Source organism: Podarcis muralis, chromosome 8 (assembly GCF_964188315.1).
Source record: "Podarcis muralis chromosome 8, rPodMur119.hap1.1, whole genome shotgun sequence".
NCBI lineage: Eukaryota > Metazoa > Chordata > Lepidosauria > Squamata > Lacertidae > Podarcis > Podarcis muralis.
The window spans coordinates 18151877-19305309 of record NC_135662.1 but is presented as its reverse complement, the minus strand read 5'-3'; the positions used below and the strand labels follow the sequence as shown (position 1 = coordinate 19305309).

The 1153433-nt window shown below is 41.8% G+C and overlaps 1 protein-coding gene across 3 annotated transcripts; it reads right to left on the bottom strand.

Moving 5' to 3' along the window:
- Positions 1-453635: 453635 nt before the first annotated feature.
- On the bottom strand, positions 453636-1054642 carry CSMD3 (CUB and Sushi multiple domains 3). 3 transcript variants are annotated; one of them, XM_028736265.2, is made up of 71 exons: positions 1053554-1054642; positions 943470-943692; positions 909201-909313; positions 871876-872070; positions 842365-842572; positions 796499-796611; positions 770700-771017; positions 755873-755950; positions 747488-747575; positions 742445-742569; positions 724507-724628; positions 701617-701720; positions 692079-692191; positions 674871-675053; positions 673119-673445; positions 668669-668863; positions 666019-666157; positions 656137-656324; positions 648865-649053; positions 641130-641246; positions 636963-637178; positions 636111-636299; positions 632516-632685; positions 628342-628498; positions 627633-627824; positions 625001-625127; positions 623640-623842; positions 614175-614366; positions 606106-606244; positions 603653-603840; positions 603045-603239; positions 594791-594907; positions 571739-571852; positions 571154-571249; positions 569800-570003; positions 565498-565622; positions 562886-562982; positions 560058-560162; positions 550636-550754; positions 550209-550278; positions 549468-549584; positions 547142-547351; positions 545119-545307; positions 544702-544879; positions 543030-543175; positions 541748-541828; positions 539656-539769; positions 537413-537601; positions 536978-537124; positions 529409-529597; positions 526166-526351; positions 524922-525116; positions 524293-524466; positions 518358-518531; positions 515347-515520; positions 512198-512383; positions 506992-507165; positions 504290-504472; positions 501371-501547; positions 496694-496873; positions 495450-495623; positions 488079-488252; positions 487669-487742; positions 480403-480514; positions 479237-479416; positions 474579-474644; positions 466637-466795; positions 463885-463997; positions 461682-461769; positions 458035-458170; positions 453636-456378 (listed from the first exon to the last, which is right to left on the bottom strand). In XM_028736265.2, exons 1-71 carry the CDS (start codon positions 1053747-1053749, stop codon positions 456219-456221), a joined length of 11148 nt encoding a protein of 3715 aa, XP_028592098.2. In that variant the 5' UTR covers positions 1053750-1054642; the 3' UTR covers positions 453636-456218. The 3 variants fall into 3 exon arrangements, with proteins under 3 accessions (XP_028592098.2, XP_028592099.2, XP_028592100.2); XM_028736266.2 differs by lacking the exon at positions 770700-771017; XM_028736267.2 differs by lacking the exons at positions 755873-755950; positions 770700-771017 and having other exon boundaries at positions 1053554-1054641.
- Between the last annotated feature and the right edge of the window lie 98791 nt (positions 1054643-1153433).

Genomic DNA, 1153433 nt, shown 5'->3' with positions numbered 1-1153433 from the left:
GCCAGCTTCTCCGTCTCCTGGCTTACTCAAATGCCTACTTAGAGAAAGCTACAACAGGTCGATCTCCAGGGGGCTTTCTGAGAAGCGCGGCTGGCCAAGAAGCTGCCTGCAGAGCACTGAAGAGCTGTGGAGGATTTTATTACTAATAATAGCCTGCTGAGGAGAGCAGCTGAGGATTTAACCTTTTTAAAAAGTGGCAGGGGGGAAAATCCACCCTGCTTTCACAAGGAGTGAATAGTTTGGTGAGATGGCAGTGTGTGTGTGGATGAGGGTTCAGCACCAGTGTAAACATTTTTTCCTCTGTATGAAATTTTGATATATGGCTGCTACAAATTTATGTACCACAGCAGCCTGTTTCGTGTTCCATTCCTAAGCTTTGATTGGAAGCCATTCATATCCTATTCTATTGCAGACCCTCCAAGTGTCCCTATTTTCCAGGGACAGTCCCAAATTTGTGTTATGTGTGCACTGGTGTGCTTAATGGAAACCATAAAAGGAAATCACTGAGCTGTATATGAAAAACATGGTTACAAGGGAACCTGATGTACCTTAACCATGGTTTGTGTCAGCTAGGGATGGATAAACTTTTCTATTTTGGTTTCTGTCAGTTTCTCATATTTCTAACTTTAAACTTATCTCATCCCATTTACACATCAACTTTCATTTCCCCGCTTTTAAAAGACCTCATGAAATTGTGTGTGCATTTCCATTCTCATTCCTCCAAATCTATGTTTTTTTGTATCAGTGTTGCCTAATCAATGCATTATAAGACAGTTTTGTTTTTTCCTTTAAATGAATATATGCATTTTGCAAGCAATTTCCCCTAATATAAGGCAGTTTTGTACATTATGTTATACAGCTGCATGTATACAGTATCACAAAATGAGAAGAAGTGCAATTTTTGAAGGATAGCTGTGCTTCAGTTCACTGATTGGTTCAGGAAGAGCAGATTGGGTAGGGTATGTATTAAAATGTGAATTGAGTCAACCCTCCTATCCTGAATGTCAGTGCATAATGCAAAACCATTGTAATCCCAGGGTTGCAAAATAAATAAATAAATAAATTCCTGAGATAGATGAGACAAATGTGCATTTCTGAAGCTTGCTCCTTGATTGCAAACCATAGTTTCTGGGAATCCAGCATTACATTTTTACCTCTACAACAAAAGAAAAAGGTAAGTTGAATGATATGATGAAGCCTTTTGCTGATTTTCTTTCCTTAGCTGCCAAATTTGACTCAAGGAACAATTTGCATACTTGAGTGACATTGATAATGACAGGTAGCAATATGTTCAAACTCACTTTTCTTTCACCAGGTATTAATGATTGTGGTCCCAAAGCAGCGAGAGCACAGTTAAAATTTATGACAGTTTAGACAGGTAAAGTAGTGAAAGAGCTTGCTTAATAACTTTGACCTATAGAATCTACCGAGACACCAAATCTGCACTGATATTCTCATGGCAAGCCAGGAGGAGAGTTGTTGAGAGTTTTCTCTAGCCTTCTGATGACTTACTCAAGAATAGATTCATTGAAGTCTTTGACACTCTTTCACAGTGAGTGACAGGAACAGTAGGCAGGGTAATGGAGGAGAATTTGAGAAGTTATTGCCAGAAGTGAATCTTACAGTGAGAAATGTTTAAGGAAAGAAAACAAATATGAAGCATTCCATATGTAGCACTCTAATCAGATTTATACATGTTGGGGGACAAGCAAAACAAACCTGCTCCTCTGTAAACATAAGATTCCACTAGACATACTTGTTGTTTCGTGTTAGACAAAATGGCACATGCAAAGAGGTTTGGGGTGGCTCCTCCTTTGTTTTAGAGATACTTTTCTCTAGAAATCTAATAAACATATAGGTGTTGCATTCAGCCCTGGAATGTGGATCTAAAGGGGGATCAAAGGATAATAGCCACGTTGAAAATTGATCTTTAACAGCAGGATAGAAATGTTTCAGATAAATTTCCTGAATTAAACATGTCAGTATCACATATTCTTACACACTGGAATGTGATGAATGCAATTGCAGGCTCAGATACAGTGCAGCCATGGGCGGCACAGCCAAGACAATTGCGATGAACACAGAACAACCAATTGGGAATTGAACAGGCCACAACTTAATTGATTACAGGGTTTTTGGGGGGTGTATTCTAAATCAACCAACCCGTCTGCTGGTTGAATATTTTGGCAAGGTTAAGGATCACCCTATGATGTACACCAAATTGGGATGACCCCTCCAAGGTCTACATTTTTAGGGTGCTATGGCCCATTAGCCCCCATTGAGTGTCTGGACAGAAGCACCTCCCCCTGAATCCATTTAACAGGATCCCTGGGGGGGGGCACAACCCTTTGTCTATTTAGATTAAGGATCCAGCCCAATGCCTTATCTGTCATGAGAGTCAACCCCTCCTTGCTAGCTCACTGATGCTGAGCCATCTGTTCAGCAAATAACTATACCTAGTGTGTAGAAATCCACATTTAACATAACAGTAATAACCTTATGCTTTCCTCCCTAAATCCAAAAAGTGTCCTATAAATTTGATAGTTACCTACTGAGTTTGAGCATTACTAAATAGCTATTCAGAAAAGCACATTCTCTTCAGAGATCCATGCCACTGAACTGAAATCAATAAATATATTGCGGGCTGAAAGCCTCACTCTTCAGTTTCATATTACCTACTCATTATATGTAATTTAAAAGTATTTACAACTATGAATGCTTTCCCTCCAGTTCTGAACACCACCAAGAGCTTTCTTGGTTATAAATGTTATCTCAGTCCTTGCAGGCATCAAAACTATCCTTTAATACCATACATTCTTTTTACTCTGTCAACATCATGATCCTGAGAATTACCTTTTCCTATTGGCCAGTTCACATTTAGAGAGGATACTGTGTAAACAACAGTAGATGCCAAAGACTACTCTGAATCCTAGCAATATGGATGCACTCTGGGTGGGAAGTTCCTGAGTCTAGATAGTTGGTCAATTGACTGCTTTGAATGAGGTCATATTCTCCATGAAGGAGCAGGTTTGTGGTCTGAGGATGCTGTTGGACCATCACCAGTGGCCTTAAAGAACTCAGCAGCTGGGAGTATCTTTTACCAGCAGTGCTTGGTAAGACAGCAGTGGCCATTTCTGGGTCAGGGTAGGCTGACCACTGTTGTCCATGGTAGTCTCCAGATTGGATTACCGCAAAGCACTCTATGTGGGGCTGCCCTTTAGCGCAGGGAGTGCAAATTGTGGTGGCTTGACTGCTCACTGGGCTCTCTCCATAACATTATGCCACTGCTAATGGAATTTCACTGGCTGCCATTTAGCTGTTGAACTAGGTTCAAGGTGCTTGTGTTGGTGTACAAAGCCCTATGCAGCTTGGGGCCAGGAAACCTAAAATACCACTTCAGTCTTTACATACCCAACCTATCACTGCATTCTGTAGAAGAGGACATCAGGGGGGGTCTTTTGTGTGTGATATCAGAATCAGGCCTTTAGTGTGAAGGCACCTACATTTTGGAACTCCTTCCCATTGCACATCAGACAAGCACCTTCTCTAGGGCCTTTTCAGCACTCGCAAAGACCCGTTCCGTGCCCAATAAGCACAGGATGCCTTTACCTGTAGGCAATATGGCCCATAGTTTGCAGCAAAATACTGGGCAAGGTTTTGCCTAGTATCTTCTCTGTGTGATGGGCTCATGGGAAAAAGCTGTCCCATGAGCCCTTGCTGTAGAGGAGAGGGGAAAGCCTATATAAGGCTGCTTCCCCTGGAGCTCACAGCCATTTTGCTTTGAGAGCTTCCCAGCCGCCCAACCTTGGGTTCTAGCCTTCACTGAGCAATTTTGGGTCACTAGTTAACAAGGCCGGAAAGGATTTTCTCTCTCTCAACCTGATTGGCACTTGCTTGGAGTTGTGGAGTTTTTTGCCTTTACCTCAGTGAAATTACGGCTTTCCTTTGTTAGGGGGGAAAACGTTGTTTGTATGAGGGCGGAAATGTCATTGGTCAGGATCAACATAATATAGGGGGGCCCAATAAGATGCCAGAGGGGAGGATTGATCATGGCAAACCCAAGCGTGGGTTCGGTATCTGCCTGGTTGGCCCAGTGAGACCTTGCTTGCTTGGCTTGCACCATGGCAAGGTTCAGCACTGGCCCACTCCCGTCGTACAGGTTTGGAGCGATCCAAACCCAGTGGATCCATTCCATCACCATGGGGCTTGTGGAATGATGAACTGATCCTGGGACCCAATGTCATGCCAACCCTTGCCCTGCCTACTGCTCTCATGGGTCTCATAATACACCTGCCTGGGCAAATGCATTTCTCATTCAACAAGCCTTCTAAAATCTTTATCCCAGATGGCATCTGTCCTGGTTCTGAATTGGTTTTATGTACATATTGTTCTTTTAAACTGGTTTTATAATTATAGGTTTGTTTGTTTTAAGTTTTTATATCCAATTGCTTTTAACTGTTTTTACATATGTTACTGTTTTTATATTGTAACTTGAGATGCCTCACAGAAAGTGATTCATAACTAACACAAATAATAATAAAATAATACTATTCAATACAGTGGTACCTCTGCATGCAAACGGGATCCGTTCCAGAGCCCCGTTCACATCCTGAAGCGAATGCAACCCACGTCTGCACATCTGCGTGTGCGCGGGTCACGATTCGCCTCTTCCGCGCATGCGCATGACATCATTTTGAGCGTCTGCGCATGCGTGAGTGGTGAAATCAGGAAGTAACGCGCTCCGTTACTTCTGAGTTGCCGCGGAGCACAACCCGAAAATGTTTAACCTGAAGCTACTTCAATCCGAGGTATGCCTATATATCATTTTACAACATTTCAGTATTGCAAAGAGTTATCCACCTTCATTGATTGATTTGTCTTCCCACAGGCAGTCAACCATAAGCCTTACAATTACAACCATGGCAAGCATAACAGATGTCAATTCAGCTCAAAGAAACCCAATCCAAGTCAATTCAACAATTCAGTATTTGTTTTAACTGTATCAGGTGTGTTAAAATCATTTTCATAAAAGGGATGTGAGCATGTGACTTGCAAGAACTTGGGGTGGATGCAAGAGTTTTAAAAATGGAGGAGTCTGAACTTTTTGACTAAGAAACCAGTTAGCTTTCCAACAAAATAGAACAACTGTTAAGAAGAGCAGTACGTGATATATTTCATTTAAGAAAGCAGCTGGACACCCCTTGGCAATCCTGAAGGGAATGCAGGGGAAAGGTGTGTGAAAGTGGTATCAGCCAACAGCTACTCAACCAACACAAGCCGATTAGTAAACTTGTTTGGTGTGTAGAAATATAGGATCACAAAAATGCTATGGTGCCTTAGAGACGATTGGGTTTATTCCGGCATTATTTGTTGTGTAAGGCAGGAGCCTTGGTCCCCCTTGCTTCATAGTTTATGTTTGGTAAGGACCAAAGTGACTCAAATTCTCTGAAACTGAATTATCAATCAAATGGAGTAGACAGGGCTATAAAGAGAAACATGTCCGGAGCCCTCTTGCCAGTTTTCCTCTTTTTTAAACGTTAGCCTTATTGACAATGGAGTGAGGTACAACTGTGCTATACCCCTGGTCTCACCCACACTGTCATGGCCCCCTCAGCCCCAGCCCCACTGCTCAGGCATTGGGGCGGTGGGCAATATTCAATTATATTTTTGTGCTTGTGCAATTTTCACTGCTGACACGGGCTGCCATACATCTGGGTATTCCCAGACTCTGCGGCCAGCTGCAGTATTTCAGATATGTCTGAGCAAATCCAGACGCATGACAACCCTGGAACAAAAATCACACAGGATTCCCTAGTGAACAATATGCACAAAGCATGTTGTGTAGTTGTTTAGTCATGTCCGACTCTTCGTGACCCCATGGACCAGAGCACGCCAGGCACTCCTGTCTTCCACTGCCTCCCGCAGTTTGGTCAAACTCATGCTGGTAGCTTCGAGAACACTGTCCAACCATCTCATCCTCTGTCGTCCCCTTCTCCTTGTGCCCTCCATCTTTCCCAACATCAGGGTCATTTCCAGGGAGTCTTCTCCTCTCATAAGGTGGCCAAAGTATTGGAGCCTCAGCTTCACAATCTGTCCTTCCAGTGAGCACTCAGGGCATCACTGCCTTGCCGTGGAGGAGGGGCTTGAATAACTCAGAGAAGCTATGAGCTATGCTGTGCAGGGCCACCCAAGATGGACAGGTCATAGTGGAGAGTTTTGACCAAACGTGATCCACCTGGAACAGGAACCAGCATGCCACTCCAGTATCCCTGCCAAGAAAACTCCATGGACAAAGGCAACAGGCACAAAGCATGCCACACTCTAAATATATTTTGTGGTTTTATATTTTGATTTTATTCTGTGAAGTGCCCTGAGACCTCTGGGTATAGGGCGGTATATAAATTCAATACATAATAATAATAATAATAATAATAATAATAATAATAATAATAATAATGCAACCTCATTGCAATGGGTAGCAGTGGGAGGCACTGTGACAATAGTGGCAGGACCAGCTAGAACCAGTAGTATCACTCTCCCCCAGCTGTGATAGCTGAATGAGGGATGGGCTCAAACAGGGTTATTGGTTATTTGTAAAGCTGTGCTGAACACTCTTTACTTTTCATCTTCAGGCTGAAAAATTGCTGTTGTGGCAGCATAGAAGTATTGCTGTAAAATATGTGCAAATACGATTTTCCCCCATATTGTTTCAGTGATGTTGGTTCACCATACCATTCCCCCCCCCCCCCCCCGGCTATTGTTGCTGCTCCTGCCTAGATTAGTCACATGGGTTATTCCAACGAATGAGGGATCAGTGAATGGGAAAATGTCACAATGATGCTAGCTTCATGGCCATTCAGATTGGATGGTGTGATGCAGCTACTGAGGACTAGATGGCAGAAACTGAGAACAAGTCTGACTAATTGAAAATAATAGCTTTTTAAAGGATACGTCTACTTCTTTATTTTTAACTATTGATGAAATTGTTTAGGCTCAGTTCTCCTTTCCGTATTTTCCCTCTATTCACACACACACACACACCTTAAGTAGCTGTCAAATATTTTCTTAGATAAGATGCAGTGATTTAATGTGTTCTGAATCTTAAAGTTATATTCAAGTAATGCCTTTATTCTGGCTGTGAATCGTAATGTGGCTAAAGTCTGTGTAAACATTTCCATATTAATTTACTCATGTTCTACTCATTCATTTAAATTAGGGTTTATCATTTTGCTGGGTCCTATCCTCCAAATACTATATAAGCATTTTAAATGAGGTTGATAATGGTGCTCAAGTTTAAGATTCTTGCAGGAATTGGAATCAGGGTTTTCAAATCTACCATTGTAAAAAATGATGTAGGTGTTTAGAATAATTTAGTGCTGATAAATTGCTAAGCAGAGATGCAGGTAGAATCAATAGTGCGTCTGGAAAGCTGAACAACAGTGGCTACAGGCAATGCTAAAAATGTACATACAATTACCTGATTTGCATACATTACCTATTGGTTGCCCTGTAATTTCTAGATTACTTTGACTCATCTGTAGAATAGGGAAACTCTTATAAAGAGCAATAAGATATAATATTGAGGTGATGAATTAGTAAGGGTGGATGAGAAGATTATCGGAGAAACTGAGTGGGTTTTTACAATGGATTAAACTTCCAGCTTTATTTAAATTAAAGAGGAACTATCACCCCATTATATTGTTCCTTACATGGAGAATTCATTTCTACCTTCCACTAAATCCTTATTAAACACAAACCCAGGAATTAATGCAAGCAACACTATTATATCTAGGGTGTTCAAAACAGGAATATGTACTGAAAGAAATTCAGTGTAACTCTTCCAGTGGGAACTGGAAAGGTCAATTTAGAACAGCTTTCGGAGGGGTCAATATTTCCATGTGATTGGACAAGCTGGTCATCAGATTTTTCAATCTCTTCTCTTCCTATTGTCGCAAGCATTTCAAATAGGAAGAAACAAACCTCACCCCCACCCCACCTTAAATTCAGGTTGCCACATTTCCACATCAGTTTCCAAATCATATTGAACAGTCCTCATGAACACCCATCACCATTTTAGAGTGCAGTTCTCCTGGTATACACATTTTTGCAAAGCAATTTCTCCTAACCTTATGCATTTTTGTGGGCAGATTTTTCTTCCCCCCATATATGTATTTTTGTACACATTCATTTGATTGGAGAGGGGTTTATTGGTTTGTGAAGTTTTTTATTCTTGTTTTTATTATGTGCATTATGTTTCTTAACTTGCATTTTACATTGTGAACCACTCTGAGATCTTCAGGTGGAGGGTGGTATACAAATTTAATCAATAATAATAAATAATAGTTCAGGTGATTTTCCAAAAACAACTGCATTACTGTTCACATATTGTTTAGGAAGGGAGAATTATGTTGCTTCACATTAAAATGTGAAAAGAACTGGGTCTCCCTCCCATCCCTACATCCCAAAGCATGCTATATGAAGCCACAAGGAAGTACCAGGGTGGTCATCTGAAAACTTAGACAATCATTCCCTACCTCTAAGGAGCAAGCAGAGGCAGTAAAGGGCACTGTGTTCATGCTCTCATTTGTGTAAAAATTAGTGTTTATAGGGGCAGATCAGGATTCTGTCTGCTGGTGCAGTCTTCCACATCTCCCAAGTCTGCCTGGATTCATGTCCAAAGTATGCATCTAATATGTACACAATTTTTTATGCACATAGACTTTATCCATCTGATGAGGACCCCTATTTTGAATGCATTGGAAAAGTTGTTTTAACTGGCAGATGTACCAATGGTGGGTGACTAATAAACTGAACACAATGGATTGTAGTCAAGATAGCATTCAGCAGATCATCCTGTCAACACAAGGACTTCTCTTTGTGCAACAGAACAATCTCCCACTCCCCACCCCCTACCCTCCAGGATGACCCAGGGCATGCATGAGAATAGGAGAGCAGGGAATTTCATTATGCCAGCACTAATCCTTGCACCAGGGACGCGGGTGGCGCTGTGGGTTAAACCACAGAGCCTATGACTTGCTGATCAGAGGGTCAGCGGTTCGAATCCCTGTGATGGGGTGAGCTCCCATTGCTCGGTCCCTGCTCCTGCCAACCTAGCAGTTCGAAAGCACGTCAAAGTGCAAATAGATAAATAGGTACCGCTCTGGGGGGAAGGTAAATGGTGTTTCTGTGCGCTCCTCTGGTTCGCCAGAAGTGGCTTAGTCATGCTGGCCACATGACCCGGAAGCTGTACACCAGCTCCCTCAGCCAATAAAGCGAGATGAGCGCCGCAATCCCAGAGTCGGTCACGACTGGACCTAATGGTCAGGGGTCCCTTTACCTTTAATCCTTGCACCAGCACAATTATTTAGTTGACTCCCGCCCGTAATAAAATAAAATTCTACAACTGCCAGCTCTTCTTACTGCCTTGGGGTGCAATTCAATTGGAGTGAGACTTCTGCAAGAAGTAAACATGCAAGCACACTGTCTCTGTGTCTGTCTTCATTGCAAGGAGGCAATCCTGCTATCTGCAGTTTAGCAAGGGGGAAGCAGTGTATGTGGGCTGTGTTTTGATGCTGCAGTCAGGTGCTGATGAAGAGTTTGATTACAATCTGAGCAATCAAGGAAGAGTCCTGTGGTAGCTGGCACTGCGACTGGATGGCATCTACCAGCGACAAACAAAACACATTATCTGTGTGTGTTCCAATCAGCAAGAAGATGGCGATTCTGCAAATGCCCTTCATGTTGGTTGCCAGACCATGAACAAAATGGCAAAATATATAGTTTCTGCCTAGCAGATAGTTTTCTGATGGGAAACATACAGCTCTGATCTGCATTGTCATTAGACCAGGTCCTCTTTGCAAGTTAGATACAATTTGCAACTTTGCAGTTGCCAATTTCAAGCCCCACTAAGCTTTCTTATTAACGTGATAAATTATATGTTCAGCATTAAAACACTCAATTCATTAATGTCTGTTTAGACAGTACAGAGGTCAGCGAAGCCTTGTTTCCTCTCAAAGGTGAGGCTAGATAAACAGAACAAAAGTGTAGCAGTGGAATGCTGTGTTCATCTTTGAGTGTGGTCATTTGCTGATTGCCATTGTGTATTTCATTGCCAGATGATGAGTGCCACCTAAATGGACACCTGGAAAGAAAACTGAACAGCATTTGAAGTTTTTATCATATGTGTGTATATATGTGTGTATGTATCACACACAGTGAGAGCCAGTGTGGTGTAGTGGTTAAGAGCGGTAGTCACGTAATCTGGGGAACCGGGTTCGCGTCTCTGCTCCTCCACATGCAGCTGCTGGGTGACCTTGGGCCAGTCACACTTCTCTGAGGTCTCTCAGCCCCATTCACCTCACAGAGTGCTTGTTGTGGGGGAGGAAGGGAAAGGGGAATGTTAGCCGCTTTGAGACTCCTTAAAGGGAGTGAAAGGCGGGATATCAAATCCAAACTCCTCCTCCTCCTCCTCCTCCTCCTCTTCTTCTTCTTCTTCTTCTTCTTCTTCTTCTTCTTCTTCTTCTTCTTCTTCTTCTTCTTGCATTCTAATTACATCACAGAAACCAATGTCCATTCCTGGGTTCCATCTTTTTGTCATATTCTAGAATGACCAAGATGATGAAGGGTTGATTTGGTTATATGTGGCTGGGGCTATATTTATTATGCAGTGGGTGCAAAATCTGATTCCTGTCCAGACATGTGTATGTGTAATGATGGTTTTGAGCTATCTTTATTGGGGGGGGGGGGGCTGCCAACATGGGATGTCATACATCCGAGGTATCCAACATGGTGCGCCTCTAAATGTTGTGGACTACAACCCTCATCAGCCCCAGTCATGTAACCAATGATCAGAGATTATGGGAGTTGTGACCTACAGTATTTTTCCATGTATAAGACATGGGGGTTTTTTTATTTAAAAAAAAAGGTTTAAAATTGGGGCTCGTCTTATACATGGGTAGTGCTGAGGGGTGTTTTCTTAATTTGAAGTCCCCCAAAATAGGGGGCATCTTATACATGGGGGCATCTTATACACAGAAAAATATGGTAGCTTCCAAAGACAAATACAAGGGGTTTTTTCTTTTTTATGGACAGGTCTAGTTTTTAATCACAGTGAATTTTATTTTTTTAAGACGCTCCAAAACTCACTGGAAAGAAAGAAAGAAAGAAAGAAAGAAAGAAAGAAAGAAAGAAAGAAAGAAAGAAAGAAAGAAAAGGCAGTCATTGTGGGAAAGGATGCTGAAGTAAATGAGCAGAATAGTTACCGTATTTTTCGCTCTATACGACGCACCAGACCATAAGACACACATAGTTTTTGGAGGAGGAAAACAAGAAAAAAAATATTCTGAATCTCAGAAGCCAGAACAACAAAAGGGATCGCTGCGTAGCGAAAGCAGCGATCCCTCTTGCTGTTCTGGCTTCTGGATAGCTGCGCAGCCTACATTCGCTCCATAAGACACACACACATTCCCCCTTACTTTTTAGGAGGGAAAAAGTGAGTCTTATAGAGCAAAAAATACAGTATTCACATTGGTCACTGTTCTCTAAGTTTTGACTGTCAGAGTAGGATATTACTGGAGTGATCTGCTTCTTCCCCATCCAATCTTTTTTCCTATAAAACAATTAGAAATAATAGATATCTCTCTTGTTTCTTCATGGAGGTAATTTCCAGGAATAGGGAGGGAATGGCAAGAAAAAACAGGCCTGGAACAATAGCCCCTGAACCTATTTCTCTGAACTTCAGCAGATTTCTTACCCAAGGGCTCCCACCTCATGCCTCACTTTTCAGACTGATTGCTCCCCCCCCCCAAAAAAAAAAAGGGAATGGGAAAGTGATATTTTCCTATTTCTAGACGGTAAAGTCTGCCTTTGTGATAGAATCACAGCAGTTATCTTTCTGAAATCTTAAAGGTGTCATCTGCTCAGAAGGGGAGACCATTTCTGAAATTTGCATCCAATTCTGACAAACATTAAAATGGTAGATTTTTTTTTCCATTTTGTTTTTTAATCGAAAGGTCCCCCAAAACCCCCACCTGGATGGATCTTCCTGAAATTTGTCAGGCTTAATCCATTTTGGAAGGGCTCCTTTCATCCACTTATGTGAAATGGAAAGACACTTGCAGCCATTTTTAGATACACCATTATAGTCAGCGGGTGTGAAGCAGAGCTTTGAATTTAATAGATCAGATTCAGAGCCTAATAACAATCAGAAGGACATCAAGTCAATCAGATAGAGATTGGGCTCTTTTCAAACACTATCCTTACATTACACTATATATATGAAATTTTTGATCCACTGACCCCTTGGGAACAGAAGCAAGTGGGAGAAGCAGCTCCCACCCACCAAGTGATTGAAATAAAAAAGGACAAATCATAACTAAATCAAAGCACCCACTTTGAGAAAGATTCCAATTTGTTATCCCAATTAAGAAGATTTAATTGAAATGGTACTGAAGATAGAAAATGCCTTACGTTTCCTGCATATTTCTCTTTTGCTATTTTATCTCTTGGGAACCAACAGAAGTTAATTACTCTGTTCATAATCAGGAGTAATATACTCTCCAGTCCAACCTTCTGCTCTTTCATTCTGCAAGCAACAGAATCAGCATCTAGATAGCTAACAGCTTGTTCGTGTTACTGTGTATTGATATGCAATTTGTACCTAACTTCCAACTCTGATTAAAGGTGTGCCAAAGGCTAGCTGGACCAAAAAATTCACAGAGCAACCATAATAATGTCTGACTGAGTTCAATATGAGTTACACCTAGGTAAGTATATATAGCAGGGATGAGTAACCTCTGGGTCAAATTTGATCCTCCCCATTTGGAAAGAGCTCCTCAAGCCATGTCCCCACCTGATACCATATGATGCCCCTCTCTCTGCAATGCTCTATCTAGATAGTGCTGTAAGTCTTGAAATCTAAGAGTTTTGTGACACATCCTCCAACCCACCTGGGCCTGGAATTTCATCTAAAATGACACCTGAACTGAACTTTGAGGGTTCTGCTTCCTGTTCCAGCAAAGGCTCCTATGAAATTTCAAGGAAGTCTTAATACAGCTTTGATAATATCATCAGTATTTCACAGAAAGGAAAGGAAGGGTTCCTCTATATCCCTACAGAGTAAAGAATGAACTCTGTTGGATTTTATAAAAGTATGGAGGGTTATCTGAACCTTGGGTGAGAAAATGCATTTCCTGGACTTACTGGAATTACTCATAATTTCCCACAATTTTACATCTCATTAAAAATAAAAATAAAATAAAATAACAGAAATGTCATTTTCTTAAATAAAGGCTAGGAGACCAAATAAATTTATTTTCAGCTTGCTGTTATTAATGTTTGTTATAAATCATGGAGCAGACAACAGCAGCATACAGAAATGAGGATTCGACAAAAAAAACACATGCTTAAAAATAGCCACGCAGGAGACAGAAGCAAATTGTTGCACGGAATGTATGAATTTGGCAGTCAGTTTCATGCAGGAGGTCAAATTGAAACTTCGCAAATCAAAATCTGGGAGGAAAACACGGGGACTCAAATGAGATTAATGTAAAATTTAGGAGTGAGCAAGACATTGTGTTGCATGCTAAATGAGTGAATTTTAGCGGTGTTATCAAAAGGCCTACTACTCCATTTTATTTTTGGATGAGAGCACCGTTGCACATCTATTTTAAGCTGTGCCACTGTGAGAAATACTATGGAATGTTTTAACATTTTTATAAGCATAGCAATAGCTTTGGCCAGAAAGAGGGGTATTAAAGCACTGCAAATACTGGACGATTAACAGTGATGGAATCACTGAGCTGAGATAGGTGAGGGGAACTTTGTTCTGCATGAGTGGGGAGAAAAAGGTGCAGGCTGGGATCTTGTCATTTCTCAAAGCCCAAGCGGCAAGTCAGGAGGTCGTCCTGAACACAATTTCCATTGAACATAATGGGACTTACTTCTAGGTAAAGGTAAAGGTACCCCTTCCCGTACGGGCCAGTCTTGACAGACTCTAGGGTTGTGCGCCCATCTCACTCAAGAGGCCGGGGGCCAGCACTGTCCGGAGACACTTCCGGGTCACGTGGCCAGCGTGACATCGCTGCTCTGGCGAGCCAGAGCCGCACACGGAAACGCCGTTTACCTTCCCGCTAGTAAGCGGTCCCTATTTATCTACTTGCACCTGGAGGTGCTTTCGAACTGCTAGGTTGGCAGGCGCTGGGACCGAGCAACGGGAGCACACCCCGCCGCGGGGATTCGAACCGCCGACCTTTCGATCGGCAAGCCCTAGGTGCTGAGGCTTTTACCCACAGCGCCACCCGGGACTTACTTCTAGGGATGAACAAATCTGTAAATTTAGGGTTCTCTCAGCTTACCTCTCCCCCCTCCCACCCCCCAGCTGTTGCATCCTCTTCCTTAAAAAAATATTTTAAAAAATCTTCAAGTGATGTCTGGAAGTCAAAAGCAAGAATGTGGGCTGAATCTCTTCTGGAACAGTATTCCACAGCGTGGAACCATCAGCACTAAATACTCAACTTGTGGTGCATGCCACTCAGGCCTCTGGAGCATGAGGGACAACAATAGGTGCTAGGTTATCTCAGTGACCAAGATGGGTAAGGGCTCAGGCAGTTCCTAAGGTATGCTGGACCCAAGCTGAACATTGAACCTAGTCTGGTAGCATATGGCCAACCAGTGCAGATCTTTTAGCAGAGGTGTCTGTCCCCATGAGCAGTCTACCCGCTGCATTCCGCTCTAGCTGCAGCTTCCAGACCTGGCTGAATGGCAGCTCCACAGGAAATACATTGCAATAATCCAGTTGTGATGAATGCCAGTGTGGGGCAATGTTCTGTCATGGCAGGCATCCAACAGGTGCAGGGGCTTTCTTGGTGTGCTATTTTCCTTGTCATCTTCTGGAAGCAGTAACTGTCGGCATCCTGGGGTCGAAAGGCCAGCTGGCTAGCCCCCATCTGGATCGTCTCCTTCCAGCCGTGCTGCTGTGAAGATCTACTGACCTCTGGCTCTGACATAAATCAGTGACCCAAGCCTCCCAGACTCAGGCACACTATACTTAGCAGTGTAACCTGCACAGCAGAAGAGGCTGAGGCTTGTGAATACATACTATGAACTACAGATTTATTAAACATAAATCAAGACAAAGAAACTTGTCGTCTCTCCTTGCCGTCTCCTCGGAGAGAGAGCCAAAACAAAAGCAATAGAGTGGAAGTTCCGCTTACGCCAGCAAACTGTGCTGGAATGTAAACAGACATGTGACACATAACAATCCCATGTCTGCAACTAAAGGTGGAATGGAAAATTCCAACAGGAACCCCAGAAGACCAGTGAACGTGGCATGACTGCCATATTTTTGTTACCCATCCCCAGTGTAAATTGAGCAAACCCTTATTGGAGAAGCTATACACTAAGGATTGAGGAAAAGCTAAAAAAACCCTTTAAGGTAGGAAGACAAACCATCCACTTGCAGGAACAGCTTTGGAATTAGAAATTATGGTTGCAGGCCTTTCATTTCTTTTCTTTTTTTAAAAAAACCCTCATTGCTTTAAACACAAAATAAGCAGTGCAACATGGAAGCAGAACATGCATCTTTGATATTTTTCTTCCACATTCCCAGTCGATGTTGGATGATTCTGACAGGTTGTGATTTTATCTATTTAACAAAGCCTTGAGCTTTCAAGCTGTTACACACCACTGTTCCCCCCCCCCTATTCACATATATTTCTATTCAAATAACAAGATCTTGAGGTATTGACATTTTTGTATGTCTGTAGAACAATCTGACAGCTAGAAAAGTTTGAGTGCATTGTGGTTCGAGCTGCTTAAAATGATTAACTATCATGTACTTGGCTGGCAGAAAAGAAGTAACTAGACTTTTGATGAACTATTGATTGCAATAGGGGGTTACCAGGACAAAACGATAGGGCTTTGTGATAAGTGCATGGGCATGTGGGCAAAAATTGCCAAACACAATTTTTGAATGTAAAACCATCTATCAAAACTCCTATAGGCACCTCATTTTTACATGCCTCTTTATGTCTGCTTCACATACATTCCTGCTCTATATGTATCAGTGCCTGACATCTATCTCAGGCACAGATGATGGAGGTTTGCATACAGGAACTAGCTTGGCACTCATATCCACCTGTCGTAAAGCACAGAATATTTTCTATGAACCTTGGCCTTAGTCTATGCATTTGTACCCCTATACCTGTCCACATGAACCATTTTCTGTAAAGGGGATAGATGAATCTCATGGGAGAGAGAGAGGGAAGCAGGTGAAGCAGATATCAAAGACTGCTCCAGCTGGACAATAGCCCTGTCACCTGAACCCTGCTGGAAAGATGAAAGGAGAGCAAGGGAGGTAGGCACAGAAGATCCCAAGACCTCCTATCCCAGCTGGACTTCCCATTCCTCCTATCTGTCACCAACTGCCATGTGGGGAAGATGTTGGTTTTGCCTTTTATGTTTATATGTAATGTATTTCAACGTTACTTACAGGTCAGCTTGGAATGATTTGTATTCTGAAAAGCATGATATACAGAAATGAAATATGTTACAGATGGGTAGCCGTGTTGGTCTGCCATAGTCAAAACAAAAAAAATTCCTTCCAGTAGCACCTTAAAGACCAACTAAGTTAGTTCTTGGTATGAGCTTTCGTGTGCATGCACACTTCTTCAGGTATCTGAAGAAGTGTGCATGCACACGAAAGCTCATACCAAGAACTAACTTAGTTAGAAATGAAATAGATATAGTGTGCTCATGTCTGCCTCTTTTCAGCTAAACTTTTGCAGTGAGATAAAGGGACACGGGTGGCGCTGTGGTCTAAACCACTGAGCCTCTTGGGCTTGCCCATCAGAAGGTTGTGGTTTGAATCCCCATGATGGAGTGAGCTCCTGTTGCTCTGTCCCAGCTCCTGCCAACCTAGCAGTTCAAAAGCATGCAAGTGCAAGTAGATAAATAGGTACTGCTGCAGCAGGAAGGTAAACAACGCTTCTGTGTGTTCTGGTTCTGGTTTCCATCATGGTGTTCCATTGCAACAGAAGCGATTTAGTCCTGCTGGCCACATGACCCGGAAAGCTGTCTGTGGACAAATGCTGGCTCCCTTCGCCTGATAGTGAGATGAGCTCCACAACCCCATAGTCGCCTTTGACTGAACTTAACTGTCCAGGAGTCCTTTACCTTTACCTTTAAAGGTATAATGCACCTCCTCTTAGAATCATACAAATGTAGACTTGAAAGGGGGCACTGTCACGCAGTGCTTCTGCTCCTTCCTCCTGGGCCGTGTCCAGAAAGTGGTGTTGGGGGGGGGGTGTTCAGAGCCCTGGGCTCTCATTTGTTGGGTGCCTCAGGGTTCCACCCTCTCCCCCATGCTTGTTAACATCTACATGAAGCCACTGGGAGAGATCATCAGGGGATTTGGGCTGGGTGTTCATCAGTATGCGGATGATACCCAGCTCTACCTCTCTTTTAAATCGAACCAGTGAAGGCGGTGAAGGTCCTGTGTGAGTGTCTGGAGGTGGTTGGAGGATGGATGGCGGCTAACAGATTAAGGTTGAATTCTGACAAGACAGAAGTACTGTTTCTGGGAGACAGGGGGCAGGTGGGTGTGAAGGACTCCCTGGCCCTGAATGGGGTAACTGTGCCTCTGAAGGACCAGGTGTGCAGCCTGGGAGTCATTTTGGACAGCTATCCATGGAGGCACAGGTCAATTCTGTGTCCAGGGCAGCTGTCTAGCAGCTCCATCTTGTACGCAGGCTGAGACCCTACCTGTCTTGTCAGAGTGGTGCATGCTCTGGTTATCTCCCACTTAGGCTACTGCAATGCGCTCTACGTGGGGCTACCTTTGAAGGTGACCCGGAAACTGTAATTAATCCAGAATGCAGCAGCTAGACTGGTGACTGGGAGTGGCCACTGAGACCACATAGCACTGGTCCTGAAAGTCCTACATTGGCTCCCAGTACGTTTCTGAGCACAATTCAAAGTGCTGATACTGACCTTTAAAGCCCCAAATGGCCTGGGCCCAGTATACCTGAAGGAGCGTTTCCACCCCCATCATTCAGCCCAGACATTGAGGTCCAGCGCCAAGGGCCTTCTGGCAGTTCCCTCACTGCAAGAAGCATAGTTACAAGGAACCAGGCAGAGGGCCTTCTCAGTAGTGGCCCCTGCTCTGTGGAATACCCTCCCATCAGATGTGAAGGAAATAAACAACTGACTTTTAGAAGACATCTGAACGCAACCTTGTTTAGGGAAGTTTTTAATGTTTGATTTTTTATCGTATTTTTAACATTCTGTTGGGACCCGCCTAGATTGGTTGGGGAAACCCAGCCAGATGAGAGGGGTATAAATAGATGATGATGATGTCCTATATTCCATGTATTTAGTCCTATACTCCATGGACATGGACAGACCCTCCAAGTGCCCCTATTGACACAAACAGGGCTTTTTTTCCATTTGCAAATAGTAAGTCTGTATCAGGATGATAGGACTATAGTGGGGGCAATGGAATAAAATCCTCTGTATCCAATATTAAAGCACCTACCCTGATTGGTTCATCTGAACTGGCAATTCCTGAAGGGGAAAAAGCTTCTGCTTTAGGGCAAGCTACAAATAGTTCTATTTTGAACAAGTATATTTCTAAATAAAACATTGCAAATATAGGAGAAAGTCTCTTTTCCATCCAAAGGAAATTAAACTCTATGCCATTGCTTCAGGAACTTCTCACTGCTTGGGAGAGTGAGTGCTGGATGGCCCAAGACCAAGAGAGGAACCAAGATGCAAATATAGAGTACTGGGACATAGAATTAAGTCCCGACTGCCTATTCATCTACTGCTGTGCTATAGATAAACAAGAGCTTGGAGGCAAATCAGCAGCTCCAGAACTCTGATATCATTTTGAGACTTCTCCATTAGTAAGATTTATCTGAGGACTTAAATAATAGTATTTAAGGCAGCTGTGCAAATTGCATATGGGACTAATATATTGAAATGGATAGAGAACAAGCAATGTAATCTAAACATGTGGAGAGAAATTGCCATATGAGGCAAGAAAAGAACACTAGTAAGTTTTAAGGGGAATCATGTGCTAACAAATAAATGACTTTAAATTATCACTTTGTTTTGAAGGCCAGCATTTGACGATCACCAGCGGGAGTGGATAGGCACAGGCAAATCTGTCAGTTTTGCTTTCTCATTTTTTCAACCTTGAATTCAATTTTCTGTTTTTCTTTCACAGCAATTTGTGAGTTTCTTTTACATTAAAAAAAAAATCCTCATGAAAAGATGTCAGTGTTTTAGCGTGAATTTCTCCTGACAAACACATTTTTGTCTGCAGCTTTGACTGATTTTTGCAAGCACTTTAATCCATCTTTGCATGTTCATTTCACTATTATACATATGCTTCTATATATACTTTTAATTTTCACTAATATTTGCATTTTTATGGGTGCTTCTTCCAATAGATGCATTTTGGTACACATTGGCTGGTTGGAGAACTGCATTGCAAAAATCAGAGATGTGTGAATTTTGAAGGATAGCTGTGTTTTGGTTTGAGTATTGGACTGAGAAGTGTGAATCGGGTGGATTCTCATTAAAATGCAAACAAAAACAATTTTCTTCCCCTTCCCAGGAGAAGGCATCTTGTTGGACATTGTGGGGAGGATATGGAGCTGGATATCTATGCCATGGGCCTGATCCATCAGAAATTTTCCTGTGTTCTAATGCTAGCCGGCAAGCAAGTGCAAAATTATATTGGCTTACAAAAAAAGAACAGAAAAATATGGTTTAGACTAAGCGATGCAAAACTATATTCATCTGCTTTGCCACCTCAGTGGCCAAAACCCTTCAGTTATATTCTTATTAACAAACAGTAATGTACCTATTTGCCTCTTGCCAATTTATATTTGCTACAGGCACCCAATTAAGTGGGTGTTTGCAAGTAGGAATGAAAATATCCACTTTCATTTCTTTATTTCTCCTCTGGTTCACCCTGCCCTGATTTTCCACTTGTCCTGAATGCCACTTTTAACTAGGAAAGTGTCCAAAATTAATTCCAGAAATCAGAGCATGTACAGTTCCACAATGTTTAAATGGAAACATCCATTGTTTTCCCAAGTCTGTATTCCACAATTTATCCTTACAGGTAAACACTTCAATGGTACTTCAAGTACTGTAGATTAATGCAAGCAGAGGATATTTCAGTTAAAAAAATAATCAGATTACTATTCTGCTGGCGTTTGGTAAGGATTGTATAGGTGACATTTTTCTATTTATTTATTTTATTTTATTTCATAACCTCTTTAATGATCTGTAAAATTGTTTTAATAGCACTTCACAAAATCCACAGAGGATGGTAAATTGGGAGATGAGGCAGGCACCAGCAGGACAGAGACCAAGCATGACAGAATTGAGTAGGATTAGGAAGAGAAGTGGTACATTACCAAATGAGATTCAGCTCAGAACTTCCAATAAGTTCTGTGGAATAAACTTTAGCAAATCTTGTAGAAAAAAATGGCAGCTAGTTAGGACTGCCCTTGAAGGCGATTCAGAAACTTCAGCTGGTCTAAAACGTAGCAGCCACATTAGTGGCTGGGCTTCAATTTTGAATCCGCGTAACCACTATCTTAGAAGAGCAGCATTAGTCGCCGCTTTGTTTCTGGGTAATTCAAGTTGCTCACCCTAGAATTTACATAACATGGGTTCCAAATACTGAGAGGAGATATGATAGCCACCTTCAAGTATCTGAAGTGCTGTCACATGGAAGATGGAGCTAGGTTTCTCCTGCTCTGGAAGGTAGGACTCAGACCAATAATAATAATAAATAATAATAATAATAAATTTTATTTATATCCCGCCCTCCCCAGCCAAAGCCGGGCTCAGGGCGGCTAACAACAATAAAACAGTACAACAGTACAACACAGCACAACACTCTAAAATCATTCATTATAAAATTAATTCAAATCAAACCAATGGCAAACACTGGGCCAGACCAACAGCTTCAAGTTACAAGAAAGGAGATTCTGACTAAACTTCAGGATGAACTTTCTGGTGGTAAAAGCTGTTTGACAGTGGAACAGGCTCCCTCGGAAAGTGGTAGACTCTCCTTCCTTGCAGGTTTTAAAGCAGATGTTGGATGCCCATTTGTCATGGATGCTTTAGTGGAGATTCCTGTATTGTAAGAGGTTGGACTAGATGACCCAGTTCTATGATTCTGCGTTCCTTAGGGTTGATCTGGATAGATTCATTATGGTGCTGGAGAAGACTCTTGAGAGTCCCATGGACTGCAAGAAGATCAAACGCATCCATTCTTAAGGAAATCAGCCCTGAGTGCTCACTGGAAGGACGAATCGTGAAGCTGAGGCTCCAGTACTTTGGCCACCTTGTGAGAAGAGAAGACTCCCTGGAGAAGACACTGATGCTGGGAAAGATGGAGGGCACAAGGAGAAGGGGGCAACAGAGGACGAGATGGTTGGATAGTGTTTTCGAGGTTACCAGCATGAGTTTGACCAAACTGCGGGAAGTAGTGGAGGACAGAGGTGCCTGGCGTGCTCTGGTCCATGGGGTCACGAAGAGTCGGACACGACTAAACGACTAAACAACAACAACAAACAACAACAACTACACAGTTGTAGAAGCTTCATTTTCTTGATTGCCATGGAATTCCTGAAGAGGCCAAACCTGCTCCTCTTCCCATGTGCTTTATCTGAGATTCCTGCACTGCAGAGGATTGGATAACTCACAGGGTCCCTTTCAATAATAATAAATAGCAAGCTACTGTTCCCAGAAGTCTGTGGAGGGAGCCACTCATTCTCCCACCTCCTCACATGCAAGGTGAGTAGAACTCAACCCACTGGTCAATTCCTGTTGCACATGGTTGTTGGAACCTGCTTGGGGCTGAATGCCTGCAGCAGGGAGCCTGGTCTACTCAGATAGGCTCTCCACATTATTGAAAACCGTATATTCTTAATTGCGTAAGAAGATGTCTTTTTATTTTTAAAAAGTAAAAAATGCAGAAATAGAAGAAATGTTTTTTTATAATAAAAAAAATAGCAAAAGGTTAATACACAAAGCAAAAACCCCCAGCCCAATTATTATTCATCTGGTATGTCCATGGGGTCATATTTACCAGATATGACATTTATGCTTCCTACATAATAAGGAACTGCCTGTGCTATCTATTCTGCAAACGAGCATGTGACACTGCTCCTGTCCCGATGTTAACTGAATAAAATTAAACTTTACTGTGTAGAATGTGTCTTGTTTTATTTGAGCCTTAAGCAAGCAAACCTTTTGTGTCAGCTTCTCTGGTTTATCAACCATTCCTTCTTCCTAGGGAGGTCTGGGAATTGTAACTCTGTTGGGGAGGGGAATAGGGGTCTCCTAGCATTGTAAGGAACCCTCAAGCTGAACATGAAATCAATGGAACTTATGTCAGCTTGCAGCTAATTTGCCATATTGATTTCAATGGGACCTCAATTCAACTACCTCAGGCCCCATCTGCACTATATGTTTAAAGCAGCATCATGCCACTGTGAATAGTCATGGCTTCCTGCAAAGGATTCTGGAGATGGTAGTTTGTTAAGAGTGATGAGAGAGGTTAGGAGACCCCTATTTCCCAGAGTTGGAAATGTAGTTCTGTGAGCAGAAATAGGGTCTTCTAACAACTCTCAGTACCTTTACAAACTACAGTTCTTTGGGGGAAACCATGATTATTTAAACTGGCATAATACTGCTTTAAATGTGCAGATGGGGCCATAACTAGGAACCAAACCATACTGTACCAGGTTTCACTATAGGCTCCCTAAAAATGCTCCCAAAAGCAAGTTACAACCATTCTTGCTGCTGTAAACAAGGAAGTTAAGCTTTTTATCCTTAGCCTCTATGTTTGGACCATCCCAAACATTTAAGAATGTCAGTGTCAGTGTTGGCAAAACATCATACGCAGTGATCTGACTGCACTCAAAAATGTTGCCAAAATTGGGCACTTCCACCACACCTGGTATCATGTGCTTTTTCTTGACCTACCTCACCAACACAGAGTGAGATATAAGGCAGGCTTCAGAGACAATCACAGGGACATTTCTCCCTTATGTATGATGACAATTGAAGGTAAGGAGGCTAGATTTAGAACAAAGAAATTTCTACATTTGTTTCCAGCGGCTTCTGCTTGTTTAATTAGAAAGTGAATACTAATGCTTTCCAAAAGGATTAATATTTTAATGACCATAAAGCGTTCTCTCATGTGCAAATGACTTTTCAAAATGTGAATTATGTTTTTAAGCATGTAGGCATACTGTTTTGATTTTTCTGTTCAAATGTAAACGTTCTCTGTGGGTAGTTGAGGATTCCATAAGTTGATGAATATTTATATGAATTCAAGAGCTTGGGCATCTGTCACACTGTGCATATTTATGACATAATTTTGGTGGAAGAATTCTTACGAGAGTATCAGATTAAAATAAAATGCTTCTCAGGTTGTGCTGGAACGCTCCAAAAATGCAGTTAGATCATTTAGCTTAGTACCTATCTACCTACCTACAAATTAAAACTCTGTTGAGAAGAATGACTGAAATGAAAAGCTGATTAAATACACTCCCTAACAGCTGGGTGCAGGAAGAAAATCATACAAATATCCAGCATGGATACCTTGTACCTTCAGAAACTCTTCACTGGCTCCACCCATCCTCATCTTCCACCTCTATATTTTAGGAACATGGGAAACTGCCTTACATCAAGTCAGACCAATCTGTTAATTTCAAATTCCACAAGTTTACCTTTGAATGCAAACGGAATTGAATTCCTCCCCCATTCCTACCTGTGGCCTTCCAAATGTTGTAGGACTCCCATCAACTCTAGCCAACATGGCATAGTGATTAGACACCCAGAGACTAGGATTTAAATCCCTGCTCAGTCATGAAACTCACTGGGCAACTTTGGGTCACTCACAGTCTCTTAGTCTTGCCTACCTCACAGGGTTATTGTGTTGATCAAAATGGAGAGCAGGAAAACTATGTATACCATCTTGAGATCCTTGGTGGGCTATAAATGCAGCAATAAAATAAAACTAAAACTAAAACATGGCTATGGATCAGGGAGGGCCACAGGTTCCCAAAAGCTGCAATACTGAATGGAAAAGTAGAGAAAAAATATTCTAAATTAAATTCTACCAGGTAGTTTCATGCATACAAGTGCTGGTAACTTTTAATTAAATCATTTAAACTCTTTTTCACAAAGGGTGTTTTCAAAGAAGTTGATTTCCCCCCTCCCTTTCCTTGAATGGGTTGTTTAAGAATTTCTACTAAATCTTTTAAAACCCAAAATCCGCACGAAATCAATCCCAACAAACAAATGCAAAACAAGCTGAGCTTAGATAAACTGAGGTGCAATTGCATAGTTTTCTGTCATGATAATTAATTGGATTCTATTATTGGTAACGTATTTTATGTATGTTACCGATGTTCTGCATCTTAGAAACACTTCATCTCGCTTCATTTATATCATTTAACAGCCTGCTGTTCTATTAATCACCTGAATAGGAATAGCAGTGGAGCTGTCATCGTCACGAAGTGTAAACTGTTGACGCTGAGTATGTGCAAGGCTTGTGTTTTGTTTCTGTGTTGTTGTTTTTTAATCTAAAGGGAAAAAAAAACACAGAGAGAACTTTATACTATTTTCCCTTCAAAAGTGATAATACAGTCCTACATACGTGGCTTGAGCAGTTGTTTGTGCCCTTGGCGGAGAATGGTAGAAGGAGGGAGAGTCATAATGCAGTGTCAGGTGAAGAACAAAAGAACATAAGATGAACCTGCTAAATCAGGGCAATGTGGTGTAGTGGTTAAGAGCGGTACTCTCGTAATCTGGGGAACCGGGTTCGCGTCTCCGCTCCTCCACATGCAGCTGCTGGGTGACCTTGGGCCAGTCACACTTCTTTGAAGTCTCTCAGCCCCACTCACCTCACAGAGTGTTTGTTGTGGGGGAGGAAGGGAAAGGAGAATGTTAGCCGCTTTGAGACTCCTTAAAAAGGGAGTGAAAGGCGGGATATCAAATCCAAACTCTTCTTCTTCTTCAATGTCCCATCTAGTCAGCATCCTGTTCTCACAGTGGTTGACCAGATGTCTGTGGGAAGCCTGAAAGTTGGACATGAGTGCAGAAACACTCTGCCCAACTGCAATTCCCAACTGGTATCCAGAGACATGATTCCTCTGAGAGTGGAGGTAGAAAGAATGCAACCAACATGTTTTAACAACAATGGCTTGAATTCATATATATGGCTTTGGTTTCCTACCCCACCTGACTTCTAGATCCCTTTGTACTTCCTCAAAATTTGCACCTGAATGTATGATCTGTGTGTGCACATGCAACTGAAGGGAAGAATGATGATAATTGGGGTGGGGATCTTAGAAGTAAATGGAAGTAAGATGATTCACCACATACACAGAGAGTTTGTTGAGCATGGTCTTAGTTGCATACAACCTATCCCACATAGTGAACAACTATATGATGACAATACTACTCTGATGCCTACTGCACACTAATCCCAAATCCTGCAGAGACTACTTGAAACCAAATCTGTGTTGTGGTTTCTGCACATGGTGGACTAATCTGCCATGATCCATCAGCCACCACATGGTTGTCTCCAAAGCGTCACCTAATATTCCTATTCACAGTGTATGGAGACTTCATGGGCTGTTGTCTAATGAAACATGAGTCTCTGCAAACAAGTCAAAATACATGGATAACCACCATGTGCATCCATTTTCAAGTGTCTATGCATCACCACATATGTGGCTTTTGACATTTTTGAAATTTCCTTTATAAAAGATTAATATGATTAGTATGACCTGTTATGACCAAATCATAACAGTCGTCCATCATGTGATGATTGTCAGACCTCATTTCTTGGTGGAAAAAAATGGTTTGTGAATTATGGATTAGGCCCTGGATCTCTATAAGGACCTACCTATGAACAGCATCAAAAGTCCTCCTCTGGGTCCTCTGCCTTCTGAAGTTAGGCAACTTGTAAGTTTTCATCTGTATGTGTAATGTCTTTCCTTGGAGAGTTCCTCCTGACACCAAAGTTGATGTCTTTTTGGCAACAGCCAAAGAGGCGTCAAGCCCAAGGCCTTCCAGCATCTCATATGATCTGCATTTGAACCATTAGTTTGCTTCTTATTTGCTATGGTTTGTATTTATTACAACATTATGAGTTTAATGTTATGGATTATGCTGATTCTTTTCTGATTGTTATGGTTTCTGCCATCCTGGAAATTTCTGTAAATGAAGCATAGAAGTGTTTGGAGCAGGTTTAGGTAGCTGTGGCCTGGGTGCTAGTTGCTTGTCGTTAGTTAGAAGAGTCAAAGGCCAGAACTGAGTTATGGGTGTATAAGCTAGAAGCTGGAAGCAAGCTGAGAAGCCAGAGACACAGAGCCATGCCTGACTTCTTTGGAAATCCAAGGTTGTGAGCCTGTGGCTGTGGAAGAAGCAAGATCCTCCTGGGATGTTAATGCTGTGAACCCCTCCATTGTAGGGTCAGGTTGTGCATATGTGTAAATAAACCATATATCATAAAGACACCAAAGTCTCATTCCAAAAGGAAACACAAAACCTGAAACCCCTGGAATCTCTCACTGCTCAGAGACTGAGGTGACGTGCAACAATATGTTCCATGGCAAAGTAAAGAGCAGATGCTGAAGGGAAGTCTCTTGCTGTGTGAAACGCTTTTATCTTTTATGCATGTCATGGATCCAAAGACCTGGAAAATGCATTCATTGTGCTTTGATGGTGCGCAACGATTTTCAAATTTCAAAGTTGTTAAAAGTAGGCAATTTGAGAAAAAAGAAAGCAACTTAAAATAAGAATGAAAGGAAAGAGGGAAGATAATAGATGTGAACGTTGTCATTAAAAGCTTTAAAATCAGGCTCTTTTGTTATATCTGAATTTTGTATAATATTGACTTTTATTTAACAGATGAATATTTATTTAATAATTATGAAGGTCATATTCACTCTTTTACATTGATATACAATACTCAAGGCAGGGTGCAGGGTGGAGAGGAAATAATTTGAATCCTTAGGGGATCAATCCTATACTCAATAATCTGGTTTATATCTCAATCTTATTAGTCACTCATAATCAGTGGCTTTAATAGAACTTTCAAGGGTGCTTTCCAATCTTTATATTTGGTTTCTCCTCCCAATCCATAGGATAACCGCATTTATATGGGGGAAAGGGCACATAATACTCCCTACCTACACAGTTTTTATCAGAGTGCTTTTATCAGAGTGTAATGAGAGACACTCATTCTGAAGGAAATCAGCCCTGAGTGCTCACTGGAAGGACAGATCCTGAAGCTGAGGCTCCAATACTTTGGCCACCTCATGAGAAGAGAAGACTCCCTGGAAAAGACCCTGATGTTGCAAAGATGGAGGGCACAAGGAGAAGGGGAAGACAGAGGGTGAGATGGTTGGACAGTGTTATAGAAGTCTGGACCAAACTCTGGGAGGCAGTGGAAGACAGGAGTGCCTGGTGAGCTCTGGTCCATGGGGTCACGAAGAGTCAGACACAACTAAAAGACTAAACAACAACAACAATGAGAGACAGTCACAAGAGTGCAGCTTCCTTGAGGAAACATATAAATAATCTCCCAGTCATTATTCCACTGTTCTGTGCAAGTCTAGAAAAGTTCAGAATTAGCACTCTGGACAAGGTAAACTCTGGACATTTTATAATTCTACTGCACACCTCCAAATAATATTTCATGTACAAATTCTTTCTTCTGAGGCATCCCCAACCAGCAGCTTAGGGCAGGGGGCAAGTTTGCCCCAACCTCCCTCAACGTGGCCATTTTGACAGGTCATGCCAGCTAAAAAGAGCGGAGCAGTGGGTGGTCTTTCGAGGGAGGCCCATCTCTGACTCCTCAGAGCATTTCTTCAAATGGTATTTAGCCTCCTATCCCAAACATCAATGGGAATTTGCAGCATGGGGTTAGGCTGTTGCTAATGTTCATCCATGCAGAGCCAAATGATTCATTCAGTGGAGCCCTTTAAACTCCATTAAGGTTCACTTTATTGGGGGCAAATGCTTTATATATTATTTAGGTTTATAAGAATATTTATAAAATGCCACCTCATTTTAAAAATGAGTTTATTTTTTAAATAAAACCATTAAATCATATTGAAATCATAAAGTGCCTTAAAATGCCCTACACTAAAACCCTTTGCAAAATGGCAACCTTTTCACAAGGCAATGGAAGAACATAATTGCAAGTGCCTGCCTGACTTAAAGAGCCGTGTGTGTGTGTGTGTGTGTGTGTGTAAATTCACCTGCTTTTACTCCACAGCTCTTAAAAGAAATGTTCATCCTGGGAGCTGATGAGGAGCCAAATGTTTGTGCCTCAACTAATAAGAAAGGATCTGATTTCTGCATACATATCATTCTGCCAGTAAGCAAACTCCTTGTGATGCCAATTGGACGCTCCTGGATGTTGCAATCTAGACTCCAATATTCTCTTGCAGCTCATTTATTCTCAAGTAATCAGCAATACAACAATTCCTTGCAGCTGACAGTATTCCCTGAGAACAGATATTAGACCCCCCCCTTTCTGTGCTTTTGTTCTTTTTATGTTTACCTATTGACAGCAACGATGCTTTTCAAGTAGTGACATCTGACCCCAATTCAAAAATTCCTAACTCCAGAGCAAGGGCATGATAAAGAACAAATAATCTGAACTTCACTGAAACTCATTTGCAGTATTAGAAGCAGCTTACGTTCTGCATGGTAGTGTGATTGCTTAAAAAATATTTCAGCATTAAGGTGGTAGAAGTAACAAGATGGAATACTGTGGAGAAAATATCTCCCACCTTATTTTAGAGCACTGCTATAAGGAGGGGGGGGGGGGCGACTATAATGCAAGGGCTAAATGTAAGACTGGGAAATTCCAGTCTAAGAGTGTGATCCTACACACAAGAAGCTGGCACAGAGCAACCCCAACGTAAATTAAATTGGTATAAAGTTATATCAGATCCAAACACCATTCAGCAGAGAGGTGGCTGCTGCTGCTGCTGCTGCTCCACCTAAGCCTGGCAGAGGGGAAATGAGCTTTGAAAACATTTTTCTATGTCAGGTCGCTAGATCACATGACTGACTTGAATTAATTTAGGATCCAGCCTAATTGCCCCTTCTCTGGTCCCACAGCCAGAATTCCCCTTTTGGGGGACTTGCAGTGGCTTCTGCTCAGCCAGCTTTGGCTCAGGCCTGACTGAGCTGAGCTGATTAAATTCTGCTGGCATATTTTGGGCTGAGCTGGGGTTGGGGACTTAGCACCAGATGAGCCCACATGAGCCAGGTACTAGCTGGCTGAGCTGGAGATCTGCTGCATCCTAAACTGTTCATCCTAATGCATCTTGTCCTAGATATTGTGGCAGCGGTGAACTCAGCGTAGCGTTTGGTGGATCACTATGTTTGGAACAAGGCATTACAGGGTATGTGGAGATTTTGCTGAAATGACTGTGCTATATAAACTTTTTCTCTCTCTCCCTCCTTCTGCAGCCCCCTCCCAAAATATGCATACTTTTCCAAAGCTAATATAGAGTAAATGTATAACATTCTTTATGGCTGCTAACAGTGCATTCCTTTACTTGCCAACTCAGAGGTAAGTACCATTGAGGGGTTTTCTCTCTCTCTCTGTTGGTTTGTAGCTTTATTATTTGTTCAGGTGGGAGAAGATGTACTTTGAAGACGAGCCAATAGAGAAGAACCCGGCTGTTTCAGATTTCTCAACAAGAGAAATCTGTGGGCAAAAGATAGCTTCACTGCGGATTGTTTCCAGTTAGCCTTTTATTTTCACAGGGCCATCAGAGTGCATAGCACTTGGAAAAGGACAAGAGAACAGGCCCATGCCCCAATGAGTTTATAATCTCAAACTGAACACATAGAAAACAACAGAGGAAGGGTAGAGAAGAAGCAGGAGTTGACAGAGAGGGGAAACACAGTTATTTCAGTTGTGCCTGGTTAGACCTAGTAGTCTTAGAGCACGGCTGGGGAACCTGTAGCCCTTTGGAAGTTGTTGAGCTGTCATTAGTGCCAGTCAGAATGACCAATGGTCAGAGATGATGATTCCCATAGCCATCAGGTTGGTCTGGTTTGATCCAGCAAGGTCTTCCTATGTTCTTACAGTATGAAAGATATCCTGGTTATTCTCCATCTTTATATCATGCTGATAGATCAGTTCTGAGATGTTTATATAGATGGGCATGATCAACAATGCATTGTGTGTGAGCCCTTAATAACTTGCGTAATATGTATCTCACACAGTTAATGGGTACATTTATTGTAAATGGAACCAGTAATAAAGACCTCCAATTACGTGAACCAGCTCAGCAAAACCACAACATTCCTTCAACCAAGTAATGAGCTCTGCAATTTTAGAAACATAATTAATCAGTATCAATTTACATAAATATGCATTAGCACAAAATAACTAAATTAAAATTTCAGTTTGATTCATGGTGTCTCAACTTGTTATAATATGATGAGTAATTCAGACTGCAAAATTATGAGCATTTATTTAGGAGTAAGTCACACTGAATGCAGTAGGACTTCTGGATAAACATGAATGAAATCTGTTTGTGTGTGTGTGTGTGTGTGTGTGTGTGTGTGTGTATGCAGGTGATGCTGTGGTCAAAGTCACTGAGCCTAGGGCTTGCTGATCGGAAGGTCGGCAGTTCGAATCCCTGCGACGGGGTGAGCTCCTGCCCACCTAGCAGTTCCCGCTCCAGCAGGAAGGTAAACGGTGTTTCCATGCAGATAGGTAGCTGTGTTGGTCTGCCATAGTCAAAACAAAAAAATTCCTTCCAGTAGCACCTTAAAGACCAACTAAGTTAGTTCTTGGTATGAGCTTTCGTGTGCATGCACACTTCTTCATGAGTGTATCTGAAGAAGTGTGCATGCACACGAAAGCTCATACCAAGAACTAACTTAGTTGGTCTTTAAGGTGCTACTGGAAGGAATTTTTTTGGTGTTTCCATGCGCTGCTCTGGTTCACCAGAAGCGGCTTAATCAAAAGCGACTTAGCCACATGACCCAGAAGCTGTCTGCAGACAACCGCTGGCTCCCTTGGCCTATATAGTGAGATGAGCACGCAACCTCAGAGTTGTCTATGACTGGACCTAACGGTGTGTGTGTGTGTGTGTGTGTGTGTGTGTGTGTGTGTGTGTATCACCACGGGAGGATGTAAATGGGTGGAGTTGCATTTGTGGAAATTATTCCAACATTTGCTTTAATAGTAAATGGAGCAAGATGGTTTGATTCCACTGACCAAGTTCTTTTTATGTCAGCAAATCAATAAAGTAGTTGGATCACACAGGAGTCTAAAAATTGAGAAGCCACATGATTATAAGTCTCTGGTGATTGTAGCAGTTATCAGTTCTGACTAGAGCTGCACAGAAAATTTCTCATTAAAAAAACACAACTCCATTGATTAATTGAGGTCCACCAGTGAGAAGATCCATCTCCCAAGTCTCCACAGCCTTAGCACAAAGTGGTATTTTAATTCAGTGGTGAAGCTGCATGCTCCGCTACTGGGCATGGAGAGCAGATGGGGGCATGGCTGGCAGCCCCGGGAGGCATGGCGCACAATCCAGGGGCATGGTACACTGCCTGTGAGGGTGTGGCGCACATTCTGGGGTCTGGATGCGCTGCCTGTGGGGGCGTGGCGCCCAGCGCGCGCGGGGGAGCAAGGCGCATGTCTGGGGGGCTGCTGCGATGGCACCCTACCGGAATAGTGGTGCCGGGGCAGTCCACTCCCTCCGCACTCCCGTTCCTCCATCAGTGTTTTAATTCAAGCACATTTTTTTCGCATTTCATTTGCCATAATCTTTTAAATAAAACAGAAATGTTAAGGTTTTACTTATATTTGTAAAAAAGCAGCAGAACAGGTTTTGCTGCTGGAAATGACAACATAAAAAAGATCATTTTGCAAAAGCATCGAGACAGCTTAGCACAAGGAGTCCTTGTCTTGTAGAAATGGTCTGTTCTCATCAAGTGCCATTTCATCTCAACATCTATTCGCATAAATATGCTATAGGCTGCAATATGCCAAGGGCTGTAATAACTGATAGGTTATTTCTAGTACTGTGGAAACTGGAGGTCTTATAAAAGCAAGTTTGGAACTGTATTGTATCAGATTGCAAACATATGGCAAGAGGCAGTTTTCAACTGACAAAGCGTACAATAAAATGTAGAGGTTATAGGTAGCATCTTTGGAAATGTCCAGAGACCTCTAATTTAGGGCTCTGAGTTTGCAATTTCAGATCTCCAGTTCTCATCATGCAGCTTCATAAGAATGTAAGAATTGCCTCACTAGATCAGATAAAACTCATGTTAGTACAAGGATGGCGAGCATAGCATAGATTTATACACTATCTTTATGATACTTGGAGATTTATTTTATTCATAATAATTCCTAACACTGAATTTGCCTTTTCACTGCTACAGAACATTTGGGGCCAAAATGTCTAAATTTTTGAAGACAAAAAGGCAGGAATCCAAACTTGTTCCCCACTGGGGAAGCAGAACCCAATTACTATATCAAATGGTTTGCAGTTATTTAAATGAACATCCAGCCTCTTAAAAAGTTCTGGAGACTTAAAAAAATTGCTCACTATTTTGAAACGTTTTGGTTATCTAATCAAGCAAATCTGAAGCTTTTTGCAACTATCCTTGTTTGTTATAGCCTAAAGGTTCTTATTTAAAATTTATAAAGTGAGGTCTTTCTTTCTTTTTCTTTCTTTCTTTCTATCTTTCTTTCTTTCTTTCTTTCTTTCTTTCATCCAAGTTTATGTATTGCAACCTTAAATACTGCCAACCTAGTAGTTCGAAAACACACCAGTGCAAGTAGATAAATAGGTACTGCTGTGGTGGGAAGGTAAATGACGTTTCCGTGCACTCTGGTTTCTGTCATGATCCTCTGTGCACCAGGAGTGGTGTAGTCATGCTGGCCACATGACCCAGAAAGCTGTCTGTGGACAAACACCGGCTCCCTCAACCTGAAGTGATATGAGCGCCACACCTCATAGTTGCCTTTGACTGGACTTAACCATCCAGGGGTCCTTTACATTTTACCTTTACCTATTGCATCATTAATCCAGGTTGGGGAAAGGGATAAATGGCCAATACTTCATATTTAAAAATATAAAATCTAGTAATCACCCAGATCAGTCACTAGTTTTAAGCAAAACACACAGGTTCCTAATGAGATAGAATACAGTTAAAGAAAAACAAAGCTGGTATGTGTCATATCTGATGGTGATTGACGGTTGACCCACATGATTTCATCTACTAAACTTTCGCAATTACATCCCTTAATGTATCACATTTGCCAGGTGGTTCTCTGCTAGAGTGTGTAGACCTGTTTGATCATATTTCTGAAAACCATTGCCAGAGGAAATCATTAGGGGTGTGTGTTAAATTTGTGTGTGAAGGGGAGGTTGTTATTGGATGACTGAGCCAATGAATAATTCCTGTCCTATCAAAAATGCAAATCTGAACCATAAAAATAGAAACCACAAAAATGTCCTAGTTCTAATTTCAATAAATGTTTTATTAAAGAGGGGTGTGTGTTTTTTTAATACCAGCAGTAGGAATGTCAGAATTCTGACAAAACAAGAACAAAAAATTGCTGATGTTCATTTATTTGCTGCATATGCAGAATGGAAATAAATCTAGTAAATGTGATTGGTATTTTCTGCTCTTACTTTCATCCTACAAACAATACATAACTAATTATGCTCCCTCCCCACAATTGCTTTGTGTTTCCTTTGCATTGAAATGAATGGGGTGCAATAACATAACATGCACAACTTATGTAAATGGCGTATGTTACATAATTTCATTACAGTCGACAGCAGGATGAATAATGTAGCTTTTGGCAAAAGGTGAAATGCAGTGGGATGGAAACAGTGTTGCATGCAGAAATAATGGGCAGGATAGGAAGCACTGCCTTATTGCATCCCATCTCGTTATTTTAGATTATTTTATGTTATAAAAACATCTCATTTTACTGTAGGTAGGTCACATAGAAGACAATGGCTCAATAAGAATTTGAGCATGGGTCCCCTAATGCACATTTGCAACACAGGACTCATGGCGTCAACCTACGCATTTGCCAATTAGCATCTCAAATGTTATTGTATCTTAGAGCTAAACAGCTGAAGGCAGGACACTCCTCCCATTGGATCTGCTTTCAAGAAAGAATTGACAGTTACATCTCTTCCCTCCATCCCTCCCTCTCTAAAAACCAAAACAAAACTGCACTTCTGTAGAGAGATGTCATAGTTGGGAAAGGGAATCTTACAGAAAGCCAACTGTCTCCCGAGGCAGATTCCTTAACTGGCAACATGAGAAACCAAAGAGTTGTTACACTAAAATGAAACTCTCCCTGGAGAAAGTTGGGAAAGGAGGTAAGGCAGCGACAGAGGAAGCACACCTACAGAGCTTGCTACTACATTGGGTAGAGCGCCATTCTCTCATGTGGCAGCCATGTGCAAGTCCAATTACTTGTTTCTAAAGGCATGCCCTTGCTCTCTTGACCAGAGTTTTCTGCTGTAATTTCTGTGCTGTTTTAATGGAATTGTTTTATTGTATACATTATTATTATTTTTTGTCATTGGTTTTTATACTTGCAAACCACTCGGAAGCATTTAGTGGTATATAAATTAAATCACCACCACCATTAAATACCTTGTGATAAAGGAACTAGATAGGTCAAGGCATGATCAACACTATGCTGGCTGTTGCTTCAGCCAAGACTACCCAATTCCTGTTTGCAGCTGTTCCTCCTGGAACTATTTCACACTCACTCACCTGCACATTTCCTTGGACCAAGATGGGGAAAGCTTAAAAATTGCAGTAGTAAGAAAAAGCAGCAGCAGCAACACCATTTGCACTTACCCACCGTCAACTGTGGTGGTGAAGGGAAGGAAAAGCCTTTAGCAAGGGCAGTTAGAAAGGAGATCCAAGCCTGTAGAAGGTGCCTTTGCCTCAAAATAAAAAGCGCTTCCTTCTTAGATACATTCCGGAATGTATCCCACTTTAAAGCACAGATGGAGAAACTGTTGCTGTTGTTGAATGATTCTTCCCATGACCCTGATCATTGGCCATGATGGATGGAAACTGAAGTTCAACATCTGGATCATTGAACGCTCCCCATTCCTTGATTCAAACTGATCCATTCTGGAAAGTGGTCCAAAAATCCAGAAATTCAAAGTGCATTCTTTATGTGGGAGGCTCATTTTTAGTTAAAAGATGGTCTGATATGTGTGTTGAAACAGAGGCCATGAAGCAGTTACGGTCAATCCAAGCATTCAAGGGCTGAAGGCTGTAGCTCTGCAACAAAGCACAGCTTCATAAAATCAGGTGGGTAAAACATCCAAACTATTGTGATTTCCCCCATGAAATGTCTGTACAGTGTACATGTTTGGAACTCATCCTAACTACTTAACATCTCTAATAATTGTTGAGAAGATACATCTCCATATGGAGATTCAAATCACTTTACAATTAAAGATTTTGATAAATGCTAATTATATGTCAGGGAACAATTCCGAAAATTAGCTGCAATTCAGCTGAACACCTGAGAAGCATAACAAAGTAACCCAATTAAATCAGAGAGGAGCAAAGATCATAGCACTGCTAAGCCCTGAAATGTTTCCAAACCCCCAATAAATCTTTGAGCATATTGTTGCCAGAGAGCATTGGCTCACTTCCATTTTGAGTGCCCATGCTGTCACCTTGGCTCAAATGTTTCCATTTTCTCTGGAAATATTTGCTGGAGAAGCCTAACAATGGAGACAGGAAGCACTTTCTATTGCAGGGGTGGCCAATGTGGTTCCTCCCAGATGTTGCTATCCTACACCTTCCATCAGTCCCAGCTAGTGGTGCCAGTTGTTAAGGATGATGGGAATTATAGTACAACAATGCCTGGAAAGAGCCATCTTGGCTTGACTGAAATAGTGGTGGAGACTGTCTTGGCTCTGTATATGTTGGTCTGTGAATATCTGAAGGTTCAAACAGAGGAGAAAAGTATACCATAATATTATGGGTGGTGTTCAGCTAAGTGTCCTGAACCCCTGGCAGCAAATCAGTATGTCAAGTTCCCGATCAATCCACGTGTCCCACAGAGATCCTGGAGCACACCTTCAACATAGGCAAACACAGCACCTCAGCTCTGCTGCCTTTTTATACTTTGCATGCTGATTGCAGCATCTGGGCTGGACAAGGCTTGTGAGCCTCACCTGTTCTAAGCCTACTCCACCTCCTCCTAGAGCTATTGAGCCCCACCTGGCCTACAAGGGAGCTGGGCTGTGGGCCCTTGCCTGCCTAAGCCTCCTGGAGTGCCCTGCCTGCTGCTCCCTACATCTCAGAGCCTGCCATGTTTGTGGAGACGGGATGGGGGCTGGCTCTGGTGAGGGCTCCTGCTGCTCTGGTCACTGACTTCTTCCCCAGTGTGTCCTAGTCACGGTGTCAGGGATTGGATTCAAGAGGGCAAGATGGAGCAGGAGGAGGAATGGTGGAGAGAACACACACACACCCTTCTCCTGATGCTGCAGGAGAAGAGGGATACATTCTTGAACTACAGCAGGGCTTTGAGGGAAGTCACAGTTCAGAGATAGATGAACAGAAGAGTTGGGTGGTGTTAGAATAAGGAGGGGAACTGCGGCAGGGCAGCCAGATGACACGCTCTCACTGGAGAGCATTTCTGATCCCCCTTCTCCCAGAACGTGGTGTTCCTTACGAGTGCAGGAACAAAGGAATATCAGCAACATGTGACCACGAGTGGCTACCGTAATGGGAGGTGCTGTTGCTAGGAAGGAGGGGAGAAGGAGCCCAGTTTGGAGCAACACCATTGCTAAGGCTGGCTGCATTCTCCTCTCTCTCTCTCTCTCTCTCTCTCTCTCTTATAATTGAATAAATTAATTAAAAAGGACTCTACGTTGTTTTCTCTGCTCTTGCTACACCCTTCGCCGGGATCCTCATCTTCCTCTCCATTCTCCTGCCAGTTCATGACACTAAGAGACCTATTGAACTTAATGGACCTTCTATTTAGAAATTCAATGAACGATTGTATAATAATGCAAATTCTTGTTTTGTATGTTTTGTTTTGTTTTCCTCTTTATTTTCTTGTCTTAATCTTTTCTTTTTTTATCTTTATGTATGTATGTATATATATATTTGTATTTCAATAAAGATGATTTAAAAAAAGAGAACTTTATGGACCTCATTTAGTCATGCTCATTCATTTCAGTGGGTCTACTCCAAGTAAGACTTGGATAAATAAAACCTTTTAAAAAGTTCAAATAGAATTTATTATTCACAGTCGAATAGAGGGGGTGGTGTGAAAACGCAACCACTACACATTTAGCATGAAACAGATGTGCCATAGGATGCCTACTGAGTTTTTTCCAGGTTTGTCAAAAGGGGAGATTCAGCTAGGAGAAACGGCGGATCACTCCAAAGTCGTGCCTCATAGCTGCAGCAGGCACCTGCCTGCTTCCAGTCTCTTTCTGTCCTGCTGTGTGCTCTCTCCGTATGAAATGAAACCAAATGGAGCACTGAGCCAGGCTCATCACAGCTGCCAGCTTTTGTCCAGATAATTGTCGTCCTACCTCTCCCCTCAGCTCAGGCAAATAATTGGCAGCCTGGGTGAAAGGCCATGAAGAAAGAAATCACACTGCTGCCTTATATAATAAACACACAAAAAATCCTGCAAATTAAAGGGCAAGAACAATAATAAACTCAATGTGACCAACACTGAACTCATCTTTTCTTTCAAACTTTCCTCTCCCTGATAGCATGGTGTATCCACTGACAGCATCTTTACCATCCACAATGTGATCGTTGAGGTCTTTGGGGAGTCATTGTTAGTGGTCCCACGCAACTCAAATGCACAACTCATATCCAGCAGCAGCTATGCATTCAGAATTGTGAGCCACGTTTGGGAGGGACTCCTTTCGGTTGCGGTGAGACAGGCTCCTGCCCTGTCAAGGATGTCAGAGGCTTCAGATAGGGATGGAAATGAGCTTGGAGATTCCTGCTGTTCACACAGTTACTTGGGGGGGGGGGAGGGCACCTCAAAGTGGTTTACAAAAAGATGAAACAATAAAATCAAGGGGGGAAATGCAACATAGAAAAGTTAAAGTACTAAAACAGGTTAAAATTAACTCAACTTTCTAGAATGTGGAGTAAGCCACATTGAACACAGCAGGACTTACCTCTGAACAAATATGCAAAGGATTGATGCTGCAATCCTATCCTCTTTCCTTGAAGTAAGCACCATTGAATAAGTATGTTTAGGACTGCAGCCTGTGCTACTAAGACCCATTGCAACGCCCCTGTTGTTTTGAATTACTGGCTATGACAGCATGATGATGATGATGTTATGACTTTATTATAATAAATGTGATTTATCAAACTACTATATATTGAATGCTACAATCCCACACTGTCAGCATGTTCCATAGAATTCAATGGGATTACTTCCAGAAAAAGGATCAGCATTTCAGCCTCAATCCTATGCACACATGCCAAGCGGGTATTGGCTATAAAGGCAAACATGCCTCACCCCCCTCAGAGGACTAAAGGTCTGCCAGACACAGTTGACTTGGGGTTGGGGGCTCCATCTGATGCTTAGGAAGGGAGAAGGACTGAGCAAACTTCACAGCTTTGAAAATAACATACATTTATATACAGTGCAGCCTATAAATATGTACTTGGTGGTTATCAAATGTCCATGATAGGCTGAATTTCAGTTAAATCTGCCTAGAATGCTGCTGCCACTCTAAAGCAGCTCCCCAATATTCGAATGACTAGCTTTACTATTGAAAATTCAGTGTGACCCTCCATTTTCTCTTCCAGTGCTATCACAGAAACACAAAAAGAAAGGAAAATGCATGGCCTGTGCTTCCTTTAACACCTTCTCATAATACTCCAAGGCAGTTTTCAAATTTTGATATAAACTAAAGCTGAATACATAAGTTGTGAGTACATCCTGGAGCCTTTTGCTGGAGGTGAAAGCTCTGAAGAGTTGATGCATCCTCGACTGAGAACAGATCTTTAAGTAAGTGTATGTGTGTTTTTAAATAAATTCTATTTCGTTATTAAACAAAATAAACCAAACGTAATGAACTTAAAGGAATATTGCTACAGCAGGTTGAAAGCAACATGAGATTGGACATTATCATTGGACTTGCTGTTCTGAAACATTACCAAAAAATACCTATTGTTCCATAAACCTGTTAGGTTGGTTTATATGTATTGTTTTGTAATAGGTTAGCCTACCGTAATTTTATTTACTATGAACCAAATTTTCTCAATCCACTCAGAAATAGTAGGAGCTAGGCTTATTTCTTTTAAACTGTGTATTAAATACAACTTTGATTTTAAAACACACACCTGGCTATAGTGCAACAGTAGTTTTGTCCTTTCCCTTTCTAGTCACAACAGGTACAGCTGCTTTGAAGGAGCACCTAGGGGCTTTGTTGCTATGGAAACTGCATCGTTTATACCTGTATTTTTAGATATACGCTTCTGGGGGGGGGGAGGAGGAATCTCACAAGCAGCTCCCTCTTCACAATAAAGAGAAGGGGATAGCACTGATAAACAGAAAACATATTTTAAAGGGGTTTCCCTCCAATGGCTAAATCTAAATACAAGATTCATATCTAAGAAAGCAGCAAACAGGCAGGTGCTTTTTGCATCTGGTGCTTTTACAAGGCCCTTTTCCAGGATGCTATAAATCAGCCTTCCACAACCAGGTGACCTCAAGGCTTGCCCACACATGACCCGCACAATTGTTTCAGTGCTATCATGGGGCTGGCAAATCCCTTCCCAGTAGCCCCACTCCTTATTGCCGCTGCTGCCCTTCAAAGATACTCTCCTCTCATCCACAATGTCATGGTGCTAGAAAAGACCAACGTGGCCCTTTCTCAGAGCCATATTCTAAATATGGTGTCTGGGATAAGACATGCATGACTGCTACTTTGCCATGGCAACTAGAAGCTGTGTTTAAATGTAAATGAATTTATATGTTAAGCCTATTTTATAAATAATTGTCCAGCAAGAAGCTTTGGATTCAGAGGACTCAAACCAATGAATTCAAGTTCCAAGAAAGAAGATTTCCACTAAACTTCAGAAGGAACTTTCTGACCATAAGAGCAGTGGCGTAGTGTGGGTTGTCAGCACCCAGGGCAAGGCAAGTAATTTGCGCCCCCTAACCCGTGGATTTACGCCCCCTAACCCGTGGATTTGCGCCCCCTAACCCTAACCCCCAGATGTTGCCCCCGGTGCGGCCGGCCCCCCCTGCACCCCCCACGCTACGCCACTGCATAAGAGCTGTTCAACAGTAGAGCGGTCTCCCTCAGGAGATCATGGACTCTTCTTCCTTGGAGGTTTTTAAGCAGAGTTTGGATGGCCATCTGTCATGGATGCATTAGTGGAGACTCCTGAAGTGCAGAGGGTTGGTCTAGATGACTCTTAAGGTCCACCCCAACTCTACAATTCCATGATTTTATGATTAATATGCACTTTGAATTAACTATTATTATGAGTTGTATTAACACAACTTTTTTATGGTTGTTTTGTTATGCATGTACATTATGCAGCTTATTATGTTACTATGTCGCAAGGAGATCTGTGACCATTTTATGGAAGGTGGTATTTTAATTTCTTAAATAAAGTTTTGGCTGGGTTTTTTGTTTTTTTAGGAACACCAGGCAGAAGAAGATGCGTATTTCCTTTTTCCTTTCCTTTCCTAAATAACCTTCTGCTTCTATCATATTTATACAGCACAGAAACAAGTAAGTCTGGGAATTAATTACAGGGAAAATGAAGCTGAAACACTAATGAACTTTGAACTCATTAAGAAAATCAGTGAGGGGCTTAGAAATGTGATGACTGTGTGCAATTGCTTTGAAAATCGACAGGCTAATATGTTTCTTAATTTGACAGCTTTGGAATGAATAACGTTCTCTGGTGAAATTATGTAGCTAAACAGTGGAAGGAGTTTGTGTTTCATGTTGAATCATATCCGAGAGGTGAAATCATAATTTAAAATAAGGGCTTCAAGTAGTTGACTGACATGCTGAGATGAACTCCTGTGCAGAGAAGACCCACTGGTGAAGTACAGTTTTAAAGGCACCAGAATGTTCCAGCACAGCACAGCCTGTGCACATTAAAAACACGTGGCTTCCCCCAAAGAATCCTGGTATCTGCAATTTCCTCATTACAGAACTATAGTTCCCAGCACCAGTGCTGGATTTATGTATAAACTAAATAGGCTAGAGCTTAGGGACCCACTCTCTTAGGGCCCCCCCCAAAAAAAATTAAAGGAAAAAAACAACTGGATGTACATTTCCAAAATATAAAATAAAAAACAAATAAAATAAAACCTACATACAGCAACAGTGTTTTGTGTTGTGTAGGCTCCTATGATGTAAATAATGGGCCCTGCCTGCTAGTCAGCTCCCTAAAATATCACTGGTTTGCTCATTTCTATATATAGGGTGCCTACATTCTGCATGTGCAGATGGCTTTAGATACCTATTAGGTTCATAAATGGTTTTCCCAGTAGTGATGTATGGAATTGAGAGCTGGACCATAAAGAAGGCTGATCGCCGAAGAATTGATGCTTTTGAATTACGGTGCTGGAGGAGACTCTTGAGAGTTCCATGGACTGCAAGAAGAACAAACCTATCCATTCTTAAGGAAATCAGCCCTGAGTGCTCACTGGAAGGACAGATCCTGAAGCTGAGGCTCCAATACTTTGGCCACCTCATAAGAAGAGAAGACTCCCTGGAAAAGACCCTGATGTTGGGAAAGATGGAGGGCACAAGGAGAAGGGGACGACAGAGGACGAGATGGTTGGATAGTGTTCTCGAAGCTACCAGCATGAGTTTGACCAAACCGGGTTCGCGTCTCCGCTCCTCCACATGCAGCTGCTGGGTGACCTTGGGCTAGTCACACTTCTTTGAAGTCTCTCAGCCCCACTCACCTCACAGAGTGTTTGTTGTGGGGGAGGAAGGGAAAGGAGAATGTTAGCCGCTTTGAGACTCCTTAAAGGGAGTGAAAGGCGGGATATCAAATCCAAACTCTCTTCTTCTTCTACTACTACTTCTTCTTCTTCAAACTGTGGGAGGCAGTGGAAGACAGAAGTGCCTGGCGTGCTCTGGTCCATGGGGTCACGAAAAGTCGGACACGACTAAATGACTAAACAACAACAAGGTCCATAAATTACCATATAGCATATATTCAACACAAAAAACAGTGGCAATTTGTTGTTGACAAAAGACAGCTGGACATATAAAGGGACCCATTACCTTCAGTAGCTTAGGACCTCATCAAACCTAAACCTGCCCAGCACCATTAACAAACTATAGTTGACAGGATTCTTTCTGAGAAGTCATGTGCTTTAAATGTGCGCTGAATGTTTTTCAAATAGTTGGTGTGGAACTGCCCTGCAACTCCCTGTGGTAGCTTTAAAAAGGGGATTTGTCAAATTCATTGTGAATACAACTATTGTTGGCACCTTGTTAGTTTTGAGGTCCATATAGAGCTTCAAGGTTGAAAAACAGAATGCCAGTTGCTGGGGGAGAAGCAAATGGGATAATGCATTGGCCTCCATGGCCAGCATTTGAGCTTCCTGGAGGTATCCGGTTGGCCATTGTAAGGATGATGGACAAATGGCCCTTTGCTATGAAATATTTCCTCTTATTTTGTATTTTTCTTAATTGTACATTTTGGTGGTGGCAGTGTGGTTAAGCACAGAGTTATAGACTGCCATGAAAATCATTAGTTAAAATCTAAGTAAAGGATTTACAAAAGCATCCCATAACTATAAAGCCATTTGTCTGCAGCGTCCGTGGAATGTGAAGGCAGCATCCACCAGAGCTTATGCAAGACACAAATTAGTATTTAATTTCTTCTCTCTTGGTGCTTCCTCTAAGCAACAAAAAGCCATGGGTCTTTTTTTTTCTTAATAATGGAAGGAGTGACAGTAAACAATGAGCCTGTACAAACAAGATTATTTGCAGGCGCATTTTTGGATCTATTTTCCTCTGCTCAGCATGCAAATGCAAAAGTTCTCTTATAATGTAAGTTTAAAGACCTAACCATTCAGTTAATGAAAAAGTTATGAATTTAAGCACAATGTTTTGCAGCTTATAATCACTGCATTGTAATAGACAGAGGGGCCTTTTCAGATGGATAGGCACCAGGTCTGCAGAATGTGCAATAGTAAGTTGCTCCTTAAATGATTGGATTCCCCCCCCCCCCTTATGTGCAGAACCGGTGACTTCTCTTTCTATTAGCATACTGTGCATCAGAGAGTGAAAGGAATTCTTTATGAACTCCCATGCTTTTAAAGGAGCATATACACTTCTTACTTTGCATATAAATAGAAAATGCCCAGTGTGACACCGATGACCGGTCATCTTTTGATAGGTAAGCATGGACCAGGAGCAATTAATGTTTTTAATGAGTGAGGCGGTATATGGATAGTCAAGGGAAAGAAATATCTCAAATGAAGAGGTGCTTTTTAAGAAAGGATGTTGAACTGTGTGCTGGGCATGTATGTGGCATGCAAAGAACTATTTCCCTGAGCTGGTTTTCAATCGCATAATCAATCTGGTTGAAATTTGAGACAATTGCAAGAGCTTTGTATTTTTTCCAAGGGTGTAATAAACAGTGTAGCAGCCGCAAACAATTTCAACACTCTTTCTCCAGTCAGTTTCTGTATACAGGAGTTGCCAACATTGTATCCATCATTAGCTCCTATGGCACTCATAAAAGACCTCATAATCTCTCTCTCTCTCCACAGGATACAATGTTGGCAAAAATGCAGGAAAAACGGTTTGCTCTTCCTCCTCATTTTCTGTTTGAACTCACTCAAATTCATGGGCACACATCCTTAAGATAAATTTCACTGGATTCCACTAGATGCCATGTCCCTGTGGCAGCCATTTTTTGTTAGGGCACACACACACAGGAGCCATTTTGTGACTAGCACTTTATCAAATCTGATTAGGAAGGTCTTGACATGCTGGCAGAAAGTTAACAAAGAGGGAGCCAACCTAATCTTTGTTGGAAGGGAATTCCACAATACAGGAGCAGTCACTGAGTAGGTTCTTTCTCATGCAACCATCAACAGTGCCTCTGATGTTGGTGGGACCAAGAGAAGGTGCTCAGAGTAAGCCTACCTCTTATTTTGTGTTACACACTCATGATTACACCTTTTGAGTGAATTTACATTTAAATAGTGGTCACCTTCTGGCCTCTATTCACAGACACTAACAATACTGTCCTACAGAAATGCATGTTGTGTTTCAGAACAACATTCAATTTGCACCAGATATAAAGTGCCAAGTTTAAATTTTCCCCAAACTGGGACACTTCAGCCTAAAGAAAACCCCAAAGAATGATAAAATATATTATTTCATACTAGCAAGCTTGCTTATCTTAGTTGGATCATTTTTAATTGTTAATTCTTCACATAAGAGAACCAAGACGGCTATTAAAAAAGTTTTTTCTTGCTTCAGAAAACAAATCACCAGTAGGCTGGTAAGCACTTAATAACAAAGGTACTGAAGATTTGAAAAGAGGTAAAATCACTAAAGAAGACTGAAATGAACAATATGGAGTGTTTGTAGGGGAGAAACAATATTGGATAAATGATTTGGAAAATTAAAGTTTGCACCTACGTAATTATTTCAGATAATGTCCTCCCACCATTCAGGCCTTTAAGATAAATCTATAGTTTCAATAGTGAGATAAAATCACATGGGACACATTTGTGCTAACAAATTTTTAAATCAATATTCCAAATGCACTTCCTTCAAAGTAAGCTCCAGCATAGGCAAGTCAGTGTGTTTATTGAGGTGCACAACAATTTGAAAAATAAGAAGCTACTTCATTGCCTAAGCCTTGTGACCCACCAAGTCAAAGGAAAATTGGAAGCTGCCTTATAATGAACCCTAGGGATGGCACACTTCCAACCAAATGCCCTTCAACTCCTGTTGACTCTCCACATGAGCAAATATTTAAAAGTGTGCGTGAAAACAAGTGGACCAAAAGATCTCATTTTGCCATTCAGAATGAAGCTGTCTTTGCAGCGTATCCAGAATGTGCTGCTGATACCTTTAATAATATTATTAATAATAATAATTTATTTGCTTCAGAGCCTAAGCTGATCCATAATTTCATGGGGTTTCAGGTTGTGAAGGACACAGTTTTAGTGCAGTTTTGCAGAACTCACAATCCATACTTAGTGTGGTCTTCTATAGACATCCAAAGTCTTCCAAATAACCTGATTTCCTAGAAATGAGAGACTTCAGTCCCATTCACATTCATTTGGAAATGTCTCGCTGAACTCTTATAAAAACATAGCTCTGAGTAAACATGCACAGAACATTTTCACTGCCTTTGCATTATGCAGTGGCAAAATAAGATGGTTCTCCAGAACTCCCCTATTTCAACAGAGCAACACCTGTTGCAATCAAGACAACCATCAACATCCAACCAGATGTGGAAAAGTTTACTCACCTTCCCCAAGCAACCACCTGTAAGGCAGGGATGTGAACCCTGCAGCCCTCCAGAAGTTGCTGAACTTCATTTCTCATCAGCTTGACCAACATGGCTAATGGTTAAAAAGGTAAAGGTACCCCTGCCCGTGCGGGCCAGTCTTGACAGACTCTAGGGTTGTGCGCCCATCTCACTTAAGAGGCCGGGGGCCAGCGCTGTCCGGAGACACTTCCGGGTCACGTGGCCAGCGTGACAAAGCTACATCTGGTGAGCCAGCGCAGCACACGGAAACGCCGTTTACCTTCCCGCCAGTAAGCGGTCCCTATTTATCTACTTGCACCCGAAGGTGCTTTCGAACTGCTAGGTTGGCAGGCGCTGGGACCGAGCAGCGGGAGCACACCCCACCGCGGGGATTCGAACCGCCGACCTTTCGATCGGCAAGCCCTAGGCGCTGAGGCTTTTACCCACAGCACCACCCGCGTCCCGGCTAATGGTTAAGGATGATGCAAATTGTAGTCCAGCATTTGGGGGTTCATAGATTCCTCATCCATGCTTTAAGGTCTTAAGAGACTAAAAGCATCAAACCTAAGCACACTTACCCCACTCAGCAGGACCTATTTTGGGTGGATATGCATTGGATTGCTCTGAAAATAGGCACAATTTAAATAACATAATTGTTTCATAATACAGTACTTTCAATAACAGAATCAAATAATTGTACCTAAGAGTTATAGCTTAGACTAATTTAAGACTAATCGGACAGATCGTGAAGCTGAGGCTCCAGTACTTTGGCCACCTCATGAGAAGAGAAGACTCCCTGGAGAAGACACTGATGTTGGGAAAGATGGAGGGCACAAGGAGAAGGGGACGACAGAGGACGAGATGGTTGGATAGTGTTTTCGAGGTTACCAGCATGAGTTTGACCAAACTGCAGGAGGTAGTAGAGGACAGAGGTGCCTGGCGTGCTCTGGTCCATGGGGTCACGAAGAGTCGGACATGACTAAACGACTAAACAACAACAAGAGTTATAGCATTGTCTGTGATTGCTAAACCATTACTGAATACCTTCAATTAGGCTTCATTTTAAACACAGTTTTGACAACCAAGTGATTGGTCATCAGTCTTCTGAAATGTGGGCTCCTTTTGATGTCTTGTGTGACTGCCTGCTATTTCTCATAGCTTGGTGAATTGTTATCCTGAAAATAGAAGGGGGAGGGGACACACAACAGATGCATAAATCTCCCTTTAAGGTGCTTATTATCCTTCTCAAACAGCCAGCAATGAAGTGTATTATAGAGGATTACAACGGAAAAGAGGTAGTTTAGCTTCTTGGTAATAGAACAAGGACATCCTTGAGAATTACTTCTTCATTGGATGATACATACTGAAGATTATTTTTAAAAGAAAAATAAAAGAGAGAGAGGACAACCCACTGAAAGAAGAAATAAATCCACAGAAAGTCCTTTCAGTTTCTTGGGAGCTGGAACGGAGCATGGGAAAAACCAGATTAAAGAAACTGAACCCTCCTAACCCAAGGGTAACCAAAGTGGTGCTCTCCAGTTGATAGACTTCTCCTTCGATCAGTCCCAGTCAGTATGGCCAATGGCCCACAAAGATGAACATTATAGTTCATCTGGAGACAGAGGCACCAGCTTCTCAAGACGATTGAAGGGGCCCCCATACGACATCCTGACTTCACGCACTCAATGTCATAATCAGTCAGGGGGTGGAGCACTGAGGGGGGCCCGTCCCCTCAAAAAAACATTGGGGCGGGGCTTAAAGTGCCTCGGCCTTTAGGAGCTGACACCCATGTCTGGAGAGCACCACATTGACTATCCCTGCTCTAACGCCATTCCAGCTAAACAACTTTTAAATGGCTATTAGTAAAGGTAAAGGTACCCCTGCCCGTACGGGCCAGTCTTGCCAGACTCTAGGGTTGTGCGCTCATCTCACTCTAGAGGCCGGGAGCCAGCGCTGTCCGCAGACACTTCCGGGTCACGTGGCCAGCGTGACAAGCTGCATCTGGCAAGCCAGCGCAGCACACGGAACGCCGTTTACCTTCCCACTAGAAAGCGGTCCCTATTTATCTACTTGCACCCGGGGGTGCTTTCGAACTGCTAGGTTGGCAGGCGCTGGGACCGAACGACGGGAGCGCACCCCGCCGCAGGGATTCGAACCGCCGACCATGCAATTGGCAAGTCCTAGGCGCTGAGGTTTTACCCACAGCGCCACCCAGCATGCCAAACAAAGTATTTCACTAACCCCTTTCTGGTTAACCCATAGCTAGCTCTCTGGGAGAGAGATTCCTTGGCCACTATGCTCCCTGCTCTGGCAATCCACATGTTGGACTATTGAAATTTGCTCTACATGGAGCTGCCTTTGAAGATTATTTGGACACTTCAGCTGGTTCAAAATGCAGCGGCCAGCACCCTCCAGGTCTTGTTAGTCCTCCCAATTTCTCTGCCCATAAATAGGGCGGATAATTTCAAGAGAAACTTTGAGCACAGCTCTTTGAGCACAGTTTGCATTATTTCAGTCCTTTGAAGCTCAGGTGGATGCAGATGCATGACGTGTCATATAGTGATGTACAGGAGCACCTTCTCTGTTGTAAACATACACACACGCACACCAGACTCTGGAATGCCCATGGAACTGTGGTCAGTGGTCTACAACCTGGAGAGATGAGTGAGTAAGGAATAAAGCCCAAAGAAATGAAGGATCCAGATTTTTTCCCCAGGAATGAGTTCTTGTTCACTGCCTTTTCTAGGGCATTGAAAGAAAGTGCTTTTAATACAAAATGGTAGCACCCTTCTCAGTCCTCAAAGTAAAAAAAGTAAAAATGGTCCAAGCTTGCTAGCTCATTTCTCTTTGACTTCCAAACTGAAACGATTAGCATGTCGCTCATATCAAACAGCCATAAATGCTTCCTTTTGAAAACTACCAAAGGAGGATTAGTCTCTTTCAAAGACTAATTGCATGTAGCATTGCGGTGCCGGAAACGAAGCTGCTTTTGATCCTACAACTTGGCAATGGAAATACACTCTGAGCCTCCAGCTATGCTCAGGTTTGGAAGTGAAAGAAGGATGCCTGCCAAAATCGTGCCACAATAGAGATTGAAAGCTAGAGGTAGGAGGCTTTAAAGACTGTTATGTAGCTGAAAAGATGGGCTGCGATGGATGTGCTATATCCTGTGGTGGTTGTAATGCAGGTCAGGTCATTTAATGTTCCCTGCTCTCCGCTGTTCAAAAAGCCTTCAGGAGTAGCAACAATGCTTCTGTGTGCATTTCTGCCGCTCCCACCTTGTTGAGTGTCCAGGGTGCAAAATGGCTTCTGTTACATAACACAACGTTTATGGCTATGTTCTAAGAACAAAGGAACAAACGGTTTTATATTCTTGCAGACGTTATTCGGGAGGCAACACACACACACACAAAATGTGCTCTTTATGTGCAGAAGCATCATCCACATTTCCTTCCTTCTTCAAAAGGAGTCTCATGTTCTGTGCTGTCACTTAATTAATTAATTAATTAATCAGTCAATCAATGTGACACAATGCTTAGGGTAGAATGCAAATGAAAACAGAGGCAGAAATAAAGAAATCATTTTAGCGTTGCACGGAATCACAAAAGCCCCAGAAGAAGGAAAATTATAAAGATGTTATACAGCAACATATCTTTAATCGTGTTATCCTGCAATGGTAACTTTTAAAGCAGACTTTTATCTAGCTCCAAAAAAGCATCAGTGGAGGATCTCCTGCCACTTACAAAGTCCTGCTGACTTGCACTAAACAATTGTTGTTGTTGTTGTTGTTGTTGTTAGGTAGGAGGTATGGGGGGGGAGCTTAGCCAGTGTTTACCCACCATACAGCCACCCTAAAAATCCCCCCCCTACTTTCAGTAAGGAAACATTGGAGAATGAAGGTGTCTTTGATCCAGCAGATCCAATATCTGTTCTGTCCCATCTCTGGTTCTGCTCCCAAAACACCTGGTTTGGGCGCTTAACAACAGCTACCACTGGTGAGACTAGTGTTGGTGGTGGAGCTAAGCCTTTCATAGGTGCAGCAGGGGCCTCCACAGAGAAAATGGAGTCCTAACTTCCTCTAGCCAGCAGATCTGAATGTTAAGATTGCTCTGTCCCTCTGCACTGATTTTGGATTTATTTTAAATATTATTGTGATATATTGATTGTCATGGATATAGGACACATTCTGGAATGGGAAAAAAGTGATGGTTCTTCTTTGGCACCCAACCTCTTTGGTTTAAGTCTATCAAGGTGGTTTAGGTATTTACAACCCAACCCCACTGCCTCTGGGAAAGCTCTTACATATGGCAGTCAGGCAGTACTTAAACATCTATATTCTTTTCCTAGTGAATATATGGTCCTTTGCTAATAGCATTTGGTTGCCAAGTAAAATCACCATTTCATTTTAGGAAGCTTTTTCTGTTAGCTGACTTAATTTGCTTAATATGATTGACTCATTACAGAATGTTAATATGACTTAAGCAATATGATAATGCCAATTCTTATTGCTAGCCTTTAATTTTAAGTAGTTGTATTTCATTTCTTAGTTTGTAACATACAGATTGTTTAGAAATTTTTATTCTTTTGGATGCTTAGTATTTCTGATCTGTCCATGGTTTCAGGTATTGCTTCAGGGCAAAGAAGTCAGTCTGTGGTTATTTAAACAAACAAACAAACAAACAAATAGGCTTAGGAGATCATGCCTTTTGCTTTACCCTGCAGAGTCTGACTCAAAATCTTCCAAAGTCAGTGTAACTCTTTCCAATGACATAAATGCATATAGATTTGATCTTCAGTATCTTGAGCCAAATCAAAGAGACAAATTGAATTCCTGGCTTTTGATGGTGACAAGTTACATTTCAATTGCATTAGAAAAATGGAGAAAAGAAAGCAGATCTAAAAGTGCATTTATGTGTTGTCATTCTGGCTACAGTGGATGTGCCCCTGTGGTTTTGTGGGGCATTGTACAGTCTTTGGGCCAAATCAAACTTAATACAGGAGATCTGTTATCAAATCTGACACCTGTTCATTTTCTTTTTCAGTAGAGCAACCACTGAGGAGGGGAGCTGTTAGTTTGATCAACACCATATTCCAGATCCCAATCACCCCTCTAAAAAACTGATCAGAATAATATATAGTATGTGCATTTTTCTCGCCTTTTTAAATTGAAGCCATCTTCCAGATCTCAGACACACCTCAAGCTGATATTAGCCCTACAGGAGAAAATATATATAGCATCTGTATCATGCTTCTCTGCTTTGGGGAGCAGTTTAGATCAGGAAAAGAGCACCTCTTCCATAGTATTGTAGTTGATCAAAATTGTGCACCTCCTCCAAGACTGCTTGTTCCAGGGTAAAGGAACATCGGAACATCACTGCTGCTTTATATGAAAGCAGTGAAACAAAAACACTGCAAAAATCAGAAAGGATCCATTAACCATAATTTCATCTTTTCCCCATCCCATCCATCATAATTTCACAGAAAATAAAAACTTCTTAGAAAATCTTCAAATCAGCACCATTGTATTTCCAACCTATCCTCTCTGGTGTTGTGTTAAAAATCTCTCCTGCATCTCCTCCCCCACCCACCCATCATTTGCTGTCAATTAATGAGGCCAAAAAAATCACATTTGAAATTATCAAAGGGAAGAGAGGATTTCAGTGAAATCTTCATGGGTGAGGTACAAGGGTGCTTACTTTTCAGGTGACTGAGGTGAGTGTCCTTTCATTATTCTACAGATAATCTCACCAGTGGTGTTCGCTCTGTACCAGTGGTGCCCATCAGGGGAAAGCCAGGAGGAACATACAATGAGACAATTCCTCCCATTGGACTTTCTCCAACAAGGAAGTGTTGGCAGCCAGGGAGGCTGCAAAGCATTACATAAATGTTTAATGGAAAGAAAACATGCACCGGCCAACCTTAGCCACTACAAAACAATAGGATAAACTTCACACACACCCATCAAAATTCTAAATAAATTCTAAAGTGCCCTCAGAATGAGGCTGAAAAATAGATGCTACTTTCCAGAGGGAGAAACCCTTTGAGAAAATGGGAGGGCAGGTTTTGGCACAGCACTCCATGCTAGTGCTAACATCGATGGTTTATCTCAATATATCTTCATGTCAGTTCTCTGAGGGACATGAGTGAGCTATAAGGATTTAAAGCCAGTGCTATGTCCACTTCTACTACTTCTACTGTGTCTCACACACATAAACCTTACAAATATTTATATCCCTTATTACCTCTACAATTCCCTTTTCTGGAAAGTTTTTAGTTTTACTACAGAGCTGTCCAGCTCTCTACCACCTGCCCCAAATCAGCTTCCCTTCTGTAGGAGTTATTTTAGAAAAATGCCTGTGCTGAGATGCATGTACTCATCTCAGCACACCTAAAAACAGGCTGTTTGAGAGAGAAAACCACCATGGAGTTCTAAAGACTGGTTGAAGTACTGTGCCTGACTAGAAGGGAACGATCATCTTTTATCTCCCCAACAACTCCAAGTTCAGACCGTTCTGCTAAAATTGAGAGAGACACAAGAAAATTCTATTGATTAAGAGGGAGAGTGAAGTCCCCCCCCCTCCATCATCTGAACAAAACTGTCATTGCATCATTAAGTAATGAGTCACGATTATGTCACTCATTTCAGTAAGAAACCATCCTTAATGACTTTTAATTGTAATCTCTCAGAGTTGTAATTGCTTTTTCTTTTAAGCTTTTGATCAACACAACAAAGAGCCGTTATTTGGTATGCAGCAAAGGCAGTCATTTCACAATTGCCAGCAACATAATGGAAGCAGCTTTTTCATATAATTGTAGAAGAACAAGCAGTCAGATGTGCAACTACCATGTCTCCAGCTGTGGTTTTCTCTGTGTCTGAAGGTGACTTCTGCCCCCCATCGTATACACACAGAGGAACACAGTCAGTTCCCATGAAAGGTATCGGATGTTCAACACCACTTTGATTCATCTAAAAACAACAACCTTGTGCTCTGCACACACTGAAGCCTCCAAGGATTGCTCCATATAAAATACACTATAGTAGTTTAGACTTCAGAGACAACCTCAGAAACAAAAGGTGTCAGAACATAAATATGGGGAAGATGTTAAATAATTTTTTCGGCTATAGCATAGCCAGTTGGCTCCATAGAAACTGTGAAAGTGTAGCTTTCACTTCCCACGTATCTGAATATCATCCAAAAGGGGGAAATGAATGGAGGAGAGAGAGAGAAACAAAATATGCACTTCGCTGTTTCTTCTGTTGGAACCAGAAATCTGAGGAGAGGAAGTGAAACTAATTCATGCTTTCATAGCTTCTACAGAATGAGTGCAAAAGTAGCCATAAAGCAAAATAATGGTAGTTGTGGCCAGAACTTGCCCATAGGCTCTTTAAAAACCGTAAAATAACTAAATGAATGTATACAATGTAAAGGAAAATAAAACAGGGGAAAGGTAGGGGAGAAATTTGATTCTGTTTGCATTTAAAGGTAGAGCTACCTAAATCATGCTTTCCAAAGCAATGTGCAAACTGAAACAAAGCCCTCCTCCAATATTCTTGCATCTCTGAATTTTGCAATATGGTTGTCTAGCTAGGTATACAGAAAAATGCATCTACGCAGGTAAGATGTGCATAAAAATGCATATATGACAGAAAACAACATGAAAAATACATTATATTGGGAAAAACTGATTTGCAAAAATGTATGTGTCAAGCAAGATTGCATGCCAAAATGTGTATATTAGGAGAACTTCACACTAAAATGCTGATGAATTTTCAGATTGAATTTCCCCCCCAAATAAAGGTAAAAGGTAAAGGTACCCCTGCCCGTACGGGCCAGTCTTGCCAGACTTTAGGGTTATGCGCTCATCTCACTCTATAGGCCGGGAGCCAGAGCTGTCCGCAGACACTTCCGGGTCACGTGGCCAGCGTGACAAGCTGCATCTGGTGAGCCAGCGCAACACACGGAACGCTGTTTACCTTCCAACTGGTAAGCGGTCCCTATTTATCTACTTGCACCCGAAGGTGCTTTCGAACTGCTAGGTTGGCAGGCACTGGGACCGAACGATGGGAGCGCACCCCGCTGCGGGGATTTGAACCACCGACCTTTCGATCGGCAAGTCCTAGGCGCTGAGGCTTTAACCCACAGCGCCACCCGCGTCCCCCAAATAGGAAATAAAATTGCAAACTGATACATAAATGTGACAAATTAAAGTTAATATTGTAAAAATGAGAAAGAAAGACAACCCTAAATACATCCCTAATAAAGGCTCAAACTTGAGCAAACCCTCACTTAACGTGGATCATTCTAGCAGCTCTGCCACCATTTTATTTTCAATAAACAACATTTGTATTTCCTTCCTGCACTACCTTTTCCATTGGATGTTATCTGCATAAACTGAATTTTCTTGTCCTCTGCTATGCATTTCAAGTCATCTTCAGGTTTTATGAAAGCTGAAAGAGACTTGTTTGGTTTGGTTTTGTTTTTCTTGATAAGAAGAAGAAACCACAGGATTCATACATAAGAGAACATCCCCAGAAGGCTTATTCCATAATGAACTGTAAATAGTAGGACACTATTATAGTACTGCAGCATTAAATCAATTGTCTTCACATTTTCAAGTTAATTACACTTTGTTGCCAAAATCCTCTGCATAAATGGCAGGATGCTAAAATAATGGTGCCAGGAATGTAGTGCAACTCAGGAAGATGATGATGATCCAGGGTTGGAACCAAACTTGGCCTTCCATTAATAGAAGGACTCCTTTCAATTGCTGGAAGGACTAAAATCCACTGGAGAAAAGTGGTAGAAGATTATCTTAGATGGCAAGGAGGCTGCAGGGGGAGAGGAATAAGTGAAAATCACCTTTAAAAATCCCCAGCAAAACAAAACCTGAACACTTTCCAAAGCAAGCTGGCAGAACTTGCCCAACATTACTCTGAGGTCACAGGAACCTTTAATAAATTAATGTACAATCTTAACTATCTTTACTCAAAATTAAGTCCTATTGAATTCAATGGGGTTCGGACGAGATGACCCTCAAGGTCCCTTCCAACTCTACAATTTTATGGTTTTAAAATGCTGGTGGAAAGAGTCAGAAACAAAGAGGAAGGACTTAGGCTGGATCCCAAACCTGTTCAGTTCAGACATGTGACCTGGCAAGCAGGCATAAGTTAAGCTGGCAGAAAAGGGCGGTGTAACTCGAACACTGTCTTAAAAGGCTTGCCAGGCTTAGGCCGGCTCAGCCAGAAGGAGCTCCACTGCTGAATGGATTTGGTGCAAGTTTGTGCCAGCTTAATTTACAACAACTTGCTTATCACCGACCACTGAGAAAACAAGAACAACTTGGCCATGCCCTGTGACCTCTCATTTGAGGTAATTTTAATCTGTTGTGCATGGTTGTAAATGTTTCTCTCATTCATATATATATATATATATATATATATATTTGCTTTCGTAGATTTTCACGGGTATAGGAATGCAGGTTTTGGTGTCCTCGGGTGTCTTCCCGTGTAAAAGTTGGGGTGTCTAGGCGACGTTTCGACGAGGTCTCACTCGTCATCTTCAGGCTGGTGCTTTCGGCTTCTTGTTACTGGAACAGAGCAGGATCTCAGTGTTTGAGTTCCTATAAATACTGTTGAGGGGTGTGGTGTATAGCCTCCAATGTTCTGGGCAGAGAGGAAGTTCCCAGGCTAGTGTGCCTTTTCTTCTTTTGTTCCTTAATTGCTTGAGGGATATCTTGAGTGATTTCTTGAGTGATATCCTGAGTACCACTTAGGTGGGTCATTAGGTATGGATTAGTTGCTAAAGCCTTTGTGTCTTGACCTCTTGAACTTTGTGAAGAGTTTTTCTGAGAAGATGGCTGTACTGCATTTAGTTGTGCTCTGGCTTGGCTTCGTGTATAGGGGCGAGCTGTGGTTTTGTGGCCTGTGCCAGCCAGATCTGTGTAGGGATTGCAGGGGGGTGCAGCATCCGGAGGTGCCACCATGGTTTGGCTACTGGATGGTGTCTGTAATTTATCTGTGGAGAGGGTCTGGGTTTGGGTCTGGTGTGGTTGATTGGTGATGGCGTTCTGTGTGCCTCTGGATCTGGTGTCAGTTTTTGTGGGGAGGGCTAATTTCCAGATGTCTGGCAAGCGGGATGTGTCGTCACGCTTGTTCATGTTGTGAGGGTGTTTCTCTATCTCGATGGCTTCCATGATTATTCTCTTGTGGTGATGTTCCATGTTAGAGAGCAATTTGGAATCTGCAAAATTAATTTCGTGTCCTGTTTCTTTCATGTGTTGGAAAAGAGAGGAAGTTTTTTCTTCTTTTTTGACGGCATTCTTGTGTTCTGCGATACGTGCATTTATTCGTCTGTTTGTTTGTCCAATGTACGTGGCTGGGCAGACTTTGCAGGGTATTTCATAGACCCCTTGGTTTTCCAACTGGATTTTATCCTTGGGGTTTCTGAGGATATTGGCTATTTTTTGGTTGGCGCAAAAGGCTGTTTTGATATTGTGTTTATGGAGGATTTTGCTAATTTTATCTGTAGTGCCCTTGATATAAGGAAGGAGGGCCATGCCATTGTTTTCTTCTGTGTCTTGGTTTTTGGGGGGTGTTTCTTTTTGGATTAGCTTCGTAACCCTGTTTTGCTGGTATCCATTGGCAATTAACACATTTGAGAGATTCTGTAACTCAGTTGTCAAGTGGTCTTTGTCAGCCAGGCGTTTGGTTCTGGAGATGAGAGTCTTGGCTACGGAGTTTATTTGTGCAGGGTGGTGGTGTGATTGTGCATGTAAGTAGCGGTTGGTGTGTGTTTTTTTCCGGTAGATAGTGTGTCCTAGGGAGCCATCAGGTTTTTTGTAGATTAGGACGTCAAGGAAGGGAAGTTGGTTGTTGGCTTCTATTTCCATAGTGAATTGTATTTTGGGGTGTAGGCTGTTGAGATGTGTGAGGAAGCTGTCCAGTTTTTCCTTCCCGTGTGGCCAAATTACAAAGGTGTCGTCAACATATCTGAGCCAAAGTTTGGGTTTGTGTTCTGACTTGTCTAAAGCATTGGTTTCAAAGTGTTCCATGTACAGGTTTGCGATGACCGGTGAGAGGGGTGATCCCATAGGTGCTCCTTCTATCTGTTTGTATCTTTGTCCATTGTGGATGAAGTACGTGTTGGTTAGGCAGTGGTTGGTCAGGTCCAAGATGTATTCGGGGGGATTGTATTTGTTTTGAATGGCTGTCAAGGCTTCATTAATGGGCACTTGTGTGAAGAGAGATACAACATCGAAGCTCACAAGTAGGTCATTGGGATGTAGGTTTTGCTTCTTTATTGTTTCTATGAACTGGAAGGAGTTTGGAACGTGTGAAGAGATGGATTCTGCATAGGGCTGAAGTTGCTTGGCGAGAAATTTAGCGAGATTTTGTAGAGGTGAGCCAATGGAGCTGACTATTGGTCTGAGTGGTGTTCCTTCTTTGTGTATCTTGGGGAGGCCGTAGAGTTTGGGGCATCTGGATGATTTTTCTCTGGGGATGATTCTTAGCTGGATTTCTTCACTGATAGGAGAGGCTTTTATTTTGGATTTGGTGGTTTTTTCCAGATAGGTGGTGGGATCTGTTTTTATAGGTTGGTAGGTAGGGTCTTGGAGTAGATTTGATAGTTTTGCTTGGTAGTCCGATGTGTTCATCACAACAGTGGCATTACCTTTGTCTGCTGGGAGAATGATTATGTTGTTGTCTTTCCTCAGGTTGGTGAGTGCTTTCTGTAATTTGGCCACACGGGAAGGAAAAACTGGACAGCTTCCTCACACATCTCAACAGCCTACACCCCAAAATACAATTCACTATGGAAATAGAAGCCAACAACCAACTTCCCTTCCTTGACGTCCTAATCTACAAAAAACCTGATGGCTCCCTAGGACACACTATCTACCGGAAAAAAACACACACCAACCGCTACTTACATGCACAATCACACCACCACCCTGCACAAATAAACTCCGTAGCCAAGACTCTCATCTCCAGAACCAAACGCCTGGCTGACAAAGACCACTTGACAACTGAGTTACAGAATCTCTCAAATGTGTTAATTGCCAATGGATACCAGCAAAACAGGGTTACGAAGCTAATCCAAAAAGAAACACCCCCCAAAAACCAAGACACAGAAGAAAACAATGGCATGGCCCTCCTTCCTTATATCAAGGGCACTACAGATAAAATTAGCAAAATCCTCCATAAACACAATATCAAAACAGCCTTTTGCGCCAACCAAAAAATAGCCAATATCCTCAGAAACCCCAAGGATAAAATCCAGTTGGAAAACCAAGGGGTCTATGAAATACCCTGCAAAGTCTGCCCAGCCACGTACATTGGACAAACAAACAGACGAATAAATGCACGTATCGCAGAACACAAGAATGCCGTCAAAAAAGAAGAAAAAACTTCCTCTCTTTTCCAACACATGAAAGAAACAGGACACGAAATTAATTTTGCAGATTCCAAATTGCTCTCTAACATGGAACATCACCACAAGAGAATAATCATGGAAGCCATCGAGATAGAGAAACACCCTCACAACATGAACAAGCGTGACGACACATCCCGCTTGCCAGACATCTGGAAATTAGCCCTCCCCACAAAAACTGACACCAGATCCAGAGGCACACAGAACGCCATCACCAATCAACCACACCAGACCCAAACCCAGACCCTCTCCACAGATAAATTACAGACACCATCCAGTAGCCAAACCATGGTGGCACCTCCGGATGCTGCACCCCCCTGCAATCCCTACACAGATCTGGCTGGCACAGGCCACAAAACCACAGCTCGCCCCTATACACGAAGCCAAGCCAGAGCACAACTAAATGCAGTACAGCCATCTTCTCAGAAAAACTCTTCACAAAGTTCAAGAGGTCAAGACACACAGGCTTTAGCAACTAATCCATACCTAATGACCCACCTAAGTGGTACTCAGGATATCACTCAAGAAATCACTCAAGATATCCCTCAAGTAATTAAGAAACAAAAGAAGAAAAGGCACACTAGCCTGGGAACTTCCTCTCTGCCCAAGAACATTAGAGGCCACACCTCCTCAACAGTATTTATAGGAACTCAAACACTGAGATCCTGCTCTGTTCCAGTAACAAGAAGCCGAAAGCACCAGCCTGAAGATGACGAGTGAGACCTCGTCGAAACGTCGCCTAGACACCCCAACTTTTACACGGGAAGACACCCGAGGACACCAAAACCTGCATTCCTGTACCCGTGAAAATCTACGAAAGCATATATATATATATATATATATATATATATATATATATATATGAGGATCTATGCAGCTGTACTATTACTTGCCATTAGCCTACTTTAAAAGCACATACACGGACTTCCTTTGTCAGCTGGGCCACTATGTTTCCTGTGTGCTGGAGGTACCCAAATCCTGGAGTCCCAGGTACACGTTTCTTCAAGGAACCAAAGGGTGGCCTTGAACAACCAACCTTCTGATTAACAGCCAGATGCGCTGACCCATTGCTCCACCTGAGGAAATGATGCCGAAAGGATATGAGTATTAAATGAGCTATGATCTAAACCTGAGGAAGAAACTGGATCAGGCCAGGCGGCCAGATTATTATCTCCCTCGCCTGCTGTGGGTCAAAATTGTCAGGAGGGTGGTGTCACCTGCTTATCAACCAGCAAATTTCACCATCCGGTTTGAAATCAAACTATGTGAGATACATGGGTGGAGGGGGTGATGCCAAAATCAGAATAAACATTTATCATTTGAAAAAGAAAAAGGAAAGTAATGTAGGCTGAGTCCCACCAGGTAAGAATACCTACAATTCTGTTGAGCATTCAGGGAAGAACATAATACGGGAACTATATATATATATATATATATATATAGAGAGAGAGAGAGAGAGAGAGAGAGAGAGAGAGAGAAAGTATATATATACTGCTTGGATGATTTTTTACAATTAAGTGGTGTATACATGCTATGAAACAAACAAACAAACAAGTTTGACACACACCTACTCTCACCTCACAACAGATCGAGTGAACACCAGCCCCAACCAGCACACCATCCCAGGTGCTACCAATGTCCTGACCTAATTCCAGCCACCACATTCATCATTAGGTAGTTCAGTATGAGTGTGTGTGTGTGTGTGTGTTCGTGCACACGCCCCATTTTAAACAAGGTAAAATCTTATTTGCAATTCAGCAACCCAATGTTGGTCATGGTTCTTAAAGAGACGGGAAGCCGTTTTCAAGGCTACACACAAAAATGTGCCGCAAACATTTGTGGTTTATTCAAAAAGTTGAAACAAAGGCTTGCCTCATTATGAATCTCCCCATGAACCTCCCTCTTCCTCCCTCTTTTGTCCCTCACTATAATTTGACAATCAGCTGTCATAAAGAATTCTACTATGTAGAATTTTCTATTTTAAGGAATAATAATTTCCTCTCCTTAAAAGTCTGGCTGTCTTTTTCCTTCCTCATAGAAGGAAGACGGGCTAGCACCCGTCACAGGCAGGACTTTTTGATGGAATTGATTCAGACATTTGGAGAAGAGTGAAAAATGAAGTGTGCTTATCTGCCTCTGGATTGCCCTATTATGTTCTTCCTTGAATGCTCAACAGAATTGCAGGTATTCTTACCTGGTGGGACTCAGCCTACATTACTTTTAAAGTAGGCAAATGGTAAGTAATAGTACCGCTGCATAGATCCTCATTTTGCAGATATGATTATTATCATTCTGCTTTCCCTCATAAATATGCCCAAAGTGGATCACTACATAGGAACTATAATGAAGATGATCATTCATCAGAGTAAAAAATATGTAATTATTTTCTTCTTCTTTTGTTTTTGCTTTTAAAATTCATCAGGTCACTTAAAATTTGGAGGGAATGCAATTGGTAGGGGGATGACTTTGGTATTTGTTGACCACAAATGAATAATAAAATATTCGTACATGAAGTGTCTCTCACCATATAGGGTTTTTGCACCCCAAAGGGCTGCATTCATGTCTGAGCAACATTTCCAGAGCCCAATTTTTACTTCTCCAACATGAACGGAACAAAGATGGGCCAATGAGAACCTTCTTTCTTCTCTCTCTTTTTGTCAAAGGCTTCTAGGTCTTTGGGGGAATCTTTTTCTCCCAATGACACTGCAGGAGTGAAGAGATAACCCTCCTTGCATTTTGACTTCACAATAATTTGTACACACACACCACACATATATATCTCTAAACTACTTAATGTACATTTGACCTTTAGAAGACAGCTTTCACCTGTGTTCTTCCTTCTAATGATGGTCAAGTACTGGTCAGGTACCAGTCAGATGTGAGTTCCTAATCTGGTCAACTATTGGGCTCTTCCAGTGGCTACTTTTTGTATCCACAGTCAGCCCAACAATGTGCACCTTTCTCCATGCCCACTGTAATGTGTAATACTCTGTGTGTGTGTTTATACTGAATGTGTTCTACAGCCACCTTGATGTGAAACACTTTGATCTCATTACATCTCTTCTTCTGGCACAAATTGCTCCAGATTGTACGCAACACAACCACCTGTGGTACATTATGATGAACATCCAAATTTAGCCAACCTTACCTTATGTGTTCCCCAAACAAATGCAAATTTCTAGAAGCACAGGCAATTTCAGTAGGCTTGCTCACATATTACAAAGATGTCAGAAGGGACTCCATGCCACTACGGCCACCTGGGCTTCAAGCAACAGCAAAGGATCCAGGAACACTCTCAAGCTACAGACCTGCTCCTCAAGAGAGTGTGTAGCCCCCTCAAGAGCAGGAAGTCTCCCACCCATCTGGTCTAGCGGTGCCTCTGTCTTATCTGGATTGAGCTTCAGTTTACTGGCTTTCTTCCAATCCATTACCAAGGCCAGACACTGATCCAGCATATCCACTGCCCCACCTGCAGATGTAAAGGCGAAGTAGAGCTGTGTGTCATCAGCACACTGCTGACAGCAGTATGTTTTCCCAGTGCATGTCGGTTATCCTAGTGCGTGGCATTATATCTGTTCCTAAGCCTGACCCAGCCAATTTTCTGTGCATCCCATAAGGATGCCGAAACATGTCTGTGCAGTACTGTGGATGCTCTATATAAAGCTTAACATCAAACATGTCTTGTATTCAAACAACGCACATGTGCTTGCACATGGGTGAAATTCTTTAGCTCTGCCTTCATTCTGCGTAGCACTAACGCCTGCATGGCTGTCTTCAAAAATAACATAACAAAGCATAAAACAGCATCCTGTGAATGACAGCTCCCAACTCCGTGTGACACATGTTTTGTTACAGAATACAAGCGGAATAAGGAATGCACTGTGGTGAAAAAAAAGAGAGGCTTCATTCCTCTGGCACAGCCTAATTCTGAATGACATCGGCAAAGCTGTATTTGAAATACAATTGTGGGCACAATGTCACACCAGCAGTCGCAAAAGCAGTTGCCCTGTCCCCAGAGAAGCTTGTAATGATAGTAGTGTTTTCCAGTTATGGTCCAGTGACAACAGGTGTCAACTACAACCTGCTTCAGCCACCCTGGAAATAATACATGCTCACACGGGAAAATGCACATTTCCATTGTTTCTTATCCGATGGCTCTGAACAACAACAAAACCCCAAAGAAACGATGTAATCTAACACGACAATGCAATTGAACAGAGGATCGTTCTCCAAAAGTTTCACAGCTACCGTATATGCATATGCTGCTGATTGAACCACAGGTTTAACCACAAGTCTGGGCCAAATTAAAGAGTCCTATGTGAATAATAAAACAACAACAATGAGATTACAGTAGGCATTGGGGACCCTGTGATTTTTCTATTGAAAGAGATAACATTTGTTTAAAGAAGAAATGACAATGGTGGATGGGACATGAGGATTGCTGGAGCCATGGGGAAGCAAATACCCTCACAGCTATATAGTGTGAAGCCTGTGTTTTGGATGGCAGATAAATAGGTGAATTCAATGAATAAACAACATTCCTTACTATTACCGCCATGATTGTGCTGGCATTGAGGAATGAGAAAGTGTAGAAAAATGATGCACATTATTGGCATGGCAGGGAAAGCCATCACACAAAGCATGATGAAAGTAATGTATAAACCATCAGCCTAAGGCAAAAGCTTTCTAAGCCTCCCAAGTACCCTGCACTTAAGGAAGCATATCTGACAAGCTAACAGAGCAATCCAATTGTGGGAAGGTGGTGGACGGTGGGAGAAAATGTATGACGGAAGAGCCACCAACTACTTTTTGGTGTCTGTATGTGGGGACAGAGTTGGCTGGATGGCAAAGAAGGCTAAAGAGGTTCCTGCAGTTCCAACAACTTCCCATCCCAATCTAGGGTGGACCTCCCTCCCTGCTAGGAATGTGTGAATCCCCAGCATCTCCAGGGCTGGGAGATACTCCTGCCTGAAACCCCTCAAGATCCACTACCCATCAGTTTATACCAGGGTTTCCCAATCTTGGCTCTTCAGCTGTTGTTGGACTACAACTCCCATCATCACTAGCTAGCAGGACCAGTGGTCAGGGATAATGGGAACTGTAATCCGAAAACAGCTGAAGACCCAAGTTTGGGAAACCCTGGTGCAGACAGTACAGAGCTAGAGGTACTAATGTTCTGACTCTACATCAGGCAGTTCCCTATGTTCATTCCTACCTGAGAGCAAATCCCTCTAAATATAGTGGGGATGACTTCTGAGTCAACAAGCACAGGCTCCAGCCTGCCGACCCACTTATGTGGCATTTGGAATAAGCTCCAATTGACTCCGTGTGGTTGGGTTGCAAGTAAACATGCATAGGATCGGGCTGTAAAGCCAGTGAGACAATTATTTGGAAAGACATTATTGCTGAACCGTGCTTAATCGGGGTGCTGCCAGATATCAGGTACCGCATCTGCGTGTCCCATGAAAACCAATATAGAACCTAATTAGAAAAATGAAAGAGACACATTTGCGTTTTATTAGCCGGCAGACAAAAGCTCTCAGACTTTCCACAGACAAATGAATAATTAAAGTGCTAGGGAAAAGACGAGTCTTGGCAAGGCAACTTGAGCCACATTTTAAAACAAAACAATCAAGTCATATTTCCCTCAGGAGCAGCCCATGATCACTGAAAAGAGATTATTATAAACAATTGAACAGAGATGTCAAGGAAACACATCTGACAAGCAGACCTTTGAGTATTTTTTTTAAAAGATATATTCTTGGTTTTTTTTATGTTCAGTTGCCATAGCCCACTGAAATGCATAGGGGAAAAATGATTGAAATAAAGGAAAGTGGCCCTCAGCCCTCGTCCACAATCAGACTTGCAAATGAAGGGGTAGGAAATGATACTCTGTATAGAAAAGTTACACTTGGTAATGGTTTCCATTTCCATTTCCTGAGATAGAGAGACAAGCGTTGTTTTTTTATACACAATTTAAATAAATGTTTTAGCCTGAAACATAATTGCATTGGGTTCTGTCCAAGGAAGATATACAGAGTAGACCCACTGAAATCAATGAGCATGATAAATGAAAGTCCATAGATTTGAGGGGGGCGGGTCTATTCTGAATATGAAGTAGGCCACATTAAAGGCAAACCTTTAAAGTACTGTGATACCACTTGAAACTGTCATGGTTTCCCCAAAGAATTCTGGTAGCTGCAGTTCATTAAAAGGCCTGAGAACTGTTGAGAGGCCCCTATGTCCCTCACAGAGCTACAATTCTCAGAGGTCCTTGTGAAAGAGGGATTGATCATTAAACCACTCTGGGGATTTTAGCTAACAACCCTCAGCACTATAGGACCCAACATTATTCGGAGGAAGCTTTGATTGTTTAAGGAGGTGAAAATGCAATACAGTGGTGCCTCGCAAGACGAAATTAATTCATTCCGTGAGTTTTGTCGTCTTGCGATTTTTTCCGTCTTGCGAAGCACGGTGTCGGGAAAGTTTTGGAAAAGCTTCAAAAATCACCAAAGTCTTTAAAAACCTCAAAAAAGGCTACCACACCACGTGCTATGAGTTGCTCCTCGAAGTCAAGTCGCAACTGTATCAACGGTGTTAAGAAAAAGGAAACAAACTTGCAAGACATTTCCGTCTTGCGAAGCAAGCCCATAGGGAAAATCGTCTTGCGAAGCAACTCAAAAAACCAAAAACCCTTTCGTCTTGCGAGTTTTTCGTCTTGCGAGGCATTCGTCTTGCGAGGTACCACTGTACTAAAATCAGTTAAAACAATTTACATTCAAAAGAACCAGCCCTCCCTATTTTATAAACTTACTATTTTTTTGTTCCTATGATATTTCAGTGGCCATAATTATCTGGGGGACATTTCCCCACCAGCCCTAACTGAAGCTCAACACTGTGTTTTTCAATGTGGGAAATGTAAAGGAATACAATTCTTGGCCTGTGGAACTTGGCACTTAAATGTATGTAGGGTCATGTCTGTAAACGTTCACAGCTGCAGTCCACACAGCCCGTTTCTTATAAATGTGACTAGATTAAGAGAAATGCTCAAGAGAAAGTGTAGGCTTATGCCACTTAGCAGACTTGGGGCAATACTTTGAGATTTCTCTGTAGGTGTTCTTTCTGCTGCACTGAAGACTAAAGTTTTCAACAACTTTGTCCTCCCTTGTGGAGTATCGGCAGCACATCAGTGATTCCCCCCTCCCCAATTGCCAGAGGGTAGAAAGTTAAGAGGTTTCCAAAATTTCCCTTGGCAGGACAACAGTCTGCAGATTTCATTTCCAACTTCAGTAACATTATATAGGAGTTTGCCATCAACTTTCTGACCCTGGTTTTACTCTAAACATGTCAGCAGAATGGACATGACTTTTTTTAAACACCAATTTAAACTGGAGTTCCATCACATCTTATATTTTTATTATTACTTATTAATTTAGGCTGAAATCCTAAGTAGGTCCAATTGACTTCACTGGAAGTTTCTTCTGAGTTGACATGTGTGTTACATACCTTCCAAATGCGCCCCCAAAGGGGACATTCCATTTTTCATGCGAGATCTCGGCGACCATTTGCCAAAAGCGTTTTTCCTGGGCAGAACAAGGTGTTGGGTTACATGTCTCACCCAGGAGTGTGTCCCGGAGGTCATGTATCCCAATTTTGCATCAGAAAAAAAGTTGGAAGGCATACTGTTAAACAAAGCGTGTTCTCCATAACAGAGAGCACATATTGCGGTGGGGGCCTGAAGCCACCCCACTGTTGTTGGGTTAAAGGCCATGAGCTGTGATTGGGCAAAAGAGTGTTGCTGGGGAGTTTGCTATGTTGCAAATTGGTGGGAGGGGTCAGAGGGCTTAAATACAGGGCACGCAGCTTGGGGCTTTCTCTTGGGCTGCGTGCACCGGATCATCCGTCCACCCTCCCTGAAAAGGGGGGGTTCATTGCTCTCTGACCTTGCTATGCCTGTCATGGGGTCATCTGCTTTTGAGGCAGGGGCCTGGTAGGAATTTTGTCCATTCGGCTGATTGGCTGTTGCCATTTGGTTTCTTGCCTACTGCGTAGCAAATCGTCACAACTTGTAAGGTTGGCGGTTAGGCATTGGTTAAAATTGGTTGGTGGAGGGGTAAGTGCCTACCACTCCAATGGTGGTGCTGTATAGGGAATTCCGTTAAAGGAATCCAGGGGCTTGCCATCCTTTCGTCCTAGTCCCTGGCGTCGGACTTGGGCCGTGCAAGCCCCGGGGGCATGAGGGTGAGAAACAAGGGACTGATGCCCAGCTTCTTTTCTCCCAAATATTGTTTTCCCTGACTGGCTTCCGCTGGAATCTGGAAGTCAGTTCTGTCCCTGGGGCAAGGACAGATAGTTGTAACCAATGCCTAAGCAGCCACTCATGTGTATTTAAATAAAGTTGTGGCCAAATTCATGCCAAAAACCTTAAACAAAAATTGATGTGTGTGGTGTGAGTTATTGGGGTGGCTTGGGGACCTCGAAGCACAAGTGATTCTCTAAAGCATGGCCTATAGGCTAAAATCAAACCATAGTACAACTGCAGGTGGCAAAAAGTTGTGCAAACACCTTTAATTAATTTCACTTGATAGTTCAGAATTCACAAGCATCGAGACTGCATATTTGCAAACTTTTGCCCCATAACTGGTATGAAATTGTTGGCAGTTTCAGAGCTGTTTGCACAATGCAATTTGGGTCTCAGTTTTCATAGTCCCCCATTCTAAAGCACAGTTTTTCTAGTTTAGATACTCGTGATTGTTCGCTATGAGTTGTATTCAAAATACTGCTAAATAGCTCCTTTCCCAAGTTGAATGACTTCTGCATGTGCAATGGGAGTTCCCTTCTGCCCCCATGTGCCCCTTAAATCTGTTCTAGGGCTTCCCTCAACATTCTGGAGCAGCTTTGGGGGCACCCTCAAATCTGTAACAATGCATTGTTAATCAGGCAGGAGTATTGGAGTACTGGGAAGAAAGTTTATACTGGTACTAGCGAGTTTCAAATACTATTGCCCCCGGTTTAATTTTCTTCCAAGGCTTATCCCTTTTAGCAGTCTGCTTGGGATTTAATGGTGTCTCGGAATGCTTTATGGACATTCATAACATTCCTGTGTCCATATTTTACCTTTTTATTCTTCTTTTCTCACTATCCATTTTGAAAAATAGACAAATATTCTCTTACAGCATGCCACACTGAACTGATCTCAAAACCTTTATTAAATTCTCAATCTTTCTCGCTGTAAAAAAGAGGGGAAGGGATGGAGAGAGGGGGAAAAAATCTTTTTATGAAGCTAAGAATGATCAACAGGATTAAACCATAAGGACCATTTTCAAAACAATGTATCTGTCAATGGAGCCCACAAAGGCTGCATGCAGCCTGAGAAGTTCTCATGAAATATTCATTTACAAGCTGGAGCAAGGGAAGCAGATTGAGTTTTCTTCCATTACGGCAATGTGAAAGTGATGAATGGTCCTAGACTTTTGACTTTGGCTACGACCCACACTTTCTATTTGTTTCTTTCTTCACCTTAGTTCTAAACATATTTTTAAAAGCTCAGTAAGGATGGTATATCTAAAACAATTCCATCATTCTCTCTCTCTCCCCCCCCCCACACCCTCTGTCTCTCACACAGATTCGTATGCTCAACCCCTACCATGCAGTGAATGAATGGTCCTACGCACTGTCACTGCCATACAGTGGTGCCTCGCAAGACGAAATTAATCCGTTCCGCTAGTCTCTTCGTCTTGCAGATTTTTTCGTCTTGCGAAGCACGGCTATTAGCGGCTTAGCGGCTATTAACGGCTTAGCAGCTTTAAGAAAAAGGAAACAAACTCGCAAGAACTCGCAAGACGTTTTGTCTTGCGAAGCAAGCCCATAAGGAAATTCGTCTGGCGGAACGACTCAAAAAATGGAAAACTCTTTCGTCTTGCGCGTTTTTCGTCTTGCGAGGCATTCGTCTTGCGAGGTACCACTGTACATGTCTCCTGACAAACATCCATTTGATGGCTGGGTAGCTCTTTCTGACACATATGAAATGGATGTGCATCAGGGGAGTGTGGCAGCAGTGTGCAGTAATAGTGGTAGTGGGTTACCCTATATGCACCCATGCCCATCCCCACATGTTCAATCAGTGCATGGAAAAGGGTCATGTGAACCCTCTAGAGGTCCACAAAGCCAGGCCTTCACCCTATGGCCTTGTTGACCTTAGATCATCAGGGTGTAAAGAAGCTGGAAAACTAAAATTTCCCCTCTCTTACACAAGTACAGAAACAACAGTCAGTCCCCAACCATATGTATTTCCTGAATTTAGGGCTATAGCATAAGAATAAGATGGATCATGTGTAGTTTAGCATCCTGCTTCTCAAAGGGGTCAATGGGCTTCTCCTGCTGTTGTTCCCCAGCAGGTGACATTCAGATACATGGTACCTTTGATCCTGGATGCCATATACAGCTATCATGACTTAAAACCATTGATAGCCTCATCCTTATGAATTTGTTTAATCCTTTTTCAAAATAAAAAAGAATCTGAAGAAGTGTGCATGCACACAAAAGCTCATGCCAATAACAAACTTAGTTGGTCTCTAAGGTGCTACTGGAAGGAATTTTTTTATTTTGTTTCGACTACGGCAGACCAACACGGCTACCTACCTGTTACTCCCTTTTCAAGGCCATCTATACAGGTGCATCTATACAAGAGTGCATGTTGGATTTCAGTGAAGCAGTGTTGTTGTGGTCCCCTGTGACAGTTTCAAAATGTGCACCCCTGAAAATCTGTTTCAGAACAAGGGTGGGGAACCTTAGGCTCAAACACGGCCCTCCAAATTTCTCTATCCGACTCTCAGTACTATTCCTCTACTAAACCCTCTCCCCAGTTCACCCTTCTCACTGGCCTTGCTTTACATCCTCCTTGAATATCTCTGTAAGTCTGGAATGTGCCCTGAAATTCTGATAATGCTCCACCTATTTTCCCACCTGACACATCCCCCTCCTCCTGAAGGGAATGTGGCTCTCAGACTTAAAAAGCATCCAACACCTATTAAGGTACCTTCAACCTCTTCAGACCCATGACCCACTTTTAACACAGACATGCATTAGGGGACCATTTTTATTCATTTATTAGCAGTGGCAAAGTTTTTATTGGTGGTTGCAAGAACCGATGATCCCTATATTCTGAACAAAATGTTTGTTTAACCTGGAGGTAGGCTGTATGAAGTGTGTATTGTTTTGTCATGATTTGTTGGGTCTCTGGACCGTAATAAAGATTGTTGTTGTTGTTATTAAAACAACAAGATTTTTCCATCTATTTGTATGGCAGTAGTGCTCCTGGTGCAACCATCCTTGGATGGTCCTGACCCAACACTTGAAGACTAGGTTTCTTGACCACTGGGTAACCCTTGAGAACAGCACAGAAGATGGCACTGGGAGTGCATGGGCACGGGGCTGCAGCAGAAAAGGAATACTGCTCGAAATGGCCTCTCTTATTTTAAGAGACACCTCCTTTCTACTGAAGCCATTCCAAAATGGTCAGTGTTGGAATCATCTATATTCTCCAAACATCTTTCCTGCTCAAATTACTAGGACGTGGCGATAAAGTATTGCCTTTAAACTTTGTATGACATTTCTAAACAAACAGGATGATTTTTTTAAAAAGAAAGAAAGAAAAAGGGAACCAAAAATAACACCTCCAATTACCGGTTTCCGGTTTCAGTTTGTGAATTCTTCTTTTATCTCAGGAAAAAGCCAAAATGCCCTATTGATTTTTAGACCTGTTTTTGCTAGCCAAGTGCATGTAAGCAGGCAGCTCATTTATCCAGTTTCAGCCTTATAGAACTTGAAATGGCTGCGATCTCTGAAGTCTTCTAATTGGGGTTGATTGTAGAAAAGCCGTATCAACCTTAAACACAGATCTCCACTGACACAGCAATAATAGCACGAAAGAAGAGTCAAGAGGGTAAATGTTACCTGCAAAATTCACATCGTGCAGAAGAGGGGGGAATATCAAGGCACAGCAATTGCTTAGAACTTTACACAAACAACTTTACACAAAGGGACAAGTAAGCAAGTAGGATTTCCCCACTCACTTCTAATAACAACAGCAGCAGCAACAATAACAATACTATCATTAACAATAGCAACCTAATATATAGGCTGCTTCATGGCATAAAGGCATTATTTAAATATCGAATAAAACACAAGCTCTAAAATACAATCAATTCAACAAACTAAAGCAATAAAGCCATCCATATATACCCAGAGCTTTTGCAGTGTATTGATGACAAGAACATTCAAATATCTAAATCACTTGTGGCAACTACAGTGGTACCTCGGGTGACATACGCTTCAGGTTACATACGCTTCAGGTTACAGACTCCGCTAACCCAGAAATAGTGCTTCAGGTTAAGAACTTTGCTTCAGGATGAGAACAGAAATTGTGCTCCAGCAGCACAGCAGTAAGGTAAAGGTAAAGGTACCCCTGCCCGTACGGGCCAGTCTTGCCAGACTCTAGGGTTGTACGCTCATCTCACTCTATAGGCCGGGAGCCAGCGCTGTCCGCAGACACTTCCGGGTCACGTGGCCAGCGTGACAAGCTGCATCTGGCGAGCCAGCGCAGCACACGGGACGCCGTTTACCTTCCCGCTGGTAAGCGGTCCCTATTTATCTACTTGCACCCGAAGGTGCTTTCGAACTGCTAGGTTGGCAGGCGCTGGGACTGAACGACGGGAGCGCACCCCGCCGCGGGGATTCAAACCGCCGACCTTTCGATCGGCAAGTCCTAGGCACTGAGGCTTTAACCCACAGCGCCACCCGCGTCCCTAACACAGCAGTAGGAGGCCCCATTAGCTAAAGTGGTGCTTCAGGTTAAGAACAGTTTCAGGTTAAGAATGGGCCTCCAGAACGAATTAAGTTCTTAACCTGAGGTACCACTGTATCTGTCTAATTACCATCTATCTATCTAGGTTCAACCAAAGTGATGATGAGCACCTGAGGACTGTTGTGAATGTTGGGACAACATTAAGACTTGCAATGGGTTACAGTCTATTTTTCTACAGTGGAGTCTTGAATGCTTCACTATCACCTTATTTTGAAATATTTGGCTTCCATGTGTCTGGGGAGATAGCAGTACTGCAGTGGACTTTCTTCAGTGAGTTGTACACTGCAAGGTTTCTAAGTTGTGAGTCATAACATGATGCTGATGAGATAGGTTTACTTGGCTAAAACTGGCAGACGAATGGCAGAGAGAGAGAATATGTGGTTAGCACCTGAAGGTGTCAAGATGCTGAAGGGAGATTTGATAGACTTGGAACAAGGGAGGGAGGAGCAGTTGGACTGAGTTTGCATTTAAAGGCAAAAGTGACTCATTCACATTTTCTGAAAAAAATGAACATACCGAAACACAGCTATCCTTCAAAATCCACACTTCTCCAGAGTTTACAATACAGTCCTCCAGCCATCCCTGCAATAGTTACTGTGGAGATTATTATAAATGAACTTCAACTCACCTTTATTGTGTTTAAAAAAACAAACAAAAAAACACCCCCATAAACAACCATGCATAATGGTCTGGAATTTATGTATATAATTTATATTCAATCCTATCTTGCTCTAGCTATTCAAGACCACATAAGATAAACCGAGCATATTAGATAAGCATTTGTAGTATATGCACAATCCATTTGTTTGAGTATACATTTTTGTGCAGTTAGCCACTGAACCTGGAGAACTGGAAATGGAAGAAAGCAACAATAAAGAGGGAGAAATGGCCATAAAAATCTATAATGCTGAGCTTTATGGCAAGAACATGTTCAATGCAAATAAAGTGCTATAGACTAAACACTTGCAAGAGAATGTGCTTCTCTTGCACAGATTATTTTTCCCCATTGTAAATTATCTAGCTCTTTGTTAGACTGAAATCTTGAGGACTTTTAGAAACCTCTCACACTTGTTATTCTGCTTTATTGCAGTTATGGGCAGTTGAAACACTCAGAGTTTCTCATATTTTTTCCATGAGCACCTGGGATTGCACAGAAAATATTTTATCATGAGATATAAAACAAAGTTGATATCGAAAATATAGAATTATCTTGGGGTTTGTTTGTTTTTCTATGTAAAAAAGAAAAAAGAATGAGAAAAATAGCTGGGCTCTACTCTGGACTGGAAAGGGATTCTTTGACTCTCACAAAGTATCCTGGGAACTGTATTTTGTAAAGGGTGCTGACAGTTGTTCAGAGACCGCCTACTCCCCTCACAGAGCTACAACTTGCAGAGTGACTTATCAATTGATCTCAGAATTCTTTGGGGGCAGCCATAACTGTTAAAGTGGTATGATACTGCTTTAAATGTATATTGCTGATGGGATCTGAATTCTTTGGACAAAGCTCTATACAGTGGTACCTCGAGTTACAGATGCTGCAGGTTACAGACGTTTCAGGTTACAAACTCCACTAACCCAGAAATAGTACCTTAGGTTAAGAACTTTGCTTCAGGATGAGAACAGAAATTGTGCAGCGACAGCGGGAGGCCCCATTAGCTAAAATGGTGCTTCAGGTTAAGAACAGTTTCAGGTTAAGAACGAACCTCCAGAACGAATTAAGTTCTTAACCCGAGGTATGACTTTACTGGAGAAATCTTGGTTTCTACTTCGTGTTTGCAGTTAATACATGTTAGGCATGGATAACAGGCAGCCTGAGGAATCGTTCTGCTTTTTTTGTTACCAAGATATGCATTCCATACCCAAAACTTTTTATGTCTGATTCCCCCCCCCCCCCCAGAATGCTGAACATGTCCTTTTCATGGCAGCTTTCATTTTCTTCAGCTCGGTCATGTCTTATTTCCCTCTCCCATACACAGACTTGCACATTAACCCACCCTCCCGCAAAAAAATCCCCCTGCCTTTCTTGCAGTAAAAACATTAAAATTATCAATATGGTTGAATCAGGATTATTTCTGTATAACATTTGACCTGCATGTGCATCTCAGAAAAACACAGAACAAAAATGGATCTGAATGTAATTATACATATGATCACATCATTGTTGCTGCCCAGCCTCATGCTGTATGGTTGGATGGGAGGAACTGGAAGCAACAGAGAACGGTGTGCATGAAATCCTGAATTAATATACTTCTTTATTAATTGATTTTTGGTTTTTATTTGCAAACACCACAGTACTAAGCTAAACAAATAATTTTAAAGAAAAACAAGACAATAAGGGGAATGAATGGAGTTTGGGTGTTGTTTATTGACAAAGTATATTAAAATGACACCTAGGGATCATTTTACATCCACTAGAAGGTCAAACAGGTGAGTTCATGCATAAACATAATAGCATTACAGGCAGTCAACTAGATTTTCTTTTGGTAGGTGAATACATACATAAACATTGTAGATGTAATTACTATGGAAACTACTGCCCTGATGAATCGTCCCATTCAGTACATGTGCCACTCCTATCCCCAGTTGTGGACTACAGCTTCCATCATCCCTGACCATTAGCTATGCTGGCTTAGGCTGTTGGGAGTTGGAGAGTCCAGTGACATCTATTGAGCACCATGTTGACTACCCTTGCAGTATAATTTGGTCCAGTCCAAACAAGGTGTAGCCACTGGGGGAAACATAGTGAAGAATTTAGCCTGGAGGCTCCAGATTTCTTTGCTAGCCACTAAATGAATTTTCTCACAGGAAGGTTTACATTGTCAAGCAGTAGCAGTAAGTTTATACTCTTGTCCTATTTATAACCTTATTAATTTGACTGGAAAAGTGGGTGGAGAGAAGAGGACATTAAAACAATCACTATCATGATATAATTATCTTGCTGGGTAATTTATCTAGGACAAACGGATTAGCATGTTTAGCTTTGCAAACATATCCTTAGAATAAACACAAGAACTTGATGGACAAATGGTTTCATGGGCAGCACGATGTCCTTCATCATTAAATTGCTGTGAAAAGTGATATTGTTTTCTGATTATTATTTTTAGGTGCTTTATCCACACACCAATATGACCCATTCACACAGCCATTTTGTCCCACAGAACAGTACTTTTTGCAGACATCACAGTCATGTATTTAGGTTTCCTCCGTACCATGTTTGGTGAGTCCCCATGTTCATTGTTGATTTGGCAATGTGATCACAATGTGGTGACTTTTAGTTAGGAGTGGAGTCACCATCTGCTTTGAATGTTCCTTGTTTGGAGAATGTGGATCTCATATATGCTATTGTCAGACAACAGAAGGTCTTAAAAACAGCCACTCTTGTGTCATTGGGCTCTGCTGTCCAAAGATACAGCACTAGGTCAGTAGATTTCAAGGGACTTCACTCAGTACTCAGCATATCTATTTAGGGCTAGTGAAGACCCCTGCTCCAAACCCTGGAAAGTTACTGCTGGTTAGTGTAGACAGCACTGACCTAGATGCCCCAGTGATTTGACTTGTTTTATAAAGCAGCACCCAAAGTCAGTGAACATGTAAATCCTTCTTAAGAAATCAAAGCAGGTTTTTAAAAGCCTGACACATAATTATTCATCAAATTATCAACGAAGTAGTTAAGTCTGTGACTTTCACACCCCTAAGTATTCTTAGAAGAGGGGTGGGGAACCTCTGGCCCAGGGCCCAGATTCATCTTGCTTGCCTAGATGGAGAACTTGTATGTTTTTATGTAGGTATAGCCAATGGGATCACCTTGCCGAGACATCACCTTGCCAACAAAGGTCTGTATAGTTAAAGCTATGGTTTTCCCAGTAGTGATGTATGGAAGTGAGAGCTGGACCATAAAGAAGGCTGATCACCGAAGAATTGATGCTTTTGAATTATGGTGCTGGAGGAGACTATTGAGAGTCCCATGGACTGCAAGAAGATCAAACCTATCCATTCTGAAGGAAATCAGCCCTAAGTGCTCACTGGAATGACAGATCCTGAAGCTGAGGCTCCAATACTTTGGCCACCTCATGAGAAGAGAAGACTCCCTGGAAAAGACCCTAATATTGGGAAAGATGGAGGGCACAAGGAGAAGGGGATGACAGAGGATGAGATGGTGGGACAGTGTTCTCGAAGCTACCAGCATGAGTTTGACCAAACTGCGGGAGGCAGTGGAAGACAGGAGTGCCTGGTGTGCTCTGGTCCATGGGGTCACGAAGAGTCGGACACGACTAAATGACCAAACAACAACAACAACAACAATGGGGTGCTCTGCATCCTTATGTTCTGACATGAACCCTGTCCTCAAATTGATTCAGGGCTGGCTGGCTCCATCCCAAGCCTGGTGTCCTGTGGGTTGTCTTCGGGCTGATTGGGCCCCACAAAATCATGTTGGGTGGCTGTGCACAGCTCTTCTGAGCTCTTCAAGAAATCTGTGAATAACCTGGGTGCTTACATGAAGGCTATCTTTGCCTTGCACATCTATCGCTGGAAACTCATTAATGCTCAGTTTTCCACTAGTCTCAATGTTATAAGAACAGGATATTTATGTCACAATGTATTCCATTTAAAAGGGGACCAACTAAAGGATATTACAGAAAGATTTTTCTCATGTAATAAATAGTATCAGTAATTTTCCACAAGCTTAACTGCTAATGTTTGCTACTAATATAAGTCAATAACTAGTTAGCTAGCACTAGAAAGGTTAATCCTCACAAAATTGAGGTCAGTGTAATACTTGGATGCATCTCCTTCCATATAAATAAGTCTTAATTTTTATTTGCTTTTTGAAAAAAACAAAAAAAATGAACAAAATCAGGGTCTTTTAGAAATCATAGCTATTAACACATGAATAAGTGGATACGTCCCTAAATCATGTATTAGTGCTATTTTATGTTTAACTTCCATTGGATCTAGATGGACTTTTGTGTATCTTGGGGTGGATAAACATATTTGGAAAAAGGAAGCTAATTCTCTTTTTCTATTTATATGTAAATATATAATTTTCAATTATGAATACACTTACACTGTTGAAGTAGCTATTTCAGAAATCTGTGAATAACTTGGCTTAGCTTCATACACAGTGGTGCATGTATATATATATATATTTAGGCACGCTTGGAAAATCCACACCGTGGTCAACTCCCACCCGGAAACCAATGTCCCCACTGTGGAAGGATGTGTGGCTCCAGAATAGGCCTCCACAGTCACTTACAGACTCATTGTTAAAACCGTGTTTATGGAAGACAATCTTACTCGGCTATGAGTGGTCACCAAAGAAGAAGATATATTTCCTACAAATAAGAGTCAAAATTCTAGGTGTGAGCTGATATTTCTTAGAAAATACTTCCCTGGCAAGTGTATGAAAATGTTCTTTTTCAAGCACTCCTGAACTGCCTTCTCCTAAATAATATTTAGCAAAATGGCACTTCAAATATCACCTGCCCTGAATTTTAGGTGCACTGATGTATCCAGCTTTTTTAAAAAAATAAAAATAAAAATATTTTTTTCAAAGTAAAATAAAAAATGCAAACAAGCAAACAAAAAGAATCTGCAAAACAGAACCTCAGTTGCCCTAATCATACTTTCCTGATTGTCTTTAGTACTTTACCAATCTAACATTAAATCTCTTCCAGATATAATGTTTTGCTTTTGTTGTCCATCTATTGTTTTTGTTGTATCAAATTGCTTGATTTATTTCAATAAAATCTTTTAAAAAATCAATGCTGCAAATAATGTGAAAAAATAGAAAGCAAATAATGTAGAAAAAGAAATGCTGCAAAATACATCATGAAAGCCAATTTTCACAATTTGGTGAGGAAAGAGATTTTTTTTGTATATCTGAATTTGACACAAAAGGGAAAGAAAATCCCACTAAACGGCACTGAAATGTTCTGGGTCTTCCTTACCCTTAGAAACTCAAATTTTGTTACTTTTTTCTCTGCAATAATCACAGTCCACATATTTTTGTACTGTCTTCTGTTTCTGGGCCAAATAACTTTCTGCTGCAGCCAGCATCCATTCAAGAAGTTCCTTAGATTGGAAAATGGATGATCATCCCACAAATTCAGAAGGGCAAGTTTTGAGGAAGCTTAATGTCATTGATATTTTTCGGGGGGAAAATCAATCCAAAATTTTGATGCCAAAAGGCATTCCCACCAAAAGAGGAAAAATTGTCCTCCTGCTACCACAACTATGACAACAATCCTGTGGGCTATTTGATGTCATATGACAAAGATTCACATTTTTAATATTACTCCTTTTCATACATTACTTGTATGAAACACAGTTTGTCACTTTGCCCCTCCTGTCATTTCAGTCTGCATATAAAGTGGAATCTATAAAATCAGCAATACAAGGACTAAAACACAGCCAACTTTTGAAATTTGCATACAGAATGTCCCATGTTGAATCTCTGGTGTCTCCAGGTAGGGCTGGGAAGTCGAGGTAGATAAAGGCAGCGACCATTTTAGCCATGTCCAATTGATGCCCAATCACTGACACCCTGGTCCTTGGGGACCCAGAAGTAGGCAGAATGGGGGTGGGAATGGAGTGTAGGGAGCTGAACAAGGGTGGAATAGGGCATAAAGGGGCAGGGCACACACATATCGGCTCCTGGTACATCTCCGGGCACAATTCAAAGTGTTGGTGCTGACCTTTAAAGCCCTAAACAGCCTTGGCCCAGTATACCTGAAGGAGCGTCTCCACCCTATCATTCTGCCCGTAAACTGAGGTCCAGAGCTGAGGGACTTCTGGCAGTTCTCTCACTGAGAGAAGTGAGGTTACAGTGAACCAGGCAGAGGGCCTTCTCAATTGTGGCACCCACCCTGTGGAACGCCCTCCCATCTGATGCCAAGGAAATAAACAAGTATCTGGCTTTTAGAAGACATCTGAAGGCAGCCATGTTTAGGGAAGTTTTAAATGTTTGATGTTTTATCGTGTTTTTAGTATTGTTGGGAGCCGCCCAGAATGGCTAGGGAAACCCAGCCAGATAGGTGGGGTATAAATAATAAATTATTATCATTATTATTATAATATGTGCTCTGCCAATGTGGGGGGGGGGGGCAAGAAAGGAACTCCAGCACAAAATGGTTGCCATCTGTAATAGTGAATTAGACTCAGTCTGACTCAGGACTCAGCTACAACAGTCAAGAAAAAACGTTTTATATTATATTGATATTATATTATACTATAAACATGCAACACTACATGGCACTGGAGAACAACAACAACAACAAAAATTCTAAGCAATTTTCCATAGCGTTTTCTTTCTCTTGTCATAACAATTTGATTTTTGACTTATTTATATCGGTTTTCTCCTGTATGTAGATCCACCTTCATTATGACTCATTGTGTTCCCTCAGTGTTCCTATCCTAATGGAAAAGCATCACAGGGATCCAGCATCCCTTTTTGTGGAAATCCTTATCCCTGATTTCAGATTTGGTATTCGGGTACTTAGCAATGGGAAAGGCCCTCTTCACATGTTCAGTGGTGCTCAAGTTAGCAAGCTCTGGCATTGAAGGAGTCAAGGACTCAGCCGCAGGAAGCTGAGCTCTGTTGTGGAAAGGTGGCCAGATGTCTGATCCATGGCATTATAAATCTTTGAATACAGAAATGAGAATTTCAGTGTTCTGGAAAGAACAAAGCAAGTCACTGCGAAGCAAATAACAGCCCTCAAAGCATATGCTTAATTGTAAAGCACAGTTCTTAATGAGACATCTATTACATTCAGAGAACTGCCCCACCGGATTTGGGTCAGAGTACTCAGCAATTAAAATAAAGCAGGCTGCAATATTTGAAACGGAAATAATGAATTTAGAAAGCATGCTCAAGCACACCAAACTCCAATATGACATTGATTTTGCTGTCTTTTTGAGGGTATTTAGTGACTCATGAATATGCAAAGTTCCCAAGCTTAAACACCATGCCAGGTTCTCAAGTAAACAAAATGAAAGGGCATTGTTCAGTTAGAAATTTCTGCTTTCCAGAGTAAGGTGGGGGTGAAAAATTATACCATACACAAGTCTGCCAGGCTGATAGGAATCAATTATAGCATTAAGCCACGAGAATGGATACAAAATAAGTAGTTTAGCTAAAGGGGTTATTTTTACAATTTTTTATTATTATTTCCAGTTGGATTGCAATGGCTCTCGAACACAGACATATGCAAATATGCATTATGGAAGACATTAGCATGATTATATTGCTGGTTAGAAATGTAGCCAGGCTAGTCTTAAGTCATTTTGGAGTGAATTCACACATGCATGTGCATCACTTGATAATTCAACACCAGATGACAGGCAGCTCAATGCACCTTGTCCACTGAATGCATTTAGACTTTTTGGAAAATATATTTCCTGATGCAGTATAAAAGCTCAATATGTCAGGGCTCTGCACACCCAATCCAATCTGGGGCCTGATCCAACATTTTGGGTAAACCCAGATATAGCCAATCTGGGCTAATCCAGGGCCAACCAAACCTGGATATAGACTCCATATCAATTTGTGATGACCCCTAATGTTTAATTAGGTTTTTAAACCTAATTAAAATACAGTTAGGTGGGCAGTAGAAAAAGAAGGACCCAACTGCAGGACCATACGCTCACTAGCTAGAGCTGGTATGGAATGTGGGCTTTGGTTTTCTCTAGTGCACAGCTCAGCTGTTTGATCAGTGGTGGCCTATTCATAAGGCCTGAAGTGTAGTAGCTTTATGGAGGTTATCTGACAAATAATGTTGCGTGTTGAGTCCCACAGTGCCACCCACCAAAAAATTCACACTTCACACATGATTTTTTGTTTAAGGTTTTTGGCATAATTTTGGCCACAACTTTATTTAAATACAAAAATGTGAGTGGTTGCTTAGGCATTGGTTATGACTATCTGTCCTTGCCCTCAAGGACAGAGCTGGCACTTCCGGACACCGGCGGAAGCCAGCGTGGGAAACAAGTATTGGGGAGAAGTGAGGCTGGGAATCAGTCCAACACTTCTCACCCTCATGTTCCGGTGGGGCTTGCACGGCCGCAGGTCCGACTCCGGGGACAAGGACAAATTGTATGGCAAGCCCCTGGATTCCTTTAACGGAATTCCCTTTCCGCATCATTTGGAGGGGTAGGCACTTACCCCTCCAAGCACCAATTTAACCAATGCCTAACCGCCAACCTTACAAGTTGTGACGATTTGCTACGTAGTAGGCAAAAACCAAATGGCACCAGCCAATCAGCCAGATGGCAAAATTCCTACTAGGCCCCCGCACCAAGGCGGACGACCCCATGACAGGCAATAGCAAGGTCAAGCGAGCAAAACAAAAAACCACCCTATAAAAGGGCGGGAGGGCGGGTGATCCGATGCAAAATGGCCAAGAGAGCGTCCAACGTCTGGCCCCTGTATTTAAGGACTCTGACCTCTCCTCCAAATTGGCCACATTCAAAACTCCCCAGCAACCCAAATTTAACCACTTAAAGGCTTGGGTTCCTCACCAAATTTGCCTAGTCACTGCATGGTGGCCTGTTTTCCCCAACCGCAACACGTGCTCTCTGTTATGGAGAACACGCTTTGTGGGCTAGCCACTAGGGGGAAAATCCATTTCCCTAATCCTGGCCAATTTAACTGACCATAGAGACAGGCAAGGAAAAATATGATTTCCAGCACATCGTGGTGAAATATGCATGTTTGTTCATAGGTTTTTTCCCCCCTTACTTTGGAGCATGAACAACTGTATGCTGATATGCATTTGTATTTGGTGGATCTCCAGCTCAGTTGGAGATACACCAGCATAAGATCCCACCCCAGTGGAATGTATGCCAGACTTAAACATACACTGAATTCTAAGTCTGTTCTTCTTGGCTATGCGACTTGGCAACCAGCAGCAGTTGCACCAGCAAAAGGGTTGTGAAAGTCAAAATCTCTTTTAAAACCTAGTTTTACTAGAGAGGAGGCTCACTCCTCTCTAACAATGTTTTCTAGAATCCAGAATTATCAAATGTTGATAACACAATATTTGCAAAAGAGCCAGCCATGGAAATTCCTGCATCAGTCCAGCTCCCAAGGTAACTTACTGAACTATCTTTCAGTCTTTCCTTCCACCTATCTAGGCTTACATCTGCCACAGTGCTTAATCCCCATTTCTTTTTTTAAAAAATGCAAAAGGGATATCTTATCTTATTGCATTAATGCACCTTAATTAATCCATGTTACTGTGTACATGTAGATATTAATGTATTTGGTGGCTTACAAAGATAAATATTACAGATAGGTGCTGAACTTGTACTAGGCATTTTTTTAAAAAAAAATGGGAGCAGGGGGATGGAGAGAGGGAAAGTGGGGCAGAAAAATCACAGTTAAAAAACAAAACAAAAAACCACTTCCAAATGAGCAATGAAAACAAGCAGATGCAATTACACACAGCCATTACAGAAATATATAGAACTGCAATCAGTTCTATCAGTTATAACATGCTACAAGCAAAAAGCAGGTGAAATCAAGGTTCTTCCAGCACATGAGACACATAAACTAGACAGCCACGGTGCTTTTAAATCCTAAAGTGAATGGGAGGGGTTTTGCCTATTGAATCTGCAATAAGGAATCCAGGCTCCATACCATTGTTGAATACTTAGCTGTTTTATCAGTGGGGTCCTATCTATGCATCAGCCTGGCATGGCTCTTGAACATAGGCCTGCGGCAGATTTCCTCTTAGCTGAGTGAAGGATGGGATGGAGAATCTGGAGACTAGGCTGTAGAAAAGGAGATGGTGTGTACATTAAATTCACTGCATCTGAATACAGAATGGAAGAGCTAATGGGTGGTATTCAGTGGGTGGTATTTTACTCAGAGTAAACCCATTGCAGTCAATGGGCATAACCTAGTCATGTTAATTAATTCCAGTAGTTCTACTCTGATTAGAATTTAGCTGAATACTACCTATTATTATGATTATGCTTATTGAACCCTTTCTTCCAAAGTACCTTGAGGCAGTGCAAACACAAGTGATAAAGGAATTAAAGCACAAACAATTCCAGCACAGCTGCAGACTGCAAAAGAGCTCTACCTAAAAAGGCTTGTTGAAATATTTAAGCATATGAATAATGACCGTCTTATTAAATGAGACTTTCTTCAGAGGGGGCTTAACTTTGACTGAATTGTGCCTCAAGTCATTTTTGTAAACTTGATCGGCTACATTGAACTATTTTATACATGGCCAACGGGGCTTTGTTTTTACCAACATACTCTAGTGCCATACGATAAATTGCTTTTTGTGGCAACGGTTGCATGAAGAGTTTGTTCTTTGTGAATTCTCGTATTTAGTTCATTTATTCTTTTAAACTTTTAAGCTGCTCTTTGTTGCAAAAGAATTTCAGGGTTGTAGCCACTGAAGTCATTTAATTTGCGCTCGGCCTTCCACTCAGGCAACAGAAGTCCCACCCAGGTACCCTTCAGATCTGTTCTGCCCCCCCCCCCCCACCTCTGCAGCATACTTTTGTGGGGATACACATGGAATGAAGAGGGAAGGGAAGTTCCATGGCAAAAATCCTTGTAAATGGAACAATGCATTTGGATGCAACCCACAGAATAACTCCCCAAAATACTATAATGCAATGTATCCAAATCAACTGGAAAAGAACTAAAATTATCAGTCAATTAAAACCATCACAGATGTCAGCAACTGGGCAGATGCTAGGAGCCTGAAGAGACTAAATTTCAATTAAGAAATGCCTGGGAGAAGAGAGATGTTTTAATCTGTAAGAGGGACCCCATCAACGTTGGGGCATTCTGTGCCTCCTGGCCTGACCTGATCACAACTCCCAGACTAATATGTAGATTGGAAAATAGTTATCTTTCAGATTTCACCCCCCTCTGGAGTTTGCAATGCAGTTTTCAGCTCAAAGAGTGAGTCAAAATGTGCTTCCAAATGCATGTGTTAATTCAGGTTTAGAAATGTTTCTTATGAGAAAAAGTGCATTTAGAAGTGTGTGTTTTTATGATAGAATAAACAACAAATATTTGAATGCATGTTTAGATGTGAGTTTGAGAATGTGTAGGTTTTACTTCTTTTATTGAAAAAGCAAATTGATGTAGAAATCGGATGGCATGGACTCTCGTAATGACTCATTTCTTTACATGGGTTCTGGACCGCATTGCTGCATCAGCTGCCATTTTCAGATACTGATGAAATTTTATTTCCCACTGCCCTGCCATATGCTTATAGAAAACAGATGTAGGCATTGATCTATAGCATTGTGGATTATTCATGCATTTCAAAATAGTTTTATTTTCAAGGGGTGTATGTGCAGGGGAGGGAATACACCAAGATTCCTAGGTATTATCATTCTGTCTCATCTCAAATGGCAAAGCTGTCCCTTCAGGCATTCGCTTTGTCTGTGTCCCATATTACACATTCATGTTGCTTACTTTGGACATAAAGAGCTCCCCAGAGTACTTGTTCAGTTTGCGGGGAGAAAGCTATATCATCATCTGTGCTCATGACTGAAAATATTAATCAGAGAGAAATAATGGCTTTCAGTTGGCAAAATATAAAAGCTTTTGTAATTAATGGATAGGGATTACAAGGTCAGATGTTCCCACTGCATTTCAAATGAAAACCAAGAATCTGTTTAGCATAAAATCAGAGGGCAATATGCTGTGTTTTTTGTATTTTTTTTTACCACTTGTGGGATGTTTCTCCTCTCAGTTTCACATTCAGAACTATGTTTTCAGAGTATTGTTTAGGCACAGAGGCTCAGGTTCATATTCAATGGGAAGTTTCTTTAAGCTCGCAGCCAGCAGCTTTGTTCCTTAGATCAATAATGCTTGATTCAATATATGTATATTGAATATTTCTGAATACATATTGTTGCTCTGCTCACCAACCCCCATTGATCCCTCTACAAGACAATTGGTTTGCTGAATTGTCTGCCCAATCAAGAAATCATTCTAGTTTCTCCCTTCTATTCTGCACCTCTGGTTTCACCTTCAACTTCACCCCCATTCCTGCCTCCGGTTCTGATCTCCATCTTGCACACTCCAATTCTGTGCCTCCTCCTCTTACCTATCCTGAAGAATTGTCTCCTTTTCCCCTCAGCCTCACAGCCATATGTATAATAAGGGTTTGTTTTTTTATTTAATAACAACAACAATAGCTACAACAGCAACCACAACTACCCAGCTCTACCTCTCTTTCAAATCGGAACCAGTGAAGGCCGTGAAGGTCCTGTGTGAGTGTCTGGAGGCGGTTGAAGGATGGATGGTAGCTAACAGTTTGAGGTTGAATCCTGGTAAGACAGAAGTACTGTTTTGGGGGGACAGGAGGCGGGTGGGTGTGGAAGACTCCCTGGTCCTGAATGGGGTAACTGTGCAACTGAAGGACCAGGTGTGCAGCCTGGGAGTTATTCTGGACTCACAGCTGTCCATGGAGGCACAGGTCAATTCTGTGTCCAGGGCAGCTGTTTATCAGCTCCATCTGGTACGTAGGCTGAGACCCTACCTGCCCGCAGACTGTCTCGCCAGAGTGGTGCATGCTCTAGTTATCTCTTGCTTGGACTACTGCAATGCGCTCTATGTGGGGCTACTTTTGAAGGTGACCCGGAAACTACAACTAATCCAGAATGCGGCAGCTAGACTGGTGACTGGGAGTGGCCGCCAAGACCATATAACACCAGTCTTGAAAGACCTACACTGGCTGCCAGTACGTTTCCGAGCACAATTCAAAGCGTTGGTGCTGACCTTTAAAGCCCTAAACGGCCTCGGTCCTGTATAGCTGAAGGAGCATCTCCACCTCCATCGTTCTGTCTGGACACTGATGTCCAGCGCCGAGGGCCTTCTGGTGGTCCCCTCACCGCGAGAAGCCAAGTTACAGGGAACCAGGCAGAGGGCCTTCTCGGTAGTGGCACCCATCCTGTGGAATGCCCTCCCAACAGATGTCAAAGAGAAAAATAACAACCAAACTTTTAGAAGACTGAAGGCAGCCCTGTTTAGGGAAGCTTTTAATGTTTAATAGGTTATTGTATTTTAGTGTTTTGTTGGAAGCCGCCCAGAGTGGCTGGGGAAACCCAGCCAGATGGGTGGGGTATAAATAAATTATTATTATTATTATTATTATTACTACTACTACTACTACTACTACTACAACAATAACAAAAAAAAAAAAAAAACCATTAGCACAATTATCAGCACCCAAGCTGTTCTCTTATTTTTCCCAAGCACCTTTTATTGATGTTCTCATTGATCTTATTGTAATTTTATATGTTTTATACGACTTTGGTGTATTTTATGAAAAGTATGTCTATAAATATTTAAATTCATAAATAAATAAATGGGAATGTACTCTTCTCCTCTGATGTACAAGCTATGCACACACACATGCAAATGTCCACAGCAGAGGATTGCACCCACAAAAATGAAGTCGAAATGGCTTATTTTTCAAGGAATGAGAAAATCTCAGGGCTAAATGAGATGAAAGAAAGGGAACCCTCATGTTTTGGACAGGAGACAAGACTCCATACAGCCTCATCCATCTGCTGCACAGTACAATGAAGGCAGCATAACATTTGTCTGGAATTATAGCCCAGTTTGACTGAAAAGCAATGGACAGGTTTGCTTCCACGGAAATTAGTCTCAGGCAAATTTCCAAAGTTGAATGCACTGTAGATGCATCCGTCTAATTTTTTTGGAAATACTACTCTCTTTGTGTGAAAGATTCCCATTTTCTGAGACAAGGTTAAAAGGATAACCTAGATCTGTGATCGGATATGGGCAACCATTTTGGTCTGAAATCCAAATCATATAATAGCATGTAGATTCACATTTAACCAAAGTTATACATAAGCTGAAAGTGAATTAGAATACTATATTCCTGATCCGAGAAGAATTCAATGAAATCCAATAAAAAATGGTGGGACTACCATAGAACCTTATTTTGGAAAAGTAGATTACACATTTCCCCATCAAACACTGCTTGTTCTCAAAGGTTTCAGACCTGACATCAAGAACCTGTCATCAACTTATTGTGTAAAGGTAAAGGTAAAGGTACCCCTGCCCGTACGGGCCAGTCTTGACAGACTCTAGGGTTGTGCGCCCATCTCACTCAAGAGGCCGGGGGCCAGCGCTGTCCAGACACACTTCCGGGTCACGTGGCAAGCGTGACATCGCTGCTCTGGCGAGCCAGAGCCGCACACGGAAACGCCGTTTACCTTCCCGCTAGTAAGTGGTACCTATTTATCTACTTGCACCCGGGGGTGCTTTCGAACTGCTAGGTTGGCAGGCGCTGGGACCGAACAACGGGAGCGCACCCCACCGTGGGGATTCGAACCGCTGACCTTTCGATATCAAATGTTTTAAAGGTGCTTTGACATTTAAACCCGTAATATTGGGAATCAAGTATCTGCAAAATACTAATCTGCATTTTGGCTGCAATCCTGAGCCAAAATCAACCGATGAAGCCATCCTGGTGACACTTCACGCAGGATGAAGTATGCTGAAGGGCCTTTTCAGTAGTGGCTCCCTTCTTACTGTAGAACCGCTTCCATACTGAGGTCCATCTGGCCCCAACTCTTTATAGTTTTAGGAGGCATCTTTTCAATGGCAGCTTGGCAGAGTGACATGATTGCTGCTGCCATTATTGATTTGCATTTAAGGACTTGTTGCTGTGTGTTCTAAAGGATGGTGCTGTTTTAGGATTTATTTATTTATTTGATTTTGTTGTAACCTTCCCTGTGGCTTATGCAAAGGGTGATACAGTATATAAATTATTTAAAATGAATAAATATATAAATTCTTTGAAAATAATAATAATAATAATAATAATAATAATAATAATAATAATAATAATTTGTTATCAGGTGGAATTTAATGTTTCATGGACTTCAGCACTTCAAATAGGACTCTACCTTCTTTTCTTCCCTCTACAACCTCTTGTACACAACCAAAATCTGCTCGGAGATGGACGGACAGATTTTTCCAACTCTGTTCGGTATCACTTTTTACTTCATTGCTTTCTTTTTTTTTCTTTCACCTGCTTAGTGCTTCCAGTCTTGAGTGGCTTAGTCTCATGGATGATCCCAGTGAAGCACCGATCGCACCATGAATGTAAGCTGAGCCCATTGAGCAGAATCAAATACCCTTGTTCTGTTAGCACTATTAAGGTAAAGGTAAAGGGACCCCTGACCATCAGGTCCAGTTGTGACCGACTCTGGGGTTGCGGCGCTCATCTCGCTTTATTGGCCAGCGTACAGCTTCCGGGTCATGTGGCCAGCATGACCAAGCTACTTCTGGCGAACGATAGCAGCGCACAGAAACGCCGTTTACCTTCCTGCCGGAGCGGTACCTATTTATCTACTTGCACTTTTAGGTGCTTTCGAACTGCTAGGTTGGCAGGAGCAGGGAACGAGCAACGGGAGCTCACCTCCTCACAGGGATTCGAACCACCGACTTTCTGTGGTTTAACCCACAGCACCACCCTGTGTGTAGTTAGCATGATTACATTTATAGTTAGCACTATTACATTTGTGCAATAGAACTTCCCCTGTCTCCTCACCACACATGTGCCCCATGCTCTCCTGAAATCTGCTTTCAAGGGTAATGCAGACACCAGCTCAAATTTAGAAGGCACATTGGGGAGTAGTGGATGGAAAGTTCTGTTGCACAAGCACAAATCCAATGGAATGTATGGCTTAGCCCTACTTTGGATATAATACACAGTTTCCTACTGATAAGACTTTCCTGCTGTTCTAATACCCAGAATTTGGGTCTATATCATAATCAGATTCATCCAGTCCCTGCCACGAGCCATCGCTCCCTGCCAGTATACACCCTTTCAAAGCAAAAAAATTCCAATAAAATAAAAATCTCTTCTTACCTTTGAGAAGGAGAGCAAGTAACCAGTGGCTGGGAAGGGTCCCTAGAAATAGGATTACACTTGCCATCCTTAATTGGAAACAGTGTTGCTGGGCATGACTAGGACTATTTTCTGTCCAGCAAGCATAAGAATATACTTTCCTCTTCCTAACTATTCAGTTTGGGAGGCAAAGGAAATTTCAAATCCCATGCTCCACAGCAGGAATGGATGCAAAGAAGCATTCACAACAGCTCCATTGCCAGGTAAGGATGAGGCTCTTTTCCTATTGTTTTCTTCCTGAGTATGCATCTTTCATCTGGTGGTGGTTGTCTAAGCTATTTTGATTGTGGCTGTTTCCTGTATAGTGGTACCTCGGATTACAGATGCTTCAGGTTACAGACGCTTCAGTTTACAGACTCTGCTAACCCAGAAATAGTACCTCGGGTTAAGAACTTTGCTTCAGGATGAGAACAGAAATCGTGCTCCGGCGGTGCAGCAGCAGTGGGAGGCCCCATTAGCTAAAGTGGTGCTTCAGGTTAAGAACAGTTTCAGGTTAAGAACGGACCTCCAGAATGAATTAAGTTCTTAATCCGAAGTACCACTGTATATGCATCTGCCTTGCTTTGATCTTCTTTAGTACCTTTAAAAGAACCATGCCGTCCTGAGATATTCTTGCAATATTAACTGGGAATGATTTATGAGGACACTGCTAATGGATATTCTTAACCCTACTTGAAACCAAATATAGATTCAGGTTGGAAGGTGGGAGTAAAACTCAGCAGGAACACTTATTATGCCAAGGCAAGCATCACAATACAGAAAATAAAAATAAGAAGCCTTCTCCCAGTACGCAACATGAAGCAGCGATTTCCAGATGCCTGGTTTTTTCATGAATAATTATAGCAGCTCCCATAAAACATAAACAGACAAGGTCAGTTCTTACAATTGTTTAGTCGAATTCAGTTCAGTGTATTCAGTTATGTCAAGTGGTCCATGCATTGTGAGATTTATATAACCTTTGCACTGCCCTTCGCAATTGTCATGAATAAGGAGTTGTTTCCATTCTGGAAACAAGAACAAAAAAGTCAAGCTATATATATTGCAACTTCGTACATTGCTTTTTCCCCTTTCTAATTGATGACGGAAGGCAGGGGAGATGTTCATAAGTTCCAAGTATTAACAAATATCATAAAAAAGGTAAAGGACCCCTGGTCAGTTAAGTCCAGTCAAAGGTGACTATGGGGTTGAGATGCTCATCTTGCTTTCAAGCTGAGGGAGCCGGTGTTTGTCCACAGACAGCTTTCCGGGTCATGTGGCCAGCATGACTAAGCCACTTCTGGCACAACGGGACACCATGACGGAAACCAGAGCACACGGAAAAGTGGTTTACCTTCCCGCCACAGTGGTACCTATTTATCTACTTGCACTGTCATGCTTTCGAACTGCTAGGTTGGCAGGAGTTGGGACCGAGCAACGGGAGCTCACCCTGTCACAGGAATTCAAACCACTGACCTTCTGATCAGCAAGCCCAAGAGACTCTGTGGTTTAACCCGCAGCGCCACCTACGTCCATTCCTCTAATTTTCTACCTGAAAGGATCCCCCACCTCACATAAAGGAGCACTAAAAAAGTTATACCCACCTGCAGACTGAAGTGGCACAGTTCATTTTACCACTTCATTTGCTATCATTCTCATTACCAGTCGTATTCCATTAATGAATCACCGTTCACATGCATCTCAAAGTGATTTTTCCAACACACCATTAAAAACAGCTACAAATAGTTTTTACAACAGTGGAAAAGGCAGCTAAATATAGGTTTAAAAGCAAGGCAAGATGAACAGCTAAGGCAAAGACCTTTTCACCCAGTTGGGAAAGCTTGTTGAAATGAAAATGTTTTCAGTTGTTCCTGGAAAGTACTGATATGAGTGCCTGTTGTATCCCAAAAGGGATGCTATTCCACAAAACAAGGGCAGTGACACTGAAAACCCTTCTCCAAATTACTGTGATATTTTAGGGACTTTGAAGAGATGTTTCCAGTGTTTTAAGGACTTAAAAGAGAAGCTCTCCTGAAGAATGTAGTAACCTACTTAATATATAAGGAATAAAGTGATCTCTTACGTAACCTGGACCTGAGCTGTATAGGGTTTTATAAGTTCGTACCAAAAATTGAGCTTGGCATTGCAGCAGATTGACAGCTAGCGCAGATCCTGCCAGCATGTTGAGAGTAGTTTGCCCCGTGTAACCTGTTTACAGCCTCTGGAACAGTCTCAATAGTAGGTCTACATACTGTGCTACTGTGGTTTACCCACTTGATTTTTTGTCTTTCTGTAGCTGAGTTGTCACCACTAAACTTTTCTTTAAAAATATAGATTTCCATTCTGAATAAACTTATCATTTAGTGCTTTTCTATCACCAACAATGTATGTGTTATTCAGGAATATCTCCTTCTGAATTTTTTTCTTTCCTCTAACATACAAATTGAACGATTAAAAACTAGGCTATATTCCTGCCTCCCTCCAATCCCCTATAAGTCTCGTGAAAAGGCCAACCAAAAGAAGAATCCTGCTGTTTCCTGTTTCCTACAGTGAGCGCAAACTATGGTCTGAAGCTCAACATCAAAAAACGAAGATCATGGCCACTGGGCCCATCACCTCCTGGAAAATAGAAGGGGAAGAAATGGAGGCTGTGAGAGATTTTACTTTCTTGGGCTCAATGATCACTGCAGATGGTGACAGCAGTCACGAAATTAAAAGATGCCTGCTTCTTGGGAGAAAAGCAATGACAAACCTAGACAGCATCTTAAAAAGCAGAGACATCACCTTGCCAACAAAGGTCCATATAGTTAAAGCTATGGTTTTCCCAGTAGTGATGTATGGAGGTGAGAGCTGGACCATAAAGAAGGCTGATCGCCCAAGAATTGATGCTTTTGAATTATGGTACTGGAGAAGACTCTTGAGACTCCCATGGACTGCAAGAAGATCAGACCTATCCATTCTTAAGGAAATCAGTGCATTCTTAAGGAATGCTCACTGGAAGGACAGATCTTGAAGCTGAGGCTCCAATCATTGGCCACCTCATGAGAAGAGAAGACTCCCTGGAAAAGACCCTGATGTTGGGAAAGATTGAGGGCACAAGGAGAAGGGGACGACAGAGGACGAGATGGTTGGACAGTGTTCTCAAAGCTACCAGCATGAGTTCGACCAAACTGCGGGAGGCAGTGGAAGACAGGAGTGCCTGGCGTGCTCTGGTCCATGGGGTCACGAAGGGTCGGACATGACTAAACAACTAAACAACAAAAACAGTGATCAATCATATGCCTGTGGAAAAACCACCAGCAGGACATAAGCACAAAGCACGCTCACACTTTGGTTCCTGAGTGTCTGGTCTCCAGAGACATGTTGTCTCTAATATTGGAGTTAACCATTACAACACTGATTTGGGGAAGGGACAGGGGAACTCTCAATGTAACTATTACTTATAAATGAAGATGCCCATATGTTGAGTTTAATGTGCAGCTCAAGCATTTATTAAACCTTATGAAGGTATTAAAAACATCAAGGCTTTATTAAACTGTAGTAACTGTCTTGACATGACCTTAGCAAAGGGATGTGATGGAGAACATGTGGATTTTCTGCTAATTGGAGGTGGGTTCCATGCAAAGTATGGCATACTAAATGAATCTCATAATGCCTTTGGAGCAAATTCATATTTTGAATCTTCAGCATTCTGTGCAGTCAGTGGGGAAGATGGGAAGAGCTGAAAATTTAGGCGACTTTGCTTGCCTTCTGCTTTCCTTTGAACCTAAGCCTTATAAAACATTGAACATTTTCACCTCCCACAGGCAAAGAGCTTAACCAGCTCTCATTCTAGATCCGGTTATTTAACCCTCAGAATAATTTCCTAGTGGAATTTCTTTATTAGCATTTTTAAAAGTTTTTGATTATAGTGTGATAACTTCATTAACCTCATCATCAGTTCACCAGCTCGGTGGAATTGACCAGTCAGGAAGTGTGTATGACAATGCAAATGATTGCACAATACTCTAATGAATTCTGACTGTGTTATTACGTTTAAATAATTGATTGGGCTCTTGCTAAGAAATCTAGGCTTAAACATTAGTCCCGAAGTTATTCCACATTGCAACATAAATATTACAGAAAATCCAAGAATGCCGCCAGTTGTATGGGGCCAAATATCACATTCAAGAGTAGGGAAGGTTAATTGAAACATGTATCTCGTTAATATTGACAGTCCAGTCTGAGGCTGTTCTGCAGTTGTGCCAGGCTCCTCTGTTCATTGTTACAAGCTTCTGAGTTTAACTTTTTGGTACAGGCAGGTTTTTGTTCAGCAGTGATTTGTGAGTAGGGATTAATGGATATACCAATTTGGGGTTTTCCCAATTTCTCCCCAATCTTTTAAATATATTTTTGTATGCAGTTTTGCTCAATATACACATTTTTGCAAAGTTATTTCCCCCACTAAAATATGCATTTATATGCACACTTTACATGTGTACAGATGTTGCCAACTTTACATGTATATGCATTTGTGCACACATTCCTTAGCTAGCAAACTGCATTGCAAAATTTAGAGAAGTATGAAATTTGAAGCATGGTTCTGCTTCAGTTTGTGTCTTCTTTTGGAAACTGTGTGTTTGGTAAGTTTGCCTTTAAGTGCAAAATGAATCAAATCCCTACTTGTGAGTTGGCTCACAGAAAGCCTACCAACATCTGCTACAGAGTGCCATTGCATGTTGTGGTGGACAGTGGGGAAACACATCACATTGACTAGAACAGTGGTTCTCAACCTGTGGGTCCCCAGATGTTGCTGGACTACAACTTCCATCATCCCTGACCTCTGGCCTTGCTAGCTAGGGGTGATGGGAGTTGTAGTTCAACAACATCTGGGGACCAACAGGTTGAGAAAGGTTGGACTAGAAAGTGGTGGGAAATCACCAAGGGGATGTGTAGCTGCTGCCTCAGAACTATGGATGCTGAGTGGATGACCACCCAACAGAGGTCTCTGGCTTCATGGCCCACACTCATATTGGGCACTGCTAGCCATGGATTAGCCTTGGTAATGTGGATCCAAATCAGGACTTCATTTGAGGGTATTCCACTGTGCTACGTTCTGCAATGGTAGGCTTACTGGGCAGTGGCAGGAGAAGGCACAAAGCAGCCCAAAGCAGCTTTAACCCACCCTTTTAATCTCCCCCAATATCCTGGGGTGATTCCTGCCTGCAAACCTGGGTGGAAACCACATCATTGTAGGGAACTAAAACAGCAGCTCCACGGGACCCAGAGAGCTCAGGGCAGGCATGAAAACAGCTGAGAACTCATCACCTGTATTGACTGTGACTGCAGCAAACTGCCTCATGATCCACTGTTAATATCTATATAAGTAAAATAAATGTAGTGTAAATACAGGGATGGGAAACACTTGTTGTTGTTGTTGGGATAATATTTGGGATAATATTTTCAGGGTCACATGCTGGTGGCAGACCAAGGCCAAAGACAGTGGTGGATAGAACCAGATTCCAAACCACTATTAGGGCTTTCTCATTCTCTCACAGTCTTTCTGATGCCCATTTTCTTATTTTTCTGGCACCTGCTTCTCTTTTTCTCCCCTTCCCCACCCAGTGGGTTCCTGTGGGTTGGGCAGATTGCTCTTGCCAGAGGTTTGGACTGATAACTTACAGAGGGCTCACTCACTCCCTTCCATCACTCTATAGACTTCAACCTTCTTCCCATTCCCCTCTTCTCTTACTTTCTTCCCCAGGGATTCCTTCACCCACATAGAGGCCAAGAGCCATGCATCCTTTGTGCAGCAGACTGTTCATCCCTCCTGAAAGTCATTCACACTAAAGATGTACAGATCGCATCCTTCCAATTCCAGCTATCAAGGGATGGTTGAGGGGCGCAGCAACTATATTACTGTTGTGAGATACTTTTCTCACAATCTGACCCAAAGTGACTTGCGTTAAAAACAATTTAATGTAGGAAAAATGAACAGCTGAAATGATTGTTCTGAGGGAGAAGATAGCTAATATGGTTATCTTGTAAGAATGATAGTGCCCTTGTGTTAGATTTTAAAATAAACATTTTTTTCCAGTCTTAACTTTCTCTCTCCCTGCCCCCCAACCTTTTTACTCCATGAGCTGGTTTTCATTTTTACTTTCTCTTATGGGTTTTGGCCTATGGGTTTTGTAATTTAAAAACCCCAAACATGGGTTGGATTGAATTGCATTTATGTTAATCTCCGTGAATGATTAAAATCAATGATCCATATAATTAATTAGTACTCCATTTAAATATTCTCTTTTATTGATGTGTTTATTGTAGGTTATATATTTGTTAACATTTCTCTATGCTTTTAATTGCTTTTTTCATTTTAAGAACTTAAAAAAATATATGTTTGAAATGATTTCAAAAGAAAGTAAAAGGTAAAGGTAAAGGTACCCCTGCCCGTACGGGCCAGTCTTGACAGACTTTGGGGTTGTGCTCCCATCTCACTCAAGAGGCCGGGGGCCGGTGCTGTCCGGAGACACTTCCGGGTCACGTGGCCAGTGTGACAAAGCTGCATCTGGCGAGCCAGCGCAGCACACGGAAACGCCGTTTACCTTCCCGCTGGTAAGCGGTCCCTATTTATCTACTTGCACCCGGGGGTGCTTTCGAACTGCTAGGTTGGCAGGCGCTGGGACTGAGCAACGGGAGCGCACCCCGCCACGGGGATTCGAACCGCCGACCTTTCGATCAGCAAGCCCTAGGCGCTGAGGCTTTTACCCACAGCGCCACCCGCATCCCTCTCAAAAGAAAGTAACTTTATCAAAACAGTTGAGTCTTCCTTCAAAATCCCTGAAATGTTTTGTAGTAAAGGATACCCAGGATTCACCTCACAGGGTTTTTGTTAGGATAGAAAGGGAAGGGGGAAACAACTTGAGCTCTTTGGAGAAAAGGTAGAATTTCAATGTTATAAGTACCTAAAAATGCATATATTAATGAAAATGTTTGTATTAGACAAAATTGCATGCAAAACTGTATTTTAGGATAAATTTCCTGAAAACTTTTCATGAGGAATATACGTGTGTGTGTGTGTTCACAAACAGATGTGGAAATGTAGAGAATTGAATTTAAGATTGGAAAAATGTGAAGCGGAGAAAAACATAAATCAACAGATTCAACAATCCCTATACTGGAGGTGGATTTGGGGTAAGCCATAGATTTGAATGATCCCATTCACTCAGCACAGATGGGAGGAATCTAGGTCAGTCCTGGAGCTTGGGAAATGGATTGTCCTCCATTGTTGCAAATAGGAGAGAAATTGGTTACTGAAAAGACCCTGAGATCTAGAGGCACTACTTCACTCTCAGTTCCACACTGCCAGGGCCTTGGATGAGGCAGCTGGTCTGCCCCTGGTTCTCCCTTCTTGGTCATGAGGTGGTGAGAATGGTTACCTTTTTCTCCTGTGCAAACTACACACAGCACTCAAAGAGGAAGTTGGAAGGGTGGAGCTCTTTCCCACTTCCTCTTTCAGTTCTATGTGTTTTTCAAGGTTCAGATTCATTCCAAGTTTTACTCAGATTCCCCATAAAAGTGAAATGTTGTGTATGGTTTCTCCCTTTCTGTCTCACCTGTGGGCAGTGGGGAGAAATTCCAATTGTGTGCATGGACTTTTTTCAAAAAAAAAAAGATTATAAAAACATTTGGAAAAATTATCAGGTGGTGTGTGGCCTGTCCATATTTTTCAGACAATGTGAAGTTTTATATTTTGAACAAAGCTGAATAGACTGAAGAAATCAGGCAAAACCTCCAGACTTTTAAGCCTAAGCTTTCTAAAAAAAAATATGATTTATTGGATTTCTTATCCACCCTTTGCAATAAGGTCTCAGGGTGGGTTACAACAATATAAAAATACAAGGTTGAAATTGCAATCAAAAGAAGAGCGTTGGCATATGATAAAAGCCATACAATGAAGATTATAGACTTCTATGGGGGAAGGGGATTCCATAGCTTAGGGGCTGTCACGGAAAATGACCTCTCATGAGCTATTGCCCCCTGAACTTTTGTAAATAGTAAAACTAACAAGAGAGCCCACTATGAATCTTAATACCTAAGTGGATCTTTAGGGAAGGAGGCATGTTTTTCAGATATTTATGAAACTGAAGCATAAGTGTGACTGATCCAACAGTTGCTGCCTATTGTAATACAGTAGCTTCAGTTTCAATATCTAATTGATGGCTTGGGGAGATTTCTGAAATGGAAGAGACTATAAAAATTCTCTGCTCATCTAATGATGGGAATGTGGGCAAGTGGCATTAAATTCTCATCAACTATGTTGGCTAAAAGTTTATACATTCCAGCCAAATAACTCAGTGTAAAAGCAAGAACAGCAAAGGAAATGCTTGAACTTTAATGTGCTGACATTTGGTAACAAAAAAATAGGAGGTAGTTTTACTCCAAATTTTACTCAAAGTAGACCTATTGAAATTAATGAACCGAATTACCCTAGGATAGGAACTGAAAAGAACTGAAATTATCTATCAAATAAGAAGAAACTTTTCCCAAATGTCTGATATCGAGTAAATGGTGAATGCTTGTTTGAATTAATGGCTTCTCATTTGCTAAGCAAGCTTTACTTGGGGTATATTGACCATCATAGGAAAGGAGTGAAAGGATCATAGAATCATAGAACTGTAGATTTTGAAAAGATCCTGATGGTCATCTAGTCCCTGCAGTGCAGGAATCTCAACTAAAGCATGCATGTCAGATGTCTATCCAACCTCTGCTTAAAAACCTCTAGGAAGGAGAGTCCACCACCTTCTGAGGGAGTCCATTCCACTTTTGAACAGCTCTTACCACTAGAAAGCTCTTCCTGATGTTTAGTCAGAATCTCCTTTCTTAGAACTTGAAACCATTGGTTCGTGTCCTCCTCTCCTGAGCAGGAGAAAACAAGCTTGCTCCATCTTCCATGTGAAAGCCCTTTAGATATTTGAAGATGGCTATCATATCTCCTCTCAGTCTCTTCTTTTCCAGGCTTAGCATATCCATTTAATGCTGGGAGAGACGAGAAGTATGTCATACACTGTGGGAAATTGCACTGGATTGTCACATTCTTGTATGATACAAATGCTCTCACTTTGGGGAAACTGGAAAACAAACAAACTTGCATGTCTGATATAGAAGATAAATGGCAAAAATGATGGCTGTGGTCTATTGTAAAATAAGCACGAGCATTAGTGGGTGAATGAAGGGTTCCTGTATGTTTTGTTTTGCCATGCATAGGACATAGCCCCTTTGGGAAGGATTTCAACATGGGAAATAGCACAGAAAATGTCTAACAATCCCACTTCACCACTACCATGGTCCCAATCCAAATTACCCTTCTTCATGCCTGCCTCTGTTATAAAAACAATCTAAGACATACATGCAGGCTAATCAACGGTTTGAATCTCAAATAATCCACAAATGAACTAGGAGACCATAAGGAAACCACCACTCTCAACCTTGAAAAAAAGGGATTATACTACTGGGCTACTCGTGTGTGTGTGTGTGTGTGTGTGTGTGTGGTCATTGATTTCTCTGAATGCTGAGGCTTTGCAGACGCAATGAAGGCATGAAGTAGTATGAAGTAGCAATGAAGGTATGAAGTAGTAGTTCTTCTCAGACCAAATCACTTCATTAGAAATTTCTGAGCTGTTGTCTCTAGAGGTGGCAATAGCCACAAGCAGTGATAAGACAGTGATCCCAGTAATGAGTAGTAAAGAATGAAGGACCTTCAAAGGCTGCCCTGAAATCACAACTGATGGAATATCAAGGGCAGCATATCTTAGATGGATTTCCCCCTTCTAAACTCTTACAGATATGTATCTCATTATTTCTAAGTAGCATGTTCCACTTTGATATATCTCCCCGTGAATATTTTCCTGAGGTGTGTTAGAAAGATGGCATGCATCATTTCATCATGCTTTCATAGCCCTTCAGAACAGATCACCAACTGATGGATAATCTAAGACCCTTAAGGTAGTGAGAGGAGCTACAAAATGATACCGCTGAAGGCAGTGATAAAGAAAGTGTAGACATAGGGGAAAGTTCATCTTTATGCTCCCCCCCCCCCCCAGTAGATCAAAACAAAAGCATCAGAGAGCTGAATATGTTGCTGCAGCACATTTTCAATCGCACTGGGTCTGCTGTCGGGCATTGCTAGCTGTTGAGCTGTTGTATTCATCTGTCGAGAGTTTAGAATTGCTTTTAAGCATTGATTCTTTCCAAAAGTTTGAGCTTGTTTCACAGAATGTGGAAACAAAAGACTGATGTTAGCAAACATTTCATTTTAATACAGGATTTTAACCAGTTGGGAAAATCCTATATATATATATATATATATATATATATATATATATATATGGGACGCAGGTGCCGCTGTGGGTTAAACCACAGAGCCTAGGACTTGCCGATCAGAAGGTTGGTGGTTCGAATCCCCACGAAGGGGTGAGCTCCCGTTTCTTGGTCCCAGCTCCTGCCAACCTAGCAGTTCGAAAGCACGTCAAAGTGCAAGTAGATAAATAGGTACCGCTCCGGCGGGAAGGTAAACGGTGTTTCTGTGCTCTGCTCTGGTTCGCCAGAAGCGGTTTAGTCATACTGGCCACATGACCCGGAAGCTGTACGCTGGCTCCCTCGGCCAATAAAGCAAGATGAACGCTGCAACCCCAGAGTTGGTCACGACTGGACCTAATGGTCAGGGTCCCTTTACACACACACACACACACACACACACTTGTTTTCTTTAGACTGAACAGAAGTGGAAGCAGTGCTGTTGTTCTTAGGTCTTGCTTTGCGGACTTCCTATAGCATCTGGCTGACCAATGTGAGAACATGATGCTGAGCTACTTGATTGTTGGCCTGATCCAGTAGGATATGTTCTGAACAAATCCAAATCCCAAGCAAACTTCTGTGACCTGGTGCTGTTAGACTTCAATGATACTGGCTATTGATTATGCTTGTTGGGATTGATAGAAGTTATAGTTCAAACCACCTGCAAGACATCTGATTGTGGGTATAATTATCATTGATATGGTTTTAAAGAAAGAAACAGAGGCAGAGAGGAGTACAAGACTCAGAAAATGTCATAAGGTGAGGCCATGGGGTTCTGGACCTGAGTTTGTCCATCCAAAAGCATTAAATTGGTCACATCAGGTACGAGCTTTTCTGTTCTTTAGCTTTAATTCCCCCTTTACTCATCACTGCTGCATTACCTCAGTGGAAAAGAGTTGATTCAATCAAAGCCTTGAACTTAATTCAAAAACAGTTGGAAGGTACTGCAGTTTTATAAGCACAGTTGTGTCAGGCTCGCTGAAAGTAATGATGTTAAATTAACTCTTCGCCACATTGCAAACTCACTCATTACATCCATAATATAGTGTGAAGATGACAAAGAGAGGGCTCAACTGGAAAGATGATGTTGCTGCTTTCTCAGCCAAGCTAAGAATTAATTGACCCAACTAACTTATTTCTGTTAATCTCAGTGCACCCACTCTTAGCAAAACTTAGGTAGAGATACACTATACTGTCTCTGGACTTTCAAACATATGTTGGTGGGGGTAATGGTTGTCTGCAATCCTACTCCTCACAACACAAAATTATTATTATTATTATTATTATTATTATTATTATTATTATTATTATATTGTGTACCACTGTACATTCCAATGAATCTCTGTGCAGTTTACATCTCAACGATAATCAATGCATATTACATAAGTATGCAAATTCCACATTGTATACAACTACAACTGCTACAAATAATGACATTCCACATTATAAATAACATAAATAAATCTATCTACACCAAAAAACAAACAAAAGTGGATAATATAAAAACAGCAAATACATCAAAATACAGCATCAGAATACAACATAGTTTCAATATCTCTCTCATAAATATTACAAACAAAAATGCAACTGGATGTAATAATACAAATGAAGAATGCAGAAACTACACTGTTAGAGGCTACCACTCAACAATCACACACTCCAGTCCATGCTAGGCCATGCTAGGCTTGCCGTACATCAGGAAAATTCCTGACATGTCCTGGTTTTTAGGTATTGAATTGGCAAAATGTCAGGGAAAGCCCGGGTGTATGGCAACACGATGGGAAAAGCAGCAGAAACAGCTCAAAAAGCTTTAAATCACATTTTTGGGGGGTTAAGTTTCCCCAAAAAAGCTTTTAACAACTGATTGAAATATGGTAACCCTAGTGCGTGCACCCAGTTCAATAAGGCACTCAAGCATTCAGTATGCACAGGCATTCAACATGTCAACAATACCCATGTACACATCCAAGAGCAGGTGGAAAGCCAGAAAACAAACAAACAAACCATATTTCCCCTTCATTTATGCCTTGGGCAATATAGACCCCACGTCCCCACTTCTTACATACAGAGAAAAAGCTCTTCTCCGAAGGATTCTCACACTGTGGGGAGTTGAATATGCAAAAAAGTTTGAAATGCCTTATTGTGAATAGCAGATTGTTATTCTTTCTTACACTTGCAGCTATGAAACAAATCTATCCAGTTCTGCAGAAGAGACTAAATCATAGTAAAATGTTGCTTTCACAGTTTATATCCCCTCCCCACCCAGAGAAAAGAAATCTCACATTCCAAATGCATGAGGAATCAGTTTGGCAATAAAATACTTCATGTACCTGATGTTTTCTACCCTTTGCATCTGTCAGCTTCCATCCTGACCAATCCATCAGACTACATTGCAACTGCCAATATTTCATCATTTCTGTTGACAAAGGTGCCAAGTAAACAAAACAAACATTATTCATTAATATTTCAACTTAAAGAAAAAATGTTTGAGGATCAGAATGGTGTAGTGCATAGAAGAAGGGTTACCAAACATTTTAGGTCCATCACCAAATTTGGGGTTTTTAGTGAATGTTGTGGACACCCCATCTTCTAATAATTTCTTTCTCACCTCCCCCAGATCAGCCACCCACTCCACTGAAGGGAAAGAAAGAGAAAAAGTGTGCACACTTTCAAGGGATCTGGTGAAAGTTAAATCCAGTAGAACTTAGAGGAGCCTTGAAAACACACATAGTTGAAACAGGAAGTGGAGAGAGTATTAGTCTTCCAACTTCCTCTTTCAGTTTTATGTACTTTTCAGGGGAGAAAAAACGTAACCTCCTTATAACCACAAGGGCAGTGGGTAGGGTGAGGTTTAGAGCAGGCTTCCTCAAACTCGGCCTTCCAGATGTTTTGAGACTACATCATCACTGACCACTGGTCCTGCTAGCTAGGGATCATGGGAGTTGTAGGCCAAAAACATCTGGAGGGCCGAGGTTGAGGAAGCCTGGTTTAGAGGCTTCGTAGGTGTCAGGGGAAGACTTCAATTGTGTTGTAGCACCAATGGGCACCATCTTCGCAACCCCTGCCTTAAGAGTGTCAGACTATGACTGGAGAGTCATGTGTCCAATCCCCATGCACTTCCAGTGCAACCTCTGTTGTGGGGCTGTTTGTGATGGCAAAATGTGTTAAGTCACCCTGAGTCTCTCCGAGGAAGGATGCTAAAAATATAAATATGAATAGTATTACTGTTATCATGCACTTATACATACACTTCAGCCTCATAACCTGCTGCAGAAAATATGTACCCCTGAATCAACCTGGCAGCTTTAAGGAAAACATGCACACTCCGCAGAACACATTAGATTGCTTGTAAATAACGATATCAATAAATAACACTCCAAAATGAGTAGGTGTCAAATTCCTTCACTCCAAGCTATGTTGGTCACTTTCAAACAAGATCTGGGGCTCCTTTACATTTAATTTTTTCCTTTGTTTCTGATCAGCAGGTGTCTGCCAAAATACTTTCTTTTTATTTACCCTTAAAATTACAGGAATACAGGAACACTACATTGTCTCACCCTGAGTCTGACTACAGAAAATACAAGTCCACAAGTCCTTTTCTTTTCTTTTCTTTTCTTTTGCATTTAGGACCACTCCTGTTGCAGCAAAAGGCTCCAAATTCTCTGACAGGTGATGGACATGCCAAATGAGGTTGTGCATTAATGGAGCCCATGCTACTGCCAATAAAATAAGTCACAATCCAAGACCTCCATCCTTTGTCCCTGTGGCCATGGCTACATCCACACCACACATTTAAAGCACTACTATATCACTTTAATCACCAGGCCCTCCCCAAAGAATCTTGGGAACTGTCGTTTGTGAAGGGTACTGAGGTTTGATAGGAGACCTCCTATTCCCTTCACAGAATTACAGTTCCCAGAGTTCCTAGAGTTTCCTTGGAAGGGGGATTGGTTGTTAAACCACTCTCTCAAGGAATAAAGGCAGGAGTAGGCAAACCCGGCCCTCCAGATGTTTTGGGACTACAACTCCCATCATCCCTGACCACTGGTCCTGTTGGCTAGGGATGATGGGAGTTGTAGTCTCAAAACATCTGGAGGGCCGAGTTTGCCTATGCCTGAATAAAGGTCTCCTAGCAACACTCAGCACCCTTAACAAACTACAATTCCCAGCATTCTTCGGGGGAAGACATGACTGTTACAGTGTTTTAAGAGTGCTTTAAATGTATGTTGCAAATGTTGTCCATGTTCAGCGTGGGGAAAGCAGGGAAATATGCAAACATTCCTGTGCTTCTTTATGAACCTATGGATCAGGCAGGCTATGAATCTTTTCAGCTTTACAGATCTCTGGAAACATATGGCCTCTGGCTACTTAGAGGAATGTTTTTGCTTTATGCCACTTAACTTATTGACACTAAAGCTTAATGTCTTACTTAGGAAAATGAGCCCATGTGACTTAGCAGATGTCGAGGCGTAACACTCAAACCCCCAGCCGTATGGAGAAGGATAAAATATGGAAACTAATAATTAACAGTCAGGAAATCAGCATCTGTTTTTTTCTCAATAATGTCAAGATCTACCTTCCACAAGAAGTCATGGCCCTGATTCTCATCCTGCTGGGGTTATGTGCCATTATTGCCAGATTGTGACTTGATTGTTGTGCTTTAAACTTCTAAGCCGCTTTTGAAGGATTTGCTTCGTTAAAGGTGGGATAAGTAATAATAAAAAATGACTCTGCTCTCAAGCATATTTATCACAGAGTCATAGAACTGGAGAGTTGGAAGGGACCCTGAGGATCATCTCGTCCAACCCCCTGCAATGCAGGAATAAGCAGCTGTCCCATGTGGGGGTCAAACCTGCAACCTTGGTGTTACGCAGCACTATGTTCTAACCAACTGAGCTATGTATAGAAGGAGCATGAAAAATCATCATCCTCATCCTTCACATCAAATCAATTCCAACCCACTTGGATGGGTGAAGCTGAATTGATGGGTGGGTTAGATTGAGCTTAAGTAAAGAGGCTGGATGATGGGTTATTAACCTCAACCAGTTCTTCAGAAAAATGACAGCCATGGGGAAGGGTCGAATCTACCGCTCTTAACCACTACACCACACTGGCTCTCCTACACCACACTGGCTCTCGATTTGGATTTACTTTGCATGCAGAAAGTCCCTGGCTATATCCCTGTCATCCCCAGGACTAGTTTTTGTTTCATATACAGAACTGTTTTCAATTTACACTTGTTTTGTGGTTGTAACTGATTAATTGTTGCATATTTTCTCGTTGTAACCTGTCTTAGAACTTGCGATGAAGGGTGGGTGGAAGAATCTAAGAAAAGAAAGAAGCAAACAAATCAAATACAAATAAATATGTATACAAAAAACATTTTGATCAGATATTAGTACGTGAATAAAACTGGGCAAATAGAGCAAAAGGTGGGAAACTAGCATGTTGTCTTTTCATTGCAAATCACCTTAATTTAGGTAATTGCAATCACCCTAATGCCCTGGACTTCCAGTATGTAATGACTATTCTTCAGGAAGCTGACAGTTTCTGCTGGAATTCATCTTTATAATGCAAATATACACCTATGTTTCCATATTAATGGTAAAATTTGTCAAATTAAGTGTGTCCCTTTTTTTGGATGATGGGTAATGAAGATCAGTGACATTATGTCTTCCGTAATGATTTTCTCTAATTAATTTTCTCAGCATTACTCTGGCTGATATCAAAGTGCCTAGCAACAGTGTGTCTATGTCAGTGGACTGATACCACAAAGCATCCCCATAGATTTATTTTGCATTACTTTGACGTAATGTCTCCAGCTCTGCTTTGAATGTCTAATTCCATCATAAGTTTTTCACCTTCTGTAGCTACTAAAGTTTGTGTGCTAGGGCAAATATTTACTCACAGTTGCCCAAACAAAGGCGAGCTCATTCAGGCTATTAACACAGTGTTGATCAATTTGTAATTTCCTTCCTTCCTTCCTTCCTTCCTTCCTTCCTTCCTTCCTTCCTTCCTTTCTTCTCCACTATTCACTCCTTTACTTATACAAGAAATAGACTTTCCAGTATAGATACTGTAGGCTGCATCTAATGTTACTTCTACTCAAAGTAGGCCCACACTGAAATAAATGAACATGGCTTATTTACACCCATTAATTTCATAAGGTCTACTCTGAGGAAAACCTCTTTTTATGCAACCCTATATAGCTTCTGCCACTGTACTGTGAAGAATGGTAAAGGCTCACATTAAAGGTCACTGTAGTTGGTGGCATCTGTCTATCTTGGAAGATGAGCGTGCTTAAGAAATTGTAATAAATATACACTTTCTACAAAACATGGCCATCATGTCTAGTCCTTAAAAGAGCATTAGCTGGATTAGGACAAAATCCACAAATTGCTGCAAAAATGTGGAAAACTGAATTTAAGATTGGAAATATGAGAAATGGGGAGAAACAAAATCAACAGATTTTTCTATACCTGAAACATTTACCTTAGTGTTGGGGTGATGAGGTTGCACCATCTCTTACTGGGCTTCAGGCCACAAAATGTCTCTGTCTCTAGTATACTTCTGTGGAATGAAATCTTTATGGGTTTCTTTTTCAGGACAGGAAAACTTGTCTTTGAAAAATATATACTCATTTGTAATTGTTAGTGACTATTTTCATTGCATTTCCTTAGCAAAATAGACTGCCTCATTTATTTTAGTTGGCATAATGGACTAAACCTGCCCAGAATTCCTATTTAGTTCAACCTAGGCTGTCTGGTTGCATTGAAAAGCAAAACCTGTCCAATAACTTATCAGCCATCTGCCTAATTAATGTTAATTATTCCCTGAATGTTTGCAAGGAAAGGCAAAGCAACTTGTTAAAACCAAACAACATTCCTATAAATAAAGATGTTAGGAATGCAGTGCCACCAGTTGTTGTTGTGGCTCAATTAATCAATAATTCACTTTTATTTTCTGCTCCATTCCCATTTTATTCCAATGGCGTCGATGTATGTACTTGACTTCCTCTAGCATCAGTAAGTCCTTCAAACTATTCCTCTGTTTTGTACAGTACCTAATACACGATTGACATTATATGCAAATACATGGCTACTAAGAATACTTACTAGTAGGTGATAATAAAACTATTACTCTCCAGCGGTTTAACTTCACCCCTGAAGGTATACCTATTGGTAGTAACAGCAGCCTGTATAATCCCAGGAGTCTGATTCTTATATACAAGTACTGTATATGGCTACAACTTAAGCCTGAGAGTTCTCAGGAAGCTGCACCAGCATTTTAGTCAAATTGATCCAAACGTACATGTTTGTGGGCAATTTCCCCTAATATGGAAAGCTATTTTCCTATTATGAGGCATTTTTTTGCAGATTATGTTCACCAATGTATGCATTTTAATGCACACTTTACCCTAGTATGTGCAATTATGTACACATTACATGACTGGAGAATGGCATTGCAAAATTTGGAAAAATGCAAATGCCGGCGGATGACTATGTTTCGGATGGTGTAATGTTTTGCAAAGTACGAACTGGTAAATTGAATTGAATTTTTTGCTCCCCAGCCCTACTCACTAGTAGGCTATAAGGCAAAACAGTCCCTGGCACTTCAAGGACTAATTGTTATATATTTGAGCTGTCAGCAAGTATTTCAATCTGCAGTCTACTGAGGAATGCACCAAATATTCTACACACACACACACCTCTGTGCTGGGACACTTTTGTCACATTTTTTTTTTTTTTTTTTACATGGAATAAATAACTTTGCACTTTATGTAGAGCCAATACTTTGTACCTGCAAATTGTTTGTAGACCCTGCTGTAAGAAAAAACAGAACAAAACAGTCAGCAGCCATATTGAGGTAGAAACTGAGGTTACCCTCTTTTACTGAACTCCACCTCTCCTTCCTAATCACACTTTAGCACATAAAGAACCAACCGTGTATCACATCACACCTCTCTTTCTTAACTTTAAATCTTACCCTCCCAGGATCTATATCTGAATGCATCAACAGACATTCATGCACAACATCCAATAGGTTCATGCACTGGATAGATGACTCCCATAATTTCCATCCTGACTAATTCCTCTTCCACTTTGTATTACAAAGAAAGGGATTGGGCCTTAGTGTGGTTCTGTCAAGGCAAATGGTGTGGCTGATGGCATCAACTTTATCTCATACTATCCTGATATTTTGCCCGAACTTGTAAATGCTCTGGATTCTATTTCTGGAACACTGAGCTTGTTTTCTGTGATGTTGTGACGTTATGGCTTCATGCAGTCCCACTTTTGCTATTGGGGTGGCTAATATGAGATCAGGATCCAACTGGACTTGAGCTGACAATTTTGCCTCTATTATGATCACAACGATCCTGTCTCTTTTTAGCTCTTCTTTGATTGTTTCATGATTTATGTTTGGTCAGGGCGTATACAGCGATGATAAAAGATCCCACTGTTTCCCACTACTCCTGTGACCTTCTGTTAAATATTGCTCTTTCATCTATAGCATTTTCTTTTCCTATGAAATTGTTGTCAAAAGCTTCTCTGACTTTCTCATAAGTTTTCTGGTCTTCTGCTATGAGGAGTAGACCACACATAAAATATCATCTGTGGAGTTTTCTATTGAAATTTTTTTAAAAAATATATATATGAGAGCATTCACTTCATGTTGTTCTGGTTTCTAAATTAACCCAGGATCCAGCCTTTACCTCTAAAATCCCCTGGTTCAGTTGGGTCAGCTGCTTAGATTTTGAACTCCATCTCTCCTATGTAGAAGCCTGAATCTGCTGAGTTAATATTAATCATCCTTTTGAGGAGTTAATTTGATATACAGATGTGAGGCTGGATTAATGGAATGTGGACTTATTTTTAGACTATAGAGATAAGGCAGTGAAATAACCTTACTTTATCAAGACATGGGTCAATCTGGACTGTTTGCCTAGAATGATAGGTGATCATTGGTTCGTAGAATCAATTCCATGAGAATGACACGGGTTGGTGTTTCTTGCACTAATAATAGAAGACAGCATGTCAACCCTTTGATGTATCTGAGACGATGCCCTTGGCTGACCAGAGGGATATAGTATATAAGTCCCAGCAATGCTTGGAGAGATCCCAGTGTGTTAGACTGAAAGAGAGGCAGGATATGCTGCACTTCTGGAGGAGTTTTCCCAGCAAGAGCTTTGTTTCCTTATACTTTCCTTTCTAGTACTTCCTTGCTGAGGACAGCTTCTTGTTGAAGTGCAAATTGATATTTATTTGATTGCCTACCTCAAAAAGAACACCTTGCCCCTTGGCAACACACACAGTTCAAGGACACTTCCAACTAACCAAAATCATTCAAAGAGGACACAGAGCAGGAATGGGGAGGTGGGCATTGTAAGGGAAGGTCACATTTGGCCCCTGGCTTGGGTTGTTGGGTTGTTGTTTTTATTTTGATTATATATTTTGTGGTTTTATATTTTGAAGTTGTTCTGTGAACTGCCCTGAGACCTCCGGGTATAGGGCGGTATATAAATTCAATTAATAATAATAATAATAATAATAATAATAATAATAATAATAATAATAGTAATAATCAACTCAACTCTGCAGTATGGTTTTAAAACAATCATCTTACCACAATTCATTTTAGATGGTGGTAATACTTTGGAACCTGAGATACAGCCTTATCGCAGCCCCAGTAAAGTTTAAAACAATTCTCTTACTTTAATTCATTAAAATGCCACCGTATCTATTTCATTGTTCATGGAAAATCATTCAAGGGCATCCTTAGGAGCAGTGTGAGTTTTCTAGTCTCTGTAGACCTTTTTCACTGCACATCTAAGAAACAGAATAATAATGTCTTGGAATATTGTCCGATTTGTCTCATGCAAGCATTTCTCCCCTCCCCCTCCACCACACTCAGGCAGAAAGAAGGCCTGGCGATAATGTCTGTTTGGCGCCCTGTCAGATCTGATACTGGAACCCCTGAGGATGCTGAACTTCAAAGCACTTGAAAAGTTTGCTTTGATAAAAGGGCCAGAGTTCAAATTTTCTATAAGGCACCGAGAAAGGACAGGGTTTGATAAGATTCACTTGTTAGCCTTGGTCTGTGTAAGTACAGGCTGTGTCAGAGTTGCAAGTGTGGTTAAGCTGAATGAAAGGATGATTGACACGCACATACAAAAATGTGAGTTGTGTGGCAGGAGGAGTAGAGGAAATGTATGAATACCTGTCAAAACCAGGAGAGATGGGGATCTTACACAGAAAAGCCTGAAGGGTTTTGACATGCCCACGTTTACTAGGAATGTGCTCTGGGTGTGTTGCCTGAACGTATTGATTTTGGATAAGTGGTGATTCTCATTTTTCAATCATCAGGTGGTAATGGGAAACTCATTGTATTATGTCACTGGGACAAAGGAAGCTGTTTGAAACAAAGGGAGACCACTGGTCCATCTAGCACACTACTGTTAACATTGACTGGGAGTGGTTCTCCAGGTATCAAGCAAGACTCTCTCCTAGCCTTATCTGAAGATGTAGGGGCATATACCACAAGATTTTGTCATGCGAAGTTCTGCCACTGAGGCTGTATCTTCAAATGATATTCTTTTCATCCTCTCCCGGTATGCCCCACGGAGAGCCTCAAGGTCCTTAAATAGCAACACCCTAGAGGTCCCAGGCCCTAAGGAAGTTAGATTAGCTTCAACCAGAGCCAGGGCCTTTTCAACACTGGCTCCGGCCTGGTGGAACGCTCTGCCTCATGAGACCAGGGCCCTGCAGGATCTGATTCCTTTCCGTAGGGCCTGTAAGACAGAGTTGTTCCGCCTGGCCTTTGGCTTGGAGCCAATTTGATTCCCTCCCTCCCTCTCTTTCTTTTTTCTTTTCCTTCTCCTCCTGTGAGGAGGCTACATTTTAATATTTTAATGTTTCAATATTTTAATGTTGTATTTTAATTTTGTTTTAAATGTTGTACTCATTCAACTTGTTTTTATTATTGCTTGTAAGCCGCTCTGAGCCCGGCCTTGGCTGGGGAGGGTGGGGTATTAAAAAAAAAAATTATTATTTATTATTATTTTCTTCTGAATAAATAGTCCCCAAATAAGTCAAAGAGGTAGTGGTAAAATACCTTTACTCCCTCCATTCCGTGAAGCAACATTTGCTGTAATACGAGATAGTTGCCTCCAGTTCTGGCTGTGATCCCTGAGTTTGCATAAGGAACTCTTCAGTGGTTCAGTGCAGAATGATCTCTAAAGGTTTGCCGAAGCAAAATATGAAATATACACAGAATTTCCTTTTCAGAGAAAACATCTGAGGAATTGCAAGAAAAGTCAAAGACATTTAAGAAAACAAATTACAAGTTATGTCCCTAGTTGGAAGCAGAAGTGATGGCCGCCAAGCAATGTTGGAGTACGGTCAGCCACAGAAATTGTGTGTCTCTTAAACAGAGCTTGGAAAGTTCATTTAAAAAAAGCGACTAGTTCTAGTTTGACATGTAAGAACTGTTTGACAGTGGAATGGACTCCCTTGGGAGGTTATAGACTCTGCTTGAATGGAGGTTTCTCGACAGAGGTTTGATGGGCATCTGACATGGATGCTTTAGTTGTGATTCCTGCATTGCAGGGGGTTGGACTAAATGACCCTTGAAGTCCCTTCTAACTCTACAGCTCTATGATTCTATGATTTTATGTCCACAAAGAAACTAATTCCAATTCACATCCATCCTTTTGCAAACAAACCAGTTCATGCTAAGTTTGCAGTTCAGCTTCACTCAAATGATCCTTGGCATTAGTTTTTCAGCACTCAGAATGTTGTAAGTTATTGTGCCGAAGTATAAAATATACCTTAGACAACTAAGCAACAACAAACACACACAGTGACATGTTAAGGCCCAAAGAGCCTAAAGAGGAAAAACAAATGTAAGAAAATGAAGATGACCTAGAAATCATTCAAAGTTCTACCACCAAATGAATTTAATTCATGTTCTGTTCATTTGTCAAGTATGGGAACTACTTTGGAGTGTAGCTGAGATTTTTGAAGTAATTTGGTGAACTTTGCTAGATCAAACTAGTTCATTTGAAGCACTGGTTTTAACTGACTACTATCTGGGCGTACTAGTCACAAGTTGAGATAAACTGTGACTTTGAACAGCCTATGCCTATATTAACAGTAGTGGGAGGTGGTTTAAATATCCTTGGGAAATAGCTTCTTTCACTCCTTGATGAAGTATAATTATCTAGCTAATTGCTGACTAGAGTTGACTGTGTCTTCCTTGTAATGTGTTTCCTGGGTATATTGAATGTGGTTTGCAAGACTGCTTCGAACCTTATAAAATCTAAATGTATTAATTATTGGGGGAAACCAACCTTTATGCTGTTAGCATTGGTGGACAGCTTTACTACACATCCACTCTTAATTATTTGCAGCTTTTCTTTTTTAAAAATATTGCATCTTAGGCACATTGTTGCAGATTGATTTATGACAGGAAGAGACAAATGAGCAAATGATCGCAAACAATAAAACCCTTGATCAAAATTCTGATTAAAATTGGTGCTTTGAGAAACATAAAGGCAATGTCAAAGATGCGAGAAAAAATTAGTTTATGAAGCATCTTCAAATGCCATTTTTTTCTTCAAATCAGAGTTGATTAGTTTCCTCACAAACATACACTCACAGCTGTACCACATACTCCAGTGTGCAAATAAAATGAAATATACAGGAGACAGCCTAAATAGAATATGGGACTCTGTAGCTCTGAAGTTCTATATTTCTGGTCTGCAGGAATCAAGTTTCAATTTCAAATGATGTCTTAATGACTCGTTGGGGTGTTTTATATTTTGTACAGCTTGTTAGTGATCTCCTCTTCACTTCATCTTTTCCTCAGAGATGGTTCTTTATTAAATTAAATATTTCACTCTTAGAAACTTCTCAAATGTAGTTTTAATGGAGATGGAGATGTGGGGATGAGGAAAGTCCCAAAGACCCTATGAGATGAACATCCAAAGCAAAGAGATGTATGATGAATTGCTTTGTAGAATATTCTAGATGGCTTTGCCTTTCTGACAGTTGCTTTGGGAACACTCTTCTTATTCTAGCACTGTAGACACTGAAAGCAACCTTGCCTTCTGTTAATCTCGAGTGCATATACACAATAATGCCTTCTTATTTCTGGACTCCATGTGGCCTTGTTCAGGGAAGCAGGAAGGCAGGCAGCCCAGGTGAGCAGGCAAGTGACTGAGCAGCCCAGACAAGGAAGCAGATGGGTGGCTCAAGCAGGCAGGTGAGCAAGCAGGTGAGTGCAGGTGAACTGCAAAGGAACAGCTAAGACAGGCCAGGACAGCTCCCCAACGACTGACTTGCTCTGAAGCCACTAGTCACCTCACATTGTTGACGCAGTTTTCAAACTCAGTGGCATTGGGGATGAGGAGAAGGGAGGTGGAGGCAAGTAGGTACCCTGGATGAGATTATGAGGAACAGTCAGGACAGGCTGGGCACCTCCCTATACATGACCTGCTCTGCCATTGCTGCTTACCAGTTTCTTCCTCCTCACCCTCAGAGCAGCTGAGGCCCAAGCAGTGGTGTTGGTGTGAGTTGTGCAGTATGAGCAGGAGGAAGGGAGGACTGCATGAGGAGAGGAGATGAGATTCAGGGTTTGTGCATGCTGTAAAGAAAGTAGGTGGCGGGGGTTGGGTGATCTGTAAAGGTCAGGGTTGAAAATTTGGCAAGTGGGAGGTGGAGGAAATATATAGGAAAGAGGAGGGCTTTGGAAAGCAGGTGGGGCTTGCAGAGGTTAGAAGAAGAAGAAGAAGAAGAAGAAGAAGAAGAAGAAGAAGAAGAAGAAGAAGAGGAGGAGGAGGAGGTGGTGGTGGTGGAGGATGATGATTTGATATCCCACTTTATCACTACCCGAAGGATTCCTAAAACGGCTCACAATCACCTTTCCCTTCCTCTCCCACAACAAACACACTGTGAGGTGAGTGGGGCTGAGAGACTTCAGAGAAGTGTGACTAGCCCAAGGTCACCCAGCAGCTGCATGTGGAGGAGTGGAGACACGAACCAGGTTCACCAGATTACAAGTCTACCGCTCTTAACCACTACACCACAATGGCTCTCAGGCACCCCATATACATGTGTATGCAGATGTGTCAGGAATTGGGGGGACGATGCAATGTTGTGTGGCACCCTGACATTGTGTGCACAACGTCTTGAGGAGCCAAATGCTCTCTGAAAATTGAGGGGTCCTGGCCCTTTCAAAAATATATATTCAGAGGGTTGAAACTGCCTCACCCCCTAGGAGTCAGCATGTGTGTGTGTGTGTGTGTGTGTGTGTGTGTGTGTGTATATGTGTGTGTGTGTGTGTGTGTGTGTGTGTGGACAGTTTCCTTGCAAACTGACTGTTTTGTTACAATCACCATTTGAATGTGTGTTTTGTTAAGTGCCCAGGATATATGCTGTCTCAGCATTTTTACAGCCGATATACCTAAAAGCTGGGTCATCATTATTATTATTATTATTATTATTATTATTATTATTATTATTATTATTATTATTTCCTCATTAAGTATGCTAGAAAACTGATAGTGAGAGCTGGGGGCAGTGGTGGCTCTCAGTTAAATTTGGTGACAAAGGTATTGGCTTCCGGTTTGGGTAAAAGGCTCTCACTCGGTCCCAATTCCTGAGTGGGCTCCTTTCCACTGGCACCAATGCCCGGTTGCCCAAAGGGAAGATTCTCCTGCCATTTTGAGTTTTTTCAAACTGATTCAAAAAGCCTCCATTTTGCAAGAAAATGTGATCTGGTACAGCACTAGTAAAAAGGACATATTGGACATAGGTACACAAACTATCAAAGTGGACAAGGGAGTGGACTCACTATTTGTTCTGGTAGCGTGGGCTTCCAGAAGTCATAAACAACCCACCTTCATCCATGCATCATGTGATGCATGTTCAGAGCACTTAGGACGCCAACCATCTTATATATTGGAAGATTAACTAGTGATCATAAATGAGAAAGGGAGGTGTGGTGGGATGATGAGCTGCTTGTGCGTAAAATGCAAGTCCCTCAGAGTTTGATCAGGTTTTCAAACCTCTGCCTGTGACGGAGCCCCTCCGGCATGGCTGCGTCAATCGCTAGTAGAATCCGAAAGTGGTTGCTTTCGGAAACGTTTCCAACATAAAAGCTCTTTCACGGAAACACGTCTTCTGGACTCTCTGCGTGACAGTTTCCGGCGAGGCGTGGGTGTCCCTATAGGAGGTCCTGAGACCTCTCCACTGTTTTCGCTGGAAACGTCTCTGAGCCACCCCTCCGACTCACTTTCCCTGGAAGTTCCTGCTCGCCCCCTACTGGTTCCCTCTTCAGCTGCTCCGTCTCTTTCAACCTGAGGGAGCCTTTGCACCTCCTGTCCTTCCGATGGCAGTTCCCTGACATCCACCTCCCCTCCAGGGCCCCCTTCACCCCCTCCCGTCTCCTCCCCTCCGGGCTGGGAGGAAGTAAAACCCCTGAAAGAACCTTCCTCATCGTCCGAAGTTTCGAACACTTCCCTCCACCTGCTACTGTCCCTCGTCTCTCGATACTCCTCGTCTTCGGAGTCTATTCCCTCTTCCAACTCCGACTCCGTGAATCCTTCCATTTCCTGTTCCTCGTCGGTGGTGCCGAAGTACTCCCTCCTAAACCTTTCTACCGGCTGTGGTTTCCTAGGGAATCTTTGGTGGAACGTTTCTGTTAAAACCTCGTCATTGACCTCCCCTGCAGTCACCCAGGTGTTTTCTGACTCCGGTTCCCCTTCCCACGCCACCAAATACTCTACCTGATTTCCCTTCCACCTGGAATCGAGGATTTCCGCTACATGGTTGCTGCGTTCCCTCTCTTCCAAGGCTGGTCCCCTGACGTGCTCCCCTTCACGTCCCCCCCTGTATGGTGACAGTAACGACCTGTGGAACACTGGGTGCAATTTCATGTGGTTGGGTAACCGGAGTTTGAAAGCCACCGGGTTGACCTGCTGAATGACCTCAAAGGGTCCCAATCTTCTGGGCCTCAATTTCTTACAACCCCCTTTGAACGGCAACCCTTGGGTTGACAGCCACACTTGATCCCCCACCCTTATGGTTTCACCTTCCCTTCTGTTCTTGTCTGCCTGCTTCTTATATTGTGCCTTGGCCCTTTCTAAGTTGAGCTGGAGCTGATGATGGATCGCTTCCATCTCTTCTACAAAATGTTCAGCCGCTGGAACGCTCCATCTCTCCCCTCCCTCCCCTGGAAATGCCCTGGGGTGACACCCGTAATTAGCCAAAAAGGGGCTCATCCCTGTGGACACATTCTCCGCATTATTGTAGGCAAATTCTGCCAGCGCCAACTTTTCGACCCAATCGTTCTCTCTGTCATTGACATAACACCTCAGATATTGTTGAAGAATGCCATTTGCTCTTTCCGCCTGCCCGTTGGTTTCAGGGTGCCGGGCCGTTGAAAAATTGACTTCCACGTGCAGCAAGCTCATGAGCTTCCTCCAGAACCTGGAAGTAAATTGTTTGCCGCGGTCCGAGCTCACCCTCAAGGGAGCCCCGTGCAACCTAAAGATGTGTTCTACAAACAACTTCGCTGTTTCTTCCGCTGTGACTGCATGTGAGCATGCTACAAAGTGGCACATCTTTGTTAACAGGTCTACTACTACCATGATGGCTGTTTTCCCCTTGGACTTCGGCAGATCCGTCATAAAATCTATTGATACCGCTTCCCAAGGCCGTTCTGGTGTGGGTAATGGTTCTAATAACCCTGCCGGCGCCCGTCTTTCCCCTTTGGCTCGCTGACATTGGTCACACCCTCTTACATACTCCCTTACATCTTCCCTCACCTTGGGCCACCAGAATTCCCTGGTAACCAACCACATGGTCTTGTGTTGCCCAAAATGTCCCGCCGTGGGGCTATCGTGCAACTGCTTGAGTACTCTCCCCCTCAATTCACCTTCGGGTATATACAGTGCCCCTTTGTAATACAATGCCCCATTTCTTTCCTCAAAACCTTCGGGGCTCTCGCCCTCCCCCCTGAGTCCTCTGAGCTTATCCTGGGCATATTCATCATTTTCCGTTTCCTCTACCAGTTCTCGTTGCCCCACCAGCGCCGCCCCACACACCCAGCGGTCCTCAGGGATGACATGTCTCTCTTCAATCGCCCCCTCCCCCTCCCAATACTCTGGTTTGCGTGAGAGAGCGTCCGCCCTGACGTTTTCTGGACCTGGCACATAACAAATTTCAAAGTTGAATTTAGAGAATTCCTGTGCCCATCTCACTTGTCGTTGGTTGAGCACTCGAGCTGTTCTCCAATACTCTAAATTCTTGTGGTCGGTGCACACTTGCACCTTTTGTTGTGCCCCAATTAATAAATGTCTCCACCTCCGGAACGCTTCGTGAATGGCAAGTAGTTCCCTGTCATACACCGTGTAGTTCCTCTCGGATTTATTCAGCTTCCGCGAGAAGAAGGCACACGGTCTCCACTCTGACATACTCCTCCCCGGTTGAAGAAGTACCGCCCCTACCGCCCGGTCGGACGCATCGGTTTCCACTCTCATGGGTTTTCGTAAATCCACATGCAGAAGTTGTTCTTCCGAGGCGAAAGCCCTTTTCAGTTCTTCAAATGCTCGCTCCGCCTCCGCCGTCCAAACAAATTTCTTCTTGCTGCTGAGGCAGTCGGTGATGGGCGCCGTCAAGTGGGCAAAGTTCTTGATGAACTTCCGATAAAAGTTCCCAAACCCCAAGAATCTTTGCACATCCTTCTTGGTCTTCGGTGTCTTCCATTCCAGTACCGCTTGGACCTTGCCTGGATCCATGGCCAATCCCTTGTCTGACAAGCGGTACCCCAGGAATTCCACCTCCTTGGTATGAAACTGGCACTTCTCCAGTTTCACCCACAGCTGGTTGGCTTGCAGCCTGCCCAACACTTCTCGAACGTCCCTCACATGCTGCTCCTCATCCTCCGAATACACCAACACGTCGTCTAAAAAGGCCACACAGTTCTTGTAGAGCAAAGGCCCCAGAACGTGGTTAATAAACGCTTGAAAGCACGCGGAGCCTCCTTGTAGACCGAAGGGCATAACGAGGTATTCAAAGGCTCCCAAAGGGGTGAACATGGTGGTCTTCCATTCATCTCCCTTCCTTATGCGTATCAGATTGTACGCCCCCCGCAGGTCCAGCTTTGTAAAAATCTTTCCCTTCCTTACCCTGGTCAAAATGTCATCAATTCGGGGCATAGGGAAAGCCAGGGGTTCCGACACTGCATTCAAGGCCCTGAAGTCACACACAAGTCTCGGCTTATCTGTGTTTTTTTTGTCCACAAAAAACACTGGGCTGCCCCCCACCGCTCGGGACTCTCTGATGAAACCTCGCTTCAGGTTTTTGTCAATGAACTCCCTCAGCTCCTGCATCTCCCTGTCGGACATGGCGTACAGCTTGCCCACTGGGAGTTGGGCCCCAGGGAGTAGGTTGATTTGACAGTCAAAGGGTCTATGCGGCGGCAGTTTGTCTGCTTCCCTTTCGCTGAATACGTTGCTCAGATCTGCGTATTGCGGGGGCACCTTCCCTCTGCCCATTACTTCCATCCCGGCTAGGGTGACTTTGTCTCCGCCCTGAACCTTCCCCTGCTTGCAGTGTTCTAGGCAATGCGCTGACCCAAAGGAGACCACCCTCTGATGCCAGCCCACTAGCGGATCGTGTAGCGCCAGCCAGCTCATCCCCAAGATGATGGGAGCTCCTCCCAAGGTGGCCACATTAAACGCTATCCGTTCGGTGTGCCTTGCCACCCTCATTATCATCGGGACAGTCTGTTGGCTAACTTCTCCTCCCAACAGCTCTCTGCCATCAATCGTGGTCACCTGCAAGGGATTACTTAAAGGGATGGTCTGTATCTGGTGCTCAGCTGCAAACTCCTTACTCATAAAATTACAGGAGCTGCCTGAATCCAAAAGCGCCTTGACCTGTAGGGGGTGTCCATTTGGCAGCTCTAGTGACACTTCTATCACTAAAGCAGGTCTGGGTGGTTCTGGCGTGGGCACTTTCACTGCTCTTTGGCCTGGCTGCTGTGCCCCGACGGTGGCAGCCAGGCGTTGGCTTTTACTTGCTCCTTGTTTTCCTCCTCCCTTTCCCCCACAGCTCCTGCCATCCCTTGCCATTCCTTTCTTTGTGGGCAGACTCTGGCAAAGTGCCCTGGCTGTTGGCAGAGATAACATTTCTTGGCGCTCTTTCCCTCCTTCTTCCGCCCTTCACTGGGATTTGAAACTGCGCGCGCCCGCGCTGTTCCAACTTCCATCGGCTCTGCCGGCGGGAAAGGTGGCTCTGGAATGTCCGGAATGCGCAGTTCCCTCCAACGTTCTCCTTTCCCTTCCCGCCTTTCCAAAGCTCTCGCTTCCTGGCGCGCTCCTATGGCCAGCGCGGATTTGGTCAGCTGGTCCATAGACTCCGCCCTTGGCCCCCGGGAAAGTTCATCTTTAACGGCCGAAGAAAGCCCCTCTTCAAAAAGCATTTGGATGGGTTCCGCCGATAGGTCCCACCCCAATTTATGAATCAGCATAGTAAACTCAGTCCAGTACTCACGAACAGATCGGCTCCCCTGTTTGCAAGCCATTAACTGCCTTCGTACCACCCCCTGCTCAATGTCACTGGAAAACATCAGGTCCATGGCACGAAAAAACTTCCTCGTGTCCTTTAGTATCTCATTATTCACTGCCATCAGGGGTCGAACCCAATCCTTCGCCCCCCCTTCGAGATGGCCACTTACAAAAGCCACTCGCGATTCCTCGTCGGGGAAGTCATCATACTGCAGGTTGAGAGCGTATTGCATCTCAGTTCTAAAGGCATGATAGTTTCTGGGATCTCCCCCGAATTTCTGCACCAATCCTGGCACCTTTCTGGCTATCGAGGTGGTTTTCTCCTTTCCCTTTTCTGCATCCTGAGCCCTCCTCTCCTCAAGCCTCGCCGTTTGCATGGCCAGCTGGATCTCCAACGCCCTGTACCTTTCTTCCAGGCTTGGACCTCCTCCAGCTGCTCCTGCTCCTCCGGTTCCGGCTGGGTCGCTCATGATGCCGCTGCTTGCACAAGCTGGCTTTCAGTGTCTTTCGGATTGCTGTGGTGGGATGATGAGCTGCTTGTGCGTAAAATGCAAGTCCCTCAGAGTTTGATCAGGTTTTCAAACCTCTGCCTGTGACGGAGCCCCTCCGGCATGGCTGCGTCAATCGCTAGTAGAATCCGAAAGTGGTTGCTTTCGGAAACGTTTCCAACATAAAAGCTCTTTCACGGAAACACGTCTTCTGGACTCTCTGCGTGACAGTTTCCGGCGAGGCGTGGGTGTCCCTATAGGAGGTCCTGAGACCTCTCCACTGTTTTCGCTGGAAACGTCTCTGAGCCACCCCTCCGACTCACTTTCCCTGGAAGTTCCTGCTCGCCCCCTACTGGTTCCCTCTTCAGCTGCTCCGTCTCTTTCAACCTGAGGGAGCCTTTGCACCTCCTGTCCTTCCGATGGCAGTTCCCTGACAGGAGGTAATGCTTGCATCACAAACAGAAATAATTTTAACTTTCTGCGAGGTGAGTCCTCCCCATCCCAAATGTGTGTATTTTTGGCATAAATCGTATGTCAGTATAGAGTTACTCCTTGATTCACCTGCAAAAAAACAGTTAGGATGGGCATATATTCAGTAGTTGCACCACTACAAAATTGCCAGCCATGATGTTATATGAGCTCTGTAGGGACACTAATCAGAGCTGCAGGCAGATATATAACATCATAACATGATTACACTTGTTGGATGGTATGCCTATAACTTTATGGTATATAAGCACAGTACCATAATTTCCAAGGGTCCAAGAAGTCCTGCAAGCATCTGTTAAAGTGTTATGTTTCCAAGCAAATTCAATTACTATTGCTCCTTTTATCACTATTATTAACATTATATAGTGCTGACAGTGTGGTAGGTCTTTACGGAGCTAAAAAAAATGACAAATCCTTGGGCAAAATAGACGTGGCCCAGTAAAATTACAGTAAACATGAGATGGACAAGATTGGAAAGGAAGGGAAGATACCATTGATTTACTGTGAGTGATGAAAAGACTTAAAACAATGATTTTCCAGTTTTCAGCCCCTGGGGTGCTTCCAAACTTTTCCTTAGCATTGAGAAATCCCTTCTACACCTGGGATCTGGTTCCTTAATCCCAACAGGATAACTATCCCAGTACTGAAGATGGAGAAGTTGAGGCTTATAAATAGTGGTTTGCCTACTGCCAGCTACTGAGAGCTAAGCTCCCTTTCACTTGATCACTGCAGATGGTGACAGCAGTCACGAAATTAAAAGACGCCTGCTTCTTGGGAGAAAAGCAATAGCAAACCTAGACAGCATCTTAAAAAGCAGAGCTATCACCTTGCCAACAAAGGTCCATATAGTTAAAGCTATGGTTTTCCCAGTAGTGATGTATGGAAGTGAGAGTTGGACCATAGAGAAGGCTGATCGCCGAAGAATTGATGCTTTTGAATTATGGTGCTGGAGGAGACTCTTGAGAGTCCCATGGACTGCAAGAAGACCAAACACATTCATTCTTAAGGAAATCAGCCCTGAGTGCTCACTGGAAGGACAGATTGTGAAGCTGAGGCTCCAATACTTTGGCCACCTCATGAGAAGAGAAGACTCCCTGGAAAAGACCCTGATGTTGGGAAAGACTGAGGGCACAAGGAGAAGGGGACGACAGAGGACGAGATGGTTGGACAGTGTTCTTGAAGCTACCAGCATGAGTTTGACCAAACTGCGGGAGGCAGTGGAAGACAGGAGTGCCTGGTGTGCTCTGGTCCATGGGGTCACAAAGAGTTGGACATGACTAAATGACTAAACAACAACAACAACAATAATAGGTGGAGCCAGAGACAATAGCAGCTGGAGCCAACTAGTCTAGTTTTGTCCCTCATCCTGCTACCTTGCCAGAGGTGCCGATTTGCTCCCAAGATTGAAGGGGCCTGGCATACGTTGTGTGTGCATGAGTCACACCGTCAGGACGAGGACGAGTGTGGAAGCCAACGTGGCACGGCTTCAATGGTTGCCAGCTCCTCCTCTCTCATGCTCAGGGGAGCTGGTCACTGAAGCCATGCCTCACTGTGCTCCACACTTGGTCTCGTCCTCAACATTGAGGGCACCCTGCCCCCTTCCAACAGATATTGAGGCATAAAGCTGGTGCCCTTGCTCCCTTCTGAGTTATATAAGGAGCAAGGAGGAGAAAACTGATAGCCAGTGCTCCCGTCTGGTCTGCTTCTAAGTAGAGTGGTACCTTGGGTTAAGTACTTAATTCGTTCCAGAGGTCCGTTCTTAACCTAAAACTGTTCTTAACCTGAAGCACCACTTTAGCTAATGGGGCCTCCTGCTGCCGCCACGCTGCTGGAGCACAATTTCTGGTCTCATCCTGAAGCAAAGTTCTTAACCTGAGGTACTATTTCTGGGTTAGCGGAGTCTGTAACCTGAAGCGTATGTAACCTGAAGCGTATGTAACCCGAGGTACCACTGTACAAAGGAAGACAGGGGTGGGTAGAGCAGTGCCCCAGTCACCCTAATAGACCAGTTTGTAGGTCTCTTATAGTTACAGCGGCTCCTCATCTGGATCAGGCCAGTGGTGAATAGCAAAATGAGGTTTAAGCATGTTGCCACCACCTCATTGATAATTACCATTGGCATTCTATCCAAGATACCACTAACTCTGATAAGTTAATACATTTCCTCTGGAAGGTTTCGTAGGGAAGGGTTGTTTCTTAAACAATCTATACATAACAGAAAACCTTGTTGTCATCCCACCACAGCCACTAAATTCAAATGGAAGCTCATCAGCATTCTGAAATAAGCATATGAATCTCTGTGCCCCGAAGAAGATGAGATAGAGCCTTTCCTCCATGGAGCAGACGCTGTTGTTTACACAGATGAGTTCATCGAGGGGGGTGTCTCCACCTCTTAATACTCTCAGATATTGTCATGCATGAAAGAAAGAAAACATAAATATCTGAAGAAATAGAAAAGGGTTCTTCAGCCAGGTGTTTCTGATTGCTGGTTTCCACTTTAAAATAATTGGATTTCAGCTGAACGTGCTGGAGTTCAACCCTCCGCAAAAACAAAGTGAAGGGGTATATAGATTTATATGTTTATATGTTTTTTTTCAATGACTACTCCATCAAGAACCCAAACGGCGGGGGGACGGGGGACGACTCACTGAAGATGAACATAACTTCAGGAAAAACCTAACAGAACGGAATACTGTTAGCAATTACTTATCTTAAAGGATGACACATGTATCAGCTCCAGAGTTAACCCTGTGTTCATTCACAGGCAAGAAATAGTTATTTTGTTTTATTTTTTTAAAAAATGTATGACCTGCCCTTCATCTGCACAAATACCAGGGAGGCATAATAACACAATAAATAAATAAAATATTACAACCCACAACAATAAAACCCCTCAGCAAGACAGTGGAAGCAACTAAAACCAAAGAAACTACTACTGTGCTGAAGGCAAACTAATTCTCCTCTCTATTTTCTGAGGAGGGCATGAAAGGAATGATTTTTCGGCGTCCGTGCACGCACGTGGTTTTGCCTTCCTTAAAATCGTTATGAGGTGGCTCATGATATTGAGTATCGTCTACTCTTGCTTTTAGCCATTAATTTATTTATTTATCCATTGATTGGAAATGGCTTTGCTGCCTCCCGGCTTCCTAGAAACCAGCTTAGAGGAAGCTGCAGCCAGTCATTCTCCAGGGAGATTTCTGAGAAGTGTGGCCTGCAGAGTTCTGAAGTGCACTGGGGAATTCTGTTGTTCTCTTTAAATACACTTTTAAAAAAATAAAAAAAAAATTCTCCAGAGCTCTTCAGTACTCTGCAGGCTGCTTCTTGGTCAGCCACGCTTTTTGGAAAGCTCCCTGAAGATTGACTTGCTGTGGCTTTCTCTAAGTAGGCTTGAAGCTATTATAAAAATTGGCTTTAAGCAAGAATAGACAGCAGTCAGCCACCTAATGAGTGCAATAAGACCTGCACCAGCAGTTGGTAGGTACTTCACTGTGCTGTCAGCTTCTGCCTTCAGGTATTTGGGCCTCAAGCTATTTAGTGTTTTATAGGTGAGCAGGATCAGCCCCTTGAATCTGGTGTCAGAGGCAAATCTCCTTATCAAACCTTATCAAACCTCTAACCTCCTTAGAGAAGATGCAGGAGAATGGGAGATAGGCTTCCTGTTTCAGCTCGTGTTATCATGGCTGAAAGGTATTGAAATTTGGGCAGGGGAGGGGCAGGGATTGAACTTGGAGCTATATAATATTGCCGTAATATTTGCATGCTTAAAGTGGCACAACATGTCCCTCTAGAGTCTAGGCCATGGGTAGGCAAACTAAGGTCCGGGGGCTGGATCCAGCCCAATCGCCTTCTCAATCCGGCCTGCGGATGGTCCGGGAATCAGCATGTTTTTACATGAGTAGAATGTGTGCTTTTATTTAAAGTGTATCTCTGGGTTATTTGTGGGGCATAGGAATTCATTCATTTCTTTCCCCTTCAGAATATATTCCGGCCCCCCACAAGGTCTGAGGGACAGTGGACCAGACCCCTGCTGAAAAAGTTTGCTGACCCCTGCTCTAAACCTTAGATGACTGAGCAAAATTGTGAATTAAGGCAAAAACAAAAAAAGTGCTCTGTCCTCCTGTCCTGTACTCTCTACAAAGACCTGAGGAACGAGATCATCACCCCACTCATACTAACCATCCCAGGGCGCTCAACCACTGCCACAATGTCCTTTCTTCTATCAGATCAAAATAAGCAGATAACAGCAAAGGTTGCTAGGTTCATAGCAGGGGCAATCAGAATAAGGGCCACTAACTGACTGCTGATTCAGGGCTTTAAATTCTGCTTTTATATCAAATTTCCTTTTCTGCATATACTGTAATGTTTTACTGTTGCTATGGCCATTGGCTAATGAAAATAAAGTTTTATCTCTCTATCTCTAAGCTTCTCTGAGCTGCTTTCTGTGCTGAAATGGTCCGCTACCTTGCTCAGTCATAGTGACCACAAAGCTTTTCAGCTAATCTATAGTACCTCTTTTCTGAGGAAAGACAGAGATGTTTGCAAAGCAAAGTTCTATGGATGTAGAACTTTAAGCAAGCCATACTAGACCTATCTTTTTGCAAACAAACTGTAAACAGATAAGAACATTGGCAGGATTATTGTAATAACCTGCAGTTTTATAAGAGTATATATTTAAAGTAGATGAATAAATGAGTAAGTTAAGTTAAGAATATGCAGGAAATGTAAAAAAATAATAATTTAAGGAACCGCAGAAAGCGGAGGAAGTCAAGTTTTGAAATGTTAGATTGGTTGTAAAACTATTGAAATGTATATAATTGAAAATAATATATATATGTGGCCCATCTACAACACCGTATTGTCTTCACAGTAGCCAGCCTATGTGAGAATCCCACAAGCAGGACCTGAGAACAACTGCTCATATTTGTTGTTTAGTTGTTTAGTCGTGTCCGACTCTTCGTGACCCCATGGACCAGAGCACGCCAGGCACTCCTGTCTTCCACTGCCTCCCGCAGTTTGGTCAAACTCATGCTGGTAGCTTCGAGAACACTGTCCAACCATCTCGTCCTCTGTCGTCCCCTTTTCCTTGTGCCCTCAGTCTTTCCCAACATCAGGGTCTTTTCCAGGGAGTCTTCTCTTCTCATGAGGTGGCGAAAGTATTGGAGCCTCAGCTTCACAATCTGTCCTTCTAGTGAGCACTCAGGGCTGATTTCCTTCAGAATGGATAGGTTTGATCTTCTTGCAGTCCATGGGACTCTCAAGAGTCTCCTCCAGCATGCTCATATTTAGAGGGAGCTAAAACTTTTTAATCAGGCTTTTGAGCCCTCCTATACACTTTAGCTTGCATAAGTTTTGTCATTTTACTATACCCTGTTTATATTGTTTTATTTATCTGTTTTCAAAATATTTTTACAACAGTGCCTACATACAACTAAAAAACAGCAGGAGGGAATCAGGAGCAAGTCAACAACACAGCAGGAACATCATCATCAGCTACATTAAACAACAACAGCTAACAGCCCAGGCATCAGGGTCCACCATTTTTAGTACGAATTGCTTTAATCTTTTTAAAGGATGAAACATGGGGTATGGATAACTTTGAATAGATAGTTTGGTAGTGTCAGCATGCCAGCTGCACCCGTTGTTGCTCTCAGCAGAAGAAACACTCCCGGCAGCCAGCCATAAATTCCTGGTGTAGTGGTTAAGAGCGGTAGTCTTGTAATCTGGGGAACCGGGTTCACGTCTCCGCTCCTCCACATGCAGCTACTGGGTGACCTTGGGCCAGTTACACTTCTCTGAAGTCTCTCAGCCCCACTCACCTCACAGAGTGTTTGTTGTGGGGGAGGAAGGGAAAGGAGAATGTTAGCCGCTTTGAGACTCCTTAAAGGGAGTGAAAGGCGGGGTATCAAATCCAAACTCTTCTTCTTTTCTTCTTTCCTTCTGACAAGATTACATGCAAAATAAACAAAGCGATCCTTCTCTCATGACGCGTTGCTCTGACTAGTTTCTCTTTTCCCCCTCCCTCGAGACCAGCACAACCAACGGCTCAGCCCCTTCCGTTTTTCCCTGTGACGTGGATCCCCCTCTCTCAGAAGCACCTCTTCCTCCCCAGACTCGCTATCGTCTTCTTTGTCTGAGGACGAGCCAGTACTAATCAGTGGAGATCGTTCCCTGTATCCTCCCATGCTTTCCTCCCTCGCTGCCTGCATGTCCCTGACAGGTAGATATCTACTATGTTAGGATCAGAGAAGGCTATAATATTGGATACAATAGCACAGTTGTAAAGTAGCATATACGTGCATGTACTTTCATTTTCCTCTTCATGCCTTACATAATATGAAGTTGACATGTAATATTTCAATTGTTCCTTTAAAAATAATAATCATAAATTCAGTCTTTGCCACTACATGTCTCCTGGAGGACCTGCAGTTCTAGCCTGCGTTTCCCTCAAGCCAAGGATCTCGGCACACAGCAACAGCATCACAGCCAAAGATCCTACTAGTTGCCATGAAGTGGCTGAGCTCCACCTTGACAGATGGATGCACCCAGGATTGGTGCCGAGCATATGTGCTGCTGTGAACTACATATATGGGGGCGAGGGGGTGTTATCCTGGCTATATCCACCCACAAGTGCAGTCTTTTCTTTGGTCAGTTGATAGATTTCCTGTATCAAGCATTAAACTTCCTGGCATGAACACACATACACACCACCTGCACACCACACAGAGTGCTTTAAAAATAATGTTCCATTGCTGAATAGGGTAGTTAAAAAGGAGATTCAACCTACCAGCACACAAGAAGGGAGGGAGAATAGAAAACGCCATTTTCTCTGTTGATCGACAAACATTCGGTTGGCGACCAGAAAAGAGAACTGTCTGTGTATTTAATGAGATGTAGGTGAAGTTTGTCAATAGCTTTTTTAAAAAGAGAGAAAATTATTTCAACCTGCTGAATTGCCCAGATGATATTCTGCCTTGGGAAATGGACTGAGGAAACTTTATCCTTGGGGATATGGGGCTCAGCCCCAGTAACATTATGCTCTTAACTGGCCTAAGCCTGGTTAGAGGAAGCCCAGGCTGATGTCAAAGTAAAACTCTTATCTGGCTACCCTATATCTATGGGGTGTGTGTGAGAGGTTTTCAATGCCCTCAGTGGCAGAGCTCCTCAGGTAATCAGGCTATGAGCATGACTGTTGCATCTCTGTGTTGCTGGTCTGCATTGGACCACTGAAACTGGATATGACCCCTCACAAAGCTGATGACATATAGCTCTTGTGCCTTATGGGTGACACCACACTCAGCTCTTCCTTCTTTTAAATGTTCCAGAGAAGGCTGTAGCATGAAATAGCAGTGCTTCAAGATGCATTGAGTGCAAACTCCCTTCACTGCCTCATTCAGACCAACCAGAATCCCTGGGGAAACTGGCTGATGTAAATCAAGCAAGGGGAAGCTGCCCAATGGTCCATTCCTCTAACAGCATTTTGATTGTGAAATGCTTGCTGTTGACCTGAACATCCTAGGCTTTCACCCAAAAGGCTAACCCACCCAGTTGACCTTTCAGTGTGCGCACTGAGCACCACCAAATGGTCCACTGGAACATGCTACTCTTGGTGGTTAACCTTGAGCTAAAGGCCTAGTTCATGGGTAGGCAAACTAAGGCCTGGGGCCTGGATCCGGCCCAATCGCCTTCTCAATCCGGCCCACGGACGACAGGGAATCAGCATGTTTTTACATGAGTAGAATGTGTCCTTTTATTTAAAATGCATCTCTGGGCTATTTGTGGGACATAGGAATTGGTTCATTCCCCCCCAAAAAATATAGTCCGGCCCCCCACAAGGTCTGACGGACAGTGGACAGGCCCCCTGCTGAAAAAGTTTGCTGACCCCTGGCCTGGTTGTACAGTGGGCAGGGGTCACAAATTCTGTGAAGCCTCTGCCTAGGAACTTGAGGAATGTTAACTGCCTTTGTGAAGTGTTCTTGACTGCATAACTAAGTCAAGCTACCTAGTCAAACCGACCAGTTACTATCCAAGTTTGTGTGCTTACTCCTCCTCCCATTCCATATTTTTATTCCCGTCTCTTTTCTCCTTTGTTCTGGCTAACAGGATAGCATTGAAATATAATTCACCCTCCTACTTTCCTTGGTAGCTAAGAGTAAGTGGGAACTCAGTGGAATAGAAGTGTCCTCAAAAGGAATGGCAACATGCTTTGCAGCTGCATAGAAACCCTCAACTTCATCTTTTTCTGGATTGCGGCCTCAAGACCAAATGAAGCCATTTTATGAGACCCTATAACAAGCCGCAGCCCCTCTCCCACTCATAAGTTTTCCAATATATCAAGTTAAAACAGCTTTGTGTGGCAAGTAATGTGAGCTGAGGAAGGCCTTTCAAACATTTACAAAACGTATCGGGTTGCAATGAGGACAAAAAAACCCCCACACGCTTTGGTGTAAATTACTTAAATGGAACTTTTCATCATCCCAGAGTTCTGATACATTGGTTCACAATGAAGGCAGGCCTCTCAAAAGGACCGGAACAACAAAAGCACTAACTGTCACAGTAGGTAAAGCTGTGTGATTGCTAGGAGAAGAAAGAGAAATTAGCTCCCATTGTAATTGGATTACTTGTCGATATTGCTCGCTCTCTGCGAAGAAGTGGGGGTAGGATCTACCTGTGCTGTATTATGACAAACCTGTGTTTATGAATTTGTTGTAGTTACTGTACTTATGGATGAGTGAACTGGCCCTATTCCACTCCTCTATTGTTCCCTTTGTTTCGCCTGCACCGTGTTCCCCCTCTTATGTATTCCAATTAACCATGCAAATATCCAATATTATTTCTAAAATTAAAAGGTGTTCCATTTGCTGCAGTTTGTGGAACCTTCAGTTCATTTTCACTGTTTTTCCCCCTCGCCTCTTACGGTGCTGAAATGAATGTTGATAAAACACCTCCAAATAGTTATCTTGATATTATTGTGATCATTTTTAAGGGATAGCAAAATAGTACAATTCTATTCTGGGATTGTTCTGGGACTCTGACATCCAGTTAATTCTATCCTGATTACGCATGAGGAAGAAATGCCTTTTAGTCCACTCAGAAATAAACTTATCTAGTTTGCCCTTTCCGAAACAATATGTGAACCGAAACAGAGGCTTTCTTCAAAATTCGCACATCTCAGAATTGTACAATGCAGTTCTCCAGCAAAGTAATGTGTACAAACATGCATGTAATGAGCTAAACTATGCATAGAAATGCATATATGAGGGGAAAATACTATTTATATAAATGATATTGGGGAAAATACTTTACAAAAGGGTATATATTAGGCATAAATGCATACAAACATGTATATTAGGAGAAATTCTCTGAATTTTCATGATTACTCTTTTTTAAAAAGTAAACTGATGTGGAAATGTACAGAACTAATCTTAATATTGGGGGAAATGATAAATGGAAAGATAACAAAATGGAAAGATTTGTGGTGATAGGTTCGGGGACGCGGGTGGTGCTGTGGGTTAAACCACTGAGCCTAGGACTTGCCGATCAGAAGGTTGGGGGTTCGAATCCCCGCAACGGGGTGAGCTCCCATTGTTCGGTCCCAGCTCCTGCCAACATAGCAGTTCGAAAGCACAAATTGCAAGTAGATAAATAGGTACCGCTTCAGCGGGAAGGTAAACGGCGTTTCCGTGTGCTGCTCTGGTTTGCCAGAAGCGGCTTAGTCATGCCGGCCACATGACCCGGAAGCTGTCTGCGGACAAATGCCAGCTCCCTCGGCCAATAAAGTGAGATGAGCGCCGCAACCCCAGAGTCGGTCACGGCTGGACCTAATGATCAGGGGTCCCTTTACCTTTACCTTTATGATAGGTTCATATTTAAGAATGTTGTTGGCAGGACTGAAAGATTCAGCTGGTTGTAAGATCCCTCAAGTGTTCCTACTTTCTGCACAGTCAGACTATGATTTTAGTGAGGGGGAAAGAGAGGAGCAAAATGACTGATTTGCCCTCAGCAGAAGTTACTGTTGCTGCCATGGTCAAAGCAGGGGTGTCCATTTAGTAACCCTCCCACCCAACTACTTCCTTTTTCTGCTTCTGCTGCTCTCCATCTCTGCTGAAGGAAGGAAACTTTATTATTTATGCAATATCTCCTTCCTTCATGTGTCAAATATCATCTTGGTTTGTGCAATTTCATTGCTGGGAAAGGGTTAACCCCTCCCCATCCAGAATGGCCCTGATCCTCTTTGCGGGGAGGTTCCAGCAGTTGCTATCCACTGGGAAGCGGGAAAGTATACACACAACACTAAACCACAGGTGGTCACCAACCAAGCGCTACTTAAGGTGGGCTCATTGAAATTAATGGGCTTGAATTACGTGTCTATTGATTTCAGTGAGTCTGAGTAGATCTACTAGTGAATATTACCTGAAGGTAACCTTTTTTTTGCCACTTGTGTGATTTGGATACGGGTAGATGTTCTGCAAAGCTGAAATAAGAAGAGCAGAGATCACTTAGCACTATAAAAAGCACAATTTTGTCTTGCATTGATGCATTCAGGTAAATAATGTGCAAAGTTACTCTGAGAGTATTTCCATTTCCACTCCTACGTAAGAGCACTTGCGATGGGGAAGCAACCATATCAGCCACTTATAATCAAAGCTCCAGCCTTCTGTATATTGGTTTTCAAAGATTGTGTTATAACTTTGCAGAACTGTACATCACAAGTGATGTACAGAGTAATAGGAAAGGACTTAGGCAAGAAATTTATTAGCAGCATCTTCTGCACTGTAACAATAATAAAAATCGTAAACTGGAGGCATCAGTAAAAAATACAATTGGCAATGAAACAGGAACGGGTCGTGCGTAAAACAATTGTAAAACAGAGAGAGATGAACTAATGTTAAGGTACTATGCTGCATGTTGAGTAAGTCCTCCTATGTTGCAAAATAATTTCAAAACAGACTCAGAGTAAATCACTTTCTCTGCTTGCAAAAGAAGGGAAATTAACAGAGTTCTGTCTTCACTTTTGCAAAACCAGTGTAAGGAGACAGACTTTATGCTTTCAATGAGTCTTTGCTAACAGGTGAGAGAATACATAATGGCTGAACCAAGAAAAGGGTCAAGCTTGAATGATTCAGCTTGGTTTGAGTTATTACACATCTACAGAATATAATCTAAATTTAAGCCCTGTTTATTTACAATAATACTCTATTGTATCATCCTATAGTATAACCTGACCTACCAAAGTAGTTATATCAGGTATGGGAAACCTGTGGCCCTCCATATGTTGTTGGACTTCAAATCCCATCAGCCCCAGTCAGCATGGCCAGTGGTCAGAGATGATTGGAGCTGTAGTCTGGGCACCACAGTTCAAGAAGGACACTGACAAACTGGAACGTGTCCAGAGGAGGGCAACCAAAATGGTCAAAGGCCTGGAAACGATGCCTTACGAGGAACGGCTAAGGGAGCTGGGCATGTTTAGCCTGGAGAAGAGGAGGTTAAGGGGTGATATGATAGCCATGTTCAAATATATAAAAGGATGCCACATAGAGGAGGGAGAAAGGTTGTTTTCTGCTGCTCCAGAGAAGCGGACACGGAGCAATGGATCCAAACTACAAGAAAGAAGATTCCACCTAAACATTAGGAAGAACTTCCTGACAGTAAGAGCTGTTCGACAGTGGAATTTGCTGCCAAGGAGTGTGGTGGAGTCTCCTTCTTTGGAGGTCTTTAAGCAGAGGCTTGACAACCATATGTCAGGAGTGCTCTGATGGTGTTTCCTGCTTGGCAGGGGGTTGGACTCGATGGCCCTTGTGGTTTCTTCCAACTCTATGATTCTATGATTCTATGATTCTATGAACTATATTGCCCTCTCTCACCGGACATCTGATGAGTTCATAAACCACAATACCCTCTTTCTAGATTACACAATACCCTCTTTCTGGTTACATTTGGGCTTGTAGTGCATTTATAGCAGACGGCAGACCAACAGTTCCATGTTTTGACAAGCTGCCACGTAGCAGCTCCAATGAAGCAGGCTTCACCAACTTGGTGGCCTCTAGATTTTCTGGACTACAACTCCCATCAGCCCCAGCCATTTGGAGGGCACTACTGTTCTGCTCTAGACAGCAAAACTCCCTAGTTCTATGTCTTTAATGTCCTACACAAATATAATGGGATATGTAGTTATTCAAACAAGCATTTACAAGCAAAGCAAAGCAAAAAAACTTTCTGCAAATTTGACCTTTCAAAGAATCTGGCCAATTACAGTAAATAAATTTATGGGTCAAAAATAGAAATGTTAAACAATACCCTTCCAAAGCTGTTGTATCCCTGATGTTTTGTTACCTGTATTACATTTATTTTTAGACTGCATTTGCTTTTCTCACTTCTGCCTCGGTGTGTGACTCTGTGTGTAAGACATTTTTGTTTGAATGAATGAATGAACAGACACAATGGCCCTGTTATTAAAGACTATTCCTATCTGAGCATTTTCTTCTGCTTTGCGATTGGCCAGTAAAAATAAAAGTGCCCTTTTATACAGTTGGCATTTGCAGTTCCATACAGCAATTTGGTACCAACTCATTACCTCAGATAACAACATAGACGATGACCATGCCCACTGATTCAGAAGCAAAGTAAAACAAGAGAGCCACATCTAACTGGATTAAATCATGGTTCCATTGAAGGGAATGTAAATACGTCTTATTTTCTACCAGCTGGGGAAGATCTGGCACAGAGTTTTATACGGATGCACCTAAGCATTCCTACAAATTAAATGCTTCAGGCCAAACATCTCCAGTGCGTCCCCATTAAATCCTCGTATCATGCATAAAAGTAATAGCATTTCTGAAAAAGAGATTATGATGGGGGAAGGCATGTGATACAGCAGCCAATTTTACAGTTTTATCATTTTCATTCCCCCTTTTTTGCATTTGTATTTGATTCACACTATCTACACAACTTCCAAGAGATTTAAATGCCATGTTTTGATCGGGATTAATTTAACATGTTGGGGGTATAGTGGGGATTCTCCAGCCTCACGGCGTGGCACATTGGAGGCACATTAGTGATACTGAAATTGGTCTTTTTTTGCTAGCTTTTGTTCTTGCTCAGTTAGAAGGTGTTTATCCAAATCTCATTGAGACCTTTGCGAACATGCAGTGATTTGTGAGTGCTTTTGGGAGATCAATGAGATATGGGTCCATGTCCTGCAGATTGGGCTTGAACAAGCTGTGACTCACCCATGTGAATGCTACCCGCCAACCATGTATTGTGACCTGCCAAGTATTGCAGTTTTTCTTTACCTTCCCAAGTCATTATTTAAAAATAGGGCTTCTTCAGCTCGGTAGATCACAACATGTGCTGACCTACAGCAGGCATTATTCACGACTGCACTGGAACTGAGGCTTTCATCCCAACATTGTTACGGTGTCAGCCTTGCTCTGTGCCATAGGAGAAACTCCAGCCTTTAATGCCACATTTTATAATCTGAGGTTTGATTTCATTTAAAACAGGCATAGGCAGACTCGGCCCTCCAGATGTTTTGGGGACTACAACTCCCATCATCTCATTCCTAGCTAACAGGACCAGTGGTCAGGGATGATGGGAGTTGTAGTCCCAAAACATCTGGAGGGCTGAGTTTGCCTATGCCTGATTTAAAATAATAATAATGAATAAATAAATGATTTAATGCCTACTTATTCTACTTACTGTAGTCAGGAAATTGTTGAGCATAGGAACCCATGGTCATATGCCATTATTCTTTTATATTGTTTTATATTGCAACATTAAATATATGCTATAATATTTAATTCATAGACTTGGTAAAACCTCAATTTGTTTAAGTAATTCAAGCACTTTTTCACCTCTCTTTCATTAGACTCTCATTGGTCTTCCATCATCTAGCAGGGCCAACGGTGGAAGCTGTAGTCCAACTGCATTTGGAGAACAACATGTTCCCCATTCTTGAAATATACTTTCATATTCTCTCATCCTCTTAGCTGACATGAGCAAGCAAGCAGGTTGTGATCCATATTAAATTTCCTTTCCTTTTCACAATCAGATCCATGTGGTTGGTGGGGGGGGGCATAGGTCAGTGGTAGAACTAGGGGCAGCCCATCCTGTTTTGTTGCCTGAGGTGAAACAGGAAGCTGTCGAGCCCCTGCACCACACCGCACTGCACCACCAAGGCCTGGCTTACCACGGTTATGTGGCAGTGACAGCTTCTGGTGAGATCTCGCAAGATCTTGCTGGAAGTCAGATCTCCTCACTTCGGTGGCAACTGGGGCAGATGGGTTGCCTGTGAGGGCACCGCCCTGCAGGATTCTGCCACCTGAGGCACATCATGGTTGGCAAGGCCCTGTGTACAAAATATGTTTTGCATACAAAAGGTTTCAGGTTCATTGTGAGAGAAGACCCCGTATATCAAACCCCAGAGAGCTGCTTGTAACCAAAGAGTGTGAAGCAACACTAGTAGAGGATGTAACTACATGACCCAGGGAGAGGGTCATACAAAGAAGGATGCATTTGGCCCCAGATCTTCCACACCCTGGTTTAGACAATCCTAAGCAAGATGGACTGGGACGCAGGTGGTGCTGTGGGTTAAACCACAGATCCTAGGGCTTGCTGATCAGAAGGTCAGCGGTTTGAATACCTGCGACGGGGTGAGCTCCCGCTGCTCAGTCCCAGCTCCTGCCAACCTAGCAGTTTGAAAGCACATCAAAGTGGAAGTAGATAAATAGGTACAGCTCTAGCAGGAAGGTAAACGGCGTTTCCGTGCGCTGCTCTGGTTCGCCAGAAGCGGCTTAGTCATGCTGGCCACATGACCCGGAAGCTGTACGCTGGCTCCCTCGGCCAATAAAGCGAGATGAACGCCGCAACCCCAGAGTCGGTCACGACTGGACCTAATGGTCAGGGGTCCCTTTACCTTTACAAGATGGACTAAAGGCCTGGCTCAGTAAATGGCAGCTTCCTATGTACATCAGATAAAAAAGACTCTCCAGTGAGGAGGGGAAAACAAAGTAAAAGTCTAGGGTAAAGTGCCAGAGACATACATCGCTTTCTTCATCTCAGATGGCTGAAGCTTTATCTCTAAGTAGTGCCATATAGTACTTCCCTCAGAAAGAATGTATTTATTATGATGGTAATCCCAAATGACAGATACAAGGCACCTGCCAGATTGAACACATCTTCCCATGAACAACTCATACCGCATAACAACACTTTACTGGGCTGGCTTTCATCTTTTATGTGGGGTGTCAATTATAGCGGAGCATCAGCTCTGACCTTAAATCTTTAAAAATGGAATCATAAACTACTACAGAGGGTCAGAGCTGACTGAAACAAGCTACTGCTCCTGTTAAGCAGTTGCTAGGTACTAGGGCCAGCCCAAGACTTTTTGACATCTGAGGCAAACAACAAAATGGTGCCCCTCCTGCACCAGGGAAGAAGGGGTGAGTGAAGAATCTACATCAGGAACAAAGGGAGAATAAAGATCTACACTGGGAACAATGGGATGAATCAAATCAATCTCACCCAATGGCTGAAGTGGGAATCGCAGATTATCGAGGGGTTGGGGGAAGGGGGGCCACACTGAATCATGCCAGGTGGGTGAAGAGCCCAGGAGACTCCAGAGGGCAGCCTGGGAAAGGGACTTCTCAGTGGAAGCTCCTCTCACATGGAACACCCTCCCTACTGAGGTTTTTCTTCCTCCATGTCTTTATAGCTTTAAGTGGTTGGCTGCAATGGGGAGCCAACATGCCTTGAGAGGGCCTCCTTCTTCAGAACTTCCATTCCAGCATCAAGATCTACAGAAGAGTCTGGCCTTCTCACTGACCTACCATTGGACGAAGTACACTTTGCAGGAATGTGGGATGGGGTCTTTTCTGTGGTGGCACCCCAACTGTGGAATGCACACCCCTCTGAGGCATGACTCATGCCAGTGCTGTTAGCAGTTGATGACACACCTCTCTGCTTGGGACTTTTTACTGGATGGATATAACAAACTAGTCACCAGTGGAAATAATTCACTGTCTCTCTGCACTGTTACCAGGATTGTGTAGTTTTAATTATGGTTTGTATTTTTATTTTTTAATATGATGCATTGTATTTTTTTATTGTTGCCGGGTGTTATTGTTGCCGGGTGAATGGCGGCAGTGGATTTTCATTCAACTGTGATTGTGTGAGGGATGAACAATGACATTGTGCTATGCTTTGTGCTGACGATCCTTGCCTATTCAGATAATAATAGTGGGTTTCAGCGAAGTCTGTGGAAGGTTGGTGAAGCAATGAAACTGTTAGCACATTTGTTAAGCTAAGCAGGGTCAGGCATTGCTTCATATTGGATGGGGGACAACTTGTTGAGATTCCTGCACTTCACGGGTTGGACTTAGAAGACTCTGTGAGTCCCTTCCAGGTCTTTGATTCTATGTCTATGGCAGATCAGCCTCTGAGCACAACAGATTGATTTGAGGGTTGAAGGAACCTTGCTTCCATCTTGGCAGAACATGTGGGTTGCATTTTTATTTTTTTTTATTCTTTCGGTGGGTTGAGTAAGGGCAGGTCTATATAATGTCACCCTAAAACTGAAAGCTCCCCTCCCCGCCTTTTTAAGGAAAGACAGTTGCTACAGTGGCAGCTCTATATACACCAGTTCTTCTGGGCATGCTTAATTAAATCATAATTACAAAAAATATCCTTGTCAGGCTCTACAGTACTATAGGGAAAGCAGAAGACATGTAGAGGAGAATCTCATTATCAGAGATCTGTTCTCTGCAAATTAAAATTGACTTCTTCCAAATAGACTAGATGAATGGAAAAGCCGGCGTCTTTATGAATTTAGAAAGTAGTTCAAAGATACCATGAGATACCAGAGAGAGAGAGAAAGAGAGAAAGAAAGAGAGAAATGATTTAATTAAAGTACAAAATAGATGCTTGATTAGGAGATAAAATCTCAGGTTAAGAGATGACCCCAAAATGATCTCTAAAAGTATAGTAAACACCCACCTCCCCATCATCATCTCCTCCTTATGCTTATGGAAGGAGAATGTTTTCGCTGTTTCCTACGCAGGATACAGCTAAGCTGCATTAATGCCCTGGCCTGATGTAATGACAGCTCCAATGAAAACAGTGTGACTAGCATAATGCTGTTATCATCACTCACTGTGGACAAACCTTTAATCCAGCTTGTGGCTCCAGACCTAAGCAGACAGTCATATGGTACAGAAATGAATACTTGGAAGGGGAATCAGAATCACAACTGCTGGCCTCAGCCCTGACCTTCATGTGTTCATCAAAGCCCGTGCAGAGCGGCTTCATCATGTACACTCCTCTATGCAGAGGCTCTGAACGTGCAGCGCATGCAGAGAATGTCGTCCGCTATGCACAAGTTCAAATCAACGCATGGAAACCGGGGGGCAAAGCCAGTAAGGAACAAACCCCCTTTATGCTGCCAAGAAGCTCCTGTTAATGCAAAGGTGGTTTCTCAGGGCTACAATATAGCACAAGACTATGTCCTTCACACTCATGCAGAATTAGAACTGCACAACTGGGAAAAAGTTGAGACAAGGCCTTTAGCCTAACTCCAGATTGGACAGACAACTCTTGCAGGTGGTGGGCTGCAGGGTCCAAAATATTAAGGGAAGCTGGAGGGAGCAGAGAAGGTTTCCTGCTGCAGTAGTTCAACACCCCATCCCACACAACACTTTGGAGGTTATAGAGCTGATTGACAAGAAAGCAATAGAGGGGACAGGGTTGAGGGGATTGTCCCTCTTATCTTTAAATAAATAAATAAATAAATAAATAAATAAATAAATATAATTTATTTAAACCCCATCCTCCCCGGCCAGAGCCAGGCTCAATAAAATCACAGTAAAAACATAATAGGGGGAAAGAGAGAAAGAAAAAAACAACCCAATTTAAAATACAGGTTAAAATGCAATTTAAAATGCAGCCTCATTTTAAAGTAGCCGATAAATCATGACCACAAGGGGAGGGAAACGTAAGGGTCAGACTAAGTCCAAACCAAAGGCCAGGCGGAACAGCTCTGTCTTACAGGCCCCGCGGAAAGATGTCCAGTCCCGCAGGGCCCTAGTCTCTTGTGACAGAGTGTTCCACCAAGTCGGGGCCAGTACTGAAAAGGCCCTGACCCTAGTTGAGACCAATCTAACCACCTTGCGACCCGGGACCTCCAAAAGGTTGTCATTTGTGGTCCTCCACAGGGCATACCAGGAGAGGCGGTCCCATAGGTACGTGGGACCTAATCACATGTGTGTGGAATTTTGAAGAGGGCTTGTGACTCAGGAAATGGGGAAACCATAGTCGCAAAGTCCCAGGGGCCAAGGTCCTTTGGGCCAGCCAATGCTTTTTTTTAAAGGGAGCAGCCCCCCCCCCCCCGTTTTTAAAAGAGTGAACGCAGAGCTGGGCACACTGCAGCTCAGTGGATGGTGGTGCCTGCTGCTGCCGCCATCCCCTGTCTTTCCCTTGCGATAGCACAATCACATACAATAATGCTTTGTATTACTGCAAATTGCTTTGCAAAGTTGTGTATAGTAGCCAAAACATCATGCAAAGATGTACACGTCATTAGAAATTTACATGAAAACATTGATAAATTTTCATGAGGACTTAAAAAAAAATTGCACACATGTGGAAATGTGGGGAACTTAATTTAAGACTAGAAATAGGAGAAATGGAAAGAAACAGAAACTGACAGATTCACCCGACCCTGATGGCCACAGATTTATATATTTAATTATTAAAATTGTATACTGCCCTTCACTCAAAGATCACATGGCAGTTTGCAACATAAAAATACAAAATAAGAACCCAAAGTACCTAATACATAATAAAACAACAACAATAAACTCCCTTGGCCTTTGGCATCTTAAAGGGTCCATGGTGCAGCACCTATTCTGCATATACAGCTTCAGATAAGGAGTTTTAAGAATTCGTATTTGTATCTGTGGCTGCTTTATGGGCCTTTTTCATACATTCAGTTGCACATTTCCATTCAATTGCACATATTCATTAAACATATATTTGGAATTTTATTTTAAAAATGCAAATGCTGAAGAATTTTGAGGGAAGAATTCTGCATAAGCTGCAATATATATATATATATATATATATATATATATATATATATATATGCTTTCGTAGTATATATATATATTTATTTGAAAACACAGGTATCAAATCCTTTTATCAACTCCTTTAGTGAGCTCTTAAAGGAAAGTGCTGCTGCAATTCTTCCTCTTGGCTAATTGCTGCAACAAAGTCTTCAGCTGCTGCTGACAAATGTTTCAATAGAGTATTTTCCTCCAACGATATTCATTTTGCAGTAGCAAATTCATGGTTAAAGCAAATGTATTTATTTTTTGTAAATGAGGGGGGAAAATAGCTTCTTTTTTATATTTAAGCAATACACTCCATGGTAATGTCTGGCCTGCAGGGTACGAGTTGAGTTTCTTAATAAATTTAATACTATGTCTCTTTCTCTCTTACACAAGCCAGCAACAGGTGTTTTAATTGTTTAAACTGATTATTGATAATTATTGATGAGTCTAAAATCAAACGCAGAAAACCATTCAAGTTCAGAAAGATGACTAACAGCAAACGAGGAAGGACCAAAAATGAAACACACCACATGCAATTCCATTCTCTGTTTTGAAAGAGCTAAGAAGGTTGTTATTGGAGGTCAGTAAATGTTTCTCGTCAGCCTCAGAAGGGGTTTTGAAAACTGAACTACATCAGAATGATCCCAAACCCGATTTAAAAGCTCAGGCAAAGCTTGGACACATTCCTGATCATTTCATTGAGAATGAGATAGGATTCACCCATAGCTGTATGTTGTCCATATCACAGACTTTGTGTGTTTGAAACATGGAACCTTTCATTGGTTATTTTCTGTTGGTTGCAGAGCCTAACATTGTATCATAATTCAACGAACAGCTGCTCTTTTTTGCAGCAGCAATCCAGATCCGTATGGAATTCCCCACACCCATGTATTAACCTTGAGTCTCTCTCTTTATATATAAGAAAGCACCTTTACATTCATTTTTACATCAAAGAGAACTACTGTTGGTGGCTTCCTAAGAATATGCCCACCCTGTTCCAATTCCCCTACTTTTAAAATGTTTTAATACATCCTCTTCTAGCATCTATACACATCCCTACAAAAAGGGGGTGGTCAGTAAATGAGTTGGGGAGTTGGGAAAAGCTTTTCCTCTCTACCATATATATGAAGCCAAATATTTTATAAAAGCAGAAAAACAACTAAAGAAGGCAAGAACTAAGCTGGTGAGCGCCAGGTCTTTGCTTCTCCCACAACTGCTACCTGCGTATTTTGAAGAGTCCCATGATGTGTGATTATGGCTTTATAGCTGGTTTTAAAAGGTAGCTGAATGGTCAAATGCCACCAGAGATTGAAGCTTAAATGAGAAGGTTCAAACCTGTCAGCATAAAAAGCCTGTTATTGTTAAATATGAAAATGACAGGGAGCTGCAGTGCTGGCTTTTGGTTAGGGCTGGCCGCATGCCCAGTGCAAACTCACATCTCATGACTTAATGTCCCAATCAAAGCTTCTCACGATTTTATGTGCAATTTACATGGATTTCTCAGGAGTCTCATACATTGCTGCTTTAAGAGGCTTTTTAAGGCATTGAACTACCCTGGACATCTTGCTGCATCCAGAAGTGTAGTGTCACATGACTAGTGATAACTTTGTTGATCAGGGAGAAACAACAGTGCTTATTTAAGAAAATAAAAATAAAATGAAAGTGACTAGGATGCCAAGCATTCTGGGAAGTCATACATCTGCCACAAAATCTTGAGGCTGCAGCCCTGTATTCCTCCAGGGGAATAGTCCCCAGATAACTCATTTGGATTTACTTCTGAGTAGACTTGCATATGATCATAGTCTGCTTTTCTTTCATAAAAGAGATCCAGAGTGATGATGAACCGAATGAAGCAGGAGCCAGGTGAATACAAAAGCAGCTAAAAAAGTTACAATCTATTTGAAACCACTAAAAAACATAAAAGCTGTCGCTCCTGTCAACACTAAGGTTCAGAAAGGTTGCCGTAAAAACTATGTTTTTACCACAAAGCAAGCCAAGCAAAACAATCATTTCTGAAGTTGGTTTGTTCCAATGACTCCTAGTTTCATTTGGTCGTTTTCTGGTTCAGATATAATGGCACATTATATTCAGTGCTTTTTTCTGGGGGTACGCATACCCCTAAACATTTTGTGAATCTTTGTACTTTTGTCCATTTACTGTATTTATTTTTCCCGATTTGAACTATAAAATTGTGATTTTCTAGAGTCAAAATGAGAGTACCCCTGTAAAATCAGTTATGATTAAATGGGCACAAGATATAGGTCACAACATCATGATGGAAGACTGGGAAAAGTTATGGAAAACTGACTTAAAATTTACAGATTGTTCCCTGTTGAAGGAGAATTATATGAAGATGATGTATAGATGGTATTTGACACCAGTGCAGTTAGGGAAAATGTACAAAACTAGTTCAAATATATGTTGGAATTGTAAGGAAAAGGAGGAGACATTTTATCATATGTGGTAGGATTGCAATGTAATCAAAAAAATTTGGGAAATGATATACAATGAATTGAAGAAAATGTTCCACTTAACATTTGTTAAAAAACCTGAAGCATTTTTGTTAGGGATTGTGGAGAAAGACCTGCCAAAAAAGCTGAAAAACATCTTCATGTATGCAACAACAGCTGCGCGAGTCCTAATAGCACAAGGATGGAAGACTGAAGAAATTCCAACCAAAGAATCATGGCAAGAGAAACTGATGGATTGTGCAGAATAAGCTATGGGACAAGGATAATTGTGACTTCAGAGATGAATGGGAACCCTTTACAAAGTATCTGAAGATGCAACAAAGTGAATGGGAGGGTGGGGGGAGGGAGGAAAATGGGGGGGGGACCAAAGATGACATGTTTTTCGATAATATGTTTTGTTTAAATTTCTAATAAAAATTTTTTAAAAAATAAGAAAAAAGGCCCTGATTATATCTGTGTTAAGTTTAAACCAGGAAGTAGTTGTCCCCAATCTCCTCCTGAGGCTCCTTCATGGTGTACTGAACTATGGTTTATCACTATATTCAAACTGGACCATTGTGTGCTGCTGGGACTTGCATTCGATATAATACTTGAACCAGACATCTGGTTTCTTGGAACAATGCACCACCAAAATTATTCGAGTGCTTAAGAAATGGGAGGGGGGAATGAACTGACTCATTATTAAAGCTTTGCAGTTTACAAAACAACAACAAAACCTGCAGCTAAAATTGCTAGTTGTTGACAGGTGAAATGTGGCATGGAAAGAGCCCTCACTTAAGATCAGCGATCTTTATTGATTTTCTAGAAACTAACTTTTATTTTAGATCGGCAGGGGTGTGGGGGAGCTTCTGGATTTTATTTTTTTTTGCTGTTAATTCTGTTAGCTAAACTGTCATGGGCAGGCCTGCGCTGGAATGTTTTCCCTTGCCTTCTGTTAGCCTTTCATGCCACAGCAATGTTACATAAAGTTAATATTTCATGGAGTTCAAATGGGAGGTAAAAAAAATGGTCTTCTGGATAACAGACACAATGGGAAGGTTATCCATCCATTCACCAGTGAATCCTGAAGTCTCAGAGTCCCATCATTTTTATTCAGAAGTAGCTCCCTGGGTGTGGCAGAGCCATTATGTTAACTTCCTGTCTGTGGGTTGTTGATATGATAGGTGCCCACTTTCTGTACTTCCTGGAAACAACTGAAGGCAGTTTTCTTCCAACAGACATTCCCAGCTGGGTGAATAGGATAGGTCTTTGTCACAAGTGTCTTTTTTGTATTGTTTTAGAATCATGGAATTGTATAGTTGGAAGGGACTTTGAGGATCATATAAACCAGTCCCCAGCAATCCAGGAATATGCATTACGGGGATTGAAACTGCAACCTTGGCATTATCTGTGCCAATTGTTTTAAATATGTCTGCTGTTCCTTTGTGTTCTTTAACCCTTTTCACTGTTTTTATTGCCTGGAAAGGATTGTGTTTGAAATATACTCAGAGTGGAGTAATGATTTCATGCTCTTTATTTCAGCTCACCCCAAAAACCTCTGGCTTTATATTTACACGATGAGTCCCATGTGATTGGTTGATTCTGCTGCCCTCCTGGAGCCTAATTGGGCTGCTCCTGCAGGCCAATTGGATGCAGCATTCAAGTATCCTACCTGCCTGTTGTTCTAGTGATAGGCTGATTCACTTCCTATTGTGGCCTGAATGGGCGGCTCCTGCAGGCCAATCAGGTTGCTGCCTTCTAGAATCCTACTTGACTGTTGTTCTAGGACCAAGCTCAGTACATAACAGTGTTGAAAGCAATTAATAAATCAATGATAATAATAAATAATGATATTGCTCATTGGAGGGGCAGTGGCCATGAGCTGATAGGTACAATGTGAACACACTGAGAGGAGCCTGCATTGGCTCGGCCAGTGTGATTGTACCATGGTTACTTCCTCAGCCCTCCCTCCCAGTAACAATGCAACAGTGACCTTCTGCCTTTAAATCAGAGTTGTGGCCTTTGATTGCTTGGCAGACTGAGGGAACCATCAGCCAAGCACCGCATTCATTTTAATGTGGCTTGTGTGGTTTTATTCTTTAAGATAGCCTGGCCAATCAGGTACCCTCCAGACATTTTGGACTGCAATTCCCCTCAGCTCCAGCCAACACAACAAATATGAGTCGAAATAACTTTGGGTACCAGGTTGGCAAGGCTGCTTTAGGAGCCAAAGTTCAAAATATCATACCCTTCAACCTGATGAAAATAGAGACGTTTCATTCCATAATGATAATTTTTACTATTTATACCTCACATGTCTTATGGAGTTGCCTCAGCACTCTGGACAGCTTCCAACATATATAAAAACATAATTAAACATTAAACATTTTTTAAAAAAACTTCCCCTACACAGGATTTCCTTCAAATGGCTCAGAGGTTGGATAACTCTATACCCTCCAACATTTCTCCAATGAAAATAGGGACATCCTAAGGGACATCCTATGGTTTTCCCAGTAGTGATGTACGGAAGTGAGAGCTGGACCATAAAGAAGGCTGATCGCCGAAGACTTGATGCTTTTGAATTATGGTGCTGGAGGAGACTCTTGAGAGTCCCATGGACTGCAAAAAGATCCAACCTATCCATTCCGAAGGAAATCAGCCCTGAGTGCTCACTGGAAGGACAGATCCTGAACCTGAGGCGCCAATACTTTGGCCACCTCATGAGAAGAGAAGACTCCCTGGAAAAGACTCTGATGTTGGGAAAGATGGAGGGCACAAGGAGAAGGGGACGACAGAGGACGAGATGGTTGGACAGTGTTCTCGAAGATACCAGCATGAGTTTGACTAAACTGCAGGAGGCAGTGGAAGACAGGAGTGCCTGGCATGCTCTGGTCCATGGGGTCACGAAGAGTCGGACACGACTAAACGACTAAACAACAACAACAACAAAAGGAAAATTAGGACATTCCAGGATCAAATCAGAAACTGGGATGGCTTCTCTAAATCAGGGAAGTCCCTGGAAAATAGAGACACTTGGAGGGTTTGAAATATATAGTCCACTGGCATCCCAGTGGTAATAATGTTTGGTGTTTTTAAAATCAGAGCATCAAATCGTTCTGTATCTGGGAGGCTTCCAGTCTTCTAACATACATTTGAAAAATCGCAGTCCAATCATTTTAACGACAACAAAAGTAAGTTAGGTAAATGTTTATTTTGTAGGAAGAAGCACCACACTGACTGTATTGATAACAGCGTTCATTTGTTGCTATAGTCTATTAGGATTGAAAACAACCTTTACGAGAAGACGTTCCAAGAAGTATGCTAAAAGATTATTTTTATGAGGCGCTGCAATTTAAGCAATATTTTATTGATTTTTGTCCCTTTTGACTTTGGCAGTAATGGTGCAATTTCAGCATTTGCAGCCATGAGGTTAATAATAAGAATAAGAATGCTCAGATGCTAAGTAATGCATGCTAATGGCATTAATCAGTGCAATGCTTTTTCAGTAGAAAAGAAAGAATTCCTACTGCTGGCGGTTCTGAATATTACAGTTTCTTCACTGCTTTTCTCAGAGAAAAATCATGGAAATATATTTTATTTATTTATGTTTATTAAATTTGTATACCTCCCTTCATCCATAGATCTCAGGGCAGTTCACAACATTAAAAGATAAAAGATAAAAACACAAACTACCTCATAAAAACAAGAACAAGTGAATTTAACAGTAAGTTCAGATTTCTTTCCGAAATGGTTGGGTTGCCCCCATCCCCCCCACATTTCTATTTTATTTGGCTTATTCTAACATCTTGGGTGGGTGTAGTTTTGCATGCTGCTTTGCATTCCCCACTTTTCTGAATGGCAAACACTCCATGGACTGCTAGGAGGTTTGGTTAATGTATGAAGAGAGAGTGTTTATGCTGTTTTGCACTCAGGGCTGTATCTAGGCTTACTCCTTTTCTTTTAATTCATGGATAGACCTGCAATCTAGTGAAGACTGCTGCTGGAGGAAAGAGAGGGAGGTGGCTTTTGCTGAGTCGCCCTGCCTCCTGTGCCACCCCACCACCTCCGCATGCCACCACAACCCTCCAGAAAACATTTATGGGATATAGCATAGGTAGGAGGAGCCTTCAGAATTTGCCTCCCTCCACATTCTTCAACAGGGGTGTCCCATGAGTGGAACTGGATTCAATCCTATATTTATCAACAGTGACACACATTGAGTGGGCAATAAAATAAGCTAGTGTCCAAGCAAAGCAAAAGTATGGTCTTGTAGCTCCAAAAGAGAACCAATGTGGCTGTAATGGTTAAAATGTCTCCCTAGGATCTGGGAGACCAGGTTCTAGTCCCTACTTGACCATGAAACTCGCTGGGTTATCTTGGGAGAATCATAGCCAAAGCTGCATCATGGGGCTGTAGGAATAGGAGCCCTCTCAAGTATAAGAGTTGATACAATTTTATGGTCCGGTTGAGCATCAAATTCAAAATATGCCTTATCTGGCATACTATCTGGTCTTCCACCACTAAACTAGTACAACCCTAGGATGTGTGCCCAAGTGACTAGGGGTTACTTTGATAGAGTAAACAACAGGGACTTATTAAACCCTCACCTACTCTAGAAAAACGGGGTTCAAACCCACACCTGAAACTTCAAAATCCTCTCTAAAGGTACCCTGCCCGTAAGGGCCAGTCTTGACAGACTCTGGGGTTGTGCGCTCATCTCACTCTAGAGGCCGGGAGCCAGCGCTGTCCGCAGACACTTCTGGGTCACATGGCCAGCGTGACAAAGCTGCTCTGGCAAGCCAGCGCAGCACACGGAAACGCCGTTTACCTTCCCGCTAGTAAGCGGTCCCTATTTATGTACTTGCACCCGGGGGTGCTTTCGAACTGCTAGGTTGGCAGGCGCTGGGACCGAGCAACGGGAGTGCACCCCGCCGCGGGGATTTGAACCGCAGACCATGCGATCGGCAAGTCCTAGGCACTGAGGTTTTACCCACAGCGCCACCCACGTCTCTACTCCCACGATACTATCTACTAGGAAAGTCAGCTAGTAAAGCTCTTGGGCCCATACCCAAAAAATGTTGGCTGAACGCCTCCTTTACTAATGAACCCTATAATTATATATGTTATAATCTCCAACCTGGGCCTTGGAGCAATCATTACCAATGCCAGTTACCACTGGCTTCTAGCCTGAATTGGATTAGAACTAAACACCTTGCCATCATCCCAATTTTAGCCAAACAACATCACCCATGAGCTACTGAAGTTGTGACCAAATACCTGATTATTCAAGCAACAGCCTCAGTCATTATCCTATTCTCAGCCACCCTTAATGCCTGACACACAGGAATCTGAGGCATTACTCAACTTACCACAAACCCAGCCCCTATTACACTAACAATCGCCCTAGCTATAAAACTGGGACTAGCCCCAATGCACTTCTGACTTCCAGAAGTTATACAAGTGACCACCATAACAAGAGCCTTAATCATTACAATTTGACCAAAATCATCACCAATATCTTTATTCTACCTCACCGCCAACTAACTTCCAACTTCCAACAACAATCCTATTACTAGCCATCACCTCAACCCTAGCCAGAGGTTGATCTGGCTTAAACCAAACCCAACTACGAAAAATCATAGCATTTTCATCCATCGCCCACCTTGGGTGAATAATTATTATTGCATCTCTATCCCAAAAATGACTTCTCCTAACCCTTTTAGCCTACCTACTAATTACCTGCTCTGTATTCCTGGAGGGGAAAGAGAAATATGTATGCTACCTTGAACTACTTATAGGAAAGGTGGAATTCAAATGCAATACACAAACAAACAAACAAATGAATAAAATAACATTTATCAGTCATCAGCAAAGAAACACCATCACCCTTCCATGACTGGATACAGACCATATGTGCCTGGTTTGACACTGGCAAGTAAAGTGTGCCATAAATTTCTGTCTCTTTGAGTACCCAACAACCAGCAGAGGTCATTAAGAAGCAAGGACTATCAGTGTGGACTTACAGATTTTTCGCTCCATAAGACGCACCTGACCATAAGAAGCACCTAGTTTTTAGAGGAGGAAAGGGGGAAAGCCCTGTTTTTTGGGGGGGATCAGCTCACAGTTGTGCAGCTTCTTTTGCAAAGGGGGAAAGCCCTCCCCCTTTTTTTGAGGATCAGCTCACAGTTGTTGAACTTACTTTGCAAAGGGGGAAAATTCTGTTTTTATAGGGGCCAGGGCTGGAAAGGGAGCCAGCGACCGACCACACATTCGCTCCATAAGACGCACAGACATTTCCCCTTACTTTTTAGGAGGGAAAAGGTGCGTCTTATGGAGCAAAAAATACGGTATATAAAATCCTTGGGAGAAGATGACATATCCAAAGTGGCCAGTGTGGGGATGGAGTTTGGGGACCACTGGTGCAGACAACACTGAGTTAGACTGGTCAGTAGCCTGACTCAGTATTGGCAAATTCCAGTTTCCCTATGTTGAAATTCTAAATTGCAGTTTATTCAGGGAAATGTAGCGTGGGATCCTCCTTGTTCATTTGTGGTTAGCTTTAAGGTGTGTGTGTGTGTTTAAGCATCAAAGGGTTGCAGGGGGCAATTAGTACAACATTTAGAAAAGCCACCCTGGAAAGCGTTCTCTTTCAAGTATGGGGGGTTTGCTCATAAAGAGAGAGGGAAATTAATTTGCTCATTAAAGGCATGGAGAGGCACAATACCAACTGCCACACATCTGATCGTGTGCTTTCAGAGTGATTTATGTAGAAAGAAATGACCTTTGTCATATTAAAAAAGATGGATTAATTTAGCAGTCAAATGGATCCTTTCAAAATCAAGATATGTTCCCTTACTACAAGCATCATATACTCTGTCAGAACTTGGCACAGAGTTAATCAGTGGCAGCAAAACCCTTTCTTGGATTGATAAAAATTAGACGCCCTGCAAATAAGGAACCCACTTCTTTGAGGGATGCCGGAATAAAACAACCCAAGCATGAAAACATAAAATACAATCACAATTATTAGTTCACCACTATGGGGAGTTGTGGGGGAGGGGGTGCATTTAGACTGATGAAAGCCATTTTCTCTTTCAACATGAAATACGATACCTAGGAATCAATTGTTTTACATCTACAATCAAAGGTTATATCCTGAGTGAACTAATTTTTGCATGAAAGGGCTATTAGTAAAATCTTGTTAAGCTTGAAAAAATGGTTAGGCATAAAATAAATCCCCCCCCCCCACACACAATTGTACTACTGCATAAAAGAATGGTGTCAGTGTTCACTGAAAGAAAATGATTAGGGACATTTCCTCTAGATTTAATTTTAATTTGTGAGAGGTTAGTGAAGTGTTAAACAATCAAGCAACAAAAAACATGTCCATTCTGAGTCTGATGCTTTGGCTAGATTTTCATAGGTATCATCTATGCATCTGGTTGCACGGCTATGGGGGGAACAAACCCCTCTTGAAATGGCCATGCTGCAAGATCTGGATTCCCTTCATGCAGACTGAAGGTGTAAATAGTCGAATGAACCATAGTTCTTAAAGCTACGGCAGTTTCTGCCACGTCTCAATTTTCCAAAGAACCATAGGCCTCGATGGAAGATAGGGGTGTGTGTAGAAACCAGACTACTATACAAAAACAAAATTTGCATTTATTGCTCTGCTCACTTTTGCTGATACATCATCCTTGGAAGGCATTCCCGAGAACATGATGCAATTCTCAGGTGGATTCCCCGCCCCCCTGCCCTTAAACTCATTCTATAACTAAGTGGAAGCCCATGCAACTGAAACAACCACATTATTATTCCTTGTTTACTTCTGCTTGCCCAACTTTAATCCTGTTTTAAGGCTGCTTTATAATTCTGTGACTTTTAGATTATTTATTGATTTTTGTTGTTGTTTTAATTGTTTCCTTCCTTTTGGAAACCATCCCAGGCATATAATTGAAGGACAGTATGAAAAAGCTTATAATAAATTTTAAAACAGACGTGTCTCTCAAGGTACCACTGTCATCTCAGCCCATTATCACAGATGACACCTTCCTGTCAACACATGCAGCTTAGCACCTGGTTATCTCAGCCTGCCAATTACAGTGTATCCCTCAGTGCTAAGAATGAGCCTATGCTTGCAACTGGATAATGTCAGCTGCAACCTGATTTTGCAGTAGATAAACTGCCACAGATCACTCCCTTTCATTGGGAGATAAGCTGTGAGTTGATAATTGTGCATCGGTGGAATTATAGGCTAAATCCTAATCAAAAAAGCAATCCCTACCTTGCCCGTAGAAAAATGGACAGTATCACTCAGCTGGTCACCATCTACCAACACCATGCTCAGTGCTGAAATCCAAAGGTTGAGCAGCCCCAGGAGTTGTCAGCCTCTGTTTTGAAGACCTCCAGCAAGGGAGAGTCCACTACTTATCTAGGTAACTGGATTCATTAGGAGAGGGATCCCTCCGGATGTTGTTGGCAGTGCAGGCCCAAAACAATTTATTTCCTGAGACAAAGGACAAGATGGTAAATCTTGTTCCCACCACATCCATCCTATATATGGAAGCTAAGTGGATTGGCAGCTGAATCTAATGGGGTATCATCCTCCACCATATCTGTGGTAGCTGGCCAGTTTATGGGCCCAAGGACATGCCATGTCACAATAGAGAGCAACAGCTGTGACTTGAGGCAGCCACCTTACTTTCTCTTAAAAGACAGGCAAATCTGTCTAGTAACCATCGTAGCTAGCAACCCTCAATATGCAGATGTGCTAGCATCGAATCCCTAGGAACATCGACAATGAGGCTACTAACTGGTTGCATTTCTGAGCTTTTACAATTTCCTGCCTAAAGTAAGCACGTGATCTCCAACCATTGAGGTCCAGCGCCGAGGGCCTTCTGGTGGTTCCCTCCCTGAGAGAAGTGAGGTTACAGGGAACCAGGCAGAGGGCCTTCTCAGTAGTGGCGCCCGCCCTGTGGAATGCCCTCCCATCAGATGTCAAGGAAATAAACAACTATCTGACCTTTGGGAGACATCTGAAGGCAGCCCTGTTTAGGGAAGATTTTAATGTTTGAAATTTTATTCTGTTTTAGTCCTCTATTGGAAGCTGCCCAGAGTGGATGTGCAGGGTATAAATAAAACAACAACAACAACAACAACAACAACAACAACAACAACAACAACAACAACAACAACAACAATTTACATAAGATGTGATCCACAATCCTCTTTTCCATCTGTCAAAGTCTTCAGCAGAAAACACTGGTGATAGAAAATATACCCATGTCAATAATAACTGAGGAAACAGCCCCAGCAATTACTTAAATGTTTTCAGGCTTCCTATAGGCATCTGTTTGGGCCAGCTGTGAGAATAGGATGTTGGATTAGAAGGGCCTTTGGCCTGATCCAGCAAGAATTTTCTTGTGTTCTTAAATAAGCAGACTTTAGTCATCCCCTCAATAAAGTCAATGAGAGGGGGAGAAAAAAGGTTAAGGCTAACATCCGTTCTTTGCCTGTTAATTGAATTCTGGTAGTAGATTTTGGTGTTCTGTGTTGTTTGTTTCAAGAACTAGGCTGCTAGATTTCTCATTATTTCCTCTCCCTGTTTGAAATGCTTCTCTCCTAGCTGCTCATTATCAGATCATATGTATTCTTCCCTTTCATTCCAGATTCTTTTCCACAGATGTTTAATACCTGAAGGGAACAACTGGCATCTGCCTTTGCTTTTAAGTAAATGCATATCTGTATGTGAGGCATACTATCTGTGTCTCCTTATAAATTAGAATGTTTAGCAAAATGTAGCCTTCTAAGTATGGCAGACAGGCTTACATTCTAGTGTGGTTGTTTGAACACACATTCATTTGCTGCCCTGAACACAAATGCCTTGGAATGAAGTGAACATCTGCTGTAATCACTTCTACCGCACTTCAGAATATCTTACTTAGGGTAAGGATGAAAGTAGAAGAAAGTCATTTTACAGTGTGGTAGATATGGTTTCAACATAAGAACGCTTCATTTCTTTTATATATATATATAGTGACTGAAAAACTTAAGGGCAGAAGTTCAGTCAAGAGGTCCTATCATTATCCAGTTTTGTGAGTTCGTTTCCAGTTATCGAGGCCTGTGGATGTGAACAAGATGTTTGCCCCTGTTTGGCCTGCAATAATAGCTTAATCCTTGCCCATCATGACTTATTCAAACTAGCTGTGGAAAGATTAACTAGGTGGGTCTAGGAATCAGCTAATTCATCTTTGCATGATGGAACAGTGTTTGCTTCATTGAAGGAGGTGGTAATCCTCCTTGGTTTTTGAAGTGCCTCTTAATACTGGATGCTACAGCCCATGTTTTCAGTCACCTTTGGTAATTGTTATTGTCAGCTTTTCTGTTTTATGCCACACACCATTTCTGAGATTTATCATGCTGACTGGGCCTGATGGGTTTTGTGGTCTAAAACATCTGGATGGCAAGAGGTTAGTGAAGGCTGCTCTAGAGCATGTGGGTTCTCTGGAGTGATGTAATTCATAAATGGTTTACTCAGAAGATGATGTCATTAGTACACGACAAGTCCATTCCCTCTCAATATATCAGAATGCTCAGCAAGAAATACGAAAGGAGAATTGGCAAGATGAAAGTTTTGATGGAAATGTAGTGAAAAACAAAATGTAAAGAATGTGCCTTTATAAATACATCTTTATAGATAGTTGGCCAGTGTTGAACCTTGTCGTGGTGCAAGCCAAGCAAGCAAGGTTTCACTGGAGGACCAGGCTTGTGTTTGCCATGGTCAATCCTCCTTTCAGGCCCCTTATGGAGGCCCCCTAAACTATGTCAATCCTTCCCAATGCTGTTTCTACCCTCATACAAATAGTGATCTTCTGCTTAACAAAGGAAAGCCAGAATTTCACGGAGGGAAAGGCAGTGGGGGAAACCCAACCAAGTGCCAATCAGGTTGAGAGGAAAGAAATTCTTTCTAACCCTGTCAACCAGTGACCCAAAATTGCTCAGTGAAGGGTGGTTGTGAGATCCAGGGAAAGCAGCTTTCTATAGGCTTCCCCCTCCTTTCGGAAGCATAGGCTCTTGGGACAGCTTTTTCCCATTACACAGAGAAGATAATAATAATAATAATAATAATAATAATAATAATAATAATTTATTTATATCCCACCCTCCCCAGCCGAAGTCGGGTTCAGAGTGGCTAACAACAGTAAAATGATACAACATTCTAAAATCAGTTCATTATAAAATCAGTTCAAATCAGATTAATGGCAAGCATTGGGCTAGAGTTCTGTGAGGATTGCCAAAGATGGGGTCAGGCTGTGCCCTGGCCAAAGGCCTGGTGGAAGAGCTCTGTCTTGCAGGCCCTGCGGAAAGATGTCAAGTCCCGCAGGGCTCTAGTCTTTTGTGACAGAGCGTTCCACCAGATTGGAGCCACAGCCGAAAAAGCCCTGGCTCTGGTTGAGGCCAGCCTAACCTCTCTGTGGCCTGGGACCTCCAAGATGTTTTTGTTTGAAGACCTTAAGGTCCTCCGTGGGACATACCAGGAGAGGCAGTCCCTCAGTATTTTGCTGCAATCTATGGGCCATAGCGCCACTGGGCAAAGGTGTCCCATGCTTATTGGGCACAGAACGAGGCTTATATCATAAAGGTAAATAAAGGTTTAAAAATAATGAAGAAAGTCAACAAAGCTTTCAAAATAGTAAGAGAGAGGAAGAGAGTGGTAAAAAGGAGAAAATGTTTGGACATGAATAAAACATACAGCACAAAAGGTTTGGGTAAGACATGAACCCTCGAGGGTAATTTGACTGCACTCATTCTCTCACCCAAAAGAAACCTTACTCTGAAATTTACCACCATCATAGAACAAACTTCTTTGATGGTGGTAAATTTCAGAATGGATTTCAGTGTAGATTCAAGAAGAGAGAGAAAGAGATTGTGACAGCATTTTTTTTTAATTAAAGAAATCTGAAATTGATTCAGCATACCCTTTACCAATAGTTAAACATACAGGCGTATGAGTTTAGAATGGCCTTTCTTTTCTTCATTCAATATCAGATTGGTTCTTGCTTTAATAAGTGCCGTCTGTCGGGGGGAAATATCATCTCTGTGCACCAGTTACTTTTGTGGGCAGTTTATTATTTCTGACAGGTTAGTCAGTCTGCTGGAACTGATACATCCCTGAACCCTCCGCGGGAGTCGGTTGAATGTAATTTCCATGGCTGGAATCCTTTTGCTGGTGGCCCTCCTCTCCCCCATTCCTGCTGCGCTCCTTTTCTTTCATTTATTCTCCCCTGGAGTAAATGGGATAGTGAAAAGTACTCAGAAAGTCCAGCAGCTCAGCAGGTGAGATACACCTCAACATGCCTTAGAGGACTCGGGAGCAATCAAAGGGGAACAGCGGTGGAGTATCAGTGTCCCTTTGATTATCGCAGCTGTTTTAGTGCATTATTGATGGATGAGTCAAGCCCTGTTCCTCTTGTTCCTCTCTGGCACTGCCTTCCTTTAATGTGGAGCAATTGATTTCCATTGTGTGTTAAGACAAAATAATCATTTGTTTTTGTACATTTACCAGTGGAAAGGTGATGCCTGCCTGCCACAATTGGACATAAATTACCATATAATCGTCAACAGCATCATTAATCCTTCCCTCCCTTTGCTGACTCATTTGTCTCTACAAAGTCAAGCACACTAAGGGAAACCGGCTTTTTAAACAGTAGCTAATAATTGCTCGTTTTCTCTCTCTCTCTTTCTCATTGTATTGTGCAAAATGCATGTATTTTAGAAGGTCTGAATTTGCTGTTAGGATATGTTCCAGCTGGGGTTCCCCAAATGGTGCCCAGGGGTGTCACAGCACCATCAGATACTCCCCTCTGATACCTGCTAAAATCCTCTGCCTCTCCCATTTATTTTAAAGAGCTGTTTGGAGCTGTTAAGAACATAAGGACACCAGGCCAATGACCCATCGAGCCCAGGATCTTGCTCTCACAGTGGCCAACCAGATTCCTGAGGGAAGCCTGCAATCTGGACATAAATGCAACAAATTCTGCCCAATGGTATTCAGAAGCATACCTCTGACACTGGATGTAGAAAATAGCCACTGATGGGAGAAAGTTTTGCATGTTTGGGGGAAGATGTGTAAGTTGTTGTCTTTTTTTTAATTTGTGAAGTTCTGGGGAAAGCAATAGTATTTTGCCTGCTGTTTGAGGGGGTGACTGCATCTTGAGCATCACCAGTTTTTTCTTCTGAGAAATGGGTAGTTGTGGTAGCCACACCATTCCTTAGACTTTCAAATGTGTCTCCAGGCCCCAAATGTTTGTGCTATAGAATGAGGATGTAGCCAAGTGGGCATTTTTTAAAAAAAACAAACAAACAAGCTAGATTATGCCCCATGGATGAGTGATGCATTAATGGAAGTATTGAAGATTGTGACAGAAGGGGGAAAAGTTTGTAGTCTAAAGATTTAGTGGAGTTTTGAGTTCTGTTCCTGGCTTATCTGCAAACCAATTCTGTTGATTTTCATCCTCTGGAAAGCTCCTTAATTGCTCTGTAAAACTGGGGGTGATGATGATGATGACACAAGCCTAAAAGGCAGGATTAATTCATTAATATAAATGAGCAGAAGATAAGTCAAGGAAATGAGAATGTACAAAGACAAATGAGGCTTCTTTTCACTCACATGTTTTGGATCTCTAAGAAGAACATCTGCCCAAAGGATTTTAAAGCTTGCCCAAATTTGGCAATCATCAGCATTTGGAGTGGATGTGGAAAAGAAACCTGTGTCCTGAAAATCCAATGAAAATTGTTGTTGTTGTTTAGTCGTTTAGTCGTGTCCGACTCTTCGTGACCCCATGGACCAGAGCACACATGGCACTCCTGTCTTCCACGGCCTCCCGCAGTTTGGTCAAACTCATGCTGGTAGTTTCAAGAACACTGTCCAGCTATCTCATCCTCTGTCGTCCCCTTCTCCTTGTGCCCTCCATCTTTCCCAACATCAGGGTCTTTTCCAGGGAGTCTTCTCTTCTCATGAGGTGGCCAAAGTATTGGAATCTCAGCTTCAGGATCTGTCCTTCCAGTGAGCACTCAGGGCTGATTTCCTTCAGAATGGATAGGTTTGATCTTCTTGCAGTCCATGGGACTCTCAAGAGTCTCCTCCAGCACCATAATTCAAAAGCATCAATTCTTCGGCGTCAGCTTTTTTTATGGTCCAGCTCTCACTTCCATACATCACTACTGGGAAAACCATAGCTTTAACTATACGGGCCTTTGTTGGCAAGGTGATGTCTCTACTTTTTAAGATGCTGTCTAGGATTGTCATTGTCTAGGTTTGTCTAGGTTTGTCAATGAAATTTAGCAATCATGAAAATCTTTATATCTTCTTTAACTGATCTATTATAAATTGGCATTCAAATCTATTCAATGTGCTTTGACTAAGAATGAGACAAGAGACAGAACCTGAACAGGGGCCACAATATTATTAACTGTTTACAAAGCATCTGCAATGGGCTAAACTCCAACCGCTAATGTGGGCACATGACTCCAATCCTTCACTAAGGTCGCCTCTGAATTGTGAACCTTTTCCTGGCTCTGAGCCTGGGAGCAGTTCCTATAATTGCTCCTGCCTCTTCACTGTCATGTTGAGGGAGGACCCCTGGAATTGCAACCTATGGACCAAACATTGGCATGTCTCAAGAGGGTCTCAGGCCATATCCTTCATTAGCTTTGAGAATTTGGTCCATCCAGGTTCTTCATCACTGACTTCTAACCCCATGCTTTATTTTATTTTATTTTATTTTATTATATTATTTTATTTTATTTTGAGATGGCTTAGTTAGTAGAGCATGAAACTCTTAATCTCAGGATCATGGATTCAAGCCTCATGTGGGGCAAAAGTTTCCTGCCACATGTCAGGTTTTCAGGTGTAAAAATGGAACAATTTCGCTGGTGTCCAGAATTATGGCCGCCCTAGGTGACTCTTCTGGTCCCTTGCTAATCTACAATGCTATGATTTGATTATTCTATAATTCTATGATTTTATGCAAACATATATAAGTATTTGTCCCCCTTATTGAAGGAGGGGATTTATCATACTGATACTTCCAGAGAGTCTTATCTGCTGAATAATTGTTGTGGAGAATGTGGCAGGATTTAGTATAGCCATGAATTTGCATCACCATAGGTCCAAAGAGCCATTTTCTTACCTCACAATGTCTGGACAGTTTTAGACTAAAGTATCTCCTACTGTGTTTCATTAACTGTTGTGTTCTGATCCATGTATACAATTTCTATGCAAATAAAGGAGATTGATTGATTGATCCATGATCTAAGGCTTCCTAAATTGGTATCTCTTCATTGCAGAAAGAAGCATTCTTGCCTTTACAGCTTCTTTGCAACTTCCTTGAAGGTAGCATACAAATATTTGGGGCAAAAGTATACAGTGGTACTTCGGGTTACAGATGCTTCAGGTTTCAGACACTTCAGGTTACAGACTCCACTAACCTGCTAACCTCGGGTTAAGAACTTGCTTCAGGATGAGAACAGAAATTGTGCAGCAGCAGCATGGCGGCAGCAGGAGGCCCCATTAGCTAAAGTGGTGCTTCAGGTTAAGAACAGTTTCAGGTGATGAACAGACCTCCAGAATGAATTAAGTTCTTAACCCAAGGTACCACTGTACTTCCCTCTCAGCAGTATGAGCAGGAAGACCTTCAAATATAGTACAGCTTGATTTTCAAGAAAGCAAACATGTTACTCTCTATAAAAGGGAGTGGAGATAAGAGCATTAAGTGTGTGGGGTATAAAATTACTGAACTACACTATTGCAGGAGGAAGGGGGCATCTGTGAAAATAACCACAAACACACTCACAACTCTGGTGCCATGGACTTTCCGCTGCATTCACACCCTTTCGACAAAACAAAGCATCCTTCCTATGATTGAAAGGACTGTTTCCACAAACAGAATGGCTCTACTAAATCCAATTCATTGATTCCAGCTTTCTTTGGATTGAGGACCTTCTACCTGCCAGGAAGAGCCAATGGGGTGGGGCAATATAAATTATTATTATTATTATTATTATTATTATTATTATTATTATTATTAAAAAGTTGCCCATTTGACTGGGTTGCCCCAACATTCTGGGTAGTTGTTGTTGTTACTAGTTCACTTACTTTTATTTCCCAATTCATCACTACAGCTCACATCGAATCGTGTTTGTAGGTTAAACATCACCTCAGACAATGCAATAAAAAACTCCCATCATATCAATGAATGGAGTGGTGGAAATAGTATATGAAATACTATTTTTAATCCATACACACACACATATATTTGACATCTCTATAACTCCCTCCATCCCAAGCATGAATTATTTCTCAATTAGTTAATTCCTAGTGGTATTTCTCAGTTCTCTCCATCCTTGCTATTGCTTGTAGCACCTTCTGATTTAGCATAATCTGTTAATTAAATTAATTAATGTTCTGTTTACCTCTTTCCCCTAGATCATTAATGAAGATATTAAATAAGACTAAAGCTAACACCTGTCCTTATTATACCCCCAAGGACACGGCTCTCACTCCAGACATTCCCATTTATCACTAGGAGAACTGTATGTCCCTTCAGCAGATTTATATGCATCTTAAATGGGAGATTAGTGAGAGTAGAGGGAGCCTCACTGAAGTCCATTCACCCATAAAGTTCATTAATTTATTAGCATGGAAATTCCGAAACCACATGCCTCTCAATCAATTCTTCTCCAGTTATTTATCCAGTTTCCCCACTGAAACCCTTAACACCAATGGTGGTTTGGGGATTTGAAGCTTGCAGTCTAAATTACGATGGCATGGCATAAATCTAGCTCATGGCTCACCAAATGATGGAAGTGTATATGGAAATATGACTGCCAGTTTGAGCTACAGCTGGCTGGCTGGCTGGAACTCAGACCCAGCAGGGGTTTCCTGTTCCTTTGAGCTACTGGTTTGCCTACTTGGCAGTTTGTCACATTTTGCATAAGATTGAGACAAAAGTTCTCAAATGAGGTGCCATCACTTGACCTCTTTCATCTATCAGAAGGTTCAGCAATAGTACAGAGAGTGCAGAAGGACACTGTTTTGTTTTTACATACAGAAATGATGTATTTTTGTTCGTTTCCAAATTATAATCCACCAGGTAACCAAATATTCTGCTTCTTCTGCTTCCTTCCAGTTATTTTTGACAGTCCTACTACTCCCCATGCCAATAAATCATTTTGAGTGCTAGAGGAGATGACAAACTTGTTCATTCATGTGTGTGTGTGTGTGTGAGAGAGAGAGAGAGAGAGAGAGAGAGAGAGAGAGACTGACTCACTGGTAATTTTCTAGATAACTATGGGTTTCAACCAATTACATTTTACTCAAAGTACAACTATTGAAATTAATAAACCCAGCTTAGTTATATGCATTCATTTCAGTGAGTCTACTCTGAGTGTAACTAACACTGAGGACAATCCTAATTTTCCAGGTATGGCTTTTGGAAGGGAGCAGCCACAGCTTGTTTCAAATGAGAACCCTACCTGGCAAATGTACGTGGTTGCAAAAGAAAATGACAAAGCTACACAGACCAATTTATATTTACTTTAAGAAATAGCAAACTAATGGGTCTTCATTTTCACTTCAAATGCAAATATATCAGTTGTTCATTGTGACTGTGGAAGTTTTTGAGATCCTTGGCAACATTCTCCAATGAATAGATCAGATGTCAGTAAAGAGATATGATACATTGCTGATAAATGTGTCCCTAGCTTTGTTTGGACAGCAATTCTTCCAGGGGTGGGAATCTGTAGTTGGACTACAACTCCTATCAGGCTTGACCACTGATTATGCTGAAAGGGGCTGCTAAAATTTCGAGGACCAGGTAACCTACCTCTGCAAGGATTCTGGACGTACCTGGGTGTAAATTTGATTGAACTCACTAGGGCTGCCATTCTCAGTAAATATCTACGGGATTTTACTGCATGTTCCATGGAATAACAACTTATCTAACAGCTTGCAAATTAAAATGTTTGTCGCTCCCCCCCCCCCCATTAACTGTACAACTTTTGAATGCTTCCTGAAATCCACTTTGTAATAGAAGTTAAATGGTGCATTAGGTGAATGGAGTGCCAGCTATTTCAATCAAATTCAAAATGTATCCAGTTAAGAAATTTTAAGGTCTTTTATACAAGCATGTATATAGCTGGTTAGGAATTTTAAAAGTCTTTTATATAAGCTTTTAAAAAAGGATTAGCTGTTTAATAAGAACCAAAAATTTAGGAATGCTGTGAGAAAGCACTGACCTGTTATGTTTAATTTATTCTTCCCTTGGTTGGGCAATAAATAATACATTTAAAGCAGTATTTCCATCTGCTGAAGCCCTTGTACACTGAGCCAAGCTCCATCTGTAACAAATTTGAGAACCCACGTTCAGAAACAGTCACATTATATCGGTGATATAATAGCCACTGTGAGGCTGGCATATTTGGGCAAACAAAGCAAAGACCCATTAACCTTGATCTGCCCTTGACTAGCTCTCATCTGCCTGCCATCTTTATTACAATCAATTTGGGGATGGCTCTCTCTGTCATGGCTGTGGCATTAGTCTCTCTATCTCCCAATCCACCAATCCCAATAGACACCAGAACCCACTGATAATGACACCTCTTTCTGTCCAGCCAATTTAATCAGAGTAGCCTATGTGCATTCTCATTTTTATAAAAACAAATTTTGTGTGCGGAAGAACTGCACCACAGTGGGAGAAGTTGCAATTTGAGTGATATCCTTTGAAATTTAAATTTTTAGTTGCTCTACCAAACAATGTTCACAAAAATGAACGTATTGGGGGAACGTGTGTGCAAAATAATAATAAATAAGTGAAAATAGCATGCAAAATGCATTATATTGGGGGGGATGCTTGCAGGAATGTGTATGTTAGGCAAAACTGCAAAATGAAGAAGAAATTTGCACTAATAATAATAATAATAATAATTTATTATTTATTATTTATACCCCACACATCTGGCTGGGCTTCCCTAGCCACTCTGGGAGGTTTCCAACAGAATATTAAAAGCACAATAAAACATCAAACATTAAAAACTTCCCTAAACAGGTCTACCTTCAGTTGTCTTCTAAAAGTCAGATAGTTGTTTATTTCCTTGATATCTGATGGGAGGGCGTTCCACAGGGTGGGTGCCACTACCGAGAAGGCCCTCTGCCTGGTTCCCTGTAACCTCACTTCTCACAGGGAGGGAACCACCAGAAGGCCCTCGGAGGAGGACCTCAATGTCCAGGCTGAACGATGGGAGTGGAGATGCTCCTTCAGGTATACTGGGCCAAGGCCGATTAGGGCTTTAAAGGTCAGCACCAACACTTTGAATTGTGTTCAGAAATGTATTGGGGAAAGTGCTAATGGATTTTCAATAGGTTTTTTAAAACACACACACACAGACACACACTGCTACAGATTGAGAAACAGAAAAATGAGAGAAATGAAATTGACAAACATTCTATCCCAATAGGTAAAGCATCATGGGATTAGAGCTAACAATGCATGGAACTCATAGGTTGGGAAAGGGCTGTAGCTCAATGATGGAGCCCCTGCGTTGCATTTAGAGGGTCCCAGGTGCAATTCCTGGCATCTCCAGGTAGGGCTGGGAGAGACCCCTGCTGGAAACCCAAGAGAATTGCTGCCAGCCAGAGTAAACTATCTTGAGCTACATGGACCAGGACTCTAACAGTCTAAGACAGCTTCCTATGTTCTGAAGTAATTCTCATTGAGTTCCATTCACAGTTACTTCAACATAAATGTACACAGGATTGCACCGTAAATATTATTTTTATTACTTTATTTCATTAGTTGAAAAGCAGACTACAAATAGCATTAAATAAATAAAAGAGTGGAATGTTTGAGTAATTTGCTAAAGTAAATGGATATGGGTTAACAGTGGACTAATATTAATTCTATTTATTCCCTTGTTTTGTTCTGCCACTTTGTTCAGGCTGCTGCTAATATTACTTGCAGAATACCTGTAGTATATTGTTGGTTTACATTAAAGGAGACAATAAAATCTGTGCCCCTTGGGATGGAAGAAGAGTAATTACTGACCCATCCTAACTTAAATCTGCTAGTACTGTCTAAGAGGTTGAAGAAGGATCTTGGCCCTAATCCAAATGCTAGTGAAGTCAATAAGTCTTCCATTTACTGTATAATATTAATTTTAGACTGTAGATCTTAACAATAACCCCTTGCTTCATTGACCTTTTCATTACTTAGTTGGCAATTATTTATAGAAAATGATAGCCATATTTTAACATAAGGTAAGAAAGTAGAAAAGCTTGGAGTCCATAGATAACATCTTCTAGTGGGTTTGCGGGACATGGGTGGCGCTGTGGGTAAAAGCCTCAGTGCCTAGGGCTTGCCGATCGAAAGGTCGGCGGTTCGAATCCCCGCGGCGGGGTGTGCCGTTGTTCGGTCCCAGTGCCTGCCAACCTAGCAGTTCAAAAGCACCCCCCGGGTGCAAGTAGATAAATAGGGACCGCTTACTAGCGGGAAGGTAAACGGCGTTTCCGTGTGCAGCTCTGGCTCGCCAGAGCAGTGATGTCACGCTGGCCACGTGACCCGGAAGTGTCTCCGGACAGTGCTGGTCCCCGGCCTCTTGAGTGAGATGGGCGCACAACCCTAGAGTCTGTCAAGACTGGCCCGTACGGGCAGGGGTACCTTTGCCTTTACTTTAGTGGGTTTGCAGTCCACTGATTGTCACTGAGATCCATTTCCTGTGAACCAGTTACAGATGACTCCATACTGCTCACAAGTAAAGGTAAAGGGACCCCTGACCATTAGGTCCAGTCATGACCGACTCTGGGGTTGCGGGCTCATCTCGCTTTATTGGCCGAAGGAGCTGGTGTACAGCTTCCGGGTCATGTGGTCAGCATGACTAAGCCGCTTCTGGTGAACCAGAGCAGCACACGGAAACACTGTTTACCTTCCCGCTGGAGTGGTACCTATTTATCTACTTGCACTTTGACGTGTTTTTGAACTGCTAGGTTGGCAGGAACTGCTCACAAGTACAAATAGCTAAAACACATTAGAGCATCTTAGCAAGTAGACTTCACAAGGATCCTTTACCTCCCTGTTCATCCTCTGAACTTTAATCTCCTCAGCCTCTGATTTCTCTGCTTCCACCATCAAGCCTTGGTGCCATTGGCAGGACCAGCTTGGCTGTGAGTCCTGGAAGACCTTCTCCTTGTCTTGAAGACTCCTTAAAGGGAGTGAAAGGCGGGATATCAAATCCAAACTCTTCTTCTTCTTGAAGGCCTTTTTCCACCTGGCTTGGGATGATAGGGCCTTGAATGACTTCAGCTACAGAAGCTGAGGCTCCTGGAAAAGCCAGAGACCATCTTTTCTGCTTCTTAGTGCAGACCCAGGTCACTGAACCTGAGCTTCCACAGCCGCCACCCACTATGAACCACCATTAGTAGAATTGGCAGCAACAAATATGTTCTATTTTAGTCTCTTGTTAACTATTCTGTTTTAAATGTGCCTTTTATATTTGATGTGGGTCCCCCCCCCTTTTTGGAAAGTGGTATAGAAATGGAATGGATGATAATTAGCAGATCTGCTGTGATGCTACAAGGTAGTTTGGCGAGCAGAAAGTGTTTCACACCCTCTGACTAACATTGGCCTGCTGTGACATCACAGAAGCTTATAGGCAGGCAGCTGGGACAGAGAGAGCCCTTTGTCTCGTGTGTGTGTGTGGGGGGGGGATTGGGATGAGTTGTGCCCACTGCTGCCTGTACTTCTGCCACTGATGCCCCAAATAAAGGGCAGCTTTAAGTCTTTCCTTAGTGTGGTGTAGTGGTTAAGAGTGGTAATCTTGTAATCTGGGGAACCGGGTTCACGTCTCCGCTCCTCCACATGCAGCTGCTGGGTGACCTTGGGCTAGTCACACTTCTTTGAAGGCTCTCAGCCCCACTCACCTCACAGAGTGTTTGTTGTGGGGGAGGAAGGGAAAGGAGAATGTTAGCCGCTTTGAGACTCCTTCGGGTAGTGATAAAGTGGGATATCAAATCCAAACTCTTCTTCTTCTTCTTCCTTTTCATTGAGCTGTTTTGATGATGGTGTAGATTGGCTACTGTTTTATTGTGTTTTACAAAACTTAAAAACTCTGTTGGTGTTTCCTCAGGTTGAACTCAGGTTGAAGATGATGCAGGTAAAAAGGACTTTGGCAAGATTACCCAGGTAAAAAGGAATTTGTCAATCATTCCCGCCATTGACCCCATTTCTTTGTTGACATTTCTATTCCACCTTAAGGGCATCTGTAGTTGTAGTATGCTTCCACAAGCCTCACACCTATTCTGTGTGCGCAGTTCGATCTGCTGATAGTGTGCCCTGGCTGAGTAAGCCTGGGTCACTGATTTACGTTGGAGCAGAGGTGATGGTCTTTGCACTGGGCTGCTGGAAGGAGACGGCCCAGCCGGGGCTAGCCAGCTGGCCTCTCGGCCCTCTGCATGCCGACATTCTTGTCTCTGGAACAATAACACCCATGCAGATTGCAGGCTTACCGCATTTAGATCCAATACATTCCTATGTGTTTCAATCCCAAATAAATTGAATTTTAACCTGTCTTGAATAATGTCCTAATAAAGATGACAGAAGTGTTATTTAAACTTATTTTTTCAGTTGAAAAGAATGAAAAATAACGAGCGAAAGGGTTGGGGTTCCCCCCCTCTATATCTTCAGTGTTCTCTCTCTCTCTCTCTCTCTCTCTCTTTCTCTCTCTCTCTCTCCCTTGTGTGTGTGCATATGCCATAATTGCAGATCTGTAAGCATTCAATGCAGATTGGCTGGGCATAAGAGTGGTCCTCTAAATCACTATCAAATCCTAGCAATATCACCTCACTTCTCCAACCCGTTTGAAGAGTAATTGATCTTCTATTTGGGCAGATCTTCAAAGAAGGGTTGATTCAGTGTCCATTAGGTGGCAGCATTTTATAGTGACTGAAAATAGAGCAAAATGTGCAAAGGAATCCCACACCCATTAAAGGGTTTATTATGTATATGTCTCCCTCATTGCTAATCTGGTCCAGTATTTTTCTTTTTCAATGACTTTGCTGTCTCAGATGAGGGATAGCCTGAAAGTGGACTCTCAATAATATCTGTACCATTGCTCTCCTATGCATTCACACTAAGTGCTCAAAATGCCAGTTAGGAAACAGTGAAGCTAAAAATATCACATATATTAGATGATTTAGCAATTCAAACACTAAGGAGATTTGCTAAGGATTCTGGTGTTCAGTTCTCATGAAAAGCTGTGGCAAATGTTCTTGTATACTAAATTATAATAATTTAATGATAATTAAGGGCTTGTCCACACTTCCACTTATCCTGTGCCTAGAAAACATAGGGTAGCGCAGCCATATGTCCAGATTTCCTCAGACATTACCAGAGTTTCAAAGGCGGAATTGACGTCCAGGCGCTTTGTCCTGGATATTAAGCAAGTCGACCGAAATATGTTCTTTCTAGACATGAGTCTGAGTGGTTTTGCCTTTGTCCTGCTGCTTTCGCCCTGGAAAACCTGCTCTTTTGCAGGTTTGGAACATACAGCAAACTAGGGAAATCCAAACTGCCATTTGCTCCGTGTTATGTACTGAGTTGAATAGGATCCAAACTGCAGCAGTCTGATTGGTCCTAGAACAATAGGATCCAAAAGGCAGCAGTCTGATTGGTCCTAGAACAATAGGATTCAGAATGTAGCAGTCTGATTGGTCCTAGAACAATGCAGCAGTATGATTGGTTGGCAGGAACTACCCAATCATGCTCCAGATAGAAGTGAATCCACAACCTGATTGGCTTACAGTAGAATTCCGGAATTAGCCAATCATGTGCAGCCCATTGTGTAAATAATGTATATAAAGCAGATACTTTGAGGGGACATTGATTCATTCCTCCTCACCACTATGAGCTGAATAAAGAGCATGAAATCACTTTGCGACTCTGAGTATATTTCACTCCGATTCCATGCTAAAGATCAGGTTTCCCCAGGAGAAAGTGGTGAGGGAAACGGAGGTGTGGAGAAGCCCAAAGAAGTTAATAAAACTACAGTGGTACCTCAGGTTAAGTACTTAATTCATTCTGGAGGTCCGTACTTAACCTGAAATTGTTCTTAACCTGAAGCACCACCACTTTAGCTAATGGGGCCTCCTGTTGCTGCCGCGCCGCCGGAGCACAATTTCTGTTCCCATCCTGAAGCAAAGTTCTTAACCTGAAGCACTATTTCTGGGATAGCCGAGTCTGTAACCTGAAGCGTATGTAACCTGAGGTACCACTGTACCTGTGTGGCGAGCTAATTCTGTTTTATACCAATGATGATACTTTTTAAAAATAAAATAATAATAATTAAACCGTTTCCAGCAGAGTAGATATGGCTTTCTGTCATGGATGATTTAGTTGAGATTCCTGCATTGCAGGGGGTTCGACTAGATGACCCTTGGAGGTGGCTTCCAACTCTATGATTGTGTATTATATTTTTCCATCTGCTCTAGCTGCCTGAAAATTTCCAGGCCCAAGTGCTGGTGTTAACCTTTAAAGCTTGAAATGGCTCAGGACCAGGTTACCTGCAAGATCACAGGTACTTCCACAACCGGTGTTTTAACGTGGATTTCCCACCCTCTGTTCTGTAGATAGAGGGGATATACCTGTTGAAGCATGGAAAGTTATGTAGCTTACAGTGGGAGAACAATGTCCAGGCAGCACTAATAACCCTTTAGTCTGGTAGCATCCCACTGTCATGGTCCAGTCTACGGGTGATCAAAGTCCCGGCTGAGGACGTTGGGACTGGGGGCAAGATGGCGGGGTGGGAGCAGGAATGAGAGTCCAGAAGCCAGGGGTCCAAGGGTCAGGAAACTGGGAGTCACGAAGTCAAAGGTCCGAGGGTCGAGAAGCAAGGAGTCACGAAGTCAAGGGTCCGAGGGTCGAGAAGCCAGGATTCAAGAAGTCGAGGTCTGAGGATCAGGAAGCAAGAAGCCAAACGCAGCAAGGCAGAAAACGTGTTGCTGTGTCAAAGAGCCAAAGGGAAATGCTGACCTTATGTCCCTTCCCGGCTCTTGCCACCAGGTCCAGTGAATCACCAAGTGGCCTCACCTGTGTGGCCGCGCCTTGCCTCTCCAGAACAAACTTAGGAAAGCTCCAGGCCTGCAAAGCCCTACTGGTCACAGGGCCTGCCTCCTGCACGCACTCCTGACACCCACATCCTTCCCACTCCCACACCTACTTGGACTCTAAGATCACCTTCCAAGGCCATTTCCCAGGTAGTCCTGCTAAATGAGGTCTAGCAAGTTGTTACTGATAGAAGCCCTTTTTAGTATTTGCAGCTTAGTTGCAGAATGTCCTCCCCGGACAAACTCACTTGGCGCTTACATTATACAGTAATTCTTTCAGTGCCTGGTGGCGGCTTGTTTTGTTTTTTCCTTAGGCTTTTCTATCTTAAATACTTTTAGTACTATTTAGAACTGCTGTACTGATGTTATTTTACACTGGTGCTTTTATTCTGTTGCCGGTTTTATTTTACATTTTATTTTATTTTGCCCTGGTATTTTTTATTTCAGAATTTTGAGATGCATTCAGCTAAGTTCTATTCAGACCCATTGGAATGAATAGGTGTTATACGTTTTAGGCCAAGGTTCCATTAGTGCAAGGATTTTTCCTTGTGCAACAGAATGTCCTCTCCCTCTTCTCCTCCCATGCATCCCACATATCTGTTCTGGGGTTTTCCCCAGCCTAACAAAGCAGATTTTGAGATAGGGGGGATATGGGGGAGGAAATGGGGAAAGTCTTGTATGCTATTGTTAATCCTTGCAGACATACAACAGTTTCACTGAATAATGCCCAATGGACCCAAGTTGATCATGTCCATTAACTTCAGTGAGAGAGCTCTGAACAGAACTATAACATGGGATACAATCCTTTCCATTGATATTTTACTTATAATTTGCCCAGAGAACTTTTGATACTGGGCAGTATATTATTTGTTTATGAATTGCCTTTTGCATGTGTGCCTCAATGCAATTGAGTTAAATGATGTAATTGGGTAAAATGCAGAGTTGGTTGGGGGGGTCCCAAGGGTCATCTACTCCAACCCTGCACAATGCAGGAATCTCAACTAAATCATACAAGACAGATGCTTAAAGACCTCCAAGGAAGGTGAGTTCACCAACTCTCATTGGAGTCCTTTCCACTGTTGAACAGCTCTTATTGTGTGTTCAGACCCAGAGACCTTCCCCTAAATAAAGACACAATTGACTCAAATTTTAGTTTTGGTTTTTGGCGGAATTTAGGCCACAACTATATTGATTACAGAAAAGTGAGTGGTTGCATAGGGCTCTGGTTTGACTAGCTCCCTACACCCTTGCAGGTAGCGCTGACCCAGAGCTCTATCATAGGTCAGCCAAGACCTTGGAAGGCAAGTGAAAAGCCTTGGAACAGACTCTGTTCACTCCCCAGATGCTCCCCTGGACTTAGGCATGAGGGTTGACCAAACCAAGTTGAGTCCCTGGATTCCTTTAATGGAATACCCTTCACATAGGGATGGCGAGATCGTTCTCCCATCCCTATCACATGAACCAGTGCCTATCCACAACCTTACAAGTTGTGATGATTTGCTACGTGGCAGGCGAAACCCAAATGGCTACAGCCAATCAGCCAAGTGGGGAAAATTCCTGCCATGCCTCTGTCCCAACAACAGATGACACACAACGGCATAGCAAGGTCAATCGCAAAATGCCCTAAAATTAGGGAGAGGTGGGTGGGTGTTCCGATGCATGACCCAAAAGAGGAAGCTCTGGGACACGTGCATAAGCATATATAGGTCCCTTGATCCGTTTAGATTGCACCCCATTGGCCAGATTAAACCCAGCAACGAGGGACCTACCAATCGGGTGTTGTGGCTATCCAATAGACCCACCCACAACCAGGAGGTCAGTCTCCAGGTCTCACCTCAACTCTTTTAGAGAGGACACGATCTGTCAGAAAGTTCTTTCTGATGTTTAGCCAGAATCTCCTTTCTTGTAGCTTGAAGCCATTGGTTCAGAGCAGGAGAAAACAAGCTTGCTCCATCCTCCATGTGACGGCCCTTTAGATATTTGAAGATGGCCATCATATCTTTTCTGTCTTTGTTTGAACTCCTTCAGCCTCTCCATCTTGCAGCCTCTCCATCTTGCAGCTCCTCATACTGGAGTGATCATGCAAATAGGAAGCTTATTCCCAGTCTGACAAACCATGAATTATTGGACTGAGATCATGACATATGACCTGGGTAACTGTGTGCTATAGAGAGATATGCTGCAGATAGCGGCCTGTCACTTTGGGAGAAAGAAGTGAGAACTACAAGGAAAAGCAAGGGAACCCACAATCTAGGGTGGAAGAGTTTGTACAGTTTGCTCAACAAAGTTACAACTAAGCATGTCCAATCAGTTAGTCTTAAGTAACAACGGAGTACAAAGTTTGACAACCACTGCTGCAGTCATTTGTAGATTGCTCAGCGCAGTGGGGGCCTGATCTAAAACTGGGAACTGTACATGCTACTGCAGCATAAATAATATAAATCATAATGGATGGTCTTTATCACCTTGGAAGCCTCTGTCAGTTTCATATCTAGTGTAATTAAGTATTAGGTAGATCACTGGGCCCCTGGGGTGAACTCTTGGTATTTGAATTTAAAGTGCTATGTTAGTTCAGTCCAATTTATTTTTAATCCCCACTCCCTTTGAAATTCAAATAATACAAATTAATGAAATCTGGCTGCCATTGGTATATTTTTCCCTGGGAAATAATGCCAGGAATCTTTTCCCCCCCCTTCTTGAACAAATGAACTGAAGTTTTTTGTTTGTCTGCTGCTTGTTATCCTCAAACCATATCATGTTTCATAATCTGTTAATTGTCTCAGATATGGTTCCATAGATGATCCTCACGACCTGCTGTGGGATTTGTCTAGAAGTCAAACAGGATTAACATGCCTAGTTAATCTCAGTGAACAGCATCTATGGATTCTGCTAAGAATGTATTGTTTTTGGAGAGGCGGAAGTCTGCTCTTGGAATGAGATAGATTTTTTAAAAATGTTTTACAGCCAGGAAAAATAAAAGCAAAGCCCAGCATTCTGAAACCATGGTCCCCATACTTGGATATGCAGAAAATTATAAGAATAATAAAGAAAAACCAGACAAATCCTAGGTTATTTATATGCTCTGAAGTGGGTGGAGAGAGACAATTGCCTAAGTAAGCAATGGCCAGTGTCAGGCAGCTGAGAAAAATGGTTTTATATATAAGAACATAAGCCCATCAGATCCATCCCAGTGGCCAACCAGATGCCTCTGGGAAGACAGGAAGCAGGAACTGAAGCCTTCAGTACAAAGATGGGACCTGCTTCAGTGGAAAGTAGCAACTAGCTCACTTACTACACTGACTTTGGCTGTGTTGCCATGGCTGTGCTGTTAGTTTTCCAGAGACTTGGTTAAAGTGACTGGCATTGTTTTGTAGTTTGACAGCTTTATGTATTTCAAAAGTCTGTGAATGGTACACTTGCAAAGAAAACCCAGTTTAAAAATCATTTCACGGAGGGAGAAAAGCATCCATGCGAGTACATCAATAGTTTGGGGTCATGTTGTTAATACTGTTGACAGCGGGGTTTTGGTGTGTGTTTTTTAGCTTGTGAATATCCTGACTTAGGGGTGCTTAAGAATCTCTGCCCCAATGTTGTATTCAATATTATACCATTAATTTCAGGAGCTGTAACTTGGGGGTTATTTAAAGTCAGGTCAGATTCAGCTGTGTTCCAAAATTAGACGTCGCTGTGAATGCGTTTGTGTGCAAACGAGGGATTGCGCTAGCATTTCCTTGCCTCGAGCATTGATAAGGTCTGTGACATCAGTGGGTTTCTTATTAACCAGATGTGTCCTGCCCTCTCCATTTCCACTTCAGTGCCCATTTTGAATATACAGCCGTGACAGAAGCAGCCAGAATGGAAAGCAGGCAGCTTCAAAGGACGCCCAGGCATGACGGTGGCAGTCAGGTCTCGAAGCCCTGAGACACTGGAAGCTGCTTTGCAAAGAGTCAGAACAGTGGTGCATCCAGCTCAGTGTTATTACACGTTACCCCAATCTTTGCCAAGTGATGCGAGATTCCAGGCGTCTTGGCAACTAAACACATTTAGAGTGTCTTTTGGAAAAATGAGGCACTGCAGAAACTGCTCTTGAGAATGAACTACACCACATCCATAAGTCCAGAGAAGGGAAGGAGGGTATACAAAGCACCCAATTCATTCACCAGCACCAAGTAATGTCTGTGGTGGTACTTGTGGCCAAAGCTTTTTTCATAGTGATGTATCAGTTCATTCAATAAACTGGGGAATTAGAGATTATATATCCCAATGGGTCCACTCTGGCTGCCTCATATTGCATCTGCTCCAGCTGCAAATCTGCACTGGCAATTCAGTGCAATAAGATGGAAGGCAGGTTTGTGACTAACTAAGCTTGTTGGGCATTGAAGTGTACTTTAGCTATAATCACATGTGCTATGCTATATGATACAAAGCTACAGCAAACACACAGATTTTCTTTATAAAAGAAAGTCATATAAATGGGGAGGGTGAGAAGGAATTGACACTGTATAATGAAAGTGTTGGGTTTGATTAGCGTAAGAGACCCACTTCATATTTGGTCAAGATTTCCCAGGCTCTATTTGGAATTGGATTGTCTAAAATTAGCTAAATTGAGCTCAGTCTTGCCCAAGTCTGAACTACCTGGTTTAAAACTCAAGCTAAGGGTTAAAGGTAAAGGGACCCCTGACCATTAGGTCCAGTCGCGAACGACTCTGGGGTTGCGATGCTCATCTCGCTTAATTGGCCGAGGGAGCCGGTGTACAGCTTCCAGGTCATGTGGCCAGCATGACTAAACCGCTTCTGGCGAACCAGAGCAGTGCACAGAAATGCTGTTTACCTTCCCGCCGGAGCAGTACCTATTTATCTACATGCACTTTGATGTGCTTTCGAACTGCTAGATTGGCAGGAGCAGGGACCGAGCAATGGGAGCTCACCCTGTCGCGGGGATTTGAATTGCCGCCCTTCTGATCAGCAAGACCGCAGTGCCACCCGCGTCCCTTAAGCTACTAGGGTTACTAGCTGGTTTAAAACTCAAGCTATAGTTCTCATTACACACCCAATTATGTGACCTGGGGATATCATGAGTTCTTGATGCCTTCCTCCACACCAACTTCCTCAGGAAACCCTTTTCACTTGGAAACCTGAAGAGTCTTGTAGGCCTCCGTGATCCCAGTCTCCTAAATAGTCCACTCTTGTTGCCTTCCTTTTCCATTACTGCAATGGTGTTCAGGATGAAACTAATTATGAAATAAGCATATAGTTTGGAAAGTGTGAAACTCAGCTTCAAATTATACGGAATGCCTAAATTAGGGAAGTTCATACTCTGAACTCCCTAAATCCAGTGAAGGCTTGCATCTATTGGGATTGGTAGGGCAGAAGGCAGACAAAGAGAACCCAGAACCATTGACTTATTCTACTTTTGTCCCCATCCTTTTCCCTGTAGGGCGTCCCTGAGACACAGAGGGAGGAATCTGATGGCCAGTACCACACCCTCGACTGGTTCTCAATTTAAGTAAGATGGCAAGCAGGAAGGGGCCAGCTGAGGGCAGTCTCAGGTTGGTCGGGCAGTGCCCCATTCACTCTAATGTGCCAGTCTTCACTGCCAAAATTAAAACATCGGTTTCATCACTATATACTGCCTGTCTGCCAAGTCCTAGAGAAGCAAGCATACCCTTTCCTCATTCAATTGGGAACATCCTGTGAATTAATATACGAGTTCATCACAAGACCACAAGTTTGTTATGAACATTTTCCCTTCTGAGGCAGAAATGCCTGAATTATAAGGCACTGTAGCACTTTTGCCCTTTTCTGTTTATGAGAGACAACAAGAGGGAGAAAGCAGAACCCAAGGGGGAAAAGGTGGAGCAAAATGGAGCTAAGGTTACACGTTTTCACTAAATTATGGGCAGGCAAGCCATTCATCATTCTAGTAAGGCCTCAAAAGAAGCAGAAGAAGCTTGAAACAAAGTATAATCACGAGTATTATGCAGCAGTTTAAAAATAAATGAAAAACAGAGTTGTAAAACAGGGAAGTCGTGCCCATTATATCTTGGTAGCCTACACAAATCACATGGTGAGAGTTGGAAAGCTTCCATTTAGTCCAATCACCTGCAATGCCTCAGCCACCAGAATGTACTAAACATCCTTCCGGTTGCCCTTATGATCTAACCATTTAATGGAATGGTTAGCATGAGTCAGTTCAACCTGTTTGGCCCTCAGCTTTTAACCCTTACAGCTCCAGCTGCAAGGACTGGAAACTTGCTTTATCTCATAGAATTGTAGAGTTGGAAGGGACCCCAACTCTAGACCCTTCACAGCAAGAAACTCAGTAATACAACAAAGCCCTTTCTCCCCCACAAACACATTTTTTAAACTGGAGGCATCAGGGATTGAAGTTTGCCCAGACCCATGGTTATTCACAGAAAATACACATAATTCGCTGAACAAGACAATATTCACTTCATGCATATGGCCAGAGCTTCTGAACTATGGACAGTATTATTATTATTATTATTATTATTATTATTATTATTATTATTACAACTAATTTGTGGCTCACCTTCTAAACCACCACTTCAAGCTGATTTACACGTAAGATAGTTAAAAGCTGTTAAAAACACAAAAACACCAAATGCATTTAAAACAAGACGTGTCATAAAGACCCATTAAAATGCCTGTCAGAATATAAACGTCTTCAACTGTTTCTGGAAAGTGCAGATAGTGGTAGCTTGTTATGTCTCAGTAGGAATGCTGCTCCACTGAACGGGAGCAGCCACACTAATAATCAATGAGTAACAATCCTAAAACCAAGTGGGAATGGAAGTTGGGTTTGGTATGCACACCTCTTTATTTTAAAGCTAATTGAGACTTGCTCTCAATGGGGCTGTCCCCCCCCCCTCTCTCTCACGCACACACACAAACACACACACACACACACACACACACGAACATAACATAGAAGAGGAAGCAATTCCCCAGAGGGCTGATCTGGAGACCAAGAGTTGGCCTGCAAACTACAGAGGGCCACATGAAATTATGCCAGGGGCCACCGCAGGTTCCCTACTGTTGTTCTAGAGCAGCCTTTCTCAACCTGTGGGTCCCCAGATGTTGCTGAACTACAACTCCCATCACCCCTAGCTTGCAAGGCCAGAGCTCAGGGATGATGGGAGTTGTAGTCCAACAACATCTGGAGACCCAAAGGTTGAGAACCGCTGTTCTAGAGTATATGTGTGCTTTTTTTGCACAGCACCAAGCCAAAACTTCAAAAGACCAAAAATAAGAAAAGAGAAGGGCAAAAGGCTGATTTAATCATTTGAAGGATGTTCTATAGTCATAACGATGACAAAAATGGCCTTAAGTGTCTTTTGTGCATTACATCAAGCTACTTGCTGCTCCACAAACAGGAACATTTTAACTTTACTTCAGCTTTTACCTCCTGCAGTAAATTCTGATGAGGTACTTTACAGACTGAAATGATGATAGATCCCCAGCCAAACCTAAGTGGGTTTTAGGGGTTTCTTTTTTTCTTCTTCTTTATGGCAAAGTGCTAGTGGACTTGGTACATTATAGAGTAATAGCCTCCAGGGTCCTACTGGAAAATGAGGGGACACAGCCTAAGCTGATGTGACAGAACATGGCGCTACGTGATGCTATTTAGTGAGAAGAGCAAAGAGTTTCATTTTCAGGAGGGCCTTATTCCGTGTGTCATGATGAAGAATGGGAAACAAACCTAATTCTTGTAGCAAATAAATGGCAGATGGAGTAAACTACCAGTTTCCTTTCTTTAAGAGTCTGCAGTAAAAGCTTTATTTTCAGACATAAAAACGATTTGGTGGTGACAAATCTCCTGTCAAAGAGTCAAAGTAGCTCTGAAGGTTTACAACAGTGACTTGACTTACTGTATGATGTAGATGGGCATCAAAAAAGTTGATCTAAATAAATGCCAACAAGTTATTTCTCTAGTTGCTTAGGGTTGCTGTTATGAGTTGTCCAAGCCTACTTTATTCTTAAGTGAAAATACCCTTTATTCTTTAAAACAATGTGGGCCGCAAGCAGTATTTAGGACAGTGTTCTTCAGCTTTGGTCTTCAGATGTTGTTGTTGAGCTAAAACTGCCATATCTTCATCCAACTCAAGGATCTCAGAGGAGCTGAATGCTCAAGTATCATGGGAGCTACAGTGCAGCACTGGAAATCCAAGACAGAATATTAGTGATTTAAGAGAAATATACTATTTATTTACATTTGTGAAAGAGGACTCCATTTTCAGATTCTGGGCTGGAAGAATATAGTGAAAAGGGGAGGCATGCTAACTCATGCTAACTCACAGGCAGAATCATATTGTATCTGTATTTATTTTTGTTTTAGTTGGACATTTATTAACTGCCCATCAACCAGGTCCTCTGAGCAGTTTGACACATATACAAAAATAATTCTGTGTGTGTGTGTGTGTGTGTGTGTGTGTGTGTGTGTGCAATTATCAAAAGTTTGAACAAGAAAATCAACACAATCAACATCAAAATCCTTCTAGAACAGCCTTTAAAACCCACCTTAAATTATTTTTCCAAAGGTTAATATACAGTGAGCACAGACATGGAAATAAAAAGGTCATCAACTAGATCCAAGCTTTAACCCAGGATCTGCAGTCATTTCTGATTTTATTTCAAAAGGTGTTGAGTATAGGATGGAACTGATTTTGTGCTTTAAAACACCCACAGCTAAAAAATAATTAAAAAATCACCCTTCACCACAATGCCCTATAAACATGTCTCACCTTAGCACCATTCATGGCTTATAATCAAGCAAGCTAGCAGAGCAATTCAGCGGTGTGTCGACCACAGCTAATGGCTGATAGGTTTGTACAGAATGTAATTGAACTGTGAAATTCATTTCATCAGAAGTGGCTGGATTAAAATAGCAGCTGGATAATTTTGAAATGATCAATGATAACATTTGTAATTTTGCATGCTCAAGTGGAGTGTTCAGCTGCTACGATTCAAGGCACCAGCTTATAACAATAAAGAACCGGAAGATAGCTTCCAACTTGCCTTGTCACTCCTGCCTTAGGCATTCCTGTCTCGCCAGCTACTTCAGCTGTCTACTAAGGGCCAAGGAAGGCTACTGAAACATTCATCTGTTCCAGTGCTTTCCTGGGGCATGGGGGGGGTGAACTTAAATATGCAAATGTTCACATTTTTAAAAACTGTTTGGTGATCTTGTTTCTGCTTTGGTGCCTTCCCCACCCACTTTGGTTTCTTGCATCTCCCAGAGTGATCACAACCTATTATGGATCATATAATGCATGCCTCTGGATAGTTTGGACTATGGCTATCCTGGGACTGATGGGGACCAGGTTTGCAAAATCTGATGTACTGAATTTGATGGCACCACAGTTTGGCTATATGCTGATGTCTCCCACGCAACCCTGTTCAGGCATTCAGATGGATACAATTATCACAACCGTGTGTAGAAAGTTCCTGCATTCACAGCTTTAGGTACAGGTGACTATGTCAGGGGCAGAGCCTGCCACTTGCACATGCATTGTTCTCACCTTGAACATATGTGAAGGGCTTTAGAGTGAAGGAAATCTCCCTGGACTACTGGGTGATCCCATGCGATCATGTATAACACCATCACAGATGACATAGTGAAGATGATAACATCATGAAATGATGTAAGCAATCGGAGTTGGCTATGCACTGATGTCAGTGAGGGCAAACAAAACTTATTCAGAGTAAGAGAGATACTCCTGAGAAGAAAAACACTTCAATCTCCCTTTATATCAGTTCCTCCATGATTGCTGGAAGGAAGATGAGGCTTACAATGCCAATGAAAATGTTAGCAAAAATTGAGTTCCTTTCAGCACTTGGTGTAACAGACAGCAACAAAAGAGTTCCCATGCATAAGGGTGCCCAGTCTTGTAATTCTCCTATCAGAAAGAGCTGTTTTGTGGAGTGCTGCTCTCCCTATACTTATAATGTGTGCCATCAACCACTCATGGTTTCGTCCTGGGGTGAATCCCCAGGTTTTTACAAAACAGGTTAATATTTGCTACCACTCTATACAGAGTTTCCTTCAAGACTGTAAGAATCTTCAGTTGTTCTTCCTGTACATATTCCCAGTTAAGTGTCCTTAAGAGCCATGTATTTCAGTGGGTCTTCTCTGAGTAAAACTTACTTGGATGCAACCCAATATCCATCTGTATGTTTTCTGAAGGTCCATGAGGCCACTGCTTTGCTGAAGCTAAGCAGATCTGGATGAGAGACAGCCTGAGAACCACATATATGCTGCTTTGTGTTCAAGTGGCAGAAGAAAGGCAAGATATAAGCAACAGAAAATTACTGTACATCTACACACAGCGTACAGATGAGTAAGACATTACACTCCAAATGTTTCATCCAATAGTCACTGCTTCTCAGATAAACCTTTCTTACAAGACTGTGATGATAAAATGGAGAGGGGGAAAACCATGTATGCCCCCTTGATCTCCTTGGATGAATGGTGGGATATAAATGCAACAACAACAAATAATAATAAATTGTTCCTCAGCAGGTAACTACATTGAGCATGTTCATGTAAACTGCCAACTGGAATTATTGATTCATGAACAATATCTTCAATCAGTTCCAAAGCAAGTGACTCTGTCATGAATTAAGCATACAGTGACTGGTAAGCTGTGCTAGGAAGAAATAGAAATCAAAAGACATCGTCATTATCATCATTATTTTTAAAAGCAATATATTAGCTAAGGTGAATATATAATGTGTGCCAGGTGACCGAGAAAAGAGGAATTGTGTTTCTACTTGTTAATTGTCATAGTTAAAAAGATGTTTCTTTTAAAAAAGAAAAAGGAAAATCACATCCAGTGTTATAGTCTAGTGACTTCTGTTGATAAGGATCTATTAGCAAAGACCTGATGTTGCTAGGAGCTGTGAATCAGTCCTGAATACAAACAGAGAGCTCATTTGTAAAAGCATTACTAGAGATGAATCCCTGATCTCAATTAACTACCAACTCAAGTCATATCAAGCTAATATGATTCATTAGAACATAACAAGAGTAAATAATTTTGCCACCAGAACAAATTTATTTCAGATGCACTGCAAGCCTTACTTAAAATGTCAGATAGATTATAAATACATGCTAAGTGAGTTAATGAAAAGATTAATGTCTGTGACATCTGTGTTTTCAGATATACCTCTTTATTCTTTCCAGGATGAGAGACCTCATCTCCACCCCTACAATGGATACTTTCTTTGAAATATATAGCACTCTTTTCTACCATAAATTAATCATTGACTTTCTGGTTGCACTTTGCATTCCCAAACTGAAACAATGCATACACCCACAGACATATTTGAAATGAAAGATTGCTGAGTACAGAATTGGTGTTGTGTAATTTTTAGAGATGCTCCACACAACTTGTGTACCACCAGAGGTTCCATCTGTTGGAATCCTGGAAGCTAAGACCCGAGTTTGGGCACAAGTACGCTTTGGTGGGAGAGCCCCAGTAGAGATTCAACATGGCCAAACAGCAGCAAAGAAGGGCATGTAAGCACAAAGATAGACCCCAGATAGTGGTGAGGGGGAAGCTGAAACAGATGGAGGGATGGAGGGGAAAGTTCTCTCAGTTCAGACTCTGGTGTGAACAATTCATCTTTTCACCCTGCCTCCTCAAAGCAGTAGGGAAGAAGACAGAGGTTCGGGATGTGCCATAGAGATAGGAAAGTCAGATCCACCCATTTTTGGCACTGGTTTCACCCACTGCTGTGTTCAGCCTCTGTCAGGTTACTTCTAAGGGAACATCACTCTTGAGATATGGGGGGAGGTGCTTTAAACACTTATCAGAAGCCAGGGGTGCCATCTTGAATAGAATATTGGGGGGGCAGGTAAGCCCCAACCACATAATAGATCACAAGACGCAGCACACACACACAATGACAATGCCCATCAACTTGGGTTGGGGACAGTCCCCTCAAATATTTTAGGGGTGCTGAAGGTACGTTGGCCCCTAGGAATTGGCTCCTGTGCCAGCAGCCATTTTCCACTGCAAGGATCTCTGGAAACCTCTGTCCAGAGCTACAGTTTTATTCATTTAGCCTTTTACTTGTTCAGTCTATAAAACTTGAGTAGTCTGTAGCCAAAGCCAACTGGGGGGAAAAAAGTATGATTCAGATTTTGAGGAAGAGGCTTGGAACAAAAATCGAGGCACCCCCCTTCTGTGTTTATCCTTCTGAGAGGCAATGAACATTGTATGCATTTTTAAGACTTGGAAGGAGAACTCAGTTTTACTGACTCATTAAATACCCAGGCAGACAATATTGCACTCATTCTTCTAAATGTAAAGTATGCTGAAATGTTCTTCCATTCACTGCTGCCACCATTTACAACTTAGATTGAAAAACAAAGAACTTGCTGTTTGGCTCTTTCAATTCCACCCCCCTCCTTTTTCAACACAATATTTTTTCGCTGCAGCTCCCACACTTCACTAAAGAACTGTTGGTTCAGTGGAATGTGTTCTGCTGAGATATTATGCCTTATTTATCTTCCTGAAAAATTATCCATGCACCTCGGTTATTGCAAAAGGAGATGATTCACTGAGCAGTAACACTGCAGCCCACCTGCTTCACCCAAAATTTAAATATATAAACTGAGCATGTCCAATACCACAGAATATTACCTCCCACCCCCAGAAATCTTCCTCTGTAATAGATAAAATGTGCAGAAGAAATGATAAAAGAATAAAATTTAGTTAGTCGGCTAGTTACTTTATTGAATTTATGAATTGCTTGATACAACAAAATGCCCCCAAAGGAAAATAAAATACAGTAATATAGTAATAAAAAAGCTATAAGCATATTAGAAACACAATCAGAATGAAAACAGTGGCAGTCCCAAGTACATAAGAGCATAAGAACATAATAAGAGTCTGCTCAATCAGTCCAATGGCCACCTAGTCTACCAACATTTTCTCACACTGGCCAGCCTGTGGGAAGCTCTCATGCAGAAGCCTAGCCCAATAGCACTCTGTGCTCCTATGCTCTCCAGCAACTGGTATGTAGAAGCATCCCTGCCTCCATGACTAGTGGCTAATGGTACATTCCACTGAAGTAGTCTAATCTGGAGCACAGACAAGTGAAGCCAAGCTTACACTGCCAAGATGGCATTGCAACTGGGTTCAAAGGAATGAGATTCAGAAAAGGAAGAAAGGGGAGGGAATAATCATTGGATAGTGGGGTTTCCCCCTTAATCTATGAAAGAACAATGCATTTATGTTTGATGAGGGCTGCATTCAGATGTGTAGTTTATTGTGTTAGTTTTACCTACCCCCCCCCTCACAGAGCTACAGCTTTGAAAGTTCTGGGTACTGTAGCTATGAAGCACAAAAATTCATGGAATAAAACATCACTTTATTCAATTTCCCCAATATGATTATCGTATCATATCATATCGGGGAAAATGGAATCAAGTGCCATGTTTTGAAAGAGCTCTTAATTGCTATCACCATTCTGCAAACTCACAAAACATTACACTCTCTCTCTCTCTCTCTCTCTCTCTCTCTCTCTCACACACACACACACACACACACACTTATTTATGCACTCCTAAAAGTCACCCCCTTGTTTTAGGGTGGCTCCATTTCATTTTCTACTTCATTTTTGAACTGATAGGCATTTGATCACCCAACTTCACTGTTAGATGGAATAATATAAACTCAGCTATCGATTTAGTAAGTGGCCCGAGGCACGCCGTTATCTCTTGATCCTCCTTCTGTAAGATGGGCATAATAACACTAGTCTACTGCACAGGAGTGTTACAAGGATTTCTGGAAGAAGGTATGCAAAGCACTTCAAACATTTTAAAACCCTATCTATGTTATATTATTCTGAGTGTCAAGATGATCACTTCTACCCCTGGGTTTGCACCAGAAATTCTAGAGAGTTTTCAAAACAATCTGGATGCTCAAAAACAACCATGAGATGTTTCATGGAGCATGACACAAAAAACTCTGGAGCCTTTACATTTGGCCACTTGTCACACATTTCAGTGATTTGTGCCACAGGATGAGAAGGTTTTAATTTAAGTCTTAAAACCCATCTTTCAGAGTACTTGAAAACCCTGTTCAGCCAAACAAGCTAACGTGTCCAGCCAGCCTGGAGAAGATTGTTCTCTCTTGCAGGATTGGAATCTGTTCATAGGATGGGCTCTGGGGAAAGTTGCATGGATAATCTTTTTTGACAGTTGTGTAGGAGATTATTGTTCTAAAGCTGAATGGGATTGGCAGGGGGGGACCTTCTTGGTAGTTCCTCCATCACTGGAGGTTTGTGGCGGTGGTGGCTTGGAAAAAGTTCTGTAAACTGTGGAATTGCATCTGCCACCATCATCATATGCTGTACACACACCTCTATAAAGGTAAAGGCACCCCTGACCATTAGGTCCAGTAGTGACCAACTCTGGGGTTATGGTGCTCATCTCGCTTTACAGCGTACAGCTTCTGGGTCATGTGGCCAGCATGACAAAGCCGCTTCTGGCAAACCAGAGCAGCGCACGGAAACGCCGTTTACCTTCCCACCGGAGTGGTACCTATTTATCTACTTGCACTTTGATGTGCTTTCGAACTGCTAGGTTGGCAGGAGCAGGGACCGAGCAACGGGAGCTCACCCCGTTGCATGGATTCGAACTGCCGACCTTCTCATCAGCAAGTCCTAGGCTCTGTGGTTTAACCCACAGCGCCAGTCTATACACTGGCCTTTATCACCTGATATTTCGGGAGCAATCCTATGCAGAAGAAGCTGGCGTAAAGCAAGATGGTGTGAATTAAAGTTACATCGGATCCAAACCCCACTCAGCAGCAGGGCTGCTTCTGCAGCTCTGCCTAAGTCTTTAAACTAGTGAGCTATGCTGGCTTGCCAGGTCGTGTGATTGAGCTGAATGGGTTTAGTATTACTACTACTATTACTACTGTTGTGCATGTTGTTATTGTTGATGATAAATTTATTAGTCATCATCCTCCAGCAATTCCCAGCGTGGGTGACAACCGTTCAAAATTAAAAAACAGTTAGAAACAAATTACAATAGCAGGAATAGGATGGGCCCTGAAAACACACTTCCCAGGTTTCAAAGGCCAGGGTACAGGTCAAACCTACGTCCGACACCCAAGACACCCCTAGAAAACCCCGGGGGGGGGGGGGCTTGCACCAGCCTTGGCTCAGGCAGCTTCAGCTTGATGGTTGAGGACTTGATGCTGGCTGAGTCTGGCTGAGACAACCACTGGAGAGTCACATTTCATGGAAAGGTAATGTAGTATGTTATAGTTTGGACACACTATCATCTATATATATCTATAGCGTCCATCTATATCTCTATATCTCTATATCTCTATATCTCTATCTATATCTATATCTATATCTATATCTATATCTATATCTGGCTGATTGGCTGGTGCCATTTGGTTTTTGCCTACTGCGTAGCAAATCGTCACAACTTGTAAGGTTGCGGTTAGGCATTGGTTTATGGTTTGGTTGGTTGAGGGGCATGGATTGGCTGTGCCTGCCCCTCTAATGCTGCTGCTGCAAGGGATTCTGTTAAAGGAATCGGGGGCTTACTATTGCTTGTCCACCCTGTCAAGGGGGCTCGGGCCACTGCAAGAGCTCCTGGCTGCATTTGGGGTGGGCTGAGGGCAGGTTCCCTGCTCCGATGCTACCCCCAAGTGTATTCCCCTATTCTGACTTTCGCAGGTGTGCGGAATGTCAGATTGTCCCCCATGGTGGGGGCAGCTAGTCGCAACCAATGCCTAAGCAACCACTCACATGTTTGTATTTTAATAAAGTTGTGGCTAAAATTATGCCAAAAACCTTAAACAAAAATTTTGGGTGTGATGTGTGAGTTATTGGGGTGGCCCTGGGGACCTCAACACGCAACTATCATCTATCTGTCTATCATCTATCATGTCTTTAAAATTGTCTTGTTATATAGTAGGACATAGGCACTTGTTCCATTTTGAGTCAGATCATTGGTCCACCCAGCTTTTTACGTCTGCTCTGGCAGGCAGCAGCTCTCCAAAATCATAGGCAGAGAAACGTTTCTTACCATTCTAACTGGAAATGCCAACGACAAAACTTGGGAGCATATACATGTAAAGCAATAGTCACCAGTGTGAAGCGCACAGGAACCAATGTGCCTGTTGGCACCTTTTATGGCACCTGTGAGAGGTCATAGTAAATACCCCCTCAAAAATCCACAGTGCATGAGAGACCGTTTGTCCTTCCTGCTCAGCTCCTGTTTGCACTGGCACAGCCTTTCCACAAAGGAACCATTTTGTATTATGCCACACTCTCAGAGCAGCCATTTTGTGACTGGCACCCATAGCATGTTCTCAAAAAATTCAGCTATGCGCTCTGGCCCATAAAGGTTTGCGACCCCTGATGGAAAGTTGTGTGCTCCAGCCCTGAGCAACTGACCCCTTCCCGCAAGCTCAAATCAAGTTATCCTTTTTTGGTATGTGAACAGCCAAAAGCTCATTTTCATGAAACCCCAGAGCTCACATTTAGTAGGCAACCACCTCAAATTAATGTAAGTTTAGTTTTCATTGTTAGATCATCCGAAAGGACCAAGTGTAGAGTCATTATAAATGCACATGATTAAGAGAAGCTGGCAAAAAATGTAGGAAATGTCAACACTAATTTAATCAAAGGGGATCTCAGACTTTGTGTGTGTGTTTCAGCCTGCCCAAGATTAATTAAAGCAAAGCAAAGATGGGCAGCAATGTATTCATTGTCATTCCAAGTTTAAGGGCAGGCAGAAAAAAGAATAAAACCAGGAAAGAAGATCAGATGGGCAAAAAGTATTCTTTACAGCATATGTAAGTCAAATGATGATAACCAACATTTATTTATTTATGACATTTATATGATGTCCAATAACATAAACTTCTGTGAGAGGCTTGCAATAAATAAAGGCAAGCAATCCTGTGTTTGAGAGGGGGCTGTCCATTTTCTCTGTAGTACTATTGAATGGCCACCATTGCAGGTGCACCCTTCTGCCTTGTTCCTTTCAAAGCTGACACGTGGTGGAACTGGTGCTTTCTGTATAAGCTAAACCTACTGAGATCTATCATGGTCTCTGATGTGATAGATATGAAGTCCCACAAATTTAGATGAAACATAATTTCTGTTAAAAGTTCATGGGGGGGTAATTACTGGTTTATTTTACAAACACATCAAAGAGGGCTTGTGGAAGCAGGCCTGCCAACTAAAACTAGACAACAAAACATGTGGTAAGGATCTACTGGAGAAGTTGTGTGTGTGTGTGGCAGGACCAGACAGGACAGGATGATACCCTGTAGAACCCCACAACACAGCTACCAGAGGGCCAAGAGATATCCACCCAAAGTTGTTCTATGTGATCAGAGACAGGACCAAAAGCATTGTAAAACAAGGCCCCTATGCCCATCTCAGGAACATTGTGTGATCACTGGTATCAAAAACTTCAAATAGATCAAGAAAGAATAACAGGCTGAACTCAACCCAATCATTCTCCATAAAGGTCATCCATCAAGCTGACCCTGGCTGAGCCAGCCACATAACCAGGACTAAACCCAAATTAAAATAGCTAGTTTCATCCAAGAGTACTTGCAGCTGTCACACCATAACCATCTCAATCACTTTCCTCCAACAGGATGTCACAAACCAAAAGTTTCAGGATTGGCTTGGATCACTGCTTCTCAAAATGGCCAGGACTACTCCATCTCTACAGGAAGGCATTGGCCACACCATGTATCCACCCAGTCATATCCCCTCAGCAAGCTTTAATAAGTTGAGGGAACATGTTTCTGGCCACATCATTGCAGGAACCTGACCCATGTCATCAGGTTACATCAACCGAAACTAAACCAATGATGTTGCAGCTGACGTTGTGTTGTTGTACACCTCACAAGTGCCTGCATGTGGATGTGGTGGTAAGATCAAAAGCTTTCAATTTCTATGGCTTGGGCTGATGTCAGGGATTGGGCAGAGGAGGAATGGTGGAGACTGCCTACACCATCATGACCCTTCCAGGGAGGAGGAAGAAGACAGTATAGATGTACAACAGGGGGTTGCAGGAGGTCACAGCTCAGAGGCGGATGAGGAGGGTAGTTGGGAAATAATGGGAGAGCCAGAACAACACCCGGCTGACACGCTGTCATTAGAAAGCATTCCAGACCCACCATCTCCCAGAACCAGGTGAGCCTTAAAAGTAGGAGAGCAAAGAGTTTGAAGACAGGAGATGATGAATGAGGAAGTGGGAGAGATGAGGGAGGTGGAGATTCACTCAGGACAACACCATTATCCAAGAGGTTGGGTTCTAGAGTGGTACCTCGGGTTACATACACTTCAGGTCACATACGCTTCAGGTTACAGACTCCGCTAACCCAGAAATAGTACCTCGGGTTAAGAACTTTGCTTCAGGATGAGAACAGAAATCATGCAGTGGTGGTGCAGTGGCAGCAGCAGGAGGCCCCATTAGCTAAAGTGGTACCTCAGGTTAAGAACAGTTTCCGGTTAAGAACGGACCTCTGGAACGATTTAAGTACTTAACTTGAGGTACCACTGTGTAGCCTCTGTAAAGTTTGAAATAAAAAAGGACTGTAAGAAACTTCTCATTGTCTTTAGCTTTCCTGGGCAACCAGCCAGGAGTCACTGACAGCATCCTGATAGCTGCATCTTGGATGGGATGCTAACAGTTATATATTATAGTAATAGAATAGTTTAGAAATTTTGTAATATAAACAAATAAAGAAGTTCAAACTTTCTCCCTGAAAATTTCTTACACATTATCCCCCCCCCCCATGCAAAAGCTAGCAATTCCCCCCTCCAATTTCATGGGGCAGGGAGGATGAATGGCTTTACAAAAAAGAGAGAGGTGTTTTTGGCCCACCACTAGTTCAGACAAACCTTTCTCCAGTATCTAGACGTCTCATGTGGCTTCTCAAATCCCTGTTTAGATTTTGCTTTAGCACTTCACAGTTGTTCTGAATATATACATGAGACCCCTTGCAGACTCCATAAAGAGAGCAAACCAAAAAGGCAAAAATGAAACCTTCCAAGTAAAACTTCTGTAACACATTCTCCTACAAACTTTCTATTTTCTTTCACACTGTGTTAGTATTTCCCTCCCTTAATATGATGTGAAAGGCACTAACACAATTACAGTGGTCTATTATATTAGGTAGGGAAAAAATGCTAATATTCTATCCTGTGATTTGGAGCTAATATCATTAAGAGAATTTCCCATTACAATGAAAGCTTACTAATATATTATGAAGGGACTTTTTCCCATCCTCTTTCCCCACTTCTCTACCACCATTAGCTTTCTAAGCCAATTTACATCTCCCTACATGGAGAGACAATTAGAAGCCACTGGGAAAATAATTTTTATCTTAAAACCTCTTCTGCCACTTTTACTGTGGATGCTCGCATTGCCGCTGTGCAGTTTGGCATCCCTTGGAAATAACCATTGTTTGCTTGTTTTATTGGAGATGGTATAATATTTATTCCCTTGGATATCTGTTGCCAATCAATAAAAAAAGTGGAAGCTTATCTTACCTATTTTTTCTCACATCTTTCTAATATAGGGCAAAAAGAAATCAAGTCATTTCCCAGCTCCTTTCCTCTTTAATAACTTTCCTAAGTAACTTGTCATCATGTGCAAGTCCAAATGACAGGTTGATCTTAATAAAACTTGATGCAATGTGTCTTGTTTGGTGATTTGTGTGATGGGCACTGTTCAGAACAAATTCCATTAGAAGTGACATGTTCCACGCTGGAACTCCACTCTGGGACATGACCTAAACCCAACTCTCCTTCCTGCCTTCATGAAAGGAGCCGAGATCCATGGGACATAGCAGCCTATCGGCATTTCGCATCACGATGCCTCTCCCAAGTGACCTCTGACTATTTCTCCCCTTCCATTTTGTCACTGCATTTTCTCCACCAAGCAGTAGCCACAGGAACCACTGCTAATAGCAATGGAAAAGAGGCAGACTAGTGTGAAGAGCAGTGGAATAGCAGGGGGGGGGGGCACTGAGGCAGTTACCCCAAGCACTAAACTATTAAGGACATAAACTTTCAGTACCTGGAGCTGCCTCAGTATAGCTGTACTCTTCTGTCTCTGGGCTCCTTCTCCATTGGAACCTGGAAGTGACCTCTCCAGACAATGGAGCAACTCTTCTTTTCATATTTCTGCAGTTGAGGTCTCCTGGGTGACACGGATGCCGTTAGGCAGTTGAATGTGAATGGCTGAAGTACAAGCTATCTAAAAAACTGTGTTTCCTCATATGAATCTGCCTGGGTTTTGAGATCTTATGGGAAGGCCCTTTTTCTCAGTCCTCACCAACCTCACAGGCATACTCGGCGGAGACATGGGGAAGAGCCTTCTTGGTGGCTGCTCCCAGACTCTGGAATTCACTCTCTGGAGTAGCTAGACTTCTTTATGTCCTTCTGTTGACAGGTGAAGTCCTTCTCGTTCCATCATATTTTTGGGAATTGACTGCTTTTTATAAAAGGACTGGTTCCATACTATTTTATTATAATTATTTGTGTGTTTTAAACAGATTTTGAATATGTATATAGTATTAATTATATCCATGTTTAATTGTTTTAATTATTGTGTTTCTATTGGTTCTTGTTTTTATCTGTAAGCTGCCTTGAGTCCCATAAGGGGGAAAGCAGGGTATGGATAAATATATAATAATGATAATAGTAATTAAAAAGGGAGAATATATAAATGCAATAAACTTGAACTCACCACACTCTCCCAAAGATAAAAGCAACAGGCCAGATACTGTAGTTATTTTAAATGTCCCAGTGAAGTAAAAGGTCTTCATGGGATGCCAGAAAGATCACCAACAAGGTGGCAGCCTGGCAGGTGTGCCCCTGGGCTGTAGCTTAGCAGCCAAGATCAACATGTTCAGACTAGCTCAATATTTTCTTCTTCAAATCATTTAACTGCCATAAACAGAGCTCAAGAGGAAATACTGTAGCTCAGGCGTAGGGCATCTGCATTGCATGCAGCAAGTCACAAGTTCAGTTGTTAGAATTTCCGAGTACTATTGGTAAACGTTGTTGCCTAAAAATCTGGAGAGCCCCTGTCAATCACCTTAGGTGATACAGAATAAGCTGGGCCAATGGCTTGACTGAGGCATCTTCATGGAAGTTTGAACCTTTAACACAGAAAGATGATTTATACCAGTTCATGCAAAGTAAGATTCTATCACTGAGCAACAGTCCTACCTTATTTTCAGAAATGGGTAGTTTTGGGGGAAGCCACCATGTGCACCTTGCAGTATTTTGGCTGGAGAAATACAATATCCCTATCCCTTGGAACTGCTAGGTAACCAGAACAGTAGTTGCTTTACTCCATTGCCAAAAAGAAGATAGAGTTTTTTGGTGCCTTAAAAATTGATTTATACCCAGGAACTGTGTGTAAGTATAGGTAGAGATACAGCCAACACCTTTACAATGATTTGCTTTATCTGAGGCAGTAATCTCCAGTTTACAAGAGCCTGTCCTTCGATAGTCTCTTGGTGTTTAAGGCCCTATCTTTTGTGCTAAATCACATGACTGATTTAGTCTTTGGTGATTATTGCTTGATAATTGCCAGCTCAGATTTTTTAAGAATTTGATTATTAAGCATAAATAACTTCTCACATGTGGGGGTCTTATGGGGTATCAAAGCAGCTTCTTCAGCAGAAAGACAGTTTCTCTTTCCTTCATACCCAGATCACAGAAGCTCCTTTTCAGTACTTTGCACTGGTTCATTTGTTCAGCCTCATGTGAACTGCTGTGCTTAACAGCCAGATCTAGCAATATTTGAACCAGCTCTTCACAATAAATATGAACTATCTGCAGATGATATTAAAGTTCTGTCCATGGTGCTTAATTTATGTAGTGGCAGATATATTCAAATCATCACTTGATGTTACCTGAGGCCATGGAGTAAGTCACATTTTTTGAACCAAGGGTTACAATCAAGGTAGTGAGGTTCTCCCACCCTCAAAATTTCAAACTTAGTTTTAAGTGTCCTTTTAGGTAACACCCAGCCTACTTTTACACTGGTTACATAAGCAAATATATAAACAACGTGCATCACATGATGGTAAATATTTATCGAGGCAACTGGGAAATGTCCACCCCTCTCATCCTAAGTATGTATGAATAGAAAAATGAGTCACTCAACATTTTGATGCCTTAGGCTGTGCCCTGATACTGTCTAGCACAAGATGTATTTACAATATTTAACAAACAACTTCTTGATTTTGGCAAGGGACCACAGGAGTGCATAAGACAATCTCAGCCGTCCTTCTGATTATCACATTACCAATCTGAGATGCTGCAATTAATGTTTGTCTGAAGAATGAAATGGAATGGAACTAATAAAAAACACACTATTTTTTAATTAGTATGTAAACATAACTTGGTGAAATAACTGTTCTGGCAAGTGGTACTGTTTTTAATTGAATTGGGGTTTAGCTCCAGACAAAAAGAATGTATTGGCTGCAATCCAGCAAAAAAATAAAATAAAAATAAAAATGGTATGTTTATTGAACTCAGTGCACTTATGTGAACTTAACTGTGTTAGATTACAGCCTTGGAAATGAAAATTGGACAACAATGTAGACATTTGTTCTAAAATCTAAGAAGAACAACATTGATCTTTTCTCCTTCTGTTCCCTCTAGTAAAAGGAAAATCTTATTCTTTAAAATGGCTGAATAGAATTTCACATCTTTCTTTTTGCTGATTAGATTAGAGCTGGCACTGGCTATGGAGCCTGAAAAACATTACAGACAAAGCAGAGGAGGGGGGAGCAAGAAAGAAAGGAAAGGAAAAGAAACAAGGAAAACATATTCTCTCAATTCTGTTTCCCAGAGCTTTGTGATGTGCAAAACAAGAAGTCTGTGCTGTTTTAAGCCAATATTTTGCTGTCGAGTCTCACCAGTGGAACTGGAAAGAACAGGATCCTCAGGGAGAACTGAAGAGTGCTGGCTGGTGATGTCGTTCATTGTGGCAAACATGGAGAAAGAAAAGAGAAGATCTTGGTTCAACAACAATCCAAACCAGCCAGCAATAGCACTTTTTCTGGAGACTTATTCAGATGTGGGGAACATTGCATTCGTTTTCCTGCGTACAATACTAGTGATTCTGTCCTGTTTTCTAGTGTTCCTTTCATACTGTAGTACCTGTTGTGTTATGGAATTGTGGCTTTTGGACCAATATACAAGCATATCATGCTAAATTTTATTCGTTCCAGTGGACATGGTGTAATGCAACAATAACTGGACAACATCACTGTTTCCCCACCCATTCTGCACATGCATGGTTCTATTCCCCTTTGATTATACCATGAAAACAGCAAGGAAGAGCTATATGCCTGAATACCACCCCAAATTTCATCACTTTACACCCATGATTTTTCAGGTTAAGGAGATTTTTCTAAAACTAAAGCAATAAATAACAAAATCAATCAATTAATGTAGAAATGAACACCAAACATGTGCTATAGCCTATTAGTTTTCCAGAAGTTGCATTTACATTACTGAAAGCTCAGGTATAACAACAGTTAGTGAAACATCAGAGAATTGGAATAAACTGCCATGTGAATGCAGCCTTAAGCAGGTCCTGCTACCATTTACCTGGAGACTGAATGTGAGGTCATTTATGTGCAAAGGATGTTCCCTGCCACTGAGCAGTGCAACCTTTCGAACCATACTGGGCCATAGTATTCTATAGAGAGTCGGGATTTCTTAGTGGCATCCAAGATCAGCATCTATTTCTGCCAAAACAAACTTCAAAAAGGAAGTCCAGATGAAACGGACTTGAACAAGACCGCCAGAGAATTTGGACAATAATGTAACTTGGCTTCTTACAGGAGACAGAGATATGTCAGGGTTGTTGTTTTCTGTCTCTTCCCTTGTTGAGTAAACAGAGGCTGTTCTGCGCTAGCTTGCCTGTGTTTATTGATGACTTCTAACACGGAGATGACTTATGAAAGCAATCTCATTCTTTTCTATTAGGGCTTCAGAGTAGTTCTTGAGAAAGTAGCCTGAAAATGTAACTTCAGGAACATAACCTCAATCCTTCCACAGCAATGGCTGATACAACAGCTGCAGCAATATATGGAGAAAAACAGACATGGCCTTGGCTATCGTTCCACAAGCAACTTCCAGGCTGGATTACTGCAGTGCTTTCTAAGTGGAGCTGCTTTTAAAGACAATTCAGAAACATCATTTGGTTCAGAATGTAGCGGCCAGATTGCCGTTCGGAGCTCAGAGATAAGAGTGTATCATTTCAGGTCCAATATTATTTGCATTGGCTACCTATTAGCTTTGAGGCTCAGTTTACTGGACCAGCACTTTGAACAGAGTTCAGAAGCGGACAGAAAACCATTGATGCTCTTTCAATATTCAATAGATATTATCTGAGTGACCTGTCCCAGTTAGAATCTGATCAGTCATTTTAAGCTGTAACTGTAGCTTCTGAGCCATCTTCAAAGGCAGCTCCACGTATAACTCATTGCAGTAGTCCAATCAGGAGTTTAGCAGATTACAGATAACTGCGGCCAGATTGTGTTACTGCGACATATGTTACTTAGTAGGAGTTTTCCAGGCTTTCAGAAAATGACAAAAGATTTGCCAAATGTGCAGTTTATTTTTAATTTGGGAGGGGGTGGACCAAATGATGATGATTACTTTTTACTTATTTCTATTCATACAGTAGCGGGGGTACTAATACTCTCTGATCAGGAAAAGGCATTTTTCTCTGGCTGTATTTCTAGGAGATGTTAGAGTATGTGATCTTCAGGACGCTCTGACTAAGTCATAGTGATTGCACATACATGCTGCACTGATAGTAATGTGGTAATAATCTCATTCTGGGAAGAGAGAGATGATGAAGTACTGGCATACTGTAAGTCTGTCAACTTTGAGACGGCATGTGATGAATATAAAAGAGAAAGCTCTGAGAGTTTCAGGCTAAACTGTGATGGTGGCAGAATTAAAAATAGAACGTACTGCCTAAGACACAGGAAACAATTAGGAATCCTAATGGTATGAGGCTCATTATTACAATAACACAAGTTTAAATATATATAAAAATATAAATATAAATATAAATATAAATATAAATATAAATATAAATATAAATATAAGATACTGGTAATCATTCTTGCAGCTGAGTTTATAAGAATTAATGATAATAAATAGTAAATAATGATAATAAATCGTAAGAATTGGTGATGAGTGGACCCTGCCCAACACTTGGTTCCAGAAAGAGCTATAAAAAGTGATTGATTTAGTAGTGGCTGGTGCCAGATGCCTCAATTGAATCTGGATATTCTGCAAATCCCCTAAACTCTGGAGGATGTCATCCTGATCAATGCTGAAAATAACCCAGCACGCCCCAAGAAATCCAATCTCCAAGGACACTCCTGATCACATAATCAGGATCATTCTTCATTTGGGATTTTGAAGCATCTGTATGGACTCTGCATGGATTGTCCTCTCCACAACAGAGTTGTCACTAAACCTCAGAATTACCTGGTCAAGAATTTGATTATCTTGTGAGTTTATTCTAAACAAGGCCATTCTCCCCCACAGCGCTGATAGTTCTTTTCCAGCTGGTATTTATAATCCAAGCCGGTGAAAATATTGTCCTGGGATTTTTTTGTATTTAGGAAAAAGCCATGGCACGATAGGGGTGTATAAAATTAGGCAAGGGGTGGAGAAAGCAGATCAAGAAAGTTTTTTATTATTATTAGCAAAAACATATTTAAATACATAGTTAGCAAATACAGTAGTACCTCAGGTTAAGTACTTAATTCGTTCCGGAGGTCCGTTCTTAACCTGAAACTGTTCTGAACCTGAAGCACCACTTTAGCTAATGGGGCCTCCCGCTGCTGCCGCATGATTTCTGTTCTCATCCTGAGGTAAAGTTCTTAACCTGAAGCACTATTTCTGGGTTAGCAGAGTGTGTAACCTGAAGCATATGTAACCTGAAGTGTACGTAACCCGAGGTACCACTGTACATACGTTAACCAATACAAAAAGAAAAAAACGTCCATAAAAAAAGAAAAGGGAAAAAAGAAAGAAAAAAGAAAAAGAAAACACAACAATTATGAAATCTTAACTATAATGAAGTGATAACTTAGACAATCTGAGTGCCTATCACCTGAGAGGTACTATTTAGTTATTGAACAATGAAGCAGCAGAGCAATACATCCAGTCATGAATATCTTATTCAACTGAAACTATAGAAAATGTTAGATACTCAGCAGTCTCTTTAATCAGTCCTATGGATTTCTGCCAAGGCATTAGCTAGCACCTTCTGGTTTCAGCATAAATACTTCTTAATATTGGCACATTCGGCCTGGGGTGTTTATAAAACTGTTCGTTTTGTTTTGGAAGTTGCAGTAGTGCAATATGCCACTCTAGGTTAATTTTAGTTCTGGTTTCAATTAATTTGCTCTCAAGGAAACAGAAATGGCTTAAATAGAGTTTCAATAACCTGCATCCTTTCCTGAAGAATTTCAGCTAGATTTCACACACCCAAAAAGCATATTGACTTTCTGTAACCAGGCTTTGGCTCCACCAATGGGACTCCCAAATTAATCTATTCAATGGCATTATTCTAAGATGTTTTCTCAGAATAATGACAGCCTAATTCTTCTAATTCTAAGGGACGCGGGTGGCGCTGTGGGTAAAACCCCAGTGCCTAGGACCTGCCAATCATATGGTCGGCGGTTCGAATCCCCATGGCGGGGTGAGCTCCCGTCTTTCGGTCCCAGCTCCTGCCCACCTAGCAGTTCGAAAGCACCCTTAAGTGCAAGTAGATAAATTGGTACCGCTTTATAGCAGGAAGGTAAACGGCGTTTCCGTGTGCTGCGCTGGTGCTGGCTCGCCAGAGCAGCTTCGTCACGCTGGCTACGTGACCCGGAAGTGTCTCTGGACAGCGCTGGCCCCCGGCCTCTTAAGTGAGATGGGCGCACAACCCTAGAGTCGGACACGACTGGCCCGTACGGGCAGGGGTACCTTTACCTTTAATTCTTCTACAACTACCTATAGATGGTTGGATATTTTTCAAGAGAAACAAGCCATCTTGCAGTGTTAGCAAACTAAGGTCAGATTTCTGGTGATTGTAGAAGAGGCCATATAAAGAATAACCTTGACCAGTAGTGTAGTAGCAAATTTCGAAGTTCAGGAGCTCATCAAGACAGTATGCAAAGCCACAGCTGCTAGGAAAGGACAGGAAAAAATACAATAACTTATAGCTCACAGATGGTAATAAAAAGGTGATGTTAGAGAGAGAGAGAGAGAGAGAGAGAGAGAGAACAAAACATATTATTTTATTGTTACCTGATCCTAATAAATTAGTATTGTGCCATGTTAGGCTCTTTTGTTCGGTCTCTCTCTGTATGGTTGGCATCTGTCTGTCTTGAGAGACAACAGAGGAGTGCAGCTTTGGGGGTGAAGTCAAACTGTTGGAAAATTACAGCACCTGCTGTGGCTGCAGAAACCGATACAGGAGAGATAAGTTTTGTTGCAGCTGGGGCAGATGAAGCTGCCCAGTTGTGCTGCTGCACATGTACCATTTCTTCTCTCTGTGCTCCTCCCAGGGGTCAGTCCTCCTTAAGCCACTCCAAATTGCGGAGGCAAATCACTTCACCTTTAATGGGTTTTATCCAGTTTTGAATTCATTCACAATGTTTTGAAAAGTTTTGTCACAAAAATTTTTTTAGGATCAATTACCCATCCGGGTGAGGTCTTTCTCAGACCTGCTGCTTCCTATAGTTCCTCTAACTAGAGATATTTGGGAAGTTCTGCATTCATCAGTCATACTCCACCACCCTTTACGGCCCTATTCCTAACAGTTGATACAAGGAAGTGCTGTTTTTGATCTAGTAAGTTGCTCCCCCCCCCCTTGGGTGATGTTGTAGATAGATTTGCTATTTAAGGAATTTAGAATGACCTCTATCTCTCTGTGTGTGCCTTTCTCTCTCTCGCTTTGCCTGCGTTTCCTCTCTTCATTATAAAGTTATCTTTGCTTATCAGTCTACTAGATTCTGCAGCTGGCATCATTCAGATGTATTACAGCAATACATCATCAACTTATTGTTGGGCTCGTAATGTATTAGTGCAATGTTTCATCTCAAGATCATCGTTCTTTGGATTCTAGTGCTTCAATGAATCATAACAGCGATGCAGGCAAGGTAGACATGAATGACTGGCAGATAGTATAAGCATATTTTTTAATGAAAAGAATAGGGTATTTTGAATTTCAGAACAAGAAATGCAATAACTATCATTGCCAGAGGTGGGAGAACATTGTTAGAGCTTCCTTACTCCACAAGAGAGAGATAATATTGCTCAGTGAAATGTCCATCATAAAATATGGCTGCCTCACACCTTACGGTAGGTGTGGGCCTACATTAAAATTCAATGTACATGAGTTTCTGTATCACAATGTGACACATCTCTTTTAAATGACTGTTGGCCCTGCATTTGTTCGTTTATAGGCCACCATTTCGGACATAGCCATTACCTCAAGGGAGTGATAATAACTTAGAGAGGCAAGACAGAAGGTCTGGATTCAATTGCTGTCACCTCCACCTTTAAAAAAAAAGGTAATCTGACCTATCAGTCAATTTGTTTCTATACTGTTTAGCGTTGCTAATGAAGAAAAACTGTCCACTGAACCCAGCTCTCCATGAAACCAATCCATGCCTACTGAACACCTTCTAATTATCACACAATTGTAAGCGGGGGGGGGGGGGGTAATTTCCTATCCATGGACAACAGTAAAAGTGTGGTTTCATGCAGCATTTGAAATCAATAAGGCATTTAAAATTTGCACCTGGAGCTCCTCAGCCAGCTAGCCAGTATATCCATTCATTTAGGAACAGCTCCGCACAAATAATTCTCTGTATGCTTATGAGCTCCTGCAAGAAAGGCTATAGCTCAGTAGTAGAGTACCTGACTTTTCCATGTATTAGACGAGGGTTTTTTACTCCAAAATAAAGCAAAAAATGGAGGGGGGGGGTCTTATACCTGGGTAGTGCAGAGCAATTGTTTGCCTCTGTGAGCAGAGTCTAGCAATTGGGTGGCTGAATGGTGTCTGCGTCAAGGGCTGCTTTGGATTGGCTGCTGCTTCAGCAATTTAGCTTGCTTTGCTTACGATTGTCAGCGTGCTCCAGTTGGGTGAGTGATATTTGGTTTGGCATCCCCCCCCCCCCCCAATTGCTCATTTTCTAAAATTTGAGCCTCCCCCAAATAGGGGCGTCTAATACATGGGGGGGACGCGGGTGGCGCTGTGGGTAAAAGCCTCAGCGCCTAGGGCTTGCCGATCGAAAGGTCGGCGGTTCGAATCCCCGCGGCGGGGTGCGCTCCCGCTGCTCGGTCCCAGCGCCTGCCAACCTAGCAGTTCAAAAGCACCCCCGGGTGCAAGTAGATAAATAGGGACCGCTTACCAGCAGGAAGGTAAACAATGTTCCGTGTGCTGCGCTGGCTCGCCAGAGCAGCTTCGTCACGCTGGCCACGTGACTCGGAAGTGTCTTCGGACAGCGCTGGCCCCCGGCCTCTTGAGTGAGATGGGCGCACAACCCCAGAGTCTGTCAAGACTGGCTCGTACGGGCAGGGGTACCTTTACCTTTACCTTAATACATGGGGACATCTTATAGACGGAAAAGTACGGTAAAGTATTAGATCAGGGGTCAGCAAACTTTTTCAGCAGGGGGCCGGTCCAGTGTCCCTCAGACCTTGTGGGGGGCCAGACTATATTTTGAAGAAAGAAAGAAAAAAGAACGAATTCCTATGCCCCACAAATAACCCAGAGATGCATTTTAAATAAAAGCACACATTCTACTCATGTAAAAACACGCTGATTCCTGGACAGTCCATGGGCTGGATTTAGAAGGCGATTGGGCCGGATTCGGCCCCCGGGCCTTAGTTTGCCTATCCATGTTTTAGATACATAAGGTGCAGTGTTTAGTCCCCCACATCTCCCAGTTGGGCTGTCTGAAACCCTAGAGAACTACTGCTGGTCATTGTGGGAAAATATTGAGCTAGATGTTCTGGCGGCTTTGTTTGGAATGAAGCCACTTCCTATCTTCCCATTTTGTACCTATAAAAACCTATAAAATGCTGAGGAGAAGGGCACAGAAAGACACTCCCACATGCAGAATAATAAAAGGTGACAAACTACCTTTGACACCACGCCCAGAGTTTTCATCATAAGGAAGAGTTCATAGCTTAGAAACCAAGTACAGTAGTACCTCGGGTTAAGTACTTAATTCGTTCTGGAGGTCTGTACTTAACCTGAAACTGTTCTTAACCTGAAGCACCACTTAACCTGAACCGCCGGAGCACGATTTCTGTTCTCATCCTGAAGCAAAGTTCTTAACCTGAAGCACTATTTCTGGGTTAGCAGAGTCTGTAACCTGAAGAGTATGTAACCTGAAGCATATGTAACCCGAGGTACCACTATACATGCTGTGCAGCCGGATGATTCCAGGTTCAATCAACGTCATCTCCATTTTCAAAAAAGGCGGATAGCAGATGATGTAAGACATGGGTAGGCAAACTAAGGCCTGAGTGTGTTTTTACATGAGTAAAATGTGTCCTTTTATTTAAAATGCATCTCTGGGTTATTTGTGGGGCCTGCCTGGTGTTTTTACACAAGTAGAATCTGTGTTTTTATTTAAAATCTGGGTTATTTGTGGAGCATAGGAATTCATAATTTTTATTTTTCAAAATATAGTCTGGCCCCCCACAAGGTCTGAGGGACAGTGGACCGGCCCCCTGCTGAAAAAGTTTGCTGACCCCTGAGTAAGAGACTTCTGTCTGACACCCTGGAAAGCTGCTGCCAATCAGAAGGAAGTATTCTGGGTTAGATGTACGAACAACCTCATCTGGTGTGAGACATTTTCCTATCAAACTGTTACTTTGTCCTCTCAGTGTCTAACATAAATATAGATGCCCTTGCTGTCTTAGGTCTCACAAATAAATGAATTGGAAAGTTGGCTGGTCTGGATTTCTTTTATTAGTGGTAATAATGTCCCCCCCCCCCACACGATCATAATAATAATAGTAGTAGCAGCAGCAGCAGCAGTAGTAGTGGTAGTAGTAATGCACTGAGCAATGCCACCACAGTGTGAAAGGTAGCATGGCTGCCAGTTGCTGGGAAACATAAGAGTGTTGTTGTACTCAGGTTCTGCTTTCAAGCTTCCTATAGGGATCTGGTTGGCCACTGCAAGAGCAGGATTCTACACTAGATAGACCAATGTCCTAATCTAGCAGGCCTCCTTTTATGATCTTAAAAAAGACATTTCACTTCAGGGAACTTCACCATAGGAATGTGATCACAAGATAAAGTAGGTACAATATAAGGAGTTGCATAGAAACCATATGAGCATATCCTTTATTTCTTTTTTTTGCATGTAACTAGAAAAAGAGATTCAGAAAATAATTTTGCATGGAGGATCTGGTGGAGAGGAGCATGTACAATTTTTCTATCATGGTATATGTATTTTCATCAATCATCCTAGCTCTGTATTTGCCAAAGGCTTACTCTTCAGTTTCCCCCCCCTGCCTGCTTCGAAGCAGAGCAATAACACCACGTCGTTATAATTTTAGGGATGTTGTTTACAAGTTATTCACGGATGCTACCGATTTTGAAACTGCATAAAATCAGACCAGGATAAATTGTTCCAGGATCAACAGAATCTATTGTGGGGGAAACTTAAATTGTGCAAGGCTTCTCTTCAAACAATGTAGAAGCCTCGAAGGAAGGGGTTGTATTTTGGTCTATTCTCTCACTCTTTGTGTCTATGTTTCCATCTGCACTATACATTTAACACAGTATCATCCCACTTTAAACCGTAATGGCTTCCCACAAAGAAGCCATGCTGAGAGTTGTTAGGAGACTCTCATTTCACACTCAGAACTACAGTTTCCAAAGTTTCCTGGGGAAAGATATTGGTTGCCAAACTGCTTTGGAAATCGTAGCTCTGTGAAGGGAAAAACTCTCAGCACCCACTCTCAGCACACAAACTACAGTTGCAAGGGTTCTGTGGGGAAAGCCATTACTGTTTAGAATGGTATGATACCACTTTAAATATATAGTGCAGATTGGACCTTTCTATGAGTCAGGTGAATTTGGGTCCCAAGTAAATACCCTCCTTCTTTTATTTCAATAACAGCAGTATATCAGCCCTACCAAAAAGATGCAGCAACTGTTTGATCGGTATTCATTCGTTACTCCAGAAAAAAAATGTGCAATAATTTTCCAACTTGTTTGAGTTGACCCACTTTGCAAAAGCAAAATCAGAGAGGCCTTATGTTTAGTGCAGAAATAACACGTTTTCTTGCCATTGAAAAATAATCAGAGTACTAGCCAACCAATGATTTACTCAAACTAAATTTGTTTGGCAAATGTGGTACCTCTGTACTTAAAATTGTATTTACTTAAAATGTCAAGAGCTTAATTGTAAAGCCATCTGCTGTGTCCATTAGCCACTAATCACTTCAGTTCATTTAATGACAAACTCTCCAAAGTGGCTGTGGAATGGTGGAGGTGTGAAATCTCAAAGTGAAAAAAGAGGGGAAAGAAGATTGATTGAAGAAGAAGAAAAGTTGAAGTCATCAGCATACTGTTGATACCCCTGCCTGGATTCCCTAATAACCTCATCCGGCATTTCCATATTTTTGATAAAGTTATGAGCCCTCTGCAAGTGTTGCAAAGTTCTAAGTGCGTAGGATGTTCCAGACTTTGTGTATGAGTCCCACCCACCTTCCCTCCTCTGCTGGCTACACTGGGGCTCTCCTGCAGTTGCAATCTCATGGGCAAATTGTAGGGGGTGGTTTAGTGAGCAGACCAGAGGAAAAACTGTTGGATGTAAAACACATAGCAATCAAGTACAACATTCCTAGAATGGACATGCTAGGGGATGCTTTGTAACAGCTAGGAGAAAACTTCCTGTTTATTCCTGAACTGGGACAGACTTCCTCTCTGCGTGTGACTAGGTGTAGGCGTGGCCTGATCTGGGTAGGGGAGCACATGTTCTTCTTTTGCTCCTCTCTTCTCCATTTTGTTTTTTCTCCATGTGTGAGCAGAAGTGACTGCTCAGTCACAGTCACTTGGGACTAACTCCCTTATGGGATAGTTCGACATGTATCCATACTTTTGTAACTTAAGTCTGCCTTCAGGGATCTAACTGTGAACTGAATGATTGTGAGTAAACTACTTTTATATTGACTTTAATAAGATTGTCAAGTTTCTTCTTTTTAAGAGGGACAAGAAGGGATCTTACCAGGAATCCTATATTTAGAAGCTCAAACAAGCTTGCAACAAGCAAACCACTGTGAATTAAAAAGGGGAATGCACTCTGCTATGTAAAGGGACTTGCTAACGCAAGTTGGGAAGGATATTATTAAACAATATATCCTCTCCTGCCTCCCTGAACATTACCACAAAAACTCCATGGCTATAAAAACCAGCCATACCCAATGCCTGTGCCAAAACCTGCTGACATCTGTAATCAGTAAAGCTGTGACCTGTTTAAATCCCAAGTGGTTGTCCTGTGTTTATTGAAACGTCACCATGTCATGGCCCAACCACCTGTGGCTGGACTGCTCTTGGACCCGCAATGCCATTCAACCTGTAAGGTGAACTGCTGTCTTGCAGAGACAATTTTGTCAACACTTTAAGCCCTGCAAAATATTGTAGATTCTGTGCTTAGTCTGGAATTCTCTTATACTAGAACTATGGGATTGGATCAGTGATGAGAAGGTGGGGCCCAGAAGAACCCAAGCAAGGTGTTATTATATTGTTTTAATTCTATTTGTGCTTAATTACTTTTTAATGCTTTTCTTTCCCATGCTTTTAGCTTTTTGTATTTTATCTGTGTTTTTGTATTTCTATCTATATGCTGCCTTGACTTCCAGTCTGGGGGAAAGGTGGGATATAAATGACAACAGCAGCAGCAACAACAACAACAACAACATTAGTGTTGCTTTAGAAACAAGATCAGATGCTGTCTCAAACCAAGCCTAGCTTTTGATTTTTTTTCTTATATTGTTAAACACTTATATGAAATATCCAGTTGTTATACATTCCTAATGTACTATTAGTATCAACTTTATAGAAGTGAAACTGTAGATAAGCTTTTGATGTACCTATTATCACCATCATCATGGGTAGTTCTCTTAACTAAATGCAGTAAAGTCCTATCTCTACGCTTGGGAATTAACAACAATGCAATTCCTCCACCCTCACTCTCCCTCTTAAATTGAAGTCCTTAACTGAGAACTCTTCCAACATCTCTAGTAGGGATTATGCATTATGTTTTTGGTGCTGCTGCACTTTTCTAAGAGAAATTATGCTCTTTCCAATGGTTCTGGTATGTAACTATTAACTCTATTAAACCAAGGAGAGGAGGCAGGTGTCTAAGCCAAACAAACCTGGCACCTGAAGAAACATTCATTAGGGAGAAATACTTCTCCTTAATGATTTTGCATCATTAAGGGATAATCAAGAATGCATCAATAAAGTGACATACCTGATTACTTGTGCATCTGTTTCTTTCTCTCTCTCTCTCTCTCTCTCTCTCTCTCTCTCTCTCTCTCGTGTGTGTGTAGGCTTCCATCCTCTGACAACAGCCATGGTAGCATCCACAAACTGTCTTGCGCTGCACCCAGCCTTCACAATGTGTTGACTTTGAGTTGATTTAAACTGCAGCATCTCCCCACATTTACTTTATGTAGATGCAATTTAACTTGATTCACCCATGATTGCTGCTGACACCAACATGTCTATAAAGGCCATTAATAGCATAATATATTAATAAGATTCAAGTCACACAATTTACATGATGAATATTAAATGGGGGGAGCCTTTGGTGTAAATGACAGGGCAAGGAGCACTAGCTTACCTTTAACATTAAAAAAAAATGGGTGCAGATGCTGAATGGCATCAGTACCACATATTAGGTCTTCACTCCCTAGAAAAGCTCTAACTAGAATCATTTTGAATGTAGGCAAGACCACAAACAGACATGTGTCTATGTGAATCTATTGTGAGACCCCCAAACAGGAGCCACCCTGTGGTGCCCAGAGACACCAGTTAGTCTACCAATATCTATTATGATACCCATGAAAAGACTCAATATAAATCCCCTCAGAAATCCACAATGCAGAAAGACTTCTTGCTCTTCCTTCTCAGTTCCTGTCCACACTGGCTCAACCTCTTCTACACAGAACACCTTCCCCTCTTTAAACATACTTATATTTCATGGTGTGCCAGGATTAGACAAGTGGGAACATCTTAATAGATGGTCCTGGTTGCAGGCAGGCTCTCAACTCAGTTCCCCCCACCCTGGCGTGGGTGGAGCCATTACCATCATGCCAGGGTGGCACCATGATCACCCAGGGCTATTGCCCAATCAATTTGAATGGGTCATTGTGAGGGAATGTATAAAAGTGGCAGCGTGACATGTGCCAAGTACCTGCTTCGCGCTGCCGAACACCCATCCACCCTCCCTTTAATTTAAGTGTCCTTTGGCCTTGCTTTGGACTTCGGTTGGTTGCCCATCTTGGGTTAAGGACTGGGTAGGGATTTTTCCATTTGGCGAATTGGCACGAGCCACTTGGTTTTTTTGTTGTTGTTTGACCAAACTGCGGGAGGCAGTGGAAGACAGGAGTGCCTGGCGTGCTCTGGTCCATGGGGTCACAAAGCGTCGGACACGACTAAGCGACTAAACAACAACAACAACACAACAACAACTTGGTTTTTGCCTACCTCTTAGCAATCGTCACAACTTTGTAAGGTTTGGCGGTTAGGCATTGGCTTATTGTTGAGTGGGGGAGGGGAGGTCGGCCATCACCTGAACCTCCATTGTTCAAGGGTATTCCGTTAAAGGAATCCAGGGCCTGGATCTTGTCCGAAGTCTGCTTGAGGGGCTAGGGCCAGGCCAGGCCTCTGGGAACACCGGGGGAGATGCAGGCGGGTTCCCCTGAAGCAATTTCCCTTTGGGTGGTTTACCCTTACAGACTTCCTGCAATGGGGGCAGGAGTCAGATACAGTCTTTTGCCAATGCCTAAGCCAATACCGCTCTCATTTCCTGTAATCAATAAAGTTGCGGCCAAAAAAATTGCCCAATAACCTTAAACAAAAATTCTGGGTCTGTGTGAATTTCTTTATGCTAATGGGGGGTTGGCTTGAGGGTCTTGCTATGCAATTGATGGGGAAACATGGTCCTGTCTCATTTAGTGCTGTTGTACATGTGACAGTGATTTGTGTCATGCCATGCCAACAACATCATTTTGTGGTAGGCCAAACATGCCATAGTAGCCCTTTCCCACAGTTCCTTCTGTAGTCCCAGTGTGCACACTGGACCAAGGAAGGTTGATGATCCCTGCCCCAAAGCGAGTGGCTGGGAACCACAAGGGATATATTTTTATTCTCCTAATTGCATGCCAGAAGAGAAATCTCACTTAATATTTATTTCTTCTTGTGTTGCACAATATGGGAGGGGACAGCCTGATGAAAAATGTTGTGATCATCCATAATGATATCATGGCAAACTGTGGATGAAGGAGCTATGATTCTTGAAGGGTAGTTACTAGATATAACCTGCAGACAACAAATGGGGAGAGGGTGAATACTAATGAGGTTACCAGACCCAGAAAATGCTGTTAGCAGTCAAATGTGTTGAACAGAAATGGGGAACCAGTTGATCTCCAAATGTTGGATTCAACTCACATCAGTCACAGCCTACATGAGTAGTGGCCAAGAATGATGGAAGTTGGGTGACAGATTCTCAGTTGCTGATGCAGCTTATAGAATTGATGGAGGTCTTTTACAGATTTTTTCGTGCCATGCACTGACTAAATATATGGAGGGGACTACATTTGCTGGCCCTATCCCAATACAGCATGTGCCAATGGTCCTACTCATGTGCCCACAGTGCTACTTCCCAAAAATTAAGAAAGAAAAAAAGGGCATACATTGCAATCTCAGCTCTACGCAATATTGAGCCCTGATCATAAGGAGCAGCTATGCACATGGAGCAAATCAATTATGATTATGAGCAACAGCAACAACAAAAGTGAGCCAATTTCGAACACCTAATCAAAAGATACCGCTGACAATTCATGTGCCATTTGCAATTTGAGATAACTGGAATATGCCCTTATTAAAAACGGCCCCCTTTTATGTTAATGGTTAGGAGAACCTTTCAGAAAACAAAACAACACACATACACATACACTTGTGGTTTTGTAGGAAAGCTAAAGGACTTTCAGTCAATCTAAAGGAAAGGTTGACCAACTCGAATCCTGGCCATTAGGGATATCCAACTGTCAGGGGCTCAGGAGCAGAGGGACAGGAAAGGGAGGAATTAGAGACCGAGGGGGAGGAATCCGAGGGGGAAGTGAGCGATGAGAGCTGCCCGAGGTCTCTAAGTCTCTCCAGCGAATCGCAGGATTCACAGAAAGGGGCTCCCGTGGTCAGAGCTAGGGGGTTGCCAGAGGGAACACCTCAGGAAGGAGGGGCCAGAGGGGACTCAGAGAGCAGCAGCTGGAAATCGGGACCAGCTTCCCCACCGGAGAGCAGTAGGGGGGAGGAGTCCCAGGCATCGGCATCAGGCAGCTTTCCGTCAGCGGAAGGACATGAGTCAGGGTTAGCCACGCCTGCATCAGAGAGCGAGGAAACGGTCAAAAGGAAGGTCGGAGGCAGCGCGCGCGCGCCAAGTTCAAATGTACAAGAGGGTGGCGCAATGAGCAGCCCGGATAGGGAGCCAGGTCCTAAAGCCCGCCGAAGGGAGGGGGAAGAGTCCGAGGGGTCCGCCTCCGAAGCGTCCAGGAAGGAAGGGACCCCGGGGGGTGGTAGGACCCAGAGGCGGAAGGAGAGACGGAAAAGGTGGAGTAAGGCTAGAGTCTTAAGCTGGTGTACAGGGGGCGGAGACTCAGACGGAGCTTCGCCGGTCTAGTGTCCAGACGTAGAGACGCACGCTAGGGTTTGAAAATGGATAATGTACTTTAATAAAGACTTTTGTATATTACCGCTGGCTAGCGTTGGTCCTCTGTGAGCTGGGACCTGGAGGCAGTCTCTGACAGTAAGCTCCGTCACCAATTTCATCAGTTTTCTTCACCGAAGGAGTCGCTGCGTGAGTATACGCAGCGCGGGAAGAAGACTGGTGCCTCGCGAGCTCACAAGAGTCAGGCGAAATGACTACCGAACAGCAAATAGCTGCCTTGCAAAATGCGGTCACACAACTCAACGCGGAGGTAATCGCATCCAGGAAGAGAGAAGATGAAGCGGCTGCTGCCTGCAGAGATCTCCAAGCCAGGTTGGAAGTGCTTGCGAAGCAGGGGCAACCGGGACCCAGATCCGAGGGGATTGGGTTGGGGAAGAGAGGAGGCAGCCTTGTATCTCAGTTCGATGGGAATTTACAGCACTACCCCAATTTCCGAGCAGACGTGCAGTTTGCGCTGAAACTGCTGGAAAAAGACTTTAGAGATGAGCAAGAGAAGGTGGGGTTTATCTTGTCCCATTTGCAAGGGGACGCGAAAGCATGGCTGCGCAATCTGTGGAGAGATAAGGATCCAGTGCTCCGGAGCGCAGATGCATTCATTAAAGCAATGGATTCCTGCTTTTTATCAAACATTGACATTGACATTGCCCGGAAGGACATATTTGGGCTAAGACAAGGGAAAGCCAGCGTAAGGCAGTTTCATTCCCGCTTTTTTGCATTGGTCAACGTCCTGGATTGGGATAAGGATTCTCCGCCTGTTAGAGACCTCTTTTGGGAGGGATTGAACCCGCAGGTCAAGGATGAGATCGCAAGGGGGGAGAGACCCAAAAGCACTCAGCAAGTGGTTGAAAGAGCGCTAACGGTGGGTGTGCGGCTGGAAGAACGCCCATGGAGCAAAGAAGAAGGGCGTTGGGGACGCACACCAGCGAGAGGGCCCCCCCTCTTGCCCAGGGATGTTGCGCGTGCGCAGTCCACGCCTCCACAGGGAGGGGGCGAAGAGCCGATGGAGATTGGCGGTGCTAGGGCTCACTCAGCAACCAGAGCCTTAACACCGGGAGCAGTCAAAACGAAGCCGCCTAGAGGGAACAGGAAGTGCTATATCTGCGACAGTGGACAGCACATGGTGAAAGAGTGTCCCCAGAGGCTCCACAAGCACACTGCAGCTTCATTGACAGTAATGGACGCAAATCAGCAGAGAGGACCACAGCAGGGAAACGACGGAGTCTGGCTGGAAACGGAGGCACTGGGGCCCAGCCAGACGAGTCAGTGAAGAAGTCCCCAGAGATTTTGCAGCCCACAGACCCCCTCCCGCCCAAACCAGTGGTGCAGCTCACCGCATCGCTCCAGCTGCCCAATGGACTCACCTTAGAAGTGCCTATTACGATTGACTCTGGCAGTAATGCGGACTTTATAGGACTGGAGTTTATTCAGCAACACAACATAGCGCTACTGCCAGCCACGCTGCCCCTGAAGGTGGTCACAGTAGATGGCAGGGAACTGCTGGGGGGGCAGGTGGTACAGCAGACACCACCTATGGTGATGCAAATTGGGAATCACCGGGAAGTCATCAGCTTCAATGTCACCCAATTGTCGGACACGCCCGTAGTTTTGGGCATGAGTTGGCTGCACAGGCACAGCCCAGCATTGGCTTGGTACCAACGCCAACTGACTTTTGGCTCCTCCTACTGTGCGGAACATTGCATCCTACCTAGCCCAGAAGGGGAAGAGGATGACTCGCAGCTACATTTGGGCACGCTGCAAGCAGTGCCTCTCAAGTATGCGGAATTTTTGGAGGTATTCTGTGAGAAGGAGGCGGACAAGCTACCTCCGCACAGACCCTATGACTGCAAGATTGACCTCCTGCCGGGGGCGACGCTGCCAACCGGGAAACTGTATTCCATGTCTGAGGATGAACTGCAGGAACTCAGGGAGTTCATAGATCACAATTTGAAGCGCGGGTTCATCCGGGAGTCGAAAGCGGTGGGAGGCAGCCCAGTATTCTTTGTGAAGAAGCGGGATACGCCCCAAAAAAGACTGGTGGTGGACTATAGAATTTTGAACTCGAAAACCAAGCCCTCGGCCTTCCCCATGCCCAAGATAGACGACCTGCTCGCGACGGTGAGGAAAGGACGCGTTTTTACCAAGTTGGATCTGCGAGGGGCGTACAACCTGATTCGCATGCGGGAGGGCGACGAGTGGAAGACGGCCATGTTCACGCCACTGGGCACCTACGAATACAGAGTTATGCCCTTCGGATTACAAAATGGCTCTCACTGTCTTCAAGCCTTCATGCATCACGTGTTGGCGGGACTCCTTTACAAGAAGTGCGTATGCTTCCTGGACGACATCCTGATATTTTCTGAGTCGCGAGAGGCGCACGAGAGGGATGTCAGGGAAGTTCTGCAGAGACTGAAGGAGCACAGGCTGTACGCCAAGCTGGAGAAGTGCCAGTTCGACATGACGGAGGTGGATTTCCTGGGCTACAAACTGTCGGACAAGGGGCTCGCCATGGACAGCACCAAGGTTCGCTCAGTATTGGACTGGAAAAGCCCGCGCAATCGGAAGGAAGTCCAGCGGTTTGTCGGCTTTGCCAACTTTTACCGCAAGTTCATCAAGGGGTTCGCTATGCAGACGGCGGCCATCACCGACACGCTCAGCTCCAAGAAGAAGAAATTCATCTGGACGGAGCAAGCGGAGCAGTCCTTTCAGAAACTCAAGCGCCTCTTCGCGTCCGAAGAGCAGCTGCTGCATGTGAATCCCAGCAGACCGATGAGGGTGGAGACAGACGCCTCAGACAGAGCCGTGGGAGCCGTCCTGTTGCAACAAGACCAGCAGGGGGACTGGAGGCCGTGCGCCTTCTACTCGAGGAAGCTCAGCAAGTCGGAGCAGAATTACACCATTACAGGGAGTTGCTAGCCATCCATGCAGCGTTCAAGGCATGGCGGCACTTCCTTATCGGAGCCAGACACACAGTGCAGGTCCGCACGGACCACAAGAATCTAGAGTACTGGCGCACGGCGAGGTTCCTGAACCAGAGGCACATTAGATGGGCGGAGTTCTTCGCGGACTTCGACTTCAAGATAGAGTACATCCCGGGCGACAACAACGTAATGGCGGATGCATTGTCCAGAAAGCCGCAATACCTCGAGGAGGCGGCACCGTCGGCGGCCAAGCACATTTTCGCACCGGAAGCGTGGGCATGCGCTTCGGCAACCGTGGACCTGGACGCCGTACGTCAAGCGCTGCAGGAGGACCCCTTCGCACGAGCCAAGATGGAGGAGGTGCACAAGGGCACGGCGAAGGACGACGAGTTCCAGATAAGAGACGGGTTACTCATCCGCAAGGGAGCGCTCTACGTGCCGGGAGACGACCTCCGCGCAAGGGTACTGCAGCAGCTACACGACGCTCCCACCGCCGGGCACTTTGGCAAAGAAAAGACGGTAGAATTAGTCGCCAGAGACTTTTGGTGGCCCAAGATGCGGGGGGAAGTAGCGGATTACGTCTCGAGATGCGACACCTGCCAGAGGGCCAAGTCAGTTCACAAACCGCCGGCGGGACTGCTGGAACCGCTGCAGACACCATCGGAACCGTGGGAGAGGGTGGCCCTGGACTTTGTCACGGACCTGCCCAGTTCGAGGGGAAAGACAGCAGTGCTAGTGGTGGTGGACATGTTTACCAAAATGGCACACTTCATTCCGTGTGCGAAGGTGGCCACGGCGGAACAGACCGCCAAACTGTTCATAGACCACGTGTTTAAAGTCCACGGTCTGCCACGGTCTATTCTCTCCGACCGGGGGCGACAGTTCATCTCGAACTTCTGGTAGAAGCTGATGGGCATCCTGAACGTCAAGATCAACCTAGCGTCGGCGAGACACCCACAGACCAACGGGCAAGCGGAGAGGGTCAACGCCATCATGCAGCAGTACCTGAGATGCTACGCCAATCAGCAGCCTACGACATGGGTAGACTACCTGCCACTCGCCAAGTTCGCTTACAACAATACGAAGCACGTGTCTACGGGGGTGACGCCGTTCTTCGCCAACAACGGGAGGCATCCCAGAACCTTCCCGGGTTTAGAGAGAGTGGGGGAGGGGGAGCCACAGGCAGCGGAAGCCTTAGCGTCAGAGTTGCAGGAGGTCCACGAACAGCTCAGGAGGCAGTTAGAACTAGCAAAGCACACATACAAACTGCAGGCTGACAGACACAGAAGAGTTGGGGAAGACATACAGGTGGGAGACTGGGTCTGGTTAGCAGCGCAAGCAGTGCCGACCAGATCGTTAGCGAAGAAGAAGCTAGGGCATAAGCAGCTAGGGCCTTACCAAGTCCAGGCACAGGTCAATCCAGTGGCCTTCCGGTTAGCACTTCCGGAGGGTTCCAGAATGCATCCGGTGTTCCATCGATCGGTGCTCACGCCCTACAAAGCACCTCACAGATTTCAGGAGCCAGGCACAGCGCCAGACCCGCTCAGAGAAAGGCCCAGAAAGGGAGGGTCGCCAAGAGGGGGGCACATCAACGAGGTCACAGAGATTTTAGACTCGAGATGGGGGGAAGAGGGAGTAGAATATCTCCTAGCCAGAGAGGGTACCCCGGCCAGTGCCAACAGTTGGGTGCCGGACTATGCCTTGGAGGAGCCTCTGCTCAAGGAAGAATTTCATGCCCTCTTCCCACACAGGCCCATGCCAGCCGAGTATTTCGACGACTGGCTCTTCACACCCACACTTTCAGCCAGCACGTTCCAGGGGTTCGCCTCGGACGAGGAACCGGCACCAGACACACGCTCCCCGGAGGGCTCACCCTCGGGGTCTGCCTCAGACCGCTCTTATTGGTGGGACGATCGACCAGAGGAGCAGTGGCGCAGGAAGTGGCTGGGGGGTCCTTGGCAGACATCGCCCTCAGAGGGGAACGGGGGCGAGACGGACATGGACGTGTGGGGGGAGGACGTGGGGTTCGAACACGAAGGCAGAGACATGGAAGCAGAGGAGATCGACGTCAACGAGTGCACGGAGAACGAGCCGGACCTAGCCGGTTTGATGTACGACACGGGGGACGAACTGTATCCGGCACTCACCCCCGCTATGACGGAGCACCCAGTACCCACACCGGAAGGAGGGGAGGGGGGAAGGGGGGGCTTCGAGGGGGGTGGATGTCAGGGGCTCAGGAGCAGAGGGACAGGAAAGGGAGGAATTAGAGACCGAGGGGGAGGAATCCGAGGGGGAAGTGAGCGATGAGAGCCGCCCGAGGTCTCTAAGTCTCTCCAGCGAATCGGAGGATTCACAGAAAGGGGCTCCCGTGGTCAGAGCTAGGGGGTTGCCAGAGGGAACACCTCAGGAAGGAGGGGCCAGAGGGGACTCAGAGAGCAGCAGCTGGAAATCGGGACCAGCTTCCCCACCGGAGAGCAGTAGAGGGGAGGAGTCCCAGGCATCGGCATCAGGCAGCTTTCCGTCAGCGGAAGGACATGAGTCAGGGTTAGCCACGCCTGCATCAGAGAGCGAGGAAACGGTCAAAAGGAAGGTCGGAGGCAGCGCGCGCGCGCCAAGTTCAAATGTACAAGAGGGTGGCGCAATGAGCAGCCCGGATAGGGAGCCAGGTCCTAAAGCCCGCCGAAGGGAGGGGGAAGAGTCCGAGGGGTCCGCCTCCGAAGCGTCCAGGAAGGAAGGGACCCCGGGGGGTGGTAGGACCCAGAGGCGGAAGGAGAGACGGAAAAGGTGGAGTAAGGCTAGAGTCTTAAGCTGGTGTACAGGGGGCGGAGACTCAGACGGAGCTTCGCCGGTCTAGTGTCCAGACGTAGAGACGCACGCTAGGGTTTGAAAATGGATAATGTACTTTAATAAAGACTTTTGTATATTACCGCTGGCTAGCGTTGGTCCTCTGTGAGCTGGGACCTGGAGGCAGTCTCTGACACCAACCTTTTTTATATTCTGGGCCTCATTCCCTCAAGGCTTATTCTGTTGGGAATCACATGCCAGTGGTGGATGAGGCTGGTGTCAAAATGGGAGGAGCCCTACCATTCCCTGATCCACACCCATTTTCCATCTTCGTGACACACATATTAGGCTCAGGTGGCTCTTTCATTTTTATCATTATTATTAACTTCACACTAAGGTCCCAGGGTGGGTTGAGACATTAAAAACTGTATTAAAAATGGTTTAAAACAACTTACAATCAGAAAAAGAATGTGAGTCCCCCAAAATATACACCCCAAGTACCAAAACCCTGGGTAAAGAGGTATATCTTCAGCACTCACCAGAAGCCATACAATATGGTACAATATTGTCTCCCCTCTGGTATAATCAGTCTCAATAAAACTAAGAGCAACTTTGGCGTTGCAGATTTAACCTGGGAAAAGATGGGCATTTGGGTAGCTAAAACATGAATGAGTGCCTGATTGAATTTGGAGTAACCAGCAGCAATTTTGCTACCTTGTCTCACAGCTTACACATTAGAAAGCATAAAGCCCCTAATTTTCTTTCTTTTTGCATATTCATTAATCATAAACTGTATCTGAAGGAGACAGGAGCGCCATAGCCCTCTAGGTAGCTTTTTCTATGAGATCATATCCAACTTCTTAAATAAGGTTAATTCGCTCATAACACCGTGAAGCCTATTTGATTTATAGCATAAAAAGCTTTTTAGATTAATTTAATCAGCTCCAAGTTTCTCAGATAATCGGCAGGCAGCTTCGCTGTGTACAAAATTCTAAGGACTTAGACCTCTTATAATGAAGTGTCTTGTATCGTATGTGTGTAAGTACCTGATGGCATTTCAGGTCACTTTATCTGGTGTTTGCTTTTGGGTAATCTCAGACTACATGATAATCAGTGGTGAGCAGCCACTATCTAGTTGATCACAGAGGGGACAATCTCTCTCCTTTGGAAGGATCAATCTATTGATTGATAGAAATTCAGTCAACTCAATTAATCAATAAGCAAACAGGCCCAACAAATTTAATAGAAATTTCCCCCCCACAAAATATCACCTCCATCAGGCATACCCATTCTTAGATATATAAGTATCCACAATTGCTAGATTCTACCTTTAGTTCCAAGAGAGGAGAAAGGTGAGATACAAATTTAAGGCAATTAATACATTAGGGATGGCTAACCCCCTATTTGGAGGCCTGCTGCTGTCCTTCCACCCCCAACAAAGGAGGCAATACAGTGGTACCTCAGGTTAAGAACTTAATTCGTTCTGGAGGTCCGTTCTTAACCTGAAACTGTTCTTAACCTGAGGTACCACTTTAGCTAATGGGGCCTCCCGCTGCCGCCGCACGATTCCTGTTCTTACCCTGAAGCAAAGTTCTGAACCTGAAGCACTATTTCTGGGTTAGCGGAGTCTGCAACCTGAAGTGTCTGTAACCTGAAGCATCTGTAACCTGAGGTACTACTGTAATGCTGATGAATATCAGTTAGTGGAAACCATGGGAGGGGAGAGTGCTCTTGTTTTCCAGTCCTATTTGAGTGTTTCCCCACAAGTATCCAGTCCGCCACTGTGAGAACAGGATGCCGGACTAGATGGGCCATTGGCCTGAACCAGAAGACTCTTCTTATATTCTTAACGAGAATCCTGGCCTCTGTGGTGATATCGTCCCTTTAAGATTGGTTTGCGGCTGTGAGGGAATTTGCTAGAATTCCTAAAATGATGAGCTTATGCACGGCTGTCTCCCGTTAATACTTCAAGGCCAATGCCAAAAGGTCATTAGAGCCAGCGCTGATTTTGCTGGGTGGAAGGGGTCAACGCCCATGGTCAGCGTTCCCTTAAAACCTGGATTGGAGGGGACTCTCGGAAGCCATGCCAACGCCTACTCGGACCTTTGAAGATATCTTGCTTCCTCGCTCAGCCTGCTAAGATTTATGTTAACTAGCTAGATAAGGCAGCTTTTGTTATTTTTAGCCTCTGAGCAGTTTTAAACTGTGTAATTATTCACAGTTTTTCTCTCTAGTAGAGTCTTGTTTTAATAAAGTTTGTGCATGGTTTTATGGAAACTGGTCTTGCTTGAATTTCTGAACCTTCCAATCTTGACTACGCTTTTCAAAGCAGAGTCATCCATCACAGCCTCCTAAGATCTCAAAAGGATTTTTTTTTTTTTTTTAAGCAGAGACACAACGTTGTGGTGAGCAGAGAGAATTAAACTCTGGTACCCTAATGTGTAGGGACGCGGGTGGCGCTGTGGGTAAAACCTCAGTGCCTAGGACTTGCTGATCACATGGTCGGGGGTTCGAATCCCCGCGGCGGGGTGCGCTCCCGTCGTTCGGTCCCAGCGCCTGCCAACCTAGCAGTTCGAAAGCACCTCCGGGTGCAAGTAGATAAATAGGAACCGCTTACCAGCAGGAAGGTAAACGGCATTCCGTGTGCTGCGCTGGCTAGCCAGATGCAGCTTTTCACCCTGTCTGCAGACAGCGCTGGCTCCCGGCCTATAGGGTGAGATGAGCGCACAACCCTAGAGTCTGGCAAGACTGGCCCATACGGGCAGGGGTACCTTTACCTTTACCCTAATGTGTATGCAACCCCACCATCAGATCAATCATTTAATGAGCAGGGAGGGTTGATAATCCCTTCCTCAGCTACTCTGCATGTGCGGTAAGTGCACATGTGATATGGCCAAGCAACTCATGAACATGCAGCCCCTGCACACTGGTGCTCCAACAAATCTAATTGTTGTTGTTGTTTAGTCGTTTAGTCGTGTCTGACTCTTCGTGACCCCATGGACCAGAGCATGCCAGGCACTCCTGTCTTCCACTGCCTCCCGCAGTTTGGTCAGACTCATGTTGGTAGCTTTGAGAACATTATCCAACTATCTCATCCTCTGTCGTCCCCCTTTCCTTGTGCCCTCCATCTTTCCCAACATCAGGGTCTTTTCCAGGGAGTCTTCTCTTCTCATGAGGTGGCCAAAGTATTGGAGCCTCAGCTTCACGATCTGTCCTTCCAGTGAGCACTCAGGGCTGATTTCCACAACAAATCTAATTAGGTTGCCATTCCTGCCACCAAAATTCACCTCATGGCCTGATAATGAGAAGGCAAGGTCTCACCTATGGTTTGGATTGAAGATGAAAGGCCCTGGGTGAGGGACATGATAGAGAGGCTCTCCCAAGTTGGGAGGCCAGGAAAGCTCCCGGGAGGGGGAACTGGGAGCTGGGAGGCTTCACTCTGTCTGTGGAATAAGGACTTAAGAATTAATTCTGATACAGGTCTTTGCAATCTCCTTTTCTTTTTCTCTTCTTTATTTTATTCCTTTCTTTATTCTTGCTTTTTTCTATTTTTCTCTTCTAGAATTGTGCGGTTTTTATTGCAATTCATGTTGAAAATTTGAGTAAAAAATGATTTAGGAAAAAACAAAACAAAAAGAAAGCCAATCCTCTGGAGAGTCAGATGGATGGATGGTCTCCTTAGCTCATAATGATCCACACTGACTGGCAGAGGCTCACTAGGCTTTGAGACAGAGGACCTTACCAGCCCTAATTGGGACAGAACCAGGGACCTTTTGCATGCAAGATAGTTTTGTATGCATGTTTACAGCTTTGCTGTGTTCAGCAGGCCATATTCCCAGGATGGTATGCCTATGTATATTTACTATTGTGAGAAAGTGTATAATGATGAAGGATCCAGCGCAGAAGGCAGTGTCATGAGTGAAATGGTCCTTCTCATGATTAAGTTTCCATGGCCCAAAATGCTATCGCTTCTTCCACTCTTTATTTTTTATTTCTAAAAAGTACATTTTGTAGGCTGTTCTCCAGTGAGAAAATGTATAATGAAGGAGGCCTATCTTGCGATTTCTCTAGGCTATGAGATACTCGGCTACCTCTTGTCACACTGCTGTGAATAAAAGAGGCATGTGATCTTATGTGACACAAGCTTCACATTTAATATATATTTTACTCTTTGTTTTAATGCAATATTCATTAGCATAAAATGCATCACTTATTGGAACGAATGCTCAAATCAGGGCTGCTTTTTTTTAATTTATTAATGAGTTTCCTTAGGGTTTGCATGTCCCAACTTATAACCTGTCTAAATTCCATAGGCAGCAATACTTGCAAATGTGAATTATTAGAATTATTTCATTGCACAAGAGGATTCTTTTGCCATACTCTTCTGGATAGAATTAGAAATTCCCCCTGCCAACAGCATCTGGAACTCACAGCAGAGGGCTTACGTAAAGGTTGATAATTTAGCATAATTCTGCCTGGGGACGGTGGAACTTGCAGACTGATATTGACGTTCTGTTTACCTGATTGCATCCTCTGGGAGCTTGTGACCAGGACTTGTAAAAGGGGGTGTTTGCAAGGGCATTTTGCAAACTGGAGTGCTGTCTCACAGTGTATGTAGGACTAAGAGACATGGGGGGGGGTGATGAAGCTGTTGCAGTTACCTGAAACACCTGTGCCATGTTTACCTTCCTGCTTGAGAATGTGCAGCATGCAGCAAAGGGAAGCTGGTTTCCTTGTTGGAACTTGAGACCCAGCTATCAACACTCTGAGCTACTGGACAAGATACAGAATTTCTCAATAGAGCAGACTGGACTGTCCTGGAACAGCGACACAGGTGGAGTTTCCCTAGGGAAGGAAGAAGTTCACCCATTGCAGGAGACAAACTTCTGGAGGAATGTGACACACAGAACCAGAACTGTCATGCTGTGTCACTGGAGCTGCAAAATTGATTCCATGCCCTTCCCTCGGCCACCAATTCTGGGCCAGAGGAGCAAGTTCAACAGTTGCAGATCACAGAACACACCAAGGAAGGTACAGGGTACAGAATGGTTCCTGCAACTCCCCAGAGAAGGAAGATATGTGTTGTAGTGGTAGGTGATGCCCTATGGATGGAGACAGAGGCAGCAGTGTATGGATGTAACAGGATGTCCCCGGAGGTGTGCTGTTTTCCAGGTGTGAAGACGGATGATGTGACAGATAAGCTGGCAAGTCTTACAGGGTGAAGTCTCATGTGTGATGTCAGGATGTCAGGGGAACCAGAGGGCGAAGCCAGACACAGCAACAGTTTGACTTCAGTAGCCGGTGGCGGCTCCTCCTGCCACCACTGCCACTGCCTGGGGGCTACTTCACCACTCCTTCCTCTCCATGGAAGGAGGAGGAAGAGCTGGCCCCTGAAGCCACACCATGCTCAGCTCCATGCTTGGTGTCTTCCACCTGCTTTGCAACTTTGGGAGGCCCAAGTCCCCTCCTCCCAAAATATTTGGGACCCAAAAAGGGCTCGGCCCCTAGGAGATGGTGTCCCTGCTTACTACTGAATAGCATTACCTGCAGAGTACTTACAGGAGCTCCAGACTAATCAAGAAGGTCACAGTGAGAAATTAGTTTAGGAGTTATGGAAACCACAGAACCAAACATAATAATAATAATAATAATAATAATAATAATAATAATAATAATGTATTTATACTCCACGCATCTGGCTGGGTTTCCCCAGCCACTCTGTGCCAGGCACAGCAATATTTGCCTGGCCCTCAAGTTCTACTTGCGAGCTTGCCAGAAGAGGCAATTAGTCAGCCACTATAAGAACAGGATGCTGGACTAGATCAGCCTTTGGGCTGATACTGTAGGGTTCTCCTTATGTTCCTATGTGCTTGGGTTAAATTGTTTTCCCAAATTCAGAGGCAAGGCTGTCCAGCCACAGCAAGTACGACAATAAATCATTAATAGGAAGGTTTTTATAAGCGAGCCCAGGTTTTATGTCCCTTCCAAATGGCGGCAATGAACTGGAAAATTGTTGTACCTCACAGAAGAATGTATGCCACTAACGACAATAAATCACTTTGCAGCGGATTATCACAATTTAAATTAAAATCATTTATAATTCAGTTCAAGCAACTCTGCATTGTATAGATTGATGTCACAAGGGGAACATGCCCAGCAAGAATCCAGTCATTTTGATTTAGCAATTTGGATAAAAGGAAGTATTAAAAGTCTCCACCCAGGTACGTTTTGTCATCATATTGCAAAAAAGTTCATTCAGTATTCTACTTCCAAACTGCTCATCCACTTAGATTTAATAGTAACTACTGTGATTTTACTCAGGTTGTGAATGAGGTTTTCTGGGTCCAGTATGGCCCTCCTCAGGTCCTCCCCCCAATTCCATTGTGTGTGTGTGTGTGTGTGTGTGTGTGTGTGTATGAGGTGGTGGGGGCTGAGAGATCTTCATCCTCCTAATATTTCAAATAGGGGGCTGGGCTCCCCCAATATCATGTGGCCCCACTCTGCCTCCTCCTCCCCTCCAATGTTGCACAGGGAGGAGGGGGCTAAACAGGGAACCCAACTCCATGTTCCCCATTCCCCACCCGGCATGCGGGCACCAACATTGTGGCAGTGGGACAACCATGCATCCTGGCCTGGCGTGCGAGCGCATGTGCGCTAGGTGTGTGTGTGTGTGTGTCACATAACGTGTCACGTGATGCACCCATGCAATGGGGGGGGGGGATCAGCACGCTTGGGGTGTGTGTCTGAGAGAGAAAGAGAAAATTGCAAAGGAGACAAAGGTTGCCCAAAACACTGTGTATAAGACAGATGAGAGAGTCAAATCGCCCAAAATCAAATCTATTGCTTTTATCCCATCATTTATGTTGGAAACTAAACACCCCTTTCACAGTAAGTCAGCCAATCTCCGAAACACCTCTAAATAAAGTCCTGCAAAATTATTTGTTTTATTCCTACACCAAGTTATGACTCTTCACCAGTCAGCTGGGGTAAAATTTGTAGGACTTTTGTAGGACTGCCCACTCTGCTGCCTCCCTCCACATACCCAGCCGCATCTGCACTACCTCAGTTTTGGATGAGATTTCGCCATATGGAAGATCTTGACTTGGGGAAAGATCTCTCCCCAACTGGAAGTATTCTTGTCCAAAATCAGAGGAGGCAGAGGGGCAGGCAAGGCACCCACAGGGGAGAGGCCTCAAGGTCTTCTGCCACCTGAGGCAATGACCTCCTAATGGCTGGGCTGGCCCTGCCACTCAGGGTTACAGCATTTGGGTTTAACAGCAAGCAACAGGTGACATTTGAATAAAATTATGCATTGTATGGAGAAAGTGGCCAGAAATATATATATATATTATCCCCTACTTATAGCACTGCAGCTCTGAGACAGCCAGTGAAACTGAATGTTGGAAGCAAAGTATTTCTTCATGCTGCACATATTTGAACTATGGAATTCCCTCCATGAGTGATGGCCTCAAAAGAGGTTTAGGCAGATTCCTGGACATAAAGGCCATCAGTGGCTCCTGATCCTGATGGTTCAGTTCTATCTCCACAGTCAGAGACCGCATGCTTCTAAATACCAGTTGCTGGAAACAACAGGACGCGAGAACGCTGTTGCACCCATGTCCTACTTATGAACCTCCATATGAACCTACCCGGACCCTGAAATCATCTTCTGAGGCCCTCCTTCCTGTGCCCCCTCCTCGAGAAGGTCCGGAGAGTGGCAACACAAGAACAGGCCTTCTCTATAGTAGCTCCCCGTCTGTGGAATGCTCTCCCCAGGGAAGTTTGCCTGGTGCCTTCATTATACACCTTTAGGCGCCAGGCAAAAACTTTCCTCTTTAACCAGGCCTTTGGTTGATCCAATTTATATCCTATGCCCTCTTAAAATGTGTGGGGGTTTTTTGGGGGGGGCTATTGAGTTGTTTGTTTTTATATTTATTAGGTATTTTGTGGTTTTATATCTTGATTTTATTCTGTGAGCCGCCCAGAGTCCCCCGGGTATAAGGCAGTATATAAATTCAATAAATAACAATAATAGGCATTGAGTTGGTCACTGTGAGAAGAGAATGCTGGACCAAATGGGTCACTGGCCTGATCCAGTATGTATGGACTAAATTATGCAGCAAATGTTATGTGTTTATGCCAAGAACTTGTGAATAACAACTTGCAGATACAGATGAGCCATGTACTGGACACTGAGGTCCAGCTCCATGAGTATTTCTGGTGGTTCCTTCATTGCGAGAAGTAGGATTACAGGAAGAGGGCCCTTTCAGTAGTGGCACCAGGCCTGTGGAACACTCTCCCATCACATGCCAAGGAAATAGACATCTATCTGACATTTAGAAGACATCTGAAGGCAGCCTTGTATGGAAAAGTTTTTAAAGTTAGAGATTTTTTGTGTTTTAATACCTTGTTGGTAGCCACCAAGAGTGGCTGGGGCAATCTAGTGAGATGGGTGGCATATACCGTATTTTTCGCTCTATAAGACACACTTTTTCCCTCCTAAAAAGTAAGGGGAAATGTGTGTGCGTCTTACGGAGCGAATGCAGGCTGCACAGCTATCCCAGAAGCCAGAAGAGCGAGAGGGATCGCTGTGCAGCGCTCCCTCTTGCTGTTCTAGCTTCTGGCCTAGCCGTGTGCAGCCTCTTCTGGGCAGGGGGAGCCTTCATCCCACTGCCCTGAAGAGGCTGGGTGGCTATCCCAGAAGCCAGAACAGTGAGAGGGATCACTGTACAGCTATATCCCTCTTGCTGTTCTGGCTTCTGGGATTCAGAATATTTTTCTTCTTGTTCTCCTCCTCCCAAAACTAGGTGCGTCTTATGGTCTGGTGCATCTTATAGAGCGAAAAATACGGTAACTAATAAAATGATGGTGATGGTGATGCAGTTGCCAAACCTTTAGTCAAGAAATGACACATATCTCTAATTGTTTATAAGATAGCCTTTTTAAAGTATGTCTGTCTGCATTTCTGTATAGTGAGCTCTTGCAATGCGGTGGGCTAGAGATTCAAATAAATCAGTGCAGAGGGTTTTAAAGAAGTTTTTGCAAATATATTCAAGAAAGAAAATGAGCACATATTCCTCTGAGGAATTATCCTCTGGAAGTACTGAAGAGATGCTCCAAAAATCCTTTTTGGTATGCGATGAGCGACTAATGTTACAAGGAGAGTCTCGTAGTGCTTTGAACAGATTATTTTTTAAAATAAAAAAAAAAGGTGGTGGAAAATGAGTCTCCTGAAATAAGATTAATTAGGGGAAATTTCCACTTCCCACTCAACACTCCAGCACAAGGCAGCATTTTGATGAGGAATATCAGTGTGTGTGTGTGTGTTTGTGTGTGTGTGTTTTCTTCAGAGAAACTCATCATCAGATTTAATTAGCTGGTGTTTGTTTGTTTATTTATTTATTTAAAAGAAGCCTTCAGATTCTTAGATGTGATATGATGGATAAGTATGCCCATCATAATGAGGCCTTTTTTCCCATAGAAAACCCAAGGGAGAATAACATAATTACAACTGCCCTTCTGTCCACAGCTTTTACAGTGAGAAAACTATGGAAACCATCAGAATCTGGAATGTTTTCAGTACTGGTGTTGCAAAAATGATGTAGCTCAAGGGAGCTAATTATTTAAGTGCCACTGCTATCAGTGAGCAGATTATCAGTCTTTCATTGGTGGCCCCCATTCTTTGGAATGCATCTCCTCAGTGTAGTGTAGTCAGGCATGCTCACTCCTTTCCTGTTTCCAAGAGCCTGTTGGAAGTTATTCCTGTCCACCAACGCTTTTGTGGCTGAGGAAAGAGTTTGTTTCTGCATGCCATTGATGCCTTTCATTGTAATGGTATTATTCCGACTGAAGGTTTGGAATACGTTTCGCTTTTTATATATTTTATTATCTGTACCATCGCTTTTTATTCTCTTACATTATTTTTGTGAGCTGCTTGGAGGATCCAAAGGCCAATCGATAGTACCTGGCAGAAACACCGTACAGGTGGAATGTTTTCCAGCATCACTGAGCAGCAGCACCGACATACCCTTTATGGCAGCAATGTTATCTGAAGTTGAAGTTGAGAAGCCACCATAATTTCTGCTGGAACTTATAGTCCCCTTGTACTGAGGTGAAGCAAATGAAATGGGACAATGCATTATTATTATGAAGGATAAACCACTGATAATAGTTTAATTTATATATAATCCAGAATTGGCAAGTGGCTTCAAAGCGACTTACGAGTATAAATCCAATTGCAAACATATAAATTTGGCTGGCATCTGTCTGTCTCGGGAGACAATAGAAGACTGCACCTTCAGGGGTGAAGTCAAACCTTTGGAGAGTTATAGAGCCTGCTATGGCTCTAGAGACTAATATGGAAGAGACGTGTTTTGTTCCACACATATTTAAAATACCCAGAAAACCCAACGTCAAAAAATTAAATACAGTGGTGCCCCGCAAGACGAATGCCTCGCAAGACGGAAAACCCGCTAGGTGAAAGGGTTTTCCGTTTTGGAGGTGCTTCGCAAAACGAATTTCCTATGGGCTTGCTTTGCAACACAAAAATGTCTTGCGAGTTCCTGCAGGGTTTTTTTTCCTCCCCCCCCCCTTTTTCCCAAGCCGCTAAGCCGCTTATCAGCTGATCCGCTAAGCCGCTTATCAGCTGATCCGCTAAGCCGCTTAACAGCTGATCCGCTAAGCCGCTTAACAGCTGATCCGCTAAGCCGCTTATCAGCTGGTCCACTAAGCCTGCTAAGCCGCTAATAGCGCTAATCCGCTAAGCCACTAATGGGCTTGCTTTGCAAGACGAAAAAACCGCAAGACGAAGAGACTCGCGGAACGGATTCTTTTCATCTTGCGAGGCACCACTGTATTAAAATATATACTAAATATTAAAATATATACTAAAATGTGCATTCAGACAAGCCAATTAAAAGAACAATGAAAACAGGAGGTTTAAGTCAGGAGACCAAGAGAATCCTCGTCTAAACAGGTGTATCTTTAAGCTAGCAGAATGGCTATATTGACGGGGCCTGCCATATTTCAGCCAGAAGAGCATTCCACAACTCTGGTGCCACCAGTGGGAAGCCCATAATCACCCCCTAGGTTAATTTAAATGGTTTTGGGGGTTTCTCAGTTGCAATAAGAAATTCCCAAGTTAGCATGAGAAAACCCAGCAGCAAATCGAGCCCAATAGCCTAGAACCAAAACCTTTGTCTCACCTCAGATGCAGAGGGTTAATACCTGATCCATCCAATAAAATATCCCCGGAAATTAAATTAGTTCCCCAAAATGAGGACTGCATTTCCTGTATTTCCCAGAGCACCCATGTCAGCTCTGAAAATGCCATTAGTGAGCATTCTAACTTAGTTTGACCTTCAGTAAAATGTGTGTTCTGAAACACTTGTGATGTAAAAGGACTTTGAGTCAGAGGTAATGCTACAATGTCCAAGTCTAAAGTGTTCTTATGTGTCCCACAGGCAAGTGGGCCATCTGTGGAGCAGTCTTTTAAATGAATGTGTCTTTGGTATTATCTTTGTACACTTTTCTGTTCCATCTCGTTATCAGCTTTTCAATGATAGGTTCCTAGGGCTTCAGCAGAAAAATGTTGTCCCTTGACTTTCAACTCCTGTCTTCTTGTTATCACCATGCAATACAAAATGATTTCTCTGGAGGACAAAGATGTGCCAGGCAACTAAGAAGCCTCTTACAAAGAGAAGAGAGTTTTCATGCAACAGTGTTTGTTTCATATATGCAGAGAGGTGACGAGAGACCTCACTGCACTTCTCAGCCGAATAGTATCATATTTCATAGGAAGTTGCCTTATACAGAGTCAGGTTGTTGGTCTTTGCAGCTCATACTTTTAGGTACTGCTTTGGTAAGCAGTCAGCTCTTGGTGGAATATAATGGAAGACCATTGTTATCTCGAGGTGGCATAACTGAAAATCATCCAACGAAACAGGATTAAGCAGTGCTCTGGACACCTCCCAAGATGCCCTGTAGCTTCTGGGTCAGCCTCAAGGGCAGACCCACATAGAGTACATTGCAGTAATCCAACATGGAGATTACCAGCCAATGGATATCAATGACCCTATGGTCCATCTGGCTAGTCTACACTGATTGGAAGCAGCTGTCCATAATTTCAGACAATCATTTCCTAGCCCTAGCTGGGAGATCCCAGGGACTGATCCTGGAACATTTGTGTGCAATATGATAAGTGTGTAGCTATTAAATCTTAAAGGGAAGTGAAACCAAGAAGAGTAGCTGTCCAGGGATTGTCAGTTTCTCAGAGAAGAACATTTAATATTTCCCTCATTGCTGTTTGTTGTGTTGTTCATGGAGAAAACCCAGATGGTGCAAAAGACTTGGAACCTTACTGAACAGCATTAAAAGATCTTCCTGACATTGAAAAATGTTAATTGGAGCTTGGTGGCCAAAGACAAGGGTTCCATAAGAATGCATTAGGTATTGCTGCATCACCACAGCTTAAAAAACACGCCATTTTCTCTGCTTGTTTGCAGACAAACTTGGCTTATCCTGCTTCTTCCATTCATGCACACCACTGAACTAAAGAAAGACATCCTTTCTAAGGGAGGAATGGCAGAAATAGGTGACTGGTTTAGTTCACTAACTTTGGCCTGGTGAAAATAGCAGATAACAGTCCCAAGACTGAGAATGACACTTGTTGCCTAGGGAACCAAGTAATGTAGGACTCTCTGGCCTTGTATGGGGAGCTAGACAAGCTCGCATCTGAAAAGGAAAATCAATTCATATTGAGCTTTGAAATTCCCACAGACCAAAAATACTTCAGAGGTAACACTGTATTTTGAAGCCAACCCATGAACTTAAAAAAAAAAAAAAGGACCCATGTTGAGTGTGTTCAATTTTTCAGTGAGTACTTCATACTCTTCTAATATTACCTTGGATGAAATTGGACTCTCATGTAAAATACATGAAAGGTTCTTGTGTGGTTCAACCATGTTGTATTTTTAGGACATCAGTTCTGACCTTTCCTTTTCTTCAGTATCCTTTCCCTTATGGGAAAAAGTAGGGGAGAATATTCCCAAACAAGAGGACAGTCTTGCTACCTTTATATCTGTGGGGAATTTGTTCAGATGGAAGAGACAAGAAAGAGACTTTATTGAATGACTGTACCTTTTGGAATAAAATTTAAAACTTAGGGGGAAAGAAAAAACTTTAGGAGACTGTTCTGTTATAATGATGCAGAGGGCTAATTTAAATCCACAATTATTATTATTTTTTAAAAAGTCATTTAAAAATGTCAATATGTAGCCAAGAGTTATGAAGCTATATAAAAAGGGGACATCACATTCTTCAAAATTAAATGCCCTTGAGTTATCAAGAGGAAATGAAACAGGAGGCCTTAACCCGTAAGGTCTATGTACTGTAGATCACCAGTTTTTTAAAAAAACGCAAACAATATAAAATGGATAACCTAAATGAACAGAGATGATATGGAGGGTCTGCATCAGCACTCAGCAGCCTGGGCAACTGCTATGGTTCCCGAGCAGGGCCCAATCCTGATGTCTGCCCTGCACCTTTCTTTTAAAACCAAAGTTCCAGTTTGGTGGCCTAAGCAGTGTTGGATGGCCCAAGTCCAGCCAACAGCTTAATTTCTCACAATGCTACCCATTGTTCTGGGTCATTGTGGGGAATTAAAATGGCAGCTTAACTTTCCTTCCTGACACTGCTTAGAATATTGCAGCTACTGCCAGCCAATTAAAAAAAAAAGGTGCTGCTCTCCCACCGTGATGCTATAACACTCAAAAGTTTTTCCATGATCACTTAGCTCTATTTTTTACCCATTTTTAATCATTGCACACACAGAGATACACACACACACAAACACACACACCCCTACTTCTGCACCACTGTGATTCTTTTATGCTAAAATGTTTGTGACTCCCTAAAAAAAACCTCCAAATTTATTCTTTTTGGTTTGGTTTCATTCCTAGAGGCACACTCCGTTGTCTCCTGAGACAAACACATGTCAACCAGGGGAATTGGGGTTGTCTGAGCTGAAGTCTCCATGTTTGCCTGGCCCCTCCAGGTGGATGAGAGTGCCTTTAATAATAATGGTAAAAATATAAGAAGACTGTGCATGCAGCTTCCAAGCTTCAGAACATCAAGAGCTTGCTGCAAATTATACTATAGACACAGGGCTACTGTCATTCCCTGCTCTCCTCTCCCAATTAATCACAATCTCCAATGCTTTCTCTGTGACATCACCATGAGCTATCCCTAGGTCTCAAGTTTGGGTACTGAAACCTCAGGATCTGGCATGCTCCTGACCCAGCAAACTTAAGGGGAATGGTTGGAGAGTGAAGAGTTAGTCCTCTACAATATCTGAGCATGGGCTTCAGTGAAAAATGGTTGCAGGTACTGTAGCAGTGGCAAATCTGGGGGTGGGGTGGAGAGCTCATTTTCTGTGCCTCTTGGAGCAAATATTGCAAACTCAGTAACATTTGGGACTTTTCATGAGATGGAGTACATTAATTAAATCCTGGGGAATTTCAGGAGCTGCGCGGGATTTTCTATGGACTTTCTGGGAACAGAATATTGAGAATAGAATTCTTCTAGTAGCTTTTCCACCTTGCTACTTGGACTTTAGCTGCTCTGTGCAATCTGACTACAACCATTATTAGAAAAGTGCATTTCTTCATTCCAAATAGTGTAAGCGATGAGGAGAAAACCACAAGCTTCACTACAAGATGTGACATGCCTGCTGCTTTGATAAAGGAATGTATATTAGGAAGGGATTCAGTGACTCCAAAACTTAAGAGTTTCCTAGAGGGAAAATAAAGCTGTCCACCTTATGTCTTTTAATCAGATGTAACTTGGTGAACTTTGCTAAACAATCTTCTCTAAGCCTGGCGTTCTCTTTCTAATTAAAACTAGTATCCCCATGAGTTCACTGGAAGTCTTGTTAAGATTAAATTTTCAGCGGTTGTCTGTTTCTGTTGTCGACAGTGACTTAAAAAGTGTCAGGATGCTTACCACACTGGAGCAGCTATTTGAAGACGGATTTGCCAGAAACAGATGTAAGTAACAATCAATCATATCTGGTTCAGTGGCAGAATTTAATTAGCAGACAAAACAGAATTTTCCCTCAAATGAGTACAAATATTATTTGCATGTACGTCTCCCCCCCCCCCCTTTGCACGCTCTAAAAGAGGAACGTGAAAGAAGCGGACGCCATTATGATGCATGATTGCCAGTTTCTTCTTGGCAAGACACTTTGATTTATGTCCTAATTGTGTGTGTGTCTGTGTGTCTGTGTTTATACAGAGAGATGGTGTCTCCCCCACCTTTCCCTAGTCACATGTACTATGAAAAATAATAATCCTCCATGTCATCCTTATCTGTAATCCTGAGTTTCTTTAACACGGGGTTTGAAACCCATGGGAGTTTCTTTTAAGAACAAGCAAACAGTGATTAAATTGCCACCTATTTACATAACAAAAGAGCTTTTTCAACATTTTATTTCAGTGTATTTGACAAATACCAGTTAATTAATTAAAAACCTTTACGTGGTTTGCTAAAAAATTAAAAATTAAAATTGTCACTAAAAAAGCTAATTGAATAAAACCAACAACTAAATGTATACATTTTACACTAAGAATGTTGATTAAAATGCGCATCACCTTTACAGGCTTAAACAGTTGAAGAATCAAACTATTGGCACCGTCCGAAAGTCCATGAGAATAGGTGGCTCAGGCTTCTCACTCCCTCTGATTGTCATCTACCCCACCTCTTGAAGCCTCATACAGAGAGGAAAGGGGCATTCTTCACCTGCAGCCCTCTTGTTTGTAATCCTTCTGGGTGGCAGAAAGCTCCTTTACTTAATATTTCCACCTGTCTGGCAAGGATCCCAATCAATCTCCCGAATTTGGCAAGACAGCCACCCCAGCAACAGGGCAATTCCTTGTCACCTTGTGTCCAGATCAACCATTTCTAGCCAAAATGCTATCACTCTTGCCAGGACAACCATGGGGCATCTGAAGAAGTGTGCATGCACACGAAAGCTCATACCAATAACTAACTTAGTTGGTCTCTAAGGTGCTACTGAAAGGGTTTTGTTTGTTTGTTTGTTTCGACTACGACAGACCAACATGGCTACCTACCGGTAACTAGAACCATGGGGCAGTTGGCCTTCAGAAGCAGCTTGGTATAAGCTATTTTGGGGCTTTTTCTGACATTTGGCCACTTGCCCTATGGTGGGATGGTAATGGCAGAGTCTTCACAACAGGCGAAAAGCACGGTTCTGTCTAGCATGTTCATATGGAATTAACAAACATTTGTATGAATAAGCTTCTTTCCTTTAGTCATTCCTAGCCACAAGTGTCCTTCTGTAGTCTTTTACTTTGCATTTGCTTTCAAGTAAGAAATTCAGAAACCATCTTTGGCCAAACAAGCCATCCATGCATGCTTATCCAAGTTTGGACAATGCTTTATTTTATGACAATTTGGCTTTTGAACTTGAGGCATATCTGAAGGATGTCTCCATGCAAGATGAATGCATCTTGACAGACCTTTAGGGAAATTCAAAAGTATTAAGATGAAGCTGATGACATGTTAAAATATTGAAGTACAGGAACATAATCTTCTGTCCAAAGAGTGAACAATGTGTAGTCATGAAAAATGGATGGCTCACTTGACGTCCTTGAACAAGTCATTCGCTTTCAACCTCAGTTCCCCATCTGTAAAATGGAAATGCTAATTATCTATGGAAATGAGACATGTGATGTATTCCATTAGTTCTCTGGAAATTGCTGAAAGCTCAGATATAAAATGTGGAAATTAACAGTTAGGGAAACACTGAGGAAATGTAATAAACTGCTATGTGAATGCAGCCTAAGACAAAGAAAATAGGCAAACTATACACACTCTGGCTGGCTAGGAGAGCAGACTAGGCAGGCACCAGGATGGTGTCATATGTGAGATAAAGGGCCGGTCAAGACACGGCAGGGCCAAAATGGGGGTTACATCCACAAAGACCCATGTAAACACAAACAATAACCTGGCCCATGGGAAGTCCATAGGGAGGACCTGTCTCCTTTCTGCTCTGTTAGATGTGGCAGCCATTTTGTGTTACGCCACAGACCCATGGGAACCATTTTGTGATTGGCACCCAAAATTCCAAATGTGCCCATTGGTTAAAGTCAGTGTTGTGAGAAGCTCTCTGTTCTTTTTTGTGCTATGAAAGAAAGGATAACTAACAAATAATGCTGCAGTTCTCTGTATATATTGGACATAAAAACACCATTGACCAGATCAAGACATTTCAAATGTATTTGACCAAACGAATGTCTGAAATGAAAAGCCTAACTATAACTTTGACAAGCTGCAAGCTTTTCTCCTGTGGTTCCCTTTCTGTCTGCAACAATTAGTTTATTATTGCCTAGCAGCATTGTTCTTGAAAAGGTATAATTTGATGAAATTCTCCTTAAATCTGATTCAAGAAGCAATTTCTACTTTAATAAACAAATTAGTAATTAATGGTTTGCTGTCTCCATCTGACAGGAATCCCAGGTACTGGAAAGCTTTGTACGACAAGGCAATTGCATCCATTTTATGTGAAAAGTATTTAATCAAATGTTTGCCTCTTACCCAAATGTACGTACTGTATATGCATATATGTGTGAGAGTGTGTGGAACTAGCTGGGTTTGGACTGCTTTCCATTAAGCATTTTCTGGTTAATTAAGTTTACATATATCCCATTTGCCCATGATAGTTATTCAATCTTGTTTTAGAGATAAAAAAATTCTGGCAAAGGCATTTAGAACATATCCAAAACCAACAATTCAATTCCTTTGAATATTTGTGTGTTGTTAAATTATTTCTATGTTGTTTTCCCCCATGGTTCAAAACAGCCTACAACACACACACATACAATTTCAAAATAATACCATCGTGTCATCAAAGAACCAATGCAACGTCACAACACCAGCAGTGATCATGATACAGAGTCAGAGAGTGCAGAGCTTCTGGCTAAGGAGCCACATCAAGCACAGGCCTTGAGCTTGCTGCTGGATACTGAGAGACCACCGAGTCTGGAGCTAGCATACCCTCCAACATTCCTCAGATGAAAATCCAGACACTTCTCACTCCCCCTAACTGACCCTCCTTGACTCCCCACTCGCCCACCCACCTGCAGAGCATTTCCTATCAGAATAAGGGAGAGTGCCACCACCATGACACCAATGGGACAGAACACAGCACACACGTCCTCTAATGTCCTGAGAAAACCACTTAATCCCTGTTTTGTTTAATTTATCCTTTGGTAGAGAAACAAAAGGAAAAACACATACCAACACAAAGCATTTTTTTAAATTAAAAAAAAACAAGACTCCTTGTGCAGCCTCTCCTCTGCCTCACCTGCTCTCCAGCAGCTGCTAAATGCTGTGCAAATGAGGAGGCCGGCAGTAGCTGTCAGGAGCTCGTCCTACACTCGAGTAGGCCCCTGGCAGAGACACATGCCCAACTGGCATGTTCTCTCCCTCCTGGTCGATCGTTCGGGAACTTCAAAAACTTTCTTCAGCCTGAACATCACAGCGACCAATGCCAACAAACACCGGCACACTTAGGGATCCACAGAGTCTGCGCCATTCGCGTAACAGACCTCAGCAACTCATCATTTTGGCTAATCTACTTTATTTACATAGAAACACAAATGGAGCACTGCAACATGGCTCCCTCTCTCTCTAGCATCAGACAGCAAAAGGAAAGCACAAAGGACAATAGTCCCACTTCATGGAAAGCAGTAACACAAACATCCTGTCTCCGTCCCTTCCCACTTTGTGGAGTCAAAACATATACCGTCATGTGAAAGACAACAATCCCATGATTGCAATCATGGAGCAGGAATTCTAACAATAGCAGCCATGGAGAGGCAACAGGATTCTCCCTTGAAACTGCAGCTGCCACTCTGGACAAGTGCCAGCTCATCCCCCTCCCTGAGCTTGGTGGCAGCAATACGGCTGGAGGAAATGGGGACATTCTGGGATCAAATCAGCTTTTGTAATCCCGGGACTGTCCCTGCAAAATCAGGACCTTGGAGGGTATGAGACAGGAGCCCATAGAACACCCACCCATAGCACCAGGGCCTATAGACCCAGAGCTAGGACCCCTACAAGTGCCTTTTCCTAAGTCTGAGGAACCTGATGCAGGGAGCAGATCAGGCAGGGTGCCATGGGACGTTAAGGAAGGAAGAGTGTTCTTGCGCTCATGTCCAGCTTGCAGGCTTTCCACAGAAATCTGGTTGGCCACTGTGACAACAGGATGCCAGACTGTAGCACCCTGCTTGTGGTTAACGCTTAGCTGGAATGAAATATTCAACGCAGCAATAGAGAAATTAAAATAATAATTTATTTGTCAGACAAATAAATGAGAGGCACAGTGGTATATGGTTACCAAGCTCTGGCCTGCCTCCTGCCATTATGGCCAGCACTTATATTCCCTCAGCCCAGCACCCTTGCTCCTCCTTTGGCTGCATCTGTCCAATCAGCCTGGTTGAAATTCCTATTGGCTGCCTGCTATATCCAATCACAAAAGATACACCCATTTCCTATTACCTTTTATGGGAGACAGAGAGCTATATTTTCTTCTATTTATAAATGGCAAACAAGTAGCCATTAACCTCTACAAGGCACCTTAATTACCAGATAACCTTTGGCCCCTCTTTCCCTATTCCCTACAAACCAGATGGTTTTTAATCTCATTTTAAACAGAGGCTCGGCCACCATATGTCAGGAGCGCTCCGATGGTGCTTCCTGCCCGGCAGGGTCTGTAGTCTCTTCCAACTCCATGATTCCATGACTCCATGAAATAAGAATCTAACATAAGAATCTAAATTTCTAAATCCTTTGCATAATTACATTTAAGCCAATATATTTAATACATAACATATATAGTTTTTTTTATAAGCAAAGACGTTCACAGTAAGAAAAAACTTAAAAACACTTTCTTCAGAGAGAAGCCCCCCTTTCCCTAGCCAGTTGCTGTTTCCATTAGCTCCTGCCGTTTGTCCTATTTGTGGCACAATACTCTTACTATTTACCAGCTTAATTGTGTTTTTGCAACTTGATTATTCTGTAATTTGTAAGTTCAGTGACCTTGCTTCTCAGCCTTTTTATGACCGCAATAAACCAATAAACCAAAGGGGCCCTCTTTAAGATGAGCACATCTGCCGATGCACTCACTGCCTGGCACGAGAGATGCTGCCTGGCATGAGAGATACAGATATTTTAAAATATATTTTAAGCTCATTTTAAGAATACAGGTATCTGATCAAAATATAAGCCAATATAAACCTTGATTAAAAATGCAGTCTATATTCAGATGCCTCATTCCCCCCTTTCAAGCTCAAGGACCTTCATACCAAGTGTCCTTGATAGCTTGACCTTCATCATATTCCTGAGGTAAAGCTCTGTATAGGGCCATGATATGAGGTAGAGTTTCATTTGAAACCATCTTGCTAATTGTACTTCTAAAACATGAAATGATACATGGCATCATACATAAAACCATTACCACTACTGTCAAGAAAAACAAGCAAGACAATAGTATCCCTTTGAGTCCTGTGACATTAGGTAACCAATTGGTGAGCCATCCCATATCCCATCCTTCCCATGTTTGTACTGGTACATGTGCTATATTCTCCATCTTTGTAGCCAACACACGGATTGCCTCACCATTATCAGAAATGTTAAAGCAACAGGCATTCCCTGTCAAGTTCAAGACTCCACATAGGCCTCCCTGCCTGGCAAGTACATAATCCATTCCCATTTTCAGCTGCAAAATGGCGGCTCTACTTTCATCCAACTGTTGTGCAATAAGTCTCAAACTCTGGGCCGTTGCATTGGTTACAAGTTCCACTACTGCTTGCAATCGAATTATTCTGTTTAGATTATAAATAGGATCCCGTGCCCCTTGTATGAGCTCACCAGGATTCCAGGAGGCAGGATCATAATAGGCTATAATGCGCTCTGGCGGCCAATCATCAGTACCGCTCCAACTTTGGGTACTTCCTCCTGCTACACGAGAAATATCAGCATTCCTTCGTGTTCGCTTGGCCGAACTAGTGGGCATAATCCACATTGGTGGTAATACCCATCCCAGGAAACAAGTCCCACTCCATTTGGAAGGGAGTTTCTTGTATGCCCATTCTCCACATATCCACCACAACCATCGGGTCTGAGGTTTTTGGTACGTGGAGTACAGAAGGCGAAATATCAAAAGAGGTAGAGAGTTCACAGTGCAGTATGTTAGATTGCCTTTTTCTGTCACAGTTATGTTCCATACCGCTTTCCATGCATGAATAAAAGGAGGTGCACAGGGCAAGGTATTCCGAGTTCGATAGGTAGTACCGTGTGCCCAGGTATGACTATTCTTAATATAATCCCAAGTATAGTGACAATGAGAAGAGCCTATCATGGTAGAATCAGCTGCATCTGATGATTTATGTACACAGAATTCCCCTTGTACAGGTATAACTCGTAATGGTTTAGTTGAGTTCCATCCGGGGAAATTCTGTATTTCTGCTTGGTGTGGCATTTCGCTTACCATACCAATGGCATCTAATGGTATCGGTAATAAGGGCATACCTCCCTCTGAATCATCTGGCCCAAGAGAGCAAACAAGGCAATTGGTCCTATTTGCAACATTGGCTACCATTTCAGCTAAACCTACCCACATATTGTGGTCATGGCTGAATCCATATTTAGCAAATTTGGTCAGATTCAAGGACCCTTCCCCTTCCCAAGGGATCAGGATTAATAATAAAATCATGTTGATGTCTAGCATATGCATTCCTTCCACAAAAGATTACCTTATTGTGATAGCAAATAAATATTAGTCCCAATATAATTCCCCCAGTGACAGAAATGGGGAACCACCAAGACCAAAACATATATCCCGAGGATCCCCAATGAGTAATATCTCTGATAATTGTTCCACAAGGGGGGGCAGTCAATCAATTGTATAAGAGAATCTTTCACAATCGCTGGTTCAGATGCTCCTCAAGCTTCAGGCGTGCGCAGGTCAGCCAGCTTCCAGGTTGTGGCTGCAGCAGGCCGGTCGTCTAATGTTGCCCGTGACCTAGCCCGTTCCCGGTAGGGCTAGATACAGGGGTTTTTGGAGAGAGTCAGTTTTAAAGGATTAGAGGGGTCACCTTTGCACGTCCAACTGCCTTCGGACTTCTTCAAACGGGAGTGATGAATCCAGGGGGTCACCTCAGCTACCTTCACCGCTGTTGGAGTAGAGAGCAAGACGGTGTAAGGTCCACGCCACTTAGGTGCAAGTGGATCACGTTTCCACTCTTTCACCCATACGCTATCGCCAGCCTGGAACTGATGAATCGGCTCGGCAATGCTGCACGGCGTGCGCTCGAGGACCCACCTGTTAAGAGAAACAAAAACACGGGAGAGAGATTGCACTTGTCCCTGTGTCACATGGTCTCCTATTTGTTTAAGATCAGCTGGAATATCCTGAACAAAGGAGGGCGGTCTCCCATACAGGAGCTCAAAAGGTGACAACTTAAGTCTTTTTGTGGGTGCACACCGAACACGAAACAGTGTTATGGGTAACACATCTACCCATCCCAATCCCGTTTCCTGGGTTAATTTTGCCAATTGGGTTTTCAGAGTCCGATTCATTCTTTCAGTTTTCCCTGAACTCTGAGGCCTATAGGCTGCATGCAGTCTCCATTTCACTTGTAGGACTCGACATACTTCTTGTACTACTTGATCAATGAACGCTGGCCCATTATCACTTCCAATGCATCTAGGTAACCCAAACCTCGGGATCAATTCAGTGAGGAGTCTCTTAGTTACCTCTCGTGCCTTTTCAGTTCGGGTGGGAAAAGCTTCAACCCATCCGGTAAGAGTGTCTACAAACACAAGGAGATACTTGAATCCCTTAGAAGGGACCAGCTCTGTGAAGTCCACAATTAGACTTTCCATGGGGACATATCCCACATGTTGGATTCCAGGAGGTTGTACCGGTCCCTGCCTGGGATTGTTTTTAGCACAAAGAACACATTTCTGTGAAATGCAAGTTGCTAATTGTGATAGGTTAATAATATACAACTTCCGACTGAGACTCTCTCTGGTTGCAGTACCGCCAAGGTGAGTAGATTCATGATAATTTCTTACAATTGTGCCTGCTAGATGATGAGGTACATAAATCCTATTGTCCGGCAGGATCATCCAACCGTCCTTCACAACTGCTCCTTCCTGTTCAGCCCACTTCCTCTCTTCTGGGGTATAGTGAGGTTTAACTTCTTCTGGAACTACCTCTGGTATGAGGGCTGCTATAAATCCTCCCACAGGCTTTTGGGCTGCCTCTCGGGCTGCTTTGTCAGCCGCATGATTTCCTCTGGTTATTGGATCCCTTCCTCGTCCATGACCTTTGCAATGCATTACAGCAATCTGTTCTGGAGCCCATACTGCTTCTAACAGGATTTCTACTTCAGGTCCATATTTCAAGGCCTTCCCGTGGGCTCCTATTAGACCTCTTTCTTTCCATAGAGCTCCATGTGCATGCAGGGTTAAGAAGGCATATTTAGAATCAGTATAGATGTTTGCCTTACATCCGGCTGCCAATTGCAGAGCTCTAGTTAAACCTATAAGTTCAGCTTTTTGTGCTGAGGTGCCAGCAGGCAAAGCTTCAGCTTCCACAACTTCCTCATTGGTGACCACAGCATATCCTGCTCGTCTGGCACCTTCATGCAGGTAACTGCTACCATCAGTATAATATACAACATCTGGATTTTTCAATGGTTCATCTTTCAGATCGGGTCTACTGGAATAAACTTCATCCATTATTTGAAGACAATCATGTGATTCATCATCATCTACCTCTGGTAGGGGCAGCAAAGTCGCTGGATTGAGCATATTCACTACTCGTAGATGAATCCTGGGATTTTCACACAATAGGCCTTGGTATCTAGCCATCCTTGGGTTCGTTAGCCAATAACTACCCTTATATTCCATGAGTGTCAGAACAGCATGAGGTACATTCACATACATCGTCTGGCCGAAGGTAAATTTATCAGCTTCTTTGACAAGGCTTGCAGTGGCCGCTACTGCCCTTAGGCATGGAGGCCATCCTTTTGCTACTGAGTCCAATTGTTTTGACAAATAAGCTACTGGACGGTTCCAACTTCCTAATCTCTGGGTCAGGACTGCCGCTGCAATCCCATTCTGTTCATGTACATACAGCTGAAAGGGTTTTTCCGAATTAGGCAGTCCAAGGGCTGGGGCCTCCATAAGTCGTTGTTTGATAACTAAAAAGGCTTGTTGCTGCTCAGGTCCCCATACGAATGGGTCCTTTTCTGCACCTCGAGTGCTTTCATGTAAGGGCTTGGCCAGACTGCTGAAATCAGGTATCCATAGTCTACAAAACCCTGCTGTTCCCAGGAATCCTCTAAGTTGTTTCCTTGTGGTAGGTTCCTTGATAAGGCAAATAGCTTCTTTCCTCTCTGGTCTCAATGCTCGTTGTTGGTGTGAGATGTCAAAGCCCAAATATTTGACCTTTTCTAAACATAACTGTGCCTTTTTCTGGGAAACTCGGTAGCCAGCTTGCCAGAGCAAGTGGAGCAGTTCCTCTGTCCCTTCTTTACAGGTATCAAAATCCTTTGCTGCTAGTATAAGGTCATCTACATATTGCAGAACCACCTTTTCTCCAGGTATTGAGGGGTAACTTGTTAGATCCTTCGCCAAGGCAGTGCCAAATAAAGTTGGGGAATTTTTGAATCCCTGGGGCAATCTTGTCCAGGTTAGCTGGCCTTTTGTTCCTGTTAAAGGGTCTTCCCACTGGAAGGCAAATATAGGTTGGCTCTGTGGTGCCAGCCGGCAACAGAAGAATGCATCTTTCAAGTCCAATACAGTAAAAAATGTTGCTTCTGGTGGGATCAAACTCAGCAGGGTATATGGGTTTGGTACATTTGGGTGCAAGGTCTCGATAGCCTGGTTTACGAGCCTCAAGTCCTGTACTGGCCTGTATTCATCTGTCCCAGGTTTCCGAACAGGCAAAAGGGGTGTGTTCCATTCTGATTGGCAGGGCTTAAGCAGACCATATTTTAATAGGCGGTCCAAATGTTTCTGGATGCCCTCTGCTGCTCGCCGGGGTAAAGGATATTGCTTTACAGATACAGGGGTCGCCATAGGTTTTAAGGTTACTACAATTGGAGCTATATTCTTGGCCATTCCTGGTGGGCTATTTTCGGCCCATACTCCTGGTGGCACCTGTAGGGTTCGGAGGAGCTTGTTTAATTCTGTATCCAATGTGGGTTGGACTTGCAAGGCTGACATTAGGCGCCATGATTGTTCCTTAGGTACTGAGAGGGTAATTATTCCTGCTGCCTTTGATGGCAGTTTCATTTCTGGACCTCGAGGAGTGAAGGTGATTTGGGCCTGCAGTTTGGACAGCATATCTCTACCTAAGAGAGGTATTGGACACTCAGGTATATACAAAAACTGATGGGTTAAACGATGTCCCCCAATCTGGCATTCCAAAGGTTGGAGGAAAGACCTCTTAGCTGACTGACCAGTGGCACTTTTAATGACTACACTTTTGGATGCCTTTTTCTGCAATAGTTCTGGGAGTACTGAGTATTCAGCCCCAGTATCAATCATAAAGTCTATTAAATGGCTCCCTAATTGAATCGTGACCGTGGGCTCCTGGAAGCCTAACTTTATGGAGTCCGGTCGTTCCTAGTCTTGGGTAAAATCCTCCTCTGCCAGTCCAATGAAATTGTCTCTACTCTGTCCTTGTCCAGGTCTCTGATATCTTCCATTTCGGATCATTCCCCGTCCCCGTCCCTGGTTTCTTGGGCCGGAGCCTGGGCCTGGGCCTGGGCCTGGGCCTGGGCGTACTTCTTCCAACCTCAGGGGTTCAGGACACTCCCGCTTCCAATGACCCTCCTTCTTGCAATTCGCACATTGATTCCTTCCCAGTGGTGGATTCCTTCCCCGCCCTCTTCCTCCATTTAAGGGGCGGTAGTCTTGCTTCACTGCTGTGGCTAGCATTACCATCTTTTCCTTCTGCCACTTCTTCTTCTCTTGCTTCTCAGCCTCATCCCTATTCCGATAAACTCGGCGTGCAATGGCCATAATTTGGCTCATCAGCATCCCTTCCCATCCTTCTGATTTCTGAATTTTCTTACGAATGTCAGAAGCGCACTGGGCCACAAAAGTAGCAGTAATCATTCTACTGTTTTCAGGGGCTTCAGGGTCAAAAGGAGTCCATATACGATAGGCTTCCTGCAGCCTCTCTAAAAAGTCTCCCGGACTCTCATTTGGTTTCTGTTCTACTTCTGAGACTTTAGACATATTAGTGGGTTTTTGGCACGCCCTGCGGATACCTTGCACAAGCGTCTGGCGGTAGGTGGTAAGCCTGGCCAGGTGAATTGCATTGTTTGGATCCCAATTAGGATCTTCCAAGGGAAAGTTGTCTTGGAGATGACGGTCAATATTAAAAATATTTCCCACTCTGGCCTGCTCACGCAAATATATCTGTGCCTTTTCAATTATGTCTCTTCTTTCCTCAGTGGTGAAAAGAGTATTCAGGAGCTGGCGACAATCTGTCCAAGTAGGACTATGAGTATTTACTATTGAAGTCACCAAGTCCATCATAGCCTGAGGTTTTTCTGCAAAAGATGGGGTGTGTGTTTTCCAATTCATCAGATCCGTAGTTGTGAATGGAATGTACTGGAGGGTCGAAGTTCGAGGTGGCCGTGGTCCGAGTTGCCCATTAACCAGCACAGGCTCCTCAAGTGCATCAAATACTCTTCTAAGAGGGGCTACTACGTGACCTTTCTCTTCACTTTGCTCTAGGGGCCTCAAATCATAGGGGATGGTATTTGTCCCAAGGCGTTCTTTTAGCAGCTTAATACGCCTGGCTGTATTGCTTGCTGACCGATTAAGGTCTCCCTGTAACTTCTGTAATAATTCTCTAGGACTTGGATGTACAGGGGTTTGGGGTAGGCAATCAGTTGTTCCACTAAAAGAGACTGTAGATGGAGTTCTACTGGGACTCACAGATGGAATAACCACTTCTGCTTGGGCTTCATTATAGGACTCCAATGCCTCCTGAAGATATTTATCATAATCTATCAAGGAGTCAAGTTCTGTGTCTCTACCCCCATTATTCGTTCCACTTTCTTGCCTTGGGGTTACAACTGGTGGAGGGTTTGGATTAGGCTCCCTTCGATGTGGAGCATAGGGTGGAGGTGGAAGCACCTCTTCCTCTGGTCCCTCAAAAATGGGTTTGAGTTTATTTGGCAAGATTCCTTTCCTAGCTTCGGCTTTTACAGCCAATAATTTGCATCGTTGGACTTTGCATTCCCTTATCCATGGAGGATTTTTATTTAATGTGCTCAGCCAGGAATCTATATATGAAAATTGTTCTGGGCACCCTCCAGTTTCTTTGGTGATGTTAGACCAAAGTTTGCTTACTAAATTTATATCAAAAGTTCCCTGAGATGGCCATCCAGTATTTTGTTTCGGCCACTCTAATTCACATAACGTTCTCAAGCGCTCTGGCGTCATTTTGACTCCATATGCCCCTGAGAAGGCTTTCTTAAAATTATTTAACATACATTCAAGAGGTGTATTTCCCCCCTTTGAACCCCCAACTCCCATTGTATGGCCCTGTGAAGTATCCACTCAGTCACTCACACACACGCTTCGTGGGGTTTCTTGCCCAGATGGAGTCGCCTCACTGGGAACCGAAGTACTACCCACTCCACACTCAGGTCAGCTACAGATTGCTCTGTACTTTCTCACACATACAATGCGCAAGATACTTCACCACACTCTACCTCCCATTCTTCCCTTTTCCCCCACCAGACCACCATCTGATATACCCAACCACCTAGCGTACTCAGTTCCCACTTACTGAGACGCAGAAGTTTGATCAAGACTTCTCTTCCTCCCAATTAATTGGAGGGCCAAAAATCCCTTTGTGCACTTACCCTTGGTTGGTTCCGTTTCCCCCCGGTCCGTCGCCGCCAGTGAGCAGGGTATCAGACAGACGAGACTGCTGCGTTCCCCTGGAAAAAATTTTCCCATGCGCGCTGGGTAGGCAATCAGTTGTCTTCTCTCTTGTACCCTGTCCAATAGGGCGAAGGGGCTGCGTTCCAGCAGACCACTTATCCGAGTCACAGGCGCACCATAAAATGTAGCACCCTGCTTGTGGTTAACGCTTAGCTGGAATGAAATATTCAACGCAGCAATAGAGAAATTAAAATAATAATTTATTTGTCAGACAAATAAATGAGAGGCACAGTGGTATATGGTTACCAAGCTCTGGCCTGCCTCCTGCCATTATGGCCAGCACTTATATTCCCTCAGCCCAGCACCCTTGCTCCTCCTTTGGCTGCATCTGTCCAATCAGCCTGGTTGAAATTCCTATTGGCTGCCTGCTATATCCAATCACAAAAGATACACCCATTTCCTATTACCTTTTATGGGAGACAGAGAGCTATATTTTCTTCTATTTATAAATGGCAAACAAGTAGCCATTAACCTCTACAAGGCACCTTAATTACCAGATAACCTTTGGCCCCTCTTTCCCTATTCCCTACAAACCAGATGGTTTTTAATCTCATTTTAAACAGAGGCTCGGCCACCATATGTCAGGAGCGCTCCGATGGTGCTTCCTGCCCGGCAGGGTCTGTAGTCTCTTCCAACTCCATGATTCCATGACTCCATGAAATAAGAATCTAACATAAGAATCTAAATTTCTAAATCCTTTGCATAATTACATTTAAGCCAATATATTTAATACATAACATATATAGTTTTTTTTATAAGCAAAGACGTTCACAGTAAGAAAAAACTTAAAAACACTTTCTTCAGAGAGAAGCCCCCCTTTCCCTAGCCAGTTGCTGTTTCCATTAGCTCCTGCCGTTTGTCCTATTTGTGGCACAATACTCTTACTATTTACCAGCTTAATTGTGTTTTTGCAACTTGATTATTCTGTAATTTGTAAGTTCAGTGACCTTGCTTCTCAGCCTTTTTATGACCGCAATAAACCAATAAACCAAAGGGGCCCTCTTTAAGATGAGCACATCTGCCGATGCACTCACTGCCTGGCACGAGAGATGCTGCCTGGCATGAGAGATACAGATATTTTAAAATATATTTTAAGCTCATTTTAAGAATACAGGTATCTGATCAAAATATAAGCCAATATAAACCTTGATTAAAAATGCAGTCTATATTCAGATGCCTCAAGACCACATGGGCCATTGGCCTCATCCAGCAAGCTCTTCTTGTGCTCTTATGTCTCATGTTTTATTTAGCGCTTGATGCAAAAAACAGACTTATCAGAAATTTGCAAAGTGTAAAATACCACTTGTGCAAACACTAAAGAGGAGCCTGCACAATTCAAACACAGAATAAACTAATCCTGTTTAAAAGAATGCAGCTGTTAAAACGAGAAAATTGGGTTGGAATAGATGACACTCACGATCCTTTCCAACAGTGGTGGATCTTGGGGTCTCAAACTTCAGCAGAACCCTGTGCGGCGCCAAAATTCAGCCCCCTTCAGCTGAATTTGTGGTGTCCCTGGCGGCATCCCTGAGGCTAGTGCAACCAAACCAGTCACGCTCCCCTAAACCCACCTCTGCTTCTAGCTCTGCAATTCTATGAAACAGGTGCATCATTGCAAATCCTTATGTTGCTTTAAACCTGGTGGCATGCCTATGCAAAAATCAAGGTGTGTGCATCATGGCTAATACATTTAAGAGCAAGCAGGCTGCAGGAGGCACAACAAAGACTTACCTGATTATTATGCCACAGTCAGTACAGGAGCAGAAGCAATGCCTGTGCTGCTGGTTCCTGAGCCATAATATCATTGACTTGAGAAGTTCAAGGTACCTTCGGGTCTTTTGCTTCCATTTTCTGCTAGACTGCAGTGGTGGTAATGGAGGGTGCAGACACAGCCGTAAGGCTGATTCCAGTGTTTTCCCCCACCTCCTTTTCTTCCTGCAGAAGAATACCTGTAAAGGAAAGCACATTGCCAAAATATCTGAAAGCAAAACCTATGCTCCTGCCTTTTCCTTTTTGCCTGCTGCTAGCAGAAATTATCTCCCAGCTGCAAAGTTTTACTGTTTATGTGAGTTGGTAATTTTGATTCACATGCGATTGATTGGCTTTAATTAAAGAAAATGGAAAGGAAGGGATTTTCCCTCTCTAAAGCATTTTTTTTTTTATTGAGATTGTAGTTGAAGCAGAAGGCTGCAAAGGGTGTGGGCAGGGAAGAAAGTCCATCACATTTCATAGAATTTGATCCCCACTCCAAAGTATCTGTCAGTACAGCTCTACATATGTTTTCTCAGAAGTAAGCCCCAGTTAGTTAAATAGGAGTGTCTCCCAAGTAAAGGAGCAATCCTATGCACAAGTAGCAATTTAATCCTCAAAATGATTTGCAAATGAGTCACAGAAAGCTGCCATCAATTCTTCCACTTCCTTTGGGCCAGACTGTAAAACATTCCTTACTACCTGGAAATCAGGTCCTCCTTTAAAGAAGGCACGCATTGCAGTGAGACCTGGAAACTGACACCCTGTGTTGTGCGTGAGTGCGATTGGTCAGCCACAACACCCGATTGGTAGGTGTTGTGCAATCTGGGTGCAACTCATAGCTGGGTGCAATCTGGCCAATGGAACGCAGTCCAAACGGTTCAAAGGACCTATTTATACCCATGCATGTGACCCAGAGCTTCCTTTTTCAGCTCGTGCATTTGGAACACCTGCCCACCTCTCCCTACTTTTAGCATTTGACCTTGCTATGCCGTCGTGTCATCTGTCGTTGGGACAGGGGCACGGCAGGAATTTTCCTCACTTATTGGCTGTTGCCATTTGGGTTTCACCTGCCGCATAGCAAATTGTCACAACTTGTAAGGCTGTGGATAGGCTCTGGTTCAGGTGATAGGGATGGGAGAATGCTCTCGCCATCCCTATATGAAGGGTATTCCATTAAAGGAATCCAGGGAATCAATGGTTTGGTCAACCCCTGAGAGGGGGTTGTGCCCGTGCCTGAGTCCAGGGGGACATTTGGGTGGTGGAGATAACCTGTTCCCGGCGTCCCGCTTATCCAGGTGTTCACCTTTGGCTGACCTGGTCAGCACTACCTGCATGGCAGGGAGGTAGTCAAACCAGAGCCTATGCAACCATTCACTTTCTGTAATCAATAAAGTTGTGGCCTAAATTCTGCCAAAAACCAAAACCAAAATTTGAGTCAAGTGTGAATTTATTTAGGGGGGAGGTTTCTGGGTCTGAACACGCAAAAGTTCTTTCAGACAGCACAATGCAGATGCAATAGAGGCCTTTATTGAATTCTTCTGGAGTTTTCTTCCACTCACATTTCAACCATCTCAGCTTGTTCTCTTGCTCTGGAGTATGCAAGAGAGCCAAACAGGCTCCACAAAGTGGGAGAATCAATGGTCCAAGCCATTTGGATGTTCCAGAGGTCAGCCAGGGCTTTGACCAGAGTGGTAGTCATATCAGCTAGAAAATCCCCCAGAACCACCTGGAAACCCATTGGAACCAAATAGTGTTTTATGCCCAATTGCCATGTCATGTGACTAGGCTGAACAGGCTTAGGATCCAGCCAAAATATTCACACACTGGTCTGGTGTCTGCCCACACCCCCAGAATACCATCAATTCAGCCAACTTTGGCTCAGATGGCTGAGCCAGGATGAGCAAATTTCACAAGCATATCTTTGGCTGAGCCACATTTGGCACCGGAGATTAGAAGAATCCTAAACTGCTCATCTCAGTGGATCTTGCCCTAATTTTGCAACCTTGATCAAACAAACCAATACTGCACAAGATAAATGGCTGTCGGATTGGCTGACAAAGTCCTAATCAGTGTCTAAGAAAATCATGTGAATATTACTAATCACACATGAAGCGAGAACTTCTGAGATGGGGGGGTTTAGGTTTTGTTTTCTTCTTCTCTCCCTTTCTTTCATGAAAATTACAGCACAGTGACTCATTGCAAGGTAAATAATCTGCATGCTGAACATGCTTTCATGCAACGCTAATGTCATCAGATCACAGCAGACTCCTACCTGTATAATTACTGTGATCATAATTATCGTCATCACCGTCTTAGAGGATGAAATTTCAAGCCATGCTTTTGAGTATCCCTGCTTTGCTTGAAACATATATAAATATATATAAAATAAGGTGCTGCAAACTGCTGGAACTCAGGCCTCTGCTCACATACCACTGAGATCCAGTGCCGGATTACCAAATGGACAGAATAATATTGATTTGATCTTGAAAGAAAATTGCAATCAAGCTTTCTTGGTTCAATGTTATGCACACAATAGACCTCATGAAGCTTGTCGTATACCTGAAGGAGCGTCTCCACCCCCATCGTTCTCCCGGATGCTGAGGTCCAGCGCTGAGGGCCTTCTGGCGGTTCCCTCATTGTGAGAAGCAAAGCTACAGGGAACCAGGCAGAGGGCCTTCTCGGTACTGGCACCCGCCCTGTGGAACGCCCTCCCATCAGATGTCAAAGCGATAAACAACTATGTGACATTCAGAAGACATCTTAAGGCAGCCCTGTTCAGGGAAGTTTTTAATGTGTGACATTTTAGTGTATTTTTGGTCTCTGTGGAAGCCACCCAGAGTGGCTGTGGAAACCCAGCCAGATGGGCGGGGTACAAATAAATTATTATTATTATTATTATTATTATTCATGCTAACTCCAGATAATTTGTGAGCGGGGCCCCAAGATAATCGACTGCCCAGGGGTCTCCACAGGGTTTAATTTGGCACTGCTGAGATCCCCTGAATCTACATGTCACTAGCCTAAAGAATTCAGGGCCACAGGATGTAGTGATAAGCACTTACTTGATGCTTGTAAAAGAATGAAAGGACAAATTTGTGGAGTGTAAATTAGGCATGATGCAACAGCCGTTAGCCATGCTAACTAAATGGAAGCTCCATATATAGAGGCAATATAATACCAGATGGTGGGGGAAGCAAAAGGGACAGGCCATAGCTTTCATGTCCTGCTAGTGAGTGCCCAGAGGCATCTGGCGAGTCAGTATTGGGAGCAGAATGCCAGCGTAGATGGACTGGGTTCTAATCCAACAAGTTACATTCTGTAATGGTATCATTCTTTCCTCACCTAAATTAACAAGGCTAACAAATGTCCAGCATTTGTTCTAGCACTGGAAGCTTGAATTAAAGTCAGTGGTGGGTTTTGCACATAAAATTGGAAACAATTTGAATCAAATTATATATTATTATTTTTTTAAAAAAAAAGATATGTGCATTGGGGGCCGTAAATTTCTGTTTCAAATCTGCTGCTGTCACATTTCATAGTGACCAAGAAACAATGAGTGATGTCAGCTGTAAATGGGAAAATCTGTCATTCTTATAAATCCTTTAATTCAAGCTTGATGGCTAAAAATCTCTTACAATTTCTATTCCGCTCTCCTCTTTTGAGGCAAGCCAACAAAGGGGGGGCGGCGGCGGTGGGGAGTACGTCTGCTCCTTACAAGATTGCATATTTCATGAGCAACTGAAATAATACTGCTTTGAGACTTCGATTACATTTAGATTCAATAAATTAATTGAGTTCACAGTATACAAAAGAGAAGTACACATTTTCATTAGCATTTAGACATATATGTGTACGTGAATGTCTTGCCTATTGCATTCTCGCCCCCCCCAAATTTAATTCTCTTTCTGAATTAATTGCTTGCATTCCAGCCATCTTGTGGGAATCAAGAGAGATAAGTTTTCATTAGCTGAACAGCACATTGCTTGTAATTGACTTTTCTTTTACTTTGATGATGTCCTGAACAAATTTACTATACATGACATCTATCATGCTTACAAAACATAAAAAGGCTGTAATACAGCAGACAAAATAAAATATTTATAGCCTGTACTAGGGGAAGGGGGGCAAAACACCCTCGGATGATTGTTTTCTATTAAGACATTGTGGTGGGACACTGAGCGAACAAGGGAGGATGCCGGTGATCCTTCCACAGTAGCAATTCTGCTCATTTAACTGAAGGAACACTGCCTATAAGGACCCCTTGGGCTCCACCATCCCTCTGGGTTCTATAAGAACATAAGAATTTTTTAGGAAATGGTGCATGGGGTTGGGGGGGGGGGAGAAGATGGAGGAAAGCCCCATTGTGCAAGTAGAAGTCTTTGCACAAGGCTTTCACCGATGAGGCTCCTTGAGTGAATCCAGCCCCCTGTTTTTATTTACAGTGGTACCTTGGTTCTCAAATGCCTTGGTGCTCAAACAACTTGGAACCCAAGCATTGCAAACCTACAAGTAAGTATTCCAGTTTGCGAACTTTTTCGGAAGCCCAACATGCTCCGTTTTGAGTATTGAGCTTCCGTTTTGAGTGCCACACTTCCGTTTTGAGTGTTATACTGAGGTCTGTCTGTTTTTGCTATTTATTTTGCGTTTTTGTTTTTGCGGCTCTTTTTCTTTTTGTGACTGGGTGGAATCCAGTTCAGCTACTGATTGATTGATTGATTGATTGTGTGACAGCAGTACATTGTTTATTCCTTAATTTATGGATCAATAGTCTTGTTAGATAGTAAAATTCATGTTAGATTGCTGTTTTAGGAGTTGTTTTTAAAAGTCTGGAACGGATTAATCCATTTTGCATTACTTTCTATGGGAAAGCACGCCTTTGTTTTGGAACGTTTTGGTTTTGGAAAGGACTTCTGGAATGGATTAAGTTTGAGAACCAAGGTACTACTGTATTACATCTACACCCCACTTTTCCTATAGTGGTTCATGATGGCATACACAGCCCTCTCTCCCTCAGTGTACAGGCTGAACGATGGGAGTGGAGATGTTCCTTCAGGTTTACAGGGCTGAAGCCATTTAGGACTTGAAAGGTCAACTGGGAAATGATATATAATGAAATGAAAACGATGTTTAAAATAACTTTTGTATACTACTAGTAATAATAATAATAAACCAGAAGCTTTTCTTTTGGGAATTATAGGGATAGAACTACCTAAAATATATAGAAACTTATTCATGTACGCTACTATAGCGGCAAGAATGTTACTCACTTAAAAATGGAAAGAAGCAGAAATCCCAGCAAAGGAATAATGGATACAAAAACTTATGGAATATGCAGAAATGGCAAAACTTACCAGAAGAATAAGAAATCAAGATAACAAACGTTTTATAAAAGAATAGAAATGGTTTTTTGAATATTTACAGATAAATTGTAAACAGATAAGATCATTGACAGGATTATTGTAATAACCTGCAGTTTTATAAGAGTGTATATTTAAAGTAGATGAATAAATGAGCAAATTAAGTTAATTTGGATATGTAGAGGATATTAAAAATAAATTAAGGAACCGTAGAAAGAGGGGGAAGAAAGTCAAGTTTTGGAATGTTAAAATGATTGGAAAATTAGTGAAATGTATAAAACTATTGAAATGTATAAACTTGAAAAGTATAAATAAAATTGGAGGGGGGTAGAGAATGAAACTGACACTAAAAAATAAAATAAAAATTAAGGTCAACACCAACACTTTGAATTGTGTTCTTAAATGTACTGGGGGCTGATATAGATCTCTTAGGACTGGTGTTATATGGCCCAGCGGGTGTTCCCAGTCACCAGTCTAGCAGCCACATTCAGGACTAATTGTAGTTTCCAAGTCACCTTCAAAGGTAACCCCACAGAGAGCACATTGCTGTAGTCTAAGCGGAAGAGAACCAGAGCATGTGCCACTCAGGCAAGACAGTGGGCAGGCAGGCAGGGTCTCAATTATATTTCAAGACAATATCTTTGGGGGTTTATATGGCATGCTTCCTAGACAAAGTATGACTAGAATTAGTGCTAGTCAAAGTATGACTATTCTATATTCTTACTTAGGTTTCACTCACCAACATTGAGTGGATATAGATGAAAGCACATTTAAGCCAATAATTTTGCATTCCCTATTGTTTCTCTTAATAGCATCACCGTTAGTTAATTTGGCTGAATTCATTTTCTATCCATTTTTAGAGCCAGTAGAAATAAGGCCATAAGTAATGAACAATGGCTCCATTTAGAACTTTCTAATCCACACAATTTTTATAGCAGCATTCCCAATATTATTTTTGGGAGAATCTGCTGGGATTCTAAGTGGCATAATCAAATTAATATGATCACAGATTACATTCTTGTAATCCTCTGCTTATTAAGGAGGAATCCCTGCAGAAGAATAAATGAATATGAAGTAATGGAGGTGGCATAATAAAGGTGACATCCTCAGTGCTTTAAGCATTTTGATCTTCGAGGTACAAGCAATCTGAAGAAGGGCTTAACAAATCTATGAGGTTTCCTCCATCTTGTGAAAATTCAGCAAAGCAGAAATGGAAGACAGAGCACAGCATTGCAAATGAAGATTCTTCAATTCTTTCATTCATAATTTTATTCTGTGCTGTTTTTCCACAAAAAGAATCATTCTCAAAGTGGCTTACAACACAGAGGACTACGTCTCGAAACCAATCACTGCTAGGACAACTTCACAAGGGCATGGTAAAGCAACATGATAGCAAATATAGCATTTCAGTACTTTAAACATTACAACAATGCGGCTCCTGACAATAGCATAAGTAACTAGGGAACTTGGCAGTTTTGTCTTGGTCTAGAAACAGCCCTCCCATGATGTTGGACAAATAATACATATAGAAAAATCATTCAAGTTTCACTATGAAGCCTTTCTAATGAAACGTTTCCAATTCAGGTGAATGATCTTATTATCCCTGCTAGGACAGGGGTGTGGAGCAGATCCAGTTGGCAGGCCTGATCCTGAGTTCCCCAACCTTCCACGGGCCATTTTGGCATCATGGCTGCCCACCCGTCAATCACCTGGTGTCCCAAAGCTATCAGTTGGCCCAAAGGAGTATTTTTTTTTTCCTTTGCAGGTACAGCTTCATCCATTTATCAGAATCTGATATGCATCCTCTTCATTGCTCAGCTGGAACATATCTGGCTTACACACATGCTGTGCCGTAGAATGGGTGTAGCCAACTCACACAATCCCAATGCTCAAGTACATACTGTAGGAAGCTGCCTTATATTGAGTCCATCCATTGGTTCATCTAGCTCAGTATTTTCTACACTGACTGGCTCTCCAGCCTATCAGGCAGAAGTCTCTCCCAGCCCTACGTGGAGATGCTGAGGATTGAATTCGGGACCTTCTGCATGCAAGACACATGTTCTACCCCTGAGCTTTAGCCCTTCCCCAAACAATGCTTTTGCACACATAGCCATACAGATACTGTAGGAAATGAGCTCTAGTTGTATATGGAAGTAAGGTGATTCATGTTTAAACTATCCATTAGTATAATGGATGAGATGGAAATCCTCTCTGCATCTGATATTACACATTTCCATAGAATTTGACTATTCTTTTTCTAAATGAACGACAAAACAATGTGAGATAGGGAATGCCCGAAGTGCAGGAGATGATTGCATAGTTCCAAACCACCTAGCCCTTCCTTAGCTCCTTCCGGCACACCATACTTTCTTAGTTTTTGATTTAGCTTTTAGTGAGAAAGGTTTTGTTTTAAACTATAACAACAACAACCACCTCACAAAGTTTTGAAGAAATAGTATATTTGTGTGTGTGTGTGTCCCCTGGGATCTGGCCTCCTTGAACTGCAGATCACTAAAGTTATAAAGATCTTAAAACCAATTATGATAAATCTAATCTGCCCAGGAACATAAAACAAAGGACTCTTGAAAAAAGTCATATAGTACAATGCTGAAGAAAATTAGTGTTTGCTGCAAGCTCCAGCTGGTTGTTTATCCAGGATGAGGGTCTGAGCAGAAGATTTTTCCTGTGATGCCACCGACATATACAAGTGCAGAGTGTACCTAGGCTTTCTGGGGCCCTGATGCAACTCAGGGGTTACTGACCATCATGCTTTGACCCAGGGAAGCATCCCAATTTGTCTCATTATTTAGCCCCCTCCCAGATGTGATGCACACCCATAGTAAGTACACACCCATATAAAGTAGAAGGCACCGTACAATATGCATCCTTTACTTGACTGATTGTCGGAATATGGCTCTTGATTTTACTCTAGCAGCTGTTTGTCATGCAAAATTCAAAAACGGAGAGTTGCAGTGTTTCTTTTCCCTTTCCTCCTTTCTTATTTTCAGTTTGGGTTTAGTGCTTGCTAATTTGAGGTCAGTAGTCACCACTACATTTTGCAGGCAAACGCCAACATTATTACTGAACAATTTAAAGCACATCTGCTCACGCAGATTCTGGCTGGAAGTGGATTTTAAAATAGTTTTGCAGATGGCTCTGTAAAACCTTGTGGTCTTTATTAGTAACGAGAGTTGCGGAGTCCGAAAATCACTAAAGAGCATGAAAAGAGAAGCCGGAGCAGCCGCGTAGCTGCAGAGATTGCTTTAAGCTTGAAGAAAAGCAATGCATTTGCCAGGGAAGTGAAGCACAATGAAAAGATCTAAGGAGAGGCGAGATTGAGCTGTGGCACTCAGACAGAGTCGCGCATTGTCAGACTTCTCAGCTTCTTCGCACCTTTTCATGTTCTCTGCTGTTACCTGCCTTACCATTCCAACAGAGCAATAAAAGGATCAAGAGTGCCTTATTAAACTGTGTAAGGACTAGCAATCAGCAAGAGCACAATTACCGCCATTTTCCTTTCAAGACAGATTTAACATTGAAATTGATTTGGAATGGCTGCCGTAACAATGACTGTGGATCGAAGCCAAAAATAGTTTCAGAATGTTTTTGCACATCCCTAGATGAAACTCAGTGGCCACTCTGGAATATGTACACCCCACCCCCTTCAACCACTGAGAAACTTCTTCAATGGCAAGTGTACTCAAATGTTCTCCATTCAGCTAGGCATCTGTGTGAGCATAACAGCCAGCTTCCTTTCAGATATCCTATAATACTGGTGCTACATATGAGATTCATTGGCCCAAGCTAGTGGACTGTGGATGGGTCGGCTGATAAAATAAGCTAGAATGCTGCTGTTTGAGAGATATAGATCCAGCAAGGCTATTCTTATGATCTTAAGTTCTTCAAGGGTGGGATGCCTAGTGTAACAGTTTAAGTGGCACAAAGGATGGACAACTCTGTCCATTTTGCTTTCTCTCAGTTTCTCATTTCCCCAAAATTATGACCTGAAGGAGCATCTCCACCCTCATCGTTCAGCCTGGACACAGAGATCCAGTTCCAAGGGCCTTCTAGCGGCTCCCTGATTGCAAAAAGTGAGGTTACAGGGAACTAGGCAGAGGGCCTTCTTGGTAGTTGCACCCACCCTATGGAATGTCCTCCCAGTAGATGTTGAAGAGATAAACAATTATACAGCCTTATGTTGACATCTAAAGCCAGCCCTATATCAGGAAGCTTTTAATGTTTGGTTTCTCATTATGTTTTCTTACATTATGTTAGAAGCTACCCAATCAGATGGGCAGGGCACTCTTCTTCTTCTTCTTCTTCTTCTTCTTCTTCTTCTTCTTCTTCTTCTTCTTCTTCTTCTTCTTCTTCTTCTTGTTTAGTTTGTCCCTATGTTCAGGACAATGCAAACAGATGCTCAGGACAGCAGTTTTTCTTTTCTTCCTTATTCAACAACAGCCCAACACTGGGTCTTCCAATTAAAATGGTTTCATACCTAACACAAGAGCCAGTGTGGTGTAGTGGTAAAGAGCGGTAGTCTTGTAATCTGGGGAACCGGGTTCACGTCTCTGCTCCTCCACATGCAGCTGCTGGGTGACCTTGGGCCAGTCACACTTCTTTGAAGTCTCTCAGCCCCACTCACCTCACAGAGTGTTTGCTGTGGGGGAGGAAGGGAAAGGAGAATGTTAGCCGCTTTGAGACTCCTTAAAGGGAGTGAAAGGCGGGATATCAAATCCAAACTCCTCTTCTTCTTCTTCTTCTTCTTCTTCTTCTTCTTCTTCTTCTTCTTCTTCTTCTTCTTCTTCAATTCACTCCCTCACATTTCCAAACAGTTTGCAGTTAAAAGAAGAAAAGTCCTTATGTAAATTCATGAGCATTTTTGTGCAAATTTCTCCTAATACAGTGGTGCCTCTGGTTGTGAATGGGATCCATTCCGGAGGCCCGTTTGCAATGTGAAAACCCCGCAACCTGAAGTGCCATATCTGTGCAGGTGCGCACCACGATTTGGTGCTTGTGCGCATGCGCGAAGCGTGATTTAGCACTATTGTGCATGTGCGAGTGGCGAAACCCAGAAGTAACCCTTTCCGGTACTTCTGGATCACCACAGGATGCAACCTGGAAAAATGTAACATGAAGCAAATGTAACATGAGGTATGACTGTATATACATTTTGCATGCAATTTTGCCTGCACTTACGCAAAGCAATCTTCCTTAACACAATGCATTCCTGGGTATTATTTTTGCTAATATATGCATAATAGGCACACATTAGTATGTGAATTTTTGTACACATTGCTTGTACGCATCACTTGCACTGCAAAATTTGAAGAGGTGCAGATTTTGAAGGATGTTTGGTTTCAGTTTGTGCTGATTAGAGAGGACCACCTTCAAATGTGAACCGAACTGAATTCATCCCGCATCACTAGGTGGACATATCTAAACATCTTCCATCCGTTGGAATTCCTTGGATATTCCTTAGTCATGACAGTATAGAAGCTCATGTCTTACCCACACTGCCATTTGACTACCTACCTGGTGAGAAATCCTACTGAAATCTATGAGTCACATCTAAGTCAGCAATATTATATGATAAGACTGTAAGTCAGAAATGTTTCCCTTCCACCCAATTTTTTTTTATATAACTCATCATTTAAAAGAAAGTGTGCGGGTCACTTTTTCTAAGTCTTCCCATGTCATCTTTCTAGAAGAGAGAATGTGTCATTGTAGCATACGCCACATTATTATGATTTGAAAAGTGCCAAGGCAGCAGTAAGCACAAGTGAGGTATCCTCTTGTGATAGGTATGAAACCATTTTAATTGGAAGACCCAGTGTTGGGCTGTTGTTGAATAAGGAAGAAAAGAAAAACTGCTGTCCTGAGCATCTGTTTGCATTGTCCTGAACATAGGGACAAACTAAACAATGAGCAATGCATAGCAGCTAAAACTTTGTTGTCGTTTCCCAGCAGCTTTCCAAGTTTTATAGGGAATCAATATTTATAGGGAAATGATGATGGGACCTGAGTCTATGGCCAAAATCCAATGCAGAAGCAAGCATGCTTAGCTGCAATGAAATCAATAGACTTAGACATGTCTGTCTCCATATTGGACGCCTGGATGTAATTTAATTTCTAATCAGAACTTCTGCTACGTAATTAGCATTATCATTTATTTTTTGATACAAAATTTTAAATGTTCAAAGTACCCGGTATAAATTAGTGCTTTTCTGCTGTGTGGTTCCAATTGTGTGCTGGGACCTATGGCTAAGTTCATCCCATTTTTTGGCGTATGATCACAGCGACCATTTTAGCTGCTACAATCTCACATGTTCTCACGCTGCAATCTCACCCACCCCCAACACTTTTTCAGAGTGAGATTGCAGCATGGGTCAAGTGACTTGCCTGTGAGCGCATCCTGGAAGATGCACGTCCCGGGTTGTGATATGAAAACATGGAGCGGTATGAGATTCCCCACTTATAACATAGAAGGTGATTTGCTTCAAACTCATCCTGGGTGATAAGGCTGTCAATAGCTACTAACCTTAATAGATTTGTTCGACCTCTGCTATTGTACACAATATGCTTCTGAATTTTGCTGGGAAATGCAGAGGGTGGATTCCCAGGTGTCAAAAAATGCTGTATGCTACTACTGCAGCCCGTGTTTCCTTAGCTCCAAATGGAAAACGAGTGAGGTCCCAACTAAAGAAGAATGGCAACTTAAGCTGATGGAATATGCACAGCTTGCAGACTTAATGTATAGAATAAGAGAACAAGAAGAAAACATATGTTTAAAGAAGATTGGAAAACCTTTATTGCATATATGGGAAATAACTGTGTACAGCTGAGAACGCTGGCAGCATTAAAATAAATTCAAAAGTGTAAACAAGTTTTGATGGATGCAATAATAGAATAATGAATGGCATAGTTTTTGCAAAATTTGCAGGGATTTATGATGTGTAAAATGAACCATGGAAAGAGAAGAAGGGAAGTCACTGATATCTCAAGGATGTAAAAATGAGTATTTTAAATTGTAAAACAGAAAAATTGTAGAGAGAGGGGTGGGGGTGGGGAATGCAGGGGGTGAGACTGTTGACATCAGGTCCTGCCTGACTGTTTCCCACAGAATGCTGGACTAGATGGGCCACTGGCCTGGGCCTGCTGGATCCTCTTATACTGTTTGTGTTCATGTATCAGCAGGAATCATGGCTTTACTCAAAGAATTTGGGATCATGGGATTTTTAGTTTGTTAGGAGACTCCGCGGGTGGCGCTGTGGGTTAAACCACAGAGCCTAGGACTTGCCAATCAGAAGGTCGGTGGTTCAAATCCCCGCGATGGGGTGAGCTCCCGTTGCTCGGTCCCTGCTCCTGCCAACCTAGCAGTTTGAAAGTACATCAAAGTGCAAGTAGATAAATAGGTACCGCTCTGGCAGGAAGGTAAACGGCGTTTCCGTGTGCTGCTCTGGTTCGCCAGAAGCGGCTTAGTCATGCTGGCCCCATGACCCGGAAGCTATACGCCGGCTCCCTCAGCCAATAAAGTGAGATGAGCGCCACAACCCCAGAGTCGGCCACGACTGGACCTAATGGTCAGGGGTCCCTTTACCTTTATTCCTCTCACAGAGCTATAATTCCCAGAGTTCCCTGGGAAGAGGGATTGTTAAACACTCTGGGGATAGGGGCCTCCTAACTACTCTTAGCATCCTTGATTACAGTTCCAGGGATTCTTTGGGAGAAGCCATGACTGTTAAAGTGGTATAACTGTGGTTTAAATATATGGTACAGATATGCCTATATCTCAAATCAACCTCACCCCCTTCTCTATAACAAACCCTTTACCAGTCATCTAATAGACAGTATTTACAAATGATAATTTTAATAATAATAAAAAACTTTCCCACTACTCCCTTTGCAGCAATCAAAAGTGCAGTTCGAAAGTAAGTTACAATTGTGTGTGCAGGGGGCAGTGAATTGAGGGGTTAATTGGTAGCAGAGGTTCTGCTTCGGATTTTGCAAATGTTGCAGGGTTTTTAAATAGATAATAATAGAACAATAGTAGAAAATAGACAAGAGAACAAGGATAGTTAAGTTGCTACAATGCTCCTAAATTTAAGATGTCACAGATTTTGTTGCACAATTAAATTGCTTCGTGGAGTGATTGTTAATTAGGACTATTGGGTGGTATTGCTGAGGGTAATTAGGAAAGCCAGTCATTCTTCCCAGGAGTTTGCTCTCCTGTTACTAGTAACAGATATTAAATCAGCCACTAACCAATGGTGCTCTATTTGGGCATAAGTGATGCGCTAGAAGTGATATATACTGAGGACAGCACAGATGAGGCAAATTGTGGGTAGAGGAAGCTTTGCTCTGCACAAGAAACAGAGGTGGATTTTAATATATGCTGATGTTTTATATATGATTTGTTTTTGTTGCTCTACTTATACATGTATATTGCTTATTTAATTACATTATTTAAAATGTAGAATTGATTATTGGTAGTAGAAGTATTCTTTGGTTTTGAAAGTGTAATTCACATTGTATGGATGGTTTTCTTTTGTTAGGTTTCGTCGACTAATTAGAGATTTATGTTGAAATAATATGAAGCAGGATATAAATTAACCTGATTGTTGTTTGTTAACCTGATTGTGGGTTTTTCTGGGGAAAGCAGTGGAACAAAAGAAACAAAACACTCAGACATGGACCTAGAAATCCCAGACCTGTGTCTGGAAAGCATGATACAAAAGGAAGCATAGATGAGCCCCAAGCTAAAATAGGATCAGAGAAAGCTGCCTTATACAAAGTCATACCATTGGTCCATCTAGCACAGTATTGTCTACACTGACTGGTAGCAGCATTCCAGGGTTTCAGGCAGAAATATTTTTTAGCCCTACCTGGAGATGCCATGACCTTATGCAATGCAAGGCAGATGCTCTTATTGATAAATAGCTACTCATAGAGACAACTGTAAATAGAACTCCAATTGATGTATTTGGATCTGAGAGATGGCTTTGGATCTGAGAGATGACTCCACTAAGAGGAAAGAAGCAGGGACATTTTTGTGTGTGTCAATTTCCCATCACCTCGAAGCCTCCAGTGCTCCTCAAAAATCAGCCCAAATTTTCAGGGACCCATCCCAACTGACTGGAAGGTGCCATCAGGGCCTGCAAAGGGAGGAAAAGAAGAAGAATCTTCATCTCTGCTATTAGAGGAGGCGTCTGCTGGATCTAAAAGCCTTCCATGAATCCAAGGGCACCAATCAGATTCCACCCAAGATAAATAACAAAGGCAGCAAGAACATGCACACTTTCTTGGCAGCAGGTCCCCTTCAACACAGTGAGGCTTATTTCAAGTAGTACGTATGCATAGAAGTGTACACTTCACAGAAGAAACATAACACACTGGAAGGGGGAAAACACTTGAGCAAAGGAGTCTCTTAAAAGCCCGCTTTCTTTTAACAGCCTCTTTTAACTTCAATGTTCTTGCCATTGATCAGAATGGCAAAGAAAATCAGTACCCCACTTTGAAAATAAAATGGCAAAATGGAATGAGAATTACAAAGCTGTTCACAATTGCCTCCTGTTCTGAAGCAGGACCCTTCACAGCTGAACACTGCTAGAGTCTCAGTTTGTATAATCCACTTCAATGAGAAGCAAAGCTCCAAAGAAGCACATAACAGAAACATCAAAAAGAGTTTGCATATGGGATTTATGCCACTGATGATGATGAATAAGGGATGAATAAACACAGGAGGCTACCTTATAGTCATGATGGTTGGTCCATCTAGTTCAGTATGGTCTAACACGAACCGGCAGGATTTCATGCAGGAAAGTCTCCCAGCCCTACCTGGAGAAGCCAGCCATTGAACCTGGGACCTTTGGCATGCAAAGCAGATGCTGTACCACTGAGCTACTGATGGAACAATGGTGGAAGAAAAATATTAGTGTGACATCTGTGGATTCTGTTTTGTCTTGCTCATGTTGATGCCTACCATATCTGTCTGCCAATATTCCTGTTTGGCAAGGAATAAATAAACCGTGACAATGCACTATTTCCAACAAGGTCATCCGTTATCTTCCTGCTGAGAAGAGGATTTTCTTTGACATTTGCCTTGGTGGGATGATGCGAAGAACAGAGACATTTTTCCTTATGGTTTTTTGCTTGAGCCATATGGAAGCTGATCTGTACCTGTCACAGGTTGTCAGATGTGTTGAGTGTTCAACGATGTTATCCTCCAGAGAGAACACAGCGTGAGTGCCAATGTTTGCTTGGTGGACTTTCTCATTAACGTTGTGCAGGATTCCTGGCAATTGTTTCCCTAGTGAGTGGAAAACCACATTCCAGTAGATGCAGTTCCTTGGCATTTAAGTGATCAATTACCTGGATTTCTCATTCAGGTCACATCCACCCAGGTTGTTTTACATGACCAAGCTCTTTCAAAAGGTTGTTGAAAGTCACACTGTGCACCGAACAATTTTAAGAGTGTTCCTTTGGTCAGTTGCCCTTCACATATGAATAATAAGTATCCTATCTTCTCCTGTTGTTTCCTGGCCTGGACTATTACAACTGACCCAGAGCATTCAAATGTACATTGTCATTTGTCTGAAGAACTGTTGAAAGAGCTGGGTATGTTTAGCCTGGTCAAGAGAAGATTGTATGCAAAGCATGTGCTCTACCATAGACCCTTCCCTGTGGGACAGGCTGCCTTAGGAGGTGATGGGTTAACATTCACTGGATATTTTAAAACCACAGACTAGACAACCATTAGCCTGGGATGGTAAAATTGCAGCAGGGGCTTCAATCAGATGAATGCCAAAGTCCTTCCAGAAAATGTTCCATTTTGGGGAGCTTCCCCTCCTCTTTATCAAGTCATCTCATCATGACCCTCAGTTGATGAAGAAGTTGACTTATGAGTCTGACTGAATGAAATATGCATTGGATCTAGCATATATTCAGGAGTTTTATAGGCATAGGGGCTTATACATACTTTTCCTTCATGCTTTCCAGGCATGGTCCATGCTTTAAAGTTCCACATCCATGTGACCCCCCCTTTTTTTTAAAGAATGAAAAATCATTCTTTAAAGCTGAATCAGAACAAATGGCAAGCTGCGGAAAACCCAAATTGCCAATTGTTGCTCATCAGCTTTAAAGAGAGGGTTTTTGTGGATAAAGCTCCAGGGTAGGGAAAAAAAGGATATGTGGTCCTGTGCCTGGAAAGAGTGGGTCAAAAGCAAAGTATTGATAACCCCACATACTATGCTTATTAAAAAGAAAAACCTGAACATTTGTGTTTTAGTGAGCAGTGGCATCTGCTGCAGCATGAAAAGTCCAGGAATTTCAATGATTCCTTTTGCAAGCTATGTCAATCATGTCCCTTTTACATTTTTGCCTTGGTGTAAGCTCAAAAATGTAGTTTACTGTTAAATATTTTCAAAGCAAATCCCGACTCTTCAAAAAGCTCAGCAGTTCTGCATCACAAACATCAGCAGTCACAGAAGCAACACGCAGGGCAATAAAACAATAATTCTATATTCACTACTCCTTGGAGTACTATTAAACAAAGAATTCATACCATGGTACCCAGATTTTATCACAGGTCAGATATCATCTCCAGGCTCATAAATCCTGAATTCTCAAATTGGCAAATTTGCTACAGGTCAGTTTTCTAGAGCAACAGTGCCAAAATACATTAAGAGATTTGGCAAACTTCTGGAAAAAAAATTATATGTTCATGACAAATTTAGTATGATGCATTTACACATGATTTACAGGAAAGGAAGGGTCATCAGATCAAGTTCTTTCCCACTCTTCTATTAAACCCCATAAGCTTATCTGACAATAAATCCAGCTGATTTGATATAGCTTGTTATTTCTCTTTGAGTTTTCTTAGAGTTCTGCCATTCTTCTCTAGGAGTTATTGTGGGGAAACAGAGTCATAATAAACCCTAGAGGTCTACAGTCATGGGCCATTCCCATGAAGACTTGCTTTTAACTCCCCATTTGCCCCAAAATGCCTTTAACAGTAGCAGAACTATGCAAGAGATGACAATGACTATCACAGACAAGGATTAAAAAAATGCTGACATGGCTAAGATTTGCAATTGCAAAGATGCAGATCAGATTCATCTGCGTACATCATTGAGTAGAGGAGTTTAGCAGTGTGAGCCATTCATTTATGAGAAGGTTCTGAAAGACATATAGTATAAGCACATTCGCAAAGGAAAACAGGTTACGGCTACCATCCTCCCGGTGTAACGCAGCCACACTGCCTCCCAAGAGTGGGCCAAAAGAGCAAACAATTGCAAACAGCTCAAGAAAGAAAGCTGGTTCATATGTTATGCAAAGCAAGTTATTTTGCCAATTTGACACTCCTTTCCAAGACAGAGAACAAGCGACTATGGAGGTGAGTTCAGGCCTGGCATCATCAAGTAGCATTTTTGTACTGCTTCCAAGGGCCCAACACTGCTAACCCTACTATGCTGGACTCATCTAATAGTGCTTCAGTGCATGCCAGATAACCACCACTGTAATTATCCACAATGTCTCTATGCACCACTGTGTTGCTCCAGGACATTGTGGATTATTACAAGAGTACTCACCTGGTGCCCATAAATCAAGTGTCACTATCCTCCCTCAGTATAATTGACACCTTTCACTGGTAGTCTGCTCTCCTATCTCAATGCTCAACGGAAATATAGGGTGTGCTTGAAGGGTTGAATTTGAGTGGTAGAGCTCAGTTTTGCATGCAGAAGATCCCAGGTCAACCCACAGCATCTCCAGGTAGGGTCAGATAACATGGAGATAGATGGACCAATGATCTGACTCAGCTTCCCATGCTTCTGTGGGAAGGAAGGACTAATAAAATCCTCCCACTGTAGTTGGAGAAAGAGCAGCTGAGATTTGCATGCTGAACCTTCTCCAAATCTGGAGCCAGCCCACTTTTGGCTAAAAACCCTAGCCATGACCTCTTTAGGTGTCATGAGACAAGCCACTGTTTCTCAGTCTCTGATTTCCCATTCCTATCACTTAATTAAGGGATAATTATTCTAGCCTACCTTAGCCAGAGTTTTATAAGGATTATAGAGCTATTTATATTGGAATACGATGCTCTTCTTTCTCCCAGTAGGTGTCACAAGGTAGCTATGTGGTACATGGCGTTAAATATGATTTCTTCGGATGTGAAGAGGATAGTCTCAAGTGGTTGGAGTAAAGAACATTTTAAGTGTCTGTTTTCTTCCGTGGTTACTAATTAGGATGTGCTCTTGGGGGAAAGATGTTCCTTGGAATACAGATGGTTGAGCACAAAGACTTCTCAGGGAATTTATTGTCTCATGCTGTCTGTGATCTTATACAGTCGATAATAAAAAAATATATTATCAGCTAGCTATATTTAGGTGCCATGATCTTGGTGTTCTTTGTGATCTGAGTAACAAAGCTGCACATTTTGCAAATTCAGAGCAGCATTGGCTGATGCCTATTGGGGCTACTCAGGTGGAAGGACAAAAGTAAGTGGAGCCACAGCCAGTGACAAGTAGAACCAACTCATTCTCGTCTTCCCTGCTAAGTCCTACAAGGGCAACACTGATATGGAGGAAGAGGAAGCTGTCTGACAGCTCTTTGACTGTTAGTAAATAAGAAGGCAGATAGATGGAGCCTGGCTCATGGCAGACTGAGGCTGGTGGAGCAGTGCCCCATTCATCCTAACAGAACTGCCTCCACTGATTGAATGGGATCCTGTCACACATGTGACTATCATCATGTGAGGGGAAGGAGATCAGTTGCACCAGTCAAAGCTGGTAGAAGGCAATTCTATTTTAAAAAATCAATCAATAAATAAACAAATAAATCAATCAATAAACAAATAACTTGAAGACCAAATACAAAACATACCTTTATCATTGACTTCCCTTCCCCCCACAAATCCATGGTTCATTTTATTAACTCTTTTCTACTACATATTCTGTTCATTCCCCTATCCTCATTTTTCCCCAATTTTATATCAATATATTTCTTACTACAATTCTTGCCACTGAGGTTATCTGGGCCTCAGGTGACATAGCTGGATCTCAGTTTGGATCCCCTAAACTGCATACCTGCTCCTTCAGGGGAAGTGCAGTCCTGTCCAGAACAGGCAGGTGACCGATTTCTACTCATCCACCATGCCAGGATTCAAGATCATAATTTACCTCATCCATCTCACTCCTGCATCCAGGCACCAGTTCTGGACCCACACAGCCTCTTCTGATTCAGATGTTATAGAGAAATAATGTTGAGTGTTATCAACATACAGAAGGCACCTTGAAGCAGTAGCTTCATGTAGATACTAAATAGCATTTGTGATAGAGTAGTGCCCTGAGACACACCATAGCATAGGGGTGAGGAACCTCTGGTCCACAGGCCAATCTTGGTTCACTAGGGGATCCAAATTGGTCGGTGAGGCCGTTTCCCACAAACCACACCTGCCTGTTATTCAGCTGACACCACTCTCAGTGTCAGCTGATGGACAGGAGGGCAGGGTCCGGACTTCCCTTGGCTGCACAAGCAGGCAGTCGCAGCCAGTGCAGGTTTGTCAGCTGAAGAGTGAGGACTAAATCTTGCTCAGGGACCCCAGAGATAATGACAATAAAGATATTATTATTATTATTATTATTATTGATGAATCACAGCTCTGACTTCACTCACTGGCTGAAAAATACAGACAGGAGCAGCCAGTTGGGCTCATTCCACAGTGACGTACTAGCGCATTTTGCTTCCTGACTTCCTTTCTAGGAGGGCTATAGACTTACAAAAGGAAGGAAGGAAGGAAGGAAGGAAGGAAGCTGAGGTCTCTACCCAGTGGTGCCAATGAAGACCATTATGGTACCATGACATAGTGCAGTCCTACCCTACCCCCCCCCCACACACACACATCACAGAAGTGTTTCTGTGATGAACTCTGAAAGTTCATTGCTGAGGCCAAGCCCATGGAGCATTGCTGAGCCTCTAGTTTCTATGCAGTTTGTTATTTTCATTTTCATTTAGTTATATTGTTGCTTCCCAAGGACAAAAAAAAATTCCTCATTATTCTTGATAAATTTCATGATTCAATGTTATGCTGCCGGCAGCATGGGAAGGCGGGATATTTTCCTTGCTCAGGGTGACAAAATACTTTGAGCTCTTGGTTAATGAGGTCCTCATATGCTCTTCCTGTAGATTCCCCCCTCCACCACATCCTTTACCCAGCTCCACTCAATCCTAATTGTTTTCTTCCTAATGATCACACTGACAATTTTAAGACAGTTATTAAGAACCCCCTGCCCCATTATTTGGAGTGCCAGCATTTTCCAAATTAAAAGATACAAATCAGCTCTTTTAGAGGAGGCCCAATGAACTATGAAAGGGCATCTTGATTTCAAACTCCATATCTAACCAATGGTATTTTACTTTTTAACAGATGGCGCCATCTGTTATATACCTCTCTCTCTCTCTCTTATTTCCCAGACAGGCACCTAAACCTCAAATGACCAGTTAGCACAATTTCTCTGCTTTCTTATTAGATGCCTGAGCCATGCTTTGGAATTGCTTTTGAATAAGCTTTCCATCTTGAGGGCTCATTGCAAGTCAACACAATCCTCCCTGGTCATCCTTCCCTGTCTGCAGCCCTTGTCTTATATGGTGCAGTTTCTGACAGGCACCTAAATCTGATGTTATTGATGCCATTCAGTGCTTAAGTCAAAGGCTTAAAACCAGTCACTGGAAAATGGCACGTCTATCATTGCCCAGGAATGGAAAGTCCATTCATTCATTCAGAACAAAAATATTAGGAAACAGAGAGCTTATTTAAACAAACTTACCTATCATGAGCCCTGTATTGCCAAACCCGAGTTTCAGTCTGGTCTGGTCCATCATTGCCCTTGCTGTTTTAGGTCCTGGGAAGATGAGGGAAGTTCCTAAGGTACAGCAGAGGTCCCAACAACAGGCACTGGGGTCTTTCCACTATTGTGGATTGTTTGATGATGTGTCATATAGCAGGATGGGCAAATTTGTCAATTGCAGGGTCTCTCTGCTTCTTCTTTTTTCAAATCTTATCTTCAGTTTGTCACATTTCCACAACAGAATAACAACAACAACAACAACAACAACAACAACAACAACAACAACAACCCCTCTGATTGGGTTTCCCCAGCCACTGTGGGCAGCTTCCAATAAAATATAAGAACACAGTAAAACATTGAACATTAAAAGCTTCCCTACACAGGGCTGCCTTAGGAAGTATTCTGAATGTTATATAGCTGTTTATCTCATTGACATCTGATGGGAGGGTGGTACATAGCGCAGGCATCACTATCTTTCAAGCCCTCAAGAGTATAAGCATTTTAGTGTGAATTTCTCCTGATATTTCAGATTTCAGCAATCCTCTCTCCTGCCTGCTGCAGCCCCTGCCTGACCATATTTTATATTGCGTTAGAAGATCTCGGCAGCCTTTGCAGAATAAAAGGTTTAAAAAATCTTAAACTCTAGACGTCAACAGATGCTGCTTCTGGTCCAGCAACTTGTTGATTTGGGTTTCTTGTGTCAGCATAATACTGCCTGGAAGGCTGCCCCCCCCCCCCATTTTCTCTGCCGTTACAATGAGGGTACTCTTGACTTTGATCACTTCCATGTAACCTATGTATTAAGCATTTGTCTTGATTTGTTTGTGAGGAGGTTGGAATGACATTGGCTATTTTATTCAGCATTTATTTTTATCTGTTTCCAGGGAGGTTATATTTATTTATTAAATGTACAGTGGTACCTCGGGTTAATAACTTAATTCGTTCTGGAGGTCCGTTCTTAACCTGAAACTGTTCTTAACCTGAAGCACCAATTTAGCTAATGGGGCCTCCTGCTGCCGCTGCACTGCCGGAGCACGATTTCTGTTCTCATCCTGAAGCAAAGTTCTTAACCTGAAGCACTATTTCTAGGTTAGCGGAGTATGTAACCTGAAGCATCTGTAATCTGAAGCGTCTGTAACCCGAGGTACCACTGTATTGTTATGTATCAATTAAATAATTTTATATTCCACCCTCCCTCCTTCCCAAAGGAACCCAGGGCAGCTTTGCACAACTGTTATCTCACACTTTCCAGTGCATCTCCCCATCACTTCGCTTGTAGCAAAAAGTCTGGCTCTTGGAGGGGAAGTGGATTAGTTACAGAAAAGGACCAAATCAACTTTAGATGATCATTCAATGGTATGTGACTAGATCCCTTCCAAAGGTAGCAACAGTCTGGAAAGTGCCCTTTGACTCCAGTCCACACTGAGAGAACCATGGGAGTTGACATTGACAAAATGGTTGCCAGGCTGAATGTTCAGTTGTACAAATACTAAAACAGTTCAAAAGCATAAGAATCTGTACAACCATGAATCTACCTCATGCTGGTAATGGCATAATGACCGCCCACTGCATGACAGGAGAAGAAAGTTTAGCGACCGTTAACAAACTATTTGGTGGGTAATGAAGTGAGGAAAATGCTTGATGACTCTGCTGAGAAGGGAGGGAAACACCTCAATTTCATGATGCAGAATGCCGAGGAGAAACTGCTGGGGTGTGTGTGGCTGATTTCTATCACAAAACTTCATCTTTGCGCAAAGAAAATCATGGCAAGCCAGCCTAGAAGGAGAGGGACCAGGGAAAGTTCTTTTCTTTTTACAAATAAAATTTTAAATATCTAATTATTAGAATCATCATTCTGTACCTAATTCAATCTGAATGGTCTGAATCACTAAATTGATCTGATGATTTATTTTCTTTTATTTGCTTTGCTTTCCTTTGGTGTCAATATCGTAATATTGAAAGCACCAGGATTAATTAACTGTGGAAGGCTGAAACAAATCCATCAATTTCATTATCAACTCTGAGCCAAAAAAGAGATATAATTGTCCCTTTATTACTTCATAAAACAAGCACAGTATCCATCCCAATGTTCAATTTTTTTTCTGAACTCCATAACATTACCTCTGAGAAACATCTGTCCAACAATTGAGTGTTCCAAGGTAAGAGAGAGAGAGAGAGAGAGAGAGAGAGAGAGTTTGTTTCTCAATCCAACCATTGTCACACTTCACAAAACACACCCAACAGTCCCTCTGTTCATTTCAGCCCCTCTGTAGAGGCCTATTTCAGAGGTTTCTAATACACAAAGGTTGTCAGAACTGGGTAGCATATTCTCCCCCCCCCCCGGGGGGGGGGACTACAGAACAAATATGGAACAGATTTGACATGTTCATAACAGGCTAGGAGAAATCAAGCAAGGTTAAGGATAAAATAACTTTTATTTATTTTTTTGTAAATAATTTTTATTAATTTCCCAATAAAAATCCTCCAATTATTATCAAATCATATACATTATCACAAATTATATGTTCCAGATTAAATTAAATTAAATTAATTTCCAGGGACTCCCCATGTTCTGGTTTCTAGAGGTAATGCCTTTTATTTATGTTGTGCTTTCTTGCTTGTTGGTTCCAATTTCAAAATTCTAATCGTCCATCTTCATCTTATCAAGGGATAAAACAACTTGTAATTTCCCTTCCCAGTTGAGGACATGTCAGAGGAGGGCATCCTTCAATGACCCCAGATTTCCTCCTTTTGGGTGCTACTGATATGGTATCATAGCTCCAACGTCACTTGAGCCAGAGCAGTAGAAAGGAAACACTGCCATCAGATAGGAAGAATCCAGCATCAGCTGGAACTCTGTCTCCCACATCAGAGGTTAGATGTGATATATTGCATGACCTTAGATTATGTCAGTATATGATTAATTAATCAGTTCACTTTTTAAATAAAAAATTCCCGTCACAGCATTACACACAGGTTGCAATTTGTCATGTAACCTCCATAATATAATTGTAACAATGCCGTCTTTAGATTGGCATTCTCTATTTGGGATAGGTGAATTTGTCCATTTCAGTTTCTCTCTGTCTTTTTCTCTTTCTTTCTTTTTTTCAATTTTAAGTTCAGTTCTCTACATTCCCAAATCAGTTTGCAGATTTTTTTTTCTAACTCCCCAAAGACATGCATCGGTATTTAGATGCCTATTTCTCCTAATTTGCTCAGGTTTATATATAATTTTGGCTCACAGACATTTCTGCAGAGCCATTTCCCCTAATGTATTTCACGTTATTTTCGTCAATATATACATTCCTAGGCACATTTTATTCCCGTATACACATTTTTGTACACACCACTTGGCTGGGAAACTGCATTGCAAAAGTTGAACAAGTGTGAATCTTGAAAGAGGGCTGTTTTTGTATTTTTTCGGAATGTGTCGGTTAGGTAGGTTTGCCTTTTAAATGTGAAGTGAATTTCTTCCCCATCCCTGCTATCTAATGAAGGGGAAGCTGCCTATGGAATCAATACCTAAAGTTAAAGGCATTAATCTTTTTTTCCTAAAGAAATATGGCAACCCCTCAGGAAGAAAAGGGGGAATTCACTGCCACTGAATCACTGTTGTAAGAGCTACATGCTTCTAGTCAAGTACTCTTAGGTACTTTTGGTGGATTCTAAGAAGTACTATAGAAATTATTCACAATAGTAATGCAAAAGGAAGTGGGGGGAAATGGTTTGGAGCTCTGAGACTGTGCTGAATGTGTCAAGTGAGTGAAATGAGACATCTTGAAAAGGAATTAAATCGTAGGAGTATCAAATAACTTTGGAAACTGTGCTGCATATGTGCTGAAACTTGCCTTCCAATTTCTCCTAAAAAAATAAATAAATATTCCCCTATTTAAAAAGGCTTCTCCTCTTCTGCCTCATTCCTATGGTGCTTTGGAATTTATTTCTTTGTAACTTCAGGGCATGCAGGGATGAAATTATTGTTGTGAAGCGAGTCAGGGTGTTGCATGCTTCACCTTTCCATTAAACTTCTCTCCTGCATTCTACAGGGTCCTCAGCTGCCCATGCTTCCTGATCTTAATAAAATCCCACAGAAGGAGTCTCCTCCCCCATCGTTCTGCCCAGACATTGAGGTCCAGCTCCGAGGGCCTTCTGGCGGTTCCCTCACTGCGAGAGGCCAAGTTACAGGGAACCAGGCAGAGGGCCTTCTCGGTAGTGGCGCCCGCCCTGTGGAACGCCCTCCCATCAGATGTCAAAGCGATAAACATCTACCTGACATTCAGAAGACATCTGAAGGCAGCCCTGTTCAGGGAAGTTTTTAATATGTGGCATTTTAGTGTATCTTTCATCTTTGTTGGAAGCTGCCCAGAGTGGCTGGGGAAACCCAGCCAGATGGGCGGGGTACAAACCCAGCCAGATGGGCGGGGTACAAATTATTATTATTATTATTATTTGTTCGTAAGTCTTCCCTTGGGCATTAAATGAAGAAATAAGTTGGCCAAAGAGGCCTCTGAGAATGGCACACTTCCTGGTTTTTGTTTTTACAAAACAAATTCTGCAAAAAAAGAACCTTTGAGCACAGATTTATTTAAAAGAAAAACCAAACTTAAACAAATAACAACAAACAGTTAGAAGGTGCATGATGGGCAGACTTTCTTGCTTCCCACATTTACAGGAAAAACCAGTAGAGGAAGTCATGTGGTTTTCCCCCCAGGAAGGATGGGCACCCAAGAATGCAGCAGAGACTGCTAAGCATAATTGTTTAATTGAGACTGTAATTGAAAATGCCTGTACGTGTTTAAGGGTTTAACATTGGAAAATTCCACTGGGGTATATTCTAAAGCTAGGAATTGCTCTCTAAGCTTCTAAATGGGCTGTAATTAACTGTTTGTATTCTCTGCTCTTTCACGTGGTGTTTAAGTTTAGGCCATGTGAGTAAGGTATTTAGTTGCAAATTGCCATTTTGAATGGAGCTGCCTTTTGTTGGCCTTTTGTTCCCAGCAATAGTGGAAGAAAGATGTGCAACTGAGTCTTTCCAGGAGAGAAAACAGTTCCAGGCTAATGGAGAGAGAGCTTAGATTTTAGGTCTGTTTGGAGTAATCTAATATTACTAAGAAAGACTCTCCTCCCTGCAAGAGAGGGGAGTGGTTGTGGGCGGGAGCCGAGCACCGCCCCTAGCAGGGGGCGTTAGCCCCCTGCCTCCATCTCACATGGCTGGCGCCCACGCCCCTCGGCCGGCATCCAACCAGGTGCCTGAGAGGGGGCGTGTTCAGCAGCCTTTTGCTGCAGCGACAGCCTCTCCCCGGCCTCATTCTTCGTCGTCTCGCCACGAGTCACCCACCCTCCACTCCCTTTGACTTAGGGCTTAGGTCATTGGCCTTGCTATGGACCTTAGGTTGGTCACCCTGGTTGTCTAGGGGACCTGGTAGGAGTTTTTCCATCTGGCATTAGGCTTTTTGGTTTTTTCGCCTACCTCGTAGCAATCGTCACAACTTTTGTGGTATTGGTGGGTAGGTTAGGCATTGGAATAATGTGTTGTGGTGTGTCAAAGAGCTAGGTGTGGCCATCGCCTATGCCTTCAATTTAGGGGTATTCCATTAAAGGAATCTGGCGGTCGTGTATTCTGTCCGATGCCTGCTTGGCGGGAGGCCATGGCACGACCCTCGGTGACATCAGGGGAGAGCCTATAGTTGGATTGGCATCAACAGGCTCCACCTACTGGTGAATAAACCCACTTGCTTGAGAGATCCAATGCCTAAGCCAATACCTTTCCACTGCTGTAATCAATAAAGTTGTGGCCTTTCCTTGCCCATTAACCTTATATAACGTGTCCTTGTGTATTCTTTCCACATCACAGGGGTCGGGTCCTTGAACCACAAGATGAACTATGCTTTGACAAGCATATGTCTTATGGAATTATTTGGATGTATCCTTGATTGTCTTATGTTGTGTTTTGAGGAAGATCCTGCTTTTGAATCCTATTTATGGGTCTGGACAATTGTCATTCCCAGAGGAGTCAGTTTTTAGGCATCCTACTGCTTCAAGCTATGCAATATTAATATCTTCAATAGAGACCACCTCAGAATGAAAATGCACTCATGAAACTCATCAGCCACCTCAAAAATAAGATGAGATCAACAGAAAATCTACACAATGCATGAGAATTTCACTAGAGTTTTCTCTCTGCTTTGATCACTTTAGAATGCAATTCATTCATTATTTTTAATTAACAGAGAACACTTTTAAAAGTGGGATAAATGTGTGGCACATCACTAATGGGCATACTTTGGGGTCTTATCCAAGCTCTACTTGTTTTTCATCTCCTACTGATAGATTAGGGTGCTGTAGCTGTCCAGGCACCATCTTGTCAGAAACACACTCTGCCAATGTGCATATTGAGGAAGCGTCTGCATATATTTGTGTCACTGGCAATCATGAAACAGTTCTCAGAAACTAGCTGGGATAAGCAAAGTGATCCAATTCTACTCCAGGTGGCAGTTGTTATGCTTAACCAACATGTACCTTGAAAAATAATAATAAGGGCAACAGCTGTTATGTGGATTGAACTTCTCCCCTTCTGATTCTGGAGTTTTCCCAATGAAGTCAACAATGAAACGCCATCATAAAAAATTATATTACAAAACAACAACAACAATGAAACTCCATCGACACTGGAGCTTTGATAGTTGCAAATACTGCATTTATTTATTTTTACTTATTGGACAGAATCATTTTATAGATAAAATTTGAAGAGGCTCGCGTACAATAACTGACTATTAAATTTAAAAACAACAACCAAGAACACATTTAAAAGACAAACAAGTAATAAAGTCAAATAAAATTTCAGCAGTGGAAAAATAGAAGCAGATTTATGCAATAAAAAATAGTAACATCAAGTGTCAAATATAACACCAAATAGGCACCCAGCAAAAAATAGTGCTTAGCAAATGAAATAAAAATTACTGCTCAGTAAAATTCAAGCAAACAATAAAGAAGTCCTAGCCTGAAATCTAAATTTAACAAGAAAAGTGACAGGTGAAGAAGGCATTGGGAGTGTAGGAAGAGGAAATTAAGCATCCACAGGAAAAAAGCAAAGCTTTCCCCATACAATCGCCCTGAAAGTGACAGGATTTTATCATGTCTGGACACTCTTAGGGGAAACTGCTATCCAATTTTCAATGTGAGTGTAAAAAGCCATACTTTTTAGCAACTCCAGGTAGCTACTATCTTTCTAAAAAAAATAATAAACTTCCACTTCATCATAGAAGCTAATAGGGGTATGGATTCCACTGAAGATTCAGGTTTGATCTACACACTAATCTATCAATTACAGATTAGATTAATCCAGTTTGGAATAGGGATAGGTGATTCTGTCAGTTTTGGTTGCTATCATTTTCTCATTTTTCCAAACTCAAGTTCAGTTATGTACCCACATTTCCATAGCTGTTTGCTTTTTAAAAAAATGTCCTCATAAAAAATTGTTGGCATTTATTGCGAATTTCTCCCAATATACATATTTTTGTATGCCATTTGCCCAATATTCACATTTTTGCAATGCAGTGTTCCCTAATATAATGCATTTTTGCATGTAATTGTAACTAATATATGCATTCTTACTCTCAGGTATGCATTTGCAACACCTTATTTGCTGGGAAAACAGCATTACAAAATTCAAAGACAAAGACGGGCGATTTTCAAACATTGTGAATTAGGTAAATGCACATTTAAATGAATCAAATCCCACTTGCACACAAACATCCCTACTTCAGAATTCTAACTCACCTAATTCTTCAGCATCCATAGTATATTACAATGCTGCTTCTGGTCTGTTCCAGTCTTTAAGGCTTGACAGGATGATGATGATGGTGACTACTATCCTCGAATTTGTCACTAACATTCCTTTTGGATTTTAAAACCATTTTTGTATATTATAATATATTTGTATATTATGATCACACTTATGCTGATTTTCTCACACATACAAAGGAAATGGGAGGAACATAAGAATTTGCCTTATACAAAGTTAGAGCACTTGCTCATGGGGCTCAGTATTGTCAACAACGGGTCATTGCTTCTAAGCTGTTAACCAGAAAGTTGCTGGTTTGAGCCCATCCAGGGATGGCTATGGGCAGGATTCCTGCACTGAAAGGGGTTTGACTAGATGACTCTTAGGGTCCCTTGCAACTCTACAATTCTATACAGTGGTACCTTGGTTTACGAACTTAATCCGTTCCAGAAGTCCGTTCTTAAACCAAAGCGTTCTTAAACCAAGGTGTGCTTTCCTATAGCAGTGGGGGACTCAATTTACAAATGGAACACACTCAACAGGAAGCGGAACATGTTCTCTTTCCAAGGCAAAGTTCACAAACCAAAACACCTACTTCCGGGTTTGCAGCGTTCTTAATCCAAGTTGTTCATAAACTAACCTGTTCTTAAACCAAGGTACCGCTGTAATTGCATTTTTCTACGCATGGGCAACTCTTTCCAATAAACAGGCATGTGCATTTCTTATTTTGGGTAAATGCTTTGGTACACAATTTCCTTAAAAGTAGTGATTTCCACGTGCTATATTTTCTGTGTTTGGCAGAAAATTTTCCTGGAGCTTCACTAAGCATGCAACACATGATCTGCCATAGAATACTAAGGCATGTCTCCTAGATGTTCATTGGCACTGCCCCAATATGTCTTTTGTCATCATATTTGGTTCAGATATATGAGCCATGAAAAAGTTTTCCTTTGTCAGTGCCAAGGGCATGGATTCTGAACCGCAGCAACCACTTCTTTTCATCTCACAAGGCTTGCTCAAATGCTTTAAAACTCTCCACATGAAGAATTCCATGGATACAGCTGTGCTGAGGAAGCAATGTTACGTTAAACACACTTTAGAAACAACAACCCACTAGCAACTTAATTTTACTACAAAGAGCAATCACATGGGGTTGGATCTTGAGATGCCATTTCTCACAGAAATCATCCCCCACAAAATCATGGAAATCAGTGCTGCTGTTTTAAAGCAAGGGTTAAATGAACTCCAATGGAATCCTGACTAATAATCTGGTTGTTACATTTCTAAACCAGTTGAAGTTTCCAAATTCCATGTAGAATGCATTGGAATAGTCTAATCTGGAAGACACCAGTGAGTGGAATACAGTGGCCAAGAACCATAGCTGATGAAATAGTTGCAGAAGAAGAGACCACTGTAGCCACCTGAGCTACTCAGCTTTAGATCCAGGAGCACCCCCAAGCTACAGAGCACCCCTGTTCCTTCTACAGAAGTGCAAACCTGTTCAGGAAAGGCCATCTCCCCACCTTCCAGACTCAAGACATAATACCTCTGTCTTTTAAGGATTCAGCTTCAATTTATTGGCCATCTCCAGCTCATCTCCAGTTCCAAGTACAGTGGTACCTCAGGTTACATACGCTTCAGGTTACATACGCTTCAAGTTACACATTCCGCTAACCCAGAAATAGTGCTTCAGGTTAAGAACTTTGCTTCAGGATAAGAACAGAAATCGGGCTCCAGCAGCACAGCAGCAGCAGGAGGCCCCATTAGCTAAAGTGGTGCTTCAGGTTAAGAACAGCTTCAGGTTAAGAACGGACCTCCGTAATGAATTAAGTACTTAACCCGAGGTACCACTGTACTGGTCTAGCACTGCTACCACCTCAAGCAACCTCTACTATAGTGTGATCTGCATTGTGCTACAGTGTCATTTTAAATAATTGTTGTGTACTTTTATTCTTGTATTTGGGCCCCATTTGGGTGGGTTATAAATATGAAATAATAAATAAATACATGGTTAAAAAAAAAAATCCCAATGAGTCCTCAGACCCTGAAAGGCCAGTAGTTCTTGCTCTTTTGTACTGGTACAGAAACATCCCATTTGCCCAGTGAAGAGAACGAGATCCATTTCTCCTTCCTTTTGTAGAAAAAGAGGACACCCTCTTCTCTAGAACTATGTGCCAAAAGACAACACCCCCGAACACTTTCTAGAAGTGTCTGACTCACTTGAAAAACATGTAAGGTGAAATCCTTTACATTTAACTGTTCTCTATTACAGCCTTTTGTCTGACTGTCCAAGTCTTCCGGCAATTGCACTGTTTGTTTTATGGATTCTGTCATCTCTGCTTTATCTCATAGTGCTATTGTCTGTCATAGATTGCTTGCAAGCAGACTGCCTAGGGAATGTACACTCGTGTCACATAGGTTTAAATAACTTAAGTGGTCCTGCTGCTCTAATATATGTTGCCAAGAGGCAGTAATAAGTGACCAACATATCTATCTCTTCCCTTGCTCGCCTGTCAGAGATTCTTTGTTTTCTGATACGAGATAAAATATAAAATGCCTATTTGCTATTTATACCCTGCCTAGGTATCTAGCCACAAGCATGGAAACAAGTGTTCCCAAGATGCTGGCTGACATGATCCACATTGTGGCAGATGGGGAGAGTTCTTTGTACTCTATATTATTAGAATAAGAATAGGAAGATGAACAGAAGATGAGTGCTGGATCAGGCCAATGGCCCATGTGCTCCAGCAAGCAGGGCCCAAGTTCAAGAGCACTTTCCCCTTCTGCAGTTTCAAGCAATTTGCCCTCAGAAACATACTGCCTCTGAATGTAGAAGAAGCATGGCCATTATCTCTTATAGTCATTGATAACCTTTACCTCTTTTAAAGCATCCATATCTCATATTCCTCAACTCTCTCTACTTTTTTTATAATTCAGTTTACCCTAAATGAATTTTATTGTTGTTTATTGTTTATAGGCAATGCAATATTCAGTATGTGGGTGGGATGAACAGGGGAGGAAGTAAAGCACTAGATATTTTGTATTCCTTTGTCCTTCTGCTCATTGATACTTTTCAGAGGAAGAAATGTTCCTGACAACCTTCCTCAGTTCCTAAATCCTTCTCATCAATGACCCTTCACCACTAAAGGTTTTTTTTTTCCCCAGGAGTATCGTACCAAAGAATCTTTATATTTATATATGTGTGTGCAGTGATCAAAAGATTCACCCAGTGTCTGTAGAGTTTGGAACTTAATCTGCTTTAGGTCCACTCTGTGTGGCTCTGATCTGATAGATTATTAATGCCCAAATCTGTCCTGTTAAAGCTCATGTTTAATGTCCGGGGGGGGGGGGGGGAGGGACTGAGGCTGCAGAGCAACTTGGAAGTTGACTGGGGCCCTACTCTGCCTTGGCACACATTGTTAATGTTGCAATCCAACTCCAAATGTAAACATTTGCAAAATAAATTTTGTCTCTTCTCTTCGTTATACAGAGAGATGATTTATGATCCTATTCTGAAAGGACCCTCCTGGCTATCTGTCCCTTAGAGAGCTCCCCAGGCTATATCCTCTTTCTCCAGAACCGAATGCATCCCTTAGGCTGAATAAGGTTATTTCTACCCTTATGCTAGTGTGTTGGATACTGCAACACCCAAATGTACAAGAACGGAAGACAGAAGTGGAGATCAATCTTCTGTCTCCCAGCAGTCTCTGCCCTCTCCTAATGCAGTTCAATCCCAGCTGCTACAAGTTAGCCACGTATCAAATCAGTTATTGGGCCTAGAGAAAGCAAGGTCCCTCTGCCTGACTTAGGCACAGCAGCAGTAGCAGCCCCACGGCTGGTAAGAATTTGTATCTGCTGTAAATGTACGCCAGCTGAATTTACACCAGCTTGCTTTGCTCCAGCTCCTTTTGCATAGGATTGCTCATATAATGTACATTCTTTTAAAAAAATGGATTGCTTTTTTCTCTTAAGCATGTTGTTTATCTGTAGCTCATCTATTAGTTTCACACGGGCAAAAATGTGGGAACCATGATGCTTGTCTGAGAGGTGATTTGTTTCCTCTCCATTTCATGTTTCAGTATTCCTTTAATATCTGCATATGTATCTCAGCGCACACACAGTGTGGCCACTTTATTCATTTCACTTGGCAGGGAGATTCCCGGAATCACATGCCGGAGAAATCTGAAGTCGCTGTTATTTATGGAAACGTGAAATGCTCTAGATTAATAAAAAGGACACTTCAGCTTCTCCTAGCTGCCCTTGTGTCTCATTTTTTAAAAAGATTAGCTCTGAGTTTGGGGATATTTTGGGAACATAGTGGCAAATAAAACTGAGATAACAATATATGAGTATAGCCACAGCAGCTGGAAGGAAGAACAAACCACTGTATGCTTTTTTTTAAGACAACAATTTTATTACCAGGTTTTACACGACACAGCAGCACTCAGTGTGCGAAAGCATCACTTCCAGCACATCAATGCATTCTGCAGCAGAATGAACAGAACTGGATAATGTAGGGCAATCTGAGCATCTGGCCCCATATGCAGCCATGTTTATTACAGTGCTGCTACCCAATTTAATACTCTGCCATGGTAAAGCACCAGTCAATATTCCGAGAAGGTTAAAATTGCAACTGCACTTGCAGGACAGTTCTTTGCATGCCTACTCAGAAGAAAGCCACATTGAGTTTAAGAGGCATACTGCTAAATTGGAATGGTGGAGAAATTTGCTTCGGGTTACATTTTAATGCGAAGCTATCTAATTCACAGTGCCTGAAATAATGTGTGGAGCAAGATGTTGCCATTGTTCAAAATGGGCACTTTTCCAAGTTTTGTGGAAAATTGTGCCCCAAAATGTGCATAGCAAAAGGCTGACAAATTTTCAAGGGGATTTTTAAAAAAAATAATAATGGCAAAACAATGTGGAAAACTCGATTTGTTTATTCAATTCATATACTGCCCTTTATCAAAAGATCCCAAACTGAATTTAAGACAGGAAAAATAAGAATGTGATCAACAGAATCTCTTTCATTGACTTCATTAAGCTTTAAATTTTACAGTAATTTCTCAGGAGACCCCTAAAGGAAAAATAAAAATTGATTGGTACAAGAAAAATCCAGCCTTGAGTTTATAAATTAATCTCCCAGTCACTGTTCTGAGCTGATGTATTTCCATGGCAAGCTGACAGTGATGGAAGAACAAGTGCTATAGATTGGAATCAGGAGAGAATCCTTTTCTAAAGAAATAATAATAATAATAATAATAATATAATAATTTATTATTTATACCCCGCCCATCTGGCTGGGTTTCCCCAGCCACTCTGGGCGGCTTCCAACTGAATATTAAAAACAGTACAGCATCAAACATTAAAAACTTCCCTAAAGAGGGCTGCCTTCAGATGACTTCTAAAAGTAAAATAGTTGTTTATTGCTTTGACATCTGCTGGGAGGGCGTTCCACAGGGCAGGAGCCACTACCGAGAAGGCCCTCTGCCTGGTTCCCTGTAACCTTACTTCTCGCAATGAGGGAACCGCCAGAAGGCCCTCGGCGCTGGATCTCAGTGTCCGGGCTGAACGATGGGGGTGGAGACGCTCCTTCAGATATACTGGACCGAGGCCGTTTAGGGCTTTAAAGGTCAGCACCAACACTTTGAATTGTGCTCGGAAACGTACTGGGAGCCAATGCAGATCTCTCAGAACTGGTGTTATGTGGTCCCGGCGGCCACTCCGGGATGTTGAATTATACCCAAAAGATAAATGTATCTTTCAAGACATTTTCTGTTATTTACTTTGCTTTTTGCATACTCTAAAGAAAGAGAGAGCTCATTTGTAATTTTCCTAAAGAGAAGTTGGACAGCAGACATGTGCCTTTTTTGGTAAAACATCTGGCCATGGGTTTCAAACAGGGATGGATGGATAATCTGTGAGCCTCCATGTCTGTGGAACTCTCTCTCTCCCAGATGAAATCAGCCAGGCTGTTGAATTCTCTGACATCCCTGGTCGTAAGACATTTTCCTCTTTTGATCTTCCTTCTGAAACACTGGTTGTTTTTCTCCAGACTTTTTAAAACACAGGTAACCAATAGCAAAAAAAAAAAAAAAAAAAAAGAGGCTTAAAGGCAGAATGTGTGCATAAAACACAGAACAAGATTTTTTAAAAGGTGCTTCACAATCCTCCAAGCATCTTACAGCTTATTTTGACGGACTTCGTCTTGTTTTATTGACAACCGTGTGTCGTCGTCCCCTCCACACACTATAAAAGAGTTTATAGAGAAGTCTATGAAACACATTTCTAACAGGACTTGTCTTCTATGTACTGTTATTTCAAAATTGTTCATCACTTATGCTCAAATGGAAACCACTGGGGACCCCTGTTTCTCTCTGTGAAGATTGCAGAGAAAATCACTTTTCACTCTTACATCCAAATAGAAGTGCCGTGTTCATGTGTGAAATTATAGGCTAGGTAGAGAAGGAAAAATTAAGGGACTGTGGTGTCTCGAGCTTTATAACCACAGAAAAAAATAGACTCGCTGTCAGCCTAAGTTTGGTTGTTGGAATAAAATCCTTTGGTTTCTTTAGATCACAGTCTGCTTAAAGTGATCCGATCAATTTCCTAATTCTGTGAATACCAATGAAAGAGGAAATGCCTAGGTCACACAAAAAATATCCTACTGCCACTTAAGGGCTTCTGAGCAACTTCCAGACATTCCAAAGGAATATATTTCTTAGAGCTATTCTTGGTTCTGATCTCCTCTTTCCCCCAAGGAAGAGCACAGTTTAGCCCCTTGGTTGTCCAAAATTCAGACCAGCTAGCTCAGTATTGACTACGATTAATGGTAGCAGCTTTCCAGAGGTCCTTTCCAGCCCTACCTGGCCATGTCGAAGATTGAATTTGGGAACTTCTGCATTCAGAGCCATAGCTGTCAATTTACAGATTTGAAAATAAGGGGCCAGCAGCCTCGAAAATAAGGGATCGGCAGCCAAAATAAGGGATCAACAATTACTTTGATAAAATACATATTTTGTTGCATGCAGATGGCTTTAGATACCTATAAGGTCCATAAATTACCATATAGCATATATTCAACACAAAAAAACAGCAACAATTTGTTGTTGACAAAGCACAGCTGGACATAGAAAGGGCCCCATTGCCTTCAGTAGCTTATTTAAGGAACATCATCAATAAGGGATAGCAGATGGATATGGCGCTGGGATAAGGGACTGTCCCGCCAAATAAGGGACGCTTGACAGCAATGTTCAGAGCAAATGCTCTACTGCTGAGCTATGGTCCTTTCCTATGAATACATTGCAGGAAGGCCTCGACTACCCTCTTGTCCAGCAGGACTCTTTTTATAGTCTAAGAAATTTCACCAACTGTTTGCTATTTTAAAAATCTATCCTGAGGAAGAATTTGGTGCTACCTAAAAGATAGCAAGCTGCTTTGCGAACACTTATTGGTCCTAGTAAACACATTATTTCTTTGAGGCAGGAAAATATGTGACACAGAGAACTTGTACTCTTTAGCCCTCTAAATGTCACATAAGCTGGGCCTACCTTTCTATGTACTTCAGTAACAATTTGGTTCTGCCAGGTGACTTTACTGAACAACCATCTAAGTACAGCTGAGTGCCTTTCTTTCTTTTTCCTTTAAAATGTTTTTCTTTCCTCATGGTTGCCAGGGGAGGCATGTTCAACGAGTCTAAGGGTTTTTTTAACCTTCATTCTTTATTTTGATTCTTGATTTCTTTAAGGTCAATTATTTTAAGCTAAACTTGCAAAAGATTGTCATACTTGTCTCTAAAAATAAAATTTCTCAAGTGAGTTAGCAATGTAAGACATTATGGCCTATGCATGAAATAAATATGAATCTTTGAGGGAGAATCTGAGAGAGGCTTGTAGACTTGGGCTGCTTGAACTCTTTATTAGAGAGAAGGCTTCAGTATAGGAGCAAGAGTTTAAGTTGTTTTTGCAGTTTGACTAAATTGCGTTTAGTCTTCACTGTACTGTTAGCTTTGTTTAGACCAGATTGTGGCAGATGTGAAAACCTAAAACAAAGCATGGACTCAACATGGTGCTATGGTCAGACTTTCTTGCTTACATAAACTGTCTAATAAAACAAGGAGGAGGAGGAGGAGGAGGAGGAGGAGGAGGAGGAGGAGGAGGAGGAGGAGGAGGAGGAGAAGAAGAAGAAGAAGAAGAAGAAGAAGAAGAAGAAGAAGTTGTACACTAATCCAAAGTGGTTGGGGATGAAAGCAGGTTCTGAGTAATGATAAACCATTGTGCTATGAAATGTTAAGTAGGGGGTCATCTGTGGTATTAGCAGCCAACCTACCAAATCAAATACAAACATTTGAAACAACATCAAAATAATAAAACAACATTATTTTCTAACACTGCACATTGTGTGATATTATTTTAAAAGGACAAATTATAGCCCAGTCCACAAAAAGATGAACAGCACAACACACTATTTACTGAAAGTGTTCATCCCCAAAAGGATGAATCCTACCCCACTCTACTAATAGAAGAACTCAACAACAGGCCAGGGTACTAACATATCATGCAAGGCTGATTAAAAACCAAATGCTCAGCAAATACACTAGAATGTGTCACAGGGACACAGGAGCTGAAACGATTTGCACTCCTCTGTTTCCCATTTTTGCTTTGCATCTGACTTTGTTAGAATGACAAAAAGACAATTAGAAGTCAAAGCTGTGCTGTGTGAAATAGTTGACCCTGGGACCAAAGCTATGCTAATAGTGAGGAGGGACCCGATTATGGGAATCCAGTTTGAGTCACTAGTTCTTCATTCCCACTGTCAGGACCCTAAATCCCATCCTAGGAACAGAAATGAGTTCTTAGTCCCACAATGCAGCACATATAATATGTCAAAGTTTGTTCTGTTGAAATGGTTATGATGGTTAGGTAAAAGGACCCCTGACCGTTAGGTCCAGTCAAGGACGACTCTGGGGTTGTCGCTCATCTCGCTTTACTGGCCGAGGGAGCCAGCGTACAGCTTCCGGGTCATGTGGCCAGCATGACTAAGCCGCTTCTGGCTAACCAGAGCAGCACACGGAAATGCCGTTTACCTTCCCGCCAGAGCAGTACCTATTTATCTACTTGCACTTTGACATGCTTTTGAACTGCTAGGTGGGCAGGAGCAGGGACCGAGCAATGGGTTATAATAGCTAACCCTAAATGTGAACCCCTGAAGAGGACTATAGTATCCAGCCATTAGTGACGCAAGGAACAATTAACAGTAAATGTCCATTCTACTTCTCAATGGGTGCATTAAATGCTGTTATAATGGGAATTTTGAAACACAGGCAGTGTAGAATGATGAGCAAGAAAAATAGTAGCTTTAACAAGCCACAAAGGAGTATAGATGTGGGCTTTCCTTCTCTTGATGTAAAACTTTTCCAGGCAATGTTTGACAGAGCTTCTGGTAAATATCTGTCTGCAGCATGGAGATTATGGATGTTCAAATTTTGTCGAACTATATAATTTGTTCAGGAGAGAAATTGCATTCTCAGAAGTGACGGGATACAAACGACCAGTGATTGTAGACCTCCTTGCCCCTAGCTCAAGGGTGACAAAATCTGTATTTCCAAGCAATCTAGCATGAAATGCAATTAGTAAGAGCTCTGATTACAACGAGAATGATATTTGTTTCTGCTAAGGTGGCATACTTTGCAGCAGACAAATGGCCTCTGGTGATTCTGTAAAAGTCGCTCAGGTTGCCCTTGGCTATGATGTACCTTTGTCAAAACTGTTTTATGGCTTGTTGGGAGAGTTCATAATCATTCACTTATAACATTGCTCTTCTTGCAGTTAGACATCTGAATAGAACTTTCTCCTTGCAATGTGAAGTTGTTATTTGGGCACTGAAGTGAGCAATGCAGAATCATGAATGAGTGATAACCATGGTTTCATTGTTGACAAAGGGAGAAAAGGGCTTATACCCTGCCACACCCATGAGAGCTATGCAAGATAAGATGAGAGCTAAGCAACTGCTGCAGTTTGAGAGGGGTGGGTACTAGTAACTTAAATGAATTATTGCCAAACTAATATCCTTGATCCTTTCACTTGTGCTTACTTGAAATGTTGCATCTCCTCCCTCAATCAACCATGCACTGCCAGCAATTGTGTGACAATAAGCCCCAATGTGCAAACTCTTGCATGAATGTGTGCAGTATAGTCACATCTATGCATATCTGGCCATAACCAGCTATGCCTTCTAATGGGAACTTCTCACAAACCTGCTCATATGCACAACTCTACAAGCCCTTCACACAACCCATAAACAGTGCACTGTTGTTTCACACAAACACAAACCCACAATTCCGCAAGCACATTGCAGAAATCACTTTACACAAGCTCATATACAACTAAACATCACCATTTGTGTAAACCAGGAGGGAGAGCCTGTGGTCCATGGGTCAAGTTCAGATCCTCCAAGTGTCACTGTTTTCCAGGGACAGTTCCATTTTACAGAAGCCATCCCAGTTTCTGATTTGATTCTGGATGTCCCGCGTTTCCTTAGGACGTCCCTATTTTCATCATAGAAATGTTGGAGGGTATGCAAGTTTTCTATCCAGTCCTTGAGACTCTCCCCAGGCAATGCCCTCCTTGGGTGCCTTCACCTAGATGTAATGTGTTCTTGAACAGTGATGATGCCTCTCACTTACCTTGCTGAAAATGTGTGTGAGCATATGTGTGTAGGAACACCTGACTTTTGCATGTTGGAATGCAGCCTACTGTGCAACCAATGCAACCAAGGTCACGTTGGTTGTTCCTCATACTTTGCATCTTGCCCCTCTCACCAGTGGTATAAGATCTCTGGAAACTTTCTCCCAAGGCAACCTACCCCTTCAGCTGAAAAAGCTTCCCCACCCCGATGCAAGCCTATGGGGGAAAAATGCAGAAGCACTAACACATCCCATATTATGCCTGGATAATGTAGTCTCGATGTGCATGCTTTTTCAGCACTGCGTTGAAGTTTGAGGGTTAAGGGAAGTGACAGATTGATAAGGTGTTTAGCTCAGATCTTCTGCTGGCAGTTTAAATATGGCCCATTAAATAATAAATTAATGTTCGTGGCATTTCTAGTTAATCATAACGAACACAGACCCTGTGAGATTTTTTTAAACAGGGCACCTTTTCTTACAGCGCTGAATAATTGCAGGATTCATAATTTATATTGGCGCTATTTGAAGATTGTTCCTGAAGCAATTGTAGGAAGTTGAAGTCTTCCACCTATATTATTGATGCATGGTAGCATGCTTATGCTTGGCGATGCATTAGGATGAATCTGTATAATCAATCTACAGCTTATATTTTAAGGTTGATGGGACTAGCTCAGGTGACATCCTTCCAGTGGAGAGGTACCTATCTGGGAAAGGGATGGGGCAGCAATGGGAAGGATGCTCTAGGTCTGCAGCTTCCCCTAGGAGGACATCACCGTGCTTACTCTCATCCCATGAGCCACCACTGTTTTAGGCTAATGTCTTCAGGGTGTCTACAGTGATCCTCTCCCCTTCATCTGTTCCACCACCTTGATAGCGACATGTTTGCTTCAAAAGGATGACTAGGGGACAATTTCCCCAATGTTTGGGTTTTGTCTTCCCCCTAAGATATTGTGGAATTCTCCAAAAATTACCTAAGTAAACTCAGGAAAAAAACCTGAATTAATTATGAGGTGAGCCTAAGGGAGCTCACTCATTGCTGATGGCAACATTATAAGTACTTGTAAAGCTATCGTTAAGCATTATGATAATGGGCATGAGTTGTGAAGGTTGATCCCTTAAAAAATGCAATTATATAACAATCCCAGCCTACATTTCAAAAGCTGTGTGAACATATAACTGCCTGATTTATTTATATGTTAGGAAGTGTTTGTGCCCTGCCTTTCCATTTAAATGCTCAAGGCAGCTTACAACAAGAGCTAAAATGCTGAATTAGATCATTAGTCTATCTTACCAACCTTGTTTATCTGTTTATTTGAAGGCCTTCCCAATCCTACTTGAATGCGGCCCATCAACAAGGACTATGTGAAAAATTGCCTCCACATCTTTTCAAACATTCCCCATCAATGGATGAGGAGCGGAATGTATTTAAAATTTATTAAAAGATGGGGAAATGGGGAAATTCTCCATGGGTGGGGAGCTGGTTTTAATTATTTTATTTATTGCATTTGTGTCCTGCCTTTGTGTCCAAGGAGCTCAAGATAGCATATGTGGTTCTCCGTCTCATTTAATCCCACAACAACCCTATGAAGGAGATTAGGCCAAGAAGCAGGAACTGATTCAAGGTGACTCCCGTCTGCTACAGATATTGTGCTCAGGGATGGTGGGAATGGTAATCCAAAAGAACAGGAGAGCACCACATTGGCTACTGCTGATTTAGCACAACATCTGTAAAGGGAGGCTGATGCATGTCATACAATAATGTATCCCAATCACACAGGGATCCAAATGGCCTGATCTATATGCATGTACACCCTGAACATGTATGCATCAATGTGGCAGGGTGTGCTGCCAGGGACACAGTCTTCCATGCCTTCCAACTTTATTATTATTATTATTATTATTATTATTATTATTATTATTATTATTATTAATTACCCCACCCATCAGACTGGGTTGCCCCAGCCACTCTGGCTTCCTTAATATATAAAAGCATAATAAAACATTAAACATTAAGAAAATTTACCTATACAGGGCTGCCTTCAGATGTCTACTAAAGGTTGCTTATCTCCTTGGCTTGGGGGGGGGGGGCTCACATAACTCCATACTTTCCAACAGTTCTCTGAATGAAAATAGGGACATCCTAAGCGGGGCATTCCAGGATCAAGTCAGAAACTGGGATGGCTTCTGTAAATCTGGGACTGTCTCTGGAAAATAGGGAGACTTGGAGGGTCTGCTGTTCACATGTTTAGTGTATAACATGGAGATGATCTGAAGAAAGTTTGCACGTCAGAGAAAAACTATACCGGTGGCTACCAGTGGCTAACGAAGGTGCAGGCAGTATTTTATGTTTTGTATCACGTCTCTTTTCAAGATGTTTGAGTTGGAACTGACCGTGACTGATGGCTTAGCAGTATTAATACAATCACTCTGACAGAACCCAAACTTCCCAAAGAGGATGACACACAATGACTGCCAGCTATAAGCCTCTTGAGCCAATATCCCGGTACTTCATTTCGCTTTGGTTCACTGAAGTTGGCTCAACAAGGACAATGTAGTTCAAGGGCATGAAGGCCAGGCCATCTGAAGTAGTTTTCTTCTGCAGAAGGTATGGTCTGTGGCAGGAAAGAGCCCTTATGTTGACAATTAATTGCCTGGTACACATGTTTTGAGAAGCGTTCATCTCATCCAAATGGTTAACATTTGGAATGGAAACCCAGCCTGTGTTGCCTTAATAAGAGTACCTGGAGATGAATTTCTGTTCGAGAAGGGAACACAAGGCATTGTGTTAATTAGCTTCATTATGGAATCATTGCTTTAGCATTGTTAATTAATTTGCCTAATTGGGAAAGAGAAGTAATTGCTGTTGCAGTAGCACCACTCATTCAAATAAAGTTAAGGCCATTCTCCATGCTTCTTCAGGTGTTTTGTTAAGTTAAAAGGAATCTGTTTACTAAATAACTTTGCTAGACCAGCTGCTGCACTATACCAGAGGCAGCCAAAGGAATGCCCTCCAGATCTAGTGGTTTGCAGTTCCCATCATCCTCAATTGTAGGCCTTGCTGGTTAAAGTGCTCTCTTCATGGCTGCATTATATTTGTATGCACATTCTCCATGAGGCTGGTCAATGTGCACAGTGGTCGGTTGTTATGCTTATTAACCATTCAATTTACACTTCCCTTAACTTATATGAATAAGCATTTATTATTATAAATAAAACTGGCTGTTGTATGCAGGGAACGACCAAGGGCAAAACTCTCCAGTGGCTACCACATACCCAGAGGTTATGTAAAGAGACCCTCAGTTTCAATGTGTCCCTTTCCCTTGGTGCTGGCACAATGATCAGGCCTAATCAGGATCTGGTGGATGAGCCTCAGAACACACCGTTACTTGGCTTTCTGAAGGCTGTCACTGGCAGCGATCCCACTGTCCAGGATCCCGCAGGCAGAACTTCAACCCATCTACGCTGAGCAGGGAGCTATTGAGAGTGAATGCAGGATAGTCTGCAAGGGAGAAGAAGGCCAGTTGTACTGCATGAGTGGAAATCTGTGCAATTCTATAGCATTATGTCATCCTGGCCAACGGATCATGAGTTGAAGCAATTTCCATGGGCTCCCTCATGGCAGCAGTAACATTTAAAGTTTGTTTGCTTATTTCTTTGTTCTATATGCAACTTGCTCCATGTTGTATGTTCTCTGGACAACATAATTTAACACAATTGTAAAATACAATCATATAAGCACGAAAACCCACCAAATTCCCAGTGAAATCCAACGATAAGCATGCCATCAGACCATAGCGAGATCAATCTTAAAGGGCTTATTCACACCACCCATCCAACAGAATAGCAAACTAATAACCAGTTAATAAATATGGTTGATATTAATAACTTCAATGCCATTAACAATACAACCCTGTGCACATCTATTCAGAGGACAGTCCCATTTAGTTCAATGGGACTTGGACCTGGGCAAGTGGGGACCTTTTTCAGCCCAATGGTCACATGCCAGTGGTTGGTGGAGGAAACAGATGTGACTCATATCTTTGTAAAGTAGGGTACAGTCCAGCTGAATTATATTTATATAATACAATATAATACAGAATTGTATTTCTATAATACAATTTCTCCATCTAGGAAATCATGGTTACAATTCATGGACACAATTCAGCCAGCCAAAAAAATGTGTTAGGAGCAGAACCAATGAGAGATGTAGCTCAGGAAAGGTGTATGGCCTGGGGAGTCATCTGAACTAGGTACAGAATCCTGAAGGGCAACATTTGGTCCTTAGGCCTACTATCCCCCACCCCTGGTGTGTAGGATCATAGCCTACATTATATGAAAAGTTTTCTGCCTGGTGCCTGAAAGATATCAGTGTGGGCCCTGGGAGTTTTATCTAACAATGTTGTCCCATTAGCACAACAACTTCCAGTTGTACAATAAGGCCTCCCATACTCTGGAGCAGACTGGGATTTCAGGGTACAGGCATGAAGAGGAGAAGACAGGGAGGGAGAGGAAGTCCTGTTGCACAAGTGGAAGTCCTTGCACTTATGAGACAACTCTGTTGGACACAATCCCAGGTGAGCTTCTCTAGCTGGGGCAAGTGGGGGGGGGTACTTGTTACAACTGTGGACACAAAGTGCTGGTTATGATCTATAAAGCCCAAAATAGCTTGGGTCTAGGTTATCTGAAGGACTGTAAGGTAAAAAATAAAATAAAGGTAAAGGACCCTTGGATGGTTAAGTCCAGTCAAAAGCGACTATGAGGTTGTGGTGCACATCTCACTTTCAGGCCAAGGGAGCCGACGTTTGTCCAAGAGGCAGCTTTCTGGGTCATGTGGCCAACATGACTAAACCACTTCTGGTGCAACGGGACACTGTGATGAAAACCAGAGTGCACAGAAACGCCATTTACATTCCTGCCACAGCGGTGCCTATTTATCTACTAGCACTGGCATGCTTTCGACCTGCTAGGTTGGCAGGAGCTGGGACAGAGCAACGGGAGCTCATTGTATCTCCCTATATGAGTCTGAAACCTTGCCTGCCTAGGGTTTGACATCTTCAAGAAAGGCCTTTCTCTCATAGGTGTGTTTGGTGAGGACACAAAAGAGGGTCTTCTTGGTGTTCCTTTGCATTTTGATCCCTGAATTTGTCAAGTTACCCTTTGAATTTTGCTAATCTAATATTCCCAGCTTTAGTATGCAGTGGGGTATAATCCATTATTTTTGACATGAAGAACAAATCCTCCTTTAAATATATGACATTTTCCATGTAAAACTATTCATTGTACAATGGCATTAGAATACATAGTGACACCAGTTCTATCAGACACAAACACACACACACACACACACACACACACACACACACACACACACAAACAAACTTGAAATTGCAGTTCATGCCAGCAATAGGCCAGACATATCCTCTCTGCAGTAGCTGAGCCTATTCTTTTTTATTAAAAGAAAAAGTTGGGAGATACTTTGCAAGGGGATGGTGGCTTTGGTATTAAACTAACACTGTTTAGAAAATTGAAAAATCCAAGGATCTCTGCCCATCCATTCCAAAAAATGTTATTAAGATTGGTTGTGTGTTTTTGAAATACTGGCCAGGATCCAAGGAGCTACTAAAGGCTCACACACCAATCTAATGGGGTGGTTAATGTCTTTTCTTCAGCAAACTAGCCTCAATATATATACCTGCTTTTGAAATTCTCCTTAGTTTACCTTGAACTATTTGCAGTGCAGCAAAGGAGACTGCTCTTTGAGTAAATCAAAAGCCCCTCTTTGGCTCTTGGAAATAGTTTCACAGTTTGTTGGATCCCAGCCATGAAGTATTTTAATCCTCCTTATATTTTTTGGAGCTACACAGACACTACCGTGATTTAAAATATATATATTTAGGCGAGAATGGGGTGCTTTGCCAAGTGTTCGCTTAGTGGCTTATTTCACAGAGTAAGAATTAAAGTATATCTGTGATTGGGGAGCTTTGCATTAGTTGCTGGAATAAAGACAAGTCATAGAATGCTATCTAAGTTAAGTATTGTGCAGAACATATCTCGGCACACCAGTTAACAGGGGTTCAGGGATCTGCATTGTTCAAAAACAGAAAGCATGCATTTATAGAGAGATTTGGATGGTCTTGCAAAATCCAAGGTCTGAACAGGATGGGGTGGATTTGGTCCAAAGCAAGACCTTTGCAGAACGAACTGCTTCCATGTTGCAAAGGAAGAAATAAACCAGAAGGCTGCTATTGAAGAGATGAGAAGTTTGGGTTTTTATAACAAAATGTGGGCAGGAGGAGGCAGGAGCATTCAACAACCAGGCAAGAGCTGAGAGTCAACACATTTTTTTGAGCAGAACAATGAGTTCAGGTCTTTGAGCTAACACTGATAGGAAGAAAGGGTGGCAGAACAGCATCTTTCATGAAGACACTTCAGTATGGTAAAAAAAGCAGGCAGGCAGAGTGAAATAGACTTGAGGTCTTTATTGTGGGATGTGCGTTCTGCATGCAGGAACCTTTAGTGCACAATCCTCACGACAAGTTTAGCACATCAGCCCATATTTTTCCCCTCATATAGGTGGCAATCCTATGGCAACATCCTCAGGGATAAGCAGCCTGGGATGTAGCAGATATCTGATTTAGCCATGGACACCCTCATTCTTTCCATCCAGTTCCGACCTCTTTGCCCTGCTCATGTACTCCTGAATCATGACTTTTGAGCCCTGTGTCTGTTGCTTAGCCAATACCATTATAAAGATCTCTTGTTTACTTACAAGTAAGGACCTCCATCAATACAAAGCAATTAAAACACGCTGTGACATGGGTGGCAAATTCTTCTGGAATCCCACTCAGGCTGTGAAGCTTCAAACTGCTTTGTAGAATTGGAAGGCTGAGGAAATATGTACATCCCTCCCTCAGGTTAAGAAAATAGTTTTTCTTAGCAGGAATAGAGGCAACCTGTCAAATCGTTAAATGTATTAGGTGAATAATGTCTGTTATCAGAAGCCAAATAAAGAAGTGATGTGTTTTCTAAGGGGTACTTTGGCAGGCTTAGAGCAGGATAGGATATTGTTTGTAGTTGGAATGGAGCCAGAAAGGTCGGTGGCAAAGCTGACCCCTGAGGAAAAGTGCTGTGCAATCCGAAAAAAGAAGACGTTTTTATTTCAACGGGGGGGGGAGGGGGGAATGTAATTTTCAAGTAAAAGATCCACTAATACCTTACCATTATTACAGCTGACAAAGTCTGTGCTGTATGTATAAGCCTTGTTGTTACAGATACTTAATCCATAATGCATTGTTCAGGTTGTCAGTTTCAAGCTTTAATTTTTATCATTCGAGAGACACTTTAATCTATTCAATAACCACCTAGAATAAAAAGGCTCCCCTCACCTTTATGTTGCTTCTGGAGAGATGCTAGGAGACAATTTATAGCAAAAAAAAAAAAAAAAAGAAAGTCAAAAACTGGTGGGAACGTGGTTCACAACTGCAAGACATATATGCCATTGCCCATCACAAATACAGGAAGCAGCCTCGGAGATATCAATGTACCTCAGCCTCAAAGCCATATAAACAAGAACATGATGTGTCAGCAACTTTTCTTAAAAATCACATGCATGCCAGTTTGCAGGAATGTGGCTAACCATCCCAGTAAGCACTTTTAGAATTGACACAGTTCCCCTTAATTCTTTAAACCTTTCTTCCACTTTCATCACTCGTTTGTCCTCTTGGGACTTGTGCTTAAAAAAAATTATGCAGCCTGATGAGGAAAGAAAGAATATTATACTAATAGTGACTTGATTATAATGATGCGCTTCCAGGAGCAATTTAAGGTGCTGGCTATAAAAGCCTAAATAAGTGGCATGCCTGGTTCTCCACCCTCCATTTTAACCTCACAATAACCCTGCCAGGTAGGTTAGACAAAGAGATGGCGACTGGCCTAAGGTCAGGCAGTGAGCTTTGTGGCTGAGTGGGGGATTCAAACCTTGCTCTTCTGGGTCATAGTCCAACAGCTGAATCAATATACAGCATTGGTTTTCATGCTTAGCATACACTCTGCCACTCAGCTACTGCACTTTCCTTGCCATGACCCTGCCCTTATTCAGAATTCTATATACTGTACTGTGTGAAATATGTAAAATCTAAGAGACCACTTCCATAATTGCTAACATCCATGCCACCATTATATGCAGGCAAGCAGGGGAAAGGAATCATCTCCCATATGCTAAGCATACAAAAGAGAAGAGGTATTGCTCAGAGGGAGTATTTAGTTATAATTCACCCATTTCGTTTCACTTTGTGCTTATTTTAATTTATGCTTTTCAAGTAGAAGCTGAAATACCTTGTTTACAGAAACTCTGCATCAATTGTTTCTCCATTACAAATAATGGCACCACATGAGAGCAAAGATAGGGACTCTCCCCCCAAAAAGGCTCCCCCCACTTTGCCGCTGCTGAAGAGTAGAAAGTCTATTTACAGCACAATCCTATACACACCTGCTCAGAAGTAAGTCGCACTAAGTTCATTAGGGCTTACTCCCATGTAAGTGGACATAGGATTGTAGCCTTAGTAAATTGGCAAATGACCTTTCAAAGTACAGTGGTACCTCGGGTTACATACGATTCAGGTTACATACGCTTCAGGTTACAGACTCCGCTAACCCAGAAATAGTACCTCAGGTTAAGAACTTTGCCTCTGGATGAGAACAGAAATCGCGCTCTGGAGGCACGACGGCAGCAGGAGGCCCCATTAGCTAAAGTGGTGCTTCAGGTTAAGAATAGTTTCAGGTTAAGAACGTACCTCCGGAATGAATTAAGTACCTAACCCGAGGTACCACTGTACAGCACTTCCTCTGGAGGGAGCAAATCTTAGACCCTCTGCTTTTATTTAAGTCTGAAGTCTAGCTCTGCTATCAGTTAGCATAGAATTTGTTTGGTGTGATGTGTGTGGTTGTGCATCTATATATGCTTTATAGTAAAAAAATTTAAGCTGAAGAAAAAGTCAACTCCCACCACTGAAATCAAATGATATGCAAAGGAAAAATCCATATTCCGCAACCTTTCCTTTAAAAAAATGAAAAATGAAAAAAAAATGCATTAGAAATATAAAATAACCTTTTCAAAGCAAGTTTTTTTTTTGTGTGTTAAATTTCATGCTCATTGAATAAAAATGGAACTGTTGGCATTAGCGCTTCATATTTCATGTGGTTAAGCTTTTCGTGAATCCTGAGAAAGTTTGAACTCTATCTGGGTTTTGCTTTGAAGGGAGAGGAGGACAAGCATAGCATAAAGTTGCTATATTACCATATTGAAGTATGCAAGTCTCTTGGCCTATGCACTGGCAGTACTCTGGAGGAGTACTGGGTGAATACTGTATACCCAAGCAAAGTGCTGATGAAACTCTGGATGTTTATGTTGATGTATTAAGGACTCTAGCATCAACCTGTTATTTTGGAGTGATAATAGATTTAGGACTCAGCTACGTTTGCAAAGATAAAGCGCTTGATATGCATTATAACACTATAACACCAGATGGAGTTGTGGAGTCTCTTTTTTTGCCAACGGAACTTCACTGTATGAACTTTACAATGCATTTAACTGAATCGCTTCGTTAATGTGTCCAGCCTTAGCCTTCCTAGCCACATCACACCCCTCACCATTCCTGCTTTGCACCCTCCTTAAGTGTGGAACACATACTTGTTCCTGTGAACTGTGAACAGTGACGTGAATGCCCTGTGTAAACTATATTTTCCTGTGTTGCACTTTTCCTGTGACCCCACAGTCTAGGAACCAGCCACATTCTCAGTGACAGCCATGACGGACAACCTAGAACCCAGCTGATAACGAATGGCAGTTGGCTTATAAGGTGACTAAAGGTGTTGCTTTTTTTTCCCCCAACAGGAAAAGCAGTGAGAAGGTGTACGTTTGCTTAAGTATATAATTTCATTACAGAATATTTTGGAAATTTCAGCCTTCCTGAAATCACACATAGTGATATTTCTCCAGTGGTGGAAAATGCATACCGAATGCCAATTTGGTATGTTCTTCCTTCAGGAAAATAAGAAAACTAAGCAATAAACAAGCTGGACATTTTCAATGATAATTAGCACAGCTTAAAAATGAGATATGTAAATTAGCAATGCTCCAACAAATTGGTTGTTGGCGCACAGATTTGTGTTTGTCACAGGGAGGGAAGAACAGAACCACGGGGCAGGCCACAAAATGGAAAGCAAAACACAATTTAGGCAGTAAAGTGAGTGCCTTTAACATTTGACTTGACAAAGTGACAGAGTTTATTATGATAATTTGATGGTGCTTCTTGTTTACGAGGTAATAACCATATTCAAAGCTAATAATCTCCAAGGCCAAAAGTGTATATTAGAAGAATATATAATTATTACTGAGTCAGGAAAGCCTCAAATTACGATTACTTTGTAATAATGTTAATTGTGTATTATTGGAATGTCTAAAAGCTAGACGTACTATAATTGACTTAAGAATAACAATGATGGTGAGAAGAAGACAGCCTTTTTTGGTTTGGGGCTTATGTCTCAGAGCTGTGAAACCAGAAGGTTTTAGAAAATGAACCACAGATGCGAATGATTGAGGCAAATTATCTGGCTTCCATACCATCACTCTGGTCCAGTTGGTCTGTTGGCCAAATTGAGGCTCAGATGTTTTCATAAAACACCTATGCTGCTTAAGAGTTTTCAGCTTCAGAGAATTAGACCTGAAGAACTGCTTAGCAGCTTTGATTTGGACACTCAGCATCTGCTAATGGTTTGGAAAGGGAGCAGATTTAGTAGGGCAATAAGAACATAGGAAGAGTCCAGATGTATCAGACCAAATACTCCCACAGTGGCCAACCAGATACTTCTGGGGCCTCATCCACACTATATATTTAAAGCAGCATTACACCTGGTAACTGTAGTTTGCTAAGGGTGCTGAGAGTTGTGAGGAAACCACTATCCCTCTCGGAGTACTACCATTAACAGTCAATCCCTCTTCCCATGGAGCTATGGACATTGTAGCTCTGTGAGGGGAATAGTGTTGTGTTCACAAAGTAAAGGAAGGATTGAACTCTGATTAATAAGAATACACACAGAGGCTTGAACCAGCAAGACTCTGGGAAGGGTGCGTATAGTAGTCTCTCTGTTTGATCTCCGCAGCCCCCGGCCCAGGCCGTTTTATTCACAAAAGAACTTTTTACAGAGTGTTCGTAAGAACCAATCAGATTTCCTCTGAGCATTTAAACAAACCCACGTGGGGACAAAGTTAAACTATAAACACTAGTTAGGCATGCATACTTTTGGAGTAAATGAATGAAAAACAACAAAGGAGCGAATACAGCAACCCCGGAGGTCATAAACAATCAGTACACATGATAAGAAGGATGACCAGGAGGACAGTGACCATTATCACCTTAATGTGAAACCTGTTTCCTGGCCCTAAGATTAACACCCTAAGATTAATATATTAGAAAACTACTTCAAAGAAACTTGCCCACTGTCTTTATCGCCCAGGATGCCTGCCTGGCGACAACTGGGCTGTGTACGTGACAAGAGAAATGGGCAGTAGAGGAAATGGCCAGAGATGCAGAGGTGTAGATTGATCAAGAATCATATCAAAATAGTTTAAACCCAGTCAACGCAATGCTTTCATTGCTGACACAGATGGCTTACTCTATATCTGTTATCATTCCTCATAGCAATCCCACCTGATCACTACATCTCTGGATATTTGCACTCCTACAAAATAGGGATCTCCTCACAACTCCCAGTCCCTTTAACAAACAAGACCTGAAAATGAAAACTTCAGGGGGGGGGGGGCAGGGGATAAATTGCAAAGCTGCACAAATAACAAATTAGCACTTGACCAACTACGTCTTGTCTATTCTTTTCATCCCTTGACATTTCAACAAGTGAATTCTGTATATTCCACAATCACTCCCCGCTTCCTCATTTTCTTATTGGACAACTGGGACTTCCTAGTTATTAGGTGGTCCAGAAACGTTACTTAAATAATTAACATATATCCCAAAGCAACACAACCCGCCCTGGTCTCTAATCCTTCCATGACCTACTCAGTTCTCCAGCCCGTAAAAGCAGTCCAATAAAATATATATAAAAAAGAAATTTCTGAAAGAAAAAGTGGGTGTGAAATAATGTGAAATTTGATATAACCTATTATGTGTTAACTGAATAAACTTTCCTTTGGTTAACTTGAAAATGGCACGGCTTTAATCCTGCCTATTCATTCCTCCTGAAAATAGAATTCATGTAAGAGAGGTGAAGAATAAAAGCATTGTTCTTATGCCCTGCGCATGCAAAGGTCTGTCTTGCCATGGAGACCTGCAGAGCTTTCGATCCTCCTCTTCCATTTCTCCTTCCCACTCACTTAAGATGCTTTACTAGATGTGTTCTGTTCGAAGCAGATATATGGTGCCACAGGTGAGTACCTGTGCTTTTTTTTTTTAAAAAAAAATCCTATCTGTTCCTGGTCCACAAAATGCTCTGAGCATTTTGAAATGTAATTTAGGTTCCAAGCTGTTCTGTAGGAAATGAAACTCTGCATTCTTCATTCACTTTGGTGGGGAATCTTTAGATGGCTATAGCTTTGTTCCTCTTTTGGCAGAAGCAGATTAAATTTGCAAGTGCAGAGTAGATTATGCTGGTCATACTCTTCCCTACCATGGAATATTTTTTTATGTACCTGAATGGCATAAAATATTTCAAAATCTTCATCTAGACATATGAATTAGCAGGCACAAGCTTTCTGCATTTGTTTGTTTGTTTGTTTGTTTGTTTGTACTACTACTACTACTATTATTTTATTAAATTTGTATACCACCCTATACCCACAGGTCTCATGGTGGCTCACAAGAAAAAATCACAATATAAAAACACAAAATAGATAATCAAAATAAAAACCAAAATGGCCCAGTAACCCCCCTCCAACACATTTTATAAGGGCATTGGATGTTGTCAATCAGCCAAATATCTGGTTAAAGTTGGAGGAATTTCTTAAATTTCAGAAATAAATGAAACATTTTCACTTTTCTTCATCTCCGTCATGCATGTTTTACATATTGTCCAGACTGTGCTTTATTTTGAGGCATTCCTTCATATTCCTTGCAGACTGGGGGAGGAAAAATCCAGTAGATAAGTATCTTAAACTGAACACAAGATGTCACCAGGGAGTTTGCAAGAAAGATATAGGTCCCTTAATCAAAGCAGGCAATTAGAATAAATTAAGTAGATTTCGTTTACTCAAGTATAGAGTTAATAAATGGAAATCCTAAACAAGGCTATGCTTTTCACTCCTGAATGCCATGCAGTTCATTAGATGAAATTACAGCATAAATGCTAAATTTTCTAAAATACTTTTAGAGCAAGGTAAAGCAAGCAAGCAAATCAGATACTGAATTAATAATAATGGAGAGATGAAAGGAGCTGACCGACAGAACACATTTTAGGGAATAAGTGTTCATTTAATGTTTAATATACCACAAATTTTGTAGTAAGCAGCAGGAATAATTGTATATCTGTGGCTGGTTTCCCACCACTGTGCATAGCTTGTGGATTCGAAGCCATGCATTCATTGTGGTGGGCGCTATTCCAGCAGTGATATTTAAGGTAGTGTTTTCTGATAATATTTTGTTGTTTTGTTTTCTGTATTCTTTGCTTTTGTGTACTTAACTTAGAGATGCTAAAGATTAGGTGGAATATAAATATCTTAAATAAAACAACAACCACTTTTTCTTGGGGTAACTGATTGAAGGCCACATGGCGGTGGTGCGTGGGACTGAAGCCAGAAGGGGGTGAGTCCACCTCATATGTATCCATCCATCCATCCATCCATCCATCCATCCATCCATCCATCCATTTATCTATCTCTCTGCACTCTTTCTTCCTTCCCAACACAATGGACTTCCAGGGAGGGACAGATTGTTTTTGTTGCAGTACGGAACTGCTCACCCAATAGGCTTTTGAAATTCAGATGAGAGAGCTGCAAGAGATTAAGCCAAGGGCAGCATTCCATTCTAGGGACACAAGTTGTCCATTCCCACTGTAACCAATATACCACTATACTGCACACTGGTATACAGTGGATGCTCGGGTTGCGAATGTGATCCGTGTGGGAGGCAGCGCACACGCAGGTTGCAATTTGGCACCTCTGTGCATGCACAAGTGCTGAAACTCGGAAGTAACCTGTTCCAGTACTTCCGGGTTTCGGTGCGACCGTAACCCAAAAACGTGCAACCTGAAGCATCTATAATCCGAGGTATGACTGTACTATACATGGCTGGTAGGTTGCATTTGAATCAGTGTGTCTCAGGTTGTGCATGCCTGAATATAAATATTTGTGAATGCGTGTAAGATCTGTGAACAGTCAAGTGAAGCAAAGGCAAGCTGCCTCATATTTGCATTATGGAAGTATCATATAATATAGCATTGTATTCCTTTAGTCCTTTCCAGCAAGACAATTCAACTTTACTGAATTGCAAAAACAAAATTAAAAACAATGAGCCATTGTAAATGGATGCTATCATGCTCAGTATACTGGAGCTAAGGAAATAATTACTTGTCTTGCTGAGATAACAGCTCCGGGCCATCCAGAATTTTCAGAGTCTGAAGTTCTTGGCTCACCAAAGACTATAAACACTAAAATCTTGCTCCTGTTAGGGAATAAACTATATTCAGCTTTGGAGGGGAACAGCTTACAGGTTTCCAAATTAAATAATTGAAAACTTTACATCAAGAGGAAATTGACATCGGATCGGCACATATAGTTTTACTGATGCATTCCAAAGGGTGATGCAACTTTCTGGAAGGGTTACTCAGCTCTTGTGAAAAGGAAGCAGAACTCAGTTATAGGCAGAAAAGAGGAAGCTTTATCCACAAGCCAGTTGAACCAGAGTATTTGGACTTTTGTGTTAGACCAATGGAGACTTGTATACCCTTGAACCTTGGTTGTCAAATGCTTTGGAAGCTGAATGTTTCAGTTTTCGAAGGCCGAAAACCAGGAAGAGAATGCTTCTGTTTTCAAACACACCTTGGAAGTTGAACAGCTTCCGAGGGGCATTTATCCATTTTCTCAATGGAATTTGCCGACTGCCCATTGTGCCTTAGTTGTTGAACGTTACAGAAGTTGGACGGTTTTCCAGAACGGATTACGTTCAACAAGCGAGGTACCACTGTATACTTTTATACTTTTCTGTGAACCGCCCTGAGACCTCCGGGTATAGGGCAGTATATAAATTTTAATAATAATAATATAAAGGTAATGGTAAAGGGACCCCTGACCATTAGGTCCAGTCATGGCCGACACTGGGGTTGTGACACTCATCTCGCTTTATTGGCCAAGGGAGCCGGCGTACAGCTTCTGGGTCATGTGGCCAGCATGACTAAGCTGCTTCTGGCGAACCAGAGCAGTGCACAGAAACGCCGTTTACCTTCCCGCCGGAGTGGTACCTATTTATCTACTTGCACTTTGATGTGCTTTCAAACTGCTAGGTTGGCAGGAGCAGGGACCGAGCAATGGGAGCTCACCCCGTCGCGGGGATTCAAACCACCAACCTTCTGATTGGCAAGTCCTAGACTCTGTGGTTTAACCCACAGCGCCACCCGCATCCCTAATACATTCACATAATTATTTTATATTGGTGTAATGTCATCTTTTTGTTTTCATTACCTCCCTCCCTCTACTCTCTTATAGTTATTCACACTCTACCACAGGTGCTGTTAATATATCTCTCTAACAAAAGCCCACTTCAAGCATTACAGCCCTAAAAGGACATCACAAATAGAAAAAAGGGTTGTCAGGTTTCACATTTCACCTTGCCCTTGTCACCATGCAGCTTCCTCGTAAACTGCAGCAGAGAGCCTTTTCTACTCAATCAAGATCACCTTGTGATTAAGGACCCAGGCAGTTGAATCTTCAGCACTAGTGAAAGGACAGTTCCCTCCATCTAAGGTAGCAGCAGGCTACCTTAGAATAGCACAGGGGAAAGTCATGAGACACACACAGCTCTGTTCTATAAATCTTCACTGCCTCTCACTCACCTCTCAGCCTGGTACCTGCTTGTTGCCTGGTCAACTAGATGTTGCATCACAGCAATGGCATCATATGCCATGCAAATAAAGTAATGCATGTGTGATGCTTAGGATTACTTGCTCCCGGGAGCCTCTATGTTGTCTGTGACATGTTGGAAGTAGGTAAGCCCACAAGACAGGCAGGCCAGATTAGCAACAAGGAAACAATCACTGCCTCCAGAGCACTGTCTTAGAAGGAGGAGAAGTAAGGAAGAGGAATTCAGGAACCACCGCCATAACCCTGCCTCCAACATTTGCCACTTAAGGTTACCCTCCTCACTCTGCCTAATGTTGGGGTCAGCCCTGTACTCAGTAGTGCTTAGCTTCCAAGTCTTGGACCAAATAATAGATGAAATGTTTGGACCACACTTGAAGACTTGTAGAATATGGAGCTGCTTTTGGACAATGGAAAAAATGTGAAAGCAAGCTGAAAATGCTGCACCTAGATGATGAGCTGGAAGAGATCTTTGGGGGAAGTTTCTTTGCATATTGCCTGTGAATGTTTATGAACCACTTTCAAATCTGAACCAAAGACAGTTTACCCATAACTACCAGTAAGGCAGATGGTAGATAGATACACACACACACACACACACACACACACACACACATTTGTAAATAATTTCCAAAAATTCCACTTGTCATTTTCCCCAAACAAACAAATCCTAACATATAATAGCATAAATATGGAAGCATGATGAGCACCTTTGGAAAAGAGTGCCAAATGGATCATTTCCTGTACATGGATTAGACAGGTGCCTTCTAGGTTTGTTGACTAAATTCAAAAGTTTTTTTTGTTGTTGTTTTTTTACTCTCTGGAGTGCTATGCTTTAAAAACAATTATCTTATTGATTAACATTTGCAGTGTTGCTATACGAGTGATATTTAATAAAAAAATTACTTCTCCTGGCTAAATATAGCAGGCAAAACATTTATTAGGTAGAATAATTTAAAATGCTTGGATTGACCCAAGTGTAGAATACAGTTTACAACATCAGCAACAACACTGGCAGCCTTTAGTGCCAATAAAATACTATTGGCAGGAGTGAAATAACTGCTTGTCTAGTTCTAGACAACCAGGGAACATGGTTGGAAATCCTGCTTCCAAACAATTGTCCCATGCCATGTGGATAACCAATTTAACATTGAGAAGTGTTTCAAAAACAGATTGTTATATGTCACAGAGGCCTGCTTTGTAAGTGGGGTGGTCCTACTGGTACCGTCCAAACTCTGAATCATTACTAAAATAGTATGCATTTGTAGCATTGCCTAAAATTCATTGTGAGAAGATGTGTACCTTATAAACACACCCTAGAAAACAGTGGTGTCTAGCACCCATTGTGACTAGTGGGGGCAGAAGACAAGATGTCCAAGAGTAGCTGAAGCCAGAGCCAATGTTAGACAGTGCCAACTAATTCAGGCTTTGTCCCCATCCTTCTCCCTGCTGTGTTTTACAAAGGGAAACACTGAGACTAAGGAGAAGGAAGAAGCGGACAGTGCAATTCCCTAGAATGGTTGTAAGTAGACAGGTAGGCAGGTGGGGGCTGGCTGAGGGCAGACAGAGGTTGGTGGGGCAGTGCTCAATTCAATCTAATGGACCGGCCTCCAGTGCAAGAAGATGTCTTGGGCACATTTGCTGACATCTCCCACCCAGCACTGCTTAGAACCACGCAGATATCCATTAAGCTTCTACAGCCTTACTTTGCTATTTGTTATATACTTTCCGTGCCATTTCAGCTTCAGTCTGCAGAACTGGGCTACATAACTATGGCTGGCCAATGCCAGTGATTTCATGGGTCTCTCTGTTATTTAAACCATGGTTTGGGGCCCAAAAGGGAATACTGTTACAGTGGTACCTCAGGTTACATACGCTTCAGGTTACATACGCTTCAGGTTAAAGACTCCGCTAACCCAGAAATAGTGCTTCAGGTTAAGAACTTTGCTTCAGGATGAGATGAGAACAGAAATCGGGCTCTGGCGGCACGGCAGCAGCAGGAGGCCCCATTAGCTAAAGTGGTGCTTTGGGTTAAGAACAGTTTCAGGTTAAGTACGGACCTCCGGAACGAATTAAGTACTTAACCTGAGGTACCACTGTATGTATATCAATTGATGTCAAATACTAAAGGAGGTGGCATCCAACATTACACCATTACATCCATGTAATGTGCAAAAACCCAAAGAGAGGTGTAAAAATAGCGAAATAATGTGACTTTTTACCATTTCGGCAAATATTTCATTCCAAGCAAAAGTATGGATGATCTGTTTACTTAATTACAATTTCCTAAGCCTTGCTGTTGTTTAGTTGTTTAGTCGTGTCCGACTCTTCGTGACCCCATGGACCAGAGCACGCCAGGCACTCCTGTCTTCCACTGCCTCCCGCAGTTTGGTTTCCTAAGCCTACCAAGCATCAAATTGCTCCATAATGGTCACATGGACTGCCAATCGGCCATATATGCCACATAGTAAAAGTAAACTTTTTACCAACTCTCTTAATAATCATTAATGCTACTGTCTTCATTAATTTTGATTACTTTAGATTATTGTACAGTATTTATTTTCATGGCACTGTGAGCTGCCTTGTATAGTCTAAGTCCAAAAAGACAGCATATCGTTAATTTTATAAACATCGTAGTTGTTGTCTTTATTTATGAGGGGGTTTGCTTGTTTTCTATGCATGTGGGAGGTAATTTTATATTCTTGACAAAGCACATGAGCTATCAAACAAGAACAAGTTAACTATTGTGCTGTCTTGCCATAAGGTGAAGTGATAACATAAGCCAAGTACATCTGCAAGCTAATATTTCTAGGAAGATAATGACTTCTGGTGGCACTGCTCATCATAAAACATGAAAGGTGGAAGTAATTAATGAATGCTGCACAGATCACACACCACCAGCTTGTCAATGCAGTTTGACCCATAAACCATGTTAGTAGCCTTTTCCGGCTGAATTTTAACAAGTAGATGGATTCAAATGGGCATGGGGGTACGTATTCACAAGACGAATTCAATAAAACTTGTACGGCCTGAGGGTGTACTTGTATCACTTAACATTTATTTAGTGACAGTAGTGTGATGCAGTACAGTCATAGCTCAGGTTGAAGTAGCTTTGGGTTGAGCATTTTCGGGTTGCGCTCCACGGCAACCTGGAAGTAATGGAACACGTTACTTCTGGGTTTTGCCGCTCGCGCATGCGCAGACGCTCAAAATGACGTCACACGCATGCGCGGAAGCAGTGAATCACGACCCGCGCACATGCAGACGTGGGTTGTGTTCGCTTCAGGATGTGATCGGGGCTCCGGAATGAATCCCGTTCGCATCCAGGGGTACCACTGTACTCTAAAGAAGACAGGCACAAATATTGCTTCAAAGGCTTACAGTCAATGTGAAGGGGTGACCACTGACAAAGGAATTATGAGACTAGGGGAGATCAAAGTAGGTCAATTACCTGTGGTCCAGCAAACCAAGTAATTCCAATATTGTGGTATGACCAAAGCTCAACTGAACTAGTAGCTTTTGTGCTGGGGGGGGGGGGGGTAGCAGGCAAAAAAAAAAGCAGCTTGATGACCAGAGAGGAACATCTTTATGGGTTGTATGCAGAGGTGTAGTGATAGATCTATTACTTTTTCTGTAGTGGGGTCTCTGTCTCCGGTGTGCTAGAGCCAGCCAATCAGCATGAAAAGGGAGCTCTTTAGCCCCAAAGAAGTCTTCTCACTGTTTTCTGATTGGAGTCAATCAGAGTGAAAGAAGGTGAGTCAGCTGCTGAAGACTGGCTTCTAGGGTTAATCCAGAGAAGTTGCTTGCTTGGACCTCCTCTTATGCTTCAGACCATCTATATCAGGGGTCGGCAAGGTTTACCTCACCTGGACCGGTTCACTCCAGCGGAAATCCCTCCATGGGCTGGATTGTGCGTGCCCCCACAATTTCTGGCATCTGCGCAGATGTGATTTTCGGTGCCACGGAAATGAGTCTCCATGCCACACTGTGCCGGTTTAGCGCAGCGTGCAGGGACTCATCGAGCGGGCAGCTCGGTTTGGGGGTGGCTAGTGGGCCAGTTAAACGACCCCTGTGGGCCGCTTGTGGCCCATGGGCCTTAGGTTGCCAACCCCTGATCTATATAAACACAGGGGGCAGTGGTGACAAGGAGTGCCTTTCCTCAGTCCAGGCTGATGTGACAGCTGCAGCCCTAACTGGGAATGTGAGACCTTGCCTCCATTCTTCATGCCCTGGTTACATCTGGATGAGTCTACTGTGCTTTATGTGGGGCTGCCTTAGAAGACAGTTTGGAAGCTTCAGCTACTATACTTGGACCATATTATTCCAACATTGTATCAGTTGCGCTGGCTGCCTGTTTGCTTCCAAACCAAATTCAAAGCACTCCTTGTGACCTTAATTTAAGCCCTTAACGGTTTGGGAACAAGCTACTGGTAAAAAGTTATGTGTCATAAACACCCCACTCATTGGTATATTTTAGGCAGACCTTATTTTTTCTCAGTATGATTTTGTTTAAGGTATGCCTCTTTCATTTGAAGAGGTATGTTTTTACTTTCTTGGGTTTTCTGACATTTATTTATATTTTCATCATCATCATTGCCACTATTAAATTAAATTTATTTTCCACCCTTCCACCCAGGGTGGAGCCCAGGGTGACAGTGCAACCCTAAACATAGCTACTCTCAGTTGTGTTCCATTGAGCTCAATGGGGCTTATTCCCAGTTTAATATGCATTCTGGATTTATGTGTGGAATTTATTTGTGGTGTTGGAGTGTTTTTGCCTATAAGTCCCTTATTGCGAGATGCTTTGGAAGGGCACTTGATCCTGAAAAGAGGCACTAAAATATCTAAATAAATAAATAAATAAACCTCTGAAATATTTAGGTTTGGGTTAGCTTTGGGAGCTCCATTTACTTATACAACTCCCTGTGGAGTAAAATCAGAGAGTCAAACCTCACCCCCTGGGAATGCTAAGCTTATTGATTGATGTAATTGTATTAGCTGCTATTTTAGGTTTTTATGATCTTGAATCTAATGGGTTTTAAATATGTTTTATTATATCTTCTGACGCTGTTATTATGTTTTAAATCATTGACTGAGAGCAGGTTTGAACGTCCTTGATGGCAAAAAAGCAGCATATAATCTAAATATAAATAAAGAAATGATGGGTGTTCTCTCTGTGTTATTCTATAGTTTAATACTTCATCTGGGGATATAGAGATGATAGCGATAGACAGAAATAGAGATAGTCGTTATAGCAAAAGAAAAACAAGGCAGAACCTCACTGACTGGGATGGGGGCAGGAGAGCTGAATTAACTTTCATGTTCTCAACATGCAGGTGTTTGCAGAAATCCGGCTTTTATGAACCTAGTATATGGCCCTTTAAGTTTAGAAGGAAGGAAAATAAGGGCATTTGAGTTGCACAGGCAGTCTGTGGCCCTCTATAGCAATCTGCATACCTCTGGATTTTGATGGGCTGTGACTTAAGTCAATCACTGTCAACATGGCCAATGGCCAGGGGAGCTGGGAGTTATGGTCCAGTGATGTTTGAAGAGCCACAAGTTCCCCACTGTTGTGTCTATCGACTGCTCATTTGATTTTGGCTCCATTGCTGGTGGGACAGATGTCCTTTTTTGAGAAGCTAACAAGAAAGAGAAGGATATTCCCACATAGGAAAAACAGAAAGCCTGACACAGGGATTTCCATCTGCTGCCTTCTACCTCTTCTGTTTTCTTGGGCTGTTTGCTTCCAATGATTAATGCGCATTGTGTTTCTGCAATTGTAAGTGGGGAATCTCATCCAGTTCATACCCTGGATAGGTTTGTGGTTCCACAGAGAGCCCCAACTCATCTAAAAATCCAGAGAAACCTGCAAAACCTGAGCCAGTGTGGTGTAGTGGTTAAGAGCGGTAGACTCCTAATCTGGGGAACCGGGTTCGCGTCTCCGCTCCTCCACATGCAGCTGCTGGGTGACCTTGGGCCAGTCACACTTCTTTGAAGTCTCTCAGCCCCACACACCTCACAGAGTGTTTGTTGTGGGAGAGGAAGGGAAAGGAGAATGTTAGCCACTTTGAGACTCCTTAAAGGGAGTGAAAGGCAGGATATCAAATCCAAACTCCTCTTCTTCAAAATTCCAAAGATGGCTCAAAGAGGCCCATCTCTGTGATGCTTTGCGCCCCTCTGATGCTTTGTCCCCCCCAAAACTCATTTGACTCCATCTCACACCCCCTTGACTCTCACCATCACCTCCCAGGCCTCAGGAATGAAAACAGCAGCAGATCCAGTGGGAATCCTAGTTACCAGAGAAGTACCCTTTGGCTCTCAGGTGGATCTCTTGCCACGGTTCTACTCAGGAGAAAGACAAAGCCAGCTGCAGGCAATGGTCAGTGACTATATACGTTTCTCAGTTTCCTGCAGGCCTTTGCTATGTTAACAGCTCCCTTTTGAGCATATTAATTTTCAGTTCCTTTGCTCAAGATCTCCCTAGTTCAGCTCTTACTACAGCTCTGATTCTGGCTTTATCTCCAGTCTCCACACCAGGCAGTTGCATCCTCAGTAGTCACTTTGCGAATTCCAGTCCTTCCTACTGCTCTCACAACTTTGCATTTTTCACATGGAAGTCTAAAGTGGGTCTTTAGACACAGCTAGACTCACTTAGAAGCCACCTTCCCCTTCAGTGTTGGAAGATTAGAGTTGGAATGGGCACACCTGGAATGCATAAGAACATGGGAAGCACACTTTGTGCTCTTGTGTGTTTTGGACTGAACACATATGGCCACAAAGATTCTCTTTTCCCAGGATCATTGTTTAAAACCAACCCTCTCCAAATGTGAAACTTGGCATGGGTGCTATTGTGGTTTGTTTGTTTTTTCTAAACCTAATTACCAAGCTTGGGTGGAGAGCGTTTTTGTATGAAGTTATATAAAAGCAATACAAGTCTTCCAAAATGAAATCTGAGTGGTCAGAAAAATAACTGGCTAACTGCACGCTCATTTAGTTGTGCCCCAGGAATCAATTTACAGAAATAAGTGTGTGTTTGAAATCTTTCTCTTCAATGACATCGAAGCACATGCATATCTGCATGAACTGCTTTGAAATAAAAGCAGTTTCTCTGTAGGTAATTGTCACAGTCTATTGTTGTCTTTATGGTATAACGTTTTTATAGCTCTTAAGCTATAATAGCAACAAGTGGAGAAAGTTCCATCTCCTGGTAGGAGCACAGTGAACGCCAGGTACAAAAACATCTAATTAAGTAGCACGTTAATGGAATAAGGACAATAGATCCACAGTATTCAGATGTCTGAAACCCCTGAAATGAGCTTTGAACCTTAATTGTGGACCAGAGTGGGAATTATTAGTAGAATGAGCCCATCTATTGTCAAGCCAATTGGGATCTGTGGCCAGAGTGCTATTAAATTAAATATGCATGTAAATACCCATTTGCCAAGACAATCCAACACAGTCACATTTGATTTAAAAAGAGAAAACTTCTCCAAAATGAGGAGACTGATGTGTTTGTTTGTTTGTGTTTTTAAATGAAGATGAAAGGCTATACCAAGAGAGTCAAATCACTTCATAATTCCTGGGAGTTGTTTAAAAACACATTATGAGAAACTCAACTGTATTGTATATCAAAAATCAATAAAAAACACAATGAGGGCCAAGAGAATGTCAAAGTGGTTAACAAAGAAGTCAAATAAGCTGATAAATGCAAGTCTTCAAAAAATGGAAGTCTTGTCCAAATTAAGAGAACAAAAAGGAGCACAAACTTTGGCAAAAATATAAAGCAAAACAAAAGTGCGAGCAGACAGTAAGGCAGCCACAGGCAAACGGCCCTCCAGATGTTTTGGGACTACAACTCCCATCATCCCTAGCTAACAGGACCAGTGGTCAGGGATGATGGGAATTGTAGTCTCAAAACATCTGGAGGGCTGAGTTTGCCTATGCCTGCAGTAAGGGATGCTAAAAAGAATTTGAGAAGCACATTGCTAAGAACTTTAAGACCAACAAGAAGACCATCAGTAGCAGGAGACCCTCTAGGGAGGCAGTTGGACCTTTGGGTGACAAGAGAGTCAAAAGTGTGCTAAAGGAGGATAATGAATTGTTTGCATGTGTGATTCTTTGTATCACAACAAAATTAAAAACTGGAAATTCACCAGGTCTGGATGGCATCCACCTGAGAGATGTGAAAGAACTGAGATGTGAAATTGCTGAACTTCTAACAAAGGTGTGTAACTTGTCCCTTCAGATTAGCCTCCATGCCTGAGGACTGGAAAGTAGACAATGTTAAAACCATTTTTTAAAAGGGATCACAGGTGGAAATTAAAGACCAGCTAGTTTAATGTGTGTCCCAGGAAAACTAGTGGAAAGTATTGTTAAGGATGAAATAACCCAGCATATAGAAGCTATCCCTTGAAATTCACACTTCTCCAAATTTGAAATGCTTATATCCAGCCAGGTCATGTGTATAAAAGTGCATAAACTAGAGTAAGGAATCATGATACTGATAACTAATGTTTTTGTTGTTGGTCTTAACGATCTTAGCAATGTGCTTCTCAAGTTAGTGAATACAACATACAAAAATGGATTATATTATGTAAAATTGCTCACAAAAATACAAGTATTCATCAAAACTGAATGCAAAAGTGTGTTTATTAGGATAACTTTGCACTGAAATGCTCATTAATTCTCATGAGAATGTTACAAAAAAAACCAACCTTGCAAAATGCTGTAGAAACTGAATTTAAGATGAGAAAAATGAAAAACAGAGAAACTGAAATTGACAGATTCATCCATTCCTACTTGATCCATCCCTTTATTTGCTGGGAGATGTGAGGGAACTAAAGTCTAATGCATTGCAGTTGTTCAGGAATGAGTCTAATTGAGCTAAAGTCTAATACATTGGAGTTGTACAGTAATGAATGCATTCACAATGTTTTATACTGGTTCAAACACAACACTCAAACAAATCATGTTTAATTAGAGTGTAGCAATTAATCAGTGCAACTGTCAAAAGCCAGAAGTGAGGAGCTTAAACCACCATGCCAAAAAAGTGGAAGCAAAGTGAAGATAACTCTGAGGTGACCTGCCTCAGTCAGTGTTAATAGGAAGCTGATAAGGTAACAATTTTGCTTGCTGAGAGTTCCTAAGGAGGGTGTTATTCTGGAAGTCCTAATCTGATTGCACGCACAGCACCTGGTTTGTATAATTTAAGAGAGACAAATGCTCGACATTAGCTGTTAGCTGTAAAGCAAATGTGTTCATTTTATTCCATCTGGTGAAGATGTGAGGCTAAAGGAGACAGAAGACCAGAAGAACTCAGGCAAGTGATGCAATAAAATTATTACACTGAGCACAGGTACAAGCTGTGTAACAATGGGTGTGAGTCTGTATGGTTTATAAGGTTTATTTACAAGATTAGGGCATTTGTAGAGCTGGCACACATTTTGTATAAAATATACTCCGATATGTGACCCTGGTACAAATTCCAATCTCATATGTGACCTGGAAAGAATAGCTAAGAACCTGACCCCATTATAGTTGTGTCTGTCACAATTGTAGAATCAAATAATATCACTTTTAAAAACAAATAAAAATTATTTCCGAAAAAGCCCAACACTCAACAACAATTGTGTCTGTCAGGAAGACCTGGTTGTCACTTCCTGCAAGCAGGAAACAAACTTCAAACCGATAATGAGAAATGCTTTCTTGAGGAAATTTATGATTCGGGAATTGTAAAGATAAAAAGCTGGTGTTCCAAAAATCAAGATTTTGTCCTCACGACTTCAAGCGTACCTCACAAACACACAATAGTAAACTAGGAGGAACAAAGTACAGTTTGGAGGCCCTTGTGTCATTTTATTTACTCACTAATGAAGCCATAGAGGTTCTCCATAGAAGAACCCCAGATTTTCAGTAGTGGGATAGTGTTAGAAGCCACACGTTTCTGACTAAAGATAGAAAATGGAACAGATTCCAGTACCTGAAACCTTCAGCTTCTATTATTATTATTATTATTAGTAGTAGTAGTAGTAGTAGTAGTAGTAGTAGTAGTAGTATTTCCTGCCCTTTAATTATAAAAGGCAGCCTACTATGCTGTAAACACAATATTAAAATCAATGTAAAACATGTTTCCTGAATGCAAACAAAGGTTTTCTGGCTTTTTGTCTTGCTACAAAAAGGAAGGAATAGCAGAAGTCCACTCCTTTTAGCTATGCTATGCTATGGGGAAATAAGCCAGTAGAATCACTAATGGGAAGACAAATCAGAGCACCCATTCAGACTTCAGTCTCGTTCCAATGTGACCTCAGCTGGGAAATGTTGCCTTGTCAAATTATTGTACTGCAAGAAATTGTGATGTTTTCTGTAACCAGTAAGGACTACCATGCTTAGAATAGAGAGAGGTAGAGAGATTTATATCAGACTTGATGCAGGAAACAGACAGCAGATTTCTAGGTACTGAACGGGGTGGGTGGGGGAATGAACCACCCCAGTCATATTCTGTTGAGACTTCATGTGTAATATTAAACAGAAATTGACAACATCTTCATATTCCTGAAGAGATGCAATCACCTGTCAGGAGCCAATCCATCACATCACCAAATGCTCAACTAACAACCACAACAACAATTTTATTATTTATACCTCATCCATCTGGCTGGGTTGCTAGCAACCCAAATTTATCTACTGAGATTCTGCAGTGGCCGCCTCATAAGTCATCTCATTGTCACATGTGAAGCTGAGTTGATCAGAAGCCTTTGAGGTTTAGATATGGAATATCTGAGTTATCTAATGCAGTGTTTCCCAACCTTGGGCCTCCAGCTGTTTTTGAACTACAATTCCCATCATCCCTGACCACTGGTCTTGCTAGCTAGGGATGATGGGAGTTGTAGTCCAAAAACAGCTGGAGGCCCAAGGTTGGGAAACACTGATCTAATGTTTCAACAGTAATGTTTCAACAGATGTACCGTATTTGTTTAACTTAAAGTGCCATTGTACAGTTGAGTCACTAGGTGGCACTAGTCTTAATTGTATCTAGGCAGAGTAGAGAATTTCCTGCTGCTATTCTGTTCTTGTTGGAGAGAGGTAATAAAGTTCTTGTCTCGTTTCCTGACTGGTGTGATCTGCCACTGTCCAAAACAAAGCCGTTGGGATATTGTTTCAAGGAATCAATTAATGTGGTCATTATTATGAAGGAGAAAGTGAAGAATGTGCAAAAAGCATGTGTGGCTAAGCTTTATGTTGCCTCCCCTTAACGCAGCCTGTTAGTTTCATAATTTATTAGAACACTTTTATCACATCGTGAACATTCACAGTTAAAATAAAATGTTTGCCAAACAGCTGGATTTATATTGATTTGTGTCCACTTTCATTTCTGCCTAGAATAAAATTAACCGAATATTGTTTCCAATAAAACACATCGTAAAATGTGATGGCTTGCTGGCAAGCAGGATTTCTGAAAATAATTAACACATTATGGTAAAAAGAAAGCACTTGGTTTCCTTGGATAATGCTGTGCAAGAATCAAACTAGGCAGCAATAAGTCTTTAATAGCCTCCACTAAAAAGAAAATAACACAATAAGGCAAATGTATCATTTCCATTATCAAGGAGCGATGGGTGCAGGTGAGCTGTGATTAGGACCAAGCCAGACTGGCATGCCCTGAGGGAAAGCTACTTGATGGGTGCACAGTCATTTTTTTTCTAAAGCAGAGATGCAGGAGAACATCTCATCCCTGTAAAACCAGTTGATGCGGTCAGAGCTAGTGAGGTTTTGTGACCTGGGCAGAATCCAAAAGCCTAGATGGAGATGCCTAGAAGGTCAGTGAGAGCCAGTGTGGTGTAGTGGTTAAGAGCGGTAGTCTCGTAATCTGGGAAACCGGGTTCGCGTCTCCGCTCCTTCACATGCAGCTGCTGGGTGACCTTGGGCTAGTCACACTTTTCTGAAGCCTCTCAGCCTCACTCACCTCATAGAGTGTTGTGGGGGAGGAAGGGAAAGGAGAATGTTAGCCGCTTTAAGACTCCTTAAAGGGAGTGAAAGGCGGGATATCAAATCCAAACTCCTCTTCCTCTTCTTCTTCTTCTTCTTCTTCTTCTTCTTCTTCTTCTTCTTCTTCTTCTTCATATTTCGGCCCCAGAACCTGAGGTCTCTCCCCAACTTACATACTAGATGACTATCTTCTGTGAAATGATTGCTTGATATGAAAATGTATACACCGCTTGATGGTTTTTAAAAAAGGTTAAAAACATCAAGGAGGTTTACAAAAAGTTAAAACAATAAAACTGAGAAATATTTACAACAACAGTTTGTAATTTGGACAATGCACCCTGATTTTGACTACCGTTTGCAGTTGTTCCTTTCATCTGACCCTTAAGAACATAAGAAGAGCTGGTTGGATCAGGCCAAAGGCTCATCTACTCCAGTATCCTATTCTCAAAGTAATCAACCAGTTTACCTGTGGGAAAACTGCAAGCAGGATTCCAGCACATGAACATTCTCCCCTCCCATGGTTTCCAGCAGTTTGTTTTCAGAAACACTACTGCCTCCAACAGGAGTCCCCATCAATAGCCTTCTCCTCCATGAATTTGTCTAATCCACTTTTAATCCAAGTTGGTTGCCACTACTGCCATCTGTGGGAGTAAGTGCCATAGTTTAACTATTTGCTACAGTTCTTCATTTTATTTGTCCCAGATCTTCTGAATGTAGGGATATGTCTTGATGTGATTGACATCACCAGGGCCAGTGAGGAGTGTAGTGGCCTGAACATCATTCCGGAAGACTGGAAATGAGGGCTGGAGGGTGACCTTTGGACCCCTAGGGCAGAGATTCCCTGCCCCTCCCTTTTGACCTTCCAGGAGTTTAGCAATTGCCCTTTGTCTACAGTCCCAGGAAGGTTTCATACTTCCTTGAACCCACTAAGAAACTTATGGTATTATCATACCACTCAACTGTCCTGATTTAAGTGGGGTCTCCTGGAATTACAGAAACCATCCTGGTGCTGACCTTTAAAGCCCTAAACGGCCTCGGTCCAGTATACCTGAAGGAGCATCTCCACCCCCATTGTTCTGCCCAGACACTGAGGTCCAGTGCCAAGGGCCTTCTGGCGGGTCCCTCACTAAGAGAAGTGAGGTTTCAGGGAACCAGGCAGAGGGCCTTCTCAGTAGTGGTGCCCGCCCTGTGGAATGCCCTTCCACCAGATGTCGAAGAGAAAAACAACTACCAGACTTTTAGAAGACATCTGAAGGCAGCCCTGTTTAGGGAAGCTTATAATGTTTAATAGATTCTTGTATTTTAATATTCTGTTGGAAGCCACCCAGAGTGGCTGGGGAAACCCAGCCAGATGGGTGGGGTATAAATAATAAATTATTATTATTATTATTATTATTATTATTATTATTATTATTAGAGCACAGAATGTTCTATTTCTTTGGGCTGGCATTCTGGGGCGAATCAGCCTGGGCTGAAAGACATTTGGGGTTGTTGTTGTTTTGGTCTCTGGTTCTTGTGTGAGTCACTTGTCACTTGGCTCCAGCGATAGCTCAGGGCCAAATAATGAGCATCTCTATTTGATTGGAGGGTATGAGTTAGTGGTCTGTGTACAAGTTTGTGGGATCATAAGTTGAATAGCCAGGCACTAAGCGTCTCACATGGTGCACACATATATTACAACCTGGGTACATGTTGCCCCTATTCAGCTGTTCAGCTTACATGTGAAATGCAACAGGAGTTCACCCTGTCATAGGGATTCGAACCGCTGATCTTCTGATCAGCAAGCCCAAGAGGCTCAGTGGTTCAGTCCACAGCACTACCCAGCTCCTGCCAACCTAGCAGTTCGAAAGCATGCCAGTGCAAGTAGATAAATAGGTACTGCTGCGGTGGGAAGGTAAATGGCGTTTCTGTGCGCTCTGGCACCCGACACAGTCCTCCGTGCACCAGTAGGGGTTTAGTCATGCTGGTCACATGACCCGGAAAACTGTCTGTGGACAAACACCGGCTCCCTTGGCCTGAATGCGAGATGAGCACCGCAACCCTATGGTCACATTTGACTGGACTTAACTGTCCAGGGGTCCTTTACCTTTTACCTTTCTTACCTACATGTGAAATCAACATATGAGAGGGAGAGTGCTGAGTATCCCTGTGCTCTATATGTAATGGCATGTAGTAGTCACTTCTCCTGGCATCCATGTGCACAGAGCAAAAAAATCTGCAGGGTTGAGGCTTTCAGATGTGCCCAAAGCTTCCATGAAACATGGAATCCCAATCATGCAGGGTTTCAGCTTGCAAGGGAGCCTTTGCCCCTACCCTTCCTGAATCTATTTCTGCTGTACAAATGGGATATGTCACCACTGGGTAGGCTACATTGCATGTCTAATATGAGAATAAAGTTATTTAGTGCAGACATGTTTTACCCTTGTATGGTGACTTAACACATAAGTAGAATGTCTGAACTGGTCTTTTATCTTCTGCAGGCTGTTCGTAACAGATGGTATTTTTGAAGACATAGGACTTTTTATTGATGATTTGGATAGATCTTTGTTTTCAAAAATGCATTAGCAAGTTAGATGACACAATCCCATTTAATTCAAAATTATGTGTCACTTCTTTGGAAAAAAATGTTTTAACATGCAGGGCTTACCAAAGCCACAAATAACATATTTTTCCCCCATTTATTATGCAACACCTTTCTGGTTGTTTCATTTGCAATGACAACAGATTGACCTCGCAGTTCGGTTTTCAATCAAAAACCTCTGGCTTGCCACCAACACCATCCAATATTCAGAGAAGAGACCATGTTTCAAAGTACAGAGGTGCCACAAAGCAAAGTTAGATAGATCAAATAATTAACAAAACATATCAGAAGGGGGAGAGAGTGGAAAGATCAGAGTAAACAAGATAGTAGTAAATGCACATGAAGGTGCTATGGCCACAGAACATTGACAGAGTCAGGTTATTATCGTAAGAAAAATATGAAAGAAGAAAGTGCAAAGAATAACTACCAACATATCTGTTCTACAGGCAGAGGGCCTTCTCAGTAGTGTCACCCTCACTGTGGAACACCCTCCCATCAAATGTCAAGGAAATAAACAACTATCTGACTTTTAGAAGACATCTGAAGGCAGTATTGTTTTTAATGTTTGATGTTTTATCATTTATTTATTATTATTATTAATATTCTGTTGGGAGCTGCCCAGAGTAGCTGGGGAAACCCAGCCAGATGATCGGAGTATAAATGTATAAACTACTACTACTACTACTACTACTACTACTACTACTACTACTACTATAATATCTTATGGGCTTCCTAAAAGGCAAATGAAGGAAATGTAGACAAGAAAGGGCTTTAACAGTGTTTGAGCATATTATGTTGCATATCACTGGGAACTTAATGCTGGCTGAGCCAGGAATGAGCTGGCTGAGCCAGAGAGCTACTGTATCCTAAGCGGCTCATCCCAATGGATGCCATCGGATTGTAAAAGCATTAACTGGGGCATGGATTTGACCTATGTATATGAAAAGATTGCAGCTAGTTATCAATACAGAATTTAGCAAACATTGTTCTTTCCATTACAGTTTCTAATGATTCCATTAATGTTCATAGAAATGGCTGCTAAAATACTGTATCCAGAATGGTTTATTGTAGGCATGCAAATACATGACACTATCATGAAAAATTATAGGAAGCGCTTAAAAAATGAGAGAGGTTTTCGAACAGATATTTGGGCCGATAATAGACTCAGCAAGAGTAATTAAATATAATTAGAGAATAATCTTTTTTTTAATGGGGGGTTCTGTTAAAGACAACCAGGGTTCAAAGAACACATTGAATGAGACTGTGCATACAATTGCTGGTATGCAATTCCAACTGGTAATAAAGTTATGGAATTGATGGCACCTATTTCATAGGGACACGGGTGGTGCTGTGGGTAAAACCTCAACGCCTAGGGCTTGCCGATTGCATGGTCGGCGGTTCGAATCCCCGTGGCGGGGTGAGCTCCCGTTGCTCGGTCCCAGCTCCTGCCCACCTAGCAATTCGAAAGCACCCTTAAGTGCAAGTAGATAAATGGGTACCGCTTTCTAGCGGGAAGGTAAACGGCATTTCCGTGTGCTGCGCTGGTGCAGGCTTGCCAGAGCAGCGATGTCACACTGGCCACATGACCTGGAAGTGTCTCCGGACAGCGCTGGCCCCCGGCCTCTTAAGTGAGATGGGCGCACAATCCTAGAGTCGGACACGACTGGCCCCTACGGGCAGGGGTACCTTTACCTTTATTTCATAGGTCAATATGAAACTGAATCAAAATGAAGCAGTTTGACATTGCAAAAAAATGATACGACACATAAGTAAAAGATGCAATCTTATACTGAAAGTCACCTGACTGAGGAAATATAGGACTGGCAAAATACAGGATATGTCACCACCAAGACAAATATACCGGTGAACCATGCATTAACCAAATAGCCTACTATCATTTAGTACCCATCTTTTGATGTTTATATTTGTGTGTTTACTTTTTGCACACTGAAACTCCATTGCAAAATACAGGTACAGTGGTACCTCGAGTTACATACGTTTCAGGTTACATACGCTTCAGGTTACAGACTCCGCTAACCCAGAAATAGTACCTCGGGTTAAAAACTTTGCTTCAGGATCAGAACAGAAATCGTGCTCCAGCAGCGCAGCAGCAGTAGGAGGCCCCATTAGCTAAAGTGGTGCTTCAGGTTAAGAACAGTTTCAGGTTAAGAACAGACTTCCAGAACGAATTAAGTACTTAACCTGCGCTACCACTGTAACTGTGTAATCTCACTGGGACCATTGAAGGAGTATTGGATTGGATCGATTCATTGGAAAGCAGACAAAAAATAAAATGGTTCTCATACATCCCTAAGTGGAACACTTCTTCAGCAGAGCTGCTCCACCAGTGAAGATGCACTGATGGAAAAACTGAAACAAGGCAGAACCATGAGCAAGACTAATACCGCTATCCAAATTCCCCAGTGCTTTTTTTCTGGGGGGACGCAGGGGGACACATACCCCTAAACATTTTGTGAATCTTTGTCCTCTTGTCCATTTACTGTATTTATTTTTCCCGATTTGAACTATAAAATTGTGATTTTCTTGAATCAAAATGAGAGTACCCCTAAACATTTTTTTAGGAAAAAAAGCACTGCAAATCCCCTTTTCAACTGGTGGCTTGGGTGGAGCTGCCCCTCTGTCCATGGAATAATGCCAGTTTACTAAATCCCAATTGAGTCTCACTTCCAGGCTGAATGAGGGCCCAATACCTGCACCAACCCATGACAAGAATGAGTGGCAAGGGTGCAGATCCAGTGGTAGATTTGACACTCTATTCTGTTAAGTCCTGAAATTTCGCTCCCATTGATATGCACAGTGATGTTTGGTTACATAGCGTCCCCTACAACTGAATTTTATTTCTTATTTTGTGTGTGGAATACACATGTCCTCATGCACATACTGTTCCATCATAAATAAGTAGATCCCACACAGTCCCTTCACATGCAGTTCAGAGATATTGTTAGTTTAAAAAGCAAAATATTTAGTGAAGCTTTTAAAAACACATCAAAACACTTGTAAATATTTACATCCTTCAAAATACACAAGTGTTACTTAGAATAGAAGTTTGAACATAAGGTCCAAAAATCTTAAAGAAAAAGTAGGGAAGGCAAGCTGTTGATTAAAACACAACTTTCAGCATAAGATTACCACTTGGAAGGAGGGGAAATACCTCGATTTCACCTGGCATGAATTATTAGAGCAGAAAACCAACTTAAGAAGTTGTACATATGGGGAAACCTGGAAAAGCTCCCTGGCTTTGCTCATCTCTTTGGTTGCCCCTCACATGTGGACTTTCCAGATGACTATTACATCTGAATATTACATCTGCTGTCTCTTTTCAGCTTGGTGCCCTGCCCTGGCCAAGCTCTGAAGTGGTCCATTCCTTACTAGGGAGGCTGCAAACTCACCCTTCCCACAAGCCAGAGACCAGAGAAGTGCCTATGTCAGCTGCATTACTTACAGCATGCTGTGTGTTCAACACAATTTACATTTCACCCTGAGGCTGCTGGGAGAAAAATTCATATCAAAGAAAGCCAGCCATTACATTTAAAAGAATGCATTTTATCTTGGAGAATTTAGCCAGGGTGGGGGAGGCTTCTATAGTGCCCACTTTTATATCACATTTGTTGATATTTTTGATTTCGCCTTGAAAGGCCATCTTGCCATCAGAGGTCTTGGAACTGATGGAAATTGGTCTGATCCCAAAGGGCAATCTACTTTTAGAACTCCTTCATTCAACAGGCGCCAGCGGAATCCTTCCAGAATCCTTATTTCTGCAAGTGTTTATACTTTTCTTAAAATGATTGGTTCTGTGAAGTGTTAGTCCTGTATCCTTGTTTTTATGTTGTTGTTTTTACCATTTACCATTTGTCTTATTTTCCTTCTTGTAAACTGCCTTGAATGTACTTTAGAAAGGCAGGATATAAATTAACTCAACTCACCCTTTTGGTTGAACATCGTCATCATCATCATCATTTGTACCCTGCCCATCTACCTCTGTTCTGACTTTTAAAAGGTAGAAGGGGACTTACAGAACAATCCCAACAATGTCTACTCAGAAGTACGTCACATGTTGTGTTAAGGGTTTTCCACGCCCACTCAAGCTCCAAACTGCCAGAGAAGTTCAGCTGGTAAGGGACACTTTTTATTTAGATGATATAGTATGGTATCTTAGGCTATGATTAATTCAAGCATCACTACTACCTTAGAGCTGGATGGTTGTCACTAGCAGAGTGGTGGACCTAAGCCCCAGATTTCTCTGTTCACAGTAGTAAACATACAGAGTTTTTGCAACGTTATAAGAAACCAACTGGCAACCAACATGTTTCACATGGTATGAACAAGTACGCTGCATAAACAGACACCATTTGTGTGGCAAGACCCCCAGACCAGCCCCTTGTTAAAATAAATTCACACGGACACATAATATTTAGTTTAAGGTTATTGGTGAATTTTAGGCCACAACTTTATTGAATTACAGAAATGTGAGCGGTATTGGCTTAGGCATTGGCATAGACTATATTGGGCTCCTGTCCACTTTGCAGGTAGTCAATAAGGGTAAACCACCCCAAGAGGAAGCCACATCTGGGGAACCCGCCTGTAGTTTTCCTCAGTGTTCCCAGAGGCCTTGCATGGCCCTAGTCCCTCAAGCGGACTTCAGACAGGAACCAGGCCCTGGCTTCCTTTAACGGAATACCCTTGGTCAATGGAGGGGCATGTGATGGCTGACCTCACCTCCCCCACAAATCAATGAGCCAATGCCTAACCGCCAAACCTTACAAAGTTGGGACAATTCCTAAGAGGTAGGCGAAAACCAAGTGGCCAGTGCCAATTTGCCAAATGGAAAAATTCCTACCTGGCCCCTGACCCAATACAGGCAACCAACCAACCAACAGGCAACGTCCAAAGCAAGACCAGAGAACACATAAAATTACAGGGTGGGTGGGCAGGTTTTCGGCAGCGTGAAGCAGGTGCACGGCCCAAGTCATGCTGCCGCTTTTAAACCCCCCACGTTCCCCCCACTCAAAATAATTGGCAAATAGGCCTGGGGTGATCGTGATGCCACCCTGGCATGAAAGCGCTACTCTGCCCATGCCGGGGGGGGGGGGGGGAGGAACCGGGCTGGGGGCCTGCCCACAACCAAGACCATTCTAAAAATGATCCCACTTGTGGAAACAAAACAAGCTCTGAGCAAAGCACCCATTTTGCAAAAGGGGCCAATGTCAAGTTCTGCCACAGCTCTAAAAGTATTCTGAATAACAAACACCAAATGAGTGGAGGCACTAGCGTTTCTGTGTTTCCCCCCACTTTTATACAATATATTTTTTAAATACGGTATTGTATTTAGAAATATTTTTAAATTGCTTTGGCACCTAATAATTAAAATGCCATTTCTTTAATGGCACTAATAAGAAAATGATGTTGCCTTGGATAAAATGTAAATCAATCAGCTTCAATGGCAGCATATTGTGGTTTTGATTACTGGTTTGAAATAATGCGTGAAAGAGCAATCCTGCGATGCATGGCTGGAACAGGCACTGTAGCATTATCTGCTAGCCTCCTGTCAAAAGCTCCTCTGGGGATTGTTGGAGTCACAATAGGAGACTCTATTAAGCTTCTAGAAAGGTTAAGCCAAAATGTAGGGGTGGGGATTACTATTATTACAATTCCCTAAATAACAAATATCTCCATCATAAACTTCCAAAGAGGTTTTTGAGTATTATATTGAGATGACAAAAACTAATGAGAAGTGGGATCATCTTTAAGGATGGTCCTGATTGTGGGCAGGCCCCCAGAGTAATGATGCCATGCCAGGGTGGCGCCACAATCATGCCAGCTTCTTGGCCAATCACTTTTGTGTGGGGGATATAAAAGTGGCAGTGTGACACTTGTCAGGCACCTGCTTCACGCTGCTGAACACCCGCCCACCTGCCCTTTATTTTAGATGTCCTCTGGCCTTGCTTTGGAATTTGGTTGGTCGCCTGTCTTGGGACAGGGGCCAGGTAGGAATTTTTCCATTTGGCAGATTGGCACTGGCCACTTGGTTTTTGCCTACCTCTTAGGAATCATCACAACTTTGTAAGGTTTGGTGGTTAGGCATTGGCTCATTGATTTGTGGGGGAGGGGAGGTCAGCCATCGCCTGCCCCTCCAATGACCAAGGATATTCCATTAAAGGAATCCAGGGCCTGGATCCTGTCCAAAGTCTGCTTGAGGGGCTAGGGCCATGCCAGACCTCTGGGGACACCGAGGAGAGCTACAGGCGGGTTCCCCCGATGTGGCTTCCTCTTTGGGTGGTTTACCCTTACTGACTTCCTGCAAAGGGGGCAGGAGTCTGATATAGTCCTTTGCCGATGCCTAAGCCAATACCGCTCACATTTCTGTAATCAATAAAGTTGTGGCCTAAAATTTGCCCAATAACCTTAAACCAAAAGTCTGTGTCAGTGTGAATTTTATTCTAACGAGGGGCTGGTTTGGGGGCCTTGCCACGCAATAACTCTAGTCCTTATGATCATTGGTTATTACCAGTGCTGTTTTTCTAGAAAAAGAGGCGCCGGAACTCACCATGAACACCTCCCTCATTCTCTTAGAATGGCAATGGTGCCCACCTGAGAGGTACCAGAACTGAGCTCAGGCAAATTCTGGCTGGAAAAAGCCCTGATTTTTGCTTTGCTCACTGTGGCTCACATTGAAAAACCTGAATGCAAGAAGTGGTGGTGCTCTCCTTCATTGAAGATTTTTAAAGAGAAGTTGGATGGCCATCTGTAGAATGATTCTTTAGCTGTGATTTCATGGACTAAATGACCTTTGAGGTACTTTCCAACTCTGCAGCTGTATAATTGTAGAGTGTATATATTGAATAGCAAATGAAGAACCTTGATATTATAGCATATTGTGTATTGGTTTTCATGTTTCATGGTTTCTTTAATGTTATGCTTGCCTTCCCCTCTGCTGACACATGACAATATCAGCTGTTGTAGTACATCATCAAAAATGATGAGGAGCAGTTTTACACATCTTTATTTTTAAGCATGTGCTCAGTGAACAGACAATTCTTCAAGACATGTTAAATATATCTTAAATTCTATGAAGCATAAAGCTGTCCGGCTCATGATAAAATGTACAATTCTACCACTCAGTTTGCTATCTTTAAAATTACTTACTTAGTTTCAATCAGCTCGAGATTTTCCTTGCCGTGATTGCACTGCTTCCACATCCATTATGTCTCCTACATGTGGGTAGAAATAATTTTACTCCTATTGTATTGTGTCACAGATTTTGCATGTCACTCATAGTATAATAGGCCAGCAGCTTTTTATTTCATTGGCAATCTTTTTTTAAAAAAAGAAAAATAAGAAAGTCAATTGACTTTGAATATGTTAGAACAAAGTTTGATGGTTCTGTTTGCTTTTAACATCACACGTGCCTTTCTAATCTCCAATGCAGTATAAAAGTAACATTCTGAACCAGATTATAATCATTTCCCTCCTCAAATCCAAACTCCTGGTTTATACATTTAGTGCTCCCAATTTCTGTAACTATTTTTTTCTGAGTTGCCAAGGGCTGACTTCTCACTAGATTTGTACATCCGAAACTTGCCTCATTTGTACTCCATTACACAGCCCACCCATGTTCCACCTGTTTTATTACAGCTATTTAAGGATCAGAGGTGACTGGAATTGGCTGGTGTTACCCAGGAAGGGGAGGGTTGTTGCTGCATCTACATGGGAACACTTTGAAATTACTAGAAGATCCACTAATCCTGATGAGTGGTGGGTTCTCTGGGTTAAATAATATGAACATCCTTATGACTGTCCTGATCTTGCAAGAAAAAGGTAAAGGTAAAGGTACCCCTGCCCGTACGGGCCAGTCGTGTCCGACTCTAGGGTTGTGCGCCCATCTCACTTAAGAGGCCGGGGGCCAGCGCTGTCCGGAGACACTTCCGGGTCACGTGGCCAGCGTGACGAAGCTGCTCTGGCGAGCCAGCACCAGTGCAGCACACGGAAAGGCCGTTTACCTTCCCGCCATAAAGCGGTACCTATTTATCTACTTGCACTTAAGAGTGCTTTCGAACTGCTAGGTGGGCAGGAGCTGGGACCGAACGGCGGGAGCTCGCCCCACCGCGGGGATTTGAACCGCTGACCATACGATCAGCAAGTCCTAGGCGCTGAGGTTTTACCCACAGCACCATCCATGTCCCATTCTTGCAAGAAACACACTTCTAAAAATGGATTGCCTGAACAGACAATGCAGAAACTAGAAAAACACCAACTATCATCCATAATGAATTGAAAACAATGTTTAAAAGTACTTCCCCCCCCCAAAAAAACCCCAGAGTCCTTTCTGTTGGGAATAATTCAGACTGAAATTCCCAGGTGTAAAAAAAAGGTTATTTTTGTATGCCACTACTGCAGCCCATGTTTTGTTAGCCCAAAAATGGAAAAGGAGCGAGGACCCAACTAAAGAGTGGCAACTTAAGTCGACAGAATATGTGCAGCTTGCAGACTTTACATATAGAATAAGAAAGAGAACAAGAAGAACATACATTTAGAGAAGATTGGGTTTATTGAATATATGGGAAATAACTGTGTACAGCTGAAAACGCTGGCAGCATTAAGATAAATTCCACGGTGTAAATAAGTTATGATGGATGCAATAATGGAATGCTGAATGCTATAGTTTCTGTAAAATATGCAGGGATTTATGATATGTAAAATGAACCATGGAAAGAGAAGAATGGAAGTCATTGATATCTTGAGGATGTAAAAATGAGTACTTTAAATTGTAAAAGAGAATATATACATGAATGAAAACACCAACTATCAAACATGCAGACAGGTACATATTTGAATGATGTGGTGAGCACACAGTCCACTTCCTGTGAAAGAAGAGTGAAACAGTTTGCCAAAGGGATATTCGATATCCCCAGCAGATAAACCACCTACTGTGTGAGCACTGTAACATGCGTTTGCTTATAGATATATATTTCCCTTTCATCAAAATATATCACAAGGCAGTATATGACCTAAAAAGCACAGCAGTGAAACAATTTCAGAATGTCAAACACAGCAGTAAAAGCTGATTAGAAAGGCTTGTCAGGTTTGAAAGGCCTGCCGGAATGATACAGCTTTTAGAAGACATCTAAAAGCAAGCAGGGATGAATCCTTTTAAACACTTACTCCCAAGGAGTTCCACAGGGTGGGGCCTGCCACAAAAAGGGTTTGGCCTCATGCAGGGCAGCCTAGTACATTTTGGCACCTGAGGTGGACCCCCCAAATGGCATCCCTGCTCCCTGCCAGGGAAGAAGGAGTGAAGAAAAAGTGGGAAAAGGAAGATCGACATCGAGATCTGCTGCCCCTATGGTTCCTGCTGCCTGAGGTGGTTTCCTCACCTTGCCTTATGGGTGGTTGGCCCTAGCCCTTCCTACGGGCCAGAAATTTGCACTGGCTCTTAATCTGCTACTGAGCCAAGTTCAAGGTGGTGGTACTAACATGTAAGGCCCTGTGCAGCCCAGGACCAGGTTACGTGAGAGGCAGCCTTACCCCTAATACACACCCAGTAGATCACTCCCGTCTGCAGAAGAGTTTATCCTGCAAGTTCCAAAAATCAGAAGCCCACTTTGCAATAACTCACAGGAGGACTTTTATTGTGGCTGCCCTTCTCTGTGGGGTAGCATTCCTGCTGAGATACAACAGGCAAGCAACACAGTGTCTGCACTTTCTGGAAACAACCAAATACATTTTTTCTTCTAGCAGGTTTCCCCACCTGAATAAATTGGCCCAAAGTGCCTATTTTGTATTGTTTTATTTTAATTTTAAATGTGTTAGCTGCTTTTTTGTACATCACCTTGATATGATTGTGGAGAAGGTGATTAATTATTATTATTATTATTATTATTATTATTATTATTATTATTATGGATTATCCTCAGTGAAGTAGAACCTATGGCCACCCTGATCACACAGCAGAAGAACAAAGCCAATAGGTGCGAAAAGATGCATTAACTAAATGGCTCTCAGATCTCTTGAGATGTTTCTGAAATCTATTTTCTCCTTCCCTGGAGGGAATTGTTGCATTGAGTATTCTGAAGAGAGCAGTTACTTTATGACTGCTTCACTGTTGAACAATTTCTCCCCAGGAAGAACACAGATGTTTGAAATGTGATGGGAAATCTAATAACCAATTTCTTAATCAGTGTTCTTGAGCTTATTGGCCTCAATTTTTCTTTGTTCTTCAGCCCAGCTTTCTGAACCACATATTTCAACTGATTCCTCATGTTAATGTGTGTGTGTGTGTGTGTGTGTGTGTGTGTGTGTGTGTTAAGGTTGAAGTCAACTAACTGTTACTCTGGGTAATTATTATTTTTAAAATAATTTTTATTAAATTTTCCATTTTAACAATCCAATCAAATCACATTAAGTATTCCAAATTATACAAATACACATCATATAATCTAAATATTCTGCCAAATTATATTTTTTTGTTGGGGCTTCCCATGCTTCAAGTTCAGTGGGGTTCCAATCATCTTATGTTTCTACTGCCTTGAGTTTCCAATAGTTCCTTCTTTAAATCTTCCTGTTGTTATCCTTCGTTACTCTGTGTGATTAAGGGTATGGCTAACTTGGTTCCATTGATTTCAATGTGTCTGAGTAACAGTTTTTTGAATGCAACCCTGAGCCTTCCTTCAGATCATAAAGTGAACATTGCACTTATTGAAAGGCATTTTAAACAGGAATTTCCAAACTCATTAAGGCTACTGGACTGATTGGGCATGATGTTCACTACTTAAAATCATCACAGCTGCCATCATAACAAAGCAAAAGGAGAAAGTTCATTGAATTCTTGTCCTTTTGTCAGCTTCTAATAATTCTGATTGCCTAATTATCTGCTCCAGTGCAACGGTTAAAATGTTGCAACATTTCATTCCCCCCTGAAGGAATGAACATAGTCTATGAAAAGTTACCATCTGCTGCTTTCTCTTTCAATAGTAAGGTAGGGTGAGGGAAATCCATCAATTTCCCCAAGCATTATCAACTCCATGTCTCTGTTTTTTCATTCTGGTTCCATGAAGGAACCACTTCCCCGTAAAAAAGTCGTTTGCAGTATCATTTTAATGAGCTTTCGACATCCTCTAAAGAGCTTTGGACATGGTCCAAAGATGCCCTTAAGACCATGTAGGTCCCCTAGTTTAGCAGTTACAGTGGTACCTTGGTTTACAGACACTTCAGGTTACAGACCATAGCTGTCAACCTTCCCTTTTTTTGCTTGAAATTCCCTTATTCCAGTGCCATTTCCCGCTGCTTCCCGCTGCTATCCCAGATTGTTAGATATCCCGTAGACTGTCCCCAGGACAGGTGAGGCTGCTGATCCCTTATTTTCAAATCTGAAAGTTGACAGCTATGTTACAGACACTTCAGGTTACAGACTCCGCTAACCCAGAAATAGTACCTTGGGTTAAGAACTTTGCTTCAGGATAAGAACAGAAATTGTGCGGCGGCGGAGCAGCAGGAGGCACCATTACCTTAAGTGGTACCTCAGGTTAAGAACAGTTTCAGGTTAATAATGGACTTCCAGAATGAATTAAGTTCTTAAGCCGAGGTACCACTGTACTTGTGTCATATCAGAAAGCACTTCTAATATTCTGTCAGATTTCAGGGGTAAGTTATTATGAGTAGCCAATGTGGTGCCCTGCAGATATTGTTGGTCTCCAGTCCTCATCAGTCCCAGCCAGCATGGCAAATTGTCAGGGAGGATAGGCATTGTGGTCCAACATCTCCAGATTTTACTATACATAAGGCAGTTTACAAGCTGAAGAAAAAACCAAATATACAACAAAGATCTCACACACCTTATAATAATCTGATCCTATACAGAAAAGTAAAAAAAAACACACCATAACTTTAAAATCACCCATATTAAATAAACTATTATTCAATAATCAATTCAAATATAATAGTTAACAATAAAATTATCTATCAGCAAATAAGAATTAAACAGAAATTCACTCTTATCAGCTGTAATAAATAATTACTAAACTATCATCAGTAAAAATAACAGCAAGTCACAATGTATAAAATACACACAAAACCATGTAAAAGATCAAAACAACAGATGTAGCCTAACCTACAGTATTTAGAGATTGACGATTATTTACATGTTAAGGTCTACCTTTCATTGTTTCTTCAGTATCTAGCATGGGAGTTGTTTGTGAGATTCATAAAACATGGATAAAATAACATGAGGGCGCTTAAAGGAAGTAGTTGCACAACTAGCTGTTTGTGCTGTGTGTTGAAAATGGATTTTGATCTTTTAACAGAAAAGTTCTATTAAAAATCAAGGGAAATGGCCTCATACCATACAAAACAAAGTAATCATGATCTCAAAGCATTTCGCATTTTTGCTGTTTAAATATGCACATGGCATATTCATGCCTTCTTATAAACTAATGATGTCTGTATCCCTTTCTATAACACATAATGTCTGGCTGCTGCTGTTGTTTTAACTGACATTTTAATATAATAAAATTGCTAATTATGAGCTGAGGTTGAAGTCCCAGCACCTAGTTTTCATTATATTATCAAATAAAATTCAGAAATTAGATACAGCATTCCACAGGGAAGGCGGGAAACGTAACAGGCTCCTTCATTGGCTTTATTCTCTCTGTTAACATGACAAATATAGCTTGGATAATAAACAATAATTTGAAGCAACTGAGATAAATTACCTTTTTTCACCCTTTGACATGCCTGTTATTTAGCAGGCTTTGTCAACAGAAGAATCTTTCCAGTTTCTGATGCATATTTTATTTCTTGCTCTCTATTTTCAGTTTTCAATTACATACCTCTAATTAGGGTTCTGTAAGTAAAATTGAGGTTGGAAACGCCAAGGGAAATGTCTCTATTAAATCCAGTCATAGCACGATACACAAGGTTTCCCAATGATTTATCTGACCTCCTGCCACAGTCAAGTTTGTTTGAAGTAATAATAATAATAATAATAATAATAATAATAATAATAATAAAGAATTTTATTTATACCCCGCCCTCCCCAACCAGGACCGGACTCAGGGTGGCTAACATCAAAGTATGTTACATTAAAAACATAAATCAAACAATCAATTAAAATACATTTTAAATCAAATTTGGAGCGGAATAAAATCAGCTGGCAACCCAAAGATTATAACTATAGGGGATGGGGAACAAGTTGGGCGTAAGGAATCCAGTGTAGGATTTTCCATTGCTGAGTTCAGCTTTAGTCCAAAAGGAGTCATAATATGCTATTTGCATTCATTCATCAAAAAATACATACCTCCATGTTTTGAAACAAACAAAATATCAAAGGCAACAAGACCCAGTTGTCAATACAGGTTATATACACTTCAGGTTACAGACTCCGCTAACCCAGAAATAGTGCTTCAGGTTAAGAACTTTGCTTCAGGATGAGAACAGAAATCGGGCTCTGGCGGCACGGCAGCAGCAGGAGGCCCCATTAGCTAAAGTGCTGCTTCAGGTTAAGAACAGTTTCAGGTTAAGTACGGACCTCCAGAACAAATTAAGTACTTAACCTGAGGTACCACTGTATAAGACACTACATAATAGCACAACAAAGACTCATATTTCAAGGTTTGAAGATCTGGGAAAATAAATGGTACCCTACCCCTGGTTTATATCGATCACCATTTGTAAGCTTCATTAAGTGTTTGCGACGATGCTGCCCAGACCTGCCAGATGAAAGAAAACACAACCAGTATTTTAGTAGTTAAAGGTTACAATTTTAGCACCGGCCTGCATGAAGCTTAGTTGTGTGATAGCCTGCCTCATCAAGCTTCTAAGTCCATGACAGCATAAATGGAGAGAAATATATGCCTGTCAACTTGAGGTGTGCCAAGAATAGTTGGCACAGGATATTTTTAATTAGTGGGTATGCAAGAAAGTCTCAACACTGGTATAATTAGAAGTGTGGTGCTCTATGAAAGAGAGTTTCATTTCTTGCATCCGTTCACCCCATCAAAAAAAGAGGAGTGGAAACTCATTGCAGCTCATTCTAAGGAACCCAAAGGAGCTTTGAGAACAAATATGGCATGTCTATTTCCAGAAAAGGGCAAAGGGGAAAAAAAATAAAAGCGATTGTAGCTTGCAATATGATTTTCTTTAAAACTGTGGAATTGCCGTGAGTTTTCTCTTCTATCCTATTTATCTTCAGATATACAAGGCTATTGCAAAATCATTAAGGCACCTACATTTCAAGAGGATGCCGTTGACACCTTCTTGTACTGCATGATGGAAAATGATTCGCTCTGTCCTCATCACTGTCGTAAAAAATATAAGGAGCAGCAAAATGAACTGGACAGCACTTAAAGTCGATAATGGATTCAAAGGATGGATATTTCAAAGTCAATATTCATTGCAAAATTCCACTCCTGAAATCTATGCATTCCTTGTTTTTGCCATAAGCATCCTATTCTTATAGATGACATGTGGCCCTAAAATCACTGTTATGAAGTCAAACCACTGGAGACTTATAGCACCTGCTGTGACTGTAGAAGAACATGTTTTGTTGCAGCTGGGGCAGATGAAGTTGCCCAGTTATGCTGCTATAGATGCACCATGGTGCTTCTTCTCTCTGTGATCCTCCTAGTAGTCATTCCTCCTATGTGGATATATGACCTGACTGTCTCCAGGCACTGTGGTTGTCTGCAAGGGATTCCTACACAGCAGAGTTAATGTTAAAAAGGTAAAGGTAAAGGTACCCCTGCCCGTACGGGCCAGTCTTGCCAGACTCTAGGGTTGTGCACTAATCTCACTCTATAGGCCGGGAGCCAGCGCTGTCCGGAGACACTTCCGGGTCACGTGGCCAGCGTGACAAGCTGCATCTGGCGAGCCAGCGCAGCACACGGAACGCCCTTTACCTTCCCGCTGGTAAGCGGTCCCTATTTATCTACTTGCACCCAGGGGTGCTTTCGAACTGCTAGGTTGGCAGGCGCTGGGACCGAACGACGGGAGCGCACCCCGCCGTGGGGATTCAACCCGCCGACCATGCGATCGGCAAGTCCTAGGCGCTGAGGTTTTACCCACAGTGCCACCCGCGTCCCCAGAGTTAATGTTGCTAGCCTTCATTTGCAGACATCTGTTTAATGCAGAGTTGGTCTGCCAGTGGGATTAGTGTCTGAAGCCAGCTCCCGAAGAGCATGTCCCTGGGGATCCTGACATCTTCCATTGGAGATGATCGAACAAATGTAGATGCCACTGAGACAGGAGTGCAAACATGCGGGGAATGTGGGCTGGGGAGACCACATCTCTGTTTGAGACTCCATCATGCCATGTATATACAGTACATGCCACCCCACCCATTCCAAAACCAATACCACTTGCATTCAACAGAGAATTAGATAAGGATAGGAAAAACACACAATGGAAATCCAGATCGGAGCTGAATCCAAATCTTGCTGAACACAAATATCACTTATGCTACTCGGCCACAACATATATGCGGTTAAAGTCCTCACATTCATTTATTTATCACCATCTAAACAAAGATAGGGACGCGGGTGGCGCTGTGGGTTAAACCACAGAGCCTAGGACTTGCCAATCAGAAGGTTGGTGGTTCGAATCCCTGTGACGGAGTGAGCTTCCGTTGCTTGCTCCCTGCTCCTGCCAACCTAGCAGTTCGAAAGCACGTCAAAGTGCAATTAGATAAATAGGTACCGCTCCGGTGGGAAGGTAAATGGTGTTTCCGTGCGCTGCTCTGGTTCGCCAGAAGTGGCTTAGTCATGCTGGCCACATGACCTGGAAGCTGTACGCCGGTTCCCTCGGCCAATAAAGCAAGATGAGCGCCGCAACCCCAGAGTCGGCCACAACTGGACCTAATGGTCAGGGGTCCCTTTACCTTTAAACAAAGATAATTAATAACACAGAAACAACACGTGGATTTCAAACTTGACTAAAACCAAAAAAGTAGATGCTCATGGTAAAGAACCATTTTTTCCCAGCTGTGAGAGCCTGTTAGGATAAAAATGCCTTCAATTGTTTCCAGAAAGTACAGGAGAAAGTGCCTATTCAACAGAATTGTTATTCCACAGAACACAGGCAGCTACACTAAAAAGCCTTGCTGTGAGTTACTGAGGAGTGGGTTTCTGAGATCTTTGCAACTTGCAGGAGAGAGTCTCCCACAGACAGCAGTGATCTACTGGGTGCCTAAGGTAATCTGGTCCTCTGGTCTCTGACCCTGGTCTCTCATGTAATCTGGTCCTGAGCTGTATAGGGCCTTATATGTCAGTACCAGTAGCATAAAGGTAAAGGTAAAGGTACCCCTGCCCGTACGGGCCAGTCTTGACAGACTCTAGGGTTGTGCGCCCATCTCACTCAAGAGGCCGGGGGCCAGCGCTGTCCGGAGACACTTCCAGGTCACGTGGCCAGCGTGACAAAGCTGCATCTGGCGAGCCAGCGCAGCACACGGAACACCGTTTACCTTCCAATTCTAATCTTGCAAACAGGGTGTTATATGCTGGTGCTACACCCCCACAAACAACCTAGCTGCTGCATTCATCAGCTGCAGCCTCAGGACCAACCTCAAGAGGACACTGCAGTTATCCAACCATGAAGTTACCAATGCAGGGACAACTGTGTTTGTAGCTGTATATATATTGTCCAGGAGATCATTTTATTTTTTGCAAAGCAGTATACAAATTTATGGGACGCGGGTGGCGCTGTGGGTAAAAGCCTCAGCTCCTAGGGCTTGCCGATCGAAAGGTCGGCGGTTCGAATCCCCGCGGCGGGGTGCGCTCCCGTTGTTCGGTCCCAGCGCCTGCCAACCTAGCAGTTCGAAAGCACCCCCAGGTGTAAGCACCGCTTACTAGAGGGAAGGTAAAAGGTGTTTCCGTGTGCGGCTCTGGCTCACCAGAGCAGCGATGTCACGCTGGCCGCGTGACCCGGAAGTGTCTCCGGACAGCGCTAGCCCCTGGCCTCTTGAGTGAGATGGGCGCACAACCCTAGAGTCTGTCAAGACTGGCCCGTACGGGCAGGGGTACCTTTACCTTTTAATCAAATTTATTAATACAAATACATTCCATTGACAAAATAAGCTTTCATTTCTTCGAAATTATACAGAGGAAGCCCACAAAGTACTGTATTTTTTGCTCTATAAGACTCACTTTTTCCCTCCTAAAAAGTAAGGGGAAATGTGTGTGCGTCTTATGGAGCGAATGCAGGCTGCGCGGCTATCCCAGAAGCCAGAACAGCAAGAGGGATTGCTGCTTTCACTGCACAGCGATCCCTCTTGCTGTTCTGGCTTCTGAGATTCAAAAATTTTTTTTTGCTGTTTTCCTCCTCCAAAAACTAGGTGCGTCTTGTGGTCTCGTGCGTCTTATAGAGCGAAAAATACGGTAAATAAGCAAAGCAAAGCATACCTCAAATTGTTCACTGTTTGGAGCTCTATCTTCTGTCTGGGAGAGATCTTATTTTACACACTAAAGAGGAAAGTACCAGCTAATTATCCTAACACAGCAACTTGCTCCTGAAAATAGTGGTGTTCTCTAATGTTGAATGCAGAACTATCACCCAAGCTATTTTAATTATTTTAATTAGTTCTGCCTTTTGTCATGCTGATGCACATGACAATTCTAAGAGAACAGGGCAGGGAGGTTGGTTGCCAGGATGCTGAATGGAGCAGCTGGATAATAATGTGACTTCTATCACATAACAATGCCACAGAAGACAGAATGAGGTTGCAAGATGACCTTAACAGACTAGAGAACCAGGTCCAAATTAACAAAATGAATTTCTATAGGGACATATGCAAGTTTCTGCACTTAGGTAGGAACAACTAGTACATTTCCGAGCACAATTCAAAGTGTTGGTGCTGACCTTTAAAGCCCTAAATGGCCTCAGCCCAGTATACCTGAAGGAGCGTCTCTACACCCATCGTTTAGCCCGGGCACTGAGGTCCAGTGCCGAGGGCCTTCTGGCGGTTCCCTCACTGTGAGGCGTGAGGTTACAGGCAACCAGGCAGAGGGCCTTCTCGGTTGTGGCGCCTACCCTGTGGAATGCTCTCCCACCAGATGTCAAGGAAATAAACAACTATCTGACTTTTAGAAGACATCTGAAGGCAGACCTGTTTAGAGAAGTTTTTAATGTTTGATGTTTTATTGCATTTTTAATATTTTGTTGGAAGCCACCCAGAGTGGCTGGGGAAACCCAGCCAGATGGGCGGGGTATAAATAATAAATGATGATGATGATGCTGATGATGATGGAGGACACCTGGCTTGCCAGTAGTACATGTAGAGTGGTACCTCTGGTTACGTACTTAATTCGTTCCGGAGGTCCATTCTTAAGCTGTTCTTAACCTGAAGCACAACTTTAGCTAATCGGGCCTTCCACTGCCGCCGTGCCACCGGAGCACCATTTCTGTTCTCATCCTGAAGCAAAGTTCTTAACCCGAGGTAATATTTCTGGGTTAGCAGAGTCTGTAACCTGAAGCGTAAGTTACCTGAAGCGTATGTAACCCAAGGTACCACTGTATCCCAATCACATGGGTAGAATCATGGAGGTCTGGCTTTCTCCTCTTCCTCCTCCCTTGCCAAAACACAGTGTCTTGGTTAATTTGAAATAATAGCATTTGAATCCTTTCTTTGCTAGGTTCTATTTCACTGTTCTCTTGCAGAAATGCTGCTAACCAGAAGGGCAGGAAGTGTTGATAACAGTATCAAGTGAAAAACTGGATCCCTGAAGTCTATTGGCATAACAAGAAACTCCAGCTGTGAACGGAGATTGAATGGGCCAGATGGAGGAATTCTATGTAACCAGAGCCATTTTCATGTGGGCACAAATTCACTTCATCATTTTATGACAAAAACTATTAACATGATGGATAGAGCTAAGGATGCTCCTAATTTCCAACTAAAGTTTAAGGAAGAAACTACTTGTTTCATGTATGTCCCACGTTTTAGCTAATCTGTCTGAGAAGGAGCGAGGGGTGATTTGCACAAAAGGAAAGTATGTTACTGAAGGGTGAATTACTTTATGATTAATGAGTCTGTGTGATTTCATGAAAATCAGGGAGGCTGGCAAAATTAGGGAGAGAAGAAAATAGCGTTCTGCTAATTATAATACATTGCAAATGTAAGTAAACTCTGTAAATTAATTTTTATATGGAGGGGGGGAAATATGCACTGCTATTGAAGAGGAAAGAAAGTTGCCTACATTAAACGGAATTAAGCAAATCATGATCCCTACAGTACTCTGTAGGTACAGTGAGTGTGGCATATGAGAGGTTGTCTGCAACTAAGTTTTACCCAAAGGATACCTTGGTGTAACTTACACTTCCTGGCTCATCTGGAACTCAGTCAGCTGAGTGAAAGCTGGCTGAGCTGAGAAAAGTGTGAGTCCCCCAAAAGGGGTGTTCTGGGGTGGATCCTAAACCCATAGCTGTCAACTTACAGATTTGAAAATAAGGGACCAGCAGCCTCGAAAATAAGGGATCAGCAGCCAAAATAAGGGATCAACAATTACTTTGATAAAATACATATTTTGTTGTGTGCAAATGGCTTTAGATACCTATTAGATCCATAAATTACCATATAGCATATATTCAATACAGTGGTACCTCACAAGACGAATGCCTCGCAAGACAAAAAACTCCCTAGACGAAAGGGTTTTTTGTTTTTTGAGCTGCTTCGCAAGACGATTTTCCCTATGGGCTTGCTTCGCAAGACGGAAACGTCTTGCAAGTTTGTTTCCTTTTTCTTAACACCGTTAATACAGTTGTGACTTGACTTCGAGAAGCAACTCATAGAACGCGGTGTGGTAGCCTTTTTTGAGGTTTTTAAAGACTTTGGTGATTTTTGAAGCTTTTCCAAAACTTTCCCGACACCGTGCTTCGCAAGACGGAAAAAATCGCAAGACGACAAAACTCGTGGAACGAATTAATTTCGTCTTGCAAGGCACCACTGTACAAAAAATGGCAACAATTTGTTGTTGACAAAGGACAGCTGGACATAGAAAGGGCCCCATTACCTTCAGTAGCTTATTTAAGGGACATCATCAATAAGGGACAGCAGTGGGACATGGCGCTGGGATAAGGGACTGTCCCACCAAATAAGGGACACTTGACAGCTATGCCTAAACCTGTTCAGCTCACTCACGTGATTTTGAATACTTCCTCCACTGCTGAACAGTATTGGGAATAGGTATAACTTTACACTGGTTTAATTTACATTGGGTCTGCTCTGAGGATGTCTAACGTTAGATCCAACCCAGGGATGTCACCAGCCTCTTGCACATGATGTAGAAGAGATATGTAACTCAGGATCAGGGAGAAATTTAATTTAATTCAATTCAATTCACTTTTAAAGGCAATTCACATTTAAAGGCAGAAAATTTGCACTTTCTGAAACAAGATATGAACTGAAAAACAGCCATCGTTTGAAATTTGCACTTCTCCCAATTTTGCAATGCAGTTTCCAGCCACGTAACATTTACAAAATGCATGTACTAAGGTAAAGTGCCCATAAAAATGTATATATTAGTGAAAATAATGCACAGCAAATGCCTATATTAGTGAAAATAATGCACCATAGATGTATTAAATTGTTTTACATGAATGTGCATATTGGGGGGGGGGAGTGTAATTACTAGTGATGTGAGCTGATGGGCAGGTGGGTGTAGTTTGGAGAAAAGGGCTTGGTGGGCCAAATTAAACTTTTTGGCAGGCCTTGATTGGCCTATAGGCAAGACATTCCCCACCCCTGTTTTATATCAGGTCAAACCATTGGTTCACCTAGCTCAGTATTGTCTACACTGACTGGCAAGAGTTCTCTACAGTATCAGAATGTCCTTTTTCAGCCTTACCTGCAGAAGCTGGGATTGAACCTGCAACCATCTATATGCAAAGAAGGTGCTCTACCACTGAGTCATGGCCCTTTCCCACTCACTAGGTTGAGACATGCCTGTTGGAAAAATGCCCGCCCGGGAGGGTTGCCAGCCTCCCAGCCTCCCAGTGGTCACTCTCTGGCGGGAACCCAGGAGTCTCTCCTCAGTCCAGAGAGACTGATGAATAAGTCACTTCTCCCTTTTGAGAGAAGCACACTAACTTCCTCCTGGCAATCCATCAGAAGAAAGAGGCAGTTTGTAGTCTCAGGCTACTTTATTAAAACTGCATACACAAACACGCACATGACTGCACGTCTGGAGCAGCCTAGCTTCAGAGTCTCCGACTCAACATTGCTTCAGTGCAGAAGCGCAAGAACTCACTGTAACTCCACCCCGGTTACACTGAGGACTGTCTGAGAACTGACTCAGACTTCCTTTCTCATGCTGAGGCATATCACGTGATGTAAACAACGTTGCTGCTTCCTGGCAGCTTGTGGGAACTGAAATCCCAACACTGCCTGCAACCAATGGTGACTTGGGTTTTCCAGGCACTGAGATCAGGGCTGCCCCCCAAAAGACACCTGAGGTGAACCCCAAAATGGTCCATCTCTCTGTCAGAGAAGAAGGGAGGAGGGAAGATCTATATCAGAATCAAGTGGAGGAAGAAAGATTGACACTGGGATCTACCTGGTGGTTTCTGCCGCCTGAAGTCATCACCTCACCTTGCCACATGGATGAGCTGGACTTGACTGAGATATATTGTCTCCTTTCACCAAGCTGCAAATATTCTACAATACTGGATGCAATTCTAGTTAGGCATATTACATAATTACATATTATTAGCTTCAGAAACAAGTTGCTAAAGGGTTTTAACCTGAGTTCTTCTGTATCCAAAGCATGTGCTCAACTATTGACCTATAGACTTTCTTCACAATTAATTTGGTGTTGAGTTGTATCCTGTATACATCATTAATTCTCTGTGTATATATAAAAATATATATTGCAACAGTTAAGAGGTAACACAGGAGCAGTGACCAAGAATAGAGTGTTGAAATTAAAGAAAAACATCACCAGCCATAATAGAGAAAAATCTCAGCTTATTTCAGGGGGAAATAAAACTGCCTGTACATTGGGAGCTGTGCGTTGCTGGAGGGCCATGATTTGCATTTGACCTATTAATAAAGTTTACAAAAGAAACCGATAAGATCGAGAAGTTTTCCATAATTGTATAGATGTGATGGTGGGAAACAATACAAAGATCCCTTTATGGAAAAGAATGGAGCAAGAAACTGGGAGGTTTCTTGATTCAGGGCCTTTTACACCATCATTTGACATTTGCATGGAGTATAAATCAGAACAGAACTTGATCCTAGCAATCTGGAGTTCCAGAATAAATGCATGTTAGCAAAATTAACAGATGGTTGAAAACCACAGGTCACCTCATTAAATTTATATTGTTTCAGCTGTTTAAAAACTCAAAATCAAAACTGTTCTCTCACACATTTTCCTTGCAGCTAATATTAATTAGAGCTGGTGCCAAAGACAGTAGATAAAGGGGATTAATCACTGATTTTTAACAGTCGATGCAGAGCAATTAATGGTTTATTGATTTGTTTGCTTCTCTGGAAAATCCAGTATTGCATGCAGCAGCAGTCAATATTTTGGCAGTATCATGTAGCAACTGTTATTGGACAACATCTGACAAATGACGTGCAAAGTGATATACTACATTTTATATTGACTTCATTCATGCATTGACTGAAAAGAGAAAGTGTCACATCTGTTTTGATTCCAAATTAGAATGTCAGATGTCGAAGTTATGTGTTTTGTTTAGTTCAGTACATATCATTTGGACATAAATACATCAAAGAAAAGACTCAACTTAAGCTTGAGAGAAACAAAGTACAGGAAATTTTGAATAAGTTTGGCTAATGTCCCAGAAGCGTACGTTTTAAAAATCACAGAGACCTTTATTATCAATCTCTTTGTTATAGTCAGTGACCAATATTCAGAAATAAACTTTCTTCCAATATATAAAATAAATAAAATAATACAAAACAAAGCAGAAAACAGTAATGTGCTATAGAAAGTCAAGCATAAAAAACAAAATTATAAGTTGACCATCTTTGTTAATGCAATATTATTAAGCAATTTTGTATTGTGGACCCAATCACAGTGCCCCCTCCATCCCAGTGGGCAAAGTCAATAGTAATATGTGATGGAACAAACTCTACAAGACAATGATCTGAGATTAAAAATTGGCCACAACTTTATTGACTACAGAAGTAGGTAGGCTTTGGCTCAGGAATTGGGTATATATCTATTTCAGCCTCCTGCTGGAGGGTGAAGCTTCAGCAGGATCGGGCCTGGGGTGTGGACCACTTCAAGGTCCAGGTCAACTGACATGGCCCAATCCTGGCTGCACTAGCGGAGGAAGAGGAGTGCAGGGGGGGTGCACCACCCCGGGCAGTGTGATCCCAGTGAGATGCTATCGTGGCTGCCCCCCTGCCTGAGCTGGGTACCACACCCCTGCAGGTGCCACACCACGCCCCCAGGACGTGCATCACACTCCTGCAGGCGGCATGCCATGCCCCCGGGACGCGTGCCAGCCCCCGGTGCCAGAGCATGAAGCTCCACCACTGCCTGGCTACCACTGGAAGCCCAATGGCCTGTCTGCCCCACACTTGGCTTCTGAACAGAGGCTCCCACTTAGACCCTTCTAACAGGGTACACTGTGATTGTACCTGCTATAGGTTGGTGTGATGCACCATTTCATCTCAAACCCTTTAATGGACTAGGATTCCACCCAGTCCCTTATCTGCCACTCGCCGTGGCTTCCTTCTGACATCATTATTAAGCAATTTTATAATATTGACCAGTGTCTTCCACTGCAGTGCTGCATCATCCACAGAGGCCTTCTGTTATATCCAAGAGCAGGCATAGGCAAACTCGGCCCTCCAGATGTTTTGGGACTACAACTCCCATCATCCCTAGTTAACAGGATCAGTGGTCAGGGATGATGGGACTTGTAGTCTCAAAACATCTGGAGCACCGAGTTTGCCTATGCATGTCCAAGAGGTTCTCTGCCCTCTCTACCTCCAACTTCCTGTTCCTTCCAATATATTTTTTAAAAAAGCATATTTACAGGTAAACCATGGTGCACTGCCCATGGCATTGGTAACAGAAGTTCCATCCACCCACCAACTCAATTTCCCCAAAGTGGCTCTGGGCCCATGTGAGGAAATGAAGATGGTTGGCGACTTGAACATCTGCTGGCGATCTGCTTTGCAATGTTCCTGGCTGCCTTCCACACATGTTTTAACTGCCACCTTGTAAACCTGTAAGGAAAGGAGGTGGTGGAAAAGAAGGAATGTAGAGAACGGGAGCAGTGAGTGTGCCAGGGAGCAGAGTGGCCAGGGAGATGGTGGCTGTGGTGGTGTGACATCATCTATGCACTATAGGAAAGCAAAAGAAAAAGAAGGAAAGTTGTAGCCAAGGAAGGCCTGGGATGTCCTAGCAAAAAGACACCATGCAGAGGGTGTAAAGAAAGGGTCTATGTCAAACATGGGACACACACTATGGATAATCTTATGTGGCATCATTATTTATATCAGTTATCTCCTTCATAACCTGCTTGACACTGAGCTATGTTTCCTTTGTTCTCATCCTCCTCCATTTTGGTATGTATCGGAATTTCCCACTTGTACATTGTGATATTTGCCATAAGTAGCAGAGAGCATCAAGCATGTAATGCATTTTATTGAATGCATTACAGTTCAATTAACCATGCATGCCGGTTGGCCACGGGCTCTCTTTCAGTCTGCTGTAGGTGATGGTGCTTGAAGCACACAATATCAAATTCCGTCCCAAACATGTCTAGATTTGATGAGCAAGAAGGGGGAAAGATGAGCAGACACCTGGATTTCATAACATTCAAGCTGTTGATCCTCTGAGGGGTACATTCACCAAACAGAAGTAAAAAAAAAGCATGCATGCATGAGTTGATGATTAGAAGGGTGAAAAAAAGAACAGATAACCTGTTAACAATTTGTTCGGGCTGTTGGTCATCAGCTGCTGCAGGCTAATCAGATGGCTGCATCTTTGTGGGCAGAAATTCGTCTCATTAAATTCCAACTGGCTGACATTTGATTGCTCATTTTCACAAAACGGCGTACATGTGTGCTGTGCTGATTCATTTTGTTTTTAGTTCTCGAAAGCACTTCCAACGTTGTGTGAAATATTCTTGATCTTTCCTTCAGTGGAGATGCTTGCAAAATTAGTATGCTTTTAGATGCTCTTAAAGCTTCTGAGCATGTTTTTATCTCATTTTTAAGTGTATTGTTTGGGGCTGTTTTGCAGGGAAGGGTGGGAAAGAAATCAGCGGAAGCTGGTCCATTAGGACAAATGGGGCACTGCCCCATCAACTTCAGTCTGCCATCAGCTAGCTCCCATCTGCTTTCTTTCTTACTTACAGTACATTTAGCTGGGGGGCAGGGAGAAAGAACTGGCTGTCAGCTTTCCTTCTCAGTCCCAGTATTGCCTTTGTAGAAGTTTACAGAGGAAGAAGTTGGCAGAAAGAAGAATTAGTTGGCTTCACCTGTCACTGGTTCTGACTCCACCTATTATTGGCATACTCTCCACCATGCCAGCCCCAATGGGCACCAGCCACCACTGGCAGAAATGCAATTAATTATTATTATTTAATTTCATTTATTTCAACAATTTGTATAGAGCTTAATCATAGCTGTCTGCAGATAGAGTAAAAATTGTAATAAAAATAATATTTCTGAACCACACCCTATAATCGCCAGCTGTTTACCAGGAGAATCAGGACAAAATAGAGTAGTTTGTATTGATACTACAAACCCTTATTTGGTTTTATATCACTTTGAATTGTTTTCTACCCAAGAATCCAGGGAATCAGGGTTTGATTAGTTGCTTTGCATTATCTCAGAGTGGTCCCTGTTTTTTATTCACAGCACTACTACTTTCAGAATTTCCTGGAAAAAGAGAATAAAGGTTAAAACAGTTTGAATCTTTATATGCCCACAAGCTCAGAATATTATAGGCCTGTATGGGAGGCCTACACACACTAGGCATTCTGAATCTAAGGGGCAAATGACACATGAATCCTGGGGGAGAAGATCTTTAATGGGAAACCACTTTGGGGTCCTCATCTACAGCACATCCAAGAGGTATCACAAAATAAACTCCCAGGCTAGACAGTGCTTTGCTGTTCTTGAACATGTAGAACTGCCCACCAAGTAGAACTGTCCAACTTTTAAAGTCAGTTGAAACCTGCTTGTTATGTATGGGAGCCCACCAGGGACTTCATAAACTTGTAGGGGGAGACTTTTCATGTGCCTCCGATTGCAAAATGAAGGGGATTCATCAAACAGCTGGCCTGCCACAACACATGTTGAGTGAGCTAGCTTCAGCCTGGTAGGTTACAAGGTGTGCAGTCCTTGTGTAACATGATTTCTGGAAGAATTCCATAAGCTTCCTTTCCCTATCATTTCTTTGCTTGCCAAAAACATTCCTTTTTGTTTCACTGGAGCTGAGTTTCTGACTTACCTTCTCTGATGTTCATCTGTAGCAGCAATGGCAATATCACGTTTTCCCTCTGAGCTTCCCTTGAGCTGCATCTGACAATCTATTTTGACATCAGTCCAGCACAGAGGCAAAGACTTGAGCCTTTGCCTGTTTTAGCTTCTGACTATTTTTGACTTCTACGATGATCTCTACACACACACACTCCTCTGTGCCCCTACCCCTTGCTTCTTTCCAGAAGGCAAATCTGCTTCTGGGAAGAAGAAACGCAGAGTACAAGTTTCTCAGGAAATGTTAACATGTCATTTTGTCAGATCTGTTTGACGATTTAAATTATATTCTTGGAACAGTTTTATTGGAAGCTCTTGCTAGCCTCTTACAGTCAGAACTTGTCTCCTGTAGGAATGAGGGGAGAGAAAAAGTTCAGTTCAGATTTAAATTTAATGTAATCCCACCTAATACTCACGTTTCAAAACAATTTGTGAACAGTAACACATCAGTGCTTCAGGATGAGCACTTCTCTAAAAAAAATGTTGCAGTTCCCCAACTAAGTAATGTGTACAAAAATGTGTATATTAGGAAAATGCATGCATAAAAATGTCTATAAATGAAAATAGCACACAAAAATGTTGATATTAGTCAAATGACATAGGAAAATGTGTACATAAGGGAAAATGTGCAGATGAATGCCAATTCATTTTTGTCAGAACTTTAAGAAATCACAAACTGATTTGGAAATTTTGCAAACTGTACTTAAGTATGGAAAATATGAGAAACTGAGATAAACAAAAAAAAAAACAGATTTGTAAAGTCTTTCTTTAGGGATAGGCTGCACAATTGAGTTCCCCAGGGGGATTAGGGTCATGGAACCAATCCAGTCATGTTTCTAACCACCTGACACTTGACATCACATATGGCTGGTGTACGTAGGTTGAGGAAATTAGCCTTGTAGACCAAACTGGGGCCTGTGCTGGGCTAAACATGGGCTGTTCCCCCCCCCCACCTACTGTTCCAGAAAGTGCAAATTAGGTAGGTTGGCCTTCAAGTGCAAACTGGATCAAATCTCTCTCTCTTCCCTACTGTCAACTAATCATTTAAGATTTATGACATCTCTGTGTGTGTATCTTACTCTGTCCGTACTGCTGACCAATCTTCATCGATCAGATGTCCCCTTCCTTCTGAAGTCTTGTTGTAGCTCATGATTTACATTTACTGCCTTGAGAGATCTTTTTATTTAACCTAAGCCCTGTCTTTGGCTTCCTCTGACAGTACTAAAAATATTTGACTCTTCCTTCTGTTCCTTGGTCACCTGCTGACAAGCCAGCTATGCTGATATCATGTCTCCTGCTTTTCTAGGATTATTTGAAATATGCCGTCAATATTGTCTCATCTGTTCAGCTTGACTACACTCCGGCTTCCTGTGCAGCTCACAAATCGAGCTCAACAAAGACATGAGTATAATTGAGAATGTAGCCTTGAATTCCCTTAAAAGCAAAATAAGACATGTTGGGAGGAAACAAGAGGACAAATCAAAATAGAACATTATAGAATTATACTCCTCCCCTTTTTTGGGGGAAAACAAAACAGAATAAGTATGCCTCAAGAATTGATGCCCAAGTTTAGAATCAGGTGAGGAGTCACTAAGCCAAGGAACATAATTAGTTATGACTTGATGGGTGGTTGATCCTCTTCTGCTGGATCAAGACAATGGCCCATTTAGCCACCATCCTGTTCTCACATTGGCCAACCAGCCACTTGTGGGAAACCCACAAGAAAAACCTAAGCACAAGAGCACTCTAAACTTCTGTGGTTTCCAGCAACTGGTATTCAGAAGCATAATATCTTTGACCATAGTAGCTAGTAGCCAAGCATGGTTTTCGGACACACAAAATGATGTTCTCTCTAGACTTTTTCATAGCTTGCTGGCCAAAGATGATTGCTTGATGACATCTGAGGGCTGGTGGCCACTGACACATCTTATCAGCTTTGAGATGGGAGAGGTATTTGGAATCCTGTTTATGTTGTCACTGTCAATGAAATGGGGTCCAAATTGTGGAAAGATATTGGGGTGGAAAGGAACCTAGCTATTTCCTGATTTTTGTAAAAAAACAACAGCAGGTTGAATCCAATTTTGGATTGAACAAAGCAAATTCACCAACCACTAGTAAGTTCATGATCATTTGCAGGCTTATATTACTGGCAAAAAGAGGTTTAAAGTAAAATCTGAATCAGCCTTGGTTCTGTATAGTGCAAGGATAGCCAACATGGTGCCTTCCAGATATTGTTGAACTAAAACTCCCAATATCCCTAATTACTGGCACGCTGGCTTGGGCCGATAGGAGATGGAGTCCACCAACATTGGAGAGCATGGTGCAGGCTACCCCTGGTGTGGGAGAAACTACAAAAAGTGTAATAACGTAGCATTTTTCTCTGAATAGAAACCATGTAATCCAATTATTATTGTCCTGGCACTGTGAAATGAAAGATTAATGAAATCTTTATCATTTGAGAGGCATGCTTGATGAGTTGGGAATCCTTGTGAGCATCCATCTGTTGACTCAGGATCTTTCTCTCTTTTTTGCCAGGAGAGACAGTGAAGTATTGTGCTTTGCAGTTTTCTGACAAAGAAAGGAGGGGAAAGAATACATTTCATGGAGTTCATGCTTTTATATTCAAACAAAACTTGAATTTCTTGAGTCTGCATTTTTCTTATTCATTACTTCTCCCTTTCTTGCTATGCTGTATCCAAATGATTAACTCCATGAGATTTGTGCCAAGCAAATAAACACACACACACACACACACACACACACACACACACACATTGAAGTGTGGGAGGAGGACAAGACTGGTGCCAAAACAAATGCAACCTTCTACAATTTTATCTAAAAATCAAAGAGGAGAGATTAATCTCTTTATATAGATACTCACAGAGAACAAATTCTTCTCTTTATGCTTGGCACATGTATTACTTTAAAAGAAAGCTGCAGACATACTGCTGAGTGCAGCAACTGGGAAGTTCATAAGGTAAACCTCCCCCAAAACTGATATATAATGTGTGTGCCTTGTCCAAGTTGGTAAAGTTTTTAATGATTCCTCATTAGTGTTGCACAGAGCAGTAAACAATGCCCTCTCCTAGTATTTTGCACCTCTTGTTTATCTCCAGATGGCAATGTTGTGGAACTGTATGGCTAGCCTACCCAACTTTATCAAACACATAGTCTATTACTTTGCTAAAGTTTAGAAGAGCATTATGCCATGGATCAGGATTAGACTGGAGGTTGCTGTGGGAGTGATTAATTTGCCTAGCAACACCATCATAGCAGACTATAAAGCATGGACTCTGTTGGGGATTATCATCACCCACTTTCATGCATTAGCCGTGTGATGAAGTTGTACATTTATTTATTATTTTCTTCCATTTGTGAATCACTTCCTAAAATAATCCTCAAAACAGATTTAACAATGAAATCAGAAACAATGAAATCAGTTACCAAAACTTCATATTTCATATATAAAAGCAATTTCAGGTCCAATACTGATAAAGATTGCTACTAAAGGGTAGAGAGGGTGCACCATTGGGTCCACCCCTGATATTGCACCTGTTTGCTCATTTCTGTCTACCCCAATTCCACAGACTGAGTCAAGGTTTGAAGGGGAAGCCAGCTATACTCATGGAGGAATCCTTAACAGGGAGCGTAGTGCAGGGGTCTCCTTTCAGACCTTTACTGAATGCACAGAGGTTGGAGGTGGAGCTGATTGAGTGGCTGCAACATCAGGAGCAAAACAGCAGAGCGTTCCTACTAGCCATTAATCACATGCATCCCCTTCCATGGCTAAGGATGTCAGAGAATTCCAACCGAAATGGGAGCAGAATTGTCAATGTTCATCCCATGTCCATGACCTAAATCAATCCAGCAAATATGATTAGTATTTGCTGTTTGTAAACTTAATTGATGGCATTCCCATCCCCCTCCAGATTTGCATTCTGTGTCGTTTGCATTGAAATGAATGGCGTGGAATAACATAATAATAAATGTAAAATTCTGTCGCAACAAACCCAGAGTTGAATAATGTAGTTTTTGTTGAAAGCCAAACCACAGCAGAATGGAAATAGTGCTGCATGTCAGGTCACAATATAAATCAATGCTGCCTCACAGTACATCCTTATACATGGATAATGTGTGACGAACCTGTTTTGAAAGGCAGGGGGCCCTTCTAAGAAACTGGAGGGTAGGTTTTGGAGGAGCAGTAATATATGTGTTCACTGAGGACTCCATCCCAGTTTATCCTTGCAGCGTAGAAACCATTGCAAAGTAGCAACTTCTTTCACTTGTTTGAGCAATGTGAGAAGCCTCCAGGTGCCTGTAGCATGTGTTGCAGATATTGGGCGCTCTCATGGAGGCCTCTTCCCTGAGTGAGCTGTCACTACTGCCCATTTGCTTTCCCCACACCACTCTGGGGCCAGTCTGTAGGTGAAGGAGAATTGTGAGGGTCTGGAGCCAGCAGTTGGGGCCCTGTGGGGCAGCTGTTCAATGATACCATCCTCTGATATTAGCCCTGACGTATCTCCTCTCCACAATAGTATACTGGTGTAATGCTGGCGTGGATGGGGAATATCTAACCTGGGAGGCAATTGTGGCCCTCCAGTCATCTCTATCTAACTCAGAGCACTCTTCTCAAGCCACACCCTCCCAGATCATGTCCCTAACATTATCTGAATGGCATAAGAAAGAGCCTTGCTGATTTGGCTGCAGTGTTCCAAGGGTTGTGTGATAAATGGTCATGAAGGCTAAGGTCTATAATTCATCTCATATGGAGAAATTTCCATTTGGGGGGAAAATGAACAATGCAAAGCAAATACTTTTGGGACTGGACTTTTAAGCTTCCCAGTAGAAATTATGATGAAAATGTTGTGAAAGTCTTTGCACAATAAAAGGAAATTAATAGTTTAATTTCAAGGGAATGTGTCGGGCTAACCACTTAAGTGTTAGAATACGATGGGAAAAAGTAGTTTGTTTGTGAATCAACCTGGCACCTATTTAATTGCAACATTAAGGTTTTCTTTATTGGGTCTACAAAATATAAAATTAAACCAAAGGAGTAGGTTGGGAATTTTTAAAGGACTACATACCAAATGCCAGGTAATAATATTAAGAAAAGAAATTGATCACTGTGGCTTGGAAGTATAAAGAAAATTGAAGGTTTTTCTGATATGGAGAGAGCAAACATTGATCTAATTAAACTCCATCCATTTGGGAAATAGGAAAATAAATTGGGGAAATAAAAAAAGGGAAACAATAAGGAGAAGAAGGGACATTTCTTTCACATCCACAGTTTGAGATGCTTTAAAAGTATGATGAATTGCATTGTTAATTTGGTCAAAAACACTGTCAGGGGGGCGGGGGATAAAAATGCAAAAACTATGAAGTAACAAAGAACACACACTTAAAATACAGCAATCAGAAAGATACTCAGGAATAAATACATCATCATCATCATCATCATCATCATCATCATAAATTTTGTTTGTACCCCACCTTCCCCAGCTAAGGCTCAGAGAGGCTAATATCATACAAATAACACAGTAGACATAAAAACAGGCATCAATTAATTAAAATACATCATAAAATTAATTCAGACAAATTAAAATCTGGACAAATGGCAGTTATCAGTTTAAGACTGAGAGCAGTCAATGCTTGCCAGGACCAATGTTTTCACTGATCATATAAGGACCTGTGAAAAGGCTGGGAGTCCTCCTTCATGCTTGTTCTTATACAAAGGAAAATAGGTCAGACTGCCCCCTGGCCAAAGGCCTTGCAGAACATCTCCATCTTGCAGGCCCTGCGGAAAGATGTCAAGATTTGTCTATATTTACTCATACAACTTTTGTCTTTTATATACCTCTGAATGCCTATTGCTGGGAATCGGAAGTGGGGAGAGGGCTGTTCCACTGCTTTCGGGCTTCCCGTAGGTCACTGTGAGAACACAACACTGGACTAGATGGTCCACTGGTCTGCTCCAGCAGACTCTTCTTGTGTTCTGTAGAAGCAGGTGAAAAGGAGTCTGTGATCTGAAGGCACATGATGAAGCAGCTTTGCTTGGATTCGGCAGATCTGGGTTTGGCCAGTGCCTGGATGGCAAACTGCCTTGGAACTCTTGAGCAGGGGTGAGGAACCTTTTTCCACCCAAGGGCCAATTTCCCTTCTAGGGAACATCTCAGGTGCCACATATCAGCAGTAGAGAAATGGCTGCAAATTTTACCTTTGTACAGGAGGCTAATAGGGGCAGGTTCCAGCTGGACGAAAGCACTGAAGGAGAATGTGAACAAGGACTGGTTAGGATGTTACTGAGGAGGGGAGAATCCCAAGGGCCAGATAGAAAGTCCCAGGGGATCACATTTGGCCCCTTGGCCTGAGGTTCCCTACCTCTGACATTGGGTTTTGTGGAAAAAATGTAAGATATCAATATACTTTATTTAAAAAAATAAATAAATGAGGTGTAAATGTCCATGCTTCCTCTTTGGCCATGTAGGCCTAGATGGGCCAAAGTACAAACAGCATGTATAAGAAGTCTCATTTCACTCCCTCACATTGAGAGATAATTTCCAGAAGGCTTAACGTTGGTTAAATTGTGCCCATAAATAGTAGCCTAGGGAACCCATCCAAGTCCCAATAAAATCAATGGAAGTTTTTTACCTCAACATATTGGATGAGAGTTTAAAAGTACAAGCTGGCCCCTATTCCACCTCTTCTGCAGCCATTGCCCTGGGATTTCATTTCATTCTTGGCCTTCAGCACCTTCGAGAAGTAATTCAATTTAGCACTGAATCATTACACCAAGGGTTTGATGAATTACGATATGTTCCAAGGAGTACTGAGCAAGGGATGGGAACTGTGAGGGTGATGGGGTTTTTTTCCTTTAAAAAAATCGAAAATGATGAAACAAGCAATTCAGAATTTCAAGGACTAAATCATAAAGGCAATGACTTGGAAACTTCTTATTCCAAGGTAATTATCACCCTGATGGAGGGCAATATTGCTTCCAATTTTGTCAGCTGACTTATAGAATCAAGTCCTTTTTTAAAACTAATAATTAAAGCATGGTGCAGCAGTTCCTCTGAAGCATATTGGAAGATGTGGGGAGATATATCAAATCTTCATTTGTGTGTTTGAGGGACGTTGTTAATTACTAGTGCAGCGTACTCTGACGGGTTTGTGGACAGAGTTAATAGGAAAGGTTTCCTGTTTGCTTCAATGTTCAGAGCCTGAAGCTGGGCTCAAGTGCAGGCTGAAGATTTGTGGCAGAAGAAGAAGAAGAAGAAGAAGAAGAAGAAGAAGAAGAAGAAGAAGAGGAGGAGGAGGAGGAGGAGTTTGGATTTGATATCCCGCTTTATCACTACCCCAAGGAGTCTCAAAGCGGCTAACATTCTCCTTTCCCTTCCTCCCCCACAACAAACACTCTGTGAGGTGAGTGGGGCTGAGAGACTTCAAAGAAGTGTGACTAGCCCAAGGTCATCCAGCAGCTGCATGTGGAGGAGCGGAGACACGAACCCGGTTCCCCAGATTACGAGTCTATCGCTCTTAACCACTACACCACACTGGCTCTCTGGCAGAAAGGATATCTGGCGGAAATATCCACATCTGCCATTGTCACGACTGGTATAGTGGAGCCAGGAATGCAGGAGGGTACCTTTTCACAGCAAAAGCAATGACATCTTCTGGAGTGATATCTGCCAGCCAAAGTCATGGTAAACTTGAGGGATTGACAGACATCATGCTGTGGGTTTTGCCTGCAAAGGGCTATTATAGCCGAGGAATCTGGAGAACTTTTGAACTCTGCATGAGCATGTGAGCTTATATAAACGCCTTGGGTGCTCAATCTGAGTGTGTTTAGACAGCTTCAGCTTCCGCAAGCACTATCACAATGTTATTTGAGGCACTTCATTCAGCCGTATTCAAACAACGTAAGACCCTGATCTTTCTTTTCTATTGCCTGCTTAGTGCTTCCTGTCCTTAAAAATGAATGACTGGCACATCTTCTCCAGCACAGAAGGGTATAGCAACTGCCTGAGTCTTAAACACAACAGTTTCTGAGCTCTTTCATGTCATCTGAAAGATTCTGATACGAACCAGCTACTGTATCAACCTGGATGAGGTCTGTCAACCTGTCGCTGATGTCTCTCTCAAGAGGCAAGACTATTATCAGACAGCTAGATAAATGCCCAGATCAACACGGGCATTTCCTGTAATGGTTACACATTTAGATCGTTTTTGTGCTTACTCTGAGTATACTTGAACTCAGCCTTGATAGAAAAACATGCTTATTTGACCATGAACACTTCTTTCAGCCTCTGTTTCAGAAATGTATCTTTTGTTGCGGTGAGGTGGGGAGTAGCTGACCCCATTGTTTATGGTAGCAATGTTGCAGTTTTCTTTTTAAGTTAGTCTGTTTCTTTTCCCATAAAGATATCCACCAGGCAGCTAGGCAAGGGGGAAGTTATTTTATAGCCCACGAAAATGCCCTTCCTTTCCCAACTGGCACATCTATACGATGGCATTAGCAGTGGATACATGAATTATCTTTCTGCCTTGTACAGTGACTAGCTTACAGGTCTTAAGACTCATCTAAAGAGCTGTGGGAATGACTTGCACCTGAAAGTCATTGTTGACAGCAATGACACTCCATTGCTTTGCACTTGGAAAAGAATTCTGAAAAAGGGGTTTAAAGCAGAGATTTGATACTTAAGACAGCCCTAGTGAAGCCTCCATGCCCATTATATATGTTTAATAATATATATGTGTATATACTGAATCCCACAAAGTTGGTAAATTGAAAACTCTAATAGCTAGCACCATAGCTAGAAAAATAATGGTAGATGCATGCTTGGTTACAGCTAGAAGGCTACTGGACTGGATTATTTGGCGATCTAAAAGAGCCTGCTTCTTGGGAGAAAAGTGATGATAACCTACACAGCATCTTAAAAAGCAGAGACATCACCTTGCCAGCAAAGGCCTGTATAGTTAAAGCTATGGTTTTCCCAGTAGTGATGTATGGAAGTGAGAGCTGGACCGTAAAGAAGGCTGATCGCCGAAGAATTGATGCTTTTGAATTATAGTGCTGGAGGAGACTCTTGAGAGTCCCATGGATTGCAAGAAGATCAAACCTATCCATTCTTAAGGAAATCAGCCCTGAGTGCTCACTGGAAGGACAGATCCTGAAGCTGAGGCTCCAATACTTTGGCCACCTCATGAAAAGAGAAGACTCCCTGGAAAAGACCCTGATGTTGGGAAAGATGGAGGGCACAAGGAGAAGGGGACGGCAGAGGACGAGATGATTGGACAGTGTTCTCGAAGCTACAAACATGAGTCTGACCAAACTGCGGGAGGCAGTGAAAGACATGAGTGCCTGGCGTGCTCTGATCCATGGGGTCATGAAGAGTCGGACAACAACAAAATAAACTAGCCATGGCCTAGGGGTCCCAACTTGTAATAAGGTGAGATAATTCACATCTGGAGCTTCCTCACATCCATTTGTGATTGCCTGACATTACCGGTTTAAAGGATCTCACATGGCAGATTTGAGAAAAGTGTCCCTGAAGACCTGGAAGATCTGTTGCCAATCAGAATAGACACAATGTGGGTAGGTCAGGCGATGGGGAACCTGTGGCCCTCCAGATAAGCTTGAACTCTAAATCCTATTAGCCCCAGCAGCATGGCTGATAGTCAGGGATGATGACAGTTACAGTCCGGAAGCATTTGGAGGGTCACAAGTACCTCACCTTGGATCGGATTCCATAAAAAGGAACTTCATGTGTTCGTATCAGCTCTCCTGTAGCTATGTGCCCTACATGCTTTCCCCCCCACATTTGGGTGTTATGCAAATGTTTTCTTTCTTTTTTTAAGTATTACCATTGAATATGACAAACCTGTGCAGATCTTAGATTCTCAAGCTCCCTAAACTTCTGAGTTTGAAGGGGTGCTTCCTGAAGTGTATCAAGAACTCTTGCTTTCTACTTAAACAAGATAGAATAACTGCCTAGGGGGTTTCCATTCTGTATAGCAACCATTAAGTAATAAATGCAATCAGCAGAGCCAGTGCGACTTACATAAACCACCCAGCATTGCTGTCTGGTACCTTCACAAATTGCCCCAACTCATAATGCAGCAAACACTTCCTATATTTCATCCACACAATTATTTGCCATTTTATGCCTGCTGACATCCCATTGATTCTGCTTTGTATCATAAAGTTAGGAGAGGAATTGTTCTTAGGTGTTTTGCAACTAAGTCCCCAAACAATTCTCTTTGCACATATTTATTGCTGGAGGCAAAATTAACTCCTTGACAAATATATATGCCTTTTTGCCCTTTACAGTGTGCTGTGTATCTAGATATGAGGCTCTAGAGTGTGATCATAGGCAGTCTACTCACATGATGAAATTTATGCCCGACTCATTTTTTTCCTCTTTTCAAACATTTTTGCTGTTTTCTTTGCAGTATAGAAACTTGAATTTGTGCCTCATTATTGTGTTGACACCATTCATCTGGTTGCTGAACTTTAAAAAGTTGGAACCTATGTTGCATAACCTTTACCATCCTGCCAATCACAAAACATGGCTAGATTATATTGTTATGTTGTTAACCAGTGACAAAATATTCAAGCTAACACATAACAATATATAGCAACTTAAGAAATACGTTTCTGGATCTGAGCAAGGGCCCATCTGGTCAATCATCATGTTTTCAACAGCAGTCACTCAAAGCTTAGAAACAAACCATGAATTTTCCTTGAATGAGCAGCAGGAACCATGGTTTGGCTTGGAATTCTCCAAGTGGAGGCCAGAAATTCACTGCAAACATTTTGTGGGTGTCCAGGCCCCCCTGGAGTTGGCACAGTGTCTATTATTTCTGGGGTACCTTGTAAAGAGTGCATGCCCTATGTATAGTGTAAATATGCCTTTATAATTGTTCTGACAGGCAAAAAAATCATTAAGTGGTTTGCAAAGACCCCAAGCATTTTTCAAGTGGTTTGTGGAGGGGAAAGTTTGGAAACCAATGTCCTAATAGAAGAAAGATCCCATTTGAGCATTTATTCCTACAATAGTTTGATGTTGCAAATAAGAAAATAGAATTGCATAACTCTACAAATAACTTGGGGTTGGAAGAAGAAATCAGAACATTGACAAGATTATATTTTGTTTTGACTGGAAAAAGGAATTGAGAAACTTGACCAAAGAAAAAGGAGAGAAATGTCTTTTGTCCTTGGAAAACAAAGCATGTTAGCATTCACCCTGAAAACAAGGAACTGATGAAGGATAATGGAAATATTGTAGGCAATGCAAGCAAGCAGTCCAGGAACACATAATGCCAAACAAACCACAGGAGGAAATAAGACGTAATTTTGCAGTGTGAATTGCCTCATAGATTTGTGTGGATCCATTTTGAATTGGTCCATTTTCCCATAACAGTGAAAGTATAATGGATTTTAAACAACCATGTCAGAGGAAAATTCCATAGGCATACTTGTTTATGGGAAAGTCCCATAAGGGGAGAGAGAACTTCTGCTGGTCATCAGGCAATGGCTTTCCCACCTGCCTTGCCCTGCCCTTCAGTCCCAGGAGCCTTTCCAAGACCATGACTTTGAGAACAGCAGAAGCAGATGTAAAGAGAGGAGTTCAGGGATATTTTTTTAAACAAACAAACAATTTTATAAGCTGTATGTCCTTGTGTCTCGGTTTGATCATTTTACATGGTTTTGCATGTTTTGTGGTATTTTATGCATTGTGGTTTGTTGTTATTTTAATTATTATAGATTGTTGTTTAGTCGTTTAGTCGTGTCCGACTCTTCATGACCCCATGAACTAGAGCACGCCAGGCACTCATGTCTTTCACTGCCTCCCGCAGTTTGGTCATACTCCTGCTGGTAGCTTCGAGAACACTATCCAACCATCTTGTCCTCTGTTGTCTCCTTCTCCTTGTGCCCTCCATCTTTCCCAACATCAGGGTCTTTTCCAGGGAGTCTTCTCTTCTCATGAGGTGACCAAAATATTGGAGCCTCAGCTTCAGGATCTGTCCTTCCAGTGAGCACTCAAGGCTGATTTCCTTCAGAATGAATAGGTTTGATTTTCTTGCAGTCCATGGGACTCTCAAGAGTCTCCTCCAGCACTATAATTCAAAAGTATCAATTCTTCTGTGATCAGCCTTCTTTATGGTCCAGCTCTCACTTCCATACATCACTACTGGGAAAACCATAGCTTTAACTATATGGACCTATGACGGCAAGGTGATGTCTCTGCTTTTTAAGATGCCGTCTATGTTTGTCATTGCTTTTCTCCCAAGAAGCAGGCGCCTTTTAATTTTGTGGCTGCTGTCACCATCTGCAGTGATCATGGAACCCAAGAAAGTAAAATCTCTCACTGCTTCCATTTCTTCCCCTTCTATTTGCCAGGAGGTGATGGGCCCAGTGGCCATGATCTTCGTTTTTTTGATGTTGAGCTTCAGACCATATTTTGCGCTCTCCTCTTTCACCCTCATTAAAAGGTTCTTTAATTCCTCCTCACTTTCTGCCATCAAGGTTGTGTCATCTACATTTCTGAGGTTGTTGATATTTCCTCTGGCAATCTTAATTCTGGCTTGGGATTCATCCAGCCCAGCGTTTCACATGATGAATTCTGCATATAAGTTTATATTATAGATTAGTAATTCTTTATTGTAATTTATAAGTGTAAACTGTTTAATTATTATCTGCTGGTGTTTAATTTTACTGTTTACTCCTGGATTCTAATAGATTATTGAATATTGCCTTATTTGATATAAGTTGTTTATTTAAAAGTTATTTTGATTTTTTATATAAGACCTGATTGTTATTATTAATGTTTGATGTTTTATTATTATTTTTATGTGTGTTGGAAGCATCCCAGGGTGGCTGGGGCAACTCAGTCAGATGGGGAGTACACATAAATTATTATTATTATTATTATTATTATTATTATTATTATTATTATTTGGGTGATGGACACTGTAGTCCAAAATATCGGGTTGGGGAAGGTGATCTATGGTGGGTCTCAACTTGGAGTTCATGAACAGGAGTCCATGTGGAAGAGGAACCATCCACCACCAGCACACTCAGAACACCCCTAGCAGTATGTCCATCTCCCCATGTGGTCAAGATGCAATGCAGCACTCACCTTTGACAGCCACCATCCCCCCAATACACCAAGAATATTTACCTGATAGCTCAGCAGGCATCACCCTTGCCTTGAACAGAGCATATTGGAACTGACTAAAGGACTGAATATGAGCAAAGATCCAGTTACTCAGATTCTCATGAAATATAATGGATAGCAGCCAATTTTGCAATTGTATGCTCCTTCCTTCCTTCCTTCCTTCCTTCCTTCCTTCCTTCCTTCCTTCCTTCTTTCTTTTTGAGAGGGGCAGCCCTATACAGATTGAACACTATATCCGTGGATAAGAAATCGAGAAATTGTCATTCTCAGTCACTCCTGCCCTCATGAGCAAAAATTCTCTTTCTTGTTTTCCGAGCTTATTACTGACTAACATTATGAGTGCATTGATCACACTTCCAGATACTTCTGGATAAAAGGAAGAAAATAGCTTGAGGCCAGTGTGCAGTTTTGCAAACATCCACTAGATAGAGCTAACATGATTCCATCTCTATATAAACACAGCTATATAAATAAAGGGGGGGACCCCTCTCTAGTCTCTTATGCTTAAGTATGCATATAATGATTTAAATCTCTTGTTCCAGCTAACTCATGGTGGTTGAACTGTCTCCATTCAAAGTGTAAATTACGCTGCTCTTTTAAACAAAGGACACATCTGACTAACAACAGAGACCTGCAGTCAATGACATGGAAGTTATTTCAAAACAGCATGTGGAATATGATGTTCCATCCCAATCCCATTCACTGCCTTTTTGTCCTTGCTAGTCTCTTTGTGTCCTGGCTCACAGCCACCAAAGTTTCCTTGACTACGCACACTCTTCCTGCTAGCAGCCTTTCTTGTCCTTTATTTATGTAAAATATCTCCACTCATTTTTATATATATGATATTTCAGGGCTGGAGAAACCGTGGACCTCTAAAAGTTGTTGAGTCCAACTCTCCTCAGCCTTAGCTAGCAAAACCAATAGCCAGGGGTGATATGAATTTGAGTCTAACAACATCTAGAGGGCAACAATTCCCCATAGTATTGTCTTCAAACTAAGGATTGGACCTCCTATTTTTGTCTTGTTCATGCTTTCCCACTCACTGCCCACTGCCACTGTCCATCTGTGACATTGACTCTTGGCTTCCTTTTTACTTAAGATCATTAGGCCTCGGTTTTCTTGCTTGATCAGCTCTCCTGTTCCCCCAATATTTTATTGAATATTCCAGGGAGATATCTTGTGGGTTTTTTCTAAATGATGAAATTTACTAGTCTCTGGAATGACACACAGAGAGAGGAGGAGGAGGGAGTCTGACGCTTCATTGCAGTAATTGATACAGTGGCTTCTGTTATGTATTCAGTGCTCTGTGTTTGCTTGAACTTGAGTCTGGACTAAGGATTCTGATTCAATACATGATATCCAATCACAGAACAATTCAGGATTTGGGTCTCTGCCATTGGCCTTTAAACTCTGAGTTATGATTCGCAGCTTGGAAGTTTAGATAGCCAATCACGTTGGGAGTGGGAGTGGCCCAGACCTTCATAAATGTGTATAAGCAGTTGCTATGCTCCTGTTGTCTAGTTCTGTTAGTTCAATAAAGGTTCTTGCTGTTACCACTGTGTCTTGCCTTGTGGGAACCCACCTACACTTCAGTTTCCAACCTTTTCATTTCCAGGAAACATGTTATTTCCCACAGAGCAGTTCTTGGTCACATTCAAGTTCTATGGGTCACTGGGCATACCTGTTGAACTGCTCCTCTGCCTCTTGTGTACATTCTCTATATTCCCCTCCAGAAAATATTGGTGGCAACTGGTGCATTAGTTCCCTCGCTGGCAAAGTTACAGGGAACCAGGCAGAGGGCCTTCTTGGTAGTGGCACCCGCCCTATGGAACGCCCTCCCGCCAGATGTCAAAGAGAAAAACAACTACCAGACTTTTAGAAGACATCTGGAGGCAACCCCGTTTAGGGAAGCTTTTAATGTTTGACAGACTATTGTATTTTAATATTTTGTTGGAAGTTGCCCAGAGTGGCTGGGGAAACCCAGCCAGATGGGTGGGGTATAAATAATAAATTATTATTATTAATCTTTAAAGTTTGCCTAAGCACTACTGCTGCTCTCATTGAAGTACCACTCAGAAACATCCAAGGGAACTTCCAGGGCTCCTTGAGACACCATTTGTGGCATGATAGACAAGAGATCTGATTATGATGCACACTGTTGTAGGCCAAACTATGTTGCTCAGAGAACAACATCAACAAAAGGAGAGAACTTGATCAAATGTTCCTGCCACTCCATGTCATTTGCATCCCCATTGGGCACATGGGTTTGACTGATTTCCGCACGTCATTTTGGAGAGAGATGAGAAAGGTCTTGCAGACTAAATAAATGACATGACATGAAAGAGTGCAGAGGAGGCTTGGGTATGGGAGGTGAATAGATATATCCTAATTGATATAATTAATATATCCTATTGCACTGTTTATGCAAATGCTGGGGGGAAGGGGGGGGGAGATCAGAGCAGAGAAAGGAGTCTCATGGCAAGTCAAAATGTTGGTCCAGCTAGTTCATTACAGTATTGTCTATCAACACTGATTGTCAGCCCTTCCTGTTGACAGAAGTGAATGTCTGTTAAGCATTGCGGGGCTCCAATATATATCTATGCAGAGACAGCCTGTGCCCCTCAAGGGGTCTTTAGCATCACTTGGGGTAGGGATGAGAAGTAGTCTGCAAGCCAAGCATGTTTACCTGGCGTTAAAATCCATGTTTATTTTAAAGGCATCGAATATGAGATACAATATATCGAATTTGGGTACATAACATTGGAAAGTTACAATAAGGCATGAAATAAGGTAACAAAATGCTGACATTGTTAATGTAAATAACGCAGAATCGGAAGGGGTGGGGAAGTCCAAGTTGTTTTTGTTTGTTTTTGTTGTTAAAAAAAGGGAAAATTTGTTTCTTGCAATTATGTTATTTGTTTGTAACCTATAAAATTATGGAAAGAAACGCAATAAAAAATTTATAAAAAAAAATAAAAATAAAATCCTACTGAATTAAATGTATTTCTGCTCTATTGCTTGCAAATGGGAGGGAGGAGATGCCATTGAAGATAATGCTAGGAAGATGCTCAGTTTTTCTTACGTCTTCTCAGCTGACAGGAATCATGACAGTGCTATATTTATATTGAGCCATAAATTAGAAATGAAGACAATATCCCACTCAGCCTCATCAGATTCTCAGGGCTGAATGACCCTTAAAATGAAATATGAAAATGAACAGCAGAACAAACAACTTTGTCGTCTTGGCAGTGTATAAGTTTAATAATGTAGTATTGGTATCCATAAGACACAAATGAAATTTATTTTTAAAGCAATGCATTTTATGTACTTGTTTTTTGTTTTTGTTTTGCTTTTCCGTTTATTATTTATGTGAGACACTTTGCATTTTTCACAATATGGGTTATACTTTTGAATGTAATAGTCAGGAAAGCTTAAACTTTACATGGACTTCTTTTTTTTTCTTTTAATGACTTTTATCTCACTATTTTATTACACTCTGCTGTCTTCCCTCATCCTGTACTGTAGCATATGCATGTCATTTTTGATTAGTTAAAGCCTTGCATTTATTCAGGAAAATTATTATGTTACTTTCGACAGTTCTGACATATTGCAGGGTGAAGGTAGATTGTTGAATTACATATCAAAGAAGGTCTGAAGCTACAAAACCAACACTTCCCTATGTATGAAAATTAGGCACTGTGCCAAAATGTGTTCCCTCCAATTTCTCAGAAGTTTTCTTCTACCACAAAATATTTTTTCCACCTTATTTGCAGGTCACTTTAGAGTTTCCTTTTAATTTTGGTGGGTGCAGGGTTGAGCTAACCTTATTGTTTTATGGTGTCCCAATGGCTTGGGTTTTTCCCCTTCCCACCTCACATCCATTAGGAGTGGCGGAGAAATCCATTTTCAATAGATTTAAATACAGAATTAGATGGTTCTGATGAGAGTTAGCTTTGATCTCATTTGAACACCTCTTGTGTCAACCACCAGCTTAGGTCAAAACCACTTGTACATTGTAGGTTAACAAAAAGCCTGACTAAATATATGAAAAGCTATGTACAAAGTTGTAAATGTAAAAATAAATATATGTATAAATGTGTCAAGCCCTATGCTGTACTATAGTTCTGCAGCATAATTTTATTAGTACATTACACACACACACACACACACACACACACACACACACACACTGTTCTATTTATGTGTTGCGCTCCTTATTTTAGGAAACCTTAAGTTTATAGGGGGAGGACTTGCTTCTTGTTGAGATTATGGAGAGAAGCAAGAATGACGGGGTTGGTGGGGAACTGTGCAGATAAACTAAAAACTGAGATTTTCTGAACAGCAGGCATTTAAACAGGTCTGATTTTACAGTTTTAACCAATTTTTACCTTTTTGCATTGCATTTATTGTACACTGCTTAGAGACAATTGGAGTTAAGAGGTACAGAAATTGGTTAAATAATTTTTGTAAATAGAAGAAATAAAATAAACCCATTGTGGCGATCACACAGGGTCTCCGGACGTTTCACCGTCTATTGATCCCTGTGCCACCACTTTCTTTCTCGCTGCCACCACCCAGGCCCTATCTGGTACAATACTGAGTCCAGTCAGGGTTAAATTGGAACATAAACTTCTGTTTATCTATTGCAGTTTAACAAGTATGTGGTTTCATAAACGGTATCAGTCAATTACAATAATGGGGTGCCTATCCAGACCTATAACTTCCGCTACCTGCTCTCACACACTAAACCACCTCTCAGATATTTACTTGTCTTCCTAGCTGTTCCTGACTCAGCTTATTTCGCTACACTAACTCAACCTACCCACACTCTAGCCCAATTCACTCCCACTTCACTCAACCACCCAACTCCCAACGAACTCCTCCCTTTGTCCCTCCCAGAGCTGGTTTTATAGTCCCTCTGCCTCCACCCCCCTGGGTTCTGATTGGGTAACTTGTTTAACTATTTCACCTCCAGCACTCTCATATGTTAACTTCACACCCGTTCCTTATCTTTCCACTACGTAAATCTGTGAGATAAAGCAGGGGTATAAATGCAAGCTCCCCTGCAGTTTAGATCTGCAGTCTGGGTCATGCATTTAACACATTTCACATATTTAAAATGTAACTTTAACTTCTGTTTCACAGCATATTTGTGCACACATGGTTGGAAATTTGGGGACCACTCAAGCTTGCAAAACAGGGGTTTAAATGGGGTTAAGACAGATAGAATGGGGGACATTCATTTTTCCAGACTTTAACTCTACCTTTAACCTAGAAGAGCTTTATTTTATGAGGGAATGTTTTATGTTAATAATAATTTATAATAATTTATTATTTGTACCCTGCCCATCTGGCTGGGTTTCCCCAGCCACTCTGGGTGGCTTCCACAAAGACCAAAAATACACTGTGAGATTTGGAGGCAATCTCTCCTATATATAAGTATTTGGAATGGCCATATTTAGAACTCCCTGCGGTTTAGTCACCCTGTGTCAAAAAGGATACCACAATGAATGAAAAGAGAAGTCCAGCTGAAATGGTAAAGGGTTTGGAGCACCTTCCATAAGTGGAGAGGTTAAGAAGGTTGGAGCTTTATAGTTCAGGGGGAAAGTCAGCTAAGTGGGAACGTGACAGAGGCTCCTGAAATGGTTGTGGATTGAGTGAACAGAGAGGCCAGTTTTTTCTCATAAAAGTAGCCAAGTCAGGCAATGAAATTGACAGTAGAAACAGGGCTGAGACAAGAAAAGCACCACTTCACATACAGCATTGATAAATGACAGAATTCATTATGACAATATGTGATGTGATGCCACAAGCTTTCAGGAAATAGCCATAATAATGGTGTAATCTTCCCCAACCAGGTACCTTTCAGACATTTTGGACAATTCTCATCAGTGCTGACTATTTGCCAGGTTCCCTGGGGCTGATGGAAGTCCAACAACATCTGCAGGACACCAAGATGGGGAGCAAATTGTAGAGAATAAAGATGGTGATTATCAGCCATGACAGTCAAATGCAACCATTTTGAGGCCATAGACTTCTGAGTATGAGATGCTGGGAGCAGGCAAAAGGAAATAGTTTTCTCCAATTTCCCTCAGCATGTGACCACTGGGGACAGTGGGCTAGATGACATGGCTTGTTGGCTTGACCCAGCATAGATGCTTCTTACGTTACAACTATGTAGGAGAACAGAAGCCTTCTTTAGGCATTCAAGTTGAATGCCTGTCAGCATAAGCAGGAACATGTAGGGCAAGAACTCTCTTCCTATGGTGGTGCTGTGTGCACTGGGCACACTCCCCAGCTGATGCATGATCACTTTCACCTTGAAGAGGACTTCCTTCTTCAGATATAGGATTTCCAGCATGGGGATGGGAATCATGGTCAGTCAGGACATTGAGAACTGTATTTTCACTCCAAAAAAAAAAGCAGTGTGTATCAGAAGAATCTTTTAAAACTCCCCCCCCCTCTCTCTCTCTGTGTGTGTGTGTGTGTGTGTGTGTGTGTGTGTGAGAGAGAGAGAGAGAGAGAGAGAGAGAGGGAGAGGGAAGGATTGGAACCATTTTTTGTATATCATAGAACACAACTTCCTGAGTATTTGTATGAAGTTGCTTTTATTACAATGCAAAGTTAAACAATATACTTGTTAACAAAATCATTGAAATAGTCCAGGGGGAAACTAGTAACAATTTACTTTACTGAGGAAACTGAAAAAAAGTGTAATTTGAAGAGAAATGAGCAGAGAGGTTTTGTCTTTCTTACTTCAGGCCTTGTATATAGTAGGGAGACATACAACCAAGCATACAATGGTACCTCAGGTTACATACGCTTCAGGTTACATACGCTTCAGGTTACAGACTCCGCTAACCCAGAAATAGTACCTTGGGTTAAGAACTTTGCTTCAGGATGAGAACAGAAATTGTGCGGTGGCGGCGCAGCGGCAGCAGGAGGCCCCATTAGCTAAAGTGGTGCTTCAGGTTAAGAACAGTTTCAGGTTAAGAACGGACCTCCGGAACGAATTAAGTATGTAACTAGAGGTAACACTGTACAGGTGAAAAATTCCCTCAGAACTACACAGCCAATCAAGGCACATAGTACCTCAGCAAAGATCACACCACTATGAATGATTGCTAAGCAACACCTCCAGCACCACAACTCCAGCTATTTCACTTTAACACTAATAGGATTAACTGCTAGGTTGCAAATGGAATGATCTCTGCTGTTGTACTTCCAACAATTGAGCAGACTATGTACACAACACAGAAATTGCATCATATCATCTGCACTCTTAGGTATCTTGCTAGTTGGCACCTGGAGTAAGGGGACCTACAGATATAAGTCCTGGATGCTGCCAAGACAAATATTTGGTTCTAGGGATTATTTTTGACAGTCAGAATAAGGCCCCAAAATTAAGAGATTAAAAAGCTCTTGATTTGCCCTTAAAAGGGCAGGATGTTCCCTTTACTTACGTTATGGAATTTCTTGCCGTTCCACTATCTTTCAGTAACCCAGTGTATTTTCAGGAAGTAAATTTAGCCATGTAGGAGAAAAGAAAGGTTTCTCAATAAATCATTTTTATTGGGCTTATCAGTGGAACTTGAGGGGGGCAATAAAAGTGAAGAAGTCCAGTTGTTAGTCTCCAAAAGTACTAATAGACAAAATCAGCTGCAATCTAGACACACTTTAGATCACTGTAGAATATCAGCGCTAGTTAAAAGTGAAGGAAGCAGATCTGTGTATGATACAGAGAAAAAAGAGTTTTGCTGGCTGATTTATCTGGTGTCATACAGTCCAGGAAATTCAGATTTATGTTTTCAGCTGAAGATTTAAATGCTAGACGCAGCTGTTCTTTACCTGCCAAACTATAGACTTTTGAAATAAGATCCCAGCATTTATTTATTACTATGGCAGTGAAACCTGTTTAGGAATGAAATGCTTTCAAGTACTCTAGAATTAGACAATCATAAGTTGGTGAAGGTCACAAGCAGAAAAACAAGCTCTGCTTCACCCCCACTTTTCTTCCCCTTTATTAAGTTTGGTATATCTTATAAAGGCATCTTGGGAGTACTGTCACACTCTAGACAACAGTTGAAAGGTTGCAATTTGCATGATTACAAATAACAGTAGAAAAAGAATTGTATTTCTCTCCTGCAGATATGTTTATTGCAGTGAAAACTCATGAAAAAGCACCTATAATCAATCTAGACCACATTTCCTAATGTGGTGACCTCCTAGATGTTGTGGGACTACAATTACCATCTTCCCCAACAATTTGCAGTGGTGGACGTGTCCTGACTAGATGAGTCCAACAGCATTCTGAGAGCTCCATATTGGATACCCTTGACCTAGATGTGTTGAAAACAGAGTCCTCCATACGTGTAAATATACATTGAGGGAATTTTGAATATGTTGCCCCTGAAAATTATGTTTATGTATTAATGTACAGGTGTATACATTGCACTGCAGTCATGACAGGTACATGCCTATCCAGCTGTTTGGAGCTGCATCTCTGGGGAGATCCACCAGAAGGATGCTTTACTTGGTGGGATATGATGGAAGGCATGTCTTCTACAGATGCTTACAAGCCTCCCCTGGATCTTCAGAACACCTGGCCATGTTTAAGAGACTGGCAGTGTTGAGCATTACTCAAAGACAAGCTCCAGAAACCTGCACACCATTCTAGGATACAGTCAACCTATTCAGCTCAGTTTCTTTTTGTCTTTCTTACATCTAATTGTAATTAGTCCACTCCTATGGCCTCCACTCCCCACCCCCAATAATATATACATTTTCTCCTTTGGGCTACAACTAGCAGGGGTCTATAAATCTGTACTATCTAGTCCCAATGTATAACAACTGAAATCAATATTTTAAATATTATCTCCCAGTTTAAGGGAGAAGCGAATTCTGCTTAAAATCCATTAAAACACTAATTTCCTTGAGGAACTTAATCCTGCTATCTTGGAGAAAATGCCCCCCCCCCCCAAGTTATCTTGACACTGTAAAGTTTCTGATCTAAACCAAGGTGGTAAGCAGTTGAAAAACAATATATGAAGTTTGGTACCGCTAAGTATTAAAATAATCTAGGGTCCATGTTTGAGACTGAAGGGTGGTTCCAGAATTTAGTTATATAATGTTCTTCAAATCAAGTATTTATATATTATGTCTTACCACTGGTAGTTATTTAGTATCTGTATCTTTAATCTGTTTCCACTCAAGGCCAAATGCAGGCTGCGGAAATTGCTTCAGTTTCTTTTCTTGTCAGAGCTGACAACCCCTTCTCAAATCCTATATTGGATGTACATATGTAGACTCTCTGCCTTATGGATACCAGGAGAAGGTCTGTTTGGTCAGGACTTATAGGAGTTGTAGTCCAAAACATATGGAGGCTGTTGTGTTGGCCACCCAGGGGTGAAATTCCCCTGCACCTCAGCTCCTTTCAAAGATGGAAGGAGCCCTTCCATTCACCAAATGGGATGAATGTTACAGGGACAAATCTACCTTTCTTCAGCAGTAGGGCTGCATTATATGACTTCATCCTATTTTCCTGCACCACAATCCTCTGCACATATAGTACTGAGAAGTTCAGTCCCTTCTAAATTAAATGGGGCTTGTGTCATAGTAAGTTTGCGTAGACCAAATGTGTTTAGGATCAGGCACTGATCAAGCTTCGAATACCTTGCTCCAGAGAGTGCACAGATGTCTTCACAAAAATTTTGAAATTTGCCATGCAAACTATCCAGCCTTCATTATCATCTGTTCTATTTGAAAGCCTTCTTGACTTTATTCATAAATGCTGTTCCTAAAATAATCTCCCAGACACAGATGTTGCCAGCATCTTAATTATCTAATCCTTCCACTTTCCACCATCCCATTATCTTATTGCAAGTCAACACCCACCACAGTTCTAATGACATCCCTTCCTTGTCACCCAAGACTTGCACAAATGCTTTTGTGCTCCCCCCCCCCATTGCTGCTCTGCAAGCCTGACAAGATCATCCATTATAATCTTTAAAGCCACCTCTTTTGTTCCCTGACATACCTCTTTTAAAAGTCACGTCTCCTTTTTGCATTCCCAAACTCTGCATCCAGTCAAAGCCAGGCAGGTGGTGATTTATGATTGCTGTAGCTAATGGGCTAAAGTTTCACACTACTGCTCTGTGTTCAAATATTTTGTTACTCCTGTCACCCACTGCCATTTTCTTTTGTACTGTCTTTCAAAGCATGAGAGCTTTGTCATTAACTACTTGCTTATGCTTTGTCAAGTGCTGGAGATGCTTCTTCCATAACATCCCATTTACATAAAAAAAAATTGCTTAGGAGGCGTTTGCTACTTGAGTGCAAAATATGTTGACTCTTCGAAACCAGGGATCTTATGATGAAATATTTTGTCTGCATTTAAGGGAGACTTTTTCGAGATCCAGGTCTAAAAAGCCTGAGAGAGCCCCAGTTCCAGTGACAAAGCATCAAGTAGCCCAGTTGTATTAAGCACTAGGGCTGTGCACCAGGTTCGGCCAAGTCCCAAACTGAGTTGGGCCAATTTAGGGAATCCAGAATTTGGACAAGTCAGGTGAGGACAGTCTTGGATCTTCCTGAGTTAGTTTGGGCCACCTCAGTTATCTGGGTTGTTTGTGGATGGGGATATCTATCAGGAAGACTGCAAACCCCTGCAGAATGTGATCCTTTGGGTGCTCTTTCAGAAGCCCCTTCCCCTCAGGCAAGCAGCTTGCAAATCAGCACACCAGAAGAACAAAGCTGGCAAGCAAAGGATTTGATACTGTGGGGTGCAAGGGCCCTTTCCCAAAACGAGCTGGCAAAAAAGTGCCCGACAGAGTTCTAACTCTTTCCCTGCCAGGTCCTGTCACAACCTCTTCCCAAGGAAACAGTCCAGGCCTACTACTACCAGTCATGACTGGGCTGGCAAGATACTGGGCTCTGGCTGGGGACAATCAAGCAGGAAACCATGGTAACACCTCAGTACAGTAGTTGTCGCAGCGATCATGTACTTTCTTCAACATGCATTCCATTCAGAATTCGATTGGCATTGATCATGATACCATTAAAACTTCCCAAGCCACAGTTGCCGGTGGCCGAGTTGTGAAGTGGGTGGAGGTAAAAGCAATATTTACACCATGAACAAACAATGTGTGAAATGATGCTATGTCAATAACTTGGACCGGGTTAGTCATACCATAAATTGCACTGAGCGTTCCTATCAGTGTTGATTCCCAAAGGTCAGGGGTGGTGGACCTTCCACCTACCCAAGAGCTAAATTTCCTCAGAAGTAATGTGTTAGCAGCCATGTGCCAATAGTGCAGGCATAGGGAGCCTTTCTCAGCCCAAGGGCTACATGTGCCACCTTCCAGAGGAGGAGGAGGAGGAGGAGTTTGGATTTGATACCCCGCTTTATCACTTCTTTATCAGAGGCCGCATGCCAATGGTGAGTAAAGCCAGGAACAGACTTCTGTTACTCGCAGCATAGACTATTTGGTCTAGATGGGCCAACAGCTTAACGCAGCATTTAGCAGGTTCACTGACCTCAAAGGGACTTACTTCCAGTTAACTATGCATACGGTGGCTGCATAAGCAGGGCTAAGCTTACCTTACATCAGATACTTAGCCATGGGAAATGTAGAAGAGCTTCATTAGTAACAGCATATTGTCCTTAGCAGACTTGGGATGGTTAGCCAGTTGGATATTATTGGCATAGCTTCCTGCCATCAGCAAATCTACACCACAGTTGTGGCTGGTCTCTTGGCTGTTGAAATCTGTGTCCATCTTTTTGAGTGGCATTACGCCTGCCCACAAGACGTGATTTCCATTCAGCTCAGGGAATATATGCCAGAGTCTGTGATTTTTGTAGGCCTCCTTGCATAATAGTCCACAGCCTATCTCAAATATCTAGCAAGAATCTCAGTTTGATAGGATGCTGCCTGTTCTTATTCTGTCTTTTGGCTGGGTAATTTTTTGTTTGTTGAATTATGTGGACTAGAGGAGGCGAGAGAGGCTTATTTTACATAGTAGGTGTGATCTGCCAATAAGGCAGAAGGTTTACCAGTGAGTGCATAGGAAACCCATTACGAACAGTTGTGGGTGTCAAAACGCATGTAGATCAAAAGGAGCACTCACCAGATACTCTGTCTTTGGAAAACATCAAATTAAAAAAAACCACAGAGATATTTGTGGTGAAAATATGGAAATAAGGGCAAGAGATCACAAGTGAAACTTCCTTGCCTAAACATATCTATAGGCAGAATATGGTTCCCTCTAGTTCCAAGATCACGGGGTTTTAATGAAAATATACATGCACGTGTTGCAATTAGTGATGCTGATGAATTTCAGAATTACCCTCCTGATTAGCTAAGCCCAAACCCATCTGGAAAGTACTTTTAGAAAGGGTTGTTAGTCCCTGGGTTTGTTGTATATGGCAACCCCCTTTTAAAAAAATCTTCAGGGAGTGGAAGAAAATTCTCTCTTAAAAAATATCAGCAGGAGGGCTTTCCATAAGAGATTGATACGAGACAGCAGACGGTGGAATTGGACTTTCTTAAACTGTTTTCGAAAAGAATTGCAGCCACTTCAAAGGAGTGGCAGAGCTGTAATGAGCAGCACTAGCAGCATGGCAACATTCCACATTAAGAGAGGCCCAGTGAGAGCAATGCTATGTCTTGAGCATCATTAGTCACCAGGGACATTCTTGGTTAAATCATAACAGTGATGGATGGCCACCCACACTTGTATCAACGTACTTTGTTGCACAGATGACTTCCTCTGCTTATGTATTTACTTATTCTGGAAAAACCAATAAGCATTATTTTAAACAACAACAACAACCATCTCCAGGCAGCTTCGGGGTCCCTATTTGCCTGCGGTCAAGTTGAGTTCAAGCCAGCTAAATGATTCTCCCAGCCCCAATTTTAAACATATTGTATTCCGGACAAGAGTAGAGCACAGCTTGTTAGGTTCTGCAAAACAAGGCTGCATTCAGCTCAAGTATGCACAGATGCCCTTTCTTTCCTCCCAGCTGCTGATCTTCAGACTTAGCTCAAGATTTTAAAGTCAAGCTGATCCTGCTCTTTTCTTTTCTCCCCCCCCCCCCTGCATTATCAATAGTAAGAGATATCCCACAGTGGCTTTAATATACAGTGGTACCTCGGGTTACTGGGAGAAAAGCAATGACAAACCTAGACAGCATCTTAAAAAGCAGAGACATCACCTTGCCTCAAAGGTCTGTATAGTAAAAGCTATGCTTTTCCAAGTAGTGATGTACGGAAGTGAGAGCTGGACCATAAAGAAGGCTGATCGCCGAAGAATTGATGCTTTTGAATTATGGTGCTGGAGGAGACTCTTGAGAGTCCCATGGATTGCACGAAGATCAAACCTATCCATTCTTAAGGAAATCAGCCCTGAGTGCTCACTGGAAGGACAGATCGTGAAGGTGAGGCTCCAATACTTTGGCCACCTCATGAGAAGAGAAGACTCCCTGGAAAAGACCCTGATGTTGGGAAAGATGGAGGGCACAAGGAGAAGGGGACGACAGAGGACGAGATGGTTGGATAGTGTTCTTGAAGCTACCAGCATGAGTTTGACCAAACTGCAGGAGGCAGTGGAAGACAGAAGTGCCTGGCGTGCTCTGGTCCATGGGGTCACAAAGAGTCGGACACGACTAAACGACTAAACAACAACAACAACACCTCGGGTTACAGACGCTTCAGGTTACAGACTCCACTAACCCAGAAATAATATCTCGGGTTAAGAACTTTGCTTCAGGATGAGAACAGAAATCACAAGGCCCCATTAGCTAAAGTGGTACCTCAGGTTAAGAACAGTTTCAGGTTAAGAACGGATCTCCAGAACAAATTAAGTTCTTAACCCAAGGTACCACTGTATGCTCATAAAGCATAAATAATAGCCGTTACTATTTTAGGCAGTGTGCCACCTACCAAATCAAACCATGTGCCATTCCATTTGATGACTGAGATGCAACATAACGTACCTTCTCTGTTTATTTTTCCATTCCCTTCCCCCCCCCCTTTTTTAAAAAAAGATAATCATGCCTTTTTATTTATTTCTTGCATTTCTATCACACCTTTCCTTCAAGGAGCACAAGGTGACATGTGTGGTTCTCTCTCCTTTCCATTTCATCCTCAAAACAACCCCATTTTTTAAAAAAAATAAAAATAAAAACACAAGTCCTTCTCTGATTCTCCCAATGGTAACCTGCTGAGAGCACTAGAGAGGAGAGGAGATTTCTGTTTACTGAACAGAAGTGGTGAAATGCAGGTTTGTTTTCTTTTTAAAAAAAGTTTCAGCTATACCTATAAGGGGATGAGCAGGAGGAGTCAGGAGAAGATTTCTGCCCAAGTGCAATAAAATGCTATAATGAGATTGCCTAATGAATCACTAGTTCACTATTTTGAGACATTTAGGTTAATCCTCAAGAAAGTATTATTGACTGATTCTGGTTTCCTTTTTCTGTGTTCCCTTTAAAGGGGAGGGGGTGGTGTACGGATTTTCCAGGATTGCAGAGGGAGTTATGTATTCTACCAGTAGGTAAGGCAGAGTTTAAATATATATATATTACCGTGTGGCCACAGAGTTGCTCTAAGCAGGTATGAAATGTTAAAAGGAACCCTCAGACTACCTTGTAAGTACTTAAAAAAAAACAACTAGGTAGATTTATTTATTTTTAGTTTCCCCCTAACTCTCCATCCCAACAACTAGGGTTGAAGGAGAACTTCATTTCAGTTATCATTTAAAGCTGAATTTATAAAATTCACATTTTCAAAATCAATGTGAGAACCTAAACATAGCCATTCTTCAAAATTTGCTCTTAACCCAAATTTTGTGATGCAGTTTTCCAACCAAGCAGTGCTTACAAAACTGCACATCTCATAGTGGAATGTGCCTAGCAATCAATCTAAGAGTGTAGCCAACATTCAAAAAAGGATTGTGTTGGCAGAAATTGCATTCAAAAATGTGTACTCTAGTCAAAACTGCATACAAGAAAACTGTGTTTATTAGGAAACATTCACACAAAAATGATGAAGAATTTCATAAGCAGCGCTTTTTTCAGCCAGAACTCACCGAGTTCCAGTACCTCTATGGTGCATTCTGGCACATCTTTAGCATTGCTGTTGGAACTTAGGTTTGTCTGTCCAAAAAAGGTGGGAGTTCCTGCAGTGTCCATAAGCAATTTTTTTCATGCAAGTTGCTGCATATATTTGTAGAGCTAAATTTAAAATTGGAAAAATAAGGAACTGGGAGACTCAAAACTGGCAGATCCTTCCATCTTTAACAAACAGCACCACTGTTCCTAAGAGATGAACTCTAGAGTGCTAGTAAATGAATGAAAATGGCACAGGATGGAAATATACTGGCGCATCCATCACCAATATTTGGTAGAGGCCTTTTCCATAACCGGCTAGCTGATCCTCTTAAGTGAACATCCAGCATGGGACCTTCTGGAAGCAAAATGTGTTCTCTGCTATGGGGCCTCCCCAGCTCAACATGTGATCCATCAAGCCAAGCACTGCCTATCTGCCCTCCTGCCATGTATGGTGGCATATCAAGCAAGTCACAACATCCCCACCCACTTTTTCAATCTTGCTGGGACTGAAGAATCAGGGGTTCCTTAACCAGCTGAACAGGCCATACATTTCACCATAAATAGACACAAACAGAAACCAATGGCTGGAGAAAAGGGGGTGGGAGACAGTAATTGCACTGAAACCGACAGGATAAGAGCTTGGAGGTTGCATGCTCAGTTTCTAAGTATGCCTGAGAAAGACAGATTAGAACTTTATGTACAATGAATAGCCTGTATGCTCTTGATATTTCCTTCTCTCCATGGCTGCTGAAAAATGCTGCAGACATTATGTTGTCCTGTATTTATGAACTGTGGCTTCAATCCACAAGTCACTCCAAAGTAGGCCTGTTCAGATTGATAGGACTAATGCAAGGTAAATGAGCTGCGGATTCCAAACTGTGGGCATCTTTGTAAAGCTTCAGACATATTTCCTAGCCATGAGTATAATGCTTAAGTGCACATATTTAACGTCGTGGGCAGATAATCCTCTGTAAGTTTTACATTAAATGTTTTCTCCTTTCATGTGAGAGATCTGATAATCAACCTCCCTGGTTCTGAAGGGACACTGAGCCATTAAAGGAATTTATAGACCACCAGGCTGATCCACTATGTCACTTTTTAAATATTATTACCCTTCCACATCCTCCCCCGCCCTTTGATATATTTCCCCAGAACACCTTAATGGAACAATGTGTCAGTTTATGTGTGCATATCATGGTGAAAGTGAGAAATGTATTTGTCAAAACATGGAAGGCAGCAGTAATTCCCTTCATGCTGATTTACTTGCAGAAAATGTTGTTATTAGGTGCTCAAAAGAAAACCGAAACAACACCCCACTGGTTAGGATGGTGCTGAAGTCTAAGTAAACAGAGAGATAAACTATCTCTGAAGATTCTGGAAAGATTTCCAAAATGTCCTGATGCATCATATTCATAACAAGAACACTCACAAGAAATCAATATCATCATAAATATCCCACCTTAACTACCTAGCGGTACTAAACTATAAAATATAGCTGCCTATATAGAATTATACCCTGGAAATGAACAACTACAAGATGATCATAGGAAAGTCAAATAAGAAATCTCGGAAATAACCCATCATAAACTGAGCAGAAGAGAATTAAAGACCAGGCAGAGCGGGATGGTATCAAAACAAATAAGTCCAATAAATCAGATTGGAAGGTAAGGAAACACAAACTACAGCCAGTTATGGCTAATTAACTTGATTTAAGAAGATATACAGCCTGAACTTATCATACCCTCCAATGTTTCAGAGATGAAAATCGGAGCAGTCATGTATATGCTTGCAATATCCCTATTTTGTATTTACTCAACAAGCATTGCTGTCTGAGCAGGCAGTCTGTTGTACATTCCCCTCAAAGGCTTTTTCTGTGCCTGCTATATGATGTACTCATATACTCTGAAGTAGTAAGCCCTGTACTGGACTTCCAAAACATAAGTTAGGTGGAATCTACACACAAATAAAAAACACTGTGAAAATTCTTTTTTTTAAAAATATAAGTTTTGAAAAATACATTGGATTTTGCATAGCTCACGGTCGCCATCTAGTCTCACATTTGCATATTGCACTTTACAACACATTTAAAACCTTTTATTTGCAGCTGTGCTGCTGAGTTCTTGGGTGGCACTGTAGTCTAAACCACAGAGCCTAGGGATTGCCGATCGGAAGGTCGGGGGTTTGAATCCCCCCGACGGGGTGAGCTCAGGTCCTGCTCCTGCCAACCTAGCAGTTCGAAAGCACGTCAAAGTGCAAGTAGATAAATAGGTACTGCTCCGGTGGGAAGGTAAACGGCGTTTCCGTGTGCTGCTCTGGTTCGCCAGAAGCGGCTTAGTCATGCTGGCCACATGACCCGGAAGCTGTACGCCAGCTCTCTCGGCCAATAAAGCGAGATGAGTGCAGCAACCCCAGAGTCGGTCACGACTGGACCTAATGGTCAGGGGTCCCTTTACCTTTACCTTTAGATGAGTTCTTGTGAACCAACCAAGTATCCATGTTTAATGATGCTGTTATAGAATAGTTGGAACACAAGCATGTTCAGCAATGTTTGTTATCTGGATAGAGGTGATCACTGAGCATGGTGAGATGGAAATGAACCTAGTACACACCTGTGCACAGTAAGAAGCATTCTTGAATGCCTTCACTAGAATCTTCCGCAAACTAGGAGGAAACAGAACAAGTGCCTTAATGTTCATATGCATCAGGGGCTGGGAACATTTCTCAGTCTGAGGTCTAGATTCCCTGCTGGATGATCTTCTGAAGGCCACATGGTAGCAGGCAGGACCAAAGGCAAAAGTAGGCCAAGCAATTAATGTATATTTGAACTTTGGTATGGTAAGACAGTTTCTGCACTCACATACACCCCTTTCTTTTTATTGTATTTATTTAGGCCATTTATTTATTTAGGGTGACCGGGAGAGATGAAGAGAATTTAGCCCAGCTAAGGGTTAATAGATTGCCGGAAGAAATATCAAGAACCTCAGATATGCAGATGACACAACCTTGATGTCAGAAATTGAGGAGGAATTAAACAACCTTCTAATGAGGGTGAAAGAGGAGAGTGCAAAATATGGTTTGAAGCTCAACTTCAAAAAAATGAAGATCATGGCCACTGGTCCCATAACCTCCTGGCAAATAGAAGGGGAAGAAATGGAGGCAGTGAAAGGTTTTACTTTCTTGGGCTCCATGATCACTGCAGATGGCGACAGCAGCCGCAAAATTAAAAGACACCTGCTTCTTGGGAGAAAAGCAGTGACAAACCTAGACAGCATCTTAAAAAGCAGAGACGTCACCTTGCTTACAAAGGTCCGTATAGTTAAAGCTATGGTTTTCCCAGTAGTGATGTATGGAAGTGAGAGCTGGGCCATAAAGAAGGCTGATCGCTGAAGAATTGATGCTTTTGAATTATGGTGCTGGAGGAGACTCTTGAGAGTCCCATGGATTGCAAGAAGATCAAACCTATCAATTCTGAAGGAAATCAGCCCTGAGTGCTCACTGGAAGGACAGATCCTGAAGCTGAGACTCCAATACTTTGGCCACCTCATAGAAGAGAAGACTCCCTGGAAAAGACCCTGATGTTGGGAAAGATGGAGGGCACAAGGAGAAGGGGATGACAGAGGACAAGATGGTTGGACAGTGTTCTTGAAGCTACCAGCATGAGTTTGACCAAACTGCGGGAGGCAGTGGAAGACAGGAGTGCCTGGTGTGCCCTGGTCCATGGGGTCACAAAGAGTCGGACACGACTAAACGACTAAACAACAACAAGGGTTAACAGGCCATTTATCTCTCAGCATGAGAAAAGAGAGCAGGACCAGGAAGGTTCTGAGGACTTCTGAGGTTAGACACATTCCTCGCTCAGTGTTGGGCTGTTGGAAGGACATGGCGAGAATAATTGGGCAGGGTGTGTCCCATGATGATAAGAGCTATAGATGTGCAAGCGTGATGTTGTCCCCAGCTGTGCCTGGCTCTTAGAGGCACACTAAGAGAGCTCGTCACACCAGGAAAACAAGAAAGAAGGTGGCAGCTCCATCAGAACAGTTTGTCCTTAGATTTCAATTATTTGGAAAGGAAGCGAAAAACAAAATTACCTCCATTGCTTCATTTCTGTGCTAAGGTGAGCTGAGTGCTTGGAGGTTATTTTTAGCTACTAACCTTTTATTACAGATGAAGTGAACAGCTGTTATTCAGGTGATAATTTTCTAATATAGGGTACACACTCACACACAGGATATGCATAAAATGAAAAAGGGTGGAAATCAAGCAAGCTAGTATGAAAATTATTTACAGGGAGAAAAGAATAAAGGCTGACCGTCCTACCTAATGCTTTCAGGGAAGGTCAGTCATTTCATCAAGCCAAGAAAAGAAGAAGCAAGCATTTGGTACACTGAAAAATAGAGGAATAATTACTGTAGTAGAAAGTACAGCAAGAAACTAAGAATCTGACTCGAACACATTTTCCATTCTGGGCCCTGTGGACACAATTGCATCCTTGAGGTCCTTTGGTTCCCACAAGCCCCCACCCACCCAATTCCCCCTTGGTCATGAGCTGGTGGGGATGCTTAGCTTTTTCTCTCTTTAAAAATACAAAGAGGTAAACAGGAAGTGACTCTTCCCCATTTCCTCTTTCAGCTCTATGGGCTTTCCTCAGATTAATGCTGTTGGAGGAGGAGAAGGAGAAGGAAAAGGAGGAGGAAGAGGTGGTGGTGGTATGGGGAACCTGTGACCCTCACATCATCTCTGACCATTGGCCACACTGGCTGGGGCTGATGAGAACTGGAATCCAACAACATCTAGAGGGGCCACAGTTTTCCCATCCCTACTATAAAGAATTATAAAGTCTTGTTAGCCTTGAGAGCTCCCAAGGTTAGCAATGGATTCTAGCCATCATAGCGATGTTCTGCCTCTGCATACCAGTTGCTGGAAATCACAGACAGGGAAAGCAGTGTAGAAGTCCGATTCTGCTTCCCATAGGCATCTGATTGACCACTCTGAGAATAGGATGCTGGATTGGGTAGACCTTTGGCCTGATCCAGCAGGGCTCTTCTCATGTTATTATATTCTCAATAGGTCCCATGTGTTTTTTCTCAGTACGTGGGCCAATGATGTCATATGGCCTTGAAGAAAATGTATTGGAGCCTCTTTCCAGTTTGAGCAATTTCTAGCAATACCCCCCAAATATGCAGCTGAATGCTCCTGGGCAACAGTGTAATAGGTGCCACATTGCTTTGATTTTCACATTCACCTTCTGCATAATCAAGTTGGCTTAAATAATTCTATGATGTTATTTCATTGCATTAATAAATCACATTTGCCCACTCAGGCAATACATTTTAATAAGTGTTTACGGAATTCTGAACCCACTTCAGATGGCACTCTCTTACCCTTTGATCTACCCCATTGCTTCCTCATCCCACATCTAATAATTGGACATGTACTCCACCGTGACCTCAGCAATGACATCAGCCTACCTTTACATGGGCCAGACATCACATGTTGCTACCTTGGGTGAGCATTTATACTCTTGTTTCATGACAAGGATGTAAAATAGCTCCAGAGCACAGGACTTCTGAATTAATTTTGTGAATTAATTTTATGGGGATGCTGGAGATAGAACTGATTCACTGGAATCCCTATGTAGAAAAAAAGAGCTAGGATGGTTTTAAAATGAGTAAAATATACTACAGTATGGGAGTATGTAAACAAAATTAAAACATTATTTTGCTGGGCGGCTCCCAGCAGAATAGTAAAAACACGATAAAACATCAAACACACACACTCAAAAAATGATACTTGCCCATTGACATCTGGGGAAAGGGCTTTTTTAGGGCAGCTGGGGAGCCAAATGGGTAGGCCTAGCAGGACCAAAGGTCCCTATCACTTGCATCATTATAGGTTGATCGTTTAGTGTGTCAGCACCTTTTCTTTTCTACAATCTGTCAGGGACATGGTTGAATTGAACGCCTGAGAAAAGTCTGACTCTGGAGATGAAGGAATGCCAGTACAGAGGGAGCCAGAGTCTGGCTCTGGAGATGAAGGATTGCAGCCACAGACAGAGCAGGAGTGGGTTACTTTGCCCCCCCCCCCATCAAGAGTTCCCAGACTCATATAGAGCAGCAGACTCGGAAAGCTTGCAGGCAGAGGGAGGGGAGGAGATGGATGACATTGAGGGGGTTGCTATGCAACTGGGAGGGATCTGCGTTTGATAGCTGGGGGGGGGGGGTTCACCCACCTTCTCCCCAAACCAGAAGAGCTGAAAGCGTTAAAATGCAATGGAAGTACAAGAGAGGAAAGACTGGACTTTGGTGCCCTTCGTTCTGCAAAAGGGACGGAGACTCAGAGTGACCAACTCGTAGCTAAGAGCGGCAGGCCGTGCTCTGGATGTTAATTGTAAATAAGTGTACCATAAAACTGCCAGGGACTCAATAATTCTTATTTGGGCTTGCTCGCCTGCCTGAGACCATTACACAAACAAGCAATGTATAAATTTTATGAAATAAAATAAATAAATAAATAAATAAATATTTTTAAAAGATTATTCATTTCAGCTTCACATGGTCACTTTCCACCAAATATCAATGAATTTTCATCTCATTGAGCAACTCTTTCCCATTCATTAAGATCAGGTCAAGAATAACCTATCCTTCAACTTTTCCTCCAACTTTTGAGAGAGAATGTCACCAGCAGGACAACTGTTCACCATATATGTTGGTTGAAAAGCACATTTTGTCATGAATATAAACAAGGAATTGAATGAATGAATAAACCCCCTTCCATTAGGTATCCACAACCCTGGGTGCATTCATGGACACCAAACAACACTGGACACGCCTGAGCCAATTTTTCAGGAAGTAATAGGGCGTGCAACTCAACAACCTGCAAATCAGCAACAGTGGCAACAACAGGTAGCAATAGAAAAAGTTCTCAGATATTGTAGCTATGAATGGAGTGAGCTTGCACCACACATAATTACTTAGTCCATGGTTTTACAGTGCAATCAAATTCATTTCACATAATGGGAACTGCAGCTTACTTGAAAGCACTGAATATCTTAAATTATATGAATTATGTCTAAAATTATAACATACAATGACACAATCCAAACTGAAGTTTTGGAGGACTGGCATATAATGTTTGATGGGCTTTGAAAGGTTGGGAGAAAGTACATGAGAACCACAATCTTACCAAAGCGTCAACCATCTCTACAAGTTTCTGAATTTCCCATAGCTTCCCTTTGATCAGATGTTCCAGCTTTAATTCCTTCATCTTGACTTGTTAATTTTCATTCTGGTTTGTACCCTCACTGCTGCCTTTAATAATAATAATAAAATCTCTCCACTGGCAAAGTTTGAAAATTGTAATACACTTTTTGCCCTCTTCTTCTATATCGTAAATTAAGCTATTATGGAAGTTGGCACCTACTACTGACCCCTGTAATACTTTTGCCTGACACTTGCTTTCTCTTCCTGAATGGAAACATTGCTGTATATAATTATCCTTTGCCCAGAGTCCTCCAGCCACTTTGAATCTCTGCATGATGACAGCCATTCATAATATACCCACTTGTTCACAAACAAGGCTATTGAAACTAATTTGGAGAGTTCATATAAATAAAGAGATACTGTTGGCAGCTGCTCTCCCTCATTCCAAGCAATGCACTCACTACAAATGGTGCTGGTCATGTTGTGGTCATATTTGCTCTGCATTTATACTGGTCTGTGCTAAACCAGCCTCATAGTCTTCTTCACTTGTACTGGCATTTCCATGTTAAAAGCAGACACACGTCCACCCTGGATCAATTGTACACAGGGTAATAAAGAATATGGGGTGAATGAAAAGTCCCAGGAAAGAGAACTTAGGAGGTATCAGGCACATTATCTATGCGGGGCCATGGGGGCCGAGCCGCCTCAATATTCCACAGCCAGGTAGGTCCCATTGGGCCCTCCCATAGCTGAGACTAGGCCCGTCGGGCCTCTTCCTGTCATGTGACATCATGTGCATTTGCCACCACCTCCTGCCCAAGTGGGGCGGAACCCGGCACGCTTGGGAAGTAGTCTCAAGAAAAAGCCACAGGAACATAGATAGCTGCCTTATAGTGGAGTCAAGAAAAAAGCACACCAAGAACTCAGGCCAATGTAAGTTTCAATAGTGGGAATGCCCCCTACTAGCAAATCAATAGTCAATAGTAACAAAAACTAATCCATTCAAAAGTATGTATTCTGACAAGGATTACAAACTTTAACAGAGATTACAAACTCAAACCCATAAAAATATGTATAACACAATAATTCATTACAGAATTAGAGATAAGAGTTTCTGAGTTTCTGGATATGTTAGTCCAGATTCGTTGTGGAGGGCTTAGTTTCAATCACTGAGCAGAAGTCAGAAGTCAGTTATGGATTAGAAACCAGGACAGGACCCTGTTTCGATGTATTCACGTGTGGATAGATCAACGTATATCTTGAGCTTTTCTGTGCGTTTTCCAAAGCTCAAGATACACGTTGATCTACCCACACATAGTTGTTATCCTTGAGAAACATAGAAAATAACAGGATATATTTATCTGAAAGTTTTCAAACTTACACAACCCTTTAAAAATTAGCTGATGAAGGTGAATACATGGTATATTTAATAACAAAAACTCCAACTTATAGTGGGGTCAGGCAGTTGCTCCATCTCACTCAGGATTGTCCACACTGACAAGCAGCGGTACACCCAGATTTCAGACTGGGTTGTTTCCCAGTCCAACCTGGAGATGCCAGGGATTGAACCTCCTCTATCTATGGGCCAGAACTACAGCAGTGTTACAAATGGCCACTCTTTCCACAAAACCGCAAAACTGAAAAGCCATTCTAGTCCCCATGCTCTTTGTCTAGCAGCAAGATCAGCATCAAATTCTGAGAGGTATTTTTGCTGGTGGGAGGTGGGGCTTGATGTAGTAGGCTTTAAAGGAGAATTAAATAAATTCATGGAGGAGAAGGCTTTCCATGGCTACCAGCCATGATGGCAATTCTCTTCCTTTATGGTCAGAGGCAGAATGCTTCTGAATATCAGCTGCTGGAAACCACAGGAGGGGAGAGTGATGTTGCACTGAGGGATTCCCATAGGCATCTGGTTGACCACTGTGATAACAGGATTCTGAACTAGACGGACCATTAGCCTGATTCAGCAGGGATCTTTTTTGCGTTCTTATGTCCTTGCACAGAATTGCAAACTGCTTTAGTGTGCAGCTCAGCAACTGCTTGCCCAACCACTCCTTCAAGCACATTGGGCAAATGATGACCTACAACTGGAATCATTTCCCCCTATTTAATATGAGTGGGCTAAAGATCAAATATTTAATAAGAATTACATGGCATAGCTCCCAACCATCAATGAAAGGACTGGTGATTCAGCATGAAATGTTGGACTCCAGTCAATGTTTCCCAAATAATTTAAAATGGCTGATGGAAAGACCAAGCGTACTTAATTTAAAAAAGACATTCTCAGCCAAATCACCCTGTTCCACCCTTTAGTTCAGGAACATCTTCTGAACATCATTAATCTGAGGCCTTTTCCCATCTGATGAACATAATATGGAGAAAACTAAGGCAGTTAGGAAGGGGCTAAGGCACTAAGGAAGTTTGGCAGAAAGGCTTTGCAATGATAGCATATGGTTATCCTTCATTACACTGTTGGGCCATTTTGCTGGTGTGGTTTACTTCACCTAGCCACTGCTCTCTGCTTCAGGCAGAGGTCATTCTCATTTTTGCTACCTGGAATACTTTTAACTGGAGATAATAATTACCACAGGGACCTTCTGCATCCAAGGTATATGCGACTGAACAATAGCTCCTACCCTCACCATATTTCTCCTCTTTTCCTCCTTCCACAAACTCCGTATGATAGGATGCTGTGAAATGGTGACTACCCAAGGTTACCCAATGTCCTCTGTGTCTGAAAGGGCAGTTTATCCTAGGACTCCCTAGTCTAACCATCCAACACAGGGGTGGGAAAGATGTGTCGTCGTCCCCAGCTGTTGTCTGACTCCAGCTTGCATCAGCCCCAGTCAGAATGGTCAATAGTCAGGACTGATGGAAGCTAGAGTCCAAACATCTAAGGACCACTTTAGTTCAACTGATTTTCAATAGGTCTACTCTAAGCATGACTAGGAATGGGGGATAGATTTGGTTCAATCCAGTTTTTGATGAGGAAGAAAACCTTTTCCCCCGACTTTTGAATATGCAATCAGAAACACGGCTAACCATCAAAGTTTGCAGCTCTCTGGATGGTTTACAATATAAAAACACAAAAATACATACAGTGGTACCTCTGGTTAAGAACTTAATTCATTCCAGAGGTCCGTTCTTAACCTGAAACTGTTCTTTACCTGAGGTGCCACTTTAGCCAATGAGGCCTCCCACTGCTGCTGCCACATGATTTCTGTTCTCATCCTGAGGTAAAGTTCTTAACCTGAGGTACTACTTCTGGGTTAGCAGCATCTGTAACCTGAAGCGTTTGTAACCCGAGGTACCACTGTACTATAATAACAAACAAAGATAATAACCACCCCCAACATACAGTTTAATACACCATAAAGGTAAAGGTAAAGGTACCCCTGCCCATACGGGCCAGTCTTGACAGACTCTAGGGTTGTGTGCCCATCTCACTCAAGAGGCCGGGGGCCAGCGCTGTCCGGAGACACTTCCAGGTCACGTGGCCAGCATGACATCGCTGCTCTGGCGAGCCAGAGCCGCACACGGAAACGCCGTTTACCTTCCTGCTAGTAAGCAGTCCCTATTTATCTACTTGCACCCGGGAGTGCTTTTGAACTGCTAGGTTGGCAGGCGCTGGGACCGAACAACGGGAGCGCACCCCGCCGCGGGGATTCGAACCACCGACCTTTCGATCGGCAAGCCCTAGGCGCTGAGGCTTTTACCCACAGCGCCACCCTCGTCCCCTTTAATACACCATAGATTGTTTAATTAACCAAAGTCCTAGGAGAAGAGGAGTGTTTTTTGCCAGGCATCTAAAGATATGTAACGAAGGCGCCAGACAAGCCTCCATGGGGAGAAGATTCTCCCCTCTGGGCCTCTTGCAGAGATGGCACACAAAGAAAAGGCCTCAGATGATGACCTCAGGGTCTAAGTTGGTTCGTATGGCGAGAGGCAGTCTTTGAGGTATTGTGGTCCTGAGGTATTGCTTTTGGCTATAACCTGTATTTAATGGACCAGTAAAATCTGGTGATGAGGTCACAACCAGCACTTTGAATTAGGCTCAGAAACTAATTGGCAACCAGATTCCTAGGCACAACTAAGTCTGGATCCAATCCAATTTTTATAGCTTCATGAGGAAATACCACATTGAAGTCAAGGACATTTAAGATGAACTTGCCTGGACAGCAAATCATCAAAGGTTTAAAGCCCAATTCTTTGTGTATTTACTCAGAAGTAAGTCTTACTATGATCAATGAGGTTTACTCCCAGGTCCACAAGATTACAACTGTAGATATTTTCTTCTTCTTTTGACACTGTGGTATGTGGGGTACACGAGGAGGCTATCATTTGCTACAATGCTCTAGCTACCTTCCTGAGTTGTAAGCCACATTGAACTCAATAGGGCTTACTGGCTGAGCAGGTGATGAACAGGACTGCAACGCAAATAGGACTCTTATGCCTGTGAGATAAAAGATGTACTGTGAACACGAGAGGCCTGACATGACTACAGGGCTGCTTTAAGATGAAATGAGATGAAAATCAGAGCAGAAAGGCAGACTATGCGAATAAAATGTAATAACCTGGAGATACGGGAATAGAACAAAGCAGCAATTTGATAAGGATGGGAGACAAGTCGACTCTTTGCTCTCAATATGAAGGGAGGGAAGAGATTAGCAGGTGGTACCATGGAATGAAGAGCCTTAAAAAAAATGATGTTCCAAAAAAAGAAGTGTAAAAAAGAAAGATGTAATGAATTCTTCTTAGGTCTTGGAAGGGTCATTCCATCAGGTGAATGAAGTAGCAGAAAGAAACAAAAGGCCAACAGGCATAGTTTAAGTCTCCTACACACACAGAGAGAGAGAGCACAGCACCAAAGTCAGCCAGTGGGGAGAAGCATTGAATAAAGCTAAATTCAGAAAATGCAAAGGAGAATCAAAGTCCTACCTCACTACAGTTTTGTTTTGCTTTTCCAGCCACAGGTACAAGTGGCTGTTTAAAATCAATGAGGTTTCCATCAGCACAGATGTCTTGAGAACAAAGTTCCAAGCTGTGGCAGATTTACTAGTCAATAAATACTGAGTTCCACCAGCATCCCGTTGCCCATCTGTCAGTGGGTGCCAGTCAAGAAACTGAATCAGAAAAGTAATTCGATTCTGCCCATCTTTCCTGTACGACTCCCCCTCGCTGCTGCTGCTGCAGGGGCCATTTTGCCAAGAAAATTGCAAGAATCCAATACTGCAAAGATCCAATATTGCAAAGATTTGATGCAATATATACACCAGGGCAGTTGGGACATGATTCTACCACAATTCACTACCTCAATATGTAGTGATGCTTTAAATGGGGATTGGACAAATTGATGGAGCTATGAGAGGATTGGAGAAGATCAGTCTACATCCCAATTCCAAAGAAAGGCAGCGCCAAAGAATGCTCCAACTACCACACAATTGCACTCATTTCACATGCTAGCAAGGTTATGCTTAAAATTCTACAAGGCAGGCTTAAGCTGTATGTGGACCAAGAACTCCCAGAAGTGCAAGCTGGATTTAGAAGAGGCAGAGGAACCAGAGACCAAATTACAAACATGCGCTGGATAATGGAGAAAGCTAGAGAGTTCCAGAAACACATCTACTTCTGCTTCATTGACTATGCAAAAGCCTTTGACTGTGTCGACCACAGCAAACTATGGCAAGTTCTTAAAGAAATGGGAGTGCCTGATCACCTCATCTGTCTCCTGAGAAATCTCTATGTGGGACAAGAAGCTACAGTTAGAACTGGATATGGGACAACTGATTGGTTCAAAATTGGGAAAGGAGTACAACAAGGCTGTATATTGTCTCCCTGCTTATTAAAGGCTGGGCTGGATGAATCCCAAGCCGGAATTAAGATTGGCAAAAGAAATATCAACAACCTCAGATATGCAGATGACATAACCTTGATGGCAGAAAGTGAGGAGGAATTAAAGAACCTTTCAATGAGGGTGAAAGAGGAGAGCGCAAAATATGGTCTGAAGCTCAACGAAGATCATGGCCACTAGTCCCATCACCTCCTGGCAAATAGAAGGGGAAGAAATGGAGGCAGTGAGAGATTTTACTTTCTTGGGCTCCACTGCAAATGTTGACAGCAGTCACGAAATTAAAAGACGCCTGCTTCTTGAGAGAAAAGCAATGGCAAACCTAGACAGCATCTTAAAAAGCAGAGACATCACCTTGCCAACAAAGGTCCGTATAGTTAAAGCTATGGTTTTCCCAGTAGTGATGTATGGAAGTGAGAGCTGGACTATAAAGAAGGCTGATCGCCAAAGAATTGATGGTTTTGAATTATGGTGCTGGAGGAGACTCTTGAGAGTCCCATGGACTGCAAGAAAATCAAACCTATCCATTCTGAAGGAAATCAGCCCTGAGTGCTCACTGGAAGGACAGATCCTGAAGCTGAGGCTGCAATACTTTGGCCACCTCATAAGAAGAGAAGACCCCCTGGAAAAGACCCTGATGTTGGGAAAGATGGAGGGCGCAAGGAGAAGGGGACGGCAGAGGACGAGATGGTTGGACAGTGTTCTCGAAGCTACAAATATGAGTCTGACCAAACTGCAGGAGGCAGTGGAAAACAGGAGTGCCTGGCGTGCTCTGGTCCATGGGGCCACGAAGAGTCGGACACGACTAAACGACTAAACAACAGCAAGGCTATGAGTGGCATAACACCAGTTGCTGGAAAACACATTGGGGAGTACTTGTGGGTTTCTTATAAGCACCGGATTGGCCACTGTGGGAAACAGGACCTTGAACTTAATAGGCATTTGATCTGATGTAGAAACTTTTTTCTTGTGTTCTTATGTTTCTACCCATTAATAGATCTTCCGCATTTAATCAGTTAATCAGATAAATTAATCTGTTAGTTAATTTGTCAGCTAGCTTTTTATGCATTCAATATGTGGTCCCAATTAATGAAGCAGCAGATTGATTAAGGAAAAGATTTTTAATGTAACGATCAACTAAATCTACTCCATTCTTCTGACATTATCTTCTCATACCCAGGATGATGTCAGCTATGACTTGGCGATGCATTGCTAAAAATGAAGAAGGTATGCGTTTCCTTCATAATTATCTTTTTATTTTTATGCAAAAAATCCACCTTCCTCGGTAAAACAAAATGGCAGCTGCTTTGATTCATTTCCCCATGAAAGAATTTATCCTTGACCTCAAAAAATATTGGAGGCAAGCTTCCAGTTTTGAGGTGAGTAGAACGGTCAGACATTTTTCTAGTTAAACAAGAATTCATGAGGAGTGGAATGCAAGGTAACACAAACTTACTAAATCCTCTCTTCAATTCTTCTGTCAGCAGGACCTAATTTGTGCTACATCCATTAATTGTTTAAAGGAACACTCACATTCAAAAAGCAAATGTTTTGAGTGCATCTAACCAACCAACTCAGCTATCCAGGCTCACTGCTGTGCTAAAGGGGACCAACTGCATTGCCCTTTCTATTCCCATCCCATTCCTTGATCAGCTGTTGTTTCATAATGGAAATCAACCATTTGCCAAAGTTTAAATTGCTGTTATTTATGAGAACTAGCACAATAACCATTCTATGTTTATTTATATTTGTTTTATAGCATGACTTGGACTTTAGATTTAGACATCAATATCTATTTTAGCTGCCCCTGCAGTTTCCCAACAATAACAAAAATGGACAGTGTTCTTGTGTCCATCAAATCCTACAGGGTATTTTTTAAAAAGAGTGTTGCAAATGAATTGCTTGTTGTCGCTCATAGGGTTCAAAACGTTCCCAGCGCTCCCTCACTTGCTCTTCAGGACATAAGAAACCATTCAATATTTCAACACAAACAGTAAGATCTCATTTTATTGTCAGACTATACTGGATTGATTTTACTCTTCCTCCATGTCTCTGAGCAGTAATTTTCTATTGTTTCGCTGCCGAGAAACAGGAGAGAAATGTGTGTAATTATATTAACTGGTGTTTAATGGAACATTTGGGGATCGGAATGCATACAGTGAAATTGTCAAAATATTTAAACAGTGGTTCAAAGGTTCACATAATTACCTTATCCATTTGCAAGGATTTTCCCATAAAGAAAGAGAGATACTACGTAATCAAGCAGAAACAACAAAAGGTTCCAGCCAGGAGCAAACTGATTTGGTTCAGACGGGGATGTGACAAAACAAAGTGATAGGGAAATGAGATCTTCATGGATAAAGGTTGAATTTGTTCAGTTCTTACAGCATGATCAGTGAACACATTTTTCTCCATCTGGAAGTGAAGGTGAGCACAGGCCCCAAAGAAGCAACCTGCTTTTCAATATAAAATAAAGCTTCAGTTTTAGAGCTAGTAAGTCAAAGAAACACTAGGATAAATAATATACTAGCATGAGCCATATTGCTATACTGTTTCATGGCCTAGTCCCTAACAATGAATACTGAATCACTAGCAATCGGGTTTAGGAATGCACATGGCACCAATTCCTCTCAGGATGGGAGTTGAGAATTTACACCCAATTGTGTTCAATACAGAACATAAAAACAGCCTGCTGGATCAGGCCAAGTCCTGGATACAGGCCCTGACTTTGTGGAAGGGGTTTGAGTCCTTCTGACCTTCTGTATGGCTGCTAAACCCCATTTTAGTTTTGGGGCCCAGAGACCCTAAACACCATTTTAGGGGGGTGGGTTCTGCCCTTTCAGTATGATTGTCTTGTCTCCCCGTATTGTACAGAAAGGTTCTAGAGTCCCCCATACCTTCTGTGTGGTTCCTAAACCCTGGTGTTAGTGTAAGGGGCCTGAAGAACCTAAGAATATTTGGGAGTATCATGGATGTCCATCCAAACATGATGCATTGGGGGAAGAGAAAATGGCAGCTCTAGCCACCGCCAGCCAGTGCTCTAATGTAATCCCCTCATCCACCTCAACAATTATCCTCTCACAAAAGAGTACCTTACGTTTTGGAAATAGGAGCAAAGCACCCTTCACTTATTTTGGATCCTTCCCATCTAGCACACAAAATGGCAGTTATCCGTGGCTGGACAAGGTCCCAAGATCAGGCACTAGTTGCCTGCTTCCTGAACTACTGGAGTTGTTGGTCAGACAGTTTGAGAGATAATGATAACCGTTGTCTAGAATCACCCTGCTCCAGGCACATCAGGTGACTACAAATGGTCAATACCACACCACCTCCCCCTGTATAGTTCCCAGACCCATGACTCTCCCTCAACCTGAGAAACTAGGCTAAACCTCTGTCCACATGCACACATCAAAATCTTGTTGAAAACAACAGTTGTGCATGACACCACTTCCTTTCAACATCATGCTTGAAAAATGACTTTGTTCTCTCCTTCAGCAGGTTAAATTTTAGGAGATGAATAATATGCTTTCGCCCTTTTCAGCATTGTTAGGTAGAAGTCGGAAAATTTCACCAGGTGGCTTACAGAATGAGAGGATTTCTAATATCAACCTCTGCATCAATGATTTCCTAAGCCTTTCGCAGACTCCTAGATACACATCCCTGCACATTGAATTTATTTTCCATGCTTTTCAGGTGACTGCCCTGTATATCTTTCCTGTGGGAGCCATGTTGTGAAAAAGATACAGTGAGAACACAGCTACTGAATTAATCAAAGTGAGTGACCTACCCTTTGAGAATGGAAGAAAAATAAACTTTCCACACACAGAAAGGCCTAACTATTTGGCACTAAAGCTTTTTTAGATTCATGCACAAGAGACATATTTTTATGAGGCCAATGGGAGACAAATTCATGCACCTGAAGACACAGTGGTTGAAACATTTGTTCCTGTCATATTTCCCTGGCAGGAGAGGATAACCTGGTAGTATCAGATTAATATATATTAATTCTAAAAGGTACCGGGGGGGGTGTCCTTCTTGCTGAATGAATTGTATATTTTGCAAAGGGTTGTGGTTCGAGGACCCGACCTCCGCGAAGTGAAATGAAGACACAAGGACAAGTGATATAAGGTTGATGGGCAAGAAAAGGCCACAACTTTATTGATTACAGCAATGAAAAGGTATTGGCTTAGGCATTGGATCGAAACAAGTGGGTTTATTCACCAGTAGGTGGAGCCTGTTGATGCTAATCCAACTATAGGCTCTCCCCTGATGTCACCGAGGGTCGTGCCATGGCCTCCCGCCAAGCAGGCATCGGACAGAATACACGACCGCCAGATTCCTTTAACGGAATACCCCTAAAATTGAAGGCATAGGCGATGGCCACACCTAGCACTTCGACACACCACAACACATTATTCCAATGCCTAACCTACCCACCAATACCACGAAAAGTTGTGATGATTGCTACGAGGTAGGCGAAAAAACCAAAAAGCCTAATGCCAAATGGAAAAACTCCTACCAGGCCCCCCGGGCAACCAGGGCGACCAACCTAAGGTCCATAGCAAGGCCAATGACCTAAGCCCTAACTAAAAGGGAGTGGAGGGTGGGTGACTCGCGACGGGACGAGGAGGAGGAATGAGGCCAGGAAGAGGCTGGCACTGCAGCAAAAGGCTGCTGAACACGCCCCCTCCGCGGCACCTGGTTCGGTGGCCACCGGGGGGGCGTGAGCGCCAGCCAGGTGAGCTGGAGGCAGGGGGCAACGCCCCCTGCTGGGCGGTGCTCGGGCTCCCGCCCACAACCACTCCCTCTCTTTCAGGGAGGAGAGTCTTTGTAGAGCAGTTGACTGGTTTCAGTGTATTCATTCAGAGGAGCTCAAACCTTTTCAACCCAAGAGGCCACATTCCCTTCTAGGCAAGCTTTTGGAGCAGCCTTTCTCAACCTTGGGTCCCTAGATGTTGTTGGGCTACAGCTCCCATCATTCCTAGTCAGCATGGCCAGTAGTCAGGGATGATGGGAGTTGTGCTATGGAAACTGGGCAGTTTTCCCATTGTAGGCAGGTCCATAGGCAAAAGTAGACAGAGCAATTAATATAACTTTTGCCTTTTATGTAGGCTAGTTTTTACACACATCCCTATCCCTCGCCCATCACAGCAAGCAAGAGTTCAAGGACATATTCCAGGCAGGCAAAAACACTCAAAGGGGGATGTGGTCAGGGGAAAGAGGATGTGCTTGGGGAAAGTATAGGTGGCCACATAAAGAGGTTTTGAGGTCTACATTTGGCTCAAGGTCCTAAGGTCCCCTACTCCAGCTTTAGGGCTGCCTTGGCGGGGGCGGGGTTTGAGGTGCTCCCCAAATTTAGGACTCTAGTGTTTATGAAGAAAGTCTTACTAGGAATCAATTAGGACATCACTAGCCCCAAACAATGTTTGGTGCATTGACTGCAACCCTGGAGAGAAGGAAATATTGTGTCCACTTAGAGCAGACTTCATCATAGTGCTAAGGAGACCGCATTTCCCCTTCCCTCTCATTCCCCTCACCCCATGCACTGTTCTGGGGGTGTACCTGACCCTCCAGAATAGATTTGAGGAAGTCATAGGAGCCATGGGGTGAGGAGAGCCCCCTTGCACTACCAGGAGTCCTTGTACTCTTGTCCATTACTGGAGCGGGTAAGTTGGATCCAGCCCTTAGGATTGTATCCAATGTTAGTCCAACTCAGAGCAGATCCATTGAAATTTATGGACAGGATAACTGAGGTGTGCTCATTTCAATGTGCCTGCTTGAAGTGCAACTTAGCTGGATACAGCCTAGAATCTTCAGAAGAAGTGAGCACTGGCATATTAATACATTTCAATAATGCATTTCCCCCCCTTGATTCCAAGGCACTGAATGAATTAAGGAGCTCAGGTCTTACCTTAGATTGTTGGCATTGGCATATCTAGAAGTTATCTCAAATGACTCCATATATTTTAATAATTTAATATTTTTGGGGAGTAGAATGAAAGTTATGTTTGTTCATATATTTTTTTAAAAAACACACACATAAAAGCATAAAAAATGACAAGGAAGTAGAACTGGAAGGACAGATAGTATAGAGAGCCAAGAATGAATCAGGCATTTTTTTCACATAAAAGACATAATTATCAGCAAATTTCAAACTTAGGATACTTGGCTGGGATCCAGTTCGCGCTACCCGCACCCTGCTTTTCGACTTTGCCAGTTTTTCCAAGAGGCATTTGCTGATCAGAAGTTCCATGCAAATAAAACAAAGCAACTGGATGAGACGCCTACATAAAAATAATGGATGAATCATATTGATCTCACACCATCATTTTTTCCCCCCAGGGAATGAATCAGAGGACAAGCCATAAAGGCAATAAATCACAGGGGATCTCGGAGAAACTGAACACCAACAGAATAAGATTATTCATATACAAGTCATCCCTGGATACAGGCATAACATCAGAGATAGAAACTGCCGTGCTTTGTTCTCACACCACCTCAGATGCACAGCTTTTCAACAGAATCTGTTTACTCAGACAGCTGTCAGCTATCAAGTGTGCAATAATTGTGTGTGAGATCCAAATCAAACACACGAATGTGTGAACAAGGTCAATTATTTGGTCAAAGGTCTGTAAAAGAAAATGCTTTGGGAACTCAATCTGTTTGTTTGGGTTTAATTCGTATTCTTTATAGGAGCTCTGTGTCATAGGCTTTGCTGTCTGGAGGGGAGAGGGGCGGAATCTATTATCCCTTAAGATGTCTCTATTTCTGTTCATTCTTATTACACATGCTCTGACAAAATCTGGACAATTATTATGACTTGTGCCTGTTGAGCATATATCGTTGAGTGACAAATCTCTATGGCTGGGGGTTTGCCTCCTGAGAATGTAGCTGCACAGCTTGCTTGCGCAAATCCCTCCAGAGAAAGTAAGCTTAAGTCAAATCTTTGCAAGGTGACCCAGAAGAAGAAATGGCGGAGCACTCTGGGTAAGCTATTCAATGAGGCTAAAACAGTCTGTAGCATAACATTGGGTCACTACAAAATGAAAGGAAGTAGTAAGAGATTGACTCATAATAATGCTTTTAGCTCCAGAAGGCATAGTTGGGAAGAAGAAAGTATGGATTGGCAGGATGAAGGAACCACTATACCTGCTTGCCTGTCAGACATAGCCTACTTGGTAGCCAATTTGGTGCCATCCAGATCTTGCTGGATTACAACTCTCCTCCTCCTCCTTGAGCACTGGCCATGCTGACTGGTGTTGATAGGAGTTGGGAGTCTAAGAACTTATGAAGGACACCATGTTTGCTACCCCTGCCAATAGCATTTGGGATGGGTTACCTACTGAATGGATGAATAAATTGCTAATGGTTCTATGGAATCATTATGTTGTAGAAAATTCAGTGCTAGCACTGCAAAGAATGAAATCTCTTGCAGGTCACTTGAAAAATCACTGAACCTTCATTGTGACCTCTTCCTAAGGCTCATTTTAGTCCTGTATCAATGAACTTGGTGTTTTCAATTATATTTTGATGGATGCTTTTACTGATTTCATTACATTTTGTATGTTGTATACCACCTCAATATACTTTTATGAAAATGGGGTTTTAAAATGTTTCAATGCATAAATTAAAAAAGAAAAAAGAAACTAGCATTTGGTAGGGGGTTTCTTTTTTGGGGGGAAGTGGGTACTCTTGGGGGAGGGGAACAGTTCAAAAGACAGATCTAATTTTCTTGTGTGTGGAAGGGTTTGTCTTCCAGGTAGAACAATGATGGATAAAATTGACTTTACTTTGTAACATAATTGATCTTACAGAGTTACTGAAACTGTGGCATGATATGATGGGGAGGATTCATTGCTCAGTGGTAGTGCATATACTTTAGATACAGGAAGTTGTAGGTTAAATCCCTGGAACCTCCAGTTTTGAAAAGGTGATGTGCTTTAAATGTACGGGATGGATGTGACCACATAGTGAAAAATGGAGTATACATTTCGTAAATAAAAATAAATAAGATAAAATCTGTCTGGGAGCTGCAGACAACCCTGAGTCCATTTCAAAATTTTTGCTTATTTTTTAAAAATTCCATAATGTCTTTGTGCCTGACAACTTTTTTTCACATGGGAAATTTAAAGATATTTTTTACTTTGTCTTCCTTCATTTTTTGCTCTTGTTTTCCCTGGGCCCTCTATGATCCTTTCCTTAAGTGGCCTCTCCCTCTGAAACCACTAATCCAAGTGTATTTCCCCCCAACATGTCCTAATAAAAGATTGGTCAGATCCACACCATACATTTAAAGTATACTAACGTACCCCAAAGAATCCTGGGAGCTGCAGCTTGCCCATCACAGTTCTACAATTCCCAGTACCCTTAACAAATTACAGTTCCATTGATTCTCTCTCTCTCTCTCTCTCTCTCTCTCTCTCTCTCTCTCTCTCCCTCTCTCTCTCTCTCTCTGTGGGGAAAGCCATGTAATTTAGATGTATGGGGTAGATGAGATCTGTGACAGGGAGGGTTATGTTTGAGACACTCTGTGTTGCTTTCATTTCAAGCATTTCATTTTCTGACCTTAACACAGAGCCCATACTTGGATTCTGTAAGTAAATCACGGGGAATTTCTTGGAAGCTGCCAACTTGTGTCCTTTTAATGCTTCAAATAACAGTGTGTTAAGGAACGAGACATTCTAAAAGCTGTTCAGTGATTTATCTGGCGTTGGTGATAGAAAATCTTGGCAGGATAAATGACTGGCCTTGAGGAAATTAAACGTAAATGCCTTTCAGGTATAAAAGTCAATCATTCAACTGACTCAGAACATTGACACCAAGAATAAACCTCTCTGAATTGCTGGCTAAGATAGCTGCCGAAGCCATTCAAACAATGTTGTCCCTGATGAACCTGAAAGACAAAAATAGAGAAAGAGGGAAGCTGTAAGATATCAACGTCAAAGGATTCCTAAAGCAGGCAGAAAAGTAACCCAAAGCACTTATCTACCAATGTGGTGGATGCCTTGGGAAATGGAACAGACTGACAAACTCTCTGACAGATTCGTGGACTGGGTTAAGTCTTAAGCACCATTCAAGTGTCGTCTTCTTACTGTGGGGCGCCACAACCCCAGAGTCATTCGCGACTGGACTTAACTGTCAGGGGTCCCTTTACCTTTACCTTAATCTTCTCTTTCCTGCATGCTGAGAACTCATGGAATCCTTCACCCCATTCCTATATGCAGGTTCTCACGTGGATAGGTTTACAATTCCCTGTTCGTGCAGAAGCTGCAGCAAATTGCTGGTTTAGGGAATAGATTTTAAGGGTTTAGGGGATGGATTTTAGGCGTCTGTCCCCCAAAAACTCAATAGTTTCAGACTGAGGTTACATAAAAATGCCCAACCATGTGGGTGTTTTCTCATATACATCAATCATGATAGGGAGAAATAAAAGATAATCTAGTCCAGGCAAATTTCCTAAAATGGGATAATTCATAAAATGTGCATATTGGGTGCCAACCTTCATGTTTACCATGAAGGAGATTCCATGGTCTCCTTGGGCAGTTAGTCCTAACTATGCTTTAATACCCTAACTTAATAAACTTAAGGTTTTAGTTACAGTCCAGTTTTTACCATTTGGCAAAATCTGGAATTTGCTGCAAACCAGTTCAGGGAGCTGCTTATACAAATTAATGATTACCTCTATTTGCACTTACTAAAGTGCCCGTGCATTTTGGAAGATGCACATATGATACAGATCAACTATTTGACCAGCAGCAGCTTAGAACAAAGAAACAGCGGTTTTAAAAGCAGATCACATAACAGAAGAATGGAAGCTGTGGGTCTGAACTCTCCACCCCACCGCTAGCTTCAATTTGTCCTGCCAGGTGAAAAACAGGTTATCTGTTTATATTGATTTGCTTCGGTGGGCACATCGATAGTGATCAAACAGCCAGAACCACACCAAAAAGAAAGTCATAGAAAAGCCTCAACAACGGTGAAACAAACGGAAACATCCATTCTAAAAGTGAGAACTTGATACAAAATAAATTGCATAGAAATTATTTCAGAACGTGAAACATTACGATGGGACTATTACAAGCACTAAAAGTGAGATATAAAAATCTGTTTGCATTGGCTGAGAAATGAAATATAAGAAAGCAATATTTCTAACACATACACTCTCTCCAGTCCAACAAACTTCACAGCAAAAGCAGTAAGACTGATTCACCAAATTATAGAGCCATAGATGCCATATACTAAAACAATAGAGAGAGGGAATTACTGTGTTTTTCGCTTTATAAGACGCACTTTCCCCCTCCTAAAAAGTGTGTCTCTTATGGAGCGGATGCAGGCTGCGCAGCTATCGCTGAAGCTAGGAGAGCAAGAGGGATCGATGCGCACCGATCCCTCTCGCTTTCCTGGCTTCAGCAAAAGCAACACACAGTGCTGAAGAGGCGCTGCGCAGAGAGGGAGAGAATTTTTCTTCTTCTTGTTCTCCTCCTCTAAAACTTTGGTGCGTCTTATGGTCCGGTGTGTCTTACAGAGCGAAAAATACGGTACTTATGTTTGAGAGAGTAGATGAGGTGCAGGATATATATTTATATTCCTAATATTGAGAATGACTTAATGACTTTGGGGGATAATGAGTAAATAAACAGGGCAGACCGACTCTCCATTTCTCAAAGCCCCCAGACCAGTATACCTTCATACAGTCATACCTTGGGATGAATACGCTTCAGCTTAAATATTTTCGGGTTGCGCTCCGAGGCAACCCGGAAGTAACAGAGCACGTTACTTCCAGGTTTCATCACTCGCGCATGCGCAGACGCTCAAAATGACATCACGTGCATGCACAGAAGTGGCAAAACGCGACCCGCACACACGCAGTTGCGTCTTACATTCGCTTCAGGATGCGAACGAGGCTCCAGAACGGATCCCGTTCGCATCCAGAGGTACCAGTGTACTGGTCTGGGGCTGTTGAGAGAGGGAAGGATATCTATCTATCACCAGTCCTCATTCACATCCTTCTTTAGTGTTTTTTCCCTGATGGAAATGTATCCTTGAACTCAATGAAGTCACCCTTCATTGACTGGTGGGAAGTAAGGAAGAGGTGTGTGCAGCCAAATTAGCCTGCTATACAAATATCACATTTGGATTCATTGCTCCACCGACTGTTGCTTCTGGTCCTGCCCACTACTGCCATGTGGCCCCCAGAAGCCTGAACAGAAGAGAATGTGGCCCTTAGGCTGAAAATGAACTCCCACCCTGCTGTAATGTAATAAACATACAGGTGCCAAGCTCACAACAATAAAACCATCCAACAGGAATATCTACTTTATAAAACACCCAAAACGTTTCACCTGGACCAGTACTAGCTTAGTAGCTGTATATTAATTAAAGGTGATCTGCTTTTTCCACAACCAACTATGGGCATTCTAAGAGATGGATCTGTATCACTGAGTTTAACAGAAAGAAACACACTAGGCTAATCAACTAGCAGAAGAAGACATCACTCACCTCAGCCTTAAAGGTCCCAGGTCAAATTTAAGACCTCCCATTCACCCATCTTTTGTAGTTTATAATTGGGATGCTTTTCTATGAACAGCTAGTTCCCAGTTTAATCAAACAGAAACATTGGTAAACTCTGAACTCTCAACAGAAAATGTGTAGAATCAAAAGGTTCCCAAATATATCAATGAATCAAAGCAATAGGACATTTCATTTCCAATTAAATAAAAAGTCTGTGTTGTTTCAGCACAGGCATGAATCAGTCACAGAGATAAATTCTCCCCTTTTTCATGTTTTTAATTAGAACAGAGAGTGGCCAGGATTCTCTCATCTAGAGGTCCTTCTGGTGCTACTATCAAAGAGCTGTCAACCAGCAAGACACCCATCTTTAAAGGAAGATATGAGACCCATCACTGTGTTAATCTCAAATACATTGTATGGTAGGAAGAATGTTCTGTGTATTCATGGATGTTTGGCCATTATCTTTTCCGCTCCTCCAGACTTTGGCCAAGCCATAAAGGTCATTGGGGCTTCCTGAAACCAACCTTTGGTCCAGGCAAAAATGGGATCTGCTCTTTCTGTTCAACCCTGTAGAAATAACTCCCAAAAGGACTTAAGTAATACTCAGAATCTCTCTCAACCATGATTTGAAACCTGGATCTGAGGCTGGTACCATAAGAGGGAACCTCATGGCTTACAGTTAATGCTGATGCAACACAAAACAGGGCACAGTAAGTGGGGAAGCTCCAGTGAGGTGGAGTGCATGGCCCTATAGTCCTCCTGAAATCTTGTAACTATGATTATGATACCTAGATTGCTACATCCATACAGGTTCTCTCTGCCTTATCCCAGGCTTTGCTAATCTGGTGCCTCCTAGACCACAACTCCCATTGGCCTGTGAGGAAGCAGTAGTGCCACCACTCTTTACTTGACGAAATTTCAGACGGGAGGGATTTAACAACAACAACAACAATTTATTTATACCCCGCCCATCTGGCTGGGTTTCCCCAGCCACTCTGGGCGGCTTCTAACAAAACACTAAAATACAATAACCTATTAAACATTAAAAGCTTCCAAAAAAGGGCTGCCTTCAGATGTCTTCTAAAAGTTTGGTAGTTATTTTTCTCTTTGACATCTGATGGGAGGGTGTTCCACAGGACAGGTGCCACTACTGAGAAGGCCCTCTGCCTGGTTCCCTGTAGTAACTAGGCTTCTCACAGTGAGGGAACCACCAGAAGGCCCTCAGCTCTGGACCTCAGTGTCCAGGCAGAATGATGGAGGTGGAGACGCTCCTTCAGGTATACTGGACCGAGGCCGTTTAGGGCTTTAAAGGTCAGCACCAACACTTTGAATTGTGCTCAGAAACGTACTGGGAGCCAGTGTAGGTCTTTCAAGACCGGTGTTATATGGTCTCAGCGGCTGCTCCCCGTCACCTGTCTAGCTGCCGCAAATAGGTGGGTTTTTGTTTTTGTTTTTTTGTTGTTTTTGCATTGTCCCCAAAAGCCAGCCCTTGATAATTATCTGTTTACTACTAATACAAAATAGCTGACCATGTGGCTCAGAAGTCAACCAGCCCCATCATTAAACTGATTAATGGAGTAGCTCCAAGGCTCACTAGCTCGCTTGTGCCGTTGCACTGTATTATCAAATAAGCAATGCTCAAGTTTATACGAGCAGGCAAAACACCAACAGTAATATTCAAATCTTTATGTCTTCCCAGAAGCACAAGGACACTTCAGCATCCAATTTGGACCATGCCAGCATGAGGAACTTCTGGAGGTGACTATTGCCAGTTGACAGTGCTAGATTTTGAGACAAGCAATATTTCTCACTGAGCCGTAGACATGAATCATCTTTGGAATCTAATCTATCCAGTTTTAATTTTGAAGAGAGAGAGAGTAAAATAAGAACAAGACAAACGGATTTAATTAGACTTTAATAATAGGATTCTGTAACTAACACGTTAGCATTTGACTAAATGCTGTTTTTGTTTGTCGTTTTCTGCGTGCATTTCCTCACCAAACTGAAAGAAACTTATTTTTCATACATAACGTAATGATTTTCTCAGAGAATGGACAGAAGGAAATAGTCAACTAAGGCAAGAACTAGGTGATTTTGAGGGCTGCCTGCCTGACAGAGATCATTAATGGAGAGGAAGGTATACTTCAATTCTATGCAGGCTTCCTCAGAAGTAAACCTTTCTAAACACAGTGGACTATGTCTATTCACATGTACATACTGTATTTATGCATCTAAAGATTTGCAGGAACAGTCAGCACAGTGGGGTGGTTCCACCTTTGGGATGCCAGCATTCCTGCTGGATAATGTTGTTGTTGTTGTTGTTGTTGTTGTTGTTGTTTTATACCCCGCCCATCTGGCTGAGTTTCTCCAGCCACTCTGGGCAGCTCCCAACAGAACACTAAAAACAGAACAAAACTTCATACGTTAAAAATTTCCCTAAACAGGGCTGCCTTCAGATGTCTTCTAAAAGTCAGATAGTTGTTTATTTCCTTGACATCTGATGGGAGGGCGTTCCACAAGGCGGGCACCACTAATGAAAAGGCCCTCTGCCAGGTTCCCTATAATGTCACTTCTCACAGGGAGGGAACCACCAGAAGACCCTCAGCTCTAGACCTCAGTGTGTGGGCTGAACGCTGGGGGTGGAGATGCTCCTTCAGGTATACTGGGCCGAGGCACCAAGAAGTGAGCTGGGCCAGCATGCTGACCAAGCCAATCCAGACCTCGCACCAGTGCACCTGTGTTCCAGCCAATCCCTGACCCTGCTGACACACTGCCTTGTCCCTACACTGTTCAGGTAAGTGCCCTTGTGAGGAGTTTGGCTTTGCAGTACTGCCTCTACCATGTCAGTCACTCCTGATTACTTGCTCGTATTCTGCTGTTTTTTTCAGAATAATTCCGCAAACTGGAAGTACTGCATGCTTACAGTATGCAAGCCTAAGCAAGCCAGCCACTGCTGTAAGCAAAAATCAGGTGTGGGGCAACTCAAAGGTTCCTCTTGCAATACAGTAAGGATTTGTGTTCTTATTGCTGCATAAGGCATTGCTGCATTTTTATTGTTCCATAAAGCAGTAAAAAACCCCAAACAAAACACAGGAGAATCATAGAATTTTAGAGTTGGAGGGGATGCAGAGGGACATCTAGTCCAACCCCAAATGAGAAAGTGGGCCGTTTCTACTGTCTCCATCCTTCCCATCTGCGTGTGGTCTTGAGAGGGCAAGGAATGGTGCAGGTGCATAGAGAATAAGTTGTGAGTAAGCATAATTTGTTTCCCTGCTCTCCCTGTTTATTTAACTTATATGCAGAGTTCATCATGCGAAAGGCTGGCCTGGATGAATCCCTAGTCGGAATTAAGATTGTCAGAAGAAATATCAAGAACCCCAGATATGCAGATGACATAACCTTGATGGCAGAAAGTGGGGAGGAATTAAAGAACCTTTTAATGAGGGTGAAAGAGAAGAGCGCTCCAATACCTTGGCCACCTCATGAGAAGAGAAGACCCCCTGGAAAAGACTGATGTTGGGAAAGATGGAGGGCACAAGGAGAAGGGGACGGCAGAGGGCGAGATGGTTGGACAGTGTTCTCGAAGCTAACAGCATGAGTTTGACCAAACTGCGGGAGGCAGTGGAAGACAGGAGTGCCTGGTGTGCTCTGGTCAATGGGGTCACGAAGAGTCGGACACGACTAAACGACTGAACAACAACAAGCATAATTTGTGACATTGCACATTATTGCTTCTCATGGAGCATGTCTGTTGAGGGATGAACCTTAGGTTCCAGTTTCCTGACATTCTGGAGCTTGAGCAAATATGAAATAGTCTTATCTCTGATCTTAAAACTAGCAGCGTGCTTTTTTTTAACCCACTCAATATCCCTATTATTTCTGATGAATTAAATTCATCATCCCTTCATAACATTTATTGGTTATGGATTTCATTCCTGGAAACTAGTTTCTTGCAAAAGCCTGCAAGCCTGCTAGCAAGACAATATTTTATCTCTCTAGCAAGCACCTTAAAAAAAGAGAGAAAAAGTTATGACAAAATGCAATTCTTTACTAGGAAAAAGCAAGACAGGAGCTGTAAATCTATTTCCGTCAGACCACAAAATTTTAAGCAGTAGGACGACTGACAAATGGGACAATCTGCATTTATTGTAGGAACAGGACTTGAAGTGCAGGATTGATGCTCACACCTAAGAGAAATGTTTGCCATGGATTAATGATAGTTCAGGTTTCCTCTTATGTTTAAGTTGCTTGCTGAAAAATATATGCCTTGGAAGACCTGCTTTAAATTTGGAATTTTGTCACCCACAATATGTGAGAAATGAGTGTGCATTCCGTTCTGAGCTCAAAGAAATGTTACTTTTTGTTTTGTATCCCCTTGCAATTTCTTCTCATATATATATATATATATATATATATATATATATATATATATATTGCCCAAGTCCTAGGCTATGGGTGGGGAACCTGTAGCACTGCAAATGTTGCTGGACTACAACTCCCATCATTCCTGACCAGAGTCCCCCTCCTCATCCTGGTACACAGCAGCAATTCACCTGCCTGGAGGTCAGGTAAGTGTCTCTGAACCACTACACCATTTGCTATGTTTTGAAATTGTTTCCTCTAACCAGTTGGATTACATTCGGGTTGCAACAAAGCTTGCTGTTACATTTTTCATGCTTCATATTTTATCGTATTTTAAGCACTGAACACCCAAGTCCAAAGTGCAGTTTCCTTGGTGTAGTTTTAATATTCTCCCGTTGTACAAAACCTCTGTGAAATTCATTTTGCTGGGGCTATGCAATTTTCCTTTAAGGTAACTACAACTATAGTTCTTCTAAGATAGCTAGAAACTATTCCACCCCTTTCAGAATAATAATAATAAAGCCTCATAAGAATATGGACTTATAATCTTTATGGTGAATTCTGTGAATGCTTCTTGTGTCTTGCCCCATCAGTCCCAGCCAGCACAGCCAATAGTCAGGAATGACCAGAGTTGCACTCCGGTAACATTGGGAGGAAAATGGTAGACCCAGTCTTGCATTTAAGAAGAAAAGACGCTTGCTTACACCAGGAGTAACGAAAGTGATAGCCTCTAGATGCTGTTGGACTCTTTCCTCTCATCAAGGAATGTTCTCTGACGTTGCAACTCATTCAAAAGATATTCTACAAAAGAACAATCCAGCTTAAAGCAAGTGGAATCCTAACTCCATGTGTGGTCCCCAGTAGGACCAAGGCAACATTTTAACCTGAAATTTCCCTACTCAGGAGAACCTATAAATATGTGAAATTCAGACAACTCTATCCCAGTCTGCTACTGCTGGGTCTTCACTATTCTTTTAGGGTTGCATGCACTGACACAGGTTCTATATTAGTTTTTATTCTCTCTCTCTCTCTCTCTCTCTCTCTCTCTATATATATATATATATATATATATCTATATATATATATGGGGAAATGAACAGAAACCAATGGCTTGTACCAGCACCTCACCATAATGGGACATCACAGTTGGTGTGATTTATCTCTGAGTTGCAATATCGTCCAACCTGTGTGGCCAAAATACACGTGCTCAGGAACCTTCAAATGGAAAGAAAACGGGAAACTAAAAATAGGAAGAGCATGTTCCTTACAGAGGAGACTACCACAGCTGCCTGCCAACATACAGCACTGAGATAATCAAAGCTCCAACAGGACATTATATAACACACATTTTCAATGTTTTGTTAGAAGAAAACCATACTGAAACTCTGAAAATTGCAAGTAGGTGTGCTGGCTTCATCTTAAACTTTCATGTACAGGGGAAAAGATCGGGGGGTGATGTTGATAGCTGTATAGTGATGGCATCCCTCTGTTCTCTCAAAACAAACTTTCCACTCCACATCTCCAGGGCCAATTCACTTTTCAGGGCTGTATATCAGCTGGAAGCTATTGTCAAGAGGCACCAGGTGCTTTAAAGAATATCTCTGTGAAATAGAGGATTAGAGGACTGTCATAGAGAGTTTGATAAATTGGTACTTTGCCAATAAGTCAAGGCACCTTGAAAAAGGCTTGGAAAGGTGCTAAGCAAAAGCAGGAAAGGCAAGACATAGATAGCATAAGAGGTAGAGAAAAGTGTGAAAACTTGGTTCTGCAACAAATTGGAAGGGGGAAAATAGCATTGGCCAGATTGGTGACTACAATGTTTTTATTATTATCTACTGCAGATGACCACAAATGAAAGGGCCATGCAGGGCCTTCTCCATCAGCCCTGACTTGGATCTACCATGGTCCATCCAGAAGCAGTAGGAGTGGGTGGTGGTTTCTGCCTCAGTCAATGCTGGATTGGGGATGATGAATTGTTTCAGTTGCAGTATCTCTCTGTTTCTCATTTTTCCAATCTCAAGCTCAGTTCTTAACATATCTGTATCAGTTTGTATTTATTTATTTATTTAGGAGAGGAAATAAGTTTTCATGAAAATCAACCAGCATTTTAATGTGAATTTCTCCAATCACATTAAATGGCATCTTACCTAACAAACACATTTCTTGAGCAATTTTCCCCAATATAATGTATTTTGGTATGTTGCATTCATTAATGTATGCAATTTGATGAACACTTGCATTATTTGTTGTTGTTGTTGTTGTTGTTGTTATACATTACTTAACGAGAAAACTGCATTGCAAAATTCAGAGAAATGCGAATTTTGAAAGGTGGCAGCATTCTCATTCATGTAATGTTTTAGGGACTGCAAATGAGGTCAGCTCACCTTTAAATGCAAAATTAACAGAATCTCCATTGCCCTTCATTTCTAGTCTTGGCTACCTCCATCCGTCCTTTCCTTAGAAAAAGGCTAAGAGCTATAGATGGAGTATAAAAGGGAGGTGACTGGGCTACCAAGGTGGGTCTGCACTTACCAGTCACAAGTCCCACAGCTGCTAGAACAACCCAAGCTATGGAAGTACAGTGGTACCTTGGTTCTTGACTGTAATCTGTTCTAGAAGTCCATTCGACTTCCAAAACATTCGGAAACCAAGGTGCGGCTTCCGATTGGCACAGGCACACCAGAAACAACAGCCGACAGCCACATCGGACATTCGGCTTCCAAAAAACATTTGAAAACCAGGACACTTACTTCTGGGTTTTCGGCATTCGGGAGCAGAATGTTCATGTACCAAAGTGTTCGAGAACCAAGGTTCCACTGTCATGACCTCCATCCCAGCAAGGGGAATAACAGCAACAGGAATAGCTGTTGGCATAGAGCTATAAATGGTGTTTTGTTCCCTCAGGTTCTGGAGATAAAGAAGGCTTATGTATCAATTTATTTAAACATAAATCAAATTATTCAGGAATATAAAAATTTCCTTGGCTTCCCCCACTGTATGTACATAGAAGCACACACAAGCTCTCTGAGAAGGCAAGCACGTTTTCCTTCAGACCTTTCTTTCAAAATGTCTCCCTTGTAAATAATATTTTTGTCCTGTATCATTTGTCCTCTTCAGTGAAATAAATAAATAAAATTATAGCTTGTAGAAGCCAGCTGTAAATCTATGTGACAATGTTGTGGAGGGTTTTAATTCCTCTGACTGCATTTTATTAGTCATCTAATCTTCTTGCATCTGGTAAAAGTGCGACATAAACTCATATTTTATATGGGTAGAATAGCCATGCCTACGTTAATGACCAAATAAATTGTCACTCTGATGTGTCTGATGTGCAACTCACTCGCAGCTCTTCAGATAGTACTGCAATCCACTGTAGAGAACACTGCACTGAGGACTACCTCAATTTCTGTGATGGGTGTGGTTTTTGGGGTTGCCACAAATATCACTGATTTTCCAATATTCAGTACCAAAGCCACTTCTATGGTGTTATGGATAACTGTTCTGAACAGGCAGCAAGTCTGAGAAAATTGCTTTAGGGTCCACAAGGAGTGGGGGAGTCTTGCAAACTGTTACACAATTAAGTCAAATGACACATGCCATTTGGACCTGCATTATGCTGCTTAGACTAGGCACACACTGTACATTTAAAGCACACAGAACCCTTCAAAGAATCCTGGGAACTGTAGATTGCAATGGGTGCTAGGAATTGTAACCCTAGGGTAAACTACAGGTCCCTGAATTCTTTGGAGGGGATGTGCTTGAGATGCATGGTGTGTACACATCCATATAGACACGTCTGTGCTTTTAAAAAGGGACTATGATATGCAGCATAGAATTCCCCCATGTGAGGAGGATGCTGGGCCAATCAAGATTCCCATTTGCATGACATTGGCCTACACGCATGAAGCAATGTGTATGGCGCCGCACTACATGGCTGTAATGTGAAGCTAGCAGAAGTGCAGTCACGTGAATGACACACAATTATGCAGATCTGCATTGCGAAAACAGCACGTCTGCTTTTATAGAAAAATGGCCTTGAGCATGAATGAAGAAAGATATCTTCACAGGACAAATGCCACAAATCCTTGCCAATTTTCAGAACGAATTGTAGGGCCTACGTTGATATTTTCCTCTTCAGTGAAACAAATAAATAAAATTATGGCTTGTAGAAGGCAGCTGTAAATCTATGTGATATTTTCTAATTGCTTACCCACTCATGAAGGCTGAAGCATAGCTACTGCATCAGCAATGAAGCAGCTCAGAATGGGAGCTCATGTAAGTGATGGAGGTTCCACCTTTTTCTGGTCCTCGGCCGGGCTGGGAAGTTGCTTCCATACTCTTCCCCTCTCTTCCCATGTAGCCTCATAATTTGACATGTGCCTGCCTGTGTTGCAAGTGGGAAGAGCCCTGCTGGATCAGCTCAACAGACCATCTAGTTCATCATCCACTTCTCACAGTGACCAGATATATGCCTATGGGAAATGCACAAGGAGGATCTGAGTGTAACCTCACATTCTCCACTTGTGATTCTTGGCAACTGGTATCCAGAGGCATACTGCTTCTGACTGTGGAGTGGGAGCATGGCTTTCATGGAGGATGTATGGAGAAAGGAACTAGCTTTTCTTTGCCACTAGGACTGCAAAAGTGGCCTTTTAAACACCTGACAATCCACAGTGTGTGGCTGTGACCCTACTTGCCCGCGGGCTGTCTCGCCAGAGTGGTGCATGCTCTAGTTATCTCCCGCTTGGACTACTGCAATGCGCTCTACGTGGGGCTACCTTTGAAGGTGACCCGGAAACTACAACTAATCCAGAATGCGGCAGCTAGACTGGTGACTCGGGGCAGCCACCGAGACCACATAACACCAGTCTTGAAAGACCTACACTGGCTCCCAGTACGTCTCCGAGCACAATTCAAAGTGTTGGTGTTGACCTTTAAAGCCCTAAATGGCCTCAGCCCAGTATACCTGAAGGAGCATCTCCACCCCCATCGTTCTGCCCAGTCGCTGAGGTCCAGTGCCGAGGGCCTTCTGGCGGTTCCCTCATTGCGAGAAGCAAAGCTACAGGGAACCAGACAGAGGGCCTTCTCGGTAGTGGCGCCCGCCCTGTGGAATGCCCTCCCATCAGATGTCAAAGAGATAAACAAGTACCTGACATTCAGAAGACATCTTCAGGGAAGTTTTTAATGTATGACATATTAGTGTATTTTTGGTATTTGTGGAAGCCGCCCAGAGAGGCTGGGGAAACCCAGCCAGATGGGCGGGGTACAAACAATAAATTATTATTATTATATGAAGAGTCCATGCTAAGCTTGGTGAGTCACTAGGTTGCTACACTCCTCTAGTCCAGTGTTTCCCAACCGGTGTTCCGCGGCACACTAGTGTGCCGCGAGATGTTGCCTGGTGTGCCGCTTCGGCGGCTCCTCTGCGGCGGCGGCTACAGCGGCAACCTCGGGCGGCTCCTGAGGCGGCGAAGGCGGCCCAGCGGCCGGAGGCGAAGACGGTTGCAGCTGCTCCCGACGCTCACCAGCGGCCTCCTCTTCCTCGCCGCTGCTGCTTCGCGGCTTCTCCTCCTCCGCCTCCTCCTTCTCCTCGCCGCCGCCTTTTTCGGGCTCCGGCTCCTTCTTCCCCTCAGGCTCCTCCGCGGAAGGCCCGTCCGGCAGCTCGGCCTCCGAGTCGCTGCTGCTGCTGCCGCCGCCGCCTCTTTCTCCTCCGCTACCGCTGCCGGGCTCTCCTCCTCCGGGCCCCTCGTCCTGGGCGGGCAGAGCGGCGGGGGTCTCGGCGGCCGCCGGGCTCTCCTGGGTCTCCTGCATGGGGGGCTACGCGGCCTTCCGCTCGCCTCACACGCGCGGCGCACGAACAGGCAAGGCGGCGCGCTGGGCCGAAAAGGGGGAGGGAGGGGGTACAGAGTGCGCAGGGGAGGCGCCCTCTCGCCGGGCCATGTGCGAGAGCGGACCCGGCGGCGAGTCTCGCGAGAGGGGCAGGGACCAACTCGGCAGACGAGAGGGGGAAGGAACGGATTCCAAAACCGGTGTCTTGCCGCGTTGTATATGTTAATTTCCTATGTTAATGGGCTAGGACAGGGTTTGCGATCGGTTAACGCCCAGTTATGCTTTCCCCCTAGGAATTAGGCGTTTCGGTCTTGAGGTACGCTCGCTTCACACCCCACTTGGAGGTTCCCTGGCAAGGGGGAGGGAAAAAAATTGAAAGTTACACTTTCGTGCGTCCATCCCGGCGTGACGCTGCGCGCTGACGTCACGGGGCTGTAATGGTGGTGTGCCTCGAGATTTTTTTCATCAAACAAGTGTGCCTTTGCCCAAAAAAGGTTGGGAAACACTGCTCTAGTCCATCCACTCTGAATCTTGCAATTGAAACGCTATAGTAAATATAACTGTTAACAGAGAGGGAAAAGGAAGTGAGAAGAACAGAAGGTCACCCCCAGGATTCAAATTATTCTAAATTTAACTTCGCTGGACCTAAAAAGGACATGTAGCCAAGAGCTGCAATCTCCCCTGTCTTGCTTCTGACTTCCTTCTATGTCATCCAGAAACTTCTGGCCAACCCACTCACACAAAGGACTGGTGGGGTGCCTTTGCAATGACAGTCTTCTAGAAACAGAAGGAAAATAATTTGTCAGCTTAACTTTTTAAATTATTCCCCTGCAGAGCTGAAAGAGACTCTTGTGTCTATTGCAGAACAAGCTCCATACAAATTGATAGTGTACTATTCATTCAACCATTTGTTTACTTGCATCTGTTTGGCACCCCCACCATCTCCTAGTCTGGTGAACTAATTAATTCAGAATGCTTTAATTCTCTCCAATTACACATTTCCGTTTCATGCAAAGAGAGACATTTATCATTATTAATTTTAATGAATGTCATTTATATGTCTTTTGATTGCAATGTAAACACTCATTATGCTTCCCCCCAAAACCCTTTGATACTATTTTCGTGGGGGGAAGAGTGACAATTTTTAAACAAGTACCCTATTGCCTTCCGCATTCTCACTAGTGCAGAGACCCAGTCATAATTTTCAGCATATTGGCTCAAAAATTGTTTTTGGTTGTTACCAGTATTCACTTGATATATTGTCCTTGAATTCTTTGTGCCAATTATTCCAGAATCAATTACAGTGTTTTTGAGATATCCGATTGGTGCTTTACAGTTTGTAATGAAACAGAGCGGCATTGTGTTCTAAGGAGACAGATCCTACTAGCAAGTGATATTTTTCTTCATAGAAACCTTGTCATTTGGGAAATTTCCTAGGCCCCAAGACGTTATTAGATGTTCAGTGTTGTAAGTTGATGGATTCCCTTCCAAGTCTTTACGTGCATTTGCCAAATCTCTAAGTGCCGCGCTGCTGTCATCACACAGGCAAAAAGTGGGTTGGATGAAATAACCTTAAGTTTATTAAACCATGAAGGATAGAGACGCTAAGATTGAGCTGGCTTATCCTTGAAATCCCTTGGTCCCTGCAAAAGAAAGCATGCCTTGTAAACATCTAAGATAGCTGAAAATCTTGTAACTCTGTAGCATAGTCTTTCTCATAGTCTATAAGCAATTTCTCGTATGTGTTGTGTTGTGTTGCTGTTGCTGCAGCAATGAAAAGAAGGAATGATGGGATTCCCTCAGTTTTGTTCCTTTTTGTGCCATAGGTTCCACTCTTCCCCATGTTCCACTATGACTTACAGTGGTACCTCGGGTTAAGTACTTAATTCGTTCCAGAGTGCCATACTTAACCTGAAACTGTTCTTAACCTGAAGCACCACTTTAGCTAATGGGGCCTCCCGCTGCTGCCGCGCCGCCGGAGCACGATTTCTGTTCTCATTCTGAAGCAAAGTTCTTAACCCAAGATACTATTTCTGGGTTAGCGGAGTCTGTAACCTGAAGCGTATGTAACCCGAGGTACCACTATTCCCACTTTAAAACAGAATTTCTACAGTTAATTCTAAAAGCAGTACAGGGAACATTTGCTGCTGATTTCACTTAGTTTTGTCCATTCCACAATCTTTTCCTTTGGTCTGGGTTTCTGATGCACACCAGTGCCTGTGACCATCGATGAAGCATACCACAAAAAGAATATTGGTGGCCCCACCGAGATTTATTTTCTCTCTATGTGTGTGCTTCATTGTCCATCAACAGCATGGTTTGAAGGGGGTGATGAAAATGAATTGCAGGAACTTGGAGCTGTGGTAAACTACACGTGTGTGGTGGTCTCTACAAAGTTCAGAAATGGGAAGCTGACAAATTGCTAACACATTTGGAGTTGTTCTAGAAATCCAGAACTCCAAAAAAGATGGAAAGAAAGATATGTGTTTCATGCACAAATGAAGATTTGACACATTTTGTTGCATGGCAGAACTGCGTGGGTATGCCTATTACAAGGCAAATATTTTTAAAAAATGTAGTACAAGGAAAATCTTTAAAAATGTAGTATAAACACCGACAACTGGGAAACACTGGCCTGTGAGTGCTCCTATTGGAGCACCTTCTAAAGGTGTCATGGGCTTTGAAGACCCTCAAACTCAGGATGAAATGGAGAAAAAGGGAAGGCACGTTTGGCAAACCCTCACCATGATCAACTTCCACCTGGAAACCTAATGTCCCCAACTTGGAAGGACATGTGGATCCAGAATTAGTGCCCACAGTCACTTACAGACTCACTGTAAAACCATGTTCATGGAAGACAATCTTACTCAGCTATGAGTGATCGCCGAAGAAGAAGACTAACTGTGCATGCACCAGACATTTTAAAAATATTTTTAGTTGCAGTGTGCAAGATAAAGTACCATTCCAGATTCATTTTCCACTGGAGCTCACTGTGGACCTATTGGTTGTACAATGTCTCCTCCCCACAAAGAACTTAAGAGGCCATGCTCTCTCCCTCCCCTGCAGCCTGATAGAATGGGTGCTGATAGTTGATGGAGGAGCCTGATGGACCTTATCTTTCAGCAGAGCAGATGGAACAGCCTTGCAATTCCATCACTCTTCCTCTTCCATATTTGTTCAATAAGGTCACTCGAAAAATTAAAATCCCTCACATCTACTATTCATTAGCTGAGAGTCCACATCACATTTGTTCACTACGTCCTTAAGGTAAATGTACCTTAACATCTCTGGGCAGCCACTTCAGCCAAAGAAACTTTTGTATGTAAGAAATCTATCCTGGTTAGAGAGCAAGCAACAGATTTTGTTCCAAACATTTCCTTCAGGCAATATCTGAAAAATAAGATCCAGGGATTCATTTCTGGGAGATAGGAAACAAAACAGAAAGCCCTCCACAGCTCCTACCCCCAAAGACGCATCATTTTATTTAATTCTTACTTTTACCCCTTGTGGTTGTGGGCATTGCTTGGATTTTTTAAATAAAAAATATATTTCTATATATTTCTATTTTTTGACCAAACTGCGGGAGGTAGTGGAGGACAGAGGTGCCTGGCGTGCTCTGGTCCATGGGGTCACGAAGAGTCGGACACGACTAAACGACTAAACAACAACAACATATTTCTATACTTCCAAACATTATTGTTAACATGCATGTACAGTAGCAAGGTGCTGAACAATATAAAAAATACATGACTGAAAAGTAAATCACATCAATAAAACAGATAAATACTCAAGTTAGAATAATAGAATTTTAGACTTGGAAGTGACCCTGAGGGTGAATCACAGGTCAAGAATATCTGGCAGATGGCCATCCAGCCTCTATTTAAAAACCTCCAATGATGGAGAGTCCAACACCTTCCAAGGTAGTCTATTTCACTGTCAAACAGATCCTACTTGACTGGATCACCACTCAGGAAATGATCGGTAAGCAAATGTGTTTTAAGCAGGTGCATAAATGCCAACACTGGAGGATGCACTGAAGTGCATTCCAAGGGGCAGGTGCCACCACACGGAAAGCCCTGTTCTTTGTGGGTGCTAGACAAGCCTTGGACACACGCAGCACTACTAAGCCTTCATTCAGACAGCACTTCATTTCATTTTCCTGATGCTTCCTTACCTGATCATCTCCATCTTTTATGTGATCTTTCACACAGCATCAAAGCCACTGCTGGAAATCAAGTGGAAGATTAGTGGCCATTTCAGCTGCTGAATAAATCCATTTGCAACCACTCCAAAAAATCATGGGAGTTGTAATTTCACATGGGGGGAAAACGCAATGCTACCCTGACATGCCGTTCTTTACCACCATGCAAAATTTAGCACGTCGTGGTGGTGTATCGATCAAAAATCCTCTGTTCCGTAATGCAAAAGGAATGCTATAAATCAGGACAGAGGTGCTATCATTCTAACCACTAAAACTAACACAGTAAACGGCATGTCTGAATCCAGAGTTTCTCCCAAGATGACAGCACAAGGGGTATGGGAGGTAAGGTGGTCCCAAAGATCATCTTGAATCAGATAAACATGCTATTATCAGGACCTTACACTTAGCTTTGTATGCTGGCAGCCAGTACAGTTGTCCCAGCTGTGGTGTTGCGTGTTGCTGAAATGATACCCCCTTCAACAACCTCTCTACAGCATTCAACACCATCTTTGGACAAGCCTTAAGTGTTACCCTACGCAAAGTACATTGCACTAATCCATTCTGGAAGTTACCGAAGGCTGTGCTACTAAACTGGGAGAAAAACTGTGGAAATTTGTAGGCTAAGGAGCACAAAATGGAAAGCTACAAACCAAATAAATGTGTGTTTTCCCCGCCCCCATGCAGAACTCTATCTGGGCCCAGTTGGAGGAAAGTTACTAATATCCTCATCTATCCTCAGAAATATATAGAAGGTTACTCCCAGCAATAAAAGGGAGAAACCTGCTGTTCCTTTTAAGGGATAAAATAGACTATGATTTCAGCCCTAACTGCCATTCATCTCAAGGATAATGAATACTCGTGGCATTAGAAGCATTTACTCAAATGTGCATTTGTTACAGGCACTCGAAAACAGATTTTTCAAGAAGGCCTTTAATAGGGGCAATTGCGACTCGATAGAAGTGCTCCACTGTCTTACCCCACCACAGAAGCGTCCTCATTTCACAGCTCTGATTGCACTGGCTCGGGAGGAAGCCACATGCCATTCAGTTGGACTTGCTCCTGTGCAAACAGTTTTGAGATGGAGGTGCCAGACATTCTGCTCGTCAGTCAACTAATGCTAACCCAGATGCCAATCTGGGAAGGAGATTTCCCCCCTCCAGCAGCATCTGGTGGCTTGGCAAGTGGCTTGGGCAGCTCATTTGGCTTTTCCCAAAGTGCCCCTGGCTCGCCTTCACACACACACACACACACACACACACACACACACACACACACACACACACACCATTATACTGGTGGCTTATCTGATGCTCCTGCTTAAACCGTTTTTGAGCGCTTTGTTCTGAAGAGTTTTATTTGTGGCAATCAATGCCCTAATCAAACAACTGTTGTTTCACTTTAAAAGCCTAAAGGACCATTCATTGTAGGAATTAGTCATAGAATCATAGAATCTTACAGGTGGAAGGGATCCAAGGGTCATCTAGCCCAACCCCCTACAATTCAGGACTGGAGAACAGCATAGACTCCAGCTGGTTGAGCTTCCCCCACATTTTCTTTCTTTTAAAAAAAATCAGGCATAAAGCTAGTAAATTTTAAATCGGGGCCATGGCCAAAAGTCAGGGAGATCAACTCAACTGGACACGATCCACACTCCGCTATTGCTGCCGGACAGTGCATCAAACATTGCTTTTAACAGGAAGCACAGTCATGAAGGGAGCAGAGACCTATAATGGAAGCCTCTTCTTGCATTATTTGCATAGGGTGAGAGTGCATAAAGAAGCAGTGGGGTTATGCTTTTGGCACAACAGCAATAATGCCTCTGAATACCAGTTGCTGGAAACCGCAGGAGGGGAGAGTGCTCTTGTGCTCAGTCCTGCTTGTGGGTTTCCTACAGGCTAGGCATCTGGTTGGCCAATGTGAGAACAGCAGGCTGAGCTAGATAGACTCTTCATATGTTATGTTGCACTGGCTCCCGGTGAAGTATAGGGTCTGGTTCAAGGTGCTGGTCTTGACCTTTAAAGCCCTTTGTGGCTTAGAGCCCTTGTATTTTTGGGACCGCCTCTCCTGGTATGCCCCACAGAGGACCTTAAGGTCCATGAATAACCATAGAGGTCCTGGGCCCTAAGGAAGTCAGACTATCCTCCACCAGGGCCAGGGCCTTTTCAGTGATGGCTCCGACCTGGTGGAATGCTCTGTCCCATGAGACTAGGGCCCTTCAGGATTTAACCTCCTTCCGTCGGGCCTGTAAGACAGAGCTATTCCGCCTGGCCTTTAATTTGAATTCAGCCTGATCTTTTATTTCCCTTCTCTTCCCTCTCCCTCCCCTTTTATGAAGATTACCCACTCTGAGACCCCACAGCTAATTATCCCTTGGCCTCCTCGCTGGCCCAAGTAGGACCAATTCAGCCAGCTAGACCTGGGGATTATCTAATGCTTATTTCCCCTAAATTGATTTTTAATTTTGATTTTTATTGTTATTCAAGTTTTTATACTGTATTTTATGCTGCTTTTACAATTAAGTGTTTTAAATTTGTTGTTAGCCCCCTGAGCCCGGTTTTTGAACCGGGGTGGGTGGGGTATAAATAAAAAATGATGATGATGATGATGATGATGATGATGATGATTTTCTTATGCTGCAGCCCAGGAGGGCTGGCCCAAGACTTTTTGGCATCTGAAGCAGACCCGAAAATAGTACCCCTTTCCCATCAGCAAAGAAGAGGTGAGAGAAGAGATACATCAGGAACAAGCGGAGGGGAAAGATTGACATCTTTATTGCCCTGGTGGATCCCATGCGGGGATTGAACCTGCAGCCTTGGCATTATCAGCACCATGCAGGCCTGGAAATGTCTACTGTCTGAAACCCTGGGGAACAGTCAGTGTAGACAATATTGAGCTGGATGGACCAATGGCCTGATTTGGAGAAGGCAACTTCTTGTGCTCTCATGCCGCTAATGTTTGTGGCCTTTTCAGGGGAAAGCTGCTGAAATGTCAAGTTGTCGCTGCCCAGATTTTCCAGGGTATAATAGCGTTCTCCAGAGCTGTTGTGCAAAAGCCTCTTGGCTGCTGGCGTCCAATCAGAATGACCTCCCCTGAATCAAATTCTGACTCCCCATCCCTCCAAGTCAATAGATGGTTGTTGCTTTGCTAGAGGCACTGAACTAAAGAGTAGCCACAGTGGTGCATTCAGTCTGATCAAGCTGATAGCTTTTCAGCTTCTTCCTCCAAAACATGCCTAGCTATTAAAAGCTGAAACTATTAAAAAAGCAACATGGCTTATAATGTGACCAGTTTGGTCACCCAGGACCTAGTAGGAATTTTTTGCCTACCCACTTATTGTCACATGCCACTTGCATAGCTGTCAACTTTTCCCTTTTCTTGCGAGGAATCCTATTCGGAATAAGGGAATTTCCCTTAAAAAAAGGGAAATGTTGACAGCTATGCACTTGCGGATAGGGTTTTTTGACTACTCCACACTGTGTAGCAGGTGCATTATGCAGCTAGCTGGCCCACTGCACTTAAATAGGTTTATTTGGTTACTTTGGTGGCAATGTGCAGGAAGAGGAACAATTAAGTTTAGCTAGGTGCATTGGCGAAGGAAGGCAAGTGTGGGGGGTGCGATGAGCACCGGGTGCCAGCCGTGAGGGCAGGTGACATCCCTATGCCACCCACACCTGCTCGCTGCATGGGCGGTGCCTCCGGACGCTTGCTGCATGGGCAGTGGGCCACTAGGGATGATGCTGCCACAGGCGGCTAGCGATGCCCCCCCAGACACTCGTTGTGCAGGCAGCAGACGGCTAGTGACGTTCCCTGTGCGGGTGGCTAGCAGTGCCCTCCCCATGCTCACTGCATGTGCTGCAGGCAGCTAGCCCCGCCCCCACACTGATATAGGTGCCGGGGCAGGTAGCTCCGCCCCTGGCTAGGTGAACCCCTTCAGCACCTTCTAACCCAGTGATGGGCTAATGCTGAGACTTGTCACTAAGGGCATGGGACCTGGCGATATCCATAGATTCACAGAATTTTAGTGCTGGAGTAACCACAAGAGTAATGTAGTCCATGTTAGGATATTTCCGTTCCACCTTAAGAGAGAGCAGGCTTGTGAGTCACAGAGTCTGCGTATTTCCTGTTACAGGATGTTTATGTTTGCTATTGCTTTCGGTTTTGTCTGTCTGTGCTTGAACGCTGAAGCAGACGGTCATGTCTTCTGTTTGCTCTGACCAACGTTGAATAAAATGTAAATATGCTCTCCTGCTGTGCAACTTCTGCTGTGTGAATTCTGCTGAAAGAGTGTGCACCAGCCTAGGACTGTGGATCCAAAGGCTTCGTGCCACTAATTGCTGATACTGCATGACTGCGTGACTACGGGAGGTCGATGGATGGATCGTCCGGCAGCCGGCTTCGGGCCTCAGATGGACGTTATCTCCCAGGCAGTATCCCAACAGTCCAACCCTCTGCAATGCAAGAATCCCAGACATATGACCATCCAACCTCTGCTTAAAAACTTCCCATGAAGGAGCGTCCACCACATTCCAAGGCAGGTCTGTTCCACTGTCAAGCAGCTCCTACGATCAGAAAGTTCTTCCTGATGTTTAGTCAGAATCAATTTTCTTGTAATTTGAATCCATTGGTTGAAGTCCTACAGTCGGGAACAGCAGAAAACAACCTGGCTCCATCTTCCATGTGACAGCCCATAAGATATTTGAAGATGGCTATCATGTGGGTTAAACCACAGAGCCTAGGACTTGCTGATCAGAAGGTTGGCGGTTCGAATCCCCGCGACGGGGTGAACTCCCGTTGCTCAGTCCCTGCTGCTGCCAACCTAGCAGTTCGAAAGCACGTCAAAGTGCAAGTAGATAAATAGGCACCGCTCCGGCGGGAAGGTAAACGGCATTTCCGTGGGCTGCTCTGGTTCACCAGAAGTGGCTTAGTCATGCTGGCCACATGACCCAGAAGCTGTACGCCGGCTCCCTCGGCCAATAAATCGAGATGAGCGCCGCAACCCCATAGTCGGTCACAACTGGACCTAATGGTCAGGGGTCCCTTTACCTTTATCATATCATCTCAGTTTTCCCTTCTTTCAGTCTTCCCCAGAAAGTGTGATTTATGTAGCTGTGCCTTTAATGTGAACCAATTCTAATTTATTTCCCCATCCCAAACTCTACAACAGGGTGTCAATCTGGATTGCACCCCATCACATGATGCCAATGAAATCGCTTACACTCAAGGGCTTTCAAAAGTCAAAATAACTTGTGCATACTTTAAAACTCAGAAGTCCTCCTACATAGGGTGGGTATTTCGAGAGATGACAAGTATCTAGCAATATTTTACCATCATCCGAGTCCTTACAATTATCTGAAGACACTTTCCTTACCATAATAGACATCACTGAGATTGTCAATTGCACTGGGCAAACAAAATGTGAATCGATATGAGAGCCATTATTGTAGAGTAATGCTAATTTATTTTCCTCCTGCCCCTGTTTCTCTTCAATACATTTTATTTGTTTCTGGGTACACATGCAGCACGGACATTATGTTTGCATACAATTATAGTCAAGATACTTGCTTTTCAATTTCTTGTAAATGCTTCACTAATGCATGTACATCTGATAATTAAATTTTCATTTAATGCAGAGATTTGCAGATATCGATCCAAGTGTGGCTTAGACAACACTTTTGACATTTGTTTCAAAAAGAGCAGATGAAGCAAATAAGTAGATTGCCAAATATGCAAACTGCCCTGGGATCTCCTTGATGAAGGGTGGTTTAGAAATTTTAGATAGCTAGATAAGTAGAGATGTTCATTCCTAATTACTACAGTTTTATTTGACTTCACACTTTATTTTTATAGCTCCAACTCTATGTACACTTACATAGTAGAAGTCCCATAGAATTCAATGACATTTATTTGTAAGTAGACATTGACAGGTTTCCACTTATATGTATTGTTACACACCCACCCACACCCCACAACAAACTTTGATTCCAGGAGTTCCAGATGCTTATGCAGGGGTCATGTTTCCTTGATTAAATTCCAAGACTTACTGGATCCAGGAATTTAGAGAGGCCTAGCACCCCCAAACCCATAACAGTATTTTCTAAGAGAATTGCATGCCAAAACTAAATAAACAAACAAAAAATCCAAATATGATTTGGATCTAAATTTTGGTGGTGGTGACTGTAGCCATAACTGTAGTTATCACTCAGAGCTTGCCAACATGGTGCCCACAAGGACACATATGCCCAGAGGTGCCCAAAAGTGCACTTCCTTCTGCCCATAAGGTTCTCTCTCCTCTAACTGAAATCAGGCTAGAAAGAAGCAGTCTATTACTTCGGGATCCATTGCTGTCTCTTGAGGCTCAAGAGGCCTCACTGGTGCAGAGTGCATTGCATCAGCTTTGGCTGGTGGTCCAGCTAGGCCCCTATCTGGACAGTAATAGCCTAACTTCTATTGTCTATGCTCTGGAAACATATAGGTGAGATTACTGCAATGTATTATATGTGCAACAGTTGTTAAATACAGTTCAGAAACTCCAGTGCAGTGCAGAATTCAGCAGCCAGGTTGCACAAGATAATATGAGTCCACCACACCAATCTTCGCCCAGCTGCAATGGCTACTAATTAGTTTCTGGGCCCAATTCAAAGTGGGGGTTTTAACCTATAAAGCCTTATGCTGCTTAGGACTCCAAGACCTCAAGCACTGCCTCTCCCCATATGAACCAACCCAGACCCTGCAATCGCCATCTGAGACCATTCTTCATGTGCCCTCTCCACAGAACATCTGGAGGGAGGCAACATGAGAACGGGCCTTTTCTGTGGTGGCTCCCCATTTGCAGAATGCTCTGGCTGGCTTGGTGGCATTTAGGCACCAGGCAAAAACATTCCCTTTCCATTAAGCCTTCACCTCTTAATTATCTATAGCCTTTTCATGGGGATGGGATGTTTTAATTTAGCTTTTTAAAAATATAAATGTTTATAGAATTCTTTTTAGAACTGGTTTTAATGTATGCATGTGTTCATTTGCTTAAAATATTGTAAGTCACTTTGAGTTGCCATGGCAAAAAAGCGACCAATAAATTTAATAAACATGCCCGTGACAAGTTTCTTTAGTTTGCAAATGCCATGGGCATAGAAAGTCTGGTGACCCCTGCTCCTGTTAGGATTCTTGCTCCATATTTGCAGTCATGAGATTGTTGTCTATCACATGACGGTGTATGTTTTCATTCCACATAGTGGGAAGTGATGGAGACAGGATGTTTTATGTTACTGTGTTCCGTGAAGTGGGACTATTGTCCTTTCTCTCTTTGCTGTCTGATGAGATAGAGGAAGCAGCTTAGTCAGAATGCTCCGAGTGTATTATATGTAAATAAATGTAGATTAGCCAAAATGCTGTGCTACTGAGTTCTGTTACGCAAACTGCAAATACTCTGCGGATCCCTACGTGTGCTGATGCTTCTTGGTATCAGTTGCTGTGATGTTTGGGCTGAAGAAAGCTTTTGAAGCTCACAAACAATCGACCAGGAGGGAGAGAACATGCCAGTCGGGCATGTGTCTCTGCCAGGATCCTACATGAGAGTAGGTCGATTCTAACAGATCCAACCCAAGCTGATATACTGAGTTAACAACATACCATTGCAATGAGTTTAACTTTTCAAAAGAAAGTGTGTAATATTGAACTGGACATTAAATGTAGCAAACAGAAGTCCTCACACTCATATTAAATTTGCATCATCTAACTTATTGCTAATGTAACCTTTGCAGCTCGTATTATGTCTTGTGATACAGTGACTTTTGCTGTTACAATACCCAACAGAACATAACTATTGGCAGGGACTGCTCTGTCCTTTTAAACCTCTGGAAGCACCACTTGTTGCCCCAGGCACAGGAGGAGGAAGAAGACACAACATACTCCCTTGCTGTGTGTTCTAATTGGCACCAACCGACAGCCACAAATGTAGGACAGGCTTCTGTTCTGCAACACCATCTGTAACTCTCTGGGCTTTGTCACTGAAAGCAAATGCAGCTGATCTGGTCTCATTAGTCAGAGATGCCTGGCACCAATTAACCCTAACAAATCCAGAAAGTGGACCCAAATTTATTGGATTGCTTAGTTACATGCATCAAACTTTACCCACCGAAAACATCCTAGTTAATTTATTCAGGGGACAATCGAAAAGGTCCATCTTGGTTTCCAATCAGGCCAAACATCTGTTAAGTCTGTTATGTTGCGATGCTCGTGGTGTTGCAGAAAGGCAAGGGCTTTAATCAATGAAAAGCCAGGACTATAATTTGTGCACAGAACAACTCATGAAGTGATGCTTGGGGGAACCTGCAAAGAGGATTTGATCACAATAACACTCTCCCTTCTTGTGGTTTCCAGCATCTGATCTGCACCTTGCAGGTCAACATGCAGGTGAATTCCTCCCCAGAATTCTCACCCCCAAATGAAGTTCTAAAAGAATTTGAGCGGGCTGCCTTTTACATTTTTCTTTATTTTTCTTCAGCTTTAGGATGATGATTATTAAATCCACAACAAACCCACAAAATCACTTTAAAAGTTCACTTTTTTAAAAGAAAAGTTCACTAGACATTATAAAACTGAGAGTTTAAAACAAATTCAATTCCTTGAAATTCAGACTGTTTTCAAGCCATACTGTATATTTGGGAGACGGTTTTTGCGAATACTGCAGGAACAGGATTCAGTTTGCTGCACAAGCATTTTCGCTTTGTCTGGTCCTTTTGACATAAAAAAGTTCCAACAGACATTAAAGCAAATTCCCAATTTTTATGTCTCTATTCATTAATGCTTTCTAAAACCTGTAAGAGCTCATTGAATGGTTGTTGCCTGTGGGGATTCAAACTGAAAAAGACAATAATTTCCCTCTTCCGTCTCTGTAATCTTAAGCATAGCAGACTTGTTTTGTTTTCTGAAACTGTGTACACCAAGTGGTCATGTGTACACTGATCCCTCTTGCTCTCCTGGCTTCAGCGATAGCTGCGCAGCCTGTATTCACTCGATAAGATGCATACACATTTCCCCTTACTTTTTAGGAGGGGAAAAGTGTGTCTTATAGAGCAAAAAATACGGTAGTTAGTTAGTTAGTTGCTTTATCTTGCCCAAGACAACCCAAAGTGACTTACATCCAAAAATCCACAAATAATACTAAAAGAAAGAGAGGAAGAGTGCAGGGCTGCACATTGCCCTATGTGTGATGGGATTGGATAATAGCCATCCAGAAATGTAGGGGGAATTTGATTCAGTTTCGCATTTATAGGCCAACCTACCTTATTTGCACCTTCTGAAACAATATGTGAACAGCCATCCTTTGGAAATGTGCACTTCTCTGAATTTTGTGATGCAATCATTCAGACAAGCAACATGTAGAAAAGACATATACTAGGGAAAACTGTGTATGTTAGTGAAAATAGCCTACAAAATGCATTATATGGAGAGGGAAAAAACATTTAGTCAAAACTTGGTTCCTGAATGGCTTAGTTGGCGAACAAATCGGCTCCTGAAGGCCGAAAACCCGGAAGTAAATGTTCTGGTCTTCAAACGTTTTTCGGAAGCTGAACGTCTGAAATGGCTTCTGCTTGAGTGCAGGAAGCTCCTGTAGCCAATCAGAAGCTGCACTTTGGTTTTCAAATGGTTATGGAAGTCAAATGGAATTCCGGAATGGATTAAATTCAAGAACCAAGGTTCCACTGCATATCAAGCAAAATTGCATACAAACATAGATATATTATGATAAATTTGCACTGAAAATGCTACTGAATTTTCATGAGGACTTTTTTTTAAAATGAAAACTGATATGCATATGTGGAGAGCTGAACTTAAAAGTGAAAAAAGTGAAACTAAGAAAAAGTGAAATTGGGAGATTCACCCATCCCTAAGTACCGTATTTTTCGCTCTATAGGACATACAAGACCATAAGACGCACCTAGTTTTTGGAGGAGGAAAACAAGAAAAGAAATATTCTGAATCTCAGAAGCCAGAACAGCAAGAGGGATTGCTGCGCAGTGAAAGCAGCGATCCCTCTTCCTGTTCTGGCTTCTGGGATAGCTGCGCAGTCTGCATTCGCTCCATAAGACACACACACATTTCCCCTTACTTTTTAGGAGGGAAAAAGTGAGTCCTATAGAGCAAAAAATACGGTACATCATTCCAGCAAGCAAAGGCCAATATTGATCTAGATAGACCAATGGTCTGGCTTTGTATTTGTTCTTATGAATTTATCTTCTAATGAAAAAAAAGCAATGGAAATGTCCTCACATTCACTGGCTTTCCCCCAAAGGAATGAATGCAACATTCAAACGGATAGAAGATAATAATTATGATGCTAATCCTGCATAGACATCCATATGCACTTAAGATTACGGGCATGAGTGGTTCTCTGTAAGTGGCTGCACCATCAATATCTAAGTAATTGAGGAGACCAGAGTGTGATGAGACAAAACAGGAAAGAGGGAATATGTGTGATATTGAGTGAAATTACTTCCTGAGAGAGAAAAGGATTAAAAAGCAAGCATATTTCACTGCAAAACCAAGACCACAAAGATTATCATAAATACTGAATAAGTCCCCAAACAACTGAACAGGCCTTGTAAATCTTTCCAAGAAGGAAGCGCAGGCATGGATTTCTCTCTCTCTCTCTCGTCTTAAATCCCCCCTCCCTTTTATTAAAAGCAAACTGAGACAGAACTGGAACAATCCACTCTACGGTATGTAAATCTACAAGACACCAGACTTCTGCTGTATAACTCATGCATCTGGAAAAGCTTTCTGACTACCACTAGTATTAATCCATCCTGCATTAGAAATGCAAAAAAAGAAGAAGAAGAAAAATCATTTTAACTATAAAGCCAACATGACTCATTACATTATAATGGAGCTTAGTGGAATGAATTCCTTGTACTTGCAAGTACGTCTCTCTTTTTCCCACCCTGCCTTTCCATGTTGCTGTGGCTAATTTGAATGTTAAGTCATTTTCACAAAATTCAAAGTATAATATCAAATAGCTTATTTTAAACTGTGGGGACTTGAAATGTTTTAAATAAACAGCAGTTTATTATTAGCTTTGCCTCCCTATCATCTCCTTTCAGCATGTATTAATGTGCAGATAAGGAAAATAATGTTTAGATTTTTTTTTATAAAAAAAAGATTAATTGGAAGCAATTTGCACATTTGCATTGTAGTCTCCCAGTTTACCAAAAGGTGACACAAGCAGTGTTGACATTAATTTAAATGTAGCTTCTTTTTTTCAAATCATCAGGAATGTTATTTTAAGACTGTCAGTTCCCTCTTGTTAAAAGGGGGATTTTAGTGAAATCCTCCAGATCAGGAGTAAGGAACTTGCAGCCCTCCAGGTGCTGTTAGATTCCAGCTCCCTGTCAGGATCGTCCTACACACGAGTAGGACCGTAGTAGAGACACATGCCCAACTGGCATGTTCTCTCCCTCCTGGTCGATCGTTCAGGAGCTTCAAAAGCTTTCTTCTGCCCGAACATCACAGCGACTGATGCCAACAGACATCAGCACACTTAGGGATCCGCAGAGTGTGTGCAGTCCACGTAACAGAACTCAGTAGCTCAGCATTTGGCTAATCTATGTTTATTTACATATAAAACACTCAGAGCATTCTGACTTAGCTCCTTCCTCTTTCTCATCAGACAGCAAAGAGGAAGGACAAAGGGCAACAGTCGCACTTCACGGAATACGAAACATCCTGTCTCCGTCTCTTCCCACTCTATGGAGTCAAAACATACACCGTCATGTGATAGACAATAATCCCATGACTGCAATCGCGGAGCAGGAATCTTAACACTCCCATCAAGCCCATAGAGCATGGCCAATGGTGAGGGGTGATGGGAGTTGTAGGAGAACAACAACTGGAGGGCCACAGTTTCCCAACCCTTGCTCTAGAGCAGGATTTCCCATCTTGGGTCTCCAGATGCTTTTGTACTACAACTCCCATCATCCCTAGTTAGCAGCACCAGTGGTCAGGGATGATGGGAATGTAGTTCAAAAATAGCTGGAGACCCAAATTTGGGAAACCCTACTCTAGAGTTTTAGAGTTTAGAGTCTAGAGTTTCAAGCCCATTCTGAGCTCCAGAAGTTATCATGTTCCTTGGAAGATGACATTGTTACAGCCCTCCCCACTCTTTCATGAGCTTCCCATGCAGTCACCTTATTTTTGTTGCTGAACGTGCACCTAGGAGTATCAACAAGAAGACTTGCAGCTACAGTCTTGATTGGACCCTTTTAAAGAAACCCAAAAATTTCTTAGATGTGTAGTTCCCAGGTCTTTTAGATCCTCAGTAAGATTCTAGCACGATCCAGAAGCCCTTGGAAAATACATTCACTGGGATTCTCAATACTGGTGCAGTATCTAGGTCCTAGATCCCCCACGGCCATAACTACCACGAGGTAGACTTCAATGGAAAAGGGAAATAGGTAGCCGTGTTTGGGGTGGGGGTACTGGGGCCAGACTAATTAAAAGTCCTGTCTGAATGTGAGAAATGTTTTTGGTCAGCTCCTAATTAGCTCAAATGTTCTGAATGTATACAAAGAAATACTGGGAAAAGACCAAAATAACCCTAATTGTAAATAGACAAGGTTGAATTGTGAGACTCAATACATTACTTTTCTCATTAACATTTACAAAAGACCTTATACATAAAGAACAGGTGTTAGCTATATAAATCGTAGCTGCTTCTATGGGCTAAGCTACCTAAACTATGTAACACAAAGGGCTGTATAGTAAAGAGTAGGAACAAATGTGCAGCAATGGCTAATAGCACAATCCTCGCCATGTTTACTCAGAAGTATGTCCTACTGAGTTCAGTGGGGCTTATTACCAGCTAAGTAGGGTTAGAATTGCAGTCTAAGTTATCATCCTGTATAAGAACAATGGAAAAATGGGACAATTTTCTGACTAATTGAGCACCATTTACAGAATTTTGCACACTCAATTTAATCATGTCTAGCTCACATCTTTGCCCTTAGATGAACCAATAACAAAGGAAGAGTACTTTCAATTATATTTTTGTGTACATCTTAGATTTGTGTGGTTACTTGTCAGCACCTCTGTTTCTGTTTTTATTTTTTATTTTAAGGAATTCCAAACTCATTCATAACTTCAAATAGCAGAATTCACCCACCGCCGCCCCCCTTGTTGGTATGTCTGTCTTTTTTTCCTCCGTTTACTCTCATTCCAAGTTATTGACCAAGCATCCTGTTTGTCCTGTAAACACAACAGAAGGGCAGCATTGTCAAGCAATGAAATCACACGTGTGTGCCGGTGAATGAAGCCTTGATTGATAGTATACTAGGGTTGACATATTTCAAAAGTAAAAATCTGGAAAGAAAAGTGGGGGGTTGGGGGGTGAGATGTTTTTGAGCTATTTCTAAGGGAAATCAGCAAAAATGACACTGCTGACATGGGCTGTCATGTGTCTGGATTTTCCCAGACATTTATCTGATTTCCGCCCGGACACGGCTTGCAGCTGCAGTGTTCCGTACATGTCCAGGAAATTCCAGATGTATGGCAACCCTATTACGATTCCCTTTTCTAATAATGTTCAAATAGGTTTGGGGATAGATTTGTCATCAAGGCTTGTGGAAGGTCTCATTTTATTTTTATGAGGGCACATGTGGTGGTTCCTTAGACATCAGGGCTATAACTGAAGTGGAATATACCATGTCAAGAAGGTTTGACTGTGTTCAAAACAAAACTTTACCTGTTCTTTTCAAGCAGCTTCTGTTCTTTGAAAACTGGTGCCCATCCATCTACACTGAAGGATGGTTTCTTGTTGGAAAAACTTAAGGCCAAATCAGAAATCACATTCAATGTGTCTTTGCATCTAATGTGTAGGTTTATCTAAATGCAAACTGAATCAGCTGGAGAGGAGTTGACAATTACTGGGATCAGAGCAGGTGTGGAGAGGAAAAATAGCCCTGTTCTCTCCTGCTGCAGTCAACTGAAATCCTTTTACTGAAGCTGGTATTTCCCTGAGAGGAGCAGAGAGCAGCAAAGGTACCAATGAGAGCTTTCATCCCATTGTAAACCTGCCCTTCAGAAAAGTGGATTTTCCCAAGACTGCAACAAAGAAGGTAAGGATCCAAATTTCCTCCTTATGACTGCTGCAATCTTCTACACCTGATGTTATTTGTTTTTTTAAAAAACAACAGCAACAGCAGCAGCAGCCCTACATGCTATATTAAAAACATGCATTTAAAGATAAAGGATAGATTGGCCTTTAGTATTATGGTAGTCTTAACAGGTGCCCCAAAGTTAGGGTTGAAAGGCAGGTTCCAGTTTAAGCCTCTTTAATATGTTTCTATAAGTATTGAGATCATCCAGGGGAGCACTGTTAGGTCTTCCCCATGTTACAGAGGCCCAGCAGGCCTCAACAAAAGCTCGGGTATTTAGTGTTGTTCATCCCACGCTGTGGAACACTCTTCCAGCAGAGATTTGGTCAGAGTCCTTGCTTTTGACTTTGAGGCATCTTTGGAAGACACACACACACACACACACACACACACACACACACACACATATATATATGCTTACAGGCCTTTGCAGCTATCTTTTTCTTTGACTCAGTCACCTTAACAATTATTTTTTTGTTTGTGTAAAAGTGGTGGTTTATGTTTTAACTTGATATTTTATGGCTATGGGTCATTTATTTGTTTATAAAATACTTTTATAAACAAATAAATGACTCCTAGTTGCACCACTTTTTTTTTAAAAAAAAACCCACACCTGATGATTTCCTTGTTTCCATCATGACTAATTTGTTTATATTACAAAGAAAGCAGAAAATAAATCTGTGCCAAAGATTGGCATTGCTATGCTAGCTATCTTGCAAATGACAGACTCTCAGTGTAATCCTATAGGAATCTACTCAGAAACAAGTCCCATTAAGTTCAATGGGTCTTACTATCTGGTTAAATACACGTAGGACTGCACTCTGAAAATACAGTGGTGCCTCGCAAGATGAAAAGAATCCGTTCCGCGATTCTCTTCGTCTAGCGGTTTTTTCGTCTTGCGAAGCAACCCTATTAGCAGCTAAGCGGATTAGCGCTATTAGCGGTTTAGCTGCTTAGTGGCTATTAAAGGATTAGCGGCTAAGCTGCTAAAAGGCTATTAGCGGCTTAGCAGCTTAGAAAAAGGGGGGGAAGCGGGGGGGGGACGCAAGACTAGCAAGACGTTTCGTCTTGCGAAGCAAGCCCATAGGGAAAATCGTCTTGCGAAGCAACTCAGAAACGGAAAACGCTTTCGTCTAGCGGGTTTTCCGTCTTGCGAGGCATTCGTCTTGCGGGGCACCACTGTATTCCATTTTTATTTTTATTTTTGGAACCCCAGATGATTATGAATTCACCCTTTCTACCATACTGTCTTCCCAATTAAAAGTACCACTCCACACACAAGCTACCATGTAGATGGAAAAATGGCAGTCCAGTGTAACTGTGACGCATGTCCTCACATGTAGGATAATAATGGTTCGTAGTGACCTCTTACTTAAATGGCTGTAATTCATTGCTCTATGGAAAAATAACGTTCTTTGGTTTGGAACCCCATTGTAATAAAAGCAACAAATCTGCCCCTTCACCCCACACCCTGTCTTTACTGAGAGGGACCAGCTCCTAAAGTCATTTCAATTTAAATCACGTTCAACTTATAGGTAAGGGCTTCTTGTCCATCCATCATTATTTCACATTCATAGCCCACATACACAGGACAGAACATTCTGCTTCTTACTTTTTTTCTTTTTTTTAAGATAATTCATTGAAGACCTGGTTCCTCATTTCTTACTTTAGCAGAAGTTTAACAGGAACATTAGGTCTTGTGAGACTGGGCCCATGAAGGAATGAAGGTCACCTTGAGATATTCTTTAAGCAATAAGAAAATGAGAAGTTCTATTTGAAATTACATTAAGAATAACATGATATAATTTCCCTCCATTACTTTAGGCATTCTTTATAGGATACTTTAGATTATATCCAGCAACGAAATAACTCCTTCTAGTAAATTAAATGAAATTAGGTCATATGAATGCGAGTTATTCCTCAATTCCCCCCTGCAAAAAAAATAATTCTGGCCTTCTCCATAAGAATTTCAGTGCTGGTATTCAGTGATTTATTAAGAAGAGAGCTTCTAGATACACAATGCCATATTACTTCAAGTATAATTTATGAGCTGTAATGTCTTTTTGAAACCTTTCTTGAGTTCTACACTCTTTATATCGATAACAGGCGTAAGAGATTTGCCACCTTTTTTGTGTACAGTAGAGGCAACGCACTATTACCACAAATGAGATTATGAATACCTTTTCATATAAAACTATGAATTTATGTTAATTTTAATCAACTGGAATAATGCTGATATGCTTTCAAATTAAATTGCTGGACAATATCCAGTATTAAAGAAAGAACAATTTAAATGAATTTCCATGGAAACCTACAAAGGAAATGAAAGGGTGGTGTGGTGAGGGAAAGAGAAAACAGCAAAGTGGATGAGTATTAGCAGTACAAAGATCCCAGACTGTGCTAGGAAAGTCATACCAATAATATATCTACTTTGTTCAGCATATGGTACAGCTTCACATATTAAGCGAAACAGAGATTAATAATGTCAGTGGGTGAATTTCTGCTCCTATTGAAGTTAATGAGATTGGTTTTAATGGAGTGTAACCCATTGGTGTACATTACTTTGAATAATTCTGCACATGCTCAGAGTTGAAGCAGGGAGCAGCTACCATTACGGGCTGCTAACCTACATTACCTCAGTGCAATTTGGATTATGCTTGGCTGTCTCTTCTCTATGAGGCCCCAAACACTCAAGAAATGGTTAGTAATGAGCTTTCCCTTAAATACTTAAAATGTGTTACGAACTTCCACCAAATCTGTTAAGTTCCGTGCCTGTATATGTTGTTTTATGTTATAAAGGGCCTGCAAATTTCATTTTCCTGAGTTATGGGTATGGGATACCATTTTGAAAAGGCTGCTGTGGAGCTGAAGCAAATGAACAAATACATTTATTCCCACCCCTTGGCTTCAGGAAGAGCAACTTGTGTTGATAGTGATCCAATCAAGAGTTTCCGTGGTGACAACTAAAGAGACAGGACTTCAGACCCTCCAAGTGTCCCTACTTTCCTGGGATTGTCCTGGGCTTACAGAAACCATCCCGGTTTCTGATTTGACCCTGGAATGTCCCACTTTTCCTTAGTGTGTCCCTATTTTCACTGGAGAAATGTTGGAAGGTATGGAGTTCTGTGACCCCTGAGTCAAAGGAGATAAGTAACTATGCAACCTTCAGAAGACATCTGAAGGCAGCCCTGTATAGGATTTTTAAAAAAAACGTTTTGTTATATTTTTATATATGTTGGAAGCTGCCCAGAGTGGGCGAGACAACCCAGTCAGATGGGTGGGGTATAAATAATAAAAATATTATTATGATGGAGTAGAAAATCCCTATTTTCATCAGAGAAATTTTGGAGGGTATGGAACTTCAGGAGGAAGGTGCCTTGTTGCATTGCTTCATGTTATATATGTACATCTCGTGGTAAAAAAAAGAGAGAGGGTGTGGAGATGAGAGAGACCTGTACAGAAATGCCTTATCAGTTGACCTGAATTGTATTTGTGTATTACCATTTAGGGCAATGTCATGCGTTCACTCAAGAGCACGTTTAGCTCCACCCTTCAGGAATCAACTTATTCATGCAGTTGCTTTCTGCGTTCCCTATTCCGCTCCCTACACCAGCAGTGGGGAATGTTCCACCCAAAGCCCACATTCCCTATGGGGCAACATTTCTAGGGTCACATGCTCATAAGTGGGCACAGACAGAGGCAAAAGTAGGTGGAGCAATGAATGCAAATGTTACCTTTGCACAGTTGGCTGGTCTGCACCCCCCCCCCCGCTCTATCCTCTATCCAGGGAAGAATGTGACCCAGGGAGAACCCTGAGGACCATCCAGACAGGAGATGTCTAGAAGACATCTGAAGGCAGCCCTAATGTTTAGGGAAGCTTTTAATGTTTGACAGGCTATTGTATTTTAATATTTTGTTGGAAGCCACCCAGAGTGGCTGGGGAAACCCAGCCAGATGGGCGGGGTAGAAATAATTTATTGTTGTTGTTATTTTTTTATTATTATTATTATTATTATTATTATTATTATTATTATTATTATATTTATTTATGAGAAGGTATTATATATAATGCTGGAAGCAGTTTCATGGATTCCAAGTATTGAATGCTAAACACTGTCATCACCAGAACAGCCTATTAGCTGCTTCCTGTTTGGCCAGAACATATTACCGTATTTTTCGCTCTATAACACGCACCAGACCATAACACGCATGTAGTTTTTAGAGGAGGAAAACAAGAAAAAAAAAATCTAAACGAAATAGTGGATATATGATTTTTGTGGTTCATGCTGTGGCCACAGACATGTGATCTGACAGTGAGTTTGGAGTAGCCCAATGCAAAAATCCTGAGGATCCATGTGGATCCATGCTTTGTAACCACAGAGGAGGAAAGGAAGGGGAACCATGGATCCTCTCTCACGACTGCAGCAGATCCCCCCCCCCCGCCACCCGCAGGCATTCGCTCCATAACATGCACAGACATTTCCCCTTACTTTCTAGGAGGAAAAAAGTGAGTGTTATGGTGCAAAAAATATGGTATATATACCGTTCAACATGTCCAACAATTAGTAAAGTATTTACTATAAGAGAGTTCTCAAATGTGTGCCAGGCGGGGGGGAGAGACATAATGTATCACATAGGTTTGAAATCGAAGCCAGCAAAGTTCAAACAGGGTTCATGTTTTAATGGACATGCTAATTAACCACAGACACTGATTCACAAGAGATGAAGTAAACTACCCGCCACTTTGAGTCTTTAAATCAAGAACTGAATTCCTGTAAGTGACATGCTCTGGTTAGGAACTTCTTTTCTCTGTCTTTTTACTTTGAAATTAAATCAAATTACTTAAGTGCAATGCATATTTATAAATGGCGAAGAAATAAAAGGCAGCAGTTGCACATATTTCTGTGCCTCGTCTTTTAGAGTAATATATAAAGTAGGCTATAACATTTCCCAAAACATTTTTAAGATGTACATGTTCATGCATCTTTGTTGTTCCTCATGGTGCATGTACTCGGACCCAATGGGGCTTCCCCCTAGCTAAGAATGTATAGGCACATGTACCCTTCAGCCTAATTTAATGCAGATGTTTAATGCTGAAAAGTAAATATAATCTCTCTCATTCCCAACCCTCCTTTTCTCTTAAGATCATCACCACGCCACACCATTTGTCCTATGGGTTTTTGCCTACTTCCTATACAAGCTGATGGAGCAAAGGAGTGCCATTAATTTGCATTTAGGTGGGCAAGAGAGATGGATGATAGACCTTAATGGAGGTCAGGCACTCTCCATACCTGCCCTCCCAGGCCATTTTACCCTATTGTTTCACAACTATGAGACCATAAGCAGAGCCTGCAGGGTTAGCCCAATGGTCTATCCAGTCCAACATCCTCTTCTCATAGTGGTGAACCAGATTCCTGTCAGAAACCCACAAGAAGGACCCAAGCACAAGAGCACTCTCTCTTCCTGCAGTTTTCAGCAACTGGTATATAGAAGTTCACAGATGTTTATGGGGAAGAGGAATCCATCTTTGGGGAGCAGGCTTTTAGCCCTCCATGGATCTCTGCAACATTTCTTCCACCCCACGGATCCAATAATCCATATAGAGGCATGAAGGAGAAACTTGTAAGGTGAAATCAGGAGTGAGGGATTTTGACCTCCCCAGTCCCAGTATCACCCTGAAATGTTTTCCTCCTGATTTCCATTAGTTCCATTGGGAGTGTGGAGCAGGCACCTGACATGAGACCTCAGGCTGGCTGAGAACAATGACTTGAGTGATTCTCCCTTTGCCCCAAGAGTTTTGGTAAATTCCAAATTAATTTGAGGAGAGCGTTTGGAAGCTTGCCCATCTCTGGAAATAGGTGACGTGTTCCAGGAATGTTGAACAAGGTCTTGGTGCTTTCAAAGGACAGTTAACAGGGCGGTTCTGTGCGTGCTTCCTCAGAAGTAAGTTCCATTGAATTAACCACCCCCACCCCCAAAAAAGTGAGCATAAGTACTGCAGTCTAATTCTTCCTTGGTCAAAATATTGCTACAAGCCTACTTAAGCTTGCACTTTTGCAGAGACAACTGGGGACTTCCAATAAAAAGTGTGCCCTTTGTTTCCAGAAGTTGGAGAGGAACAAGACCATACAAGAAGTATATTGCAATAAGCTTGGCCAATTCATCCCGTTTGGAGGCTTTTAGTTCAATTACATTAGGTTGGCTCATGTTGGATTCCACATAATTGATGTGCTTCTGCTCAATGACTTCCCAGTCCCAGGAGTTAATCACCCTGCAAATTAGAGCTGTTAACTAACAGCACAAATTAAAAACATTATTGCATTTCCAGTGTATAGATGAAGCCCTCTATCCGCGCTCACATATTATTGTTACATTTTCATTATTATAGCCCCTCAACTTTCCTTGCCTTCTGGGAAATTTTAAAGGATTCCCCCCGCAGTAGATTTGGAGAGGAAAGTGCTCCTTATTCCAAACTGCTAACGGGTATGAACATTTTCTCTCACTGGATATTCCAAAACTGAATCTGAGCCTTCGTAAAGAAAATCACCAGCCTGCTCCAAAATCTGGATGAAATGAATTTGTGTGTGAGAAAGCGTATCCCACCTTCTCACTGAAGAGCTCAAAAGGGCAGCAAACTACAGAGCCAAACCCTACAAATTAAGAGTTTTAAAACATACCTTACAACAGTGGCAGGGAAAATTGTTTTCTTCTGGACCACATTCTCTTAGGAATAACCTGTCAGGCGCCATATCTGCCAAGGGTATGGATGGGGGAGAAATTTGATCCAGTTCACATTTAAAGACGAACCTACCTATAATTTGCACTTTTCAAAGCACTACATGGAGCGAAAGACGGCCATCTTTAGAAATTCATATACTCCTCCCAATCTTGCAATGCAGTTCTCCAGCCAAGTAATGTGTACGCACACGCCAGGGTAAAATGTGCATATGAAATGCATATGTTTGTGAAACTAATGTGCAAATTGCATTATATAAGGAGAAATTGCAAACAAAATGTGTGTTTGTTAGGATAAAGTTGCACTAAGGTGATGGTGAACTATCATGAGTACTTTAAAAAAAACCTGATGTGTAAATGTGGAGAACTGAAGAACTGAACTTAAGATTTGGGGAGGGGGGAAGGAGAAACTGAGGCCACATTCAAACCATTAATATAAAGCAGTATTATACCACGTTAACAGTCATGGCTGTTCTGGGAACTGTTTGTTAAGTGTGCCTGGGAGTTAGTTGTTAGGAGACCCCTTCACACAGCCACAATTTCCAGAATTCCCTGGGAATTAATTGTTAGATCACTCTGGTATTGTTTCCCCCCCTGTTCATACCACTTACATGAAATTAGTCTGAAGGCTGCATGTACAGGTTCATCACCTCTTCCTTCTTCTTGTTGTTGTTGTTGTTGTTTAGTCGTTTAGTCGTGTCCGACTCTTCGTGACCCCATGGACCAGAGCACGCCAGGCACTTCTGTCTTCCACTGTCTCCCGCAGTTTAGTCAAACTCATGCTGGTAGCTTCGAGAACACTATCCAACCATCTCGTCCTCTGTCGTCCCCTTCTCCTTGTGCCCTCCATCTTTCCCAACATCAGGGTCTTTTCCAAGGAGTCTTCTCTTCTCATGAGGTGGCCAAAGTATTGGAGCCTCAGCTTCAGGATCTGTCCTTCCAGTGAGTACTCAGGGCTGATTTCCTTAAGAATGGATAGGTTTGATCTTCTTGCAGTCCATGGGACATTTCTGGGATCATGTTGGCATGGGAGGGGGTGGGATTTGGAGTTCAACAATATCTGGAGGGTCACAGGTTTAACATTCCTGTTATTAGGGGATAACCCCACTGTTATGTACTGAAGTTCTCACCCTGGGCCAGCAGGGGGACACTGTAGATAGTTTTCACTCAGGTCCACATATGCAAATAAGGAATTGAAAGTGATGTTCAGTGATTGGATAGTTACAGAAAGTTGTTACTGTTGCGTTGTAGTGGAGCTCTATATAAGCAGGCTGGCTGAACCCTTCAGTTCAGTTCTGTTCTGGCCTGTGAATAAACAAGAGCTGTTTGAAGAATCACTGTGTTGTCTGATATGTTCACCCACAACTTAACACCCACAATTCTTTAACGCCATACAAAAACCCACTCTTTCTTTCCTCTCTACCGCATTTCCCTTAACTTATTCCAACAGACAAAATTGTGCATTTTAATAGGCCAGCTGAAGGTCTTTTTTTATTCGTTTTGCAAAATCTGCCTCTTGAAGTTTATCAGTACATTTGGGTATTAGCATGTGTGTTGAGGATGAAAGGAAACCTTCCCTTAGAAGAAGAAAAAAGGGGAGGGGAAACCCTACTTCCGGTTTTCAAACATTCTTGGCAATGGACCTGGGAGAAGCATAGATCACAGCAAAACAACAAATTTGCATTTAACTCTTAGGCTTTTTAGGCTTTCCCCAAATGTAAAGCTAATTATTTCAAAATAAGTTGAGATGTTTCTTTATTTTACTTTAATCATTTTGACAGGGCCTCTTTTGGCTTGCTCTGTGGGTAGGAGGGTGGCTGAAATCGGCCATTGCTAATAACAGCACTTGTATTAGATACTCTTCTGGCTAGACTTGATATCCCAATTGCCAAAGATACATCTGTTTCCTTGCCATGATATTTATCCAGTAAGCTGGTTTATTTATTCTGATGGTGCATATGTACAAATAAGCAATCTTGCCAGTGGGCTGCTGAGATGGGTACTAAAATACAGGGACAAATTGCCTGCAAAGTTCCACGATATTATTGAAAGGTGGAATTTGCGCTGCCCAAGGAGACTCACCATCATTTCTAAGGAAGGACAGTCTTATTATTTTTATATTTGGAAACATGAAGGGCAGGCTCTAACGTTTAGGTCATGTTGGCTGCTTGGAAAGGCACTTAGTGGAGTAATAGCCTATAGGGCTTGCTCCTTCCAGCTGAGAACAGATGTGCATCTTTGAAATGGTTCTGTGGCAAACTAGCAGTTAATTTTACTGAATAATGTCATTACCCTGTGTTTTGACACACAGTGAAACATTGCTTCCCCCAGTAAAACCATAACAAGAAATAGGATATAGCTATTAATGATAAATTAACGTGTGCTATTAAGGTAAGACTGGAAATATGCAGGATAAATGATTTTGAAGAGATACGGAAAGTATTTGTAGAAGTTGTACTGTTAAAACGGAAAGGGGTCAAACCATTGCAAGAGGTGTTGAAATTTTGGGAGGTTGGGTTGTTACAACGGAATGGTCTCTGGGGTGGGGTGCACATTTTTATTTTATTTATTATTATTGCTTTGTTAAAATAAAAATAACAAGAAAGAGACCAATTTTCAAAGTAGCACAGTGTGGGGGTGAGGCTAAATCCATTATAGATTTTAATACGGCATATGCCCAAGGTGAACTGTGCATTTAACGTGGCAGTTAGTTTATAATCCAGTCCTGTGCAGATCTCAAACTGGAAGCTAGGCAGCCTGTTAGCACTTCTTACTACATCTTGATTTGTATGACACACTTACTCACTTCAGAAGTTGCAGGTAGATTGGCCACTGATTGCCTTATCTTCCTCTCATGTTTATTTAAAAGTGTACAAGGTTTGGTAAGGGGGAAGGAGGAAAGCTTCCTATGAGGAGCTTTGAATGATTGCCAAATTTCATACAGGATTAGCAAAACTGGTGGAAAAGAGATGTCATTCTCCTGCTCAAACGAGCTGTTTATTCATGGACCTGACTATCATGAAGGCTCATGGAACACAAGAGAAAGCATCTCTCTCTCTCTCTCTCTTGTCACCAACTCCTACTTGCACCAATCTCCTTCTACATCCCTGGAGAGGTTTGTAGAAGCCACTGCAGACTGCACAGCCCATTTTTGAGCTTTCAATCCATGCTGCTTTCCAAACCTTTCTCAGTAGTATCCAACAGAACAGTGTATCCAGAACTAATGCTGTGCAGAAAATTTCTCCTGTATTTCACCCTCTGAACATTCTCCATCCATTAATGTGAGAAGAAATTCAAAGTTATAAAAGGGGAGAGAAATCTTCCATGAAATGTCCATGGGTAGCATGCTAGGTTTTGTTAGGCTTACCTTACTTTTAAGATACATCAGGGGAGGGGATTGTCCCAGAGATTTTCCTGTAGAGAGACTGGGGAGGGACATTGTGGGAGAAAAAGGACATTGTGGGATGAGTGAATAGTTGCTGGATGGATGAAGAAAAGGAGGTGTGTGGGGGAGGAAATGGAATTATATATTCTTCATAGAATTTAGGGGCAATAGAGGTGGAATTGGTGTTTAACAACTAGAAAAGGTTTCAGCCTATTGAAAGATCAGTCTGTGTATCCCCTTTCCTAATTTTTAGTGTGTGAGAGGTATCTGTGAGAGGTATCCTTAACATTTGCTAAGGATAGTAGGAAATGATATATTGAATAAGTATTATCCTTCCTTCACTCATGCTAGTAAGTGATGTAACAGAGCAGCTTTCCCTCAATATAGCTGGAAGCTAGTTTGCAGATTCATTTCAATCTCTTAGTTAAATTTATTTCCTGGTGTCCCCCTTAATTCCTCTTAAAAGAATAAAGACACAAGTGTCTTTCTGAGCAAAGTAACAAAAGGTTTACTCACATTTCAGTTCACAATATGATCCTTGAAAGGCAGGCTTTACTTGGTAGTTACGTAATAAACTGTGAATTTATCTCATAGGGAGACTGAACTCATGTTCTGCTGGCTGAGAGCCAGCAGACAGCAACATTACATTAAAAGAACAAAATGCCTACATGACTCTGGTCTTTTATGAAGTCAGCCAGAGCAATGCCCATCTCCCAGATCACATGCAGGGGTAGGAAGCTCCAGACCAGTCTAACAGGATGTTACTCTGACTGGATGCCCCCTGCCTGTGCTCACTCTAGGAAAATAAGGAATATTGCATTTGACTGTACCAATGGATTACATCCCACAGTATCAAGGCTGCAGTTTCTCACTGGTGAAGGGAGTGCACTTTGAATAGATTAACCATTATTTCTACTTAAGAATTTGGGCTTTGAATTTCCTGGCTGGTTTTAGGCAATGCACTGATTGCTGTGTTTCAGTATTCCTCTGCTGTAAAATGGAGCCAATAATATGCATTTAATAATACATTTGTGTATTACATATATATATTTAGGACCATAGGGAGCAGCCTTATACGGAACCAGAGAATTGGTCTATCTAGTTCAGTATTGTCTACACTGACTGGCAGTGGATTGTCAGAGTTTCAGACAGCCCTAACTGTATGCAAATGGCTGTTCTCCCACTGATCTACTCCTCTCCTGCAGAAAAAGCCATATATCTTACTCTGTTGCTTTTGACATCTGGAACCATCTGCATGCATGCACTTTTAGTTCCCTTTCATACAAGTGGCATATTCAGTCTGGGTTGTACAAGACTCACCCCTGCCCAGTAAGTCACTCTTCTGAGCTTGCTGCCCACAGTCTTGTTGGCCCCTTGCTGGCTTCTCTTTCTTGGCACAAGTACTGCTTTGTCTGCCGCCTGTGTCAGCAATATTGCTGAGTCCAGGCATCCTCCTTTATCAGTTTTATAGCATAGGTCACATTGCTGTTAGTGGTGCCTGGTGTTCACAATGAAAAGGATTATCCAAGTGACTGTGTGCAAAGGATATCAGTCCTGAGCAATCCAAGCAAACACATACCAAACATCCACAGGTGCTTGAGCATCCTCTGTCTGTAGCCACAACCTCCTTTCTCTTCCCTTGCTTTCCCCAAGGGCACTCCCACTACCTGTGATTAGGAATGGACAATTTTTTCTGCTATGCCAGTTTGGTTCAGTTTGTTTTGCAAACGTAAGTTCGGTTTGGAACCTCTCCGCATCAGTTAGCGATGATGACGATGATTAAAAATCTTCCCAAAAAATGTATTTTGGTGAACCCGTATCCCAATATAAATATTTTTGTATGCACATATTTGCAAGCAATTTCTCATAAGATAATGCCATTTTGTATGGTATTTTTTTTACAAATATATGCAGACTTTCTCTCCTAATACGCACATTTTTGTATTTGCATTGTGTCTGGAGAACTACATGACAACAGGAGTGTGAATTTCACAGGATAGATGCATTTTTGTTTGCTTACTGATTTGGGAAATGCAAATCAGTTGTTGTTGTTGTTTAGTCGTGTCCGACTCTTCATGACCCCATGGACCAGAGCATGCCAGGCACTTCTGTCTTCCACTGCCTCCCGCAGTTTGGTCAAACTCATGCTGGTAGCTTCAAGAACACTATCCAACCATCTCGTCCTCTGTTGTCCCCTTCTCCTTGTGCCCTCCATCTTTCCCAACATCAGGGTCTTTTCCAGGGAGTCTTCTCTTCTCATGAGGTGGCCAAAGTATTGCAGCCTCAGCTTCAGGATCTGTCCTTCCAGTGAGCACTCAGGGCTGACTTCCTTCAGAATGGAGAGGTGTGATCTTCTTGCAGTCCATGGGATTCTCAAGAGTCTCCTCCAGCACCATAATTCAAAAGCATCAATTCTTTGGCGATCAGCCTTCTTTATGGTCCAGCTTTCACTTCCATACATCACTACTGGGAAAACCATAGCTTTTACTATGCAGACCTTTGTTGGCACGGTGATGTCTCTACTTTTTAAGATGCTGTCTAGGTTTGTCATTGCTTTTCTCCCAAGAAACAGGCATCTTTTAATTTCGTGGCTGCTGTCACCATCTGCAGTGATCATGGAGCCCAAGAAAGTAAAATCTCTCACTGCCTCCATTTCTTCCCCTTCTATTTGCCAGGAGGTTATGGGACCAGTGGCCATGATCTTCGTTTTTTGATGTTGAGTTTCAGACCATATTTTGCGCTCTCTTCTTTCACCCTCAATAAAAGGTTCTTTAATTCCTCCTCACTTTCTGCCATCAAGGTTGTGTCATCGGCATATCTGAGGTTGTTGATATTTCTTCCGACAATCTTAATTCCAGCTAGGGATTCATCCAGCCCAGCCTTTTGCATGATGAATTCTGCATATAAGTTAAATAAGCAGGGAGACAATATACAGCCTTGCCGCACTCCTTTCCCAATTTTGAACCAATCAGTTGTTCCATATCCAGTTCTAACTGTAGCTTCTTGTACCACATAGAGATTTCTCAGCAGACAGATGAGGTGATCAGGCATTCCCATTTCTTTAAGAACAGCACTTTATAGAGTTCTCTGCCTTTATTGTATTGTATTGTATTGTTTTTTTTTTTTTAATATTTTTTATTGCTTTGTTTTCCAGGGTCAAAGTACAACATCGATACATCGTCAATAACACAACAAAAGCTTTTTTTTTTTTAACAAAATAAAAAAACAAGAAAAGAAAATTCACTTTTTCAAACCTTTTTTTCAACATCAACTGGACTTCCCCACATCTTCCATCCCTGCATTCTTTACAATAAAAATCAACAGCAAATTAAAACCTTGTTTCATGTATTTTTGTATTTTCATCTAATTATTTACTCTAAAAGTTAAACTTTTCTCAGACATAACTTGGTTCCAATCATTTCCGAATCTCAATACTGAAGCATGTTTTTCTCAAAGCTTGGCAAATTCTCAACATTCATATAACTTAAAATGTTTTTGTAAATAGTCCTTAAATTTTTTCCAGTCCTCTTCCACTGCCTCTTCTCCCAGGTCTCGGATTCTGCCGGTCATTTCAGCCAATTCCATGTAGTCCATCAGTTGCGTATGCCATTCTTCCAGTGTGGGTAACTCCTGTGCCTTCCAGTATTTGGCTATAAGAATTCTTGCTGCTGTAGTTGCATATAAAAAGAAAGTTCTATCTTTCTTTAGCACTCTCTGGCCCACAATGCCCAGGAGGAAGGCTTCTGGTTTCTTATGAAAGGTATACTTAAATACCTTTTTCAACTCGTTATAAATCGTTTCCCAAAAAGCCTTCACCCTCGGGCATGTCCACCAGAGGTGAAAGAATGTTCCTTCAGCCTCCTTACATTTCCAACATTTATTATCAGACAAATGATATATCTTTGCAAGTTTGACTGGGGTCATGTACCACCTGTACATCATTTTCATAATATTTTCTTTTAAGGCACTACATGCCGTAAATTTCATGCCGGTGGTCCATAACCTTTCCCAGTCTTCAAACATAATGTTGTATCCAATATCTTGTGCCCATTTTATCATGGCTGATTTGACTGTCTCATCTTGGGTATTCCATTTAAGCAACAAGTTATACATTCTTGAAAGCACTTTCGTCTTAGGTTCAAGTAGTTCTGACTCTAATATTGATTTTTCCACCTGGAAACCAATTTTTTTGTCCTTTTTAAAAATCTCTAAAATTTGGGCGTAATGAAACCAGTCTCGCACCTTTCCTTTCAATTTTTCAAAGCTCTGCAACCTCCAAGTGTCCCCCACTTTTTCTATTATTTCACAGTATTTTGCCCAGCCACCCCCCATATTAAGTATTTTTGTGGCCTTAGCCTCCATTGGTGACAGCCACCTCGGAGTCTTGTTTTCAAGTAAGTCCTTGTATTTAATCCAGACAGTAAACAAAGATTTCCTGACAATATGGTTTTTAAATAGCTTATGAGACTTTACCTTGTCGTACCACAAATATGCATGCCATCCAAAAGCATTGTTAAACCCTTCCAGATCTAGGACATCAGTGTTTTCTAGCAAAAACCAATCTTTCATCCAGCAGAGGGATGCAGCTTCATAATACAACCTTAAGTCCGGCAGGGCAAATCCCCCTCTTTCCTTCGCATCTGTTAGTATTTTAAATTTTATTCGGGGCTTTTTGCCCTGCCAGACAAACTTCATGATGTCCCTCTGCCACTTTCCAAAACACTCCACCCTGTCCACGATCTGCAGGGCCTGAAACAGAAACAGCATTCTTGGCAATACATTCATCTTAACTGCTGCAATTCTTCCCAACAAGGAAAGTTTCAGTCTTGACCAGATTTCTAAGTCCTTTTTGATTTCAGACCAACATTTTTCATAATTATCTTTAAACAAATTCAAATTTTTCCCAGTCAAATTAACCCCCAGGTATTTCACTTTTTTAGCCACATTTAGTTCCGTTTCCTTCTGAAACCCCTCTATTTCTAAAGGTGTCAAGTTTTTCGCCAAAACCTTAGTTTTTTGTTTATTTAACTTGAATCCCGCCACCCGACCAAACTCAGAGATTAGTTCTAAAGCTCTTTTTGTACTGGGTTCTGGCTCCTGTAATGTCAAAACCAAATCATCTGCAAAGGCCTTTAGTTTATATTGTTTTCCTCCGACCTGTATTCCTTCCACCCGCTGGTCCTTCCTTATCAAGTTCAGCAGCACCTCCAGGACAGAAATAAATAGCAAGGGTGATAGGGGGCACCCCTGTCGTGTTCCTTTTTCAATTTTAAACTCCTCTGTAACCACATTGTTTACTATCAATTTAGCTTTTTGTTCTGAATAGATTGCTTCAATACCATTTTGGAACGCCCTTCCCACTCCCATCCCTTCCAAATTTTTCTTCATAAATTTCCAAGATATGTTGTCAAAGGCCTTCTCCGCATCTATAAATATCAAAACTGCTTTCGTATTCAAGTTTGTCTGTAGTAGTTCCAAGACATCCACAATGTTCCTAGTGTTGTCAGACAAATGTCTGCCAGGGAGGAAGCCTGCTTGGTCTTTATGAATTACTTCGTTTAAAACTTTTTTCAATCTTTTTGCCAAAATGTCAGCAAAAATCTTGTAGTCCACGTTTAGGAGTGAGATAGGACGATAGTTCTTAAGTTGAGTCTTTTCAGATTCCGATTTTGGTATCAAAGTAATAAATGCCTCTTTCCACGATTCTGGTGCCCCCTTCCCCTCCATAATTTGGTTACATACCTCCATCAATGGTTGAGTCAAGTATTCCTTCAATGTCTTATAATACTTGGAGGTAAGTCCATCTGGGCCCGGGGATTTGCCTAATTGCATGTTCTGAATGGAACTTTCAATTTCCTGTTGTGTTATTTTATAATTCAGGGCTGATTGTTTATCTTGTGTTAGTTTTTCCAGGCCGTAGCTTTTTAAAAATTTATTTATCTCAGTCTCCACTTGGGGTCCTTGGGTAAACAATTTTTTGAAATATTTCTGGAAGCACTTTCTAATTTCCTCTGGTTTCTGAATACATTCTCCTTCAACCTCTAGATTGGTAACAAAGTTCAATTTTTGTCTCCTTTTCAGCTGCCATGAAAGCAGCTTCCCACATTTATTTGCCGATTCAAATGATCTTTGTCTCATCTGTTTAATTTTCCATTCAACTTCCTGATTTATCAGTTTCGCATATTGTGCTTGATCGAATTTTATTTCTCTTAAAACTTCTTTTGATTTTGGATTAAGTCTCAACCTTCTCTCTCCATCCTTTATCTTTTCCAGAATCTTGTCTTTTTTACCATTCCAGAGTTTTTTCCTAATAGTGTTCTGTTGTATCAGGAACCCTCTCATAACAGCTTTACTTGCGTCCCAGATTGTTTTCTTTTCCACCGAAGTGTTCAAATTTATTTCGAAGTAGTCTTTCATCATTTTTTGGGCCTTCTTTACAATCTCCTGATCTCTGAATAAAGAGTCATTCATTCTCCATCTGAAGGATCCAGCTGGTGTGAGTCTCAAATCCATTTTCAGGGCGTTATGGTCGGAGCAAGTTTTGGGGCAGATCTCTATTTTTTTAGTCTTAGGTGCCAGTCCTCTAGATATCCAGATTTGGTCGATTCGTGTCCAAGATAGGTGGGCCTCAGAAAAGAATGTTCCCTCTTTACCTAGAGGATTCTTTATCCTCCAAATGTCTATCAAGTCCATATTGTCTGTAAGTTCAAAAAAGGTCTTTGGTAGTCTGCCATCTTTAGTCAAGTTTTGGTTTTGTGACTTGTCCATGTGTGTGGAGACAACCCCATTCATGTCTCCCATCAGGATGATGTTATTATAGTCAACATGGTCCAGCATTGTCTCATGCAGCTTCTTGTAAAATTCTGATTTCCCCTCGTTCGGTGCATAAATTCCTACTATCAGGAATTTTTCTCCTTGTGATTGTATTTCAATCGCCAGAATTCTTCCTTGTTCATCTTTAAACACAAATTTTGGTGCTAGGCTCTCCTTAGCATATATCACTACTCCTCTTTTCTTAACTTTGTCTGATGAGATAAATTCTTGGCCTAGTCTCTTGTTAATTAATACTCTTCTGTGGAGCCTGGTCACATGGGTTTCTTGAAGACAAATGACGTCTAGTTGTTCTTTCCTCAATATATGAAAAATCCTTTTCCTTTTTTCGGGGGAATTTGCACCATGAATGTTCCAACTGAAAAGCTGCAGAGACATCCTGGATCAGTTTGTCAGCCAGTAGGGTTGTCTCCCTTGTCGTCTATTCCTGGAGGTGGATCTTTTTGGCCAGGCAAGGGGGGTGGCCAGGTACCTGCTGTTCCTTTCCGAAGGTCCTCCCCGTGGTCGTTCAGGAACTTTTCTTGCTCCTCTGCTGTTCTGATTCTTACCTTCTTCTCTTTCCAGTTAAAAGATAGACCTTGGGGGAATTCCCACCTGTAAGGAATTGTGTTGTTTCTCAGTAATCTTGCCAGATCTTTATATATAATTCTTAAATCCAACAACTGTTTTGGTATGTCTCTGAAGATTTCTGCTGTCTTTCCCTGTATCACCAATGAGTTTTTAAAGTGTAGGCCGAGTATATTATCTTTTTCTTGCTTAGATCTCAATATGATCAGGCAATCTCTTGGTTTATCCTTCTTGGCCACTCTTCCCAATCTGAAGGCGGTGACAATTTTGAAGTCCTTCTCTTCAGCCAAGCCCCAGAACTTGGATATTTCTGCAGTCAAAAAGCTGGTCAAATCTTCCTTTTCTAATTCTGGGATATTTCTAAGCCTAAGATTGCTTTCTTTGCTTTTCAGCTCCGCCATAGACAGGTAGGCCTGCTGTTCAGTAACCTGTCTACTCAGTGGTCTTACTTCTCCTCTTAGTTCCTCTATCCTTTTTGTATTTTGGTCTGCTTTTGCACTTGCTTCCTCGGCTAATTTTCGACTCTCTGTTGCGGCCTTTTCAATATTTCCTATCGCCTGTGTATTTTGAGCGACTTGGTCTGTCAATTTATTAATTGTAGCTGTCACCTGGTCAAATTTTGCCGCTTGTTCATCAGCTTTTTTGTTTAAAGCTGCCAGTTGGTCCAATATTTCTTTAGAAATAGGGTCTAGCCCACCTGCAGCCATATCCTCCAAAACTGGCTGTTTGGGTTGTCCTTCTTGCAGACCTGTCACAATTGGTACCGATGACCTACGTTGCTGCACAGGCAAAGTTAATTGCAATAGTTCAGCTTGTTTTGCTCTCTTGCCGGCCCTTGTTTTTCCTGCACCACTCATTCCACTGCTGTCTATGTTTCAAGGTCAAATTGTAAATCCCATGGGAAAAGCAATCCAGAAAGTAAACATCCAGACATAAAAAATTCCAAAACAACCAGCAGTTCTCAGAGACTGATAATTCTGCAATCCAGCAGGGGGAGCACCCCAGAGGTTAGAGAGAAAGATGAAAATTTTCCTTTAAGCTCCCATGTAAAGTAAGATCCAAAACAAAGGGGGGGGAACCCTCTAAATTCCCTTTAAACTGCAGAGTGTAAAAGTTCCTTGCAAAGGTGCTTGCAACAGTTCCTTTCTTGTAACTTACAAAGTTGCCCAATGAAACTTTGTATCCCTATACACAGTCACCACAGTCTGATGTTACTTTGTATCCAGCCAGCCCGAGAGCTGGGTCTCATAGCTTTGTAATCCACAAAAGAGAAAGAGGGATAACCCAGTCTCTGTCCACTTATAGTACAGTTTTAATTTATCCTTAACTTTTTAACAGTCAATTCCGAATTTGCAGGGTGAATTCCAAGTTCTTTTGAACTCCTTTCAACGCTTCCGTTTTAGAAAGACTTTGCTCAGCACTTTAAACAGGGACGGAAGACTGACTTCCTTTTTAACGTCTCCCGCTTTCAGCCGAAATTCACAATTTACTGTTCAAATAGAGTCTCAAATTTCTTACTCACGAGTATGTTGTTTCCAATCAAATGTTCAAAGAAGAAAGGTCAGCGCTCATCAGCAGCAGCCGCGCGGCTTCACTTCCGCGGAAAGAGCGATGGATTCACAGCACCGCTACCCCCTCCACGTTCCGGAGCCCCTTACGGGGTCCCTTCTGCGTTTCCGAGGTCGCTCCTGGTGCCCGCCGAATCCCACGGCCACGGGCTCACTCTACCCGTGGATTTTCTGAGCGGGTCGTCGCTGTGCCGTAGCGCACGACCCTTTTCCGCGGAGCCCCTCTTCAGCAACTGAAGAGGACCGCCATTGCCGTTTCGCGCCGCCTCTTATTGTATTGTTTTGAAGCTGTGCTTCATATGCTGTTTCACACTGTGTTTCTTATTGGATTTGTGTTTTGTCCATTATATGTTTGTAAGCTACTAACAAAGGATATTGTCCTATCAGGTGACCTAAACAATAATTAAAATAATACAGTATAAAAAAAAGGAGAAAAAAGAACTTGCCGTAGTTTGCTGTGGTCGACACAGTTAGGTTCCCATTAAAGTGTGAAGCAAACTGAATTTCTCCCCTGCCTAAACCTACATCACCTCAAATATCTAGTTTCCTAGGAATCTGCCACTGCTGAAAGGGGGGGGGGTAGCTGTAATTCACATGCTCTTTTTGAGAAGTTGATCAATTTTTATGTATGACTTAAGAAAAAAAACTGCCACAGTAGTCACGGCAAGTGGGCAAATCTTTCTTTTTGCTCACCATACTGTCTGCAAAATGTTGCATCCAGCAGAATTATTCTGGGTTGTGAACAATGTAGTAAATCAGATCTATCTCCAGGTGCCTGGAGGCTGATTCATGTTCTGTCCACTGTGACAAATTTGCTACCTAGTTTGCTGTCCAAATCATTCACATTCAGTTTAACCAACACTTTTATTACAGCACTGGCTCGAGTATGTGGGGCTCTGTCTTGTTTTGCTTGTATGGATCAGATTTGAATGGCCACTCACCAAGGCCAGGGTACATATTTGTGATGGGAGGTGTCAAAGCAACCTGTTAAGAAGCCGGATACTAGTTGTGGGGAACACTGGAAGATGGAACAGTAGGATACTCCTGAAAAATAAGGGCTATCAAATTCCCAGTGCATTGTCTTCCACAATGACAGAAGCTTCTCCAAATGTAATAACCGGTGTCCTTGTTCTTTCAGATAACCCTTTGAATAAGAACTTTTGTTTTGGAATTGTTTCCAGTACATTGGAAGCTTACCCTGACAGATAAGCTTTTAACCAAGTTATGACATCTGGAGATTGCTATGGGAAAGTGGACCCAATTAATGTTGACAGATATTTTAAAGAACCATGTAACACCTGATTGCAAGATGGTGGCGATGCAGTTACTTGTGGGACTACCTTCAAAAGGTCCACAGATATAGCTATTTATCATGTGATTGATTGATCAATCAGGAAATTAGCATAGGTGTCCATGAACAGCTAAGCATTTTTTTAAAGCCAGTTGGATAGAAGGTTAATTTCAGCCAAAAGTTGAAAATGGGAAGCCAAGTCTGGTAAGCACAACAAAATTGTTGCATCCCCACAGATGAGGATTTTACCAAAATGTTCTTCCCCTTTGATAGTTTTCCAATTTCTTTTTTCTTTTCTCATTAAAGTTGGTCAGGGGAAATTTTCAATGCAGTTCTAGTTTCAACTGCATGCTTGAAAGGACAAATGCTGTAGTAAGGCTACTGGGGGAGTGTTTTAGAGCAGGGACATAGTGGGTAAGGAGACAATGCCAATATTAACAAGGCAGGGGCTTTCTATTATCATTCTAGAATTAGTGTGTAGGCACTGAGCTATTGATGGACCCTTTATGAAAAGAACACTTCCCACACACTTTATTTGTCTCCATCTTTTATTCAGAATTTGTGAATGATGAGGATTAATTCCATGCATATTCATAGAGCAATAATAAAGCCGTATTTTCATGATGAATTCGTTTACTGCTTAGGCATGAATTGTTAACAAACCCTGGGTCTATAAATAATCATAAGATGGTGGACCTTTTAAAGTGAATTAGATACTTTTAAATTTAGTGGAGTATAAATATCCCTAAATATCAACTTAATAATATTGATTTCTGCAAAATTGGTAAATCACCAAGCAGTTGCTTGCTTCCCTTTTCTACTCTCCATTTTGGCTGCCGTCCCAAAGTATTTTAGTTGGATTTCAATTCACTTAAGGGCCCTATCCAGGCTAAATTTAGGTCATGTGCAACTTAGTATACATTGGTTTCAGTAGGTTTTGCGAAGACTGATGAACAGGAGTAGAATCATGACATTTCTCCAAACAGCATTTTTACTGCTGGACATTCTATTAGATTTCAACAATGAAACTGCATCTGTATTCATCAGAAGAAAAGCTCGTTCCTCTTTTGCAGGGCTGGTGGACCTTTTTCAGCTCAGGGGACATATTTTCTTGTGGCCAATGTTCCAGGGAGCCAGACACCAGGAGGGCAGAGATCAGAGCTAGTGAGTAATGTGGCTTGGGGAGGGGGCATGGCCTCAGTAGAATCCCATGGGCTGGCTAGAGAGTGCATTTAGCACTCAGGCCTAACGTCCCTCCCCCATTCTCTAAAATAATAAGAAGGCCATCCCATGGCAGTTATAGTCGTCATCATACATGCATGTTTTTTGTTGTTTTTTCCAGTGACCCAAAAGTCAGGTTCAGACAGAATCCATCATAAATGTCTGAACAGATGAGGCTGCCTCATAGGAATCTGCCTTCTAAGATGCTTGATGGACTATTGGTCCATCAAAGATGAACTATTAACCCTTTTAGCCAGGTGCTGCATATTCCATAACTTGCAAGTGTCCTGGAAAAAAACAGGACATCCCATTTTTCCCCTTGAGAGCACAGTGACCGCTTGGGGAACTGTGATCTTGTGCGATTTTGCACAGAGATCTCGCTTTTAAAAAGCACTTGGGGGGGGGGGGCTACGGTTTCATGCAGCACTGCAAAACATGTATTTTTGGGTGCCGTGAGAGCACAGCCCTGAAAAAGAGCATCTTTTGGGCTCCGTGATCTCATGTGGGTCATGTGATTCGCACAGGAGCACGAGCGGGAAGCACACATGTCCTGATCTGGGGACTGATCACGTTGAAAGGTATGATATTCTGACTAGCAGGCAGCAGTTCAGCACTTGTGCAGAGATTGTTCCGAGTCCTGCTTCCTCATATTTTTAACTGGAGGAACCAGATCTATAACTTGGTGGCTTCTGCATGCAGAACATGGGTTCTGCCATTCAGATGTGGATCCTTCCTAATAAGCAGGTAATGATTGTTGTTGTTGATTTTATAGTTTTAATGATCTTTACTTTTTTGTGTTGGAGCCTTGTGAACCGCTTTTACAAGTCTGTTGTATTTAAGTGGTAGGATAGAATTGGGACACGGGTGGCGCTGTGGGTTAAACCACAGAGCTTAGGACTTGCCGATCAGAAAGTTGGCGGTTCAAATCCCCGCGACGGGGTGAGCTCCCGTTGCTCAGTCCCTGCTCCTGTCAACCTAGTAGTTCGAAAGCACGTCAAAGTGCAAGTAGATAAATAGGTAAAGGTAAATGGGAAGGTAAACGGTGTTTCCGTGCACTGCTCTGGTTCACCAGAAGTGGCTTAGTCATGCTGGCCACATGACCCAGAAGCTGTACGCCAGGTCCCTCGGCCAATAAAGCGAGATGAGCGCCGCAACCCCAGAGTCGGCCATGACTGGACCTAATGGTCAGGGGTCCCTTTACCTTTACTAGTGGATAGAATCAGGGCATCTGAACCCACCACCCCTTTGCAGCCCCTCATGAACCCAAAGTTCTCTGCTTTGAGTGGGCTCTGCTTAGTGGAGGAACGCTTGGGAGCCATTGCATCACTGGCCTGAGTCATCTCTGTATTCTGCCAACCAGAAACTTCCCAAGGGACCTGGAATGCAACAGATCCCATAATCTTCTGATATGCGGCTATTCTGTGTAGAGGGGAATGGCCACTGTTAAGTCTTGTGCTCAACAGGAAATGATCTGATAAAGGCCTCGCAGTCTCAGGCCACCATCTCTGGTTCCGTCAAGAAGCAAAGTCAAAGGTATGGTTGTTTTGAATAGGTGAAGTATAAGACATGAGGGTCTTACTATAAGAACCTATGGATGTTCCAGCCTTAGTGGAGACATTCAAGGGTGTTGAGGTGACTGGAGACATTAGTGACAAAAACCAAGCAAAAATCCAGGAAGGCATAAAACAAGCTGCAGTGTTAAATAACAGATGTTGCACAAGCCATATAGTTAATGCATGCCAAATCATCCACCACACTTTATCAATGTAAAAAGTGGCTCATGGCATGAGCCAAAGTGAGTGATGTTGACAAGTGTTCTTTTAGATAAAATATGAGTGATTAAAAAAATATGCTCTTCGTTGTTAGCTTGCTCAACAGTTCCGGGTGTATTCCAGGCAGAAGCAGATTGCACCAATACAGTGGACAAATGTACTATTAGTAACCCTGTCTATAGCTATTCATCATTTTTACCCATCTGCCCACCAGTTAGCCATCTGTCTCTCCAACTTCAGGGATTTTAACTACTGAAATAAGCCAATATATAGCTTCAGTGATTGGGAATACCTCAAGGAAGAAGATGCATTACATATGGAATGCTTAATTTTTCATAACAGCCCATCATTTTGAAGGATGCATAGCTCTACATTCTCGTCCACGCTCCCTCCAACCTGTTTTAGCAACGTGAGGCTCATGCTGCAACATCTAATGGCAACTCTAAAGAGGCAGCCAACTTACTTAGAGTCGACCCATTGAAATCAAAGGACATGACAAAGTTAAGCCCATTTACATTAAGCCAAATTGGTCTATTCTGAGTATGGCTTAGTTGAATACAATGCGGAATGTGCCAAACTTCTGTCCTTGTTAGATGACCTTGCCCCATTCAGGCAGGTAGGCAAAAACCAGGCAGTTGAATTGAAACAAACAAATAGCAGACTGAAGGCTATTAGTCTGTTGGTTCAAAAAGAGAACTTAGTAACAAGCTGCAGCAGACCTGGGAGTTTTATTTTAGACCCAGAGCTAACCGTTTTATTTTAAAAGCAACAACAAAAAACAAAGCAAAAGCAAAACACCTCAAAGCGGTTTTCAAAAAAAACCATCAAATTATCATTAAGAAAAATTAACAGCAATCATGGTATTTAATACATTTTAAAAGTTAACAATAGACTAAACACAAACTAAGGTTCTCACCAACTTTCTAAACATGTGAGTGGGCTCATCTAAATGTCTACATAGGCTTGTGTGCAAATCTCCTCAAGTCAGTTGTTTAGAAGGTAGCTATCATAATGGATGGCTATCAGAAAACACCCTTATCCTTTATTATTGCATTTTTTTTGCAACAAGAGTTCTGGCAAAATGGATTCTGGGCTAACCACCCCTGGTCTAGAGAAACACATCTGAGATACTGCCTCCTTACCTACAGATACTCTTGGGTGTTGAGATCAGTAGTAGGGGTCCCTTTTGGCAGTTCTGCCATGCTCTGAACCTTGGAAGATGGTGGCCTAGAAGAGGGCATTCTGTGGCAGCCCCTAAGTTGTGGCATTCCCACCCCATAAAATAAATACAGTTTTTGGTAAATGCTGAAGACTTTTCCTCCGACCTTTGACACCTAAGGCCTTTGACACTTTTTCTACACCTACCCTATTCTTGTGAAACCTTGTCCCTACTTTTAATACTGAATTTTAAATCATTGCAGCCTGCTGGCAAACGGGGTGCGGGTGGCGCTGTGGGTTAAACCACAGAGCCTAGGACTTGCCAATCAGAAGGTCGGGGGTTCAAATCCCCGTGTTGGGGTGAGCTCCCGTTGTTCGGTCCCTGCTCCTGCCAACCTAGCAGTTCGAAAGCACGTCAAAGTGCAAGTAGATAAATAGGTACCACTCCGGCGGGAAAGTAAACAGTGTTTCCGTGTGCTGCTTTGGTTCGCCAGAAGTGGCTTAGTCATGCTGGACACATGACCCGGAAGCTGTCTGCGGACAAACACCAGCTCCCTTGGCCAATAAAGTGAGATGAGCGCCGCAACGCCAGAGTCGGTCACGACTGGACCTAATGATCAGGGGTCCCTTTACCTTTACCTTTAACCTGCTGGCAAAGGGTGGGTAACGATGACGATGGTTTGGCACGGTACTCCATCTGCACTCATTTCTGCTCGCTGGATTGTGGCACCTCTGTACACCGTCAAACAGACAGTTAGCTCTGCTGCACGGACCACTGCTGTTCAATAACACTTTGGGATTAAATAGATAAAGATAGCAAAAGAAGCCGAGCTCATGCTAATAATAGCTTTATCGCCACCATCATCAGGGCGCCAACTACATAAAAGCTGCCTTCATCGCAGACACTTTATTCTCACATTCCCCACAACAGACTAGTTATTTGGTGTGTTAAGTTTAATAAGCAAATAATGCCCATATGATAGACTTTAATTAATTAATTACTTAACTCTTGTTATTTTAGCCTTTTAACTTCTTTAGTTTTTAAATGGTAGTGTCTGTCTTAGGGATGTTAGGAAGGACTTTAATTGGCGCTAAATGGATTGCTTCAGAAGGGTGGCATTTGCGTTGGAAGGAGATGTGCTTCAAGGCAGAGCTAACTCGGTTGTCTTTTGGAGTGCTGTTTGATTTCGGCTGTACTAAGGAAAATCCCCTTTTAAATCCATGAAACTAGCTAGTGCATGTCCTAGGTATAAGTGCATTTGCCTCCAAGCTGTGGCAGATGACTCTTGCACTGACATCAAATTGCTTATAATGTAGAGAGCAGTGGTTTAATCTTGGGTTATATGCATTGAACAGCTATAATAATAATAATAATAATAATAATAATAATAATAATAATAATAATAATTTATTTATACCCCACCCATCTGGCTGGGTTTCCCCAGCCACTGTGGGCGGCTTCCAACAAAATATTAAAATACAGTAGTCCACCAAACATTAAAAGCTTCCCTAAACAGGGCTGCCTTCAGATGTCTTCTAAAAGTCTGGTAGTTGTTGTTCTCTTTGACATCTGATGGGAGGGCGTTGCACAGGGCGGGTGGACGTACAGTCGCTGATCTCTCAGTTGAGCCAATGGATGGGTCCTCAGCTGCAGGTTGGTGTAACGGAGGCTGCCAGGTGACAATTAGCAGATGGAGAAGCATGATAGGGCTGGCTTATCAGCAAAGCCAATGATGGTCCTCTCTCACCTTTTCCATCGTCAGCCTGCTTGGGCATTAATATTTTACTCCAAGGAGTTTACTGCATTAACTTTTATGGACCAGGCAAAACCTTTGGACCTTAGAGGCCAGGGATTGAATCCCTACTCAGCCACTGGGTGGCCTTGAGCCATTCACCATCTCTCAGCCTAACCTACCTTACAGAGTTTTTGTTGTGATGAAATGGAGAGGAGCAGCACCATGGACAGCACCTTGAGCTTCTTGGAAGAAAAGGTGGTATGTAAATGTAACACACACATATACATGTATATGGTGGCTGGTCTTTATCTTTGCAAGCAGCTGTGGAAGCCTTTTTTGCTGAACAAGGGGGCAGAGAGTCTCATTGCACCCATATTCATTGGGTGTGTGAAATGTGGTATTTAATAAAAATAGAATCATAGAATTGTAGAGTTGGAAGGGACCCTGAGAGTCATCTCATCCAATCCTCCTCCAGGCATGCTATAAATCCCAGTGCAACATAAACAGCTTTTTGTTATAATAAATAATAATAATAATAATAAATAATTTTATTTATACCCCACCCTCCCCGGCCAGAGCTGGGCTCAGGGCGGCTAGCAACAGTAAAACTACAGTAAAAACATAATAGGAAAAAACAAAACAATTTAAAATCCAGGTTAAAATGCAATTTAAAATGCAGCCTCATCAAAACCATAAGGGGAGGGAAACATAAGGATCAGACTGAGTCCAAACCAAAGGCTCTGTCTTGCAGGCCCTGCAGAAAGATGTCAAGTCCCACAGGGCCCTAGTCTCTTCTGACAGAGTGTTCCACCAAGTCGGGGCCAGTACTGAAAAGGCCCTGGCACTAGTTGCGACCAATCTCACTAGCTTGCCACCTGGGACCTCCAAAATGCTATCATTTGTGGACCTTAAGGTCCTCCATGGGGCATACCAGGAGAGGCAGTCACGTAGGTAGCTTTTTTGTGGGACACACTTGGAGCTTGCCCTACTAGAACAACCCACTTGTGTCTTTATTCTTTTAAGAGGGATTAAGTGGGACACATGCACTCACACACAATCACTCATCTGGCAAATCCTGCACTCAGAGAGAGAGAGCAATTCCTTCTTTTCCTCCTTTGGGTTCCCTCCCTCCCACCACAAGCCTTGGAGTTTTGTTTTCCCCCTTTCTAAGCCTCCCCCCTCCAAAACTGTGAGTTCCCAGGAAGCCTTTGGTGGTTATAATGTTTAATTGCTACCTTCAGTGGTTAAATGTTTGTATTTCCCCAACAAATACCTGAACTCTGTTGTTCCATTGAGCACCTACCTCATGAGGTCTCTTACATACTTGAAGCAATATAAACATTATCCACACCTGGTTCTTTCACTAGTGATCTAAATCAGGCACCCTTGCTATATTGTTTTAGATGCCTGCTGAAACCCCTTTTTCTTTCATCAAGCTTACCCAGACATATAATTTAGTTGTGTGTGTTTGTTTTCAAAAGCTTTGCTGCTTTTGTCTGTATCTTATTGATGACTATTTTATTTATTGCCTACGTTGCTTAGAGATTTCTCTGATTAAGTGGTCTTTGTCCCCCCCCCCTAAATATTTGTGGATGGGGTACGGGTTTTGGGCCAGCTCTACCTGACCGACAGCAGTCTGTTTTTCAGTACAGAGTCAGCGTTGCAGTGGGAAGCGGTACCCCAGCACTACATTCAAGCTAAATTCCTGCCATCATTCATGTTCTGCTAGGGGTGCAGTGAATAGGCATGTTTAGATATGTATGCCCTGAGTAGCTATGGTAATACATTATTCTGTCACGCCATGGGCCAGATAACCTTTGGTGGTTCCAATGGGAGGTCCTTGGAAGTGTGTTTAAGGGGAGCACCCCTGAGCTCTCCAAAGGTGCTAAGATGGGTGCCACATTGGGATTTTGGTAGCACTGATCATACACAACTACATTTTATTTTAATGATACTTGAATAGGAGAGGCAGATTGGACCTCCAGCTATTTAGAATCCTGTGTAAACTCATTTAGGCAGTTGCCAAAACAGTTGCATTATGAAACTGCAACTTAGGGGAAGGTAGATGCCTTTGAGAGATACTCTTCAACCACTACCATGCTGAAGAACAGCTTTCATTTCTGGAAACATATGCATTTGAAGTAGACAGTTCAGCATATTTCTGGTAATTTATTGGGGTGAGGGGGTGAATAAATGCCTCGCAAGCTGTTGGTAGCTTGGCTGGTCAAATGATTTGACCCACATGCAGAGTCAGAGCTAAACAATTTTGGAATGTAAAGGCACCATCAAGGGAATCTTTGCTTGCTCTGAAAATGCTATAAAGAAACTTATTACTGAAACTTAACTGCATGTTCTTCTCCAGGAAGGTTTACAAGGGATGAGATAATTAAAGTCTTTTATTGCAAAGGCTTTTGAACATTTGTGGAACAAGTAAAAATATTCAGCAGGGGCTCATAAAATAAGGCATTTAAGGCTCACATTGGAAGAAGTATATAATATTTCTCCCCTAGTGTTGTATCAATTATGTAAATCAAAGAGTACCACATTTCTAAGCATTTTCTCCTGTATAATAAAAGACTACTTGCTGCCACTGGAAAGTGGTTCCCTGGAGAAAGCTGAGATTTTATTGTGTTTTACATCATACATATATGAAAGTTAATTATGTCACATCACACTGATCCAGTCCTACTGAGATCTCTGTGTCAATCTTTGCAAGGCAACCAAATCTCTTGCTTTAAGATTTTGCAAGTGTTAACAGTAAGCTCTTCCTTATTCTCTGCAGCTGATTCCAGTTATTTTACTTATCTTGTTTGGCATAGTTTTGGCAGATGAAACAGCCAGAAATCCAGTAGGTGCTAAGGAGAGGGGAGAATTACGGTTCAGTTCACATTCAGAAACAGACCTGCCCAGTTCGCAGTTCCAAAAACAATTCACAAACCCAAAACACATAGCTATCTTTCCGAATTAGTCATGGTCCAACTTTTGCAATGTTGTTGTCCAACACCAAAAGGTATGCATAGAAATGTGTTGATAAACTAGGAGAAAGAGTGTACAAATATGTGTACATTGATGAAAATACATTGCAAAATGTTAACTCTAGGCAAATTTTCATATGAAAGCATACAAAATTTGCTAGGACAAATTCTTTCCTCCCACCCCAGGGAGGAAATGGTAGGGGCTGCTTTCTGAGGTGTCCTAGGCTCTGTGCCCACCCGATGTGATTCAGAGTGTGCCCCTTCACCGCTGCAGTGGCCTGTGATTCCCACTTCAACTGTTGGGTAAAGTTGATTTCATTCATCCCTTTTTACTAAAATAAATCTTCACTCACCCCTTCTTTCCTCATGAGGCACTATTTTGTGGTTTGCCTCGGCTACCAAATGTCTTGAGCCAGTCTTGGTGGGACCCCTGTTCCTACCTACTGGTAAACCTCAGTGGGTTTATCTGGATTGAGCAGTGCTGTGACTGGAGCTGCTTTAATTTCCCACAATGTCACCTATGTACTCCAATCATTGTTGAAAATTAACATAGGAGCACACAGACCTAGCCACCTAGTGGGAGAGATCCAGGGAGTTATCTGCACAGCAGTGGCTGCTACTGTGATGCTGGGGCCCTGACAGCTGCCCAGGGATGCCACTTGCTGGTGCCAACTAGGCCCAGAAGCACCATCCTGCTGACTTCTATAGTAGCAGCTATCTGAAGAGTCTGTAGGTTAGGGGCTCCTTTTAGAGAGAACCATATAAGAAGAAGCAACTGTTGCAAGCTATTCCATCGTCCAACCATCAGCTGATGAGGAGATAAATCACCTGAAACACAGTGACGTCTTATTTATTTATTTAGTAAAGTTATATCTTTCTTTCCCTTTGCCAGAGTTTAAACCCAAAGTGGCTTATGAAAGAATTAGAACCAAGTGGTCATTTAGCAATAAATACGGCCAATCCATTTGTATCCTGCATTTGTTGCATTTCTGATGGTTTCTGCTTTGTGATGCTTCCCATTTTGGTGTTTTCATTTACCTGTACTGTATCTTGACCACTTAACCAGGAACTTCTTGGGCCGTACATTGATGCACATCTTCAGACTGGTCACATACACAATGGACACATGCAAACCATGCAGAATGCATGCATGCACCCACATTCACACCAGGTAGACACTTCTTTACCTGGCCTGTGGTTATAAATGCTCCTTGGTCAGGCCTGGAATTTTACCTGGGCAAGAGTCAGGCTCTGGTCTTACTCACAATGATCCCTAGTCTTGCTCTGATATCTGTTGGTCTGATGGCTCTTCCTGATCTACTGCCTTTGGTGTTTACTTGCTTGCCCTTTAGCTTCCTACTTTCCTGGCCTGCAGTTGACTCTGGTTGGGAATCAACGCTTCTGTGAACTGTCCCAGTTCTCCTTCCAGCTCCTCTCCCAGATTTGCTCTCTGTGCATTCAGCTACATACAGCCCAGGCCGCTGCAAACCCACCAGTCTGCTTATAAGATACTGAGGTGTCTCCTGTGGTTGAAAACAGCTGGTTAATGGCATGAATCACTTCCCAGTTTATAGAGGCTTTTGGGAAATATATTCTGCCCAGAAAGTGTCGTGTTAATGGGCAACCTCTAAATAACCCTAGAAATTATTCCAGTGTTCATTCCTGAGCTCTTTGAAACACCCTTTAAAATGTGTAACCAGGACCAGGCAAATCAATGCAAACAAATGAGAGAACACAGAATCCGTTTTCAATACCTCATGGAAGTATAAAATGGAGGCTTATAATATCAGTTTCCAGCAGAGAGATATAACCCCAACTATGCAAAGATTTCACCAGCATTATCCAAATTTGTTGCATGATAGTGTCTCTTTCCTATTTTGTCGCTGCTTAGCTTTTAGTTCTGGCCTTGCATTGCTTAGGGTGGCGGTAGGACAGGCATTCATCATTCACTATGGAAATGTATAGCTCACCTGCCAATCATATTATCAGAAGGGTTTACTATAAAATACAGTACATGTGCTCAGCAGCGTTATTGCACAAAGAAGGTTTGTTTGTCTGTTTAGTTACTGACAGCCAGGGCCATCTTACCCGTAGGTGCTAGGGGTGTGGGGCACCCGGGCGCCAGGCTCTCAGGGGCGCCAGGCTGAGAGTCTGGGGCCCAAGAGTTGAATCCAGGGAAGAGCCCGCCCGTCAGTCGGAGTGCCACGATGGGCTCTTCTGCTGCAGGGGGCTCTTTGCCATGAGTTCAGGGACGACCGAGCCAGTGAGACTCTGAGGCAACCGGCCTGCTCTGCCCTCCTGCGCACCTGGGACTGGGCAACCTGGGGGGGGGGGATGTGCCGGGCAGATTTTGCACCCCAGCTCCGCATATGCTTAAGACAGCCCTGCTGACAGCATCTACATTTATGTTGCATAACCTAAAGTTCCTCATGGCAATGTACAATAAATAGGGAATCCAGTAGGGGACAGTGTAGTGGTTAAACGTAGACAAGCTTGGGAGACCTGGGTTCAACCCCCCAGTTATTTATGAAGCTCACTGAGTGACCTTGCTTAAGTCACCTTTTCTCAGTCTAACCTACCTCACAGGGTTGTTGTAAGGACAAAATGGAAAGGAAAGAACCATGGTTCAGAGGGAGAGGATAAGGTTTCTAATTCTCCTTGGTCAGAGAGAGAGAGATTTTAAAAGAGCAGATTATTAACAGGTAAAAACTTAATGTTAGAATATTTTAAGATTAAAGACTAGGATAACAAAGAGGGAAAGGATTTGCTGAACTAATAAATTGAATTGGAATACAAAAAAGGGAGGTGTGAGGAGGTCTGGGAAACAAGCAAATGAAAAATAAGTGGTGGAAAGATGGAATTGTTTCTTAATTATTTTTATTTTTATTTTTTCATTCTGTAAAATCTTAATAAATATCTTTTTTTTTTAAAGAGATTTTAAAAGAGCAATGGCTTTGAAGGAAAGTTAAGGGCTTCAGCGGTTAACGGTGAACTTCTCTTGACAAATACCCCCAACCCTGCCATTCTTTGGTGCAAGCGCTGGTTGCAAGGGCCACTACAGAGCCACCTAAGTCGCAAACCTGGGCCAAATATTGTAGCATTATTTTTTTGGCGAGCACATTTACAGTCTGCTTTTCAGAGCCACATGGATGACCAAACTGGCCTCCAGATTAAAATGCACACGAAAATACAAGCCTGTTGTTGTTTAAAATGAGCAATGTCAACAGTAATTTGAGTTCCTGTCATCATCATCCTCCAGGCTATAAATCAAGGCTCACAAATAATCACACTACTCTCACAGTCTTAGTCCTCAGGATTGAGGACAACAGGTCTGTGATGAATTAAACCATTAAAGACTGAAGAAAGTTAGGAAAATGGCACTAAGTGGCCTTTAAAATATTTCCAGTTGCAGAGCTGGAATGCTCTAATAATTGGGGTGTGTGGTTGCAATCCTCAGAGCATTTCTCAAATGAAGTTTCAGCCCAGTTATTACTGTATGAAACTATTAAGATTCTTGGTATTTACCAGTGAATAAAGGAAGCGGCGGCCTAAAAAGAGGACTAAATGGGTTAGGAGCAACATCTATTGCTTCCCTCAGTGGTTTTAACATACTATTTACCAGAAAAACCGGACCCACAGCCACACTCAACATTCCCCATGGGTGCTTGAGCTAGGGCAGGGCCAATTTGCCAAATATTATTCTAGGGAGGAAATTCAAAGAGAGCCTCAAAAAGTCAATTTGAAGAATGTTGACCAGCAAATGGTTTTTCTAGGAAATTTCAGCCCAGCTTTTAAACACCCCCCACCCCCCCCAACACCACAAAGGATTTTTTTTTTGGGGGGGGGGGATCAATGATTATAGTAAAAGGCCTTTCAAGCAAGTAACATGTTACAGCACAACTTTCTCCCCAAGGAATTGATTCAAGTAGTACAGCGTTTACTGAAGGTCCAGGATGTTGATTCTTATGAAATCTGCAAAAGGAGAGTATATGCCCTTTTGAGCTGGGAAGAAAGGAGCACACGTAGACAGAGGAGCAGGACCCCATGGGGGATGCGTTGCTTATTTTCTCCGAATTCCTTTCATTTCTTATGATTTTGTTGTGCTCCCTGCCACCCACTTCCAAACCTTTTTCATGAGACAACTGTGTGTCATAGGGGAGGGGAGGAGAATGGCTTGTAGAGCTGTTTTTTTCCTGCGGGTGGCGCTGTGGGTAAAAGCCTCAGTGCCTAGGGCTTGCTGATCGAAAGGTCGGCGGTTCGAATCCCCGCGGCGGGGTGCGCTCCTGTTGTTCGGTCCCAGCACCTGCCAACCTAGCAGTTCAAAAGCACCCCCGGGTGCAAGTAGATAAATAGGGACCGCTTACTAGCGAGAAGGTAAACGGCGTTTCCGTGTGCTGCGCTGGCTCGCCAGATGCAGCTTGTCACGCTGACCACGTGACCCGGAAGTGTCTGCAGACAGCGCTGGCCCCCGGCCTATAGAGTGAGATGGGCTACAACCCTAGAGTCTGTCAAGACTGGCCCGTACGGGCAGGGGTACCTTTACCTTTACCTTTTACCTTTTTCCTGCATCTCCTCACATTCTCAGGATCAGGACTCAGAGGCCGTATACTATATCAAGTCTATATCATTACTAAAAACGAACTAAGCAAAACATGGGTCCCTAAACTGTAGTTTATGTAAATCTGGTGTGGTTATTTCTTACCTACAGTGCAACCCACACTATTCGGGTAACATTCCCCCCTATGCCAACCATATCCACACACACACACACACCCATGCTTGGACGTGTCAGCCACAGAATGGTGTTCTGTCCATTTCATTAACAAACCCACATTTAGTTTTTTGGACTGCAGCCTGGGAAAGCAGTATAACAATTGTCAATAATCAATCTCGGCAGCAAAAAAAAGGTTAGAATGTTCATAGCAATTTATTGGGCTGTCTCGCTCAAATATTCTAGGAGAGAGAAAAATTGCCATTTTAAAGAAATACTGCTTAGCAGTTTTGATGGCTTCTTTCTCCCCTCCTCCCCTTGGGTGACCTTTACAATGTCTGCATTTTCTAGGCCTGATTTCTTCTTGGCTGTGCAATAAAAAAAATACATTCTTTTTATGGACAACTATAGCTCATCCACAAGGAACTTAATAGTACTTAAAATTCATCCTTTAGCTCCATAATCTTTTAGCGCTGAACACCGGGTGTTCTGACTCCCACAGATACGTTCATTGCTAGAAACATTTGTGGGTTGCAGTTCTCTGCAAAAGGTATTGCCTCAATTATGGATCAATACACACTAACGGTGGTGCAATCTAAAACAATGAAATGTATAGTTCTAGGACCCATTTTTGATGAAATGATATCAACTACTTCTACAATTATTCTTTTTGATATTTAAAAGCAAAGCAACACTCCTCTCCCTTCAATCTGTGTTGAGTACTTACTGGCTAAAATATTACTACTTGTCTCATAACCTGCTCAATCGCTGCCTGTTTTAAAGCATCACAACTATTCAAAACAAGTAGCTTTGGGGCGTCCAATTAAAACACAAGGGGCGGTATCCAACTAAGCATGGCTGAGTTAAGTCCATTGATTTCAGCGCATTTACTTTGAGTAAAACTTAGTAGAATCACTCTTTCTTACCCTGTTACAGTTGAGCCAAGCTGCATAAGGTAAAGGTAAAGGTACCCCTGCCCGTACGGGCCAGTCTTGACAGACTCTAGGGTTGTGCGCCCATCTCACTTAAGAGGCCGGGGGCCAGCGCTGTCCGGAGACACTTCCGGGTCACGTGGCCAGCATGACAAAGCTGCATCTGGCGAGCCAGCACAGCACACGGAAACGCTGTTTACCTTCCCGCCAGTAAGCGGTCCCTATTTACCTACTTGCACCCGGGGGTGCTTTCGAACTGCTAGGTTGGCAGGCGCTGGGACCAAGCAACGGGAGCGCACCCCGCCACGGGGATTCGAACCGCCGACCTTTCGATCGGCAAGCCCTAGGCGCTGAGGCTTTTACCCACAGCGCCACCCGCGTCCCTATCCAAGCTGCATAGTTGTTTATTAAACTTATTAGATGCTTGTCACCCAAAGAGTCTCCAAGCAACTTACACTGACAAAATATAAATACATTATACCACTGCAACACAGTGGGGGACGGGTCTGTATCTGAAACACACTGAAAGATTTTGTTTCATGAGGTGACAGATGGCATTCAGCAGGTTATCTCTTATGTAGGGCCTGTATAGGGACCTAGAATAGCTTAATAGCTAACATTAGAATCCTTTTGCTAACCGTGCATAGAAATTTATTAGTCAGGGGAAGAGCTGAACATAATCTTAAAATTGAGCCGCCCCGGCCCATTAAAAAATACATTTAGGAAGCCAAAACTGCCTCAGCTCCTAGGAGTCAATGTTTATGCCAGAAAGTTATGACACTGGACAGCTGACAAGGAACTTAGGTCCATGAGGTTAGCATGGGAGCTATCTCCCTTGGCTCTCCTTTGAAGTCATGTGCTGGCTTTCTAATCATCATTCACAAAGAGGGAAAGTTTGGTGACATCATCTTAAGTCACTGTAAGGAGTGTCTCCATTGCCCAGAGTGGATTTCCCAGCAACTCAAAAAAATGGGCCACAAGATTTCTAATTCTCTATGATGTGAGCTGTGTATTCTCATTTTAGCAGATGAAGCCTGTTAAGGTGCATGTTTGACATTTTTTATTGCCAAACTGAATTAAAAAAGAACCCCTTGGCAAGGCAGGGCCATAGCACAGTGGGGAAACACTGCTTTAATTCCTGGCACTTCCAGGTGAGGTAGAAAGACTCTGACTGAACACTGGAGGGTTGTCAACAATACAAAGCAGGATGGACATGTTGGATTAGCCAGAGGCAAGATTGACCATGAGGTTTTGTGAGTAAGGCTTTCAATTTGGTTCTGCTTTTCTGCTTTGAAAATAACCTATTCACTTTCTTGAATTAGGCATAGTGCTAGCTGAATGAGTGCTTGGGGTTCCCCCCTGCCTCTTTTACTCCAGCAAAGCTGCAAAATTGTATGCACGAGCTTCCACTTTCAACTAATAGTGGTTTGCTGTGTCCTCCTGACTAGGACAAAGTGGTTTGCTTAAATCAAAGGTGGATAACTGCATCATTCTAACTACTTTGAATTTACGTCTGTTATCTATGCTTTCCTTCCATGCTTATGAACTGCACAACTTGAGCCTTCGGGGAGGGGAATGCAAAATTGTCAAATTTGCATGTGGAATTCCATTATTCTCCAAGCCTGGAACAATTCCAAATCTTCTATTGTAAAGGATACTCAGTGTTACAAAAGCAATTATCCATTTTTATTTTGTTTACATTGCACTGAAAATTTACATCATACTTTTACAAATCCCCTTTTTTCATAAAAATAGACTTCTTTACAAAAGTGTATGCATTAATATAAGAGGAGTAGCCAGTTGCAGAAGAAACAAGATTTTAAACAAGATCTCAAATGTATTAACCTTAACATTAATGAGTGAATCATCATTATTGCAATCATTTGAATAAACAAGAATAAATAACAAAGTGATGGTATAAAATATAAAAATGGCATTCTTTTAGTAGAAGACAGTTTCTGGACAAAACTGTATGAATTCTGAAAACAAAAAGGCTGTAAAATGGTTTATAAGAAATTCATCAAACACCATAGAAATTCAAGCAGCAATCCGGGGTACAATGATGGATTTGGGGCAGGAGGGGAGGGGAGATGGTTTGTTTGTTTTTGGTAGGCACTCTCTATAATGTTGATTTTTTAAAAAAACTTTGATTTTTCACAGAGTTATTCATGTCTGGGAAGAGACAATAGTACCAAATAATTAACACCAGCTAATGTACAGCATTGATGACTCCCAAATGGTTTCATGCTATAAAAGGAAGACAATGAACTATGACATGGGAATTACTCAGACTGTCATTTCATAATTCAGTTACAAAACTATAATCAAAACAAAAATTGCATTCCTTCTATGAGAGTGAAATAGGCCTGTGATGACTTGAACCCAACTTAGAAGAAAGTAGGATTTGAAGGAACTGGTTATTTTGCTTCCTGTACCCTTATTTACATTGCACTGTTGCAACAAAACAAATCGTAACTGAATAGGATTTGTCTCGCAAACATGAATACTGATTTATATTCCAAAACAAACACAAACTTCCCAAATTAGAACGAGGCAGGATTTGTTGGGACTTAAAACCAAAACCTGTTGAATTCAGTCGGAAACTTCTACCAGTGTGCTGCAAATTAATGGTCACAAGGAAATTGGAATCACACAAACGGAAATCTACAGGGCCAATTTCAATCCCAGTATTTTTGCTATGTGAATTGTTTTACATAATCTGTATTTAAAACATTTGTGCTGGCATAACCATTTGAAGACATAGAAATGCCTGGCACGGCTTTGGCAAAGCTTTTAGTATACACCCGCCCAAATACATTATTTATTGGCACAGCATACTACAATGAAACAAATAATGTACCGCAAAATAATCCCAATCAACAGAATGGAACTATTCCATATGAAGGTTCCAGTGCAGACATGTGGGTTCTGCTCTTGTAGGATTTTCCTTTATTTTCAATGAGAGGACAGATCCATGCACATCATTGTGCCCTCCTATATTGGGAAGACCCAGAGAACAAGATTGCTCCTTTGGTGCATCAAAGTGATAAAGACATTAATGGATCAAAGTGCATCTTGTAGTCACTGCAGATTAACTGGCCCGTGTTTAGCCTTTAACACAGAGTGGAGGCAGGACCTGTAACACTGCTGAAACTCACAATTTCAAAGGATCTGAATTTTAATGCTTAATATCCTTTATCATTTAGGTGTGCGGTGTTGTAATCTGTTGTTCGTCTTGTGTGAAAATTTCAAAAAAGGAGAAACTGGGATGGCTAGGGTAAAAAGCGTGTTAATTGGATATTTTCACAAATTGTCCTCTGAAACGACGAGTACTGCAGCATTACAGAGCCTAGATTGTTAAGTAGTACAGTGTGTCCCAACTCTTTTAATACTGCTGTCGGATTGGTGGCTGCTGGGAAAGGAAATGTCAACCTGTGAAGAGGAAGAAAAATGCAGCAGTTCCTTGTAGCCCGCTGTAGCAGGGGTTGTTAGCATGAAGAACAATGAAGGCAGAAATGGAGCAAGGAATTTAAATTCATGAAACAAAAGAACCTGAGAACGTGACACTTAATTATCCCACCGTGGCACAGAAATAATAGGTTGCACTAGCAAGCTCAAGCCGATTAATGGCCGTGACATAATCTTAGAAATTCAAAGGTACAGGGTGTGAGCCGTGCGATGTTCTTTAAAGGGAGGTACAATTGAGAGAATGGGACCCAATTCTAACTGTTGAGGGAATGATGTAGCTCATGACTCTTGCTCCTTCCTGTAAATATAACTCTTAATTTCTACCATATATCATTTGTTTTGTTCTTTTAAACCCAGTCCCTCTAGCATAGTTTATAAAGCACAGAAGTACTGATAGTGGATGCTCCTCCAATATATGCAAATATGTTTTATTTATTTTTTTAATTTTTTTTTTTTTAGAATAATCTCCTTTTTTAAAAAAAGCAAATAAACTGTGAGTAAGCACTCCTAGAGTGCAGCACATTTTCTGTAAAACACTCCACGGTAACCATGAAGTCAATATAGTTTTGTTTTTTTTCCAGTTCATGAAAGAAAAAAGGAAAGGAAAAAAAGAAATCCTCTCTTGTCTCTCTGTCTCGTCCTCAGGAGAAGGTGACCCCGGAAATCCTGAAAAGTGTGCTTTAATTTCATTTTTGTTTTTGTTTTACACCAGTGAACGATGTGTGCACTGTGGTGTTGTGTTTCAATTTTCACATCTCTGAAGCCAAGCCGTCGCAATGTTATACCATTGTGCAGACTGTGTTCAAGTTGGGATCAAATCGTACAGCCTTCCCCTCGACGGATTTTGCATTCGTGTCATACATGGGGTTTTCAAAAGCAGCTTGCCCATTGTTATTTTCATGTACAGAGCATCCTGTATATTGTGTTTTAGGTGCAGTTCTGTTGAGGAAGGCAGACAATAAAGAAAACAAAATTATTTGTGTAATGAAAGAATTTATAACTTGCTTTTTTTCGAGGCAAGGTGTAAATTCAACAGAGGGCAACAGACCGGATGCTTGAAAGAAGTCTACAATTGTCAGCATAACTTGATAATGAGTAAATTGTCAATGACAACTGTGGAACAACTCTCCATAATAAAATATAACGGGCATAGGACTTTTCTAAGCACTTACAAGCTGGTAAACTATGTGGGATGTAAGATAAATTATACAAGAAATATGAGTCACAATACTGTAAATGTCAAAAGCAAAATATAGGCAATATGTGAAATACACAACATCCCAATTTTATTGCTCTGTCCTGAGTTGCTGAGAAATTTGAATAACCTTGTTCCTCTCTTCGAGAGAATAATTTACAACAACAATTTAAACAGAGCAAGTAAAGGTATAATGTAAGACAATAACCTTGCCTATCAAGCATCCCTGACAGTTCTTAAATGAGGTTAGTATATGCATGCACTAGACTGAATGTTTTTCAAGAGAGCTCTTAATTTATCTTGAATAGAATAATGGGGCCTACAGGCACTAAATAATTCAATTTAACGATAATAGTGAAGATGGGCCAAAGCCATCCAGGGCAAATATTGCTACTGCCTTTGATTTCCTCAAGGCCTCTTTTTTTCTGGTTGGGTAGGAATACTAGGGTTTTGAAACTGGGTCTCATCACAAAGATTTGTGTTGTCAATACCATTAAAGGCCCTAGAACAGATAACTGAACAGCTGGTCTTTGAGCATTTAGAAAAGGATGCTGTGATTACTAAGACCCAGCATGGGTTTCTCAACAACAAGGCATGCCAGATTAATCTCATTTCTTTTTTTAACAGTGTTATAAGCTTGGTGGGGAATGCTGTGGATGTAGTGTATCTTAGTAGACCACAAGCTTAAAATGAGTCAACAGTGATACATCAGCAAAAAAAAGCTAAAGGTATTCTAGGCTGTATTGTGTCACAATCAAGGAACGTAATAGAACCGCTCTATTCCACCTTGATCAGGCCAGTACTGTGTCCAATTCCAGGCACCAGAATTTAATGACACTGACAAGCTGGAATGTGTGCCGTATGAGGAACAGTTGAGGGAGTTGGGTATGTTTAGCCTGAATAAGAGGAAACTGAGAGGAGATATGAGAGTCATCTTCAAATATCTAAAGGGCTGTCACATGGAAGATGGAGCAAGCTTGTTTTCTCCTGCTCTGGAAGGTAGGACTTGGACCAGTGGCTTCAAGTTACAAGAAAGGAGAGTCTGACTAAACATCAGGGAGCATTACCAATGATAAGAGCTGTTAAACAGCTAAAGGGGGCAGCATTTTCCTCTCCCCATTGGTATGTGTTAGAGAATAGTAGACTGGGGCAAGTCTTGAAATGGGAAGGAGATATAATGAATGCCCAGCTTAGGACCATTAAACTAAAAGCATGTAGAGTGGAATTGCCCTATTAACACATCTCTTGCTCACCTTCCGCTCTAACTCACCTTCCCTTCTTCCAGGTAAGCACTGAGGCCTTCATAGTGGAATCTGCCTTAAACATCTTACTCTAAACTTCATACAGCAAACACACACACACACACACACACACACACACGAGTTTACATTCATACTCACCTTTGTTTATAAAGGTAAAACCCAAATCCTGCTAATATAAGGGCAAAGAAAGGCACAAGAATAGCAATAGCCACTGAACTGCTGTTTGTACCATGTGGTTGATTTGACGAATTTGAACCTTCAGACATGTTGAGTCCTGGAAGGAAACACAGAGGCACAATTATTTCTGTTACCCACTGTCATGCTTCTCATTCCAAAAATTCACTCTATCATCGAGTAAAACAGTAAAAACTAGAGAAGTTGATGGTCATAAGTTCTACAGCTACGGTCTGCTAACAGCAACACCCTGAAGATCCGGGCCCCAGGGAGGTCAGACTGGCCTCGACCAGAGCCAGGGCCTTTTCGGTCATGGCCCCGGCCTGGTGGAGCACACTCTCACAAGAGACCAGGCCCCTGCTTTGACATCTTTTTGCAGGGCCTGCCAGATGGAGCTGTTCCTCCAGGACTTTGCCCAGGGTTTAGTCTGACTCATTTTCTCTTTGTATAAGAACAAGCATGAAGGTTTCCCAGCCCATTCACAGGTCCTTATAATATCAATGGAAACAGCTGGTTCTGGTGAGAATTAACCGCTTTCAATTTAACCTGAGGACTGCCATTTGTTTCGTTTATTTTTAATTATAAGTTAATCAAATTAATTTTGGGGGTGCATTTTAACCGATTGCTTGCTTGTTTTTATGTATATTGTGTTATTAATATGATGTTAGCCGCTCTGAGCCCAGCTCTGGCAGTGGAGGGCAGGATACAAATAAAATTAATAAATTATTATTATTATTATTATTATTATTATTATTATTATTATTACAACAGCACATGAAATGTTGCTAGGCATAAACACCAGTTTCTGCTGTAAACAAAGTGTTCCTCTTCCCAACAATGTGAAAGAAATACCTGTCCTTATTACATAGGCTCCTTGCAGTGACTGGCTTATGTGTTAACTCACTAGTGGAAGCAACCAGGAAGTTAAAAACAAATCTGAAATAAGGAAAGGAAGTGGGTAAGGAATGTCTCACTGTTTTTCCTCCTTCCTTTTTAAGGTCGGATCAGATACAAACAAGCTGGTGTAGAAATATCTTTAGGATAGAGAGCTGCCCAAACCATTTCTTTAATATTTACAGGACTAAATAAATTGCCTCAGCTTACATTTGAGAAGTTATTCGTCCCCTTTATATTGACAATAAAAATGAGAAATTGATCGTCCCTAGGAACTATAAGAACGTATTTTCGCCTCCAGATAAAATTATCATAGTAGAAAGTGACCAAGCTACTTAAAAGGGATTACAGCAACTAATTCCTCTTGTAAAACTGCACAGGTTGGTCTAAACGGAATTCTACATTTAATGATATACCAGCTTCTGTCTAAGGGAAGAAACATTGCAGTACTCTAAAGATGGGCTGCAATATTTAACAGCTTAAAATTTTCTCTTAGTTACCTAACATTTTTGTCTTTTTTTATATGATCATGGATTCGTGTAGTAATAGTTTGTTAGGGGCACAAAATTTGGAAGAAAAGATAGGCAAACAAAGCAACAGGCGTAGAGCAAAAAGCAACATGTACGAATTTCAAACTCCCCCTTCTCCAGTCCTCCTCAAAAGTGATACCCAGAAATCAGGATGTCTGCATGTTTAGCCACAATACTTTAAAATACACTAATTCAGAGGCTGTTTGTAGGAAATTGGCTAGTTGCAAAATATTACCTTCCCTTTTGCGCCTCAAAAATTTAAAAAGAGCCATCAATCAATGCCAGGTTTCAAATGCAAACTTGGATTTCAGGTAAAAATGTTCGGTTAAGCAACTTTTAGAAACTGGATGCTGATCCAACACAGCTAGATGTGACTTAGATGCTGTGGTACCCTTTGATGAGAATACCATTTTTAAATATGAGAAATTTACTTATTTACTCTGCAAATTTATACACTCTGTTGCGGCAAGAAGCCATTGATGTTCGCATGGTTAAAACAGAACAAGCCACAGAAACACAGCACCCTAAGGATAATGAAATCAGCTCAACAAACTAAAGCAATAAAACCATCAATGCAAACTCTAAAAACAACATCAATTTCATCAAATACAATGATGCTCTTCCGTAAATGACTGGGTTACACCTTAAGGCAGTGGTGGCCAAACTCGGCCCTCCAGATGTTTTGGAACTCCAGTTCCCATCATCCCTGACCACTGGTTCTGTTAGCTAGGGATGATGGGAGTTGTAGTCTCAAAACATCTGGAGGGCCAAGTTTGGTCACCGCTGCCTTAAGGAAAGCCTTCCTAAACAAAATGTCTTCAGTGGGTGCATGAAGATCATCACCCAAGGTGTCTGTCCGATTTTGCCTGGAAATTGATTCCAGAGAGCTGGAGGTGCAACACTAAAGGTCTAGTTTATTGTACAAGCTAGGCATACCTCTGGGGCATATGCTATTGTCAGAAGAGCCCCATCTGAGGAGAGCAGTTGTCAGGTAGAGAAGTCCCTTAGATATCCTGGTCCTAAGTTGTTCAGGGCCCCCTCTCCCAACCAACTTAGTGCATGGAGACAATGTGGGATGAAGGGTGGAGAACAGTTTCTTTACTTTAGCTGTCATAGCCTATGGTGAACAACTTACAGTGGTGCCCCGCAAGACGAATGCCTCGCAAGACGGAAAACCCGCTAGACGAAAGGGTTTTCCGTTTTGGAGGTGCTTCGCAAAACGAATTTCCTATGGGCTTGCTTCGCAAGACGAAAATGTCTTGCGAGTTCCTGCAGGGTTCCCCCCCCCCTTTTTCCCAAGCCACTAAGCCGCTTAACAGCTGATCCGCTAAGCCGCTTAACAGCTGATCGCTAAGCCGCTTATCAGCTGATCCGCTAAGCCGCTTAACAGCTGATCGCTAAGCCGCTTATCAGCTGATCCGCTAAGACGCTTATCAGCTGATCCGCTAAGCCCGCTAAGCCCGCTAAGCCGCTAATAGCGCTAATCCGCTAAGCCGCTAATGGGCTTGCTTCGCAAGACGAAGAAACCGCAAGACAAAGAGACTCACGGAACGGATTCTTTTCGTCTTGCGAGGCACCACTGTATCTAGGATTTGGCTTTTGTTGACATGCTATCTCTAACCAAAATTAGAATGATTTGTAAAGATGATGTGCCCAGGACTAAAATCTGTGCATGTAGACACCAGAGGCTGGCAGCAGTTAAAATCAGCATAGTCCAAGCTTCCTGTGGCCATATACTAAGGTGACTGTAAACATACCCAGTATTAGCTATATTTAGAATGCTTCATTGGCATAATTTAAAGTCATATTTCAGCACTCCAGCAGATGCAATCATTTTTTATCAAGAAACAACGGAACTAGAGTCATATTCAGTCATCCAGAATCCCTGTGTAGTTGATGTGCAAAGGGGAGACCAGGATCTTGCCACCATTCCCCACCATCACCACCTGACTCCACACGTCAATAGGCTATGTGTGCATAGAATCTACAAACATGTAAATGCAGACATGCACATTCTCACCCTGAAATCAGGGAGCATGGATTTTTACGGGGTTCTCGATCATGCAGCCTTATGCACACAGAGCCAATTGATCCATGAAACCTGGGGTCCCGCTCCTCACTTCACACATGAATCCCAAATGATTGCCCAGGTTTTAAAGAGTCGTAATATTAATGCATACTGGTTACCTAGTCTTTGAAGTCCAAATTGCCCATAATCTTTACCCTGGATAAATCCTTGAAAAACATAGGTAGCACCATCAGGCTCGGCGGAAACCTAAAGGGATTTTTAAAAAGAATAGAAGTAAAGTGGATATACATACATTGGTTAAACATTAAGAAAGAGATTAGGTTTGGGCACTTAAACCATTCAGCTCCTTGGAAATAGATTTTCCAAGCAGGAGGTAGTTGAGCTAGGAGAATATGTGGGCCGTTATAAATCTTTGTGTCTGAATTGCCTTAAAATGTGTTGTTATTTTATTAAAATCTGAGATTACTATCAGTAAAAGAGACTAGGGAAAAAATATTTATTTCAGTGTGGTTGCTATGTACATTTGTCACAAAGAACTACCACCAACAAGTTATAAATAAATTATCTAAAGCCCCCACAAAAAACTAGTCAATGTGTTATCTAAAATTGATTTTAGTCCACACAGAGAGAGAGACACACATGGTTATCTTTCAAAGCACCTAGTGCACAGTTATTACTAAAAGGGATTTAAGTAGGTGTCAAAAGGTGCTCAATGATGGGAAAGGACCTGGTGGTGCATAACTGCCATGGGCAATGACTTTTGCACCAGTTACAGCAGCAGACATAGGTTGGACTTCAGCATGCCACATTTATAAGCCATCATTATAAATCCAATGGATGCTCAAACATACATTGCAATCCATTAACATCCATTGCAATCCACTGTGCACAGAGCAGTGCACAACAGCAGCTAAACAATCGCTTTCAATGTACACTGTACACTGCTAGCATTGTAACTGCCTGCTTTTCAGTGACAGCTGCTCGCTGATGTCTTCATGTGATCTGGTTTTTAGTCTCACCCACCTAGGCCATTCCTTAAAGCAGAGATGGAGAATGTGTGGCCCACCAGATATAGCTAAACTCTCCTAAGCCTTGGCCATTGGCCATACTGGCTGTGTCTGATGGAGTCCAACAACATCTGGAGGGCCACATGTTCCCCATAATTGATAGGGAAGAACTGGTTCCATTTACCAAAGATTAAAGTTGGGGAATCAGTGCAGGTGCAAATGTATAGAGCTTCTCTGTCCCAGTGCCACTACTGCAGTCCAAATTGCCCCCCTACCCTTTTGTAATATAAAAAGATGTCAGAAGTTCCAGTCTGAGGGAGTCTGTTCCACTGTTGAACAGCTTTTATAGTCAGAAAGTTCTTCCCAACATTTAGTCGGAATCTCCCTTTTTTTGTGTAACACAAATCCATTGCTTTGGGTCCTCACCCCTACTAGAATAGGGGCAGGAAAACCATGATATCATACCTTTGGTTAGCTTAGCTACACTGCTGCTAAAAAAAACCCTATGAATTTTCCTGTGCTAATGTATACCTAGAAATGCCGCCATGTTGAAAAAACTAGAAGATGCAGGTTTTTGCTTGCTGTCCATACTGAACCAGAGTGTTGCCATTGTAACAAATCTAGGTTTTGTCCTTATAGATAGAATGTATTTCACCCATTGTAGAAGGAACAATTTGTGCTCCTGACAACTGGAAAGTCACTGCCAGTTAGTGATGCCAATACTGAAGTAAATGGACCAATTATCTGACTTGATATAAGGCGGCTTCCTCAAGGGTCCCATGAAGCATCACTGCACTCCATACAACACTTCTGACATCTTCTGGCACCACAGACTGTGACCCTATTGCTGATTCTGGCCCATGGCTCTCATGCAACACAATGCCTAATTCTGGGTTGTGCCTTATGCCCTTCCTGAAGTTAAGTTCCAGGCAATAGGATCGGTCTGTATTCCTACAAACCACTTACTCCATCGGGCTGCTATGGATAAAGCAGCTTACTTTCAGTGTAAAAATGCAAAGCAAATGAATAGGAAAGCATCTCATGCTCTTACAATAAAGTGTTGATGCAGACGTGTTTTTCAAAGAAACGAACAAGTGCCTGCTCAAACTGTAAGTACTATTTAAGAATAATTCTACCTTTGAAACCAGTCAGTGGCATTTCCCCAGACCTTTCAGAATGCCGCTACATTCTAGCACCAACGTTTGTTCTTGCCCTGTCAGCATCCGTCTGTATGATCCCATTTTTCAGCATTGCTAATTAAACTTTCATTTCTAAAATGTCTTTTTTCTGGTCTCATGCACAGGCCATCATTTCCTATTAAGAAAGTATTGGATTTTGCTGGAACTATACTCACAAAGCCATCCATAGCCCATTTTTCCTCCTTCAGTTTGTTCACAGAAGTATGGGATGGTGCTTTAATGAGATAGATATGGAGCATTAAACGGGCTTCTTGGCTTTTATACACCCCTGTAAAATATAAAAGTAGTTGATCTGTGCCACTTGTAAGTAATTTGAGCTAAGAAAAATACCTTCAAATTTCCCACAGGAAGTCCTTACAATCACGCAGGCAAGGTGTGAAGGTCAACGATTTACATTTTGCTCAGATAGTTAACAATGGACTAGAAGAAATATCTGTTAGAGTAATTACACATTCAGATTAGCAGTGTGGAATGTTGGCCATCTATCTATTCATCCCTGCCATGAGTCCTGAGGGATTGCTGGGCTCAGGAGAGGAGCAGCAGGTCGAAATGCAGACAAAGGAGGAAGATGACAGCGAGGAACAGGATGATGATGGGGGAGGGGGCTGATATTAGGAAACTGAGGCTGTAGGTGTTCACTTCCCCCACTCAGGAGAAGGCTCCCCTTTTTCTTGCCAGGGAAAGGAAGTCTGTTCACCAGTCAGCCAAACCTCAACAGTTTTCCGGCATCATGTCTGGCAATGTCATCTGTGCTGGGGACAGCCCCAAGTAATCTGCTGCCAGGGTGGGTGTGGCCACAGGCCATTTAATCTCAGTGTAGCTGGCCAGCTCCCTCTTCCTTGCCTCTTTGTCGGAGACCCCTACCCACCCATCCTCTTCTCATGCTTTGCTCTGATACGACCTTGCTATGGCAGTTGTTGGTCGCCATGTTGCTGGGACCAGGTAGGATTTTTTTCCCCTTTGCAAATTGGCACCGGCCATTGGGTTTTTGCCTGCCTAGTAGCAATCTTCACAACCTTTGTGAGGTTAGGCATTGGGTAAGCCTTCATTTGGTTGGAGGGGAGGTTGTTGTCTTCGCCTGCCCCTCCTCAATAAGGGTATCCTGTTAAAGGAATCCGGGGTGTGAATACTGTCCAAAGCCTGGGCATGGGCTAGGGCCATGTCACAGCCCCTCGGGGTGGTGCCACTATCTGATGTAAGTTATAGGGTACCCCCTATCTGTAGTTTACCCTTCCATGGACTCCCTGCGGGCAGGCAAGAGTCAAGACTGGCTTCACCCCAATGCCTAAGCCAAACCGCTCCCATTTGTAACCAATAAAGTTGTGGCCTATTTGAACCAATAAACCAAAAGACTCTTTATCAGTGTGATTTATTGTTCTCCTGGGAACTTTGTGGCTCAGGTGTCATGGCATACAACACAGCAATGGAATTTGGAGAGGGTACCAGGTCATTGCTGGTACTGGGGGACGTGCACAGCCTGGTCACCAGCAACACTCCCATCTCTGGGAGCAGACAGCTTCTCCCCGATGCTGTGACCATTTGTACACTCACCATCTGTTCTCTGCCTCAGTAAAGATCTCAAGAAAGAATATCTATCATTGTGGTCTGGGCAGAAATCAGGACAAACCTGCCCTGATCCCCCCTCCCATCGTTGCTCTTTCCCTCTGCTTTATTATCCAAAGGCTAGCAAATGTTTGGGCAACGAGTGACAGAGAATACACTCTGGGCTGGATCCAGATTAAGTTAAGGTACATTTTATGTCCCACTGAAATCAATGTGAAAAGTTAGTCAGGCCTTAAGTCTACATTGTGTTCCGATGGTTTAAATTATTATCCGTGTCTAAGCCTGATCAGCCAAGAGGCAGCACACACCCAGCTATTGCCAGATGTCTCCTTTCGCTGCCAAAGAATTACTGGGCTCAGGAAAATATTAAAAGCTGAAGTTAAACTGACAGGTTTTAGCATGATGAATGAATTATCTTCTCTGATAAATTCCTTGGATTACTTTGCCTGGCAAATTATGATGGAGCGCCACTGCAGACTCTAGCAAGGATGGCTAGGAGTAAATGGACTCTTATAAGGAGCCAGCCACTGTCGCTCCCTGAAAATTTACATTAATATCAGGCCTATTCTGTCATTCTCCACATATAAGAGCAGGGGAGCAGGACAGCACCACTAGCACAAACCTTGCATCCTGCATAGCACTGGATTGGCAGAGATGTCTGCATAGTAAAAAACCTATATGTGAGCAGCTACCCACATATATTTATTGACTGACTGAAATGTTTATAGACTGTGCTTCATAAAAGTATATCTGGGTGGTATATACAACATACAAAAATTATAATAAAATTAAGAAAGCACCAATAAAAATATACTTTAAATAATTAATGTCAATACTAGCTAGTTTTTTTTTTTAAAAAAAAGCAAACAATGCAGTTTTCAGAATACATCTGAATGAAGGCCGGGCAGTTCCTGCCAAAATGCTATTGGCATGGAGTTCCACAGGGCAGAGTTTGCCCCAATAATGGCTCAGTCCCTACTAACATCCAACAGACAGGGACGTGCCCCACAAGAGGATCTCCATGATGAAGGTAAAGCCAAATCAGGCCATGCTAACTTGCATGTGACTGGAACCGCTGTGTGTTGTATTATCGTTGCAAAAAAACCCAAAATATAATCTGAAGCAACTCATTGACTAATATAATTGTCTCTCTTCCTCTATATCACTCCATAAAGGACATATTTTTTATTTGATGTTATTTTGTTTTGAAAAATACTGGATGCGGTTCAGCCATACTCGATAGCACACTCCTGTATGCGCCTACTCAGAAGTAAGCTTCACTAAATTCGCAAGGGGGAACTGGATTGAGAAATATGAGGCCATTGCTTACTTCCATGACCTTACCTGAAAGTAGCAGCTCCATGTTGCTGTTGGTGAGTGTGGCGTTCACTCTTCCGGACGTTGCATTGAAATTTGTAACTGTCAAGGTCATGGGTTGCTTTTTGCCTTTGTAATTGTAGGAGCCTTTCCATATATAATTCTGGGCAAACACATCGTCAGGAACTGTAGCGGGGAAAACATCCAAAATGGTAATGAACATAGCCATATTTGGATTGCAATAGCTCAGGTTAAAATGAGAATAGATGCTCATTCTTTCCTCTTCAATTATTTTTTGTTATTGGAAATTATATTTATGATCGTCATGGAACCTAGCCCATATATACATAATGCACAGCAATGGTGCTTGAGAAAGCATCTGTGAGCTGCACCTGTCCTAATGGAAAACTAATAATAAATGTTACATGCATATTGAAATGATGCAGTCAAAAGACAAGATTTTAACCAACTTTTTATGCCTGCCTGTAAATGGATTATATAGAGAGGATGAAATCCAGCAGGTGTCATTCTACTAACAGAGTCTATTCATCAGAAATTGTTCCTCTCCCCCAGCAGTGCCCCCACCCAAAATTTGCTCTAGGTAGTTCCCAGACATATTCCATTTCTTAAACAGTGTGAAATCCCATTACCAAATGGAGCTGCAGAGACACCCCTGTCCTTATAGGGTGCAAAAGTTGTGACATGTGCATGCTCAGGTCATATATGGGACTTCACAGAAACCATAAAGAAGAAAAGAGCATTGTTTCTCAATTAATTATTCACAAATAAAAGAATTATTAACATGTGGGAAGAAATTAAAGGAGAACTTTTAGAAGCCAAAATACGATTCTATGGGATTCCATATGTCCAACATCTGCAGAGAGATATTCTGAGCATTTATGTCTCACCTGAAAGCACATACTAAATACCACATTGATCAGTAGCCACATTGACTGCTTAACTGATTTCCTTTCGCATGTATTACAAAAAACAACAAGAATAAGTATACGTGTGATGCTATACCTTTAAATAACATATGTTTTTGGAAGATTGAGTGAGTATTAAACTCGTGGTAGGGTTGCTAAACATGTCAATTTCAGTTTCTCATTTTTCCAGTCTAATCAGTGATTCATTTTTTAAAGTGCTCATGAAAAACTTGTCACGATTTCAGTGCAGATTTTGTTGGGAATCTGTGGTAAGAAACCCATGCAGGGGAAGTTGCCTCCAGTTCCAGTCACCACACAGAGGCAGCTTAAGGTCCAAATAGTTTACTGTTGCAGAAGATAAAGGCTTCAGTAATACAGTTTTGGATGTTGATATATAATTAAAGCTGTAAGCTATGCACATACAGATATGCAAAGTACGAAGTATTTCTGTTGCCCCAGCAATTGAAGATGTAACACAGACTCCGACTCACTTCTCAAGACTCAATGACTGACTAATGAGCTGACATGCCTTAATCACTTATATAAATGGCACTGGGATGTTGCCATAGCAACGGTCTTGGCTGACTTTGCACCTGTTGGCTTATCCCAAGACCATGGGGTTATTTGTGCAAATGAAGAAAACTGACCCCTTCCTCCATCTCAGGTTTGTCCCACAAATTTCTCCTAAGTTTTACAAGCAATTTCCCCATATACGATGTTATTTTTACTAATATATGCATTGTTACACATATTTTCCTGTAATATACACATTTTTGGTGCACCCTTTTGTGGGTTGGAGAACAGCATTGCAAAATCTGGAGAAGGAAGGGCCAGTTTTGAAGGGTTAGCTGTGTTTCAGTTCATGCATAGCTTAGGAAGTCTGAATAAGGTGGGTCTGCATTAAAATGTGGACTGAAGCAATCTCTATCTCATGGAGCTTATTTCAGAATCTCATATAGCATCCATATCTCAGTGGTAGCTCATTGCTTAGAATCATAGAGTTGAAAGGGACACTGAGGATCATGTAGTCCAACTCCCTACAATGCATAATTTGTCAAGAGTTCAGTCTACACTTGAGTAGGACCGTGGCAGAGACACATGCCCGACTGGCATGTTCTCTCCCTCCTGGTCAACTGTTCGGGAGCTTCAAAAGCTTTCTTCTGCCTGAACATCACAGCGACCGATGCCAACCGACACCGGCACACTTAGGGATCCACAGAGTTTGTGCAGCATGCATGTGACAGACCTCAGCAACTCAGCATTTTGGCTAATCTACTTTATTTACATATAAACACACAAGGAACACTGCAACGTGCCCCCCCCCCCAGCATCAGACAGTAAAGAGAAAAAGAACAAAGGACAATAGTTCCACTTCACAGAACACAGTAACACAAACATCCTGTCTTCATCACTTTCCACCCTGTGGAGTCAAAACATACACCATCATGTGATAGACAAAAATCCCATCACTGCAATCATAGATCAGGAATTGTAACAGAAATATGCAGGTGTCCCATACTGCAACCTGTGTCTTAACAGCAACATGCTCTAACCAACTGAGCTTATGATCCTGTATTTTAAAACTGAAAAGCTAGTTTTTTAAAAATCAGGTGCAGCCCAACCTGTTCCTGCTTTCCTTGAAGCAAGTCTTGCTGAATTCAGCTTTTACACAAGTTATGTTGCGATCCTATACTTACTCACTTATTCATGGGATTTATACTTCACCTTCCTTCCAAGACATACAATGTGGTTTACATTTTAAACACTACGACAAATACATTATACAAAACAAAAACAGACAGAGTCTTCTCATGCCAACTGGGAGCTGATGGTATATGTGCTACCTGGCATGAGCTCAGGACATACAGGTTTTCAGCAGCCCCCAAGGCTGCTTGAATAGAAATCAGGCATAGCTCTGTCTCCCAGGTCCCTAGCCTTCAGCCTGCCAGCTTCACATCACTGAGCTCCCAACTCTGCCTTTGTCTTTCTAACTACCAGCGAGTTCAAGGAGGGGGGCAGCAGCATGCATTTATCCATTTTCTGTCTGGCACAGAGCCACTTCCTTTGTTACTTTAATGGCCCATACTTAGAGGACCATTATCTCACCAGGAAGCTAGCCTGGCCATTCCAGGAATTGAATCTGTGCTGCATCCAGGAATTAGAAGGGGCTCAAGCACGCATACAGCTTAGCACCACCACCACCCCATCTCATAACAATATGTATGCTTTGCGTGGCAAGTCCCCTCCCCCATGTGAAATGAAGGCACTGGACACATTATTTAAGGTTAATGGGCATAAAAAGGCCACAACTTTATTGATTACAGAATTGAAAGGTATTGGCCTTAGGCATTGGTTCCTATCGACTACCCGGCATGGGGACCGGGAAGGGTTATCCACCAGCCATGGGAGTCCTGTTGAAGTACGCCAACTAGGATCCCACGGGTGTCACCGCTCGGGGGCGTGCCGGAGGCCCTTACCTCCCTAGGTTTCGGACAAGGCAACGCCCCCCGGAGTCCTCTACCGGACTACCCTTTCCTTGGGGGAAGGTGATGGCGCTTCCTTCCCCCCCCCATTGATTTGCATAACAATTAACCCCTGCCAATGCCTAACCGCCAATACCGCGGAAGTTGTGACGTTTGCTACGAGGTAGGCGAAAAACCCGAAAGGCTGAAGTGCGCCAAATTGGAAAAATTCCTACCAGGCCCCTTGCGCCGACCAACCGGAGTCCATAGCTAGCTAAGCCTAAGGGTGGGTGGGATGGGAAAACCGCTCAGCTGGAAAGGGGAAAAGAGGGCGGTCCCCGGGCGTGCCTGGCCTTAAATAGGCTAGGCCACGCCTCCCCAGCCCGCCAATTGGGATTCCCTGGATCTCGCGGGGGGGGAGGCCAGCCCCCACGTGTGTGGGAGGGGGTAACCCGCAACCCCCTCTCCTCCCAAGCTCGGAAATGGCTTTCTGGCCAAGGCTCCCTTCAATGCAACTTATTCCAAGCATTCTAGGTGTCCATAGGTTTGCAACTTTGCTGTATTTAAAGTACGTGAATTATTTAGGACCACTTAGAACAGAGTTAAAACTTCATAATGGTTTTTAACTTACTCTTTGGGGTATACCACACACAAATGTTCCTTAAGTAAGGCTTTTTAAAGTGCATTCTAGTCATTTATTAAAGCTTACCAAGGAATCCTTTTGGAATAAATGAATGTTGATTATTATAGATGGAGGTGCAGAATGTTGAGCTAAGCTCTAATGCAAAGCAGAATCAATGGATTCACTCATTTCACTAAGGTAGGATTTTAAATTTCAACAGGAGAATATAATCTCACACTTGGATTTGAAGATGGGGAATCTCAGGACTGTGAAGCATTAAAAAATCATTGGGGTCACACCAATAACTATGCAGAATAAGAAAAATAAAAATCTATAGAGATCCAGTAAAACAATGTTACATATTTTATGTTTGACTGCAATGAGGGTACTTCACTTCATTTTTAAGTATGTATGTTCAAATTTAGTTGGTTTGGGCTTTAAAAATCTGTAATGAAATCCAGAATGTCTCCCTCTGAGGAAAAGGCATTCTGTGGGAAGGGACCAGGGCTCTTTGGAATGGCAGAAAGGTAGATTAAAAATATATATGCCTAAGTAAATTATAAGTGGAAATAAAGAGGCATTTGTACAACACAACCAAACCACCATAGTACACCAGATGTTGCCAGAAAATGGCCCTGCAAATTTAGCTGCCTCATCTTCAGCGAACTCTGAGCTTTCCCTCCAGCTCACTCAAGTACAGTCATTTTCACAAGCACATACACATACACACACGAATGCCCCCTCAGCTGGAAAACTGTCACTTTCTTCAACATCTGGTGGCTCTTAAAAGCTATCAGGAATCCTGAATTCCTGCGTTGCAGCAGGTTGGATGATGATGATGATGGTAATGATGATTTCAGTTTACATACCACCCTTTATCCAAAGATCTCGGCAGTGTACAAAATTAGAAGCATAATTTACATAGCATAACAACAACAACAACAACAACAACAACAACAACAACAAACTATCATGGGGGGGATAGTCCCAAAAGAGGAGTGCAGTTTTACCTCGGAAGTCGAACGGAATCTGTTCTGGAAGTCCGTTCAACTTCCAAAACGTTCGGAAACTAAAGTGCGGCTTCTGATTGGCTGCAGGAAACTCCGCCGGATGTTCGGCTTCCAAAAATAGTTCACAAACCAGAACACTCACTTCCGGGTTTGCGGCATTCAAGAGCCAAAACGTTTGAGAACTAAGATGTTCAAAAAGAAAGGTACGACTGTATTTTCACCTGGTGCCTAAAGACACATAATGAAAGCACCAGGCGAGCTTCTCTGGGGAGAGCATTCCACAAAGGGGGAGGAGCCATCGCAGACTAGATAACCCTTGAGGGTACCTTCCAACACTACAATCCTATTATTCTGTGAATCAATTTCTATCCATCAGTTTTTCAGCAGATGATCATTCTCAGCAATTCATCTTTCTAAGATATATCCAGGTGTTGTTACAGGTTAACAGCACATTTTGTCCTCCCTACACCATCCCATCCCATTTGCTCTATTTGCCATCCTCACACTTATGATTTATTTATGGTAGCAACACTGATGAAAGAACACTGTATCACAACTGGTGGCAATAAACATTGCACTCCATATATGCAGACAAGATAAATAAATGCACAGGTTTGTGTGTGAAGCCATACAACTGTTAGCAATGTCTAGCTCCCTCCTGTCCCATCATTGTTTTGAGCTTCTGTCTTCCTTGATTTCTTCAATTGCTGTCTAATGCTTCTGGTTGTCAATACTTGGACCAAAAATGCTAGCTAAATGACAGGTTATTGCATTATATGTTATATGTACATAATTCATCAAGCTGAGCAGTAGTGACCCTACCAACTGCACACTCAAAATGTATAATTAACCCTTCTCAGTTTTATAAAGACAATGTTAACTACTTTTAGTTTCCTCTGATTTCTATAAGTGACTTGAGTTCATGCTTACGTGGGATTTAAAGATGCTTGCTGTTGGCTAGGTCATATACACAAATGAAGATTTTGTGTGCATGCATTGTGAGAGAGAATGAGATACAGATGCACTATTCATTGTGTAGACACATCTTATAATGTAATTGAGTCTAGGGTAACAATGAATGGTTACATATTTTGATGTAAAATTGATGGTCCAACCTTACTACCTCTGATAGTACCTGGGGGCGTGTTGCAGGCACTGTCCCCTGCCCTGATCTGCTGCTCTTTGGGCACCAATTTCCCCTTGTTAAGGCTTATTTGTCCTTCATTATGTGATTTGCATGAATGGCATGTATTACATGGATTCACCTTTCTGGATCAGGCAATGTGAGAAGCAACCCTCAGACTCTGATCTCTGTAACAGCAGTGGGGAAAGACAGCTCAACTTTCCTTGTGGCTTGGCTCAGCCCATTGCTAGGCAACTTATAGCCCTGTAATATACCACTCCTAAATGCTCAGTCACCCAAATGCAATCCTTGTCATAGGGTGTGCTGGGAATGCAACCAGGGATCATGCCAGAGGACAGTGCAGAGACACACGAGTGTGAGCACTGCCTCGGGACTCATCCTCGCACCTCATGCAACAAGACATTCAAGGCTCCCAGAGCTCCCCATGTAAGGATGCCAATACCTCCATCCCTACAAATAACTCATTGTGTTCCTCAGCCCGTATAGGTTAAGGGCCCTATAACATCTCCACCGACTATACCCTAGCCAATTAGCCTCCCAGTACCTCTGGGTAGGTTTTGCTGTTGGATTCAGGATTCTCGTTTCAAGTAAACCTGGTTCTCAGGAGGCCTCTAATCAAAAGTCAGTATGTTTGTCTTGTGTTTTATTGCCTCTCTCATATCTAGGCCCCTGCCATTGGTGGACTCACTGCTAATGGGGCGCCCACAACTTCTGGCACATGGGCCTAATTAGGCTTGTTGCATCTTCACATTTGGCCTGCAATACCATTTTGGCCAAACCCATGGCGACCTGCTCTTCATCTGGCATCATACATGACATCAGGTGTTGGGCAGGTAAGGACACAGCTGGGCTAGAAGGGGGTTTGCAGGAACTGCCATGCACTGATTTCTTCTTCTAATGTTCCGTTTTACTGAAAGCTTTGTAGCAGTAGTTCAATAAAGCTTCAAAAATTGTCTTTATAATCCATATGCTATATACATTTTCCTTATGTTTTTTTTTTTTACTATATTGAGAAAGCATACATCATGTCCTAGAAATTTGCAAAAAATGCACATATGGAAAAACCCTGGAATAGAGGATTGGATTTTATTCCTTAGCTTAATTGCCTTCAACACTACTAAAGTTTGCAAACATGTATTGCAGGATCACATTTGACAACAGTGGATAATGAGGCTGTTTTCCCAAAAGGAAGAAACAAGGAGACTTTTTATCTGAATTTAGGTTTAATGCAGTAACATTTGAATGGATTGAAGGGGGGGGGAGGCGGGAGGAGACAGTAAGCCTGGTTCTTCCAAAATACCGTCTTCCCTCTCCTTAATGTACAGACTGTGGCAGTGCGATATTGATACATACTATGGACAAATTCAGCTGCTGATTTATCAATGGAATAGTTTGAAAGTAGTACGAGTTCTGCTATCAACAGATCTTATGTATATCAGTTCTGAAGAGCACTGTTGTTTTGAGGCAGCTGAGAAATGACTTTGCAACCCAGGCAGCACCACATCTTGGAAAAGATAGATGAATGGTAGCTGAACACATCCTGTTAAACTGGGAGGCTGCCATTTATGTGAAGAGCAAAAACAGAATTATTCCGACACTGCATCATTCCTTTTTGACAAAATATCTCCTGTTTTTGTCTCGTGCTTATTCGGCAATGAAATATCAACAGCAAGCTAACATCCTCGTAGGCTGCAATGCTAATATGTTGTGCAAATCTTTTCTGTTCTGTTTCTGAACTGCCTAGTCAGTAAGGATTTTTATATATATATAAATAAATAAATAAATAAATAAAGTAAGTTACTCACCATTTAATTTAGGACTTGGTGTCCCCAAAGCTGGCCTAGGGTCTTTCACCAATATTTTTGAACCAGCTGTTGATATAAGTAATACAAAATAAGTTATTATTACATCTATGCTGGTTGTGATACATTAAATGTAGAAATAGACACAAATATATCAAAGATGAAATACCAATGTCATTAAATTGCAAATAAGCAAAGAGGCGAGACATTTCTCACGTATCTATATTGGAAACCAACATAAATCCAAAAGACAAATCTGGTGGGAGCTCAGTTCAACTGACATCATCTTGCAACACAGATGCAGACTGCCTTGTTTTAGTACACTCATAGTTCTATCACAATTCCCAGGGGTTCTATGAATCAAGATTACTTCCATAGATTTCAGTCCAAATATAGTGTAGGCTGTATGTGCTTTACAAAAGCAACACAGTATTTTAACTGATCCTCATGTCTTTCCCTAAATATGAATTGCATTGTTATGAAGTTGCTGAAAACTCTTTTGGAGGCCTCCTACCTTGTCTCAGAATTTCGTTTTACACAGCTCCTTTTGCAGGAGTGCCGTGCACTGATAGTGATTTACAGCTGGTTGAAGCTTTGGCTGCAGCTCTGGCCTTGTGTGGGATCAAATCCCAGTAAGTTACTGGATGTTACAGCTTGATGAACATTGTCTGGCAGTACCTACACATTCGCCTGCAGAAATTCATGGGGCTGCCATTGGGGATTTGTGGAAGAATCAATTGCATGATGAAATGGGGGGGGGGTGTCGTTTCTTTAATTCACATGACTTTAAAATAAGGGTAGATGCACTTACTTAAATTGCAGCAGCTGCATGTATGCACTCAGAGGCGCCAATTCCTACAATGCATCCATATATATAGTCCCCCACAAAAGAACCCCTATTTTAGTTAGTGATCTGCTGAAGCCAATGCCTCAGATTTCTCAAAGGTCCCCCCCCCCCCCCCCGTGGAAGAGGCATTTGCTCTTCTGCTTCATTTGTGAGGTACTTTAGAATTACTTCAAGATTTTGGGTGGTGTGGAGTTCAGCTGACCTTATCATAGTGTGCTGGTTATGGGCAGTGAGTGTGCTTTCCTTTCCATTAATCATTTCTCCAGCTCCCTGCAGCCTCCCTAGCTCTTCACGCTTCCTGATATGAAGAACCCAACAGGGGAAAATTTTCCTCCTCTGAACCTTAATTGATGTGTAAGAAGCTGTAAAGTCTAGCTACCAGGCACTCGAGATTGGTGCGCTTGTGGATATTGTTTTTTTTTTTTAAGGAAATACTTTCAACACTAATTTATTTGAAAGTTCTCTCTCTCTCTCTCTCTCTCTCTCTCTCTCTGTGTGTGTGTGTGTGTGTGTGTGTGTGTGTGTTGAAAGAATATGGAGGGCTACTCTGGACACCACATGATCCACTTGTTGGGCCAGTGTGTATGTAGGGCCTCCATCTACATACATAACTGATAACCGCCTCATGCATTCTAAGACGAGTTCAGTGAACAGATCAAAATTAAGTAAAATTTCAAGAATCAGAGAGCCAACAAATAAGAATAAGTATATATATATATATATATATATATATATGCTTTCGTAGATTTTCACGGGTATAGGAATGCAGGTTTTGGTGTCCTCGGGTGTCTTCCCGTGTAAAAGTTGGGGTGTCTAGGCGACGTTTCGACGAGGTCTCACTCGTCATCTTCAGGCTGGTGCTTTCGGCTTCTTGTTACTGGAACAGAGCAGGATCTCAGTGTTTGAGTTCCTATAAATACTGTCGAGGAGGTGTGGTGTATAGCCTCCAATGTTCTGGGCAGAGAGGCAGTTCCCAGGCTAGTGTGCCTTTTCTTCTTTTGTTCCTTAATTGCTTGAGGGATATCTTGAGTGATTTCTTGAGTGATATCCTCAAGATATCACTCAAGATATCCCTCAAGCAATTAAGGAACAAAAGAAGAAAAGGCACACTAGCCTGGGAACTGCCTCTCTGCCCAGAACATTGGAGGCTATACACCACACCTCCTCGACAGTATTTATAGGAACTCAAACACTGAGATCCTGCTCTGTTCCAGTAACAAGAAGCCGAAAGCACCAGCCTGAAGATGACGAGTGAGACCTCGTCGAAACGTCGCCTAGACACCCCAACTTTTACACGGGAAGACACCCAAGGACACCAAAACCTGCATATATATATATATATATATATATATATATATATATATATATAAAATAAAAAGTAGCACCTTAGAGAACAACTAAGTTTGTTCTTGGTACAGTGGTACCTCGGGTTAAGTACTGTATTTTTTGCTCTATAAGACGCACCAGACCACAAGACGCACCTAGTTTTTGGAGGAAGAAAACAAGAAAAAAAATATTCTGAATCTCAGAAGCCAGAACAGCAAGAGGGATCGCTGCGTAGTGAAAGCAGCAATCCCTCTTGCTGTTCTGGCTTCTGGGATAGCTGCGCAGCCTGCATTCGCTCCATAAGACGCACACACATTTCCCCTTACTTTTTAGGAGGGAAAAAGTGAGTCTTATAGAGCAAAAAATATGGCACTTAATTTGTTCCGGAGGTCTGTTCTTAACCTGTAACTGTTCTTAACCTGAAGCACCACTTTAGCTAATGGGGCCTCCTGCTGCCACCGTGCCGCCAGAGCACGATTTCTGTTCTTATCCTGAAGCAAAGTTCTTAACCTGAGGCACTATTTATGGGTTAGCGGAGTCTGTAACCTGAAGCGTATGTAACCCGAGGTACCACTGTATAAGCTTTCGTGTGCATGGACACTTCTTCATATACATGCACATGAAAGCTTATACCAAGAAGAAACATAGTTGGTCTCTAAGGTGCTGCTGGACAATTTTTTTAAAAATTTTTTTTATATATTTCGACTGCGTCAGACCAACACAGCTACTTACCTAAATAAGAATCAGATAAGCCAACAAATGAAAATCAAAGAATATTCTGTCTGTCTGTCTGTCTGTCTGTCTGTCTGGGGGGGGGGGGGGAGTTGCTTAAGTCAATGGAACCTTGTCACAAACCCATTGTCATCCCCATGCACCTTGCAGGAAATCTTGTGGGGCTGCCAAGCATTTTAAAAGGTCCTAAGCACTAATCTATATTCTTAAAAGGGTTTGGAAAATGACACCAGTTTTATCTTCTCAAACCAAAGTCACACATTCCTTATAGGTCAGGGTTGCACAAAAATTACAAAGGATCTATGAAAGGAAAGAGAAGTTTGGGTGATAAAGGCAGACCAACTTTGCAGCTGCCACATGTGTCCTTATTACTGTGATGTCTTCTGTAACTTGAATTGCTACGAGACAGATGAAAGCCACACAATTCTTTATTCCTTTAAAGTCACCAGTGCAGTCATTTTTGTGAAGACTATTTTCATCAGCAACAACAGAGGACAAGGGAACATCCTGCTTTTCTCCTAATGACCTTCCCATTTGAAACAGGCTCCTTCAGGTTTTCTGCATGTATCAATAAGATCAAAAAGGCTCCACAAGTTTGTGCCAGAGCACCCTTTTTGAAGCAGGCTGTCCTGTGGAATGACTTGCACTACTGAACGAAATGATACCAGCCTGGTCTTTCATACTATTTGCACTCCAGTTAACTTATTTTACAAACATGAAACTTTATCCTCCCCCCCCCCCCCAAGAAAATAATGAAACTGGGTGGAGAAGCAGCAGAGGTGTAAAGGGGAAAGAGTATTTAAAGAAACATGCCAACAGCTTATCTACCTACTCTTCATCTCTCCATTCTTAAAGGATACCACACTTTTAGATGAACTTCTGTACACCTAGAAAATAATGCTGGACAAAATCTTGAACCCTCTGTGTGTGTGGTTTCTTGGGAGAGAATTTACAATGAGCCGGTGTTGTATATAGAATGCTAAACCTGGAACCGAAGGTTTAAACCTCATCTCATCCACAATTATCACTAGGGTCAATTGCTTTTTCCAAACTTAACATTACACACTGCACCATACAACCATAAACTCTTAACAGACAAATGTAATCACATACACACATACCTAAACCATGGTAGCCAGGTAACCAGGGGCAGGGGCAGCAGAAGGGGTGTGTGGTGGGTGCAGGTTGCCCCGGGTGTCACCACTGAGGGGGTGCAAAATGCTGGGCAGTACTCACCACGGGGCCTGCAGCGCGCCCGAGCCACACGTCTCTCCTGGAAGTGACACAGTGACTTGGGCGCACGCAGGCTCCATGCTGCCCAAACGGTCCACCCGCTGCCTCCCCCCCCCCCCAGCTGTAGGGTGGCTGAGTGGGAGGAGGCTGGCAGACTCCGGAGGCCCTGCCCTCGCCCAACCCTGCCGCCGCTGACCAGGGGTAGCCAGTGTGGTATCTTCTAGACGTTGCTAAACTATGATAGCTGGCTGATGAGAGCTGTAGTCAAATAACACATGGACTTCATCAAACTGGCTACCCCAGTTAAAATGATTATCTAAACTGGGTCCATGTGTAATGTGACATAATCACTGACCCCTTTCTCACAGCACAGGTTGGCTGGGATGAGAAGATACGTGGCATGGAATATCAAATTACAAGGGGGGGGGGACTATAAAGAGAGACAGAGAGTGAGGGCAGTCTTCTGTCTCCCATCCTATCCAGTTCTGCCCTGAATAACTAAACAGGAGATGCAAGAAATTACCTTCGCATACAGGCACTTTCCCTGTCCAAGTGCCATCAGATCTGCAGACTCTGTGTTCCGAACCTCCAGCGAGAAAGAACCCTGGTTGGCAGTTGTATATCAGGGTATAACCAAGTGAAGGAAGATCCATCCCTGCAACATTCGTGTGAGCTGGCGATTCTGGCTGCTTGCAGTTGTGAGCTAAAAAGGAAGCCATAACTCATCACATATGTGACAAAACACAAGACAAAATAAAAATCATAGTTCCCCATGTATGGATCTCCCACCCAGACAAAATTAGATGTCCCCCACACTAGCTATTTTTCGACAAAATGTCAAAACACACTCATTCCTCAAGGCTTTGGCAGGGGGTGGGGTAAGATCCATGCTAAGCTGTTTACACTGTGGATATTAACTGATGCTTTAAAAAATAAAATAAAGACTATGGATTTTCTAAGTATTAAGATATATATTTTCTGCAGGGTTTTTTTTTTTTTTTTAATGTTTTAAGCTGCCCTGGGCTCCTTTTGGAGAGGAAGGTAAAAGAATAAATATGATAATATAAACTAACAGAAATAAACCATGGCATTGAAAGACAGATATGATCAGTGCTTGAATTATACATGAAGAGACAAGAGGACCCTTAACAAAAGCCACAAACTCCATCCTAAGACCCTCTAATGTAAACCAAATTGTGCCCACTCCTGTAGCTTTCTAAAAACAGAAGCGAAGGTGGCTGACACAAAAGGAAAAGGGGGCTTGAACCATCCTGCCTCGTGCCCCAATATAATTAGCAAAGGCACACAGGTCTGGATGTGCTTCACCTTATTTTGAAATAGCCTGATTCGTGATATTTAAATTGTTTACATCAGTGCTATATCATTAGGATATTGTGGAAAACAAACCTTGATGCAGATAATGAGCCAGCAAAAGTCACTAGCAAAACACCCACTGAGATCAAGGACCAGAAGTCTGCCCTTGTATTCTTTTTAAATATGTTTATTACTTGTTTTTTTGCCACCCCGGGCTTCTTTTGGAGGCAGGGCAATACAGAAAATCAGTCAATCCATTTATTCCATGTACCACATTTAAACTAGAAATTACCAGGATGGCATCCAACATAACAACTTAAAACAATCCACTAAAACACACTGAATGCCACAAGAAGATATGTCTTATGGACTTACGTATGCATTCTGGCTGAATACCACTCCAGGTAAGATCAGGAAGACAGGTGCGTGTTGTAGAGCCTTGAATAAGGTAGCCTTTTCTGCAGTGAAACTGTACGACATTCCCCACCTATGAAAACATTATATTGATTTGGTCAAGACTAAATTAAATGGTGAATATGACACAAAATATCTCTACGCCTTCCCCAGCTCTGATTTTAATAATACCTATTTCTTTTCAGATGTAACTGTGGGTTTTTTTTGCTACCTGCTGCTCGAAGGGATCTATGAACAATGGGGATATTGCAATAAGATGACAGACAAAGTCTTTACAGTCAACAATTCTTGGCTATTAGCATCTGAAAAGCCAAGTTCATTCAATAATTATTGGAACCATTATTGCTATTTGTTGCAAGCATTTAAGTAGCACTATGAAAAACATTTTATTTCCTGGCCGCACCCAACAAACAATTCTTAGTTCCTTCTGCTGCCAGGGACAACAGTGGCTTCGAATGACCTGTTAATTAAAACTCATTCAACTGCAGATAGGTTTATCATATGGAAGCATAAAAGATACAGTGGTACCTCGCAAGACGAATGCACAGAAGGGTTTTTTGTTTTTTGAGCTGCTTCGCAAGACGATTTTCCCTATGGGCTTGCTTCGCAAGACGGAAACGTCTTGCAAGTTTGTTTCCTTTTTCTTAACACCGTTAATACAGTTGCGACTTGACTTCGAGGAGCAACTCATAGAACGCGGTGTGGTAGCCTTTTTTGAGGTTTTTAAAGACTTTGGTGATTTTTGAAGCTTTTCCAAAACTTTCCCGACACCGTGCTTCGCAAGACAAAAAAAATCGCAAGACGACAAAACTCGCGGAACGAATTAATTTTGTCTTGCGAGGCACCACTGTACTAGAAAATTAAAAGCGATGAATAACCTTTATGAAAGCTTCAGACAATCAGGCTGCAACGTGAGTGTTTCAGTGACAGCATGAATTAACAGTCTTCTGAAATGTCTCAAATGATACCTTTTTTCTAAACTGGTTCTAGAATAACCACACACGCGTGGCTAGGCATAATGCAGAAAAGGGAGTAAGGGTATGTTTGGGGCGAAGGAGCTCATAAGCACACAAAAGGGCAGCATAATGAATGAGAAGCTGTTGTTAATTTTCCAGTATTCATGTTGCAGTATTCACATGGCATTGTTTCTTTTCATAATAAACACGCCACGTAGCCAATCAGACTTCAATTTGCTCAGCTAATTGCAAATAAGTTTACGGTCATTTCAAATACCAGTATTTCAACAATAGCCTAGCATAGGTTTCATGTTCTGTTTTCTCTCAGGGCAGTAAAACGACTTGTAAAAATAAAAAGCAGTTCCAACCCTCTATTCTCTTTTAGGTTTGCTAAAAGCTTTCCTTGCATGAGAGCAAGCTGAAGAATGCCCATAGTCTCTGTGACTGCTTGAATAAACACAATATTGTTTTCCCCTTTTTGATAAACCTATTTCACAGGAACCCAAAAGGAGTCCCACCATGTACACCTCTCTTGCCCCAGTTCCTATAAATATAAAGTGCTAATCCCCCATCTCCTTGGGATTCAGCCTATGTGCTGACATCACACACCTCCAGTGTCTCTTTTAACTGGATTGTTGCCCCACAACCATCTTTCAACATGTTCCTGACACACAACATAAAAGCATAATCCCCATCACTGCTTGGTTTTTTCAGGCTTCCGGGGAGTTCTGCTGAACTACGTACATACACAGATGCCGCTCTTTGCGTAAACGCTGAACTTAAATCAGAAATTACATTCATGTAAGCATTCTTAAGGAAATCAGCCCTGAGTGCTCACTGGAAGGACAGATCGTGAAGCTGAGGCTCCAATACTTTGACCACCTCATGAGAAGAGAAGACTCCCTGGAAAAGACCCTGGTGTTGGGAAAGATGGAGGGAACAAGGAGAAGGGGACGACGGAGAACGAGATGGTTGGACAGTGTTCTCGAAGCTACCAGCATGAGTTTGACCAAACTGCGGGAGGCAGTGGAAGACAGGAGTGCCTGGTGTGCTCTGGTCCATGGGGTCATGAAGAGTCGGACACGACTAAATGACTAAACAACAACAAAGCCTTCTACCTTGTAAGATTTGTTAGACTTTATTGCTTGCTTTATTTTTAATGCAGTTTCTGATTCATTCTACTTCTGTAACTTGACGTAGAAGCCTGTTGTTGATCATTAACTATAGTTGCAACTGGTCTTTTCGCACAAGCCTCAAGCTGCCTGCTCACTTAGAGGGTGCTGGAAGGTCTGTTACCCACTGCTCCAAGATCTGGACTCCACATCTCCAGATTTTAAAAATAATTAATGTGGTGACAATTGTTGACTATTAAAGAGGTAAACAAATGCCTATCAGCATGTTCTACCTTGAAAGAGAGGAAGCAAGTGAGCCCTTGTGACAGGACTCCTAAAACACTGAGCAAGACCCACTGTCATGACATCAGAATTCTTCATTCCTGAAGACCCCACTGCCCCCATTCTGCCAGAGAGCCATCCAGCAGAAGTTAATTGCCCAATTGCATGCCACCCAGTCACCCAATAAGACTCTAAGAGCTATACCAGATGGGGGTGCTAATTGTCTTTACAATCATACAATGGGGTTTTTGGGGGTGTTGGGTTAAATTAATAGAAGGGAATTGAATATTTTCCTTGCTCCTCATGGGCCTGAAAAATGGCGCCCACCTACTCACAGCTTCCAATAGCTCCAGGTGGAACATTCCCATTGGTGACAATGGGTGTTTTCCTTCTGGGGCTATGAGCAGCTACAGAGTGAAGGATTTTCATCAGGACTGAGGCAGGTGAGGAGTAGATTAAAATTTCATCCCTTGCTTGCTCTTAATTTTTTAGTTTTATGTTTTTAAAAATCTATAAAATGTGATTGCTAAAGGCAAGTTAAGCATCACATCTAGTTTTGCCCTAAAACTGATCCTAAAGCAAACCTATGTACATGTAACTGCCATTTAAAATATTCACAGAGGTTGCATTTACCTTTTGAAGGATGGCAATCACAGGCCCTGAAGTTCATTTTGGTATTCTCAATGTCAGTTTCCTGATCTGATTTTCTCACATTTAATCAATATGTCTTGCACAAAATTGTTCTAACACAGTTCACTGTTGGCTAAATCTGAGACAAGTTTCTGCTTTATTAAAACTAGACATCAGATTTTGTTTTGGATTCCCCCCCCCCCTCATTGTTGAAACAAATGCTTTGTATGCAAAAGGTTTCAGGTTCCAATCATTGTGTCTTCAATTAGGACTGGGAAAACTTTAATGTTAAGGTGCCCATGTTTACAGGAGCTGTAGCTCAGCAGTAGAGTACATATTCCTCATGCTGAAGCTTTCAGCTTCAATTCCTGGTATCTCCAGTTAAAACAAGATGTTGGAAAAATACCCGGGAAGGCCGCCACCTTCCCAAGACACCGAGGCGTCTCTCCGGTGGTCACCCTCTGGCTGTAAATCTTCCTCAATCCAGAGAGACCGGTAATAAGCGACCCCTCCATCCTGAGAGGAGCACACTCGTCTTCTGGCATCCCATTGCAGAAGAAAGAGACAATCCGTAGCTCTAAACTACTTTGTTTACATTGTCTATACACAGAGCTTCCTTCCAGCATGTCTGCTGTCTCTGAGCAGCAGTACAGAAGAGCACACTTCACTCAGAAGCGAAAGTACCTTCTTACAGTACTGAGACCGAGCAGAGACTTCCTGTCTCACGCTCTCAGACACCATTGTGCTCTCAACAACCATTGTGCTGCTCCTCGCAGCTGGTGAGATAAAAATCCTAACAGAAAACCCACCTATTAAAACACACACACACACTTTATCTCATTTGTGACGTCCCCCTTTCCCCACATTACTGAAGTTATAACTGATATAATACCACAAAACACACAATCTTGGACTGATGTTGTGTATAAATGTCTCAATATTCCAGGTGTTTTATCAAAGCAAACGTAGTCATTGGTTACACTTGGAAGGGGAAGATGCAAATACACTAAACAAACTGAAAGCTGCAGCAAACTGCATGCTTCACCTCTGGAATTCATTATATATATACTTGTAAGTATATACATAAGAAGGCTTTGCAGCACTGTTTACAGTCTGCTGCAGTTCATCTTCCACTAAAAACTGTGGTTTTCATTTCATTGGCTGTGGCAAAATAGCATAACTTATGTAATTTGCAATTATTTATTATGTATATTAAGTTATTCTACCTCATTTTGTTATTCCACCCCACAAGGGATGCCTTATGCTTCCCTGACTGCCCTTTGTAAGTTCAGACTGAATGTCTGAACTGAAGAGGGCTATTGTCAGACAGGAAATAGGAAGGAGAAGAATACAGGAAAAGTAGAAGCCACAGAACAAAACAAAACAAGTAAAAGAAATGGGGAAACCCTTTCATTTCTGTTTTGTATCTAACACTGTACTTTTCTGTTGCTAAACAAACTCATCTTCCTGTGCTATCACTTTCCTACATTTCATAAGCATTAAATTCACAGGAAAGAATGACTTTCTAAGTTGCTCCTTATCTCCATGCTGAGTTTCATACTGATATTCATAAAACTGACCCAAAAGCTAATAGAAGGCTACCACTAGCGTAATGGATCTATTTTTCTTTCTAAATTCAGATTGTGCCTTGGATCCTTTCAGGTTTAATAAAAATGAAGTTGCTGAATTTACACACACGTACAGACACACACACAAAATAAATTGGGGGGGAAAGAATTGAGCTTAAAAGTATTGCATACGTGACAGATTTATCCAAATAAATCCAAGTTATTTCATCTCAGTGCCATGTTGTCCTGTAATGGCTTGTCGTCAGAGCGCTATAAACAATTTCCTATGTTACCAGCAGTACCTCTACACAAATATTTCAAGCCCACAGTTCATTTCATGGAAGCAATTTGTTTTGGAAGCTTGCAGATGAAGTTGGTAAAATCTGACACCCAAAATATATTTTGCATTTGTACAATCTGTTCAGCTGTTCAGAAAATATCAACAGTACAACAAAGTGCTGGGCAGGTTGGCACAGACATTAAATGCACAGAATTATTGTTCATGTTATGTTACAGGTTCATTTACATGCCTCAGATGAGATTCAAAGTAGGGCTAAAGGGGCATACATCTGCATGCATATCAGCAATTTTATTAGTATCCACATTGGTGACAATGGACAGCTACAGAAACCAATATCAGATGCAAAAACTGTTCAGACATGTGGAGTCATCCTCAACCCCTCATCCCAGAGTTTTGTTTTCCTTTTAAAAAATGTAGGCTGCAATTTCTAGCTGAAGACTGGTGTAGGACATCTTGGGGCTTGTACACCCTTTGCACTGGATTTTGTTCTGTATAAAATCCCTTTGCAGTGGGAAAGTACATACGAACACACACACATATCTTTTCCCATTTGGGTGAAAAATTGCTTGGGGAAAAGTGTCGTCTAGTGGTGCCTTTACATACTTATGATCCTGTGGCTGTGTTTTATAAATGAAAAGAAAAAAGGAGCAAGGAAAGAAACTAGGTATTGTTACGAATGCTGGCCAGATATCGCTGCCATACCTATGTCAGCCAAGTTGTTTGCTAATGCCATAAAATGGCTGGTAGATTTCTTCCATGAGCTAATGGTAGAGAAACAGATGGAAAGGTTTCTTGAGGGTTTTCAATGGAAGAGACCAAACCTATGGGAAGCCTATGAGTAAGACCTGAGCGCAAGAGCACTCTCCCCTTTTGTGGTCTCTAGCAACTAGTATTCAGAAGCAGTGTGCCTTTGACCATGGAGGTAGAACATAGTATCTCACCCACTCCTGCTTCTTTAAAAATAGAAGCTCCTGATCCTTTGTGGCTGTGGAGAAAAGCTTGAAAATATATGGGTCATCCTTGCTCAATTCCCAAAGCTCTGAATCTCCTTTACTGCCTTGCAAAGCTCCTTTCTCTTCTCCCTTGGCTACTATATCTTTCCTACTGTATTTACTGAATATCTATCCCTACTATTCATCCCTTTCATTTCCTCCAGGCTCAGCACTACTGTCTTCTTCACTCTTTCAAGTTGCTTCCTACAAATTCTGCCAGAAGGCTTTTTTTAAGTGGCAGATGCGCTTACAGTACAATTTCATGCATGTTTATTTGGAAAGTAAGTCATGAGTGTGTTCAGTGGGGCATAGTCCCTAGTAACTGTGCTTGGGATTGCAGCCTTAAACACTGAACTATCTTTAAAATTTGTGCCGAATATTTGCAAACACAGATGCTCGCTGTGCTTTGGAAGCTCCCGAGGCATTACTGCCATTGCTTCCAAGCCTTTGTGAGCACTTTCTAATGCAGAATTTTATGCATTACAATATAGTACAAATCAATGCAAATTCTGCGAGAACCATGGCCTTGGTTTTTTCTATACTTACTGATAGCATGGTGACATGTTTGCATTATATCAGTTTAGCTCCGGAGCAATTAGAATCTCTCTTTATGAGATTTTATTTCTGTGAACAAATACGGAGGTCTTTCATGTTTAATGGGTTTGTTTTTTTCATTTACACATCTAAAAAGAAAACTTCCACAGTATGTTTCCAAACAGCATGAGATTGGCTACTCTTGTATTTCTATTAAACGGGGGCAAAGTATTCTACTCTAAAAATGGGTCACAAACGTGTTATGAAAATATTGGTTTAAACTTAAAATTTGAAAAAGTATGGGTGACAGTAAAAGATCCTATAAACTGAAATTGCCATTCAGTCACATAGATTTGAGCATGATATATTGAAAACCATAGATCGTCAGAAGTAATAACATACCAACATAATAAATCAAGGGGGGGGGGACCTCATATAGTGAGTTTCCATAGGGTTGGAGGATCCATAATCCCACTACTGCACTTTTGGGTTGTTAATAATGTCAATAAAATTTAGAGAGAAAATAAAATAAAAATTGAATGATATATAAAACTCACTAAAATGATAAAGCTCTGGGCTCAAAGATTTCCAGACTTTCACATAACTGGTCAGTTTCAGACCACAGTAGAGCCGTCCTTGCTCATTTTCCCAGACTCATTATGCTTATGTGGCGACAAAACAAAAATAAAGAAAATATTGTAGCATTTTAAGAAATGTGAAACAAGGGACGAGAATTAGCAAGGCACAACTAACAACTTTTCAGATATTGCTGACAAACGTTTGGTAAAGCAGGAGTGGTTCTCAACAGACCACAGTTGTTGAATGAAATGTAAATTCATCTGTCACTCCTACCTGATAGCCAAATGTATTGTTTTGTGATCCATGACGGGGTACTCCAGGGTTATCACAGGCTGTACGGGTGGGTTCTAAGTCAAGGAGAAAATTGTAAAAGTAAAAGACTTGTTAAATTCATAATGGTTTGCAACCAAATTCATGCATTCATTTTCAAAACTGTCCGCATTTAAACTGAGGTGCTCAAACACTATTCTCAAAACTGATTAATGCAACTTAATTGGTAGTATACATAGGCATATTCAAGCAAATATTCAGTACTCTACCCTTGGGAGCCAGTCTGCAGGAATCAAAACCCTTTGCTACACAAGTAGATGTTGTGGATTGCGCCCAGTGAAAATGGGCCCATGATTGAAAAGTGTAAAGAAAGGAGAAGAGCATGCAATAAATTTGGGCAGGTCCCACTGTACCTATGCAATGAGGAGATGATCCACTCCATGTACCATCTGCTTGACATATCCGAGTACTAGAACCAACCAGCACAAATGGGAGATTACAGCTGAAAGAGACTTCTGACTGATAAATGAAACTCTTGCCTTCCCGTTTGCCTTGACCAGGTACTCCTGGGTCACCACAAAACTTTGCTGTGGAGAAGAAAAAAGAAATACATGGAAAATATGTTGATAGTTATTGCTTCCAAACTCATTGGATTAATTTGTTTGGAGATGTAGAATGGCAGCACAAGGTTTCCTACTCTGTCTCCTTCGCTGCTCGATTATGTGATGTGGAATTTTAGAGAGCAGAATCATACAACTGCAGAGTTGAAAATGACCCTAAGGGTCATTGAACCCAAACCCCTGTAATGAAGGAATGACAACTATAGAATCCCTGACAGCTATAGAATCCCCAACATCTGTTAAGACCTAGTTCTGCAAAATGTTAAGGTCATCTTCAATCCTCATTCTAATTTCTGAAGTATTAGCTACCCGTTCCAGCTTCCTGTCATATGCATACTTGATGAACATCGCCTAAATGCATTTATCCAAGTCATAAATGTTGAACCCAGGTCATAACTTTGCAGCACTCCGCTTGTTACTTTTTCCTCAGGTTAATGAGGGACCATTGGTTAGCACAGTTAACCATCTACAAATCCAGGGGGTTTTTTCAGCTACAACTCACTGGATCTCAGTTCTGGCACCTCTCAGTTACGCACCATTGCCCTTATAAAAGAACAAGGGAGGCATTCACGGTGAGTTCCTGCACCTCTTTTTCTAGAAAAACAGCAAATCCACCTAACAATAACATATGTTAGCCCACTATTCATGTGCATGAATTTTATTATTTCGGTCACATACCAGTTCCAGCCCACATACAATATCAAGGAAGTCATAAAACATGATAAGGATACATTTTAATTTGCAATTAGGTATAACAGGGACAATGCAGATATAGCAACAGTTTAAAAATATATAAATTAAGACTTAGTCACTAACATATAACCTAAAATTATCATTTAAGGCCTTAATAATTATGATAACACAGCTTGTTCCCTAAGTTTCATGTCAATCACACAGAATTTGGCTACCCTTAACGTGATCTCAGGATCCTTGTCCTCTACCAGGGATTTTAGACATTGAAGTTCAGATTCATGTGGAGATTTTTGCATAGCAGGGGTAATAAATATAGAGCTTATATCCCCGTAGAAACGGCAGTGTAACAAGGCACAAGAGACAGTTTCTACCTCCATCAAGCCGCAGGGGCAGACTCATTCCGCATACGGTTTACCCTCGATTCTGCCCTGCAATAAGGCAGATGGCAGCACGTTGAATCTAGTGAGGGTAAATGACCATCTGTATTTAGGTATTTGTGATTTTGACAAATATTTTGCTGGGGTAAATCCTCTCCCATCTACTGTATTCATGTGCATGTACACACGCACAGCAAAGAGTTAGACTCATGTGCGCTTCATATCTGGATATCAAGAACTACTAAGTATGTGTAGTTATTATGCAGAGGGTTCAAAGTTGTTGTGTTTTTATTTATTGCTGCTCCTTTGTATTAATAAGAACCCAAACCTTCAAAAACAAATTTTGAAACATTCCTCACACAAATAAATAATCTAATTCATAGCATTCTGGGAGTTGGGTTATTTTTTCCAGGAAGAATTTGTGGAGGAACATCATTCATCTTTCCTCTCTCTCCTTCTTCAGCTTTTCCCCAGCTATATGCTATTGTTGGATGCTTAGTAACTCCCTGTCTGAATAGGTAACCATGGAAACTAGACACCATAGCAATTCACATCACTCTTATTTTTCCCTAGAATATGGAGGTATGCAAAAGAAACATTACCATTTGTAGCAGACCAAGTTCTGGGGTTTTTTCTCTTTTCCCCAACAGAAGTTTGCACTTCACTAATTACCAAAGCAACCTGACCATGTGTGAAAGTGATAATTAATAACACTTCTATCTTATGCCGCAATTAACTGGGGAGGCAGTGCAGAATGCAACCAAACCGTGGCAGATATCCTCTCTGATGCAGGGATATAGTTGAGCGACAGGAAATAATTCTTCAACTCAAAGGAAGCCAAGGATGCAAAAATAGGAGACTGCTGAAAATACACTGGTTTGTTTCAGATTATTCCATGCAGAGTAGCCCCAGGGATGCAGCCACATGAATGACATAATGTCTAACATGGCATGCCCATGGATGCAGCCATTAAGTCACAGCAGCAATCTGCATGATGGGGATGGCTGAAAAATATACCATCACATTCACATGAATCACCATAGGATGCCACTAGTATCTGTGGATTTGAAAGGTTAAGACATCACCTCTCTCCATAATGCTGGACACCCAGCTTGGCTATTGAGAACACAAATGCACCTTCACTTTTGACTTCTCACCCATAATACTATGCCGACAGACTTGGAAGAAAAGTTGAGGACTTTTACTTGTGTGCTTGAATGTACCACAGCTGAAAGGCTGAGGATTTGTAACAGTAGATTTATAGATAAATATAAATTGTTCCATTGGAATAAAACTGGGAACTAGAACAATAATTATAGCTGCTTGGTAGACCACATGCTTTACATGCAAAGCTCCCAAATTCAATCCCCCCCATCTTGAGGTAGGACAGAGAAGTCACCCATCTGAAACTCTGAAGCCTTGCTACCCGTCAGGGTAGTTCAGTTCTGAACTAGACAGACCAATGGTCTGACTCAATACAGAACATAATCCTTTAATCCTATAATAAGACAGTGAGCTGGGTAATTAGGAAGTGCTGAATTGTGTGACAAGTAGTCACAAGTTAGACAAGCTACTGTTTCCCACTTTGATTGATTCTTGAGCAATTTTGCCTGCTCAAAGCAAGCATCTCTGATATTGCTATATAATTAGGCAAATAAAAAGCAAGACATATAGCCAGTGCTTTTTTTTTTCTTAAAAAAGAATGTTTAGGGCTACTCTCATTTTCTTACTCATATTGAAATACTGTCCCTCAATGAGGCCAAACTTAGATTCATAAAATGTTTAGGGGTATGCGTACCCCTGCGTACCCCCAGAAAAAAAGCACTGCATATAGAAGTAAGTTCTGAATAGATGCCTGCAAAATCTTTATTGAAGAGTAAAGTTACAAGCTAACCACTTGATACAACAATATAATGAACTGCATCCTTAGAGACTTCGTGTAATGCAAGATATCCTTCCCCAAAGATTCCTAAGTAAGCTTAAGAGTAATGCGATAAGAGGACCAGTCCCCTTGTGAATCAGTAACTAGTGAAAGCAGAGGTTAGGAGTAAATTCACAGAGCTCCTAGGAGAAGGCTTCCATGCAATATTAGGACCACTTTCACATAAATGCATTGGCCTCATGTAGAGGTTTTGCCTGAATCTGCTAAGAAGGCAATAGTGCATATTGTGAGAATATGTGCAAAAAATTATTAGGGATTCTAGCCTAAGATTGCAATCTAAGAAGCAGAGCAGTCCCATTTGCCCTTCTTCCTGCCCAACACAGAGACACAGGCTCTTATGTCTAAATAAGAAACAGATATTTATTCAAGCCAGTAACACTACGGGGGTGACCATTTTGTGTGGGGGTTCCATTCCTGGCATAAGCCTGCCCCGTTCCACCCCTGTTCTCTTCTCCTCCAGGTCCCAAAGGTCCCGCAGGTTGGCAGTTGTATATCAACTTTTAACTTATATACCTCAATCCTTTACATTTGAAAACTTTTTCTAAGGTCGACCCAGTTTCCCTTCCACGAATTCCCCATTTTTATAATAATAACAGCACAATATTAAAAACAAAGTAGAAAAAATCAAACACCCTTTGGATTTCCAAACCCCACCCTCCCTTCCCCGGTTTCGATCCCAGAACCATTGTCCATTAGTCATCTACTATCAGCCTGGCAACCTCACGTCCGAGGCCCTTAAGTCTCTCTCAATCCCTCTCTGCCGGTTTCTTTGAAAGTCCCTTATAATTAACACCAAGTCTCGGAGGGGCACTCTCTCTATAATGTCCATGTTCCTTCCAGCCAGACCTCCATGTTCAAAAGTGGAGCTCAAATCTTGTTTCTTAATCCTTTTAAAATACTTCACCCTCTTGTTCAGGCTCCTGATCACTTGCTGCTGCCTCTAGAGCAGTGGTTCTCAACCTGTGGGTCCCCAGATGTTGTTGGACTACAACTCCCATCATTCCTGACCACTGGCCATGCTGGATAGGAATGATGGGAGTTGTAGTCCAACAACATTTGGGGACCTACAGGTTGAGAACCACTGCTCTAGAGTTTCCTTTCCCCACCTTGGCTACCCCTAGCCCACCCCAGGCTCCACTGAGATTCTCTGCTCTGTTAGGAGGTTGTGGGGGGTGGGGTTTGGAGCCAGCATCTCTCCTCCATCTTCTGAACTGGCTGAAGTTGAGGCAGGAAGAGTCCCCACTTTGATTTCTCCAGCTCTGGTTCCCACCAATCAGCCTCCCCTCCATCTCTTCCTCCTTCTGCATCAAGGCCTTGCCAACACAAGCCCAGTCTTGACAGCACTGTGGGGTTCATGATCTCACTCTTGCCAGGAGACTACTTCTGGGTTAAATAGCTTGGGATTCCAACTTAACTTGCATGAGTCATTGGGTGTAATGAATTCAGTGGGGCTCCGCTTTTCAGGGAAGATGCATAGGATCCGTCAGTGCAGCGCTCCAAATATGTACCAAATAGCCTCAAAGTCTTGGCTGAATCACATCAGGTTGCCCATATGGTCCTATTAGTACTTTCCCTGGCACAATACATAGAGAGCATTTGCAATGTTCTTTCGCTGGCACAATACATAGAGAGCTACATTTCTCAGGTAATCAAATCCACTGCAGTTATTTTGTTTTTTTAAAAAAGGTTAGTGGTGTGTTGTTGTTTTTTTAAAAAAGAGGAAAAATCTATGCATGAAGCACAGTGTAAAGAGCCAGCATACATTTGTTATTGTAATGAAATCTGCAGCGGTGCAAAATCCATCAATGTCAGCAATTTTATGATAATAAAAATTTCTGTATAAAACAGGTAATTTAATATAATATTGGAACAAAAAGTCCAATTGTCAGAGACAAAGCCTGAAGTCTCTTCTGTACTCCTGGCAGGCCCAGTCCTTATTGATGTCAGCCAGAGTGTTGCCTGAGTAGAGTGCTGGTTCAAACTTGCTTCTGGTGGCACTTTTGTCATATTTGACAAGATTGCTTTACCAGTGCAAAATATGAGACAAAACACTGCCATTGATTCCTCTTCTGTGTCTATGTTCTCCTTGGAAACTGGAATACTAACGGTTTACAGAAATAATGACCCTAAGAGGTAAAGATGTTTTTGTCTCAAGCTAACGAACAAAAAACATCATTCTGAGTCAGCTCTCCCTTCCACCAGCCAGGGCCAGCTTTAGGTTATAGTCCTTGGCAAAGGTCCCATAGGTCACTCCACTGATGGAGACACCACTTAGACCTTATTCAATTACCCAACATAGAGCATTGTCCCAGAAATTATACAACATAAATGGTACCACTTAGTCACCTAGTGGAGTCCACTAAAAATATATACAGTGGTACCTTGGGTTAAGAACTTAATTCGTTCTGGAGGTCTGTTCTTAACCTGAAACTGTTCTTAACCTGAGGTACTATTTTAGCTAATGGGGCCTGCACTGCCACTGCGCCACTGCCACGTGATTTCTGTTCTCATCCTGAAGCAAAGTTCTTAACCCGAGGTACTATTTCTGGGTTAGCAGAGTCTGTAACCTGAAGCGTCTGTAACCTGAAGCGTCTGTAACTCAAGGTACCACTCTATAATAAAGACATGACTGAGGTAAAAGCAGTAAAATGGAAAAAAGTAAAAAGAAAGAAAACCAAAGATCCCAAACAAACAACTTAAAAAGCAGTCCTAAGTTTAGCAAGCCAGCAGAACTGCCCCATGTCAAACTCTGAGCTGGCCTGAGTCTGGTAGAGGGAAAATAAGTATTTAAAATGGAGTTTGACATGGATTGGGACGCAGGTGGCACTGTGTTCCAAATCACTCAGCCTCTTGAGCTTGCAGATCATAAGGTCGAGGGTTCAAATCCGCCTGACAGGTTGAGCTCCCATTGCTCTGTTCCAGCTCCTGTCAGCCTAGCAGTTTGAAAGCATACCAGTGTGAGTAGATAAATAGGTACCACTCCAGCAGGAATGTAAATGGCATTTCCATGTGCTCTGGCACTCGTCTCGGGGTTCTGTGCACCAGAGCGGTTTAGTCATGCTGGCCACATGACCTGGAAAGGTGTCCATGCACAAATGCCAGTTCCCTTGGCCTGAAAGCAGAGATGAGTGCCGCACCCCATAGTCAAATTCAACTGGACTTAAGCGTCCAAGGATCCTTTACCTTTTACCTTTCTCTGACATACCCCACACTTTGGGCTAGTACAAGTCCCACTGTGTTGCCAGATCACATGACTCAGCTGAAAGAGGGTTGAAATAGGTGGACATTTAGGTGGACTTTGTCCTGCTCTGTCCCCAAAACACCCCTTTTGGAATTTATGCCACTGTATATTCTGTCGGTTCACATTCCAGTGGTTGAGTCAGCATAGCTCCAGCTCAGCACATGAGTCATCTATTCAAATTCACTCATCTTGGAGGATACTGGGCTTTGAATGAGCTCAGAAACAGAAATGGGGGGTAGAGGGGTGGGGACAATGGCGGAGATTCATGCTCTGGCAACGAGGGGCAGAGAGCAGGTGGGGGCGGGGCTGGTGTGTGTCCTGAGGCAGGGCATGCCGCATGCAGTGTGGGCGGGGGCCAGCAGTGATGGCACCCTACCAGCGTCGCACTGCCAGGGGTGGTGCGCTCCCCCCCCACTCCTCTTCCTCCGCCAGTGGGTGGGGACAGTTTGCTGGAAGAGGTAAGCTTTAAGCCACCAGGGAAACATGAATGCGAAAGGAGCTTATTTAAGCTCTCAGGGCAGTGAAGTCCACACATGTAATGCTTCCACGAGGCTTTAGTATCAACCATTTCTCAGAAGGCAAGGGCATGAACAAAAGAGCTATACCTGCTGGGTTCAGGAGAAGGACAGATTCATATGGCGGAAGAACACATTGTGGATCTGAGATGAGGGACCTCTGTTCCTCCAGATGTTGCTGAACTCCAATTCCTATCAGTTTCAGTCAGCACAGTCAAAGGTCAGAGGTCAAGGAGGTTGCAGTTCAACATCTGGAGGGCCGGAAGGTCCACATCCCTTATTTATGCATCTACCTTCTGGCACACTATCAAAACGTGTTGGTTTTTTAAAAAGAGAGGTATTTTTTAAATTGGCATAGCTCTCAGAATAAAATGTAATAATTAAAGAGCTACTTACGTAAGCACTGAGGTACTTCTCCACTCCATGTTCCATTCCCAACACAGGTCAAAACCGCCGGAAAAGATAGTTCATAGCCAGGAGAACAGACATAGCTAATACTAAATCCCCAGTCAAAATTTGTCCCTTCTTGCCTTCCATTAGAAATCTGGGGTGGAGTTGGACAGGTAACAGCTGTAAAAACATTTAGAGTCATTAGGAACAGCACCTGCAAATGTCCCCAGTGTCTTTAGTTAGTAGGAGAACCATATGTGCCAATTTAACATTTTTGGAGCACAGTATATTTTTTTTGGGTAGTATCACTACTGGAATAACCACATTTCCTTGAGAGTTATTTCATGAAACACCTTGCTTACTCCTTCTCATAGCTTAATATATGTGATGCTGAGTGATGAATCTTGACAACAAAAGGTAATTTGGAAAGGTGTTAAAGAAATGAAATTAAGGATCTGTCACACACACATACATACAAAACTCCACACATTTGAATTCACTGCATAACTCAGTGCTGCATTTCATAAATCTCTTCTTTGCTTTCTTTCTTTAAAAGGAAATGACCTTTCAATATTATTAATTGTTTTTAGCTACCATGTCAGTAGAGGCTTAGATCCTAAGTTAACTTAAGGGATTCACAGAAGGAAAGTGTTCCATGCCCCATGCAGCATCCTAGATCATCGATAAGCCTCTTTGGAGGGCAAGGGTGTCCTCCTGAACAATATTGGTGTGGAGGGAGAAGGAGGAACTGCTGCAAATTGGGTGGACTTTCACCTTCATTTGGGTGATTCTACCCACCTTCAATGTGTCATCAAACTTTGCTCAGGAGGGTCCTTTAATCCTTTGGAGAGGCATTTTGGGTAGCTGATGTAATCAAGTGCTTTACCAATAAAGAACTAAACTTCTGATTGCATGTCCTCATTGTATAGGAGCTAGATGTGCTCAGGACATAGAAATGAGTCCAGAATCTGCTGGAAAGTGGCACGTCCAGTGGCTTCTTCAGAAACACTTTGACCCTATTGGAAACTATAACTCCAGTCCTGATCTCAACTGTCTCAAAATCCATCTCATGCATACGCACCAGCAATAGATATTTTGTTTTGTACTTTGGGTTGATGCCTGGGACTGCAGAAAGGAAGAGACTGTGCAGATCGCAGTACACAGCCGGTTTACTGAACAAGTAGGCTGTACCAAAACAAACCATTAGAGAGAACTGCACAAGAAACATTCTGCAAATAAAAAAATGATACCTTTACATGCTGGGAGCATTCCACTCCATGTGCCATTAGTGGTGCAAGTACGAATCTGGGAGCTGTTGGATTCCATGGTGTACCCAGGCTGGCACATATAGGTAACATTTTGTCCAACAACGTTATCATCACCGTATCTCAGTCCATTGGCTGGTATACCTGGATCCCCACAACTGATTACTGTGAGAAAACGAGTTAAAGAACAGATAATATAGGGGCAAGGAATGCAGATGGAAATATTTCTTTTTGGAGGGTTGTGGAATGGTAAAATCAATCATTTATTAAGGGAACAATCCAAACCCAAAATCTGCTGGGAGTTAGGATCTGATGGATCCTTGGTTCAGCTGGCTGGTTCCTGATGCACCTGGGCTATACTGACACAAGACCCACATTCCATCTCAGATGGTGATGTGCCAGTAAAACCTCCTCATCCTGCCAGAGATAGGACACAGCCAGTTGAGCAAACAGTGGTGGAGCTTACGGTGATGTAAGTATCCCCCCAAAATCAGCATTCTAGGGGAGTAGTGGTGGGGGACTGGGCAGGGAGACTTGTGCCAGATTCTAACCCCATTCAGCTCACTCACACGACCTGGCAACCTGGTGGAATTTATGTTGGCAAACAGAATAGTGCAAATAAGCTCTATATTAAAGGCTTATTTTCCCTCTGCTAGGCTTAGGCTGCCTCAGCTAGCAAGAGCTGTGCTGCTGAACTGACTGTGCAGTAGAGACCACCGTATAGCACGCCAAAGGCCATGACAAACCTGCAGCAACAGTACCAATGAAACAATACAGATCATACATCCATAATATGAGCCAACATCCATGAATTTGCTAGAGACACCAACAAACTCAGATCTAGCTTAGTTGAACCTCTCAATCACCAAAACAATTTATAGTGATTTTATCTAATTATTTATTCCTGATCCCCCCCCACCTCAAGCCAGTACATGAAGAGCCACTCTATGTGTTATGAAGTTATTATTGCCCCTGAAAAGAAACCAGACCATTTCTGTAGAGGAGTACCTGCTTGCTGGTGTGAGGAAAGGTTTCAGAAAGCAATCTCTTGGGACTCTATTATAAGGGACAGGCTAACAGATAATGAGTGATGTCTTCCACCTGAGAGTGACCACAAATGCAAAGTCTGCCAGCATACATGACCTTGTTATATTAGCCATCCAAGACTGCAGTGGGCATCACTTGCAAAAGCAGCTCAATGAAAGCATTTCTTAAGGAAGCTGGTGAGAGTTTGGTCAGAAAACTAGCTCTAAAATGCTCTGTTCTCAAGAGTGGATACCAAAGGGGAAATTGGGTGTTTCTAATTAGTTGCAGGTCCCTTTTGGATTCTATCCAGAAGAGCTAATCCCTTATTCAAGGTCAAAGCAGAGCTCAGTTCTGGAAAATAGTAATAGTCTAAAACATATTGACAAGCTGCTTTCCAGAGTTGTTTATCACCCAATTCCATAGACCACAGAGCAAGAAAACGCTCAATAGGAATAGTGGCAATTTAAAAAATATACTTTAACTGAGCACAGTCTGTGCTTGCCTTAATTGTTGGCCACCTGGATTCTGTACAAAGAAGAGCTGCTGATGGTAAAAAGATGGTAAAGCTTCTGGAAAAAATTATTCTGCAGAGTTTCCAAAATTTTAATGGAGTTCAGATCAGAACTCCAGATTTCAACGCCATAGAGTATTTCAGTAAGCAATTTACTATCAAATATCTTTAGGACAGGTTCAGTCAGCTGCCCACCCTCACTATGAAAGAAATATTATAAAGATATCAGGTGGTATCCAAATAACGGATCCCATCAATGCAAGAATCTCTGCTTTGCAACAGAACTCTCTATCCTTCCTGCTTGTGTGTCCGCTCCCCCCATTTATTTATTTATTTATTTATTTATTTATTTCAACAATTTAAATACCACTCAACTGCAATCATCTCTGTGTGGCACACAAGAAATACTATACCAAAAGGGAGAGATAAAAAAAAAAAAAGTTAAAACTATAACATGAGATTCAATTGAAATGCTGCTGGAATAACAATAATAAAAGTACCGTATTTTTCGCTCCATAAGACACACTTTTTTCCTCCTAAAAAAGTAAGGGGAAATGTCTGTGCGTCTTATGGAGCGAATGTGTGGTCGATCGCTGGCTCCCTTTCCGGCCCCACCCCCTTGCCCAGCCCTCCATTGTTGAATGTTCTGCAGATGGAGGCTGTTTGTTTCCCCAGCGACATGTGACCGGCTGATTAGATTATCTGTCTGGAAACTGTAGAAACGGCTCCCTTTCCTTTCCTAAAGAAGCTGCAGAACTGTGAGTTGAACCCCATAAAAACAGGATTTTTTTTCCTTTTGCAAAGTAAGCTCAACAACTTTGAGCTGATTCTCAAAAAGATGGGGCTTTTCCCCTTTGCAAAAGAAGCTGCACAACTTTGAGCTGATCCCTCCAAAAACGGGGATTTCCCCCTTTCCTCCTCTAAAAACTAGGTGCATCTTAAGGTCAGGTGCGTCTTATGGGAGATCTATAAATCTGTTCGAGGGGTTCCCCCAACCCTCCAGAACAGATCTGGCAGGAGGGGTTCTCTTGTTCAATTGTAAAGTCTTGCACTGAGACGTATTGGTTGGATACTACCCACCATCTCCAGTGTTATCATATGTAAATGGAAGAAAACCCTGGGAGCACTACTCCTGAAAAGTATTACGGCTCAGAAGTGGGGAGCATACAACAGTATAGAAGCTCTGTTACGCAGGACACATCATAACCAGGGGTGTAGCTAGCTGCCCTGGGACATGGAGGGGTGGGGGCAGGGTGACCCGCCCATGGGATCGCCTTGGCGATCCACACAAGGGGTGATCCGCGCAGTGACGATCCACCCAGGAGGGATTTTGTCACCCCGCCTCTGGGATGACACCCGGAGCGGACCACCCCCACTGCCCTGCTTCCTATACCCCTGGTAACAACACACCTTTTAATTCATTGTTCAATGTTTCAAATCCAAGCTAGGTTTTTGCTTACCCTTCAAAACGCTGCAATAAATAAGAATTATAAGCCAGCTGAAATCAGTTAAATTTTAAGGCAGCCTATCTGGAAAGAAAGTTTTGGGTTGACATGAATTTGGTGGCTGGAGAGTGACTAGTAACTGTTAATTATTATTTTTTCTAGCTGAAGTAAAGGACTAGTCATGGCATATCCTATTTCTAGCTCACTTCATTTTCCAACTCTTGCTGCATATAGTTTTCTTTGCAGTGCTGTCCCTAGAGGCTTCTATTGGCTGAAGTTCAACTTCAGGATTCTGCTAGAGACATCTGAGAATAGATTTCAAATATTTTCAGTGCACCTAGAGCTTGAGAACAATATGTCAAAAATGCAGAAAAAGCAAATAGTCTTCCAAACATCAAATTTCCAGATTTCTTATTAAATAACATGTATAATGCATATTATTATTACTACTAGTAGTAGTATTTTGGTATATTTCAATGTTAAGACATATTTTGGTTGATGTTGTTCTTCAATATTTTATTAATTTATATATTATTAATACTGTTTTTCTGTGGTTGATATGACCATGATGGTCAAAACAGCAACAATGAACTAAACATATTAAAAAATATGATTTTGCCAAGAGGTGTTCTGTGATTTTCATTAAAGTTGCTAAATTTACATAAGGAAAACAAATGACGTATGGGGAGAAATACTGGGTTACATAAATTGTTAAAATAAATCTTGAAGGCAGCCCTTTACAACACTTATCAGGCAGATTGAATAAGATGGCAACTAAAATTTGTCAGCATGCTTTTGCATATTTCTCCTACTACATACATGTTTGCATGTGATTTTGTATACACACATACTTTTTTGCACAGAAATTTGTAAGTTATTTTCTCCAGTTTATGTATTCATATGCATACTTTAGTATATACATTTTTGTACATGGTACTTGGCTGGAGAGATGCATTGCAAAGTTCAGAGAAGTGTGAATTTTGAAGGATGCCTATGTTTGGCTCATGTATTCTTTGAGAAAGTGGGCCTTTAAATGCACCTGAATCAAATTGCCCTTCCTATCCCTACCTATGGCAACACAGTTTCGCATGAAGGCTGCTTCAAAGGTCTGCACTCTTGAAAAACCCAACCCTTGTAGAGAAGGAACACTTCACCTTCCAGGGATGCAGCAGTTATGGTCCAGCACAGCCCCTTGAGAGATGCCGGGGGGGGGGCTTTTGTCCCTTGCAGTTGGCCATTTGCTTCAGCCTCGGCCTGCCACTGGGGGCAACGGGATTCCCCCAAATTTTAAATTCAAACTGGTCTGTGGTGGACAGGGTGTGGGGCAGTGCTTCTGTGGCAGACCTGAGGAACCAAGGCTTAACTCTGGTCCACCACTGGGGTATTTAAGCTGGCTGCAGCAGCTGCCAGTAGCACAGTCAGGTAGCTGAATACTGGACAGAGAGGAGCAGCGAATAGGAGCCAGAAGCAGAGAACCATGCAAGACAAGTAGAACCCAGCTGGAGTATAGGACCCAGAAGTGGAGAGCAGCATGGATGGAACCAGCGGCAGCAGAGCAAACAGAACAATTTGAAAAGCCCATCTTTTGCAGAGAACCCTCTTGCCCAGTCTACCATCACCCTGTTGTGACTTAGTTCATTATAAACTTGCAACATCTTAAATAATAAAAAGGGTACTTACTTGTGCAATTTGGCAAGGAGCCAGACCATGTTCCATTCGCAGTGCACTGTCTTACAGAAGGTCCAGACAATATATAGCCTTCCATGCAGGAATAAATTACAGAGCTAGAGAATGTTGTGCCATCTATTCGAAACACCTTCCCATTAGCTGTTGTCCCAGGATTACCGCATTGGACAGCTAGAAATTCAAATGTGGGAAATGCAGGAATAAGGTACAAGATGGCAGCAACAACAAACACTGAAGATCTACACCAGGCATCCCCAAACTCGGCCCTCCAGCTGTTTTGGGACTACAACTCCCATCATTCCTAGGTAACAGGACCAGTGGTCAAGGATGATGGGAACTGTAGTCCCCAAACAGCTGGAGGGCCGAGTTTGGGGATGCCTGATTTACACATTGTTCCAAATAATCAAATCAGTCAATGAGCAATTAGAATAAACTGAACATAATTCAGTGTACACCCCCTGGTAATTAATCATCCTAGTCTTGCTTAGATATCCTTTGTTGTACTCTCAAACCTTCATAGGTTTCACTTGAGGAGAAACTGCTACATCTGCATTGATGATTAGTTTTATTTAGAACCTGCTGGCAACATCCCAAAATCTCTTCTGCTGTGAGATTTCACACATCCAACCAGGACTCTGTGACCTCCTTAGCAATTCCACAAGTATTTCACCCGAGGAAGAGCTACCCCTTCACAAAATGCTGACACTTAAGCTTCAGATGAAATGTTGGTGAGAAGTGAGTGTTGGAGCACCTGCTTTGCAGGCCAAAGGTCTCATGTTCGCCCCCCGGCTATCATCGTCAAGTAGGAAACTTAATTCCTGAAGCCCCGGAGAGCTCCTGTTAATAAATGTAGACAACACTGAACTATAGGGGTCAGTGATATGAGATGGTATAAGGCAGATTCTTACATTTCTAAGGGAACCATGCTATAATTATATATTTGTGTAGCATGTTGAGTAAACCAAATATTTGAATTTTTATTACTTTTATCATTGTATCCAATTTTGCCATAGAATGTGTTCTCTGATATTTTGCAGCTCCTGAGAAAAATACTACTCTCAATGGTAATTACTCAACACTGTAGCCTCTGGGCACAACAAAAGGCTATGAAAGATTAGGATGCATTATACCAAAGGATACCTACTTTCCAGTGCTCCTCTCCTGCAAATAATTCTATTTAAATGTAATTAACCCACTCACATTATTCAGTTTTGATCAATGTTATTGGGAAAAGGAAGATCTCTTTCTTTTCTCTTTGCTTTTGTTGATAGAATTATTATATTTTATGACATCACAGTCGTCTTGAAAGTTCAATGCACTACATAAAATTTATGTCATGAAAAAGCAGGTCTCTTCTAATTTGTTTTCTTCATGGCATTTCAGTATTTTCAAATCATTTGAAGTGATCTAAGGTTATTGTCTTTTGTTTCTGCTAATGTTAACCTACAGCCCAGATGTAAATCAATATTGTATAGACAGTTCATTGATGTGATGATGTTATTGTTGCAAACTAAAACCGTTAACACTGACTCTGTTTTTCAACTCAATTTTGCAATCACATTCATGTATAGACAACCCTTTATTACTCTTGTCCTTAAGATTTCCATTGCTTTATGTGCCCATGCAGCAACCTAGAATGACAGAACAGTACTAACTTCTTGTGTTATTATTTCAGATGGCATAAAAAAAATGCATGGTATGAATAAAGTCCCCCCCCCCCCTTCCCAGTTCATATCAGTAGTGTAGATTTTGGCGTATTTCATATAAAATAGCTCAAAAACTCATTTTTTTGAAGATTTTAGTTGCTGAGATTTTCACTTTTTGAAATATGGCAACCCTACATAACATTAGAACTCAGGGATATATCCAGTGAGCGAAATGTTGGAAGGCAAATGAAACTAAACTATGGAATTTGTTCCCTCAAGATGTAATGATGGCTATCAATTTGGGTGGCTTTAAAAGAGGACTAGACAAATTCATGGAGAATAAGGCTATCAAGGACCACTAGAAACTACAGCTTTGTTTTACCGCCACTGCCAGAGGCAGTGTGCTTTTGTACACTAGTTGGGAATCAAAAGTGGATAAAGAGCTGCTGCACTCAGGTCAAGCTTACAGGCCTCCCATAAGCATCTGGTTGACCACTGTAATAATAAGATGCTGGGACTGCATGAAGCATTGGCTTGACCCAGCAGGTTTGTGTTATGTTCATGCAGTGCAATGTTGATATGATGCTGCTCAGATCTGCAAGTCCTGTCCTTCAGCACTTGGTAGGAGTATATACATCAGATTCTGATCCTTCTTGCATTGAAGTGGGTTACTTCAGACAAATTCAGAGCTTGTCAGCTAAAACATAGTCTTCCCAAAGCACCCTGAACCAAACTGATTACAAGGGGGAAGCTGGCAGGAGCTCACGCGAATCTGGCTCAAGATATATCAGCCCAAAGGGATCAGGGTGAAAGTGCTTAAGATGGCCCAAATAGGGCAAGGCCCAAACAGTAAGGCAGGGATAATACCCTGAGTGATAATGAGTGACTATTATTATTAAAAATTTCTATACCACCCTTCATTCAAGGACCACAGGGAGGTTTACAATAGAAAAAAACATAAAAAATACATAACATAGTTACAAAAATCATTACTATCCCCCTCAATGGTTTATAAGGTCATGACTTATTTAATTAATGAAAGGCTTGAAAGAAGTGGAATGTTTTTCATCTGGCACCTAAAGCTATGTAATGAAGGCATCAGATGAGCTTCTTTGGGGACAGCATTCCACAAATTAATTCAAAGTATCTGGGCTTATTTAAAACGAAATGATCACTTAAGCTCTTTGACTTTCAAGCACTGTTGTGCTGAGCACTTCTTTTTACTAATACTGTGTTGTATTATATTCCAATCATCAATGAGATTTACCTTTACATTCCGGCTGCTTTCCTGTCCAACTTCCATTTGCCAGACATGTTCTTTCCACCGATCCATGAAGGGTGTATCCGAGCTCACAAGAGAATTGCACAACACTTTTAATTCTAAAGTTGCTTTGTTCTCTAGAACCGTGACCTGGGATTCCAGGATCACCACAGGATCCCGCATTGTCACCTAGAATTTGCGGTACAAAGATTATTTCAGAGGGAATACACAAAAAAGGTGATGTATTACACTGCTGCTGCTGTTTTCATAGCTGATATGGTAACTGAAACGGATGAAAGAAAAATCAAAGTACATAAGTATCCAAGTGGCATAACAATAGAAGGCAATTTATAATCAATGCAAATATCAAAAGACAGTTCACTTACATCTTACATGGGAGCTACATTCCAGGAATGGTGTGTAAAGCCATAATTATGTATAGTCAAAACTATTACCAGAATTGTTCCCGCACGAGCAATATTACAGTACCTTCCAAAGCCAGTGTGCTGAATGGGCCTTACCCCAACCTTAAGCAAGGCAGACAACTTAAAAGCTTTCTCCCTTTTTGCACCAGGAAAGAGCTTTTAAGCTCTCCCCTTTCTGTGCATTTAATTTGTGCTATTTCAATGGCTGGCCGCCAAGTGCGTAAAGTTGAAATCATGCACGTTAAATGTACATAGGTTGAGAGTCATCTGTATACTGAAACAGTATGCAGAACCCGTACCCATTTAATGTGTTGTGATTTTATTCAGGGATTCTTGACAGCACATAATCGAGTTTGATAGAAATTTCAAGTGATTCATGGCCAATAATTTGAAGGACAGTCACTGTTCATCAATTTGCAATACATTAACATGCATCACTCAAGTAAAGTATGCTATGCAATAGTCTTAAAAGAAAGAGTAAAGTGAAAGTTATCAAGATGCTTCAGTCAGGTGATCCATTAAAAATATAATACAGAAAAGTGGAGAAATGGCTTTCTAAGCTCCAGTGAGATTCTGAGCATGAAGATCTTGCAAACACTCATACAAACCAAGAAAAAAAAATATTCACACATTTGCCAACATTTCCAGTGGTGCAGCAAAGGGTGCACTTCAGAGCTGAAGTCCAGGCTCCACAGTCAAGGTAGTCCCCAAATGACCATCAAGAGAGACAGGTTGCTGGTCATCAAAGGAACAAATGGTTCATTGCTGATCTTTTCACCATGTCAAAGGGATCAACAGTTTCATGACTGCACTTGGTCGGGGTGAGCTCTACATTGTATACCACCTCTTTACAATTACTGCTATTACTGATCTTCCCAAACAACTGAGCAACTGCTCAGAATGTGAATAGGAGAAGGCAGGATTTTCTACCTATATAGTGATGCTGTCCACAGTGAAGCTATAGCAGAAGGAAAACTGGCTCAGTTACAGATCCAAAGGAGGCCTCCGCGTAGTGGTCAGAAGGGTTATTGCCTGCCATGGAATCTCTGAAGTGATAATCAGTCATTTTACACTGCAAAACGTCTTCCTGCTAGTTATTTTTAATGAACAGATTTATGTCTTTTTACAGCTATGTTGTAGATCAATGCGCATAAAGGGAATATTTTGAAAGGACAACATAGGGCTCTTGCTTTTCAGGGACACATATCCTATTATTTTGTTCATAAAACAGAAACTTGAATTTAATGCGCAAAACACTCCCATCAAAATTTAATTATGAATTTGAATTTCAGAAATTTTGATCATGCAGAACATCAATTAAATTTAATATTCCTTGAGTTTGGAAAATTAGTGGATCAAAATTAGAGGATCAAGGCAGCATTTTGGAAGTATTTTTTTAAAAAAATGTTAACAGAAATTACTGTATCTTGCTTTTGTGATATGATTAGTAGGGAAATGGCATGTCCAAATGAGCACATATAAGTCTGTGAAAATATGCTGAGTTCTAGAGGCTACTTTACAAGGTTAGATTCTCAGGAAGACAGGATGAAAGCATTACTGCCTTTGGAGCTTCCTTTCCATTTCAGTATCTGGTGGGATGGTTGCTTGAGTGGCTTTGATGTTTTCTGCACCAAGTCTTTTCTATCCTGGATGCCATCAGATTCCTCCTCCTGACAGTGGGGGGTCTGGGTCCTTTGCCATTGCAGGGGCCCTCCTGACTACACTACATATATGCCATGCTCCACACATTGAGACACACTGCCCCTCTCTGCAGACCATCACAGTTCTCTATAGCAGTCTTTGCCAACCCAGTGCCCTCCAGATAATTTGGACTATCACTCCCAGCCATTTCAGCCAGCATGGCCAATGTCATTGTTGACATTGCTCTATTAAGTATTAGTGGCAACCATCCCCATATGTAAGTGGTTTAAACTTGTCACCATATTAGTCAAAAGCAAATCAAGACATTGATGCAGAAACACTTGATATGGAATTCAACACCATTCTCAGTAATAGAATATAATTATTCATCACCAACTGGTCAACTGCCTTATTTCACTGACCATTTATTCTTCATGTTAAAGATAATTAGAAACTTTCCAGTTCTCCTCTCAGTATTCATTATATTCATATGGTGGAACTTAGCTTTGGCTGCAGCTATATCTTGTGACTGACATTTGGCTTTGATTTTCAATTTCCTGAAAGGCAAACAAGTTCCAGCCAAAACTAATACAAGCATAGAATTGGTTGCAAAAGCACATTCACATACTTCAAAAGTGGTACCTGAGCAATGAGGCATAGATCCACTCCAATGTCCATTCAATTGACATGTCCGAGATGACTGGCCTATTAGTGACCGTCTTCCTGTACAAGAGTACCGAACAGTAGATCCAAATGTGTATTTCTCTCCAGATAGGATCGCATTTGGAGGAATACCAGGATGCCCACAGTCAATCACTATGATGCATAAATATTGGAGATAAAAATTACGTTATAATCACCAATCTATGCAGTTCAATTTGCCTTCACCACCATTACTATGTCTTGCAAGTTTGGGGCCATCATACGGCAAGATCCACGGGGATGAGCAACTCAGGATCTCTGGCTCAGCTACCTGATTCCTGGCCTACCCAGCCTTAGCAGGCATTAAGTCCCTAATGTGTTCAGCTGAGGATACAACAATGTAATAATTTGCACATCCCAGTTCAGCCAGGGCTCAGTCAGCTTTGCCAAACCTGCTGTTAGTCCCCCAAAATGGGCGTTATGGAGGTATGGAAGTGGAAGGCCAGAGAGGAGCACTCAAAAATACTTCTCCTTGGAAAAAAGAGAAGAAAGTTTGCAGAACATTTGTCAGTCACTATGGAACTTATATGCAGACTTCATCATGTGAAAGGCTGGACTGGGTGAATCCCAAACTGGAATTAAGATTGCCGGAGGAAATATCAACAACCTCAGATATGCTGATGACACAACCTTGATGGCAGAAAGTGAGGAGGAAAAAAAGAACCTTTTAATGAGGGTCAAAGAGGACAGCACAAAATGGTCTGAAGCTCAACATCAAAAAAACACACACTAAGATCATGGCCACTGGTCCCATCACCTCCTGGCAAATAGAAGGGGAAGAAATGGAGGCAGGGAGAGATTTTACTTTCTTGGGTTCCATGATCACTGCAAATGGTGACAGCAGTCACGAAATTAAAAGATGCCTGCTTCTTGTGAGAAAAGCAATGGCAAACCTAGACAGCATCTTAAAAAGCAGAGACATCACCTTGCCAACAAAGGTCCGTATAGTTCAAGCTATGGTTTTCCCAGTAGTGATGTATGGAAGTGAGAACTGGACCATAAAGAAGGCTGATTGCTGAAGAATTGATGCTTTTGAATTATGGTGCTGGAGGAGACTCTTGAGAGTCCCATGGACTGCAAGCAGATCAAATCTATCCATTCTTAAGGAAATCAGCCCTGAGTGCTCACTGGAAGGACAGATCGTGAAGCTGAGGCTCCAATACTTTGGCCACCTCATGAGAAGAGAAGACTCCATGGAAAAGACCCTGGTGTTGGGAAAGGTGTGGTTTCGTTTGCAATTTCACATGCAATCTGCTATCAACCTCTGAATGCAACCATGCAGAAAATTTAAAACAGACTTAAAGGAATATATTATAAAGGTAAGAAAGCAGTTTCCTGCATGTCATGCTGATTGATTATTTCTTTTCTTGGCTCTTAAATGCACCTGAATCCAATTCTGCTGGAGACGGAATATTATATATTTTGCAAAAGTGAGCAGGAATGGAAGTAACCTAGCTGTGCGTGGAAGAAATACATTGTAAAACTGGGCAGCGCTGCTTTTTCTTTAGCATTCAAGGGCCTTTGGCAAAGTGCTTATATATACATATTGTAAGTAATGAGTGAGCCCTACAAAACTAATGACAATGCTTAACTGTTTAGGCCAACAGGCACCTATTCAACGAGAACAAAAGAAATAAGAGTACAGATCCCTTACTCCATTGTGTAGAACATTATCCACACTGATAATGGATGCCTTGGAAAAGAAATTGCTTCCTCCATCCGCCCACCCACCTATAGTACTGAAAAGGAGCAAAAAAAGGTTGTCAAGATAAGCTAGGAGACACAATTTTAAAGCAATATTTAATTGAATTTGGCTTTGTGTGTCAGGCTACAAGCTTTTCACAGATTATCAGTAATATACAAGAGAAATTTTGCTGCCAGAAAGTATAAGGGGGGGGGGACTACTGAAAGAGAGGGGCCATTATACGTAGACCACTAACACACTTAAGGAAAATGTAAAACTTTGCCCTGGGGCAAATACATTTTTCTGAATACATTATATATAAATATGTTATATTATAAGAATTTGAATGCTACAGCTTGTAATTTAGTGTATAGTAAAAGCAAAAGTCAGGGACGCGGGTGGCGCTGTGGGTAAAAGCCTCAGCGCCTAGGGCTTGCCGATAGAAAGGTCGGCGGTTCGAATCCCCACGGCGGGGTGCGCTCCCGTTGCTCGGTCCCAGCGCCTGCCAACCTAGCAGTTCGAAAACACCCCCGGGTGCAAGTAGATAAATAGGGACCGCTTTCTAGCGGGAAGGTAAACGGCGTTTCTGTGTGAGGCTCTGGCTCGCCAGAGCAGCGATGTCACGCTGGCCACGTGACCCGGAAGTGTCTGCGGACAGCGCTGGCCCCCGGCCTCTTGAGTGAGATGAGCGCACAACCCTAGAGTCTGTCAAGACTGGCCCGTACGGGCAGGGGTACCTTTACCTTTAAAAGCAAAAGTCACTGAGCTGTTTTGATGTCCCCGCTAACTTCTAGATCTCTATTCTCACTAAATGTGAAAAAAAAAATGTTCAGGGGCTCCCTAGCATTTATAGCATTTAAAGAAAAAAGTGAAAGAAGGTCTAGTGACTAATAAATTGAAATTATAATATTTGAAATAAATTGATGATGACGATACCCTTTTATTTCCATGGGGTTTTTGTTTGTTTGTTTTTGCTAATTACTTGAGGAGGACTCAATAGGTAGCAGTTACAGGAACCATTGGGCTATTGGTCCCAAGGAATGAGCAGCAGGAACCATTGGGCTATTGGTCCCAAGGAATGAGATTTCCCCCAAAATTAAAATTGCTTTTAATATAAAACCTTTTGAGTTACAATAAAACCTACTAACAAAACAGGGCTTTTGTGGTTCGAGGACCTGACCCCCGCGAAGTAAAATGAAGACACAGGGACACGTGATATAAGGTTAACGGGCTAGAAAAGGCCACAACTTTATTGATTACAGCAATGAAAAGGTATTGGCTTAGGCATTGGATCGCGAAACAAGTGGGTTTATTCACCAGGGGTTCATCACCTGTTGATGCTAATCCAACTATAGGCTCACCCCTGATGTCACCGAGGGTCGTGCCATGGCCTCCCGCCAAGCAGGCTTCGGACGGAATACACGACCGCCAGATTCCTTTAGCGGAATACCCCTAGAGATTGAAGGCATAGGCGATGGCCACACCTAGCACTTCGACACACCACAACACATTATTCCAATGCCTAACCTACCCACCAATACCACCAAAAAGTTGTGACGATTGCTACGAGGTAGGCGAAAAAACCAAAAAGCCTAATGCCAAATGGAAAAACTCCTACCAGGCTGCTGGACACGCCCCCCCATGGCACCTGGTTGGACGGCCAGCGGGGGGGGCGTGAGTGCCAGCCAGGTGAGCTGGAGGCAGGGGGCAACGCCCCCTGCTAGGAACGGTGTTCAGGCTCCCGCCCACAACCACTCCCCTCTCTTTCAGGGAGGAGAGTCTTTACATCTCATTCCGGCTTGATATATCATAGACTGCTTCATTAGATTCATGATCTTTGCACCATGGTGCTGGATATGTTGAAGATGGCCCTGACTTTACCCTAAAGTTCTGAACAACTGCTCTGAATTTAAATGGCTAAATTTAGACGGTAAACAGCATTGGAGACAATACTATACCCTGTGGTACAGCACAGTATAATGGCTATGAAGCCAAAACAGTTCCCCAGTGCTCCTCTCTGCATTTGACTCTGTAAGTAGGAATGGACCAATACTCATCTCACAGAGCTGGATCAGGAGAATACCATGACCAATGACATCAAAAGCCACTGAGAATAATAATGTATAATCATATTATTAGTTCCTTGAGGGGAGGGATGGTTTGACCACAGTGGTTCAGACAATGGTAACTTCAAGCTTGGATTACCACAATACTGCCTATATGGGGCTTGTACTTGATGTTGTTGTTGTTTAGTCATTTAGTTGTGTCCGACTCTTCGTGACCCCATGGACCAGAGCATGCCAGGCACTCCTGTCTCCCACTGCCTCCCGCAGTTTGGTCAAAACTCATGCTGGTAGCTTCGAGAACACTCTCCAACCATCTCGTCCTCTGTCGTCCCCTTCTCCTTGTGTCCACAATCTTTCCCAACATCAGGATCTTTTCCAGGGAGTCTTCTCTTCTCATGAGGTGGCTAAAGTATTGGAGCCTCAGCTTCAGGATCTGCCCTTCCAGTGAGCATTCAGGGCTGATTTCCTTAAGAATGGATAGGTTTGATCTTCTTGCAGTTCATGGGACTCTCAAGAGTCTCCTCCAGCACCATAATTCAAAAGTATCAATTCTTTGGTGATCAGCCTTCTTTATGGTCCAGCTCTCACTTCCATACATCACTTCTGGGAAAACCATAGCTTTAACTATACGGACCTTTGTTGGCAAGGTGATGTCTCTGCTTTTTAAGATGCTGCAATTACTGTGGAATGTTGCATCATAATTGCTAGTAGGAAATCCTTTTACAAGTGCCACATAATATTCATTTTGCTTTTGCAAGGAATTGATCCTACCCATCATTATGTAGGGTCCTTCACTGTGTTATTTTTGGCTAAAAACTCTTCTCCTCCCTCCAGTAAAGCCCACCCAATAATGCAATTTTAAAATGTAATATTGGTATGTATAATTGTTTTAAAACTCGTTTCTATTTTTATATTCATAAATTTTATGTCAATATGTTTTCATGCTTAATTCTATTCATATTTTAATGACTATTTTTATATTGTTTTATATAAACCACTTGGAAGTTTCTGTAGACTAAGTGGTAAATCTTGTCAAATAAAATAGAGTAAATAAAATAGATTTGAGCAGCAAATATTGTATTGGACTGTGTAAACAGAGAATGGAAAATATAATCATTTAAGGAATGGATAAGAAAACTATGCAGTAATGTGAAATAAACAAACAACAAATTTCAAGAACACAGACAATAATTAGACACCTTTTATTCAAAACCGATAACCTTTCATGTTCACTGTAAAAGTAAATTGGCTGTGGATATGCTCAGAAATAATGTTTCATACAATGAATTTGCAAAGAAAACAATAATAAGCAAACAAACTTCAGAAAGGTAACTAAGGCTGCAGTCTGCTACTAATAATCTACTATGAATAATGATATTTATTCTAAGATACTTACTAATGCATTCTGGCAAAGGTTTATCCCAGTGACCATTTGGCTGGCAGACTAAAACTGAAGATCCAAATAAAAAATATCCAGGGTTACAATCATAAAAGACAACTGTGCCATAGGTGAAATTCCCATGTTCAATTTTACTTTCTCGTATGGAATTTGCAGGGATTCCCGGATCAGAACAGTTGACCACTAAACAGAAAACGGTAAACATTTCATTTATTTACTTCATAAAATGGATATACTGCTTGATTATAAACAAACAAACAAGATTTCCCCCCCCCCCCAAAAAAAAACCACACCTTATTATGTGTGAATTTTACATTTTTAAAACGTGCAAGTTTCCCACAGGTCTTCAGGTGAAAAATACTATGCAGAGAATAAAATGAATAACAGTGTAAGCAGCAATTTGCACAAAGCTATTCTTTAAATCAGTTTAAAAATAGGCATAGGCATAGGCAGAATGCTGCCCTCACTTTATGGTACAGTGGTGCCTCGCAAGACGAAATTAATCCGTTCCGCGAGTCTCTTCGTCTTGCGGTTTCTTCGTCTTGCGAAGCACGGCTATTAGCGGCTATTAGCAGCTTAGCGGCTATTAACGGCTTAGCGGCTTTAAGAAAAAGGAAACAAACTCGCAAGAACTCGCAAGACTTTTCGTCTTGCAAAGCAAGCCCATAGGGAAATTCGTCTTGCAGAACGACTCAAAAAACGGAAAACCCTTTCGTCTAGCGAGTTTTTCGTCTTGCGAGGCATTCGTCTTGCGGGGCACCACTGTAGCTATTTTTGGTATAGTTTGCCAACTCTCAATCCATGGTTAAAAAAATAATAACCACATACAAAGAATCGCTGCCAGGCATAAACCAGACAGAGGGCCTTCTCAGTAGTGGCGCCCACCCTGTGGAATGCCCTCCCATCAGATGTCAAGAAAATAAGCATCTATCTTATCTTTAAAAGAAATCTGAAGGGAAGTTTTTAATATTTAATGCTGTATTGTTTTTAGCACTCGATTGGGAGCCACCGAGAGTGGCTGGGGAAACTCAGCCAGATGGGTGGGGTATAAATAATAAATAAATTATTATTATTATCATTATTATTATTATTATTATTATTATTATTATTATTATTATTAACATGAAAGATACTCTCTTCATTTCTAGATCACTAGAAGGTTCATGTCCCACAGCTACTTGGGAGCCTGGTTCTATATCAGAACCCGTTCTCACTTCTAGGACAGAGGTTTTCAACTTTTTTGAGTCCATGGCTCAATTGACGAACCACATGCTTTCTGAGGCACCCAGTTATGTCACCCCTTGCCTGTAGAGCTAGCAGCCTCTCACCCTTTTTCGAACACCCTCCTTTGTGGAGTGTGCCCTCAGCATCCTCTCCTCTCCCCTCTCCTTGGGAGTCCTCTGGGCAGCCACTGCTGCCACCCCTAGCCTCTGAGCTGCCACCCCCCACCCCAAAGAGAGGTGCCTCCTCACACTGCCCCACAGAGGCCTGGGACTTGTCTGTACATTCCCAACAGCAAGGGCTGGCAGATGGGCTGGTTGGGCTCCCTCTCCCGCTTGCTTGCTTGCTTGCTTGCTTACTCCATTTCTGCCTCAGCTCCTGTCAACCAGCCCCCCTGACCACCTCCAGAGGCACCATTTGCCTGCGGAGCTTCTTGGGAGGCAGAGACACGAGAGGGCATCAGAGGAGAGAGGGGAGGAAGGAGGGACAGAGGCCAGTGTTGCCCACGACACCCCTGACAGTCATTCAAGGCACCCCAGGGTGCCATGACACACTGGTTGAAAACCACTGCTCTAGAAGGTATGCTTCCATCCACACACTCCCAACAACATAATTGTAACATTCATGTTGTTGCACAACCTCAACTCCTAATAAATAACCAATCAGCACAGGTGGTAGACCCAAATATCCACCTCATATCCAAGGTGGTTCTGAAGATCATCACAAACTCAAGTTGTGGCAGGATTTCCTTCTCCACCTCAGGAAATTATGGTAAAATGTGTATGTCTTGTGGGATGTTATTTGGCTCTAAAACACAGCACTTAATCAGTGAGCTACCTCCAGGGAACTATCTATCAGTTCTTCAGATTGTGGGGTAGGGATATGATATTATTTATAAACTGAAAAGGGGGGGAAATGAGGAAATGAAAATCAAGGAAAATAAATATGTGTGTCAGAAACAACTAGAATGCTATAAAGGAGAAATGGAGCAAAATGGTGGGTTACACCACAGCCTTGAGCATGATTTTCTTTTGGGGGGGTGTAGTTCTATGAGTAATTTTTCTCATTATGAATGCTGCTATGTTTTTTCCTGTCCCTGTGACAGGAACTTACTAGAGGGGATACATTAGTTTAACTTGATATGAAACAACTTGCAAGCTTGCAGTTAGTTGAAAAGTTTACCAGTTTCTACCAGGCAACAGCAAGTCTTGATTAATTTTAATATTAATCAATGTAAATGTCAGTCTTCAAAGTGAGAACACGGCTTTTGTTTTTTTTCCCTTGGGGGAAAAACAACTCCAAAGGATATGGATTTGATGCTCATTATCAACTAGGTTGTCCAAACCTACTTTAAAAATATGGCAAAAAATTTCAAGGCTATCTAAGCATTCCAAAAGCATGTGCAGTCAAATCAGCACACACCTTGTGCCTCTGACCACTTAGGGCAAAAATGTTTATAATATTATATGCTATTGTCCACTGCACCAAAATAAGTAATCATTGCTAGGTAAACCAAAACCCTATGAGTTAGATGAGGTCAAACAAATAAAGCATCTGTAAGATAAACTTTCTGAAGGGCTTGGCATTTCAGCTATAGCTCCCAGCAGAAAAGGTGAAACAAAATCACCCTTCTTTTTGAGATAAAGTAAAATGAATGAAAATACCATTTAAATGGCTTTACATTCTGTGCCGCCTTAAAACTCAGCTACAGGGCCTGTCTGATGGACAAAAATAGGATCTTTTGGGAATTATGTTATATTTGAAGCTGAGAAAAGTATTTTAAACCCTAAAAGGCTTTCTGTCCATCTCAAATCACAGCCCCCCCCCAATGGTGCATAATACAGACACAGACTTGGACATCATCCTTGTGTGCAAAACAAGCCAACATCCCATCCCATTTTTACAACATTTTTTTTCAGCCTTACCTTTGCATATGGGTGGTGGATGACTCCATTGTCTATTTGCCTGACATTGGGCTTTTGTTGGTCCTTGCATAACATAACCAGTGTTACAGGAGAATGTCACAACATCATTGAAGTTGAAACCGTTCCCACTCGTTCTTCCATAAATTGGACTACCAGGATGACCACAGCTAACAGCTAACATCAGAAGCGAGTGAAAGAGAAAGCATATCGTTATCACTTTTCACTGTAACGTATAATGAAGACTTTAAAACAATTACAGAATAGTAGAGTTGGACAGAACCTCAATGGGCGTCTAGTCCAAACCCCACCTTACTGGACCCTGCTTAGTTTTGCAAATGTGCTAGCAGTTTTACTGCTGCACCACCAAGCAGATACAATTATTTTGAATATTTTCTTGCCTCCTTACTTTTGAAATCTTTGGGAAAGTGCAAAGTGTTCTGATCTACAAAAAGCTTTTGCTGGCTTTCAGTGCAATCGTGTAAGTGCCTACTCACTCAGCATTGCTGAGATCCATGGGATTTTTACCCCAGGACAGAAGGTATAGGACTGTACCTTAAGTATCTGTTTTCACTTCACAATGTAGTGCTTAATGGATCTGGCTATACATCTGAACACAATGTTATTATGAAAAGAAAAGAAAAACTATAATGCAATTGCACCTGGTACTTAAATATAGGTAAAAATAATAATCAGAAACTGCTACAGGGATCAGAATTTTTATTTCTGTTTTTATTGACATACTGCGATATACTGCAGAGCTTCCAGATATTTATTATAAGGCAATGAGTGGTGGTTACTATCTCTCCTGGGACATACCCCATTATTTTAACCTTTATTCCAACCCTTTCATGAAAAACCTGCATGGCAGAAAACTCTACTTTGTTCAGTCAAGCAGTCCTTCTGTTGTTGTTGAAGGAAGCCATCTCTGGTGCTGCTGCACATGACCTAGGGCAAGGGTCTGCAACCCGCGGCTCCGGAGCCGCATGTGGCTCTTTTACACCTTTGCCGCGGCTCCGGGGCGGATACTAGCGAGGGGAGGAGGCGCATTGTGCACCCCGACACTCCCCACTGTGGCGGGCGCTGTACTGGCTGTGACCCAGTTCCCCCCCCTTCAGAAACGGGTCCAAGTGGCTCTTTTTGTCTTAAAGGTTGCAGACCCCTGACCTAGGGCTATTTATTGTGAGTTCTGTCCTGGATGTAAACACAGCAATATATTTGTGTCTCATTCTAGAATGTCGATGAAATAATTTCTGCCTGACGGCGAAGGCTTGTTTTTGTAGTACTAAACCATACTTTAACATGACATCCTAACCTGGACAGAACATGGCATTTACTGTTTTTCACACACTTCAGTATCATTCCATGCTGAGGATTTGGAAAATAAAAATAAAAATGTTTCACAGAATTTGTTCCCATTCACTCTTTCCTGCAGTTATTCTCCCTCCACATCTTCTGCTGTCTTCCCATTGCCAACTATAGATTGCAAGCTGTTTTGGGCCAGAGTGTCCTCTCTGCCTTTGCTTATGAAACCCTGTAAAGCACCATGTACATTGATGGCACTGTAATAATAACTATAACCATCACCACCTGCAGAAGTGTAGATTATGTTCCTTAACTTTTGACCAATATAAAAGAAATAGTTCAGCCTATTCTAAGTCTCGTGTGGGGGGGATAACAGGATTAGTTATTTATTGAAGGAAATGTTTTCAAAATAATGCCATTTTCTAAAATAACTGAGATGGGGAAATGGCTGCTTTCATCCCCACTACAATTTAGTTTACAGATGAAGAAGGAGTTCAGCCGTGGATGGAAATTGCAGGGAATATATTTCAGATAAAAATCAGGAGGAACATTTTCATTGTTAAGAGCTGTGGAGCAGACTGCCTCTGGAGGTGGTGGGCTTTCCTTTGCCTGTTTAAATTGGTCAAACATTTGCCAAAGATTATGTACTTGCATATAAGGGACACTGGTGGAGCTGTGGGTAAAAGCCTCAGCGCCTAGGGCTTGCTGATCGAAAGGTCGGCGGTTCGAATCCTCGCAGCGGGGTGCGCTCCCGTTGCTCAGTCCCAGCGCCTGCCAACCTAGCAGTTCGAAAGCACCCCCGGGTGCAAGTAGATAAATAGGGACCGCTTACCAATGGGAAGGTAAACGGCGTTTCCGTGTGCTGCACTGGCTCGCCAGATGCTGCTTGTCACGCTGGCCACGTGACCCAGAAGTGTCTTCGGACAGCGCTGGCCCCCGGCCTCTTGAGTGAGATGAGCGCACAACCCTAGAGTCTGTCAAGACTGGCCCGTACGGGCAGGGGTACCTTTACCTTTACCTTTATGTACTTGCATCCTGCATTGAACATAGGGTTGGGCTAGACCAGGGATGACTGCCATGCCAGGGCCTGATCTGCACCCTAGTAAAAATTCTCTCTCTCTCCCGCCCCACCCCTCTCTCTCTCTCACACACACACAAACACTGCACAAGATTGTCTATTTTGGCAGCAGCAGCAAAAAGGAACAACAGAAATACATCACTGGAGTGGATGGAGAAGTTTGATAGGGATGCCAACTGCTAGTTCCCTGATTATCAGACTGAAAACTGGACAATTGTTGTGATAACAACCATCCTCAGATAATCTGCATGGATCAGCTGGATGTGTGTGAATGTCCCTTTGTATGTGTGTGTGTTAGAAAATGTGTATCCTGGGAGGGTGTGCGGCCTGCAAGAGTGTGGGGTGGCCTCACCTACTTTTAGCCACAGCCACTACTGGCATGAAATCTCTGGAGGGTTGACCAAGAGCAATGATAGACCTTAGCCCCAAAATGATGAGATATCTCTGGACCAGATGCTATGTGACATTTCCCTTCCAATGATATAATTCATTTATTCTTTATTAGAAACAACTTCGTGTTTCAATAGCCTCGCAGGCAGTATGAAAGCTGCCCATTTTAGCCCCATCAGATGGGGGGGGGGAGGGATTTTAATTATGCAAACACACTATAACCTCTGCCATGCTTACTTACGCACACAGGATGGAAGCTGACCAGACCAGTTGTGATCCTGCTGGCATATTCGCACAGAAGAGCCGATGAGTCGAAAGCCAGGACTGCACTGATATACGACAGTGTCTCTGTAGCCGTAATTCTCTCCAATTACTTGACCATTGACTATAAGGTCTGGAATACCACAGTGTCCAGCTACAAAAAGATACAATTATGGTGGTTTACAAACAGGAACAGCACTTTTATTTCTTGTCCGCCATTATTGTTTGTATTTTAGTTCTAATATTTATATTTCACCATTGCATTTCCTTCATGCAATACCGGATACAACATATAACACTTCTGCACATAAAACTTACCACAACCCTGTTGGTAGGTTAGCCCAAGAAGTAGTGAATGGCCCAGTGTCTTTAATGACTGAAGGGAGATTTGAAGCATGGTCTTGAATAAAAATCGCCACAGCCAACATAGTGCAGTGGCTAGAGTGCTTGATTTAAATAAATAGCTTTGAATCCCTGCTCAGCCATGAATAAGCCTGGGCAACTTTATTCCAGTCGCTCTGTCTCAATCTGAAATGCTTCATAATGTCATTGTTAGGGCTAAATGGTGTAATTCCCATGCAGGTTGCCCAATAAGACACCAGGGAATCATGGAAAATAAAACTGCTTAATCAAAAAAAAATATATCTAAGCAGTATACACAGAACTGTAAAATAATTGGGGAATCCTCTCCCATATCCTTCTGCTGGCAGGCTAAGAACTTTTTATTTAGATGGGCATTTGAAAACTAAGATGCAGATAAAGCTGACCAGTGGGCTGCTATCGAGGCGAACTGTATTTTCGTTCTGGTTTTAAGTGTGTATTTTAACTATTGTTTTCAATTAGTCAGTTTTATTGCTCTACATTTCATAATGTTGTAAGCCACCTTAAATCCCAATTTGAGAGAAAGGTGGGCTGTAAATACATTAAATTAATAATAACTAAATTGTAAATGGTATCCAACTAAATAGGTCTACTAGTGTAAGGATTTCCACTTGTCCAATGGAATGTCCCCTTCCTCTCCTCTCCCTGTGTACCCTCCCCAAATCTGTTCCAAAGGGTTGGGAAAGCCAGAACAGATTTAAGAGGACATGGGTAGAGAAGATGGATCCTACAGGCAAAAGACTTTATGATAGCGGGTCAGTTTAGTTGGATGCCATCTTATTTGTCCAGATTTAATGGATATTATTATTTTGCTGAAATAATGTTCGCAAAGTTCTGAATAGAAGTTCAAGTCCACCTGGGGGAGGATTAAATTCCCGCTCCACCCCCTCAGAGCATAGTGCAGGTGTTAATTGATAAATCAACCACACAATGCCAAATGATGGCTGGTTTTATTTAAATGCATACCTTGTATAATAATCACCTGTCATTTTGTGAATACATTCTGTACATTCTTATATGAAAAAAGTGGGTTCCATAGAAATTTATTTCTGTGTAAATTTGGGAACATATCTACTTATGTGTTACCTGCTGTACAAAACCAAAGCTCGTTAATGCTATTTCAGAGAGTTCCCAATTATACAGACTCAATCCGCCCTGAAGCATCAACACACACACACACTTATAGACTGTATATATTTGAAAAATGCCATTCTCCTCATAATTAAACAGATGTGCAGTAGTAGTCAACTACATTTTACCCAGAGTAGACCCACTTAAATTAATGACTATGATTAAGTTAGGTCCATTCATTTCAATATGCCCACTGAATAAAACGTAGTTGCATATCACACATAAAAATGAATGGTGATGGAGGTAAATATTCTCCATCTGAAGACAGTAATATATGAACTGTGGAAGTGTGAAGGGATGCATTGCTGAAAGGGAAGGGATATTGTGAGAGCTCTCATTTATAGTCATTTCCATCACCAAGGAAACCACTCTTTTTTTGTCTGCACATCTTGGAGAATGGCTGTCTCGTTATGCCATGAAAAAGGAGGTGCACAAGGGCTTCAAACAATGGCAATAGTGCTATTATTACAAATAATTGGTGACTGTTTACTGCATAGCCATTCCAGCATGGCTTGTTTAATTCCCCTTCAGTTTCAATGAGTCGGAGTAGACTCGCCCCTCCCTTTCCCTTTTTTGCTTCTAAAATGTCTGTGATGAAAAGAATTTCAAGAGTGCCTATTTGACACTGTCAAAAATGCGAGAACACCTGCCACTGTAAAAACCTTGCTGCACACTATACATTTTACAGCTCCTTTTGTTGTTAATGGTCTTATGGTGCTTCCATTTTAAACCATTTCAATGCTCTGGGCCAGATGAAGGAGACGGAGCAAAAGCATTCTCTTTTCCAAAGTTCGAAACCAATCTATCTGGCCATTTGGGAAGAAGAAGAAAAGTTATTCAACTACGGCTCAATTTAAAATATAATCACTCTTGATCATTTCTTTGTAGGACAGTAACTTTTTCCATGCTCCTTTTCTTCACAATGACCCCTCCCCAGCTCTTACATTATGTTTCTAAGTCCCCCTTCCCAATATTCCAGAGAAAAGAACAAATTGCTTCATTCAGTATTATCAAAACCAAACATATGAATTAACTTTTTCTTTATCTTTTGGCTGTTTTGTTACAAACATGCCACTTCTGATAACATACAACATTCTGGAATGGGACCTATATGCCACTATATTCCTTCTGTTTAATCCATAATCAAGATTCCTTTCTATTAACTGATTTTGGGGGTACTAAACATGTCAGGATGCTTAACAGCACTTAAGGGACAGTCCTAAACAAAGATCCCTCAAGATGAGTGAGTTAGAATATGGTGGAAATCCAGCGCACCTTGCTGGTTCCCAGCTCAAGTCCCCAATCAAGTTCTGCCAAAGGTGTCCATGTAACTTGTTCATTCCAGGCTCAGCTGGATGAGCCAAGGGCAGCATAATTCCCCCAAAAGGGGAATAACTGACATGGGAGTTGGATGCTAACTGTGTTGGTGAAAGCTTTCATCTTTGGCTGTAGAATGTACTGCTTGGTAAATTTTCTATCTCAATAAATCAATTCATGAGAACCACCTAAGCTAGTCTGTTGCAGCAACCCAAATCAGATGATATGCTCTGGGCCACCAAAGCTAATAATAATAATAATAATAATAATAATAATAATAATAATAATAATAATAATGTAGTATTATTTATACCCCGCCCATCTGGCTGGGTTTTCCCAGCCACTCTGGGTGACTTCCAACAGAATACTAAAATACAACAATCTATTAAACATTAAAGGCTTCCCTAAACAGGGCTGCCTTCAGGTGTCTTCTAAAAGTATGGTAGTTGTTTATCTCTTTCACATCTGGTGGGAGGGCATTCCACAGGGTGGGTGCCACTGCCAAGAAGGCCCTCTGCCTGGTTCCCTGTAACCTGGCTTCTCACAGTGAAGGAACCACAAGAAGGCCCTCGGCACAGTACCTCAGTGTCCGGGCAGAACGATGGGGGTGGAGACGCTCACTATGCTACACTAAATATGTTGTTATTTAAGGTAAATGACTATATGCTGTTTTGCATAATTTTACTGTTATACAACCATGTCTTCCATGTATTGTCATGGGTCCATGCTGAAATGGATCTGCAATAAACAGTTCTCCTGACTGATATTTCATGAAGAAACAGAGTTAAGCATCATCATCATGCTGAAGGCACCTTGCTCCCAAACACCCAATGACCGCTCTCAGTGGCTTTGCGTAGATATTAAATAGCACTGGAAACAAAATAGTGCCCTGTGGCACCCTACTGCACAACCATGGCTTGAGAAGCACTCTCTCAATGCTACTCGATGCACTCGGTCCTGTAGGTAGGACAAGGACCATTGTAGCACAGTGCCCCCAATTCCCACAGCACAAAGCCGGCCCAGGAAAATGCCATGGCCAATGGTATTGAAAGATGCAGAGAGACTGAGGAGGAGTGGAAAGGTCATACTCCCCTTGTCTCACTGTCTGTAAAGGTCATTCACCAGGGTGACTCAAGCTGACTCAGTCCTATATCCAGGCCTGGATTCAGATTGTAATGGGTCTAAATAATCCATGTCATTCAATAATGTTTGCAGTTGCCCCTCCTCAACTGTCTCCACCATCTTCCCCAATTGATTCCAGTCCAAAGGGTCCATGGATGGTTCTTTAGGAGTCATCACTCTATCACTCTTTCAAGGCAACAGGGACCACCTCTTTATGCAATGAAGTGTTAACCACACTCTGGACTCAACCAATCAACTCCCCTCTCCTAGATTTTATAAGCCAGGAGGGCTGCATATTAGCCACAATTTCTTTAATTTACTTAATGCCTAGTAACTGTTAATATTTCCATGTTTTATTTCTAATCTCTAGGTTTTCCATGGGGGAAAGTACAAAAATGGTACATTAAAGATAAATTGGAAATGCCACCTCCCTTGGCATGCTTCTGTATCTTTTAAATGTCAAATAATTTGATTTGAGAACTATGAGAAAGCAACAATCCAAGCTTTTTTACAAGTTTGTATTCCTTTATTTTTATCCTTTCAGACTAATGATTCCCCAGGAAGCGGAAACATTCAGTTCTGCACAGGCATCAAACAACTGTGACCTTATAGTGAGCAAGCCGGTAATTGTTTATGGTAAAAGTTCAGGAGAATTGGATTCTGCTCATGTAGTGGTTTCTTGCAGTTCTTAGCTTCTAATTGGTTTCCTTTACCATTTCTTTTAAGGTCTAAGGGGAAATAAATATAACTAGTTGTCAAGCAGTCAGAGCCTCGCTTATTTCCCTATGACAAAGAATTCCCTTGGCAAGACAAAGAGGAGTAGTTAAGCTGTCCTCCATGGAACATCTGTTAAAACAATAGCCCTTTAACAATGTTCAGAATGGGGGTGGACGGGACACAACCTCCATTCTCTACTGACCCACTCCTGCTATTTTTCACAAGTTGATTTTTTCTGTGTACACAGGCCCCATATACTGTTTGTACCTGCGTAGACTCCAGGTACTTGTTAACACCTGGAGACTGGCAGTAGGGATGCTTGAAAAAAACTCACGCCCCTCCCCAGTTCCAGTATGAGCTGACCTGATTCCTCCTGGGTTAATGTGCAAAGCAGAAGGCAGTTAACTTCCAGCTTTTGCACTGCTCTGAACTTTGTGTTACATTTTTGGGAGTTAGGAACTGCCAGATTGGTTTTTAAAACATATATTTTGAGACAAAATATGTTTAGAGATGTATATATATATATTTTGGGGGGTTGTATTTTATGAGAAAATACATTCAAAATACATATTATTATTTGTGTGTGTGTGTGTGTGTGTATTTAAATACACATTTTGATGGAGGTTCCCACTTTAAACATTTCAGGTTACTGTTGTAATGGGATGAAACATATTTATCAACAAACACATGCAAAAGTGATATGGATGGACCCTAGTTGGAGATGTAGCAGTGTTCCCGTGTCAACACTTCAGATCTACACACATGTAGAAAGCTAATCTCTGCCAAATACCGGTACTTTTAGCTCAAGTGGCTCTGCCATTTTGTTTATGGAAGGCTAACCATGGAAGAAAAGTGGAACCACTGAACCATTACTAAATTACTAGTATAAATAAAAATGAAAACATACAGGTTGGGGCGGAAGGCTGAGCAAAGGAAGAAGGAACATTACCCCTGCAGGTTGAAATCCTAAAAGTAAAGTTATATTACCATGTGCCATTTCATTGCATTGCCTTGCACTCTGCCATTGTGATGATAAATGATAATGGAACTATAATGGCAACTTCAGAATGCTATCACTGTCTTAAACTCAATTGGAAAGGATATTTCAGTAAGGAAAGTTTCTCTTGAATGCAACAGAAATAAATTTGTTGACAGGAAATGGATGCTCAGGTCAGCACATATGGTCACATGACCACACAGTAGGGCTGTAAATTTACAATTGGCACAAAGGGAAACTAATTTCTTACCTAAGCATCTTGTTTCCGTTCCACTCCATAGTCCAGAAGAGAGACATTCCCTTACAGCTGAGCCCACCAACATGAATCCTAAGTCACAAGTGAAGATAGCTGTCGAGCCATAGGTGATCTGAGTTCCAATCTTATTCCCATTTGGAGGTATAGGAAGCTCGCCACAGGAAATAACTTTAAAAGTTAAAAGAAGGAGAAATATGTTGCACACACAAAATCCACATGTAAACATTCAGTGCTCGTTTTTCAGTGAAGGTGATTAAAATGCTATATCTTAGGGTGAATGCAGAGTGATAAATGATGCAAAATAACAAACCCAAAACATTATATTACAAAAAATGTTCATACTATCAAAAAAATTGTTAAATAATACTAATGTCATAGAATAAATTAATGACTTTTATGGCTGTTTTAGAAATAGTTACCAAAAAAAACCCCTCACTTTAATCTCACTCCTTGCTTTCTGAAATGTATGAAGCTGCCCCTGAATGTGATTAGTATAAGTCAGCATCAATATGAGTTGTTTCAGATGCAGACCTATCTTCTGAGTAAGCCATCATGATGGACTTGTCTACAGAAATATTGAGAATTTAATAGGTTTGGGCCGGACAGTTTTGGCCGGTACTCACTTTGGCAGTACGGTCTCTCATTCCTCCAACTCCAAGTTCCATTGGGAAGACATTCAATGGATTCTGGTCCCAATCCATGATATCCTGGATCACAGCTGAAAACAACTTTTGTTTTGTACTCATAGTGAGAACCATTCACTATACGCCACCTTCCATGTTCCAAGGTGAAAGAATTGATGCTTGGGCATGTAACAACTAGAGAGAGGAGGGAGGAAAATTTGTCTTGAAGTCCAATGAGTAAATTTGTGAATATGAAGTTTTATACATTTACAACATCATCATCATCATCATCATCATTATGCCCCATCCATCTGGCCAGGTTGCCCCAGCCAATTTAAACAGCTGCACAATAATCTACAGGCTATATTTAATTTGGGGAGTCAAGCTATATTCATTTTATGAATATGAATACCCTGTATTTCATTTTTTTTCTCCTTAGATCTGGAGAGTGAGTATTATTTTACTGCTCAAACAAATTATTTAATGGATTGTGTATCACAGTTTTAAAACACTTCTAGATTAAGGGGAATTTTCCCCCAACCCCCTCAGTCATCTTCAACTTTTGCTGACACAATCAGAATTGCTGCTTTCATTCCCCCTCTAGCAAAACTACCCCTGCTCCAGAATTGGATCATGTTATGGTTTACAAAAGTCATTTCCCTTGATATTATCATTTGGTTGTATGGGGGAGAGGGGAAACTCAAACTCTCAGCTTAGTAACAAAACTTTACAATCATAATACTGTCTTACTTTTATAGTGCGTTTATCCTGAGTAAGTGCTATGCCAGATTTAAAATAACAACAAAGCTCTGCAGATCAAGATATATTTGCAAATAACCAGTAATTCACTTACAGCTATTTAAAAAATTGAGGTCCCTGAGTCAATTCTTTTAACTCAACACAACATATCCTTCCTCCCTTGTGTTACTCCATACATGCCTTTAAGGAGATGTCCAACACTTGGAGAATTTCACAGCTTTTGATGCTCTTTCATGAACCTATGCCTGCAACCATGATCTAAATAACCCCATAATGTTTACCAAACCTTTCTGTTGCTCTGCTATTTTCATTAACGAAGTAGTTTCTTTGCTTATTCTAGTTTGCATTCTAATCCCAATGGCAGATGCACTGGTTGTGGAATTATTGGGCAGCTTTGGACTAGCAACTGTTCACTTGAAAATGAAAGCCGATGACAACCAAAATAGCAAAAGAAATTCAGCTGGAATTGTCTAGATTGTCCTTACCTACGCAACGAGGTGTTTTATTATGGTTGCTCCATGTGCCATCTGGCTGACATGCTGCTGTAGTAAGTTCCTTGGATGATAGCCTGTACCCATCATTGCAAAAATAAGTAACCCGTGTGCCTACCAAATAATCTGTAGTTAATATCCCACCATTCACTGGGGCTTTGGGAATGCCACAAGAGATAGCTGCAGGTTTGAAACAAACACACAGTTAGACACAATATCATCATACTGGCCTTGTCTTAATCTGTTTATCATATTTTTGAAGTTCAGAAACATATATGTTTATGTATCTAGAGAGAGAGAGAGAGAGATAAAAGAAGTAAGTAAGGAAGGATTAGGAAAACATATAAAATATTATCAAGGAAGGTTTATTTTAAATCCCTTCTTAGGCTGGAACACAGCAAGCGACAGCACTCTCACTTGCTCTTTGCAATCGCTCGTTCATTCCAAATGGTCTCCACTGTTTCAGTATTCAACTGTACAATGTATAGAACTGCTGTATTCAGGTCTTGTTTGCTGGCTTTCTATTGGCAACTGGTATAGGATGCTGGACTAGATGAGCCTTTGACCTGACCCAACAGGGCTTTTCTACTATTTTTATGTTCTTACTCATTGACCTTTCACAGGTTACACATCAAGAATAAGTCCCAATGAATACAGTAGACTTACTCCAAAGTAAAGACTCTCCTCCCTGAAAGAGAGGGGAGGGGTTGTGGTCGGGGCCCGAGCTCCGGCTAGCAGGGGGCGTGGCCCCCTGCCCGCCCGCTCACCTGGCTGGCGCCCACGCCCCCTCGGTGGCCATCCAACCAGGAGCCACTGAGGGGGCGTGTTCAGCAGCATTTTGCTGCGGCGCCAGCCTTTCCCGGCCTCATTCTTCCTCCGTCCATCGCAAGTCACCCACCCTCCACTCCCTTTTAGTTAGGGCTTAGGTTTTTGGCCTTGCTATGGACCTTAGGTTGGTCGCCCCGGTTGTCTGGGGGGCCTGGTAGGAGTTTTTCCATTTGGCACTAGGCTTTTTGGTTTTTTCGCCTACCTCGTAGCAATCGTCACAACTTCTGTGGTATTGGTGGGTAGGTTAGGCATTGGAATAATGTGTTGCGCTGTGTGGAAGTGCTAGGTGTGGCCATCGCCTATGCCTTCAATTTTTAGGGGTATTCCGTTAAAGGAATCTGGGGGTCGTGTATTCCGTCCGATGCCTGATTGGCGGGAGGCCTTGGCACGACCCTCAGTGACAGCAGGGGTGAGCCTATAGTTGGATTGGCATCAACAGGCTCCACCTACTGGTGAATAACCCACTTGTTTCGATCCAATGCCTAAGCCAATACCTTTTCAATTGCTGTAACCAATAAAGTTGTGGCCTTTTCTAGCCCATTAACCTTACATCACGTGTCCTTGTGTCTTTATTTCACTTCGCCTGGGTCGGGTCCTCGAACCACAAATAGGATCAAACCAAATTAACTCATGCACATATCTTGACTGTTGCTTCAATGGCTCTGAACTGCCATTCCAGACTAACAGGTGTATCTTAACTGAACACTGGTGACGGGGCAGAGGCTTCTTGTGCACCTGAAAGCAGCAGGTGACCTTAGGGGGATAGAGGGCAGGGCACATGACACACATCTCTATCATCCAAAATAGATGACTGGCTAGGAGACCTCCAGAGGAACAGTCTGAGCAGCTGCCACTGCTGTCCCCATCCCTGAGGATCTGCTACCTAAAGCAGCTTTCTCACCATGCCAAACAGTAGGAGCAGCCCAGATCATAGTGATAGTCATTACCCTCACGATTATCCTCACCATCACTGAGATACAGTGTGGTGAACTGGTTAGACTAGGCATGTCGTCCAAAGTCTGTTTGGGGGGCTTAATCCGGTCTGTCAGTCGGTTTAACCCAGCCCCCCGCAGGCAGTTCCTCCCCATGGTTCTAAGAAAGGTCAACAACTTTGGTTGGCCCGCACGTATGTTCACTTCATAAAATCTGGCCTTCTTTGAACACCCCTGGGTTAGACTAAAACCTGTCAAACACTGTATTTCAGCCTAACATACATCACAGGGATATTGTGAGGATAAAATGGGCAGGGGAAGAACCATCAGGTTTTTGGAGGAAATATGGGATGTAAATGTAACAGCAGCAGCAGAAACAACAACAACTAAATCAGAGTAGCAGCAGTGGCTCTAATGGAGGCAGATATAGTATATCAAAGGCTCTTCTGTGCTTTGACCTTTTGCACACAGTTTACTTTTGCTTGTTCTAATAAAGCCACTGTACCTTTTCTTTCCTCCAATAACCACATCACCTCCTATTTCCTTCCCTGGCTATCCTAGCAAACTAATATTTGCCAGATATTGTTTCCCTCTAGATATTTTTTCCATAAATATGAACTGATGCAGTAGACTACATGGAACAATGCAAACTGAAGGCTGAGGTCGGTGCGTTTGGAACATTCTTCTGCCTCTATTTTATGGTTCTAAATTTTTCACAGGCCCATCAATTGAATGTAGACCAGATAAAAATGATTTGATAGCGCTGAAAGGAAAAGAAAGGGATTGTTCTGGTTTGGATAAAGATAACGCAATGAAGGAAATTCTCACTTGGTAGAGGCTATTGTGATACAGGATTTGCCTAGGAGGAAAAAACCTATTAATGAAAAAGGCAAACCACAGTAATATATTTCTGGGCTAAATTGAGTATATATATTATAGCTTAAGCATGGTGTTGGTTCTATACATTTTGGCACCATTACAAGTGCTACTACCTGCCTGAGAACCCACAAACCTGGGGGAATCCTACTTGGGAAACTTCACAGACATTCAACTCCACTTTCTAGCTCTTGATTCCCTGAATTTAAGGGCACTTATGTGGGGGCTATTCCATACATATCATTTAAGTGACAACTACATGTGTCCCAATGACTGAATTGGCACCCCTGGTGCTGAAAACGTGCACACTTTACCCTAATGTGTGCAATTCAATGCAGACTGCCGGCTATGCATATTATATTGCTTTACTGTCAAATGTTTTGCTTCATGCCACTTGGTTAATTGCATGATGCCCTGGAGCTTGTCGTGAATAATGGCTGAAAGATTCCCTAGCTTAAATAAGTCAAATAAAAATGGAGCTTTTCTCTCTCTTTTTGCATTAACTGGAGTTAGCAGCGCTACTGGTGCACTAGAGCATCCATAGATATTTGGAATGGAATCAAAGTGGGCAAATCCAATTCTGTAAGGAAAAGCTGATTACCTTGACATGCTGGGACAGGTGCATCCCATGCATGATATCCATTGGGAGATTTCCTGCACAAAGCGTTGCTTTTTCCGACAAGGCGGAATCCTCGGTCGCAAGCCCAGCGAACCACACTGTTCAGCTGCCCACCTGTCTGGCTAACAATGAACCCATGAGGAGGTGACTCTGGGGTGCTGCAGTAAAGGGCTTTGAAAACAAAAGAAAGAAGCAATCAGTGCATGGATTTCTCCCCCACATATCACCTTATTTAACAGTAGGCATTTTCCTGTGGGGATTGCAAACTTTGGAGCCTTGACCCCTTTAGCAGCAGTGGTGAAGACCCCAAGGAAAGGGGAGATAATAAGGCTGTATTCTGACACTGACCATCATGGAACTTTGAAGTGTCAGGCATAGCCCTATTGGCTTTAGCCCAAACGTAGCAGAGTTTTCCTGCACAGCGAAGAAGCTAGTTGCGGCAGTAATGACTAGTCAGCTAGACTCAGAAGAACTATTTTACAGGATTTATTAAAAGGAGAAAAATAAAACCAGCAGAGTTTCTGCATACAAATAAAAGCAAAATAAATCCTCTCTCTCTCTCAAAACCATACACAGCACTTCTACTCCTAACAACACCTCACATCAAACTGAGCTAGCAGTCCCTTGATAACAGAGCAGAGTGCTGGTCGTTAACCAATCAGAGTAGTTTCTAGGTCAAGCAGACCTGGGCTTTCTGCCAAGAGTAAATTGACACCAGCTTGAGTTAATTGTGTGAAGCTAGAATCTGCAAGTTTCCCACGAGAACCAATTAACAGAAACTGAACACCCCCTCACAGATTCTGCTGAACAATTAACACCAAATACACCTATGTAGGAGATCATTTTTCCAGCAAACCTAAACCCTTGCACATTCGCTTGTTCTTTATCTTTGCCAATGGTTTAGTTAACACATCTGCTACATTTTCTTCACTTGATACATAAGTACAGGTGATTACATTGTCTTGTACACAGCAACGTACATTTTGGTATTTTACAGAGATATGTTTGGAACGCGATTTGAAACCCTCTGTTTTACTTAAGGTTATACAAGCTTGATTATCAATGTAAACTCGTACTGGTTCTCCACAATTTACATTTAAATCTGCTAACAAATGCTTGAAATAAATCACCTCGTTGCACAATTCACTCAATGCTGCGTACTCTGATTCCGTTGATGACACACTTACAACGTCTTGCTTGCGTGACCGCCAGCTGATTAAAGCTCCACCGACCATTATGACTAGTCCTGTGACAGATTTTCTATCCGGCAAATTTCCCCAGTCACTATCACAGTAGCAACTCAACATTTCATCCTCTGAAGAATTTAATTGTAACATATAGCCAATTGTCTGTTTGAGATACCTCAGAACTTGTTTTACCCCTTTCCAGGCATTTAGTGTGGGTCTTGAGACCAATCTACTTAATATGCCTACTGCATAGCTAATATCAGGTCTGGACCACTGTGCTAGATACAATAAACTTCCAATTACAGAGTGATATACATCAGGATGTTCAAATTCAGGACCCTCATCTATATGAAGTGTTTTTATGAAACCTGGATCCATAGGCACCACTGCCCCTTTGCAATCCTGCATCCTGTATGTAGTCAGTAGTTGTTTAACTTTGTTCTGCTGACTAATTAGACAGCTGCCATCTTGGGCCCAGCACACTTCCAACCCTAGATATGTCCTAACCGGGCCTAAGTCTTTCACTTTGAACTTACTGGACAATTGTTTGGCAAACCTTTTAGTTTGTTTATCTGTTTTGCAGGCATACAAAACATCATCTACATAAATCAGACAAAACTCTTGATCGCTGCCTGTACCACGTACATAAACACAATTGTCAGCTGTACTCTGCTTGAAACCAAATGACACTAAGGCCTCATGGAAACATTTGTTCCAAGATCTTGCAGCCTGTTTGAGACCATATAGAGCTTTGTTTAATTTTAACACTCTATTGGAACCTGTCTCATAACCAGGTGGTTCGGCTAGATACAGGTCTTCTGATATTGATGCATGTAAATATGCAGTCTGAATGTCAAAATGGTTTAACAGGAGTTTTCTCTTTGCTCCAAGCGTTAAAATCAGCCTTACACTGTCCCCCTTAGCAGTAGGGGAAAAAGTCTCGTCATAATCTTTTCCAGGCCTCTGAGAGTATCCTTGAGCCACTAAACGAGCTTTGTATTTGTACTCTCCTGTCACCAGAGGTTTAAGTTTGTACACCCACCTGCAGCCTACAATCTTTGCCCCCTCAGGCGCTGCTACTGGTGTAAAAACCTTGTGCTCATTCAGAGAGGACATCTCTTCCTCCATTGCCTGTTTCCAGCGCTCTGCCTCCTCTTTTGGTAACTTTAACACATCCTGAAAACTCTTGGGTTCTGCAATCACACTAAACACATTTGCAGTATCTGGAGAAAAACGCACTGGAGGCACTCCTTTGTTTTGTCTTTTAGATCTTCTGGGAGAAAATTTTTCTTCTGACCCACTTTCCTCCTCAGAACTACGACCTCTCTTTTGTTGCATAGCAACTGGTCTTTGGCTAACTCCACTTTCTTGAGAGCTCTTATCTGAACTTTCCTCCCCCTCAGACTCTGACTCCCTGTGTCTACCTTCAGAGTCATGAAGTTCCTGGGAAGGTTCAAACCAAACTTCAGTATTGGCATGTAGTCTCTCCCAGCCACTATGTTCACAAAAACTGGCATTCCTGGAGATCACAATGCCATTTGTCCCTTCAGCAAAACGGAAACCTTTTCCCAGCTCCTGGTAACCCACAAACACTAACTGTTTGGTCTTAGGATCTCCCTTCTTCCTCATTTGTTTTGGAATTAATACCCAGGCTTTTGATCCAAACACATGCAAATGGTCAATTTTGGGTTTTTTCTGAAACAATTTAAAGTACGGGGTTGTACCTATTGTTTGATGAAAGAGCCTGTTTTGGAGATAACACGCGGTGAGCATGCTCTCCCCCCAATAAGACATGGGCAAATCAGCATCATCAAGCATGGCAAACATCATATCTTGTAAAGATCTGTTTTTTCGCTCTGCAACGCCATTCTCCTCTGGGGAAAAAACGTTCGTTTTTCTATGCCCAATGCCACGCTTTTGTAACCAATCTTTAAAGGCATTTGACATAAATTCACCACCTCTGTCCGTCTGTATCCTTTTGAGTTTAATGGACAGAAATCTTTCCACAGATGCCACCCAGCCTTTAAACTTAGTGAACACGTCACCCTTATTCTTCATGGGAAAAACCCAGGAGTAACGCGTGGCGTCATCCACAATTGTTAGTGAAAAACGTGATCCACCCCTGCTTACAGCAAATGGACCAATTACGTCCATGTGAACCAGCTGTAGCGGTGCCTCACTAACTCTGTCGCTTCTGGGGTAAGAGACTCTGTGGGTTTTAACCTTTTTACAAACATTACAATCAAGGTACTTGTTACAACTCTTTAAATTACCCCCATCAGCCAATTCAGACATTTTTAGTACACTTTTCCAGCAAGCATGCCCCATTTTCCTATGCAATAAGTGCACACAGTTGTCATGTATAGCTTTGTTATTCACTGCAGGCTGAGATTTACTGACTACTGCTGCAACTTGAGATCCTGCTTTAAGCCAAAACAAACCTCCCTCTGACTTAGCAGTGCCTAAAATCTCACCAGCCTTCTTAATGATGCAACTGTCTCCTTCAAAATACACTTTAAATCCAGCTTTTAGCAAACAATCTACAGACATCAGATTGCTCCTTAATGAAGGCACACACAGTACATTTTGCAGACATTCACGAAGACAAGGAACAAAAACTGCACCCCCCGAAATCACTTCGGAAGTACTTCCGTCTGCCAGAGCCACCTGGCTGCGCTGTGCTGAGTTCTTGGAAACAAACAATTCATCTGAATTTACGATGTGGCGAGATGCTCCCGAATCGACCACCCAGACCGCTTGTTTCTCATCAGCAATCTTGACCTCGCCGGTCACCAGCTGAGCCGACTGTTTTCGTTTGAAGAATTTCTTTTTACGCTGCTGCTGCTGCTGATCTCGTCTCTGCTCCTGAACCGGCAACTGAGACTTGACCAACTCCGGACATTGTCGTTTTAGATGCGCTGAAGACCCACATCGGAAACAACGTCTAACAGCAAACGCTGACTCCTCACCGGTACGCTGCTTTTGCTTCACCTCTGGTACGGCATGAGAACTCCTTCCAAACCGCCCGCCTGTAGAAGCCTCTGCAGCCAACGACCTTTCTTGCCGCTTCTGCCATTCTTCAATCAAACGCCCAGTAACGTAACTGACTGATAAATCATGCTCCTGCATGCCTTCTAGAGACAAAACTAAATTATCCCAGCTTTCCGGGAGAGAACTCAAAATAATAGCCACCTTCTCCTGCTGGTCTAACGCACAGTCTCTTTCCTGTAGCGCAACAAACTTTAACTGTAAACTGTGTAGGTGTTCCTGCATTGTAACCCCAGGCTGTAACATTGCCTTGTACAATGCCTTGCGAATGAACAGCTTGGAAACCGCTGTCTCACGCACATGGAGTTCTTTAAGTGCTTGCCACACACCTCTAGCTGTCTTGATTCCCCTCACATACGGCAACTGGGAATCTTCCAGCCCCAAGACAATTGTGGCCCTTGCTCTTTGGTCTTTATCGAGGTCTTCATCATCAGGCTTCGCAGGAAACTTACTCACCACTTGCCAGAGACGATCCCTCTGCAGCACTGCCTGCATGCGTTCCGACCACAGCAAGTAATTGGAGTCATTCAGACGCTCAAAAGCCATCTGAACTGGTTGTGAGGCCATCTTGAGAGCGATATCCCTGGAACCCGGAACCAGCTACTCACGACCACCGAGAGAGAAAACAGGAACCACAGCACCCAGCACTCACACGCTGCAGCTGTTGTCCTTGTGTCCGCTGCGTCACCAGCTCACAACAGTCAGGAACCAGCCAGAGAACAACAACTTCTGGAACTACTGGAACCAACGCCGTTGATGCTGACACCACCGCAACTCAGGCTGGCAGCACAATGCCCATAACCTCATGGAACTTTGAAGTGTCAGGCATAGCCCTATTGGCTTTAGCCCAAAGGTAGCAGAGTTTTCCTGCACAGCGAAGAAGCTAGTTGCGGCAGTAATGACTAGTCAGCTAGACTCAGAAGAACTATTTTACAGGATTTATTAAAAGGAGAAAAATAAAACCAGCAGAGTTTCTGCATACAAATAAAAGCAAAATAAATCCTCTCTCTCTCTCAAAACCATACACAGCACTTCTACTCCTAACAACACCTCACATCAAACTGAGCTAGCAGTCCCTTGATAACAGAGCAGAGTGCTGGTCGTTAACCAATCAGAGTAGTTTCTAGGTCAAGCAGACCTGGGCTTTCTGCCAAGAGTAAATTGACACCAGCTTGAGTTAATTGTGTGAAGCTAGAATCTGCAAGTTTCCCACGAGAACCAATTAACAGAAACTGAACAGACCATGTCTCAGCACACTTTGGGGAGGGGGCAATAGGAAGCAGAGACAAAAAGGGCTTCATAGTACATTGAAAATGGGGCAGCCTGGTTGTCACCTATATGCCCCAGTGGGAAAAGTAGTGAAGGTCTGGCCTTAGGCCAATGATAACTGATGGTTGTTTCACCTGTTTACACTTGGCTTTTGGCTTGAGAAAAAACTAAACAAACATCTAGGTAAGGAAGATGGATCTCTGGGTTGCATAGATAAGCAGAATTGACAATCAACATATCCAAACTCACAATCTCTTGCAAAATATCTGTATTGCATATTTTTTAATAGGGTATAGACGACTTCACCAGTTAGGACATACATTATGATTCATTTTCCTATGTACAAACCTTGTTTATTAATCTTATTTCTTCCCATCTGATCACATTTGCATGTGTTAATTACAAATGTAATCTACTTAGATTGTGTCAACATCCAAGTTCAAATTTTTATCGGAAGTTTCTGCATAATGTAATTGATACTTGTTTTAACATGTATCTAGGGTAATTAATATGGGTAGGAAGATCATGAAAGATGGCATCTGCAGCATGAAAAGAATATGGATACACCAGGCATGAGGTAGAGGACAGGGAGAACTTTGACACATTGAACAGATGGAAATGACTATTACTTTATTTTTTTCTGTTCAAGAGAAGTTCTGGTTCAAGATGGGTCTTGCATAGCGTACACCCCCACCCACCCCCATGCACCCTCCCCACACTTCTGTTTGAAATACTGTTGTCTGCTTCTTTGATATCTTTTTTCAGAAGCAAATTGGGTTTGTATTCTTTAAAAAGATCATTGAGGATAGTCCAGTCTGTAACTCGTCTGCAAATTAACTCACTGAACACCTCTAAGATTAGCTCTCTAGCAATGAATATCAGTATTTTGTGCTTTCTTTTCTCTAGCATGACTTAGGTGAGATACACACACACACACACACACACACACACACACACTTTTATTATTGTTTTGTCTTGGGTTCCAGAAGTGGTCCTGTCCAGGGGGTTTCCTGACTTTCCAGCTCACATGGTTAATTATCAAAAGGCAATTAATTGGCTAAAGGGCACTAAAGAAGCTGGAGGGAAGCTGATTTGACCATAGGATTAGGTCAGGCTTCCTCAGCCTCGGCCCTCCAGATGTTTTGAGACTACAAGTCCCATCATCCCTGACCACTGGTCCTGCTAGCTAGGGATCATGGGAGTTGTAGGCCAAAAGATCTGGAGGGCCGAGGTTGAGGAAGTCTGGATTAGGTAAACCCTCCTACAATTATATCTCTCTCAGATATGCAGAATACTAGGATTTTAGAAAGATACATTGGCGCAGTAATGTCAAAACCTTCAACCCAGTCATCAAACTAAGACTCTGTGCTTGTTTGGTCTGCGTACATACTGCCCCACAAAAAAAAGAAAACAAAATAAAAGATGACACAAACATTTGGATAAAGTGATAGTAAATTGTCATTCTTTTTTTTTTTGTCTCAGTCACAACTTCACCAAATGTATACAGAAGCATGCCTCTTGCATCTCTTCTAAAAATTGTTCCCACTGCACATACCTGAAACAATTGGTCTAGTTCAGTCATGAAGATGTCACCTAAACCTTTTCTAAAGTGAAACTGAAAGCAAATTTGCTAAGCCTAGTGTTATAGAATGTCTATGTTGATTAGACTTGCTACCAACAGAACAGATCATGTGTACCTTCTTGCAGATGGTCCAGAATATCTAGAATATCCTCCAAGGTCCATTTGCCCCATTTGTACACACAGATCAATGTCCAGCTGGGATGTCCTTTTTGAGCAAAATCCTTTTGCACATGCAAATGGGATTTCTCCTTCCTCTTCTATCCATGTGCCAGCACAATGTGCTCCAGGGGGTTGGAAAACCCTATGGAGCAGATTGGGAGGAATGTGCATTGGGACAGGATAGAGAAGGAAGGGGAAATTCCATTATAGCATGATGCTGGCTGGATCTTTCCAATGTTGACAGCTGAAAGTTGAGCTTGCTGATGTATTTGAAAGGTAGAAAAGAGAAAGATTTGATTGACTTACCTATATATCGTATCCTGAAACCTTTTTTGTTTGTGCCATGGTCTGCAGACCACCGAAGAAACACTTCGTGGCCACTGCTAGTTATGTTTAGAGATGAGGAATAATCTCCACTTAGGGAGATTAGTAACGGACTGTGACTATTTGATCCTTGATGATGTTGGAAGAGGTAGCAAGGCAGAGAGAAGAAAAGAAAGAAAACTAAAATTAGAGATATACTAAAAGAGATTCCTAAACAAGTAGGAAGTAAATTAATGCAATACATTGTAGCCATATCATTAATGGCATATATAGGGAATTTTATATAACAGAGTGCAATCTAAAATGAAAAGCAACAATGACACTGAAACCGCATGCATGATAAAATACACAACTTAAAAGTTACTGGCTAAAAACAATGTATACTAAACCATCCAAGGCTGTATGTCCTATAGTTACCATCAAACACCTCAAGTATATCAAATTCCTTTTCTGTCTGGAAGAATTCAAAGTAAAGGCTGATATTATAACCCTTTTCCACTGTAATGGTCCATGCACACATCTGGAGGTTTGGATAGCTATCTGGGTAGCCAGGGCTCAGTATCACTCCGGTTGAATCCAGACGCAATTCATTTGCAGGACAAAGAACTGCAAAAGAGAGGAATTGCTATAAATCTTTAGATAGCTGGAAAACTGCATGATAGAAGTCTTATTTTTTCAACATGCATCAATACGTGTTCTACGTGTGCATCAATAATTTAATTTCTATTAACATAGAACAGATAAAAATCAGTACAGGTTTTTAAATTTTAGAATAATGCATTATAGTTTTTGCATTTGTTCTCCTCTCCCCTTTGTTAAGTGACCCAAATGTTCCTTTTCTGGTAAAAACATTTATGAATTAAATAATGAAAGATGTCATGCTTTTCCTTACAGTTGCCTCTCTGACAAAGGGGTATTGGATCCAGGGGGCTCTGTCCAACCCTTGCCTCATTATGCCTCAGTTTGGGGCCTAACAATGGTTCCTGCGTGTTAACAAACTGCCAGCAGGAAGTGCAATTTAAGCAGCAATCAATTTCCCCCCTCATTCCTAGTGGGTACTTTTCAGATCTCTGGTCCCTAGCATGGTCGGAGGGTAACCCCCCCCTTCATATCACCACCAATGGGGAACTTGAAAGCAAACACTTTACACCAGCACTGGAGTAGAGTCTATGGTCCTTGAGAGACATTTGGGACCATTTAAGCTTAATTAACTCATTTGGTTTCTTTTCATTCTTCTTGTTCCTCCACTGGCTTTCTGCAATGTGAAGGAACTGTGTTGCTCTGATTCTGTATTAGAGAAAAATTACATTGCTTCTGTTCCAGGCTATCACTTTAATCATTTGTTTCTGCTTTCTACAGGCGCCAATTAACTGAAATTTGTGTGTATGTGTTTGTTTGTGTGTGCAGGCAAATAACCATTGACCCAGGAGCAGAGTGTTTATGCTACAACATGACTTCCACTAATTTAAAATGCCATGGGAGTTTCATTGGCATTATAAGAGTTTGAGCAGCTGCAACTGCTTGATGGGTTATTTACCAAGGTAGCCAACAGAATTGCCCATAGGAAGCCAATACAGAAGGCCTTTCTGAACAGACTTTTCCTTCTGAATGGTGTTTACTGGTGGGTTAGATGGATTCTGTTCAGGGTGAAAGGGGTCCTGTGGCAGTAGGTAATCAATTTATGTCCCTTATCTGATATTTTATTTATTTATTTCAAAACATTTATAGACTGCTGAATCAGAAGATTCAGCATGTTACCAATTGTACACATGTATAATATGACTGGAATAACATATGTTGTCAGTATATTCTGTTCCGAATGCACAGAGGTTATGAATCTTTCTTGCCACTACAGTTTAGTGCAGCGGCAGGAAGCCCATTTTTCTGTATTAACACTTACCTCCCACCAGGGCGCATCCTAGACATGGTGGTTAAGATATGGACCGACCTAACAAGTCTTATAGAGCAGATAAATGTGAAAAGCCCAGCTGCTCAAATCCTATTATGCTCAGAAATAAGACTAACATCACGAGGGATAGATCTGGATGACATTTACCCCTTTACTTGCACTTCCATGGACAAGAAAGTTAACCCTCAAGGACTGAAACTTCTAGAATAGGTAGATATTTAATTTGACACATTTTACTAGAGAATCCTCTGCTATTCTATTTTATGCAACAATCTTAGTAGTTGTGACCGTGGTTTATACTGTATGTGTGATGCCTGATGATTTTTATGATTATTGCGGTTTTTCCTTTTGTTATTTTTCTGAATGATGCCATGGCCTATGGCTAGTGCAATAAAAGTCTATGATGATGAATGCACAGAGGAACAGGGTAGGTGAGTCGCAGAGAACCCAGATAAATGAGAATCGCCATAGCTAAGAAACTGAAGTAGAAATCAGAAAATTCCTGATTTGAGTTTCACCTCTGCCATGAAGTTGCTTTGTCTTTGGCAAACCAACTTCCTCTCAGTCTCAGCTCCCCCTTCACTCATTTGCAACATGGCAACAGAAATACAGGATTGCCAAAAGAGTTGCAACCAATGCCCTTTGAGCACTCTAAAGTTCATTATGTCTGTTAGAAAGAAACCTCTGAAACCTCTGAAAACATATCAGAACATGCAAACACATCTAAACAAAAGATATTCAAGCAGAAAACCTTGGCAAGTAGGTGGTGCTCCATCCATCTGTAGCCTCTCTCCCAGTCTACATGTCAGAATCTCATTACCAACTAATGTAAAGCCTGGTAGACACTGGTACCTTATTATGTCCCCTATTTGATAAAAAAAGGAGAAAGCTGTGGTTAAACAACAATTAATGGGGACTTTTGGCACTGATAGTCACACTGAGTAATGAAGTACCTTTCCCAACATATATAGTTTGCAAATGACCACTGGCGCAAATAGCTTTGATTAGACACAGGAAATGTTGTGGCAAATGAGCAGACACATTTATCATTTCTTGCCAGCTCTACTATTAGTATGACTCACACATTTGGGTGCTTGTTACTCTGTGAAGCAATGCAGCAGAATGGTGGAGTTTTAAAAGCTTTGCATTTTTTTTAGTAGTCATGACAGTAATTAAGAGGAAGCCATCAAGTACCCTTATTCCTGCTGTCCCTCCTCAGACATAATATACATTGTGGTTAGTACATGGCTTTTTGAAATTAAAACTGTAATGGAAAAGATTCAAAAACAACTTTTGAAAAAACTTGGCTATTATTTTTAACACTCTAGAGTCAGCACCCAATGGGTTTCATAACATTGTATTATTCATACTTATTTATTTATTAAACAGATTTCTAACCTGACATTGACTTCACAAGGTGGTTTACAAAACAAAACCAAAAAGGTTCAAAACGCATGAGACATCGTAAGTACAAGCCAATAAATAGAACAGATTCCAGTGACAAGTGCCAATCAATTTAAAAATGACCAGTCGATATCTCCGTGTGACACTTTAATTTACCTTCACCATCCCCAGAAAAGACACAATGCTGAATAGTCATATATGTAGGCTCAGCACTTGCAGTTGGATGGGTTTTTTTAAAAAAAATGGTTTTTACAGCAGGTGATCATCCAGCTGAACAAGCAAACAGGTCTTAAAGATAAAAGGGTCTTGTCCATTCAGCCAGGTAATTGGCTGCAGTAAAGCCTCTCCAATTGCATCTGGCTGCATGCGCCTTTCTCTCGGATCTGCACATCTTACTGTCTAGGATTGCAGCCAAACCCTGCTGGCCAGATGATTAGTGCCACAGAGTAAAGAAGGCTTTACACCATAGTCAACTGAAAAGTCTCAGTGGGACTGTACCATTTCCCAGATTGTGCTAAGAAGTGTCACTATCTTGGAAATAGGGATACATCTTGCATACATGTTGATTGGCCACAAAACCGCTGGGATTAGGCTGTTGGAGAATTGCTAAAAGTCCAGGAAAATCTGGACTTATGACAACCCGTGTCAGAAATGTAGATGTTGGTAAATTTCCTTAAAAATAGCTCACAACTTCCTTCTCTCTTTTTGAAATTTCCAACAACTATGGCCCAAAACTTCATGCTTCTTTAAATTTTGCAAAAAAAAAAAGTTCAACAACTCTCCTATGAAATATGGCAACCCTGGCAAACAAGAATTGCTTCTGCCATTTGCTGGAGTGAGTGTCCCTCTGTCACCTGGGTTCTCCACAGATGTAAGTGGGATTTCTGTTATTCCCTCTCTGTAGTCCCTGGGGCTACCTTCCGCTGTTCTGAAGGGCACCCAGTCATCTTGGGCAGTTCTGTGAAGACACAGAAGGCTGCTAGCAGAGGGGAAGCAAGCGTTAACTATTTCTGTACCTACCTAGGGGAACAGCTAGATCCAATGCCATGGAGATAATTCTTGTTTTCATATTTAGATAATACAACGGCAACAGAATCCAGAAAATGGGCTTTGTTAATGACAGTAGAAAGCCCTTTCACTGATCATGATCTCCTTATATTTTAATCATCACCTTCCACCAAACTGCTGCTAGAAATCATAAGCCTATGTAGTTGCACCTTCCAGTTGTCTGAACCTCTGATTATCTAGATATTTTACAAATTCTCAAGGGTCTTTAGTTCAGTTAAATTGTAGGCTGTTCTAGCATGCAAAGCCACATGAAATTTTTACGTCTGCCCATAGTGATACGGAGCTTAAACACCACAGTGCTTGTCTGTGCACATTCAGCAGTTTTCTTTATGGGAGGAAATATATGTTATTTATGCTTAGATTGACTTTACCTATTTCAAATTCATCATCCTCAGTCAGAATTTCAGCATTCGGTATAGCAGGTGGAGGCTGGCACACTCGAAGCTGATATGCTATGAAATGCATAAGACACAATGATTAATTTGTTGCTCTGTTTCATAGGATAACTTTTATAGCCTTCTCTTGAAAGTACAGTATCAACATCTAAAAGCAAACCACCCTGATTCAACAGGGCTTGGACTGTTAAAAAACACCTCACATTCATTCCCAATGGGGATTGTCCAATTATCACATATGTTGGGGAACCTGGTGAAGGCATTACTACAAGTTTGTGGGCAAAAAAGAAGAAGAATACTGTACCAACTCCTTTGCTCACTTTGAATAACAATCTTATAAATGACTATGGCACAACCATACAGCTTCCTCTAATGTCCAACTGATCAGAAGAAAATTTGATATAACACTACCCCTTGTTGTAACACTCAGTGCAAACATCAGCCCCTAGAAACGGTTCCTAACTTGTGGTAGCATTACTTTTGGCATGTATTCAAGCACTCTTTGAGGATATTCAAGAAACCTTATGGTGGACTTGCTTCTTTTCTGCCCTTCGGACATTTCTTTCACCCCACCAAATGTGAGAGAGTGTCTTGTTTTTCCAGCAGCATCCCTGTTGAGATAAGGCACCCCCTATCTGCACTGTCTCAAAAAATTTAAGACTTGGTGAAAAGGTCTCTGCCTTAGGTGTTCATTTTGTACTGTGGATCTCTAGTTGGTTTTTGTTTTTAAAAGCCACTTTAAGCTGTTTTTATTGTATGTTTGTAAATTGCCCAGAGTCACCTGTAAAATGAGATATAAGAATAATAATCCAACAAATGAGGACTAGGGGAATTTCTTGTCCCTTTCTCTTGAGTAATTCACTGCAGCTTGATCCCTGTGTTTGTGCCACTGTTATGTGATCTGTTGTTGCCTTTTTAGTTTAAGAGGATGAATGGGCTTTCATTATGCAAGGACAGGCCTTCCAATGAAGGACTGTGAGTCAGTGAAATGAAAACATCACTGTCTAGGATGGTCAGTAGTTCACAGATAATATGTTGGAGTAGTTTCAGAACTGATGTAATCCCATTACCCATGCCTTGTTCTTCTCTTTACAAATCCTATGGCCATCCATATTCCTATGCAATGCAGGCTACCAGTATTTCAATTTCCCTACAACCAGCAATATTACTGCTCTACAATGTGCAGTTAATCTGAAAGTGAACAGCTGAACAAAACACCAATTGGTAGACAATCAGTATAAAGATATGCAACACCAACCGTGGTAACTAAGCACAAAGAAGCCACTCGTCGTGAAGTCACTGTGGAACTTTATCAGTATCTGATTCGAAGTGCTATAGACTGATTCCAATGCAGTGTTGCCACTAAACTGTCCAATTTGAGGAGAACTTTGGTCAGGACCATCCCTAAACAAAACATAGGCAAAAAACAACACTATAAACTAAGTTTATGCCTTTGCCACACACTCTAGTAAAGAATTCAAAACATGCCGAAAAGAAGTGCAAATGAGGAAGAGTGGGGAAATAGGCAATTATGTAAGCTATAATGAGCAAAGTTTAGAGAGCCCCTGGTCCCAGTTTCAGTGGAACTTCTGCTGAATATGTTTGTGTGCATTCTGAAAAATGAACAGAAATGCACATACATTCACACCCTTTCAAGCCCCCAATTCCACCATCCCTATTTCGTTTTATGAACCTTGACACACTTGGAGGAATTGGGATATTATCAGTCTGTGTCATCCTCACCTTCAAGTCTCTAAACTGGCAGATAGGAAGGAGACCCTGTTGTTCCAAGAGTGGTGCTTATAGTATTTTTGGACTGCTCCCATCCTTTACTATGGTGTGATACAACCATGGAATATGTGCACACCACACTTTTAGTGTCCATAAGATTTCTGTCAAGTGTATTTTACAGGTATTTAATGTTCTGAAAACAATGTTTATGGAGCAATCTATATCTCCCCCTAATGTGCAGGTGAAATTCATTGTGGCTGCAGCTGTTAGCATTTGGTCACATTCATGTGATATGTGGTCATATTCAGACAATGAAACACTGACATTTGAAAGAACATAAAAATAACAGGCCATTTAAAATTATGTGGCCCCTAACATTCTTGCAGATTTTTAACCAACGCAATACAGGCCAAAATGTCTGCATCTCATTCTGCTCTTTTTCTTTATTCTGAATAGCCATGGCCATGAGCTTGTTCCTGGCAGTACCGAGCTAAGCTGAAAAGCCATGAAGGCCAAACAAAAACATCTCCTTAATCTTGGCTGCAGTTCCAGAAGCCAGATCAGTCTGTATAAACTGGTCACCTTTCTCTTTCTATTGCAACCTGATCATCCCCATTTGCTGTTTAACTACATTTAGTAAATCTAAGACAAACAGCATCGTCTAATAATAATAATAATAATAATAATAATAATAATAATAATATGTGGTAGCTCATTAATACCTACAAGCGATCCTTTGATATTGTAGTAAGGAACATAACTGTATGAACCAGGAGGTATTTACTAGTGACAGTTCTCTATGTTGAATGCCATGACAGTTATTGGTAAGTTTCCGTTTCTCCAGGTTATACGGTATTACATATACATCACCATCTTACGTATATGTATGGAAAGGGAAGTGTAATTGTGCTCAATAGCGTTTACTCCCAAGTAAGTGTTTACAACATTTTAATCACAGAGTAATTTGCCATATAATACAAAGCAAACATGTCATCCCCAAAATGTAATTCTGTGGAGCATGTTTAAGTACATCTTAAAGTACAGCTACTTCGCTGAACAAAATAAAACATTTCTTTTATTTTGCACCACTACCTTGCCTCACCAAAGCAAGGCAAATCAAGAAGATGAATCTTTTAAACATTTGTGTTCCTAAGCATGCCAGATTATAAAATAAATGAATAATGTTAACTTCTGCTTACCAGACAGTTATGAAATCATATATTGGCTCCGTTTGAAGGACTGTAAAATTTATATAAATTCCATTCCCTGGTGGTACTCTTACAAGCCAAAAACAGTCTTGGAAGTTTGGGTATTCATCAGGATAGCTGGGAGAGTATATTGTGCCATTCATTGCTGTAATATTTCCTCCACAAAGAGCTGTGAAAACAAACAAAACAAAACAGATCACCAATAAAAAGTGATTATGTGCACAAATTCCATTGTCTCTCAATTCTCCAGCAGCCTTAACTACCATGTGATATTGCAGCCCACTAACCATCCCCCTCTCTCAAGAAGACCATTTCTGATTCAGCTCAAATTTGTCGACAGACTTAATTGGAATACAGTTAATAAAAAGAAAGTTTGCATGAACTAGTACTTTTCTACTGAAAACATACCTTCACACCTTGGCAGAGGATGGTTCCAATTACGACTTATCCCATGAAGGCATGTAAGTGCTGAATTGCCAATTAGAGTGTACCCGGGAAAACACTCAAATGAAACAGTCTGCCCAACAGTGAAGTCAGTTCCGATGACAAAACCATTGCGAAAGGGTCGTGGATCAGGACAGCTTTGCAACTGATATGCTGAAATGAAATAGTAAGGATATTTTCTATGCACCAGAACAGAAGGTCTTTGTACATATATTTTTCTTTTTAAAAAATGTTTAAAATAAAAGACCTTATAAAAACAATATGTTATGATGATGGGTATACTCTGATGAGTCACAACAATGAACCCAGTTTCCCTAACATTTTTCCACACACACTTGAAATATGCATACTATCACTAGTTCTTGTTGTTTTATTTACTAAAATAAAAAGCCACAGAAATGAAAGGATTATATACCCCACTTCCCAGGAAAGTGTTGGAAGACCCTGTTCTGCTCAAAGGGAACTAAAAGCAATAATGTGGTTCTGCCAGCACAACAGTTCCCTTTGTGTACAATTGAACTTTCCCTTTCTCTCCTGTTCCCTCCAGTACTCAAAATCAGCTCCAGAAGGTTGGGAGGTTCTCTGGAGCAGAAGGGCAGAAGAGGATTCGAGACAAAATGGAGTTGTCATTTTGTGAGTAGATTTCTGCTTTCGCATCACTGGACGCAACCCAATATGTCTAATCTGCTACCATGTGCAAAAATATCTAAAGAGTACAGATGGCGGGCTTGAATACACAGTATTATGCTTTCAGATTTATTAAATTTATTATTTATATACAGCTTATCCATTCATGTTTTTAGGGTTGCCATATTTTGAAGAGCAAAAAAGAGGACACATTTGCTGATTTCAACTTTTAACTATGGATCTCTATGGAGATTCTCATCATGAAAAAGAGGATGTGTCCTGGAAAAAGAGGGCATATGGCAACCCTATATGTCAGCAATGTCCAACCGGTCGACCACGAATGAGAGGTAGATCGTCATGGTGTTCCAGGTCGATCGCAGGAGTTAAAAAACTGATCGCCCTGTTTCTCATTAGTGACTCCAGCGCTATTTCCCATTTCCGCTGCTGGTACTGCTTTGAAAGGTTGTATTTGCTGCGTTGGCGGCTGAGTGTGTGAGGGAGAGAGGCCAGTTGAGTGTTGAGCTATCAATTTTATGCAATAGTTCCCCCCAAAAGCTCAAAAACTCTGCTCATTCCCCCCTTAAAAAAAGCTCCAGAATTTTGGCAATGACAATGGGTAGATCACTGCCAGTTTTATTATACTGAGAGTAGATCGCAGTCACTAGAGAATTGGAAGTGCCTGCTATAATGCACTTGCTATATTGGAAGTGCTACATAAAAACAAACCACAGAAAATGAAACCAAACAATAAAATTATCCTAAAACCAAGCACTGCTGGAACTATAACGTCTTACCATTTTGTCCACACTTTGCTTGTCCTGTGGTTTCCCATTTGCCCTGTGGCCACTTTCCCTAGGAAAATATGCTCTTTACTGCTGAATCGGAGCAAAATCTGATTGACGTTTGTTCTGATTCAGAGATAAAGAGCGGGTTTTCCATGGGGAAAGTGGCAGGACAAGCGGAATTTTGGACAAACCCTTAGTCATACACCTGAAGTACATCAAGATGCCTGTCTACTCTCAGTTCCACAGGCTTGGCTCCACTATCCTGAGTGTATGGCATCTTTTCCCCAACTGCCCTTGCACCGAGGATGTGACTCTCATTAAGCCACAAAGGCTCATGGTGCTCCTACTTCCTTAGGAAGCTGGTGGATGTTACAAATACTTCCAGTCATGCTAAAGCAATAACCTACAGGTGGAGTTTGGTTTTCTTCACTGGTCTCTCCTTCCTCCCACAAACCTTGGTCATTGCCTCGTGCCTTTCACACTGACCCCTTTGCCTTCTGTTTAGCTTTTTCTCATCCTCTGGATAAAAACACATATTTTACAAGTTTCTAAAATAAGCATTTGAAATCACTCACCTTGATATACAATATGAAACCCTTGTTTGTTCTGAGAATAGTCACTGTGAAAATATAAGCTAGTTTCATGGGTTGTACTGAAGAGAGAAGCTGGTATTTGAGGGCCACTGAGTCTCCCAATGACAGTACTAATATCTGTTGATCCACTTCTTACTTCCAAATAATCATGGATCGTCTCCGTTGAAAAATTGGCAAATTGCAGATGAACACCTGAAAAGCAATTTTTGATAAACAAGTATGATGGAATATACCAACATTTGGGGTAGTAATAATGCATAGAAATATATGTGGTGATATCCAACAACAGTCATGCTCGGAGTAGACCTACTGAAATAAATGTATTTAAATGAAAGTCTATTGATTTTAATGGGCTTTCTCTGAAGAAGAAGAAGAAGAAGAGGAGGAGGAGGAGGAGGAGGAGGAGTAGGAGGAGGAGTTTGGATTTGATATCCCGCCTTTCACTCCCCTTCAGGAGTCTCAAAGCGGCTAACATTCTCCTTTCCCTTCCTCCCCCACAACAAACACTCTGTGAGGTGAGTGGGGCTGAGAGACTTCAAAGAAGTGTGACTGGCCCAAGGTCACCCAGCAGCTGCATGTGGAGGAGCGGAGACGCGAACCCAGTTCCCCAGATTACGAGGCTACCGCTCTTAACCACTACACCACATTGGCTCTCTGAGTATAACTTAGCTATCACCTATAAATTCTGTAAAAACAACAACAGCAATCATGAGGATGTCATATTACTGGAATGACATTCGATCTGATTCTGATGTTTTCATTAGGTGACCACATTTTACTTAAGTCACTCAGGGACCAATCCTATAGCATACCTTCCCCCATCCCAGGGACCCAGTCGGCTGGGCTGAGCATGATGGATCTTAAGCTGGAGTAAGCCCAGAAAAAAAATGGGATTTCAGAGGGTGTGGCAGGGGAGCGACTTAGGTTGGATCCTGTCTCAGTACCTGGCAACCCAGCAAAAGTTCAGATAGCAAAAAGGGTGCTGTAACTCAAAAACTATTTTAACAGCTTAACTTTATGCCATCTTCTTTTGTATAGCATTGCTCCCTCAATCTCTAAACACATTAATCATCACATAAGTTATATAAATAGAATTTAAAACATTCATTCTGACTCATCCGGGTACTGAAAACAACTTCTAGATCAAGTTTTATCATTACCCTTTCCCCCTTTCTTTTTAAAATTGATATGCAGATTTCAGTTAAATTGGAAAGTAACATTCCCTTTGCTTCTTGCTGTGCAATTTTGCCTCCATACAATACCCTATTGCATTTCCAAGAAAAGGTTTTATTTTAGCTATAAACGTGTATATAATTCATCCCTTTTGCTCTGAGTCTCTGGGGTAGAATCAGTTGAACGAATGTATGAAATAAAGATAATTATTTTGGGACCTTTTGAGGGACTATTCCATGTGGCAAGAAAATAGATTTACAAAATAATGCTTATTTTTACATCAGTTAATAATTTTGATACCTCATAAGACAAATTTACTGCAAATTACAGTAAGAACCAAACAGTTTCCATTCACTGGATACAGACCTCAGAAAGCTGTGAACTGATATCTCATTGAAAATGATTAAATGAATGCATTCCACTAGCATTAAAGTACATTATGTATCTTCAGCTGAGGTGGAGATTCACTGCATCCTAACCTACTCATCCTGGCTGATCTTGCATAGGATTGCGCCTCAGTTAGGACCATTGATTTCAATGGGTCTACTCTAAGTAAAACTTAGGTGACTACCACCCAGTGTAAACAATAGTGAGCAAGTTGGACTAGTGATCTGACTCAATAATAATAATAATAATAATAATAATAATAATAATAATAATAATAAATTATTTATATCCCGCCCTCCCCAGCCGAAGCCGGGCTCAGGGCGGCTAACAACAATCAATATAAACACAGCTTCCTCTGTTCTTAAAACAACAAACCCCAAAAGCTTATATGTTAATAAAGCAGAGGTACTATCCCAAAGTAAGGTATATATTTATATATAGTGGTACATCGGGTTACATACACTCCAGGTTACATACGTTTCAGGTTACAGACTCCGCTAACACTGAAATATTGCTTCAGGTTAAGAACTTTGCTTCAGGATGAGAACAGAAATCCTGCTCCAGAGGCGCGGCAGCAGCAGGAGGCCCCATTAGCTAAAGTGGTGCTTCAGGTTAAGAACAGTTTCAGGTTAAGTACGGACCTCCGGAACGAATTAAATACTTAACCCGAGGTACCACTGTATAAAAGCACTTACAAGAACCAGTGTACAGCAATAATAACAAAAAGCCATGCTGGATTAATACATACCAAAACCAATGGGAAGTTTTATAGTCCATGTACAGTCCAGACTGCTAGGATAGTTCCCAGGAAATCCTGGGCTAAGGATGACTCCGCTGAAGTCTGACATAGAACCACCACACTGTGCTACAAAAGGAGAGAGAAGTATAAAGACATAACGCAAAACAAGATTAAAATAACATTTAAAAGTTAAGCTTGCCTTCTTGGTTTGCTAAATATGTTACTTTAAAAAAAATCAAAATTTCAATATTATTTTATGTGACGATGAACATGGCCTCTAACAGAACTCAGGGGGTTGCCAAAGGGGCACCCCAAGCCTAACGACAAGCACAGAGGTGTCGGCATGCTGCCAGGTACCCCAAGATTAACAGGTGTGTGTGTGTGTGTGTGTGTGAGAGAGAGAGAGAGAGAGAGAGAGAGAAATTTAAAGAGGAGAAACCTATCCCCACCCCCAGCAAATAAAAACAAAATCCAGTGGGAGAATAGAGGATGTTCAGTGGCCATAGAGTGCTAGGCATCTGTTGGGAGGGGAGAGAAATGAAAAATGAGGGGAGGTGGGATTGCTTGATTGATTTCATTTCTATCCCTCCCTTCCTCCTTTCCAAAGGAGCCTTGGGTGTCTAAAAACAATGTAATAAAAAATGATACAATTAAAATACTGTTGCAGGTTCCACTTGTGCTTTATCTTAAATGTTTCATTGTCTGCTGTTCTTTCACCTTTGGAATTAAAGTGTTGCACAAAAGACATACCTAAGCAAATTGGAATGGGATAATTCCATCTTCTTACTGGTCCAGGCATGCAGGTGATATGTGAATGCCCCTGTAATGGCAAGATAAACGTTTTCAAATTTAGCAGTCTACCAATGCAGTTCTGTACTGACATGACTGAGCATTACAATGTTGTTTCCCAGCTCACTTCCTACAAAAGGAAGTATTAGGGAAAAAGCATGTCAGATCCTGGACATTGGAACTGACTAATCAGGTTTATGGGCTTGGACATCTGAATAATAAACCACAACTACCTCATCTTTATCAAGCTCCACTGGAAATGGCAATTATATGGTTCAAATCACAAAGCTGAAGCTCATTGCTATACATTTTATATTGCAGTCGCATTATGTGAATGCTTACTTACAAACAAATCAAATCATACATATGCACACTAAATAAAATCTACCTGGAGAGAATAGCCTTGATCACACTGGAAAGAAACCACATCGCCAACCATGTATCTGTCTCCAACTTTAATTCCACTGTTGGGGGTCTGAGGTTCAGGGCAAGAGTCCAAACCTATAGCTGTGAAAAGTTAAAAAACTTAACAATGACAAAATAAATTTCCTCCATTATAGAAACAGATCCCCAGACATATACAGCACACAGTTGCTCAATTTGTCAAGCAAGTACACACTGAGATTTATGACAGAAGAATTGCAGCTATTAAGTGGTGCTTTTCAGAACCTCAAAGAATGCTTTCCGCATCATCCTGCATGGCAGGGGGCTCCTGAATATTTCAGAGGGTTCTGGGAAGTGTTTTAGGATAGCCTTGCCGGATCAAAATAGCACCAGGTACAAAAGGACGGTAAAGGAGCCAATTGCCAACTATACTTCAGGAACCAGACTGCATATGCATATAAGTCTCCAGCATTCACAGTCTGGTACAGTGCTTCCATCTTCTCCCTCTTCATCCAAGTGAACAGCATCTCAAACACAGACACCAGAAGCTATAGTAGGATTATTTGGCCAGTTCTTGGAGCTACTCAGCTAGAGCCTCAGAGCGATTCACAGTTGTAACTGGGAGGAGTGGGAGTGGAGCAGCTCATCTCCTAGGAAGCTAAACAGCGTAGCCTCGCAGCAACAGGAAAGAGTCAGATTGAAATAAATTGAAATTGAAATTGAAATACTTTATTGTCACTTGTACAACTTGTATACAGTGAGATTACACGAGCACCCCCCACTCAGCTCTCTTAGTCTTAATTCCCCTCGTTTACTGACGCACACCCACCAAACCCAAAAGTCAGTTGCCCTGTTGTTATCTTTTCGTTCAGCAGCCTAACAGCCCACGGATAGAAGCTGTTCTTTGCCCTGTTGGTGCAACTAATCATGCTTCTATATCTTCTGCCTGAGGGCAGGAGATCAAGAAAGTGCCGCCAGATGCGAATATAGACTAAGGACATAAGAAGATCCTGGTTGGATCAGTCCAAAGGCCCATCTAGTCCAGTGTCTTGTTCTCACCAGACGCCTATGGGAACCCTGCAAACATGAGAGAAGTGCAAAACCACTTTCCCCATTTGTGTTTCCAGCAACTGGTAAAGGAAAGGAGACCAGGAAGAAGAGAGAAACAGGAGTGATTGAAAGGTTTAGTGGCAAGCAAGGGGACAAAGCATAGGTGGAGCAAACCTAATAATAAAAAAGGAGTATACAGTAGACTGTCGGGGGCTTGGATTCGGATACAGGGCGGTATAGAAATTAATTAAATAAATAATAATAATAATAATAATAATACTCTAACTCAGGCAGAGGGCCTTCTCGGTAGTGGTGCCTGCCCTGTGGAATGCTCTCCCATCAGATATCAAAGAAATAAATAACTACCTGATGTTTAGAAGACATCTGAAGGCAGCCCTGTTTAGTGTAATTTTTAATGATTGATGTTTTAATGTACTTTTAATCTTTTGCTGGAAGTTGCCCAGAGTGGCTGGGGAAACCCAGCCAGATGGACAGGGTAAAAATAACAACAACAACAACAACAACAACAACTATTATTATTATTATTATTATTATTATTATTATTATTATTAGGCAACAAAGCCAGATGAAATGAGAACATAGTCCAGAAAATTAAATACTTCTTTACAGTTACAAATTGCAGGGGATTGATGATGTGTGGTATGTATGTCTTTTAGGAAAGCATATCCACCTTTATTCATCCTCTCATTGAGCAGCATTTGTTATTTTTCTTTAGGAACCTCTGATTTCTAATAATTGTCTAGGTATCAATGGCAAGCGAACCAATTTGGGGAGGGTGATTTGAAAGAACTGAAAGGGCATTCTGCAGCATAGCCACAGCAATCCCTGTGAGCAGAAAGGAGAGTATGAGTTCCTTTCAGGAGACAAGATTCCAAAAGTGCTTCAGCCACAAGTTTAATAATCATAAGGATCTCAAGTGTTTAAAAATTAAGCATGGTGTTTAAATATTCAACGTGAAGGACTTGCTTCTGGTTGTTAGGCCAGCATTAAAATGGGCTTAAAACTGAATAGGCATCACTTACAAAAGGGTTCCCATGTTGCCCATGTCTGAAAAGCTTGCTTGTAAAGTAACATTCAGCCAAGTCAGATATGCCAATTAAAAATAAAATAAAAAGCCTTTTCAAATTACAGCTCACATAGTGAAAATTACTTGTAACTATTTGAACTTCTGCGGCTCTGGACTAGGGAAATTGCTTGGGGGTTCTTTGAAACTATTTATCTTAATGCTGTTTTGGAGACTTAGCACAGCTGTTAATGGAACCTAAACAACTGAAAGTAACAATCTACTGTGTTCATTTAATAAAAACCTTGTTTAGATGTATATTCAGCTTAATCAGAGGACCATTTGTGGCCTTGCGCGGAATAACAGTATGATAAATTCTGATGAAACCATGCTATTTATTGTGCAGCACTAATTACTTAATCATTTAAACTTGCTGCTTGTTGGAATCACATAGGAATTTATTCCATGGTTCAACAAAGTTACAATCCATAACCCATCTGCAGCCTCTATAAGGTTAATCACTATGCGCAGGCACATGGGATGTGCATGTTTAAATCATTATTTGGCAAACGGCCTAGCACATTTCACTAAATCTTAGCCGAACCGATCTCGCAGCACAAGTGTGAAGATATAATTAAATAAATGTATAACTGCAAATCCTTGGAGTGTGATGGCCTGGGAATCGGATTCAGAGGCTGAACCTGAGGAATCCCAGCCTGCACAGGAGTCCCCGCCTCCAGGACCAGCTGAGCCGGGGCTAGGGCTTGAGCCCAAAGGGTCCTCACCTGTGCTGGATCCTTAGGTGCAGGCACCAGCTGAGTCTGCTCTGGCCCTTGAGGTGGTGGAGGACCCATTGCCTGCAGGTGCTCCACTCTCAGCCCCGTCAAGGGAGGAGGAGGTTGCCTCTGGGTCCGGTAACCCTCCAGCCTCTCCTGAGTTGCAGAGGCTCAGGGCAGAGAGGCGGAGGGAACTAAGTTCTTGCAGAAGGAGTGCTTGCCTCCAGGCCAGGAGAGGTGAGTCACCTGTGGACCGGGGCCGCCCTATGCCTCGGGGCAGATAAAAGCCAGTCAGCCCCAGTCCCAGGTTGTGGAAGCAATGTTGTTGCTAGCCTGTTCCTGCCTGCACCCTGTCCTGCTCTTCTGCCAGAGTTCCTGACCTCACCCGACTCCTTGCCTTGGACCCCACTTCAGCCTTGATGGATAGCCTCCATACCACACCCTCGACCTCGGACTGGACCATGCTGCATGGTAACCCCCTGGGACCAGCACAGGAGTAGGCAGAAAAGAAATGTAACATGCATGCCCATCCCCGACTGCAGTCACAAGGGAGACCTACAAGGGCTTGGCTCTACATGGCAATTTTGAATCCTCTCTCTTTCCAAAACTATTGGAAACAAGCACCACCATCTCACTGTTGGGATTCACAGAATGCTGTGTAAAATAAGCCTGCAGGCTTGAGTTTGCTAGTTGATGCAACAGGCTGATGCAATACTTTCTATGGAGGTGCTGGGTCAGAATGAAACCTGTCCAGAAGGGAAACCTGTCCAGCAGTAAGGTGGTGGTGGTGTAGAGGAGTGTGGTCAGAGAGAAAGGGTCTTCCTATTTGCCTTAAGGTGCAGCCAGGTGCTCTGTCTGACTGTATGAACTGCTTCTGTAGATATTTGTATATATACAGTGGTACCTCAGGTTAAATACGCTTCAGGTTACAGACTCCGCTAACCCAGAAATAGTGCTTCAGGTTAAGAACTTTGCTTCAGGATGAGAACAGAAATCGCGTGGCAGCAGTGGGAGGCCCCATTAGCTAAAGTGGTACCTCAGTTTAAGAACAGCTTCAGGTTAAGAACGGACCTCCAGAACGAATTAAGTTCTTAACCCGAGGTACCACTGTATAGCTCACAATAAATAATACTGCACTGAAGAACCTGGAGCTCTGAGCATTTCTGCTAAAGCGCCGCGAAGAATTCGTGACACTCACCCACCCTCATCCTCCTCTGGTGAAGTATGGATCTCTCATAAAGTGAGTGGCAAAGTTTGGGCTCTCAAATTTCAGTGGCAACTTGTGCAACACTAAAATTTGGTGCCCCCCAATCTCTCTAGCTCCATTCTACAGCATGGTTGTGCCACCCCAAGCTGGTCATGCTACCCTAAAGCCACCTCTGATAAGGACATCCTGTAACTCTACTCATCTCTGAATATCGAATAAAAGTCTCTTATTCTAGCTAGGGTCATGGTGATGTTCAGTGTGTACACTACCCCGCCTAACAATACTATGAAATGCAGCATGTACAAAACTGTTACATGTCAGCTTCCATTTAAAAAATGATTTCCCACCATGGCACAGAAACAGGATTATACAAACCTGTTTTCATTGGTTTCTCCAGCCATTCCTTTGAAGCCCAACTTTGAAAAGTGACTGTCTCAACTGAGGAGGAAGGATGGCTATGACTCTGCACCCAGGATAAAGGAAAAACTCAAGCACCTCAGATCATAGCTGTCAACTTTTCCCTTTTCTTGCGAGAAATCCTATCAGAATAAGGGAATTTTCCTTTAAAAAAGGGAAACGTTGACAGCTATGCCTCAGATTTTAGCAGGTATTCTCTGCTTCCCTTTCAAATAACTTTGGCCTCAAAATATTACACAGCAATATTTTAATGCATTTCAAAAAAATATCTATATATCAATTTAAAGATCTACATATCAGTTTTCCCATACTCAATGCAGTCTGCATCCAAATGTAATTAAACACAATTCCACCTTTTAAAAACAATAATTAAGCATGGAATAAAAACAAAAAAACCCTAAGGCAGCCACTGAAGAAAGTCTGAGCAGCCTACAAATTCCTTCAACAGTTGAAAGCCTTCAAAAACACACAGATCTCACAACATCCCTAGAAGATCACAAGAGGATAAACAGTCTTTAACTGTTATTAGGGGGTTGATTTCAAAGCCTTGGAGGAATTACGTAAAAGCTTTGCTCTTTCCACTGCAAAGCAAGGCCTGATCAACTACAAGTGTGGCAAGGACTCATACAATCTCTAAGGTACATTGCTCCCAGGTCATGAAGGTTTTAAAACCCAGGTGGGCAAGCTGTGGTCCAGGGTATTCATGGTTAGTTTACATAGAACACTTTGCCTCTGCTCTGGCTACCTCATATGTACCCCATAGATTAGGTCTGGGAATATGAGGCCCGAGAGAGAGGGAGAGAACAAGAAGTTTCTTCTCCCTGGTTTAAGGATAAGCAACAGCACTCCAATTTGCTCCAATGGGAGCTTTTAGTAAAGGTAAAGGGACCCCTGACCATTAGGTCCAGTCGTGGCCGACTCTGGGGTTGCGGTGCTCATCTCACATTATTGGCCGAGGGAGCCAGCGTACAGCTTCCGGGTCATGTGACCAGCATGACTAAGCCGCTTCTGGCGAACCAGAGCAGCACATGGAAACACCGTTTACCTTCCCGCTGGAGCGGTACCTATTTATCTACTTGCACTTCGAAGTGTTTTCGAACTGCTAGGTTGGCAGAAGCAGGGACTGAGCATTGGGAGCTCGCCCTGTCACGGGGATTCGAACCGCCGACCTTCTGATCAGCAAGTCCTAGGCTCTGTGGTTTAACCCACAGCGCCAAGCAAATTGCAGGTGTGGATTGGAGGTGAACTTGCAGGCCATGTGTGTGTGAAGTCTAAAGGAAGGCCCTCAAACTTCTATTGCTCCATACCAGGGTACTGATCTTGATTGGGCCCCACAGCTGCTATTTCTGAAAAATAAAAATAAAATCTGTGTACTCAAGCAACATGTTCCATGCCACATATACCAAAGTATATGTACATTTTACCAGCTTCTGCACAAAAGGATATCTTGGGGGACTTTGTCAAAAGCCTTACTGAAATCAAGATAAACTATGCCTACAGCATTCCCCTGATTCACTGAGCATCTAACTTTATATATATATATATGAGATTCATCTGGCATGAGTTGTTTTTGAGAAACCCACACTGGGGTCTTATTTTCCACAGCATCATTTTCTAAGTGCTCATAGACTGACTGTTTAATTTTCAATACTTGGACCTTTCCTGGTATCAACATCAAGTTCACCAGTCTGTAGTTACCTGGGTCTCTCTCCCCCTCCCCTTTTTTTGAAGAGGGGGGGACAACATTTTCCTATCTCCAGTCTGCAGGAACCTCACTATTTCTCCAAGAATTCTCAATGTCTATAGACAAAGATTACATAGTGCTGAGTTATGGCTGCTTTTTTCACCTGCTCTCCTTTTCTGAAGTTAATTGTTCACAAATACCCTTTTAATTATTAATACAGTCTTTTAAAATGAGTAATCCCAAATGGAACTGGAGGAAAGCATAGTTAGGCTACATATTTCTTTAAGCAATTGCTTACTCTTCCATTTTTTGAGTCAGTATCTCTATTTATATGGATTTTTTTGTCAGTTACTGATTGTTAAAGTGACAGATATTATCTAGTTTGTAGCGCACACACAGAATTCATATACATTTTTGTCTGAATAGATAATCAGAAGAGCACATAGTAGATACAGGGATATTAATATAATTGAGCACCCAATAAATCTCAGAATACTATCCTGCTATTCCAATTCTCCACCTGTAACCAATTAATTAAAAAGACAAAAAGCTATGGGAAGCTGACGAAGAAATAAATGTGCCAACCCCCCACCCCCACCCCACATGTTTCAGAGAAAAATCTACAGATCAGGTCATCTTGGACAGCAACATTCATGACATACCATAATGTTAGAGAGTTCCTTAAAATCTTTCTCTAATTCGCTTGTATAAAATTGACTCCATGTATTATAAAAAGACTCTTGCAATACCATAACGTGGGAGACTGTGGTTGTCATGATCAGGCTTAGTGCATGATTACATATATGTATATATGTTTACATACTTCCCCCCAAAAAACCCAAGTGGTTTATCATTCTTCATTGTCTAAAGGCTTTTTATTGTCATTTAAAGGTAAAGGTAAAGGGGCCCCTGAACATTAGGTCCAGTCGCGGACGACTCTGGGGTTGCGGCGCTCATCTCGCTTTGCTGGCCGAGGGAGCTGGTGTACAGCTTCTGGGTCATGTGGCCAGCATGACTAAGCCGCTTCTGGCAAAACCAGAGCAGCACACGGAAACGCCGTTTACCTTTCCGCCAGAGCGGTACCTATTTATCTACTTGCACTTTGACGTGCTTTCGAACTGTAGGTTGGCAGGAGCAGGGACCGAGCAATGGGAGCTCACCCCGTTGCAGGGATTTGAACCGCCAACCTTCTGATCGGCAAGCCTTAGGCTCTGTGGTTTAAACCCACAGCGCCACCCACGTCCCTTTTATTGTCATTTACCATGAAAATAATCACCTTGCCATGGAAGACCTTGTTTTATAGAAATTCATTCTATAAATTGTCTTGGCCAGGATCTATCGTCTTTTATTTGAGCATGTATCTGCAGTTCAGCTTCTGGTATTTTGGTTTAAGTACTGGAGGTTCCCATAAAGATGCAGTTTGACGCTTCTGCCTTGGACTGTCTCTGAAATCACCTAACACATACTCACAGATCACTAGCTAAATGTCTCTCGATATTCTCCATCCCCAGTCACTGGAAAGGAGATATATGGCCCTTAGAATGTTGAGAGACTGAAACTTCTATCAGTCTTTAGCATTTACCATGCTGGCTAGGGCTGATGGGAGTCTGGACTCCAACAGCAACTTGAAGGGCAGGTTTCCAATCTCTGTTCTACTCCTTTACTTCCTAATCAGATCTCATGCATCAGCTGACTGCCCATGTCTTTCCTAAGGAGGTAGCCTTATACTAGATCTATCTAGCTCTACAGTGATCAAGGTGTTAGGCAGAGATCCTTCACATCACCTGTCATCTGATCTTTATTTAACTGGAGATGCTATGGATTGAATATGCAACACAACTGCTCTAGCGCTGAGCTGTGGTCTTCCACCATATTGTGTTCTAAAGCAACAGTTTTGGCTTTGTCCACAGTTGTGACAAAGATGGAATCAGTCTGTGAAATGTGCAGAGGAGTGAAATTGTTTCCATTCTATTTACTATCAATTGTTCAGCTGTCAATCACAGGTATGCAAATGAGTACTCTAGGCACCTACAAGATATATTCCAGGTGCAATGACTGGAACAGTTACTGAGATCAATACATAATGGTGACAACTCCCTGAAATCTCAACACTCTTTTCCTCTCCTCCTAGCTTTAAAACAACCAATTACTCCGATATCTTTGGAAACACGACAGCAAGGCAGTAAAATGCAAGGTGGAAGAAGAGGATTACATGACAGCTGATGAAACAAATACAAATACACATCTCTATCATAACTACTGCTATTGAACATCCAAAATTCAACACTTTCTGGTCACATTGCAAAATGGTTGAGGAATGAACAGGCAGTAAACAAAAACCAGTCAGATATACTGATAACAACACTTCAGCTTGTGGCTCTGGTCTTCCTGAATTTATTTACTTATTTTTAAAAAGATACAAAAACTTTTACATTGACTTCCAAAGAACCTGAAACATGTCATCTAACACTTTCTTCCATCTATATTTCCCCACTACCATCCTTCTAAAAGCTGAGGAAGGTGGTAAGTCCTAACAGGACTGAGGTCAAAATGGTACTTCTGAGAAACAATAGGGAAGTGTCAGGATGCTTGAGGCAACCCCGATGTTTACAGTAGTAGAAATATTCTATTAATACCTAAGACAGCAATCTCACAAAAACATCCCAATGAAGTTCCAGCACAGTGGTGAACCTTGGTGTTCAAATTTCAGTGGTGTCCTGGGTGATGCCAAAATCTGGCACCTCTTCACCTTCCATTCGTGGTGGACCTGCTCTGGTGCCCCAGAAGCTACACCAAGTGCACCCTCTAGAGCCACCTCTGTTCAGCATGTTCAGTAGAGACAAAATGAAGACTGACATTTGGAAAAGAAAGAAATGGAAACCGTGGTGGGTGAGGGGGTGCCCTTTTGGTTCTCCCATTTTGATCACTATTCCAGTTCCGTAGTTGCAATCTGTTATAGGACAATTCCAAAGTAACCACAGATCTACAATGTTTTATAGGGGAATAATCTTTAAATTGTTGACAGAATTCTATTTGCAAGAGGTCATTCCGCTTTAAAGGCTGAATAACATTATTTGCGGCAGCAAGAGGAGCACAGGGTAAGCCAGAAATAATGACAGTAATACTTTTTAAAAGGCAAATTGACACCCAATCCTGTTATGCTAGCTCTGTCAACTAGATCAGGACCTGAATGGTTTGAAGGCAATCCTTTGCGTCTCTAAAACTATCCTGGCTTACACAAGCGTAACATATATCATATGTACATTACCTGTGTACTCCAAATGGAATCCAGCAGCCGACACACTAATATCTGACTGAAAGTTTAGGTACAAATTGTTGGATGTACTGTTGAGAAGTGGAGGTATTGTAGTCCCTGGGGGAAATGAAAATAGAAGAATATCATGTTAGTACTGTGAGTAATACAGCTTTTACGCTCCTTGGATTTTGTCTAGAAATGTATGAAATATTGCACGCATGCACAAAATTCAAACATTCTCCAGTTTGTAGAATGACTCCATCTTACCACTATAAGGTAACAGTAAAATCACAGAATCATTAGAATTGTGCAATCTTTTGCCCAATGTGCGGTTCAAACCCACGACCCTGATATTAAGAGTCTCACGCTCCACCGACTGAGTTATCTCAACATGATTGGTTTAACTCTATTGTATCTTCTGAAATTTTGCTAGAATTACAAAAAAATATATAGTGGCAAGAGTGTTTGGCAATGGTTCAGGGCAAGCATCTGATTTCAGCAGCTCCTTTGCAAAAGGCTGCCAGTGTCTTCCACTTTCTTTGTTTTCCACTGCTCCTGCTACAGCAGCAGCAACAGCACCACTCACCACCCTCTCTACCAGACCATATCAAATCTATAGCCCTACAGGCCAGGGCTTTGCATTTTAGGTACATTAAGATACTGGTGCTAGAGGAGACTCTTGAGAGTCCCATGGACTGCAAGAAGATCAAACCTATCCATTCTGAAGGAAATCAGCCCTGAGTGCTCACTGGAAGGACAGATCCTGAAGCTGAGGCTCTAATACTTTGACCACCTCATGAGAAGAGAAGACTTCCTGGGAAAGATTGTTGGGAAAAATTGAGGGCACAAGGAGAAGGGGATGACAGAGGATGAGATGGTTGGACAGTGTTCTCGAAGCTACCAGCATGAGTTTGACCAAACTGCAGGAGGCAGCGGAAGACAGGAGTGCCTGGCATGCTCTGGTCCATGGGGTCACGAAGAGTCAGACACGACTAAACAACAACAAAATACTGGATAACCACTACTGTTTGAAGCAGAACTTGGCTCCCATTCAAAAGTGGCACTGTTGCCCACCATAGCTAAAATGGCCATATGAGATCCCAAGCAGAGAGGGCCATGAGTGTTGGCACAGTCAGGTAAGAAAGTGAGGGGGAAGGAGAAATTTAGAGGCATAAATTATTTCTCTTGCATGGCACTGGGACTCAGCTTCAAGTCCTATTTCTATTTCACACTCACTTTAATATCTGCCTGTACTAGAGCAGGAAATATAGGTTGTGGTTAGGCTTGAGCAAGAATGGAAAAAAGGGAACAAGCAGAACAAAGGTCAGGGGTACTTTGCACATGCCCATGTTGTAGGGAAACACATACATGAAAAATGGGAAGTTAACATCTAGGGACATGAGTCACAGACAGCACATGTGGAGGACATTCGGGTGTATACATGGTCAAAGGCCATCAAGAAGGAAAGACAAAGGAGTGAAGAGACAAACTGTATAAGAAGGAATAGAGACATGTCAGGACACAGCTGTGAACTCTCTTTGACTGTTCCCCTGCCTCTGAGTTATGAGCTGGAGAGTATGGGATCCTGGGCTGACTGATCATCATTGCCACCTTTAATCACTATAACCCTGAGAATGTAAGAAGTGTTTTCTCTTCTTTATATGCTTGTGTGAAATTTTGTGCATGTATCCTTCAAATAAAACTCTTGGAGATGAACCATAACCTCATTTGTTCTGTTCGCATCATAAGCCTATCAGCTGACCAAAAGCTGCAGAGACCAGGTAAAAAGTGACAGGGAAGTTATGTAGGAACCTCTAGGTTAAAAGTCTGGTACCAAATTTAAAAATTCCTAAAATTAAATTCCCAGAGGGGCCTTTTTAGCTCTGGTGGGACTCTCCACCAGTGCCCACACTAGCTGACCACTGATGATGGGCCTGAGTTAGCGGGAGAAAAACAAATAAGACTGGGTATTAGTAAAGCAGAAAAAGGCTAGAGTATTGAAAATTCAGAAAGGCTACATATTCCAGAGGACATTAAATACTGTTGAGAGTTTGAGCAGTATGCTATTTATTACTTATAGTATATCAAAGGAGTGGCCGAACCATGACTGGAACACTTCAGTAATCCAAGCTGTTCAACCAGGCATCACATTTAAAGAAGAGGCAATTCAGATCAAGCAAGAGATATGATCTTATGCCTTCCATCTACACCAGAGGACTAAGGAAGTCCTGAAGGGAAAATAGATGATGAAACAACAGCTCGATCAACTGAACAAGCCAAAGAAATAGGTTCCTAGGGTTCCTGGGCTAGTTTGGAAGAGGAAAGGAATGAGAATAATGATATAGCTAGTAATGGGGCAGGGAAGAAGAGGATGCATTGGTGACTATGGTTTTGTGTGCAGAAAAATCTTAGATTTAGACACTTCAGTGGATCCTGGATATTGTGTTATTTGTATTCAACTTCCATCCAGGTTGCATAGTACAAAATCCATTAAGAGCCAATTGTTTTTTGAAGTCTAGTATTGGTAAACAGGATCTGCTCTAGACGACAAATATTGGAAATATAATTCACACCACCCTGCACTCACAATATATGTGATGTGTAGCAGCAAATGGCAATACAATATGTTTTAATGCAGACATCAATATATGGTAGCACCGGGTAATGAAACCCCAGAAATCTGGCATGCAGCTTTGAATCTCTAACTCATTCCAAAAGATGTATTATGTATTACATGAACCCAATTCCATATCTTTATAGCTGGCATCTTCAGAAGTGGCACAGGTTGATTGTTTATCATAAAAGGGAGTACCAGAAATGTAGTCATTCTTTCCATTCACCTGAATAGCTTCCAAGCCTCGGAGCATTATTATCAGCACCATCATAAAAATCCAAAGAGTCCCAGTTATGCTCAGTTGCAAAACTTATAACCTGTACCTATGAAGAAGAAAAAGTTAGTGGCAAAATTATGAGAGAATTCCAAATTCTACAATTTCCCCAGATTCATAACTATCATAAAAAGTATATTTTGAGCAGCTATACTTTTTGCAAGTAGTGAAGGCTTGCAATGAAAACTGGGTTCAACTAGGCATGCAAGGAGAGTACCTCGTATAACATCTAATACTGTCCTCAGTTATCTCCATTTCTTCTGACATTGTAACATCCACCTGTTCTACAAAGTACTGGTATTTGTGCTTGCTGACAGAAGTTAGCAATGCTTACCTAATAACGGTGCTTCCAATAGCACTTTAAAGACCAACTAAGTTAGTTCTTGGTATGAGCTTTCGTGTGCATGCACACTTCTTCAGAAATGTGCATGCACACGAAAGCTCATACCAAGAACTAACTTAGTTGGTCTTTAAGGTGCTATTGGAAGGAATTTTGTTTTGTTTTGACAATGGCAGACCAACACGGCTACCTATCTGTAACTAATAACTGTGGACACCCAAAAAGTTTTGCCCTGCGTGAAAGGAGAGCTAGATGTATGGTAACAATGAGATTTCCAACCACATGTTCACTGCCAATAAATAAAGTTGGGACACATGTATGGGTGAAGTAGTGGGAAGAAGGGGTGCTTCCATCATCCCTTGTTCAAATATTTTTCCATATCAACCACTGTCCATGGACACTTTCACCACTAGACTAGATGACATATCTGGAACCACCAGGAAAAGAAGAGTGGGGCGAAAAGGCAATGAGGAAGGTTAAACCATCCTCCTTTGGCTCTCCAGATGCTCTGCTATTACCAATTTGCACATCAATAGCAAACATGATTTGGAATCCTCTCTTCCTCACTGAATGTCTGCTTCTACCCGGAGTGATGAAATTGTCCAAGTCTCAGTAGGTAATAAACATAAAATAATAGAAACAACTTCAAATAATGGTTACACACACCCCTGGACTCTATATGCTTTTTCTGTATAATTTTTGCATACAATTAGCTGGGCTTTTAAAAATGAAACAAAATGCAACAATGCACAAGCAACCAGGACATATGTGGACCATTCAATGCTTGAGGTAGTTCAACATGGGCAAATCTCAATTGGGCCTACACTACCAAATTATGTGTAGAAATCCATTTTGAAAAGATTCCTCCTCCATTCTTACAGCTAACAGACACCATAAAGGCCAACGAAGTTCTCTAGCCTATGCTTATTTCTATATCCTGAGTTCTGGAATAAGGAGGGGGGGGGGAGGATAGTGTTTCCAGTTAATTGGGTATTTCTCACTGTTAACAAACTGGAAAAAATGTTAGGTTTCTGAAAATAGAGTGGGTGGGAGGGTTTGTCAGGTCTTCATATAACTTAATTACATAGAGATTCTGCTGTGTGAAATATACTGCATAAAAGAGCTGAGGATGGTCACCTCCAATTCTAAATATGAAACTGTCTTATAATGAATCATGCTATTGGCTCATCTGATCTGGTACTATAATGGCAAATTCATTGTGCAAATTCACTGAAACAAACAATGTAGTTTATTGTACAAAACTCACATATACATACATTAGTAACGGATATGACCTCCACTATTTTTAAGCAGAATTTGAACACGGTTTGGCATGGAGTCTACTAGTTTCAAATAGTCACTGTTGATTTTTGGATCCCTGTACCACACTTGAATCAGTGCCTGAATGAACTTCTTCAGTCTACAGCACGGAGGCAACTTTTGCATGTAGCCCACAAATTCTCAATGGGATTTGCGTCCAGGGAATTCCCTGGCCAATCAAGTACCTGTATTTGCTACTCTGTCATTTCTTCACCACTTTCAATGTGTGACAGGGGGCTAGGTCCTGCTGCAATATCCCAGTACTGTCACGATACCTCTTTAGCAGCTCTGGAATAACGATCTTTCGTAGAACCTCAATATATTGTGGTGAGTGCATCATTCCTTCTATTGGCTGCAGGCTTCTGACAGCGTAATGATCAACTGGCTTTTCATGTTTGTTTTGAGTACAGGATTATGAGTAAGATAGAAAACATGCTTTGTTTCAATTAATTTGCACAAGGGTGTAGGGTCACACAGTGAAAAAAAGGTCAGAACTCCTGCAGCCCTTACGGTATTTGTAGAAGAGGTAATTTTACCACTTGTAGCTAGTAAACGAATGGAAGAGTTCAAGATTGCTCCTCTGACCTCACCTCCTTGCTGCCAGTTGGAGCCTGGAAGGTTTTGGATCGTGCAGCTAAAATGTCATTAGTTCCACCACCTTAAATTACCTTTCATATATTATAGTTATAAAAACTGTTAAAATTGTTAAAATTTTAATCTTGATATACTAAAAGTAATATTTCTCAACAGGAATGTCTCTCACAGTAAATTGCTCCAGGAAAAAGGTTTATATCTATTGTGACAGTTGTTAATTGCCTGGTTTGGTTTGAACTCTTCATGCCCTCAGTTCTTCCAGAGATGAGAGCCTATACTGATATCAGAAGAAAATTCAATGCATTCTTACTTGAATTCCAGCTCCTTCAGGCACTGTGATCTTCCAAATACAATTCAGATTGTTGTCATAAGGCTCAGGATAGCCAGGGGACAAAATGGTCCCTTTGCGCTTAGTTAAAATTCCTCCACAGGGCACTGGAAACAAAGGCATAAAATGTGGGAAGAGGTTCCCCTGTATTTCATTCATCACAGTAGGGATAGGTTGTAACAGAACCTTACAGAATTACAAACATGATTGATCTGAACAGTTTTACAGTATGATCCTATAGTTCAAGATGGCCTCAGGAAAAGAAAACACAGCATTACACCCACCCATCCTGGCTTGGATGATATTGAAAGACTCTTAAACTGTTCTAACACATCTGATATATACACACAATGGCTGAATCTGGCATTTACACTCAACAGGTATCATCCACTTCTGCTAAATAATACATTCTGTAGTCATTCAGGTTCTGTATGTGGACTCAATGAGAGTAGGATTAAGGCATGGTAAAATGTACTGTCTATGGCAAGGCAAGGCTCTCTCCAGAGTTAACAATGCAACCTTAACCACATCTGCTCAGAAATTAGTCCTACTCGATGCAACAGGGCTTATTCATGGGGTTAGGGTTGCAGTGGACACTCTTGGAATGGGGGACATCCCCAAGGATCTGATACTGGAGAAGTAAGTATGTTTGAAAGATCAGCTGTTCATTACAGTCACCCTGCTATTTAGAAGGTGTACTGAATCCCTGAGACAACTCTCTGCCTTGGGAGAGTGTAGTCTACAGCCCTATAAAAGTTCAGTCTAAAGGATGAAGGAGCATAAACACCAAGGGGAGCAGACTTGAAGAAGGGCTTGTCTCTTCCCCAGGCTGCCTCCCCCTTTGGAACACCTAGCTGAGAGAAGCTAATCATTATCTGAGAGGAAATGAATCAATCAGTCCATATTTTATTTATTCACATAATCTATATGCCACATTGTCATTAGAAATTTATGTTCTCAGGTTGTCTAAGCAAACTCGTAAGGAAAAAAGAAGTACAACTTTTATTGATCCACTAAAAAGCTGGGAATTGTGAGAAATAAGAATGGATGAACAAATAATGTTGTTGCTGATATTATTTTATTTGTAAATAAAACCCATGACCCAGAAATCCTAGTGAATCATTAGTGTACTCCTCCAAGTCAATAATAATAATAATAATAATAATAATAATAATAATAATAATAATAATAATCAGGCACAGGCAAACTCGGCCCTCCAGATGTTTTGGGACTACAATTCCCATCATCCCTGACTACTGGTCCTGCTAGCTAGGGATCATGGGAGTTGTAGGCTAAAAACATCTGGAGGGCTGAGTTTGCTTATATAATACCAAGAACTAACTTAGTTGGTCTTTAAGGTGCTACTGGAAGGAATTTTTTTTGTTTTGACTATGGCAGACCAACACGGCTACCTATCTGTAATAATAATAATAATAATAATAATAATAATAATAATAATAATAATGTTGTATGGCCATCTTTCAGGGATTCTTTAGCTATAATTCCTGCATTTGGGGGGGGGGGAGGTTGGACTAGATGATCCTTAGAATTCTATGAAAGCATATTAATTTCCCTTACAAAACCTGGAACCATTGTGTCCCCATCTGAGAGCTCCAAGTCCTAGCATCCTTTAATAAACTGCTTTTCTCAGGATTATTTGAGGAGGGAAGTTCATTGGATATGCTTTAAAAGCACAGTGTGGATCTGCCCTCACTTAATATAGTTTAATACATGGACTTACAGCACAGCCCTAAGCATGTCTACTCAGAAGTAAGGCCTGCTGAGTTCAATGTGACTTAGACCCAGTTTTGCTTGTATAGGTTCACGGCCTTAATATGATCTACAGCATGGAATACAGAATAGCACTCTGATTAGCTAGGGCATTTTATTTTAACAGATTAGGCCTGGGGAATTTTGGCCTTTCTTGTTCAGCTTTGAACCCATTTATGATGCAGGTTTCATTCTGAGAATTCAGTCTGAGATTAAAAGGCAGTAGGGCCTGGATCTAGTGTCAAAAAGGGCTTCTTAGAGATGTAATGAGCCCTCAGGGCTTAAATAAAATATAGCCTATTTTTTTCTGTCGCAAAGCAGCTCCATTTTTTTGAAAAAGCAGACTTTGCTGGAGTCCAATGTACTTTTGTCAAAACAGTAAAGCCACACAAAATAAATAATGACAGTAATAACAGACATAAACAGAAAGAACTCATAAGGGCACCACACTGATATTTGATGCTAAACATGAATGATACTTGCGGTCAAGAAACTAGACATTCTAATATAACCACATTAGACTGTCATCTAAATACAGATATTCTGCTGGTATTATAATGGCTTGGAGAAATGATTGATGAGAAGTTTTATCAGTACCATTAGCAGCCCATGCATCACTCCGGTGGAACAACATTATCAAGTCCTTGAGCTCATTTCATTAGATACAAAAATGAGGACTTGAAGAATATGTAGAAGAAGGAAACTTATCTGAGTAATGAATGTAGGAGCTACATTTTGTAGTGCATATAACTGATAGAATCTGTCAGGGACTACATGAATAAACTAAAGGTCAGTGTCACTTAAACAGTTTAAATAATTACTGGTAAAAGCAGGAGCAGACAGAATGACTGATAGCTGATATCTGTAAGGAAACATTGAGGCAGTTGCTACAGAGCTACGGCAATTTAAAATGGTCATGGCTAGCATTTCAATTATTAACCTGATTTTCTTCAGAGCAGTTTTAAGCTCATGCATATTTATGACCTAGATTAGAAGAGTGATGTGCACTAATGAAGAGCAACTACCTTCCTTGGGTCAAATTAACTTTTGTAATTTATTTTATTTATTCAATTTATAAACCATCCTATAACAATCGTTCTGTGGGCAGCATGTAAGTAAAATTGGCTCCAAGATTAAAATCGCATTGTCATTTTTAAAAATTCTGCAAAAACACAAACAAGACAAACGTCTTTAAAACAGAGACCAAGATATTAAACAACACAGCCCTAAAGAATTAAAGCAAGGGAAAGAAATGCAAAAACAAAACAAACACCATAGGGCTAAAAATAATATCAGGGCACTGCAAAATAAAGCTGATGCAGATGTTTTGGACTACAATTCCCATCAGACCCATCAAGCAGGTTGGCTGAGGCTGATGGGAGTTGTGGTCCAAAACATTTGGAGCAACCAAGTTGGTAAAGAGTGGCCTAGAACATCTGGAAAAATGAAATGGTGTTTGATGCTGAAAAGACATGTAAGTTTTTAAATGACCTGGTGGCCCTCCTTGGGGATGGTCTTCCACAACAGAGATGCTACTGTTGGAAAGTCTCTTTCTTTTGTAGCCAGCCATTGTGTTTAATTTGATTAAGGCACCTGAAGAGTACCTCAGCCAATAATATCAACACATGAGTAGGTACGGATACTAAGGTCTTATAGGATGAGTTTAAGTTTTAAAAATACTAAAACCAGCCTTTGAGATCATAAAAACCCTTATATAAGATCCTCCCTCCTCCCTATTGATTATCTGGTTATTTATTATTTTTAAAAAGTCAGCTAAGAAGAATTGTCATCATGAAGAAACAAAGCAAACTTTCAAATGTTGCATACTCATAAAACAAAGAAGAGTGTAAACAGGTCAAAGAAGCTTAAGACAGAATACAAGATACCGAGAAACTATGAGCAATGGTACAGGAATGTAGAAGGGAATTCGGTCTCCTAGTCTTAGAAGTGATGATGGAAGGAACACAGTAGCAGGGTTGGGCAGTCAATATCTTAGGTATGGAGTCTCTGAAGCAGAGTTTTGAGTACACTGGGAGCTGCAGGATCCAAGGGAAGTCCTGCTGTGTGCAGAGCAGCACACGTCCCTTGTGCATTGACACCATTAGATGTAACCCAGCAAAATCTTGGAAAATGTAAGTGCCATAGACAGGAATAATAGAACAAAAGGCTAAACAAGTGTGTCGGTTGAACACACTGTTTAGAGGAATTGCAACATTTCCCTGGAAATGTGTAAAAATGAGGTGACATTTTCAGAGTCCTTTGAGTTTAGTGATTCTGTGTAAACGGTATTTTCTAACGTAAGGGAGAAAAATCTTAACATCTACAGAAAAGAAAGGGTGGGATTCCTGGTTCTCTTTAGTGATAACTTTGTATACCGGTAATTCTGCATATAACAGAAGGCCAATAAGGCAATTGTGCTGGCAACAGTACAGGAACAAATGTGTCAGTACTTGATACAATACTTCATTAGACAGTAACTAGACCTTTACAAAAATACAACTTTTAACTACTCACCAACACATGTAGGAAGGGAATCATTCCACTGCGCCAACGCATTGGGCACTGTGTCACATCTAATTGCTATTGATCCATAGAGTATGTAACCTGGATTACACTCAAAAAGAACCAATGAACCAACCGCGAACTCATTTCCAATTCTTTTCCCAAATCGTGGCTCCGGCACCGAACTGCACTGGGTTGCACTTGTTCTTGGAACCGCTAGAAACCCACAAGAAATGACATGTACTGATTCATAGTGCAAAAATATTTTTTTAGCCTGCGCAAGCATTTAAAATACATTTAAAATTAGGGTTTTTTTAAAAAATCACTTTGATGCAGTTCCTGATTGAGTGTATATATCTATTTTATTTTATATAACAAGGCCTATACTTATAAATGTTAAGTAAAACAACAGTTCTGATTAGATAAAAGAGCTGTCCCTATGAGCCCTTTCAAAAATCACGCTGGGACTGTACTGTACATTAGTTGGATAAAAAAAACCTGTGATGCATTATTGAACTAATATATGAAGTTCATATTGCTGTGATGGATGGATATTTAAATGTATTGGCTATGGTTTTATGAATATATGATCTGTTTGTCTGATCAGTATTCAAATTTTATAAAAGACTGTATTACAGTAGCAAATGTTGACGTGCAGCCATTTTAAGTGCCTGAACCATAACATGGTAAATAAAGTAAATGAAGTGAAATGACTTAATAATTAATAGCAAAATTATTGATTTAGCTCAGGGTAATACACTGTCTAAATTCACAATGATACTGAAATATGTATTTGAGTGGCAGGCAAGGTTGAATATGAATAGATCAGATTATAAGCAAAATGGAAAAGGGGAATTTCCCAGTCTCACTTCAAGTTTGCAAACCCTTCATAGCTTTTCTACAGATTTTCTACAGATTTAAGTTTCATGGATGGTTATGTCTTCTTAAACATGCTTATAACCACAGGGATTCAAAATACATAAGGAAATATGATATATACAGTGGTTTTTTCCTTAAAAAAATGTTTATGGGTACTCCCATTTTGACTCAAGAAAATCACTATTTTATAGTTCAAATCAGGAAAAATATATACAGTGAATGCACAAAAGTACAAAGATTCACAAAATGTTTAGGGGTATGCATACCTCCAGAAAAAAAGCACTGGATATATCAATCAGATAGTATTTTCCCTATCAATATTTTATACTTCTTAATCTCTGTTGTATTGGTTACAGTTTCAAACTGACTGGAGTTGGGGTTTTTAAAATGTGTGTGTTTTAAAGAAAGGTCTTAGAAATAGAAGGAAATGTGAAAGATTAGCACAAAGGTTTAACTGAAGCATATTTGAAGCACTCATGTTTCATACCTTGATAAACAAAGTGAAATCCTTTAGCTGTTATGGGTCCAACTGAAGTAAACCGGATGGTAATCTGGTTCCCTGAGCTCAAGGGAAGGGATTCTCCTATTCAAGACAAAAAGTACTGTATCTCAGAAACAGGTTGGTGGGTTTTTTTTTTTGCCAATAATCCTAAAATACTGTTTGCATTACATCTGGCAAACATGTTATTTTAAATCCTAATCTCAGTGTTAGGGTCCTTTTGGGTCTAACTTGATATTCTGTCAGGTACATATTGATTGACCTAGACATAAAGTATCACAGTTGATTAGTTACATTTCGTAAGTTATTACCTTTTACAAGTGGTGTTTCAGAGAGGGGATATTTTGCTAACATAGGCTATTCCTCTATTCCTCTTTTTTACATGTGGCTTGAATCATACGGAAACACCTCCTTTCAACTGATCTCATTGTAATTTATTTGTATAAGAAAATATTTTGGAATTTTAACCCACCCACATTAAGAAAAGAAAAATCAACATCTATCCACCAGAATATCTGGCACAAATCTTTACTCAACAAACAAGGAATGCATGGTTGTTCTATGGTGATATACCTGAATGAGATCCTGAAAGAGAAGATAATAAAGACGACTGTTGAGTTGGGCCATCATATACCTCAACCACGTCATGGAGTGATGTCTGGAAAAATACAAACTGGCCAAAAACCACTAAAAGAAAGATAAAAAGAAAAGTAGGAAATTAAATTGAAATAAAGTTATTGTTCATTTTTAATATCATGCATACAGCTAAGTGATACTCTGATAGCAGTTACCATTTTCATACAATATCCTAAGTGTAATGAACCATTGTTTCTTCTGATCCAGCTGTCATGTTGGCTCTGTTGGGCAGCTTCTTATATTGATAGAAGTCTGCAGATCCTATGGGAGCAAGCCAGCCAATCTGTGGGGAATGAGTCTATCGGAAAGGACCACAGAAGTGCATGCAGAGAGAAGGAGGATGTCATCAAAGTACCGCTACAACCACAACTCTAACCATGACCACCAGATTCCTTTGGAGACAAAGATTCATTTGGAGGGCCTGACCTTTGCTATTCTGCCCATCGAGAGCCAAATGTAAACAAGAAATACAAAAAAGTAAAGAAGAAAAGAAGTCTTTCATAGAAACATCTACCACCTCATGCCCTTAGCAAGTTGGATACAAAAGCATTAATTTATAGCTGATTAGTCTATTGGAAGTTTAATTAACTTCAGTGTGATTAATGTTTTCATCAAGACTGTGCATTTGGACCCTGAATCAATTTCCAAGCCCTCTTTTATCTTAAGAGTCTCATGATGAGAATGCAAGGGGTCAAACAGGAGGCGGCGGGAGAAGAAAAGAAAAATTATGTGAACCACTTTGCTAGCTCTGCTAGCACTGACTGGTTGGGAGAAACCCCAAATCAGATTTAGGGAAAATGCAGGGACGTCAAAGTTTCCATCAGAAAAAGGAAACTTCTTGCCCCATTGCCCTTGAACTTGCGAGTTCAAGGACAAAACTGTAGCTTCCCAGCTAGTGACAGTCACCATTGGACTCTGTAAAGGTAAAGGGTAAAGGGACCTCTGACCATTAGGTCCAGTTGTGGCTGACTCTGGGGTTGCAATGCTCATCTCGCTTTATTGGCCGAGGGAGCCGGCATACAGCATACGGTCATGTGGCCAGCATGACTAAGCCGCTTCTGGCGAACCAGAGCAGCGCACAGAAAATCTGTTTACCTTCCCGCCAGAAGGTATTTATCTACTTGCACTTTGACGTGCTTTTGAACTGCTAGGTGGGCAGGAGCTGGGACTGAGCAATGGGAGCTCACCCCGTCACAGGGATTTGAACTGCCAACCTTCTGATAGGCAAGTCCTAGGCTCTGAGGTTTAACCCACAGCGCCACCTGCGTCCCTTTGCCCTTGGACTCTGTACGGAGCAGCAAAAACCTAGATAGAATGCTTGTGCATACTCTTCAATTCTCACATGTTTATTGAAGCCCCAGTATGAAAGCTGAATAGGACTATTGATATTGGGTTTCTTTTTCTCTGCATTCTGTACATCTTCCTGCCCTGAACATCTGTTATTAGTATTTACATGCCCAGAATATCATTGCCTCAGGGGAAACAAGCATCAAAGACCAGCTTTACTTACAAAGTAAATAAATGGTTGCTCTGATTTTTCTACACCTGTTATGATGAAAGTTTGATAAACGTTCACCGAAGTTAGGTCCTATCCTGCAACAAGTGTTAATGCTTCCAAGCTACAACAAACAGCCTGAATTTCAAAAGTCTTTTGAACTTCATGGAGCTTTTGGAGGTGGGAGAGAAGTGTCAGTTCATGATCTTAGGACTCTGAAAGACATAGTTCTAAACTGGAAGCTGGTGTGAGCAGTTCACCATTTGGATAGACTTCTTGGGAATGTTCCTACACTGAGCAGGGAAGCCATCTCCCAGGGCTGGAAAATCTAGTAGACACCGGAAATTCAGGGATGTTGATTTAATTTAAAAAGTCAAAAGTTCAGATTTTACAAATGAAGTGTGTGTGGTGGTGGTGGTGGGGAAATAGTTACAGAAAGAGTAATACCAAGAATGTTATTGGTCTCAGGACTCTTTTCTGTACTCTGAAGACATGTCAGGAGTTTGTCAAAGAAACACACACACAGAGAACAGCCTGAGGATGATTTTATAGCTTTGTCATGGCACGCCATATCATTCCTGAACACTTAATTAAATGCTACATATAAGAAGAGAATTCTCTTGTATTATCCATGCAAAGTCTATCCCACATGTTAATATTAATATTCAAGTGTAGCATATTAATTTCCATGCAGGTTCTACAGCTCTATATACTGGACTGTACCGAAGACAACATTTTTTTGTCTAGAGTGAAGACGAGAATCTTTAGAGCACAACATATTCCCTTTTTCTTAAAGGGTATCTTAAAGCTTGTAAGATTAATTATAGTGAATGATAGCTTTGGTAGGTCTCTAGTTGTTCTTTTTTTTTACTACTTCATTGCTCTCCTATGAACCAACATAATTGTAGTCATACACATGCTTCTCCTTTTTTCTCCTTCCCCTTCAACAATATCTTGAATAACGAGAGCGGCATTATATTTACATTGCATTGTTTGATTCTCTGTTGGAATTGTTGTGGTTTCCAAGACAATTTCCTTTCCATTATTTCTCTATTTCATTCTTATAAATATTCTATTTTGCTTGATTGCTCTCAGCCACTCAGCAGACATTTTCATCAGTTGCTGTTACAAAGCTGAATGTGGGGGGAAATCAAATTGATGAGAATCTCCCTTCAGTTTCTAAAGAGAGTTACCCTTATAATTTGATAACCTTTTCGAGCTGTCATAAGGCTCTCACAAATGGTCTCACTGGCATCATGAGAATGTGGTTCGGCTGGTCTATATTTCAAAATACATCAGATATAAAGAAGAAATGAATGGTGAGAATCTTCCCGGTCCACAGTAGAATGCAGATGAAGAAATCAGAAGAAGCATATCACCTGATGATGCCTTCGGTTGTGGGGACAATGTTTTCTAGGAAATATGTTACTATATTATCACCAAGGGGGATTTTGATAGAGAATAGGATGATGTGATAATATCAATGGTACACAGTGAATTTTTTTGCAGGGGAACAGTTAGGGCCAGAGGCGCCAGCCTGCAAGGGTGATGGGGCGTGTGTGACATTGTGATGTCCTGAAATCACACATGTGAGCATCGTGCCTCCCTCCCTAAATCAGGTGGAAGCTTCCCGGGCTTTGGGAAGGAGGAACCAGACTTAGTACCATAATTCACTGTGAACATTTAGGGGACTAACCTAGTCCACTGACCACACGCCACTGGATAATATAGCCACATCCACAATATACATTTAGAGCACTTGGGTACCCCAGATAATCCCTAGTCCAGCCTCATGGGAAGGAGAAATCCTCCCCCTCTTTTTTTCTTGTGACAGGTAGACGACGATGATGATGATAATAATAATAATTTATACTCCGCCCATCTGGCTGGGTTTCCCCAGCAAAATATTAAAATACAATAACAATAACAAGGTCTGCCTGTTCCCATGTATACTCAGATGAGTCCTGCTCCTTACTTTGACCACTGCCTTGCCCTCTCCTAAGTATGGAGGCAATTACTGTATCACATATTCTAACCTATCAGACACCAACACATGAAATAATTGGGGTGGGGGATGGGGAAGACACCATATATAAAACCATCTCCGCACTATAGCTCCTCCAGCCTCCCCATTTTTATTCATTTTAGGAGAGACGATGAAAAATACTTGTTAAGACTTCTTAACGAAGTAACATAAGATGATTTTTAATTATCAGAAAGGACTAAGTTGGATCTTATATAATTGCAGCATCAGTTATTTGTCTCCACCACAAATAAGGACTTCTATCTCCACACTTTAGTATCACCCCCGGTTGCTCAGGTTAGTCCTTCCCAATATATATGAGCCATGAGGAATATATCACGTCACTGCATAGCCTGTTGATTGGTTACACTTTGCATACCAAATTCACTTCAAGGCCTCAATCTTCACAGGCTTGTATTGAATTGACCTGATGGATATGTTTGTTCATGAACATCCACAGAAACACCATTACTCTGGGAGAGATCTGTTGTTTTTCCCCCTAAGGCGAGCCTTATAAACTAAAGCAAACAACTTAGAATTCAATCTTTAGCTCAGCCTACAACCAGCACAAATCAAATATTTAAAATGCCCATGAACAATTCAAATTCATAAATGCCAGTGTGTGTGGAATTTATCTCAGGGCTTATTTATTTCGTTATTTAAATATTTATAAACCCACACTTCTGTAGGAAATATAGCAAAGTGTTGTACCACATAAATACGTAATACGATAATAATAACGTCAGTAAAAACAATGAAATGTCATTCAAAAGTGTTGGTGTTTTTAAAAAAATAAATATAAAAAGGATGAATTCCAAAGGCCTATCTGAACAGCCCAGTTCTTAAAAGGCATATAAAAGAAAGCAGGGAAGACTCCCACGGGACTTCTATTGGCAAGGAGTTCCACAGGGCAGGGCTTGCCTCACTACATGTGCAGTCTCTGGTATAAGGACATAGGGGACCACAAAAAGTGATCCATCAGAAGATCTCAGTTGTCATTTACTGTGCTGCAATGAAAACAACTTTTGTAATAGCGTATGTTAAAAGTGGCACACAATATCTAAAGATCTTTTTACAATGCTTAAAGAACGCTATATGAAGTCAACAGATGCCACTCAGATTGATGCTAGTGCAGATGTTATCTAGAAAGAAGCATTAGAAGTATATATATAATTATATTCCACTCTAGTTTATTCCCGCTTTCCCCTCACAGTCTTTTTTTTTTTTTAAAAAAAGCTCATTACTCTTTTAGGCACATACAGTATTATGTATTTGCAGGAAACTGTAGAAACCATAGAATGGGGGGACGGGACTTATCCGAGATCACACCAAATACGTTTAATGTCTATTCATATCTTCACTGACAACAACAACAACAACAACAAGAGAATTGGGGGAAATTATGACTGCCATGATATTATTTTCCAAAGCTAAAACACACATTGAAATGAGCTCAGTTTTATTCACTGGGCATCCTTCTTTCCCTAACAGGTTGAAAAAACTCAAGAACACTATTTAGAGACAAGCACCTAACTATACTATATTTGCCTTTTGCTGCGTACTGGCATCTGCATGCTCAGTATGACAGAAATCGACTTGGCTGAGTGGACTTTGATGTCTTCAACAATTGGTGATTTAGAAGCAATTTAAGGCTCTCATACACACCCTTTACCTTGGAAAAACACAAGATAATGCAAAGCTCTTAAGCTGTCATCATTGCATACCTGTCTGAAAACAACATAGATGGGGAGGTAAATATTTTCTGAAATATATTTTTCTCCCCTCTTGGCTGGAATCCCAAAAACCTCTTCTCAGCCTATGAATTCCACTCAAGTAAATATTTATTGATTGTTCCCCATCAAGTCCTCAATGGGCAAGGAAAAAAAGTGGATTTTAGTCAGTGTGGCTGCCATTCAGCATTTGGAAATGCTCCTTCGGCTTCTCTAATAGGTAAGAAGCTTCAGGCATGCAGCACTTGCCTGAACTTAGTTTCCTTAGGAAGGATGTCACAGGAGGATTTTCGTGCTTTAAAATATTCCACTTTAATTACAAAAATACAGTTGGGTTCAGAAGGAAACATAGCCTAAACATGCAAAGCCAAAGTCTACTGCTTCCATATCTGATATGAGAGAGGAACAGCCAGCACCCACAAAATAACGTCAGCTAACAGACCCCAAACTCAGTTCTATGTCTCTGGGAATTCCAGACTGATACAATTTTCTGGTGGGATTCAAATTCACAATTAATGCTGATTTGGAGTTCTTGCACTAGAAACCCACTTCCTTTAAAGGTGGAGTGTTTTGCAATAGGGAAAGAATAACTGTACCCTATCTCTTTATGAGACTTGCCTGGTCTATAACAGAACAATCCTCTCCCCCAGTTGCTGTGTTGCTCCCTTCATAGTTGAGTTGGGAACTAGTTGGAGTCTTAGTCTTGTCTGGGTAGCAAGTCCTAGCTGATGTGTTGAGTTGCTGTTTTGATATTCATAAATTAATAAAAATATTAAAGTTATCCTGACCCCCGCTGCTTTCTGGGATTAGGTCAGAGCCGCTGCAAGGTTTCTTCAAACAGTGAGTACCCTTCCCAAACCAATGGGTTGCTACAGATAGTGACAGAAAAATGCAGTGGAAAATGTAGGATAACACTCACTTTGATGCACTGTTCACCTAGCCTCCCTGCAAGCAAATAAAAAATGAATGCTTGCTATTTATTTATTTATTTATTTATTTATTTATTTATTTATTTGCAGTCTAATCTCCTTGCAAAAAAAAAAAAAAAACAGGATAAATGCTCAATAAACAGATCATCTGGAAGCCTTCTGTATCCCGAAGCACTATACAGTGGTACCTCGGGTTAGATACGCTTCAGGTTACATACTCTTCAGGTTACACACTCGGCTAAGACAGAAATAATGCTTCAGGTTAAGAACTTTGCTTCAGGATAAGAACAGAAATCATGCTCCGGCGGCGCAGTGGTAGCAGGAGGTCCCATTAGCTAAAGTGGTGCTTCAGGTTAAGTACAGTTTCAGGTTAAGTACAGACCTCCGGAATGAATTAAGTACTTAACCCGAGGTACCACTGTATTGTTCTTTTCACACTTAGATTACAGTATCTTTAGTTGAGCGGAAGGGGCAAAGGACTGCTACTTGCTGCCCTATTAAGGAAGTTGCAGCTATTTACAAAAAAGGACCAGATAATCAGTGACTAAATATTTGCATTCCATTCTGGATAGAGCCGAGTGGTTCTGCAGCCCACCTTTCTATCAAAGATTAATCTTCCGAAGGCATACTCTAATCCACAAACAAGTCTCTGTCGATAAAGCCTCATAAACTTGAAAATTTGAAAATTTTGACCTGTTCTATTGGCTGATTGTCCATCTCCCATCTGTGCTGTCTGTGTCTCCTAGCGAAGACCATGACTTTGGTTTTTTGGTGATTAACCACCAATTGATCTCTCCTGCAGTAGGCTGAGAATTCTCTAAGTAGCCTTTTGAGGCCTACTTTAGTTCGTGATAAGAGAACCGCATCGTCCGCATAGAGGAGTACTGAAATTGGTTTTTCGGCTAGTTTGGGGGCATGAAACTCCGGGGATGTTAGGTATTTGACCATGTCATTTATATATAAGTTGAATAAGGCCGGGGCTAAAATACAGCCCTGCTTGACTCCTTTGGTGGCTGGTACAGGGCCAATTAGTTGCCCATTTACTGAGGTTCTTACATATAGCTTGGAGTCTTTATATAGGCTTTTTATCAAGAATAGTAATCTTTTGTCAATGTCGGTAGCATTGAGTTTAGCCCAAAGTTTGACTCGTGAGATCGAGTCAAAGGCTGCCTTCAGGTCAATAAATGCTGCGTATAGAATCCCACGTGTTTTATTGGCGTATTTGTCAATGAGGTGTGCTAATACAAAACAATGGTCTATTGTTGTTCTGCCCTGTCTGAAGCCGGCTTGCTCCTCTGCCAGAACTGCCTCAGTTTCCATCCAATCAATTAGTTTGATGTGGAGGTGTTTGGCATACAATTTGCTTGGGATAGTAAGGAGGCTAACGGGTCTATAGCTCGCTGGATCTGCCATAGGACCCTTTTTATAGATTGGAATGATTACTGCCTCTGTCCAGCAGCCAGGGATTATGCCTGTTGAATCGATGTATGTGAATATTGACGCCATTATAGGAGCCCACCAACTGATATTGTTCTTCATGATCTCTGCTGGAATGTGGTCTATGCCCGGGGCTTTGTTGTTTTTCAGTTGAGCAATTAGTTTCCCCACCTCCTCTATGGAGACAGGAGGCCAATATGGTAAATTCTTGGAGTAGGCACTTGGATCATTGTGCTGAGCTTTGTCGTCATAGAAGAGGTTTTGGAAATATTTCATCCACTTCTGGGGTTCTACAGTACATGTGGGACCAATCCGCTCTTGGCCCAGGAGCCCCCTAATGGTACGCCAGAAGGAGGTTGAGTCTTTCTCATTCGAGGCCTTCACTAAGTTACACCAGGCCAATCTCTCAGCTTTTTGTTTTTTTACCTTTAATAGCTGTTTATAGTTTCGTCTTAAATCGATGTAAGCCATAAATAGCAAGGGTGCTCCAGTGTTTCTGTAGTTCCGGTAGGTTGATCTCAGACGTTTCCTTGCTTGTCTGCACTCCAAATCAAACCATCTCTCTTGATCCTTTGCCCGCTTTGTAACAGAATTAAGTATCTCAGTTGTTAGAAAGGTTTTTAGTCTTGCTAATAACTCGTTGAACGAGTCCATGGCCTTTTCCCCGGTATTAGCTGATACAATGGCTGTATAGATGGTCTTCACGTCTTCCGAATGGAGGAGATGAGTTAGCTCTGTATTGAGCATGGGGGTCCATTTAATTCTTCTGGGGGCCAGTGATCCCAGATTAACGATGGGGGTGTAGTATAGGTTAGCCGTGGGTTTGTTAAACGATGGGCCATTGAGCGCTAAAATTAGTGGGAGGTGGTCACTTTCGGTGTTATGTCCCACTTGAAACTTCGACACAGAGTTATAGGCGAATCTTGATATCAGAATATAGTCTATCACACTTCCTCCCATCTTTGAAAAATGGGTATACTCCCCTGGGCGATCCTCTTCCTTACTACCGTTTATTATCATCAGCTCCCTTCTTTTTGCGACCTGGGCTAGACATAAGCTCATGCTTATGAAACTTCATTTCATAAGCATGAGCTTTTCCAAAGCACTGTACACACTTTTTGTGTTGAATTTACGTAAATCTGGGCCTCCAAAACAAAACAAGGTTAACTTACATGGCAGTACATCCCATTGAGTGTAGTGGGGCTTACTCTACATAAATATGCTTAGTCTTGCAGTATATAGCTGTGTGTACACAATACATTTCTTTATATCATTTCTTTCTTTCTTTTAAAAGAATATTATAATGCAGACTAGCTGCTCATGTCTGAAAATATCAGCCAGGGATTTGTAAATGCAAACTTCTCCACTAATGCTCAAGGCAAAATGAGCCTGCTCTGTGATCAAAAGTTCTTTATTTTTTCCTGCAAGAAGCAGAACAAGCATTAACGGAAAGAGGGTATTTTGTATTACAGTGGATGGAGTCAAGCTCAGTGGTGGAGTGTGTGATTTGATGCAGTCTCAGATCCCCAGGCAAAGGATTTTTCAGGACTGGAACAGAGTTCCCATTTTTGAGAGCTGCTGCCAGACAGATAGAATATAGTGGGCCTTATCTCTAACATCTTGGAGAACAGTGAAGTAGGGAGGACTATTTAATTAATTTTATCCATGTAGAGGAGCAGAATTTTCCCCTCTGTTCATCGGATGTAGGGGTCACAATTAGCAGTCACACCTTTTTTATTTTTCCCTAAGGTCGCGCGGTTATTTTTGCTGGTGCTGCAAGTAGCAACTGTATTGGCAACCTGCCCACCATTTTCTATCTTTCACTGGCAATGGTGGCCACCACTAACCCAACAAAATGGCGGGTAACGTAAAAGTGGTGTGTTTCCATGGCAGTGAGGGGGGGGGGGAATGTAACATTTCTCAGAGAAAAATGCATTCTGAGAAATTTCAGCTCAGCTCTGCTCTGCCCTGCTCTGTTGATCTCATGCTGTGCTGTTAATCTGCTGTTTTAGGAGTGCTATATTTTCTGCCACCACCTTTGTATGTTTGTAAATAAACCCAGTATTACAAAATGCCATAAAACCACAGAAATCTCTCTTTCCAAAGGAACTTCATTCCAAAGGAAACCTAGAATTACTCACTATTTTTGGAAATAAGGAACTCAAAATAATATAACTGAGCCTAAGAGAAGGGTAATATTTGTTTGTAACTTCTATTGTCAAAATTTCTTGATTGTGATACAGCAGTTAAAATAGGTAAATGTTACAAGACCAGACTGCTAGAGGGTATCTAAAATATACTAGAACAGGGGTTGGCAACCTAAGGCCTGTGGGCCGGATGCGGCCCAATCGCCTTCTCAATCCGGCCCGCGGATGGTCCGGGAATCAGCCTGTTTTTACATGAATAGAATGTGTCCTTTTATTTAAAATGCATCTCTGGGTTATTTGTGGGGCCTGCCTGGTGTTTTTACATGAGTAGAATGTGTGCTTTTATTTAAAGTGTATCTCTGGGTTATTTGTGGGGCATAGGAATTTGTTCATTATTTTTTTCAAAATATAGTCCGGCCCCCCACATGGTCTGAGGTACGGTGGACCGGCCCACAGCTGAAAAAGTTTGCTGATCCCTGTACTAAAATAAAAGAGCTTGAGAAGCAGGGTATTTCAGTGAAGAACATTTTGAATTTGGCACCAGGAGTCATAGGTTGAAATTCCCTTCAGGTATGAAAACCACTAGGTAACGTTGGATTGTTATCTTTCAAGTTTAATTCACTTCTCAGAGTTCATATCAGAATCAAATGCAGACAGCTACAGTGTAAATATGCAACCTTTGATCCTTGAAACGTGGTGTGTGTGTGCGTGTATTCAAAATTTGGAGCACAATCCTGTAGGCTCAGAAAGATGTCCCAAGGGCTATAGTATTTTGAAGAACTCCCTCTTTGCAGTTGAAAAATTAGTTCCATACATACATGGGGCCTTTATTAGAGCCATAGAAATCTCCATTGCCATCCCTCTTCTGCTATAGAGGGTTGTGGTGTTCACGGTATCTTTGGAAAGGGAGAATCGTATCTCATATAACGTTTATAAATCCTGAAATAACTACCACACCGTCTATCTATAAAGGAAACATCATAGCCACACTAACAGCATGGTAACAGATGGTGATATTATCATATTGAAAAGATATGTACTCATAAGCCCACCATGTATTTTATATTTCTGTTCCAAGAGGGCAAGGGTGATTATACAAAGAAATTCCACAGGTTCTTGAAGAACCTGCCATCTAATCATCAGCTATATAAAAGAGCTAGACATGTTTTAGAGTTTAAAAAAGAAGAGAAAGGGATAAACCTGAAAGGCTCACGTACAAGCAAGGTGCAAGAATCTTTGTAGGCAACCTAAACTGCTTCTGTGCCTCTATGAAATAGGAATGTATTACCACAAGAATCCCCTTGCTCTCTCTCTTTTTTTTTTTCACCCCAGAGGGCCAAAATGTCTAATCGCCAGGAGTAGGAGAAGCCAAGTCTGTCCACATGTGCTCTGACCATTGTAATAATAGAAACATATGGTCATTATTTTGTTCTAATGAGAGAACATCTGGTCCAACATCAGGGAGCTTTTCTGTGCCATTTCATGCACATACACAGACAGCAGATTAACAAACCCTTCCTGGCAGGTTAATTTGGGCTGCAAAGATGTGTTCAAAATACTAGACTGCCACTGACATGTTCTACAAGCTTTGATTTTGCTGTTACCAGGTTTTCAAAACTAGGGGAGGAAAAACAGATCTGTGAAAGGATTTCCTCTGTAGTTCAGCTCTGACAAGTTTTGTTATTTTATGATATTGTTTTATTTGCTGTATAATATTTTGGTGGGTTGGGAATAAACTTTTTTGGGTTATATTTGGGGATTTTCCCCTGCGAGTGAGGCTGGCAAGCAAACAAGAGTTTCTTTGACTTTGTTGCCATGATTTATTTGATCACTTCCTGGTGTAGCTTGGGCTGAACTTTTATTGTTCAGTTGTTGCACCAACAAGGATGGGGGACCAGTTAGGATGCTCAACCCCAAGATACTAATGGATTCCTGAATACCCTGAGAGATTTTCCAGTGGATAGACCTGGTGGTCCTGCTAAGGCCCTCATCTTGCTGTGGAATGATGAGATGTAGGGGGCCACTGATACAAATCATCCTTAACTGTGGCTGGCTCCCATTTTGGGAAAGTCAGCTGCTTGCCCTGGAAGGAATTATACTCTTTCCACTTCATTTCTGGAAGCAGTCTCAGAAATTTATATTGGGTGGAAAGATGGAATACAAATTTAACAAAGAATACATCAGCACAATGGAGTGAGCCTCTTTGTGCACCTGTAATAAACAAGTAGTGTTTATATGGTTTATATATCACCCAGTAGTGATGTATGGAAGTGAGAGCTGGCCCATAAAGAAGGCTGATTGCCGAAGAATTGATGCTTTTGAATTATGGTGCTGGAGAAGACTCTTGAGAGTCCCATGGACTGCAAGAAGATCAAACCTCTCCATTCTGAAGGAAATCAGCCCTGAGTGCTGACTGGAAGGACAGATCCTGAAGCTGAGGCTCCAATACTTTGGCCACCTCATGAGAAGAGAAGACTCCCTGGAAAAGACCCTGATGTTGGGAAAGATTGAGTGCACAAGGAGAAGGGGACGACAGAGGACGAGATGGTTGGACAGTGTTCTCGAAGCTACCAGCATGAGTTTGACCAAACTGCAGGAGGCAGTGGAAGATAGGAGTGCCTGGCGTGCTCTGGTCCATGGGGTCGCGAAGAGTCAGACACGACTAAATGACTAAACAACAACAATAAGCAAGGCTGAATCACAAATTACTTGTATGTGCATCTCTATGGGTCCTAGATCTCTGCATTCATTAGGTGTTGACCCTTGATGAAAATCTTTCATTATTGCAAACAGAGTAGGTTACAATAAAGCAATGGATTTCAAAGTAAAAGTTGTGGACTATTAACAAGGCAAAACACACACACACACACACTCTTTTGATAGATTTGGATCTATATTCCAAGCCTTTACTCTAAATTTTATTTATAAAAACTGAATAATCTTTTCCAAAAGTCACCTCATGCTAACTTCTTCCTAAGCATCTGCTCACTTGGCAAGCGTGCAAAGCACTGAACTGGTGAATGAACTACCTCCCAGCTGTGAGCTATGATCTGCTGGCATAACAATTGCCAACTCTTTCTCCTATAAACTTGAGATTTGAAGGTGATGCAAAAAGGACTTTGTATTAAGCACTCAGTATCAAAAAGATGCAATGTTGACACTGAACTTAAAGTGGGGGCAAGAGAGAATATATCACTGAAGTGTCTTATACAGATATAACAGAAACATATAACACCATCAACTAATAACTAATATCTTGGGGAAAACGTTATTCAAAAGTTTCTTTTGTTTTATTGCTGGAACAGACACATGAGAAATGGCATTATGTCACCCCATAAATGTTTGTAGATGGGGATATTTTCACTTGCAGTCCTACACAGTTGGTCTGGTGTAAGAGAAGATATTCGTGATGTTTTTGCAATGAAATTTATGCATCAAGATTGTACAAAGCAGCCTATATTGGAAACATGAAACAATAGCATCAGCTGGATAAAAAGGATAGCCCCACAGCAAATGGTGAATTATTTTTCTTATAATTTTAGTACAGAGGTGGCATAGGGAAATTAGAATAGTCCTCCTGGATCAAGCCAGTAGCCCATCTAGTTCAGTATCCTGTTCTCGCAATAGCTAACCATGATCAAATAGTTTATTGTATTAACCAATGGCCATGGTAATTTCATTAGAATTTGCCAAACTGCAAACCATAAGATTCAACAACAACTACATAATACAAGGCATTATAGATTTAAAGAAAGGGTGTTGGAGTTCATAAGTGTCATCTATCAACTCAAACCAAGCTTAACTTGTGATATTGTCTATCTCTTATCTTTCTTGCAGCCAGGGCAAAAGGTGTTGCTTTAGGTGTAACAAATCTGTTTTGATTATAAACAGTATTGTCTAGGGCAAAGATAGCCCCCATTAAACCCTAGGTATGGAACATTGTTGCCTCTGAGTTGTATCCAAATCCAACAAAGTAATTTTGTGAGCAGAATGACTTATGCTCACATGACACAATTTCCTGCCCCTCTGGCAATGTCCTCCAATCTGCTCCAACCCTCTGGAGCAGATTTGGGAAGAGTGTGGGTATGTGCTTGGGATGAACAGGGAGAGGAAGTTCTGTCTCATGATTAAAGGTAAAGGTAAAGGTACCCCTGCCCGTACGGGCCAGTCTTGACAGACTCTAGGGTTGTGCGCCCATCTCACTTAAGAGGCCGAGGGCCAGCGCTGTCCGGAGACACTTCCGGGTCACGTGGCCAGTGTGACAAAGCTGCATCTGGCGAGCCAGAGCAGCACACGGAAACGCCGTTTACCTTCCCGCCAGTAAGCGGTCCCTATTTATCTACTTGCACCCGGGGATGCTTTCGAACTGCTAGGTTGGCAGGTGCTGGGACCGAGCAACGGGAGTGCACCCCGCCGCGGGGATTCGAACCGCCGACCTTTCGATCGGCAAGCCCTAGGCGCTGAGGCTTTTACCCACAGCGCCACCCGCGTCTCATGATTAGAAGTCATTAAACTCACAGTGACAGATGGATTCAACCCTCTGACTCTGGCTACAAAGTTTATAGCAAATCACAGCATTCCATTCTTCAAATTACTCCAGTTAACAGGCAAACTGCTGGAAGTCAACTTAATGATCTGGCACCCTGCAACACACACACACACACACACACACACACACACACACATTCACAACCCCATTGTTCAAATCCACAAACATCTGTCATATTTGGTTTGTCACATTAGTTTGCAATTGGCCAACAAGCCATAGTTATCACCCCTTTTGGACTTCTGTGGCCTAATTCTCAGTGAGCTAGTGAATCTGAATCTATCAATAATAATAATAATAATAATTTATTTATTTATTTATACCCCGCCCTCCCCGGCCAGAGCCGGGCTCAGGGCGGCTAACACCAGTAAAATTACAATAAAACATAATTGGGGGGGGGGACAGTTTAAAATACAGGTTAAAATACAAATTAAAAAGCAGCCTCATTTTTAATAATAGCCCATAGATCAAAACCATAAGGGGAGGGAAACATAAGGGTCAGACTGAGTCCAAACCAAAGGCCAGGCAGAACAGCTCTGTCTTGCAGGGGGGAAATGATTTCAAAGGGAAGAGTTGCAACCTAGCTAGTCTTCTATGTAGAGAAAATCTTTATGTATGGAGTTGTATTCAATCACACAAGTCCCCCACCTGCAGCCTGATGTAGTAAGCCTATCTCTGGGATTTAACACATTTGTGTGAGCTAGCCCATACTGCCTCCTGTTTCATTATCTGCACATTCTTACCTCTCATATAACACAGCGTTTTTATTCTAGTTCTCAACAGCAGCTTGATAGAATTCAGTGAAACAAATAGAAATGTAAACAGCCATGGACCACCATTCTGAAAAGATTTTCAGGCACACTGCCAGAAACAAAGCATTCTGCAGTTAATGAGCTTCATAAGACAATAAAAAAGAGATAGCACTTCTTTATTGTTCAAACTAGTAACTTCTGCTGCTACTTTTAAGACCTACAAATGAGTTGTATGTATTGTGCTATGCTGTGGCAGACCATATCTTATTTTAATTAGATGGTGAGGTCTTTGGTAAAGTATAAGAACTGTACTCCCAGCACCCTTTCTTACTGAGTTTTTATTTATTTCCTATTAATATTAAACACTTTAGTGGAGCTCAAATAAATATATCTGAACAGTGAGGAGAGAGTGGGAAAAGTGTAAAAAATGAATGTAAGGTAAAAAGAATTTTTTTTTTTAAAAAAAGGAAAACTATGGATGTCAGCGATCAGCAAAGAATTTGAAATAGCTGCTTTAAAAGACAACCCAAATCTTGTCTTCAAGGTAGGCCTGAAATTAACAATGTGTATAGTGCTCTCACTTGAGAGTAGGAAGAATGAAAGTGTTAAAGGCTTAAGAGTGTGTGTGGGGGGAAATATGAAGCATCTTGGGGAAACATTTAGTGTTGTAGATTCCACCACCTGAATTTTGAAGTGGTATAGTCCCAAGTGGGGACGCGGGTGGCGCTGTGGGTAAAAGCCTCAGCGCCTAGGGCTTGCCGATCGAAAGGTCGGCGGTTTGAATCCCCGCGGCGGGGTGCACTCCCGTTGCTCGGTCCCAGCGCCTGCCAACCTAGCAGTTCGAAAGCACCTCCGGGTGCAAGTAGATAAATAGGGACCGCTTACTAGCGGGAAGGTAAACGGCGTTTCTGTGTGCGGCTCTGGCTCGCAAGAGCAGCGATGTCACGCTGGCCACGTGACCCGGAAGTGTCTCCGGACAGCGCTGGCCCCGGCCTATAGAGTGAGATGGGCGCACAACCCTAGAGTCTGTCAAGACTGGCCCGTACGGGCAGGGGTACCTTTAGCTTTACCTTAGATCCACACAATCCCATGACTCGTCTCCGAACCCTAAGGTTGCAGCCTTAAAGTGTTGATATGAATTTTGTAATAAATAAACACTGTTTAGAAGGTGCCAAACAAAAACAAATGAACAACCCTGACTAAAATATTCCTTTAAATGGTGCATGGGGTTTTGATCACCTGGATGCTTCCAAAATAGTCACAGCCCTTGATGGAAGTGCAACTCAGAATGCTGGGAGGGAAACACAAAATACAAAATTCTCATTCCCTTCTCTGATCATGAGATATTCATTCAATTGTTTGCAATTAATTCTGCTATGCATCTTCACTAACTGATACGCTGAGAAGGAGCTTCCGCAGAATTTGAAGAATCTAACTGGATATGTGTGTGGAAAAAACACCAATTTGTTTTGTGATCTGTCAGATACTTGCTGGCTAGGGATACCATGATCTAGATACAGTTGCTTTCTTAGTCTCAGCAATGACAGTTTTTTCTCTTAGACTCAGCAATTATCCTGATGTTGCTTTTTGTCTCAGAATCACTACTGATGACCAGATGCACAAAGCCTTGCATGAGCTAGGGGAGAAATATTAGTGCTGCAGGGCCAAATTATATAACCCAGCCTTTTTCAGCATTTGTGTGTGAAAGAGTGTGAGTGAATATTGGTAATCATTTCAGAAAAAGGCACATATTGTCTATTTTCAGGGGTCATGAAATCATCTTCAGGACACAAAGCAGCATAAGGTTTTCTTTTCTTAAAAAACACAAAAGTTTTTCTACCACTTAAAGCTGCAGCAGAACTGCAGTGATCAGTGCCCTACCAAGGCCCCATAAATAAGGACTGGAACTTATATCACGGTGCAGATATATTTCAGCATGACATCCCATTGAAAACAATGGGAGAAAACTGTGTGGGTTTTTTTGGTTTTTTTAAGTAGATAGGGTAGGCTCTCCTAGATACAGGCAGCCCCTACATATGTCGGCAGAGTGCGTATAAGTGCCCCCCTGTCCCCGTTCTGCCCAGTTCCACCCCCGTTCTGCTGTCTTCCGGGTCCCAAATTCCCTGTGAATCAACAGTCATGTGTCAATTGGACAAGCCTAAAATGGCTGCCGCCTATATTCAAATGAGCTTTGGAAGGTCCACAGCTTCAGACCCCTGGCCCAACAGTAGGCTTGCTTTGTAAGGTTGCAATCCTTTATACACACTTAGACTTCAAGGTTAGCCCCAGTAAACTCAATGGGACTGTAGAATCATCCCCTAAAGTAGCAAAAGGTCCAAGCACATAACAAGAGAATAGGTTAAAAAAAAAGAAAAAGAGACCTAAGGAAATAGGCAGGTGCAGAAAGGCAGTAAAGTAGTTTCCAGGTAAGTCTCCCTGGGGGAGAACATTTCAAAGGCAAGACACCTCAGAAGGTGTGGCTATGCAGAGAATGCTTTCCTCAAATCACTTCAATGAATAGGAAGGCTCATGTGAAAAACAAAACAAAACGTTTCTTTCTTCTAAATCCCAAGTATCAGATCTTCCAACTTCACAGCTTCAAACATCAGGCATGATCTCCATTCCATTCCATTTTTATCACTTTTAAAATAAGTTCCTGTCCTCATACTTGAGACTTGGCTACCTGAGATGCAATAGGCTTCTGGCTGTCCAGGTCTCAAATGATGCTCCTCACATCCCTGACGCTGCTTTATTTTAGCATATCCTCCTTTCCCCTGTGATCTTACTGAACTGAAGAGGCACCTGGATACACAGCCCCTACCCTTCTCCAATATGTAATGCAACCTTAGGTTGGCCTACTGGTAAAGTTCACTCCCCCCCCTCCAATATCATTCTGTTAGCATCCAGTTCAGTTGAGAGAACTTGTCTCTCATAATTTAAGCCTCTGAGATAACACCTTCCTGACACTAAAAGATAAATCTTCATGATTTTTGAAATGCAAAATGCATTTTAAAGCAAAAGTGACATTGCCGAAGTAACTGTGGAATGACATGGCTTTTAAACTGTCTGTAGATTCCACACTCAGTGAACACTCTAAAAGAGATAATGTGTGTTGACAACATTGTTTGGTTGCTTTTGCTCAGCTGGCAGAACAGATTTTGTGCTTGCTTTTTTTTTTTTTTTTTGAGGGGGGGACTTTGCAATAGTCAATCTTTTATGGACCATTCACCAACAAATTGTTAGTGGCCTGTCAGTGTTACTCCTTCTATACAATTCTTTTTTATGCTACTTTCAAAATTGCTTAAAAATGCATGAGAAAATAGTTCAAATGTGAAAAAATGAGAGTGGCTGCAGATTTCATTATTATTATTATTACTATTATTATTATTATTATGAAGAAAGCAGTGATTCCTATGGGAAATCTAAAATATGTCATGATCACATCATGTGTGGCTCTAGGAATAGGTACTGAAGACAATATGACACATGTAGGTGGAGTAAGAGATTGTCATGTTGAAATCAATCAGAAGTGAACATTGTCAACAAAACCAAATGGTTTAATGTCTAAAAATCATGCAAGAATACAAAAATGATTAAAAAAATTAAATTTTAAAAAAAGAATACCAAAATGGCATGGAGACAGAAACTTAAGACTTTTAATGGTCCATGCTCACCCTCCCACTGTACCATGCAACTCAGCATCCTAAAACAAATCACGATATCTATCTAAAACACCGCATATGATATCACATTCAACCAATAGCACCCATTTAAGCATGCTGTCCGTGTAACAAAGTAGAACAGGGATACCGAGGATCAAGAATCCTTCGAATGCTAGTCATCTTCCAAAGCAGCTTGTCAATCTGGCTTTGTGGGTTAGTATTGTAATCTAAATGTTGTGAAAGTTCTGCAATGGTAACATTCTGATAGTTGGGAGGGTAACCGCAGTAATGATGACTATTCAGTCTTGAGTGTGTGTATGTGTGAATGGGTCATGTGGTCTGTGAATGAATAAGCATTATGTGTGGATGGATAGGAGGTATAAATTGTGCTGGGAGGTGTCTATATGTGAGCATCTATGAGCAGATTTTATATGCGAATGATGCCAGCAACAGAATGGAGTAGGGATGCGAAATGGGTGCAGACATGGTATTGAAGGGAAAGAGAACACATGGATTGTCAAGGTTTTTTCCTGATATATACTGAACAATAAATTGCCATGTTGTTGTTGTTGGTTGTGTGTGTGTGTGTGATATAGAAAAAGTTTCATGGCTTAAATCAGGAGTCAGCAAACTTTTTCAGCAGGGGGCCGGTCCACTGTCCCTCAGACCTTGTGGGGGGCCGGACTATATTTTGGAAAAAAATATATGAACAAATTCCTATGCCCCACAAATAACCCAGAGATGCATTTTAAATAAAAGGACACATTCTACTCATGTAAAAACACGCTGATTCCTGGACTGTCCATGGGCCAGATTTAGAAGGCGATTGGGCTGGATCTGGCCCCTGGGCCTTAGTTTGCTTACCCATGGCTTAAATGAAATTGCACAATGTACAGATGTATCACAGCACATGTGTGTGCAGACACATTAAATTCCCCAAATCCTACCCACCTACTGCATGGGTTCACAAAATATTAAATATCCCGCAAGGGCAGCGAGAAGGCACAGCTCTGACTTTACTTTATTGCTCTGGGAATTCATACTTAAAGCAGCATTTCAGAATTCCAAGGTGAGTAGGGCAGATAGAAAGGGGGGAAAGCTAAACCTGTCACATTGGCTCCCAGCCATGCTCCAGTGGCATAAAAGATATAAGTAAACGGTGTGTTAAGAGGGTAAACCCAAACACCTGTCAGAAACAAATTTCTAAATAATGCCAGATGCCCATCTCTGTCAGTTCAGGAGTGAGTGTGCAAGTAGATAGGATTGAGGCCAAAATCAGCTGGTAAGCAGAAGACACAGGATCATTATTAAGCTACACCCCACCTCACAAAGGAGTGAGCTGAATACAGAGCCATCAAATCTTCTGCTAATTTCCATGGGCTTCCCCTTGCATGTTGCATTGCTAAACATCAATTACAACTAGTGAATCAGCAAAAAGAGAGAGAGAGAGAGATTAAAATTAAGCAACAGCATAGTAATTTTAATCAGTGGAGGACCACAGTGTTAAACAATTAGTGATCATTGCGCACTTCTGCAGGATCAGTGGGAAAGTGTCAAAGATGATGAGTCTTCCATGTTTACAGAAGATTCTGCCTATAGCATGCTGTGTGCTTTTGTGAATCACTTATCTTCTAGCTTAAACCCGTCATAGCATGAAATATTGAAGCTGTGATTCTGCATGACAGAATAATGAAACATTGAAAAAGGGCTACAGTGCTGTGATTTTTTTCACAGAGTCAGCCATGAAAAGTTGAATACCTGAATGTAAAATTGCTTTTATTCCTACTCCATGAAATGTTCATTAGCCTAATACTTAAATTATTATTATCTGTTTATGTTTTGTTTTGCATTTGATCTGTATGTCATTGTTGCTGGTTTTTGAGTTGTGCTTTTACAAAACTGTAATTTATAAATGACGTTAGCCACCCTGAGTGGCACTTTGTATATAAATGCTTTAATAAAACACAAGTTGCTATTGATTAGGGTTGTGTCTCTGAGATACCCAAATTTGTTTGTTTTTCAAGAACAAGCACAACTTTGAAGTGCTGACTTTTCATTTTTGGAGGCCATGTTAAATAGCTTGTGATCCCACACAGCTTTAGAAATACACACTTACCGTAAAGGCCACACTGGCTTGGAAAATAGAAGTATAATACTAATTTACTGCATGACGGAGTCACATTTGACCCCTTCTAGGTAGAAGCTAACTCAAGATTGTGAAATAAGCCACAAACATGAAAGTGAAAAGAGCCGTACCATTTCAAAATTTTACAGAATTATGGAGTTGGAAGAGATTTCAAGGATCACCTCCTCCAACACTCTGCAGTAAGTCAGTTTTTGATTGGAACAAAATTTTATAATGCCAGATACATATAACAGGTAGAAAAAGAACACACAGAGACACTTTGTTAAACTCATTCCATATCAGATCCATATTATGGGCCTGTGATCATATTCAGTTGCTCCTTTAAAAAACAACAACACCCAAAGATTTTAATTGATTGTTCTGTAATATAACACAGGCTAATTTTCTTCTTCCCTCTTCACCAGTTTCCCCATTTTGTTGTGTCCTTTAAATTGTTGACTAGTAGGTGGGCTTCTCCATTTATATTAATCTCGTGAGGGCCTGGGAGAGTGGGGCAAAATGCTTCAAATAAATAAATTGGATCATATTTTTGCCTTACCTCTTCAAGTGTGCATAGATAATCTAATAGCATCAGGCCAAAGGATAATATATAAATGGGAATATTTTCTACTGGCTAGCAGCAGCACAAGTCCAATTCATAGCAACTCAGCAATGAGTGAAGTGGATCAGAAACCTTGAACAATTTAAGACCATCTTTATCTAACTTGGATCTTGTTGCACTTTCCAGATAACACCCAGCAAATCGTTTTAGTCAAACTTTGTAAGGCTGCCTAACTATAGTGTCAAGGTTTTGATTTTAAAACATCTCCCCGCCCTCCCCTCTCATACAGTCTTAACACCTTTCAGTTGCTATCTTCTGAATATTGTGTCAAATCCTACTGCTGAATTTGCCTAGTGGTCCTGATTTCACAAGAATGGCCTGTAATCTTAAACTTAGTCTTGCAAAGGTTAATAATGTGACTTCTGAGTAATCAAATGACGTTGATTCGAATGAACCTTACTCCCAGGAAAGTGGCTATAGGATTGTAGATTAAATATCATACAGTATACTCATTTGCACATCTGCTTAGATACAAGCCCACTATGTTCAGTGGGGCTCATGTCAATACATTTCTGAACAGCATCACAGTTGTTATTTGTTATATACATGTGGTAATCTTGGTAGTCTATGAAACAGAACAAAAAAAATGCCAGGAAAACTATTATGTGCCAACCATGATAAATAGACTAAAAACATCTGTTCAAGGAAGCATTAATTCCTGGCCTTTAATACATTTGCTTGGTGGGGAGTTATAAATTATTGAAATAAATGTAAACATCTGTGCAGGAAATCATCAATTCCAAAAGTGGTCTTTGGTACGTTAGCAATATCCAGAAATATAAATTATTGCAAGAAATATAAATGATCTCTCAGTCCGTGGCAAAACACAGCCATACATTTTACATCAATTCTGTGGCCAATGAAGCAGACAGCAGTCTAAAACACAGACATTTCAACCTATTTACAAACCTACTGCATGCCTGGCTGTAAGCCATAAACATCCTTATCATAAAATTAGATGGATCTTCCTGTTCCTCAGCAGATGATTTCCCTCAATATATGGAAAATGTATTTCACACACTCAATGAACTGTTCACCTAGCTGATGTCTTCCATACATTCCAATGTGCATGACATACAAGCACTGCTACACTTCTTCACCATTAGGAAATATATGATGATATTCAAAATCTTATCAGCGGTTCCCAACTGGCGCCCCTCTTTATGCCCCCTTATGTCCCTGTTACAGCCCCATTATTCCCTCTTCTGGGTCCAAAAGGACCTGCACACCAGCAATCACATGTCATATGGACGCGCCTAAAGTTGTGCCACCTGCTTGCAATAATAAAGTTTAAACACCAATATAACATTTCTGAGTAAGGCACACACCCATCAAAACATTTGTAATTAAAATAATTGGATAAACAGATCACAACATCTTTTATGAAAGCATCCCCTTATTATCTCCAATATGCAGTTATTGATACTAAACTGAGATTGCCGGATATAATAATTACAACGTCCGTGTAAAGCTAGGAAAGCAATAATTGTAAAACTAACAAGTAAAACACAAATTACTCACCGAATTCCTTTGGGACAGCAATGGAGTAAATGCAGTTATGTCCTATGCTGTAGTTTTTAGGGTAGTTTGGGGATAAAACTGTGCCTTCGGAGCCTGTAGAACGACTTCCACAAGGTGCTAGGAAGTAACGATGCAATGTATTTTAACAATATGGTACTGAAAAAATAAAATAGGCAATGCATACCCCACAACATTTCTCTGATGGAAATAGGGATATCCCATTCCATGATGATAATTTTACTATTTATGCCCCACATATCTTACTGAGTTGCCCCAGCCACTCTGGGCAACTTCCAGCACTCTCTCTCTCACACACACACAATTAAACACCACCATACACTACAACATTTCTCCAGTGAAAATAAGGACATCCTAAGGACAAGTGGGACATTCTGGGATCAAATCAGAAACCTGGGCGGCTTCTCTAAATCAGGGAAGTTCCTGGAAAATAGGGACACTTGGAGGGTCTGGCAATGTAAATGTACTTTAGTCTGCATATGCATTGAGACTGTTTTAAAATGTTGTTTTATATTTTGTACGTTTGACACCCTGGAGTCCTTTGGGAGGAACAGCAGGATATAAATTTATTAAATACAAATGCTTAGCACAACTTTATTGCACTTTTCCCCCTCACTTGCTTTCCAAATGAATAAAACTTTATAATTCTTGCAATTCCACTGGTGCTGCTTTGTGGCTAAAACGTGTTAATGGGAAAGAAAAATGGGAGGAAGGGATGACTCCAGATGCTTGGCCTAATATTTATTCCAGACCTGACAAAATAAATCCTCCCAAGGGGCATGTTTTAGCAGCAATTTTTACTAATTAATTCTCCTAGTGGCTATAATGTCCCATAAAAATCAGTGAGAATTGGTGGTAAAACATGTCCCAGTGGGATAATTTGTTCCCCAGAATAAAAAGATCTAGTCCAGCATTTTGTTCTCATGGTGACCAAACAACTGCCCATGGGAAACGTACAAGCAGGGCGTGAGTACAAGACCATTCCCTCCTCCTGTGGTTTCCAGTGTAGTGGTTAAGAGTGGTAGTCTCGTAATCTGGTGAACTGGGTTCGCTTCCCCGCTCCTCCACATGCAGCTGATGGGTGACCTTGGGCTAGTCACACTTCTTTGAAGTCTCTCAGCCTCACTCACCTCACAGAGTGTTTGTTGTGGGGGAGGAAGGGAAAGGAGATTGTTAGCCGCTTTGAGACTCCTTAAAAGGGAGTGAAAGGCAGGATATCAAATCCAAACTCTTCTTCTTCTTCTTCCACCAACTTCCACTCAGGAGCATACTGCTTTCAACTATGGGTAGCGTCAGGTGCTGGTGGTGGTTGCTCGTGAGTAACCAGGCAGGACTCCGACCTGTCTTTTACAGGTTTTATTGGTGCAAACTATTTACAGTCCATAGCCACAAAGTTCATGTCCATCTTAGTCACTTGCAGATGTGGCCCCTTTCGGTTTCTCCCCCAACATAAGAACTTAGACACCCCAAATCTCGGCCTGCCCTCCTTACGTTTCACCCCTCTGCGCAAGCTGGGTGACAGAAACGGCATGTGTGCCTCCTGGCCAGCAGGGCTAGGTGAGGCGCTTGGGCTCTCAGCAGCATCTTTGAGCCCTCCCTTCGCTTGGCTGCCCCCTTCCCTCTCTTCTCCACTGGAGGCGTGGCTTTCCCCACTGCTGGACAAGGAGCTTCTCCTCAGAAGCGTTGGAGGCTCTCTGTACCCCCCTACCTCCCTCCCCTGTTCTGATGGCAGTCCCCTGACAGGTAGAGTTACCCAGGGGCAGAAGAAGGGAGGTGCGGTGGGTGCGAGACACCCTGGGTGTCACCACTGAGGGGGGTGACAAAATGCCAGGTGGCACTCACCCGACCCACTCGTCTCTCCTAGCAGTGACGCGGTGGCTTGGGCGCCCGCAGCCTCCATGCTGCCCCAGATGGTCCGCCCACTGCCTCCCCCCCCCCCAGCTGTAGGGTGGCTGAGTGGGAGGAAGCAGGCAGACTCCTTGGAGGCCCCACAGAACATCCTGCCCTGGCTTGCCCAGCCCCACGAGCAGCTGGCCCCACCCCTGGGTGCAGGGCACACATGCCGCCCCAGGCACCTGATTGGTTTGCTCCTCTGCTGGAGTCACCCACCATGAATTTGCTTAATCCTTGTTTAAAGTCATCCAAAGTTTGTGGCCATCATAGCCATAGTTTAAGTAAGCACTAAAGAAGTATTTATTTTATCTGTCCTGAATCTTCCATGAGTTCTAGTGCTTTGAGAGAGGAAGAAGAATCTTTATGTCCTTCTATTATGAATCTTATGTCAACCACTTCCCCCTCCTCTTTAATAGGAAAAAGTGACTGGCCTTTTGGGCCAATCTTTTTACTGTGCAAACTTAAGCATATCAAAAAATACCGATACTGTGCTCTCTCTCTCTCTCTCTCTCTCTCTCTCTCTCTCTCTGTATATATAAATATTTATATACTGCTATAAAATCAGAAACCATTAACTAGCTATTATGGAAAGATGTATTCTTAATTGCCTTCTGTGTCCCCCAAGACACTTTCAGAAGTGCAGCTGGCTCTACACAAGACAGTTGCGGGGCTTAGCTTATCAAATGCCCTCTAATTAATTGTACAAGATGCCAGCAAATTTATGTGTATTAAATTTTATTCCACTATCTGTAATGCAAAATCCATTCAAAACTGTGATAATAATTATGTTTTTGCCAGAGCACGAAAATTTGACAAAGACTAGCATTTCTGAGAAACTAATCTATACAACAATTAGCATATCTGGTTGAAATAATCCCTAATGCTTGCGAGTCATGCACTAAAACAAAAACCACAAATTAAAATAAAATGCCCAGCCAACAGGGGTGTGGGCAGAATTACCATGATTTCAGCTGCCACTTATGCTGAAAGAGGATAGGACTATACCAGCAAAACTTTTTAATATTTTAATTTTGAAAACATTTTTGCCTCTCACATATTTGGGTTAAAAACTGGGCTGCTGAGCAACTGAGAAATGAGCAGCCACACAACACCCACAGCATCTCTGTAGGTTGTGCCCTGGTTTAGGGCAATGGATTTCAATGGCTCTCCCTCTCAGGAGCAGTTGCTACATGGATCATGTGGGCAACTGATATAATGCCCTGCTTTTTGAGTTTCCTGTAGGTATCTGATTGATCCCTGAGAACTGAATAATAGATGAGTTAGGCCTTGGGGCTGATATACCAGATCCTTTTGTGTTCGTATGGGTGGCCTGTGCTATCATTTCCAAATCTGATGATTTAGTAGAACCATTTTTGGATATTTTATTGCTATACAACATTAGAACGCTCAAGCACATTATACATGTAGCAGTGCAATGTATGGCCGCTTAAGAATCACAAGAGAAGTCAATGAATTCACAGTTCAAATTCTGGTGTGTACAAGACTAAATATTGTATCTAATGCTAGTCATACTCAGAGCAGCAGACAATTAAAATTAGAGGAAATAATTAAGGTCCATTCATTTCAATGGTTTTCCTCTGAGTATGACTAATCTTAGATACAGCCCTAAGCTCTTGTGTACCCCTCCCCCTTAAAACTAAACAAACATTGAATGAAAAGTTCTGGTTTAGCATTTAGTACATTCAAAGTGCTTTTCTTTGGCATGTAAAATGAGGAAGAAAGTGTGGAAAGAAATATCTTTTCACAAAAGCATTAATTCTCAAATGAGGTAAATCTTATATGCAAATTCTGTTCTATTTCTTCAGCAAAACCTATCAGCAGTGAAACTAAGTGTCAAATTACATATGGAATTTGCAATAATGTTGAGCATTATTAAAGATTTAATTACATTATCTGGAGACTCAATCTCATCTGTAAGTATCCATTTCAAGTAAAATTGAGCTCAGAGGTATTTTAGCATAATGCTTATTTCACACAAGCTTATGCTATATCTAAGTATCACAGGAAAGTTCTGCCAATGTTAATGAGTCACAACATGTATAATATTACATTCTGTTATGCTCTAAAGATGCAAATCAAATAATTGCAGCAGAATAACTTCACTGGTCACCTAATATCACTATTCAGTCAGTCTCAAAATGCAATATATACGGTCATTTCTGTTAAAGAAGCAAAGATTAAAGGCACATTTCAAGAGATGAGAAGGGGTTGAGAACCAGACACACCTAGGCATACCGCTAAAATGTGGTTTTGTACTACATGAATAAGCCTAGCCTTCTCCAATTTCCACTTTTAGTCGATGCTTATCATTTCAACCAAACCAGGAATTGTGATTTAACACTAACTAGGGATACTTTCAAAACAAGCTGACTTCAAACCCAAAATGGCCAATGTAGCTTGGGCTGAAAAGCCTGCTAATGATTTAGTATGGGCACACTTGTCAATTCAACCTGTCACATATCTAAGGGAAGAGGTAAGATTTCCATTTTACACAAGTCTATGAAAGTGTGGAAATAGTTGCTTGACTCACTGGCTCATTTTGTTTCTACACCTCTACCGTATTGGTACACGGGTGGCGCTGTGGTCTAAACCACTGAGCCTCTTGGGCTTGCTTGATCGGAAGGTTGGCGGTTCTAATCCGCATGACGTTAGTGAGATCCCATTGCTTCTGCCAACCTAGCAGTTCAAAAGCACACTAGTGCAAGTAGATAAATAGGTATTGCTGTGGTGGGAAGGTAAACAGCATTTCCGTGCACTCTTGTCACAGTGTCCCATTGCACCAGAAGCAGTTTAGCATGAGTTCATGCTGGCCACATGACCCAGAAAGCTGTCTGTGGACAAATGTGGACAAATGCTGGTTCCCTCAGCTTGAAAAGCAAGATGAGTGCTGCATCTCATAGTCACCTTTGACTGGACTTAACTGTCCAGGGATCATTTACCTTTATACCCCCCTACTGTGCACTACTCTGTGTGTGATCTTCCATTATTTCACAAGCAACAAACCTATAGAGATGGGTTTTTAAAAAGAAGAAAATGCCCCCCCCCCCATTCTGTGGTGTCACCAATTTGATGGAAGACACCCAACTCTATCTCTCCATTCCATCTGAATCGGGGATGGATGTGTAGGCCAGTGTCAGTAATGCGTTGGATGAGAGTCAACAAGCTGAGACTGAATCCTGAAAAGACAAAGGCAGTGTTTGTAGATGGTTCACATGTTCTGGCAATGAGTGGACAGCCTGTTCCACTAGCAGGCATTGCTTTTTCCATGAAGGAGCGAGTGCTTAGCCTGAGGGTATTCCTTGCCCCAACATTGACACTTTAGGCTCTGGGAAGCAAACTCAAAAGATATACTCTTTATGAATTTATCGTGGAATATATTGTGCTCATGTGCTGTATGCATTTGTAAGTATAATGAATTACGAATTACCCTTCTGTGAGCATTAGTCTAACATGGGTAATCCCCCCCCCATGCAAGTAACACATAGTAGTTTCCTGTTTTGTTTTTAAGGAGCAAATGTAAAAAGGTTTTGCTCTTGGTCTCAGATAGGATGGTAATTATGATTTGGATCCTTCTCACCATGAAATGGGGTTTTCCACAATACTGAGCAATAAAGTGCTATCTTGTAAACAACAGATATTTGTTACATGAAAGGTAAATCTTAGGTAGTATTGTTAGAAGGAAATGCACTTGTTGAAGTTGACAAAAATCATTACTTATTATCCGTTGTCATATGAAAAGTTTAATCTGCACACCTTAATTATATTCTGCTTTTAACAGCTATCATCAAATGCCAAATGGCTTAGTGTATTATCCTGGTTAATCTTTGCATTCATTCATATGAGAGTGAGATTGTGGACTTGGTTCACATCCTGCAATTATTAGAGAGGCTTCAAGGACATTTGCAATAAGGATATTAGCCAAAGGCAAGTCACACTTAATACAGAGAGGCATTGGAGAAATGTATATAGCTTTCTTTCCTTCTTCCATTAGCTTAATTAAAAAAGAAGAAAGTAAAATTTTATTGAATCTTGTTAAAAACTTATGTTAGGATATGAAAATGAAGTAAAGACTGTTTGGGGTTATTGTACAGACATCAAATCACACAGAGTTACAATGTGTAGAGATGGGGTACCTGTTCTCCAGATACTGCTGAACAACAACTGTGGTTGTTGCAAATCTGGCCCATAACACACTTTTCCTCCAGGCCAACCCCCCCCTGCCCATTACCTGACATCTATTCTGCCTTCATCAGATTGCACTTGGAACAGCGATGGCCAAAGAAAAGAAAGAAAGACTATGTCCAGTTCTGGGCACCACAGTTTAAGAAGGCTATTGACAAACTAGAACGTATGCGGAGGAGGTTGATCAAGGTGATAAAAGTTCTGGAAACCAAGACTAATAAGGAATGGTTCAAGGAGTGAGAATGTTTAGCTTGGAGAAAAGAAGACTGAGAGGTGATACGATAACCATCTTCAAATAACTGAAGAGCTGTCTCATGCGAAATGGAGCAGACTTGTTTTCCACTGTTCCAGAGTGTAGTACTCAAACCAATGTAGACTATAAAAGTATTCTTTCCCTCTCCCTTTCCGGGCTTTCTCTTCAGATTATGTTTTGGGGGGAGGAATCTAGAGTCTGTGTTTCCTGACATTGTGCAATCAGGACAGATTAGGGATTCTGTTTACTGCCCACCTGACCGAGAAGACAGAGCTGGTCTTGGAGGCCATGTTAAGGACTTCCAAAATTTTAAGTTTTGGGGTACTTCAACATCCCTGCTGAGGCGAATGTTTCTGGGGACTCAGGACCTCATGGCTGCCATGTTGACCATGGGGCTGTCCCAACAAGTCACTGGCCCAACACATGTGGCAGGCCACACTCTGGACCTTGTTTTCTCAACTAGGCAGGAAAAGGGCGACCTGAAAGTGGGGGGTATTGACATCAGTCCCTTATCATGGCCAGGTCATTTTCTGTTGAGATTTAGGCTTTCAGCATCTTTTCTCCTCTGCAGAGGTGGGATGACCTATGAAGTTTCCAGACGTCTCTGGGGGATTTTCTGGCTGATATGACTGGAGCTCCTGTTGAACATCTGAACAGCTCAAGCTGTTGACACAATTGTCCTTGAGTGCCTTCTCCCACATCATGGAGCCTGCTCTGTGCCCTCATAAACCCAGAATTAAGGGCGAGAAAATGAACTGGGAGATGGCTCAAACGTGATTGTAGGAAATATATAGTCATATGCAATCAAACACTGTGTGCCTCCTCCACAAGAGGTCTGGAGGATGGCAACATGAGACCAGGCCTTTTCAGCAGAGGCTCCCCATTTCTGGAATGTTTTCCCATGGAGGTTCAGCTGGCACCTTGAAGCATCAGACGAAAATGTTCCTCTTCAACCAGGCCTTTGGCTGATTAATACCCTATACCCTTTAAATGTGTTTTTGTGGGAGAGTGAGGGTTATTGTTTTGTTCTTGTTCTTGTTTTTATTATGCCTTTTGTGTTCTTATCTTGTGAACCACCCAGAGAATAAAGGATGATGGGTGGTATACAAATTTTAAAAATAAAATAAACTATAGCCAGTCCAACATGAGTATATAAAATAAATACCGTATTTTTCACTCTATAAGACGCACCAGACCACAAGACGCACCTAGTTTTTGGAGGAGGAAAACAAGAAAAACAATATTCTGAATCTCATAAGCCAGAACAGTAAGGGGGATTGCTGCGCAGTGAAAGCAGCAATCCCTCTTGCTGTTCTGGCTTCTGGTATAGCTACGCAGCCTGCATTCGCTCCATAAGACCCACACACATTTCCCCTTACTTTTTAGGAGGGGAAAAGTGAGTCTTATAGAGCAAAAAATACGGTAAATAAAATTCTCGTCCTGAAAGCAGCAACATACAACTGTCCGTAGCAAAGCTGCTAGTGGAATTTCTGCAAGCAAGGAAATCCACTTCGACCAACACAAAGTACAGGAGTGGTTGGGTGGGTAAGCATTGACAAAGAAAGGTGAGAGCAGGCACAGGCCTCCTTTTAAATCTTGGGATCAGACCCCAAAAATGAAGTACTCGGAAGCACCAACTCCAATTGGCTCACGGGGTAGAGAGAGACCACCCACCCTACCCCTGCAGCTGTGCGATTCGTACCAAATACCCACTGCCACAGTGGTGACACCCACTGTTGCTCCCCAGTGTTATGTGACCCCACAAATTGAGATTCACCAGTAAGTCAGGGGAACCAGGAGTTATGAAAATTAATGTACACATTAAATACTCCCTCCTCCAAATCAGGAATTAGATTGATCCCCCTAACTCCATGCCCCCAAACTCACCATGACAGCTTGGTAAGGCTCTGTTCCATCCAGGTCTCCCATCATCTCCCATAATACAAGTGAGTGTAGAGTATCCTTGAAGAACATAACCAGCATCACAATAATATGTGACTGTTGACCCCAATTTATAATCCATTCCAAGCCTTGTGCCATTCATTATATTCCCAGGATCGAAGCAGGACTCACGCAGTTTGGCTGGAGTAAGATGAAGTAGGCAGTTTTAGTTACAAGAATTTCTCTACCTACAAATACAAATCTGTCTTAATGTGTCTTTTCCCCATACAATCGCACCCATGTGAGTTTCTCTAAACTATATAACGCTTAGATAGTGATTTTGCTTGATGATCTTTGATAGTTTCACACACTTCATAAAACACAGTGCATTGACGATATTGTCTGACTATATCAGTAGTCCAGTGAAACAGAACTAGATGTAATCTTTTTTGCTAAAGTACAAATTATGACATCAATAGGATATGCCAATGACTAAATGAACAAACTGATACAAATCTTGTGTGTGTGTGTGTGTGTGTGTAGGAATATAAAAAAGCAGCATAATCTTGAGTAGTAGGGTGTCTAAAATTTGCAATACAGTTACATTCACTTACCTTTATACTCCAAGTGGAAACCCGTAAAACTAACTGATCCATCACTCCGAAAAGCCAAGTGCATGGAGTTGGAACTACTTTCTATCCTCTCAGGTAATTTGCTATCTTGAAAACTTCCAATCAGCGGACTATTGCTGTCTGGCCCATCATAGATATAAAGAAAGTCATAGTTTGGTTCTATACTGAAGCTGAAAAAGACAGATAGAGAAATATGATAGATGGAACATGCCTTTTCCAGTAATATTATCCTAATATGTCCTGCTAACTGGTAAAACCACCGCATATAAGGAAGTGTTGCAATACTTTCGGGGTCAAATTTACTTCTTTTGGTGGAGGCGCTCTTCCAAGTTGAATCGTATCTTCTTGTATGATAAAAAGGTAAAGGGACCCCTGACCATTAGGTCCAGTCGTGACCGACTCTGGGGTTGTGGTGCTCATCTCGTTTTATTGGCCGAGGGAGCCGGCGTACAGCTTCCGGGTCATGTGGCCAGCATGACTAAGCCGCTTCTGGCGAACCAGAGCAGCGCACGGAAACATGGTTTACCTTCCCGCCAGAGCGGTACCTATTTATCTACTTGCACTTTGACATGCTTTCAAACTGGTAGGTTGGCACGAGCAGGGACCGAGCAACGGGAGCTCACCCCGTTGTGGGGATTCAAACCGCCGACCTTCTGATCGGCAAGTCCTAGGCTCTGTGTTTTAACCCACAGCGCCACCTGCGTCCCTCTATTGTATGCTAGAATGCCTAATATTATAGGTAGTACATACACATGTAAAACATTTTCTAACGGATTACTATAATTCCGTGCATCTTTTAAACATTGTGTTTGCCTATCTCCCGATATCTGATTCGCTCTGAACTTTTTGTTTGCATTTACTTTCACAAATACTCTTGCCCATGTTATTATCCTTTATAGGTCAGAAATGCAGCACTGACAATAGATTTGCTTTGTTTAATCTGTGACATCATTTTAGGTACTGAATTGTGGTAGAGAATTTGAACAAACATTATTTAATAACCAGGAGAGCATCTCTCACCTGAGCCTTATTATTATGTAAATATATGGCTTATAAAATGGGTTGTTAATATGGGTATGACATTTTCCTTTAATCTCCTATAAAAGCTGTAATGCATACATTTCCTATTAAAGCTGGAAAACTATTAGCCTGGATCACGAATATTTTAGTTTTGTGTCTACATATTGACAATGTTATCCATTAGAAAACTTTAATGGACATAAGGGCAGAAGAAGAGGCCTACTGAATCAGAACAAAGGCCCATTTAGTCCAGTATTGTGTTTCCAGCAGCTATCAAAATGTCTATGAGAAGCAGATCACTAACACAATAACAATCTGAGATGAGCTTGATTGTGTCACCTGCTTGTCCCCAGTTTCCACATTAGCATTTTCAGTGATAAAAGTGCTCCAACGAATTATTCTCGTTACTACATTTGGTGCATATTTCTTGAGTCATGGGCCAACATAAATTTATTACACAAGCCTCACAAACACAAATGAATTTTAGAACAAGTACAATGCTAAGTACTAAGAGACATAAGAAATTTTCAGTACTATCCATTAAATTACTTAAAAGAAATCTTGAAAAACATAATATCACAGAAGTGTTTAGTATTGATTTATAATTTGATTTGTTTTCACAAACTATCGCTTATATTGTTAGTGTCCAGTCAAAGGAGATCATTGCGGCTGCTTCATGTTGTTCTACGATATTTGCCAGCTAGCATGCAAGTATTCTGATTTCTTCTTAAGCCTCTCCTATTTCAGTTTCTGAAAACACTTATAACAAACAGTATCAATATATCTCAATGTATCCCCATTCCAAGAAACATTCCATGCATATACCATGTAAATGATACAGTTAAACACGAAACAGCTATGTACAATAGTTTGGAGTTGATTATCGCAGTGAAGTGTTTCTAATTTCTTAGAATTTGAGACAACACAGATTCTACCCAGAAATGACCAAGTAGCTCCTTTTCATCTTGACAATATAACCTGCATTGCACATCTTGGCAATATAACCTCATATCTTAAAGATCTCTTGGCAATATAACCTCATATCTTAAAGATCTCTTGATTGAGCCTGTCAATCAACTGAAAGCTTCCTTGGATGCCCTTCTCTCAGTGTCCCATCTTCAGATGTTGGGCCAGTGGGTACATGTGGGAGGGCCTTTTTTGCTAGATTATGGATCGCTTCTTTAGAGATAATTGCTTGGAGTTACCTTATTATCTTTTAGACACCGGGCAAATTCGATCACGTTAGCCCAAGCCTTTGGTGGCTAGTAAATGAATAGTTGCCCAGAAAAAGACTTTTTTAATTGCCCAGATGTTTTAAAATCACAAGCAACTCTGAATGCAATTGAGTAAGTTTAGCAGTTAATATTCCCAGGGATGTGTTCATTGTTTCAGGTCTGAGTCAACCAATCACTTACCTGATAAATGCTAAGGATATGACATAGTCATTATTAACAGTGATAGTCCAGTCACAGTCTCTGCTATGAGGATAAGGATGAGGGAAATTTGGTGAAAGAATAAAACCTGATGAGCCTGTCAGGTTGCCTCCACAAGGTGCTGTGAATGAATCAAAGAAAAATGATATCAAGTGAATCCCAACACGATTCCATCACATTTTAACCAACTATGAACCACAGGCAATAATCAAATTGTGGGGGAAATATTACCTCCAACTTGCACCAGTGAACCCATCATTATTCTAATATATCCATCATTATTCTAATATATCCTCCAGGAATAGATTTTATTTAATGTGATTTTCAAGTAGGTCTGGACAAGAAAGTATTCTGGTCACAGAAATGGCTGGGAAAGGCTGTTAAAAACACATGCACACGTCTGAGCTATGTTAATGTTAGTTGAACTTTTCTTAGCTGGAAGTATGACTATGCATAAGACACATGGTATCTCCTGTAAAAAGGATTTTAATGATGGCTGTTATCAGAACAAGCTGACATGAGAGCATCTAACAGAAAATGTGCATGCCATTATCTTAAAAATAAAACCAAACAACAAAGCAGAACATCGGTGAGCACAGCTAGGGTGTCCTGTCCTATTTTATACAAATTCTGCCGCAACTCATGTCAAGCCAATCAGTATTATTTTTTTGACTCAGCAAGAAACTAGTATGAGTTACAGTTTTATAATAACGATAAAGGTTCTGAAACTGACTCTACTGAAGAGGATCCTATCAGATATATTTTTATTTGTGGAAATATTTATTTTTATCATTGCTTTTGATCATGTCACCTAATAAGAATAATACCTTTAAAAAATTGAAGTTAAAATGCACACAGAGATATCATGAAATCCTATTCATAACTAAGAACTATTTCTTACAGTGTAATCAGTGCTTGAACACATGCATGCAACCTTAGAGAAGAATCCACTTCCATGGGCAGGAATTCCAGACCCTCAGGGTCACCACTGGAAAGCCCACAATGAGCCAACTTCTTAACTGAATGTTAGTGTCATCAAATGGTCCATGTTTGCATTGCTAACCATGTTTACATGATTTCCTTTTCATGGGGTGACAATAGACTCATGGACATGGGTAGGGTAGCAGGTTTTGTCCCAGTTACTTCTTCTGGAACAAGTTGAATCTAATATTATATCAATGACTGTAGATTTCATTTATACGGGTAGTTTCTCTCAAAGGTATCTCTGGGAAACGGGTTGTGAGTGTTAAGTACTAGTACTAGATAGGAAGAGTATGCAACTTGAAATTACTGTTGCACCAACGGTGAAAAGCAGAAAAAGGCCTAACAATTTCCTTCAAAGTTATGTGCCAGTTTATGCAAAAACAAATGTCAAAAGAAGAGGTAAACCCTATCCCACAGTGTTCCTTGGAAGCCCACTCAACCAAAATGAACAGAACGGGGTGTTTATATCTGTACCCACACGAAAGATCTATTACTGGTGATTTGTGATCACAGTATTATTGTATAAAACAAACACAACAAATCTTTCACACAAGAAATGGCATATGCATGACAAGCAAGCTGCAAGTAAATCAATATAATTATAGCTGTGTATAAGACAATTGTAAGATTGATGCAAACTCATCAGAAACAAATATGTTATATTGGAATTAGCATAGTACTTGTTCATTTTTATAGACACTTTGTATAGAACGTGAAGTATGGATATTTAACTAAGAACAAAAAGTCCTAATCTAGTGACCTGTGTGTGTGTGTGTGGGTGGGTGGGTGGGTGGGTGTGTGCAGACAAGTTTTGAACACCCAGTTTCTTTTACTAAACAGCATCTCCACTACACAATGCCAGAACTCAAGGCTATATCAGATCTTGAACAAGTAACCTGAAGTTTATCAGCCAAGATTTAGGCAGTGTGCCACCGTCAAACTCTGGGTAAAGGGTGGGGGGACTACAGTGAGACTAGCACCAGCCCAATAAGTGCTAGGTCAATGCCAGTCAAATAAGCTTCTTCTTTTACAGGTATATCTTTCTATTTTTTTAAAAATGAAGTATATTAAAAAATAATCCATTACTAATAAAACATGTTATTACCTACACATTTACACACTGAAAACAATACATATTTCAAAATGTTAAGGATTATATATTTGTTATAATAATCATTTAAAGTGAAAATGGGGTAACCAAAAGAAGACAAGCAAGAAATGAAAACAAACAAGCAAAATCTAATAGCCACACACACACACACACACACACACACACACAAATATGAAAGAGAGAATGAATATATGGACCAATTGGTGAAGTACAATAAAGGGGTAAGGTCAGCTAATATTTGGTGACCTGCATAAAAGCTACCGGTTCAGGTTTCATCACTAGCCTTTATATGCTAGGATGCCAGAGGGTAGCAGGAAAGATTTGTGAGTTCCCTTGTAGATATTAACTAGGCCTGCTCATTGATGGTCCTAATGCTTACTGCTCAGTATAGTTATTTCAAAAATGTTGTGGCCTTTGACCCCCAAATCGAATGTGCACCTCTTATTACAATTCTGCAAAAGTATATTAAATACAGGTTTATAAAATAGCCTTAGAGAAAATGCATATATGACATTAGTAGTGTGGCTGTAATTAACACATATAATTACAGCCATGGGTAAACCTGAACAGGTCTACATGCAGCCACTGGGAGAGATCATCAGGGGGTTTGGGTTGGGTGTTCATCAGTATGCGGATGATACCAGCTCTACCTCTCTTTCAAATCAGAACCAGTGAAGGCGGTGAAGGTCCTGTGTGGGAGTCTGGAGGAGGTTGGAGGATGGGTGGTGGCTAACGGATTGAGGTTGAATCCTGACAAGACAGAAGTACTGTTTTGGGGGTACAGTGTGTGTGTGTGTGTGGAAGACTCCCTGGTCCTGAATGGGGTAACTGTGCTCCTGAAGGACCAGGTGTGCAGCCTGGGAGTCATTCTGGAGTCACAGCTGTCCATGGAGGCACAGGTCAATTCTGTGTCCAGGGCAGCTGTTTATCAGCTCCATCTGGTATGCAGGCTGAGACCCTACCTGCCCGCAGACTGTCTCGCCAGAGTGGTGCATGCTCTGGTTATTTTTCGCTTGGACTACTGCAATGCGCTCTATGTGGGGCTACCTTTGAAGGTGACCTGGAAACTACAACTAATCCAGAATGCAGCAGCTAGACTGGTGACTAGGAGCGGCTGCCGAGACCACATAACACCGGTTCTGAGAGATCTGCATTGGCTCCCAGTACATTTCCGAGCACAATTCAAAGTGTTGGTGCTGACCTTTAAAGCCCTAAACGGCCTCAGTCCAGTATACCTGAAGGAGCATCTCCACCTCCATCATTCAACCCGGACGCTGAGGTCCAGCACCGAGGGCCTTCTGGCGGTTCTGCGAGAAGCCAGGTTACAGGGAACCAGGCAGAGGGCCTTCTCAGTAGTGGCACCCACCCTGTGGAACAGCCTCCCATCAGATGTCAAAGAGAAAAATAACTACCAAACTTTTAGAAGACATCTGAAGGCAGCCCTGTTTAGGGAAGCTTTTAATGTTTAATAGGTTATTGTATTTTAGTGTTTTGTTGGAAGCTGCCCAGAGTGCCTGGGGAAATCCAGCCAGATGGGCGGGGTATAAATAATAAATTATTATTATTATTATTATTATTATTATTATTATTATTATTATTCAGTTCCACAAAGTAAGTTTAACTCTTTCTGTCCCTAACATGGTTCCAAGAATAAGTGCTGAAGCTGCTGTTTATATCTCAATGGGTACCAGTTAATACAATTAATGTCACATGCTTCACCGAAGACTCTTAAGTAAGTTTAGCAGTCATAGAACATGAAGAGATGTTATACTGTGGATCAGCAATTGGTTAAGCAGCATGAAGTAGGAAGAAATGAATAGTTCTCCCAATGGAGGGATGTAGAAAGAGGAGTCCCCCGAGGATCAGTATTGGGAACTGTGCTTTTAAAGCTGTTCATAAACAATCTAGAGTTAGGGGTGAGCAATGAGGCGGCCAAGTTTGCTGACAATACTAAATTGTTCAGGGTCATCAGTACAAAAGGATTGTGAAGAGCTCCAAAAGACCTGTCCAGGCTGAGTTAATGGGCAGCAAAATAGCAAATGCAATACAAAACAATAATAATAATCCTAATTTCACATATAAGATCATGGGATCTGAACTCGAGGTAACTAACCAGGAATGAGACATCGGGGTCATAGTAGAGAGCTTAATAAAGATGTGGACCTAGTGTGTGGCAACCTTGGAGAAGGCAAATTCTATGCTAGGGATCATTATGAAACGAATTAAAAAATAAAACTAATGATACCAGAGTTCCAGTATACAAATAGATGGTGCAACTATATTTGGAACATTGTATACAGTTCTGATCACATCACCTGAAAATGGATATTGTAGAGTTGGGAAAAGTTCCAGAAGGCCTCTCCTCCTTCCGGAGGGGAGGTGTTGTGAGCGGGAGACGATTCCCGCATCACACAGGGGGCGTTTTGCTGACTACCGCATCGTCATGGCTGGCGCACCATGCCCCCCGGTCAGGCACCCAACTGGGAGGCTCAGAGGGGGCGTGGTTTGCTGCTCAAATGCAGCCGCGCCAGCCAGTCTGCCCCATTGCGCTCACATTTTAGCCTCGAGTCACCCACCCACCACTCCCTTTAGGGCTTAGCTTTTCTCTTGACTTTGCTATGGACCTATGGTTGGTTGCCCTGGTTGCCCAGGGGGCCTGGTAGGATTTTTTTCCAATTGGCAAATTGGCACCGGCCTTTTGGTTTTTTCCGTCTACCTCGTAGCAATCGTCACAACTTTCGTGGTATTTGGTGGTTAGGCATTGGAATGTGTTGGTGGTGTTTGGAAGGGCAAGGTGTGGCCATCGCCTACCCCTTCAATTTTGGGTATTCCGTTAAAGGAATCCGGCGGTCGTGGATCCTGTCCAATGCCTGTGTGGCGGGGGGCCATGGCACGACCCTCGGTGACATCAGGGGAGAGCTTATAGTTGTATTAGCATCAACAGGCTCCTCCGACTGGTTGTTAACCCCTCTTCAGACTCACCCCTCTCCGAGTGGGTGGAGTCAAATCTTCCGTGGTCCAATGCCTAAGCCAATACTTTCTCACATGCTGTAATCAATAAAGTTGTGGCCTTTTCTTGCCCATTAACCTTATATACTGTGTCCACGTGTCTTTATTCCCCAAGCGGGGATCGGGTCCTCGAATCACAAAAGGGCAACCAAAATGATAAGGGGATGGAGATGCTCCGCTAAGAAGCAAGTTTACAGTATTTGGGGCTTTTAATTTTACAGAAGATGGGATTAAGAGGAGACACAAGCAAGGTGTATAAAATGACTTATGGTATGGAGAAAGTGGATAGAGAATTTCTTTTACTCCATCTCCCATAGAACTCGTGGACATCCAAGGAAACTGAATGTTGGGAGAATCAGGAAGTACTTCTTCACACAGCACATAGCTAAATTATACAAATTGCTGCCACAAGAGGCAATTGCCCCCAACCTCCAGTCTAGGTGGCCATGTGCATGTGTGTGTGGTGTCTTATTTGTGTAACTGAGAATGAGGAATCTTGGTATCTGTGTGAGAGTGGGATCAGTGGGATCGGCGGTGGTGGACACCCCCCCCCCCAAAAAAAAAAAAAAAAGCTCAACAACTTTTTAGTTTGGGGAATATGGCAAGCCTATTTGCACCTACATTGCGCTGATCAATTTGAAAGTATAATATAATAAAGTGGCATGCCTATGTTTCAGCAGCCTTTGACTTTCACAGGTGCATATTTTAAGTTGTACTGTTGTAGGTTGAACATGTACTGAATAATTACCACCCACAACATTCAAAAAATACTTTTATATATTCAAAGGCTGATTGCTTTTTTTTTTTTTTTAAGGATTTGACCAATCCTAAAGCTTCAGTATTACCAAATAAATGTTTGGGGTGAAGTGGCTAAAATACTGCGCCAACACACTGTTTCATAAAAACATGAATCTAAACAGATGCTGCAAATCCATTGTTCAAACGGATTAAAATGAGATAGCCTTGTGGAAATACATAGAATGGAGTAAAGCACTCATGCATTTTAATTTTAACTGGCAGAACATGATGTGAATTTCTGGGTGTCTTTGATTTAATTATTTTTGTTTAATGTCTTTTTTTTACGTAATAAAACCCAAAGAAAAAAAGCAGAGTTCCATTAAAGTCTTTGTTGTGTGTTGGTGTTGTTTTTAAACACATCTGGGGGTAATCATATTTTCCAGATCTTCACAGAAAACAAAGCTGTTAGATGTTTGCCCATCCCAGAACAATCTGATCTCCCATATTAAATATTTACAAAAATGTCACAACGAATTTCTCTCACAGAAATTCTAATAAGGCAAAATGATCAATTTTCACTAAAAAATCTGTGTTTCAGCAACTAACAAACCAGCTCCTTTTGCAAATGATTCTCTCTATATTCCATCAGTATGAAAACAACAACAACAACAACAACAACAACAACAACAACAACAACAACAACAACAACAACAACAACAAAGCTCTACAAGAAAGAGACTTTGCAGAAATATTTTAGTGGGTGAAAAAAACTGGTACTAAGAATGAACATCTTTAAAATTTCTCTGTTAAAAAAAAAATACAAGCTTCCATTGTTTTTAAGAGCCAAAGAGACATGGGCATGAAAGCACATGCACCAGAGCTCTCAGGATGTCCCTTCCCAACCAGAAGACTTCATGGCGTTCCCAAAGCTGCTTTTGTCATTGCCCCAGAGTGCAGCAGCAACCAAGATTTGAAGCTGCAGAGTCTCTAGCTAAGGAGTCAGTCCATTTCCAGGCCACTAAGTCTGCTGCTGGAGGTCAGGAGACTAAAGCTGATGAACATGAACAGGTCAGCAACCTTTTTCAGCCATGGGCTGTCCCTCAGACCATGTGGCGGGCTGGACTATATTTTGAAAAAATATATATTAACGAATTCCTATGCCCCACAAATAACCCAGAGATGCACTTTAAATAAAAGCACACATTCTACTCATGTGAAAACACACTGATTCGTGTGTTTCAATCCGCGGGCCGGATTGAGAAGGCAATTGAGCCAGATCCGGCCCTTGGCCTTAAGTTGCCTACCCCTGACCTAGATCCTCACAGGAACCTTATGTTGAGATTGAGGAACCATATGCCACCTTCAGGCTGTTGCAAGCCTAACAACACAGGAAATATGCCAGGCAGGGTCTCTAGAGGAGCCTGGGAGAGATAGACTAGGGGCAGAAGTTGAAAAAGGTTTAGTTTGCTCTCAACCTTCATGGAGTAAGTTGCCCGCTTGAAACTATATGTGGGCCTGAAACTCCTGACCTGCCTTATTTGTGGGATCTGGCTATAGACCAGACTATGTGAAGTGCCTGTTAAGACTGTGAAAACATTCTGCCATTCTGTCACAAAAATGGGGATAGTCTCTCTTCCCCTCCACCCCCTCAAAAAAAGTGTCAAAAGGTGAAAAAAATGTAGCTTTTTTCATTCCTTCAGGAAAAAATTATACAGCATCCTTCCATTGTAGAAACATTGCAGATTACTCCAACTGGAGTAATTGCTCCTAACACACTTCCAGTGTAGCCACTCTTCATTGGAATCAATAGCTCATTCTGTGTCTCCCAAAAGACAAAGAGACTCCTTAACTCAGGAGACAAAGAAGAAATTCTGCTTCTGATCAAGACTAGCTACACTGAAAACACATTAGGTATAATGACTATAATTGGGAGTGCTTTTATGACAAACCTACAATTTTCTTCAGCACCTATTGAGCTTCTCCTCTTTGGTCTCTTTGTGGTGCTGTCCTCTTTCCTTTCCTCCTGCAAGAAATCTATCCTCTTTAAAAGGTAAAATACCGTCCTATTGAGGACTACTGAGCTGCCCTGGTATCTGTGTTTAATTCAACGTTAACAATAAGCTATTGACTTTTGGCTTTGTGGCTGTGTAACTATAACATGTTTCCAAAGTCAGAAAAGCAGTTGCGTCTTCCCTTGGTTTCTGCATACCTATACAGACTGGTGGGTTGGGCTGCCAGAAGTACCGATTTTCTACCTGAATGCAGGTTATTCTTTCATCTCCTTGCAACTCATAGCCAGGGTCACACTGAAAAATGACGGTGTCTCCAGGTTCTCTCCCATCCCCATTTCGGGTTCCATTCATGGGGACTCCGGGATCACGGCATGCTGTGGCTACAGAACCTAGGAGGAAGGCAAAAATATCACATTTTGATTCATAACAAGTTGCACTGTACAGATGTTTTAAGAAAAGACAATTTAATGGCTCATGCAAGCCAATGAGATGTTTAGGCCTCTTTTCTTCGGGGAAATATATTGTCCACTAAAATGATTATTATATGCAATTATTTCTTTTATTTGCCATCTGTTTTGATTACTGACTGTAATCACGTTTCATCAGACTTAATGTAGCATATCAATGCATAGAATGAAATATGCCAGTAAAAGAGATCTGCTGAACTAGTTACACTAACGTGTGTGTTTTTATTTGTTTTTAAAAAGATAAAAATCAGAGAAGGAACTGAAATAATGCCAGTTAAATTGATGACATTTTACTTAACCGGGTGTACCAAAAATTGCCACATGATGGGTGAAGTGGTTTACCTCCCCCCCCCCCTTTCATATAGCTTGGAACAAACTCATAGATAATTCATCATTTCAACAATGCCTATTTTGAATTAATGTGTTTTATCCAACAAGTTGTCAGTTAGTGCAATGACCTCTGCTTGTGCAAAACAACTTTTTTCTCCTCTCCCCATGCCTTTCCCACTCTGCTAATATTTTCTGAGGGTTTCCCAAACCTTCTAGCGCACATTTAGGGAGGGCATAGAGTGTGTGCAGGGACAAGACAGCAGATTATGTTCCATTACCAATGTGAAAGTTCTTGTGCTAGTGGGATGAGTTTGTTGGAAATAACCCAATGGGATTAAGAGCCATGCATCCCAACAGCAAAAGAGACTTAGTAGCATTCAGCAGTAACGTTGACATTTTACTCTGAGCCAAAGCTTATGATTAAAATATTCTGTAAGCATTCAAATACAAAGATTTCTGCTTCCCTTGGAAAAAAAACTTAACAGATTAAATTGCATTATACATTTTCTTTTCATTGAATCAGCATGCTTGCTCTTTTCACTTAGGACCTGTCAATACTGACCAAAAAAAGGATTTAGCCATCAGCCACTTGTTTACTTGTTTGTTTCCCAGGAAAAAGCCAGAGCTGGCAAAAGAAAAGGCAAAACAGTAACCCAAAATGAATATGAGATCACAAAAAACAACTCAAACAAAGAATTAACTAAATTAGACCTTGGGCAAGATCACTTGACATGCAGTTTGGAAAATATTCTTTTCATTGTATTCAGGAGACTAGCATCCTAAACATAGTTCTTCCAAATACCCAGGCATTTGCCTGACCATGAATACCAGTATTTGGTAAATTTTCAGTTGTCTGTGGAAACATTCCATAGTTTGAACCTACCCTCTGCAAAATGTGCCTACCTTGTGGAAATATCTCCTATGGAGATCAGGCAGACTCCAAATTTGGGATTTTTCAGTTGACAGCTGAAAATGTACTTGTTTCCCTGGGCATTAATTCCCAGAGTTCCTGATTAACATGATAGTTATATTTCTTTTATTGAACTGATTTTCTTGTGACATTCTGGTTTTATTTGTTTATGAACTATTTTGCTATTTCTTTGCAAAATAAAGGTGGCGTCTACATTATTTTAAATAAGAAAAGGTAACGTAAGTTTGGTTTCTTCTGTGTCATTGAACAAATGAGACAAGAGCAAAATGGGCTATAATCAAGAACACTTTCCATAAACACTTTTACCAAAAATTCTTTTACCAAGACAAAAGCCTCCTTTGTGGACTAGCCACATATTACAGAGATCATACTGGTGCTAACTGAGCACATGGTGTTTCCAGGAGGGCATGAGACTAATGTTAAAAACTAACAGATTATTTGACACTACTGTACACAAGACATTTCCCCTCCTTTCAAAATTACTGTTCTCCAACAAAATATTAGATCTTGCTTTAATCTTCCCCTTTTCCTCATGTTTCATATTTTGTGCAATGTATTGTTCTCATCCTCTCATATCTAGCCTTCCTGAGTTCCTGTTTTGTGTACCCTAAATTCATACTGGAATGTGGGTTGCATCCCATTGTTTCTATTAGTTATCTAAAATACCTCTTTCATTGCTTTCCATGAAAATTGGTAGAGTATGCACAAATTTCAACAAAGATAAAGTCTCTTATAACCTTGCAATGAGGCCTGCAAGAAAGCTGCAAAGCTCAGAAAACGCAACCCTTTATAAATGTGCATATGTGTACCTGATATTGTATTGCATTATAACTTGTTATTGAAATACTTCAATTATTGAAATTATTATTGAAATACTTAACCTATCATTCAGCTAACTTTTTTGATGTATACTAGGGTGCCTGTAAATTGACACAGAGCTTGCTATCCAAACATGGTTATCACAAAGATTATATTTCCTGCTCCCTGGCACTGAAGATCTCTGCTCTCTGAATTATGGGATGATTTCCATGAACAAACATGTTCTATTTTGAAATCTTTAAGATAATATTTTAGTTTCCTGTTAATTGTGTTGCTTCTCAGAGCAACTTGCTCAATAGAAGCTGTCCTCGCTGTCTTCTGCTTTGTGCTTCTCTACAAGATTAGAAGATAGGAGTCCTATTGTGTCTCATCTCGAGATGAAGTGGCTAAAGTTCAAAGTACAGTATATGTGTGATTTCTCTTCAAGAGGCCAGCACCGGAATCCTAGTTCTCTGGTTGTATTGCACAGATTATAGTCAAAATGGAAACACTTCCCATTCAAAGAAGTAGCCAAAATTAAGACAAATGCAAGTAGTAAAGAGCCACTTGTAAATTTTGGAATGTAACCAGACTTTTCTGGATATCAGGCTCAACAACTTTTAGTGCCCGGATTTTTACCTCTTGAAATACAGAAATCCTATAAATGGACCATAATGAGTGGGTCAGAGGATGCTGGACTAGCTGGCCTTAAGGCCTGATCCATCATGATTCCATTTAGGTTCTTACTGGAGAAATAAGCTTTCAAGGGAAACTCGGTCCCTACAAAATCATCTGGTTTCACCTTGGCTAAAACCACTATTCCTACCTTCTTATACATGATTACCCGTAAGTGCTAACAAGACTAACAATCAAAACATCAAGATTAAAACAGTGCACATCAGCAGAATAGTTCAAGTAAAGCATTGTGGCAAGTTTAAAAACACACAATTCCTTTAAATTTAAAAGCTAAGCAAACTAGTTCTTTTCCTTTCCTAGTCTGTATCTAGTTTGCACTTCTAGTTTTGATTTGTTTACTTTCAGTCAGAATAACTGCAAAAGGTATTCAAAATGCTTTTCCACAGTGGAATTAATAATTCCCTGCATTTTCTGGGGTTGCCTCACCTAATACATCTTAGAAGCACATTTGCTTTCCTTGTAGCTATTTCACATTCATGATTCATCATCATTCTGTGATGAATAAATCCCCAGGTCCCTCTCTTCTACCATCTTCAAAATGTCTGTTTCTAGCAGACTGGCGGTGTTAGCTTCATATTAGTCTCCAAATGCATTTTTTCCTATACTTTGTACTATCTAGTTTCATTCCTTTTCAATTACTGCATTCTGTGAAGTTATATAGTACGGCTGAATCTTTCTATCCTCTCTGTTTCACCAATGCCTCCCAACTTTGTACCATTAGCAATTTTCATGAATTCATTCCTTTATCCATTGCCAAGGTCATTAAATGGAAATATTAAATTAAATGTTTCCCAAGACTAATTTACAATCATTCCACTTGTAAATGTTCTGCAGTTTGCTTCAGCACCATTTCTTGCTCTCAGTGAATTTTTCATTTTATGACACCCCCCCCCCCCATTTTAATATTTTCTAGCTACTGCAGTTAAAATCCTCAACATGCTTGAGAGCTTATACATGTACCGGTCCCAGTACCAATCTGGATAGAACAGCGCAGGAATATGGGAGACCTGACTGGGTCAACACTGAATCCCTATTAAGCACCCATGCAGTTAGAATGGTTGAGAGAAGGAATCTCAATCAGACCTCCATTTCTTCTTACTAGTTTAACTTCTTCCTGAGCTCTGAAAAGAAGCAGCTCCAATTGGGTGGAAAATGCTTTTTAAAAGTGATTTCAGGGGCAAAAGGGAAGGGAAAGTAATCCTCTCCCTTATATCTACCCAGAGTGCAATTTAACCCTCCCTTCCCTTATATTCTGAATAGCCCAGATTGGACCATACTATATCAAATCTACTTTAATCCTCAAGGAAACTTCATTTTAGATAGATAAAAGGTAAAAGTAAAGGGACCCCTGACCATTAGGTCCAGTCGTGACTGACTCTGGGGTTGCGGTGCTCATCTTGCTTTATTGACCGAGGGAGCCGGTGTACATGTGGCCAGCATGACTAAGCCGCTTCTGGTGAACCAGAGCAGTGCACGGAAACGCCGTTTACCTTCCTGCCGGAGCGGTACCTATTTATCTACTTGCACTTTGACGTGCTTTCAAACTGCTAGGCTGGCAGGAGCAGGGACCGAGCAACGGGAGCTGACCCTATCGTGGGCATTTGAACCGCCGACCTTCTGATCGGCAAGTCCTAGGCTCTGTGGTTTAACCCACAGCGCCACCCACATCCCTTAGATAGGTAGGCCATAATATTTATCCGTCACTCTCCCCTTTCTCACACTTATACTCACAAACACAGATGCACACATCTGCCTCTCTAGTTCATGTAAAGCCACTTGCTTTCCAATGAAGTACGATGATAGAAACCCAGTTCAGTATATATCTATCCATCTTCCTAGTTCACTTTGCACTACTAGCTAATGATGTACATCAGATCTGGATAAATCCTGAGCCAAAATGGGAGTGCCGCAAGGGATTTGGGGCTTGTCAGAGGTCAAGCAAGACCTGCAAGGAGCAGCACAAGTCAAACGGGGGAGGGGGGATCTGTATGCAAGCATCTGTTAAAAGCAAAAGTAATGAATCTAATAAAGCCAAGTGAGCACAACCTCAGTCTTCAGAAGCAACATGTCACTGAACTCAAGCTGCTGCAAAAGTAACTTGGATACTTCCCTGCTCATGGGTTTTCTAGAGGGATTTGCTTGACCACTCTGCAAAACTGACAAGAAGAACATTCTGTCTGATTACCTGGGGCTTTTCTTAAGTTCTAAAGGCTCAGTCAGAAAAGTTGTAAGGAATACAAAGACCATGGAGACTCTTGACTTGCTAAATGAAGTTCAAGTATTGACACATTTGCACAAGGTGTCTTTAATTGCCCAATGTGACCTGGGGTTTCGGCTAACCTATCAGGGAAAGGGACCCTTTGTTTACCTAGAAAGCCTGAAACCGCTCAACAATTGGTACCATAAATCTGGGATCTCCTTTCCTGGTGAAAAACTGCTGTACAGCTAGGATCGCATGTGTAGATATATGTTGTTGTTGTTTAGTCGTTTAGTCGTGTCCGACTCTTCGTGACCCCATGGACCAGAGCATGCCAGGCACTCCTGTCTTCCACTGCCTCCCACAGCTTGGTCAAACTCATGCTGGTAGCTTCGAGAACACTATCCAACCATCTCGTCCTCTGTCATCCCCTTCTCCTTGTGCCCTCCATCTTTCACAACATCAGGGTCTTTTGTTGAGCTTCAGACCATAGTCATAGTGTAGATATATATATACCAGCAAAGGGAAACTAGGATACATGCAGTAATCCAAATCTTCAAAGAATTTTGACTGTCAACAATTCAAAGCCATTGAATCTTACCAATGATTACTACGGTGACATTCTGACTATCTTGCATGCCATTTAGATCAGATGTCAACTTTAAAAGAATTTAATGAAAGAGAGAAGATTAACGAAAGAGAAAGGATTAATGAGAAAGATAAAGAGAATCTCTCGGAAATTGAGTGTACGAGTATTTCCACCCTTTGATATTGTGATTCTGCATTTGGGTCAGATAAAAAGCATTTTTTTGTGGTTTAATAAAATATAGTCTCGCGTCATCAAAAAGAAGTGTGAGGATCTAGAATGATTTCAATTTGATGGTATGAAAAGGCCAACTAATATATCAGACTGACTAATTTTATCTTGAAAGTGGAAAAAATAATAATCTCAGAGATGTGGTATATATTTTTATATTTCTTTAATAAGACCACTAGCAAATTTATCTGACTCCGAGAACAGCTAGTTCATACACTCAGCATTAGGATTTGGCTTTTAAAGCCACCACTCAGAAAATTGTCAAGGGAACAAAGACATTGTCAGCGCTGACCTTATATAGACCAATTGTTACATTCATTTTGATGTGAAACACTCACTATAAAGCAAAAGGACATTGCTTGGTTTTGTCTGAAAAACTGGCACTGCCTGAATGCTCCGGTACTGTAGTAGCACAAATGGAACTTTTTATAATAGGCATGGGGAACCTTCTTTTCAATCAATGGCCACTTCTCCTTCAAAGTAGTCTGTTGAGGTCCACATTCCAGCAATGAACAGGGCTGATGTCAATGGTGGATGGGGCATCCCCTTATTCTCTTTCCATATCCTTTCTTTATATATTTCTGCATTACCCTTCTCCCTTTTGATATTTCTGCTACCCCCTCGTCTCTCATTTTACTCACCTTGCCACCCACCTGAAATTAAGACAAATTTGGCATGAAATTAGGACATGGGATACACATGTGATTCTTGGGCCATCGATATAGAGTAGTCTGTCCATTTCCAGGTGCCACAGTTTAAAAAGGATATTGGCAAGCTAGAACATGTGCAGAGGGCAACTAAAATGGACGAACCGTCTGAAGAATGGCTGAGGGAGTATGTTTAGCCTGAATAAGAGGTGATATAATAACCCTCTTCAAATATCTAAAGAATTGTCACATGGAAGATGGAGCAAGCTTGGGTAAGACTTGAATAATGGCTTCAAGTTACAAGAAGTTGTTGTTTTTTAGTCGTTTAGTCGTGTCCGCCTCTTCATGACCCCATGGACCAGAGCACGCCAGGCACTCCTGTCTTCCACTGCCTCCCACAGTTTGATCAAACTCATGCTGGTAGCTTCAAGAACACCGTCCAACCATCTCATCCTCTGTTGTCCCCTTCTCCTTGTGCCCTCAATCTTTCCCAACATCAGGGTATTTTTCAGGGAGTCTTCTCTTCTCATGAGGTGGCCAAAGTATTGGAGCCTCAGCTTCAGGATCTGTCCTTCCAGTGAGCACTCAGGGCTGATTTCCTTCAGAATGGATAGGTTTGATCTTCTTGCAGTCCATGGGACTCTCAAGAGTCTCCTCCAGACCATAATTCAAAAGCATCAATTCTTCGGCGATTAGCCTTCTTTATGGTTACAAGAAAGGACACTTCAAATAAATACCAGGACAGACTTTCTGATGGTAAGAGCTGTTGGAAAGTGGAATGGACTCCCTTAGAAGGTGATGGACTCTCCTTCATTGGATGTTTTAAGCAGAAGTAGGATGGCCACCTGTCATGGATGCTTTAGTTGAGATTCCTTCATTGCAAGGGGTTGGACTAGGTGATCCTCAGGGTCCTTTCCAACGCTACAATTGTATGATCCTGTAACTGCCTTCCTCTGTTTTATAGCAACATATATAAACAAAAACCAAAAACATTTCACAAACAACAAACATTTTGGAGAAAGGAACTGGTCACTAGGAGTGACAAGGGTATTACAACCAGGGCACTGGATTTTATACAGTAATCACAGCAGCAAGTCAACCAACTACACTGAGGAACAATTGTTCATTTAAAAAAGAAGAAGAAGAAAGAAGGCAAAATTCTAGTTTGAGAACAACAGTCTACATTAGTCTCACTCCTGCCATATACATTTATGAGGGAAATTGTGTGTGGAAGGAACAATACAATATTGTCTGTCTGGCAGAAGGTCATTTGTTTTGCATCTGAGAACATGGGTATGCCTTTTTTTAAAGGGCATGTTTTGTTCCTCTCCTCATTTAGAATTAAAACATTGAACAGAGAGTGCTGACAATTGTTGTGTGTCCTTGCCCTAGAGGAACCCAAACCTATTGGGTGTCATTCCCCACCCCCACCCCTCAACACACTAGAGACATCAAGATCTTCTTGGGCTCTCAGTAGCCCTTTTCTTCATGTGAAGCAGACATTAGAAAACAAAGGACAGCATTGCATATTTAAGAGAGAAGGCAGCTTGCAATTTAAAAATTGACATTCACAGCAAGAGCGTTGCAAATATACAGATATCTCCACATCAGTAAAAACTATTAGGAATCTGCTCAGCTACCAGTCACAGATTAGAGATAACAGTACTCAAGATCTGTGGCAGCTAAAGCAGCCAAGAAAACCCACTATAAAATTGTGTTGAGCTTTTACTGTTGTAGCAGTAGAGATCTCTAATTTATTTAAAATCACAAATCAGATTCTATGACATATTGTATTTCAGGAAGTAGTGTACTCCCTGTGACATTCTGTGTGCGCACAAAGGATTTTCAGAGCAATCCTTTCCCTTGGGGGAAAAAAACCAGCAAAGATTTTAAAAGCAGTATTAAAAAGCATGGAGAAATAATAAAATTGTCAACTAGTACTTAAAAGACAACAGAAAGAACACCAAGTAAGCTTTGCTGGAGAGCAAATTCCTCAGACAGGTAGCACAAATGAAAAAGTCCTCTCTCAAGTAGTTACCTGCCTCACCTTCAGTCTGTGTTTCTCAAACTTGGGTCCCAGGCTGTTGTTGGACTACAACTCCCATCATCCCTGACTACTAGTCCTGCTAGCTAGGCATAATGAGAGTTGTAGTCCAACAGCAGCTGGATACCCAAGTTTGAGGAAAAACTGCCTTAGGTAGTAGGTATACCTGCAAGACGGCCTTCAAAGCAGATCTCAATATATGGTAATGTTGCTGTGAAATAACCTTAAATCCCAGTTAAAGCTTCAGTCACTTATTTAAATACATATTATATGACAATTATATTTAAATACATATTAATGTCCAAGAGACTATGCAGCAGAACTTTTCAATCTAATCACAAAGGCTTATGTAGGACAAAACAAAAATTTGTACAGACATTGAACTCAAGGCCTTATAGAATTGAGACATGTCCAGGTATCACTTAACATTGTTAAGTAATAATCAAAAATCTAGTAATATATAGAGATATAAATAAAAAGAGAGGACAAACATTGACATGGGAGAGCATTGTTCTTTAGCTGTCCACCTCATCTTCTATTTTCAAAAAAATATAAATGATTATGCTTTTGTTCCTAAATATGATTGCGTCTGTCACATTCCAAACAAATGAAAGACAACATCTACAAACCTGTGGATTATTCTATATCAGCTTCTACCATCGACTTCAAAATGGGAAGAAACAAAATCTAGTCAAATGAGAACCATTCTACAATAATATGCATGTATGAACTTACTTGAAAACTGAATGGCAAATCCAGATTTGCTGATATAGAAGTCTGTGTCAAACTGGATTGTAACTATGTTGAGAGTGCTGTGGATGCCTTCTGGAATCAGAGAGCCACTAATTTCTTTTAACAGCATATCGTTTTCAGGTGGACCATCCCAGACACGTAGAATATCATGTGATGCTTCAGTATCAAATGCTAGAAACTGGAGGCTGTTAACAACATCAGTGGTTTAACAATCCGCAGAACTTATAATGGCAAGAAAATTGTTGCAACAAATGGTGCACTTCTCTACATGCCTACTTAAAATTTCCCAATGAGCTGAATAGCGCTCGCTCCCAGGTGAGCAGCTCTAGGACTGCAGCAAAATTTTTGTTCCCAAAAGTTAAAGCTTAAGGCAGTGTAACCTTTGACAGCAAATAAACCATTGATGTCAAGGTCTAATTGTGTACATACATTAAATAAATATATTAAGTGCATTTAGACCTTGACTTCAGTTCTTTGTTTTTATCATGGCGGTTATTCTCGGACAATGTGATAAATTGTTTGGGATCTGCATGAGACATTACTACGCAATGGAAGGACAGAGGTCCAGACACACCGTCACATCAGATGTCAAATGAAAGTGAGCTCTGATCCCCTCCCAGCAACATCCCACAGCAGCACCTTTTCCCACGATTCCCAAGGAGAGTTGACACCGTTGCTGGAACAGAGAGACATTCTACTTTCAGGGTGTGAAGATCTACTTCCCACCAGGACAGAGCTCAATAAAACCTATCAGACACCCCAGTTAACTCTTCTGTACCTCTTTAACATCAGGTTTTTAGAAGGTGACAGCCTGCAAACAATATTTTTTTTTGGTACTGCTCTTTGGACTCGTTAATTATAATGCAAAGTGTGTTTTGTTTTGCTTTATTTAAAAATAGATCTACAATTACAAAGGTGTGTTGTTGTTGTTGTTTTTTTAAAAAATGTTCTCCTTTAGCTTCCAAACCATTCAACTGCTTTAGCTTGGAAGTGCCTTGGAGACGGAATTATTAACACATAGAAAAACCGATGCAGGCTGCTCTGCTTACATGGGATAGTGTGGAATCTAAATTAAACTGATTAATGAATACAACTGAATTCTCTTTGCCCAGGACAAAGGCCCACTTGTCCAACGTACATCTAGGTCATCTTTATATGTTTGCTTCTGTAAATGCATATAGCAGCTCTTAGAACTCAGGCTGTTACTTAAATACTGAGCAAAATTGAAAGTTAAAAAAGAAAAGAAAAGAAAAAAGCCCTTGGAATCCCAATGAAACTTTTACAGGCCACGTTTCTTATTTTGAAACTTCGGTTCTCCACAAAATAAGATCACATTGAAGTACCTGACAATGTTTCCTGGATCAACTTCAATCATCCACATACACCGCAGATTATTGTCATAAGGAAAAGGATAGCCTGGAGATAAGATTCTTCCTGAGGATTCTCCTTTAAAACGACCTCCACACTCAGCTAGTAAAAACAAATTAGAAAATTATTTCTGATAAAGTTTCTATTAATATTTCTGTTCTACCTTTTGTTTATGACAAATTATTTCTTATCTCACGTTCATTTATTTCACAGTTCATGACCAATTATGTTAGAGAGCTGGATACTAGTCAAAAATACTCTTGTCCTAATGTTATGAGATCAAATGTGAGGTGAAATTCCTAATGGTATGGTTTTTATTATTTTTTAAAAAATGATTATTATAATTCAACCATTATCTGCATAGAATTGGATACTTTCTCTTTGGCATTAGAAGGAAGAGAAAGGTTGTCTATCAGCCAAAATGTCTGTATAAGTGATGAGCCAAACATTCATTCCCATTAGTGTGGAAACATTTCCATTGTGTGAAAACGGAGAAGGGATTTCTGCTGTTTTCTTTGAGGGGATACAAAATTTCAGTGAAATTTCTTGAGGTTTAAGGGCTGCTTTGCCATACTCATGAACAAGTTGGTAGAGGGGCATCTCCCCTCGCCCCCATTTCTAAACCTTTAAAAAGTTTGTCATTTCTGTCCATTTTGCATTATCCTTATCATAAACTGTGACCTGTCTTCCTGTCACCCAGATCACCAGGTAAATCATGCTAATTGTGTCATCTGTTTATCTTAGATCCCCTGTCAGAGGAAGAGTAAAAACAGAGTAGGAATTCCATCTTTTAGTTTGCAACTTTAATCTGTGGCACAATTTAGGGAGGCGGAAACTGCTACTGGGAATGAAACTGTCACCAAAGAGATGAAGGATCTTAGTGCAGAGCAATTTCCATTCCATTCAGGGGTGGGGAGGTAATAGGTAAACTTTCCCTCCCACAGGATGTATTTCTAGAAACAAACCTCCCTCTTCATGCCGGTAATAAAAATAGCTACTGCCCAGAAGCTACCCTGACCAAACTGGCTGAGTATGGTATTGGAGAACCCCAGGACAACCATTCTGGAGAATTTAGCATCTACATCATATTGGTCTACCTTGGGACTTCATGGCTTCCATGAGAATTATGGGGCTCTCTTTGTTTATTATTGAAAGAGCAAAGTATTCCTCAGTTTGGTCTTTGCCCCAGGGCTTAAGAAGGATAATTTGGAACTAGGGGGAGGTTGACATAACTCCTTTGTTGTGGTCAGAGCACTTCCTTGTAAGGCTTGGTTTCATGTCCGCAGTTGTGTCTGAAGGACAGTCCTCTCCAGATATGGAATCCAGTGATTTTGTTACTAACTTATAAAGCCCCGAACAATTTAGGAACAGGTCACATGAAAGAACACCTTCTCTTATATAGACCTGCCTGCCCACTAAGATTTTTAGAGGATACATTATAAGTTATGTTGTGGTCTGCAGAGATCAGCTCATGGCAAGACCTTCTCCACAATAGTATCCGGCCTCTCTGTAAGGCACAGAGTCACCTACTGTGGTGAGCTTCTGGCCAATATTTACCCAAGCATGCCCTGGCCTCTGATACCAGTTGAATGATTTCTACTATGGTAATTGTGAGATGCTGCTGCTGTTGTTGGGGTATTTTATGAACCATTTTTGAGTTGCCGTTTTGTACTGAATATTTTTATTGTACATCACCTTGGAGTTATTTTAAGAAGAGGAGATATAAAAATATTTTAAATAAAAAATGAAACTAAAATAAGAGCTATGTCAGCAACCTATACAACAAAGGAAGTGGTGCAGAGAGGTGTTTTTTCTCTGACTCAGACACCTCAGAGCAGGGCTGACCCAGGGTGTTATGGCACTTGAGACAAACCCCCCTGCTGCCTCCCCATATGCCGCCACTCCTCTGCAGATCTGGGCCTCCACCCCCCAAATCCCTTCTGCTGCCACTGTGCACAAACTCATGCCCTGCATCCCACAGGCATGGCAGGGAGGGTGCAGTAGGGACACAACAGACAGGGCCAGAGCCATGAGAGCAACCCAAGTGTAAAAGAGCAGGGAGAGGATGGGGATAGAGGTGATCCCACAGTGGCCTGGGCACAGGCCACCCCTGCCTCACAAAACCCCAGTATCCATCCTTTTTTCAGGTTGCGTGTATGTGTGTGTGCATTAAGAGCAGATTAAGAAGCTGGCCCTATAGAGCTTATACGCCATCATGATAGTTATAATTTGTAAGCTGCAGGACATCTGATTTTATAATAGAAAGGGAATCAATGCCCTGCCGACTCTCTAGTGTGCACTGACGTACACAAACACATTCATATTGTGCAGACTCTTTTCCTAAATACGGGAAGCACCAATTGAAAAAGGTGGCTTGACAAACCTCTCCGTGCTAAAGCAAGAGGTCAAAGCTGATGCCAAATCAGCACATCCAGGAAGACCTGTGCTCAGTACCTGTATTCTGTTTCTGCTGCACAGGTATAGTAACAGAGTAGTTAGACAGAGGCTGTGTAATCCAGGATCAAATCTCTGCTCAACCACAAAGCTTGCTTGGTGACACTGGACCGGGATAAAGGCAAATGTTAAAGCTAAAGAGAAATCTAGTACCGATACAAGATGGCAAAGGATAGTCCCATGCCCTTCTTTCTCCAGTCATGCACTTAAGAAGGCTGCTTCCATGGAGTGTGTAGCCAGGATTGCATCCATAAATGATGGTGCTGCCGGCAAAGTGGCCTTGATCACTTATCTTGTACCCAAATTGTGGCACACCTGGATCCTCACAATGAGAAAGTTCAAAACCTGTGAAAGAAGAGAAAACAGTAGTGTCACCAAACTAGGAAATTTGCTGGAACATGATTCATCATTCATTTTAGAGGGGTGTGTGTGTGTATTTAAACCTAAATAATTTAATTTCAGTGCCATGAACATGCCAACAAAAAGAACATTCAAAGCTGAAGTACAAATTGTTCTGCATTCAGTCTGATCTGTTTGTGGGGGCATTAGGCAATGTTGTCTCGTGAAAATGTTGTCTCACACTTCCCGTGCATCTTCCCATCACTTTCCTTATTGTCCCCCTACCCCAAAAAAAAACCTGTGTTACAGATAAAGTGGGTTTGCTGCACATGCGCTCCAAATCAACCATCATTGTGCAATTTGTATTTGACAGTATGTGACTGAATCCCGCCCCAAAACAACAATGTAGAAGTGTCTGTTATCCATTCAAAATGAGCTTGCATGCCCCATTCTCAGGATGAGGAACAGAGCGGTCATGGCTTTTCCATACCCTATCCCTTGTTCTACTTTCTGAAATACTTACTGGTATAAACAAGCTGAAAACCTTCATCTGTTCCCTCAGAATCTGAATTAAACTCAAGCCAAAGGTGATTTGAAGTACTGCTCAGTGTCAGTCCTCGCAGGGAAGCACCAGTGAATGCACCTAGCAAGTGTGCTGTATTATCCCTCCCATCATATATCTGTAAAACAAATTGGCCTTGCATAATTTAAATAGGCATAACGGAGAAACAGCAAAGTAAGTCCCATATTTCAATTAGGAAACAGATCGAGGCTGTTGCATTTCCTTATTACATGTTGGGCATGAGTTATTTTCTAAACATTGTCTTCTTTTTAAGCTAAGTCAATTCAAAGAAAAAGAAAAAGCCAAAACCTGCACAGGGAGTAGCCAGGAACAGGGTTTCCATTTCAGCACAGAATTTGCTTATTTGTTTAATTCCTGCACTTGCTTTGCCACTGCCAATATTTTAATGTTAGCATCCATACACAGTAAGTGATAATTTAGTATACTCATTTCCACATCATGAAACAAACAAACAAACAAACAAACAAATGTGATCTCTTTCCAGTTGTGATATGAAAGAAGCCACTGAAGAATTTCACTAAATAAGGAGTTTTGCAGATTGATATTGAAAGCAAACAAAAAAGATGACAATGGAACAAACAGATTAACTGTGGTTGAAAGGTGGAAGGACAACGTAATCTATATATAAAACTTGGAAGCCAAAAACATTCATGCATTCATTCATTCATTCAACTTCCTATCCTGAGCAGGTTTTCTCTACCTGCAGATATGCTTGAAACAGCACTTTGATGATGAAAACATTTCAAGACGCAATCTGTATTTAATAGCATTCAGCCAGTTTCAAATACAGTGGTACCCCGCAAGACGAACGCCTCGCAAGACAGAAAACCCGCTAGACGAAAGGGTTTTCCATTTTGGAGGCGCTTCACAAAACGAATTTCCCTATGGGCTTGCTTCGCAAGACGAAAGCCCATAGGGAAATCTCTGGGGACCTCTTTTAAATGCTAGCGGTGGGGAGCAAAGCCTTCCCCCCCCCTCCGGCCTTCAGAAGAGGTCCAGGAAGGCTGGCGGGGGCCGAAAGGCTTTGCTCCCCACCGCCAGCATTTTAAAAGCAGTCCGGGATAGCAGGGAAGCGCTTCCCGCTTTCACGGACGGCTTTTGAAGGCAGGAGAGGTCCGCGAAGCCTGGGCGCGCGGATCTCAGCGCACGCAGGCTTCGGCATGCCGGCAACACTCAGCAAGCAGCGGCAGCGCTGCCGCTGCTTGCGGAGAGGTCCGCGAAGCCTGGGCGCGCGGATCTCAGCGCACGCAGGCTTCGGCATGCCGGCAACACTCAGCAAGCAGCGGCAGCGCTGCCGCTGCTTGCGGAGAGGTCCGCGAAGCCTGGGCGCGCGGATCTCAGCGCACGCAGGCTTCGGCATGCCGGCAACACTCAGCAAGCAGCGGCAGCGCTGCCACTGCTTGCGGAGAGGTCCGCGAAGCTTCGGCGCGCTGATCTCAGTGCGCGCAGGCTTCGGCATGCCGGCAACTCACCGCAAGCAGCGGCAGCGCTGCCGCTGCTTGTGGAGAGGTCCGCGAAGCCTTGGCCGGACAGCTTTTGAAGGCAGGCGGGGGGGAGCAAAGACTTTCGCCCCCGCCAGCCTTCAGAAGAGGTCCTGGACCTCTTCTGAAGGAGGGCGGGGGGCAAATGTCTTTGTCCTCCCTGCCTGCCTTCCCAGGGGCTTTTAAATCGCCCCGGACAGCGGAGAAGTCCTCCGCTGTCCGGGGCGATTTTAAAATGCCGCCCGCCAGCATTTTAAGATCGCCCCGGACAGTGGAGAAGCCCTCCGCTGTCCCGGGGTTTTTTAAAATGCTGGGGGTGGGAAGAAAAGCCCTTGCCGCCCCCCCAGCCTTCAGAAGAGGTCGGGGGACAGACTGTCCCCGGACCTGGTCTGAAGTCGGTTTCCCTAGGAACGCATTAATTGATTTTCAATGCATTCCTATGGGAAACCGTGCATCGCAAGACGAAAAACTCGCAAGAAGAAAAAACTTGCAGAACGAATTAATTTCGTCTTGTGAGGCACCACTGTACAGGTTTCAGATCAGAAGTTGTCATGTTCCATTTTTAGTTTATGGTGAATTAAAACTTCAGCTGGATTATCTATAGATGCTATATTTAATGCTTAGAATCTTTAAGGAATACTTATATTTGCACTTGACTAAATTCTACATTTCATTTCTGACACAAAGTAAAACACAAAGGATTAAAAGTTTATCTTGTACTTAAAAAATACAAAACAAACATTTGGTATCCGCTTATATCAACATAAAATATTTTTCTCCTTATGGTGTGAACTGAAAACATTAAAAATTAATATGGTATGCTTCATATTTATGTTATTTTAATCAAATGATTTCTTAAATATTGGAATAAGAAAAGAAAAAATCCCCACACATCTTAGGCTGCATTCCTATACTCATTTACCTGGAAGTAGGACCCACTGAACTCAATGGGAATTACTTCTGAGCAAATATGCATAGGACTGAATTATTAGCCTTGTTTTCACCTTTCCATTGAACAGATGAGCACATGAAGCTGCCTAACGCCAAATGAGACCATTAGTCTTCTAGCCTGCAGATGACACCAAATTATTCAGGTTGGTGAAAAACCAACTAGACCATGAAGAGATTCAAAAGAATTTCTCCATACTGGCTGAACGGGCAATACAATGGAAAATGAGATTCAGTGTTAGTAAGTGATGCACAAGGTGGAGATCTAAACCATACACAAACTGAAGGAATATCAATTGGCTGAAACAAATGATGCCACCAAACTTGCAACGGTTAACATGTAACAGAAACTTATTAGTCTTTATGTGCTCAGCTGAATAACAAAATAAGTGCAACTGCCCCCCTTCCCATTCTTGGTGTGCATCTCAGCTGCAATCACCCTCCATCAATCCCATTTCCTTCCCACTCACTTATCTAATGGTACCTGTGAAGTCATGTCCCCAGGTAACCTATGAAAATGACCATGTTCACTAAGAAGACTGGTTTCCTTTCAGCAGGTGGAAAACCCTGGAGCTGTTGCTCTTGTTCCCTGATCATGGGCTTTCTGTAAGTATCTATTTGGCCATATCTGGAGCAGAATGATGGACCAGATGGTCTTTCAGCCTGACCCAACAGGGTTCTTACAGTAATTACTTAAATAGCAGTGAACCTGTGACCCTCCTAATGTTATGGAACTCTGACTCCTGTCAGCCCCAGCCAGCCTCTGTTCAGTTATGCAGAGAGTTGTACTCCGATAACAATGGAAGGGCAATGAGCCCCACCGCAAAGCCTTTCACTGTGTGCAATTGAGACTGCATTATGAGTTTCAGTAGGATATGGAAGGAGACATTCTTGAGTGAAACATATATGTGACACTGTGCTAGGACACATGAAAATGATGTGGCCTAATAGCATTATAGCTTACCAATGAGAAGAAGAAAATAACTAAAAGTTGACAACAAACGAACAACAAAAACTAAATTGACTTATCACCTTAATTCATGAATTAAGCAAATTGAAATGCTGATAAAGACTATCTGTTAAATGGAGGAAGAAGATAAATTGTTTCTGAAATATTGTTACAATGGATGTAATGAAACATGTTTAAGAAGATTCAGGTAGATGTTACATAGGTATTAATTTAACACATCAGATGACTATAATCCCACTAGAATGTTACAATGGATGTAATGAAACATGTTTAAGAAGATTCAGGTAGATGTTACATAGGTATTAATTTAACACATCAGATGACTATAATCCCACTAGAATTTATTACTACTACTATTATTATTTACTACTACAATTATTTATTTTAAATTTACATTCATCAAATTGCAAATAAATTTATTTGCAAATAAACACGCAAAAATACAAATACGGATTACTATTACTTGCCTACAAATATATAATTGTTTTCAAGATTCATACTGGCGATATAATAAATCAATAAACCAATAAACTAATTCCTGTAAACATAAGGTTATAGAAAAGTATGTAATGGTCCATATAATGATAATGGTGGTGATGTAAAGTTAGGTATCCACTCTAGTTAAATGTTTGGTTGCCTTTAATACAGTGGGATAACCAGATGAATTATATATGTTTTGAGATAACAAATACATCAGCCCAAAATCACAACGTACCTTAAGAACATCTGCTTGTGCTAAATGGAATGTTCTGGCAGATATGTTGATTCCTTTTCCTGCTTGCACTTGAATGCTGTAGATACATTCGTGGTTGTTTTCATAGTTGAGTGGGTAATTGGGGGACAGTAAAATTCCTTCATTATTTGTGGCAGAGGCTCCACATTCAGCTGTAAGCAAAACAGAATTCGAGGTATAGCTCAACAGAGAACATCAAATGTTTCACTTATGTGGGAAGTGTAAATACTATCAAATAGCATATCATATACATTTGTCACTATCTAAAGTTCTGTGACAAAAATAAATGTCTGATTCTGATCTACGAGACACATTTTCCCTGTCTCTATATGTTTATGTACTAATTGTTATATTTGTACATTATTATTAGTCACACTAATTATTTAAACTTTCTGTTCTGAAATCTTTATCTCTGATTTTGTTGCTCCACTTGTATCACCTCTATTCATTTTTCCAGACATTTCTGAAAACAGGGCAATAAACCTGAAACAATGCCTTGGGAAATACTTATACAATCTTTGGAAGAATAAATCATCTCCAGTGTTGATACAATAAAATGAAGCACAGTAGTGGGTGGAATAAATAATGATGGAAAACCAAGATTTATTCAAAAGTGATCAATGCAATCAAAGGGAGCAAAAATAATTCTACCAAATAAAATAACAGAGGGAAACAAGTTCCATACAGAAACTGCATTAAGATTGAATGAAAGTTGTGAATACTTTATTAAAAACAAAGAAATCACGTTGCAAGTGTAGTGTAACTAAGTGATATGCATGGTCTAACCCACAATTAAAGAAAAGAGAAAGATAGAGGAAGGAAGGAAGGAAGGAAGGAAGGAAGGAAGGAAGGAAGGAAGGAAGGAAAATGGCAGGTTTTATCACCTTTAATAATCTTATTATGATGAGAGGCAATAAAAAGTTGGAATGAAAAAAGTCATTTCATCTACATTCATCAGTTAGCCCAGGGTGACAATAGTACATTATGTTCTGGCAAAAACACCTAATCTACTCATGGAACCCTATCCTAATCATATTTACATGGAAGTTACATTGTTTAAATAATGTTTTGATGATCCTGGAACAAGCAACTGCCCCTTGCACATGAAAACACACCAACCTGGTTCCCCCTCTCATTTTTTCATCATGTACATATATGTAGAAAGTAGAGCTAGGTCATAAATCAGCACAATCTCTGATTAACTGGAGTGTGAAACCTTGTACCCCTTCTTCCTTACACTCTGTGGGCTGGTGCACAAAAGGAACTAGCCAGAACTGTAGAGTTGGAAGGGAGCATGAGGATCATCTAGTTCAACCTTCTGCAATGCTGGAATCCTTTTGCCCAATGTGGGGCTCAAACCCATGACCCCGAGATCAAGTTTCATGCTCTACTGACTGTGCCATCCCAGATCTTCATGGTAAGAGCTACAAAGAAGCACCATTTGCAACACCTTTGTACATCACCTTTGTACATGGCTGCAACAATGTGCAATATTGCAGAGTGTTCTATATTTTATTTGAATAATCCCAAGATACATAAATTGCAATGACAACGGCAAACTGCATTTCCATTTGTGCCATGCTTGGATTCTGTGGTGGCTTGCACATTATCTCAAGACTCAACGTGCTTGTATGTGAGTGTAAAACTGGCAATAGATTCCTTGAAACAAAGGTCCCAGTACTGAAACTGAGCCCTACATTTCAAATGTCTTTGATTAGTTCTCATAATGGAAGAAGGGTGAAAATCCAAAGCACCCTCCCCACTTACATATCCTACAGGCCTTAAAGTGCCGGACACTCATAGCTTGAAGGTCAATGGCTCCGAAAGAGCAGAAGCTGTTTGAGGAATACTTGACATCTGCCTGGGTTTCTCAGTTGGCCTAGCCCTTGGATTTATTGACTGCAGAAGAAATGCCCTTCCACTCTTTTCAAAAAAACTTAGTGAGTGAGATAATGCGTGATGGGTGTTATTAGGTAAGAAGGAAAGGAAGAGGAACACCTGTCCACCAATCACAGTGGTGGAAAGTTGGGTAGGTGAAGTGACAGGGTATGTCTGCAAAAAGTATCTCTTTTGCAATTTCTGCATAATAAATTGTTGTTCAAAATCCCCAAACATTTCTACTGTAAGAGAGATTCAGCAGTGCAAGGAGACATGGCAGTATTTTGAACATGCACTATTTTCTCATGGGGAAAAACTCAAATGAACATGTTATTTGGTTGACAGATCAACTTGAAATTTCAAAAAACTATTGAGAATCCTGGCCCTGTTCCATATCACACACAGAAGAAGCTAAGTGATGCAGGAAGGCTGTAGGAACATATGGGCATCTTAATATTAGATAAAACTGCAGTACAAGGGTGACATTTCTCACGCCTAGGAAATTTGTTAGTAGAGCACAATCTCTTTTATCAAGTGCAATTCTCTATTCAGGAGCTTTAAATGCATTTTAAATGAAGGAAGGATAAAATGTATCTGTGGGGCTTAATTAGGAAAATGTATGGCAAAATTAAGATTTTACAATGTATAATGTTTTAATTTGCTTCTAAATTCTAAGCCACTCAAAGAAAAAATATACAACACAACAATCCATTTCCTAAGAACCTCATTCATTATTCCAAACAAAGGGATGCTATTTTGAGAGATTAAGACAATACCCCCTCTTCTTTTGAGAGTTTTAATGGTATAATCCCAATACAGAAAGAATAGGTACAGTGGTATCTCGCAAGACGAATGCCTCGCAAGACAAAAAACTCGCTAGACGAAAGGGTTTTTTGTTTTTTGAGCTGCTTCGCAAGACGATTTTCCCTATGGGCTTGCTTCGCAAGATGGAAACGTCTTGCAAGTTTTATTTCCTTTTTCTTAACACCGTTAATACAGTTGCGACTTGACTTCGAGGAGCAACTCATAGAACGCGGTGTGGTAGCCTTTTTTGAGGTTTTTAAAGACTTTGGTGATTTTTGAAGCTTTTCCAAAACTTTTCCGACACCGTGCTTCGCAAGACGAAAAAAACCGCAAGACGAAAAAAATCGCAAGACGACAAAACTCGCAGAACAAATTAATTTCGTCTTGCGAGGCACCACTGTATGTCATACTTTAAGTGCCAGAACAAATGGAAAAAAATGTGGATAACTTAGATTTGGGATTCATGTTTGCTTAAATTTAAAAACGAAGGGTAGGATTCAGTATTGCACAATGGCAAATGTTGCATCTGCAGAAGCATTACAATTTGCCAGATGAAATAATCCCCATACACTGTTATGAAGCTTCTACCCCAGGCAAATCTCAAGGGTTGTGAAAGGTCTTTGTTATGGAGCTCTCCCAAAATGCATTATTTGTAATGTGGGAAAATGATCAAAAGCATATATCTCCCTATTCTGAACACTGACTGCAGGTTCAACATTCGCCTGCGAATAGAACAAGGAAACCTGACAAATTAAGGTGAAAAGATATGGGAGATGCAAAGGCTATATTGTTTCAGAACAAATTGGAGTGGTATCATGCTTATCCATGCGGTATAGTTGCAACTCCATGGACAATGACTACACATACAAGCAAATGAAAGCAGCTGACCACGTACCCACACACCTGGGCAGAGGTGCACTCCACACTCTTCGGCCACCACCGAGGCAGATAATCTCTGAAGCCCCTTCCAAGCGGTATCCAGAAGAACAGGAGAATGTTAGAGTGTCTCCAACTCCAAAGTTAAATCCTATTCTGCTTCCAAACTGAGGAGTCCCAGGATCCTCACAAGGTTCAAGATTATATTCTACAGAGGCAAAAAAATCAAATTATTGCTTCAAAAAGAATTAAAGGCTTCTTCATCACCCACCCTGTGCATTATAACAAGCACACATTTGTACCTGAGCCTCAGGTACAATTTAGCCTTCAGATACATTTTCAGAATAAATGATCATATAAGTAAATAGGCAATTCAGCTACAATTTAAAAAACCATGCCCATAAACACTCATAGCGTCTGAGAGATGCGTGCTTACCATTCCTATAAGAGCTATAAATGTCTCTGAGTCTGACACATAAAATGAACCAAAATAACTGTGCAGCATAAAAGCATGGCCAATTTCCTCATGGGCTCATTTGGAATCCCACTTCTTGAAATTAGACTTCAAATCACTCTGATACAGTGTGATTTTCCCAATGAATTATGTGCTTTACAGTTTATTATCATTTTCTTCGGCGTCCACTACTGAAAATGCCACAGCAGATGAACTGAGATTGTTATTACAGAACCGACAACAAAAACAATTGTAAGGTCTATTTTTAAGAAGTGTAAGAAAAGTTACTCGTCATAACAAATATATTTCGACTGTTGCTTTCTCCCAACACCACCACCTCTGCCTCTTCGAGATCAAGCCCAGTGAAATAGCAAATGTTCCTCCACTTTATACAAATAGCTCATTTTGCTGCCTTACCAGAAAAAGTAATATTAAATCCTTCATATGATATTGAAAAGTCAGAAATAAAGCGCAACTGAGCCCTGAAATTTCCATAGAGACCAGCGTTGATTGCTGACGGAAGTTCTGAGCCAGTCAGGCGTGCCAGAGGCTGAGTGAAGCTGCGATTCTCCGTGATTAGTAAGTAGTCGTGATGATCTTCCAAATGAAAGGTGTGAAAGGTGAACTGCACTCCTATTAGAAAAATAAAATTAGACTCACATATCACATAGTTAACATGAAAGCAATTATATCACTGATTAAACTCATACATTTCATTACAAACAGACTCAGAAAATTAAACACAACTTACATTACCCTTGTTCTCATTCCCCCAGGTTTTTTTTGTGTGAGGTAGGGGAAAAGGTGTGTGTATATATATATATATATATATATATATATATATATATATATAATGCATTTCTATGTGTTAATCTGTATTTTGTGACTGGGTAGGAGGATGAAGATTGCTTACACTGAAGCCATTGCTCATCATTTATAGAAGCGATGAATGAGTTTTGTTTGCCTTTTTAAAGGCAATCAAATGTAACTTCCCAAACTAAAATTGCTTTTTGTAACAGTGTCATTTGAATTTGGTGAAACATGCAAGTTGAGGGCAAGTTTGTTCTGAGGTGTACTAAAGCAGGCATAAGCAAATTCAGCCCTCCAGATGTTTTGGGACTACAACTCCCATCATCCCTAGCTAACAGGACAAGTGGTCAGGGATGATGGGAGTTGTAGTCCCAAAACATCTGGAGGGCCAAATTTGCCCATGCCTGTAAATGTTTTATTATTAAACTGCAGTGCAGTAATCATCTGTATTAAGCAAAGAAAGAAAAACAATATTGTCAGGAATGATACTGAAATATGAATCTCAGCAAAGGGACAAAATTAGATACAACCTCAACATTTTATCCATTACACCACATTACAACTGTGAGAGCATTCCATCAAGACGCTATTGAAATACTTGGGAATTTTTTAATCATGAAAATGGTGTCTTAATTGTTCTAGAGACGCCTTTTTCTTGATTAAAAAATTCCCAAGTATTTCAATAACGTCTTGATAGAATGTGCTCACAACTGTAATGTGGTGTAATGGATAAAGCGTTGAGGTTGTATCTAATTTTGTCCTGTTGCTTAGGTTCTTATTTCAACAGTGTGTGGATGGACTGTGCTCACAATTGAAATCTAGTGCAATGGATAAAGTGTTGGGGTTGCCTCCTTTGCTGTTCCAAAGGCTCTCCCAGTTCTCTGGGACAGTTTCTTTTTGGGGTGGGGTGGGCTGAAAAGGAAAGGAGGAATCAATAAAACATTAATTTACTTCCATCCATGGGAGTCCTCCACTGAACTGAACAATAGAAGAGAAACAGTTGGATAAACCATTTGGATGAAAACCAGAGTGATCCATATTCAAATCATCACACAGATCTTAATTTAACCCAATCTGTGTTTCTCAGTCTTATCCTACCCTGAGGCTATTTTGAGGATACAATGGAGAAAGAAGAAGAAGAAGAAGAAGAAGAAGAAGAAGAAGAAGAAGAAGAAGAAGAAGAAGAATTTGATATCCAATTTTATCACTACCCTAAGGAGTCTCAAAGTGGCTAACAATCTCCTTTTCCCTTCCTCCCCCACAACAAACACTCTGAGAGATTTCAGAGAAGTGTGACTAGCCCAAGGTGCATGTGGAAGAGTGGGGACGCGAACCCGGTTCACCAGATTATGAGTCCACCGCTCTTAACCACTATACCACACTGGCTCTTAATCACATATGGCACCCTGAATGCAGCAAGTCTGGAGCCAGTGCAAGTGCATCGGAAGACTGGGGTAGCCAGTCAATTAAAGCAACTCTGCACACTGTGGCAGAAAAAAATTCCACAATTTAGTTTTGCGCCATCTGAAAAAAGTACTTCCTTTACTCATTAATCTTCCAACATCCAGCTTTTCCTCCATCTGTTCTGTCAATTCTGACCAAATTCTTCTGACTGTATTATATTGTCAAGTGTGAATTACATAGTTACTGAGTTGTATCTCTTTATAATGTATTTATCACCATCACCATTATACTGTGGGGGGCTATTGTTTTTGTTTGTTACTATGTTATGTATAAGGGACGCGGGTGGCGCTGTGGGTAAAACCTCAGCGCCTAGGACTTGCTGATCGCATGGTCGGCGGTTCGAATCCCCACGGCGGGGTGCGCTCCCGTCGTTCGGTCCCAGCGCCTGCCAACCTAGCAGTTCGAAAGCACCCCTGGGTGCAAGTAGATAAATAGGGACCGCTTTCTAGCGGGAAGGTAAACGGCATTCCGTGTGCTGTGCTGGCTCGCCAGATGCAGCTTGTCACGCTGGCCACGTGACCCGGAAGTGTCTGTGGACAGCGCTGGCTCCTGGCCTCTAGAGTGAGATGAGCGCACAACCCTAGAGTCTGTCAAGACTGGCCCATACGGGCAGGGGTACCTTTACCTTTTATGTTATGTATCTTTATGTTTTTATATTAAACTGCCCTGTGATTCTTGGATGAAGGGCGTTATAGAAATTTAAGAAATAATAATTATTAGCAGTGCTTTTTTCGGGGGGGGGGGGTCAGGGATATGCATACCCCTAAAGATTTTGTGAATCTAAGTTTGGCCTCATTGAGGGGCAGTATTTCAATATGAGTAGGAAAATGAGAGTACCCCTAAACATTTTTTTAGGAAAAAAAGCACTGATTGTGGTGATGATTTATGTTTGATGACATTATTGTATTATTAATTGGTTTACTGGTGGTTTTGTTTGAATTTGTTAGCATGTCTTATAATTGTCTCCGAAATACTGTGATATTTACTTAATGCTTATCATGAGCTGCCGTGGACATGGTGCACCAAAGGGAAAGGACATGTAACTAAAAACTAAACTAAAGGTAGACTATTACATTTCTACTTTGCCTATTCAGTGAGATAATATTAATAAGTGCCCCTCTGTCATTAGGGCCTTCTGGGTTCTATCCTTTTCATACCTAAGTATTTTCTTCACTCTGGCAGCAAATTATATCAGGTTGCTATGCTTAGCAATTTACATTTATCGTGATTTACCTCCACTAGTATATCACTACATTGACTGGAATAGATCTGCAGTGGTCAGAGACACTGAAATGAATGGCTTATCTCTGTGGGGAAGGACTTTTTAAATCATTCTGTCAGCTGCCATGCAGAAAGTGATCTTCAACTTCCAGCTGTTCAGAAAAGTGTGTAAGGTCCCTACATTATCAGTCACAGCGTTATTTATCTCGGGAATGCAGTGATGGATGAAGCTCACTACAAGACCACAAGGCAAGTATGAGCAGTGCATTTTGGTAACCTCTGATTGGATTCCCCATGTATATAAACAAAAAAGCGATTCTAGTTAACAACCCGGAATCCTTGATCTCAAATGTCCTTTTTGTGTCAGAGCAATTCCAGAACAAAGGTTGAAGTGGCAGTCCACCTGCATGCCAGTTATTTGCCAGCCCATCATCAAAAACTTCAAAAATAGCCTCCCCACATTCACAGTGTGGAAATGGGGCAGCAAAAGCGAGGAGGCTCTTTTGACTCAGCAATACAGTATGTTGAGGGTAAACTGGGAATTACAGATACATAAAATTATTACACGAAGCTATAGAATCTAAGGAGGCTGAGTTAATTTATAAGGTCTCTTTATCCAGCCCATGGGACTTTCTACAGGTCAAGCCCCTCACCTGTCCTGCTCTTTGCCCAGTGTGATTTTGAGTAGCTGGAATATATTCTCAACTTGTTTTCCTTGATGGTGGATATACAGGGCGGGTCTTTTAAAAGAGGCCCCATGGAACATGTGTACTCTGTATCCATGGGGCCTCTTTTAAAGGACTCACCCTGTAGAAGGTGTGTAGAAACACGCTGGCTTTTATGCAGCTTACATTTCGCCTATGGTGCAAAAGTACAAGTTGCATCTATTGCTCCTCTTCATTTTGGCTCTGGATCTACCTGCTATGAGGCCTTCTGGCTGAAAGTGGTTTCCAGCCCCGTATTAAGTCAACTTTTGCATTTGATGTTGTTTGTGGCCACCAACCAGCTGAAGAACTTCATGAGAAAATAGAAACTCAAAACGAAAATTATATAAAATGTGTTGTGGTTATGAAAAACGTAATTCTATACCTTTTCCATGAGTAACATCTACAGTCCATGTGCAATTCAGTGAATTGGGATACAATTCAGGATAGCCTGGAGATAAAATAGTCCCACTTGGTCCTCTAACATCTCCGCCGCACAAAGCTGAAAAGGGAGCAGGTGGGGAGAGAAATATAGTAGGCACATAAACGCAGGCAGTCATATTAAAACAAAGCATGTGAAATAGCAAGTTGAAATTCTATTATCTCTGTTTAAACAATAGCCTATATGTGGGAGTGCCAACAGTTCCCTTGGGTGACAAATCTCTAATTGTAGCCAATATTTACACAAAGTGCTTTGAAAGGAAACATGATTAATTAATTGTTGAGAAGCTTTGGTAATAAGTATTAAGAAAATGAATTGCTAATTATACTGGTTGATTTGAGAAAATTCCTAGTTGGGGCGGGGGGATGTTTCCATAATAAGAATGGAAATTATTTATATTTCAGAATCACACTGAATACTAAACACCAATATAAGTCTATCTAGGAAAGGGGTATGCAATTGAGGAAGATATATTAAAGAGAGCTGGAAATAGCTTGAGAGAGGGAGCACTTTTGCGTGCTGTGCACATGTGGTTCTTTTGTCCCATATCACTAATCAGTTTTTAAAGTTTCTGAAACAAAGTAAAAAGTATAGGTGTGTATCGAAACACACAGACAATGACTTACTTACTTGGAAATAAACAATATACAGTGGTACCTCAGATTAAGTACTTAATTCGTTCCGGAGGTCCGTACTTAACCTGAAACTGTTCTTAACTTGAAGCACCACTTTAGCTAATGGGGCCTCCTGCTGCTGCCGCGCCGCCGGAGCCCGATTTCTGTTCTCATCCTGAAGCAAAGTTCTTAACCTGAAGCACTATTTCTGGGTTAGCGGAGTCTTTAACCTGAAGCATATGTAACCTGAAGCGTATGTAACCTGAGGTACCACTGTATCTTTATTCAGTCTAATAGCAGTGCAGGCTTCTGCAGCAAGCACAAAGCCATGAAGTAAAGATCCCAAGGTACATTAGCTAGGGAATCAGAGAACTGTAGAATTGGAAAGTACCCTAGTCCAAAGACCTCAAAGGAAGGAGAGTCTACCACTTTCTGAGGAAGTCCGTTCTACTGTCGAACAACTCTTACCGTTAGAAAGTTCTTCCATTAGAAAGTTGGAATCTCTTTCTTGTAACTTGAAGCCATTGGTTCGAGTATTACTATCCGGAGGAGGAGGAAACAAGTTTGCTCCATCCTCCATGTGACAGCCCTTGAGATATTTGAAGATGGCTATCATATCTCCCCTCAGTCTCCTCTTCTCCAGGATAAACATACCCAGCTTCCTCAACTGTTCTGCTTAAGGTCCTTGATCATCTGAGTTGCTTCCCTCTGGTACACCTTTTAGCTGCAGTTTGTATCAGATTTTAATATTTGTGGGCTGGATTATGAACACTGGCTAGGAATAGAGGTTGGATCTGCATAGGTTTTTTATTTTATTTCGTAAGACTATTTGAGAGGGTTTTAACCTTAAGGGCAGCTGATAAGTATTTAAAAAAACAAAAACAAATAAATAGTCATCCCCACACAAGCGTAAGTTTTATGTACGGTAACTCATTTCCTAAACTCTCTTATTCTTTCCATGTTAACTCTTCCCCGCTCATCTACATCCCTCATCTCACATCACATCTCTCATCCCATTCTCATGGATTAAAGAATTTCTAATACATCAATTCTAACACAAAGCCTATGCAAATGCCCACGCTCCTGCCTTAGAGAATGGACTTTTTGAAAGAATATCTTCTATGACAGCATTTACTGAAAATATAATTCCCTTTTGCCTTAATTGGAATTTGCTTCTCATGTCCAATTTTTGATATAGATCCCTAGCTGGCTCCTAAATCCCAGCTCCATTTATTATTTTCAAATAAAGCACAGTAGCTGTATTGGTCTATTATACCTAAATAGCAGAGACATTAAAATAATTCCATATGTTCGGACCAACCAGTATTCCATAGCGCAAAGGCTTTTGCAATATTGTTTAGACTGCTTGAACTTTAGAGATATTACTGCATCTTGTTTTAAACCAGCAACACTAATAGCATATGGTCATAATCTAATGACTATGAACTTTTATATAAAGACTGAGAATTTCACCTTGTTTTACACTGAGATATATATATATATATATATATATATATATATATATATATATATAAATAAACTTGCTAAGTTATGCAAAATGCCATACCCATTTTTCAAGCATATTGCCAGAATACCATCTGGATGCTCAGTGCACTTATAACCCAGATCATGTGTATTTTCCTACTAGTGCTACATTGCTGCAGCAAAATAATTTGTGCTTGTGCAGCAAATCTACGGATCAGATTGCAACAACTCCTGTTCCAAAAACTCAATATCTAAAAAATACATTCTAACTGATTCCAAATATAAAATCCATCTTAGGATGGTAAGTGAAATGTGTCTTGGAAATGCAGCAATAAAAGGATACAAATGAACAGAAGCAGGACACAAACAATTGTCGGCTACTATCCACTGAACCATGTGCCATTGCACAACTATACAACTTGCAAATGGATGTAAGAACTTTATTGACTTATATTCATGAATGGCATAATCATTAACCATTTAACTGCAACCTTCACTAGCCCAAAGCCTTACTCCTCTGATGAGAGCTGGCCGATATCATTGTTCTGCTCCCCACCTTGTTAAATTATCAAATTCTGAATGATCAGCAACACAATGTGTTCTTGCTTATCACAAGCATTCCTTGGGTCAAATGCTCTCAAGCCAGCAATCCATGAGAAGTTGGTTGTGGTAAACCTCCACTGGGTAACTTGATGCCATGTGATGCTCATCAGTGTATCGACATTACTCTCACCCATTCAAATTTACACTATACCCTCCCATTGTGACCTACTTAGCTGTTAGAGACCTTGGTGAACTGAACCAAATCCAAAGGCATTACAGTAGTATGGAGTAGGCAAAAAAAAAGCTTATTAGCCAGTTTGGAACATGAATTCAACCTCATCCAGTTACCAGGTAGTCCAGTGCTGTCAAAATGGGGGTAGACAACCTGTTATTGCTGCTTCAAGTTGAGTGAAAACCAAATCCCTGGACCCCTGCCCACTTTCTACCACCTCTACTACCACCACTTGGGGAGAAATTATTTTCTAAAAGTCACTGAGTTTACAAAACCCAGACATTTCCTTCCAAGACTGTCCTTGACTTGGCAATCCTCCATGCCTTATAGGAAAAACTATACTTGTTCTTAGCCAAAAGGCCGAGAAACATTCTCACTTTATGAAAACTAGTGTCTAACTAAAGGAAACAATTGAGTGGAATGGATCCAACTTTGAGTTCATACAAGGGACAGACCTCTCTCCAGTGGTCAATTCCAAACTAGCCCCAAAACATTACTCTGGAAGAACCAATAGGGTAAGGGAATTAAAATGAATTCAGCCATGAATCCATAAATGGGCTAGAATAAACATACCCAATCTTGCCTTTAGAGGATATTTATTCAGTGGACAATTGCCATTTAGAAGGGGGGAAATAATCTCATTTACTTAATGAATTGCACACTAGTTCAGCATCTCAAGGAAGAAATTTGTCACAATATGTAATGTTATTGCACAGCAGAGAAAACTGTTCACAGAGAGCTCCTTAATAGTGTTTATTTTTAGACTATAAGCATGTGGCGCATAAGAAAATATTGCTTCTACTCTTCGGTAGTGTATTCTATTCAGTAAAGAGATCCTGATACATATCCTAACTACAGTAGCATCGCCATGGACGATTGCAAGTGAGGTATGGAGAATGGTTTTCTGCAGCTAGAGTAGCAAAGCTTTCAACAGCTGGCTTGACAACTATGTCGCTGAGTTCAACCCTCCCACAATGACAATCTCTCCAAGGCAGCTTTCTAACTTACGGAAGAGTGTCAGGGAAGCTACATGTTACTTCTATGGGATTACATGTACAGTGGTACCTCAGGTTAAGTACTTAATTCGTTCCGGAGGTCCGTTCTTAACCTGAAACTGTTCTTAACTTGAAGCACCACTTTAGCTAATGGGGCCTCCTGCTGCTGCCGCACTGCAGGAGCACAATTTCTGTTCTCATCCTGAAGCAAAGTTCTTAACCTGAAGCACTATTTCTGGGTTAGCAGAGTCTGTAACCTGAAGCGTTTGTAACCTGAGTCGTATGTAACCCGAGGTACCACTGTAATAGGGAAAACAAATGCTGTTTCAGTATTGTGTAAGGAATTTCCAAATCTGGTTTCCATGTTAGGATAAAACTGAAACAGCACAGAATGAGAAGCAGAACCTTTGAAAAGCAAAAAGAGTCAAGTCAGGGGTAGAGCCATGCACTCTCAGCAGGCTGAAACATGGGGGACACATTTTAAACTGAACTCAGCTTTTTGTGTTTTTTTATGTTACAAAGTTTGTAACATTGAAATAGAAATGGCGGCGGCGGCGGTGGGGAGGAATACAAGAATGAAGTGGAAACAAGACTGGAAAAATGAGAAGATTGGAACTGGAAAAGGAAGCAGCAACTGAAGCAGAGGATTTTGCAGTGAAGCCAGGAACATTCACATTGTTAAAGTCACTTTCTGCTTGCAGACCAGCTTTTAGATCACTGTTGCAACCTAATAAATTATGGCCACAGCACAGCCGTGCTAAAGTCTGAGTATCATATGAGATATGAATCATTAAGAAACAAATATTGAAGACCTGATACCTCAGGGTTCAGGTCCAGTTTTTTTATGGGCAGACTAATTAGCCTTGCAGGAGTGTTGGAGTGGATTTTACTACCTGCTAGCCTATGAAGATCATTAATTTTATTATTACAAGAGAGCTGTTATCTGGACAGAGAAGGTGTCCTGATATTTGCTTCTTCAAGAAGAGCTATGTTTTCTTTTGCCAAGCATTTCAGCAAAAGAAAAAGTGGAACATTTTATACTTTTACAGACAAAGCCAAACTCGGCCCTCCAGATGTTAGATGTTTTGGGACTACAATTCCCATCATCCCTGACCACTGGTCCTGTTAGCTAGGGATGATGGGAGTTGTAGTCCCAAAACATCTGGAGGGCCAAGTTTGCCTATGCCTGTCTTAGAGCATGGGGATCAGGATTCTGTAACTGTACCTGACTAGAGTAGATAAGGACTCATCATCTAGATTAGATTACTGCAACACATTGTACGTAGGGCTGCCTCTGAAGACAGTTCAGAAACTTCAGCTGGTGCAGAATTCGGTGGCCAGGTTGCTCATTAGGGCAAGATGTTTGAGCATATTACACCAATCCTGGCCCAACTGCAATGGCTGCCAAGTAGCTTCCAGGCCCAATTCAAAGTGTTGGTTTTGACCTATAAAGCCTTAAATGGCTCAGGATTGCAATAACTCAAAAAACAAAACAACAAAAAACAACAAGACCTCTCTCCCTATATAAACCTCCCAGGACACACTAACCACTGCACCATACTGGCTCTCTACCTCTCCCCATATAAACCGACCTGGACTCTGCATTTATCACCTGAGGCCCTTCTTTTCCATGAGAGGTTTGGTACCCCAAGAACGGGCCTTTTATGCAGTGGCCCCCTGTTTGTGGAATGTTCTCTCCAGGGCAGTTTGGCTGGTGCCTTCATTATACACTTTTAGGCACCAGGAGAAAATGTTCCACTTCAACGAGGTCTTGGGCTGATTAATATTCTACACCCTTTCAGCAAAATTATTGAGGAAGATAACATATTTTCCTCCAGATGTTGCTGGCCTACAATATTCACCATCCTTTACCGTATTTTTCGCTCTATTGGACGCACCGGACCACAGGACGCACCTAGTTTTTAGAGGGGGAAATCAAGGAAAAAAATATTATTCCCCCCCCCAGCCCCAAAGAGCAACGGACAGGCTGCACGCAGCCTATCCACTTCTCCCAGAGCTTCTCGGGGCTGCGGGGGAAGCCCGGGTTCCCCCCCCCCAGCCCAAAGAGCAAAGAAGCCAAGACAGCGCGCGGGGTCCATAGCCGCGCAACCTCTCCAGCCAGGAGCTAAACCTCTCCAGTGCAGCTAAAGAAAAAGACAAGGCAGCAAGCGCAATCCATCCCGCTCGCTGCCTTGGCTTCTTCTTTAGCCTTGCGCAGCATCTTTAGTCTTGCGCAATGGGATGGATTGCGCCTGCTGTCCACCGGGGCTGGACTAGATGACTCCTGGGGTTCCCTTCCAACCCTGCAATTCTATGACCTCGGAAGGTGTTCGGGGTCTCCACCACTGGAGGCTTTTAAGCAGCAGTTGGGGGACCATCTGCCTGGCGTTCTTTAGATGTGATTCCTACATTGTGAGGGGGCTGGGCTAGATGACCCTCGGGTGGCCCTCCCAACTCTATACAGTCCTACAGTTCTGCGGCAGGGGATCCACAGCCACTTCACACAATGCCCACTCCCAATTTTCATTGGAGAGACATGTGGCTTCACTGTCTGGGTAGGTACCCCCCTACCTGCCACACTTCCCCCACCCCACTTAAGCTGAGGGAATTCCTGCCCAGAGAAGCTCCCAGCAATCACGGAGGAGGAATCCGCTGCAGCCTCCAGCAGCGGAGGATCCATGGTCCCCTTCCTTCCCTCCTCCGTAGTTGCTTTGAAGCAGGAAAGTGGGAGAGGAGCTGCTTACACGAGTGTAAGCTGCCCCCCTCCCACTTTCCTGCTTCAAAGCAATCACGGAGGGGGGGAATCTGCTGAAGCCTCCAGCAGCGGAGGATCCATGGTCCCCTTCCTTCCCTCCTCCGTAGTTGCTTTGAAGCAGGAAAGTGGGAGAGGAGCTGCTTACACGAGTGTAAGCTGCCCCCCTCCCACTTTCCCGCTTCAAAGCAATCACGGAGGGGGGAATCCGCTGCAGCCTCCAGCAGCGGAGGATCCATGGTCCCCTTCCTTCCCTCCTCCGTAGTTGCTTTGAAGGAGGAAAGTGGGAGAGGAGTTGCTTACACGAGTGTAAGCTGCCCCCCTCCCACTTTCCTGCTTCAAAGCAATCACGGAGGGGGGAATCTGCTGAAGCCTCCAGCAGCGGAGGATCCATGGTCCTCTTCCTTCCCTCCTCCGTAGTTGCTTTGAAGGAGGAAAGTGGGAGAGGAGCTGCTTACACGAGTGTAAGCTGCTCCCCTCCCACATTGCTGCCTCAAAGGGAGCCCGGGAGGAGGGAATCTGCTGCAGCTTCCCCCACCTCCCGCAGAAGCCACACGCTCTTTAAAGGGGCTGTGCGGCTTCTCCTGGCTTTTCTGGGAGGTGGGGGGATTCCCCCACCTCGTAGAAAAGCCTGCAGGAGCCGCACAGCCTTTAAAGAGGGTGCCGCTCTTGGGGGCTTTTCCCCCAGGAGGGAGAAGGGACTGCTACAGCCAGTCAGTCCCTTCTCCCTCCTGGAGAAAAGCCCGCAAGAGCGCGCGAAGCTTGTGTGCGGCTCTTGAGGGCTTTCCCCGCCTGCCTCCCCCCTGCATTCGCTCCATAGGACGCACACACATTTTCCCTTGCTTTTTAGGAGGGAAAAAGTGTGTCCTATGGTGCGAAAAATACGGTAGTTTATTAACAAGTAGACCTGGAGTCTTTAGTTCATAAACAAGCAGAAGAATCAGGTTTGCAAAAGTAGGACCAGCCTCTCTCCTTCCTTAACACAAAGCTAGCACTGATAAATCTGAAAGCCAATGTGATGGACACGCCATAGATGATATTTTGAACTGATTCTTACCATCACAGGTAGGGAGTGGATGGCTCCACCAGTGGTTCTTTTCACACAGCAAAGGTTCTTCATGGCTGAGCCTATATCCTGGGTCACACCCAAATGATACCGTTGAGCCAATAGAAAAGTCGTGCCCATAGCGACGGCCATGAACAGGTATGCCAGGATCCAAGCAAGAATAGGTGTTTACGGTTACACCTGGAGTGGAAGGGAACAAATGGTCCAAATATTAAATGAAAAAATGGACTGAGAAATATAGTCTAAAAGGGTTGATTAATATATCCATGCATAATGAAACTGGGAGGATATTGGTAGTGGGAAGCAGTGAAGAAAAAAGGGAAAGCTTCTTTAATACTGGTCAATTGTTTCAAGTGTGAATGGTGTTTGGGGAAGTGCTATGTAAATGAGGCTATGCGAAATGCCCGTGTGTTGTGAACAGGCATTTGATATCCATAAATCTGGATATGAAGGGATGGCTAGGAGGGGGAAGGGGGAGGGAGGGAGGGAGGGAGGGAGGGAGGGAAAAAGAAAGAAAGAAAGAAAGAAAGAAAGAAAGAAAGAAAGAAAGAAAGAAAGAAAGAAAGAAAGAAAAGAGCACTGTGCTGACATAAAAAAACCCAACCCATGTAAGCACACAAAACCCACAGACTGCACAAGTGAAGTAATTCAGTTCTGGGAACTGCTTCCTATAAATGTTTTCAATTAATTTCACACCTGTTGAGAATAAATCCAAATTAAATCGACAACTGTTTTCCATAAAACCTGGTCACTCTGTTTTGATGGGAAGCCCACCACCTACCTAAAGAATTGCCCAAACTTCTAATTATGTAGGGCTGCTCAATAACTTAACTAGAATATGACATCAGTGAACCAAATCCAATGTCACACTGGTTTCTCAAGTTCTGAGCAACCCATGTTAACTTTCCCTTACAGCACTATTCATTTAAAAGTCTTAGCAAATTTGGGCCTTTTGCAGGTGTTACAAAAGCTATTCCAGAATAATTTGCAATAAAATGCTGGTGAATTTTGACTTCCGGTCGGTGCCAGCGCTTAATGGCGGTCCTACCTCCGAGCTCCGGAGAAGGACTGCTCCGCAAGTTCGGGTCTTACCCGCTACGGCGAGTGGGGGACCCCTAAAATCTCAGGCGCGGAAGCCTGAGAGCAAGGAGACTCGGTGGGCACCTTTGCGCCCCCCGGTACTGTGAAAGAGCCTTTTTAAAGGCTCCGGAGCGGCATCGGGAGTGAGCGCGGTGCTGAGAGTCGCTACCCAGCCTGCGGAGTGAAGCCGCGTCGCCATTAGCGGAGAGCGCCGATTCCTTCCTGAAAAGAAAATCTGGACTGGATTCCCGTGAGTAAGAAGGGAAAAAATTAGGAACCTTTAAAAAATTGAAAATTTGGCTGAAAACGGGAGGGCAAAAAATAAGGAAGTCTGCCCCCCCCGGACTGCAGGAATTTAAAGCAACGAAAGACCTCGCTGCAGTTATTAGAAACTTAGTTGCGAACTGTCAAACCTGAGCTGTCAAAAGTATCTCTCCCCTCCAGATTGGCAGGAGAAGGGGGAAAAAAGACAGTCTTGTGAAGATACTTTTAATTTAAAGGGAAACAAAGTTTTTCACTGCTCTGATCCCCGGGACGACCTGCCAGGACTTAACACCGGGAAAACTGTTCTTTAAAACAACTTTGAAGTGGATATAGACTATACCTTAAATGGTGGAAAAATTTTAAGACATTTAAGATTTAAATGGGACTTTGTTACTGATATTGGACTAACCAAATTTAAATTGGAGAAAAAGTTTTACAACTTTAATGGCGGACTTGAGATTTTCTACATCCGGCTTTCTGTCTCTTTGTTGTTTCTAACTTGGAAACTCTTAACTGCTCCCTCTTGAGGGCTAAGAGGGAAAAATTGTAAAGTAACTGACTAATACTGGGATTTTCCATTGCAAGTTTTTCCTGTGAGAACGGCCTTGGGATATGAGTGGCACGGCAGAGGAGATAAGAACCAGATCTAAAGCTAAACTAACACAAAAGAAAAGAGGCTCAATCTCTGGCAACACAGTGCCTGCACCAGACAGTGTGACAGCAGCATCAATGGAACCTATGACACAGGCACTGCTTAAAATAAATCAATCCCTTGAGGCCTTAACAAAGCAATCAGCAGAAAATTCAAAGAAATTGACAGAACTTACAGCAAGATTGGATTTGAATACCACATCAGTGGCAACAAATACAGAATCTATAAATAGACTGATTCAGGAATCTTCAGAAACAAGGAAAATTGCAGAGAGTGCAAAATCTGTCGCAGGTGAGACACAGGAAAGACTTGTGCCGATTGAGAAAAAGGTGAATGAGCACGAAGCGGCCCTCTCCTTACTGGAATTACAACGGAAAGAACGAAATCTGAAATTTAGACAGGTTCCAGAGAAAGAAGAGGACAATCTGGCGGAATTTCTCACAGAGGCAATTCTGGAAAATTGGCAAGGAGATCTGGAGGAAGATGAAGTGGGGATAACAACTGCTTTCAGACTTGGTAGAAAGCAAAGCAAGAAGTCAAGGGATTGTCTGATCACCTTTAGAACCAAAGAGGAAAGAGACAAGATACTGAACCTTCATTATCAAAAAGCTTTGGTGATTGGAAACATTCAAGTCCAAATCTTTAAGGACATCCCTAAATACATCTTGGAAGTGAGGACTTTTTATAGAGATCTTGCCAATTTGCTGAGGAAGAACTTCATACCCTTCAGGTGGGAATTCCCACAGGGGTTGTCCTTTAACTACAAAGGGAAGAAAGTAAGAATAAGAACAGTACAGGAGAAAGAGTACTTTTTGGAGAGAAACCTAGAGGACCTACAGAAAGGTACGGTGGATCCGGCAAGAGAAGGACAAGGATTAACACCAGAAGGAGGAGGGCTAACGGACATTGCAAATCTATCATTTGGACTACCACAACTGCCAACTGAAGAGGAAGAAAAACTTGGAGCAGTCGGAGGATCAAACATCTAACAAACAAAATGTTTCTGCAACTTCTAAGCTGGAATTGCAACGGTTTGAACCATCCCAGAAAAAAACGACAGGTTTTCCACATTTTGAAAAGGGAACAACTGGATCTGATATGTCTACAGGAAACTCACATAACTAGAGCACACAGGAAATTGTTGGTGAACAAAAGACTGGGACAAGAATTTATATCTTCCGATAAAGTAAAAAAGAGAGGAGTAGTGATTTATGCAAAGGAAAAATTGGACCCGAAGCTAAAATTTAAGGATGAAGAAGGAAGATACCTGGCAATTGAAGTACAGATCCAGGGGGAAAAATATTTGATAATTGGAGTATATGCACCAAATGATGGGAAGGCAGAATTTTTTAAGAAGTTGCATGAGACCTTACTAGATTATCTCGACTGCAAAATAATAATGATGGGGGACATGAATGGAGTGGTTTCTACAAATATGGACAAGGCACAAAGACAGACAATATCCAAAGAAGGAAGATTACCAAAGACTTTCTTCGAGATGACGGAAAATATGGACTTGATTGATATCTGGAGAACAAAGAATCCTCTCGAGAGAGAGGGAACTTTCTTCTCGGAATCTAAAATGACATGGACGAGAATCGACCAAATCTGGGTATCTAGTGTGATGGCTACAAAGATTAAAAAAGTAGAAATCTGCCCAAAAACCTGCTCCGACCATAATGCCGTAAAGATGGAAATGAAAATGACAACAACTGGATCCTTTAGATGGAGAATGAATGACTCCCTATTTAGAGATGAACAATTCTGTATAAAGGCCCTAAAGACATTGAAAGATTACTTCGAGATAAATTTGAGAACAGATGTGGAAAAAAGAACAATTTGGGACGCAAGTAAAGCCGTGATGAGAGGCTTCCTGATACAACAGAATTCAATCAAGAGGAAAAAGCAAAATGAAAGGAAAGAAAGAATTTTAGAAAAAATGAAGGAAGGAGAAAAGAAACTGAGGTCAAAACCAAAGTCTCAAGAAATTTTGAGAGAAATAAAATATTATCAGACGCAATATATGGAACTGACAAATCAAGAGATAGAATGGAAAATTAAACAAATGAGACAAAGGACTTTTGAGTCTGCAGACAAGTGTGGGAAGCTCCTTGCATGGCAATTGAAAAAGAGACAAAAATTGAACACAGTTACTTGTTTGGAGATAGAGGGAAAGAATGTTCATAAGCCAAATGAGATAAGTAACTGTTTCCAAAGTTTTTTTAGGAAATTATACACACAAGGGCCAGTAAATGAACAAGAAATAGAAGAATTTCTTAAAAATTATGGACTACCGAAAATTCCAGAACAGGGCAAGTTGATTTTGAATGAGAAAATAACAGAACAGGAAATAGAGGAGGCCATTCAAAAGGCACAACTGGGAAAGTCTCCAGGACCAGACGGACTGACGGCTAGATATTATAAAGCTTTGAGAGAAGGTTTAGTGCAACCACTAAAAGAAGTTTGCAATGAAATATTGGAGGGGAAAAAGGCACCTGAAACGTGGAAAGAGGCTTTTATCTCACTTATACCAAAGACCGAGACTGAAAAGAACCAGGTTAAGAACTACCGCCCGATATCATTATTAAATGTGGATTACAAAATTTTTGCAGACATTTTAGCAAAAAGACTGAAGAAAGTATTGACAGGTGAGATTCATAAGGATCAATCTGGCTTTCTCCCGGGTAGACACATGTTTGACAATGTGAGGAACATAATAGACATTGTGGAACTGTTGGAAATGAACATTAACAGAAAAGCGGCTTTGATTTTTGTGGACGCGGAGAAAGCCTTTGACAATATTTGTTGGAGTTTTATGAAAAAGAATCTCCAAGGGATGGGGGTAGGCCAAGGTTTTGAAAATGGTATAGGTGCAATTTATTCTGAGCAGAAGGCAAAGCTAATTGTGAACAATGTGGTAACGGAAGAGATAGCCATAGAGAAAGGAACACGACAGGGATGTCCTATTTCCCCCCTACTTTTTATACTGGTTCTGGAGGTTTTGTTAAATATGATTAGAAAGGACCAGTTGGTTAAAGGAATTCAGGTCGGAGTGAAAGAGTATAAATTAAGGGCATTTGCAGATGACCTAGTTTTGACTTTGCAACAGCCAATCACTAGCACAAAAAGAGTTTTAGAACTGATCGAGATATTTGGTCAAGTTGCAGGATTTAAGTTGAACAAACAAAAAACTAAAGTTTTGGAAAAAAACCTAACAAATGAAGAAAAAGAGACATTCCAGAATGAAACAGGTTTGGAGATAGCAAAAAAAGTGAAGTACCTGGGGGTGAATTTGACATCGAAAAATGTGAATCTTTTTAAAGACAATTATGATAAATGTTGGACAGAAGTTAAGAAAGATTTAGACATATGGTCAAGGCTGAAACTTTCCTTGTTAGGCAGAATTGCTGTTATCAAAATGAATGTTTTGCCTAGAATGTTATTTCTGTTTCAGACATTACAAATAATAGACAAGATGGACTGTTTCAAGAGGTGGCAGAAAGACATATCGAAATTTGTTTGGCAGGGCAAAAAGCCAAGAATAAAATTTAAGACATTAACAGATGCGAAAGATAGAGGGGGTTTTGCCCTGCCGGACTTAAGACTCTACTATGAATCAGCAGCGTTTTGCTGGTTGAAAGATTGGCTGCTCCTCGAGAATACAGACATTTTGGACCTTGAAGGATTTGATAACAGATTTGGTTGGCATGCATATATATGGTATGACAAGGTAAAATTGCATAAAGGTTTTAAGAACCATATGGTGAGGAAAGCTCTGTATAATGTTTGGATTAAGTATAAAGACCTGTTTGAAAGTAAAACCCCCAGGTGGTTGTCACCAATGGAAGCAAAAGAGGTGAAAAAATTGAATATGGGTTCTAATTGGCCTAAATATTGTGAAATTATAGAACAAGATGGTGAAAATGTAAAATTGCAGAGTTTTGAGAAACTGAAATTTAAGGTGAGAGATTGGTTACATTATCGACAGATAAATGAAGTATTTAAACAGGACAGAAAGAAAGGCTTCCAGGTGGAGAAGTCAAAATTAGAAACAGAACTGTTAGAACCCAATACTAAAAATTTGTCAAGAATGTACAACTTGCTGTTGAAATGGAATACTCAAGATGAAATGGTGAAATCTAATATGATTAAATGGGCACAGGACATTGGGCATGACATTGAATTTGCAGACTGGGAGCAGTTATGGACCACTGGTGTTAAATTTACGGCATGCAATGCCTTAAAAGAAAACATTATGAAAATGATCTACAGGTGGTACATGACTCCTGCTAAGTTAGCAAAGATCTATCATTTGCCCAATAACAAGTGTTGGAAGTGCAGTGAAACGGAGGGAACCTTCTATCACCTTTGGTGGACCTGCCCGAAGATTAAGGCTTTCTGGGAAATGATCTATAATGAAATAAAAAAAGTTCTGAAGAGAACGTTTGTTAAAAAACCAGAGGCCTTTCTCTTGGGTATGGTGGGCCAAATGGTGCCAAAGAAGGATAGGACTTTTTTTATGTACGCCACCACAGCAGCAAGAATTCTTCTAGCAAAGTATTGGAAGACGCAGGATTTACCCACGTTGGAAGAATGGCAGACGAAGGTGATCGACTATATGGGACTGGCAGAGATGACTGGCAGAATTCGAGACCGGGGGAAAGAGGCGGTGGATGAAGACTGGAACAAATTCAAAGTTTATCTTAAAAACTGTTGTAATTTGGAAAATTAGGGGCTCAGAGTTATAAGAGATAAAGAACTACAGTGGTATTAATAATTAACTGAAGTTAAATACATGAAATATACTTAAGTTATGATCAGAGGGTTGCTAAAAAATCTTGAAACAAGAATGCAGGAAAGGGGTGGTATGGGGAAGTCATGTTTTTGTTTGTTTATGTTTATGTTTTTGTTTTGTTTATTCTTTATTTATGGAAAATTAATAAAAAATTTATTATAAAAAAATAAAATAAAATGCTGGTGAATTTTCATGAATAGTTTTTTTTAGAAATTCAAACTGATGCAGAAATGAATTTAAGACTGGGGAAAAAATGAGAAACCAAAACTGATTGATGTGTTCTTTTTCATTAGCACCCTATATGTGGGTGCCATTTTAATCCATACAGCTGTTGACACACAACAGATATAGACATAGAGAAAGAAGAAAAATGTATGAAATGTGTGTTCATGCAAGCATGCACATACACAAAATAAACAAGTCTGATGCTACAAAATAACCTTAGATATTAAGGAGAGCAAAAGCTACTTACTTTCATAGTGGATTTTGAATCCATTGTTTGAACGACTGTTGTCTGTTGTAAACAGAAGGTAAATGAAATTGGTACTACTGAACAGAAATTGGGGGACCTGTGTGCCATTGTAAGATCCTAGAAGTGGTGAGAGTAGATTTGGTCCATCGTGCACTTCCAGAACATCGTAATTGAGTTCTGTCTGGAATCTATGTTGGAGAAACACACATAATATAGACGTAAAATATACCCAAAGATCATACAAATGAAACACTGTTAAAATTGATAGGCTACATATAATATTTAGGTTAAGCATGCATTTTGCAATCCAATACTTATTCAAATTAAACTCCCTAAGTGCAAAGAATGTGTGAACCTTGTCCCTTTTATTTCCATTGAGTTTTATGATGTTCCATCACACTGCGTCAGTTATCCACAGAAACTCTGGGGGTGACTCAGATATCAAAGATACCAACCGTTTTGCACATATGCATCTCTAAATGCCCCGACAAAGGGACTTCTCAGTTTAACTTCTATACTGACAGGGCTCAGTTGTCAGTTTTACCGCTGCTCTTTACAACTATCACAGCAGAGAATGAATAATGCACAAAGCCTTGGGGAGAGGGGAACTAACAATATTCCTCCCCAATTTATGAAACACCCCCATCAGATGCTTTAGTTCAGCTCCTTGTCACTTTCACTTCTACTATGAATGGCCTTTTCTGAACGTTTTTTAGAGGGGTGTGTGTAGGAAAGGAACAGGTCGGTTCTACTACTGCTCTCTGAGCAAAGGGCTTTCTACATTTCCGAAGTTGTTCAAGACGTTAAACCGGAAAAGGTTTATTTATGATTAGTTATTTATTTACAGATTAAACAGTTATATCATATGCTCGTGGTGGAGCAAATGGCCCCTCTTTAAATTGTATCTGAATATACAGCTTGCTAATTTGCTGTTTCTACAGCTGTGTCCTCAATATTTGTATCATTGTCTCTACCCATGATATTGCAAGGACATTAACTATGCAAAATCATATTTTATTACATTGATCTCCCATAGCTCATATAAGGTTTTGCAACCTGTGGTTCCTCTGCTAAGCCTGGTCCCCTAAAGAGCTTTCCTTGTACAGTTGCCAAAGCAGAAGCAAGCAGCATACAAAAGTTAGCCCTAAATTTTTAAAATGTGCACCAAATACTTGCATTTTTCAACCCATCCTCATTTGTAACAATAGAAACTTAGCACATCTTTAATGCTGCAGTCCTTGCACTACTTGCTCACTTCTACTTCCATTAAAACCACCAGAATTGGCATAAAATGATTTTTGTTGTTGTTGTTATGAAGATATGAAGAGAAGCATCTTGGTAAATACTCATGTTTAAACAGTCATTGTTTCAGTCAAAGCACAATATACAGTAACCTTATGACTTTTGTATTGGATCACTTACAAAATAAACCTGAAAGAAATATTAATTTAAGTTCCTGAAGGAAGGGGGAAAGCGGCAAGGCATATATTCAAAGATGTCACTTCCATTAGAAATAATTTCTTTTAAAAAAGTCATTCTATTCTTGGAAGTCCTTCTTATTTTCCTATGTTTTAGATATTGGAAAACATCTGATTCATTATCAAAACCACTGGTCATAATAATGTAGCCCAAAGCTCACAATTCTAAAGATTATGTATTAATTAACACTATAAAGTCTTGATAAAACAATCCCTTCTGACCACTCATTCATTGTGTTCAAAAGCAAGATTGAGTTTTACTTGGTTTCAAAAGCAAAAGATTGAACACTGATCATAAATTTACAGGAAACTAGAGCAGCTTGCAAGTCCTAATGCAATTGTGTCTTGAACAACAGAATGGCGGGCTATTAATGGCTTTATTTTCAGAACGAAAAATGCTTTTTCCAGTTTAGAAACAAAACTTGGAACACAATAGGCTAACAAAAAGAAAAATGTAGTTTGTGATAAAAGTGCAAACTTGTGATGCCAAGTGATGCCCAAGTTAACATTGGGAAGCTTCTGTAATATCTCAAAATTCAAAATGGTGGCTTATTTTGTAACTGTACAGTGTGTGGAGTATGAAAAAAATGCACCATCTTGAATCCCTTGAGTCCAACTCGCTCATCTTTCTCTTTTTTAAAGACATGTAAGGAACACTAACCAGGCAGTAGTTAAAATGGCTTGTTTTTCTTAACTGTGATTAAGCATTACTTCTAATGATTAAGAAGTGGCTACAAGTTATTATGTGAAACCATTCTTTAAAATAGATTTGCAAAGCATGGTTTGAATTTATTATAATTGCACTATTATCTGTATTAGGAAAACACAGTTTCTGAGGGTACAAAATCAATAATATATAAAATCAACATCATCCAAACTTTCGGTTTCCAGGTGGAAGGCAGGTTTCTGCTAGTATCACCACATACAGAGCCTCTGGTGCAGAGCTTAACCATGGTTTCACTGTATAACTGGAAACATGGTGAAACTATACGTCTGCATTGGACCCACCTAGACATTGTTTTGAAATAACAATAAACCATAGCTTAGCATTATATGCATGGTCTTCCTCCCCAAGCTTTCCTCTTGGTCCTCTTGTGTGACCAGAGGAGATAAAAAACATCCATTTCCATTTCAAACCAGCCACAGCTTATAGTGGTTTACTACACAGCCATAGTGTCAACCATATATGCATGTTATTAAAAACTGTGCGGCAATATTTTAAGATGATGCTACATCTTTAGAAATCACCTGATTCCATCCATTTCCCACCTTCCCCTCAAACATAGCAACATTTTAATTATTTTTCCACCAAAGGCCACTATAATTGCCATCAAATCAGCAAGGTTTTATCTATCTGAAAGCAAGCTCAGGAGTATTCCCTCCACAGCCCCCTGGGGTGGGAAAGACATAGGAATACTTGTGTTTGTTCAGTAAAAGGCATACCATTGTATATGTCTTCTTTCTGGAAGGAATACAACACTACTATAGAAGAATAACATACTTTTCATGTTTCACTAATATTACCACTCTGCATTACAACTCAGCATATAAAAATATATACAGATGGGTAGCCGTGTTGGTCTGCCATTATCTGAAGAAGTGTGCATGCACACGAAAGCTCATACCAAGAACTAACTTAGTTGGTCTTTAAGGTGCTACTGGAAGGAATTTTTTTTTGTTATAAAAATATATGTCATTCACATTAAATTAGTGGTCCAGTCAATGCAGTTGCTTTAGATGGAGGCAGCCTCCTTAACATATGTCAGATTTATTTTACTTTTACAAAAACAGAATGCACTTCCATTATACAAAATAAGCACATATTGATGCAGAAAAACCCATCTGGTTGCACAAAAATGCAACGTAAGAAGTGATCCTGAGATAAAGGGTTTGCACAAGTTTCTTGTTCTGTCCTTCGAGGAACAGTTCACATTTGATGCAGATTCAATCCTACTGTATAACACACAGTGTCATGCTGTTCTGAACTTCTTAAGCAGAAACCATTTATCAAAGGAAATAACTACATGAACAATGGATGCTTCTCAAGCATATATACTCTCTCATATGTCCTAGCTGGACTGACAATTTGACCCTAAGTCTTCCGATGAATGATTATATTTTGATTATGGTACACCATTCTTAAGTTTGAGCAATCTTCTATCATCTTTGAGCAATCTTTATCATATACATTGGCTCCCAGTACGTTTCTGGGCACAATTCAAAGTGTTGGTGCTGACCTTTAAAGCCCTAAACAGCCTTGGTGCAGTATACCTGAAGGAGTGTCTCCACCCGCATCGTTCTGCCCGGACACTGAGGTCCAGTGCCAAGGGCCTTCTGGTAGTTCCCTTGCTGCGAGAAGCCAAGTTACAGAAAACCAGGCAGAGGGCCTTCTCGGTAGTGGCACCCACCCTGTGGAACGTTCTCCCACCAGATGTCAAAGAGAACAACAACTACCAGACTTTTAGAAGACATCTGTAGGCAGCCCTATTTAGGGAAGCTTTTAATGTTTAATAGTCTATTGTATTTTAATATTTCATTGGAAGCCACCCAGACTGGCTGGGGAAACCCAGCCCGGTGGGCGGGGTATAAATAATATATATTATTTTTATTATTATTATTATCTTTAGGGCATTATGCTAAGTAAATGCCAGTGTGTCATAACAAACAAGCAAAGAACATAAGAAAAGCTTGGCTAGGTGAGACCAAAGGCTGATCTAGTTCAGCCTCCATAAGGGCAATAACCTTCTTCCCTCTGTTGTTTCCCCATCAACTGGCATTCAGAGTCATGTCGCCTCCTATCCTGAAGACATCATATGGTCATGGCTTTGCAGAATACATTTTCAGAGCTGTTTAAGCTGGTGATCATCACAACTTCTTGTGCAAGCGAAACCCACAGTTAAACTAAGTGCCATGCAAAGAAGACCTTCTTTTTCTGTGTTCTGAATCTCCCACAATTAGGTTCACCAGATGGCTCATGCTCTAGTATTATGAGAGAGAGAGAAAAGCGTAATTTTATCCACTTTAGCCACATCATGCATAATATTATGTCTTGTTTACTGTTTCCACCCTAAACACCTTTGAAGTGCAGCAACAAAAAAACCAGATGAAAGCAAGTGTGGTTGCATCACTCTAGCGGTCCCTGCTAAGTGTGTGTAGAGGATTGAAGTCTGTACCTGGTTAACAGACCGCTGAGAGAGAATGACTTGTTTTTGCCAAGCTAACTGTGGTAAATTACTAAATGGTTCAGGATTAAAGAGTGAACCCTTTCCCAGAAACAAACAAATCAATGAACAACATAGCTAAAATGATAGGATCAGATTCAACTAATGAGTCTCACTAATGGAAGTCTCCACACGGACTTCCACTAATACCTGCGCAAGGACTTCCACTAATACGGTTGGGCTTTCTGCATTCTTCTCTCCCATAGTGCTGCTGACAGAAACCCAAATTGGCTCTGGTGCAGTCAGGAGAAGCTCCAGAACAACAAAAGGATAGGGAGGGTCATTCCATGGAGGGTCATTCCATTTGGCAAGCTAAAATGCTTGAGTTGATGGAATGATTGGCCCAGCAAGACATTGAATTCCACCCAGAATAATCAATCAAGGGATGGGTGAAGACAAGAAGTTTACTACCGACATTATCACACATGTCCGTCTGGTAAGATTACACTTACTACTTGGCAGGACTACATAAATAACCCGTTCACAAAGTGGTTACAACCAAATCGTTAACACCTGGTAATTGTTTGAGTGCAATTTGTGAAATTAGTGGGGGAGCTAACTATTCACTAATTATAGAGAAATATAAGGCCCATTTTATTTTTTTCTCATGAGTAGGCAATATTGAGTATCCAAGCAACAGGGAAATATCTGAAGGAAGTCAAGCTATAAGCATATTTGAAATATAAACTGCTATTTCTGGGAAATAACTTAAATTAACGATATGATGTGCAAGGTCTAAGCTCATTAGTGTGGTGCAGTACTTAGCAACGAGATGATTAACTGCTTGCGTTTATGCTGTAACAATTAGTCTTCAACATCACATTAAGATAAAAAGTGCTAATTCTTTTTTCCTCACTGCAATTGTTTCCGATCAGACTCTAAGAGGGTTTGCAACATTCAACAGATCTAGTCATTGCTATTGCTGGCATACCAGAGGGAATAAGCATGACCTGGACCTGCAGAGTTTACAAATCTCATTGAGGTTTTGCTCCATGAGCCCTCATTTTGAATGATAGATCTGAAAGAGAATCAGAAGTGTGATTCATGCCACCCGAAAGGAGGTTCTGAAAACTAATGAAAATGCAAATCAGCCCTTACTTAGCAAGCTTTCAGAGCTCAGCTAATCTGGATAATTCAGCCAATTACTTAACATCAGAGACAGTGATAGGCCTACAATAGTTTAGAGCCACTTAATACTAAACAGATTAACAAAACAGCTGCCTTAACTGAGTTTCTGGCAGGAGTGGCAGTGTTTGAGAACTGGAGTCTCTAAAGGAAATGATTGGTGCGGAAGATTATTGAGAACAAGTTTCCCCAACCTAGTACCCTCCAGATGTCTTGGGTTATGACTCCTATCATCCCTGGGCACTGAAAATGTTGGCTGGGGCTAATGGAGTTGTATTTTGAAACATCTAGAGAGAACCAGGTTAGGGAAGGCTGATCGAGAAGGACCTGTGCTTGAGTAGCTAACCTGTACTGTCAGCTCTGCCTCTTTCTTGTAGAAGGCAAAACAAACTGATGAGTTAAGAGCTACCAGGAACCAATAAACTACCATTTAAAACCCTATCTGTTAGACATGTTATGGGACTCTATTCAAATCATACAACTGAAGTTAGATGGTGGGACCATTCATAGGTAGTACAGAAATATTGTTGTTCAGATGTATAGGTCATATTATACTGGGAGGTCCCAACACTGATTCAGTAAGGGTCTCTTCACATACAATACCGACAAACCACAATTTGTGTGGATTTATTCATTCTGAGAGTTCCCTGTTGGAGATGTTGTGCTCTCCTCAAAGTTAGGGGCTAGGACTTTGTACTTACATATTATTATTATTTACAGCATTTAAAGAAAATTAAGTAAGTAAATAAATAAATAAATAAATAAATAAAGAAGTCCCCTCAGTTAATTCCTGCAGGCTCACAAAGTATAGGCACTATGCAAGAGAAAAATGGGTACTAAGGACAGAATATAAAAAGTTAGTGCATATTTTATAAAGCATGGATTGGATCAAGACTTCGTTGAACTTTGTTTCCATTGAATGAAATGAGAAACGGCAAATCTCACTGAAAAAAGTCTGTTAACTTAGTCTCAATCCCAATGTCAAGGTTCCTTCATAAAAGTTGGTCATTGTTTCTTTTTTTAGAAATTTATCTTATTTCTGTCACTCTTCCCTTTTGGAGGAGTTGAGGGATGAAAATCTAACAGGAGGAAATATTCTTTTTTTTTTTTTTTTTAAGGAGGAGAAAGTATGGCAGACAGGATGAGAAAGAGAATTCTAAGAGAACTGAAAAAGAACACAGATGAGAAATATTAAGATGACGAAAAGAAAGAGAACCATAGCTCAGTGGGAAAAGTCCTGCTTTGCATGCAGAAGATTCAAGCTTTGGAATCTCCAGTTATGGCTGAAGAGTCACAGCCAGTCAATAGACAGTACAGAATCAGATGGTTCAGTTGCCTGACTTGGTATGAGGCTGCTTCCTTTGTTCCTAATAACAGATACAGATAAACACACCCCAGTCTAAAGACAAGTCATCCAAAAAATCAGCCTCAGCTTCCATCAAGTAGAGTTCTGAAGATGAGGACAACAACAAAATGGGGACCCCGTTGACACCGCTTCGCAACATACTGTATTGCACTGGCAACTGATATAGTCCTAGTTACAGATTCCTCCTTTTAGTTGAAGGTGACCAGTGTAGCTGCAGGTGGATTTAGGAGCTAGCTGATGACAGCTGCCAGCTAGACATCGCAACCAAGCAGTCTTTCAATTACACTAAAATGATTCTTGGGATGTTGCTGCCAAATTGGTTCCAGGCTCAATTTAAAGTGTTGGTTTAAGCGCCTAACGCCTAAAACGGCTTGGGGCTTGGTTATCTCATGAACCAGCTGCTCACATACCAGCCGGCCTGCCAGTTAAGGAAAATCAGCAACTAAGGCTCTGATTGTGGTCCTGCCCTTAACTGTGGCACTAAGATTCCCTGATGACACTGAGATTATGACGTCCCTTCCCCTTGGAGGCCTTGTGGGTTCCTTCTATTTTTAGCTTTTCAGACATCTATTAAATGCTCTTTAGCAGGCCCGTGCGAAGCTTGTCTGAGGCCTGACTTGGGAGTCTCGGTAGAATAAAATTATAAACAAAAATTCAAAAAGCAGCCAGTCCCTAGCAGAGACCTCTAGCCAGCTTTGCCTTCTGAGATCCAGGGCAACTACACCTAGCTGCCACACTTCCTACACATGCCTGCTCTTTAATTTCATGGTAGTTTTCTTTTTTGAAGTTGCTTCCACCCCACATTTGCTGTCACGTTCTGTGCTTGGCTTTTAACTTTACATTGCATTCTCTAAATCAGATCTGTGGAAATCCAGACTAGCAAATGGAACCATCTTCACTTGGAAGCACATCCTTGGGCCCCTTCTGTGCTTTGATGTCCACAGGATTGTGTAACCCTGCTGTTTTGTTGGGGGGGGGGTGTGGGTTCAATGAGGTACATTACTAAAGAATTAATAAAGAAGAAGAAGAACTCTGCAAGCTGGTGTATTATTCAGAGCAATATTGTTCCTCTTCCAGCTTGAAATATATTATTTTTAAAAACCATTGTTTTCTTCTTATGAAGTAATTATGCAAGCATGTCTTAAAAGTTAGGCAGATCAATAATTTACAAGTTTCGCAATCTTGATGCATAGACCTTAATGCAGCTCTATTTATTCATTTCATTGCCCTGCTTTTCCACAGCTGTGATCTCATTCTCAAAAATGAATGCCTCTTGCCGAAGGGGCCCATAGATTACCAGCATTTTAGAATGAACATAATTAAAACCAACACATTTTAAAACGTTCAAGGAACCCTGCTCAGGGAACAATCAGAGCAGAAAGGCTACAGATTCATCCAAAGTCCTGTTGACTTTCTTCTGGTCCGTTCAGAAGAGGTGGGGTGAGTTTGGGTGCATTTCTGGGAGCAGAGGGGCATGGATTAGGCTCCACACCTGGCACCGGGCCAACTTTGGATCCAGCAGATCCATTGCTGCCACTGCTCCACCACCTCAATACCCTATCTGGGAAGGTTTACATTGGCTACTGTTGAAAGAAATACCATCAACATCATGACTGCCCATATCTTCAGTGGCACAGTAGAGGCCCTAGTGGTGGTCATCAGACATAATCCATTCATAACAGTGCTCAGCTAGAAGTTTCTCAAAGGAAAAATTCTGATTGTTTTATCACCCCCCTCCCAAAATAAGACTAAGTGAGGGTACCCAGAGCTTACAGGGTTAACAGCTCGGGAAGTTACGTCCTGTCACTGGGGGGGGGGGTGTCCTGTCACTGGGGGGGTGTTCAGGTCTTTGTTATGTGAACATTTACTTTCTGTTTTGCTGCAGCAGGAGAAGCATCATGCCATCGCGCTCTCCTGGCTGATTTGTTTTACTGCTGTACAATAAACGCTTCTTAGAACAGAGAAGCTGCTGTACGTGTGTTTTACTGCATGGCTGAGATTCTTCCACACGAGCACACGCTGCACAAGTTACTCTGCTGTAGCCGGGAGAAGCAGGTTGACGCACGGAAGCGGGCTGGACACCACAACAGTCCCGCTGGTCGCAGCCTTAACAAACGCTCACCGGAACAGGCTACTACACAGAATGGTCCCCAAATATTCCCTGGCAATTTTTGTATGTGGCAGCCACCATCTCACTACCCTCCCTCCCAATGTCCCTTCCACACGCCCCCCCACACAATGCCCTGTAACTTACTATGCTGGGTCCAAAACATTGCTGAGGATGCAAAAGGTGGCTAGAATGACAACACAGCTGCAACTGATGCCTTAGTAAGCATGGCAATTGGTCAGTGGCTATGGGAGTTGTAACATGAAATATCTATGCTGGGGAAGGCTGCTCTACCACTATGGTTCTGGGACATGTGGTAGTGGTGGGAAATCTGAAACCGAAAGCTGGTGAAGCCTGCTGATAACACCAGTAATACTCTACAACCAACTGAAGCAATGACATGAAATGGGCTTACATTCCAATACCCCTCAAAGATTCAAGAGACTCTCAATTAAACAAAAGCAAGAGGGGAAATAGTGCGTGCCAAATGAAGGTTAGTTTTCTATTTATACGACAGTGGAAACAAATATCTCCAGTTTATCAGTAAAAAGTGGAAATATAAGGAGAAAAAGCTTTTGTCAAGACCTTTCAAATGTAATTTTGATAGAGTGTCCTGGTTCAGCTTCAATCACCCACTCACAATTCAAGGAGTCTTTATAATACCCAGGCCAGCCTGGAGAAAGGATAACTCCACTGGGAGAAGAAAAATGCCCACCACAGGGAGCTGAAAAGAAGAAAACAAAGACTTGTATTTGCTGTCAGGCTGAAATTGCCGCAGTTTTCACACAGTATTCAGAAATAAAGGATACAACAAATGTGTTTGCACGTCAGTGTATAAAATAGCCCTGTGGCTGTAGGAATATTGGTGGTCCATATCTGGAGCTTTCACAAGACACAGGCTAAAACACTGAAATAACAGATCTATTTGTGCAGCATACAGCCTTAGAGACTCACCTGTGGACCAATAAGTCCTCTGTTCAAATTTCACCTCTTCTGTTAACCCACTAGATAGACTGAGGACCACAATACGGCTTAGATAATGTATAACGGTGATTAAAAGCAACTTCAGGAGGAGGCAAATGAGAGAAATGAAATGGGGGGGGGGAGGGAGAGGGAGAGACTTAACCTTTTCCTAACCTGCTTCACCCAGTGTATTAGTTAAGCTATGAAACTCACGTCCACAGTGATGGGCACCAACCTGGATGGCTTTAAAATAGGATTGGACAAATTCATAGAGAACAAGGCTATCAATGGTTACTATTCATGATGGATATGCTCTGCCATTGTGGTCAGAAGCACCAATGCTTCTGAATGTCAGTGACTGGAAGCCGCGGGAAGGGAGAATATTTTTGTAATCAAATCCTGCTTGCTAGTTTCCCACAGGCATCCGTTTTTGCTTTATTATGTATTTTGTGTTGGCATTTTGTAGTTTTGTGTTGTGAATTGCCCTGTGATCTTTGGATATGCATTTAATTCATCATCATCATCATCATCATCATCATCATTGGCTACTGTGAAAACAGGATGCTGGATTAGAGGGGTCATGGAGCTTGATCCAGCAGCCTTTTCTTGTTTGCATACCATTTATCTGCTCCAAAATAGCCCTCTGTTGTAGCTTTTCCATTATGGGATTCAAACTGCATGTTTGTGAAAGCAAACACATTTTAAATGCTGCAGAGATAGGAAACCATTTGTAAGTAGTGGTTTTGAAAAGGGAAGAATTAGTTCATGGGAAGGTTAATTCTTTCTCCTACTTACTCCATCCATGTTTTCAGTCTCCCCCTCCTGAAGTGGCTTTCATATTCCAAAAGGAGCAATGAGCTATCATTATACATAAGTAGCATGCAGTTTGGCCCTCAGATAAACCATTATCTCCCAGCCTCAATGCCTTTCTTCAACATAGAGATTGTGATAATGATCTGCTTTGACAGGTCATTATAAAGACTGCTGAGATAATGTATCTAAACTATCTATGAAATGTGTTTCATGGCCCTAGCTTGTGTTAATGCCCCTGAAGTGCCATCAGAGACGTAGCAGTTAAAGCATAGGTGAAATTTGTGCCACATACATGGTAAATTTGGTCCATTTATGAACAAGTACAGGTAAATATGTATCCTTGTAGAAAGAACTCCGTAACACAGAGCTGAAGTTAAATGGATTATTTCCGCTGACTGCATCAGAAATTCTCAATATTCTCACGGACTGTAGTGTCCAGAAATGTCATAAAATAATTGGAAATAGCTCTATGTAGAATGGACACTTGTGCGACACCAAAAGAGAAGGAATGCATTGCCCTAAAGAGAGGATTAAAGCTACTACTAAGAACACAGTCTGATTAATGACATGTGTCATTAATCCAAATATGCCTCAAAAGAGCATATTGAGAAGGGGGCTAAGCATGATTAGCTATTGATAATACTAGCCTTCAAAACTATATAAAATAAAATAAGGGGTACAATTATTAGCATGTTCCAAATATTGGAATCAATATTTTGGATGTTTGTTTAACTAGCACCACCACCCTAAAAAGTAAAATATCAAGGTCGTAAAATATCAAGATGACATAGATTTTAAAATATCAATATGATATCACCAATATTTTAGATTTTTTTTTCTGACAAAGCAAATGTAATGTTTCTCCACACATTTCTTTAAAAACCCTATAATAACATTTACCTGTTATGATAGACAACTGAAAGTCAATTCACTTGGAAAAATTTCCAACCCACAGGGAATGCTATCATATGAAAATGTCCATCATGCATTAAGCTTCTTGTATAATGAATGCCTGTAAGCCACATTTACTATGATAGTAGCATTGAGTGGACTTGAAAAATGTTGCTACAATTGACAACAAAATATTACATGACAAAAAAATTCTTAGCATAAACATTAAATATCTATATACCTGAAGGATGCCATCTAATGATGTAAATTGTATTTTAAATAAACAGGAGCAAGGGAGAAGCAAGTACGGTAGACATAATTGAGACAAACACACATAACATATAGACCAGGCATGGCCAAACTTGGTTCTTCATATGTTTTGGGACTACAATTCCCATCATCCCTGACCACTGCTCCTGTTAGCTAGGGATGATGTGAGTTGTAGTCCCAAAACATCTGGAGGGCCGAGTCTGGAGATGCCTGATATAGACCATCAACTCAACATATACATAATTAATTATAAATATATGATAAAACTAAACAGACTTAATCAAGATATCCATCCTACCTCCGCACTTTGGGATAGGTCCACTCCACATAACTTTCCCGTCCAGCAATACACAAGTGATTGTTTCAGTTCCTTGAGTTTTAATAAAGCCTTCTTCACAAATGACAGAAATTGAACTTCCCAACTGAAAATTGTCACCAAAGCGCCGTGCATTGATTGGTATACCAGGATCCGGACACTCATTGTGTCCAAAGGCTTTAAATAGAAACAAAGAGGAAAGGGGTAATATATAAGCCTTTCAGATTTCCAGATACATTAGGAAGCACTATTCAGCTCAGACTTTACATGTTCCACTGAACTCCCCCCCCCCCCCCCCAGTTTCCAGATTAAGGAAAGTCCTTTTCAGTATCTCTTTGGAATGATAATTATATGTGCCTTTTATAGGTGTTTCGATGGAATTTACAAATACAACGTAAGGACAGCTCAAAATGGTTTTCAAAACAGTACAAAATAACAACAAAAGATCAGTTTAAAAACAATTCAAAATGAAAACCTTTTCATCCAGATGGAAATTGTCTTAACAAAAATGTTTCCAATTGCTTCTGGAAACTACCAATAGTGAGCACCTGTCATATGGAATAACTGGAACTTATGGAATACATACCAAGTTTAGACAAACCCTAAGCATGGCAACTATAGAAAGGAAGTATTTTGCATTTCTATATCATCAAACAAAAATGATATAGAATAAATTTAGAATGATCCTGAGCATATCTAAGTCTCCCTCCTCGTTCTTTCCAGTGAGAGGGAAAATACGATTTTTAAAAAAAGAAATGGAACACAAAAATTGTGTCGCCACCTTAACTTCTGCCCTGTTAGTCTTTGGATATGGCAGTAATACTGAAGGCAGTTCAGATAGAAACATATATGCAGTGTATATATCATTAACTTAGTATGACTCATTATTCCTATAATTGTTTACAAGTAGGTTAGCATTTTGTGACAGTACATTGTGGTTCGAAACACATCCTTTTGATTATTGAAAGAGAGTTCAGTAAATGTCTTCCATTAACATTTTTTTTCCTGCTCCTCTGTGCTCAGATTCATATGATGGAGCACATAATAGGGAAAGTCACTTGCTGATAAAGTCAAGAGGCTTGCAGGCAGTAACAAGCTGTTGAAAAATCTGTCTTTGCTAGAGTTCATCCTTTTTTAAACTAGTGACTATTCCTGTTTCCCCAAAAAATGCACCATTTTCACCTCTCTTGAGAAGGAAAGAAAGAAAACAATGGTGGGCAGCTTAAGAAAGCTTTTGCAATTGTCTTCAGCCTTTGACAATTCAAAGCGTCTCTTAGAAAAGTCAGACCACTAGAAAGATAAGGATTTTAATAGGAAATTTTCCATAGCCAGAAGAGGCACGCGGGAGGGACTGCATTGTATGCCATCGTCCACATACTCTGATTTTTCTGGCGCCAAGGCAAAGAAATTAATAAGGTAAAGTAATGTAAAGTTACTGTTGCATTGGAGTCTAGTCCAAGGAGAAACAATGTGAGAAAAGTAACCATCATCACACAAAAATGGCAACAATGTAGACTATGCAAAATGTACAAATAAATACATATTAATGTATCAACTGGCCACTGAGTAAAAAGTATGGTTAGATTTGTTTTTTTTTTATGTGGATGCATAGGAGACTAAATTTGGGAAACAATGAATTCAGAAAAGAAAGGTTGAATGAATTCAGAAAACAAAGAGCTGAGTTTTGTTCACTGAATGGAATAATTACTATTTATTTATAAGAGTTATATACCACCTAATAACCAAGACTCTCTGAGCTGTTTACAGTTAAAAAAATACACAAAATAAAATAATTATAAAATTATTAAAAAATATAAAAATAATTACAGGAGACACCATTAATGGATAGACTTTTTAAAAAGCAGTAAAGTATTTTAAAATGGAAAAGCCTAGAAAATTCTTAAGTCTTGACCTGGTACCAAAATACCCACAATGTCAGACTGTCAGCTTGCATTTCTTAGTACAGAATGTATTGATCTGATCTTTTCTATTCTACTTAAATCAAGAGGGTTCTGGAAGCTTCTCTGTGTGAAAGAAACAAGCAGAAGGTTCATGATGATTGGGTTATTCTTTCAGAGAAGCTAAGTACGGCTGGTTTAAACTGGTTCTCTTATCTCTTTCTGACAAGGTCATGCTGACTATAATAGTAAGGCCAGAAGGAGCCTGGGTTTCATTTTCTCTTTCTATCTCTTTCCCTTCTGGTGTGGGGTTCTGTACATAGTATGCTGGTTTAAGGTTTCAACTTCTTATAAGTTATTGTAAGTTTAAGTTAAGTCTGATGCAAATGGATTTCTTATGAACAGTGCAAATCCTGAATGTACTGGATTTGTGACCATTATGCTCATTTGCCTTCAGTAGCAGTAAAGCTCTGCTGGATGAAATACAATTGCCTCTGGTCTATTATTGGGGGGGGGGGATCCTGGAACATGTTTAAGTTGTTACTCTGCTAACTATACATTGGAATCTACTCTGGATCAATATTGAGTAGACCAGGGTAGGCAACCTAAGGCCCGTGGGCCAGATGTGGCCCAATCGCCTTCTCAATCCGGCCCCTGGGTGGTCCGTGAATCAGTGGTTTTTTTGCACGAGTAGAATGTGTGCTTTTATTTAAAATGCATCTCTGGGTTATTTGTGGGGCACAGGAATTTGTTCATTTCTTTTTTTTCAAAATATAGTCCGGCCCATCACATGTTCTGAGGGACGGTGGACCGACCCATGGCTGAAAAAGGTCGCTGACCCCTGGAGTAGACTTTCCATGACACAGAGAAGCCTATCTGGGGTGGGGGTGGGGGGCGGATTGCACTAAAAAGGATGCCACCACTGAAAAGGTCCCCTCCGTAGCAGCCACTTGCTACATCACATTTGATAAAGTGAGTTCTCTGGTCTCACATCATCCTACAGCTCCCTGCATATACACACACAGATCTGCTCTGGAGCATGGGAGCATGAGAAGTAGTGTAAACAGCTGATGAGAAAGATCTAACTGGCAGGCTCCATTGGATTCAAGCTCTTCTGTGAACAGGAGGACACTGCTGAAATCAAGCCAGTGTATTTAAAGAAATATAAATTATTCTGGGGCAGTGTGTATGTGTGCACTGTTGGCTCCCTGCAAATTCAGCACAGAAATAAAGGTCATTATATAATCATATCGTATGTCTTTAACCAGAAGCACTGTTGCTTAGGATAAACCAAGGCCACACTGTTCCTCATCGTGATCCAGTCACAGTACCATTGGTACATATATACTCCATTAACTAACATATAGACTGATACACCTTGTATTCTGTACTTTCTCTCCCTTTCATGAAAGCTGTGAATATAAATACAACTGAGTCTGCAATCCTGCATAATGCTTACTTGTACAAAAGAGGACTCACAACTATATAAAACTGCAAAGGATCAGTCTGTTAATCTTCTAAAAAAAACATTTCAAATTCCAGAAGATTTTGCTGTATTTTTCAAAAGTAAACAGATTCAAAACATGTATAGATGCAAACTTCAATGAAACTTGAGAACAAAGATGGCCTACTGAAAATTAATTTATAAAGTGCCCTGGGAAGAGAAGAACTGTGTCTTAATTTGGGTCTACATTTAGAATCAGATAAACCTGGCAAAACGTGGTAAGCAAAAAGGAGGAGAATTACTAGCGGCAAACAAGCAGTTTTAAATTACAAGCTGCTATGACATACGTCACAGCTAATTTAACTTTAATGCTCTTCAATTACACTTTGACAACTTATTAGTGACAGTACTTGCCACCAGTGTCACTTCTGCAAAGAAGTAAACCTATATTATAATTAATTGCTTAAGCTCGGTTAAAAAAAAACAAAACCCCCCACAGCTCAACAGTCATATATTCTTTCAGAAAGGCCAATATAAGCAGACAACTACCCTGTTTGCCATATTTACAAGGCGCTGAAACCTTAAAATACCAGCTTCATCAGGGACAGATGAAATATCGTAACCCTGGAGGGGAAATAACACCCCAAACACCAAGCACTTAATAATCTTGCAGCAACTCTGTTTCATACAATAATCACATTACAAAGAAACAGAGCAGGAGAGCAAATGAAAATAATCAGGAAATATTCATTATATGCTTCACCCATAAACTTCATAAACTTATTTCTCTACAGAAAGATCTGCCTGAAGATTGAAGTGAGGCAAGATCCTTGAGCAAACCTCTCCTTTCAAAGCACAAAAAACAAAATGTGCAATCAGTTACTGGGTCAGAACACTGACAAAGTAGAAGAACAGGTTAAAAAATATTGGTTCAAGTATTTCTTTCCCCATACTTATGGAACTGTTTTTTGCATCTGACTAGTAATAGTTGTGGAAAAAAAATCTAAATTCTTTTTTTAAAAAAAAAAAACCATGTACCATAGAAATGGTTTGCATCCAAATTTTAATTGTGGATTAAAATGCTACTCACTGTTATATGTGATGTTGAATCCTCGACCTGACATGGAGTGGTCAGCTTGAAATTCCAGGCGCAAAATATGACTATTACTAGTGAGATGGGATGGCACTTCGGCCCCAGTAAATGTGCCCAGTATTGGAGAATCAGGAGAGTCGCCATCTTTAATTGCAAGGAAATCAAACTGAGATTCCAAGTCAAAGTCATTAAAGGAAAGATGAATTCGGCTCCCCGGGTCTGAGATGATTGTCCATATGCAGTTCAAATTATTTCCATATCCCTCTGGGTAGTCAGGAGAAAGGACAGTTCCCATTGGCGCCGTGAAGTTAGAAAGGCAAGGAACTGTCAAAAGCCAGGAAAGAAATTAGAAAAAGATATATCAGAAGCTAGTTTATACAGGCGGTTCCAAATCTACATTCCAATCTCATCCTTAAATTTCTGTTATCTGCTCATTTTCTCACTGGAAGAAGAAATGACCTTCATCATGAAAACAACAAAAAGTCCAGAAGGTTATGCGCTCACCGAGCCACACACTTATTCCAAAGCGATTGAAGCTATAAAGGACAGTTTTCCCATAGCAGATCGATGCTACAGAAGCCTTTGCAATGAATGAGACCCATTCACAACTCCGGCTCATGTCTTGCTTAGCAATTAATTCTTTAAAATGCTGAGATAAACTTTACTTGGGAAGAGACGCAACAAGGCAATTTTTCCTTTTGATAATTCTGATGGATGCACATTTGGATGGCTGTTCTCCCGACCAACCCTGGTACACAAGCCACACTATTTCTCCCCCATTGGAATAGATTTTCAGGCACAAACCCCTTTCCACAGAAGGACAACTGTAGCTGCAAATTGATTATTTTATTTTCTACTATTTTTTCAATTTGTGGGGATATCTGCTAACAGCAGAAGCAAGAGGGAAATGGGGCAGTTATATTATACTGAAATCACAGTAGGTCTCATGAGTTATCAATGTCCAGCAGTCCTTAATCATTTGGTACTATTTATTTTCACTTTTAGGGAACTGTTCAAATGAACAATTCCACACTGAGCACATTAACAGTCAAAAGCTCAATGTTGCCATGATAATTTGTAGCTTACAAATAAGTATAAGAAATGAAGTAGGACCAAAATAGTTTTCAGCTTTCCTTGTTGGCTCAGACAATATTTCATACCTAATACTGCTATTTTACTAACCCTAATGTAATTTATAATCTTGGTTGAGTGATAATCTTGTGTTTATGTGTATTTTCTTACACACACACACACACACAAACTATACACTATACAATGTATTACATAAATGGTGAATTCAGCTCTGCATAATATTAATACTTGACAGCCAAAATATCTCTCTCTATGATTATGTATGTATTAAAAGATATTCATGTATAATTCATGGTGTGGGGGAAGGATATGTAAATAATTTAAATGCCCTTGATTGCAATTCAGCCACTACTATCTTCGTGAAATGCAACGGGCTTCTAAAAATTCCTATAAAATAGAACATAAGAAAGATAAAATGCAGATATGAAGTATACTTCTTTTGTGTGAAATTACAAGATGGCACCATGAAAGCACCCAACAGCAGCCACCATTCTGGATGAAGACAGGCAACATTTACTTTTATTGGAACAAAACTTTGCCCTTAGAATATAAATGGTAATAGCATTGGAAAAGTGTATATCATAATTAAAACAGGGTTTTAAAAAATAATAATATGTGCTGTCCTAAAATATTTGGAATAAATATGTTTATACTCACAAATGCAGATGGGTATGTTTGCTGACCACTGGTTATTTTCTTGACAAACGATAGATTTTTCTCCAATAAGTTCAAATCCAAACTGGCACTCAAACCTTAACACATCACGATTGGAAAATCCATCCCCTTCTCTAATGCCATATAATGGAGTTCCAGGATCCCCACAGCTTTCTTTTTCAATCTCTGTGGAAATAGCAGATAAACAATTTACTGCCCAAGAAGCAAATTAAATAGTCAATAGTCATTCCTCCAAAACTAAAAGGGTGGTGGGAAGACTGTGAGGATATAAACTGAAAACTGATACATAAACTAAGAATTGCTAATGAAATCTCTCTCATTTCTAAATGGTACACAATCAAATATGGGAGAAATACGTTTCAGTCTTTTATACAAAAAGTAAGATTTAGGCACTCCCAATTCCCAGTGTATTTTTATATACACAATTTTCAAACAATTGTTCATATGGAAAATACTGTTGATTTTTGTTACATTACCGGTAATTGAAGCATATTAAATAGATCAAACCAATATCTATCTGTTTGATTTGGACAGGGTCAATTTCAAAAATCTCAGATTTTCAGTTCAAACGAAGTGCTAACGCTGACTTCAAAATACGGTGTCAGGTTTCTCAAGAAAAACCACAGCACTATAGTCTGTATCTGTCATGGGCTGTCTTTTCCCCCAAGCACATTCGATGAGTGAGTATGACTAGGCTATTAATAGTGATCTAAGAAAATATAAATTACCCTTGGCCAAAATATTGTTTAAAATATATTGCACCGTGACTTATGTATAATTCAGTTAATATTATGCACCATTGCTATACAACAGCCTTTGTCAACCTGGTGCTGTCCAAATGTTTTTGGACTACAACTTCCATCAACCCAGATGGGAATTATACTCCAAAATATCTGGGGAGCACAATGTTGTCAAAGCCTGGCATAGAATATATGTCCAATGCATGACACCCCAATGTTTACTTCCTTGCAACAAACCAATGACTTTTGTTTGAGTGAGACTTGTTGAAGGATATTTAGTCAGCTTCATGTCTGAACAAAGAATTTAATTGCCTCCGCCGAAGAAAAAAAAGGTCACTGAAACACTAAAGTCCGCATGATCATGTAAAGTTTATCAGATGAAAAAATGGTTACCAGGTATTGCTGCAGAATAAAGTTCTGTCTGTAAGTATGCATTAATATGGCCTGATAATAACCCAAACGGTTGTGATCCAATTTATGTTTAGAACAACAAAAACTAAATATATTCAGGGACCAGGGAGGTTTCAAATAGTCACTTCAAGCAGACAATGGGTTAAGCACCTTATCTGCCCTACGAAATCTCCTGGCAATTCTCTACTCCTAATATTCTCCTCCCAAAGCTGTTTTATCTTTAAATAAATTAATAAATAAATAAACCAAACAGCATCAGGAGCCTTTTGCATGCATTTGCATTTTAAACTTGTAGTTTGTGAGCCCCCTAAGCTTCTAAACTTCAATAATCGTTTGAAGCAGAAACCTTTGAATCAAAACAGTTTGAGATCTCACATTTTTCTCTTTCACTCCTCGTGATCTTCTTAAATCAAAGAACATTAAGTATTAGGAAATCTCTTCACATTACGCCATAAAGAAAAAAAGTTGTCAACTTTTCTTTTTTTCCTCCGACAGAACCAGCTCCCTTTGAAACATTGGGAAATTGCCCTGCAGTAGGTCAGAGAATGACTGATGTCTAATGTAACTCTCTTTCAAATCATTTATCTTTGGAAGATAGGAACATGGAAAGCTGCCTTATACTGAGCTGGACCATTGGACCCAGGGCCAGACGAAGGGGGGTGCGGTGGGGGCGGAGGGCCCCAGGTGTCTTCGCTGAGAGGGGTGACATTTGGCCTGCCGCCCGCCCGCAACCCAAAAGCCTACCCTGAGCCACCGGGGGAAGGGGGAGCTGCGTTGCTTTGCCGGCGGCATTTCCCCCTTCCCTCTTCATTTTGACAGCTGGGGGAGGCTTGGGAGTCATGGGAGGGCGGCACGCTGAATGTCTGCTATCAGTGGCTTGCTCCGCCCCCATGGGCGGCTCGCTCTGCCTCCAGCTGCAGGGTGCGTGCGCCGCTCCATGCACCCGAGCAGCTATCCCACACCTTGGAGGGCACCCTCTGTGCCCCGCCCCCCTCGGGAGCATGCCCCACCCCCTTTGGGGGCACACCCGTCCTGGGCAGCATGGGCATATGCCCCGCCCATAGCTGTCAAGCGTCCCTTATTTGGCGGGACAGTCCCTTATCCTAGCGCCGCTGCGTCCCTTATTGATGATGTCCCTTAAATTTCCTGGGTTTCAAAGGAAGCAGCTCCTCTCCCTCCCTCCCTGCTGGCCAAGGAGGAGGGAGGCTCCAACTGTGTTGCTTGGCTGCGTTGCTCACCCAATAAGAAGTCAAAGAACAACTGGGGGGGTGGAGCTTGCATGCCTTGTGCTGATCAAATCGGCTGTGTTGCCTGGGGACTCGCCTTTGCTCAGCACTTCCCAGAGGAGAGGTGACGGTGGTTTTCCTTGAGGCTTGAGGCTTCGTTTGGCTGCTGGCTGGGCTTTCTGCCTTTGGCTCGGAGGGGCTCAGAAGTTGAACATACCTGTGCCCGGAAAATCCCATATTTTGGCTGCTGATCCCTTATTTTTGAGGCTGCTGGTCCCTTATTTTCAAATCTGTAAGTTGACAGCTATGTCCCCACCACTGATTGGCCCATGTAGTTCAGTACTGTCTACACTGACTGACAGCAAGTATCCAGGTATTTCAGGCAGGAGGCTCTCTGAACCCTACCTGGAGATGCTGAGGAATGAACCTGGGACCTTCAACCTGCAGAGTTGATGCCCTACCACTGAGTCAAGGTTCCTCCTGGGTGTAAGTAGCAGCAAAGGACCACAACTTTATTTTATGGCTAAAGTAATTTGAAAAACACACTTTTATGAAAAGACATAAATAGAAAAGATTTATTATTATTATTATTATTCCGCAGCACGATATAAAAGCAGGAGTAAGAACTACACTTAAAGATTTCCCTGAAGTTGCTGAACATGTATATCTTTAATACAGTGGTACCTCTGGTTACGAATGCTTCTGGTTACGAATGCTTCAGGTTATGAACTCTGCTAACCCGGAAGTAGCTGCTCCTGGTTGCAAACTTTGCCCCAGGATGAAATGTAAATTGCGTGCCGGAGGAGCGCATGTAGCGGGAGGCCCCATTAGCAAAACTGCACCTCAGGATAAGAATGGTTTCAGCTTAAGAATGGACCTTCGGAACGAATTAAGTTCGTAACCAGAGGTACCACTGTATATTAGAGAGCTCCTTCTCTATATTTGGCTTTGTCTGAAAAGTCATGAAAATGCAGATACTGATCTATAATCTGGTATGCAGATGACTAACAGTACAATCTTAGTTACAGATAGGTAGACGTGTTGGTCTGCCATAGTCAAAACAAAAAAAATTCCTTCCAGTAGCACCTTAAAGACCAACTAAGTTAGTTCTTGGTATGAGCTTTCGTGTGCATGCACATGAAAGCTCATACCAAGAACTAACTTAGTTGGTCTTTAAGGTGCTACTGGAAGGAATTTTTTTGTTTAGTACAATCTTAATTATGTCTACTCAGATATATCCTACTGAAGTCCTTAACAAAAATATTTTAAAAACCATCAAATAGACTGGTATTACTAGTATTCTTGTGCCGGTTATAAAGCACAATAAATAATACTGTAATGATTTGTAACACTGCCATTCTACTAAACCTGTTGTTTGTCTTGGAGGCAACTTACTCCTACATCGGTAAGAAGTATTTACATAACTGGAATAACATGAGACAAAACTTAGTTGTATGGTATAGATAGCTTATCCTTGGTTCTGATCCATTCCGAAATAGACAATACTGGGATTGATGGATACAGTGACACTAATAAATGTTCTCAATAAAAACAGAACTCTGTAAAAGGCAAATAACAGGGCAAGTTATATCAAAATATTTCAAAGTTTAGAGGCATGGAGAAATTGGATTTTTTATTTTTTATTTTGTTGTCCTTCAACTACTTGTATTAATCTCAGAGGGCATGCATAGTGTGTAGGTGACACACTTAAGCTTCAGGGAAACAGGATGGTCATTTGCTATACAAATGCGTTTTGACATAATATCACTAGATTCAATCCCTCAAGAAGCAACTGCTCCATCTAGTTCCTTCTGTCTAAAGAAAACAGGTCAGACTGTGAACATCATTTGGCACTGGTTACAACAGCAATAAAAAGCTTGCTGCAAATCAAAGGGGTGTGGAGAATATGGGGAACTTCTGCATATTTCCCATCACCAGAATTATAAATAAATACCTGTAAATTACAGTTATTATAAAATGATATTTTAAAAAAACCTCTGTATGTGTTTCAACAGCTGTTGAAGACAACCAGCCACCTGTATCAATTAGTAGCCAAAACATGCATCATCATTTGCATAAGAAGACACATCCAGACACTTTATTGAGTTGGTTGAGCATCATGACATAGGTTGGATGATGTATATCCATGGGTATGGAAGACTGCTTACATGGGTAAATATTTCTTGATAGACCAATAATAAAATGCGGTTTTCAAAATCCTCTATTTCCATATGTTACACAGGATGAAGAGAGTAAGATTTACATAAAGGAGTATGTACAATAACTGAAATAAAGATATGAATTGTAGATTCATCTGTGTTTGCAGCCCAGTGGGTTACTTATTATTAGTTATAGGCAATCAGCCTACACAATACAAAATTAGGTAACTATTGGTCCTAGTCTGCGGCCTATGGACTATTGATTGGTCAGTTGTTGCTAATCGCAAGGAGAGTTGAACGAATAAATGGTTGTTGGTTTTGGCAGGCCTAACAGGCTGTTTTCAATGTGAATTGCTAAATCCTCTCTCTATGAAGAAAGGAATCCCCGCCCAACAAGACTGGGTAGGACCTGGCAACACACATCATGAAGTGATTGTTGGTTGGTTGATTGATTGATTGATTGATTGATTGATTGATTGATTGATTGTATGCCTGTGCAAGCTTGCAGCTCGTTTGCCAGCAGAGAGTGAAGATGGACTCCAGAGAAACTGGGCGATCTGTTTGTCATGATTGATTGGGAAGGTGGGGGCAGAGAGATTGAGAGAGAGAAGGGTTTTTTTGGTTCCAGATTTTCTTTGGGGAGTGGGTGCAGCCCCATCTGACCAAACTAAGAAACAATGCCTACAATCCACCACACTAACACATGGCCTTCTGTAACCCACTTATCATCTGTCTTCTTATGTGCTGTCATTGGACACACTGGAAACCAAATTTGTAATTAAGCAGAGAAGGAAAGATATGGATTCCAGGAGTTACATGGATCAGCTAATGAACCATATACAGCATGGGCTTGACTTCACAATTTTGTTGGCTCACTTTTCTCTAACAACCCATATGGCAGTTTTGCCAAAGTTCCCTTAACAATGCAGGGGTACCTTGGGTTACATACGCTTCAGGTTACATACGCTTCAGGTTAGAGACTCCGCTAACCCAGAAATAGTACCTCGGGTTAAGAACTTTGCTTCAGGATGAGAACAGAAATCGTGCTCCAGTGGCACGGCAGCAGCAGGAGGCCCCATTAGCTAAAGTGGTGCTTCAGGTTAAAAACAGTTTCAGGTTAAGAACGGACCTCTGGAACAAATTAAGTACTTAACCTGAGGTACCACTGTAGTTACTTTAAAACATTAAAATAGGCCAACAAAATTGATATTATATACAGTACTTATGTATAGTATGTATCTTAGTCTTCTGCCTTGCCATATTAAAGTGTGAGGCAGGAGGTCTGTATGATGTTTCTAACTATGAAGCTGTACCAGTGTGCTGCCTTCTGTTTTCTGTTCCATTCTGTAACTATTTGATAGATATTTCCTCATGATTCTCAATTGAGTCTATTTCTGTGAAAGATAGCATCATCACCTAGCCATTTCTCCACAAGAAAAGGAATGAAATCCACTTGTGACTGTATCATTTTGATGGAACATCGTCAAGAGATTCCACGGCTAAGGAAGACTGTTTACAACCCTAACATGGAGACAGCCGCTTGATCTTGCTATGGCTAAGGGCACCTGAGCATCAACCCTATTTAGTTTACAAAGAGAAAGGAATGTTTCTAAAAAGACTCAAGACAAACTGGCTTTAAAGAAACCCAGAGGAACATATGGAAGAAAAGGAATAAAATAAAAGGACTTTAGCTGGCAGAGCAAACAAGAAAGTAAACAAAATAGCCCTTGAAGGGAAAAAAAACTTGGGAGTTATTTAGACAGCTACCAGACGCATCTTGCAAAGGGGGCAGCTTTCGTTACAAGAAATGTTTACTGTCTTTCAGTGGCGAGGGAAAAGTATTTAACACAGACAAGGGGGAAAAGTCAGGCTGTTTATCAGGAGTCATTTAACCAAGGCCCAAGAATCTAGTTTATATGATTTATGTTCTTATACAAACAAAAGCCAAATTACGATATCAAAGTTGGGCTGACCATGGTCTCCATTTTTGCAAGACTGTTCATCTTTAGATGAAGCAGGGGAAGTGGGTGGTGAATTTCAGGCAGGTGAACAAATTCTAATATTTTTGTGTGGCAAGGTACCTTCATATACAAAGTAGCCAAGGTTTATTTGCTTGATTGAAAGCCTTGCCACTGCTTCAGGTGACACTGGCACTACTCTACCTACCAATGCTGCAAATTGGACACTTGATGGACATGCTGACATGACCAATCATGGTTGGCCTGTATTCCAGACACCAGAGCCAGGGAAGGTCCATGTGTACAACATAGGGACAAGGGTAGGATGGGACACTCATTGGTTTTCCCCTCCCATTCAACAAATGCATGTCCAACAACATTTCTATCCACCAGCCTCTTTTAAATGGCAATTACTGTTTGACACCCAACAACCACTGTAATCACAATTTCAAGGAAACCATTTACTCTGATTTTTAATCTACATAAAGGTACCAAAGACACGTATTGGAATTTATTTGCTGTATGCACTTCATGCCTGCAGTAAAGATTCTAAGGACTCTGACTAGGCAGAAAGTCTCACTGGAATCAGTAAAAATACATAGATTTATGCTGCATTTCATACCACACTGGCATGTTGAATTTATAGATCGCATACAGTGAGTGGAAGTTATACGAAAAGGTAAATGAATAAATTCCAACATTGCTGGTTTCAAAGCTGGGAGCTAGTTCACAGTTTTTCTCAAGTACTACTAGAAATAGGTTCAGTTTGCGTACGGATCCACATAATTTGCACTTCCTCAACAGATATGTGTAACACAGATAATCTTAAAAATGCGCACTTCTCTGAATTTTGTGACAGTGTCATCCAATAAAAAAATGTACCCCCCCAAAATACACATATTAGAGAAACCTAAGTGGACATAGCAGTAAAAATAACATAGAAAACACTTCCAAAAATGTGTTTATGAATGTGTTTTAACATAAATGAAGACAAAAATGTGTATAAATACTGATGCAGACTTTTGCTATGGTTATGACTTATAAACCCTATATGGCTTAGGCTATCTGAAGGACCACATTCTCACATAGGAACCTGTCTGAGCGCTCAGTTCTGCTGAGGAGGCCCTTTTTTTAAGTCCTCCCACCTTCACAGTCACCCTTTGTGTAAAATTAATGCTTATACTTTTTCATATTTCTCAATTTAGCAGTATTCATTTTTATGCTCTGTACAATCTAGAGAACTCAGATAAAGTTAATAATGCTGATGATGTTGCTTTGATAGTCTGTAGTCTGCTATTCAGAAATTCCAGTGATAAAGCAACTCTTCATATGAACCTACATTCCTTCAGGTATTCCATAACAGTATGCAGGCAGTATTTCTGCTGCTGAAAAGAACAGCTTAAGATCTATAGATCAGAGTTTCTGCACATTACTTCCTGCAGTTTAATGTAGTAGAAACCATGGATTCATTGATAAGGTGAACTGATAAACTGATGAACTGAAAAACTTCACAGGGGAAAATATTAACTTTAAATTTCACCTCACATCTGTGCATAGGAACCAGAAGTGAAGAAAAATGGACTCAAAAGTGAAAAGGACACTTAAAACACATCCTAAATTCTTGAGTGAATATAACGCCCTATAGGTGTGATTCCTAAGAAAGTTCCAGATGAATAAAATTTCCTCCACCATCTGCCTCTTTTGAAAACAGTCAATTAGTGACTTAATTGACTTGGCACCTTGTACAGTGTAGTACACATATGCTATGCCTTATCAAGCGATTCGCTTTGCACTAAGTTATACAAAAGCTGCCTCACAGCTTTGTGACTATTTCATTTTACAAACATGTTGCAGTTTGAGAAAAGAAACGATGCCCAAGGGTTAAAGTCTTCTCTGTGCTGGATTATGAACACATTCCTTCGGTAGGCAACAATGCACCATACTGGCATACCAAATGTTATTTATTACTTATTGCTCTCCTTATTGTGGCTTTGTTTTGAAAGCCTGGGGGAGGACTGCAAAGACATCAGGTTGCCTTTAAGGGGGAATGTGAGAAAGTTACTTGCGATGCGAAAGAAACATAATCTGCCACCCCAATTTGTCTTCTTGTTCACTTTAAAACTTTTCTTTACTCTCTCCTTTTATATTCACAGGGTTCATCTTATTCAAAAACAAATCTTACATGGCCCCAACCTGGAGGCTTGAGTTACACTTACGTTTCATTTATATCAATAGGATCTCAGTTGTAATATAGTTCCAATTTTTAAAATTGAGTGAAACTCTTCCAGAGGACACCAATGCATTTGTCACCAGGCCAGACACAATTGATATGGTTGTATAATAATAATAATAATAATAATAATAATAATAATAATAATAATTTATTATTTCTACCCCACCCATTTGGCTGGGTTTTCCCAGCCACTCCAGGTGGCTTTAAATATGTAGGTTTATCCATTGAAATGTAATATATGTTGTAGCTCATACTTAAGCCTTGACTAATATTCCATATTTCACTCGTTTCGCTTTTACTTGGTGTCTGGCTTTGGGGAATTGACTTCCTCCCCTGTGGCCGTAAATAAGCAGATCAAACGAAATGAAATGCTTACCAGTTAGTTTATTTAATAAACACAGTGAGGGACAAAAGAAAGTGCTCCCAATTAAGGCTCACACCCTCTCTGTCCCTATTAATCTATGTCACTCCTACATTTTGTAATCTGAGCTTGTACCCTCTGCGTTTTCAGTTCTGAGACTTTCTGAGCTCTTCTTGACCTGGGGGGGGGGGTGGAGGAATGCTGTCCAACGACTATGAATCTGTTAACGCTCTCTCTCCCAGTGTTTCTTCTCCTAGCTGTTCCCTATCCAGTATTTCCCAGCTTCTGCCTTCTGAACTATGGAAACCACTATTCCAAATCTATACTGTCCTCCTGCTCCTGGGAAGATTCAGGATCTGGGGGAGGGAGTGGCTCCCACCATTCTTCCTCAGTGCAGCCCTCCTCAGTACAGTCCCTGACAACTGGTCCTAGAACAAGGGTGCAAATACTAGGCATATTCAAGTTGACCCAATCCAACCCTTTCACATGAACAGCACCACTTAAAGTGTTTCCCAGCATGAACAGGTATTATTTTCAGAATGAGGGTCACATTCTCTTCTGTGCAAACGTACAAAGGCCACATGCTACTGAGAAGGAGGTATACGCACAAATGGATGGAATAATAAATAGAACTTTTGCCTTTCTACTGTAGGCTACTTTCTAGATATGCTCACACATGCCTTTCTGCCTTTAACCCAGGTTACCAGGAAGCATGATCAGATTTCAACAACACATTCTCACCGAGCCAAGGCTCTCAAGGATACACTAAATAAAAATTACAGCATTAAAAAACAATCTGCCCACATAACTGCCCATGTGCAAGGGCTTCCTATTTTTTCTACAAAGTCAAGATTTAATAGTTCTCCATATCTACAAAGCATTTCCCTGCTTATTTAAAAGAACAGAGACTTGGGATTTCTCTGAATATGCAACAGATCAGCTTTAAAGGAGGGGGTGCCTTTTAAAATATTTTGAGGGATCTGAAGCAATATTTCTCATACTCTCTTGACACTGTTTTCTTCCTCATGAAAATGTGGGTTTTATTAGTAGCTATTTGTAGTTAAATGTAGTTATTTGTATGCAAAACTCTTTACAACTGCCTTTCAACCTCTGTAAAGCATCATTTGCAATTATGATAATGATGATAAAAAAATAATAGACTAACTACAAAAAAACCTTGAAACCCACTGCTAGAGAAATATTCTCTATTATGAAATGATTTATCTGTTTGAGATTACTTATATTTAGAAAGTAACATTGAATGTGTGTAATCTATAATAAAGCATTGCAAATCCATCAAATATATGCAGAGTACTTTTCCACAACGAAATAACCCCTCATTGTTCCCAGCTAAGAAAAATATATATATTCATACATCAGGGTTCTACATTTAATTGACAGCTTTCAGAATGTATTTGCCATCTAAATTATTTTATAATCAGGTTAATGACTCCAGTACTACTGTTGTGATGTCCTTTGTCAAACTATTGCGTTCATGAAACCGCTTTGTATTTCCTGAAATGGAACTAAGCTCTTATAGTTGTCCAGAAAGCACTGTCTCATAATCACAGGTACAACGAATTCTCAATGACACTATCTGCCTTCAGCAGATGGCAACCGATAATCTAATCTGAAATGTAAAAAATGTGCTTGGCATTTTTAGAATAAACAATTCATTACAGGTCACTACTGATTTATGTATGTCCACTTGTTGAGTGACCACACATGCATGCATTGTGGTGGCCCAGAAGTAGCTGGAAAAGGGGACATAATGGGTGGTGGTGAAATGGGGGCAGGGTGGCGGTGTCAGGAGCTCATCCAACTCTCGAGTAGGACCCTGGCAGAGATACATGCCCGACTGGCATGTTCTCTCCCACCTAGTCCATCGTTCGGGAGCTTCTAAAGCTTTCTTCTGCCCAAACATCACAGCCACCGATGTCAACAGACACCGGCACACTTGGGGATCCGCAGAGTCTTTGCAACTTACGTAACAGACCTCAGCAACTCAGCATTTTGGCTAATCTGCTTTATTTACATATAAACACAAATGGAGCACTGCAACATGGCTCCCTCTCTTGCTAGCATCAGACAGCAAAGAAAGAACAAAGGACAATAGTCCCACTTCATGGAACACAGTAACACAAACATCCTGTCTCCGTCACTTCCCACTCTGTGGAGTCAAAACATACACCGTCAGAGACAAAAATCCCATGACTGCAATCATGGAGCAGAAATTCTAACAGGGGGCAGAACAGGGTGGAATGGGATAATAACAATAACAATAATAATAATAGGAATGGGATGGAGGGAGGGAGCTTATACGTGCGGCACCACCATGTGACCCGGAACGCTAGAGGGTTGCCTGTATTTCAAAATGGAGACAGCATGGGGGGGGGGGAAGCACTAACATTTCAAGACTGTTTTTTCATCATTAATGTGATAATTAAAATACCAATGGGTTATACCCAACATTAGTAATACTCAGAGCAGACGCAATGAAATCAGTTGACTTAAGTCTATTTATTTCAGCAAGTCTACTTTGAGGCTGAATTCAGACAGCATTTTATTCCTTCTTCAAAACATTGCTTTACTTGCTCATTTTTTTAAAAAAATAATCACGTGATCTTTCACACAATGTAAAATAGATTTCTAGAAATATTAGTTTGCTTATTTCCATGTTAATCACTTCAAGAAGGGGGGGGGGGGGATCAAATTGCAACACCATTAACATAGAAAATCACAGGAGCCTGGTGTGGATGAAATTTGTGATGGTATACCAGCAGACATTTCTTTCACATTGTTTAAAATTTAGTGTATTGATTCCGTAATACAACCAAGTAGTACAGTGTTAAAACAGCATGGGGGACAAGATGGAACCCAGCACCAAACAATGTGTCTTCTATTTTCTGGAACAACTCTGAATGTAGGAGTAGAAGTACAGTGACTCCAATCCTTAGGTGCTCCATGAGGATATCATGATAAATGGTACTGAAAGTAGCTGAGAGGTCAAGAAGCAATAGCAGTGCCACACTCCCATCATTCTTCTGACATATTCCAGGGTGATAAAGGTGACCTGGCCTGAAGCTGGACTGAAATGAATCCAGATTATCAGTTTCCTCCAAATATAACTGAAGCAGGGCTATCACCGTCTCAAGCACCCTGGCCAAATAAAGGATATTTGACACAAGGGGATAGTTGCTAAACACTTCTGGGTCCATGGAGAGGAAGAGAGGATGCACCATGGCTTCCTTCAAGGCAGATAGTACCCCGTCTTCTAATGAAGCATTCATCACCCCCTGACCCCCTGAGACAGTCCTCTTGGCTTAGCTCTAAGAAGCCAAGATGGGCAAGGATCAAGAGGATAGATAGTTGGCCATGATTCTCCAAATTCAGCTGAACATGGTCAGTGCAAATGTTTCAGCATAATATTTCTTAAATGATTTTAACGCTATGTTGTTTGTTGTAAGGAACTTGGCATATCATTTTGCAACAGAGCTATTACGGATCATTAGACCAATTATCGATACTAATGACGCACTCTGAATTTTATACCCCTTGCCATACTGAAGCCTGAATTCTATAAGAAAAAATGAAATTCATTTTGAAGTACCTCAAATAAAGTGGCTTCAGAAATCATATATTTTGCAGGTTTCTGTGATGTTTTAATAGCCTGTTAAGCCTACTTGTATTTAAGTTCAGCTCCTTAATATCATTTTCATTACCATGTAATATCATTTCATCATGTTTATTTCTTCTTTCCCTTGATATGTAAGAAAGCTGTCATACCTCCATGAGTACCCATTAAATCTTCTGGCTATCAAAAAATAAGTGAGAATTCTGCAATGACTGAGATTAGCAATTAAGTAATGTTAAATAGTTTGCAGGTGCTAACTTGCTTATTCATGTTTCTTATGATGCTATATTTAAGATTCAGAACTGTTCAGTGAGAAGACCCAGAGCATGTCACACTTTGTTTTATGGCAAGTTATTTATTTTCAAACTGTAAATATTGTACCTGCTACATTGCTTTCTAACTGCATTAAATAGCTGTAGGATGAATAAAGGAACAAGTTGTTCCAATTCAACTTTCTAGAATATTAATTAAATAATAAAATTTGTGAATCGTTAAACATCACAAGACATTCTTTGCAACTGCTGCTGAACTGAGTCTCTCGTCCCTACTAGGAAGATATCCCCAGATTAAACTTGATTGCATCGTCAGGCAATTGGATATTTTCAATATCTGCAGCATCTGTTAATCAGCAGTTCCGAAACATTTTCCACCACTGGGTTTCTGTTTTACCTCTGTGCTGTGAAATGAGCAGCATTAGAATCCAGATTATTCCAACATCTGAAACCAAAACTGGGTATGAAAAATGTTTGTGAGATGTATGTGAAGCTAGTGCAGAGGGAATCACTGATCTTACCACCTGGTGTATTTATGTTGTATTAGATTTGAATGTTCAGTGAAAATAAATAGTACTGCTATACTCTTCAACAATATTACAGAAGGACCAATTTACCCATTGGCAGGAATGTTGGATTTGTTCCACTGGTGTGTGTGCACTGCACCCAAATATCTGATGCGTAACTTCTTCCCCTCCCATTAAGCAACACTAACCCATTTGCTTGGAACCTAGCATAGCAGCTCTGTCCCACCCAGGGACAGGATTGTTGACCAAAAAAAAATATACCCAGATTTTAACTAGGAAAAAATAACAAAGTTGAAATTTAACCAGGTTCAGTCTATTTTCATCACATCAATCGCAGTGTATCAATGCAGCTAATGCTCTTGCAGCACCAACAAGTCTCTTTTCCCCTTGGAATTCTTTAAATAGGTTTTGGTCCACTGCTCTGCATTGTTGTTCTTGTTGTTTAATCCTAGCAGTTTGATATATTTGACACCAGTCCCTTGCATAGGGGTAAAATAGCACATACAGATGATTTTAAATCCTGAAAGAGGTGTAACAAAACACTGTATAGACTAAATAAAATTCCATTAATTTATCATGAAGAGTTTCTGGATCATGAATTGTATCTATGTCTTTGCAGAGAGAAAGTAGGAGCTGAGAATCATGAGGCCAGGGCCTGCCAAATTCTAGTCTTAGTAGAGCAGTGGGAGTGAAGGAGCATTCAAGCCCATCTCTAGCAATCCCTTTTTTACAACTACAAAGAGCTTTCTTCTCTTAAGGAATGATGGAGTGGAGTGTATTTAATATTGTCCCCCTGATTCACCAACTTGTTTTCAAGACTGGCTGCTCTGAGAGTTGTGTTCCTGACTTAAATTTTGTCACTGGTCATCCATATGGCTTTTACACTTTGAGAAAGGATAAATTTCTATACCCATAACCTTCTAGCAACTGAGAGAGAAATATAACCAGGTAGACTGTACAGGATCAATAATTCACATAGCCGTTTACAAGGAAATCCCTGAAGTCCCTTTCCACTGTTCTCTCAGTGCCTTCACAGAAATGCCATGGAGAAGCAATAGTCTTATTTCAAATAATGTTTACTGCTCATGGATCATGGAGAAAACAGTATATGTCATGGCCTGGTATGGAACTTACTTATCTCACAGCACAAAAGAAATGCTCTCTGAATTTCTGCACATGCCCTTTACACACCATTCCTTTTCACTCCATTTTTAACCCCGCAACAAAAAAGAAAGAAAGAGAAAGAATGAGGGTTGTATCCCATGTTATTCATTCAATGAGCAAGCCCACTGGAATTTATAGACCTAACAAACATGGGTCCATTAATTTCAGTTGGTCTACAAAAAGTGGAAATTAGCTGGCTACAACCTTGAAAATACAATTTTATTAGCTAGGCACTGGTAACTTCCACAAGCATAACCTAATATACAAAGGCCAAATGTGGACAACTTCTGACTTGTGGAAACTGTTGGGAAGAACCTGCCAGTCCTCAACACTGGATCTGCAACATGCTGATCTGCATCTTTCATCACCTTCCCAGTCGTAACATGACAGCTCCATTCCTTAGCCAATGGGCCATTATTGAAGAAGGTAACATCCCCTTCAAGGTGGCCAGGTTGGGTTAGTGGTCATCACCCTTCAGGTGCCTCAGACCCCTTGCTGAGCTATCACATTCCTGCTCAGTCTTGATAAAAATAAAATAAAATATCCAATTAGCCCAAGTATGAAACAGTACAGAATGGGTGCCGAAGGTGTCCTAAACAGCTAATCAGAAACCATTCAAAAATATCCTGATCATGCCCACAGTTGTAAAATAGATGATCGCTTACTGTTACACAAAAATAAGTGGATAGGTCTAAAAGGATTATGACGGTTTCCTGCTTGGTAGGGGGTTGGACTCGATGGCCCTTGTGGTCTCTTCCAACTCTATGATTCTATGGTGTCACACCACAGTAAGTCAGATATTATTTGGCAAAATGAATCTGATGATGCTGTGAATATGCTTGTGTATTCATCAACTTACCTTAAGTTCTCTATATTTATGCTTTTGTTAGCTTCAGTGCTTTTTTTGTAAAAAAAAATGTTTAGGGGTACTCTCATTTTCCCACTCATATTGAAATACTGCTCCTCAATGAAGCCAAACTTAGATTCACAAAATGTTTAGGGGTATGTGTCCCCCTGCGTCCCCCCAGAAAAAAAGCACTGGTTAGCTTTATACAGTGGTGCCTTGCAAGACGAAATTAATCCGTTCCGCGAGTCTCTTCATCTTGCGGTTTTTTCGTCTTGCGAAGCACGGCTATTAGCGGCTTAGCGGCTATTAACAGCTTAGCGGCTTAGTGGCTATTAATGGCTTAGCGGCTTAGCGGCTTTAAGAAAAAGGAAACAAACTCGCAAGAACTCGCAAGACGTTCGATCTTGCGAAGCAAGCCCATAGGGAAATTCGTCTTCCGGAACGAATCAAAAAACAGAAAACCCTTTCGTCTTGCGAGTTTTTCGTCTTGCGAGGCATTCGTCTTGCGGGGCACCACTGTATTATATTTTTAACACAATCAATTGTAAGCTGAATGATTGAGTGACTGGATCAATGCTAGCTCTGCTTAAACTGCTGAAAGCTATTGACAGCTATTGCAAACAATCTTTGCCTTTGAGAATTCAAGTGGTTAGCTACCTTTCTTGGAAGTTTCAGATCAAAAATACATTAATTGGCATAGTTAGGGCAGGGTCTTCTAGAAAAGGCAATAAAGAACATCTTGATAAAGCTGGAGATCCTTGTAATTATGATGTCAACTTGCCTTTTGTTTAATTTTGGGCAGGGGGGAAAGAGAAAGAAGGTCAAAGGGTTGAACAAATACAGGCAAGAAAACAATACAAACTCGGAACAGATTGGAGAACCGGGCCAAAACTAACCAAATGAATTTAAATAGGAATAACCAGCAACACAAATATAAGATGAGAGATACCTGGTTTTACAAGTAGTACAAGTTAAAAGCATTAGTAGAACACAAGCTTAACAAAAGTCAACAGTGTGATTCAGCAGCAAAAAAAAGAGAGAATTAATGCTATTCTAGGCTGCATCAACAGAAGTATAGTGTCCAGATCAAGAGAAGTAATAGTCCCACTCTATTCTGCCTTGGTCAGACCACACTGTGGTCAGGTGCCCAGTTCTGGGCACCACAATTTGAGAGGGATATTGGTAAACTGTAATGTGTGCAGAGAAGGGTGACCAAGATGATCAAGGGGCTGGAAACGAAGTCTTCTGTGGAACAGTTAAGGGGGTTGGTATGTTTGGTCTGGAAAGGAGGAGACTGAGAAGAGATATGATAGCCCTCTTCAAATATCAAAAGGGCTGTCACACTGAATATGTAGCAATAATGTTTTCTCCTGATCCAGATGCTGGAACCCTAACCAGGAGAGTATGACTATACATTAGGATAATAAGATGCCCTTGAAAATTATGTACACATAATAAAGTACAACTCCACACACACACACACACAAAAAAAAAACAAACAACAAAGCAAAATGGGCCTTCCCGAATTTTCTTTCTTTAATATACTCTGGTTTCACCTCAGACTGTAGAAATCTTTTCTTTAGTTTTCCTTTTGTAGACTGAAAGCCAAGGATTACACTCGGGTCCTTTTAGGAACATCTTTGATAGCTTATAGTTACCTTTGTAGTTAACTTTGAAGCCAATTGAGCCCACACTTTCATCAGTTTGAAGATGAAGCCACATCTGATTGTTCATGCTGACAATTAAATCTGGTACGAAGCTTCCCGTTAACCTAATCATAAACAAAATAAAAATCCCATTAGCTGGAAATTGTCTTCAAATAAAGAGATATTAAAAAGGCAAGAAAGAGATCTTGATTACAGCACGCTAAGGGACTAGAACATCACAGCATTTCAAAAAGTCATCAGGAGAGATGTTACCAATTGAAAATCTGTACAGCTAAGTAACAGCATGATAATAATTTTTATCTATTTCTTGCAATTGACACTTAGGGTTAAAAAGAAAGCTGTTCCGTTTGAAAAGTAAAAGCTAGTTTTAATGATAAAATTGTAACGTCTGGATTTTTCTCACATTATTATAATATTACCCAAGAGATTCTCATAGAGCTAGAACTTGTGGACATCCAGTGAAGCTGAACATGGCAAGATTCAGCACAGATAAAAGAAAGTACATTTCCCAAGGCAGCAGTGATGGCCACCAACTTGGATGGCTTTAAAAAGGATTGGATAAGTTCATGGAGGACAAGGCTATCGATGCTGCTAGCCACAATGGTTACGTTCTAGCCCCACAATCAGAGGGTTCCAAACAAGTTGCTGGAAACTGCACTCGTGTCCTGCTTGCAGGCTTCCACAGACATCTGGTTGGCCACTGTGAGAATGGGATGCTGGATTAGATGAGGCATTGGCCTGTTCCAGCAGGTTCTTATGAACACTGAAGGATGGTGACAACCTTATGAGGGCTATCATCCTGAAGGTGGTCAACATACTCAAGAGTAGAAGGTGGAACTGCCCCAGAATGTGGAACTGCCACCACCATGCCAAGTGTGCTCCTCTGGGCTCTGTCCCTGCCCATCCCTACTAACCATCTTTGCTTGTTCTCACAAAGCCCTTTGATTCAACTCCACTTCTGAAGGCAGCTCACCAAGCCAAACTCTCTTTCCCTCCTCTCTGCAGCCTTCACTATCCATGAAAACACTCCACTGAACTCCTGGACAATGGGGGTTATGTTATGGGACAGAGGTTGGAGGGGGGAAATTCACATAATCAGGCATCAGAATCTTACAATAGACAAACAGGATTGCACCAAAGGTTCCATCAAAAGGGCAAGGTTTGCAGAGATATATGAAGGAAATGATTTTGTAAACCCATTTGAGGGTTTTTTGTTTGTTTTGTTTTTTTTTTACAATCAAGCTGTGTATAAATTGTATGAAATAAATAAATAAAAGTCCTCTAGGATGCTGTTCCAACCACAAGAGATGGAAAGAGGGTAGTCGAGCTGAACATCAGGAGACAAATGATATGCAAATTATGTTTGGCTTCAACCTCAGATTGAAACCACGATTACGTTTTTTTTTTTAAGAAGTCCTATAGTTAAAGGGTTGTTCTGTCAAGATAATGAACACATCGTTAAGCAGCAAACATGATGCCACTGAATCATCTGACTCATACAGGAACAGAATTCCTAACAGAGGAATGTTTATTGAACAGCGAATTTTATCTATGATCTGAAATGGCTCTGTGATTCAAACTTCCAGCAAAAGCAGATGGAAGGTTTCTAAATGCATTCCACAGCGCAGGGATCAGGAATCACAGCAGTACCTGCTTTGTTATGGAAATGTGGCTTTTTGACCAATATACTGTCATGTCAGGCTAAATTTCATTCATACCAGTGGGTGTGATGTGACACAACAAGTAACACCATTTGGGCAACATCGCTGCTGCCTGCCGCACCCTTACCACAAATGCATACTGCTGTCCCTCCCACAATTACTCCATGAAAACACCAGTTAGGAAAACTGGGGAATAGAATAAGCTGCCATGTGAAGGCTCCACATTGTTCCTTTGTAGCTGTGACTATGCCTTGCCCGCTCCTGTGACATTAGGAGGCTGTGGCTGCTTAAAACATCCTCACAAGCCGAATGCTTGTTCTGCACTACTACCACTGGGCCAAACCAACCACTGAACTGTAATGAAAGGCAATGCATTCCTAGTGTAGTTAATATCTTAATTCAGACTTCTTTTGTACAATATAAGAAGCAAGAGTTCTGATGTGCCTCTGGCTTTCTTCCTATCATCATCATCATCATCATCATCGTTGTTGTTGTAGTTTTCATAATGAATTATACACCACCTTTCTTCAAAGCACAGGTGACTTACAACAATAGTAATGGAATACAAAATAAGGTAGTGCCCTGATCTATGGAAGAGAGGGGGCTTTGTGACTGTACTGTGGACTTCATCTATGCTCTCAGTACCATGAGCACAACAGAATTAACACAGCTGAAGACTTCCAGAGCTGCAGATAATTATTTGTCTCGACACACTTCCCTGATCATCTTAGATTCTCTTTCATATATTTCACATATTCTGTTTTCAAAATCTTGATACATATTCCCAGGTGGAAACAGTAAAAGCTTCCTGCTCTTATATATTCATAGTAGATGGTATTTTTCATTTAATTGGAACATCTATTGTGAATTCGCTATTCTGACAGTGCAGGAAACATTTCACAGGTGCAGCATGTTACGGAGAGATTAATACAGTGCTTCTAGCAGCAGAGCACATGTTTGGAACAGGAGAAGCTGCTTCATAGGGAATCAGAATATTGATCCATCTTGCTCAGTATTGACATTGGCTTTCCAGTGGTCTCTCTCGGTCCAACTTCCAGGCAGGACTGTCCCAAGATATTTTGGCACGTGAGGCAAACCACAAATGGTACCTCCCGTACCAGGGAAGAAGTGAGTGAAGATCTACATCAGGAAAAAGGCTTGGAGGAGACCAGCCGTGCCTCCTGTTTGCCAGTAGCCACTGTAGAGGCAGCATGGGGTGGGGGGCTGCTGAGGAGGCATCTGGTCCGGCTTCTAAGGAGTGCGCCACAGCTGTTGCAGCGGACAGTGGACATAGCTACACAACTGCAAATAAAACCCTTTAAATGTGTTGTAAAGTGCAATATACAACTGTGACACTAGATGGCGACAGTGAGCTATGCAAAATTCAATGCATTTTTCAAAATGTTTTTTTTTTTTTTTTAAAAAAAGCATTTTCACAGCATTTTTAATATGTGTGTAGATTCCATCAGTGTATTTGTTGGGGGCTGAATCTCCTGCCCCTGTGGATCCTGTCACACTGATTGCCTCATGGGTGAGCCAGCCCTGCTTCCAAATAGGATCCTCTTCAAGGAAAGGAAGTTCCTGCTTGTGATCGGGACCTTGGGGCCCCCATGGCATCCAGAGGCAGGGCTTAGCCCGGCGTTGCTGGGGCGGTCTCTCGATCACCCAAGTCCCAGCACCCAATCAGGTTGTTTCGCAAGTTGGGGGAGGGGGAGGGTTTATAAACGGCAGCACGACGCGTCAGAGCCACTCGCTTTGTGCTGCCGAACACCTGCCCACCCGCCCTCTTTGGTTTATGTGCTTTGGCCTTGCTTGGGACTTCGGTCGGTCGCCCGCCTTGTGACCGGGGCCTGGTAGGAATTTTGTCCACTTGGCAGATTGGCACTGGCCATTTGGTTTTCGCCTACCTCCCAGCAATCGCCACAACTTTGTAAGGTTTGGCAGTTAGGCATTGACTTAGTTGTGGTTGGGGGAGGGAAGGTGTGGCAATCACCTGCCCCTCCTTAAAAAAGGGTATTCCGTTAAAGAAATCTAGGGGTTCTGGATCTCGTCTGAAGACCACTTGAGGGGCTAGGGCCATGCCAGAACCCCAGGAACCCCAGGGTGAGCTACAACTGATTTGCATCGATGTAGCTCCCTCGTTTGGTTTACCCTTTCAGACCTCCTGCGCGGCGGGCAGGGGTCAGTTTTAGTTTGTCAATGCCTAAGCCAATACTGCTCACACTGTGTAATCAATAAAGTTGTGGCCTAAATTTTGCCCATTAATTTAAACTGAATTATGGTGCTGGAGGAGACTCTTGAGAGTCCCATGGACTGCAAGAAGATCAAATGTATCCATTCTTAAGGAAATCAGCCCTGAGTGCTCACTGGAAGGACAGATTGTGAAGCTGAGGCTCCAATACTTTGGCCACCTCATGAGAAGAGAAGGCTCCCTGGAAAAGACCCTGATGTTGAGAAAGATTGAGAGCGCAAGGAGAAGGGGACGACAGAGGACGAGATGGTTGGACAGTGTTCTTGAAGCTACAAACATGAGTCTGACCAAACTGCGGGAGGCAGTGGAAGACAGGAGTGCCTGGCGTGCTCTGGTCCATGGGGTCACGAAGCGTCGGACATGACTAAACTAAACAACAACAACAACAATTTTAAACTAAAATTTGAGTCTGTGTGAATTTATTTCTGGGGGGTTACCTATGGTCCTCGAAGCACAAGGACTGAACCGGGGTGGGATGTTCTTCATGCAAAGCAGATGTTCCACCACTGAGCTATACTTATAAGCACACATCGGCATGACCAAAATTACCATGCTGATAGCACCTAATAGCAATAACCAATTATACATAATGATTATAGACAATCTTTCTTGGCACAGGAAGGGTCCTTAAGCTTGGTGCTATAGCACAGTCTCTTTCCCAGACTGAAAACAGCTTAAGATGCCGCATGACAGGCAGTAATCCCCCTGGGCAAGTGCTTTTCTGACTTCCCTATCATAGGAAACATTTATGAAAAGGACACTTTGGGAGGCCATAACATTTGCTGTATGATTCTTGGCAGCGAGGCAACTTTGGAAGCATTCGTTAAGAAAGTTGTTCTTTCTTTAAAGCTGGTTGTTCCATGTGTTTCGTTAATTACGAAAGGCAAATGGGTCACGAAAGCAGCAACAATCAATGGAGACAGAGGTTTTCTTAAATTATCATCACTTAGGCGGTTGCTTATCACTCTGGTAGGAAGTGTCTTGTCTGTCTGAAGAGACATCAAGTGTGAGAATCTCCCTGGAGGAGGGGGGGGGGTGTCATGGCTGTTTCCTGGATAGTGACATATTAGCTTGCTTTCATTGCGGTTTGGCAGACAGCTGGTGTATCAAATTGCATTTTTTAAAGAACCACTGGTCTAGTCAATGCACTTGCCTGAATCCAAACACATATTAGACAGATATATATATATAAATGAATAAATATTGCAAAGCAGATTGAAGATGCCAATTTGAACAAGAAATAACTCTTGAGACAATCACGCTCAGGCTGACAGCTGTGTAAATTGGAAAAGATTTTCAGCAAATTATTAGCACATCTTCGCCCACTACATCGTCTTTATTATAATGTAGTAGTAAACTTTACTCTGAAGCTCCTGACAACTTGAAGTAATGTGATGATAAGAGAAAATAATGGAGTGTTCACTTGCATTTGTAACAAAACACTGTAATTTCATCAGTCTTATTTAATGTTTGTCTTGCTTCGGATGGGTCGCTATAAAACATTAGAATCTTAAAGTAGACCAAACATGTGAGGAATGATTCATATTCGGGGGTGAGGGCTGGAGGGGAAATCAGTAAATAGGACAAAACTGATTCTGAAATGATCAGGTTTACACTATGATTATATATATATATGCTTAACTCGATGCATTTTGGGATATGAAATCATAAAAGCAGTTCCATTTGTTTTTATTATCTGTATTTTAATAAATTGTTTGTATAATGTTTTAGTTCTATTACATTTAAATTGCTTTTAAATTCTTTTCTTTAAGTGTTTTTAGCTTTTTGTATTTTATCGATGTTTAGTATTTTTTATGTGCCTTTAGACCCAGGACTCAGCTATACAGCTGCAAATATAACGTTTTAAGATCATTTTAAGTGCACTATACAAATGTGACACCAGATGGCAATGGTGAGCTTATGGACAATTCAATATATTTTCCAAAAACTTTTTTTAAAAAAGCATTTTCTCAGATTCTCTAGATTCCACCCCAGTCTGGGAAAAAGGTGGGGTGATGGACAATATAATTAATGAGGCAATTCCTTTCCCCATTCAGAATCTGAACCCTTGCAGTGTTTATAAAGAGAACTGAAGAAGAAAAAGGGAAACCTTATACGTCTACAGAAAACAAAGCCAGCGTGGAAACAGAGTCATTGCTACAAGCATAATGCTAGAATTATATATACATATTGCTATAGTTGTAATATAAATACCAGCAGCATAATATTTGACTTCCATTGTCTTCTTTTAAGAATTTTGATAGAAAATTAGAGGAACTCTTATGTAATAAAGTTATGCTTGTATGTGATTGAAATAAAGTTTGATAGTAATAAAGAAAGGAAGAGGAACAGCTTTAGCCAAATTTTGCATAGTCATGGTTTCCCCTTTTAAGCCTTATTGGAAAAGAGGATAAATGCACAATAGACAGAACAGACAGTCTAAGCCTGAGCAATAGAAGACTGACCAACTCTCACAACTACTTCAAGAAGAGGTCATACAATACATTGCTGTATTGATAATTGATTTTATTGATCTAGATAGGGGCTGGGGAAGCTCCCAGTTCAAGAACAGCATTCCTTCTTGAGCATCCTTCCAGGAGCTGCGTGCCAGTGATGGGCGAGGCCAGAGACAGAAAGTGGGAAGGGCCAGAGACAAAACTACATGGAGCAACCATTGTGACTCTCACATTTGTACAGTAAGCTACATTTCAGACATGCACACACACAAAGCCCTCTCCACTCTCCATTCAGGCAAGCAAGAGATGTTATCATAGTTCAAGAACACATTTCAGCCAGGCGAAAGCAGTATCAGTGAGGAGAGTGGCCTGAGAAGAGGAAGGAAAGTCCTTTAGGGAAAGTCCTAAGGGATAGATACAGAGGTCTGGAGGGCCACATTCTAACCCTGATCTAGACTTTTTCCAGAATATTAGCTAATACGTTCCCTACATGCATTTTATCGCTTATGAAATTGTAAAAGATTTCAACAATATCTAGTTCATAAGCATCAATACAATTTCCAGTTGGCATACAATGGGTATATGTGGAAAGGTTAAGGAGGCACACACAGACAAATTTTCATTTGCATTTAGAACGGAACAGGACAGAATAAATATGAGTTTCAGCTGCACAAGAAATTCCAGAAATAAACAAACTGACAGAATTCTCAAAATTGCAAGGCATGACTATAGGAAGCAGCCTTTGAAGATAATTTTTGTGTACCACACCCCCACTTTAAAGATAATATAGTTTAGGGAATTTCTTTATTTGAAAGTTATAATATAACCTACACTCAACTACAAGAGTCAAAAACAAGCCATGCACATTAACTAGCTCGTAAGAAGATTTCTTCAAAAAGCCACAGCGTAAATAACACTCATTTATTTCTAACAACTCCTCAATCCAGCCCTAGGAACTAAACATAGCAAACACTTGGCATGCTGTGATCAATAGCTCATTTTTAGCAAATCAGAATCCTTAAAGAAGAAAAAAAATGTTCTGCATCGTAGCTTATCTTCCCATATCCCACTTCACTAACAGTATCAAACCCCAAATGCTTAAATACAGAAGAGAAAGTTCTATCGGAGTTGGTGGAATTTAGGGTTGTGGTTCAAAACTGAAAATCCATTGTCAAGTGAATGATATGTTTCAATACCACCTGTCATTCATTAACAACTTTCTCCTGAAATCTTCTTTGCCTAAAGCCCAAGATGTCACAGATGTCTGATGTCACAGATCAGCTAAAGGAAATTCATGAGAACATAAGAAGAGCCCTGTCAGTGCATTTGGTCCAGCATCCTGTTACCACGGTTACCAACCAGGCATCTGATGGAAACCCACAAGCAGAACATGAGCAGAACAGCAGTCTCCTCAACCATGCTCTCCAGCAACTGGTAGCAAAAAAAGGCATATTGCCTACTGTATAGATGTAGTAAATGACCATTATGAGTAACAGTCATAGATAGCCCTATCTTCCACAAACTTCCTTAAGGTAAAGGTAAAGGTACCCCTGCCCGTACGGGCCAGTCTTGCCAGACTCTAGGGTGGTGCGCTCATCTCACTCTATAGGCCGGGAGCCAGCACTGTCCGCAGACACTTCCGGGTCACGTGGCCAGCGTGACATCGCTGCTCTGGCGAGCCAGAGCCGCACACGGAAACGCCGTTTACCTTCCCGCTAGTAAGCGGTCCCTATTTATCTACTTGCACCCGAAGGTGCTTTCGAACTGCTAGGTTGGCAGGCGCTGGGACCGAACGACGGGAGCGCACCCCGCCACTGGGATTCGAACCGCCGACCTTTCGATCGGCAAGTCCTAGGCGCTGAGACTTTAACCCACAGCGCCACCCGCGTCCCACTGTATAGATGTAGTAAATGACCATTATGAGTAACAGTCATAGATAGCCCTATCTTCCACGAACTTCCTTAGTTCACTTTTAAAGCCATCCAAGTTGGTCATCATCAGTATAACTCAGCGGCCATCACTACAACCTGTGACATCAAATGCCATTGTTTAAGATTATGCTATGTGAGTAAGTACCGTATTTTCCCACGTATAAGACGCCCCCATGTATAAGATGCCTCCTATTTTGGGGGACTCAAATTTAAGAAAATGGGGGGAGATGGCAGAGAGTTGTTGAGCTTTTTTGTGGAGGATTGCCCAGGGTTCTGGAGCTTTTTAAAGGGGAATTGCATTGCAAAATCCACATCTTCTCTGTCCCCTCGCCAGCAGAAGCTGCCAATTGCCCACCAAATTGCCACAGCGTCAGCCAATCAACACCAGCCATTGACACAGCAACCAATAACACGCCCAACAGCCACTGACAGCCACAGCAGCAGCCAATCAAACGTCCACCCTATGCACTATCCATGTATAAGATGACCCCCACTTTTTAGCATAATTTTTAAAGAAAAAAAACCTAGTCTTATAAATGAAAAAGTACGGTACTTCCTTTTGCATTTCCTGGATCTCCTGAATATTCTGTTTCTCTTGATGACCCCTGGTTCTCATATTTGGAGAGAGGAAGAAAAACTTCTATCTACTTTCTCCACACCATACAGAAATTTATTCACCTCTTTCATGCTCCCAACCTCACACCCAAAATTACTTGGCTTTTTTGATATATGAAGCAGCAAACAGCATGTCAGAGACCAGGGGGGCAGAATCAGCAAAGAAGGGAGATAAAGTATGCATTTTTCTTTAAGTCATATTATTTTTTAAAGTATTGTCTCCAACTGTACCATATCACAATCCCACGGGGGGGGGGGGCTTATTTTATTTATTTAAAGAAAGCAAAAAAAAAGCAACTAGTATTTTAGAATTTTCTCTTTTTCAAAAAAAATGTGATCTGGCAAAGGCGGTGCAGAAAAACTAACAAGTTGTCCAGACTTTACTCAACACAAAATCCATCACTGGAATAATGTCCCCAGTCTGTGCCATCTTTGCTGCTTTTCTTCTTGCTATGTACTACAAACGATGTAATCTTAAAATCCATGTGAAATGGCAGGAAGGTAAGTAGAGTAGCTTTATAGAAATTAATTTGATATATTGCAACAAGTGACTCCCTTGTATATAGAAGATGAGCAAAATATTAAACCATTGGGTTGTAAATTAAGGCGACTTACACTTGAAGGACAGTTCTGGGATCACCCACTTCTCCTCCATCACCAATTGTTAGTGTGTCATAGCCAATCTCCAGATCAAATTCTTCAAAATTAATCTGGATAACCTAGCGGGAAAAATAAAACATGTACTTAAAGCATCTACATTTATATTACTTTATCAGCATGGAATCCACATGTTTTTCAGACTCTCATATTTTATTTATATAAACAAGTCATTTGTCCAAGAAAGAAAATAATGGAAGTATACGGGGCAATAATTTACCCCTTTGTTGCAATACAATAGAACCCCTAAGGCCAGTTTTCCAATTTAAATGCAGAAGTTTTACCTTTTTAATAACCTGAAGTTAAACGAAAGTGTCAGAGTCAAGAATTTTATTACGCATCAGTAGTGGAAACTATAACATTTTTCTTTTTAACCATACTTTGTTTGCAGAAGCTAATGCACGTACAAACATATCGAGAATTCATACAGATAGACGCAAGGGAGGGGGGAGAGATGTTTATTCTCACTTTTAAAAAAATGAAATGCAGATATAACATGGCAGCTGCAATTATAACCTGTCATTATTCACAGTAAATCAAACAATTGACAATATTTAATTCAGTGGGGTTTACTTCTACATCACGAGCCTGAGCTTCACTTCGAAGTTGCATATGCTAGAGGGATAGCATGAGGAAGCCTCAAAGGCATGAGGATGCCAACTTCAAAACACTAGGATAGTTTTCTGGTTTTGCTCAGAGACCAGTATTCCTACGAGAGAACCTGGAACACACTTCTAAATTAGAAAGCAAGCTGAGAGACAAACACAAAGTGGGCAGGTGAGTGAGAATCCCACGAGGAAGAGGAACCAAATCCAAAGGCTTGTCAGTCTCAAAGGACTCCTAATTAATGTGTAGTTTTAAGTCCATTTTATTCTCTGTTTTAGTAATAATTGATGTTTATTACTTGTTTTTTATTGTTGCAAACAGCTTTGGGGGGTTGTCTAGAAAAGTGGTATATAAATATTTTAATATTTTTGTGTGCAGGTGTGTTTATTTTAATTAACAGTGTTCTTCTAGTTCTCTTTTCCAGATTTCCCCTCCCATTTGTCCTAATGGGATTGCCATACTCGAGATCTCTTTTCTAAGGGCATGCTGAGGGAATATGAAGAATTTGGATCCAGTGGTTTCAAAGGCTCCTCCATCCACCCACAAAACTCATGTAGTACCACAATCAGAGCACTCTCCAAGGGCAGAGTCCTCAGGACCATAAGACTGGTATAATATACATGTCTAGCATCATGCTGGAAGTGAGAGCTGGACCATAAAGAAGGCCGATCGCCGAAGAATTGATGCTTTTGAATTATGGTGCTGGAGGAGACTCTTGAGAGTCCCATGGACTGCAAGAAGATCAAACCTCTCCATTCTTAAGGAAATCAGCCCTGAGTGCTCACTGGAAGGACAGATCGTGAAGCTGAGGCTCCAATACTTTGGCCACCTCATGAGAAGAGAAGACTCCCTGGAAAAGACCCTGATGTTGGGAAAGATGGATGGCACAAGGAGAAGGGGACGACAGAGGATGAGGTGGTTGGACAGTGTTGTCGAAGCTACCAGCATGAGTTTGACCAAACTGCGGGAGGCAGTGGAAGACAGGAGTGCCTGGCGTGCTCTGGTCCATGGGGTCACGAAGAGTCGGAAACGACTAAACAACTAAACAACAACAAAGCATCATGCTGCTCCATTACCCGGGCCAAATAATTCACAACACTAAATTGTGGCACAAAGAACTCTGGCAGCATTCCTAAAATGATTTTTGAAGTTATAAAACATAATTTTTAATTACCCCCTTGCCTGGAAATCTAAAAGTAGCCAGTTGTTAGACTGAAAATGAAATGGTTTGCCAACTATTCAAGCCGTTGGAGCTGAAGGAGCGTCTCCACCCCCATCGTTCAGCCCGGACACTGAGATCCAGCGCCGAGGGCCTTCTGGCGGTTCCCTCATTGCGAGAAGTAAGGTTACAGGGAACCAGGCAGAGGGCCTTCTCGGTAGTGGCTCCTGCCCTGTGGAACGCCCTCCCAGCAGATGTCAAAGCAATAAACAACTATTTTACTTTTAGAAGTCATCTGAAGGCAGCCCTCTTTAGGGAAGTTTTTAATGTTTGATGCTGTACTGTTTTTAATATTCAGTTGGAAGCCGCCCAGAGTGGCTGGGGAAACCCAGCCAGATGGGCGGGGTATAAATAATAAATAATAAATTATTATATTATTATTATTATTATTATCAGTGTTAACTTAGAGACAACTGACTGCGACCTGATAATTCCTGTAACAATTTTGAGATAATGCACACAATCTATCTCTGTATGTATTTATGTATGTATGTATGTACAGTATGTATGTATTCATATTTATGGACTAGGGCTTTTGTCCTTGCCAAGTTATGTTACCTATATTGGAGGAAAGGAACAACCCACAGATCATTGCTGTAAGGTTTTCCACATTGCACATTAATGGAAATCCTAGAGAATAATAATAATAAAAATCTACAGCAGGGATGGGAGCCTGTGGCTCTTTACGTGTACAGATCACACCATACCTGACCCACTGGCCATGCTGGCTAGAGCTGTTGGGAGTTGGAGTCCACTAAAATCTGGAATGTCACAGTTTCCCGAGATACATATTACTACCACTAAATCTTTTCCTCATTATCTGGTCTGGTAATGTAGGGGCATAAAAAGCACCTACATTAGATCTGAGCTTGGACAAAGCCCCAAACTGACATTAAGGGCAGAAAGGTCATTGTTTCACTCCCTACAGAACATCGATGCAAATTGTACGCTGAAATGCGATGTCTGAAATAACTGAAAGCTATAAGGCAACCAGCGCCATGGGTTGCAACATACCAAACTAGAGTTTTAAATCATCACAGGGCTTTGCAAGTGAACCCAAATAAATGATTTTAAGTCAGTATTCAGAAAACCAGTAACTTTTCATATTAAGGTTTATTGCGTATCATACACAATCCCAGTTACTTTCTACTCTATACATATTTTCACAAAAGTGAGGTTGAGATATTAAATCAGTCTCAGTAGCCGTTTATGTACTCTCTAAACAATAGAACTTATGTAAATAAGCATCACTTTAAACAAACAAAAATTAATTAATTACTCAGATTAATTGAAAACCAAGATAGAATCCATATTGGGAAATCAACAAAAACAAAATGCAAATATATCATCCAGCAAACAGAAAATGTGCTCCCCTTTAGTTAAATAAACAAATTTGCATATATAATTTCTATACAACCAAAGGAATCAATTACTTTTTGTTTTATGAAAGCTGAAATTATTGTTGGATGTATTGCTTTTATTATTCAGGCTTTCATGGAATATGGTGGTTTGAGACTCTCTAAAAACTTTGCATATATTAGCATTTTTAATGTGTCTTCTATAAGCCCGAGCCATCAAATTAGAACATAGTTGTTAAACATTTTAAGGCTCTTTCTATCTACGCAGAATACAGCACAAAGCTTTTAACTCATCTGAAATTTCACATTTATGAGAGCTGCAACATATACCTCAACACCTCTCATTATTTCCAATGACTTGCAGTGGGGCCTGTGAATGGTCTCCATTGGAAAGCAGTGTGTTGAATGTGACGTGACACTATTTAGAAGCCCTTATTATTTAACGTGCAGCCATTAGATGAGCTTGCAATGGAGAGTTGAGCCTTAGGATCACTTGTCAGTCACTTTTTGTATAGTACTTGGGTATGCATCTACTTTGAGAGAGAAGAGGGATTCGATAACTCAAGGAAGGAAAATGTGTCCTGCTTACGTTGCTGATATTAATATACTTCAACTGATTTGGGGTCAGAATGACTGATTACTCCCAGGTAAGGAGACACAGAATATATTTATGACATAATACATTTTAATGAAATCCTGTCGTTAGATTGACAGGTTACACTTCCATTACAATTTATTAGAAAGCAAATCCCACAACGAAAATGGCTGTGCTTTATTATAGCCAATTACTCACCGCAAGTATTATTTTTAAAAATGTTCTAAGCTGGTGGTATATTGAATCTATTTATTAGAGGATTAGGTGGCAATTTAGAATTTGTAATTGGAATGATTGATTTCCTTAAAACTAAAACATTTTGTATAGACAAGAGCCTTCTTTAAATAGCTTACCTGAAGTCAAGAAATACAACTGTGACACCAAACATTTGCAGAGCATGCATTAGTTATTCCATTAATGCTATACAGACACAACATGGTGGAAAGGACATCAAGATAAATTGTAGTGCAATCCTATACATGTATGACAAGTGCCTCCCCTCTCTATGTTGTTTAGTCATTTAGTTGTGTCCAACTCTTCGTGAGCCCATGGACCAGAGCACGCCAGGCACTCCTGTCTTCCACTGCCTCCCGCAGTTTGGTCAAACTCATGCTGGTAGCTTTGAGAACGCTGTCCAACCATCTCGTCCTCTGTCATCCCCTTCTCCTTGTGCCCCCCATCTTTCCCAACGTCAGGGTCTTTTCCAGGGAGTCTTCTCTTCTCATGAGGTGGCCAAAGTATTGGAGCCTCAGCTTCAGGATCTGTCCTTCCAGTGAGCACTCAGGGCTGATTTCCTTGAGAATGGAGAGGTTGGATCTTCTTGCAGTCCATGGGACTCCTCCAAGAGTCTCCTCCAGCACCATAATTCAAAAGCAGCACCATAATTCAAAAGCTCTCTCTATATGGAATTATAAATGATTTTTTTCTGCCCTGAAATTTGCCTTCCATGTATGATTTGTTTCTGCCCTGAAATTTGCCTTCCATGTATGTGCTTATTTTCCCACCTACCATTTCTATCTCCTGCCCTTTATTTCCTCGTAACAAGATCTATCTCACTTCTCTTTCCTTGCTCAAGTTTATTTTCACATAACTTCCAGTTTGGGCTTATTTCCCATATTACTTTTTTCCAACCTATGTTGAAATTGGTTGGAAAAAAGCACATATATATACAAACGGAGATAACCAGAGAGCAACTTAACTTGTTTTCTTATCATCTCAGGGCACTTCCATGTATGATTCAGTCACATACTGGCAAATTCAGTTTGTGCAATTATAGTTGATTGAGAGGTAATACACAAAAACCCCATTTTAAACATGCACATATTTCTCAGCATTCTAGTGACCACAGCATGTTAGCTCTTTAAACACCAGCACCAATTTATCTGCCTGCCTTGAGGTATCAGTATCCATGTTATGCTTGTTCTGTGGTATTCACTTCCAGGCATGTGAGTTTAGGTTTGTAGCTCCACAGAGTTACTTATGGTAAGCGGGTGGCGCTGTGGTCTAAACCACTGAGCCTCTTGGGCTTGCCAATCAGAAGATCGGTGGTTCGAATCCCCGCAACTGGGTGAGCTCCCGTTGCTCTGTCCCAGCTCCTGCCAACCTAGCAGTTTGAAAGCACATCAAAAGTGCAAGTAGATAAATGGGTACCACTGTGGCAGGAAGGTAAACAGCATTTCCGTGGGCTCTGGATTTTGTCACAGTGTTCTGTTGCACCAGAAGCAGTTTAGTCATGCTGGCCACATGACCCGGAAAGCTGTCTGTGGACAAATGCCAGCTCCCTCAGCCTGAAAGCGAGATGAGTGCTTCAACCCCATAGTTGCCTTTGACTGGACTTAACAGTCCAGGGGTCCTTACTTATGGTTACCACAAAAAATCTTAAAATCAAATTGTAAAATGGGTGACAGCTTCTGAGCAGCTAAAATTAACTATCAAAGCAAGAACTAGCATCAGGACCAGACATATCCAGACATATTCTGATAGCTATTGAGGATCAATGGGTGCTTAAATCTAACCTAAATCGTGCTCAATGGGCTACTCATTGTCAACTCAGATTCTACCTTGTGTTGCAGGTGTATCAAAGGCACCAGCTACTGATTCCTGCCCCACCCCCCAAAGACCTTATGTGATGTTTCATTTGGAGTACGGTGTCAAATTTAAAGTGGCAGGAACATCACAGCCACCTCACTGCAGATTACAATACTGCTGTCCATCACGGGCAAACACAATGAAGGCATCATTGATGTTGACTGAGATGGCACTTTGCTGGTAAAGGTAAAGGTACCCCTGCCCGTACGGGCCAGTCTTGCCAGACTCTAGGGTTGTGCACTCATCTCACTCTATAGGCCGGGAGCCAGCGCTGTCTGCAGACACTTCCGGGTCACGTGGCCAGCGTGACGAAGCTACTCTGGCGAGCCAGAGCCGCACACGGAAACACCGTTTACCTTCCCGCTAGTAAGCGGTCCCTATTTATCTACTTGCACCTGGGGGTGCTTTCAAACTGCTAGGTTGGCAGGCGCTGGGACCGAGCAACGGGAGCGCACCCCGCCGTGGGGATTCGAACCACCGACCATGTGATCGGCAAGTCCTAGGCGCTGAGGTTTTACCCACAGCGCCACCCGCGTCCCCCTTTGCTGGAGACCCTGTCAAATGTGCATCCAGCTCTGATCAGAGAGGTATGGCTCAGGGTTAGTTTATACATTCATGTATGTACATCAGCTGATAGCATATATGTAAAAAGAAAATCATTATGCCTGACATGATATATCTGTAATGGCTCTTTCACACCTGCAAGTCATAACATTATGTTGCAATCACCAAATGATGAACATCTATGTCTGAAGTTTCCCTCCCACTGCAAGGCAGCTGAGCCATCAGACTGTGAAGCTTTATTAGGCTTTTATGAATCTAAAATACAATCATAACTACAAGTATTTCAAACTGTGAAGATTAGGCACTTCCTAATACTCAACAGTACCATTTCTGATTGTGGCTAAATTTATTCATAACAAAAAAAATATGATTTTTTTGAAGAAAGCTTTGCAATTTATAATGTTGTAATGATGTGTACATAGTTTTAATGTAACACTGGTGAAATTACAAATTAATTATCACTTCTCACAACCCTTTGACCTTTACTCGCTGGGGTCATGGAGTTTTCCCAATATTTGGGAAAATAAATAAAACATGGCATTTGTGCATTCATCTTTCCTTCAAAATAGGGCATGTGCAATTTATGCACGGTTGTAACTAAACCACTACCAAAACTAAAATCTGGTACACACTCAGTCCAATACATCCTAATGACTACCAACACATGCTGATTACTAAATTATGTTTGAAAGCAGGCATTTTTTTTTGTAATTAATGGCCAGAACATGAAACATGAATTCCTAACAGAAACTGAGATCACTACACATAGCAAACCAAGATACTGGGTTTCTGGGGACTGTGTTGCTGCTTCGGGAAAAATTTATAGGCACATATTATTATTATTATTATTATTATTATTATTATTATTATTATTAAAATTTGTATATTGCCCTTCATCCAAAGATTACAGGGAGGCTCACAATATAAAAATACAAAACAAGAACACAAAACCTTAAAGAAAAACTAACAACTGAGTATTATCTAAGGCTGATTTCCTCCAGGCAGTTGTAGTATATATATAATTCCATTTACCAAACATGCTAGCAATATTCTTGAGGATTTTAATGGTTATACAGTGGTACCTTGGGTTAAATACTTAATTCGTTCCAGAGGTCCGTTCTTAACCTGAAACTGTTATTAACCTGAAGCACCACTTTAGCTAATGGGGCCTCCTGCTGCCACTGCACTGCTGGAGCACAATTTCTGTTCTCATCCTGAAGCAAAATTCTTAACCTGAATCACTATTTCTGGGTTAGCGGAGTCTGTAACCTGAAGCATATGTAACCTGAAGCGTATGTAACCCGAGGTACCACTGTACTGTATTACCATTCAGAAGAAGAATCTGTTTCCACAACAACAACAGTAAGGTAGGGCAGCATGGAACAACTAACAATATAGTTACAAGATATTTTGATACACTGTCTTTTTAGGCAAAGATTTACCACTCTGCTCCCATTACACTTTTAGCTCACATCAGCATCCCCACCACTTTTTCCCTGTCACAATGCAGCACAAGTGCAGTTATATAAAAAAATCATATTTTATATGTCAGTGCTGTGTTCTGCTAGAGCTCTGAATCATGGCAGCAGTGAGACTTTTCTCTGAAGAGCTGCAAATAGAAGTGAGCTGTAAGTGTAATGGTGAAAGTGACATATAATGGTAAGTTAAGCAAATTGTACTTTGCCAGGGCACTCGTGATTGGTGCAGCATTTCTGTGCACGGCCAAAATATCACCTCCAAAACTAGGGGGTACGAGGGGAAACAATGGACCTTAAGGCATTGGAGGGACACTGCCTAGATTCCTCACAATACTTCACAGCAACAACAAAATAGTGTGATTCCCAGAGAAAACAGGTTTGTGTAGAAGCAACCCATGTTCTAATATTTGTAATTTCAGCTACACCAAGCAGCAGTAGGCATTTATGGAAGCAATCAGCAGAGTGGGCCTATGTCATCAGAAAGCAACCTTATCAGATTTATAAGAGAGTGAAACACTTTCATGATGATAATTCCATAAACGGAAGTGGTGATAATTTAATTCCTATGAATGTGCTGCTGCAGATGTAATCAGCTTCAGTAAAAATTACTTTTTTGTGTGTGTTTCTTTGGATGTGCTGCTGCAGATGTAATCAGCTTCAGCAAAAATTACTTTAGTGTGATTGAGCTGCATTTATTCAGTGTTTACAATAAATACAAAATTGGCTGGCATGTTAACAATTGCTGCAGACTATTTGCTGGAATGAGTCCTACCCTCTATTATTATTAACCATCTTGCAGATTTGTACAGTAGCAATGGATATGTTACTTCTAGTTAACAAGGGGTCAGTATCTCCGCCCAGCAATGGAGCTTCCCCAGACTAACCACAGTTATGGTGTCAGTATCACTTCTGCTCTCTTCAGTTACTGTACAGAATTATACCCGTTCAAACACAATGATATTTATTATTTAATCCAACTGAAAAGGTGAGATTGAGAAGCTTGACTTGACAGAAACACATTCAAATCTCTTGGCAGACACCTTCACAATGAAGGGGCTTCCTTTGACCCCAGATTAATTCTAGCAACTGTGCATTCATTCACAGTGACCATGTTTTCTTTTCAAATAGTCTGATTTCCCACCCATCAGAAAGAATATCAGGGCTGAGTTTGTACTGATGCAATGTATCACCCAAGGCAAGACAAAGAAGGTACCCTGCCCGTACGGGCCAGTCTTGACAGACTCTAGGGTTGTGCGCCCATCTCACTCAAGAGGCCGGGGGCCAGCGCTGTCCGGAGACACTTCCGGGTCACGTGGCCAGCGTGACATCGCTGCTCTGGCGAGCCAGAGCCACACACGGAAACGCCGTTTACCTTCCCGCTAGTAAGCGGTCCCTATTTATCTACTTGCACCCGGGGGTGCTTTCGAACTGCTAGGTTGACAAAGACAAAGAAACAAACCATCAAACCTTACTGTATGAACCCATTTTCAAAGCACCAAAACTTATAAAGAATTTTAAAACAACAATCCAGCAGCACTCTGGTCCAGCACTTTTGTAACAGAATATCATACTGCAGCAGAGATGAGATGCATGTTACTTTGTTGTTGTTTAGTCGTTTAGTCGTGTCCGACTCTTCGTGACCCCATGAACCAGAGCACGCCAGGCACTCCTGTCTTCCATTGCCTGCAGCAGTTTGGTCAAACTCATGCTGGTAGCTTCGAGAATACTATCCAACCATCTCATCCTCTGTCGTCCCCTTCTCCTTGTGCCCTCCATCTTTCCCAACATCAGGGTCTTTTCCAGGGAGTCTTCTCTTCTCATTAGGTGGCCAAAGTATTGGAACCTCAGCTTCAGGATCTGTCCTTCCAGTGAGCACTCAGGGCTGATTTCCTTCAGAATGGATAGGTTTGATCTTCTTGCACAGCACAATTCAAAAGATTCAATTCTTCGGCGATCAGCCTTCTTTATGATCCAGCTCTCACTTCCATACATCACTACTGGGAAAACCATAGCTTTTACTATACGGGCCTTTGTTGGCAAGGTGATGTCTCTGCTTTTTAAAATGCTGTCTAGGTTTGTCATGTTTAAAACACACATTTAACAAGTAAACTGTGTTTAGATGTTTATAGCCATAATCTACTACCCTGACTAGTCACATTGGTTTGGAGAAATGCATGAGGAAAGGAGTGGGCAGAAGCCAATGCTTCCCACCCCCCAAGAAAAAATCCAGTCCCCTGAGCCTCCTATAAACTCATTCCCCCATTTCTCAGAGATCAGCTCTTCTGCCTGTGCCACAGACTATCCCACTCGGAAAAGTCTTTTCAGAGAGCTCAGAGAACTGCCTTGGGAAGAACAGGCAGGAAAGTCAACTTTCAGCACCCATACCCCATCTTTGGCATTTCTCTGGATCCAACTTACTGACGCAACAACTTTTTGTGAGTAATGCCTTTACAGAAATGACGTTTGTAAAATATTAAAGAGATTGTAATATTTGTTGGATGTTCCCTGCAACCACTGTTTTGAAATAAAGAAAGGAACTGAGAAGCTTGTTTTCTAGAAATATTTACTATCTAATTGATCCCTAAATAATTTATCTAAATTAAAGAGCAGGAGGATTTGCCCAAGGCCAGATGCTGAAGCACTACTCCTCCAACAGAGCTGAGATTTCAGCCCCACTGCTGTGAAAATGACTATTTTTGTTACTGCAAAGCAATGTGGGTTCTTTCCAATGACAATTCCAGAAAATGTCCTGTCATGGCACTACAACTATACTATGAAATATTTGGCACTGCAAGGGATTGGTTTCCACACACCCCCTGAAATGACACTTTATGCTGTCTTTTGAAACTCTTACTTATGACATCTTTGACCACCTTCCTGAGTCTCATATCAAAAACAGGCACTCTGCTGTTATGAACAGAATGGTAACAGTTATTTAACTATATGTCACAGACAGCTAGACAGCATATGAGGACAGTCTATGGCAGTTCACTGAAGTTGGGTACTCCAGATCACAGTTTTCAGTGCCATGTTTGACTTGCATTGAATCCTGCCATTGTAGGACTGCGAGACTTATGCACTTCACATAGTCAGAGTTGATGTGTTGCTTTAACACTTGAAGAAATGCAGGGATGAGAAGTAAAGCATAATGGAGAGCCAGAGCTTAAATACAAGCAAAAATGTTAAGAAGAAAATTAATGTGCAGAAGACTTAGAAATTACAGGGTGTCACCGCAAATATTTTCAGCACTAAGAGCTTAACAAGTAGTTTGGCCACTTCGTGCTTCTTAACAGTGATTTATTGCCTTTGTGTTAATACATGAGGTTTGTCTATCTCTTTTTGTCATGACAGGAATTATTAATAAATTATAGAAAATATTTATCTTTACACAGCAGGATATTTTCCCCTGCATAAATAATTCCTTTGGTGTATTCTCAATTTGGTATAAAACATTATCAACAGTCTAAATTATGCATACTGAAAAAGTCACTGAAGATCTCTTCTGCGCTCACAAAATAACACAGCTTCTGCTAGAAATATTACTGTGGATTTGAGGAATAAAGTGTGTATAGGGTTGTTTCCCCATTTTAAAATAATAATAAAAATTGGTGAATTCTCTCTCTCTTGCTTGTCTCTCTTTGAGCCACTGCAAACACTGGCTCATTATAAAGCATGGTGGGAAATGATTGCACTTTCATTCTCCTTCCACTTCTTCCATTTATCTTACCAGCATGTCCCTTCTGCTTATCTTCTTAGCACTAATCACGACTTCTTGTTACAGATATATGTAACTGTGGAAACCATGGTTAACATCAACCAGGATACCACTAGAGTATCAGCTGGAATGTTTTGTACTGCTTCCTTTTTTTGCTAGACTTCTGCAAACCTGCAAAGGTGAATCTGTTCAGAACATAAATCTCTTCCAAAGTTCTGATTGCATTGCAGACATATGTTGTTCAAGGAAGACTATGGAAAGCAACTGTAATATATGAACTGGAATCCCAGAAACTTAATGTGGAGGCATGTCTGTGCACACAGCCAAAAGCAACCACCCACCACCCCTTCCAGATATATTCCAAGCAGAGAAACCAATGCTCACACTTCAAATTGTACTCTTTCCTTCTGTGGCTGGGGACTCTGGGTGCCTTGTGTTATGTCAGCAGTTCCTAATCTACATATGCATCTGAATGATTTATTTTTATTCATCATATGTTAGGAATCATTCAAAGTCTGTTTAAAAAAGTTAGCAGATCTAAATGGAGAGGGAGAAAAAAAGTACTGAAAGGATAGCAATGTAGACTGTAAGGAAGAAATTCCAAGGGACCTCTGCACTGTTACCATAGACTGGCAAATTAAAGTTGATTTGGAGCTCCCCCCCCCACCCCCAAAAAAGCCCACAAACTTTCTGTGATAAGGCAAAACTAACAGGAAAATGCATTGGAAAGTGTGGGATAGTACTTGGTTTATTTGACATTACAAACCTCCCTGCAAACAAATCAGGCTGAATGCTCTGTAAATAGCTGACATCATCTAAACTCCTCACAAACTTTCTGGAAGAAAAAAAAATCAGGATAAACATTCAATAAAATGGGCATCTGAAGTGACCCAAAATGCTTTCTTCAAATCAATAGCATAAAATATGGTATACTAGTTTGGGGACAAAAAGTGTGCTGAAGCATCTTGCAGATATACACGGCCATAAACACCTGCAGAACTGGTGCAAGAGTCATTATTCTTCCTAACCAAAGATAAATTTTCCACTTCCCAAACAAGTGGGCTAATGCAAAGGTTCTGCAAAGCAACAGTGAAAAGATGCTGCTCTCATTGTTATCTGGTGCCTTTCTGCTTTGTAATCAATAAGAGTTAGCATTTGACTTCCACCCACATGATTCTTCCCCCACAATTAGCTTTTATTTAACTTCTTTGCTTCCCAGCACAGGAAACTGATATGAAAGTCACTACAGTCGCTCCAACCATTCTTTAAGCATTTGCCAAGGGATCGATAATGCCTTACGCTGTTACTACCTCAGAATATTTCTTGAGAAATTGCCTTAGAAGCAGGCATTTGAAACACACTGCAAACAGGGGAAAATGGAACATAAAAACATGGCTCATAAGAAAATTGGAAGCAGCTCTCATAGCCTTTCATTTCCTTTCTGCATAAGTAGATTTGCATTTCTCTTAGTTCCAAACTAGATGTTTGCCGTATGCAGATACATATCTTGTTTTTGCCTTATTTCGTGTCTCAAATAATTACTAGTGTTACACTGAAATCTACCCTATTCATCTGGAGCTTTCTTTGCCTATGATAGAAAGAGATATTCCCCATTCTTGGGGCACTTTAGAATTCTGGTGGGTGCAGGGATTTGACCTTACTTCATCACTGTGAGGTCGCTGAGGGTGGTTTGTGCATTTTTCTCTTTCCCGTGAACAATTTTTCCAGCAATCTGCAGCCTCCTTGGCTGCTTGCATTTCCTGAGCTGAAAAAGCCCCATGGCAGGAATCACTTTACAATGTCTTTCCCTGAGATTTAACTGAGAATTTGAGAGTGTTGCAGAGTGCAGACCACTTGGGAGATTATTTGTATAATAAAAAGGGCATTTTCAAACACCCTTCAGCCACCTCAAAAGCAAGCAATGACACGGCACCCTATTATTACTTTCAAAAGGCAAAAAATGTTCACTGAAGCCATATATCAAGGAAAGAGAATTTTAATCTTAGGGCCAGACAACATGTGACATGCTTATGTATTGATGTCCTCAGCTCAGCCTACTATATTTTATGTAAGGTTTGAGGTATCCCATCCAATTCAACACACAACAGATTAAAAATGCAGTCTCCTTATATGGGTAAGTGGCTATTCAAGGGTGGGGTGTGATAGCATTTGTGAGGAAGCACAAAACGTGTGTAAATGCCTGTGTTTCAAACCCATACTTTCTGGAATATGAACTGCTTTTTAGACAAAGGACATTTTTTAAAAAATGCAGCTGGAAGAAGATGAGCAAGACTGATAAATCAAAATGACAAAAACACTACACAGGTGTGACCAGTAAAAGCAAGAGGCTTGAAACATTGCCTTTATGCTTTTTGCCTGACACAGAAGGACTTTTCATGTATTCTCTTCTCATCTGAAAGGAATGACCATGGCCCCGCCCCCTTTGCCATGTTCCCATCGCAGTCCCACAGCCCTCTACTGTCAGGGACTAGACTGCGGAGGAATGGTGGGAGCTGCTGCCCCCTTCTCCTGAACCTTTCCAAGGGCAGGAGGACAGTATTCCAGACCCCTCCTTGGCCTAGGACTGGACGGGCTTTGAGAGTGATAAAACAGAAAGTCCAACAGCAACAAGCTCAGATTACTTGACATAGGAATGATGTAGATTAATGGGTACGGAGGGGGTAAACCTTTACTGGGAGCAATGCCGTTTTTTAGAGAGATATGCATTCCTCTCTCGCTGTGATTATTAAAGAACTTATCTAGTAAGAACACTTCTTTCGTTTGATCTGCTTATTTACTGCCACTGGGGAAGGGATCCGATTCCCCGAAGCCTGACATCCAGCCACTGGAAGGGTAAGTTCTCTGCTCCTGTAGGCTGGATCAGGGCAGGGAGCCTACATGAACACACTACTGACTTTTACCTTCCAATGTGTGGAGGGCTATGGGGCGGGCAACAGGGATGCAACAGAAACAGCAAGGCTAACATATGCCTGCACATTGTCCTGTTCATCATGGAAGAGGCATAAGATGTGAAGGGGGTTGAGCGTCTGTGCTGAGAGGCTAACCAGAGAGGCAGAAAGAGCACACTGCAGTTTCTCCTACACCACAGAGCAGTAGTGACTGTCAGGGCACCACTGGCAGTGCTGTTGATGCTGACCTGGCATCCCAGTGCCACACACTATTGTGCCAAGAGAGAGGGGGGCAGGGCAAGAGGGAGTCTGCCTGAACAGGGAGTCTGCCTCCGCATCTTCTTAAACAGCAACAGCACAAAGTTAGAAAGTCAAGTGAGCAACACAGCCCTGCTGGAACTGCCAACACCAGTAGCTACTGCTATTAAGGATACTATTGTTTATTATACCTATCTATCTATCTATCTATCTATCTATCTTGCTCAGTCCCTGCTCCTGCCAACCTAGCAATTCGAAAGCATGAAGTGCAAGTAGAAAAATAGGTACCGCTCTGGAGGGAAGGTAAAAGGTGTTTCCGTGCACTGCTCTGGTTCGCCAGAAGTGGCTTAGTCATGCTGGCCACATGACCCGGAAGCTGTACGCCGGCTCCCTCAGCCAGTAAAGCAAGATGAGCGCTGCAACCCCAGAGTCATCTGTGACTGGACCTAACAATCAGGGGTCCCTTTAACTTTTTTATCTATCTATCATTTGAAGCTTTCTTCCAAATAGCTCATGGCACCATTCTGAGACTTATCCTGCTTTGTCTTCAAAACAACCCTATGAGGTAGGCAAATCTGAGCTATTGGGACTGGCTCAAGAACACCAAGTAAGCTTCATGGCTGAGTAAGCTTCAATAGCTTACTTGGCCAGAGTGGTGGCAAGTGGACGGCTGCACAGACACATTAGTGGAGCTCATCTGGTGCTCCTACCTGTGTACTTGTCATTGCATTCCCCCACCTGTGCCATCCAGGTAAGCTGTAGAGACACTAGGTATTGAGAAGGAAGCTCTGTGGCTTCACCCCACCTACCACTATTGGCCACATCTAATATACTAATCCCTGTTCTACACAGGCTTTCGAAAGCTCAAACAGGAAAGGCACCTGCTACAACATTCTGGGTAGCCATTTCACAGTTTCTTCTATTGCATATGCAATCGTGACTATTCCAGCCTTCTTGTTTTGAGAATTTAAAAAAATACAGCTTAGAAATCAGTAATTCAAGTTGCAGCAATCTGGAAAAGAGAATATTGGTTTTTTCTAAAAAAAAAAAGCAATTTTATCAGTAATAGTAACTTGTCTAGAACATTGATATTTCATGAACAGGCTTTCTGTGTAATGGCCGTAATTCCTTATATATTTTGTTTACAGTCTTTGTAGAAAATGAAAAGGACCATGAAAAGAAATCTATACTTTATCACTGATTAAAATAACAATTAAACACTGAAGGGCACCCACATTCTACCACTGGTTTCTATGATGAGTGGTTCATTTTGCATTTTGTGTGTGTGTGTGCTCTGCCCAAGTCTATTAAGTATCAACTTCATTATGTTAAGGTCAGGCAAAAGTGTGCCGCAGAAACCACTAGCTGAAGATTCTGAAGTTTGAGCAGATGGGAGTAGGCCTTCCTTCTCCTTTAACTAGAGCTGGTGTCAGCAAGGTGTGGATCCGTATGGAGGAGGATAAATGACATCTTGGTCTTAAAAACTGGGCTAAGAAGGGACAGAGAGGCCTGCCTCACACTGTGTTGAATCCTGCATATTTGACATTAGGGAGGTCCTAGAAACCTAGATTATTATCTGTTGAAGAGTTATTGCTATGTGCTTTCCATCTTATGCTCAGTCTGTACATATGCGTAAATAAAACCATATATCACAAAGACACCATAAGTCTCCAGCGACCTTCATTCCTAGGAAACCCCTGAGAACTCCGTCTACTTGGGGAATGGATAGTGAATAACAATATGTTTTCTCCCAGTACCTTGGCAGAACATGCATTTCCCCACAAGGGATAGCACATCTCCTTCCAGTGCCTGAAACTGTAACAGAGGCAGAAGTATAACTGGGGCGGGGGGCTTTCACTCGTGGTGCTTTGTTAGAACATCTCAAGTAGCCTCCTGGGTAATATGTAGCTTTTCAAAAGATTGTGCATTATATGTGTTGCTGAATTGATAAATGTTTATTAGAACGCAAGGTCTCTTTGAAGGTAACTACAGCCCTCACACAAGTGAAAGGCAAAGGTATATCAACATTTTGCAATCTGAAATGTTTATTACACTTGTCGAAATCCAAGATGAGTTACCAAAGAATTACCCTACTTCCATTGTAGCATTGCTGAAGTCATCAAAAATGTTATGCCATCCTGATACACCAACTGAGATGCTCTGAGAAGCCCCAGATAAATAAAACATCTAAACTAGTTCTTGAGACTTCAAAAAAACCCAAACCTGCTGCCTCTGTAGAATTCTGTACCAAAATTAATATAAAAAGTTCTGAGAGTGTGTGTTAGTATCCATTTTATTGCCTGCCTTTAAACGAGAACTCATAAAAAGTAGTAGCACAACTGGGCAGTTCTGTCCTATCGGCAATAAATCACAGATTAATATGGCTGGTGCCACTGTTTCATTTTCCAGCTCCTTGTTTTCACTATATGAGGAACTAGCCAGCTTAAAGCCCCCAGTCTAAGTTGCAGAACTTTACATGACATATGTGTAAGTGGGAGAGGGGTTTTTTTGTGGGGATGGGCAAGGGAAACACACTGCAAAGAGTGAAATATTCTCACCTGCCTCCAAATGTATTTTTCAAATGTATTTTCTCCTTAATGGCATTTTACTGGGTTCCAAATAAAGTGATTTTCTTATAGTTTGTAGTACTAACCTATTTGTTATTTTAATCATATTCATAATACATCTTTCCTCCAAGAAGCTGAAGGTTCTCCCCACTGCCTCATTTTATCCTCACAACTGGATGAGGGTTGGTGATTGGTCCAAAGGCACCAAGTAAGCTGGGCTGGGGTGGATGAATCCCAAACCAGAATTAAGATTGCCGGAAGAAATCAACAGCCTCAGATATGCAGATGACACAACCTTGATGGCAGAAAGTGAGGAGGAATTGAACCTTTTAATGAGGGTGAAAGAAGAGAGCGCAAAATATGCTCTGAAGCTCAACATAAAAAAAACCTAAGATCATGGCCACTGGGCCCATCACCTCCTGGCAAATAGAAGGGGAAGAAATGGAGGCAGTGAGAGATTTCACTTTCTTGGGCTCCATGATCACTGCAGATGGTGACAGCAGTCATGAAATTAAAAGACGCCTGCTTCTTGGGAGAAAAGCAATGACAAACCTAGACAGCATCCTAAAAGGCAGAGACATCACTTTGACAACAAAGGTCCGTATAGTGAAAGCTATTGTTTTCCCAGTAGTGATGTATGGAAGTGAGAGCTGGAACATAAAGAAGGCTGATCACTGAAGAATTGATGCTTTTGAATTATGGTGCTGGAGGAGACTCTTGAGAATCCCATGGACTGCAAGAAGATCAAACCTATCCATTCTTAAGGAAATCAGCCCTGAGTGCTCACTGGAAGGACAGATTGTGAAGCTGAGGCTCCAATACTTTGGCCACCTCATGAGAAGAGAAGACTCCCTGGAAAAGACCCTGCTGTTGGGAAAGATGGAGGGCACAAGGAGAAGGGGACGACAGAGGACAAGATGGTTGCACAGTGTTCTCAAAGCTGCCAGCATGAGTTTGATCAAACTGTGGGAGGCAGTGGAAAACAGGAGTGCCTGGCGTGCTCTGGTCCATGGGGTCATGAAGAGTCGGACACAACTAAACGACTAAACAACAACAAGAAGAAGCATGGTGGGAGTGTAGGATTTTGAACCTGAGTCTTCCTAGTCCTAGTCTGACACTTGATAGACGTAGAGAGATAAGCGTGTGGATTTTTGCACGAGTGGCTTCCATGTTAGTTATTAGGCCTGAAGCCGTGGGAAATAAAAGATGACTGAGTGCTTGAAGTCTTCAGCAGAGTGGAAGAATACCAGAAGCCATTATGAAAACAAGGCAGTATGAACCACACTTATCAGGATGTGGCCCAAGGCCACCCAACAAGCTAGGAAAACAGACTGAGCTAGCAAATAAGGGCAACTGGTTAGCCCAAAATCTGCTGACGCACTGTCAGTCATGTTTACAGATTCTGGTGAGATACTGCCAGACACATTTTCCATATGTTTTCAGACTCACAATAACCTATAAAACCAACCCGGAAGAAACTTGAGAGTCGGAGGATACAGCAGACCCCACTGAAGCAGCGAAGTTCTCTTACCAGGCCTCTGGCTTCTACCCTCGCCATGTCTAGTCTGGCTAACTGGATCGTGTGTGTGTGTGTGTGTGTGTGTGTGTCTGTGAAAGCATGAGTTTTCATTAGGATGCTTTACCATAGAGTGCTATTATGGGGACAAAAACAGTTTTCCTACCTGAAATGATCAGTGTCTTTCTTGACTCCCACCTTCTAAGATCCCTGAGGCTACAACAGACCCCAAATTTAGCCAGAAGTCCTTTTGTGACACAAGAATGTCGAAAGTAAAAATTGTTGTGTTCTTGGGATCATTTCAGATGACTTGTTTCAAAATATGAAGACAGTAAGAAGATATGTCAAACCTTATTTAACCTTAAGTGTGAAGAGGCTGAAAAGGAAATGGGTGAACTATTTTTTTTTTTTATTTAATACAACTGTGCTCTGGGGGTCATAGCACACAGTTACCAGAACAATCAATGAAACAGATACGGATGTCTGCAGAAGCAATTCCAACAGTATTTATGGAAAGAACACTACAGTCAATAGAATAGTTAGTTATACAGCAGAAACTAAAATAATCAGATGTGTTTGTTTTCCTAGTAGTTTCTTTAAAAACTAGTCCATCTCACTCCTGTAAATAATCCCGATTTATTTTATTTGAAAAATAATAATCAAAGCTCTTCAGGCAAGCTGACTATTGCTGTAAGCAATGCTTGCCATAGTTGAATGATTGAAGCACTACTCTTTAGCTAAAGGCTATCATAAATATATTAAAATAAAAGTCTATACAGATTGGCAATTATGCCAAATAACTGAGTGCCCTAAAAAGGATTCCAATGCCAGGATATACTGGAGATCATCTCCCGTGTAAACAACAAAATTAATTGAAGCACAGCTGTGTTAAATTTTTAAGGATATTAGCAAACAGTATTATTTTACAAATTGATCTAAACACTATTATTATTATTATTATTGTTGTTGTTGTTGTTACTGTTGTTATTGTGGTTGCTATTATTATTATTATTATTATTATTATTATTATTATTATTATTATTAAAGTTGATTCCAGATTCTGGTTTTGTTAAATGCATCCTTAGATTGGAGCCACAGGCTCTAATCCAGAAGTTCTCCCTTCTTTCGTTTGAAACCAGAGAGGCAAAATATTAACTTGTTATTAACTTCAGAGAAACAGGAGATATAGAATACAGAAAACTGAGCAACACAATACTGATCATTTTGAGCTGCTATCCTATACAAAGGAGCCTACTTCTGAGTAGACATTACAGAATGGCACTGTAACTTTCATCAGAATTAGGCATATTTGGCTTATAGATTTATTTATTTGGCGTATACTACCTGTCCCCATTTTATTTGGTCACTCATGAAAAGCCTATAATATATTTTAATGAACTTTTGCAAGACAATAAGGTGTGGGCTGGTTGACCGGATATTGAATTTTCTTCATCCCATGACGGAAGAATTAACCTGCTCAAGGCAGAAATCCTATACACACTTACTAAGGAAAAGAACAAGCATGGAACTGGGAACAGTAAAATGCTTCACCTTGAGGAAAATCAAGCCAATGCTTCTGATAACTTTATTGTATCTTTAACGCTATATTGGAGGCCTGTTTCCCAGGCAGCCTGAATTGGTGAATACACTTTTCCCACTTAGAATAGGAAGCCAGCACCTAATAGGTGCTGATAAATTGACAAAGATTTGCCCACCAGTATGCAGGGGACCCCAGCATCTCTACAGCCGGGAAACAAATCAGGTGACTAATCAAGTAAACCTTCTGGCAATGCATAAGCCGCTGAGTTCATGCATGGTAAGAAAGGATTGGGGTGAACTGGGATCCCAAGCCAGGTGTAATGGGGTGTAGGAATGCAAGTGTTTTCAGTTAGAAAACTGGCCCCACCATTACTTGATATGCCTAAAGCTCAGCATGATGAAATAACAGAAGCTGTTATATAATCATGTTTAAAATATCATTTATGAAAACAGATTTAGAACAAACAATGTTTATTGACTACCATATTTTGAGCAAACGGTGAAAAACCCACAGATGTATGTTTGATTGCAGAATTGTTCATTACGATCTGAGACTGTCACTAAAATGGTAAAAGTAATTATTATGTAAGAACCACACACAGAAGCAAACAGATTCATGTTTCCACTGTAAATGTATTTTGCTTGTGATTTTTTGCAGTAGCACATTTCAATATGATATCTGCCTCTCTCTCTCTCTCTCTCCTGTGTTGTACAGTATCTCCACCCCACCTTCCCTCTATTGTAAATGCTCTTTTTGTCGGTTTGAATCCCCATGATGGGGTGAGCTCCCGTTGTTCGGTCCCTGCTCCTGCCCACCTAGCAGTTCAAAAACACGTCAAAGTGCAAGTAGATAAATAGGTATCACTCTGGCAGAAAGGTAAACAGTGTTTCTGTGTGCTGCTCTGGTTCGCCAGAAGTGGCTTAGTCATGCTGGACACATGACCTGGAAGCTGTCTGTGGACAAACACTGGCTCCCTTGGCCTGAAAGTGAGATGAGTGCGCAACCCCAGAGTCATTCGGGACTGGACTTAACAGTCAGGGGTACATTTACCTTTACCTTTTATGGCATATTCTATGCAAAAGGGAGAAAAGTGAAATTGTGCTTCCATAAAATTACAAGACAATTAAAATAATAATAATTTCAGACAGCCAAACCAGGGTATCCTCTTATGATCCACTTGTGCCATAAATAAACTATTATTTAAACATGAGAGGCAGACTATTTGGAAAGAAGAAGGATGAATGAAGTTGAATTTTAAAATGCCTTTGTATCAACCTTATTTGTACATTCAAATCTATTTCTATCCCCAAGGCCAAATATGTCACCTCTGGAACATGCCAAGCAGAACTAGTTAGTGAGTGATGGAAGACTACCCCTGAAGCAAAATCCATGATATCTCCCTTTGTCCTTGGATATTTACTATCATGGTGATCTCTGAATGGAACAGAGGCACATATTTAAGACCGACCTTAATTTAAATATCGTTATACGCCACCCTGATCTCTATGAGCAGTGCGAGATTCCAGGAGTGCAGGCACACTTTACCCAAGGTCTGTGTTTCCCTTTGAACAATGAGGCACAGTGGAGATTGTGGTGACTTTATGATATATGGCTTATTTACACCTTGAGCTTAGATGGAGGGAGTTCAGAGCATTCACATCCTAAGGGGGTCCTGCTCCTTCCATTGCTACAGTATCAGATTCACTTGTCGCTGCTGATGCAAATGATTTCCTGGGCTTACTTCATCCAAAACGGAAATCCTACAAGCTTTTGTCTCTGCTCGCTAACACACAGCTGGAGGGGAAACACAATTGGAGGGAGGGCCCTCCCCTCCACTTGCTGTCTGGCACTGAATGTCCTGATGGCTCCTCTTTTGTTAGGTTATCACTCATTTTTGTCCCCCTAATACTCAGACTTTTGACCAAACTGCGGGAGGCAGTGGAAGACAGGAGGGCCTGGTGTGCTCTGGTCCATGGGGTCAGGAAGAGTCGGACACGACTAAACGACTAAACAACAACAACAATACTCAGACTAGTTATCACCAGGCTTGGCTTGTTAACATAAGCTTAACCCAGGGGTTCAGTGTTTTGCACCAGTTAACTCCCCAAACCTTCATGAAGTCTAACTTTTATTGGACCCAGGAATTTAAGGTGCCTCGCCCCCATAAACTCCTAATATCCTAGTGATCAACAACATTGTTTGCTACTTTGAGACCATGAGGAGTGCTAAGAGACATGATTTCTTGCTCCATTCCCCATCTCCAACAGCAACAAACTCCATCCTTTCACCCATCACAATAACTCTAACTCCACAGAGATTCGTTTAACATACATGTGTATACTATGCATGTACGTAATATATAAATAATATAAAGTTGGCTAATCCTTCTGATCACAACTTTTAGGTCTTTACATTATTATCAAATTTGAACTTACCTTATTCGGATTGATTGCTGTGATAACCCAAACACACTGAGCGTTACTGTCATACTGAAATGGAAAGTTGGGGGACGTGAAGGTGCCACCAGGACCCTGAAGATTAGATCCACAAGTCTTGACTGTAAAAGAAGAAATGAACATTACAGCTCCAAAATTACATCACATTATATTCTAATTGCAGCTAATAGTCACTCCCAGTGTCTCCAAGGAAGTCCGCCATATGATGAATTCCAAAATGAAGGAAGAAGAGATTCAGATACTAGATTTGAAAATGCATCCCTTGGCTTCATTTAGGTGATGGACTGATCCCAGGTACCCCTTTAGAAGTCCCCAAGTCCCAATACATGCCAAGGATGGAACTCTTTATATTTTTAAAGTTGCTGCTAGACCAGGTTAGCCAGCATACTGCCCTCCCAGATGCTGTTGAACTACAAATCCCATCATCCCTATCATCAGCTTGTTCAGATGGGAACTGGAGTCTAACATCTGAAGGCCACCATGTTGCCAACCTCTGTTCTGGACTAATACAAAAATGGAATGGAAAATGAAGGAAAGAATGAATACTTCACAAATTAACAGCTGTGCAGCCTTTTCCTGCTCCTCCCCCTTTCTTATAGCTAGTAAAAGGTAGGAAGTCATCTACCAGAGGAGAAGGAAGTCTAATGGGAACAATAGATCTTGCATGTTCTTTACTTCTCTGCTTCTATGATGCATGCAATAAACACCTTTGGCCTAATCAGTTTGTTTGAACAGTAATATTGTTGTGATTTAGATAAAAAATACTTCTGAACAGATTATGAACCACATTTCCATTTCTTCATATACAAATGAAAGAGCAAATGTTTCTTTTTAAAGATCTGCCTTTCCCCCATATTTATGTCTGACAGCTGCTGCTATTTATAAAGGATTTTAAGATATTATATGACTTAAACTAATATATTCAGAAGGCATGTCCCACAGTCACTTTTGCCATTGCCATCTGTTAAACTATGTAAAAACTGCAGTTTTCTGATAAAGAAAAAAATACATCTTATAAATCCGGAGATTAGATTCCAAAAATATAATAATGAAATTTGTGTTAGGGTAAACAGCTCAAGATTTACGTATAAGCCTTTGCATAAATTATTCTAATGCTGCTGCATTATTAAATGTGTGGTTCTGTTTAAAAAAATGTGAGGTGAGAGCAGGGAACTCAAGATAGCAAAGTGTGTAGCAAGTCCCTACCCTTGCTTCTCTGCTTAGCTACTGAGGTGAAATGAGATTCAGACAAACATGAGAATAATGACTGATTAACAGTGATTGCTTTTAGGGAAGCAAAGAACCATTCTACAATAAGCTTATCCTGTGCAATGAACATCAGTGACTGCATACCCAAACTGTGTAATTTCATGAAAGAAGTCCATTGTTTTTATTGCATTAATTCGAGAAACAAACAGAGAAGAGTGGAATTGTTGTCAAAGACTCATTTGCCTGCTTTGCACAGCACAGCAAGTCAAACTATAGCTTATCAGGACCACACAAATGTGCAACTTCCAGAGTGGAGCTTGCAGTCGCTTTGCTACTCCCCAGACCTTTTTGATCCTGCACCATGCTGAGCTAAGCCAAGCTTTGGCTCTGGCAGCATAACATCCAACCCCAGACTCTTAGTTAAGCTCTCTTCTCCCTAACCACAAGCTACAGTCAGCAATATATGCATAAATGTCTAGCTAACTTTTGAAGTCCTTCTGATCTATTTTGCACCATATGATTACCTTCTTTTTAACAATCTCCTTTCTGCAGGGTCAATAATTTACTGTGATGCACCCAATATGTCCTTTTATCTTACACTCCCCCCCACCCCACTTAAAAAATGAATAGTATTATCTCAGTGAGGAAACACACTTCTCATATTCAGATCCAGGTCTTTGGTGAGATTTAAACTTGACAGATTATATATTAATGTATAATCAATGTATGGACCCTTTTCTGCTGCACAAAAATTATTTGTCAACATAAAAAGGGCCTTTGAGAACTCAGGCAAAAGGCTTTTGGGTAAGCTGATCAGGATAGCTGTGTCAAGAGTTTAAGCAGATAGTCAAACAAGCTGAGCTGGAGATCAAGCTAACGGTTAAAAAGCTCAACATCAATGGAGATAATACAATAATGCTACTCAAAGCAGGGAAGCTCAGTTGATTGGCGGTTAGTAGGAGGATGGAGAAAGTGAAAGGAAAAACAATGTTGCCAGCACTTTGGGCTGGAAAGTAACATTTAAGAAGTACTCATTGTGTCTTGCTGCCCAATAATACCATGTCTACAGTAGGATCACATTTTACGTGGAGGTTACATCCCGGGGTAATAGCACATGAAGGCAAAATTGTGTATAGTCAGAACAACCCTTTAAAAACCATAAAAACCTTAGCACAACACTTACCAGTGAATGGCAACTGCGTTGCTTAGTCTTCCTCTTCTGAGATGGATTTTGTTCCAGAAGGACAAGTGTGGGTGACTGACAGCCTGCTTCAAATGAAGTGCTTGGCTGTGGTCCAGCTTCAGAGGTTGATTGTGTTGGCTGGTGATATTTTTTTGTGAGAAGCACGGTAACTGCTGCTGTTGTCTCTTGGGCTAATCAAACATTTCTTGGTACAGTCTCACAGTGTCTGTAATCCTTTGTGCGATTTTGAGGCTTCATTCCATGGAGGGATCAAACTCAGCAATCAAATCACCGACATGCTTTATCGCTTGGAAGAGTTGAGCAAATTTATGCAAGTTCCAACTTGCTGTCTCCATCACCTCTTTGTCAGTTTTATCTTCTGCTAGTGGCAGACTTTGGGCTTTAAAATTTCAGCAGCACCTTGTATGTACAATGCCTAAATTTGGTGTCCCCCCACCTCTCACTTTCTGTTGTTTGGCACTGCTCCAGCACTCCCTGTATCACCCTCTTGGCTCATAGCCCAGTGCAGAAACGCCCCCTAAATCCACCTCTGCTTCCGTACAAAATCATACTAGTTTTTCCAGCTTTGGTCTATATTGTTCACTTTGTTTTCAGTGCTTGGAAAACCCTTAAAATCTCTCACGCATTCCTTCCAAAGGTTTTGCCAGCATGCATCACTGTTTCAGGCTCAATTACCTCCATTGCCTGCTTGAGGTAAGTGATGCAACTGGCAATGTTGAAGGACTTCCAGCATTCCATGAGATTAAGATTGGAATCAGCATCCACAGCATTCAGTATCCATGAGAAAGTGAGCTTCCTGTAAATCACCTTGCAGCAGTGAATCACACCGTGGTCCAGAGGCTGGCTGAGGGAGGTCATATGGTGGGGAGAAGACTTCAACTTCAACATTGTTATGTGCAAAGAGGAGAGCCTCAAAGTGGCCAGGAGCATTGTCCACAACGAGAAGCAGTCCTTGTCAGGGACCGTGCTGAGGAGGGCTGCACAGATGAGGAATGGTGGGAGCCTTCCCCTTCCCCCTGCTCCTGATCAGGATCCTTAATCTTCCCAGGAGCAGTGACACAGTATAGATTTGGAGCAGTGGTTTGCAGAGGGACATAGTTCAGAAGACAAAAGTTGGGAAGAACTGGGTGGTGAACAGATAGGAGGAGAAGAACCAGGAGAGAGAGTTAACAGACTCCAGTTTGCTGGAAAGTATCCAGCCGATCAGTCGAAGGTCAATGAGATTAGATAAGGTAGCTGCACAGAAGGCACAGTGGTTGCGAGATCAGGTTGCAAGACGAGGAAGTGACTCGGGTGACTTAGGGGGAATTGGGTGTAAAACCTTAATTGGGAGCACCTTTACTCTGAGATTGGACTCTTTGTTCTTTCACTGTGGTCATTAAAATCTCTTTAAATGGTAAGAGACTATTTTTGCTCCCTCCCTTTATCCATGGGCCAAACGGAAGGAAGCCACTTCCCTGAAGCCTGACAGTCCTCATGTTGAAGTCCTCATGTTTCTCTTCAATGTAGCACTTCACCTCTGGAACAAAGCACTTGTGGAACTAATCCAGAAATGTCACCGAAGCCTTTTCATTGGACTGCCTGAAAACAGGAATGAGATTCTTGTTCTTGCCTTTTAAGGTGTGGGCGTTTTCAAACCTATACAGCAAGCCTGGCCACAGAACAACATAGTCACATAGTGTTTAGCTGCTTTGAAGCCAGAGGCTTGTTTTTCAGTTTTGGAGCTGTAAAAAGGTCAGGCATTTTCTTCCAGAAGAGCCCCATATTGTCAGCATTAAAAACTTGCCATGGAAGATATCCCTTGTCATCTAACAACTTCTTTAACTGCTCCACATAGGCTTTTGACGCCTCTTAGTCTGCAGCTTAGATTGCCCAGTTACAGTATGTGCACATTTTTGAGGATGTAGCAGTTCCTAGAATTGTTAAACCAACCAGGACTGGCTTTGAATTGCTTCACAGACTGCCCACCCTTGATGGAAGGTTTAGATTGTGCATAGAGTGTGAGAGCCTTTTGTCACAACGTGACACCCTCAATAGACACATGTTTGCAGTTCACATCTTCCAGCCATAAGTTTAATGCCTTCTCAGTCTTGACCAAAGCCTGGCTACACACCTGGTTCATCACATTCACAGTTTCTGGAGCACTTGCTGCCTCAGCCACATAAATTTCTTTCTCTTGAAACTTCATGACAACTGCTGCACTTCTTGTGGTCATCTTTGTGTGTCACACTGCAAACAAGACCTGCCACCTCTCAAGCAGTCCAGCACAGCCACTTTTTCTTCCAGTGTTGGAAGCCATCTTTGCTTCTTAGGTTGTCCACCAGTTGAACAAGCGGCCTTGCATTTTAGGGCCATGCTTTGCAATGTCCATGCATACTTCTAGGCTGCTCCTTTGATAACTTTTTTAGACCACTCACATAATCTCTGTGCTCCTTCATCTGCTCTTGCGAGGGCACCTGCAAACTATGCTGGTGCCTCTGATCACTCTCGTAAGGTGAAGGAAATGGTGCATGTGATTATTGACTTTTCCGCTTTCCTGCCCCTGGACAGTTTTCCCCACACTCTATGCCCACCTTTCACAATATTTTTTGGAGAAGCACATAAAACTATAATTATGTAAGTAAAATCTGTGTAAGTTGTGATCGTATTCTCAGAAGCAGGCCTTTTCAGAGGCAGCACCAAGACATCTCACTGAGGCATCGCTCCCCTCAGCATTGTACTGTTTTAGGAGGCAGAAAAAGACGTACCGCTTCCACAAGACTTTGGGAAGTGAAGACGTATACCGGTAATTTGCTGATTAAGAAGTACAGACCATTAAGTCTATTAAGTGTATGGTTCCCCTTATCTTTTGTGGTTCTTTGTTCTTTTAAATTATGCTGAGTTTATTTTGTGTTATTTTTTATTGGTTTTAGAAATATGTATCGGTTTGTTTTATTGCATGTGACCATATAGAAGTGTCTGGAAAAATAAATAAACAAGTCCCACCGAATTTGATGGGATTTACACCAAAGCAATTGGGCACAGAATCACATAAGCTGTAATGGGAATACAAAAAGCCCCAAACCATATAGGACAAGGTCATGTTGTAGCTTCTTCCCAAACCAGCATTGACCCAGGGAACTAAGGAAGACACAGGGGTGGAGAGGGACTGCAGTTTGGGTTCTTCCCCTGCGTGGCCTGTTGCTAAAGAGCTACCTAAAATGGCTCCTTTTTCACAACAGTAACAAGAGAAGGGACCACTGGAGAACGTGATGGGACATATGGATCCGTTCCTGATCCATTCAGGACTATAGAGATGAAACTCTGTGGAGGTCAATGATAAGCAACAAATCTGGAATCATTACCAAATTAATGTACGCAGACATCTCACAACTGTTTTTTGTTTTTCTGTGCTAATCTCAATCAAATGCGTATCAGCAGTAACCATTCTTTAGCAACAGTTGCTTCAAAGCAAATGTAAAGCATGGAGGATTTGAGGTGTGAAAAAGCAATATCCCATTGTCCTCCCAGCTCTCTGCAGTTTCATCAATTATCCATTTAGCAGTATCATTACAAAGAGGAATACGTTTTCTCAGGTTTTACCCCATTAGCCTGCAACATTGCATGTTATTTAAACTATTACAATGTCGACCACTTTCCAAAGTTCTTTTGACTGCAGTCTAACGTGGCTCCCTGACTTAGAACTTTCAGAGTGTAACAATTGGAAAGCTTCAAGGGCACCAGCCTCATCCATGTTTTAATTCTTGAGGACAGTCATTTTTGTTGGATGAGTTTAAATAAAATTCTCTTCCTATGCTTGAAGAGTTCAATTTCACTGCCAGTAGCATCATTATGTTTAGCTTGCTAATGGCACTGCAGTTTTGTTGGTTTTGCATTAATATTTTTTCCCCCAAGTACATCACAGGCTCTGTGCTTTCAATATTCTTTTTTCATCATTGCTCTGGACTGAAATGAACTCTAATGATAAATAATGGGCAAACTCTGGCTCTTTGTTGCAAAAACTTTGAGCATTCTATCCTTCCACTTTATGCTTGGGAAACATTAACACTACTTTACCCTATATTATTTATTTTAAGATGCATTTTACATAGAGCTCCTTTCCTCCAAAAGTGTTGGGGCAAATGTTCTTTTGCATTTTTAAGCCTGCATACCAAATCCTTATTCACTGTTTCGTTTCCATGGTTGATTACAATTGATTATACCACCTACTCTCATAATATTTTCTCATTCATTAGATTCAACAGAATACAGCTATTTAAAAATCAAAGGTTTGTTACAATAATATTTCCCAACATCTGTAACGTAATTCTGAAAACTATGGGGTTTTTTTATTTGCTCCCAGAAGCAAAATAATGTTCTTTCAGAAAGATAATTCTGTGCATTTTAGAATCTATGTTTAATCTAACTCTCTTCCCCATAACCAAATTATCCCAAAATTTTAACAGCCAGTTATAGACATCTGGCACCTTAGGATCTTTCTAGAGATCCTAGAAAGGATATAATTTTTGCATCTACCAGTAAGTAATTAACCATAAGAACTAAGAGCTCTGCATCCAGTATCCTGTTCACTCAACTGCCAACCACATGCTCAAGGCAAACCCACAAGTAGGGCATGAACTCAGCAGTAATCTTGCCACTTACAATTTCCAGCACCTATTATTTAAAGGCATGCTGCCTCTGGCAGTGGAGAGAAAACATAGCAATTGTAGCTACTAACAATGAATAGCCTTATCTACCTTGAATTCGTCCAATGCCCTTTTAAACCTATCCAAGTTGAGGGCCATTGTTTTACTATGCCCTGTGTAAAGGTAACTCACAATTTGTGCACATTTAACTTGTGCACATTCGGCTTCATGCGCTTGGCAAAAGATTTTTTAAAAATTAAAAAGGACGCAGAAAGGGGGCAGGTGTCCAGGGAAAAAAAGACTTGGGCAATCCAACCCACCATTGAGCCCAATGTGTTTTGATTATCCACATTTTCGGCTTTAGGTGCTATCCCCAAAATGTAATCCCAGTGTAAGTTGAGATTCGTCTGTACTTACTTTTGCTTCTCCTGAATCTTTCAACTACTCCTGGCTCAGACACTTCTATCATTGGTACAAAAACACCTGTACATGGTATCTGTTTGTAAATGACTTTCAAACGTGTGTTTTACCCTATAATGCTTTGGCCTCTTTGAAAAGCTATTCTGTGCCCTTGCTATTTTAATATCTAGTTCTGTATTCCAATTCGGGTTCAAAGGGAGTCTCATCCTTTTGTGTTGGCTGAGTTTCTCCCGAAACATTCCCCTCTGTCTGATGTTATAGAGCCATATACGTTGCTGTAGCTGGAATTCATGATTTATGATTAAATCTACTTTGTATTTTATTATTTAAGTCTTGATGTTACTGTACACCACTATAAACATCAGTTTAAAGTGCTCATACATAATATTGTGCTATGCTAACAGGCTGTTCTCATGCATGTTTACTTGTAAGTATGTTTTTTTTAAAGAGGATGTGTTCTTGAGGAAGTTTACACAGAAATTCAGCCTAGACATAACTATTATAGGTGAAAGTTTTGCTTATACAGTCATACCTTGGAAGTCAAACGGAATCCATTCTGGAAGTCCGTTCGACTTCCAAAATGTTCGAAAACCAAACTGCGGCTTCTGATTAGCTGCTGGGGATTATTTCTGAGCAGACATCCATAGGACTGCGCAAGTGGTTTGTATATCTGAAAAGCAGTGTTAAGTTAAATTTCATTTTTTAAAAAAATTCAGAGATCGAACTGTTTTACTGCATTGTATGAAATTACTGAAGAACTGGAAGGAACAGAAGCCAAGAAGACCTTAAATGTGTCCTTTATGCTCAGTGCAGTTCTCTGAAGAATCAATATTTTTGAACTGATAAAGAAAACTGCACAAATGACCTAGTTCTCTTTGACCCTCTGATTGCCCTCTAGTGCAGTCTCTTTTCAAAATCCAGCCACCAGCAATATCAAATGAGTTATTAAACAACTTTGCTTATTAGCCCTTTGATTATCTGAAGTGCTAATGAGAATTACTATATTCAAGAGAGTGCAAGCTCTAACCCACAACCTATTTCAGTCAATGGAAAAGCACACATTGGTTATAATGGCTGAGACTGTATCCAGACCCAAAATCAGAGTTCAGTTCCTTTCCTGCTGCTGCTACCAGCAGCCTCCTTGTCCCAGAGGAATGGCACCCCACACCTTTTTGTTCCAGTATGTTTTAAATTAGTGCTTGCTTGCTATTTCAGCCCTGTAAGACTTTCATAAGAAACCTGTACCATCTACCCTTTTGCACATTGCTGTCGCTGTGCTCACAGTCTTTGTTCTCTTCTCTCCTGCTCCTTGAGAAAGGAAATAAGAACTTATTCCACGACACAGGGTGCTGCATTACTGTGTTGTACGGGCAAATTCATTGCCTTCCAGATCCTGAACTTACAGCTGTCATGCTGCATCACATAACTGCTTCAAATATAACTAGGGCCCTCTCCAGTAAAGGTAAAGGGACCCCTGATCATGAGGTCCATTGTGACTGACTCTGGGGTTGCAGCACTCATCTTGCTTTATTGGCCAAGGGAGCCGGCGTACAGCTTCCGGGTTATGTGGCCAGCATGACTAAGCTGCTTCTGGCGAACCAGAGCAGCGCACGGAAACACCATTTACCTTCCAGCTGGAGTGGTACCTATTTATCTACTTGCACTTTGACGTGCTTTTGAACTGCTAGGTTGGCAGGAGCAGGGAGCGAGCAATGGGAGCTCACCCCGTCACAGGGATTCGAACCGCCGACCTTCTGATCGGCATGTCCCAGGCTCTGTGGTTTAACCCACAGCTCCACCCGCATCCCTCTCCAGAGGGCCCTCTCCAGAGTGGTGTTTTATTATGGGTGTGGATTTCTAGAGGTAGGCTGAAGAACCCATTTCAGCTGGTCCCATGGCACTGGAGAACTATCTGCCCTGTCCCAGTTCTGTGTGGATATTTTAGAATGAATTCATGCATATTCAAAAACAAACAAACCAACCCCAACAACAACACCTGCGTATAATTTCTTGGCTGAAAAGAACAGCAAGCTGATCTTGATGGATGCCTTTCTGTCTTCTCTTGCTTGTTTTACAAACGTAACTGCAGCTGTTCACAAGTCGTTAGCTAGCCCATAGGGCTTCTCCCAGTATATCTATGGAAAACACAGAAGCAAACACCCCTGGGAGCAACACAGTTTGATGGAATGCCATCACTCTCAGGGGGGATTGTACTAGAAGAAGCAGTGTGGTGTAGTGGTTAGGAGCGGTAGTCTCCTAATCTGGGGAACCGGGTTCCTGTCTCCACTCCTCCACATGCAGCTGCTGGGTGACCTTGGGCCAGTCACGCTTCTTTGAAGTCTCTCAGCCCCACTCACCTCACAGAGTGTTTGTTGTGGGGGAGGAAGGGAAAGGAGATTGTTAGCCGCTTTGAGACTCCTGAAGGGGAGTGAAAGGCGGGATATCAAATCCAAACTCCTCTTCTTCTTCTTCTTCTTCTTCTTCTTCTTCTTCTTCTTCTTCTTCTCTGCACCCATGATTCCTGTGTGCTAGCTAGCCATTTGCAGGCAGCAGTACACTGTTGTTTTTAAAGAAGCAAGCAAGAAAAGCCAGAGGGGCAGCCCACAGACCATATCCTATAAGATCGGCAAGGTAATTAGGAGATCAGGCAAGGCGCAGATTCTCAAGCAGACACATAATCCAATCTGCACAGTGCAAATGGATGTCTCTGCATTGGAATTCACTTTTGCCATATCTCTATTCCATCCCTGGTTAAGTTGCATGTGGTAAGAATCCATCCTTTGACCAGGAACCCTGATTATGCACGATACTGGATCACTAGGGGAGTTTTAACTGCATTTGACTGAACATGGTTAGAATCTGCCTTCACACCTTAAAATTAAATATGTGAAAGTCAGAAGTGGATCAAGCAGGCATGGGGGAGTCTGCTCTTCATTTTACGCCCACATGCATTCCTTTGATCCCTTTTTGAGTACTTAAGTATTTCATCAAAATAAATGCATTACAGATATGCAACCTCACCATTGTATTATTATCTGCTCTTATTCTACATACACATTTTCTAGCTGTTTATGATGAATGCTCTCATGTCATTACATAGGAATCCAGGAGGGTAATATTTCTCCAATGATAATAGGGACATCCCATTCCAGAATTATATTTTCACTATGTATACCCCACACATCTTACTGAGTTGCCCCAGCCAATCTGGGCAGCTTCCAACATAAAAAACCATAATAAAACATTAAACATTTTTTTTAAAAAACCTTCCCTACACAGAATTGCCTTCAGATAGCTTGGGGGTTGGATAACTCCATACCCTCCAACACTTCTCCAATGAAAATAGGGACATCCTAAGGAAAAGTGGGACATTCCAAGATCAAATCAGAAACTGGCAGTTTCTCTAAATCAGGGACGTCCCTGGAAAATAGGGACACTTGGAAGGTCTGGGGCAAATATTTAACAGAATTGCAAACAGTAACTCACTACCTCCACAGAATGTCATGCTTCTTGCAGGGGCACAGAAGAAAAAATGAATACCATAAAAAAGTGGTTTATGCTGGGGAGTTCCTCAAGCTGTGTGGCAGTAACAGAAAATCTGAGGCTTATCTTATAGATCACAAACTACAACCCTCCAGCGGCACATAGCAAGCAGTAGTAAATCAGGAGTTCCTACAGCTTTCTTTGCTAAATTGAAAGCAAACACTTAAATGAAATCCTCTCTATTTTTAATGAAAATCTTCTTTAGAATATTATCTGCTGTCATTGCTCAAAGAATGCTTTAATATCATTTAAAAGTAATTTATGAGCAATGCATTATATAGCAATAAGATTTTATTAGAACTATTTTTACTGAACAATAAAGTCAGCTTTAAATGAATTTGATCATGTCAGGAACACAGCATGTTTGTAATAAACCTGCATGCTGTTAACAAAGTAAATTATTTTTAAGCAAGATGAATCCTGATATAAAATGCAATATTTTAATAGAAAAACTGGAGTGTGTGCTTCAGTGAATAATGTGTACATAAACGGATTGAATTTCTTAGGTGACTGGTTGGTCTTCATTTTAAAAAAATAAAAATAAAATCTAATAGTAATTTCATATGTACCAAAAAAACAAATTAAAATATAATGTCCCTTGTTTCTTTGTTATAATTTATGTATATGTGGAAGATAGAAAAAAATAGATAGATAGATCTAGCTCAGTCATGTCCAACTCCCAAGAGACTGTGATCTACTCCCTGTTAAAAAAACAACTGGTCTACCCATTGGATTGACCAAAGTTTTTTTTTTTTTTGGGGGGGGGGGGAGCCATGGTTGTTCAGCTTTTTGGAGGAAGCCAAAGTTGTTGAGCTTGTTTTGGGGTTGTTGAGCTTTTTTTTGGGGGGGGAGGCTATTGATCAGGATCACGCGATCAACCAGGATCAACCAGGGACACCCCGCGATTGACCGGTAGATCACGATTAACCGGTTGGACATGCCTGATCTAGCTGCATGAATGTATGGATGCTATAATAAAAAAGACAAGATATAGAAAAGAGATGAAACAGAAATACAAATTAGAAAGCCCAATTCTTATAAAAATGGTCATCACACTTTCTTGAAGATGTAACTTCCCCAAATGTATGTTTCTTTCAAGTCCTTTTTATTCAAAAACTAGTACACACTTAAACTGCTAAAAGTTGCAATCACTTTCTATACACTTGCCTAGGAAGAGGCCCTGCAATGGGAAGCCGGCTCATGCCCTTCCTTGCACAACTGCTAGTCATATTGCCAACTATCTGGTAACTGCCCTCCCTCTCTTAAAAAAACCTACAGCCCCCAGATTGGGGTCAGGGTTCGGAGGTTCTCAAGAAAACTAAGTGTTTACTCAGGGACTGCAAGACAACACCCAACTTATTTGACTCTCCCCTGGGAGAAAGCACTTGCTTTCGCCATTAAGATCCCACTCAGTTTAAACTGCCAAGCTGACTTCCAGGGACAAGGCATCCCACAGCTGCCTGGAATGGTGAGTGAGATGTGTCCTGTATCAAGGGAAGGGAACTGTTTTCAAATGAGAGCCTTGGAGCCAGTCCAGGGTGTGGCAATTTCCACACACATACTGTACCCACATAAATTGGGCCCAGGAAAAACAGCAACAGCTCTGGTCATACCTAGGGGGAAGAAGCTTTCCTTCAGAATGACCACTTCCCCCTATGTTGGCTGCTAAAAGCACCCATCAGAAAGAGGCTCATGCACTGGAGCTTGGCCCTACAAGACTATGACTTCTGCATTAAGGGCCAGGACAATGCGGTTGGGGATGCTGTATCTAGATAGTATTTTAAGTAAGCCACTTGAAGTAGACCGGCTGCTCCTTTCCTATGAGTCTCATTGAACACATTTCTCTGATAAAAATAGGGGCATCCCATTCCATAATGATCATTTTACTATTTATATCCCACACATCTTATTGGGTTGCCCCAGCCACTTTGGGAAGCTTCCAACCAATGCTGGATTTACATATAAGCTAAACTAGCTTTGGCTTAGGGCCCCACTCTGTTGGGGCCCCCTAAAAAATTAAAGGAAAAAAACCTGGATGTACATTTCCAACATATAAGATAAAGAATGAATAAAATAAAATCTTCATACAGCAACAGTGTTTTGTGTTGTGTAGGCTCCTATTTGTTATGTGCAAATGGCTTTAGATACCTATTAGGTCCATAAATTACCATATAGCATATATTCAACACAAAAAAACCAGCGACAATTTGTTGTTGAAAAAGGACAGCTGGACATATAAAGGGCCCCATTACCTTCAGTAGCTTAGGGCCTCATCAAGCCTAAATCCGGCCCCGCTTCCAACATACATAAAAACATTTTATATCTTGATTTTATTTTGTGAACCTCCCTGAGACCCCTGGGTATAGGGTGGTATATCATCAACATCATCATCATCAACAACAACAAACTTCCCTATACAGAATTGCCTTCAGACAGCTCGGGGGTTGGATATCTCCACAGTGGCAAAGTTGCATGCTCCACTACTGGGGGAGGAGAGCAGGCGGGGCATGGCTGGTGCCCCCCCCCCCCCGGGGGCATGACGTGCCTCCCAGGGGTGTGACATGCCACCCACGGGGATGTGGTGTGCATCCTAGGGGCGTGGTACGCCATCCGCAGGGGCAAGGTGCATGTTCTGGGGGCATGGCACCCAGTGCATGGCGCCCAGTGCATGGGGGGTGCGTGGCACGTGTCCAGGGGGGGCCACCGCGATGGCACCCTACCGAAATGGTGGTGCCGGCGACGGTCCACTCCCTCCACACTTCTGTTCCTCTGCCAGTGTATCTCCATACCCTCCAACATTTCTCCAATAAAAATTGGGTCATCCTAAGGAAAAGTGGGACATTCCAGGATCAAATCAGAAACTGGCATGGCTTCTCTAAATCAGGGCTGTCCCTGGAAAACCGGGAAACTTGGATGGTCTGTGAACACAATGAGGCTTAGTTCTGAGTGACCACACTTCTGCACTACGTATGTTCAGAAAGTAACAACAATCAAGAAGAGAATACAAGAGAAAAGAGAAATGAATGTTGTAATTGAGAGAGAGAGAAAGGACACAGTTCAATAGGAATAGGGTTCTGTTCAAAAGGGCAAGTCAGATAAAATTGGGAAAGGATTAGTAAAATAAACTGTAATATGATAAAATATAAAGCTGGGGCCAAAGGATTCTGAAGAGAAGGAACATAGAGATTAGAGGAAGAAGGAACTAAAGAAAGAAAAGATTAAATAAAAGATGTTAGAAGGCTGAATTCAATACAAGAAGAGATTTTTTTTGGGGGGGGGGTTGGTAGCTGGTATAAAACATTTACTGTATATTAATGTTCCCTCATATTCAGACTGTATCTTAGAACAAATGATTCAGTATTGGAAATAACTCCAAAAACTACCAGGCCACAAATAATCAGTTGGCTTGCCTGCTGCTCACACAGCAGTGTGAACCAAAACACACACATACACATACCCCTTAACAAATCCTTTAATCTCACACTCCTGAAAGTAACAGTATTAATACAGCTGCTTGGCGCTTAGAGGATTAAGAAAGAAGGAAATATCCGAGCTGGAGAAAACCATATTTAACATTTCCCTGAACTGACTTCAAAGAAGTGTTTCTCCAATAAGACAAAAGTCTAATTCGGATGCTGCTGCAAAGGTCTCTCCCCCCAACCCACCCACCCTAATATGGGCTGCAGAGATAGGGGGAGAGAGTCAATTTTATTGTATATAGCCAAAGGCCTTTATAACGGACGACAGAGAATAAAAGGAAACTTTCATATATAATCATACAGTGTAACCTGTAGCAGTTTACAAGATAAAAAGAAATTTACAACATTAACCTTGGAATCTTCGTTCTACAAAGGCCCTGCGTGGTTGTGGGAAGGTCTCAAGGTAACGGGGCCTTGAGTGATTGGTCTTAATTTGGGGGGGGGGGTGCCAAATAGAGTAATGGGCGACAATGATGGATGCTCTGTCTTGGTTGGCATTCTAATCAGAAATCCAATTTCTAAGGTCACATGGGCTAAGGGCTAAGTAGTTCTCCATTTGAAGATTATAAGCCCTAAACTTATCTTGGCACTTTTGTGCCCAGCCCCCTTGTCCCTGATTGCTCTAACCAACAGAGCTTAGTAAGATCCTCAAAGGCATTTCGCCTGTGCCAGTATCTCAGATAGACGAGATCAATTCTGGTTGCTAGCAACAGGAGGCCCAACTCAGCTCTGCGATCGGCTGCCGGTGTCCCACAGGAAGCCTCCAAATCTGCCTCATAAATCTGCAGCCCACATGACTAACCATGAGATTCTTGCCTATGCATGTAGGAGTTTCCACATACAAAATTTTGTGTGTGTGCCACATGCAGCCCAACCCTATGAGTGTTAATTCCCAAGTGGCCCCCACAATGTTTGGCTAGGTTTGCTATCCTTTACCTGAACAACCTGCTTCAAAATAAACATGCATAGGAACTGAAATAATAAACTGCACCCCCAAAATCATTTTTTCTGTCTGTTTGATCTTCATAGGGTTATGCAAAGAGTGAACAGATAACCAACTTGCCACTGCCCTGCCCTGTCATACTTCTGTCCAGGTAAGCTATAGAGATGCTGGACTCAGGAGGATGGCACCACAGCTGTGCCCCCCACCCACATTGGTTGCCACTGCATAGCAGGCAACTGATTTAATAGCTGTCATGTAGGAGTCCTTAAGTAGTGCCTCTGCTTTTCCCTTTAACATCTGTGCTATTCTTCAGACAGTATATCCACTGCTTGGAAACACTTATCTGTGAGCAACTGCTGTGCACAACTGAGTTCACTAAAACTGCAGCTCAACTATGAGTTTGAGGAGATCCGATTTTGTAAAAAGACTCATTAACAGGACAGCAGTTAAAATGGAGAAAGAGAATCTTAGAATCATAGAATTGTAGAGTTGGAAGCAACCCCAAAGGTCATCCATTCCAACCCCTTGAAATGCAGGAATCTCAACTAGATCATGCATGAGAGATGGACATTCAACCTCTGCTTTAAAACTTACAGTGAAGGAGGGTTTACCACCACTCGTGAAAGTCTGTTCCACTATAGAACAGCTCTTATGGTCATAAAAGTTCTTCCTGATGTTTAGTGGGAATCTGCTTTGAAGCCACTGGTTTGGTTCCTAACCTCTGAAACAGGAGAAAACAAGTTCGCTCCATCCTCCATGTGACAGGCCTTTAGATATCTGAAGATAGCTCTCATATCCTCTCCCAGTCTCCTCTTTTCCAGGCTAAACAGACCCAGTTCTCTCAACCGTTCCTAATAAGACTAGGTTTCCAGACCTTTTATCAGCTTGTATGTTTATTTAAAAAAAAGAAAACACACCTCTTGCCAACATTGCTTAGAACAATAATCAGCCAGACTGGATCTACATCTAGGCTGGATCTACATTGATCTTTTAAACGTTATTAGAATGATCTATCTTTCTATCTATCACTCTATAACATTTAACATGCAGTTTCCCTATTGTGGGTGACGCCCTCTGGTGTCACATTTTAACAACACATTCTTAACGTTATAAACCACGCATGTAGATCCACCCTTACAGCGTATTGAAATGGTTATGGCTTTCAAAGAACTGCCAACGCTTGGCTAAAGTACAGTGGTACCTCTGGTTACGAACTTAATTCGTTCAGGAGGTCCGTTCTTAACCTGAAATCATTCTTAACCTGAGGTACCACTTTAGCTAATGGGGCCTCCCATTGCCACTGCACCGCCGGCGTGCAATTTCTGTTCTCATCCTGAGGTAAAGATCTTAACCCGAAGTACTAGTTCCGGGTTAGCAGAGTCTGTAACCTGAAGTGTTTGTAAACCCGAGGTGTTTGTAACCCGAGGGATGAAGCTACGAAAGCATGCCGAAAACTGGCTCTGAGAATGGTGTGGGAAGAAAGGTTCGCATTATTAGAAATAAATAGCAAGATTAAACAACAAAAATCCATGTTACCAAAGAATTTATTATCCTCGTTAATTGTAAGAAAGTTTAATGCAAAAAGTGAAGGACATACAACTAACGTGACAAAGAATAGTGTCTAGTCCAACCTCTTTCAATGGTGGCATGTCCTTAGAGATGAATGATCAGTGGAGAAATGAAGCTCCTCAGTTCAGGGGAATTGGGAAGAAGCCAGGGAGAAACACTGACTCCGGGTAAGGCAATTAGTTTCATTCTTTGTGGCACTAAACCAATCAGCACTTCCAAATGAGTTCCCGGGTCCAGTGGCGTAGCGTGGGGGGTGCAGGGGGGGCCGGCCGCACCGGGCGCAACATCTGGGGGTTAGGGTTAGGGGGCGCAAATCCACGGGTTAGGGGGCGCAAATTACTTGCCTTGCCCCGGGTGCTGACAACCCACGCTACGCCACTGCCCGGGTCTACAAAATGCTTTCAATCAGCACTTCCACAACTTGAGACTTAGTAAACCGAACTGAACATATAAGCCAAATATTGTGGCCTGGCTGGAGCTTCACAGCACTTATCATTTTACTGTCCTGATCTACAGAGCCTCAGAGCCTCAGTAATAATAATGTGTGGCATGGCTCTATAGCTATAAAGGGAAAGTAGTTCAAGGCTTGCCTTTGGCATGTTAGGATTTGGGGACAGTGCTTTCTCTCTTTCTTTAATCTAGAGGAGAAGCAGCAAAAGGGATGACCTAAAGAAGTATATAAAGGCCTTACATTCTTTTAAAGTAATGTTTCTTGTAAAGTAAACCTGTTATCACATTGTGGCGTGACAGTTAGAAGGAAATGCAGTGAACCAAATCTGTTAACAAGTAAACGTACAGCAATTAGAAGGAAACAACAGAAATCACTAGTTTACATTTCAACAATATTTTCAGGTGATTGTTATTAGAAGTTCTTTTTTTTTTTAAGGAAACTGGCTAGTAGTACAAATTAATCATATTTTTTTACCTTTGCATACTGGTCTGTGATCACTCCATGCAGCAAAAACCTCTGCTATTCTTTGACAAGTGATGCTTTTTGCCCCTTGTAGTACATAATCTTCATCGCAAGAAAACTGCACTGTCGCATCCAGGCTAAAATTGAGCATGTCAATAAAAAGGGGGGCACACAATTAATATTCACCATTGTTTTCTAAGTTATACACATAATTCTGCCTTATTTCCATTGATTTTCTATTCCATTTTCTCAGATACTTTCAAAATTCCACAGTGTTTGTCAAATATCCTCGCTTTAGGAACTGCAAGCCTAAATTGGATTTGCATTTGGATGTACATCCCCATTCTTAAATCCCTAATTAGCCAGCAGCAGGCCTCCTGGACTTTCCTGCAGCTGCACTCCAAAGCTGTGTACCTGCTCCTTCGGAGTAAGTGCAACCCTATCCAGAGCAGGAAATTGACTAATTTATTGGGCATAAGAATCACCCACCCATAGGGCTCTACAGCTTTCAAGTTTGCTTTTTTTATTTTAAGGAAGCATCTATAACTTTTTATGAATCTCATGAATATCTGGGCACATCTCACAGTCCTATATCATGCATGGTTACTCACAAGTAAATTCTAATTTATTCTGTCGGTATTATTTCCAATTAAGGGTTCTTGGGATGAGGTTTTTGGTTTCATGCCAGGGTCAACTGCACTTGATTTTTACTGCACAGTTCTAAAAGGTAAAGGACCCCTGGACGGTTAAGTCCAGTCAGAGGCGATAATGGGGTTGTGGCGCTCATCTTTCAGGCCGAGGGTGCCTGCGTTTGTCCACAGACAGCTTTCCAGGTCATTTGGCCTGCATGACTAGACTGCTTCTGGTGCAACAGGACACCGTGACAGAAACCAGAGTGCACAGAAACGCTGTTTACCTTCCCGCTAAAGTGGTGCCTATTTATCTACTTGCACTAGCGTGCTTTCAAACTGCTAGATTGGCAGGAGCTGGGACAGAGCAACGGAAGCTCACCCCATCTGCGGATTCGAACCTCCAACCTTCCGATCAGCAACCCCAAGAGGCTCAGTGGTTTAGACCACAGCGCCACCCACATCCCTTGCACAGTTCTACCTTCAGGTGGGGTCCAGTGGATGCTTAACCAGTTATGGCCAAACTTGGTCCTCCAACTGTTTTGGGACTACAGTTCCCATCATCCCTGACCACTCGTCCTGTTAGCTAGGGATCATGAGAGTTTGGCCATGCCTGCAATACCTCACTGCTTGGATTCTGATCCATAACAGGGTCCTAGTGCCTGCAATTTCCAATACAAAAGGAAGTCTCATGGAAGTGAACGGGACCTTTTTTGCACTTCAAGTTGAAGGTGCGGGGGATAGGGATATCAATTAAATTCCCCCCTCCCTTCTTCTGGGTGATTAAATCTTGATTTAAGTAGATTTGATTTCAGTAGATAAAGGCTTTAGGTATCACTTCAAATCCTCTCTTAGCCAAACTCTGTTTAAATCACTGATCTACCCAGCAGCTATGCATAAGACTGGTTGCAATGAGAGTTGAAGTGATACTCAAGGTCAGCAGTACACCTACTGAAATATACCTGCTTGCCTTACTGTTTCACTAAAATCATTATGGAAATGCAGTTAAACACATGAAGCCTTTCCACTCCAGTATGTATATATAATATTTAAATGTATATGATAACGAGCTGCAGAGACTTGGGGCAACTAACTGTGGAATAGAAATGCAAATAAAATGAAAGAAGCTCCAGTGAGTAATGAAATCCTTATGTTTCTGCAAAAACTTCCTATATATATATGAAATAGCATACACATATGTATATATTCAAAATCTAAAGCACTGTAGGGTAGTTTTAACCTATAAATAAATTATTATGTTTATGTTACCAATATATGTGTTTGTATTTTTCAATTATTTAAAAGTCCTTCAGAAACATCTTCTTATGTTTACTATATTCACAGATTTATTTATTTATTAGTATGTTTCCTCTGGGTGATTTCCAGATTTTCAAGAACTCTGTGTTTATGCACACTTCATTTTGAGGACCTTAAAATTGTAGCTTAAACTTCGAAATAATACAGTAGTACAAATTTGGAAGTGAGCATCATAAAAGTGAATTTGGCTTTCAGTTAAAAGGGTCAAAAAGTTGCTAGAAACATGAAATATGAAGTACAGTAGTACCTCGGGTTAAGAACTTAATTTGTTCTGTAGGTCCATTCTTAACCTGAAACTGTTCTTAACCTGAGGTACCACTTTAGCTAATGGGGCCTCCTGCTGCCGCCGTGCCGCCAACGCACAATTTCTGTTCTCATCCTGAAGCAAAGTTCTTAACCCGAGGTACTATTTCTGGGTTAGCGGGGTCTGTAACCTGAAGTGTCTGTAACCCAAGGTACCACTGTAATGTTAATCTGTTTTAGTATTTTAACTTTTTCATGTTTTAAAGTATGGCTGTAATTTTGTTCTTCATGTTAACTTTTTGTAAACTGCTATGAGGTTGGGGTTTTTTTACAATTTATTTCAAAAATTTTAGGAAATAAATAAAATACATTAATCAGAGAACTGCTATTCGGCTGCTAAACTGTTGCAGGGAGGGGTGTGCTGTGGGCTCAGATAATTCTCGAATTCTAAGCAAAGTTGGTCACTTGCTGTTTCGCAGGTGTGCACATTAAAAAAATGAAACACTTCACCTGGTGTGTCTGCAAAAATTGAAATGTTTCTTCCAAAGTTTGTCATGTAAGGAAAATGTCAAAATAAGGAGAAGTGGGAAGAAGAGTTCTTTTGTGACTGACAGGCCTAGCTTCATATCAGTTTTTACCAGGGCTTTCCAGTCCCTGGAGAAGACATGTTGAAGTAATGCAACGCCTTGTTACTGTTTGTTCTGCATTCTTTACTAGTTTGGCTAGTGATGGTTGCTTGGAAAATGATGAACATTCAGGCCCTTCTTCCTCTGTGCCACATACCCACACATGCACACCTGTAGAAATCAGCTTTGCACGTAGTTTCTATAACTTTTAGCATCAATTGGTCAGAATATAAGGCTGAAACTGTTTGGAATTATTTTATTTTCTTATTATTAATCGTATTTCCCTAGTTCCTGCACCCACTCTTCTCAAAAGTTGCAGGTCGCTTTGCTAGGGTCACCTCTACAAATGATGACAGTCCATAATAAAGCTGTTTTCCCCAGCTATGGGAACCTGACATTTAGAATCTTGTTTTATAAAGCAATTTAATTCTTTGTGCTAGCTGATGATCTTATTTCCTAATACTGGTTGACCAGTAATCAAATTATTGCTATTAAAAAAAATAAAATCACAGTGCAATCCTATGCATGTCTATTAAGAAACCAGCTCCAGTGAGGTTAAAGGTGCTCACTTCCAGGTTAAGTGAATGCTTGCAGCCTTACAGTGCAATCGTGCATGTTGAGCCAGATGTAAGTCATACAGTGTCTTCCAAAGCAACCATTCTATTCCGAACTTAAAAATGGAAAGCATAACGCTGGTAGTCAACAAAAAGGGTTTAAAGGCTGTCTCAAGGCAAATCTTTAAAAAATGTAGTATAAACACTGACAACTGGGAAACACTGGCCTGCGAGCACTCCAGCCTTTACCAAAGGTGTCATGGGCTTTGAAGACACTCAAACTCAGGACCCAAGGGAGAAACGTGCCAAGAGGAAGGCACGCTTGGCAAATCCACACCATGGACAACTCCCACCCGGAAACCTATGTCCCCACTGTGGAAGGACATGTGGATCCAGAATTGGCCTCCACAGTCACTTACGGACTCATTGTTAAAAGTGTGTTTATGGAAGACAATCTTACTTGGCTACGAGTGATCGCCAAAGAAGAAGAAGAAGACTCCCAAGTACACAACACTGTATTAAACCTGATCATGGGTCAGAAATTGGGCCATTTAACTTTGGACCTTGGTAACAGAGCTATTCTAATGGGGTCACACAAAGGTTATGTCGCTGTTTTTCAAGAGCAGAAGCTGGTGCTCAGGCAACTGTGCACCATCTACTCCTATCTCTTCAGACTTCCAAACTGTGCTAAACAGAACAAAGGCAATTTAGTCTGGGTCATCAAACTGCTTGGTGCCAAAAGCTAGAGCAGATGTTACATTCATATGGCTTCCATGTGAATTACTTTGTATTAGGTTGTCATCTGCCAAGCTGGATTGTCCACAGACACACAAAAACGCACTTAGGAAAGCGTGTATCCAGCATGCCTTGTATCTGTGTCCAATGTTATAATGGTATCTTGGCATATCATTTAACTATGGCTTCAAAAAAATCTGTAATTGATATGACCAATCTAATTGAGAGCTTCATCACGGCTTAGATTTCAGCAACTACCCCCTAAAGTCTTAGATAGGACTAGGAGACATCAAAACATTACATATGATGATTGGTTACTGTAAATACTGGGATGAAATAGGAAATCACACACCCTCATTTTGGTTTCCCTTGCCAGTGACTTAAAGCATGGGTAGTAAATTCATGTTCCAAAGGCTGAACCCCCCAGTAATTTATAGTGTCCCTTGAAGTCCCTCCCCAACAATTCTTTCTATTATTATTATTATTATTATTATTATTATTATTATTATTATTATTATTATTACTAGTATTAGTATTATTTCATTACTGAATTGCTTCCCATGAGGCACCCTAAAACAATTTACAACTGTACCTGCCATGTGATCAAGCTAATAATTGTACTCTAATGAGAAATTTAAATTGTCTAGCCTTCAATACTGGAACGTCCACCTTTTAATACTGGAGTCCATCTTTTAATGATGGGTGACATTTAAAATAGGAAAGGTATTAAAGTATGTTCCCAGCTACTTAAACATCTAAATGAAATTCAATACCAATAAAAAGTATATAGATTAGAACTGTTTAGTTAATTCTATAAGAGCCTGTGGCTATGCATGTTGGGTATCAGTGATAGACAGATACATAGATTTATAGTGGTGTGTCTATATATCATTAATTTAGGCCCAAAAGGGGTAGTTGTCTTCCCCCCACCCCCTGAACTGCAAATGTTACCTAAAATCTGAGCCTATCCGTTTTCCGTTCTCAGGTTCTCCAGGATCTGGGCACAAATTGGATGCCTGTTTAATACCGCCTTCATTTACTGCAGAAGAAAAACAAAACAATGTGAGCTGGAGATATATATTTTCAACATCTAGAAAATGCCATAAAATATAAAACAGATAATAGACTGTTCTGTTGAACATGAATAAGGACACATTCCTATACCACTTACCTTTAAGTAAGCCCCATTGAACTCTATGGTGCTTACATGTGAATAGACATGGGTAGGATTGGGAGATATATATATAAAATTACAGGCCATGATTATAAACAGTACCAAACAAATGTAAGCACAACCCCATTGTAAGCAAACTATAGGTAATTATATATTGAAAGTTTAAGGTCATGTGGCCTTTCAAATACCAAACTGAATCACAAACATAATTTCTGTCTGTGGTCTGGAAAGTAAATGTTTCCAGAACTTAAGACTCAGTGAGAAAACTGATTTAAAGTACTCCTAAACCATTATGCTATACCATGCACATCAAGGATAATGATGTTTAAGGATCACAAACAGACCAGATGAAAAAAATAATAAGCCTGATAATCAACTTCTTACTCATAGATTCGTTTACTGTTAATGACACATTAGAAAGTGATGCATTCTGTTTTAGGTTCATCAGTTGCAGTGCACAACAGCTTCATTTATGCAGTTGTGTTGCTCACAGTGGTGGTGTAGCAATGCAGTCCTGTAACCTCCCCAGCTCTTCAGCTCTGGGCTGAAGCTTACCTGCTGCTAATGCCACGTGGCAGGAAGGACGCTTCAGCAGGGAACAGGCTCAGTGAATTGTAAAAATGCACAACCCATTTATTTGATTACTACAAGTTAAGCACTCAACATTGCTAGCCAATGTTTTCTAGAAGAAATGCATGCAAGTATTTGGTGTACCAACTTACATAGGAGCAAATTCCATTGAATTCGGTGAAATCTACTTCTGAGTAGGCATGTACAGTGGTACCTCGGGTTAAGTACTTAATTCATTCTGGAGGTCCGTACTTAACCTGAAACTGTTCTTAACCTGAAGCACCACTTTAGCTAATTGGGCCTCCTGCTGCCGCCACGCCGCCAGAGCATGATTTCTGTTCTCATCCTGAAGCAAAGTTCTTAACCTGAAGCACTACTTCTGGGTTAGCGGAGTCTGTAACCTGAAGCTTATGTAACCTGAAGCATATGTAACCCGAGGTACCACTGTATAGAATTGTTTCATAACCACTAGATTATACATTGTGGGAAACTATGGGAGAAGGGATGGGGAGTTGGGAATGTCTGAGCATAACCCTTGTTCTCTTTCCAGTATAAAACATGTTTTATTGTGAACTTAACCAGCCATTGTGATAATTACAATCCCATGCAGCAATTCCTTTGGTTCATTTCCCCTTCATCTTCTAAGCTGAAGTATACAGCCTATCTTGCATGCCTAAGATAAAATAAGTGTCTCCGTTGCATAAGGAGCAAGCAGGGTTTGTCTCCTGAGCCCTAATGCCTTTGTCACCCGACGAATATGGGAACTTGGATGAGAAGAAGGTTGTTTCTCATTCTGCCTCACCTTTCAATAAAAGCACACTTTCATTAGCTTCATGTAGTTTGGCTGTTACTGTATTGGATAATACCACTTTGAAGTGCAGTACTTATCCACACTGCTCAAAAGCTCCATGGTGCAAAATATTTCTCCTTCCTGAACATGCAAAACTCAAATGTGAACAGTGAAGGAGATGGTTGAGTTAGGTTTTGGATCTGCAGGGAGGTTTCCTAATAAACATTTATACATCTGATCTCCCACCATCAGTTTGAAGAGACAGATTACAGAAGCACTATACATTCAGCCCTTATGTACATTCTTCCATGCCTATGATCTGACTTCATTCTTCCTTAGGAGGCATAGGCCATTACAAGGCTATGATATATGTGCTGAGGGGGTGGGGGTGTCCATTTAGTTGTCATTTACAGTGCACTGAACACATTTATTCAGAAGTAAGCACTAGAATGTCCTATGGAACTTACTCCCAGCTAAACATCCATAGCATTGCAGGTTTACAAATTAATAAACACTTTCTGTCAGTAACTGATCCTTCACAGAGAGTGTAATGTGGTCATTCTTGTTTTCTCAGCCACTTATTTTATTTTTTTACTATTGACGTATCCATCCTCTAATCTGGCTGGGCACAACTCACATTAAGTTTTTATGTCTCCATGTTTGACATCTATCTGTAGTTGAAGTGGAGGTGAAATTAAAGTTAGATTCCTTCAGATTACATCAGTAATAGAGGTTATTTTCAAGTGACAAAAACTGAATTACTGTATCTCAACATTTGATTTCTTTTTTAAAAAGAAAAATAAATAGTTGGGGCAAATGTAGTTGATAAATATTCAGTGCTCCTATGAATCTCGAGATGGAAGAGTATGTGTGAAACATTCTTAACTTGTCCATTCGTATATTGGTGATATATCCAAATCAAAAGTAGGATGAAATACATGACGAGGATAGAAAACAATAATAAATAATTTATGTTGCTATTTATACTAGCATAAGCATTATATAATATATTTATTATATAACCATGGTAAGAACTAGCACATTTAAATCACACTAATTTCAATCGGAGTGAATTTAGCACATGTTTAATTTCTTACTGAAATCAATGTGACATAAATGAACAGATTGGATGTTCATTCTCTTAGTCTTCCCTCTCTTAAAGATTTGTTGTACTTCTACAAATGTCAGAGTTCAAGGAGAATCTTGACTGACTCATATATGCTACAGGTTAACACCACTAAGAGCTAATGGATATATTGCAGAAGACTTGCTAATGGGAAGACAGAAACACAGGAAGCTGACCTATACTGAGTCAAAACATTAGTTCAATGAGCTCAGTATTGACTACACTGACTGCCAGCGCCTCCACCCTCCCAGTCAAGGGACCTTTGGCATGTAAACCATATGCTCTACCACTGAGCAACAGCCCTCCTCATTCCAAACATCTGTTCCAAAGTTGCATGACATGGAAAATGTTGTTGCTGCTGGATGTTGTGCCGCCTGATGGAGTACATACTCTCCAAAGGGAGGTTACAGCAAATCATAACTTATATTAAAGCTACAATCCTAACTCAGAATCCATGCTGTTGGAGGTGGTTAGGATCCAGCAGATATCCCTGTCTGCTGGCCATGACCAGTGAGCAGCTTCCACTGCCTTGGCCACAGAAACTGCAGCTTGGTCATTCTACTGCTGATGGAAGGCCCTAAAATGAGACGGGGTGGAAGTGGGGTGTTCAAGATCCTCTGGATTCTGAGGTAGCCCAGTTCCTGGAAAGGGGGCAAATCCAGTCCTCTTAAGGTTTGCTAGCCTATAGTAATGTGTCCAGTTCTGGCCACCATGATTTAAGGAGATGATCAGGGATCTGGAAACCAATCCATATGTATGAGCAACAGCTGAGGGAGTTGAGTTCCAGGCTTAGCCTAGAAAAGAGGAGACTGAGATATGGTAGTCATCTTCCGATATCTCAAGGGCTGACACATGGAAGATGGAGCAAACTTGTTTTCTCTTGCTCCAGAGGCTAGGACCCAAACCAATGACTTCAAGTTACAAGAAGGGAGATTCTGACTAAACATCAGGAAGAACTTTCTTATAGCAAGAGCTCTAAGACAGTGGAATGGATTCCCTCAGAAGGTGGTGGATTTTCCTTCACTGAAGGTTTTTAAGCAGAGATTGGCTGGCCATATGCCATGGATGCTTTAGCTGAGAGTCCTACATTGCAGGGGGTTAGACTAGATGACCCTTGGGATTCCTTCCAGCTCTACCATTCTAGGTCCACCTAAAATTTGGATATAAGTAGCTGCCCCATCTTTTCCACAAGCAGCAGAACTCTACAATTAAGATTATTGTATCCAATTTGAATATTAAAAATAATAGTAAAAACAACTAACATTAAAGAAGTAACAGGTGAAATAATTCTTTAAAACAAGCAAACCCTAAAACCACTGAAATGCAGACAGGAAAAACGTATTTAGGGATTTTCTACAAGAAAACAGAGAGGGGACCATATGAACTTCTTGGACAGGTCATCCCAGATATGAGGCCACCACCCAGAAGGCTCTGTCCCTGGTACTCACCAACCTAACTGCTTTCACCAGTATTCCAATTCCTGAGGGCTCTGCCTTGCAACAGTATTAAACTTCAAGAAGAATTGTTGAGAAGGTAAAATAGCCAATCACCCAGACCTTTGAAAAAAAAACCTAGTGTCTAGTTAGTTGAGCTTCTCAAGTGTATGACTCCCATGTTTTCTGTCAGACATATTTTTTATGCTGTTTTTATTTATTTTGAAATTGACTTTTTTTTTACATTTCATTTTATTCTTTTTTTGTGATCTGACCAGAGAACATATACTTTTGGTCACATGTTCAGCCATAGAAATATAAAGTGATATTGAACTGAGTCATACTCATGAGTTAGTCATGCCCGTTGATTTCAGTGGGCCTATGCTGTGTATGACCTGGTTACCTACAATTCATAGTAAATAAATAGAATCACTAAGTGGCACGGGGCTTGAAGGTATCTGGATGGGATAAGAAGTTGCTGTCCCATTGCTGGTCTGTTCTTCTTGGACAGAAAGTAAAAACAAAACGACAATGTAAAAATATGATCCTGAGACAGGCAGGAAAACAGCTCTTCTTTCCCATGGGTTGAAAGACTGCCTACAAATGTGAGACAAAGATTCGGCACAGCACTAGTGTTTGCTAGTAAAGAACATGTCAAGGCAAACACAGAATGGTTAATTGGGGTAGAGATTCCAATTTCTTTCTGTGCTTTAGCTTAGTGCTAGGGACAGGAGACAGGGGGAGCCCTTACTTAAAGAAACAGCAACAGCATTTAGATTAAGCAAAGATAATATCTCTGGGCTTTATTTTTCTTCCCTTTCACATCTTAGCTAGCTATTCTGGATTATGCTTCAGTGTGGATAGGATACACAGTCCTTGAAATACAGATTCTTGATGACCTCGTCAAATTCCAAGGCTTTCAGTAGCACCTATATATGGATGTCGCTATGCTATGCCCTTTTCCTCATGGATCTCTCTCCTTCTGACCAGCCCAACATCCATATTATTTGCTTATATTATTGCCACATAAGGGTGCTCTACAAATTAACAAACATATACCGCACAAGTGTTTATTACAACCAGTATAGCACAAGTTCTGAATAATGGGCTGCCCATAGGTTTGCAGACAACAATAATTACATCCGTTTGGAATCCAAGTATTCTGAATGACCCTTACAAAATGGTATGGCTGACTGGACAAAATGTTGAATTAGAGCTAAAATTAACGTTTCATTGGTCTTTGCAATTGTAAGTACATAGACGTTTCAAACTAACCCCCCCCCCTTTTTAAAAAAGCATGGTTAATGCCCATTTATCATATGTGGCGCTGAATAGCTAACTAATCACTGTTTACAAAGTATTAAATGGTACAGCATTTTACTAAAATAAATTTTCTGCATGAAAGTTTATATATGTTGCTAATTTGCTGGTAAAATTTGAACTGCCTGCCTGTAGTTATTTCTGGCTTAAAATACAAGCAGAATGGGCCATCTCACTGTTACATTCTGAACAGTACCTAGCAATCTACTGGCACCAAGTAAATGCTTAGCATTAAAGGCAGAAGGAGGTACCTAATCACAGTAGCAGCAACAGTAGTTATGAATGACCTTATCCAGTTCAGCACATCAAGGATGGATGTTAGTAGCAATGGCATCAGGTGAAAGTGTTAAATGTTGCATTAACATGACTTTAGTTTTAGTAGCAAAATAAACGTTACGCAAGTTGATCAAGCCCATTCTCAGTTCAATTGCTGTTTCCTCGTGAAAAAGAAATGATTTGTTTATATTATCCTATTTCATGTTTCAAAATTGTTTCAGCCAACTCTTTTGGTTATGCAGAACCTTGAAAGTCAGTATCTATTTGTACCCTCCTGCATCCATCTACCAAAAGGAAGGAAATACTAGCAAAGAGTGAAACTTTTTCTCTTTCCTCACTACCATTCTGCAATTTTTACATCTTTCTTCTTTTCTTCCCCCAGTTTATTGTGTTCCCCCAAATAGAGAACCAGTCTGCCCAATGGTCGTTTAGACAATTGTGTTTTATAGATTAAATAACCAGTACTACAAATTGATTTGAAAAGAACCCATGGCTCCACTGGAGTGCGAGGTCTGAAATTAATATTGGGAAAAGCTACATTACAAAAAGTTCCAACCAGTCAGGGCAGAAAATAATGAACTATGTGGAGCATTGATCTGATTCGCTCAAAATAATTCCAGGTGTTCATAGTAAAAAATAGGCCTACTTTATTTTTCCTTTATAACAAAACGTTGAATGGGCTTGGCTATGTAGAATACCTGATGCAGAAATTCCCCTGAATGTTCTCCCCATACTAAGTACGTGGAACCGATTCCAACACAGTTTTTGCATATGACCAACACAAACAAAATCTGCCCGAGGTGCACACAAAATTCAACAAACGGCAATTTATCGATGAAGAACACTTGACCTTAGTCACAAGCCTGAGAAGTGAAGAAGAAACTCAGTGTACACATTTTATGCATATAGATCATATTGAAATGTTTCAAAAGTGGTTCTACTCTGAAAAGTGACTTAAAATGGCATACAGTTGATATTATGCTTTTTCCAAGTAATCTCTGCTAGCTTCAGGTGCTAAAATTAAATATATTGATAAACATTTCCTTTCATCTTCAGAATTTTGAGCACATTTGACACAGAATGTACCTGCTAATGTTATGTCTACTTTTACTCTTGGTAAGGGTAGAAGTAGAGCCATGCTTTATCCCTAATTTGCAGATATCTGTGCTTACAGAAACTCATTTAAGGCCAGCAGACTGGCTAAGTTACTTCATCATAATCAAACCTGAATCTTCGCATGGCACTTCCTTAATAGGGACTGATCAGTCATGTGGCTCAGAGAATGGTCTGATAGTATTTGGATGCAATTCTGTCACTGAAGCTAAACAGATCTGGCCCTGTAAAACATGCAGTGGCTAAAAATGGCAGATTGTAATCACACCATTTGCCACCAGCAATGAATCGTATTCACCAGGTTGCTTGTGGATCCCCTACTATCATCACTGCTGATTGGCGCAGATTAGGAAAGACCTGGAAGCAACCTGAAGACAGATTGTTCGTGGTCCTGGTGAAACACTGCAATAAATTCCCGCACTACATTTTTGTACATTGGAAGAAATTTTTAAAAATCCAAGAAAAAATAGTTCAGCTTGAAAGGGGGGTTCAAGAGGCCTCCTCTGCTAGCTCAATGATGGTTACTGAATACCAGTTGTCGTTTTTTCTTCTTCAGGCACACGAGACGCTGGACTTAGGGCATCTTGCAACCATTTTGATTTGCCTCCAGTCACTATCACTTAGTCTAATCTCTTGCTATATGGCATCAACGCAAAGGCAAATCAAAGTGAGGAAGTCTAGTGGGAAAGAAATACTTCCCTGTTTGCAGCACATCCCCATTGCTGAAATTTCTTCCAACTCTGCAGCCTACAGATAGAATGATGAAGTTGAGGTGGGAGTCACAATTTGGGTCAACTTTTTAATGTGTAGTTCATTGTGTTCTGTTGAAAGTATAAAGGACTCTGGCACTATGAGTAGGGGGGAAATCAGTTTAGGAAGGTATAAAGTTTATTTTATAATATTTTACCATTTTCTTCTTCAGGCTAGAAAATAAGCATCTGTTTCTGACTAGTTGTCATACCCAGTTCATTCTCTAATCCAGAACCCCCACAATCCTCCCCCCATGGAACATAAATGGTTATTATATCTAGTTTATTATAGCTTTCGTGCATTAATCTGCATTAATATTATATTAGTAAAAAAATTCATTATCCCTTTTCAATCAACTCTAAAAGGCCATTGTCTTAAGCACTCATTAAAGAATCAGTCGCTACAAATTTAGTTGAGGTTACTACTGATAATACATGTTTATCTGAGAAGACATGTTTAGGGATTGCATGGATGAGTGCGCATATTAATTTAACTTCAAGTAAAAGCCTACTGCTAGAAAAGGGGGGGGGGGCATTTGTAGAACTTCAAAATTTAAATTTGGAATATTCACAAAGAAAATTAACTGCAGTGATGCCATATTTGCATAAAGTCACTTCAGAGTACAATTACACTTTCACGTTCACCATGCAGACTATAGAATACATATTTAATACAGTTAAGTGCTTAGATATATGTGAACAATATTGAAAACACACACAAACAACACAGACAGCACAAACTTCACTCTTGCACTAGAAAAAGTAACAAAAAGGAGTACACTCACAGATAGAAAACTTGTTGCTGTTGTCTTTCCCTGGAAACAATTTAAATCCTCTAGATTTAAAATCTATGGCCTTTTTCACTAGTTAAGAAAACAAACAAAAACACATATCAGATAATACAGTCTAACAAGAGTTCATTTCAATTGACAGTTCTTTTTATCATGGAGGTGCAAATTAAGCATAATTGCCTTCAACAATATTGTGTACCCATAGAGAGAGAAAAAGAACAGAGTCCATTTTTTTTTGTTTTTACACAAAAGGCAGTATTTATATTATATAAAAGTATACAGGAACAAACAAATAGGCATAACATTATTATTTTTCCTGTAGTGAGTGTATGATGCCTCTTATGCAAAATTCTAAAACAAATTTAAATATTCCAGTTTCCATGTTCCACAACTGATTTTGTGTAAATTTATTATACCATTATGGAACCTGGAAAGCCAAGAATTTAATAGAGGTTCACAATAGTGTTTCCAAATCCCTGTCTCATTTAATGAGTTTTTATTTCCCTTATTAAGTATCTGCTGCGATATTTTCTATGCTTTTAAAACGCAAAATTGGAACACCTCCCATCCTGGAGCAGTTTTGTATGGGCTCAAAATACATTCAGGAGGACATACAAGAAAGCCATGATCATTCTCCAAAATATTTTCTGACAGTGGTGTGAGTAAAGCAATGACAATATTGAATGAATCAATATGAGGTTAGTTAATCTACCTCTCTCTCTCTCTCCCCCCCCCCCTTCCATCAATCTGTCTATTTCTGCACATTTAAGTTTAAGATCTGTAAATTAACTTTGTGGCCAGAAAAAGAAAACTGCATCATCAGCAATATGGTCACAAAGTTAGATCATGTAAGGATGGAAAGATAACCCATTTCCAACCTATCTGTATGGCAATCAGTTTCAGTATATTAAACTCTGAAAAGCCTATCACAGTAGATCAAAAAACCAAGGAGACTGTATCTGATTTTTTACATTATGATTTGTAACAGAATGAACTATCTGAATTGTCCCTGTATGTTACCAGATTTCAGATTAGCACATCCTTGCAAATTTGCTCCAAGGAAGGATATGTGAGGATACAGTAAGATGCGGTCTAAGATATGTCAGAACAAGTGATGTTTCATTAGGTGGTGAAGTCAACCTCAGCTGATATCAGCTCAGATGGGATGGTCTTTCTGTTCACCTATTGGCGTGTAAGACTGCAATCCTAATTGCACTTCCTTCCTTAATATGCTTGCACTGTATATTAACTAGATGTAACCCTCTTTTCTATTAAAATTGCAGGACTCCTATACTATACTAGATCTAGTTACTCTGCCTAAGAAACCACTGGCTGCTGTCTTGTGAGGAAAGCTTCCAACAGGCATGACATTTAGTGATGACACAACATAGCAGCAGGCAGATAGTCTTGCGTACATATAGGGATCTTGAGTTTTAGGTCACTGTGTGGAAATACTGGCATAAAATCACCCTATGGTTATCTTTCTAGAAGAGTTTTCTCTAAGTATAGGACATGTCCCACTATTTTGTAAATGCTGGAAGAGAGAGAGAGAAACTACAGTGCGCTTCAAATTATTTTTCAAACAGCCCAATCCTACTGAGTTTAATGGGGCATGCTTCCACATATGAATACACAGGATTCCCAAAACCACAAGAGAAATAACCGTGTCGCTGTCATAAAGGCAGCCTATGTTTAATGCTAACTCACAGTCTGTTATATCATTCATTAGAACAGACTTCCCTGGTGCCATTTGTCATCTGATAAGCATCATTATGACATCAGTAACTAATAACATTAAACTACATCTCCACTACTTCTAATTGAGTTTTATTTACCTGTTTAGAAATATAGCTAGTTTTAGTTTCTAAACTCTCCTCAAAACACCCCTGCTTTTACTATATTTTTTGCATATAATATATTTATTTTTTCAATTTTTCTTTCTTTCTTTCTTTCTTTTTTAAGTATATCATTGTGCAGCTGCTATGAAATAGCAGCGATGCAAAGAATATGAAAGAAAGAGATGAAACAATCACAGGAAGGGAAGAAAAAGATAAAAATGACAGAAGCAAAATAGTAGAGATGATTGCTTATTAATATAAATGGACATGAACCTGCCAAGTTGATTTCGATTGGCGAGTTAAGTATGTGCCATGAAATTCTATGTACATTTACTTTGGAGCAAATCCCAATAAGCACAGGGAAATTTACTTCCAACCAATTAGATATGTAGGATTCCGGTGCACGCTTGAAATCAATGTGGTTCAATAATGCTTGACATTGGTTGGATCATGCCCCAAGTTTAGATTACACATATTTGCTTTCAATAATATGTAAATATTTGGAATTCAACAATGCAAACAAAAAGAGAATTACATATTGAACATAGCTGTATGAAAACACTGTATGGTTAAAATAGTAGAGTAAGGCTTAGGTTTGAAGTACATGTGAGAAAGAAAAAGAATAGATTGTGGCAGGAAGCCCAGAGAACCCATAAACCTCCAAGCATAGTTCAATGAGTATTATTTTTTAAGTCTCTTGAGGTAGGGGGGGGACCTTTTTCTATGTTTCAGTTGTGTTTAATATATAATAATAACTAATTGAAGAAAGACCTCACATTTTAAGAAACAGAACCATTTGAGTAATTTCACAGTTTAAGGTGATCATGTTAATTAGTTTTCAAAGGCAAAACACTTCAAAAGCTCCCTGTCCTATGAAAATGGACAGTTCATAACTGTTATAAAAGAAAGCCAAATAATAAAATTTCACTCCCCACCCTGCAATTCCAGAGTATAATGATGATAATTATGTGGCTTTATGTAGAGATAGCATGGGCAGAATAATGAAGTATGGAAGTGGATGAAGGCTTTGATTGAAAATATTAAGTGACATTAATGGTTTTGTATAGTAGTCCTTAAAAAAAGAAAAGGCTTGGGGTTTGCTGGATTTAACACGCACACACACACACACACACACACACTGACAGGAGCAGGTGTTTGGAGCGGGTCAGCAATAAATCACACAGAGTAAGTGATGTTAACTCTTTATTAGATGAAACAAAGTCCATTCAGAAGTTCCAGGTCTAATGAGCACAGCAACTCTACCCAGGAGATCTTGCCCCTGTGAGGAAGTTGTGGAGTCTGAAGGTCTGCCTTCCCACAGCTGCCTAAGTCTCCACCTCTCCCCGGGTCTTTCCTAAGCAATCTAATTTGCCTGTCTTTGCTGCTCCCTCTTCATACCTCTTCTGGTTCTGGGGAACTTGTCACGGCAGGAGTGGGAGACTCCCTGGCTCATTCACCAGCCTTACTCCTTTCTGCCTCTTGGACTCCCTCATCTCCTGCTTCCACTGCTGCTGCTGATTCTGGATTCTGCTCTGCCACAGACTCTCCCTGCTCACTAGGCCCTGTTACTTCTTCAGCTTCTGACGCCTCCTCACAGGCTTCTCCCTCTTCTGCCTCTGATTGTCATTCCACCACCAATCCCCAGGCTCTGAGTTCTCCAGCTTGTTCCTTCCACCATTCCTCTTATTGTCCAGCCAATCCACCACACACACACACACACACACACACAAAATTTATGTAGACTAAATTACAAAGGAAGCTGTGCTACACTGACTCAAACCATTAGCTTATTTAACCCCATAGAATCCACAATAACTGGCAGCTGCTCTTCAGGGTTTCAGACAGTAGCTTATTTCCAGACCTAACTGGAGATGCCTGGGATTGAATCTGGGGACATTGGCTTGCAAAGCATGTGCTCTACCACAGACAGTACTGGAACCATTCCCACCAGTACTGTGGAACCTTGGTTCTCAAACTTAATCCGTTCCAGAAGTCTGTTCCAAAACCAAAGTGTTCCAAAACCAAAGTGCTCTTTCCCATAGAAAGTCATGCAAAATGGATTAATCCGTTCCAGACTTTTAAAAACAACCCCTAAAACAGCAATTTAACATGAATTTTACTATCTAATGAGACCATTGATTCATAAAATGAAAGCAATAAACAATGTATTGCAGTCACACAATCAGTCAATCAGTAGCTGAACTGGGTTCCACACAGTCACAAAAAAAGAGCCGCAAAAACACAAGATAAATAGCAAAAACAGTCAGACCTCAGTGTGACACTCAAAATGGAAGTGCGGCACTCAAATCGGAAGCAAAACACTCAAAATGGAGCACATTCAGCTTCCAAATTATTTTTGCAAACTGGAACATTTACTTCTGGGTTTGCAGTGTTTGGGTTCCAAGTTGTTTGAGTACCAATGCATTTGAGAACCAAGGTACCACTGTATGTGTATGCAATATAAGAGGGAAAAGAAGATATGATTTGCTGCGCATCATACAGTATATGTTCTGCACTTTTTCCAACCAAAATTGCTTCATTACATGGCAATATGTTTAACATCACATTTTGCTTGAGCTCTATTGGTTGCTTGAATAAATATATTTTCGGTCTGGCTTGCAAGATGCACACAATATGATCTATCCCCAATGTAAATGGACACTAGATGGTCATGTTCTAGAACAGATTAGTATTTTTCAAAACACCTAGGGCTGACATTCTATCGTACAATATCATGGACCACTCATAGATCTGCTGACTTTTAGGAAGCACAAGTCTGTCTGCCATTCTGTGTTACATCTTCACCAAAGGGGGGCAGTGCGTTCCACCTGCCATTAAAGTATTTAATGCCAAGACAGTTGCATTAAAGTATTTAATGCCAAGACTATCTGGAGTGGAGGACTAACATCTGAGCTAGGCTAAATTTTTGAGGGCCCTTCTCCAAATCCCCAAATGTTCCACATTCAGTCATACTGTTAGAAACTGGGAAATGCCCTCTATTGACAAGGACTTAAGGTCAGTGTTTTTTAAACTGAGCACAGGGTTATGCCTACACTCATCTCAGGATGAGTACTTCAGCTGCTGTCCAAGCTTAATGCCCCAAAAGCTGCTTCAACTGGTTTTTCCTGAGCCCTTCTCCCACATATGGGTTATGACACTGCTCTTAAATCAGTAAAACAAAGACTGTGGGATATAGCCTTCTGTGATCTGCAGGCCTGCTCATACCTATTCACCAAGTGCCCTGAGTATACAGTATGTCAGGTTATTTTACACAGCTGAATATTTAAGCAGTTGCCAATTATTGTAGACTTTTTACTAAGGCTAGACATAATGTGTTTCCCTCTGAAATGCTCCAAGGTAGATTTCCTGGAGTCCCTTTATTTCACAAGATTATGTCCTTGTACTAACCAGGAAGTATAATGCACATAGCACATTCTCATCCTGTAGACTATATAAGCAGGGCCGACAACATTTGAATAATTCACTATTGACAAATCTTCCAGGTAAATCTGCCCAATTCTATGCCAAGCTCCTACTAGACGATAAGATTCCCTGTGTGACTGGGTGTTGCCAAGTTTGTCTGAGGTGGTCAGAATAAGAGATAAATCTGTATTAGATACAAGTCAGAAACAAGCATAATCTTATGATATGTCCTAGCAGTCTGTGTGCTTTTAATGGATTTCACATGCACTGAATTTTGTCTTGCGAGTCTTTGGACTGCAATAAAGAACTTATTGATTTAGGCAGGTTTTAACTCCGCCACTGAAATCCATGGGATTTTATTTGTGGCCAAGCATGCACTGTGACATAATGGGTCAGTGTGTCTGGCTGTTAACCAGAAGGTTGTCTACCCAGAGATGGCTTTGGGCAAGATTTCTATGTGGCAGGTTCCCTCCCAACTCTACAGTTCTATGAGTCAATGAAAGCACATATTACACAAACAGAAACACATAAAGCTACTTTAGAAAATATAGTGCAAGAGGTACAGAGGGAGAGAAATGAAAACAACAGAATTTGGCTGCAAGCTTATTTTTTCCCTGATCATGTTCTGCTGCACTATGAAAAAATATTTGCTCATGTTCATTAATGGTTTATTAATCTTTTTTTAAACTGATAACAAACAAGAAATCTAACAATATTGCAGTGCTACCTCGGGTTAAGTACTTAATTCATTCTGGTGGTCCATTCTTAACCTGAAACTGTTCTTAACCTGAAGCACCACTTTAGCTAATGGGGCCTCCTGCTGCTGCCGCACCGCCAGAGCACGATTTCTGTTCTCATCCTGAAGCAAAGTTCTTAACCCGAGGTACTATTTCTGCGTTAGCGGAGTCTGTAACCTGAAGTGTATGTAACCTGAAGCGTATGTAACCCGAGGTACCACTGTATATCATTACTAACCTAATTCCTTTCCACCCAACCAAATGTAACCCCCATACTCAAAGAAACAAAAACTGGAATGGATTTTTAAAACAACAACAACAAAGGAAACCGAAAGTATGTCCGACTATAGGAACGGATAATTTAAGTAGAGCTATGCTTACTTAGACAATACAAAGTTAGATCTTTCAGACAATACTGTTTCCCCCATGTGCATGGTCTGTTATACCGAAAGTTTAACAAGGTTGTGGACTCTCCTTCACTGGAGGTTTTTAAGTAGAGGTTGGAGATGGCCATCTGTCATGGATGCTTTAGCTGAGACTCCTGCATTGCAGGGGGTTGGACTAGATAACCGTTGGGTCCCTTCCGAAATATGACTCTACAATTCTAATATCAAGGATCATATCCAATGTTGCACAAGCAGCCTTGTTCTTGTGCAATGGAATTCCACCTTCTCTCTCCCCCCCCCCCCCAGCTCCTCATATTGTACCAAAATCTGCTTTGGAGGGATAGAATTCCTAGGAAGCACCTTATTCCTTGGATATTTGATTGTTTTCTTCTTATATTGTACTAAGGTCCTGAACTGCCATCATTGTGTGGGGAATTACTGGATCTTTTCTCTGATGCTTGTAAAAAAAAATGATTATAACATGTTTGAAAAATGATTATAACATTTTTATTAACAACAACAAGGTATACTTGAATATCACTCTGGAAGCAACACTCCAATAACTGATTGCTCTCGTTTGGCAAATAAATAGTTTGGCCAGTCAAAGCAGAGATGAGCATCAAAGAAATGAGCAAACGCCTTTGTATCAACTGTCTACCTTGAAGCAACCCCTTTCTCATATGCAAATAGCCCACTGAACCTCTGTTGCCTGTGAATATTACAACAAGCTTCATACTGGGTTATTCATTTATTTTTGTTTTAAAATATTTATACTTTATGTTTTGAGGGGGGAAATGTTTAAAATATTCATTTAAATAGATTTCTAAATGCAGGATTTTGTGCTGATTTTTTTAAAAAAAAGAATCCAAGGCAGACTTAACATAATGAGAGAATGGATTTTCTGAAAATCTCCATGTCAAGTTTACATGAACAGATATTTTTTTTTCTAATTCCCATTTCTCTCCTTGATATCAACAATACTTGCATTTGACTTATTTTAATTTTGGTTAATTTAACTTCTTTATTTTTTAGATTTCATAGAGATTTTATTTGCACTTCAGATGTATAAAAATGGTTATAAATTGTTATATAAACAAGAAAACTAGGATTTATACCAGTTCCACTAAAATGATGGACAATTCTCACATATTTTATCCATTATTATAAACATTACTATATGTATAATATTATGCAAATATGCAGGATATGTAAAGTAACTAGCACATAATGATATACATAGAACAATTGTTTTTAAAAAACTTATCTGTTAATACTGCAGATATATAGCACCTGATGAGGCTTGACTCTAATGTGTGTTATACGTATACTATATGTACTTTAATGTTTAATTTTGCATACAGTTAGGCTTTTTTTCTTCAAAAAAACAAAACGAAAACACCCCGACAATGGCTTGAATGTAAGTGGCCACTTGATGCAAGAGGCATTTTGAGACAGGCAAAGCTGGATTAGGTCAGAGCCACAAAATTTCATATGTAAATCTTATTAAAATAGAGTCTCACCCCCCCTCTCTCTCTGTGTGTGTAGGTGTGTATAAGTGAGTAACAAAAAATATCAAGCCCTGTACCCCACATGATAACATCTCTGAAATTATCATATAGTTACAGTCTGTAATTTATTTTCACGGGACAGTCTATTGCAGTGCTTGACCATGTATTGATCCAATTACATCTCTTCCATTACTTTTTTAAAAAATAGCAAATAAATACATAAATAAAACATTCTAAATATAATGCACAAAATATTCAGTAACATGGTTCAGATGAAAACTAATCCAAATCTGTTTAATACAGCTAGAATCATGCTACAAATTTTTTTCTCTCCCTATAGTGATTTGGCTAATACTCAGCTCTTCTTATGAATTAAACATATTTAAATTTGATATAGAACTTTGTAATATACGTTTCCTCTTTCTTTTCTTCTTTATTCCCTCCCTTTCCTTATATTTTCTTTTTTATCTTTTAGATCGGTGTAATTCTTATTGAATCTTATGCAGAAAATGTTCGATAAAAACTAATTATTAAAAATGCACCTCTTTACTCAGGTTATTTGTTTTAAATTCAGATTAAGATTGCTATTTTTGAGGGGGGGTGTGTGGATTGTAAACCTCCCCTCCACCAGGACCAAGTGGTGAAGGGCAGTCTATAAGTAAAAAAAAACCAAAAAAAAAAAAACCCAGTAAACAGATGGAGAAAACATGCTGATCCCCCCCCCCCCCCGTGATTACTTTTGTAGAAATCTGAATGTCAAAATAGTTGTGTGGGCAAATGAGGCTAAGGAAAGTTAGGACTGAGTAGAAGGAAAATGGTTCAAGAACAGTAGCAGCCAAGGAAATAAAAGGCACCAAAAATGAACAACCAGCTACATATTTCAGCAAGTAGATCTCCCGTATCATTTTTTGTTTTAAGTGATATATTGGGAAAAACTTTATAATGCCCACCTATAAATCCTGGTACAGATTCAAACCCTTTTAAAAAACAAAATAGCTGATGCTTCTTTCTCTGCTGGCTAGGGTATGTAGCATTTAAGGAGCATTTCATTCTCTGCCTTGTACAGTAAATAGGACTCATTCCTTTCTTGATTTCGTACAGAAAGAAACCAATCAATGACTAGCAATAAAACAGACCAAAAAAGAGGGAAGAAAGAGAACTCTTGCTTTGCTTGTCATCTTTCTTTAAGAAACGGAAGGGCATCACATTTGTCACGCCGCACCAGTTCAGCAGTCCATTTAATCCTATTCTGTCTCTGCGCAAGGTTATACACATGTAATTATCAAGAATTCTGCACACAAGAATTCTCTTCCTAATCCTATCAGCGTGTGGTTGATTTCTTGCTCAGAGCATGAATGTTTTCTCTGTGTTTGTTTCTATAATTTTATCTATTTCTAGAGGGAGAGAAAAAGAACTACAGTTGAATACAGCTGCATTTTCATATTTAAGACTTACAAAACACCAGAGGCATAGTGGTGGGGGGGTAATAATAGTAATAAATAATAATAATAAATTTTATTTATACCCCACCCTCTCTGGCCAGAGCCAGGCTCAGGGCTGCTAACACCATTAAAATTACAGTAAAAACATTTTAAAAAAATTAAAATACAGGTTAAAATGCAATTTAAATTTTAAAATGCAGCCTCATTTTAAAAGTAGCCCATAGATCAAAACCATAAGGGGAGGGAAACAGAAGGGTCAGACTGAGTCCAAACCAAAGGCCAGGTGGAACAGCTCTGTCTTGCAGGCCCTGCGGAAAGATGTCAAGTCCTGCAGGGCCCTAGTCTCTTGTGACAGAGCATTCCACCAAGTCGGGGCCAGTACTGAAAAGGCCCTGGTCCTAGTTGAGACCAACCCAACCACCTTGCGACCTGGGACCTCCAAAATGTTGTCATTTGTGGACCTTAAGGTCTTCCGCGGGGCATACCAGAATAGGGAGGCCGTCACCCTGGGCACAGTTTTTTTTGGGGGGGGGAGGGTACACACCCCTCACAACACCCTGCCCTGTGAGCTGTTGCATCCTTCTCATGGTGCTCTGTAGCTGGAGGACACACCAGCTCTCAGCACCCAGCAAGCCCAGCACTGCTTTGAGCCCTGTCCTGTTGTGTCCTTCTCACACCACCCTCCAGCTGGAAGGCACCGTAAAACGGATGCAACAACTCGCGGTGCCCTGTGAGCCCAGCACCATTTTTGCAAGTCTCACAAAGTGATGCTCGGCTCACAGGGCGCTGTGAGTGAGTGCTGGGATTTCTGACTATGTGCTATTTGATGCAGATTCCCACAAAGCAATTAAGAAGTTGGCCGAAGGCGAAGAAGACTGAGCAAAGGGAGTTATTCTGCCTAGAGATATGGAGCCTTGGATACAACTCTGCTATTGGTCGAGGTCCTCACTTAGGCATGATGACTCATGACCTTCTTTGCTAGATAATTGGTTGGTCAGTATAAGTTCTGAGAGTCGTTTGGCGTTTGTTCAGTGAGAGAGTTAAGATTCGTGTCTGTATCCTGTATATAGTAACTTGTAGAGTCTGCTGTAAATAAGAAACACCTATAAGTAACCAGCGTCTTGTTCCTGCTTCATCCTTCCTGCCTGAAACTGATTGCTTCTGGAAGTCTGTGTATGCTCTGCTATATTCAACTGGGTCTGGCTAAGATCCTGCAACAGGTTATAGTTGTGAAACTTCAATAGTGTGCCCCTCAAAGCAGTCAGCTGACTGTAGTCCCCACTGCACGGTTGGCCAGTTGGTGGAGTGTGACCACGCTTTGCTCCAGTGGCTGGGGGTCATTCCAGCAGTGCACTGCATCCACCTGCCCAAACACTAGTGGGGAACGCTCCGTCACTGCTTAACACATGCATGTTATACCTAGAAATTCCTTTACTTCTTAAGGACACCTGTGTAAAATGCTGTGGCAATGCTCTACGTAGTTCTAACCAACAGTCACCAGTTTCTGATTGTTTATGCACCAGGTGCCAATATGATAAAGTGACAGACTTAGACCAAGGAAACTCAAGCTTGAATCCCTGTTTCGCCAATCACTCTCCCTCGAGCTAACCTGCTTCACAGGATTGGTGTGAGGCTAAAAATGGAATAATTTCAATCTACACAATCTTTTAGAATGGAAAGGATGCAAATGAAACAATCTAATCTAAATGCACACAGTATTTATATACGAATTTGCCTCACAGCCTATATCAACAAAACCAACATAGAGCACAAATGTGTTCTGAGGCTACATTATAATTTTATATGATAAAAACATTAAATAAATAATTTGGGTTGTACCCAGGGGTGTCCATGCGTAAGCAGAATGGACGTCTTGCACAGCACAACTCACTCTTCATCTCCTCCCCATCTGTAGCATCTTAATAATCATATAGAAAATTTTCCTACTTTCTTCAGGGTCCAACTATGCTGCATTTGTAAGTCCACAGATTATGGCCTAGAGCAGGGAGAGCCAATTTGGTGTCCTTCGGATGTCATTGGATTATAACTCCCATCATTCCTGACCACTGAACATGCTGGCTGAGGCTGATGAGAGCCAGAGTCCAACAACATTTGGAGGGCACCTCAAAAATACTTCCCAATACTGTGGACTATATGGAACTGGCAGAAATGACCGGCAGAATCCGAGACCAGGGAGAAGAGTCGGTGGAAGAAGATTGGAAGAAATTTAAAGACTATCTACAGAAATACTGTAAAATTAAAGAATGTTAGAATCATGTTGGATAAGAAGCTAAGTGGTTTTTAGCTATAATGCTATAAGGAATATGAAAAAATGGATTATTAACAGATAAAAATTTAATGTTACAATATTTTAAGATTAAAGACTAGGATAAACAAAGAGGGAAAGGATTTGCTGAACTAACAAATTGAATTGGAATACAAAAATGGGAGGTGTAAGGAGGTCCGGGAAACAAGCAAATGAAAGATAAGTAATGGAAAGATGGAATTGTTTTTAACTATTTTTATTTTGTATTTTTCTTTTTTTCTTTTTCATTTTGTAATACTTTGAAAATCTTAATACATATGTTGTTTTTTTAAAAAAAATAATCCTTCCCAATACTGAAAAGAATGGGGAAAATACAATCCTGCAGAGCTATATTAACGTCGTACACTGCCCTGGGATAATTTGATAAAGGGCCAGGGCTTTTTTTCCCCATCCAGAACTCACCATTACCCAGTTACAGATAGGTAGCCGTGTTGGTCTGCCATAGTCAAAACAAAAAAATTCCTTCCAGTAGCACCTTAAAGACCAACTAAGTTAGTTCTTGGTATGAGCTTTCGTGTGCAAGCTCATACCAAGAACTAACTTAGTTGGTCTTTAAGGTGCTACTGGAAGGAATTTTTGTTTTCACCATTACCCATTATAAGAGAACAAGGGAGGCATTCATGGTGAGTTCCAACACCTCCTTTTCTAGAAAAATAGTATTGTAAAGGGCAGTATATAAATTGAATAAATAATAATAATGATGATACATAATAGCCCTTCAGAAGTTTGTAAATTGTCATTGAGTGTTTTGTTCTGTTTTTCATTTGGTTGCATTTATTATTATTTTTTTAAATGGCATCCAACATTGGACTGGAAAATGTGTGTGTGTGCTACATTTAAACTTGAATGCGGTATAAGGAAACAAAATCTTTGATATTGTTTGGAAAGTGCCTACATTGCCAAGAAAGACAACTATGAAAGTCCTCTGTGCGGGGATCAACAGTCAGGACCCCCCATATGCTAACACAGAGAGAACGTTCCAGCTATCATTGACATGCATCCACTGGGATGGAAACCCCTGTGGCAAAAATCTGTTAAGGAATTAAGCTAACAGAGAAGTTTAGGGAGAGGAGGAAAAACAGAACATTAAAGGTGGAATTTAGTAGAACCAGTGTAACAGAATTATTAACTCAGCAGCCAAAAAAAAACCAGACGCAAAGATGTGTCTGCATATTGTACTATAAGAGAATGAACATAGAGTTGTGGGCACGACACAATCAATGTCTCCCACTCAAAGTCCAGCAGCCAGGGCCCTAAATACATGTATGCTAACATTTTCAGATTGTAAATCTGCACACTTTTCTTTTATAAAACAACACAATGCTAAATACTTTCAATCAGTAAAATCAGCACATAAGATGCAGCAGCTAAAACAAGAATTTTGAAAAGAAAAGAGAGCAGGAATGTAGAGATTCCACAGAAGATAAAGGAAAAGTTGCAAATATATGGTATCACCAAAGCCAAATGTCTAGACAGAGGTGACAGGAAGCCATAAACTTCTTAAAATTAAAGGCACAGAAATGGCAGTAGTTAATGGTCAGAAAAAGGCACATTGCACAAGCATTTTTCCTTGGTATGATTTGCTATTGAAGAACTCTATCCTCTAGAACTGTTCTCTATCTGCTCCTTGAATAGTACACCATTTACCATATTTGGCATTATTATATATATATATGCATACATACACATTCCACTTTCATAGAGTTTGATCCAGAGTTAAGCATGAATAATGGGGTTGAAGGAAGCTGATTTGCCCACTACCAAGTCCCATGGCAGACATCCAGACTCCAAACTGTTCAAGAGGGCTGGGGACCATTTGTGGTTTGTGCTACTGGAAGAATGGAGTTCCCCCAAGAATCAGGCAAAGGCAACTTCTACAAGTTGGAATTCTACTAGTGGAAAGTGCCTCTGCACGATTTGGGGGCACCCCCTTTCCCTATATGCCCTCTGGTCCATAGCCCACCCCATCTAGCAGGGTCTCCTGAACCCAGTGAGCATTTTTGATTGGCTAGGAGGGGCTGTTGCTGGGGAAAGAGAGTGGCAAAGTCAACTTCCATCAGCCCCATCCCCATATTTAACTTTGGATCCAACCCATTCAAATATGGATTATTCTACTAGGGAAAGGGACTTCTCAGTAGTAGTGCCATGACTATGGTATGCATTTCCCAGGAAAGCGTTTTGGGTTCAATTTCAGGGCCTACCAAATAGTTTTTGTTTTTTTTTTGTTTTCAATTTCTCAGGACTTTTAATTTGACCTGTTTATATCTCTGCTAATGACTTCATGCTGCTTGTAAACTGTTCTTTTAGAATGTTCCTCAGTTGTTGCATTTTTACTTTCTTCTATAGGCTTCCCTAACAATTTATTTTGAAAAACAAGGTAAAAATACGTACAAAAGATTTCAAATTGTGGGACCGTTCCCATAAAACCTATTTTTAGATCAGGCTGTACCATTTCCTTTAGTTAAAAATTAAACATTTTACCTTTGTTATTTTACATTTTAAATAATGCATATTTAACTTAAATGGCACTGCACTTCCATAGTATTTTTAATATTGTGATTCTTGAAATAATCTTAAGAATAAGGAAGCATTTTCTGAAGCTGTTCAGTTCTGAGGCTGTATTAATTAATGGTCTGTTCTTTGCTTCCTTCATTAAGGAGCATAATGGGGCAAGCTAAAACTGCCGTAAGTTTATATGACAAACTGAACAGCACTATGTTATCACCATGTACATTTCAGTATCTCTCTTACTCTGCCAAATTTACAAAAGTATTATATAATTTGAAATCGACGCTATTTGCTTGAACAGAGTCAGTTCCACCAATATGGCGGTCATATGGCATCCACTTCATGGCAGTGGCTTGTCTGTACAATAAGATAATTTTCTGTGGCCTTGATGTGGAAGCTGTCTTCCTCCAATATGAGCACATCTCCTACTTTTTAGAGGGACACCTGGATTTCTAGACACAGATCCAGAGTCCCAGTCGCATTTAGTACTCCACTTCCTAGACCCCGAATGCTGATCTCATCACTTCCAATTTTTCTTTCATAATCTACCCTTTCATTTAGGGAATCGGGGGACAGGAGTGGGGGAGAATTAGTGTAGGCAACACATCTATGGCTGTAGACTAAATGGGCACAAGAAAAATAACATCCAATACCTCTATGTGTAACAACTGCAAGCTCTTTAGGTCTTTCTATCTGCTCAGCATTTCTTGGTCGTCTTCTTGTACTTTGGGTAATTGCTGGTTGAAGGGAGAGCGACTCCTTGGAAGTGGTGAGTTCCAGATCTGATTTTCTGAGATTCACAGCTTGGACTCGCTGCTCTTCGGAAACTCTAGGGCTGGTGACAGTAGTAACACTGGATACAGTAACATCATCAGATGTGCTAGCAACCGTAATATCACCAGCAGTTGCCGCAATATCCTCCTCTAACTCACCAGTGCAGGCAGTTTGGGTCAAAGTGGAAGAAGAAGAACCTGTGGGACACACAGTAGCACTGGATGCTAACTTTTTTCTTTGGAATTGTGTATTCTTTTCTTTTCTTTCTTTTTTTTGCTCAGTTTAATCAGATAAAATGTCCCTCTGTTTGCCACATTAAAGACACTGGCAAGAGGCAACTCAATTGCTCTTTATTTAAAATAAAATCTGCTGTACTCAAGAGAACATATTTGCACATCGGTAAGCAGAATGTACTTACAAACCATAGCACTCACAAAGCACAGTTTAATGGAAAAGGTGACCAGAAAAGAACACAATGCAGCATTTATTAGTGGTACCAGTAGGTCGGCAACAGGTTGGCCTTTTATCACTCACTGTCAAATTCATCTGAAAACAGTATTATATATATATATATTTAAGTACATGTGGATAAACCAACATAACACATAAGTCAGCGAGGTCTAAAAAATAATGAACACTAGTACTCATATTTTAACTGAACTGGTATTTGCTACTTTAAAAATAATTAATTGAATGAAAACTTATCTGTCCCCCTTTTAGAATTGCATACCTGAAGCTTTTTTTGTACTTAAAACGATGTATATAAAACTATGGGTATAATCCTTCACTGTGAGCCGAGGCATGAAAGGATAAGGATCCACCCAAGGCTCAACCAACTCAATTCCTTCCACTCTTCTCAGCATATTTACAAAGGGTGCTTGCCTAGGGAGTGCCTAAGGGCAGTGGGGCTGGGGAGTGCCTAAGGGAGTGCCTAAGGGAGAGGGCTGGACTAAAGCAAGCAGGCGATGTCAAGAGCCTGCAGCCATGCTATGACCGAGGGGTAAACAGCTCTGGAAATGCTAGAGGAGTCTTCATGAGGATTATGTACCATGCATCCCCATCTTCTGACAAAACTCTTTTAAGCTGGTCAGCAGAAAATAGAAATGAGGACTGGGCTGTAGTCTAAATACAAAAGAGTCCTCTTATGTGAGTAGATCTGGTACACAAAGTGTATAGCCTGCATGTGATACATAATCTTCACCTCACCCTCAAATTATTTTTCAGAGCATATAATAACTTTTTTTCTTGGGGGGGGGGCAACTTTTGAGGAGGCATTGAGCTAGTGTAGCATGCTGGAGTTTTTCCTCCTTACTGGGGTCAGTTTGGAGGAATCTGTCACATCAGTGCTCTACTCTAGTTTCACAGTTCAAGGTGTTGATTTTGCTGAATTGGATTCTTAAGAGTCATTCATTGTATGCATTTGTAAAAAAAATAAAAAATAACCGAAAAGCTTGAATGGAAAGCAACATTTGGTTCAACAATGTTTAGAAAATTAGCTCTAGAAATCTTTTGGAGAACATGATATTCTGTATGTGTTTAAAACAAAATTAGATGTTCCGCAGAGACTTCAGTCTGTCACATTTTGCCTCTGTTGGCTGTATTGCCATCACCAGTCACAACAAACAGGAGTTCCAAAAATTGCTGAGTGAGCCGAGTATAGGGAAGAAATGTGAGATGTGGAAATATAGTCCTCTCCACATCTATGTTCTCCCATTTGAGTATATCCCATACTTTTTATATATCCAGATGTGAATCCTGTGCCAAGGAAGGCATAATTTCTGTGGACTTGATGCCAACTCATAATGTCAGATATTTCCCCATCTCCCACTAAAATGCCTTGTCTATTTTGAAAAATTGGAGGCTTGGTTAACTCCCTTCCACTTATTTAAGTTGTTGTTTTACGCTTCTTATGCTTCCAGCAACCTGATATATATTTATAAATTGCATAATTTATACACAATTTTGCACAAGTCTTTTGGACACTCTTTCATGTCCGGGAACTATAGCAGAGGTAGACCATGTGGTGTCCTCAAAATGTTGTTGGGACTCCCAATTCCATTAGCCTCAGCCTGCATGGCCAGTGATCAGAGATGATAGGAGTTGTAGTCCAACAACATTTGAAGGGTTGCCATGTTGGCTACCTATGCAGTATGGAGATTAGAGGTCCAGCTCATTTACTCCCATATTCCAAAACATATCTGAAGTACTGCCTCACATCCATCCAGAGTTTTTACCATCCCATTTTCACTGTGCTCATTGCCCATAAGTAATTTCGTTGTCCCCGAGAGGGTAATGAAAATAAAGATATTATTATTATTATTATTATTATTATTATTATTATTATTATTATTATCCCTCCTGCAGCCATCAGATGGCTGTTGACTTATCTTGTCTTTACGCGGGGAATTCTAGCAGTAACTCTAAGACTTATTCAGTGAGCATGTCATGTGTCATCTCTTTCTGCGTCTCCAACTATGCAGGACTTCTCATGCTATTGGTTAGGGAACTGCAGTTAGTGCAGGAGATTATATTAATCCTCTGCTCAGAGATCTACATTAGCTGCTGATTTGTACCAGGTCAAATTTAAAGTGTTACTATTGGTATATAAAACCCTTAATAGCTTGGGGCTATTCTCTCTACTTAAAGAATCACTTTAACCCACATATGCCGACTTGACTGTTTTACACGTGCCACAAAATGTTTGCCCCACACTCGCACTGAATCAATTCTTTGTGGCAGCACTGATTCTCTGGAACTCCCTACTCATTGATATTAAGCTGGAACCTTCTCTGTTTTGTTTTTGGCAGCTTCTAAATACTTTTTTAAAAATAGGCAAGCCTTCCCAGACATGCAATTTTTATGTGCGATTTAATTTGTTTCTGTGTGTGTGTGATTTTAACAGTTGCTGGATTGACTTCTATTTTGATACTCAGTTTTAGGTGAACTTGCTTTTAATGTTTAATGTTCTCAATATTTTTATTGGAACATTTCATATTTTGTGTGAACCACTCAGAAGTTATGGATGATTAAACAATATATATATATATATATATATATATGCTGTTGAATAAGTAAAACAAACAAACTGCAAGTCTCAGAGTTTAATGCTAAGACTCTTTCTGTTTTATGAATGTTATTTCTTCTAGTGTTGTCTAGCATTTCTTCTAATTGGCTCCAGAAAATCTGGTCATCCATATTGATACATAGAAATAATTTTCTATAAATATTCTCAGGCATTTACTACAATTTAACTTTTCTTCATAATGGCAACAGGCTTGTTTGTAATACAAGTCAACACCTACACACAGCTAACTAGGTGTGCTTGGTCCTAATCTGCTATCCTCATATGCTGCTGAATGTGTAGCTTTCTCCTAAAGTCTAAGAAAACACTGAAAATAGAATCAAGACAAAGTGCTTTACGAAGAGTGCAACTAAAATAATATTCTATAAACTTGAAAACAAAGAAGGGAAACTGCAGAATGCACTGTTTGGGAACTTCAGAAATGTCCATTTTATTTCCAAGTTATATAATTTGCTATGTTGTTGTTGTTTAGTTGTGTTATCTTTACAGGCAAATGTTGGACCCAAGATCTGCTTTGGTCCCACCAAAGAAATCGTCTAATACCTGCTGGTGAAAGGTGAAACAGGTGAGCGGTATGTAAAACTTTTCATTTGAAATTCTCAACTTTGCAGCAACCATGCTTGATTAACATGTTTGCCAAAGCACAAACGTCTCTTCAGTTTCTAACCTACAAAGCTGAACATAGTCCATCAACCATGAATGGTGTCATACCAGTAACTAGATGAGCATTCCACAACCTGGCATCCTCCAAGGTTTTTGGACTACTGTACAATTTTCATAATCCTCAGCCAGCATAACCATACGGACTGAGGCTAACAGGTGGCAGTATCGTAGCCACTGAGGTTAATCCAAAGTGCGATTAATGTTTATTATTGCTTATTGCTTATTGAAAGGTACCAGGTTGGGGAAGACTGGCTTAGATAAACTTCTTGTACTATCTTCTTGTGCAAGTTGTATTAAATTGTTTTTTAGTACTGTGGTTTAACGCTGCAACTCACCCCGAGGCCTTAGTGTGAATGATGGGCATTAAACAAATAATTCGCCAGGAACAGCAAAAACGGGTAGCTTTTCTAGCACTTGGCAGGTGATAACAGGAAGACCAATGGAGTTGTAGTCCAAAACATCTAAAGGGTACCAGGTTAAGGAAGGATGGACTGGATAATCTTCCTTCATATCCTGTCTTCTGCGAACTTCAAAAACAGGCAGATTTTTCCAGCACCTTGCAGCCCATATTAGGAACATCAGAAGCTGTTTTCTACCAGGTCAGACATCCCACCCCCCAGCTCTGTATTAGCTGCAGTTTTCCAGAGTCTTGACAGAGAGAGTATTTGTATTATTCAATGTCTGATTCTTTTAACTGGAGATGCTGAGGATTGGACCAAGAACCTTCTGGATGGTAATCATGTGCCCTTCATAGCTGATGGTCTGCACTCAATTTGGTTAATCTTATTTTGTGTAGGTCGGAGCTAATCATGAAGTTTGGTGCATGTTAGATTGAATTAATGACAATTGAATTAATGACAAACTGATCATAAATTAATGACTGTATATGACTGAAATGGTGGGACAGAAAAGAAACACAGGGTGACTGAAAAAGAAGATCATTTTGGGTTACAAAAATGGGTTGAAACCCTCCATAATAGAACATCCACTGTGTGTTAAGGAACTCAAGAAGGCTCTAACATCTGTTTTATTCACTAAGGGACAATTGGCCAGAAGCCTGAATAGTCTTCTGTCTTGTTCTGAACAATGTCAAAGTGCAGTATAATTAATTACACAACATGGATAATGACTAAGGTCACTATAGATAGACTTGGAATGTTGATAATGAACTGTGGGGACCTTGGCTTTACAACTGCTCCCAATTGCAGCACTTTTAAACTTCACAACAGCATTTTGCCCTGATCTTGTCAAACAGAACCCAGTACAAGCGCCGAACAGCACCACCTTCATGGCAAATCCCCTTATTATAAATTAAGCCATTCTATTTGGCAGTGTTTGCAAAAAAATACATGGAATGCACACAGAACTTACTAATCTTTTAACCCAAAGAGCAGGACAAATTAATTATGAATGTGTATGATTTAGAAGAATTGCAGTAGATATATTTCATAATTTGATAAGTATTTTCATAGTATGATCAGCATGTTTCCCAAAGGGATGCTTATTTCTATGAAATGGGTTTCAAGCAATAAGCCCCTATAGAAAAAGTCATGTTGCACTACTGAATCAAACTTCATTGTTATAAAACAGTGGCAAATAATGGCAAATGTGGAAACACAGTGCTGTCCCAAAATTCACTAAGTGAAATGCAAATTATTGTCAAGATACCACATGATACTGAATATAAACACAGACTATATGTGAACATATGAACACTATTCTGAGCCAGACAATTAGTCGATTTAGCTCAATGTTCTCTAAACTGACTGGCAGTGGTTCTCCAATATTTATTTCCACACCTGACCTGGAGATGCTGGGGTTTGCATGCAAAAATTGTGCTCTGCTATGGAGCTATGGAGGGACGCGGGTGGCGCTGTGGGTTAAACCACAGAGCCTAGGACTTATTGATCAGAAGGTTGGCGGTTCGAATCCCCACGATGGGGTGAGCTCCCGTTACTTGGTTCCTGCTCCTGCCAACCTAGCAGCTCAAAAGCACGCCAAAGTGCAAGTAGATTAATAGATACCGCTCCAGTGGGAAGGTAAACGGCCTTTCCGTGCGCTGCTCTGGTTTGCCAGAAGTGGCTTAGTCATGCTGGCCACACGACCCGGAAGCTGTACGCTGGCTCCCTCGGCGAATAAAGCAAGATGAGCGCCACAACTCCAGAGTCAGTCATGACTGGACCTAATGGTCAGCGGTCCCTTTACCCTTTACCTTTTTATGGAGCTATGGCGCACCCCTAATTTCCTGACTAGGGTTGGCAGTTTTTTTTTACAGGTAAAGCAAACTGAAATTGCAGTAGGAAGGCCTGGAAGCAAAGTTGTTTTTCCACAGAAGCCAAACCTCTGTTTCTTCTCTTCAGAAACATCACAATCTTCAAGTGAAATTCTAAGCCGATAGTGCATTTACATGCACAGCTGAGGATCTATTTTGCATGAAATGTGAAATGAAATGAATGTTCTTGTACCATCAACAGAAAGGCAACAGACAAAAAAACAAAACAAAACAAAAATGACCAGAAGAATTATTTCGGGGGGGGGGGGGGGACCTAACACTGGAACATTTGCTGGAATAGCAAATGACTCTGCTATTCATTTTTACATTGCTAAAGTACAATCAATACTATCATAGCATGGGAGGAAAGCCCTTCTTTCCAAAATCCTATCCTCAAACACACAGAGCGTGGCATATCGAATATTGTTACGCAGAACTGAGAACTAACTTCCAACACAAAAAAGTATTGATGGTTTAGGGCAGGTGAGAGGAATCAAGGCATACAGTACAAAGCAGTTTTCTTCCCATTTTCAAGTGTATTCTATATTACAGACTCTCCATTTTGTACCATAGGCCTCCATAGGACTGCTGAGATACCAAGCCCATCCTATTTTCAAAACCTTGCCCCTTCCTCTGAACCGACAGTATGGCTCCCTAAATAATTGATAGAAAACCAACTATTGATTGTCAAGTCCCTGAAACATCATATTTTCCCCTAGTGTCTTTGATTATCAGCTTTATCATGTGAAGCAGGGTTACCAACATTTGCACATGCATCTTACTATGCACCGAAGTTTGGACATTCAATTCTGTAAAATTCTGTCCAGTTACTTTCGTATTTATATTTTGTTGGATGGGGAATATATTTCATGTAAGCTGTGCATAGAAGTTAAGCAAGCATAAATTACAAAGATTTTTTTATTGTTATTTAGAAAAATGCAGAAACCAGTAGGGATATCAGATAACTCAGACGCAAAATGGAGCAGAAATTGTCATTTGCTTATGCATCCAATGCCCAGAATGGAAATCAAACCAGCAAATATGATTGGCATTTACTGCTGCTATCAGTCCACAATATGTAATCAGTCCATGATATGTAACTGATGATGTGTTTTCCTCACCCCATTTCATTGTGTTTCATTTGCATTGAAATGAATGGCCTTCACATTGACATGAGCGGTGTGGGATAACATAATAATGATGTCAATTAATAGCACAATTAATTAAAAATTCCCTCACGGCAGACAACAAGATGAATAACATAATTGTTGTCAGAAGCCAAAGTTTAATGGAACGGAAACAGCACTGCATGCAACCAACATGGGTCAAAATGGAATCCAATGCCTTCTTGCTACCCTAGAAACTGGTATATTTTAGTTAATTGTCATCCCCACTAACTTTGAGACTTCCAATGGCATGTCAAAATGTTTGTTCTCCTTCTTCAGGTATCTTCTTCCTCCTTGTGTCACTGCTGATTATTCCTTCCCTCTTCACTCTAGTGGCGTTGAAAGTTTTCATGAGATTCATGTATTCCTTTGCTAAAACTGTTGTTCCACAGTATGCACTGAACAATTCTAACCCCCCTTCCCCCCCCCATTCTGCTTGATTGATCCTCTAAGGTGTTATTTCTTCAAAGAAGTTTGAAAGGGAAGTGTGTTCCTATTGCTCAAACAACCATGCCAGTGCTCTCTGACTACTGCACTTGCCAATCTGCCAGTTTATTTGCCTATCAGTAAACCCTAACCCTCCCCTGCCCCCCAAAAATCTACCCTAATCTCCATTTTGATTCAGAACTACCTGACTCCTCACTGCATGAACAAAATTAAGTCTTCTCTTGGTTCTTGCTATATGGGGGTGGACGGGGAATTATCTTCATTTCCCTTTCCTTGCTTTTTTTGTACTCTCATTCATGAGTGTAGTTTCCACTATCACCTGTTCAACAACTGATCTCTCATGTCTCTCTCCCTGTCCTCCCACACGTTTAGCATTCTTGCTTCTATATCCTGTAAATTCTTGATTATATTCAACACGCTTACATACGGCAAAATAACTTAAATTTGTTTTGAATAGAATTCTCGGGTGGAATCAACACACATATTAAAAAAAAATGTGAAAATGCTTTTTTAAAAAACGTTTTGAAAAATGCATTGAATTTTGCATAGCCCACTGTCACCATCCAGTGTTACAGTTGTATATTTCACTTTGCAATACATTTAAAACATTTATTTTTTTTGCAGCTGTGTAGCTAAATCCCTATGTAGCAATGTGTAGCTGAGCTGTGTAGCAATGATCCATTGGTCCCTGTGCAACATGTCCTCCCTGCTCTGCATTTACTACGAAAGCAATAACTAATGCTTGCCATGCTGCCTGCTCACCCCGAGGCATCTCTGATTCAGTTAACTTGGCTAACCTACCACAAGGGGGACTTGACAGTGAAAAATGTTGACCATTTGGAATCCTCAGATCCAATAAAAATTATCCAGTGCCTATTGTATATTTTTTGTTGTGTTTGCTATCTATCATCACCCTGTATTAAAAGAGGTATATTTTAATCCTGCAACCTTTCCATTGATGCTGAGCTGGACAAGCGTATTGGCAAGGCAGCTACAGCAATGGCTCGCCTCTCCAAAAGGTTATGGGAGAATTTGATGCTAATGACTGGCACCAATATGGTCTACTAGGCTTGTATATTGAGCATGCTGTTTTATGGAAGTGAGTTATGGGCACCTTATACCCATTAGGAGCAACGCCTCAATGCTTTCCATATGCACTGTGTCAAGAATATTTTGGGCCTCACATATCACTGTTAGGATTCTTTTCCTGTGTTGCAGTCATGGGATTGTTTTTATCACATGACGGTGTATGTTTTCATTCCACATTGTGGGAAGTCACGGAGACAGGATGTTTGTATTACTGTGTTTCTGTGATGTAGGAAGTTTGTCCTCTGTCCTTTCTCTTTGCTTTCTGGTGCTGAAGAGGAAGGAGCTGAGTTATGAAGCTCCGAGTGTGTTTATGTAAATAAACATAGTTTAGCCAAATGCTGTGCTACTGAGTCTGTACACTGACTGCCTATACTCTGCTCATCCTGCAGTGTGCTGATGCCTCTAAGGTATCAGTCGCTGTGATGTTCGGGTTGGAGAAAGATTTTGAATTTCCGGAACGAGCAGGAGGGAGAGAACATGCCAGTCAGGCATGTGTCTCTGCCAGACTCCAACTCGTGTGTAGGACCTCCTGACAAGCAGGACAGGGTCTCAAACAAATATGTACTCCCCAAAGCTCACATTCCCAGCGTGTTCGCACTCCTGTCTCAGTGACATCTATGCAGGCTTGGTCATATCCACAGAAAGGATGATGGCAGGATATGCCTCGCCCCACCCTCCGGCCCTAGAAGTCCTCATAAGGGAGCTGTTCCTGGAAGAAGAACTGTGAGGGGAGAGACTCCATCAGGCAAGGCCTCCTTCCACCTGCCTCGCCCCACCCCCTCGCCCGGGGCTCCTTAGCAGGGAGCTGTTCCTGGAGGAAGAACTGTGAGGGGAGAGACTCCACCAGGCAAGGCCTCCTTCCACCTGCCTCGCCCTACCCTCCGGCTCTAGGAGTCCTCATAAGGGAGCTGTTCCTGGAGGAAGAACTGTGAGGGAAGAGACTCCATCAGGCAAGGCCTCCTTCCACCTGCCTTGCCCCACCCCCTCGCCCGGGGCTCCTTAGCAGGGAGCTGTTCCTGGAGGAAGAACTGTGAGGGAAGAGACTTCATCAGGCAAGGCCTCCTTCCACCTGCCTTGCTCTACCCTCTGCTTCTCAATGTGTATTGTATTGTTTTATGTACTGTGGCTTGCCATTGTTTTATTGATTATAGTTTAGATATTATTGTAACTGTTGAGTGGATTTCTGTTTAACTTTTATGTGTTGATATTATTATTTTATACTATTCTAATGATTGTTGAATGTTACTTTTTTGATGGAGGTTAAAGTTATGTTTTATTACCACATTTTTGTATTGCATTAGATTGTTAAAAGATGTACATTTTTTGTTTCTTCAGCTTGTAAACCGCCTTGAGTATTGTAAGATAGAAAGGCAGTATACAAATTAAAAATGATGATGATGATCTAAGGACATGCTCTACAAGGACCTGGCTTCCGGCGCCAGGCCTGTTGGCAGACTAAATCTGTGTTACAAAGATGTCTGAAAACGTGACATGAAGGCTGGGCTACATTAACCCAGCCATATGTGAATTCCTGCAGATGATCACAGTGCCTGGAGACAGACAGCCAGGTCATGTATCCAGAGCAGGGACCAGAAGAGGAACAACTGCTGGGAAGAGTGAAGAGAGAAGAAACATCATGGTGCATTTGCAGCAGCACAACCGGACATCTTAATCTGCCCCAGTTGCAACAAAACATATCCCCCATGGTCTCTACAGCCACAGCAGGAACAGTAACTCTCCAACGGGTTGACTTAACCTCTGAAGGCATACCCTTCCATTGTCTCCCAGGACAGATGGATGCCAACATCCAGATGTGCCCAAGGACTTGGCATGGCCAGTGAAATTATAGCATCCTGCCCCCTTTCACCAGCAGCATCTCCTGTGCAATATGATAAAATTTCCCCATGCATCTTTAATTCATAGAAAACTACTGTTTGAGAAACACATGCTGAAAGTCCTTGTGGATACACAAAAGTAGACACATGACTTTATGGATTGGGGAAATAATACTGCTATCACTATTGGCTGCTTTTATTTATTTATTCTTGTTTTCAATAATATATATTGATTTATCAGAGATTCTCCTGTGGAGTTTATTTTCTCTTTAGTTTATGCATACATGTTAAACGTTGGAGTGTTCAGTGTGTCAAATTGTTTATTGTGAATATTGGTGTGTATAAAAAGGATGGTTGTAAAATATAAGTGAAAAACCAATAAAGTTGTCAATAAAATAACAATGATGGTTTCCCCCTGATCTGCACTTCTTCCCCTGCTTGCCCATGCACACTTGCATCCTTAACAAATGTGCATGGGCAGAACAAATATTATGTGCATTCAAACACGTATTGCACATACAACCCTGCCATTATATTGGAGTGCCCATATTTACAGATAGCACTTGGGAACCACTGAAGTTTTATGCATGCGGTTCATACAGTGGTTTTGATTTTAAAATAGAGATTGCTTCTGTAAACGTATCCAAGAAATCCCTTTCTTAACAGGGGCAACTGTGTGTACATTTATCTTCAGAGTATTGTAGTAAGTGGAAAGATAAATGCATAACTTTTTAAGGGTAACAGGCGAATGTTTATTCCTAGAGTGCCACTGGTAGATTGAGTGTGTATGTGTGGCTGTGCACATGCATGCATGCAAAATTAGTGCACTCCATAGGTATGTAAAATTATGAGAAGATTTAACTAAACTGAGCAGTTTCTAAAGAGGATGGTAAATAATCTGGCATTGTAAACTGGATCACTGCAGAATCCCAAAGAAGTTGAAGTGGAAAACCCAGAATCTTCCAAGAACATAAAACAGCATCTCCAAAGAATAAATTATAAACTTTTACTGTAGTTTCTTCCCATGCCTTCTCAGCTAACTTTCTCCCTCCACCTCAAGTCATTTGCTAACTAAAACACACAACATTTGCCAGAAAGTTCAGCAGCAAGTAATAACATGCTCATAGTTGAAATATAAGGAAACAGCTGGAACTCCCTATCAGATATAAATTATTTTTGCTTATTTTTATTTTGGAAGCTGGATTGTTTATAGAAAGTAACAAGCAGAGAGCTGATAGCCAAGATATCCTGCTCCTGGTGGCTTATTGCTGACATATGTTATTTCCTAGTCCAAAAAACCTGCAGGAAGAGACATTGTTCTGCCCTCACAGGGTTCATTTAATTAGTGATAGAAAATCAGTGTATTAGTATTAGGTAGAAGGAATATTAATGTTGCCCCTTTAAGAAAAGGTAGCGCCTTTTCCCTTTCCAGATCTCAAGACAGGCTGGGAAATGGAGGCACAGTAATATTTTAGTTTCTATTTGCTCTGCCCAGTGCGGGGGAAACCTCCCTCTCTCCTTTGCAACCTAGTTCAGTTTGCAAGCTCAGGAAGAGAGGCAAACTTACTTGTTCTTACAAAGACTCCATAGAGAACTTTATTATAAAGAGCTTCCTAACCATATTTATTCAGAGCCAAAAGGACAGCCTACTGGAATGCGAGTCCATGTGACCTGTGAACTTCAATAAAATACATGTTTAAGATCTTTTGTGGAGTTTTGTTGAATACTATCCAGATTGAGAGAGAAGTCTCAGGACGGAAGAGGCATCGATCTGTTAGAAATCACGCACACTCAAAAAAGAAAAAAGGAAGATAAACTAAAACTCACAAAGAAGTCATCAAGCCTTTGAAGTCCATCAAAACCCGTTATGAGACTGGAAGTTAATCAGCAAACAAAACCCAAAATGTGGAAGAAGGGCAAAAGGGGTGTTAGTAGGCAAAAGGAAAAGGCCTTAATTTAAAGCAGCTAGGAGCAAGCTGTTTGTAATAATTTTTCAATAGGGGAAAGATACAGTTATTTCTGTGTCTATTTAGGAGTGCATCATAGTTGTTCAATGGCACTATACCTGAAAGTAAATCCCAGTGGTATTTAGCAAGGCAAGCATAGTTGAGGAGCTGGAGAAGGGATGAGGGCTCATGGATACTTTGGGGGAGACATGGGGGTTCACAGCAAATTAGAGGCGGGGATTCATGAAAGCTGGAATTTGTTAAAAGTGCAGCAGGCTTTGAAAGGGCTTAGAATTGGGATTAGAAATTAAAATAACTGAGCTATTTTCTGACATTTTAGATTAGAAACACTTTGGTTAACTGAAGCCTAGGAAAGTGACTCACTCACCACTAAGGGCAAGCAATGGTGACCATAGGCATTTATTTATTTCACAAAATTTATATACCATTTGATTATAATAAAACCTTTACAAAAAGAGTAACAGGATATAATTATCAGTAAAAAAAGTTAACTTTTTAAATCTTAAAATAATAAACTAAAAACCAGATTAAAACACATGCCTGAACAGCCTTGTGTTTAGACATATCACAGTCTCTTAAGTTAATGTATTGCACAGATTGTGTGTGTTTGTGTGTGTTTGTGGTTGTTTGAGCTCCTAGGAAGAAAAGCAGGATGGAAATAAAAAAATACAAAACAAATTAAGAAATATTCAAATTAAGATATAACAGCAAAGCACTCCTATCTGACAACATGAAAAAAGTCAAATAATGTTTTTACTCTGCAGTTTCCAGGGCAATTATTTTTAACAACCTCCATTACATTTCATTTTCCTTTTAATGTTTGGGGATAACAGTGAAATTGACTGTAAATTCAGTTTGGCACTTAACTATACACCCTTTGAACATCGCTATACACATTAGAATGTAGTATGGGGATATGATTGATTTTCATAACAATTTCTCAGATACTGGCTGTTATTGTGAACACAGTAAAAGAAATAGATTATGGTATAATTCTGCAGAGCAATTTCGTGCCACATCTAATGTGCAAGTCCCATTTCTTAGTAATGTTCAACAAGATAAATTTGCACAACTATTTCAAGTTGACTTCCTGGAATTGAAATACAGCTTGGTTCGGTTTTCCTTTTCTTCTGTTTTGATTAAAAATCAAACAGAACAGATATGAGTAAAAGATTAATGTGAATGAATAGTTGATTTAAAAAGTCAAGCAGTAAAAAGAGTGAAAAAAGCAAATTTCCAAATTTCCATTAATCCTTCTTTACTAATTGAATATGTGTTGTGTATTTAGAGAAATTGTGTCCTCCCTAAAAGAGGGCACGTGTTGAGCTGAGACCTGGAGACTGACCTCCTGTGTTGTGGGTGGGTGAGATTGGATAGCCACAACACCCGATTGGTAGGTCCTTCATTTTTGGGTTCAATCTGGCCAATGGGAGGCAGTCCAAATGGATCGAGGGGCCTATTTATACCCATACATGTGACCCAGCGCTTCCTTTTTCAGCTCATGCATTCAGAACAAGCTAACAGCGTGTACTTTGTGCAGTCAAGAGATTTACCTTCGATGAATAGTCTTGGTGATTTCTTTCCATTTTTTATTCCCCCTTTTTGTTATTGCCTTTTATTGTTCCTTTTTGAGTTGTCCTCTACTCCTTCCCTTCCCTTCCCTTTCCCTTTCTTCTAGTGTGGCTTTGCCTGTCTGGGGCTCCAGCCCCCGGGCACTCCCGTTGTGGAGCTTGCTGCTGCCTGTTTATTACTCCCTCACATTGCAGCGGCTGGTGTTCCGGCTGCAGCAGCAGCCTTGTGCTTAATACGCGACTTTGGGCAATTGCAATTGTTGCTCTATTAGTGCTTGTTAAGTCCTTTATTGGTTTCATTGCAGTGAGAGTTCCCTCTCCTTGCCTTGATTGTGCCTCCTTTTGTTTTAGCTTTGTCGGGTATTTGTTAAGGGCGGGGGGAAAACCCCGTTTCATTCCGACCGCCATTTTAGGTTGCAGGGACAGGTTAGTTCCTGACTAGTTTTTGGTGGGAGTGCCATTTTGCCTTGGCGGGAGTGTCATCTTGTTGAGGCAGGAACGCCATTTCAAGACCTGGGTCCTTTTGTGTGATTGTAATTAGTACCCCTATGCAAGAAGAAAGGATCGCAATGCCTATTAAAAGGAATCCCAGTCCTGCTCTCCCTTCTAAGAGGGTCATTAGAGGTCCCTCTCAGTCATTGCGTTCTGTGCCACCCCCTGTGGTTCATCAGCCTATACAGGAGCAGAAAGGAGCCTCTCCTCAACAGCCCGGGATGTTACATGATGGCTTATTGACCCTAGCTCGCGCTCCCATTAAGTTGCCTGCCTTGAGGGTGTGGCTCCGCATCTACCCCGATTTGGTAGCTGCTTCATATTTGTGGCTGGGATTTTCAGAGGGATTTCGTATCCCAGTGGTGTTCCCGCCCAAGGCCACGAAAGTTGAAAATAAAAAATCAGTGAGAGAGATGCCTGATATAGCTGGAGAAAAGATCAGGAAGGAATTAGCGTTGGGAAGGATGGCTGGACCATTTGAGTGCCCTCCTTACCCAAATTTGCACCTTTCCTCTTTGGGTGTGGTGCCTAAAAAGGCCCCTGGGGAATTTCGCCTAATTCACAATTTATCTTACTCACAGGGTTCATCAGTAAATGATGCTATCCCTCCTGGGTTGTGTTCTGTCAAGGACGCCACCTTTGACCAAGTGGTCAAGTTGATCAGGAGCTTTGGGAAGGTAGCACTTTTGGTAAAGTGTGTTGTGGAATCTGCTTTCCGCTTACTTCCTGTTCATCCACTTGATTTTAAGTTGCTTGGCTTCCTGTTGGGATGGAGCTTATTATGTGGATAAAGCCATGCTGATGGGCTGCTCTATATCTTGTGCAGCTTTTGATGCCTTCAGGACATTTTTGGACTGGGCCTTGCGTACCAAGACAGGTTTAAGGGGCGTGACCCATTACCTCAATGACTTTTTACGAAGTTCTGCAGCCAATTCTGACGAATGCTTGCTATTACTGCATGCATTTAACGACCTAACTAGGGAGTGGGGTGTTCCCTTTGGCGGCTGATAAAACTGAAGGCCCAGGCATGAGGTTGTCTTACCTTGGAATCCAGTTGGATACTGTAGCACAAACTTCCTCTTTGCCTGAAGGAAAATTGGTGGCCCTGTGTGACATCATTATGGAATTTTTGCCACGGGAAAAGGTTGCCTTGAGGCAGATTCAGTCCCTGTTGGGCCATTTGAATTTTGCATGCAGGGTGGTTGCCCCTGGTCGCACTTGTTACGCATGCTTAGCAAGACTTTCTGCAGGCCTGCGGTCACCCCATCATCAGGTGCAATTGCCCAGTGAGGTCAGAGCAGACCTCGAGATCCGGCTTGAATTCCTGAGGGAGTTCAATGGTGTATCCTTGTGGCAGGATACTTTGAATCTGCAATTTGATTTCCAGGTCCATTTGGACGCTGCTGGATCCTTGGGTTTGGGGCTTTATTTCCGTGGCCGTTGGTGCGCTCAGCGGTGGCCTGAGCACTGGAAGGGTACAGCCATTACCCGTGATTTAACGTTTCTTGAGGTTTTCCCCCATTGTCGTAGCAGTGCACATCTGGACCATGGAGTTCAAGGACTGGAGGGTCTGTTTCCGGTCCGATAATCAGGCCGTGGTGAGCGTTTTGGCAAGGCAGTCGTCACGCTCCAGCAGAGTCTCTGCCCTATTGTGCACGTTTGTGCTGTGGTGCCTCATGTTTAATATTGTGTTTTCTGCCCGTTTTATTGCTGGCGCTAAGAATGATATTGCTGACGCCCCATCCCATTTTCAGATGGAGCGCTTCAGATCCCTGGCTCTGGATGCCCAGAAGCTTTCGGAATATTCCCCAGTTCAGCTTTGGAACCTTGGCAGCAGCTAGTCCTTCAGCAAGTAGTAGCTTCTGTTTCTCCTTCCACATTGAGGTCTTATCAGAAGGCCTGGATGGACTCTTTAGCTTTCAAAGCACAGCATTGGACAATCGAGAGCCAGTGTGGTGTAGTGGTTAAGAGCGGTAGTCTCGTAATCTGGGGAACCGGGTTCGCGTCTCCGCTCCTCCACATGCAGCTGCTGGGTGACCTTGGGCCAGTCACACTTCTTTGAAGTCTCTCAGCCCCACTCACCTCACAGAGTGTTTGTTGTGGGGGAGGAAGGGAAAGGAGAATGTTAGCCGCTTTGAGACTCCTTAAAGGGAGTGAAAGGTGGGATATCAAATCCAAACTCCTCTTCTTCTTCTTCATCGACAGTACAGTGTCGCCATCCACAAATCAGGTGTTGCAATATTTGGCTCACTTGCGGTATATGGGTCGTGCTGTGAAGTCCATCAGAATTCAGTCTTCTACCATTTCATTTTTCTGTAAATCCCTTTATTCTAGAGTTCCTTGTGCAAAGTTTGTAGTGCACAAGGCTCTTGTGGGTTGGGCCAGGTTGCAGCCACCAAAGTCGCCAGGTAGGAGGCCGGTCACATTTGACATTTTTACTCTCGGTGCGCAGCAAGACTTGTCTGCTGGTCTACTTATGAGGTGAGACTCTTTGCAGCAGCTTTTTCAATAGCATTTTTTGGTGCACTGTGTGTGGGTGAAATAGTGCTGGAGTCAGCACAGGGAAGGGCTCCCAGGGGCTTGCTTTTGCAGGATGTTCAGCTTTCTGATGCTGAGCTGCTGCTCACTATTTGAAATTCCAAAATGGACCAGTTGGGCAGAGGTGCCTTGATGTGGCTGCCTGCCACTGGTAAGCCCGGTCCTTGTCCAGAGAAAGATGCCAAGAGATATTTGTCACTTCACTCGCCTGGAGATGGTCCCTTCCTGGTTCACGAAGATGGGTCCTGTTAAAGAGGCATCATTTGCTGCAGTAATGCCCTCCTGCTGGCCAGTGAATTTGCACCTCATTCTTTCTGCATTGGGCAGCTACTACCACTGTGCACTAGGGCCTGTCTGCCGACAGGATTAAGGCTCTGGGCCGCTTGAAATCTGATGCATACAGGGGTTATGTTCAGATATGGTGCTGAGGTGCAGTTATTAATGTGTTTTGCTCATTCCTAGGTCTGCCTGCCCTGCATGTCTGGATAGTCAGGCACAGCATTGTCCACTGGGCCAGCAGGAGGGCAGCGGAATCTGGATTTGGACGCAGGCTCGGACTTCCTGACCATGTGTGCGTCTCCTGGGTGTCCAGAAGAGGAATGCCTTGGGAGGGGCTTCTCCCAAGCGATACGCAGGTTAAGAATGGACCCCAGAATGAATTAAGTTCTTAATCTGAGGTACCACTGTATATATATTTACAGTGGTACCTCTGGTTACAAACTTAATTCATTCTGGAGGTCCGTTCTTAACCTGGAACCGTTCTTAACCTGAGGTACCACTTTAGCTAATGGGGCCTCCCGCTGCCGCTGCTGCACGATTTCTGTTCTCATCCTGAGGTAAAGTTCTTAACCCGAGGTACTACTTCTGGGTTAGCAGAATCTGTAACCCGAAGTGTTTGTAACCCGAGGTACCACTGTCGTAAATGTGCAATTTAAAAAAGAGGAAGGGGGCATGAAGAAAACCACAAAGGTGAAGTGAAACAGGTGAGTTCAGACTTTACAACAACATTATATTGGGGGGGGGGGACCCTATTGTGTTAGTGCCAAATTGAGTGTTTGTTTTCCCACCTAGCCCATTCAGACTGCCAAGTCTTTGCACCTGCCCCTCACCTGTCCCCACCCAAGCCTGACTAATCAAGCTGCAAATAAGTAGCGGTTGGCAAACATTTCTACTGATGCATTTTATTTTCCATAAAAGGTAAAGGTAAAGGTACCCCTGACCATTAGGTCCAGTCGTGACCGACTCTGGGGTTGTGCGCTCATCTCACTCTATAGGCCGAGGGAGCCGGCATACAGCTTCCGGGTCATGTGGCCAGCATGACTAAGCCACTTCTGGCGAACCAGAGCAGCGCACGGAAACACCGTATACCTTTCCGACGGAGCGGTACCTATTCATCTACTTGCACTTTTGACGTGCTTTCGAACTGCTAGGTTGGCAGGAGCAGGGACTGAGGAACGGGAGCTCACCCCATCGCGGGGATTCGAACCGCCGACCTTCTAATCGGCAAGTCCTAGGCTCTGTGGTTTAACCCATAGCGCCACCCACATCTTTTTATAATAATGAGTTGCTGGAGATCATGAGCAGCAGAGAGCTATTGTCCTCCTGTTCTGCTTATGAACTTTCCATAGACATTTGGTTAACCACTGCGATCCAGAAGCTAGGCCAGATAGGCCTTCAGTCTGATCCAGCAGCTCTGTTCTGATGTTCTTAATCATGCATAAGTATTATTTGAGTGTGTTTTGAGATGCATGTGTTTACATACAACAAAAATTGTTTGAAATGTCATGCCCTTTCAAATGCTGTACCTTAATTACACTAACATTAGCTAGTCTGCAGATTTTCAGTTTGGTAGGGTTGAGCGTGTTCCAATCTTGTACTGATTTCTTCCAGAAAATAGAAAGCTGTCATTTATACAGACAAGGGTTTTCTGTAGCCAAATATGTCCCATTGAAAAGCTAAATTACATTACTGAGCCAATATTATTCAAAATAACTTAACTTTCAGTCATCATCACCTGGTAGTTTTGTCATTAATTTGATTGTCCATTCAAACTTTTCCACAGTTAGCTCAAAATATTTTATTTTCACTTTTAATCTCTTTGTATTAACCCACTTAATTTACCAGTTTCAACTTGACAAATAGCCATTCTACTCTGTTTCATGGAAGTTTCTGAACAAGCACTACAATCTTATAATGCCTCCCTGTAGGGTTTACAAAGTGAAGTAACCCATTATCAAACCGGGTTACGCTTTTGATGTCATATATACATCTTCTCAGAAAATCTTTCACTATGCATTTAGTACTGTTGATATTAAGTTTATATGTTGCTGATATTACATTTCAACTATTATTATTTTTTTTAAATCCTATGATGTAAGCATTCCACCCCTTTGAATGATTTCTCTTTTCAAAGTATTCAGATTCTAAAGTTTAAGAACATAAGAAAAGCCTGCTGGATTAAGCCAATGGCCCACCTAGTCCAGCATTCTGTACTTGCAATGGGCAATCAGGTGTCTATGGGAAGCCAACAAGGACCTAAGCACCATGACACTCTCCCCATTTTTTTATTCCCAGCAACTAGTATTCAGAGGGGTTTAGTGCCTCTGACAGTAGAGGCAGAACATAGGTGTTGTGGCCAGTAGCTTCTGCTCGCTTTCTCCTCCAAGAATTTGTCTAAAAGGTAAAGGTAAAGGTACCCCTGCCCGTTCGGGCCAGTCTTGCCAGAAGAATTTGTCTAATTCCCCTTTAAAACTGTCCAAATTGGTGGCCACCACTACATCTTGTGGGACAGAATTCCATAGCTTAACTAAGCCATTAGGCCATTGTTTGACCTGTGCTGAATCTTTTGAGATCCAGCTTCACTGGAAGTTCCTGAGTTCTAGTGTTATGGGAGAAAAAAACTTCTCTATCCACCTTCTGAGAACTAGTGTGGTGTAGTGGTTAAAAGCGGTGGACTCGTAATCTGGTGAACCGGGTTTGCTTCCCTGCTCCTCCACATGCAGCTGCTAGGTGACCTTGGGCTAGTCACACTTCTGTCAGACCTTGGGCTAGTCTCTCAGACTCACTCACCTCACAGAGTGTTTGTTGTGGGGGAGGAAGGCCGCTTTAAGACTCCTTAGGGTTGTGTTAAAGTGGGATATCAAATCCAAACTCCCCCTCCTCTTCGTCTTTCTCCACAACAATGCATAATTGTATGCTCCTCTTTCATGTCTACTCTCATTTACCTTTCCTCTAAACTAAGAAGCCCCAGATATTGTACCCTTTCCTCATAGGGGCGTTCCTTCATCCCAAATCATTTGGGTTGCCTTTTTCTTAACTTCTTCCAGATCTACAGTTTCCTTTTTGAGGTGAGGCAGCAATAATTGTACAAAGCATTCCAAGGGTGGTTGCAACCATAGATTTCTATAATGGCATTACTATATTGGCACTAAGAAAATTCTTTTCTTAGTGAAGTGATCCATAGCACAGAATTACAGCTGTCACACACTAGGCTTACGTTTCTGGTCAGTGCATTACTTTACACTTGTTTACATCAAATTGTATTTCCCATTTTACTGCCCATTCACTCAGTTCGGAGAGATGCTTTTGGAGCTCTTCACAGTCCCTTTTTTAAACCACGCTAAACAATTTGGTATCATCAGCAAACTTGGCTACCACACTGCTCACCCATTGCCCCTTGTTAATTTATGTACAAGTGAAAAAGTACAGGTCCCAATGCTAATTCTTGGGGGCTCCACTGTCTACATCCCTCCATTGTGAGGAACAATTACTGATGCACAAGGGTGCTGCTCCTCTTTTTCCATGAGACTGCTTTGTTTACTTAGGAGTCTTTGGTGAGGTACTTTGTCAAAAGTTTTTTTCAAAGCCAAGTACACAATGTCAGCTGGATCACCTTTATCTATGTGCTTGGTGACACTCTCAAAGAACTCTTAACAGGTCAGTGAGACAGGGAAGTCATACTGCTTCTGCTTCAGCAAGACTTGTTCTTCCATATGCTTGGCAATTCTATATTTTACAACACTTCCCACCAGTTTTGCCAGAAGAGATGTTAATCTGTCATCATACAAAGATTCATCTGCCTCCCTAGCCAGTCTCCTGCTATTATTTTATTTATTTATCGGTCACCATGCATTTAGCAACGTGCTCTTTTTATCAACCTTTGTTGTCTGCTTGCATCTGTTTCAGAGTACGTGTTCCTTTTGCTCTAATTTGGACAACACTTCCATTTCCTAAAGAAAGACTTTTTGCCTCTGATAGCTTCTAACAGCATTGTGTGAATGTTTTGCTTAGAAAAGAATACTCTGGTTGCATACACACCATACATTCTGGGCACTTTCCCCCTTCCAATAATCTTGGGGACTTTTGTTTACCCTTCAAAGAGCTGCAATTCCCAGTACACTTAACAAATTAGTTTCCAGGTTTCTTGGAGGGGTGTGTATGCTTTGAATCTATGGTTTGCATGCATCCTCTTTTACCATAAAGTTGCAACAAGCAAGGTGGTGTTATTTTCCTTACAGAAGTGACATTTCACAAGCGCCTGGATATACTATGCAGAATTAAATATTTGCTCTAAATGTTGCCAAGCAAAACTGGCCAAAGACAATCACACACTTCAAATGCCGGCATGCCTGTTTTCTGGAAGCATACTCTTGTCCCCCGGGGAGATGGTTTAAGAAAGTGAATGAGGCTAAAGGATCAAGGACACAGATGGGGGAAAGATATGGCATGGCAGGTGAATGCAATCTGCATGTATGCCCTAGAATGCAGGAGGAACTTCAGCCAGCTCTTTCCTAGACTTGGAGAGGAATCCAAAGGGGAAGTCATAGGTTTGTGGAACAAGAATGAGTCATGACAGGCATGGTCAAAGGCTTGGACTGACACATCCCTACCATTCCTATTTATATAATGTTCTGAGAGTGAATCAGCTGCTAATAATTAATTTTATCAATAGCCTACCTTTTAAAACAATTAATTGTAAATATATATGTATATTACCAAAACCCCAATACATGCATTTTAGCGGTCTTCTATGAATTATGAAATAGCTCAGCTTATTATGAACCAAAACTACTTCCTGTTATTGAATAGGCAGATCCCTTTTGGTTCAGTGTACAGTGGTACCTCGGGTTAAGTACTTAATTCATTCCGGAGGTCTGTACTTAACCTGAAACTGTTCTTAACCTGAAGCACCACTTTAGCTAATGGGGCCTCCCGCTGCCGCCACACCGCCAGAGCACGATTTATGTTCTCAACCAGAAGCAAAGTTCTTAACCTGAAGCACTGTTTCTGGGTTAGTGGAGTCTGTAACCTGAAGCGTATGTAACCCGAGGTACCACTGTAACAATAAAACTAAAGAAGTCCCTACATCAAATAAACAAGTACATTTTACCTTTAAACCCTAAAGATAAAAATTAGCCTACTAATCAATTAAGTAAAGTTAATCTACCAATTAATCTAACAAATTGAAATTATTTCTTGTAGCTTTGTTTGTAGGCTACAGACCATTGAGAGTTGAAAGTATTTAAGCTCATTGAAATCAGTGGGCATAAACTCAAATAAGTCTGCAGCCGATTATGTCCATAATGTATTGTATTTCCTTTGATGTTGAGGAATTGAATTTCTCAAGAGACTCATCATTGAAAGAATCCCTCAATTGTAGTTTGATATATTATGAGCCTTATGGGCACCATTGCTCACACTGTCCATAGTGTTCATATAAAATAATGTGATGGGCTATTGGCCTGATTCTGTAGTCCACTCACTTCTTATTAGGCCTATCATGGAAGCCACATTTCGTACAGATGAAATACTTTCATAAGAACAGCTCTGCTCAAGAAAAAGGAAAGAGAACATCTACAGCACTCATTCCTCCCCCTAAACTCTTATCACCTAACAGGTTTCAGAAAACGCATCAAGTAACTTTTTTCCACCATAATACGTGAACTCATCTGAAGCAGTCTAATATATGCTCTTAAATAAACTTGAATTTCTAAATATTTTGTGAAATTTGCTACATGTGGGTAGACAAATTAAGGAAAACATTCAAAAGAAGCATAGAGTTTGCACAGGTAACATTTTCTAAAGCAGTAGCCATGCTACTCTCTTCCAACAAATACAGAGAGTCTTGTGGCACCTTTCAGATTTAGTCTTGTGACTAACAAATTTATTATAGCATAGCTTTTGTGGAATGCAATCCACTTCATCTAATAAATGAACTGTTATCCTGAATTGCAGACATAGATAAAGAGGATATTAATCTACATATTGGGGAATGCTAAATAGTGAGGTCAAAGGGAAAGGAAATGCAGAAAAATACAGGTGGTGATAATTACACTTCAAACATTATTAATGATATTTTTTATGAATACTAGGATATAAATATTCTTATAAATTAATAAATAGTGGCCATTCACAAAAAATGTTTATGTATGTAACACAGAAAACCTGGCATTGGTAAATGAATTAATGCATTTAATGCAATTTAATGTAATGGATAAAAATCCACCTTGTTGATTCAACACATATGTAATAGCATTGAACCATTTAATGAATTCAGTAGTTTCAAACTACATTCTCCCTTTGAAGTTTCTCTGTTCCAGTATGACCATCTTAGTCAGATACAGAATGTCCTGGGAATTTGCAGCATTCTTCCACTAATTTTTAAGTGCTGCCATTTCTGATGTCAAATATCTGTTTATTTTTTTTGCATAGAAATTAGCCTGTTTGTACTGTGAAGAATACAAAAGGGCACTGTAGGTGGATGATGGCATAAGCAGGTAAATGAACAAAAGGCAAGAAATATGGACAAAGGCAAAGAACCCTGTGGAAGACCCAAATGCCAACCTGGTGACAGCACTATTACAGAAGAAGAAGAAGAAGAGTTTGGATTTGATATCCCGCCTTTCACTCCCTTTAAGGAGTCTCAAAGCGGCTAACATTCTCCTTTCCCTTCCTCCCCCACAACAAACACTCTGTGAGGTGAGTGGGGCTGAGAGACTTCAAAGAAGTGTGACTGGCCCAAGGTCACCCAGCAGCTGCATGTGGAGGAGTGGAGACTCGAACCTGGTTTCCCAGATTACGAGACTACCGCTCTTAACCAGTACACCACTACAGGATATACTAGCATCATACACCATATCAGGGGTTCAGAAAACAGAAAATTGAAAGATGGAATACATCCCTGCATAACACTTCAAACATATGATTATCATGGCATGAAAGTTTATGCTATAATAAATTTATTCAACTTTCAAGTGTGACAAGACTCTTCCTTTGTTCTCCCAGTAAAAATCTGAAGCTTATACATATTTTGATTGATACATGTTTTCCACTCTATTTTAGCTTTATTCATCACTAATGAATATGAGACCCTTTCTAGTCAGTCAAGTGCTATGATTTACAGTGGGCTTGATTCCCAAGTTCATTCCACAGCTAAGAGGAAATCAATGTGCACAACTATATAAATATAGCAAACTAAAAAACAAACTCATTCATGTCTTCATTGCAACTTGAAAATACTATCAAGGGACATACTTGCTTGCCTAAAAAGGCTTATAATTACTTCACTGGATTTGTATCATTCTGAAATTACTGTCTTTACTGTATTTTATACAAACAGAATAGATCCCTTTTTAAATTGCTTTTGAAGAATGGGCGGGAGTAGAGTTAATATCCATAGACAGTCTAGTATGCAACATGCTAATGATTATTCTGCAACACAGTTGTTCACATGTGTGATATCCATGAAGAGCAGGTGCTGTTTCTATCATCAAGTCCTACTGATATGAAAACATGTCTCAAAAAAAAAAAAAAAAGCCCTTCAACTAGATATTATGGGAACATGGTGTGCAAAGATAAACAAAATTCCTTTTGTGTCTGGAAGCGCTAACAGTTCCCTGGATATTACCCATTAAAGACAAAAAATGTATTTACAAAAATGAGGGGTTATGAAAAAAGCATCATATTGCTAGAGTATATATTAATACTTTCCCTGGCTTTTTATTTATTTATTAAGCAAACCTATTCTAGCAATGCAGCCTCAAATTAATATGCCTCAGATTCTCAGGTTTTATTTTATTTCTCTCTCAACAGCTGTCTATTCATTTACAAAAGTAGATAAGAAGCCTAACTAGTAACATAAGAAGAAATTACTGCATGCAATGAAATGAACCCTACTTGACAAAGATTCTCTTTAGTAATGCCACCATCATGTGCTGTTTTTGCAAACATACACTTGCTCTAAAGTTTCTGATAATCAGTGAGGCACTTCAGCAATATTCAGAAGCACTTCAGCAAGTTACTCTTTTTAAAATCCAAATTCTTCATAAATGTTCGAAATCTGTGTAACAAGAATATGTTTTAATCTACACTGTAATTTGACAACTATTTTCTGGCTTTTGTAGCAGGAGAATGGATGTTTATTCATGCTTGAACTGTCCAACTGTAGTGGATAAGAATGCTCTCTTTTTATTTCTTTTTAGTGAAAAGTACAGTTATACCTGTAAAACCGCTTTCTTAATCTGAAAAGAAAAAAAACATGATTTCCATTAAATATACCTTGATAGGGAGCACTAAATCCACGATATCGGTGGTTGCTGTCTGTTACAAAATGGAGTCTTAGCCAGTTTTTGTTGCTGATAATTGGGGGTGGTATATTCATTCCAGATAACCTGAGAGAGAAAATAAAAATAAGACAAAAACATTTGATGGGTCAGAAACCTCAGTCATTTACCAAGACCATCACACCTTTCTAAAGGTTTTCTACTCCCTACTTGTGAACATTTAAAACATGCATATTTGTTAACTGCATTCATTTAGTGTTAGATAGATAAACAGATAATTTATTACAGTCGGAGACCAGCTTATAAAACACACTTGGGGGTACAATCCCAGAAGGAAAACAAACATGTAAAACAATGTTCAACAATAAATTTAAAATTTATAAATGTGATAAGCGTATAGAGACGTAAAACTTTAAGATAAGCTGCCGCAGAGAGATGACCCAGAGTCAACCATGGAACCGAGTTTGGGGATTTTCTTAACGAACTACTTTGGATCAGGGGATGGTCTGCGCCTACAGATCTGTATACAGAATCTGGTGACCATCCAGGTCATCTTATGATCTTTGCCTAACAGGAAAAGGTCAAATTTTTGCTTTTCCAGGAGGTCAGCGAGCCTCACCAGCAAGGGATAAATGGTCTCACTATGTGCCTCTTCATAAAAGGGACATCTAAATCATTTAGTGTTATTTATAAATCCACTTTTCATAATGCAGATCACAGGGAAAGCTACAACTAATACATATACATTTTAACACCACCTACAATAGGCATTTAAAACAATTCATAGTGCTGCTGCTTAGAAACTCTTACAGTGAGTGCCTAAGTCAAATAAATAAATGAATAAACCATATGCAAGAATAATAACACAGACACACAACAGCAGCTTAACCTCCTACAAATGTCTGGATAAAATTATGTGCTTTTAATTGGTGCCAGCATTTGAGTAAGTTCAGGGCTACACATATCTCTGAGTGTGGGACATTGAAGAGACAAGGTGCTACAATATGCACTTTTGGCAATGCAGTCACAAGAAGGGGCCTCCCCCACTGATCTTACTCATGGGCAGATTGGTAGGGGGAAAGCTGTACCTTCAGGCATCTTGGCCCCAAACTGTTAAGGCCTTTCTATTGTTATAAAGCTGAATTTCAGCCTAATTGAAACTTGGGGTTGTCTAATGCTTGATCCAAATTGGCAGTCACATTGCCCATAATGAAAATGCACAGCATATCAGGACACACTTTACATAGCATATAAAAACATATCCAAAATATTGTTATGCAAATGCTATAGACAAGGATCATGAAGAACATATGGAGCAAAGGAGTCACTGTTGTCTATGGATACCAAGTGGAAAAATCTTATTACACATCTCTGAAGTAAATTTTCACTGTTCCTAAATTACCCGTGAGTCACATTAATTTGGATAGCATTTTATTTTTATTTTTTTAAGCTTAGGTGCTTAGAAATTCCTCATTTCATCCATTTTCTTTTCCACCAGTCTAGCTTCAGTTCTGCAGAAAGCAGAGATGCTGCAAAGTGGTAGATGTCACCTTACTTAAAATGAATAAAGAGCAACGTCCCAATATTGTGATTGTATTGTTTCATCAGTAGCCTGGAACAGTTGCCATTAAATTCTGTTCATTCAGCTGTGAAACCTGACATATGTGGGTGGTTCTGATTTATGAAGGACTAACTTTTGCCTTTAAAGAGAAGCTACACCCAGAACAAGGTTAAGGCTCATAAGCATCTACCATCCTGCCTTTTAGTTGTGGAAACAGCACCTCTTGGTGGTCAATTTATTAGTTCCAAGAAGCAGACGAGAAAACATATTATTTTAAGGGGAATGGAACATGGGGAATCATCTAAACCTATGTCAGAGGCAGAAAGTGATGGTGGAAGAGTAAAACGGTAATGCATTTGAACATGACCTCTCATCCTAATCACTAAATATTGTTTATTCATGTTCCTGTTGTAATGATACTGCACAGAGACTCTTGAATAAAATAAAAATTGTACAGCATTTTCCACTATTCAATTATTAAATGCATAAGGCCAAGAAAACAAATACTTAATTGAAAAATGTCCAGAAAGATCATTAGGCTACAATCCTATATACATTTACTTTGGAATAAGCCCCATTGAACTTCATAGCACCAAATCTTTATTTAGCAAAAGGCCTTCATTTGTACAAAAACACAAAACACAGAGAACATGATCAAAACAAAACAGAACATCTCACCTCCCATATTGCTGCAGTACTAATAACAAGTAACACAATGCCAAAGAAGTGAAATGCTACAATTTATTATTTTACTCGATACTGTAAACGAAGGTTAGTGAGCCTCTGTTCTCTGACTCCCCTTCCCCTGACTTTCATCTGAAGAGTGCTGGCAGTCAACTGTATTGTATTCAGCCCACTCCTTTTTATTAGACAGAACTGCAGCTAGGAATGAAGCTAAGGATCTGGTTTGTCAACAGAAAGACCAGTATGTTTTCTCTGCCCCAAGCCCCTTTGCCCAGCAACCACGTTGCTAAGAATTTCTGTCTTGTGCAACTGCACAGGCTACACTGCAGCAGTATTCCTCCACCTGACTGTCAATGCAGACACCAGTGCTCCTCCAAGAGTATCTCTCTGAACCATCCTACCCTAAGTGTAGAAGAAAAGCTATTTGTTCTATATATAACACTTTTTGTTATATATGGTGAGAGGGAGCTCCTTAACATCCAAGCAGGTGTTCTTTGTACACCAAGCTCTTCCAACAATTCATGGAAATGCAAGTCCTTCATAAGTTGCCTCACCAAATCCAACATCCCATTGAACTCAGTGAGGCTTACTTCCCAGCAGATGAGGTTTGCTTGAAATTCAATGACAGTCTTCAGCTCAAAACGACAGATACAGAAAAGATTTAAGCCACAAATTCTCATGCTGAAGTTCGAGGTACCTATTCTCCATCAAAAGATGCAGTGTAAAGATTAAATTACAAATGCATTTTACAGAAAACATCTTTAGCACTTAAATGATGGCTTCCCGCTAATACAAATGGAGAAAAAGGAGCAGCTTCATTTTTTTACACTGCTAATATCTAGTTAAGTCTGCCAATCAAGGCAGTTATTCAATATCACTTTTTAGACATGACAGCTTTGGGCTAAGGTGAAGATTGTTCTAATTAAGCACATGCTGATATCTGCAATTTTCTAATTAAAATCATTGTGTGTGTGTGTGTTTTAAATCTGACTATGATTTCTGTGGGATTATTTTACTGTAAGTAGTTCTGCAAACTGACAGGATTTGCAATGGCTACTGGTGTGAAATCTTTGCTTATTCTAATCGTATAGCTACCCTTTCTTCCCATGTCAATTTCTCTTCCACACAAATTATAAAGCTGTTCGCTATTATCATAATGCAGAGGCAGTCCGTTCTTAGCTGCATGACAAGTGCTCTTTGAAGCATGGCAATGGTTTACATTCTGGGTTCTTAAATAAAATAATACTAAAGGTTATTTATAAATCATATACAGCACCAAGGCAGATTCCACGTTATGAGTGAACATGTTTCCCTTACAATGCCAATGCTGGGGTAAAGAGATTTGGTGAGGAGCATCAATGGATGGGAGTGACTGCAGGGGCATACCTAGGAATTTACCAGGTTGGCTGCTGCCAAGCATGCTGGTCCAGGGATACACAAAAACCATGCCTCTCCACTCTGGCTTGGAGTGGCTAGGAGCCAGCCAGCCACCCACAGTGGGTGTATACAACCCAGAGGGAGTGAGCTGTGCATTTTGACTAGATAAACTGGTAAACTATTCAGAGAGAGACATATCTAAGGAAGATGAGTTCACCGATCTGCAAAATCCAGGAAGCACAACTCATATAGTGCATTGAGCTGGTCTCTCTGGTCTGCTTCCCATTTGCATATTTGTCACGCGGGTGGCGCTGTGGGTAAAACCTCAGTGCCTAGGGCTTGCCGATCGCATGGTCGGCGGTTCGAATCCCCGTGGCGGGGTGAGCTCCCGTCTTTCAGTCCCAGCTCCTGCCCACCTAGCAGTTCGAAAGCACTCGTAAGTGCAAGTAGATAAATAGGTACCGCTTTATAGCGGGAAGGTAAACGGCGTTTCTGTGTGCTGCGCTAGTGCCGGCTCGCCAGAGCAGCTTCGTCACGCTGGCCACGTGACCTGGAAGTGTCTCCGGACAGTGCTGGCCCCCGGCCTCTTAAGTGAGATGGGCGCACAACCCTAGAGTCGGACACGACTGGCCCGTACGGGCAGGGGTACCTTTACCTTTACTTTATTGCATTATCAAGGGATGGTTATTTGTGATCAGTGCCAGATTTACCTATAAGCTAAACAAGCTATAGCTTTGGGCCCAACAAAAAATTAAAGAAAAAAGAGTGGATGTACATTTCCAAAATATAAGATAAAAAACAAATAAATTAAAACCTACATACAGCAACAGTGTTTTGTGTTGTGTAGGCTCCTATGATGTAAGTAATGGGCCCCGCCTGCTAGCCTGCTCGCCATATATTACCATATAGTATATATTCAACACAAAAAACAGTAACAATTTGTTGTTGGCAAAGGACAGGTGGACATATAAAGGGCCCCATTACCTTCAGTAGCTTAGGGCCTCATCAAACCTAAATCTGGCCCTGTCTGTGATGTAGCACCAACAGCTGATGTAGCACCAAAGACAAAACCTTCATATTGCTTTATATCAGTGTAGCTCAGAAATAAATGCAGATGACCTTCAGAGTCCCACCCAACTTTATGGTTCTATGATTTCAGCACACATGCTATGCTGCATGGCTTTAATATTGTTGTCATTTGCGGTTCTGCAGAATGGAGGCTCAAATACTTGGGAATTAGCCCTACAGTGGGCTCGAACCCACAACTTTGAGTCTCATACTCTTACCAACTGAAATGTATTCAAAAGTATTGCAGTATTGGAGAATGAAGAGTTTATAACTGAAAGGAGGGGTAATCTGCCTTTCAGAAGCAGCCTAGGAAGAAGAATTCCTTGTTGCTTATGTTATTGATGATATGGCTAACTGTAGTTAGACCGTGCTCTAGGCCTCCATTGTGTTTTGTGTTAAAAGAATCAGATAAGTTCAATTAGTAAGTAGCAATGCCAGTTCTTACTTGAAGCCTCAGGACACCTCTGACTCTCTACTACAGAGAGGTGATACATGATAATGTTGCCTACAGTGCTCCGCTGGTAAATGACCAAACCATTTGTTGCTTCCCAGCCAAGAAGTAAGTAAAGTTGCAAGCTATATTTCATATGACTTATTTCCAGCAGGCATTGTAAGGTTGAATTCCATTTTTACAATCTTTTTTGTTTGTTTTATTGTTCATTTGCTGTGGCTTGTTTTTATGTACACTGCTTAGAGATGTGAATAATTAAGATGTCTATAAATGTCTTAAATAAGTAAGTCTGTAAGTCATTCATATTGCAGAGTAAGGAGGTATTTTGTGTAACGTCAGGGAGAGAATCCAGTTCTCATCATAGTGTTATGGTCTGCAAGACAAGATGTGAATTGTCTGCATGATATTAAACAAATGCATTCAGAAGGACATTTTTTAGGTCTCTGTGACTACCTTACCTACCAATATTTCTTTATTTAAAATAGCATTCTGTATCTGATCAAAACCCTAAAATGTATTTTATATAATTGACTTTATGTCTATTCTTTGTATATCGTACTGTTGTTTTATTGTTATGGCCAATGGCTGACGCAAATAAAGATTCATTAAATTCTGTATCTGATGGTTAGCTGCCTTTATTTTTTAAAAGAAGTTTTTGGAGTCCTGTGTATAGCAAAGGCCCCAAATCCTATCATGTACATAAAAACACTGATAATCCCAGGCAAATGTTGTGAAAGCACCAACATACACTGGCAACTGTAAACAGCTATTTAAATATTGTTATGGGCTGTGAGTGGTGAGACTTGGGGATTCTCTCAACTAATAGTAATATATCTAATAGTAAAATATCCAGGATGTATGTATGTATGTATGTATGTATGTGTTTGTTTGTTTGTTTGTTTGTTTGTTTGTTTGTTTGTGGTGCTGTGGTCTAAACCACTGAGCCTAGGGCTTACTGATCAGAAGGTCAGTGGTTCGGATCCCTGCGATGGGGTGAGCTCCCATTGCGTAGTCCCAGCTCCTTCCAACCTAGCAGTTCGAAAGCACGGAATGCAAGTAGATAAATAGGTACTGCTCCAGCGTGAAGGTAAATGGCGTTTCCATGCGCTGCTCTGGTTCGCCAGAAGCGGCTTAGTCATGCTGGCAACATGACCTGGAAGCTGTACGCCAGCTCCCTCAGCCAGTAAAGCAAGATGAGCGCTGCAACCCCAGAGTCATCTGTGACTGGACCTAACAGTCAGGGGTCCCTTTACCTTTTAAAACTGCTTAAGATGTCAAAAATTGCTAGCAGGGTCTGGAAAGAGATATTCTCTCAGAGCAGTGTTAACTGCTGGTTATCAACTCAACTGTTATATTTATGACAAGGCAAGGAAAGTGAGGGTATGACTCATTCTATTGTCCTCTGCTTGGCCAGGATAAAGGGTCAAACTACCCAGCAATTTGGGGACAGGCATACAACTGGAGCAGAAAAAGAGACTGAGAAGTTTGCCTTGTTCTAAGTGTAGAATCCCAGGTTGTGGCTCTATCATCCCTCAGATTTAGGGTGGCGCAGGCGGTTCCCCTGCACAGGTTGCCAAGATGACAGGGCACACAATAATAATAATAATAATAATAATAATAATAATAATAATAATAATAATAATAATAATAATTGATGCTACTGGTGGTGATGCAGCCTATATTTATACTGATGCCTACTCAATATTGGGGGGGGGGGCATCAAATTTTGTCTTTGCTCAGGCTGCCATATTGCCAAAGTCCACATCTGTCCCCATGGCAAGAAATTTAAGGTAGGAGCAGAATCTGCTGGAGTCTTAGCACCATGAACCCATTCATCCACCTGCATTTATAGCCTTTTATCACATAAAATGGCACAAGTCTCCAGCGATCCTCATTCCAAGGGAGCCCAAGCAATACAATGGTCAATATTCACCAGTAGATTGCAGTGCAATCCTAGACATGTCTACTCAGAAGTCAGTCCTATTGAGTTCAGTGGGGCATGCTCCCAAGTAAAAGTGTTGATGATTACAGCCCTAACATCATTATTGCCAGCAACAATTTCAAGGCAGTGCATTCACTTCTACTGCCAAACTTCCAGCCCCTGCCATTTCATATAGCCTATGCCTGCATGTGCAGTCTGTACATTTTTATTACGGGAACCTACAGCACAGCCGACTGGACAGACAGATATAGAGTGAAGAAAATGCTTCAGACACTGGGTAAGTTTAAAACCTGGTCAAGTATGCAGTGTGCAGAACAGCGTTCAAAACATATTTGTATTCTGTGCTGCGCAGCCAGTTACCTACTGAAATAAATTATGTATGGTTGGTGATCTGATTTATCAGCCTGCCAGTGTAGTTCAGAAGCAATATACCAGAAACAAAACAAAAAAAACAAAAAAAAAAAAAAACAACTGCCACTGTTTTAAATAGGGAAACAGCATTAAAGAATAAACTTCCTCTTCTAATAACTGCAGAACACCACACACAAATGCTGGAGTCAGTCCGTCTTGGGCACACATATAAAAAAGGCCTGTGTGCCGTCTCTGCTCAGTTATTATTCCAAACACATTCTCTCCTCTACTTGCTGGAGCTCAGGCTTCACTTTCATGTCATAAGCATGTGTCTAATAGAGATCAATCTTAGGATGAGTTAATCTCTCTAGAGAAAGTTTTATTTAAATTAAATCAGCATTGAATAGCTTAGATTAAATCCAAAACATCTGATCTGCAAATTAATCTATTTAAATGCACTCTGGGGATCAAAAATAGGCTGGGTGCTTTGTTTGTGTTTCGCTCGTATCTGTCTCTGCTGTAATCTTGGAGTGAACATATATCTGCTTTTAGTTAACTAAATTATCCAATCCACTCAAAAGTTTCATTTGTTGCGGTAAAGTTCAGAGAGCTTTTTATTCAATTATACAGCCATCGGAAGGAGAGAAGAAATGATATGTCTCTCTCCCAGTAGGTTATTTGCTGACCTTATATGCCTTAATTCTATTTTTTTTTTTTTTTTTAAATTAAATTTTTATTAGAATTTTAACAAACATCATAACAAAAAAAAACAGAAAAAAGAAAAACAAAAACAAGAAAAAAGAACATAACATAGAAATACAAAAAATAAAACACATATAAGCTCAATTGTAACTTTCTTTAAGCTTACTTTCGCGACTTCCTCATACCTTCCCTTTCTGTATTCTAATTTCATACTCAATTTTCAGCAAATCTTTTCCCTATTCTTAAAGTAATTTCAATATCAGTTGTTTTCTTCCAATTATCCCTTGCTGCTTTTAACCCCTTAATATCCAATCCAACATTTTTCTAAACTTCAATTATCTTACAATATTTTTTAAGATACTCTTTAAACTTTTTCCAATCTTCCTGCGCCGTATCTTTTCCCTGGTCACGGATTCTGCTCGTCATTTCCGCCAGTCCCATATAATCAATCACCTTCAGTTGCCATTCTTCCACGGTGGGTAGTTCTTGCGTCTTCCAGTGCTTTGCGATGAGTATTCTTGCTGCTGTTGTAGCGTACATAAAAAATGTTCTATCTTTCTTTAACACCAATTGGCCGACAATGCCCAGGAGGAAGGCCTCTGGTTTCTTAGAGAAGGTGTACCTAAGTACTTTCTTCATTTCATTATAGATCATTTCCCAGAAGGCCTTGATCTTTGGGCACGTCCACCAAAGGTGAAAGAATGTTCCTTCAATTTCTTTACATTTCCAGCATTTGTTGTCGGGCAAATGGTAAATTTTTGCAAGCTTGACTGGGGTCATGTACCATCTATATATCATTTTCATAATATTCTCTCTTAAGGCATTACACGCCGTAAATTTCATACCTGTGGTCCACAACCTTTCCCAGTCAGCAAACAAAATATTATGACCAATGTCCTGTGCCCACTTAATCATTGCAGACTTAACCATTTCATCTTGTGTGTTCCATTCCAACAGCAAACTATACATTCTTGACAAATTCTTAGTACTGGGTTCTAACAATTCAATTTCTAGCTTTGATTTCCCCACCTGGAAGCCAATTTTTCTATCTGTTTTAAACACTTCCATTATTTGATGATAATGAAGCCAATCTCTCACTTTCCCTTCTAATTTTTCAAAACTTTGCAGTTTCCATCTGTCCCCTTCTTGTTCCAAAATTTCTCCATATCTTGGCCATTTAGCCTCCATATTAGATTTTTTAATGGCCTTGGCCTCCATTGGTGACAGCCACCTTGGAGTTTTACTTTCCAACAGATCTTTATATCTAATCCAGACATTATATAATGCTTTCCTGACAATATGGTTTTTAAACCCTTTATGCGCTTTAACCTTGTCGTACCAAAGATATGCATGCCACCCAAACATATTGTTATACCCTTCCAAATCCAAAATGTCAGTGTTCTCAAGAAGCAGCCATTCTTTCAACCAGCAGAAAGCTGCTGATTCATAGTACAGTTTTAAATCCGGCAGGGCAAACCCCCCTCTATCTTTTGCATCAGTTAAAATCTTAAATTTTATTCTGGGCTTTTTGCCCTGCCAGATAAATTTAGATATGTCTTTCTGCCACTTCTTGAAGCAGTCCATCTTGTCCAATATTTGCAAAGTTTGAAACAAAAACAACATTCTAGGCAACACATTCATCTTAATAACTGCTATTCGGCCCAACAAGGAAAGCTTCATGTTTGACCAAATTTCTAGATCTCTTTTGACTTCACTCCAACATTTCTCATAATTATCTTTAAATAAATTCAAATTTTTTGAAGTCATATTAACACCCAGGTATTTCACTTTCTTAACCACCGTTAACCCCGTCTCATTCTGAAACCTTTCTTTTTCCACTGATGTTAGGTTTTTCCCCAATACTTTCGTTTTTAATTTGTTCAGCTTAAATCCTGCAACCTGACCAAAATCTTGAATTAATTCTAAAACTTTCTTTGTACTAGATTCAGGCTCTTGCAAAGTAAGTACCAGGTCATCTGCAAATGCTTTCAGTTTATAATGTTTCGCTCCGACCTGTACACCTTTAACCAACTGGTCCTTCCTAATCATATTTAGCAGCACCTCCAGGACCGATATAAAAAGCAATGGAGAGATTGGGCACCCCTGACGTGTCCCTTTTTCTATCTTTAGTTCATCTGTAACCACGTTATTTACAATAAGTTTTGCTTTTTGTTCTGAATATATCGCACCTATACCATTTTCAAACCCTTTGCCTACCCCCATTCCCCGAAGGTTCTTCATCATAAAATTCCAAGAAATGTTGTCGAAGGCTTTCTCGGCATCCACAAATATCAAGACTGCTTTAGTGTTAATGTTCACTTCTAGCATTTCCAAAATGTCTATTATATTCCTTACATTGTCTGATAAATGTCTTTTCGGTAGAAAGCCTGCCTGATCTCTATGAATCTCCTCCATCAACACTATTTTCAACCTTTTTGCTAAAATGTCAGCAAAAATTTTGTAATCCACATTTAATAAGGAGATAGGGCGGTAGTTTTTAAGTTGGGTCTTTTCCGTCTCTATCTTCGGTATAAGGGTGATATATGCTTCTTTCCACGTATCGGGTGCCTTTTTTCCCTCCAAAATCTCATTGCATACTTCCAACAAAGGCTGTAGTAACCCCTCCTTCAAAGTCTTATAGTATCTGGAAGTTAGTCCGTCCGGTCCTGGAGATTTGCCCAATGTCATATTTTGAATGGCACCTTCTATTTCTTGTTCTGTTATTTTCTGATTCAAAATTTCTTTATTTTTCTGTGAAATTTTTCTCAGTCCATTTTTTTCCAAAAACGATTCTATTTCTACATCACTCTGAGGACCTTGTTTATATAGATGACTAAAGTATTTCTGGAAGCAATCTCTAATTTCTGTTGGTTTATAAATATTCCTTCCTTCCACTTCTAAATGTGTAACCGTATTTAATTTTTGTCTCTTCTTTATTTGCCAAGCCAGCAATTTCCCACATTTATCAGCTGATTCAAAAGTCTTTTGTCTCATTTGCTTAATTTTCCATTCTATTTCTTGATTTGTCAGCTCCATATATTGTGTCTGATATAATTTAATTTCTTTCAGTATGTCCTGTGATTTTGGTTTTGATCTTAATTTCTTCTCTCCTTCTCTTATTTTTTCCAAAATTCTTTCTTTCTTCTCATTCTGGCTTTTCTTTTTGATTACATTCTGTTGTATCAAAAATCCTCTCATGACGGCCTTACTTGCGTCCCAGATTATTCTTTTCTCTACGTTGGTCCTCATGTTGATTTCAAAATAGTCTTTCAAGGTTTTCATAGCCTTCTTGCAAAATTCCTCATCCCTAAACAAGGTGTCATTCATCCTCCATCTGAAGGTACCAGTTGTTGTTAAATTCATGTCCATCCTTATTGCATTATGGTCGGAGCAGGTTTTTGGGCAGATTTCCACTTTTTTTATCTTTGGCGCCATTCCTCTAGTTATCCAAATTTGGTCAATTCGGGTCCATGTCATTTTAGCTTCAGAAAAGAAGGTTCCCTCTCTTTCAAGTGGGTGCTTTATCCTCCAAATATCCACTAAATCCATATTGTCAGTCATTTCAAAAAAGATTTTTGGTAGTCTTCCCTCCTTAGTAATTGTCTGTCTTTGGGATTTGTCCATATTAGTAGATACAACTCCATTCATGTCTCCCATCAAAATTAAATTTATGTCCATAAAGTCCATCAAAGCTTCATGAAGTTTCTTATAAAATTCCACCTTCCCCTCATTTGGTGCATATATTCCCACAATCAAAAATTTTTCTCCTTGAACTTGGATTTCGACAGCTAAATATCTTCCATGTTCATCTTTAAAAATTAATTTCGGTTGCCATTTTTCTTTTACATAGATTACCACTCCTCTTTTCTTTACCTTGTCTGAAGAAATAAATTCTTGACCCAATCTTTTGTTTGTAAGTAATTTTCTATGTGACCTCGTCACATGCGTCTCCTGTAAACAAATCAAGTCCAATTGTTCTTTTTTCAAGATGTGAAATACACTTTTTCTTTTTCGGGGGATGTTTAGACCGTTACAATTCCAGCTTAACAATCGCAAAGCCATGATGGGGTTATTTCTCTTCTCCTCCTACTGCTCCGAGTTGTTCTTCTTCTTCTGTCGGTGGTGTCCCTCTCAATGGTAACTTGTCTTTGTCCAAAGTTCCTCTTCCTGGATAATTTTGTTGTGATTCCGCCCCTTTGTAGAGGTCCTCTTCGTGTTGCTCCAAAAACTTATCTTTCTCTTCCACAGTTTTTATTTTCCTTTTCTTCCCTTTGTACTTGAAGGAAAGGCCTTGAGGATATTCCCACCTGAAGAGCACGCTGTTCTTCTTCAGTAATATCACTAAATCTTTGTACTGACTTCTTGCGTCCAAGATGTGCTTAGGAATGTCTCTAAAAATTTCCACAAAGGAATCTTCAATTCGCAGAGTTCTTTGGTAGTGCAGGTTCAATATTTTATCTCTCTCTTCTTTAGATCTTAGTGTTACCAAGCAGTCTCTTACCTTGTTCTTTCTTTGTCTTGCACCCAGTCTGAAAGCACTCTCTATCTTAAAATCTTCTTGTTCCAGTTCCTGTTTCCAGAAATCAGAGAATTCTTTTGTTAAGAAGTCCACTAAATTGTCTCCTTCACTCTCGGGTATTGCCCGGATCCTAAGATTCCTCTCCTTCCTTTGCATCTCAATCATGGACAATGCCAAGTCATGTTCTCCCAATTTCCTAAAAACTGGAGAGATTTTTTCGTCAGTAGCCGTTGCAATTTCTTTCGCTTCTTCAGCAATCTTTCGAGTGGTGGATGCTTCCTCAAGTAGTTTCCCAATTGATTCTGTGTTGGTGTTAACTTTGTTTCCCAAATCAATTATACTTTTAGTGTTTAAGTCAATTTTCCCTGATATCTCAGCAACAGTCTTATTTGTTTCAGCAACTTGTTTACTTGTTTCTGCACCTTGCTTTTTTAGCTGATCCAGGGATTCGTTGATTTTACCCAAAGCTTTTGCAAGTGCCTCTTCAGACATGACTTTTGTCTTTTCCTGTGGATTTGCACTTGCCCCAGATGGTCCGGATGTAGAGGCCCTTCTTTTCATAAATGTATCTATTTTATATTGTTTGCCAGATCTTAAAGTTTTCTCCTGTGGCTCTCCTTTGTTTTGATCATTTGCCATACCACTATCTTAGAGCCAAGGTCATTCCCACAGTCCAATTTCTTTTTCCCAGCAATTCAGCAGATTAAGTTTCACTTGTTGCTGAAAGCAGCCAATTCTCCTCTAGGGGGCGAGAACATCTATTACAGTCAAAGCAAAAATTCTAAAATGGAGGTTGTCCTTTTAAGTAAATAAAAGTCCCACAAGTTCCCAAGTCCTTGCAAAGGTCCGCAATATTAATTTCACCAAGTTTAAGACACAGTCAATAAGTCCTTTAAGTTCCTGGGAAAGTGTATCTTTATACTTAAAATGTAGCTTTCAATTTGAAACACCTCGTTACTTTGTTGCAACAATCCACAGCCGGCTTCCTTTCTCCGGCAGTCCGTTCCAGAGTCAGGGTACAGCGCAATATTGTCCAAAACTTCAAAAAGACAGGGAGAATTCAAAGGCAATATCACTTTTCCCCCGCTCCTGCCCGCAGGGGAAAGGTCTCAGTCTCTTACACGATGGATCTCTTAATCCAGAAAAGAATTTCAAAGTTAAAGCTTACCAATCCTTTGCTTTGATCTTGCTGCAGAGCGGGAAGGCAGACTTCCTTTTGATCCTTTCCCGTCTCAGTGTCCGAATTCAATTATTTGACTACGGATTCCAATTATTGTTCCCTTCTCCTACTCACGGGTAGTAGTTTCTTTTAGTTCCAAATTGAAGGAAGAAGTCAGCGCTCTCCGTCAATAGCGACGCGGCTTCACTTCGCAGGCTGGGTACAAGCGACTCTCAGCACCGCGCCACACACCCGCTGCCGTTCCGGAGCCTTTAAAAAGGCTCTTTCACAGCTTCGGGGGGGCGCAAAGGTGCCCGCCGAGTCTCCGGTTCACAGGCTTCGTGCCTGTGATTTTTTAGGGGTCCCCGCTGTGCCGTAGCTGCAGGACCCGAACCCGCGAAGCAGATCTCCCTCAGGAGCGCCGAGGGAGACCCGCCATTAGACGATGGCGCTAACCGGAAGTCCTATATGCCTTAATTCTAAAGAAAATATATTTTAGCACATCTGTAGTCTAGAATTGCAGTGGAAATAACACAGCTGTGGCACAGGGCCCATTTTTGGAGTTCTCTTTCAAATCATATAGGTCTTCCCTTGATCAAACCACTTTGTTTTTGTGGTTAATGCCTGGGCATATGACCGAGGCCAGGTCACAATGCACCCAGATCTCAGTATGCTTCACAATGGCCCTGTTCAGACATAGCATATCAATGCTTATTAAGCCAAGATAGGAATAAGCATTGTGCTCACACATCCCTATGCCGCCCTTTCCATCCTCCCTTCTCCAGTATTGCAACAGTAGACTTCCTGGCTGAATTTATCATAATTTCTCATTCCGTCCAGAGCAGGAAATTCCGGTCCCATAGTTCTGAGTGAACCAGAATCTGAAGTCACAGAATTCATAACTGCTATGGACATGAGAAGGAACTGTGATTGAATCCAGGATTTATTGAATTGTGGCATGGAAAGGATGGTGCGAGGATGGTGAATCTCTCAGCCTAATAATCCAAGACATGTTATCCCAGGCTACATGTTGTTCTTCCTATGTGACAGGTACATGACAAGCTCTCTCATCCATAACCATGCAAATTTAGACAAGGCCGACAAAATAAAGCCAACCAGGTTGTTGTTTTTTAAAGGCCTGAAATAGATTGCATGAAAACATTGGTTTTCATTTGTGCTACTTTCAAGAAACTCTACATTGAATTGTTCCCCCACTAAATAACCATATGTTGTAGAAGGTTATGAGGCATGGCATAAAGGTGCAATTCATGCTGATCATGATTCTCTGTGAGATCAGAGAGCACTTGGCTCCCATAACTGTGCATTGTAGGGAAGATCAATAGTGGTGGGCAAGCTTGTTTGATCTTCTCATGATGCAGAGGACCAGTTGACAAGCTTCCAAGGAACCCTAACATTCCACAAAGCACAATTTGAAACCTACACCGTTCAAATAAGAGAGAAGAGCACAAAATATTTGGGCACGGTAATGTATTAGAACAAGCTGTTATTTTAAATGTAATGCAAATGTAATGTAATGTAATGAAGTGAGTGATGTATGGAAGTGAAAGCTGGACCATAAAGAAGGCTGATCGCCGAAGAATTGATGCTTTTGAATTGTGGTGCTGGAGGAGACTCTTGAGAGTCCCATGGAATGCAAGAAGATCAAACTTATCCATTCTGAAGGAAATCAGCCCTGAGTGCTAACTGGAAGGACAGATCCTGAAGCTGAGACTCCAATACTTTGGCCACCTCATGAGAAGAGAAGACTCCCTGGAAAAGACCCTGATGTTGGGAAAGATGGAGGGCACAAGGAGAAGGGGACGACAGAGGATGAGATGGTTGGGTAGTGTTTTCAAAGCTACCAGCATGTGTTTGACCAAACTGCGGGAGGCTGTGGAAGACAGGAGTGCCTGGCGTGCTCTGGTCCATAGGGTCACGAAGAGTCAGACACGACTAAACAACAACATGTAATGTAATGTAATGTAATGTAATGTAATGTAATGTAATGTAATGTAATGTAATGTAATAATAATTTGTTATTTATACCCCACCCATCTGGCTGGGTTTCCCCAACCACTCTGGGCGACTCCCAACAAAATATTAAACAGAATAAAACTTCAAACATTAAAAACTTCCCTAAACAGGTCTGCCTTCAGGTGTCTTCTAAAAGTCAGATAGTTGTTTATTTCCTTGACATCTGCTGGGAGGGCATTCCACAGGGCAGGCGCCACTACCAAGAAGGCCCTCTGCCTGGTTCCCTGCAACCTCACTTCTCGCAGTGAGGGAACCTCCAGAAGGCCCTCAGCGCTGAACCTCAGTGTCCATCTTACTGTAATGTTCATATTGAAATGGAAAAGAATTTTGTGTGGAAGGTATTGGATCAACTCACTTCCTTGGCAAGTTTGCCACAGGAAGAGCCCAAACATCTTCTCGTATTTATTAAGTTTTCAAAGTTTCTCTGTTTTAACAACATGATATGGTTCTCTTAGGTTAGAATTATAAGAGAGAAATGCATATTTTAAAACTTCGTAGTCATTAAAAAGTTTTTCCCTCTAATCTGAGCCCCAGATATGTAGCAGGGTTGGAATAAAAAAGGAAAGACAAATAAATAATGCAGCTTTTCCAGTGCTGTGTGACAAAGATTTGTGGTTTTGGATGCTTTTAACAAGGAGGAGAAACAATATAAAATAATAGAAAGGAGCCACTAAAAAAAACACCACACACATTCCTATCAAGGTTACACAAGCAATGAGCATGGTGTAAAAGAAAAAGGAAAAGTTTCCATTATAGGTAATTGGGGATCTCTCTGTATTTTATAAATACTGCATGCACATTATGCTTATGCTCTTGGAGTCAGATAGGTCAGGGTAGTGCCAAAATGTAATTCATGTTCAGTGGTACCTCTGGATACGAACGGGATCCGTTCCGAAGCCCCGTTCGCATCCAGAAGCTAACGTAACTAGCAATGGCATGTCTGTGCACGTGTGTTGCTTTTAGCCACTTCTGCACATGCGCGTGATGTCATTTTGAGCGTCTGCAAATGCGCAAGCGGCGAAACCCAGAAGTAACACGCTCCGTTACTTCCGGGTTGCCGCGGAGCACAACTCGAACGCGCTCAACCCAAAGTGCATTCAACCCGAGGTATGACTATAGACTGCACTCACTCTGAGCTAGTTTGAATGATCTTGCTAAGCTGTAAATGTAGCAAAACAGCATCTACCTGCTCACTGAACATGCCTATAACACATCCAGGAAAACTAGCAACCCATGGGTGTACATTATCTTTGCATAAGGCCTATAAACATATCATCTAATACATCACATGATCAAACCATTAGCTACCGTATTTTTCTGTCTATAAGATGCCCCCTATTTTTGGGGACTCAGATTTAAGAAAAAGGGGCGGAGCTGTATACGTGTATAAGGTGCCCCCTAATTTTTGACATTCTTTTTAAGAAAAAAAACCTAGTCTTATACACAGAAAAATATGGTATTTGTGGGATATCAATTGTGTGGTTCAAGACCACACATTGTTTCCTGAAAAAACAGCTGGTTCCTGGAGGGGCTTTCTGGCTGGCTTAGCTCTTTGAGGTCTGGGGCAAGTGTACCTGGCTGCTCCCCTCTCTATACGGGTCTGGAAGAAACAGATGAGATATGTATGTTCAACGTTTTTATAGGTAGGGCTGCCTCTGAAGACAGTTCAGAAACTTCAACTGGTACAGAATTTGGTGACCATGGACTCAGCTAGAATGGTAAAGCAAAATCATTTTATATGTGATATAACACTGACACCAGATGGTGCTGTGGAGTTCCATTTTTGCCAATACGATTTCTCATTATAAAGGTTAGAATGCATTTTTTCTTAAGTGCTTCTTTGATGCGTCAAATCCAGCCCATGTTGCTCACTGGAGCAGGGTGCTTTGAGCATATTACACCAATCCTAGAACAACTGCACTGGCTGCCAATTAGTTTCTGGGCCAAATTCAGAGGGCTGGCTTTGACCTTTAAAATGCCTTAAATAGCTCAGGACTGCAATACCTCAAGGACCGCCTCTCCCCATAAGAACTGACCCAGATCCTGCAATCACCATCTGAGGCCATTCTTTGTGTGCCTCCTCCACTGCCATTATGTGTTCTTGTAGTTATTCTGCTGTTTCGATATTTTAGTACAGGCATAGGCAAACTGGGCCCTCCAGATGTTTTGGGACTACAATTCCCACCATCCCTGACCACTCGTCTTGTTAGCTAGGGATCATGAGAGTTGTAGTTCCAAAATATCTGGAGGACTGAGTTTGCCTATGCCTGTTTTAGTACCAAACTATCTGCATTACAGTTCATCGATTGCACCAACCTCTCTCCCTTCCAATGAGTTGCATCCAAATTTAGTCACACTCAAAGTAGACTCATTGAAATTAATGCACATGCCTAAGGGGCCAATCCTATGTCAAGTTCTGCTGGGGTGAGGAGCTCAGGATGGATCTCAAGCTGAGCAGGGAGGTTCATGGCTCAGCAGCGCTCAGTTAGCCAAAGATAGGTAAAGGTAAAGGTACCCCTGCCCGTACGGGCCAGTCGTGTCCGACTCTAGGGTTGTGCGCCCATCTCACTCAAGAGGCCGGGGGCCAGCGCTGTCCGGAGACACTTCCAGGTCACGTGGCCAGCGTGACATCGCTGCTCTGGCGAGCCAGAGCCACACACGGAACGCTGTTTACCTTCCCGCTATAAAGCGGTCCCTATTTATCTACTTGCACCCGGGAGTGCTTTCGAACTGCTAGGTTGGCAGGTGCTGGGACCAAGCAACAGGAGGATTCGAACCGCCGACCTTTCGATCGGCAAGCCCTAGGCGCTGAGGCTTTTACCCACAGCGCCATCCGCGTCCCCTTAGCCAAAGATATGCCGGCATAATTTGCTTAACCTGGCTGAGCCAAAGGGGCTTAGCAGAGGACAGTGTAAAGTCCCCCAAAGGCAGTGTGAAGAGGATGGGACTGGGCAGGGGGTACTTAAGCTGGGTCCTAACTATGTTCAGCTCAGTCACATGACCTAGCGAAAAGTTTAGCATGTCAACCTCTATTTTCAAGGCTTGTTTTCCCTCTGACAGGTTGGGAGTGGCTCAGCTAGAAGTAGCCTTGCTGTGGAATGTGGAGTGGATCTGGTATAAATTTACACCAGCTTGGTTTACAGCAGCTTCTTGTATATGGGATTGTTGTGTGTGAAGACCCCCCAAGACCTCCCAAAGAAAGACACAGTTGACATCAATATTAGTTTAAGGCTATTGGCATAATTTTGGCCACAACTTTATTGATTACAGAATGTGAGTGGTTTGCTTAGGCATTGGTTCGACTAGCTGCACCTACACCTCTGGCAGAGCAGCACTGACAACCGGCAGAAGTCAATAAGGGTAAACATACTGGGGGAGCATTGGTCCTACTACAGACGCAACCTCACTCCAAAATGCTCCCAGGTGCTCTGGCATGGCCTAACCCCTCGAAGGGGATTGGACAAAAGCATGGTGAGCACCTGGATTCCTTTAACTGAATACCCTTTCATGCATTGGAGGGGCAGGTGTGGCAGCCTCCCCTCACCACACCTTGAACCATTCCCTAACCACCAAACCTTACAAAGTTGTGACGATTTGCTACACAGAAGGCAAAACCCAAGTGGCACCAGTCAATCAGCCAAATGGGAAAATTCCTACCGGGCCCCTGCCCCAAAAGCAGACGACCCACGACAGCATGGCAAGGTCATGGCAAGACCCTAAATATAGGGAGGGTGGGCGGGTGATCCGGTGCACAAGGCGCTAAGAGGATGCTCGACGCAATGTGCAGTGGTATAAATAGGTCCCCCGGCTGCAAATTCTCTCAGCCCCATTGGCCAGAATTGCCCCAGTAACGGAAGGACCCAATTGGGTTGTTGTGGCTATCCAAACGCTCCCACCCACACAAACGGTGAGGTCGGTTGTGGTGATCTCACCGCAACATGTGCCCTCCATGATGAGGACACGATTGATTTAACACAGGGGCATTAATTTCATTAGGGTCTACCTTGAATATAATTTAATTTGATGCAACTCTACATGTTGGTTACTGTAGACTCACAGCTTCTACGGTGGTTACATTCCGAGGGTTTGTGCATATCTCACAAATCACAAATAAACAGGACAACCCCAGAACCACCTGCACACATCAAACAAGCCTTGCTGCTTCTCCCACAAGGTAGAGAGCTTTTAAACTCTCTGCCTAGCTTACTGGGTTCTGGGAGGCTCCCACAAGAACTTGGATGGCCCTGCAAGACCTTGTGAAGGCCTCTAGAGCCCAAGCGAGACCTTCCCAGGGTCCAGTAAGGTAGGCAGAGAGCTTAAAAGCTCCACGCCAGGAAAATCTGGCACATAAGGAGCTGTTAAGCTCTCCACCTTGCATGAGTTTAATTTGTGTGATGTAAACTGGCCAGTTGCCAAGTGCGTAGAGCTGTGATTGTACAAGCACGCAACCTGCTAGTCTGCTGTATTATATTTACTGTATTTATAGCAGTTTTCTGGGTGACTCCCAAAGATAAAATGATAGAATACAATATTTAACATATCATTAACACAACTGGAGCATTAAAAATCCCCAGAAGAGAGAGTCCTAAAACCAAAATTCCAAAATACCTAACAACAAAAAGAACAAAAAGAAGGCACCAGATGAACTTTTCTAGGGAGGATGCCCAAAGCAGAGTTCCATCACTAGAAAGCTCTGACTCTAGTAGTCACACACATCATTTCATCAAACATACCCCTCAAAAATGAACTTCCTCTTATATATATATTTTCAGGGGAAGGGCAAAAGAGGGAACATGTTCATACAGACCATAGTGGTAGTTTTGTTTGCTGAGAAAGATAAGGAAACTAAACCGAAAACTGTAGCTTTCTCTAGCAGGATTTTCACATGCTAATCAGGGTTTCTGCAAGTATCAGAAACAGAACCAAAGAACACAAACTAGAGATCAATGGTAAGTGCAATCTAAATTCCCCACCTCTGGGACTCTGGAGTATCATACCCATCGCCACACCTACTCATGGCTGCAGAAGTTGGGGAGGGGCAGCAGGAAGTTTTGGCATGAGTCCATTTAATGGCAGCTGTGGGACCAGATCAGGATACAGTGAATAAACCACCAGCAGGTGGTTCCTGCCCAGCTAAACATTCAGAGGGTTGAAGTGGGATGTTGTTGCCCACAAAGTGATATTCCACTTCACCGATGGCAGACAGAAGAAGAGCAACTCTGCCGACAGAGCTAAGTGAAGGGAGAGACCACTGCTCAGCACAAACACAGCATAAGGGGAATTTAGATTGCCCTGTAAAATGTGTCTTTGTATATTTGTATTTTATGCCTCTCATATTCATGTTATATAGAAAAGCATATTTTGATAGGAAATATATCTGGCGATTGCAGTGCAGAGCCTGGAACATATACAATTTCAGTTCCACTGATGTCGCATCAAAATTATTCACCCCTGTGTCTAATTAGAAAAATCGTTATAAGGATACATAATTTCCTATGGCATATAATCTATTCTCTCTATTCCTATTTAAATATAGCAGACCAAATCAAAAGAGTAGCATCCTCCAAAGAAGAAGGAAGGAAGGAAGGAAGGAAGGAAGGAAGGAAGGAAGGAAGGAAGGAAGGGGGAAATGGGGAATTTTTATTATGCCTGAAAATGTTGTTTGTTCTCCCTTCATTTTGTTTGGGGCTTAATCTACACTATTATTTCAAATGACTATCTGAATATTCAGATACGAGAATGCTTTCCAAATTACCACCAGAAAAAGATAAGGACTGAAGAAGGTCGCATTAAAACTGGGATAAATCACTACTATTGTGTGCAAGTTTGCTTTCCTTTGCAGTATAGCTGTTTAACAAACACAAATTCAAGTACCCTGGAGCATGAATAGATCTTTGGCTTTGGCCTTGTATTGTTCTGTAATCTATATTTTTTGTTTTATAAAGGTAGAGTCTTTAACAACTGAAAGATTGTAAGTCCAATAAATAATGTATTACACATTTTGTTTTTTTTTTAGTTGACTCAGCAGGATGGTTTTCCAGGTAAATCATATGCAAAAGCGTTGAATTAGAAGGACAGGTGTTCTTGATTTTTTGTTTCTGCAGGGCAATGTACTGTTAGAGCACAGGGACATAGCTTGTCATCAAATAATGTATCACCATCTATTCAATGCCTTTCTGAATAAATATGATTGCACATGTAAAGATGCAACTCATCCCATTTCCATGGGATTCAGAAATTATTTATGCCTTGCTTCAAATGAAATAAATTGTAGCTTTCAAGAAGTACAACTGGTGTAACTGTAAATACTGTGAGATGGTAAATACTGTGAAAATCTACAATAACATTTTCTTTTCTTTTTAAGAAACAGAAAGGGCTTCTCAGGGCCAAAGTAGATATGATGCTAAACACACCAATGAAAGTTCTGCGTATATTTTTATTTATTTATTCTAAAACGGTTTGGGTATCTCTGTTATCCCCTCCACAGTTTCTGCACATTTCCACATCATTTTGCTTTTTTTTTTTTTAATAAAAAAAGTCCTCATTAAAATTTGTCAACATTTTACTGCACATTTCTCCTAATATATACATTTCTATATACATTTGGTAAGCAACTGTCCGTAATGGATTTTTGTGTTATATTCACCAATATATTCACACTTGATATGGCATATATTTCCATACAATTTTTGTTGCATCACAAAATATGAAGAAATACAAATTTCAAAGGATAGTTGTTTTCTTGTTGACCAGCAGGGCTGCCTTTCTTAGACAGAAACTCCAGGCACTTCAGATAAACTTAAACAGGAACAGCAGAGCAAAGCAAGCCATGCTGACTCCTAAAGCCTTTAAGTTGACAATGGCTTCCTCCTTCTACTCACATCTATAGGAAGTTTCTTCAACAAATTCTTCCTCTAGACCTATGAACAATCTACATACAGGTCTTGCTTTCTGAACGCTCCCTATGTGAAAATTCACATAGTACCCAAAACTTACTATACACACCGCAGATTCAGTTATCCAAACAGAGAGCATTTGTTACTTCCTTGTTTGTCTTTTGCTGATTGGCTGAGGAACTGTAGTGATCTGCACTTACTAAGGTTTCCCTGGGGTTTCTTTTTGCTTGGTGGGTGGGTCAAAATTTTGTGGAACGCATTTTAAATTTCCCTATGGGACTCAATGGAAATTGCCAGATTGTTATGTGTATGCTCGCCTAACAAACCATTTCCAGGAAACAGAAAGTATGTATATATAGTTACATTTTTGTTTGCATATTGTTCCGGGAACTGTGAATTAGGTACGTTTTGAACCAAATTTTCCCTCTGTCCCTCAAAGGGAGATATCAGGATCTGGTCTGTGACATGTGGGCTAGCCCTATTCTTGCCTGCAACATGTATCAATATATGTGAAACCAGGTATGAAGGTTAGGACAGCACTCAGGGAGAGAAACTTAAGTGACAAAGAGGGAAGCCAGGTTAAGGGAACAGCTACCAGAAAGTGACTCAACACAAAAAGGAGAGAGAGATCAGTAGGGAGTTGAAAAAATGCTTGTTTAAATAAAGTTAGTTGTTTTCATAGAATTGTAGAGTTGGAAGGAACCATGAGGAACTAGTCCAACTGTCCCTACTTGATTCTTAATGATAATTAACACCACTTGAAACATCACAGTAATCAAAGCCAGACCAATACATTTCAGCACCTGAAGTGGACCCCAAAATGGCCTCTCTCTGCGCCAGGGAAGAAGGGGATCAGGGTATATATACATCAGGAACAAGGTGGGGATATGGGGAGAAAGAAAGATCAACATTTGGATCTGTTGCCCCAGGTGGAGCCTGACTTGGTCACCTCACCTCTCCTCATAGGCAGGCCACCACTTACAGTAGTAATTAAAATCTCAAGTCACTCAAAACTACTACTAGCATGAGCAGGCAAACTCTCATTGGTGCCATGCCTAGCCAATTCATAAGATTTATACTGCTAGATAATTGCAAAGGCCGATGTTACACACTCCTATCCCCTTCTGTGCCTGAAGATGGCCCTGAGATATGAGTTCACATTTTCTAGAAAGGAATACACAGGCTAAATCCGAGCCTTAGTCCATAAGGTTCCAAGTTACTGAAGTTTCTGTGGGCAGTTACATGTAGGTTTGTCAAATATTATTGCAATATTGTAATTATGTAGGTTCTAAACAGACTCTATCTTATGGAGGGCATATAGCTTAAATCTAAATATCTTTCCCCATACATTCATGCAGTAGATGTTCATGTGTGTATCCAGACAATGGAAACAAAATAACTGAAAGTGCACTGCTTATTCCCCATCAATCATTCCATGCCCCCAAAGCCATCCATAAAACATTAGCTTTTCTTGACCAAATTACATCCTTTTCAGTTATTCGTTTGACATATTGACAGTAAAATGAATCAGAACAAGCACTAGGCTTTCATGTTTAAAGTTATGCTACAATAAGAGTATGTTTTTCAGTCAAAACCTAGCACATTCCTTTCAATTAACCAAATTTATGATGCATTAGATTTCCAGGAGAAATCCAAATGATGGGAGAGGGGGCAGAAAAAACAGAGCAAAATAAGCTTTGTGCTTAGCGCATCCTTTGTTGCCAGCAGCTTCCATTTTCCTTTCTATATTCAAATCCCACATTATGCTCAATAATTTGCATAACAAGGAGAAACAAACAGGTTGCTTGCCAGCCACAGGTATGCACAGGTCCTGTCCTCTGAGATAATGTACACGATGTGCTTTGAACATGTTCAATGCACCATATAAATGAGAAGAAGTATAACAACATCAACAACAACCCGACCAGCATATGTTCACTGCAGGAAAGAGCCAACTAATCCCGGCTTCTCCCAATGCATGCCAAATCAGCATGCCATCGCATGACACTCTGCCTGTACCAAAAGCTGCGGGCAGTAACACAACAGCTGTTGGCAGTTGACACAGATTGGCTTATTCCTACAGCTGCTGTGTATTCAAGTGCTTATGAGGATAGTCCCTAATTCTCAGGACAAATATTGTAACATGGGAAGGTTTATATATGCACCAACTCATGGAAGAACTCGCGGCTAACTCATGAACTGTAACAGGTAACCATGGAAGTCTCACTTCAAAAGGCAGACTCCTAGGGAATAAATACACCTTTTTCTGGCAAGGAGGGCATGCAGAAAGAACCATGTCTTCATGACATAGGCTTTGCGGTGAAGACCTCTTTTCTGCCTGCAATAGAAACACTGATCAAGAGCTCAGAATGCTTTCCTTCCCCCCACCTCTCAATCACCTGTAGGCCAGGGTGATGTATTGATACATCGCCCAGGACCGGTATGACGGCCAGACCACAATGGCGGCTTCACCTGTTGATATATCGCAAGTGAAACCACTTAGGGAGAAACAAACTGCAGCCAGACACTGGTGGCAGAGGGACTCGGGAGAAGTGGCAGTTTTAGTCACAATATACCACCAGGTGAAACTGCCACCAGGCTCTATGATACAACTGAGGGAGGAACAAGCTACATTGGCCAGGGCTGATGTAACTTGTTCCTTCCTCAGCTGCCTGCCCAGGCAGATGGCTCATTTAAACTTCTCTGTTGAGGGGCTCGCGGCTGCCTGCCCCTCAGAGGAGAAGTCCAATGGAACCCCTCCCTCTGGATCTTTCTTATTATTTTGGTGCTAGCTTCTTTAAGGACCTCTTTGACTGAAAAGCAGGATTAAAAGTATCTCAAATAAAACCTTTCCCTGGTGAGGGTTTTGTCAAAATAAGATGATGGAAGGACTGGAGCATAGCAAGGACAACAACAGGGCTCTGGTTTGTGTGCTAGTTGACTTGGTGACGAGTCCTCCAAAGTTGTCAAAGGTATTAGGCAGCCTATTTTGTATTAAGTTCAAGGCCATATACAATACCTTGCAAGATGACACTGCCAATTTAAGATGATCCAGACCTCACACACCAACATAATGCATATCATCATCCTGCAAGCTTTGTGCAAACTAATCATGAGGAATATACCAGAAGAAGCATCCCCACCCTCATCGTTCAGCCTGGACACTGAGATCCGGCTCTGAGGGCCTTCTGGCGGTTCTCTCATTGAGAGAAATGAGGTTACAGGGAACCCGGAAGAGGGCCTTCTTGATAGTGGCACCCACCCTGTGAAATGCCCTCCCATCATCTATCTGACTTTTAGAGTACATTTGAAGGCAGCCCTGTACAGGGAGGTTTTTAATGTTTGAGGTTTTTGTGCTTTAATACTTGTTAGAAGCCACCCAAAGTGGCAAGGGCAATGCAGTCAGATGGGCGGGAAACCACAACAACAGCTCCTCAATACACACAGGCATTCTGGAAGTCATAGAATCATAGAATCATAGAGTTGGAAGAGACCACAGGGGCCATCGAGTCCAACCCCCTGCCAAGCAGGAAACACCATCAGAGCACTCCTGACATATGGTTGTCAAGCCTCTGCTTAAAGACCTCCAAAGAAGGAGACTCCACCACACTCCTTGGCAGCAAATTCCACTGTCGAACAGCTCTTACTGTCAGGAAGTTCTTCCTAATGTTTAGGTGGAATCTTCTTTCTTGTAGTTTGGATCCATTGCTCCGTGTCCGCTTCTCTGGAGCAGCAGAAAACAGCCTTTCTCCCTCCTCTATGTGACATCCTTTTATATATTTGTACATGGCTATCATATCACCCCGTAACCTCCTCTTCTCCAGGCTAAACATGCCCAGCTCCCTTAGCCGTTCCTCATAAGGCATCGTTTCCAGGCCTTTGACCATTTTGGTTGCCCTCCTCTGGACACGTTCGAGTTTGTCAGTGTCCTTCTTGAACTGTGGTGCCCAGAACTGGACACAGTACTCCAGGTGAGGTCTGACCAGAGCAGAATACAGTGGCACTATTACTTCCCTTGATCTAGATGCTATACTCCTATTGATGAGGCCCAGAATTGCATTGGCTTTTTTAGCTGCCGCGTCACATTGTTGGCTCATGTCAAGTTTGTGGTCAACCAAGACTCCAAGATCCTTTTCACATGTACTGCTCTCAAGCCAGGTGTCCCCCATCTTGTATTTGTGCCTCTCATTTTTTTTGCCCAAGTGCAATACTTTACATTTCTCCCTGTTAAAATTCATCTTGTTTGTTTTGGCCCAGTTCTCTAATCTGTCAAGGTCGTTTTGAAGTGTGATCCTGTCCTCTGGGGTGTTAGTCACCCCTCCCAGTTTGGTGTCATCTGCAAATTTGATCAGGATACCCTTGAGTCCATCATCCAAGTCGTTGATAAAGATGTTGAATAAGACCGGGCCCAAGACAGAACCCTGTGGCACCCCACTAGTCACTCTTCTCCAGGATGAAGAGGAACCATTGATGAGCACCCTTTGGGTTCGGTCAGTCAGCCAGTTACAAATCCACTGAGTGGTAGCATAGTCAAGACCGCATTTTACCAGCTTCTTTACAAGAATATCATGGGGCACCTTGTCAAATGCCTTGCTGAAATCAAGGTAGACTACATCCACTGTGTTCCCTTCATCTACCAGGCTTGTAATTCTGTCAAAAAACGAGATCAGGTTAGTCTGACATGACTTATTTTTCAGAAATCCATGCTGACTATTGGTGATCACAGCATTCCTTTCTAGGTGCTCACAGACTGTTTGCTTAATGATCTGCTCCAGAATCTTCCCTGGTATTGATGTCAGACTGACTGGGCGGTAATTATTTGGGTCCTCTCTTTTCCCCTTTTTGAAAACAGGGACAACATTTGCCCTCCTCCAGTCTGCGGGGACTTCGCCTGTTCTCCAGGAATTCTCAAAGATGACTGCCAGTGGTTCTGAAATCACATCTGCCAGTTCTTTTAATACTCTTGGATGCAGTTCATCTGGCCCTGGAGACTTGAATACATCTAGACTAGCCAAGTATTCTTGTACTATCTCCTTAGTTATTCTGGGTTGTGTTTCCTCTGCTGAATCATTTGCTCCAAATTCTTCAGGTCGGGCATTGTTTTCTTTATCGGAGAAGACTGAGGCAAAGAAAGCATTGAGGAGTTCAGCCCTTTCTGTGTCCCCTGTTTGCATTTCACCATCTTCTCCTCTGAGTGACCCCACGGTTTCTTTGTTCTTCCTTTTGCTACGAACATACCCATAAAAGCCTTTTTTGTTGCTTTTAACCTCTCTAGCAAGCCTGAGTTCATTTTGTGCTTTAGCTTTTCTGACTTTGTGTCTACACGTGCTGGCTATTTGTTTGAATTCCTCTTTGGTGGTTTCCCCCCTTTTCCATTTTTTGTACACATCCTTTTTTAATCTTAACTCAGTTAAAAGTTCTTTAGATAGCCACCCTGGCTTCTTTAGGCACCTTCCATGTTTCCGTCTCATTGGTATTGCCTGAAGTTGTGCTTTTACTATCTCCCTCTTAACAAACTCCCAGCCATCTTGAACTCCCTTTCCTTTTAGTATTACTGTCCATGGGATCTCACCCAGCACTTCCCTAAGCTTTATGAAGTCGGCTTTCTTAAAGTCGAGAAATTGAGTCCTAGTATGCTTGGCTGCTCCTTTCCGCTGTATAGTAAACTTCAGAAGAGCATGATCACTCGCGCCTAATGATCCTTCCACTTCTACCCCACTAACCAGGTCATCAACATTGGTTAGGACCAAATCTAAAATGGCTGTTCCTCTTGTTGCTTCTCCCACTTTCTGGACAATGAAGTTGTCTGCAAGGGCAGTGAGGAATCTGTTTGACCTTATGCTCTTGGCTGAGTTTGACATCCAACAAATATCCGGGTAATTGAAGTCCCCCATTACTACTATCTCCCTTCCTTTTGCATGCTTGGCCATCTGTTCCAGGAAGGCATCATCTATGTCCTCCGTTTGGCTTGGGGATCTATAGTAAACTCCCACAATGAGGTCACTGTTATTCTTCTCTCCCTTAATTTTCACCCAAATGCTCTCACTTTGGCTTTGAGGTTCTAAATCTTGGATCTCTTCACAGGTATACACATCCCTGACATATAACGCCACTCCTCCTCCTTTCTTGTCTGGTCTGTTTCTTTGAAATAGATTGTATCCCTCCATTATTACATTCCAATCGTGGGATTTAACCCACCAGGTTTCAGTGATTCCTATTATGTCATATTTAGTTTGCTGTACCAGGAGCTCAAGCTCATCTTGTTTATTTCCCATGCTTTGCGCATTAGTGTACAGACATTGAAGTCCATTAATCATTCCCCCGTGTCTCTTATTTAAGGATTTTTTCCTCCCACCACTAGGTCTGCATGCTCTTTGCTCCATTCGGTCTATGACATTTGGATTATCATCTTCATCAATTGATAGACTCCTACCTTCAGGAGCACTGTCTCCCTCCCCCACATTAGTCAGTTTAAAGCCCTCCTGATGAGGTTTCTGAGATTTTTTGCAAAAACATTCCTCCCAACCGTTGTGAGGTGCAGCCCATCGCTTGCCAGAAGTCCATCTTCAAGAAACTGCAGTCCGTGATCTAAGAATCCAAACCGTTCCTGTTTGCACCATTTGCGAAGCCAGTTGTTCACTTCCACTATTTTTCCCTCTCTCCCTGGGCCACGTCGTTCAACTGGGAGGACAGATGAGATGACAATTTGTGCATTTAATTGCTTCAATTTCCTGCCCAGAGCCTCGTAATCTCTTTTGATCTTCTGGAGGCTATTGCTTGCAGTGTCATTGGTTCCCACATGAACCAAGAGGAAGGGGTATTTGTCAGTGGGTTTTATGATTCCTTGCAGTCGTTCAGTTACATCTTGGATCTTAGCCCCGGGGAGACAGCACACTTCCCGAGACATCTTGTCAGGCCCACAGATCACTGCTTCTGTTCCCCTCAGTAGGGAATCCCCTATCACCACCACACGCCTCCTCTTAGGTCTGGTCGGGGTTCTTCTGTGAGCTGTCCGTTCCAAGGTCGCCTGGACATTCCCTGAGGACTGCCTTTGCTGCTCGTCTTCATATACCTGATCGACTGTAATGAGGGAGAGATCCTCAAATGGAGTCTGCTCTTCGTCTTCCATGGTAGGGGAAAGGACCTCAAAGCGATTGCGTATTTCTAAACAATCAGAGCGAACCCTGGGCCTCCTACTTCTTTGAGTCACGTTTCTCCATATATCTGGCTCCTGTGTTGGTGAACTAGCCACCTTCTCAGGGGAGTCCCCTGTCTCTTCCTTGGTGGAGACGGTGTGCTCTGTTGCTTCCAAGAAGAGTTCCAGGTCTCTAATTCTTTGGAGCGTAGCTACACGTTCCTCCAGTTGCTGGACTTTGTCTTTTAAGAGGGCAATCAACATGCAATTGCTGCAGGTAAAGCTGCCTGCAACCTTTGGCAAGATGGCAAACATTGCGCAGGAACCACAGGCGACTGCAGCTGTTCCCTCACCCTCCATCTTGAGAACGTGTCGTTGGGGGTGACTACAGTGGTCCTCTATCATAAAAAGTGTGGAGACAGGACAAATAAATCCCCCCCAAAAAAACCTAGGTCTCCCCCAACAAATGTTTGAGACTAGCTCCCCTAAATCTAAAATATGGATCAAACTGCGCGCGCCGCTAGGCGAGCGCCGCTGCCCTAAAACTCTAATAAGCTCCTCCCACAGCTAATCACCTACCTCAACAGAAGCCCTGCCCCCTCTGACCTTTGCCCAGAGAGAGCAGCTAATCAGCCACAAGAAACTCACACAAGAAAACCCTTTTTGTTCCTTCTTCAGCTGCTGCCCTAAAACTCTGATAAGCTCCTCCCACAGCTAATCACCTACCTCAACAGAAGCCCTGCCCCCTCTGACCTTTGCACAGAGAGAGCAGCTAAACAGCCACAAGAAACTCACACAAGAAAACCCTTTTTGTTCCTTCTTCAGCTGCTGCCCTAAAACTCTGATAAGCTCCTCCCACAGCTAATCACCTACCTCAACAGAAGCCCTGCCCCCTCTGACCTTTGCCCAGAGAGAGCAGCTAAACAGCCACAAGAAACTCACACAAGAAAACCCTTTTTGTTCCTTCTTCAGCTGCTGCCCTAAAACTCTGATAAGCTCCTCCCACAGCTAATCACCTACCTCAACAGAAGCCCTGCCCCCTCTGACCTTTGCACAGAGAGAGCAGCTAAACAGCCACAAGAAACTCACACAAGAAAACCCTTTTTGTTCCTTCTTCAGCTGCTGCCCTAAAACTCTCTGCTAGGTTAATTTCTACAACAAAGTGTAGGTTAACAAAGTGACCTTTGTTAGTGAATAGTTGGATCCTATTGATGTCTGCTTCTCTTCCTCTTTCTGCAACTGCTAAACACCTGGCAGCTGGCAAGTTACAATTGACTTCCAGGATCAAAGGTCTTACAGGCATGCTCTATTAAAGCATTTAAATTGGGGAAGGAATAAGTTAACATCTGTAAAAAATTGTGTCTAATTGCAATTTTGGCTTATTAGTGAGCTTCATAATTTGATGATTAATTTGATCTAAAATGTGGAACAAAGGATGGCTCATCCTAAGTAGGAAGGGTATAGAAAAAAGAAAATAGCACTACCATTTCCAGGATATCGTTGCTGTTTTCTAAAGTTAACATTTTGGTGAGCATGAGCAACCAGACAGTCAGGAGGAAGCTGCCTCCAGCTTTTTATGACCCAGTTTATGAAGAAATTGAAGTCAGAGCTATAGAAATAACTCAAGCAAGAGATACTTTTTAAAACCCACTGTTTGATGCTATTTTATTTTATTTATTTTTATTTATTTATTTGCTGAGCTGTTAGCTTGGAAGTTGAATTCAGCATTCATACTCATTGCTACACCTTTTTTCTTTGTACTTGCTAAATTGTTTGTTGTAGAAATTAACCTAGCAGCCTCATTCCAGTTTGTACTTTCTAAAAAAAAAAGTGGGGATTTCAGAAGCTTAAGGGACTTTTGTTTCTACATCCCATCCAATGTAAAATCTGAAGCAGTGACTCACTGTAGTAAGAACTGTGTGCTCTAAAAGGCACCTGGAATTTCTACACTCCCAGATATTGCACTTAGAAGTTACAACTACTCTCCATCTCTCCAGAAGATGCCTCCACAATCTGTACTTTGCAAATGGTGCACCTTCAAAAATGAAACAACACAGTGTAGATGTTTCACCCCAAATGCTCAATATACTTAAGTAGATTAAACTATATGTCACTGGGGCTTCTCCAAAAGGTATACCTGTGACTTGAAGGGTCAAAACATCCAGCTCTCCACAGTGACATCACCTGTTTTCCCATAGATTCTGTGTCAAAATCACTGAGCCACTTGGGTTTGCCGATTGGAAGGATAGCAGTTCGAATCCATGCGATGGGGGGAGCTCCTATTGCTCTGTCCCAGCTTCTACCAACTCAGCAGTTCAAAAGCATACCAGCACAAGTATATAAATAGGTACTGCTGTGGCGGGAAGGTAAACAGTGTTTCTGTGCGCTCTGGCACTTGTCACAGTGTCCCATCACGCCAGAAGCGGTTTAGTCCTGCTGGACACATGACCCAGAAAGCTGTCTGCAGACAAACGCTGGCTCTCTCGGCCTGAAGTGACATGAGTGCTGCAACCCCATAGTTGCCTTTGACTGGACTTAACCATCCAGGGGTCCTTTACCTTTACCTGTGTCAAAACTTTTTTAATTTTAATTTTATTTATTTAATCTGTATGCCGCCTAAACCCCAATTGAAATGGATCTAGAAAATCAGTTTCCTCTAAGAGTGCCTAGATCTGGCCTGCAACCACCCATACAACCTTGCTCAAGAAGGGGAGATTGGACACTGGCTAATAGTTGCTTAGATTTTTGAATTCAGGTAGGGTTTCTTGAGGAGTGGTTTTACGACTGCCTCCTTCAAGCAGAAAGAGACCACCCCCGCTCACAGGGAAGCATTAATCACCTCTCTGGCCCAGGCTGTCACCCCCTTCCTGCTAGTTGTTGTTGGGGTTTTTTTTAGCCAAGAGAGGCAGGGTCCAGAACTCAAGTAGTCACTCTGACCGATCCACCTTCCCCACATCATCGAGCCTTACTGACTAAAACCTATGCAACACAACAGGGCTAGGAAGTACTCTGGATGCCCTTTGAGATTCATCTGCTGTAACAGCAGAGTCAAGTTCCTGGTGGATGAAAGCAATTTTATCCTCAAAATGCTTTGCAAACAAGTCACAGCAAGCTATTGTCTGTTCTGCCACATCCAAGTACGCAGATGGTCGCAGCTAGGGGAGATCAACTCCATCCTTCTCACACACACACCCAGGTCTCAGTGATACCAGATTGGCCTCCTCATCCATAATCAGATAGTGTATGAGGGAGGTCTTACTCAGAATCAACTTGGCATTCAGCAACAGCAGTCGCAGACACAAGGGCTGGCTGATAGGATAACCACAATTCCCCAGTTTGGAGGTGGGGCTGGCACAAAGCACAGTCACTAAATGCCTAGGTCATGAGCTCGCTACCCAGGCTTCCTGCACTATACCTCCTCCTACCCTGAACATCTCCAATTGTGTCCATCCCAAGCTCCCCTCTTGCCGGGCACACCCTACATCCGTTAATTTAATAAACAATGAAACCCACAGATTTAGAAGCACACAAAAGCGGTTAAAAACAATTTAAAAAGGGCAATAAAAACAGCAACAGAAACTCTCAACAAAAACTCTTAGCAATATCCCACCCCAAGAATCTGTTCGGCCACCTCAATATGCCTGGCAGGAAGGGAAGACCTCCAGTTCTCACAGGAGGGTGATCCCTGGCCACCTCAGTTTCTGTAGCTGGAGCCACCCAGGGCTCTGCCCTCCCAGGCCAGGTGAAAAAGGCTTGGAAGGAAGGGAGCAGGTCCTCCAGGAATTCAAAGTTCAGGGACATGCATGTATCCATGCAAGTAAACAGACTGACCACTCCCCACATCACGAAATTAAAAGATGCCTTTTTCTTGGGAGAAAAGCAATGACAAACCTAGACAGCATCTTAAAAAGCAGAGACATCACCTTGCCAACAAAGGTCCGTATAGTAAAAGCTATGGTTTTCCCAGTAGTGACGTATGGAAGTGAGAGCTGGACCATAAAGAAGACTGATCGCCGAAGAATTGATGCTTTTGAATTATGGTGCTGGAGGAGACTCTTGAGAGTCCCATGGAATGCAAGAAGATCAAACCTATCCATTCTTAAGGAAATCAGCCCTGAGTGCTCACTGGAAGGACAGATCCTGAAGCTGAGGCTACAATTCTTTGGTCACCTCATGAGAAGAGAAGACTCCCTAGAAAAGACCCTGATGCTGGGAAAGATTGAGGGCACAAGGAGAAGGCGACAACAGAGAACGAGATGGTTGGACAGTGTTCTTGAAGCTACCAGCATGAGTTTGACCAAACTGCAGGAGGTAGTGGAAGACAGGAGTGCCTGGCATGCTCTGGTCCATGGGGTCACGAAGAGTCTGACACAACTAAACGACTAAACAACAGCAACAATAATGTGGGAATGAAAATTTGTGCTTGTGTACTTCCATCCATGTTTGTATGAAATATAACCTAAAATGTATGTGTCAATTCCTACAATTCCTCATGAATTCCTTTTTGCAGTGCAAATAATTATGGAGTTGCATAATAAAGATTTAGCGAATGTGTGGGTTTATTTCTTATATGCTTTTTTCATTAGAGAATCCATTTTGTGTTGGCCTCGGAACTGCTCCCTTTATGGGACAGATGTTGCATTTGTCCTAGGCATGGATCCAGAAGAGGAAATGTAGGATCTCTGCCCACAAAGTATCTGCAGAGAATGAAATGACTAAGCTAACGGCAAAAGAATATGTAGACAAGAATTTAATTAGATATTACAGGCGTAATACAAATAGCAGTGAAATGAAATCAAATAAAAAATCTCAGCATAAAACATTGCAGCATTTGATAAACAGGGGGGAAATGCTTCCCATTTGCATGCAGGCAAAACATTGCCCACAAAACATTCCTCAAGTTGCAGTAGGGCAATGTAAAGATATTACATAGTCTGTAACCATCATCATACCAACTAGGTAAATTTAATCCAAGCCAAAGAAGTGTTTCTACTCAATCCCTGACCTATTCTTGTAGGGCTGAGGAATACTGGAACCCTGAAGCTCTGGAGAACTTCTGTCAGACAGCGTACAATACTGAACTAGAATCATAGAATCATAGAGTTGGAATAGACCACAAGGGCCATCGAGTCCAACCCCCTGCCAAGCAGGAAACACCATCAGAACACTCCTGACATATGGACCTGACTCCAGACCAATGACTCCAGACTCAACACTAAGCAGCTTCCTATGTAACAGCAGTGTCCGCAAGATGGAAGGGAGCAAGTAGCAGAGCCAAGGGGAGTCTCTTCTCCCAACATTCCTCACTGCAATGTTCCAAGTCCCTAGACAGGTTTCACCCTCATCTTCTCACCCTATTCTAGTACATTATTGTCCTTGTCCCTAATGCAACACCTAACTAGAAAGAACAGGCTGACCTGCATTCTGAAGATTGTTGTCTATAATTTTTAACATCAGATGATTAAATATTATTCTAAGTCTGTTCAGCACACACTAGACATGTGCAAACATTATTATTTTTTACCAATGGAAATTTTATTCTTAGACATGCATCTCTTTATAGTTTATTCATTTGGTTTCCTTTGAAAATGAAAAGGCTGCCCTTGAAAACAAGGAAACAGTTCAGGGATATTACCATGAGATGTTGATGGTTAACCAATAAATCAGATTGCAATGTAGTGATCCATGTTGCTGGATTTTAACCTCTCCATGCATTGGAACAGAGTGTCTCTAAGCCTATCATGTACAGTTTAATTCTCCAAAAAAGGAAATAAAATCCCTACTCCTTGTTAGTAGATGTGCTATTGAAAATTAAACCAAATGCTTAAAAAACACACACCTGAGACATTATTAACTAGGCAGAAAAATACCTGCAGCTCATATTATCTATCTATTCAAAATTTGAAATAGCTCCAACAGCAAGCAGCGATTAGAAGTATCATCCATTACAGTGCTATATGTTGTATCCACCTGGACTTAGGAGATGGCAGGTCAGATATATGCCCAGTCAATGTAGCTGGCTAGTCAACTTACTCTAAATCCCAATTCCTTATCTGTGAAATGGCAGTGGTGTTGAGACAATGAAATATTACTGATTTGAAGTCTGGATTCCATAAAACTGTTTCTCCAACTTCTCCTAATAGCCAAAACAAAAAAAAAAAAAATTCCTTCCAGTAGCACCTTAAAGACCAACTAAGTTAGTTCTTGGTATGAGCTTTCGTGTGCATGCACACTTCTTCAGATACACTGAAACAGAAGTTGCCAGATCCTTCTATATAGTGAGAAGGTGGGGAGGGGTATTACTCAGAAGGGTGGTGGGAATGGGTGATTGGCAGATAGCTGTGATGAGGCTACTGGAAGGAATTTTTTTTGTTTTGACTATGGCAGACCAACACGGCTACCTATCTGTAACTTCTCCTAATAGCTGCAATTTTAAAATTCCAAATTAAGTTTTCTGTGACAAGCTTCACTCTTGCACACCAAAAGGTTTACCATGTGAGAGTAAAAAATACTTGCCTCAGAGCAGCCTACCCCATCTTTCTGAATGATGGCACTGGTCTGAATATGCATCCTGATGTGAATGAGAGAAGCCCAGAGCAAATTTGCAAAGAACAGACTCAGCTGAGGTTGGAATAATTCTGCTGTAGGTTTGTAGTCTAAGTGCTTGAACGATTCAGTTATCCCTAGGATAGGATCATTGGAAGGAGGCAAGCAGTACTATAAGCAGCCTCTCTTGTTAATTTATGCTGCCACATTTCTAGACAAAGTTTCAAAGAAACGAACAGGAATCAGGGATTCCTTTTCCCTCATAACAAACAAAAACCTCTGTAACCAGATTGCTGACCATATGTGTTTGTTTGTTTCTATTTAGTATTTATGAACTCTTTGTGCTTGAAATGATTCTGTTGAATGATAGTCAGTTTTAAATAATAATGCTTTTGCCTACTAACCATGAATATCAGGAAATTTAGGTTTTTGCAATTAGAGTGAATTAAAGTGCTCTGTCACCCCAGCACAACAAATTCCCTTCGAAGAAGATTTTTTTGTATTTAGGAAAGTGGCTTGGAAATGCATTGGAAAGTGTGGAATGAATAATTATTAATAGTAAGATGCACAAATACCCCACCAAACAAATCCGAATGAATTCTTATTGTCATATAACCTCCCTGCAAAATAAGTAAGAAAGCCTGGTGCTGACTGAAGACCATATATAATCAAACCACGGCATAACCTTTAAGCAAGTAAATCAGGACAAATGCTCAATAAACAGGTCATCTGAAGGAGCCTTAAGTCCTTTAAGCTTCCTGACCTTGGATCTGTATAGGAAAAGCTAAATTCCTTCCCCCCACCCATTATATTTAAACTTTGTACTGTAGCTGTTGTGATCATTCCTTGTCATGCTTCTGTAGGGGTTGACGTTTGTTTTTATTCTCATGCCTGCATCAGAACTATAATTCTATCATCTTATTAAGAAAGTTGCCCTTAATTATAATTATCTCTCTGTAGGGGGAAAAAATGCAACAGCTGCATCTATTCTGGGAACGGCTCCCCAGACAATGTAATTAAGTTAGATTGGTCGGGAGCTGTCTGTCTAGTTTTGCAAGACGCTAAACATTACTAGTATCTTAATTTCATATGTTTATAATGGGATTGGATCAAGTACTGTTGGGTACACCAGCAAGTAAGCAATCAAAGCTGCAGCTGCCCTAAACCACACTTTGGAACTTAGTGAAATATGCCAAGGACAATGCAAAAAAACCACAAAATATATGCCAGCTGGAACTGTGACCAGCCAATATTTGCATTTAGGCAGAGGGTGAAATGCTCTGTGATTCCTTCAAAGTGCACTTCCAGTGGAAATCTGGCACACTTATAGTCCAATAAATGCAGATTTCAAGTGAGAGGTGGTGTTTTGGCCCAGTGTGGCACTGGGCAACGCAGGGGGTGGATGCTGTCACCTGGCTGACACATGAAGAGGCTGCTCCATCTGCTGTGTGGGACGTTGGGAAAAGCCTGCAAAATTCAAGTTCAATCTACCTAATAAGGGGCACGATAGGGGCATATATACTGGCTGCATGTTGACTATTATTAATATTAATAAATATGTTAATTAGTATTACTATTGCTAATTATTATAAGATTGTTGATAAATATTGATTATTGTAATCAATAAAGTTGCAATCATTCAATCCCCATGCCATCTGTCTTGACATTATTTCTCCATTGCACACCCCATCCCCAAATGGCTAGGACTCTGTGGGCATGGTCTTGCAACTGCTGCCAGTGTGGTGTAGTGGTTAAGAGCGGTGGACTCATAATCTGGTGAACTGGGTTTGCGTCTCTGCTCCTCCACATGCAGCTGCTGGGTGACCTTTGGCTAGTCACACTTCTCTGAAGTCTCTCAGCTCCACTCACCTCACAGAGTGTTTGTTGTCGGGGAGGAAGGGAAAGAAGATTGTTAGCCGCTTGGAGACTCCTTAGGGTAGTGATAAAGCGGGATATCAAATCCAAACTCCTCTTCTTCTGCCCCCAATGGCTAAGTTAGTTTCAACTAAATACTGAAAATTATAGTAAATTTCTACAAGATATGGAACTGGTGCCAATGGGAGACTTCTTCCTAATGCTAACAGCAATTTCAGAGGAAGATTTTTTAAATTTTTATCTTTAGGCCAAAGAGTAAAAAGTTAAAGTTGCCCCCTTTGTGTCTGCTATCTGGAGAAACCAGGAATTGAACTTTGGGCCTTGTGCATGCAAAGCAAAAGCTCTACCAATGAACTAAGGTCCTTCCATCTACCCCAGCTTATAAGCCAAGCACAAATGACATACAAGAACAGCATAGCATCTCCATGCTCTATTAATTGACCACACTTTCTAATAGTGAGTGCAAGCTGGAGAGTGCCAGCAGGATTGCAGACAAAGTAGGGCAACTGAAAGAAACAAAAGTGACATTATCAGCATGCTCAAGCGAAATCTTGTGCATTGGGGGGGGCGTGCCTAAGGGTGTGTGAGGAACCAAGACAGGACCTTAAGGGTTCTAGGCAGAGCCTAGCAGAATCTTGAGTTTAGTGGCTTTTCAGGCCGGCTAACTGACAAAAATGTTTCAGCTGGTCAGGTCAGTAAAATAATAGTGGGCTAATCCTACTTTAAGGCATTTTCACATGCAGTTTGTTATGGTGGTGAACTCATTTATTTATTTATCTTGGCTCAAAAGACAAGCATGGTGATACAATCGTAAGAGTGGTTTCTCATGGTGATGTTGAAAACACTTCATGAAACCCATGAAGTGGGTTCAATTATACTGTGCAAAAATAATATTGTTCATTTTTAACAACTCCTCACGTGACCAGCTCCCCATGATAATATTCTGAACGTAATTCCAAAAAAGAAGAAGAAAAAGGTTTGCCAGGAGAATAGTCACGAATGCTGACAATGAACAAAATGCAAATATTTAAGCATGGCTGGCATTATGCTGGATTTAGTATTGTCTTTGATCTCTATTATTCAAGAAATTTCTTCCTTAGTTGACTATATATTCAACTAACACCATTCTTTTAAGTCAGAATATGCAATATGTAAATGAAGTTTAAGACAGAAGCTCAAAGCTATTATTGTCTGGACAAAACTCTATAACCTTATTATTTGTTTTTTAATTGGACCAGTCTCCTAAAGTGAAATAACATGTGAGAATATTAGCTTTAGCCTTTGATATAGAGTATCCTGAGCACATATAATCACCATAGCTATTAGGAGATGAACCTCCATACTATTATAAAGGGATAAAAAGTATTAACATGGTGAATCTAATTAACAAATCTCTGCTAATTAAGTTTTGTCGATCTATTTTTCCCTGGCATATGGAGAGGTGCTTTGGCATAACCAAGCACATCAGTCTAATTCCACAATATGAGTGACAAGCTTGGGGAAGAATGCTTCTTCAATCTGCTCTTTGAAATTAGTAATTATTAAATTAGCATTTTAATTCTTTACTTTTGTATTATAGTTTGCACTTTGGTAATAGAAGCATTTCCATCTTTGTATGTTTATTCTGTTCAGTTATTTAAACATAAATCTTCTTCCATCTGGGGGGGGGGGGGATGAGCAAAACAAAGACTAGGTCTTTTTTCCCCCAAGTGTCAGATTAACTATACAGAATTGTTGTAGGAAAGGCAAATGAAGATTTAGTAATCTGACTGATTAATATTGTTTTTTATGTTATTTGTGTTATCCCATTAATGGCAGGAATGGATTCTAGTATTAAAAGAATTAAACTACTGATAGGTATAAGCAATTTAGCAGCATGAACAACCACTGATAAATCTGAATCTTTTCATTGCTGCTAATTAACTCACTTAAGTGGTAGCATAAATTATTATTGATATACGCACTCATTAAAGCTGAAACAGTTTAAAATACCTTGAGCCGTACAATGGATGTAACATCTATGATCTATATCTACATTGGAACGATTCCAGTGAATTTACTCACTCTTACAGTGTGGGTCTTCAGGTTACTTATTAGAGAAAAAATGTCAAGCCAATTCACAAGGGGAGGTTCACTGCTAAATGACTGAAAATTCAAGTGATGTCTTGCAATGAGTGGCACAGTTATAGATCAAGCACTGCAGATGTAGTGTTGATATCACCTCAAAATATAATACTTTCCAGTAGGAAAAATTCATCTGAAAGCCATTGAGAGGTGTGATAGGTAAGAACAAAGGAAGTGGAACCGTTAGTTTATCTGGCCCAGCCCACTCACTGACAGTGGCTCTCCAAGGACTCAGTCAACAGCCTTTCCCAGCCTTTCTAGTTCAGATTCTTCTGAAACTAGAGATGCTATAGGTTTAACCTGGGACCATATGTATGTCAGGAGTTCAGCCTACACTCAAGTAGGACCCTGGCAGAAACACATGCCCAACTGGCATGTTCTCTCCCTCCTGGTCGATCGTTCAGGAGCTTCAAAAGCTTTCTTCTGCCCGAACATCACAGTGACCAATGCCAACAGACATTGACACACTTAGGGATCCGCAGAGTTTGCACAGTTGCGTAAAAGACTTCAGCAACTCAGCATTTTGGCTAATCTACTTTATTTACATATAAACACATATGGAGCACTGCAACATGGCTCCCTCTCTCTCTAGCATCAGACAGCAAAGAGAAAAAAGAACAGAGGACAATAGTCCCACTTCATGGAACACAATAACACAAACATCCTGTCTCTGTCACTTCCCACTCTGTGAATTCAAAACATATACCGTCATGTGAAAGACAATAATCCCATGACTGCAATCATGATCCAGGAATTCTAACACCGTATGGGCTATACCACTGAACTACAGGTCTGTCCCTTTCTGGCATAGATTTTGTGTCGTAATTTGAAAAGTTCAAGAAATGTGTTTTGATGCAGAGCTGTGTGCTGATGGCCTCTCAACATTCTGCATCACATTTCTGGGAAGAGAAGGAGGGACTATTACACTAAATTTCACCTAAGGGCAAAAAACCCCCTCTACAACAGTTTCTTGGGAGTGGGGCTAAATATTAGCAGAGGCTGTAGCAAGACTTCTTACACACACACACACAATGTTTTGCCGCTATTGGAAGTTAACAGCAGAAACCCTGTGCCACCATTTTGCATCTTCCACACTGCATATGAACAAAAGAAGAGTCTCTTGGATCAGACGAATGGCCCACCTAGTCACAGCAGCCAACCTGACACCTGTGAAAAGCCTGCAAGCAGGATATGAATGCAATATCACTCTCTGCACTTGTGATTTCCAACAACAGTTATTCAGAGGTACACTGCCTCTCTCAGTGGAGATAAAACATAGCCATCATGGCAAGGATTCAACCATGTTTTACTCAGAGCTGACCCACTGAAATTAATGAACATAACTAAGTTAGGTCCGTTATTTTCTGTACATCTACTCTTAACATAGTTGAATAATGCCCAGGCTGGATCTAGACACACCAATGAAGGACTTCAGTCAAATGCATTGTAAACTCATACAAGGAAATCCAGTAGGGAAAGATGGGACTCTACAGCGCCATCTGGTGTCACAGTGTTGTATCGCACATACAACACATATAAAATGTTTTTTTTCTTTATCAACCTAGCTGAGTCCCCAGTGTCATTTCAGGGCATTGGGCAGGGGGTGACTGTCACAAAAGAATGTTGGGTCATTTTTGAAGAAAATTCTACAAAGTGGCCTTTTTATGTATGGGGGAAGGGGGAAAGAAAAAAAAATCAGATAAAGTTATATTTTAAAGTGGCTGTGCTGTAAGTAACTGCCTTAGCACCAATGACAATAGCCACTCTAACTAGTGGGCATAACTCATAGTGTAGCCAAGGACATTTTTTCCCTACTAAAACTAACACAAATTTTCATTATTCCTGGAGGTTTTTGTAGCAGAGATATGGAACTATTTTTCTATTACTATTGTCATTAGGAATAACTAAATGTGCTGGATTGGCTACTTATGACATGTTTTTTAAAATGCACTCAGCCACTGAGACAATGGACTCCCTTCTTAACCCATGTTTCCCTCTGAATTATTTTTCAAATGTATTATTTATTAAAATCCCACTCTGTATGTAGCACCCTGAAAAACTAGTGGTACATTGAAACCCCTCTGCATCTCCTGGAGGCAATCCAGCACAAGACTGATAAACACGGCACAGGTGAGTAATCAATCATAATTGATATTCCCTGTTTGAGAAGTGAAGCCAATGTTTACCACAGCTGGGTAATATATGTGCCACAGAGTGTAATATAGAATTATTTCATCTTAAAAATAAATCCCTTAAAACAACAACACAGTGGACTGGCATAGCCTTTGTCAACCATCCCACATGGAGCAAGTTGGAGAAGACGTTCGACACAGATCTGAGACAATCTAATTGTGCTTTTAGAGTTAATGACATAATTAAGATCTGTCCTAAGTACTTAGCACTGCAAGGGAAAGAAAAGGAACCCAACCTTGAACTATACAATAGCCGAGTACAAATTGTACATTTTCAGTGTAGGAGCATCTGCCATGTTGAGTGGCCTCCTTTTAGAAATACGGTACATTGCCCTCTGCTTTGTGTTTTTGGCATATGCTAAAGACTTTCCTGTTCACCCAAGCATTCCCCGGATTGCTGACATTGTTTAGTGCACTTGGTTTCTCACTGTGGAGATTAGACAGTGTGCAGTACGACTGCATTTTATTGTATTGCTTTCTGTTTTTATTATTCATCGTACGGTATTATCATTTGCACACCGTTTCAGTAATCTAAACTGATCAGCAATACATACATGTTTCTAAATATAGGCAAATATATTTCTGAACTTGTAGGTGTCTAATTTTATCTCCTGTCTTTAAAATGTGCCTCTGATGCAAACAGCAAGGGCTCCGATAGCAGCATTTTAAGAAACTGCTCACATGAATTTTGGGAATTACAAAACAATTCTCATTCTGAGAAACCCTCAGACCATGAACACACAAAGTAAGCTGTACACCAAGGATGGGAATACTTTTTTTCACCTCAAGGGCCCCATTTCTTCCTGGACATCCTTTTCTGGGGCCACATCATGCTGTGGTGAGCAAGACCAGAAGCAACAGATGTGATTCTTTTTACAGCAATTACATTCTAGCCATAAAAAGTATATGCACACACCTCTACCATCCTCTGTCCTTGCTAACAAGAGGCACCATCATAAATCAGTGACACATTCTAGCCAGGCAAAAACACTTAGAGTGCAGAGCAGGGACAGTAAGATTTGTGTGGGCTGGGAGACACATATCCTGAGGAAAATATCATGGTACCCTCCAACTACGTAGGCCGGGGGGGGTCACCTTTAGCCTGAAGGCCTGAGGTTCCCCATCCCTTCTTTAAAATGTGATTGGCTATTTGGGTGGTTGAGGAAGATACCAGATTCTGCCCCACCACTCCCCTTTGGTGTCCAAAAAGCTAGTCTTAGCTTCTTTTATTTTAAGTGATTCTTGTTTGCTCCATTGGATCAGCAAAAAGAGAGTACTGAGAAAGTCAATCTCATTAGCAGTTGTCTGATAATTAAGTTTTAGAAATCTGTGGGGTGTTGCTTTGTTTTTGTTTTGTTTTTTTGCCAAGCATATGGAGGTGTTTTGCATCCTGTAATACATTAGATTGATGGTAATAAAAACAGTTCACCCCAAACACCACAACCCAGGATTGCTGAACACACACGTACAGAAAATGTGCACTGAGTTGTGTTTGAGTAACTGACCATTTTTAGAGTCAAATAAGATGTGATAGAGGAGGTATGTGATCAAATCAACACAGGTCTTTTTCTTTGGTTAAAAGCACCCCAGAGAACTTTAGCTTTGGTCAAGAATATGTTGCAGTTCTGCATGATGAGAGGTGGGCTGAAATTTGTCAGATACCTGTTTCAGATCTGTTTCAGGAGTCACGATTCAACCCACAAAACCACTTAGGAAATGAAGGGGCTTACAATTGCTTTATTTGTTGTTATGTGATTTCTTATTCACCCTTCACCATAAGGTTCCATAGTAGGTTGCAACAATGTAAAAATACAATATTGAGATCAGTAAAAATACCATATTTTCCCATGTATAAGACTATATTTCCCCCAATTTTTTTAAGGATAGAATTGGGGGTTGTCTTATACATGGAATGTTTAAAATTTCATTTCTTAATTTTGGACTAAAAAAATAGGGGTCGTCTTATACATGGGGGTGTCTTATAGACGGAAAAATATGGTAAGTTGCAATGTGAAAAATGGGATGTCTCTATCCTAAAGTGTCCCTATCAAGTAGGAAAAACGGCAGAGTTCTTGTGTTGCAACTGCACCACCAAAGCAAATGTTGCTGTTGTTCTTTGCTTTGTTAATGCAAGAAAGAAGAAGAAATAGGGCGAGGTAAGAATCTTCCCTGCAACAAATAACTTCACACACCCTTAATTATTTTGCCCCTCTGCTTTAACTTCGTTTGGGTGATTTAAGCAAAATGCCCCATATGCACACAGATAGGACAAGCTGCTGAAGGAAAACAAAAGGATACCAGCCTAGACAGGGCTGGCCCACCCATAAGGCAACATGATGTTACCACCTCAAACAGTAGGATGCACAGGGGAAGCCAATATGATCTCCAAGAATGCATCACCTGCTGCAGCTGCTCTGCCTCTCTGACTTTACAGCTTGATACTTTACTTCTAGATAACACCACAGCCAAATTCAACTCTAAAACTCTGGCTTTCGTCCTTCTTGAGACCCACCCATTTGCTGTCTTGCACAGAGCCCCCTTAATCCTCAGTTCTCTTAATGACGCATTACCAAGGCAACTCCTGGACTCAGGGGTTCAGGAAGCTAGCCTGGCTTGATTAGCTTTTAACAATAGCTGGATCCAGAGATTATAGAAGTCTGGCACCCACAAACTCATAACACAATGTTGAAGGAGTGTCTCCACCCCCATCGTTTTACCCAGACACTGAGGTCCAGCGCCGAGGGCCTTCTGGCAGTTTCCTCCCTGTGAGAAGCCAAGTTACAGGGAACCAGGCAGAGGGCCTTCTTAGTAGTAGCACCCACCAGATGTCAAAGAGAACAACAACTACCAGACTTTTAGAAGACATCTGAAGGCAGCCCTGTTTAGGGAAGCTTTTAATGTTTGATGGATCACTGCATTTTAGTATTTTGTTGGAAGCTGCCTAGAGTGGCTGGGGAAGCCCAGCCAGATTGGCGGGGTATAAATATATGATGATGATGATGATGATGATGATGATGATGATGATGAATATTTAGCTAATTTGAATAAGCTTCACCAAATTTCTCCAAGTGGCATTGATCACACAGTTCCAATTTACACAACAAATCGGCATTCAAGGCAATAGTTCTGCACAAATGAAACAACATTAGGGGTTTCAAGGGAAGTTAGAGGCATTTCTGTAAGATCTTTAGCATTTTCTCAGAGGCAATTTTGCAGAAGTTAACGTACAACAATGAATCACTCACCATATTGTTGGTGGCTCAGAACCTTCTATTTCCAGGTAATCGTATTTCTCTTCCATCTGAAAATCTGTAAAAATGAGTGAAATGGTGTCCCCAGGCTCTGCCACAATGGTCCACGTGCACTCTGCATTATTGTGGTATTCATTAGGGAAATTTGGGCTAGAAACAATGCCACTGGATCCTCTCATTGTCCCTCCACATGCATCCTCCGCTGTTGAAAAGAATAAAAAGGAGGCAAAAGTTAGAAGACAGTAATTCATAGCAGGTGTTTCATGCTAAACTAAATGCATGGGTAAGATAGATATCAATCATTTTGCAGAATTTGGCAGTACAGTGGTACCTCAGGTTACATATGCTTCAGGTTACATACGCTTCAGGTTACAGACTCTGCTAACCCAGAAATAGTGCTTCAGGTTAAGAACTCTGCTTCAGGATAAGAACAGAAATCGTGCTCTGGCGGCGTGGCAGCAGCAGGAGGCCCCATTAGCTAAAGTGGTGCTTCAGGTTAAGAACAGTTTCAGGTTAAGACCAGACCTCCGGAACGAATTAAGTACTTAATCCGAGGTACCACTGTATAGGAGTGTTGGGGCAGAGTATCAGCTTGCCAGCACAAAGGATATCAGAGTTTTGTTGGTATTTTTGTGTGAATGGGGCAGTAACTTGCTGCAACCTACCCAAATTGCCATCAATTTCATTCTGAAAACAGCAACTCAGCCACTGCCCAAGGGTATCAAGATCAGCTCTTGATTTTCTCCATTCCTAAGACTGACAAAACATTCCCTCACCCTTTTAGGCTGTCGGGTGGTTTGGCTTTTGTCAGGCATTTGGCTTATTGGGAACCCAAGTTGCAATGGCCTGCTCTTGTAATTTTTATTACAATAGAAATTAGGTCAGCCTTCATTTGCCAGCCCCATCCTCACCTGAGTAATATTATACTCTGATCTACTAGTGTTCTGATGAATAGTTTACGGTTATTATCTTGAATGTCGTGTCCCTTGTACTCATGCTTTTTACTACGGAGCCATTTTAATAAAGGAGAAAATTTTTCAACACGGCACATATTTCAAAGGATGGCTCTATAAAGTGCTTCTTTCTGAGAAACATGTTCTGCATTATAATACATTCAAGGATGAGACTCCAGACTACACTCAGCTCTTTATTGTATGACCCTTGGGGTCCCAGTTCTGAAAAGTAAATCTAGGAAAAGATTTAAAATATGAAAATAATTGCATTGCTGTTGTTGGGGCCCCGTGATTTATATCCACAGTGTGAAATGCTGGGAGCGCAAGCCTCTCTAAATGTCACGTTTTCTGCACATCAGAACTCCAAATCCCAAGCCACATGTGCCTTGATGGGGAGAGGAGGAGATGCATAAAGAAATTTCTGAATGAGGATTTAGACAAATTCATTGAGGTGAAGGCTATTGATGGCTACTAGCCATGATGGCTGTGCTCTGCCACCGGAGGCAGTAATGCTTCTGAATACCAGTTGCTGGAAACCAACGGACGGGAGAGTGTTCTTGTGCTCAATTCCTGCTTGCTGGTTTCCCACAGACTTCTGGCTGGCCATTGCGAGGAAAAAATGGTGGACTAGATGAGCCATTGGGATGCGGGTGGTGCTGTGGGTTAAACTACAGAGCCTAGGACTTGATGATCAGAAGGTCGGTGGTTTGAATCCCCGTGACGGGGCGAGCTCCCGTTGCTTGGTCCCTGCTCCTGCCCACCTAGCAGTTTGAAAGCACATCAAAGTGCAAGTGGATCAATAGGTACCGCTCTGGCGGGAAGGTAAACAGCATTTCCGTGCACTACTCTGGTTCACCAGAAGCGGCTTAGTCATGCTGGCCACATGACCCGGAAGCTGTACACCAGCTCCCTTGGCCAATAAAGCGAGATGAGTGCCACAACCCCAGAGTCGGTCACGACTGGACCTAATGGTCAGGGGTCCTTTTACCTTTACCTTAGATCAGTGTTTCCCAACCGGTGTTCCGCGGCACACTACTGTGCCGTCAGACATTGGCTGGTGTGCCGTGGGAGGGAGGCGGGCGAGTCGGGCGGTGAGAGGCGGCGGCGGCGAGGATCCGCGTCGAGCCGGGGGCGGCTCCGCGGTGGTGGTGCCGAGCGGCGGGGCAGCGCGTGCAAAAGGGAGGAGCGCGAGACAGCGGAGGAGGAGGAGGCCGGCATGTCCGGGCAGCAGCAGCAACAACAGCAGCAGCAACTCCCGGCGACGGCTCCTCAAGCCCCGCCGCCGCCCCCTCCTCCGCCCGCTATCGCCGCCACCACCACAACAGCCGCCGCCGCCTCAGTTGCCGCCGTCCCTCAGTCCCTCGCTCTGCTGCCTCCTCCCACCCCCAAAGCTTGGAGGTTCCCCGGCAAGGGGGAGGGAAAAAACTTTCACTTTCGTGCGTCCCTCCCGGCGTGACGCTGCGCGCTGACGTCACGGGGCGGGGCTTTAATGGTGGTGTGCCGTGAGATTTTTTTTCAGTAAACAGGTGTGCCGTTGCCCAAAAAAGTTTGGGAAACACTGCCTTAGATGAGCCATTGGCCTGCTCCAGCAAGCTCTTCTGATATTCTCATGTTGTTATGATATCTGAGCACTCTTATTTATCCATTACATTTCTAGTCTCACCACTCCCAAAGGCCCGTGGTAAATTATGAAGTGCAGGAGATTATCATAATACCCCCATAGTCATGCCAGGAAGGGGAATCCATAGCCTCACATAGCAGCAGCAGTACATAGTCGAATACCCAATTTATTAGGACCAGGATATCAGGAATCCTGGTATGGGGTTTTGTAATGATAACTTGAGAGATAATGACTACACTAAGGTAATCTAATTTAAATCCAGGTCTCTTCATCTAGTTCAAAACAATGGCTCTAAGAACAGCAAACACAGTAAACTAAACTATTAATGCCAGTTTTAAGATTGGGGAAAAAATATGTGAGCAAAGAACATTGTAAAATCTAGTATTTGATGTGGTTCATGCTGTATTAGTTCATCTCATAAGAGACTTTGCACATGACACGAATGCAAAAAGAAAGAGGACAGCAAAATTTCAGCAGCACACTGCTTGTCTTCTTAATCCCATAATGGTTAGGCATTACTGTTAAAGAAGCCCTAGCTTTTATCTTAAGATAAAGTGTCTCTTATGACAAAATACGTTCAAGATTCCAGTCTCCTTTCACTTCTCTGTGAGCATAATTAGTCAGAGAATTTAAAATTCCGCCTTCCAGAATGTGATTTCCGATTATCACTTTCTCCCAGAAGCTACAAATATGACTTGACCTATTCAGGATAGACTTTCAGCCAAATTACAGTGATTGCTTGGTCAGCTCTTTATTTTTCCTCTTCTGCCAAAAATGTATCTGCCAAAGTTCCACTTTATAGAATCATAGAATTGTAGAGTTGGAAGAGACCCTGAGGAACATCTACTCCATCCCCCGGAAATGCTGGAATCTCAACTAAAGCATCCATGACAGCTGGCCACCCAACCTCTGCTTGAAAACCTCCAATGAAGGTTCACTGCCTTCGGAGGGAGTCTGTTCCACTGTTGAACAACTTTTACCACCTTGCCATCTTCTGATGTTTAGTCAGAATCACCTTTATTATAACTAGAAACAATTGGTTCAGGTCCTACTCTCTGGAGCAGAAGAAAACAAGCATGCTTCATCATCCATGTGACCACCCTTTAGATATTTGAAGATGGCTATCATATCTCCTCTCAGTCTCCTCTTTCCCGTACTAAACATACTCAACTCCCTCAACTGTTCCTCATAAGGCTTGGTTTCCAGACCTTGATCGTCATGGTTGCTCTCCTCTACACACTTCCCAGCTTGTCGATATCCTTAATTTGTGTAATTGAGTCCCTCCTGCAAGCCCCTCTACCCTCTTGCCTGTCCTGTCCATTGATGGAAGTCTACTTACTTCTTCAGGTTTCCCAACAGGCAGAAGAATGTAAATATATGTGTTCCCTCTTTAAGACAGAACAGTGCAAATTACCCCTTAGTTTACTTTAGTCTGATCGTGAACAGTTTAATTTATGACTTCTAATTTGCAATCAGCACACTAAACTTTGGCCTGGTTAATTTAAAAGGTGAACACAAGAGCACCACCTTTAAATTATTGTATATAAAAATCACATTTGCTTTCTTTAAAATATAGATTGATTAAGTCATGTATGCCCTCTGCTTAACCGTTGTAATGATTTATCACTACAAATTGGATTTGGTGAGTAATGATAAACTATAATTTATTGCACCGGTTGTAAAGGGCACATAAAGCAATTTGGGTCGGGCAAAACATTTCTCAAAAATGAAAACAGTCCCCCCCCCCCCCAAAAAAAAACCACAAATTCCCAGTCTTTGTGAGTTAACTTACCCTTCACATTCCCTTCATGCTGGCTACTAACAATAACTCTGTTCAAAGCTCTCTGCATACAAAATGGTGGAATTCTTTACCATACTGACAGTATGGAAATGAGTGCAATACATCAGGTTTTGGAAGGGGAAGAGACCCCATTACCTGAATGAAAGAATGAGGGCAACTGAAGATTGGATGGCTAGGACACTAATCAGAAACACAAGGATGGGGGAATGGGTGTTCCACCAACTAGTCTAGGGAATGGAATAAATTCATACTATGTCCAGAAACTGCTGGTAGAAACATCTTGTTTTCATTTTGCCTTTGTGCTGACCTTAACAGCCCAGTGGTGTACAGCCCAGTGAACATAGATTAGCTATAAGCAGCACAACAGCACCCATTTAGTACTTACTATCAGGGTTGTTTATGGTGGATTTACGCACCCTTTCTGCATATGACTATGGAAAAAGTGAGAAGTTACTGATCCATATTAATGATTCTAAGCAAAAAGAAGAGGAGAAGAAGAAGAGTTTGGATTTGATATCCCGCTTTATCACTACCCAAAGGAGTCTCAAAGCAGCTAACATTCTCCTTTCCCTTCCTCCCCTACAACAAACACACTGTGATGTGAGTGGGGCTGAGAGACTTCAAAGAAGTGTGACTGGCCCAAGGTCACCCAGCAGCTGCATGTGGAGGAGCGGAGACGCGAACCCGGTTCCCCAGATTATGAGTCTACTGTTCTTAACCACTATACCACACTGGTGCTCAAAGCGGGAAGTGGCAGTTCTTCTGGATAAAAGTAGCAGTTATTTCAGGCTAACCAAGGCAAAGTGTGGTCCTCTGCACATTACATAGAGGACTGTCATATTTTCTTCAGTGATCAGGTGAAGAACCTAAGACCACCTTCCAAATAATTCCCTTGTTCACATTTCCTGTCAACTAATCGGCAAGCATCAGACCCCAGCAGATAGTTACTTTCCATCCTCCAATGTGTTCTCCCAGTGCCAGGTACTTAACTGTTGACTTGAGCAGTTAGCACATGCAGCATGAATACCTGTCTCCTTTAGTGATAGAGACTGCAGCAGTGAAGCAATCTGGGAGCCTTATAGCCAACAGCACCATGGTGGGGTTAGATTATGATGATTCCCAGGTTGCCATTCCCTGCTTTGTCCAGTGGTTAAGAAGGCAATAGGAAATCTGTGCCCTGGGCCCTGAATTGAGCTGTTTGGCATTCCTCAGCCAGGTCCTCTATTTCATCAATCTGGTAGCTTCACAGAAAGGCTTTATCGATCCCATTTCTCATCACATGCCAGCTGCTTATGTGGATCTTCTCTTCCCAACACCCCTAAATGAACGCACCCTCAGCTCTTCATACATCTCTTTATGGCAAAATCTACAGATCCAAACCCAGACTAAACGAAGGTGAACTTTACACTTGCAGAAGAAAGGCCGGCATTTTCAGTCTTGCTTTTGGAGTTTGTTTCCTTGTGTTCCTTTCCTCCCCCCAGGTGAAGTCATTTCATATTGATAAATGCAAAGCCTCAAAACTGCAATGCAGCAGGTTTACATGTCTATTTTAGTACCTTGAAAAAATGGATTAAAAATGGATCCTCTGGTTGCTGTGAAAAGGCTTTAATTACACCTATCATGATTGATCGTCTTTTCCGTTTTCAAAATGCCACACACAAACAGGGTAATCATCTGTTTACAAAAAAATAATAATTCCAAAAAATACATTTTGTTAACTAGTGCAAGTAATACCTTAACTCATTTTAAGATATGGGCCTTATGCCATCTGTGTGAGAGAGAGGGTGGGATGGGAGTAGGGGAAGGTGTTCAAGAGAGAAGGAAGGAAGAAGGGCAAATGTTCAGGTACACTAAGAATTGCATTTATGCATCTGTTTTGTGCAACAAAGGTTGATTGCATAACTTGGATATATAAATCCAGAAATATAAAATGTATGACCAACCAATTAGGCTTCACCTATATGCTGCTGACCTGGCTCTCAGTGATAAACATTCTTTTCCCTTCCCACTTGGTTGTCCAGCACCCATATACTATCAACTCACTGGCTATTGTTCAAAGTTACCTTTCAATTGGAAATCTGTACTCAAGGCAACTTGGAACAATATTTAAAAACACATTAGCACAATTCAACACATGGCGCTTTGAAATTATCTAAGACTTATAAAGGGATACCCTTTTACGTTTGTTGAAGCTCAAACAACAAAGAGTCTTGAAGTAATTTGAAGTGAGAAAGGGGAGGAAAGAGAGAGGGAGGAAAGAAGGGATGGCAGAGAGCAGGCCAGAGGAAATAAAAGTTGGGGGCAAAGAGAAAGGGGGTGCCCCTGACCATCGGCTTCACTGCAAGTGGACCCTAACATATAAAGCCTGACAGAATGTGGCCCTCAGCAGATTCCCCACCTTGGCTAAGAGAATGAGGGAAAACATGTATGAGATGATACCTCTCAAGATATATAGGAATATAGGGACTCCTGACCGTTAGGTCCAGTCGCGAATGACTCTGGGGTTGCGGTGCTCATCTCACTTTAGTGGCTGAGGGAGCCGGCGTACAACTTCTGGGTCATGTGGCCAGCATGACTAAGCCACTTATGGTGAACCAGAGCAGCACACGGAAACGCCGTTTATCTTCCCACTGGAGTAGTACCTATTTATCTACTTGCACTGCATGCTTTCGAACTGCTAGGTTGGCAGATGCAGGGACCGAGCAATGGGAGCTCACCCCGTCGCAGGGGTTTGAACCGCCGACCTTCTGATCGGCAAGCCCTAGGCTCTGTGGTTTAACCCACAGTGCCACCCAGATCCCAATATATAGGAATATAACCAGCAGCAATAGAGAAATGGTGCAGAACATTTCCCCAAAGAAACTGCAGTTAAAAACAATTCCCAGGTCAATAAAGCCATTTTTGCAGCATGGCTAAAATGGAGCTACAGAATTCTATCAGGGTCCCTTGAAGAATCTGTTCCAGGTCCATGATGACATGGAAAATATGTAATGGTATTAAATGGGAAATAAGCTTCCCCACCCCCCTGCTAAATGATTAGCTGTAGTAAAACCTATCAACACATTTCACAGTGTAGCTGTTCTTGTGTCCTGGCCTGCAGTATAGCTGCCCAGGCTGCAGCACTGCCTTATAGGAAAGGCACATGGTAACCAATGGCTACTGGCTTTAACTGAAAGCAGTCTAGGATAAGTAATCCAAGTTCAAGAAGTTTGCTATAATTTTTGTTATTAGATCATCCATACTTTGTAGTCAACATCAAACTTTGGCTTTCAGTGTTACAGATTTATAGAATTTCAGCAAAAGAGTTGTTTCAGTGCCTGAGAACTTGCAATATCAATACTGACCTAGAATCATCTATCATATGCACAGGGGTGATCTGTGGTTCTGTAAATTTCCAGCACATGAAAATAAGCAGAAGGCACGCAAAAAGACATCCAAAAGAAATCATATTATTTTGGTTGTCAAGCGAGGTCACGTTGCATGAAATGGCAATTTCTGTGGGATGCAGTACTGATTGCACAATGGGGAAACAGAACAAGGAGGCTGGCTGCCACCTGGACTATTGTTACCACAACTAGGGAATAAAAGCTTTAGGAACATAACGCTGAGTCTTTAAATCTCATAGAAGAATAGAGCGTGGAGAAGTGTTCTTGGCGTAATGACACAGAACGATTAAGAATGAAGAAATTCACGAGCTAGCAAGCTAGAAAGATTAACTGACAGTCAAATTAAGCATCTTGCATCTGGAATGGCAAGTGGCATCACAGGAAGTTGTTACATTAGAGACTTAAGGGTTTTAATAAGAAAACTCATTGCCCAATTGAGGTTGGGACTTAGCCTAGTGATCTGCTGAGGACTGTGCAATCTCAGATCTCAGAACCCTTTTCAGCACTGAAGGAAATTCAAACAGATCCTGCAATTGGCAGGCAGTGAAAAATCCTTTGGAATAACAAGACCTTTTATGAATACAACTCATTGAAGTTCCCCACTCAGTTGTGGACCAAACTCCTGTTACAGATGAATCAGAGAAAGATATTGTTATATTCTGTAGACTTATCTGCAACTCCAGAAATATAATTTTTGTCTTCAGAAATGATATTCATGTATATTTTCTACATTGCTTCATTGAAAACATCACCATAAACTCAGTGGTAGAGAAAAGCTTTGCATGCAAAAATTCCAGTGTTCACTTTACAGCATCTCCAGCTAAGGCAAGAGTGGAGAACCTACAGACATCCTGATGTTGCTGGACTACAAGTTCAGTCATCCCTGACCAATTGGCTGATCTGAGCTGGAGTCCAAGAATACCTGGAGGTCCACAGTAGCGATGGGTGAATCTGTCAATTTCAGTTTCTCTCTCAATTCCTAATTTTTCCAAATCTTAAACCTGGTTTTCCACATGTACACATCAGTTTTCTTTTTCTTTTTTTTTAAGTCATCCTGGAAATTCATTAGCATTTTAGTGCAAATGTATCTTAGTACACACATTTTTGTATGCATCTTTTCCTAATATACACATTTTTGCAAAGCATTTCCCACTAATATAATGCATTTTTTGTAGATTATTTTCTCTAATATGTGGACAACAACAACAAATGTTTATTCGGCTATTACGCCCATCATGAAGCACAACACAACAAAACAAATCAAATAAAACAGCGGACTCATACAAACCACAAGTAGTATAACAAGGTTCACAACTCACAAGGACGGATATTAGCCATTCATAAAAAAGTTTAAGATTAAGATTAAAAAATTTTGGCACTACACTAAAAACAATATCTGAGGTGATTATAGAAAATTCTTGTGACTATCAATAATCAGCTAACATTCCGTTCCGTCTCTTGTGCGAGAGGACGGCTGTTAGGAATTTAGCAACCTGTAGGGTAATATAAGGATCCACATCTTGAAGTACCCAGGCAAGCTGTAGGTCTACTGGTTTGTCAGCCATAGGCTGGATTATGGGGTTTAGAATACTAGCATGGGCTGAACTGTACAAAGGGCAGATAAACATAACATGATGTAGAGATTCAGATGTTTTCATTTCACAAGCACACATTGAAGGGACTTGGCCCTTAGTGATTACTATTTGCATGTTGCCCAAGCATATGCATTCTTGTACCTGGCTGGAGAATTGCATTGCAAAATTCAGATTATTATTATTATTTCTTACAAGAGTCAGACAAGTACAAATTTCGAAGGATGGTGACATTGAGGTTTGTGTGCTGTTTTGCTAAGTGCAAGTTCACTAAGTTTGCTTTCAAATGGAAACTGAATTGGATTTCTCCCCCATTCCTAGTCTACAGATTCTTCACACCTGGGCTAAGAGATCTGGTATCAGGTGATGAAATAGCTGGCTGCTGCAAGTCACAACAGATAGTAATGGAATAGGTATTTCAGTAGCCTAAATTGGTATGGGATAGGTATTTCAATAGCCTAAATTGGTATATGTTGCCTCCATAGCCTTTTTCCCCTTACCTGAGGTCAGTGGGTTGTATGCATGATCCTGTTTTTTGTTAATATTTTGTCACTAAGGTTAAAACATCTTCTGGGGTGGGTGGGAATGCTGAATGTGCCAAACCTGGAATTTCTGCACCTGTTATAATCTTAGCTTAAATGTCAAAAATTGGAAATTTGATATAGTAACCAATTTGAAACATTGGGAATACTGAATCAACATGCATAGTATAGCTCATTTTGTGTCTTTAAAAAAGTGATTTTAAAATAAATGTCACAATCAGAGAAGCTCTAAAGTAGTATCTTCTGAAATGGCAGAATAATATTTGCCTGTTTTCTTACCTACTGGAGGCAGCTGTGACTTTAATCAGTTCATTTGTCTTCATCTGTTGTGTTAGTTTTTCAGTCTGTGAGCTGAAATGTTAACTCTGCAATGTAAAATCTTTGTAGGTAGCAGAGACAACTATTTTAATGTGGACACAAGCAGTTTATCACCAGCATTCCATTATACAATGTGTTGTTGTGTAGCATATATTTATGTCTCCACAGGAATCTCTTCCTTTCCAAGAAATCAACTTTATACAACAATCTAGTCTCATCTCTCCTTTAGCACTTACATTTTCAATGCATTTAGATGAATGGGTGTGCCTTTCCCCCATGTTTTAAAAGGGCACATTCACTGCAGATGGCATGTAAACACCATTGCAAATACAATCATAAAACGAACTATCATATTGCAGGTTCATTCGAATTGAATGGATAATTCGTATGCTTTTTTTTAAATGACCATACAATGTAAACCTACATTTTCTCTGGGGCTTAGTTTACCTAATACCTAAAGAAGTTATTAAATCCACAGGGTTATCAGGACGAAATTATTCTTTAAATTGTCACTGATAGTGTTTTACAGCTGGGATGTTCTGGGTATTTCATAACCCTGTTTGGAACACTTAGTAGTTGTAACCAGCCTAGAAAAATGACTGGTGCATGGAACAAAAATATTTGTAATACGAAAAGATACATAATCAAACTGTTTTAGGGAAACCTTGGTCATCTGCATTTTGCTGGTGGGTAGTGGTAGCTTTGAGAACACTATCCAACCACCTCGTCCTCTGTCGTCCCCTTCTCCTTGTGCCCTCCATCTTTCCCAGCATCAGGGTCTTTTCCAGGGAGTCTTCTCTTCTCATGAGGTGGCCAAAGTATTGGAGCCTCAGCTTCAGGATCTGTCCTTCCAGGGAGCACTCAGTGCTGATTTTCCTTCAGAATGGATAGGTTTGATCTTCTTGCAGTCCATGGGACTCTCAAGAGTCTCCTCCAGCACCATAATTCAAAAGCATCAATTCTTCGACGATCAGCCTTCTTTGTGGTCCAGCTCTCACTTCCATACATAACTACTGGGAAAAATATCCTGACTTCCCACCAGCAACCAGCATGAGTTTGACCAAACTGCGGGAGGCAGTGGAAGACAAGGAGTGCCTGGCGTGCTCTGATCCATGGGGTCACAAAGAGTCGGACACGACTAAATGACTAAACAACAACAACAAAGTCAGGATATTACCACTCCACACATGCAGGTGTGTATTACAACGTGTGCTAAAATTGTCCTCTTTATCTACTCATACTATTTCCCTTGCCTTCTTTCTGTATGAGACCAAGACTTTGCTGCCTGCAATGGAGACCAAATGGTGCTCCCACTACACACACTGGGCTTAGCACTTCAGAACACAGCTGATGTTTCCATGTTCAGCAGCAACCCAGACTTGCAGTTGAATTGTATGCCAACACTTATGCCAGGTGTGGTATCCTCCACCAACCTTGAAGGCAGCAGGGTAGCTGAGGAAGTGCAGGGTTGGCTGTATGGCAAACACCTGTCATCCTTGCCTCTGCTGTGTAACCCCCGTCGCTGTTGCTTGAGGCAGCTGGCTCATTATGCATAATGGTTGGGCTTGCCCTGCTGATTGCTCTGGTTTTGTCTCCTTCCAATCAATTACTGCTTTGAATGGTTAATTGAAATCAGAAGGGTTTGCACATCACATCTCTGAAGGAGTCCCTGTTCTGGGCTTGTCCCCTCATTAAGAAAATGCAAACAAAATATTCTAGAAGGAGGTGTTACATTCTTTCTGAGGATAAAGGGTTTGTTGACTACCCAGCAGGGGCTTTATTTTAAGAAATAATTCTACAGCAGATGGTCGATTGGCTCAACTCATGAAGGAACATTACAAGGACAAAATGTACACTACCTCAAGAAGTAACTTAATGTCCAAGCTCTTTGATGTGGATACAAATTACACTTGGAGAAGCCAATCCAATTCTGGGACACTGTGAATTGATACAGATTGCTACCTGGAGCTGTATTTTCTCCCTCCCTCTGATCACATCTGTTGAAATAAATTATCATTTTACAACCGCTTTTCAGGCTCAATACCTCAAAACACTTCGGATTGCTCAGGAAGAATTCCTGTAAGGTTGGAAGGGCCTCATCCCAAGGAATCAAGCAGCAGGCACTAGGGTCCTTATTCTGCGCTATGGCAGGGCAGCAGTCAAGCAGAGGGAAATACCAGCTTGACCTCTGCTGTTGTGCAGCAGCACCCAGATAATTGCCTGGGGATATGTACTGTATCTTATTAGCACAGCTGGGATGACTAAAATCTCTGGAGAGCCATTATGACACACTTACATAACTGCTATGTCAGACTTACAACTCTAGAGCAGTGTTTCCCAACCTTGTGCCTCCAGCTGTTTTTGAACTACAACTCCCATCATCCCTGACTAGCAAGACCAGTGGCAAGGGATGATGGGAATTGTAGTCCAAAAACAGCTGGAGGCACAAGGTTGGGAAACACTGCTCTAGAGCAACCTTTGGCAATCTGGTGCCCTCCAGATGTTGCTGGCTGGAGCTGATGTGAGTTTTAGTCCAAAACATCTGGCAGGGCACCTGGTTGATGAAAGCTACTTTAGAAAATCCTATATGGTATTTTGTTTCTGAACTGCTACCTTCTGGAACCATTTTGCCTTGCCTCCTAGTTTTTAGATTACCTAATCTAAAACCCTGTCTTGTGGAACACACCGCCCATTGAAGCTAGACAGGCATTGATATTGTACATGTTTTGTCAGGTGCTAAAATTATCCTATTTCTACCGATCTTCAGAGAAAGATGAGTGAACTTATAGGCAGAATCACTTTTCTTTTGGAAATTTTGCTTTCATCTGTTTTATTTATTTTATTTTTGTTGTTGTACACTGCTATGATATAGTCTCTAAGTCCCCCTGTCCCCCAATAAATAAATTAGAAATATATTACTCCTGCCTCTGGCACTTTGGACTTAACAGCTGCTAACTTTGGCTTTGAACTCTTGCCTGCTGCAGAGTGTCAGCCTTGAACGTAGGAGACCAAGGTTGTAGACTCCACCCAGTCATGAAACTCACAGCATGACCTTGGGCCAGCCACAGTCTCTCAGACTAACCTACCTCACAGGGTTGTTTTGATGATAAAATGGAGGGAAATACTATGCATACCACCTTGAGCTCCTTGGAGGAAAGGTGGGGTATAAATGGAATAATTCATACAATACAATATAATAAGCAGTAAGTGTAAGCAGTCAGAAAATTCTACAACATTATGTATAAATAAATAACGGGCTGCATCCAAATAACTCTTGCTCAGAGCAGACCCACTGGAATTAATTTATGGGTGTGTCTACTCTGAGTAGAGAGTGGGCCTTAGCTGCTACAACCAAAACAATTCAATAATCTGTACTTAGCTGTTAGAAGGTGAGATTCATCTACCTACATGCAGGTATTGATTAGGATTGGCAGTCTGGCTTGAGGTGTAGCTGTGCAAGACGGAAAGCCAGCTCATGCAGGGGTCAATGTGGCTCAAAAGGGAATGGAAGAGGAATAGATCAGATACCTTTCAAAGAGGAGGGTTGGCAGGTTGTATTTACCTTGAGAGTGATGTTTATTCTGTGGACAAGAGGTGTATGAGCAAATGGGGAGTTGATACAGCTGGAAAATGAAATGGCACTAACTTGACAAATGTCAGTCTAAAGGGCAAGCATTGCTTGAGGATCAGCTTATCTTGCTCAGCAGCTCCAGAAGAGTGTGGGCCAACTGGAATATTAGTTCTTTCTCTAGAGACAAAATTGGAGATGGCAGCTAGCCTGCATGTTGGCTTCCTTTTGTCGAATTAAGAGAAATGCTTTGCTTGTTAAAACAGGATTGTCTCAATGGCCAGGGCACTCCCTTGATGTACAGCCAACCAACAAAATCGCAGAATACTGTTTTTTATTGCTATGGACATAATTAGAGAAAGAAATCTCTCTGATAGCTCGATGTCACATAAGAACACTGGGTTTTTGTCTCTGTTCACCACTTTTGGCTGTAAAAGAAACAGTGACCTGGTGAGGCAGGGAAAGGGCTACTGGGAAACAGTATGTTTAACCATTTGGGAAGGGGAAAACAATGAAACGGTCATGTCTGCACCATACATATGCTGCTTTCACAACCATGGCATCCCACAAAGAATCCTGGGGGCTGTAGGCTTTTGGGGGTGCTGAGGGTTGATAAGAGACCCACCCATAGAGTTACAATTCACAGCACCCTTAACAAGCTGCAGTTCCCAGAATTCTCTGTTTGTTGAAGTGCCCTAAGAGTGCTTTAAATGCATGATGTGGGTGTGACAAGCTATATTTGATTTTTAGGCAAGTTCCAATCGCACTGAAGTGCAGAGTACCCAGAAGGATATAAGAAGAGTCCCAACAGATCAGATAAATGCACATTCCCTTTTTGGTGAACCAGATGCCTCTAGCAGTGCTGTGCATGTTCCTTCTCAGCAGGTGGCATTTTGCTATTAGAGCTTTTCCTATTGAAATTTGACACAATAGTCCTTCTACCTGTGATCTATTTCTCATCAGGTTTCTGAAGCCCAGTAACCAACCAGCTTGGGACTACAAGGATGCACGGGAAAGCAAATTTCAAACTCTCCCTAGAGAGCTGCCCAAACCTGTGCCTCTAAAGCAGTGTTAAGATGCATTCAGTTTATTAGCTGAACCCCTGGTTAACCAGGCTGGAAAATAATTATAACTCCCAACCTCAATTGGCTCTGAGTTGGGAGGTTCCCCACCCACCCTTTTCCCTCAATGAGTGTATCACTCTGTTAAGCAAGCTTAATATTTTGTCACAATACTGTGTGGAAATGGCATTGAGCAGTAGGGGAGTGAAATATACTCGGAGTCGGGAGTGGATTTCATGCTCTTTATTCAGCTCATAGTGGTGAGGAGGAATGAAAGTTTCCCCAAAGTATCTGCTTTATATACATTATTTACACAATGGGCTGCACGTGATTGGCTAATTCCGGGATTCTCCTGTAGGCCAATCAGGTTGTGGATTCACTTCCACCTGGAGCTGGATTGGGTGGCTCCTGCGGACCAATCAGACTGCTGCATTGTTCTAGGACCAATCAGACTGCTGCATTCTGAATCCTATTGTTCTAGGACTAATCAGACTGCTGCATTTCGGATCCTATTCAACTCAGTACATAACAGGGAGGCTTAAGGGATCTGAGGGAGGATAAGGTCAAGGCACATCCCTAGCCGGATGGGGCCTAGCCTTGCCTAAACACTTCTCATGGTTGCACAGGGGGATCGTGGATGTTTGATCTGCACCACGCATTGGTCTGACACTGATCAATTCCCCAAGCGCCTTGGGTGTTTTCTAACCATCAGGCAGAATTCCATTTCAACAGCAAGCACTGAGTGGAATGATGATCTTTTCCTTGCCCTACTGCCATGCCAACCCTGCTTACCTGCTCTGTAATCAACGCTGTGGTGTGTTTTCACCCAAGACCATTGTTTAAATGTGTGTTATTCCTGCTGTACCCACAACCTGCCACACAGGTTTTAACCTGCTGCCAATAATATGTTCATGAGGGCACCAAACAGATCTTGTTAGGGAAAGAATTCTACATATGGAGTGTAACAGCTGAAAAGGCTTGCCACCCTCCATAGTTTCCTCAGAGCGGGCACCTTGAGGGCCCAGGTCCATTGGGAGATGTCTTTATTTGAAGCCGATATGGTAGCATAACAAGAATGCCATTGCGTGTCGAGACCCCGCAGCCACCCCCTCGTTGGAAATAACTCACACAAGGACACGGATATTAGGTTTATGTTATTGGGCAAATTTTGGCCACAACTTTATTGAAATTAAAGAATGTGAGTGGTATTGGCTTAGGCATTGATTGGACCTGACTATATCTGACTGCTGCCCATTGTGCAGGAAGTCCCCAGTAAGGGTAAGCCACTGGTAGGGGGAGCCCTGTCGATGCGGACCAACTCAAGCTCCCCCTGGTGTTCCCGTTGGGGTCGTGTCAAGGACTTAGCCCCCCAGCTGGGCTTCAGACTAGAACAACACCCCCGGATTCCTTTAATGGAATGCCCTTAAGCATGGAGGGGCAGGTGATGGCCACACCTCTCCTCCCCCACACAAGGTCAAACAATGCCTAACTGCAACCCTAACAAAGTTGTGACGATTGCTATGAGGTAGGTGAAAACCAAGTGGCCAGTGCCAATTTACTAAGTGGAAAAATTCCTACCAGGCCCCTCGGACAACCAAGACGACCAACCGAAGTCCATAGCAAGGCCATTGCCTAACCTGCAAAATAGGGAGGGGGGTGGGTGATTGAGGAAGCGAGCCAAAGAGGAAGTCCTCTGGTTCGCTCCTCCATTTAAATGGCCCCGGCCATGCCCCCCAGCCAGCGGGTTGGCTGGCCAGGCTCTGACGTGGCCGAGATCCCCCAGGCAATGGGGGACAAGGTCCCCCGCCCCTGGTGGGGAGTGGGTGGCCACGCGGTCCACCGCAACTCCTCCCCACTGGGAAGTGGAGCGGATTTCTCAACCTTAAGCCTTTACAATACAGTGGCCTGCAAGCCTTTCTAACTGACAAGCTACCGTACATACTCCAAATAAATAAGCTAACTAGATGCTCCAAGAAAGTATATGCTTAGTTCTGGGGCTTTAAATACTAAAGTGGGTTAAAATGACAACTAGGGCAGAGTTAATCATAAACTAAAAATATTTTAAAGTAGATTATTCCTTGCAGCAAAGACAAGAAAATAACTAGTCTGGAAGATTGCTACTTCCAAAATACGACAGGCAAACACATAAGAAACCCTGACTGAGCAGCTTCTGCAAATTCCAATGCCCTTAAAGTCAATAAATAGTTAAAATGACAGAACTATGCTAAAATTCAACCTTGCCAAAATAATTTGTGCCCCCTTGGCCTTCTTAAGCTTAAAGGAGCCTGTAATCCACTGGAATTCTTTAAACAACAGCTGAGAAAAAGTCAAAATTAAGATATGGAGGAAGGAACACCCATGGTTATCAGGGCTTATAGGATTAATGGGAAAGGTTCTATCGCTAATGGGGGAGGAGGAAGAGAAGAAACTGTAAAGCTCACTGACTTCCTCGCCAAAGAACAAAATGTAACATCAGGTCAGAAAATTAGAAGCATCTGTATAAAAGGAACATTTTAAAAACAACATATAGTTTTGCAAGTTGCAGACAATTATCACATATTCAGAAGTCAATTCTACATACAGTAAATTGATTCCCAAATAGAACAAATGTATAAATTGCATGCTCCTCAACTGTCCTGATTAAATGGGGACATCCTGTTTTGGGGACTGTGCTCTCAAGAGCACAGTACCCCAAAACATGTATTATGGGTGCCATGGCCCCAAAAGACAGGTGTTCATTTGGCCATGATCTTGCATGGGACATGTGACTCGCACAGGAGCACATCCCAGAAAACGCAATCCTGGTTTTCTGTGGTGACATGTTGGGAGGTATGAAGTCGCTCTTCGGTCCAAAGATTTTTGATATGGTGTGCAATTTTAAATATTTGTTATCAAGGAAGTCAAATCTAAATATCTTTTTTAAAAAAAATGAGGTTTCCACTCATGTAAAACATGACAAATTTAAGGAGAAACAGAAACAGTCTATTTAAGAGTAGCAAAACTTTCCTGAAGGGTTTTGTACATGTTGAACCCATTCTTTTCTTTATTAATAATAAAAAAATCACAATTTCTAACTACAGAAGTATTCTGTCTTGAGAGACAATGGAGTGCACCTCTGGGGGTGAAGTTAAACTGATGCCTTAGCAGCACCTAAGTGACCTTTCAAGGTGTGCAAGCCTAGGCAGTGTGTATGGAGGTCCTGGGCTGCCCACATGACAAGAGCTTTCTCTCCGCCTCACTGATGTAGTGCAAAGGAAAGCAGAACAATATGTTTGGCACTAGCTTGGCTGCAGGAGTTGCCAGAAGGAGGTGTACAGTGGTGCCTCGCAAGACGGAATTAATTCGTTCCGCAAGTTTTTTCGTCTTGCGCTTTTTTTCGTCTTGCGAAGCGCGGTTTCGGAAAAGTTTTGGAAAAGCTTCAAAAATCACCAAAGTCTTCAAAAACCTCAAAAAAGGCTACCACACCGCGTGCTATGAGTTGCTCCTCGAAGTCAAGTCGCAACTGTATTAACGGTGTTAAGAAAAAGGAAACAAACTTGCAAGACGTTTCCGTCTTGCGAAGCAAGCCCATAGGGAAAATCGTCTTGCGAAGCAACTCAAAAAACCAAAAACCCTTTCATCTTGCGAGTTTTTTGTCTTGCGAGGCATTGGTCTTGCGAGGTACCACTGTACAAGACTACAAAAGACTAAAACAATAAACAAGAACTGGTGGTTATCAACCAGAGGTGGACAATCTCGGACCCAGGGGCCAAATGCAGCCCTCCTGGTCTCTCCATGAGAGAGACCATTTGGTCCACCCTTACTTATGATGGCGTCAATATTCATTTTTGTGCTGTACTGTACATGAGAAATGGACTATAGAAGACTATAAATGGACTATAAAAGAACTGTAGGAACCCAAAGACGTGGTAAACAACAGAGAATTCCTTATGCTCTGCTTTCATTTTGCTAGCATAGTTCCAGATGATTTGGAACTCCAGAATCCATGGAAAGAGAGTTTTGGCCAAAGCTTTGAAGTATAAGATCTTTAGAAGAGTATGAGTTAAAGGTCCAACTTGACTTTAGTTTCAATTGGTTAATGGAAGGGAAGTGTCACATTGCTCGAAATTACCAGCTCAGTGTTAGGATACAAAGTGGCATTTCCCTGCATTCTTTATGAGGGAATGCCCCAAACCAGGCAACATTTTGACATTAAAGCTTTTTTTGCTCTGCTTTTCCTATATTTGAAAAGTTTCTGGAAGAAGAAAAGGACAAGAGAGTGCATTTTTTGTTTGTCAATATGCTACCATTGTAGAACGAATTTAAATTTCATTTTATTACAGCTATAAAATGTCTGCCACATAAAGAGCAAGCGAATAAAGTGTGTGTAGTGCCACAAAATATAAAACAATCCCTAGATACTAAATAACATACTGCTATGAAATGCAAGACATAAAACAGAAATCATTTCTCACCTTGCACTGATAGAAGCAGAGAAACAAAGTGGCTTGTGTAGCATTTGTCGAGAGTACTAGCAACCAATAAGGGAAAGGACTTCAAACTATTTGCATATCAACCAGATTCTCAAGATGTTCAATGGATTATATGTGCACCATTTGGGAAACACCCAAGAAGTCCTTGCCAAAGGGTTTCGGGTCTTAAAACAGTTACAATATTGTTTTAACCATTCCTCCCAGCTTTTCTGTTTTCTCAACCTTAGGTTTGCCACATTTATTCACCAGTTCATGATTTTTAAAAATAAAAAGTCCACTCCTTTTTTAAAAAAAGATGTGCATTTTCCATAATATAAACAATTTGTATGCAATACTGCATGCTATTCATTTTTTTTTCACGCAATTTCCCCTAAATAGCATGCCTTTTTATATGTTATAAAGAGACATTTATTCCAACTCTTACAATACTACCACCTGGGGCCGTCCAATGAAGCCAAATCTTGGAAGGTTCAAGGCAGACATTATTATTATTATTCACATGGTGCATAATTAAAGTATGGAATTTGCTACCACAAGATACAGTAATGGCTTTAATAATAACAATAATTTATTATTTATACCCCGCCCATCTGGCTTCAAAAGAGGATCAAACAAATACATGGAGGAGAAGGATATCAATGTCTACTTGGCATGATGGCTGTGTATTATGTCCAGAATCAGAAACAGTATGCTTCTGAATACCAGTTGACTGCAAGGGTAATTCTGACTTTCTGTCCTATGTGTGGTTTTATTTGAGGAATCTGGTTGGCATCTGCAAGAACGTAACACTGGGCTTGATAGCATAGCTGTCAACCGTCCCTTATTTGGCGGGAAAGTCCCTTATCCCAGCACTGTGTCCCGCTGCTGTCCCTTATTTATGATGTCCCTTAAATTTCCTGGGTTTCAAAGGAAGCAGCTCCTCTCCCTCCCTCCCTGCTGGCCAGGGAGGAGGGAGGCTCCAACTGTGTTGCTTGGCTGCGTTGCTCACCCAATAAGGAGTCTAAGAATGACTGGGGGGTGGAGCTTGCATGCCTTGTGCTAATCAAATCAGCCGCGTTGCCTGGGGACTCACCTTTGCTCAGCGCTTCCCCGCAGAGAGGTGACGGTGGTTTTCCTTGCTGCATCCCCTTTGCCGGGTTGCTGCGCTGTGGGAACCACCACTTGAGGCTTTGTTTGGCTGCTGGCTGGGCTTTCTGCCTTTGGCTTGGAGGGGCTCAGAAGTAGAACATACCTGTGCTTGGAAAATCCCTTATTTTGGCTGCTGATCCCTTATTTTCGAGGCTGCTGGTCCCTTATTTTCAAATCTGTAAGTTGACAGCTATGCTTGATAGGCCTTTGGACTGATCTAACAGGGCTCTTCTTTCAGTCTTATGAACACAATTTTGTTGAAGCTAAGCACCTTAAAAATCCCAATGAAAGACCTAAACATTGAGACAAATAGCTGGATCATGCCCACTGTCTTTTAGTGAAAGAAGCAGGGCCAAACTGCCTTTTGACAATGCATCAAAATTAAAATGCATCTTCAAAATGAAGGCAATATAATATTATTTGATGAGCTAGCTGCTGCTTTTGTCTATAAATAGAGCAACCTTTTAAAAAATAAAAGTCAGAATATTATCCCTGATTATCAAACCATCTAATTAATATAACCTTTGCAGAGTGACAATATTATATATAACTATGACCTTATTTATTAGCCTTCCGTGAATCATTTCCACCACTCTGCAGCACGTTGCAGCCTGCAATTTCTACACTATCTCAAATGTAAAAGGTGATATGATGAAGCTGCTGTCATGTTTCACTGTTAAAAATGCCCCAATCAAAATTAATATGTCAGGAGAGAAAAATGTATTTAAAAACTGGTCATGGGCGATGCACAATGTAATTGACCACTTCACAACACAATAAATCTAAATCGTTCTACCTTCAATTAAACCGCTCTCCTTTTTTTGCATTTCTAATAAACCCAATAAAATTACATTATTTTAATGAACACTGGCAGTTCTAGTAGATCTGGTAAGAAGTGGAAGTTTTTTAAGTTATTACCGTTCTTGCATGACAAGAATATTGAGAGTTAATGAATTTGTTTGCTTCTATTGGTTGTTTGGATACTGAACTGAAAGCAAGCAGCAACAGGACAGAATAAATCTCAACTTCTTATTCATCATTCACATTTGTATCCCACCCTTTCTCCAAGGGCAGGATCTCAGGGCAGGATCAGGCTATCCCGATTTTACCTTGCAAGAACTCTCTGTGTAGTAGGTTAGGCTCATAGATCATGACTGCCCCAAAGTCACTCTGATGGCAGCAGTGGGTGGTGATAATATTGGGTGGGGTTAGCCCAGGAGATCTCTTCACCCCCTCTCCACATACATTGATCAGCAGCAGTGGTCTATGGGCAGTGGAAATCTGATATTTTGATCCCCTGTGCAGATCTAGCCTCAAGAGTCCATTTTAACATTGCTGGTTATACAGTACTGTTCACTGTGCTTCCCAATGGCTGCTTACTAAGAGTGAGCAGTGGTTATTTATTGGAGTCAGGAAGTTTACAGGATGGGATAGTCTATTCTTTTAGTACTGTGGCTGGTTCTGCTGAGGTTATTTCAGTGTTACATTTTGTTGGTTGAATGCTGTTTCTTTTATAACTTACCTTATATATTTTATTGGAAGGTTTCAACCCTTAATGACAGCCTATGAATGTTTTTAATAAATAAGGCAAAGCCAAAGGACAATGAGCATGTTGCATTTCACAGCTAACAAGCATATGGATATCCACCAGACCAAAGTACTTTTTCTTTAAGAAGCAGTACACCATTTTCAGCAGGTAATCTCTAAACCTATTAATCAGGGGTAGAGAACATGTGGTCTGTTAGATGTTGCTGAAGTGCCACTCTCATCATACTTGATCATTGGCCATGTTGGCTTGGTCTGATGGGAGCTGGTGGCCAACAATCTCTGGAAGTTCACATGTTCCCCCACCTACCCACTCTAAACATGTATTTAGCAACAGCTCACATATTAATACAACAACATAATATCTTACATTCAGGTAGATAGCCGTGTTCGTCTGACACACTCAAAATAAATAAAAAAATTGTCCAGTAGCATCTTAGAGACCAACTAAGTTTGTTCTGCGTATAAGCTTTCCTGTGAATCTGAAGAAGTGTGCATGCACACGAAAGCTTAGACACAGAACAAACTTAGAATCATAGAATCATAGAATCATAGAGTTGGAAGAGACCACAAGGGCCATCGAGTCCAACCCCCTGCCAAGCAGGAAACACCATCAGAGCACTCCTGACATATGGTTGTCAAGCCTCTGCTTAAAGACCTCCAAAGAAGGAGACTCCACCACACTCCTTGGCAGCAAATTCCACTGTCGAACAGCTCTTACTGTCAGGAAGTTCTTCCTAATGTTTAGGTGGAATCTTCTTTCTTGTAGTTTGGATCCATTGCTCCGTGTCCGCTTCTCTGGAGCAGCAGAAAACAGCCTTTCTCCCTCCTCTATGTGACATCCTTTTATATATTTGAACATGGCTATCATATCACCCCTTAACCTCCTCTTCTCCAGGCTAAACATGCCCAGCTCCCTTAGCCGTTCCTCATAAGGCATCATTTCCAGGCCTTTGACCATTTTGGTTGCCCTCCTCTGGACACGTTCCAGTTTGTCAGTGTCCTTCTTGAACTGTGGTGCCCAGAACTGGACACAGTACTCCAGGTGAGGTCTGACCAGAGCAGAATACAGTGGCACTATTACTTCCCTTGATCTAGATGCTATACTCCTATTGATGAGGCCCAGAATTGCATTGGCTTTTTTAGCTGCCGCGTCACACTGTTGGCTCATGTCAAGTTTGTGGTCAACCAAGACTCCTAGATCCTTTTCACATGTACTGCTCTCAAGCCAGGTGTCACCCATCTTGTATTTGTGCCTCTCATTTTTTTTGCCCAAGTGCAATACTTTACATTTCTCCCTGTTAAAATTCATCTTGTTTGTTTTGGCCCAGTTCTCTAATCTGTCAAGGTCGTTTTGAAGTGTGATCCTGTCCTCTGTGGTGTTAGCCACCCCTCCCAGTTTGGTGTCATCTGCAAATTTGATCAGGATGCCCTTGAGTCCATCATCCAAGTCGTTGATAAAGATGTTGAATAAGACCGGGCCCAGGACAGAACCCTGTGGCACCCCACTAGTCACTCTTCTCCAGGATGAAGAGGAACCATTGATGAGCACCCTTTGGGTTCGGTCAGTCAGCCAGTTACAAATCCACTGAGTGGTAGCATAGTCAAGACCGCATTTTACCAGCTTCTTTACAAGAATATCATGGGGCACCTTGTCAAATGCCTTGCTGAAATCAAGGTAGACTACATCCACTGCGTTCCCTTCATCTACCAGGCTTGTAATTCTGTCAAAAAACGAGATCAGGTTAGTCTGGCATGACTTATTTTTCAGAAATCCATGCTGACTATTGGTGATCACAGCATTCCTTTCTAGGTGCTCACAGACTGTTTGCTTAATGATCTGCTCCAGAATCTTCCCTGGTATTGATGTCAGACTGACTGGGCGGTAATTATTTGGGTCCTCTCTTTTCCCCTTTTTGAAAATAGGGACAACATTTGCCCTCCTCCAGTCTGCAGGGACTTCGCCTGTTCTCCAGGAATTCTCAAAGATGACTGCCAGTGGTTCTGAAATCACATCTGCCAGTTCTTTTAATACTCTTGGATGCAGTTCATCTGGCCCTGGAGACTTGAATACATCTAGACTAGCCAAGTATTCTTGTACTATCTCCTTAGTTATTCTGGGCTGTGTTTCCTCTGCTGAATCATTTGCTCCAAATTCTTCAGGTCGGGCATTGTTTTCTTTATCGGAGAAGACTGAGGCAAAGAAGGCATTGAGGAGTTCAGCCCTTTCTGTGTCCCCTGTTTGCATTTCACCATCTTCTCCTCTGAGTGACCCCACGGTTTCTTTGTTCTTCCTTTTGCTACGAACATACCCATAAAAGCCTTTTTTGTTGCTTTTAACCTCTCTAGCAAGCCTGAGTTCATTTTGTGCTTTAGCTTTTCTGACTTTGTGTCTACATGTGCTGGCTATTTGTTTGAATTCCTCTTTGGTGGTTTCCCCCCTTTTCCATTTTTTGTACACATCCTTTTTTAATCTTAACTCAGTTAAAAGTTCTTTAGATAGCCACCCTGGCTTCTTTAGGCACCTTCCATGTTTCCGTCTCATTGGTATTGCCTGAAGTTGTGCTTTTACTATCTCCCTCTTAACAAACTCCCAGCTATCTTGAACTCCCTTTCCTTTTAGTATTACTGTCCATGGGATCTCACCCAGCAGTTCCCTAAGCTTTATGAAGTCGGCTTTCTTAAAGTCGAGAAATTGAGTCCTAGTATGCTTGGCTGCTCCTTTCCGCTGTATAGTAAACTTCAGAAGAGCATGATCACTCGCGCCTAATGATCCTTCCACTTCTACCCCACTAACCAGGTCATCAACATTGGTTAGGACCAGATCTAAAATGGCTGTTCCTCTTGTTGCTTCTCCCACTTTCTGGACAATGAAGTTGTCTGCAAGGCCAGTGAGGAATCTGTTTGACCTTATGCTCTTGGCTGAGTTTGACATCCAACAAATATCCGGGTAATTGAAGTCCCCCATTACTACTATTTCCCTTCCTTTTGCATGCTTGGCCATCTGTTCCAGGAAGGCATCATCTATGTCCTCCGTTTGGCTTGGGGATCTATAGTAAACTCCCACAATGAGGTCACTGTTATTCTTCTCTCCCTTAATTTTGACCCAAATGCTCTCACTTTGGCTTTGAAGTTCTAAATCTTGGATCTCTTCACAGGTATACACATCCCTGACATATAACGCCACTCCTCCTCCTTTCTTGTCTGGTCTGTTTCTTTGAAATAGATTGTATCCCTCCATTATTACATTCCAATCGTGGGATTTATCCCACCAGGTTTCAGTGATTCCTATTATGTCATATTTAGTTTGCTGTACCAGGAGCTCAAGCTCATCTTGTTTATTTCCCATGCTTTGCGCATTAGTGTACAGACATTGAAGTCCATTAATCATTCCCCCGTGTCTCTTACTTAAGGATTTTCTCCTCCCACCACTAGGTCTGCATGCTCTTTGCTCCATTCGGTCTATGACATTTGGATGATCATCTTCATCAATTGATAGACTCCTACCTTCAGGAGCACTGTCTCCCTCCCCCACATTAGTCAGTTTAAAGCCCTCCTGATGAGGTTTCTGAGATTTTTTGCAAAAACATTCCTCCCAACCGTTGTGAGGTGCAGCCCATCGCTTGCCAGAAGTCCATCTTCAAGAAACTGCATTCCGTGATCTAAGAATCCAAACCGTTCCTGTTTGCACCATTTGCGAAGCCAGTTGTTCACTTCCACTATTTTCCCCTCTCTCCCTGGGCCACGTCGTTCAACTGGGAGGACAGATGAGATGACAATTTGTGCATTTAATTGCTTCAATTTCCTGCCCAGAGCCTCGTAATCTCTTTTGATCTTCTGGAGGCTATTGCTTGCAGTGTCATTGGTTCCCACATGAACCAAGAGGAAGGGGTATTTGTCCGTGGGTTTTATGATTCCTTGCAGTCGTTCAGTTACATCTTGGATCTTAGCCCCGGGGAGACAGCACACTTCCCGAGACATCTTGTCAGGCCCACAGATCACTGCTTCTGTTCCCCTCAGTAGGGAATCCCCTATCACCACTACACGCCTCCTCTTAGGTCTGGTCGGGGTTCTTCTGTGAGCTGTCGGTTCCAAGGTCGCCTGGACATTCCCAGAGGACTGCCTTTGCTCCTCGTCTTCATATACCTGATCGACTGTAATGAGGGAGAGATCCTCAAATGGAGTCTGCTCTTTGTCTTCCATGCTAGGGGAAAGGACCTCAAAGCGATTGCGTATTTCTAAACAATCAGAGCGAACCCTGGGCCTCCTACTTCTTTGAGTCACGTTTCTCCATATATCTGGCTCCTGTGTTGGTGAACTAGCCACCTTCTCAGGGGAGTCCCCTGTCTCTTCCTTGGTGGAGACGGTGTGCTCTGTTGCTTCCAAGAAGAGTTCCAGCTCTCTAATTCTTTGGAGCGTAGCTACACGTTCCTCCAGTTGCTGGACTTTGTCTTTTAAGAGGGCAATCAACATGCAATTGCTGCAGGTAAAGCTGCCTGCAACCTTTGGCAAGATGGCAAACATTGCGCAGGAACCACAGGCGACTGCAGCTGTTCCCTCACCCTCCATCTTGGGAACGTGTCGTTGGGGGTGACTACAGTGGTCCTCTATCATAAAAAGTGTGGAGACAGGACAAATAAATCCCTCCCAAAAAACCTAGGTCTCCCCCAACAAATGTTTGAGACTAGCTCCCCTAAATCTAAAATATGGATCAAACTGCGCGCGCCGCTAGAAGCCCTGCCCCCTCTGACCTTTGCCCAGAGAGAGCAGCTAATCAGCCACAAGAAACTCACACAAGAAAACCCTTTTTGTTCCTTCTTCAGCCGCTGCCCTAAAGCTCTAAACTTAGTTGGTCTCTAAGGTGCTACTGGACAATTATACGTATTATCATACAGTTTAACATAATAAGTCATGCAAAGTGGTTGGAGCATTGAGTTCACTCCGACAACATAGTAAATTTATGTAATGTATGGAGCTGAGAATGATATCTTCTTCATCCTCCTTCATAAACCATAAGCAAAGTGTGGACACTGTTTACCAGAAGGAGAGATTGCCAATCACCTGCAATTATTTAATCAACTTTTCCTTGAACTCAGGCCTACCAACACTTGGCTCAAGTAGACACACAGGTTCGCAGATTATGAAAAAGCAAAGATGCTCCTTCCTTAATTAAAAGTTCATTCATAGGGAGTTTTAGGACATTGACAAATGAAACTCCCTATGGATGATAATTTAATCAAGGAGGATCTTCACCAGAAACTGGAGGAAAGTAATAAGGAGCTCATTACAGAGTAATCACCCTCAATAACCTCCAGCAAAGCCACACATTGTATAAATAAAGCAATGTGCTATTAAGTGGCAAGAGGCCTGATAAAATTGATTCTGTTTAAGGGTATATGCAGATGCAGCTTGCCTAGTGAGCCTATTGCAAGGGTGCGTTCCTTGTTTCTGTCATGTGAGCATATCATTTTTGATAGGTGGGTATATATGCAGATAGATGTTAAGTGTCATAAAAGGATGAACTGGTTCTGTGAGTAAGTTTTCTCAAATTTCCAAGGGCAACTGCTTCTTCGCAAGTATGTAAAATAAATGTGCTCAGCTGCAGATAAACCTTTTGCTGCTGTTCCAGTAGAAACAGTTTTAGTCAGAGCACTGTATGTCTAGAACAAATAGTATTAGTTCTATTTTGTGACTGAGAGCTGTCACCGGGACTATATAACACCAGTCCTAAAGGATCTACACTGGCTCCCAGGTTTGAGAATTGTGGGACGTGGGTGGCACTGTGGTCTAAACCACTGAGCCTAGGGCTTCCCAATCGGAAGGGCGGCGGTTCAAATCCCCACGACGGGGTGAGCTCCCGTTGCTCAGTCCCAGCTCCTGCCAACCTAGCAGTTCGAAAGCACGTCAAAGTGCAAGTAGATCAATAGGTACCGCTCCAGCGGGAAGGTAAACAGCGTTTCTGTGCGCTCCTCTGGTTTCGCCAGCAGCGGCTTAATCATGCTGGCCACATGACCTGGAAAAAACTGTCTGCGGACAAACGTCAGCTCCCTTGGCTAGTAAAGCGAGATGAGCGCCGCAACCCCAGAGTCGTTCACGACGTAACGTAACTGTCACAGGTCCTTTACCTTTACCTTTTTATCCATAAATATCTTGTACTAATAATGAGTATTTCTCAAATGACTTTCACACAATTTTGCTTTGTTTCTAGGCTCTTACTTATCAATATCTCTCCGCTGTTTCTGCTAGATCTTTACCATACCACCTCCCAGTGTTGCAGCTATTTGCATCCTGAAACTGAATTTCTTGTTCCCATCCAGCAAATGAAGCACAATTCTCCCTAACACAGGAGTGGCTAACTTTTTCAGTATGAAGGCTGCATTCACCCTTGGTGAGCCCTCCAGTGTCTACATGCCAGTCTGTGTAAATCAGCTGAGGAAGAGGATTCTTGCTTCTTCTCCTTGACTGATCAATCAAATGACTGGGGACTGGTGAGTGGGAATTTGCATCCCCATCAGGATGCTGAACTGAGCAGAGTTTTTATAATATACACTTGGGAGTAGGGGTGGATCAGCTCCCAGGAAAGAGATTACCCACCCCTGCTGTAGCACATACATGGTTAACCCCCTTACTAACTTAGGCCTATCAGTATAGAGCTTCCCTCATTAAACAGTCATTAAAAGCTGGAATCTGATCAGTATTGGATTCAGATCTAAAACCCATGTGGCCGGGCTTGAGCTTATTTAAGTCTTATTGGAAGTCAGGTGTGCAGCCCTAATTTCAAATATATTAGCTTAAAAGAGGTAGGGGGTCATACGATTGAAACACATATGCAAATCACTTCAGCAGTCACTTTTTATTGTTATCTTTTGCATACATAGCTGGTAAAAACCCAGGAACAGATAGTGAAAGTGAGCTTGGTTGCAAATGAAGCTTTTAAATATTTTTATGTGCGTTTTTATTCAGAGTGTGAGAGACTTTATGGCTTTGTTTTATAATAGCTATTTATTTTGATGGGTTTTAACCACCACAAATGATTTTTATTGGCCTAACTGTTGGCGAAAACTGACACATTGTTATGTTTTATGCATCTCTTAAGTAATATTCTTTAAATGCATTGGCCTGTGAGGGACCTATTTTAATATGATGATTGATTGATATTGTCAAATCAAAGATGGCAGTGAATGTTTTCCCTTTTTTAGTTAGAATGAATAAATGCTGGCCTTATAGTTCAGAGGAGTGTACGGAAATACTGGAATCCGATCAGAAATACTAACAAACACAATTTTTCATTCGCAGCGAAGTTTCCCCAGTTGTGTTCTAGAAGCAGCTATTTCTGCTCGTGAGATGGTAACCGAAAATAAGTACATTGTATGAAAAGAATAAGGGATACAATCCAACCAAGGTCAATCACTTTCTTGTTATCGGTGGTTTCAGTGGAGTTAATCATGTCTCCTTCCACTGAAGTCAGTGGTACTTTGAAATGCTTCCCTTTGAATAGAAATTGCTCTTTAATCTTACCTCTGCAGATAGGAACTGGAAAATCCCAGGATGCTGTGTTGACTGAGTTAGCTATACAGGTGAGCTGGGGATGTCCATCCAAGATGTATCCTGTCACACAGCTGTAGCGGATTTTGTCACCAACATCAAACCTTGTACCATACAAGACGCCTTTAGGTGGGACTCCAGGATTTCCACAAGAACTGCTCTGTAATTCTGTAAAAGAAGAAATGGATCGTCATTACCACAAGAGAACATAAGTGAAATAGCATATATTTGAAACACCATTGAAAAAGCCTGCAAACACCCTGTTTTGCCCCTGCCCCATTCTGTCTCTTTTTGTGATGTTTTCGGGTCACTTCCAGGTTCAGCGCAATGCATGTATGCGTGGTTGCAGACATGTTGGATGTGCCTAAAATGGTCTCTGCCTGCACTACGTGACAATCTGTTCTTAGGGGAAAAGGTCTCTGACATGATGCATAATGTCACAGTATAGACAGTGGTAAAAATAAATAAATGGGTGAAGCCAACTCAATAAACCAAAACAAGTAATCTAAACAATTCCTTTATGGCTTTCATAAAAGAGATCAGGGCAACAATCAAGTAGAGTCAATTTCTACTAGCTAAAGAAATTATGATGCATTTTAGGGAGTAATATTGCAGCTCTACAGAAACCCCCACAGGAGATAAATCAGGACCTTGAGTACTGAAGATAGATAAAAGAAGTGTACTGAGAATAATTAACCTTTTGAACTATTTTCCTCTTTTTTTTCAGCAGCCAGAAAAATAAGGGTCAGAGATGCAAGTAATTAGCAAGTAATGAAAACTGAGACACCAACACTTTGTTTTTTAGTCTGCAGTGACCAACAAGCCAATTACACCAAGAAGAAAAAGCAACCACACAAGTTTAAGGATAAACCACATAACATCAGTGACTGCTTTTTGTCCAGTGATGGCCATACATTTAAACAGCAAGATTTTAACACCTTTTAATCCTTTTGTTTTTGGTACTTGGCTGGGAACTCACAAAGTGTATAAATTATAATCTGAGCTATTACACTGAAGGAAAACCTACTTCCATATCAACCTGCCCCAAAGCTAAGGTCATCCAAAAATGTCCTTCTCCAAATGCTTCAGCAAGGCTGATGTCACCTACGGATAGAGTTATGGAATTATCTCCCCAAGGAGGCCTGCCTGGAATCAAAGCTGTTATCATTTAGATGCCAGGCTATAACCTTGCTATTCACTCAGCCATGCTCCTGATTTTTCCACCTGCTGCTTTTATTTATGGTCTGCTTTAGTATCTTGTATTTAAAATTTTGTTTTCATTCTTCTGTTGTTGAAAACCACCTTGGAAGCAATCATGATAAAGTGCACTATATAAAAAGAAACCTTTGTAACTTTCAAAACACAATTGTAAATAACAAAGATCCCACTCCTATGCCCACCCGCTGCGACGCTGAGTTCAATGGTACTTTATTCTGAATATATACATATAGAATTGTGCTGTAAAGGTGCAATCCTGTGCCCACTGGTCTGGGAATGCACCCCGGTTCAATGGGGATTACATCTTTAAATCGGTTTAGTAATGATATTGACTAGGAGTATAAAGGTGAAATTCAATGTTGTGCTATGATGAACGCTCCTGCAGCTTGCTAGATGGAATGGTTTTCCCTCTGCTTCTCCCGACTGCTCTTGGGGTTCTCCCACCCACCAAGTCATCTTTGGGGGGCACCATGGGGCATAGAGGAAGGAGAGTGGGGAGCCCCATTGCCCAAGGGCTTGCACCGACAGGACTCATTAGGTGAATCCTGACATTTATAACTAGTTCTGCCTGCTAGAAGGGGACTTTGGAGGTGCATTTCTAAAACACAAGCAGGCCATGGAGCAAAGTTCTCCTGCTTAAAGGAAAAGAGAGAGGGAAATCACTCAGGCCAAGTGAAAACCCTCAAAGCGCATCTAAAGTAGCTGCATTGATCTCAGCCACCATCAGCTGACAGCATTCTCCTTTCTTTCTCTCCCGACTGTGCTCTCCCAAATAATATGTGAGCACGTTAGAGGTTCTGCCACATCTGATTGCTTATTGCCAATGGATTGCTAGCTCTAATGGAAAAAAAAGTGATGAAGTTGGTGGAATCATTTGGCCTAGCTCCACAGAAGTCAATGTAATAGACTAGATTCCATTATCTGAATTCTTGGCTCACAATATTTAATTTTCATTCATTCTCCGGTTCCTCCCTGTTTTATTACGGCTCTGTCAACATAATTGCCAATATATTTAAAAGAATTTACTCGTTAATTCAGAGAATATCAGATTGCATAATCATTCACTCCCGCTAGTAGATAGCTCAGTGTTCATTTCCCCCCATATACTCTGGACTCCACCTTTCAGTAAGAAATGCCAGTAACAATTTTATTTAACCTATAAAAGCAGGGAAAACTTCCTTTCCTGTAAGTACTACAGATATATAAATAAGGGGAAACAACTTCTATGGTTGAAGCCATTTCCTTCTTCTGGTCTATTGGGCACACAATGTTTCGTTAGCTGGCATATCAGCTAAAAGTGGGTCATTCACTGATTTTCAAAAAATTTCTTTTATCCTTAAGTAGCAGATATTTTATATATTTGCTTGCTAGTGAGGCTCACCAATGCAGACTTCCAAGTGCATGGAATGTGAAAATTGTTTTAATTGCAGGAATATGTTATGTGGATTCCTTAGAGAAAAATCTATGGGTTGGCATGATTTTGTCATTTCAGAGATTTACTGGCATCATATTCAAATAAAGTAAAATGAGAGATTAGTAACTCCCCCCAAGTTCTCCTTGTTTTGACACCAGTTTTGGTTTTTAAACCTGGAAGACCTTGGATCATTCCTGAGAACTAGGAGCTTAGAAAAATACCTGTCCTCATCCCTGCTACCCCCACCCCTAAGATAAGCGGCATCCTTTTACTTCCCTTCCAAGCCAGACAGTGGCAGGTTCAGATGCGCAGGTGTGCAGAGATCTTCAAAAGGAGACATTCTTCCTTCTCCCCATGATAAGCAGTACATTAGGAGGTACACCACAAAGGCTGCTGTGAAGTGAGTTCTTTTGAGGGCTGCTGGAATTGCAACTGAGACAGAGAGAGCACCATGCCCCAGCAGCCACAGGGATTTCATCCCCAATAAGCAGCATGTCAGGAAGTATACTGTGGTAATGTATCAAAAGCATTGGCTAAACAGAACAATCAGCAAGATGCCAACCCTAACTCCTGATTTGGGTGGTAAACACACATCTGCAAGTGGGCCTACTGCAGTACCCTGCCTAGAGTATATATGGAATAATTTTCGCTCATCACTATTTTTCACTAATGGTGTGGGGGGGGAGAGGAAAAACACAAATGGGGGAAAGAGAGGAGCACAAAGGTCTGCAGTGCGCCGCTAATTGCTATATTATGCACTGGAGATTGGAAAGCAAGACATCAAAACAAGAATATTGTTGGAAAGACAGGCCAACTTCCATTTCATTCCCCCATTATAGTAATACTCAAATGCAGTTGATTAATGTACCAAGTAAACCAACTGAAGTTTTACCCCTAATTCTGGAAGAGCAAAGGAAAAGAATTCCAAGCACAGGGTCAGATTTGCTTGATTTCTGTCCAAGCAGGGCCTGCAGAAGCAAGAGAAATTGGTGCGATGTAATAAAGAACCTCTTAATGAGGGTGAAAGAAGAGAGCACAAAATATGGCCTGAAGCTCAATATAAAAAAAACCCTAAGATCATAACCACTGGTCCCATCACCTCCTGGCAAATAGAAGGAGAAGAAATGGATGCAGTGAGAGATTTTACTTTCTTGGGCTCCATGATCACTGCAGATGGTGACAGCAGTCATGAAATTAAAAGACGTCTGCTTCTTGGAAGAGAAGTGATGACAAATCTAGACAGCATCTTAAAAAGCAGAGACATCACCTTGCCAACAAAGGTCTGTATAGTTAAAGCTATGGTTTTCCCAGTAGTGATGTATGGAAGTGAGAGCTGGACCATAAAGAAGGCTGATCGCCAAAGAATTGATACTTTTGAATTATGGTGCTGGAGGAGACTCTTGAGAGTCCCATGGACTGCAAGAAGATCAAACCTATCCATTCTTAAGGAAATCAGCCCTGAGTGCTCAGTGGAAGGACAGATCGTGAAGCTGAGGCTCCAATACTTTGGCTACCTCATGAGAAGAGAAGACTCCCTGGAAAAGACCCTGATGTTGGGAAAGATGGAGGGCACAAGGAGAAGGGGACCACAGATGACGAGATGGTTGGACAGTGTTCTCTAAGCTGCGAGCATGAGTTTGACCAAGCTGCGGGAGGCAGTGGAAGACAGGAGTTGTCCATGAAGAGTCGGACACGACTAAATGACAACAACAATAATATTGCATAACTTTTGAAAAGCCGAAAGTAATATGCCAAATCTTGTCATTGTGGGTGGTACCACACCATTGAAGAGCTGCTGTGCATCACAACATAGACATAGCAAGCCTAATTCCATGATGTGCAATGCGCAGCGGCAACTATATAGTGCAGACGTACTCAAAATCACGTGCCACAAACACAAAAGCTTTCTCTGAATTGTGAAACTCTCTATTTGTTCTTAAAAATATTAATTCCCACAACTAATTAGAATGGAGAAAAGGAGACTAGCTTGTAGTCTTTTTTTCACCAATTACTTTTCACCTGAGATACAATACTGAGCCCCAAGCACAAATAATTAGACTCAATCCATTAATTAAATGTGTTTGTACAGAGACTTTGAACGTACTGTAAATTCTAATTGCATCTAGCAGATGTAGTAATTTATCTCCCCAAACCTCATCAATCCATCCCCTTACTTCATTAGACACTATACACAGTTAAAGTATGACTAGTTCTGAAAGCATAATTTTTATCCCTTCCAGCCCATAAATTAAGTTTTAATAAGTGTTGATAGTGAACATTCCAGGAAATGTTTAGGAAAGTCAGCTGCCTATCTGTATTTCTTGTAAGAGTTTTATTTTTATCCTTTTTTTATCTGATTTATATCCTGCCTTTCCTCCTGAAAGACCCCAGCACAACAGACAGAGCAGTGATAAAACATTTTTTTTAAAAAAAATGCTAAATGCAATTTGGAGTTGGATTCCAAAGAGCTATTTTGGACATGTCTTTAAAGTCTTTCACTTATGTTGGTGAAATAAATAAATAAAATAAATAAAATAAAATAAGCAGCTGACCCCCATACCACTCACTATCACACTTTCTGCTTATGACATTCTCTTCTTCTTCAGAAGTAATTTTCCCTGACAAGAAAGGAAAGCTGCTGTTCAAGACACATGTGCCAACATAATTCTCCAGGGCATGTGAATTTCATATTGTGGTCCTCCAAATCTCCCCCCCCCCCAAATAAAAGTGCTCTAAAGGGTAGGAGGACTCTCCAGAACAGAATCAAAGATGGCATAAGAAGTTGCAGTATGAAGGGGGAAATGCTACAAGTCCCTTCCACTCCTTTTATTGGCAGAGGCCTTCATTTGATCAAATACTCTTCTGTGGATGGAAGGGTAGAAATAGATGCAACCTACAGAGTCCAATTGAACCTCAAGTGTTTTGAAGAGCATAGACTCTCATTGAAGTGTAGGTGGGTTCCCATGAAGCAAGATGCAGTGATAACAGCGAGAACCTTTATTGAACTAACAGAACTGGACAACAAGGGCAAAGCGACTCCTCATATACATTTATGAAGGCATGGGCCACTCCCACTCTCAACATGATTGGCTGTCTAAACTCCCAAGCTGCTCAGAGTTTAAGGGCCAATGGCAGTGGTCGAAATCCTGAAATGCTCTGTGATTGGATATCATGTATTGAAGCAGAACACGGGGGCTCATAATCCTTAGTTCAGAGTCAAGCTCAGGAAAACACGGACCACTGAATACAAAACACCCATGATTCTCCCTTTCAACTTTAGTAAGAGCTTCTGATTTACAGCTGTAATTTTACAAAACCTTTGGTCAAATGAAAACATTCCCTAAGAGGCAATTTATGAAGTGAACCCAATGCCACTCCTTAGTGGATCCATAAATAACCTTCCTTCAACAGACATGGAAATATAGTTTTGCTATAATGAAAAAAATCTAAGTCTAATGAGTAAATGCATTCTATAACTTCTTTTTTGCAACAAAACAGTAGATAAAAATCTAGAGTCCCTTGGTACATTAGATAAGATTTGAACCATTGACTAATTAATCCATACTTCTAGCATCTGCCAAAAAAGCTCGCTAAATGTTTCCACTTATAAAATAATTTGGTACATAACTTATCTGAAACAAATTAAACCTAGCAGCTACTACAGGGAAAAGAACTACATGAACTCAACAGATTCAAAATTACTTAACCTGAAACCAGAGCACTTACTGACTTATGTATCAAACGTATTGTACTTTCTCACCAGGCACATGTAACAAATGTATTGGAGTGGTCTCGTTAGAGCCAACAATGTCCATCTTTTGAGGTTAATGATGTGGCATGAGAAACCTATAGTTTGGACCATAATGACCAACTCTGCGCATGGAAAACTGTGGTGAAAGGGGCTCTGGGGTTGTGCATTGAGTTCTACCTCCAAAGTCATGGGTCTCCTCCTGACCCCATTGTTACCATACTGGGACATGACTTGTTATGTTAATTATTATTATAATCATTATATTAGAAATGTGATTTTTATTTTTGTAATCAGCCTAGAGGTTTTCTTCTTCATTAAATTTGCATTTTACCCTTTATCCATAGAGCTCGGGGCTGTTCACAGCTTTAAAACACAAAATGCATAATAAAAAACAAGAAAAACAAACAAACCAGCAACCCCACCCCTAATCAAACAGTACATAAATTTTGTTAAATAACTAAGAAACCAGCTTCTGAAGCAGGGGTCTGCTCTATGCATGATAGCTCTCTGTGCAACTCCATTTCTTAGAATCATAGAGTTGGAAGAGACCACAAGGGCCATCGAGTCCAACCCCCTGCCAAGCAAGAAACACCATCAGAGCACTCCTGACATATGGTTGTCAAGCCTCTGCTTAAAGACCTCCAAAGAAGGAGACTCCACCACACTCCTTGGCAGCAAATTCCACTGTCGAACAGCTCTTACTGTCAGGAAGTTCTTCCTAATGTTTAGGTGGAATCTTCTTTCTTGTAGTTTGGATCCATTGCTCCGTGTCCGCTTCTCTGGAGCAGCAGAAAACAACCTTTCTCCCTCCTCTATGTGACATCCTTTTATATATTTGAACATGGCTATCATATCACCCCTTAACCTCCTCTTCTCCAGGCTAAACATGCCCAGCTCCCTTAGCCGTTCCTCATAAGGCATCGTTTCCAGGCCTTTGACCATTTTGGTTGCCCTCCTCTGGAAACGTTCCAGTTTGTCAGTGTCCTTCTTGAACTGTGGTGCCCAGAACTGGACACAGTACTTCAGGTGAGGTCTGACCAGAGCAGAATACAGTGGCACTATTACTTCCCTTGATCTAGATGCTATACTCCTATTAATGCAGCCCAGAATTGCATTGGCTTTTTTAGCTGCCGCATCACACTGTTGGCTCATGTCAAGTTTGTGGTCAACCAAGACTCCTAGATCCTTTTCACATGTACTGCTCTCAAGCCAGGTGTCCCCCATCTTGTATTTGTGCCTCTCACTTTTTTTGCCCAAGTGCAATACTTTACATTTCTCCCTGTTAAAGTTCATCTTGTTTGTTTTGGCCCAGTTCTCTAATCTGTCAAGGTCGTTTTGAAGTGTGATCCTGTCCTCTGGGGTGTTAGCCACCCCTCCCAGTTTGGTATCATCTGCAAATTTGATCAGGACGCCCTTGAGCCCATCATCCAAGTCGTTGATAAAGATGTTGAATAAGACCGGGCCCAAGACAGAACCCTGTGGCACCCCACTAGTCACTCTTCTCCAGGATGAAGAGGAACCATTGATGAGCACCCTTTGGCTTCGGTCAGTCAGCCAGTTACAAATCCACTGAGTGGTAGCATAGTCAAGACCGCATTTCTTAATTATGCATGCATTTATACCCCACTTTTCCTCCAAGGAGCTCAAGGTGGCAGACATGGTTCTTTCTCTTTTCCATTTTGTCCTCACAACAACCCTGTGAGGTGGGTTAGGCTGGGAGTTGGTGAGTGAAGGACACCCAGTGAGCTTCATGGTTGAGTGGCGAGCTAAACTCTGGTCTTCAACATGTTAGTTAACTGTGTGAGGACCCTCCACATCTACAGCAAACTTTCTGCTTCCAATGTTGTAGTAAAGTAGAAATTTCAATAAGCTGTTCTTTGGTCAAGTAAAGAGCAATGTCTTGTGGGAAGCCAGCAAGCCACAAGAATTATGGGAAAGAGGTCCTGTTGCTTTAACCTTGCAGACCAACAGTTTCCTAGGGTGTGAAAGGCTTATCGCAGGAAGGAACCTCTCCAGTTGATTTGAGAGCTTGACACCTGGGGTTTAAGTTATTCACACCCAACCAGCGGTGTTATCTATCTTTTAATTGCCTGGGAATGTGTATCTGCATAAGATCCACGGAAGGGAGGAAACTCTTTGATCCAAGTTCTGAGAACTTAATGAGCTCAGCTGTCACAAGTTAAAATTATTAGCCCATAAGCTGGTCATTGGTGAATTTGAATGTAATCAAGAATTGTGATTGGGTCAGGGTTCTGGTTCCACGTGAGATTTGTGAATAAAGATCCTAAGAATGGCTGAGAAAAGCCCGCTCTGCAACCTGCAAATCCGCCCGGCTGTTAGCATACCACCTTGCTAGCAGTCCTTCTGAGTGACTTTTTGTGATGGAGATTCCTGCTGACTTTGTAATGTGGATCTACTGAAGGACTTTGAATTATCTTATCTCTATCATTGTGTTTAGCAGTGAGTATCTTAGTTAGTTATACTAAGCAATGTCTTTATTTTTCTTGCATGTAATCCACAAAAGATGTGCCTGCTTTTTAAGCATGTTAACTTTATGTTTTTTTAAAATAAATTTTAAAAAAGAAACTTTCTTTTGTCCTATGTGCCTATCTGAGGGAAAGGCTAAGTCCAACGCCTGACTAATTGGTTACACTATACCTGACAAATTTCTGCCTGCAAGTTTGTGGAAGCAACTTGTAGAGTGGGGCAACCGGTAACAAAGGAGCATAGTCTTCTCCCTTGGACTGTGTCTCCAGGTACCCCGAGAAGAGGGAGTGGTGGCAGCATTACCAGCTCTGTTGCATTTTGCTTTGTAAAAAAGTAAAAGGCTGCCGGCCTCCGTTGCAGAAACCTGACCCAGCCAGAAGGCAAAGGCAGGTGAGGGAGGGGCGAGTGGCTGGGACCTTTACTACAAATGTCATGCTCCAAAATGATGGTGCAGAACAAACATTATGTGGCAATTGTAAAAAAGATAATTCTGTGGATCAAACCAATCAAACGGGCACACATCTGCTCGACTAATCTGCATGTGGAAAGTGAACATATTGGGGAAAGGTTGCTATCCTTCCGTTTGTGGGAAAAAACACAAAGATTTTCCCCATTGTAGTATTAAAATTCTCCATCTCCACATGTCATATATACAACCTGAATAGATTGGGGGAATTAGCATATTCATTGTTTATTTGGGGCTGAAACAAAATATCTCCCCTAAACACTTCATATGGAAGTCAAAAATGTACAAGCTGCACTATCTCCCAGCATTCAGTAATAAAACTCCGAGGGCAAATTGCTGATATAAAATTTCTGGCATGCTTCTGCATTTCTTATTCCGTTCTCGTTCTGCATGGAGACTCTTGTTAATGTCAATGGGAGTTTTGAGCTAAAATCTAGTGTAAAAATATGCTCCAGAGAGTTCCCCTTAACAGAGATGGGCAAACGTTCTTAGAACATTTAATTAGCAAAAATTCCCCTATTTGTAAATATTAATTAAAGCCATTCAAATTAACTACCTCTCACAATTATACTTTTAGATGGAAACTATGAACAGAGGAAAGATTTTCTCTGGCTAGAATCAATGATACAAGGAATACCAATTAACTGGGGGCTGGGGGTTCACAATTCTGGCTTTCATTATGAACAGATATCCCTTTTGTCATGGGACTGCTTGAGCATGAGCAAAACAGTGTGGAACTATTGCAGAGTTGGTGCAGGAAATGGTACCATTTGAGGTGAGGCGCAGCCAGCAATCACCTTCCTTAACTTTGAAATGTTTTACTACTGCTAACGTGGCAGTGGCAAATCTTCACTCCCATGCTGCCTTGCTGTCAGGAGTGACATCTTTCCTCAAAGCAAGACATTCTGGATGATGTTGCTTGGGATAGTGCCTCCTCTTTTAGGATGGCTAAAAAAAAATGTAATTTAATTTGAGCTACTTTAGGATCTTAAAGAAGGCTGATCTCGGAAGAACTGACGCTTTTGAATTATGGTGCTGGAGGAGACTCTTGAGAGTCCCATGGACTGCAAGAAGATCAAACCTATCCATTCTTAAGGAAATCAGCCCTGAGTGCTCACTGGAAGGACAGATTGTGAAGCTGAGGCTCCAATACTTTGGCCACCTCATGAGAAGAGAAGACTCCCTGGAAAAGACCCTGATGTTGGGAAAGATGGAGGGCACAAGGAGAAGTAGACGACAGAGGATGAGATGTTTGGACAGTGTTTTCAAAGCTACCAGCATGAGTTTGACCAAACTGCGGGAGGCAGTGGAAGACAGGAGTGCCTGGCATGCTCTGGTCCATGGGGTCACGAAGAGACAGACACGACTAAACGACTAAACAACAACAAAAACACTTTAGGATCTTGGATCTTGGGGCAGACCTGTCTTCTTACCAATAAGATACGTTTCTTGAAGAAGGATGGCGGTAGATACCATACTCAACAGTGGGTAATGAACTTTGGTCCCTTTATAGGAATTGTTGTTGATGCTCTAATTTTATCCTGTGTGTTCTTGCTTGTAAAGTGGAATTGAAAATCAGGCCGCATCTCTTTTAAATTTTCCTTAATTAGACTCTGAGTTTTTGCAGAGTTGTAGAGCTCCAAAAGCTTCAGAAAAGGGCAAGAAGAAAGCTCAGAGGTGATGAAGCATTTTCCCCTATGAGGAAAGGCATCTATGTAGGGTGGGGTGGGAAATTTATGGAAGTTTATAGTTGGGATATTCCTTCCCTTTTCATAATACCAGAGCTCATGGTCACCCACTGTAGTGGTCTTCAAACTTACATCCCCAGATGTTGTTGGACTACAACTCCCATCAACCCCAGCTAGCCAGTGAGCTCAGTTGGCTAGAGTGTGGTGCTGGTAAAGCCAAGGTTGCAGGTTTGGTACTCTTATGGGACAGCTGCATATTCCTGCAATACAGGGGGTTAGATTAGATTATTTTCAGGGTCCATTCCAACTCTCTGATTCTATGAGGTTGAAGAGTATGGATCTAATGAGATTGGCAGGTGATCAAGGGCAGCCAAATGGGCATACTTCTTCACAGTGTTTAATTAAAGTATGGATTTTACTGTCACAAGATATCGCACGCGCCACTAGTTCAGATAGCAGGTTAGATTAATTCATGGAGAATGGGAACTATCAATGACTGCTGGTCATGATGGTTGAATGCAGCTTCCTGGGATGGCTCAGTGGCTGTGGAAGGCTGCTGCGTTCATTTTTCTGTGAACCACCCTGAGATCTTATGATGAAGGGCAATATATAAATTGAATAAAATAATAAATAAATAAAATAAACAGATGAACCTTTGGTCTGATCTAGCAGTATCATTCTTAAATTCTTATCCTTTTCTCTCAATCATCCACAAAAGATATACTATGAAATATCTAGTATCTCAGTTGTGACTGTTAAGTGGTATTGTTTGCTACTTATGTTGAAGGATAGCTCAGCTGACTCCTGTATTCACCGCTATCTCCTCCGCCCTAGACATCCCCGACTCCTGGAGAGAAGCTATAATAGTTCCGATCTTCAAAGGCGGCCAGCCAAACATCCCTAGGAACTATCGCCCCATCAGTTTATTATCTATTCCGGGGAAAATATTTGCCGCTGTTTTACTGGAAGAACTTCTTTCATGGGTCCAGGAGAGGAACATTCTACCGCTAGAACAGATTGGCTTTCGAAAGTCAGCATCAACCATGGACCACTGTCTAACTCTCTATCACCTTGCCAGTAAATACACTGCACCAAGGCAAGGCCACCTATTTGCCGCTTTCATGGACCTGGAGGCCGCCTTTGATTCCATTCCTAGGCAGAAATTATGGTCCAAACTTGCCCATCTGGGAATTGATCCACACCTCCTCTCCCTAATTATTTCCCTTTATTCAAACACCACAGCTTGCGTCCGAAGTGATCCCAACGGCTCCCTTACCACTCCATTCCCAACAGCCAAGGGCGTCCGACAAGGTTGTCTCTTGGCCCCTTTACTGTTTAATCTCTATCTTCATGATGCAATTACACCTTTGAAGCTAGCATCTAAGTATCCTCCTCACTTAGCAGGCCTCCCCATTGTTTCCCTTTTCTATGCAGATGACGCCGTCATCTTATCCAGAACAGCTGCGGACCTAGCAAATACAGTTAATGCATTTATCGCCTATTGTAAGGCGGAAGCTCTTAATATTAATTATAAAAAATCGAAAGTCCTCCACTTCACTCGTTCCCGCAAACTCAAGCTGGAGCCGCTTAAGATCACAGGTGGCTACTTAGAAAAGGTAAAAGCCTTTAAATATCTAGGCTTAATATTCACCTATAATCTCTCCTGGACCACCCATCTACAATCTGCCTTTCTCGCTGCAACCACGACCTCTAATGCCATTGTCCGATTTTACCACCAGAAGGGCGGCAAACACCTTCCAGCAGCAATTCAAATATTTAATGCCAAAGTTGTCCCTAAATTATTATATGGCTGTGAAGTATGGACTACAGCAATATCAGGTAACTTGGATCGCCCACTTCATATGTTCCTGAGATCTCTTTCCGGCGTCCCGAGATGTGTCTCAGGTGCAGCCCTACGACTTGAGTTCGCCCAGCCCTCAATTGTAAAACGAGCATGGAGTCGAGCCATTTCCTATAGCTCCCACCTACTAGCATCGGATGCTCGAATTAGAGGTGGTTTTTCCAATCTGATCCTAAGAGATATTCATAATTCCCCCTGGAAAACTATAATTAACCTCAAACTCCGCTCTTTTCTCAATCTGAATTGCAAAACTGTTCTTAACTTAGAGTGTATCAGTCCGGCGGCCCTACCTCCAATTAAAAAGAAGCTACAGCAACTTGACTTCTCTAATACAGCTGCCCATGCAAGAGGGCCGTGTTCAGGCCTAGCCCTAGCTATTCCACCCCCTGAAGGGATCCCTCTATACTGCTTCACAATTTCTTCGGAGGCTAAGCGAAGGGCCTTTACCTGTGCCCGTCTCAACTGTTTTCCTACAGCAGTTCTGTCGGGTCGTTATTCCAGAGTTCCCATCGCAAATAGAACATGCACCTGTAATGACACGGCTCTGGAGACCATGGAACATGTAATGCTCTTCTGTCCCAACTGGACAGATGAAAGATCTCGGTTTTTAACTCCTCTCGTGAACAAGCTTCATCTCCCAATCCAGCCCTGGATGGTGCCCTTTTTTTGCAGGATTCTGATTGTTGGATTACCGAGATGACAGCTAACTTCCTGCTCAGTGTGATGAAGAGGAAAGCGGCACTAACTTCTTCTTTAACACCACAGCTGCAGTCGATATGCCGCACAACCGAACGAAGTTCCAAGTAGCCTTATTATACAAGGACAATGGAGCTAGGACAAATCTGAGGAGTCGAAGGACCCTTTAATGATCCTCCGCCAGCCTCAGCAGTTTTTTGTCTGTCTGTTTTTGTACTATCTGTCACTCGATGTTTTAAATCCCCTGTCCCTTTTGTTATCCCCCCCTTTCCCCCCCTCTCTTTAAGTACTCGCCCAGGACGATATCTACCTTTATCTCCCCACCCCCATTTTATGTTGTTATTTTTATGTATATCATGCTATGGCCACATGGCTAACGCAATAAAATCTATTGATAGCTCAGCTGGTTACAGTGTGGGGCTGATAAGACCAAGGGTGCAGGTTCAATCCCCATATGGGACATCTACATATTCCTGAATTGCAGAGGGTTGGGACTTGAGTCCTTAGGGTCTCTTCCAATTCTACAATTCTATTATTCTCTCTCTCTCTCTCTCTCTCTCTCTCTCTCTCACACACACACACACACACACACACAGAGAGAGAGAGAGAGACATCATGACACACACACACAGAGAGAGAGGTTCCCTCATTGCGAGAAGCAAAGCTACAGGGAACCAGGCAGAGGGCCTTCTCGGTAGTGGCGCCCGCCCTGTGGAACGCCCTTCCAGCAGATGTCAAAGCATTAAACAACTACCTGACATTCAGAAGACATCTTAAGGCAGCCCTGTTCAGGGAAGTTTTTAACGTGTGATATTTTAGTGTATTTTTGGTTTCTATGGAAGCCGCCCAGAGTGGCTGGGGAGGCCCAGCCAGGTGGACGGGGTATAAATAATAATAAATTATTATTATTATTATTATTATTATTATTATTATTATTATTATTATGAACAGGACCATAGCTCAGTGCTAGAGGATCTGAGGGACCCAGGTTCAATCTCCAAAATCTCCATGCGGGTCTAGGAGAGACTTTTGTTTGAAACCATGCAGAGCCACTGCCAGCCAGTGTAGACAATATTGAGTGAGGTAGACCCATTGAGTGAGGTGTGGTATAAGGCAGCTTCCTATCTCCCCTGAAATTTAACTGTAATGTTTAGTTCCTACAGCGCTTTCAGTCCAAAAGCTTTCAATAAAAGTTTACAATAACAAACGAAAACAATGTGTTCTGGGTACGGGCCTCGGAATGTGAAAGGGCGAAGAAAGTGGTCTGAAACAGAGAGAGAAAATCTATAGCACTTACTAAAACTGTGCAAGACAGTGTTTTGTTCCCTCTCCCTCTTGTCATTAATTACTGCTTCTATATTCAGCACCATTACTGCATTTAAATGGTCGTAGTTGCTTCACGGGGGCTCTCTACTGTTCAGTTAAGAAACTACATTTCATATTTTGCCAGGAATCCTAGGCATTCCCTCTTTTGCGGTTTTAAAATTTCTCAGATGAAAATGGAGACATGTGCATAGTGACCCAGTCCTCATGCTTATCTAGGATGGCATCTTGATTCTGGAATATCCTGCTCCCCCCCAAAAAAGGCATGGTTGATTGGTGACATTAGAATCTTTTCTGTGCCATGTTGAAACATGAAAAGCAAAAGAAAAATTGCCCAGGCATTGTAAATGGTTACGATTACTCTCCATTAATTATAGTGCTACCTCTTGGTTTGCTGACTCATTATAAATGCTGTTGCTTTATTGTTCTGTTGTATTTGTGTCCGGTACAAATAGTTTTAATCGTGCCCATTGTACACTGCCCTGAAATTCATTTCAATGAAGGGCAGTTGAGAAAGATTTATAAGTATATTTGTTTAAAGGCCCAAAGGGGCAGGGGGTGGTGATTATAAAAGAAGAACAGGTAGGAGAATTCAGTCTCCTTCACATTTTTATGAAAAGCTACCTAATCCACATTTCTGAAAACAACAGGCAGGAGAAAATACAAATATCCTCAGAAATGTGCACTTCTCTGAATTTTGTTGTGCAGTTTTCCTACACCCATGCAAACAAAAAAGTGGATGTTAGAGGAAATGTGGATAGAAATATGTGCAAATTGATTAAGAAAGTGAGAAGATGAGAGAAACCAAAACTGAAAGATTTCTCCATTCCTTTTAACATGTATCCATACACACACACACACACACACACACACACACACACACCCCATAGGGAAGAGTGCCTGGTAAACATGGATATATCCCCTTCCCTTGAAATTGTCAGTTTGATTAACTGAGGTGAGTGCCCTGGGATATTGGATTGTGTCTCTGTGTGTTTTTGTGTCAGAGAGGAAGGAGTATTCTTTTAAAGTAGGTTTAGCCCATCAAAATACACCAGCAGGATTTCACCGCTGACACTTTATTTTGGAGGCAAGGAGACAAAAATAACTGTTGTACTTTCCTTCTGTGATTGCAACATGTGTGGCATCTTTATTTATAGAACTAAAATAATGCCTTATGCTCTGTGCTGAGATGCCAGTTTTGGATTAAATAAGTCTAATCTTCGCCCACGCCAAGTGTTCAGACTCTTCCTAAAGAACTGGAATGCTTAATGCCTGATTTCTATGTTATATCTTTACAGAGGTAGGTCTGCCTCACGAATGAGGCTGTGTCACATTTGGGATTTGTTTATAAAATTCTGCATTGCTTTTCTGTTGAAAATATTCCAAGTGTCGCATAAATTCTGGGAAAAAAAAGAAACGAAATGAAATGAAAAGGATGACTTAAGAATGCAAAGACTTTAGTTGTTTTTGAAGGATTTAAAATGTTTACTGAAATCATAAAGAGGGAGGCATGGGAGGAATCACCCAAAAATGACAGTGAGTATTAAAACAAATGCAAATGAACAAAATGCAAAATGGACCCTGCTTTCAGTGACAGAAACTAATAGAATCCCAAAAGTGAAGAACAATTATACAAGAATGTATTATGATAGGATGTTCCTGTTAAAAAATATTCACCCATTGTAGTCATTTAATATTACTTGTTAAAACTATGTCTGCTGTGGATTTTAATGACTAACAATTCTACAGTTTTAATAATACAGCCCTCTACATCTCTCTTCTGTGTGGTGAAATTTAAGTAATTTGCTCTTATCCCTCCCCCCCAACTACTCATACATCAACCGCTGAGACAGGCCAAGGGTAGTCAAGGAATGTAGATAGATAATAAGCAAGCAGATTGACAGAAAGGGACTAAGCAAACATTTATGGAGGCTATTACCTACCTGTGATATTTAATTTGTTGCAGCAGGCCAAACGAGGGGCTTTCTGCACTGGATCTATGCATTAAATTTACTCTTGAACGGTGATAACTGATTATTAAAAGAATAAGCATAATTGTCTAACTATTCAGTTACAACCTTTTTTTTTTTTTTTTTTTGGTTTTTGAAATATTTTATTGAATTTTCTTTCCAACAGTTAGAAATTTACAGAATACAGAATAAAGAATGAAGATAAAAAAAGAAAGAGATAAATAAAAACCAACTTTCCAAAGTACTTTTGTCATTCCAACTGGACTTCCCCACATCTTCCGAACCCTGCGTTCTTTGCAATTAAAACATCAGCAATTTGTTACCTTATTTCATATCTTACTGTATCTTTCAAATACTATGTTTCTAAGTTCGAAATACTGTATCTCCGTTATTTGTACCTTAAAAATAAACATAGTATAGTTGTTTCATATTGTCCACCTCGTCTTTCTTATAACTTAGTTTCCAATTCACCTATTCAAGTTACTGAAGCAAAAGTTTCCTAATCGTACACATTCTTAACATTCATACAGCTTATAATGTTTTTGCAAATAGTCCTTAATTTTTTTCCAGTCTTCCTCCATTATTTCCTCTCCCAAATCTCGGATTCTGCCAGTCATTTCAGCCAATTCCATGTAGTCCATCAACTGCGTCTGCCATTCCTCCAGCGTGGGTAAATCTGGTGTCTTCCAGTACTTTGCGATGAGGATTCTTGCTGCTGTAGTAGCATACATGAACAAAGATCTATCCTTCTTTGACACCTTCTGGTCTACCATGCCCAGGAGGAAGGCCTCTGGTTTCTTAGGAAAGGTATATCTAAATACCTTTTTTAACTCATTGTAAATCACTTCCCAGAAGGCCTTCACTTTTGGGCAGGTCCACCAGAGATGAAAGAATGTCCCTTCCGCCTCTTTACATTTCCAACATTTGTTATCAGACAGGTGATATATCTTAGCAAGCTTGACTGGGGTCATGTACCACCGGTATATCATTTTCATAATGTTTTCCTTCAGGGCATTACATGCCGTGAACTTCATTCCGGTGTTCCATAACCTTTCCCTATTCAGTTACAACCTTAAAGCTCATTTAAAAAAATAAAATACACAAGCGCATTTAGGTGACATAGAGGGCAATCCTATAGCAAGATCTGGGATGAGCAACGCGTGATGCAATAGATCTCCAGCTCAGCCGGGTGATTTCCAGCTCAGCCGGGATCACCCAGGCTTCAGTCCCCAACCCTGGCTCAACTGAAGATATGCCAGTGTAATTTTTCTCATCTCAGTTCATCTGAGGTTCAGCTGGCTGAAGCTGGCCCAAATGCAAAATGGGGGCATTCCATGGGTGCGGCAGGACATTTCCAGAGAAGTGGGGGCTTAGGCTGGATCCTAAACCCATTCAGCTCTGTCATGTGAAATGGCAACCTTGTGCAGAACACTATTTAAAAGCCTTGTTTTCCCTCTGCCAAGTTTAGACAGCTGCTCCACTGCCAAATGGGGTTCAGATCCTGTTGCTTTACACTAGCATAGGTTTGCTCCCATAATTCCTGTGTAGCACAATCTCTGCATGTCCATAGGAAATAGATATTCTGTATATATTCTACTAGTACTGCTAACAGTTATGGAATAGTATGCATATTTGACATAAAAGATCCCTATGAAATGCATATTTTACTGGAGAATGCATTGAAAATAATTGAGAAGTGTATCTTTTACATAAGAAGTGCAGACCTAATTCAAACAACAGGACAGAATTGCAACATGGCAGAATGGAATGAACCTATGATTGGATGCTAGCAAGAACAAAATGGGATAGAATTAGCTGCTCACCCCATTTTAATTCCCCTTGTATATTGTGAGCTGAATTAAGACTTGGGGGAATAGCCAAATTTCAAACTCATGTTTAGATTTCCACTTTCATTGCTATCTGTAATCGCAACATGAGAATTACAGCAAGGGCTCAGTCCTATTCATGCTTAAAGTAAAGGTAAAGGTACCCCTGCCTGTATGGGCCAGTCTTGACAGACTCTGGGGTTGTGCGCCCATCTCACTCAAGAGGCCGGGGGCCAGCGCTGTCTGGAGACACTTCCGGGTCACGTGGCCAGCATAACAAAGCTGCATCTGGCGAGCCAGCGCAGCACACGGAACGCCGTTTACCTTCCCGCTAGTAAGCGGTCCCTATTTATCTACTTGCACCCGGGGGTGCTTTCGAACTGCTAGGTTGGCAGGTGGTGGGACCGAGCAGCGGGAGCGCACCCTGCCGCGGGGATTCGAACCGCCGACCTTTCGATCGGCAAGCCCTAGGCGCTGAGGCTTTTACCCACAGCACCACCCGCGTCCCACTATTCATGCTTACTTTACATCAAACCCTAAAGAATATGATTGGTCTTGTGAATAAATTTAGATAGGACTGGGCTGTATAAGTGTGTGTGTGTGTATATATATAGAGAGAGAGGGGGGAGCAGAAATATTAGTAATTGTAGTCACTATGGATCTCTCTTGTTCTTTGTCAAAACATTGATTTATGAAGTGATCTAACAGAGTACGAACATTTGCTTTCAATTTCCAACAAATATTTCCTTCCGAGGAAGACGAACTAGAGACATTTTAGAATAATGACATTAGATGGCAAAGAAATGTCAAAGAAATGAAATCTTCTGTAGTGTTAATGGAAAGAGTGAAGAAAGTATTCTTCTAAAATATCAATAACCATGTTTATAGCTACATAACAAATGTGAACAGTGATGATAGTGTAATAAATCCTTTCAAGGCCAGCTATTCTTCAACTGCAGTATTAAATACAAAGAACTGAATTGACTGAACAAGTGATAAATTTATTCAATCTCAAAAGGAGAAAAATGCAACTATGGAAACATTTCAAAAGATAAATAAAAGATAAAAAAAACCTCAGCATGCGGTGGGAAGAATATTGAGATTGCCTTTAAAATGGGCTGCATTAGATACAGGAATCAAATTTGGACAAAACCATTTGAATTATTAGTCTTATCTAAACAGACTGAGCAGGACTGTTGTGGTTATATATACTTTCAGTCTGGTTCAGTAAGTCCAATCCCAGCTACAGCAAGATAGGTACTTTCAGTATTGAGCAACCACCCTGACTGGGATCATCCTCACCACTGCCACTCATGTTTGTGACCTATCCCTGCAAGCTCAGTCCTTACCACCACTCAGAGGAATATAGGGCAAAGCAAGAGGAGACTCTTGCCATTTCATGCTGGAAAGAATAGCTATAAGGCTAGGGGAATCCTGGGGAGAGCACTGGGTCCCCCTGTTGGTGTGTGTAGACCCCTCACACCACTCCTGAATGAGACAGTTCCAAGGAAGTACATTGAATTGGGAAATGGTCTTCAGGATTTGAATCAGGAGCCTAGCCTGCTGAGTCACCATGGAATGTGCATGTACTCATTACATGCCAGTACTTCCACCTACCAAACCAAACTGACTTTAACCATTATCACATACAAACATGGCATCCAGCACATGCTTATATCAATGGTGACCATCTCTAAGATAGCTTACAGGTGCCAGGAAAGATGTGACTATCTTGCTGTTTCCCTTCAAGTATGTGTCTTTACTGAACCAAAAAGTGTGTCAACTAACTCACCCTGGCACTTGCCATTGGGCTATAATTTTCCTAATCGATCCTGGAATATTCATGGAGCTAGTATAGCTGTCTCCTGTACCCATGCAGACATTATTTCCCTATTTGCATGTTATCAGTTTGTCCCCTGTCAGTTTACAAGTCTCTGGATGCTCTCAGCCTCTCTTAAATTTTCTTAGGATCTTAAACTAATGCACTGCCACAATATTCTGTGGACATATTTGCTGTGATGCATTGAACTGGCATCTGGTTTTTGTTTTGGCTGAGTGCTTGAACATCATCTTGGGGGCAGAGTCAGCATGGGAGTGAGTCTCAAAAGCTTTAATGACCCTAAACACATATCTAACACAAATCCAATTATCCAGTCGTCCAACACACATCCAATTATCCAATGCACTTTTAGAAGACATAAATACATAACAGGGTTTTCTCTGCTTTCTCCCATCATCCTGATTATAACCAATAATCTTTTATGTGCTAGATGCTAACAGATCCTAGATGCTAACAGATGCCATTGTTTACTGAAATGTTTCTCACTGGATATAGTCATCTATTATACTGCTTTGGATGCAAATACTGAATGGCAAATATCTTCAATGTGCAAAAAAATAAAAATCTCACAGTTGGAATATAACGTTTGAGGATTTTCAAGCACATTTATATATATACACACGAACTGGTTTTTGTAGATTCTATTTGTTTGCTCTAAGTAAAGATCCCTGTAATGAATGCAAACATCAGACTTAACAAAATCTTTGCATTCTGGGTTTTCATAGCCTAAAGATATGAAATCCAGTCCTCATTAGCTTTTAACAAATGCAGGGCACACTTAACTGAATTGACATAGAATTAGTGCTAAGAAATTGTAAAGACTAGTCATGGCAAATAACCTGTTCAGAAACTTCTTCTTTTTTTAATGGATTGAGACAATCCATTTGTGACCATGGTGAAATGAAAACCTATCTCTGTGTTGATAGATATTGTTTGCATGTGTTTAAACACCTGTCGTGAATGTGGGCTAGAACCTGATCATTTGATTTACCGCATTAAAACCAATTAATGTGAATTCAACATTTGACTAGCCTAACAAGAAGAGAACAATGTCTGGCAGAAGATCTTTCCAAACATATTGGCAGACACTGAGATTTATATCAATATGCTTTCATGCTGCTGCAATAGTGGGACTTAATTTTACTAACACAGTGATTTTTCTTAAAAGCACTGAGGTAGCAAATCTCAGTACCACCCACTTTTTCTTTTTTCTTTCATTATTTCCAATCATTTTGATATAATTCTCCCCCTTCTTTGTTGAACATCATTTAAATGACATCCTTGAGTAGAATGATAACCTACATGTTACAGTTTTCTGCAGAAAACTGTACTCACAGAAAGTAAAACTCTCATTTACACTGTACTAAAAAAAAAAGGGGGGGGGAGAGAAAACCTCTACAACAGAGAAAGGCTAACACTAAGACATTAATAAAATGTGGGTGGAGAACCAAATTTCCCACCCAGGATCAGGGATGCCTCCAGATTTGTAAGAGCCCTTAACATATTGCTCCAGTAATTTCTTCCTACATTAGTGCATTGCCTCCCTTAGTGAGTTTACCTAGAATTTATGCTGGCATTCCTCTCACTGGTGGTGACAAGCCATCATCATTTTAGTTTCCCACAGTATGAGGCCTCAGATGATGATCATATTATTATATCAGTTTAGTTTGTTTATATGGATTGTGTTTAATGGAAGCATGCCTGAGAGAAAACATTTAAGAGATACTCTGAATCATAAAGGGAAACAATAAATTACGTCTATACTTGTTGTGGCGGGACACGGGTGGCGCTGTGGGTTAAAGCCTCAGCGCCTAGGACTTGCCGATTGAAAGGTCGGGGGTTCGAATCCCCGCGGCGGGGTGCGCTCCCGTCGCTCGGTCCCAGGGCCTGCCAACCTAGCAGTTCGAAAGCACCCTCGGGTGCAAGTAGATAAATAGGGACCGCTTACTAGCGGGAAGGTAAACGGCGTTCCGTGTGCTGCGCTGGCTCGCCAGATGCAGCTTGTCACGCTGGCCACGTGACCCGGAAGTGTCTCCGGACAGCGCTGGCCCCCGGCCTATAGAGTGAGATGGGCGCACAACCCTAGAGTCTGTCAAGACTGGCCCGTACGGGCAGGGGTACCTTTACCTTTTATACTTGTTGTGGCACAGATCTTAAACTCTAGTATAAAATGTAATTTATGTCATCCCTGACGTTACATAAATTGATATATTGGTTTCAGGAAGCAATTTAAAGATCACCAAAATATTTCAGTTACCTGCCAGGTGAAGCAATGTACTGCTGAGCAATTTCACTCTTTTCCTAAATTGAGGCAATACTACTAGCTATATTCAATTCAATACCCTACTCCCAAGTTTAATTCTAGCAGAATTTAGATAAGGAGCATGTGTTTGGACTGATAGGGTCAATATTTACCCCTCTCCTCAAATCACAAACATTTCTACTGATGTAAATAGGAACTTTGCATTTGAAATCAGGGCAGACTATGGCCTCACCTACGGTTGATTTGGGATTTTTGGAATGGCACCCAAACTACTGATATGTATTACAAAAAAAGGGATTTTGTAATACCTACTGGTTATCATTTTGGGAACATGATGAGATGGCTTCTTATGCATGAAGCATGTTATATTATATCTGGGGACAGCTACAGAATCCGTGGCTTAGGGTTGCCGACTCCTATGTTCACTGTAATTTGTGTCCAAACAAATGCAAATCATGATTTCTGTGGGAAATTCTTGACAGTGGGAAATTCTTGACACTCCAAAGGCAACATTCCATCATGGGCAACCTACTGGTGGGCACATGAGAGAGGAGGGTGGGACCAGAGCAGAAATATGGACTCTGGAGAACATGCAAGTGCAATGGACTGGGGCCCTCCCATTCACACAAGGCCTGGCAAATAAAGACACTTTATATTGCCTGTGAATTGCAGGATCTGGCATTATCTTGGTATAATAGGCTGTATTCCAGCTATGCAAGTTTCTCTCTGTCTCTCAGCAGGCAAGAGACATTCTCACATATTTCAACTAAGAAAAAAACGGTTTGAGGTTTAGTGAAGGTCATGAACTGGGGAGAGCAAGAGGCCAGACAAAGTGGGACAGGGGGCCGTATTTGGTCCCCCAGACTTAGGGTTCCACCCACAAAAGGAAGGCAGAAAAATGCCCTAGACAAACTCTGGTGGATTTATAGAGGTGGGTGGTGTGAGGAGGATACAAGACCTTGTGCTCTACATTTCTGGCTACTTAATACATGTATCACAGATCCAGTATTAATATATTAGCTCCTGAATAACTGTCTCATGTATTTATCTAGGATGTAATACAAGTGCAACCTATGAGCTAAGGAGAGGGGCCTAATTATCACAAACGAAACTGATCCCAGTTCTTCTGTGAGGCACATATAATGGAATGCTTGTCCATGGGAAGGAAAAATAATAATACAAGCTAGGGATGAGAATTCTAGACTTGGCTTCTGCTTGAGCTGACCCCTTTTGCTTCTCTGCTTCCATGGAACAGTCAAAACAGAGGTTTACCACTTCATCTGCTGCTTGTGAGGCACACAGACAAATCTTCACATAGTTAGCAGCCATGCAGCAGTCTGCTTTTCATATTCTTTTAAATTCTGTCTTGCTCATTTCATTATTATTTATTAAATTTATATAGGGCAGCTTGCAGGGTGGCACCTTCTCCCTGTCACTCCCTGGGTCTTATCCTTAGCATTTATTCCTTGCAATACTCATCATGTATACCCATTTCGGTAGTTCTTCAAGGATCTCAGTAACCACAGCTCTCCCCAAGACAGACCACTACACTCTTCATTATGCCCTTCCCAATTCAGCTCATAATGTTTGAAGAGATAGAGACTCAGTTCTTTGGGTGAAGGACTAGATGAGGTCAACATTTAACACCTTCTCATCTGAAGCATTTCCTCCTTCCTATTTCAAAGTCTGTTGCTGGAAGAGTGATGGGAGAACATGCAAGTGCAATGGACTGGGGCCCTCCCATTCACACAAGGCATGGCAAATAAAGACACTTTATATTGCCTGTGAATTGCAGGATCTGGCATTATACATTCCAGTTTCTTTCTGTTTCTGAGCTTGAGCACACACGGTAGGAGATCACTAGGATAGGCTGTAGGATCCAGCTGTGAAAAACTAGTTTCATATTCTTGAGTTTGGGGGTATTATTATTTGTTTAGTCTGCTTGGTTTAACCTCTAGGTCTTTTGGTGCACATATACTAAATCACCACGTGTGATGGATACAAATGCATATTTGAAGAGACGTTTACACTGGTATGCATCATTCAGGGATAGTACAACTGGCTCCATCAAACATGTACATGTCTTTAACAGGGAAGTCATGTTGAAGTGGTTTTCAGATCAATCCTAATCCAAACCTGAGACTGGGGAGGTGCAAAGCCATGGCTCTCCCATTGCATTCCAAACCCTGTCAGTTTATTCCAGCCAGAGTGGAAGGGGAGGCAGATTTTAGTTTTTGTCAAAGCAGTTTCAGGTTGGCATAAGCTGAGGGGCCTAAGGATCAGGTCCCAGTTGATGAAATGCCTCATTTTAAAAGTCTGTTGTTGGTAGGAAAACTTGTTGGCAGCTTCCCACTAGCTGGGCATAGCTTGGGACCTTCCCCACCAGCAATGCTGCTCTCCATCAGCAGAGACTAGCAAACAGATATATATGCACCATTGTAACATCACTCAGCCATTGATATGGCAGGGAGTGGATTTAGGATTGCTTTGTTACCATTTCTCTTGCAAACTTTCTCTTTGGATGAAATAATTCCCATGAAGGAACATCGCCATATTAGTAGAAACAACTTAAAAGTGCAGTCATCATCAGAAATGTGTGCTTTTGTTCCAGAGAAGACGAAGTCTTTATAAGTGTTCTAGTCTGAATTCATCCCCCAACACACAGGAAAAATATCAGAAAGCCTTGACTATGAAAAGGCTACAGAATGTACTTTGTTGGTAAACAACCATAAAAAGATACATTGACTGATTTTATAAGCATCTACCTAAAAGAGAGATGTGAATTTTTTTATAACATTGTAAGTATTTTCCTGCTTCCACAAAAATGTAGTAAATATTTTCTCCTTTAAAAGTGGGGCTGTTTTCACACATCTATTTCTGTAGCATCCGTACTGTAATTGCTTAAGTATAACTTTCGATAAATCATAAAAGGTGGGAAATATATCCTGTGTCCTTATATCTCATTATATTGTCAACAAATATTATCTTCCTATATACATAAAAACGTAAGGCTGTCATTGTGCAGCCCCCACTGGAGGATCTGTGGCGCCTCATCACAATCTGGGATTTGCAAAAAGTCAGGGTGGGGGAAGCAAACAGGAAAGAAGATTTTCACACAAACACTTGCATATGTGTAAAGAGTTTTTGCCTGTGGTCAGTGTAATGTGTGAACCACTGTCTAATGATATGTTAGACAGAGGTAATCGAGGAAAAGAAAGAGCACTGTAATTCTCATGTGAACAGTGTAGGAATTTGGGTTTTACTCAAACTACAGGGGCCTAGTCAAAAGTTGACAATCCCCAGTCCATACATTCACACCTTTAAATATTCTTGTGATAGTGTGAACAGTAACTTTTTAGAAGATCATTTATTTTAGACTGTTTGTGTTCAGTGACCAGAGTTTTATCCAAGGCTGTGTGGACGACGTTCAGCTTTCATAATGGGACTCCTCCTCCTTCTCCTCCCCCTCTTTACCCCCTGCCCTCAGTTGGCTCCAAAAGGTTCCCTAACATTCTGGAGCAGATTTTGAGGGTGCATGGGTGGGGCACTGCTAGGGAGGGAAGAGGATGGGCAAGTACGAGTGTGCAAGCAGAACAACAGTGCTGGCCGCCACCCACTATTTGCCATGGTCTAAGATATGGTTTTCTCACTCACCATGTGCTAAAGAGGAACAAAGGAAAACTGGTCTGGCTGGGAAGATAAGAACGTAAAAGGATCTAGGAGTCTGTCACAAAAGGATCTGTGAAAAGGATCTGTGAAAGATCCTTTTCAAAGGATCTGTGAAAAGGATCTAGGAGTCTTGGTTGACCACAAACTTGACATGAGCCAACAGTGTGACGCGGCAGCTAAAAAAGCCAATGCAATTCTGGGCTGCATCAATAGGAGTATGGCATCTAGATCAAGGGAAGTAATAGTGCCACTGTATTCTGCTCTGGTCAGACCTCACCTGGAGTACTGTGTCCAGTTCTGGGCACCACAGTTCAAGAAGGACCCTGACAAACTGGAACGTGTCCAGAGGAGGGCAACCAAAATGGTCAAAGGCCTGGAAACGATGCCTTATGAGGAACGGCTAAGGGAGCTGGGCATGTTTAGCCTGGAGAAGAGGAGGTTAAGGGGTGATATGATAGCCATGTTCAAATATATAAAAGGATGTCATATAGAGGAGGGAGAAAGGTTGTTTTCTGCTGCTCCAGAGAAGCGGACACGGAGCAATGGATCCAAACTACAAGAAAGAGGATTCCACCTAAACATTAGGAAGAACTTCCTGACAGTAAGAGCTGTTCGACAGTGGAATTTGCTGCCAAGGAGTGTGGTGGAGTCTCCGTCTTTGGAGGTCTTTAAGCAGAGGCTTGACAACCATATGTCAGGAGTGCTCTGATGGTGTTTCCTGCTTGGCAGGGGGTTGGACTCGATGGCCCTTGTGGTCTATTCCAACTCTATGATTCTACGTAAGAAGAGCCCTGCTGGACCAGGTCAAAGGCCTATTTTTGTACAATATTCTGTGCCTACAGTGGCAAACCAGATGCCTATAGGAGGCTCACAAGCAAGACAAGAGTGTGACAGCAGTCTCCCCAGAATAGTGACTCTCAGCAACTGAGATACAGAGGCATGCTACCTCCATTAGTGGAGGTTGAACAGAGCCAACAAAGCAAGTTGCCACTGGTAGCTTTTTCCTCCATGAATTTGTCTAACCCTCCTTCAAACCCATCCAACAGCTTACTGAGAATTCTGGTCTGTTGGAATCAAAGAAAGATGAGTGCTAACAGTTTGTAGGCAGGATACAAGAGATGTGTGATCTTGGGCAGATGACACTGATGACTGTTCTTTGGAATCATTCATGCCACAGATGATATTTTAGATGTTGTTGGTCTACAACCTTCCATGGATGTTGGCCATATTGGAGGGCTAGAGACTAGCCACCCCTGCTTCACTTTGTCAGTCATATTCAATTTATTCTGTGTTGGTTGTTTGCCAGTGATCCTTTTGCTACTTCATTAATGTGGCTCAATCCAATTTTATCTACACCAGAAGGAACTCCTCAAAACCAAGGAGAGGGTTGTGTGTGTCTGGCATGGTTAAAAATGACCACACAGTAGGGTTGCTGCTTTAATGAATCAATTAACCATGTAGTTTGCATTCCCAGTACCAGCAGGGTATAATATCTATTACGCCAAGTGTTCCAAAACAGAAAATGAAAACTTTAAGAGAGAAAAGAACTCTGACATGATATATAAACTTATTTTCCCCATTTTCCTCACCTCTGATTCCCTGTGTAATGTTACAAACTGACTAGATCTATCATGTTGTCACTTATGAGCTAATGGCTTGGGAAAATATTATGCCTCAAGCCATGAAATAAACTCTTTGATTTGCTTCAGAATTCTGTCTAATGGCCTTGCCCTCTCAGGGTCATGCGTTATTTGCACATTTGGTTTTGGCAATGCAGGATATAGCACTCTGAACTTAGTGTCGCTGGCTAATGAGAAGATAGCTAGCAGATTCGCCATCAATCATGTAAAAGAAGTAATATCTGATACTAAAGATTATGGATGGGTACCCAAACCTGTCTGTCTAATTAGCTAAAGCACAATTTAATTTGGAAGGCAATACACCTTATTTTGTCTTTTTCTGAGGTTCCCAATGTGGAGAAGGTAAATAGCCTCCAATAACTTCCACATGCAACTTCCTCAGAAGTGTCAGAGGTAGGTGTCTGGAAGTACATTAGGCCCCTTAAGATCCACCCCAGTGTCCCATTGAGCCCAAAGGCATGAAAGAACATTCTAAGCTCATTCTGCTGAACATGCTTTGAAGCCCCCCACCCCTTGATTGGAAGTGTCTTATTAAGTTTGCTGATTTCAAAATTATGTGCGAATTCAGCTAACTATGCATAGAACACCACCTCAGTGGTCAAAAGTCAGGAGCCAGTGCGCAGAGGCAAGTGTGCAAGGGCTTCTGTGCAAGTCTCAGTTTCCTTTCCCAGTTCAAGCCCTCGTGTTAGGTATCATTCATCAGGAAACAAGAAAAGGGTACAGATAACTTTAAGGACATTTTCTAAGAGTTATAGGTGTGGTTTTCCAGGCTAATTAGGCACAGCTGGTGATGTGTATAAAGAGAGAAGAAGTTGCAGTTTGCAACTGCCTACAGAAAGAAAACGCCCACATGCTTTGTGTTTGTATAGCCATAATAAAACGCTTGTTTGAGTATTTTACACCAGTCTCATGGTTCTTTCGTCTGCCACCAGGGAAAAACTGCATCCAATATTTCACAAAATGATTGAATAGTGGTAGTATAGTTGTTGTTGGCATCCATCTGTTTCGAGTGTGTGCCTCGGTGGAAGTGTGCCAAACTGCGGGGAAATCTCAGCGCCTGCTGTGGCTGAAGAGACCAGTCACTCATAACTGCTGCTTCCTGCGTTGTTTTTGCTGTACTCTTTTTGAAGCACCGAAGTGACCTCTCCAAGGTCCAAGTCAGGGCAGTGTGTGTGGAGGTCATGGGCTGCCCAGATGACAAGACCTCCCTCTCGGCCTTGCTAATGTGCTCCAAAGGAAAGCAGAGCAATACGTTTGGCACCAGCTTGGCTGCAGGAGTTACTGGATGGAGGCACACAAGGTGCCATCCAACCATTTTAGGGACTCCAGATTTGAGTAGGGTTTACTCCTTAGCTTTTTCTCTTCCTAAAGATGTCCCACAAGGCAGTGGGTAGTATAGTGTACTTAGTTAAACAGCTCAGAGACTGAGCAGATACTGTATGGGTAAAGTGAGAGTTAGGGTGAGCATTCCCAGGGATTAATTGTGGAACCAGAGATATAAATTATTCATGAACCTGCCTAGCTCAACTATATACCCAAATTTAATAGGCCTGGGGCACAGGATTGTAGGTGCTGTCAGTGAGGTAGTATCAATGAACCTCTATTATTCTACATGGTTCCCCCAGTATTCAGGATTCTGGTAGCTACTACTGCTACAATTCCATTTTGCTGTCACCAGCTTATCTAGAATTGACAACTAGTATCCCACTCGAGTTTAACACTTGCACCAATTACTTATTTGTATGACCCTGTTTCCCTGCTGTTACCACCACATATTTGAATTGCCAGTTAATAGTAAACCGCTATTCACCCACCAGCAGCTCTGGCAAAGTGTGGTACAATATAGTTTCTGTACTTTTTGCCTCGTATCTCAGGTTCTATGAAAGCTAGAAATGCACTTTAAAACAAAACAAAGGGTGAGGAAATCTGGAGATCATGCTTCGTCTCTCCCCCTTGTGGATGCCCATGTACTCATCCTGTGAAAGGGAGAGGATTCACCTGTTAGTTGTAGTTCCCTTGTCCCAAGGATGGGGAAACTGTGGTCCTTCAGATGTTGCTGGACTACAACTTCCATCAGCGCCACCCATCATAATGGTCAGGGATTATGGGAATTGTAGTCCAACCAGATGCTGGAAAGCCACAAGTTCTTCATTTCTGCTTAATGCAGTTATAGATCACTTATAGATTGAAATGTGTTGGCTTGTCTCTTTATACCCACAATTGGGAACAAATCACAATTAAAGACTTGTGCATGGTGATGTTAGAAATCTTGAAAAGCAACATCTGCTGCTAAGTCTTATGTTTTTGATATTACAGTATTAGTCATGGATGCATGTGGGATAGCAACACAGTCTGGATTTGCCATAGACACATTATTCAAAAGGCACAGTGAGTATAAAACATTAAACAATTATGTTTAATGTTCAGCACAATCGTACCATGGTCTCTTGAGTAAGCCCTAATGAAATTGGCAACACCATGAGAAGTATCAGAAAAGAACACTCTATACTGAGCAACTGCAGGGAGAAAAAGAAAATACACCAAAGACCAAAGATTGGCTCAGTGCCAAGACTAAACAGAATTTACATGTACAGCAAAACATAGGGCATTTTGCCCACAGCGTTTGTTCTCTGTCTCCATTTGTCCCAGAACATGGCCCAATTTGCACATAATGCTAAGCCAATCCTTAGCTAAGCATGAACACACACGAATGTGGGGACAGTAAAAATCACAGCAGCTTTGCTCCTGGACATCCTTTTGAAACATTACTCAGCACTAAGCCATGGTTTAGTGTTATGTGCAAATCTGGGTCACAACAGAGTACAAAATGAAGGCTGCTGTGGATTATATAGTCAGCAGATATGCCAGAACACCTGTCTTAGAATGAGATGTGAGCTTTGCAATCTTGAAACACCTATCTTAAAATGGGATGTGAGCTTTGCCAGCCTTGAAATTCTTCACTTCCCCTTCTCATAAATCAGGGGCAGAAGTTGAAATAGTAGTTAAGTCACACAAGGAAAAGAGAAGGGACAGGGTCCCACCACATCATGATGCTGGATACCTGATAAACCATTTCTGTGAGCTGATCTTGGGAGACAGGATGAATGAAGAGGCAATTTTTTCCCCAAGCTCTCGGATTGGCTCAGGAAATTCTCCCAAGTCTAAAATTCTGGATCAGTCCAAGGAAAGCTGTGGAGAGCTCCCCCATCTTTATTACTCTGTGTGTTTTCAAATATTCTGACCCACCATTCCTTAACTGGATCAGGCTTATTTCTTCGGTTCTAGTCATGAGACCATTACATAACAAGGTTTAGCAATATAAAAGTAAGAGAAGGTAGCAGAATGGAAGTTAACTAGGACACAAATAAATTGCACCACGAACAAATGTAGATGCTGGGTTTTCTAAGAAAATTGCATTCCTTAACTGATAGATTAAGGCCATATATTGCCCTGTTTGCTCCCTTTTGAAAACTATTTTAAATGAGAATTTTTGTTTCCATGTTTTATTTCTAAAAAGTAAAGCTACTTTCATAATGGGTGCAGGGGAGAGAAAACATTGGGAAATAAGATCAATAGTAGTTGGACAACTTCAGCCGCTACGTGCACAGTGAGGATCTCAGATAAGCAGCTTAGCTGAATTAATTTTTTGGCTGCAGTGTGTCATATGAGGTATGTGGGATTTTGTGGCCAGATGCCAAAATTACAGATGAATGGTGTTTCCTTCAAGACATGCCAATCAGGTAGGGAACCATGAATGGGAACTTTGCCTACAGCTGCTTCATAACAGCACCATTGATGCTTTCAGCCCCCATTAGTAATCTTACCCTCTGAAGTTGATCCTTTTTCATCTAGTTTCATCTCATTTGCTGTCCCCATTCTCCTTATGTTGCCAAAGCTAAAGAATTATTTCCCTGAAGAAGCACTGAGGAATTATTTTGATTACATGACTGGTCTGTTAGCAATCTGCTGAAGCACAGACCTGGTACCAAACCTGGTATTGATTTTCTAAGGCACAACAACAACAACAAAAAGTTCCCCATTGGGTGCAGAAAATTGGCTTTGGCATTGCAGATTTAGTTTCTTTTGAGTGACAGGGTGGACTTGATTTTCAGTTTCTTTCTCTCTCTGTGTGTGGGTAGATAAACAGATAGATAGATAGATAGATAGATAGATAGATAGATAGATAGATAGATGATGGATAGATAGGTACAGGGTCGGATTTAGGTTTGATGAGGCCCTAAGCTACTGAAGGTAATGGGTCCCTTTATATTTCCAGCTGCCCTTTGTCAACAACAAATTGTCTCTGTTTTTTGTGTTAAATATATGATATATGGTAATTTATGGACCTAATAGGTATCTAAAGCCATTTGAACATGCAGAATGTAGACACCCTATATATAGAAATGAGCAAACCAGTGATATTTTAGGGAGCAGGCTAGCAGGCTTACATCATAGGAGCCTACAAAACACTGTTGCTCTTTGTAGGTTTTGTTTTATTTGTATTTATCTTATATTTTGGAAATGTACATCCAGTTTCTTTTTTCCTTTAATTTTTTTGGGGGCCCCCAACAGAGTGGGGCCCCAAGCTATAGCTTGTTTAGCTTATACGCAAATCTGGCACTGCATAGATAGATGGATAGATGATACATGCATGCATACATTTACAATATGCAGATTGCAAAAGGAATGATAAAAAATGGCAACAAGCTTAGGCAAAGTCCCAAAGCCAATCAGTACAAACTACTCCACAGTGGAGCACACCTTTTCTGAGGAAACAAAGGATCTAAATTACTGTTTCCTATCCTCCATTCCATCCTCTAATTCAGAAAACAAAATGCCATAAGAATATAGGAAGCTTTCTCAATCCGTTGGTCCATCTGAGCAACCCTTTAATTATTGAGCAACCCTTTAATTATTATTATTTTTTAATTTTTGCCTGGGCATAAGGTCATCAGGTTCAAAGAAATGGTAAAATTATTGTGTCTAACCACCATGGACAAGCTACGTGTTCCATTCTCTTATTAATTGAAGAGTTGTCTTATACTATTTCTTTATTGCCATTTTAATGTTCTCTTATATCTCCCTCTGTGAATGCCAGTTGGCCATTGAAGAGTGGACTTAAAACACTATAAATGATATTCATAAATAAATTCTGAACATGTGTATGGTGTGATCCCACTCTCTCATCATGGCATGAATTGGAAATGATCCCACTCTTTCATCTATACACATATCCATTGTAATTTGTGAAGCAGATTCATTCTTGAATATTTACTAGGAACTACCTGCATTAGGTTACCACAATATATGAGTGCTCATTTTGTCCCACAAGGACTTTACTCAAAAAAATTTAATTCACATTGCTACATTGCTCATGCATACATAGTCAAGCACAACTGGCTATTGTTCTAAGACTTGCCTTTTCTATTCTTATTAGAATTCTGAACTTTAATAGGCAGTCAAAACATAGTTCAGTGACTATTTGTTCAGATATTTAGTACCAACTTACAAAAATCTAGCTGGGAAATGTATCCTGGTACATTTTAATTACAGTGGTGCCTCGCAAGACGAAAAGAATCCGTTCTGCGAGTCTCTTCGTCTTGCGGTTTTTTCGGCTTGCGAAGCAAGCCCATTAGCGGCTTAGCGGATTAGTGCTATTAGCGGCTTAGCGGGCTTAGCGGATCAGCTGATAAGCGGCTTAGCGGCTTAGCGGATCAGCTGTTAAGCGGCTTAGCGGATCAGCTGATAAGCAGCTTAGCTATCAGCTGTTAAGCGGCTTAGCGGATCAGCTGTTAAGCGGCTTAGCGGATCAGCTGATAAGCGGCTTAGCGGCTTGGGAAAAAGGGGGGGGGAGGGGAAAAAAACCTGCAGGAACTCACAAGACATTTTCGTCTTGCGAAGCAAGCCCATAGGAAATTCGTTTTGCGAAGCACCTCCAAAACGGAAAACCCTTTCGTCTAGCGGGTTTTCCGTCTTGCGAGGCATTCGTCTTGCGGGGCACCACTTTATATGAATAATGTTTGATCAACATGATTCAGTAGTTCATTACAGCAGTTTCAGATCCTTCATAACATTACAGAATCAATGGCATTGCAGAGCATTATGTGAAACTTTTCCTGGTATTTTCTTAAGAAATTTCCAACAGATCTTAGACATCCTCTGCCTTCATTCTCCCCACCAAAAGCATATGGATATATGAAGCTGCATTAGATTAAGAACAACCATTGGTCTACTTAGCAAAGGATTGGTTCTTCCTCACTAGATGACCAACAACTGAACCTGGCCACATCTGCATGCAAAGCTTGTTCTTTACCCCACTCTGACGACCTCTTACTTCAAATTGTTGTAGCACTATTATGACAAGAAGCTCTGGTTAAAACCCCAAGGAATGGGATATGTGAAACGCACCCCCCTTGAGAAAATTTGCTAGTCTTGTTGAACCTCATCAATTCATTTGTGCACACACTGTTTGATACAGAGACATTCGAAATGATCACTGCATTCTCTGCACCCTCATAAGTAGCTATGAACTTCCGTCAATGACCTAGAATTCTGACAGGCAGAGAAAGCATCACAAATCCTGCCGGCTCCATTTCAGGGCCTTCTAAGATCAATAAAATAACAAAAAGCCATTTACTACATATCCACTATATCTAAAAAGCACTATAAATAACACATCAATGAGGTTTCTTCCCATCATTTTTTATTCCTTCTATGGCAATTTTGTGTTATATCTATAAAAAGTGATATAGAGAATATGAGAATTCACATTTTATATGAAAATTGGCTTCATAGATAAGACCAAGGGTCGATCTAGTACAGGCATAGGGGCTCCTTTAAAGCCTGAGGGCTACATTGCCTTCTGGGTAATCTTCCAGAGGCCATGCGCTAGCAGTGAGCATGGCCAGAGGCAAAAAGTGGCCAAAGGTATCTATCTATCTATCTATCTATCTATCTATCTATCTATCTCTATCTATCATAGATCTATCTATCTATATCTATCTATCTATCTATCTATCCATCCCCTTGTACAGCCAGCAATTTCTCTCTCCCCGCCCCCCACCCCGGCTTCATCCAGACAAGGCAGAATTGAAGGATATATTCCAGCCAGGAAGATAAACCACTCACTGTGGTGGTGAGGGGGGTAGGAAGAGGGTATGTGGCTGGGGATGGCGTGTTATGTATGGAAATCCCTGAAGGTCATATTTGGAGAGGCACAATTGCCTCCTGGACCTGAAGTTCCCCACCCTGAGGTTTAGCACAACACTCTGTTCAGGGTGGCCAGCCAAAGGCATCTAAGAGGGCGTGTAGTTGTTGCCCTGTTGTTTCCTCCCCAGTGTCCTGAGGTATTTTGCCTTTGCATGTAGAGTTTCCTTCCTACTATGTAGCTATTGGTAGACCTATATTCCATAAATTTGGAGTCTTAAAGCCATCTAAGCTAGCAACCTTCACTGTGGCACTGAACCCTAGCAGGGTGATGAAGTGACCCTTCAATTAGAACTACCCCTGCAAATTGCTCCTAATTTGAACTGCCAATGACATTTCACCTGAAGAGGAATTCAAAGTGACATTGATGGTGGGATTTCAAGGGAGTTTTAAACGATGGGCGAAATTCTAAGGGGGAGTCTCTCACATCCTTGCTGCAGAACAATTACAGCAAACAAACAGATGGTGTCACTGGAATACCACAGTGTCCTTTGATGAGGTATATAAGTAAATGCGGTTTCTGAAAACAATGTCACGTTAAAGCTGTGCTTTATGCCTTATCTCTTGCTTGAAGGAACAAGACCCAAAAACCTACAGCAGGACTGCTCTTTAACTCATTTCCTCTACTTCTTGACAATGTTGAACAGTTGTTTACAAGTTAAATGGAAATCTATTCAGTACTTGCTACCTGTTTAATTACAATGAAAGAGACTCGCTAAGAACAAAGTAATATCATGCTATCCAAATAGAATGGCAATCACAGAGATTCCTGCTGTGCGTTATAAGCTGCTATTTTGCTCTCCTTCTGAGCAGTAATATCTCTCTTGAACACACATGTGCTGACTAAGCTGCATTGCATATCACTGGACTACTAGAAGTGGAAAAGATGGATCAAAGTGAAATTAATTTCACTCTATTCCAGAACTAATCTAATTTGAAAGAGGCCTGTAAAGAACAGTGGATTATGTCTGACTAAATTCTCTTTCTAGGGATAGGGTGGACAAGCTGCCATGTCTCATAGATGGATATGTGCAGTAATCACCTGTTAGCTTGAAAGAATAAAATGATTTAAGCATGAGAGGCACTTGGCTTTCCAAAGAGCTCCTTTGTTTGTTTGTTTATTACATATATTATCCTGACTCTCTTCCAGGATGGAATTCAAGCAGCATGTCGGACAGTTTCCCACCCCAGCAATGGCCAGATCGTGACCTTTGCTTCAGGAAGAGCATATACCCCAAGAGTCAATGGTTCTTCAGCAAACTAAATTAGGCCAATTAATGTCAATGGTCTGAGTATAACTTAAAGGCAAAGGTAAATTGAACCCTGACCGTTAGGTCCAGTCGTGGATGACTCTGGGGTTGCGGCGCTCATCTCGCTTAACTGGCCAAGGTATCTGGCGTACAGCTTCCGGGTCATGTGGCCAGCATGACTAAGCCACTTCTGGCGAACCAGAGCAGCACACGGAAATGCTGTTTATCTTCCCGCTGGAGTGGTACCTATTTATCTACTTGCACTTTGACATGCTTTTGAATTGCTAGGTTGGCAGGAGCAGGGACCGAGCAACGGGAGCTCACCCCGTCGCGGGGAATCGAACCGCCAACCTTCTGATTGGCAAGCCCTAGGCTCTGTAGTTTAGACCACTGTGCCACCCGCATCCCTAAGTATAACTTAGTTGACTACTATCCCCTGTTTCATCAAAGTGTGCGTGTAGGCTTTCAAACTCTCTTCCCAGATTGTGAGCTTGTTAGCTGCATGGGGTGCAGTTATCCATATGACTGAGACAGAAAATATTGTCTTACATTTGCCCTTACTGTCATTTGCCCTCATTTGCCCAAACAATTGCCCTTGCTTGTCTTCTGTTGAATCCAAGAGACACGGCACTGCACTGAAATTGCTAGTTGCTACATTCCTTTTTAAAAAATAATTTATTGGAGGGTATCTGATGCAGTTCTAGCATGTGTATTGATTACATTATCTTACCTTCATAATATACTTTAAATCCATGGGCACTCACTGCAAAGTCACTGGTCAATCGTAGTGAAAATACAGATTTTGTACTGGTAATAGGTGGAGGGAGGTGAAATCCCGTTAACCTAGGGGGAAAAAACATTTATTAATTTTGCCACAAATGAATAAATAAACCAGATTATTTCATACTTTCTTATCTTGAGTTGTATATAAAATATTACATTATACAGCTTAGATTTTAAAGAAGGATGTCCTGTTGGGAAGCCATGTAAACCTATGAATGTTTCCTTTGGGAAAGTCAGGTGAGACCTACTAACCAAGATAAATACAATTAAGCAGGAAGAAAATGTAGTTCTTTGTAAATATTTTAAGGAAAGCCTAGAAATTCATACTGGTCGTACAAATACCTATTCTCTTGTTAGCTGTCCACATGGATGGCTTATGCATGGAGGGTAAGTGGTACCTAGGTGATACCTAAATATGAAAAATACTCTCTTATTTTAAAAGTTTGAAAGCCACGGGATATGTGAAGCAACCATTTGTCTGTTTGTAAAGCACTGGGAGTTTTGAAACAGTCAGGGTGCCTCATTCCCAGCCCAAACTACAGAAGCAGCTAGGAGAGAATAGATGTATGTGTGGGGGAGAGAGAGACAAACACTCCCAAACTCTAACCTGTTCATCTTTTTCTAAGTTATGTTTAATGGTGATTCTGCAGTTATCTCTGTTGGGCTTGAAGAGTCTGTTCTGCTGTGTTTGTTTTTTCTGGATGATGATAATGATGATGACAATTTGTGTTTTAATGATTGTTATCATTTAGCCTGTTAGCTATCTTGGATGTTTTAAATGTAGAACAATGGGGCATGAATATTTTAATAATGAATGCATGGTTAAATAAATTGTCTGCTAAGCTGCCTCTGGATCACCAAGCCTACTTTTTCTGGGTTCCTGGATAAAGATAGGCTCATACAGTTGGAAATAATAATAATAATAATAATAATAATAATAATAATAATAATAATAATAATTCTTTATTTATACCCCGCCCTCCCCGGCCAGAGCCAGGCTCAGGACAGCTAACACCAGTAAAATCACAATAAAAACATAATATGGGAGGGGGGAAAAAAACAATTTAAAATATGGGTTAAAATACAATTTAAAATGCAGCCTCATTTTAATAGTAGCCCGTAGTTCAAAACCATAAGGGGAGGGAAACACAAGGGTCAGACTGAGTCCAAACAAAGGCCAGGTGGAACAGCTCTGTCTTGCAGGCCCTGCGGTAAGATGTCAAGTCCCGCAGGGCCCTAGTCTCTTGTGACAGAGCTTTCCACCAAGTCGGGGCCAGTACTGAAAAGGCCCTGGCCCTAGTTGAGACATACTGGGGTACTTCAGAATTAACAATGAAAGGGGTAAAGCCTCGCCTTCACTATGCCACCTCTCCCACCAGGAGGCATGTGCTATAATACCCAAATGACGTGATTTAAATACGGAGATGAGCATATGTCAGAAGTGATGGGCTACAACCCTCATCACCCCTGACCACTGGCCGTGATGGCAGGAGCTGATAATAGAATCATAGAACTGTAGAGTCGGAAGAGACCCTGAGGATCAACTAGTCCAACCCCCTGCAATGCAGGAATCTCAGCTAAAGCATCCATAACATATGACCATCCAACCTCTGCTTAAAAATCTCCAAGGAAGGAGAGCCCACAACCACCCCAGGGAGATTGTTGCACTGTCAAACACATCTTACTGTCAGTTTTCCCTGGTGTTTAGTGGGAATCTCCTTTCTAAACAACATACTGGGAGCAACATCTGCATTGCCACAGTTTCCCCATTACTGCCCCAAATATAAGCTATGCACGCTAAGCTAGAAATATTCCATTCTTTCCATATATATCTGTTTTGACTTTCATTGTTAACATCACAGAAGTTACTTGGAAGTATTAAAAAGCAACTACAACAGCACACAATTCTGGCACTTTAATCTTGAATATACCTAGAAGATTTATGTATAATCCTCTACCCCTCTCCAATACCTTGCTGCCCTGCCTAATAAAATCTGAAGGGGAAGAAAGGGAAGAGAGAGCACAAAGAAAGCTATTTTGCACTCTCACAGTTATATGAGCAAGTGACTTGTACCATAAAATTGTTCCAAATGATTTATTTAACGAGTTAAATACAATAAAAGTCAGGCATTTCCATCTGCTTCGTGCTTTAACCAATACCCCTGTGCTATTTTAATTTTAGCCTTGACTGAAGAAGTGGCTGATATGGAGAGAGGGTTATTCTCTGAACTGGCTACTGTTGCATACTGCATGTAATGTAATGCCAGGAAAAAACAAAGGTCCCTGTAATAAGCAGCAAAACAACATTAACATGACAAGATTCATTGTATCCTAAAGCTAGAAATGTGAAAAAGCAACACCCTATCTTGAACATTTCTCCTTCAGGCCCAGAATATCATTGGAATTTTTTTTATTATTCAAAGCCATTCTACAATTTGTCTAGGAGACAGTTCATATATTATATAAAAGCATGGCGGGGATTGTGGATGATTTGTGGTTGTCTTCATTACCAACCTCTTCAGACAGCCACAATGAGATGTGAGTTCCCAAAAAACAATCTATAGTTCACAAATCACACATGTGGACTAATCTGGATTATCATCTCTTGGTTTAGTAAATCAAACTGTGAATGAGGTTTATGGGGGTGTATGCAAACCATTTGTGGTGACGTCAAACAGACTAAGACCTCTTCAGTTATCTATAGTTTCCTAAGATATGCTTGCCTGCATGTAGCAAGTAGATGACTCTTGCAAGTGCTACACCACACAGTGCAGAAGTAGCATGGGAAGAAGAAGCTCAAGTTGCTAATGCTTCTTTTCTGGCTTTTCTGGCCAAATTTACAACAGCCATGATGTTAGTCCTCTTCCAATGTTAATACTTGTGCAGCACGGACAGTGGCTGGTGTTGATTCCAAATGTAGTCCAAAACTTCTGGAGGGCACCACATTGGGGAAGGCTGATGGTAGATTTTTGGACAGCACATCAGACTGGAGCAGGGATGGGGAACCTCTGGTCATTGTACCATATATAATGGCAAGTGTAGGGCAGGTAGATAGCAGCCAATGAATCCAATTGAGAGCCCTCCAACTGTGCATTAGCATGGGAGAGTTGAAGCCTGCCAAAATATACTTTATCATTAACATATATGCACTTAGGGTGTTGCTAAGTGAAAAGTGAGGCTCAAATTCATCAGTGTTATTATCGATGCTCATATGCAGTGATTCTTCCATGCTTTTAAAATTTCAATTTTTATTTTTTTTAATGCACTGGTGTGGAGAAAATTATCCCGCATTATTGCTTCATAGTTTAAAATGGACTTTTCTCCATAAGAATAAAGTCTCATAATCATTGGTTCATCTACATATTAAGTAAATGAGACAAATGACACAATTCTGGATTGTACTTTCAGGGTACAGATATGTGTAGTGGGGTTTTTCAAATACATCCTTGTGTGTTAAAACAGGCACACCGGCAGAAAGGGACTGAGTGTTTCCCTCCCCTTGATTTGCTAGTTTGTTTTGTGCAGAGAGATATTACACGGGGGGTGGGGGGGCATTTGGAAACATGACCTCCCTGTCTGTTGTTTGAAGTGGTACACTCTAGAATTCTCAATCTACCATCTTGTTCTGCATAAGAGCAAAACCAATCTCAACCAAGAAATTCAATTTCATTCAGATTTGAAGGCTATAATACTGGGAGTTGTCAACTGCCATACTTAGAGGAAAATATGTGCCCACAGAGTCTCTACCCAGTGCCGTTTTGACAGCTCCACAGACATTCTCTCTGCCTATCACCACCTGATGGGCAATTGGAACATTCACTAAGAGTCAGCATGAAAAACTGAATTGGCATGGTGAAAAAAGAGAACTTTCAGCAAGCATAAGCCTTCAGTGATTGTGTGTGTCTTCCATCATATTCCATGATTTCTCCTTTGACAAAAATCTCATCTCTGTCCTGGAAGACTTCCAGTTTTGCCCCTGTTGAGATTTAAAAAGCCAAGCACCAAGAGATAACATAACTGGCACTCCATATGGTCCTCTGATACCATACTGCAAGCCCCTTGCAAACTGCTTTAAAAAGAGAGAGAGAAGAGAAATCCATAACAAAAAATATATAAGATGGCCTGTTTTTTCATGATATATTTCTGTTCCGTTTTAAATAAACAACAGTGTGACGGGGTGCCCGTAGTCTTTCTGTCTCACTTGCACAGAGCTACTCGTGAAAGTCTGGTGGCACTGGTAGCAAAAGATGCCAGAAGTAATTGCCATGGCAACAAAGGAACCATGTGACACATGCAGCATATCATGGGAGAACTATCTTACATAATGGTTAGCAGATGCTTTGGTAGCCTGCCATAAGCCTTCCTCCTTTGCAGTTGGATTCTTCTGTTCCTCTGCCCTTTCATAAAGATGGTAAACAATACAGTGGTACCTCGCAAGACGAATGCCTCGCAAGACAAAAAACTCGCTAGACGAAAGGGTTTTTTGTTTTTTGAGCTGCTTCGCAAGACGATTTTCCCTATGGGCTTGCTTCGCAAGACGGAAACATCTTGCAAGTTTGTTTCCTTTTTCTTAACACCGTTAATACAGTTGCGACTTGACTTCGAGGAGCAACTCATAGAACGCGGTGTGGTAGCCTTTTTTTGAGGTTTTTAAAGCTTTTTGAGGTTTTTGAAGCTTTTCCAAAACTTTCCCGACACCGTGCTTCACAAGACGAAAAAAATCGCAAGACAACAAAACTCACGGAACGAATTAATTTCGTATTGCGAGGCACCACTGTAATGTGATCATAAGAAGTCAGGGGCTTGCCTCACTGGATCACACAAGAGTTCCACCTAGTCCAGCCTTATGCTCCCAACAGTGACTACTGAGATGCTGCTGCAAGATCACAAACAGGGCATGAAGGCCATCCACTGTTGTTCTTCACCATCTGATGCTCAGATGTTTCATTTACAAAGCATGGCTAACAGCCAATGATAAACGTAGCCTTCATAAATTTGTCTCTTCTTTTTTTATTATTTTAAAAATAATGGATATTATCACATCATGAGATTCTAAAAAATTACAGAATGAAATCATTCCAGATCATTTGTGTTTTGTTTTGGGGCTGCAAAATGGTTGCTCCTTGTTTAAGAGGCTGTTCTGGCCAGGAGAGTAAAAACTTCAACTAATTCTTCTTCTTCTTCTTCTTCTTCTTCTTCTTCTTCTTCTTCTTCAAATTTGTATACCATGCTTCAACCAAAGATCACAGGGCAGTTCACAACATAAAAAAATACAACATGAGAACACAAAATACATAACAAAACAGCTGTTGAGTGGGTGGATGTGGTTTGGGGAAAATGGCAAAGCAGTAAGATTTGCAACTGAGCAAAGATTTGAGGCTAAGTATCCTTGGTCAAAGTCTGGCACCAGCCAATATACCTTGCTGGCTCTCAAATATTCCTTGATTGCAGACTCACATTTGTTTTGCTCCTCCTGGAGTACAGCTGGGCTTTACTGATGAATGAATGCTTCCTATATGTTTATAATCACTTTCAAATGTTCTCATCATTCACAAAGTAACATTTAGTAAGCAGCACTTCTAAAAATACTGTTGCACAATCTCCAGAAAAACCTTAGCAGCAATTGGTTTTCCTGGGCATAGCCAATTATAAATGACTAGGCATGAGTCAGGTATTTTTATGTATCCACAATCATTGAAATCAAATAATGAGCTGGCTGAAATTGCTCTTCTACATTTATGCGATTCACTTTTGTCCAGAAAACATATTTTTCATCATGAGGAACTTTCAACTCTTAATTAAAGCACTGACCCATTTCCTCTAAGAAAGATTGTTATACATTGCATGGTTAAGGTCTTGTTTTTGTTTTTACAAAAAATTCAGCAGAATTTGGTGAAACTTTAGGAAATGCTGCGGTTCTGAGAAATTTGGCTAGTGTCATCAAAACACTTCTGGCTTTCTCTCAAAAAGCATCACCTGACAAGAAATCCCCCAAGTCAGTTTGAACATCACTGACAGCCTAATTTCTGTGGCAACTCTACTTGCAATATTCCATCCACTTACTGCCAGAAACTTCAGCAAAGTGATTAAACTTAGACGTTGCAGAATTTCATCCTTAGGCTATGATTATAATATGCTTTTCAACCATAGAAACTGTATCAACGTCAGTAGACGTAGGTGCTAAATGCATCCTTCCATAACGTAGAAACTTTAAGTCAATATCCACTGAGACACCTTGAGTTCAATAGGACCCTCCAGTATAGATTATTTTTAAGCTCTAGGAGATGATTCGCTGAAAATCAATTGCATGCAACATTATGTGGTCACTTTAACGAAATTAGAGCAGAGCAAAGAAGTTGTTAGGACTAGTGGGGAAGGGAGGGAATTGTTTTTCTTGGACTGATATAATTTTATGTAAAATATGCTATGTTCCCTCCCTTCCCTTATCCCCCCCCCTTTCTGCTTAATTGGCAGGTCACCTTGGCCTGTAGGCCTCACATTTTCATCAATATTTATTTTCAAAGCTGCACTGAAGTTATGAGGATAAACATTTAATTGCATGTCAAATGAGCATTCTGCTTCCAAACTGGACTCTAAACTCATTAGCCCTTAAGGAAAGATGCACTTTCAATTGCAAGATCAAATTAGAGCAATAGCTTCAAAACTCCTAAGCCAAAATGACGGGAAACAGTCCTGATTTGTCACAGCAAAAGTGCTCCCAGAGAAATTGTTGACATTAGAGTGGAATGATGTACATAAGCTGACAGCCCCTAATGCAGCTGGTAATTGTGGACTCAGTAAAGTACTGTATTTGTAAAATAGAGGCTTGATTACGTAGGGTGAAGCCAGATCATTTTAAAGCAGCTTGCTAAACATATAACACTATTCATCTGCTGTAAGAAAAGGAACTTGAACTACTAGTAAAGCATCACATGTTGGATGTCAAATCACAATTTATTATTTTGGTCCTTTGAAATTGAGCACAGTGGGGTAGAGATGGATTTTGCATTACAAAATAAGGCCCTCCTTAGACATTCGAAATTCAGGTATAGTGAACGTGTGAAGTGGGGGAGGGAAAAGCATTATTACACCCACTGCCCGTACTCTCAACACCCATGCAATGATCCAACCCTCTGCACAGAACACAAGTGCATACAAGCTGTGTGCAAGCTGTACAAACAATCAGAGACTGGACTGCCCATAGACAGCAAATGCATCTACAAGTTGTTGTTTTTATAAGGTTCTTTGTTGTTTTTGCAGCTTCTTTCTGCACAGCTCCAGAGAAGCACTTTGCTGAACTCTTCCTTGCTGTCTAGCACCCTTCAATAGTCTCAATATCAATTTTCTTCTGAATGGGTGGACAATACATCCAGGCTTCTCCTAGCCTCTCCAATAGCCCGTTGCCAGTCCGCCACCTGTCTCAGCTTCAACCTTCTCTCAAAGGTTAGTATCCTCAGACCCTTAACAGCAGTGGTTCAACTGGTGTACTGTGTTCCAGCCAGAATACCCTTCAACCAATTAGATTTGTGGCATATAATTCTCTCACCTCATCAGACCACTTTTCCTTTGCAATGAGTGATCAAGAATTTATGATGATGATGCTGTTCATCATAAGATCTCAGGGCAGTTCGCAGATTTCTACCCAGCTAGCCCATCAGAAGTGAAATTTTTACAGTCCTTTAACACAGTGTAAAAGGAACCCAGCTTCTGAATCCAGTTTTTTGCAACTAAGTAACTGACACCTGACAGCTACCAACAGATGCTTAGTATTTCAAACTTACCATTTCACATAACACCATATGCACAGTAAACTCTTAGGTGCTCTATAGAAAACAAAACTTTCTACCGTGAACACATTTTTAAATATGTGAGAGATTAAGATATTATTATTATTATTATTATTATTATTATTATTATTATTAATTGGATTTATATACCGCCCTATACCCGGAGGTCTCAGGGTGGTTCACATAAAAAATTACAGTATACAAAATAAAAATAAAAGCAAAAACTCAATAATACCCCACAAAAAGAGCCATATTTTATAAGCAAATGTATAAATCTCCCTTGCCCATGCACTGCAATCATGCTAACAATCAGGCCTCTATGCACCTGTAATGAATATATGAAAATAAAGAGACATGCATTGTTTGGACTTTAGACTGTTTGGGGGACACAATATGGGAAAGGACACAATAGAGTAGGGCCCAAACTGGGGAAAACGTATGTGTTATTGAATCTACTGGGGTTTAGACTGACTTATCTTCATTTGGGTACACAATGGCCTTTGTCTATGGATGAGGAATTCAATAAGGTCAGCATCTTGATTTCAGTAACTGAGGCACCATCACATTTGACTGTGAGCAAGAAAACGAAGCTGAAGCTGGAATAGACTGCACAGATGAAATGGGTGGGGTTTTGCAAATGCAAATAGAGTTTCTTTTCAGTGGTTTCTGTAAAATTTGGTGGAAGTATATTCAACTAGGTGCATGGCTGAAGTAGGCAACACTAGCCTGTTGCTCCAAAGACAGTCTCTGGTGCTATTTTCCAGCCTAATTGTGATATTGAGCATGCCTTTAAATTTTCCCCATATGTGTATAGTTGCTATTATGTGGGCACGATGGTCTTGGGATCGTATTGAAAATAACATTTTCCTCCACTTACAAAAGCTCTTCTATTAATAGAAACAAGATAAGAAGAGTGGTCACAACACAGGCAATTTCTCAACTTACTGTATTTCAAGCTTTCATCTACCACACAAATAACTTTAATTTGCTTCTCTGGTGTTCTTAAAATAGACATATGCTAAGTCTGAACTGCTGAAAATAGATAAAATATTTGGAAAGAAAATGTTTGCAGTTAAAGAGTTTTGCATAGGTTTTTCAGCTGTTGAGTTTCAAGCACTTAAGAAAACTGGACTTTGCTTTGGTGGTTCAAGGTAGGTTTTTTCGTGTTGTTTTTGTTTAGAATGAGGCATGAGCTCTGTTAAGTATAATTGTTTATTTGGCGCTAAAATGGGGAATAAAGGTGTATTACGGAAGGCTTTAACATGGGGAAATTCCACTGTAGTATACGAAATGGTCTCTGAACTCCTTGATGGGTTGATCATTAACAATTGTTGTTTTCTGCTAGCTAACATGTGAGTGTTTAACCTTAGATCAGGTGACAAAGATATTTGGTTGCAAATTTCCATTTTGAAATGTTCTCAAGCTCTGTGGAAGCATGGATGTGTAAATGGCTCTCCAGGAAAACAACTCCAGGCAAAATGGAAGATGTAAGGAGGGAGACCTTTGCTTGGAATTATCTTTTATTTCTAAGGTGCTGAGCCAATGCTGGACAGCACAAGAAATTATGTATGAACTTATTTGAATGTATCTTTGATGTTTTTTGTTCTGTTTAAAAGAAAGTTCTACAAGTAAAGTTTTGAATAATATCTAATGGGCCTTGACAATTTTTTATTTTCAAAAGGAGTTAGTTTTTATGCACCCAGTCGCTTCAAGCTGTACCATATTAATATCTGCAAGAAGTACTCCCCTCTACCAACCAAACAATTCGGGGGGGGGGGGCACAACTCTCAAATAATTTTTCATCATTCAAATGAAACTTGAAAAGCCCAAATGAGTGAAGTGTATAGTCTTTCTTCCCTGCCTTATCTTACTCCCATGCAGGAGAACTTCCAAGAGGATATGCTTGCCAGGAATCATGAAGTTTGTAGTTTGAAAACTGCAGCCCTGACAAGAAGGGCTCTGTAGCAGTAGTAATAGTAGTAGAATCCAATTTCAAGTTAGGCCTCACTCCAATCTGATGTAGCTAAACTTTTTGATAGCATGTACAGTCAGTATATCACTTGTCCCTGATAGCGCAATCTTAGATGGGCTGACTCTGGCCCTAACTGTGAAAACAGCAGCGGCCAATCCATCAAGCTGCAACAGAGGGAGAAAAGGGAATCAGGGCTAGTCCATTGGTTCTGCTTAAACATTAGTTATGGTTCATTTCCCTTATCTGTTATTTACCAGTAGCCATTCCATCAGGTTGTGAACTGATTCCCTATCAGTTAGTCATTATTAGAACTTCCTAAGAACTGGCTGAGTTTGCTTCTGCCTGTCCAGCTTCTCCTCCCTCCCTCTCCCCCTTTCCTTTTCTACCATGTCCTTTAAATTATAAACCTGAATGCAGGGACACTAAGTGTTTCCAGCTGAATATCAGGTTTAAAAGGCTTTAAATAAATGAACGCATGTCTAGATGTAGAGCTGGAAAAGGTTCAGAAAAGGTCAACCAAAATTATTGATGGGATGGAGCAACTTAACTAAGAAGAAAGGTTAAAATATTTGGGGCTTTTTAGTTTAGATAAAATGTGATTTAACAGGAGACATCATAGAAGTATATAAAATTATGCAAAGCCTAGAGAAAGTAGAGAAAAGCTTTCAACCTCTGTCATAACACTAGAACTTGTGGTCAACAAATGAAGCTGAACGTTGGAAGATTCAGGACAGACAGAAGAAAATACTGTATTTTTTCGTGTATATGAGTATATTTGCCCCCAAATTTGTAAAGTTTAGAATTGGAGGTTGTCTTACACATGCAATGTTGCAATTATTTCTTCCTTAATTTTGGGCTCAAAAATTAGGGGTCATCTTATACATGGGGTCGTCTTATATGCTGAAAAATACGGTACTTCTTCACAGCGTGCATAGCTGCCACAAGATGGAATCCGCTGCCACAAGAAGTAGTGATGTTCAACTTGGGTGGCTTCAGAAGAGGACTTAAACAATTTCATGGAGAATAATACTACCAATGTGTATGTTCTATCTCCACTGTGAGAGGCACTATATCTCTGAATGGTAGTTGTTGGGAATCACAAGTAGGGAGAGTGTTGTTGAGGACAGATCCTGCTTCAAGGTTTCCCATAGGTTTGCCACTATAAAAAAAGGATGCTGTTGGCATAATCCAGCAGGCTCTGATTATTTTCTTAGTCCAATGTGTGTATAGAATTGCAGACCAGATATAACTTTTTTTTGCAAATGTATAGTGACGTTATAGGTTTCCGAAGTTTAAATACAGATTAGATTAAACCAGAGCTTTTATTTAATCATTTTCTATTGAATACAATTTCTATTTCCCAAAGCTTAAATGTCTTTAGCACAGAGGGAACTGCTTCTCTTTATGACAGGAACAGCTGGGGTTCACTGCAACCCTTGTTATTAGCTAATATTCCCTGCTATTCTATTCTAGATTTAAGTTGATTTTGGCCTTCTGATCTCTGTCAAATCTTTGTTCCACAATAGCTTCAATCCCTGGCACATACAAGACAATGGCATTTGCTTTTTCTTATGACTGAGGTATCAGGCAGGAGATATGATTGCTTAATAAAGTAAGCATTTTAAAAAGGTCAAGGACTGTATCTTGACATCCTCTGCCAAGGAAAAATTATACATTTGTGTGCGGTTCACGCTCATTGACAGTGAAAAGCCCAGCTTCTATTTTCAGTCAGTCCATTCTTGCTTATGCCTCCACTTCAGCTCATCTGCTGAAAAACAAACATTTCCACCCTGTCACTCTGGAACACCAGTAACTCCATAACAGAAATGGGCAGTTCTGTCAATGTCACATGTCTCAGTAACTGAGAATTAATCAGTTGGGTCCTTTGCCTCCTCTTCTTCCTCTTTTTGCAGCTGCAGCCAGGGAATTTCAGTTCTCTTAGGTTCTCATTTTCCCCACCTTAAATTCAGTTCTTCACATTTCTGCAAGCCATTATTATTATTATTATTATTATTATTATTATTATTATTATTATTATTATTCCATTACATTTTTGTCAGCATTTTAGTGTGACTTTCTCCCAATAAACCCATTTTGTATGTAATTTTGACTAATGTGCTTGCTTTCGAAAAACCATTTCCCCCAATACAATGCACGTTCGTACATTATTTTCACTAGCACACCACTTTCCTCTAATATATTCATTTGTAAGAAACATTGTTTAGTTCACCAGAACTGCGTCACAAAATCTACGTAAGTGTGAATTTCAAAGGGCATCTGTATTTTGGAATGATTATGGCTTGGGAAACCCAGCCAGATGGGCAGGGTATAAGTGATAATTTTTTTATTATAAATTCTTCTTCTTCTTCTTCTTCTTCTTCTTCTTCTTCTTCTTCTTCTTCTTCTTCTTCTTCTCCTCCTCCTCCTCCTCCTCCTCCTCCTCCTCCTCCTCCTCCTCCGCCTCCTCCTCCTCCTCCATTGAAGTACATATTAAGTAGTTTCTCATTAAAACAAAAGTGAATTTCTCCTCATCACTACTTGGTACCTTCCAATATCTCACAAATTAAAGTAGAGACAACCTTCTGTTTGAGGTTTTCATATGCTGTTTAATAGCTATTATTTTGGGTGGGGGGAAGTGTTACTGAAAACACGGCCTAAATACATGCTGCCTTAACTTACCTCTTCAGTAGAAGACAAACTCCCCCACACATAAAAAACCTTGCTTGTAGATTTCATTATTTTTGCTTGCAATAGTTTTACAGGGGATTATGATCTTTTCACTTACTTTTTGTACAGCTCCAATTAAACCTTGTGGACGCGGGTGGCGCTGTGGGTTAAAGCCTCAGCGCCTAGGACTTGCCGATCGAAAGGTCGGCGGTTCGAATCCCCGCGGCGGGGTGCGCTCCCGTCGTTCAGTCCCAGCGCCTGCCAACCTAGCAGTTCGAAAGCACTTTCGGGTGCAAGTAGATAAATAGGGACCGCTTACCAGCGGGAAGGTAAACGGCGTTCCGTGTGCTGCACTGGCTCACCAGATGCAGCTTGTCACGCTGGCCACGTGACCCGGAAGTGTCTTCGGACAGCGCTGGCCCCCGGCCTCTTAAGTGAGATGGGCGCACAACCCTAGAGTCTGGCAAGACTGGCTCGTACGGGCAGGGGTACCTTTACCTTTACCTTTAATTAAACCTTGGGGAGATTTTATCAGAGCTATTCCTTGTGATTTTTACCAGAGATAGCATTTTCTGTCTTTGACCTATGGACAGCTTTTAATAGATTTGATTTTTAATAGGTCACTTTCCTTCTCTGCTTCTTTATTCTTTAATTATTCTTGAATGAAGTTCGGACTTCACTATTTCATTTTTAAACACACACCTGTTTTTCCTTTTCTTCTTCTTTTTACATTGGAATTCTCCTGAATCCTCTTTCTTGGATTTTAGACTGATCTCAACTAACCCACGTCTAATATCATAGAAGCCTGTTTCCTGGAATTTACCTTTGGCTCCTGTCATCTTAGATGTAGGTAATTTTAACATTGCTGGAACAGATCTGCATAGATACTCAGCCAACTGTGTCAGACTAATACAATACCATTGAAATAAACTGCATTTAAAAGGCATACAAGTGTATTTTAATTACATTTATTTGAATGAGATTTAGGCGTTTCTCTCTTTGTCTGAGTGTGCTCTTTAGGATTAACAATGAGGATATGATTTATGAACCAGTTTTGTTTTTTTTGTATTTTGTGTGTGTTAAATTACCATCTTTCTCCTGTCAAGATATGAAGTCATTGAATCAATTAATGCATTATTTAAAAATAATGATCATAGGTCAAAGCAGAGCATTCTATAATTGAGTAGTAGCTTTGAACTAAACAAGTAATTACTTGTCAGCCCCTGGTACAATCATTTATATTCCTGATCAAACATAGGTTAAGAAAAAAACAGCCTCTGCCTCATTATGATACTCAAACTTTCATTATATAATGCTACATCTGTCAACTATGAATTTAATTGATTTACAGTGCGTTTGATTTTCTCCTTTTCTTCCTTTTAGCAAAAAACAAGTGTGCTTTTTATGGGTTAATAGAAGTTGAAAGGGGAATGTGCATACATTCTGGTGGATGTTCACAGAAAGTCATGGGAAATATGCAAAACAAAAATAGGAGAAAGAGGGAATTTTGTACAGTGCCCAATCAATACATGAGGTGGAAGTATAGTGGTACCTCAGGTTAAGTACTTAATTCGTTCCGGAGGTCTGTTCTTAACCTGAAACTGTTCTTAAACTGAAACACCACTTTAGCTAATGGGGCCTCGCGCTGCCGCCATGCTGCCAGAGCACGATTTCTGTTCTCATCCTGAAGAAAAGTTCTTAACCCGAGGTAATATTTCTGGGTTAGCGGAGTCTGTAACCTGAAGTGTATGTAACCTGAAGCTTATGTAACCCGAGGTACCACTGTAACATTAAAATTGCAATGGCCATGAATTGTCATAAAGTACTGAGTTCCTCTTTCTCATCTGTAACACAAATTCTTGGCGGAAAGCAAGTGTTGTGTCACCGAACTATGGCACAACTTGCCTCATATTCTGACATCATTGTTGTTGTTGTTTAGTCGTGTCTGACTCTTTGTGACCCCATGAACCAGAGCACGCCAGGCATTTCCGTCTTCCACTGTCTCTCGCAGTTTGGTCAGACTCATGTTTGTAGCTTCAAGAACACTGTCCAACCATCTCGTCCTCTGTCGTCCCCTTCTCCTTGTGCCCTCAATCTTTCCCAACATCAGGGTCTTTTCCAGGGAGTCTTCTCTTCTCATGAAGTGGCCAAAGTATTGGAGCCTCAGCTTCACGATCTGTCCTTCCAGTGAGCACTCAGGGCTGATTTCCTTAAGAATGGATGCGTTTGATCTTCTTGCAGTCCATGGGACTCTCAAGAGTCTCCTCCAGCACCATAATTCAAAAGCATCAATTCTTCGGTGATCAGCCTTTTTTATGGTCCAGCTCTCACTTCCATACATCACTACTGGGAAAACCATGGCTTTAACTATACGGACCTTTGTCGGCAAGGTGATGTCTCTGCTTTTTAAGATGCTGTCTAGGTTTGCCATCGCCTTTCTCCCAAGGAGCAGGCGTCTTTTAATTCTGACATCATTACACTATGCATTTCCTTATTTCCACCTGGCACCATTTGCATCTGGCAGTTGGAAATCTATAGCTGAATGATACCAGAACATGGGGTAAATTGTACTGTATGTTAAGGAGAGCGAGGGCTGGAACTCGGCATATAATGAATGCAAGTTAACATAAACTGAAAACAACGAACGCAAGTGTAACAATGGAATAAGTCAAGAATCAGTAAGTGAAGTCATTTAATTACATCAAGTAATAAACTTATCTGATAACGTCATGAAATGATCCACCAGGATAAACAGCTGAGGATGGAGTGGACCTCTGGCTCAATTGGCTGATTCCCGCCTCGGCTGGCATTAAGTCTCCAGCTCTGGCTCAGCTGAAGATACACCAACGTAACTTGTTCATCTTAGCTGAGCCAAAAATGGCTGAGCTGAGGCCGGTCCCCAGACATTTTTGCCAGACAAAAATGCTCCTCTTCAATCAGGCCTTTGGCTTATTAATATCTTATACCACTTTTTAAAGTGTTTGTGGGAGGCACTGTGGGGAGGGTGTTTTGGTTTGTTTGTTTGGGGGTTTTTTGTTCTTGCTTTTATCTTGCATTTTCTGCTTTTACATTGTATTTGTATGTTGGGAACCTCCCTAAGATCTGCAGATGAAGGATGGTATACTAACTAACTAACTAACTAACTAACGAACGAACGTGGTACCTTGGGTTAAGAACTTAATTCGTTCTGGAGGTCCGTTCTTAACCTGAAACTGTTCTTAACCTGAGGTACCACTTTAGCTAATGGGGTCTCTCGCTGCCGCTGCGCGATTTCTGTTCTCATCCTGAAGCAAAGTTCTTAACCCGAGGTACTATTTCTTGGTTAGCGGAGTCTGTAACCTGAAGCATCTGTAACCCGAGGTACCACTGTAACTAACTACCGAAGAATCTTGTACCACCAGAAAGATTTCATGTAGAAATCCAGTTCGACGCTTCTCTTTGATATAGCTTGGCAACTATTCATGTTGGATCTTCCTTGCAGAAATTGTGAAATCAAACAAGCTGAAAAGAATTGATAGGGATAAATTACAAATTGCGGTTTGAATTGGATAGAGATAAGTGGAATCATTTCCAGATAAAAATGGAACAGTGATACCTAGAAGAGTGCCTGTAAATAGTACAAAATGAACTACTGGAGCCATGACCAGGCAGGGAGATGCCAGCTGTCTGTCAGGGAGGTCTAGTTCTGAGAGGACCAGATTGCCTCTGCCAGTGTGTCTAGATCATGTTCTGCTCCCTACTGCCTCTTCACTCTCCCATAGGTATCTGATTGGCAAGCCTGAGAACCAGATGCAGGACTAGACAGGCCATTGGCCTGATCCAGCAGGCTGTTCTTATATTCTTCCAGAAAGCATCCCCAGTGCCAGGAGGTTTGAATTGCAGCTCTGCCTCACTGGGCAAGCCACTTATGCTTGTAGCATATATACATGCAAGACCATTATGATTTGCATTATTGCAGCAACCCTATTTAAACTCAGTTTGCATAATTAGAAGTCCTTATTGCACAAGTTCCATCTATGCATACACAAATGAGTAGAGGATGGAGAGAGGCCACATCTCCTGGCAGCTGCCTTTTGAGAGAAAAAATGCCCATTCAATTAAATACAGATTCAAATGTGTATTTTGAGAGAAAAACATGCATTTAAATAAAAATTTTAGAGGATGAAAAATCTCATATCAATGCAGAAATGGAACAGAACAGAGTTATAGCTAAATAAAAAACATGAAAGTGACACAGACCAGGAACCGATAGATTTGCCTATCCCTATATAATAGGGACGCGGTTGGTGTTGTGGTCTAAACCACTGAGCCTCTTGGGCTTGAAGATCAGAAGGTTGGCAGTTCTAATCCCCGCTAAGGGTGAGCTCCCGTTGCTTACTCCCAGCTCCTGCGAACCTAGCAGTTCAAAAGCATGCCAAAAAGTGCAAGTAGATAAATAGGTACCGCCCCAGTGGAAAGGTAAATGGCATTTCCATGCACTGCTCTGGTTTTGGTGTTCCATTGTGCCAGAAGTGGCTTAGTCATGCTGGCCACATGACCTGGAAAAACTGTCTGCGGACAAACGCTGGCTCCTTCGGCCTGTAAAGCGAGATGAGTGCCGCAACCCCAGAGTCGTCTGCAACTGGACTTAACTGTCAGGGATTCTTTACCTTTACCTTTATATAATAGTAGGGCCTACTTGCACAAGCATTTATTTGGGTATTTTCTAGTCCATCGTAGTGGTTCTGGTCACTGCGGGAGAAGTCTCATGAGCCCCAGACTTGCTCCTACATCCTGCTGCATGTGAAACTTCTGTGCAAGCCAGATCACAAAAGGAACTGGAATGCTGCTTTCTCTTCTCTGAAAATAACTCTCTTGTTCTCAGTGGATTTGTCCTTTGTTAACTTCCATGCTAGAGGTTCTCTGCATGGCAGAGAACACATAAGCTCTCAGCTCATTCTCACATCTGGTTGCATATGCCATCTATGTGCCAGGTCACCGAATGACTCAGAACACTGAAAAAAAATACCTCTTTCTCTTAGGGGATTGGTACTTTGAGATTCGGTGTGCTTACCACCTGTACACTGTCACTTGGTAAGTGTGATCCATTGTTTAATGATTCAATATCCACAAAATCACTTTTCCACCACATTCCTATGTATGTATTCCTTCAGAAGTCAAGGAAATGAACAACTATCTGACTTTTAGAAGCCATCAGAAGGCAGCCCTGTTTAGGGGAGTTTTTGGTGTTTTCTCGTGTTTTTACTATTCTGTTGGGAGCCGCACAGAGTGGCTGGGGAAACCCGGCCAGATGGGCAGGGTATAAATAATAAAATTATTATTATTATGTATAGAAAAAGGATCAGACCCAGCACCCTGCTTTCAAGGCTCTTTCATCATTAAGCCCTTCATGCAGTGTAATGCAGAACAATGTGAGTCTAACCACGTCAACGCTGCGCCTATGGGGACCGTATGGAAGGGAAAGGTGGTGTGATCTTGCTGCCATCATGTGCAATTGCCAGAGGCCATTAGAGCAATATGAATCTCTGCCAAGCACTCTGTGAATTTATGAAGTGCATCCAGAGGCAAGGCGCCAATGGCATCATTCCTGCTGATCCAATTCTAAAGAAATTGGGGGAAAGAGTGCGATAGGACTGGGCAGTTGGAGATATCCCCAGATACAAAGGGTGGGTTAAAAAAAAATTAGACTCAAAGAACCTACAGCTTTTAGTGACATTTGGAAGGAAGCACGTGAAGAATTTTCTTTCTTCTAAAAGGAGAGCCGTGCTGCCTTGCAATTGCATAGAGCAGTAGTGGCCCTGCTGAGAAATATATGGACTGTGTTCCGCTCCTTTTATTTTCTCATGTTGAAAACAGCTGATGAGTTCTCCAGCTGAGGCAGAACTTCTACAATTAGATTTCCTTCTGTTCGTTTGTTACGTTTCTATCCCACTCTTCCATCAAGGAGCTCAAGGTGGCAGACACAGGGATATCCCATTTTTAAGCACCAATAGCAAAAACAGCAACCATGTGAGACAGAGTATTCTGGGAGATAATGAATGGTGTTTGAAGAAAGGTGGGATACTCGGGGGGGGGAGGAGGTGGAAAGACTCTTGGAACTCTCCTCTGGCCATGCCCCTCTCCCAATACCACACGCCTTCCTGTCCCACATCTAACCATGCGCTTCCCTGCTCCCCACTAAAATTTCTCATGGAACACTGATAATGCCTCTTGATTGCCTGCATGAAGGGTGTGAGAGTATGTAGAAACTAGACTAATGTACAAAGGTAAAAATTGCATTTGTTGCTCTGCTAATTTTTGCCTTTGATCTCACCCACCACTGTCATTTCCCCCCTGGATGATTTGCATAGGTGGTAATGTGACCCTGGAACAGCAAAATGCTCCCCACTCATGTCCTGTCTCTAGAATATCCAGTGACGTTTTAAAGCCGAGCCTTAAATCAAACAGAATCAAACTGAGAGTCAATTTAAATCAAGAATTACCAACAAGCATACCTCTAAAGCAATAAATGACCTGGGACCAAAATAGTGCAGCCTATTTTAATATGTGTGGCACGTGGTCTGATGAATATCCTTCTTCTTCTCAATTTCCTCAAGGGCCTAAAAGAGACAGGGTCTTTTAAACTAAAACAGCCTTACTGAATGTCCTCCCTGGGCCACAGTGACCCTCATATTGGAAAAACCTGGCTTCTTAAGAGAATCTTCAGAAATCACGTGGCATGAATTTGTTTCCACTGTTCATAGCATCATAGAATTGTAGAGCTGGAAAGGAACTACAAGGGCCATCTAGTCCAATCACCTGCAATTCAGGATTCTTGTCCAATGTGGGGCTCGGACCCATGACCCTGAGGTTAAGAATCTCGTGCTCTATTGTTGATTGTATAGTTTTCTGTGGGGTTTGCTGTGGTGTGGTCCAAGCTATTTAGAGCTTTAAAGGGAAGAAACAGTACTTTGAATGAGTAGTGCTGCTACATACGGTAATTGTTATCCCCTTTAGATAGCCATGTGTATTACTTCAGTTGTGAAGCGCAAAATTAACTCTTCTCTTCTATCTACCACCATAACTCTTTGCTTCAAAACTCCTTCTACATTCCTGATGTGTTAGAGAGAGAAAAAACCTATCAAGCCAGCTAACAAACAAAACTTTGCGGACTCTGATTTAATTTCTCTCTCTCTGAAAATGTGCAGTACAGTGGTACCTCGGGTTAAGTACTTAATTCATTCTGGAGGTCTGTTCTTAACCTGAAACTGTTCTTAACCTGAAGCACCACTTTAGCTAATGGGGCCTCCTGCTTCCGCCGTGCCGCCGGAACATGAATTCTGTTCTCATCCTGAAGCAAAATTCTTAACCCGAGGTACTATTTCTGGGTTAGCGGAGTCTGTAACCTGAAATGTATGTAACCTGAAGCGTATGTAACCCGAGGTATCACTGTACAGATAACTCCCATTTTGTGTGCATTCGAGGCCCGAAGGACTGCTGATGCACACACCATTTCCGGCCCCAGAAGGGGGGGGGGGGTTACACATGCCCCACCAACATGTTTGGTACCTTGGAATGCAACCCCTGCACAAATGGGGGAGTTGCCTGTAATTGAATTTAAAAACTCACATAAATCATAGCACCATCATGACTGCAGGAATAGAACGGCAACTACCGGTACTTCTGCTGCTCTGATAAGAAACTTGGAAATAGAAAAGGGATAATATAATAATAAAATAAGCCTTTGCAACCAAGTCTGAATTGAACCTGGAAACTGACAACCAAGGTAGGTGGACCAATACCAAGTAAAATGCTCAATCCAACCAGAAGCATTTTGAATCAAGTGAAGTTTCCAGACACTGTTCCTAGACAGCTCATGCCTCTTACTAAAGCATGAATCCTTTTGGCCTATCCAGAAAAAAACCTTATAGATGCTAGCAGTACCTGGGCATTCAGATAATGCAGTGAGCAACTCCTCTGTGTGTGAGTTTCAGACTAATACAATACTTTAATTGATTTGCTTCTTGTGCACACTTGTAAGTCTGGAAATCACTGAGCTAGAGCTATTTCATCAGGTGTATAAAGCAGTCTGGGAAGTTGGCAGGTATGTATAAATGAACACAATGGGGGGACAAGGGAGAGACTCCAGCAGTGGTGCTAAAGGCAAAGGAAATGCAGGCAGTGTTGGTTTGCAAGCCCCCTCCAAAAAGACTGGCCCCTCTCACCTGTCCTCGGAGCTTGCTTACCGGTAACCTCCTCTGGCTGATATCTCAGACAGACCAGGGAGATTCTGATAGGCGACATTTTCCCAAGCGTGGGTAAAATGCACAACCCCTCTCTCCTGCTTCCGCAGGGGAAAGAAAATAAGTCAGAAATCTATTTACATGATGTTTATTTCTGACATTACAGCACTAGAGAAAAACACGTCCTTTCAGTTCAGTTCTTCCAGCAAGTCAGTCAAACTTCCTGAACATGCACAGTCAGAAGGTTTCAAGTTACACTCTTCACAAAGACTTATCCAGCCTGTGAACTTCCTGGGAAATTCTTCTTTCCCACAGATAGGCACATCATGTGGTGTCAACAAACTGTCTGTCTGCAGCGGTGATGTTTCCATATACTGACAGGCAGTACAACATATGATTGCTTCACTGTTAGATGAAGTACAGATGGATGTGCAAACCATTGTTCCGGATCAATGTGGAAGCATTAGATCATTTCCTAATTTTCAACAATATTTTGGTCTTCTCAACATGGATATCAAAATACCTCACAAATGCCAAATGTATGGAACAAAGCCACTTGTCAGGTGCTGTTGCGGTTGCTCAAGAGTAAGCAGGCAGGACTCTGACCTGTGTTTTTGTTGTTGTTGTTTAGTCGTTTAGTCGTGTCCGACTCTTCATGACCCCATGGACCAGAGCACGCCAGGCACTTCAGTCTTCCACTGCCTCCCGCAGTTTGGCCAAACTCATGCTGGAAGCTTCCAGAACACTGTCCAACCATCTCGTCCTCTGTCATCCCCTTCTCCTTGTGCCCCCAATCTTTCCCAACATCATGGTCTTTTCCAGGGAGTCTCTCTTCTCATGAGGTGGCCAAAGTACTGGAGCCTCAGCTTCAGGATCTGTCCTTCCAGTGAGCACTCAGGGCTGATTTCCTTCAGAATGGAGATGTCTGATCTTCTTGCAGTCCATGGGACTCTCAAGAGTCTCCTCCAGCACCATAATTCAAAAGCATCAATTCTTCAGCGATCAGCCTCCTTTATGGTCCAGCTCTCACTTCCATACATCACTACTGGGAAAACCATGGCTTTTACTATAAGGACCTTTGTTGGCAAGGTGATGTCTCTAACCTGTGTTTAACAGGCTTTATTTGGGTGCAAACTACGGTATTTACACTGAGGAGCCCCAAAGCTCATGTCTGGCTCAATTGCTAGCAGAATCCGGGAGTGGTCTTTTTCTGTACCTCCCCCAACATAAAAGTTTTGTTAACCCCAACCTTTTCCACCCCTCCCTGTGCCTCAGACTACTGTGCATGATGGGCAATGGCAAGGACATGCTTCCCCCCTTTCCGGCTTGCTCAGGAGCGGCATTAAGGCTCTCACTAGCATCCTCTGGTCCTTGCACCTCTTCTCCACTGGAAGTGCGGCTTTCCTCCTCTCCGGAAGAGGAACTGCTTCGCAAGATTTTCGGAGGCTCCCTGTAACACAACTGCCCTTCTATTCTTGCCTCTGAGCCGATGGCAGTTCCCTGACACCACTCATTCCCAAATTCTGCACAACCAGATAAAGGCAGGGCAGTTAGTAGTAGCGAATTGCAACCATCTAAGAAAACCAGAGAAATTCCCTGCTTTCATTCAATCAAAAATTGTGGTTTCAGACACCATTCTGTTTGACTTAAAGACAGTGACACAATTCACTGATAAATGCAGAGTGCCTGGTTGTTTTATCATATGTCAACAGGCCATCTGAATCCACCTAGAGATGCAGGGGCACAGAAAGAGATTGGATGTTCTGGGTATCCCAACCACCTGAAATTGTATCTGAAAGTGGCCCATGGGCAGATACTTCAGTTCTGTCTCTTGTATTAGAACAAAGCCTGCCATACAGGGCTGACGCTAGGAAATGGTTGGTAGCCACTTGGCCTTGCTCAGTGCTGCACAAGAAATAAATAAATGAACAGGGTTGAGGTAGATGTCAGCATTGTCCAAGGATGCCAACCCCAAATAAAGACATTTAGAAGCACATTCAATACTGCTAAAGATTTCACCAAAATGATCAAGGGGATTGAGCAACTCTCCTATGAGGAAAGGTTTCAGCATTTGGTATTTGTTTAGTTTAGAGATAAGGCAAATAATAACATAATGCATGGCACAGAGAAAGTGGATAGAGACAACTTTTTGTCCTTCTCTTGTGATACTGGAACTTGTGGAATGAAGCTTAAAGTTGGAAGTTTCAGGATAGATAAAAGAAAGCACTTTTCACACAGCACATGTGTCCATCTCAAGAGACAATGGAGTGTGCCTCCGGGGGTGAAGTCAAATTGCTGGAGAATCACAGTGCCTGCTGCGGCTAGAGAGAGAAGTAACTCATAACTCCCGCCTCCCTGGAGCACAAGCAGAGTAGTGGGCATGGAGGTACTGGGCCACCCAAATGACCACCCCCACCCCCTAGGCCTCACTGATGTGGTCCAAAGGAAAGCAGTGCAATACATTTGGTGCCAGCTTAGCTGTTGGAGTTGCCAGAATGAAGCATACCTGCCCGTGGACTGTCTCGCCAGAGTGGTACATGCTCTAGTTATCTCCCGCTTGGACTACTGCAATGCGCTCTATGTGGGGCTACCTTTGAAGGTGACCCGGAAACTACAACTAATCCAGAATGCGGCAGCTAGACTGGTGATTGGGGGCAGCAGCCGAGACCATATAACACTGGTCCTGAAAGACCTACATTGGCTCCCAGTACGTTTCTGAGCACAACACCAAGGTGTTGGTGTTGACCTTTAAAGCCCAAACAGCCTCGGTCCAGTATACCTGAAGGAGCGTCTCCACCCCCATCGTTCTGCCTGGACACTGAGGTCCAGCGCCAAGGGCCATCTGGCGGTTCCCCTCACTGCAAGAAGCTAAGCTACAGGGAACCAGGCAGAGGGCCTTCTCGGCAGTGGCACCTGTCCTGTGGAACGTCCTCCCATCAGATGTTAGAGATAAACAACTACCTGACATTTAGAAGACATCTGAAGGCAGCCCTGTTCAGGGAAGTTTTTAATGTGTGACATTTTAATGTACTTTTAATCTTTGTTGGAAGCCGCCCAGAGTGGCTGGGGAAGCCCAGCCAGATGGGCGGAATACAAATAATAAATTACTATTACTATAGATAGATAGATAGATGATAGATAATATTTATTACGGCCATAGGCCCATACAGGTAAAAACAACACATAAGTGACAGCTTGTGCCGTGGGGAAAAGAAAAAAAACAGTCGCTAAAACACCACTATAACAATAAAATACTATAAGATGGAAAGGCATGCTACGCCTTAATTAGCTTGTAGTGCTCCTTGGCGTCGCTTTTGGGAGAGGACAGCGACCAGGAACCTAGCCACTTTCAGGGTCATGTGGGAATCCTTATCCTGCAAGATTTGGGCAAGGTGGAATTTTGGTGGGGTACCCTCTAGTTTCTGTATGATTGATCCCAACAAATTTGCCTGTGGCACATTGAACAAGGGGCAAGTGAACATAATGTGCTGAAGCGACTCCGGCGTCACCTTATCACATTCGCACGTGGCGGGGGCTTGGCCCTTTGAGAATCTATGTCTCAGGACATTGGAGGGGAAAACGTTGAACCTCGCTTTGGTGAAGGCCAGTCTATGGGCAACAGTCGAAAGGGAGGAGAGGTATGATGGAACGCAATAAGTTAAAGTGATACCAATGTTCTGGGGCGAACAAACACCTCCCCCCAGCATATAATTTTGCTGTAAGTCGATGTCATCCAGTCTTTGATGGATCTGTCTTTGAGCAGTGATTTGGTCTAGTTTTAGGGAATCTGAGGGAGAGAGACTATTACTATTACTATACAAGGCGCCATCTAACCGTGTTAGGGATTCCACTTCTGATTTGTGTAGGTTTTACTCCTTAGCCTTTTCTTCTCCTGAAGATGCCCCACAAGGCAGTGGAGGTTTAGAATCAGAGTTTTCCTTGTCCTAGATGGGCTACCTTCCCATGTTAACAAGCACCATCTGCCCTTCTGCCCATGCAGTAACTGTCTTCTTGACTGTTGGACCCACTATTGGTCTCGTCCACTAAATGTGCCAGAGCCTGTCCTCACATGCAGAGGAAGTCCCTAATTCACTGAGGGTTTGAGACCCATCAGCTACCCCCACCTGGTTTAGCTGGCCAGTCAAAGCCGGTTCCCTGGGAGTGGCCACTGTTGCATGCTGGCAGCCTCTACGAGTGACAGGCAAGAGCTGAGTGCAGGGTGGAGACCAAAGGTGAACAAACTACCCCAGAAGGAGCACAATGTGTCCCTTACCAGAGGTACTACCCTTTATATGGAGTTTATGGAATTTAAAGGCGTAAAGTCCTTTAAACTCAATGCAGTTTGCTTCTGAGCAAGCAAGCATGCATAGGATTGGACTGACACTTATGTTGTGCATTTCTCTTTTAATATATGTCACGAAATGCAGCCACCGTTATGTTTTTAACGTGGCATTGAAGACACAAAGGTAATAGATTGTACAAGTAAAAGTGAACAAAGAGACAGATTTTGGAACTCTAATAACCATCAGACACTAATGAAGCATTAGAATGCTGTTGTGATTACACGCTTACAAGCCATTTACAGCCCTAAGTTCATAACATTGTACATGCTTCTAATGCTGGAGTGCCATGAGCTGCCTTTTCATTATATATTATTGTCTCATATTTATGATGTGACATTTTTGCTAAATATGGCTAAGGAAAAATCCATCATGAAAAGGTCTGTTAGATTATAGGCTCCAAGAAGCTGCCCTTTTAGCACAGACATAAATTTGCTTCAGCTAATAACATGGCCTGTTTGGAATGTAATCAGCACACTTACAGGTAAGAAACTTCCAGGGGAGGCCATTATAGCCTTTAAAGCTAGAACAAGTCACCTTGAATTGGGGGGGGGGGGGAGAAAAATATACTTACATTTAACCTTACCTACGAAGTTTAGCTCAACCCCCCCTATTTTACAATGTGAGTTCAGGACTGTTCCTTCTGCAAGGTCTTCCGGACGTTACACAAATGAAAGAACACATCAGGAGAAAGAGAATTTAATTATCATTATGGAAGATAATAATACCCATAACGACACAAAAGGTACAGTCCATGATTTGCACTGTGAGGCTGTGCAAATACATCGGCCTTCATTATTCAAAGGGACATTTCACAGGAGATTCCCTCCCAGCCCACATTTGACAAGCAAGCAGTACTTGCATAGAAATGGCAAATGATTTTATTGGTAATTTTAATGTATATTTTATAATTGTCATCATCATCATAATTTATTTATATCCCGCCCATCTGGCTGGGCTTCCCCAGCCACTCTGGGCGGCTTCCAACAAAACACTAAAATACAATAACCTATTAAACCTTTAAAGCTTCCCTAAACAGGGTTGCCTTCAGATGTCTTCTAAAGGTCTGGTAGTTCTTTGTCTCTTTGACATCTGGTGGGAGCGCATTCCACAGGGCGGGTGCCACTACTGAGAAGGCCCTCTGCCTGGTTCCCTGTAACCCCCTTTCTTGCAGTGAGGGAACCGCCAGAAGCCCCTCAGCGCTGGACCTCAGTGTCTGGGCAGAACGATGGAGGTGGAGTTGCTCCTTCAGGTATATTGGACCGAGGCCGTTTAGGGCTTTAAAGGTCAGCACCAACACTGAATTGTGCTCAGAAACCTTTATGTAAACTACTTAGAGGTTTTGATGATTAAGAGACATATTCAAGTGGTATATAAATTCATGTTAAATAAATAAGCCAATGAGATCAAGGGACTGGAAGCAGCTTCCCTGTGATGAAAGGTCATAGCATTTGTAACTTTTTAATTTAGGGGGGAAACAGAATGGAGGTATGTAAGATTTTAAATGGTTGTGGAGTGGGTAGGAATAGCTTTTTCTCCCTCTCTCATAATGTTAGAGCTTGGAGCCATCAACTGAACCTGTATGTTAGAAAATTACAGACAGACAAAAGAAAGTGCTTCATCACGTAGTTAAACTATGGAACTTGCTACGACAGTATGTAGTAATGGTTGTTGGATAGCTTTAAAAGGCTTTAGATAAATTCACAAGGGATAAAGCTATCAATTACGACTTCTTATTCTTTGGTGATCATTCATAGCCAAGTAAGAATGTCTTCCATAAACATGGTTTTAAAAAATGACTGTGGAGGCCAATTCTGGACCCACATATCCTTCTACAGTGAGGACATAGGTTTCTGGGTGAGAGCTGATCATGGTGAGGGTTTGCCAAGCATGCCTTGCTCTTAGCATGTTTCTCCCTTTCGACCTGAGTTCAGGCGTCTTCAAAACTCATGACATCTTTAGTAAAGGCTGTTCTCCAATTGGAGCACTCGCAGGCCAGTGTTTCCCAGTTGTCAGTGTTTATGCTACATTTTTTAAGATTTGCCTTGAGAAAGCCTTTGAACCTCTTTTGTTGACCACCAGCATTACACTTACCATTTTTAAGTTCGGAATAGAGTAGTTGCTTTGGAAGATGATAATCAGACATCCGCACAACGTGACTAGTCCAACAAAGCTGATGTTGAAGAATCATTGCTTTGACACTGGTGATCTTTGCTTCTTCCAGTACACTGGCATTAGTTCGCCTGTCTCCCCAAGTGATTTGTAAAAAAATTTGGAGACTGTTGACGGAATCTTTCAAGGAGTTGGAGATGGTGTTTATATGTGGTCCATGTTTCACAAGCATACAGCAAGGTTGGTAGTACAATAGCTTTGTAAACAAGCATTTTGATTTCCCTGCAAATGTCCTGGTCCTCAAACACTCTGCACTTCAATTGGGAGGAAGCCGTCCTCGTAGAGCTCAGGCAATGCTGGATTTCAGCATCAATGTCTGCCCTTGTGGAAAGATAACTGCCCAGGTAGCTGAAGTGACCAACATTTGTTGCATTGCTGATGCATTGTTTTGTGCTTGTTGGTGCAGCACTTTGGTTTTTTGGATGTTGAGCAATAGGCCAAGTTTTTCGTAAGCTTCTGAGAAGATATTTAGGACGGTTTGGAGGTCATCCTCTGAGTGTGCACACACTACGTTGTCATCAGTGTACTGAAGCTCTATGACGGAAGTTATGGTAACCTTACTCTCTGCTTTCAGCCTGCTTAGATTAAAGAGCTTTCCATCTGTTCAATATATGATTTCTACTCTGGAGGGGAGTTTCCCTTTGATAAAGTGTACCAGTGACTCCTAGTCATGATGACTGTGCCCTGCCTCTACTATTGAATGTGATACACCTCTGAATGCTAGCTACTGGGGAGGACATGTGTGGAAAATGTTGATGGGCTCATGTCCTATTCGCTGGCTTTTCTTAAGCATCTTGCTGGTCACTGTGAACAGGATCCTGGACCTGATCCAACAGATTTCTTCTTAAATTGTTATTATTTGTTCGATTTATTATCTGCTGTTCACCAGGGATGGTCACAGTAATTAAAAAAATACAGTATCAAAAATAGTTTAAAACCAAATTACAGACATCCGAAGACTGCTTTGGAACAACTAAGAATTGGCTTGATGGGAGAACAACCACGTGGGTGGGTGATTAATTCTGGTTGCTTGCTGAAGAAAAAAAGACTTCCATACAATGCCCTGTTCTTATGACAAGTAAAGGCCAGCTTGCAGCAGGCTGCAAACCATGCTGTGCTCACTCTATTCCTTATTGTAAGGTTTGGGAGGGGAATTCACCTGTGCAAGCACTTTTCCTCAAATGCTTGTAACATCCCTAACATATAGATTGCCCTTGACAGAATGTAAGTAATACAGATACAATGAGAAGAATAGAACTTCAGAACAAGAATGATATCACTATGAAAATTAATGATGTGGAAATCAAGGCACAGACAAAATGTAGAGCAATGATAAAAACAGGAAATAAATTGCAACTTTCAATGCAAAAGAAGATAAAAGGAAATGCACATAACATTAATAGAAATAAGAGCCATAATTTATGATGTTTACAAGGCAGCTGATAAAAGTTATCCCTGTCAGCTGAACTTGTTTTAAAATGGACCATTGTTTCTTTAGAAAATATTTAACATGTGTGGATAATTAACTTTCCCAACTATTGTGGTTTCTTTGTCATTTGAGGACAAACACAATTTCCCCTTAAAACATATTTTCTGTCCTCATGAATATTTGAGTTCCCTGCCTTACCTAAAAATAATGAATAGAAAATTGTAGACTATTAAAGCCATAAATCTGTCTCACATGATCTGATAAAGCATGGAAGCTTTAGGACAGGAGATGCTGTCCAATGTCAAAGTAGACTTCACGATTTGGCACTTTGCTCTATATCTTAATTTTCAAAACAACCAAGTTTTTGCTATCTAGAATTTTGCTCTACAGGTGAGTGAAAACTAACTGATCCCACCTTCTAAAAGGCAATAAATAAAGCATGAATCAGATCCTTTTTATATGTATACTATTTAGGTATTTGTCTGTCACCTTTCAGGTGAAGAAGGGGAAGCTATGGCCCTCCAAATCCTGTTGGTCTATAACTTCCATCATCCCTAACCACTGTCATGTTACTTGAGCTTGATGGGAAGTCCAACAAAATTTGGAGGGTCATAGGTTTATCACATAAAAAGTAGAGACATCACCTTGCCAACAAAGGTCCGTATAGTTAAAGCTATGGTTTTCCCAGTAGCGATGTATGGAAGTGAAAGCTGGACCATAAAGAAGGCTGATCACCGAAGAATTGATGCTTTTGAATTATGGTGCTGGAGGAGACTCTTGAGAGTCCCATGGACTCCAAGAAGTTCAAACCTCTCCATTCTTAAGGAAATCAGCCCTGAGTGCTCACTGGAAGGACAGATCCTGAAGCTGAGGCTCCAATACTTTGGCCACCTCATGAGAAGAGAGACTCCTTGGAAAAGACTGTGATGTTGGGAAAGATTGGGGGCACAAGGAGAAGGGGACGACAGAGGACGAGATGGTTGGACAGTGTTCTGGAAGCTTCCAGCATGAGTTTGGCCAAACTGCGGGAGGCAGTGGAAGACAGAAGTGCCTGGCGTGCTCTGGTCCATAGAGTCACGAAGAGTCGGACACGACTAAACAACAACAACAACAGGTTTATTGCCCCTGTTTTGAAGCACAGTGTGTTCCATAAAACATAAAAATGCAATATACCTACTCATTAAGAAAGCACTCATCCCACCCCCACCTCCGAATAAAACACCATCCACAGACAATTTGTTCGAATAAAACTAAATAACAATAGCATTGCTAGGCACAGCAATATCAACTGCAGCAAGCCAGTAACACACCATTAAAAACAGGCTAAAAGAAATCCCAGCACCATTTCCACAGCAACAACTACATAATTTATGAAAAAGCAAGTCGAAAATAAATGGGTCTTCAAAACCCACTTATAAACCTGGAACAAACTGTGCTGCAGGCCTGCATTAAGAACCCTGCCTGGACTGGAGGGGGCGACGGAGACCCTGCTAATAAACCATATAAGTTTCCAAACCTGCTGGGTGCGGGGAGGGCCTGGAAATAATAGTCAAGGTTCAAGAGACATAACTACCAGCTTTTAATTACGGCAAAGCTTGGCATGCATTAACATCAGTTTGCTAATGTCTATGCTTAGCAACACACCATTTGTTGCTTGTTTTTTGCACTGAAACATGCTGTGACATTCTCTTCATATTCGATGTTCTGTACCAGGGCTGGGAGACCTCGGGTCAAACAAAGGGGCTCTCCAGGCTTCTCTATTTGTCCCCCCCAATACCCTCCCCACCTGCCCTTCTTGAGTACCTTTTCATGGCTTGAGGGTCTCTGGAAACGTCTCTGACTTTTGCAGAGCTGGAAGAGTCACATCCATTGCTCTGTCCACTTTCTCATCTGACCCCAGCCACCAGTGGCATATAGGACCTGAGCATTTTCCCATGAGAAAATGTGGGCCACTGGCTGAAAATGGTCTCCCCACCCTGCAGGGGTGAGGAGCATCAAGCAGAAAAAAGAGACCTGGCTGTATAAAACTCACCTCAGTCTAATTACATTTGTTAAATTAACAGCTATAGTTTTCCTACAGACTGAAACATAACAGTACAGCTCACATAAATATTATCAAGCATACAGAACCAAGCGGATGAATTTGAATCTCAGTGCCTGACTTTTAGGTGCCGAACACATTTCCAGGACATTGTTTTGCTCAGTGTGATAGAGCTACTAGAGATCAGTGTGGAGCTCACAGGAAGGGTCAAAAGTTTTCTTGAGCTCCCCTCTCCTTTCTGCCCCCCCCCCCACAAAAAAAAAAAATCCCCAGGAGCCAGCCCTTCATGAACTTACCAAGGAAACTAAATAGAAATCAATATTTTTTGGCTGTAGATTGAAGTGTTTTTAGGTATTCTACCTCAGAATAAAATTGTGTAAATGGATCATAAAATATGGAGAGACCAAGCTGTTTAAGACTCTATAACACCCAACCAGCTTCAAATAATAATAATAATAATTTCTTTATACCCCACCCATCTGGCTGGGTTTCCCCAGCCACTCTGGGCGGCTCCCAATCAAATATTAAAAACACAATAACATTAAACATTAAATATTTGAGTGATGCTGTTGGAAATTTCAACACATTTTTAACATATGCAAGCGCTGTACTCATCTCAGCCTCATTATGGGAACCGAGTGTGGATTTAAGGAGGTTCAGCTCTTGTGGCTTTAACTGAGCAATTAATCAATTAAAGGTTTGTTGTTTTTTACATCACCCTACCATCACGTTGCTGAGGCAGTTTGGAAAAGGAATAAGGGAATAAAAATATAGGTGCAATTCAATAAACTAAATCTGACATTATAAAAACAGGTTAAATTGGTCAGCAGGATTAAAATTGCTGAGCCATCCTCATCATTGTCCATTTGCCTTTTCCTGTTTTCTTCCTGCCATGCATATAGAGTGCTGGTCAATTAACTTTGATAATTCTACTTAACTGACATTATCTGATCTTCGAGAGCCACCTGCCACATTGCACCTGTATAAAGAGACTATGGGTGACATTTGGAGTCTCATTATTTCTTGTATTCCTCCTTGCTACCTCTGAATCCCCACAGTAAATCTTATCTTTCTTCCGTGCCTCCTGCTTCTATCTAAGTGGTGGCCAAAGCTGCAGCACTGCATGAGGCTGTTTGAAGAAAATCAATGATCCTATGCTCTGTAGTTCAAAGTTGCGTCAAAAATGCTGAGCCCTTAATTTGCGCCTAATCATTTCGGAACTGCTTTTGCTCAGCTGGTCAACTGAGACAGAGATGGAGCAGTGCAGAGCAAACCAAGTTTCCTGGACTCTCTAGTAATGAATACGTGTTTTTGGACAGAGCCCCCAAGGACCCTGAAAAACACAAGAGGTCTGTATTTATAAAGCAAACAGCACAAAGATCAACAAGCCCTCCAAAGAATTAGGAGACAACAGCTACTTCTCTGACCCTTGTTTTTCAAAGCATTCTTTCCAAGAGATATTTCTGTAAGTAATCATGATGCTTCAGCTTTCAGCCAGTGGAGGTGGCACATTATTTTTTAATTAAAAAAAAATGCTTTTTATTAAAGGTATTGCAAAAAATAATAATCTATTAACAATAAAATGATAAACAACGTCTCCATAGTCATACATTATTGCAATACAACCTGACAGTGGATTTTACTTTGGCAACCAAGTTGGCAGGAAAGTGTCCCTCCAGAAAGATAGTGGCATAATAAATTAATGGGTACTGAGTTTGAACAAATTTATCTGTCAGAGCCACTCCTCTGGCTTCCTTGAATTCTTGGGTAAGAGTCTAATCAAGCGCCAATTGCCAGACTCTTATCATACCAAGTTTTAAGAGGAAGATTCTCCATTCCCCTCCAATACCATGCCACTAAAGTTTGGCAGTTAGTTATTAACTTTTAACAGAACCTTAGGTACTGATGTCTACCAACAAAATAACAGAAAGGAATGCAAAGAGTAGGATCAGGCATAATCATTTGTCTAATAAGTTACCTAAGTATAGAGAAAGTTGCAGACCCCAAAGTCTTTGGCTGATGGGACCTCATATCATAAATGAAACAGTGCCCCACATGTCCCACATCTCCTCCAACACAGAGTGGGGAAGTAGGGGTTTGTGCAGCTAAGCTTGATAAGGTAGCCAACAAATGAATCCAAAACCATACACCAGACCATTGAGTCTCTTCATTTTTCTTTTTAAAAAGTGTCAAGTTACACACAGGGCATGTTAGTCACTTGTCCCAAGCTTCAGTAGGCAGGTGTAGCATGGCCACCCTAGTTTTTCCTCCCATACACCCAGTGATGGATGCATGTGTCAATTTCAGTTTTTCTCCATTTCTCAATATCACAACCTTAACTTCAGTTCACCCCTCTGCAATATTTTAAAAGTCTGCAGTAAAATTAATGTGCATTTACGTGCAAATTTATCCCAATGTATGTATCTTTGTGTACATTTTCTTTATCTAGTATAATGATTTCTACAAGCAATCTCCCCCCACCCCCAAATAGCATGGATTTTGTATTTTCACTAATGTGCACTTTTCTTATGTATGCACTCTTTGGTTGGGGAACTTTGTCTCGATGTATAGAGTAGTGTGAGTTTCAAAGAAGAGTTGTGTTTCAGTTGTTTGGGAAGTGCAAATTTGCGAAGTTTTCATTAAAATGAAACTATATGGATTTCTCCCCATGCCTACATACACTCCACATGGTTTTCAGTTCTGATTCTGTTGGCCAGTCAGACATTTAGGCTGATTATATCTGGCAGTCACTATATGATAGGCTAACAAACCATCTTCAGGTCAAGAGAGAGAAGAACATGGCAGGGTCATGTGAAAGAGACACAAAATCTTGAAGATTAGTTATCTCTTGCTTTCTGATGGAATGAGCTGATCAGCAGAGGAACAAACCTTCTAAGGAGGGGCTGGATTCCCCACCTATCAGGGTTGCAGTGAATTTTCTGCATTGGCCTCAGGCAGAATATATTGCTTTGAGACCCCTTCAAACTCTTTGCATATATGCACACAATCTAAGATTCATCACTCAAATGTAAAGATATGGGCAATTGGAGAATAAAGAATGTCCCTGGGGAAAAGGACAATTAGTGCATATGCAATATTGTCTATTGGGAATACTGTCAATGTTTCAGGCAGAAGTGTTTACCAGCCTTTCTATATGAGATAATTAAAATGAAAACTAGTGGTGCTCACGAATTGATCCTGGAACCTTCTGCAGATCTTATGCTCATGTGCCACTGAGTTACCACGTGCTTCAGCAAGATCTACAATGTAACCCAAATAACAACTGCTTTCAGAAAAATACAATGAGTTATAAGCTTCTCATTACCTAAACTTATGGTTTGTACAAAAGCTAATGCATTTGTGTCAAAGGAATTGTCAACTGTCATCTGAAAATGAATGGGCAATGTTTTCTTTTAGTGAACCTCTTTCCGTAATTTGACTTTAGCATCTGCTATTGAAAAGAGGATGAGCAAGGTAGCTGAAAAAATGTAACAACTTCAGTTCCAATATTGCCAGGAAAGACATTTCGAGAAAATGTATTCATTTGTAGCAAGCCATATTTTGATAGGATGTCAACAATATTTACCTTGTCCTGAAGTTTGTAGGATGTGGATGCCCATCATATAATGATAAATAATCGTATTCTTCTTCTAGAGCAAAAGACTGAAATACTATCTGTATTCTGTTTCTTTCTTCTGCAATTATTACCCATGTACAATTTGCGCCATTTGGATATCCATATGGGAAGCCGGGGCTTTCTATAGTACCATTAAGTCCTTTTAATGTTCCACCACATGTATAAATAAATCCTGCAAAAAAATGAATAAGAAAAAAAGAGTAAATTCATTATCACCACACATACCTTATTGAATGAAACAAATTCTTCCTCACCTTAATAGATCAGTTAAATATTCTGCTCCAACTCTGCCAGATATTTCTCTAACTACAGTGGTACCTCGGGTTACATACGCTTCAGGTTACATACGCTTCAAGTTACACTGCTAACCCAGAAATACTGCTTCAGGTTAAGAACTTTGCTTCAGGATAAGAACAGAAATTGGGCTCCTGTGGCACGGTGGCAGCAGGAGGCCCCATTAGCTAAAGTGATGCTTCAGGTTAAGAACAGTTTCAGGTTAAGAACAGACCTCCGGAATAAATTAAGTACTTAACCCGAGGTACCACTGTATAGTAAAACACATCTTTGGCATGTCAGTCCCCTATGGGTCTTGATAGCTCCTCGATTATGGAGTTTACATTATGTCCAAGTTGATGAATTTAGGATCAAGATTTCATATTATTAGCTTGCCATTTGCTTGTGAAATTCATATTCCAAATCACAGAACTGTAGACTTGGAAGGGACAAACAATGTCCAATGTGGTGCTCAAACCCATGACTTGGAAATTAAGAGTCTCATGCTCTTATCAAATGAGCTATCCCTTGGTCTTCTCCATTCACATCTAGCAAAATGAATGTGCTGCTCCCTTTCTTTTACTATCATTATGAAAACTATTTCCTTTAACCTTTATTTGTATGTGGAGCTCTGCTGGAGGAATTATATCTTAAGTCCATTCCAAAAACACAGGTTAGGGCAGAATGCTGTGGCCTACTTGCTAAGTAGAGTTTTCCAGTTAGAAAGTGGAACACATTACGCTAGTGACACTGGATGCTAATAGGTTTCTCAAAATGCTTCTATTAAGCCATAAAACCCCAAGAGTTGGAGACCTGATTGCCAAAGAGATTGCCCTTTTCCTCACACAGTGCTGCAGTCAAAATAAGTAATCATTAGCCCTTAACACAAGGAAACGATTGCACTGTTTTTCATGGAGAGTTCACAGTTCAGTTCCTACTTCCTTGTCCCACTGCCAGTGGAATGTGCGAGCCTTCTCTCTGTGATACATCCATCATCTCCCTTAAAAATATTGAAATATGGTGGAATAGCAAACTTGTTAGCATATTGTGTGGATTAAGACAGAGCTTCAAATCACCTCACATTCTCTTGAGCACAATATTTTCAACAGCGGTTCACACATTCAACTGTGAGACAGAAAGCGCAAAAATATGTATCATAGAAAATTTTACTAACAGATAATTCCACCTATGAATCAGAGGGAACCTTTGATGCTGAAAAATCCAAATCATCAGTATGCTGAAAATGCACCTCTTTATCTTGGTCCTGACACCCGAAATATGTGTTTTTGGGATCCACTCTATTCCTGAGGGTTTGATTTGTTTTAATTGTTTTAAATATTGAATATTTAAATTGTTGTAGCCTGATGGTGAATGCTGGGTGATTGAATTAATAAAAATTATACCCCAAGGCCAGGAACACAGCTGTAGGTTTCATTTCATTTTGTTTATTTATTTCATAAAATTTGTACACTGTTTATGTTTGATTGTTCATTTGATTTTAACCCTCAAAGCTGTTAACTTCCCAGTTTTGTTGGATTCTAGCACCCATCAGCCACAGCCAGCATGACCAAAGGGCAGGAATTTATTTATTTTATTTTATTTTATTACGTAAAATGTATACACTGCTTGATTGTAAAAAGCAACAACAACCAACTCTTAAAGTGGTTTTCAAAAAGATAAAACAATAAAATTGGGGGGAAATTTAAAATATATTAAAACATAGGTAAAAGGTAAAGGTACCCCTGCCCGTACGGGCCAGTCTTGACAGACTCTGGGGTTGTGCGCCCATCTCACTCAAGAGGCCGGGGGCCAGCGCTGTCCGCAGACACTTCCGGGTCACGTGGATATTAAAACATACACGAGGTTAAAATACTAAGAAGTTTAAATTTTCTAAGCATTTGAGTAGGCTTTACGAAACCATGTTTTTAGCAGGCACTGAAAACAATTCAGAGAAGGTGTTTGCTTGATAGGCAAGGAGTTCCAAAGTACAGTATAGGTGAAGCCTTCTTAAATAACAAAGTTCTTACAAATGCAGAATGGATATTATGAGGCACTTGTAATAGTGCCAGTTCCACTGATCGAGGAAATGATGGGAGATGTAATCAATGAATTTCTGAAGCGCAACAGGTTCCCTGTTCCTACAATGTACCAATGGTCTAAGGCCAATAGGCTTGGTTCCTGCAAACTAGTTCAGAACAACCATTTCATAACCTTCTCAGTTTGGCCTGCACACTGTTGTCTATTACCAAAATTCCATACCCAAAATATTTCTTATTTCCCCTCTTTGGTGCCTTCGGCAACTCATGATCTATTTTTAAGTCCCATCTGAAAAATTATCTGTTGTTATTTATTATTTAACTCTGACTGCATTAGTTAACTTTGTAAAAGCCTTTGGGATACATTTAGTTCCGATATCACTTCTTCAGAATGAAACTTGAATTACTTATGAAGAGTTATGTTGAATTATTTACATGGGCTGTGCCTTGGGATCTTGGATGGAATTCTCTGTTTTTCAGAGACAAGTGGACTCCATGTTTTTGTCAGGAAGCTGAAGGACTCCACTCTCAGTGACCTTTCTCACAAGTGTTTGTTTCATATTTTCCACTGGGGAATACAAGATGTGGGTCTACAAAACCACTCAGTTTAAAGCTAGCTACCCATTTTGAACATTACTGTCTTCAAAATCGAGGACACAAGACAAATAACTGTAGAGATATCTCTGTTCTGAGGTAAATCTTACAACCCCTGCACACCAGCCAAAGAACCCTGAAGACAAATATATAGTATTGTTTCTTCAGGGGGGAAAATTATCAGAAAATACTTGGAACATAGAACACCAAAAGCAAAAAAGCATGATAGTCTTTTTATCAGCAAAGCTGGAGGTTCATTTTATATGTTGTACTGCTCTTTGCCTTACAAGGGAAATCCATGTTCCTGTCAGGACTAGAGACAGATCAAAGTAGGGCTAAGAGAAAATGGCCTCCCCAAATTCTCCGCCTTATTTGAAGGTGCTAAAAGAGGGAGATGGGTTCAGAATATTCTCAGGGACAACAGAAGTAGAATTCTCCAACAGTCTGAAAAAGAAAATTTATCATGGCCATTGCTTCTTTAAGCAATATTAAAGTAATATTAAACAATAATAAACTTGGGGTGCAAAGGAGTGTATGATATTTGTTACCCTATTTATGAATGAAATGCGGAGGGGCATTTCGCTTTATATTTAACATAGGGTTGGAGCAGAAATTCTCAAATAATTTGTTAGAAATTAATGTCTTTCCTTGAGAAAACAGAGACAGACTGTCCAGCAAATGTGTAAGGGAGAGAGAATTGCTCCCCACTGCAATTTTGTGTCTGACCCTGATTTTATGTATTAAGTTTCATTTATTTATTTAGTATAATTCATATAACCCTTAACAGAAAAATATGAATGTGCTTTACACGATAATACATAGTGGTCATTCAAATAAGCTAAAAACAGACTCCAGAAACTAGACACCCTAAAATTGTCAAAATATAGATAAAATCAACAGTTTTAAAAACAAATAAACACAATAAAATTACATGTTTGGAAAGGCTTGCTTTCAACAGCTGTCAAAAATAGTACCTAATATCAATAAGCAGAGAGTTCCAGAGAATAAGTGATACCACTAAAAGATTGAGTTCTTAGTAAGAGTAGAATGGACATTATGTGACACTTCTAAGAGTGCCAATTCCATCGATAAAATTAGTCATGTGGGCATATATGGGGTGAGGTGATCCCAAACTGACTAGTTTATTAAGCAATTGGGAGATCATACCACATTAGGGAAGAATACTAAACCACTTCTTTATTTTCTAATGGAAGGAAGTCCCAACTTTTGGTTTTAATCCAGTTCATGAGAAAGCAAAAATAAAAATAAAATACGTAGACCAAAAATATATTTTCAAAAAAACACTGCCGAAGCAACCAGAACAGAGCAAGCAAGCAAGCTGAACAATGATATGCAAATACATTTGATTTGCATAATCCATTCTAAAAGCAGATTTAGCGTTTTCTATTTTTAAAATAATGCGGGGTGTTTTAGCACCGATTTCTAGGCTTTCCTTGCTTTATACATCTCAGATTCCTATGCATTGCCAATGAGAGAGAAATCATCCTGAGCACACATACTGGGAGTTCCATTTCAGGTTTCAGTGTCTCTGTCGGTGGCAGTTTGTATGTGGCTGGGGAGGGGCAGAGAGAAGAGTACAGGGCTGGGCCAACATATCTTACTGCCTGGAATAGAGTAGCAAATTGCACCCCACCCCTCCAAGGCGTGGAGTTTAGTTCCAGCAAAGTTAGGTTGCCACATGAAGCAGAAAATTCCACAAGCACCTCTCCCCAGACAGTAAAAAATAGCAACACTATTCCTGCCCTTTTCATAGCACCCCGAATCAGCGGCAATTTGGCTAACGTCTACCCAGATAGTGATTTCACTAGTGGGACAGGGGAATTTACAGCAAGGATCAAAAGCTTCTTCTTAAATATGTTTCCAGTTTTAGAAATAACAGTGCTTTCTTCTTTTGCTGCTATTTTAAAAATCTCACTGCAACCTGAAACATACCAAAAATATGTGGGCTGAAATATAAGGGTCATTGCCACCTCTTCCGCCTATCCAAAATTTTGCTTGTGACACATAGTCTTGGTAGAAATATATTTTGTTCCCTGGAAGCCTCAATAAAACTTCAAAACCCAACACACAAGAAGGTATCATTTGGATGTGATAATGAATGGAATTACGGGGCTTTCATCACCATATACTGTTCATCCAGAAAGGGTTTATGTAAACTTATGCAAGCTTGGAAACAGAATCATGCACACGTTTTTGTCAAAGCACATCAAGCCATAAATAAAGGATGAATACGTTCCTTAAAGATACCAGCATTTTAAGTTTGCATTTGCACTTTTGGCTGCTTATAATGATCTGCAAACATGACTCTGCCCTTGAGCAGTTAAGAGGATTTTCCCCGCTAAGCACAAATATTGATATTCCATGAACCCACTAATAAATAAAGCTACATCATAGAGAAGCTGATTACATGGCTGCAATTTGTTAATCACGGCTGGAAAAGTTGAGAGGTAGAGACACAGCATGCAGAGTTCCAGCTTCGATTCCTAGCAATTTCCATTTAAAAGGATCGGATAGCAGATGATGCTTCTAATCCTAGACTAGATGGATGAATAGTCTAACCTGGAATAAGGTAGCATGTAAAAATCACATGATATACTGGTCCCTTTACATCATTGCTGCTGGCACACATTTTCACACAGCACTAAGCAGAAAGAAGACTCAACACACCATAGTGGAGGAAATATAACAGACTGGAGAATGTGCAAATAAGCCAAATCAGTAAGTGCAGGAAGGGAGATGCAAATCCATGTGCATGAGGGAACTACAGTGGTGCCTCGCAAGACGAAATTAATTCGTTCCGCAAGTTTTTTCTTCTTGCGAGTTTTTCGTCTTGCGATGCACGGTTTCCCATAGGAATGCATTGAAAATCAATTAATGCGTTCCTAGGGAAACCGACTTCAGACCAGGTCTGGAGACAGTCTGTCCCCCGACCTCTTCTGAAGGCTGGGGGGGGGACAAGGGCTTTTCTTCCCACCCCCAGCATTTTAAAAAACCCCGGGACAGCGGAGGGCTTCTCCGCTGTCCGGGGCAATCTTAAAATGCTGGCGGGCGGCATTTTAAAATCGCTCCGGGACAGCGGAGGACTTCTCCGCTGTCCGGGGCGATTTAAAAGCCCCTGGGAAGGCAGGCAGGGGGGACAAAGAATTTTGCCCCCCGCCAGCCTTCAGAAGAGGTCCAGGACCTCTTCTGAAGGCTGGCGGGGGGCGAAAGTCTTTGTCCCCCCTGCCTGCCTTTAAAAGCCCTCCCGGGAGAGCGGAGAAACGCAGCACGTGTCTCCGCTCTCCCGGGAAGGCAGGCAGGGGGGACAAAGACATTTGCCCCCCGCCCTCCTTCAGAAGAGGTCCAGGACCTCTTCTGAAGGCTGGCGGGGGCGAAAGTCTTTGCTCCCCCCCCCGCCTGCCTTCAAAAGCTGTCCGGCCAAGGCTTCGCGGACCTCTCCGCAAGCAGCGGCAGCGCTGCCACTGCTTGCGGAGAGTTGCCGGCATGCCGAAGCCTGCGCGCGCTGAGATCAGCGCGCCCAGGCTTTGCGGACTTCTCCTGCCTTCAAAAGCCGTCTGGGATAGCGGGAAGCGCTTCCCTGCTATCCCGGACTGCTTTTAAAATGCTGGCGGTGGGGAGCAAAGCCTTTCGGCCCCCGCCAGCCTTCCTGGACCTCTTCTGAAGGCCGGGGGGGGGAGGCTTTGCTCCCCACCGCTAGCATTTAAAAGAGGTCCCCGGAGATTTCCCTATGGGCTTTCGTCTTGCGAAGCAAGCCCATAGGGAAATTCGTTTTGCGAAGCGCCTCCAAAACGGAAAACCCTTTCGTCTAGCGGGTTTTCCGTCTTGCGAGGCGTTCGTCTTGCGGGGTACCACTGTACTCTTATTTTGTGTAATATTTTGTTTCAGTTTCTCTGTTGTTGCTTCAGTTTTTTGTACACCGCTTAGAGATTTTTTTTACTGAATAATAATAATATATCATTTATACCCCTCCCATCTGGCTGGGTTTCCCCAGCCACTCTGGGCGGCTCCCAACCGAATGATAAAAACACAATATACCACAATACATACTGTATTAAGTGGTATAGAAATTAAATAATCAATGTGGCCACCACCTTATTGGCTCTATACAGCCAAGGACTAGGAAACGATTGTCCCTCCTTGCTAAGTGAGCCTTGCGTATGTGAACCAAGGTGCACATTCCAAGTGCTAAGGGAAACCCCAGGTACCTATAAGCCTCAGGTTGTGAGGCTCAAGAGCGTCCCCTAACCCAAAAATGACTCAGGATGGCAGTGACATTAAGTTTTCCCTCCCCTGTCCACACAGAATTCTGAACAGACAAAAATCAACGCCCTACACAGTGTGAAGTGGGTGAAAAGGAGAATCAGTCAGAGGCTACCTAAAAAATCCTACTCAGCCCTATAAAAGCTGACTAGCTATAGAGTTTTGTGATGACACATCCTAACGTTAAGTGGGAAGATGTCCACAGATAAATAAAGCATCGGGGCTCTTTTTCAGGCAGAACTCACCAGAACTCAGTTCTGGCACCTCTCAGGTGGGTGCCATTGCCATTGTAAGAGAACAAGGAAGGCTTTCATGGTGAGTTCTGGCACCTCTTTTTCTGAAGAAATAGCACCATAAAGCATTATTTTGATTTGCTCTGAAGATGCTACAAAAAGTTTAGCTGAAATCTAAGCAACTTGCATATAATTTATATGTTGATGTAAGCAGTAACTGTTAATAAACACTTTCATATGTACCTGTTGTTATGTAGGACCTGAGAAGGAAGTGCAATGCTGGATTACATTTTATTCTTAAAGAAGTAAGTGACAATCTTTGCAATTCATTCACTTGTTATTATGTAACTTTTGCATAATACTTTGGCATGTAAATCTTTAATGAGATTTACAGAGAAGTTCAGTTACTAAAGCAACCACCAAATGCATCAAATCTGGTTCTTCGGAATCCGAAAGTAGTAATGTTCAGCTGCTAGGTGATAGGATTATGCAGAGTGGTAAATTTTGGTAGTAAATGGATGTATTTTTAAAGATAGAGGTTGTCCTTTAGAAAGGGGGGGGGGTGTTTAATCCCCTCCATAGTGACATGGAGTTACATGATTTTGAAGAAGGCACTGAGATTACACTAGGAGCAAAAGCAAAAATAAGTTCCAGTAAATACTCAAGTAAAAGTTAGCTATGATCAAACAAATAGTGTGGGTGGTTTCACGAAAGTTTCAGCAAGATTAGAAAGACCTTAAGTATCTTGGTACTCAACAGTTCAGGGAAACACTGTGAAGATACCACTTCAGATGCCATGCAGCAGTCATCATAACTGTGTAAAAAAGGAAGAGGTAGAATCTCAGTATGATTAACTCCTCTGTACCTTGCAGTTCTTTTCATTGCAACCAGTTACCAAACTATCAACACTCCTAAAAAGAAGCAGAGTTATCTGTAGGTCTAAGCAGGTCGGAGATCTAACGAGGGGCCATCAGTGATGTGCTTCTGCCAGAAATGAAAAGCATTCTCATTCGCTCAAGCATTTCTGCACCATTGATCCCTGGGTCACTTGTTTTCTATAATTTCTATTATGTGCTTTTGTATTTTGTCTGTTTTGCTGCAGCTTTAGGATATTGGTAAATTACACTGTTCATCACTTTGTCATGCTAAGTGAAAAGCAATATATAAATCCTTGAAACAAATAAGCAAGCAGTCAGGAAAAAAAGTCTTGACAATGAAAAGCAGCCATCTCAATCTCATATCCGGGGCTGGAAGGGCAGGAAGGAGAAATAAGCACCAGTCCAAATCAATGAAGGCTATTATGAGTTTAAAAAACAAATCCAACTTCAGGCTCCAGTCCTATTGGGTTTAGGGTCACCAGATGCAGAAGATGACAGCATGTACACACCTACGATAGTTTTGTAGAAGAGGGCATTTCAGCAGGTACCACACCTGCTCAATCCTCTTCTTATACAAAACTATTAAAGATTCAGAAACCCAGTCCTCTTCTGCATCTGGCAACTTTAATTATGCTGCAATCTGATGCACACTTACTGGGAGTCTGTCCCACTGAACTCACTAGGATTTTCTTCAGAATAGACTTCTATAGGATTACACAACACATTGTTGTTGTTGTTTATAAATTAGATAATATACTCTGCTGGGCACTGCCTTGAAATCCAAACAGAATGAAGGGGGACATAGAAATACTTTAAATAAATGAATAAATGAAACTGTGCTGTTAGCTGATTAATTGTATGAGTTTTACTCAATTCATGAATAGATTAAACTTGCATATGGGTAAAATAATGGTTCAGAAGGAGAAAAAAAGCACCCACTCTTTGTTTGAAGAGGTTCCTCATATATGATGCCATTAGTGCAGTCTTAGAAAAGGCAATCCCTCATGTGAGATGGGAAAGAAGGCCTCTTTTGATATGCTGCCCACTGGCTACATTTTTAAAGTACTTCTGTTAATAGCGGTGTTTTTAAAAATGTGCTGCCTGATTAACTGGGAGCATCTAGCTTGCCAGATGTTATCTCTTGATCAATTAATCATCTAGCAGGTTAGAGGACACTACATGGAAAACCATACTCTAGTACGCATAAGAACATAAGAACCATAGATAGTTGTCTTGCACTGAGTTGGTCATTGGTCCATCTAGCTCAGGATTGTGAAAATTGACTGGCAGCATCTCTCCAGGGTTTCAGACAGCATTCTCTCCCAGAACTACTGGGAGATGCCAGGGATTGAATTTTGGACCTTCTGCCTGCAAAGCAGCTGCTCAACCAATGACTCGTGGTCATTGTCCAATGGTTCCTTACAAAAACTGGAAGACTTCAAGTGGGTGTTGTGGATTACACTCTAATGTGTGTTATTATTCCAGGAGATGCAAATTAGGAAATTTCACTTAAAGTGCTAACAGAACAGAAATCTCTTCCGCCCTTACTTCCAAGTCAATATGGACACCATCATTCATGCAATAGTTACTTATATTAAAAGTCACACATGACAACAATGACATTTCCTGCAAGTTCAAAACTGCTTTTGAGAAAGCCTCTCCTCTTCCCTAAGGGGAGGGATTGTGAGCGGGATGCACTTTCCCGCCCTTCGCAGGGGGCACAGTTATGCGTCACAGGAAGTCCCAGTCCCGAGTCATGCACCAGCCACTTGTTTTTTCGCAAATCGTCACAACTTTGTAAAGTTTGGTGGTTAGGCATTGGAAAATGCGTCGTGTGTTGAAGGGACGGTTGTGGCCATCACCTACCCCTCCCCTTGAAGGGTATAAAGGAATCCAGTGGTCGTGGTTCCTGTCCGATGCCCAGGTGGTGGCTAGGGCCATGGCATGACCCTCTGGTGACTCTCGGGGAAAGCTTCCAGTTGGTTTGCATCAACAAGCCCCCCCCTACATGTTGTTAACCCTTGGGTGACTTCCTGCAGGGCAGGCAGGAGTCAAAGTATAGTCGGTTCAGATCCAGTGCCTAAGCCAATACCACTCACATTCTGTAACCAATAAAGTTGTGGCCATTTTTAGCCCATTAACCTTAATTGCTGGTGTCCACGTGTCTTATTTCATCTTGGGGCAGGGCCCCAACTCACAACTCCACATTCCACACGCTATCCCTTTCCCAGGTCATTCCAACGAAACTCATACCATTAAGAATCTGTGTCCCAAAACTCATCTTCCTAAACATCACAATTGAAAATAGAATTATTATTTTTTTTTAAAAAAAGACAATAGGGAATACAACAAACGATGCAATAATTACAGGTAACCATCACAAGTAGCTGTAAGAAGCTGCTTTACACTGAATCAGGCATTTGGTCCATTTTGCCCACTAATTACTGTATGTTCTGATCAGCAGAAATATTTCCTAGCTTGATGATAACTGGAGTTCTTCACCTGGAGACGCTAAGAATGGAATTTGAGACCTTATACATAGAAGCATGGCTACTTGCCATGGGCCCTGCTAAATGTTCCACATGGAAGCACGATTCCAGAAATATCAGAATTAAAGGAGTACAACCTAGTTGGTGAAATATACCAGACTTCAAACAAGTTGAACATGCAAGAAATAGTAAGCAGATATAGCCCTTGTAACATCTCTCAAGAAAATAATTTCACTTAATTTAACATCTTTGGAAATGTCAGACTCCTAGGATTGACAAGGCAGCTCATACCATGGCACCTTGTCATTCAGTTATGTATCCCAAAGGCAGTAAGCACCTTTAGAGTTGAGTTAAAGGACAAGGACGCATTGTACTGAATCACTTTCTGAGTTCCACATATCTTTGATCCTTAAGGGATCCTTAAGGGATCAAAGACTTTGCCGTTTATTGAGCACATTGGTTCTTTTAGCCCTGGCAGCATATACTAAAACTATCACATCCCCAGACCACAGACACTGAATATGGAATGGTAGCTGATCTTCTTTAGCATTACAATTGGGTTTGGTAAGTAGAACTATCTAGGCCCCTCTGACTGGGAAATATCCCCTCCCCCCAAAAAAAACACAGATTGGTATATGGTTGGGGGGGTTTCTGCCTTTCCCTCAGTGAAATTATGGTCTTCCTTTGTTAGGCAAACGAAAGTTGTTTGCATGAGGGTGGAAATGGCATTGGGCAGGATAAACATAGTATGGGGAGGTCCCAAAAAGGGCCTGAAGGGAAGATTGACCACAGCACCCCCAAACACGTCTTGGGGTGTCTGCCTGATGGGAATCTGCACTCTGGTCACCCAGTGAGTCCTTGCTTGCTTGCCTTGCACCACAGCAAGGTTCAACACTGGCTGACTCCCATTGAACGGGTTTGGGGTGCTCCAAAACCAGCAGACCCATTCCATCAACATGGGGCTTATGGAATGATGAACCCAATGTCATGCCAACCCTTATCCTGCCCGCTGCTTTCAATAAAGATTTGGCCTGATTTTGTCTCATGACCATTGTACGTTCTGCTTATTTTGCTGCTCTCATGGGTTATATAATGCGCCTGTTTGGGCAAACAAAGAGACATGTTTCCCTGAAATACATTCTCAGTAGTACCCTTATGACACCTACATTTGATTCATTAGCAGCAGATTTACAATGGACTTTTCCTACGCTTCCAGTAAAATTGTTTCATTGTCTACTCTTAACTATTTTGTTCCTTAACATTTACAGTACATATGCTGTTGCAACATAAATCCTATCCTCTCTTGTTTGCCTACTTTTTATATAACACTTTCAGTTATTTAAAGCCAATTATTGTTTTTCTCCCCCTTTTTAAGCAAGTTATTTCATATACCCTTTGTTAACAGTGTTGCTGTGACTTAACATCCATGTTCTTGAAGTGTGGTGCGTTAAACTGGGCATAGTGTTCTGTGCTAGAGCATTACAGTTTGCCTAGAGTAAGAGAGAAACTCTTGCTTGTTCTCCAATGCTCATCCCATTCATCTATCAGATACGGGAGCCTACAATCACGTGTCATGAGATATATAAAGACTGTTCACACTTCCACCCTTGTACAGATGAATACATGAATAGGGCTGCATTAGAGGCAGCCAAACCATATCTACTTTACTTATTAGATAAAAAAGAATATGTGTGATAGCATACTGAGACTAACTTTTAATGAGCTTTTTGTTACAAAAAGGCACTAGCTTTTGTCAGTGACAAGCTGCTTCTTCAGATGCAGAGTTGCAACTGGGTAGAGCGAGGTAGAAAAGTCATAATTATTTCTCTCACCATTCTTCCCAGGGAGCACTCCTGATTCCTTCTTTCATCTTCACAACAAGTGTATGAAATGGGTTGGAGTAAGAAATTATTCCAAGATTACCCAGTGAGTTTTATAACTGAGTAGAGATTTGAACCTAGCTCTTCTCAGTTCTAGTCCAGCATTTTACCTACGGTACCATGCTGGCCCTTCCAATTACCCTCTTCTTCCCCGTAATGTGTAGTAATTAAACATATCTAACACAACTAATGTCACAATTCTCTGTATTTTGCAGCCTGTGCTCACAGCCCATGCTCATCAGGTGTAAGGTTGGTATATTCTTGGCATGATGACTTAGCATCATGCATTTCATTACTATTATGTTATGATGGAGGAAACGAAGAAGAACTAGTCATGCATAGGACTAGTGGGTAATATCTAATTCCACTGGAAAATGAGCACAAGTGGTAATTCACAATGCCCCATGCTAAAATATTTTTGAGGCTGCACCATAAATAACAGGAGACCATCCATGATACTGCTCCTCTGAAGTGGGCTACAGCTTTGTGCTAAACTGACTCACACATAAGCATTTCTTTTTAAGGGGATTTTGGACTGTGCTGTTTGATTGCTAATAGTAGGAGACGCTATTTCCCTTTTTAAAATTTATTATCTGCATAATTAAGAATATATGGTGTTGTTATTGGTGCTGTAAACTGAAAATGAAATCCACACCAAGGATGAATAAATTACCCTGTAGGGAAATAATAGAAAATTCAAATGAAAACAAAAAAAAATTAATTATGCTATTCTGTCTCTCACTTAATTACCTAGTGGTAATTTAAGGGACCTGACTTAAGTTATTAATGTAGTGTTCTAAACTGAAGCCAGTGCTCAGTGAGCCCAAGAAGTTTCAAGAAAACAACACTTTCATCACTGGTGTTTAGGATGTGTTGACTTTGTTGAATTACTGCAGTAAAGTGTGAATGATTTATGGAAGAAGAAGAAAAACATCAATGCGTGCTTTAAAACAAAAGTGTGATGCTGTAATTGGGTGTTAAAGAAACAACACATTACTTAAGATTGCAAAGGCAATTTGTCCTATAATATGAAGTGTGGTATAATAAAGGGGAGGCTTTATTAATATTACGGATGAATGACTTAGAATAGCTTCTGGAGCAGCTAATAAGTAGCTGGTGACTTTAATTTGGGCTGCAATTCTTTGCACGCTTATGTGGGAGCAAGCCCCATAAAACTCAGTTGGGCTTACTTCTGAAAAGACATTAGGGTGGGGCCACCATCGGCATGCACATTCATCCTACACACATTCTTTTGAGCACTTTTGTTGTTGTTGTTGTTGTTGTTGTTTAGTCATTTAGTCATGTCCGACTCTTCATGACCCCATGGACCAGAGCACACCAGGCACTCCTGTCTTCCACTGCCTCCCGCAGTTTGGTCAAACTCATGCTGGTAGCTTCGAGAACACTGGCCAACCATCTCATCCTCTGTCGTCCCCTTCTCTTTGTGCCCTCCATCTTTCCCAACATCAGGGTCTTTTCCAGGGAGTCTTCTCTTCTCATGAGGTGGCCAAAGTATTGGAGCCTCAGCTTCAGTATCTCTCCTTCCAGTGAGCACTCAGGGCTGATTTCCTTCAGAATGGATAGGTTTGATCTTCTTGCAGTCCATGGGACTCTCAAGAGTCTCCTCCAGCACCGCAATTCTAAAGCATCAATTCTTCGGCAATCAGCCTTCTTTACGGTCCAGCTGTCACTTCCATACATCACTACTGGGAAAACCATAGCTTTAACTATACGGACCTTTGTCGGCAAGGTGATGTCTCTGCTTTTTAAGATGCTGTCTAGGTTTGTAATTGCTTTTCTCTCAAGAAACAGGCATATTTTAATTTAATTTTTAATTTGAGCACTATCATGGAGCTATATATGTACCAAGAGACCATTGACCAACATATTGATAAGGCTGCATGCGCCTGCTGAAATACTCCACACTGCCCAAATTGCAGTGCCCTCTGTCCTTAGGCCTTGTGCACTGTTCCAAACTTTCAAGTTAGAATGTTCCTAAACATTCCATGAGAACTCAGTAACTAAACCAATTACTAGGAAGGCCTCAATTCAGTCAACTGAAACCACTGTTCTCACAGCCAAATGCCACAAACATATGAGACTCTTCACTCTTGGTTTATCTCAGTTTTGTGGTTGCTGTTTAGGTGATTTGGCAGTAAATGGGCAAAAACAGTATATTCCTGCAAATTTACATCTTCTGTGCTTTATATGTAATAACTTGCAGTTCCTTTATGACCAAAAGTAAAGAGATTCTTAAAAGGTGGAACTAAGGTCACAAATAAACAGCACTTTGTATGTTTGGATTCACCTCTCTGACAGGTTTTCTTACAATGATCTCAGCGAACAGAACTGTGAAAGACTGAGACCCTAGAGAATTTCTGCCAGTCAGAGAGACATCACTAGAAGATGCATTTGGCTGATTCAGGACAAGACAGCATTTCATATCCTTATGCTTTATTTATCTAGACCATGGGTTGTAAACCTGGTCCCTTTCAGGATTCTAGGTGGGCGGTAGGGAGTTCTATGGCACAAGCTAAATCCTCCTTCCATAGAGCACTAGTGGGCGGTAAAGAAATTTTACCATCAAGAAAAATGCATTAGTGGGCAGTAGGTATAAAAAGGTTGACTACCCCTGATCTAGACAGATCCTTGCATCATAAAAGGACTTCTTTTAAACTTTGGAGAGGCAAGGTTCATCACAAGCTCTTCGGACACACATTACCTCTTCCAGCATTTTCTATCATGACTACTACAATCTAATGAGATTTGATATCTCATTAATTTCTTGACAACCACAACAAGTATAAGTGCACTAAGAGAGTATACAAACACAAAATACAAACAATGAGGGCACATAAGTGTGCATTGTGGACCCAGGAACAAGAAGACCATGGGCACTGAGGTTGACGATGCACAAAATAGTAATGACAGGACAAGAATCTTGGGTTAAAATTAACCACAGCTTTATTGATTACAGATATCAGGAGGTCTTGGTTCTAGGCCTTGGAGTTGTATCTCAAATCAACCAACCTGGTCTGCTGGTTGATAGTTACATTAGGGTTGATCTCAGATTATGGACCGCCCTATGCTGTGCATCAAATCAGGGTGGCCATTTAGGACACCATTAGGAGGGTGGGATTCTGTGGCCTGTCTATCCCCGTCTGGATGCTTGGACAGAGCCCCCCTTCTGGACCCCTTTACCAGAGTACCCCACTCTTTGGATTTAGGACTCTTTGGGAGGGGGAGGGCTCTCACCCACCCTTTCTGCCTAGTTTAGGGAGCCAATCCCAAAGTCTTATCTGCTAGAAAGTTGAGACAGTTTCAATGAGGGAAACAAAAACCCCCGACAGGCCCAATATGTTGGCCGGATTTGTACTTCCAGTGCATTCTTTATCTGTGGAGGATTGCATCACAGGGAAAAAGCTCCTTTAGTACAGTATATTAATTTTATTGGAACAAAATAATTTTTAAAAAAATCCTTCCAGTAGCACCTTAGAGACCAACTAAGTTTGTTATTGGTATGAGCTTACACTTTTAGATTTCATTGTCAGAAATCTTCATTACAAAAACCACTCACAGGAAGTGAAAAATACTGTCTAATGCCAATTTTCTATCATATGAGAAACATTATTTTCTGAAAACAGAAATCAAGGTACTAAGCATAATACAAGGTTCGGTATAAAAGCTCCAGTCTCTGGACTATGTGGCAGCAGAGCCAGAACTGTTGAAATATTTAAGAAAAAACATTAGCTTATAAACTGCAACTGCTTTCTTTAGAGTGCATATATAATCTCAGCAGGTATCAGTAGAAAAGGTCACAGGTGTTGATCGCTTCCGAAAGCTACTGAAGTCACTGAGTTCCAAAGCTATGCAACGCTGTATATGTCAATATCATTTGTACCAACCACAGAGATTTTCACAATTTAAAAACAAAAACAAAACAAGTTTGGTTGTTAGCTCTCCCTCCTGCCTTCAAACCATCTGTCATGCTCCACAGAGTGCCCTCAGGGGCTAAGGTCTCAACAAGCCAAGGTCAAGCACAGAGTGCCAGTCTAGGTTCAAAACATGAGCAAAGTCAAGAAAAAGTCCAAAGTGAATATACCAGGGAGTTCAGCAAGATGGGGAAACAAGGAATCAGAGACCTGTGTTGATTCCAGCCATGGGAAGGCTCAATGGGAACTTTATATATTGAGACCTCCGTACCCTAATTCCAAAAGTCTGTTGGAGTAAGAAAGTGTTCACCTGCCACTGAAAGGACAACAAAGAGGATGTTAGTCCCCTTCCCACATCTTTTTTTCCTGAAAAAATGACAATCTGCAATGAAGTGCATATTTAAATTTTTTAAAAAAACCCTAAAAATATACATATCTCAAAAGACACATTTAAAGTGCATTTTGATATATTTATTGTGTCAAGAGCGATGCTGGAATATCCAGGATGTGCAAATGCTGGTGGATCCACACATTAACATGGGAGGTGAAGATTAGTCAGAACTCAGCTCTATTCGTAAAGATAAAGTGCTTGCTTTGTGTTATAACACTGTGACAGCAGAAGGTGCTGTGGAGTCTTGTCTTTCACCAACGGGATTTCCCTGTATGAAGTTTACAACATGTTTAACTGAATCGCTTCTTTGATGTTTCTCGATCCAGCCCCAGTTTGCATCGGAATTCAGTTCACGAAGATTGATTTTCTGAAGCACCCCTGTGTCAAAGCAAGCACAGTAGTAGGCTGCTGATGGTTTGTCCTGTACGGTGACTGTCATTTACAGTCACTGCTTGATTTACTGTCTATTAAAGTTACCAACCTCTTCTCAGTTTTTCAGTAACTGCTACAGTTGATGAAGACGGAGACACTGAAATACTCTGGAATGTTCCATCTGGCTACCTGCAAAAATGCCTAAGGATTGCTAGAAAGGGGGACACTTAACTATGACTGGCATTCCTACCAGTCCCAGGATGTCAGAAAAATTAAAGTGAAACTACAGGTAAATATGATCCTATCCCTCTGAATCTTAAGCACCACCACTGAGCAACCAAGCATAGAAAGCAGCATCAGTTAACGTACTAAAGAATCAGCGAGCAAGATTAAAGTTTCTGACACATGACAAATTAGCAAATCCTTGGACAACATATGGAGAAACAGAAATGAACATCCAATCAGCAATGGCGTAGGCCCAATTTCCTTCCTCTTCTGTTTGTCCACTGAACATTGGTACAGGTCTGTCAATAACTTGTGTTAACACAGGAAGACAAATAAGGAAATAGAGGAGGGCAAGTTGGACTGCAACAAACTGTTGCAGTGTGTTATGATCCTGTTTAGTATCCTAGTCATACCATCTTTCAGGATGTGCCTTCCATTCAACTCTCCCAGTTTTCTGTTTCTTGTAGTCACTGAGCATGCGAAGTCCTCATTGGACTTCTATTTTTGCCTGAAGGGAGGAGATGGGAAAAAAATGTTTTCCCCGCCCTGAAAAACATATTTTGGGTACTTCTGCAAACCTTGGGTTTCCTTTAAGTGTGCTTCCTTTAAGAAGCCCCTCTTGTTTCACATAGGTCTGGTTTGGGCTACATTCCTGCTACAGTAACCCACTTTGTTTGAAATTACAGTGGTACCTCTGGTTGCGAACAGGATCCTTTCTGGAGGCCCGTTCGCAACATGAAAAGAGCGCAACCCGCAGTGGCGTGTCTGCGCACGCGCGAGTTGTGATTTGGCGCTTCTGCGCATGCGCTTGACTTCGTTTTGTGTGTCTGCGCATGCGAGAGTGGCGAAACCCGGAAGTAACCCTTTCCGGTACTTCCAGGTCACCGCGGGACGTAACCTGAAAGAACGTAACATGAAACAAACGTAACATGAAGTATGACTGTAGTGTGATTTATATTTCCATAGCTTGTTGATACAACATTAGACAGCCATCACAGTAATATGAAGCATCGGGATGTATTTTTGAAGTTACAACCAAGGAAAATCACCTTGCGAAACTGCAACGCCACTTTCCTGTTTTAAACCAACTAGCTTGTTCAGCCATGTGAACAGCTGCTGTGAAAAAACTTCCAAAACACCACCAGCTGTGGGCATTTCTCCTCCACCCACGCTACAGCTGTCTACAGCTAGAGCAAACACCAGTGCTACTTCACACATCTGCAGAATCAGTGGTCACAAAGAACCCAATGCAAATTGCATCCAAACTAATCTAAAAAGCATGTCAAATTGGAAATTTTGAGCAAATATTCTTATCTAACCATCTGCAAGTTAAGTCAAGCCAAATCATACACTGCTAATAACCTATGAACAGTGCCGGGTTTACATATAAGCTAAACAAGCTATAGCTTAGGGCCCCACTCTCTTGGGGGCCCCACAAAAATTTAAAGGGGAAAAAAACCACTGGCTGTACATTTCCAAAATATAAGATAAAAAACAAATAAAATAAAACCTACATACAGCAACAGTGTTTTATGTTGTGTAGGCTCCTATGATGTAAGTAAGGGGCCCTGCCTACTATATAAAGGGACCCATTATCTTCAGTAGCTTAGGGTCTCATCAAAGCTACCATATTTTTTGCTCTATAAGACGCACTTTTCCCCTCCTAAAAAGGAAGGGGAAATGTGTGTGCATCTTATGGAGTGCATGCAGGCTCCATGGCTTCAACGAAAGCAACGCGAAGCCAGGACAGCAAGAGGGATGGGTGCGCACCAATCCCTGTTGCTCTCCTGGCTTCGCTTCGCTGGAGAGGTGCTGCGCAGCTTTTCCTCTCTGCGCAGCGCCCCTTCAGTGAAGCGGGAGGAGAAATGGAAGGGGCTCCGTTTCTCCTGCCGCTTCGCTGAGGGGACACTGCGCAGAGAGGGAGAGATTTTTTTTTCTTGTTCTCCCCCTCTAAAACTAGGTGCGTTTTATGGTCGGGTGTGTCCTATAGAGCGAAAAATACTGTAAATCCGGCCCTGCCTATGAACAAGGAGTATATCTGGGATGGGGAACCTTTGGCTCCCCAGATGTTGCTGGCCTACAGATCCCATCATCCTTCACTATTAACCATGCTGGCTGGGGCTGATGGGAGCTGGAGCCCAATATCTGGAAGGCCATAGGTTCTGCCATCATTAAATTGCTGTTTTGATTTATATCACTCTCCCTCAAGTCTGGATAGTAACAAAGCATTTTTAGAGAATCCTAACCTAAGAGAAAAACAGTTATAACTAGTTCTTCATACATTAGACTAAGATTCACCCTAAAATAGACAGTTACTAGTGAATCATTTGTCAAAAAAGAGAATACTTCCCATTTTGTCCTGCTTGTGAGGAAGGTAAGGCTGAGAGGCTGTGACTGGTCCAAGGTCAGCCAGTGAACTTCATCACTGAGCAGAGACCCCTGTTCTCCCAGTTCCTAGGCCCAATCATCCTATTTATTATGGTAGCTGAGCTGGCGAGGCAGTTTCTCCTATCAGTGTTATCTTATGAGTCCATGGGAAAGCGTAAGATTCAAACTGGGGGCTTTGTGCTTCACAGCTATAGTCACTCTGCTTCTCCACCACCTATTTTTTTCCATCAAAAGCGAAACATCACAATGACATTTCCCACTTTTTAAAATGACATACTGTGCTTAGATGGGAGTTTGGCAGATAAAATAAAAGAGGGGGTTAAAAGACCAAATTCACATGGATGGAATGCGACATGACAATGTAGGTGAAGAAGTTTGGCTAATGCATTATGTTGCTAAATATTGCTAGCCCAGGACATTTTGCCCCACGCTAGCCCAGGTGCGTTGTACCCAAGGCAGGTCAAGTTATTGGGCACCTGAGACTAAAAATCTCACAATCACCTCTCCCCACCTGGTTACAAAAATAGAATAAGAGGTGAAATAGCTAGCTATTTGCTGCCCTTTCATGATATCCAAGTCTGCTCCATGATGCAGCTGCCTCACTCTGCCTACTGGTGGTGGATGAATTCTCTCTCTACAAGGAAACAAGGGTTGCTGGCAACACAATATAAAACTTGGAGAATAGTGGCCAGAATTTTTTAAAATACAACAAATACATACACACACATCAGTTAGCCATTCCTTTTTCTTGAGTCATGCTACCAACCAACTTAACATTCTTTTCACACATAGGAGCCAACTTCTAAGGGCCAAGGTCCCTTCCCCCCCTATAAAATATTTGAGGTGGCCTGCCCCTCTCCCAGTTAATGGGCACTGTCATTCAAATGGTGTGTTGTGTACCACGTCTTGTCATCAATTTCTGCGGGGTGGGGCTTACCTACCTCCCCCCCACCCAATATTTCATTCACGTTGGCACCCCTGCTTTAATATGACATTACGCCATGACTTTAAAAAGCTCTGAGGACACTACAGAAGTGGTTTCCTTTTTTAAAAAATACCAGCCCCAGCCTACTCGTCACAAAATTATACACAGGAATTGCATTGCTCTGCACTGACCTTTTATTTATTCTTAATCATTTCCATTTCATTGTAGCCTAAAGATACTCCAGGCACTGCATTTCTGAGAGTTATTGCATTTTGTCGGGTGGCTAGAGACGGTTTGCCTTTAGAAGTTGGGAGCTAAATCTGCCGACAGGCCCCTAATGAATCTTGGGTGCCTAACAATCCTGAAGACATGAGCTGCCTGTCATGTAATTCCTGCAACCTCCCCGTAATATTTACTTGCTTTAAACATGCTGAAATGCATCGAAATGGAAAAGAGCAGAGTGTAACCCTCTCTCTTCAAAGTGACAGGAAACTCCTCAGATTCTGAAAGACAGTACAGCAGCCTTTCCCAATCTGCTGCCCTGCAGATGTTTCAAGCTGCAACTTCTAACAGTCATAGCCAAAATATTAATTCATATCTGTAGAATAAGCTTCATCCCAACTCCCCACAAACATTATCCTCCATCCAGACAAGCAAGGGGCATTATCACAGTTCAATGACACATTCCAGCCGCCCAGAAGTTCTTAAGGAGTGTGCAAAACAGGGGTGGTGAGGGCCATGGCCTAGGCAGAAGTTTTTGGACGAAGGCATTGACTAGACAGAATCCTGACAATCATATAGAAAGAAGGCTGCATTTGGTCCCTAGGGCCTGATGTTTCCAACACTTATTGTAGCTACTAGTTCAGAAAGCTTTGAATATAAGGGGGGTATAATGGTTTAGTAAGTCTTGAGAAGGTTAATGTTGAGGTTTGATACAGACACCAATAATTTTCAATGAATGTGTGAAAGCATCAGGAGGAATTCTACCCTGAAGCCTGAAAGAACAGCTGAATTCTGGTTGGTTACATTTGCAGGGACACTCTTCCTGTATTTTGAATATTGGCAATTCATTAACAGTCTCTGGGAGGTTTTTGCATGCATAATTTGCACTCCCTTCACTCAGCACCGTGGGCTTGCTAGGATTTTGCCTGCAGCATAAGACTACAAAGTCCATGGTGCCCTGTGAAATAAACGAATCTGCTGTTTATGCAGAAACTGTTCCAAGAGGTGCAACACAGATTGCATAAAGCCTACCTGACATTCAGCGTTGCATTGGAAAACCACACATTTCACCCCAAATCTAATCTTAATCCATGTTTGGCATCGGTCACCTTTACAAGTTCAGTTCCAAGTGTCGAAATCACAGAATGCAGCACCTCGACGTCATCAGAAATGGGCATGAGAATTGGTAGCCTTTCTACTTGACACCAAGATGCTATTCTAATTTCAACCGCAACCCACACCCTTATGGTTCTGCTCTTTGCATAGCATAACATACTGAGTTAGAGGTAAGGATAGAGAAGAAGCCCAACTGCATGCAAGGAGATTTATTGTGTCTGTAGATTTCCAGCGCTGTCTAAAAGTAAATAGGAGCTAGCCAGATGCCAACAATGAATCTGATGCAAGCAAAAAACCCAGCCATTAATTGGTTATGATGAATATATGTGACGCGGGTGGCGCTGTGGGTAAAAGCCTCAGCGCCTAGGGCTTGCCGATCGAAAGGTCGGCAGTTCGAATCCCCGCTGTGGGGTGTGCTCCCACTGCTCGGTCCCAGCGCCTGCCAACCTAGCAGTTTGAAAGCACCTTCGGGTGCAAGTAGATAAATAGGGACCGCTTACCAGAGGGAAGGTAAACGGCGTTCCGTGTGCTGCGCTGGCTCGCCAGATGCAGCTTGTCACGCTGGCCACGTGACCCGGAAGTGTCTTCGGACAGCGCTGGCCCCCGGCCTCTTGAGTGAGATGGGCGCACAACCCCAGAGTCTGTCAAGACTGGCCCGTACGGGCAGGGGTACCTTTACCTTTACCTTTATGTATGTTCGCAAATGAAGCTTATATTCTGCAAACACAATTCTGTGTTTACACTGTCAGCTGCTCTGGAAATCCTTGGACTAATTTAAGTGCATCATTACTATTAATTTATTTTTAAATAAATACATATTCCTGGCTGTAATAAATGTACACCTGTTCCTGGCTGCTACAATGACCCCCCCGCCCAAAAAAAAGATTATGTAGGCGTGTGAAGGGGAATCATAACTCCCAGAGCCCAACAGGTCATTCTATTCCCTTTGCTGTATTGTTTGCACTGTTTTACAGGGCCATCCTTTGCTATGAGCTTAATGTCACGTCTTGAGGTTTTATCATGGTGCTTCTTTAACTATTAGATGAAACAAAATGTTGCCCTTTCATGACTTTTCCAGTAAATGTTGCATCTGTGGCAAGTCTCTTAGCTCACCCTGTCCAGATGTGAGCAAATGAAACAAGGTGCCTCTATCTGCTTCTTCTGAAACTTGGCTTGACCAGGAATCCTTCTTCCTTTGAATACTGAATATATCCACCACTGGATGGCAGTATAAAGCCAGTTCTGAGCCTAGGAAGAGCAGCTAGTGCTGTTGAAAACACCAGGATCATCTTGCATCTACATTATTACTCAGTATTGACTTCTCAGACAATTTTAAATGTGACACTGAACCTCATTTAAATGTTTAATTTAAAACATGGCAGTGGAATTACTCTTCTTGAAGCAGTTGTATTGCTTGGCCATGGTTAGTTTGTGAAAATGAGTGAATGTATTTATTTGTTTTTAATAGCTAATCAATGCCAGGGGGAAATAAAGATACAATAGAACTGGATTAAAAACAATTTCGGTGCACAACCAAAGTTAAATTGAAATACTATAGATTAGCAGAGTAAGGTTGCCTCATATGAATATGGGTGTAGAACGGAGAAAATATGTGCTTAACTTATGCATGCAATTAACGTTATAGAAATTAATGAGTGAATATGTTAGAAGAGATGGTATCCAATTTAGACTGCAAACCACACTCTTTCTATGAGAGTAAATGCCACCTTAACTCAGTAGAACAGATTTCCAAGTCAACAAGCATTGCTGCCACCAAAGGTTCATCTGAATACAGTGGTACCTCGGGTTAAGTACTTAATTCATTCCGGAGGTCTGTTCTTAATCTGAAACTGTTCTTAACCTGAAGCACCACTTTAGCTAATGGGGCCTCCTGCTGCCACCGCACCACCGGAGCATGATTTCTGTTCTCATCCTGAAGCAAAGTTCTTAACCCGAGGTACTATTTCTGGGTTAGCGGAGTCTGTAACCTGAATTGTATGTAGCCTGAAGCCTATGTAACCCAAGGTACCACTGTAAAAAGGTGACTGCGTTTCTTCTGCAGAAAGGTTTTAGAGGAATTCTAGAGAAGCAATATCAGTCCTTTTTTAAATGAGATTTTATTAAAGCTTTTTCATAACTCAATAATATAAAGAAAGCTAACCTAAACAAAAAAAGAGGAAGAGGAAGAGGAAGAGGAAGAGAAAAGAAAAGAAAAGAAAAGAAAAGAAAAGAAAAGAAAAGAAAAGAAAAGAAAAGAAAAGAAAAGAAAAGGCAGAGTCCTCTCTCAAAGGTAGCTCTTAAGCTTTGTCTGACACAGAAAGTGGTGGACCTTCCCAGCAATCACCTGGGAGCTTTCTTCCCCGTTCCCACCCCCAGTATCTCACCCTAGGAGGCAGTGGCGTAGCGTGGGTTGTCAGCACCCGGGGCAAGGCAAGTAATTTGCGCCCCCTAACCCATGGATTTGCGCCCCCTAACCCGTGGATTTGCGCCCCCTAACCTGTGGATTTGCCCTAACCCCAGATGTTGCGCCCGGTGCGGCCGGGCCCCCCTGCACCCCCCACGCTACGCCACTGCTGGAAGGTCTTTCCTTCCCTAGAAGCTATAGAGTGGTACCTCTGGTTACGAACTCAACCTGAAACTGTTCTTTACCTGAGATATCATTAGCTAATGGGGCCTCCCACTGCCGCCACACAATTTCTGTTCTCATCCTGAGGTAAAGCTCTTAACCCAGGGGTCTGCAACCCGCGGCTCTGGAGCCGCATGTGGCTCTTTTACACCTTTGCCGCGGCTCCGGGGCGGATACTAGCGAGGGGAGGAGGTGCATTGTGCGCCCCGACACTCTCCACTGTGGCGGGCGCTGTACTGGCTGTGACGTCGCATGGGGGCGGTGCGTGTGTTAGTCACACACCGTCCCAACGTCACCTTCCCGTCCGCTGTCAGATCAGAGGGCAGCGGCGCACATGCTTTAAATGTCGCAATGGTTTTGCGGCTCCCAGTTGTTGTTTTCCTTCGGAAACGGGTCCAAGTGGCTCTTTTTGTCTTAAAGGTTGCAGACCCCTGTCTTAACCCGAAGTACTACTTCTGGGTTAGCAGAGTCTGTAGCCTGAAGTGTTTGTAACCCGAGGTACCACTGTACTGGTTTTTACAAAAGTAGCAACAAAGTTAATGGGGGGTTCTGCTCAGCCTTAGCTAATCAAAGCATGTAAACTCGGCGTGGATTGGGAAAACTTTCCTCAGCTGAAATGTCTGAGGAATTCCAAGAGAAGCCGAACAGGTTTGGATTCGAATTGCCCCAAAATCAGCCGAATTGCAAGATTATACTACCTTAAATATTCTCTAATAATCTGTTCAATAACCTATATCAAATAGAGAAATGCTTTAAATAGATACAGGTTGCTTTTGTGTGTGTCATTTAAATGGAAACTAAGCAAGAGTATTTCCCAGGGGGTTGTGACCTTGGTGAGGATGGTTCGGCTAGCCTTTCAAAAGTGTATTTTAGATCTGTTGCCCGTAATCTCCCAGTGGTGGTTTGCAACAGTACAAACACTGTACAAATATATATCAGCAAGCCAGTTTACAAAATCTGTTTATGTGATAGCAAACGTGTCTAATCCCCTCCTGGTTTACCTAACATTGTAAGGTTAACAGCAGCAGAGATGAGCAAATGATCTGTGATAAGCTGTTCCCATGAGGACAGCTTTATGCGTTTATCAAACGAGGGCTGACGTTATCATGTGAAAAAGTGAAAATGGAGGAAGCCACATACAGAAGGCCTTTTCCAGTAGTCGTCCATAACTACCTCCTACTATTTGCCACCCAGACCAATCAAAACCCTGCCACGATTTTTAGACCTTAACACACAGGGCTTTTGCTGCTCTTCCCCCAGCACAAATAAGGAGTTTGTTTTCCCCCTTCAGAAAAACAAATCTGCCAACTCTGTGTGTAGGTCTGCACACGGCCATGTAAATATCAGGGCTTCCGTCACATATCTTGGCATATCCAAAACTCATCCCACACTCTGAGACCATGTGGTGATGGGTGGGTTATAAATTCCTTGAATAGACAGCTAAATAAATAAGATTAGTTTTGCGTGCTGAGGTCCCCCAAAACACCCATACCCCAAATAACTCACACATTACACATGATTTTTGTTTAAGGTTTTTGGCATAATTTTGGCCACAACTTTATTAACATACAAATTGTGAGTGGTTGCTTAGGTGTTCGTTATGACTAGCTATCCCCCCCGCCTTGGGGGATAGCACTGACTCCCGGATTCCAGCGTGAGTCAGTGTGGAGGAACAAGACCAGGGCAACTGGGGCTGCGAGACAGACCCTTCAGTTCCTCCCCGCATGCTCCTTGGGGTCTTACGCGGCCCGCACCCAATTCCAGGGGTTTGGACAAGGGGATGGTAAGCCCCAGAATTCCTTTAACGGAATTCCCATGCAGCAGCAGCATTGGAGGGGCAGGCCCAGCCTATCCGTACCCCTCCACCAACCAATTTAACCAATGCCTAACCGCCAACCTTACAAGTTGTGACGATTTGCTACGCAGTAGGCAAAACCCAATTGGCACGCACTAATCAGCCAAAAGGAAAAATTCCTACCAGGCCCCCGCACCAATGCGGACGACCCCATGACAGGCATAGCAAGGTCAAAGCGAAAGCCCAATCAAGGGAGGGCGGGCGGGTGATCCGGTGTCCACAGCAAAAGAGAAAGGAATATTCTGTGGACTTAGCTTAAATAACCTCTGGCCACACCCCTAAATTGGCAACATCAAATTTACCCCAGTAACACCAGCCACCAATCTGAACCAAGCCCCTTGGCTCAACCTGGCTGGCAACTGAGGGTGTTTTGTCTGGCCCCATCCGCAACACGTGCTCTCTTTTAGTGAGAACACGCTTTGTCAGTGTTTCCCATCCGTCTGCCTTCCCCTGCTGTCACATGACTCATTGAGGTCTCATGCTAGCCTGGTTTGCTTTCAGACTATGACCACGTTCTTGAGCTTCCACATGAAGCAGCATGAGACCTGGTGAACTACCTTCATGGGTGGAGGCATTCAGGGATCATGATACCCGAGCCAATCTGTTCCCTTGTTTCCTGTGTATATTCCTCTCTCTCCCTCTCTCTCTCTCTCTCTCTCTCTCTCGGGCATATTGCTGCCCCAGGCTCTTGAACAGAGCTGAGCAATATAAGCTGGAGATCTGTCAAATGACATCAGGGAAAGCCTTGTTAGAGAGGATAAATCATTTGCCTAAGTAACCAATCTGTTCCCATTTCCAGTGATTTCCAGATTTTAAGCGTTCAACTCAAAAGCTGTTCCAAACACCAGACATGGATCTCCAATTGTGTTATTATCCAGGTTAAAACAAACAGGTGACATACTGGATGAGAGGTCTATTATCCCACTTCAACAGGGGACCAATAGAGTGTCAGTCTACTCTGAACACAGAGAGGTGGACGTCTGATGAGAAAATTCTTATACTCCGCATGTAACTGAACCGCAACTTGCTTGGGAATGAGACACATATTCCATGTCAGTAACTTACTAAAACTTCTTTACAACCCTTGCCTCTGGTTTTTCCTCTCCAGTTCAGAGGAGGGAGCTGCTTTCATCAGCACTACTGGAGTATCTCTCTTGCCTTCTGCACTGCCTCCAGGCATTTACACCAAATAAGAAAGTATTCAAGTGCACTTTATTATATAATTTATGATTTATTCCACTTGATTCTGGTAAATGTTTTGCTTTCCTCAACAATTTCTTACCACTGCTCCAACATGCTTTTCAGCAAGGGTGAATTCAGCCTCTGGGCTAGGTTTCCTTATCTTTTTTTCTCCACACTAACCCCTCCAAACCTTTTCCAGATGTTCACATGTCTCTAAAGACACCTCCATTTGAAATAGGGTCATTTGTATCATTATATGCACATTCAGAGTGCTCAGGTTTGAGCCCTAAGCAAGCATGCTTGTTCATCCAAACACACACACAGTGACATCACCTGCTATGCCTATCCTATAAAGTAGAAGATGGGAAAGAATAGATCTGGTACCATTCCCTATATTTCCAATTTTCAGGCTGTGACTGCTGTTGTTTACGCAGTGGGTGAGTGGATACACCTTGTCTCCTTTGGCAATTAGGCATAGAAGAGGAATTTGATTAACTGAGCTTCCAAAGTTGGTCTCACTTTGTCCACTCTGCCCAGACCAATGTGTTCATCAGATGTGGATCCACTTAGGAATCTGAAGACCTGCTGGATTCCATCACAACATTCTCATGGGAGTACTTAAAAGAATTATGCCACTAAACAGAATCCTCTGCAAGCTCCTGCTGTTCCTCTGTGGAGCCAATCCAGCACAGTGTAACACAATTGTGAACAGCATACCCCATTGTGCATCTGGATATATGAAGAACTTCTCTGACATGAGGCTGGAACAAAGCACCTGCTCTTTTTAAATTCATGCAATTCTTTTCTTTTCTTTCTTTTTGCAAGCAAACCCTGTGTTGTTTCTCTCTCTGCTGGTTTGCTATTGATTTTGGCATGAAATGTTTTGCATGTAGCATTGCAATTGTGTATCACACCACCTTCGCATCTTCAGAATAATTTTATTCAAGACTCAGTCGGGGGCAACCCTTCAGGTTTCATCGGAAAGATGCAAAGGTATTTCAGTGGGCTGATTCTCAGCTAGATGTAAATGCTTGCTTTTGCATGCATTAAATAATAAGTTGCAAAATAAATGCATTTTAAAAGCATGTGTTGCAATTATTTTGCATACATTTCAGTATCTATGGTAATGTAATCAATAAGGAAAGGAAATAGGCTCTCATTTATTTACTTGTGAGGGGAAAAAATAGCTGCTTTTTCAGGCAATGCCCATCCAACTGTGCTTACAGACATAAAAACAAGAGGAGGAGGAGGAGGAGGAGGAGGAGGAGGAGGAGGAGGAGGAGGAGAAGAAGAAGAAGAAGAAGAAGAAGAAGAAGAAGAAGAAGAAGAAGAAAATAACACAAAATGTTAAACTTAAATAAAAGAATGAAATGCATCAGCACCCAGCTGAATACATAAAACCAGCAAGCTAAGGCAATTTCTGGGGCCCAGGTCTTAACAGGGCCTATGGGTGCTAACGTTTGGCCCATGTTCTCCTAACTGTGGAAGAGTTGCTGACACTTGGCCTCTCTGATCTATCTGTTTATCTGGGAGCAGTATCTGGATCACACACCATTTTAAATTTCCCACAATGCCTTGGAATAACGCTATAATAGGACACTGTGGGTAACTAAAAGAGTGAACAGTTCACAGATGCCTGCCACAGATCACAGTGCCAGTGTTTGTGCCTATGCCTACTTTTGATAAGGGCCAGGACCGCAATACCTCAGGGACTGCCTCTCCCTATGAATTGACTTGGACCCTGCAATCATAATCTGAGGTTTTCTCCACAAGAGGTCCTGAGGGTGGCACCACAAGAACGGGCCTTTTCTACAGTGGTTCCCTATTTGTGGAATGCACGCCCGAGGGAGGTTTGACTGGCACCTTCATTATATACCTTTAGGTTCTAGGCAACAAGGCTGCGCACTTCCTTCTGACACCCGTTCATCTACCACCCAACAGCTGGCCAATGCCCCCTGCTCCCAGTGAAGCTACCCTCTCCCCCAGGGCCGTCTTTCTCCGGGGGTGCAAGGGGTGCGGGGCAACCAGGCGCCAAATTCGGGGGGGGGACAGGTGCCCACCGCTGAAACTGCCTAAACTCTCAACTATCTACCTGTTATGAAATAATAAATAATTTTGTTACGCTAGTAGGACTGCAAGAAGTTTTGTAAGGAGGATTGTGTGAAATATTGCTGAGAAGATTATGAAGAGAGTTATTAGTTAAGGACAATTAAAAGTAACAGGGAAATTAAGAAATGTAGATTAAGTGATCTAGATTGAAAAATCTTCAGATGCGGTTGATCCAAAACATTGTATAAGATAAGAAAATGTGTTATATCATTGTTGGGAATGATATGCAATCTATCTATCTATCTATCTATCTATCTATCTATCTATCTATCTATCTATCATCTATCATCTATCTATCTATCATCTATCTATCTCTCTATCATCTATCTATGAAATAATAAATAATTTTGATCAAGCTAGAAAAACAAAATACATATATACCTAGGTATTACCGAAATGTATACCTACTGTTTCACTAAAGGACTTTCGACTTTGTGCGCTCATTTACCAAAGACGCACTGCGCCAGCAGCGGCACTTGTCATTCACAATGGCGGTGCTTGTCAGACGAGTCAATGACGGCACTTGTCATTCTCAACGGCGCCGTGCACGCGAAATTAACTCTTACAAAATATTATGTATTGTGTTGTACTGAGCTGCTAGGCGGCAGCGGGGTCAGCTGCACCTTTGACACGACTGATCTTGCACCGCCCGCCTGCCAGCTACATGCAAGCCGTGCGAGATCAGTCATATCAAAGGTGCCGCTGACCCTGAGTGAAACATTGCAAATTGTGTTCTAATTTCATCGCTAACAGTTCAAATTCATTTAGATAAATCGTTTTTTAAAAAAGTGTGGTGTCTGACATAAGCATAATGAAAGTTAATTTGGGGGCTAAACTAAATTTGGAGGGGCTGGGTGGATCTTTGCACCTCAGCGGCACATATGCTAAAGATGGCCCTGCTCTCCCCAAGGGGAGGAAGGGAGATGTGGGATTCTTGGCTCTCCATCCAAAACTGCTGGATCTAGGGAAAGGACAAGAACTTCCTTCCTCCAGCCTCAGCTCCAGCACCACAGCCACCTCAACTTCTTCATCCCCCTCAGTCAACTTAGCCTACCAATCCAAGCTGAACCCAATGGCGAACCAGGACACAGAGGTTTTTCTCCCAGCCCTTCCTGGAAGGCCAGGGATCAAACCTAGGGCCTTCTGCATCACACAGAGCAGATATTCTGCCCGGACACTGAGGTCCAGCGCCGAGGGCCTTCTGACGGTTCCCTCGATGCGAGAAACCAAGTTACGGGGAACCAGGCAGAGGGCCTTCTCGGTAGTGGCACCCGCCCTGTGGAACGCCCTCCCACCAGATGTCAAAGAGAAAAATATCTACCAAACTTTTAGAAGACATCTAAAGGCAGCCCTGTTTAGGGAGGCTTTTAATGTTTAATACGTTACTGTGTTTTAGTGTTTGCTGGAAGCCGCCCAGAGGGGCTGGGGAAACCCAGCCAGATGAGCAGGATATAAATAATAAATTATTATTAGTATTATTATTAGTAGTAGTATTATTATTAGTAGTATTATTATTAGTATTAGTATTATTATATATGCCCCTGCGCTGCAACCTTTCCCCACCCAGCACCTCAGTTTGGGCTAGGAAGTAAATAGGCAGCCATTGTAATCAGTGCGATGTAATTCTGTCCAACTACCGGTATACGAAAACTGGTTGAAATATAAATATAAAATACTGCATGCTAGTACTATTTTTATTAATATAAAATATGCTACTATTGTTTTTATTAATGCAGGAGTAAAAAGTATGTGTGACAGCTGCATTATGTCATTATGCTAATCGATAATGTCATTATATTCACTGATAAGATTAGCATGAACTGAATTTGCAGGAAGATGTTTAGCCACAATATTATTTATGATGCACGATTTTTTTTTGCCAGTCTTTTGTGCAACAAAGTACGCAGTGATCACTACCATGCTTCTCAAAAGCATGTCCTGAACTCTTTACAGTATACAGATTTGCTTGCACAGTGAAACGTTACACAATTAAGTAGAATACTCCCATAAATTTTGAAGCAGACAATGTGCATAACTATCTCTTAGCAATTGGAAAGCTCCATCTGGTGGATTTCAGGTACACAGCAAAAGCACAGTTCTTGCTTAATATCTGCCCTAGCAGCCAAACCTCAAAATCCACTCATTATGCAACTGTACGACTAATGCCAGTAGATTTTTTTAAAGGCAAAAACTTAATGGGCTATTTTTCTTGAACTGAAGTCACAACAAAGTGTCAGCTTTTATCCTTAGTACCCTACACAACAATATGGGTGGCATAACAAATTGAATATATTTAGCAACGTGCTGAATTGTTGCAAGGCTTTAGCTAGCTATTGTTGCTGTATACAAACTCATCCTAGACCACATAAGGTCAGTGCAGTACACAATAGCAATTCAAAAGCAGTGCTTCCATGCCGGTACTGCTTGCCTAGACCTGCCTTCAAGCTGAAAATCAAGAGCAATGAAGCTGCTTTTAGAAAATGATAAAATGGTGCAAACTCAAAAGGGTCCTCCCTATCTGAGCCAAAGTTGTGCAGTGGTTGCCTTTTTCGTGGGGTAAAGTGGCTGTGTGCTGCATACTGGCAGTGGGCCAAAGCGGCCAATATCTGTAGAAAACAAAGTTATAAACTGTATCACGGCCTGAGGTCATCAAAGCACTGTACACAGTAAAAATAAAATAAAATATCAATTAAAAAAAACAATCAAAACAATTTCTATAAGCTTTAAAAACAATACAAACATATGTGTTCAAGTTCCTATCTAGGGCAATGCTATGTTAAAGTCACTTAGAATCATAGAATTGTAGAGGTGGAAAGGACCCCAAGAGTTATCTATTTCAACCCCCTGCAATGCAGGAATCTCAACTAAAGCATCCATGGCAGATGGTCATCTGACCTCTGCTTAAAAGCCTTCTTCCTGATATTGAGTCGGAGTCTCCTTTCTTGTAACTTAGACCCATTGGTTTGAGTCCTACCCTCCGGAGCAGGCGAAAACAAGCTTGCTCCATCTTCCATGTGACAGCCCTTGAGATATTTGGAGATGGCTGTGACGTTAACATATGAGAGTGCTGGAGGTGAAATAGTTAAACAGGTTACTCAATCAGAACCGAGGGGGGTGGAGTCAGAGGGACTATAAAACCAGCTCTGGGAGGGGTGAAGGGAGGAGTTCGTTGGGAGTTGGGTGGAGTGGGAGTAAATTGGGATAGAGTCTGTGGGTAGGTTGAGTTAGTGTAGAGAAATAAGCTGAGTCAGGAACAGTTAGGGGCTAGGAAGACAACTAAATATCTGAGAGGTGGTTTAGTGAGTGAGAGCAGGTAGCGGAAGTTATAGGTCTGGATAGGCACCCCATGATTGTAATGGACTGATACCGTTTATGAAACCACATGCTTGTTAAACTGCAATAAATAAACAGAAGTTTATGTTCCAATTTAACGCTGACTGGACTCAGTATTGTACCAGGTAGGGCCTGGGTGGTGGCAGCGTGAAATAAAGTGGTGGCACAGGGATCAATAGACGGTGAAGCATCTGGGGACCCTGTGTGATCGCCACATTGGCTATCACACTTCCTCTCAGTCTTCTCTTTTCACCTGCCTCCACTTTCTGCCCTTGCTGAAACGTCGCTTACCAGAGGGGCACAGCTGAGGCTTCTAGGTTCCAGCAAGATCTTGCAAGAGCCCCACAAGATTGCATCAAGAGCCCTCATGTGACTTTCCTGATACCCCTGGTAAGAGAAATACTTTGTCTCACTTATTGGGGTGGGGTCTTCAGAAGTTTGTATGAGGCATGCCTCTGTGTAATCTTGAGGGGATCTTGCGAGATTTTGTGGGGAACCCGGAAGCCACCACAGCCACTTCTTCAAGCCACCCCCCATGGAGGCATCCCTTGAATTCTACTGCCTTAGAGAATAAATATAATAAATAAAATATATTTAGCCATGGATATATATATACATTTTTAAAAAAACAAAAACACAAGAAGAGAGACCTAGATTTCTATCATTTAGCTAAAAGCACAAGTTCCTTGAGACACGTCTTATAGTCTCAGTGTATTTATTCTAAATGAAACTTCAGCCAAATCACAATATTTTGTCTCCTAACCCTACTTGAAAGAAAAAAATATTAAATGTTGGATGAGAGGAAAGAAAGGTCACATTAATTAGACATAAGAGGTATATCTCTGTTTTGCCAAAGGTCTGTTGTTGATGCATTTTGTAAACCAGAGTGTTTATTGTCTCCTGAGCTGTTTCAAGATTCCAGCTAAAGTCTCTAATAATTGCATATTACTAAAGCAACTATGTAAATTCATATGGAACAATATAAACTTGCACCAGTTCACTCTAAGCCAGCAAGGATAAAAAGCTGAATAATGAAATTCACTGTAAACAAGAAGAGCCTGCTGGATCAGACCAAAGGCACGCCTAGTTCAGCATCATGTTCTCACAGTGGCCAACTAGATGCCTGTGGGAAATCAGCAGGCCAAGTTCATATAGTGTAATAAAGAAACGGGTGGCGCTGTGGTCTCCACTGAGCCTCTTGGGCTTGCCGATTCGAAGGTCGGCAGTTTGAATCCCTATGACAGAGTGAACTTCTGTTGCTCTGTCCCAGCTCCTGCCAGCCTAGCAGTTTTAAAGCACGCCAGTGCAAGTAGATAAATAGGTACCACTGTGGTGGGAAGGTAAACAGCATTTCTGTGCACTCTGGCTTCTGTCACGGTATCCCGTTGCACCAGAAACGGTTTAGTCATGCAGGCCAAATGACCTGGAAAGCTGTCTGTGGACAAACGCTGGCTCCCCCGGCCTGAAAGCAAGATGTGTGCCGCAACCCCATAGTCGCCTTTGACTGGACTTAACCACCCAGGGGTCCTTTACCTTTTTTAGTGTTGGCTGAAGCAGAGGGAGTGAGATATTCCAGACTACTAATATGGCAAGGGGTGTTGAAAGGGCAAAGTTCTGTTTACTATGCACCTCCTAATATTAGAAGCTTGCTCTCCCTCTTCCATTAAACTAAATCTTGAGGTCATTCAAATAAGAGAATAAGCATAGAGAAGGGGAGACATTTCTTCGTACAAGACTGCTGCATCCTCCAAATGTTGTTTCTCTACTGCTACATTTTTAAAAATGCAGTTGTTGCTGTTGTGTAAAAATTGCAACTCTAAAGTGTTTGAGGTAAAGGGCAGCACCCTCCGTGCCCCAAGAAGTCTGCTGTTTATATGGGGAAATAATCTGTTGGTACGTATCTGGTTGTACACACTAGCCTTGGCAGATGAAAGGTCAGCATTTAGTCTGCAGTAATTATCATCCCATCATTACAGAATAATCATGCATAATTATTCCTGGCATCTGAAGTGCTGCGGAGGTCATGTGGCAATTAGTTGGACTCTGCTAAGTGTGTTTGAGAAAGTAGTCATGGCACAAGAGGAGTTTGAAGAACAGCGTTGTGCCAAAAAACTGTCCCTCAGTTTCTCAGGGGGGCTTTCCTTCCTTTGTGAAAGAGGCCTCCATTTTTCTGCCTTGTGCTCAGGGCACTTGAGAATTTGTTAGGTATTTTAGGGAATGTGGGGTTCCAAGCTCACCTTATTATTGCAAGGTGGAAGAGAAAAGGGCATGTTTTTTTTCCTTCCACCCCAGTATACATTTCTCCAGCACTCCAGAGCCTCCTTGACTGCCCACACTTCTGGAACTGAAAAAGCTCTATGGTGTAGGTGCCTCAATATGTCTCCCCTGAGCTTTAGTTGATTCGTGTGTACCTGAAAAGGTGCATATGAAGGACAATCACATACAACCCTCAGCCACTTCAGAATGAAGAGAACAAAAACCACTCCACAACAGCCCTGCACCTAGAGGTGTAAGAAGGCATTGTTTTGAGTCTATGGTTTTGCATTCTGCTCTGTATTCATTACTGTTTCCGTTCCACTGCAGTTTGTCTTACACCCAAAACTGTCTTATACATCCCACTGCTGGCTGTGGATAAAACACATAACTTAATAAATTTGCATAATAATGTAAATTACACTGTTATTATATTCCTCCACCCTATTCCTATCAATGCAAAAGAAATACAGTGCAGACCAGAGGAGGGATGCAATCAATTATGTATCATTTGCGTACTGAAAGCAGCAACGGCAGGGAACAACAATTGTATTCAGTGGATCGATTTCTGTTTCGGACAAGGGCCGAATAAGTGATTTTTCCTCTCATTTCCAATTTAGTCAGAATTCTCTGACATCCCTACTTGTGTCCCACACATAAGAAGCAACCTGGTTTCTCTCCCTCCCTTGATAATTTTCAAATGATGTTTCTTTTCTTGTTAATTGATGGAGACCTGTAAAAGGAAAGTCAGAGGAATTGTCAGCCTAGATAAGATTTTATTTTTATTTTTTTAAGAAAGCAGGAGAAAAGAAAACAATGAAACAACAAGGTGGCAAAGGATAATAGGAATTGAGATTGAATAGTCAGCACAGCAAGACAGGACTGGTGGTAAGATGCCATTTAATCAAGCCTCAGCAATTTGCAGCAGACTCCTGACAGCTGTCCATTTGCTCCTCTGCAGGCCAGAATGGGCTGTGGAACAGAGCGCCATAACAAATTTTGTCGCTTGCCTTTGTTCGTCCTAAATAGATACAGGCACTTAACAGTGTTCCAACAATTGAGATGACACTAAATCCATCCCTTAAGTACCATGCATTGGGCCCACTTCATAAATTTTCTATTTACACCTGCAGTAGGCCTCTTCCTTCTTGACAGACATTTTCACTGGGAAGAGGAGGGGAAACATCACACGGATGCACACAATTATATTCAGCCAAAAAATAAATAAGTAGTCAACAGCTTTCTAAATTCACAGCATTACCTGGGGATATCTGGGGGTAGAGTAAGGGCCTGACCTGAGGGTCTTCATCCAAGATTACAGCTTTCACTGAATGCAGGGAAGGGGTTTTCTTCATTTCCTTAAGGGTGCCTTGGAGACTCTTTGCCTTAAGGCAACTCTGAGTGTCTGGAACTATTTTTGCGGCTGTCTACTCACATGGTCCCTCTGCCTCATTTGCACCTGTGGTTTTGAAGACCTAATGCAGCTTTGCCAACCTTCCAGATGTTTTGGGCTACAACTCCCATCAGCCCCATCCAGCACACATGGAGGGCACCAGGTTGGCAAACAAAAGTAACCTAATGTGTGTGCACTATCTTTAAGCAACTGTCATTATTCAGTGGCTGTTCTCTATTCCATTGGCCTGGCCCAGGCAGCTCCACCCCTGGGTAAGCCTGACCGGGCATGGAGAGAGGCTGCGGCACACTAGGAAAATGCCAAGCAGCTTCCTCGTGCCTGGCTGTGGCAGCAATGCTGCTGGCCACTCTCCTGTGCTGTGGCACACAAGGAAGCTGCGCAGCTTCTTTGAACCTGGACGCAGTTCTGCTCCCGGGTGTGCCCTGGGTGTGCTTTGCGAGGGGAGCCACACCGGGCTCCCTCCATGCCTGGTGCCCCACCTCCCTTGGGGGCACACCTTGTGTGCCCACCCCGGACTGCATTTGCACACCTTTCTCCACTGCATCCCAGTTTTTGACTTGATCCTGAAGTGTCCCGCTTTTCCTTAGGACAGAGCTTTCCAAACTGTGCATTGCGACACGTTAGTGTGTTGCCTGCAGTGTGTAGGCGTGCTGCATAAATGCTCCCTGCACTCCTCCGGGGGCTGGATAGGGGCTAGTTTAACCTCCAGTTTGCTAGTAAAACTGAATTAAATGTAAAGGGATCCCTGACCATTATGTCCAGTCGTGACCGACTCTGGGGTTGCGGCGCTTATCTCGCTTTACTGGCCGAGGGAGCCAGCGTACGGCTTCCGGGTCATATGGCCAGCATGACTAAGCCGCTTCTGGAGAACCAGAGCAACGCACAGAAACACTGTTTACCTTCCTGCCGGAGTGGTACCTATTTATCTACTTGCACTTTGAGGTGCTTTCGAACTGCTAGGTTGGCAGGAGCAGGGACCGAGCAACGGAAGCTCACCCCATCGCGGCGATTCGAACCGCCGACCTTCTGATCAGAAAGTTCTAGGCTCTGTGGTTTAACCCACAGCACCACCCGCGTCCCGTAAAACTGAATTACTGTGTCGCAAAATGATGCATGTCTAAAATGTGTGTCGCCAACATGGAAAGCTCTGCCTTAGGATGTCCCTATTTTCACTGGAGAAATGTTGGACGGTATGAAACTTTAATCACTTCCCTCATGATCTCCCTATGGCAGGGACCAGGGCCAGACCTACTATGAGATAGAGTGAGGCAGCTGCCCCAGGCAGCAAATGCTGAGGGCCAGGGAGTGGAAAGAGATGTGTCTACCACATGGCCTGCCCTCAGTGTCAGAGTAAGTTTTAACTTCCAACCTGCTCAGTTTTTGTGCATGGGATTGGAGGGAGACACCAACTTGTCCTTTGCCTTAGGCGGCAAAAGCTCATAAGAACATAAGAAAAGCATGCTAGACCAGGTCAATGCTTCTCTGTCCAGCATCCTGTTCTCACAGCAGCCAACCAGTTGACCATGGGAAGTTTGCAAGTGGGATCTGAGTGCAACAGCTTTCTCTCCTCCTGGAGCAGGCATAGGCGAACTCGGCCCTCCAGATGTTTTGGGACTACAACTGCTATCATCCCTGACCACTGGTCCTGTTAGCTAGGGATGGTAGGAGTTGTAGTCTCAAAACATCTGGAGGGCCGAGTTTGCCTGTCCTGGAGTTTCTAGAAAGCATCTACTGCCTCCAATGATAGAGGTAGAAGACAAGCTGTCATGGCTAGCAGCCACATCATTTGTAGCCACTAATGGCTTTATCCGCAATGAATTTGTCTAATTGTATTTTAAAGCCATCACTACATCTTGTGGGAGCAAATTCTGTAGTTTAAACCATGTGCCATAGCCGTACAAATGGAAGTGCTGAAGATAATACAGCGCTGAGATACTTTAGTGTTACAATGAGAAAGTAGGTTGTGAGTTTAGTTTTTTAAAAAATAAATAAATACATGCAAATGCCTCCACAGCTATAACTATCTCTAATAGCACTCTGGGGTGTGGTGATGTCGGTGCTTCTGACAAGAGTTAGCAGCCATTAAAAATGCAATAAGGTTAAAACATAATCAAGGATATTAACATAAATGCTTATCTAATATTGCAATTGTTTGGAAAGTTTCAACAATATATTTGAAGCCCAACCACCATAACAACAACAGCTAGCATAAAAAAGCGAGTTCATAAATGGTCAAATCTGGATGGGTAAACATGTCACTGCTTGACTCAAAATGATTGATCTGTTTTGTGAGTGTTGCCTTTGAATACTTGCAAAACCTTGAGGGCTTCCTTGAAAACTTACAATATTAAAGTACTCTTCCACTCTGCTTTGCACTATGAGAATTTATTGACAGTTTTAATGTATGTTTGATGCATGAAAACCATTTAGAGGTACTGACAATTAAGTACCTCTTAATTTTTGGAATAAATGAGCATTGGTTTGTATTCAGTACAGATAAATACTGCTTTTGACATGGGAACTCAACCTACAATCTACTAACTCTAAAGGACCCTTCGACAGTTAAGTCTAGTCAAAGGGCTGCGGCGCTCATCTCGCTTTCAGGCTGAGGGAGTGCAACCGCTTCTGGTGCAACGGGACACCGTGACAGAAACCAGAGCACATGGAAATGCTGTTTACCTTCCCGCCACAGTGCTACCTACTTAACTACTTGCACTGGTGTGATTTCGAACTGCTAGGTAGGCAAGAGCTGGGACAGAGCAATGGGAGCTCACTTTGTTGTGGGGATTTGAACCACCAGACTTCTGATCGGTAAGCCCAAGAGGCTCAGCTGTAGTCCAAACACTTATACACTGTCCCTTAAGTGCTGCTTCGGCTGAGATGGAACTAGAACGAATGAGTTGCAAGAAAGCAGGTTTGGGCTTAGGAGAATGTCCTGAATCATAAGAACTTTTTGCCTTTGGAAAAGAGTTCCTTGGGAATTAAGTATAGTGTAGGGACGCGGGTGGCGCTGTGGGTAAAAGCCTCAGCGCCTAGGGCTTGCCGATCGAAAGGTCGGCGGTTCGAATCCCCGCAGCGGGGTGCGCTCCCACTGCTCGGTCCCAGCGCCTGCCAACCTAGCAGTTCGAAAGCACCCCCGGGTGCAAGTAGATAAATAGGGACCGCTTACCAGCGGGAAGGTAAACGGCGTTCCGTGCGCTGTGCTGGCTCGCCAGATGCAGCTTTGTCACGCTGGCCACGTGACCCGGAAGTGTCTGCGGACAGCGCTGGCCACCGGCCTCTTGAGTGAGATGGGCGCACAACCCCAGAGTCTGTCAAGACTGGCCCGTACTGGCAGGGGTACCTTTACCTTTACCTTTAGTGGTTAGAGCACAGTGTAGTTATTAGGGTGAGGGCAGAACAGGTGTGGAATGTTGGTGGTCAGATGGATGTTGGTGGGCAGCGCCCTATTTTCCCTAACAGATCACCCTCCCCTGTGTACTGGAATACATGATTGACTGATATATATGTTGTTCTGCCTGTTGTCTTTGTCCATGGAGTTTGACCTGTTCTGCCCTCACCCTAATAACTACACCGTGCTCTAACCACTACACTACACTTAATTCCAAAGGAACTGTTTTCCACATCGCCGAAGAATTGATGCTTTTGAATTCTGGTGCTGGAGGAAACTCTTGAGAGTCCCATGGACTGCAAGAAGATCAAACCTATCCATTCTTAAGGAAATCAGCCCTGAGAGCTCACTGGAAGGACAGATCCTGAAGCTGAGGCTCCAATACTTTGGCTACCTCATGAGAAGAGAAGACTCCCTCGAAAAGACCCTGATGTTGGGAAAGATGGAGGGCACAAGGAGAAGGGGACGACAGAGGACAAGATGGTTGGACAGTGTTCTCAAAGCTACCAGCATGAGTTTGACCAAGCTGCGAGAGGCAGTGGAAGACAGGAGTGCCTGGCGTGTTCTGGTCCATGGGGTCACGAAGAGTCGGACACGACTAAACAACAACAACATGTTGTTCTGCAAACTCAAAATAGATTTAGAGGAGGAAATGAAGAAATCAAAAGTGCACAGCAGGTCTGTGCCCCAAGGGGTTTACAGTCCTAAATTTGACTGTAACAACAGAGAATTGGGAGTAGGAGAGACCGAGGCAAATGTCAACACATAAAGAATATGTATTTATGTCAGTTACATGGAGCTAGGTTTACCTGTAGTGAGTTATAGTTTTTATAATGAGTGAGAGAGACTTCATTGCCCAGACAAGGCACAAAGATATAAAATTCAGCTTCAAACAAATGTCACCTCTAGTGCTCAAGGGAGAGAGGCATTTTTAAGTGTTTCTTTGATTGGGGAAAAATGCACATTCACCTGTTCCAGCTTTAGTGAAGCCTTAAGGCCCAGCAGGATTCTTCCATTCTGCTCAAAATCAGTTTGGCAAAATGAAAGAAAGTTTTAAATGCCTGAAGCAGCTTGTGCTGCAAGTGTGGAATTGTTATTTTCCCCCTTTTATCCCAGGAGGATTTGGAGGTGTCAGCAAAGGAAACTGGCCTCCTGTTTTATTGGCAAAGTAATGAAAGACTCAGGCCTAAGCACATTCAGGACATGATCCAGCTAAAAGCAAGCACTTTTCCGTTCCATTGGGACTGGAGCTCAGGCCTAACTTCTTCACTGAAATCAACATCTGTAAAAACAGCAAGATCCACATGATGTCATTCTACTGAGGACCTTAAGGAGATCTGAAGGTGTTCATCCCCACCACAACCCTGTGAGGTAGGTTATACTGACCTGGATGATGCCTGAATAGAAGAAGAAGAAGAAGAAGAAGAAGAAGAAGAAGAAGAAGAAGAAGAAGAAGAAGAAGAGGAGGAGGAGGAGGAGGAGGAGGAGGAGGAGTAGTAGTAGTAGTTTGGATTTGATATCCCGCCTTTCACTCCCTTTAAGGAGTCTCAAAGCGGCTAACCTTCTCCTTTCCCTTCCTCCCCCACAACAAACACTCTGTGGGCTGAGTGGGGCTGAGAGATTTCGAAGAAGTGTGACTGGTTGCACGTGGAGGAGGGGAGACTCAAACCCGGCTCACCAGATTACGAGTCCACTGCTCTTAACCACTACACCACACTGGCTCTCAGTGTGAAATAGTAAATTTATGCCTTAAAACTCTGGTCTCCTGACACCCTAACCTCTACACTGACTTTTGAAAGGGTTTGACAGGATTGTTTCTGTAGCTGCAAGGCTCTCAGGGATCAGCAAACTTTTTCAGCAGGGGGCCAGTCCACTGTCCCTCAGACCTTGGGGGGGGGGCGGGACTATATTTTGGAAAATAAAAATAAAAATGAACAAATTCCTATGCCCCACAAATAACCCAGAGATGCATTTTAAATAAAAGCACACATTCTACTCATGTAAAAACACGCTGATTCCCGGACCGTCCGTGGGTCGGATTTAGAAGGTGATTGGGCCAGATCTGGCCCCCCAGGCCTTAGTTTGTCTACTCATGCTCTACTCTTATGCACAGAAAAGTTCAACTGAACTCATTACTTATGAGTAAAGATGCAAAAGTTTTGGATGGATGTTCAAATGTAAGTCCTAGGGTGGATTTGGTCCGTGATTAGCCCAGAGAATTGAGAGAATTGGTATGGGTCAAGGAATGGATCTGCCATAAATATGACGTTAGGGTGTATGTGCTAACTCCTGCCTAGGTACTAGATTGTGTCAGGGCACGTAGACTCACAGTAGGGGCTGCTCTGCTATTAGATCTGTTCAGAACTGTTCTGCCAGATTCTCAATATCCCTGTCTTTACAGAGTCAACAAAAGAGGTTATGTCCCGAAACAAAAGAGGTTATGTCCCCAACAGGCCTGAAAGAACAGCATGTTTATTCAACTCTCAGAACGCCCATGTTTTCCTTTATTTAATTTAAATGACATTTTCAAAAGAACGAAGACTGAGAAACCAAATCTGGATATATAACACTGTTTCTGCAACCCGATCTTCCTTCCAAAATGAAGTATAACACCTTACAATGTTTTATTAGTAGTAAAGAAACAGTTCCTGACTGCTTTACAGATACTGCATCACTCTGAGTGCCCATTTTAGCTATGTATTTTATAATAGGTTAGCAAATTAACCTGACATTCAGGTTAAATTTATTCTCTTCTGTCCCATATATCTTGCCAAAGCCATTTAGGTTGTGTGGCAAGATACAGTATTTGAATAACTGTTCTGCCGGATATTAATTTTTAAAATTTAGTTTCAACAGTGGAGGGCTGGGTTGTTGTTTTTTTCCTGGAAGAGAGAGATTTGTTTAAATGGATTTGTAAATCACCTCCTGCACAATTGTCTCAAGGCAATGTAAAATTAAAAACAACTGAAAGTTTTTTTGAAAAGACAACAACCAGCAGTTACAATAAAAATAAAAATAGACCCATTTATCCAGTTGGTGATGTTGGAAAAATAATGGAATCCACATAGGAAGCAACTGATTGTTCCATTTGTCCATCTAGCTAGCCAGTATTCCCTACAGATCTGCCCTACCATTAGACAGAGTGAAGCAATCACCTCTGGTGGCAGATACAGACGGTAGCAATGGCAGCCCCCTAGCTGTTCCTCATGAGCAGCCTGGTCATTCTCCACTGCTGGAAATCAAAGTTATGTGTTCCCCAGTCATATCATGCTCCCCATAAACTTGCCTGCAGCCCTCAGTTACCTGGAAGATGCTGTCCTTTGTCAGTACTGAAGTAAGATTCAGCAGCCTGCCCAGTCAGCCTTTGTGCATGGAATGGAGGGGGCACCAACTTCTCAGGCCGCAAAATGGCTTGGCTAGATTGTGACATCACTGAAGGCATTTGTGGCTAACTTTGACAGCAATGCTGAAACATGGGCGGCCTGGCCAATCAGGGATCCTATTATGAATTATCTGATGTAGTGTCTTCCAGATATTGGTAATAGCAACTCCCATCACTCCTGACTACTGACTGATGGGAGTTAGAGTTCAATAACATCTGGATGGCACCATGTTGGATACCCTTGGTCTAACCAATTAGATTTGACTATCTGATTATCCATGGAGAACAAGTGAAGCAAATTGGAAGTAAAAATAAGCAAGAGCCATGAAATAGATGAACAGGGCTACCCCAAAAAATCATGATTTTTTTTTGACACTGCTGTAAATATTCATGAAAAACTAAGCTGTTATCACCTCAGATGCATTTAAGATCTATATGCTCACGAAATATAGAACTGCACATCGCCCTTTGCTACCAAGCAGTTCCTTGATGATGATTTCAATGCATGTATTCTGAGAAAGCTAGTTTTCTAGACAGCTTATTCCAAGAGTGTAGATGCAATTACTTGCGCAATTGCACATGCTTATAGATAGCGTTCTCCAAAGTGCAATCTTCCAAGCGCTTAATGAAGTTGTAATAAAAGTCTGTGCTCCCTTCCCCATGCTTAGCTGAACATTCAGCAAGGCGTCCAACAACACATACCAAAAAAACACAGATTTTTAAAGAACTTGTCACAATTAAGTGCTCATCAATGCCTGCTATCACCACTTATCCCCCTATGATTTGCAGTACATAAACAAGGACTTTAAGAGCTCATTGTAACAATGGAAAATTGGTCCACTGACAAAGAAAATCTGTGCCAGTAGCATTTGTTCAGGCCAAAGTACTATTGCAAGAAGAAGAAGACCTGTCTGTTTCTAAATTCAAAATTCAACACATATATAAAGGTTTATCAAAACCTTTGCCACAGATGCTGACAAACTTAAGGTTTACTTTGCATGAAATAAGTTGATCTAAGTCAAGTTGAAATATGTCCAACTGGTTTGTATTTAAGATTACATTTTAAAATTGTTTAGCTGGACAGATTAATATGAAACTATTAATATGGCTCTGAACATCTTGATTTACAGATCCTCCAGCATTTCACAGTTATAAATAAGGGTATTTTATAATACCCATATATGCATGTCAAGGAACACTGATTGAGTGCCCCGGGGAAGAAGAAGAAGAAGAAGAGGAGGAGGAGGAGGAGGAGGAGGAGGAGGAGTTTGGACTTGATATCCCACCTTGCACTCCCCTTAAGGAGTCTCAAAGCGGCTAACAATCTCCTTTCCCTTCCTCCCCCACAACAAACACTCTGTGAGGTGAGTGAGGCTGAGAAACTTCAGAGAAGTGTGACTAGCCCAAGGTCACCCAGCAGCTGCATGTGGAGGAGCGGGGAAGCCAACCTGGTTCACCAGATTACAAGTCCACTGCTCTTAACCAGTACACCATGCTGGCTCTCCTTACTCCTCATTGCCCATTACTGAAAGATCCACTCAAGCCTGTACAGTGGTAACTCGGGTTACAGACGCTTCAGGTTACAGACACTTCAGGTTACAGACTCCGCTAACCCAGAAATAGTACCTCGGGTTAGAACTTTGCTTCAGGATGAGAACAGAAATCGTGCGGAGGTGGTGGCAGCAAGAGGCCCCATTAGCTAAAGTGCTACCTCAGGTTAAGAACGGACCTCCAAAATGAATTAAGTTCTTAACCTGAGGCACCACTGTACATTGTTGCATCCGTTCATACATACTGCAATAGCCTGTTCGTAATACAGTAGCTATGAAATGGTTTGCTTTTTTGGCTCAATATCCACTACGCTAGGAAAACAGACTGCCCTATGGCCCATTATCAACAAGCCAAGCCTTACTAGCTTATGCACAACACTGTATTCTGCTTTTCATGTACATTCACATGTATGGCCATTAGAATCAAGATGCATTTCCATCAACCCCATGCCTCAACTCAGGGATTTAGCTTGTACAGGCCTAGGGGAGAGGAATGAACTCCAAACAATAGCAAACCTGGCAACTAGCAAAACAAAATTTAAACCAAGGCACCCCACGAAGACAGTGATTTATCAGAAGCAGAAAACAGGGATTGTCTCTGAGAACAGAGGCCAGTTGGAGGCTATGATTTCACACAATTGTGTTTCAGACCCTGCTTGCACTGCAAATGAACCATTTTTATTGTCTTCCCTTTCATGGAACTACAGTTTCCATAATCTAGCTCCAAGGGCCTTCTGGCAGTTACCTCACTACGGTTACAGGGGACCAGGCAAGGGGCCTTCTCGGTAGTTACACCCACCCTGTGGAACGTCCTCCCATCAGATGTCAAGGAGATAACTAACTATACAACTTTTAGAAGACACCTGAAGGCAGCCCTGTATCTGGAAGTTTTTGATGCTTTATGTTTTATTAAGCTTTTGTATTTGTTGGAAGCCATGGAGAGTGGCTGTGTCTACCCAGCCAGATGGGCGGGGTAAAAATAATAAAATTATTTTTAAAAATTATTATTATTATTATTATTACAAGACATAAACAAATGGGAGAAATGCCTAACACAATTAGACAGAAGGAAATGAGAGAGGTCTTGAATTCTTTTAATAGTTGTGTAGAAGAGGTAATTTCAGCAGGTTCATCTTGTTATGCAGCTGTGAGGAATGTTGCAGCTACCAAAATTCTCTTTTGTGTGGACAGGCGGAGTCCCCCAAACCCTGGGCGGCCCCTGTGTGGAATAACGACTCAGGACAACGTGCTATGGGATTAAAATTGGCCACAACATTATTATGTTTCAGATGTGGGTAGACCTTGGCTCAGGCATTGGGCGTTTATCCCTCCTAGTCCCCCACCAGGGATCTGGGGAACATCAGGGTTATCCAGAATGTGTGGGGGGGATGGGCTGGCTCTGGAGAACATATGTTTAAGCAGAGAGAGCCCGTCCCCGTTACGCCGCCATCGCAGGGGAGAGCAATGACAACCTCTAGGCATACAGCCAAAGCCTCCCCTCAAAACAACCCCTTTAACAGGGAACCCTGGTATCGCCACCGCAAAGAGTAGGGGGCCATGGGTCACTACTACACGTCCACCCCATTTAGGAAAGATAGACTAAAGGATTCCGCCCAAGGCCTGATACTGCCAAAGTTGTGACATTTTGCTACAGGAAAGGCAAACCTGCCAATGCAGGGGAATTCCTTTCTGGCCCTTCAACAGCAACCTTGACGTAGCAGCGCCCACGTACCTGTGGAGAAAAGGATAACCTGCAAAAGAAGTCTTAGCTGAGGGTGGCTAGGGTGGGAGAAGCTCTGGAGCCAACTGACGATTCCCAGGTAAGATCCTCCCCCTATTGTGTGGGCCGGGTGGTCCCTCCCCCTACTTGGCCTGATCACCTTGGCAACGCCTCCTCAGGCGGGACTGGGCAACTGGCTGAGGCAGGCGGAGACCTCCAGGTATCCCACCTGGGGAAGGCGAAGCCAAGCCTGTGCTAATGGTGCCGCATAGGGTCCAGGGGGCTGCGCGCGACCACACAAAGGGCGCCCCCCATTTAATGTGGGGAGCTGTCATTCTGTTGCTAGAAGGCTTGAGTAGAGAGCTAATCCCATGAATCTCATGGGATTTATATCCAATTGAGCATGGTTTCTATTATACAGTATTTCCACTGGAGTGCAAAGCTGGGTATGCACACATGGGCGAAAGCACCAGCTGGACTTACTTCAAAGTAAACATGCATAGGCTCAGGCTGATATTGATGCCTTGAGTCAGGAGCTCTGTTGAAAACAGCCTTCTGCTCCAGCTACTTCTCATAAAGCTCTTCTCAAGGAGCCCATAAGCCAAAGCTTAAAAGAATGGTACTTTCAAATAAGGCATAATTACTGTACTTATATATGCAAATACCTCAAAGTTAAGGCAGACATGCAATTAGGTATTTTTCTATGTTAAATATGCAGGTGTGGTGCTTAAAAATATCGCCGAGATTCATGCCTTCCATCTTTGTTCAAAAACATCTTCATTTATTTTCCTGCTGTCATTGTTCCAGCTTCATCTGAGTTGTTTTGAACTGATTTTACAAATAGACAGACATATTTTTCTTCAATTTTAAGCCAACCCAAAGCCACTCAATATTGGTGCTCAAAACACATTTATATTTAAATCCTAGGTTCTGGGTTGCTTCCCACAGGGAACCACAAGTAAGGAAAGTGCTGTTCCACTCCGGTCCTGCACAGATATCAGGTTGGTCAATGTGAGAACATGATGATGAGCTAGATGTGCCTTTGATGTGTTCTAGAAGGACACTTTTTATGTTCTTATGAGACATGCCTTTAAAAAGATATAAATGCTTTTGTTCTACATTGTCCAGCAATATATTCCTGTGGATCGGCTATGTCACTTCAAGGAATGAGACTTTCAAATTTATTGCAGAATGTTTTTCATTTGAAAAATAGTTATTTATGCAATTTTATAATAATAGTTAATAATAATAATAACAATACAATTAGTAGCTTTGCTTAATTTAGATTACAGAGGGTAGTCATATTTGTCTGTTGAAGCAAATATATTTTGTGCCGTAAGTCATAGACTTTCATGGCACACCTGCAATAGTACACGTACAACTCCCAAGAGACTGCAATCTACTCCCAGTATAAAAATACTGGCCATGATCTACCCATGGAGGGGGGAGGGACAGCTGTCAATCCCGATCAACCGTTTGGGCATCCCTGCAATAGTATATAGGCAAAAAAGAGAACATTTTATATCAAAAACTGAGAGCGCAGCAATTCAAGAGCTGGGAATGCTATTATTATGCAGAAAACAAATCCAGTCCAAGGATTCGAGTCAAAAGAGGAAAAGATTAATTCAGGTCAGGGGTCTTGACTGGGAGTCTCCAAGTCTTGACTAGGAAAGAAAGTAAAAATAAACTGGGAAAGTAAGTTAAACAGTAGAAGACAACGACGTTGTCGGCAAGGCAAAAACATGTGTGGTCATGATGTGTTGATAGAGGGGTGAAAGGAGGAACCTTATTTTTATCTCCAGGAGGAAGCTGTAGTGATTCTGCCGCCAGCAATGCCCAAGTGCATTGTTGGTGAGTGAATGGATGCCTTTGTATGGCTGAGGGTTGCTGATGTCATCAGGACTGACCACCAGCTGTGCCCTTAAACCAGGCTTCCTCAACCTCGGCTCTCCAGATGTTTTTGGCCTACAACTCCCATGATCTCTAGCTAGCAGGACCAGTGATCAGGGATGATGGGAATTGTAGTCTCAAAACATCTGCAGGGCCAAGGTTGAGGAAGCCTGCCTTAAACCTTCCCAAATCTGGCATCCTCCAGATGTTTTGGGCCGCAACTCTCATCAGCTCTGGTCAGGAAAACCTCTGTAGGGCAGTAAAGTGGAGAAGTGTTCACTATAGTGTCGGTAGGAGAGCCGGGGGAAGGTGGAAATCATATCTGGCAACCAATGAGCCCCTTTGGTTTCAGATAGTACATGGCTAGATGAGTCTAAAATGCCCAGGACACAAATTTTCATGGCCCCCTAGTGGCTATGGTGGCTCATTTGCCAGAGGTAATGTATTTAGCAATAACTCTGGAACTGACCATGGTTTTCCCAGTAGTGATGTATGGAAGTGAGAGCTGGACCATAAAGAAGGCTGATCACCGAAGAATTTATGCTTTTGAATTATGGTGCTGGAGGAGACTCTTGAGAGTCCCATGGACTGCAAGAAGATCAAACCTATCCATTCTCAAGGAAATCAGCCCTGGTTGTTCACTGGAAGGACAGATCGTGAAGCTGAGGCTCCAATACTTTCACCACCTCATGAGAAGAGAAGACTCCCTGGAAAAGACCCTGATGTTGGGAAAGATTGAGGGCACAAGGAGAAGGGGACGACAGAGGACGAGATGGTTGGACAGTGTTCTCGAAGCTACCAACATGAGTTTGACCAAGCTGCAGGAGGCAGTAGAAGCCAGAAGTGCCTGGCGTGCTCTGGTCCATGGGGTCACGAAGAGTCGGACACGACTAAACGACTAAACAACAACAACTGGAACTGACCAAAGCTCATTCTATTCTGACCACACTATGCCTCCTAGAGCAAAATATACATTATATCTATATCCATATATCTACATCTATCAATCTATATATCTCTACACACACACACACACACACACCCTCTCATCCATGCCTTTGAAGGATATGGATGGGGAATGGTTGATTTTTGCTTTCCAGTTTGTAACTTTTAAGCAATTCTAGTGGCCGCCCACATGGCTTGGAATCCATCTGGCAGCCTTTCCTTCTGTGGAAGGCAGTACAAATTGTTTCAAGAACCACTTACACATTCTCTGTTTGGACTATGTTGAAAACATTCCGAGAAAAGCTTTTTCTGAATTGATTTTGCTGACAACTGATAATAGCACCTGTGAACATTCCAAGGGGCAGAGAAAAAAATTATGACAAATGCTTCTGTTCCCATTAATAGTATTGTAGAAAGTGAGGGGTGGGGGAGAGAGTAGGCAGTTGCTACTCTCTGAATGTTTATCATTGGCATCAGACACTACTAACTCCCTTTTGTGCTCAAATCTGGAAGAAACGTCTGGCTCCTCAGATCAAAAAAAGAGAAAAGATTAACAGAGCTACAATGGAATTTTACAGAAAGTCAATATCCAGAAAATATTGACAACTGAAATTTCTATTCTAGAAAATCTGAGAATTCTTCCTGAAAATATATTTTAAAAGAAAAAAAGAAAAAAGAGGAAGCATCTATTCTTTCTTTCTACAATAAAGGTCTCAAAAATATGTAAGTGCTATGCCAATCTACAAGTTCTATGTGATGGTTTTATAAGGCAGAAACATTATAGGGGTTTCCAAAACCAGTTTTCTGTCAACCCTCATCACCAAAATTTGAAGATCACTTTTCGCACACTAAATATAGAACTAAAAAGCTCTGTTTTAAAACTGGGCATGTACATTCTGAGACTTGGGTCAAGATTCTAGAGTGAGCTTGCAGTGAAACCACAGTTTTCTGGTTAAAATGTCTTTGTTGAACTCCCAACCATTTTCCTTTGTAGCGCAGCATGCGACAGAGAAGGGAACAGGAATGAGAAGCATTCAAGCTTGTCACTTTTTGTTGGACTGGGAATGATTTGTTGGAATGTTGCATCTCAGGCAAACCAAATAATTTATCATTACTAGCCCTCTTCAGTTATTGCTCCTCTCACAATTGCTATAATGCAAGGGTGGGGGTAGTGTGAAAATTCTGATGAATCCACCACTCCATTGCCCATTTTGTTGCTTTTTGTGTACAGTGGTACCTCGGGTCAAGTACTTAATTCGTTTCGGAGGTCCGTTCTTAACCAGAAACTGTTCTTAACCTGAAGCACCACTTTAGCTAATGGGGCCTCCTGCTGCCGCCGCGCCACCGGAGCACGATTTCTGTTCTCATCCTGAAGCAAAGTTCTTAACCCGAGGTACTATTTCTGGGTTAGTGGAGTCTGTAACCTGAAGCGTATGTAACCTGAAGCGTATGTAACCCGAGGTACCACTGTATTAGGAAGGGAATTTCTGCCATGGGGAGCCTACTGTACTCTTCTAGACTCCCTATACATTGAAAATAATAACAGTAATATTTTTATTATACCCCACCCATCTGACCAGGTTCCCTCAGCCACTCTGGGTGGCTTCCAACAAAAATACAGCATTAAACAGTAAAAGGCTCCTGATACAAGACTGCCTTCAGAAGTCTACGAAAAATTATATAGTTATTTAACTCTTTGACATCTGCTGGGAGGGCATTCCACAGGGTGGGTGCAACTACCAAAAAGGCGTTCTGCCTGGTTCCCTGTATTTTCACATCTCACAGTGAGGGAACCGCCAGAAGGTGTTCGGAGGCTGGACTTTGGTGTCTGGGCTGAATGATGTGGGTAGAGATGCCCCTTCAGGTATACAGGGCCGACATTGCGATCTCTCAGCCCTGCTCTCTTGTTTATTGTGGAAGTCTTGAATGCCTCAAGAGGGCTTTTGTTGTTTAGTCGTTTAGTCGTGTCCGACTCTTCGTGACCCCATGGACCAGAGCATGCCAGGCACCTCTGTCCTCCACTGCTTCCCGCAGCTTGGTCAAACTCATGTTGGTAGCTTCGAGAACACTGTCCAACCATCTCGTCCTCTGTCGTCCCCTTCTCCTTGTGCCCTCAATCTTTCCCAACATCAGGGTCTTTTCTCTTCTCATGAGGTGGTGAAAGTATTGGAGCCTCAGCTTCATGATCTGTCCTTCCAGTGAGCACTCAGGGCTCACTCAGGGACTCAGCACTCAGGGCTGATTTCCTTGAGAATGGATAGGTTTGTTCTTCTTGCAGTCCATGGGACTCTCAAGAGTCTCCTCCAGCACCATAATTCAAAAGCATCAATTCTTCGGTGATCAGCCTTCTTTATGGTCCAGCTCTCACTTCCATTCATCACTACTGGGAAAACCATAGCTATTGTGTGGAACAGATCAAGAGAAGATTGAGGTGGACAATGTCTGACAATACAAGCAAGAATGTGTCGGGGGGGGGGAGAGTTGTGTAACAGATTTATCCTGCCCATTTTCTGTGGAACCCAGAGTGAAAAGCATGGTTGTTCTATACACTTTCATTTACAACCATCCTGTGAGGTAGGTTGTGTTAAGTATAATTGTTTAATTGTACATTGAAATGGAAAATAACTCTGTATGTGTTTGTATGTATACTTCTGAAAGTATCATATGGAAAGTTCCACTGAGCTTTATTTAGCCTAGCAATTTAATGATTAGCTGAAAATGCATCTCAGGTAGCTCTCACGAGGTGTTTTAACTTAGATCCCACAACCTATTCCATCACAGGTCTTCATTTTGGGTGTGTTAGTAGTCTTTGTTTTCTGAAATACCAGAGAAGAAGGGACGTCTGCTTGATCTCTCTCTCCACGAGAACACATCCTCAGGCTAATGGTGTCTAAGATATTGTACTGGCACCAGCACATGATATTATGCAACTATCTGGATGTAACTTAATTTGTTTTATATTTGTTTGGAAGCAGGTTCTGTTAGTAAAGCTTTAGTACCTTATTTTTTTGGAGTGGACAATTTTTATTTCAATAGGAGTCAGTTTTTATTCATCCTATTGCTTTCAAAAGTGCAATATTAATAACCTCAATAGGTTGCACTGAGAGATAGCTGCTGGCCCAAGGCTACCCAGGAAGCTCTGTGGCTTTGAAACAAACCCTTCCAGCTCAAAGCCCACCACACCATACTGATTCTTTCTTGTTCTCTGAGATTAACAAAAGCTTTACTTGAGTTTCTCTGTGATTAATTCTTCAAGTACCTGAGGTTGTAGTGTGATTTCTTCACTAAAAGAAAACAATGGCAGGTGTAGGGTTTTTGTCTGTACATTTTGTTCAGCAGGAGTGATCACCTGGGGTTTGTCTTCTTAGTTGGCTATGATGTTTTGGGCCATAAACTGTGATTACATGATGGAGCCAGTTGTATTGATTCTGTTTTGTTTACAATTTTATTCTACTCAAGAAAATGGCAAAGTACCATAGCAACCGAGACCCTTCCTTTCAACGGCCACCAAACAGAACATCTGTTTCTCTTAATGTTTTCTAACCAGTACCAAGAGCTCTGCAACCAAAACCAGATGGATAAACAAGGGTGGAATCTACACACACATTTAAAAAGTTCTGAAAATGCCTTTTTTTTTAAGTGTTTTTTTTTTAAAAAAATACATTGAATTTTCCATAAGGCTCACCATTGCCATCTAGTGTCACATTGTATATTGCACTAAAAACACACTCAATACATTTTATTTGCAGCTGTATAGCTGAGTCCAAAATCTGTCAAGCTGTAAGAAACAGCACTGCTGAGGAATTTCATGCAATGATAAAAGAGTTTTGATAAGATGCACAGAAGTCGTCAGCTAAAACATCCATCGATTACCACAGTATCATGCAGCAAATTGTCAAGAAATTTAGAAGCAATGTTCAAGAATTTCAATGAGCTTACTGATATTTTTCCATGGGCTTTTGCACATATTTTTTATGTAAATCGCTTTTCTATGTTGCTTCAAAAAATGTGGCCTTTTTTAGCCGTGAGACTTTAGGAGAAGTTATATGACATACCTAGACACCAGTGACCAGAACTTGTAGCGCAAGAAGCTCTTGACAAAGCAACTATCTTTCCCAAGATTTGGAAAACCATTAGACAAAGTCTCTGTTGTATAACACACCAAAGGTGGTGGTGGTGGGGAATGTTTTCAAAAATCTCCATGCTACTGTCTCATAGTGTAACTTGTAAAAGGCTTGTATCAAAACTTGTATCATACATTATCATTTAACATATGTAGACGTTTGTGCTTCTCTCATGGCTGCCCTGAGACATTTTGTTGCCTGAAATGAAGGGCAAGATGGCGCCCCTCCAATCCACTTACAGAAGCTAACCAGACTGGCAGCTGACTGCCACCCAGTATCTGTTGCCTGAAGGAGCTGACTCACTGTGTCTAATGGTAGGGCTGGCCTAGTAAAATCTCTCTTTATCTCATCATGGTCTGCACCATGCGTTTTTTACCTAGTAGATTTTCTATGCTCGTAGTCTTTCTGACCTCCTCAGCCCCTGGAGTCAACCGTTTGTAAATTCAGCAAGAGAACTGAATGTCATACTGCATTTAATTTAAGGACCAGATTGTGGCGGTGAAGCCTATTGAAACCAATCTAGAGGAGTGCCTGAGTTCAATAATGTCACTTTCTTTTCTACTCATACAGGAACCTCCAAGCAACATTATTCTTTACCACCATCTCCAATGGATAGGCACTGGCCTTTGGACTAAAATATGTCAAGTTGTGCCATGTATGAAAACAAGATGCAATTGCTGCAGCCACTGAACCAGCAATACAATCCACTGTACTAAATGATGCCATCTCAGGACTATATTACAGAATTCTAAAAGGCTGCATCACTTGCTATAGATCATTATAAGCTGCCAGAAGTCTTTGGAAGGGTTGAGATGACATGGGGCGATAGAAGATCAGATCTTAATTTAGGACCACATTTTTTTCATTCAGTCCATCTAATAGTCAACTTATGTGCACACACAATGCTCCTAATTCAGATAATATCTCCCCAAAATCGAGTTTGGTCTACCTTCTGTACTGCTAGTCAGAACATTTTGTTGCTGTTGCAATAATAAGGTAAAGGTAAAGGGAACCCTGACCATTAGGTCCAGTTGTGTCCGACTCTGGGGTTGTGGCGCTCATCTTGCTTTATTGGCCGAGGGAGCCAGCGTACAGCTTCCGGGTCACGTGGCCAGCATGACTAAGCCACTTCAGGTGAACCAGAGCAGTGCACGAAAACACTGTTTACCTTCCCGCCAGAGAGGTACCTATTTATCTACTTGCACTTTTTTTTTTAATTTTTTTATTAAGTTTCGTTTGATGCATACACATAACAAAAGTGAAAAGATGTAGAAAAAAAGAAAAAAGAAAAAGTAAAAAAGAGAAAAAAAAAGTAGAGAAAAAACAAGACAACATACAATTCGACTTCCATCCCTCTTGATTCCGGATTCCTAATTTTTGCAAGATTCTATTTTTACAGCTGTTGTTGTTTAGTAACTTGAAACATCGAAAGTTTTATAATAAACCAACTATAGTTGGTATGTTTTCATAATTTCTTTCTATATATACCATAAATTTAGCCCAATCATCCCTTAACTTTGTATTCTTTTGGTTTCTGATTTTCTGCGTCATATTTGCCAATTCAAAGAAGTCATATAGTTTATTTTGCCATTCCATCATCGTTGGGGTGCTCGTGCTTTTCCATTTTTGAGCAATTAGCAGTCTGGCCGCTGCTGTTGAGTACTGGAACAAAACTACGTCTTCTTTCTTAATCTCCTCTCCTATGATGCCTAATAGAAAGGCCTCTGGTCTTTTTGGAAATGTGTATTTTAATATTTTTTTTAACTCGTTGTATATAGTATCCCAGAATTTTTTAATATCCTCGCAGGCCCACCACATATGCATAAAATTACCCTCCTTTACTTTACACCTCCAGCAGACCCCGCTACCAATCTTGTATATCCTATTCAATTTTTCTGGTGTTAAATACCATCTGTGAATCATCTTTTCTATGTTCTCCCTGATTGCAGCGCACGCCGTAAATTTTATTCCCTTCTCCCACAGTTTTGACCACTGCTCATAGGCTATGCTATGTCCTAGATCTATCGCCCATTTGACCATGACTTCTTTGATCTCCTCATCCTTTGTGTCCCACTCCAATAATATGTTGTACATTTTAGATAATAATTTAGAGTTACCTTCAATTATTTCAATCTGAAATTTCGATTTTTTTTCATTCATTCCAATTTTTTTATCTTCCGCCCATATGGCATTGATTTGATAGTACTGTAACCAAACTGTCAATTTTCCCTTCAGCTCCTCGTACGGTCTTAGTTTCCACGTGTCTTCCGATCTTACCAATAGGTCCTCATATGTTAAATTCTTTACTCCCGTATTTATGTTTTTAGTTGTTATAATATTAAATGGGGACAGCCACCAGGGGGTTCGCCATTCCAGTAGTTTTTTGTTCCTTTCCCAGGCTTCATACAAGGGGCCTCTAATGATGTGACTCAAAAATCCCCTATGCACTTTCCCTTTGCTCTGCCATAGATAGGCATGCCAGCCATATCTATTATCCGCCCCTTCCAGGTCCAGTAGGTCACTATTTTCTAGAGTGATCCACTCTTTGACCCAGCATAAACATGCAGCCTCATGATACAACTTTAAATTTGGAACAGCGAAGCCCCCTCTTTCCTTTCGGTCCGTAAGAATTTTAAATCTAATCCTTGGTCTTCTACCCTGCCAGATAAATCTGGAGAGAGTCCGTTGCCAATCTTTAAACAATTTAGACCCCCTAATTATTGGAATGTTTTGGAAAAGGAACAACATCTTAGGAAGTACGACCATCTTTATCGCCTCCATCCTACCCAGCCACGATAAATTGACTCTATTCCAGACATCGAAATCTCTTTTGATCTCTTTCCAAACTACCAAGTAGTTATCTTCAATTAAGTTTATATTTTTTGATGTGAGCCAGATTCCTAAATATTTTATTTTTTTTGCAATTTTTATTCCGTATTTTCTTTCTAGTTCTTCTTTTTCTTCACTTTTCAAATTTTTTGTCAGCATTTTTGTCTTCAATTTGTTTAGTTTAAAGCCGGATAGCTTGCCGTATTCTTCCAGGATCTCTAATGCTTTGCCAATACTCTCTCGAGGTTCTTCCAAGGATAATATCAAGTCATCTGCGTAGGCCTTTAGCTTAAATTCCTTCAATCCTATTCTAATTCCTCGTATCTCAGACGAGGTTCTAATTTTATTCGCCAATATTTCTAGAACCATAATGAATAGAAGCGGGGAGAGAGGGCAACCCTGTCTTGTTCCCTTTTCTATCTTGAATTGGTTTGTCAGGTTATTATTTATTACCAGTTTGGCCGATTGAGTTGAGTATATAGCCTGTATTCCTTTCAGAAAATCGCCCTCTATCCCCGCCTTCTCCAAACATTTTATCATAAACATCCATGATACATTGTCGAACGCCTTTTCAGCGTCCACAAACATCAATACTGCCGGTACATTGTTATTGACCTCCAGATACTCAATTACATTTATGACATGTCTAACATTGTCTTTCAGAAACCTGTTCGGCAAAAACCCGGCCTGGTCCTTATGGATTAAATCCGTTAGATGTTGTTTCAATCTGTTTGCCATTATGTCAGCAAATATTTTATAATCATTATTTAGTAGAGATATTGGCCTGTAATTTTTGATGTTTAATTTGTCGGTGTCCGATTTTGGAATTAAGGTTATGAATGCCTCCCGCCATGACTCCGGTATTTTTCCATCCTTTAAAATGTTATTCATAACCTCACAGAGGGCTGGCGCAAGTTGGTTTCCTAGGACTTTATAGTATTTTGCCGATAAGCCATCCGGACCTGGAGTCTTCCCCAATTTCATTCTTTTGATTGCATTCTGAATCTCCTCTATATTTATGGGTTTGTTTAGTTGTATTTTCTCTTCGGCCGTTAACATCCTCCCTTTACAGTTCTCTAAGTACTTTTCTGTTAGGGTTGTATCCTCCTCTCCTTTTTTATATAGCCCTTCATAGAACTCCAGAAAGATTTTTTGTATCTTTTTTGGGTCTTCTATTGTTTCTTCTTCTACTTTTATTTTGTTTATCACACTTTGCTTTTGTCTTTTCCTCAGTTGCCATGCTAATAATTTTCCAGTTTTATTGGCTGATTCAAAATATCTTTGCCTCATTAACCTGATTTTCCATTCAATTTCTTGGTTCATTAACATCGAATATTGTGTCTGTAATATTTTAATTACTTGTATGCTTTGTGTGTCTTTTGGGTTCTCTGTCAGTTTTTTCTCTGACTGCCTTATCTGACTGAGGATCTCTTCTTTCTTTTGTTGCCTTAGTTTCTTTTTGTAACTGTTCTGCTGAATGAAGAAGCCTCTCAGCACCGCCTTGCTGGCGTCCCAGGTTATTTCTGAGCTAACTCCTGTGTTAAGATTCAGTTCGAAGTAATCCTTTAAAGTAACTTTAGCTTTTCCGATAACTTCCTCATCCTCTAAAAGTTGTTCATTTAGTCTCCATCTAAAACCTCCTTGTAGTTCACTTTTTAATTCCAGTGTTATTGAGTTGTGGTCTGAAAGAGTTCTCGGGTGAATTTCACATTTCGTGGCTCTTAAAGAGAGTTCTCTCGACGTCCAAATTTGGTCTATTCTGCCCCAGCTCTTATGTACTTCTGAGAAGAAGGTAAACTGTTTTTCTATTGGATGTTTATGTCTCCAGATGTCTATTAAGTCCATATTTTCTTCCAAGTCTTGGAAGGACTTTGGCAGCTTCCCTTGGTTCTTTTTCCCCTTTTCTGTTAGTCTGTCAATTTCTGGAATTGGCACAGCATTAAAATCTCCAAGTAGTATCGTCCTGTTGTTTTCTAATTCTATTAAAACTTGTTCTAGTTTCTTAAAAAACTCTGGTTTGTTTGAATTTGGGGCGTATATGTTTACCACATTAATTTTTCCCCCCTGGAAGCTGATTTGTACCCCCAATATCCTTCCTTCTTCGTCTTTATAGATCAATTTAGGTTCCCATTTTTCTTTAACATATGTTACTACTCCTTTTTTTTTCTCTGCCGTGGAGCTTATAAATTCCATTCCTAACTTCCTATTTATTAATACACGATTATGCTTTTTGGCTACATGAGTCTCTTGTATACAGATTATGTCCAATTTTTTCTTTTTCAAAACATTTACAACTTTATTCCTTTTCGCTTTATCGTTCACACCGTTAACATTCCATGTTAGAATTTTTAAATTCATTCTTATTTACTTACTTATAAAACAGTAGTTTACGGATTTAAGTTTCGGTTAGTTTAGATTCGAGTAGTTTTACTTTCTGTTTCTTCACCTTCCTCTCCCTCCTCCCCCTCTCCCCCCTCCCCCTCCGAGTCCCCCCCCAAACCCATGCCGTCTCCCCCGTCCCCCTCCCCACCCCCGCTCCCATGCACCTCCCCCGTCCCACCAAGTTCTTTCTCATATCTTCGTAGAAACTTCCTGATTTCCTGACCTTCAGTGATTTTAAATCTTTTTTCTTTATAAAAAAAGGAGATCCCTTCTGGGAACTCCCATCTATGTTGAATGCCATTCTTCCTTAGGGTATTTACTAGTTGTTTGTAGCCCTCTCTCTTGCGAAGGAGTCTAATTGGAATTTCTTTGAAAATGATGATTGGTCTTCCATCTATCACCAGTTTCTTCTGGAAACTTTCTCTTAGAATCTTATTTTTCAACTCTGTCGATTTGAAGATTACCAGGCAGTCTCCTGGGATCTTTCTTACTCTATTTTAGAGAAAATAGAGTACGAAAGAAAGAAAATAGAGTATCTACTTGCACTTTGATGTGCTTTCGAACTACTAGGTTGGCAGGAGCAGGGACCGAGCAACGGGAGCTCACTCCGTCGTGGGGATTCGAACTGCCGACCTTCTGATCAGCAAGTCCTAGGATCTGTGGTTTAACCCACAGCGCCACCCGCGTTGCAATAATAGATTCATTTTAATATATGCTCAGTCTATGGTTTACCTGCAAACTGTGAGTGGGCAAATTCAAAGTCCCTGCCCTCCTTTATCTTTACACTGGACTTGGACCAGACAGCTATTCCAACAGAAGACTAATAAAGGATTGTCATCTGTCAAGCAGATCAAACAACCTCCCTATTTCTTGAGCTTTTTCAGACAAATTAAGGTGCAGGTTTTAATCTATAAAACACCACCCCGGGCTCCTTCAGAAGGAAGGGTGGGATATTATTATTATTATTATTATTACTCATATAGTCCAATAAACTGACAGGACTACTACTTCTCCATCACAGTAGTTCAATTAAGGTATTTGTTCTATCACGTGATATTAATCACATAAGTTGCCTTCAAATGGCATTTTACTGCATCTTCACTTCATTCTCTTACACGATCATTTTCTGCGATCTTTCTGCGACCACATTTTCTGCGATCTTCCACACAACATAAAAGCCACCTCTGCAAATCTAGTGTAATATAGCAGAAATTTAGCACTCATTTCTGTGCTATTTGTTTCCAGGAAAAAAAAAATCCATTTGCAACCATTGCAAAATCACTGGAGTTTTGCACTGGAGAAATTGGGAGTGGTATCAGTATATGGGTCTTTCCCACCATTTAAAATTTAGTGTGACATTGCAGTATACTGATCCAAAAGCCACAGTTTCATAACACAACAAGGCACTGCAGTGTAAAAGGCGAGTAAGAAATTGGTACAGAAGCTCTAACACTGTAATGAGTAAAATTAATGCAATAAACTTCATGTCTGAACACAGGCATAGAGATAGAAGCATGGTTTAAAATGCATGGGAAACCTAAATGAATATAACAGGTTCTCTGCTACAGATGGTCGCTCTCCAACTCGCAGAGGACAATTGGAAACATGACAAAGCGGGTGGAGCAAATATGGTTGGTTCCCATTTCCTCTTAACACTTACGCTTAAACAAATGCTTAAATAAAACTGATTTCTAATACAAGTCAAGAGCACCATCTCCATCTGTGAGTCATGGCCAAGTGGCCAGAGCATTCAGGTTAATTGTAGGTATTCTTTGATACGCTTTGTGTACAACATTGATTCCTTCTGCCATATTCCTCTTCAACCAGGCCTTTGGCGGATTAACATCTGATACCCTTTTAAATGTGTTGTGGGAGAGAGGAGTCTTGGTTTGTTTTTGTTCCTATTTTTATTATGTGTTTTGTGATTTTTATATTGTAAACTGTCCTGAGATCTATGGATGAAGGGCGGTATACAAATTTAATAAGAAATATTAATAGCAGCAATTCAAATGTGAGTATGGCTTTGTGAATTGTCCTTTGGGTGTACAACTGGGAATGTGTAGGGTTGAGCTTGAGCCTCTCCCGGGAATAGCCTGCTCGTGTCTGGAAAGTCCTGTCACTACATTAAGAACCATTTACTCTAAACAGAAAGTGGCACTGAATGTAATTACTTGCCCTGGAAGTAATCATTGTTGGCTGTGTCAACTCTTCACATTGCTACCAAGGGAGAAGAGTTTCAATTATGTCAGTACTGCAAACATTCTCATTTCAATCATGCACTGAAGACAATCTTTTGGGGTATGCCCAATCAGAATCATGTGACTTCTTGAAAAAAAAAAATTTCCACACACTACCGTAATAAGTCCCTTAAAGGGGCTTATATGTCAAATACATAATGGGATGTAAGGTCCCTTGTATGTTTCAAGGTGAGTGAGCTAGGATAGCTGATTCTTCTCCACACCTAAGGTTAAGGGAAGTTTCATGCAAGTGTGGCATGCTCTTGCTGAAAGCCAGAAATAGCAAAGGTACAAGGTTAACCTGAGAACAAAAGTGTCTGTCCATATAGACATGTAACAGAAAGCCTAAAGCCTCTCCTCCTCCCAGAGGGGAGGTGTTGTGAGTAGGAGCCATTCCCGCATCAGCAGGGGGGTGTATTCGGCCCCCTGCGTCATTTTCCCGGCTGCCGCACCGCAACCGTCAGGCCAACCAATAGGGCTGGCTTGGGGGCAGGGTCTAGCCTCCCACTGGTTGTAAACCTTCAAATGACTCCCCGCTGCGTGGGGTGGGGTCATATATAGGTTGTTTGATTCAATACCTAAGCCAATACCACTCACATGCTATAACCAAGAAAGTTGTGGTCTTCTTTAGCCCATTAACCTAAAATACATGTGTCTTTGTGTCTTATTTCCCCCTACACAGGTTGCGGGTCCTCGACTCACAAAAGGGCTCTTCCAATGCAAGCGACAGGGACTACTGGCCCCTTGATAGTATGGCATGTTACTCTTGAAAGACACTTCTCAAATGTTGTCAGCAATGAGTATCTTCCCAACTGTGGAGGCAGAGCCTAGCTACTGTGGCTAGTAGCCATCAAGAGACAAATCCATGGAGGAGAGGGCTACTTCTCTTTTAAAGCCATCTGGATTGGTGGCCATCACTTCCTCCTATGGGAGAAAGTTCCATAGTTTATCTGTTTTCATTTATCTGTCCTGAATCTTCCTGTCACGGTCCGGTTCACGGGTGATCGAAGTCCTGGCTGGGGACGTCGGGACCGGGGGCAAGATGGCGGGGTGGGAGCAGGAACGGGAGTCCAGAAGCCAGGAATCAGAAAGCCAAGAGTCCGAGGGTCAGAGAGCCGGGAGTCATGAAGTCAAGGGTCCGAGGATCAAGAAGCAAGGAGTCAAATGCAACAAGGCAGGGAACGTGTTGCTGTGGCAAAGGGAAAATGCTGACCTTATATCCCTTCCCGGCTCTTGCCACCAGGTGCTGTGAGTTACCAATTGGCCTCACCTGTGTGGCTGCGCCTTGCCTCTTCAGAACAAACTTAGGAAGGCCCCAGTCCTGCAAAGTCCTATTGGTCACAGGGCCTGGCTCCTGCGCACACACACCTGACACTTCCAATATTCAGCACAACTCGATCACCACAAGTTATAGTGTTATGAGAGAGAATGCAAAGCTGTTCTCTATCTACTTTCTCCTTGCCATGCATAATGTCTATCATGTGACCTCTTACCCCACCTTTTCTCAAAACTAAAAAGAGCCAATGTTGCAATCTTTGGGTTCTTCTTGGTCCTCACATCTTTCAGTGAATGGGTAGAAACTCACTACACAACAGCTGGGACCTACATGGTAAGTCATTCAATAAATTATGTCTAAAGATCACTCCTGACAGGGAGGACATTTCCAGCAGGATTCCTTTGGTGTGTGTAATATATGCTCTGGCATTGACCTCTGACCTCTGTCTAGACCTGCTACAGCCCTGGTCTGCCTACAATTCACCTGTGTATGGTACTGCAGTATGTGTAGCATCTGACAGAATGGCCCACTGAGGGCACTGTAAATGGAGCTTTGCTGAAACTTGTCGATGTCATCTCTGTGCTGCTGTCCCATAGCATCTGCCTGAAAGATTGCTGTGAGCTGTTCTGCTGTGATACAGTCCATTCCAAAGAAAAGCTGCCCTGAACTTCTTGTCATCTTCCAGGAATGGGGACCATGAAAAAAATAATAATACTTATTTCCCAATGCAGTTGTTAGTGTGAGTGGCAGAAGAGCAAAGTTGTATAACCAACCCTCTTTTAACATACTGGAACAGAAATGAAAGTTTACAAAGAAACGCCATCCAGATATTGTGTGTAGTGAATTTAAAAGATGACTTTTAAATTGAAAATAATAAATGAATGAATCATAAGTTCTAGTGATTGTAATTTGTTTTGTGCTGCTTTTGATGATGTGTTTTAAATTGTTGTGACCTATTCTGGGGCTTTGGGGTGAAGGGCAGGTAATAAACCAAAATAATCGCAATACAGTGGTATCTCGGCTTAAGAACTTAATTCGTTCTGGAGGTCCGTTCTTAACCTGAAACTGTTCTTAACATGAGGTACCACTTCAGCTAATGGGGCCTCCCACTGCCACCGCACCACTGCTATGTGATTTCTGTTCTCATCATGAAGCAAAGTTCTTAACCCAAGGTACTATTTCTGTGTTAGCGGAGTCTGTAACCTGAAGCATCTGTAATCTGAAGTGCCTGTAAGCCGAGGTACCACTGTATGTACATTTTGAACATGACCTTTTAATCTCAAAATTCTATGGCTGTGATTCTATAAATTCTTACCATTGATTCCAATGGGACAGGGTGGCCCACTCACAAGGCAAGGGGGGCGGACCATCTCTTGCAGCTGGATCCACAGGGGCAGAGCCCAAGGCAGAGCTTTTGAGACCTATTTCTGTACAAACGATGACACTCTAAAATGTGTTGCCATTTTTAATTGCTTTGATTATAAGCGGGTTCATATATGAAATCCCATAAACTGTTAACTATCAATTCAAAATACCACTGCACAGCAACATCTACTACTGTCAAAGGCCCTGTTTTAATGTGTTGAGACTTTGACATTTTTGTTGTTGTTTAATAACTTCTAAATGCCAATTTGGAAATACTTGTTTATTTAAAGGGGAGGGGCCATAAATATTATAGATAGCTAATAAATGAATATTCAATACAATTACATGTCAGTTTTCAAATAGCATTGGATGTTAAATATAGATATAAAATGTTCAGAGACTATTCAGCATCCACATTTGCAGAGGAAAGCGGGTTTGAGGAACAAATTACTTTCAGCTATAGAAGATGCTTTATACATAAGGAAATTGCATGATGAATATTGCGTGGTTTTGAAAAGAAAAATGGAGATGGGTGGGGAATGTGCTTCTTCTAGTATAAAAACTTACCAGACCCATAGTAGCATGAAACTCATGAATCACTTTCCATCACTTAATTATATATAATGAATAGTGCAATATTGAATGTTGCTCACCTGATTTTCTTCTTGGCAGACTGCTATGGTTTCCAATTAGAATGGCTAATTGGTAAGCGTGTGATTTACTTTTTCACTTTTCCTTCAATTAGATTATATATTCCTAAACCACTCCCAATGCAAACTCAGTGCAATAATTAATAGCCGCAATCTCTGCAGTCTTTCTAAAGATGAGACTAGAATGATTGCATTCCAGGAGACGGTCAAACCAATGTATCTGCTGTTGAAACTACTGTAATGAAATACTAAATCAATACGCCTTACAAGAATAGTTGGAGAAGGTTATTTGGGTCGTGCCAAATGATGAATTAACATCATTTGCATTATGGTAATGTTCAAAGGCCCCAGACAATGCTAGATAAATATACAAGTAATAATGATCCTTGGCCAAAGAGTGAGCAGTTCTAAACATATTTACTCTAGAGTACAATTCCATTTTAAATCAAAAGGATGTATTCTCAAGTGCATTCAACGAGATGCTGGCTGAGAAGGGGAGAATATTATGGGATGAGCTTTTCTTCTCTGGCCCCATGAAAGGATAAAGCACTGTACTTTTAAAGAAATTAATATAAAGGGAAGCCAGGTTTAGAATGGAAATAGTGGGTAAAATCCTATCTTTGTGCATTCATCAGAAGATGAATAGAGCATTTGCACATTTTGTTGTATGTAGCTATGCTCTCTATGCATGATTTGAAACCCTACAAAAGGTAGGGTCCCCAATCTCATCTCTAGCTGTATGTACACATTGCTGCCATTTCTAACCTAAGCATGCATAAAGACACACATTGTTAATGCACCTAGATAAAACACTGCAAAAACAAACACATCTTAATGTGGTCATATTTTTGTATCTTGATGCTCTCTTTTTTTGGAGTGTTACAGATGTTTCTGCATGCTTATAAAGCCCCAAACAAAAAAAAGAATTTTGAGACAATCATACATAAAAGTATATCAAGATGAATAAACTAATAAGTGTGCAGCATAAATTAGTAATGTGTGTTAGAGAGCAGGGAATGAATGAAGTGGAGGAACTAAATGTGGCAGCAAACTGCCCATTCTTTGCATGCAAATGTACAAGCGGCTTCAGCTTGGGTTCTTATATGCACAAATGCATCATGCGGACCGAAGTGAATTACTAAGCTGTGATGGCTGATGAAAAACATTACTGCCTTCTTTCTTAGCAAAAGGAAAAATCTGCATACAGTAGGGAAACTCTAATAAAATCTTGCTGCTAGCTCAAATGGTTGCTGAGATGAGTTTGATAATGAGATCTCCGGATCAATTTGCCTATACCTCACTATGAATGCTGCAAATTTGCATTGCTGAAATACACTGGTTCACCATCCTTTCCTAATTAGGAGCATAAATAGCTCCTTGACTTGTTTAAAGAGTGCCTAAGCAGAATCCGTGCTGAAGCTAAACAACGGCTGGTGTTATTCAAAGAAGGGGAAAAATATATAGGGCAGGATTCACCTAATCAGCCCTGCCGGAGGAAACCCCATGCAAAAACTTCCACTGAGAAATCCCCTCTCCTCCCCATGCATGCCCACATGCTCCCCAAATTGGCTTGGAGGGGGCAGAGAACCCCCAGAATAGGGCACAGGGGGAGGAGAGTGTTGATCATTCAACCAGGCATGCTGCAGAGCGAGTGTGACATTGAATTCCACCCACAGAACCTCACTGAATATTTGGTGCATCTGTGAGCCAGTCCCATTTTGTACTATCTACAGGACCGTGCAAGAAGAAGGAAGAGAAAAGAAAATAGGTTACAGGAGTCTTGGGTGGGGTGGAGGGAATACGTCAGTAAAAAGAAAAGGCATCAGTTACCAGTACAAAGCTAAATCATAAAATGTGGAATGGGAACTTAAGTCTTCCAGGATGGGCAGAAAGGACAATGCTGGCAGGACTCCACAAATGGGATTATCTCTAATGAGATTACTAATGCGTTTGTTCTAATCTTTTGTACTGTGTTTTTTGACCCATGCGGATTTGGAAAGCAATGCAGTTTGGAAAGGCTGTCCTTCAACGTATTGCGTTCCCAGCTCCTTATGTGGCAGTTTGGGAGCATCTGCTTTCTACCTTATCAGTGAAAGCATGAAGAGATCTCAATCTGGCATCTTGTTCACAAGGTTAAATTTCACTTCAGCTAAATTTGGTGTGCATCGATACAGAGCTAAATAAACTATCCCTATAAATGGAAGCACTGACGGCAGTATTAGATATCACTGGCACCTACAATGCATGACGTTCAGTCATTCCATTTGTTTGTTTGTGGCATTAGTAGCCAGCCCTTCTGCCAAGGAGCTCAGGGAAGTGATTGAGCCTCCAAATCAGAATTTGCCAGCATGGGGCCCATGGGGTGTCAGGAGGTCCACAGTATTTCCTAAAAGGACTCAGTATCTATCCTTGTGTGTGTGTGTCACACACACCCACACATACCCACACACCCACACCCACACCCACACCCACACCATGTAGCTCATTTCCTGTTTGCGTTGGCTCAGTCTCTCCTTCATTGAACATACCTCCTTAAAGAGGCCTACATTTCACTAGATGCCAGGATTGGACAGCAGTACAAAGATGGCTCCTTTCTGTTCTGAATAAAGGAGCTTGTCTCTGTGAGTGAGTGCAACAGTGGCTAATGCAGATGTCTTTTCCCCATGGTGGGGTGGCTGATTAAGAGAAGGGATGCCCACACCATTTTGTGGCCCTGTCTCTTTTTATGCTCTTTGATATGCAACAGCCATTTTGTGTTAGGCCGTGCTCCCACTGCGGCCATTTTGTTGTGCCATGTCACTACAGCAGGCATCCCCAAACTCGGCCCTCCAGATGTTTTGGGACTACAGTTCCCATCATCCCTGACCACTGGTCCTGTTAGTTAGGGATGATGGGAGTTGTAGTCCCAAAACATCTGGAGGGCCGAGTTTGGGGATGCCTGCTCTAGAGCAACTATTTCTTGACTGATGCCCATGGGGACTTTTCACAAATTCCTAGTGAGCCCACTGCCCCCCCAAAAAAGAGTGTTGACCCCTGCTCTAAATAAACTGAGACCAAGTGAAAATGCCCCCTACTTGATCTCAGTAACTTGTTCATAGGATGCGGACTTAAGGGGGTATTATGGAAACTTTGGAGAAGCATAAACAAGCTGTTGGCAGCTGCCATTTTCCCCACCCTGAAAGCTCCAGAGTGAGAAAAGAAAGCATCTCTTTCACCCTGATCACTCTATGATGATACCAAGTGGCATTGCCAGGCAATCAAATAACTGTGTTTCCTATCCTATCATCCCTTGGGAGGATAGTGCTTACTAGCAACCAAGAACATGACTGCTGTCACCACCAGGAACCCAAAAAAGAGGTAGCAGGGATTGGGGGGGAAAGTTTAATGAAAAGCTAGTGGCCCCACTTTTCAGTAAAAAAAGAAAAAAGTTATTCAGAGTTTCAAAATATAGCCTTATAACAAATACATAAGGCAACTGAGAGCAGAGTAGTAGATACAAGGGGCTAGCCGGGTTTTTTTGCCACAGGTGAAGACTCCAGAGGGATGCAATTGAGGTTCCCAGCTCCTCTCTCTCTCTCTCTCTCTCTCTCTCTCTGTGTGTGTGTGTGTGTGTGTGTACGCAAATGCGTGTGTCGGAAGGGGGTTGCCAAACTGGGTCTTTGACCTGGGTGAAATAAAGCCTAGCTTCCCCCCTTACTGAGAGGCTGCCTCACCCGACCCCCCAGAGAAACATCATGGCCACATCTATTGCTCAGAGAAGCAGAGGCTACAGAAGCTTGCTCCCTGTTTCCATGTGCCATAAAGAATGCTCTGCGCCAATGGCCAGTTGGGACACTTTAGCCCATGCACACTCTAACCTAGCGCATGCATTATCGAGCATATTACTTGGCTAGAGAACTGCATTGCAAAATTCAGAGAAGTGCAAATTTCAAAAGCTAGTTTGCAGGAGGAAGCAATGTTTACGAAAGTCCTCTGTTTCTCCCTCACTTGCTACGCTAGCTAAGGGGGAGAGAAGAGGCCTGTACTTGGAGGGGTGGAATGGGTTCATCTAGAAAAAAATATTTTTGTATTTCCACTTTCTCACTAGCTGTGGCAATTATGGCATGATTTCACAACAGGACACAAAAGAAAACTTATGCAAATGATAACTGAATATTTCCCAGTGAGAATTGTTTATGCACCCAAGGAAAAAGAGGTCTTCTTTGACTCAGTTGCCATGGATATCAAATTTCCTGATGCTCCACATTGCAAATTTATGGAATTAAAACTTGGTGGGGTTTTTTCCTCCTTTTAAAGAAAAAAGTTAGGGTCACTCTTTCAGCTCTGGGTCTGTATTAAAAGATTAAAGATCCTCATCTTCCTGAAGCCCTGGAGGGAGAAATCTCTAAAGAGGAAGGCAGCAAAATACTTTTAGGTTTCCTTTTATCTATTTCCAGACAAGTTAATTGTGATGACCCAGATAGTCACTGAGTATTATCCTCTTTTGTTATTTCATGGAGTAGCATTTAATGACAATTGCAAGGAGGGCAAACTGAAGGAGGGGGGGTTAGTATTTGACAGCTCACAGGGGAACTGGGCCATCAGTATTCCTTCAGAATCCTGTGAACATTAATGTGTGGAACAGAGGATAAAGGGAGCAATTCACACCTGCTGCTATTGGCCCCTTGATCTAGTGCATCCATTTCAGTTAAATGTTGTCGTTTAGTCGTGTCCGACTCTTTGTGACCCCATGGACCAGAGCATGCCAGGCACTTCTGTCTTCCACTGCCTCCTGCAGTTTGGTCAAACTCATGCTGGTAACTTCGACAACACTGTCCACCATCTTGTCCTCTGTGCCCTCCTTCTCCTTGTGCCCTCAATCTTTCCCAACATCAGGGTCTTTTCCAGGGAGTCTTCTCTTCTCATGAGGTGGCCAAAGTCTTGGAGCCTCAGCTTCAGGATCTGTCCTTCCAGTGAGCACTCAGGGCTGATTTCCTTCAGAATGGATAGGTTTGATCTTCTTGCAGTCCATGGGACTCTCAAGAGTCTCCTCCAGCACCATAATTCTAAAGCATCAATTTTTCGGCGATCAGCCTTCTTTATGGTCCAGCTCTCACTTACATACATCACTACTGGGTTAAATAGCACTGCCTGGGAACTGTGGCTTGTTAAGGGTGCTGAGAGGTGCCAGGAAACCCTTAAGAAACAGCTCCCATTATTGTTTGGGTGAAGCCATGGCTGTTGAAAGTGGTGTAAGAGTGTTTTCAGGGTAGGGTGCAAATTTGATCCTTGAAAGAGAGGTGAGTTTGTCACCAGGGATCACAACTGCCCATTCAAAGTGAGAAAGTGGGCATGCATGATGTTTAGGTGTCTATATTTATTTGCCTTATAAATCGTAGTAATAATGTCTAAATAGATATTCTCCCATTTGGTTTGTTTTTTACAACATGATTTAGCGTTGCAGGGCAATCTATCTCCATGGTGTTTGGCAAATAATATAAGGAAGAAAAAGAGGGGGTAGGGTTCCCTCTCAGCCAGCGGCTGAAATCTAAATCCTGACAGTAGAGCAAAAAACAAACAAACAGGAGAGGGGAAGACAGAAAGGCAGAGGTCAAAACTGATGGATGACAGCAAAATAGACTTTACATAGCAAAGTCAATCCAAAGGGATTTTACCTGACATTGGCATGTGCTCAATATTTCTCCCTAGTAAGACCTTTTAGGACGACAACCATAGACTGGAGATTTCAAGAACACGGTAAATTCACAGGGAATGAGGAAGGGGCTGAAGACTGACACAGGTTGATTGCACTATCAATTTAAAGAATCAAATGTGTATGTTGTGTGTGTGTGTGTGTGTGTGTGTGTGTGTGTGTGTGTGTATGGCAACCTTTGGGCAGCTCAGTTGGTAGAGCATGAGACTCAATTTCAGGGTTGTGGGTTGCAAACCCACATTGGTCAAAAAGTCTCTTGCATTGCAGGGAACCTCATGGTCCCTTTCAACTCTATGATTTATATTCATATTTTCTTGTTACAAAGCTGTACATACATAAATGATAAAGCATGACAGGACTAAAAAAGAAAAGGGTGACCAGTGGGGTAAAATACTAAATATATTATTTCACAGTACATAATAATGAGGTGCTTACCAGTAAGATGAATTATTCAATAAATCAACTTGAAAAACACAGAGTAATAAGAGTGAGCTAATGAGTGGTGCCTGCTTAGCTGTGCCATATTGCAATATATGTGTAGGCATTTCTTGTCCATGTGTTGTTTCATTTGTATATTTTAAATACATATATACAGAACCAAACTTTTATTGACAGAGTGTTTGCTTGTCACCCAATAACCTGGGTTCTGTGGACAGTGTGTAGTTGAATTAAATACAATTGAAACATACACTCCGAAAAATATAAACACAAAATACGCACTTAAAAAATCAATCAATCAAAAAATACAGAAGCCAAAGACAGAACAGCATAAATATATTAACCATGGAGAACTAATATGAACTAAAAGGGCAAAACCATATCCTGACTACCAAATATTCTCCAAACACTGATCTCCCCCTGTCTTGAGTTGCCAATCTTTACTGAATTGTCGCAAAGGCTTGTATGAGGCTTCTACTTGTGTGCCCTTGAATGCAAATCAATCAATCAATCAATCAATCAATCAATCAATCAATCCTCTGTCTGACTGCAGATACTGTTAATCAGAATCTTCAATTGTGTGAAGGTTTCAACTCAAGTTTGAGTATAAACCCTCCTTCACACGTCATAGGCATTTAGGGACCAGCCTGGCAGGGATTACTCACACAAGGATGCTGAGATTGGGGCTGGTATTTGTGCCTCTGTCTCCATCTACACTTTGAACAGTGACCAGATGAGGAACAACCAGCTGCATCAAAACAAATATCTCCTGTATCAGTCTCTACAGCCGCAGCAGGAGCTGCACCTTCCAACACTTTGACTTCACCGCCAAAGGAAGACTCTTCCATTGCCTCCTGAGATAGATGGATGCCAACAACAACAGTGAAATGGAAAATAACTCTGTATTGTGTCTGCATGTATACTGTGAAATACGGAATGGAAATTTCCATGAAGCTGAGGAAGAGCCTAATGTTAATCATTAAGTGGGGCTGTATCTTTGTAGCTCACTCACAATGTGAGCAGCTCAGAATCACATGAAAAGGATTGCACTGCAGGTCTATGCATATGCTAATCTGTGGTCATCCACCTTGGCCTGCAAGACTTTGTTCTCATGCTACTGAAGAGAATGGACATGCTAATCTCTCTTCTCCTGAAAACAACCTCAGGCTAATGGAGGCTGGAAAGGAGAAGAGACCGAACTTTCATTTTTAGCTCAAGATGCAATATATGTTGTAATCTAAGATATTTTATCTATGCTGCAAACAGTATAAGAAATTATGCATCTAACTTAATGTAACATTATTTGTTTCAAATTGTTTTAGGGTCAGGTTCTGTGAGTGAAGCTTTTGAACCATATTTTTGGACTGGGTGATTTTTATTTCAAAGAAGAGATAAGTTTTCATTCATCCAACTGCTTCCATGTGTGCAATATTAATAACTTCAATAAGAGGACCCTGCTTTTTCCCCTCTCATTAATGCCACCAGCCTTCAAAGTCCCCATATTCTTCCAAGGCAGGAGCACAGAATCTGCCATAGCAGAATATATATTTTTGGGGACTCCAATTCTCATCAGCTCTAGCCAGCATGGCAATTGCCGGGAATGATCAGAGTGGTAACCCAACAGCATCTAATGGATCACAAGTTCTTCATCGCTCAAGAGCCTCTCATGAAATCTCTATTTGAAATAGGTCCCTCGAAGTTCTAACAGATGTTTCATTCGCCTGAATGTTATTTCAAATTTAGCAGTGTTAGTTCCATTTTTTACTCTCTTTCTTATCCTTAAAAAAATCAAAAATCAAATACTATTCAATTTCACACCTTATTTCTCTTCCTTCCAAGTGCAAAACATATAACCCCAGGAAAACATAATGAACTAAATTATAGGTGCTGGTTTGTCAGCTGAAGTATTGCTCAAAGCTCTGCTTTGGGTGATGCCAAAATTGAAGTTCTTTTTGCTCCCTAGAGACAATGCACTATGTCAAACTTCTCCTTTCCCCCTTCCATACAACACTCAATTTATTTATTCTTTAGCTTTTGCAAATTTCAAGCTGCTCTACCATCTTTTCACTTTGGCAGGGATGCCTTAATCACTTGCATTTAGGCCAATCCCACATTACAAGATTCTTTTGAATTCATCAGAAGCATTCTGTAAATCCGTCCACCTATTTTGCAGAGGACACAAATAAATGGTCGGGGTGGAACAGTTCCAATGCACATTCTGGTTCATTTGAAATTATAAAGCAGTAAAAAGGAGAGGGATAGGCAAAGCAGAAGAGCAAGAAAGCTGCTCATCACAAAATGATCAAAGAAAAATCAAAATGTCAAGATGAATGTCTAATGTTGTATCATTAATCACAGAAGCAAAGTTCTATAATAGTGCAATCTTTTCCATCTCATGGGAGGGTTGCTCCCCACCTTACAATTTAGCCAACCAAAATGGCAACTTAGGACAGCACTTTGTAGAAGGCATTGCTTCTGCTACCATAGTGAATTGGACTTACAATTTTTGACTTGCCCAATTGTCTTTGGCTCTCCTTCAACTGACACCCAGTAGCAGCCATTTTCTCAGACTGCGGAGCACAGGGAAGCAATGTTGGAAGTGCAACAGCAGGGATCATTCAGTTTGTAACTTAAGGGTTAATTCTGTCAACAGTAAGTCAGGAAACCAGGTGTGGTGATGGAGGAGGCGGCATTGCTTAGCAACTAGCCTGAGTGGCATGATCTCTAGTGAGGTAGCATATGCTCTGATTGGCTGTGCTGTTCTGAGGGAGTTTTATCTCTGTATTTGTTTGGTTCAATATTTCCCTGCTACACAGTGCTTTTTTATTATTTTAGGGAATACCTTTTTTGTTGTTAAAAAGTGTGGCACTTACAGTAACAACTTCAAGGTGAATACTGGCACCTATTTTTTTCTAGAAAAAAAGCCCTGCCAGGGCCTAAAGAAGGGAGAAAGACAAAACCTCTGTTCCTTCCTCCTCAAATTATATGCTGTTTTTGTTACATTTCCTCATCAAAGTCTTAACAGGGTTTCTTTTCCCTCTGGACTTCCAACTCTACAGTTCTATGATTCTATGACATTTCCTCCTGACAAATATTAAACTAGCATCACATAAAGCAAACCAAGAAGTAAAGGTGAGCAATGAATGCTTGGGAGGCTTTGCAACTTTACCGGCCTATTCCAAACACAAGCCTTTTTTATGTGGTTCATAAAAATCAGCTGAAGAAAGCAGCTGGCTTTGATTATATGCTCAGGGTCTTGGTACCCATGATGCTCAGGGCATCAGTGCCAACGCAAGGTGGCTTTTTAAAATACAGTTTTTATTTAGTAGTCAGCATTCCTTTGATTCTTGTCAGGACCACAGCACATTGGGAGGAGAGGTTTTGCCCTTCCCTCACCAGCTGTGATCTCTGTAAGAATAGCCCCCCACTGGCTTGCAATTAGCTATAGAAAAATGGGAGCTTTTTTACTATTGCTAATTGCATAGGGTGCCCACATGTCATACTTCACAGTGGAGAGTCTTCTGTTTGAAGGCATACGGTACTCTCTATGAAAGGCTAGCCAGGCCATGGCCAGTTTGAAGATAAAAGAACCATAAGAACAGAGAGCAGACCTTGAAGTTGTCCATCATCGTTAACAGCCGGACAGCAAACTGAGCAGGCACACGGGACACATGGCCACAGCCTTACCCACAATTGTATTCCTTTTTAAATTATAGTAATTATTTCTAAATTTGATTCTATACATATGCAAATTGATGTCTTCTTTTGCCCTCTTGATTTGGTTTTGCGTTTCCTCTTTTTTGATGGCTACCCACTAGTTGCAGCATGAGAGTCAAGGCAATTTTTATGCTGTTGCAGCTAGGGAAAGAAGGATGAAACCTTTCCTTCCTGTGGCATGTTGTTGGGCAGGGGGGCACCAGGCTTAAAACTGAACAAGCAACAAACTAAAGTGATAGGCAGAGATGCATAAATATTAAGGGAAATAGGTAAAGGTAAATGACTCCTAGACAGTTAAGTCCAGTTAAAAGTGAGTATGGGGTGTGGAAGTGAGAGCTGGATCATAAAGAAGGCTGATCGCCGAAGAATTGATGCTTTTGAATTATGGTGCTGGGGGAGACTCTTGAGAGTCCCCTGGACTGCAAGAAGATCAAACCTATCCATTCTTAAGGAAATCAGCCCTGAGTGCTCACTGGAAGGACAGATTGTGAAGCTGAGGCTCCAATACTTTGGCCACCTCATGAGAAGAGAGACTCCCTGGAAAAGACCCTGATGCTGGGAAAGATGGAGGGCACAAGGAGATGGGGATGACAGAGGATGAGATGGTTGGACAGTGTTCTTGAAGCTACCAACATGAGTTTGACCAAACTGCGGGAGGCGGTGGAAGACAGGAGTGCCTGGCATGCTCTGGTCCATGGGTTCACGAAGAGCCAGACACGACTAAACGACTAAACAACAACACATGGGGTGTGGCACTCATCTTGCTTCAGCCCAAGGTAGCCAGTGTTTGTTCACAGACAGCTTTCTGGGTCATGTGGCCAGCATGACTAAACCACTTCTGGTGCAAGGAAGACTGTGATGCGTGCCAGAGCACATGGAAATGCTGTTTACCTTCCCGCCGCAGTGGTACCTATTTGTCTCCTTGCACTTTCAAACTGCTAGGTTGGCAGAAGCTGGAACAGAGCAACCACAGCTCAGCCCGTCACACAGATTTGAACTGCCCACCTTCTGATCAGCAAGCCCAAGAGGGTTTAGTGGTTTAGACCACAGCACCACCCACGTCCCTGCATATGTTCACATGTAGTTAAGCCCTCAGTCTCTGCTTCCATTTTATTTTTCAGTGTTAGAATCATAGAACTGTAGACTTGAAAGGGACCCAAAATGCCATCTATCCACACAACCACACCCAATGCAGGAATCACAGCTATAGAATCCCTGGTAGATAGTCATCTATCCCTTGATCCCAGAACTCTGCATTGTCACCGAATAAACTTTGGAGGGTTGGGCAGGGGAGTCCCATATTGCAAGTGGAAGATGTTATGCTCAAAGAAGGTCCTGCTTAGTGCTACTTTAAATACAACCCATTATTTTCAGTTTTTTGCTTTGTGTAGCAAACTTCTTTCTTTCTAAGGGTGTGTTTTCAAGTCACTTTAAGTCATTTTTGTGAGCAAAGTAACTAATAAATCTAAGTACCGTATTTTTCACTCTATAAGACGCACCAGACCACAAGACGCACCTAGTTTTTGGAGGAGGAAAACAAGAAAAAAAAATATTCTGAATCTCAGAAGCCAGAACAGCAAGAGGGATCACTGCACAGCGATCCCTCTTGCTGTTCTGGCTTCTGGGATAGCTGCGCAGCCTGCATTCGCTCCATAAGACGCACACACGTTTCCCCTTACTTTTTAGGAGGGGAAAAGTGAGTCTTATAGAGCAAAAAATATGGTAATAGTGGTGATGGTGATGATGATTTTGTGCAATCAGCTAAAAAAGGGCATTGCAACCCACACTACTTCCATTTGTGTTCCACATCCTTTTGGCAGCATGCTACCTTGCAGGGTTGGTGTTCAGCTCTGGTCATGTGACTACTGCCCCCAGGGTTTGGGGGCAAATTGCTTGTCAAAATGGCTTCTCAGAGTTTTGCAAGTGTAAAACCAATTATAGCCGCACATAACTAAAGTAAAAAATAAGAACAAAAATTGCATCAAAATATATAAACATCGACGATTAAAATGCAGAATAAAGGAAAAACGCATTAAAACAGCAGCTAAGGCAGCAATTGAAATTATTAGATCAGATGTCCAGGTTCAGGGGTCAGGGGAATGCTTGTCCAAACAGGTGCATCTTCAAGAGCTGGTGGAATGCCAATGCCAGTGGGACCTCTTGTATGTTAGCATTCCCAAATACTTGTATTAACAGTGAAAAGGCCTGTCACTCTGTTAACACAAGCTATTAATCATCAGACCACAACCAGGTTCCATATACCATACTTTTTGCTCTATAAGACTCACTTTTTCCCTCCTAAAAAGTAAGGGGAAATGTGTGTGCGTCTTATGGAGCAAATGCAGGCTGCACAGCTATCCCAGAAGCCAGAACAGTAAGAGGGATCACTGCGCAGCGATCCCTCTTGCTGTTCTGGCTTCTGAGATTCAGAATATTTTTTTTCTTGTTTTCCTCCTCCAAAAACTAGGTGCGTCTTGTGGTCTGGCGCGTCTTATAGAGTGAAAAATACAGTATTTGATCTGGGAAGGGGAGGAGAAAGAAGATGGTATTTTCAGGTAACCTGGCTTGGAGTTATTCAGAGCTTTATATGCAAGCACTCCTTGATATCACTCACAGGGCTCCAAAATGCAATGCAGAGCAAAACTCCAGGCTCTTCTTAGAAGCCAGAGCAAAGTGATCCCAGGCTTCAGGTGCCACTGATCCAAATTTATGACCTACAGACAGGTCTCTTGGTGGGAGTCGGACAATCCCAGAGGCCCAATCTTGTACGACCTCTTACTGCAAAGCACCAGGACTGGCTGCGTTCCTTCAAGTCTGGACTACTGTCACCAGGGCATCCGTCTACACTTCCACGCTGCCAGGCAATAATCATTGCGTGGGAACTGTTACAACTTACAAACTGTTGCCTTGGTGCAGTGGCGTTTAGAATAGCATCTCAAAATATCCCAGGTGAAGGATGCTTTTAGCATTCCATTTTTTTTCAAGACAGGCACAGCCTGCCGCCTTTTAGAGGAATGTATCAGCCTGGTACTTGCTCACCCCAGTGACCTGATGGGTTTTCTCGTTGCTGTTGTTTTGTTCCTTGTTTGGGGTGCTTGTAGACCCACGATATAGTGTGCCAAGCCAGTCCATTTTGTTACACAAGAGCAATGAACAACTTACGATTGCTGTGCCTTTGCTTCCTCATCCCAGAGAGGCTTTCGCATCTACTCTGTCTGATTGGAAAGTCTGGGAGGTGCTGAGATTCCATTGGTATGGATGCCAAGGGCACTTTTAATAAATAAATTGCCGTTCAGACAGGAAGGGGACACAAGAGGGATGAAAGAGCCAGAGCTATTGTGCTTGAAGAAGCACTGACTTTTACAGAACAAGCCGGTTCTGAATACAGATGAATGGCCCATGATAATTAAAACACTCCCTGGAATACAAGTCAGCCCCTTGAAAAGTGACGCTGTTTCTTTCTGGGAATTAAATGGTTTATTAAAGAATCTGAAAATAACTGCCAGAGATCCTGAGTTATTTGTGCGGAGCTACAAATGATTAAACACATTAGAGGAAGAATATTCAGTATCAGATTAAAGAGGAGAGGAGAAAACTATTGTACAAAGGTGACATTTGAGATGAGAGCTCATTTCTGCAGTTTTTAACCTTGCTGGAGCTTCACTTTCCCAAAACAAAAATGCCATGCCTTCAATTGTCCTTGCAATCAAGTTTCGTTCATTGAAAATTAGGCTTGCAAATGTAAGTTGTGCATTTTGTCTTCCTCCTCAGACTGTAAAATTGCCCTTTAAAGCTCACTTAGCAAAAGAACATGAATTACAGAAGTGAACACTAGGGATAGAATAATTATGTATGTATGTATGTACTGTATGTATGTATGTACTGTATGTATGTATGTATGTATGTATGTATGTATGTATAGGCACTGAAGTTCTAAGCATGCTTACCTGCAAGCTAGGAGGCCTAATAGCTCCACAAACTGATGGCCACATAGTAAACCTGTTTGTAAATAGTACAACAGAGTGCAGATGGACAATTTTATTTTATTTTTTAAACTCTATACATATTAATCATATGTTGTTGTGCACCACCCCAATCTCCCAAGCAGTGAGAGATTCTAGGGAGTTCCAGGCTTACTTAACCAGGGTTCGTGTTTCCTTTTGGAAAATGAGGCACAGCAGAGACTGTGGTGTCTTTATGATATATCTTTTATTTACACATATATACAACCTGACCCTACGATGGGGCGGGGGGAGGTTTCACAGAATTAGGGTTTTGCTTCTCCTGTAGGCACAGCCTAGGATCCAAACAGACATCAAACAACATACTGTCTGCTGCTTTGCGTCTCCTGGTCACATAAAACCTTTGTAGTTCACATCACAACAACTCTAATATTTTGAAACTCTGGCTTTATCTGTTAAGGGAGGTCCATCTTAATAGAGGTCCATCTATTTGTCTCTTGATCCTTTGTTCTTCTTAATGGCTCATCCCCCAGGCTAGCACCTCACACAGCAAACTTAGCCTGGTTTAATTAGCTGTTGTCGTGGATTCCAGGGTATTATTAGAGTCTAGTACACAACTTAATACACACCCTGCTCAGCCCAGCCTTCTGTCTGTACCTCAGAACTGTTGTGTCACACAGGGGTGGGCTTCAGTAGCGGCAGCCTCTCCCCCCCCCCCCCCCCGAGATGCCATGAAGAGGCAGGGCTGGAGGGAAAAATAGGGACATTCCAGGATCGAATCAGAAGCCAGGGTGGCTTTTGTAATTCTCAGACTGTCCCTGGAAAATAGGGATACTTGGAGGGTATGTGATAATACAAGATTTGAAAAGGTCTAAACAATCACTGAAAGCAACAGAATAATTTTTGTAAATGCGTTCACAGAGGAGGCAAATCAGGAAATCTCTTCTCTCTTCCTCTGCCCTTCCAAATATAATTCTTCCAACATCCCTTGGGCCATTGTTTACATTTGGAGAAAATGATTCACCTGCATTTTGCCTCTCCAGTAAACGGCCCAGTAATTTTGAACGTGCAAACGAGATTACATTGCACAGACACAAAGAAGCAAGAAAGCAACGTAAGACTAATTGAGGTGGGTATAGCCACACTACACATGGTATGTTGAGGGGGAAGTGAGGGAAAAACACGTCAGACTTTATGCAACACCCAAATAAACACTTTCCGCAGGGCAGCACTTTTTATTGATGCAAAGTGTTTTTAAACATATGCTAAATATTGAGTCACAGTGCTCAACGGTAACACCTCGCTGGATCCGACTTCACACAAATTCCTAGCTGGCTTAGTTAATTTAAACATGTATCCCTTAAAGCACATAATATTTAGTGCAGTTGCCTTCACCCTTTTCAGAACTACCCCTTCAAGCTGCCTAGTTGTTTCCTTAATTACAGTGGGTTTGGATTACATCCATACATGTTCAAAGAACATGTGGAGGGCAGTAGCAGAGGAACCCTCTCTGGCACCCAGGGCAGGACACAGAGAGGCGGGGTGAACCGCCCAGTGGGGCACACGCGACGTCCGTGCTGACTGCGCATGTGCAACATCCCATATGGAGTGCACTCACGTTCGGCATCCATATGGGCTGCCGCTTACATGGCAACTATATGGGCTGCCGTGCAAGTGGCATCCTGTACAGACTGCGCATGTGCAGCATCCCATACAATGTGTGCACATACAGCAGCCCATATGGATGGCACGCGAGTGGCGCCCATACTGACTGTGCATGCCCTCGGTCACTCTACAGCTGGGGGGAGGCAGGGGCCATCTTTCTCACCCCCCAGAGTGACACCCGGCACGACCCACCCTCTCCGCCCCCACTTCGTACGCCCCTGGTGGAGGCTTTGTGTGCCCACATGGTATAGTCCTCTCTTCTGCAATTCTGTGTATTGAGAAAGGTATGCCTGATTAAGTTCTGCCTGTGTTGCACTATGAACAAAAACACACACAGAGAGAAACGAATAGAAAGCAGGCAGTACTAACACAGAAGTTTATAGGCAAAGCTTATGACCATATTTGTCTCTTTAAAAATAAGAAATAAAAGAACAAAAGGAGTAAACAATTGGTGTCTGTGTCCTTATGATAGCTAATAAACACATTTTTAACCCCATGTTTTGCATTTCAGTAAATTCTGATGATTAATTTGAGGAGTTGGGGTTGTGTGTTTTTTGTTTGTAAAAGATACATTTCACTTCTGCAAGATGTGGAAAGGATTCAGATTTCACACGCTGCATCCATTTAATTGCTATAATAACTAGCAATTTTATTAGAGTGGATAAAGGACTAATTAAAGACAAAGCATCAGTGTAAGGCATGGAACTATATGAAAACATAAGACAGTTGTAACTGAAGCATCATCACAGGTAGTCCATTGGTTTCTCTCTCCCTCCCTGTCCCTGCTTTTTGAGAAATTTCATCTCAATGGAAACACTGTTACATTTCAGGCAGGATGGCCATTCAACATATCTGCTATTCAAACATAGGCACTTGCCAAATGAACAGCTTAGCCCCAGGAATAAATCCTGCCCAATATCTCCAGTGCCTGCCAGAAAGACCTAATTAAACAAACCACAAAAAGTTGCTATGGGGAAGGCTGGGACGCCCCCCAACCCCCAAACAATTGATGAAGCCAATTGTGAAATGTGGGTACAATTCCTTCCCCGCCCCATCAAATCCATGGCTATGTTCTGTCATAGGAAAATGGAAAGCTGACTTATAATTAGTCAGACCACTGAACCATCAAATCAGCATTGCCTACATGAACTAAAACTGTGTCTCCAATGTTTCAGAAAGGGCCCATTCCTAGTCAGGGATCAGCCCTACCTGGAGATGCCAGGGATTGAACATGAGACATCCTGCATGCAAAGCAGATGGTCTACCAAAGCCGGCTCTAGGTGTGGAGCCTCTGGGGAACTGCAGCAGGCATCACCGCTATTAAATCCAATGGAAAGCAAGAGGCGGGTTGGGCATTGGAATTTGGTTTTGCACAAGGTGCAACTGAAATTTGAGGCACCAAGGTCCACCATTGGGTTTACTATTGAGCTATGGGCCTTGAGAGGGACACTGGTGACATAAGGGAATGTGGGAGGGTAATTGGTGATGATAATGCTGAGACCCATGCCAGGTCCCTAATTTATAGCCCAGGAATGGACCAGAGGGGAGTGGTTCTCCCTCCAGTCCCTCTAAAACACTGACTCCCTGAGCAATCTGGCCTAGCCAATTGGCTCTTGGAGCTTGGGTCTGGCCTGCACCATGACTGGATGATGGCCAAGCCAGACTACTGTCTGGCCCTGGCTGATATAATCTTTTCCTCCAACCACACTTCCAAGCACCAGGTGCAACTATGAGTTCCCTGGTAAACAGAAAACCAAAGCTCCTTCAGACCAGACACCTTGCCTCCAGTAGCTCCAGGAAACCTAGCCAGACCCAAGGTGATCCAGGGCTGTCTCCACCTAATTCAGCTGAAGCCCAAATTCCCTGCTCTCAAAATTGGTGCAATTCATTTTAGGATTGGGTCGAATCTGTTGCACAACCCTAGTACATAGCACACCAAAGTTGCTTTTGCTTGTGTCAAACAAGATGGTTAAGAACATAAGAAGGGAATCTATGACTAATTTGTCCAGTTGATTTCAGTGGGACCTGTGTCCATTTAACTTTGTCTGGATCCAACCCAACCTTGCCTATGCTCCTTTGCAATCACAATTGTTCTTGAAGTGTCGAGAAAAAACCTCAATGGGAGATGAATTTTCTTATTATGTTTCTAGCTATGATATCCTCTAATACAACTTTTCCCAGCTGGGTGCTCTCCAGAGGTTTTGGACTGGATGGAGCTGATGGGAATTGTACTTTGAAGGATCTGGAAGGCACAAAGTTCACAACGGCATGACTGCGGGAATAACGAAAGTACGGTTTGAGGCACAACCTCAAGTTCATCCTTCTCATTTGCTGCACCTCAGAAAATCACATATAGATCATTCATTCATTCATTCATTCATTCATTCATTTAGGGGCTTCATGGGCAGTGATTAAAGTAGAAAAAACAAATGTACGTTTCCAAGCACAATTCAAAGTGCTGGTGTTGACCTTTAAAGCCCTAAACGGCCTCGGCCCAGTATACCTGAAGGAGCGTCTTCACCCCCATCGTTCTGCCCGGACGCTGAGGTCTAGCGCCGAGGGCCTTCTGGCGGTTCCCTCATTGCGAGAAGCAAAGCTACAGGGAACCAGGCAGAGGGCCTTCTCGGTAGTGGCGCCCGCCCTGTGGAACGCCCTCCCATCAGATGTCAAAGCGATAAATAACTACCTGACATTCAGAAGACATCTTAAGGCAGCCATGTTCAGGGAAGTTTTTAATCTGTGATATTTTACTGTATCTTTGGTTTTTATGGAAGCTGCCCAGAGTAGCTGGGGAAACCCAGCCAGATGGTCGGGGTACAAATAATAAATTATTATTATTATTATTATTATTATAAATGTGGGGAAGATAATGCAGCAAGCTGAGTATTAGTGATCTGTGCATTTTAATCTATTGAGTTTTATTATGTTTCCATATTCAAAAGAATTAGCAGTAAGAAAATGTATTGATGTTGGTGCCATAGGGAAACAAAACATGCCAATTTTGATGCAAAGGTTGTAAACATGTCTTCTTTTGAGAAAATGCAACTCCAGCTGTTTTAATTTCCAGCAGCACGATGCAATAAGGGAAGTTTTCTTTGCACTAGTATGGATGATCAAGAAGGCTCCTGTGGGAACACAAAGTTTTTCTGTACACAACGTTTCCCAAAACAGAACCTTTAATCCCTCATCACACAAAGTGTTTTCACTGGCAAGAACACAGTTAGGGAAAACAGAGTAGTTGCTGGTTTTATTATTATTTCTAAACACATAGAGGTTTCATGCGCAGCCAATGAATTACTTATGAAACGAAGGGTTTTACAAACTGGAGAAAATAGAGGACCTGCCAGAAAGCTTGCTTTGGTGTTTTGTTCAAAAACACGCCACAGTCAGCTTGCTGAGTAATAACCATAGATAGCATTACAATGTTATGTAAACATTAGTCAGCCACAGGAGAAACTTTGAATTAAAATCTATGATTAGTATTTTTTCCCCTGGTAGCCAAAAATAAAAATAAATGCTTTAAGGATTCCTTTAAAAAAAGAAAAGGAAAATAAACAGCATCACACAAGACCTTTAAATATATACACAAACATCTGTACACTGCTACCTCGGTTTATGAATTTAATCCGTTGCAGAAATCCATTCTTAAACAAAATCATTTTTAAACCAAGGTGTGCTTTCACATAGAAAGTACAGTGGTACCACAGGTTACATACGCTTCAGGTTACAGACTCCGCTAACCCAGAAATAGTGCTTCAGGTTAAGAACTTTGCTTCAGGATGAGAACAGAAATCGTGTTCCGGCGGCGCAGCAGCATCAGGAGGCCCCATTAGCTAAAGTGGTGTTTCAGGTTAAGAACAGTTTCAAGTTAAGAACGGACCTCCGGAACGAATTAAGTACTTAACCTGAGGTACCACTGTAATGGGAAAATGGATTAATCCATTCATGACGATGAAAAACAACCCCTAAAATAGCAATTTAACATGAATTTTACTATCTAACGAGACTATTGATCCATAAAATGAAGGCAATAATCAATGTACTGTACTATAAAATAAATAAGACAGTATTGTAGATGATAAAAATTAAAATTATTATTATTTTCTTACGTGCACTGATGATAGTCATTGTTTGGATGGTGGGCTTTTATCCATTTCTGCAGTTACACAATCAACCAGTAGCTGAACTGGGTTCCACACAGTCACAAAAGCAAGTCACAAGCCACAGTCAGAAGTCAGTCCCATAAAACGAAGAACAAGTTACAGTCAAAAAAATAAAAAAGCCACACAAACAAAAACACAAAAAATAGCAAAAACAAAAGCTCCAAATATCGCCTCTGTGTTGTGTGGGCGCTCAACAGCCAACAGACTCAACAGGAAGCCTCTGATTAGCAGCAGAGGACTCAATTTACAAACGGAACACACTCAACAAGGAGCAGAACATGTTCTTATTCCAAGGCAAACTTCACAAACCAAAAAACCTACTTCCGGGTTTGCAGCATTCTTATTCCAAGTTGTTCATAAACTAAGCTGTTCTTAAACCAAGGTACCACTGTATTTATTTATGTCTGCACAGAATCTTAATATGAATAGCAGGGGTGATCAAATGTTGGCTGAATGATCATCAGCTTGGAGCTCTTCAAAAGGCAAATTCATGGAGGACGAAACTATCAATGGCCATTAGTGATTATGGTTATATACTACTTCCACAGTTACATCCATGGCCTGCTTGTGGGCTTCTCATAGACAACAGATTGGCCTTGTTGAGAACAGGATGTTACCCTTTTATATCATGAAAACTTGTCCACACACCCTTATGTTAAAGCAGCTAGATAGTATTTACTTGTGTTCAAAAATATTCTACACAGAAAGAAAATCAGAACTTTTCATAGTGGGAAGAGGAAGAATTCAGTTCCATCTGAAATGACCTTCTACCCCACTGAAACTTTTTCTAGGATCATGTTTTAGTATCAAAATAAAATTCCTAACTTTTATTTACAGGAAAACAAAACAGGAAAAGGTCAGTCTGTTTAAGGGTGCTTCAAATAATCAGGCCCTTTTTTTCACCTGGAACTCAGTTCTTGCAGCTCTCAGGTGGATGCCATTGCCATAACAAGAGAGGCATTTATGGTGAGTTCAGGCAAGTAACAGTGGCAAATGTGGTGACTTCCAGACACTGTTGCTACAACCCGCAGCCAGCACGGCCAACAGTAAGCAATGATGGGCTATCCTACCATACACACACACACACACACACACACACACACACACACACACTTAATAGTAAGTCACAATGAATTCAGCTGGGGGGGCATTCTTATGACTTAGCAAATATTCGTAAGTTTGTGTGCTTGGTCCCACCAAGGTCAAATTACATCACAAAGCACACAACTACTACACAGTTGGTGCAGCAGATATTATGCATATTAGAAGCCTCCAGGCATGCAAAGTAGTCATCTCATTTGGCACAAGGGTGTCACCAGGCTGCACTAGACCCCAGCCTAGCAACCCCAGCCTAGCAACCATCCTCCTCTCCATCCTTGATGCCTTGACTCATGTACGACAGGGGCTGCACTGAGAAACTTGTGCAGAACTCACTGTAATAGATTCGACTCCATTCTGAAAACACTTCCAGTCTCATACGATATAGGATGAAGCTTCTGCAATCTATCCCTAGGTTTATTTATTTGGCTGCCACACAGGCAGGCATGGGGGGTGGTGAGAAAAGGCTCTGGGATGTGTGTGGGTCTGAGAAGCCAAAACCAGGTAGGATATTCAGTTTTCATCATTATACCTGTTCCTGCTTAGTGGCATCTGGCTTACTGAGCAAGCAACAGATGTACAGAGGTGTTGCAGCACCGATGATTGACCTGATCCAGATGCTCTTGCTATAAATCCTCTTTTGTCTTCTGTGAATTCCCCCAGCCAGATGGGTGAGCTTCTCACGCATGAATTTTCCATTCAACGTAAGTGACCCTTAAGTTACAGCTGCCACAGGTAGTTGTCTAGTCTGACAGTATGCTTGAACTAGTCCTGCCTTTGTCACATTAACTTTTAGCAACCACTTCCCCAAAGTCCTCTATGTAACTGCCATTCGGTAGTAATATTTCTATTTCAAACTCAAAGTATATAATCAACAAGAGGATACATGTTTGCATGAAATTTGAATGTGCTAATTTATATGTTGATACACATTTAGATTTTTTTATTTATAAAATGTATCATCTGCTGGATTGTGGTAAAACCTCTAAGGTTTGCAATAAATATTTAAAATAAGTTAAAAAGAAATATAACACATTCACCGTAGTGGGGAAGACTATAACCCAATGCTCTGTGTGTCTCTACAATGTGGTCTCTAGGTGCTAAGTGCTGATGGGACACTTCAAGGCCCCTGTTCTCCCTTCTTAAACTAGACATGAAAAGGATACCTTCAAATAGATGACTGTCCATGGCAAAGTAAGATACCACCCTTCAATGGATTGGGCCCACTGTTTGTTTTTCTGTTTCTTTTTTAAGAATTAGAGGATTCAGAGGAACATTTTTGGTTATCAAGCTTTAAGCAGAGGGAAGCCCCATCCCTAACAAGTTATTCTTCACCCTTCCCTTTCCAGATAATGATATATATTTCAGCAGCAATTAGATACAAATAAGGAAGGGATGATCCTCAGACTTTCAGTAAGCCATAAAACCTCACTAAGAGGTTAATCATTTGATTCCATTTATGATTCACTTCCCATAAAGTATCTCAAAGTGATTTCACACTAAAAACATCAGCAGTAAAAACAATCGTCTTAATAGATATGATATGATAGATATGATATATGTGATATATGACAGGCTTCCTCAACCTTGGCCCTCCAGATGTTTTTGGCCTACAACTCCCATGATCCCTAGCTAGCAGGGCCAGAGGTCAGGGATGATGGGAATTGTAGTCTCAAAACATCTGGAGGGCCGAGGTTGAGGAAACCTGATATATGATATAGATACAGACTGGGATAAAACTCTGGACACTCCATGCAGCACTCCCAGACATGCCAGGGATTGAATGTGAGGTCTTTTGCATGCAAGGCACAGATTCTCCACCATTGAGCTACAGTCTTTCCCTGATATCAAAGGCAGCAGCACGACTATGTGGGAAAACCTCCTGCTTCTGCCAAAGATTGCTCACCAGCCTGCAGAGCAGAAGATTGCACATTCTCACCCTGCCTGCAAAATTTCATGTTCCGCCTGCATTGGAGGGTATGTTTGATGTAATACTGCTAGATAGGAGACTTAGGCTAGGCAGACAAGGCTTCTGTTCATGGTGGAGGGGGAATAGTCTTCCCCTGGGGTTTCAGATCCATTCTGTTATTATACCTTAGTAGGAGCTCTAATTTTTCTTATTAGGATAATTTTTATTATGAGTCTCTCTCTCTCTCTCTCTCTCTCTCTCTCTCTCTCTCTCTCTCTCTCTCATCTTGAATATATCCAAAAGAATGTCCCTGAACCTATGGATCTGGCCTCAAACTGATATGCTGTCTGCACCCTACAAAAACCTGAATTTGTGGGGCAGACATGCATTTGTCATTTATGTACTGATTTACTACATTTAAATCTCAATCTACCTTAAAAAGGAGTCCAGGCTGGCAAAGATCAAGCGATAAAAACAACAAAACCATCTAAAAAACACATAATTGCAATACAGGTGCAGAAGCAAACGGAACAGTCAGATTGTGAAAGGCACTGGAGCACAGGAGCCTGCCAGCCCCAAAGCCCCACATTTGAATAAGTCTTAAGCCACCTATGCCTATCTAGAGAGAAGGAAAAGCACAGAACATTAGTTCCCGCAAGTGGAAATGGCTGCCAGTGCTTTCCCCCTTCCTTCCCTCTCTCTTTCTCTCTCTTCATCTTTTGTTCTCATCAATAATGCAGTGCTCTGTCGATGGCACTGATTGTGTCCTAACTAGATTGCCTGTGTTTGAACTAGATTGCAAGGCCCTCTGGGCAGTGGCAATGCTGTTTTATGTTTGTCATGGCAAGACTACACTTGGATACTGAAAAAGAAGCATTCCCTGAAAAAAATGAAACTAAGTATATGCTCTGACTGTCCCTGCATACTATGTGCAGTCCCTCTTTTCTTCAGCTTGTCCATGATAAATCAGTGTCCCACTTTCGCCTTCTGGAGATTGCATTAAAAAATAAAATAAAACTGCAGGTAATGCAACACACTAGAATTCTCCCTGTGGAGAAGACCCACTATGCCGTTCTTAGAACGATAGGACTGCTCTCTAACAATTCTACATGCAAGTACTAAAACACACTAATAAAACAAATTCAAATGCTGAAGAGAAAATGCAAAATGGCTACCCCAAATTGGACATCTTAATCCCAATCCTTTTTGGATAGGGGAGGCTCTTATTATAAGATGTGCTACCCAATGGGTCACAGTTAACTTTCTTAACTGGAGTCTCAGGAGGAATTGTATGCCAAAAAAAAGAGAGGAATTTTGATTTTTTTTCTGTCTTGGATAGCAAGTCAACTCTCAAGGAAAAATGACTGGCAGCACCTATTACATTAAACAAAATATCACCTGCTAATACAGCAGTGTATACAGTATGTTGAGTGGACAACAGACCTTCATACTTGTTTCAGAAATCACCACAAAAAATAATTTGAGCAGTTTGTGACAAGATGATTCAATTTAGTACTGTACATCCGATGGGGAATAAAATCAAATCTTGGGGCACTAGAATAAACAAAAAAACTCTTGGATATTGAGACTTACACCTGGAACACTTTTCTTCAAATTCTTTAAAGAACACATGCTACCTTCTATCTTTCTTACAACCTCACTTTACAGTGCCTGGTCTGAAGCACAACTGACAGAGGCAGAAACTGAAATGTCTCCCCAAAGAATGTTAAGCCTCTGTCAGTCACTTATTTTCATATACATTTTTCTAATTGACTGCTACCTGCTAGCATCCTGAGCCTACTCAAAGGCAGTTGTGTGGTTGTCTTCCAGATCATCCCTTCACATACTAAATCCCACAGTTATAGTAGATACCAGGATAATTTTTGACTCACTTGGTTTTGTACACAAACAACAGGGCTGCCCCTACCATTGGGCAGAGTGAGGAAATTACCTCTATCAGCAAATGCTGGGGGAGCAGCAGCCCCCTAGTTATTCCTCTTGAAGCCTCATCTGATGAAGTATTTCTCTTTTCTGGAGATCAAAGGTATATGTGCTATAGGCCTGCTATACACCCAGTAAAGTAGATACCTGCCCTCAGGTATACTGAATGAGGTGCTCCCATTGCCAGTGTTGGCATAAGATTCAACTGCTAGTCCAGGCAATTTCTACACACAGAATGAGGGAGAATCTCCACCTTTTTCTTTGCTTCAGACAATGTAAGACATTGGGCTGGCCCTCGCAGATACAGCAGGGAAAAGGATTTGCACTGAGGTCACTGCATGGGAGTATACAAGACTAAGCCTTTCCCCCAGTACTGCTGGGGCACTGCTCTGAGACCAACTAATATTTGGTTTGCTTTGGTGGGACAACTAACCATCATCCAGAATTCACATGGAAAAATCATGTTGTGATGACTTTATCCAAAAAATATAATGGGTGGATCAAGTCTCTTAATAACACCACAGTGAAAGGATTAGCCCTGCCCAAGTCCTGCTGCTGAGCAAGCAGAGACTAGGAGTCTTTGGGGAACACTTGCCTGAGAGCAGAATCTACATACAAAGTCAGACAGTCCAGAGGTCTGGGAATCCAGTTGATCACAGAGCCAAGGGTCTAGTCCAGAAATCATGGAATCCAAAGGCAGATCAGGAAGCAGCAAGGTAGGACCAGGAGCCACAGGTGTTGTTCCCAGCATCTGACTGCTGCTGAGAGTTCTGTTCAAGAAGCCAGGGGCTAGCTGGTTCTCATCAGTGCCAGCTGGTTCTCATCAGTGCCTTCTGCTCTGTGACCTTGAAGGCTCATCAGGTGCAGGTGGAGCCACTTTGCCTTCTCCCCCTTCAGCAGGCAAAGTTGACTCCTGGCCCACGACAAATAACAGCTTGGATTTAAATTATTTCCTGACAATAACTGAAGGAACAAGCCACCTTTATGGGTTTGAAACTCAGTGTATGGGTTTCTATTTGTTCCACCTGATGCAAATAGTATAGTTTCCCCTCTGTTCCTGAAGATCAGGGATGAGTATGGATCCACATTTAGCCAAAATAGCTAATTATTCATGCACAAGAAGTGGGTATTGGCAGGACTGGTGGAACTCAAAGGTTTGAAGAACTCCACCCCACCCCTTTTTTAAAGCCCCCAACTCCTAATGGGTTAAAACCCAAATCAGTTCAATAAACATGGAAAGTTTGTTGTTGGGTTGTAATTGAAAACTGTGGGAGGAGGAATGGAATGAAATATCACAGAAAAGGCATGGCTGGCTGGAGTCATGAATGAAAACCACATTGCAACATTTTGCTGAAGGGTTGCACTTATAGTTTTCCAAATAAGGAATTAGGAGGACCATAATTTTAAGCTTGCATGATTGTTCCTGCATCACGGTGCACTTTGAGATGCACTTTGATCACCTACCTACTAATCAATCATGGGCTTGGCCAGGTGAGTACAAGTGTAATATTTGAAGTCTGTACCTGCACCCATTTGAATTAAGAATCAATGCTTGCACTGAAACCAATCAGAACAGGATATAGTCCCAGATTTATAAACATCAAGACATGCATGATTTGGTTTTTGTGCTCTGTTAAACAGAAGTCATCTGGGTCTAGACAGCAGCACTTTGCACAGCTTAGAAAAAGGAAATAAGGCCCCAGTGGTCCATTGTCTGAAAACACAGCAGACAATTGTGTAAGAGATACTATTTCCTTACAACTCTGACACCCAGCTAGCACAAAACAGGTCTTCAAAACACAACTCCTAAATATGCTTCAGTGAGCTGCACCGGTTCCTTGAGTAAATTGGAGTTCCATCAAAGAGCCCCATAAATGTCATGCACAATACCTAAGATGCAATGAAATGACTTACTTCCTCCCATGCATCTTCTTCCTGGTCTTCAGAGTGGCTGGACTCACTGCTTAGTGACTGGCAATTACAATATAAGGAGTCTCCTCTGAACAAATCTAAAGGTTGAGTCATATACCCAACTGTTCATGTGTAAATTGCTTTTGATTGATTCTGACTGTACTGGGTGGCATTAAGATGTTCTCATGGACCACTTTTGCCATGGCTATCATCATCTTGCTGGAATAAAATCCACTGCACGTAATTCCTGCAAAGGATTAAAATCTGAACATTCACATGGCTAGGAGAATCCATTTGCATTCTTTGCAGGTTATATGTATATGTATATGTATATGTATATGTATAGTATGCAGTGCTGGATTTACGTATAAGCTAAACAAGCTATAGCTTAGGGCCCCACTCTCTTGGGGGGCCCCAAAAAAATTAAAGGAAAAAACCTGAATGTACATTTTCAAAATATAAGATAAAAAACAAAATGGCTTCAGATACCTATTAGGTCCATAAATTACCATATAGCATATATACAACACAATAAACAGTGACAACTTGTTGACAAAGGACAGCTGGACATATAAAGGACCTTCAGTAGCTTAGGGCCTCATCAAACCCAAATCCAGCCCTGAGTGTATGCATCTGTGCATGTATAACCAGGGAAGTGGTGTTCAGACAACAGCCTCGCTGATGCTCTATCCTGGAACCAAATAGAACGTTTCCTCTCTTTGGTGCCCATGGCCAGAGTTCACATGGATGTTCTGCCACTGTCACTCTGTGACCTTGGTGAGATGAAGTAGAAAAAACCATAAGCAGGTCATTGGCACCCAGCACGCACCAGAGATATGCAAGATCAAGTAGGGAGTTCTTGAGATTTTTTACTTCATGGCATGATGCTTGGTCTCTGGGCTAAGAAACCCTGGGGCCACCTTTGTGGCAAACCTGCACAAACCTGCAGCCACCTTTGTGGCAAACCTGCTCCATCTGCCTGGAGCTATGAGGACCCAAGGAGTGGTGATGCAGTAAGGCCTACCTACTCAACTTTATGGGGTTGCCTGGCAGTACCGGATTTAGGGCAGTGTGGTGGTTGGTGCTTGTTGAGATTGATAGGGCACAAGGCAGGGCAACACTGAGATGAAGAAGGAGGAATTTGGCAGCCAGTGCTGGAGAGGACCTTGCCAATATGCCGCTCTGTGCGAGGTCATTTGATGCCCTCCACACACATCCCAGCCATCACATGAGGCTTTGTCAGGGTCCTAGAGCCCTCCTACCACCTTCCCAAAGCGTGTTAAACTCTTGCCTAGCTTTGAGAAGGAGGCAGGAGGTCTCAAAGACCCTGTCAGAGCTCTAATACCTTCTACCCCAAGTCGGGCAAGCACTTGCCAGGCTTTGAGAAGGCACCTTCCTTGACTGCACGCCTGGCACAACCACACTGCTCTCACTGCCCTAAATCTGCCTCTGCCAGTGCCACCCCAAAGACTGGATGTTGGTGATAAAGCAAGCGGGTAGGTGCTGCCCCATTTGCTCTCATAGATCAGCCTCCTCTGGGTAGCACAGACTGCTCCTGCTCTGAATGTTGAATCAAGCTGATCCAGTTAGCTTGTTCTACCACCAGCTGCCTATGGGGAAAATTTTGATTACATTGGCTTGCTGCTTAAAATACAGCTCATTGTTACTTGCAGATTCCACCTTGTTAGGATTTGTATCATGAAAGGCAGGATCTAAACAATTGTGATCGATAAATAAATAAGCTTCGGGGAGGAGTTTGTAGAAAGCGGTAACGCAGTAAGGAAAACTCCACCCCACATCACATGCAGGTGCGTCGTACAATATGGGGCAGAACATGGGGCAAAATGGTGCACTACAGCTCCTGTGCATGGATCAGTCTCCAACTAGAGTACAGAAACTTGACTATAGCAGAGGTGCCGTGTTACATGAAACATTTCCACCGAGTAAGATAAGAAAACAGTGATAAGGGGATAGGGACGACATGTTCAGCTTTTAATAAGGCCGCAATAAACATGATCACTAAATATATGAAGCCTAACGATGACAATCTGTTAATGCTGTGCCAGCAAATGAGATGTCTCTAATATCCCTACATTTTGCAATGCGTCCTCTTAATTGGCCACGCGACAGTGACCGTAGGGAGAGGCAGAGGGAGATGCTTGAACATTCACAAAAGGGATGCTCTATCATTTGAGGTTCAACATTTGACTTACAGTGAGATCGTTATCATATTTCTGGGCAGGGGGGTGGAGGAAAGGAGGAAGGCTTCTGAGCAGAGGCTTTCGTTCAGAGGGTCTTTGACTCTGCGTGAAAGCTTTGTACTCTGTACTGTTGCAGCAAACATTCCCTGTGGATCTAACATGTTCTGCATTCATCAGAGGCCTTGCTTCCAGTTGCCTTCGATAAATTGGAAAGCCTCCTCACAGAGGTGAGGCCCATGTGAGGGAACATTATGATTATACACTCTTTTTGATTTGTATAACTGCAAATGCAGTCAAAAGAAACACTCCATTTCATCTACCCATATTTGATGTGGTTTTTAAAGTGCTGGACTGCAATAAAAGGCTGTTTGGCCTATCTCTTTGTGGCAATTCAGGATTTATGGGGTTTTTCCCCCTTTCAAAATACCCCTGAAGAGTAGGTGCTTTCCTTACCGTCAGTTACATTTTCAAGGTGGGTGAGGGGGGGTTGGAAGTGCAACACCAGGAATCTTATAACTTGAGGGATAATTTTGTTATCAGTAAGTCATTGAACCAAGGGCACGAAGGTGGAGGCATTGCTTAGCAACCAAGCAGAATGGCACGAACTTCGCTGAGGTAACCCATGTCATGATCGGCTGTGTAGTTTTGAGAGAGTTTACCTCTGGTTAGTTCAACATCTTCCTGCAATGCACATGGCCTGTTCCGTTTCCTCAGTAAAGTGTCGTCAGAGTTCATTTTTCCTCTGGACTCTGTGTTACTTAAGTGATTTTGCTAACAAGGGGTCCCTTCTGTTGAGCACTTTTTAAAAATAAATTGGAGCCATGTCACTCCTTCATTTTCCATGACAGCCATCTCTTTTTTGAGAGCCTAACAGCTCTCTGTAGCTGTCAAGATGGTAGCATTTCCAAATAAGCACAGCTATGAGGCTCGTTTTATAGTGTGGGAAGTGGGCACACCTGGCAGGGCCAGGAAAGTGATGTACAATGAAAAAATAGCACCTTAGTCTTCTTACCTACCCAAGAATAGAATCAGCCCTAAAAGCATATACTGTATCTCAGGTGTCAAAAACCAGAATAAAGACTCTATACAATGAAGATGGGAAAGGATTCCACAACTTTGGGAGATAATGTCCTCTCCTGGGCCACCACCCCCTGAAGTTCTGAGGGCATTGGAACTACCATGAATATACGTATGTAAGGAGGAGGTGGCCTTTCAGATATTTGAGGCCTAATTCTTTGGAACTTTAAATACCCTGAATTGGTCCCAGAAATGAACTGGCAACCAGTGCATTTGGTATGAGAGGTTTAAATTTGCCTTGTGTATCTCTATTCTACTCTTTTCCTGGTCTAGATGCTAGTTAAACAGCCTTGGCACTCAACATTTTAAGCTCTGGTTCTTAGTGCAGGTTCTGAGCTGTGATACGGGAAAAACCCAATATCAGAATGCCCCATATTATTTGTCACCTGATTGCAAGGCAAATAGCTTGTGCTAATTCAAGCATGTGAATCAAGCCACATTCTCTCATCTCTTCCAGTTACTAGATAACCTCAACCAGGGGATGAAAAGAATCTTTCCCAACCCAACTCAAATGCTGCCATCTGCTAGAACCTGAAAACAGCACAAAAGCTACTTAAGAAGGCAAGCAACACCCCTCTGAAGATTACTACTGGAAGTAATGAATGTTCTTCAGCATATGCAGCTTATGGAATTTAGATAGGAAGAAATGCGATTTCCCAAGCTGGACTTTAGCCAGGAGAATGAGCCAGATAACAATAGCCATATGAGAAGTGCCAGTGAATCTCTCATATCCGGACATGGTCAGCTACATCTCATCTGAAGCTTGACAACTGCAACAGTGAGATACCCCACTTGAGGCAAGGTAGTCTGTGGCTGGGGAAATGGGTTGGCTGTATGGCTGAATTTTGAAAGGAAATGATACTTCTCCACTCATGATTTCATGATCAGAAAACAATGTTTGCTAAATAAAGTGTGTGTGTGTGTGTGTGTGTGTCCATCTAATTTTTAAAAAAGGGATAACCGTTTGTCACACCTACTTTGGAACTTGTATGAACATGGGTAGCACCAGGCTGCCCAGCAACTGTTCATTTTATTTATTTCATCATTTTCTATACTACCTTTCAAAAAAAAATATCTTCCCAACATCTGTGTACAGGATATGGTTGAAAGCAGAAAACACTTCCGTGGTGTAGCAAAATGAAGGGCTATTATATTGCTCTGAAATCCAGGTATGACCTAGAACCTGGGAATGGATACAGTCCTTAACTACTTCTTCTGAAAACACAATGTGAGGTCATCTGGAGAAGCAGAGTGAAGTGCCATTACTAAACTGATGGTAGCCACCTTTATTTCCTCCCTTTTCATCAAACTAAAGTGAGGTGATAATGTTGACCAAAAGAAATAACAAAGACTATCCATGAATATAATAGTAATCTCCCACTCTTGATTCCCAGCAACTACTATACAGAACCATACTGCCTTTAACTGTCGAAGTAGTATACAATGATAGTATAGAAAAATAGGTGCCGGAACTCACCATGAACTCCTCCTTTGTTCTCTTATAATGACCGCTCCCCGCTTAAAACGGGGGGCGCCCTTTGTGTGGACGCGTGCAGCCCCTAGATCTGGAGCGGCTCCAACAGCATAGGCTTAGGCCTTGCCTTCCCTCAGGTGGGATACCTGGAGGTCTCCGCCTACCTCAGTCAGTTGTCCAATCCCACCTGGGGGAAGTGTTGCCAAGGAGACCAGGCCAGGTAGGGGAGGGGTTACATGCCCACACAATAGAGGGAGGATCTTACCTGGGAATCCTCACTTGGCTCCACAGCTTCTCCCACCCTACCCACCCTCAGTTAATGTCTTATTTTGCAGGTTAATTTTTCTTCACAGGTTTTGCAGGTTAACTTTTCTTCACAGGTATGCGGGCGCTGCTACATTAAGGTTGCTGTTAAAGGGCCGGAAAGGAATTTCCCTGCATTGGCAGGTTTCGCCTTTCCCGTAGCAAAACATCACAACTTTGGCGGTATCAGGCCTTGGGCGGAATCCTTTAGTCCATCTTCCTCTTTGCGGTGGCGATACCAGGGTTCCCCGTTAATGGGGTTTCTGAAGGGAGGCTTTGACCGTACGCCGAAAGGTCGTCATTGCTCTCCCCTGCGGTGGCGGCGTAACGGGGGGCGGCTATCTCTGCTTGAACATATGTTCTCCAGAGCCGGCCCATCCCCCCACACACACACTGGATAACTCTGATGCTCCCTAGGTCCCCGGCTGGGGACTGGGGAGGGAGAACGCCCAATGCCTGAGCCAAGGTCTACCCACATTTGAAATTTAATAAAGTTGTGGCCAATTTAATCCCATAGCACGTTGTCTTGAGTCGTTATTCCACATGACGGGGGGACCGCGCAGGATCTGGGGACTCCGCCTGTCCACGCAATGGCACCTGAGAGGTACCAGAACTAAGTTCCAGCTGAAAAAAAGCCCCAGACACTTGTAACAGAGAATCAAGGGGAATCATTACAGGGCTATTTCAAGACACGTCCAAAGAGGTTTGGTACTAGTGGAGACCAACATAGCTTGAATTGTGACTACTAAGTAAAAATGATTTCCCTCTTTTTAAAAAATATCCTACTCTCCAAGCAATTCCAATGACTCCACTCTATTAAATTCCACCGACTGGAAAGAAAACAACTTAGTTATCTTCTTTCATCAGGAGAGGTGATGTTCCCATAAAAGCAAGCTGTCCCATAGCTAATACTATGAAATATGCAGATATGTTTCAGGACTATGCATTTCATTGTTGCTAACTGTCCACTTTGAACAAGACCTTTAGACCATTGCACTGCTATGATGCATCGATCTATAATGTTCCCACCATAAATTTTCCCATACTTAGGATTTATATGTTGCACTTCAACATAAAAGATGAGATAGACAGAGAATCATTCAGCAGAATCACAATACAGGTAATTACGGTCTGTCAGCGTTTCTATTATGAATTCCATTTAGCATTGGGGGCTTAGTATTTCCATCATTTCAGAAAATGTCAGACGGAAAGCTGGCGCACAGATTACCAGCCTGGATGCAAATTTGTTTACACAAAATATTTAAATCTGTTCAGCTGCTTCTGATTTAGAGATGAGCCAGAAACCTTAAACTTCTAGGATCTCCCCCTCCCCCCGCCACCGCCGTTCCCCGCCATTGCCATGGGATTCTGCCAAATTCTCCATCAAGGTACAACTATCTGTAAGTGCTTAATAATAAAAACTGATCTCATTCCTTTTTATATTCCTCCTCCCACCACCATTACTGTCATAAATGCATCACGATGCAATTAGTCTGAATTTGTGTTAACAAAATAATGTGTAGCAATTACAGAGAGCTCATACTTTGTTGTTGAAATGGGGAGAAAAAGAATTTATGAATAGCAGGGATGGCCTAAGACATTTTGGCCCCATCTGCACTATACATTTAAAGCATCTTCATACCACTTCAAAGAGTCACTGGGAATTGTAGAATCCTGGGAACTGTAGAATCTAAAGAATCCTGGGAATTGTAGTTGGTTAAGGGTGCTGAGAGTTGTTCGGAGACCTCTGTTCTACTCAAAGAGCTACAATTCTCAAAGTGGGTGAACAATCAATCCCTTTCTCCAGAGAACTCTGGGAATTGTAGGTCCGTGAGGGGAACAGGCACCTCCTAACAACTGTTAGCAACCTTAATCAACAACAGTTCCCATGATTCTTTGGGGGATGTTGTGACTGTTAAAAGTGGTATGATGATGCTTGGAACCATACAGAGGAAATAGGGCTATTGGTGAACAGATGACAGCAGGGAATTATTTCAACACTGGTGATGCAACAACATCCTGAGGGCAGCAGACTAGCTTTGGGAGCACAGGGCAATATGTGTGGCAGATTGAGCTCAGTGCTCCTTACGACCCACAAACATCTGCTGCCTTCCTCACTCTGTCTACTGGTAGGGCCGGCCAGCTCTGAGTTGCCTTAACCATTGCAGAATGCCTTTCAGCGATTGTAGAGAAAAAGAAACCTGACATTGCAACTCCCATGTTCATTTTGAGACCAAGCAAGGGCTGAGCAGCATAAATAACTCTGCTGCCCTAACTGAAGGGTGGTGTTGGGAGATGAAAGCTGAATGGCAATGGATCTTCATCATATAGGTGATGGGAAGTCCACAACACTTTCTAATAAGCCCCTGTAGCAAAACATGTTCCAATGGAACTTCTGCTTGTAAAATGGAACTTCCCCTTCCTCACCTCTCCCCATGTATCCTCTGCACCCTTTCCCAAAGTTTCTCCAGAGAGTTGCGGATACTCCCACAACAGATGATGTTGCAGTGGGAAGAGAGTTCCATTGCACAAGCAGAAGTCATTGCACAAACAGGGCAACAACCCCTGTTATATTATGAATGGCTGCACTTCTTTTGGATTTAGCTTGTGGAGTCAAAGGGAGACATAAATGCTATAAAACACACACACACACATAAACACACAAACATCAGTGTCCATTGTGCAGGCCATAGAGGAAAATGTTTCATCTTTGCTGTCACGCAGACCCAGACCCTTTGCCCTGGCGAGGTTGTCTAGTTGCCAACCATGTTAATAAGTCATGTACACGGCTGTGTGAGATCTCAGCTCCACTACAGTCAATGGGAAAAGTTCAACTTACACCAGTCGCCATTCCTTTTCCACTGTGCTCTCTAAAGGAGAAACAGGTGCATTGGGCAGGTGAACCAATATCTTGCTCACTGGTCTGATGGATCAGAACAAAGGCCCATCTAATTCAACACCCTGTCCTCAAAGTAGCATCCCCACTTTCTCTAAGGTGATCAATAATGCTGATTCTCTTCAGCAATATTTTATTCTCACAACAACCCTGTAAGGTAGGGTTGAACACACTGGCTTAAAGCCTCCATGTGGGTTTTAAAGCAGCATGGGTATTTGATTCTCATGGGTCTCCACAGCCTTAGTTTAACATTCTAACCACAACATCACTATAACACATAGGAGCTGTGAACAGAGCACATGTGGGGAAATTAAAATGCAATATACCGTATTTTTCTGTATATAACACCCCCCCGTGTATAAGACGGCCCCTATTTGGGGGGACCCCAAATTAAGGAAATGGGGGGAGGTTGCCCAAAGTTGTTAAGGTTTTTTTTTTTTTGGGGGGGGGGGTTGCTGACAATCGCTCACCTGCCTGGCCACCACCAGTCACACGCCTTGCTGAAGCCAACAATCATCCGTCCCCTCTCACTGCCAGACACCAGACACCGCCAATTGCCAGCAGGCCTTGCCGCAGCCACTAATCACCCGCCCAATCGCCGCTGACAATCTCCTGCTCACAGCTGCCACCACACCAATTGCCCATTCCCCCTGCACTATCTGTGTATAAGATGACCCCCCTTTTTTACATTTTTTTAAATAATAATAAAAATCGTCTTATACACGGAAAAATACGGTTCCTCATGGCATTTGGGAGTAGTCTCTTCTGGCCCCCTGCAGTGTGTTGATGCAGCATCAGAGATTGTATCTCAGTGGCAGAGCAGATACATCCAGAAAGTTCCAGGTAAGGGCTGGGAAAGTCTCTTGTCTGAAACTTGAAAGAGCCCCTGCCAGTACTCTGTAGACAATACTGAATGGGGTGCACTAAGGAATTGACTATGTAGAAGGAAGTTACCTTCGCTCTAGGAGATCATTAATAATGGGAAAGATTCCTTGCTAGCTTGCCTTCTCCTACTGATCTCCTGCCATTTCTCTAAGCACAGGGAAATAATGTTGGTTATGAAGGGCACATACTCAGCTCATATGAGTCAAGGGACCCCCAAGGCCCAGTGATGTTCCCAAGTACTGAAACTGAGCATTTAAACATTTTTAACTTTCAAGGCTGAATGGAGATTTGCATCTAAAACTTTCCCTGTCCGAGGTAAATGCTTCACATGGACTCAAAGACTATTATGGGGTGGTTGTATTGCACAATGTGAATATTTTGTTCACCCTGGGCTTTGAGAAGAATAGACCCAAACAGGCTTCTGCCTTTCCTCTCCATTCATTTTTAAAGGTTTTTTTCCTTGATATTGTTACAAGATTCCCCTTTCCAGGCTCTTTCAGCTCATATGAAAAAGAAATGAATTCCATTAATGTAATTAAACTTGGAAACAGTTACAATACAAGCCTTAAAGGAGCTTCACAGTACAGCAGCTTCATTACTTACTACAGGACATTTTATTGCAGAACCATTTTTAAAATCAAAAACATTTTTTTTAAAAAAAGGAAAACAGGTGGAAACCTGGCAGTAATACTGCTCATGTCCTGCCAAGAATTTTTAAAGAAGTGTAGGCTCTCTGTGGCCCTATAGACATTAAATGAAGTTTTCATTATTTTATTTCCATTGCATTAAATTTAATCATGCTTAGGTGCATGATATAGGAATGCATAATAGTTTCTAATTGCCAGCTATATGCTTTCTTTACCAAGCTATGTACAATCCGTAGATCACCAAAGTCAACAGCAAAACTCCACTCAAGTTTAATGGCTCTTGACTGCACCTACCGCTGTTGTTACCTCCATCCTTTTTAAATGGGGCTTGTATGTGCCTCTTGGGATTGCCTGATGGTTGCAGAGCAGCAGTGCTTACTTAGTGAACTTATGTGCTTCCCTGAAACCGGAATCACAAATGTTATACTCAGCAATGCAGAAGTCCTAGCACACTTTCTGAGGGAAGGCTGCTTTGGTGAAATGGATGTCAAGCATTACTTGAGTTGGTTTTCATTTCAAAAGACTAAATAAATTTTTCAAGGCAAACACTGCCTGATGTCCAGGCTCAAGCAGTAACAAAAGGTCTGCTGTCCATGGTGCTTAAACAATTCGCTCATTAAGATCTATAGGGTGGTGATATCTGTGTTCATTTAATTTGAAGTCTTTGTTTCATGGACTGAGCAGTTAGAAGTAATTTTGGTCCCTATAAATTATTTAAAAATATGTATTGATGCCATATCTTGCCAATGTGACAACTTCACCACATACATGGCAATTTGATTTCTGAGTTGTGTGGCCTCCTATATTATTTCCCTGTTCACATCACCATGGGTTGAATTCAGTTCCATTACAACTGTAACAAGTCTCCAGCCTTGCTAGGAAACAGTATGGAAGTATCAGTCATTTTAGGCAACAGACTGAAGCAGTCATTCCCAGCTTATCTCAAAATAGCAACTAGCCATTGAAGGATAGGATGTATTCAGAAAATGAACAAATAAATCACTATTTTACTGTGTATCTCTCTGTGTGCCATTTAAAGGGAAATGTTTAAAATCAGCACCAGATGTAATGCACAAATACCATTAACTGATGAATCAGAAAATGGTCAAGGAACATGATGCTGCAATAATGTACAATGGGGATTCTTTTGGCAAGGAAAGTTCAGTCTTGTCTCATCTGATTACTAGAAGTTTTATTAGATGCTCCTTGTTCTCAATGGAGAAAAACTGAATGTCCCTGGCATAGTAACTTTGAAAATAAACTCCTAGTAGAGCGCGTGATTCTAAAGGAGTCTCAGTGGCTCCAATCAAAAGGAACCTGAGAGGCTAAAATAATTTGACAACTCAATTGTTTCTAAAAAGAGGACAACTTTTAAAAGGGACATGGATAGGACCCAAAAGACTTCTGATCTATTTATTTTTATTAAAAATATCCCAACAATCACAAAAAAACAAAAAAGAGATTTTAAGCACCAACTGAGTTAGAGTGACCATATAGTAAAATTGCCTCTATCCTACACACAAGCAATGACCCATAAATGTAATAATTGGCAATTCCATGTGAAATTTTTCATTCAGACCTGTTAGCATTATGCTACATTGTGATGACACCTCGTGACGACATCTCCTCCCTGGTTGAAAAGCAACTGGGGGAAGTGTCATCCTCTGCCCAACCCTCACAGTCCTGATTCATCCATTCTCTTTCGCATACTGAATAGGATTAAATTATAATATACTTCTTCATAGTTCAGTTGGAATTATTCCTAACCAATCATATGCTCTAGTGGTTTTTCATAACATGTGCATAGGCACATAGTCATAGTCAATGCATCTACTGTATGTGTGCAATGTGGTTTACATTTTTTTTTATTGAAAATACTTATGCATGGCAAAAAGTATAGGATAATTGCAACAAAACACACACACAAATAAACAACAGCAAATGTAAGATGCGGTGACATTTCATGAGTATAAATGTCAAGTAACAATATCCAATTACTTCATATCCAAAGCTGATATCATTAGGACCTAGCAACCCCCCTATATTTTATACCACAACCCAAAATGTCAGACAATCCCCTCCACCAAAGCTCCCTTATGGAAGCTCTCACTGTTGTGGAGTCAGGCAAGGCAGGTAGAAACAGCCAATCTCTGATAGCAAACACATAGGACCCTGCCAATGACCTGTTTATTGAGCTTTGCTTACACAAAGCTTGCATGGAGATTGGATTATATCCAGTCTTTATTGAGCATTCATTCTGATTTATTTATTGGGCAGTTATACGACAATGAGTGTTTGTCCTGATTTGCTTGTGGGGTTTTCCCATTAGTCATTCATTCATTCCACACTTTACAATGCATTTCCCTGTCATTTTCCAAATGCAAGAAGACTGTGCTGTACTTTTCTTTTCTTTCTTTTTAATAAAAAGTAGATTTATTGCACTACAGTGGTACCTCGGGTTAAGAACTTAATTTGTTCTGGAGGTCTGTTCTTAACCTGAAACTGTTCTTAACCTGAAGCACCACTTTAGCTTATGGGGCCTCCTGCTGCCGCTACTGCGTGATTTCTGTTCTCATCCTGAAGCAAAGTTCTTAACCTGAGGTAATATTTCTGGGTTAGCGGAGTCTGTAACCTGAAGCGTATGTAACCTGAAGAGTATGTAACCCGAGGTGCCACTGTACAGTAACAGAGTGCTTCAATCCACTTTAAATGTGAATACCCAAAAGTTCTACTATGCAGCTGAATCACTCTTACAGAATCCTGGAAGCAGTTCCCATATGAAGGCTCTCAGTGCTGTAAGGCAGGTGAAAATAACCATACGCTGATAGCAAAGACAGAGCCTCCCACATCCTGAATAGGAATTCAGTAATACTGAGCTCCCAGACATTATTTGGGGAGCATCCATGCCCCTCTTGGAGTATAGACAGACAGGAAAGGTTGCCTAGCTAAACCACTGCCTGCATAAGCCTTCTCCTGAAAGATTTTATTTTATTTGTTGAAGGACAAGAATATCTATTTTGCAAGCTCGTTTGCCCTTTTCTATATTGTGATTCACTTGCAATGTTCTCCCCCCTTTTCTTACCATTTCTGACATATCTAATATTCTTTTTAATCCTCTTGCACCCACACTGATTGACATTTTTGGGTAACAGCCCTTCTCACTGTCATGCCATTGAAGCAGGGCTGAAGCGATGCAGTCTTGAAGGCAACGAAGAGAGATATAAAATATGCATACAGAACTGTCTATATCATTGTGTAGTGTAGTTATGTCTGCCTTTCCATAGACACACAGAAAAATTCTTCTAGTGTCCTCCTGTGGAGTGTGTTAAGGCTTTAGAGCTTAGGCCAACCAATAAAGGCCAACCGCAAACACAGACTTCATCACCACTGTTAAATGTTATTGATTCCTACTTGTTAAAATCATGGTCTAAAAACCATTCAATGGCGCTCCAAGCCATTATCATGAAGTTGATGGATTTGATGGCACCCCCAAATGCCACATCATTTGAAGGAAATACAATTAACAAGGATCTGGGATCTTCAGCCGCCAAACACCACCATTATTACCAACTGGGAAAACTAAAGGCTTGGAATGATAATTGTGGCGACATGAGGGTACAGCTGAAATAAAGATTCATAAATAGCAAATCCCACACACTAGTATTCTCAAAACTGAACTGGGATAGATCTTTACTACAAAGTGAATTGGTTTTGCATCACTTTAACTGTCATGGTGGGACGTGGGTGGCGCTGTGGGTTAAACCACAGAGCCTAGGACTTGCTGATCAGAAGGTCGGCTGTTCAAATCCCCGCCACGGGGTGAGCTCCCGTTGCTCGGTCCCTGCTCCTGCCAACCTAGCAGTTCGAAAGCACGTCAAAGTGCAAGTAGATACCGCTCTGGCAGGAAGGTAAACGGCATTTCCGTGTGCTGCTCTGGTTCGCCAGAAGCAGCTTAGTCATGCTGGCCACATGGTCCGGAAGCTGTCTGCGGACAAACGCTGGCTCCCTCGGCCTATAGAGCGAGATGAGCACCGCAACCCCAGAGTCGGTCACGACTGGACCTAATGGTCAGGGGTCCCTTTACCTTTACTTAACTGTCATGGTATTTCCAAAGGAATCTTGGAAATTTATTTTAGAATCATAGAATTGTAGAGTTGGAAGGGATCGTGAGGGTCATCTAGTCCAACCCCCTGCAAAGATGGAATCTTTTGCCCAACATGAGGCTCAAATCCATGACCCTGAGATTAAGAGCAGCATGTTCCACTGACGGAGCTATCTCAGCTGCTTAGAGATCCTTAGCTTTGGTCACACAGAACTGCAGCTGCTAAGAGTCCCTGAAGAAGGATACAGAACTATTAAACCAGATTTAGCCTGCAGTGCAGAGATCTGCCACTTTCTTCAGCTCAGCTTGTAGGATGCAGTGACCATGTTAAAAGACATTTCTTTCAGTTCAGTCAGAAAGAAGATGTTTCTAGTTTAACGAATATACATATGGGCAAGGTGGTGGACACCCAAACATTACTCGACTGGAACGTCTGTCATATGTGACCATTGGCCATTCTAACATAAGGACGTAAGATGAGCCTGCTAGATCAGGCCAATGGTCCATCTAGTCCATCCTCCTGTTATCACAGTAGCCAACCAGATGCCTGCAGGAATCCCACTAGGAGGACCCAAGCACAAGAGGACTCCCCTCTCCTGTAGTTTTAAGCAACTCGAATACAGAAAGATACTGCCTTCAACCACGGAGGCAGAGCATAGCCATTATGGCTGGTAGGCAATATAGCCTTATCCTCTTTGAATTTGCCTAATCCTCTTTTAAAGTTATGCTAGCTGGGGCTGATGGAAACAAGTCTAACAGATTTTGGAAGTCCACAGGTTTCCCATCTGTAATATGAGATCACTTTTGCAGACTGAATTCAAGATGCAACCCTATACTCAGCCAGAATATTGGTCCATCTAACTCTGCACTTTCTGGAGACCAGTAGCTCATGAACTTCTCAAGTGGACCTCCCCCTAGTATCTGATATTCTATTAGCTGGAGATGCTTAAGATTGAACTAGATTTTTCCACGTGTAAATCATGTGTTCTAAAATGGAACTTTGGTTCCAATAGGACCATTGAGGGCTCATTGGGACCATAGAAGTGACCAACAAGGTAGAAGGGAAGCAGAAGGTTATGGGGGGAAACCACATGATGAAGCACAGGCCTTTGGAGTCCTCTTTGCTTCACCTCCTTCAGTTTTAAATGTCCACTCTCCCTTTCCATTGTCCTATATTATCAGGGAACACAAAAGATAGGTGAAGACCCTCTTTACATAATAAGTACATAAATCAAACTTATGAAAGGTCATCTTTTTTCTGACTGCAGGGGCTGTACGTCAAAGGCTAGACAAAGAACTCAATCACAGCTGCAATGGGTTGGGATGGCATGCCTAAAGAACAATGTTTAATACAGTCATATCCATGCATGGTCCAGCAAAACAGTAAAAGGTGCTTGTGGGGGCACCCTTTAAGGTACCATCTGCTTCCTGCTGAAGCCAACAACAGTATACACAGTGAATTTTAAGCCAGTTGTCTGGATGGGACTCAGAAAGCACATGGTGGGATGGGATCAAAAAGTCACATGTCACAGCTACACCAGAGTTAGACCCATTTATTTAATTTAACAAAGCCTTTCTACAGCCACACAGCTTTGCCCTACCTTTCATTCATTAAAGCTTGGCACCATTATCTGACCGCCTCCTGACCATTATTCTTTTGTGAAGAATTGAACTCTGCTTCAAATATTAATGGTATAATGAATTGAAATCGTACTGCAATCCTATGCCTCCTTACTAGGTAGTCAACCCCACTGAACTGAAACTAAAGCTGGACCACAGGGCTGAAGCCCAAAGCTCTACAGCTGAGGTAGCTGCACACTGCTCCACACAGAAAGCAGCGGGTGATGGGGGGAAAGGCAAACAGGCCCAGCATCAGTGCCTGGGCTGGCAGGGACATTCCAGGGCCCAACGAGACTCATTCTGGTCGCCACCACATCCCTTCTTTCTTATTTCAAAAAAACATTTTAAAGTCAGGAGATGGCTGGCTGTGCACATATGTGGCTACAGAGACTCACTGTATCATTCTGACTTTAAAATATACTTGATTCTTTTCTGTCACAAAAAAAAATGTGCTTATAACAAGGTTAATGCATTTCTGTTTAGCATCCAGGGCAGCAGAAGCAACCTACATTTCATTCTTGTGTGTGTGTGTGTGTGTGTGTGTGTGTGTGTATATATATAAATATATATAAATATATATATATATCTATCAGGTTTGGCTAACCTGTTTCGTTGTTGCTCAGGTATGCAGAAGCATGCAATGGTAGGGTGGACAAATAAAATAAATTTTGTGTGCTTCACAAACTGATGTAATACACAAGGATATCTAAAGCCTCGCTCCAGCATGCTGCCTGTCCGGGTCTAAAATCACCTAGCTGCATCACTGTTCACACTGCTCCTGCTGCTGCTACTACTGCTAGTAGTGCTAGTAGTAGCAGATATATGTGCCTCCCTGTAGCCTAAACCTATTGCTGCTTGTCCTTTTCACTGGATGTGCTAACCAATTGTTCCCCTTGTTTCTTTGCCCTCTGCTTAATTACACCAAAATATTCCCACCATCACCACCTGTCAATTAGAAGTAGCAATTCCTTCAAACTTTCCTTCTGTACTTCGTTTTCAAGTCTATTTCCAAAAACCTTCTCACCCCATCTCCTTTGAGGTGGCGTAATCCCACAAAGGACTCCACCTAGGCTGCACATGGACTCATAAATACGCACTCATGCACCTCACACGATTTCTCATTACTCAGTGAAGGAGAACTTCCCATGTAGGAAGTGAAATGAGACCACTGAAAAGTGTGATGTTTGACACCATGTGATGTGTTCGTTCCTGACTGTCTGTGGTACGGGATTTGTGATGTCTTATTCACACATTTCCAGTCATCCCTTGAGGTGGCAGTCATCAAGTGATGACTGTGCATATGCAAACCTGCCCTGTGTTTGCCACTGAACAGGTGCAGCGTCCAGTGGTATTCCCCCCCCTTCTCCCAAAGGTGTCACTTTGGTTCAACAAGTGCCTGAAAATTGCTCACCAACCATCGCTCCCTGGCTATTGGTGTGCTTATATATCTTAGCAGTACAGACCAGAAAAACCACCTGTGCTATTAATTTCTGTAGGATGCTGCCTCCATGCGACCCATAGTTACAAGGCAGGTCTTCCTCTGTGTCATCCATTTAAGCAGAATATCCATCCTCTGAAGTGTGTGCGTTTCCTCCCAGCCCCCAGAGATCACACACGGGTTGTGTATCTCTGTTGTGTATTATTCAAGCAAGCAAGTCACGCACAGGGAAATGGGAGGGCAAAAGAGATAGGAGAATGTTTATTAATTAGGGTTTCCCCCCCTCTAATCAGCCCAACACACCTACATTCACACATACACACATCAACCCACCCACCCCTTCTAAATAAATGGTCCTTCGATCTCCCTACTGAACCATTTCTCCGAAGAAGAAGAAGAAATTGGGCAAAGGATGGTGGAGGAGCAGATTGCGTCAATGGCCACAAACCCGGACAAGCTTTCTGTAATTAGAAGGTGCATTAAAATTCCAGGCATGTTCCCTCCCCAGCCTGGGCTGGAGCGGGGAGGGAGGGGGATGAGGTAAATCCCTTACCCCCCAGCACCAGCAGCCCTAGGCAACCCTGAATGATCCTGGTCCTTCCTCCCCTTCACCCCTCCCTCCATGCAAATGGGGACTGAACCAGCTGCGAACCAAGACAATCAAGTGTTTCATAAAAAAGACCCAGCTCAATTTCGGGGGTGGGGAGAGGAGAGGAGAGGAGAGGAGAAGAGGGGGAAAGCAAGCTCCTTTTCAACCGAAAAGAACAAGCCAAACTGTCCAGTGGGAATGGAAGACTCCAAACTGAAGATTCCTCAAACTCCCAAGGAGCCTCATCTCTCTCTCTCTCTCTCTCTCTCTCTCTCTCTCTCTCTCTCTCTGAGTGGGGGAGATGAATGCATTCCTTGCAAGAAGGATTTCCAAAGAAGAGATACACTATCTGCCTCTAGCCATGCAATGGTTGTATCAGGATTCCCCAATTTGAAAGCATGCCTCTCTCCAAAGTACCAATTCATCCATCCTAGTCTAATTTATGGGATGCCATTCTCCCTTCTCACGCCTAGCCCTTCTGCTACATCTCCCAAAAGCTTACCCCAAGAACCTTCTGCACCCCACCTCCATTCATTAAATCAAAATGAGGAGGGGGAAAGGCTAAATCTTTGCACTCCATGACAGATCTTGCCCACAAAGATGCTTAATGGTTTTGTTTTTTAAATAATGAATAATGAAGCTGAGTCCTTCAAAATGCCAAGCTATAGTCATGGTTGGCTAAAGTCCTTCTGTCTTCCTTATCTATCTATCTCTCAACTTTCCTTATGAAATGGGTCTTTATCGACATTAAGGAAAAGAATCTCATTCAAGGCAAATGGGTACACATTTGTCTGTGTGCTTCTCAGCCAAAATCTGTTTGTTTGTCTAGAAGGAAACCACATTTTTAAAGAAGAAGAAGAAGAAGAAGGGGGGGAGCAAGAACATCAAGTAATCTCCTTCACTCTGTATATTTGTCGCCCCCCCCCCCTTTTCCTAAAAAATAGTCTCAAGGCAAAGGGAAAAAAAGAGGGAGAGAGGAATCCTCCAGCGGTAATTCTGTCGGAATATCCACTCGTTTAAGAGGCTGTAGGACCCAACTCACGTCTCTGATTGAGCATACTGCAAGAATATTTATTGGGCACCAGTTTCAGTCACTGCATTGAACGCCAGCCTTGGCAAGCAAATTGCATTTCCTATCGCAGATGAGGGAGCCTGGTGTGTGTGTGTGTGTGTGTGTGTGTGTGTGTATGTGTGTATTTAAAAAACACCCCAACCCCCCTCCTCCCTCCCCTCCTCCCTCACCTCGCTTTCTCCAGAGATCATTTATTTTGCAAAGCAGCAACATCAACCCCCAGCAAAAAAGCCACATTCATAAGACTAACCATCAGTGTAATCACGGGGAAACCTTGAGAAAGGACAAAGCTATAACCACACACACACAACACACACACACCCCTCCTTCTTGGCAAAAACACAGTTCTCTCTCCTCAAACCCCCCACCGACGATTATTTATATATTTCAATACCCCCTCTCTTCCCTTCACTGGGCGATCGATGGTGGTGATTGGCAAAAAGGGGGCTCCCTTCCCCCCCCTTTTTTTGCCCCGCGCCCCTTACCTTTCACACAGGAGAGCATCCAGAAAAAGACGAGGTTCCCCAAGGTAAATCCACTTTTAATCCCCATGATCTTGCCCCAGATGCACAAGTCCGGGCGGCTGCATCTCCTACATCCCCTTCGCCCCAGATCTGCGGCGGCGGCGGCTTGGCTCGGCCAGGTGGCCCCTTTGCAGCAGCAGCAGCAGACCCTTTGCATGTTCTTCTTCGGCGAGGAGCGGAGCGAGCTTCCTCCCCGGATCCGGAGCTGCCTGCCCGCTCGCCTTCGTCGCGCCCCCCTCCCTCCTTCTCTCCCTCTTCTTCTTCTTCCTCCTCCTCCTCCTCCCCTGCCTCGGTCCAAGGCGCAGTGGCGGAGTTTGCGCGGAGCTGTGTGAGTGTGTGTGTGTGTGTGTGTTGATGGTGCGCGGTCACAGCTCCGAGTGAACAGTGTTTCTGGGATACCACAGCAACCTTGACGAGGAGGACTCAACCATCTCTCCGACGGGGGCAGCGAGGCTCTCGGCGCAGGCGAGCTCGAGGGAAGGGGGCCTCCGCTCCTCGCCTGCCGCCAGCTCAGCTATGCTAGGCAGCCCGGGGCTGCCTGGAGCGCCTGGCCAACACTAGCCGCCCCCTCCTGCCGATAAAAAATAAAATAGCAATACAATATATATTGTAAAAATCTCAGGAGCTGCGGCGCGCTTCGAAATCGACCAGGCGCGCCTCGAAATTGACCAGGCGCGCGGGCTTTAGCCTCCAAACTCTCCACAGCCGCTCGGTGGCTATTGAGGCTCCGTTTCGTCTTTCCTCTCCTCCTCTCTCTCTCTCTCTCTCTCTCCGCTCTTTCAGATGATTTTTTTTTTAAAGGGAGAATGGTTGTTGATGTTTTTTGTTGTTTTGGCTTAGGAAAAAAAGCTGGTCGTCAGAAAGAATCATCTGGTTTTTGCTTTTCTATATATATATATAAACCAAACCAAACCACAATAGTCCCGAGGAAACAAACAACCAGGAGCTTAATTCAGCTGCTTCCCCATCTCTCTTTCTCTTTCTCTTTTTTTCGACAGCGAAGAGCAAGCAGGCGCCGGGGCTTTGCAGAAGGGTGCCAGCCTCGCAAAGCGTTCGAGCCTGGTGGAAGCGCACGACGCGTAACTGCGCGAACGGCACGCGCGCATCCACACGCGCGCGCGCACGTGCACACGAGCGGGAGAGCGAGCTCCTGTAGACACCTTTCCTTTCGCCCCACCCCCATTCACAAGCCCATATGTTGGTTGCTCTTGGAGTTTGCAGGTTCCTCCGGGAGACGTCGGGCATGGGGTTTTAAGAAACTGAGCGCAAAGAAGCCTCGCGGCGCGCAAACGGGCGCGCGGGACGAAGCGGCTCAGCGTGAATTACGCAGCGCGCGCAAACACACAAATAAAGCCTCGTGCCTCTTGGCTGCCCTTTCCCCACAAGGCTGCTTTTGCTTTCGGCTCCCTTATCTCCCCACACACCCGCATTTGCCCCTTTATTTCCACGCCCCCTTTCTCCACCTTCCAGAAGACTGGATCCCAAGATCCGAGGAGCGGTAGTCTTAATTTTGCAAGTGGCCAACAAAATATGTAAATAGAGGGAAAGGAGAGAGAAGAGAGAGATTGTGGAAAGGATGGCGGGGCGGGCGAGCGGTTGGGGGGGGGACGACTCGCAAAATGCAAAGCATCAGTCTAGTTCGGCTCGCAAGGGTTAAGGATAGGCAGAGAAAGAGCACTTCTGCCATCTACCGGCTGACGAAGAACCACCGGCTTCTTTCTAGCATTTGTATGGCCGGGGATGCCGCTCTGGGCGTGTGCGGGTGGCGGGGGGGGGGGGGGACGTGTGTTTCCGCTACAGAGAAAGCAACATTTTATTTTATTGTTTATTTTTTTGCTGCGGTTATTTAACAATCATCAAGGTCTCTTTTTCATGCAAGCTGTCTCTCAGAGAGCACATGAGTGAAAAGTGATTGCGAGAAGCCGATGTGTCCCGTGGTGGAAAATAAAAATAAAAACACACGTTCATGGCTCATGCGTCCTCCTTGACTTGCGCGACGAGCAATGAAATGGATCGTGAACAAGATAAAAGGAGACTGTGTGTACCTGAAAGAGAGCACAATGCTGTCTTCAGGGTTTGCTGACTGTTGTGCTTATTCGGCAGTCACTGTTGTGCTTGGGCACAGAATGTAGGTCTACTTTGGTGCGTGAGATTTTGTATAGTAAGTGAGAGGGAAAGGTTCAGTGACAACCTGACAGCTGGTGCCCACTGGCCCTGTTGGGGCTGCTGGGAGATCTGGGGTGCCAACTTGAATAAAACGGGGAAGCCCCGACCACATAACCAATCACATGATGAGACACGCACACCATTTGAATGGCAATGCCCATCAACTTTGGGGGGCCCAGCCCCCTGGAATATTTCCATGGGGGAGGCTGAAGGTAATGTAAGGTAAAGGTAAAAGACCCCTGGACGATTAAGTCCAGTCAAAGGCGACTATGGAGTTGGGGCACTCATCTTGCTTTCAGGACGAGGGAGCCAGTGTTTGTCCACAGACAGCTTTCCGGGTCATGTGGGCAGCATGACTAAATTGCTTCCATGGCAATGGAACACTGTGACAGAAACCAGAGAGCATGGACATGTTGCTTACCTTCCCGCCACAGTGATACCCATTTATCTACTTGCACTGGTGTACTTTCAAACTGCTAGGTTGGCAGGAGCTGGGACAGAGCAACAGGAGCTCACTCCGTCATGGGGATTCAAACCACCAACCTTTTGATCAGCAAGCCCAAGAGGGGGAGGTCATGGCGGCCTGGTCAAGTTTTGGTTTTATCCTCATCTTCCTCCCTTGCAAAGAAACAGTACTGGGTGCAGTTTTACAAATAGTTAACAGCATCTATTGGGAGAACCAGTGTGGTGCACTAGTTAGGGCCTGGGAGACCAGGGTTCAAATCCCCATACAGCCATGAAGCTCACTGGGTGAGGTGGGGCCAGTCACTGCCTCTCAGCCTCACCTAACTCACATGGTTGTTGTGGGTCTTAAATAAAGAGGGAGAGAACCATGTACACCACCTAGAGCTCCTTGAATGAAAAGTGGAATAGAAGTGCCATTGTTGTTGGTAACCATCTGCTTGAGAAACAATGGAGTGCACCTCCAGGGGTGAAGTCAAACCACTGCATTAGCAGCAGCAAAGTGACCTTTTCTGGGTGCAGGACTATACAACATCATTTTTGTTTGGTCCATGTCCTTCTAAACTCTTGATTAATCCTCTGCATCTGGGTTGATGAGATGATTCTGGCCTTTTATTATATGTTATCAGGGCTTATAGAAGATTTTACACACACACACACACACAGTATATACATTATACATGGACAACTTTTGTAGCAGTAGCATTTTGGAGCTGACTGATTTATGTAGTTTATTTGGTGTCAGAAAGCTACTGTATTTATTCAGTTGGTCAAAACTTGTATTTTTTATTCTTTTTATTGTGTGGCCTTATGAAAGAAGGGTGCACACAAATTTATCAAGAGTTTGTCATGTGATTGCAAGACATTAATAAAATAAACTAAGTGTTTTTTCTTTCATTCTATTTGTCTGTATGTGTAGCCTTGAGTATATGCATCACGTGACATTTGAACATTTCTCATATTCTTGCTTTTCTCCAGCAATCTTTGCTTATGAGATTTTGGGTGCAAATTCTGGCATGAAGCATCTTTCTACAACACTTGGCAGATGCATTTGTTGTCATTTTGCTTTTGGCATGACCAAACAGCCTATTGATCCCCTGGGTACAGGTCAAGGATACAAATGACTTGGCAAGGGCCATTAAGTCAATCACCATGATTAAATACTCTCCAGAGTTTTAAATAAAGGTTGAGATGGCAAATGGACAGCTACTTAAAAACCCAACTTGTCAGGGTCTTGATTACTAAGGATAGCAATAGAAAATGAAGAGGTGTGACGATGAGCTCTCTTGATGACTGTGCTGTTTTAAGCCTTAGACTTCGCAAGTCTCCCCATCAGGCCAGGAGTGGGTTTGGCCAGCTCATCTGCTCATGAGGTGACTCATGAGGCATGCACTCATCTCTTTTCTGGTAGAGATCAAGAAGGACTGGGAATGGTGTTTCAAGGCAAAAAGGTCCAACATGATAAGTTATGATTCTGATCATTTAAGTGTCTGCATCTATGTGCAGGAACCAAGCTCAATGTCAGAATACAGGCAAGTGATAGTGCTATCTCTCAAAACCAGCAGGAAGCTCTGACTGGGGGCCAAATGTATGTGTTCATTGTACAGAATATGTCATAGTGTGTACATGATGCAATTTCGATTCACCAACCTCCGCTGAACCCAGGAGATACTATGTTATCTGCTAGGATTATACTGCAGCTATTCTGGAGCCAGATGTTGCTAAGACTTTTCTTCAAAGTCTTATTTGTATGACATTTTAGAAGCTCTTGTGACAAAAGTTCTCAGGTCCTGAACATTATATTCAAAGATGGAATGGACTCAGAAGCTAGACAATATTTTGAGATATAGCATTGTGTTAGTCCGCAAAAACTTGGGTGTTGTTCTCTTTGCCTATTCCAGCTTCCTTTTCATTTGTTTGCCACCTCCCCCATTCTAGCTAGTCCTCAGATTGTCTTGGAAAGTTGCTTCAGTTGTCAAAGAGCTTGCCTTTGTGAGTCTAGGACCCGCCACCCGCTTGAGAATAAGAAAGACACATGGACACGGTATATAACGTTAATGGGCTAAAAAAGGTCACAACTTTATTGATTACAGCATGTGAGAGGTACTGACTTAGGCATTGGATAAACCACAGCAAGTGACTCCACCCCCTCAGGGAGGGGTGAGTCTATCAAGGGTTAACCACCAGGGGAGGAGCCTGTTGATGCAAATACAAGCGAAAGCTCCCACTGATGTCACCGGGGGTCATGCCATGGCCCTAGCCACTAGCAAGGGCGTCGGACAGGATTCACGACCACCGGATTCCTTTACCGGAATACCCATAAAGTGGAGGGGTAGGCGATGGCCACACCCTGCCCTCCAATATAAACATATTCCAATGCCTAACCGCCAATACCTAAAAGTTGTGACGATTTGCTACGAGGTAGCCGAAAAACCAAGTGGCCGGTGCCAATTTGCCAGTTGTATAAAAATTCCTACCAGGCCCCTTGGCCAACTAAGGCAACCAACCACAGGTCCATAGCAATGTCAAGAACCAAGCAATGAATTAGAGGGAGAGTGGGTGGGTGATCCGACAAAAGGCAGCAGCGGAATGGATGGGAAGCGCTGCCGCAGCCGTGTTTGAGCGACGAAACTCCGCCCCCAAGCCTCCACCTGGTTGGTTGGCTACCTGGGGGCATGGTGCGGCAGCCGGGATGGCTGGGCAGGGGCCAAAATGCCCCCTGCCAACACGAGACATGGCTCTCACAACTCCTCCCCTCTGCAAGGAGGAGAGGCTTTCTCCAAAGGAACAGAAAAGGCTCTTTATGTATGTGACAATAGCAGCACAGAGTCCCTACCAGAGAGGAATGGCAAACTAAACCGTTAGACTATTATGAAATGGCAAAGCTGACTAGAAAACTTCTTGACCAAGAAGACAAGAAATTCAAGAAAGAATGGGGAAAGTTTATAATTTATTTAGGAGACCACCGTAAGCAAATGAAAACATTAGCAGGATTTTAATCTCACTTGTAATGTAACAAACACTATGGACAATATGGATAGACATAAAATATAGATTACAAAATAATATGCAGTTTAAAATGTTGACAACAGGACCCCTGGAGGGGATGAGAGGAAGTCCCGAGATTCAGAGTAATCTCTCTACATGGATGTGTATTTGGTATGCTTATTAATTTATACTTGTAAAATCAAATAAAAATGATTTGTGAAAAAAGAGAGCTTGCCTTTCCATCATAAAAGCTTTAGAGCAAAAATCTCTCTCTCTCTCTCTCTCTCTCTCTCTCTCTCTCTCTCTCTCTCACACACACACACACACACACACCCTAGGGATCATGGGTGGGTGGGGGTCAGTTTCTCCCTAGAAGAGAGAAAGTTATCTTATCATTGACTTGCATATTTTAATAGAACTAAAGGGACACTTCCAAATCTGATCTGAATCTGAGATTTTCACAATGTTTTGCCAGGTTTGATCTGCATCCACCAATGTCTAATGGTTTTCTAAACTCCATTTCAGCATCTATGGAACTAACACAGAAACACCTTAATGGGAACAGAAGGTTTTTCGATAATGCCACTGGAACACACAACAAAATGTTGCAGCATGATGTTTTCCTGTTCAGGTTTTGTCTTGTGAGCCTGATGTCAGGACTTTTCTCTCTCATTTCTCTTTTAACTGATGTGCGCCTCATTGGGGAGACAATAGTATGACAAGTGGAGTAAAAGTACAGTAACTAAATAAAATAAATAAGCATACTTACATGCAAGTTATTTCATATCAAGTGATTAGTGTGGCCTCTTCCAAGTAAATATGTTTATGATTGAGGTGTAAATTTGCTCTGTGGTGCTTGCTAGTAAATTGGAAGATGGTTGGTTAGAAGATTTTGTTGTTTGGAAGAGTGTGTGTGTGTGTGTGTGTGTGTGTGTGTGTGTGTTTGACTGTTGGATCACAATCTACTTCTGCTTGTCCACCAGAGAACTGCTGAATCCATTTATTCTTGGCAACCAACACCTGACCTTTCTGATTGATTCACTATTAATACTTTCCATTATCATAATTACCCATGTCTTTGTCACCTTCCTATTGGAATATTATGATGAACGCTATGCCACACCATCTGTGGAAAGTTACTTGCAGATATTCAAAAAACTATTAAAGATGCACTTGGTACTCTGAAGCTTGGTTATCCAAATAGAGTTTCATTGTCTGTCCTGGGTTTAGATCACAGTAGATGCATTTTCTCAGCGTCTGAAACCTAGTGGCAAACAGGGGCAGGGGTTAAACTTGAGCAAGGGCAAATAAAACTTATTTGGGAGTTGATGAAGGGGTTACCAGGAAGGGCAGAGTATTCCCCAACCTGGTACCCTCCAATAAAACTTTGTTTACTATTGTCCATTCCAGCTGGGCATGATGGGAGTTGTATTATAGAACGTGGCAGGTAGACGGGTGATTAGGAGTGGCCGCTGGGATCACATACTAACACTGGTCCTGAAAGACCTACATTGGCACCCAGTAGTGTTGGTCTGACCTTTAAAGCCCTAAACGGTCTTGGCCCTGTATACCTGAAGGAGCATCTCCACCCCCAACATTCAGCCTAGAAACTGAGGTCCAGCACTGAGGGCCTTCTGACAGTTCCCTCACTGCAAGAAGTGAAGTTACAGGAACCAGGCAGAGGGCCTTCTCAGTACAGTGGTACCTCGGGTTAAGTACTTAATTCGTTCCGGAGGTCCGTTCTTAACCTGAAACTGTTCTTAACCTGAAGCACCCCTTTAGCTAATGGGGCCTCCTGCTGCTGCCGCGCTGCCGGAGCATGATTTCTGTTCTCATCCTGAAGCAAAGTTCTTAACCTGAGGTACTATTTCTGGGTTGGCGGAGTCTGTAACCTGAAGTGTATGTAACCTGAAGCGTATGTAACCCGAGGTACCACTGTAGTGGCGCCCACCCTATTGAACACCTTCCCATCAGTTGTCAAGGAGATAAGTAACTATACAACCTTTAGAAGACATCTGAAGGCCATCCTGTATAGGGAAATGTTTAATGTTTAATGTTTCATCACAATTTTGCATCTGCTGGAAGCCACCAGAGCAGCTGGGGCAATTTGGTCAGATGGGTTTGGGAGGACGTTTTCTGCTGAAAGTTCTAACTTAGGCTCCTGGCATGACCAGCCAAACAGATCTTCGATGGATGGGCATCCCTGCCTCAGAAGATGTTTAGCTCTCACCAGCTGCAGCAAATAGCAGTGTGCAATTTAGGTCAGTGGCCTGACACAGTGTAAGCAGCTTCATGTGTTTGTATTGGGGAAAGCAAAGAGCTAGAAAAGGCAGCATTTTAAACATCCATACGCAAGGGAACAAAAGAAACCTTGAGTGTGTTTGGTTGCTTGGTTGTTTCAGGCCTCGTACACAGCTATTTCACTGTGCTGAGCACCTGCATTTCAATGGTGTTTTGCTGCACTGGTACAACAGCAAATCACAACAACCTAAGGGCCCTTTCATCTGCTCAGTCTTGGGCACTTCTCTTGTGTCTTGAGAAAATGAAGAAAGGAAATAAATAGTTGATTGTTCTATAGGGGTACAAAATACCCATGAGAAATCAAACTTTTTTTGGTATCTTTGTAAAGACCTTTCACACACTTTCAGAAGATAAGGTGCGTACCTCAAATGTCAAGTGTGGATATGGCAAACAGCAGTTCCCTGGAAGCACACCTGTCAATGATGCACACTTGACAAATGCAAGTTTGCTGTTGGGCAATGAACAACTTCTGTTTCCAGTTAATGACATTAGGAGCTTCTCTCAGAGGGCCAGAAAGGCAGCGTAGGGACATTGGCTTTTTGTCAGTGTCTCAAAATCCCATTGTGCATTGATATCCCAAAATTTGTTGTTTGTTGTTTAGTCGTTTAGTCGTGTCCGACTCTTCATGACGCCATGGACCAGAGCATGCCAGGCACCCCTGTCCTCCACCACCTCCCGCAATTTGGTCAAACTCGTGCTGGTAGCCTCGAGAACACTGTCCAACCATCTCGTCCTCTGTTGTCCCCTTCTCCTTGTGCCCTCCATCTTTCCCAACATCAGGGTCTTTTCCAGGGAGTCTTCTCTTCTCATGAGGTGGCCAAAGTATTGGAGCCTCAGCTTCAGGATCTGTCCTTCCAGTGAGCACTCAGGGCTGATTTCCTTCAGAATGGAGAGGTTTGATCTTCTTGCAGTCTATGGGACTTTCAAGAGTCTCCTCCAGCACCATAATTCAAAAGCATCAATTCTTCAGCGATCAGCCTTCTTTATGGTCCAGCTCTCACTTCCATACATCACTACTGGGAAAACCATAGCTTTAACTATACGGACCTTTGTTGGCAAGGTGATGTCTCTGCTTTTATAGGCTTTTAAAAATAAAAAGAATCATTTTTTATTTGCAGGTACATGTTCTAGTTTACCTGTTGTAGAAATTTAGCTGTTAAATTACAAGTCTGTTGTGAAACCTTGAAGCCATTAGGCTAGGACTAGCTATTGTGCATTTCCTTCTACTACCTTTGTTTAAGTTCTCTTAGTTCTCTTATATGCAGATTGGCAATCTCTCAAGGGAAGGGATGCAAATCTCGAGTTTAGGGGTCTTAAGCACATACTTCCTTCTTCATCCTGCTTGCATCCATCTTGGATAGATTTGCCCAACTAGAATGTGACCTTGAACTCTGGTAATGAGTCTTGCTTGTCTGGATATATGACAGAGGAGTGTGGGTGGGTGGGTGTCAAAGCTAACCTAGATATAAATTCACATTTCTTGGTCTGTCCACTTCTGCCTTTGGCCCTGCTTTCCAGTGGCATGTGGCCCCTGAAAAATTGCCCAGAAGGGAATGTTGCCTCAGGATGAAAAAGATTCACTGTCTCCAGGGGAGTTCACACAATCCCCTCAACATGTTGAAAGAACAGGTAGAGAAGGTCTCAGGTCCCTAGCCACCACACATTACACTCCTCCAGGGCCAAGGTACCTCTGTATGATGGGAATAAACAAACTTTGCTAATATGCACTTTTAATAGAGTGGCACAGGGAGAGAAAAACACACCATGCCATATGAGATGCTTCTTTGATCAGCTGAAGTTCCTGCTTGCCAATTGCCTCCTGAGGTCTGAGATACTCTGATACCCAGTCCTTTTGCAGATTGCTGGGGTCAGAGATGGAAGCAAGCTGGTGTTGCCATCTGCTTTCATTCTTCTCAATGCTTCTCCCAATTTTGGTCTGGGTCTTTCATAATTCATTAATGGGAGGTGAAGGAGGCGTAGGGACTCTTGCTGTTATCCAACAGTATGCCTTAATAGCTTTCTTTTCTTGGAACTCAGCAGTACATTGTTTCTCAGAGAGTGCTTTGAATGATGGGCAAATTAGAGACATAATGAATCATTTTCTAAGTACGTGTTTTTATAATTTTTATATATTTTGCTTCACGCGTATCATGTAAGCATTTGAGAAAACAAGGGTTGCAAAAGGATGTGGTAGAAATTGAGTTACCACACACATATAATTTTTTTTTTTAGACAGCATCTGGAATTGTTTAAATATTCATGTTTATTTGGCTTAGGAATGGGAATCCCAAGGAATAAATGGAACTCCCATCAGTTATGTGTTTTGAGATTTGAGCCCTGTTGACATGTTACCCATGTGTAGGGCGCAAACATGTAAAATGTGGGGGATTGGGGTTGCCACACCACTAAATTGGCCTAATTGCAGGCAGAGATGAAACAGCGTACAGGGGGGAGGTTAAAAAAATATCTACATGGTGCTTAGAGAATAACTTGCACCTAAATATTAGTAAGACAAAGGAGATGGTGTTGGACATCCGCAGGAAGAGAGGGGAACCTCCCCCGTTGTATATCGGGGGGGGGGGAGGGGGCTTTGTGGAGAGAGTCTCCTCCTTTAAATTCTTGGGATTTTACCTTAGTGAGGACCTCACTTGGAAAATCAACATAACTCAGGTGGTCAGAAAGGCCCAAGAGAGACTCAATTTCCTCAGGGTCTTGCGAAAGAATAATGTTAAACAACAACTGATGAACTCCTTTTACTGGTCCACAATAGAAAGTGTCCTTTCATATTGTATCACAGTGTGGTATGCTGGCCTGACAGCCACGGACAGAAAGTCTCTATAGAGGGTGGTGAATACAGCACATGATATCATGGGCTGTCCCTTGAGTGCGCTAGATGACATCGCAAGGGATCATTGCCTTAGGAGAGCGAGAAAAATTCTCAGGGATGACTCACACCCTGGCCACAACCTTTTTATTCTTCTACCCTCGGGCAGGAGATATAGAAGTATAATCAGCCGTACCAACAGGATAAAAAATAGCTTCTATCCGTGGGCTGTTAGGCTGTTGAACCAAAAATAACATAGCAAAATTGACTTGCGAGGTGGTGTGTTGTTTGATAAGAGATTGAGTGTTTGGAGGGGGACGCTTATTTAATTTCATTGTACACAGGTTGTACAATGACAATAAAGGTATTATTATTATTATTATTATTATTATTATTATTATTGGCACATCTTCTTTCAACAACTGCATTTTGTGCATGGTTGCCAGTTAAAAAATGAGGCAGGAGTTTCCTGTTGCTGTTCTCTTCCTTTGAAAGACAGGCAAAGTTCTTAACTAGCTTCCCAGCTAGTTTGTCGTCTAAGCCTTCCATGACAAACACCAACTCCTAGAGAAATTGCATACAAAGTGAGGATGCTCTCAGCCCCAAAGTCTGCACTGAAAGACCCCCACCTCAGCTTCAAGGAAGAAAGAGAAAGTGATTTGTAGAGGCTAACATTAAGCTATACAAACATCACAGATAACCAGTTAGAATACCAAATGACAACCAGGGTGATGGGTTCAAATCATCATATGTCCTTGGGGAAACTTCTATATATCACTTCACATAACCAGCCTTGCAGAGCTGTTGTGATAGATAAATCAAGTTGAGGAAGATCTATGTATATACCCTACTGCCCTGTAATACAGTATATACTATATTTGGTCAATAAGACCCTCTTCTTTCTATCAATATTCTCCTTTTTTCTGGATGTTTTCCTTCTGTCACATTTCCCTCTATGTATATATACACACACATGCACAAAATGTAAAAAGCCCTCTTTTTAACAACAGTCAGATGTACTTCTGGTTTGAGCCTGGTTTCTGTCACTATAGATTTTTGTAACCATTATAAGAATGAAATGAAAACAGGCTACAATCTTGAGTCCCATTGTTGAATGGTGAGGTATCCAGATCTCTCTTTCTCTGCCTTTTTAAAGAAGATGATCCCACTCAAGAGAAAATAGTCTCTGTTGTGACATCCAAATGGCCTCTGGCAAAAAAGATGTCAGAGAAACAATAAAGTGGCATGAAAACTTATTTTCTCCCCTAAATGATGAATCAGTTTATATTCAAATGGAATTAATCACAAAAATACGGGAAACAAAATCAGCTACAAGGATGCTTGCAGACCAGAACTGCAGTGTGCCAGTTCAAATGCATCTGACAATCCAGTTCAATTGTGCTGGTATAACCCTAGTATTCTCAGCTGGTTTTATGCAATATCTTCAGTGTAGGGAAGCAGCTACCCTATATGCCACTGCAGTTACACTGATTTACAGTGTCCTACAATAGTAATGATGGGACATGGAGAAGGAGACAGTCTTTAAGGTATGCAACTGGAAAGTTTAGTAAGTTTTTGTATGGGATGAAAGCAAACCTCCACCATGACATAGAGAAAAGTCATGCTTCAAGGCATGAATTTAATACAAGGGCGTTTCCAAAGGAGAATGTTATTATATTTGAAGGCAAGGGTGCCTTGCATCTATGGGTGTATAAAGTTGCTAGCCACCATCTGACATAAGAGTGATAGATTGAGTGGGCTGCCAGTCAAATATAATGATCCCTGAGCATTTTGATGAATGAAATCTGAGTCACATAGCCAGAGCAGATGCTGTTTTGTAATTTAAATGGGTAAATGAAAGCTACTTAAAAACAAGCCATCATATGATTACAATGGGATTGAGCTGGGGGACACAAAATATCTAATTTATAAAGGAGCTAGTGTTTAAACATCTAGGGCTCTGTCATCACACGAGTGTAAGTGTTTTAACACAGTTATTCAAGGTATTGCAAGGACTTCCATGTATTCCAACGAGGAAGTTAAATAGGTCTGGCTGGGACTATTTGTTCGTATATGTGATAGAGACAAAATATTGTTTTGCTTGCCTGGTTTCTTGAACTGATGAGGAGCAACAACGGTTGATAGGGCAGGACGGCAGTGCTTATCTGACCTCTCATCTTTGGCAATGCTGACACCAGGAGTGAGAAAGGCAAAGTGGTGCTGAGGACAGCTCCACTGAAGGGAGGTCATGTAAGCGCCACCCTCCTGCTGACTGCAATTGATAAGAAGTTCCAGGTATGCAAGAGAGAGTCACTGAAGATTTACTGGTGTTTTGCAATATTTCTTATTACAAATAGGCAGATTGACACTAGGCAGAACTCCTTAAACACTCATGGCCACCAATTCGGCTGCTCTCACACCTTTTGGGAGATTGTCACTGGAGGCGTACTGCTGTTTTGCAAATGGTTGCATTTATAAATATATGGATTGAGAAGAAGTGCTCAAATTGCTCTGGTGCTCAAATTCTGTCCTTTCGTTGTCCCATGCTTCTTTCTACCTTCTTCAGCTGGAATTTGAGAAAATCAAAGGGGGGAATCTTAACCTCCCTAGGGAAAATTTGTCTTTTGGACTTAACCATTGTTCCTGCCTCAGTGGGATTAATGAATCTGCCAGTTGTTATTTTATCTCGATTTCTTGTTTCCCCACTCTTAAGTTTAGTTCTACACATTTCTCCACCAGTTTGTGATTTGCTTTAAAAGAGGGAAAAAGAAGACTCCACAAAAATCACCGGCATTTTAGGATGCATTTCCCCTGATACACACATTTTTGCAAGCAATCTCCCTAATTATAGTGCTTTTTGTTTGTTTGTTATTTTCATTCATGTATATGTTTTATGCACACTTTCCTGTAATTTATACCTATTGTGTATTGTAATTGTATTGTGTATTGTAAGTGTATTGTAATTTATACACTTTAGTGGGTGGGTCGGGGGAAGAACTGCATCGCAAAACTCACAGAGATGCAAATTTGGAAGGAGAGCTTTTTACGTGTATTGTTTCAAATCAGGTAGGCTTGTGTTAAGATGCAAAAGAAATAAAATCCCTCCCATCCCTATGGCCTTATTGGTCACATTCACATCATACATTTAAAGCACTATGATAACCGCTTTAAACTCTCATGACTTCCCCATGAGAATTCTGGGAACTGTAGTTTGTAAAGGCTGCTGTGAGTTGTTAAAGGTAAAGGTACCCCTGCCTGTACGGGCCAGTCTTGACAGACTCTGGGGTTGTGCGCCCATCTCACTCAAGAGGCCGGGGGCCAGCGCTGTCCGCAGACACTTCCGGGTCACGTGGCCAGCGTGACAAAGCTGCATCTGGCGAGCCAGCGCAGCACACGGAAACGCCGTTTACCTTCCTGCTAGTAAGCGGTCCCTATTTATCTACTTGCACCCGGGGGTGCTTTCGAACTGCTAGGTTGGCAGGTGCTGGGACCGAGCAGTGGGAGTGCACCCCGCCGCGGGGATTCGAACCGCCGACCTTTCGATCGGCAAGCCCTAGGCGCTGAGGCTTTTACCCACAGCGCCACCCGCGTCCCTGCTGTGAGTTGTTAGGACACTCCTATTCCCACCCAGATCTGCAATTCTTAGAGTTCCCTGGGAAGAGGGATTTTTTAAAAAACAAAAATAAAAAAATTGACAAGCATCTCCTGGAGAATTTCCCATCCTGCCCTGGAGAATATTTGGCGATAATGGCCTCCCCAGTTTCACAATCTGTGAATTTTGGGTGCAACTGTGGATCCAGTTTTAATATTATTTTAATAAAATGTTGAAAGAATCAATTGGCTTTGCTCGTATTTCTTCTGGTCCTCTTGTCCTTGCCCACTGCTGCCTTCACCCATCCAGTCTGAACTATCAACAAAGTTCCATTCAACACCAGGTGAGCCAAATTTTCAGAAACTCCCTGAGAAAATAACCTGGAGAATTTTACCTCCACTCCCAATGAATATATGTCAAAATGCTGCCCACAAACAGCATGGGGAGGGCATTTTTGCTCAGCCATAGATGATACAGTGACCCCTATGGAGACACTGAATAAAAGTGGGCTATGCACTTTTGAAATCATTGTCTTCCACTTTAATACAATTGTTTCTCCTTCTCCTCTTCTTTGATTGCGTTCCGTTCTGTCTTTCAGCAATCTCCACCCCAATAACTAGATGCAGCCATGTAGCTGAAAGAAAGGAATATGAATTGTATTTATAAATTGCATGTAAGCCAACAAAAGCCCATCTTTTCAAGGGAAATTGAAAACAAACTGGCACACAGACAGAATTTGGCCTAGAATGGGGAGATATATTTAACTTTCAGTAGCAGTAGATCCATAAGGTAAGTCTATTAGTTTCTCATTTCCCCCCAATGTCTTTATACTTGTAAATGGGTTGACTTCATCATGAAGTAGTGGAAACAAATTGGTACAATCTTCATTGCGCAGTGTGCATGCTGTTGACCACCTGTTCCCCACTCCCAAGGCAAGTTCCCAAGATTAAACTTAATGCTGGAGCATCATACACAGTCACACCTTTTCATATCATTCACCATCATAGACACAATATCCAAATCAGCAGGAAAAGAAAAAGGCTGAGACTTTTCATTATCGGAAATAAATGCAAGTTTTATTAGGTAGATGTTATCTGATGTACCAGATTCAGATGAGCTAACTGGTTCCCATTTATTAGGAATTTGGATAAATGGTAGTGTTAGGAAAACATTCTTTAAGAAACCGATAAAAGTTCCTGGAAGCTTTAAAGAGGGTTCCAGAATTTTTTGTAATGTGTAAGAGTGGCACCCTAGGCATGATTGGTGTCAGCTGGAGGTGCAAATAAAGGGAGAAAATTGCAGGCTGAAATTTTCGCACAAAGAAAACACACACACACAGAGAGAGAGAGAGAGAGAGAGAGAGAGAGAGAGAGAGAGAGAGAGAGAGAGTGTTTATACCATGCTGGAGAGATATAGAAAGAATGTGAATAGTTTGTATATATTGGGAACCGGAATGCTTGTGCAACCAGTCAAGCAATAAAGAAGCTCTTGACTGAGGAATTTGACTATGACTACTGTTCTTTTTTTTCTCCTTTTTTAAAAAAGATATTTATTAAAGTTTCAAAAGTTATACACAAAGAAAAACAATAATACAAACAAAACAAGTATACTTTCCATCCCTTATTTTCTTATAACTTACTTCCCCGACCTCCTCATACCTCCCCTTTCTGTATTCCAAGTTCTAATTCATTAGTTCAACAAATCCTCTCCCTTAATTTCTGTTTAATTTTTGACCTTTCTTTTCTTTTTACTTAGTCATTACAGCTGAAAACCCCTTAGTTTCTAAGATCCACATCGTTCTAACATTCAGTAATTTTGCAATGTTTCCTGAGATAGTCTTTAAATTTCTTCCAATCTTCTTCCGCCGTCTCTCTTCCCTGGTCACGGATTCTGCCGGTCATTTCTGCCAGTCCCATATAGTCTATCACCTTCATCTGCCATTCTTCCACGGTGGGTAGATCTTGTGTTTTCCAATACTTTGCAACAGGTATTCTTGCTGCTGTTGTAGCATACATAAAGAATGTTCTATCCTTCTTTGACACCAATTGGCCGACCTACTATGACTACTGTTCTTGTCCTCTGCCTCCGGGGGAAAATTCTGCTATAAACAGTAAGGCGAGGTATTACTGAGGTGCCACCACACAAGCAGGAAAGCGCAGCAGAAGTGTGCAGGTGGTAACCTCTGATAGGTAGCTCTTTGGAAAAAGGACTTGCTGATGTCCAAATATTAACGCTCAGCATTTGACCTACTTTAGGTCTAACACTTTTTGAGTACAAATGATCTCAACAACCCTGTGAGATAGGCCAGTGTGGTTATCTCCATATCACAGATGGTAGGATTGAGACTGAGCCCACATGGTGAGTTGTGTTTTCACAACCCACCGGGACAGCTCATGCTCTAGCAGTACAGTCGTATGCACATTTATTCTTAAGCATTTATTCTCAAGTATGTGCTCAGTTAGGCCTATGCACTAGTATGTGTGTTTCATAAACAGGCAGCTGCCTTACATTGAGTCAGGCTCTTTGCTCATCAAGCCCAGTATTTTCTACATTGGCAGGCAGAAGTTATCCAAGGTTTTAAGCAGAGGACATTCCAAGCCCTGCCTGGAGATGTTGAAGAATGAATCTGGAACCTTTTTCAATGCAAAGCAGATTCTTGGCTACTGAACATCCCTATTCACATTAACATGGGGTTGTGGATGAAATCCTGTAAATAGTCACCTGGGAGTAAACCTCAATGAGAGTTCATTGAACAGTCATGCATAGGATTATAAGCCCCATTTTGGTCTAGGGCTGCCAGGTTGCAATGTGAAGATTATCTCTGTACCTTTAAGTTCAACACGGAACTGAGATCTGTTTCAGAAACCCTGCTGGTGTAATCACCTGTGGGGAAAAAATCTGCTTGGCTGGCAAGAGAGACATTGCCTTTTCCGTGGTGGCTCCTAGCCACCGATCTCTCTGATTAGTGGTGTGCATGGCTTCTGTGTGGTGGATTTTTTAATGGGACTTAAAAATCCATTTTTATAAGTCTCTCTTTTCTTCCAGAGCTATATTACAAAAACACAGCCATACTTAGTTGTTTTTAATCAGTCTTTTTCTGACTTTAAGCAAAACGAAGATGGTTAATGCTGCTGTCTTTGTTAATTTTGATCATCTGATCGTTATTGATTTGATGATTCTGGAGCATTGTACTTATGTGATTTTATGATATCATGAGCTGCCTTGGATGGGCTGCAGCCAAAAAGTGTCATAATTTATATATAAAAATGAATAAATGAAAATAAAAGGTGAGGCAGCTCCTGTGCATGGTTGGTGTGGAGTTAAAGAACTGCAGGAAGATCTAGTTAGGTTGCAGTTTAACATTTGCAAGTCACCATGTCAAAGCTGTGTGTATCACAAACAACAGATGCCTGTCCAGTAAGAGTTCTGTTTAAACACAGAGACTTGGCTTCCAGGACTGTCATTACAGGAAGGTCAAATGCATCTGACATTTCTAAATCAAGAAAGGAGAGAGAAAAACAAACAAATCTCAAATGATTATGTAAAACAAACAAACACTGGGTAGCCAGTGTGGTATAGTAGTTAAGAGCGGTAGTCTCGTAATCTGGGGAACCGGGTTCGCGTCTCCGCTCCTCCACATGCAGCTCCTGGGTGACCTTGGGCCAGTCACACTTCTCTGAAGTCTCTCAGCCCCACTCACCTCACAGAGTGTTTGTTGTGGGGGAGGAAGGGAAAGGAGAATGTTAGCCGCTTTGAGACTCCTTAAAGGGAGTGAAAGGCGGGATATCAAATCCAAACTCTTCTTCTTCAAAAAAAAACACAACAAAAACAACTTCCTTTCAATGCCCAAAATAATGTTTTCAAAATAGAAAAAAAGTAATTCTTTACACTGTAAAGCACAATGTCCTGTCGCTTTTTGTTTAGTTCTGGCACCTTCCCCTCAAAGACTCGCTCTCTAACACTATCTTTGTTATTTTCAAATGTCTTAGATAGTATTCTACTGGATTAAAAAGAAAGCCCACATTTTCCCCACCTATGATTTGGAGATTCCTCTCAGTTGAATTTCACATTGGAAGCTGCAATGCTTTCCCTAATTCCTTGTCTATCTCTTCACTTCCCAAACATACTGAGGCTAGGGCTGTGGAAAGGTTCCAGCTCACTGGAGAAGTTATTGTGATTATTGCTGCCTCTCTACATGACTATGACACCTCAATTTGATACACGAGTGGTAAACTCAAAAAAAGAGCTCTCAGGAAATGCAACGGGACAACAAATGCTCTTTAAAATAAGGATCCAAAACTCTGTTCACAGTTAAGCTGCTTAAATCCAGTGCACTTCAGTGGTATTTACACAGCTTAACTATGTGCAAGATTGAAGCCCAAGTTGCTTAAGGCCTTATGAGACCAGCACTGTGGATTGTGTCCAAAAAGATTTGGATCCGCCATGAAGGATGTGCAAAGGTGTATTTTATTTGATTCCAGATCAGTCTATTTGCAGTATAGTAAGTACAACCCCCCCTATAGAAATTGAGACTGCCCTTCTAAGGACACTAGAGGGTTTATGAAGCATAAAATTCATATCACAGGTGGTATATCACAGAATTCTCTCTCGCTGAAGAAATACGGGATTCCAAAAAGATTGACATTCTTAGGTGTTAGTTTCCTAAATGAACATGGTTATGATAAGGAATGGTTGTGTAGTGGAGGGGTTCTGGTAATTTTCCACAATCTTTCCTGGAAAAGAATGAAAGAAGGGAAATGTTAGGCCTCTTTACCATGAGGAAACAAGAAAGAGAAGGGAAGATAATGCAGATGAATTGATAATAGGGAGAAAGTGTCTAGACTAGATTACAGTAAAGGTAAAGGTAAAGGGACCCCTGACCATTAGGTCCAGTCGTGACTGACTCTGGGGTTGCAGCGCTCATCTTGCTTTATTGGCCGAGGGAGCTGGCGTACAGCTTCTGGGTCATGTGGCCAGCATGACTAAGAGCAGCGCATGAACCAGAGCAGCACATGGAAACGCCGTTTACCTTCCTGCCGGAGCGGTACCTATTTATCTACTTGCACTTTGACGTGCTTTCGAACTGCTAGGTTGGCAGGAGCAGGGACCGAGCAACGGGAGCTCACCCCGTTGCGGAGATTCAAACCGCCGACCTTCTGATCGGCAAGTCCTAGGCTCTGTGGTTTAACCCATAGCGCCACCCGTGTCTCTTTGATTACAGTAGGTTGACAGAAAAGCTGAAAGAAGAATATGGGGGCTGGGGGCAGAGAAAAGAACACCAGGAGGTAGCAGGCAAAAGTCATGAAGCACCCAGTGATGTGCAGAGACACCTCAGCGCAAGTTGTAGCACTTTTTAACAACTCAGCTGGAAGAGTTGTGGAATGCAGCAGCAATACAATATGTAATAATGCCAATTGTGTCAAGAATGAAGAAGTGGTTTTTAAAGGTGTTGATAGAAGTAATCTCATCTTTCACTCCCTAATCAAGTACAACTGCAGGATATATCTGTTGAAACTGAATCGAGGCAGCTACTTTTTCAAAACACTGTTTATTTCTAGTGGGTTGGGATTAACTGAGGACCTTGGATTGGCTACTTTTAGTGCATTTTAGATAAGACTGATGCAATAAAGGCTTGCCTTCCATTTCACGCAATAAGCACCGGATTCATAATAATAAAAAAGAGAGAGCAAATTAACACACTGGCTGTAAACATGCTTCCCCCCGTTTTTAAAACCGATATGTGTTCTTTATGCTGCTATAGTTGCTCTATTGCAAATTGATAATGTATAATTTTCTCCCCTTCTATTCTGGGCACTCGATAGATTCATGGACTGTGCTGTATTATATGAAGTTAATTACTAGGCAAAGTAGCATTTGCATTTTTCAGAACTACCTTGGCAAGGAGTGCCAGGAGAGTTCTATAAAAATAAACATAAATATCATTGTAGAAAAGAGTTTGCAAAGTCTTGTCAAGCTGCTCTGCCATCAAGCATAACAAATAAACCTTGGAAGTTGGTTGCTTTCATCTCACTAAATTCTGAAGCGTTCAAAACGAAATGTGGTGTTTAAAAAAGGCCTCTAAAGTTGTGCTTCTCAAGATGTTTGAACTTTGGAACTTGCTTGTAAGCTCACTTTCCCACCATAGATTCCACCCCCTCCAATGGCACAGCAGCTATGGTTCCATGACAAGCTTCAGCTTGGTCAGCAATATTAACAACTTATCGCACTAGTTCACATCCTCATTTGCATCAAAAGCTGCATCCAGGTTCAGTAGGGCTCACATGAGCATTGGAATGTGTTTGCACATCTAGGTCACATCCGCACCATATATTTAAAGCTCATGGGTTTCTTGGGAAGTGTCATTTGTTAAGGGTGCTGGGAATTGTATCTTTGTGAGGGGGTAACTGCAATTCTTTGAAGTTTTTGGATGAAGCCATGTGTTTTAAATTTATGGCGTGGATGTGACCCTAAAAAGGTAAAGGTAAAGGGACCCCTGACCATTAGGTCCAGTCATGGCCGACTCTGGGGTTGCGGCACTCATCTCGCTTTATTGGCCGAGGGAGCAGGTGTACAGCTTCCGGGTCATGTGGCCAGCATGATTAAGCCGCTTCTGGCAAACCAGATCAGCGCACAGAAACGCCATTTACCTTCCCGCCGGAGCGGTACCTATTTATCTACTTGCACTTTGACGTGCTTTTGAACTGCTAGGTTGGCAGGAGCTGGGACCGAGCAACGGGAGCTCACCCTGTTGCGGGGATTCGAACTGCCAACCTCCTGATCAGCAAGTCCTAGGCTCTGTGGTTTAACCCACAGAGCCACCCGCGTCCCTGCACTGCACTGCACCGCACCCCTGACCCTAGGCACTGCTAATTCTTTGGGTCTGGCTACATACTGATCAGACACAGTAAATATATTGGGTGGTATTCAACAAAATAGTTGTACAAGGATTACTATTAGTGCAATGGGACTCCCCACCCCCTTTCATCACCTGCACACCCCCATGCCATTCCCAAATCTACTTCAAAGGGTTGAGGAACTCCCAAAATGTATTGGGCTCAGGGGGAAGAGAGGGAGAGGAAATTGCATAGAAAATAAAAACCATTAGTGCTATGACGAATACATCCCATTGCTTCATGGCTGTGCACTTTCGTATCCTTCAGCCTATGGAGGCAGCTATCTGGTGATTAACAAACAGTAGTAAATGTGCAACAGCCATTCTATGGCTTTGACCATCTTCTTACCAGGTAACTTTCTTGGCCACAGAACATAAAAATAGGATTAATATTACGTAGACTTGGAGTTGCCAACTTGGTGGCCTCTTGTTGCCATCCATCTGACCCAGGAGACAGTGGAGGAGTATGCCTTTGGAGGTGAAGCCAAAGCATTAAAGAGTTATAGCACCTGCTGTGGCTGTAAATGCCAAGACAGGAGAGACATGTTTTGTTGCAGCTGGGGCAGATGGAGGTGGCTGGTTGTGCTACTGCAGATGCACCATGACATTTCTTCTCTCTGTGCTTGTCCTAGCGGTCATTCCTCCTCTAGTCACTGCTGCAGATACATGACCTGTCTATTTCCAGGCCTGGTTGTCTGCAAAGGGTTCCCATATGGCCTGGTTGATGTTGTCAGCCTTCATGTCACATTTGCAGATATCTTTGTAACTTTGGTCTGCCAATGGGCCTGGTAGCTGAAGCCAGCTCCCCATAAAACACATCCTTGGGGAGCTGCCATCTTCCATTCTGTGGACATGACCAAGCCAGTGAAGACTTCACTGAGACAGGAGTATGAACATGCTGGGAATGTGGACTTGGGAGAGCACATATTTGTTTGAAGCTCTGTCCCATTTGATACCCAAAATCCTCATGTGGAAGACATTGAAGCATTTCTCCTGGTGGCTGGCTGACTCACTTTGCTAAAAAAGCATGCTCAACACGCAAGCCTGGTAGACCTTCATTGGTATTGGTCGTTGGCATCACATTCTCCCATCCCCTTTTCAAGAGGCAAACCATTGCCATAGCTGCCTTGTCAATACGCTTGTCTAGTTAAACACTGATAGAAAACTTGCTGGTTATGGTGGAAATAGATAATAGTAGGACTGCCATATTTTGAAGAGCAAAAAAGAAGACACATCTGCCAACTTCTATTTTTAACTATGGACTGCCATGGCGACTCTCATTTTGAAAAAAGAGGACATGTCCTGCAAAAAGAGGACATATGGCAACCCTAGAATATCATCTACCACTTCAAGTATGTGGTCACCAATGCTGATTATGGAGTGCTGCTGACATCCTGACACAGGATGTTGTTCTTCATCAGGCTGATGGTAAGGCCAAGCTCCCTGCAGGCTTGGGCAAAACGGTTAATGAGTCTCTGTAGAACTTCCTTGGAGAGTGCTGTCATGGCAGAGTCATCTGCAAACAACATCTCTCAGATAAGGACCCGCTAGATGTTGTACTCCTACTCCTTTCAGCCCCGACCAGCAAAGGCTGATGAAAGACTGAATCCAATCACATCTGGGAGGTACCATGTTGGCTATCACTGATGTTGTCCAAGATTCTAGGTGATGGCTCTCTTACCAGTGACTTCTAGGCCAGGCTGATTCAGAAGGAAAACAGGTACTTTGCAGTTGGATAATATAAATGTCAGAAATTTCCCAGAAATTAAGAGGTGTTAGGAAGTCTTCACAAAGATATTTATTGCAAAAAAATGTTCATATCACCAACATTTTTAAATAGATATATATTATGCTGATTAAAAGCATCAAGTCAACAATAAATTTATTATAAAAAAGTACAAAAAAGCATCACAAATCAGTGGATCAGATTAATATATCAACATGGTTTGATCATCACCCCTCAGGGAAAGCCTGACTGCATGAAGCAGAAGAACAGGTAAATCCACAAGGAACTAGTTTAATCAGCAGGCAGATTAGCCATGCCTTAGTTTTGCATTGCAGAGACATCCAAAGGTTCCATATGGATAATGAATTCATGTATGAATAATTCATAAAAGTATTATCTGTGCATGAGGTGCTACTAACCAAAACAAAAACAAAAAAACCACCAACAGAACATTTTCTTCATCCACATGAATTATGAAACAGTCTATATGGATAACTAAAGATAGGCCTGTTCAGACCTTCTTCACCTCATGGAATGAGATGGAGAGAGCCTCCTTTGACCTCTATATCACATCCCCGCCACCATCTCATGTCTGCAATTTTCGGACGAGTTCCCCACAAAACACTAGGGAAGACTAAATGATTCCTTTTTATCCACCACAAACCTGCAATGGCGTCTCTCTGCACCAGAGCTAGAAAGACCACCACTACCCAGGCAAAATCCCAGGCTAAACAGGAAGCCTTTTATAGCCTTCCTGTTTAGGAGGGCCCAATAGCCAGCCTGGTAGGAGATGGGGTAAGTTCTGAGCCTAAGAATATTAGCCTAAATACTAATTCTCTTGTGGAGTTTCCAGCCAGAGCCCTTTGTGGAATTGTCTGGATTACTTTGAGGCCTTGCCTCAAAACCACACTTCTGATTGCTCAAAACAGAACAGATGGTGCCTGCCAGATTTATCTGTAAAGTAAGAATTCATCCAGACTAATTGAATTTAGGTCCCACTGAAGTCAGATTAGCTACGACTTACGCACAGTCCTGTTGATTTCCATTGGAATCAAATTCAGCTAACTTAGGGAATGCGCACATGAGTGGCTTGAAACACAGGAAGGTCATTCTCCCCACCCCCCACCCCGCTTTACAAGAAGCACTTGCACATTGCTGTACACACCAGAGATGTGCACTGCCTGTTTGGCTTCCACATGCCTTATGTTCATGAAACCGTATTCTGCTCATGTGCAGACATATGCGCCATAGCTGTCTGAAATGCACACACCTCAGCTTAACTGCAGAGTGAATATGGCTTCCATCTTCAAAGTGGATGCAAGCTTGTTTGAGGGGAAATGCACCAAGCAGTATTTCCTCAAGAAACTGTAGGATAGATACGGATTGCGGTGAACATCACACATACACTAGAATTTTGATGGCCCAGAAATGGAAACAGGAAGAAATGCCGACGAGGGAAGAATGGAGAATGAAACTGATGGAATATGCAGAAATGGACAAATTAACGGGGAAAATTCGGAACCAACGTGATCAGAGATTCACTGAGGACTGGAATAAATTCACAGAGTATACCGAAAATGTATGTGAGAAGCAAATAACGCTTGTTGGCTTTCAAGAAGCTCTGTGAGAATGATGAATAGAAATGTTGCTTAAAAGATATGATAAGATTAAGATTGTTAAAGCACAATATAAATTTAAGAAATGTGAAAACAAAAAAATTTCCTTCCAGTAGCACCTTAAAGACTACTGGAAGGAATTTTTTTTTGTTTTGACTATGGCAGACCAACACGGGTACCTATCTGTTAAGAAATGTGAGTAATTGTGATTATATGGAAAATTGTCAGATAGGCTGAGGGAAGTCTAAAAGATGTATATGTTAGAAGTGGATGTTAAATATGGATGGAATGTATATTGGAAACTGAATAAAAATTATTATATAAAAGAACAAGAACATCACACATACACAGCTTCATGCATCAGCAATGGGAGTGCACTGGGTCCAGAGTAAATGGAAATCCTATGTACAAGAAGCTGGTGTAAAACAAGCTACTGTACATTAAATTGGCGAAGTTACACCAGGTCCAAACTCCGTTTGGCAGTGGAGATACTGCTGCTGTTGTACCAAAGTTTGGCAGAGGGGAGAACAATCCTTTAAAATAGTGTTCTATGTTGGGTTGCCAGGTTGCACGACTGAGCTGAAAAGATTTAGAACACATTCTAAGGGCTCCCTCTTGTGTTTCACCCCTACCATGGTTGGCATCTGTCTGTCTCAGGAGACAATGGAGGAATGTGCCTTTGGGGGTAAGGTCAAGCTGTGGCTGTAGAAACTGATACGGGAGAGACATGTTATGTTATGTACTGAAGTTCTCACCCTGGGCCAGCAGGGAGATACCGTAGATAGTTATGCAAATGAAGGATTGAAAGTGACGTTCAGTGATTGGATAGTTTTAGAAAGTTGTTACAGTAATAAGGTACTGGAGCTCTATATAAGCAGGCTGACTGAGCCCTTCAGCTCAGTTCAGTTCTGGCCTCAGAATAAAGAAGAGCTGTTTGAAGAATCGCTGTGTCGTCTGATATGTTCGCCCACAACTTAACATGTTAACGTTGCAGCTGGGGTACATGAAGGCATCCAGTTGTGCTGTAGAGCTTCTTCTGAGACTCATCAACCCACTCCTATCACACCCCTAGAATACCCCATTTGAAGCTCTACAGCACAACTGGATGCCTACATGTGTTGCAGCTACAACATAACATGTCTCTCCCATATCAGTCTCTACAGCCACAGCTTGACCTTACCCCCAAAGGCCTCAGCTCAGTCAGCTTTGGGTCATTCAGCAAGAGCAAGTTGGGGTTTCTTTGGCTGCTCACACCAGCTTGCCAGGGAACTGCCATCAGAGCAGGGAAGGGAGGTAGAGAGGCTGTTGGGATACAGGCATCCTCCGAAAGTCTTGCAAAGCAGTTCCTCTTCCTGCGGTGGGGAAAGCCACGCCTCCAGTGGGGAAGAGGGAAAGGGGTCAGGGGATGCTGCTGTGAGCCCCAGCACTGCTCCTGGTCAAGCCGGCCAGGAGGGAAACACGCCTCTTCCGTTGCCCACCTTGCGCAGAGGAGTAAAGCACAAAGAAGGAAGAAAAAGGCTGGGGGTGACGAAGTTCTTAGGTTGGGGACAAAACTGTAAAAAGCCACTCCCGGATTCTGCTAGCGATTGAGGCAGACATGAACTTTGGGCTTCCGCACTGTAAATAGTTTTTGCACCAAATAAAACCTGTAAAAGACAGGTCGAGTCCTGCCTAGTCACTCGCGAGCAACCACCCCTTCTATCTGACACAGCTGAACAGGGATCCAACTGGCAAAACTAGAAACCCCCCACATCATAAGATGCTCATCCCCATGGATTTCCCTCCACCCCCATATCTGGATCATGTTCACGTTTTTAGGTTAACATGTCGACACTTTAGGGAGGAATTGCGTCTGATCAGATCTCCTTTTAAAACTTTCAAACAGGCGCAGAGGGTGCCAAATCAGATTGGAGAGGAAAAGCCAGCCCCATTTTTCTGCCTATAAATTGAGGTTGCTGTTGTTCCTTGCAGAGGAAAAATACTTTGCAGGGCTTGATCAGGAAAGCAGTTTGTGTGAGAAAGAATTAAGCACCACTCTACCAGCACTGCTCCTTTGACCCAATCTGGAGTTCTCTGCATCTTTGTCAAAGTAAATAAATAAGTGAAATTGGGAAATTCTGCTGTGGATTTCCCATGCCATGTTGGGTGTTTCCTGAAGACATAATGTGAGGAAGAGCCCTTGAGGGGTTTTTTTGTTTGTTTGTTTTTGTCTCAGAGCCAGTGTGGTGTAGTGGTTAAGAGCGGTAGTCTCATAATCTGGGAAACCGGGTTCGAGTCTCCGCTCCTCCACATGCAGCTGCTGGGTGACCTTGGGCCAGTCACACTTCTCTGAAGTCTCTCAGCCCCACTCACCCCACAGAGTGTTTGTTGTGGGGGAGGAAGGGAAAAGAGATTGTTAGCCACTTTGAGACTCCTGAAGGGGAGTGAAAGGCGGGATATCAAATCCAAACTCTTCTTCTTCTTCTTCTCCTTGTCCATCCATTAAACCCAAGTGTTAGGCAGCTGCTGGAGTGAAGGATCTTCCGCTGACAATTTAATTGAGGATGGGGGAAAAGCACAATATTTTAGTGGTGTATGAAGAGCTCTCCATTGACAACATTATTACTGCTTAGAAAGAAAAGGACTTATACTTTGTTTTACTGAGTATGAATTCAAGGCTAAGGCTTGCAAGAACAATTTGCGATGCCTCATACAGTAAATTTATGGATGCAAATAGAGGAAATGAACTGTTAAGAAATCAAGGATTGTTTCCCTCCAGCTTGGTAACAATGTATGAAGGGTTCAGGGTTGTTGTTTTCTTAATCAAAAGCAAAACATGCAGATTATAGCAGACATCCATTTATTGTCTGAGTGGAACGTCCCATGGTGAGCTTTGACGAATCGGTACAAAAGATTGTTGGGGACTCTTTGCTCTAATATCAATAAGTGGTGTTAACATGTAGTAATTTAGAAATTACACCGGAATTAAATTATGGCTTGATTCTCCATCCAAAATTACTGAGTGCTGAGTGAAATATAAATGTTCGTAGATGTTTGTAAAGCTCCACTTACAATTCAGGATTATTGCATGAAGATTCTGTGCCAAAAATGTAAGGTAGATTTAGAATAAAGCATGCTCATTATCACAAGAGAAGAGAGGGCCAAAAGACTGTGTCAGCCTGCAGGTAATGGCTTTTCCCACCTGTCTTGCCCCCACCCTGTAGCCCTGGGAGCCTTCATAAGGGAGCTGTTTCCAGAGAAAGAACTATGAACAGAGATAGACTCTGTTAGCCATCAGAGTTTGGTAGGTTTCACCTGTGCTATCCTACCCCGTCCCCCAGATTATTGTGTGTATGAATTTAACAGTACTTGGTTTATTTTTGGGCTGCTGTTGTGTTAATGTTTATTTTGTTTCATAGATTAAAAATGCTGCCTTGATTTGTTAGTCATATAATATGACTTTTGCTTTATATGTGATGTTTAGCTCACTTTTTTGGTTCTTGCTTTGTTTAACAGTGCTTTATAGACTGTAATTGTTTCACTGATGATTTGTTAATTATTCCATATGATTTATGCTGTATTTGTGATGCTCTATGACATTCTGCCATGTTACTATTATTTATTGTTTGTAAACCATTTTGGGATTTATTTGAATGAAAAACGGCATAGAAATATAATCAGTCATCAATCAGTCATCAATATTTTTATTTGCACTCATTTTGATTGATAGCCAGTTATAGCCAGTAAAGGTGTAGCAAGGTCCCCATCTATAGTTCTTGTCTGCTGTGTCACAATCATATCTGGGGTTGAGAACCAGCTGAATCCAGCTGCTGTTGCACAACAGTCACAAACGCTGCTGCACGATTGATGGGAATAATCAACATCAGCCTCCACTGAGGCCTGCACCACTCTATAGTCTTGACAGGAAACTCTTGAACTGCCTTCACCCTCGGCAGCAGCCTTACTGATTGCTGCAGAGTTACTGGACCATCCGTTTTTCTTGGTTGCCCATATTGGTATAAGGAATGGCAGGTTTCACCAGCATGGAATGGAAATTGGATGGGTCATGCCTTAAATAAATAAATAAAACCCAGCAGAAATATGAGTATACAGTATTTTAAAAAATCAGCTCAAATTATTTACAGCACAACTGTCTAACCCTGTAGGTTTCAAAAATCTACTGAACTGAACACCACTCATTCAGTTCCACAAATGCCATTTCCTTCATTAGGATTCTATACACTACAGGCAACAACTTTGTAGATCTCCGGCAAAGACCTATGCCTTGACATGGTGACGGCCATAGCAGCGCTTAGATGGAGATGGGGCTGCCAGTGGCTATTTAGCCAGATAGGCTATGTGGAACCTTCCATGTCAAAGGTACATTTGTTTCACTCACTAATATCTTTTTGATTATCAGGTAAAAGCATATCTGTTTTAGCTGGCCTTTGAAGAACCGAAAAGATGATTGGCCAGTCTTTGTCCACTGTGACTTCCACAGTTGGCGCCATTTTGACTTCTACAACTGGCACATCTGTGAGTTGGATAATCTCCGGATTTTATTGTTGAATTGATTTTGCATTTTACTGTATTTTTTGTGTGCCGACCTAAGTGCTTTAGTCGAAGGGTGGTTTAGAAATCATCTTCGTCATAATCCAATACCACTACATTTTCCAATGCAGAATGCCATGGACACTGATTGCCATTTGTTAAGAAGAAACAATGGGAGAAGGCAGATTGCTTTCATGCAATTTGTGGGCTTCCAAGAAGCATTTGTTTGACAACTTTAGAAATTGCTGTCAGATTTCTAGCGGGCTCATTTTCTATTCTTATACAGATAGGTAGAGCAGGTGGTGCCCAGAACTGGACAGAGTACTCCACGTATGGTCTGACCAAGGCAGAATAGACTGATACTATGACTTACTTTCTTGGGCTCCATGATCACTGCAGATGGTGACAGCAGTCACAAAATTAAAAGATGCCTGCTTCTTGAGAGAAAAGCAATGATAAACCTAGACAGCATCTTAAAAAATAGAGACATCACTTTGCCAACAAAGGTCCGTATAGTTAAAGCTATGGTTTTCCCGGTAGTGATGTATGGAAGTGAGAGCTGGACCATAAAGAAGGCTGATCGCCAAAGAATGGATGCTTTAGAATTATGGTGCTGGAGGAGACTCTGGAGAGTCCCATGGACTGCTAGAAGATCAAACCTCTCCATTCTGAAGGAAATCAGCCCTGAGTGCTTACTGGAAAGACAGATCGTGAAGCTGAGGCTCCAAAACTTTAGGCACCTCATGAGAAGAGAAGACTCTCTGGAAAAGACCCTGATGTTGGGAAAGATGGCGGGCACAAGGAGAAGGGGACGACAGAGGATGAGATGGTTGGATAGTGTTCTCGAAGCTACCAGCATGAGTTTGACCAAACTGCGGGAGGCTGTGGAAGACAGGAGTGCCTGGCGTGCTCTGGTCCATGGGGTCACAAAGAGTCGGGCACGACTAAATGACTAAACAACAACAACAACAACAACAACAACAACAACAACAACAACATGACTTCCTTCGGTCAGCATACTTTACTTTTATTGATGCAGCCTAGAATAGCATTAGGGGTTTTGTGCTACTGCATCACACTGTTGACTCATTTTAAGTTTGTGGTCTACTCAGACCCCTAGATCCCTTTCACATGTACTGCAGACAAGCCAAATGTCCCTCATCTTATATTTGTGCCATTTTTTTTTCTTATTGAAAGAAAATGTATAGTTTAGCCAAATTACAGCTATCTTCTGAAGTCTACAATTGTCACCAAATGTCAGCTAAAACAACACTTTGTAAATGTACAGGTTCTTTCATGAAGGAAAAAAACTAAGGAATTCTGGGAAAGCTACAAATGCACTTCAGATGCTCTGAACGCAGGGTATTTTGTTGCTGGGCAACATATAAATGTTGCAAATAAATAATTAGAAATAATAAATAACTTTTTGCTTCACCATATTTTTTATATTTATATATATTTATTCTTTGCTGTAGTTGACATTTGTTGGCAATGGTGGCCTTCACTTTACAGCTATGTCATGATGTCTGAATGCTAGTCTTAAAAGTCAAAGCAACTATAATTGTTCCTGGCTTTGAAGGTTACAATGACTGCACTCTTCTGCTCTCTTTATTCAGAGTAGTCCCTTTTGTTTCCATGGAACTAAAAGGTGCAAAATATGATTTGAAGAGCTACTTTGCTTGCCGTCTTGTTGGCTACTTAAAAAAACCAAATTAAACACAAACAAGCGTGCTGAAAGGACATGCCTTTGTTGACCTCGCACTGTGATGGTATCTGTAACTTCCCTGATCAAATAAAATGATAATAAGGCTGAAGAAACTTCCATATACCCTTTCTACTCCAGATGCAACAGGGCACCCTTTTAAGATTATTATTATTACTATGATATTATTATTATTATTATTATTAGTAGTAGTAGTAGTAGTAGTAGTATTATCATCATAATTGCAAGGAAGACATATGGTATGTTTGTTTATATACCTTAACTGTGCATTTCTTGGCTTCTCTTGTATTTCTTCCTACAACATGAATACTTTAAGGCAGTTATTAAAACGATCAATTAATTTGAATTTCACTAGCACGGTGCTGACTCAGCAGGGTAAGTGATCCACACAGATGGAAGATTCTGTAATTTACTTTAGCTTGTGTGTGAAAGGGGTTGCTACCTGAGAAGTTGCAGCATCTGCTGACATCCCTGGTGTAATAAGAGCTTTGGGCACCATAGAAGAAAAGACTCCATTGGGATCCATTAAACCCTTACAAGTAATTGATTTTTGTTTGTTTGTTTATTGTTTGGGAAAGCATCATTACACGGGGGACACAACATACTGTCCTGCAGGTACAGAACGTTTGTGTGTAGGGCACAATGGAAAAGTCAGAGTTTCTCCAAGCCCCTTCTACATCCCTGATTTGAGAGATGATGATAGATGATAGATAGAGAGATAGAGAGATAGAGAGATAGAGAGATAGAGAGATAGATAGATAGATAGATAGATAGATAGATAGATAGATAGATGTTAGATAGATAGATGATAGATGATAGATAGATAGATAGATATAGATAGATAGATAGATGATAGATGATAGATAGATAGATGATAGATAGAGATAGATAGATAGATAGAGATAGATAGATAGATGATAGATAGATAGATAGATAGATAGATAGATAGATAGATAGATGATAGATAGATAGATAGATAGATAGATAGATAGATAGATATAGATAATAGCACACCAGTTGTTGCATTGGGGTCTGATACCACCTATGTCATGATTTTAGGAATGTCACCAGAGCGTTGGCATCAATGGGGGAAAATTGTATTATTGATGTAGTGTGGAGGGGCAATAATGAAGAAGGTCATCACACCAGACAGATTTGTGAATCAGTCCATAATGAAGACTTGTGACTGAGTCAGGTTCACGGAAGACATATCATCTGATCTCTTCTCAAGATGCTTATTTCTTTGGTGCTTTTTTCATGATGTGTTGTAATCTTAGAAGGCTGGTGAAGCTCACACTTCCTTGTGTAGGTGTGAGCTATGGTAGATCCGTATCCATCCCTATAATTTGTATGATGAAGTGGGATGATTCCTCCTATATTTCACAAAAGGGGAGAAATATGAACACACCAAAGCATTGATTTTTGTACCCTACCATTAACTTGTGACAAATCTCCAGTTTCTTCTTTTGGTAAAATAAATGCACAGAATTTCCGAGATTATTCAAGAGACTAGTCTGAATTGTCAGTTGACACCCTTCCTCCATCAACAAATTCAAATTTATATTTGCAATCCAGACTAATGGATGGAATGATTTATTTTACAATGCGGAAATAGGATTGAGTCAACAAAAGCTTTTGACGCAATAAATTTGCTAGTATTTAAGGTGCAATGTTACATTTTTGTTTTCATAGTATTGACATTCCCAAACACCAGGATAAATTGTGTCTGAAACAAAAACAATAATTTTGTTTTATGGCAGAATCCAAACGAATTAAGCAATTTTAATGACATTGAAACAAGTCAGCTCACCAATAATACTATAAGAACTTGCAGAAGAGAGATGAGCGGTGACAAAGAAATTAGCAAAAATCAGCCAGCTGCCTAAAAGAAAAGGTGTCCTAAAATAAATCTGTCTTGACCAGTTGGACCTGTTTGTCCAACTGTGCCATGGCCCTAGAGTCAGATTCTCTCTCTTCAGGGGATGAGGCTGAGAATTCTGAATAAAAAACAGAATGCTATGCAGGGTCAGCTGCAAGAGTGCCCACCAAATGACCTGTGGGCCAAACATGTAGAAATTGTTAGGAGCCCGTCCTACACTCGAGTAAGACCTTGGCAGAGACACATGCCCGACTGGCATGTTCCCTCCCTCCTGGTCGATCATTCAGGAGCTTCATAAGCTTTCTTCAGCCCGAATATCACAGCGACTGATGCCAACTGACACTGGCACACTTAGAGATCTGCAGAGTTTGCGCACCTTGCGTGACAGACCTCAGCAACTCAGCATTTTGGCTAATCTACTTTATTTACATATAAACACACACGGAGCACTGCAACATGGGTCCCTCTCTCTCTAGCATCAGACAGCAAAGAGAAAAAGAACAAAGGACAATAGTCCCACTTCACGGAACACAGTAACACAAACATCCTGTCTCCGTCACTTCCCACTCTGTGGAGTCAAAACATACACCGTCATGAAATGACATCCTCCAAGGACACCATTGCAAAGAGACCAGAGCAGCGGCTAGTGAGGCCAAGTGCATGGTGCGTGCCCCCAAGGGGGAGGTGAGGCATGGACAGAGCCCCCTGCGGCTCACCTCACAAAACAGCACAGAGGGCGCACTCGCGTTCCACAGTCCAAGAGAATGGGCAGCAGTGTTGACCCAGCTTGACCCAGGGATGGAGGTGAGGCCTCCGGGCACCTTATGCACCCATAGCCTTTGTTCCTCCTGGGCCAGGGTTGACCCGGAGATGGAGCTACCATGGCCAGCAGCCTCTCTCTGCTGTGGCAGAGCTGCATGCAGTGCAGCCCAGTCGAGAAGAGGTGTGGCAGCTTTCTGCTGCCAACACTCCACTCTGCCCCTGGGTCAGATGTGACACAGGGGTGAAGCTGGTGGAGCTGCAGTTGAGCATGAGGAAGCTGCCTCTGCAGCTACTTTGCACGCCAGAGCCAGGCTCCGATGGATGGCTGTTGTGGGGGCGCCTGGTCATTCCCCCTCCAGAAAATGTGCCTGGGGCGATGGCACCCTCAGACTACCCCATGCTATGCCTCTGGAGCAGAGTGTACCACCTACCACTGCTTTACAGTAGAAGGGTGTCGGACCCCTTTAAATGAGGTCCAGTGAGTAGCTAGCTACTGGAATACAGTGAATGCTACTCTATAGGGCTCAGTCTGAGTTTGAGCACTTGCATTGTGCATGTCTACTGAGGAGTTCAATTTAGCTTAAGGGAATGTGGTTGTAGGATTGTAGTCTCTTTGTAAGCTCAAGTTCTTTTAGTGGATGGGAGCACCACTCCTTCTTATACTAAGATATTTTGCCCTGTGCATCCATCTTTTAAAACAGCAGAAAAGGATTTTATGACCCCTGATAATCATTATATTTGAATTAAAATATACTTTATATTGGGGGTCAGCAAACTTTTTCAGCAGGGGGCCGAACCACTGTCCTTCAGACCTTGTGGGGTGTCGGACTATAAACCATCCTGCCATGACTCTCTCCTCCCTTCTCCACAGCACAGGACAAGCCCCGGTGGCTGCTTACCTGTGTCTTGCAAGCAGTAGGGGCTGGCAGTGGCAGTGGTGGAGGGACGATGAGCGCTCCGGAGAGGGGCTGCTTAAAATGGCAGCTGCTCAAGCGCTGCTGCTGCTGGCACCAACTAAGCCCAACCCCCCTTCCTCCTCTAGACAGGGCAGGGAGAAGCCAGCAGGAGGGAGGGAGGAGGCACTGATACCGACGCCGTGTGAGGGAGAGGGAAGGAGAGGGAAAGAATGTGTATGCTGGCAATCAATGTAGCGATTCCCGGACCGTCTGCAGGCCGGATCCAGAAGGCAATTGGGCCTGATCCGGCCTGCGGACCTTAATTTGCAGACCCATGTTTTATATGTATTGTGTTCTTAATGTTCAGTGTGACAGCATTGTCATTTTAGTGTGACTTAATTGTGTTTGGGACGCAGGTGGCGCTGTGGGTTAAACCACAGAGCCCAGGACTTGCCGACTGGAAGGTCGGCGGTTCGAATCCCCACAACGGGGTGAGCTCCCATTGCTTGGTCCCTGCTCCTGCCAACCTAGCAGTTTGAAAGCATGAAGTGCAAGTAGATAAATAGGTACCGCTCCGGCGGGAAGGTAAACGGCGTTTCCATGCGCTGTTCTAGTTCGCCAGAAGAGGCTTAGTCATGCTGGCCACATGACCTGGAAGCTGTACGCCGGCTCCCTCGGCCAATAAAGCGAGATGAGCGCCGCAACCCCAGAGTTGGTCACGACTGGACCTAATGGTCAGGGGTCCCTTTACCTTTACTTAATTGTGTTTATGAGGCCTATACTTAAGTTCCTAACAAGCAGTAGTGAGCAATCCAACATTCTGTGTGTGTGTGTGTGTGTGTGTGTGTGTGAGTGAGAGAGAGAGAGAGAGAGAGAGAGAGAGAGAGAGAGAGAGACTTTTGCAAAGAAAACAAACAAGATTCCTAAAAAGGAAAATGTAGAAACTTCCTCTGATGCAGAGCCACCTCAAGATTTCAGTTACAGCAAAAACGTAGAGCAAACTTGGAAATTCCTCCTCTAGTGAAGCAACTAAGAGATTATGAATGAAACCAAAATTATTTTGACTGGCAAAATTTCTCCTGGTACTGGTGGGGATTATTATACACCTTACTATGTACATTCTTGGCTACAATTGAAAGGCAGCCTGTAAAGCTGTAAAAGAGATGCTGTATTGTATTCAGTGAAGTCTTACTCTGAGTAGACCCACTGAAATTTTTGGAACAGGCAGGGATATGTGCAGCTCACGTGTCCATAAAATGTGGCTTCCCTGAAGCAACTTGAGGCACAAGCTGGTACAAATGACAGTGCTAATTTATAAGTTGGGGGGGGGGGATGACACCACACACCAAAGTGCATGGAAAGGAAGCACCATATGCAGCCCTAATTAGTTGGGGGGGGGTATTTCACTTTGAGGGGGGAAAACACTGTATGTTTCAGTACTTCAATGAAGACAAATTGTAAGTGTGGAGGCTTAAGTGTAGCCTTTGAAATTACACATAATTACTGTTAAGGTGTACACAGGTTTGATTAGGACAGAATAATGGGTGACCCATTTATGCTTAATGAGCATCCAAAGCAAGCAGAAGAACATTATCCAAATTAACTCCTTTCCTTGATTCTGCCCTATGTGTCACACACTGGCTTCTATGCCAGCGTAGGCAGGTGTCTGCATGGGTTTTTGAAATGAAGTGTGCTATTCTCCAGGCATGTTTAGCCTGGAGAAGAGGAGGTTAAGGGGTGATATGATAGCCATGTTCAAATATATAAAAGGATGTCACATAGAGGAGGGAGAAAGGTTGTTTTCTGCTGCTCCAGAGAAGCGGACACGGAGCAATGGATCCAAACTACAAGAAAGAAGATTCCGCCTAAACATTAGGAAGAACTTCCTGACAGTAAGAGCTGTTCGACAGTGGAATTTGCTGCCAAGGAGTGTGGTGGAGTCTCCGTCTTTGGAGGTCTTTAAGCAGAGGCTTGACAACCATATGTCAGGAGTGCTCTGATAGTGTTTCCTGCTTGGCAGGGGGTTGGACTCGATGGCCCTTGTGGTCTCTTCCAACTCTATGATTCTATGATTCTAAGAGAACTAAACCACTGGCAGTTTTGTGGCTAAATGGTGTAGAAGAATACAAGTACTTCTTCTTTTTTTGCAAATCCCATTGTGCTGACTAAGGTCTCTGTGTTGTTGCTTTCTATGTATAGACATTGCCGTGTGACTCAGCAGGTTTATGAAGGGCATTGGTCCCTCTAGAGCACTAGAGTCTTCCCTAGGGGAAGCCAATCTGGTGAAGTCCAGATGTTACTTGCTGCCTTGGACTGATGAGAGTTGTAGTCCAATGTCTGGAGGACACCACATTGGGTACTCTTGGTCTATATGGACTGGCAGTCACTCTCCAGGGCTTCAGATGTGCTAGGGACTGGACCCTATGCATACCACTGCATACCACTGAGCTATGACCTTTCCCCATAGATGCCACATTCAAACCAGGAAAGCTCCTCTGGGGCAAACAAATTCCAGATTGCAACTTCACTTCATGTTCACGTCCTTTCTGAAGCCCCACCTGTACTGCACACTTAAAGCAGTATCATACTACTTTAAACAGTCATTGTTTAAAGTGCTAATTTAGAAGAATTCCCCCAAGAATTCTGGGGAGCTGAGAGACCCCCTATTTCCATCACAGAGCTTCAATTCCCAGAGTTCCATGGGAAGAGGAGTTGATTGTATGTTTCCGAGCACAATTCAAAGTTTTGGTGCTGACCTTTAAAGCCCTAAACGGCCTCGGCCCACGATACCTGAAGGAACGTCTCCACCCCTATCATGCAGCCCAGACACTGAGGTCAGCACCAAGGGCCTTCTGGTGGTTCCCTCAATGTCAGAAGTGAAGTTACGGGGAAGCAGGCAGAAGGCCTTCTTGGCAGTGGTGACCACCCTGTGGAATGCCCTCCCATCAGATGTCAAGGAAATAAACAACTATCTGATGTTGACAAGACATCTGAAGGCAGCCCTGTTTAGGGAAGTTTTTAATGACTGATGTTTTAATGTATTTTTAATCTTTTGTTGGAAGTTGCCCAGAGTGGCTGGAGTAACCCAGCCAGATGGGTGGAGCATAAATAATAAGTTGTTGCCGTTGCTGTTGTTGTTGTTGTTGTTGTTAAACCACTCTGTGAACTGTAGCTCAGTAAGGGGAACAGGGGTCTCCTAACAACTCTGAGCACATGTAACAAACTAAAGTTCCCTGAATTTCTTGGGGGAAACCACAATTGTTTAAAGTGGTAAGATACTGCTTCAGTATCTACTACAGTAAGATACTGTATAATGTAGATGAGGCCTTGGGTTATGCCTTCCTTGACTTCCACAATGCCCCAGAATCTGTTTATAATCACAAACCTTACTGTCTTACCCACAAACAGTTGATTGCTATCTTTTTTTTTTTTTAATGCCTCCCTTCTTCTTGCCTGCTGAACTTGTTATGTTTCCCCGAGACAATGGTTGGGCAAGTTGTATGCCATTTAGCAGCTGTCTCACTTCGCAGTCTGTTCTTTCACATCCTCTTTCCAATGGCCCTTCAGTGGTAAATGAACCTGAGTGATCCTTGGTTCGTATCTCATATTGATTTTCATGATGAGTTGGCAAATTCCACCAAGTGCAGAACGTTTAAATCATCGACACTCTATACTATATTTTTGTTGTTGATGATGCATTCTTCTTTTGTTTTATAGGTGAGAGGATGGCTGCTCTGTAATTTAAGAACTCTTTCCTTCTCTTCAATTCACTTAACTCCAGCCTACAGCATGCCTTTCGATTCATCCACATTCCCCTCAGTGCTGTTTTGTAATTTGAGTTTACTTGTTCCAAGAAGACACTTTGCGCTTTAATTTTTCACAAGAATGAATTTCTCAGCCTGCCTGCCAAATTCCTCTAGTTCTGAAATGTCCAACTTGTACAATCTGTGAGGAACTCTCATCTATGTTTCTCCATCCTCGTTGCTCTTTGTGGCACTATGGCCAAAACTAAGGCTAGGCCAAAATCACTCCTCCACCAGTTTCCCTAAAAATATTGTCTCCCTATAGGCTGATTTTATGCTGCTTTCTTGAAATGGGAGATTTCTATTTACATAACTGGTCCACAGCAGAGACAGAAAGAGTCTCGCATCCCTTTCTTCAAGTCATGCTCATAACCTGCAACCATCTTGTTTTGACTGGGACATTATGGATTGATCCCAGAATGTCCTGCTTTTTGGTCCTGTGCTCTCACACGAGATAAAAGGCATTGCCAACAGCAACAAAGACTTTCCTCTCTTTGCCTCTGGTCAACATGGAGGTGAAGAATAGAGGAATGTGGGAAACAGGGCTGGAGCTGAGTTGGGGTCTTGGCAGCTGTGATCTTTGGATGAAGAGCAGTATACAAATTTAATAGATCATCATCATCATCAAGTATGCTCTTCCAATTGAAAAATGAAGGCTATCCTTGGGGTCAATATGATGATGGGGCAGGTACCCACTACATTTTTCTGCATAACAAAGATGCTTTCTCTTTTGGCCATTAAGCTTTGATCTCAACTGATTTTGCTGACTAGACCAGGGGTCAGCAAAGTTTTTGTGGCTTGGGCCAGTTCATGGTCCCGCAGACGCTGCAGTGAGCCAAAGTGTGTGAGAGCGCGTGCATGCGCAAATGCTATTTCCGGCGATCCTTCTGGCGTGGAGGAGGTGTGTGCAGCTACCCATTGGCTGCAGGAGCCAGCATTGTGGAAGGCTGTCCCCGCTCTGCTCCGCGCTGGTTTAGCGCGGTGCACAGGAGCCGACTGATTGGGCAGCGGGGGTCCATGGGCCAGTTAAACAACCCCCATGAGCTGCTTGTGGCCCATGGGCCTTAGGTTGCCGACCCCTGGACTAGACCCTACCTACTTTAACCTTTCTAGTTAGCATTAAATATAAACAGACATGCAGGGAATCAGGAAACTGGTACAGGGAAATAGGAAGTATGACCGGTAGGATACAGCTATGCACATAATTTTCTGTATTATGAAACAGTAAAAGTCTTTGTTCCACAACGTGGCATGGTTTTATCTTTTTAATAATAAAATGATAACATAAAGTAATACAATGGAACTGTAAAAGCTTCCCTGTCTAGGTTCAAGAGTTTGATTTTGCATTAAATGCCTCTTTCACTGAATCAGCAATTGCCAACTTGTTGTGATGGCCTTCAAACATGGATTTTTATTCTCACTCTTTATGTTGCTTTTACAGGCCTTCCAGTCCTTTAGTTTCTTTCTCCATAAGCCACTGCATTTCCCCTCCTTAAAACAGGTCTCATGTTATTTTCTCTGCTCAGCTTGGGGAAAGAAGCTAATTCTTATGTTTATTAGGAATATACTGTTTTCATTTTGGGTGTCTTGCTTCAAATTTCCCTTATGATTGCTGAGGAAAACTCGTTTTCAGTGAAGAAAAGATGCCAAGTGCCTTCCTTATGAAGTATCCTATGGTGTCCTTTGCTAGTCTGATATCTTCCACTGTTGACCTCTTCCCATTGATATAACTTAACAATCTTGAGTAGTTTTTTGTGTGTGTGAAAGACATTATCCGTAGCCATTCTTTGTTTTCTTATGAACAGGCTCCAGCTAAAAGCAGATCACTTTGCTTGGTTAATAAACCAAACAAACTTCTGCTACCTTATTGATGAGTTGGACTTATAGGTGTAAATCAAGCAAATTGATACAATAAAAATAATAGTAGTATGGGAAGTACAAATAATAGAAGTACAGAAGGCACAGTATAACTGGAAGAGACTCAATTGTAGATTGGTAGAGTACTTAAGACCATTAGGAAATGAGTTTGACTTGGTGGCAAATCAGTGGCTTTTAATGGTATCCAAACTATTAACGAGTATCCTGTAGTGGCTGACCGGGACCAAGGGGGTCATCGATATGGCTGGAGATCTTCCATTTTGCTTCTGTCTGGCCCCTCTTAGAATTGCTTTGATCCCCATTATGTGTTTAATTCTGAGCTGCAGAAGCAACACGAAACTTTTGCCCATATTTGTCAGTTCTGCTGCCTTCGAGGGGAAAGTTCTGGCACTGGGACTGTCTGGGAAAGCAACAAAGCTGGCAGGGTTGTCACTAAAACTGCCCTTTGTCTGCAAATGGAAGGTATGGTTGCCAAAATGGCCTAGCCTGCTCTGCTCTTGCACCTTTCAAAGCTGCTTGATATGCAGGAATCAGCAGTCAAATTGTCTCATGGCGCATTATCACCTGCTAATTGCTGCAGGTCAAATGGCTGCAAAGGATCCCCATTCAAAAACTGGCAACCCCAATCTGAAGTTAATCTGCTACATCTCCAGATAACAAATGCACGTATATTTCATTCAGCCCCATTGGCAATGTCCCATTGACTCCATGGCAACTGGAACCTACTGCTTCATCCAGCCTTCTGTCTTGCATTGGAGCTGCAAACTGAAAGTTCTGCAGAAAAATTCATTTGCACTTCAAATTCCCATTTTAATTAGTCTAATGTCACAATGCTCACATGATTCAGCCTGTATTCATCTCTTTTGTTTGATTGCTTTCTTGCAGTGTCTACGTTTGGGGTTGTACTGCAAAAGACTGTACTGGCCAAGCACATTTACAACAAGGAGAAACCAGGGACTTGGTTGCTAGGAGACACTTGGGAAGCCCTCTGAATAGGTATGTGATTATTTTCCATCAAGATGATCAGGACATAAGCAGTGCATTTCCATATCACAGAGATAAAACATGCTGTTACCAGAGGCTAGATTTGCATTAACGTTACAAAAAAAAAAAAAAGGAGTTTCAGTAATTTGCACAACCCCATTTTTATGTTATAACATGGGCAATGAATGTACATTAGGTGGGCAGGAAGGTAAGGCAACACAGCAGCAAGTTCTGTCTCATGACCTACATGATTTTTTGTAAATTGTGAAGAGACTGTTGCATGCACTGCTGTATCCAAGGTGGGCTCTGTCTGTGGTTCCAGAAAGACTGCTTTTCTAGGGTTTCCAAACACGTGGAAATACTTCTCTGCATGTATAATCGTATGTACAGGCAATCCCCCACCCCCCAGATCCTGAAGGTGCAGAGCACCGTACAGTCATACCTCGGAAATCAAATGGAATCCATTCCGGAAGTTCATTCAACTTCCAAAACGTTCGGAAACCAAGGCGCGGGTTCCGATTGGCTGCAGGAAGTTCCTATACAACCTATACAACCTGCGTCAGGTTCCAAAGAATGTTTGCAAACCGGAACAATCACTTCTGGGTTTGCGGCATTTGGGAACCAAAACCTTCACTCACAATGCGTTCAACTTCCAAGGTACGACTGTGCACACATTCTTGTCAGAATGTTTCCACCGGTTTTGTGAAAGGTTCAACACAGCACAGAAAATCAGAATTGAAATATCACTCTTTCTAACAGTAAATTCGTGTGATGAGTGCCAACAGAAGTGGAGACAAAGGGGGAATACAGAAAAACAAGACAGAAGCATAGGTCAAGTACTTTTTTATGAAGAAAGTATAAGTCCGGTATTTTTTCTGTGCTGAAGGATCAGGTATGTACCTTGCAGGATACTAAAGCAAGCATCATTTTTGCTTCAGGATCAGAAGGTCCATTTAGAATTTTTGAAACTACAGTGGTACCTCGGTTTACAAACTTAATCCATTCCAGAAGTCCATTCTTAAACTGAAACTGTTCTTAAACTGAGGTGTGCTTTCCCTAATGAGGCCTCCCGCCACCGGTGCCCTTCCACTGTTTGGAGTCCGTTCTTTGACCAAGGTAAAGTTCAAAAACTGGGATACTACTTCTGGTTTTGCGGAGTTCGTAAATCGAATCGTTCGTAAACAGGACTGTTCTTAAACCGAGGTACCACTGTACCTGGAAGGTTCTCCTAACAGGTTTCAAGCAGGAGTATTTTCCAGTCCTATCTGGAGACATCGGAATTTGAATCTGGGACATCTTTCAAGCGAAGCATGTGCTGTACAACTGAGCCATGGTCCTTCCTCATAGTGCTGCCATGTGTCTTCTTTTTCCAGAAAACGTCCTCTTTTTCAGGGATAAAATTTGAGACAAATTGCATTTATTTGCTTTGAATGGCCATCACAGCATCCTCTTTTTTGCTCTTCAAAATATGGCAACCCTATTATAATAGAAAATCCTGCTGGAATCCAAAAATGTCTTTTGTAACCAGAAAAGAATGGTAGCATTTACTGATGAGTAAGCATCTTAAACGTATCCTGACTTGTTTCCAAAACTTCTATAGGAGTAGGACATGTGATAAGAAGAACCATAACCTCAAGTTATCTAGACATGAAAAGTTTTAGTGAGACAAAGAAAAAGCTACTGTATGAAATTTACTGCTTACCCTGAGTCACCATGCTGAGGCACCAATTGTGGCTACTGAGATCATCATGACCTGGTACACCATATGATTCTACAATGTGGGATGGGAAATATTGGAGGTGATACAGGGCTGGAAGTGGAAGGAGGGGAAGGGGAATGTTGTTCTCACCAACCTCCTGGAAGTAACTGCCTTATGGTACAGTCCAACCCATGTCTACTCAAATGTAAGTCTCATTGAAGTCAATGTGTGTTACTTCCTGGTAAATTGGTGCAGGACTATAGCCTTATTTGACTTATCATATACTGGAAAATAAACCAAAACTGGGAGGAAGCAGGAGAAAGAATAGTTCTATGTAACAAGAGGAAAAGCTAACAACTATTTAGAAAATAAACAGGTGGTGAAGGTAAACTAACCTGAGCTGATAGTTTCAAGCATCTACACACAGGATTGGCTCTTTAAATTCTCACAGTGCTTGCAAAACCAGAAAATGGAAGGGAGAAGATCCCCTGCCCTTTCACATCAAAATTGCATCTCAACAAAGTACAAAGGGACCTCTTTTTTGGGGTGGTGGAGAACTAATGTTGTTCAGTTTCTGTTAATTGGTTCTCGTGGGAAACTTGCAGATTCTAGCTTCGCACAATTAACTCAGGCTGGTGTCAATTTACTCTTGGCAGAAAGCCCAGGTCTGCTTGACCTAGAAACTACTTACTCTGATTGGTTAACGACCAGCACTCTGCTCTGTTATCTAGGAATGCTAGCACAGTTTGGAGTTGAGGTGTTGTTAGGAGTAGAAGTGCTGTGTATGGTTTTGAGAGAGAGAAAGAGAGGATTTATTTTGTTTTGATTTGTATGCAGAAACTCTGCTGGTTTTATTTTCTCCTTTTAATAAATCCTGTAAATAGTTATTCTGAGTCTAGCTGACTTGTCATTACTGCCGCAACTAGCTTCTTCGCTGTGCAGGAAAACTCTGCTACGTTTGGGCTAAAGCCAATAGGGCTATGCCTGACACTTCAAAGTTCCATGAGGTTATGGGCATTGTGCTGCCAGCCTGAGTTGCGGTGGTGTCAGCATCAACGGCGTTGGTTCCAGTAGTTCCAGAAGTTGTTGTTCCTGCTGGTGCAGCAGATGGACTCTGGCTGGTTCCTGACCGTGGTGAGCTGGTGACGCAGTGGACACAAGGACAACAGCTGCAGCGTGTGAGTGCTGGGTGCTGTGGTTCCTGTTCTCTCTCTCGGTGGTCGTGAGTAGCTGGTTCCGGGTTCCAGGGACATCGCTCTCAAGATGGCCTCACAACCAGTTCAGATGGCTTTTGAGCGTCTGAATGACTCCAATTACTTGCTGTGGTCAGAACGCATGCAGGCAGTGCTGCAGAGGGATCGTCTCTGGCAAGTGGTGAGTAAGTTTCCTGTGAAGCCTGATGATGAAGACCTCGATAAAGACCAAAGAGCAAGGGCCACAATTGTCTTGGGGCTGGAAGATTCCCAGTTGCCGTATGTGAGGGGAATCAAGACAGCTAGAGGTGTGTGGCAAGCACTTAAAGAACTCCATGTGCGTGAGACAGCGGTTTCCAAGCTGTTCATTCGCAAGGCATTGTACAAGGCAATGTTACAGCCTGGGGTTACAATGCAGGAACACCTACACAGTTTACAGTTAAAGTTTACTGCGCTACAGGAAAGAGACTGTGCGTTAGACCAGCAGGAGAAGGTGGCTATTATTTTGAGTTCTCTCCCGGAAAGCTGGGATAATTTAGTTTTGTTTCTAGAAGGCATGCAGGAGCATGATTTATCAGTCAGTTACGTTACTGGGCGTTTGATTGAAGAATGGCAGAAGAGGCACGAAAGGTCGTTGGCTGCAGAGGCTTCTACAGGCGGGCGGTTTGGAAGGAGTTCTCATGCCGTGCCAGAGGTGACACAAAAGCAGCGTACCGGTGAGGAGTCAGCGTTTGCTGTTAGGCGTTGTTTCCGATGTGGGTCTTCAGCGCATCTAAAACGACAATGTCCGGAGTTGGTCAAGTCTCAGTTGCCGGTGCAGGAGCAGAGACGAGATCAGCAGCAGCAGCAGCGTAAAAAGAAATTCTTCAAACGAAAACAGTCGGCTCAGCTGGTGACCGGCGAGGTCAAGATTGCTGATGAGAAACAAGCGGTCTGGGTGGTCGATTCAGGAGCATCTCGCCACATCGTGAATTCAGATGAATTGTTTGTTTCCAAGAACTCAGCACAGCGCAGCCAGGTGGCTCTAGCAGACGGAAGTACTTCCGAAGTGATTTCGGGGGGTGCAGTTTTTGTTCCTTGTCTTCGTGAATGCCTGCAAAATGTACTTTGTGTGCCGTCATTAAGGAGCAATCTGATGTCTGTAGATTGTTTGCTAAAAGCCGGGTTTAAAGTGCATTTTGAAGGAGACAGTTGCATGATTAAGAAGGCTGGTGAGATTTTAGGCACTGCTAAGTCAGAGGGAGGCTTGTTTTGGCTTAAAGCAGGATCTCAAGTTGCAGCAGTAGTCAGTAAATCTCAGCCTGCAGTGAATAACAAAGCTATACATGACAACTGTGTGCACTTATTGCATAGGAAAATGGGGCATGCTTGCTGGAAAAGTGTACTAAAAATGTCTGAATTGGCTGATGGGGGTAATTTAAAGAGTTGTAACAAGTACCTTGATTGTAATGTGTGTAAAAAGGTTAAAACCCACAGAGTCTCTTACCCCAGAAGTGACAGAGTTAGTGAGTCACCGCTACAGCTGGTTCACATGGACGTAATTGGTCCATTTGCTGTAAGCAGGGGTGGATCGCGCTTTTCATTAACAATTGTGGATGACGCCACACGTTATTCTTGGGTTTTTCCCATGAAGAATAAGGGTGATGTGTTCACTAAGTTTAAAGGCTGGGTGGCATCTGTGGAAAGATTTCTGTCCATTAAACTTAAAAGGATTCAGACGGACAGAGGTGGCGAATTTATGTCAAATGCCTTTAAAGATTGGTTACAAAAGCGTGGCATTGGGCATAGAAAAACAAACGTTTTTTCCCCAGAGGAGAATGGCGTTGCAGAGCGAAAAAACAGATCTTTACAAGATATGATGTTTGCCATGCTTGATGATGCTGATTTGCCCATGTCTTATTGGGGGGAGAGCATGCTCACCGCGTGTTATCTCCAAAATAGGCTCTTTCATCAAACAATAGGTACAACCCCGTACTTTAAATTGTTTCAGAAAAAAACCCAAAATTGACCATTTGCATGTGTTTGGATCAAAAGCCTGGGTATTAATTCCGAAACAAATGAGGAAGAAGGGAGATTCTAAGACCAAACAGTTAGTGTTTGTGGGTTACCAGGAGCTGGGAAAAGGTTTCCGTTTTGCTGAAGGGACAAATGGCATTGTGATCTCCAGGAATGCCAGTTTTTGTGAACATAGTGGCTGGGAGAGACTACATGCCAATACTGAGGTTTGGTTTGAACCTTCCCAGGAACTTCATGACTCTGAAGGTAGACACAGGGAGTCAGAGTCTGAGGGGGAGGAAAGTTCAGATAAGAGCTCTCAAGAAAGTGGAATTAGCCAGAGACCAGTGGCTAAGCAACAAAAGAGAGGTCGCAGTTCTGAGGAGGAAAGTGGGTCAGAAGAAAAATTTTCTCCCAGAAGGTCTAAAAGACAAAACAAAGGAGTGCCTCCGGTGCGTTTTTCTCCTGATACTGCAAATGTGTTTAGTGTGATTGCAGAACCCAAGAGTTTTCAGGAGGTGTTAAAGTTACCAAAAGAGGAGGCAGAGCGCTGGAAACAGGCAATGGAGGAAGAGATGTCCTCTCTGAATGAGCACAAGGTTTTTACACCAGTAGCAGCGCCTGAGGGGGCAAAGATTGTAGGCTGCAGGTGGGTGTACAAACTTAAACCTCTGGTGACAGGAGAGTACAAATACAAAGCTCGTTTAGTGGCTCAAGGATATTCTCAGAGGCCTGGAAAAGATTATGACGAGACTTTTTCCCCTACTGCTAAGGGGGACAGTGTAAGGCTGATTTTAACGCTTGGAGCAAAGAGAAAACTCCTGTTAAACCATTTTGACATTCAGACTGCATATTTACATGCGTCAATATCAGAAGACCTGTATCTAGCCGAACCGCCTGGTTATGAGACAGGTTCCAATAGAGTGTTGAAATTAAACAAAGCTCTATACGGTCTCAAACAGGCTGCAAGATCTTGGAACAAATGTTTCCATGAGGCCTTAGTGTCATTTGGTTTCAAGCAGAGTACAGCTGACAATTGTGTTTATGTACGTGGTACAGGCAGTGATCAAGAGTTTTGTCTGATTTATGTAGATGATGTTTTGTATGCCTGCAAAACAGATAAACAAACTAAAAGGTTTGCCAAACAATTGTCCAGTAAGTTCAAAGTGAAAGACTTAGGCCCAGTTAGGACATATCTAGGGTTGGAAGTGTGCTGGGCCCAAGATGGCAGCTGTCTAATTAGTCAGCAGAACAAAGTTAAACAACTACTGACTACATACAGGATGCAGGATTGCAAAGGGGCAGTGGTGCCTATGGATCCAGGTTTCATAAAAACACTTCATATAGATGAGAGTCCTGAATTTGAACATCCTGATGTATATCATTCTGTAATTGGAAGTTTATTGTATCTAGCACAGTGGTCCAGACCTGATATTAGCTACGCAGTAGGCATATTAAGTAGATTGGTCTCAAAACCCACACTAAATGCCTGGAAAGGGGTAAAACAAGTTCTGAGGTATCTCAAACAGACAATTGGCTATATGTTACAATTAAATTATTCAGAGGATGAAATGTTGAGTTGCTTCTGTGATAGTGACTGGGGAAATTTGCCGGATAGAAAATCTGTCACAGGACTAGTCATAATGGTCGGTGGAGCTTTAATCAGCTGGCGGTCACGCAAGCAAGACGTTGTAAGTGTGTCATCAACGGAATCAGAGTACGCCGCATTGAGTGAATTGTGCAACGAGGTGATTTATTTCAAGCATTTGTTAACAGATTTAAACGTAAATTGTGGAGAACCAGTACAAGTTTACATTGATAATCAAGCTTGTATAACATTAAGTAAAACAGAGGGTTTCAAATCGCGTTCCAAACATATCTCTGTAAAATACCAAAATGTACGTTGCTGTGTACAAGACAATGTAATCACCTGTACTTATGTATCAAGTGAAGAAAATGTAGCAGATGTATTAACTAAACCATTGGCAAAGATAAAGAACAAGCGAATGTGCAAGGGTTTAGGTTTGCTGGAAAAATGATCTCCTACATAGGTGTATTTGATGTTAATTGTTCAGCAGAATCTGTGAGGGGGTGTTCAGTTTCTGTTAATTGGTTCTCGTGGGAAACTTGCAGATTCTAGCTTCGCACAATTAACTCAGGCTGGTGTCAATTTACTCTTGGCAGAAAGCCCAGGTCTGCTTGACCTAGAAACTACTTACTCTGATTGGTTAACGACCAGCACTCTGCTCTGTTATCTAGGAATGCTAGCACAGTTTGGAGTTGAGGTGTTGTTAGGAGTAGAAGTGCTGTGTATGGTTTTGAGAGAGAGAAAGAGAGGATTTATTTTGTTTTGATTTGTATGCAGAAACTCTGCTGGTTTTATTTTCTCCTTTTAATAAATCCTGTAAATAGTTATTCTGAGTCTAGCTGACTTGTCATTACTGCCGCAACTAGCTTCTTCGCTGTGCAGGAAAACTCTGCTACGTTTGGGCTAAAGCCAATAGGGCTATGCCTGACACTTCAAAGTTCCATGAAATGTGTGCCCTAAAATTCCAATCTCTTTGTACTACCTATCCATCAAAGATCTTATCTTTTATTTAAAAGTGATGGTTTCTCCTTACAATAAGAAAAAGTGCATAGTCTCAAGTTTGAGAGACATCAAAGCAAAGTGAGATGAGAGCAAAGGGAAAAAGTGACAAGTGTGAAGAGTTTGTTGCACGTACAATACAGATAGGTTGCATTTCTGTTAGTGATGAGAAATCAAGGACTCAAGTTGGGGTGGTGAAGGGAAGGCAAATGTAACCTCTGAGGTCTCTACACCTGTCCCTCAGGACTCTGTCCAGGCCACACCTGCCATTAGCCCTGCTTTGCACTCTCCTTGAGAGCTTTTGACTGGCTTGATTGTATCCAGTTGAGAGCCAGTGATTGAGAGCCAGTGTGGTGTAGTGGTTAAGAGCGGTGGACTCGTAATCTGGTGAACCAGGTTCGCTTCCCCGCTCCTCCACATGCAGCTGCTGGGTGACCTTGGGCTAGTCACACTTCTTTGAAGTCTCTCAGCCCCACTCACCTCACAGAGTGTTTGTTGTGCGGGAGGAAGGGGGAAGGAGAATGTTAGCTGCTTTGAGACTCCTTCGGTTAGTAATAAAGCGGGATATCAAATCCAAACTCTTCTTCTTCTTCTTCTTCTTCTTCTTCTTCTTCTTCTTCTTCTTCTTCTCTTCCTTGAACTGTGACAGTTCCATTTTCTTGTCTGAATAGAAGGTGGACACCTATATGGGAAGACTGTGTGTAAAAGGAACCTCTAATTTCTTCCTGGCTGGAATGCTCCCATACAAAGGTAAAGTACAGTGCTGGGTTACCCAAAAGCAGACTAAGGACATACTCAGGGCACCAGAGAGGGGGACGGGATGTGTTCTTGATTTTTAAAAAGAATTTGACATTTGTTTTGTAAGCATTGCATCACAGGGCAATCGTAATTTTGTTAGACTTCATTATACTCCACTGCACACTCTTCCCCCATTTTTTCAGTTCTCATTTTATTACTTATCCCCACCTGAACTACCCTACTAATGTAGATTGACATATGAGGAAATTGGGCCTTGTTGGGTATTGCAATGAATCTTTGTTTCTTTGCTTTTGACTTTTTGATTTATGGTTTAGAATTGTTTTTCTTTTGAATTGCATATGAGGGCACCATAATATTTTCAGTGCTTAGGGCATCTGAAGATCTTAATCCAGACCTGCTAAAGAGACACATCTGCTAGTCCACCAATTTTTGCTTCTGGTCCTGCCACCACTGATAGGTGGCTCCTGGAAGAATGTCTCTAAGGGAATGTGACTCTTAGGCTGAAAAGGACCAATGGTTCCATGGAAGAGAGAGATTTTGATTCAGGAGAGATTTGATGCAAGAGAACATAAGAATGGAAGAACATAAGAAGAGCCTGCTGGATCAGGCCAGAAACACATCTAGGCCAACATTATTATTATTATTAATTGCACAACAACAGAAAGAGAGCTCATGGTGAAAGCTGGCACCGTTTGTGCTCTGTTGTCTATAACTACATTTAATGATGTTAAATATGTTATTTGCTTTTGATTTATTGTGCATCTTGCTGCTTTTGTTTGTTTTTTTAATTAAAAAAATCCATTGTTTTAATTTGTGCTGGAACAAACACAATGAAGGGCAGGATATGAATGCCAGAAATAAATAAAATAAATACTCTTGGAAGTAAATTTGGAGGGGGGGAATCATGGAAGTATAGTCAATCATTTCTCTGATGTGAACTCTGCTACAGCTTGGAGTATGACTTGAGTCTTCACATACACACCCCACATACAAACCATGTTAGAGGGTGCCTGGACCACGTGTCTTAACCCTTTCTCCTTACACACACACACACACACACACACTCCACAGAGTGAGTGAGAGTGAGAATTCAATGCAAGCACACCTGTGGAACATAACCCTGCTTTTTCTTTTTTGGCACTGATTTAGATCATTCGTCAATATTGGTCAGTATTGACTTGTAGTGGCTCTCCATGGTTTCAGACGATAGTTCTTCTTTTCCTACCTTTTAGATGCCATGGATTGAATTTAGGGCATTCTGTGTGCAAACCAGGTGCTCTGCTACTGAGCTAGGACCCTTCCCTATTTCACTCTGCAGAAGAAAGCCCCACGGGATTACTCTGATCAATGATTTCAATAGTACAGTGGTACCTCGGGTTACATACGCTTCAGGTTACATACGCTTCAGGTTACATACTCCGCTAACTCAGAAATATTACCTCAGGTTAAGAACTTTGCTTCAGGATGAGAACAGAAATCGTGCTCTGGTGGCGCGGCGGCAGCAGGAGGCCCCATTAGCTAAAGTGGTGCTTCAGGTTAAGAACAGTTTCAGGTTAAGAACGGACCTCTGGAACGAATTAAGTACTTAACCCGAGGTACCATTGTATTGCAGCAGACCTGAGTATTCAAAAATATTCAAGCCAACCTATATTTCATCAGTCTGATTATTTATTTATTTTTGCTTCAGATATTACTCTTCTGCTCTGAAGAATGGTAGCATGATGATGCATCACCACCAGTTTCTGACCCTAAGAGTTGTAACATTCCCCTTAAATTATGGCACAACTGCTTAGCGATCTGTTACAGCACAGCAGAGGCTTTGCTGTTCCTGATAAGCTTTGGCACTCATTCAGTGATCTGGCATACATTTTTAAAGTAACACTGCCAATTTTGAAGCATCCAACATCTGATGTGCGAGAAATCCGACAGTATCACATTCAGTAAACAAGCAGGCTTCTCCCCCCCCCCTTTTCTTTTTCTTTTTGCTTTGCGGCTGCAGCTTATCAAATATTGAAAAATCAAAAGATTATAGAACTGAAGAGTGTATTGACTATATCTGTATTCATCTCTGTATGCTTAAATCAATGAATTTAAGTTTATGCGTTGAATTCAAATTAAGCCATGTAGACCAAGCTGAAATAATAATTTTTAAAATGCTTTAGGGAAGTACATGCAGGCCATAAACATTTGATTTGGGCCTGCCAATGGGAAAAATGATAATGGAAATTCTGAAGGTTTTAAAAGTATTTTTTAAACAAAAAATAGTTTTGGACATCATGGGGATTTGCAACACGCTTCAGAGGAAGAGTTGGAGGTGTGTAATATAACCAAATAATAATATAATATAATATAATATAATATAATATAATATAATATAATATAATATGTGTAATATAACCATAATAATAATATAACCATACTACTACTACTACTACTACTACTACTACTACTACTACTACTAATAATAATATAACCATAATAATAATAATGGTGTAATATAATAATAATAATAATAATAATAATAATAATAATAATAATAATTTATACCCCACCCTCCCCAGCCAAGGCCAGGCTCAGGGCGGCTAACAAGCAATAACAAAAACAAGTTGAATGATTACAACTTAATAACAAAATTAAAATACAACATTAAAATATTGAAACATTAAAATATTAAAATGTAGCCTCATCGCAGGAGGAGAAAGGAAAAGAAAAAAGAAAGAGAGGGAGGGAGGGAGGGAGGGAATCAAACTGGCTCCAAGCCAAAGGCCAGGTGGAACAACTCTGTCTTACAGGCCCTGCGGAAAGAATACATTTCAGACAGTGATAAAAAATGCACCAGTTATAGATGGCAGGCTAACATATGCAAGCAACGTGGAGATCAAGGATGATGATGACGATTATGGTGATGATTAAGATCAAGCCCTCAACAGAGGAGGAAGAGGATACATTGCCAAAACTGAACCTGGAACATGAAACTTTTTGGTCCTCCCAGCTCAATATTGTCTACACTGACTGCCAGCAGCTCTCCAGGATTTCAGACATGGTTTTCTCCCAGCCCTACCAGGAGATGCTGAGGACTAAACCTGGGACCTTCTGCGTGCAAAGCAGATGCTCTACCACTGAGCTGGCACTGGAAGATGTTTCAGAAGAGAAGTCTGAATCAATTCATCGATCACCTGTTGCTGTTTTTGTCTCCAAGACATCCCTGTTGAAGAAAGGGAAAAAGCACAAGCCATAGTTCATCAAAGGTGCTGCAGTGCTTGGTTGGAAGCTAAAGTTACACTCGTTTAACGTTCTAGCAATTCCATGGTGGAGTATGACTCTGGTGTTCATCAGACCCACTTGGGAATAGTAGTAGTAGTAGTAGTAGTAGTAGTAGTAGTAGTAATAATAATAATAATAATAATAATAATAATAATAATAATACAGTGGTACCTCGGATTACATACACTTCAGGTTACAGACACTTCAGGTTACAGACTCCACTAACGCTGAAATAGTACCTCGGGTTAAGAACTTTGCTTCAGGATGAGAACAGAAATCGTGCTCCGGCGGCGCAGCAGCAGTGGGAGGCCCCATTAGCTAAAGTGGTGCTTCAGGTTAAGAACAGTTTCAGGTTAAGAATGGACCTCCAGAACAAATTAAGTACTTAACCCGAGGTACCACTGTAATAAATTTTATTTATACCCCGCCCTCCCTGGCAAGAGCCGGACTCAGGGCGGCTAACACCAGTAAAATAGAATAGAAGGCTGCATCTGGGCTTTGAATACTACTATTATCCCTAAGAACTATCCAAATTAAAGAAGGAACCATTGCATGCAAAAAGTCCCCATGTTTAACTCCTGGCACCTCCAGTTAAAAAAATTAAGGAAATACCTCTCTACCTGAGACCATGGAGAGGAGGTGATACTGGGTTATATGGATGCAGAGTGTGACCTGGTAAAAAGCAGCTCCCTATTGCTATTTCAGCAATGCTTAATCTGTATATCTCACTGAAAGCACGTATTCCTTAGATCTTCCCTAGCTTGGCTAGAGCAGGAAAACATAAATACCGTATTTTTTGCTCTATAAGACACACTTTTTCCCTCCTAAAAAGTCTGGGGAAATGTGTGTGTGTCTTATGGAGCGAATGCAGGCTGCGCAGCTATCCCAGAAGCCAGAACAGCAAGAGGGATTTCTTCTTTCGCTGTGCAGCGATCCTTCTGGCTGTTCTGGCTTCTGAGATAGCAATGCAAAGCCTCTACAGGGCAACGGGGAGAACGCTCCCCCTGCTCTGAAGAGGCTTCGTGCGGCTGTTCGATCCCTCTTGCTGTTCTGGCTTCTGGGATACAGAATATTTTTTTCTTGTTTTCCTCCTCCAAAAACTACGTGCGTCTTATGGTCTGGTGCGTCTTATAGAGCGGAAAATACGGTACGTGTGGCTTTAGCCGCTACCACTGTGTCCTATATCCTGTACCAACATCATCCTGCTCATTGTCAGTTGGGCCTTTATCATTTTCTTTTGGCTCAGGGTATCCTGCTGTGCTAGGGACGCGGGTGGCGCTGTAGGTTAAAGCCTCAGCGCCTAGGGCTTGTCGATCGAAAGGTCGGCGGTTCGAATCCCCGCGGCGGGGTGCGCTCCCGTTGCTCGGTCCCAGCGCCTGCCAACCTAGCAGTTCGAAAGCACCCCCGGGTGCAAGTAGATAAATAGGGACCGCTTACTAGTGGGAAGGTAAATGGCGTTCCGTGTGCGGCTCTGGCTCGCCAGATGCAGCTTTGTCACGCTGGCCACGTGACCCGGAAGTGTCTCCGGACAGCGCTGGTCCCCGGCCTCTTGAGTGAGATGGGCGCACAACCCTAGAGTCTGGCAAGACTGGCCCGTACGGGCAGGGGTACCTTTACCTTTTATCCTGCTGTGCTATATAGAATAAGCTGGGGAACCTTTAAATTGTCTGATTTATTTTGTCAGCAAAGCAAATATTTGAAAATGTAACAGTATAACCATCTTAGTAGTTCCCCCCCCCCTTTTCCCCCCTTTTGCTTCCAGAGCTGTCTAGGCCCTTGAAATAAACTTCCCCAAATAATCATTTCAGACTCTTTCTGAGATTGCTGGGAGAGGTCTAGTTTCATATTCTCTCAGTAGCCCTTTGGATTTAGTACTAGATCAGGGATGGGGCACCTGTGGTCCTTGAGATGTTGCTGTCCAATACCCATCAGCCCCTGCCAGCATGGCCAGTGATGAGGCATGCTGGGAATTGTAGTACAGCAACATTTGAGGAGCGATGGGTTCCCCACCCATGTATGCAGATGAAGGTATAGTTAAAGTTCCATTGTACACGGAGGTTAGATTAAACTTCGTAAGAAGCAAATCCTTCTTCATAGTAGCCACAGACAGTGCTTTCCAGTGGGAAGTTCATACTGTTGCCTTCTTCAATGGATGTTTCTTGTTTCTCTACATGTTTAGTAACTCATGCGTTTCTTCTTATTTTATAGTTGTCATTTGCTGGTTTTACTTTCTTTTAAATGGACTGTGAGGCATCTCAAAACAATTTAAAATCATAACAGATATAAAGCAATTGCATGTATCAAAACCAGCTAAAACTATTGCACTTATAAAAACAATTAAAAACAATCACATAAAAGCAATTAAAAATAAAGACAGTTACATATATAAAATCAGTTTCAAATCCTATAGCAATACCAGTTGGGATATTCTCCACTTAGAATATATATTTACACCCAGTAGAATCTCGCACAGAAAAGCAGTATAAAATAGTTTGAAAATATTCAGTATAAACAGACTCCAGAGGAAATTAGACAGGAGGCATATGGAGAGGCCTATAGTTGCTATTGACTGCATTCTTTCCTCTTTTTCACTGATGTTTTTGAGTTTTATGAGCGCTCTACTGTGGATTTCATTATATTGATTTTTGCCTTCATTCAAACAGAAAACAAGGGTATAAATATATATACTGTTGTCACTTTGGGCAGCGGGTTTAGGCTGTTTGATGCCTGAGTCCCCTCTAAGCTCCTGGATCCAGCAATGGAGAATTCAATTCCATTGTTGAATTAGCCAGGCAAGGGTTATATTTGCCAAATAAGTAGCACATTAACTATGGTCTTTAGTATAACAGAGGAGGTTGCTCTGTCCCAGAAGACTAATGGGTGTGGCCCCTCCCTCACCTGACTAGTAGTGAGAAAGACATTTGCCAGAGTAGTGTGTGTGAGAGAGATGGACACAGGAAGCAGGCAGAAGCCAGAGAATCAGAGCCATTATGGATTTCTGCTGGAATCCAAAGCTGTGACTATGGCAGAAACAAGACTTTCTGGTGTGATGGCCTGGGACTTGGGCTCGGACTCGGCACCAGAGGTGTCTCAGTCCACACTGGAGCCTTTGCATCAGGCGGCAGCTGAATCAAGTCTGGGGCCCAATTCTAAAGAGCCCCAGTCTGCACAGGTTCCCCTGCAACAAGCACCAGCTGGGCCGAGTCAGGGGGCTGAGCCTGCCCTGGATCCAGATGTGGGGATTACCTCATTGCCGTCAGCTGGACAATCACTTATAGCTGCTGCACTACCGCTGAGGTGGCCTCTGGGTCTAGTAACCCACCGACATCCCTCGAACTGCAGAGACTAAGGTCTGAGAGAAGGAGAGACCTGAGTACCCGCCGGAGGAGTGCTCGCCTTTGGGCGAGACAGGGAGGTGAGTCACTATGGGATCAGAACCGGCCATTACCCCGACAAAGATAAAGGCTGTCAGACCCCGCCCCAGGTTGTGGGAGCAAGGTTGCTGTTTACCAGAACCTGCCTGAGATCTGGTGCCTGACCTTGTCTGGTTTTCTGCCTCGTGTCCTGCCTTGGCCCTGCTGGACTGACTCCTTGTGGAACCCTTGGATTCAGGACTGGACCTGGACTGCGTTACCTGGGTTACCCCTGGGCCCAGCACATCTGGAGTGTTAATACTGTGAACCCCTCCATCATAGACTCAGGTAGTTGATGGCATCCATCTGTCTCGGGAGACAATGGAAGAGTGTACCTTTGGGGATGAAGTCAAGCCTGGGAAAGAGAAGACTGAGAGGAGATATGATAGCCAAATATCTCAAGGGCTGTCACATGTAAGAGGAAACGAGCTTGTTGTCTCCCGCTCCAGAGAGTAGGAAGCTGGTAGACACTTCTTCATTGGATGTTTTTAAGAAGAGGTCGGATGGCCATCTGTCATGGATGCTTTAGTTGAGATTCCTGCATTGCTGGGCAATGGGTTAGATGACCCTTGGGGTCCCTTCTCATTCTACAATTCTATGATTCTAAGGCATTTCATAAGCAGGGCACCACCGTAGAGAAGACCCTTTCTATTTTCTCCACCTACCTTAGCTCACTGAGCAGGATAAGCAAATATATATATGTAGTGCTCACTTATATTTCATGACCCTCATCTATTCATCATAGGCGGTGAAAACACATGCATTAATATTCTTGTATTTCCATGCATAGATACATGTTCCAGAGCCCACTAAATTTGACACCATTGAATCAGTGGAATATAGATTAGTTGTTGCATACTCTGCATTTTGCCATTATTCCCCTTCTTCCAGTTTGGAATCAGTTCTCAAACTGCTCATACCAGAGCAAAAACGCTCAAGGACTGGAGCCTTTATCTTGTTATGTGCAATATAGGTTTTGTCTGGCTGCATTTGCACATAATTTTGTAGCAACAAGCAGCGTGGCCTACTTGAGAAATTGCCTAAATGCAGCACATTTTGTGTCTACGCTCTGGACTGGCTCCCCCACTCGCCACCCTATTTCATACATCACTTGCAAGTTACTTGCTGTAGTGATTCCGCAGAAATAAGCTTATATAACCTGAATGGAAAATATGTCGAAACAAAATAAGAAAATGACAAAGGAAGGAAAGAAGTTATATTGATTGGAGAAATGTATAATTCCAGGGCTTAAATGATCAAACGAAGGATAAGGAACACAAGAAAACTGTCTGGCCTTGTGATCACAACAGAAATCTTGGCACAACACACTCAGGCTTATGTCTGTACCCACAAGAACAAGACACCCCTCCCCATTAAAGTTAATAGTCACAAGCTTATAGCATGAACCTGCAGGATCCTTGAGAGTTTCCTGTTGTTTTCCCCACTTAAAAGACCGGATAGTTAATTTTGTCTATCTCCTTAATTGTAATCAATTACATGTGAATGACGCACCGTGGATATTTATTTATTATGCTGGCATTTTCTTCAAATGCTACAAAATGAAATTATGAGAGGGATCTGAATGTGAACACTCAGATGCATTAGACATGCATTTTAATCAGCAAATAATACAATAAAAGCTCTACCTTGCTTTAAAAATGCATTTTAATCCTTTCCTCAATTAAAGATTTATTTATTATGTAGAAAACTTTATTGTCACAATTGCAGAAACCCATTAGCTCCATGATTTATGGTAACACAAATGCAAATAAGATCTTCAAATTTAGAAAGACTGCATCATAACTAAATAAATCCTTGAATCTGTCCATAGCTCAGCAGTTGTGAATGTCATAAGTTCTTCTACTATTTCTAAAATAGCTAAAGAAATAAGCTTGTGGGGAGGAGCAGGTTTTTGCCACCATGTTGACATAAACCTGACCCTGGATGAGCTTGTGCTTCTCTGAAAGGATTAGGTTTGCAGTTTCGCTTATGCTCCTAGATCCCATAGTAATGGGTGATATGCAGTGGCCAAGAGTGTTTTTTACCACATTATGCTGGCATACCAACTGGGACTCTGTGTAGACTAGCCTGGCTTACACTGCTTTTGAAGATGGTTTTGGAATCTTCAGTTGGTGCAAAATACAGCTGTGTGAATGTGAGTGGAGGCAGGAGGTCCAATTGCATTTCAACAATTCTGCATCAACTCCAAGCTCAGTCCAAGCCCAAAGCTCTATATCAGGCGTAGGCAAACTCTGCCCTCCAGATGTTTTGGGACTACAATTCCCATCATCCCTAGCTAAAAGGACCAGTGGTCAGGGATGATGGGAGTTTTAGTCCCAAAACATCTGGAGGGCTGAGTTTGCCTATGTCTGCTCTATATGGTTTGAAACTGGCTTATCTAAAAGGCTACCTTCACCCATATGATTCTGCCCATTTATTCCTACCAACTATAGAGGTCCCAAGTGTCCATACATTTCTCTGGTGAGTACAGGGCATGCTTGCTGGTGGACCCATGACTGTAAAACTGAAGCTAAAGCTGAATAATGGTGGAGACAGAGACAAATGTGTTCTAGATTAACCTGGACTAGAGACCATGCTATTTCATTTTTAACCAATGCTCAGATTAGAATTCCATAGGAATAAATGCCCATGGGAATCCTGAGTGCAACAGCACCTTCCACTTTTGCAATTTCCAGCAACTGCTATTCAGAGGCCTACTGCCTTCACCAGTAGAAGTGGAGCATACTGTAGCTATCAGGATTAGTAGTTGTGGATAGCCTTGTCCTCCAGGAATTTGTCTAATCTTTTTTTGAAACTGCCTCTTGTGGTAATGATGTCCATGGTTTAACTCTGTGCTCTGTAGTTTAATATACCATCATGATCTTTGCCCATCATAGCTTACTACTGCTTACCTGGAGTAGGGGGTTGCATGGATGGGTACCATTTTTACAACATGAGCAATGGCATCCAAAGCCTAAACACTGGAAATGAAGGGGATGAGGAATGAATTAATGAAAATGTGACCTGTTCTTTACTGGTTCCAACAAAATGCTGCAGGGAAGAGGATGGATTGATGTCACCTCTTAGATAAATGGGTGAGATATACTTCTTTGCAGTGTGTTTAGGATTGAGTTCGCAATCCCTTTTAATATTTTCCAAGCTACTTTAAATTGGCTTTGACAACTTTAGCTAAACTCTAATCAGGTATTTTGTGTTCACGGCCGCAACTAAATTTGCATAAGCTGAATTTACAAAATGACAATTTGCAAATGTAGAAATAGATTGAACTGCAAAGTAATAAATAGCAGACTGGCCAAACCAACCCTGAATGCACAGAAGCACAAATACTTCATGATTCAAAGAATTTAAATAATTAAATACCCCGATGGTCTGTAATATATACTGTTAGCAATGTGACAAATGATCTTCTCTACTATATTTGTACAAAATATTGAATTATTGGGTGCCTTCAGGCAGGGCCCATCACTCATGGCCATCCACATTCTGCAGAAGAAAAGTCCACTTGGGATGGGACACGAGAGTGTACTGGACACCAAAATCTTCATTAAATTTGGCTACAGGCTGGATCCAGTCTGCAGAATAGAGGTTCTCCACTCCAACGGTAAGCCATCATTTAAGTTCCACCACAGTGGAAATTCTGCCACATGGCCGCCTTATACTCTCAGCAGAAAGCAAGCTTGCTTGGCAAATCTCATTTGATTAAACTCTTGCCTGGCAAATCTCTTTTGATCATTTAAACTCTGAGTTTGCCAAAATGAGAGTTCATTCAAGTAGATTACCTGTTTAGTTATTAGATGATTCACTAATTATTGTAATAAAGGATATCTTTACACTGATACATCCTGCTCTTAATTTTATAACTGTAAATAATGTTTATAGATGCTATGATTATTTGCAAATTCCTGAATTTTTAAAACATTCCTTTTGTAGTCAATAAAGAGGACTACGTGTATTAATAACTATGACTGCCAATTCACCAGATAGACAAACAATAAGTAATTTGATGTCGGCATAGGGTGACTTTGTTATCAACCTTACAAAAGATTTCTGCACCAGATGAGAGTCTGCAGTTCTCCACAGCAAGTGATAGATTAAAAGATATATTCCTTCTTTAAAAAAGAAACAAGCTGCTCAACCTCTGAGACCAATATAACAACAGCTGCCTTTTGCAATAACGCAGTATACTGTTCATAGTAGAGCAGTATGCTGCGTTACTGTAAAGTATGCTTGTTGCTATATTGCTCTCAGAGGGCAAAGGGCTTTTAAAAAAAAGAGTAATATACTCATGAATGAATGGAGATCTACACACGTATCAATCTGTTCTCAGCATTCTGTCACACTCTTGCATGGGAGGGGCCACATCCAGACAGGCATATATTCTGGGATCAGCGCTCCTGGTGCCTGCAATTTTTTTAATGCAGCATCCACAAAATGTCACAGTCATCAAAATGCTAGCCTGTATCCCCTACCCCACCCCACCGCCACTAAAAACATAATAATCCAGATTGATCCTTTCTGAGAAAATAAGTTTTAAACACAAGCACCCAACCTGTTACCAACTTGTTTGCGACAGGCAAACAACCCATGAGAAGCAAACGGGGCCATGTCTATGAAGAAGCAAGGCTGGTAGATAGAAAAAGGCCTGATTATCAATGGCTAGAGTCAGTGTTGTTCATGTGGAAGATGGAGTAAGCTTGTTTTCTTCTGCTCCGGATGGTAGGAGTCAAACCAATGGATTTACAAGAAAGGAGATTCCAACTAAACATCAGGAAGGACTTTCTGACAGTAAGAGCTGTTTGACAGTGAAAGGACTCCCCTGGAAGGTAGTGGACTCTCCTTCCTCAAGGTTTTTAAGCAGAGGTTGCATGGCCATCTGTCATGGATGCTTTAGCTGAGGTTCCTGCATAGCAGGGGGTTGGACTAGATGACTACAATTCTAAGATTCTTTGATTTTATGAACAGGAGCAGGGAGCAGATTTAGCCTCCATTGCAGAGGTATCATTTCCTTTTACTACCTGCCATGTTTGTGGGCATTTGTAACTCCCTGAAATAAGGACTCTAGCTCTAATCAGGCATGCTATGTGTGCAAAAGGACTGCCATGAGCAGAACAAACAGGGATGGGATCTGACACACGCCACACACCACTGTGCCCATCACTTTCCACAAACTGGAAGGTGAGGTCTGAAGCAGGGAGCCTTCTCTACACATTGATGCTCACTGAGCCCTTTAGAAGCTTGCAAAGCTGTGATTATAAATCACAGAGGGGATGTTCGTCAGTAGAGAAAGCTCCTCACTTTGGAGAATGATGGGCAAAGGGACTGTGGGGTCAGGCCCACTTGCACCATTCATGTAGTAGCCTTTACATGCAAGCAGTACATCCAAATAATGTTCATGTCGCATGCACTTATTGAGAGAGAAACTGCAGAAATTCCACCTTCAAGAGGTGTGTGTGTGTGTGTGTGCGTTTGCAAAAGACAGGCTTGTTTTCTGTGAACCCCCTGTGCTAATTCGACATGACTAAGAGTTAAGAAAGCAAACAGGAAAATCTTCTTCTTCTTTGGCCATCACTCATAGCCGAGTAAGATTGTCTTCCATAAACACGGTTTTAACAGTGAGTCCCTAAGTGACTGCAGAGGCCATTTCTGGATCCACACGTCCTTCCACAGTGGGGACATAGATTTCTGGGCGGGAGTTGATCAGGGTGAGAGTTTGCCAAGCTTGCCCTCCTCTTAGCATGTTTCTCCCTTTCGTCCTGAGTTCGAGCATCTTCAATGACACCTCCATGACACCTTTGATAAAGGCTTGTTCTCCAACTGGAGCGCTTGCAGGCCAGTGTTTCCCAGTTGTCGAGGTTTATACTACATTTTTTTACATTTGCCTTGAAAGTGTCTTTAAGCCTCTTTTGTTGACCACCAGCATTACGCTTTCCATTTTTAAGTTTGGAATAGAGTAGTTGCTTTGGAAGACGATAATCAGAAATCTGCACAACATGACTAGTCCAACAAAGTTGATGCTGAAGAATCATTGCTTTGACACTGGTGATCTTTGCTTCTTCAAGTACACTGGCATTAGTTCGCTTGTCTTCCTAAGACATCATTGATGGAATCTTTCGAGGACTTGGAAATGGCGTTTATAAGTTTATATGTTTCACAAGCATACAGTAAGGTTGGTAGTATAATAGCTTTGTAAACAAGCATTTTGGTTTCCCTGCGAATGTCCTGGTTCTCAAACACTCTGCACTTCAATCGAGAGAAAGCTTCACTCGCAGAGCTCAGGCGATGCTGGATTTCGGCATCCATGTTGGCCCTTGTGGAAAGATAACTGACCAGGTAAAGGTAAAAGGTAAAGGACCCCTGGACAGTTAAGTCCAGTCAAAGGCGACTATGGGGTTGCAGCACTTATCTTGCTTTCAGGCTAAGGGAGCAGGCGTTTGCCCACAGACAGCTTTCTGGGTCATGTGGCCAGCATTACTAAACCGCTTCTGGTGCAACAGAACACTGTGATGGAAACCAGAGTGCACGGAAGTGCCGTTTACCTTCCTGCCACAGTGGTACCTATTTATCTACTTGCACTGGCATGCTTTCAAACTGCTAGGTAGGCAGGAGCTGGGACAGTGCAACAGGAGCTCACCCCGTTGTTCGGATTCGAACCACCAACCTTCGGATCGGCAAGCCCAAGAGGCTCAATTCAGAGAACGGAAGAAATAATTCAGAGTTAAGACACAGACAGATTCATAAGTTGGAGGAGCGCCACCACCCATGTTTCAGAACTCTGGCTGGTTACAGCTAGAAGTTGAGCATTTAGTTTTGACAGGACTATGCTGTGAAATAACCTCCCAGCAGAGATTTGGCAAGTCTCCTCACTGCTAGCTTTCTGGTTTTCTTGAAGAACATTTTGGTGGTTGGGTGGGAAAGCTCACACTGTTGGTTGCAGGTGACAGCAGGCTGGCTGAACCAGCTGAAGTGAGAGGAGAGATGGATCTGCTCAGTCAAAACGTCTTAGATAGGAACCAGTTCTGGGTTATTGTTGTTTTAAAAGGAAGCCATTAGAGTCTTTGTGTGATGTAGTATCTGTTTCTCACCCTCAAACCTATGATCTTTCTGTGACTCTTCAAATTCTTTTGGCAGCAGTGGAATCCAAATACAATATATACCATCATTTCTGAAAGAGAGAGTCCTTTTTCTAACTGACAGCTTCTTTGCCAGATATATCTTGTACTCCTCAAAAGGACACTGATTAAATTTTCCAGCTGAACTACAGCTTGGCTGTTTAGAGTGTTCATTTCCTTTCTCTCTTCCCTCCCTTTGTACAGGGGAAAAAAACCTTTCCATGGAACTGCTGGACATCTGCATTCCCCAGTATTCCATAGAGAAGGTACCTTACTGGAACGGAAAGGTGTTGGAAGTCTGTGTTAAGATTTTCTGCCAATTTTCACTTGAAGCAAAATACGATGCAAAATGCATGATGTCCTTTATTATATGCACAAATGATTACATAAACATACTTTAAACAATCCTACAATCCTACTCTAGCTTTTGCAGTGTATAAGAAAATACAGTCTAGATTGACAGCTGCCCAGTAAGATGTTGCGCTCAAGCCTCAACCATTCAGAAACCCGTAATGACCGTTGAGTCTGCTGATATGAATTAGTCATGAAGCTGGGGATCCGGAATGACAGTCAAAGATAATCAAATAACAATTTAGGTCAAATTCCCATGGCTGGTAAAAACCAAAAGTCAATATTTGCATCTGCTGAGAAAAATATAGAACAGTAGGAGACCAGATGGCTGGTCTGATTCAGCAAAGTTGTTCCTAATAAGGCTGTGCCCAGAAAGTGGAATACCACCTGTGAAGGAGTACCCCACACCCAAAGTCATTCACCCACACCCCTCCCAGAAAGATGTAGCTGGCCTGGGATGTCCCACCTAGGCGTTTCCACGGCTTTTCCTTCTTCCCGCCTGACCTCTCCTTCTTCCAGCATGTCACATTTGGAATTCCGGGCCTGGGTCATAATTCTTACATGTTTCATTCTTTTCAAAATGCAAATGCACTGTGTTTCAAAGGTTGAGCGTATTATACCGTTTAGGAATTAGAAGATTTTGCATTTAACATTTTGTGAATTAAACTCTTGATTGCTAATGGGTGGAAGTGTACAATGTTCTATTCTCTCCCCCCCCCCCAACCTCCGTTCTTCTAAGTAATGTTAGCGCAGTTACAATTTCCCAAATGTTATAATTGTGACTGAGTGAATAAAATGTCAGTTGGGATAATGAAATAAATGTAGCAGGATGGTCTGTAATAATAATTGCTAAGCCAGTGGTTGCATTAGCATATTTATGCTTGCCTGCATCTGTGCCTTTAATAGAGTTTGCAATGTGCCGAAGAAAGGCAGCCTGTGGGCAAATGGGCCCAGTAGACCTCTCCAGATAGTGTGCCTGAAGGACCATGGCCAGTGGCTGGTCACAGAAAGGGTTGATGAGCTGTGACAGAGGGTCACGTGTGACTTGTCAAAGTAGAGGGATAAGAAAGAATGTTTTAGAACATCTGCTATTCCAAATGATACCTTGATTGTGGCACTTTATTGACCTCCATGTTGAAACGAGTTCCAACGTGAGCTTGGGACACCATATGCTTCTCATTTGTTTTTTTTAATTTTGATTGAAAATTCCTCCAGCCTCCAGAAGCTTATGATCACTTCCCCATTTACCTCCACAATAAACTTATCTATTTTAGTATCTTCCCTACTATAGCTGCAGATAACTGTGAGTTGCTACACAATTGTGGATCAGATGACTGGTGACTGAAAGACCTACATTGGCTCCCAGTATGTTTCTGAGCACAGTTCAAAGTTTTGGTGCTGACCTTTAAAGCCCTAAACGGCCTTGGCCCAGTATACCTGAAGGAGCATCTCCACCCCTATCATTCAGCCCGGACACTGAGGTCCAGCTCCGAGGGCCTTCTGGTGGTTCCCACACTGCAACAAGTGAGGTTGCAGGGAACCAGGCAGAGGGACTTCTCGGTGGTGGTGCCCACCCTGTGGAATGCCCTCCCATCAGATGTCAAGGAAATAAACAACTGTCTGACTTTTAGAAGACATCTGAAGGCAACCCTGATTAGGTTGATGATTGATGTTTTATCGTGGTATTAATATTCTGTTGCCGCCCAGAGTGGCTGGGGAAGCCCAGCCAGATGAGTGGGGTATAAATAAACAAACAACAACAAAACCAACAAAAACCCTGCAAAGGCTGAAGGCAGGCAAAGCCATTGCTAGTGTTGGAAGTGCAACCACAGTGATCAATCATTTTGTAGCTTGTGTGAGAGGCAAGGGAAGTTTTTGGTTGCCAATATTGATTTTAATATTGTTTTCTGTGGTTGTCCCTTTGTTATTGTTGCATTGCATTTTGCTGTTGCAAACTGCTTTGGATTTCTGAGAAAGTGGTGTACAGTGGTACCTCAGGTTAAGAACTTAATTCGTTCCAGAGGTCCGTTCTTAACCTGAAACGGTTCTTAACCTGAGGCGTGCTTTCGCTAATGGGGCCTCCTCCTGCCACTGTGACACTGGTGCGCGATTTCCATTCTTATCCTGGGGCAAAGTTCTTAACCTGGAGCAACCACTTCCTGGTTAGCAGAGTTTGTAACCTGAAGCATCTGTAACCCGAAGCATCTGCAACCCAAGGTACCACTGTATATTTTCAAAAGGATAGAAATAAGCTAAATTAATATCCAGGGTACTAATGCTTTTGTTGGGCTGGGAAACATCTGTGAATGCAGAAAGAAGCTAAAAGAATTTTAATATAATAGCAGGAAACTCACATGGCATGGTACTTCTATTAAATTCTGTCTGCTTAGAAAGGCTAGGGCAATCTTCTTCCAACTAGGTGTTCTCCAGATGTCCTGATCTTCAATCCCATCATTCCTGGTCACTCACCTTGCTGTTTGGGGCTGATGAGAATTCTAGTTCAGCAACATATGGAAGGTAATGGTTTGGGGAAGATTAGCTACGGAGACAGGAAAAGAAATGATGATGATCAATTTGATATATCTGTGCTGGGAAACCATCCAACATGTTGTTTTAAAGTTTATTCACATAAGGAGCTTCCCCTCCCCTAAATATCAGCAACCAAGATATGCTGTATTAAGTGCTGGCAAAAAGCAGCAACCATCTTTTCCTAGTCACACAGAATAAGCACCACAAACACCTGCACTGCCAATTTCTTGTAAGTCACCCAATTGCACAACTACAGACTGCTTTAGGATAAAATGTCAGAACTCTCCAGAAGCAATCTCCTGAGCTCTATTAACTCTGCATAACTAGCAGATGTCTTAAACAATTGGTTTTAAAAAAGGTTGGAAAACATTCAAGAACGTTTGTCTCCCTATAGAAATCCAATGCATTATCCTGACCATAATATTGTACCGCAGCAGTATAAATATTCATATTACCAATTACAATGCCTGTTCATATCCCTAATTATCTGTATGCAACTACTGATATAAGCCGTCTATTAAATTAAATTTTTACTTACAGAGGTTCATTCTGGGCGCATCTTCCCAGAAGAAATTTCCATAGGTGGAAAACGTTTATAAAAATTACATTGGGGAAAGATGTAATTTATCTCCCTAACAGGCAAATAACATGTTGCATTGTTTAAAAATATGTATTCTCTAGTTAACTAAATATATGCATTTTGAGATTCCCCTGGGCTCCAATATACTGATGATGTTGCTTGTGCACATTTGGACATTGTAATAATTGACAGTATGACTGACAACCAAGACCCTTAAGGTGGCTCTCTCCTGTACACAGGGCCAGGAAATACTTCTTTTGTTACCTACACCATTGGCCTTGAAGTCCCATGTCACTCTTGTCACTTATACTGAGCTGTGAATACCCATAATATCTGCATGCAGCACATGTTTAGAGCTGAGCCAAAACTTCTCAGGCATTTTTCTGAGAAAGTTTCTGAGATTTTTCTTTTTTATGCCCCTAGAAAAAGGAAGCCACAGTTTCCTAAGAAAAAGTGAAATGATGTACATTATATTTCTGAGTATTGTAAAAAGTACATACTTTACTTACCCTTCACTGTACAATTTATGTTGGCTGAGTTTGTATTTTGTTCTGTTGAAGACAATTATTATTCATTCTTTATATATATATATAAAAAACCACCCCGCACCAGTTTGAACCTCTGTTTTGTTTTTACAGTGGACGCTCGGGTTGCGAACGTGATCCGTGCGGGATGCACATTCGCAACCCGCAGTGTCCGCAACCCGCAGCGGTGCATCTGCGCACGCGCGGGTTGCAATTCAGTGCTTCTGCACATGCGTGACCATCAAAACCAGGAAGTAACCCGTTCCAGTACTTCTGGGTTTTGGCGGTCCGCCATCTGAAAAAACGCAACCTGAAGCATTTGTAACCCGAGGTATGACTGTATATTTGTGATGCAGTGTATCTATTTTTGAATAGTCCAGGGGTAACCAATATGGTGCTTGCAATGTTAAGGAGTCCAGTATGTATTTTATCTGTTTTCCAGTTCACCATGGCCTGGAGCAGTTCCAGTCCAGGTCTCACACAAATCTCTAGGTACCAAGCAGCTGAGAACATAGATTTCCAGTAGACTTTTTCTCATGCCTGATGTGTGTTTGAGTTTAAATAAACTGTTTCCCCCTCCAGATGGGATACAACTTCCATCAGCCCCAGCCAGCATGCTCAATAGTCAGAGCTGGCTGGGGCTGATGGAAGTTGTATCCCATCTGGAGGGCACCAGGTTGGAGAAGGCTGAATATCTGGCTCCTACTCCTGATAAACTTTGAGAAAATTTAGACTGGAACTGCTTGTGAAAACTGTTCTTCTAAACAACAAGATAAACCAGAGAGAGAGAGAGAGAGAACCAATGCCAAAGGAATAATCTGGAGTGGTGTTTCATTATATATGCTTCACTCCTGTGTACAGGCAATGAAATGACCGTGCTTTTTGTTCCATCAGTAAATGAGAGCCAGTTTGTCTGAACCTGACATTCAAATTCAATTACTTTGAAACTGCAAGATGGAGATTGTGATTCCAAGCTTACGTGAGCTTTAGAAGGTTCATCACCATATTGCTTTGGGTGCCATGATTTTTGTGCACTAAAAGGTTTAAGAGAGAGGGCTTCCAGGTGCAGGGTTTGTTTTGCTTGTAGACTTCATAATACGCTTGGACGCTGTGCTGCTTTTTATTTGTGTGCTGCCAAAAAGTGGCCTAGCAGGCAGAGCGTTCAGAAAAAACCACATATATTTATCCTTTGCAAACATCACACAAAGAAACTCCAGAATTTAGAACCGGCAGGTTGTGCTGGATTGGCAAAAGGGGGAACTACAAAAACGTCACTCCTAACACTTCTCTTAGCTGAATGTTCATGCACCTCCACAACACTTGTTGCTTATTACTAAGTAATGTATTAAATGAGAATACTAAGTGCCTTTTCTCTGCCGTGCTTAGGCTTCAGGGAACATGCAAAACAACAGAACAGCCAGCTAGGGGGTCAGCAAATTTGACAATTTCAGTTTCCTGTTTTCCCCGTCTTAAATTCTCCACAATTCCATCCTCGATGCAGCTGTTCTGGTGACAGAACCCCATCTTATGTGTCTTATTCTCGTGATACTGTGTGTGTTGTCAAGGTGGTTTAGGGTTAAGATGCCCCACCCCATGCATATATGGTGACATATGGTATGCTGCAGTTTCAATCTATTTGATCAAGTTAGCATTTCATTTAAATTGATTCAAGTCCCAGAAATCGTTATGGTAAAGGTCCTACAGCAGAATAATGGAGAGGTCAAGATGGCCATATTGGCTCCGAGTTGTGATTGTACTGAGTAAAAGTATTGCATAAATTATGTACATGTGCAGTTTCAAATTTGTTAAGTTTTTTCCAACAAATATTAAATGCATGAAATATTGTCATATTAATGGGTGCTATTTCCATAAGGACTGGTTTGGCAGGGACATGTCATGATAGATGATAGATAGATAGATGATATATATAGAGAGAGAGAGATAGACAGATAGATATTTTGGAAGCATGGCATTTAACTCCCCGATTAAGCCTTATTCCGTAAGTGCTAGCAGAGCTCACAGTTAAATTATCACTAGCCAACTGGATGTGTTTAGCACCGACATTTATTACATTTTGCCTTCAGGGATCTGTCCCATCTTCTGTACATGTATATACAGTACGTCACATTAAAGAATATTGGAGTGGTGTACAGAAAACTCCAAATAAGTATTAAATATTGGATGTAAGACAGCTGCTGTTGTTACTGACTTCATTTATTACACGCCCTTCAGCCTGAAGTGCTAGGGTGAGTTATAATGATTTAAAAGCCAATATTAAAAGCAGCGTGAAACATACAATCTCAAGAATAAAATAAAAACAGCAGTAACAGTTAAGCAGTGGACGTTATTATTATTATTACTTATTTCCTCACCACCTGCCCAAAGCCGCATTCACATAAGTAAATTTCTGTACTGCACTGTACTTTACTACGACAGTGGTTCAACTAATGTGTCCTGGAAACAGGTCTTCAAGGCCTTTAACAGAAGCGTTACACTTAGGAATCTGTTAACTACCATCTATGATTTGTGTGTGGATATGTTTGAAACTACAGTTAGTGGCCAGGGACTGGAAATTCTGTTGTCTGTTGACCGTGTGCAAATTTCTGCAGCTGGATCGCTGATATCCTGTTTCCTAGTCAATAAGCAGTACCAGTGGAATATTCACAGCAAAGTAATCATTGGTTCACAAGGCTGGTCCTAGACATCACATAAACAAATTCACCAACTTACTTCATTACAATGGTTAACTATCGTCTTTGTACATAAGAAGAGCAATTGCCAGTTAATTAATTTCTTTTATGTATAAGCCATTAATCAAGGGTTTGTAAAGAATGCTTCAAAGAAGTAGCCGTTGCTTTTCCTAGAAAGAGCAGCACCAGCATCTCAGGCTGGCTTTTTCTCCCTTCTGTGTTGATTCAAGTTTATGGCACAATATCCTCTGAAATCTAGGAACAAAGCAGAATGGTGAGATAAGCCTCTTGAAGTTTGATTAGTATGTAGAGATAATGATATGCCTAATATGCAACCATGTCTTCAATATTTTTTATTTTAATGGAACAACGTTTACAAAGGATCCGTTGAGATGCAGAACTTCACAGGGGACAAGATTAGGGTGTGTGCGAGAATCTTCAAAGTAATTTAATCCAAGAGTGAATGTAGATGTAAACGATGAATTGGTTTTATTAGGAGAGCTAAAGGTGAACGAAAGCGGTCAACAACACCAGAAAGAAATTCTATTAATTTTATGAAGAATACAAGTGGTCTTTAACTAAACAGAAGAGTTCACTGGCGACTCAGCTACATTAGAGGGGGGAAAGTGTTTTAAATCCATTATAACACCGTGACACCAAGATGGCGCTGTAGAGTCTGATCCTTTGGCAACGTGATTTCCATTATGAGCTTTACAGCACATTTTCCTGAAACTTTTTTTAAAAATGTGTCTAGATCCAGCCTAAGTCTTCATGTAGAGGTGGCCTTCCTGCAGTGAGAGAACAATCCTATGTTGTGCTTCCATTTAGGCATAAGAATATGTAATATAAAAGTATGCAAATGTTAAATCATCTGCATCTCACAAAAAAGGAGGGTTTCACAAATTTATTTATTTATTTATTAGATTTGTATATAGCCCTTCATCTGTAGATCACAGGGTGGTTCACAACATAAAAATACAAGATAAAGATATAAAATACATGATAAAAACGAGAACGAAACAAAAAACAAACAAACCCACCCTGCAGAGTGGCATCTTTATTTTAAACTAACAGCAAAATCCTGTAGACTTGTTCTTACTTTCCTCTGAGAGCCAGTGTGGTGTAGTGGTTAAGAGCGGTAGTCACGTAATCTGGGTAACCGGGTTCGCATCTCCGCTCCTCCACATGCAGCTGCTGGGTGACCTTGGGCCAGTCACACTTCTTTGAAGTCTCTCAGCCCCACTCACCTCACAGAGTGTTTGTTGTGGGGGAGGAAGGGAAAGGAGATTGTTAGCCGCTTTGAGACTCCTGAAGGGGAGTGAAAGGCGGGATATCAAATCCAAACTCTTCTTCTTCTTCTTTACCTTCTACGTATGACCCACAGTTACATTTTTAAGAGTGACACACCCCTCAGCAGAGACCATAGCTCATACTATGCACACAGATGTCAGGTTCAGTCTTTGGCATCGGCAAGAAGGTAGGAGCCAGCGTGGTGTAGTGGTTAAGAGCGGTGGACTCGTAATCTGGTGAAACGGGTTCGCTTCCCTGCTTCTCCACTTGCAGCTGCTGGGTGACCTTGGGCTAGTCACTCTTCTCTGAAGTCTCTCAGCCTCACACACCTCACAGAGTGTTTATTTTGGGGGAGGAAGGGAAAGGAGATTGTTAGCTGCTTTGAGAGTCCTTAGGGTAGTGATAAAGCGGGATATCAAATCCAAACTCCTCCTCCTCCTCCTCTTCTTCTTCATCTTCTTCTTCTTCAAGACCCCTTTCTGAAAGGTGGCTGCTGCTGCTTAGTATGGTGTGTAGACAATATTGACCTAGATGTTTGACTCAGTATATCAGGGATGGCGAACGTGGCCCTTGACCATGATTTCTATTAGCCCTGACCATTGGCTATGTTCGTAGGGGCTGATGAGATTAGGAAGTAGGGAGGTGGGGTTGGTTCAGTCAGCATTTAAATGCAAATCGATCAGATCCTCACTTCCCAAAAGTTTGAAATTTCCCGTTCTTTGAAATTTCACTTATTTGAACTTTGCAAAGCAGTTTTCCATCTGACCAGTGTTCATGCAACTTGCGTATCTGAGAGAAGAGTGTTCACGAAAAGAAATACATTAGTGAAAATGGAGCGGGTGGCTATAGCTACATAAAATTTACAGGCTCAGAAGCAGCATATCACAAATGTCAGTTACTGGGTCAGAATAACAGGGTTGTTCTTTTCATGCCTTTTCCTTGGCTTCCAAGAAGCATCTGGCTGGTAACTGTAGGAAACCTGACTCCAGGCTGCATATTAGGAGAAAATTGGCTTTTATGCAAAATCTGTTTTGCAAAAAGGTGATGGAAATAACATTCATGCTTGTAGTCTTAAGCTTTTTATCTCTGTGGGTTGTTGTTGGGTTTTTTTTTTTGTAAATGCTTTCTAAAATCTGTTTTAAAATTGTTGTGTACAGAGTTGTTTACTTCCTATAGAAAAGGCATTTTATGTGTTAGAATTTTCTAATAAAAAAATAGCTCTTCAGGTTCTACAAAACAGAAGGAGTGCTATGTATGAACTCACTCGCAAAGTTTTAAAACAGCTCTCTGCCCAGAGATAAGTAACCAAATAGCTATGAAAAGCAATTGGGCACATTATAATAATTCTGCAAATACGCATGTGAAAAGAAACCACAATTTCCAATGTCCCTTTTGTCCAGTCCATTGAGTGTAGATGATTTGAAAGATGGAATGATGAATTACCGCAGAGTGCATGAGAATGGCTGATTGGATGAAGAATGATTAGCTGCACTGTCACATAGTGATAGTCATATGATGGAAAGTTAAAGTGCATTGAACAACTTGGATATTTTTTGGAATTCAGAGGCTTGGTGGACCAGGCCAATGGCTCATCTAGTGTAGCTTCCTGTTCTCACAGTGTTCCATTGGATGCCCATGGAAAGCCCACAAACAAAACCTGAGCACAACAGCACTCTGCACACCAGCAACTCCCAGGAACTAACCTTTAAAACCCTATATGGCCTAGGACCTTCATACCTATGGGACCGCCTCTCCTGGAATGTCCCATGGAGGACCTTATGGTCTTCAAACAAAAACATCTTGGTGATCCCGGGCCACAGGGAGGTTAGGCAGGCCTCAACCAGAGCCAGGGCTTTTTCGGCTGTGGCCCCGATCTGGTGGAACGCTCTGTCACAAGAGACTAGGGCCCTGCGGGACTTGACATCTTTCTGCAGGGCCTGCAAGACAGAGATGTTCCACCAGGCCTTTGGCCAAAGCACAGTCTGACCCCCTCCTTTCATAATCCTCACAGAACTCCAACCCAATGGTTGCCATTAATTTGATTTTGAATTGATTTTAGAATGAATTGGTTTTAGAATGCTGTGTTACTTTTATTGTTGTTAGCCGCTCTGAGCCTGGCTTTGGCTGGGGAGGGCAGGATATAATTAAAAATTATTATTATTATTATTATTACAAAGGCACAATGCCTCTGATGGTGGAGATAAAACAGCCATTGTGGCTAGTATCAACTCATAGTCTTATGCTCCACAAATTTGTTTAATCTTTAAATCCAAGTTGGTGGCAGAGAGAGAGGACAGGGCAGAGGACCTGGGCATTCTGCTTCTCCAATGCTGCTTTCCTTCATCATAGCATTGCAAATGGGATCTGAAGACCTGTCACATAGAAGAGGGGAAAGGCTTTATTTCTGCTGCATCAGAAGACACAGAACAGGAGAGCTTAAGTTACAGGAGGGTAGATTTTAGTTGAAACTTTGGAGAAACTTCTTAATAAAGAGCAGTTCAGCAATTCCTCCAATTATCTAGAGGGGTGGTAGGCTCTCCCTCACTAGTGGACTTCAAACATAGGCTGATGGAGAGAGAGAGAAAAAGTATAGGCTGGGCAGTTATCCATTTGAATGCTCTAACTCTGGCTATCTTGCATCAAGCAGAGGGGTGGACAAGATAACCTACAATACCTCCATGTTGAAAGGAAAATGAGTCTCGCGACAAATTGAAAATAATTCTACTGATAAGAAGGGAAACAGGCAGCATGGTAATAATAAACTCATATCATCGGCAATATTAAAACGAAGACATATCAACACAAATTCTAACTTAAAAATGCCCGCTGGAATAAAATGGTCTTAAGACACACATTTAAATTTTGGGAATGTCTGGATGAGATTAATTTTCCTTAGAGCGTTACTCCATGATTTAAAGTTGCAGCTAAAAAACCCCTGAGCAGTATTCAATGCATTCATTCCATCAGCATAAGAACTGTTGACTGCAGCCAGTGCGGTGTAGTGGTTAAGAGTGGTGGACTTGTAATCTGGTGAACCGGGTTCGTGTCTCCGCTCTTCCACATGCAGCTGCTGGGTGACCTTGGGCTAGTTCAGGGAAGTTTTTAATGTGTGACATTTTAGTGTATTTTTGGTCTCTGTGTCTCCAGTTGCCCAGAGTGGCTGGGGAAACCCAGCCAGATGGGCGGGGTACAAATAATAAATTGTTGTTGTTGTTGTTGTTGTCACACTTCTTTGAAATCTCTCAGCCCCACTCACCTCACAGAGTGCTTGTTGTGGGGGAGGAAGGGAAAGGAGATTGTTAGCCGCTTTGAGACTCCTTAGGGTAGTGATAAAGCGGGATATCAAATCCAAACTCCTCTTCTCCTCTCTCAGTAGATTGATCTGGGTGTTGCCCCAATTCTCTGGAACATACTGTATTTGGGGAGGACATTGGACATGAATGGGGCAAGGAGAAGGAAGGGCAGTCCAGTTGCACAAATGGAAATCCTTGCGCTAACTGAACATGTGCATTGGGTACCCCATCCCCCTTTGATGTTCATCCCAACCACACTTCTGTTGGCCAAGGAACAATGAGGAGGGTCCAGTTGGGTCCAATATCGCCAATCCACTTTTTGCCAGGACTTTTTCCAGCCATGAGATGCTACCACTCAGGAATAGTAACTGCCAACAAGAATGTCAAAAGAAAAATCAGACCCGCATGTGTTGCAATGCAGCTCCATTTCTTCAAGAGACAGTCAAAGGTGATTTTCTCCCAGCTGCTTATCCAATATCTCTGAAATGCTCCAAGCGCTTCCTTAATACTTGTCAGTCCATCCAGTCTTCCTAGCCCTGCCAAGCTCAGTGGTATTTAGTTCAGCTATTTAAATGTTAATGGGCGCAAGACACAAGAAATGCAGACAATGGTTTCTTTCCTTTAGAGCAGGGGTGTCAAACTCAAATTCATCGGGGGCCGCATCAGCAGTTTGGTCACCCTCAAAGGGCCGGTTGTATCTGTAGGACTATGTGTCCACTCTTTATTATCATAAATTATTGTCACTGCATTCAATTATTACTGTTTTTTGTAAGAATGTAAGTAATAACTAGCTCTGAAAGCAGAAACATAGGTTTCCTGAATGCATGTGAAGTGGAGGTTTCCTGTGTAGAACGGCTGGTGCCGCTAGAGGGCAGACGTTCTCTGGCTTGTAGGCTGCCGTGCATGCGCTGAAGAGGTGGCTTTCTTGTGTCAAAAAAAAAAAAAAAAACGAGAATAAAAGGTGAAGGCTGGCGGCCGGTGGTGGCTACACGGGCCACATGACGAGGTCTGGCGGGCCGGATTCGGCCCCCGGGCCTTGTGTTTGACACCCGTGCTTTAGAGCAATGCCGGGGGTGGGGAATGATAAAGGCGATCTCGTCTCGGGCAATCTCATATCTTGCAAAACTACAGGCCTATTATCTTTAATTAATTTATTTCAGCAGCACTGCCAATGCTTTTATGGTTGCAGTTATCTCTGCATTCTCATTATAGGCCCTCCATTTTGATGTTTGATATTTTTGGTCAATCTGCATTGCTCGAGGCAAACAAACAAGCAAACAAAAACTTAATATGCAAAACCACTTTAATGTGCAAGATGCCTGCACAGATGTAAATTTGGGGATTTGTTTTGTTAAATTGCATCCATCAGTTTGAGTTGCAATACATGGGCCTTGGCACATTCTACTGAGCAGTGTTCATATATTTTTTTTCAAGGATGTTGTCCTGCCTGAACTAAAAAGCGGGGGGGGGGGGGGAGCTATACCAGGAAATGGGGGCCTTTTATGTGCTCATTTCCCTTTGTATTAAAGGAGCCCTCCCTGCAACCCTCTTTAAACACGCATGCACCACCACCTGATAGCAAGATATCAAAGGAAATTGGCATTTCCAGGGCAAAGATGCTTGCCAGGATTCATAGGTTGTGACTGTTATACTTCCTTTGAAATAGAACAAATGTTCCACAAAATAAATCTTGCTGAGCCTTGGTAATACTGTGGTACCTCGGTTTACAAACACCTCAGGTTACAAACACTTTGGGTTACAGACTCCGCTAACCTGGAAGTAGTACCTCGGGTTAAGAACTTTACCTCAGGATGAGAACAGAAATCATGTGGTGGTGGCGCAGCAGCAGCGGGAGGCCCCATTAGCTAAAGTGGTGTGAAATGGTGACTCACCCCCCTGCCACAGTGATTCCAGGGTCCCCCTCCTAAAGGGGTTATATATATATGGCTGTCACTGGCCATACGCTGAAAGGTCATCAGTGAACTACCCTGCGTGTGAGGATATGGGCTTAGCTGCCTCCTACACTTACGTCTCGCAGAGCACCCCCATATCCCATTTACCCTGATGAGCCCCAGCTCCCCCCAGCTGGGGGACTGGGAGGGATACACGCCCAAGGCCTAGGCCAAGGTCTTCCTACATTCGGAAGTTTAATAAAGTTGTGGCCTAATTTTAATTCCATATCATGTTGTCAGAGTCTTTATTCCTTCCTTATGACTCCTGGGCCGCCTGGCCATGCAACATGCTCCAGAACTATAGCAGTCAAGTATTTCAGCACAGTAGCTGAATAGAACAGCGCAGACAGAAACCCATACACACAAGGCACGAGGAACTGCAGCCCAGCATGAGAAAAATAAGTTTTGGCCTTTGCTCTAGCCATGCCTCCTTACTTGCCACATTCAGACTTAAGGCAGCTTCTTATGTTGTTGAGTTAGAGTAAGAATGCACAGATGATTTTCTCACAAACTTTTAACAAATTTACCATTAAAAAAAAAAAAACCAGAGATAGGAGGGAAAGGGCTGCATCCTGGGAAATGTAGCAGTTGAGTGCAAATCTAAACAGACTAATTGCGATTTGAAGAGCTTATCAGCTGTTTACATGATTTTATACATTTTGCTATGCTTAACGGGAATTATTCCAGCTATTTTTATATTAGCAGAAAGTAAATTAAGAAGAAAATTCATGTGTGATGACCTGCTCTAAGGCAAAATTATAAATTCACAAACAGAAACAATAATAATCTCATGAATTCTTTATTGTGTATGCTTCCAGCTTGATGTGTTTATTTTTTATTTGCAAGAGCGTTCCGTACCGCTAACATTTGAAAAAAATATCATGGCCATAGATTGCATAATATCAACATCAACATTCCTAAAACAGAGAGCTACAATTCACAGTGAAGTCTAGGAATTGTAGTTCTGTGAGGGGAAATGGGGGTCTTTCTAAGAACACTCAGTACCCTTAACAAACTACAGCTCACATAATTCTGTGGGGAGGGGGACCCATCACTAAACAGAGGCATCATAGTTCTTTCAATGTATGGTATGAATGTGGTCCAAGAACGGCTAGAGCTGTAGCTCTTCCAGTGGAAAGTAGGTACTGGCTGATGCACTGTGCCTACCAACCACTCATCATCTCTGTGCTCAATCTGCCAACGACACTAGAAATTTCCTCTTTTCTTTTTTTAAAGATATTTATTGAAATTTTCCACAATACATTAAAAAGATCAAAAAAAGAAGAAAACAAAAAAGTTAAAAACACATAGTTTGCAATTTTCAATAACATATTTCCCTGACTTCCCCACACCTCCCCTTCTTGTATTCCAGTTCAAATTGTTAGTTCAACAAGTTCTTGTCCCCAAATTTTAACCTTATTTTATTTAATTCATTTTAGTTAACCAATTTTAACTTATAAACATCAATATTTATACGTCAGTGCTCATTCTTAAAACCCTTTTCTAAAGTCGACCCAAATTCCCTTCCATGAATTCCCCAATTTTTATACTAATAACAAAACAGAATTAAAAAAAAACCCCAGAATATAATTGTACACCCTTTGGATTCCCAAACCCCACCCCACCCCTTTCCCGGTTTCGATCCCCAACAAGTGTCCATCAGTCTATCTGCAATCAGCCTGGAGACCTCACGTCCGGGGCTCTTAATTCTCTTTCAATTCCTCTCTGCCGGTTTTTTTGATAGTCCTTTATATTAAACACCAAATCTCGGAGAAGCTCTGTCCCAATAGGGTCCATGTTTCTTCCAGCCAGACCTCCATATTTAAAAGTGGAGCCCAAATCTTGTTTCTTACTCCCTTTAAGTCCAGATGTCCCAAAAGCTCCAGCTTCCACCTTGATCAGATTTGTAATCCATAGGTCTTCAGATCTCCCCATAAGGAGATCTCTCCATTCTTCATTCTCCAGTTCAAACCAAATTTTCATCATCCAGTTCTTATTTTCCTTTATATCCATCTTGACAGGCCTCTGGCTCTCCTTTGTCATCCGCAGCATTGCAGCTCCTCCTTCCCTTTCCTCCGGAACAACATATATCTCTTTCTCCACTCTCTCAAAGTTCTCAATTTTCTCTTCTTGTCCAGCTGCATAAACTTCCTGAGTCAAGTCCTTATCAAATTCAATGAGTTTATTTACTGTTGAGTTCAGGGTTGCAACATTTGTAGCCAAAACATCACTTTGGCCTTGTAACTTTCCCAAGAGAAGAAACACTCTGTCCAATTTAGCCTGAATTTTTCCTCCTTCAGCCATTCTTGTAATATCCCAAAACCCCCTCTGGAGGGATTCTGGTTGCTTAATATTCCTTCCAGTTCAAATCCAAAAGTCAAGTTAGTTTGTATCAGTTCTTCCTTGTTTTCAACAATTTATAACCAAATTGTAACAAATATAACCAGCAGAGACAACAGAAACAAAGTTCTCTTTTTTCAGCTTTGACAGCTAATTTGACAGCTGTCAAACTCTTCTATATCTCCTCAACAGGCTCTCTCGCGGATCACTCCCGAGTCGGGGGGGTGGGGGTGGTGCTTCAGCTCTCAAAATTGGCTCTTATCCTCCAGTAAAATTACTTATACTGCCAAATCGTGAAATTAATGGCTTTTATCCAATAAAGTAGAAGAAGTTCTCTCGACCTTAGTTATCTAGTCCTTGCTTTGAATTTTTTACAGGACGGGGAGACGGACTTCCTTTTTGCGCCTTCCCCGATCGTGCCAAATTCAAAAAAAAGACAAATTTTTTCCTTTCAAGTCCAATTTCCGTACTACTCAGGGGTTGTTGATTTTGAGGTCCGATTGTTCAAAGGAAAAAGTCAGCGCTCTCCGACCATGGCATGTGGCTTCACTCCGCAGGAGAAGCAGTCGACTCTCAGCACCGTGCCGCTCACCCCGTCCCCCGTTCCGAAGCCTTTAAAAAGGCTCCTTCGTGGGTCGGGGGGCGCAAATGGTGCCCGCCGAGTCACCAGGTCCACAGGCTTTAGCGCCTGTGGTTTCTGAGGGTCACCGCGGCGGCAAGACCCGTCTCCTACAGAGCCGATTCCCTCCGGAGCTCGGAGGGAATCCGCCATTAGTCGATGGCGCTAACCCGGAAGTCCGCGAAATTTCCTCTTTTCTTGTCTACGTCCACCATGCTCACACAGCTTATACCCACCATGAGAGATGCAGAGTGGACTTGTGTGTTCAACATGCAGGTGCCTATTGTGCAAAGACCCTTCCACCCAGCTGTACAGTGGTACCTCGGGTTAAGAACTAAATTTGTTCCGGAGGTCCGTTCTTAACCTGAAACTGTTCTTAACCTGAGGTACCATTTTAGCTAATGGGGCCTCCCACTGCCGCCCTGTGATTTCTGTTCTCATCCTGAAGCAAAGTTCTTAACCCAAGGTACTGTTTCTGGGTTAGCGGAGTCTGTAACCTGAAGCGTCTGTAACCTGAAGTGTCTGTAACCCGAGGTACCACTGTACATGCCACAGAGCTTCAGGAAAACCACCAAGCATAGAGCTCTAATAGGAGCATTCTCATAGCCCTCTTTGTCAATAGCAAGGGTGGGGAAGGCAGATGAGACATAGATGAATATATTGTTACACACCAATCTCCAAGCAGTGAGAGATTCCAGGGAGTTCCTGGCATGCTACGGAGGCTTCATGTTTCCTTTGGGAAACTGAGGCACAGCAGAGACTGTGGCGCCTGTACAGTATATGATTTATTTACCCATAGGGGGGAAATGGGGCAGATTGATACAGAAAAAATCAATCTCATATTTTATGTAACGAAAACGAGTCAAATAATAAAATTTTTGGCTTGATGCATGGCATAACTAATCAATATTATAATAGCAATCAAAAGAACCATTAAAGTTAGAAGATAATGAGAATACAATGACTTCAGTAAAAAATGGGTTTTGTATCATTCTGCCCCACCTACTTTGATACATTGGACGGGTCACTTTGATACAAAGCGTAAATTGTATAAGAATGGTAATTATTTGCAAAAAATTAATGAAAAATCCATTTTCATTGTGAGAGATCACAATCAGCCTTACAATTTGTTACTTAAAATCTAAATTACGTATCAAAATTAACAGTGTTTCACACATATCATAGACTTATGGCAGGTTTTCTTAACAAAACATCAAAACTTATTTTAATATTTCCTCAAACACGTACCCATTTTTTTAAAAAAAACTTTGGAAAAACAGTAATTTAAACAGAATGCTTATAAAAAATAAGATAATTACTTAACATTTAGTTTCTATTGCACATTATATCCACTTATCGTATTTTTTGCTCTATAAGACTCACTTTTTCCCTCCTAAAAAGTAAGGGGAAATGTATGTGCATCTTATGGAATGAATGCAGGCTGCGCAGCTATCCCAGAAGCCAGAACAGCAAGAGGGATTGCTGCTTTCACTGCACAGCGATCCCTCTTGCTGTTCTGGCTTCTGAGATTCAGAATATTTTTTTTCTTGTTTTCCGCCTCCAAAAACTAGGTGCGTCTTATAGAGCGACAAACACAGGTAAGTCAATAGAAAAGTATAAAGAGAAGATGTTCGAGATGTGGCCTTTGGGAAATTTGGTTTTTGCAATGGCAAAACAACATCCTTGAAATCAACACTTGCCTTATCTTCTACAATGGGAAAGACAAACATACAAGATCCTGTTTTTTCCTGAAATGTGACACATGATAATCAGTCATATTATATTTAGAAATGACTTTGGCCATGTAATAAACAGTTTTTTTCTTTTCAAATTTAATGAGTTTAGAGATTTCATGCAAACTTCCATATTGGGGCACTATTGTACACTAGCGGGGCACTTTTATATGTATCAATGTGCCCCATGTCTTAGTGTATCAAAGTGCCCCAATGGACATTTTCAAAAAAACTAACAATTATTAATAAAACCACTGAACTTATTTAAAAATCACGTGTAATCCTGATTACTGAGTGGAATAACTTACCTTTGGTATTTTTAAATCTTAACTAAATGACGGAAAACAGTGTTGGAACACTTTTACATTTCATGTAATTTTTTTAGTTGGCCGTGCTAAAAACACACCTACTCTCGTCAAACGCCAACGGCTAACTGGCGGGTGGCGCGTTCGCAACTGTTGAACTCACACATGTATAGACACATTTTAATGATGTCACAACACGAATAACATGTCCCGATATCGAAATATTGTTGGTGTATCAATGTACCCTGTGCATCAATGTGCCCCACTTTCCCCTATATACAACCAGAGTCTACAACACTCCAAGAGGTTCTGGCTTCTCGCATAGCCACAGCAGCCTTGGACTCAAGGAGACCTCAAACAGTCCTCTCAAACGCTGCTCTCAGACTGTGTCTCCGGTCCACTGCTTACTAACTCCGTTGCTTAACTCCTAACTGCAATCCTAAAGCTCTGGCATTGTCTTTTAAACTAACTCAGTTGAGGGAGCTCACTGATTTGCAAATGAGATTTGCCCTTGATCGTTTGTCGTCCTAATCGCTCATTACCCCAAGGCAATCGGCTCATGCAGAAGGCTACTCCTGGCTTAATTAGCTGTAGACACATGTTGATTCCAGAGGGTTAGAAGTGTCTAGTATACAGCTCAAATACATGGGTCTAGCACAGCTTTAACACTCTAAGCCTTGGTAAATTCTAAGAATAGCTTGATCTGGGATTTAGGGTGTCTTGCACCCACCAACTCATAACAGTACAATCCTAACTTTCAGCTAATTTATATTTGCTTCTATGAGTTCTCGCCTGATCATATTTATATTTGTCTGGCTATTGACCTATGTTTATAGCATGACTTGGCCACAGAACATTCAAAGATCTACAAAGTAAGTTGCAGGTAGAGGCGACAAGACAAGCTTCAGCTTCAGCTGAAGTGGTACCCTACATTGGCCAATCAGTTGTTTGTGGCTGATTGTTTCTTCCTTTATATCTGGGACACAATACCTGTTTATCCTGGCTCAGTGACTCAGGAGAGATCCATACATGCAGATCTGAAAACAGAACATTTGCATTTTCTACATGTCATTTATCAAGTATCCAAACTTGTTAAAGATTACCAGGTTGTGTCTTTCATATTTTTTTTTTCCTTTTAAATTTAATATAAGAAGTGTCATTCTGACAGCAAATTATAGCCCTTGTAGTTTCCACTAGTACATAATGAACAGATTTCAAATCTGATGTACTTGACAGAATAGCTTTGCACAGTATGTCCTTGTTTGCTGTAACTTGTTATAATTGTTTACATCTTTTGTGAGCGACGTTCAGCTGGAGATAATCACTAATATTGCATTATTGCTTTTTAACTGTCAGATATTAACATGTTAATCTTTACAGTCTCCAGAGGTTTGGGGAATGGTTTAAACAAAGAAATGAAATTGGCACTATTAATGATCTAAAGCGCAAACATTTGAAAGTGGTAAAAAAAGATGTGTACAATATGTCTGTTAAAGCATGATTGAGGACACTCTTTCTATTGAAAAATGTTTCCATGAAATGCTCGTACTGTATACTTTTGGGATTTCTTGCCCATCATTTTAGTTAGCTATTTTTTTAAAAAAAAATCCTTATACTTCAGATCCTATAGACTTTTGGTCAATGTCTGTGATGTTATATATGTTCAAAACTTAAAGCTTACTTGTAACAACCAGCCCCAGCTCTTTTGTGTTCTAGGAAACCTAGACTGCCGCAGTCCTGGCGTTAGTTGGCAACAGTGCCCGAGATAGCAAGAACACCAGAATCATCTTTCACGATTTGCAACTTGCCATCCACAATGATGAGGAACTGAGCAAGCTTTTGGCCAGTTACTATTGCTACGGGAAGCATCCTCCCTAACATGCAGGTCCATTTTTTAAACCCAGGAAGCGGGACAGGAATTGTACTTGAACTTTGGCAACTCGGAGTAATAAAATAAGATAGGGCCGCCATATTTCAACAGGGGCATCTGCAATGAAAGGGGAAAATGTGATAACAGAGGTGGAGTCTAGGGTTGCCATATTTCAAAAAGGGAAAACTCGGACACAAAAGTTGTTGAGCTTTTTAATTGAAGTTGTTTTTGTTTGTTTGTTTTAGCTTTTGCAGTTTCTGAGCTATTTTTAAGGAAATTCACCAAAATCTACACTTCCAACATGAGTTGCCATACATCCGGATTTTCCAGGATATTTCAGCAATTTCTGCCCAGATACCGTTAACGAAGGCAGAATCCCGGCAATGTCTGGGAAATTCCTGGCGTATAGCAACCCTAAAATAAGAGACCTGCTGGATTAGGCCAAAGGCTCATGTATTCCAACATCCTGTTCTCATAGTGGCCAAGCAGATGCCTGTAAGAAACCCACATGCAGGACCTGAGTGCAAAAGTGCTCTCCTCACCTGTGATTTCCAGCAACTGTTGCAGGGAAGTATCAGGGAAGAAGAAGTGGTTGACTGGCTGGAACCCTGAATAGGAGCACTCCTGCCAAGAGGGTGAGGATGTTGTTGTTGTTTAGTCGTTTAGTCGTGTCCGACTCTTCGTGACCCCATGGACCAGAGCACGCCAGGCACTCCTGTCTCCCACTGCCTCCCGCAGTTTGGTCAAACTCATGCTGGTAGCTTCGAGAACACTGTCCAACCATCTCATCCTCTGTCGTCCCCTTCTCCTTGTGCCCTCCATCTTTCCCAACATCAGGGTCTTTTCCAGGGAGTCTTCTCTTCTCATGAGGTGGCCAAAGTATTGGAGCCTCAGCTTCACAATCTGTCCTTCCAGTGAGCACTCAGGGCTGATTTCCTTCAGAATGGAGAGGTTTGATCTTCTTGCAGTCCATGGGACTCTCAAGAGTCTCCTCCAGCACCATAATTCAAAAGCATCAATTCTCGGCAATCAGCCTTTTTTATGGTCCAGCTCTCACTTCCATACATCACTGCTGGGAAAACCATGACTCTTACTATACGGACCTTTGTTGGCAAGGTGATGTCTCTACTTTTTAAGGGTGAGGATACACATGGTCATTTGCCTATCAGTTTGGGAGTCAAAATGAGGTCACTGAAAAAGAGCATAGTGGTTTCTAAATATCTGGGGTACTTCTTATATAAACACAGTAGAAGTACGTAAGCCTGTATAACTTAAAAGAAAAATAAAACTTCAATAAACTTAAATAAAACCTGAAAAGCTCACAGACAATGATCTGAGAGCTCCCAGGATATTTGGAATAGGGAAATTGCCTCCTGAAGCCTTTAACAGTGTATTAAAAGGGGAGGGAGGGTTAGATTTGGGAAATATTCAACATGAAGTTGATCTTCCTGGTCAATATGGGAATGTTTCTGGAGGAAGAAAAAGCAAAAGGACACACCCTGCATTCTCCCCTCCTTTACCCACACAATTTAGCTGTAGGATGCTCACAGGGGTGCCAACTTGAATAAAATATTGTGGGGGCCCAGGTAAGCTCCGCCCCACATAATCCATCACATGGTGTACTGCACACCCACCATTTGAATGGGAATGCCCATCTACTTTGTAGGGGCCCAGCCCCTCAAATGTTTTATTGTGGGGGCCAGAGCCCCCACAGCCACTAGGAGTTTGCTCAGGTTTGGGATGGCATCCAATCATGTAGTGATATTTCTGGAACAATTGAATATAAATTCAAATAACTCCCACTTCTACAGGCAGCAGAGCAGGTTCAGCCCCCAGGATGGTTTGGAAATGTTGTCCCTTCCCCAATGAGGTCTGAACAGGACTACAAAGCCAGGGTGTCTGGACTCTGGACAGGATTACTTTTTAGCAGAAGTGGAGACACACTGCAGCTTTTTCTCGCAGTTCCCACAGGTTACAGTTAAGTACAGGAAGTATAACGGATACCGAGGGCTGTAACCCATACAAATATGTTTGAAATGGTTTGCCAGGTCTTTTGTCCTGAGAGGTCATAAAAAAGAAGGGGGGGGAAAACACTCCAGTGATTATAAAGAGCCTTCACTTTAAGGATTTTGTTATTGGGCTCCCAGTATGTACAAAGTCTATACCTACAAGAACAGCACATTAAGATATCATTTATCAGCATGACACTGGCTATCTACCCATTTTATCTCTCTTAGAAAATAACTCGCTCCTCTTGCCCAAAGGCCTCTCCAGCCTCTTAGAAGCATGAAAGATAGTTATTGATGCCTCTTGTATTAGCCGGATCTAATAATGCCCCGTTTGAAAGCCATTCCTTTTATTTGCACTGTGCTTCAGAGATTTTTCAGCTGGGCTGATAAGGTATCAGGGCATCTTATCGGAGGAATCATGTTTCTGACAAAACATTCATGTTCCGAGGATTATTAATTATACATGCATGTTGAGGAATCAAAATGTCATTTCCCCCGTTCCTTTCTTTGGGGTTAATTTAAGTACCAGGCCTTTCGCAACAATTAGAGGCTGTAAATTTTAAGGATTGAAGGCTCACTCAGGAATGAGTACACCTGGGTGTTTTGTGGCGTGAAAAGGAGCTTGTTTTTCCTCTTCCCCCTCCAGACTCACTCATTCCTTGTCCCTCCCTCCCATTAACATAAAACGAGACTGCTCCCTCAGACCAATGGCCTATCTGGTCTGGCATCCTGTTCCCACAGCGGCCAATTTGATACCTGTGGGACAACTGCAAGTGGGATGAGAGCGCAAGAGCACTCTCCCCGCCTGTGGTTTCCAGAGAGTTATATAGAGAAGCATTGCTGCCTCCCTTCTTCAACTCACTAGTAGTTAGAAAGACAAAAGGCCAAAGCTTCAATTTGAGTTAGGAGAGCTAGAAGAAGCAGACTCAAGCCTGTGAGGGAGAACCATGCCTGATTTCTCCTTGAATCCAAGGCTGTGGGACAAACAAGACCCTATTAGTCGTAGTAGGATAGGAGTTGCTTGCTGGGAGGTAAGGGATGTGAGGCCACATGGAGGCCACTGTGGTGCAAACATACCAACAGAGCCAATCTGGCTCTCCTCACTGCCTTGTCGTGTCTCTCCTTCCTCCTGGCAAGTATCACTTACCTTCCTGCTGGGAAGCTAGCTTAGTGGCTCTGTCCCACCCAAAGCACAGCTCCAATGGCAGACCTACAGACCAATGGCAGACAGCTTGAACTGTCATGGGGGCCCAGCAACAAGGTCTGGGTAACCACTGTTATCTTCTTCAACGGGGTTGATCTGTGACAGATCACCACACCTTTACAACATCTGCGCTACTGACTGTCAAACTTTGGGATTGTTCAACTATATCCAACAAAAAATTAATCAAGTTGAGTCGTGCCACTAAAACTGGGTCTACTAGACCCAACGTTTTTAAGCAACGTGGACTAAAGTTGATTCGGGGGCCCCTCTGGAATTAGGGCCCCTGAAGGTGAAGCTTCTTTAGTTTCATAGGATATCTGCCCCTGGGTAGCTCCACCCCACCAAATGGGCCGCTGTTCAGGTAGTTTAGGTTTGTGGGATGTCCACGTAAGGGCATCTTAGCAGCAGCTTTTGAAACCACCCACTCCAGGGACAAAATCTTTGCTTAGGGAAGCCTGCGATAAATCTGCTGCCTTATTGTCTCTGGTTACATACAATACACAGGTGTGCTTGGGATGCTTCAGAATAGGACAAGAGGCGTGAGTCATTAATGCCAACATCTCAGAAGGGGTTTCAGAATTAAGGTAATGTTGCAGACATAATTTGTAATAGCTTTCAGCAAATTGCACTAATTTAACCAGTCTGAATATTAATGTAATATTAATATTTGCTGACAGAATTAATTTACTCATCATAATCATATTGCTTAAATCTCTTTCTAGTGCTGTTTTTTATTCCTATAATCAGGATGATGTGTTACTCTTTGTGAAGTAAGAGGAAGGACCACAAGTACATGCTTGTCATGTAGAAAGACTCAGTTTTCCCATCATCACCAGTTAAAAGGATAAGGCTGAGTTGCAGTTACAAGGCATTGCTATTATATATACATGCATATACCTACAAACAGATGTCTGTTAGGACAATTTGATTATTTTATAAAGTTGCATTTGTTGTAGCATATAAGCCACTACAGTTAAAAGTGTGTGAGAGAAAAATCTCTTAAATGAATAAATCAATCAAGAAATTATGCCAATTTCACGGGGCATTGAGTTGGTCTAGGAATTGTACAGCCTAAAATTATACTAATTTAGAACATTCAATGACCATTACTGGGTTGTCATCAGCATCTTCAGTCACAACAGCAAGAGCACCGTGGTGCAGCATTGATTTCATTAAAATCTCCTTTTTCACGGCAGAAATCTTCTCTAATCATTGTTATTGCTCAGCTCTATAAATCTAAAGCTGCCTCCTGCAGTTCAACAAAACATTATCCACTTGTATCATATGTTCAGCTAGTTGCTGGTTAACATCTCTTGCCATTTCTTTGATTCTTTACCTTCCGTCATCATTAGGAGGAACTGCTTTCAGCTCTTTTCCTCCTCACCCCCCTCTCTCTTTGTACACGATTCCCCAAACAATTCTACTCACATGTCCATAGCCATAGGCAAAAACAATCCTTTGCAGATAGATGAGGCTTTTTAGCAATCTGTAACAGGTTGTGGAATGAGGCTTAGAAAGCTTTGAGTGCTTATTCCTTGACAATAAACTCATATGACAAAAAGAAAAAAAAATTCTATCTTCATTTAACGAGCCTCCTTTTTTCCGTTAAATAAAATAAGATTTAACATTCAGGGCCTTTGTTCATTCAATGCAACCCATTAGCAAAATTGCTCTCTTTGCTATAGCTTTAGTGCAGTACAGGAAAACTGTACAAGACAGGAATTTAGCAGTCGTCTAACCTGTCACAGTGAGCTTTCACTTGCCTTACACAGTGTTCTGGCTGCCAATCTAGTCAGTGAGTGACACTGTATCTTGCTACCTTTGTTTTTGAGACAGTGTGATTCTTACACCCAGATATGTTATCTGGAAGAGATTAGGATGAGGGTTAGCTTTCCTGAGCCAGCCTTAAGCTAGTATAGACAACTCGGTTCGCACCAAACATTTAAGGCATTATGACACAAACAGCTTCCACCAAAGAATACGAGGAACTGTGGTTTGCTAAGGGTTCAGAGTGTTGTTAAGACACCCCTATTTCCCTCAGAGAGCTACAGTTGCCAGTGTTCCCTGCAAAGACGGTATACAGTGGTACTTCAGGTTACAGATGCTTCAGGTTACAGACTCCGCTAACTCAGAAATATTGCCTTGGGTTAAGAACTTTGCTTCAGGGTGAGAACAGAAATCGCGTGGCAGTGCCGCAGCAGCAGCAGGAGATCCCATTAGCTAAAGTGCTACCTCAGGTTAAGAACACTTTCGGGTTAAGAACGGACCTCCAGAACGAATTAAGTTCTTAACCCAAGGTACCACTGTATTACTAAACCCCTCTGCGAATTGTAGCTCTGTGAGAGGAGGAGAGGTTTCTTAACAACTCTAAGCACTCTAAAAAATTGACAGCTCCCAGAATTCTTTGGGGGAACCCATGACTTAAAAGTATGGTGTGAATATGGCCTTCTGCTGTCATATAGACTTAGCATTGGCTGAAGCAGAGTATGTTAAACTAGCAGAAGTTACAGTGGTGTGGGGAGGTGCAGAGAAGCAGAGTTCTGCTGTACAGTGGTACCTCAGGTTACATACGCTTCAGGTTACAGACTCCGCTAACCCAGAAATATTACCTCGGGTTAAGAACTTTGCTTCAGGATGAGAACAGAAATCATGCTCTGGCGGTGCGGCAGCAGCAGGAGGCCCCATTAGCTAAAGTGGTGCTTCAGGTTAAGAACAGTTTCAGGTTAAGAATGGACCTCAGGAACGAATTAAGTACTTAACCTGAGGTACCACTGTATCCTAAATCTCCTCCATCCGCTGATGCCACCCGCAACATATATCTTACACCACAAAAAAATGCAGGTGTAACTGAATTCACCCCACACAAATTAAAGGGCAGAAAATGAAGGCTTGAGGGGCCAAACCTAACCCCAGCCGCTCAATGGTGGAGCCATATGGAGTGGTAGGTCACCACTGTTATCTCCAGTGCTGTCACATACAATAGGTGGAATGGAAGATAGATGGGACCTAGGGTAGCCTGGAGCCGGCAGGGATAAATGGTTCTGTGAAACTAGGGTATGATTTGTCGGCCCAGCACCAAGATGATCCCAAATTCTTACTTCTGAATTGTTGTGATTGTGATTATGGTTATGATGATGATTACTGGACATGAAGACCGCAAACCAATTACTTCTTTACTAACTGCAACCCCCCCCCCCCCCGGGGAAAAATGTTTACCGCATGTTATTGGGAATCTATGCCACTACTAGCTTTAAAATGTTGATTTAAACAGGTATGAACTCTAGCATTATTAACCCACCACTAATGTATTATAGGAGAAGAAACAAGATCAGATACATTTGTGGGAAAATGGGTGTTATTCACAATGCATTGGAATAGGAAAACCAGAGTTAATGTAAACCCCCCCCCCCCATGTGTTATTTTCACTCATATATGACACACCACTTATGTTCATCCACATTATAAATCGTGTTATATTATGGTATGCATTTTAAAATAAATAAATAAGCTGTCCTTGTTTTCTCCTGATGACTCTTGGTTTCCTCCAAACTGCACCCAATGGAATGCTATTGTCTCCAACAGCAGGTCACTCACAAGCATAATTAAGATGCGAGGAAGTGTTTTGGGTGGGTGAAGGCATGACTGGGGTAAGGACAGTTGAGTCTTTCTTTCTTTCTTTCTTTCTTTCTTTCTTTCTTTCTTTCTTTCTTTCTTTCTTTCTTTCTCACCCTCCCCCACAGCAATTGGGCTTGGAGGACCCCTTGGTGGACCTTGGAGGCTACACTTTTTCCAAGCCTTTTTGGAAGAGTGGGATGAGAAGGGGATTCTGCTCCTGAGGAGGAGATCCCATGAGCTGCATCTATTCTGCAAGCTGGAAATTTCCCTTCCCTGATCAAAAAGTGAAGTTTTGGTGCCAGGCTGCAACCTATTCATCAGTTGAGGCAGATGGTCAATCAGCTGAGAATGTTGAATTGATGGGCGGCGCTAGGTCATCACAAAAAAAGAGAAAAAATACCACACTGGTGTTGGAGCATGATTTAAAATTAAACTGTGAGGAACCCAAGTTTGAAAAACTTCTCTTCCCAAAGTATTTATGTCCTTAATTCCATCTGACTCGGCATTTTTTTAAAAATTAAAAATCTAATAACTTTCATACAGGTACGAAACCTTTCTGTCTCTACTTCAGTTGCTTTCTTCCACTCAATTTTCTCTTTTCTGTGATCTCCCAGTAACCTCCTCCCACTCTCTCCTCCAAGTCTATTATTACATCCCCCACTGCCACCAGAACAGCATTTTTCAGCCCAAACAGCTGAATCTCTTTCTCTTGCCCGCCTCCAGAAAATTTAAATTTCATGCACGGTGCCCATAAAGTAAGGGTATACTCAGTACCCTGTACCGAGATGAACTCTGAGATTTTTTTATGATCACTGGAAACAAGAAGCCTGACTTTTGAAATGGAAGCATGAGTATATCAGGGGGAAATTATCCTGTGGCTCTTTTTTTTCACGAGAAAGCGAAGTTCTTCACCAGAAAAGTATTTTCCCCACCCTTCCACACAATGATTTCAGGCAGAAGAACAGAGCAGATGAGTAAGGTCTGACTCACAACTATTGATGAAGGTGGGCATCTATGTTTGTTCAGGATAGGACCTTGGCCCCAGGCCTGTCTGGCCCTGGAACTTCTCCTCAAGCCACACTTCACACTGCCCCTACTTTTCACCCCAACTATTTTGGCCAGGTTGGAATGTGTCATTGAACTCTGATAATGTCTTTTGCTTGCCTGAATGGAGGCTAGTGAGGAGTGTGGATAAGTGTGTCAAAGCTAGTCTATTGTACAAATGAAAAATTTTCTTTTCGTGCTCTGTCCACTGATGCTGCCTACCACCAGCATGTTGCCCTCAGAAGGTTGCACAGAATGGACTGATAAAGGTTGCTCACCCCTAGTTTAAAAATGGATCACTGATAACATGGGGGGGGGGGTGTGTTTTAAAAAGGAGAATAACATTCTCTATATTGCTGTAATTTGCATTTAGTATAGAGTCCTATTGGATGATGTCATTTTCCTGTTGCTAATATCTGATTCTAAGCTAACCCGGTCAAAAAAATCAAGGACGTAGTTCAAGTTTTGGTTCTGTACCAGGCTATTTGGGTTAAGTGTTAATTTGCTAAAGAATAGTGAAGGGGTTAAGGACCACAGAGCTCTAAATTTCTCAAGTAGACTCAGTGATGTCACGTCCTCTTTTTCCTGAGAGGGAAAAAGTAAGACTTGTTTCCTGTTTTGTCTCTCTTCTTCAATCTGCAAGCAAGGAGGCAGATATGCCTTTACATAGCTCCCTGCCTCAGGCATGTGTCTGTTAGGCTGTCCTTGCTGTATTCTTCAACTAAGAACATTTTCCTGCATTTTATTGATGCTGCTAAGGACAATGCACGACTGTAAGTAAAGTATATTTTAAACTTACTTTGCAGTCTGTGGTCTGTTTCATTGCATGGGGATAGAAACGTGGAGCCAGCTGCCTCAAGAAAGGGAGGGCAGGAGATGGCACATGACATGATTCCTTAGTAAGTCTAGGTCTACAGTCTAACTAGCTAACATTTTAAACAATTAAAGGGACAAATGCATTTGCTTTTGAAAGAGGAGGGGTTACTAAATGGCATGTGTTAACAGAGGTAAAACATTAAACTGGAATCGCAGTGTTAAATGATGCACACTTCTCAGACATGATGCTACTCTTTGTATAATGACTAGTACATGGACATTTTAGAGGTAGGAAAATAGGAGCCTGCCATATACTGAGCAAGAGCAGAGGTCCATCAAGTTCAATATTACCTACACTGGCTGGCAGGAGCTCTCGTGGAGTTTCTCCCAGCTGTACCTAGAGATGCCAGGGAATATATTATCAATAGGGTTTGAACCTGGGACCTTCTGCATGGAAAGCAGATACTCTACCAGTGAGCTACACCTTCCTAGTGGCATTGAATCCAGTTAGAGGAAAGGGGATTCCTGGTGAATCCAATCTTTGCAAATTTCGGAATGAATTGACCAGAACTTAGTTATACACTGTCTTTCACACTTCCTGAATATTCCAATGCTGTTCTTGACTTTCAAAAATGAATCAAAATGTGCACTTTGAAAGGAAATGCATTCAGAATGCATATTTTCTGAGAGAAGTTAATTAAACACACACACATGTAAATACAAATATATATATATATAAATTAACATGAAGCTCACAGACCAACGCAGAAATATTTTGGACTAGATTTATGTATGAATGTGTGTGAAGGTGGCATAGACTGGAAATAGACGGATTCATCCATCTTGATTTAAGACTTAAAATAAATGTTATCACCAGTGTTTTTCAAGCTAAATGCACTTTGCTGTTGATTCTCAATGCTTCTGCTACACACACAAGTTGACTTGACGTCTTGCAAACAAACGTGGCAGAAACAGCAATAAGCTGGAGGAACAGTTAATTGTCGAGAGTTAACTCTAGGGAACCTTTCTAAGCTTGTTCTTATTTCCTAATCTGCCAAGAGTTGTCTTTGATATGAAAAACATGGGATTTTCTTGAGAAAGTTATCCTGTCTTCATTTTTCACTTTATTATAAAGGGATTGTACCCAGGTATGTCAACAGTGATACTGCTTAAAGGCAAACACACACATACACATACAACATATGCCACAAACCCCAAACCCCACATCAAAGCTCTTATGAATCCAGAAATCATAACTGAGGATTCATGAGTCCTTGGTGTTCCAATTATGTAAATATTCTGCCTGCATTACACTGGGCCCTAGAGGTGTGCAAATAAACCCTGGGAGATTTGACATCTCCTGTCGATGTATACTTTACTCCTTAAAACTGCTGTTCTTACAGATATTTCACATATCCTCTGTGCATCCACCTTTTATATTGCTTTCAGTGAAAGACTACAGAGGGTAGCAAATATTTTAAGAAAACTGGAACTCTCCATGAAGGTAAACAGCAGACCAGCCCAAAGCCAATGAACTTATATTTGGCATATCTAATAGTAATTTCTACATTTATTATTATTATTATTTATCTGTTGCCCTTTTGACTGGGTTGCCCCAGCCTCTCTGAGTGGCTCCCAACAAAATATTAAAAACACAGTAAAACATCAACCGTTAAAAACTTCCCCAAACAGGGCTGCCTTGAGATGCATTCTAAAAGTCAAATAGTTGTTTATCTGTTTGGCATCTTATTCTGTCCCAAATTATTTTTATTTAGTAGCCAAGCCAGAGTCTGCCTTATTAGGTGATTAACAGCTCAATCCAAACCCAGGACAAGTTAGTTTGGAATAGGCAGATCTCAGGCTGTTCGAGCTCAGCCAGCAAAACTTCCTCAACTTGGCTGTGCCGAGCCTATGTGGGCTCCACCACTGCTCCACCAACTTAACCTGGCAGAACCTACACCAGCACAAGTCACCCCTCAAAGGAGCATGTTGGGACAAGGCAGAACCAGGAGAGACTTGCACCTATTCAAAACTTCTTTCAGCTCAGTCCTGTGACCTGGCAACCTGGCAAAAGTTGCACTGGCAAAAGGAGTGGTGTAAGTTAAAGTTTATTTTGAATGTTTGTTTTCTTTTTCTCGGGGCTTGAGCCAACTCAAACAGCAGTACAGTGGTACCTCGGTTTACAAACAGTCCTGTTTACGAACTATTCAGTTTACGAACTCCGCAAAACTGGAAGTAGTGTTCTGGGTTGCAAACTTTACTTTGGTCTACAAACGGAAGCCGAACGGTGGAAGGGCACTGGCGATGGGAGGCCTCATTAGGGAAAGTGTGCCTCAGTTTAAGAACGAATTTGGTTTAAGAACCAAGGTACCACTGTAGTCCTGTGCCAGAACGGAATTTGGAACACAGGTAGCTTAATTTAAATTCCTTTAGCATCCTTTACTTAGGGTTACTTAAGTGAACCCAATTCTGATAATATTTGACCACTGCCCACGCTCTTTGTGGCTTTTGAGAACTGGAATCCAATAACATATGGGGAATCACAGGATCCCTAACATAAAATCTGACACACAGATGCTCTGTTCAATATAATCTGTTGTAATCCACTTTGGTGAATAAATTCCATAAAATGTAATGAAGCATTATTGCTTTAAGGATTTCATTTTGTTAAACAATAACATTGCAGTTGTTTCTTTAAGGATAATTAAATGTGAATTAATTTTCTTGTTTGTGTAAACTAATTAACAAGATTGTTGATTAGCTGATTAATCAACAAAGTCAAGTTTGGGGAGATAGTAATTGTTGCAATAACTCATATAAGAATTATAGGTCACTTTTCTACATTCTGAAATGAATGAAGGCATTTTAGAAATGATGGAATTTTAATTAACTAGGCAGTGGAAGATGTGGAACAGCTTCCAGTAAGTTTGAGAGAGAGCACGAGGTGCTTATGAGCATTTTGTAAATGAAATGGGCACATTTATTTTTATTTTTGCAAAATCACAACTCTGAATTTTGATACTAAGATTGCTGAAAATGATTTCACCTAGCTGTGGACATCATAGTTCCCCCTCCCCAGTAAACACACACACCCAGGGATGCTGCAAAGCACAAACCGCTAGAGAAATAATATCTAGAATAAAAAAATGACTCTTGTATCTCTTGATCATCTCAGAAGTAAGGTAAGCGCCACAAACACCCCATCAATGTGAATTCCTGCTATTTTTTCTGTCCCCTCTGATTATTTTCTTTCCTAATTAATGTAATAATGTTTTTCCTAATTAATTGATGGAGAATGGTCAAAAATGTGGTACAAATGTTCAATATAGCACTAATCACAAACTGATGCCTCCCTGATACAGGTGTTCATCATAAAAAGGTATTATTATTTTTTGCTTCAGAACACTTTTTACTCATATTCAAATATTTGTGCATTTAAACAATCAACTAAAACTCATATGATATATTATGCTATCTTTAATTGTGGGACAGCTCTAAAACAGAACATAAGTTAAAGTAGATTCCATAATATAAATATTACAAATATCATCCAAGTGTAGTGGTAGGTCACTGAATGCCTGGAGGTCAAATTGGGCTCGAGTGGTTTCCCAAGTGTCTGGTAGCATATCCTCTTATCCCAAGAATTCCCCTTTCTTCCATGTTTTCTTCTGAGATGAGTTCCAAGTAAGATGCAGTTTCTGTAACTCCTGAACTCAGTGTGATGGCCTGGGAATCTGATTCAGAGAGTGAACCAGAGGAATCCCAGCCAGCACAGGAGTCCCCGCCTCCAGGGCCAGCTGAACTGGGGCAGGGCCTTGATTCTGAGGAGCCTGCACCTGTGCCGGATCCTCAGGAGCAGGCACCAGGTGAATCCATTCTGGCTCCAGAGGTGGTTGAGGACTCAGTGCCTACAGGTGAGTCTCCCCCTGGGCCCAGTAACCCTTCAGCCTCTCCTGAACTGCAGAGGCTTAGGGCAGAGAGGCGAAGGGAACTGGTTTCTCCCAGGAGGAGTGCTCGCCTTAAGGCCACCCCTGGCCTCAGAGAAGATAAAACCAGTCAGCCCGGTCCCAGGTTGCGGGAGCAATGTCATCATTGAAGAGCTGTTTCGGCCAGCATCCAGTCCTGTTCCTCCAGTGTTCCTGTCCTTGTCCGGCTCCTCCCTGTGGACCCCGCTTCGCCCGTGAAGGACTGTCTGCCGACCCTCGACTCGGGTCCTGGACCTCGCCCCACGGTAACCTCCCCCCGGGACCAGCACACTCAGTGAGTAGACGTAGAGCATGAGACACTTAATCTCAGGGTCGTGGGTTTGAGCCCAATGTTGGGTGAAAGATTCCTGCAATGAGGGATTGGACAAGATGGTTCTTGTGGTTCCTTCCAACTCTACATTTTTTTGATTCTATAACTAACTCTGCTCCATGCAAACAGCAAAAGAAGTTCTGGCAAGATACTTCACTTGCTGTGGAGCTTAGACCACATTGGAAGCAAATGGACATGAACAACACAGGCATATAAAGAGGAAACTGTCACAGCAGCTAGGAAACATGGAGCACATTGTCTGTGTCATGGTTACTGTGGGAGCCAGCGGGCAAGGCAAATGCTGCTGTACCTTTAGAATTGGATCCATTTAATAAGGTAAAAGCCTACTGGGAAATGCTATAGAATACGTTAAAGAAAATATATAAGAATGTTGTTGTTGTTTAGTTGTTTAGTCGTGTCCGACTCTTCGTGACCCCATGGACCAGAGCACGCTAGGCACTCCTGTCTTCCACTGCCTCCCGCAGTTTGGTCAAACTCATGCTGGTAGCTTCGAGAACACTGTCCAACCATCTCATCCTCTGTCGTTACCTTCTCCTTGTGCCCTCCATCTTTCCCAACATCAGGCTCTTTTCCAGGGAGTCTTCTCTTCTCATGAGGTGGCCAAAGTATTGGAGCCTCAGCTTCAGGATCTGTGCTTCCAGTGAGCACTCAGGGCTGATTTCCCTAAGAATGGAAAGGTTTGATCTTCTTGCAGTCCATGGGACTCTCAAGAGTCTCCTCCAGCACCATAATTCAAAAGCATCAATTCTTCGGCGATCAGCCTTCTTTATGGTCCAGTTCTCACTTTATGGTCCATACATCACTACTGGGAAAACCATAGCTTTAACTATATGGACCTTTGTTGGCAAGGTGGTGTCTCTGCTTTTTAAGATGCTGTCTAGGTTTGTCATCGCTTTTCTTGGCAGGGTTACTGGAGTGACTTGCTGGTTCCTGCCCCAGGTGGATCACGTTTAGTCAAAACTCTCCACTATGACCTGTCCGTCTTGGGTGGCCCTGCACGACATCGCTCATAGCTTCTCTGAGGTATTCAAGCCCCTTCGCCATGACAAGGCAGTGATCCATGCAGGAGGTATAAGAATACGTTTGTTAAAAAAACAGAAGCATTTTTATTAGGTATAGTAGAAGAGGAAATCCCAAAAGGCAACCCAAAACTGTTTATGTATGCAACAACTGCAGCAAGAATTCTTTTAACCCAAAAATGGAAGCAACAAGAAATACAAACAAAAGAAGAGTGGCAGATGAAGATGATAGACTTTGAGGAACTGGCGAAGCTGACTGGGAAAATCTGAAATGAATGTGATCAAGCGTTCCAAAAAGACTGGAGTAAATTTATACAATATTTGAAGGATCATTGTAACAACTAACAACATTAGCAGGCTTGTAAGAAGACTTGTAATGACAATTGTTTTATATTTATTTAAAAGTCGGGATTTTTGATTTAGTGAAACATAAATTGGAAAATATACAAATGCTATGATATATAATATTAAGTTGAAAACCAAGAGGCAGGAGGGAGGGAAGTCGACCAGCTCACAAGAGCAAAAGTATAAGTTGGATAATAAGGATGTGTCATAATTGTTATAAAATGGAAACACAATAAAGATATATATATGGATCCAATTCTCTCTCTCTCTCTCTCTCTCTCTCTCTCTATATATATATATATATAATTGGATGCATTTGAAAGATGTCTTATTGTTAAAAATTAGTAGTCCAGAATTCTAGAGTAATAGGCTGAATTCTAACCACCACTTTCCAGTTACAAGGGAATAAGGTGGAGGATGCAGCCATCACATTCTACTGCCAATTTTGTAGTTTTGGCTCTGAAAATAACTTGCTGCTGTCTTAGCAACTGTTCATTTCTCCTTATCATAACTTTGACGGTCATTGGTTTATAATATTACACCAGCTAGTGAGATGTTGCAGTGTTGGTGTAGAATTGAAGAGACTTGGCTTCAGTTCTACATTCAACTATGAAGCTTACTCAGGGACTATGGCCTAGGGATAGGGGAGGAATTTGGTTCAGTTCACCTTTTAATTGGGAAATTGGGAAATTACCCAATTCATGCTTTCCAAAGCAAAACACACACTGGAACATAGCTATCTCTTGAAAAATCACACTTCTCTGAATTTTGCAGTGTATTACTCCAACCAAATAATGCATTAAAAAAAAGTATTCTAACATTAGGGGAGAGTGTGCATTTAAAATGCATATAGTAGCAAAAGTAACATATAACAATTACAATAAATTTCTGGCAAAGAAATATGCCTGCAAGGCAAGATGGATTGGAAAAGTGGGCAAAATTGCATGCCGAAATATGTATATTAGCAGTTACACGCTAAAATGCTAGAAGAATTCTCTCAAGGGCTTTTAAAAAAAAACACAACCCAAAATAATCAACTGATGCTGAAATGTGGTGAACAGAATTTGAGACTGGAAAAATGAGAATCTGAGATTAACTGAAATTGAAAGATTTGTCCATCCATGCTTTGAGCCATATTCTCCCTACCTTCCTTCCTCCCTCCCTACATATCACAGGAACTTTGTACTGAATAAATGGGTATGGGGAGAGCCCATTCTGAATGGGAGCTGCATTGTGCACAGTCATGGATGGTGGGGCAGCATTGCTCATCTGGCTTCCCAATGCTTTGAGTTACCAAGCGGTGAGGGGCAAGACAGCAGGGAGTTGGGTGTAGTGTGGGCACAGGTGCAGAACCAATTCAATGCTCCCACTGTTGGGAAAAAACTCTCCTGGTATGTCCCACAGAGGAACTTACGGTCTTCTAACAAAAACATCCTGAAGGTCCCAGGCCACAGAGAGGTTAGGCTGGCCTCAACTAGAGCCAGGGCTTTTTCGGCTGTGGCTCCAATCTGGTGGAACGCTCTGTCACAAGAGACTAGGGCCCTGCGGGACTTGACATCTTTCCACAGGGCCTGCAAGACAGAGCTGTTCTGCCAGGCCTTTGGTCGGGGTTCAGTCTGACCCTCTCCCCTTTCATAAGAACTTGCATGAAAGTGGCCTCCCAATTTTTCTCACAGGCCCATATAAGTTCAGCACAAACAGTTGGGCCTGGTGAGCATTTAAGGTCTGCAACCCGAATCTGCGGGTTGCCATCTGATTGGATTTTATTCTGATCCTGATCTGATTTGAGCATGTATTTTAACTGATTGTCTGATTTTATGTTAATGTGTTATACACTTGATGTTAGCCGCTCTGAGCCCGGCTTCGGCTGGGGAGGCCAGGATATAAATTATTATTATTATTATTATTATTATTATTATTATTATTATTATTAAAATACACTTTCCCAAAGAAACCAGAAGCATTTCTGCTAGGGATAACAGGCGATGAATTAAAAAAGGAAGATTACAAACTATTCATGTACGCAATGACCGCCGCTAGAATCTTAGTGGCTCAGAAATGGAAATCCCAAGAAATCCCAACTTTAATGGAGTGGCAGACAAAAAATGTTTGAATACACAGAATTGGCGAAATTAACTTATAAGATCCAGAACCAAAAAGAACCAAAGTTCGAAAAGGATTGAAGTAAATTTGTTGAATATATACGGACAAATTGTAAGAATTTAAAAACTGTAGCAGGATTAATGTAAACCTTGTGATGTGGATGGAGTGTAAATAAGAAACTGTAAGAAAAGACTTGAGACATGAAAACTGTTGAAGGGATGGAAGGAAGTC

Bases quoted from the DNA above. Each gene is read 5' to 3' on its own strand.
- CSMD3 (XM_028736265.2), bottom strand. From the start codon at position 1,053,749: ATGCAAAGGGTCTGCTGCTGCTGCTGCAAAGGGGCCACCTGGCCGAGC. The intron at 545,308-547,141 runs GTGAGTGATTTC...ATTTCATTTCAG, and splicing joins GTTTCATATTGTATATCAAG to CATATCAGTTGCAAAGCTGT. The intron at 507,166-512,197 runs GTAAGTATCTTA...TATGCATCATAG, and splicing joins ACCTTTGCCAGAATGCATTA to TGATTGACTGTGGGCATCCT.